This window comes from Phyllobates terribilis, unplaced genomic scaffold (genome assembly GCF_046119375.1).
Source record: "Phyllobates terribilis strain yellow unplaced genomic scaffold, ASM4611937v1 Scaffold_1__5_contigs__length_1240528914, whole genome shotgun sequence".
Classification (NCBI taxonomy): domain Eukaryota; kingdom Metazoa; phylum Chordata; class Amphibia; order Anura; family Dendrobatidae; genus Phyllobates; species Phyllobates terribilis.
In genome coordinates this window covers 1,165,506,420-1,166,659,852 of record NW_027362761.1, presented here as the reverse complement: position 1 = coordinate 1,166,659,852, position 1,153,433 = coordinate 1,165,506,420, and the positions used below count along the sequence as shown (strand labels likewise).

Below are 1,153,433 nucleotides of genomic sequence, written 5' to 3'. Positions count from 1 at the left end.
TTGCAGAAAATCAAAAATGCTCATTATTTTTGTCTTCAACCATTTTTCCAACTTTTTAGTTTGCACCCCAAAAAACTCAGGAGTACATAAAATCACTCCAAGGGGAGGTTGAAGTACCATATATACTCGAGTATATACTCATCCCCAATCCTGGTTTGCATGGCCCCATCATCCCCAATCCTGGTATGCATGGCACCCCTCATCCCCAATCCTTGTATACATGGCCCCCTCACCCCCAATCCTGGTATGTATGGCCCCATCATCCCCAGACCTGGTATGCATGGCCCCCTCATCTGCATTCCTGGTATGCATCGCCCCATCATCCCCAATCCTAGTATGCATGGCCCCATCATCCCCAATCCTTGTATGCATGGCCCCATCATCCCCAATCCTGGTATGTATGACACCCCTCATCCCCCAATCCTGGTATGTATGGCTCCCCTCATACCCAATCCTGGTTATGTATGACACCCCTCAACCCCAATCATGGTACGTATGGCACCACCCATTATCCCCAATCCTGGTATGTATGGCACCCCTCATCCCCCAATCCTGGTATGTATGGCTCCCCTCATTCCCAATCCTGGTTATGTATGGCACCCCTCATCCCCAGTCCTGATATGCATGGTCCCCTCATCCCCAATCCCGGTATGCATGGCCCCCTCACCCCCAATCCTGGTATGCATGGACCCATCATCCCCAATCCTGGTATGCATGGCCCCCTCATCCGCATTCCTGGTATGCATTGCCCCCTCATCCTCAATCCTGGTATGTATGGCACCCCTCATCCTCAATCCTGGTATGTATGATACCACTCATCACCCATGGGAGTGGAGAGGGGTGAATATTAATTTCTTTAATAGCATGCGAACAGTGTCAGCAGTGCCGCAGCTCCCGCTGCAGCTCAGCTGTCTTGTGTGCCTACTACTAAAGAGAATGCATATTCACCCTTCTCCACGCCCATGCATTCTCTTTAGTAGTGGGTTACAGAGGATCACTGAGCTGCAGCGGTAGCTGCGGCACTGCTGACACTGTTTGCACGCTATTAAAGAAATGAATATTCACCCCTCTCCACTCCCATGGGTGTGGAGAAGGGTGAATATTCATTTACCTTTAGCAGCGGGCACACGTGGTAGCTGCAACAGCGGCTACTACCTGTGCCCGCTCCTCCGCCGCCGCAACCCCCCTATAATCCACCACCGGAATGTAAGTAAATACTCGAGTATATTCCGGGGGGTGCTTTTTCAGCCTAAAAAATGGGCTGAAAAATTCGGCTTATACTCGAGTATATGCGGTACATTTGAACAAAAATTTAGCAATTTTTTAAAAAGCCATCATTGATGAATCAAATGCAAACATCTGGAAAACACAAACGCTGCCCACAATGACGAATGTGAACAAAAAAACAAAACTGGTGAACACATAACATAGACTTTAAAATAAAACGCAAATGAAAAACAGGTGGAAAACACCAAAAATCAGACAAAAAATACATAAATACAACAATGTATCGGGCCCCAAGTGTTTCTCTCCCCCAGTAGGTAATGTAAGACAATAGACATCATTCTGCTTCTGCATGTAACGTCAAAGTATCTGTGATAATACCAGATATGACCACAAGGTGGCAACAAAGACCAGTAAAATAGTAAAACAAAATGGTAAAAAATCGTAATTTTTTTATACATTTTTCTGTTTAGATAATCTAATAATATATTTTTGTATTAATATTCATAGCAGCAATATTATAATTATTATTATTATTATTATTATTATTATTATTATTATTATTATACATGGCATATTTATAATTATTTGTAGAATTGTGGTGTTTACTGGAAACTTTTTAGCTTAATTATTATTCTTATTATTTATATTAACTGCATGTTGTCAGTTCTATTATTATTATTTACAGTATATGATGTTAATATTATTATATAGTGTATGTGATAGTTTTATTATTATTATTATTTATTAGTCCTTTAATATATAATTATTATTATTATTTACAGTATATGATATTAATATTATTATATAGTGTATGTGATAGTTTTATCATTATTATTATTATTTATTAGTCCTTTAATATATAATTATTATTATTATATACAGTATATTATATTAATATTATACTTTGTATATTATTATATACTGTATATATCATTATTATATATTTTTTTGTAACTTTTTCTATTAAAACCAAAAAAGATCTATATAAAGAAATCTCAGTTGCAATGCAATATTGATAAGTTCTATATTAAAAGGAATCTGTGAGCAGGTTTTTTGCTTTATAATCAGAGAGCCTCATGATGTAGGGGCAGAGACTCTGATTCCAGTAGTGTGTCACTTATTGAGCTGAGTTTTGCTTTTTCAATAAAATCAGTGTTTTATCAGCGGGAGATTATCACTACAGGACTAGGTGTCTCGTGCCTCCTGGTCCAACCACGCTCCCACCACTGATGTGGTGTGGCCGGGGTTATACACAGAAAGCAGCCAATCACTGATGTGGGCGGGGTTATACAGGGATCAGCATGTGAGCTCTGTAGCAAAGAAAACTGTGAGTCTATCACAACTGCTGCACCCAGTAACTAAGTGACACATCGCTGGAATCAGGGTCTCTGACCCTGTGTCATGTTACTGTTAGATTACATAGCAAATAGCTGTTACACGCACGCTGCCTAAGTTCAGATAGGGGCGAGACCGGTTACATGAATTAGTTGGAATCCTGGAGGAACCATTACTCAGGGTGACCATAGGCTGCAGCTTCTCTCAGGCACACAATAGATTCAGTTGCTGACCAGACACATCTGACAAGAGTCTTCATAAACGGTAGAACAGTAACACTTAATGAGGCACGGCCAGTGCAATGCAAATGTCTCTTTGAGCAACAGACTCCTGTAATAACAGTACAGTCTCCTTTGCAGCACAGCAGTACACAGTCTATTATTCAGTAGCACAGTACAGCAGTTTTAATGCATACACAACCACAGGCTTTTCCTTCACAAGGACTCAATAGAACACAGCATTCTTTATCCTGCATGGAAATGGAGGGGGGGGGGGAGGGTGTGATGAGGGAGATGATCCCTATGACAGCCTTCCTTCCAGTCCTTATCTTCCTGCCCAATAATACTCCATACTGTTAGCTCAGGGAGTCTAACTGACCTTTGTATAGCTTCCCTCCTGACCTGAATTCTGTTACCTTGCCTTCTGTGAGATACAGATCATAAGCCACCTTTCTCTTCTGCTCCGGCCAGACAGTAAACATCTTCCCCACAATCCCCCTGGGGCTCTGCTAAAACACTCCCCTTCTCTTGTGACTGTGTTAAACCCTTTAGTTGCTGGATGCTTCTGGAGCACAACACTTCCTGTCTCCTGTACTTGTGTTACTTCTAATAGTTGCTGAATGATTTTAAAGCAACAGCACTACTTCTGCATGTCACACTCTGCAACAGCACTACTTCTGCATGTCACACTCTGCAACAGCACTACTTCTGCATGTCACACTCTGCAACAGCACTACTTCTGCATGTCATAGTCTGGAACAGCACTACTTCTGCATGTCACATAACAAACATCTGCTGACAGATTCCCTTTTTTATAGACTTAGAGTCCAATTAATGAAGGTATTTTCCATACAATTCTTACCTTCAAATGTTGCAAAATTTTTGTGCAACACAAAATTTAGCAAAAAATGTCCGATTTGTTGCTTTCACACTAGTTTTAGCCAGCTCTGACAAAATGGGCATAGTACAGGCAGGGCTGGACATGGGTAAACCCACTCGACAAATTCACCAAAAGTTGAGATGTAACCTTGCGCCCAGAAATGTTACTCTGTTTCTGACTGGAGTAACATTTCTGGCGGAGGTGCATGCCACTAATAAGATGCACCTTACTCATTAAGTGACATGCCCTTATTAATAAGTTAGGCGCATTTCACTACTGTATGCTAATCACTAGGACTAGTGTACAATACGCCGGGGCCTGAGTCACAACACATACAGTGGTTGAAAAAGTATTGAACACATCACCAATTTTCTAAGTAAATCTATGTCTAAAAGTGCTATTAGCATGACATTCTCACCAGATGTCGGTAACAACCCATCCAATCCACACAGGCAAAGAAATCAAACCTTAGATGTCCATGAATTAAGTTATGTGTAATAATGAGAAATGATACAAGGAAAAAGCATTGAACATATGAAGAAAGAAGTGCAAAAAACCCTGTAAAGTCCTGACACATACTGAAATTTATCAGAAATTAGAAAGCAATCCTGCCACTTAGTGAAAAATAATATCAGCTGGTTCAACTGATGGCCTATAAAAAGGTGTTTCATTACCAAGAGGCCACACGAGAAACATCTGATGATGGGTAAAACCAGTGAGCTGTCTCAAGACCTTTGCAATCTTATTGTTGCAAAACATACTGATGCCATTGGTTACAGAAGAATTTCTAAACTACTGAAGGATCCAGTGAACACTCTTGGGGCCATAATTCGGAAGTGGAAAGAACATCATTTCACCATAAATTGGCGATGACCTGGTGCTCCCCGCAAGATTTTAGACAGTGGAGTTTAAATAATTTATCAGAAGAGTTGTCCAAGAGCCAAGGACCATCTGTGGAGAGTTACAGGAAGACCTATAATCAGTAGGTGCAATTGTTTCCAGGAAAACAATAAGTAATGCACTAAACTTCCATGGCCTGAAATACTAGAAGAATACAGTCTGGTCAGATGAGACCAAAATTGAACTCTTTGGATGCCATAATACACACTATGTTTGGAGGCCAAAAGGCACTGCATATCACCCCAAAACACCATACCAACAGTGAAGTTTGGAGGTAGAAACATCATGGTGTGGGGCTGTTTTTCAGAATATGGCACTGGCAAACTTAATGTAATTGAAGGAAGGATGAATGGACAAATGTACAGAGACATTCTTCATAAAAATCTGATGCCACCTACCAGGATGATGAAGATGAAATGAGAGTGGATATTTCAGCTAGATCCCAAAACACACAGTCAAGGAAACGCTCAATTGGTTTCAGAAAAAGAAAATAAAGCTGCTAGAATTGCCGAGCCGATCACCGGACCTGAATCCAATAGAAAATGTATGGAAGGAACTAAGGCTAAGACTACATAGAAGGAGCCTCAGGATTTGAAGAGTGTTTGAGTGGAAGAATGGGCCAAAATCACACCTGAGCAATGCATGGGACTAGTTTCTCCATACAGGAGAAGTCTTGAATCTGTCATCACCAACAAAAGCTTTTGTACAAAATATTAATTACATTTCAGTAAGAGTGTTCAATACTTTTTTCCTGTGCCATTTCTCATTGTTACACATAACTTAATTCATGGACATCTATGGTGATTTCTTTGCCTGTGTGGATTGGATGGGTTGTTCCCGGCATCTGGTGAGAATTTCATGTCAATAGCACCTTAGAAAATTGGTGACGTGTTCAATATTTATTTCACCCACTGTAACTGTGAAACTCCATATGAGATAAAAATTAATTTCTGGTTTATTGGAAAGTGGATACTCATATTTTAAATTACACATATTTTTAACTACATTATACAATAAACCTGGAATACGGTATAAAGCAGTGTGTAATGTACCAGATATGTTTTTCTCCATCTAAATGAACTTATGTTAATGATAAATATTATATTCTTATTATTTGTAGTTACATTATTTCCTCAATTATTATTATCATTATTTAAAATATATTATTATTATTATTATTATTATTTATTGCTGTATATGATATCATTATTATGTATGAGGGGTTTTTTTGTTATTTTTTTTTTCTATTAAAACATGCACAAGAAAATAGGAAAATAAATGCTATATTTATATGTATAATATCATTGACTCTTTTTATAACCCTATTAAGCAACACATCGATGTGAAACTCCATATGAGAGAAAAATTAATTTCTGGTTTATTGGAAAGAGGAATCTCAAAGGATTTCAGATTATAGATTACACGTAGTGTTATATTTATAGCTGCATTACACATAAGCCTGGCATATAAAACAGCGTGTAATGTAACAGTTATCTTTATTAGACGTTCATATGCATTAAAGTGCTAGGAAAGCCTTGTATTCACTTTATATGTTCTATGTGATAAGTCGCTATTAACTAGTTATATATTAACATAAACAGATTGGTTATTGGTTTGTGGAACTTTGGCGCCATCTGCTGCCCATTCTGCAAACTACAGTTGAGAAACAACCCCAAGTTAAAATTATGCATACCCTGTGGGCACAATTATTAAGAAATTTATATTTTTGATGATTAATTTAATTTATTGAACAACTCCAGCGCTGTCGCTCATTCCATAAGGTTAATAAACCTGAAAGGAGAGTGGTCAAAAATTCCAGATGAGAAGTGTAAGAAGCTTGTTGATGGTTATAAGAATAAATTGATTGTAATTATTTATTCTAAAGGGTGTGCAACCAAATATTACGTTGAGGGTGCCAAGAGTTTTGTCCGGCCTAATTTGGGGATTTTGTATGAAATTATGTTCAATTTGCCCTTTTTCGCTCTGATTTTTTTGTGTTGCTCCATTACACACAAAGGAAATAAACATCTGTATAACAAAACATGTGTAATTGTAATAATTTCCTTCTAGAAATACTTCAGTTTCTGGAACAATTTCAAGGGCCATGACTGAATATATTGTGAAATGAAAAAAAAAAAATAAAGTGTCCCCAAAACGTAAGAAAAAATAAGATTTTGTTTCTCAGAAATACATTTATTACTGTAACGTCCGTGGCCGGCGCCCCCGCATGGTTCTCCACCTTCTTCCATGCGGGGATGCTGGCATGCTCACCGCCCCGGTCGCAGCAGCATCCTCGTGATACTCCTCCTTCCCCTGTGCATGCCGCACTGTGTTCTGGCGGCATGCCTAGCCTGTGCACTCCCCTGCTCTTAAAGGGGCAGCGCGCACACTTAGTAAAATGCCCCCAGCCAACAGCTGGGAGGCATTTAGTAAAGAGTACACCTGCAAGATGGCTCCTAGCCAATAGCTGGAAGGCATCTTGTATAAAAGACACACTCCCCAATAGAGAGGTGCCTGAGAAACCCCTATAGTTTAGTGTTAGTGGTGTTGGCGTGTACAACTGTATCTTGCCTGGTCTCCTGTCCTTAGTCTGTTATAATTAATCCCTTTCCTGTGTTGTTCCATTAGTATAGTATAATGTGTTCTTCATCCTGTGGCCTCTTCAGCGGTATCCATATCCTAATCCTGAAGCCGCATCAGTGGTACCTAAACCCGAACCCTGGCCCTGGTGTGGCCAGTCCTGAACCCGTAGTCCTGGTCCTAGTGCAGGCAGCTCCCGAACTGTTTCCTGACAACTGCGTGTGTGAACAAGAACCTATCTTCAAGATCCAAGTTGTCCGTACCGTCCATCTATCTCTGAATCCTGCTCGGCAGGGACTCCGGTCACGTCTTCGCGTCCAGAAAACCCGACCACTTAGGATCGGCAGCTGCAGTACCGAGGTCTGCCTGGAGGTGGTATCTGGTGGCTACCTGCAGCCCAGTCTGTCAGCCCAATTTTCATTTTTATGTCTGCTTTTTCCCTTCCGCTTCTTCTAGGAGCCATAGCTTTTTTATTCTTTCTGTTGATATAGCCATATGAGGGCTTGTTTTTTGCGGGGTGAGGTGTAGTTTTGAATGACTCCATCCATTTTTCCAATGTATCAAAGATAAAGGAATAAGTTCAGATTAAAAATGGTGAATAAAAAACATTTCCGCCATGTTTTTTGGGGGTTTTCGTTTAACAGTAATCATTCATTACTTTCTAACATTTTTATTTGTGGACAGGCAAAATTAAATGGTTAATGGGCGTGGCTATAGTATGTGGTTATGGGTGTGGCCTATAATTGTCTACAATTTCAAGGCTGCAGTACACTTCATAACCAGTGGATGGCAGCTCTATAAGGCAGAGCCTGTTTGCATGATCCTATATTTATGAAAACAACCACCATAAATGAGGAGGGCACCATCTAATAAACGGGATCTGCCTGCAGCATCTCATGAACTAACAAGTGAAAAAAAATTTTTGAGAGAGAGGCGATGCTAACTAACAGTGATCACCAAAATGATCAAGAATAAATAAATAGATAGTAATCAATAGCAATATCAATCTATGAAAATATGTCAATTTATTAAATACAAATGTTTCCTGACACATATACATGTAGTAACAAACTAACAAACATATAAAACACCATAAAATTGTGGAAAAACACCACTGTCTAAGGAGCCAGCTGATACATTATAATAGAATCACGTATATAATGATACAACAAATACTATATATGATAATTCAATGAATGAAGAAATACAGAGCGCACAGGCTCAGTGCAATATCTGTGATGGTCAATGATGCCTAGACCCTGCAATGCACTAGTTAAATAACAGGGTAAATGTGTAAAGGCAAGTGAAGCACATAAAAGGCTGAAAAAGCAGAGTATGGCAAAAAGCAGTACCTGTTTCCCCACACTGAATGGTGCCCCCACAAAGATAAAAGTACGATCCTAATGGATAACCAAATAGGTCCCTACAGCTAACATAAGCTAATGACCACAGCGGAACCTGGAGCACAAAATAAGGGGGTGATACCAGAAAGTGAGAGCCTGTGCTGAAAAAAATAATAAGAACAGCTGGCGCCGCGGAGCCCAACGCGTGTCGCCACTCACGGTGGCTTCATCAGGGGCATATGCAAGAAACATTCTAATGTCAGTTAATATAACAGCCAATTAATAAGATAATTGTGGAATTTACCATGAGGACAGCTGTGTGTAAGCAGGACGCTGGGAGGTCGAGCATCGCGGGCCGGAAGCCCGCGCTGTCAGGGCGGAAACATGTGCACCTCACCTCCGTAGTGTCCTGTGTTGCCATGGTACCCACGCCCACACAGTGGGCGCACGTGTAATAATAGACGGGCAGCCGGGAATCAGTGACCGCCATGTCACTATAGATGGCAACACAGGACACTACGGAGGTGAGGTGCACATGTTTCCGCCCTGACAGCGCGGGCTTCCGGCCCGCGATGCTCGACCTCCCAGCGTCCTGCTTACACACAGCTGTCCTCATGGTAAATTCCACAATTATCTTATTAATTGGCTGTTATATTAACTGACATTAGAATGTTTCTTGCATATGCCCCTGATGAAGCCACCGTGAGTGGCGACACGCGTTGGGCTCCGCGGCGCCAGCTGTTCTTATTATTTTTTTCAGCACAGGCTCTCACTTTCTGGTATCACCCCCTTATTTTGTGCTCCAGGTTCCGCTGTGGTCATTAGCTTATGTTAGCTGTAGGGACCTATTTGGTTATCCATTAGGATCGTACTTTTATCTTTGTGGGGGCACCATTCAGTGTGGGGAAACAGGTACTGTTTTTTGCCATACTCTGCTTTTTCAGCCTTTTATGTGCTTCACTTGCCTTTACACATTTACCCTGTTATTTAACTAGTGCATTGCAGGGTCTAGGCATCATTGACCATCACAGATATTGCACTGAGCCTGTGCGCTCTGTATTTCTTCATTCATTGAATTATCATATATAGTATTTGTTGTATCATTATATACGTGATTCTATTATAATGTATCAGCTGGCTCCTTAGACAGTGGTGTTTTTCCACAATTTTATGGTGTTTTATATGTTTGTTAGTTTGTTACTACATGTATATGTGTCAGGAAACATTTGTATTTAATAAATTGACATATTTTCATAGATTGATATTGCTATTGATTACTATCTATTTATTTATTCTTGATCATTTTGGTGATCACTGTTAGTTAGCATCTCCTCTCTCTCAAAAAATATTTATGAAAACATTTATTCAATGTTGATATCCCCTTTACATTTTGTCGTATAGAACTGAACATTTTTATTTGACATGTTTTTGATAAATTTTACACAACTTTCTTGGCAATAAGGAAATCTTTTAAGTGTTTGATTTGCCAGATGCCCACAGTTGTGAGAATGACGATTTGTGCGATTGCCCACCACAAGACATTGCCGTTCATATCTTCACTCTTCCGTCTGTAGTATTCCTCACGGTTCTGCCGCAAAAAAAAAATAAATTAAGGCTGTTGTGATATGTTATATGTTATGGAAATATTTAGTTTTTCTTGTAATAAATAGATTACTTTACCTATCAGGTTGTAAAAAGAGTCAGCTGAAAATTACTTTAATGGGATTTTCCCTATTTCCTCTTCATGTGCTTTCCTCTTTTTCTACCATTTTTTTGGTCTTACCCTCACCCCACTCCACTGAGACTCTTGTTGCTGCTTCCTCTCTCCACAGTGTGGAGATCTGGATGCACTTTCCCCTCCACCCATTATCTGCAATCTCTAACAGTGAGAGAAGGAGGAGAGCAGAGAGAGCCATCAGAACCAGGAGCAGAAACTCTGACAGATTTGTAACATTTTTGAAGATCACTCGGTTTCTATTTCTTATAGGATGAGTAAAAGGTAATACATTAAACCTTACTGATGATGTGTTCTGTGTGTAAAGTTCTAGAAATGATAAAGGCTGGGAATCCCCAGAATCATATGCTCACGCAGACCCAAACAATCCCAATTGTACATTATGTCAAAATCAGCTGAATCCAAAGATGGCTGAATTCTGGCTACTATTTTATGAAACCTGGGAAGGTCTCATTACAAGTCATAGTTCCAATTTGAGAAAAATTTAAAGGCTATGGACACCTTGTTAATAAAGTTGCTCTAAGTTTCAGTCTGGAATTTTCATAACTTCATTTATTTGCAAACCCCCCAATATGCAGTTTTCAGCTTGGTTCAAGTTTCTGATTTTTACTTGTTGGATTGTCTGTCTCAGTAATACAGGCTGGATGTGAGCGCTGTGGGTATCCACCGTGCTTCTGTCTTTACTTGCGTTTGAGTATTAGCACAACCCCAGAACTGCACTAATTTCCTTTTAATGTGCTTTTTCCCTTTTATATAGCCTGTTATCACTCATTTCCATGAGACTTCAGATACTTTCTACCCTTTCCACTGCAGATCTGTGTATATCTCCCTCCCCTCTGCTATCTCTACAACTGAGAGAAGGGAGAGGGAGCAGAAAGAGCCATCAGAACTAGGAGCACGAGCTCTGTCTGATTTGTCTTGGCTTTGAAAAAGTGCTGAGTTATGTAAAGGACTTACAGACATCTACAGCAGCAAATTTTAATAAAAAACATTTAGCAATTTGTTAAGTTTTACAGTTAGGAACCAAATAAAAAAAATTAAAAAAAAAGTATGCAAAGTTGTACACAGTCTTTAAGGAGCACGTGCCTTTAATTGCCCGTGCTTTGTGAATGTTAATAGGAGACCTTTTCTAAATCTGTATGTGCAGTATCACTTACCCTTTGATATTCTTGTTCTTTTGTAATATGATCAACTTCTCCTCGAAGATGTTCAAGACCATATGACACTTCCTTCACTTTGTCCTTTGGATCAACACTTGCATAATCTAAGGGATGCTCCCCAACCTGAACGTCCAGGTGTATCCTCTGAGGAAAAAAACAATAGTGTTTTGTTTGAGTTCACTAGTTGCTTCTTTACTAAAGGTGAATCTTTTCAAATTTGAATTTGACAGATTCGTCATAGTATCCCAGTAAATTTGATTTGCATTGAAATTGCCCTGAAAAGAGGTGTATGACACTATTCTCTTTTCCTCGCACACTATTCTTATTCACTGCTGTGCTTTCACACACATTATTTTCAAGCTGTGTTCACATCTTACAGTCACATTGCGTTTAATTTTTTTACGTGATCAAAGTAGAAAGCCCAATGTTTATGCCACAATTTTAGGAAAAAAAAAAAAAACCTCACACGCCACAACATGTGAAAGAAGCCTTACAATTTCTTCAGAGATTTATGGTTTTCTCTCCCTATCTCTATGGCTAAGCTGTGAGCCGTTACGTCCTCACTATCCAGATTCTCCATAAAATGGCTGTTGTATTCTCTGCCTCTGCTTTCATACTGGCTATAATAATTCCTCTTGATTCACTGTACTACATTATGTGTTTTAATAACTGCAAAGCATTATTTGGAAGCCTGCCCGAGGTCATGTCATCCTTGTCTGGCTGATGTAGTTTTCTGTACTGTGTTTAATGGCGACAGATGTTTTAGGCGATTCGCACGAAGCGAATCTCAAATTTGTCGTATTCAACGGGTTCAACAAATTCCTAGAAATTCAACACAAATTCAATTCACATTGAATCGATTTACAGTACTTTATCTCTATTCATCACTATAGTGAATATTCACCATGAACACTTGCCATATTGGAGCTAAGTTCTTGAATGTGACTTGAATTATCTAAAATTTCTTTGAAAATTGGCTAGAAGACTATCGCCAATAGATTCAAAGAAGCCATGGAGAGAAATTAGTATCATGAAGAAACTGCAACTTCATTGACTGTTTTTAAGTGTTTTTCACAATAACCTTACCCGATTGAACATAATATAGACTATATTTTCTTAAACTGATTATTTTTTTCAGTAAATCAGGATAAAATAGGCCTTTCATGATTTGCTGATTTGCTGGTGTCTTTTTGGTCTAACCCCCGCCGATACCTCCTTCATGACCAATAGTAGGTACTGACTGGGTATTCCCTTATGGAATATTCACAGGATATGCCATATATGTCTGATAGATGCTGGGTCCACCTCTGGAGCCCATACCTATCTCCAGAATGAGCGTCCCACGAACCCCGTGCCAACTTGTAAGGTGCTGAATGAAATGGTGGCTGGCTGGCATTTGCTCTGCTCACAATAAGCTAACAATAGGCAGGTCATGAGTCTCCTGTCTGATATATGGATTCTAATTATATTCTTTTTATAAATCAATGCTGAATGCAAATATAATTAACTTATTTTGATATAGACAAATGCCCTGCATGCACTTATCAGATGCAAGTTTCCTACTATATCTCATTGTACCTGGCCTTACTTATCAGAATCTCCGCACTCACCGAAAAACAACTAAGAGGCTCTAAAACTATTCCAACATCTTCATAAAAACTTCTATTAGGGCTCATTCACACGTTATTTTTTCCCGTACGAGTGTTATTCATTTTTTTCACGGATAGCCGGATAGCGCTCGTACCAGTAAGAGTGATTGGGCCCGTTTACATGTCCATAATTTTTTTAGGCGATCAGCTCAAAATTGCGGAGACATATCTGATTTTTATGATCCAAGTGTGGGATCAAAATCAGCAATGCAAGTCTATGGGTCTGTGATAAAATTGGACAGCACTCTGATCTTGACTGCTAGATAGGAGAAGGTGGAGAAATGTATTTTGTTTTTGTTTTTTTTCTCACCTGAGAAATCCTCACGAAACTTTGACCAAACGCTGATGCTAAAAGCTGACAGTGACCAAACTCGGATGAAACTCTAATACAAAAAAAACACTGATGAAACTCTAATACAAAAAAAACACTGATGAAACTTGGATTGATTTTTCTCGTACGAGAAAATCTCTGACATGTGATTGAGGCCAAATGCAAAGCAAGGAGACTTTTGCCATGGAGGGAAAGGAATTCTTCATTAAGAAGAATCACAGAGTTAAGACTGTGAGTGTCAGGCTCCTTCCCTGTCCCTAGCGCTAGGGGGCGTCATAGCTATCCCTGTTCCCCAGATTACCTCTAATAGTGAAGACGCCAGGGCCAAGTACCTTGCTGAGCTCCTGAATATGCCCTTATTCTGTTCTCTCCCCCACAAAGGGAAGAGGGTAGTAGGAGTGTATGGCAATACACCAACCAGACTATCAAGGGAATACATACGGGTGAATGAAAATACCAATCATACAAATATTCACTCACAAACAACAGAGTAGAACACCGGGGAGTGAAGGAAGGGAAAAATGAAAGTAGGAGAAGAAGAGGATTTGCACAAAACCAAAACAAACAACAATTTTTAGATAAATCCACCAAACCCCTCCTCAAACAACAAACCTCCTCCTGCTCCAGAACCGTGCAACATGAAGCTAGCTCTGAGAATGCCTGCTTGCCAGAGTCCAGTATATATAGGAGAGGGGAGTGGCCAACACTGAACAGCTGAGAGCATCAAGGCAGGTAAGCTTCCAGGAGCTCTCAACTGAGCAGATTAACCCCTGCACTGCTAGAAGAAACATGCACTGTTTAATATAAAGATGAAGTACTTCTATTTGGGTGTAGGAGTAGGAGAAATCACACAGCACGGTCTTCTGGCTCCTCTCTGTTGTGCTAAACCCGTGACAGGAAGAACACGAGGAGCTCAGCAGTCCCATAGACAATGAATAAAGCAGAGATCGAGCACACATTCTCTTCATTCATGACTTCCAGGATCTAGAGCTGTGTTCTTAAGATTGGTGGTGTCCCATCGGTAGGACCCTCAAAGATGAATAAGTTAGCGCAAATCCTATGGATAGGGAATAACTTGTAATTTTGGGAATATCCTTTTTACAGCGCTATCTCAGTAGTGTTTTTTTATGTGGCAGAGACAGGGGCGGACATATTGTTGGTGCAACCTGTGCAGCCGCACAGGGGCCAAATACGTACAGGGGCCACTTCTATCTCCAAAGCAGGTGGAATTGTGCACTATGATGAGTTATTGGAATGTAAAGGGCTCATATACTGTTCTTGCACATGGATACTTTTTGGTTTGCGTTCGCTAGCGCTCCGGCATCAGTTCCCGATGCGACTTCCACCTTTGCAGCCCCTATAGCTATGCCTCTAACCATATGGATAAAAGTTGTTTAATGCAGACAAGCGATGCAACTCAGGAGGCCATCACCATGCACAAAACAATACATCAGTCTGCTCCATCGCTGGAAATACTCTTTAAAGTTAACAAAACATGAAAGCATCATTGGATTTCCAGCACATGCCATCCTAACGATCCATACAGGCATCTGATGTAGATGTTTTTGGATTGACATTGATCAGTATAATGAGGAGAGAGACACTGACTACCCCACACTGACACGGATGACTATCCTCCGCTCGGGCTGGTATTCTCCACATCAGTGAAGCAGAATAATCTGGCAGATAGTTTTCAGATTTTTGACGCGTCTTTCAGAATTACTTCAATTTTACATTTCTGAAGCGTGATCACATCCACTTTAGCTCAGTCTCTCCGACGAGCTCCTGGGAAAATGGAGTGTGAAATTGTCTAACTCCTAAGTGGATTGTTTGCCTGACTGTTTGAGTTTCAGTAAAATCTCAGTCTAAATATTTTATGTTCGTACAGAGAACGATTATACAAATTTCCAGAATTATTCCTTTTAATACGTCCTTATTTGATAATGGATGGTTAACAGCTGTTACGGATTTCACTTCGTTTAATCATCTCTAAAATACAAATCTTAGACAGTGATGAAATGTTAACGAGGGCCAAATACACAGAGGAGGTATGAAATCCGGGGGCTAGGCTAATATACAGTTGATCAGGTGATGCTTGTGAGGCGTCTCAGTCATATTCTTCATTTCATTTCTGACTGTGTCGCTAATAGTCATTTACTAATTAAAGGGACACAATCTACAAAAAAAATCCATTGATATAAACATTTTGTTTAGTTGTTGTAATACATCCAAAATAGAAAAATGAAACATCTTTGCAAACAGTTTTGATTAAAAATTGTTTTGTGTTTTTAGCTCTTAGGCTGACCTTGGGGTTTCGATGGTAACAGTAGACAAACAAAATCTGTGTACTCTGGTCCTTCAGTCATTCTATGTTCTAGCTGTCTCCTTCTTCTTGCTAATCTAAATGTATGAGGAAAGATGGATGGGATGATGATTGCTGAATTTGTCCTTAAGAAGGTTTGTTTTAGTCTGTTACGATAAGGGTACATAGGTTTAAATGGGGGCTGTAGACACAAAAAAGAAGGAGGAGAGGGGGTAATATGTGAGGAGACAGCATGGGTAGAGGTGGTAATATATGAGGAGACATTGTGGGCAAGGAGAGGGAATGTGTGAGGAGACAGTATGGCAGGGAGGGGAAATGTGTGGGGAGACAGTATGGGGGAATGTGTGAGGAGAAGTATGAGGAGGGGGTAATGTGTGAGGAGATATTATGGGCTGGACAGAATGTATGAGGAGACAGTATGGGTAGGGGGAATGTGTGAGGAGACCGTATGGGCAGGGAGGAATGAGTAAGGAGACAGTATGGGCAAGGGGGATGTGTGAAGACACACTATGGAGAGTGGTAGAAGTGTGAGGTGACATAATTGGCAGGGGGAATGTGTGAGGAGATAGAGTATGGGCAGAGAGGGAAATGTGTGAGGAGATAGTATAGGTAAGGGGGAATGTATGAAGAGACAGTATGGGGAGGGAGAATGTGTGAGGAGACTGCATGGGCAATCGGATGTGTGAGGAGACAGCATGGGGAGTGGTGAATTTGTGAAGAGGCAGTATGGGGAGTGGGTGGGTGAATGTGTGAGGAGACAGATTGGGGCGGGGGATTGTGTGAGGAGGCAGAGTATGGGCACAAGGAGGGAATGTGTGAGGAGACAGTATAGGTAAGGGGAAATGTGTGAAGAGACAGTATGGCGAAGGCGGAATGTGTGAGGAGATAGTATGGAACAGGGAAATGTGTGAGGAGACAGAGTATGGGCAGAGAGGAGAAATGTGTGAGGAGACAGTATGGTAAGGGAAATGTGTGAAGAGACAGTATGGGGAGGGGGAATATATGAGGAGATAGTATGGGCAGGGGGAATGTGTGAAGAGACAGTGTAGTTGGATAAAAGTGTGAGGGGGCACAATATAGAGACTGGGTAGTGTGGGGGTGGTATAGACATTGTAGATAGTGTAAGGGCACACTATGGAGAGGACATTGTGCAGAGGGGGTGAGTATGAGGAAGGGGCACAATATAGTGATTGGGCAGTATGGGGAGGACACAGTGTGAGGGGATAATGTGAAGAGGGGGGCCAGTATGGAAAGGAGAGGACAGTGTGGAGGCCATGTATCATAATAGGGACAATGTGGAGGTCATATTTTGTGCAGGGAGCACAGTAAGGTGCAATTATTTTTTCAGAGGCACACATAAGGCAGATATTTTTTCAGTAGCATTATAATGACACTTTAATTTCTATGGCAATGTATTGGGATGTGCTGCAGAAGAACAGAGAAGATGGAAGTCTGCAGAGAAAAACTGTAGATGTGAAAAGTCATCATTGTGTCTGGACCAGATAGAGAAAAAAGAAAGAGAATGACCCCAATCAGAGTGCACATAACTTATTAGGTGTAACATCCCTTGCGGCGTGCTGGCATGGCTTACCATCTCCCACCATGCAAGACCGCCAACTTACCTATCAGTCCAGGCTGTGCACTATACTCCTTTACTTGCTGTGTGCATGTCTCTTGTCTGCTGGCTTAGGGCGGTGGCGCTGGCACTTCCTGATTCTTAAAGTTACAGTGTGCGCAGTCCTAATGTGTCCCCAGCCTATTGCTGTGAGTCACTGGATACTTAAACCTCCTCCACCCAGTGGGAGGTGCCTGAGCAACACTTTCTTTCAGTGTGTTCTGTGCAACTGAGTTGCCAGGTCCTGTCCTGTATCTTGTCTGTTTCCGCCACCCTGGGGGCTGAGTACCCAGGCCCGTTACCTGTATCCGTGACTTCTAGTCTTTTCTGCCACCCTGGGGGCTGTCTGCCCAGGCTCGATCCTGTATCTCCTTTCAGTGTCAGTTCCTGTCTGAACTGTGTCCTAGCTCGTTACCTGTTTGTCTCTGTGTCCGATTCTTCCCTTTTCCTGCAGTGTCTGAACCAGTACCTAACTCCTACTTGTTGTCTCTGTACTTCTGTTTGTGAGTTTTGTGTCCACTCGCTACTTCATTGCAAGTACCTTGTGTGTATATGGTTCTGCTTGTCCCGTTTCCCTGCCTCCATATCTACCTGCTGTGTTCTAGCTATCTTCCTGTGTTTCCCAGTGTGTTCCATGTGAACAGAGCCCTGTCCTGTATGCCCGCAACTGCAGCACCGCTCCGCTCTGCTCTGCTTGCCCTCCGCACCTGCGGCTCCGCTCTGCTCTGCTCCGCTTGTCCTCCGCACCTGTGGCTCTGCTCTGCTCCGCTTGTCCTCTGCACCTGTCGCTCTGCTCCGCTTGTCCTCTGCACCTGCGGCTCTGCTCCGCTCCGCTTGTCCTCCGCACCTGCGGCTGTTCTCCGCTCCGCTTGTCATCCGCACCTGCGGCTCTGCTCTGCTTGTCCTCCGCACCTGTGGCTCTGCTCTGCTCCACTCTGCTTGTCCTCCGCACCTGTGACTCTGCTCTGCTCCACTCTGCTTGTCCTCCGCACCTGCGGCTCTGCTCTGCTCCACTCCGCTTGTCCTCCGCACCTGCGGCTCTGCTCTGCTCCACTTGTCCTCCGCACCTGCGGTTCTGGTCCTGTATCCCAGTCTGTACTGGTCCCTAACCAGCCTGTTTACCTACCTGTCAGAACCCGCCTGTCTGTATACCAGCCGTACCTGCCAGTACCCGCCCGTCTGTATACCAGCCGTGCCTGTCAGTACCCCCCAGTCTGCATACCAGCCAAACCTGCCCGATCCTGCATTCCCCGGTGTGGGTCAACAGCTGTGACCGGGGTCTGACCTGGAGTAGCACCTGGGCCACCTCGAACCTCCATCCTCGGACCACGGAGTCGATTAAGCAGCCGTGCGTTCGTGGTCAGATCTGGCGAGGCCCCTAGTCACGACCCCCCAAGCACTCCTCGGTTCGTGGCCCAGTGGGACCACTAACCACGCTCATGCCAGTCAGTCCGGACGTGAGCGTAACATTAGGTACCTGTAAATGTTTATTTATGATACTATGACTCATCAGTACTGTTGTTTCTGTATAGTCCGCAGTCTGATGATGGCTGTTAACAACAACTCCTAGTATGTCCTTTTCATTGTTAAGGTCATACTAGGAGTTTTAGGTTCATGTGATACTATTGTATATGGGGCTGACCTGACATTGCAATTGATTGCTGTACTAAGCTTGGTGTTGTATGCATGTATCGATGTTGATTCTGGTGATGTACTGTTCTACTGGTGATGCATTCATGTACTAATGGTGGATCTGGTTCTGTATTTCTGTGATTTTGCTAGTTTTTGTCATTAATTTCTGTACTGATGGTGGTTCTGGTGATGCATTTCTTTATTGATTGTGATTGTGATATTGGATTTTTCTACTGATGGTGGTTCTGGTGATGTATTCCTCTACTGATGATGGTTCTGGTGATGCATTCATGTACTGTTGGTAGTTCTGCTGATGTATTCCTGTATTCATTATGGTTCTAGTGATATATTCCTGTACTGATAGTGGTTGTGATGCTGTATTTCTGTACTGATGGTGGTTCTGGTGATGTATTCCTGTACTGGTGGTGGTTGTAGTGATGCATTCCTTTGAGTATAATAAAAACAATTTTTTTTGTCTACGAATGAGACAAAGTATTTCACACAGACTGAAGACCCCTGTGTATGCTCTTGTCTCCAATGCTTCGTTCATAATTTGACCAATGCCAGAAGATCTAGAGACCCCTCTACTGCTACTTTTATAGCAAAGAACGATTAGGACATCATTTGGTACCAGCGGGGACAACAGGAGTGGTGAGGAATTCAAAGGGTGCTTATTTCTTCATTTTATAATATTCACTATTTTTAGCCCAATTTTGAAAAATCCTTGAAAATAAAATCCTATTACTGTTAGAACCCTCCTGTTTGTTTTTTCCATCTTGTGTTTTGCGGTCACGTGACCACCTGCCTTTATATTCCAGCTCCGCCCTTCTGGCTGTGCTGGACTTCAGTGTTGTTTGACTGTTTTTCTAGCCAGGTGCTTCGGTGCCTATCTCTGTCAGTTCGCTTGGTCCTTCTGGGACCTCTAGTACCTTTTTGTCTGTTTGTCTTTTTGTGTTCTGCAATAACTTCTCTGTTTAGGAGGTGTCCCATTTTTGTTCCAGTCCTTAGTTCTTTTAGGGACCGCTCCCCTTATGCTATAGGTCTTCGTTCAGACTAGCCGAGGACTAAGGCGGGTCTGTTCACTAGGAACAGGCAGCCCGCTACATCACAGGGATTCAGCTTAGTCTTACTGTAGGAACAGCTTCCCCCTATCTTTCCTTAGTACATGTTGCAGATCATAACAGTAAGTCCAGCCCCAAAAAAAAAAAAACTAAAGGAAAGAAATTCGGGGATCAGTATGGTTTCCGTCCAGGAGTTGGCTCAACGCTTGCAGGGATTGTCTCTGGAGGTGGCCGAGCTCCAGCAACACGTGAGTAGCTGTTCTGGAGCGCATTTTGTGGACCCCAAGGTAGGACTTCCTGATGTTTGTTATGGTAAACATCAAGATTCTTTTTCCTTTAAAAATGCTTGTTTGTTATATTTTCGTTTGAGTCCAACGTCCTCTGGGAATGAATCACAGAGCATTGGTTTTATTATGTCACTTTTGAGCAATGAACAACAGGGGTGGGCCTTTTCTCTCCAACCTAACGATCCATGCTTAAGGTCTGTAGAAGAATTTTTTTCGGCTGTGGGTCTATTATATGACGATCCTGATAGAATCTCATCTGCTGAGGCAGAACTTAGTTGTTTGAATCAGGGGTCAGGTGATGTTGAAAATTATTGCACACACTTTAGAAGATGGGCTACAGAAGTCAAATGAAATAATCCTGCTCTGAAATGTCTATTTCTTGCTGGTCTGAGTGAAAGGGTTAAGGATTTGCTAATTGCATTCCCCGCACCTGAGACTCTGCAGGATGCCATGCAATTAGCTGTTCGTGTGGATAAGAGGCTGACATTTAGGCAGAATGAGGTAAAGACTCCTGTAATGCCAGGTCCTAGTCCCCAGAAAATCTGCTCTGATGGCGGAGAACCGATGGAGGTTGGGGCGAAGTCGCTATCCTCTCAGGAAAGAGACCGGAGGTTCGCCGAGGGATTGTGTCTTTATTGTGGTAAAGCTGACCATTTGATTAAGAATAGTGAGCTTCATTTAAGTAAAGAAAAAAAAAAAGGTCAGGTACGCCCGTATAGCTTGTTTATGCTCTGCAGGAGTATTTCTTTCAGGGAGGACTACTTTGCAGGAAAATTTGATTGAATTTCAGGTATTTGTGGATTGTGGTTCCACACTTAATGTGATTGATAAAGGGTTTTTGGAAAAACTTAAATTGAGATCCAAACCTTTTCATCACCTATTTCTGTGATTGCAATTGATAACACTCCCTTGAAATGTATTACTCACAAGGTTGCTGCATTTCCCCTCACTATCAATGGAGTTCACCAAGAAATTTTGGACTTGGTTGTATTAGATAATTTACCCTCTCCGGTCGTTCTTGGTTTGCCTTGGTTAAAACTGCACAATCCTTTGCTGGACTGGTCTACTAATGTGATTAAGTCTTGGAGTCCGAAGTGCTATGATAAATGTTGTAATGGTTGCATTGCGGCTGTGGAAAAAGGGGAATTACCTGTACCTATTCAAGATTTTTGGAGGGGTTTTTCGGAGGAGTCGCAAGTTTTACCTCCTCATAGGGATTATGATTGCGCCACTGAGTTTGTTCCGGGAGCTACTCTTCCCAAGAGTTGCTTGTTTAATCTGACTATCACTGAAAGAAAGGCCTTGGAGGAGTACATACAGACTAGCCTGGCTGCTGGTCACATTAGACCTTCTAAGTCGCCTGTGGCAGTTGGATTTTTCTTTGTTAAAAAAAAGGACGGGGGTTTACATCCATGTCTGGATTTTCGTGAAATTAATAAGATTACCGTACGCAATTCCTATCCATTGCCGTTAATTCCTGACTTGTTTAACCAGTTGGTGGGGGCCAAGTGGTTCTCTAAAATTGATCTCTGGGGGGCATACAATTTGTTACGAGTAGTGTTGAGCGAACATGCTCGACACTGCTCAGTACTCGCCCGAGCATCACGCTACTCGGGATGTTTGGCGAGCACCGAGCATTTCCGGGTTACTCGGGCTGGAGCTCAGGTCTCCGCCCTGCATATTTGGCGCTCTTTACAGAGCCAATGAACATGCAGGGATTGCCAGCCAGTCACTGTAATGCCGCAGCCATTTTGGTTGTGGGCATTACATTGATTGGCTGGCCGCACAGCGTCACCTCGAGTATTTAAAACCGGGCGCCGCCATCTTGGACACAGACGGCTGGGATCAGACAGTGGAGGGACAGCGCTGCTGATTTAGGGAGATATATATACTGCAGAATAGTTAGTGTAGGGTCTGTAAAGGCTGCCAGATCAAACAAACAGTCCTTTTCAGGACTAATATCCATCCCAGATATCAGGCAGGCAGGCTGTATAGCAGACGCAGTGGTTATACCAGCAAACGCTGCATTACAGTCCTGTGTGCTCCTGTTGCTGAAATTTCTGGACTTAGCTCCAGGTGTCGGGGGCCAGGAAAAATCCTTTTCTTTCATCTAAATCCTCTTTTTTTTTCCCTCCGTCACACTGTACAAATACCCGTCTTATTAATCTTTTGGTGTCCCCCCCCCCCCCAAAAAAAAAAAAAAAAAAGTGTGTCTGTGACAGTTCAGACACAAATATATCTGTTTAAAAGAGTCTGGTGTAGGCCTGAGAAATAGAAGTGTGGTTTTGCAGTTCCACGGTTCAAACCTCTATATTATCCACTTTTTGGCCATTTTTACCTAAAAAAAACAGTTTGAGTGTGTCGCTCACTGTTCAGCCGCAAATATATCTATTTAAAAAAGTCTGGTATACACCAGTAAATTATAACTGTGGTTTTGCTGTTCCACGGTAAAAAATCTCTATTATCCTGCTTTTGGCATTTTTTGCTGTAAAAAAAAATTGTAATAGTGTCCCCCTGATTGTTCAGACACAAATATATCTGTTTAAAATAGTCTGGTGTAGGCCAGAGAAACAGAAGTGTGGTTTTGCAGTTCCACGGTTCAAACCTCTGTATTATCCACTTTTGGGCCATTTTTACCTAAAAATAAACAGTTTAAGTGTGTCGCTCACTGTTCAGCCGCAAATATATATATATTAAAAAGTCTGGTATACACCAGTAAATTATAACTGTGGTTTTGCCGTTCCATGGCAAAAAATCTCTGTATTATCCTGCTTTTGGCATTTTTAGCCGTAAAGAAAAACAGTAATAGTGTCTCCTGATTGTTCAGACACAAATATATGTGTTTAAAAGAGTCTGGTATACACCAGTAAATTATAACTGTGGTTTTGCCGTTCCACGGTAAAAAATCTCTATTATCCAGCTTTTGGTATTTTTTCCATAAAGAAAAACAGTAATAGTGTCTCCTGATTGTTCATACACCAATATATCTGTTTAAAAGAGTCTGGTCTACACCAGTAAATTATAACTGTGGTTTTGCCGTTCCACGGTAAAAAATCTCTATTATCCAGCTTTTGCTATTTTTTCCGTAAAGAAAAACAGTAATAGTGTCTCCTGATTGTTCATACACCAATATATCTGTTTAAAAGAGTCTGGTATACACCAGTAAATTATAACTGTGGTTTTGCCGTTCCACGGTAAAAAATCTCTATTATCCTGCTTTTGGCATTTTTTACCGTAAAAAAAAATGTAGTAGTGTCTCCCTGATTGTTCAGACACAAATATATCTGCTTAAAATAGTCTGGTGTAGGCCAGAGAAACAGAAGTGTGGTTTTGCAGTTCCACGGTTCAAACCTCTGTATTATCCACTTTTGGGCCATTTTTACCTAAAAAAAAAACAGTTTGAGTGTGTCGCTCACTGTTCAACCGCAAATATATCTTTTTAAAAAAGTCTGGTATACACCAGTAAATTATAACTGTGGTTTTGCCGTTCCACGGTAAAAAATCTCTATTATCCTGCTTTTGGCATTTTTTGCCGTAAAGAAAAACAGTACTAGTGTCTCCTGATTGTTCAGACACAAATATATCTGTTTAAAAGAGTCTGGCGTAGGCCTGAGAAATAGAAGTGTGGTTTTGCAGTTCCATGGTTCAAACCTCTGTATTATCCACTTTTGGGCCATTTTTACCTAAAAAAAAACAGTTTGAGTGTGTCGCTCACTGTTCCGCCGCAAATATATTATCTATTTAAAAGAGTCTGGTATACACCAGTAAATTATAACTGTGGTTTTGCCGTCCCACGGTGAAAAATCTTTATTATCCAGCTTTTGGTATTTTTTCTGTAAAGAAAAACAGTAATAGTGTCTCCTGATTGTTCAGACACCAATATATCTGTTTAAAAGAGTCTGGTATACACCAGTAAATTATAACTGTGGTTTTGTCGTCCCACGTTAAAAAATCTCTATTATCCAGCTTTTGTTATTTTTTCCGTAAAGAAAAACAGTAATAGTGTCTCCTGATTGTTCAGACACCAATATATCTGTTTAAAAGAGTCTGGTATACACCAGTAAATTATAACTGTGGTTTTGGCGTTCCACTGTAAAAAATCTCTATTATCCAGCTTTTGGTATTTTTTCCGCAAAGAAAAACAGTAATAGTGTCTCCTGATTGTTCAGACACCAATTTATCTGTTTAACCCCTTTCCAACCCATGACGTCTTAGTACGCACATTTACGTACCCCCCGTTCAGTGAGGGCTGCTGCGCTGAGTCCTCACTGAACCGAGCACATGTCAGCTGATTCTTACAGCTGACATGTGCCCGCAACAGCCGCGGGTGGAATCGCGATCCACCCGCGGCTGTTAACATGTTAAATGCCGCTGTCAATCTCCGACAACGGCATTTAACGCGCGCTTCCGGGTTGCGCGTCATAAGACCCGCCCATCAGCGACCCCGTCACGTGATCGCGGGTCACCGATGGGTAGGCATGACAACCCAGGGTCTGCAGCAGACGCCTGTGGTTGTCATGATCTGGTCGCTATGAGCGCCACCTAGTGGTCGGCGCTCATAGCACAGGACCATTTCTGCTGCATGCAGGGGATCTGCTCGTCCCTTGTATGTAGCAGAGCCGATCAGACAACTGCTGCTTCTAGTCTCCTATGGAGACTATTGAAGCATGCAGTAAGTGAAAAAAAAAAGTTTTTAAAAATATAAAAAAAATTAAAAAAATATAAAAGTTTAAATCACCCCCCTTTCACCCCATTCAAAATAAAATATATATATAAAAAACCCTACATAGACATATTTGGTATCGCCGCGTTCAGAATCGCCCCATCTATCAATATAAAAAAAGAATTAATCCAATCGGTAAATGGTGTAACGAGTAAAAAATTCTAAACTCCAGAATTACGTTTTTTGGCCGCCGCAAAATTGCAATAAAATGCAATAATGGGCGATCAAAACATCGGATCTGCCCCAAAATGTTATCAATAAAAACATCAGCCCGGTGCGCAAAAAATAAGCCCTCACCCAGCCCCAGATCACGAAAAATGGAGACGCTACAGGTCTCGGAAAATTGTGCTATTTTTTTTTACCAAATTTTGGATTTTTTTTTCACCACTTAAATATAAAAGAACCTATACATGTTTGATGTCTACGAACTCGTAATGACCTGGAGAATAAGAATGGCAGGTCAGTTTTAGCATTCAGTGAACGTGGTAAAAAAATAAATAAAAAACAACTGTTGTATTGCACTTTTTTTGCAATTTTACCGCACTTGGAATTTTTTCCCCGTTTTACCGTACACGATATGGTAAAACTAGTAATGGCGTTGAAAAGTACAACTCGTCCCACAAAAAATAAGCCCTCACACGGCCATATTTACCAAAAAATAAAAACGCTATGGCTCTGGGAACAAGGGGAGCAAAAAACGAAAAAGCGAAAACGACAAAACCCAAGGTTGCGAAGGGGTTAAAATAGTCTGGTGTAGGCCAGAGAAACAGAAGTGTGGTTTTTCAGTTCCACGGTTCAAACCTCTGTATTATCCACTTTTGGGCCATTTTTACATGAGTGTGTCGCTCACTGTTCCGCCGCAAATATATTATCTATTTAAAAAAGTCTGGTATACACCAGTAAATTATAACTGTGGTTTTGCCGTTCCACGGTAAAAAATCTCTATTATCCTGCTTTTGGCATTTTTTGACGTAAAGAAAAACAGTAATAGTTTCTCCCTGATTGTTCAGATTGTTTAAAAGAGTCGGGTGTAGGCCAGAGAAATAGAACTGCGGTTTTCCTCTTCCACGGTTCTAATCTACTTTATATTACCCTTTTTCCATTGATAGTGCGAGTGTAAGCTATTTTACTTCATTTACATTGGGCAAGGCACGTGGCAAGGGATGTGGAACTGAACGTTCTGGTGATGGTGCTTGCAGAGGACGGGGCCGTGGCCAAGGTGAAAATGTGCCACAACCAACAGCCACATCTTCTCACTCCCAGTTCGTGACCGAATTACTAGGGAAGCACAGAACAACACCACTATTGCGAACTGATCAGTGTGAACAGGTTATTAATTGGATAGCAGATAATACTTCCAGTTACCTGGGCAACACCACCTCCGGTCTGTCTTCCACACGGTCAAATCTTAGTAGCCGTGAGTCTCGACCGCATACTCCTCCTCACCCTGATGCTCCTTCCTCCCACCATGCTGAGTGTCGTCAGACAGCAACTGATCCCACACTTGGACACTCTGAAGAGCTGTTCACTGGTCCATTTCCAGATTTGTGCCCCTCGCCTGCTCCGCTTGAAGTGGTGGAAGAGGAGATCCCATGTAGCGATGCCCAAATATTTGAACAGCCACGGCCACAGGAAGTCGACGCTGGCAATTTGTCACAAGAGGTGGACGATGATGAGACACAATTGCCAGGAAGTGAGGAGGAGGATCGTGGTGCGCAAGTGGAAGAGGAGGAGGTGGTGGATGATCTAGTTACTGACCCAACATGGCAGGAGGACATGCAGAGCGAGGCCAGCAGCACACAGGGTGAGGGAGGCAGAGTACCCCAACAGGCAGGAAGAAGCAGTGTGGTGGTCGCACACAGAAGGCAGGCAACAGTTCCCCGTAACACCAACACGAGGGACGTTGCCAATATAACCTGTAGGTCTTCCAGAGTCAGGAATTTTTTTAAAGACTCTGCTGATAACCCAAAAAAGGCCATTTGTACCACCTGCCATGCCAGCATCAGCAGGGGTGACAAAACTACCAGCCTGACCACCACCAGCATGATCAGGTGTGGCGTCCAGCTGCGCTTGGAGCCACAGATCCTAGGGGGGTGCATTAAAGGATTCCTCCACAAGAGGCCCCCACAGCATACACACACCTCCACCTTCCACCTCAGACCACCAGAGGGAGCCCGTTAGGGAGATAAATAGGGAAGGGGGAGCTAGGCAGTGAGCAGTTCCTCTGAAGAGTTCAGCAAGTACAGGTCTGAATACAGAGTCGAGCTCAGTCAGTGTTCAGTCTGCAGAGAGACAGGATGTAGCTGCACGCAGGCTGCTGTGAGAGGCAGGCTGGGCCTCCAGCAGCCCTGAAGCCTAGTGAGGGCCCTGAGCAGCCGAAGGCGAGTGGAGAGTGAGTGGCATAGGGGGCAGAGGAGCTTGACCAGCTCGCCCGAAGAGCATGTGCCGGGCGCCGGGTCCGAGCTTGCAGGGATCTCTATGACCCAGTGGGAAACAACAGGAATCCCTGGTGAACTACAGGTCCCAGGTTCACCAGAAGCTGATGCGTACCAGAGCCAGGAGACACGGAGGTCCCGCGGGCTGGGAGTGTGTACTCCAAGAGAAGGTCCTACCACAAGGTCAGCAGGTGCAAGACAGAGACTAAGTTGGGCCTGGCTCCAGGCAGGTCAGAAACTTACTATGCAGAGGCAAGAAATGGGAGGCCCTGTACCCGCTCACTGGGGAGAATCCTGATGTGCACGCCTCACCCTACAGTGCTCCGGATTGTGCCCTGAAACACCACCAGTAAAAGGTACTGAAGTGACTATCGTGTCTGTCCCTATTCTTACTCTGACCCGGCTGGGTCACCTCTATCCTGCATCCCTGCATTACCTATACCTACGCTGCCCTGAGGCCCAGCTCCACCTGTGGGGAGCTACACCATCTTAGCTGCCGGAACACCGGCCTCAGAGGACTGCTGCAGCGCTGGTGGTCCTCACCAGAAGCCGCAGGTGGCGTCACGAACATTTACAAACCTATTATCCCAATATACATTCCCCTCTTTTTAGTTGTCCACCCTGGGCCACGGACCGGGCCAGCCACCGTGATATCCCCCAAGCATCTGAGGGCCCGGCTGCCGAATACCCCACGGCCCCAGGGGCGCGACACAGGCACATGGCAGCAAAGCACCCGACTTTGTGGGGTGAACCCCAGGGTCCACGACCAGTGTCAGCGGGTGTCACCACTGCTTCTTCCGCTGTTGAGCGTGCAATAGAACCCCCTGTTGTGTGTGCAAGGCAATCCCCTGTCCATACTGCATGCAAAGATGCCCCCTCCCCTCAGAGCAGTTGTGGAGTACCAGCTGCAACAAAGCCGTCAATATTCAGGTCAGACTACACACATAAGACCTCACGAGTGGACCTGGATGTCTGACATATGTACCATATTGACAAACTTTGAGGAGTCCACCAAGATGGTGAGTGGCGATGACGCCATCATTACGTCAGCATTCCACTTGTCTGTCTTTTGCAACGCTCTCTGCAGAGAATTAAAGAGGAGGCATTGCAGCCAGAGTATGATGAGATGGATCAAGAAACCGTAGCGGTCGATTACACACAGCCCAGCCTCATCTCATCCCAACGTGCATTGGGGGACAATGAGGGAGAGGAGGAGGAGGAAGAGGAGGAAGAACAGGAGCTTGTATTATGCGCTGTAGACGGTAGTACCTGTACAACTGTCATACCGTCGGTTCAGCGTGGGTGGCCTGAGGACAGGGGGGAGGAGGAGGAGGAGAGCATGGTCAGTCGTCATCTTGGTGAGGACACGGAAGTCTTGCCCGTTACCAGTCTGGCACGCATGGCGGACTTTATGTTACGCTGCCTTAACCGTGACCCTCGCGTTGTCAAAATGTTGGGTGACAGTCATTACTGGTTGGTGACACTTTTAGACCCCCGCTACAAGGAGAACTTTCACTCTCTTATTCCTGAGGTGGAGAGGTCTACAAAAATGGGGCAGTACCAGAAGGCCCTTGCTGCAGAATTGTTAAAAAAAATCCCCATCTGAACACGCTAGCGGCACAGGTCACAGTTCGTTGCCCAACCACGGTGTACATGCGAGTGAGACGCAACTTCAATCCAGCAGAGGCAAGGGAACACTGTCAACGTTCTGGGACAGTTTTCTCAGACCCTCCCTTCGGACAGACCCTGAGGCGCGGGGTACTCTCACAAGGAGTGGAAAGTTTCAAACGATGGTGAGGTTGTACCTTGCCGACCGTACCAGCGTCCTCCGTGATTCCTCTGTGCCTTTTAATTATTGGGTATCCAAGCTGGACACTTGGAATGAACTCGCTCTGTACGCCTTGGAGGTCCTGGCCTGCCCCGCCGCTAGCGTGTTATCGGAGTGTGTTTTTAGTGCCGCTGGGGGAATTATAACTGATAAGCGCACTCGCCTGTCGACTGACAATGCTGACAAGCTGACCCTTATGAAAATGAACAAGGGCTGGATTGGGCCAGACTTCTCATCACCACCAAATTACAGCAGAGTAACATAAAGTCAAATCCACTGTGTTATTTCGGGAGGTGTATTCACATGCACCGCTTCACACCCACACATGGGTATACGCTTCCTCATTTCGGCTGTTTTATGATCTTCTCCTTATCCTCAGCCTCCACCACCACTATACCACCAGGGTGACTGTGGTCCATGTTGCCATTACTGAAAGTTCCTCCGTCCTTATTTTTGTCAACTTTTGCTTGGAAGGCATAAGCAAAGACTGTGGGAGACCCACTCCCCAATAATGGGAATAATATTTTTAAGATGCTGTACTGTATGGCTCTTGTAAGGGGCATTAAAACCGTCTTGTTAAGCTACTGCGACCTCCACCACTTCTCCAAGGGGCATTAAAACCGTCTTGTTAAGCTACTGCGACCTCCACGTCTCTTCCGAGGGGCATTAAAACCGTCTTGTTAAGCGACTGCGACCTCCACCACTTGTCCAAGGGGCATTAAAACCGTCTTGCTAAGCTACTGGGACCTCCACGTCTCTTCCAAGGGTCATTAAAACCATCTTGTTAAGCTACTGCGACCTCCACGTCTCTTCCGAGGGGCATTAAAACCGTCTTGTTAAGCTACTGTGACCTCCACCACTTTCCCAAGGGGCAATAAAACCGTCTTCTTAAGCTACTGCGACCTCCACGTCTCTTCCGAGGGGCATTAAAACCGTCTTATTAAGCTACTGCGACCTCCACATCTCTTCCGAGGGGCATTAAAACCGTCTTGTTAAGCTACTGTGACCTCCACCACTTTTCCAAGGGGCAATCAAACCATCTTGTTAAGCTACTGTGACCTCCACCACTTTTCCAAGGGGCATTAAAACAGTCTTGCTAAGCTACTGTGACCTCCACGACTCTTCCAACGGGTATTGCATTTCCTCCTAATTTTAGTCAGCTTTTGCTTTTCAATGCATAGGCGAACACTAAGAGAGACCCACTCCCCAATAATGAGTAGAAGGTTTTTAGTACGCTGCAATCCACGTCTGTTTCAAGGGGCATTGCAGTTCCTCATAATTTTAGGAAAGCCTTCCATTCACTGCTTAGGCCAACAGTGCACAGGAGTCCCAGTTGCTATAAATGGAAAAAATGGTTTAGTTAAGGCCCTCTGACCTCCATGTCACTTCCAAGGGGCATTGGAGTGCCTCTAAATTTTTGGTAGGCATTGCACTCACTGTATGCCCTATAACTGTGTAGCCGAACCGCTCCTTTTGGTACATATCCGACAAGACATGTGTGGTTGACTGGCCTGATATTGATGTGAATGGTCCCTGTTCCTCCTGCTCTTTCTCCTTTGCCACCACCTCATCCATCATTTATCACCTGAAGCTTTGTTTCAACGGGAGTCATAGAACTGGGATAGTAGCAGGAAAACATCCAGCAATCCTCGGAGGAGGTAGGATATGCGCCAAAACGCTGACCACCTCAGGCCTAGCCGCTACTACATACATGTGCTTGCATTCCAAGAAAACAAAGCAGATGCTAACTTCTATCATCATCATGCTCCTCACCTTGGCACTCTCAACTCCCCTGATGGAGAAGCCAGGGCCCACCGGAGGAGTCTGGTTCTCTGGTGGGCTCGTCAAATGCTGCCCTAAAGCAGGCCTGACTAAGAAAAGTGTGTGGGAAGGTAACAGGAGAAATAGGGGCGGCTGGGGACCGTTTATGGACACCCGGCCGCCCCCAGGCGGCTGGGGACCGTGTGTGGACACCCGGCCGCGGGGCGGCTGGGGACCGAGTATGGACACCCGGCCGCCCCCTGGCAGCTGGGGACCGAGCGTGGACACCCGGCCGCCGGGCGGCTGGGGACTGAGTATGGATACCTCGCTGCCGAAGCAGACATGAGGTAGTGGCCAGCTTCGGCCTCCTCCAAACTAAAAGGCTCCATTTCAATTGAAAGCTAGCAGTATGGTATTGCAGCCTGCGGGTGGGTGGGTGGTTGGTTGGCTGCATATTTGCGCTTGCATTGCAAGGAATGGGGGATGTACAATTGAACACTGCCCTGGGACAAGGACTTGCACGGGGATAGTTGCAAGTCTGCATCTTCTGATGCAGCAAGGATCACTTCTGATGGGCACACTTTTAGGCAGTGGCTGTCACGCTGTCTCTGTATACTGGAGGTAGGGGGCCTAAGCTGACCCTAAGCTGGGGCCCTGACTAATCCCTCAACCTGGAGGTACTGTTAAAGGTACAGAGGTCCAGGCCGCCAGCGTAACCCCTACCTCCTGAGGATCCCTGCACCTAAGTAATCTAGTCCTGAGAAGGACCCCGATCACAACAAAAGGGGACAAGTAATAATATGCCCACACACAGTACAAGGGAAAAACCAAAACCACCTTGCATACAAAAACTACACAACTACAACAGAGGGAACACCAACGGGAAAGGAGATAAATGATAAAGCGAGGAAGGGAAAAAACTCTCCGAATACACTTATCTCTGAAACTCCAAATACCACGATCCGCTCTGTTAGTCTGCATGAAATGCTTTCACCGACACTTCCCTAACAGACCAGCAGGCATTTGAAGGAGTCTCACTACAGCAGCATTGATTGCAGCTGGGCGAGGCTGGACCTCGTCTAGCACAGAGAGAGAGAGAATTAACTCCCTCACTGCCGAAAAACACAAAGCACCAAAAAGTCAGCTGCGAGAAGTCAGGCTGTGTAATCGTGACGATCTTCGTGGCGACACACCCGTGACAGTACCCCCCCTTCTACGAGGGGCCTCCGGACCCTCAGGGCCAGGTTTATCCGGGTGAGTCGTGTGGAAGGCCCGAACTAATCGGTCTGCGTTAATATCCGACGCAGGAACCCACATCCTCTCCTCAGGACCATACCCTTTCCAATGAACCAGGTACTGAAGGGACCGGCGATTAAAGCGTGAATCGATGACCCTCGATACCTGGAACTCCAAGTTACCCTTGACCACCACTGGAGGCGGAGGTAAAGGTGACGGTACCACCGGCGCCACATACCTCTTAAGCAACGATCTGTGGAACACGTTGTGAATTTTAAACGTAGGGGGGAGGTCAAGACAGAATGCCACCGGATTAATAATAGAACTGATTCTGTACGGCCCGATGAACCTGGGACCCAGTTTCCAGGAGGGAACCTTAAGTTTTATATTCCTGGTAGACAACCATACCCGATCGTTCACACTTAGGTCCGGACCAGACACTCTCCTCCTATCAGCCATACGTTTGTATCGGTTCCCCATAGTATTCAGATTCTTCAGCACCCCTCTCCATACTGAAGCGAGTGATGAGGAAAATCGTTCCTCCTCAGGAACCCCCGAAGAGCCCCCCCTACTGAAAGTACAAAACTGGGGGTGAAAACCATATGCCCCAAAAAACGGGGAGTTAACAGTGGACTCGCTCCGCCTATTATTAAGAGCAAACTCTGCCAGAGGTAAGAAAGAAGCCCAGTCCTCCTGGTTCTCTGACACAAAACACCGGAGATATGTCTCCAAGCTCTGGTTCATACGTTCCGTCTGACCATTGGTCTGAGGATGAAAAGCCGATGAGAACGACAAATGCATCCCCCGCCGTGCACAAAACGCCTTCCAGAACTTGGACACAAGCTGAGACCCCCGATCAGACACCACCTCGGAGGGTACCCCGTGAAGCCTCACAATCTCCCCAATGAACACCTGTGCAAGAGTTTTAGCATTAGGGAGAGCCGGAAGAGCGATAAAATGTGCCATCTTGCTGAACCTGTCCACTACAACGAGTATGACTGTTTTACCCGAAGACGGAGGGAGGTCCGTAATAAAGTCCATAGACAGATGAGTCCAAGGACGCTCCGGGATCTTCAAAGGTAAGAGGGCCCCAGACGGACGGGTATGTGAGGTCTTAGAGCGCGCACAAACCCCACAGGACGCGACAAAAGTTACCACCTCCTTATGTAAGTTAGGCCACCAAAACCGACGCGAGAGGAGATCCACAGTTGCTCTACTCCCCGGGTGTCCCGCAAAAACTGAGTTATGGTGTGCCTCGATCACCTTTTGTCGCAACTGATCTGGAACAAACAGTCTCCCCGGAGGTCCAACAGGGGCGTCCCAATACCTCCTCCTCCAGCTCAGAGCATACTGCCGAAACCACCACCCCCTCCTGAAGGATAGGAATCGGGTCGTCCGTATTCCCGGCCCCAGGGAAACTACGAGATAAGGCATCTGCCTTTACATTTTTTGACCCAGGACGATATGTAACGACAAAATTAAACCTGGTAAAAAACAATGACCACCTAGCTTGTCTGGGATTCAGACGTTTCGCGGACTCCAGATATAGCAGGTTCTTGTGATCGGTGATGACGTTGACCGGATGGACTGCCCCCTCCAAAAAATGGCGCCACTCCTCAAAAGCTAACTTAATGGCCAAGAGTTCCCTATTGCCGACATCGTAATTCCTCTCAGCGGACGACAATTTTTTAGAGAAAAAGGCGCACGGATGCCATTTACCAGGGGACGAACCTTGTGACAATACTGCTCCCACCCCTACCTCGGAAGCGTCTACCTCTACAATGAATGGCTGTGACGCATCAGGTTGAATGAGTATGGGTGCCGAGGCAAAACATTTTTTCAAGGAGGAGAATGCTTCACAAGCCTTGTCAGACCACCTAGAAAAATCCGTCCCCTTTTTAGTCATGTCTGTGAGAGGCTTAACCATGGACGAGAAATTACGAATGAACTTCCGGTAATAATTAGCAAACCCCAGGAAACGTTGTAGTGCCTTAAGATTCTCTGGCCGATCCCACTCAAGAACTGCCCGCACTTTCCCAGGGTCCATACGAAAACCGGACGCTGAAACCAGGAAGCCTAAAAACTGGAGTTCCTGTACGGCGAACACACACTTTTCCCATTTGGCATACAGTTTATTATCCCGCAAGATCTGTAACACCTGCCTAACGTGCTCCTGATGAGACACCAGATCCGGCGAGTAAATTAAGATATCATCCAGATATATGACAACAAACTGTCCCACCAGGCGGCGAAAAATGTCATTAACAAAGTGTTGGAACACCGCCGGGGCATTAGTCAGACCGAATGGCATGACAAGGTTCTCATAATGCCCCTCCGGAGTGTTAAACGCCGTCTTCCACTCATCCCCCTCCTTCATCCTAATCAGATTGTACTCCCCCCTGAGATCCAACTTAGAGAACCATTTGGCGCCCACGATCTGATTAAAGAGATCGGGAATAAGTGGGAGCGGATACGGATCTCGGACCGTAATCCGATTAAGTTCACGGAAATCCAGGCAAGGGCGTAGGCCTCCATCTTTCTTCTTAACAAAGAAGAACCCCGCAGCCACCGGTGAAGATGAAGGTCTAATATGCCCCTTAGCCAGACTTTCTGAAATATAATCCTTCATGGCCTGCCTCTCAGGACCAGAAAGGTTATACAACCTAGCTTTAGGTAACTTGGCCTCAGGGAGCAGTTTTACAGAACAGTCATACTCGCGATGAGGAGGTAGTTCCTGACACCCTTTCTCCGAGAATACATCCTCAAAGTCCGCCAGAAATGGAGGTAAGACCCAAGGAGTAACCGCACCGATGACCGTGTTCATGCAGTTTTTATTACAGAATTTACTCCATTGGCTTATCTCTCTGGTTTGCCAATTAATAACCGGGTTATGCTTAGTTAACCAAGGAAGGCCCAACACTATAGGAGTGGGAAGACCCTCCAACACGTAGCAAGACAACAGTTCTTTATGTATCGCCCCCACTTGAAGTTTTACGTCATGCACAGCTTGCAAAAAACTTCCCTGACCGAGAGGCCTGGCATCGATCGAGAATATGGGGATGGGTTTAGCCAACTCACTCAATCGCATACCTTGAACCCGGGCAAACCGAGCATCAACCAGATTAGCCCCGGCCCCACTATCCAGAAGAACAGATATCCTCTCAGTTCTCGTACCCACCACCACCTCCGCCGGTACGAGAAACTGAGACGAACCTAGGGACGAAATACCTACTCCCAGATTGCCGTCCACCACACAACCTGGGATCAACAGTTTTCCGACGACTCTTCACTCTGCAGGGGACGGGATGGACACCCCCCAATAAAATGTCCCTTTCTCCCGCAGAAGAAACACCTTCCTGTCTTATGGCGCACCACCGGTCCCCTCCCCCGAAATGATGTCCCTCCTAATTGCATAGGCTCCTCTGGACTGACCAGGGGAACCACCATATGAGGGGACCTTGTAGGAGGTGGAGTCATCACAGGGGGTAGAGTTATCCCGCACCTCTCCCGAAGCCGTCTGTCAACGCGAATAGCAAGGGCCATAGCGGCTTCCAGTGACGCGGGAGAGTCATACTGTGCCAACACATCCTGTAATTTGTCGGATAAACCTTGACAAAACTGGTTCCTAAGAGCCGGGTCATTCCACTGGGTGTCCGTGGCCCACCTACGGAACTCCAAACAGAATTCCTCCGCCGGACGATCTCCCTGCTGAATCCTACGTAACTTAGACTCAGCAAGGGAGATCCGATCTGGGTCATCATATACGAGTCCCAGAGCAGCGAAAAACCTATCCACTGACTGGAGAGCCGGGGAGCCCGGGGGAAGAGAGAACGCCCAAGATTGTGGGTCCCCTTGTAGGAGCGAGATGACAATTCCCACCCTTTGTTCTTCACTCCCCGATGACCGAGGCCGCAGCCGAAAGTACAACTTGCATGCCTCCCGGAAAACAAAAAACTTGTCCCGCCCCTCAGTGAACCTGTCAGGGAGAGCTACTTTAGGTTCTGGTCCGGCTTGCTCCTGAGGATACAAAACCTTGGACCTAACGTCCGCCAGCTCCATGGACAAACTCTGCAACTGCCGAGCTAGACCGGCTACTGGATCCATGGTAGCTGGAGAAAAACTAAGTGGTCGGTGAAAATGTCACGCTGTCTCTGTATACTGGAGGTAGGGGGCCTAAGCTGACCCTAAGCTGGGGCCCTGACTAATCCCTCAACCTGGAGTTACTGTTAAAGGTACAGAGGTCCAGGCCGCCAGCGTAACCCCTACCTCCTGAGGATCCCTGCACCTAAGTAATCTAGTCCTGAGAAGGACCCCGATCACAACAAAAGGGGACAAGTAATAATATGCCCACACACAGTACTTAGACGAACGAGACAGTACAAGGGAAAAACCAAAACCACCTTGCATACAAAAACTACACAACTACAACAGAGGGAACACCAACGGGAAAGGAGATAAATGATAAAGCGAGGAAGGGAAAAAACTCTCCGAATACACTTATCTCTGAAACTCCAAATACCACGATCCGCTCTGTTAGTCTGCATGAAATGCTTTCACCGACACTTCCCTAACAGACCAGCAGGCATTTGAAGGAGTCTCACTACAGCAGCATTGATTGCAGCTGGGCGAGGCTGGACCTCGTCTAGCACAGAGAGAGAGAGAATTAACTCCCTCACTGCCGAAAAACACAAAGCACCAAAAAGTCAGCTGCGAGAAGTCAGGCTGTGTAATCGTGACGATCTTCGTGGCGACACACCCGTGACAGTGGCCTGGGTGTCAGAGATGTTTCCAGGGGTCTTCCCTATGCTGTTCCCATGTCTTTTCAGCACTGTATGCATGTGTCACACAGCACATGGCCAGATAAGATTGTAAAATGTTAAAATGACATTTCCCGGTGAATGCATTTGTCACGGTTGAAAGCAATACAAAAGTGCAAAAACACATAAAAAATGCTACTTGTGAACATAGCCCAAGGTGTGGAGGAGTGTTTTTTGGGGGGGTTATTTATTTTACCTTATACACAAGTCTTTACCCTGGAAAGGAACTTCCTTAACATATTTCAAAGGAAAACCGTGTCAGTTTCGTGTTTGAACGTTTTATTGTGAGCCCGTAAAAGTGGCTTAATACCTCTGACCACGTTGTTGACAGCAGTGACCTGGGGGTCAGAAATGCTTCCTGGGGCGAACCCCATGCTGTCCCCATGTCATTTGAGCACTGTCACTATCGTTTTAGCCTTTCTACAGACTGCCGGGGGTGCCGCCGCAAAAATGCTCGGGTCTCCCATAGACTAACATTGGGCTCGTTGCTCGGGTCGAGCACCCGAGTATCACGGTGAGCTCGGCCCGAGCTTTGAGCACCCGAGCATTTTAGTGCTCGCTCAACGCTAGTTACGAGTGAAGGAGGGTGATGATGGAAAACTGCTTTCAACACTCCGGTAGGTCATTTTGAGAATCTGGTGATGCCTTTTGGTCTTACAAATGCACCTGCATTTTTTCAGAACCTTATTAATGACATCCTGAGACCTTTGATTGGTAAGAATGTAGTTGTATATTTGGATGACATTTTGATTTATTCACCAGATCTAGAGTCCCATTGGCAGAGTGTACGTGAAGTTTTGCAGTTATTGAGTGATAATTCACTCTTTGCTAAGCTGGAGAAATGTGAGTTCGCTGTGCAGAAAATTAGTTTTTTGGGCTACATTGTCTCCAGCGAGGGCTTTGAGATGGACCTGGTGAAGGTTCAGGCTGTGCAGGAATGGCCTAGGCCTAATGGTTTGAAATCTATACAGAGATTTTTGGGTTTTGCCAATTATTACAGGAAATTCATTAAGAATTTTTCTGTAATTGTTAAGCCTCTAACCGATCTCACCAGGAAAGGTGCGAATATGGTCCAGTGGACTACTGAGGCCAGTGAAGCGTTTAAGTATCTCAAAGAGAGGTTTAGTTCAGCCCCTATCCTTATGCAGCCTAATGAGACCAAGCCTTTTTTGGTCGAGGTCAATGCTTCATCGGTGGGGGTCGGAGCAGTTTTGTCTCAGGAGAACAGGGATGGAGTACATCCTTGAGCCTTCTTTTCGAAAAAAAATTCGGAAACCGAACTGAATTATGATGTTAGAAATCAGGAGTTGCTGGCTATTAAACTCGCGTTTGAACATTGGCGTCATTTTTTGGAAGGCGCTAGATTTACTATTCAGGTGTTCACAGATCATAAGAATTTGATCTATCTGGATGCTACCAAGCGCTTGAATGCCCGTCAAGCTAGGTGGGCACTTTTTTTTTCTCGGTTTCATTTTTCTGTTACCTATATCCCTGGTACTAAGAATGTTAAAGCAGATGCTTTATCTCGCAGCTTCTCTCCTACGGTCGGTGCCGAGGAGGAGGAGAGCATTTTGCAGAAAGGAGTTGTGGTGGCGGCATTGGACTCCGTTTTGGAGAATGGGATTCTGAAAGCTCAAGATGATGCTCCATCTAACACTCCCCATGGGAGGTTGTTCGTGCCTAGAAACTTTAGCAGAGATTTGTTTGTGGAGTGTCATGAGTCTCGGTTGGCAGTTCATTCAGGAATTTTGGAGACTAAGAGACTTATCAGTCGCAGTTTTTGGTGGCTTGGATGGCAGAAGGAAGTCATCAAGTGGGTGCGTCAATGTACGGTGTGTGCTAGGTCAAAGGCTTCACATACTCCTGCTGCGGGGTTGCTTTGCCCTCTGAAGGTTCCTAGTGCGCCTTGGACGCATCTCACAATGGATTTTATTACTGATCTTCCTGTGTCCAAGGGTTTTACTGTCATCTGGGTGGTCGTGGACCGTTTTAGTAAGATGTGTCATTTGGTTCCATTCATTAAGTTGCCCTGCGCCAAGACACTCGCTAAGGCGTTTGTTAAGGAGATTGTCAAGCTTCATGGCATTCCCACGCATATTGTTTCTGATAGAGGACCTCAGTTTGTGGCTCGCTTCTGGCATGATTTTTGTGACATTTGTCATTTTCGTCTGGGTATCATCCTGAGTCTAATGGACAGACTGAAAGAAAGAACCAGGATGTTGAACAGTTTTTGCGTTGTGTTCTCCATTTTTTTGCTGTACTGGGAGACATCCGTCTTTTGGTTCATTCTACAAATTTGGGTCAGCGGTGCCGAAGGAGGAGAATTTTTCCGGTGATTTGGAGAGAGTTTGGACTAATCTACAGTACAGACCTAAAGTTTGGACACACCTTCTCATTTAAAGATTTTTTCTGTATTTTCATGACTATAAAAATTGTACATTCACACTGAAGGCATCAAAACTATGAATTAACACATGTGGAGTTATATAGTTAACAAAAAAGTGTGAAACAACTGAAAATATGTCTTATATTCTAGGTTCTTCAAGGTAGCCACCTTTTGTTTTGATGACTGCTTTGCACACACTTGGCATTCTCTTGATGAGCTTCAAGAGGTAGTCATCGGAAATGGTCTACCAACAATCTTGAAGGAGTTCCCAGAGATGCTTAGCACTTGTTGGCCCTTTTGCCTTCACTCTGCGGTCCAGCTCACCCCAAACCATCTCGATTGGGTTCAGGTCTGGTGACTGTGGAGGCCAGGTCATCTGGCGTAGCACCCCATCACTCTCCTTCTTGGTCAAATAGCCCTTACACAGCCTGGAGGTGTGTTTGAAGTCATTGTCCTGATGAAAAATAAATGATGGTCCAACTGAACACAAACCGGATGGAATATCATGCCGCTGCAAGATGCTGTGGTAGCCATGTTGGTTCAGTATGCCTTCAATTTTGAATAAATCCCCAACAGTGTCACCAGTAAAGCACCCCCACACCATCACACTTCCTCTTCCATGCTTCACGGTGGGAACCTGGCATGTAGAGTCCATCCGTTCACCTTTTCTGCGTCGCCCAAAGACACTGTGGTTGGAACCAAAGATCTCAAATTTGGACTCATCAGACCAAAGCAGATTTCCACTGGTCTAATGTCCATTCCTTGTGTTCTTTAGCCCAAACAAGTCTCTTCTGCTTGTTGCCTGTCCTTAGCCGTGGTTTCCTAGCAGCTATTTTACCATGAAGGCCTGCTGCACAAAGTCTCCTCTTAACAGTTGTTGAAGAGATGTGTCTGCTGCTAGAACTCTGTGTGGCATTGACCTGGTCTCCAATCTGAGCTGCTGTTAACCTGCGATTTCTGAGGCTGATGACTTGGATAAACTTAGCCTCAGAAGCAGAGGTGACTCTTGGTCTTCCTTTCCTGGGGTGGTCCTCATGTGAGCTAGTTTCTTTGTAGCGCTTGATGGCTTTTGCAACTTCACTTGGGGACACTTTCAAAGTTTTCCCAATTTTTCACACTGGCTGACCTTCATTTCTTAAAGTAATGATGACCACTTGTTTTTCTTTACTTAGAATTTGTATTATGGCAAGAAAAAAGCAGCTAACAGTCTATTCAGTAGGACTATCAGCTGTGTTTCCACCTGACTTCTGCACAACACAACTAATGGTCCCAACCCTATTTATAAGGTTAGAAATCCCACTTATTAAACCTGACAGGGCACACCTGTGAAGTGAAAACCATTTCCGGTGACTACCTCTTGAAGCTCATCAAGAGAATGCCAAGAGTGTGCAAAGCAGTCATCAAAGCAAAAGGTGACTACTTTGAAGAACCTAGAATATAAGACATATTTCAGTTGTTTCACACTTTTTTGTTAAGTATATAATTCCACATGTGTTAATTCATAGTTTTGATGCCTTCAGTGTGAATGTACAATTTTCATAGTCATGAAAATGCAGAAAAAATGAGAAGGTGTGTCCAAACTTTTGGTCTGTACTGTACGTTGCAACCTTCAAGAGGCTAACAAGAAGTCCAAGAAGTATTTTGACAGGAAACATAAGGAGGTTTTGTTTACTGTGGGTGACATGGTTTGGTTGTCCTCAAAGAACCTGTGGTTGAGGATTCCCTCTAAAAAACTGGGTCCTAAGTTTGTGGGTCCGTTTAAAGTGCTTCAGGTTGTTAACCCGTCTGCGGTTAGGTTGGATTTCCTTACTTCCTGGAAGATTAATCCTGTGTTTCATGTTTCCTTGTTGAAAAAGGCTGATGTATCAGATAGGGATTGCACTGTCACAGCTCCTCCTGTGGTGGAAGACAGCGAATATGAAATTTCTCATATCTTGAATTCTAGATGGCATAGTGGGAGATTACAGTATCTTGTCTCCTTGAAGGGTTTCGGTCCCGAAGATAACTCCTGGATAAGAGTGGATGATGTCTCTGCTCCTAGGCTTGTTAGAGCTTTCCACAGGAGGTTTACGGATAGGCCCGGGCCTGGAGGATCCGGAGGATCCTCATAAAAGAGGGGGTACTGTTAGAACCCTGCTGTTTGTTTTTTCCATCTTGTGTTTTGCGGTCACATGACCACCTGCCTTTATATTCCAGCTCCGCCCTTCTGGCTGTTCTGGACTTCAGTGTTGTTTGACTGTTTTTCTAGCCAGGTGCTTCGGTGCCTGTCTCTGTCAGTTCGCTTGGTCCTTCTGGGACCTCTTGTACCTTTTTGTCTGTTTGTCTTTTTGTGTTCTGCAACAACTTCTCTGTTTAGGAGGTGTCCCATTTTTGTACCAGTCCTTAGTTCTTTAAGGGGCCCCTCCCCTTATGCTATAGGTCTTCGTTCAGACTAGCCGAGGACTAAGGCGGGTCTGTTCGCTAGGAACAGGCAGCCCGCTACATCGTAGGGATTCAGCTTAGTCTTAATGTAGGGACAGCTTTCCCCTATCTTTCCTTAGTACATGTTGCAGATCATAACAATTACTCTCTGACCGAATGAAAGTGGACCTCACCATGGGGCTAAGAGCAGGCATTTTTCTGTATGCAAAAGTGTCCCATTAAAGGGGGCAAGGAAAGCACAAATTATGCCAATGTTTAGATCTTTGTAGTAGAGAAGGGAAATGTGAAGAGCCAATACATAAGCCTTACCCTATTTTCTGTTATAAAAGTTGGTTAATTTTACATATGTTTTACTTAATTTGCTCTCCTTCCTCAATTAAAAGGGGCGTCAGATGATAAATTCCCATTTTTTATATATTTATGTTGCCAGTGACCAAAAAAAACAAGTTATAGACACGTATCTCTTAATACTTACCAGTCTGCTTGAAGCGAATGCTATTGGATTCGTAGAGTTTGATTGTAGACAGATAAAATGGAGCCCAGAGGAATGTGTGGTGAACATAAATTTTCCATCCGGTCCATACAATTTTGATAGTAATACCTGTAAATTACCAAATGTAAATATATTTAAGACATATAGAGTTGGTAGAAATGTATGTAAGAAAGCCATTTAGGACTGGGTTAAATCTTAGCACTGCAGGTCTTAATTAGATGCACATGGCTAGCTTTGACAAGAACCAGAGCCTGTGTTCACTTGGAAGCTCTCAGTCTGATGAGGCTATTGAGCAGAGTAGAGTGTATTGAAGCTAGTGAGAGACCAGCCAAAATGTGAGCTTTAGCCGGAAGAGAGACAGGCCAGAGTCTCTCTCTGGATGGACACTGCATGAGTCAGCTCGGAAAGCTGAGCAGTCTGTGTGTTGAAGCTGCAGAGTAACGTGTAGAAGCTGCAGCCTGTGCAGTGTGAACTGTGTATATGGTATTGAACACTTCTGTTTGGTGTTGGAAGCTGCTAGAGCTCAGGCTGAAGGACTGTACCTTTTCTGTGTGTAAAGTTTGCACTGGGAAAAAGGCCTGTAATGTGTCCTGGTGAGCCCGCACTGACATATATGTGCCTGCTAAATGAACTATTTATTTGCTGTGATACCTTTGTGCCCAGAAGAGGCTGTTTTAGTTTTGAATCCCTTGAAGATTTATGAAAGTAATAGAACTGCATGCAGGGCCGGCGTCAGCACCCGGCGCACCCGGGCAAGTGCCGGGACCCTGAGCAGGCAGAGAGGCCCACTACCATTGGGCACCCGCCGCGCTATGGGACCCGTGAGCGGTGCGGTGCCGGTGTCAGCGCCCACCACCCCCCCCCCGGTTGCTCAGGGCCCCGGCAGCCGGCACAATACTTACCCCTCCCCGTGCCTCCGCAGCGCCTTCCGCGTCCTCTGACTGTGATGTCTCAGGTCAGAGGGCGCGGTGATGTCTTTACACTGCGCGCGCTCTCTCCTGACCTGTCACAGTGCAGAGCGGGAAGCCGCGGGTGACGCTGGAGTCCGGAGCAGCGCCAGCAGCAGGTAAGAAGTGAGGTGAGTATTGGATTTTTTTATTTTTTTAATGTATGGGGGCATGGGGCATTATATGGTGGGGGTGTGTGTGACATCCTCCATGGGGCATTATAAGGGAGGGGGGGTGTGTGACATCCTGCATGGGGCATTAATTATAAGGTGAGGGGGGGTGCGACATCCTGCATGGGGCATTATAAGAGGGGGAGGGGGGAAGTCACATCCTGCATGCGGCATTATAAGGGGGGGGGTGACATCCTGCATGGGGCATTATAAGGGGGGGGTGACATCCTGCATGGGGCATTATAAGGATGGTGGGTATGTGACATACTGCATAGGGTATTATAAGGAGGGTGGGTGTGTGACATACTGCATGGGGCATTATAAGGGAGGGGGTGGTCTGACATCCTGCATGGGGCATTAAAGGGGGGGGAGTGACATCCTGCAAGGAACATTATATGGGGTGGGAGAGGTGACATCCTGCATGGGACATTATATGGAGGGGGGAGAGGTGACATTCTGCATAGGGCATTAAAAGGGGGGGAGGGGTGATGTCCTGCATGGGGCATTATAAGGAGGGTGGGTATGTCACATACTGCATAGGGCATTATAAGGAGGGTGGGTGTGTGACATACTGCATGGGGCATTATAAGGGAGGGGGTGGTCTGACATCCTGCATGGGGCATTATAAGGAGGGTGGGTATGTGACATACTGCATAGGGCATTAAAAGGGGGGGGTGACATCCTGCATGGGGCATTATAAGGAGGATGACATCCTGCATGGGGCATTATAAGGGGGGAACAGCCTGCATTGAGCGTTATATGGGGGCCAGTATTTTGTATGGAGCGTTATATGGGGACCAGTATCCTGTATGGAGCGTTATAAGGGGACCAGTGTCCTGTATGGAGCTTTATATGGGGACTAGTATCCTGTATGGAGCTTTTTATGGGGGCCAGTATTCTGTATGGAGCGTTATATGGGGACCAGTATCCTGTATGGAGCGTTATATGGGGACCAGTATCCTGTATGGAGCTTTATATGGGGACCAGTATCCTGTATGGAGCATTTTATGGGGGCCAGTATTCTGTATGGAGCTTTATATGGGGACCAGCATCCTGTATGGAGCGTTATATGGGGGTCAGTATCCTGTATGGGGCATTATATGGGGGCTAGTATCCTGTATGGAGCATTATATGGGGACCAGTATCCTGTATGGAGCATTTTATGGGGGTCAGTATCCTGTATGGAGCATTATATGGGGTCCATTATACTGTATGGAGGACTATACTGTCCGGTCTGCACTGTGCGCTGCGAGGATTCGCCAGTTTCTGAGCTATTGTAGAATTTACAATAGATATCACTCATGTAATGTAAGAAGTGAAATCTTTGCATTGTACTATATATATATATTTCTCTGCGGTATCTGTGCATCATGAATCGTGGTATGTGCTAAAGGGGCCCACTGAGACTCTTTCGCCCAGGGCCCACAAAAACCTGGAGCCGGCCCTGACTGCATGTTTGGACCAAACCACATTGCCTGTGTGAATGCTACCTAATGCCTACCTCAAAGCACGAATCTCTACCATAACAATTAATCCAATATCCCTTATAAAAAGAAACAAAACAGTGCCACTCTTGTCTTTAGGTTGTGTCTGGTATTGAAGCATTTATTCAAATGGGAATGAGCGGTTGTACAATACGAGACACATTTTATCGTAAAGATGGGACTAATTTTTTTTTTAACCATTTCAGTTCTTTCTTGAAATAAAAAGAAATACCACTGTGCACTGGGCAAATTGCAATGTTTACCTCTTCATTTGGAGCTTTGACAGTCACAACCATTCCCAAGCCAGGAGCAGAGGGGAGGAAGTCATGTTGGCTCATGTCCCACTTTTGTAACTTGTAGCGGCCTTAAAAAAAATAAAACATAAAGAGCCTGTATTTCGTCTTCAGGTAATTTACTATTCTGTAGAGAATGAAGGAAGTACTAAACATGCAGCAAGAGATGATGACATCACTGAACAAGCCTGTGATGTCACTTAAAGGGACTGTCTGGTTTAGAAAACATCGGTTCAGTTACCTTTAAGGAGGAGGAATGTACAAAGAATATTTCTTGTTCTGGAGGACTCATGTTTTAGAAAGATGTAATACCTTATTTTTCCTGTGGTGGCACTGTAGGTAATATTAACACTTACTGATGGGTTTTACTATATAATACAGTGTAATATTGTAATAAAAAATGATGGTCATAACTGGACAACTCATTTAGTGTGGAAGGTAATTTGAATGTATGTAGTATGTATGTTCAGAAGAAGACAGAAGAGGCTTATAACCACCTCTGTGTTCTCCAGCAATCTCATGGCAGAGCTGCTGAGTCTTAACAGACTCATACCAGGCTGCTAGTAAGAAAAGTCACAACATGGGGCTGTCTTCCTCTGTTGCTTATGCACAAGTGGGTGTCTCAGTTACGCTGGAGAACAGCTCAGTAAATACGCATTTCAATAGTTAATGATTAGTGATGAGCGAGCACTAAAATGCTTGGGTACTCGTTGTTCGAGTCGAGCACATTAGAATGCTGGAGTGCTCGGACCGAGTAATGAGCCCAATGTAAGTCTATGGGAAACTCGAGCATTTTTCAGGTGGCTCCCCCCTGCGGTCTGCAGAAGGGCTAAAAATTGCCCAAATCGATGGGAACAGTGCTCAAATGACATGGGAACAGCATGGGGAAGACCCCTGGAAGCATTTCTGACTCCCAGGTCACTGCTGTCAACAATGTTGTCATAGGTATTACGCCACTTTTACGAACTCACAATAAAACATACAAAAACGAAACAAAAAAAAAAAAAAAAAAAGGAACATCCTTTCCAGGGTAATGACTTGTATATAAGGCAAAATAAATAACCAAAAACAAAAATGCTCCTCCACACCTTGGGCTATGTTCACACATAGCGTTTTTGCACTTTTGCATTGCTTTCAACCAAGACAAATGCATTCATCAGGAAATGTCATTTTAACATTTTACAACCTTATCTGGCAATGTGGTGTGTGACACATCATCAGACACATCCTGTTTCATTTATGATGGAGGGACTATGAAAGTCACAAAGCCTATTTTTATAGGGCCATCAGGCGCCCTCACTATTCTTAAAGGGCCAGCAGTCGACCCTCGCTATTGATAGAGAGCCATCAGCCGGCTATGCTTTGTTGTTCCCATTATTAACGAATGGGTCTCCTGTACTGTTATTGCGTATGCAGTGACTGAAACAGCTGCCAAAAATTTGGAGGAACTCCAATGCCCCTTGCAAGAGATGTAAAGGTCGGAGGGCCTCCTGCAAAAAATGCTCCCATTATTAGGAAGTGTGTCTCCAATATACTGCCTATGCAGTGAAGCAACGGCTGCCAAAAATTTGGAGGAACGCCAATGCCCCTTGCAAGAGACGTAGAGGTCGGAGGGCCTCCTGACAACAATGTTCCCATTATTAGGAAGTGTGTCTCCCATAATGTTTGCCTATGCATTGAAGCAACGGCTGCCAAAAATTTAGAGGCACTCCAAAGCCCCTTGCAAGAGAGGTAGAGGTCGGAGGGCCTCCTGCAAAAAATGCTCCCATTATTAGGAAGACTTGTACTCTGTTGTGCTGGTGCACGAGCTGGTGCAAAAAATGTGTGAAAGGACTCCCAGAAATTGCTTCTATCACTTACTCTGCTGCTGTTGCTGCTAATGTTTTGGCGTTGACGAACTGACGTGCTGGAGGTTGAAAGACTACAGCTGCGATGCACACTGTGTGCCTCACTGTTATCTTAGGGAAAACCTCTATTAAGATTGCTTAAAAGCTTGTTTTGATACTCCAATATAAGCGGATCCCTTTCCAGGGCAGGAAGCATCTGGCAAAATTGACTCTTATAACGTGGATCTAACAGAGTGGCAACCCAGTATTCAGCATTATTTAGAATCTTAACTATACGGGGATCATGTTGCAGATAGTGCATCAAGAAGGCACTCATATGTCGGGTTCTTCTAGGAGGTCCCAAGCCAGGCTGTATTGTGGGCTGCATAACACTGATGCTTGTTTCCTCCGTCCCCTCCTGCCAACCACGTTCAAACGAGAGGGGATAATTATCCTCTTCATCCTCTGACAACTGCTCGCCCATCCCATCTTCCTCCTCCATTAGTTCCTCAGCTCTTGCACCTTCACTAACAGTTTGCCTAGTATCACCAAACCACCTCGATCGCTGTAATCCACCGTCACTTGGCATCCGCCTGTGTGATGACAGTCTAGAAATTTGAGACATCGGTATCCCTTCTGCATCCTCCTCTTCTTCTGGGGCCACCACCTCCTGCCACAGGAAGTGAGCACACAGCTTCCGTACTTTGTGAAGCAGCTCATTCAGGCCAGGATAGTGGCGGAGAAATCGCTGTACCACTAGGTTGAGGATGTGAGCCATGCAAGGCACGTGTGTGAGCTTGCCTCGGCCTAGGGCCGCTAACAGGTTTGCACCGTTATCGCACATGGCCTTCCGTGGCTCTAGGTTCAGCGGAGATAGCCATTGCTCAAACTGAGCCTGGAGAGCTGTCCACAACTCTTCACCTGTATGACTGAAATCTCCAAGGCATATTAATTTTAAGACTGCCTGATTACGGTGAGCCCTGACTTCGCAGTACGGAGGTGGTGTATATTCGCTGCGCACCCTTGGAACGCGTGTCTCGTTAAGGCTGAGGTTGAGTGCGCAGGTGGAGGCCCTAGAGGAGGAGGAGGACGCAGAAGCAGCTGAGGAAGTGGGAAATACAAAGGTTTCTTCTGCAAGTGTGGCGCCCCTGAGGGTTCGGTTGCCACAGAGGTACTGCATCTCATCCAGGGGTGTGGTATCTCACTCTCAGGTAAGGAAGGAGTACAGCTCGGGACCCTAACACCTGCATCCAACACATACCCACAGTGGGGGTAGGGCGAGATTGCTCCTAAGGGAGAGCACAGTCCCGAGTCCCTAGCTGTTGGGAGGAGCTATGTAGTGGGTGTGGGTGGAGGAAGTAGCTTAGGGGAGCACATGAGAGGAAGGTATATATAGAGAAGCCATCTTGTTTGGTGAGGAAAGAGTTCAGATCAGTCTACAGTAAGAGGAGTTGGGAGCAGGAGCTCTGTAGGAGCTCTGCTCAGGAGGAGGGCCTGAGTAGAGGCCCAGGACTGAAGGAGAAGGAGAGGAGCAGGAAGGGCTCCAGGAACGAGGAAGGGACCCCAGGGGTACGGGCAGTGCTGGAGGCCACCCGTACGCCCAAATCTACCAGGAGGTGGAGGGGTCAGGCCATACAAAGGGGACCGGTCCCTCAACTAGCAGAGCACTTTTATGTCTCAACTAGAAACCGGAGGCTGCAGTATTTCAAGTCCTGCAGCCAACAGTCCATATCAGTCTCACCAAGAAGGTAACTATAGAGGACCCAGGGGACGGAACAGACGTCACCCGACAAGGCCCGCAGGTACCTGATTGGGACACTTGGTATGAGGTGCAGGGAAACGGCCAGAGAAAGAACACACAGAAGGGGGTCCCGCTAAGTACTCTGGAGATATCTGGGGGTGGACTGAACCCCTCCCTGAGTAAGCGCAGCACGACGAGGGAAGTTACATTGGTACCTGTAACTTGGACTGCAATAACCGTGAGTAAAGACCCTGAGGACTGCACTTCACCGTCTCTGTGATTATTATCTGCGCCATCACTCCAGCACTACAACGCCCAGCATTACCTATAACATCTACACTGCTCTGGAGCTAAGCTCTACCTGTGGAGAGCCACACCGGCTTTGTTGCACTAACATCAGCTCCAGAGGACCTGCTCCGCAGCGGCGGCTCCCTTTAGCCGCATACCACACGTGGCGTCACGAACTTTGTACATAAATCCCCTATAAAAATCTCCTTTTGAATGACCGCCCTGGGTCACGGACCGGGTCATCGCCACTGTGACATCTCCCCTAGCAACGACCGGCCCGGCACCGAGTACCCCATGGCCCAGGGGGCGCGTCATCCTTGGCGTCACGAACAGGATATGAACCCACCCGTTATCACCGGGTATTGTGCGCCTAGAGACTGTGTTCTATACTGAATGAGGCGCCCGCCCCAGAAGAACGGGCGCCATTATGTGCGAACCAAAAGACAACAAGAGACAGCCTCCCATCGTGGGCCGGGTCCCAGAATGGCGCCAAAAATGGAGCACGCCCCAAGCAGCAGTGACCATGAACGTGGATGTGTCCATCAAGGTGGGGGAGCTACCCCCAGGTGTGGCCGACAGCAAGTAGCCATGGGACCGCCCCCGAAAGGGGAGAGGAAAAAAGAAGAAAACTGGGAGACAGGGTGTGGTCTCAAAGAGACCAGACAGACCACACCCGGCAGGCAAGATGGAAGGAGGCGAGCCTGGAACTCCAGCCTGTGGCCTGCAGCAAGACAAGATACCTCTTACCTTGGGAGAGGTGATCAGTAAGCTGTCCCTGGAGGATGCGGAGTTCCTCCACGCCGAAATGTGTGAGCTAAGTCAGCGGGTGGGAGAGGCCCAGCAAACAGCCATTGCCGGCTGGAAGAGAGAGGTGCTGGAGAAGATGAGAGCGAGACGGCAGCATGCACCAGAGTCCACCGGCAGCGCCCCAGCCCCGGCGGAGCCTAACCAGGACCAGGAGGCAGAGAGCAGCCCAGGAGTGGCCGCGGGAGCAGGTAGGAAGAGTTTCCCTGTCCCGGGCGCAGACCGCACTGATGTGCTCCTGGGCCCCCTGGCGGCGCCTCCATACCCGGGCGTACACGCTCCCGACTTGCTCCGGGGTCTCCTACACCGGGCGCCTGCTCTGCCGACCAGCTCCGCGATCCCCTGGCGGAATCCCCATACCACCTGGGCGCCTGTTCCGCCGAGCAGCTCCTCGACCCCCTGGCGGAATCCCCATACCCGGGCGCCTGCTCGGCTGACCTGCTCCTGGGCCCCCTGCCAGAGCCACCTGCTCCCGCACCTGAGTGGGCATATGGAGGCCCCACTTATGACTGGTCCGCCAGGAATGAAGACCAGTGGGGAATCCCTCTGATGCCCACACCTGCACCCCCGGTCGCCTGCCCAGGAGGAGAGGAGTTCCGGTGGGATGACCGGGAGGGGGACCTCATGGGGTTCCCGCGGGAGAAGCATGCCCAGGCCCTCCGGAGGGAAGAGCACTGCAGGAGGGAGCTCCTGCAGTTAGAAAAGGAGCAAAATAACCGGCAGGTGCGGTGGGAGCACATGGAGGCCCAAAACATGGCCACCAAGGCCCAGGCCCGCCAGGTAAAGTCCACCACACCCAGTCCCCGTCTAGAGGGGATAGTGGTCAAATTTGACTTGGACACTGGGTGAGGCTTTGTAAGGGAGCCCCACACAGTTAGGGATGTGTTCGTAAACCGGCGGGATGTAGAACCCCATCTACAACAGGGGCATGCCGGCCGAGACCTATATCCCGGTGACTATGTCACATTTACCCGCCACAAGGGCGAGCGCGGGTGGTATGCCCTCCAGGTGTACCGGGTGGCAAAGAAAAGAGACATGCGCCCGCAGCCCCAGGTTGAAGACTAGAGATGAGCGTTGTTCTACTCGAACTGTTCGCCAATCTCAAATTCGAGCTGTTTTGGGTGGTGTTCGAGCCGGTCGGCGAACACGAACAATTTGAGAAAAATTCGGCTGTTCGAGGTTATGTTCGATAACTGTTCGTGCACCAAAATCATAACTGGATTTTTTCTCAGTAATGATGAAAATTAATGTTAATACGCAGTTTGAGTGTACAGCGGGGCGGGGGGAGGGGCAGGGGATGGATCTCTGCAGGAACAATGAAGATCTCCATTTTTTTTTCTCTTTCCCGCATTTGCAGTGGGGAGGTGCAATCTGTCAGCCTATCAGCAGCGCACACACGGAGCGAAGTGCTTTTTTTCACACAAGCAAGGGCATGTGTGATTGGCAGTGTATGTCACATGTCCTTGCCCTATAAGACCAAGCCATTTTCCCCGTCGCCACCATTTTCTCACTGCTGCAGCTGCGTGTTAGACGGCACCGCTGTTGCTGTGTGCGCTATACCTTGTTAATTTCAAGCCAATTTTCGCACAAATATACAGATAGCTTGGGAGTAGGGAATAGTTGTGATTGCAGTCCTTTTAAGGACTAGGTTACAGCATTTCCTACGACTTTTATCAAGCAGGTCTGTGCTCTTAAATAGATCGGTTGTGGGAGTAAAGACTAATTGTAATTGCAGTCCTTTTCAGGACTAGGTTACATGAGTTCCTATCAGTTTTTGCCAGGCAGGTCTGTGCCAGTGCTGTGCAAGTTTTTTTCACAGCATTTGGCTGAATCTAGCAAAGCTAATCCTTTTTGGCCTATTGCAGAGTGTGTTAGTCAGTGGAGTAGCCTATCTGTGTTGCAAGATATACCACCTGTGTATAGAATACCAATTTTTTTACTGCACCTAGTGAAGTAAAATCTTTTGGGCATAGCATCATTCTATTAGTCCATCTATACTGACCTCCATCAGGTTGCAAACTGAATATAATTTTTTTCTGCATCTAGCTCTGAAAAAATATTTGGGCTTCTAGCAGTGTGTGGGACTTGGTCTATTAGTCCATCTATACTGACCTCCATCAGGTTGCAAATTAAAAATAATTTTTTTCTGCATCTAGCTCTGAAAAAATATTTGGGCTTCTAGCAGTGTGTGGGACTTGGTCTATTAGTCTATCTATACTGACCTCCATCAGGTTGCAAATTAAAAATAATTTTTTTCTTCATTTAGCTCTGAAAAAATATTTGGGCTTCTAGCAGTGTGTGGGACTTGTTCTATTAGTCCTTCTATACTGACCTCCAGCAGGTTGCAAATTGAATATAATTTTTTTCTGCATCTAGCTCTGAAAAAATATTTGGGCTTCTAGCGGTGTGTGGGACTTGGTCTATTAGACCATCTATACTGACCTCCATCAGGTTGCAAATTAAAAATAATTTTTTTCTGCATCTAGCTCTGAAAAAATATTTGGGCTTCTAGCGGTGTGTGGGACTTGGTCTATTAGTCCATCTATACTGACCTCCATCAGGTTGCAAATTAAAAATAATTTTTTTCTGCATCTAGCTCTGAAAAAATATTTGGGCTTCTAGCAGTGTGTGGGACTTGGTCTATTAGTCCATCTATACTGACCTCCATCAGGTTGCAAATTGAATAAAAAAAATTTCTGCATCTAGCTCTGAAAAAATATTTGGGCTTCTAGCGGTGTGTGGGACTTGGTCTATTAGTCCATCTATACTGACCTCCATCAGGTTGCAAATTAAAAATAATTTTTTTCTGCATCTAGCTCTGAAAAAATATTTGGGCTTCTAGCAGTGTGTGGGACTTGGTCTATTAGTCTATCTATACTGACCTCCATCAGGTTGCAAATTAAAAATAATTTTTTTCTTCATTTAGCTCTGAAAAAATATTTGGGCTTCTAGCAGTGTGTGGGACTTGTTCTATTAGTCCTTCTATACTGACCTCCAGCAGGTTGCAAATTGAATATAATTTTTTTCTGCATCTAGCTCTGAAAAAATATTCGGGCTTCTAGCGGTGTGTGGGACTTGGTCTATTAGTCCATCTATACTGACCTCCATCAGGTTGCAAATTAAAAATAATTTTTTTCTGCATCTAGCTCTGAAAAAATATTTGGGCTTCTAGCAGTGTGTGGGACTTGGTCTATTAGTCTATCTATACTGACCTCCATCAGGTTGCAAATTAAAAATAATTTTTTTCTTCATTTAGCTCTGAAAAAATATTTGGGCTTCTAGCAGTGTGTGGGACTTGTTCTATTAGTCCTTCTATACTGACCTCCAGCAGGTTGCAAATTGAATATAATTTTTTTCTGCATCTAGCTCTGAAAAAATATTTGGGCTTCTAGCGGTGTGTGGGACTTGGTCTATTAGTCCATCTATACTGACCTCCATCAGGTTGCAAATTAAAAATAATTTTTTTCTGCATCTAGCTCTGAAAAAATATTTGGGCTTCTAGCGGTGTGTGGGACTTGGTCTATTAGTCCATCTATACTGACCTCCATCAGGTTGCAAATTAAAAATAATTTTTTTCTGCATCTAGCTCTGAAAAAATATTTGGGCTTCTAGCAGTGTGTGGGACTTGGTCTATTAGTCCATCTATACTGACCTCCATCAGGTTGCAAATTGAATAAAAAAATTTTCTGCATCTAGCTCTGAAAAAATATTTGGGCTTCTAGCGGTGTGTGGGACTTGGTCTATTAGTCCATCTATACTGACCTCCATCAGGTTGCAAATTAAAAATAATTTTTTTCTGCATCTAACCCAGCCAATAGTTTTGGCCTAATACCACAGTTTGGCCACTCAGCTCTGCTCGGTTACCATCCATTGTTTTTTTGTGCAAACAACTCCAGAGTTGTGAATTAGTTAACCACCAAAATGAGTGGAAAAAGGCCTGCTGCTGGTGGAAAGGGGAATAGGCGTGTTGGGAAGGGGAAAAAAGGTTGTGTCCGTGGGGTAGGTGCAGAAGAAAGACCATCTTCCAGCCAAACTAAAATGTCTACTTCTTTTAGCGGACAATGCGATAAGATCCCTTTCTTACGGCCACGCCAATCGCTACAAATTCCAGATGAGGCACAAAAACAGCAGGTGCTTCAACGGATATCAAGTGCTCCTTTAAGTGGGCTCTCCTCCACATGAACTTCAACATCACAAATACTCCAGTCCTCAAAGGTGTCACCCAAATCGCACTTGCTTCCTCACAGCTCCCAAATCTCCAGCTGCCCGTCTGAGTATGAGGTAGAACAGATGGTTGAGTCTGCAGAGCTGTTTACTCATACTATAGCCTGGGAATCAGAGGTCGACTCCAGCGCTTCTGTGAATCCAGACGAGGAAATGATCTGCACTGATGCCCAGAATCTTTATGAGTCGGATCCAGGACCAGACGCAGAAGGTTCTGACCATAATGTAGACCCTCATTCCCAAACTGTAACTCCTGTTGGTGGAGACAATGAGGAAGACGATGATAAGACTCAAATACCTGATTGGAGCGACAACTTTAGTTTTTTGTCAGGGCAGGAACAGGTTGGCTCTGAGGACGACGGGTGTGATAACGCACAGGGTGATGATGATGAGGTCGGAGATCCCACTTACTGTCAACCCACAGTCAGCCAAGAGATGAGGTCAGCAGAGGAGGTGGAGGAAGATGCTAGTGACGACGAGGTCAGGTTGCGCCTTCCTGGACAGAGACGTAGTACTGGAAGCACGTCAACAACTGCATCCTCAAACACAACTCTGCCTCTCACCACAAGTCGTGGTGGCTCTTCAGGTCGCATGGGTGCTAAGCCTTGCATAGCCTGGGCATTTTTTCAGATCGATAAAGATGACCCAACTCGTGTTATCTGTAACATTTGTCAGCAAAAGCTAAGTAGAGGCCAAAAAATACATAGTTTGAGTACTTCATGCATGAACCGGCACATGGACATGAAGCATAAGTTGCAGTGGGAAGCTCAGTGTGCTACAATGCGGTCTAGCCGGCCGGGCCAACCACCGTCTGCCATATCTTGTGCATCCGCGGCCTCTTCATCCTCTGTGACTGGGGGGACAGCAGTCACACCTGTTTTGGGGCGCAGACCTGCCACCTCTTTACCCGCAACAGCCAGCGTGATTGGCAGGTCATCATTTTCTTTGGAGGTGGTAACACCAGCTGGTCTTGAGCGCTGTCCGACATCGATAGCACCACCTTTGGATCAAGGCAACCTAACATGTCCGCCTGCATCTTCCTCACAGACCGGCAGTTTGCCGGGGACACCCTTATCAACCCCGTCTAAGCACAATAGCCAGCCCTCGGTCCCTCAGATGTGGACAAGTAAAAGACCATTTCCTCCTAGCCATGAGAAAGCTAAGAGGTTGAATTTCACCATCTGCAAGCTCTTGGCTACAGAAATGCTGCCTTTCCGCCTGGTGGACACAGAGGATTTTCGAGACCTTATGTCCGTCGCAGTGCCCCAGTACCAGATGCCCAGTCGGCACTACTTCTCAAAGAAAGGTGTGCCTGCGCTCCACCAGCATGTCGCACACAACATCACCGCTTCTTTGAGAAACTCTGTGTGTGACAGGGTGCATTTCACCACAGACACTTGGACGAGTAGGCATGGACAGGGGCGTTACATGTCGCTGACTGGGCACTGGGTAACTATGGTGACAGCAGAACAAGGGGCTGCTGTCCAAGTCTTGCCGTCCCCACGAGTTGTGCGTCAATCCTCTTTATGTCATTTTTCCTCCACTGCTTCTGCCTCCTCAACCTCCTCTCGGTCTTCCACCTGCACCCAAAGCCTGACTGGTCATGCCACAAGCTTTCTAACTGCGCAGAAGGGATCCTGCACACCTCCTTACTATGCTGGCAGTAGGGCTCAACGTCATCAGGCGGTTTTTACATTGAAATGTCTGGGAAATGTGAGTCACACAGCTGAGGAGTTGTGGTCAGCTCTGGAGAACCAATTTCATGAATGGTTGTCTCCACTGGACCTGAAACCAGGGAAGGCCGTGTGCGACAATGCTGCAAACCTGGGTGCGGCCCTTCGCCGGGGCAATGTCACACACGTGCCTTGTATGGCTCACGTGTTGAACCTGGTTGTCCAGCAATTTTTAGCCCACTATCCCAGACTAGATGGCCTTCTGCAGAGGGCACGGTCGCTGTGTGCTCACTTCCGCCGTTCGCATCCCGCAGCTCAGCGACTTACATCTCTACAGAAGTCGTTGGGCCTGCCACTTCACCGGCTAAAATGCGATGTGCCTACCCGGTGGAATTCAACTCTGCACATGTTGCAGCGACTGTGGCAGCACCGACAAGCCCTGGTGCAATACGTTCTGACGTATAGCCTGGGCCAACGAGATTCAGAGGTGGGGCAAATCACGCTGGAGGAGTGGTCTCAGATCAGGGACCTATGCACCCTTCTGCACAGTTTTGAAATGGCGACGAAGATGTTTAGTGCTGACGATGCCATTATCAGCATGACTATTCCGGTGATTTACATGCTGGAGCACATGTTAAACAGAATTCGGAGTCAGGTGGTGGCACAAGAGGAGGTGGAGGAAGTAGAGGAGGAGGAGTTGTATGCGGAAGGGCTAACATCTGCAAGGTCCAGACGGTCGGCAGCACCAGGGCGGCAGGCATGTGAGGGTGGGGGAGATGATTTTACCAGGGCGCATGGTAGCAGCCAAACTAGTGAGGAAGGTGCAGGAGCCCAGGAAGAAGTGGAGGACGAACTGATGGAAGACTCATCAGATGAGGGAGACCTTGATCACATTTCTGTTGTGCGAGGTTGGGGGGAGAGGACAGAGGAAGGAAGCATGATTGTTACCTCGCCACCAACACAACAGGGACTTGGTGCTCCTGGATGCGCAACACACATGAGTGCCTTCTTGCTGCACTACCTGCAACATGACCCTCGAATTGTGAGAATTAGAAATAATCCTGACTACTGGGTTGCCACACTGTTAGATCCCCGGTACAAAAGTAAATTTGCAGAAATTATTCCTGCCATAGAAAGGGATGCACGCATGCAGGAGTATCAGCAAAGACTGTTGCAGAATCTTACATGTGCTTTTCCACAAAATACCAGTGGTGCACGTAGTGAATCTCACAGTTCCAACTTGCCAACCGTGGGACCGTCAAGTGTTCAGCACTCAAACCGTAACAGAACCACAGTATCTGCTGGTAACATCAATTTTGCGGAATCATTTCACCACTTTTTTAGCCCATCCTTTGCAAGGCCACAGGAGACAAGAAGTCTGACACATAGTCAACGCCTAGAGACGATGGTACAGGAGTATCTCCAAGTAAACATTGAAGCCACGACTGTGTCACTGGACCCTTGCTCTTTTTGGGCTTCCAATCTGGATAAATGGCCGGAGCTAGCCACTTACGCCTTGGAGATCTTGTCATGCCCCGCAGCCAGCGTTCTGTCTGAACGTGTGTTCAGCGCTGCTGGTGGTGTGCTGACAGATAAGCGCACGCGGCTCTCCACTGATAATGTAGACAGACTCACGTTCATAAAGATGAACAAATCATGGATCCGAAATGACTTTTCTACCCCTGTGTCATCCTGGGGAGAGTAAAAGCTTGATGATTGGTTAAAATCACCCTACCAACCGTTTTAAGCTTTCAAATTGCTAATCATGTTTATCTGTATCTTGACTGGAAAATAATTTGGGCTTTGTAGCAGTGTGCAGCACTGATCCTATTAGGCCATCTATAATAAGCTTCACCAGATTTAAAATTAAAAATAATTTTTAGCTGCATCTAGCCCGGAAAATAATTTTGGGGCTCCGAGATGCGCAAGACACATAAGTGCCTTCTTGCTGCACTACCTGCAGCATGACCCTCATATTGTCAGAATTCGAAGTAATCATGACTACTGGGTTGCCACACTCTTAGATCCCCCAAACTTTTCGATCAACCTTTTCATTTTAATAAAGACCAAAAAAATGGTCATTTTTGAAATTATAAGCATTAGCAGGTTGTTAGAAACTGAAATCAAACAGTTTTCAACTCAAAACTTTATTCTAGGTGATGTTACATTTTCACATAGGACCCCTTGTTCGAAAGGAGCTTCTGAACTCTCTCGTCCATTGAATTTGTCAGGTTTTGGATGGTTTCTGCTTCAATTGTTTTGCATGAGGACAGAATACCCTCCCAGAGCTGTTGCTTAGATGTGAACTGCCTCCCGCCATCATAGACACTCCTTTTAATGATGCTCCAAAGGTTCTGAATGAGGTAGAGGTCAGGGGAGCATGGGGGTCACACCATAAGTTTGTCCCCTTTTATGCCCATATCAGCCAGAGATGCAGATGTTTTATGTGCAGCATGAGATGGTGCATTATCATGCAGAAAAATGATCTTGCTGTGAAATACACGGTTCTTCTTCTTGAACCATGGCAGGAAGTGCTGTTTGAGAAAATCCACATACATTATGGAGTTCATCTTTAGCGCCTTCAGGGATCCTAAAGGGGCCGACAATCTCTCTCCCCATGATTCCAGCCCAAAACATTACTCCACCTCCTCCTTGTTGGCGCTGTAGCCGTGTTTGCGTGGGGTGTCCATCAACCAGCCATCCTCCACTCCATTCATCTGGACCATCGAGCGCTGCACGGCACTCATCCGTGAACAAAACAGTTTTGAAATCAGTCTTCATGTAATGTTTGGCCCACTGGAGCCGTTTCTGCTTGTGTGAAGTGGATAGAGGAGGTCGACAGGATGGCGTATGCACAGCTGCAAACCTCTGAAGGACCCTGCATCTTGTTGTTCGGGGGACGTTGGAGGCACAAGCAGCTTCAAGAACTTGTCTGCTGCTATGACAAGGCTTTTTTGCCGCTGCTCTTTCAACCTGACGTAATTGCCTGTAGGAAAGAGTCCTCAATTTGCCCTTATCAGCACGCACACGTGTGTACTGTGAATCAGCTACATACTTCTTGATTGCCAAGACACTTCATCCTGATCATCGCACAATGTTGATTGTAGTCATGCCTTGACCTAAACACTCCACAATTTGTTGCTTCTCAGCAGCCGACACATCCTTTTTCTTTCCCATTTTGGCAGAAAATGTAGGCTGCTTAATAATGTGAGAGAGCCTTCTTAAGTAGTCTTGCCTTTCATTGGACACACCTGCCAAACTAATTAGCACAGGTGTCTGCAATTGCTTACAGTGATATAAAGAGCCCTGACACACATCACCATCAATGAGTTTAACTGACAAACAAACAAATTCTTCCCTTATCACTCCTAAACACTTTTTGCATAATAATTTGGAACGCGGTGTACATGTGCTTTTCCACAAAACACCAGCGGTTCACGTAGTGAATCTTACAGTTCTAACTTGCCAACCGTGGTCTGTATGGAATTGTTCAATAAAGGGCCCAAAATTAAGATAACATAGATGGGAGAGGTCTCTATGAATAGGAATTCCTAAGTATTTGATACCCTGTGAGGGCCAGGCAAAGGGAAAGTTGGACTGGATGGAATCCTATATGGATTTAGGGAGGGAGACATCGAGGGCCTCAGACTTCGCTGCATTGATTTTAAAATTTTACCATGTAACAAAGTGATCTATTTCAGCCATAACAGCAGGGATGGATATATGTGATTGAGTGATATATACTAGGACATCATCAGCAAATAGAGAGCACTTGTACTCGGTGCCTCCCACCTCAATCCACCTAATATTGGGGTTATGGCGAATTGATGAGAGCAGGTGCTCCGTCACTAGGATGTATAAGAGAGGGGACAGAGGACATCCCTGCCTTGTCCCATTGGTGATTGTGAAAGGTGATGAAAATGTTCTGACGCACCCCCTGGGCCTTGGGACACCCGGAGCCGGACCCTTTTTGGTGGATGCTGGTGGTTGTAGTCTTCGTGGCGGCGATCCGGTTCCGTGGCTCAGGGCGGTCAAACCAGTGGCGGAACTATTTATGTGGTTTTGATGTTTAAATGTCCGACTACGCCACCCGTGGATTGCGGTCAGAGTGAACCGCCGCTACAGGGCAGACCGCTAAGGCTGGTGTTGTGGGTGCAGCAGAGCGTAGCATAACTCCCCACGGGAGGAGTATAGCCTCAGGGCAGTGTATGCGGAGGATGGGGGTGATGGTGCAGGGCAGCAGCAGTAACGACACGGAGTCAGTGATGCAGTTCAGGGCCTTTACTCACAGTTCTTATTATCCAGACCACGTCTGCAGGTAACGGCTGCCCACGTCGTACTGTGCTCACCAGGTGAGGGGCTCAGACAACTCCCAGATAACTTTGGAGCGCTTCACAGGACCCCCTTTGTGTGTCCTTTGTCTGGCCTTTCTTACCAACACTTCTGTCCGGCTGCCTCGGGCCTCCTCTTGGTAAACTTGGCGCCAGTTTCCCTGACCCTATGTGGTGCCTTCCTAGCGGGTGGAGCAAGGGGCTGCGCCACATAAAATGTCAGAGCCTCCGGTTTCTAGCTGAGGGTCGTTTCCTGCCTCCACTAGTTCGGGGACCGGTCTCCCCCTTTGGCCTGACCCCTCCACGCAGGTGGATTCGGGCGTGCGGTGGCGACTCGCCCGTCCGCACCCCTGGGATCCCTTCATTCCTCGTTCCTGGAGCCTTCTCCGCTCCTCTTCCTTCCTTCTCCCTCTTGCAGGCCTGGGCCTCTGTTACTAGGCCCGCCTCCGGAGCAGAGCTCATGCAGAGCCCCTGCTCCCTGCCACTTCTGCTCAGACTTCTCTGCACTGAACTAAGATGGTGCCCACCTTTTATACTCCCTTCTCAATGCACCCAGGAACTGCTTCCTCCCTGCTCCTGCACTGCAGGGTTCCCCTTCCTCAGTGTTCCCTCCCCCCACTCCAGCCAGGGACAGGGACTGTCGTGCCCATCTCAGGGGCATATTGGTCGCCCTGCCCCACGGCAATGTGGTGTAATGCATGCAGGTGTCGGGTCCTGATCCACACTCCATCCTTATCTGAGAGTGAGATATCACACCTCTGGGTGAGGTGCAATACGTCTGTAGCAACCGAGCCCTCGGTGCTACAGTTCCATGTATCTTCAGCCTAGGTGACGTATTGTGATACAGGGCCGTGATTTTGGCTATAAAAGGGTCCCCTAGACCCCTACCCCAAGCTTTTTAAGAGAATCATATATGGCGTGCCAGGAGACTCTATGGAATGCTTTCTCAGCATCCAACGAGAGTATCTACTTACAAATTTTTAACTGCATCTAGCCCAGGAAATACTTTGTGCCTAGTAGCAGTGTCTGCTAGTCAGCGGATTATCCCGGCTGTTAAGCAAGCTACACCACCTGTAGTTTGGACACTTAATTTTTTCAAAGGAAATGCTTCGGGACCACGGGATACTTAGTGAAGAGCATCAGGAGGCACCCCAAGGCATAGGGGCTGGGACTGGCACTAGGATGCCTTGCGGTGGACAGCCGAGCTCGATCCTTATAAAAGCTTTTTAACTGCAGCAGCTTTAGTGGACGCTACTGGAGCTGGAATTACGCGGCTGCTGGCATGAGACTTGCCCTCCAATAGATCCTTGTAAATGGATTTAAAGTGTATTCATTCAAATTAGAGGGACAATTTAAATGAAAAAGCTTAGAGCTGCCTCCACCACAGGGGGGCTCTCTCGACCCACCAGCGGACAGGCACCAGTATTGGGAGAGGGGGGCTGGCCGTCAGGGTTCACCGCGGCTCTGGCACAAACCCGGCGACACGGAGGTGGCACGGGCAGGAGCGGACTGGCCGTCTCGGCTTCTCACTTTTTGGATTTTAGAAGGGCATGACATGCCTATATCTGTGTCTCCCCCTCCTTTTACTCCTCCACCTCTTTTCTTTTCGCATGACTATATGTACTTGTCACTTTTCCATGTGTTAGTTGTGTCTTCTGAGCAGTTTGTCAGCTTTTGGACACCTTTGAAGGTGTTTTCTATGTGTTTCTATGTGTTTTTGTTTGCCTGCCATTGGTTTTAACGGTGTTCGAAGGTGTTCGACGAACAGTTCGACGAACAGTTCGGCGAACACACGGGTGTTCGACGAACCGAACCGAACTCGAACACTACGGGGGTGGCTCAACACTATTGAAGACCCGGCTGGGTCAGCCTGTAAAAGCCAAGAGTTTCCTCCCCGGATGGAGCTCCACTGTTAAATTGTCACAATCACAGAAACTGTATATACTGTAGTTACCCAGTAAGGTACAGAAAGTTTGTGTTTATTTAGTTACCCGGTAAGGGTATAGAGACATTTGGTTTATGGACGGTGAATAACCGAAAAACTTTCCGCTGTAAATAGTTGCCCTTCTTAAAGTGCCCCTTATTGGTTTTATGTAACAACGAATGACCTCAGAACAAAAACCCGTTTGGCGTGGCCGAAGATGTGGTCCAACACCTGGATCACCTATGCCCTGCAGCCACGCCCAGGGCCTACGTTGAGGGTTTTCGGACGGGGCCCTCGTGCTCATGTTTGCTAGTTTGCACCTTGATAAAGAAAATGGACACCCGTTGCAGATCGTGCTGTAACCTGTTGACAAATGTTTTATATGAAAAATGTTTTATGTGAAGAAATATTTTATAAGTGTAAAGAAAGATGTTCTTTAAAAAGTCTCATAATGTTTTGATAAAAACGTAACCAGTAAAGTTCAAGAAAAAGTGCCTCCCATAAAGGGAAGAAAAGATGTTATGTTTATGATCTTCTATGTGATGCATCTAAAAATTTGCATGTCTGTAACATACCCTGTTTTTACTCTGTTCCAGCCCGCGGACGTGCTGTGTTTTACCAGGGGGGTATGTGGCGCCCCTGAGGGTTCGGTCACCACAGAGGTACTGCATCTCATCCAGAGGTGTGGTATCTCACTCTCAGGTAAGGAAGGAGTACAGCTCGGGACCGTAACTCCTGCATCCAACACATACCCGCAGTGGGGGTAGGGCGAGATTGCTCCTAAGGGAGAGCACAGTCCCGGGTCCCTAGCTGTTGGGAGGAGCTATGTAGTGGGTGTGGGTGGGTAAGTAGCTTAGGGGAGCACATGAGAGGAAGGTATATATAGAGAAGCCATCTTGTTTGGTGAGGAAAGAGTTCAGATCAGTCTACAGTGAGAGGAGTTGGGAGCAGGAGCTCTGTAGGAGCTCTGCTCAGGAGGAGGGCTTGAGTAGAGTCCCAGGACTGAAGGAGAAAGAGAGGAGCAGGAAGGGCTCCAGGAACGAGGAAGGGACCCCAGGGGTACAGGCAGTGCTGGAGGCCACCCATACACCCGAATCTACCAGGAGGTGGAGGGGTCAGGCCATACAAAGGGGACCGGTCCCTCAACTAGCAGAGCACTTTTATCTCTCAACTAGAAATTGGAGGCTGCAGTATTTCAAGTCCTGCAGCCAACAGTCCATATCAGTCTCACCAAGAAGGTAACTATAGAGGACCCAGGGGACCGAACAGATGTCACCTGACAAGGCCCGCAGGTACCGGATTGGGACACTTGGTATGAGGTGCAGGGAAACGGCCAGAGAAAGAACACACAGAAGGGGATCCCGCTAAGTACTCTGGAGATATCTGGGGGTGGACTGAACCCCTCCCTGAGTAAGCGCAGCACGACGAGGGAAGTTACATTGGTACCTGTAACTTGGACTGCAATAACCGTGAGTAAAGACCCTTAGGACTGCACTTCACCGTCTCTGTGATTATTATCTGCGCCATCACTCCAGCACTAAAACTCCCAGCATCACCTATAACATCTACACTGCTCTGGAGCTAAGCTCTACCTGTGGAGAGCCACACCGGCTTTGTTGCACTAACATCAGCTCCAGAGGACCTGCTCCGCAGCGGCGGCTCCCTTTTGCCGCATACCACACGTGGCGTCACGAACTTTGTACATAAATCCCCTATAAAAACCCCCTTTTGAATGACCGCCCTGGGCCACAGACCGGGTCATCGCCACTGTGACATCTCCCCTAGCAACGACCAGCCCGGCACTGAGTACCCCACGGCCCAGGGGGCGCGTCACAAGCCTTGGAGATTCCAAGATTTGTGGAGCAGCCCCTTCCCCGCCTGCCCCCACAGCTACCAGAGTCACCCAGTCAGTGAGATGTAACGCCCTTGGCCATGCTTACTCATCCAGGTGTCTGTGGTAAAATGCACCCTGGCACACGTAGATTTAGACAAGGAACGGGTGATGTTGTCTGCGACATGGTGGTGTAGCGCAGGTACAGCTTTCTTAGAGAAGTAATGATCAACTGGTACTGGGGGACTGCGACGGCCATCAGTTTTCGGAAACCGTCTGTATCTACCAGGCAGAAAGGCAGCATTTCCGTTGCCAACAGATTGGAGATGGTGGAGTTTAACCTCTTAACTTTGTCATGCGTAGGATGAAACAATCTTTTACATGACCACAACTGTGGGACCGAGGGCTGGCTAAGGTGCTGAGAGAGGGCAGAGTATGGTGAACCAGAAAAACTGGTGGAGCGTGTGTGAGGTGCAGATGTTACGGTGGATTGAGAAACATGCGGTGTGCTTGGTGAAACAAACACAGCAGGCGTGTCCGCTTCCGTTACAACTGACGGGCTGTCACTCAGCCTGACTGGTGTGGGTAAAGAACTGTACTTTCTGCGATGGGAGACCTGCGTGACAATACTTGGCATAGTAACAGAGGAGGAGGAAGAAGCAGTGGATGCATTTGATGGGGCAGCAGATGGTTGTTGAGGTCCTCTGGTCTGCATTTCAGAGCAGTAAGATTCCCAGCATAAAGAATGTTGTTTGAGCATGTGAACGTTCATGCATGTAGTAGTCAAATTATTGCAGTTTTTCCCTCTACTGAGTTTTTTATCGCAAAGTTTGCAGGTAACATGAGTTGGCTCATACTTTGCAGTGACAAAAAAGGCCCATGCTAGGCAACCCTTGCTGCCCCTGCGAGCCCATGACCGCTGCTGGCCACAGCCAAGGTTGTGGCTAAGCATGCAGTGCTCCTCGTGCTTGCATCTCTCCATGTCTATGCCATAGGGCGAAATGTAAACTCCTCGTCTTCCTCCTCCACCTCCTCAGATGAGCAGCTCGGCTGTGTGAATCTGGGTTCACACGAAGTAGGATCTTCAACCTCGTCATCATCAAATGTGTTATCCCATTCCTCGCCCTCAGAGTGACCCCTCTTCTCTTGTTGCCCTGACTGCACAGAACAGTCCGCATGAGCCTCAGGTATCTGAGTCTCATCGGGATCACCTCCCTCCCCTGCGGTTAACGTCTGGTGACGAGGGTCAGGAACCTGCTCGGACCCTACTTCGTCCTGCCCTGAATCCAGACTAAAAAAATTTTGGGCATCGGTGCAGATGCTTTCCTCCCTTGACTCTGTGACTGTTTGGAGTACACTTCTGATGCCCATAGTGTAGAATGGGTGAAGCGTTCTACAGACTCACCCATCTGTGGTTCGCTACAGTCAGTTGGGCAGTTGGCCAGTTGTGACGTGGGGGGAAGCATGGGTAATTGGGGTGCCACCTCTGTGGACTGTACTGCGTGTGATGTTGAGGTGGAGGAAGAAGAGGAGAGGCCACTGGAAGCACCTGGTGCCATCCACTGGAGCACCTGCTCTTTTTGGGCCTTATCAACAAGGCGTATCGCTGAGCGGCTGCCAAAGGAAGGGAGTGCAGTAGGCCGTCCACTAACATAAGTTGTCAGTTATCTTTGGATAGGACCTGTTTGGGTTGGTTCACTAGTGCTTTCACTAACATTACCACGTACCCCACGTACACCTTGAACACCAAGCCTATTCCCCCTTCCACCACGCCCTCTCTTTTTCCCACTCATGTTGGTCAGATACAGTGGTAGGAGCACGCAATTAACTAAAGAAAAACATGTTTTTTTCCTGTGCAATAGCTCAGCACACACGTAAATTTCAGCGACACTAAATGACAAGGTAAGATATGGCCTGCCATATAACGTTACTAACAGACAAAAGAAATTTGTTAGTGTGCATGAGGCCGATAAAACCTACGAGATATTCGCCAAACAATTTCAAACTGAGATGTCCCCTGCTGTATTACTTTAGGAACAGAAGAAATTTTTTTTTGAATGTGAATGAGGCCAGTATGACATAGAATACTGTATATGCTCCAAAATATTTCAAACTCAGATCTAGCCAGCTGTATCACTTTACTCAGAGCAAAAAATATTTTTGGGTTACTCTGCATAAGCTCTGCGTCCAGCTGACTTTGACCGCCACTGACGTAGTAGCTGGCTTATAGCACTGTATGACTTTTGGCACAGGAAAAAAATATTTTTTGGACTGGGTGTAGCAAGAGAAAAAATTTATTTTTTTACTCTGAAACCACCTGAAGTTCAACTCCACTAAAATAGTATCTGACACTAAAAAAAACTTTAGTGCACACAGCTTTCAATATCACAATAGCAACAGAAAAAAACAACAGATTTTGTGCTCTGCAATAAGAAGCTCTGCAGACTGTGCAGAGCACAATTTCAACCCCACTAAATGAAAAGGTGCACTGCGCTTGCTTGATCACATTAGCAAGTGCAAAAAAAGATTCAAGGTATTCTGATACATGGAGCTCTATACCAGCGGTGCACAGCACTATTGTATGGCATGGGCCCTCTGTTTTTGTCAGAATCTCAGTACTTGCAGAAGAACACCAAAAATGTGCTGCACCAGCGGTTGCAGATGTACACAGGCCAGGAATTATCTACACTATCTGACTACCACACTGTTATGTAACCAATAACCTTTTCACACTGCTCTGTGTTCAATAGTGGTGTTCTGCTGTCCCGTATTAATTGGGACAGGAAGGTCGAGCGACAAGATGTGGATGTTTGTTGTGGGCCAATTTCAGCTTGCCCACGGTCTCAGCCTCTGCATGCACCATCACCATCACGTCCACTTCCCCGTCCCTTGCCACGCACCTTGCCCATTTTTAATGGAGGACAATATTTTCCACATTGATGAGAAATGGCTGATTTTGGAACACTCTTATAGGTGTTATGTCTGACAGAGAACCACGGTTTTAAATAGCAGGCCTGTAATTTGCTAAAACTATCCTTCACAGACACCTAGTGTGAATAGCTTGACCAACACACTGCAACGGAATGAAAATGGAAGAAATGGCTGATTTTGGAATACTCTGATAGGTGTTATGTCTGACAGAGAACCACGGTTTTAAATAGCAGACCTGTAATTTGCTAATACTATCCTTCACAGACACCTAGTGTGAATAGCTTGACCAACACACTGCAACGGAATGAAAATGGAAGAAATGGCTGATTTTGGAATACTCTGATAGGTGTTATGTCTGACAGAGAACCACGGTTTTAAATAGCAGACCTGTAATTTGCTAATACTATTCTTCACAGACACCTAGTGTGAATAGCTTGACCGACACACTGCAACGGAATGAAAATGGAAGAAATGGCTGATTTTGGAATACTCTTATAGGTGTTATGTCTGACAGAGAACCACAGTTTTAAATAGCAGGCCTGTAATTTGCTAATACTATTCTTCACAGACACCTAGTGTGAATAGCTTGACCAACACACTACAACAGAATGGAATAGGAGGCAATATTTTCCACGTCCAGTTTAAATTTCTGGATTTTTATCGCTGAAATATGGAACAGATCTGGCTGTATTCTGCAGTGAGAACAAGCAAATGGAGCAGAAAAATGGTGTTCTCTGGATTGCTTTTTAAGCAAATAACCAGGAATAAGATCAAAAATTTTTTTCCCTGGCCCCTGATATCTGGGGCTATGTCTGCAATTATCTGTAAGAACAGCAGCAGCAGACAGGATGTTCAATTGACCCTCTTGCACTATATGCACTGCAGTCTGCCACATACACTGCCTGCCTTCCTAATTCCTGCTATCACCACTGAATATATGCAGCTGGATTAGTCCTCAGAAGGACTGTTAGTTCAGATGGATGTATATATATGTTGTGGAATACCTATACTAACAGGACGTTCAATGGACCCTCTTGTGCTGTATCATGCACTGCAGTCTGCCACATACACTGCCTGCCTGCCTAACTCCTGCTATCACCACTGAATATGTGCAGATGGATTAGTCCTTAGAAGGACTGTTAGTTCGGATGGATATATATAGATGTTGTGGTATACCTACACTAACTATGAAAAAGCAATTCTCTCCCTGACTCAGCAGCACCTCTCACTACTCTGCCTGATTCTGGGGTAGACTGTGACGAGCATGGCGGCAGGTCTGATATACACCTGATGACGCCGTGCGGCCATCCAATCACTGTAATGCCACAACTAACATGGCTACGGCATGACAGTGCATGGCAGGCAATCCCTGCATGTTCATTGGCTCTCTAAAGAGCGCCAAATATGCAGGGAGGGGACCTGAGCATCCGCCCCAGCAACCCGGAAATACTCACCGAGCTTGTCGAGCACAGTGATTCTCGGGCGAGTATTGAGCAGTGGCGAGCAAGTTCGCTTGTCACTATCAATGATCCATAAAGTTTTTTATGTCCTTTTGGACTAAAAAGAATATGTACAAAAATTACCAAAAAAAAAACAATAAAATATAGAAAAAAAAGAACAAGGTCCATGCCACCGCAAATCAATCCCTCAGCAACCGTGCAATTCAAAATTATACATGTTACATATTAAAATGATTGTACCCATAATAATAAAAAAAAGATTTTAAAAAATTCTGTAAAAAAAAGAGGTTAAAAAAATAAACAGCAGCTTTATATGTCACGAAAAAAAAGCCACAGAAGATTATATTGGTCATCCAAAAAAGAAAAAAAGTTAATGTTTTTAAATTCATTAATGCATTTGCATCTTTTTTTTTTGTATTTTGGCATTTTTCACCGTATTTTACCAATGGAGTGGTGCCACTAATCTAAGTTCCCTGCTCCTGGTATTATACTTGCCAGTCACCGTCTTCTGTTCTTGGTGCCACCGGTCGGTCTCCAGCAGATGTGACCTTTCGGATCGCTCCAGTGTTTGCAGAGTGATCCAGAAGGCACAACTCAATGTAAATCTATGAGAGCCAGAACGAGTTGAGAAAATGTGGCTCTCATAGACTTACATTGAGAGCTTGTGACCGTTACCACTGACTTCCGCTCAGTAAGACGTTGCTGTCACAAGATGACGGCATGGAGCCAGAGCTGAAGATAGCGGCTGGTAAGTATAATACTAGGGTCAGGGAACTTACGTTAGTGGCATCACTTCAACACTGAAATAAAAAAATCCACTGGAGTGGTGCTTGAATTTGCACCATTTATAAAGTCTTTTTTATATGCGCTCGCCTGTTTTTTATGTCTGTTATTGTGAGTAGGGTTTGGAGTTTCCAGATGGTTTCAGCTAAATCTTCAACTGCAACTTTTTAGAAAGTTGCTAATTTTTTGCACAATTGTATTTCTGCCCCCTCCCCACCCCAGATTGATTGTATGTAATTTTTCTGTGCAAACTTTCCAGCAGTTTATCAGAATAATTGATTTTTTAAGCAAAAAAGGTTAAAGTGACTTTAAAAAAAAGCCCTCAGAAATTATTGATTGGAATCTATATGTGCAAAAAAGTGTCTGGTCATTTAGATCAGAGAAGGCAAAATTAAGAGCCAGATACACCACCCAACTAAACCTACTAGTTGTACTTTCTAGGTCTTGCTCAGGGGTTAAGCTGGACCTTTGGACAACTGAAGCATTTTTTCTCTATCATGTTGACGATCATGGAGTATGGTTACCCAGATCATCATGGATCGTTAAGCCCAATAGACCTGATATTTGCCCAGGTTTTGCTTAGTGCTGACACCAGCCTTGCCACTTTTGTAAAATTTGAGCAAAAAAGTTAAATTTTTCTAAACTTATACATCCAATCACATAGTATAATAAATAATATATAAACATAATAATATCAAGTATACATATCATACAGATGTAATATAAAGAATAATTATCACATGATAATGAGGAATATCACCCTACCTGTGACCAACATATCGGACGGGAGGTCTTCTATGACACATTTCTCCTCTCTTTCAAAAGAATGATAGTACATCGAATGTACCACCGACCATGAGCAGAAAATTACTACTAGTCGCATCGCCATGAGGTCCATGTTTCCCAAAAATATGAATGTAATGAGAGGACACGTGGTGGTAATGGTGGTAGGTGAGGTCGTTTTCTACCATGAATAGCACTCAGGTATTGATTCTCATGGGAAAATCCATCTGCTTCTTATACAGGTTAATGATTGATCTCATTCCACAAAAAGAAGGAGAAGGATGGAGACTGAAGTCATGTTCTGGGGATTGTACTGATAATATTTTTATGTAGAACTATCTATAATAATGGGATTACCATGGATTAACCAGGATTTAATCAAAACAATGGCTCAACATGTCAAGGAAATTAAATAACTTTCTTCTGCGTTTTAAATTCTTGTATCTAATTACCATATATTGAGAACTTTCTTGTGTTTTTAATTTACATATTAAAAATTTATGGAGTAAACACTTCATAAATCAACTTCTTTACTGATAAATAGATACCTAAACCTAAAGGTTTGGCAATAAGATGGATGCTGTACAAGAAGGTGGCCATACATCATGGGATGGAAAATCTCCTTTTTTCCTCCCTTTTATATGGACACCAGACCCTCACACCTTTTTTAAAATTGTTGGAACATCCCATTCCAAAATTATGAGCTGGACTTCTATACAAAGCTCTGATCATCCCCAATCTTTTCTCAAGATTTATGCTCATTTTAAATGGATGAGATCATCTGACTCAGACTCAGCTTTCAAATTCATCCCAAAGGCGTTGGAGTGGAGGTCAACCACTCAAGTTCTTCCTCACCAAACTTGTCCAACCATGTCTTTATGAAGCTTACTCTGTGGGAAAGAATAGGGACTTGTGGTATCACCCACCTCAAAGCTTGGAGGTTATGTCCTGGCAAGTTACTATTTCTCCCTGCTATGAGCATTGGGCGGGGCTGCTCTCTATTTAAACTCCTGAGTCTCAGTCTCCCACTGCCAATTATAAGTCCTTTTATATCAGATCCATATGTCTGTGCTAAGATCTGGTAGTTCTGATCTTGGACCATTTACTGACTATTCTTCTGACTTGCCATTTTGTCCTTTCTCTGTACCTCTTGGTTTTGACCCATTCCTGCCAGCCAGCTCCAACAGCCAGCAACTACTCTGAGAACTCAATCTAGGGTACTTATGTAAGTCTAGATCCTAATACAGGTATTATAGGGTGTCCCATGGGAATTGATAGTCATGGTAGCTGACTCAAAGCATGTTTCTAGATAACCATGGACAGAGGCACTTTACATACCCCCCATAAACATATACGGTCAGCCTATTCAGCCAAAATTGGTGAGTCAACTGTAGTCCAGAGGTCCATCTACATATAGGAAATCCTGACATAAAATCCATAAGACAGATATGTGAGTTTTCATTGGAAGGGATGAAAGATATCACATCACGCCTTATTGCGTGAAGGACTCATCTAATGAGAACTGCAGCTGGTTGCAGCAACACACAAGTAAGTAAAATCCATCTGCAGATACTCAAATTTATGCTTTTCATTTTCTTTTATTAAAATCCTTCCTTTCCAATGAAAGGGAAAACAATGTGTTATAGAGACCCGAAATGTGATAAATTATTATAATAATGGGAATTCCACATCAAGTATTTACACTTATTGGTTAACCAGAAATTTGGAGGAATTAAAGATCAGGTTCAAATGTTCTAAACCTGAGGATTATATAAGAATATTTTCTTGTTTTCATAATTTTACATTGGGTATATACGGTAGAATGTACAGTACATGATATGATACTTCAGTCACACATTAGTGTGCTAATGTTATATACATCATGGGGCCCTGTACACACTGCATTGGTATTGTATGTGCTGGAAAAAGCTCCCAGCTTACTGTATATGCCAAAATATATCCATAGCGCCAACTTGTGAATTGTGGATTAGATATATCAACATTAGAATGCTCACATCATACAGATCATTACAGTGGAATTTTATTATTATTTCATTACATTGTTCAATAAACACAAAGTAACTGGATTCATAGGAACAGGAGACCCCACCCACGAGGGCTTACAATCCACAAGGAAAGGTGACAGTAGGTAGGTGTAGAAGCCACTTATATGGCAACAGGTTTATTGTAAGCTTTTCTAAAGTTTTCCTACAGATCACTAGGGAACATTAGATTCTCATATTATGGAACCTTAGAATGTTCATAAATTACAGAAACAAATACAATGTACATATTGCAAAGATTGCTCACACCATTTTTAGAATGTACAACATCTCGTTAGCCATTAAAGTGGCCTCAAAGTAATAAATATTTTGACACTCTAATATATTGAAGAGAAGAGTACTCCACTCTAATCATAGAGACTATAAGAGACATCACACAAAGTATCATAATAAATCATAAAACACTAGAATGCTCACATCATATAAAACATGAGACTACTCAACATCGTAAAATGGATTAGAGCATTCAAATGTTATGAAACAAAACAAGTCTCAAATCATTAGGACCAATACAATGCTCACACCTTACAAGAAATTAAAGTTTTTTAATCACAGGGAACATACAAAGACTGAAATTATACCAATAGAATGTCCAAATTAGAATTCCCACATTATATAAAACACCAGAATGCTCACACTATATAGAACTCTAGATTGCTCACACTATATGTAACTCTAGAATGCTCACACACTATAGAACTCTAGAATACTTACAGCATACACAGTAGAATTCGAGTGCTCATGCTATATACAACTCTACAATGATCACAGAATGTAGAACTCTAGAATGCTAACAGTATATACGAAAGCCAACATGAAACTATAATACCCACACTATACATAACTCCAGAATGCTCACACTATTTAGAACTCTACATTGCTCATACAATATAGAACTTGAGAATGCTCATAATAAATACAGTACAACTCGAGTGCTTGCATGATATACAACTCTAAAATGATCACGCAATATAGAACTCTAGAATGCTCACAGTATATACAGTAGAACTCAAGTACACATGCAATACATAACTCTAGAATTGTCACACTGTATAAAACCCTACAATGCTCACACTATATAGAACTCTAGATTGCTCCCGCTATATTGAACTCTTAGAGTGCTCAGATTATATAGAACTCTAGATTGCTCCCGCTATATGGAACTCTTAGAGTGCTCAGATTATATAGGTTATATAGAGTGCTCACATTATGTTTAAAGGGAATCTATCAGTAGGATCACCCCTCCTAAGCCATCTACATGTGCATTAATCTGATAGAATTTTGAATAAAATGATACCTTGATATCTGCGATCTGATGTTTTATTCCGGAGAGATCCACATTTTCTTAATATGTAAATGAGCTGTTAAGATCTATGGGCTGGACATAGCTCTCCCCGAGAATCTGCCTCCAGAGCTTATTTTAAATGAAAGAGGGCATTACCAGTGTGAGACATGTAATGCCTGACAGTCTGCTTTCCTGATCTATATGTCTCACACTGGTAATGTCCCTTTTAATTTAAAAAAGTTCTAGAGCTAATTTACATATTTAGAAAAATGACAATTTTTACATCTACAGATCGCAGATGTGAAGGTGTCATAGATGGCATACCCATACTGACAGATTCCTTTTAACTCTAGAAAATTCTTTCAGAACTTTTGAACGCTTATAACATATAGACATGTATTTAGCTGAAGCTGAATGTTATTGCAGTTTTTACTAATGTTGTCTGATTAGTTAGTGATGCCTGTATTTACTGTATTGTCAAGTCCCAGTAAAACCATAAGAAAGCAAAAAGCTAGAATTTCTTGAACTTTGCACATGTTAAACCCGACTTGCACTTTAGGCCAACTACAAGCATTCTAATATGTACTGCCAGTGCGGAAGGTGAGAGTGCCCAGGAATTAGTAATCTCTGCAGAACAAGCCGGATTAATTCAGTTCGCATTTCGTTCCAAGGGTTCATCCAGGCATTTTAGGACCTCTGTCTTTCTTATGTATCGTATATGTTTTTCTCATTATTGTCAATTTTATTACAAGAGAAAGGACATTGCTCCTTCCATATGCAGGTTTATATAGGCTTACATCAGTGGGTACATTACACTGGAACTCTGCTCCAAAGTACAAAACTTTAATAAACTAATAGAAGATTCTACTGTAGTGTCAGGTTTTGACATCTAGTGTTTGTTACCCCCCTCCGTACCCTTTCCATAACCTTTAGGACAGTTTTGCACCCTATTTTCTTGTTAATAAGTCAATGGCTCCATAGATGGGAGTCCTGTGCAGGCTCAGTAGAAAAGGGCACACGACTAACTTGGACTAAGTGCCCTTTTTTAAGGTCCTATAACATCTGCATGGTTCTCAGCTATGACATTAGTGGGGCAAATATTTTATTTATATTTTACCCCCATTAATAGAGCAGATATTTGACCCCTATTAGTGCCCCCCCACCATCCTCAAAACAGTGGTAGTGGTAGTAACAAAGCTTGAGATTGCCCAACCCCAGAGATCCCCCAGATTAACCTTAACCTGTCAGCGGGGTTTCACCCGCCAAACTATTTATATGTGCATGTCGCCCTTTCAAAAGACAAGTCCAGCAATACCTTTACATGGCCAGGCCATTCCTCAATTTAATTGATATGCAAATTATATGGAATTGCTATGGTACATCTGAAGCCTCTGTCACTCCAGCTCACTCACTCCAGAATATAGAGGTTATCAGTCAAGCAGGAGGAGGCGGCGCTGGGCTGGGAATAGAGCTGGAGTGACAGAGGCTTCAGATCTACCATAGCTCTTCAGCCTTCTTTTTCATATCAATTAAAGCGCTGATTTCTCAGTAACGGAGGAACGGACTGGCCATGTAAAGATATTGCTGGACTTATTTTTGAAAGACCTACATGCACATATAAATAGTTTTGGGGGGGAACCCTGCTGACAGATTCCTTTTAACTTAATTGCATTGACAAAGAGGCCCTATGAGTGCCATGTTCCTCACTGCTGCGAAAAATAAGTGAATTTCCTAACAGCCTGCTATAACTAGTGGGATGACCTCTTTAAGAGAGTTAAGAATCCACAAGTCTACCCTCTTCCCTAATGGTGGGGCTGTTTAGTGCAACACTCCTGGAGCCTGGTCACAGCCATAGTATGTAGCTGCATCCACCATTTTTTTTTCCAAGTGCATCGCTGGAACTTGCCGCCTTTCCTCCCCTTTTTTTGTGCCCTTACTGTGTGGTCATATGTGTATTTCTAAGGTTTGTTTTTCATTTTGGGGCATTTCCTGCAATGTTTATGATGACTCACAAATGGCGGAGTGAAAAAAAGAAGAGAAAAAAGTGAGGAGGAACTGAAGGCTTCTTTCCCTTTGTGAGTTGGGTGGCAGGAATAACACTACGGATCCTGGGATAAAGGGACATCTTGGGATAGGGATCTACATTAATGTGGTTGCCTTGTCTTGCGTTACATAGGCAGATGGAAGTAGTCATAAACTTTTGGGCCCCTATTCTCATCTTTGTGTCGCAAGTTTATATGCCCAGGGTCTTCATCTTAGTATTTGTTAACTTTCCTTTATTTTTGTTGGGTGTCATTTTGTACAATTATTGTGATGCAAGTTTATTATACATTTTTCGCAGATTTTTGTATTTTAGCTTCATTTTCTTCATTGTGAGTGATGAAAGCCTTTTGTTTTTTATAGTTTATTATTATTATTATGATTGATGGAATATTGCCACTTTTGTTCTCAGTTTACCCAGAGCTTCACTAAAAGGATGACCTGACACTGAGCTGAGTCCAGAAAAGAGGCACAAGTACAACAAAATTGGTCTTCCCTACATCATAAATTGAAAACTTAGGCAGTTCCATACAATTTAGAGCTACGTCTACATTGTAATCTTGTACACAAGCCCATACTTTGGATCAAGTAGTTTTGAAATGGAAAATTATAGTGCTAGTCCTACTTAGTTTCATGAAATCGTATAGGCTCGTCTTACAGATCCCAGCTAAACAATAACATTTTGGCTGTTTGTGCTCAACCAATAGGGTAAGCGAATGAGCTCAATTCAACTTATTCAAAACATTATATAATTTCTATAAATTTGCTTATTTGGATAAATAATAAACAAGGCTGAATATTAGCATGCTACCACCTGAATTTTGTTCTAAATTATATATTACTTTATACCACTAGCATATTGTAATTAAGACTAAAGGGGTGTTTGCCATGGTGCCAAAGTCTAAGGGGGTACAAAATTTTGCACCACCTTCCCCCACTGTTAAATGAGTGCTTCAAGCAAGCACCGCTTCTTCTTAGAGCATCCCAGTGAGTGCCTCTGCAGAGTGCAGCAGTCGGGATGAGTTTGTCATCGGCTGATGCGCTCTGCATAGGCAGCATCTGAGATGACATGATGAGTATGTATTCTGCACATGAATCAATACTGTCTTCATTCATTGGCTATTCAGCTTGTCATCTCAGATTCTTCCTTTGCAGAGTGCAGCAGTCGAGATGAGTTTGTCATCAGCTGATGAGCTCTGCGTAGGCAGCAGTTGAGATGACAAGCTGAGTATGTGTTGCGCACATAAATCAATGCTGTCTTCATTCATTAGTAAGAACTAATTTTACATTTTTACACTTTTTCAAACCCTTTCTAGGGTTAGGGCTATGGTTAGGCTTAGGAATAGGGTTAGGGTTAGGATTAGGAATACAACTAGGGTTAAGGCAAGACATAGGGTTAGATTTAGGATTAGGTTTAGATTTAGGGCTCAAATTAGGATTAGGCTTTGGAATGGGATTAGGGCTAGAGATAGATTTAGGGATTGGGATAGGACTGATGTAATAAAAATTACATAAAAAATTGAATAAAAAAATGGAAAATAAGAATAATGTGACAATGTGTAAATGTTTAAGTTAAAAATGTTATGTCTGATTTCACAGAGAAAAAAAAAGACAAACTATAATGGCACTAGTATTTTCTTGCGGGATAAGGGATTCAATACTGCTAAAGATTCACAGTTATGGGGCTCAAAATACTCACCTTGCCCCAAGCGTTGGTACCCCACAATACGCCACTCCTTTATACCACATTGTAGTTATGAAGCTCTTTTTTGCCAGACACATTCTATCTCCACAGAAAGTCTCCTGGTTTGTTTGTTTTTTCTTATTTTCTGAAATCTCTAATATTATTAATAATTATAATAAAATAATTATTCCACATCCATAATAAATTAAAATAAGTCTTTTAATTTCATCTTAATGTCAAAAAGTGTTTTTTGATATTCGAGCTCCTATATACAGCATATATTTAAATAAAGACAATAATAGCATTTAATGGCAGTTCCATATCCTGCCACCAGAGGGTACTAAAAACAACCAGCAAACCAAAGAGTGTGAACAGTCCGCAAATGAAAGAAGTATTCTAACTTTAACAATTAAGACTTGGGCTACAAGGAGACTTTAAATAGTGCAAACTATTGATTTTTAACTCTATATTGCCCCCTACCGTCCACAAGGTAACATGCAACCCAATTAATTCCTTCGACCTCAGTTTAATTATTAAAATTGCAACCATGGTATCAGGGGAGCAGAATGTCTGTGTCTTTCCCTAGCTCCTCCCCCTCCATAGAATGTTGTGAGCACCAACTGTCATCTTCTATCTCAGTAATGGGAAAGTCTACGGAAGACAAATTTTACCTGTCAATTTAGGGGTCTTTAGAGTTAGTTTATCCTTGTGGACAGTGACAAGCCAAGCCTAGCATGTCAGAGTGAGGAGACTTATAAGCCATGCCTGCTCCTCTGGGAAATTAAATATGCAAATTGTCTCTTCAAAGAGGAATAGGACTAGAACTCTGGCGCCACCTATTGGAAGCAGCGATCATAAAAGTCAATATCGACTCTTTATCAAGCTTTGCAATAAGAATTAAGATAAAAGTCAAACCAGAATCTCAATGTGCAGACACATGTTTCGGGTTGTTGTCCTTCATCAATGTAAAGTATGAGTGCTGATTTGGCTAGATGAGAGGCTCTGGACTAGGGTCTAAAACGTTACCCTTTAAACCCCAGCCAGAGCCTCTCACCTAGCCAAATCAGGGCTCATACTTTGCACTGATGAGGGGCAACACCCTGAAACATGTATCTGCAGATTGCATATATTACAAAAGTTTCTTATTTTCATGTGCACTATTGATTTATGAAGGAAAAATTGAAACGACGGCTACTCTTTAAAATCAATCAGTTGCAATTCATAAAGTCTCAGTGTCACAAAACCCAAATATTCTTCAATTTTCACCAATCCCTAGCAGTTTTCAAGATCTCTGCTCACAGTTATCGAATGATAATCTTCACTGTTTACTTCCAGAGAATCTGTCCTGGTTCATGTACTTACTGTACTGAAACCACAGCCAATCAAGTACTTATATGTCAGTCACATGATCAGGACAGTTTTTCATCCTTTGTAAGTAAATAATAGGTTTCCATTCACTTGCAACAAGAATCGATCCCTTAAACAAAAGATGCAAAGTATATTAAAAATTCTTTATTTTGCTGAAACTGGAATGCCCTTTTCAGCACAATAGGTTTTCTAACTTAAATATTGCCACCAAGTGATACATTTGTCATTTATAGACAATAATGGGGTGTATAAAGTTTGCAGTCGATTAGTTTGTGGTCTGATGGGGTAAAATGCATATAGTTGCCAACTGTCCCAAATTTTCCTACACTCCTGGGCCAAAAAGGGGTCTATATAATCCCACCCCCAAAAAAGAAAAAAAACACGAATTCTAATGGCATTGCCAGGAGTTTTTAGAAATGTTGGTAACTCTGAAAGTGGATTTTATCTAGTGTAACACATGAGAACATGAGTTCTGGTTTTAGGACTCAACGATTTTTCTTAAAGGGTAATTCCAACTACTATTAATATTAGGATCAATAATCATTTCTAAGTGCTTGGGTAGTATAAAGCAAAAAATTATTGGCTTTGGCTAGTTTTGTATCAGTTACGACTCTCAGATCTCATATCTATTCCTTAGGAAGAGCGTGTATCTGTATTTTACCTGAACTAACCACTGTAACACTGCCCCCTATGGACAGGAATTTAGACCTCAACAAACAGTATCTGACTGAAATTACTCTTTAAAGAGGATATCCTGCAAAAGAAATAAAAAAACATGTGACAACTATCCATAGCATCTCTGTAAAACTATTATCGTGGAGACCGCTGCTTGGATATCCTCAATCATTAGAACAGGGGTCCTGAGTTACCCCCTTCCGAAGAAGCTGAATAGAACAGTGGTCACACATGGCCCCTTCATACCACTCTATTCAGTGCTTAATACTTGGCTATCTCTGTCATTCCCATAGACATTGAATGCAGCGCGTATGCTGTGCGCATGCGCACGTGTGATTACCAAACATTTTTTGTAAAAGGGGTTTAGGTCCACTGTTATAGTGATTGGTCAAGGTGTAGGGTTGTAGGGGTTCATGTAATGGTGCCCCCAGCATTTACACATTTATTATCAATTCTGGGATAACCCCTTGTGGCCAAGACGATTAACCAACATCATATTTATCTGCAAGGCTGTAGTATAAGAGTCTGGTTATATACATGGGTGTAGCTATAGAGGATGCACCAATACCAGTGACACCCATGCCCTCATGCCTGAAGAAGGGGCTGAAAGGGGTCTCTGCTACACTATTGCATGAATGGCATACGGAAGGTGAGGGCCTTTTAACAGATTTTACATTGAGGCCCAGAAATTAAAGTCCTGCCTCCACTTCTAGACAGTATATAACCATCACATAATACATTTGTATAGTCTTAGATATCATTTACAGCTAAGGCATTGATGTTATTCCTAAAATAAGTTATTGCCCCCTTCATTGTGCTTTATACACAGTTCTCAGGTTCACATTCTTTGTCGTCGCTGAGAGATGGACAAGCTATCCCATTGTTGGCCGCTTTCATTCGAATGTAGCGAGTTCGACTTTTCAATCCCTTGGTTCCACAGCTGCCTTTACAGAGACCCCAGGAGGACCACAAAGAGACCTCGCAATCCAAAGGCGTTTCTAAATGAAAGAGGTGAATATAAAAATTAATGAATTTAATTGTTCAGGGTAGAGCATTCCAGAGAACTGGTGCAGCAGAGGGAAAGTCTTGAATACAAAAATGGGAAGTTCACATAATGGTGGATGTTAGTCTTAGATCGTTTTCAGAATGGAGAGCACAGGTAGGATGGTAGATAGAGACAAGAGAGGAGATGTAGGGTGGTGCAGCACTGTTGAGAGCTTTGCGGGGAAGTTTATATTGTATTCTATAACAGATGGGTAACCGGGGCAGTGACTGGCACAGGGTGGATGCAACATTTTTACGCAATTTCGAGTTGTGCAAAAATGTGGTGACATTTCAAGGAGTTTTATTCCAGAAAACCAGTAAAAACTCTTTGTTGAATTGGGGCGTTAGAGTTTTTGGAGTTTTCCACAGTAAGAAAAGAAAAGATTTTGAACATCGTCAGTGTATTCTGTTTGTACAGAAGCACCGAACATGATAGCACTGGAGATCTTTTGAAATTCAAATTCACCAGGATCGACAATTTTTTTCAAACCTTTACAGTCTCTCTAACAGAAACACAGCTTTAGTAAAGTGAACGAGACCTTACCGTAGAAACTGATGGTTGCTCAGTAGTAACCTACAGCCAACTTAAGAACACAAGGAACAGATTTTTCATGTTTATTTAATTTAAAAAACTATCCAAAAATTATCCCTCTTGGTCATTTGTGATCATACAGACCGATTTGTGCAGGAGACTAACTCAAACTGATAGTGTCACTGTCAGAGGTAACATCATTCTGCTGTGACCAAGACAAGCAATGAGCTATAAAGTCTATTATGCCCTTCTGCTTCCTACCTATTAATATACTTGGTAGAGGCAATGGAGGCCAAATGTGACCAGAGTTTGGTAGTATTACTGGCCAGACGGCCGGTGCTTGTGGTGTTGGTGATGCTTCTGCCACTGCTGCTGGTGGCTGCCCCATTCTTACCCTTGCTATGGAGGCTTTTTTTTATTTCACACTAACCATCTATTGCCATTGCCACTTTTTGTTTTACCATGCATTTTGTACAGCACTATAATTAATTTTTGACAATTTTTTCAACCTCGGTTATTCAACCCTTGACAAATAGGGCATCTCAAGAAATGCCTGGTAGGTAGGCACATGTTCAGAAATCAGAAAAAATTTGGCAGCTGGTCGCAGTATAGGTGTAGCATCTACAGCTGTCAAATTAGATTAGTAAGACATGCACAGTTAAAAGTTAGAATTTATTTTATATTTTTTTCTATTTATCACAATTCAACCCTATATACAACCAAAAAGCCAGCACCTGCAACAGAGCGTTATGTTGTGGTCACATTTATAGATGTAAAATTTGGCTAGTGCTAAAAATATAATTGTAACATGCACACTTTTCCTCCTTCCCAAAAAGAAGAAGAAATGCGAGACATTTCTTCACAAGAAATGCAAAAACTCAGTATAGTTGCTTGTAACAAGCAAGTACACTGTCTCTGACTGCCAGTAATTTAAGATTTTCTTTTCGACAAAAACTATTGTACTGGCTTGCTGCTTCCTACTGCATGAAGAAAAATGTTTAGTTGTAATTCACATATGGCAAGACAGATGCCAACTACATCATATCACTGATCAATCACACTGAGTCTGGCACTGTTTTTGGCAACTCTCCTGTTTCTCTCGCCCTATCAATTGGATCTCTACATTATTCACAGACTACTCCTCTCGTTTTTTCACTATTGCAGTTGTACAAAACATTATTGTCTGGAATATTTTCCAGTAGTTTATTTAAGGCCTTCTCTTTCTATATAAATTTTTGAGCTGTGAGTTCTGATGTCCTCTCACGATTATAAAACACCCTAAACTGTCTTCTGCATTCCCTGCCTCTGGTTTTATGTAAACTATGAAAAGTCTAACTTATTAGCTGACTATACCATGTGATGTGAGATTCAAGGTATTTTGGGTAAGGCCACCTGAGCTCATGTGATCCTTTTGTGGCCGATGCAATTTTCTGCAGTGTGCAAAATGGTGAAGGCCATATTTTTATCAATTCGCGTAACTCAAAACGCAAACTGGTCAGTCATATTTCTACATGCTTTATTTTTCAATCAATTTGAGCAGGCTTGGCTTTGCAATATGATAAATTCTTATAATTCCGTCTGGATGTCAGGATAAGTTTCACGTTACACATCCCTAGAACCTTATAGGATGAGATCCCCTTAAAGTATGTCCCTCGAAGACATCAAGTGTGTGTGGTCGTCTGGTTCTTTATTGCCAGTGCAACTCTATGTCCACCTCCTTTGTAAGGGGCACAGACATCGACTGTGGCTCTCAGTTGACACCGAGGTAGTAGCCCGTGTGCAAGCTAGGAACAAGATTGTCCAACCCTCATCCTCTACGAGGAGAAGCCTATTCCTGGAAATTGTTGTGGCGTTTTGGCCCTGAGGAAGGTTTGTTGCGGGACCTTCTCCTTTTGGAGAGGACATAACATAGACCACATTCCTGTGTACCCACTACACTTTTTGTACTTGTGAATAGAGATGAGCGTTGTTCTACTCGAACTGTTCGCCAATCTCAAATTTGAGCTGTTTTGGGCGGTGTTCGAGCCGTTCGGCGAATACGAACAATTTGAGAAAAATTCGGCTGTTCGAGGTTATGTTCGATAACTGTTCGTGCACCAAAATCATAACTGGATTTTTTCTCAGTAATGATGAAAATTAATGTTAATACGCAGTTTCAGTGTACAGCGGGGTGGGGGGAGGGGCAGGGGATGGATCTCTGCAGGAACAATGAAGATCTCCATTTTTTTTTCTCTTTCCCGCATTTACAGTGGGGAGGTGCAATCTGTCAGCCTATCAGCAGCGCACACACGGAGCGAAGTGCTTTTTTTCACACAAGCAAGGGCATGTGTCATTGGCAGTGTATGTCACATGTCCTTGCCCTATAAGACCAAGCCATTTTCCCCGTCGCCACCATTTTCTCACTGCTGCAGCTGCGTGTTAGACGGCACCGCTGTTGCTGTGTGCGCTATACCTTGTTAATTTCAAGCCAATTTTCGCACAAATATACAGATAGCTTGGGAGTAGGGAATAGTTGTGATTGCAGTCCTTTTAAGGACTAGGTTACAGAATTTCCTACGACTTTTATCAGGCAGGTCTGTGCTCTTAAATAGATAGGTTGTGGGAGTAAAGACTAATTGTAATTGGAGTCCTTTTCAGGACTAGGTTACATCAGTTCCTATCAGTTTTTGCCAGGCAGGTCTGTGCCAGTGCTGTGCAAGTTTTTTTCACAGCATTTGGCTGAATCTAGCAAAGCTAATCCTTTTTGGCCTATTGCAGAGTGTGTTAGTCAGTGGAGTAGCCTATCTGTGTTGCAAGATATACCACCTGTGTATAGAATACCAATTTTTTTACTGCACCTAGTGAAGTAAAATCTTTTGGGCATAGAATCATTCTATTAGTCCATCTATACTGACCTCCATCAGGTTGCAAACTGAATCTAATTTTTTTCTGCATCTAGCTCTGAAAAAATATTTGGCCTTCTAGCAGTGTGTGGGACTTGTTCTATTAGTCCACCTATACTGACCTCCATCAGGTTGCAAACTGAATATATTTTTTTCTGCATCTACCTCTGAAAAAATATTGGGCTTCTAGCTGTGTGTGGGTCTTGTTCTATTAATCCATCTATACAGACCTCCATCAGGTTGCAAACTGAATATAATTTTTTTCTGCATCTAGCTCTGAAAAAATATTTGGCCTTCTAGTAGTGTGTGGGACTTTCTCTGTTAGTCCATCTATACTGACCTCCATCAGGTTGCAAACTGAATATATTTTTTTCTGCATCTACCTCTGAAAAAATATTGGGCTTCTAGCTGTGTGTGGGTCTTGTTCTATTAATCCATCTATACTGACCTCCATCAGGTTGCAAACTGAATATAATTTTTTTCTGCATCTAGCTCTGAAAAAATATTTGGCCTTCTAGTAGTGTGTCGGACTTTCTCTATTAGTCCATATATACTGACCTCCATCAGGTTGCAAATTAAAAATAATTTTTATCTGCATCTACAGTACCTCTGAAAAAATATTTGGGCTTCTAGCTGTGTGTGGGACTTGTTGTATTAGTCCATCTATACTGACCTCCATCAGGTTGCAAACTGAATATATTTTTTTCTGCATCTACCTCTGAAAAAATATTGGGCTTCTAGCTGTGTGTGGGACTTGTTGTATTAGTCCATCTATACTGACCTCCATCAGGTTGCAAACTGAATATATTTTTTTCTGCATCTACCTCTGAAAAAATATTGGGCTTCTAGCTGTGTGTGGGTCTTGTTCTATTAATCCATCTATACAGACCTCCATCAGGTTGCAAACTGAATATAATTTTTTTCTGCATCTAGCTCTGAAAAAATATTTGGCCTTCTAGCAGTGTGTGGGACTTGTTCTATTAGTCCACCTATACTGACCTCCATCAGGTTGCAAATTCAAAATAATTTTTTGTATGCATCTAGCTCTGAAAAAATATTTGGCCTTCTAGCAGTGTGTGGGACTTTCTCTGTTAGTCCATCTATACTGACCTCCATCAGGTTGCAAACTGAATCTAATTTTTTTCTGCATCTAGCTCTGAAAAAATATTTGGCCTTCTAGCAGTGTGTCGGACTTTCTCTATTAGTCCATCTATACTGACCTCCATCAGGTTGCAAATTAAAAATAATTTTTATCTGCATCTACAGTACCTCTGAAAAAATATTTGGGCTTCTAGCTGTGTGTGGGACTTGTTGTATTAGTCCATCTATACTGACCTCCATCAGGTTGCAAACTGAATTTATTTTTTTCTGCATCTACCTCTGAAAAAATATTGGGCTTCTAGCTGTGTGTGGGTCTTGTTCTATTAATCCATCTATACTGACCTCCATCAGGTTGCAAACTGAATATAATTTTTTTCTGCATCTACCTCTGAAAAAATATTGGGCTTCTAGCTGTGTGTGGGACTTGTATTAGTCCATCTATACTGACCTCCATCAGGTTGCAAACTGAATATATTTTTTTCTGCATCTACCTCTGAAAAAATATTGGGCTTCTAGCTGTGTGTGGGACTTGTTGTATTAGTCCATCTATACTGACCTCCATCAGGTTGCAAACTGAATATATTTTTTTCTGCATCTACCTCTGAAAAAATATTGGGCTTCTAGCTGTGTGTGGGACTTGTTGTATTAGTCCATCTATACTGACCTCCATCAGGTTGCAAATTGAATATAATTTTTTTCTGCATCTAACCCAGCCAATAGTTTTGGCCTAATACCACAGTTTGGCCACTCAGCTCTGCTCGGTTACCATCCATTGTTTTTTTGTGCAAACAACTCCAGAGTTGTGAATTAGTTAACCACCAAAATGAGTGGAAAAAGGCCTGCTGCTGGTGGAAAGGGGAATAGGCGTGTTGGGAAGGGGAAAAAAGGTTGTGTCCGTGGGGTAGGTGTTAAAGCAACAGTAACATCTGCAGAAGAAAGACCATCTTCCAGCCAAACTAAAATGTCTACTTCTTTTAGCGGACAATGTGATAAGATCCCTTTCTTACGGCCACGCCAATCGCTACAAATTCCAGATGAGGCACAAAAACAGCAGGTGCTTCAACGGATATCAAGTGCTCCTTTAAGTTGGCTCTCCTCCACATCAACTTCAACATCACAAATACTCCAGTCCTCAAAGGTGTCACCCAAATCGCACTTGCTTCCTCACAGCTCCCAAATCTCCAGCTCCCCGTCTGAGTATGAGGTAGAACAGATGGTTGAGTCTGCAGAGCTGTTTACTCATACTATAACCTGGGAATCAGAGGTCGACTCCAGCGCTTCTGTGAATCCAGACGAGGAAATGATCTGCACTGATGCCCAGAATCTTTATGAGTCGGATCCAGGACCAGACGCAGAAGGTTCTGACCATAATGTAGACCCTCATTCCCAAACTGTAACTCCTGTTGGTGGAGACAATGAGGAAGACGATGATAAGACTCAAATACCTGATTGGAGCGACAACTTTAGTTTTTTGTCAGGGCAGGAACAGGTTGGCTCTGAGGACGACGGGTGTGATAACACACAGGGTGATGATGATGAGGTTGGAGATCCCACTTACTGTCAACCCACAGTCAGCCAAGAGATGAGGTCAGCAGAGGAGGTGGAGGAAGATGCTAGTGACGACGAGGTCAGGTTGCGCCTTCCTGGACAGAGACGTAGTACTGGAAGCACGTCAACAACTGCATCCTCAAACACAACTCTGCCTCTCACCACAAGTCGTGGTGGCTCTTCAGGTCGCATGGGTGCTAAGCCTTGCATAGCCTGGGCATTTTTTCAGATCGATAAAGATGACCCAACTCGTGTTATCTGTAACATTTGTCAGCAAAAGCTAAGTAGAGGCCAAAAAATACATAGTTTGAGTACTTCATGCATGAACCGGCACATGGACATGAAGCATAAGTTGCAGTGGGAAGCTCAGTGTGCTACAATGCGGCCTAGCCGGCCGGGCCAACCACCGTCTGCCATATCTTGTGCATCCGCGGCCTCTTCATCCTCTGTGACTGGGGGGACAGCAGTCACACCTGTTTTGGGGCGCAGACCTGCCACCTCTTTACCCGCAACAGCCAGCGTGATTGGCAGGTCATCATTTTCTTTGGAGGTGGTAACACCAGCTGGTGTTGAGCGCTGTCCGACATCGATAGCACCACCTTTGGATCAAGGCAACCTAACATGTCCGCCTGCATCTTCCTCACAGACCGGCAGTTTGCCGGGGACACCCTTATCAACCCCGTCTAAGCACAATAGCCAGCCCTCGGTCCCTCAGATGTGGACAAGTAAAAGACCATTTCCTCCTAGCCATGAGAAAGCTAAGAGGTTGAATTTCACCATCTGCAAGCTCTTGGCTACAGAAATGCTGCCTTTCCGCCTGGTGGACACAGAGGATTTTCGAGACCTTATGTCCGTCGCAGTGCCCCAGTACCAGATGCCCAGTCGGCACTACTTCTCAAAGAAAGGTGTGCCTGCGCTCCACCAGCATGTCGCACACAACATCACCGCTTCTTTGAGAAACTCTGTGTGTGACAGGGTGCATTTCACCACAGACACTTGGACGAGTAGGCATGGACAGGGGCGTTACATGTCGCTGACTGGGCACTGGGTAACTATGGTGACAGCAGGACAAGGGGCTGCTGTCCAAGTCTTGCCGTCCCCACGAGTTGTGCGTCAATCCTCTTTATGTCAAAGTTCCTCCACTGCTTCTGCCTCCTCAACCTCCTCTCGGTCTTCCACCTGCACCCAAAGCCTGTCTGGTCATGCCACAAGCTTTCTAACTGCGCAGAAGGGATCCTGCACACCTCCTTACTATGCTGGCAGTAGGGCTCAACGTCATCAGGCGGTTTTTACTTTGAAATGTCTGGGAAATGTGAGTCACACAGCTGAGGAGTTGTGGTCAGCTCTGGAGAACCAATTTCATGAATGGCTGTCTCCACTGGACCTGAAACCAGGGAAGGCCGTGTGCGACAATGCTGCAAACCTGGGTGCGGCCCTTCGCCGGGGCAATGTCACACACGTGCCTTGTATGGCTCACGTGTTGAACCTGGTTGTCCAGCAATTTTTAGCCCACTATCCCAGACTAGATGGCCTTCTGCAGAGGGCACGGTCGCTGTGTGCTCACTTCCGCCGTTCGCATCCCGCAGCTCAGCGACTTACATCTCTACAGAAGTCGTTGGGCCTGCCACTTCACCGGCTAAAATGCGATGTGCCTACCCGGTGGAATTCAACTCTGCACATGTTGCAGCGACTGTGGCAGCACCGACAAGCCCTGGTGCAATACGTTCTGACGTATAGCCTGGGCCAACGAGATCCAGAGGTGGGGCAAATCACGCTGGAGGAGTGGTCTCAGATCAGGGACCTATGCACCCTTCTGCACAGTTTTGAAATGGCGACGAAGATGTTTAGTGCTGATGATGCCATTATCAGCATGACTATTCCGGTGATTTACATGCTGGAGCACATGTTAAACAGAATTCGGAGTCAGGTGGTGGCACAAGAGGAGGTGGAGGAAGTAGAGGAGGAGGAGTTGTATGCGGAAGGGCTAACATCTGCAAGGTCCAGACGGTCGGCAGCACCAAGGCGGCAGGCATGTGAGGGTGGGGGAGATGGTTTTACCAGGGCGCATGGTAGCAGCCAAACTAGTGAGGAAGGTGCAGGAGCCCAGGAAGAAGTGGAGGACGAACTGATGGAAGACTCATCAGATGAGGGAGACCTTGATCACATTTCTGTTGTGCGAGGTTGGGGGGAGAGGACAGAGGAAGGAAGCATGATTGTTACCTCGCCACCAACACAACAGGGACTTGGTGCTCCTGGATGCGCAACACACATGAGTGCCTTCTTGCTGCACTACCTGCAACATGACCCTCGAATTGTGAGAATTAGAAATAATCCTGACTACTGGGTTGCCACACTGTTAGATCCCCGGTACAAAAGTAAATTTGCCGAAATTATTCCTGCCATAGAAAGGGATGCACGCATGCAGGAGTATCAGCAGAGACTGTTGCAGAATCTTACATGTGCTTTTCCACAAAACACCAGTGGTGCACGTAGTGAATCTCACAGTTCCAACTTGCCAACCGTGGGACCGTCAAGTGTTCATCACTCAAACCGTAACAGAACCACAGTATCTGCTGGTAACATCAATTTTGCGGAATCATTTCACCACTTTTTTAGCCCATCCTTTGCAAGGCCACAGGAGACAAGAAGTCTGACACATAGTCAACGCCTAGAGACGATGGTACAGGAGTATCTCCAAGTAAACATTGAAGCCACGACTGTGTCATTGGACCCTTGCTCTTTTTGGGCTTCCAATCTGGATAAATGGCCGGAGCTAGCCACTTACGCCTTGGAGATCTTGTCATGCCCCGCAGCCAGCGTTCTGTCTGAACGTGTGTTCAGCGCTGCTGGTGGTGTGCTGACAGATAAGCGCACGCGGCTCTCCACTGATAATGTAGACAGACTCACGTTCATAAAGATGAACAAATCATGGATCCGAAACGACTTTTCTACCCCTGTGTCATCCTGGGGAGAGTAAAAGCTTGATGATTGGTTAAAATCACCCTACCAACCGTTTTAAGCTTTCAAATTACTAATCATGTTTATCTGTATCTTGACTGGAAAATAATTTGGGCTTTGTAGCAGTGTGCAGCACTGATCCTATTAGGCCATCTATAATAAGCTCCACCAGATTTAAAATTAAAAATAATTTTTAGCTGCATCTAGCCCGGAAAATAATTTTGGGGCTCCGAGATGCGCAAGACACATAAGTGCCTTCTTGCTGCACTACCTGCAGCATGACCCTCATATTGTCAGAATTCGAAGTAATCATGACTACTGGGTTGCCACACTCTTAGATCCCCCAAACTTTTCGATCAACCTTTTCATTTTAATAAAGACCAAAAAAATGGTCATTTTTGAAATTATAAGCATTAGCAGGTTGTTAGAAACTGAAATCAAACAGTTTTCAACTCAAAACTTTATTCTAGGTGATGTTACATTTTCACATAGGACCCCTTGTTCGAAAGGAGCTTCTGAACTCTCTCGTCCATTGAATTTGTCAGGTTTTGGATGGTTTCTGCTTCAATTGTTTTGCATGAGGACAGAATACCCTCCCAGAGCTGTTGCTTAGATGTGAACTGCCTCCCGCCATCATAGACACTCCTTTTAATGATGCTCCAAAGGTTCTGAATGGGGTAGAGGTCAGGGGAGCATGGGGGTCACACCATAAGTTTGTCCCCTTTTATGCCCATATCAGCCAGAGATGCAGATGTTTTATGTGCAGCATGAGATGGTGCATTATCATGCAGAAAAATGATCTTGCTGTGAAATACACGGTTCTTCTTCTTGAACCATGGCAGGAAGTGCTGTTTGAGATAATCCACATACATTATGGAGTTCATCTTTAGCGCCTTCAGGGATCCTAAAGGGGCCGACAATCTCTCTCCCCATGATTCCAGCCCAAAACATTACTCCACCTCCTCCTTGTTGGCGCTGTAGCCGTGTTTGCGTGGGGTGTCCATCAACCAGCCATCCTCCACTCCATCCATCTGGACCATCGAGCGCTGCACGGCACTCATCCGTGAACAAAACAGTTTTGAAATCAGTCTTCATGTAATGTTTGGCCCACTGGAGCCGTTTCTGCTTGTGTGAAGTGGATAGAGGAGGTCGACAGGATGGCGTATGCACAGCTGCAAACCTCTGAAGGACCCTGCATCTTGTTGTTCGGGGGACGTTGGAGGCACAAGCAGCTTCAAAAACTTGTCTGCTGCTATGACAAGGCTTTTTTGCCGCTGCTCTTTCAACCTGACGTAATTGCCTGTAGGAAAGAGTCCTCAATTTGCCCTTATCAGCACGCACACGTGTGTACTGTGAATCAGCTACATACTTCTTGATTGCCAAGACACTTCATCCTGATCATCGCACAATGTTGATTGTAGTCATGCCTTGACCTAAACACTCCACAATTTGTTGCTTCTCAGCAGCCGACACATCCTTTTTCTTTCCCATTTTGGCAGAAAATGTAGGCTGCTTAATAATGTGAGACAGCCTTCTTAAGTAGTCTTGCCTTTCATTGGACACACCTGCCAAACTAATTAGCACAGGTGTCTGCAATTGCTTACAGTGATATAAAGAGCCCTGACACACATCACCATCAATGAGTTTAACTGACAAACAAACAAATTCTTCCCTTATCACTCCTAAACACTTTTTGCATAATAATTTGGAACGCAGTGTACATGTGCTTTTCCACAAAACACCAGTGGTTCACGTAGTGAATCTTACAGTTCTAACTTGCCAACCGTGGTCTGTATGGAATTGTTCAATAAAGGGCCCAAAATTAAGATAACATAGATGGGAGAGGTCTCTATGAATAGGAATTCCTAAGTATTTGATACCCTGTGAGGGCCAGGCAAAGGGAAAGTTGGACTGGATGGAATCCTATATGGATTTGTCGAGGGAGACATCGAGGGCCTCAGACTTCGCTGCATTGATTTTAAAATTTTACCATGTAACAAAGTGATCTATTTCAGCCATAACAGCAGGGATGGATATATGTGATTGAGTGATATATACTAGGACATCATCAGCAAATAGAGAGCACTTGTACTCGGTGCCTCCCACCTCAATCCACCTAATATTGGGGTTATGGCGAATTGATGAGAGCAGGTGCTCCGTCACTAGGATGTATAAGAGAGGGGACAGAGGACATCCCTGCCTTTTCCCATTGGTGATTGTGAAAGGTGATGAAAATGTTCTGACGCACCCCCTGGGCCTTGGGACACCCGGAGCCGGACCCTTTTTGGTGGATGCTGGTGGTTGTATTCTTCGTGGCGGCGACCCGGTTCCGTGGCTCAGGGCGGTCAAACCAGTGGCGGAACTATTTATGTGGTTTTGATGTTTAAATGTCCGACTACGCCACCCGTGGATTGCGGTCAGAGTGAACCGCCGCTACAGGGCAGACCGCTGAGGCTGGTGTTGTGGGTGCAGCAGAGCGTAGCATAACTCCCCACGGGAGGAGTATAGCCTCAGGGCAGTGTATGCGGAGGATGGGGGTGATGGTGCAGGGCAGCAGCAGTAACGACACGGAGTCAGTGATGCAGTCCAGGGCCTTTACTCACAGTTCTTATTATCCAGACCACGTCTGCAGGTAACGGCTGCCCACGTCGTACTGTGCTCACCAGGTGAGGGGCTCAGACAACTCCCAGATAACTTTGGAGCACTTCACAGGACCCCCTTTGTGTGTCCTTTGCCTGGCCTTTCTTACCAACACTTCTGTCCGGCTGCCTCGGGCCTCCTCTTGGTAAACTTGGCGCCAGTTTCCCTGACCCTATGTGGTGCCTTCCTAGCGGGTGTAGCGAGGGGCTGCGCCACATAAAATGTCAGAGCCTCCGGTTTCTAGCTGAGGGTCGTTTCCTGCCTCCACTAGTTCGGGGACCGGTCTCCCCCTTTGGCCTGACCCCTCCACGCAGGTGGATTCGGGCGTGCGGTGGCGACTCGCCCGTCCGCACCCCTGGGATCCCTTCATTCCTCGTTCCTGGAGCCTTCTCCGCTCCTCTTCCTTCCTTCTCCCTCTTCCAGGCCTGGGCCTCTGTTACTAGGCCCGCCTCCGGAGCAGAGCTCATGCAGAGCCCCTGCTCCCTGCCACTTCTGCTCAGACTTCTCTGCACTGAACTAAGATGGTGCCCACCTTTTATACTCCCTTCTCAATGCACCTAGGAACTGCTTCCTCCCTGCTCCTGCACTACAGGGTTCCCCTTCCTCAGTGTTCCCTCCCCCCACTCCAGCCAGGGACAGGGACTGTCGTGCCCATCTCAGGGGCATATTGGTCGCCCTGCCCCACGGCAATGTGGTGTAATGCATGCAGGTGTCGGGTCCTGATCCACACTCCATCCTTACCTGAGAGTGAGATATCACACCTCTGGGTGAGGTGCAATACGTCTGTAGCAACCGAGCCCTCAGGGTGCTACAGTTCCATTTATCTTCAGCCTAGGTGACGTATTGCGATACAGGGCCGTGATTTTGGCTATAAAAGGGTCCCCTAGACCCCTACCCCAAGCTTTTTAAGAGAATCATATATGGCGTGCCAGGAGACTCTATGGAATGCTTTCTCAGCATCCAACGAGAGTATCTAATTACAAATTTTTAACTGCATCTAGCCCAGGAAATACTTTGTGCCTAGTAGCAGTGTCTGCTAGTCAGCGGATTATCCCGGCTGTTAAGCAAGCTACACCACCTGTAGTTTAGACACTTAATTTTTTCAAAGGAAATGCTTCGGGACCATGGGATACTTAGTGAAGAGCATCAGGAGGCACCCCAAGGCATAGGGGCTGGGACTGGCAGTAGGATGCCTTGCGGTGGACAGCCGAGCTCGATCCTTATAAAAGCTTTTTAACTGCAGCAGCTTTAGTGGACGCTACTGGAGCTGGAATTACCGCGGCTGCTGGCATGAGACTTGCCCTCCAATAGATCCTTGTAAATGGATTTAAAGTGTATTCATTCAAATTAGAGAGACAATTTAAATTAAAAAGCTTAGAGCTGCCTCCACCACAGGGGGGCTCGCTCGACCCACCAGCGGACAGGCACCAGTATTGGGAGAGGGGGGCTGGCCGTCAGGGTTCACCGCGGCTCTGGCACAAACCCGGCGACACGGAGGTGGCACGGGCAGGAGCGGACTGGCCGTGTCGGCTTCTCACTTTTTGGATTTTAGAAGGGCATGACATGCCTATATCTGTGTCTCCCCCTCCTTTTACTCCTCCACCTCTTTTATTTTCGCATGACTATATGTACTTGTCACTTTTCCATGTGTTAGTTATGTCTTCTGAGCAGTTTGTCAGCTTTTGGACACCTTTGACGGTGTTTTCTATGTGTTTCTATGTGTTTTTGTTTGCCTGCCATTGGTTTTAACGGTGTTCGAAGGTGTTCGACGAACAGTTCGACGAACAGTTCGGCGAACACACGGGTGTTCGACGAACCGAACCGAACTCGAACACTATGGGGGTGGCTCAACACTACTTGTGAAGAAAGTTAAGATCTCAAACTTTCAAAAGAAAAAGCAGTTTGAATTGGCTAGTGCCCCAAGTAGATACAGTGTGAGTCAATTTGCAATGTTCATGTCAATAATTAATCTGTGGTCGCTGGTTGGGAGTCTTGCGAACGTTCTCCTACCTGCCAGCATGCGCGGCTCTTCTTTTGATTAGCTGGCCTGACTCAGGATCACTTGTGTGTCATGCTGCAACAATGACGTCCTGCCAGGCCGGCTAATCCAAAGAAGAGTCATGGATACCATTAGTTAAGAGGTGGCCCAGGACTGAGTCTTGCGAATAGATTAGCACCATCTGTTGCCACAAGTCATATTCTAAGGCTCTTCTTGTGAGAGGACACTAGTAAGCTCCTTCTAGTGGAAGCTACAGGAACACTTTATTATTCTCTTACTCTACGCTTATGCTGAGGATTTTGAGCTCCATAACAGGGATCCAAGTGGTAACATTGCTCCTTGTGGAGAGTGACATGTTAAGCCTGACATTTCAAGGTGATGAGACTTTTAAGCCGCAATGCTCCTCTGGGAAATATGCAAATTGTCTCTTCAGAGATGAAGAGGACTAGTGCCACCTATAGGATGTAGCAATCCTAAAAGTCAATATCGACTCTAACGAGCCTTGTCACAGGACTTAGGATTAAAGCCCAAACCAAAATCTTAAGTCATGTGACAAGGCTCGTTAGAGAGTCGTTATTGACTTTTAGGATTGCTACTTCCTATAGGTGGCACTAGAGTTCTAGTCCTCTTCCTCTCTGAAGGGACAATTTGCAGAGCTCTAGAACAGAAACACTAAGCTATGACAACCTACTAAATAAATCAGTAAATAATATTAAAAGTTTTATTTCTTACTTCTCATCAGGGGCATAATGACCGCTGTTGCAGGGGTCGCAACAGCGACCGAGCCCATGCAGGTGACCGGCCCGCCGACGCTACCGCAAACTTCAACTGGATGTGCATCCTCGGTCACACATTCAGCTGAACTGTATTACGGTGCAGAGATCCGTCAGGTCTGTGCATGGCAATAGATGCTGCTGGCCAATCAGGGTTCAGTAGCCGAAGTCAGTGTGCACGTGACTGGGGGCGAATGGCAGTGACATCATGCGATCCCGTCGCTTGCATGCTGAGGCCAGCTGCCGGCTTCAAAAGAGGACGCCGTGCCGAGGGAGCAGAGGGAACTTGAGTATAATAAGATATTTTTTCCTATGCATTAACAGCGGCAGAATGGTGGACATATACCAGGATGGGGATGTTTATACCAGGATGGGGTTCAGGATAAGGGACATATATACCAGGATGGAGAATATATATTCCAGGATGGGGCCCAGGATAAGGGACATATATACCAGGATGGGGGATATATATTCCAGGATGGGGCCAAAGATAAGAGACATATTTACCAGGATGGGGGATATATATACCAGGATGGTGGATATATATAACAGGATCGGGGATATATATACCAGGATGGGGCCCAGGATAAGAAACATATATAACAGGATGGGGGATATATATACCAGGATGGGGGATATATATACCAGCATGTGGGATATATATACCAGGATTGGGGCCAGGATAAGGGACATATATAACAGGATGGGGGATATATATACCAGGATGGAGCCCAGGATAAGGGACATATATACCAGGATGGGGGATATATATTCCAGGATGGGGCCATAGATAAGAGACATATTTACCAGGATGGGGGATATATATACCAGGATGTGGGATATATATACCAGGATGGGGGCCAGGATAAGGGACATATATACCAGGATGGGGGATATATATACCAGGATGGGGCCAAGGATAAGGGACATAGATAACAGGATGGGGGATATATATACCAGGATGGAGGGGGCCCCATCCAAATTTAGCATTGTGGCCTCACGGACTCTAGTTACGTCACTGCCTCTCACTTCTCTTTTATTGTGAGTTTGACACATAATCTGGTATCAGAGATGACAACGTTTTTTTCCCATCTGGGATGCGTACGTTGAAAAATAGGAATGCCAGGAAGTGTCAGTTTCTCTTAATTTTTCTCCCTAAACCTGATTTTTTTTAACCAAGAGCTAATATATAGCCAGTTAATTATTTGATGTCATGAAAGCTATCTAGATAGGATAGATAGGAGGCGGCTTACCTGAGTAATTTTCCTCAATCTCATTCCCTTTAGTAGTCACATTTGATGCTATATCAAGGAAGGATGTTATCTTGCCTTTGAGTTTCGTAAATGTCACTTTTGCAATTGGCGGCAGGTTCTTTAGTCGGGGATAAAAGAATGAGTTTGCCGGATGATTTGGCGAGGAAGAGGTAATCTGTCACAGAAGAGAAATATTTTCACATCTGAAATTTCACTTCAGGAGGCGAAAGTTCAAATAGCTTTTAATAAATTCTTCAATTGAGGTAAGGATGAAATATTTGTAGGACTGTGGGCAAATATAATGGGATATTTACGGTAAACGACAGTTATGATTAGACCTGTGAAACTGCTGAGCAGGTGTTGCTATGCTGCCCACATTATCTAGACCTTCGTCACTACCATAGAACTGGAATGAAATCCCTTTCATGAGACTGAAGTGACTCTGCTCATTCTCCCCGAGTCTATACAGCAAAGCTCATGAAACAGGAAGTAGAGTATTGTGACAGCTCTAGTGTCTAGTGTGAAAACTGCAACATCTCAAGAGTTCTTCATATACAGTAGATAATAAAAAAAATTAACATATAACATTCTGAATATACATTTCCTCTATGGTGAAGGTAATATACATACATCAGTCACGGTGCCCTGCGGGATGGTGGCAAAATTTGGTGAAGAGAATGTGAATCCACTGTCAGTCCCGGCATCATAAGGATGGAGATCTATTGATAAGCTTTTTCTCCAAGTCTTCCCATCACAGAGGTTTATACTATCGATTCCCACAAACCAGTCAGGACTTGGCACTATCCTCACCATAAATGAAACCTGAGAAGGTTCAACATTAAATGAGAATTACTATTGTATTACAGCCAAAGTACCGCCAATTGTCAAATTATGTGACTAAAAAACACATATCGTGAATTTCTTAAAGTGTAACTCCAATATAGTATCAACTCTATACTTCCTGTTCAGATGAATATACTGTACATAGGAGCAGTATTATAGTTGTTACAGTTGAAACCAGAAGTTTCCATACACTATATAAAAAGACACATCCGCATGTTTTATTCAGTATCTGACATGAAATCAGACTAAACCTTTCCCGTTTTAGGTCAATTAGGATTCCCATAATTTTTAATATTTGCCAAATGCCAGAATAATGAGAGAGAATGAATGTTTTAAGGCATTTTTATTACTTACTGCAAAGTCAAAAGTTTACATACATTTCATTAGTATTTGGTACCATTGCCCTTAAACTGAATGACTTGGGTGAAACGTTTGGGATATCCTTCCACAAGTTTCTCACAATAGTTGGTCGGAATTTGGGTCCATTCCTCCTGACAAAACTGCTGTAACTGATCCAGGTTTGTAGGTTGCTTTGTTCGCACCTGCCAATTCAGCTTTGCTCATAGATTTTCAATAGAGATCAGGGATTTGTGATGGCCACTACAAAACATTGACTTTGTTATCCTTAAGCCACTTTGTTACCATTTTGGCAGTATACTTCGGGTCATTGTCCATTTGTAAGACCAATTTCTGCCCAAATTTTAACTTCCTGGCTGATGTCTTGATATGTTGCTTCAATATTGCCATATAATCTTTTTTTCTCATGAAACCATCTATTTTGTGAAGTGTACCAGTCCCTCCTGCAGCAAAACAACCCCACAACATGATGCTGCCACCCCCGTGTTTCACAGTTGGGATGGTGTTCTTAGGCTTCCAAGCTTCTCCCTTTTTCCTCCAAAAGTAATGATGGTCATTATGCCCAAAAAGTTCAATTTTAGTTTCATCAGACCACAGGACATGTCTCCAAAAATTAAGGTTTGTGCATTTGCAAACATTAATCTGGCTTTTTTATGTTTCTTTTGGAGTAATGGCTTTTTCCTGGCACAGTGGCCTTTCAGCCCATGTTGATACAGTACTGGTTTCACTGTGGATATTGACACAATCTTACCAGCATCCGCCATCATCTTCACAAGGTCTTTTGCTTTTGTCCTTGGGTTGATATGCACATGTCGGACCAAAGCACATTCATCTCTGGGACACAGAACCCGTCTTGTCCTGAGAGATATGATGGCTGCACATTCCCATCTTGTTTGTACTTGCGTATAATTGTTTGTACAGATGAACGAGGCACTTTCAGGTATCTTGAAATTGTACCCAAGGATGAGCCAGACTTGTGCAAGTCCCCAATTCTCTTCCTGATATCTTGGCTGATTTCTTTAGACTTTCCCATGATGCTACACAAAGAAGCAGTGTGTTTCAGGTGTGCATTAAAATACATCCACAGGTGTGTCTCTAATTAACTCAGATGTTGACAAAAAACCTATCACAAGCTTCCAAACACATTACATCATTATATGGGCAGTCCAGAATTGTTTAAAATCATAGTAATCTTAGTGTATATAAACGTTTGACTTTGAAGTAAGTAATAAAAATGCCTTAAAACATTCTCTCTCTCTCATTATTCTGGCATTTGGCAAATATTAAAAATGATGGTAATCCTAATCGACCTAAAACGGAAAGGTTTATTCTTATTTCATGTCAAATATTGAGATAAACATGCAGATGTGTCTTTTTATATAGTGTATGGAAACTTCTGGTTTCAACTGTATATTCTTATATATGGGGGCAGTATTATAGTAGTTATATTCTTATATATGGGGGCAGTATTATAGTAGTTATATTCTTGAACATGTGGAGCAGTGTTATAGTAGTATTATTTTTGTACATGGGGCAATACAACATTAGTTTCATTCCTGTACATAGTGGGCAGTAGTATAGCAATTTTATTCTTTTCCATATGGCCAGCATTTTACTAGTAGTTGCCCCATCTTCTCATAGAAGGTGCATACTTGACAGAGATAGACACTGAGCACAGGAGAAAACTTTTCAAGTCCTAATTTTTCCAAGCCTTTACCATGAAATTTATGAGCATTTCCTGTACTATTGAGTTTATTATCATTGGGTCTTTTTATAGGTTGGAGAATATTCTTGAGATATTTGCATGGAGAAGAAGTGTTGACAGAGGATGATGAAGCAGAAATATCACTTAAGCATGTGCCTCGAGGATGGGACATTGCTGATGATAGGATTGATTTACGGTCCTTCTGCTATGTTGTATTTGTTGCTTTGCAGTATGGAGGATATTGAGTGTTGAGTTTTCGGGGTGTTGGCAGTGGGATTGAATAGCTTATATATGTATATACCATTAAAATACAAGATTGCTGGCAAAAACTACTGCAAAGCAATAGAAAACAGGATTATTAGGCAATGTGGGACATTTATAAAGAGAATGAGGATGGGGCAGATAACATGATCACAGGGGGCTAAAAACAAGCCAATAAGGGTGGACAAATTAAAAGGGGAGGTGTATAACGAGGCAGAAACTATGTCCTCGGGGGAAGATTACAAGGACTGTATTAAAAGGGGAGGCATATAGCAAGGCTGCATTGGGGGCAGATACTGCATCCTCGGTGGAAGATTACAACAACTGTATTTGAGCAAATTAAATGGCCACATTAGGAGGAAAAACAAAACTGCAGATACTGGGGACATATAGGGGGAAAATAATAGAGTCACGGGGGTAAGTATACATAGATGGTTATTTAGAAAAATGGGATACTTAGCCTTTTGTACTTACATATGGGTGTCTCGAATGTGTCTCCAGCTCAGTTGAGGACTGGCCCGTCCCGCTAGAGATGGACGGAGCTGAGAAAACGCCATGCACGCTTTGGATTTTCTCCCCAGCTGCCTCTATCTCTTTCATTAGGGCCCAGGCTTCTCCTTTTTCTGTGAAGTCGCGCACTCCATTGCTGGCATGGTCATGTCTTTTCCACATGTGGTAGTCAGAGCTATGACTCACTCCTGTTGGATAAGAGACATCTAGTGTCATCTCGTAGTTCTGGATATTCTCAAACTGGACTGTTAAGTACAGCACATCACATACTTGAGAACATGTGGGAAACTATTCAACTTCTTTGGGGCAACAAAGGACAATAAATATTACTTACGGCTGGATCCAGACCACGTGTGTCCTCGAAATACGGCATAGGATGTATTGCACTTTTGACCTTAAAGGGAACCTGTCATATTCGAAATGGTATCTAATCTGCGGGTGGGATGTTATAGAGCAGGAAAAGCTGATCAGGTTGCTAATTATTTTTGCGGAAAAAGCTTCAGTAAAAATGGTATTTTATTCATTAAAATCCCAGGTGTTTGTATGGATAGTCCAATGGGCGGTCCTACTGGTGATTGGCAGATACCTGTAAATCACCACTAGAACCACCCACTGGACTAATCCATACAAACACCAGGGACGTCATACTGAATCTTTTCCCACAAACCTATCTATCAATCTATTCAGCTTCTCCTTCTCTATACCAGGCTGTCTACAGATCAGACTGCAAATACGACATGACAGGTTCTCTTTAGAGGGAATCTGACAGCTGATATATTCTGCCAGGTATGTTTTACTCTGATAGGTTATTCGGGGATCTTGCAGATCTGGTGACTAGTCCAAGAGGCCAGTCACTGGCTGCTTACAGGTTTCTCTCTATACACACATATGGAGAGACTTGTCACTCAAAGGGAGCGAGTGAGGAGAAGACTGGCCTCTTGGACTAGTCACCCGAGTAGCCTGGTCCCGAGATGGCTTTTAAATATATGTTTTCTATGAAACGTCACAGAATTTCAGTAAAAACAAACCTTGACTCAAACACAATACCAAAGTCAATTTATGCTATCGTGTACAGCTAAAAAGATGGCCGTTGTAAGGAAAAAGGTTAAACAGAGCCTAAAGTTTATTGTTTTGGACTTTCTTTGTCTGTCTAAGTGAAAACAGTGCCTGCTTCGCAATCATGAGTGAGGGCACCAAGATGGTCTAAACCTGGTCTAAGACCACGACAAAACCGAAGAATGAAGACAGTTCTTGTCTGGATAGTTGTCCCAGTTCTTGTCATTCCAGCAAGTGCTCGTATTTTAGCGTTAGTAAATATAACAATCTAGGTAGGGAACAATTATTACACACTCATCCTGTCTACCTGTACTTATCAGTCCATCATGATTGGTGGTTGACCAACAGGAGAAGATTCAGAGCCACAAGTGGATTCAGAAGGAATGGGAAAAATAAAGGAAGGACTTCTACTTCTCCTTCCACTCATGGCTGCATAACACCCCTTCAGAACAAAAGATTGGGCATGCTGAACTCCAACATGCCCAATCATTCTTTCTTTGACATCTACATAGTGCTAAACTTGGGAAACTCTAATGCACATTGGATGTTTGTCTGTTTGTGTATGGCCACCTTAAGATCCAGTTATTCAAGACATTGTTTATAGGCAAAGTGAAACCGTGGACCTCACCAATGTCACCATAAATTATGTCTGAAGAACATCTTAAATAAGTTGCTAAAAATGGAAAACCCATTTAATATTCTTCATATTTGTTGATCCTATATCATTATGTTACTTTATCTGTCCTATACCTATTTTGCAGTGATCCTGAGAAACATAATGAATTTTGCACATTGCCAATTATTAGAGAGCATTGTGAATGTAAATCATGATTTAGAAAACCCATTCTCAAATACCGTCTTACATAACTGTGATGTCATTTATAAGGTTCCCCAGTTCAGAGCCTTTATATATTAGCTAGAGTGTCTCCATTGTGGATCTCTGACACTGGAGGACCAAATATCTACAAATTACATGGACAATCTATTGATTTTGCAAAGATCTTGCAATACTTTTTTTCCCCTGTGGTGGCGCTGCCAAGGATTTGAAAACTTGTTCCTAGATTTCTGAAAAGATTACAGCAGATCACTGGCCATCTCGGTTCATCTTGGCCATCACTCACAACAAATATTAATAAGAAGCTCAGGGATACCTTGGAAAGGTAGACAAACAATGGGGATACACTTAGCTTGAGAAGACACCAGAGATATAACGCCAACTGTCCTCCAAGGGCACCAGAGAAAAAACTAGCCGACTGCTAGTGCTCCAAGCCTACACAGAGGTACATAGAACTATCACCAGCAACTCTCTGGAGAAACTGAAACTATTTAACTACCCAGCAAGGGTGTGTCAATCAGCAGTAGAAGGTGGAGGTCGCTGCTGGGTCTTAAAGGAAGAAGGATAAAACTACACTACAGATATGAGGGAATCAAGAAGGAGTGTGCAATGCCAAGCGCAGTGACCCTCTACAGCCGGCTCCAGAGCATCTGTCTGTGACACCTGACACACCAGTGATGGCACCTCTTTGCTCTGGTTGTGTTAGTGCAGCACTCGGGGGACACTTGAATAGCCAATTGCCATAATTTGATACTACAGTCCACCCTTTCTCTTAAATACTTTGGTTTCCCACCCCAGAACCAGCCCCACAAGAGCCAAAATACATAAGATTCACACCTGGCAATGTAGCTATTTCTTAGTATATGACATTCAGTCTAATTATTCATGAAGTTCAAATGTAGCAGAGCTATAGTGATAGAGATGTAGCAGAGCTATAGTGATAGAGATGTTGCAGAGCTATAGTGATAGAGATGTACCATAACTATAGTGATAGAGATGTAAAAGAGCTATTCTGATATAGAGATGTAGCAGAGCTATAGTGATAGAGATGTTGCAGAGCTATACTGATATAGAGATGTAGCAGAGCTATAGTGATAGAGATGTAGCAGAGCTATAGTGATAGACATGTTGCAGAGCTATACTGATATAGAGATGTAGCGGAGCTATAGTGATAGAGATGCAGCAGAGCTATAGTGATAGAGATGTTGCAAAGCTATAGTGAAAGAGATGTAGCAGAGCTATAGTGATAGAAATATAGCAGAGATTTAGTGATAGAAATATAGCAGAGCTATAGTGAGAGATGTAGCAGAGCTATAGTGATAGAGATGTAGCAGAGCTATAGTGATAGAGATGTAGCAAAGCTATACTGATAGAGATGTAGCAGAGCTATAGTGATAGAGATGTTGCAGATCTATACTGATATAGAGATGTAGCAGAGCTATAGTGATAGAGATGTAGCAGAGTTATAGTGATAGAGATGTTGCAAAGTTATAGTGAAAGATGTAGCAGAGCTATAGTGATAGAAATATAGCAGAGCTAAAGTGATAGAAATATAGCAGAGCTATAGTGAGAGATGTAGCAGAGCTATAGTGATAGAGATGTAGCAGAGCTATAGGGATAGAAATGTAGCAGAGCTATACTGATAGAGATGTAGCAGTGCTATAGTGATAGAGGTGTAAAAGAGCTATACTGATATAGAGATGTAGCAGAGCTATAGTAATAGAGATGTAGCAGAGCTATAGTGATAGAGATGTACCAGAGCTATGTGGCTATATAGATGTAGCAGAGCTATGTGGATATAGAGATGCAGCAGAGCTATGTGGATATAGAGATGTAGCAGAGCTATGTGGATATAGAGATGTAGCAGAGCTATGTAGCTATAGAGATGTAGCAGAGCTATGTGGATATAGAGATGTAGCAGAGCTATGTGGATATAGAGATGTAGCAGAGCTATGTGGATATAGAGATATAGCAGAGCTATCTGGATATAGAGATGTAGCAGAGCTATCTGGATATAGAGATGTAGCAGAGCTATCTGGATATAGAGATGTAGCAGAGCTATATGGATATAGAGATGTAGCAGAGTTATGTGGATATAGAGATGTAGCAGAGCTATGTGGATATAGAGATATAGCAGAGCTATGTGGATATAGAGATGTAGCAGAGCTATGTGGATATATATATGTAGCAGAGCTATGTGGATATAGAGATGTAGCAGAGCTATATGGATATAGAGATGTAGCAGAGCTATGTGGATATAGAGATGTAGCAGAGCTATATGGATATAGAGATGTAGCAGAGCTATGTGGATACAGAGATGTAGCAGAGCTATATGGATATAGAGATGTAGCAGAGCTATGTGGATATATAGATGTAGTAGAGCTATGTGGATATAGAGATGTAGCAGAGCTATGTGGATATAGCGATGTAGCAGAGCTATGTGGATATACTGATGTAGCAGAGCTATGTGGATATAGAGATGTAGCAGAGCTATGTGGATATAGAGATGTAGCAGAGCTATGTGGATATAGAGATGTAGCAGAGCTATATGGATATAGAGATGTAGCAGAGCTATGTGGATATAGAGATGTAGCAGAGCTATGTGGATATAGACATGTAGCAGAGCTATGTGGATATAGACATGTAGCAGAGCTATGTGGATATAGACATGTAGCAGAGCTATGTGGATATATAGATGTAGCAGAGCTATATGGATATAGAGATGTAGCAGAGCTATGTGGATATATAGATGTAGTAGAGCTATGTGGATATAGAGATGTAGCAGAGCTATGTGGATACAGAGATGTAGCAGAGCTATATGGATATAGAGATGTAGCAGAGCTATGTGGATATATAGATGTAGTAGAGCTATGTGGATATAGAGATGTAGCAGAGCTATGTGGATATAGCGATGTAGCAGAGCTATGTGGATATACTGATGTAGCAGAGCTATGTGGATATAGAGATGTAGCAGAGCTATGTGGATATAGAGATGTAGCAGAGCTATGTGGATATAGAGATGTAGCAGAGCTATGTGGATATAGAGATGTAGCAGAGCTATGTGGATATAGAGATGTAGCAGAGCTATGTGGATATAGACATGTAGCAGAGCTATGTGGATATAGACATGTAGCAGAGCTATGTGGATATAGAGATGTAGCAGAGCTATGTGGATATAGAGATGTAGCAGAGACATGCTTTGCAGAGGCAGCAGCAGAAGGGTTATCTTTCATGTAGCAGAAGAGAGTTGACAGATGTAACAAAGCCGGATACTTTGACATGTAGCAGAGGGAGTAAAATACTTTTTCAGATGCATCAGAGCTGAGTTGATCATGTTTCCCTCCTTGTGGCACCACATTGTGTAACGATTTCATTACCATAGGACTGCAGGTAAACCTAGCAAATTATTTCCCCTTTTTCCCCTAAACTTTTACATTAATGATGCAACTGCACATCAATATTTTTCAGTATATATATTCCATAGCATGCGCTGCTCACTTACCCAGCAATGATGACCACTGAGCCGGGGGCCTGTACAGGGGATATTGTTTGGGGAAGGACGTTTGGCTCCATTTCCCAGTGAAGACTATGCTATACTTCGCTATCTCTTCTGCGGTGCACATAGGATCTTCATTTAGGGGAAGACAGCTGGAATAACCCACGATCGATAACACCGTCAGGACAACTTTGTAGGTTTTGCACCACGGAATCATCTTTTCCACTCTCTGTAGGGGAAACAAAAAAGAAGAAAGAAAAAAAAATGTTAAAAAAAAAATAATCTTTATCTATAGAGGGAAACATCTGCAATTGATTTAACAGCAATCTGCCTGGAATCAGCAGGAGAGGACACATTCGCCTCGGCATCTGTATTCAGTTCAGATTCCCTAGAAATGTTGGACGGATGTAGCAGAGCTGAGTGTGTAGTCGCAGCAAAACTGGGTATATCATTTTGAGATAACGAGGTGTGGTTTTTAGGTAAAATTTTAAATGACGGACTCAGCTCTGCTACATCTGGCTGCTTAAAAAAAATAGATGAAATTATTGCTGATATTCAACTGCAGGAAGAAAGTTGAGAAAGTTACCTACAAGTCTTGTCCTGGAGAGATGGTGGCACCTGCGTTTGCTGGCAGCTAAACTCTTTTGGTGAGAGGAAAAGGAGGAACTGATCTATTTATGCCTCGAGAGGGTCCAAAATGATTGTAACCTTAAGACCCCGATGCGTTCAACAACTATTTACTTATTGGAAGCACGTCTGTGCCAGTTGGTCCAACCTTCTCCAATAAAAAGAAATCAGAGACCGCTGACTAAACAAATTAGGTTTTGCAAAAGTACTACCCCACCACCACCCCTCTTTTACCCAGCCCCCATTACTTTTTTTTTTCTTCTTCCATTTGGGAAATGTCAAGAAGTAAAACATTCTCATACGTGAAAGTAATGACTCTCCGAGGGAAAGTTTAACCATTGCATGTTGGGATGGACTCTTTCAGGGGGATTCATTTATGGAATTTAATTACATCATATTGGACCCTTGGGAGTTTTGGAAAGATTCTTTCTGCTCATTCATTGTTCAGAAGAACAAAGCGATAATATTGTGTATTATTATGTATATGGAGAGATCATCTAGATAATGGGCTGCTCGGAGATACTATGTTCATAATTGGTGGCACAAAGCATTATAGAGAAGCATTCAGACAGATATAAAGTTATTTCTTCAATCGAAGGTGTCCCTAAGGCAATGATTTACAAAATGATGGCTGCCCCAGATGAGGCAGGGACTATGCATTGTGATAAAAGAAAATAATGAAAAATCACAGGCTGCAAACACACAAACAGTAAACCATAATGAGATGTTTTAAAAGAGTAAGAACAGCTAAAGAGATAGAACTCATAAGTCTAAGTCTGTTCAGTCTTTGCCAAGCCAGCCTGATTGACAGCTGCAGTTTGCACAGAGCCATGTGAGATCTCAGCAGGTAGTAGGGACATTGAGGAAGTGTCAATTGTGTCGGGTAGGTGGAGATTCAGCAGGAGGAGAGAGATTGAAGAGTTGTCAATCGGACTCCGGTGGAGATTCAGCGGCAACAGAGAGGAGGCACACTGATGAGCTGCAGTCAGGATAGGTGGGCATAGAATAAGCAGCAGCAGGGAGAGGGGCACTGAGAAGATATTATACAGGATAGGTGGGTGGAGAGTTAACAGCAGCAGGGAAGAGGGACACTGAGGATCTATCAATCAGGCTAGATGGGTGGAGATTCAGAAGCAGCAGAGAGGAAGGACACTGATTCTCACGGGTGTGTCAGGTTGAAAGACAAGATCTGTCTCATTCTAGGACCCAGAGGCTACCTCCCTCCCGCTAATTGACAACCAGGCCTGGGTGTTTAAATACTTTCTGTTTGCTACAGGGAGGCGCCGGTGATATTCGCATGTTCCTTTGTGAAGGCTTGGAGCTATTGCAGTCTGCTTACTTCCTCTGAGGTGCTAGGAGGACGTGTGGTGTAATCTCTCTGAAGTCAGCTGAAGCTAAGTTACTTTCCCCTGTGTTTGTCTCCCTTTTTGTTTTAGCTGTTAGTGGGGACTGACTAGAGCTCACCTTCCCTCCCCCTTCCCTATCCAGGGCCAAGCTCTAGGGAAAAACAGGGTTTAGGTTCCTGTGCGGTTGTTAGAACCCACCTGTTAGTTTTTTTCTATTTTGGTCATGTGACCTGCTGCCTATTTATTCCAGCTCCGCCCTTCTGGCTTTGCTGGACTTCAGTGTTACTTTGACTCTTAATCTAGCCAGGTGCTTTGTACCTATCTCTATAGTTTGCTTGGTCCTTGGACCTCTAAGTATTTTTGTCTGTTTGTCTTTTTGCTCCGCTACAACTTCTGCTAGGAGGTGTCCAATTTTGTCCCAGTCCTTAGTACTTTTAGGGACCCCTCCCTTATATCTATAGGTCTGCATTCAGACTAGCTGAGGACGAAGGCGGGTCTGTTCACAAGGAACAGGTTGCCCGCTGCATCGTAGGGAATCAGCTTAGCCCTATTGTAGGGACAGTTTTCCTATCTTTCCTTAGTTCTTGTAGCAGATCAAACAGTAAGTCCAGCCCAAAATAAAAATAAAAAAATCCTAAGGAAAGAGATCCGGAGATCAACATGGTGTCTGTTCAGGAATTGGCTCAACGCCTGCAGGGATTCTCTCTTGAGGTGGCCGAGCTCCAGCAACACGTGAGTTGCTGTCCTGGAGCGCATTTGGTTGAACCGAAGGTAGGACTGCCTTATTTTTTTTATGGTAAACAACAAGATTTTTTTTCCTGTAAAAATACTTGTTTATTATATTTTCGTTTGAGACCCAGGTCCTCTGGGAATGAATCACAGCGCATTGGGTTTATCATGTCACTTTTGCGCAAGGAACCACAGGGATGGGCCTTTTCTCTCCAACCTAATGATCCGTGTTTTAGATCAGTGGAAGATTGTTTTTCTGCTATGGGGTTGTTGTATGACGATCCTGATCGAGTCTCTTCTTCTGAGACACAACTGAGACGTTTAAAGCAGGGGTCAGGTGATGTTGAAAATTATTGTACACACTTCAGAAGGTGGTCTTCTGAAGTGAGATGGAATGATTCGGCGTTAAAATGTTTGTTTCTTGCTGGTTTAAGTGAAAGGGTTAAGGATCTGCTGATTGCTTTCCCTGCACCTGGAAACTTGCAAGAAGCCATGCAATTAGCTATACGTGTGGACAGGAGACTGCGTGCCAGGGTTAATGAGGAGAAAACTACTGCTATGGCAGCTCCTAGTCATCAGAGGGTCTGCTCGGACGACAGAGAACCGATGGAGATTGGGGCGATGTCACTCCGCTCTCAGGAAAAAGACCGCAGGTTTTCCAAGGGATTGTGTTTTTATTGTGGTAAATCTGACCATTTTGTTAAGAACTGTGAGCTTCTGTTAAACAAAAAAAAAAAAAAGGTCAGTTACGCCCTTATTGCTTGTTTAAACTCTAAGGGAGTATTTCTTTCAGGGAGTACCTCATTGCAGGAGGAGTTGATTGAATTTCAGGTATTTGTGGATTGTGGTTCTACACTGAATGTGATTGATAAGGGATTTTTGGAAAAACTTAAATTGGAACCCAAACCTTTGTCATCTCCTATTTCTGTGGTTGCTGTTGATAACATTCCTTTGAAATGTGTTACTCACAAGGTTTTTGAATTTCCCCTCACTATTATTGGTATTCACCAAGAGAATTTGGATTTAGTGGTATTAAATAATTTACCTTCTCCAGTAGTTTTAGGTTTGCCTTGGTTAAAACTGCACAATCCTTTACTGGACTGGTCTACTAATGAGATTAAATCCTGGAGTCCTAAGTGTTATGATAAATGTTGTAACGTTCGCATTGGTGCTGTGGAAAGAGGGGAATTACCTGTACCTATTCAGGATTTTTGGAAGTTTTTTTCAGAGGAGGAGTCGCAAATTCTACCTCCTCATAGGGACTATGATTGCACCATTGAGTTTGTTCCTGGAGCTACTCTTCCCAAGAGTCGCTTATTTAATCTTACTATCCCTGAAAGAAAGGCCTTGGAGGAAAACATACAGGTGAGCTTGGCTGCTCGTCACATTAGACCTTCTAAGTCACCTGTGGCTGTTGGATTTTATTTTGTAAAAAAAAAGGACGTCGGTTTACGTCCATGTCTGGACTTTCGCAAAATTAATAAAATTACTGTACGCAATTCCTACCCACTGCCGTTAATTCCTGACTTGTTTAACCAGTTAGTGGGGGCCAAGTGGTTCTCTAAAATTGATCTCCGGGGGGCATACAATTTGTTGCGAATGAAGGAGGGTGATGAGTGGAAAACTGCTTTTAACAGCCCGGTGGGTCATTTTGAGAATCTGGTTATGCCTTTTGGTCTTACCAATGCACCAGCATTTTTTCAGAACCTTATTAATGACATCCTGAGACCTTTGATTGATAAGAATGTGGTGGTGTATTTGGATGACATTTTGATTTAGTCGCCAGATCTGGAGTCTCATTGGCAGAGCGTACGGGAGGTATTGCAGTTATTAAGTGACAATTCACTTTTTGCTAAGCTGGAGAAATGCGAGTTCGCTGTACAGAGAATTAGTTTTTTGGGTTACATTATCTCCAGCGAGGGCTTTGAGATGGACCCGGTGAAGGGTCAGGCTGTGCAAGAATGGCCTAGGCCTATTGGTTTAAAATCGATACAGAGATTTTTGAGTTTTGCCAATTATTACAGAAAATTCATTAAGAATTTTTCTATAATTGTTAAGCCACTGACCGATCTCACCAGGAAAGGTGCGAATACGGTCCAGTGGACTACTGAGGCCATTGAAGCTTTTGTGCATCTCAAGGAGAGGTTCAGCTCTGCCCCCATCCTTATGCAGCCTGATGAGACTAAGCCTTTTTTGGTCGAGGTTGATGCTTCTTCGGTGGGGGTCGGTGCGGTTTTGTCTCAGGAGAACAAGGATGGGGTTCATCCCTGTGCTTTTTTTTCGAAAAAATTTTCTGAAACCGAACTTAATTACGATGTTGGTAATCGGGAATTGCTGGCTATCAAACTCGCATTTGAACATTGGCGTCATTTCTTGGAAGGTGCTAAATTTCCCATTCAGGTTTTCACTGATCATAAGAATCTGATCTATCTAGATGCTGCCAAGCGCTTGAATGCCCGTCAGGCTAGGTGGGCTCTTTTTTTTTCGCGGTTTAATTTTTCTGTTACTTACATCCCGGGTACTAAGAATGTTAAAGCTGATGCTTTATCTTGCAGCTTTTCTCCCATGGTTGGTACCGAGGAGGAGGAGAGCATTTTACAGGAAGGAGTTGTGATAGCAGCATTGGACTCCGTTTTGGAAGATGGGATTCTGAAAGCCCAGGAGGATGCCCCGTCTAACACTGCCCATGGGAGGTTGTTTGTACCTAGAACCTTTAGGAGAGAGTTGTTTGTGGAGTATCATGAGTCTCGGTTGGCAGCTCATCCAGGAATTTCTGAGACTAAGAGACTGGTAGTTCGCAGTTTTTGGTGACATGGGTGGCAGAAGGAAATCATTAAATGGGTGCGTCAATGTACGGTGTGTGCTAGATCAAAGGCTTCACATGCTCCTGCTGCGGGGTTGCTTTGCCCTCTGGAGGTTCCTAGTGCGCCTTGGACGCATCTTGCAATGGATTTTATTACTGACCTTCCTGTGTCCGAGAGTTTCACTGTTATCTGGGTGGTCGGGGACCGTTTTAGCAAGATGTGTCACTTGGTTCCTTTCATTAAACTGCCCTGCGCTAAGACACTCGCTAAGGCTTTTGTCAAGGAAATTGTCAGACTCCATGGCGTTCCCACCGACATTGTTTCTGATAGGGGAACTCAGTTTGTGGCTCGTTTTTGGCGTGCTTTTTGTGACAGGTTGGGAGTCCATTTGTCATTTTCATCTGGGTATCATCCTGAGTCTAATGGACAGACAGAAAGAAAGAATCAGGATGTTGAACAGTTTTTGCGTTGTTTTGTGGCAGACAATCAAGAGGGGTGGTCTGAGTTTCTGCCGCTTGCTGAATTTGCTCTTAACAACCATACATCCTCTTCTGCTGGGTGTTCTCCGTTTTTTTTTTGTACTGGGAGACATCCGTCGTTTGGTTCGTTCTCCAAATTGGTGTCGGTTGTGCCGGAGGAGGAGAATTTTTCCGGTGATTTGGAGAGAGTTTGGACTGATGTACGTTGTAACCTTCAAGAGGCTAACAAAAAGTCGAAGAAGTATTTTAACAGGAAACGTCAAGAGGTTTTGTTTACGGTTGGTGACATGGTTTGGTTGTCCTCAAAGAATCTGCAGTTGAGGATTCCTTCTAAGAAATTGGGTCCGAAATTTGTGGAACCATTTAAGGTGCTTCAGGTGGTTAACCAGTCTGCTGTTAGGTTGGAAGTTCCCTCCTCCTGGAAGATTAATCCGGTGTTTCATTTTTCCTTGTTGAAAAAAGCTGATGTATCGGATAGGGATGCCACTGTCACAGTTCCTCCGGTGGTGGAAGACGGTGAATATGAAATTTCTCGTATCCTGAATTCCAGAAGGCATAGAGGGAGATTGCAGTATCTGGTCGCTTGGAAAGGTTTCGGTCCTGAGGATAATTCCTGGGTAGGGGCGGATGATGTCTCTGCTCCTAGACTTATCAGAGCGTTTCACAGGAGGTTTCCTGATAGGCCTGGGCCTGGAGGATCCGGAGGATCCTCATAGAAGAGGGGGTACTGTTAGAACCCTCCTGTTAGTTTTTTTCTATTTTGGTCACGTGACCTGCTGCCTATGTATTCCAGCTCCGCCCTTCTGGCTTGGCTGGACTTCAGTGTTACTTTGACTCTTAATCTAGCCAGGTGCTTTGTACCTATCTCTATAGTTTGTTTGGTCCTTGGACCTCTAAGTATTTTTGTCTGTTTGTCTTTTTGCTCCGCTACAACTTCTGCTAGGAGGTGTCCAATTTTGTCCCAGTCCTTAGTACTTTTAGGGACCCCTCCCTTATATCTATAGGTCTGCGTTCAGACTAGCTGAGGACGAAGGCGGGTCTGTTCACAAGGAACAGGTTGCCCGCTGCATCGTAGGGAATCAGCTTAGTCCTATTGTAGGGACAGTTTTCCTATCTTTCCTTAGTTCTTGTAACAGATCATAACAGCGGTGATTGGAACCAATATATTGATGATAGGTGAGTCAGGGTGATATCAGATCAGCCTAGGAAGTCTCCACTCCCCCTTTCTCTAGTGCACTTAGTCTTTCCCACACTTGGCGTGACACTGATGAGCTGTCAACTTGATCAAGTGGATGGAAATTGAAACATTTAAAAAGGATTATACAGGCACTCTGTCAAGAGTTATCAAAGTGGGTACACCAGTCACAGGCACTCTGCCAAGGGTTATCAAAGTGAGTAAAACAGCCTCATCATGTGTAAGCAATTTATGTAATAATGTATGCAGTTTTGCATTGCTTAATCTCATGACAGATCTGCTTTAAGTGAGATGTAACTCAGGATAATGACATAAACACATTACCAGCATCTACAGTGATTTGTAAAATAATGATAGTAAGACAAATAAGTCTCATTCCTTATAGGCAGTGGAAATAAGTGCCCTATTTGCATGTGACGCGCCCCCTGGGCCTGTGCTGTGCAGGGGATACCCGGAGCCGGGCCTTCTGTAAGATGCTGGGGGTTGTAGTCTCCGTGTGGCGGCGACCCGGTCCATGCCCAGGGCGGTCAAACCAGTGGCAGTCTATTGGTATTGTAATTGTCCGACTACGCCACCCGTGGATTGCGGTCAGTGGGGACCGCCGCTGCGCTGCAGACCGCTGAGGCTGATGTTATATGCGCAGCCAGGAATGGGATGACTCCCCACAGGAGAAGTATTGCCTCAGGGCAGCTAGAGTGAATGTTGGGAGTGATGGTGTGAGCGTCCCAATACTGATGGTGCTGGTGCGGCGATGAAACACAGAGACTTGTAATTGCAGTTTCCAATGCTTTACTCACACTCGACCAACTCCCAGGCAATTCCAGAGCGTGGCACAGGGCTCCCTTCCTTTCCTTTCTCTGGCCGTCCCCACCAGTGACCCACCTTTGTCCAGCTCCCTCGGGCCTTCTGTTGGCGAAACCTATCTCCGGTTTCCCTGACCCTATGCGGTATGCTTTCCTGGTGGATGTAGTGAGGGGTCGCACCAAGATGTGGTAACAACCTCCGGTTTTTGGCTGAGGAATTTGTTGCCTCCACCAATTTGGGATCCGGTACCCTGTTCTGCCAACCCTTCACCCTGTATCTCCTGGGCATATGGGGTTCCTTCTGTCCTCGTGTCTCTGGGCCTTTCTCTGTGTTTCTTGCTTCCTTTCTCCTCTGTTCCAGTTCCTTTCTTACTTTCCTTTCCGTTCCTTCTCCTCTCTCTTTCTGCTGTTTCTGGCCTCCACTCCAGGCCTGCCTCTGGAGCTGGGCCCAGACTGAGCCACAGCTCCCTGCCAGCCCACTCTGGCTGAACTCCTCTCTGAACTGTACTGGGCTGAACTGAGATCTAAGATGGTGCCCACCTTATATGCCTCTCTCTATGTGTGAGCCCAGGTGACTAGCAACCAATGGGCTCCTACCTATGCCCAGAAACCCACCCCTATCTGCTCCTACACCACTGGGTATTCCACCCCCCGCGCCACTCCAGCCAGGGACAGATGCTGTCGTGCCTGCACTTCTGTCTAGTGGGAGCACCGTTGACCTGTCCCTCGGAAATGGGGTGTGTGTGGTGCATGCAGCTAAACGAGTCCTGGTCCACACTCCATCCTTACCCGGGAGTGGAATATCACACCTCTGGTTTGAGGTGCAATACCCCTGTAGCAGCCGAGCCCTCGGGGTGCTACACATGGCTTGTTCAGGAATTTACAGACAATTTGCATCTGTGCCCAGGACAGTAATCTGGGGAATGATATAGGGTGAAACCTACTCTTTGGTTCAGCTAACAACAACTCTTGTTGCTTCACTTAGGTCTTTGTTGGCCTTGTAAAATAGTGAGTAGGGCATAGCTTGTCTAAGCCCTTCTACTCAGTCCAAGACGTGAACATAAATACTAAAACTATCGCAAAAGATCGGTCTCGAATAAGTCTTCTGCCACCGTTAATGTGCTGTTCACAGTCCAATCAGCCATTACTGGAATCCACTTAGTTACAACTTTAAATGTAGTGATAGTGAGGAGCGAGCACTAAAATGCGCGGGTGCTCGTTGCTTGGGTCGAGCAAATCGTAATGCTCGGGTTCTCGACCCAAGCAACGAACCCAATGTAAGTCAATGGGAAACTCAAGCATTTTTCCAGCACCCCCCCCCCCCCCAGCGGTCTGCAGAGGGCCCAAAAATTGGCCAAATCAATGGGAACAATGCTCAAATGATATGGGAACAGCATGGGGAAGACCCCTGGAAGCATCTCTGACTCCCAGTTCACTTTTATGGACTCACATTAAAACATACAAAAACGAAGCCAAGCTGGGTTTTCCTGGAAAAAATGTTAAGGAACATTCTTTGCAGGCTAATGACTTGTATATGTGTCACCCTGGCCTGGATGCCACAAGTGTAATTAAAGCTGTGTCTGAGAGCAAGGGGGAGGTTCTCTAGTCAGGGGAACATTAGCATGCAATGTCTCCTGTCTCAGGCCAGTAGGGGGAGCAGGCTGCCCCTATAAAAGCTGGTGCTGGGGGCAGGGTTAGAGAGAACTTGACGGCCTGTCTCAGGACTGAGACTTGTCCCAGAGCAGAGCAGGGACAGACAGTTGTATTGCACCTAAGAGGAAGTGTGGCAGGAGGAGAGCCACAAGCCAGAGACAAGAGGCGAAGAGAGCCTGTCTTGGCAGATAACGGACTTAATTTTCCAGACTTTGGTGTCTGAGGCTGGGAGGATTCTACATCCTCCAGCAGATAACCAGTTCGCAAGGGACTGTATATTCCTTGGCCTAAGAAGCCTGGAGGCCCTGCCACAACCGAAGGGACCAGTAAAGCCGTACAAGGCTGGGAGCAGAAAGGAACCCACGTCGCAGGACATACAGGCGAGAATACACGGAAAGCTTGGAAACGTGGGCTGTTACCCTATAACGTGGAGATAGCCAGAAGGAGCGCAGAAAGCACGGTAGGCCTACACCCTCACCCTGACCAGGGCCAATTTCCCCGTTGCTCTCAGACATCCAAGTCCCCTCCTAGCCGGGACTGTTTATGGGTCAGTTTACCTGTTTTAGTAAAGACCCTGGACTGCAACTTGTTGTCTGTGTGCTCTTTGCTCCTCCAGCACTATCGGCACCGGGACTCTCACTACCATCACTCCCACCATCCACCACACTGCCCTGGGGCCGCACTCTTCCCGTGGGGAGTCACACCATCCCAGCTGCATATATCATCAGCCCCAGTGGTCTGCCCTGCAGCGGCGGTTCCTAATGACCGCTAATCAACGGGTGGCGTAGTCGGACATAAACATCAGCACATAACGGACTACCACTGGACTGACCACCCTGAGCCACGGAACCGGGTTGCCACTACTACTCCCATCCGAGTGCCCCACGGCCCAGGGGGCGAGTCAGTTTTGGCGTAGTCGGCAGGATTTCGTGCCCGCAACCACCGGGTACTACGTGCCTGAAAGAGACTTTTGTAACTTACCTGTGGCGAAGTTTCCCGCCGTCCGGAGTCGTTTCCCGCCATCCGGAGCCGATTCCCGCCATCAGACGCCATCTTGGACCGTTTCCCGCCGTCTTCCCGCCATCCGCAGCTGCTTCCCGCCATCGGACGCCATCTTCAGGACGCCGCGCGGGAAGAAGAGGGGCGTGGACGCCGAAAGCGCGCGAGACCCGAAGCTCCGCCCCACGCACCGACGCTGCGCAAGGTCCTGGACGCCAGGTCCTCGTCCATAGCAGCAGCAGCGGAGCCGCGGCCTACAGAAGAGGATCGTTGGAAGGTAGGCCACGCTTAACTAGGGGGGAGGGAGATGTCGGACACAGAGGCCCCCACTACCACCAGCGCAGCTGCAGCAGCGGTGATGCCCTTTTCCCTGCCCTACATCCCTGGAGCGGCCTGGCTGCCCAAATACTCAGGGGAGCCCCATGCCCTAGCTGACTTCAAGGAAAGGCTTTACAGTTTGTTCCACGTTTACCCCCTGACAGAGGAACAGAAGGTCAGCATATTAACAGGGCAGTTAACTGGCGCAGCCCAGCGGGAGGTAAAATCATGGCCCACTGAGGAGAAAAGGACTGTGAAGGTTATTCTGGCCCGGCTGCGGGGTACCTTTGACACACGTACCTCCGCTGAAATTAAAATGAGGTTCTATGGATGTAAGCAGCGGGCACAGGACAGCATCAGAGACTATGCCCTAAATCTGCAGGAAGCCCTGAGGGTTATTCAATAAACTGACCCTGGCAGTGTGCAGGAAACGGATAAACTACTAACAGAACAATTCATAGAAGGTCTGCTGTCCAGCGCCCACAGGGCCCAACTGCGCCTCATGTTCTTTCAGAACCCCGACCTGACCTTTGCCCAATTTAAGGACAGGGCCATAAGGGTGCTCCGTGAATCTGCAACCAGTGGCGCTATAAACCCCCGGCGCCCTGCTCTCACCTACCACCAGGAGGCGGCGCCCTCCTCTATGGACCCCGTGGGGGCTGATGCACAGGCCCTGAACCAAGCCCCGTCGAAAGACCTGCACCACCAAGTCCAGGACCTGACCAGGAGCGTCGCGGCGTTGACCAGGACCGTCCAGGCGTTGCAAGTGGACCCGGCAAGACCCATCGAGCTGGCTTCAAGTCCCGAGGATGTCTCGTGGCGTCGACAGAGGAGGATCCCGTCATTCCGAGGGAGGCCCACAGACCGCTACGCAGAGGATGGACAGCCCATTTGCCGTCGATGCAACCAGCCCGGACACATTTCCAGGTACTGTAATTTAAACGGGTCCAACCTGGGGCAGAGGGCCAACCCCCAGGCATAAGATCACCAGGCCCTTACAATTGGCGTAATAAGTACGTTGGGGGGCGCCCGGTTTTACCCGTGGTGCTGGACGGTATCCCCATGAGCGCCTTGCTGGATACTGGGTCACAAGTAACCACTATCCCTTATGTACTCTTTAAGCAGTATTGGACTGATGCTGATATCACACGGTATCCAGACAGTAACTTGAGCATCATCGCCAGTAATGGCTTACCCGTGCCGCAGATGGGGTTCAAGGAGATGACCATTAAAATTGGTAAAGTTGAACTGCCGGCACAGGGAGTGATTATTGTGGACATTGACCGTCGTGAAAGTCACCCTAAAATAACTGTGGGTACTAACGTAATTGAAAATTGTCTTTAAGAGGTAATTGTAATCTTACAACAGGTGGCGGTGAATGCTAGTTCCAGCCAACAGAGAGTCCTCAACAAGGAGATAAAAGCCCTGATGAGACGGCAGCAGGTAGAACTGTCTGGTGGTGAGATCGGTAGCGTAAGACTGAGTGACCCATTCCCCATTTCCATGCCTCCCAAAAGTGAAATGATGATCTGGTGTCGGACTGCAATCGGGTTGAGAGGTAGAGACTACCAAGCCATGGTAGAACCCGTGTACTCAGACAGCAGGCCCACCATTTTGACAGCCCGGGGGGTGGTTGATGTCCGTCATGGGAGGGTGCCCGTCCGCATCCTTAACATTGGGGAGAGGGAAGTACACTTACCCAGGTACGCTACACTCGCCAAACTGTTTGTTGTCGAACACAAAGCTATCAGGGCCGTGGAACCCTTGCCTCCATCTCCTCAGGCGTAGGGTAATGGCTCCCAGAAACAAAAGGAGGACTGGTGCCAGAAACTCCATGTGGGTGCTGACTCCACTCCCCTGCACCAGAAACAAGGGAGTCTACCGGGTGGTACAGGAGTACGAGAGAGTCTTTAGTAAGCACCCGCTAGACTTCGGCAGAGTAAAAGGGATAGAACACCACATCCCCACAGGGAGCCACCCACCGATAAAAGAAAGACACCGACCTGTACCCCCTGCACATTATCAGAACGCCAAGGGTATGCTAAGAGAGATGAAAGAAGCTGGGATCATTAGAGACAGCTGTAGCCCCTGGGCAGCCCCCTTGGTTCTGGTCAAAAAGAAAGACGGCACCATGAGAATGTGCGTAGACTATAGACAAATCAACCGTATCACCCACAAAGACGCGTATCCGCTGCCTAGAATAGAGGAGTCTTTAGCCGCACTAAAATCAGCTAACTTCTTTTCTACTTTGGACCTTACTAGCGGGTACTGGCAGGTTCCTGTGGCAGAGGCTGACAAGGAGAAGACCGCCTTCACCACCCCGATGGGACTGAGTGAGTTCAACTGTATGCCTTTCGGGCTCTGCAACGCACCAGGGACCTTCCAGCGGCTGATGGAATGCTGTGTAGGGCACCGAAACTTCGAGACGGTCCTCCTTTACCTGGACGACGTGATCGTCTATTCGAAAACCTACGAGGACCATCTAAAGCACCTGGCCGAGGTGTTCGAAGCCCTGGCAGGCTATGGCCTGAAGGTGAAACCATCGAAGTGTCACCTGCTGAAACCAAAGGTACCTAGGGCACGTGGTAAGCGCGGAAGGAGTGGCCCCCGACCCTGACAAGGTCACGGCAATCAAGAGCTGGCCAAGCCCCTCGAACATCAAAGAGGTGAGACAGTTTCTCGGGTTGGTAGGCTACTACCGAAGGTTCATCCCCAGGTTCACCAAGATGGCAGCTCCTATGCAGGACCTCCTGATCGGACAGTCTAAGTCCAGGAGTCAGAAGCCACCCTTCAAGTGGGATAAAGCGGAAGAGGAGTCCTTCCGCCAGCTAAAGATGGCCCTCACGGGGGATGAGATCCTGGCCTATCCTGATTACGGCCAGCCTTTCATTCTCCACACAGACGCCAGTAATGTGGGACTGGGGGCCGTACTGTCCCAAAACCAACAGGGCAGAGAACGGGTGATTGCATACGCCAGTCGGAAGCTGAGGCCCACCGAGAGGAACCCGGAGAATTACAGCTCCTTCAAGCTAGAATTCTTGGCGGTGGTGTGGGCCATGACGGAACGCTTCAAGCATTACCTGGCCTCCGCAAAGTTCACCGTGTACACGGACAACAACCCGTTGACACACCTGGACAATGCAAGACTGGGTGCCCTGGAACAGCGGTGGATGGCCCGTCTCTCCAACTATGACTTCGTGATCAAGTACCGGGCAGGCAAAACCAATGCCAACGCGGACGCTTTATCAAGAATGCCTCACTTACCTGAAGGTGACGAAGACCCAGAAGAGCTGGAAGAGGTAGAACTCCCCATGTTTCACCGGTATGGAGCCGCTCAACACTCTCACCGCGTGAAGGAGGAGGATCTAACAACTGTGATGATCAATCCCCTACCTCACCACAGCTGGGCCAAGACCCAAGATAGTGACCCTGCCATCCGCCTGGTGAAAGATCTGCTGACCCAGGAAGACGCCCGCATGGGTCCGGATGCCCCAGAGGAAGCCAAGCAGCTATGGAAAGAGAAGAGCAAGCTGTTCCTCTACGAAGGCAAGTTGTGCAGAAGGATTGTCAACCACCGGACGCACGAGCTGACCTGGCAAGTCGTGGTCCCAAGGCGGGATGCAGCTATGGTCCTGAGGGCTTACCATGACAGAGCGGGGCACTTCGGTTGGAAGAAACTGGAGTTCCTGCTAAGAGGAAGGTTCTTTTGGGTCGGCATGAGAGGAGCTGTAGAAAAGTGGTGCAGAGACTGTGGCCCTTGTCACCTGAGGAGGAAGGACCGCACCAGCCAGAAGACACCCTTGAGGCCCATCGTCACCACGCAGCCTCTTGAGCTGGTAGCTCTGGACCACGTCAAATTGGCTCCAAGCCGGTCTGGATACATCTATGCCCTGACAATCGTGGACCACTATTCCCGTTTTCTAGTGGTGGTCCCGGTAAAGGACTTGACAGCCCAAACAGCGGCCAGAGCCTTCCAGCAATATTTCTGCCATCCACACGGGTATCCGGAACAGGTCCTGACAGACCAGGGTCCAGCGTTCGAGGCTGAAATCTTCCAGGAGTTCTGCAACCTCTATGGCTGTAAGAAGAATCGGACAACGCCTTACCATCCACAAACCAACGGGATGTGTGAGAAGATGAACAATATAGTCATTGATCTCCTGAAGACGTTGCCCCTGGAGGAACGCAGCCTGTGGCCAGAAAAACTGCCGGACCTGATAGACTTATACAACATATACCGGTGAATGCTACAAACTGCACCCCGGCTTACCTGATGCGAGCTAGACCAGGTAAGCTGCCCGTAGACCTGGAGATGGGAGTCCTAATACTTGAGGACACCTCCCCGGATGCGGACTGGGATACGGAAAGGCAACTGCAGTACAAGAAGGTACAGGAGAGTGTGGAGAAGAGCCTGGCCCAGGTGAGAGAGAGGCAAGAAAAACTCTTCAATCAACACGCCCCTGCTGGTCCCCTAGAACCTGGTGAGCAAGTCCTAAAGCGAAAAAGAAGGCTACATAAGTTGGACGACCAGTGGGAACGGGAACCCTACACCGTACTGCAGTCTGACCACGACAACCCGAAGGTGTGCGTAATCACCAAGGACGGAGGAGAAACCACTAGCACCGTCTCCAGAGACCACCTCAAAAGATGCCCCGAGCAACTCGGTAGTGCAGAAGAGGATCAGAGTGACCTTGAACCCGCAGAGGACAAGGAAGAAATGATCAGCACCGTTCTCGGAGAGTTCCCTCAGTCCTGGACTCGCATAAATGATGCCATAGTGGTACCCGTCCTGCATTTCCTGCAACCGGCACAGCAACAACCAACACCAGAGCCGGAAGGTGAAGAGGAGCAAGCGGTTCCAGAGGCAGAAGAGCCTGTACCAGCAGCCCAGGAGAGTCAACCCTCTGCTGACAGTGAGCCTGCCATGCCTGCGGTAAGCCAAAGGACCCGCAGACAGCTGCCTGCCCTACCTGTACACCCAGCTGGTAGCTGTACCCCTAACGCTAGTGGGGAAAGCCAAGTCGGTCCACCACCAGACAGTGGGCTACGTAGGTCAACCAGGAGCACAAAGGGGCAGATACCCGCTCGCTGGAAAATATAGAGTGTACTAAAATTGTAAATGACCTTGTTGCCAAATGTTGAAATGTTTGCCAAAGTTACCTGCATGTTTATTAATAGCGTGTTTCAGTTTCTTGCAGCTACCGTAAGGACTCAAAGGTTATGGACTTTTTATAACCGGGACCTTGTATGGACTGCGTTCGGAGCCTAACCCAGGAATGAACTAAGACTGTAAAGGACTTGGGGTAGGACAGACCCCCACCTGGTTAAGGCTCCCCGTTGTATTGGTGATATGGACACCCGGTCACAGGCCACACTGTGACCTTAAGAACTCAATTTGTGCGTCACTTTCCTGATAATGTTTTATGGTTATGCATGTTATTCTTTATTTACTGTTTAGTCCCGGAGTACTAAATTTTACTAGGGGGGAATGTGTCACCCTGGCCTGGATGCCACAAGTGTAATTAAAGCTGTGTCTGAGAGCAAGGGGGAGGTTCTCTAGTCAGGGGAACATTAGCATGCAATGCCTCCTGTCTCAGGCCAGTAGGGGGAGCAGGCTGCCCCTATAAAAGCTGGTGCTGGGGGCAGGGTTAGAGAGAACTTGACGGCCTGTCTCAGGACTAAGACTTGTCCCAGAGCAGAGCAGGGACAGACAGTTGTATTGCACCTAAGAGGAAGTGTGGCAGGAGGAGAGCCACAAGCCAGAGACAAGAGGCGAAGAGAGCCTGTCTTGGCAGATAACGGACTTAATTTTCCAGACTTTGGTGTCTGAGGCTGGGAGGATTCTACATCCTCCAGCAGATAACCAGTTCGCAAGGGACTGTATATTCCTTGGCCTAAGAAGCCTGGAGGCCCTGCCACAACCGAAGGGACCAGTAAAGCCGTACAAGGCTGGGAGCAGAAAGGAACCCACGTCGCAGGCCATACAGGCGAGAATACACGGAAAGCTTGGAAACGTGGGCTGTTACCCTATAACGAGGAGATAGCCAGAAGGAGCGCAGAAAGCACGGTAGGCCTACACCCTCACCCTGACCAGGGCCAATTTCCCCGTTGCTCTCAGACATCCAGGTCCCCTCCTAGCCGGGACTGTTTATGGGTCAGTTTACCTGTTTTAGTAAAGACCCTGGACTGCAACTTGTTGTCTGTGTGCTCCTTGCTCCTCCAGCACTATCGGCACCGGGACTCTCACTACCATCACTCCCACCATCCACCACACTGCCCTGGGGCCGCACTCTTCCCGTGGTGAGTCACACCATCCCAGCTGCATATATCATCAGCCCCAGTGGTCTGCCCTGCAGCGGCGGTTCCTAATGACCGCAAATCCATGGGTGGCGTAGTCGGACATAAACATCAGCACATAACGGACTACCACTGGACTGACCACCCTGAGCCACGGAACCGGGTTGCCACTACTACTCCCATCATTCCCCTACTGCCCGGATCCGAGTGCCCCACGGCCCAGGGGGCGAGTCATATATAAGGCAAAATAAATAACCAACAACAAAAGAGCTCCTCGACACCTTGGACTATGTTCACACATAGCATTTTTGATGCACTTTTGCATTGCTTTCAACAGTGAAAAATACATTCACCAGTAAATGTCATTTTAACATTTTACTATCTTATCTTCCCATGTGGTGTTTGAGACATGATCTGACATATCCTGTTTCATTTATGAAGAAGGGACTGTGAAAGTCACAAAGCCTATTTTTACAAGGCCATCAGGTGACCCTTACTATCACTAGAGGGCCAACAGTCGTCCCTCACTATTGTTAGAGGGCCATCAGAAGGCTATGCTTTATTGTTCCCATTATTAAGGAGTGGGTCTCCTATACTGTTATTGCATATTGCAGTGACTTCAAGGGCTGCCAAAACTTTGGACACACCCCAATACCCCTTTGAAGAGACATAGAGGAGGGCCTCAGTAAAAAAAATGTTCCCATTATAAAGGAGTGGGTCTCCTATACTGTTATTGCATATGCAGTGACTTCAAGGGCTGCCAAAAATGTGGACGCACTCCAATTATACCCCTTTGAAGAGACATAGAGGAGCGTCTCACTGAAAAAACTGTTCCCATTATTAAGGAGTGGGTCTCCTATACTGGTAATGCCCATGCAGTGACTGCAAGGGCTGCCAAATATTTGGATGCAATCCAATACCCCTTTGAAGAGACGTACAGGAGATCCTAATTAAAGAAAAAATGTTCCCATTATTAAGGAGTGGGTCTCCTATAATGGTAATGCCCATGCAAGGGCTGCCAAAAATGTGGACGCACTCCAATACCCCTTTGAAGAGACGTAGAGGAAATCCTCATTAAAAAATTGTTCCCATTATTAAGGAGTGGGTCTCCTATACTGGTAATGCCCATGCACATGGGCTGAAAAAATTTACCCTTGGGGGGTATACATGAACATACTGTATAACATACAGAATGTTAGAGGTAGATCTCAAAAAAATGTCCTACAGGCATCATAAACACCCTTTGTTACGCTCGCGCCCGGACGGACTGGCGTGATAATGATTAGTGATCCCACTGTACCATGAACCGAGGAGTGCCTGGAGGGGCGTAACTAAGTGTCAACCCGATCCGACCAAGGTCGCACGGCGGCTCAGTCGACTCCGTGAACCAAGGAGGAACCGAGCAGAGGGACCAGGTGCTACTCCAGGTCAGACCCCGGTCACAGCTGTTGACCCTCACCGGGGAATGCAGGAGCAGGCAGGTTAGACTGGCATACAGGCAGGTGGGTATTGGCAGGCACGGCTGGCATGCAGACAGGTGGATACTGGTAAGCACGGCTGGTATGCAGACAGGGGGGAACTGGCAAGCACGGCTGGTATGCAGACAGGTGGGCACTGGTAAGCACGGCTGGTATGCAGACAGGTGGGTACTGGCAAGCACGGCTGGAGTGCAGACAGGGAGATACTGGTAAGCATGGCTGGAGTGAAGACAGGGAGGTACTAGCAGGTTGGAGCACAGGCTGGATAGGGTCCAGTACAGACTGGGAGACAGGAACAGAGCCGCAGATGTGGTAGACAAGCAGAGTAAAGCGAAACCACCGGAGCGGAGGAGAAGGCAGAGCAGAGAGGAACCGCTGGTGCAGTGAGCAAGCAGAGCGGAGCGAAAACCACAGGTGCGGTGGGCAAGGCAGAGCAGAGCGGAACCGCCGGAGCGGTGGACAAGGCAGAGCAGAGAGGAACCGCCGGAGCGGTGGTCAAGGCAGAGCAGAGAGGAACCGCTGGAGCAGTGGATAAGGCAGAGCGGTGCGAAACTGCAAGTGCGGTGGACAAGGCAGAGCAGAGCGAAACCACAGGTGCGGTGGACAAGGCAGAGCAGAGCAAAACCGCAGGTGCGGTGGACAAGGCAGAGCAGAGCGAAACCACAGGTGCAGTGGACAAGGCAGAGCAGAGCGAAACCGCAGGTGCGGTGGACAAGGCAGAGCAGAGCGAAACCACAGGTGGGGTGGACAAGGCAGAGCCGAGCGAAACCGCAGGTGCAGTGGACAAGGCAGAGCAGAGCGGAACCGCCAGAGTGGTGTGCAAGGCAGAGCAGAGAGAAGCCGCCGGAGCGGTGGGCAAGTAGAGCCGAACAGGGCAGAAGGTGCAGGCTGAGAGGACAGGACTCTGTTCACATGGAACAGACTGGAAAATACAGGAAGATGGCTAGAACACAGGAGGTAGATACGGAGGAAGGGAAAAGGGACAAGCAGAACCAGATACACACAAGGTACTTACTATGAAGTAGCGAGTGGACACAAAACTCACAAACAGAAGTACAGAGACAACGAGTTGGAGTTAGGTGCAGGTTCAGACACTGCAAGAAAAGGGAAGGTACGGACATAGAGACAAACAGGTAACAGGCTAGGAGACAGTTCAGACAGGAACTGATACTGCAACGAGATACAAGAACGAGCCTGGGTATACAGCCCGCAGGGTGGCAGAAACAGACTAGAAGTCACAGGCAACAGGCCTGGGTATACAGCCCCCAGAGTGGTGGAAACAGACTAGAAGTCAGAGATAACAGGTCTGGGTATGCATCCCCCAGAGTGGTGGAAACAGACTAGAAGTCAGAGATAACAGGCCTGGGTATGCAGCCCCCAGGGTGGCAGAAACAGACTAGAAGTCAGAGATAACAGGTCTGGGTATGCAGCCCCCAGAGTGGAGGAAACAGACAAGATACAGGACAGGACCTGGCAATTCAGTTGCAAAGACAAACTGAGTGAAGGTGTTGCTCAAGCACCTCCTTCTGGGTGGAGGGGGTTTAAATATCCAGTGACTCACAGCAATAGGCTGGGGACGCATTAGGAGTGCGCCCACAGCAGCTATAAGAATCAGGAAGTAACCGGGCCACCGCCCTAAGCAGTCAGACAAGAGACATGCACACAGCATGAACTGGAGCAAGGTTTGTAGGCTGGACTGATGGGTAAGATTGCGGTCTTGCATAGTGGGAGGTCGTGCACTATGCAAGCACACCGCCAGGGATGTTACATGATGGAGAAGGAGGGTGACATAAAATAGACAGAATCAGGAAGCATATACCCATGTCTGGGTGTGAAGAGGTGCATGGGAATAGACCCCCCCCCCCCCAAAAAAAACCACTGCATTTGACTTTATTTTCTGCTGCTATCATCCGGTGGTGTTGAGAAGTCTGGCCCAATCCAGCCCTTGTTCATTTGGATAAGAGTCAGCCTGTTAGCATTTTCATTTGATGGGCAGATGCGCCTATCAGTTATAATACCCCCGTCGGCACTAAAAACCCGCTCTGACAAAACACTAGCGGCAAGGCAGGCCAGGACCTCCAAGGTATAAAGAGCCAGTTCATGCCACGTGTCCAGCTTGGATACCCAATACCATTAAGACACAGAAGAATCACGGAGGACTTTTGTACAGCCGGCAAGGTACTCCTTCTTCATCTCCTAACAATTTTTCCCTCCTTGTCAGAGTACCCTGCGCATCAGGGCTTGGGCACTGGGAGGATCAAAGAAAACTGTCCCACACTTTTGACAATGTTCCTTTGCCTCTGCTGCATCGTATTTGTGTCTCCCTCGCCTGTACTCCTTGGTTATCCAACAAACTGTGACCTCTGCTACCAGCCTTTTCAGATGGGAATTTTATTAATAATTCTTCAACAAGGGCCTTCTGGTACTGCAACATTTTATTAGACCTCTCCGCCACGGGAAAGAGAGATAGAAAGTTCTCCTTGTAGCATGGGTCTAGAAGTGTGACCAACCAGTAATTACTGTTGGCCAAAATGCATACAACACGAGGGTCAGGGGAAAGGCAGCGGAACCTAAAGTCAGCCATGTGTGCCAGACTGCCAACAGCCAAAACTTCCCTGTCTTGACCAAGAGGACGACTGTCCATGCTCTCCTCATCCTCGTCCTGGTCCTCCTCCTTGTTTTCCCTCTCCTCAGGCCATCCACGCTGAACAAACAGTATGACTGTTGTGTGGGTAGTACCATCTGTAGGCAGTAAAACAGCTCCTGATCCTCCTCCTCTTCCTCCTCCTCATTATCCCCCAATCCGCATTGCGATGAGATGAGGCTGGGCTGTGTGGCATCACCCTGTATAGTTCATTTCTCCATCTCATCGTGTTCCGCCTGAAATGCCTCCTCTTTAATTGTGAGCAGCGAGCATTTCAGTAGATAGAGAAGCGGGATGGTGATGTTAATTATGGCATCATCACTGCTCACAATCTTGGTGGAGTCCCCAAAGTTTTGGAAGATGACACAGATGTCAGACATCCATGCCCACTCATCAGCTCTTATGTCCGGAGGCTGACCTGAATACCGACGGGTGTGTTGAAGCTGATACTCAACAACTGCTCTCTGCTGCTCACAAATCCTTCCCAACATATGCAGCGTTGAGTTCCAACATGTGGTGACATCACACACCAGTCGGTGAGCTGGAAGCTGCAAACACTGCTGAAGCACGGCGAGGGCGACAGAAGCTGTAGGTGACTTTCTGAAATAGGCACACACATGGCACACTTTCACAAGCAGCTCAGGCCGATCTGGGTTGGTTTTGAGAAACCGCTGAACCACTTGGTTGAGCACATGGCCTAAGCATGGTACGTGTGCAAGTTTGCCAAGCTTCAGAGCCACCACTAGGTTCTGGCCATTGTCACACACGACCATGCCTGGCTGTAGGTTCAGCGGTGACAGCCATCTGCCTGCTCTGTTTCAGCTATCAACAACTCTGCAGAGGTGTGCGGTTTGTCACATAAGTATATTAGCTTCAGCAGAGCCTGTTGCCGCTTGGCCGAAGCAGTGCTGCAATGCTTCCAGCTTCCGACTAATGTGGTCATTTCGGAGATGAAGGCTGAGGAGCAGGAGGAGGTGCAGGAGTTGTAGAATGTGGGTACAACCCTGATTGACCCAGCAATCCTCGGCGACTGGGTCCTGGCTTCCACTATATTAATCCGGTGTGCCATCATTGAGATGTACCGTCCCTGGCCACAAGCATTTGTTCATGTGTCTGTAGTTAGGTGAACCTTCCCAGTAACTGCATTGTCGACGGCACAAGTAATGTTCTGGGACCCATGCTTGTGTAATGCGGGGACAGCACATCGGGAGAAATAGTGGCGGCTGGGGACCGAGTACCGAGGGACGGCCGCCGCCATCAGGTTGTGGAAAGCTTCCGTCTCCACTAGCCTAAAAGGCAGCATTTTGAGTGCAAGCATTCACGAAATCTGTGAATTTAGTAGTGTGGCCTGCAATCCTCTGCGTCGGGAGGACGTGTACTGTCCCAGGGTCCGACTGGGTCCCGGTTTCCACTATATTAACCCAGTGTGCCGTCAGCGAGATGTACCATCCCTGCCCACAAGCACTTGTCCACGTGTCCGTGGTTAGGTGGACTTTCCCAGTAACTGCGTTGTTGAGGGCACGGCTAATGTTGTGGGACACGTGCTCGTGTAATGCGGGGACGGTACACCGGGAGAAATAGTGGCAGCTGAGGGCCGGGTGCTGCCGCCATAAGGTTGCAGAAAGATTCCGTCTCCACAAGCCTAAAAGTCAACATTTCAAGTGCAAACATTTGAGAAATGTGGCAGTTTAGTGCTGAGGACTGTGGGTGGCTGGCTGCGTATTTGCGCTCGCGTTCAAAGGACTGGGGTTGAGACAACTGAATGCTGCGCTGGGACAAGGATGTGAACGTGGTTGCTGATGGTGGTGGTTGCAAGTGTTCAATGACAGGTGCAGGGCAGGAAGCGTCTTCTCCTGCGCCATGGACAAGGGATTGGCGTGCACGCACAACAGCGGAACAGGCAGAGGTGTCACCCGCAGACACTGTTTCTGGACCCTGGCATTCGACTTAACTAGTCGGGTGCTTTGCTGTCATGTACCTGATCATGCTGGTGGTGGTTAGGCTAGTAGTTTTGTTGCCCTGCTGATGCTGGCATGGCAGATGTTGCAAATGGCCTTTTTGGAGTTAACTGGACAGTCTTTAAAAAAATCCAGACTCAGGAAGACCTAACAGTTGGACTGGCAACTTCCCACGTGTTGGTGTTCAGGGGAACAGTTGCCCGCCTTGTGTCTGTGGCCACTCCACTGCTTGTTTTTGCCTGTTGTGGTATTACGCCTCCCTCCCCCTCTGTGCTGTTGTTCTTGCTATTTATGTCACCTTGTCAGGTTGCGTCAATCACTTCATCGTCCACCACCTCGTCTTCCACGTACGCACTCTGGGCCTCCTCCTGACTTGGTGGCAATTGCGTCTCATCATCACCATCCACCTCTTGTGACAGTAATTGTACTTTCCCACTGTCACCTTTGTGTGACCGTGGCTGCTCAAATATTTTAGCATCGCTACATGCAATCTCCTCTTACCCTACTTGAAGCGGGCTGGGTGAGAGGCCCTAATCTATAAATGGAAAAGTGAACAGCTCTTCGGAGTGTCCAATTGTGGGATCACTTGTCTGTGGGCACTCAGCATGGTGGGAGGAAGGAGGATCAGGATGAGGAATATGTGGTCTAGACTCACGACTAGTGTTGAGCCACCCCCATAGTGTTCGGGTTCGGTTCGGTTCGTCGAACACCGGGATGTTCGAGGAACTGTTCGTCGAACTGTTCGTCGAACACCTTAGAACACCGTCGAACACCGTTAAAACCAATGGCAGGCAAACAAAAACACATAGAAACACATAGAAAACACCTTCAAAGGTGTCCAAAAGCTGACAAACTGCTCAGAAGACGCTTTCTTTAAAAAAGCCGGCCGGCAATTCAGCAGCGGCATACACCGGTACCCGACAATTTAGACAAGAAGGAATAGAGCCTCACACATAGATTAGATAGATAGAAACATGTCAGTCACATATATATGAAGTACAGTGACAGTGTTGCTTACTGTACTTGTCATTTAGTGTAAAGGATTTATTTAAAAATATAATAGTGTTTTCATGCACTGTCTCTTTAAAAAAGCCGGCCGGCAATTCAGCATCTGTACCCGACAATTTATAACAGACAGAATAGAGCTTCACACATAGATTAGATAGATAGAAACATGTCAGTCACATATATATGAAGTACAGTGACAGTGTTGCTTACTGTACTTGTCATTTAGTGTAAAGGATTTATTAAAAAATATAATAGTGTTTTCATGCACCGTCTCTTTAAAAAAGCCGGCCGGCAATTCAGCATCTGTACCCGACAATTTATAACAGACAGAATAGAGCTTCACACATAGATTAGATAGATAGAAACATGTCAGTCACATATATATGAAGTACAGTGATAGTGTTGGTTACTGTACTTGTCATTTAGTATTAAAATAAAGGATTTATTATTAAAAAAAATTGGCGTGGGGTTCCCCTTAATTTTAGTCTCTAGCGGAGGTTAAGCAGACAGCTGGGGCAGATGTTTGAAGCCTGGGAAGGGGGTAATACCCACGGAGCTTCCCAGGCTACTAATATGAGCCCCCAGCTGAATACATAGCCTTTACTAGCTATTAAAATGGGGGACCCCCCCAAAAAAATGACGTGGGGTCCCCCCTAATTTAATAGCTAGCAAAGGCTAGGCAGACAGCTGGGGGCTGATATTAATAGCCCAGGAAGGGAGCCATGAATATTGGCCCCCTCCCAGGCTAGAAACACCAGCCGTCAGCCGCCCCAGAAATGGCGCATTCATAGGATGCGCCAATTCTGGCACTTAGCCTCGCTCTTCCACGCTGCCCTGTAGCGGTGGCAGGGGGTAATAGGGCTGGGGTTGATGTCAGCTTATAATGCCAGCTGACATCAAGCCCAGGTTAGTAATGGAGAGGCGTCTATAAGACACCCCCATTACTAACCCCATAGTCAAAGTTAAAAGAAAACACAAACACCCAGAATAAAGTTCTTTAATTGAAATAAAGACACAATCCTTTATTGTTCTAAATTAAACCATACTTACCATCACGCCCATTCCAGCTGAAGCCAACGATCTCCTGCAATAAAAGAAAAATAATAAAGCAACATCATCCTTACCTTTCCATGGTTCCCACGACAGCTTCAGCTCTGCTACATCGAGATGACAGGCTGGACCGCAGCAGAACGCTGCCATCCAGCCTGTCATCCCGCAGACACTGAGAAGCGCAGGCTTGCTTGCGCTCTGCAGTGTCTGGCTGTGACGGCATAAAGATGAGACGAGTTCATGTCCAATGAACTCGGCGCACCTCATGCACGTCACTGACAGCGTGGGAAAATTCTCACGCTGAAGCGCTGAGTGCAGGAGAATTCTCCCACGCTGTCAGTGACGTGCATAAGGTGAGCTCATGTCCAATGAACTCAGCTCACCTCCTGCACGTCACTGACAGCGTGGGAGAATTCTCCTGCACTCAGCGCTTCAGCGTGAGAATTCTCCCACGCTGAAGAGCTGAGTGCAGGAGAATTTTCCCACGCTGTCAGTGACGTGCATAAGGTGAGCTCATGTCCAATGAACTCAGCTCACCTCCTGCACGTCACTGACAGCGTGGGAGAATTCTCCTGCACTCAGCGCTTCAGTGTGAGAATTCTCCCACGCTGAAGCGCTGAGTGCAGGAGAATTTTCCCACGCTGTCAGTGACGTGCATGAGGTGAGCCGAGTTCATTGGACATGAACTCGGCTCATCTGGATGCCCTCACAGAGAGACACTGTGGAGCGCAAGCAAGCCTGCGCTTCTCAGTGTCTGCGGGATGACAGGCTGGATGGCAGCGTTCTGCTGCGGTCCAGCCTGTCATCTCGATGTAGCAGAGCTGAAGCTGTCATGGGAACCATGGAAAGGTAAGGATGATGTTGCTTTATTATTTTTCTTTTATTTCAGGAGATCGTTGGCTTCAGCTGGAATGGGCGTGACGGTAAGTATGGTTTAATTTAGAACAATAAAGAATTGTGTGTTTATTTCAATTAAAGGACTTTTTTCTGGGTGTTGTGTTTTTTTTAAATACTTTACTAGAAATTCATGGTGGTCATGTCTAATATTGGCGTGACCCCATGAATTTTGGGCTTAGGGCCAGCTGATAATGCCAAGCTGGCCCTAACCCCTTTATTACCCAGTGAGCCACCGCATCAGGGCCCTGGATGAGTTGGGTACAGCGCCAGAAGATGGCGCTTCTATGAACGCGCCATTTTCCGGGGTGGCTGCGGACTGCAATTTGCAGCGGGGGTGGCCCAGAAAGCTTGGGCCTCCCTGCGCTGCGGATTCCAGCCCCCAGCTGCCTAGTTGTACCTGGCTGGACATAAAAACAGGGCGAAGCCCCACGTCAATTTTCTTTAAATTATTTCATGAAATAATTAAGAAAAAAAGGGCTTCCCTATATTGTTGTGTCCGGCCAGGTACAAATAGGCAGCTGGTGGTTGGGGGCAGCCCGTTCCTGCCTGCTGCACCTGACTGGACACAAATATAGTGCGAAGCCCCACGTCAATTTTTTTTTAATTATTTCATGAATTTCCTGAAATAATTAAAAAAAATTGAAGTGGGGCTTCGCACTATATTTGTGTCCAGCCAGGTACAGCAGGCAGGAACGGGCTGCCCCCAACCACCAGCTGCCTATTTGTACCTGGCCGGACACAACAATATAGGGAAGCCCTTTTTTTCTTAATTATTTCATGAAATAATTTAAAGAAAATTGACGTGGGGCTTCGCCCTGTTTTTATGTCCAGCCAGGTACAACTAGGCAGCTGGGGGCTGGAATCCGCAGCGCAGGGAGGCCCAAGCTTTCTGGGCCACCCCCGCTGCAAATTGCAGTCCGCAGCCACCCCGGAAAATGGCGCGTTCATAGAAGCGCCATCTTCTGGCGCTGTACCCAACTCATCCAGGGCCCTGGTGCGGTGGCTCACTGGGTAATAAAGGGGTTAGGGCCAGCTTGGTATTATCAGCTGGCCCCAAGCCCAAAATTCATGGGGTCACGCCAGTATTAGACATGACCGCCATGAATTTCTAGTAAAGTATTTAAAAAAAACACAACACCCAGAATAAAGTCCTTTAATTGAAATAAACACACAATTCTTTATTGTTCTAAATTAAACTATACTTACCATCACGCCCATTCCAGCTGAAGCCAGCGATCTCCTGTAATAAAAATAAAATAATAAACCAACCTCATCCTTACCTTTCCATGGTTCCCACGACAGCTTCAGCTCTGCTACATCGAGATGACAGGCTGGACCGCAGCAGAACGCTGCCATCCAGCCTGTCATGCCGCAGACACTGAGAAGAGCAGGCATGCTTGCGCTCCTCAGTGTCTCGCTGTGACGGCATCCAGATGAGCCGAGGTCATGTCCAATGAACTCGGCTCACCTCATGCACGTCACTGACAGCGTGGGAAAATTCTCACGCTGAAGTGCTGAGTGCAGGAGAATTCTCCCACGCTGTCAGTGACGTGCATGAGGTGAGCTCATGTCCAATGAACTCAGCTCACCTCATGCACCTCACTGACAGCGTGGGAAAATTCTCCTGCACTCAGCGCTTCAGCGTGAGAATTCTCCCACGCTGTAAGTGACGTGCATGAGGTGAGCCGAGTTCATTGGACATGACCTCGGCTCATCTTTATGCCGTCACAGAGAGACAATGTGGAGCGCAAGCAAGCCTGCTCTTCTCAGTGTCTGCGGGATGACAGGCTGGATGGCAGCGTTCTGCTGCGGTCCAGCCTGTCATCTCGATGTAGCAGAGCTGAAGCTGTCGTGGGAACCATGGAAAGGTAAGGATGAGGTTGGTTTATTATTTTATTTTTATTACAGGAGATCGTTGGCTTCAGCTGGAATGGGCGTGATGGTAAGTATGGTTTAATTTAGAACAATAAAGAATTGTGTCTTTATTTCAATTAAAGGACTTTATTCTGGGTGTTTGTGTTTTTTTTAACTTTGACTATGGGGTTAGTAATGGGGGTGTCTTATAGACGCCTCTCCATTACTAACCTGGGCTTGATGTCAGCTGGCATTATAAGCTGACATCAACCCCAGCCCTATTACCCCCTGCCACCGCACCAGGGCAGCGTGGAAGAGCGAGGCTAAGTGCCAGAATTGGCGCATCCTATGAATGCGCCATTTCTGGGGCGGCTGACGGCTGGTGTTTCTAGCCTGGGAGGGGGCCAATATTCATGGCTCCCTTCCTGGGCTATTAATATCAGCCCCCAGCTGTCTGCCTAGCCTTTGCTAGCTATTAAATTAGGGGGGACCCCACGTCATTTTTTGGGGGGGTCCCCCATTTTAATAGCTAGTAAAGGCTATGTATTCCGCTGGGGGCTCATATTAGTAGCCTGGGAAGCTCCGTGGGTATTACCCCCTTCCCAGGCTTCAAACATCTGCCCCAGCTGTCTGCTTAACCTCCGCTAGAGCCTAAAATTAAGGGAAACCCCACGCCAATTTTTTTAATAATAAATCCTTTATTTTAATACTAAATGACAAGTACAGTAACCAACACTATCACTGTACTTCATATATATGTGACTGACATGTTTCTATCTATCTAATCTATGTGTGAAGCTCTATTCTGTCTGTTATAAATTGTCGGGTACAGATGCTGAATTGCCGGCCGGCTTTCTTAAAGAGACGGTGCATGAAAGCACTATTATTTTTTTTAATAAATCCTTTACACTAAATGACAAGTACAGTAACCAACACTGTCACTGTACTTCATAGATATGTGACTGACATGTTTCTATCTATCTAATCTATGTGTGAAGCTCTATTCTGTCTGTTATAAATTGTCGGGTACAGATGCTGAATTGCCGGCCGGCTTTTTTAAAGAGACGGTGCATGAAAACACTATTATTTTTTTTGATAAATCCTTTACGCTAAATGACAAGTACAGTAAGCAGCACTGTCACTGTACTTCATATATATGTGACTGACATGTTTCTATCTATCTAATCTATGTGTGATTCTCTATTCTGTCTGTTATAAATTGTCGGGTACAGATGCTGAATTGCCGGCCAGCTTTTTTAAAGAGACGGTGCATGAAAACACTTATTTTTTTTGATAAATCCTTTACACTAAATGACAAGTACAGTAATCAACACTGTCACTGTACTTCATATATATGTGACTGACATGTTTCTATCTATCTAATCTATGTGTGATTCTCTATTCCTTCTATTCTAAATTGTCGGGTACCGCTGCTGAATTGCCGGCCGGCTTTTTTAAAGAGACGGTGCATGAAAACACTATTATTTTTTTTGATAAATCCTTTACGCTAAATGACAAGTACAGTAAGCAGCACTTTCACTGTACTTCGTATATATGTGGCTGACATGTTTATATCTATCTAATCTATGTGTGAAGCTCTATTCTTTCGGTTCTAAATTGTCGGGTACCGGTGTATGCCGCTGATGAATTGCCGGCTTTTCATGTTTCACTGTTGGCACTGTTCCCATCGATTTGGGCAATCACTGTAATGCCACAACCACCATGGCTGTGGCATTACAGTGAGTGGCAGACAATCCCTGCATGATTGGTGCTCTAAATAGCGCCAGACATGCAGGACACGCTTTTGGTGCACGAACAGTTATCGAACATAACCTCGAACAGCCGAATTTTTTGCAAATCGTTCGGGTTCGTCGAACAACTCGAACACCGCCCAAAACAGCTCGAATTTGAGATTGGCGAACAGTTCTAGTCGAACACCGCTCATCTCTACTCACGACTACTGAGACTGTACCGTGTGGAGGACAGGGTTGTGGTGGTGGCAAACTGACTGGAAGCATTATCTGCTATCCAACCAACAACCTTTTCACACTGCTCTGGCTTCAATAGTGGTGTTCTGCGGCCCCCTACAAAGTGGGACAGAAAGGTAGGACGACATGATGTGAGTGCTTGTTGTGCTCCCTCAGCAGGCACAATTTCAGCTTGCCCACGGCCTCGGCCTCTGCGTGCACCATCACCATCATGTCCACTTCCCCGAGTATAATATTTGGCACGCTCACAAAAATGTCACGATTATTACCGCAGTAATATCGGATCAAGTCTGATGACCGCAGGTTTAGACAGTGGCCTTGTAGTATGGTATTGGTCAGCGACCAAGTGTGAATAGGTTGAACAACACACAACTGGCAGACTTTAAGTGGAGTATAATATTTGGCACGCTCCCCAAAATGTCATGATTATTACCGCAGTAATATCGGATCACATCACCACTGTTTTAGGAAGTGGTTTTGTAGTATGGTATTGGTCAGCAATCAAGTGTGAATAGGTTGAACAACATACAACTGACAGACTTTAAATGGAGTATAAAATTTGGCACGCTCCCCAAAGTGTCACGATTATTAGTAATTAGTAATATAGGATCATGTCTGAAGATGGACAAGTTTCTCTGCTTCCACAATACAGCAATGCGAATAAAATCAAACAAATCTGGTTGTATGCTGCTAACCAGCAAATGGAGCAGTAAAATGGTGTATTATATTGCTTTTCAAGCAAATAATCAGGATTAAGAGCAAAAAGAATATTAGCCCTGATATTTAGGGCTATGGATATCAGTAACAGCAGCAGACAGAACGTGCAATGGACTCTATTCTGCTCTATACACACTCCACAAACTCTGCCAGCCTAACTCCTGCTATCACCAGGATTAATATATGCAGCTGGATTAGTCCTTAGAAGAATTGTTAGTTCAGATGTATATACATTGCTCTGGAATACCTATTACCTCACTAAATAAACTGCCAATTCTCTCCCTTGCTCAGAAGAACCTCTCCCTACTCTGCCTGTTTGGAGGGTAGACTGTCACGAGCATAGGGTCACCGGGTCTTATACGAGACCCGATAACGCTATGCGGCCAGCCAATCACTGTAATGCCACAACCAACATGACTGCGGCATTATAATGAGTGGTAGGCAATCCCCGCATGTTTATTCGCTGTCCAAACCACACCAAACACGCGGGGTGGGGACTCGAGCACCTGCCAAAGCATCCAGGAAAAACTCGCCAAGCATCTCGAACAGTGAGATGCTCGGGCAAGTACTGAGCAGTCACGAGCATGCTCGCTCATCACTAGTAGTGACCTTATTTCCATCTCTGCCCTGTTGACTTGACTCCACCTCTACCTCAAACGCCTTTGATACATAACTTGTCAATTAACCGCTTCCCGACCGCCCACTGTACATAAACGTCGGCGCTTGATGGGCTCTGTGCAGCGCCGACGTTTATAAATAGTTGGTGGTTCCGCAGCCCTCAGGACCCCCAGGGTCCTGCAAGCCCTGCGGGTGCGGTGCAGAGCAACAGGCAGCTCTGACAGGGGATGTCATCGGGACCTGATTGGATCAGGTCCCAATGATGTTAACCCTTTGCTATCTTCTATATGCCGCGATCTATAGTGATCGCGGCATTTAGAAGATAGTGAGAGGAGATGGGGTCGTCAACTTACCTCTCTGACGGCCCCCTGATGTCTGACAGGACCTCCCGTTGTCATGGCAGCCGGAGGTCACATGACCGCCTCCGGGTCTGCCATGTACGGTGTCCTGCTAGACTCAGCCTGCAGCTGAAGTCTAGCAGGAGACACAGTGTGAAACTGTCAGCAAAGCTCTTGTAACGGGTCTGGGAGGCGGAACCTCTGAGCTACTATACAAGGGGGCGGTCCTTGTAAGGGAGCGGGTGGCGACCAGGGAAGACGGGCAGGCAGTCACAGCAGGTGACCGGGACAGTCTCTGGGTGAACGGGCTGGAGGTCACGGCAAGTGACCGGGGTAGTCTCTGGATGAACGGGCAGGAGGTCACGGCAAGTGACCGGGGCAGTCTCTGGATGAACGGGCAGGAGGTCATGGCAAGTGACCGGGGCAGTCTCTGGGTAAAGGGTAGGTACGACCTGTGATGGCTGAGCCTCCAGGTAGGCTAGCAGGCAGATGGTAGATGTGTGCTCCCAGGTGAGCAAGCGATAGTCTCTGGATAAACGGGTGGTCACAGCATGTGACGGCGGAGCCTCCAGGTAGGCCAACAGACAGGCAGCAGATGAGCGCTCCCAGGTGAGCGGGCAGGAGTCTCTGGAATGGCAGGTGGTCACAGCACGTGACGGCGGAGCCTCCAGGTAGGCTAGCAGGCAGGTAGCAGATGTGCGCTCCCAGGTGAGCGGGCAAGCTGGTCCATAGACAGACTGACAGGAGTAGGAAGGCAGACCGTCGGACCTCAGGCTAGCAAGCAGGTAGGAGGAATGTCAGGCAGGAAACAGACAGCAAACTGGCAGGTTTCTGGCAGGTAACTGGCAGGTAACTGGCAACGGGACCTGAGGGCTGAAGCAGAGTAGTGAACAGTGCAACAACATTGCTCGGGCACCTCCATTTTGGAGGAGGTGCCTTATATATGGTGAAGTCCTCCGGCCATTGGCCGGGGACTCCTTAGGACGGCGCGCGCGGCCCCTTTAAGAGGGAGGGAGCGCGCGCGCCCTAAGCACAGTGGCCGGGAAGGAGCGTGCGCTGCCAGCAGAGCGGGAGGAGGACGCCGGGCTCGGAGCAGAGGGGTGAGGGGAACAGCGTCCCTGCCTAGAAGAGGGCAGGGACGCCGGCGCTACAGTACCCCCCCCTTTAGGCCCCCCCTTTTTTAGGCCAGAGAGAAATTTAGCTAGGATGAGAGGGGCATGGATGTTCTCCCGGGGCTCCCACGTTCTCTCTTCAGGACTGAACCCCTTCCAATCTACTAGAAAAAAGGTCTTCCCTCTTACCCTTTTGGTGGCCAGAATGTTCTCTACCTCAAATACGTTTTCAGCGGAAACCGGAGCAGGAGGCGTACCTGTAGACTTGGAAAAAGAGTTAAGTACCACAGGTTTGAGGAGAGATACATGGAAGGAGTTAGGGATCCGCAAGTTGGCCGGGAGTTTCAATTTATAAGCCACCGGGTTGATCCGATGAACCGAGGCCCTAACTTATAGGAAGGAATCTTGAGCCGGACATACTTGGACGAGAGCCAGACCTTATCTCCTGGACGGAATTGAGGAGGATCCAGACGTTTTTTGTCAGCATGTCTTTTCATACGCTCGGATGACAGAAGGAGTGCGGACCGGATACTCTCCCATATGGAGGAAAATTTGTTAACAAGAGATTCCGCAGCCGGATTGTCCACCGAGGTGGAGACGGGAAATGGGATCCGAGGATGCTGACCGAAGACAACAAAAAACGGGGATTTGGAGGAAGATTCGCTCTCGTGATTGTTGTAAGAAAATTCGGCCCATGGCAGGAGATCCACCCAGTCTGAATGGTGGGCATTAACGAAGTGCCAGAGGTAACTGGTCAGGTTCTGATTGATCCGCTCCACTTGACCATTAGACTGTGGGTGGTAAGCGGAGGAGAAGTCCAGGGTGACGTCTAGCAGTTTACAAGTGGCTCTCCAGAAGTGTGAGGTGAACTGTACCCCACGATCCGACACTATGTGGAGGGGCAGTCCATGAAGACGGAAGATGTGGCGGATAAAGTCTTTAGCCAGCTCGGGTGCAGACGGGAGGCCTGGCAGGGGAACGAAATGAGCCATCTTGGAAAAGCGGTCAGCGACCACCCAAATGACCGTACAACCGGCAGAGACGGGGAGATCAGTTATAAAGTCCATTGCTATATGCTGCCAGGGGGCAGCAGGTACTGGGAGCGGAAGGAGGCGACCGGCTGGCAGATGTCTCGGAACCTTGTTGCGGGCGCAGGACACACAGGCAGAAACAAAGTCTATTACGTCCTTGTGCAGGGTAGGCCCCCAGTAGTGCCGAGTAATAAGCTGGAGGGTCTTTTTCTGACCGGCGTGGCCAGCTAGTTTAGACGAGTGACCCCAGTGTAGGATCTTCTCCCGATCAGGTACAGATATGAACGTCTTACTGGGAGGGAGACGATTTAGACTCACGGGAGCCACCTGCATTACTCTGGCGGGATCGATGATGTGTATCGGTTCTTCCTCGAGATCAGACACCAGAAAGGATCGGGACAAGGCATCCGCCTTGATGTTTTTGTCAGCCGGGCGAAAATGAAGAATAAAATCAAAGCGAGCAAAAAACAAGGACCACCGAGCTTGGCGCGGGTTAAGTCTCTGGGCATGCTGGAGGTAAGCCAAGTTCTTGTGGTCAGTGTAAATTATTACCGGGTGAAGAGCCCCTTCGAGCAGGTAACGCCACTCCTCCAATGCCAGCTTGATGGCCAATAACTCTCGATCTCCTATGGAATAGTTGCGCTCAGAAGAGGAGAAGAGTTTGGAGATGAAGCCACAAGTTACCATTCTCCCGGAAGATGATTTTTGGGTAAGTACCGCTCCAGCTCCAGAGGAGGAGGCGTCAACCTCCAGGAAGAACTGCTTGTTGCCATCTGGGCGATGCAGCACCGGGGCGGAAGAGAAGGCCTGTTTTAAGGAAAGAAAGGCCTCCTCTGCTTCGGGCGGCCACTCTCTGGGATTAGTGCCCTTACGGGTGAGCGCGGAAATTGGGGCAGTCCGGGAAGAGAAGTGCGGTATGAAGAGGCGGTAGTAGTTGGCGAAGCCCAGGAACCGCTGAATGGCCTTCAACCCCTCCGGTCGGGGCCATTTCTCGATGGCAGACAGTTTCTCTGGATCCATTCGTAGGCCGGTCTGAGAAATAATGTAGCCCAAAAACGGAAGCGAGGTCTGCTCAAAGAGGCACTTCTCATATTTAGCGAAGAGGTGATTCTGCCTGAGCCTGAGCAGGACCTGACGAACGTCTCTCCGGTGAGTCTGGAGATCCGGAGAGAAGACCAAGATGTCGTCCAGGTACACCACTACGCAGGAGTAGAGAAGGTCCCGGAAGATGTCATTGACCAACTCTTGAAAGACGGCAGGAGCGTTACAGAGACCAAAGGGCATTACCAGAAATTCATAGTGGCCGTCCCGGGTGTTGAATGCAGTCTTCCATTCATCCCCTTGACGGATACGGACCAGGTTGTACGCCCCACGGAGGTCCAGTTTGGTGAAGATTCTAGCCCCCCTCAGACGATCAAATAATTCTGGAATGAGCGGAAGGGGGTACTTATTCTTCACCGTGATCTGGTTAAGGCCTCTATAGTCTATACAGGGACGGAGAGAGCCGTCCTTCTTTTTTACGAAATAGAAGCCTGCTCCCGCCGGGGAGGTAGATTTCCGGATGAATCCCCTGGCCAAATTCTCCTCAATATATTCGGACATCGACCGGGTCTCAGCAGCGGACAATGGGTAAATACGCCCACGGGGAGGCGTAGTACCGGGTAACAGGTCGATAGGACAGTCGTATGAGGGGGTAATGTCTCTGCCTCCTTTTTATTAAAGACATCAGCAAATGACCAATAGGGAATTGGAAGTCCAGGTAGATTAGTTGGGGTAGGAGAAGGACGGGCGGGATGAACAGGAACCAAACAAGTCTTATGACAGTCCTGTCCCCAGCGAAGGACTTCTCCGGTCTGCCAGTCAAGCACGGGTGCATGTCTCTGGAGCCAAGGTAGACCTAGTAAGAGGGCGTGAGAGAGTCCAGGCAGAACATGAAAAGAGATGCTCTCAGAATGCAGCATTCCCACCTGCAGAGTTATGGATTCGGTGATGAGTTGGATGGGACGTGGTAAGATGCCCCCATCCACAGCAGCGACAGATAATGGTATAGCCAGAGGTTTGGTGGGAATGCGGTATTTTTCTACCAGGGCCTGTGAAATAAGATTCCCGGCCGCTCCAGAGTCAAGTTGGGCTAGTTCGAAATAACGATTCTCCCCGCAGATAATTGAGACTGACAGCAGCAGAGATGGAGAGGATTTATTCTTGTCTAGGTCGACCTCTCTGAGCGAACCTAGACACAGGCGTTTCCCGACCTCTCCGGGCAGGTACGGATCCGGTGCTCCTTACTGCCACAGTAGAAGCAGCTCCCCTCGGCACGGCGTAAGTCCTGACGGGTTTTGACCTTCTTGGTCTGGTCGACCTGCATAGGCTCAGGAGAGTGTACCTGGGGAGAAACGGAGGGAGTGACGGGTTTCTGAAAAGTAGGAGCTAGACGTGGAAACCTCCTCTCACGGGTGACTTCTTTGGCACGCTCCTGGAACCGTAGGTCAATCCGGGTGGCAAGAGTTATTAGGTCATCGAGAGTGGTAGGAATGTCTCGACCGGCGAGTTCATCTTTAATACGGCCGGACAGACCCTCCCAGAAGACAGATACCAGAGCGTCGTTATCCCAGGCCAGCTCCGAGGCAAGGGTACGGAACCGTATGGCATATTGGCCCACGGTGAGACTTCCCTGACGGAGGCGTAGCAGAGATGATGCGGATGAGGTCTTCCGTTCGGGTTCGTCGAAGACTTTCCGGAAAGCCGTGAGAAAGGCAGGCAAGTCGGACACCAGGGGGTCTCCTCTCTCCCATAGAGGATGTAGCCAGGCCAGGGCCTCCCCGGTGAGATGGGACATGATGAAGGCAATTTTGGCCCGGTCGGAGTTAAACTGGTGGGACAGGAGTTCAAAGTGCAGGGTGCACTGATTTATAAAGCCCCGAGCCTGAGCGGAGTCGCCTCCGAAGCGAGGAGGTGCAGAAAGCCGGGGTCCGGGGTAGGATACCATAGTATTGGTGGGCAGCGGAGCTGCCGGATTGCGAGTCATGGCACTGGCGGTGGTTGCTGGTGGAGCAGTCAGAGTGTCCAGGCGAGAATTGACATTCCGCAGGTGACCCAGGATGGACTCCTGTTGGGACCTCTGACGGGACAGTTCATGACACAGGTCCGAGAGTGAGGGAGCTTGGGTGCCACCGGGTTCCATGGCCCGAGCAAACTGTAACGGGTCTGGGAGGCGGAACCTCTGAGCTACTATACAAGGGGGCAGTCCTTGTAAGGGAGCGGGTGGCGACCAGGGAAGACGGGCAGGCAGTCACAGCAGGTGACCGGGACAGTCTCTGGGTGAACGGGCTGGAGGTTACGGCAAGTGACCGGGGTAGTCTCTGGATGAACGGGCAGGAGGTCACGGCAAGTGACCGGGGCAGTCTCTGGATGAACGGGCAGGAGGTCACGGCAAGTGACCGGGGCAGTCTCTGGGTAAAGGGTAGGTACGACCTTTGATGGCTGAGCCTCCAGGTAGGCTAGCAGGCAGATGGTAGATGTGTGCTCCCAGGTGAGCAAGCGAGAGTCTCTGGATAAACGGGTGGTCACAGCATGTGACGGCGGAGCCTCCAGGTAGGCCAACAGACAGGCAGCAGATGAGCGCTCCCAGGTGAGCGGGCAGGAGTCTCTGGAATGGCAGGTGGTCACAGCACGTGACGGCGGAGCCTCCAGGTAGGCCAACAGACAGGCAGCAGATGAGCGCTCCCAGGTGAGCGGGCAGGAGTCTCTGGAATGGCAGGTGGTCACAGCACGTGACGACGGAGCATCCAGGTAGGCTAGCAGGCAGGTAGCAGATGTGCGCTCCCAGGTGAGCGGGCAGGAGTCTCTGGAATGGCAGGTGGTCACAGCACGTGACCGCGGAGCCTCCAGGTAGGCTAGCAGGTAGGTAGCAGATGTGCGCTCCCAGGTGAGCGGGCAAGCTGGTCCATAGACAGACTGACAGGAGTAGGAAGGCAGACCGTCGGACCTCAGGCTAGCAAGCAGGTAGGAGGAATGTCAGGCAGGAAACAGACAGCAAACTGGCAGGTTTCTGGCAGGTAACTGGCAGGTAACTGGCAACGGGACCTGAGGGCTGAAGCAGAGTAGTGAACAGTGCAACAACATTGCTCGGGCACCTCCATTTTGGAGGAGGTGCCTTATATATGGTGAAGTCCTCTGGCCATTGGCCGGGGACTCCTTAGGACGGCGCGCGCGGCCCCTTTAAGAGGGAGGGAGCGTGCGCGCCCTAAGCACAGTGGCCGGGAAGGAGCGCGTGCTGCCAGCAGAGCGGGAGGAGGACGCCGGGCTCGGAGCAGAGGGGTGAGGGGAAGAGCGTCCCTGCCTAGCAGAGGGCAGGGACGCCGGCGCTACAGCTCTCATGCAATGCAATACATTTCTATTGCATTGCATGAGAATAGTGACTAGAAAAATAAAAATTTATATCCCATACAGGACTAAGTAAAAATGTAAAAAAAAGTCTAAAAAATGTTTTCAAACTGTTAAAAAAAATCACAAAATAAATAAAAATAAATAAATAAAATATTAAACCAATAAATCCGTATATTTATGCAAAAACAAAAAAAGTACACATATTTGGTATCGCCATGTCCGAAACAACCCGATGTATAAAACTGTCACACTAATTAACTCCTTTTGTGCACACCGTAAAAAAATAAATAAAAAACGGAGCAAAAAACTATGCTTTTTCATCATATTGCCAAACAAAAAGTGGAATAAAATGCAATCAAAAAGCAAAATGGAAATAAAAATGGTACCGCTAAAAACGTCATCTTGTTCCGCAAAAAAAAAAGCCACCATACAGCTCCATCAGCCGAAAAATAAAAAAGTTACAGTTCTCAGAATAAAGCGATGTAAAAAAAATATTTTTTCTATAAAATTGTTTTGTGTAAAAGAGCCAAAGCATAAAAAATAAATATACGGTAAGTGTAGTATCGCTGTAAACATACTGACTCGAAGAATAATGCTGCCTTATCACTCTTACCACACGCAGAACGGCATAAAAAAAACCTCAAAAACAATTCCTGAATTGTTGTTTTTTGTTCATTTTACCTCCCAAAAAACGGAATAGAAAGCGATCAAAAAATTTCACGTACCCAAAAATGGTACCAATAAAAACCTCAACTCGTCCCGCAAAAAAAAAGCCCTTGCATGACTCTGTCGGCCGAAATATGGAAAAATTATAGCTCTCAAAATATGGCGATGCAAAAACTAGATTTTGCAAAAAAAAGCGTCTTTTAGTGTGTGACAGCTGTCAATCATAAAAATCCGATATAAATCTGGTATCGCTGTAATCGCACCGATCCCAAGAATAAAGTAATCTTGTCAGTTATACCATGCGAGGAACAACGTAAAAAATAAATAAAATAAATAAAACCAATTCTTCACCTGCTACTGATTTGTTTATTATGTCTCCCAAAGATCGCAGTAAGGCTCTGCTCACATTTATCTTGTGCTCTACGCTGAGCGCTTACACCAGAGTTTCCGTGTAAATCTCTGAAATACGTGATTCAGACGGAACCCATGACGGAAGATTCCCTGTAATGAGAAATTGCACAACAAATTTCATGGTGCAATTTCTCCTGTTATCCTTATGATAATGCAAAATTAGGGGATGAAAAACATTTTTTGTGGGAAAAATGTGAAAATTTTATTTTTACGGCTCAATATTATAAACTTCTGTGAAGCACCTGGGGGTGCAAGGTGCTCACCAAACATCTAGATAAGTTCCCTAAGGACTCTAGTTTCCAAAATGGTGTCACTTGTGGGGGATTTCCACTGTTTAGGCACATCAGGAGCTCTCCAAACGCAACATGGCGTCCACTAATTATTCAAGCAAATTTTACATTCAAAAGTCTAATGGCGCTCCTTCCCTTCCGAACCCTGTCGTGCGCCCAAACAGTGGTTTTCCTCCACATGTGGGGTATTGGCGTGCTCAGGAGAAATTGCACAACAAATTTCATGGTGCAATTTCTCCTGTCACCCCTATGATAATGCAAAATTAAGGGATGAAAAACGTTTTTGTGGGAAAAATGTGAAAATTTTATTTTTACAGCTCAATATTATAAAGTTCTGTGAAGCACCTATGGGTTCAAGGTGCTCACCACACATCTAGATAAGTTCCCTAAGGGGTCTAGTTTCCAAAATGATGTCACTTGTGGGGGGTTTCCACTGTTTAGGCACATCAGGGGCTCTCCAAACGCAACATGGCGTCTGCTAATTATTCAAACAAATTTTACATTCAAAAAGTCTAATGGTGCTCCTTCCCTTCCGAACCCTGCAGTGCGCCCAAACAGTTTTCCATCACATATGGGGTATCAGCGCGCTCATGAGAAATTGCACTACAAATTGTGTAGTCCATTTTTTCCTGTTACCCTTGTGAAATTAAAAAAATTGGGTCTAAAGTAACATTTTTGTGAAAAAAAGTTAAATGTTCATTGTTTTCTTCCACATTCCAAAAATTCCCGTGAAACACCTGAAGGGTTAATAAACTTCTTGAATGTGGTTTTTAGCACCTTGAGGGGTGCAGTTTTTAGAATGGTGTCACTTTTGGGTATTTTCTGTCATAATGGCCCCTCAAAGTCACTTCAAATAAGATGTGGTCCCTAAAAAAATGTTTACGTAAATTTTGTTGGAAAAACGAGAAATCGCTGGTCAACTTTTAACCCTTATAACTTCCTAGCAAAAAAAATGTTGGTTCCAAAATTGTGCTAATGTAAAGTAGACATGTGGGAAATGTTATGTATTAACTATTTTGTGTGACATATGTAGCGCCCTGAGGGTTCGGCCGCTACAGAGGTATTGCATCTCATCCAGATGTGCGATATCTCACTTCCAGGTAAGAATGGAGTGTGGATCAGGACCCCGACACCTTTATGCATTACACCACATTTCCAGGGGGCAGGGCGACCGATATGCTCCAAGTAGAGCACGACAGTCCCTGTCCCTGGCTGGAGTGGGGGGAGGGAACACCGAGGAAGGGGGGACCCTGTAGTGCATAGGAGGGAGAGGGCAGTTCATGGGTGCACCTAGAGGGAGGTATAAAAGGTGGGCACCATCTTAGTTAAGGGAGTTCAGACAGAGAAGAAGAGGGAGCAGGAGCAGAGGCTCTGCATGGGCTCTGCTCCGCAGGCAGGCCTGAGCGTGAGGCCGAGGCCTGGAGGAAGCAGAAGGAAGGAAGAGGAGCGGAGGAGGCTCCAAGAACAAGGAACGAAGGGACCCCAGGGGTGGGGACCGGCGAGTCGCCACCGCACGCCCGAATCTACCTGCGTAGGGGGGTCAGGACAAAGGGGGAGACCGGTCCCCGAAACTAGTGGAGGCAGGGAACTACCCTCAGCTAGAAACCGGAGGCTGTGACATTTCACGTGGCGCAGCCCCTCGCTACACCTGCTAGTAAGGCACCATATAGGGTCAGGGAAACTGGTGCCAAGGTTTACCAGAGAAGGCCGGAGGCAGCCGGACAGAAGCGAGGTCACTGGCGGGGTATGACAGGCCAGAGAAAGGACACACAAAGGGGGTCCTGTGAAACGCTCCAAAGTTATCTGGGAGTAGGCCGAGCCCCTCACCTGGTGAGCACAGTGCGACGAGGGAAGCTATGACCAGCTGTAGTAACTAGTGTTGAGCCACCCCCGTAGTGTTCGAGTTCGGTTCGGTTCGTCGAACACCCGTGTGTTCGCCGAACTGTTCGTCGAACTGTTCGTCGAACACCTTCGAACACCGTTAAAACCAATGGCAGGCAAACAAAAACACATAGAAAACACCTTCAAAGGTGTCCAAAAGCTGACAAACTGCTCAGAAGACACAACTAACACATGGAAAAGTGACAAGTACATATAGTCATGCGAAAAGAAAAGAGGTGGAGGAGTAAAAGGAGGGGGAGACACAAATATAGGCATGTCATGCCCATCTAAAATCCAAAAAGTGAGAAGCCGACACGTTCAGTCCGCTCCTGCCCGTGCCACCTCCGTGTCGCCGGGTTTGTGCCAGAGCCGCGGTGAACCCTGACGGCCAGCCCCCCTCTCCCAATACTGGTGCCTGTCCGCTGGTGGGTCGAGCGAGCCGCCCTGTGGTGGAGGCAGGTCTAAGCTTTTTAATTTAAATTGTCTCTCTAATTTGAATGAATACACTTTAAATCCATCTACAAGGATCTATTGGAGGGCAAGTCTCATGCCAGCAGCCGCGTAATTCCAGCTCCAGTAGCGTCCACTAAAGCTGCTGCAGTTAAAAAGCTTTTATAAGGATCGAGCTCGGCTGTCCACCGCAAGGCATCCTACTGCCAGTCCAAGCCCCTATGCCTTGGGGTGCCTCCTGATGCTCTTCACTGAGTATCCCGTGGTCCCGAAGCATTTCCTTTGAAAAAATTAAGTGTCCAAACTACAGGTGGTGTAGCTTGCTTAACAGCCGGGATAATCCGCTGACTAGCAGACACTGCTACTAGGCACAAAGTATTTCCTGGGCTAGATGCAGTTAAAAATTTGTAATTAGATACTCTCGTTGGATGCTGAGAAAGCATTCCATAGAGTCTCCTGGCACGCCATATATGATTCTCTTAAAAAGCTTGGGGTAGGGGTCTAGGGGACCCTTTTATAGCCAAAATCACGGCCCTGTATCACAATACGTCACCTAGGCTGAAGATAAATGGAAATGTAGCACCCTGAGGGCTCGGTTGCTACAGAGGTATTGCACCTCACCCAGAGGTGTGATATCTCACTCTCAGGTAAGGATGGAGTGTGGATCAGGACCCGACACCTGCATGCATTACACCACATTGCCGTGGGGCAGGGCGACCAATATGCCTCTGAGATGGGCACGACAGTCCCTGTCCCTGGCTGGAGTGGGGGGAGGGAACACTGAGGAAGGGGAACCCTGTAGTGCAGGAGCAGGGAGGAAGCAGTTCCTGGGTGCATTGAGAAGGGAGTATAAAAGGTGGGCACCATCTTAGTTCAGTGCAGAGAAGTCTGAGCAGAAGTGGCAGGGAGCAGGAGCTCTGCATGAGCTCTGCTCCGGAGGCGGGCCTAGTAACAGAGGCCCAGGCCTGGAAGAGGGAGAAGGAAGGAAGAGGAGCGGAGAAGGCTCCAGGAATGAGGAATGAAGGGATCCCAGGGGTGCGGACGGGCGAGTCGCCACCGCACGCCCGAATCCACCTGCGTGGAGGGGTCAGGCCAAAGGGGGAGACCGGTCCCCGAAACTAGTGGAGGCAGGAAACGACCCTCAGCTAGAAACCGGAGGCTCTGACATTTTATGTGGCGCAGCCCCTCGCTACACCCGCTAGGAAGGCACCACATAGGGTCAGGGAAACTGGCGCCAAGTTTACCAAGAGGAGGCCCGAGGCAGCCGGACAGAAGGGTTGGTAAGAAAGGCCAGACAAAGGACACACAAAGGGGGTCCTGTGAAGCGCTCCAAAGTTATCTGGGAGTTGTCTGAGCCCCTCACCTGGTGAGCACAGTACGACGTGGGCAGCCGTTACCTGCAGACGTGGTCTGGATAATAAGAACTGTGAGTAAAGGCCCTGGACTGCATCACTGACTCCGTGTCGTTACTGCTGCTGCCCTGCACCATCACCCCCATCCTCCGCATACACTGCCCTGAGGCTATACTCCTCCCGTGGGGAGTTATGCTACGCTCTGCTGCACCCACAACACCAGCCTCAGCGGTCTGCCCTGCAGCGGCGGTTCACTCTGACCGCAATCCACGGGTGGCGTAGTCGGACATTTAAACATCAAAACCACATAAATAGTTCCGCCACTGGTTTGACCACCCTGAGCCACGGAACCGGGTTGCCGCCACGAAGACTACAACCACCAGCATCCACCAAAAAGGGTCCGGCTCCGGGTGTCCCAAGGCCCAGGGGGTGCGTCAGAACATTTTCATCACCTTTCACAATCACCAATGGGACAAGGCAGGGATGTCCTCTGTCTCCTCTCTTATACATCCTAGTGACGGAGCACCTCCTCTCATCAATTCGCCATAACCCCAATATTAGGTGGATTGAGGTGGGAGGCACCGAGTACAAGTGCTCTCTATTTGCTGATGATGTCCTAGTATATATCACTCAATCACATATCTCCATCCATTCTGTTATGGCTGAAATAGATCACTTTGTTACATGGTCAAATTTTAAAATCAATGCAGCGAAGTCTGAGGCCCTCGATGTCTCCCTCCCCAAATCCATATAGGATTCCATCCAGTCCAACTTTCCCTTTGCCTGGCCCTCACAGGGTATCAAATACTTAGGAATTCCTATTCATAGAGACCTCTCCCATCTATGTTATCTTAATTTTGGGCCCTTTATTGAACAACTCCATACAGACCACGGTTGGCAAGTTAGAACTGTAAGATTCACTACGTGAACCACTGGTGTTTTGTGGAAAAGCACATGTACACTGTGTTCCAAATTATTATGCAAAAAGTGTTTAGGAGTGATAAGGGAAGAATTTGTTTGTCAGTTAAACTCATTGATGGTGATGTGTGTCAGGGCTCTTTATATCACTGTAAGCAATTGCAGACACCTGTGCTAATTAGTTTGGCAGGTGTGTCCAATGAAAGGCAAGACTACTTAAGAAGGCTGTCTCACATTATTAAGCAGCCTACATTTTCTGCCAAAATGGGAAAGAAAAAGGATGTGTCGGCTGCTGAGAAGCAACAAATTGTGGAATGTTTAGGTCAAGGCATGACTACAATCAACATTGTGCGATGATCAGGATGAAGTGTCTTGGCAATCAAGAAGTATGTAGCTGATTCACAGTACACACGTGTGCGTGCTGATAAGGGCAAATTGAGGACTCTTTCCTACAGGCAATTACGTCAGGTTAAAAGAGCAGCGGCAAAAAAGCCTTGTCATAGCAGCAGACAAGTTTTTGAAGCTGCTGGTGCCTCCAACGTCCCCCGAACAACAAGATGCAGGGTCCTTCAGAGGTTTGCTGCTGTGCATACGCCATCCTGTCGACCTCCTCTATCCACTTCACACAAGCAGAAACGGCTCCAGTGGGCTAAACATTACATGAAGACTGATTTCAAAACTGTTTTGTTCACGGATGAGTGCCGTGCAGCGCTCGATGGTCCAGATGGATGGAGTGGAGGATGGCTGGTTGATGGACACCCCACGCAAACACGGCTACAGCGCCAACAAGGAGGAGGTGGAGTAATGTTTTGGGCTGGAATCATGGGGAGAGAGATTGTCGGCCCCTTTAGGATCCCTGAAGGCGCTAAAGATGAACTCCATAATGTATGTGGATTTTCTCAAACAGCACTTCCTGCCATGGTTCAAGAAGAAGAACCGTGTATTTCACAGCAAGATCATTTTTTTGCATGATAATGCACCATCTCATGCTGCACATAAAACATCTGCATCTCTGGCTGATATGGGCATAAAAGGGGACAAACTTATGGTGTGACCCCCATGCTCCCCTGACCTCTACCCCATTCAGAACCTCTGGAGCATCATCAAAAGGAGTGTCTATGATGGCGGGAGGCAGTTCACATCTAAGCAACACCTCTGGGAGGGTATTCTGTCCTCATGCAAAACAATTGAAGCAGAAACCATCCAAAACCTGACAAATTCAATGGACGAGAGAGTTCAGAAGCTCCTTTCGAACAAGGGGTCCTATGTGAAAATGTAACATCACCTAGAATAAAGTTTTGAGTTGAAAACTGTTTGATTTCAGTTTCTAATAACCTGCTAATGCTTATAATTTCAAAAATGACCATTTTTTTGGTCTTTATTAAAATGAAAAGGTTGATCGAAAAGTTTGGGGGATCTAAGAGTGTGGCAACCCAGTAGTCATGATTACTTCGAATTCTGACAATATGAGGGTCATGTTGCAGGTAGTGCAGCAAGAAGGCACTTATGTGTCTTGCGCATCTCGGAGCCCCAAAATTATTTTCCGGGCTAGATGCAGCTAAAAATTATTATTAATTTTAAATCTGGTGGAGCTTAGTATAGATGGCCTAATAGGATCAGTGCTGCGCACTGCTACAAAGCCCAAATTATTTTCCAGCCATGATACAGATAAACATGATTAGTAATTTTAAATCTGGTGGAGCTTATTATAGATGGCCTAATAGAATCAGTGCTGCACACTGCTACAAAGCCCAAATTATTTTCCAGCCAAGATACAGATAAACATGATTAGTAATTTGAAAGCTTAAAACGGTTGGTAGGGTGATTTTAACCAATCATCAAGCTTTTACTCTCCCCAGGATGACACAGGGGTAGAAAAGTCGTTTCGGATCCATGATTTGTTCATCTTTATGAACGTGAGTCTGTCTACATTATCAGTGGAGAGCCGCGTGCGCTTATCTGTCAGCACACCACCAGCAGCGCTGAACACACGTTCAGACAGAACGCTGGCTGCGGGGCATGACAAGATCTCCAAGGCGTAAGTGGCTAGCTCCGGCCATTTATCCAGATTGGAAGCCCAAAAAGAGCAAGGGTCCAGTGACACAGTCATGGCTTCAATGTTTACTTGGAGATACTCCTGTACCATCGTCTCTAGGCGTTGACTATGTGTCAGACTTCTTGTCTCCTGTGGCCTTGCAAAGGATGGGCTAAAAAAGTGGTGAAATGATTCCGCAAAATTGATGTTACCAGCAGATACTGTGGTTCTGTTACGGTTTGAGTGCTGAACACTTGACGGTCCCATGGTTGGCAAGTTGGAACTGTGAGATTCACTACGTGCACCACTGGTGTTTTGTGGAAAAGCACATGTAAGATTTTGCAACAGTCTCTGCTGATACTCCTACATACGTGCATCCCTTTCTATGGCAGGAATAATTTCGGCAAATTTACTTTTGTACCGGGGATCTAACAGTGTGGCAACCCAGTAGTCAGGATTATTTCTAATTCTCACAATTCGAGGGTCATGTTGCAGGTAGTGCAGCAAGAAGGCACTCATGTGTGTTGCGCATCCAGGAGCACCAAGTCCCTGTTGTGTTGGTGGCGAGGTAACAATCATGCTTCCTTCCTCTGTCATCAAACCCCAACCTCGCACAACAGAAATGTGATCAAGGTCTCCCTCATCTGATGAGTCTTCCATCAGTTCGTCCTCCACTTCTTCCTGGGCTCCTGCACCTTCCTCACTAGTTTGGCTGCTACCATGCGCCCTGGTAAAACCATCTCCCCCACCCTCACATGTCTGCCGCCTTGGTGCTGCCGACCGTCTGGACCTTGCAGATGTTAGCCCTTCCGCATACAACTCCTCCTCCTCTACTTCCTCCACCTCCTCTTGTGCCACCACCTGACTCCGAATTCTGTTTAACATGTGCTCCAGCATGTAAATCACCGGAATAGTCATGCTGATAATGGCATCGTCAGCACTAAACATCTTCGTCGCCATTTCAAAACTGTGCAGAAGGGTGCATAGGTCCCTGATCTGAGACCACTCCTCCAGCGTGATTTGCCCCACCTCTGGATCTCGTTGGCCCAGGCTATACGTCAGAACGTATTGCACCAGGGCTTGTCGGTGCTGCCACAGTCGCTGCAACATGTGCAGAGTTGAATTCCACCGGGTAGGCACATCGCATTTTAGCCGGTGAAGTGGCAGGCCCAACGACTTCTGTAGAGATGTAAGTCGCTGAGCTGCGGGATGCGAACGGCGGAAGTGAGCACACAGCGACCGTGCCCTCTGCAGAAGGCCATCTAGTCTGGGATAGTGGGCTAAAAATTGCTGGACAACCAGGTTCAACACGTGAGCCATACAAGGCACGTGTGTGACATTGCCCCGGCGAAGGGCCGCACGCAGGTTTGCAGCATTGTCGCACACGCCCTTCCCTGGTTTCAGGTCCAGTGGAGACAACCATTCAGGAAATTGGTTCTCCAGAGCTGACCACAACTCCTCAGCTGTGTGACTCACATTTCCCAGACATTTCAATGTAAAAACCGCCTGATGACGTTGAGCCCTACTGCCAGCATAGTAAGGAGGTGTGCAGGATCCCTTCTGCGCAGTTAGAAAGCTTGTGGCATGACCAGACAGGCTTTGGGTGCAGGTGGAAGACCGAGAGGAGGTTGAGGAGGCAGAAGCAGTGGAGGAACTTTGACATAAAGAGGATTGACGCACAACTCGTGGGGACGGCAAGACTTGGACAGCAGCCCCTTGTCCTGCTGTCACCATAGTTACCCAGTGCCCAGTCAGCGACATGTAACGCACCTGTCCATGCCTACTCGTCCAAGTGTCTGTGGTGAAATGCACCCTGTCACACACAGAGTTTCTCAAAGAAGCGGTGATGTTGTGTGCGACATGCTGGTGGAGCGCAGGCACACCTTTCTTTCAGAAGTAGTGCCGACTGGGCATCTGGTACTGGGGCACTGCGACGGACATAAGGTCTCGAAAATCCTCTGTGTCCACCAGGCGGAAAGGCAGCATTTCTGTAGCCAAGAGCTTGCAGATGGTGAAATTCAACCTCTTAGCTTTCTCATGGCTAGGAGGAAATGGTCTTTTACTTGTCCACATCTGAGGGACCGAGGGCTGGCTATTGTGCTTAGACGGGATTGATAAGGGTGTCCCCGGCAAACTGCCGGTCTGTGAGGAAGATGCAGGCGGACATGTTAGGTTGCCTTCATCCAAAGGTGGTGCTATCGATGTCGGACAGCGCTCAACACCAGCTGGTGTTACCACCTCCAAAGAAAATGATGACCTGCCAATCACGCTGGCTGTTGCGGGTAAAGAGGTGGCAGGTCTGCGCCCCAAAACAGGTGTGACTGCTGTCCCCCCAGTCACAGAGGATGAAGAGGCCGCGGATGCACAAGATATGGCAGACGGTGGTTGGCCCGGCCGGCTAGGCCGCATTGTAGCACACTGAGCTTTCCACTGCAACTTATGCTTCATGTCCATGTGCCGGTTCATGCATGAAGTACTCAAACTATGTATTTTTTGGCCTCTACTTAGCTTTTGCTGACAAATGTTACAGATAACACGAGTTGGGTCATCTTTATCGATCTGAAAAAATGCCCAGGCTATGCAAGGCTTAGCAACCATGAGACCTGAAGAGCCACCACGACTTGTGGTGAGAGGCAGAGTTGTGTTTGAGGATGCAGTTGTTGACGTGCTTCCAGTACTACGTCTCTGTCCAGGAAGGCGCAACCTGACCTCGTCGTCACTAGCATCTTCCTCCACCTCCTCTGCTGACCTCATCTCTTGGCTGACTGTGGGTTGACAGTAAGTGGGATCTCCAACCTCATCATCATCACCCTGTGCGTTATCACACCCGTCGTCCTCAGAGCCAACCTGTTCCTGCCCTGACAAAAAACTAAAGTTGTCGCTCCAATCAGGTATTTGAGTCTCATCATCGTCTTCCTCATTGTCTCCACCAACAGGAGTTACAGTTTGGGAATGAGGGTCTACATTATGGTCAGAACCTTCTGCGTCTGGTCCTGGATCCGACTCATAAAGATTCTGGGCATCAGTGCAGATCATTTCCTCGTCTGGATTCACAGAAGCGCTGGAGTCGACCTCTGATTCCCAGGCTATAGTATGAGTAAACAGCTCTGCAGACTCAACCATCTGTTCTACCTCATACTCAGACGGGCAGCTGGAGATTTGGGAGCTGTGAGGAAGCAAGTGCGATTGGGGTGACACCTTTGAGGACTGGAGTATTTGTGATGTTGAAGTTGATGTGGAGGAGAGCCCACTTAAAGGAGCACTTGATATCCGTTGAAGCACCTGCTGTTTTTGTGCCTCATCTGGAATTTGTAGCGATTGGCGTGGCCGTAAGAAAGGGATCTTATCACATTGTCCGCTAAAAGAAGTAGACATTTTAGTTTGGCTGGAAGATGGTCTTTCTTCTGCAGATGTTACTGTTGCTTTAACACCTACCCCACGGACACAACCTTTTTTCCCCTTCCCAACACGCCTATTCCCCTTTCCACCAGCAGCAGGCCTTTTTCCACTCATTTTGGTGGTTAACTAATTCACAACTCTGGAGTTGTTTGCACAAAAAAACAATGGATGGGAACCGAGCAGAGCTGAGTGGCCAAACTGTGGTATTAGGCCAAAACTATTGGCTGGGTTAGATGGAGAAAAAAATTATATTCGATTTGCAACCTGATGGAGGTCAGTATAGATGGACTAATAGAACAAGTCCCACACACAGCTAGAAGCCCAAATATTTTTTCAGAGGTAGATGCAGAAAAAAAATATATTCAGTTTGCAACCTGATGGAGGTCAGTATAGATGGACTAATAGAGAAAGTCCCACACACTGCTAGAAGCCCAAATATTTTTTCAGAGCTAGATGCAGACAAAAAATTATTTTGAATTTGCAACCTGATGGAGGTCAGTATAGGTGGACTAATAGAACAAGTCCCACACACTGCTAGAAGGCCAAATATTTTTTCAGAGCTAGATGCAGAAAAAAATTATATTCAGTTTGCAACCTGATGGAGGTCAGTATAGATGGACTAATAGAACAAGTCCCACACACAGCTAGAAGCCCAAATATTTTTTCAGAGGTAGATGCAGAAAAAAATTATATTCAGTTTGCAACCTGATGGAGGTCTGTATAGATGGATTAATAGAACAAGTCCCACACACAGCTAGAAGCCCAATATTTTTTCAGAGGTAGATGCAGAAAAAAAAATTATTTTTAATTTGCAACCTGATGGAGGTCAGTATAGATGGACTAATAGAGAAAGTCCCACACACTACTAGAAGGCCAAATATTTTTTCAGAGCTAGATGCAGAAAAAAATTATATTCAGTTTCCAACCTGATGGAGGTCAGTATAGATGGACTAATAGAACAAGTCCCACACACAGCTAGAAGCCCAAATATTTTTTCAGAGGTAGATGCAGATAAAAATTATTTTTAATTTGCAACCTGATGGAGGTCAGTATAGATGGACTAATAGAGAAAGTCCCACACACTGCTAGAAGGCCAAATATTTTTTCAGAGCTAGATGCAGAAAAAAATTATTTTTAATTTGCAACCTGATGGAGGTCAGTATAGATGGACTAATAGAGAAAGTCCCACACACTGCTAGAAGGCCAAATATTTTTTCAGAGCTAGATGCAGAAAAAAATTATATTCAGTTTGCAACCTGATGGAGGTCAGTATAGATGGACTAATAGAACAAGTCCCACACACTGCTAGAAGCCCAAATATTTTTTTAGAGCTAGATGCAGAAAAAAATTATATTCAATTTGCAACCTGATGGAGGTCAGTATAGATGGACTAATAGAATGATGCTATGCCCAAAAGATTTTACTTCACTAGGTGCAGTAAAAAAATTGGTATTCTATACACAGGTGGTATATCTTGCAACACAGATAGGCTACTCCACTGACTAACACACTCTGCAATAGGCCAAAAAGGATTAGCTTTGCTAGATACAGCCAAATGCTGTGAAAAAAACTTGCACAGCACTGGCACAGACCTGCCTGGCAAAAACTGATAGGAACTGATGTAACCTAGTCCTGAAAAGGACTCCAATTACAATTAGTCTTTACTCCCACAATCTATCTATTTAAGAGCACAGACCTGCCTGATAAAAGTCGTAGGAAATGCTGTAACCTAGTCCTTAAAAGGACTGCAATCACAACTCTTCCCTACTCCCAAGCTATCTGTAGATTTGTGCGAAAATTGGCTTGTAATTAACAAAGTATAGCGCACACAGCAACAGCGGTGCCGTCTAACACGCAGCTGCAGCAGTGAGAAAATGGTGGCGACGGGGAAAAAGGCTTGGTCTTATAGGGCAAGGACATGTGACATACACTGCCAATCACACATGCCCTTGCTTGTGTGAAAAACAGCACTTCGCTCCGTGTGTGCGCTGCTGATAGGCTGACAGATTGCACCTCCCCACTGCAAATGCGGGAAAGAGAAAAAAAAATGCAGATCTTCATTGTTCCTGCAGAGATCCATCCCCTGCCCCTCCCCCCGCCCCGCTGTACACTCAAACTGCGTATTAACATTAATTTTCATCATTACTGAGAAAAAATCCAGTTATGATTTTGGTGCACGAACAGTTATCGAACATAACCTCGAACAGCCGAATTTTTCTCAAATTGTTCGTGTTCGCCGAACGGCTCGAACACCGCCCAAAACAGCTCGAATTTGAGATTGGCGAACAGTTCGAGTAGAACAACGCTCATCTCTAGTAGTAACGTGGATAAAGAACTGTGAGTAAATTCCCTGGACTGCATTACAGGACTCTGTGTCGTTACTGCTGCTCCCGAACACCATCACCCCGAACATCACCACTTGCTGCCCTGAGGCTATACTCCTCCCGTGGGGAGTTATACTATTTCCTGCTGCACTCACAACACCAGCCTCAGCGGTCTGCCCTGCAGCGGCGGTTCACTCTGACCGCAATCCACGGGTGGCGTAGTCGGACATTTAATCACAAAACCCTATAAATAGACTGCCATTTCGGTTGACCACCCTGAGCCACGGGATCGGGTCCCCGCCACGCAAGGACTACAACCCCCAGCATCCGCAACGGGTCTGGTTCCGGGTATCCCCACACACACACGGCCCAGGGGGCGCGTCACATATCTCTCTGATTTAAGGGCATGAAAATTCAAAGTTTGAAAATTGCAAAATTTTCAAAATGTTCGCCAAATTTCCGATTTTTTTCACAAATAAACGCAAGTGATATAGAAGAAATTTTACCACAATCATGAAGTACAATATGTCACGAAAAACTATCTCAGAATCAGGGGGGATCCGTTGAAGCGTTCCAGAGTAATTACTTCATAAAATGACAGTGGTCAGAATTGAAAAAATTGGCCCGGTCACGAAGGCAAAAACAGGCTCTGGCGCTAAGTGGTTAACAACGCTATTCAGTACCGCCAACACCCTACACTGCAAAAAATGCCTAATAAATAACACCGGCTCTATATATAAAGAATTCTAAAACGGGTTTCTGCACAGGATGGAAACATTGCAGATTTTCTGTGCAAATATAGCGAATATTTTCCGCAGTAAATTTATTACATGTGAACCTGCCCTAACACTGCTCCTTAAATCCCAAATAATAATACTATATATACAATTAATATCAAGTTTTTTGGTGATCACAAGCCTTCGTTGCCAGCCAGGCCATCTGTGTTGCATATAACAGCAATGCAAAGGTATTAACACACTGATGGCTATACCTCACTCCAGAGCAGGTACTAATGGCTGCAATGATCCAGGCAACGGAAGGCGCAAACTTAGATGGTAGGAGAGTCATATTAATTCACCAAGTGGGTCCTCCTTCCTTTCTCCTGCATTTATTGTCTGTCCAAATATGAGTTTTTACTGGGAGTGTCTTATGGTAATCCATCCAACCTTAAGGATTTTGTAAGCTTTAGAACTGCCGCAGGTCCAATGGTTCAATTTGTGAGGGTCTTGAATTGAAACGGGAAGGTATCCAAATGAAATGGATATTAGCACTTCACCTGAGTTGTCATTGTGGTAGCCCTGTGATTTCTAACCACTTCTGGAACGCCTATAGATGATAAGCGCCAAAGGCGTAACTGGGAGGGGGGTCAGGTAGCGTAGTCCGAGGTGTCTTGAAGGCAGCGGTATTTCACTGCCCTCTGGAAGTGGGTTTCACCATTCTCCAACCTGGTGATCTACCGGACAACTTGTGGAAAGAAGGAGAAAGAGCCACAGGTACAAAGAGCCAAGCACACCCAAGTATTTGTATTACAAAAACATATAATATTTTATTGAACAGAAGTTTGACAGCAAGACATTAGACCACACAAAAAACATTAAAAGCATTTAAAAAAGGAAAGCAAAACCGTGTGAGGGAATAATATCCCACACATACACCAACAGGTATACAATAGTAGAGAAATCAGTGATCATTCAAGACATCTGTAATACTGACCATAAAATGAGTCAAAAATAGCCCAGGATATAAAAGTATATAATCAGAGGGTTCAATAGTAAATGACCATAAAGTGCAATAGTATATAGAATATTGATACAATACAAGATGCATAAATATGATTAGGAAATCAAAAAAGAGGAAGATATATAATAATATCGCCTAAACATCCTGATCATAATGTTAATCATAAACAATCTACTATGCAAGCACTCATAGAGTTCAAGAGTATACAGAGTATAATATAATAACTGTATGCACTATTAAGAGGTCAGAATTGGTATACCTGTTGTGGAGCCTCCTATATTTAGACCAGACATCACACTATGGGATTACCCCTGACGAAGCTGCTAGTGGGCAGCGATACGCGTGGGTGACGTCACTACTGTGGTACAGAGGAGGATGGTGATAAGGTAAGTGCTTCAATGGAGATAAAAAAACAGAAGTTTTATGGGGGTGACAACTGTGAGGGGACAATATGGGGGGAATAGTGTGAGAGTACAGTATGGGAGAGAAAGCTTAAGGCGATAGTATGGGATGAGAAGCATGTGATGGCATAGTATTGGGGTGAAAAGTGTGAGGGTACAGAATGAGAGGGAGTGTGAGGATACAGGATACAGCATGGTGGGGATGTGTGAGGGTCAGGGTTAGTAAGTGTGAGGGCACAGTATTGGAGAATAGTATAAGGGGACAGTGTAGGAGGGAAAAGTTTGTGGGCAGAGGATAGGGAGGGCTGAGGGAACAGCATGGGGAGAAAAGTGTAAGGGGACAGTATGGGTGAGGAAAGTTTAAGGTGACAGTATGAGACAAGAAAAATATGAGAGGACAGTATGGGAGGAAGTGTAAGGGGACAGTATGGGATGAAGTGTGAGGAGGCAAAGAACAGAGACTGGGTAGTGTGGGGGACAGTATAGAGAGGGGCAGTGTGAGGGCACAGCAAAGAGGGGACAGTATGCAGGGGGGGGGGATTATGAGTAGGGAGAACAGTTTAAAGGCCGGGTAGTATAGGAGGACACAATTTGAGGCAACAGTATGAATTAGGGGCCCGGTATGGACAGGGGGCAGTTTGGTAGGGGATACTTAAAATAAGGACAGTGTGGTGGGGGACACTTAAGATAGGGAGAGTTTGGTGGTTATAGCTAATCAAGGCGGACAGTGAGGCGGTTGCAGCTAATAAAGTAGGACAGTGTGGTTGTTATATCTAATAAGGGAGGATAATGTTGTGGTTATATCTAAAAAGAATGGTCAATGGTGGTTATAGTTCATAAAGGCAGACATAAGGGGAATATTTCATCGGAGAGGACAGCGTGGAGGCCATGTGCCATTAGAGAAATAGTGTAGGGGTGATATTTTGTGCAGGGAGCACAGCGACTGGCAATAATTTATTCAGTAGTACAACATAGGTCAGATATTTTTATTCAGTAGCATTATAATGACACAGTTGTCTTTAAGGGTACAGCTACAGGTGTACTGCAGAAGACTGGAGAATATGAAAGTCTGCAGAGACGAGCTGTGGATGTGAAAAGTCAAAGTCATTATGGCATTTGGAGAAGATAGAGATGAAAAGAAAGAGAACGATTCCAAGATATCTGGATGTAAATACTTATTTGTGATACTAACTACATCTCATCAATACTGTGGTTCCTGTATGGTCTTTGATGACTGGTAACAAGAACTCTCAGCATCGCCCTAACATTGTTAAGGACATACAGGGAGTTGCACGTTTGTGTGATACAATTGTATATGGAGCTGACCTGACATTGCAATTAATCGCTTTACTAAGCTTAGTGATGTATTTATGTACTAATGGATGGTTCTGGTGATGTATTCCTGCACTGATTGTGGTTCTGGTGCTGCTTTTCTGTATTGATGGTGCTTTTGTTGCTGTATCTCTGTACCGATGGTGGTTATGATGCTTTATTTCTGTACTGTTGGTGGTTGTAGTGAGGAATTCCTGTACTTATGGTTGTTCTGGTGATGTATTTGTGTACTGATGATGGTCCTAGTGATGTATTCAGGTACAGATGGGGGTTCTGGTAATGTATTAATGTACTGATGGCTCTGGTGCTGTATTCATGTACTGATTGTGCTTCTGGTGATGTACTTCTGTACTGTTGATGGTTCTTGTGATAGTTCCAGCAACTATCACATGACAACTCATATTCGATTTTCATACTTGCGGTCATGTGCCAACTTGCCTCTCTTCCTGCTTCTCTCAATGAAGCTGGGGCTGTAATTTTTCACTACAATTGAGAGAATATGGAAAATAAGCTAGCCAGCATGTGATGTAAGTATGCAAATCGCATATGAGCAGTCATTATCTGTGTATAGGAGGGAACACCAAACTAAATTTTTGCCCTGGCTGCAGGAAAATCTGAATTCGCCAGAGATGGTTTATTACTGGAGAACTTACCCATCTTCTTTCCAAATCACATCTCATCACCTGTGCCCTTGACCCCATCCCATCTCCTCCCCAACCTCACCACCACACTTATCCCAGCCCTAACCCATCTCTTCAACTTATCATTAACTTCTGTTACCTTCCCCTCTGGTTTCAAACATGCCACAATTACACTTACCATGAAGAAGGCATCCCTCGACTCGACCTCTACATCCAGCTATCGGCCCATATCACTGCTCCCGTTTGCCTCAAAACTCGAAAATCATGTCCACACTGTACTTTCCTCCCTCCTATCATCAAACCTACTGTTTGACAACTTTCAATATAGCTTCCATCCCTACCATTCCACCAAAACTGCCTTAACCCAGATTATTAACGATTTACTGCCAAAGCTAACAAACATTTCTCTATACTCCTCCTTCTAGGTCTCTCCTCTGCCTTCACCACAGTTGACCATTCCCTCCTACTACATGCCTTTTTTCCCCTCGGTATCACAGACCTTGCCTTCTTCTGGATCTCCTCATACCTCTCCTCATACCTCTCTAACTGCACATTTAGTGCTCCCACTCCCACACTACCTCTTCATCCCATCCTCTCTCTGTTGTAGTTCCTCAAAGCTCTGTCTTAAGACCCCTACTCTTCTCCAACAATACCAACTCAAAGTCCCATGGCCTCAAATACCACCTATACGCTGATGACACTAAGATCTACCTCTCTGACCTAGACATCACTTCTCTGCTGTCCAGAATTCCCAAAGTGTTTATCAGCCACATCCTCCTTCTTCTCATCACGCTTCCTAAAGCTCAACATAGACAAAACTGAACTCATCATCTTTCCTCCATCTAACCTACCTTCCCTTCCTGATCTATCTATCACAATAAATGACATCACGTTTTCCTCTGTACCTGAAGTCCGCTGCACAGAAGTAACCCTCGACTCTACTGTGGCGCCCCTGAGGGTTCAGTCGCCACAGGGGTACTGCACCGCAGATAGAGGTGTGGTATCTCCTCTTCCGGGTAAGGATGGAGATTTTCTCAGGACCCTACTTTACCACTCAACACTACACCACTCCTGTCAGGTAGGGGGCCTAAATGCACCAGGGTGCTGCCCCGTCCCGGGATAGAGGAGATGGGGGGGAACCAAAGATAGGGGGAACCATGTAGTGGGTGAGGGTGGAGGACACACTTACAGGAAGCACTCATAGCAACATATAAAACCAACGGCCATCTTAAGTTCAAGGTCTTTGATTGTGATCTTCGTCTTTGATTGTGGCCTTCTGCTAGAGTCCAGATAGAGTCAACAACTGACTGAAGATACACGGTCCTCGTACTCTGGTCTTGAGACGAGGAGCAGGTCAGAGTTAACCACTGTCTCTACCCGGTCAACGTCCTGACTAGAGATGAGCGGTGTTCGACTCGAACTGTTCGCCAATCTCAAATTCGAGCTGTTTTGGGCGGTGTTCGAGCCGTTCGGCGAACACGAACGATTTGAAAAAAATTTGGCTGTTCGAGGTTATGTTCGATAACTGTTCGTGCACCAAAATCATAACTGGATTTTTTCTCAGTAATGCTGAAAATTAATGTTAATACGCAGTTTGAGTGTACAGAGGGGCGGGGGGAGGGATCTCTGCAGAAATAATGAAGATCTCCATTTTTTTTTCTCTTCCCCACATTTACAGTGGGGCGGTGCAGTCTGTCAGCCTATCAGCAGCGCTCACACGGAGCGAACTGCTTTTTTTCACACAAGCAAGGGCATGTGTCATCGGCTATGTATGTCACATGTCCTTGCCCTATAAGACCCAGTCATTTTCCCCATCGCCACCATTTTCTCACTGCTGCAGCTGCGTGTTAGACGGCACCGCTGTTGCTGTGTGCGCTATACTTTGTTAATTACAAGCCAATTTTCGCACAAATCTACAGATAGCTTGGGAGTAGGGAAGAGTTGTGATTGCAGTCCTTTTAAGGACTAGGTTACATAATTTCCTACGACTTTTATCAGGCAGGTCTGTGCTCTTAAATAGAAAGGTTGGGAGTAAAGACTAATTGTAATTGCAGTCCTTTTCAGGACTAAGTTACATCAGTTCCTATCACTTTTTGCCAGGCAGGTCTGTGCCAGTGCTGTGCAAGTTTTTTTCACAGCATTTGGCTAAATCTAGCAAAGCAAATCCTTTTTGGCCTATTGCAGAGTGTGTTAGTCAGTGGAGTAGCCTATCTGTGTTGCAAGCTACACCACCTGTGTATAGAATAAAAAATTTTTTACTGCACCTAGTCAAGTAAAACCTTTTGGGCATAGCATCATTCTATTAGTCCATCTATACTAACCTCCACCAGGTTGCAAATTCAATATAATTTTTTCTGCATCGAGCTCTGAAAAAATATTTCAGCTTGTAGCAGTGTGTGGGACTTGTTCTATTAGTCCATCCATACTAACCTCCACCAGGTTGCAAATTCAATATAATTTTTTCTGCATCGAGCTCTGAAAAAATATTTAGGCTTCTAGCAGTGTGTGGGACTTGTTCTATTAGTCCATCTATACTGACCTCCATCAGGTTGCAAATTCAATATAATTTTTTTCTGCATCTAGCTCTGAAAAAATATTTAGGCTTTTAGCAGTGTGTGGGACTTGTTCTATTAGTCCATCTATACTGACCTCCATCAGGTTGCAAATTCAATATAATTTTTTTCTGCATCTAACTCTGAAAAAATATTTCAGCTTGTAGCAGTGTGTGGGACTTGTTCTATTAGTCCATCTATACTGACCTCCATCAGGTTGCAAATTCAATATAATTTTTTTCTGCATCTAGCTCTGAAAAAATATTTCAGCTTGTAGCAGTGTGTGGGACTTGTTCTATTAGTCCATCTATACTGACCTCCATCAGGTTGCAAATTCAATATAATTTTTTTCTGCATCTAGCTCTGAAAAAATATTTCGGCTTCTAGCAGTGTGTGGGACTTGTTCTATTAGTCCATCTATACTGACCTCCATCAGGTTGCAAATTCAATATAACTTTTTTCTGCATCTAGCTCTGAAAAAATATTTCGGCTTCTAGCAGTGTATGGGACTTGTTCTATTAGTCCATCTATACTGACCTCCATCAGGTTGCAAATTCAATATAATTTTTTTCTGCATCTAACCCAGCCAATACTTTTGGGCTAATACCACAGTTTGGCCACTCAGCTCTGCTCGGTTCCCATCCATTCTTTTTTGTGCAAACAACTCCAGAGTTGTGAATTAGTTAACCACCAAAATGAGTGGAAAAAGGCCTGCTGCTGGTGGAAAGGGGAATAGGCGTGTTGGGAAGGGAAAAAAATGGTTGTGTCTGTGGGGTAGGTGTTAAAGCAACAGTAACATCTGCAGAAGAAAGACCATCTTCCAGCCAAACTAAGATGTCTACATCTTTTAGCGGACAATGTGATAAGATCCCTTTCTTACGGCCACGCCAATCGCTACAAATTCCAGATGAGGCACAAAAACAGCAGGTGCTTCAACGGGTATCAAGTGCTCCTTTAAGTGGGCTCTCCTCCACCTCAACTTCAACATCACAAATAATCCAGTTCTCAGAGGTGTCACCCCAATCGCACTTGCTTCCTCACAGCTCCCAAGTCTCCAGCTGCCCGTCTGAGTATGGGGTAGAACAGATGGTTGAGTCTGCAGAGCTGTTTACTCATACTATAGCCTGGGAATCAGAGGTCGACTCCAGCGCTTCTGTGAATACAGACGAGGAAATGATCTGCACTGATGCCCAGAATCTTTATGAGTCGGATCCAGGACCAGACGCAGAAGGTTCTGACCATAATGTAGACCCTCGTTCCCAAACTGAAACTCCTGTTGGTGGAGACAATGAGGAAGACGATGATGAGACTCAAATACCTGATTGGAGCGACAACTTTAGTTTTTTGTCAGGGCAGGAACAGGTTGGCTCTGAGGACGACGGGTGTGATAACACACAGGGTGATGATGATGAGGTTGGAGATCCCACTTACTGTCAACCCACAGTCAGCCAAGAGATGAGGTCAGCAGAGGAGGTGGAGGAGGATGCTAGTGACGACGAGGTCAGGTTGCGCCTTGCTGGACAGAGACGTAGTACTGGAAGCATGTCAACAACTGCATCCTCAAACACAACTCTGCCTCTGACCACAAGTTGTGGTGGCTCTTCAGGTCGCATGAGTGCTAAGCCTTGCATAGCTTGGGCATTTTTTCAGATCGATAAAGATGACCCAACTCGTGTTATCTGTAACATTTGTCAGCAAAAGCTAAGTAGAGGCTAAAAAATACATAGTTTGAGTACTTCATGCATGAACCGGCACATGGACATGAAGCATAAGTTGCAGTGGGAAGCTCACTGTGCTACAATGCGGCCTAGCCGGCCGGGCCAACCACCGTCTGCCATATCTTGTGCATCCGCTTCCTCTTCATCCTCTGTGACTGGGGGGACAGCAGTCACACCTGTTTTGGGACGCAGACCTGCCACCTCTTTACCCGCAACAGCCAGTGTGATAGGCAGGTCATCATTTTCTTTGGAGGTGGAAACACCAGCTAGTGTTCAGCGCTGTCCGACATCGATAGCACCACCTTTGGATCAAGGCAACCTAACATGTCTGCCTGCATCTTCCTCACAGACCGGCAGTTTGCCGGGGACACCCTTCTCAACCCCGTCTAAGCACAACAGCCAGCCCTCGGTCCCTCAGATGTGGACAAGTAAAAGACCATTTCCTCCTAGCCATGAGAAAGCTAAGAGGTTGAATTTCACCATCTGCAAGCTCTTGGCTACAGAAATGCTTCCTTTCCGCCTGGTGGACACAGAGGATTTTCGAGACCTTATGTCCGTCGCAGTGCCCCAGTACCAGATGCCCAGTCGGCACTACTTCTCAAAGAAAGGTGTGCCTGCCCTCCACCAGCATGTCGCACACAACATCACCGCTTCTTTGAGAAACTCTGTGTGTGACAGGGTGCATTTCACCACAGACACTTGGACGAGTAGGCATGGACAGGGGCGTTATATGTCGCTGACTTGGTACTGGGTAACTATGGTGACAGCAGGTCAAGGGGCTGCTGTCCAAGTCTTGCCGTCCCCACGAGTTGTGCGTCAATCCTCTTTATCTCAAAGTTCCTCCACTGCTTCTGCCTCCTCAACCTCCTCTCGGTCCTCCACCTGCACCCAAAGCCTGTCTGGTCATGCCACAAGCTTTCTAACTGCGCAGAAGGGATCCTGCACACCTCCTTACTATGCTGGCAGCAGGGCTCAATGTCATCAGGCGGTTTTTACTTTGAAATGTCTGGAAAATGTGAGTCACACAGCTGAGGAGTTGTGGTCAGCTCTGGAGAACCAGTTTCATGAATGGTTGTCTCCACTGGACCTGAAACCAGGGAAGGCTGTGTGCGACAATGCTGCAAACCTGGGTGCGGCCCTTCGCCGGGGCAATGTCACACACGTGCCTTGTATGGCTCAAGTGTTGAACCTGGTTGTCCAGCAATTTTTAGCCCACTATCACGGACTAGATGGCCTTCTGCAGAGGGCACGGTCGCTGTGTGCTCACTTCCGCCGTTCACATCCCGCAGCTCAGCGACTTACATATCTACAGAATTCGTTGGGCCTGCCACTTCACCGGCTAAAATGCGATGTGCCTACCCGGTGGAATTCAACTCTGCACATGTTGCAGCGACTGTGGCAGCACCGACAAGCCCTGGTGCAATACGTTCTGATGTATAGCCTGGGCCAACGAGATCCAGAGGTGGGGCAAATCACACTGGAGGAGTGGTCTCAGATCAGGGACCTATGCACCCTTCTGCACAGTTTTGAAATGGCGATGAAGATGTTTAGTGCTGACGATGCCATTATCAGCATGACTATTCCGGTGATTTACATGCTGGAGCACATGTTAAACAGAATTCGGAGTCAGGTGGTGGCACAAGAGGAGGTGGAGTAAGTAGAGGAGGAGGAGTTGTATGCGGAAGGGCTAACATCTGCAAGGTCCAGACGGTCGGCAGCACCAAGGCGGCTGGCATGTGAGGGTGAGGGAGATGGTTTTACCAGGGCGCATGGTAGCAGCCAAACTAGTGAGGAAGGTGCAGGAGCCCAGGAAGGAGTGGAGGACGAACTGATGGAAGACTCATCAGATGAGGGAGACCTTGATCACATTTCTGTTGTGCGAGGTTGGGGGGAGAGGACAGAGGAAGGAAGCATGATTGTTACCTCGCCACCAACACAACAGGGACTTGGTGCTCCTGGATGCGCAACACACATGAGTGCCTTCTTGCTGCACTACCTGCAGAGATAATTGTGAGAATTAGAAATAATCCTGACTACTGGGTTGCCACACTGTTAGATCCTCGGTACAAAAGTAAATTTGCAGAAATTATTCCTGCCATAGAAAGGGATGCACGCATGCAGGAGTATCAGCAGAGACTGTTGCAGAATCTTACATGTGCTTTTCCACAAAACACCAGTGGTGCACGTAGTGAATCTCACAGTTCCAACTTGCCAAAAGGGGACCGTCGAGTGTTCAGCACTCAAACCGTAACAGAAACACAGTATCTGCTGGTAACATCAATTTTGCGGAATCATTTCACCACTTTTTTAGCCCATCCTTTGCAAGGCCACAGGAGACAAGAAATCTGACACATAGTCAACGCCTAGAGACGATGGTACAGGAGTATCTCCAAGTAAACATTGAAGCCATGACTGTGTCACTGGACCCTTGCTCTTTTTGGGCTTCCAATCTGGATAAATGGCTGGAGCTCGCCACTTATGCCTTGGAGATCTTGTCATGTCCTGCAGCCAGCGTTCTGTCTGAATGTGTGTTTAGCGCGGCTGGTGGTGTGCTGACAGATAAGCGCATGCGGCTCTCCACTGATAATGTAGACAGACTCACGTTCATAAAGATGAACAAATCATGGATCCGAAATGACTTTTCTACCCCTGTGTCATCCTGGGGAGAGTAAAAGCTTGATGATTTGTTAAAATCACCTCACCAACCGTTTTAAGCTTTAAAATTACTAATCATGTTTATCTGTATCTTGGCTGGAAAATAATTTGGGCCTTGTAGCAGTGTGCAGTACTGATTCTATTAGGCCATCTATACTAAACTCCACCAGATTTAAAATTACTAATCATGTTTATCTGTATCTTGGCTGGAAAATAATTTGGGCTTTGTAGCAGTTTGCAGTACTGATTCTATTAGGCCATCTATGCTAAGCTCCACCAGATTTAAAATTACTAATCATGTTTATCTGTATCTTGGCTGGAAAATAATTTGGGCTTTGTAGCAGTTTGCAGTACTGATTCTATTAGGCCATCTATACTAAGCTCCACCAGCTTTCAAATTAATAATAATTTTTAGCTGCATCTAATTTTGGGTGTCCTAGATGCGCAAGACACATGAGTGCCTTCTTGCTGCACTACCTGCAACATGACCCTCAGATTGTCAGAATTCAAAGTAATCCTGACTACTGGGTTGCCACACTCTTAGATTCCCCCACACTCTTCGATCAACCTTTTCATTTTAACAAAGAACAAAAAAATGGTAATTTTTGAAATTATAAGCATTAGCAGGTTTTTAGAAACTGAAATAAAATAGTTTTCAACTCAAAACTTTATTCTAGGTGATGTTACATTTGCACATAGGACCCCTTGTTCGAAAGGAGCTTCTGAACTCTCTCGTCCATTGAGTTTGTCAGGTTTTGGATGGTTTCTGCTTCAATTGTTTTGCATGAGGACAGAATACCCTCCCAGAGCTGTTGCTTAGATGTGAACTGCCTCCCGCCATCATAGACACTCCTTTTGATGATGCTCCAGAGGTTCTGAATGGGGTAGAGGTCAGGGGAGCATGGGGGTCACACCATAAGTTTGTCCCCTTTTATGCCCATATCAGCCAGAGATGCAGATGTGTAAAATGATCTTGCTGCTTAATACACGGTTCTTCTTCTTGAACCATGGCAGGAAGTGCTGTTTGAGAAACTCCACATACATTATGGAGTTCATCTTTACCCCTTCAGGGATCCTAAAGGGGCTCATAATCTCTCCCCCCATGATTCCAGCCCAAAACATGACTCCACCTCCTCCTTGTTGGCGCTGTAGCCGTGTTTGCGTGGGGTGTCCATCAACCAGCCATCCTCCTCTCCATCCATCTGGACCATCAAGCGTTGCACGGCACTCATCGGTGAACAAAACAGTTTTGAAGTCAGTATTCATGTATTGTTTGGCCCACTGGAGCCGTTTCTGCTTGTGTGCAGTGGATAGAAGAGGTCGACAGGATAGCTTACGCACAGCTGCAAACCTCTGAAGGACTCTGCATCTTGTTGTTCGGATGACGTTGGAGGCACCAGCAGCTTCAAAAACTTGTCTTCTGCTATGACAAGGCTTTTTTGCCGCTGCTCTTTTAACCTGACGTAATTGCCTGGAGGAAAGAGTCCTCAATTTTCCCTTATCAGCATGCACACGTATGTACTGTGAATCAGCTACATACTTCTTGTGCGATGATCAGGATGAAGTGTCTTGGCAATGTTGATTGTAGTCATGCCTTGACCTAAACACTCCACAATTTGTTGCTTCTCAGCAGCCGACACATCCTTTTTCTTTCCCATTTTGGCAGAAAATGTAGGCTGCTTAATAATGTGGGACAGCCTTCTTAAGTAGTCGTGCCTTTCATTGGACACACCTGCCAAACTAATTAGCACAGGTGTCTGCAATTGCTTACAGTGATATAAAGAGCCCTGACACACATCACCATCAATGAGTTTAACTGACAAACAAACAAATTCTTCCCTTATCACTCCTAAACACTTTTTGCATAATAATTTGGAACACAGTGTACATGTGCTTTTCCACAAAACACCAGTGGTTCACGTAGAGAATCTTACAGTTCTAACTTGCCAACCGTGGTCTGTATGGAGTTGTTCAATAAAGGGCCCAAAATTAAGATAACATAGACGGGAGAGGTCTCTAGGAATACAAATTCCTAAGTATTTGATACTTAGAGGGCCAGGCAAAGGGAAAGTTGGACTGGATGGAATCCTGTATGGATTTGGGGAGGGAGACATCGAGGGCCTCAGACTTCACTGCATTGATTTTAAAATTTGACCATGTAACAAAGTGATCTATTTCAGCCATAACAGCAGGGATGGATGTATGTGATTGAGTGATATATACTAGGACATCATCAGCAAATGCAGAGCACTTGTACTCGGTGCCTCCCACCTCAATCCACCTAATATTGGGGTTATGGCGAATTGATGAGAGCAGGTGCTCCGTCGCTAGGATGTATAAGAGAGGGGACAGAGGACATACCTGCCTTGTCCCATTGCTGATTATGAAAGGTGATGAAAATGTTCCATTTATCTTCAGCCTAGGTGACGTATTGCGATACAGGGCCGTGATTTTGCCTATAAAAGGGTCCCCTAGACCCCTACCCCAAGCTTTTTAAGGGAATAATATATGGCGTGCCAGGAGACTCCATGAAGTGCTTTCTCAGCATCCAACGAGAGTATCTAATTACAAATTTTTAACTGCATCTAGCCCAGGAAATACTTTGTGCCTAGTAGCAGTGTCTGCTAGTCAGCGGATTATCCCAGCTGTTAAGCAAGCTACACCACCTGTAGTTTGGACACTTAATTTTTTCAAAGGAAATGGTTCGGGCCCCCTGGACACTCAGTGAAGAGCATCGGGGAGACACCCCAAGGCATAGGGGCTGGGACTGGCGGTAGGACGCCTTGCGGTGGACCGCCGAGCTCGATCCTTATAAAAGCTTTTTAACTGCAGAAGCTTTAGTGGACACTACTGGAGCTGGAATTACGCGGCTGCTGGCATGAGACTTGCCCTCCAATAGATCCTTGTAAAAGGATTTAAAGTGTATTCATTCAAATTAGAGAGACAATTTAAATTAAAAAGCTTAGACCTGTCTCCACCACAGGGGGGCTCGCTCGACCCACCAGTGGACAGGCACCAGTATTGGGAGAGGGGGGCTGGCCGTCAGGGTCCACCGCAGCTCTGGCACAAACACGGAGGTCGCACGGGCAGGAACGGACTGGCCGTGTCGGCTTCGCACTTTTTTGGTTTTAGAAGGGCATGACATGCCTATATCTGTGTCTCCCCCTCCTTTTACTCCTCCACCTCTTTTCTTTTCGCATGACTATATGTACTTGTCACTTTTCCATGTGTTAGTTGTGTCTTCTGAGCAGTTTTTCAGCTTTTGGACACCTTTGAAGGTGTTTTCTATGTATTTCTATGTGTTTTTGTTTGCCTGCCATTGGTTTTAACGGTGTTCGAAGGTGTTCGACGAACAGTTCGACGAACAGTTCGGTGAACATACGGGTGTTCGACGAACCGAACCGAACTCGAACACTACGGGGGTGGCTCAACACTAGTCCTGACCTAAGAAGGCCTCGGAGGGGAGCAGAGGAGATAGGCTCCACAGGCAAAAGGATCCCAGGGGATGCGGATGGAGCGGAGTCGCCACCTGTATTCTTTATTCTGGCCTTGTCAGAGGGATTCCTGCTGCAAGAGGGGTGACCGGCCCCCGATATCTGACTCTGTTACTTCACGTCTCAGTCAGAAAAGCCCGGAGGCTTAGTGGATCCCAGGGGGATACGGACAGAGCAGCCTATGCCACCTGTATCTCTTACACTGCGTTTATCCAGTGGGACCCGGCCTTACACCACGTTCATTCCACACACAGTCAGGAGAAGACTTAGTGGGAGAACTTACCAAGGAGAGGAACACACACCAGAGGGGTCTCGACAGGTGCTCCAGATCTACCTGGGAAGTGCTGAACCCCCTTCCTGGTGGCTGCAGCACGCCACGAGAATCAGAGAGAAGCTTTGTGGCTAAAGTTCATCTAACGTGAGTAAAGAACTGGATGACTTCACATACCGCCTCAGCCTGTTATTTCCTGCGCGGCACTGCACCCACCATCCCTTCTCATACTGCCCTGATTCCCGCTCTGCCTGTGGGGAGCCGTTCCATCTTAGCTGTGTAGCACCCCGAAGGCTCGGTTGCTACAGAGGTATTGCATCTCACTTAGACGTGTGATATCTCACTTCCAGGTAAGGATGGAATGTGGATCAGTACCCCGACAGCTGCATGCACTACACCACATTTCCGGGGGGCAGGGCGACCGATATGCCCCTAAGATGGGCATAACAGTCCCTGTCCCTGGCTGGAGTGGGGGGAGGGAACACCTAGGAAGGGGGAACCCTGTAGTGCAGGGGCAGAGAGGAAGCAGTTCCTGGATGCACAGAGAGAGTTATAAAAGGTGGGGGCCATCTTAGAGCAGCAGCCAGTCAGAGGAGGAAAAGAGCAGGAGCAGGGCTCTGTGGAGCTCTGCTCCAGGAGGCGGGCCTAGACTGAGAGGCCCAAGACAGAGAGAAGACAGGGAGCAGGGCTGCTGCATGGGCTCTGCTCCACAGGCAGGTGTGGCACCCCAGGGGTCTGGTTTCCACAGTAACAGCAATGTTATGTCTGAGAGCAGGTGGGAGGTCTCTTGGTCAGGGATCCTATGCATGCCACACCTCCTGCCCAGTCCTGGGAGGGGAAGAACTTCCCCTATATAAACCTAGGGCTGAGGCAGGGTTAGTGAGTAGAGAAGAAGTAGAGACAGAGAAGAGAAGCAGATATAGGAAAAGAACATCAGGAGCTCTGTGGGAGCAGTGCTATAAGGAGTCAGGGGCTGGCAGCTGCAGAGCTCGCCCTGACTGAGAAGCTATCACCGGACCCGGAGTCCGAGGCTGTGGGGACTAATCTTTAACCAGCAGCAGAAACCGCCCGGCAGGGGATTTCCGGTCCTCTGGCCAAGAAACCCGAAGGCACGGTCACACGCGTGGGACCAGCACCGCCGTCGTGGAGCGGACGCCACTAGAAGGCCCCGAGTCACCGGCCATACGGGTGAGCACCACACGGTACACTAAGGGACGTGGGCTACTTTTACCCGGCTCTAGCAAGGTAGCCAGAAGAGTACAATTAGTTGGGGAGGCCTACAACTCCGCCTGGCCAGGGGAAATCCCATCTGCTCAAAGACTGACCAGGCCCCGATCGCTAGCCAGTACTCCGGGAGGGTCTATCTTTATCACCAGTAAAGACCCTGAACTACACCGCATCGTCTCTGAGTGATTCCTGCTTCCCCCATCAGCCACGTCGGCTGCCCTGAGGCCATACCCCTCCTGTTGGGGGTGATACTATCACGCTGCACAATCCTACCACCGGCCTCAGCGGTCTGCCCTGCAGCGGCAGCTCCTTCGCTGCATTCAACGGGTGGCGTAGTTGTCCAACATCTACCGCTAATACATCGCCGCTCAGTTTGACTCCCTGGGCACGGACCGGGTCACCGCCACGAGACTACAACCCTCAACAGATCCGGCTCCGGGTAAGCTCCCGTGCGCGCGATGCCGCGCGACGAAGGCCCAGGGGCGCGTCAACTTTTGACGTAGTCGGCAGGATCTCGTGCCCGCAACCACCGGGTACTGCGTGCCTGAAAAAGACTGTTCAAACTTACCAGTGGTGAAGATTCCCGCCATCCGTGGAGGTTTCCCGCCATCCGGCGCCATCTTCTACCTTCTTCCCGCCATCCGCGAAGTTTTCCCGCCATCCGGCGCCATCTTCTGCCTTCTTCCCGCCATCCGTGGAGTTTTCCCGCCGTTGGACGCCATCTTGAAGACGCCGCGCGGGAAGAAGAGGGGCGTGGACTCCGAAAGCGCGCGAGAACCGAAGCCCCGCCTCACGTCCGGACGTTGCGTAAGGTCCTGGAAGGAGTCCAGCAGACGCCGACGTCACAGGAGCGCGATGGAAGGTCCTCAACCCTGACGATCCACTGCGGAGCCGCGGCCTACGGAAGAGGATCATCGCAAGGTAGGCCACGGTCCACTAGGGGGGAGGAAGATGTCGGATACGGAGGAAAGCTTCACTGCCTCAACCCCCGCCAGCGCCACCACTGCTGCAGTCATGCCTTTCACCATGCCCTATATCCCGGGAGCGGCCTGGCTACCCCAGTACTCAGGGGAGTCACATACCCTGCATGACTTTAGAGAAAAGCTGGATAGCCTCTTCCAGGTGTATCCCCTCACAGAAGAGCAAAAAGTGAGCATCCTGGTGGCCCAATTAACCGGGGCAGCCCAAAGGGAGGTAAAGTCCTGGCCACCTGGGGGGAGGACTGTTGCAGGTATACTAACCCGGCTGAGGGACACCTTTGATACCCGCACCTCAGCCGAGATCAAGCTTAGATTCTACGGGTGCAAGCAGCGAGCACACAAGAGTATAAGGGACTATGCCCTGAACCTACAAGAGGCCCTGAGAGCCATTAAGCAGACCGACCCTGACGGCATGGGAGACGAGGACAGGCTGTTGACTGAACAATTTATAGAGGGTTTATATTGCAATGTCCACCGAACCCAGTTGCGGGCAATGGCCTTACAGGACCCTCATCTGGGATTTGCACAGTTCAAGGACAGAGCCATCCGGGTGCTCCGAGAACCGGCACCAGGTGGCGTTGTGACCCACAGACGCCCCACTACCACCTACCACCAGGAGGCGGCGCCCTTGTCGGCAGGGCCTGTGGGAGCTGATGCGCAGGCTTTGAACAATGACCCGGCTCCAGACCTGCACCATCAGGTCCAAGAGCTAGCTAAAAGCGTTGCCGCGCTAACCCGAACTGTGCAGTCTTTACAGGTTTCCACTCCAGGGAAGATCCAGCTGGCATCCGGACCGGAGGACATCCCGTGGCGTCGACCAAGGAGGACCCCGCCGGCCGGAGGAAGACCCAGCGACCGATACAACGAGGACGGACAACCCATCTGCCGCCGCTGCAATCAACCCGGACATATGGCAAGGTACTGTCCTTTAAACTGGCACAACCTGGGGTAGAGGGCCAAACCCCAGGAAAAAGATCATCAGGCCCATCGAACTGGCGCGACAAATATGTGGGAGGACGTCCAGTCTTGCCTGTGGTACTGGATGGCATCCCTATGAGTGCCCTACTGGACACCGGGTCACAGGTTACCACTATCCCGTACGTGCTCTTCGAGCAGTACTGGAATGACTCGGATATCACCCGCTACCCTGACGACGATTTGAGTATCATCGCCAGCAATGGTCAGCCCGTGCCACAGATTGGATTTAAAGAGGTGACCATTAAAATCGGTAGAGTTGAACTGGCGGCACAGGGACTGATCATTGTAGACATTGACAAGCACGAGAGTCACCCAAAGATAACTCTAGGAACTAATGTAATTGAAAATTGTCTTGCAGAGGTGATTTTCCTTTTACAGCAGGTTGCCAAGAACGCCAGCTCCGGCCAGCAGTGAGTGTTCCAGAAAGAGATCCGGGCACTGATGCGACGGCAACAGATAGAACTCTCCGGTGGTGAGATTGGTAGCGTAAGAATGTGTGACCCTTTCCCTATTGCCATGCCCCCAAAAAGTGAAATGATGATTTGGTGCCGGGCAGCTATTGGTCTGAGAGGTAAAGATTACCAGGCAATGGTAGAACCAGTTTACTCAGACAGTAGGCCCACCATTTTGACAGCACGGGGGGTGGTCAATGTACGCCATGGGAGGGTGCCCGTTCGCATAATAAATATCGGGAAGAGGGAAGTGTACCTGCCCCGGTATGCCACGCTAGCCAAATTGTATACCATCAATCAAAACTCCATACAGTCCGTAGAACCCTTGCCTCCATCTTCCCCGGAGGAAAGTAACGGCTCTAAGGAAACAATGGAGGACTGGTGTCAGCAACTACATTTGGGTACTGACTCCACTCCCTCACACCAGAGACAGGGAGTCTATCGGGTGGTTCAAGAGTACGAGAGAGTGTTTAGTAAACACCCGTTAGACTTCGGGCGAGTCAAGGGGGTAGAACACCGCATCCCCACGGGAGACCATCTTCCCATAAAAGAGAGGTATCGACCCGTACCCCCTGCACACTACCAACACGCCAAGGGGATGCTTAGGGACATGAAGGAGGCTGGGGTGATCAGGGATAGCTGTAGCCCCTGGGCAGCTCCACTAGTCTTAGTCAAAAAGAAAGACAACACCATGAGGATGTGTGTAGATTACCGGAAAATCAACCGTATCACACACAAGGATGCGTACCCCTTACCAAGGATAGAGGAGTCTTTGGCTGCTTTAAGATCTGCTAACTTCTTCTCTACCTTGGATCTCACTAGTGGGTACTGGCAGGTTCCTGTAGCAGAGGCGGACCGGGAGAAGACCGCATTCACCACCCCGATGGGACTTAGCGAGTTTACCTGCATGCCGTTCGGACTCTGTAACGCACCAGGAACCTTTCAACGATTAATGGAGTGCTGTCTGGGCCACAAAAACTTCGAGACGGTCCTGTTGTACCTGGACGATGTCATCGTATATTCCAAGACTTATGAGGACCACCTGAAACACCTGGCGGAAGTGTTCGAAGCTCTGGCAAACTACGGCCTAAAGGTAAAACCCTCCAAGTGTCACCTCCTAAAACCAAATGTGCAGTACCTGGGACACGTGGTGAGCGCTGACGGAGTGGCTCCCGACCCTGATAAGATCACCGCAATTAAGGAATGGCCAAGTCCCTCCAGTGTAAAGGAAGTGCGGCAGTTCCTCGGGTTGGTAGGCTATTACCGCAGATTCATCCCCGGTTTCACCAAAAAGGCAGCTCCTATGCAGGACCTCCTGATAGGCCAGTCCCGGAAGGCCAAGAACCAGAAGCCGCCCTTCAAATGGGAGAAGTTAGAAGAAGAGTCCTTCCGCCAGCTGAAGATGGCCCTCACGGGGGATGAAATCCTGGCGTACCCTGATTACAGCCAGCCCTTTATCCTCTACACCGACGCAAGTAACATCGGACTAGGAGCCGTACTGTCCCAGATCCAGCAGGGGAAAGAACGAGTAATCGCTTACGCCAGTCGAAAACTGCGACCCACCGAAAGAAACCCTGAGAATTACAGCTCATTTAAGCTAGAGTTCCTGGCAGTGGTGTGGGCAGTCACCGAACGCTTTAAGCACTACCTCGCTTCTTCCTGGTTCACCGTGTACACGGATAACAACCCGTTGACACACCTGGACACGGCAAGACTCGGTGCCTTAGAGCAGAGATGGATGGCCCGTCTGTCCAACTATGAGTTCACAATCAAATACCGGGCAGGACGCTCCAATACCAACGCGGACGCCCTGTCCAGGATGCCAAACCTACCGGACGTAGGAGAAGATCCAGAGGGACTGGAAGAAGTCGAACTCCCCGCGTTCCACCGTCATGGGACTATCCAGTATTCCCATCGGGTAAGGAGTAAGCAAGCCGCTACGTTTAACCCCTTGCCTCACTACAACTGGGAGGAAACGCAAGACAGTGACCCTGCCGTCCGACTGGTGAAGGAGATGCTGACTCGGCCAGAGGATCGCCTTGACCCAGACGCTCCGGAGGAAGCCAAACAACTGTGGGCTGAGAAGAGTCGACTGTTCCTTTACAAGGGGAAGTTGTGCCGCAGAATGGTTAACTCCCGGACGCATGAACTAATCTGGCAAGTAGTGGTGCCACGAAGGGACGCAGCCATGGTGATGGAGGCATACCACGACGGGGCTGGACACTTCGGATGGAAGAAGCTGGAGTTCCTGCTGCACGGGCGGTTCCACTGGGTAGGCATGAGGGGAACCATCGAGAGGTGGTGCAGAGACTGTGGCCCGTGCAACCTAAGAAGGAAGGACCGTGCCAGCCAGAAGACCCCCCTTCAGTCCATCGTCACCAAGCAGCCGTTGGAACTGGTAGCCTTGGATCATGTAAAACTGACCCCAAGCAGAAGTGGCTACGTCTACGCGTTAACCATTGTGGATCATTACTCCCGGTTCTTGGTTGTCGTCCCCGTTAAGGACTTAACAGCTCAAACGGCAGCTAGAGCCTTCCAGCAGCACTTCTGCCGTCCACACGGGTACCCGGACCAAGTGCTGACGGATCAGGGACCTGCCTTTGAAGCGGAGGTCTTCCAGGAATTCTGCAATCTGTATGGCTGCCGGAAGATAAGGACGACACCCTATCATCCGCAAACTAATGGACTTTGTGAGAAAATGAACCAGGTGGTAATGGATCTTCTGAAAACGTTGCCCCTGGAAGAACGCAGTCTGTGGCCTGAGAAGCTGCCCGACCTGGTGGACCTATACAACTACATCCCTGTAGGTTCCACCAACTGTACCCTGGCTTACCTAATGAGGGCAAGGCCTGGTAAGCTACCTGTTGACCTGGAGATGGGAGTCCTGACACCCGAGGACACTTCACCGGAAGCAGACTGGGACACAGAGAGGCAGCAGCAGTACCGGAAAGTACAGGAGAGCGTGGAGCGAAGTCTCTGTCTCGCTAGGGAAAGACAAGAGAAAACTTACAACCAGTATGCTCCCGCTGTTCCCCTGGTACCCGGAAAGCAGGTCTTGAAGAGGAAGAGACGGCTCCACAAGTTGGACGACCAGTGGGAGAAGGACCCGTACACCGTACTGCCCTCAAGCCACGACAACCCAAAGGTTTGTACCATCAGTAAAGACGGAGGGGAAACCACAGCCATTGTATCCCGGGATCACCTGAAGAAGTGTCCCGAACAGCTACGGAACCCAGAAGGAGAGCAAGAAGACCCTCGACCCGTAGAGGAAAGGGAAGATATGGTTAGTACTGTGCTCGGAGACTTCCCTCGGTCCTGGACTCAAGTCAATGGTGCAGTTGTGGTACCCGTCCTCACGTTCCTCCAACCAGAATCCCAAGTGCCTACGGAGCAACAGGTAGAGCTGGAAGAGCAGCCGGTCCAGGAGGCAGCAGACTCCACACAAGCAGAACAGGAGGATCAACCCTCTGCTCATAGTGAGCCTGCCATACCCCTAGTGAGCCAAAGAGCCCGTAGACAGCTGCCCAGTTTACCCTTGACAGCTCCTACACCCTGTTGTTCAGGGCCAGACAGTCAGCTCCGTAGGTCCACTAGGGCCACTAGAGGCCAGTTACCCGCACGTTGGAGGATTTGAAGTGTTTAAATTGTTTTATTTGTGGTCACCTGTCTGTTACTTGTAAATAATTATGTGTTTCTAGTTATTTTTAGGAGTCCTTGGTGGATTTACCGGGAATCCTTGTACAATTGGTTGGAGCGTAACCTAGGAATGGACTAAAGACTGTTAAGGACTCGGGGCAGGACAGACCCCTACCTGGTTACGTCTCCCTGTTTTGGTGAAATGGACACCTTGCTTTTCTTCAAAACTGCACCCGGTTGCGGACACGCCCTAACCATCTTTATGTGTTTTTCTTATTGTATTATTATTGTTTATACCTTGTTATGTTTTTCTAAAAATATGTTTAGTCCCGGAGTACTAAATTTCATTAGGGGGGAATGTGGCACCCCAGGGGTCTGGTTTCCACAGTAACAGCAATGTTATGTCTGAGAGCAGGTGGGAGGTCTCTTGGTCAGGGATCCTATGCATGCCACACCTCCTGCCCAGTCCTGAGAGGGGAAGAACTTCCCCTATATAAACCTAGGGCTGAGGCAGGGTTAGTGAGTAGAGAAGAAGTAGAGACAGAGAAGAGAAGCAGATATAGGAAAAGAACATCAGGAGCTCTGTGGGAGCAGTGCTATAAGGAGTCAGGGGCTGGCAGCTGCAGAGCTCGCCCTGACTGAGAAGCTATCACTGGACCCGGAGTCCGAGGCTGTGGGGACTAATCTTTAACCAGCAGCAGAAACCGCCCGGCAGGGGATTTCCGGTCCTCTGGCCAAGAAACCCGAAGGCACGGTCACACGCGTGGGACCAGCACCGCCGTCGTGGAGCGGACGCCACTAGAAGGCCCCGAGTCACCGGCCATACGGGTGAGCACCACACGGTACACTCAGGGACGTGGGCTACTTTTACCCGCCTCTAGCAAGGTAGCCAGAAGAGTACAATTAGTTGGGGAGGCCTACAACTCCGCCTGGCCAGGGGAAATCCCATCTGCTCAAAGACTGACCAGGCCCCGATCGCTAGCCAGTACTCCGGGAGGGTCTATCTTTATCACCAGTAAAGACCCTGAACTACACCGCATCGTCTCTGAGTGATTCCTGCTTCCCCCATCAGCCACGTCGGCTGCCCTGAGGCCATACCCCTCCCGTTGGGGGTGATACTATCACGCTGCACAATCCTACCACCGGCCTCAGCGGTCTGCCCTGCAGCGGCAGCTCCTTCGCTGCATTCAACGGGTGGCGTAGTTGTCCAACATCTACTGCTAATACATCGCCGCTCAGTTTGACTCCCTGGGCACGGACCGGGTCACCGCCACGAGACTACAACCCTCAACAGATCCGGCTCCGGGTAAGCTCCCGTGCGCGCGATGCCGCGCGACGAAGGCCCAGGGGCGCGTCACAGGCTCTGTCAGGAGGCCTGGGCCTGAAGGAAGAGAAGGAAGGGGAGCGGAGGAGGCTCCAGGAACACAGAGGAAAGAAGGGACCCCAGGGGTGTGGACCGGCTGGTAACCACTATACGCCCGTATCTACCTGCGTAGAGGGGTCAGGCCAAGGGGGGAGACCGGTCCCCGAAACTAGTGGAGGCGGGGAACTACCCTCAGCTAGAAACAGGAGGCTGCAACATTTCAAGTGGCGCAGCCCCTCGCTACACCCGCTAGGAAGGCACCATATAGGGTCCAGGGAAACGGAATGCACGTTTGCCCGCCAAGGCCCGAGGCAGCTGGACAGAAGCGTGGTCACTGGTGGGGTATGACAGGCCAGAGGAAGGACACATAAAGGGGGTCCTGTGAAACACTCCGGAGATACCTGGGAGTCGGCCGAGCCCCTCACCTGGTGAGCACAGTGTGACGTGGGCAGCCGTTACCAGCAGAAATGGTCTGGATAATAAGAACTGTGAGTAAAGACCCTGGACTGCATCACTGACTCTGTGTCATCACTGCTACTCCTGCACCATCACCCCCATCCTCCGCATACACTGCCCTGAGGCTACACTCCTCCCGTGGGGAGTTGTACTACACTCTGCTGCACCCACAACACCAGCCTCAGCGGTCTGCCCTGCAGCGGCGGTTCATCCTGACCACAATCCACGGGTGGCGTAGTTGGACATTTAAAAAACAACAAACAGACTGCCATTCGGTTTGACCACCCTGAGCCACGGACCGGGTCACCGCCACGCGGAGATTACAACCCCGAGTATCCCACAAAAGGTCCGGTTCCGGGTTCCCCACATGGCCCAGGGGGCGCGTCAACTTTGGCGTAGTCGGCAGGATTTCGTGCCCGCCACCAACGGGTACCGCGTGCCTGAAGAAAGACTGTAATACTTACCTTGGTGGAGTTTCCCGCCATCCACAGCCATTTTCCCGCCATCGGGCGCCATCTTTGGGACGCCGCACGGGAAGAAGAGGGGCGTGGACGACGAAAGCGCGCGAGAGCCGAAGACCCGCCTTACGCACTGACGCCGCGCAAGGTCCTGAATGGAGCACAGCGGACGCCGACGTCACCAGCACGCGACGCCAGGTCCTCAACCCCGACGATCATCTGCGGAGCCGCAGCCTACGGAAGAGGAGCAACGGAAGGTAAGCCACGGTTGACTAGGGGGGAGGAAGATGTCGGAAGCGGAGGGGACTTCCACTGCCAGCACGGCCGCTGCCGCAGTGATGCCGTTTGCCGTGCCTTGCATCCTGGGAGCGGCCTGGTTGCCACAGTTGGGGATTGTTACCCGTTGCATTTTTGGAGTTGCCCTTTTAACCTGGCTGAGGACTGAGAGCAGCCATTCCCCTTTTAACCTGGCTGAGGACTGAGAGCAGCCATTCCCCTTTTATCCGGCTGAGGACTGGGAGCAGCCAACCTTGTACATAGTTGCACTTCTTAAAGTGCCCCCTATTGGTTTACCTCAACCGCTTGCACCTTCAAGGGTGATATGGACACCCGGTCATAGCAGAGACTGTAACCTGTTTGAAGAGACCCCGCCGTTGGAAAGGTTCCTGCTAATGATGTTTACCATTTTTATATTTGAAAAGAAAAGTTTTATATTTAATTGCCGGAAATTGCCTTAAAGAAAATGTTTATATGTGAATAAAGAGAAAAGCTTTATGAAAGTAACGTTAAAAAAAAAAAAAAAAAATTTTCATATGATGCCGTAACCTCTAAAAGAAAAATTGCCTCCCATAAAGGGATGAGTTATTGTGTTGATAATATTATATGTTGATGCATTCAAAAATTTGCATGTCTTTGAACAAAAATGTCTTTTGCTCTGTCCCAGCCCGCGGACGTGCTGTGATTTACCAGGGGGGAATGTAGCACCCTGAGGGCTCGGTTGCTACAGAGGTATTGCATCTCACTTAGAGGTGTGATATCTCACTTCCAGGTAAGGATGGAGTGTGGATCAGTACCCCGACAGCTGCATGCACTACAGCACATTTCTGGCGGGCAGGGCGACCGATATGCCCCTAAGATGGGCACGACAGTCCCTGTCCCTTGCTGGAGTGGGGGGAGGGAACACCTAGGAAGGGGGAACCATGTAGTGCAGGGGCAGAGAGGAAGCAGTTCCTGGATGCACAGAAAGAGAGAGATATAAAAGGTGGGGGCCATCTTAGAGCAGCAGCCAGTCAGAGGAGGAAAAGAGCAGGAGCAGGGCTCTGTGGAGCTCTGCTCCAGGAGGCGGGTGTGACGCCTCTTCCTCGGAAGCCCTTGTTTACCCTGGGGGATGGGGGACTCAGAGTTGGGTCCTGTGATGGAGAGATGGGGTGCAGCCGTGGCCCGGACCTGACCTGTGCTCAGGGCCATCACAATTTAAAAAGGATGTTGTGGGCTTATCCGGGTTGAGTGGCTGATTTACGACTACGCCACCTGTGGCACCTGGTGAAGGCCACCAGCGCCGCTGCAGTCCGCTGAGGCATGGTGTTATGGCGGCCAAAGTTATTACTACTCCCCACAGGCGGAGCAAGGCCTCAGGGCAGAGGGACAGGATGGAGGGGGTAGTAGTAGAGGAGAACGGAGGCCGCGTCTCGCGGTGTGGCGCAGAAATAACAGTCCGGAGGCCATAGGGGTGAACTTCCAAGGCTTTACTCACATCAGAGATGGCAGAAGGAAGGCGACTCCCTGCTCCCCGTGGAGTCCTGCGGTCACCAGGGACGGGGGTCCGACAACCTCCGAGTAAGTCCAGCATTCAGTCGGGACCCTACACCAGAGTGTTCCTGAACTACAGACCGAATCCTTTCCTGTCCGTGTGTGTGTGCGAAATAGGCTGGGACTCCCTCTGAGCTCCTCTCAGAACAAGGGCACGGGTGGCTGCTCCGCTCCATCCGATACCCGGTGGGATCCTCAGGGCCTACCGGGCTTTCCCGACCAGGACATGGAGTAGAAAGGTCGGGTGTCGGGGGCCGGTACCCCTCTTGCAGCCGGACTCCCTCTGAATATATCAGCATGGCGAGGACAGGTGGCGTACACCGCTCCGTCTGAATCCTGCCTGGGATCCATTTGCTATGCAGCCACACTCTTAACCTCCGGGCCTTCTTGGTCGTGGTCCATGACCGGGTTGAGACATTCCTTGTCTACAACCTATCCCTCATCCCAAGGCCGGGGCACGAGGGCTGTGTCTCCATCCGATGCGGGCCCACACAGGATCCGCGTTAGGGTGGGAGATCACAGTCCACTCCGCAATTGACAGCATAGAGACAGTCAATGAGCGATTGAAGGCAGTCAAAGAACCAAGACCAAAGATGGCTTTTTATTAAATATGAAATTTGAAGTGTCACTAACTTGTAGGTCCTCCACCCTCACCCACTAACTGGTTCCCCACACTCTTGGTTCCCCAGTCTCCCTGTAACCAGGAGAGCAGCTCCTAGTGCATACTAGCCCCCTCTGGTGGAGAAATGTGGTGTTGGATGCAAAGGTTGGGTCACGACTATCACACTGTTCTTACCTCAGAGGAGGAACACTACACTCCATTAAAGAAGTGCAGCATCCCTGTGGCGGTCGAACCCTCAGGGGCACCACACGTGCCTAGCCTGAGAGGCCCAAGACAGAGAGAAGACAGGGAGCAGGGCTGCTGCATGGGCTCTGCTCCACAGGCAGGCTCTGTCAGGAGGCCTGGGCCTGAAGGAAGAGGGAAGAAGGAAGAGGAGCAGAGGAGGCTCCAGGAACACAAAGGAAAGAAGGGACCCCAGGGGTGTGGAGCGGCTGGTAGCCACCATACGCCCGTATCTACCTGCGTAGAGGGGTCAGGCCAAGGGGGGAGACCGGTCCCTGAAACTAGTGGAGGCAGGGAACTACCCTCAGCTAGAAACCGGAGGCTGCGACATTTCAAGTGGCGCAGCCCCTCACTACACCCGCTAGGAAGGCACCATATAGGGTCCAGGGAAACGGAATGCACGTTTGCCTGCCAAGGCCCGAGGCAGCTGGACAGAAGCGTGGTCACTGGTGGGGTACGACAGGCCAGAGGAAGGACACATAAAGGGGGTTGTAACGGGTCTGGGACGCGGAACCTCTGAGCTACTATACAAGGGGGCGGTCCTTGTAAGGGAGCGGGTGGCGACCAGGCAGGCAGTCACAGCAGGTGACCGGGACAGTCTCTGGGTGTACGGGCAGGAGGTCACGGCAAGTGACCGGGACAGTCTCTGGAAGAACGGGCTGGAGGTCACGGCAAGTGACCGGGGCAGTCTCTGGGTGAACGGGCTGGAGGTCACGGCAAGTGACCGGGGCAGTCTCTGGGTGAATGGGCTGGAGGTCACGGCAAGTGACCGGGGCAGTCTCTGGGTGAACGGGCTGGAGGTCACGGCAAGTGACCGGGGCAGTCTCTGGGTGAACGGGCTGGAGGTCACGGCAAGTGACTGGGGCAGTCTCTAGGTAAAGGGTAGGTACGACCTGTGATGGCTGAACCTCCAGGTAGGCTAGCAAGGCAGATGGAGGATGTGTGCTCCCAGGTGAGCAAGCGAGAGTCTCTGGAATAGCAGGTGGTCACAGCACGTGACGGCGAAGCCTCCAGGTAGGCAAGCAGGCAGGTAGCGGAGAAGCACTCCCAGGTGAGCGGGCAAGAGTCTCTGGAATAGCTGGTGGTCACAGCACGTGACGGCGGAGCCTCCGGGCAGGCAAGCAGGCAGGTAGCGGAGAAGCGCTCCCAGGTGAGCGGGCAAGAGTCTCTGGAATAGCTGGTGGTCACAGCACGTGACGGCGGAGCCTCCGGGCAGGCAAGCAGGCAGGTAGCGGAGGAGCGCTCCCAGGTGAGCGGGCAAGCTGGTCCATAGACAGACTGACAGGAGTAGAAAGGCAGACCGTCGGACCTCAGGCTAGCAAGCAGGCAGGTAGCTGATGTGCGCTCCCAGGTGAGCGGGCAAGCTGGTCCTTAGACAGACTGACAGGAGTTGGAAGGCAGACCCTTCAGACCTCAGGCTAGCAAGCAGGTAGCAGGAATAACTGTCAGGAAACAGACAGCAAACTGGCAGGACTCTGGCAGGAATCAGGCAGGTAACTGGCAGGTAACTGGCAACGGGACCTGAGGGCTGAAGCAGAGTAGAACAGTGCAACAACATTGCTCGGGCACCTCCATTTTGGAGGAGGTGCCTTATATATGGTGAAGTCCTCCGGTCATTGGCCGGGGACTCCTTAGGACGGCGCGCGCGGCCCCTTTAAGAGGGAGGGAGAGCGCGCGCGCGCGCCCTAAGCACAGTGGCCGGGAAGGAGCGCGCGCTGCCAGCAGAGCGGGAGGAGGACGCCGGGCACGGAGCAGGGAGGTGAGGGGAACACCGTCCCTGCCTAGCAGAGGGCAGGGACGCCGGCGCTACAGTACCCCCCCCTTTAGGCCCCCCCTTTTTTAGGCCAGACAGAAATTTAGCAAGGATAAGAGGGGCATGGATGTTCTCCCGGGGCTCCCACGTTCTCTCCTCAGGACCAAACCCCTTCCAATCTACTAGAAAAAAGGTCTTTCCTCTTACCCTTTTGGTGGCAAGAATGTTCTCTACCTCAAACTCGTCCTCAGCAGAAACCGGAGCAGGAGGCGTACCTGTAGACTTGGAAAAAGAGTTAAGTACCACAGGTTTGAGGAGAGATACATGGAAGGAGTTAGGGATCCGTAAGTTGGCCGGGAGTTTCAATTTATAGGCCACCGGGTTGATCTGACTGATGACCTCCAGGGGGCCGATGAACCGAGGCCCTAACTTGTAAGAAGGTATCTTGAGTCGGACATATTTAGATGAGAGCCAGACTTTATCTCCGGGACGAAATTGTGGAGGATCCAGGCGTTTTTTGTCAGCGTGTCTTTTCATCCGTTCGGACGACTGAAGGAGTGCGGATCGGGTACTCTCCCAAATGGAGGAAAATTTGCCAACGAGAGATTCCGCAGCCGGGTTGTCCACAGAGGTGGAGACAGGAAAAGGAATCCGAGGATGCTGACCGAAGACTACAAAAAACGGGGATTTGGAGGAGGATTCGCTCTCGTGATTGTTATAAGAGAACTCGGCCCATGGTAGGAGATCCACCCAGTCTGAATGATGGGCATTAACGAAGTGCCGGAGGTAACTGGTCAGGTTCTGATTGATCCGCTCCACTTGACCATTGGACTGTGGGTGGTAAGCGGAAGAGAAGTCCAGGGTGACGTCTAGCAGTTTAGAAGTGGCTCTCCAGAAGCGTGAGGTGAACTGTACCCCACGATCCGACACGATGTGGAGGGGCAGGCCATGAAGACGGAAGATGTGACGAATAAAGTCTTTAGCTAGCTCGGGTGCAGACGGGAGGCCTGGCAGGGGAACGAAATGAGCCATCTTGGAGAAGCGGTCAGCGACCACCCAAATGACCGTACAACCGGCAGAGACTGGGAGGTCTGTTATAAAGTCCATTGCTATATGCTGCCAGGGGGCAGCAGGTACTGGGAGCGGAAGGAGGCGACCGGCTGGCAGATGTCTCGGAACCTTGTTGCGGGCGCAGGACACACAGGCAGAAACAAAATCTATTACGTTCTTGTGCAGGGTAGGCCACCAGTAGTGCCGGGTAATAAGCTGGAGGGTCTTTTTTTGACCGGCATGGCCAGCCAGTTTAGACGAGTGACCCCAGTGAAGGATCTTCTCCCGATCAGGTACTGATACGAACGTCTTTCCGGGAGGGAGACGATTTAGACTCACGGGAGCCACCTGCATTACTCTGGCGGGATCGATGATGTGTTTCGGATCTTCCTCGAGATCAGACACCAGAAAGGATCGAGACAAGGCGTCCGCCTTGACGTTTTTGTCAGCCGGGCGAAAATGAAGAACAAAATCAAAGCGAGCAAAAAACAAGGACCACCGGGCTTGGCGCGGGTTAAGTCTCTGGGCATGCTGGAGGTAAGCCAAGTTCTTGTGGTCCGTGTAAATTATTACCGGGTGAAGAGCCCCCTCGAGCAGGTAACGCCACTCCTCCAATGCCAGTTTGATGGCCAATAACTCTCGATCTCCTATGGAATAATTGCGCTCTGAGGAGGAGAAGAGTTTAGAGAAGAAGCCGCAAGTTACCATCCTCCCGGAAGATGATTTTTGAGTAAGTACCGCTCCAGCTCCAGAGGAGGAGGCGTCAACTTCCAGGAAGAACTGCTTGTTGCCGTCCGGGCGATGCAGCACCGGGGCGGAAGAGAAGGCCTGTTTTAAGGAAAGAAAGGCCTCCTCTGCTTCGGGCGGCCACTCTTTGGGATTAGTACCCTTACGGGTGAGCGCGGAAATTGGGGCAGTCCGGGAAGAGAAGTGTGGTATGAAGAGGCGGTAGTAGTTGGCGAAGCCCAGGAACCGCTGAATGGCCTTCAACCCCTCCGGTCGAGGCCATTTCTCGATGGCAGACAGTTTCTCTGGATCCATTCGTAGGCCGGTCTGAGAAATAATGTAGCCCAAAAACGGAAGCGAGGTCTGCTCAAAGAGGCACTTCTCGTATTTAGCGAAGAGGTGATTCTGCCTGAGCCTGAGCAGGACCTGACGAACGTCCCTCCGGTGAGTCTGGAGATCTGGAGAGAAGACCAAGATGTCGTCCAGGTACACCACTACGCAGGAGTAGAGAAGGTCCCGGAAGATGTCATTGACCAACTCTTGAAAGACGGCAGGAGCGTTACAGAGACCAAAGGGCATTACCAGATATTCATAGTGGCCGTCCCGGGTGTTGAATGCCGTCTTCCATTCATCCCCCTGACGGATACGAACCAGGTTGTACGCCCCACGGAGGTCCAGTTTGGTGAAGATTCTAGCCCCTCTCAGACGATCAAATAACTCCGGAATGAGCGGAAGGGGGTACTTATTCTTCACCGTGATTTGGTTAAGGCCTCTATAGTCTATACAGGGACGGAGAGAGCCGTCCTTCTTTTTTACGAAGAAGAAGCCTGCTCCCGCCGGGGAGGTAGATTTCCGGATGAATCCCCTGGCCAGATTCTCCTCAATATATTCGGACATCGACCGGGTCTCAGCAGCGGATAATGGAAAAATACGCCCACGGGGAGGAGTAGTACCGGGTAACAGGTCGATAGGGCAGTCGTATGGTCTATGAGGGGGTAGTGTCTCTGCTTCCTTTTTATTAAAGACATCAGCATAAGACCAATAAGGAATCGGAAGTCCAGGTAGATTAGCTGGGGTAGGAGAAGGACGGACGGGATGGACGGGAACCAGACAGGTCTTATGGCAGTCCTGTCCCCAGTGAAGGACTTCTCCGGTCTGCCAGTCAAGCACGGGTGCATGTCTCTGGAGCCAAGGTAGACCTAGCAAGAGGGCGTGAGAGAGTCCAGGCAGAACATGAAAGGAGAAACTCTCAGAATGCAGCATTCCCACCTGTAGAGTAATGGATTCGGTGATGAGTTGGATGGGGCGTGGTAAGAGACCCCCATCCACGGCAGCAACAGACAAGGGTACAGCCAGAGGTTTGGTGGGGATGCGGTATTTCTCTACCAGGGACTGTGAAATAAGATTCCCGGCTGCTCCAGAGTCCAGTTGGGCTAGTTCGAAATAACGGTTCTCCCCGCAGACGATTGAATCTGACAGCAGCAGAGACGGAGTGGATTTATTCTTGTCTAGGTCGACCTCTCTGAGCGAACCTAGACACAGGCGTTTCCCGACCTCTCTGGGCAGGCACGGATCCGGTGCTCCTTACTGCCACAGTAGAAGCAGCTCCCCTCGGCACGGCGTAAGTCCTGACGGGTTTTGACCATCTTGGTCTGGTCGACCTGCATAGACTCAGGAGAGTGTACCTGGGGAGAGATGGAGGGAGTGACGGGTTTCTGAAAGGTAGGAGCTAGACGTGGAAACCTCCTCTCACGGGTGACCTCTTTGGCACGCTCCTGGAACCGTAGGTCAATCCGGGTGGCAAGAGTTATTAGGTCATCGAGAGTGGTAGGAATGTCCCGACCGGCAAGTTCATCTTTAATACGGCCGGACAGACCCTCCCAGAAGACGGATACCAGAGCGTCGTTATCCCAGGCCAGCTCCGAGGCAAGGGTACGGAACCGTATGGCATATTGGCCCACGGTGAGACTTCCCTGACGGAGGCGTAGCAGAGATGATGCGGATGAGGTCTTCCGTCCGGGTTCGTCGAAGACTTTCCGGAAAGCCGTGAGGAAGGCAGGCAAGTCGGACACCAGGGGGTCTCCTATCTCCCATAGAGGATTTAGCCAGGCCAGGGCCTCCCCGGTGAGATGGGACATGATGAAGGCAATTTTGGCCCGGTCGGAGTTAAACTGGTGGGACAATAGTTCAAAGTGCAGGGTGCACTGATTTATGAAGCCCCGAGCCTGGGCGGAGTCGCCTCCGAAGCGAGGAGGTGCAGAAAGCCGGGGTCCGGGGTAGGATACCATGGTATTGGTGGGCAGCGGAGCTGCCGGGTTGCGAGTCATGGCACTGGCGGTGGTTGCTGGTGGAGCAGTCAGAGTATCCAGGCGAGAATTGACATTCCGCAGGTGACCCAGGATGGACTCCTGTTGGGACCTCTGACGGGACAGTTCATGACAGAGGTCCGAGAGCGAGGGAGCTTGGGTGCCACCGGGTTCCATGGCCCGAGCAAACTGTAACGGGTCTGGGAGGCGGAACCTCTGAGCTACTATACAAGGGGGCGGTCCTTGTAAGGGAGCGGGTGGCGACCAGGCAGGCAGTCACAGCAGGTGACCGGGACAGTCTCTGGGTGTACGGGCTGGAGGTCACGGCAAGTGACCGGGACAGTCTCTGGAAGAACGGGCTGGAGGTCACGGCAAGTGACCGGGGCAGTCTCTGGGTGAACGGGCTGGAGGTCACGGCAAGTGACCGGGGCAGTCTCTGGGTGAACGGGCTGGAGGTCACGGCAAGTGACCGGGGCAGTCTCTGGGTGAACGGGCTGGAGGTCACGGCAAGTGACCGGGGCAGTCTCTGGGTGAACGGGCTGGAGGTCACGGCAAGTGACTGGGGCAGTCTCTAGGTAAAGGGTAGGTACGACCTGTGATGGCTGAACCTCCAGGTAGGCTAGCAAGGCAGATGGAGGATGTGTGCTCCCAGGTGAGCAAGCGAGAGTCTCTGGAATAGCAGGTGGTCACAGCACGTGACGGCGAAGCCTCCAGGTAGGCAAGCAGGCAGGTAGCGGAGAAGCACTCCCAGGTGAGCGGGCAAGAGTCTCTGGAATAGCTGGTGGTCACAGCACGTGACGGCGGAGCCTCCGGGCAGGCAAGCAGGCAGGTAGCGGAGAAGCGCTCCCAGGTGAGCGGGCAAGAGTCTCTGGAATAGCTGGTGGTCACAGCACGTGAAGGCGGAGCCTCCGGGCAGGCAAGCAGGCAGGTAGCGGAGGAGCGCTCCCAGGTGAGCGGGCAAGCTGGTCCATAGACAGACTGACAGGAGTAGAAAGGCAGACCGTCGGACCTCAGGCTAGCAAGCAGGCAGGTAGCTGATGTGCGCTCCCAGGTGAGCGGGCAAGCTGGTCCTTAGACAGACTGACAGGAGTTGTAAGGCAGACCGTCGGACCTCAGGCTAGCAAGCAGGTAGCAGGAATAACTGGCAGGAAACAGACAGCAAACTGGCAGGACTCTGGCAGGAATCAGGCAGGTAACTGGCAGGTAACTGGCAACGGGACCTGAGGGCTGAAGCAGAGTAGAACAGTGCAACAACATTGCTCGGGCACCTCCATTTTGGAGGAGGTGCCTTATATATGGTGAAGTCCTCCGGCCATTGGCCGGGGACTCCTTAGGACGACGCGCGCGGCCCCTTTAAGAGGGAGGGAGAGCGCGCGCGCGCGCCCTAAGCACAGTGGCCGGGAAGGAGCGCGCGCTGCCAGCAGAGCGGGAGGAGGACGCCGGGCACGGAGCAGGGAGGTGAGGGGAACAGCGTCCCTGCCTAGCAGAGGGCAGGGATGCCGGCGCTACAGGGGTCCTGTGAAACACTCCGGAGAAACCTGGGAGTCGGCCGAGCCCCTCACCTGGTGAGCACAGTGCGACGTGGGCAGCCGTTACCTGCAGAAGTGGTCTGGATAATAAGAACTGTGAGTAAAGACCCTGGACTGCATCACTGGCTCTGTGTCGTCACTGCTACTCCTGCACCATCACCCCCATCCTCCGCATACACTGCCCTGAGACTACACTCCTCCCGTGGGGAGTTGTACTACACTCTGCTGCACCCACAACACCAGCCTCAGTGGTCTGCCCTGCAGCGGCGGTTCATCCTGACCGCAATCCACGGGTGGCGTAGTCGGACATTTAAAATACAGCAAACAGACTGCCATTCGGTTTGACCACCCTGAGCCACGGACCGGGTCACCGCCACGTGGAGACTACAACCCCCAGCATCCCACAAAAGGCCCGGTTCCGGGTTCCCCACACGGCTCAGGGGGCGCGTCAGCTGCTCACAACACCAGCCTCAGTGGACTGTTGCAGCGCTGCTGGCCCTCATCAGAAACCGCAGGTGGCGTAGTCGAGCAAAGCACTCATCCTAAAAGAAGCCCATTATTTTTATGTGACAGCCCTGGGCACGGAACGGGTCTAGGCCATGACTGCATCCCCTCAACATCAGCAAGGCCCGGCTCCGGGTACCCCATTTCCCAGAGAGGGCGAGGCGTCACACTACGTTATCCTTCAAACCACACATCCAAGCTCTTGCCACCTCCTGCCACCTCCAACTCAAAAATATTTCCAGAATCCGTTCTTTCCTCACCCATCAATCTACTAAAATAATAGTGCATGCCCTCAAAATCTCCCGCCTCAACTACTGCAATATCCTCCTCTGTGGCCTACCTGCTCACTCTCGAACCTCTCCAGTCTTTAACTCTACTGCACGACTAATCCACCTCTCTCCTCGCTACTCCTCTGCCTCTCCCCTCTGCAATACCTTTCATTGGCTCCCAATGTATCCACTTCAAACTGCTAACACTGACCTACAAAGCCGTCCATAATCTGTCTCCCCATATATCTCTGAACTAATCTCTCGATAACCTCCCACACGTAATCTCTGGTCCTCTGAAGACCTCCTTCTCTCCTCCACACTCATATATTCCTCACTAATCGCTTCCAAGACTTCTCCCGAGCGTCTCCTATCCTCTGGATTTCTGTGCCCCAACATGTCTGATTATACCTTGCATTTGAACTTTCAAGAGGAACTTGAAAACCCATCTCTTCATTGTTCTGACTGCATTGTGACCGATGGTCAGAAGTAATGTTGATGCGGCATGTCTGATAGCAGGCAGTCGATCGCATTATTCTCCCCGAGATAAGCTTCCAGCCGACATGTCAGTTGGCGGCTTTTTCAAAAAGGTCACACAAGAGCTCGGCCGAACGAGTAATCCTGTGTATGGGAGAGTTGCCTGAGATGGCTGTCTGCCAAACGATGTTTCGACTGGCAGCCATCTAAAGTGTAGGCCTTAATGAATTGGCCCCTTTGTGTCTTCCTGCCCTATAGGAGCCAAAAGAGAGAGCCACCGTGTGAACTCCAATTTTTGGATGGTCGATCATTTAAATGGCCGCAATGTAAAATTAAATTTTTCCTTCAAAAAATGCCTGGCTACAGCTTTCTCCGACAAAATCCGCTGTTACCATGGCTACCAGAGACAACAAGATCACCCCATTTATTGAGACTGCTCTACTTCCTCATGAGTGACGGTATAGGTCTCAGAATATATAACCACATCAGGAACACTGTGTTGGATGACCTTGATTTAGCTAGAGATATTAATGCTGGGGTCCTGGGTTCAAATCCCACCAAGGACAATATCTGCAAGGAGTTTGTATGTTCTCCCCGTGTTTGCGTGGGTTTCCTCCAGGTTCTCCGGTTTTCTCCCACACTCCAAAGACATACTGATAGGAAATGTAGATTGTGAGCCCCAATGGGGACAGTGATGATGATGTCTGTGAAGCGCTGCGGAATTAATGGCACTATATAAGAAATGCATAATAAATGCTAATAAATAAATTAATGATGAGGACAGTCTTATAGAAATCCTGCACAGAACACAAGGTTAGGCTGTGTGCCCACGATGCGTTTTTGGTGAGTATTTTGGTGCGTATTTGCAGCTGAAGCGCCCAGAGGATGGGGACGACTCGGCGCCCAGGCCTTGTTGCCTTGTCTTGGGGATGTCGCGGTGGTTGGCTCCCGGGCCCGTACCCTGGGCCTCACTTTAAAAGGGTGGATAATTATGTGAAAGGGGAATGTTTGTGACGCCACCTGTAGATTCTGGTGAAAACCACCAGTGCTGCTGCAGTCCTCTGAGGCCGGTGATCAGGCAGCTAGATGGTGCGGCTCCCCACAGGTGGAGCAGGGCCTCAGGGCAGCGTAGAAGGGGGGGATGCAGGACAGAGGGGACCTAGCCGGGTCGGAGGAAGAATAGGCACACACACGATAGTTCACTTCAGTACCTTTACTGGTGGTGTTTCAGGCACGATCCAGGGCACTGTAGGTTGAAGGGTGCATTTCAGGACTCTCCCCAGTGAGCGGGTGTGGGGCCTCCTGTTCTTTGCCTTTCCTTAATAAGTTTCTGACCTGCCTGGAGCTAGGCCTAACTTTGTCTCTGTCTTGCATCTGCTGATCCCGGTGATAGGGCCTTCTGTTGGAGTTCACACTCCCTGGTTTCTGGGGTTTTGGTAACTCCTGACCCTGGTACGTTGTCAGCGTTTGGGTTAACCTGGGACATATAGTTTGCCAGGGGTTCCGGTGGTTTCTGCTGGTCCTAGAGATCCTTGCAGACACGGACCCGGTGTCCGGTATATGGTCTTGGGGTGAGCTGGCTAAGCTCCTCTGCCCCCTATGTAGCTCGCTACTCCACTTGCCTTCGGCCGCTCGGGCCCTCACTAGGCTACACACTGGCAGTAGGCCTCGCTACTCTTCACCGCTCTTATGGCTTCGGCACGCCTTGGGCTCACTAACCTGAGCTCTCTGAGTCTGGACTGTGCTCCACTGCAGGATGGCTTCTGCAGGAGCTCCTCTCAACAGGCTTCCTTTCACAGACTGGATTCTCACAGACTGGAACTAGCTCTGTCCCCTGAGGAAACTGTTCTTCAGACTCCTGAGTCTGAGCTGGACTGAACTCCTCACAGACTTCACTCTCTGTGTACTCCAGACTCGACTGACTGCCTGGCTCCACCTTCCCTATTTATATCCCTAACGGGCTCCCTCTGCTGGTCTGAGGTGGAAGGTGGAGGTGTGTGTGACTCGCCCCCTGGGCCGTGGGGCACTCGAGACCGGACTTCGGGGCAATGCTGGGAGTAGTAGTGGCAACCCGATCCCGTGGCTCAGGGTGGTCAGACCAGTGGTAGTCTATTATGTGCTGTAGGTAATGTCCGACTACGCCACCCGTGGATTGCGGTCAGGGAGGACCGCCGCTGCAAGGCAGACCGCTGAAGCTGGTGTTGGGGATGCAGCAGGGAATAGTACAACTCCCCACGGGGGGAGTGTAGCCTCAGGGCAGTGTAATAGGATGCTGGGGGTGATGGTGCAGGCGCAGCAGTAACCACACAGAGTCCAATAATGCAGTCCAGGGTCTTTTACTGATCTTATCATAGACCCAACAGGAGTACAGGGTAGGAATGGACCTGGGTGTCTGAGGGCATTCAGGCGAGCTCCGCTGGTCAGGGTGAGTGGGTAGGCCTACCGTTCTCTCTCTGCCCTTGCTGACTATCTCCCCCTTTAGTGGTATGATAGCCCACGTCCCTGAGCTTGCCGTGTACTATGCCTGTATGGCTTGCGACTCGGGCCTTAGGTACCTGTAGCTTCTCCGTGCTGTACCGGTCCCTCTGTGTGGCGGAACCTCCAGGCTTCTTGGCCAAGGGACCTGAAATCCCTTGCGGGTTGGTTATCTGCTGCAGGGCTTACAACCCTGACAGCCTCGGACCCCACTGTCCGGTTGTGTAGTCTCTCTCTGTCAGGACCGGCTCTTGTCGCCTCTGTCCCTGGCTTTCTGTTCCTCCATAGCCTCCGGGACTCCTCAGCTGCGGCTGACCTGTCCCTCTCTTCTGGGAACCCTTCTGGATACTTCAGAAGTGGGTCCTGGTCTCCCTAACCATGCCCTCAGTACCAGTTTTTATAGGGGTAGCCTGCTCCCCCTACTGGCCTGGGACAGGAGGTGCTGCATGCAAATGGTCCATGACCAGAGAACCTCCCTCCTGCTCTCAGACACAGCCCTACAAGTTTGTGGCATCCAGGCCTGGGGTGACACATTTGTATGCTATGAGGGCCTCTTGAGGAGGAATCCGTCCATGCACCCCTCCAGGATCTGTGGCACGAATGCACAGCAGGGGCGCCACACAGCGCGTAAACGCTCCAGAAACGCATTGCGTACCTTATCCCATGACTTCCTATGACATTCTGCAAGTTCTGTGCACATGGTCCGTATTTTTTCTGCGCAGATTTTACTCGCAGAAAAAATACGGACATGACCAATTCTTGTGCGTTTCTGCATGCGTATTTGCCTATACAAAGCATTGGAAAAACGCATTGCAAATACGCATGCAAATACGCGTCAAATACGCGTCAAAAACGCATGTAAAAACACATGCGTTTTTCTGCCAAGGAGATGCAGAAATGCTCAGGAAAATTTCTGCTTCATTTCTGCATTGTGGGCACTAAGCCTAAATCTCCTGTTAATCAGTTGCATCTTTGGCTGGTGCCTGTCTATGGCCTCACCCCCTTAGTCATCAGATCTTTTGTCCTACTGCAGACAGGGTGGTGGGGGGAAGCTCCTGCTGGAGCCATTTGTCTTACAGCCAGACACGAAGGAGAAGGGGGGACAAGGCTGAGCTCCTGAGAACCCCAGAAATAATGTTTTTATGCATTTCTCAGTTTTAATTGTAATATGAGAGAAAATTGGATCAAAGGAAATATGGAGATTAAGGGAGGAATTTGAGGAGGTATTTTTTTCCTTTTTTTTGTGAATTTTCACTTTTCACAAATATTGTGGGCTCCTGACATTAAACTTGTGCTTGACATTTAGTTTCTCAGGATTTTCTGGTTTTATGAAATATGTTTTTTTTCCTTTCATTACCAAAAATGATTCTGCATTTTATAAGTTAAATCTGACGTATCGTCTGGAAAACATATGCCTTTACTTTCACTAAACCACAGGTCTGTAGAAAAACATGCTATTGCGTGTGCCTATATTTTGCCTTCTAATTCAAATTATCAGACCCTCCACATTTACTGGAAACTTAGAAATAATGAGCAATGGGACTCTGAACAATCATATTTTGACCATGTGATGCTCCTACTTTCATATTAGCTTAAAGGGGTTGTCCTATCCAAATTGATAAGTGTGCAGTCACTCTGAGTGACTGCAGACTAATGAATCCCCCCGGCACACCCACTGTGCAATGCGGGGATTCACTGGTTTCTGAGCCGGAACCAGAGGGTATGTATGTGTGACGGGTATGTATGTGTGACGCCCGGGTGGAGGAGAGAGTTCGACGTCTCTCCTTCCCCGCTCGCTAGCCCACCCTGAGAGTTGGGGTACTCGGAAGCCGGGCCACTGTGCAAGGTGGATGTAGTCGCGGCCTAGGCCCGGTCCGTGCCCAGGGTTGTCACATTAAAAAGGTTAAGGGCTAGGAGGGACAGTGACAGTGATTCGAGTGGTTATATTGACTACGCCACCTGTGGTGTCTGGTGATAGCCACCAGCGCTGCATTCAGTCCTCTGAGGCGGGATGTAGTGGCAGCTTCGGATGGTGCTACTCCCCACAGGCGGAGCAGGGCCTCAGGGCAGAGAGAGGCAGGATGGAGGGGGTAGTAGTCTAAGAGCTCTGGTGCTGCGTAGTGCGGTGCAATGCAGAATAAAGAGTCCGGAAACCATAGGGGTTAACTTCCAGGGCTTTTACTCACGGTGGAGATTGCGGTAGAAAGGCGTCTCCCTGCTCCTCGTGGAGTTCTGCGGTCACCAGAGACGAGAAGGGGGTCCTACAACCTCCAAGTAAGTCCAGTGTTCAATCAGGACCCCACACCAGAGTGTTCCTAGACTTCAGACCGGGTCCTCTCCTGTCTGCGTGTGTGTAGATAGGCCAGGTCTCCCTCTGGACTATGCACAGAACAAGGGTACGGGTGGCAGCTCCGCTCCTTCCGTTACCCGGTGGGATCCGCTGGGCCTACCGGGCTTCCCTGACCAGGACGTAGAGTAGCAAGATCAGGTGTCGGGGGCCGGTACCCCTCTTGCAGCCAGAATCCCTCTGACTAGATCAGCATAGCGGGGACAGGTGGTGTATACCGCTCCATCTGCATCCCCCCTGGGATCCATTTGAGGTGAAGCTACACTCCTGAGCTCCGGGCCTTCTTGGTCATGGTCCTTGACCGGGCTGAGACGTATATTATCTGCAACCTGCCCCTCGACCCAAGGCCAGGGTACGAGGGCCGTGTCTCCATCCTCTGCAGGTCCACACAGGATCCACGCTCAGGGAGAGAGATCACGATCAAAAGACCCAGAACCAAAATGGCTGTGTATTAAATATGAAATTTAAAGTGTCACTAAAATGTGAGTCCTCCACCCTCACCCACTAATTGGTTCCCCTATCTTTTGGTTCTCCAATCTCCCAACTTCCAGTAGGGGCAGCACCTAGTGCCTATTAGCCCCCTCTGGTGGGAGAAGTGTGGTGTTGGATGTGGAGGTGGGGTCCTGATCATTGCACCGTTCTTACCTCGAAGGAGTGATACTACACCCCATTAGAGAGGTGCAGCATCCCTGTGGCGGTCGAACCCTCAGGGGCGCCACATTTGTGTTATACATACTCCTGACCAGTGAGCGTGGTCTCATTTCCATACACTTGTATGGAACAAGGCCACTCCTTCTAGTCGACCACGCCCACTGGAAGCTGCATCAATAGTCGGGGTGTGGCCTCTCTCAATACAAGTGTATGGAGTGAGGCCTTGCCCACTAGACTGGCCCTGAGCTCTAATGCGCACAGTGATGATGTTTGTAAAGTGCTGTGGAATATGATGGCGCTATATAAGCGAGTAAGATAAATAAATATAGTCCCTATGGACATATGTGGCAGTGTAAATGTGTTCTCTATTGATTCTGTTTCTAGGTAATCCTATATATTGTATGTTTACAAAGCTATTAACATCTATAAACAGGGTTGTATGCAGGAAGTGTGTCCGTCTGTGGCTGAGACCACATAAGAGGCAGAAGTTACTGTGATGAACGGAACTGAGATCTAACCTCCTGCATTGGGGTAATTCACAAAATATTGGCCATATTGGCCACACAAAAGTGGAGAGATTTCTTTTTGGGAAAGGCAGCAAATAATAATAGGGTCCTCATTTTGGGGGATTATAACTATCCAGGCATTCAATGGGACATAGAATCGTCCAGTTGTGCTAAAAGCTCCAAGTTCTTATCCACAGTTCAGGAGAATTACCTCTCTCAGCTGGTAGATGAACCGACCAGGGGAGATAATCTGTTGGATCTGGTTCTGTCAAATAGACCAAATAAAATTTCAGATCTACAGGTCCAGGAGCATTTGGGAAGCAGCGACCATAATACGGTAAGTTTCAATGTAATTTTCAATCAAACATTCAAAAGGGGAAATGCAAAAAAACGGAACTTTAGGAAAGCTGATTTCAATAAATTAACCCTAGAACGCATACCTGGGGCCTCGCAGGCCCGCCCTGTTAATTGTTTTCTATTTTCTGCAAGATTACTTTAGTTAGAATTTTGAAACTCTAGGTATTCCTCAGGTATATAGTTGTTTGTCATTTTTGTTTGAGTTATTCCATGTTATTTGCACACGGGCCTAAAAGGCCCCAGGTATGTGAAAGTGTAGATTTTTATGGTCATGCATTCTAGGGTTAAGGGAAGAGCTTAATCATGTAGACTGGGACCATGTCATGGTAACAAGATATATAAAAAGAGATAAAATCCCACGATCCCAACGTATTGTTACCCCTTTATCAATCACTGGTGTGGCCACATCTGGAATATGGGATCCAGTTTTGGGCTCCACATTTTCAAAAGGATATTCAAAGTTGGAGTCAGTTCAAAGGCGACAGCTAGATTATTACAAGGGCTGGAGGCCTCTCATATGATGAGAGGTTGAAAAAGTTGGGCTTGTTTAGCTTAGAAAAAAGACACCTCAGAGGAGATCTCATTTGCATGTATAAATATATGTGTTTGTCAGTACAAAGGACTAGCACAGGACTTATTCCTTCCAAACACCATACTAAGGACCAGGGGGCACTGATTACAGGTGGAAGAAAGGCGGTTCTGGCTGCTAAATAGGAAAGGCTTCTTTACAGTCAGAGCAGTCAGACTGTGGAATGCCGACCACAAGAGGTAGTAATGGCAAACACTATAACAACTTCCAAAAAAGGGCTGGATGATTTCCTCAATACACATAACATTGTGGGTTATAGTTAAATTAGTGACAAAATGTACAATTGGGGGAGGAAGGTAGCAGTTGATGGACCTACCTGTATGTAACTATGAACCTGGACAACACCTTTTTAGTAGTCCTCCTTATAAAATAAAAATTATATATAGTCACCTACCACAAAGGCGTTGTTCCAACAATGTCAGCGTCGGGTCTCCCAGGGTATGTGTGACATTGTTATGCTATGTGAACCCTGCATTCAATTAGCGCCCACTAGTAGGCAGCAGGGCACTCATTTATTTCGACCAAACCTTGGACAAACGAAAGTAGCGAGAGCGCAGGAGCCATATAGCGAGCCCTTGTAGACCCAGGGCCGACATCCCTGGAACGGCGCTATTGCGGAAGGTGAATATATGCTATTTTTAGTTACAAGGGGGACTCATTTATTTAAAAAAGGGTTGCTTAGGTAGTGGACAACCCATTGAAGCTTCTGTGAAACCACCTGAAGAGAAGCAGAGTATGGAACTAGAAGACAACAGAGATGGGAGTGTCTTGTCTGTGATTGTGTTATAAGACATTTGTGGCGTGAGGGAGACCTACTCTGGAACTGTGTAAAGCGTGGGACTTGATGGTATATTGTGGCATAATGTTGGAATAATGTTGATACCATAAAGCAGGGGTGGGGAACCTCAGGCCTGGGGCTGTTTACGGCCCTCAATGACCTTTTATCCGGCCCCCGGGCAGATTCCCGGAGACAACAGCCCTTGGGCCGGTAGCTGTATTTTGACGGCTGCTGGTCCATTCTTCTTGCTCTGTGAGCACGCGTACGCAATGTTCACTACTGAATGCTGAGGCGCGTGCAATGAAAGTGACTCGCCCCCTGGGCCGTGGGGCACCCGGAACCGGGCAGTAGGGGGACGATGGGGGTAGTATTGGCGACCCGGTCCCGTGGCTCAGGGTGGTCAGACCAGTGGCAGTGTTTTAGATGTTTTAAGTGATGTCTGACTACACCACCCGTGGATTTGCGGTCATTAGGAACCGCCGCTGCAGGGCAGACCACTGGGGCTGATGGTGGGTGCAGCTGAGGTGGTGTGACTCCCCACGGGAAGAGTGCAGCCCCAGGGCAGTGTAGTGAATGGTGGGAGCAATGGTGGTGAGAGTCCCAGTACCGGTAGTGCTGGAGGCACGAAGGAGCACACAGACAACAAGTTACAGTCCAGGGTCTTTACTCACAGTTCATTTGTTCCGGGTCACTTCTGTCAGCAGTGACCGCCCGAGCCGTGCTGCATCCACCAGGTGTGGGGCTCGGTCAACTCCCAGGCAGCTCAGAAGTATGGCTCAGGACCCCCTTCAATCCTTCCTCTGGCCTGCCTCACCAGTGACCCACTTTTGTCCAGCTGCCGCGGATCTGCGCGGGTAAACGTGGGCCCCGTTCCCCACTGTCCTTTATGGTGCCTTCCTAGCAGGTTTGATGAGGTGCTGCTCTAATAAATGGTCACAGTCTCCGGTCTTTGGCTGAGGGTTGTTTCTCCTCCACCAACATGGGATCCGGTACCCTTAATCTGCCTGACCCTTCACACGGCGGGTTCTTAGGGTCCCTTCCACCTTCTTGTTCCTGAGCCCTTTTGTTTCTCTCTCTTCTTCTTTCCTGTTCCTTCTGCTTCTCCTTTCCCGTGGAGCTGGGCTGAGAGGAAACCACAGCTCCCCTTCACCTCCTCTCTCTCTCCACTCCACTCTCTTCCTCGGCCTCTCCCTAGGCCCACTCTGGAGTAGAGCTCCTACAGAGCCTCTACTCCCTGTCTTCTCCTCAGTCTGCACAGACTGACTGAACTTCACCCAGAGCTAAGATGGTGCCCACCTTTCATACCTCCCTCTAGCCATGAGCCCAGGTGACCAGCAACCAATGGGCTCCTACCTACGCTCAGGAACCAACCCCTATCTGCTCCTACATCACTGGATTTTCCTCCCCCCTCCCCACTCCAGCCAGGGACATGGTCTGTCGTACCTGCATTTCTGTCTAATGGGAGTACCGTTGAGCTGTCCCTCGGAAATGGGGTGAGTGTGCTGTATGCAGCTAACTGAGCCCCGGTCCATACTCCATCCTTACCCGGGAGTGGAATACCACACCTCTGGCAGAGGTGCAATACCCCTGTAGCAGCCGAGCCCTCGGGGCACTACAAAAGATTATGTCCGTACACCAGTGGGTGGAGTTAGCGCCTCCATCCCGAAGGATGTTGTAAATATTCAAGTGGCCCTTGGCAGAAAAAAAGATTCCCCACCCCTGCTCTAAAGAGTCAGGGCACCAACTATTGCATAGAGTAGAAGCTAGCACGCTAAAGTAGGGTCTTACTTGTATCACCCTTCTTGTATTATTTGATAACACCAAGGTGTCAATTTATAGTAAGAAGTATCTATTCATTGTCGGACTGAGCAACATTGGGTCCACCAGAGGACTTGATTCTGAGGGCCCACTTTCATCTATAAAAAAACAATTCATTATCATTAAAGGGGTTTTTCAGACCAGGGCTAATTATCATCAGGCACTGTATCTTAAAGTATACCCATAAGATACATAATGTTAGGATTCGGCTCGACTTGCTGATTTGATTGGTTATCAAGTAATCGCTGAGATACTGTTTAAATCCAGATGGTGGTGCTGGGTTCTCCCCAACTCAAGGGCCTCATAGCGGCTGCGAAGTCTGCCAATATGGATGCCCCTGAAGGAGAAGATAGGGTCCACCACAGGATTCTCCAATTCTCTGGTGGGCCAGTTCAACTCTGTATCTATTAGAAGGAGCCATTACTTAGTGTCCTATATCAGTCTTGATAATGGAGGATGTAGTGTCAGAAGCTTTGTGCCCCAATAAGTGGAGCTGATGCATGTCCAAATAAGTGTATGTTTTTGGCACATAGTGGGAGAATTTAAGTACGAAGAAGCATAAAAATGTCACATTCTGAATCAGGATCCATTTAACTGGTTACTGACTACTGTAATTTAAGAGGGTTTTCTTATTGAGGAATTCCCCAAAAATCAAATTATAACCTATCCATAGGATAGGCGATAACCAGACAATCACTGGGGGTCTGACTACTGGGATACTCTGCTATCCCCGGATCAGAGCCCTGTTTCCAATTTGGCTGCCAGAGAAGACAAGTACAAAGCTCAGCTTTCTCGGGCAGTCCCATAGACAATGAACGGAGCCGAAGTTTATTTATTTTATTTTTTTTGGAATTCCAGAGTCCTGATCTCAGGTGTAATAATAATAATAATAATAATAATAATATTAGCAAATACCTCAAATTAGAAATGTAGTATAGTTTTTCTCATTCACTATGTCGCTTTCCTCATGTGCAGGCATTGCAAAACCTTAGGTATCCATGGTTACGACCACTGATATAGTGACAGCTAGTTGCTAGTGGTCATAACCATGGATACCTAAGGTCCTATAATGCCTGTATATGAGGAAAGACAGCGAATCATAAAAACTATACTACATTTCTAATTGGAGGTATTTGCTATTATTACTATTATTACACCTACTACACAGTGTTATAGGATCTTGGAGATGGGAATACCCCTTTAAATATATAAGCCAGCTATTTTCTCTGCCATGACAAATGTGTAGTAGTGGTGAAGGAAGTAGTTTCCCTCTGCCACTAAAAAGGGCTTAAAAGCATGTTCCCAAAAGTTAGATCTCTCTGGGCTGCAGCTTTGTCCAGTTAAGGGGTTAGCTGTGACAGCCAGCCCGGTAGAGGGAGGGGGAACCCAGTGTTAATGTTGAGTACAGGAAGTAAATTGTCCAGTAGTGTATAGTACCTCAGAAAACTGACAGGCTCTATTTCTGGCTGCTAGGGTAGACGTGGGCCTAGTATCTCAGACAGTGAACCATCAAACAGGAGAATCTCTCCACAAGAGTCCCCTTAGCCAGCCTGGGAACTTCGAGAGAGAGTTATGGAGGACCTGAGGGCACATTCTGTCTGCAGGACTGCAGAAGAAGTTAGGACTCAAGGCTAGTATGTGGAGAGAACTAGGATCCGGATATACTGTCACTTATGAGGAAGATTCTCTAGGGCTAGAGAACAGAGAAACAGAGATGCTTCACCTAAGTTGGGAACCAGGGCTGAAGTTGTATCAAGTACCTGTGGGAAGATGACAACCCATTGGGCCTTATCCATTATATCTGGCTGTAAATATTGTAAATACTGCCAATTATCAAGTAAAGTTCCAGTTATCATTATGAACTTTGTGTCCTCTGAATTCATTGCTGCCCTGTTTCCAGAAGAGAAATCCCTGGAGACAGAAGAGATTGGCTAGTCAGAAGTAAGTGGAACACACCACATACACCGCAGCACATCAGAGAGAGGACATACTTTGTCTGTAGGGTGCCAGAGCGAGTATGGGCTACAGCTTGCCCAAATGTATAGACAGAAAAGTTGGCAGGCTTGGCTAGTTAGCGAGCCCACTTCAAACACAAAGCTAATAAGATTATTCTGTTTAGGAGCCTCATCTCTTGGCCAGAGAGGAAAGTGGTTACAAAGAACATTTTTGGCTCTGAAAGACTAGTCCTTTCCTTCATTACTCAGACAACACCACATGGATTTGGATAGAAACTGTGTAATGCTTAACTCCTTCATGACTGGAGCATTTTCCGTTTTTGCGTTTTCGTTTTTTGGTCCCCTTCTTTCCAGAGTCAGAACTTTTTTATTTTTGGTTCAATATGGCCATGTGAGGGCTTATTTTTTGCGGGACGAGTTGTACTTTTAAATGCCATCACAGGTTTTACCATATCGTGTACTGGACAACGGGAAAAAAATTCCAAGTGAGGTGAAATTGCAAAAAAAAATGCAATTCCACAGTTGTTTTTTGTTTCTTTTTTTTACCACGTTCACTGAATGCTAAAACTGACCTGCCATTATTATTCTCCAGGTCATTATGAGTTCGTAGACACCAAACATGTATAGGTTCTTTTTTATTTAAGTGGTGAAAAAAAATTCCAAAGTTTGCTTAAAAAAAAAAATAGTGCCATTTTTCAAGACCCGTAGGGTCTCCATTTTTCGGGATCTGGGGCTGGGTAAGGACTTATTTTTTGCGTGCCGGGCTGACATTTTTATTGATACCATTTTGGGGTAGATCTGATGTTTTGATCGCCCTTTACTGTATTTTATTGCAATGTTGCAGCGACCAAAAAAACGTAATTCTGGCGTTTGGAATTTTTTTTTCGTTATGCCGTTTACCGATCGGATTAATTATTTTTTTATATCTATCGGGCGATTCTGAAGACGGTGATACCAAATATGTGTATTTGGGGTTTATTTTTTATTCAGCACTGGGTCCTCATAAAAAATTCTTCTTTATTGCAAATCCATAAAAAACTCCAGACAGAGTAATCGCATACGCGTTTCAGACAGTTACGTCCTTAGTCATTGCATGTATGTATGCAATGACTAAGGACGTAACTGTCTGAAACGCATATGCGATTACTCTGGAGTTTTTTATGGATTTGCAATAAAGAAGAATTTTTTATGAGGACCCAGTGCTGGATGTACCTTCCTTTTCTCTTCATTGTTCCTTGTTATACTACAAGACGTCCGTGCAGAGGAGATCCTCAGTCCATGGGTGAGCTGAATACCAGGTTATCGCAAGGTTTCCTATGACTTTCATTTATTTTTTATTATTTTATTTTGAATGGGGCAAAAGGGGGGTGATTTAAACTTTTATATTTTGTTTATTTTTTAAAACATTTTTTTTACACTTTTTGCTTGCTTCAATAGTCTCTAGGAGACTAGATGCAGCATCTGTCCGATTGCCTCTCTGCTAAATAGAGGTGAAGAGCAGATCGCCTCTATGTAGTAGAAATGCTCATGTGCTATGAGCACCGACCACTAGGTGGCGCTCATAGCAATCTTTACATGACAACCCACAGGGGTCTGCTGCAGACTCCAGGTTGTCATGCCCACGCATCGGTGACCCGCGATCACGTGACGGGGTCACCGATGGGCTGGGCCTAGGACGCGCTTCCCAGAAGCGCGAGTTAAATGCCGCTGTCTGAGATTGACAGCGTCATTTAACTGGTTAACAGCCGCAAGTGGATCACGATTACCCCAGTGGCTGTTGCGGGCACAGCTGTATAAATCAGCTAACATGTGCCCAGTTCAGTGCGGGCTCAGCGCCGTAGCCCGCGGTGAACAGGGAGAGCCGATGTGGTGCGTACTATTACGTACCACGTCGGAAAGGGTTAATTTTGCCTGTGGTGGCGCTGCAGAGAAATTGAGCGCTTACTGTGAAATTCCTTCACAGTGTAACATCCCTGGCGGCGTGCTTGCATGGTGCACCACCTCCCACCATGCAAGACTGCAATCTTACCTGTCAGTCCATGCTGCACTCTTTGCTCCTGTACCTGTTGTGTCCATGTCTCTTGTCTGATTGCTTAGGGCGTCAGCGCGGCTTTCTGCTTGTTTCTTATAGCTACTGTGTGCACAGTCCTAATGCGTCCCCAGCCCATTGCTGTGAGTCACTGGATACTTAGACCCCCTCCACCCTGTAGGAGGTGCCTGAGCAACACTTTCACTCAGTTTGTCTTTTGCAACTGAGGTGCCAGGTCCTGTACTGACACTAGTCTGTCCGCCACCCTGGGGTCTGAGTACCCAGGGCCTTTTCCTGTATCTCTGACTTCTAGTCTGTTTCCGCCACCCTGGGGGCTGAGTTCCCAGGCTCATTCCTGTATCTTGTTCCCGGTTCAGTTCCTGTCTGAACAGTGTCCTAGCCCATTACTTGTTTCTCTCTATTTCCGTACTTTCCCTTTTCCTGCAGTGTCTGAACCTGCACCTAACTCCAATTTGTTGTCTCTGTACTTCTGTGTGTGAGTTTTGTGTCCACTCGCTACTTCATTGTAAGTACCTTGTGTGTATCTGGTTCTGCTTGTCCCCTTTCCCTGCCTCTGTATCTACCTCCTGTGTTGTAACCATCTTCCTGTATTTTCCAGTCTGTTCCATGTGAACAGAGCCCTGTCCTGTCTGCCTTCACCTTCTGCTCGGTTCTGCTCTGCTTGTTCACCGCTCCGGCGGTTCCGCTCTGCTCCGCTTGTTTACCGCACCTGCAGTTCTGTTCTGCTCTGCTTGTTCACTGCTCCGGCGGTTCCGCTCTGCTCCGCTTGTTTACCGCACCAGCGGTTTTGCTCCGCTCTGCTTGTTCACCGCACCTGCGGTTTTGCTCCGCTCTGCTTGTTCACCGTACCTGCGGTTTTGCTCCGCTCTGCTTGTTACCGCACCTGTGGTTCTGTTCTGCTCTGCTTGTTCACCGCTCCGGCGGTTCCGCTCTGTTCCGCTTGTTTACCGCACCTGCGGTTTTGCTCCGCTCTGCTTGTTCACCGCATCTGCGGTTTTGCTCCGCTCTGCTTGTTCCCCGCACCTGCGGTTTTGCTCCGCTCTGCTTGTTACCGCACCTGCGGTTCTGTTCTGCCCTACTCGTTCACCACTCCGGCGGTTCCGCTCTGCTCTGCTTGTTTACCACACCTGCGGTTCTGTTCTGCTCTGCTTGTTCACCGCTCCAGTGGTTCCGCTCTGCTCCGCTTGTTTACCACACCTGTGGTTTTGCTCCGCTCTGCTTGTTCATGGCACCTGCGGTTTTGCTCCGCTCTGCTTGTTCACCGCACCTGCGGGTCTGCTCCGCTCTGCTTGTTCACCGCACCTGCGGTTTTGCTCCGCTCTGCTTGTTCACCGCTCTTGCGGTTTTGCTCCGCTCTGCTTGCTCACCGCTCTTGCGGTTTTGCTCCGCTCTGCTTGTTCACCGCTCTTGCGGTTTTGCTCTGCTCTGCTTGTTCGCCGCACCTGCGGTTTTGCTCCGCTCTGCTTGTTCACCGCTCTTGCGGTTTTGCTCTGCTAGTCTACCGCATCTGCGGCTCTGTTCCTGTATCCCAGTCTGTACTGGTCCCAATCCAGCCTGCGTTCATACCTGCCAGTATCTGCCTGTCTGCAATCTAGCCGTGCCTGTCAGCACTCGCCTGTCTGCATACCAGCCGTGCCTACTAAGTACCCACCTGCCGTCATACCAGCCGTGCCTGCCAGTACCCACCTGTCTGCATACCAGCTAACCTGCCTGTTCCTGCATTCCCCGGTGTGGGTCAACAGCTGTGACTGGGGTCTGACCTGGAGTAGCACCTGGTCCCTCTGCTCGGTTCCTCCCTGGTTCACGGAGTCGACTGAGCCGCCGTGCGACCTTGGTTGGACCGGGTTGATACTTAGTTATGCCCCTCCAGGCACTCCTCGGTTCATGGTACAGTGGGATCACTAATCACGCTCACGCCAGTCAGTCCGGGCGCGAGCGTAACACACAGATTACAGCTAATAGTTTGGTTCTCCTAGAGGGGGGAGACTTTGCAATCAGCTCTTTTTGTGACTCTTGTAAACATCACTTCTAATGGGCAAGCAATGAGGCAGGGGAGTCAATAGGTCAAACACCAAGAGAGTTAGTCATAAACAGAGGGGCAAGACAAAGAAATAAAAAGGTCACAGTCCGAGGTCAGAATTCCTGGGGAGGTTGCAGATCGAGATAAAGAGGCTAGCAAAATGGATGTTTAAAGGCAAGGTCCAAGGCCAAGCATCAAAATATCAGTATATTAGAGCACTAGAGAACAAGGCACACACACCACCGATATAAAGCAACGACTGGCAATGATCTAACTATTGTCAGCTAACTACAGTAAATAACCAGGGAATAATTCAGAACGAGAGACACCTGGATGAAACCCAGCAGGCCTTACCTAAATGGGCATCTGGGCTGTCTCTAACAATACTGACAAACCATCATGACCCTACAATTGATTGGGCGACTGGGCTGTCACTCACAATACCAACAGCCCAGAATGCCCCTGCCACAGATTGGGCGGCTGGTCTGTCATTCACAAAACTGACGGCCCACCACGCCCCTGCATTTTGTAGGGCGGCTGAGATATCACTCACTGAGTCGCTAAGATCTTGTGAATGCAGGATCACTATGTCAAAAGTAGAGCAACCCTATGTATCAAGATTACTAGTCAATATGTTATAAATAACTCTGATAGTATACTTTCTATGAATGTAAGAATGAATATGTTAATTAACACCATATACTATGAACAGTGCACACCAATTTTAACTCTAGAAACCTGTGAAATGGTAAATGTTATACCAATAAAGTTAACAATGTTCAATTTTTGGGAGACTATGTGTTCTCCTACAGTACTTCCTTCATTTTTTGTTGTTCAAGAGTCAAGATAGTCCTATAGAGAGGAGCAAATCTATGAAACTTCGTGTTATAGGCTCACCTGGTGAGGTGGATTCTCTAAACCGTAGGTTAGGGTGAGCAGCATGGACCAGAGGCGATGATGCATGGAGCTGGACTTACTAGACAAGTGGATTAGCAAGGACCAGGACAGCAGAATGGGAGATGGGCAAACAAAGCTGGAAGCAGTAAATGTGGTTGGAGGTCAGTTAAGCAGGAACAGCAGAGAAATATGTGTAATAAGGTATCTTGCAGCAGTGATACGGTTAATCACAGGAAGAGCAGCTATGTTAATACAAGCAGGTATCTTGCAGCAGGGATTTAGTTAACCACAGGGATAGCAAGGAAATTTATACAATCAGGTTACTTGATAGCAGAAATTAGTTTGAAATTTGCATCTTGACTCAGCAGAACTTGTTAGTAGTGTTGAGCCACCCCCGTAGTGTTCGAGTTCGGTTCGGTTCGTCGAACACCCGTGTGTTCGCCGAACTGTTCGTCGAACTGTTCGTCGAACACCTTCGAACACCGTTAAAACCAATGGCAGGCAAACAAAAACACATAGAAACACATAGAAAACACCTTCAAAGGTGTCCAAAAGCTGACAAACTGCTCAGAAGACATAACTAACACATGGAAAAGTGACAAGTACATATAGTCATGCGAAAATAAAAGAGGTGGAGGAGTAAAAGGAGGGGGAGACACAGATATAGGCATGTCATGCCCTTCTAAAATCCAAAAAGTGAGAAGCCGACATGGCCAGTCCGCTCCTGCCCGTGCCACCTCCGTGTCGCCGGGTTTGTGCCAGAGCCGCGGTGAACCCTGACGGCCAGCCCCCCTCTCCCAATACTGGTGCCTGTCCGCTGGTGGGTCGAGCGAGCCCCCCTGTGGTGGAGGCAGCTCTAAGCTTTTTAATTTAAATTGTCTCTCTAATTTGAATGAATACACTTTAAATCCATTTACAAGGATCTATTGGAGGGCAAGTCTCATGCCAGCAGCCGCGGTAATTCCAGCTCCAGTAGCGTCCACTAAAGCTGCTGCAGTTAAAAAGCTTTTATAAGGATCGAGCTCGGCTGTCCACCGCAAGGCATCCTACTGCCAGTCCCAGCCCCTATGCCTTGGGGTGCCTCCTGATGCTCTTCACTAAGTATCCCATGGTCCCGAAGCATTTCCTTTGAAAAAATTAAGTGTCTAAACTACAGGTGGTGCAGCTTGCTTAACAGCCGGGATAATCCGCTGACTAGCAGACACTGCTACTAGGCACAAAGTATTTCCTGGGCTAGATGCAGTTAAAAATTTGTAATTAGATACTCTCGTTGGATGCTGAGAAAGCATTCCATAGAGTCTCCTGGCACGCCATATATGATTCTCTTAAAAAGCTTGGGGTAGGGGTCTAGGGGACCCTTTTATAGCCAAAATCACGGCCCTGTATCGCAATACGTCACCTAGGCTGAAGATAAATGGAACTGTAGCACCCTGAGGGCTCGGTTGCTACAGACGTATTGCACCTCACCCAGAGGTGTGATATCTCACTCTCAGGTAAGGATGGAGTATGGATCAGGACCCGACACCTGCATGCATTACACCACATTGCCGTGGGGCAGGGTGACCAATATGCCCCTGAGATGGGCACGACAGTCCCTGTCCCTGGCTGGAGTGGGGGGAGGGAACACTGAGGAAGGGGAACCCTGTAGTGCAGGAGCAGGGAGGAAGCAGTTCCTGGGTGCATTGAGAAGGGAGTATAAAAGGTGGGCACCATCTTAGTTCAGTGCAGAGAAGTCTGAGCAGAAGTGGCAGGGAGCAGGGGCTCTGCATGAGCTCTGCTCCGGAGGCAGGCCTAGTAACAGAGGCCCAGGCCTGGAAGAGGGAGAAGGAAGGAAGAGGAGCGGAGAAGGCTCCAGGAACGAGGAATGAAGGGATCCCAGGGGTGCGGACGGGCGAGTCGCCACCGCACGCCCGAATCCACCTGCGTGGAGGGGTCAGGCCAAAGGGGGAGACCGGTCCCCGAACTAGTGGAGGCAGGAAACGACCCTCAGCTAGAAACCGGAGGCTCTGACATTTTATGTGGCGCAGCCCCTCGCTACACCCGCTAGGAAGGCACCACATAGGGTCAGGGAAACTGGCGCCAAGTTTACCAAGAGGAGGCCCGAGGCAGCCGGACAGAAGTGTTGGTAAGAAAGGCCAGACAAAGGACACACAAAGGGGGTCCTGTGAAGTGCTCCAAAGTTATCTGGGAGTTGTCTGAGCCCCTCACCTGGTGAGCACAGTACGACGTGGGCAGCCGTTACCTGCAGACGTGGTCTGGATAATAAGAACTGTGAGTAAAGGCCCTGAACTGCATCACTGACTCCGTGTCGTTACTGCTGCTGCCCTGCACCATCACCCCCATCCTCCGCATACACTGCCCTGAGGCTATACTCCTCCCGTGGGGAGTTATGCTACGCTCTGCTGCACCCACAACACCAGCCTCAGCGGTCTGCCCTGTAGCGGCGGTTCACTCTGACCGCAATCCACGGGTGGCGTAGTCGGACATTTAAACATCAAAACCACATAAATAGTTCCGCCACTGGTTTGACCGCCCTGAGCCACGGAACCGGGTCGCCGCCACGAAGACTACAACCACCAGCATCCACCAAAAAGGGTCCGGCTCCGGGTGTCCCAAGGCCCAGGGGGTGCGTCAGAACATTTTCATCACCTTTCACAATCACCAATGGGACAAGGCAGTGATGTCCTCTGTCCCCTCTCTTATACATCCTAGTGACGGAGCACCTGCTCTCATCAATTCGCCATAACCCCAATATTAGGTGGATTGAGGTGGGAGGCACCGAGTACAAGTGCTCTCTATTTGCTGATGATGTCCTAGTATATATCACTCAATCACATATATCCATCCATGCTGTTATGGCTGAAATAGATCACTTTGTTACATGGTAAAATTTTAAAATCAATGCAGCGAAGTCTGAGGCCCTCGATGTCTCCCTCCCCAAATCCATATAGGATTCCATCCAGTCCAACTTTCCCTTTGCCTGGCCCTCACAGGGTATCAAATACTTAGGAATTCCTATTCATAGAGACCTCTCCCATCTATGTTATCTTAATTTTGGGCCCTTTATTGAACAACTCCATACAGACCACGGTTGGCAAGTTAGAACTGTAAGATTCACTACGTGAACCACTGGTGTTTTGTTGAAAAGCACATGTACACTGCGTTCCAAATTATTATGCAAAAAGTGTTTAGGAGTGATAAGGGAAGAATTTGTTTGTTTGTCAGTTAAACTCATTGATGGTGATGTGTGTCAGGGCTCTTTATATCACTGTAAGCAATTGCAGACACCTGTGCTAATTAGTTTGGCAGGTGTGTCCAATGAAAGGCAAGACTACTTAAGAAGGCTCTCTCACATTATTAAGCAGCCTACATTTTCTGCCAAAATGGGAAAGAAAAAGGATGTGTCGGCTGCTGAGAAGCAACAAATTGTGGAGTGTTTAGGTCAAGGCATGACTACAATCAACATTGTGCGATGATCAGGATGAAGTGTCTTGGCAATCAAGAAGTATGTAGCTGATTCACAGTACACACGTGTGCGTGCTGATAAGGGCAAATTGAGGACTCTTTCCTACAGGCAATTACGTCAGGTTGAAAGAGCAGCGGCAAAAAAGCCTTGTCATAGCAGCAGACAAGTTTTTGAAGCTGCTTGTGCCTCCAACGTCCCCCGAACAACAAGATGCAGGGTCCTTCAGAGGTTTGCAGCTGTGCATGCGCCATCCTGTCGACCTCCTCTATCCACTTCACACAAGCAGAAACGGCTCCAGTGGGCCAAACATTACATGAAGACTGATTTCAAAACTGTTTTGTTCACGGATGAGTGCCGTGCAGCGCTCGATGGTCCAGATGGATGGAGTGGAGGATGGCTGGTTGATGGACACCCCACGCAAACACGGCTACAGCGCCAACAAGGAGGAGGTGGAGTAATGTTTTGGGCTGGAATCATGGGGAGAGAGATTGTCGGCCCCTTTAGGATCCCTGAAGGCGCTAAAGATGAACTCCATAATGTATGTGGATTTTCTCAAACAGCACTTCCTGCCATGGTTCAAGAAGAAGAACCGTGTATTTCACAGCAAGATCATTTTTCTGCATGATAATGCACCATCTCATGCTGCACATAAAACATCTGCATCTCTGGCTGATATGGGCATAAAAGGGGACAAACTTATGGTGTGACCCCCATGCTCCCCTGACCTCTACCCCATTCAGAACCTTTGGAGCATCATTAAAAGGAGTGTCTATGATGGCGGGAGGCAGTTCACATCTAAGCAACAGCTCTGGGAGGGTATTCTGTCCTCATGCAAAACAATTGAAGCAGAAACCATCCAAAACCTGACAAATTCAATGGACGAGAGAGTTCAGAAGCTCCTTTCGAACAAGGGGTCCTATGTGAAAATGTAACATCACCTAGAATAAAGTTTTGAGTTGAAAACTGTTTGATTTCAGTTTCTAACAACCTGCTAATGCTTATAATTTCAAAAATGACCATTTTTTTGGTCTTTATTAAAATGAAAAGGTTGATCGAAAAGTTTGGGGGATCTAAGAGTGTGGCAACCCAGTAGTCATGATTACTTCGAATTCTGACAATATGAGGGTCATGCTGCAGGTAGTGCAGCAAGAAGGCACTTATGTGCCTTGCGCATCTCGGAGCCCCAAAATTATTTTCCGGGCTAGATGCAGCTAAAAATTATTTTTAATTTTAAATCTGGTGAAGCTTTACTATAGATGGCCTAATAGGATCAGTGCTGCACACTGCTACAAAGCCCAAATTATTTTCCAGTCAAGATACAGATAAACATGATTAGTAATTTGAAAGCTTAAAACGGTTGGTAGGGTGATTTTAACCAATCATCAAGCTTTTACTCTCCCCAGGATGACACAGGGGTAGAAAAGTCGTTTCGGATCCATGATTTGTTCATCTTTATGAACGTGAGTCTGTCTACATTATCAGTGGAGAGCCGCGTGCGCTTATCTGTCAGCACACCACCAGCAGCGCTGAACACACGTTCAGACAGAACGCTGGCTGCGGGGCATGACAAGATCTCCAAGGCGTAAGTGGCTAGCTCCGGCCATTTATCCAGATTGGAAGCCCAAAAAGAGCAAGGGTCCAGTGACACAGTCGTGGCTTCAATGTTTACTTGGAGATACTCCTGTACCATCGTCTCTAGGCGTTGACTATGTGTCAGACTTCTTGTCTCCTGTGGCCTTGCAAAGGATGGGCTAAAAAAGTGGTGAAATGATTCCGCAAAATTGATGTTACCAGCAGATACTGTGGTTCTGTTACGGTTTGAGTGGTGAACACTTGACGGTCCCACGGTTGGCAAGTTGGAACTGTGAGATTCACTACGTGCACCACTGGTATTTTGTGGAAAAGCACATGTAAGATTCTGCAACAGTCTCTGCTGATACTCCTGCATGCGTGCATCCCTTTCTATGGCAGGAATAATTTCTGCAAATTTACTTTTGTACCGGGGATCTAACAGTGTGGCAACCCAGTAGTCAGGATTATTTCTAATTCTCACAATTCGAGGGTCATGTTGCAGGTAGTGCAGCAAGAAGGCACTCATGTGTGTTGCGCATCCAGGAGCACCAAGTCCCTGTTGTGTTGGTGGCGAGGTAACAATCATGCTTCCTTCCTCTGTCCTCTCCCCCCAACCTCGCACAACAGAAATGTGATCAAGGTCTCCCTCATCTGATGAGTCTTCCATCAGTTCGTCCTCCACTTCTTCCTGGGCTCCTGCACCTTCCTCACTAGTTTGGCTGCTACCATGCGCCCTGGTAAAACCATCTCCCCCACCCTCACATGCCTGCCGCCTTGGTGCTGCCGACCGTCTGGACCTTGCAGATGTTAGCCCTTCCGCATACAACTCCTCCTCCTCTACTTCCTCCACCTCCTCTTGTGCCACCACCTGACTCCGAATTCTGTTTAACATGTGCTCCAGCATGTAAATCACCGGAATAGTCATGCTGATAATGGCATCGTCAGCACTAAACATCTTCGTCGCCATTTCAAAACTGTGCAGAAGGGTGCATAGGTCCCTGATCTGAGACCACTCCTCCAGCGTGATTTGCCCCACCTCTGAATCTCGTTGGCCCAGGCTATACGTCAGAACGTATTGCACCAGGGCTTGTCGGTGCTGCCACAGTCGCTGCAACATGTGCAGAGTTGAATTCCACCGGGTAGGCACATCGCATTTTAGCCGGTGAAGTGGCAGGCCCAACGACTTCTGTAGAGATGTAAGTCGCTGAGCTGCGGGATGCGAACGGCGGAAGTGAGCACACAGCGACCGTGCCCTCTGCAGAAGGCCATCTAGTCTGGGATAGTGGGCTAAAAATTGCTGGACAACCAGGTTCAACACGTGAGCCATACAAGGCACGTGTGTGACATTGCCCCGGCGAAGGGCCGCACCCAGGTTTGCAGCATTGTCGCACACGGCCTTCCCTGGTTTCAGGTCCAGTGGAGACAACCATTCATGAAATTCGTTCTCCAGAGCTGACCACAACTCCTCAGCTGTGTGACTCACATTTCCCAGACATTTCAATGTAAAAACCGCCTGATGACGTTGAGCCCTACTGCCAACATAGTAAGGAGGTGTGCAGGATCCCTTCTGCGCAGTTAGAAAGCTTGTGGCATGACCAGACAGGCTTTGGGTGCAGGTGGAAGACCGAGAGGAGGTTGAGGAGGCAGAAGCAGTGGAGGAACTTTGACATAAAGAGGATTGACGCACAACTCGTGGGGATGGCAAGACTTGGACAGCAGCCCCTTGTCCTGCTGTCACCATAGTTACCCAGTGCCCAGTCAGCGACATGTAACGCCCCTGTCCATGCCTACTCGTCCAAGTGTCTGTGGTGAAATGCACCCTGTCACACACAGAGTTTCTCAAAGAAGCGGTGATGTTATGTGCGACATGCTGGTGGAGCGCAGGCACACCTTTCTTTGAGAAGTAGTGCCGACTGGGCATCTGGTACTGGGGCACTGCGACGGACATAAGGTCTCGAAAATCCTCTGTGTCCACCAGGCGGAAAGGCAGCATTTCTGTAGCCAAGAGCTTGCAGATGGTGAAATTCAACCTCTTAGCTTTCTCATGGCTAGGAGGAAATGGTCTTTTACTTGTCCACATCTGAGGGACCGAGGGCTGGCTATTGTGCTTAGACGGGGTTGATAAGGGTGTCCCCGGCAAACTGCCGGTCTGTGAGGAAGATGCAGGCGGACATGTTAGGTTGCCTTGATCCAAAGGTGGTGCTATCGATGTCGGACAGCGCTCAACACCAGCTGGTGTTACCACCTCCAAAGAAAATGATGACCTGCCAATCACGCTGGCTGTTGCGGGTAAAGAGGTGGCAGGTCTGCGCCCCAAAACAGGTGTGACTGCTGTCCCCCCAGTCACAGAGGATGAAGAGGCCGCGGATGCACAAGATATGGCAGACGGTGGTTGGCCCGGCCGGCTAGGCCGCATTGTAGCACACTGAGCTTCCCACTGCAACTTATGCTTCATGTCCATGTGCCGGTTCATGCATGAAGTACTCAAACTATGTATTTTTTGGCCTCTACTTAGCTTTTGCTGACAAATGTTACAGATAACACGAGTTGGGTCATCTTTATCGATCTGAAAAAATGCCCAGGCTATGCAAGGCTTAGCACCCATGCGACCTGAAGAGCCACCACGACTTGTGGTGAGAGGCAGAGTTGTGTTTGAGGATGCAGTTGTTGACGTGCTTCCAGTACTACGTCTCTGTCCAGGAAGGCGCAACCTGACCTCGTCGTCACTAGCATCTTCCTCCACCTCCTCTGCTGACCTCATCTCTTGGCTGACTGTGGGTTGACAGTAAGTGGGATCTCCGACCTCATCATCATCACCCTGTGCGTTATCACACCCGTCATCCTCAGAGCCAACCTGTTCCTGCCCTGACAAAAAACTAAAGTTGTCGCTCCAATCAGGTATTTGAGTCTTATCATCGTCTTCCTCATTGTCTCCACCAACAGGAGTTACAGTTTGGGAATGAGGGTCTACATTATGGTCAGAACCTTCTGCGTCTGGTCCTGGATCCGACTCATAAAGATTCTGGGCATCAGTGCAGATCATTTCCTCGTCTGGATTCACAGAAGCGCTGGAGTCGACCTCTGATTCCCAGGCTATAGTATGAGTAAACAGCTCTGCAGACTCAACCATCTGTTCTACCTCATACTCAGACGGGCAGCTGGAGATTTGGGAGCTGTGAGGAAGCAAGTGCGATTTGGGTGACACCTTTGAGGACTGGAGTATTTGTGATGTTGAAGTTGATGTGGAGGAGAGCCCACTTAAAGGAGCACTTGATATCCGTTGAAGCACCTGCTGTTTTTGTGCCTCATCTGGAATTTGTAGCGATTGGCGTGGCCGTAAGAAAGGGATCTTATCACATTGTCCGCTAAAAGAAGTAGACATTTTAGTTTGGCTGGAAGATAGTCTTTCTTCTGCAGATGTTACTGTTGCTTTAACACCTACCCCACGGACACAACCTTTTTTCCCCTTCCCAACACGCCTATTCCCCTTTCCACCAGCAGCAGGCCTTTTTCCACTCATTTTGGTGGTTAACTAATTCACAACTCTGGAGTTGTTTGCACAAAAAAACAATGGATGGTAACCGAGCAGAGCTGAGTGGCCAAACTGTGGTATTAGGCCAAAACTATTGGCTGGGTTAGATGCAGAAAAAAATTATTTTGAATTTGCAACCTGATGGAGGTCAGTATAGATGGATTAATAGAACAAGACCCACACACAGCTAGAAGCCCAATATTTTTTCAGAGGTAGATGCAGAAAAAAATATATTCAGTTTGCAACCTGATGGAGGTCAGTATAGATGGACTAGTACAACAAGTCCCACACACAGCTAGAAGCCCAAATATTTTTTCAGAGGTAGATGCAGATAAAAATTAGTTTTAATTTGCAACCTGATGGAGGTCAGTATAGATGGACTAATAGAGAAAGTCCGACACACTACTAGAAGGCCAAATATTTTTTCAGAGCTAGATGCAGAAAAAAATTATATTCAGTTTGCAACCTGATGGAGGTCAGTATAGATGGATTAATAGAACAAGACCCACACACAGCTAGAAGACCAATATTTTTTCAGAGGTAGATGCAGAAAAAAATATATTCAGTTTGCAACCTGATGGAGGTCAGTATAGATGGACTAATACAACAAGTCCCACACACAGCTAGAAGCCCAAATATTTTTTCAGAGGTACTGTAGATGCAGATAAAAATTAGTTTTAATTTGCAACCTGATGGAGGTCAGTATAGATGGACTAATAGAGAAAGTCCGACACACTACTAGAAGGCCAAATATTTTTTCAGAGCTAGATGCAGAAAAAAATTATATTCAGTTTGCAACCTGATGGAGGTCAGTATAGATGGACTAATACAACAAGTCCCACACACAGGTAGAAGCCCAAATATTTTTTCAGAGGTACTGTAGATGCAGATAAAAATTAGTTTTAATTTGCAACCTGATGGAGGTCAGTATAGATGGACTAATAGAATGATGCTATGCCCAAAAGATTTTACTTCACTAGGTGCAGTAAAAAAATTGGTATTCTATACACAGGTGGTATATCTTGCAACACAGATAGGCTACTCCACTGACTAACACACTCTGCAATAGGCCAAAAAGGATTAGCTTTGCTAGATTCAGCCAAATGCTGTGAAAAAAACTTGCACAGCACTGGCACAGACCTGCCTGGCAAAAACTGATAGGAACTGATGTAACTTAGTCCTGAAAAGGACTCCAATTACAATTAGTCTTTACTCCCACAACCTATCTATTTAAGAGCACAGACCTCCCTGATAAAAGTCGTAGGAAATGCTGTAACCTAGTCCTTAAAAGGACTGCAATCACAACTATTCCCTACTCCCAAGCTATCTGTAGATTTGTGCGAAAATTGGCTTGAAATTAACAAGGTATAGCGCACACAGCAACAGCGGTGCCGTCTAACACGCAGCTGCAGCAGTGAGAAAATGGTGGCGACGGGGAAAATGGCTTGGTCTTATAGGGCAAGGACATGTGACATACACTGCCAATGACACATGCCCTTGCTTGTGTGAAAAAAAGCACTTCGCTCCGTGTGTGCGCTGCTGATAGGCTGACAGATTGCACCTCCCCACTGCAAATGCGGGAAAGAGAAAAAAAAATGGAGATCTTCATTGTTCCTGCAGAGATCCATCCCCTGCCCCTCCCCCCGCCCCGCTGTACACTCAAACTGCGTATTAACATTAATTTTCATCATTACTGAGAAAAAATCCAGTTATGATTTTGGTGCACGAACAGTTATCGAACATAACCTCGAACAGCCGAATTTTTCTCAAATTGTTCGTGTTCGCCGAACGGCTCGAACACCGCCCAAAACAGCTCGAATTTGAGATTGGCGAACAGTTCGAGTAGAACAACGCTCATCTCTACTTGTTAGCAGAGATGAGCTTGTAACATATACAGTTGAAACCAGAAGTTTCCATACACTACATAAAAAGACACATATGATGTTTTTCTCAATATCTGACATGAAATCAGAATAAACCTTTCCTGTTTTAGGTCAATTGGGATTACCATCATTTTTAATATTTGCCAAATACCAGAATAATGAGAGAGAGAGAATGTTTTATGGCATTTTTATTACTTACTGCAAAGTCAAAAGTGTAAAACTTCTGGATGAGTAATAATTTGCTTATGGTCAGTTTCGATTTTGGCACATTTTTGAGCGCAGATAGACTATATACAAGACGATTATCGTTCATTTACTGGCCTGTTTACACTAGCCGATGGGAACATAATGATTGTTAAAATGATAGTTCTGTCCCATACAGCATAGTGTTATCAACAGCACATCCCCTATTTACATTGAAAAATGTGCTGCCGATAGCTATGATTTTTATTTTTACATAGTTGATCCAAACACTTGACAAACATTTTGCTTGTTCATTGGGTAACGGCCATCATGTTTATATGAGCTGATAATCAGGAACAAGCATTTTTGCAAATTCACCGATTATCATCCTGTCTAAATGGACCATCAGTCTACAGTTCGCGAGCAAGCAGGATCTCAGAGGATGTGGTAGATATCAATGACAGAGGTGGACCTTGAATTAAAAAATCAGGAAAAGGATTTCAATGTATGTACAGTGTAAATATTTTTTACATTTTATGAAAATTATTCATATTAGTGGAAAAAAAAGTTTTTCGCAAACATGGATGATTTGGCCATAAAATACAGAGTTTTCTTATTCATCTGTTCGAATGTTCATGTCTTTCATTTTTTTTCCTGATGTATTCAACTCTTTTATGTGAATTCAGATTTACTGCCAAGCCACATCTGTTGGATGGATATTGTATGTCATCATTTCTGTCATAGATGTGTCCTTATAAAGGTCACCAGGACATTAAAATGTGATACCTCTTTACTCATCTAGTGCAGAAAAATAGCTTAAAGTCAAAATCCAGGTAAATCTTCCCATATAGTATAATGAAGTTACTTGAGGTCATTACAAGGCTGCTAATTATTTTCACTTTTGTCATTTGAGGCTCCTATAGAACTTTAATAACAAATTACAAAGTGTTCCGCGAGTTAGGGGGCTGTAGAAGTTGCCAATATGACCTCCCGCCACTGACATCACTTCCTGTTCTTCTGCTATTGGCTGAAGCTGCACCTTGCTCTCAGACTTCCTGCTCTGCCCACCCCCTGCACGCACTCTTCACATAATATTGGTAATTCTGAGAGGTCTCGGCACAATTGTATCTAATTTCTTCTTAATTTTGACCAAAAAGCTGAGAAAATAATTTGGAAGGGAGCAGAGAATTGAAAATATTATCTGTAGGGGGTAATATCAGGAGGTGGACAAAGCAGGAAGAATGAAGGTACTGGTGTAGCCCTAGCTCCAATGAAAAATCTATAATAGGATGTCCATCAACTATGTACTATTTGTAATACTTATTTTCTTGTGTCACACAGACCTTTGGGCACCAGAGACCAGAAGTGACTACTACATATGCACTAGTTTTTATCTCTCCTTTATTAAGCACTGACATAAGTAGCACACATGGTAGGCTTAAGGCCAATGCATACCATGTGCACCATCAAAGAAATCATTGCAGATGCTACGGTTAGAGAGGTTTCAAGCTTGGTTTGTTGCATCTCCTTTGGTAATGGATGGGGAGAACCCGTACCGGAATGAGGAACTGCATAATGAGCAGACAAGAGGGTTGGATATTGGCCCAAGATTCATGAAAAGGATATGGATTAAGGTGCTTCTAACCTGGTGGTAAAACCTGGCATCATAATGGAGTCCTCTCTGTTTTAAGCACCCCCTACCGCTAAAGGTGCTGGACTATTCCACAAGTCCAGTGATTGAGCCACACGTTGCGGCTGTAATGTCTTTTTACTGCAATTGAGATAAGATTACAAAAGTTGCAATTTTAAAAACTTTTTCAAAAATTACAGAAAATTATGAACTTTTTGTCACAGTTGTGGACAAATACCATACCAAGACCAGCAGCATGTGACCAGAGCTTCATGATAGTGAGAAGTCCAAGGAGAAGGTGACCTTGCAATTATTGAATCCTTCAATTTTCTCTTATAAAAATGGAAGATCTGATGATAGTGGTGATGGATAGGAAAATATTTACTTCTCCATACATTTACATCTCCATGTACAACCAGCTCTACAGAGACTGGGTCTAGTAGATACAAAATTGCCACTAAAACTTTCTGGAAAAATCTTAAAAAGTCTGTAAAAGTACTGTGGACTTCATAATCCTGGAAGTACCCAGTTACCAAACTATTAGTCACTGCCATCTTTTCACCGCTGTTTTTGTTAAGTCCTTTTAAATCCATTGTAAACTCCCAGCATCATTGTCATTTCATTATTCAACCACAGTTAAGGAAAAAAGCGTATGAATGGAAAAAATGTAGAAATCTAGCATCCGAATGGAAATTCCAGAAGACAGGACAGACTAAATAGTCGCAGAGAACTTAGAACAAGCGTGGCCATGGAAAGAACCTTTAGCACAGTAAGAATACAAATGTCATTGCACATTGATTACAAATGTTGCAGATTTCAGCTTTCAGCGGATTCATCAGCACTCGGACATCGTGGAAGAATTAACTCTTTTTCACTTTAAATACTTCAATTATTATTTTTATTATCACAAAATGGAGGACACAGGGAAGAACTGACACAGATAAACGAAGGAGGACTCGCAGTCCATTTGGCTCAGCCTCTTCATCAGGCCGGGCGTCTCTCTCTCTGCAGACAATAACTTTGGCTCATCTCTAGTTGTGTCTGTTTTGTAGTGTTTGGGCTTCAGCTATTTGTTCAGATGTTATGTGATCCCTGTCTTTTTTCTCTTCTCTTTTAATTTCCAGTGAAGTCATCACATTGTCAGGTCGTCAACAAAAGCTGTCCATTTTTTGAGTTTAAGAATCTGTACCCTTAAATATACAGATTGAACAATACCTGTGGCCCAAGGAGGTGTAAAATTGAACAATGCCTGTGCAACTGAATGGCAGACCCCATAGTGTGAAGGTGAATAGTGTCATACACATTGGCAGTGCATTGAGTTTGTTAGTTAAACTATTCCTGAACAATTCACCTCCCCCGCTGTTATGCCAAACCAGAATGAGATTTTTTTTTCACTGAACTTTATGTGCATGCATAAAAGAGACAAAGCATGAACAAGAGACACAATTCTGCAGAAAAAAACGCACCAAAAACCGCAGCAAAACCTGCATTTTTGACGCAGCTTCTTTCCTGCCAGAGATCAGGTTCTGCTGCAGATGTGTGACGCAAAAAAATCCATGATGTGTGAACATAGTCTTACAATTATCAATTTATCTGACAAATATTCCTTCTTAAGCTCCATAAAGTTATGGAGTTTAGTGCGACTTTTGTCTAAATGCAACCAAAATCTCTTGGGTTTCTACACTTGACTTCTCACCATGTCACAGGTTTTTTTCCACTGTTATGGAGAAGAGACTGATTTGTAAATAAGAAAAGGGGATGATAAGTCCATCAGTCCAACCCGGGACGTTCTGAACATCTGGGCCGGACGTACGGTGTTGATCACGTGTCTACTCTCCACTACCTCTGGATTCTTTCATCATGACTGATGGATTTATCATCCTCCTTTCTTATAAACTGTGCACGGTTGTAAAGGTCAGTCAGATAGCGAATCTCTAGGCAAATTTGCGTGTGCACCTATATTTTTTCCTCGTGATATCACTGGAGTAGTAACATATAGGGGTGAGGTCATCAGATACATTGAGAAGAGCGCGGGTCACTCACTGAATAAGTGTTGTTAACCTTACACTCTTACACTTACGCTGACACTTGGGAAAGTATGAATTTTATTCATACACTCATCTCTATCGGTGGTGGAAGTGCCGGTGTTAAGTTGATGTCATTGTGGCTTCACCCAATATTTTTCCTAGTCTTTTTTGCTTATTCAAAACTTCACTTTTGTTTTTTTAAGTGACTGAGTATTTTGAATTGTCATCTAGGAAGGTCAATATTTGGTTCCAGGTGCAGGTTTATCCTTGGGATCAATGACATCACTTTGTAATAGGTCAGTTTAAGTGGTCATGAAGCTCTGGCCTGACTCTCTTTGAGAAGTGCTGCCCTTGTAGCCTTGGATTTTATGCAACATTAACATCTGACAGTATTTGGATAAGTGGACACAATAATATATACTTGGTCAGGTTTTATTTTTGCAGTTCCATAATGCTTTTTGTATGTGTGTGATCCAGATATTTATCCTGCATGAGGACACCGTTGGTGTCCATGTGTGCACAGTCTCACTTGTTCCTTTAAGTCTTGAAATTATATAAATGCTCATCAACATTTGCATTAACTTTCTACCCAGAAAAGCATGTTTTTCACCTTGGAATTTTACAGAAACTCATTTAGCTGTCATAGTTTTCCTCCTTCTAAACTGAGAATGTACAACACGTCTTTTACTGGCAGGGGCATAACCAGCGAGATCGCAGAAGTAGCGACCTCGACTAGGCCAGATCAGGAGAGCGCTCCGCCAATGCCAGCAGAAACTTCAACTGGATGTATGGCCTCGGACGCACATTCATCTGAAGAGTATTGAGTATTGAGGCGCAGATACCCATTGGGTCTGTGCGTGGCAATACACGCTGCCGGCCAATCATAGGCCAGCAGCTGAGGTCAGCATCCATGGGACTGGGGGCACATGGTAGTGACATAATGTGGTCCCGTCGCTTGCACGTCGAAATTAGCTGCCGGCTTCAGAAGAGGACAGGGAAGCAGGGGGAAGGTGAGTATAATTGTTTTATTTTTTTCTATGCATTACAGACCAACGGCAGAACATGGGAACATATACCAGCATGGGGCCCGGGATAAGGGACATATACCAGGATAAGGGACATATGGGGTTCAGGGTAGCAGGGTAAGGGACATATATACCAGGGTGAGGTCCAGGAAAAGGGACATATATACCAGGATGGGGGACATATATATACAAAGATGGTGGGAACCAGGTCCAAATCTCTCACAGGGGCCCATTGGACTCTAGTTACGCCACTGTTTACTGGTATGGCTAACTTCTGTCCATTCTTAGTGGGGCATTTGAGGACAGAATTTCCAGTATCTACTGCATTTATTCTCCTTCCATTAGCTAGATATATTATTTCCTTATTATTTAATGGGAACCTGTCACCAGAAAAAAACGCTATAAATCTGCAGATATGGGGTTAAACTGCAGGTTAAGAGCATTATTAACCTGCCCGGTGCCTGTACATAGCTGAACGCTATGTGGAGAAAATGTGCTTTATTCCCCCAAGCAGCGTTCCAGTTTCAGTCACAAGGTGGCACTGGTGCAGATTCAGTCACTGCTCTAAGTATAGAGAGCTGCCACTATAACCTCGCCCCCGGCCCTGACTGACACTGGCTCTGCATTGGGGGCTCCGGATCACCCGCGGACACTGACATGCGGTGCGTCTTTCAGGACCTCAGCATGTCAAATTCTCTTGCGAAGTCGCTGGTCTCCGCAACAGAAATTTGACCACTAGAATGTATAGAATGCGGTAAATCTGCATGGTTCAGTGAACACTTGTGGATTTACCTGTGTTCAATAGAATGCAACGTTTTGGACGCAGCAAAAATATGCGTCCAAAGCGCTGCTAAGTCTGAATCATGGGCACAGAGCCTAAAACTTTTTAAAAAATGGCGTGGGCTCCCACGTCATTTTCATAATCAGCAGAGGGAAAGCCGACCGCTGGGGGCTGATATTAGTAGCCGGGGAGTGGGCCATTAGCCAAAAATGTTCCCTGACTATTAATAATAGCCCACAGCTGTTTGCTTAGCCTTTACTGGCTAGATTACAGGGGGACCCCAGAAAAAAATTAACGTAGATTCCCCCTAAAAAATCTAACCAGCAAAAGCTAAACAGACAGCTGCGGGCTGATATTAATAGCCAGGGAAGGGGCCATGGATACTAGCCCCCTCCACGGCTAATAATATCATCCCTCAGCAGTCCCAGAAATGGCACATCCATAAGATGCTCCAAATCTAGCGCTTAGCCTCGCTCTTCCCACTGCCGTGTGGCGGTGGCAGGGGGTAAAGGGGTTGGGGTTCATGTCAGCCTTGTATTGGCAGCTGACATGAAGCCCAGGTTAGTAATCGAGGGCGTCTATAATTACTAACCCCGTAGTAAGGTTTACAATGCTTTTTCAATATAAGACACGGCCAGAATAAAGTATTTTATTGAAATAAAATGACACACGGTTTTAATAATTTATTTATTATACTGCCAATCCCTGAAGCCCTCGATCTTCTGTAAAAAAAAATAATAAAAAACAACCATATCTCTCACCTGTCCACTGACACAATGTAATCCAGATTGTCCCACGGCGATCCGGGTCACTTCTACAGCAGGGACATCAGCAATCACTGATGTCACTGCTGTAGAAGTCAGCACTGTACACTGACAGAAGTGTAATCACTCCTGTCAGTGTACATTGCTCTGCTACAGGAGTGAGGTCACTTGAGTTCATCAGCTGAAGATAAGCTGATCAGCCCCGGTGACCTCAGCATTAGTTCTACATGGGAACATTTTCATGAATGTTCCCATGCAGCACCATTGCCATAAAGTGAAGTCCCGGAGCTCTCAACTGGTCTCCAGCTGTGAACTCACATGACCTCAGCCAGCACCGTAGCGATGTACACTGCCGGTAGCGAGCACGCTCCCGTCAGTGTACCGCCGGCCGCCGGGTGACCAGGACGGCGGGGGACATCGCAAGTTCACCGGGGGACACCGGACAGGTGAGCATAGGTGGTTTTTTTTTGTTTGTTTTTTACACTGATCACGCACATGCCGGCTTGGCTGAGGAGACTACTTCTCCCCTCAGCCACGCCGCTCTCGCTGTTATCAGCGGGAGCGGCAGTCGGATAATGGGAGAAGTAGTCTTCCCCAGCCGACCCGGGTACCACTCTATGTGCGTTTTTGCAGCTTATTTGACCCTTTGACTAGTCAAATACGCAGCAAACAACCGCAGCAAATCTGCAAATATATTTATACCTGCAGGTTTGCAGCGTTTCAATTAAAGTCAATGGGCGGGAAATGCTGCATTTACGCTACATAAATAAGTGTCCATTTTCTGCTCTTATTTTATTCTCTCTATTCCCCTAAGTAGTCCATTTTTTTTAAATCCCTTATATTGTTCCAGAGATATTGGACTTTTTATTTAAAGGGGGTAAAATCGATAAGCCTGCAGTCACTCTGTGTGACTGCAGACTTATGAGTCCACCCAGCTCACGCACTGTGCCCTGCGGGGATTCACCGGTTTCTGACCCGGGAGCGGAGGGTATGTATGAGTTATATATGCCCGGTCAGTGGGCGTGGCATCGCTTCCATACACTTGTCGATTTGGACCGGACAACCTCTTTAATGCTAATATTTACGGTCTGACCAAACGATCCTCTGATACACCAATCCAACATCTCCAGGGGTGGACACAATGTTTAAACCATAATTTGTTTTTTTTTTAAGACAATTATCCTGCTCACATCCACAGAAATGCATTTTACAGATCGCTTAGTGCTGTGTTTATTATTTGCTCACTGCACCCAGACCTGCTTGTCGAAAGAAGCCTTTCCGCAGTTTTGATCCTCGTGTTTAAACATATCTTTCTGCAGCATCATTGAGAAAGTGTAGATTTATTTTGGTGCAACCCCTTGCCTTTGTTCTTGAGTAAACCAGAAACCCATTGCAAATATTCCTCAAGAGTCGCAGGCACTTGAGTGTTAGCGCCCACCTTCTGGGCACCTGAAGGAATTGCATGTGTCATTTTATTCCTAAACTTTCTTATTCATGTGCTGATAAAACTTAACAGAACTGTGCGTTTAACTCTTTAAGGAACACACAATTTTAAATTTTTTTGGGTTCATTTTTTCCTCACCTTCTTCTAAGAGCCATAGCTTTTTTTTTATTTTCCAGTTGATAAAGTCGTATGAAGGGGTTTTTTTTTAGTTGGAGTTTTGATTGACACTATTCATTTTGCCATGTGGTGTACTCAATAATGGGAAGAAAAAAAATTCCAAGTGGAATGAAATTGTGAAAAAAATAAATTTCCTCCATTGTTTTTGGGCTTCGTTTTTACGTTGTTCATTTTGCTGTAAAAATAACATGGAAACATTGTTACATAGGTTGAAAAAAGACCTAAGTCAATCAAGTTCAACCTTTCCCCACCAATTCTACATTTTGTCACTAATTTAACTGTAACCCACAAAGTTATGTGTATGGAGGAAATCATCCAGCCCTTTTTTTTAAAAGCTGTTATAGTGTCGGCCATCACTACCTCTTGTGGTCGGCATTCCACAGTCTGACTGCTTTAACTGTAAAGAACCCTTTCCTATTTAGCTGCCAAAATCGCCTTTCTTCTACCTGTAATGAGTGCCCCCTGGTCCTTAGTATGGTCTTTGGAAGGAATAAGTCCTGTGCTAGTGTGACACCCCAGGGGTCTGGTTGCCACAGTGATAGAGATATTATGTCTGAGAGCAGGTGGGAGGTCCTTTGGTCAGGGATCCTGTGCATGCCACACCTCCTGCCCAGTCTTGGGAGGGGAAGAACTTCCCCTGTATAAACCCGGGGCTGAGGCAGGGTGAGTCAGACAAGGAGAGTGGAGAAGAGAAGCAGCATAGGAAACAGCAGAGTTACAAGGAGTCAGGGGCTGGCAGCTACAGAGCTCGCCCTGACTAAGAAGATTCTTTACCGGACCCGGAGTCCGAGGCTGTGGGGACTAACTCCTACCCAGCAGCAGAATCCGTCGGGCAGGGGATTTCAGGTCCTCTGGCCCAGAAGCCCGAAGGCACGGTCACACGCGTGGGACCAGCACCGCCATCGTGGAGCGGAAGCCATTAGAAGGCCCCGAGTCACCGGCCATACGGGTGAGCACCACACGGTACACTCAGGGACGTGGGCTACTTACATCAGCTTCTAGCAAGGTAGCCAGAAGAGTACAGTCAGTTTGGGAGGCCTACAACTACGCCTGGCCAGGGGAGATCCCATCTGCTCAAAGACTGACCAGGCCCCGTTTGCTAGCAAGTACTCCGGGAGGGTCTGTCGTTGTTACCAGTAAAGACCCTGAACTACACCGTACCGTCTCTGAGTGGTTCCTGCTACCCCCATCATCCACGTCGGCTGCCCTGAGGCCATACCCCTCCCGTTGGGGGTTATACTATCACGCTGCACAATCCTACCACCAGCCTCAGCGGTCTGCCCTGCAGCAGCAGCTTCCTGGCTGCACTCAACGGGTGGCGTAGTCATCAACTATTTACTACTAATAGACTGCCGTCTAGTTTGACTCCCTGGGCACGGACCGGGTCACCGCCACGAGATTACAACCCTCCACGGATCCGGCTCCGGGTAAGCTCCCGCGTGCGCACCGCAGCGCGACACAGGCCCAGGGGCGCGTCAACTTTGGCGTAGTCGGCAGGATTTCGTGCCCGCAACCACCGGGTACTGCGTGCCTGAAAAGCAAAGACTGTTCAAACTTACCAGTGGTGAAGATTCCCGCTATCCGTGGAGGTTTCCCGCCATCCGGCGCCATCTTCTACCTTCTTCCCGCCATCCGCGAAGTTTTCCCGCCATCCGGCGCCATCTTCGACCTTCTTCCCGCCATCCGTGGAGTTTTCCCGCCATTGGACGCCATCTTGAGGACGCCGCGCGGGAAGAAGAGGGGCGTGGACTCCGAAAGCGCGCGAGAACTGAAGCCCCGCCTCACGTCCGGACGTTGCGTAAGGTCCTGGAAGGAGCCCAGCAGACGCCGACGTCACAGGAGCGCGACGGAAGGTCCTCAACCCTGACGATCCACTGCGGAGCCGCGGCCTACGGCAGAGGATCATCGCAAGGTAGGCCACGGTCCACTAGGGGGGAGGAAGATGTCGGATACGGAAGAGAGCTTCGCTGCCTCAACCCCCGCCAGCGCCACCGCTGCTGCAGTTATGCCCTTCACCATGCCCTATATCCCGGGAGCAGCTTGGCTACCCCAGTACTCAGGGGAGTCACATACCCTGCATGACTTTAGAGAAAAGCTGGATAGCCTCTTCCAGGTGTATCCCCTCACAGAAGAGCAAAAAGTGAGCATCCTGGTGGCCCAACTAACTGGGGCAGCCAAAAGGGAAGTAAAATCCTGGCCACCTGGGAGGAAGACTGTCGCAGGGATACTAACCCGGCTGAAGGACACCTTTGATACCCGCACCTCAGCCGAGATTAAGCTTAGATTCTACGGGTGCAAGCAGCGAGCGCATGAGAGTATAAGGGACTATGCACTAAACCTACAAGAGGCCCTGAGGGCCATTAAGCAGACCGACCCTGATGGGGTGGGAAACGAGGACAGGCTGTTGACTGAACAATTTATAGAGGGTTTATATTGCAATGCCCACCGAACCCAGTTGCGGGCAATGGCCTTACAGGATCCCCATCTGGACTTTGCACAGTTCAAGGACAGAGCCATCCGGGTGCTCCGAGAACCGGCACCAGGTGGCGTTGTGACCCACAGACGCCCCACTACCACTTACTACCAGGAGGCGGCGCCCTTGTCAGCAGGGCCTGTGGGAGCTGATGCGCTGGCTCTGGACAATGACCCGGCTCCAGACCTACACCATCAGGTCCAAGAGCTAGCTAAGAGCGTTGCTGCGCTAACCCGAACTGTGCAGTCTTTACAGGTTTCCACCCCAGGGAAGATGCAGCTGGCATCCGGACCGGAGGACATCCCGTGGCGTCGACCAAGGAGGACCCCACCGGCCAGAGGAAGACCCAGTGACCGATACAGTGAGGACGGACGACCCATCTGCCGCCGCTGCAATCAACCCGCTGACACACCTGGACACGGCAAGACTCGGTGCCCTGGAGCAGAGGTGGATGGCCCGTCTGTCCAACTACGAGTTCACAATTAAATACCGGGCAGGACGCTCCAATACCAACGCGGACGCCCTGTCCAGGATGCCCAACCTGCCGGACGGAGGAGAAGATCCGGAGGGACTGGAAGAAGTTGAACTCCCTGCGTTCCACCGTCATGGGACTATTCAGTATTCCCACCGGGTAAGGAGTAAGCAGGCTGCTACGTTGAACCCCTTACCCCACTACAACTGGGCGGAAATGCAAGACAGCGACCCTGCCGTCCGGCTGGTGAAGGAGATGCTGACTCGGCCGGAGGCTCGCCTTGAACCAGACGCTCCGGAGGAAGCCAAACAACTGTGGGCAGAGAAGAGTCGACTGTTCCTTTACAAAGGGAAGTTGTGCCGCAGAATGGTTAACTCCCGGACGCATGAATTACTCTGGCAAGTAGTGGTGCCACGAAGAGACGCAGCCATGGTGATGGAGGCATACCACGACGGAGCTGGACACTTTGGGTGGAAAAAGCTGGAGTTCCTGCTGCGCGAGCGGTTCCACTGGGTAGGCATGAGGGGAACCATCGAGAAGTGGTGCAGAGATTGTGGCCCGTGCAACCTGAGAAGGAAGGACCGAGCCAGCCAGAAGACTCCCCTGCAGTCCATCGTCACCCGGCAACCGTTGGAACTGGTAGCCTTGGATCATGTAAAACTGACCCCAAGCAGAAGTGGCTACGTCTACGCGTTAACCATCGTGGATCATTACTCCCGGTTCTTGGTTGTCGTCCCCGTCAAGGACTTAACGGCTCAAACAGCAGCTAGAGCCTTCCAGCAGCACTTCTGCCGTCCACACGGGTACCCGGACCAAGTGCTGACGGACCAGGGACCTGCCTTTGAAGCGGAGGTCTTTCAGGAATTCTGCAATCTGTATGGCTGCCGGAAGATAAGGACGACACCCTACCATCCGCAGACTAATGGACTTTGTGAAAAAATGAACCAGGTGGTAATGGATCTTCTAAAAACGTTGCCCCTGGAAGAACGCAGTCTGTGGCCTGAAAAGTTGCCCGATCTGGTGGACCTATACAACCACATCCCGGTAGGTTCCACCAACTGTACCCCGGCTTACCTAATGAGGGCAAGACCTGGTAAGTTACCTGTTGACCTGGAAATGGGAGTCCTGACCCCCGAGGACACTTCACCAGAAACAGACTGGGACACAGAGAGGCAGCAGCAGTACCGGAGAGTACAGGAGAGCGTGGAGCGAAGTCTCTGTCAGGCTAGGGAAAGACAAGAGAAAACTTACAACCAGTATGCTCCCGCTGTTCCCCTGGTACCCGGAGAGCAGGTCTTGAAGAGGAAGAGACGGCTCCACAAGTTGGACGACCAGTGGGAGAAGGACCCGTACACCGTACTGCCCTCAAGCCACGAGAACCCGAAGGTCTGTACCATCAGTAAAGACGGAGGGGAAACCACAGCCATTGTATCCCGGGACCACCTGAAGAAGTGTCCCGAACAACTGAGGAACCCTGAAGAAGAACAAGAAGACCATCGACCCGTGGAAGAAAGGGAAGATATGGTTAGTACCGTGCTCGGGGACTTTCCTCAGTCTTGGACTCAAGTCAATGGTGCAGTTGTGGTACCCGTACTCACCTTCCTCCAACCATCATCCCAAGAACCTACGGAGCAACGGGTAGAGCTGGAAGAACAGCCGGTCCAGGAGGCAGAAGACTCCACACAAGCAGAACAGGAGAATCAACCCTCTGCTTATAGTGAGCCTGCCGTACCCCTAGTGAGACAAAGAGCCGGTAGACAGCTGCCCAGTTTACCCTTGACAGCTCCTACACCCTGTAGTTCAGGGCCAGACAGTCAGCTCCGTAGGTCCACTCGGGCCACTAGAGGCCAGTTACCCGCACGCTGGAGAATTTAAAGTGTATAAATTGTTTTATTTATGTTTTTCTGTGTCTTGTTGCTTGTGTATAATTTTGTGTTTCTAGTTATTTTTAGGAAACCTTGGTGGATTTACCGGGAATCCTTGTATATAGTTGGAGCGTAACCCAGGATGGACTAGAGACTGTTAAGGACTCGGGGTAGGACAGACCCCTACCTGGTTACGTCTCCCTGTGTTGGTGAAATGGACACCTTTGCTTTTCTTCAAAGACTGCATCCGGTTGCGGACACGCCGTAACCATCTTATGTGTTTTTCTTATAGTATTGTTATTGTTATACTTTGTTATGTTTTTCTAAATGTGTTTAGTCCCGGAGTACTAAATTTCACTAGGGGGGAATGTGACACCCCAGGGGTCTGGTTGCCACAGTGATAGAGATATTATGTCTGAGAGCAGGTGGGAGGTCCTTTGGTCAGGGATCCTGTGCATGCCACACCTCCTGCCCAGTCTTGGGAGGGGAAGAACTTCCCCTGTATAAACCCGGGGCTGAGGCAGGGTGAGTCAGACAAGGAGAGTGGAGAAGAGAAGCAGCATAGGAAACAGCAGAGTTACAGGGAGTCAGGGGCTGGCAGCTACAGAGCTCGCCCTGACTAAGAAGATTCTTTACTGGACCCGGAGTCCGAGGCTGTGGGGACTAACTCCTACCCAGCAGCAGAATCCGTCGGGCAGGGGATTTCAGGTCCTCTGGCCCAGAAGCCCGAAGGCACGGTCACACGCGTGGGACCAGCACCGCCATCGTGGAGCGGAAGCCATTAGAAGGCCCCGAGTCACCGGCCATACGGGTGAGCACCACACGGTACACTCAGGGACGTGGGCTACTTACATCAGCTTCTAGCAAGGTAGCCAGAAGAGTACAGTCAGTTTGGGAGGCCTACAACTACGCCTGGCCAGGGGAGATCCCATCTGCTCAAAGACTGACCAGGCCCCGTTTGCTAGCAAGTACTCCGGGAGGGTCTGTCGTTGTTACCAGTAAAGACCCTGAACTACACCGTACCGTCTCTGAGTGGTTCCTGCTACCCCCATCATCCACGTCGGCTGCCCTGAGGCCATACCCCTCCCGTTGGGGGTTATACTATCACGCTGCACAATCCTACCACCAGCCTCAGCGGTCTGCCCTGCAGCAGCAGCTTCCTGGCTGCACTCAACGGGTGGCGTAGTCATCAACTATTTACTACTAATAGACTGCCGTCTAGTTTGACTCCCTGGGCACGGACCGGGTCACCGCCACGAGATTACAACCCTCCACGGATCCGGCTCCGGGTAAGCTCCCGCGTGCGCACCGCAGCGCGACACAGGCCCAGGGGCGCGTCACTAGTCCTTTGTACTGACGACATGTAAATGAGATCTCCTCTGAGACGTCTTTTTTCTAAGCTAAACAAGCCCAACTTTTTCAACCTCTCATCATATGAGAGGCCTCCATCCCTTGTAATAATCTAGCTGTCGCCTTTGAACTTACTCTAACTTCTGAATATCCTTTTGAAAATGTGGAGCCCAAAACTGGATCCCATATTCCAGATGTGGCCACACCAGTGATTTATTAAGGGGTAACAATACGTTGGGATCGCAGGATTTTATCTCTCTTTTTATACACACTAATATCTTGTTTGCTTTTGCAGCTGCTGATTGACATTGAGTACTGCTGCTCAGCTTATTTGTAACCAGAATACCCAAGTCCTTCTCCTGTTCTGTAGTCCCGAGTATACTCCCATTTAATGTATATGTAGCAATAGGATTACTCCATCCTAGGTGCATTACTCTACATTTATCAACATTAAATCTCATTTTCCAAGTGTTTGCCCATTCAGACATCTTGCCAGATTGTTGTGCAATACTGTAATTGTAATGCAGGTGACCGGATGCAACACGCAGATAGACACAAGGCGGGAACAGTCAATTAACTATTTATTTCCTCTCCTATTTCCTCTTCCACCTTTATGGTGGGAACTTACAGTAGTTAGGAAACAGTTAAACAGTATGAAACAAGTAATTACAAGTAAATTATACAATACAGAACATATAATAGATCTTAGAGTTCAATTTGAATGACAGAGAAGTCTCTCAGGGATTGTACTAGTATTACGCTGACAGGAGCGATACACCCGTTCCTGTGGGAGCTACTACGTAGGCTTCTCCTGAAACACTGACCCTAGTGGGGGCCGCAAGCCCTCCTAACCAAAACACGTTGAGCCTCCTTTGCTCCAACTGACCCCCACCCTACCTGCGGTCTTAGCCCAGGCCAACGCCTATACAGTACATCAGTGCTGGAAGCTAGCTCACTCGTGCCTTCTTTCCACCACCGCAGGCTTCCTCCTTCGGTCGAAGTCTCCTCATGGATCTTTGGTGCTTGACCAATAGCGTTTGTCTCCTGGGTCTGGAGAAAGAGGGCTGGGCTCCGGCTACTGACTGGCATTGTCTGGGCTCGGCATCTTGACCGGCGCAGGTCTGAGATTCAGGCCTTGACTAGTGCAGTTTGGGCTCTGGATCTTGACCGGCGTAGATCGGGTCCTCAGATCTTGACCAGTGTAGTCGGGGCTCTGGATATCCACTTGGTGCCGTCTGGGTCCTGTCTACCAGCGGCTAGCACCCTGCTGGCACATGCTTTTCGCTGAGGTCTATCACTTCGGCTGCAGTGTCTTCTCTTCTGCACCTCTCTCTCTTGGCGCCAAGACCCGCTCCGGTTTGGCGAGCAGACCCTTTATATTCGGGAACTTCGTCATCAATGACACCTCACTGGGTGTCGCATTTGAAGTCATCCCCCCTGCAACTCTTCCTGTTCCGGTTAGTTCTGCATGGTCCTGTCTGGACAGTAGGTGGCAGCCTTCTCGCACTAATGATGCATCATGCCAGTGTTCTTCAGGAGTATTGTCGCCTCCTCTTACATAATGTCAAGTTCAGATTTTAATATCCTACATAGTTTGGTGTCGTCAGCAAAGACTGACACTTTACTCTCAATCCCATCCACAAGGTCAATAATAAAGAGGTTAAAAAGAATTGGTCCTAGTACAGATCCCTGCAGTCCCCACTGCTGACTATGTCCCATTTAGAGAACATACCATTTATGACGACTCTTTGTTTCCTGTCTTTTCGCCAATTCCTTACCCATCTGCATATAGTTTGCCCAATTCCTTGTTTCTATAGCTTAAGTATAAGGCTGTTATGTGGTACAGTATCAAATGCCTTTGCAAAGTCCAGATATAACACATCATCACTTTACCAACATTTAGATTTGCATTTACCTCCCCATAGAAACCCAACATGTTGGTTAGACATATTATTCTCTGCAATATATATCTGCAGGCCATCTCTTATAATGCCCTCAAAAACTTTGCACACTACTAATGTCAGACAAACATGATAGATATATATATATATATATATATATATACAGTACAGACCAAAAGTTTGGACACACCTTCTCATTTAAAGATTTTTCTGTATTTTCATGACTATGAAAATTATACATTCACACTGAAGGCATCAAAACTATGAATTAACACATGTGGAATTATATACTTAACAAAAAAGTGTGAAACAACTGAAAATATGTCTTATATTCTAGGTTCTTCAAAGTAGCCACCTTTTGCTTTGATGACTGCTTTGCACACTCTTGGCATTCTCTTGATGAGCTTCAAGAGGTAGTCACTGGAAATGGTTTTCACTTCACAGGTGTGCCCTGTCAGGTTTAATAAGTGGGATTTCTTGCCTTATAAATGGGGTTGGGACCATCAGTTGTGTTGTGCAGAAGTCAGGTGGATACACAGCTGATAGTCCTACTGAATAGACTGTTAGAATTTGTATTATGGCAAGAAAAAATCAGCTAAGTAAAGAAAAACGAGTGGCCATCATTACTTTAAGAAATGAAGGTCAGTCAGTATGAAAAATTGGGAAAACTTTGACAGTGTCCCCAACCATCAAGCGCTACAAAGAAACTGGTTCACATGAGGACCGCCACAGGAAATGAAGACCAAGAGTCACCTCTGCTTCTGAGGATAAGTTTATCTGAGTCACCAGCCTCAGAAATCGCAGGTTAACAGCAGCTCAGACTAGAGACCAGGTCAGTGCCACACAGAGTTCTAGCAGCAGACACATCTCTACAACAACTGTTAAGAGGAGACTTTGTGCAGCAGACCTACATGGTAAAATAGCTGCTAGGAAACCACTGCTAAGGAGAGGCAACAAGCAGAAGAGACTTGTTTGCGCTAAAGAACACAAGGAATGGACATTACACCAGTGGAAATCTGTGCTTTGGTCTGATGAGTCCAAATTTGAGATCTTTGATTCCAACCACCGTGTCTTTGTGCGACGCAGAAAAGGTGAACGGATGGACTCTACATGCCTGTTTCCCACCGTGAAGCATGGAGGAGGAGGTGTGATGGTGTGGGGGTGCTTTGCTGGTGACACTGTTGGGGATTTATTCAAAATTGAAGGCATACTGAACCAGCATGGCTACCACAGCATCTTGCAGCGGCATGCTATTCCATCCGGTTTGCGTTTAGTTGGACCATCATTTATTTTTCAACAGGATAATGACCCAAAACACACCTCCAGTCTGTATAAGGGCTATTTGACCAAGGAGGAGAGTGATGGGGTGCTACGCCAGATGAGCTGGCCTCCACAGTCACCAGACCTGAACCCAATCGAGATGGTTTGGGGTGAGCTGGACCGCAGAGTGAAGGCAAAAGGGCCAACAAGTGCTAAGCATCTCTGGGAACTCCTTCAAGATTGTTGATAGACCATTTCCGGTGACTACCTCTTGAAACTCATGAAAAGAATGCCAAGAGTGTGCAAAGCAGTCATCAAAGCAAATGGTGGCTACTTTGAAGAACCTAGAATATAAGACATATTTTCAGTTGTTTCACACTTTTTGGTTAAGTATATAATTCCACATGTGTTAATTCATAGTTTTGATGCCTTCAGTGTGAATGTATAATTTTCATAGTCATGAAAATACAGAAAAATCTTTAAATGAGAAAGTGTGTCCAAACTTTTGGTCTGTACTGTATATATGTAGCACCCCGAGGGCTCGGTTGCTACAGAGGTATTGCTTCTCACCTAGAGGTGTGATATCTCACTGCCAGGTAAGGATGGAGTGTGAATCAGTACCCCGACAGCTGCATGCACTACACCACATTTCCGGGGGGCAGGGCGACCGATATGCTCCTAAGATGGGCACGACAGTCCCTGTCCCTGGCTGGAGTGGGGGGGGGGAAACACCTAGGAAGGGGGAACCCTGTAGTGCAGGGGCAGAGAGGAAGCAGTTCCTGGATGCACAGAGAGAGAGATATAAAAGGTGGGGGCCATCTTAGAGCAGCTGCCAGTCAGAGGAGGAAAAGAGCAGGAGCAGGGCTCTGTGGAGCTCTGCTCCAGGAGGCGGGCCTAGACTGAGAGGCCCAAGACAGAGAGAAGACAGGGAGCAGGGCTGCTGCATGGGCTCTGCTCCACAGACAGGCTCTGTCAGGAGACCTGGGCCTGAAGGAAGAGGGAAGAAGGAAGGGGAGCGGAGGAGGCTCCAGGAACACAGAGGAAAGAAGGGACCCCAGGGGTGTGGACCGGCTGGTAGCCACCGCACGCCCGAATCTACCTGTGTAGAAGGGTCAGGCCAAAGGGGGAGACCGGTCCCCGAAACTATTGAAGACGGGGAACTAACCTCAGCTAGAAACCGGAGGCTGCGACATTTCAAGTAGCGCAGCCCCTCGCTACACCCGCTAGGAAGGCACCATATAGGGTCCAGGGAAACAGAATGCACGGTTGCCCGCCAAGGCCTGAGGCAGCTGGACAGAAGCATGGTCACTAGTGGGGTATGACAGGCCAGAGGAAGGACACATAAAGGGGGTCCTGTGAAACACTCCGGAGATACCTGGGAGTCGGCCGAGCCCCTCACCTGGTGAGCACAGTGCGACGTGGGCAGCCGTTACCTGCAGAGGTGGTCTGGATAATAAGAACTGTGAGTAAAGACCCTGGACTGCATCACTGACTCTGTGTCGTCACTGCTACTCCTGCACCATCACCCCCATCCTCCGCATACACTGCCCTGAGGCTACACTCCTCGCGTGGGGAGTTGTACTACACTCTGCTGCACCCACAACACCAGCCTCAGCGGTCTGCCCTGCAGCGGCGGTTCATCCTGACCGCAATCCACGGGTGGCGTAGTCGGACATTTAAAATACAACAGACTGCCATTTGGTTTGACCACCCTGAGCCACGGACCGGGCCGCCGCCACGGAGACTACAGCCCCCAGCGTCCACAAAAGGCACGGCTCCGGGTGTCCCCACGGCCCAGGGGGCGCGTCATATACATACAGTATTTATATATAGTATATACAGTACAGACCAAAAGTTTGGACACACCTTCTCATTTAAAGATTTTTATGACTTTGAAAATTGTACATTCACACTGAAGGCATCAAAATTATGAATTAACACATGTGGAATTATATACTTAACAAAAAAGTGTGAAACAGCTGAAAATATGTCTTATATTCTAGGTTCTTCAAAGTAGCCACCTTTTGCTTTGATGACTGCTTTGCACACTCTTGGAATTCTCTTGATGAGCTTCAAGAGGTAGACACCGGAAATGGTCTTCCAACAATCTTGAAGGAGTTCCCAGAGATGCTTAGCACTTGTTGACCCTTTTGCCTTCACTCTGCGGTCCAGCTCACCCCAAACCATCTCGATTGGGTTCAGGTCTGGTGACTGCGGAGGCCAGGTCATCTGGCGTAGCACCCCATCACTCTCCTTCTTGGTCAAATAGCCCTTACACAGCCTGGAGGTGTGTTTGGGGTCATTGTCCTGTTGAAAAATAAATGATGGTCCAACTAAATGCAAACCGGATGGAATAGCATGTGGCTGCAAGATGCTGTGATAGCCATGCTGGTTCAGTATGCCTTCAATTTTGAATAAATCCCCAACAGTGTCACCAGCAAAGCACCCCCACACCATCACACCTCCTTCTCCATGCTTCACGGTGGGAACCAGGCATGTAGAGTCCATCCGTTCACGTTTTCTGCGTCGCACAAAGACATGGTGGTTGGAACCAAAGAACTCAAATTTGGACTCATCAGACCAAAGCACAGATTTCCACTGGTCTAATGTCCATTCCTTATGTTATTTAGCCCAAACAAGTCTCTTCTGCTTGTTGCCTGTCCTTAGCAGTGGTTTCCTAGCAGCTATTTTACCATGAAGGCCTGCTGCACAAACTCTCCTCTTAACAGTTGTTGTAGAAATGTGTCTGCTGCTAGAACTCTGTGTGGCATTGACCTGGTCTCTAATCTGAGCTGCTGTTAACCTGCGATTTCTGAGGCTGGTGACTCGGATAAACTTATTCTCAGAAGCAGAAGTGACTCTTGGTCTTCCTTTCCTGTGGCGGTCCTCATGTGAGCCAGTTTCTTTGTAGCGCTTGATGGTTTATGCAACTGCACTTGGGGACACTGTCAAAGTTTTCCCAATTTTTCAGACTGACTGACCTTCATTTCTTAAAGTAATGATGGCCACTCGTTTTTCTTTACTTAGAATTTGTATTATGGCAAGAAAAAAGCAGCTAACAGTCTATTCAGTAGGACTATCAACTGTGTATACACCTGACTTGTGCACAACACAACTGATGGTCCCAACCCCATTTATAAGGCAAGAAATCCCTCTTATTAAACCTGACAGGGCACACCTGTGAAGTGAAGACCATTTCCGGTGACTACCTCTTGAAGCTCATCAAGAGAATGCCAAGAGTGTGCAAAGCACTCATCAAAGCAAAAGGTGACTACTTTGAAGAACCTAGAATATAAGACATATTTTCAGCTGTTTCACACTTTTTTGTTAACTATATAATTCCACATGTGTTAATTCATAGTTTTGATGCCTTCAGTGTGAATGTACAATTTTCATAGTCTTGAAAATACAGAAAATTCTTTAAATGAGGTGTGTCCAAACTTTTGGTCTGTACTGTATATATATATATATATATATATATAATTTATTTTTTTCAAAAACTTTTCTTTTTAATTTTTGCATAATTTTGTAGTTTCCATGGGGAATTAGAACCTGAAGTCGCTTATTAATTGCTTATACTATCCCCCTATTATTACCTCACTTGCGAACGCACCCGAGCAAGCTGGAAGAGCCGAGGCTAAGCTCCAGAATTGGCGCATCTAATGAATGCACCGTTTCTGGGGCAGCTGAGGGCTGGTGTTATTAGCTGGGATGGTGCCAATATCCATGGCTCCTTCCCAGCCTATTAAGATCAGCCCACAGCTGTCTGTTTAGCCTTTACTGGTGATTAAAAATAGGGGGAACTCCACATAATTTTTTGAGGCTGTCCCTCCTTTTTAATAATCAGTAAAGGTTACGCAGACAGCTGTGACCTGTTATTAATAGACTGGAAACCTTTATGGATATTGGCCCCTTCCCAGAATAATAACACCAGCCCCCAGCTGTCTGCTTTCCCTCAGCTGGTCATTAAAAAGGGAAGACTCCCCAAAAAAATGATGTGGGGTTCCCCATTTTTAATAACCAGTAAATGCTACGCAGACAGCTGTGAGCTGTTATTAATATATTGGGAACTTTTATGGACATTGGCCCCTTTCCAGAATAATAACACCAGCCCCCATCTGTCTGCTTTCCCTCAGCTGGTTAATAAAAATAAGGGGGACCCCACGCCATTTTTTTTAATTTATTTATTCAATTAATTCAAGTACAGAAATTACACATGCACACATGCAAAGCACTGATTATACAGTGCCTACAAGTAGTATTCAACCCCCTGCAGATTTAGCTGGTTTGATAAGATGCAAATAAGTTAGAGCCTTCAAACTGCAAACGAGAGTAGGATTTATGAACAGAAGCATAAATCTTACAAACCAAAAAGTTATGTTGCTCAGTTGAATTTGATTAAATTTTAAACATAAAAGTGTGGGTCAATTATTATTCAACCCCTATGTTTAATATTTTGTGGAATAACCCTTGTTTGCAATTACAGCTAATAATCGTCTTTTATAAGACCTGATCAGGCCAGCACAGGTCTGTGGAGTTATCTTGGCCCACTCCTCCATGCAGATCTTCTCCAAGTTATCTAGGTTCTTTGGGTGTCTCATGTGGACTTTATTCTTGAGCTCCTTCCACAAGTTTTCAATTGGGTTAAGGTCAGGAGACTGACTAGGCCACTCCAACACCTTGACTTTTTCCCTCTTGAACAAGGCCTTGGTTTTCTTGGCTGTGTGCTTTGGGTCGTTGTCTTGTTGGAAGATGAAATTACGACCCATCTTAAGATCCTTGATGGAGGAGCAGAGGTTCTTGGCCAAAATCTCCAGGTAGGCCGTGCTATCCATCTTCCCATGGATGCGGACCAGATGGCCAGGCCCCTTGGCTGAGAAACAGCCCCACAGCATGATGCTGCCACCACCATGCTTGACTGTAGGGATGGTATTCTTGGGGTCGTATGCAGTGCCATCCAGTCTCCAAACGTCACGTGTGTGGTTGGCACCAAAGATCTCGATCTTGGTCTCATCAGACCATAGAACCTTGAACCAGTCTGTCTCAGAGTCCTCCAAGTGATCATGAGCAAACTGTAGACGAGCCTTGACATGACGCTTTGAAAGTAAAGGTACCTTACGGGCTCGTCTGGAACGGAGACCATTGCGGTGGAGTACGTTACTTATGGTATTGGCTGAAACCAATGTCCCCACTGCCATGAGATCTTCCCGGAGCTCCTTCCTTGTTGTCCTTGGGTTAGCCTTGACTCTTCGGACAAGCCTGGCCTCGGCACGGGAGGACACTTTCAAAGGCTGTCCAGGCCGTGGAAGGCTAACAGTAGTTCCATAAGCCTTCCAACAGTGGAGACAGGTAGGCCCAACTCCTTGGAAAGGGTTTTGTACCCCTTGCCAGCCTTGTGACCCTCCACGATCTTGTCTCTGATGGCCTTGGAATGCTCCTTTGTCTTTCCCATGTTGACCATGTCTGAGTGCTGTTCACAAGTTTGGGGAGGGTCTTAAATAGTCAGAAAAGGTTGGCAAAAGAGATCTTTAATCCACACATGTGAAGCTCATTATTCTTGGTGCCTGAACTACTTCTTAATACTTTAGGGGGACCAAACAGAATTCTTGTGGTTTGAGGGGTTGAATAATAAATGACACTCTGAATTAACTTTTAACGTTTTAAAAAACAAAACACAAAAAAAACAAAAACAATATTAGCTGCAGTGCATTTCCCACTTCCAGGCTGATCTACAGTACAAATGTCACAATGCCAAGTTAATTCCGCATGTGTCAACCAGCTAAATCTGCAGGGGGTTGAATACTACTTGTTGGCACTGTATATCACACTGACATTTCTATCATATCTATATATTTCTATCATATCATATCTATTTTATCTATATCTTCGAACATCTTTAATACATAACACTCTTTAATTTCCATGCTTCATTTCAGTGCATACGTGCCACACTGACAGCACGTGGACACGGACAGCACAAAGACACATGGATGTCACACACGTACACAAGGCTGGCACATGGACCTCGGATCTCACCAGTCCTGTTTTTCCTAGTACCGGAAACACCAGGACATGTGAAGGGGGCCATACAGTAATCAGATAGTGGTAGATACCATACATAGAAGAGATTACAGTACAGTTATAGATGGTGATTTACAGCTGATAGTCTTTATGATGGAGTCGTTCACTTTTCCCGTCTTTTCCATCTGGCCCAGACTGTCATGACAACTTCTCTAGCCACGAATCGTGTACAACAAAGACACAGTTGACGTCTCACATTTTCAGCACCATCCCCATCTATTACCAACCTGCACAAACTCCTCATCCTCATGTCACTACAATACTGAGACGCTGCTGCCGTATGTGTCCCTGTTACTGGACCTGATGTGTTGTACAAAAACAGAGCTTCTCTTAGTACCCCACATAAATATGCCCACTGCTGTGCCCCTTACAAAGTAAAATGCCAACAAATAAAGTAGCATTCTGTAATGCTATAGTATGCAAACATGAAATATATGAAATTTGAATAGCATTACTGCTCTAGAAAATAGAAATAAATGAGAATTCTTAGCGCACAAATTGGCCAATTCATGTGTACCCAGCAGCGACGGTAAGGTAACTCTCATTGCTGGGAACCTACCTAGTGTGAATCCTCTCTTAGACTGAAGTCTACATGTCTATGGGAAGATAGGAACCTGCTATAATTAAAACCGCCTGAGGCTGAGGAGTGGAGTGCTCAGTCAGAAAGCCTATGTATACAAATATCAAAAGACTGACCGTCACTTCCAAAACAGAAAACTGGTGTGTACAGGTGCTTACTAAGAGTAGCCATCTCCATATATAACCAACAGATAAAGTAGCACCTGAGGATTAGGAGTGGAGAGCTCAGTCAGTCAGTTTTCTGTTTTGGTAGTAACGGTCAGTCTTTTGATATTTCTATACATTGGGTTTCTGACTGTGCACTCCAACCCTAAGCTTCAGAGGGTTTTAATTATAGCTCCTTGTATACAGTATGATGTCCCAACATCCCCTATATAGATCATGATGGCCCCTGCAGCTTCCTATATACAGTATGAAGGCCCAACTGTTAGAACTCTCCTGTTAGGTTTTTTTTAGTTTGCTGGTCACATGACCATTTTTGCCTATTTAATCCGGCTCCGCCCTCCTGGTCTTGCTGGACTTCATTGTATTTACTACTCTTGAGCTAGCTTGGTGCTCTGTTGCCATTCTCTGTTAGTTTTGCTAGGTCTTTTGACCTCTATGCTTTTTGTTGTGTGTCTATCTTTGACTGCTACTATTTCTGCTAGGAGGTGTCCAACTTATCCCAGTCCCTAGTTCTTGTAGGGATCCCTCCCTCACATCTATAGGTCTTCGTTCAGACTAGCCGAGGACTTTAGCGGGTCTGATCGCAGGATCAGGTTCCCCGTTACATCGTAGGGATCTAGTTTAGTTCTATTGTAGGGACAGTTCTCCTGTCTTTCCTTAGTCCCTGTAGCAGATCATAACACCAACAGCTCCCTATATACAGTATGCTGTCCCCACAGCTGCTTCCCTATACACAGTATGTTGGTCCCTTTGCTCCACTATACACAGTATAATACCAGTTAAACTCTGCAGTAGAGCAGGGAGACATGGTTCTGTATGATGGGTCCCACACTAGTCCCCACATTGTATGTTGGCCCCCACACTAGTCCCCACACTGTATGATGGCCCCCACACTAGTCCCCACACTGTATGATGGCCCCCACACTAGTCCCCACATTGTATGATGGCCCCCACACTAGTCCCCATATTGTATGATGGCCCCCACACTAGTCCCCACACTGTATGATTGCCCCCACACTAGTCCCCACACTGTATGATTGCCCCCACACTAGTCCCCACACTGTATGATGACCCCCACACTAGTCGCCACACTGTATGGTGGCCCCCACAGTAGTTCTCACACTGTATAATGCTCCCTTACAAGTAATATTAAAATAAAAAGTAAACACATACTCACCTAACCCCTGATCCTGGCGAGTCCACCGGCAGACCAAAGGTATCATCACACCGGGGCATGCACATGATGTCAGAGTTCCAGGGTAATGACGTTATCATATCTCTCTGCCTCTGCCCAGGACATGTCCAATGCGTCACCCTGCCATTCTGTAACTCGCAGGCCTAAAACATCTTGTGGCCTACAGAACCATGTCTCCCTGCTCTACTGCAGAGCTTAACTGTATCGGCGTGCACAGCAGTGGTGAGCTCCCTCTGATCCCTGTTTGCTAAGCTTTTGATCTCACACCTCTTCTGTCAGCAGTTTTCCAAGGTCTATGGCCAGATTCCCTTTAAAACAAATAGACTGATACACTTGATCATGATAATCATCAAAACTACTCCTGCAAGAGAAACTTTGGCCAAATAAGAAAAGAAAAATACCGATTGGCACGGATTTCTATCACTCGCTCATATTGGAAAAACTATTATATTCGATTACATGCATGTGCTGTGGAATTATAGAGTTTTCTCTGCAAAGAAGCTGGAAAGTAGCTTATTTTTGAATGGTCTTATGAGGGAATAGTCTTATCTCTTGGTCTTAAAGAGGTCAGCTGTTTTATCAGTCTTTTAACAAATGTATTGGAGACATGATTTTGTGGCACTTACTATTATATAACTATTCTAGCTTCTCCTCCTTCCTCAGACGCTGCACTGCTCTCCTGTCCACAAAATGTCACATGACCAGAGGTGTCCATCAGACTCCTCCAATTAAAAACACTGCATATGGGAAAGCTGTTTTTTAATTGGAGGAGGTTAATGGACAGATTTGGTCACATGACATTTTGTGGACAGGAGAGCAGTGCAGCATGTGAGTAAGGAGGAGAACCTGCAATATATTAGTAAATGCTGCAAATCAAATCCACGACACATCTGTTACAGATAAAGTGGCGGACTTCTTTGAGAAAAACTTATAAGCCAAACTTTATCCAGACTAGTTCAGACTAGTAGCGGCTTTCTACCCTTATGCATCTTCCCACCCAGAGACTCTGTAGTATGAGGGGACCAAATATGAAAATATGCCATGAAAATTTAGTAACTCTAAAAATGCATGAATGCAACTTGGGGCTCATGCACATGACCATAAAAATCGATTAAGTGCTATATCCATCATTTTACGGGTACAGATGGCATTCGTATCCATGTCATTCAATAAGTCAACACACGTTTGGGGAAAAGTTGCAGCATGTGTAACACGGGTACTTTAGATGCAGCGACACAGGAACACAGAGCAGCCAATACAGGGTTAATAAACTGGGGAAGTTTATAATAACAGGGTAAATCTCCACGCAGGGAGTATCAGGGGAAAATATGGGGGAAAACAAAGGAAGTAGCAGGTAAAAGTCTTTAACCCCTTAACAACATTTGACGTACTAATATGCGTCTGTGCCCTGGGACTTAAGAGCCAGACCCGTATTAGTACGTCATGGCGATCGCGCGCGCACACAGGCTGTGAGGGCGCGATCTCCGCCGGGTGTCAGCTGATTGTCACAGCTGACACCCGGTACTATGTGCAGGGAGTGGTCACGCACCGCTCCCAGCACATTAACCCCCACGATGCTGCGATCGAAGTCGATCGCAGCATTGCGGTGGCAAGGGGAGGTGATCGCAGATACTCACCTCCTCTTCCGGCTTCCAGCGCTGTCTGCCGTGGCTTCCAGGATGTTGCCATGATAACCCGATGTCGTCATGACAACATCCGGGTCACCAGACAGCAGGAAGATTTTTTGGACATGCTTAGTGCATCTCCAAACAATCTTCTCCCTGTCCAGTGCTGACAGCCTGCATGGCACAGGGATGGTGCTGCATTCCTGTGCCATGCAGGCGATCAGAGAAAAAAAAGTGAAAGTCCCATAGTGGGACAAAGTAATAAAGTATAAAAACTATCAGAAAGTGAAAAAAAAAAAAAAAAAATTGCAAAAATCTTAAAAAAAAAATAAAAAAATAATCCACCAAAAATAAAAATATAATGTACCAAACAATAAATATTATTATAAAAAAAACAAACAATAAAAGTACACATATTTGGTATCGCCGCATCCGGAACAACCTGACCTATAAAACTGTCCCAAAGTTAACCCCTTTAGTGAACACGGTAAAAAAAATAAATAAAAAACGAAGCAAAAAACAATGCTTTATCACCATACCGCCAAACAAAAAATGGAATACCACGCGATTCAAAATACAAATATAAATAAAAATGGTACCGCTGAAAACGTCATCTTGTCCTGCAAAAAACAAGCTGCCATATGGCTCCATCAGCCAAAAAATAAAAAAGTTATAGCTCTCAGAATAAAGCTATGCTAAAAAATAATTTTTTCTATAAAATTGCTTTTATTATGTAAAAGTGCAAAACATAGAAAAACGATATAAATGTGGTACCGCTGTAAACGTACTGACCCGAAGAATAAAGCTGCCTTATCAATTTTACCACACGCGGAACAGAATAAAAAAAAAAAAAAAAAACAATTCCTGAATTGTTGGTTTTTGTTTATTCTGCCTCCCAAAAATCGGAATAGAAAGCGATCAAAAAATGTCACGTGCCTGAAAATGGCACCAATAACAACGTCAACTCATCCTGCAAAAAACGAGCCGCCACATGACTGTCTACCAAAGTCTGGAAAAATTATAGCTCTCAAAATATGGCGATGCAAAAACTAGATTTTACAAAAAATGCGTCTTTTAGTGTGTGACAGTTGTCAGTCATAAAAACCCCATATGATTCTGGTATTGCTGTAATCACACCGACCCGAAGAATAAAGTCGTCTAATCACTTATACTGCACGAGGAACGGCGTAAAAAATAAACTCTCGGGTTAGGGTTGGGCTAGGGATAGAGCTGGGTTTGGGGTTAGGGTTGTGATGGGGTTGGGATTTTTTTCAAAAGTAAGAAAAAAAGATGACGATATGGCGACTAGTGTTGAGCGCAAGTGCTCGCTACTTGAGTTTGCATCGGGTGCTCTGGTATGCATTGAGTATCGTGGGTATTTGAGTGACATGCTCGAGTCTCCGCCCCATATGCTTCGCAGCCAAAAAAACTTTGCAGGGATTGCCTGCCATGCACGAGCGATCCCTGCATGTTTTTTTTTGGGTGTCTAATAACCGTGAAACATGCGGAGCAGGGACTCGAGCATGTCACTCGAGCACACGCTGTACATGGTGCAAACCTGAGTACCCGATGCAAACTCAAGTAGCGAGCACTTGCGCTCAAGACTAATGACAACTTATTCAATATGATGACCTAATGTTATCAAATTCTGTGTCGTACCTCTGGGTTCAAAATGTTCACTATACACCTTAATAAAATCCTTCAGGGGTATAGTTTCCAAAATGGGGTCACTTGTGGGGGAGCTCCACTGTTTAGGCACATCAGGGGCTCTCCAAATGCGACATGGTGTCCGCTAACAAATTGAATGGAAAATCGGCTCAAATTGTTAGCGGACGCCATGTTGCGTTTGGAGAGCCCCTGCGTGCCTAAACATTGGAGCTCCCCCACAAGTGACCCCATTTTGGAAACTAGACCCCCCAAGACACCTATCTAGATGCATAGTGAGCACTTGGAACCCCCAGGTGCTTCACAAATTGATTCTTAAAAATGAAAAAAATTGATTTCTTCCTGCGTGGCAGGAAGAAATGCTGCTGCGCATCCGGGTCCGCCGCCAAGGAGCTGAAGCCCAGGGAGACATGGTGACAGAGTTCGCGAGCGGCCCAGAGGCGGGTGAGTGTGCTACCCCTGCCCCGGCTGCTGAGCCTACCGTTCCCATACTGGACCTCATGGCTGAATATCTCCTGCCCGGCGCGGTCACCTGGGAGCAGGTCTTTGCTCCGGAGCTGCAAGCGTCAGCTAGAGGTGGGGACCTGCACTGCCGCCCAACTCCCGAATCTGAAGTACCTAAGGCTGCAGAGGTGTCCACCGGCCCCAACCCGGACTGGTCCATGCTTGTAGAGGACACGCAGCAACCCTTATGACACCGCTACCCGCACCGACAGTCACCTGGCCGGAGGCTGAGGAGTGGGCCTGGGACAACCGGGGGGGGGCCTGATGGGCTTTCCCCGGGAGACCCGGGCGAGCGCCTCGAGGTGCAGGCCAAAGCTGCCAAGTCCCGGGCCCGACAGGAAGAGGCAACCCGTCCCAGTCCCCGTGTGGAAGGGCAAGTCGTCCGCTTCCACCATGAGGCAGGGTGGGGGTTCATCAGGAGTCCCCATTACCAGGACGACGTCTTTGTCAGTAGACGGGACATCGAACCACGTTTGAAGAAGGGACACCCTGGCCGGAATCTCTTCCCGGGCGATGTAGTTACGAACTCTCGCCACGATGGGGTGCGGGGGTGGTACGCCCTGGATGTCCACAAGGTGTCCGGGAGCGACGCACCCTCGCGCTCAGCCTCAGGGGACCGTTCAGCCTCCGTCGGGAGGAACGAGCCTTTTCCCAGGAGGGAACCCGAGATCTAAGCAGCCCTGGCAGTTGTAACCTGTTGAAAGTTATGTTGACGTTAATGTTTTGATTTTCTATCCCCGGTTTCTGGAGACATTGGTCCCTGCGGACTTGCAGTAGACAGACTCCTTTCTTGTACATAGTTTGCATCTCTTTAGGTGCTCCTTATTGGTTTTATGTAAAACCGCGTATATAATTCTACCTCAGACCTCAGAAGGAAAACCTGTCAGGGTGGCTCTCCTGGAGGTCCAACTCGGGATCTTCATGCCCTGCAGCCACCCCAGGGCCCACGTTGGGGGTTTGGGACAGGTCCCTCGCACTTCTGAACTGACTCTTCGTCCTTGCACTTTAACCTGTCTGTCTGCATATGAATGTCTCTGGAAAATGCTAGCACTTTTATAATTTCATACTTTTATACCTTTGTATTTTTATATTGTATATTCTGTTAGCAACGTTTAAGAAGATGTGCCTCCCATAAAGGGAAGATGGTTTATGGTTATATAAAAGAAAAATTTCCTAGGTGTTACTCTCTTGCAGCCCGCGGACGTGCTGTGTTTCACCAGGGGGGAATGTGGCGCCCCTGAGGGTTCGACCGCCACAGGGATGTTGCACTTCTCTAATGGAGTGTATTGTTCCTCCTCTGAGGTAAGAACAGTGTGATGGTCAGGACTCCACCTCCACATCCAACACCACATTTCTCCACCAGAGGGGGCTAGAATGCACTATGTGCTGCCCTCCTGGTTGCAAGGAGACTGGGGAACCAAGAGCTAGGGGAACCATTTAGTGGGTGAGAGTGGAGGACTCACATTTTAGTGACACTTAAAATTTCATATTTAATAACACAGCCATCTTGGTTCATGGTCCTTAGCCTAGTTCTTTTAGACTGTTCTACTGTGACCTACTACCTTGAACGCGGATCCTGTGTGGGCCTGCATAGGATGGAGTCACGGCCCTCGTACCTTGGCCTTGGGTTGAGGGGCAGGTTGCAGATAATGGACGTCTCAACCCGGTCAGGGACCATGACCAACAAGGCCCGGAGCTTAAGAGTGTAGCTCCACAGCAAATGGATCCCGGGGAGGATGCAGACGGAGCGGAGCACGCCACCTGTCCTCGCCTACCTGATATATTCAGAGTGAGTCCGGCTGCAAGAGGGTTACCGGCCCCCGACACCCGACCTTGCTAGTCCATGTCCTGGTCGGGAAAGCCCGGTAGGCCCTGAGGATCCCACCGGGTATCGGAAGGAGCGGAGCTGCCACCCGTACCCTTTTTCTGAGAGGAGTTCAGAGGGAAACCCGGCCTATCTACACACACACACAGGAGAGAGAGAACCCGGTCTGTAGTCTAGGAACACTCTGGTGCGGGGTCCTGATTAAACACTTGCATTACTCGGAGGTTGTCGGACCCCCGTCTCTGGTGACCGCAGAATTCCGAGAGGAGCAGGGAGAAGCCTTGCAGCTGTACTCTACAATGTGAGTAGTTAACCCTGGAAGTTAACCCCTATGGCCTCCGGACTCTTTATTCTGCATCACACCATATCACGCGGCACTAAGCCTCCTGGACTACTACCCCCTCTATCCTGCCCCGCTGCCCTGAGGCCCTGCTCCGCCTGTGGGGAGTAGTAACAACGCCGGCTGCCCTAACACCAGGCCTCAGTGGACTGCAGCAGCGCTGGTGGCCTTCACCAGGTGCCACAGGTGATGTAGTTGCGATCAGCCACTCAACCCGGAAAAGTACATACCATCCTTCTTTTAATGTGACGGCCCTGGGCACGGAGTCGGGTACGGGCCACGGCTGCACCCCATTTCTCCATCACAGGACCCGATTCCGAGTCCCCCATCTCCCAGGGTAAAAAGGGGCTTTCGAGTAGAGGCGTCACAACAGTCTCTCCCATTGTCCCAGCATCTTCAGTGCTCCCCTGGACAGGGTAATCCTCTCTTCTCGACTGGGGACTTGCCGCAAAGCAACTTCTCTGTCAGTCTGTTGAAGTTGGATCCAGTCATCTCTTGGCCGCCCTAGCACTTCTTCTTCCGACGTCTCTCCGATCTGTCCCTGCGCCGCGGCCAGCGGTCCCATGAAACTTCGGAAGCGAGGCATCTCATCCGCCTCCAAATCTTCATCGCGGTCATGATCAGGCCGTTCATATGTCACTCTGGAGAGGGCGTCGGCGTGAGTATTCTCTGCCTTAGGATGGTAGGCGATCTTATACCGGTACCTGGCCATGCGGGCCACCCACTGCTGCTCCTGGGCCCCCAATTTCGCATTCTCCAGGTGGGCCAGTGGGTTGTTATCTGTTCTCACCAGTACTTCGGACCCAGACAAATACTCTGCAAACTTCTCGGTCATTGCCCAAACCAGAGCCAGCAACTCTAATTTGAAAGAGCTATAATTATCCGGGTTCCTCTCGGAGTCGTGAAGGGAGCAGCTGGCGTACGCAATCACGCACTCTTTCCCCTCCTGTACTTGGGATAACACGGCTCCCAGACCATGTAGGCTCCCATCAGTGTGGAGTATGAAGAGTTGGGAGAAATCTGCATAGCCAAGTATTGAGGCCTCGGTCAGGGCCATTTTTAGGGCACGGAAGGCCTCTTCCTGGCTGCTTCCCCACCGAATCGCCTGATTCTTGGAGCCCGCCGGCACTCCCTTAAGTAGCTCCAGCAATAGGTTGGCTATGCGGGTGAAGTTCTTCACGAATCTTCGGTAGTACCCGGCAAGTCCCAGGAAGGCCTGAACGTCCTTCACTGTCTTCGGAGTAGGCCACTCCTGTACAGCGGCCACCTTTTCCTGGGTGGGCCTGACTCCTTCACTGGACACAGTATGACCGAGATATTCGATCTGTTTGCGGAACAGGTGGCACTTCTGGGGCTTCACCTTTAGGCCATGACTCTGTAGGCGACTCAGTACGTGCTCCAGTCACTGGAGGTGCTCCTCGAAGGTAGCGGCATAGACAATAATGTTGTCAAGGTAAATCAGTGTCACCTCGAAGTTTAAATCGCCTAGGCAACTTTCCATCAGACGCTGGAACGTCCCAGGAGCGTTAGTCAGGCCGAAGGGCATCCGATTGAACTAAAACAGTCCCATGGGTAATATGAACGCCATCTTCGCACGGTCATGTTCGGCCACGGGCACTTGCCAGTACCCACTGGCCAGATCCAAGGAGGAGAAGTATCTTGCCTTCCCTAAGGCCGACAGTGACTCTTCGATTCGGGGTAGTGGGTAAGAGTCCCGTACTGTACAGGCATTCAGTCGTCTATAGTCCACACAGAACCGCAGGGTCCCATCTTTCTTCCGGACTAGGACAATCGGGGCTGCCAACGGACTCTGACTCTCCCGTATCACACCATTCTGTAACATATGGGCTAGCATCTCCTTAACCTCTTTTACATATGGGGAGGTATCTGCTGGTATCTCTCCCGCACTGGGGCAGCGCTCCCCCCGTTGAATCTCATGGGTAATGGCTTTGGTGCAACCAAAATCATCCTCATAGACTTCCTGGTACCGCACCAGCACCTCTTCAACCTGCTGCACCTGTCGAGGTGTAAGTCCTGTCAATTCAGCCCGCATTCGTTCTAGGATTCTTCGTCCCCCCTTCGCACTAGCCCGGTGTGATTCCGGCGGCACGGTGACCGCCAGAGTCCAGGGGTCTCCTCGTACAGCGGACAGCTGTACCACATCAGGTCGCACCAACTTCTCTGGCATTCCCAGAATCTGGGCTATTTCCGCTCAGGGATGGAGTGTGAGATCATCTTCGCCCAGATTAACACACCGAACTATAACATTGCCACCCCGAATGGTGGCCAGTGTCCAAGCCACCAAGAGTCCGGGGGGTACTTTGTCCATCGATGTTGGTTCTATCTGAACTTCAACCTCCTCAAGAGGTGTGCAGGCCCGTGCGGATCACGTGAGTACGGTTTGTCCGGGTGGAGAGGTGATCATCGTAGCTGCTGGCACTATTATTTTCCCCAGGATCTTCCCTTCACTCGACGTCTCCTGAGCCTGGATAGGTCGGATTAGTTGTTGAAAGACCCTCCTTTGGGGGGTTCGCGGGTCCCACTGGTCTAGAGGAATCTCCTTTGGCTCACTAATCAGGATTTGCCCGATCTCTTTCAGCACATTCATTCCGAGGGTCACCGGGGGTCCACTTCCGGTTCCCCCTGCGACCAGGACGACTCCTTTTTTTCCCACATCTTTTTCACACACTCGGATCTTCATCCACACCACCCCTGCGACCGGGATAGGTAATTGATTAGCTGCCGTGAGTCTAATTACTGGTCCCCATTCAGGCCGCTCTATCTCTGGAAATCGCTGTTGGAAGTAGGCTTCTGTCATTGTAGTCACCGGGGATCCCGTGTCAATCAGGCAGTGAACAGCTCGACTGGTTATTTTGCCCCAGACAGTTGGGCTGGTGAAAACCAGGTCCTTGGGACTTACTCTTTTTCTTTCCCCTTCCTCAGGCTCCGAGCTGTGCCCCCCAAACACGGAGCCCTCTAGTTTAATGGCTGTCGCGACAGGTGCCGACCTCGGCTAGCACAGCCCCTGGCATAATGTCCTGCGCCTCCACACTTCCAGCAGGTCGTGTCCCTGTCTGTGTAGGGCTGCCTCACTCCCCTACGGAACTCTCCTGCAGGGGCGGTCCTGAATTCAATTCTTTCCATAACTGGAGCAATCGATCTGGGTATCTCTGGTGTCAGGGCAGGGGTCTTCTTGAGACTGGACCATTAATCCCGCATCTCCTGTATCTCCTTTCGCATCTCTCGAGCCCATTCCGGTTCAGCTGCAGGCGGCGTGGGTACCTCGTTACTCCGGACCATCCCTGCCAGGGCCGTCACCCCCATCTACTGCTCTCTCACACGTGCCTCCACCCCCACTTCTAGAAAAGTCATACGTGGATTGGCGAGCAGGCGCACCCGCAAGGCCTGCTTCAGCTGCACATCACTGAGGCCTGCCACAAACTGGTCCCTTAAGATCACGTCAGGGGGGCCCATTCCCAAATTCCCCATGTCGTCTTTTCTAGTGATATAGGCATGCACCCTGTGTAAGGCATTAACATACTGCGTCACAGTCTCCCCCTCCTGCTGCACTTGGTGAAACAGCCGTATCCTCAGCTCTCCTACATTGGTGGGATCCCCATGCATCTCCCCCAGTATCCGCACCACTTTTTCTACAGTAACCCTGTCATGGGGAGGGCGGTACATCACGGATTGTCGGGCCTCGCCGTCCAGGGCCAGTAAGGCTATTTCGGCTTACATAGCTGGGGTCATCGGATGCATACGTAACATACTCCTAACTCTCTCAATCCAGTCCCACAGCATCATATTGTCCCCGGTGAACTTTGGGAGATTGCTGAGCATAGCCCCTAGCGGCAAACTAGATTTAGGGGCTCCCAGGATGGACTGCTCTGCAGTGTCTGTGTCTAACGACTTCCTCCTGCCGAATACACCAAATGTAACACGGGTACTTTAGATGCAGCGACACAGAAACACAGAGCAGCCAATACAGGGTTAATAAACAGGGGAAGTTTATAATAACAGGGTAAATCTCCACGCAGGGAGTATCAGGGGAAAATATGGGGGAAAACAAGGAAAGTAGCAAGTAAAAAGTCTTTAACTGACAGTTCACAGTTTAACTAGATGTAGCAGAGTCGAACCGGTTGTAAACGACAGTTTTTACACTTAGCTGACTCTTTTCCTCCACAAGGCAATTGCCAGCTGAGGCCGGTGTTGATTTCTTCAGGCTTCCCCGCCCAAACAATGCTCCGTCTTCTGGCGGCAGCGAGCGGTCTCCGGTTTTACCCGCTGAGCCCCTAGTCCATAACACGGCACCTCATGTGCCCGGCTCCACCGACTCTGCATCTCTTCTCTAGTCGGCTTGACTCCTCTGGTCCACTGCACTCAGCTCTTGCTCCCAGTACTGGAGCCAGGAGCCTGGACCCTCTCACACTGCTCTGCTGACCCAGCTCTACTTTCCCACGCAAACGTCCTCGTCTCTTCCTCTCTCTACCCACGCCACCAGTCTCTCGGTCACCTGACCTCCCAGCTCCCACTCTGGACACGCCCCCAGCTTCCCAGTCACCTGACTCCTGAGCTCGCAGTCTATCTTCCCCCTGCAACCAGAGGCACGGCCCCGGCAGTTCCGGATCCCTTGCTCTGAAAGTACTTACACCACGTTCTTCCCCCTTACACATGCACGATTTCCCTCCAATAATCGGAAACCAATCAGCCATTGAAGTCTATGGGTCCGCTGAAAAAAATCGGACCGCACTTGTATGACATCTGATTTTCAGACAGACTGAACGGAGAAGATGGAGAAACTTCTTTTTTATTGTTCTCCACAGCCAAGTAAAATCTGATCACACTCTGATCACACGCTGATCAAACTCTGATCAGAGTCTAATCAAAGTGTGATTAACATAATCGGACTGATTAACTTGGTCTGTTGTTCTGTTGATTTGCTTTTATGCAAATGTCACAATTACACCAGACATTGTACTGTAATCTGATTCCAGCAGAATTACGGATGGAGTATATTACAGGACCAATGCTGTTGCCATACAACTCTAGCAGTGACTTAACGCCTGCAAAAATAAAGAATTCTGCCCCGTTTAAATCAGTTTTGCTTTGAGTATTTGGACACTGTATATAAGCAATCAATAAATCAATGCACAACCACATGGGCTCCCTCCAGTGGCATAACTAGAGTCCAATGGGCCCTGATGCAAAATTTGGACCTGCCCCCTCCAACCCTGCATGTTGGTCAGATGTATGGTCCCTTGTAGCATTCTAAATCTTATAAGAACATACAAGTTGCCCCCCTCTCCCATTATGTAGTAATGTCCCCCATCCTGGGCCCATCCTAGTATAAATGTCCTCCATCCTGGTGTACATGTCCTTCATCCTGGCCCCATCCTGGTATATATATGTTCTCTATACATAGTAACATAGTTTTTAAGTTTGAAGGAAGACTAAGTCCATCTAGTTCAACCTATAGCCTAACATGTTGATCCAGAGGAAGGCAAAAAAAAACCCATGTGGCAAACACTAAGCTCCACATTGGGGAAAAAAATTCCTTCCCGACTCCATACGACAATCAGACTAGTTCCCTGGATCAACGCCCTATCAAGGAATCTAGTATATATAACCTGTAATATTATACTTTTCAAGAAAGGCATCCAGGCCCTTCTTAAATTTTAGTAGTGAATCACTCATTACAACATCATGCGGCAGAGAGCTCCATAGTCTCACTGCTCTTACAGTAAAGAATCCGCCATTATGATTAAACCTTCTTTCCTCCAGACATAGAAGATGCCCCCTTGTCCCCGTCTCAGGCCTCACAGTAAAAAGATCAGTAGAAAGGTCTTTGTACTGTCCCCTCATATACTTGTACATAGTAATAAGATCACCCCTAAGCCTTCGTTTTTCCAAATTAAATAACCCCAAGTGTAATAACCTGTCTTGGTATTGCAGACCCCCCAGTCCTCTATTAACCTTGGTCGCTCTTCTCTGCACCCGCTCTAGTTCAGCTATGTCTTTCTTATACACCGGAGACCAGAACTGTACACAGTATTCTAAGTGTGGTCGCACTAGTGACTTGTATAGAGGTAAAATTATGTTCTCCTCATTAGCATCTATGCCTCTTTTAATGCATCCCATTATTTTATTTGCCTTTGCAGCAGCTGCCTGACACTGGCCACCAAACGTGAGCTTGTCGTCCACCAATACACCCAGGTCTTTTTCAGTTACAGTTTTGCCCAGTGTTTTACAATTAAGCATATAATTATACATTTTATTTCTTCTGCCCAAGTGCATTACCTTACATTTATCCCCATTAAAGCTCATTTGCCATTTATCAGCCCAAGCTTCTAGTTTACATAGATCCTCCTGTAATATAAAATTGTCCTCCTCTGTATTGATTACCCTGCAGAGTTTAGTGTCATCTGCAAATATTGAAATATTACTCTGTATGCCCCCTACAAGGTCATTAATAAATATGTTAAAAAGAAGCGGGCCCAATACTGTCCCCTGTGGTACCACACTGTTATCTGAGACCCAGTCTGAGTGTTTTCCATTAATAACCACCCTTTGTTTCCTATCACTGAGCCAATTCTTAACCCACATACATATATTTTCCCCTATTCCCATTGTTCTCATTTTATGTATCAACCTTTTGTGTGGAACCGTATCAAAAGCTTTTGAAAAGTCCATATACATAACATCCACTGCATTTCCTTGGTCCAGTCCAGAACTTGCCTCCTCATAAAAACTGATCAAATTAGTTTGACAGGAACGGTCCTTCGTAAACCCATGTTGATATTGGGTCATGAGGTTATTCTTCTTCAGATACTCTAGTATAGTGACTCGCCCAGGGGTATAGGGGGGGACTCGGTACCCGGGCCTTTACCTTCTTGGGATGTCACGGCGGTCGGCTCCCGGGCCCGTACCCTGGGGTCACTCTTTAAAAGGGGTTTGTTACTTGAAGGGATGAATAACAGTTTTGTCTCGTGACGCCACCTGTGGTTCCTGGTAATGGGTACCAGCGCTGCTGCAGACCTCCGGGGGTGATGGGATGGCAGCTGGGATGTTTCTGCTCCCCACAGGTGGAGCGGGCCCCCGGTGCAGGGTTGATTGAAGGGATGCAGGTGAGAGGTGGCCCAGCCAGGCCAGGGGAGAGTAACAGACACGCACACAGGGGGGTTCGCTTCAGTACCTTTACTGGTGAAGACGGCAGGTACGGTCCAGGGTACTTGATAGGAAGGGTGCACTTCCTCAGTGAGTGGGTAGTAGGCCTCCTGATCCATTTCTTCCTCTCTCTCTGAAGCTTCTGACCAGCCTGAAACTAGGCCTAGCTTCTGTACTCTTTCACTCTCCTAACCTGTATGCTTGGTGGGAAGAACTTTCTCCTGGATACCACTATCCCTGGATGCTGGGGCCTTCGTGGTTCCTAGTGTGTCACCCTGGCCTAGATGCCACAAATGTATAATAAAGCTGTGTCTGAGAGCAAGGGGGAGGTTCTCTAGTCAAGGACCATTAGCATGCAGCACCTCCTGTCCCAGGCCAGCAGGGGGAGCAGGCTGCCCCTATAAAAGCTGGAACTGGGGGCAGGGTTAGGGAGAACTGGACAACCTGTCTCTGGATTGAGAGGTGTCCCAGAGCAGGGACAGACAGTTGTGTTGCAGCCTAAGAGGCCGTGTGGCAGTAGGAGAGCCACGAGCCAGGGACAAGAGGCGAAGCGTGCCTGTCCTGGCAGATAGAGAAGCTAATCCACCGGACTTTGGTGTCCGAGGCTGTTAGGATTCCAAGTCTTACAGCAAATAACCAGTCCGCAGGGGACTGTATGTTCCCTGGCCTAAGAAGCCCGGAGGTTTCACCACAGCAGAAGGGACCAGCAAAGCCGTACCAGGCCAAGAGTAAAAAGGGACCCAAGTCGCCAGCCATGCGGGCGAGAAGACACGGTGAGCTCAGGAACGTGGGCTATTACACCACGAGGAGGGAAATAGCCAGAGAGAGCGCAGAGAGCATGGTAGGCCTACACCCTTACCCTGATCAGGGCCAGCTTCCCACTTGTTCTCAGACATCCAGGCCCCCTCCTAGCCGGGCCTGTTTTTGGGTCGTTTCACCTGTTCTAATAAAGACCCTGAACTGTTTAAGAGGCCTCCGTTCCCTGGCTATCGCGGTCGGAATCATCCCCTCCATCATCCATTATATACTGCCCTAGGGCCATACTCCTCCCGTGGGGAGTTGTACTATTACATCTGCCCCAGCGGTCTGCACTGCAGCGGCGGTTAGCCCTGACCGCAATCCACGGGTGGCGTAGTCGGACATTGTAAAACATATAGAAGACTGCCACTGGTCTGACCACCCTGAGCCACGGACCGGGTTGCCACTACTACCCCCATCATTGCCCTGTTGCCCGGATCCGAGTGCCCCACGGCCCAGGGGGCGAGTCACTAGTTCTTTAGATGATTGTAGCTTCAGGTTGACCAGGGGTCTAGAATCCTCCTGGTATATAGGTTTTTCCTACTGGGCGTAGAGGACCCTGTAGGCGCAGACCCGGTGTCCGGCTTGTGTTCTGGGGTGAGCCTAAGATGCTCCTCTGCCCCCATAACTCCTCTCACTCTTCTCCTTACCTCCGGCCACGCTCTAGGCCCTGAGGCTTCAGCACGTGCTTTAGGCCCTGGCTGGCCCTCAGCACAGCAGCTCACATACTTCTTCTTCACTGATCTCTAGTGCCAGCACACTCTGACTACCTAACTCCACCCTCCAGTATATATATCCCTAACAGGCTCCCTCTGGTGGTATGAGGTGGAAGGGTGGAGGTGTCTGTTATGTAATGAGGGCCTCTTGTGGAGAAGTCCGTCCATGTACCCTTTTGGGTCCTGTGGTACCTGTAATAGCAGGGTGCCACAATAGCATCTCTTAGGAAACCCTACAGGATTTTACCCACAGTATAGGTTAAGCTTACTGGCCTATAATTTCCAAGTTCAGTTTTTGTCCCCTTTTGAATATTGGCACCACATTTGCTATACGCCAGTCCTGTGGTACAGACCCTGTTATTATGGAATCTTTAAAGATTAAAAATAATGGTCTATCTATGACGTTACTTAATTCCTGCAGTACTCGCGGGTGTATCCCATCCGGGCCCGGAGATTTGTCAACTTTAGTGATACTTCCTGCTGGGTTAAGCAAGTGACATATAATGGAGAATTTTTGTTATCACTAATCATGTTTTCTGTCATGTGATTTTCTTGTGTAAATACGGTTGAAAAAAAATCATTTAGCATATTGGCTTTTTCCTCATCCACCATTTCACCCAGACTATTTTTAAGGGGGCCAACACTATCATTTTTTAGTTTTTTACTATTTATGTAGTTAAAGAATATTTTGGGATTATTTTTACTTTCTCTGGCAATGAGTCTCTCTGTCTCAATCTTTGCTGCGTTGATTTTGTTTTTATAGAATTTATTTCATTTTCTATATTTATTTAATGCCTCATCACTACCTACTTGCTTTAGTTCTCTAAATGCTTTCTTTTTGTCACTTATTGTGCCCCTTACAGCTCTATTTAGCCATAGTGGTTTCCTCCTATTTCTAGCATGTTTATTCCCATAGGGTATATATTGTACACAGGTCCTATTCAGGATGCTAATAAATGTCTCCCATTTGCTTTGTGTAGTTTTATGTCTCAGGATATCGTCCCAGTTTATTGTACTAAGATCATCTCTTAACCGTTGGAAATTTGCCTTCCTTAAGTTTAGTGTCTTTGTCATAGGTGGATTATAATGAGGTCAATCTGGGCTACCGCCCGGGGCCCAGGGCTCCCAGAGGGCCCATGGCCAGATTGCCCTCATTATAATGTGTGACAGGAGGGCCCAGGAGTCGGAAGATGGAATCTGCTCTGTAAAACTGGTGTGTCCAGCGGCGCTGCAGAAGATGACTCACCAGCCGCTGACTGTGTAAGTGCAGGAGAGGAGGCTCCGCCCACCTGCTCCTGCCTCCAGCAGAGCACAGAGCCAGCTTACAGGATGGTCACAGCTCTCCCTGCCCCCTCCCCTGCTCTGAATGTTACTGCTCCGCTCTCCCCCTCCTGCCCTGCAATTACACAGAGCTCTGCAGTCGGGCCCCAAGATGAGGGGAGGCTGCCCCACAGAGAAGATGGAAGAACCTGCATCATGTACAGAAAGGGTAAGTCCATGTGCAATGTGTGGGTGTGTGCATATATATATATATAAATACAGTACAGACCAAAAGTTTGGACACACCTTCTCATCTAAAGATTTTTCTGTATTTTCATGACTATGAATGCCAAGAGTGTGCAAAGCAGTCATCAAAGCAAAAGGTGGCTACTTTGAAGAACCTAGAATATAAGACATATTTTCAGCTGTTTCACACTTTTTTGTTAAGTATATAATTCCACATGTGTTAATTCATAGTTTTGATGCCTTCAGTGTGAATGTACAATTTTCATAGTCATGAAAATACAGAAAAATCTTTAAATGAGAAGTTGTGTCCAAACTTTTGGTCTGTACTGTATATATATCCCCCATTCGTTTTGCCGCTGTGCTTTAATGTATAGAAAAAAAGAAATGATTGTACTCACCTCCCATCTGCTCCCCCACCATGCACTGTCCTTTTCTGAAGCCAACAGCTGACTTCAACATGCCCCCAGTCACGTGCACGTCAGCTGCTTGCCTCTGATTTGCCGGCAGCGTGTATTGCAGTGCACGGACCCGACATACACACACACACAAATGTGTATGTATGCATATGTGTGTGTGTATATTTCTATGTCTATGTATTTGTGGAACATCAGAGGGGCTCATTCGCTGTCGTGGCCTGGGCCACTTCCTGGGCATCTGTGCCGGACTGCCGGCACTTCACCTGACATGGCCGTGAGCTGTGCGGCTGTGTCTGGTATTAATGACACAGCAGGGGCAACACTGCGCCTATAATTGTGCTTGTGTATTGCCCCTGCCGCATCATTACTACATGACACAACCGCACAGCGCACGGCCATGTCAGGTGAAGTGCCGGCGATCAAGCAGCGCCTGAGGTCCTACACAGATGCCGTAGAAGCAGCCCAGGCCCCAACGGCGAGTGGGCCACTCTGAAGGTCCAGGGCCATGTCTGTGACACGCCGACGGCCCTGCACTGAGACATGCCTGGGGAGCTGCTGGACAGGACAGTTTTATGTGTTTATAAGATATGTACGTATGCTTGTATGCATGTGTCTGTGTGCATATCTGTGTACCATGTGCATGTGTGTGCATATCTGTGTACCATGTGCATGTGTGTGCATGTCTGCGTACCGTGCGTGTGCGCATGTCTGCGAACCATGCGTGTGCGCATGTCTGCGTACCGTGCGTTCGCGCGTGTGCTAGCCCGGCCGCGTCACAGCAAGAAGAGACGGCCTGTTGCGCACACGCCCGGACTGACTGGCGTGTGCGTGATTTAGTGATCCCACTGTGCCATGAACCGGAGAGTGCCTGGAGGGGCGTAACTAAGTATCAACCCCATCCGACCCAGGTCGCACGACGGCTACGACGCCGTGCACCAGGGAGGAACCGAGCAGAGGGACCAGGTGCCACTCCAGGTCAGACACCGGACACGGCTGTTGACTCACACCGGGGAATACAGGAACAGGCAGGTTAGAGCACAGGCTGGGTAGGGTCCAGTACAGACTGGGAGACGGGTTCAGAGCCTTAGATGCGGTAGTCAAGCAGAGTAAAGCGAAACCGCAGGTGCAGTGGACAAGGCTGAGCAGAGCGAAACCGCAGGTGCGGTGGACAAGGCTGAGCAGAGCGAAACCGCAGGTGCGGTGGACAAGGCTGAGCAGAGCGAAACTGCAGGTGCAGTGGACAAGGCTGAGCAGAGCGAAACCGCAGGTGCGGTGGACAAGGCTGAGCAGAGCGAAAACGCAGGTGCGGTAGACAAGGCTGAGCAGAGCGAAACCGCAGGTGCGGTGGACAAGGCTGAGCAGAGAGAAACCGCAGGTGCGGTGGACAAGGCTGAGCAGAGAGAAACCGCAGGTGCGGTGGACAAGGCTGAGCAGAGCGAAACCGCAGGTGCGGTGGACAGGGCTGAGCAGAGCGAAACCGCAGGTGCGGTGGACAGGGCTGAGCAGAGAGAAACCGCAGGTGCGGTGGTCAGGTCTGAGCAGAGCGAAACCGCAGGTGCGGTGGACAAGGCTGAGCAGAGCGAAACCGCAGATGTGGTGGACAAGGCTAAGCAGGCAGGAACCGCCGAAGCGGTAAGTAAGGCAGAGCAGAGATAAACCGCCGGGGCGGTAAGCAAGACAGAGCGGGGGGAAACCGCCGAAGCGGTGAGCAAAGACAGAGCGGAAGGAAACCGCCGAAGCGGTGAGCAAAGACAGAGCGGAGGGAAACCGCCAGAGCGGTGAGCAAAGGCAGAGCAGAAGGAACAGGGCTCTGTTCACACGGAACAGACTGGAAGGGAAAGTCAGAACCAGATACACACGAGGTACTTGCAAAGAAGTAGCGAGTGGACTCCAAACTCACAAACGGAAGTACAGCGACAATGAGTAGGAGTTAGGTGCAGGTTCAGACTCTGCAGAAAAAGGGAAGGTACAGACATAGAGAAAAACAGGTAACAGGCTAGGAGAGTTCTCCGACAGGAACTGAGTGTTAAGACAGGAACTGACACTGCAGCGAGATACAAGAGTGAGTCTGGGTATGCGGCCCCCAGAATGGCGGACAAACAGGCTAGAAGACACCGATAACAGGTCTGGGTATGCGGCCCCCAGAAGGCAGAACGAAGAGGCTAGGAGCGTGTTCAGACAGGCCTGGGAATACAGCCTCCAGGAAGGCGGACAGGCAGGAAAAACAGAACAGGACCTGGCACATCAGAGGCAAGGAGCCCTCTGAGGATAAGAGTTGCTCAGGCACCAGCTTCAAGGTGGAGCTGGTTTAAATATCCAGTGACAGACAGCAATAGGCTGAGGATGCATTAGGGGTGTGCCCACAGCAGCTACAAAAACAGGAAGTAACCGGGCCGCCGCCCTAAGCAGTCAGAACAGACACAAGCAGACAGCATGAAAAGAAGCCAGGCTAGCAGACTGGACAGAAGATCAAGTTTGCGATCTTGCATAGTGGGAGATGGTGCACTATGCAAGCCCACCACCAGGTATGCTACACGGCCCTGTGCGCGGAAGTGTCTGCTAGCGTGACGTCATGACATTCCAAAAGAGGAAAAAGTCCCCCATTCCAGTGGGGCAAAGAGCAGACCGAGTCCTTTGCATCAAGGAAGGAAGTCCTAACCGGTGAGGAAATCCTGGCTTACCCTGACTACAGCCAACCTTTCCTGTTGTACACCGATGCCAGCAACGAGGGACTGGGAGCTGTGTTGTCCCAGAAGCAAAACGACAGAGAAAAGGTAATTGCCTATGCCAGTAGGAAGCTTCGCCCTACTGAGAGGAACCCGGACAATTACAGTTCCTTCAAGCTGGAGTTCCTGCCTTGGTCTGGGCTATCACTGAAAGATTCAAGCATTACCTAGCCTCAACTAAATTCACAGCCTTTACCGACAATAATCCCTTGACACACCTAGAGACAGCCAGGTTGGGAGCCATGGAACAGCGTTGGGTGGCCAGGTTGTCGAATTATCAGTTCACAATCAAGTACCGGGCAGGTCACAAGAACACCAATGCTGATGCCCTGTCAAGAATGCCCCACCAGTCGGACACCAAGGATGAAGTGGATGACCTAGAAGAAATTGAATTACCTGCTTTCCACAGAAGCGGAATGGTCCACGAGCAACACGCCTCCAGAAGACGTCATGGTAGGACGCTAAAGCCTTTACCTCATCACAGCTGGAAGTAGACCCAGGACAGTGACCCAGTTGTCAGCCTCATCAAAGGACTGATAACCCAAGAAGGTTCTCACCTGGAGAAGGATGCTCCTCCACAAGCCAAGCACCTGTGGAATGAGAGAAGCCGGCTGTTCATCTACAGAGAAAAGCTGTGCAGAAGGTATGTCAAACCCAGAACCCATGAAATGGTGTGGCAGATTGTTGTACCCAGGACAGATATCCAGATGGTGTTAGAGGCCTACCATGACCAAGCCGGTCATTTTGGTTGGAAGGAGCTGGAAACCCTGCTGAAGGACCGATTCTATTGGGTTGGAATGTGGAGTTCCATAGAAAGGTGGTGCCGGAATTGTGGGCCCTGTAGCCTCAGAAGGAAAGACTAAGGCAGCCAGAAAGCACCCTTGCAGTCCATCAAAACAACCCAACCCCTGGAGATTGTCGCTCTGGATCATGTCAAACTGTCGCCCAGCAGATCAGGTTATTCCTATACCCTGACCATGGTGGATCACTATTCCCGGTTCCTGGTGGTAGCCCCTGTCAAGGATCTGACAGCAGAAACTGCAGCAAGAACGTTCCAAGCCTACTTCTGCAGACCCCATGGATATCTGGACAAGGTGCTAACAGATCAAGGTCCCGCTTTTGAAGCTGAGCTATTCAAGGAATTCTGACACCTGTATGGATGCAAGGAGATCCGGACTACACCATATCATCCGCAAACCAACGGTATGTGCGAGAAAATTAATAACATCGTTATAGACCTGCTAAAAACCCTACCTTTGGAAGAGAGGAACCAGTGGCCAGACAAGTTACCTGACCTAGTGGACCTGTATAACCACATACCTGTGAGTTCTACTAATTGTACCCCAGCGTACCTCATGAGAGCAAGACCTGGAAAATTGCCCATGGACCTGGAGCTCGGAGTTGTAGAACCTGCTGCAGATACGTCCACTGAAGATTGGGACACAAGTCGGCAAGAGCAGTACAGGAAAGTACAGGCCTGTGTCGAAGACAGTCTAAACAAGGTGAGGGAAAGACAAGAAGATCAATATAACAAGCACGCACCAGCAGAACCCTTGGCACCTGGAGAGGTAGTGCTAAAGCGGAAAAGAAGAGGTCACAAGCTCGATGACCAGTGGGAAAGAGAGCCCTACATCGTGTTGAATTCTAAATTCGACAACACCAAAACTTGCCTGATCAGCAAGGATGGAGGTAAGACAACCGCAACAGTCTCAAGAGACCACTTGAAATTGTGCCCAGGTCTACTGAAGACACAGGAGGAAGAAGCACCTCTTGTAATACCGGAGAAACCCGAGGAAGATGTACTTCATACAGTTCTAGGAGACTTCCCTGCGGACTGGCCTCAACTTGATGGAGCAGAAGAGCCTCCACCACAAGAAGAACATGTGAGCGCCCTAGAAGAACCTGCTCAGGAACAGGAAGAGTCCCCAGTAAGAGGAGGATCACCCGTTGAAGCAGAGCCTGAAGGCCCAGTAATCAGTGCACTTGCCAGTCCCATAGAGAGATTGATGCAGTTTTATAATCTACCCGCACGTAGATCTGACAGGGTAACAGAGAGTGCATGAACAGACACCAGTATCACCCCAGTGCTACGAAGGTCCACACGCAGCACACAAGGCCAAATCCCTGCCAGGTATAGGGAATAAATATAAAATGCCTACCATGTAAATAGTTACCCAGTTGGGTATTGCCTACGTTATTTATTTGTGTGAACTGAACATATAGTTACCCGTAAGGGTATAAAGACTTGTAGGCTGAGGACTGTGAGCAGCCAAAAACTGTCCATTGTAAATGTGACGCCTCTACTCAGAAAGCCCGTGTTTTACCCTGGGTGTTGGGGGACTCGGTGTCGGGCCCTGCGTTGAAGAGATGGGATGCAGCCGTGGCCCGGGCCCGACCCGTGCTCAGGGCCGTCACATTAGAAAGAGATGGTGTGGGCTATTCCGGGTTGAGTGGCTGATTAACGACTACGCCACCTGTGGTGTCTGGTGAAGGGTCACCAGCGCCGCTACAGTCCGCTGAGGCCTGGTATCGTGGCGGCTAAAGTTCTCACTGCTCCCCACAGGCGGAGCAAGGCCTCAGGGCAGGCAAGACAGGATGAAGGGGGTAGTGTTAGCGCGGGGAGTACGGGCACCGCGTCGCGTGGTATGGCGCGTAATGAACAGTCCGGAGGCCATAGGGGTGAACTTCCAAGGCTTTACTCACTCAGAGATGTTAGCGGGAAGGCGACTCTCTGCTCCTCGCGGAGTCCTGCGGCCACCAGAGACGGGGGTCCGACTACCTCCGAGGAAGTCCAGTGTTCGGTAGCGCCCCTACACCAGAGTGTTCCTGCACTACAGACTTCACCCTTTCCCGTCTGTGTGTGTGTAGATAGGCCGGGTCTCCCTCTGAGCTCCTCTCAGGTACAGGGGTCGGGTGGCAATTCCTCTCCATTCGACGCCCGGCGGGATCCTCAGGGCCTAACCGGGCTTTCCCGTCCTGGACGTAGAGTACAAGGTCAGGTGTCGGGGGCCGGTACCCCTCTTGCAGCCGGAATCCCTCTGAATAGATCAGGTAGGCGAGGACAGGTGGCGTGCTCCGCTCCGTCTGCATCCTCCCCGGGACCCATTTGCTAGGGAGCCACACTCTAAAGCTCCCGGGCCTTCTTGATCCTGGTCCTCGGCCGGGTTGAGACATTCCTTGTCTGCAACCTACCTCTCGTCCCATAGATCGGGGTACGAGGGCTGTGTCCCATGCCGGTGCAGGCCCACATAGGATCTGCGCTCCCGGAGGGAAGTCACATTACACACAGTATTTTGACAGCACAGTGACAGCCGACAGACTAGCAAGGGCTAGACTGATGGACCACAGAAGAACCAACTAACAAGGACCAAAAAGAACCAGCAGAAGAACCAAGATCAAAGATGGCATTCTATTAAGTACTAGATTTGAAGTGTAACCTACTAGTTGTTCCTCCACCCACACCCACTAACTGGTTCCTACCACTTTGTGTTCCCCAGTCTCCCTGTAACCAGGGGAGCAGCACCTAGTGCATAATAGCTCCCTCTGGTGGAAATGTGGTGTTGGATGCAAAAGGCTAGGTCACTACCATCACACCGGCCTTACCTCAGAGGAGGAACACCACATTCCATTGAAGAAGTGCAGCATTCCTGTGGCGGTCGAACCCTCAGGGGCGCCACATAAATAGTTGCACTTATCAAAGTGCCCCCTTATTTGTTTCGTAAAAAGACCACAGAACAAAAACCTGTTTGGCGTGGCCGAAGACGTGGTCCAACATCTGGATCACTTATGCCCTGTAGCCACGTTGAGGGTTTTCAGGCGGGTCCCTTATGTTACTCTTGTTACACCTTCATCAGTGGAATGGACACCAGGTGACGGGACTTACTGTAATATTGTTGTTGTAATTATTATTGTTACTTGTTGTTACCTGTTTGAAATGCTTCAGTCCAGGAGTACTGAATTGTACTAGGGGGGAATGTGGCACCCTGCTACTACAGGTACCACAGGAAGGGTGCATGGATGAACTTCTCCACAAGAGGCCCTCATTACAAACAGACACCTCCACCCTTCCACCTCAGACCACCAGAGGGAGCCCTGTTAGGGATATATATATCGAGGGTGGAGTCAGGCAGTTCAGTCAGAGAGTTTGTTCAGTCAGAGAGCAGTCTGAGAGCAGCACGTCTGCTGCTGTACTGAGGGCCCCGAGTGTGCCCAAGGCCCAACAGAGAGGAGAGAGGAGTTGAGGTGGCAGAGGAGCATCACAGGTTCACCCCAAGACACAATCCGGACACCGGGTCCGCGCCTACAGGGTCCTCTACACCCAGTAGGGACAACCGGCATACCAGGAGGCTTGCAGATCCCTGGTCATCCTGAAGCTACCATCAAGTACAGGACTAGGAACCATGAAGGCCCCGGCGTCCAGGGATAGTGGTTGCCAAGGAAAAGTACTACTACCAAGCGGTCAGGTGACAGAGCAACACAACATAGAAGCTAAGCCAAGTTCCAGGCGGGCCAGAAGCTTAGAGAGGGGAAGAAACGGATCAGGAGGCCTTATACCCACTCACTGGGGAGAGTCCTGAAGTGCACCCTTCCTAGCAAGTACCGTGGACCATACCTGCCGTTACACCAGTAAAGGTACTGAAGCGAATCCCCTGTGTGCGTGTCCGTCATTCCCCCTGACCCAACCGGGCCATCTCTCACCTGAATCTCATCCATCAACCCTGCCCCGGGGGCCCGCTCCGCCTGTGGGGAGCAGAAACATCCCAGCTGCCATCCCATCCCCCCCGGAGGTCTGCAGCAGCGCTGGTAACTATTACCAGAAACCACAGGTGGCGTCATGAGACAAACTGTTAACAAAAACACTAAAACCCCTTTTAAAGAGTGACCCAGAGGACGGGCCTGGGAGCCGACTGCCGCGACATCCCAAGGAGGTAAAGGCCCGGGTACCAAGTCTCCCCCATATATCCCCCCTGGGCCGAGTCATATGTCTGTATATGTTTGTGTGTGTGTGTGCGTGACCGCTTGCGGCCTCCTGCTGTATCTGGGGGGGGCGCCATGCGGCCTCCTGCTGTATCTGGGGGGGCGCTGAGCGGCCTCAAGCTGTATCTGGGGGGGCACCGTGCGGCCTCATGCTGTATCTGGGGGGCGCCATGCGGCCTCATGCTGTGCATGGGGGGGGCGCCGTGCGGCCTCAGGCTGTGCGTGGGGGGGCGCCGTGCGGCCTTTGGCTGTGTGTGGGGGGGGCGCCGTGTGGCCTCTGGATGCACATGGGGGGGCGCCGTGCCGCCTCCTGCTGTGTATAGGAGGATTATGTGGAAGCTCATATTATACAGTATGAGACCCTTCATATATAGGGGGATGTCAGCATACTTAATTGTGCTCAATATTAAGTCATACAATTAATATAAAAAAATAATTACAATTAATATATTAATATTGTGCAGAATTAATTTCACATGATCTATCATAGGGGGATCACGTGACAAGTCATGTGATACATCAGGTGTGTGGGGGGGGGGCCACGCCTTCTAAACTGCCCGGGGCTCTTGCTATTCTTAATCCACCCCTGATCCTTGTGACCCCTCTACTACGCATCTTATTAAAGGTTACAAGAAAACGTATTATTTTGTGACCCCCAACTCGTATATTTGATATGCCGTCTGGCCTGTTGGTTAATATTAGGTCTAGCCCCCTTCTTGTTGGGTCCTGAATCAGTTGTGAAAGGTAATTGTCTCTCATAGTTGTTAAAAACCTATTACCTTTGCTTGAACTACAGATTTTTGTCCCCCAATGTATTTCAGGGTAGTTGAAGTCCCCCATAATAATGACTTCTCCTTGAGTCGCTGCTTCATCTATTTGCTTTACGAGGATATTCTCCGCTGCTTCCATTATTTTTGGAGACTTATAACAAACCCCTATCAGTAATTTACTATTTTTTTCCCCCTCCCCTTATCTCCACCCACAGGGACTCTACATTTCCATTAGATTCACATATATTCTCCCGCAAGATGGGTTTCAAGGATGATTTTACGTATAAACACACCACCCCCCACTGGTATATATGTTCCACATCCTGGTATACATTACCTCCATCCTGTTATATATTTTCCCCATCCTGTTATATATGTTCCCCATCCTGGTATATACATGTTCCCCATCCTGGGCTCATCCTGGTATATATGTTCCCCATCCTGGTATATATATATGCCCCATCCTGGTATATATATGTTCTCTATACTAGTATATATGTTCCCTATCCTGTTATATATGTTCCCCATCCTGTTATATATGTTCCCCATCCTGGTATACATGACCTCCATCCTGTTATATATGTTCTCCATCCTGGAATAGATGTTCCCCATCCTGGTATATACATGTTCCCCATCCTCGGCTCATCCTGGTATATATGTTCCCTATCCTGGTATATATATATCCCCCATCCTGGTATATACAGTTGAAGCCAGAAGTTTACATACACTATATAAAAAGACACATATGATGTTTTTCTCAATATCTGACATGAAATCAGAATAAACCTTTCCCGTTTTAGGTCATTTAGGATTACCATAATTTTTAATATTTGCCAAATGCCAGAATAATGAGATAGAGAGAATGTTTTAAGGCATTTTTATTACTTACTGCAAAGACAAAAGTTTACACACACTAAGATTACTATGCCTTTAAAAAATTCTGGACTGCCCATATGATGATGTCATGTGTTTGGAAGCTTCTGATAATTTTTTTTAACAACATCTGAGTTAATTAGAGACACACCTGTGGATATATTTTAATGCACGCCTGAAACACTCTCCTTCTTTGTGTGGCATCATGGGAAAGTCTAAAGAAATCAGCCAAGATATCAGGAAGAGAATTGTGGACTTGCACAAGTCTGGCTCATCCTTGGGTACAATTTCAATATACCTGAAGGTGCCTCATTCATCTGAACAAACAATTATACGCAAGTACAACCAAGATGGGAATGTCCAGCCATCATACCGCTCAGGAAGGAGATGGGTTCTGTGTCCCAGAGATGAACGTGCTTTGGTCCGACATGTGCATATTAACCCAAGGACAAAAGACCTTGTGAAGATGATGGCGGAAGCTGGTAAGATTGTGTCAATATCCACAGTGAAACGAGTACTGCATCAACATTGGCTGAAAGGCCACTCTTCCAGGAAGAAGCCATTACTCCAAAATAAACATAAAAAGCCAGATTAATGTTGGCAAATGCACACAGGAACAAAGACCTTAATTTTTGGAGACATGTCTTGTGGTCTGATGAAACTAAAATTAAACTTTTTGGGCATAATGACCATCGTTACGTTTGGAGGAAAAAGGGAGAAGCTTGGAAGCCTAAGAACACCATCCCAACTGTGAAACATGGGGGTGGCAGCATCATGTTGTGGGGTTGTTTTGCTGCAGGAGGAACAGGTGCACTTCAAAAAATAGATGGCATCATGAGAAAAGAAGATTATGTGGCAATACTGAAGCAACATCTCAAGACATCAGCCAGGGAGTTAAAGCTTGGGCGGAAATGGGTCTTCCAAATGGACAATGACCTGAAGCATACTGCCAAAATGGTAACAAAGTGGCTTCAGGATAACAATGTCAATGTTTTGGAGTGGCCATCACAAAGCCTTGATCTCAATCCTATTGAAAATTTATGGGCAAAGCTGAAGAGGCTACGAGCAAGGCGATCTACAAACCTGGATCAGTTACACCAGTTTTGTCAGGAGGAATGGGCCCAAATTCCGACCAACTATTGAGAGAAGCTTGTGGAAGGAAATCCCAAACGTTTGACCCAAGTCATTCAGTTTAAGGGCAACGGTACCAAATACTAATGAAATGTATGTAAACTTTTGACTTTGCAGTAAATAATAAAAATGCCTTAAAACATTCTCTCTCTCTCATTATTCTGGAATTTGGTGAATATTAAAAATTATGGTAATCCTAATTTACCTAAAACGGGAAAGGTTTATTCTGATTTCATGTCAGATATTGACAAAAACATGCATATATGTCTTTTTATATAGTGTATGGAAACTTCTGGTTTCAACTGTATGTCCCTTATCCTGGACCACATTCTGGTATATATACCTCCCATCCTGCTATATATACAGTACAGACCAAAAGTTTGGACACACCTTCTCATTTAAAGATTTTTCTGTATTTTCATGAATATGAAAATTGTACACTCACACTGAAGGCATTAAAACTATGAATTAACACATGTGGAATTATATACTTAACAAAAAAGTGTGAAACAACTGAAAATATGTCTTATATTCTAGGTTCTTCAAAGTAGCCACCTTTTGCTTTGATGACTGCTCTGCACACTCTTGGCATTCTCTTGATGAGCTTCAAGAGGTAGTCACCGGAAATGGATTTCACTTCACAGGTGTGCCCTGTCAGGTTTAATAAGTGGGATTTCTTGCCTTATAAATGGGGTTGGGACCATCAGTTCTGTTGTGCAGAAGTCTGGTGGATGCACAGCTGATAGTCCTACTGAATAGACTGTTAGAATTTGTATTATGGCAAGAAAAAAGCAGCTAAGTAAAGAAAAACGAGTGGCCATCATTACTTTAAGAAATGAAGGTCAGTTAGTGCGAAAAATTGGGAAAACTTTGAAAGCGTCCCCAAGTGCAGTTGCAAAAACCATCAAGCGCTACAAAGAAACTGGCTCACATGAGGACTGCCCCAGGAAAGGAAGACCAAGAGTCACCTCTGCTTCTGAGGATAAGTTTATCCGAGTTACCAGCCTCAGAAATCGCAGGTTAACAGCAGCTCAGATTAGAGACCAGGCCAATGCCACACAGAGTTCTAGCAGCAGACACATCTCTTCAACAACTGTTAAGAGGAGACTTTGTGCAGCAGGCCTTCATGGTAAAATAGCTGCTAGGAAACCACTGTTAAGGATAGGCAACAAGTAGAAGAGACTTGTTTGGGCTAAAGAACACAAGGAATGGACATTAGACCAGTGGAAATCTGTGCTTTGGTCTGATGAGTCCAAATTTGAGATCTTTGGTTCCAACCACCGTGTCTTTGTGCGACGCAGAAAAGATGAACGGATGGACTCTACATGCCTGGTTCCCACCGTGAAGCATGGAGGAGGAGGTGTGATGGTGTGGGGGTGCTTTGCTGGTGACACTGTTGGGGATTTATTCAAAATTTAAGGCATACTGAACCAGCATGGCTACCACAGCATCTTGCAGCGGCATGCTATTCCATCCGGTTTGCGTTTAGCTGGACCATCATTTATTTTTCAACAGTACAATGACCCCAAACACACCTCCAGGCTGTGTAAGGGCTATTTGACCAAGAAGGAGAGTGATGGGGTGCTACGCCAGATGACCTGGCCTCCACAGTCACCAGACCTGAACCCAATCGAGATGGTTTGGGGTGAGCTGGACCGCAGAGTGAAGGCAAAAGGGCCAACAAGTGCTAAGCATCTCTGGGAACTCCTTCAAGATAGTTGGGAGACCATTTCCGGTGACTACCTCTTGAAGCTCATCAAGAGATTGCCAAGAGTGTGCAAAGCAGTCATCAAAGCAAAAGGTGGCTACTTTGAAGAACCTAGAATATAAGACATACTTTCAGTTGTTTCACACTTTTTTGTTAAGTATATAATTCCACATGTGTTAATTCATAGTTTTGATGCCTTCAGTGTGAATGTACAGTCATGGCCAAAAGTATTGAGAATGAGACAAATAGTAATTTTTCCAAAGTTTACTGCTTCATTTTTTGTAATGGCAATTTGCATATACTCCTGAATGTCAAAGAGTGATCAGCTTAACAGCAATTACTGTACTTGCAAAGTCAATATTTGCCCAGAAAATGAACTTTAACCCCCAAAACACATTTAAACATCATTGCAGTCCTGCCTTAAAAGGAGCAGCTAACATCGTTTTAGTGATTGATCCATTAACACAGGTGTGGGTGTTGATGAGGACAGGGCTGGCGATCAATCAGTCATGATTAAGTAAGAATGACATCACTGGACACTTTAAAAGGAGGCTGGTTCTTGGTATCATTGTTTCTCTTCAGTTAACCATGGTTATCTCTAAAGAAACACGTGCAGCCATCATTGCACTGCACAAAAATGGCCTAACAGGGAAGAGTATCGCAGCTACAAAGATTGCACCTCAGTCAACAATCTATCGCATCATCAAGAACTTCAAGGAGAGAGCTTCCATTGTTGTCAAAAAGGCTCCAGGGCGCCCAAGAAAGACCAGCAAGCGCCAGGACCGTATCTTAAAACTGTTTCAGCTGCGGGATCGGACTATCAGCAGTGCCGAGCTTGCTCAGGAATGGCAGCAGGCTGGTGTGAGTGCTTCTGCACGCACTGTGAGGCGGAGACTCTTTGAGCAAGGGCTGGTTTCAAGGAGGGCAGCAAAGAAGCCACTTCTCTCCAGAAAAAACATCAGGGACCGACTGATATTCTGCAAAAGGTACAGGGAGTGGACTGCTGAGGACTGGGGCAAAGTCATTTTCTCTGATGAATCCCCTTTTCGATTGTTTGGGACATCTGGAAAACAGCTTATTCGGAGAAGAAAAGGTGAGCGCTACCACCAGTCTTGTCTCATGCCAACTGTAAAGCATCCTGAAACCATTCATGTGTGGGGTTGCTTCTCAGCCAAGGGAATCGGCTCACTCACAGTCTTGCCTAAAAACACAGCCATGAATAAAGAATGGTACCAGAATGTCCTCCAAGAGCAACTTCTCCCCACCGTCCAAGAGCAGTTTGGCGCCCAACAATGCCTTTTCCAGCATGATGGAGCACCTTGCCATAAAGCAAAGGTGATAACTAAATGGCTCATGGAACAAAACAGAGATTTTGGGTCCATGGCCTGGAAACTCCCCAGATCTTAATCCCATTGACAACTTGTGGTCAATCATCAAGAGACGGATGGACAAACAAAAACCAACAAATTCTGGAAAAATGCAAGCATTGATTATGCAAGAATGGACTGCTATCAGTCAGGATTTGGTCCAAAAGTTGATTGAGAGCATGCCAGGGAGAATTACAGAGGTCTTGAAGAAGATGGGGCAACACTGCAAATACTGACTTGCTGCATTAACTCATTCTAACTGTCAATATAACCTATTGGTACTCATAATATGATTGCAATTATATTTCTGTATGTGATATAAACATCAGACAAACACTAATAAAAACCAGAGGCCAGCAGATCATGTGAAAATATAATTTTGGTGTCATTCTCAAAACTTTTGCCCATGACTGTACAATTTTCAAAGTCATGAAAATGCAGAAAAATCTTTAAATGAGAAGGTGTGTCCAAACTTTTGGTCTGTACTGTATATATATCCCTCATTCGTTTTGCCGCTGTGCTTTAATGTATAGAAAAAAAGAAATGATTGTACTCACCTCCCATCTGCTCCCCCACAATGCACTGTCCTTTTCTGAAGCCAACAGCTGACTTCAACATGCCCCCAGTCACGTGCACGTCAGCTGCTTGCCTCTGATTTGCCGGCAGCGTGTATTGCAGTGCACGGACCCGACAGGTCTCTGTGCCACAATACACTTCAGCTGAATGTGCTTCCAAGGACACACATCCAGTTGATGTATGTGCTGGTGTCGCGGGCCCCTGGTAGTGGTGGCGACCTCTGCGACCATGATCGTTACACCACTGGCTCCCTCTGCTACAAGGTACGACCATCCTGTAAGATCATGACATGACTCACATATATTACATAAAACCAGACCTCATCTGATTTAAAAACCAGTATGGAAAACTGTATGATTCCTAACCTCTCACAGTATTTTTATATTTCCCATCACTTACATGCGTTCACACTTTTCCAAATTTGTCGGATATTTTATATGTAATTACATTACCATTAAACCTCATCATCCTAGGAGAGCTTCACTACTTTCTGCCCACAAAGCAGAATGATGGCGGAATTATGATGCCATTAAGCCCTCCGGTTACTCACACCAGGTCATTTTAATTGAAACCCAGAAATAAAATTGCTTGTAATGTGCAATTTAAAAGGTAACACTGCCCGGTAACAAGGCCTCAGTTTTTTTCCACTGAACATTTATTTGACTAGGGCTCCAAACTGTAAGAGAATGATTTCCTCCTGCTCCTCGGTGAACATCTGATTTTTCTGTTGAAGAAACTCAATTTAACCACTAATCCTAGATTCACCTTCTCCAAGAGGGTTTTAAAATGTGTTCTGTAGTTTCCAACTTCTGAGCCAAGAAATTGAATCTTGTTTTATGGCCACAGGTCTCGGCAGGATCAACTATAGAGTGAATGCACAGTGGGCAAAAAAAAGCCCACATAAATGAATAAAACCCAGTCCTAAAGTCAGGAGATAAAAAGACTTTTGTATTAAGATTTCCATAGATGCAGACCCTAACCCAGTGGCTGCTGAAACAAAAAAAAAAATCAGCTTAATAGTCCACTTAAAGAGGACTCATCACCTCCTGGAAAACTTTATGAAACTTAAAGTAGACAAACATATAAAACTTTAGGAAAACTAAAAAAAATCTGTCTACTTCAGCTATAATAATGTCACGGGTGTGTCAGGTTTGACAGACGGTCATTTTGGATTCGGCTGTGGAAGGTCGCTGCGCTTGGCCTTCAGATACCTTCTTGATCCTTTCATCATCCCTCCCTCTCTAGGACCCAGTGGTGATCTCCACCTTCTGCTGCTAATTGACACACCCTTGCTGAATCTTTAAATACACTCAGTTTCTCCAGAGAGCTGCTGGTGATAGAGAAAAATCCTCTGTTCAGGTCTGGAATTTTAGCAGTCGGCTGGATTCTCCTTGGAGTTCCTTTGTGGATTGTAGTCTTCTCTCTGGTGTCTTCTCAAAGCTAAGTGTATTCCCTTGTCTGTTTCCCTGGTTTGTCTTTAGTTGCAGTGGGGCTGACTAGTGCTCACCCCTCCCCCTCCCCACCTAAGGCCTAGCTCTAGGGTCAGCCAGGGCTAAAGTATCCTGCTGAGCGATAGGTGCATAACCTATTTAGGAACGATAGGGGAGTCAAGGTGTTGTTAGATCTGCTTAGGGGTCTCCACTCCCCCTTTCCCTAGTTGCTGGACTTTCCCCCTTTTCCAGTCATCGTACGCTGGGTTCTTCCTGTGTCAAATAGCTCTGGTCCTTTAAGAAGGAGATGCTAAATTTGGACACCTGTGTGAGACTTCCTGCTTCTAGATAATCAAAAGATAAGTCGCGTATGCTGTTAGGTAGGAAGCAGAGGGTGCACAGATCACTAACGTGGCCGATGGAGCAAGGTCCTGCAAATCGATTCTCTCCAACTCTACCGGTAAGAAAGCTACTTAACGTCTATTGGCCTAAGGTCATAGAAATGTCTGTGAAATCTCTGAACATTACAGAACATTTTCCATGTATTGTAAGGTGTCTTATCTTCCTTTTATCGGCTTCCGAAACCTGTTTTTCATATCTTGCTCATATCGGATATTTCCGACACAATACAATGGTGTAAGCCTACATACCCTAAAGCTAACGGAAGGGTTGTGATATAAGTTTATATGTGGTATGACATCAGAGAAGGCACAAATGAGAAAGTGCGAAGTCATTTCATCGAAGATGAAAAATACACCACGTTCCAAATTATTATGCTGATTGGATTTATGTGTCATAAAGATGTAATTTTTTATTTTTATCATAAACTTATGGATGGTTTGTGTGTCGGGGTCTTTGGATCACTGAAACCAATCTCAAACAACTATAATAATTAGTTTGCCAGATGAGCCCAATTAAAGGAAAACTACTTAAAAAGGATGTTCCACATTATTAAGCAGCCACAGGTTTCAAGCAATATGAGAAAAAAAGGTTCTCTCTGCTGCCGAAAGCATCAAATACTGCAGTGCCTTGGACAAGGTGTGAAAACATTAGATATTTCTCAAAAACGTAAGTGTGATCATCGCACTGTGAAGAGATTTGTGGCTAACACAGAGCACACATGGGTTCAGACAGATAAAGGCATAATGAGGAAGGTTTCTGCCAGACAAATTCATCAGATTAAGAGAGCAGCTGATAAAATACTATTACAAAGTAGCAAACAGGTATTTGAAGCTGTTGGTGCCTCTGGAGTCCCACAAAGCTCAAGGTGTAGGATCATCCAGAGGCTGCAGTTGTGCCAAACCTTACTATTCAGCCATTCCTAAACAGTGCTCACAAGCAGAAATGGTTGCAGTGGACCCAGACAAACATGAATACTAATTTAAAAACAGTCTTGTTTACTAATGATTGCTTTGCAACCCTGGATGGTGTAGATGGATGCAGTAGTGGATGGTTGTAGGATGGCCAACATGTCCCAACAAGGCTGCAACATCAGCAAGGAGGTGGCAGAGTTATGTTTTGGGCCGGAATCATGACGTGAAAGCATGTAGGCCCCTTTAGTATGCCTAAAGTTGTGAAAAAGAAATTTGCAAAGTATGCAGAGTTTCTGACTGCTCACTTTATTCAATGGTACAAGAAGAACCGTGCCATCCGGAGCAAAATCATATTCTTGCATGACAATGCACCATCTCATGCTGCAAAGAAAACTTCTGTGTCATTGGCTGCTAGGGGCATAAAAGAGAAGAAACTCATGGGGTGACCACCATCCTCCCCTAACCATATTGAGAACCTTTGGAATATGTGGCACCCCAAGGGCCTGGTTGCCACAGTGGCATTGCCTCCCTCAAAAGAGGTGATGCCATGTCTGGAAGCAAACAGGAGTTCTTTTAGCCAGGTACACAATACATGCAACACTTCCTGGCTCTAGACCAGCAAGGGGAGGACCCTCCCCTTGGCAACTGGATCTGGAGGCGGGGCTAGTTTAGCTTAGTGCAAGGAGTTAAGTTTAGGACATCGAAGAGAGAGGAGCTAGGGACTGGAGCTGGAGATAGCTCGTCCTAGCTGGACTACACCAAGAACCGGACACCGGAGTCCGAGGCTGTGGGACCCTTCAGGCCCAGCAGCAGATACCGCAGGGCAGGAGATTGCAGGTCTCCTGGCCCCCACCAGACGCCCGGAGGCTCAGCAGCACCGAGGGACCAGTACCGCCAAGGAGGAGCGAGGCATCCACAAGGCCCGAGTTGCCAGCCATACGGGTGAGCACAGCACTTTACACTCAGGGACGTGGGCTACATCACAGCTACAAGCAGAATAGCCAAAAGAGTATAGTAAGAACGGCAGGCCTACAACTCCACCTGCCCAGGAGGACTCTATGCTTGCTCCCAGATGGACCAGATTCTTATCTCTAGCCAGTACTCCAGTTCAGGCCTGTCTAATTGCTACCAGTAAAGACCCTGGGACTGCACTATATGGACTCTGTGGTTATTTCTGCACCGCGACACCCTGCACAACCACCATCATCCACACACACTGCCCTGAAGCTAACTCCTCCTGTGGGGAGTTATACCACCTTTGCTGCTATACCACCGGCTTCAGAGGACTGTTCCGCAGCGGCAGTCTCTATTAACCGCACTCCACAGGTTGCGTAGTCGGACATTATATAACCTATATACATCTACTACCCTTGGATTGCCGCCCTGGGTCACGGACCGGGTCACCGCCACAGTGACTACAATCCCCCAGCATCTACAGGCCCGGCACCGGGTATCCCACGGCCCAGGGGACGCATCAAGTATCCTTAAGCAAAAGATCTATGACGATGGGAGGCAGTTCACATCAAAACTGCAGCTCTGCGAGGCTATTCTGACATCCTGCAAAGAAATTCAAGCAGAAACTATCCAAAAGCTCACAAGTTCAAAGGATGCAAGAATGGTGAAGGTGATATCAAAGGAGAGTCCGATGTTACATGTAACTTGGCCTGTTAAGATGTTTTTTGATTGAAAAACCTTTTGATCTCAGTAAATGTGACCTCTTAATGCTGAAAATTCAACAAATCACCATTTTCAGTTCTTTACAATCTATAAAATGTTTGGAAACTCTGTTGTGCATAATAATATGGAACAGTGCATTTTGAGTTTTCTTTTCGTTTTTAAAAAAATATTTTTATTATTGGTAGTATTGTCCAACAAAATGTGATTTATCCTCTAATGGTTGATGATTGAACATTATACTGACTTATCTACTTCCACCATTTAGGAAAATCAGAGAAAAATAGAATTTTGCGTAATAATTTGGAACGCGGTGTAGATGCTTCGAATTTATGTCGGGAAACATAGAAAGTGTTCAATTTAATTGAATATTAATAGACTCTGTGGCAAATGTGTAAGGTCTTCTATCCGGGTCTGTTTCCCATTTAACCAGAAGTGATTATGACAGGGGAGAATAGCATTATGAGACATAGTGCTCAACACTTCTGATGGGAAGGATTGCTTCCTTTACGAGGTGGTTAGGACTTTGTCTGGCGATGGTGCATTTGGGAGGACCCACAGTATTTGGGAGAACCCACATTTAGGAGGACCCACATAGATAAAGAGGTAATAACATGGAAGTGAGAAGATGGGAAGTTATGTTGAGGCAACAGTCAATCTTGTCCAGCTCTGGACATTCAACTTTGCCCAAAGTTTCTACTGAGGATTTTTCACAGTCACTAATCCTGATGTTTCGGCTATACCCTTTCTCTGCACACTGCTGCTTGGGGCCTCAGCTATTGACTTGTACTTGCCTGTCTTGTTAAATTTAAAGACATTAGGAATCCGTAGCATGGGTGATGAATATCTAAAACTTTGGCACCCAACCACTCGAAACGCTACGTATGCCTCTTCTGAATGACATAGTGAAAACTTGTGCTCACATCTGGCAGGATTTGGCATGTTGCGTCATTTTGTCGTTGATAGATTTATCTCCTAATTTCATTCAATGAGAAGTTTAATCATGGTAAAGTTATTCAACAATGCATCACAATGGGCAGCAAATCAGCAAAATCAGGCAAAAAATGACTCAATCTCCAAAAGAGACCAGAACTTTATTACATGTGTGGCACCCCAGGGGTCTGGTTGCCACAGTGATAGAAATATCACGTCTGAGAGCAAGTGGGAGGTTCCCTGGTCAGGAGCCCTTGAACATGCAACACCTCCTTTCCCAGACCAGATAGGGGAGGAACCTGCCCTATATAAACTGGGTCTGGGGCGGGGTTAGTGAGACTAGAGACTGGAGACTGAGACAGAGCCGAGTCTAGTTCTGAGTGAAGTTCCAGACACAGGGAAAGCAACAGCTAGGAGCTCTGTAGGAGCAGGAGCTGAGTGCCAGGGACTGGAAGCAGATATTGCTCATCCTGGCTGAAGACACTATGACCGGACAACGGAGTCTGAGGCTGTGAGGATCTCTAAGTCCAGCAGCAGAAACCAGCCGGCAGGGGATTCCAGGTCCTCTGGCCATAGAAGCCTGGAGGCTCAGTCACGAGCAAGGGACCAGCACCGCCATCGAGGAGCGGAGGCTATCAGAAGGCCCCAAGTTTCCAGCCATACGGGTGAGCACCACACGGTATACCCAGGGACGTGGGCTACTTCCACTCGCTTACAGCAAGGTAGCCAGGAAGAGTGCAGACAGACGGAGAGGCCTACAACTCCACCTGGCCAGGAGAACTCCTGTTTGTTCACAGACTGACCAGGCCTCTTATGCTAGCCAGTACTCCAGGGAGGGTCTGCCTTATCATCATTAGTAAAGACCCTGAACTGCACTGCAAAGACTCTGAGTCGTTCCTGCTTCACCCGTGCACCATCGCTCCCATCATCTACACTCACTGCCCTGAGGCTATACTCCTCCCGTGGGGAGTTGTCCCATCCTCTGCTGCGCACACAACACCAGCCTCAGCGGTCTGCCTCGCAGCGGCGTTACACCCTGACCGCAATCCACGGGTGGCGTAGTCGGACATTAACCTAAAACATATAAAAGACTGCCACTGGTTTGACCACCCTGAGCCACAGGACCGGGTCACCGCCACGGAGACTGAAACCCCCAGAGACCCGGCTCCGGGTAACCCACACGCGTGCACACACGGCCCAGGGGGCGCGTCAACTTTGGCGTAGTCGGCAGGATTGTGACCAACCCGCCACAAACGGGTATTGCGCGCCTGAAAAGACTGTACACGTACCTCAAAAGTAGTTTCCCGCCATCTTCAGTAGTTTCCCGCCGTTTTCAGCCGTTTTCCCGCCATCGGACGCCATCTTCGGGACGCCGCGCGGGAAGAAGAGGGGCGTGGACGTCCAAACCGCGCGAGACCTGAAGCCCCGCCTTACACACGGACGCTGCGCAAGGTCCTGAAAGGAGCGACGCAAGGTCCTCCACCCCGACGATCGCCTGTGGAGCCGCGGCCTACAGAGAAGAAGCAACGGAAGGTAGGCCACGGTCGACTGGGGGGGGGGGAGGATGTTGGAAGCGGAGGGGACTGCCACCGCCAGTGCGCCCGCTGCCGCAGTAATGCCATTCACAATGCCTTACATCCCCGGAGCGGCCTGGCTGCCCCAATACTCAGGGGAGTCGCATACCCTAAGTGACTTTAAAGAGAAACTGTACAGCCTGTTTAAAGTGTACCCCCTGACGGAGGGACAAAAAGTGAGCATATTGATAGGCCAGCTAACCGGCGCAGCCCAACGTGAAGTAAAGTCCTGGTCAGTCAGGGACAAGGAGAACGTGAAGGAAATCTTAGCCCGTCTGAAGGACACTTTTGATACCGGTACCTCAGCAGAGATCAAAATGAGATTTTATGGGTGCAAGCAGCTTGCCCAAGACAGTATAAGAGACTATGCTTTGAATTTGCAAGAGGCCATGGGAGCCATTAAACAGGCAGACCCTGACAGTGTGCGGAATGCAGATGAACTGTTGACTGAGCAATTCATTGAGGGTCTGCTGTCCAACGCCCACCGAACCCAGTTACGTGCAATGGCCTTGCAGAACCCTGGGTTAGACTTTGCAAAGTTCAAAGACAGGGCCATCCAGGTGCTCCGAGAACCGGCATCGGGTAGCGCTGTAACCCACCGGTGCCCTGCTATTACCTATCACCAGGAGGCGGCGCCCTTGTCTGCAGAGCCTGTGGGAGGCTTTGGATAAAGACCCGGCTGCAGACCTGCACCATCAGGTCCAAGAACTGACCAAAAGCGTTGCCGCATTAACCAGGACTGTGCAGTCGTTACAGGTATCCTCTCCAGGAAGGATCAAGCTGGCCACAAGTCCGGAGGACGTCCCATGGCGCCGACAGAGGAGGATCCCATCATCCAGAGGAAGATCCAGCGACCGCTACAACGAGGACGGACAGCCCATCTGCCGCCGCTGCAACCAACCAGGACATATGGCAAGGTACAGTAATTTAAACGAGTCCAACCTGGGGCAAAGGGCCAACCCCCAGGCGTAAGATCATCAGGCCCATCAAACTGACGTGACAAGTATGTGGGGGGACGACTGGTCTTGCCTGTGGTACTGGATGGCATTCTAATGAGTGCACTGTTGGACACCGGGTCGCAGGTAACCACCATCTCCTATGTACTTTTCAAGCAATACTGGGATGACACGGATATTACCCGTTACCCAGATAATGACTTGAGCATCATCGCCAGTAATGGTCAGCCCGTGCCGCAGATTGGGTTCAAGGAGGTGACCATCAAAATTGGTAAAGTTGAACTACCGGCGCAGGGACTGATTATTGTGGACATTGACCATCGTGAAAGTCACCCTAAAATAACCTTGGGTACTAACGTTATTGAGAATTGCCTTTCAGAAGTAATTGCCATTTTACAGCAGGTTGCGTTGAACGCCAGCTCCGGCCAGCAGCTTGTCCTACAAAAGGAGATCCGGGCACTGATGAAACAGCAACAGGTAGAACTGTCGGGTGGTGAGATTGGTAGCGTTAGGATGAGTGACCCGTTCCCTATCGCCATGCCCCCAAAGAGTGAGATGATGATCTGGTGTTGGGCAGCTATTGGTCTGAGGGGTAGAGACTACCAAGCTATGGTAGAACCCGTTTACTAAGACAGTAGGCCCACCATTTTGACGGCACGGGGGGTGGTTGATGTCCACCATGGGAGGGTACCTGTCCGCATCCTAAACATTGGGGAAAGAGAAGTATACTTGCCCCGGTATGCCATGCTAGCCAAATTGTTCACCATTAACCAGAACTCTGTAAAGGCCGTGGAACCCTTGCCTCCATCTCCCCCAGAGGAAGGTAACGGCTCCAAGAAACAAATGGAGGACTGGTGCCAGAAGCTGCACGTGGGCACTGGCTCCACTCCCCCACACCAGAAACAGGGAGTCTACCGGGTGGTTTAGGAGTACGAAAGGGTCTTTAGCAAACACCCGCTAGACTTTGGGCAAGTAAAGGGGGTAGAACATCAAATCCCCACAAGAGACCATCCACCCATAAAAGAGAGATACCGGCCTGTACCCCCTGCACACTATCAGAACGCCAAGGGAATGTTGCGAGAAATGAAGGAGGCTGGGGTAATCAGGGATAGCTGTAGCCCCTGGGCAGCTCCACTAGTTCTTGTGAAAAATAAAGATGGCACCATGAGGATGTGTGTAGATTACAGAATGATCAACCGTATCACACAAAAGATGCGTACCCGTTACCTTGGATAGAAGAATCTTTAGCTGCATTAAAATCTGCTAACTTCTTCTCCACTTTGGATCTTACTAGCGGGTACTGGCAGGTTCCTGTAGCAGAGGCAGACAAGTAGAAGACCGCGTTTACCACCCCGATGGGTCTCAGTGAATTCAACTGTATGCCGTTCGGACTCTGCAACGCACCAGGGACCTTCCAGAGGCTGATGGAGTGCTGTCTGGGGCACAGAAATTTCGAGATGGTCCTACTATACCTGGACAATGTCATCATGTATTCCAAGACCTATGAGGACCACCTAAAGCACCTGGCAGAAGTGTTCGATGCCCTGGCAGGCTTCGGCCTAAAGGTGAAACCCTCCAAGTGTCATCTACTGAAACCAAGGGTGCAGTACCTGGGACACGTGGTGAGTGCTGATGGAGTAGCTCCTGACCCTGATAAGATCACAGTGCTTAAGGACTGGCCAAGACCCTCCAACATAAAGGAAGTGAGGCAGTTCCTCGGGTTGGTAGGCTACTACCGAAGATTCATTCCTGGTTTCACCAAAATGGCCGCTCCTATGCAGGACCTCCTAATAGGCAAGTCCAGAAAGGCCAAAAACCAGAAGCCACCCTTCAGGTGGGACAAGCTGGAAGAGGAGTCCTTCCGCCAGTTGAAGATGGCCCTCACACGGGATGAAATCCTGGCGTACCCTGATTACGGCCAGCCCTTTATTCTCCACACGGACGCGAGCAACATCGGACTAGGAGCGGTGCTGTCCCAGATCCAGCAGGGGAGAGAACGGGTAATCGCTTATGCCAACCGAAAACTACGGCCCACAGAGAGAAACCCTGAGAATTATAGCTCCTTCAAGCTAGAGTTCCTGGCAGTGGTGTGGGCAGTGACGGAACGATTCAAGCATTACCTTGCCTCTTCCAAGTTCACCGTGTACACGGACAACAACCCGTTGACACATCTGGACACTGCGAAACTTGGTGCCCTGGAGCAGAGATGGATGGCCCGCCTGTCCAACTAAGACTTCACCATCAAATACCGGGCAGGACGCTCAAATGCCAACGCAGACGCCCTGTCCAGGATGCCGAACTTACTGGATGGAGGGGAAGATCCAGAAGAACTGGAAGAGATTGAACTCCCCGCGTTTCACCGTCATGGGATTACCCAGTATTCCCACCGGGTAAGGGACAGGCACTCCGCCACATTCAATCCCTTACCCCACTACAGCTGGGCGGAGATGCAAGACAGTGACCAAGCAGTCCGCCTGGTAAAAGAGATGCTGACGCAGGCTGATGCCCTCCTTGACCCAGACGCCCCGGAGGAGACCAAACAGCTGTGGAAGGAGAAGAGTAAACAGTTTCTCTACAAGGGGAAGCTGTGCCGGAGAACTGTCAACTCCCGGACACATGAGCTGACCTGGCAGGTAGTGGTCCCGAGACGGGACGCGGCTATGGTCCTGGAGGCATACCACGACGGAGCAGGGCACTTCGGATGGAAGAAGCTGGAGTTCCTTTTGCGTGACCGGTTCTTCTGGGTAGACATGAGAGGGGCCATTGAGAGATGGTGCAGAGACTGCGGCCTGTGCAACCTGAGGAGGAAGGACCGTGCCAGCCAGAAGACCCCCCTGCAGCCCATCATCATGAAGCAACCACTAGAACTGGTAGCCCTGGGCCATGTGAAGCTGGCTCCAAGTAGGTCCGGGCACGTCTATGCCCTCACCATCGTAGACCACTACTCCCGGTTCCTGGCGGTGGTCCCTGTCAAGGACTTAACGGCTCAAACAGCAGCTAGAGCCTTCCAGCAGCACTTCTGCCATCCACACGGGTATCCGGAGCAAGTGTTGACTGACCAAGGTCCAGCCTTCGAAGCGGAGGTCTTCCAGGAGTTCTGCAACTTGTATCGCTGCAAGAAGATAAGGACAACACCTTACCACCCCCAAACCAATGGGCTGTGTGAGAAAATGAACAATATCGTCATTGATCTCCTCAAGACGTTGCCCCTGGAAGAACGCAGCCTGTGGCCGGAGAAGCTGCCAGACCTGATTGACTTGTATAACCATATCCCAGTAAATTCCACCAACTGCACCCCGGCTTACCTAATGAGAGCAAGGCCTGGTAAGCTGCCTATTGACCTGGAGATGGGAGTCCTGACACCCGAGGACACCTCACCAGAAGCAGACTGGGACACGGAACGGCAGCAGCAGTACCGGAAAGTACAGGAGACTGTGGAGCGAAGTCTGTCTCAAGCAAGAGGAAGGCAAGAGATGACTTATAACCAACATGCTCCTGCTGTTCCCCTGGCACCTGGAGAGCAGGTCTTGAAGAGGAAGAGACGGCTCCACAAGTTGGATGACCAGTGGGAGAAGGACCCGTACACCGTACTGCCCTCAAGCCATGAGAACCCAAAAGTATGTGTCATCAGTAAGGATGGAGGAGAGACCAAAGCCACTGTCTCCAGAGACCACCTGAAGAAGTGTCCCGAACAGCTACAAGATGCTGAAGAAGACCAGGATATCCTTCAACCCGCAGAGGAAAAGGAAGAAATGATCAGTACCGTACTCGAGACTTTCCCCGGTCCTGGACTCAAATCAACAAAGCAGTCGTGGTACCCGTCATCACCTTTCTCCAGCCAGCCCCTCAAGGGCCTACAGAAGAACAGGGAGTGTCGGGAGAGCAGCCAGCCCAGGAGGCAGAAGGATCCATACAAGCAGCCCAGGAGAATCAACCCTCTGCTAGTAGTGAGCCTGTCATGCCCCTATTAAGCCAAAGAGTACGCAGGAAGCTGCCAGGCCTACGCGCAACACCTCCTACACCCTGTAGTGCAGAGCCAGATAGTGGGTTACGTAGGTCCACCAGGAGCACTAGAGGACAGATGCCCGCTCGCTGGAGAATCTAGAATGTAATGTGGATTAGCCTGTAAATTGTAAAAGCTGAAAATTGTTTATGTTTTTGTTGCCTATTTAGTAATTAAGTTCCTCTAGTTACCCTGCAGGTTTATTTGAACTGTCAGGTTATGGACGCTGAATAACCGGAACTACATTGTAAATAGTTGCACTTGGTGCCTCTTGCGAAGACGCCCACGGAAGAAAAACCTGTCTGGCGTGGCCCCGTGTGGTCCAAAGTAGTTCGCTTCGCCTTGCAGCCACGCCCAGGGCCAACGTTTGGGGTTTGCTTTGGACAGGTCCCCGCACGTTCAAGACTTCACCTCGTTGGGTGACATGGACACCCGGTCAAGGACGCGCCGTGACCTCTAAAGACTTAACTTCTTGTACATATGTTGTTGTATTATTGTTTATACCCTGTTATGTTATGTGGCAAAAATGTGTTTAGTCCCGGAGTACTAAATTTCACTAGGGGGGAATGTGGCACCCCAGGGGTCTGGTTGCCACAGTGATAGAAATATCACGTCTGAGAGCAAGTGGGAGGTTCCCTGGTCAGGAGCCCTTGAACATGCAACACCTCCTGTCCCAGATCAGATAGGAGAGGAACCTGCCCTATATAAACTGGGTCTGGGGCGGGGTTAGTGAGACTAGAGACTGGAGACTGAGACAGAGCTGAGTCTAGTTCTGAGTGAAGTTCCAGACACAGGTAAAGCAACAGCTAGGAGCTCTGTAGGAGCAGGAGCTGAGTGCCAGAGACTGGAAGCAGATATTGCTCGTCCTGGCTGAAGACACTACGACCGGACAACGGAGTCCGAGGCTGTGAGGATCTCTAAGTCCAGCAGCAGAAACCAGACGGCAGGGGATTCCAGGTCCTCTGGCCATAGAAGCCCGGAGGCTCAGTCACGAGCAAGGGACCAGCACCGCCATCGAGGAGCGGAGGCTATCAGAAGGCCCCAAGTCACCAGCCATATGGGTGAGCACCACACGGTATACTCAGGGACGTGGGCTACTTCCACTCGCTTACAGCAAGGTAGCCAGGAAGAGTGCAGACAGACGGAGAGGCCTACAACTCCACCTGGCCAGGAGAACTCCTGTTTGTTCACAGACTGACCAGGCCTCTTATGCTAGCCAGTACTCCCGGGAGGGTCTGCCTTATCATCATCAGTAAAGACCCTGAACTGCACTGCAAAGACTCTGAGTCGTTCCTGCTTCACCCGTGCACCATCGCTCCCATCATCTACACTCACTGCCCTGAGGCTATACTCCTCCCGTGGGGAGTTGTCCCATCCTCTGCTGCGCACACAACACCAGCCTCAGCGGTCTGCCTCGCAGCGGCGGTACACCCTGACCGCAATCCACGGGTGGCGTAGTCGGACATTAACCTAAAACATATAAAAGACTGCCACTGGTTTGACCACCCTGAGCCACGAGACCGGGTCGCCGCCACGGAGACTACAACCCCCAGAGACCCGGCTCCGGGTAACCCACACGCGTGCACACACGGCCCAGGTGGCGCGTCACATGCAAAATATTGTAACTTATTAGCCATGTAATAATTTTATGTATTATGCAGCCCAGGGGTGCATATTATTGGTGCAACCTGTGCAGCTGTACAGGGGCCCAAGAGATAAGGTGGCCCATTTCCACCTCCAAATCCGGTGGAATTGTGCATTTGCAAAGAGCCCATATACTGTTCTTGCACAGGGACCCTCTTCTGTCTGTGTTCGCCATTGATGCAGCCCAGCTAAAAGAAAAGAACACAGCAGCTTGTAAAGGGTAACTTTCTAAGAGGAGGACATAGCTGCTTGTAAAGGGTAACTTTCTAAGAGGAGGACATAGCTGCTTGTAAAGGTTATCTCGAGTCTCTCCGTACATACTATACACATCCAGAAGCCACACCTACAACACATTGAGGAGAAACTGTGACAGGACTTATCTCAGTTACTGTTTCTAGTTTCCATATCCTCCTTCCTCTGCTGTTCAATAACAAAGTTCTCCACAGCGTACATGTCTTTTAACAGAATTATATCCAGCATTAGGTAGGCTAGCAACAGAGACTTCTCCTATAATTCCATATAGTACTCTTTTAGTCTACCTTACAGTGGTATCTCCCAGGTTAGTGATGCGTATGTGATGTCACCGGACTAGGCCGGCTAATCAAAAGAAGATCCACAGATGCTGTCAGGGAAGAGGTGGTTCCCACCGTTCAGTCGCAAGAGATTACTGAGGTGGTCGATGGATTGGGTCCTGTGAATCGATTTGCACCAACTCTACTTACTAGGTCAATAACTTGAAACCATGCATTTTGCTTTTAATTGGACATGGTTAGAACCATCACCCACCATTATAGACTGTAAAAGCAGAAATCGATCAATAAAGAGAGTGCGGTAAATGCTGTGATGGAATGGGAATCTTTGGGTTGACCGTGGCCAACAACGGATCTCCGTGAGGGCTAATATGGCTGGCAAGAGTGAGCATAAGATGCAGTTTTGGCATAAGTCTCAGCTTTATTTCAGGAAGGTTCACTTTAAGAGCAGTGAACGCTACTAATTGCACTCCTAGAACATATTTTACCTGGCGCATTATTTCCAGATGCACACTTTAACAGCATAAGCAAAGCAGATAATTAGTATTGTCTGTAGGAAGGAGATCAAACATGGAAGGAGTCTTCCCAGAAAGGGATTAGATGGAAAGATGAGATCATTACAGGAGACCGAAAATTCATGGAAATGAAAAAAAAAATTGATTTGAAATTATGCAGAAAAAAGAGCAAACGATTCATTAGTTGTGATGTTGGAAAGGACTTAAAAAGCTAGATGGGGATTATTTTCTTTTTAAAATTTTATGCCTCTATTTAAAGAAAAATGAAAATCCTGAAATCTTTCAGTTTTCACTCTGGCTACTGAGCCTCATGATGACACTTCCTGTTCTGGACTGATGACTTCTCAACAGTTTCATTATCATCACAGACAGGACCACAATGACTGATAACAACTCTATATACAGTAGATAACACTGGATTAACCATTCACATTAGGTGATGTCACAGCTCACCTCCTCCTCCTGTACAATGACTAATAACACCTCTATATACAGTAGATAGCTCAGGATCCACCATTCACAATAGGTGATGTCACAACTCACCTCCTCCTCCTATACAATGACTGATAACACCTATATATACAGTAGATAACACAGGATCCACCATTCACATTAGGTGATATCACAGCTCACCTCCTCCTCCTGTACAATGACTAATAACACCTCTATATACAGTAGATAACACAGGATCCACCATTCACATTAGGTGATGTCACAGCTCACCTCCTCCTCCTGTACAATGACTAATAACACCTCTATATACAGTAGATAGCTCAGGATCCACCATTCACAATAGGTGATGTCACAACTCACCTCCTCCTCCTATACAATGACTGATAACACCTATATATACAGTAGATAACACAGGATCCACCATTCACATTAGGTGATGTCACAGCTCACCTCCTCCTCCTGTACAATGACTAATAACACCTCTATATACAGTAGATAGCTCAGGATCCACCATTCACAATAGGTGATGTCACAACTCACCTCCTCCCCCTCCTCTACAATGACTGATAACACCTCTATATACAGTAGATAACACAGGATCCACCATTCACAATAGGTGATATCACAGCTCACCTCCTCCTCCTGTACAATGACTGATAACACCTCTATATACAGTAGATAACATAGGATCCACCATTCACAATAGGTGATGTCACAGCTCACCTCATCTTCCTGTACAATGACCGATAACACCTCTATATACAGTAGATAACACTGGATCCACCATTCACAATAGCTGATGTCACAGCTCACCTCCTCCTCCTCCTGTACAATGACTGATAACACCTATATATACAGTAGATAACACAGGATCCACCATTCACATTAGGTGATGTCACAGCTCACCTCCTCCTCCTATACAATGACTGATAACACCTATATATACAGTAGATAACACAGGATCCACCATTCACATTAGGTGATGTCACAGCTCACCTCCTCCTCCTGTACAATGACTAATAACACCTCTATATACAGTAGATAGCTCAGGATCCACCATTCACAATAGGTGATGTCACAACTCACCTCCTCCCCCTCCTCTACAATGACTGATAACACCTCTATATACAGTAGATAACACAGGATCCACCATTCACAATAGGTGATATCACAGCTCACCTCCATCTCCTGTACAATGACTGATAACACCTCTATATACAGTAGATAACACTGGATCCACCATTCACAATAGCTGATGTCACAGCTCACCTCCTCCTCCTCCTGTACAATGACGGATAACACCTATATATACAGTAGATAACACAGGATCCACCATTCACATTAGGTGATGTCACAGCTCACCTCCTCCTCCTATACAATGACTGATAACACCTATATATACAGTAGATAACACAGGATCCACCATTCACATTAGGTGATGTCACAGCTCACCTCCTCCTCCTGTACAATGACTAATAACACCTCTATATACAGTAGATAGCTCAGGATCCACCATTCACAATAGGTGATGTCACAACTCACCTCCTCCCCCTCCTCTACAATGACTGATAACACCTCTATATACAGTAGATAACACAGGATCCACCATTCACAATAGGTGATATCACAGCTCACCTCCATCTCCTGTACAATGACTGATAATACCTCTATATACAGTAGATAACATAGGATCCACCATTCACAATAGGTGATGTCACAGCTCACCTCCTCCTCCTGTACAATGACTGATAACACCTCTATATACAGTAGATAACATAGGATCCACCATTCACAATAGGTGATGTCACAGCTCACCTCATCTTCCTGTACAATGACCGATAACACCTCTATATACAGTAGATAACACAAGATCCACCATCCCGATGTGAGTACACCTTGACGCTGGTGGGATTGTTTTTACACTTTTTATTTTTAATCAAAAATGGTGTTTACTAAGTACCCAATGTTATTTATATGCACTATTGCTTTTACTTATGGCAGAGTATATATTCATTTTGTTTCTATCTTAGGCTTTGCTGTACTGAAAGTGTGGCACCAGGGAGAAAATTAACTATATTCCTCCTGGGAGCCACCAGCTTTCAATCACGCTCACAGCACAGAGAGCAGCGACTGTAATCACACACTGGCACTAACTGACAGCCGGCTGTGCAGTGCATTAGTGCATATCCAGCTGTCAGTCAGCGCCAGTGTGTGATTACAGCTGCAGCTCTAAGTGCTCTGAGTGGTGACTATAACTGCTCTGGGCACGCCTCCATGACTGAAAGCCAGCGGCTCCCAGGAGGAATAAAGTTTATTTTCTCCCTGTTCCCACACTTTCAGTACAGCAGGTGGTCACCTACGTAATGCTATTAACCTGCAGATTGACCCCTTATCTGTAAGTTAATAGTGTTATCGGACCCAACAGGTTCCCTTTAAACAAACTCCTATGATGGTGCAAATGCTGAAGCTTCATCTTCGTTTGCCTGGTCCAAACACCCATTTTACTCACCCGAACTCCTATCTAAAGGACTTTTGTGCTGCTTCTCTTTGCTTGGTTTTTCCTTGTTTGGATTGTGCTTGATTTTCTTTCTGTTTTTCATCAAGATCATGAGGTCCAGATGGCGATGTCTGCAGAAATGTTAAACATATTTACATTTGACGCAGGGTTACAGTAAAGTGCGTTGATAAATCATAAATGTCAATGAAAATGATATTGTGCGATGGATGACCATTGGGTAACAGTAATGAAGATTAGCATATACTGTAACCGTAAACTGCGATGTGGACTGCCGGGATCTGCTGCTCCCGGGGGAAGCAACTTATACATAAAACCAAGCCACTGTGCCTATCTACAGTTATATTCTACTGAATAGAAAGTTCAGATTTTTTGTTACACAGTCTCTGTGAATATACCTTGGCATGTCAGGTTTGACATGTCACTCTCTGCAAGGAGAAACGTTACCCCTTGGATCCCATTTAGTAATGAACTGATATTTTCACTTTGCATTTGCAATGTTCGTTTTATACTTGTATCAGTATAGCTTCTTATGCATATGTCAAACATAACCATTGGCCCCCATTTACCCTGTGGAGGGTGAAAAGTGCATTCTTGTTTGCTTCTATCAGGCTCGCATACATGGATATACAGTACCCTTCCAAATATAGAATAGTTTAGTCTCCTACATAACCCTTGCAAAGGCTTAAGAAAAAAAAGTGTATAGTACACATGGTAGAGATGTGACCACCCTTTACCTTTTCTTCAGTTTGGTTAAGGATTCCAAGTTTTCACAAAACAAATTCAATACATTATAGACAGTGATGAGCAAACGTGCTCGCCACTACTCGGTACTCGTCCAAGCATCACGGTGCTCGACATGCTCGGCACTCGACGAGAATTTCCGGGTTGCTCGGGCGGCAGCTCTGGTCCCCTCCCTGCATGTTTGACGCTCTTTAGAGATCGAATGAATATGCAGGAATTGCCTGCCACGCACTGTAATGCCGTAGCCATGTTGGTTGTGGGCATTACAGTGATTGGCTGGCCACACACCGTCATCAGGTCTATATAAGACCGGGCGCCGCTATGCTATGCACAGTCTACACCAGAACCAGGCAGAGTAGGGAGAGGTGCTGCTGAGCTAGGGAGAGATTTGCTTGTTTTAGAGAGGTATTCCACAGCTATATATCCATCTAAACTAACAGTCCTTTTGCGGACTAATCCAGCTGCATATATTCAGTGGTGATAGCAGGAGTTAGGCAGGTAGGCAGGGTATTTGGGAGACAGTGTAAAACAGCACAAGAGGGTCCACAGCACGTTCCTGCTGCTGCTGTTACAGATATTTTTAGACACAGCCCCACATAATCAGGGGCCAGGGCTAATTTTTGGGGAATCTTAATCCTGATTATTTGCTTAAAAAGCAATCCAGACTACACCATTTTTCTGCTCCATTTGCTTGTTAGCACTGCAGAATACAGCCAGATCTTTTCAATATTACAGCAATAAAAATACAGAATTTTTGTAGTGAACGTGGAAAATATTGACCTCCATTTACATTTTGTTGCAGTGTGTCAGTGAAGCTATTCACACGAGGTCACTGTGAAGAAAAGTAAACTACAGGGTCGCTATTTAAAACCATGGTTGTCCGTCAGACGTATCACATATAACTGCAATCCAAATTCAGCCATTTCTGTACTCCATTTACAGTTAGTTGCAGTGTGTCAGTGAAGCTATTCAAACGAGGTCGCTGTAAAGAATAATAAACTAAAGGGACGCTATTTAAAATCGTGGTTGTCCATCAGACGTATCACATATAACTGCGGTCCAAATTCATCCATTTGTAGTGAACGTGGAAAATATTGTCCTCCATTTAAAATGGGCAAGGTGCGTGGCAAGGGACGGGGAAGTGGATGTGATGGTGATGGTTCATGCAGAGGACGAGGCCGTGGGCAAGCTGAAATTGTGCCACAACAAACACCCACATCTTGTCGCCCGACCTTCCTGTCCCATTTAGTAGGGGACCGCAGCACACCACTATTGAACACAGAGCAGTGTCAAAAGGTTGTTGGTTGGATAGCAGATAATGCTTCTAGTTACTTTGCCACCACCACCACCACCCTGTCTTCCACACAGTCAAGTCTCAGTAGCCGTGAGTCTGGATCGCATATTCCTCATCCTGATCCTCCTTCCTCCCACTATGCTGAGTGCCCGGAGACAAGTGATTCCACACTTGGACACTCCGAAGAGCTGTTCATTTTTCCATTTATAGATTCGGGCCTCTCACCCAGCCAGCTTCAAGCGGGGCAAGAGGAGAATGCGTGTAATGATGCCCAAATATTTGAGCAGCCATGATCACAGGAAGGCGATGGTGGGAAAGTGCAATTACTGTCGCAAGAGGTGGATGATGATGAGACACAATTGCCAGAAAGTCAGGAGGAGGACCAAGGTGTGGAAGTGGAAGACAAGGTGGTGGACGATACAGTCATTGACACAACCTGGCAAGGTGACATGCAGAGCGAGGACAGCAGCACACAGGGGGAGATAGGCATAGCATAGAGGCATAGCACCACAACAGGCAGTAACAAGCAGTGCGGTGGCCGCAGACACAAGGTGGGCAAGTGTTCCCTGTAACACCAACCCCGTAACACCAACACGACGGAAGTTGCCAGTACAACTGTTAGGTCTTCCCGAGTCTGGTTCTTTTTTAAAGACTCTGCAGATAACCCCAAAAAGGCCATTTGCAACATCTGCCAGGCCAGGATCTTCAGGGGTAGCAAAACTAGCAGCTTGACCAACACCAGCATGATCAGGCACATGAAAGCAAAGCACCCGACTAGGTGGGCCGAACGCCAGGGTCCAGAAACAGTGTCTGTGGGTGACACGACTGCTTGTTCTGCTGTTGTGCGTGCACGCCAATCCCCTGTCCATGACACATGCGAAGATGCCTCCTGCCCTGCACCTGTCGTTGCACACTCTCAACTAGCACCATCAACAACTACGTCCACGTCCTTGTCCCAGCACAGCGTTCAGTTGTCCTTACTCCACAGGCCACACTACTAAATTCACACATTTTGCAAATGCGCTCGAAATGTTGCCTTTTAGGCTTGTGGAGACAGAAGCTTTCCGCAACCTGATGGCGGCGGCCATCCCTCAGTACTCGGTTACCAGCCACGGCTATATCTCCCAGTGTGCTGTCCCCACTTTACACAAGCACGTGTCCCAGAACATTAGCCGTGCCCTTGACAACGCAGTTACTGGGAAAGTCCACCTAACCATGGACACATGGACAAGTGCTTGTGGGCAGACACGGCACATCTCACTGACGGCACACTGGGTTAATATAGTGGAAGCCGGGACCCAGTCAGACCTTGTGACGAAACACTTCCTCCCGACGCTGAAGATTGTGGGCCCTGGGTCAATCTGGGTTGCCCCAGTATTCTACAGCTCCTGTGCCTACTCCTCTTCCTACTCTTCAGCCTCCATCTCCGAAATGACCACATCAGTCACAAGCTAGAAGCACTGCCTCGGCCAAGCGGCAACAGGCCGTGCTGAAGCTAATATGCTTAGGTGACAAACCGCACACCGCTGAAGAGTTGTGGACAGCTCTGAAAGAGCAGGCAGATCTGTGGCATGTCACGCCAGGTGTGAGTGCAACACAGAGAGTCACACCAGGTGTGACTGAAACACAGAGGGGAAAGGGAAAGGGAGCCCAGACACTAAGGCAAGGGGGAAGAGGTGACCTCCTAATCTGGACTTGCGTCACCCTGTCTCCCCCTAACGTACCTATACAGCCTCCGCAGCTGTCGCCGATCACGTGCCTCGTCCTACTATCCCTGGCGTAAGGCTATAGCTGGGGGTGGAAGGAAATGAGCACTAGTCAACCTCAGCAAGCACTCTAAAGACAAAAGGGAAGACAACACAGGGGAATAACAACTTAGCTTTTAGAAGAACTCCAACACCGCACACGGCCTCAAGACACCCAAGAGGACATGATGCTGCTTCAGCCAAGTTCCAAGTAGAAATGAGTATAACCGGCGATGCCCATCTAGACACGCCCGGTATATATACACCCAGACTAAAGGGAGGTAGTTGCTGGGTCCTAAACACAGCCTCCTATCTAGGCAGCTGTCTGCATTGCCAAACGTGGAGATCTCCTGCAAACCACTTCAGTGCAACTGTCTGTCACCTCTGACATACCCGTGACAGGCTGACACTGCTGAACCTACAGCCAGGCATGGTCATGTGTGACAATGGCCGCAACCTGGTGGCGGCTCTGAAGCGAGGCGAGCTCATACATGCACCATGCCTGGCCCATGTGCTTAGACTCGTAGTTCAGCAGTTTCTCAAAACCTACCTGAATCTGCCGGATCTGCTTGTCAAAGTATGCCGTCTGTGGGCCCATTTTAGAAAGTCAGCTACAGCTTCCGCCGCCCTTGCCATGCTTCAGCAGCATTTGCAGCATCCAGTTCACCGACTGGTGTGCGATGTCTCCATGCATTGGAACTCAACGTTGCAGATGTTGGGAAGGATTTGTGAGCAGAAGAGGGCAGTTATTTACTAGCAGCATCAACACTGCCGTCGGTATTCAGGGCAGCCTCCACACATAAGACCTCAGGAGTGGGCATGAATGTCAGACATCTGTGCCATCCTCCAAAACTTTGAGGACTCCACCAAGATGGTGAGCGGCGATAACGCCATAATTAATGTCACCATCCCGCTTCTCTGTCTTCTGAAACGCTTGCTGCTTACAATTAAAGAGGAGGCATTGCAGGCGGAAGATGATGAGATGGAGCAAGGAACCATACAGGGTGATTCCATACAGCCCAGCCTCATCTTATCCCAATGTGGATTGGGTGACAATGAGAAATAGGAGAAGGAGGAGGAAGAACAGGAGCTAGTTTCCTACTACACTATAAACGGTACTACCCGCACAACTGTCATACCGTCTGTTCAGCGTTGATGGCCTGAGGAAACGGAGGAGGAGGATGTGGAGGAGAGCATGGTCAGTCGTCCTCTTGGTGAGGACATGGAAGTCTTACCTGTTAGCAGTCTGGCACACACGGCTGAGTTTATGTTACGCTGCCTTTCCCGTGACCCTCGCATTCTCAAATTTTGGGTGACAGTCATTACTCGTTGGTGACACTTTTAGACCCACGCTACAAGGAGAACTTTCTATCTCTTATTCCCGCGGCAGACAGGTCTGATAAAATGGGGTAGTACCAGAAGGCCCTTGTTGCGGAATTATAAAAAAAAATTCCCATCTGAAAACGCTGGTGGCAGAAGTCACAGTTCAGTATACAAACAAGTAGTACAGGGGAGAGAGACACAAATCCGATCCAGCACTGTCAAAGTTCTTGAACAGTTTTTTCAGACCCTACCATCGCACAAGCCCCGAGGCGCGGGGTACTCTCACAAGGATGGAAAAGTTTAGGAAGATGCTGAAGGTGTACCTTTCCGACCATACCAACGTCCTCATTGATTCCTCTGTACCTTATAATTATTGGGTATCCAATCTGAACACGTGGCATGAACTGGCTCTCTACGCCTTGGAGGTCCTGGTCTGCCCTGCCACTAGCGTTTTGTCAGAGCGGGTTTTTAGTGCTGCTGGTGGAATTATAACTGATAAGCGCATCCACCTGTCAACTGAAAATGCTGACAGGCTGACTCTTATAAAAATGAACAAGGGCTGGATTGGGCCAGAATTCTCAACCCCACCGAATGATAGCAGCGTAACATAAACTCAAATACAGTGTCTTTTTTTTGGGAGGTCTAACTCTACTCCCATGCACGTCTGTCTTCACACCCAAACATGGGTATACACTTCCTGATTTTGGCTATTTGTTCTTGTCCTCCTCCTTCTCCTTATCCTCATCCTCCACCACCATATCACCACCATATTTACGTCTCTTGCAAGGGGCATTGGAGTGCCGTCAAATTTTTGGCAGTCGTTGCATTCAATGCATAGGCAAACAGTATGGGATCCGCTTCCTAATAATGGGAACATTTTTTTCATGAGGCCCTCTGAACTCTGCGTTTCTTGCAAGAGGCATTGGAGTGCCTCCAATTTTTTGGCAGCCGTTGCATTTACTGCATAAGCAAACAGTATGGGAGACCCACTTCCTAATAATGGGAACATTTTTTTCATGAGGCCCTCCTCTACGTCTCTTCCAAGAGGCATTGGAGTGCGTACAAATTTTTGGTAGCCGTTGTAGTCACTGCATACCCTATAACTGTATAGCAAACCCACTCCTTTCTAATGGGAACATGTCGTTACTGAGGCCCATCTCTGTGTCTTTAAATTGGTAATGGTGTTTTTCCCAAATTTTGACAGCCATTGTACTCACTGCATACTCTTTAACTGTATAGCAGAGCCGCTCCTTTCTAATGGGAACATTGAGGCCCATCTGGCAGCCCTTGAAGTCACTGCATGGGCATTACCACTATAGGAGACCCACTCCTTTATAATGGTTACATTTTTTTTACTGAGTCCCTCCTCTATGTCTCTTCAAAGGGGTATTGGGGTGCGTCCAAATTTTTGGCAGCCCTTGCAGTCACTGCATATGCAATAACCGTATAGGAGACCCACTCATTAATAATGGGAACAACAAAGCATAGTGTTACGCTCGCGCCCGGACTGACTGGCGTGAGCTTGATTAGTGATCCCACTGCACCATGAACTGAGGAGGGCCTGGAGGGGCGTAACTAAGTATCAACCCGATCTGACCAAGGTCGCAAGGCGGCTCAGTCGACTCCGTGAACCAGGGAGGAACCGAGCAGAGGGACCAAGTGCTACTTCAGGTCAGACCCCGGTCACAGCTGTTGACCCACACCGGGGAATATAAGAACAGGCAGGTTAGACTGGCATGTAGACAGGTGGGTACTGGCAAACACGGCTGGTATGCAGACAGGTGGATATTGACAGGCACAGCTGGTATGCAGACAGGTGGGCACAGGCAGGCACGACTGACATGCAGAGAGGCGGGTACTGGCAGGTAGAAACGCAGGCAGGATAGGGACCAGTACAAACTGGGATACAGGAACAGAGCCATTAGTGTGGTGGACTAGCAGAGCAAAACCGCAGGAGCGGTGAACAAGCAGAGCGGAGCAAAACCGCAGGTGCGGTGAACAAGCAGAGCGGAGCAAATCCGCAGGTGCAGTGAACAAGCAGAGCAGAGCAAAACCGCAGGAGCGGTGAACAAGCAGAGCGGAGCAAAACTGCAAGTGCGGTGAGCAAGCAGAGCGGAGCAAAACCGCAGGTGCGGTGAACAAGCAGAGCGGAGCAAATCCGCAGGTGCGGTGAACAAGCAGAGCGGAGCAAAACCGCAGGTGCGGGGAACAAGCAGAGCGGAACAGAACCGCAGGTGCGGTAAACAAGCGAAGCAGAGCGGAACCGCCGGAGCGGTGAACAAGCAGAGTAGAACAGAACCGCAGGTGCGGTAAACAAGTGGAACAGAGCGGAACTGCCGGAGCGGTGAACAAGCAGAGCAGAACAGAACCGCAGGTGCGGTAAACAAGCGGAGCAGAGCGGAACCGCCGGAGCGGTGAACAAGCAGAGCAGAACAGAGCAGAAGGTGAAGGCGGACAGGACAGGACTCTGTTCACATGGAGCAGACTGGAAAATACAGGAAGATGGTTACAACACAGGAGGTAGATACGGAGGCAGGGAAAGGGGACAAGCAGAACCAGATACACACAAGGTACTTACAATGAAGTAGCGAGTGGACACAAAGCTCACAAACAGAAGTACAGAGACAACAAGTTGGAGTTAGGTGCAGGTTCAGACACTGCAGGCCAAGGGAAGGTATGGACATAGAGAGAAACAAGTAACGGGCTAGGACACTGTTCAGGCAGGAACTGAACCAGGAACAAGATACAGGAACGAGCCTGGGAACTCAGCCCCCCGGGTGGTGGAAACAGACTAGAAGTCACAGGTACAGGAAAAGGCCCTGGGTACTTAGCCCCCAGGGTGGCGGACAGACTGAAGTCAGGACAGGACCTGGCACCTCAGTTGAAAAAGACAAATTGAGTGAAAGTGTTGCTCAGGCCCCTCCTACTGGGTGGAGGGGGCTCAAGTATCCAGTGACTCACAGCAATAGGCTGGGGACGCATCAGGACTGTGCACACAGTGGCTATAAGAAACAAGCAGAAAGCCGCGCCGACGCCCTAAGCAATCAGACAAGAGACATGGACACAGCAGGTACTGAAACAAAGAGTGCAGCATGGACTGACAGGTAAGATTGCGGTCCTGCATGGTGGGAGGTGGTGAACCATGCAAGCACGCCGCCAGGGATGTTACAGTACCCCCTCTTCCTCCTGCCAGCAAGGATTTCTGCAGAGAATTTGGAGTCCGATCCTTCTCCTCAAGAAGATTTCCTCTTCTGTCCACTAGAGGGAACAAAGCTGGTCTCATCATCTTGGTAACTAGGATGTTTCCTTCCATTGGGCCATCCTCAGCAACAGATGAAGTGGGTGAGGTACCAGGAACACGATACAGGAAAGTCTCTCTCCACTTATTAATATCGGGTAACACCCCAAAGGATTCACGGGACAACTGGAGATCCTCCACCGGGTTGAAGGAGTGCAGAGATTCTGGGGAAACCACCGTCTTGACGTGCACTTTGCCAAGCTTACTGGATGAAGTGGGCGAAGTACCAGGTACAGGGTGCAGAAAAGTCTCTCTCCATTTGTTATCAGGTAGCACCCCGGGGGATTCAGGAGACAACTGGAAGTCCTCCGCCACGTTGGAGGGGTGCAGAGACTCGGGGGTAACCACCGCCTTGACGTACACTTTGCCAAGCTTACTGAATGAAGTGGGCGAAGTACCAGGTACAGGGTGCAAAAAAGTCTCTGTCCATTTGTTATCAGATAGCACCCCGGAGGATTCAGGAGGCAACTGGAGGTCCTCCGCCTGCTTGGAGGGGTGCAGAGACTTGGAGGTAGCCACCGCCTTGATAAACTTATTGCCAGATTTGTTAGAGATGGAGGATCCTTGTGACGCGCCCCCTGGGCCGTGTGTGTGTGGGGATACCCGGAACCGGGCCTGTTGTGGACGCTGGGGTTTGTAGTCTCCGTGGCGGCAACCCGGTCCGTGCCCAGGGCGGTCAAACCAAATGGCAGTCTATAAGCTGAATGTCCGACTACGCCACCCGTGGAATGCGGTCAGAGTGAACCGCCGCTGCAGGGCAGACCGCTGACGCTGGTGTTGTGGGTGCAGCAGAGGATAGTATAACTCCCCACGGGAGGAGTATAGCCTCAGGGCAGCAAGTGTGGAAGTTGGGGGTGATGGTGCGCGGGAGCAGCATAAATGACACAGAGTCCTGTAATGCAGTCCAGGAAATTTACTCACAGTTCTTTATCCACGTTACTACAGCTGGTCATAACGTCCCACGTCGCACTGTGCTCACCAGGTGAGGGGCTCGGCATACTCGCCGATAACTTTGGAGCGTTTCACAGGACCCCCTTTGTGTGTCCTTTCTCAGGCCTGTCATACCCCGCCAGTGACCTCGCTTCTGTCCGGCTGCCTCGGGCCTTCTCTGGTAAACTTTGGCGCCAGTTTCCCTGACCCTATATGGTGCCTTCCTAGCGGGTGTAGCGAGGGGCAGCGCAACGTGAAATGTCACAGCCTCCGGTTTTCTAGCTGAGGGTAGTTCCCCGCCTCCACTAGTTTCGGGGACCGGCCTCCCCCCTTTGGCCTGACCCTTCTACGCAGGTAGATTCGGGCGTGTGGTGGCGACTCCCCGGTCCACACCCCTGGGGTCCCTTCGTTCCTTGTTCCTGGAGCCTCCTACACTCCTTTTCCTTCCTCCTCCTTCCTTCTGCTTTCTCCAGGCCCCGGCCTCTCTCTTAGGCCTGCCTGCGGAACAGAGCCCATGCAGAGCCTCTGCTCCCACCTCCTGCTCCCTCTTCTCTCTGTCTGTACTCAACTTCTCCCTATCTCTAAGATGGTGCCCCCCTTTTATACCTCCCTCTAGGTGCACCCAGGAACTGCCCTCTCCCTCCTATGCACCACAGGGTTTCCCCTTCCTCGGTGTTCCCTCCCCCCACTCCAGCCAGGGACAGGGACTGTCGTGCTCTACTTGGAGCATATCAGTCGCCCTGCCCCCCGGAAATGTGGTGTAATGCATGCAGGTGTCGGGGTCCTGATCCACACTGCATCCTTACCTGGAAGTGAGATATCGCACATCTGGATGAGATGCAATACCTCTGTAGCAACCGAGCCCTCAGGGTGCTACACTTGCTTAGGGACCAACCTCAATCTGGTTTCTGAGATTACACGTCTGCGAGGCGGGGCGGTGCCTAAAGCCAGATCACTGGTACAATCGTCAAGACTGTGTGGGGACAATGCCTTTGCTTCCCTTCCTTCGGAGACTTCAGCGCACAGCGAGTCAGCGACTAGCAGATCTGGTGAAGAAGAAGAAGAAACTGCTGACTGTCCTGAAGATATGGGGACTGGACACCCCTTGCATCTCAGCAGTCCCCCAGGAAACACCATGCAGGCTCTCCAGACCTGAGCGGGCACTAAATCTCTTGGCTCTGGACGACCTGGGGGAAAACCAGACAGCACCTGGAATGTGAAGTTCTTCATGTGTAATGCTCCAGTCTGGAGCTTAATTTGTACAGACATATTTTGACTGTTTCTGAGTAGGGCTCGTCCTTCTGCTGACAATGCCCAAACCGGCTTCTGCAGTTGTCGGACAGGAATCAGACACCGACTCTTCAAGGCTTTCAGCCCGAAACTTCTGGTTAATCCGAGGCCTTCACTTGCCACGGAGACAGTCATGGTCATCTGTGGAGAGGAAACACTAACGCCAAGGGCAGCCTCTCCTACAGGCCTAATGTCTTGAGATTCTCCAACCTTCGCTGGACAAAGACCGTCAGGGGGTTCCAAACAACCGCAGCGGGACCGCAATCCGATTTTGTGACTGAGTTCTGGCCTCTGCTTTGCCTGACGAACATAGTCATCCTTCATGGATTCTGTGCGGAAAGCTGCATCTACAGGCTGGGAAACAGGAGGTCTTTGGGAGGACAGAACCTGGCGTGAGGGTTTACCTCTACGACTTGCACGTCTGGACTGCCACTTGAGGTTGGGAAGGAAAGTATTCTGTGGAGTATTGTCATCCTGTGTGGATTCAGTGTGGTCAGCAGTCTCTTCAGGCTCTAGAACTGGTAGGCTACCTACACACATTACCCATCGGGGTTGCTCCGGGATACTGGGAAGAGAAGTTTTAGCAGAAGCCTCAGGGTTAGGGTCATCGAAGACCATTAGAAAGGCCACCAGGAAGACCTGCAGGTCAAAGACGATAGGATCCCATGCTTCCCATAGGGGGGTGATCCATTTCAAGGTATCACCCGCTAGGTAGGACATCATGAATGCTACTTTAACCCGATCAGTAGGAAAATAGTGAGCATAGAATTTGAAATGCAGCATGCATTGCTCCACAAATGCACGGCTTCGTTTTGGATCCCCATAGTACAGTGGTGGATCCGCAGGAACGAGTGCTGATAGATCCATTTGGGCTGGTGCGTAAATCGCCTGGGCCACAGCTTGAGAAATTTTTTTTCTTGGTGCACGTATTCGCCAGACAAGGATTCAAAATGTCTCTGAGAGCGAAGGGCCATAGGGCTCAAGGGGAACCAGGGCCTGAGCAAACTGTTACGCTTGCGCCCGGGCTGACTGGCGTGAGCGTGATTAGTGATCCCACTGTACCATGAACCGAGGAGTGCCTGGAGGGGCGTAACTAAGTATCAACCCGATCCCACCAAGGTCGCACGGAGGCTCAGTCGACTCCGTGAACCAGGGAGTAACCGAGCAGAGGGACCAGGTGCTACTCCAGGTCAGACCCCAGTCACAGCTGTTGACCCACACCGGGGAATGTAGGAACAGGCAGGTTAGACTGGCATGTAGACAGGTGGGTACTGGCAAACACGGCTGGTATGTAGACAGGTGGATATTGACAGGCACAGCTGGTATGCAGACAGGCGGGCACTGGCAGGCACGGCTGGCGTGCAGACAGGTGGGCACAGGCAGGCACGACTGACATGCAGAGAGGCGGGTACTGGCAGGTAGAAACGCAGGCAGGATAGGGACCAGTACAGACTGGGATACAGGAACAGAGCCGCAGGTGCAGTGGACTAGCAGAGCAAAACCACAGGAGCGGTGAACAAGCAGAGCGGAGCAAAACCGCAGGTGCGGTGAACAAGCAGAGCGGAGCAAAACCGCAGGTGCGGTGAACAAGCAGAGCGGAGCAAAACCGCAGGTGCGGTGAACAAGCAGAGCGGAGCAAAACCGCAGGTGCGGTGAACAAGCAGAGCGGAGCAAAACCGCAGGTGCGGTGAACAAGCAGAGCGGAGCAAATCCGCAGGTGCGGTGAACAAGCAGAGCGGAGCAAAACCGCAGGTGCAGTGAACAAGCAGACCGGAGCAAAACCGCAGGTGCGGAGAACAAGCACAGTAGAACAGAACCGCAGGTGCGGTAAACAAGCGAAGCAGAGCGGAACCGCCGGAGCAGTGAACAAGCAGAGCAGAACAGAACCGGAGGTGCGGTAAACAAGTGGAGCAGAGCGGAACCGCCGGAGCGGTGAACAAGCAGAGCAAAACAGAGCAGAAGGTGAAGGTGGACAGGACAGGACTCTGTTCACATGGAACAGACTGGAAAATAAAGGAAGATGGTTAGAACACAGCAGGTAAATATGTAGGCAGGGAAAGGGGACAAGCAGAACCCGATACACACAAGGTACTTACAATGAAGTAGCGAGTGGACATAAAACTCACAAACAGAAGTACAGAGACAACGAGTTGGAGTTAGGTGCAGGTTCAAAAACTGCAGGACAAGGGAAGGTATGGACATAGAGAGAAACGAGTAACGGACTAGGACACTGTTCAGACAGGAACTGAACCGGGAACAAGATACAGGAATGAGCCTGGGAACTCAGCCCCCAGGGTGGCGGAAACAGACTAGAAGTCACAGTACAGGAAAAGGCCCTGGGTACTCAGCCCCCAGGGTGGCGGACAGACTAGAGTCAGGACAGGACCTGGGACCTCAGTTGAAAAAGACAAACTGAGTGAAAGTGTTGCTCAGGCCCCTCCTACTGGGTGGAGGGGGCTCAAGTATCCAGTGACTCACAGCAATAGGCTGGGGAGGCATCAGGACTGTGCACACAGTAGCTATAAGAAACAAGCAGAAAGCCGCGCCGACGCCCTAAGCAATCAGACAAGAGACATAGACACAGCAGGTACTGAAACAAAGAGTGCAGCATGCTCGCCCGAGCATCTCACTGTGTTTTATTGAACCTATTCACACTTGGTCACTGACCAATACTGTACTACAAGGCCACAGCCTAAAACCGTGGTCGTCACACGTGATTGCATATTACTGAGGTAATAATTCAGACATTTTGTGGAGTGTGCCAAATATTCCACTTCATTTAAGGTCAGCCATCTGTGTTTTATTGAACCTATTCACACTTGGTCGCTCACAAATACTATACTACAAGGCCACAGCCTAAAACCGTGGTCGTCACACGTTGAGGTAATAATTCAAACATTTTGTGTAGCATGGACTGACAGGTAAGATTGCAGTCTTGCATGGTGGGAGGTGGTGCACCATGCAAGCACGCCGCCAGGGATGTTACACATAGCCGGCTGATGGCTCTCTAACAATAGCGAGTGCCGACTTCTGGTCCTTTAAGAATAGTAAGGGCCGCCTGATGGCCCTATAAAAATAGGCTTTGTAACTTTCAGAATCCCTCCTTCATAAATGAAACAGAATATGTCTGACCATGTCTCACACACCTCATGGCCAGATAAGGTTGTAAAATGTTAAAATGAAATTTCCCTGTGAATGTATTTTTCTCTGTTGAAGCAATGCAAAAGTGTAAAAACACATAAAAAACGCTACATGTGAACATAGCCCAAGGTGTGGAGGAGCATTTTTGTTTTCTGGTTATTTATTTTACCTTAGATACATGTCATTACCTTGGAAAGGATGTTCCTTAACATATTTCACAGGAAAATCCATTTTGGTTTTGTTTTTGTATGTTTTATTGTGAGCCCGTAAAAGTGGCGTAGTACTCTGACAACACTGTTGACAGCAGTGACCTGGGAGTCTTCCCCATGCTGTTCCCATGTCATTTAAGCACTGTTCCCATCGTTTTGGGCAATTTTTAGGCCCTCTGCAGACTACCGGAAAAATGCTTGAATTTCCCATAGACTTACATTGGGCTCGTTGCTCGGATCGAGCATTTCAATTTGCTCGACTAGAACAACGAGTACCCAAGCGTTTTAGTGCTCGCCCATCACTAATTATAGCGACATACTATTAAAACCATTGACAGGCTGCAATATACATCTCAACCAATAGGTGGCCACATATAGGCACTAGTGATGAGCGGTACTCGCCCAAGAATCTCACTGTTTTATTGAACCTATTCACACTTGGTCACTGACCAATACTGTACTACAAGGCCACAGCCTAAAACCCTGGTCGCCACATGTGATCGCATATTACTGAGGTAATAATTCAGACATTTTGTGGAGTGTGACAAATATTCCACTCCATTTAAGGTCAGCCATTTGTGTTTTATTAAACCTATTCACACTTGGTCGCTCACAAATACTATACTACAAGGCCACAGCCTAAAACCGTGGTCGTCACACGTTGAGGTAATAATTCAAACATTTTGTGGAGCGTGCTAAATATTCCATTCCATTTAAAATGGTAAAGGCACGTGGCAAGGGACAGGGAAGTGGACGTGATGGTGCACGCAGAGGACGAGGCCGTGGGCAAGATGAATCTGTGCCTGTTGAGGGAGCACAACAAACACCCACATCATGTCGAACTACCTTCCTGTTCCAATTACTAGGGGGCCGCAGAACACCACTCTTCAAGCCAGACCAGTGTGAAAAGGTAGTTGGTTGGATAGCAGATAATGCTTCCAGTCACTTTGCCACCACCACCACCACCCTGTCTTCCAGATGGTCAAGTCTCAGTAGCCGTGAGTCTGAACAACATATTCCTCACCCTGATCCTCCTTCCTACCACCATGCCGAGTGCCCGGAGACAAGTGATCCCACACTTGGACACTCTGAAAAGCTATTCACTTTTCCATTTATAGATTCGGGCCTCTCGCCCGGCCAGCTTCAAGCAGGGCAAGAGGAGATCGCATGTAGCGATGCCCAAATATTTGAGCAGCCACGATCACAGGAAGGCGACGGTGGGAAAGTGCAATTACTGTCGCAAGAGGTGGATGATTATGAGACACAATTGCCAGAAAGTCAGGAGGAGGACCAGGGTGTGGAAGACGAGGTGGTGGACGATTAAGTAACTGACCCAACCTGGCAAGGAGACATGCAGAGCAAGGACAGCAGCACATGAGTAGTGTTGAGCCACCCCCGTAGTGTTCGAGTTCGGTTCGGTTCGTCGAACACCCGTGTGTTCGCCGAACTGTTCGTCGAACACCTTCGAACACCGTTAAAACCAATGGCAGGCAAACAAAAACACATAGAAACACATAGAAAACACCGTCAAAGGTGTCCAAAAGCTGACAAACTGCTCAGAAGACACAACTAACACATGGAAAAGTGACAAGTACATATAGTCATGCGAAAATAAAAGAGGTGGAGGAGTAAAAGGAGGGGGAGACACAGATATAGGCATGTCATGCCCTTCTAAAATCCAAAAAGTGAGAAGCCGACACGGCCAGTCCGCTCCTGCCCGTGCCACCTCCGTGTCGCCGGGTTTGTGCCAGAGCCGCGGTGAACCCTGATGGCCAGCCCCCCTCTCCCAATACTGGTGCCTGTCCGCTGGTGGGTCGAGCGAGCCCCCCTGTGGTGGAGGCAGCTCTAAGCTTTTTAATTTAAATTGTCTCTCTAATTTGAATGAATACACTTTAAATCCATTTACAAGGATCTATTGGAGGGCAAGTCTCATGCCAGTAGCCGCGTAATTCCAGCTCCAGTAGCGTCCACTAAAGCTGCTGCAGTTAAAAAGCTTTTATAAGGATCGAGCTCGGCTGTCCACCGCAAGGCATCCTACTGCCAGTCCCAGCCCCTATGCCTTGGGGTGCCTCCTGATGCTCTTCACTGAGTATCCCATGGTCCCGAAGCATTTCCTTTGAAAAAATTAAGTGTCTAAACTACAGGTGGTGTAGCTTGCTTAACAGCCGGGATAATCCGCTGACTAGCAGACACTGCTACTAGGCACAAAGTATTTCCTGGGCTAGATGCAGTTAAAAATTTGTAATTAGATACTCTCGTTGGATGCTGAGAAAGCATTCCATAGAGTCTCCTGGCACGCCATATATGATTCTCTTAAAAAGCTTGGGGTAGGGGTCTAGGGGACCCTTTTATAGCCAAAATCACGGACCTGTATCGCAATACGTCACCTAGGCTGAAGATAAATGGAACTGTAGCACCCTGAGGGCTCGGTTGCTACAGACGTATTGCACCTCACCCAGAGGTGTGATATCTCACTCTCAGGTAAGGATGGAGTGTGGATCAGGACCCGACACCTGCATGCATTACACCACATTGCCGTGGGGCAGGGCAACCAATATGCCCCTGAGATGGGCACGACAGTCCCTGTCCCTGGCTGGAGTGGGGGGAGGGAACACTGAGGAAGGGGAACCCTGTAGTGCAGGAGCAGGGAGGAAGCAGTTCCTGGGTGCATTGAGAAGGGAGTATAAAAGGTGGGCACCATCTTAGTTCAGTGCAGAGAAGTCTGAGCAGAAGTGGCAGGGAGCAGGGGCTCTGCATGAGCTCTGCTCCGGAGGCGGGCCTAGTAACAGAGGCCCAGGCCTGGAAGAGGGAGAAGGAAGGAAGAGGAGCGGAGAAGGCTCCAGGAACGAGGAATGAAGGGATCCCAGGGGTGCGGACGGGCGAGTCGCCACCGCACGCCCGAATCCACCTGCGTGGAGGGGTCAGGCCAAAGGGGGAGACCGGTCCCCGAACTAGTGGAGGCAGGAAACGACCCTCAGCTAGAAACTGGAGGCTCTGACATTTTATGTGGTGCAGCCCCTCGCTACACCCGCTAGGAAGGCACCACATAGGGTCAGGGAAACTGGCGCCAAGTTTACCAAGAGGAGGCCCGAGGCAGCCGGACAGAAGTGTTGGTAAGAAAGGCCAGACAAAAGACACACAAAGGGGGTCCTGTGAAGTGCTCCAAAGTTATCTGGGAGTTGTCTGAGCCCCTCACCTGGTGAGCACAGTACGACGTGGGCAGCCGTTACCTGCAGACGTGGTCTGGATAATAAGAACTGTGAGTAAAGGCCCTGGACTGCATCACTGACTCCGTGTCGTTACTGCTGCTGCCCTGCACCATCACCCCCATCCTCCACATACACTGCCCTGAGGCTATACTCCTCCCGTGGGGAGTTATGCTACGCTCTGCTGCACCCACAACACCAGCCTCAGCGGTCTGCCCTGTAGCGGCGGTTCACTCTGACCGCAATCCACGGGTGGCGTAGTCGGACATTTAAACATCAAAACCACATAAATAGTTTCGCCACTGGTTTGACCGCCCTGAGCCACGGAACCGGGTCGCCGCCACGAAGACTACAACCACCAGCATCCACCAAAAAGGGTCCGGCTCCGGGTGTCCCAAGGCCCAGGGGGTGCGTCAGAACATTTTCATCACCTTTCACAATCACCAATGGGACAAGGCAGTGATGTCCTCTGTCCCCTCTCTTATACATCCTAGTGACGGAGCACCTGCTCTCATCAATTCGCCATAACCCCAATATTAGGTGGATTGAGGTGGGAGGCACCGAGTACAAGTGCTCTCTATTTGCTGATGATGTCCTAGTATATATCACTCAATCACATATATCCATCCATGCTGTTATGGCTGAAATAGATCACTTTGTTACATGGTAAAATTTTAAAATCAATGCAGCGAAGTCTGAGGCCCTCGATGTCTCCCTCCCCAAATCCATATAGGATTCCATCCAGTCCAACTTTCCCTTTGCCTGGCCCTCACAGGGTATCAAATACTTAGGAATTCCTATTCATAGAGACCTCTCCCATCTATGTTATCTTAATTTTGGGCCCTTTATTGAACAATTCCATACAGACCACGGTTGGCAAGTTAGAACTGTAAGATTCACTACGTGAACCGCTGGTGTTTTGTGGAAAAGCACATGTACACCGCGTTCCAAATTATTATGCAAAAAGTGTTTAGGAGTGATAAGGGAAGAATTTGTTTCTTTGTCAGTTAAACTCATTGATGGTGATGTGTGTCAGGGCTCTTTATATCACTGTAAGCAATTGCAGACACCTGTGCTAATTAGTTTGGCAGGTGTGTCCAATGAAAGGCAAGACTACTTAAGAAGGCTCTCTCACATTATTAAGCAGCCTACATTTTCTGCCAAAATGGGAAAGAAAAAGGATGTGTCGGCTGCTGAGAAGCAACAAATTGTGGAGTGTTTAGGTCAAGGCATGACTACAATCAACATTGTGCGATGATCAGGATGAAGTGTCTTGGCAATCAAGAAGTATGTAGCTGATTCACAGTACACACGTGTGCGTGCTGATAAGGGCAAATTGAGGACTCTTTCCTACAGGCAATTACGTCAGGTTGAAAGAGCAGCGGCAAAAAAGCCTTGTCATAGCAGCAGACAAGTTTTTGAAGCTGCTTGTGCCTCCAACGTCCCCCGAACAACAAGATGCAGGGTCCTTCAGAGGTTTGCAGCTGTGCATACGCCATCCTGTCGACCTCCTCTATCCACTTCACACAAGCAGAAACGGCTCCAGTGGGCCAAACATTACATGAAGACTGATTTCAAAACTGTTTTGTTCACGGATGAGTGCCGTGCAGCGCTCGATGGTCCAGATGGATGGAGTGGAGGATGGCTGGTTGATGGACACCCCACGCAAACACGGCTACAGCGCCAACAAGGAGGAGGTGGAGTAATGTTTTGGGCTGGAATCATGGGGAGAGAGATTGTCGGCCTCTTTAGGATCCCTGAAGGCGCTAAAGATGAACTCCATAATGTATGTGGATTTTCTCAAACAGCACTTCCTGCCATGGTTCAAGAAGAAGAACCGTGTATTTCACAGCAAGATCATTTTTCTGCATGATAATGCACCATCTCATGCTGCACATAAAACATCTGCATCTCTGGCTGATATGGGCATAAAAGGGGACAAACTTATGGTGTGACCCCCATGCTCCCCTGACCTCTACCCCATTCTGAACCTTTGGAGCATCATTAAAAGGAGTGTCTATGATGGCGGGAGGCAGTTCACATCTAAGCAACAGCTCTGGGAGGGTATTCTGTCCTCATGCAAAACAATTGAAGCAGAAACCATCCAAAACCTGACAAATTCAATGGACGAGAGAGTTCAGAAGCTCCTTTCGAACAAGGGGTCCTATGTGAAAATGTAACATCACCTAGAATAAAGTTTTGAGTTGAAAACTGTTTGATTTCAGTTTCTAACAACCTGCTAATGCTTATAATTTCAAAAATGACCATTTTTTTGGTCTTTATTAAAATGAAAAGGTTGATCGAAAAGTTTGGGGGATCTAAGAGTGTGGCAACCCAGTAGTCATGATTACTTCGAATTCTGACAATATGAGGGTCATGCTGCAGGTAGTGCAGCAAGAAGGCACTTATGTGCCTTGCGCATCTCGGAGCCCCAAAATTATTTTCCGGGCTAGATGCAGCTAAAAATTATTTTTAATTTTAAATCTGGTGGAGCTTATTATAGATGGCCTAATAGGATCAGTGCTGCACACTGCTACAAAGCCCAAATTATTTTCCAGTCAAGATACAGATAAACATGATTAGTAATTTGAAAGCTTAAAACGTTTGGTAGGGTGATTTTAACCAATCATCAAGCTTTTACTCTCCCCAGGATGACACAGGGGTAGAAAAGTCGTTTCGGATCCATGATTTGTTCATCTTTATGAACGTGAGTCTGTCTACATTATCAGTGGAGAGCCGCGTGCGCTTATCTGTCAGCACACCACCAGCAGCGCTGAACACACGTTCAGACAGAACGCTGGCTGCGGGGCATGACAAGATCTCCAAGGCGTAAGTGGCTAGCTCCGGCCATTTATCCAGATTGGAAGCCCAAAAAGAGGAAGGGTCCAGTGACACAGTCGTGGCTTCAATGTTTACTTGGAGATACTCCTGTACCATCGTCTCTAGGCGTTGACTATGTGTCAGACTTCTTGTCTCCTGTGGCCTTGCAAAGGATGGGCTAAAAAAGTGGTGAAATGATTCCGCAAAATTGATGCTACCAGCAGATACTGTGGTTCTGTTACGGTTTGAGTGCTGAACACTTGACGGTCCCACGGTTGGCAAGTTGGAACTGTGAGATTCACTACGTGCACCACTGGTATTTTGTGGAAAAGCACATGTAAGATTCTGCAACAGTCTCTGCTGATACTCCTGCATGCGTGCATCCCTTTCTATGGCAGGAATAATTTCTGCAAATTTACTTTTGTACCGGGGATCTAACAGTGTGGCAACCCAGTAGTCAGGATTATTTCTAATTCTCACAATTCGAGGGTCATGTTGCAGGTAGTGCAGCAAGAAGGCACTCATGTGTGTTGCGCATCCAGGAGCACCAAGTCCCTGTTGTGTTGGTGGCGAGGTAACAATCATGCTTCCTTCCTCTGTCCTCTCCCCCCAACCTCGCACAACAGAAATGTGATCAAGGTCTCCCTCATCTGATGAGTCTTCCATCAGTTCGTCCTCCACTTCTTCCTGGGCTCCTGCACCTTCCTCACTAGTTTGGCTGCTACCATGCGCCCTGGTAAAACCATCTCCCCCACCCTCACATGCCTGCCGCCTTGGTGCTGCCGACCGTCTGGACCTTGCAGATGTTAGCCCTTCCGCATACAACTCCTCCTCCTCTACTTCCTCCACCTCCTCTTGTGCCACCACCTGACTCCGAATTCTGTTTAACATGTGCTCCAGCATGTAAATCACCGGAATAGTCATGCTGATAATGGCATCGTCAGCACTAAACATCTTCGTCGCCATTTCAAAACTGTGCAGAAGGGTGCATAGGTCCCTGATCTGAGACCACTCCTCCAGCGTGATTTGCCCCACCTCTGAATCTCGTTGGCCCAGGCTATACGTCAGAACGTATTGCACCAGGGCTTGTCGGTGCTGCCACAGTCGCTGCAACATGTGCAGAGTTGAATTCCACCGGGTAGGCACATCGCATTTTAGCCGGTGAAGTGGCAGGCCCAACGACTTCTGTAGAGATGTAAGTCGCTGAGCTGCGGGATGCGAACGGCGGAAGTGAGCACACAGCGACCGTGCCCTCTGCAGAAGGCCATCTAGTCTGGGATAGTGGGCTAAAAATTGCTGGACAACCAGGTTCAACACGTGAGCCATACAAGGCACGTGTGTGACATTGCCCCGGCGAAGGGCCGCACCCAGGTTTGCAGCATTGTCGCACACGGCCTTCCCTGGTTTCAGGTCCAGTGGAGACAACCATTCATGAAATTGGTTCTCCAGAGCTGACCACAACTCCTCAGCTGTGTGACTCACATTTCCCAGACATTTCAATGTAAAAACCGCCTGATGACGTTGAGCCCTACTGCCAGCATAGTAAGGAGGTGTGCAGGATCCCTTCTGCGCAGTTAGAAAGCTTGTGGCATGACCAGACAGGCTTTGGGTGCAGGTGGAAGACCGAGAGGAGGTTGAGGAGGCAGAAGCAGTGGAGGAACTTTGACATAAAGAGGATTGACGCACAACTCGTGGGGACGGCAAGACTTGGACAGCAGCCCTTTGTCCTGCTGTCACCATAGTTACCCAGTGCCCAGTCAGCGACATGTAACGCCCCTGTCCATGCCTACTCGTCCAAGTGTCTGTGGTGAAATGCACCCTGTCACACAGAGAGTTTCTCAAAGAAGCGGTGATGTTGTGTGCGACATGCTGGTGGAGCGCAGGCACACCTTTCTTTGAGAAGTAGTGCCGACTGGGCATCTGGTACTGGGGCACTGCGACGGACATAAGGTCTCGAAAATCCTCTGTGTCCACCAGGCGGAAAGGCAGCATTTCTGTAGCCAAGAGCTTGCAGATGGTGAAATTCAACCTCTTAGCTTTCTCATGGCTAGGAGGAAATGGTCTTTTACTTGTCCACATCTGAGGGACCGAGGGCTGGCTATTGTGCTTAGACGGGGTTGATAAGGGTGTCCCCGGCAAACTGCCGGTCTGTGAGGAAGATGCAGGCGGACATGTTAGGTTGCCTTCATCCAAAGGTGGTGCTATCGATGTCGGACAGCGCTCAACACCAGCTGGTGTTACCACCTCCAAAGAAAATGATGACCTGCCAATCACGCTGGCTGTTGCGGGTAAAGAGGTGGCAGGTCTGCGCCCCAAAACAGGTGTGACTGCTGTCCCCCCAGTCACAGAGGATGAAGAGGCCGCGGATGCACAAGATATGGCAGACGGTGGTTGGCCCGGCCGGCTAGGCCGCATTGTAGCACACTGAGCTTCCCACTGCAACTTATGCTTCATGTCCATGTGCCGGTTCATGCATGAAGTACTCAAACTATGTATTTTTTGGCCTCTACTTAGCTTTTGCTGACAAATGTTACAGATAACACGAGTTGGGTCATCTTTATCAATCTGAAAAAATGCCCAGGCTATGCAAGGCTTAGCACCCATGCGACCTGAAGAGCCACCACGACTTGTGGTGAGAGGCAGAGTTGTGTTTGAGGATGCAGTTGTTGACGTGCTTCCAGTACTACGTCTCTGTCCAGGAAGGCGCAACCTGACCTCGTCGTCACTAGCATCTTCCTCCACCTCCTCTGCTGACCTCATCTCTTGGCTGACTGTGGGTTGACAGTAAGTGGGATCTCCGACCTCATCATCATCACCCTGTGCGTTATCACACCCGTCGTCCTCAGAGCCAACCTGTTCCTGCCCTGACAAAAAACTAAAGTTGTCGCTCCAATCAGGTATTTGAGTCTTATCATCGTCTTCCTCATTGTCTCCACCAACAGGAGTTACAGTTTGGGAATGAGGGTCTACATTATGGTCAGAACCTTCTGCGTCTGGTCCTGGATCCGACTCATAAAGATTCTGGGCATCAGTGCAGATCATTTCCTCGTCTGGATTCACAGAAGCGCTGGAGTCGACCTCTGATTCCCAGGCTATAGTATGAGTAAACAGCTCTGCAGACTCAACCATCTGTTCTACCTCATACTCAGACGGGCAGCTGGAGATTTGGGAGCTGTGAGGAAGCAAGTGCGATTTGGGTGACACCTTTGAGGACTGGAGTATTTGTGATGTTGAAGTTGATGTGGAGGAGAGCCCACTTAAAGGAGCACTTGATATCCGTTGAAGCACCTGCTGTTTTTGTGCCTCATCTGGAATTTGTAGCGATTGGCGTGGCCGTAAGAAAGGGATCTTATCACATTATCCGCTAAAAGAAGTAGACATTTTAGTTTGGCTGGAAGATGGTCTTTCTTCTGCAGATGTTACTGTTGCTTTAACACCTACCCCACGGACACAACCTTTTTTCCCCTTCCCAACACGCCTATTCCCCTTTCCACCAGCAGCAGGCCTTTTTCCACTCATTTTGGTGGTTAACTAATTCACAACTCTGGAGTTGTTTGCACAAAAAAACAATGGATGGTAACCGAGCAGAGCTGAGTGGCCAAACTGTGGTATTAGGCCAAAACTATTGGCTGGGTTAGATGCAGAAAAAAATTATTTTGAATTTGCAACCTGATGGAGGTCAGTATAGATGGACTAATAGAGAAAGTCCGACACACTACTAGAAGCCCAAATATTTTTTCAGAGGTACTGTAGATGCAGATAAAAATTAGTTTTAATTTGCAACCTGATGGAGGTCAGTATAGATGGACTAATAGAGAAAGTCCCACACACTGCTAGAAGCCCAAATATTTTTTCAGAGGTAGATGCAGAAAAAAATATATTCAGTTTGCAACCTGATGGAGGTCAGTATAGATGGACTAATAGAACAAGTCCCACACACTGCTAGAAGCCCAAATATTTTTTCAGAGGTACTGTAGATGCAGATAAAAATTAGTTTTAATTTGCAACCTGATGGAGGTCAGTATAGATGGACTAATAGAGAAAGTCCGACACACTACTAGAAGGCCAAATATTTTTTCAGAGCTAGATGCAGAAAAAAATTATATTCAGTTTGCAACCTGATGGAGGTCAGTATAGATGGACTAATAGAGAAAGTCCGACACACTACTAGAAGGCCAAATATTTTTTCAGAGGTAGATGCAGAAAAAAATATATTCAGTTTGCAACCTGATGGAGGTCAGTATAGATGGATTAATAGAACAAGACCCACACACAGCTAGAAGCCCAATATTTTTTCAGAGGTAGATGCAGAAAAAACTATATTCAGTTTGCAACCTGATGGAGGTCAGTATAGATGGGCTAATACAACAAGTCCCACACACAGCTAGAAGCCCAAATATTTTTTCAGAGGTACTGTAGATGCAGATAAAAATTAGTTTTAATTTGCAACCTGATGGAGGTCAGTATAGATGGACTAATAGAGAAAGTCTGACACACTACTAGAAGGCCAAATATTTTTTCAGAGCTAGATGCAGAAAAAAATTATATTCAGTTTGCAACCTGATGGAGGTCAGTATAGATGGATTAATAGAACAAGACCCACACACAGCTAGAAGCCCAATATTTTTTCAGAGGTAGATGCAGAAAAAAATATATTCAGTTTGCAACCTGATGGAGGTCAGTATAGATGGACTAATAGAACAAGTCCCACACACTGCTAGAAGCCCAAATATTTTTTCAGAGGTACTGTAGATGCAGATAAAAATTAGTTTTAATTTGCAACCTGATGGAGGTCAGTATAGATGGACTAATAGAGAAAGTCTGACACACTACTAGAAGGCCAAATATTTTTTCAGAGGTAGATGCAGAAAAAAATATATTCAGTTTGCAACCTGATGGAGGTCAGTATAGATGGATTAATAGAACAAGACCCACACACAGCTAGAAGCCCAATATTTTTTCAGAGGTAGATGCAGAAAAAACTATATTCAGTTTGCAACCTGATGGAGGTCAGTATAGATGGACTAATAGAACAAGTCCCACACACTGCTAGAAGCCCAAATATTTTTTCAGATGTACTGTAGATGCAGATAAAAATTAGTTTTAATTTGCAACCTGATGGAGGTCAGTATAGATGGACTAATAGAGAAAGTCCGACACACTACTAGAAGGCCAAATATTTTTTCAGAGCTAGATGCAGAAAAAAATTATATTCAGTTTGCAACCTGATGGAGGTCAGTATAGATGGACTAATAGAGAAAGTCCGACACACTACTAGAAGGCCAAATATTTTTTCAGAGGTAGATGCAGAAAAAAATATATTCAGTTTGCAACCTGATGGAGGTCAGTATAGATGGATTAATAGAACAAGACCCACACACAGCTAGAAGCCCAATATTTTTTCAGAGGTAGATGCAGAAAAAACTATATTCAGTTTGCAACCTGATGGAGGTCAGTATAGATGGACTAATAGAACAAGTCCCACACACTGCTAGAAGCCCAAATATTTTTTCAGAGGTACTGTAGATGCAGATAAAAATTAGTTTTAATTTGCAACCTGATGGAGGTCAGTATAGATGGACTAATAGAATGATGCTATGCCCAAAAGATTTTACTTCACTAGGTGCAGTAAAAAAATTGGTATTCTATACACAGGTGGTATATCTTGCAACACAGATAGGCTACTCCACTGACTAACACACTCTGCAATAGGCCAAAAAGGATTAGCTTTGCTAGATTCAGCCAAATGCTGTGAAAAAAACTTGCACAGCACTGGCACAGACCTGCCTGGCAAAAACTGATAGGAACTCATGTAACCTAGTCCTGAAAAGGACTGCAATTACAATTAGTCTTTACTCCCACAACCGATCTATTTAAGAGCACAGACCTCCCTGATAAAAGTCGTAGGAAATGCTGTAACCTAGTCCTTAAAAGGACTGCAATCACAACTATTCCCTACTCCCAAGCTATCTGTATATTTGTGGGAAAATTGGCTTGAAATTAACAAGGTATAGCGCACACAGCAACAGCGGTGCCGTCTAACACGCAGCTGCAGCAGTGAGAAAATGGTGGCGACGGGGAAAATGGCTTGGTCTTATAGGGCAAGGACATGTGACATACACTGCCAATGACACATGCCCTTGCTTGTGTGAAAAACAGCAGTTCGCTCCGTGTGTGCGCTGCTGATAGGCTGACAGATTGCACCTCCCCACTGTAAATGCGGGAAAGAGAAAAAAAAATGGAGATCTTCATTGTTCCTGCAGAGATCCATCCCCTGCCCCTCCCCCCGCCCCGCTGTACACTCAAACTGCGTATTAACATTAATTTTCATCATTACTGAGAAAAAATCCAGTTATGATTTTGGTGCACGAACAGTTATCGAACATAACCTCGAACAGCCGAATTTTTCTCAAATTGTTCGTGTTCGCCGAACGGCTCGAACACCGCCCAAAACAGCTCGAATTTGAGATTGGCGAACAGTTCGAGTAGAACAACGCTCATCTCTACACATGAGGGAGGGAGGCATAGCACCACAACAGGCAGGAACAAGCAGTGTGGTGGCCACAGACACAAGGCAGGCAAGCGTTCCCCGGAACACCAACACGACAGAACTTGCCAGTCCAACTGATAGGTGTTCCCCAGTCTGGTTGTTGTTTAAAGACTGTCCAGATAACCCCAAAAAGGCCATTTTCAACATCTGCCAGGCCAGCATCAGCAGGGGCAGCAAAACTACCAGCCTGACCACCACCAGCATGCTCAGGCACATGACCGCAAAGCACCCTACTAGGTGGGCCGAACACCAGGGTCCAGAAACAGTGTCTGTGGGTGACACCACTGCTTGTTCCGCTGTTGTGCCTGCAGGCCAATCCCCTGTCAATGGTGCATGCAAAGATACCTCCCGCCCTGCACCTGTCAACCATCAGCAACCACGTCCACATCCTTATCCCAGCGCAGCATTCAATTGTTCCTATCCCAGTCCCTTTATCGCAAGCGCAAATACACAGCCAATGCTCCACAGGCCACACTACTAAACTCACACATTTCTCGAATGCTTGCACTCTAAATGTTCCTTTTAGGCTCATGGAGACGAAAGCTTTCCGCAACCTGATGGCGACGGCAGTCCCTCGGTACTCGGTCCCCAGCCACCACTATTTCTCCCGATGTGCCGTCCCCGCATTACACAAGCATGTGTCCCAGAATGTTACCTGTGCCCTCAACAACGCAGTTACTGGGAATGTCCACCTAACCATGGACACTTGGACAAGTTCTTATGGGCAGGGATGGTACATCTCGCTGCCGGCACACTGGGTTAATATAGTGGAATTCAGGACCCAGTCGGACCTTGGGATGGAACACGACCTCTCGACGCCGAGGATTATGGGCCCTGGGTCAATCAGCGTTGCCCCCACATTCTACAGCTCCTGCGCCCCCTCCTCAGCCTCCATCTCTGAAAAGAACACATCAGTCGGAAGCAGGAAGAACTGCAGCACTGCCTCGGCCAAGCGGCAACAGCACTGCTGAAGCCAGCATGCTTAGGGGACAAACCACAAACCTCTGAAGAGTTGTTGACAGCTGTAACAGAGCAGGCAGATCTGTGGCTGTCACCGCAGAACCTACAGCCAGGCATGGTCGTGTGTGACAATGGCCGGAACCTGGTGGCGTCTCTGAAGCTAGGCAACCTCACACACGTACCATGCCTGGCTCATGTGCTCAACCTAGTGGTTCAGCGGTTTCTCAAAACCTATCCAGATCTGCCTGATCTGCTTGTCAAAGTACACTGCGTTTGTGCCCATTTCAGAAAGTCACCTACAGCTTCCGCCGCCCTCGCCGTGCTTCAGCAGCATTGGCAGCTTCCAGCTCTCCGATTGGTATGCGATGTCACCATGCATTGGTACTCAACGTTGCAGATGTTTGGAAGGATTTCTGAGCAGCAAAGGGCAGTTGTTGAGTACCAGCTTCAACATGCTCGTCGGTATTCAGGTCAGCCAAAGCACATAAGAACTGAGGAGTGGGCATGGATGTCCGACATCTGTGTCGTCCTCCAAAACTTTCAAGACTCTACCAAGATGGTGAGCGGCGATTACGCCATAATTAGCATCACTATCCCACTTTTCTGTCTTCTGAAACACTCTCTGCTCACAATTAAAGACGATGCATTGCAGGCTCTGCACTATGAGATGGAGCAAGGAACCATACAGGGTCATGTCAGACAGCCCAGCCTCATGTCATCCAAACTCGGATTGGGTGCTAATGGGGAAGAGGAGGAAGAGGATGAGGAGGAACAGGAGTTGGTTTTCTGCACTACAGATGGTACTACCCACACCACATTCATACCATCTGTTCAGCGTGGATGGCCTGAGGAAAGGGAAAATGAGGAGGATGAGGAGCAAAGCGTGGACAGTCGTCCTCTTGTTCAAGACAGGGAAGACTGGGCTGTTGGCAGTCTGGCACACATGGTTGACTATATCATTACAGTGGCGGAGAGGTCTATTAAAACGTTGCAGTACCAGAAGGCCCTTGTTGCTGAATTATTTAAAAAATTCCCATCTGAAAACTTTGGAGGTCACAGTTCCTTGGACAACCAAGGAGTACAGGCAAGGGAGACACAAATATGACACAGCAGAGGCGGGGAACACTGTCAAAGGTATGGGACAGTTTTCTCAGACCCTCTCAATGCCCAGGCCCTGATACGCAGGGTATTCTGACAAGGAGGGAAAAGTTTTGGAAGATGCTGAAAGACTATGTAGCACCCTGAGGATTCGGCTGCTACAGGGGTATTGCACCTCAAGCCAGAGGTGTGGTATTCCACTCCCGGGTAAGGATGGAGTGTGGAACTGAGCTCAGTTAGCTGCATGCACTACACACATCCCATTTCCGAGGAACAGACCGATGGTACTCCCACTAGAGAAATGTGCAGGTACGACAGTGTCTGTTCCTGGCTGGAGTGGGAGGGGGGTGGAACATCCCAGTAGTGTAGGGGCAGATAGGGGGAGCAGCCTGGGTAAAGCTAGGAGCTCATTGGGTGCTGGTCACCTGAGCTCACACATAGAGGGAGTATATAAGGTGGGAACCATCTTAGATCAGGGTCAGTCTGTCAGTCTTTTGCAGAGTGAGGTCAGTCTGTGAGACGTCAGTCTTTTGCAGAGTGAGGTCAGTCTGTTAGAGCAGAGGAGAAGAGCAGCTCCAAGGCCAAGAGAGAGAGAGAGGAGAAAGAAAGACCCAGAGGGGGAGAAAGAAGGAACTCCAAGAGCCCAAATTAGACCAGAGGGTGAAGAGTTGGCAACAGGGTACCAGATCCCAAGCTGGCAGAGGCTACAGCACACCTTAGCCAGGAACCGGAGGTCGTGGGCAGGACCGATCTGCCATGATCACCCACTAAATCCACCCGGAAGGCAGACCAGGAATAGGGTCAGGGAACCCAGAGACAAGGGTTTACCACCAAGAGGCCCGAGGGAGCCGGACATAGGTGGATCCCTGGTGGGGAAGGCCAGAGAAGAGGACAGGACAGAAAGGGAGCTCAGGACCACGCTCCAGAATCACCTGGGGGTTGGCCGAGTCCAGGACCTGGTGGACGCAGCACGGCTCGGGTGGTCACTTAAGGCCGGAGTGACCAGAACAACTGCAGTAAGTAAACAAACCCTGAACTGCACAGCCCGACTCTGAGTCTCATTTCCATCCCCGCTGCACCACCACAACCCCCATCCTCTGCAACTGACCCCCTGAGGCTATACCCCTCCCGTTGGGGGTTATACTACCTGAGCTGCACATACATCACCAGCCTCAGCGGACCCTGCTGCAGCGGCGGCCGTATTGACCGCAATTCAACGGGTGGCGTAGTCGACACAAAAGAACATCTAGTAACATCATAAGGACTGCCACACACTGAGCTTGACACCCTGGGCACGGACCGGGTCACAGCCACTCGGAGACTACAACCCCCATCTGATCCGGCTCCGGGTATCCCTAACAGCACTGGCCCAGGGGGCGCGTCAACTTTGGCATAGTCGGCAGGATTACGTGCCCGCAACAACCGGGTACTGCGTGCCTGAAGAAAAGTACACCGTTACCTTAAAAAGAAGTCTCCCGCCGGTTCCGGAGGGTCCCCGCCATCGGGCCCCATCACAGGTCGTTTCCCGCCGGTTGTCCGCCATTTGCAGCTCTTTCCCGCCATCCATGGAGTTTCCCGCCACTGGGAGACGATTCCCGCCATTTCTGAAGATTTCCCGCCTTGGGGGAGCGGACGCCATTATGGGCGTGCCAGAGGGTGGCAAGAGGCCACCTCCCATCGTGGGCCAGGTCGAAGAATGGCGCCAAAAGCGGAAACCGCGCCCACCAACAGAGACTGTGATGCTGGAAGTGTCCATCAGCGTGAGAGAACTGCCCCTGGAACTGAAGTTGCCCCGGGACCACCCTCGATGTGGGCGGAGACAGAAGAAGAGAACAAAGATGGGTGTCGCCTGGAGCAGTCTGGAGAGAGCGCACCCGGAGACGAGACGTCTGGAAGAGAGTCCAGAGAAAGCCTACCCGGAGATGGAGGGAGAGTCAGGCAGCACCGACCCAGTGGTCAGGAGCCTGTTGCAGGTCGCCACTCCAGAAGGCCTGCTGGAGATCCTAACACAGCTCCCCCGAGACCGGGAGTGTGCACAGACCGCGCTGGAGGGCCTCGCACGGAGGATGGCCCGGGTGCAGCGGGAGACGTTGGCGGAGTGGAGCCGAGAGATGGCCCAGCAGACCGAAACCCATCAGCGGAGCACGCCACCCGAGACGAGGAGACAGACCGCCTCTGAGGATGGCGCAGGAGGAATGAAGGCAGGAGACGGCGCCGAGAAGGGAGCCGAACGAATGGAGGCAGGTAAAGGGGACGTCTCTACCCCGAGCCGGGAAACCGCGTGCCTGCCCCAGCTCCCCGTCGCAGAGCCCGAAGTTCCCCCTGCCGTGCCCGTCGCTGCATCGTCACCGCCGCCGACTAGGCCTCAACCGGAAACCGCGGCCGCGACCCCTGTGACGTCACACGCCTCGACCTCGAGCGTGGCCAAGCAGGAAATACCACCGGCCTGGTCGCAAGGCCTAGTACCCCCGGGCGCCGCCATTCCAACAGCGCCCCCTACCTCCGCGGAGCCACCGGCCTGGCCGCAGGGCCGAATAACCCAGGGCGCCGCCGTTCTTACGGTGCCCTTTGCCTTTAAGGTGCCCCAGGCCTGGTCGCAAGGCCTGGTCGACCCGGGCGCAGCTACCATCAACGCGCCCTCAACATCTAGAGTGCCGCACCTGGGTGAAAATCTATTTGCCCAGCATACGTGCCCGGATGGGCAGCCCTTCATATGGCCCCAGGAGTACATTCAGCTGGAACTCCAGAGAGCAAGGCCCATGTGCGAGCCCCTGATTCCGGCTCCGAAGCCTGTAAAGAGGACCTCGCCCCCGCTGGAGGAGGCACAGTTCGAGTGGGACCCCACCGGAGAAGACCTCATGGGGTTCACTCAGGAGACTCGGGCGGCCGCAGCAGAGCGTGCAGAGTGCTGCCGGCAGCAGCTCGAGGTCTTCGAGAGGGAGCGGAGAGAGAGGCGGGTCCGGGAACAGCAAGCGCAGATAAGGAGCGCGGAGCAGAAGAGCCGGACCAGGAGGAATCCCCGTGCAGCTCATGGTCCCCCTTCCACCGGGACTGTGATAAAATTCAACATGCAGCACGGATGGGGCTTCATTAGAGACCATCATACCCCCGGCGACGTCTTTGTAACCCGCAGAGACGTAGAAAGCCATCTGCCGGAGGGACACAGAGGTCGTGACCTGTATGTAGGGGACGAGGTCACCTTCACCCGGCACAAGTGTGCCAAAGGACCCTACGCCCTCCATGTGCATCACCTGACGGAGGAGGAGCTGCGGTGTGAGGAGGAGCAAGAGGACCCGGACGGGTCTGAAGAATCTAAAGAAGGAGCAGGAGGACGCCGTCGTTGAAGTACGGTAGAGAGAGACTGTATAAAGTTGCCCGTCGGGGTACCAAGAACTGTTACTTATTTAAAATATGTTCCCCGTTGGGACCAGCCAAGAGTGAACTGTTAACCCCGTGTGTCCCTATTCCCACTGACCGAGGACTGAGAGCGGTCAATCCTCCCTAATACCTGGCCGAGGACTGAGAGCGGCCATATCCCCTTGTATATAGTTGCGCTTCCTAAAGCGCCCCCTACCGGTTTTATAGGGAACTGTTTTATTCCAAAAGAGACTGTCGCACTTTACCCGGTCACAAGTTGCACCGTGACCGGAGGAACCAGAAACAAGAATGTTTATATGAAAAGTTTATTGCTGCTGATGATGTTTTATATGTTTTATATGTTTATGTTTATGAAAAAAAATTGTATGTTTTGGATGTTTTTGTTTATATCTTACAGCCCGAGGACGTGCTGTGATTTACCAGGGGGGAATGTAGCACCCTGAGGATTCGGCTGCTACAGGGGTATTGCACCTCAAGCCAGAGGTGTGGTATTCCACTCCCGGGTAAGGATGGAGTGTGGAACTGAGCTCAGTTAGCTGCATGCACTACACACATCCCATTTCCGAGGAACAGACCGATGGTACTCCCACTAGAGAAATGTGCAGGTACGACAGTGTCTGTTCCTGGCTGGAGTGGGAGGGGGGTGGAACATCCCAGTAGTGTAGGGGCAGATAGGGGGAGCAGCCTGGGTAAAGCTAGGAGCTCATTGGGTGCTGGTCACCTGAGCTCACACATAGAGGGAGTATATAAGGTGGGAACCATCTTAGATCAGGGTCAGTCTGTCAGTCTTTTGCAGAGTGAGGTCAGTCTGTGAGACGTCAGTCTTTTGCAGAGTGAGGTCAGTCTGTTAGAGCAGAGGAGAAGAGCAGCTCCAAGGCCAAGAGAGAGAGAGAGGAGAAAGAAAGACCCAGAGGGGGAGAAAGAAGGAACTCCAAGAGCCCAAATTAGACCAGAGGGTGAAGAGTTGGCAACAGGGTACCGGATCCCAAGCTGGCAGAGGCTACAGCACACCTTAGCCAGGAACCGGAGGTCGTGGGCAGGACCGATCTGCCACGATCACCCACTAAATCCACCCGGAAGGCAGACCAGGAATAGGGTCAGGGAACCCAGAGACAAGGGTTTACCACCAAGAGGCCCGAGGGAGCCGGACATAGGTGGATCCCTGGTGGGGAAGGCCAGAGAAGAGGACAGGACAGAAAGGGAGCTCAGGACCACGCTCCAGAATCACCTGGGGGTTGGCCGAGTCCAGGACCTGGTGGACGCAGCACGGCTCGGGTGGTCACTTAAGGCCGGAGTGACCAGAACAACTGCAGTAAGTAAACAAACCCTGAACTGCACAGCCCGACTCTGAGTCTCATTTCCATCCCCGCTGCACCACCACAACCCCCATCCTCTGCAACTGACCCCCTGAGGCTATACCCCTCCCGTTGGGGGTTATACTACCTGAGCTGCACATACATCACCAGCCTCAGCGGACCCTGCTGCAGCGGCGGCCGTATTGACCGCAATTCAACGGGTGGCGTAGTCGACACAAAAGAACATCTAGTAACATCATAAGGACTGCCACACACTGAGCTTGACACCCTGGGCACGGACCGGGTCACAGCCACTCAGAGACTACAACCCCCATCTGATCCGGCTCCGGGTATCCCTAACAGCACTGGCCCAGGGGGCGCGTCAACTTTGGCGTAGTCGGCAGGATTACGTGCCCGCAACAACCGGGTACTGCGTGCCTGAAGAAAAGTACACCGTTACCTTAAAAAGAAGTCTCCCGCCGGTTCCGGAGGGTCCCCGCCATCGGGCCCCATCACAGGTCGTTTCCCGCCGGTTGTCCGCCATTTGCAGCTCTTTCCCGCCATCCATGGAGTTTCCCGCCACTGGGAGACGATTCCCGCCATTTCTGAAGATTTCCCGCCTTGGGGGAGCGGACGCCATTATGGGCGTGCCAGAGGGTGGCAAGAGGCCACCTCCCATCGTGGGCCAGGTCGAAGAATGGCGCCAAAAGCGGAAACCGCGCCCACCAACAGAGACTGTGATGCTGGAAGTGTCCATCAGCGTGAGAGAACTGCCCCTGGAACTGAAGTTGCCCCGGGACCACCCTCGATGTGGGCGGAGACAGAAGAAGAGAACAAAGATGGGTGTCGCCTGGAGCAGTCTGGAGAGAGCGCACCCGGAGACGAGACGTCTGGAAGAGAGTCCAGAGAAAGCCTACCCGGAGATGGAGGGAGAGTCAGGCAGCACCGACCCAGTGGTCAGGAGCCTGTTGCAGGTCGCCACTCCAGAAGGCCTGCTGGAGATCCTAACACAGCTCCCCCGAGACCGGGAGTGTGCACAGACCGCGCTGGAGGGCCTCGCACGGAGGATGGCCCGGGTGCAGCGGGAGACGTTGGCGGAGTGGAGCCGAGACATGGCCCAGCAGACCGAAACCCATCAGCGGAGCACACCACCCGAGACGAGGAGACAGACCGCCTCTGAGGATGGCGCAGGAGGAATGAAGGCAGGAGACGGCGCCGAGAAGGGAGCCGAACGAATGGAGGCAGGTAAAGGGGACGTCTCTACCCCGAGCCGGGAAACCGCGTGCCTGCCCCAGCTCCCCGTCGCAGAGCCCGAAGTTCCCCCTGCCGTGCCCGTCGCTGCATCGTCACCGCCACACACTGAGCTTGACACCCTGGGCACGGACCGGGTCACAGCCACTCGGAGACTACAACCCCCATCTGATCCGGCTCCGGGTATCCCTAACAGCACTGGCCCAGGGGGCGCGTCAACTACCTTGCCAACGGTATCAATGTCCTCCGTGATTCCTCTGTGCCTTATAATTATTGAGTATCCAAGTTGGACATGTGGCAAGAACTGGCTTGCTACGCCTTGGAGGTCCTGGTCTGCCCTGCTGCTAGCGTTTTCTCAGAGCAGGTTTTTAGTGCCTCTGGGGGCATTATAACTGATAGGCGCACCCGCCTGTCAACTGAAAATGTTGACAGGCTGACTGGATTGGGCTAGACTTCTCAACACCACTGGGTGATAGCAGGGGAACATAAACTCAAATCCAGTGGGTTTTTTTGGGAGGTGTATTCCCATGCACCTCTTCACACCCAGACATGGGTATATACTACACGATTTTGGCTATTTTCTGTTGTTCTCCTCCTTCTCCTCATCCTCCACCACCATATCACCAGGGTGACCATGATGCGACACCCACATAATTTTTTTAAGTTTGTTTATGAAGCCGATAGGAATTTTTTTTAGAGGCCTACCTCTAACATTCTCTATGATATACAGTATGTTCATGTATACCCCCCAGGGGTAAATGTTTTTTAACCCATGCACTTAGAGCATGGGCATTAGCAATATAGGAGACACATTCCTTAACAACAGTAACAATTTTTTTTAATGAGGACCTCCTCTACGTCTCTTCAAAGGGGTATTGGAGGGCGTCCAATTTTTTCCAGCCCTTGCAGTTACTGCATGGGAATTACCACTATACGAGACCCGCTCCTTTATAATGGGAACTTTTTTTTTCTGAGGCCTTCCTCTATGTCTCTTCAAAGTGGTATTGGAGTGCGTCCTAATTTTTGTCAGCCCTTGCAATCACTGCATACGCAATAAAAGTATAGGACACCCGCTCCTTTATAATAGGAACATTTTTTTAACTGAGGCCCTCCTCTATGTGTCTTTAAATTGGTATTGGGGTTTTTGCAAAATTTAGGCAGCCGTTGTAATCACTGCACACGCTATAACTGTGAAAAAGAAATGGCTCAATACATAATAACACTCGAAGGTGCCAGATGCCCAGTCCTAAGTAGGTCGGGCACCTACACATAGAAACGGCAACTCAAAAGACATGAGAAAAAGAGAGAACCCATCGGGCAATCGGAGGCCAGCAGCTGCAGTCCTGGAGCACTGCAGATAGAAGTAGTAAGAGGGATGGTGGTAAAAATTGCATCACCGTATGTTTCGCTATGCGGTCTTAGAGCTTTATCAAGAGGCCTCTTACTACTACCCTCTTACTACTTCTATCTGCAGTGCTCCAGAATCCTCTCTTTCTTTGGCCTGACTTGGGTAAGACTTCAGGGGCAGATGGTTTGACTTCCTATTCCACTTGGATGTATTCTTAAACTTTGGTGTCTAGCATGTGACCCCTGCATTCCATATGCACCGATTGCCATTATGGTGCACAAAATTTCAGGTCTATGTGTCCTGTTGGCCTGCAGACCCTGGTCTTTTCACTTCCTTTGTCTGTATTTATGATGTTATTTAAAGATTTCTGATTGTTATTCTAAGTATTAATAATATTATTATTATTATTTTTATTAATACTCTTGTTCTCTCTTTTTGTCATACACTATAACTGTATAGCAGAACCACTCCTTTATAATGGGAATATTTTTTTACTGAGGCCCTCCTCTATGTATCCTTAAATTGGTATTGGGGTTTTTCCAAATTTGGGCAGCCCTTTCAGTCACTACATACGCCATAACTGTATAACAGAACCGCTCCTTTATAATGGGAACAACAAAGCATAGCCAGCTGATGGCCCTCTAACAATAGTAAGGGCTGCCTGATGGCCCTATAAAAATAGGCTTTGTGACTTTCAGAGTCCCTCCTTCATAAATGAAACAGGATGTGTCTCATCATGTCTCACACACCACATGGCCAGATAAGGTAGTAAAATGTTAAAATGACATTTACTGGTAAATGTATTTTTCACCGTTGAAAGCAATGTGCAAAAACTCATCAAAAATGCCACGTGTGAACATAGCCCAAGGTGTGGAGGAGTATTTTTGTTTTTTGTTATTTATTTTGCCTTACATACAAGTCATTACTCTGGAAAGGATGTTCCTTAACATTTTTCCCAGGAAAATCCATTTTGGTTTCGTTTTTGTATGTTTTATTATGAGTCCATAAGCGTTTACTGACCGTGTGTACGCACCTTAATGCATGGAAAAAAATAAACAATTATACTCACCTTCCCTCTGCTCCCCCTCCGAGCGACATCCTCTTCTGAAACTGGCACCTGACTTCAGCATGCAAGCGAGGGGAGCACATAGTGTCACTGCCATGCATCCCCCAGTCACGTGCATGCCGACATCAGCTGCTGGCCTCCGATTGCCCGATGGGTCTCTGCGCCACTATACACTTCAGCTGAATGTGAGTCCGAGAACACACATCCAGTTAAAGTTTGCGCTGGCGTTAGCGGGCCCCTCGCCCACACGGGGCTAGTCGCGGTCGCGACCCCTGTGACCATGGTCTTTATGCCGCTGCCTCTGGATATACAATCTAATAGGTTATTTATAAATGGTCACAAAGTAAACAGAAACAGACTCTAGTGACAATTAATTGACTTCCAAATCACTTCCAAATCTCTTCCAAAAGGGACTTTTGGGGCCATTATTTTGTCAGAGCTTGGACCCACTGGAGCATCCACTGCTGAACAAGTCCAACCGTGATCTTGTTAGTTTATTTTGCATATGGTCATCACTTGTATGACCTGTGTGTTACAACAAACAGTCTTCATTTTATGTTTTCACTGTAACATTTACATATTTTCAATAACTTTGTGCTGCTTTGACATTTTTTTTGTATAGTTAAAGTGGCTATGTTTATATCTTCATGTGTATTCCAAGACCACCTGCAGCAAGCAGAACCGAAAACAAATGTGGACAATGTAAAACACATTTAGTAGAGATAAACTTCTAAAAGTCAACTATTATTATCTAAAAAGGCAAAAAATTGAAGACGCTTGTATGTAAACCTCCACATTCTTCCTATTTAACCAATCAAAACTAAATAAATACACCGTGCAAGGAACATGTAAAGCCGCCTGCAAAACCTTTTCTGATTATGATGACTAGATCTCGTGACCTATTGTATAATCTACAGATGGTGTCAATTTTTATGACGTCAAAGACTCTACAGTCATTGGAAACAGCTTAGACTTAAAGGGGTTTTCTGGGAATAGAAAAAAATAACTAAAGTAGTCTCATTATAAATAAATACTATAAATTAGTGATTTACAATTGTTTTATCCAGGAGATAATCAATGTAGAATTAAAAGGGCTGTTGCCTGTCCTAGAATGTTGATAGGACAGTTGCTCGGGAGCATGTGCAGTAGAAGCTCCATCCTCTCCTTTCATGTGTAGGAAGATGAGCTGTCCACCATGTCTATCTGATCTAATACTGGAGATACCAGGGTTGCTGAGGTAAGAAGAGGCTGCTCACACTGCTGCCCACCATGTCTATCTGATCTAATACTGGATATACCAGGGGTGCTGAGGTAAGAAGAGGCTGCTCACACTGCTGTCCACCATGTCTATCTGATCTAATACTGGATATACCAGGGGTGCTGAGGTAAGAAGAGGCTGCTGTCCACCCTGTCTTTCTAAATGACAATGCGATCAAAGCAGTGGAGCTTCCTACTGCACCTGCTCACAGGCACCTGCCCTAATATTCAACTAAAGCTTTCTGCCAGTGTATCAAGGCAGCAGCCATTTTATTTAAAAAGTGATTACCTTTCAAGATAAAGCGATTGTGATTTTCTAATTAAAAGCATTTAGCGGTTTATTTGTAATCACATTTCCTTTAGTTATTTAATGATTTTCCATTCCAGGAGTAGCCCTTTTAAAGGTATAATAAAATGATTGCCCACTATAAAAACAGATTAATTCTATAAACATATAGATAATTGCTGTGAATGTTCCAGCAAAAATTGTTTTTAGTCACATCGGCCTCCACGGTTATAGTGTTTTTGTAAGAAAAATGGAGAGACAAATAGGCGCAAGCTTGTCAAGTATTGCAAAAAGATTTCGAGCTGTTTACGGATCTAGCCTAGCTGTTCACCTTATGAGCTATGCTACCGTATAACATGGTGCTATGCTACCGACTCTTGCAAGAGTCGTCAATAAAATTGTAACAAATGCATTCCCTATAGCCTGATGAAGATTCCTGTCTGTTTAACATTTAAGCTTTTTATTATGTTTAATATTAATAATCTGTGTATAACTAATTCCTGAAAAAGAACGTTGTTCCCTTTACACGCTGCTATATTGTATATCTGACATCTGTCTCTAACCGCAGCTGGCACCAAGTTCCGGCTGTGGCAGTTAACCATTTGAATGCCATTGTTAATCCCTGACAGCGGCATTTAAATGGCACGTGCGCCGGCTCCCATCTAAGAAATAATGTAAAGAAATAACTAAAAAAAAAGTTTTCAAAAATATAAAAAATTTTAAAAAATATATAAATGTTCAAAATAGATTTTCTCCCCCATTTTGCATTTACCTCTGTCCTTAGTTTTAGTATCAGTGAAGATGTATGTTTTTCGAAAGCAGAGCCCTGAATGTGTTACAAGTGGATAAGCAGGGAATCATATTCTTCTAAGTCATAACCATTGACAAAGGCCTTTATTTCTACAAAAAAATTTTTACGTGTTTTGACATAAAGCGCGTTCCAAATTATTATGCAAATGCTATTTTTCTCTGATTTTCCTAAATGGTCGATGCAAATGAGTCAGTATAATGTTCAAATCATCAACCGTTAGAGGATAAATCACATTTTATTGGATAAACATCCCAATGATAACAGTATTTTTTTTCAAAACTAAAAAAAAATCTAAATTCACTGTTCCAAATTGTTCTGCACAACAGAGTTTCCAAATATTTTATAGGTTTTAAAGAACTGAAAATGGTAATTTGTTGAATTTGCAGCATTAAATGTCACATTTACTGAAATCAAAAGCTTTTTAAAACAAAAACATCTTGACAAGCCAAGTGTCACGCCTGTGAATGGCATGGCTTGTAAGCGCTGTCCTACACACCGCGTTCTCCGCTCTGCTCCTTCCAGCATCTGACCATCTATCTGAGCTGCCTCTGGCAGACGATTCCAGCGCTACTACTACTCCTTCTGTAGCACCCTGAGGATTCGGCTGCTACAGGAGTATTGCACCTCAACCCAGAGGTGTGATATTCCACTCCCGGGTAAGGATGGAGTGTGGAACTGAGCTCGGTAGGCTGCATGCACTACACACATCCCATTTCCGGGGAACAGGCCGACGGTACTCCCACTTAGAAATGTGCAGGTACGACCGAGTCTGTTCCTGGCTGGAGTGGGAGGGGGGTGGTACATCCCATGTAGTGTAGGGGCAGATAGGGGGAGCAGCCTGGGTAAAGATAGGAGCTCATTGGGTGCTGGTCACCTGAGCTCACACATAGAGGGTGTATATAAGGTGGGCACCAACTAAGATCAGGGTCAGATGCAGAGGATCAGATGCAGAGAGTCAGTCAGCTGCAGAGAACAAGTCAGATGCAGAGGATCAGATGCAGAGAGTCAGTCAGCTGCAGAGAACAAGTCAGGAGCAGAGGAGAGAAGAAAGACAAAGACCCAGAGTGAGAGAGGAGAAAAGAGAGAGACCCAGAGCACAGAAGAGAAGGACTCTGAGATCCCAACTCAAAGCACCGGGTGAAGAGTCGGCATCAGGGTACCGGAACCCAAGCTGGTGGGGGTAAAAACATTCCCCAGCCAGAGACCGGAGACCGTGGGCAGCGTCTGCCACGGTCACCCATCACATCCACCCCGAAGGCACACCACATGAAGGGTCAGGGAACCCAGGGCCAAGGGTGTCCCAACAGAAGGCCCGAGGGAGCTGGACCTAGGTGGATTACTGGTGGGGACGGCCAGAGAACGGGACAGAAAGAGAGCTCAGGGCCACGCTCCGGACTTGTTTGGGGGTTGGCTGGATCCAGGACCTGGTGGACGCAGCACGGCTCGGGTGGTCACTAGCAGCTGGAGTGACCAGTACAACATCTGCAGTAAGTAAACACCCTTAACTGCACAACCCGACTCTGTCTTCACTGCCGTCTGCACTACACCACCACAACCCCCATCCTCTGCGCCTGTCCCCTCTGAGGCTATACCCCTCCCGTTGGGGGTTATCCCACCAAGCTGCGCACCCACCATCAGCCTCAGCGGACCCTGCTGCAGCGGCGGCCACAGTGACCGCATCACAACGGGTGGCGTAGTCGACACAAAAGAACTCTTAATAACATCTGTAGGACTGCCACATAACACTGAGCTTGACGCCCTGGGCACGGGCCGGGTCACAGCCGCTCGGAGACTACAAACCCCCCCATCTGATCCGGTGCCGGGTATTCCCCTCAAAAAGGAATATGTCCCAGGGGGCGCGTCAACTTTGGCGTAGTCGGCAGGATTACGTGCCCGCAACACCCGGGTACTGCGTGCCTGAAGAAAAGTGCAAGTTTACCTCAGAAAGAAGTCTCCCGCCGGTTCCGGAGGGTCCACGCCATCGGACTCCATCACCAGTCGTTTCCCGCCGATTGTCCGCCATTTCCAACTTGTTCCCGCCATCTGCAGAGTTTCCCGCCACTGGGCGACGCTTCCCGCCAAAACCGCAGATTTCCCGCCTTGGAAGAGCAGCGGACGCCATTATGGGCGTGCCAAAGGAGGGCAAGAGGCCACCTCCCATCGTGGGCCAGGACAGAAAATGGCGCCAAAAGTGGAAACCGCCCCCACCAACAGAGACTGTGATGCTGGAGGTGTCTGTCAGCGTGAAAGAACAGCCCCTGGAGCTGACAGTCACCAAGTGGCCCCGGGACCGCCCTCGAAGTGGGGGGAGACGAAAGGAGAGAACAAAGATGGGTGCCGCCTGGAGCAGTCTGGAGCGAGCGCACCCGGAGACAAGAAGTCTGGAGAGGAGTAGCAGAGAAGCTCACCCGGAGATGTCCAGAGAGCAGAGCAGCACCGGCCCGCTGGCCAGGAGCCTGCTGGAAGAAGAGCAGAGCAGCACCGACCCGTTGGTCAGGAGCCTGCTGGACACCACGACCCCACTAGGCCTAGTGGAGGTCCTTGCACAGCTCCCCCGAGACCGGGAGTGTGCGCAGACTGCCCTGGAGGGCCTCGCACGGAGGATGGCCCGGGTACAGCGCGAGATATTGGCGGAATGGAGCCGGGAGATGGCCCAGCAAGCTGAAACCAAGACGCAAGCTGAAACCAAGACCCGGAGCACGCCAGCCGAGATGAGGAAGGAGACCGCCTCTGAGGATGGCGCGGGAGGACCCAAGGCCGGAGACGGCGCCGAGGAGGGAGCCGAACGCATGGAGGCAGGTAAAGGGGACGTCTATACCCCAAACCAGGACACCGCTTACCTGCCCCAGCTCCCCGTCGCAGAGCCCGAAAGTCCCCCTGCTGTGCCCGAAAACGCCATGTCACCGACGCAGACTAGGCCCCAACCGGAAGCCGCCGCCGCGACCCCTGTGACGTCACACGCCTCGACCCCGAGCGTGACCAAGCAGGAAGTACCACCAGCCTGGTCGCAAGGCCTAGTACCCCCGGGCGCCGCAATACCAACAGCGCCCCCTACCTCCGCGGAGCCTCCGGCCTGGCCGCAAGGCCAGGTAGCCCAGGGCGCCGCCGTCCTAACGGTGCCCTTCACCTTCCAGGTGCCCCAGGCCTGGCCGCAAGGCCTGGGCAACCCGGGCGCCACCACCACCGCGCCCGCACCCGCAAAATCAAGGGTGCCGCGTCTGGGAGAGGACTTGTTTGCCCAGCACACGTGGCCGGACGGGCAGCCTTTCATCTGGCCCCAGAAGTATTACGAACTGGAGCACCAGAGGAGGGTTGGGGCCATGTGTGCACCCCTGATTCCGGCTCCGAAGCCCGTAATAAGGATCTCGCCCCCGCTAGCGGAAGCACAGTTTGAGTGGGACCCCACCGGAGAAGATCTAATGGGGTTCACTCAGGAAACCAGGGCAGCTGCAGCGGAGCGTGCTGAGTGCTGCCGACAGCAGCTCGAGGAGTTTACGAGGGAGCGGAGAGAGAGGCGGGTCCGGGAACAACAAGCCCAGATAAGGAGCGCGGAGCAGAAGAGCCGGGCCAGGAGAGACCCCCGTGCAGCGCATTGTCCCCGCACCATCGGGACAGTGATCAAGTTCAACCAGCAGCATGGGTGGGGCTTCATCAGAGACCACAACACCCCCGGCGACGTTTTTGTAACGCGCAGAGACGTTGAGTCCCATCTGCCGGAGGGGCACAGAGGTCGTGACCTTTATATCGGGGACGAGGTCACCTTTACCCGGCACAAGTGTGCCAAAGGACCTTACGCCCTCCACGTACACCGCCTGACGGAGGAGGAGTTGCGGTGCGAGGAGGAGGAGCAAGAGGACCCGGACGGGTCTGAAGTTACCACCAGCTATAAGCAAAGAGCAGGAGGAAGACGCCGTTGAGTGCGGCAGAGCAGGTGCTGTAAATAAGTTACCCAATCGGGGTATAAAGAAACTGAAACTGTTGCTACGTATATATAGTCCCCGTTGGGACCAGCTGAGTGAACTGTTTACCCGTTTACCCCTTAATCCCACAGGCTGAGGACTGTGAGCAGCCATTCCCTTCCCTCTACCTGGCCGAGGACTGAGAGCGGCCAACTTCCCCTGTATATAGTTGCGCTTCCTAAAGCGCCCCCTACCGGTTTTATAGGAAAACCAGTTTTTCTAAGAGACTGTCGCACTTTTCCCGGACACACGTTGCACAGTGTCCGGAGGAGGAACCTGAAACAAGAGACGACGAGAATGTTTATATGAAAAGTTTTATATATATAATGTTTTATATGTTTTATTATGTTTATATGAAAAAAAAAAAAATTGTATGTTTTGGTGTTATTTATGTCTTACAGCCCGAGGACGTGCTGTGATTTACCAGGGGGGAATGTAGCACCCTGAGGATTCGGCTGCTACAGGAGTATTGCACCTCAACCCAGAGGTGTGATATTCCACTCCCGGGTAAGGATGGAGTGTGGAACTGAGCTCGGTAGGCTGCATGCACTACACACATCCCATTTCCGGGGAACAGGCCGACGGTACTCCCACTTAGAAATGTGCAGGTACGACCGAGTCTGTTCCTGGCTGGAGTGGGAGGGGGGTGGTACATCCCATGTAGTGTAGGGGCAGATAGGGGGAGCAGCCTGGGTAAAGATAGGAGCTCATTGGGTGTTGGTCACCTGAGCTCACACATAGAGGGTGTATATAAGGTGGGCACCAACTAAGATCAGGGTCAGATGCAGAGGATCAGATGCAGAGAGTCAGTCAGCTGCAGAGAACAAGTCAGATGCAGAGGATCAGATGCAGAGAGTCAGTCAGCTGCAGAGAACAAGTCAGGAGCAGAGGAGAGAAGAAAGACAAAGACCCAGAGTGAGAGAGGAGAAAAGAGAGAGACCCAGAGCACAGAAGAGAAGGACTCTGAGATCCCAACTCAAAGCACCGGGTGAAGAGTCGGCATCAGGGTACCGGAACCCAAGCTGGTGGGGGTAAAAACATTCCCCAGCCAGAGACCGGAGACCGTGGGCAGCGTCTGCCACGGTCACCCATCACATCCACCCCGAAGGCACACCACATGAAGGGTCAGGGAACCCAGGGCCAAGGGTGTCCCAACAGAAGGCCCGAGGGAGCTGGACCTAGGTGGATTACTGGTGGGGACGGCCAGAGAACGGGACAGAAAGAGAGCTCAGGGCCACGCTCCGGACTTGTTTGGGGGTTGGCTGGATCCAGGACCTGGTGGACGCAGCACGGCTCGGGTGGTCACTAGCAGCTGGAGTGACCAGTACAACATCTGCAGTAAGTAAACACCCTTAACTGCACAACCCGACTCTGTCTTCACTGCCGTCTGCACTACACCACCACAACCCCCATCCTCTGCGCCTGTCCCCTCTGAGGCTATACCCCTCCCGTTGGGGGTTATCCCACCAAGCTGCGCACCCACCATCAGCCTCAGCGGACCCTGCTGCAGCGGCGGCCACAGTGACCGCATCACAACGGGTGGCGTAGTCGACACAAAAGAACTCTTAATAACATCTGTAGGACTGCCACATAACACTGAGCTTGACGCCCTGGGCACGGGCCGGGTCACAGCCGCTCGGAGACTACAAACCCCCCCATCTGATCCGGTGCCGGGTATTCCCCTCAAAAAGGAATATGTCCCAGGGGGCGCGTCACTTCCTGTTGCTGAGAGTCTCCACCCAGCTGTTGGGAGGCGCAGGCAGACTCTGCAGGAGTTTATAATCACTGTGTCCTGCAGAGTTTTGCATCCCTGGCCTATCCCCTGCCAGCAGGTTGTATATTAGGCAGTTCCTCCCTCAACACCTTGCCTGAGCTTAGCTCCTAGTTTCCCTTTGCTATAGTGCTCTGTCAAGGTGTTCTATTGTTTTTTTCCCTGTTACTGACCCAGCTTGTTCACTCGTTTTTATCTGACCTCTCCGCTCCTGACTCCAGCTACATCTTCTGAACCTGTGCTACCTGCTCCAACCTCGGACTTCCTGACTACGGCTCTGCCTATGCCCTCAGTGCCTCATATCCCTGCCATGACTCATTAGTCAGCTGCTATAGGTCTGGGCACTGCCCTGCAGTGGCTCCTGGTGGCTACCCTAACGGCCAAAGCCTAACCTCACCATCAGCGACTCTAATGAAGACCAGGTAGCCACTTAGTTGCGCCCCTCACCATTTGACGCTTTTCGGCAGCATAGAGATCCTTTATCTTTCCCCCATTACTGTGGCTGCTTAATAATGTGGAACATCCTTCCTAAATATTTTTTTCTTTAATTGGGCTTACCCAGTAAATGACGCGCCCCTAGGGCTGTGGGGTACTCGGCAGCCGGGCCCATGGATGCTGGTGGGGGATATCACAGTGGCTGGCCCAGTCCGTGGCCCAGGGCGGTCAACAAAAAGGGGGGTTTTATTTATAGGGGATTTGTAAAGTTCGTGACGCCACCTGTGGAATGCGGCCAAAGGGAGCCGCCGCTGCGGAGCAGTCCTCTGAAGCTGATGTTACTGCAGCAGGGATGGTGTGGCTCTCCACAGGAAGAGCTAGTTCCAGGGCAGTGTAGGTGTTGTTGGATGAGCTGGGCATGGGGAACGATGACGCACCTGAATTAATGGACGGAGGAAGTGCGGTGCAGTCATCCGAGTCTTTACTCACAGTTGTTAAGTTCCTCAGGTTGCACTGTCCAGCTTACAGCCTCCCACGTCGCGCTGCGTTCACCAGACCGGGGGTTCAGCTCTTCCTCAGGTAGGTTAGGAGCACCTGACGGAACCCCGCTTTCTTGTGTTCCTCTCTAGACCTACTTCATGCTGGGTCTTCTCCCTCCTGCCCTGCTCTTCCCCACTCTCAGTCCCGCTCGGGTGCTCTGAAGTCCCTCCTGTCTCACTGGAGTTCCCGGACCTGCTTGACCCTCACGGAGATTAGAATGAGGCTTTGGCAACTAAACTATAAAAGCCAGAAGCCCCTGGTTTTTCCAGCCGAGACCTGGAGTAACACGGCTGGTCCAGGGGCCGGTCCCCTTCTTGCAGCCTGATCACTCTGTCTTCTGACATATTTGGGGCGTACGGGTGCCATCCTGCACTCGCCGTACCCCCTGGGATCCCTTCTATAGATCGGAGCCTTCCTCCACTGCTCCCCTCCTGGGCCTCTAACACTGGGCCCTACTTGTGGAGCAGAGCTCCTAACGAGACTCTGCTCCCCGACTGACTAACACTCTCTTCTGTCCTGCCACCCTAAGATGGCCTCCCTTTAAATACCTGCTTCAATGGTGCTCCCCTAAACTGCTTCCTCCACCCACACCCACTACTGGTTCCCCTTACCTTTGAGTTCCCCCCACTCCAGCCAGGGACAGGGCTCAGCAGAAAAACACAATGCATCTTGCCCTTCCAGCCGGCCTGGAGCAGTGTGGTGTTGAATGTGGGTGTTGGGGTTCCGGGCAGCACTCCCTCCTTACCTGAGAGAAGGAGACACCACACCTCTGGGTGAGGTGCAGTACCTCTGTGGCGAATGAACCCTCAGGGGCGCCACATAAACTTATTATCACAGGTGTTTGACATTGATTTCAGTGAACCAAAGATTCCTTAGACACAATACCATCAATGAGTTTATTTGAAAAACAAAAAAATTACATCTTTATGACACTTAAATCCAATTTGCATAATAATTTGGAACACGTATTGATGGGTACAGTGGAAACTTTATTTTTTGTCTTCTCCATATTCAACATAAAACAATTATTTCTAGAGATGCATTTTTTATAGAATCATTAGTGGTTTTGACTCTTGGGTGATGTCCACTTTTCTCCTCCATGCAGCCCAGACCGACATGAAGACTTCTACTAGCCACGGCCGATCTTGTATTTAAAGCTCACACATTTTTATCATCTTGTTTTCCCAGAATTCTTCCAACCTATTTCTGACTGTTCCCACAGGTACCCACAAACCTGTACCTGTTGCTGCCTTAATTGACCACCCCAATAATGCCTATACTGTTTTGTGCGCTCCAAAAAACTGTATTTTTAAAAGTTTACAACACATTAAAAAAAATATGCCAAAATATTGGTCTCATAACTATAGTTCACCCAAAACTCCAAAACTAATTGTCAAAAATCAAAAAGATGCTCTAGACAAAAACAACATTGTGCCCTCGATAAAAATACTGGACCTCGTTCATCAAGAGCGGCGTTATTCACACTGATGAGAGGGCATGCTGGAGTTATACGCTCCTGATTCATGAGGAGCTCTACGCCTCAACATGAACCTGGAGCATCTTACCTCAATGCACCACGCCAGAAATCTCACTACAGTCAGGAACTGGAGTGAGATTACTGGTGTAGGGAACGCCACAGCTCATCATAAATTAGACGAGGTGTGGCATCCAGCCCCTGCCACATTCTTGTCCTGCCCAAGCTCTGCCGGTTTTTTGGTGGTAACTAACGTGAAAACACCAAAAGTCACATCATTTTGGCGCAACTTTGAGTTGCGTCTAAATTGTATGACTCTTGAAAGCTTTTACGCCAGAGTTCCAGGGTGGAAGCTTTGATGAATCGGGGTTACTGTGTCACGAGTGTATCAAGTGTAACAGACAGTCGCTATAGATCTGGCTGTAGAAGGTCACTGTGCTTGGCATTGCAGACACCTTCTTGATCCTCTCATCTCTGTAGTGTAGTGATATCCTTCTTTCTTTAGGACCCAGCAGCGACCTCCACCATCTGCTGTTAATTGACACACCCTTGCTTGGCAGTTAAAAACTCTCAGTGTCTCCAGAGAGTCGCCGGTAATAGTTCTATGTTCCTCTGTCCATGCCTGGAGTACTAGTAGTTGGCTAGATTCTTCTTGGACTTCCCTTGGAGGACAGTTGGCATGATCTCTCTGGTGTCTTCTCAAGCTAAGTGTATCCCCTTTGTTTGTTTACCTTGTTGTCTTTAGTTTTAGTGGGGCCTAACTAGTGTTCACCCTGTCCCCTCCCTACCTAGGGCCTAGCTCTAGGGACATTCAGGGATTAGGTTTCCTGCTCGGTGATAGGTGTGGACCCTTTATAGGGACGATAGGCTAGTCAGGGTGATATTAGATCTGCCTAGGGGACTCCACTCCCCTTTTCCCTAGTGTTTGGCTCCCTTCCCCCTCTTACCGTCGTTGTACACTTGTTCCTTCCCTCACCTTGCGTGACACACTGTGTGTGGCACCATGTAGTATTACCGTCCCACATAGTATAAAGCCACACATAGATAGGGCTTGTTCAGACGATTATATAATCGGTCTGTGTGCTGTTTGTCTCCTTCTGCAATTTGTGGTCCAATTTTCAGTACCGCCATCTGAACCCAACAAAATAATGATTCCTTTTAGGAAAAACTAACTAGGGTATGCTTCCATGGACTTCTCATATATACCCATACATACGGAGCATGCATGACAGAACATGCCATCCCAAACGGCTCCGAACGCCATTTTTCCGTTCTGTTTATTTTGTAGATATATTTTGCTGGCTGTTTTTGACTTGGTGCATTAGCAGGAAACTGGATGTAATTAGGGCTTTAAGGTTTATTTGTAAGTGCAAATTTAAATAAATGAGGTTTGTACTGCAAGTATGAAAGAAAAAAGGAATTCTTGGAGAGAGTTGTGTGTGAAAAGCACCCATTGGAATCAGTTCAAAGTCCTTTGGATTGAGTCTTGGCAAATACGGAATTTTTTTTTTTACTTGTCCGGCTGTGACCATAGCAGCTCTCAGGCAGCGTATTATGTTTTATGTAGAGTTTTTGTTATATAACGAATTGAGGGATGACGGGTCATTAGGGTCGTCCTGTGCCATGTAATGACTTAATGGGACGGTAACTGAGTCTGGATCTGGACTTGGCATTAAACTTCTTAGCTGTCAGTTCTCACTGAAGAATCAATTAAAGTCCAGCACGTGTTTGTGTTTTATAGGGGAGAGGTTCTAGTTCTACGCTAAGTAAATGGGGGAATGTGAGAATCAGAACATCTAGGGTCTCCTCTGCTGGACACGATGTCTGTTTGCACCCTGACCTCAACTGGTTGGGGCCAAACAGCTGGTTAAAAATTGCATCATTATATATGAATGGGACCTCTATAGATTTACAATGTATGAAGGGGTCTAGGACAACCAAGAGGGTATGTGGCGCCCCAGAGGGTTCAGTCGCCACAGGGGTACTGCACCTCAGAACGAGGTGTGGTATCTCCTCTCCCAGGTAAGGATGGAGTACTACACAGGACCCCAACCACACACTCAACACTACACCACTCCAGTTCTATAGGGGGCCTAAAGCACCATAGTGCTGCCCCGGGCCTGAATGGAGGAGTTGGGGGGAACAAAAGTTAGGGGGAACCACGTAGTGAGTGAGGGTGGAGGAAGCATTTACCTAAGCACTTTACTAGAATTCTATATAACTGGAGGCCATTTTAATAACAAGGTCTTTGGTCGTGGGTCTTTGGGACGGCAAGTCGGCACAAGGCTGCAGCTGGCTGAGGGTCCACGGTCCCCGGTCTCAGGCCTCGAGACGGGGGAGCTGGGCAGAGTTAAACCCGGCTCTGTCCCCGGTCAGGGTCCAAGCAAGAAGGCCCAGGAGGGGAGCAGAGGAGATAGGCTTCACAGGTGAAAGGATCTCAGGGGGTGCGGACGGAGCGGAGTCGCCACCTGCATACCTTATTCTGGCCCAGCCAGAGAGACCCTGCCGCAAGAGGGGGTACCGGTCCCCGATTATCTGACTTTGCACTTTACGTCTCTGTCGGAAAAGTCCGGAGGCTTATGTGGATCCCAGGGGAATATGGACGGAGCGGAGTCGCCACCTGTATGCCCTAATCTGAGTTTATCCAGAGGGACCCGGCCTTACGCCACGTTCTCACCACAAGTCACCAATAAGGGCACCCAGTCGGTCCTGGAACTACACGTTACCCACAAGGGACATCGCAGTACCTGTACGGGGCTCAGTGGGGGACACAAGGCGGGAGAAGTTGAACAAGAGAGGAACACACTAGAGCGGGGTCCTGACCCGTACTCCTGAACTACCTGGAGTGTGCTGAACCCCACCCTGGCGGCCGCAGCTCGCTATGTGACAGCAGAGAGAAGCTTTGGGCTGACTACATGCCACAGTGAGTAAAGACTTAGATGACTTCAACTACCGCCTCTGTCTGTTCTTTCCTCCGCGGCTCTGCACCCACCGACGCTCTACTCTGCACCCTCTCTACACTGCCCTGAGGCCCCGCTCCACCTGTGGGGAGCCGCACCAACTAAGCTGCCTAAACACCGGCCTCAGAGGACTGTCACAGCGCTGGTGATCCTCACCAGACACCGCAGGTGGCGTCACGAACATTCCCCTATCCCATATAACTTCCCCCCTTCTTCTTTTAAGAGTGACCCCAGGGTATGGGCCCGGGAGCCGACCACCGCGACATCCCCCAAGATCAGGCAACAACAAGGCCCGGACACCGAGTCGTCACCCCTTCCCCCTGGGCGCGTCCGGTATATTAGCTGGAAAAGACCCCACAGTTCTACTGAATAATGAATACATAATTGACTCACAAAATTAACCAGTTCTAGATTAGGCTATTTATCCCCATTCCTGACCAGGCACAGTTTTGGGGTACTTTCATACAGGCAGTTTAAAAAGGTGTAAAAAATTTTCTTGTTTGGATATTGAAATATTTTTTTGTTTATTTTTTTCCCAGCTTTTTAATTTTTCATTTACTTCATATATTGTGCCCACACACCCTCAGTAGGGTCAGAAAAGAACTTTAGGGGGCCATTTCAGCATTTAAATATATACAGTATACTTTTTTACCTGATTTCCCCTGTAACTGAAGTTGGTATACTAGCCCAGGTTACAGTGGAAATATAGCCTCCTGGGGGCATAGCAGAGCTCACTGGGCCTCCTAGGATCAAACAGCTTTTGCTCCCACCCTATACCAAGCAATCACATGATCATTTGGTCCGGAGGAGTAAGTGACATCATTTCTGAAAGGGGTTGTCCACTACTAGGACAACCCGTTCTTGAACTAAATGTTTGGCCCTGATAAAATAAAAAAACTTATACTCACCTCCCATGCTAACACCATCAGCATCACTGTCCCCACCTTCATACATTTTGAACATGAAGAGGAAGTCTGATCTCTGACTTCCTCTTCATGTTCCATCCGTATGAAGGCGGGAACAGTGACGCCAATGATGATTGGGGCAGGGAGCCACGTGTCATTCCACCGCACTAGGGCTCCGGGACCGCAAGTGCTCAGCGCTAGCACTGGAGGTGAGTATAGTTTTTTTATTTTATAGGGGCCAAACATTTAGTCCAAGAAGGGGTTGTCCTAGTAGTGGACAACCCCTTTAATATTGCTGTATAAATAACACTTGTTAAACGCTGTACATACATCAATCGGGAAGGCAGAGATGGTAACTAATCGTCTCTGCCTTCTCTATGGGGATGTCTCACAGCCAGCTCCCCTCTCCCAAAGCTGCACTGATTTCATGCAGCTGCTATTCTTTGCATTGACATTTTAGAACGTCACTGCGGAGTACAATGTGGACAGGCTGGACGTTTATAGTCTGTGAGCAGTATGGAAGCAGTTAAAGGAGATTTCAGCTTTTATGTAAAAAGTAGCTTTATCATTGTCTAAATGAAAAGTTCTGTAACTATTTTAATATTTTACCACTTTTAAAAACTCTGCTCTGTGAAAAAGACGAGAACATTTTTGTTTCTATCCAGAAGCTAAGACCCTACACAGATCTAATGCTTTTTAAAATTGCATCAAGCTGTGGTTACAACGCCCCTCCTCTTCCTCCCTGCACGGTGACTTCTGCATAGGCCACAGAGCATGCACACAACCTTCTCCCATACTCCTTATTGAGTCAAATTCTGACTTTTGCTTCTATGGTTTTTGTGGCTTTATGTAAACCAAATAAAAAATACAACAGGGTTAGACAAAAAAAAGATTTCATTAGCTGGTTTTAATTATAAAAATTAATAATATAATTGATACATTCCTTTTAATTAGGAATTAAAGACATATAAAGGGATTTTCAAGGTTTAGAAAAATAAAGTATATTTCTGTCAAAAACAGAACCAGACCTGTCTACAAGCAGGTAGCTGAGCCTTAATCATTTCTATGGAGCAAAGCTGCAGTACCAGACACAATCTATGGGCGGGTGTGGCGCTGTTTCTTAAAAAAAAAAAAAGTAATGTTTTTCTAATCCTGGAACTAACATTTTGCATCTACCTAATACCTCTTGTAGATTTCATAGACCAAGTACCGTACTTAAAAAAAAAATGTTTGAAAGCTGACTAAGAGTTACATATGCGTGAAAATAAAACAGGGAGAGACCACTAAAAAAATCATAGACAGAGGAAACGGCTTCATCCAGGAAACGGACACAAAATACCCTTGTTTAATGCACCATTATTTGAAGCCTGGATACTTTGTTTCTCCCTCTGTAAGTTTGAGTAATGTGAAATACAGATGTTTTATTGTGACCATCCCGTCCTACTTCGGAAAAAAAAAATAAGTAATTGGCTTTTCACGTGAAATTTCCTAACCAGTCTGGTTTTTCATGGTCAAATTCTGGGGGACATCTGTTTGTTTTTTTTGCAAATGCCATAATGCTCAATATGGCTTCTATCCAAAAAAAAGGACAAACGATGGATTGTGTTAGACCTCGGGGCATGAAGTCGGACTCTCCCCCAGCTCTATAATTATACCTGCCCTGCTGATTGCATTAAACCCTCGGTGAGCAGCCTGTCGTAGGCTTGCGTGCTGTCCCGGTGGAAATATTTTGTTGTGACTTACTAAAGAGCCTAAGCAAAAAGATGTCTCCAATCACGCAGAAAGTCATAAAAAGGAAGACCATAAATCATTTAGGAAAGTTGTTCCTGCCATGCTCGCTAATTCACTGGTGTGTTTCAGCATTCAACCACTAACTTATCCTGACATCTATAACATGAAACATATCACCCTCTTTCCCAACCAATCTCCCAAGTAACAATTTCAAGGTCTGTCAAAGAAACAGAAGTATAACATAACCGGGTCTACTGAGAATGGCCAATAAACCGTCTCCGATGGCATTCACATCCAGCAGATAGATGCTGTTTACTTGTGTAATACATTTCCCGGAGCAATAACCGTTCTCTCATTTACTAAGATCACAATATTGGGCAACCGTAGATTTTGTAAAACTTTTTGAAAACTGACCAAAATAAGAATCAATATTACAACATGGCAGACATATTTCTAAACTATAAAAGACCATTAAAATGTTAAAAAAAATCATTATTCTTACCTAACCTCTCCAGCATCTCCACGTCACCCATTTGGTGTTCGCCACATCTTCAGATCGCTGCCGATCGCACTGAAGTCCTCTTACGCTGGGCAGGGACTTCCAGCTTTGATGATAATGAGGCCCAGGAGGATTCTGCACAAGTGCACAAAAGGTCACAGTGTCATGACATCACGGAGTACACCGTAGCCTTGATTCTCATGCAAAGAACCCTCCGAGGCCTTCCAGTGAGAGGAGAGGCCCGGGAATTGTGGAAGAGAACGAAACAGCCATTGTTATCTCATTTGCGGCTATGCAGAGTGCAGTAATTAAAATGAGTTTGTCATCAACTACTGCACTCTGCATAAAAACCTGTAGCACCGACCAAGATGACAAAGCTGCTTTAATTTTATAGTTCATTGTTCGTTGCTAGCTGGTCAGACACACAGAGCACTCCTGTGCCTCCTGAAGAAGCAGCAGCAGTGGGGACAGGATGGGCAAAATTTTGCGCACAGAATTTGGCACCCCTGTACTCTCTACCCAACCCCCACCCCACTCAGTGTATGCTGCTGTGTACAGCGCATGTTAAATGAATATGAATTTGTTGGAGACATTAAGAACAACTATGTGATGGCTTTGTAACATGGCACGGAGCGGTAGCCGTGGGTGAGCTACTTGTCTTCCATGCACCGGCATGCTACATGAAGATGGGGGTCCTGGCTGGCTGCGTGGGCTTTGTCTACAGGGATGGCCACATGATGCTAATGACTTCGATTGGCCAGGACCAGATGGTGTAAAGTTCAATGAGGGAGACCACCAAACATAAACAGTCTTTTACTAAACATCAACCTGGTGTGAACTATGTACAGTAGATAGCAGGTACATAACTTCATGAACATTTCCTTTTCATCATGGAGCATCTTCACACACGGACTTTCTACCTCTTCGAGGCTTACTTGTTTCTGCCCCAAGTTCCTCTGCCTTCACCATAACCCAGCACACTGCTACAGTCCAGTAAGTGAGAGTCCTGTTCTCAATTCGTGTTTAAGCATCCTCATTTACCTTCGGGGAACTAGTTCACCACTATGGCCGTTACTTAACTTGTTTGCTTGCTGACACCTTGGAACTACCACCCGGGGCTCTCTCTTCATCTCACGTTCCCTGTTCCGTCCTGGCCCGTTACCTCTCTGAGTTGTAAACTCAGGGCCATACTGCTAGGCCTGCTGGTTCTGTTCCAGGATCTGTCTTCCAGGACCTGTCTTTGGTAAATCACTCTGTCCTTCTTTCGCTTTTCCTTTCTCTGTCACGCTATCCACCTCCTGAGTCTCCACTCACTTTGAGGACACCCAACTCATGAGGCTCTGCTGAGTACTCAGACTCAGTACTCAGACTCAGACTAAAGGTCTGCAATCTAGGCCCTCTCTCACTCACTACCAAGAAGTCCTCTCTGATCTTTCTACATAGCCCCTCCCTCTCTGGGCTAGTCCCAACTCTTAACTCTATCTATGCCTACTCACTATCTGTTGCTGGGCAGAAGATAACTATCACATAACAATGTAAAACATTATAATGCATCACATCACAGCACAAATCAGCAATATAAGCACACCTTCCATCTTCTTACAACTTTGTGGGAAAGCTCTTCATGCTAATCATGTTCTTATTGGTCAAAAGACTAGAAAATAAATGTTAATTAGTCGGACATTCACTTTTAAAGAAGTCAATTGGGAGAAAAACTATTTTACACAATACCAACAATGGTTTAAAAAAATAAGAAAAGCAATACCAACCTCCCCAATCACATTCTGCTACTGTTTGTAGCTGCCCAGTCCCCCGTCAATGATGACGTTGCATCATTGGGACATTTGACCACACATGGTTTATGGGCTTCATATTCATTATTCCTTATTCAAATACTTTAATTTTTTTACATTGCTCAATTTTCACTTCAAAGGGTTATCCTCAAGACATGCCTTGAGTATTTAATAGGTAGTGATCCAACCTCCAAGACTATCTCCCTCCCCGAGTCAGGACAGTCAAGACGTATAGATCCCCTTCATTGCTTACACATCAGTACAAGTGGCTGTCTCTAGTCGGCTGAGATACTGAAGGACGGAGGAGCTCCGTCTATCAAACATGGTCTATCCAAAGTAAGTTAAAGTCTTTAAAAAACCTCTTAAAACCCTAATTTTCATTATATTGAAGGATTCAAAGGATTCTCTCATTCTTTCATATAAATTGGCCCCAGTTTTGGCTGCCAGTGGGGTAGGCAGATGTTTTGTCTACTGCTGGCGTGGGACATCCAGCTGTCTGTGACCACCTTTAAGCTAAGAAGATTAAATCAATGATATCATATATATATATATACTGTATATACATCCTTCAAATTCTTAGAAAATGCAGTCAATGATTTATACTGTGTTTCCTCCGTGAGAAAGAGAGTGGCTTATCCCGAGCAGATACACGCTAACTGGTGGCTGAAGAAGTCATGATTCAATCGAAGAAGAATTTTTTATTTCATAAACGCTCAAAGTTAAGTGTAGGATCTGCATGAACTCAGGATTAAGCATTTTCAGATTGGCAAAAGGACTAGACTTTATTTAGTCCAGCTGGACCAAAGGCTTCCGATGAGGTAGTCATAGATCGAGATTTTACCTTCACTTAATGTTTGATGGATTTCAGGATGGAAATTTGCTGTTTTCTATGTGATAAAACCACAGGATATTATACTATAGAGCCGTATAAAAATTCCTTACGTTCTTCAGCTGGACGTGAACATTGCCAGTGCGCTCCAGAGAAGAAATCTTGTTCTTTCCAAATATTCCAGAAGGTCATTTTCAGAATTCTTTGAATATCCTATAACTAATGGTTCACCTTTACTATGCTCTAAACTTGCACTAAAATCTACTTTCCCTGGTAGGCTAAGAGAGTTTTAGGATTAATATATTTTATCCCTATTGGTTTTGCCAATTTTCCCAGAGATTGATCACCACCGTTCTGGTGGTCCTCATTGTTTGTTTCTTTTTTCAACTTTTCCTTTAGTGGTGATGTGCTGACCATGTACACATGATGTCTACCGCCCAGAGCTTCATTCACACTTCTGCTGAATGATATTAGCCACCAGCCTTGTTGACTAAATCCTCCAAAAAGCTCAATTAGATCCTCAGATACAATAATGTGTCCTCTGTAAAGACATTTCTCGGACAGCTAATCCAAAATCTTTTGGCTGAAAATTCGAAACAGAGAAAACTATGGATGGACTGCTTCACTCATTTGCCCTCATGCAAGGTCACGGATTTAGAGAAAGACAGTAGACGACACAATAAGCCTCCAGAGAACTGTCAGTGAGAGCTGGAACACGTTTTATCCTCAACTGTTCCCTAATAGAGTTAATTTCCTGTCTTTTTATGTTTTTCGAATCCTGTCCAACACAAAGAAATAGAGGAAGGAGTTAGAGCTTCTGCCCGCAGCCTTGATATCAGACTATAGAGCGGAAATATGAGGATAAAACAGTGTATAGATGTGCAGAACAAGAGGAAGAATGCCGACTAGTCCCAACAACCAATCCCAACCCAGTCCAATTTTCGTAGGAATTGCTCCTTTCGAGAGACATTGAAAAGTTTCCTAGTAGGCATGTCCCAATCTCATGTACCAACTTGACATCAGCTCAGGATGAGAAGTGCAGCGGATATCATTATTAACATCAGAGGACCCCAACACTCTGTTACAGGGGTATCTGTAGATGTCACACTAGTGTGGAGGCTCCATGGATGACCACTGTTGTGAGGGATCTCTAGATGACACACTGTTAAGGGGGACCTGTGGATAACTACTGCTATTGGGGATCTGAGGATGACGCACTGTTATGGGGATGTGTAGATAGCACACTTATGGGGGATCTGAAGATGACACACTGTAATTGAGGTCTTGTGGATAATAAATTGTTGTGGGTTCTGTAGATAGCCAATGTTATGGGGGATCTGTGGATGACGCACTGTTATGGTGGATCTGTTTATGACACACTGTTATGGGGGATCTGCGGATAACACACAGTTATGGAGGAACCTGTCGGTGACACACCATTATGGGGGATCTGCAGGTGACACACCATTATGGGGGATCTGTAGATGTCACACCATTATGGGAGACCTGTGCATAATACACTGTTATGGGGGATCTGTGGATGATACACTGTTATGGGGGATCTGTGCATGACACATTGTTATGGGGGATCTGTGCATGACACATTGTTATGGGGGATCTGTGCATGATGCATGGTTATGAGGGATCTGTGGCACCCCTGCGGGGGATTACCACAGGATCCATAGGAGCAGGGAGAGATGTACACTTGGGCACACACAACACCTTCCACCCCAGGTCTGAGGGGAGGAGTCAGTTTCCAGGGAGACAGCAAAGCGGCAGTTAGTCTTGTGAGGGATGAAGGAGGAGAGAGACACAGAGAGCTGTTGGCTGAGGACCAGTTAAGCCCTGAACTAGGAAACAGGTCTGTGTTGTGAAGCGCCCTAGAGAGAGGGACGGAGGCTAGAAGGAGAAAGAAAGAGATAAAACTATTATCCCTTTAGCTCACCCATACACCGGAGTCCGAGATTGCTATTAATTCAGGAATAGCATAGAAAACCCGGACAGATCAGGAGAATCTACTCCCCCTGAAGAAGAAGGGGAAAGAGTTGCGAAACTTGACCAAGTATAGGACCAGGGACCCAGAAAGAGAATTGGTAGCCCCAAGGAAAGGTCCTCATTGTCAGTTGTGGAGAAGGACCCCAAAGAAAGTGAAGGTGGCAGGTTCAGCTTAAGGCAGGACTGACCCCAAACAACGCACACATTGTTAGAGGAGGCCTCACAAATCTCCAGATTGAATATCTCTACCTGCACCGAAAACCTGGTTACCCTCCTGAACTGTACCTGTTATCGGACATCAGTAAAAGAAGGGTACTGAAACAAAAACTTAATGTGTGTGTGTGCCTGCTTTGACATTACTGCCTATAGCGTTCGTACAAGCCGTATGCCGATCACCTCAGCAACCATACACCGCGCTGGTAACCGATTTTACCAGTTACCACAGGAGGCGTCAGGACACAATACTCCCATCATCCTGACCCCCATCCCTTTACTGACGGTCCAGGGCACGGAACCGGGAACCGACCAACCGTGATCCCCACAGAAGCAACCCATCCATCCCGGTATCCGAGTACCCCTACCCCTGTCGACCGACTCAGTTTGGCGTCACGAACAGGATACCGGGCCCGGTAGAACCGGGTACTGTGTGCTTAAATTGTACTTTATTGGAAGCTTGTGTACTGTAAAACGGGCCGTCATTACTGCGTCATAGAGAAATTAAACTGCGTCACAGAGCGGAGAGAGTCTCGGGGGCGCGGCTAAAGGAGCGCGAGGATCGTCCGCCGTTTTTTTTTTTTTTTTTTAGAATCATCGGTTACTGAAGGAGTTGATCGTAGCGGCTGGCAACGGTTAACTAGAGGGGCACCGTCATGAGTGAAGCAAACAATATCCGAGACCTTAAGGGAGGGGATGCCCAAGACGCAGCAGCAGCCGGTTCCTAAGCTGGTGAAGGAGCCGCAGCATGTGGAGTGATGGCCCCGATAATGCCAATTGCCTTGCCGTATGTACCGGGCGCCAAATGGTTACCGACGTATGAAGGTAAACCCGGTACCTTAGCAGCTTTCAAACGTAAAATGTGTGCGGTGCTGGACATGTATGCAATGACAGGAAAGCAGCGAGCCTCCATTGTGCAGGGACAATTAATAGGTGCAGCGGAGCTAGAAGCTGAGACTTGGAGCGATGCTGATGGAGACTCTATAGAAAATGTGTTTGATAAGCTCAAAGCTGCTTTTGAAAAACGCACACAATCTGAACTAAGGATGCTATTCTACCAATGCAAGCAGAGACCGCAAGATACCATCAGAGACTTTGCCCTACGTTTACAAGCGGCACTCCGGTCCATAAAACAGGTAGATCCAGCAAGTGTGCAAGACAAAGATAAATTGCTTGCAGAACAGTTTATGAATGGGTTGAGATCAGACTTTCACAATCAGCAGGTGCACATGTGGGTCCTAGATCATCCAGATGTGGATTTTAATACCTTAAAGGACCGTGCTATAACTGTACTACGAGATCCATTACCTGCAAAACCTGCAATCCCATCCTGGCAGGTTAATACCTCTCACATGAACTTAGAGCCTACCCCAAAGACTCTGTAAAAGCGGTAGGACAAGCTGTCGTACCCGAATCTGCTGATGACCTACGTAGTCAAGTGTTACCACTAACCAAAAACATGGACTACGTGCTAAAACTCTTGCAAGCCAGACCGGAAGCACAACCACCAAGCAAAATCCAGTTAGCTGAATCCCCTGAGGATTTTCCGTGGATGAGGAGAAAGCTCATGTCGCCTGTGCAGGAGACCAATGCACCATTCCAACGCAGAGCCATGTCGCCCGTGGAGGGGATCAACAAGTCGCCCATTCAGGGGACCAATGCACCATTCCGACGCAGAGCCACCGACCACACAGATTCTTCAGGACAACACGTTTGCCTTCGTTGCAACAAACCGGGCCACTTTGCAAGAAGATGTCGTTTAAACCCGAGATTCCTGGGTCCCAGGGCCAACCTCCACGAATAAAACGGCAGGGCCCATATGAATGGCGTAGTCGGTATGTGGGAGGCCGCCCGTACCTCAACATTACGCTAGAAGGAATCCCCACATCGGCCCTATTGGACACTGGGTCACAAGTCACCACCATCCCACATATCCTTTACAAGCAATTTTGGTCTGATGCTGATCTTAGCCCCCCAGACTCTAGTCTTGTCATTTTAGCAGCTAATGGTCAACCACTGAATCAGGTGGGGTTTAGAGAAGTGACAATAAAGCTGGGGAGGGTGGAGTTGAGAGGCCAAGGGTTATGTGTGGTAGAAGATGACCCCAATAAGAAATGTCCTTACATGGTGCTTGGTACTAATGTGATTGAAAACTGCCTTGAAGAAGTGCTGTTTTTACTCCAACAGATTACAGAGACTGCTGGCATTGGGCGGAGGAGAGTCCTTCAAAGATAAATCCGTGCCTTAATTCACAAGCAACAGGTAAATCTGTCTGGAGGGGAGATTGGCAATTCGCGGGTAACAGACCCATTTCCCATTGTATTACCATCAAACAGTGAAATGATGATATGGTGACGAGCAGCTATGGGTATCCGAAGAAAGGAATACCAGGCAATTGTAGAACCGGTATATTCAGAGCATAGACCTACACTGCTGACAGCTAGAGGGGTGGTGGATGTACGCAGGGGAAGAGTACCAATCCGTGTGTTGAATTGTGGTGAGGAAGAAGTGAAACTACCCCGGTATGCTACTGTAGCAAAGCTGTACACTGTCAGTAATAACAACATACAGACACTAGAGCCCTTGCCCCCATCAAGTCAGGCGGAGGACAACAACCCCAAGGGACAGCTGGAGGAGTGGTGTCAGCAGTTGCACATAGGGACTGATGCCACTCCCGACCACCAGAAGCAAGGAGTTTACCGGGTAGTACAAGAGTTTAGCCAAGTATTCAGTAAGCATCCATTAGATTTTGGGAGGATAAAAGGGGTACACCATCACATACCCACAGGAGATCATCCCCCAATTAAAGTGAGACAGACCCATCCCACCAAACCACTACCAGTGTGCTAAAGATATGCTACAGGACATGAAGGAGGCCGGGGTTATAAGAGATAGCTGTAGTCCCTGGGCGGCCCCCTTAGTCTTAGGCACTATGAGGATGTGTGTGGATTACAGGGAGGTCAATAAGATCACTCACAAAGATGCTTACCCGTTACCCCGGATAGAGGAGTCTCTTACTGCATTAAAGACTGCTAAGTATTTCTCCACATTAGATCTCACTAGTGGGTATTAGCAGGTCTCCGTTGCAGAAGAAGACCGGGAGAAAACAGCATTCACACCAATGGGCCTATGCGATTCAATAGCATGCCATTTGGGTTATGCAATACACAGGGGACTTTTCAGAGACTCATGGAGTGCTGCCTGGGACACCGGAATTTTGAGACGGTACTTTTATACCTGGATGATGTCATACTGTATTCCAAAACCTATGAAGAACATCTGGAACACCTGGTGGAGGTATTTACAGTTCTAACAAAGTATGGAATGAAGCTCAAACCATCTAAATGTTACCTGCTGAAGCCAAAAGTCCAATACCTAGGGCATGTGGTCAGCGCGGATGGCGTAGCACCAGATCCAGAAAAAGTGACAGCTATCCAGGACTGGCAGAGGCCGACCACCGTCAGAGAGGTACGTCAGTTCTTAGGTTTGGTTGGGTATTACAGAAGATTTATTAAGGGCTACACGAAGATGGCAGCGCCCCTACAAGATCTTCTAGTAGGCCAAGCTAAGAAGAGAAGGTCTGCAGAGCCGCCGTTGGAATGGGGAAAGAAACAAGAAGACTCCTTCCAACAAATGAAACAGGCCCTGACCGGTGAGGAAATCTTGGCGTACCCAGATTATAACCTACCATTTGTACTCTACACGGATGCAAGTAATGTAGGCCTGGGAGCAGTACTGTCCCAAATACAAGAAGGCAAGGAAAGAGTAATTGCCTATGCCAGAAGAAGACTTCAACCTACCGAGAGGAACCCGGAAAATTACAGTTCCTTTAAGTTGGAGTTCCTGGCCTTGGTCTGGGCAGTCACGGAGAGGTTCACGCATTACTTAGCAGCTTCAAAATTTACCATCTTTACGGACAATAATCCGCTAACACACTTGAATACTGCAAAGCTTGGTGCATTGGAGCAGCGCTGGATGGCCCGGCTATCGAACTATGACTTTACGATCAAGTACCGAGCAGGCCGTGGAAATGCAAAGGCTGATGCCCTCTCCAGAAACCCTCAAGTACATTTGCAAGGGCTTGAAGAAGAAACAGATGACTTGGAGGAAATAGAACTTCCAGCTTTCCATAAAAGTAGAAAATGGAAAATGACAGAAACCCATATCTACCAGAGCCGTCAGGATGTTGCACTAAACCCGCTGCCTCATTATGGATGGAAAGAGACCCAAGATAGTGATCCGGCAGTGAGCCTAGTGAAGAGACTGGTAACCCAACCGGATTCCAAACTTGAGAAGAATGCTCCCCCAGAGGCCCAATACCTGTGGAAAGAGAGAAGCAGGTTATTTATCTATAAAAAACCAGTTGTGCAGACGGTATATCAATCCAAGGACACATGAAATGGTATGGCAAGTGGTGGTTCCAAAGAGAGATGTCCAAATAGTATTGGAAGTGTACCATAATGGAGCAGGACACTTTGGATGGAGAAAACTGGAAATACTGTTACGCGAGAGGTTTTATTGGATTGGCATGAGGTCTTCCATAGAAAAATGATGTAAAAATTGTGACCCATGCTCATTAAGAAGAGGAGATCGTAACAACCAGAAAGCACCACTCCTGCCTATCATAACCAAACAGCCCTTGGAACTAGTAGCCTTGGATCATGTCAAACTCACACCCAGTAGATCAGGCTATACTTATGCTCTTACCATGGTGGACCACTATTCCAGATTCCTAGTGGTAGCTCCTGTGAAGGATTTGACAGCTCAGACAGCAGCAAGAACCTTTCAAGCTTATTTCTGCAGGCCACATGGATATCCACAACAGGTATTGACAGATCAGGGTCCTGCCTTTGAAGCGGAAATCTTTCAAGAGTTCTGTAGCTTGTATGGATGCAAGAAAATTCGTACCACGCCTTACCATCCCCAAACTAACGGAATGTGCGAAAAAATGAATCACGTGGTAATAGAATTGCTGAAGACTCTACCCTTGGAAGACAGAAACAGATGGCCAGAGAAATTACCAGATCTGATTGACATCTATAACCACATCCCAGTAAGCTCAACTAATTGTACCCTGGCATACTTGATGAGAGCGAGACCAGGAAAATTGCCAGTGGACTTTGAAATGGGCATTGTAGTTCCTGAGGAAGACCACTCAAGTGCAGATTGGGATACTAGAAGAACAGAACAATACAAGAAAATACAGGAGTGTGTTGAGAAAAGTCTAGCAAAATCCAGAGAAAGACAAGAAACCAATTTCAATAAAAACGCACAAGGAACCCCGTTAACCCCCGGAGAATTGGTTTTGAAAAGGAAAAAGAGACTTCATAAGCTAGATAATCAATGGGAAGAAGAACCATACACTGTATTACCATCCAATTTTGACAACCAGAAAACCTGTCTAATCAGCAAAGATAACGGAAAAACAACAGCAACAGTGTCCCGAGACCACAAAGGTTATGTGCCCACGATGCAGAAATGAAGCAGAAAATTTCTGCAGCATTTCTGCATCTCCCTGGCAGAAAAAACGCATGCAGATTGTACATGCAGATTGTGCATGCGTTTTTCCTGCAGAATACATGCGGATCCACATGCGGATTCACATGCGTTTCCGCATGCAGATTCACAAGCGCTTTCCAGGCGATAGCATCACTTGGAAAGTGCTTGACAACTAGGTCACACTGTATAAATCCATGCAAACAGCATGGATTTATACAGTGTGAACCGTAAAAATTAAAACAAATAAAGCTATACTCACCCCCGAGGCCCCGGTGTGTGCAGCAGCGCTCGTTCCTGTCTGGTTCCCGGCTGCCGGAATATCGCGAGACAGAGCGGTGAAGGGCCTGCGGTCACATGACTGACGTCACCGCAGGTCCTCAAGAAATGCCGGCATTCAGAGAGAAGCCGCCGGACAGGTGAATATAACTTTATTTGTTATTTTATTCTTTTTTTACAGGTACAATGGTACCCAGGTCTGGATGAGAGTCTCCTCTCCTCCAGAACTGGGTACCATCCGCACATAGAGACGCATAGAAGCCGCTTGTACAAATGTACAGTCGCGGTTTCTATGCGTTTCAATGCAAGTCAATGGCGGGAGTTCCGCTGCGCTTCCGCAAAATTAAATGACATGCTGCGGATTTTTGTACGCAGCATAAACGCTGCGGAAAAATCCGCAGCATGTGCATAGAACATGCGGAATCCCATTGGGGACCATGGTGTGCGGATTACCTAGCGTTTAACAAGCATTTACGCTGCGGAAATTCCGCAGCATAAACGCTTGAAAAACACTACGTGGGCACCCAGCCTTAAAGAAGTGTCCTCAACCCTTACAACAAAAAGAATATATCCCTTGTCCCATACCAGAAGAAGAGACGCCAAGGACAATTAAGACAATCTTAGGAGAGTTACCCGCAGATTGGCCCCAAATAGAGGGAGCATATTTAATTCCCATGTTGACATTCCCACAACCAGTAGAAGGATCAAGAGCAGAAGAACCACCTGCTGCAGCCGAGCTAGGGAATCCTGCAATCGGTGTACCTGCCATTCCCACTATGGGAGTGGGAAGACACTCCGGCATACCTGTGCTACGTAGCCCAACACATGAGTCAGTAAGTAGTGTTCGCTCCACACCAGTCTTACGCACCAGTGGGATACCAGTTTTACGGAGGTCATCACGTATTAATTTTGGACATCCACCACTCAGATACAGGGAGTAAACCATAACAAGTGGGAAATGTAAATAGGTTCAAAAATGTAAATATGTAGTTAAAGTCAGTATATAGAAGGGTGACGAGTAGACCAAAACAGGTTACACCAGGTACACAATATAAAAAAAAGGGGTGGGTAGAGTTGGCGTAAGAAGCTGTCTAGGGAGAGCAAACTCTTGGCCAATAGGTGACCCCAGGGCCAAAGAGCCTACAGTGCTTATGACCGGGAGAGGCCCCTGCAGTACCTAGGACCTTGTGCCGAGGCACACGTAGTTAATGTTTTGTTGTGTATTGTGAATTATTAAGTCTATTTGAATCTTTAAGCCTAAAGAGACTTTACCTGTTTGGACGTCTGAAATTTTTTTTTTTTTAAATTTTTTAAGAATGGACTGAAGCCACAGGACTGGTGGTGGCAAAAACACTTTCCCTTTAACAGCCTGCAGCAGATCGACTAGCGTTGTATGGACTGGTTATCCGTTTTTCCCATTTTCCCTGGTTATTGTACATTTTATTTTTGAGACTCTGTTCAAATTACAAATGTAAATTTTAATGTTATGTTATCTTTGTTAAAAAAAAAAAATGTTTCAGTCCCGGAGGACTGAAGTTAACTAGGGGGGAATGTGGCACCCCTGCGGGGGATTACCACAGGATCCATAGGTGCAGGGAGAGATGTACACTTGGGCACACACAACACCTTCCACCCCAGGTCTGAGGGGAGGAGTCCGTTTCCAGGGAGACAGCAAAGCGGCAGTTAGTCTAGAGACGGGTGAAGGAGGAGAGAGACAGAGAGAGCCGTTGGCTGAGGACCAGTTAAGCCCTAAACTAGGAAACAGGTCTGTGTTGTGAAGCGCCCTAGATAGAGGGACGGAGGCTAGAAGGAGAAAGAAAGAGATAAAACTATTATTCCTTTAGCTCACCCGAACACCGGAGTCCGAGATTGCTATTAATTCAGGAATAGCATAGGAAACCTGGACAGATCAGGAGGATTTACTCCCCCTGAAGAAGAAGGGGAAAGAGTTGCTAAACTTGACCAAGTATAGGACCAGGGGCCCAGAAAGAGAATTGGTAGCCCCAAGGAAAGGTCATCATTGTTAGTTGTGGAGAAGGACCCCAAAGAAAGTAAAAGGTGGCAGGTTCAGCTTAAGGCAGGACTGATCCCAAACAATGCATACAGTGTTAGAGGAGGCCTCACAAATCTCCAGAGTGAATATCTCTACCTGCACCGAAAACCTGGTTACCCTCCTGAACTGTACCTGTTACTGGACATCAGTAAAAGAAAGGTATTGAAACAAAAACTTAATGTGTGTGTGCCTACTTTGACATTACTGCCTATAGCGTTCGTACAAGCCGTATGCCGATCACCTCAGCAACCATACACAGCGCTGACCAGTTACCACAGGAGGCGTCAGGACACAATACTCCCATCATCCTCACCCCCATCCCTTTACTGACGGTCCAGGGCACGGAACTGGGAACCGACCAACCGTGATCCCCACAGAAGTAACCCATCCATCCCGGTATCCGAGTACCCCTACCCCTGTCGACCGACTCAGATCTATGGATGATGCACTGTTATGGGGGGGTCTATGGATGACGCATTGTCATGGTTGATCTGGGTTGAATCATTGCTACAAAGGATCTGTTGATCACACATTGCTATGGGGGATATGTGGGTATCTGGCCATCACATTGTTACTTGAGCATCTGTGACTGATACATGCCGACATTGAGCTACCGGTGGGATATTTATTGACCTTGTGCACAGAGGAAGAAAGAGAACTTGGATGATGGGAATCAACAACTAAACGCCAAATATCGGTTTTCTATCAGTGGGTGATACTTGTGTTACATATAAGAGACTGAACAGATGTTTCCGGATTGATTATTTCATGTTTATTTCTCCTTGAAAGTCATTTTTCCAGGGACAAATTCTAACCAATATGTGATAAACGCATATTTATAAGTCACCCCTCCGGCAGAATCTCAGCAATGAGTGTTGTAATCCACCATGTGGCTGTTTACAGCAGATTCGATGGCCGTCACGAGAGGAGTTTACATTTCTTCTTTGTGTCTTCATAGTTACAAGGTGTCACATTCTTCCGGGAAAGGAAATTTGGTGGATTCTATGTGAAGGTTCAGGAATAGTCTATGTCAGTCTATAGGTTGTGAAGGATGAAGCAAGACATCATCCGCCCCTGTCTGCAGAGTCCGGCTTTCCCTCCGTGTGGTTTTATGAGGTTTTTCCACCCTGGTACAGGATTTCATTGAGCATTCGCTCAGTATGTCATCAGTGCCAGGATCGGCACAGCGACTTACAGTAAACCATGCGAAGCTCACAGCTTGTGGACAGTTTACAACATCTCATAAACTGTACTGCGGCTCTGCAGGACATCTGCTGAATAATGGCTCCTACCAGACCACATACGGCAGAGATACATTCCTCGCTCATATTTTCTCCTTCCATAGTGACAGAAGGAGAGGTAGGAGTTTAAGACGTGACCCAATATTCTTGGCTGTCAATGAGATTGTGACAGGTTTATAATATTATCCATTAAAATAGAATTTGATTCAGGGCAATTGCCCCTGATTCTGCTGCATACATAGCACGTTTATACTGCAGCACACATCATTGTGTATATGTGTATATCTACAGTGAAGGACACCTCCACATCCACCACCAGGAGCTTTTTTCACCTCCCATTCTTCATCGATACACATTAATATGGAGTCGGCCCCTCTGCAGATATAACGGCTCCCACTCTTCTGGGTAGACTTTCTACAACATTTTGGAGGCGTCTGTGGGAATTTTTGCCCCTTCATCCAGAAGAGCATTTATGAGGTCAGACCTTGATGGAGGAGAAGCCAGGGTCACAATCTCCATTCTAGTTCATTCCAAAGGTGTTGGATGGGATTGAGGTCTAGGCCCAGCGCTGCCTGTCATGTTCTTCCACATCAAACTCTCCCTACCATGTCTTTATGGACCTTGTGCACTGGGCACAGTCACAGGGAACAGAAAAGGGCCTTTCTCAAATTGTTCCCACGAAGCTACAATTGTCCACAATGTATTGAAAAACAAGCCCATTATCTCTTCTCCACCAAACTGAACAACAGGCACAATGCAGTCAGGAGGGTAATGTTCTCCTGGCATTCACCAAACCCAAACTCGTCAATCGGACAACAGATAGAGAAGTGCGATCCATCACTGCACACAATACATTTCCTCCAGAGTCCAGTCGTGGCGGCTTTACACTACTCCATCCTACTCTTTCACTCATTAGTAGTAGAATGGGTACCGGGATACCACACAAGCAGCTGCTCGGCCATGAAGCTCCTGGCGGGGGCACAGTGTGTGTACTGATGTTAATACCAGAGGAGTCAGCAGATTGTTGGGAACTTTTCTACCCTCTGGCCTCATAACTTGGTGACCCCACTCTGTAACCATATGGACAAAAGATTCGGACACACATTTTAATCATTCAGTTCAGGTTTCTCATTCAGGCCCATTTCCCTGGTGTTTAACATCCCACCCCATCACCCCCAGTGTATATCTTCCAGCCCCTCATCCATTCAGGAACTTGTGACAGAACGGCCATTGGTGCAGAGATCACTGATACCAGCGCGGTGCTATATTAGGAGCCACCGGTATAACAAGTCCGTTCATGAAATTTCTTCCCTTCTAAATGTTCCCCCATCACCTGTGAGTGATATTATTGAGAAGTGAAAGGAACTGCAACAACTCAGCCACAAAGTGGAGACCCCGTAATGTTACAGAGCGGGGGGGTGGGCGAGTGCTGAGGAGCAGAAAAGTCACCAGCGATCTGCTGACTCCATAACTGCAGAGTCCAGATGTGACATGCAAAAGTAGTGCTGTTGCTTCAAAAGCATCCAGCAACTATAAGAGTTAACACAGTCACAGGAGACAGGGAGTGTTTAGCGGACCCTCAGGGGGATTGTGGGGAACTTGTATTGTACTCTGGCTGAAGCCGAAGAGAAAGGTGTTGTGTTATCTGTATCTGACAAAAGGCAACTGAATAGGATTCAGATCAGAAGAGAAACTAAACACAGGTCGGATAAACTCCTTGAACTAACAGTGCAGAGTATTATTGGGCAGGACGATAAGGACTGGAAGGAATTGTGTCACAGGGATCATCTCTCTAATCAAACCCCCCCCCCCTCTTCATCTCCATGCAGGATAAAGAATGCTGTGTATTATTGAGTCCTTGTGAAGGAAAAGCCTGTGGTTGTGTATGCATTAAAACTGTGCTATACTGTGCTACCGGATAATAGACTGTGTACTACTGTGCTGCAAAGGAGACTGTACTGTTATTACTGGAGCCTGTTGCTCAAAGGGACATTTGCATTGCACTGGCCATGCCTCATTAAATGTTACTGTTCTACCTTTTATGAAGACTCTTGTCAGATGTGTCTGGTCAGCAACTGAATCAATTGTGTGCCTGAGAGAAGCTGCAGCCTATGGTCGCCCTGAGTAACGGTTCCCCCAGGATTCCAACGAATTCATGTAACCGGTCTCGCCCCTATCTGAACTTAGGCGGCGTACGTGTAACACAGAGCTCCTCTGGTATAACATCAGCACAAACACTGCGCCCCCACAGGGAGCTTCATGGCCGAGCAGCTGCCTTTACCTACAGATGAGTAAATATATTCTAAATTAATAAAATTTGCTTTGAGTTTCTCAAAATTTGTGAATTCAGATAACTCCAAATTTTGGATTATTCGCTTTGCACCAACACAGTAAAATAATGATCGGGGGCCAGTTTTGCTGGATTTTAAAGGACCCATACATACCTCTTCCCAGCCTACAGAAGATTCAGCTCTGAGATTGGTCCAACACTAATGCAGATCTAGCACTGGAATGGCAGCAGGCAGGTATAAAACTAATGCAGATCTTGCACTTGAATGGCAGCAGGCAGGTATCAGTGCAACAGCACACACAGTTAGGCAAAATCTTTTGTTGGCTGGCGTGCTGTCAAGAAGGGCAGAAAAGAAGCCACTTATCTCTAAGAAAAATGCAGAGGACAGGGTAGGGTTATTTTCTCTGATGACTGTTTGGGATATTTGGAAGAATAATTGTCCGGAGAAGAAAAGATAAGCGCTACCATGAGTCCTGTGTCTGCCAACAGTAAAGCCACCTGAGACCATTCATGTTGAGGGCTTTTTCATCCATGGAGACGGCTCACTCACAATTTTGCCTAAGAACATGGCCAAGAATAAAGAATGGGATCTAAACCTCCTCCAAGAGCAACTTCTCCCAACCATCCAAGAGTAATTTGGTGATGAACAATAGTTTTTCCAGCATGAAGAAGACCATTTCGCAAGGGCAAAGCGATAACTAAGTGGCTCAATGAACAAAACATTGACCTTTTGAGTTGATGGCCAGGAAATTCCCCATGTCTCAATTCTCAAAAAGTAGGTGAAATAAAGAAAACACAAAACTTGTGATAAACTCCAAGCACTGATTAAACAAGGAGTCGTCGTCATCAGTCAGGATTTGGCCCAGAAGCCGGTATCCAGTTGTCAGGGCGTAGGGCAGAAGTCTTGGGAAATAAGGATCAACACTGGAAAATAAACTTGATGTATTTGTCAATAAAAAAAGTTTAAAAATGCATGAAATGCTGATAATTGTACTACAGTAACCATAGAAACATGGAACTAAAAGATCTAAAAACACCGAAGCAGCAAAATTTGCGTCTCAAAACTTTTGGCCCCAACTGTAGTTTGTAAGAAATGAAACATATAATTCTGCCTAGGCGCTATAAACACAAAAACAACCGGAGATTTTCAAGTCAAGACTATTTGCAAATTTGCTTCGATTTTTATTTTAGATTCACTGAAAGAGATAAAAACTAAATGCAAAAGTTCTCACACCTCTCAATGTCCAATCATGTTTATTATTCCATTACCTGTAAATTATAAAGAGGACTGCAGAAGAATAAAATCTATCATTCCATTGTACATTTGACTAAATAAGCACTTCAAAGAAGACACACCAGCCATTCGAAACCTTTACATCTGCTGCCGGGATGATGCAGTCGCGGCTATTAATAATGCATGTAATTAGAACAGGCGAGTCCTGATGTTTTTTTCTAATTAGAAAACAATTGCAGATAACAGCAACATTGCATTTAGAAAATTTTCATATTCATTACATTGCGCCTTCAATCAATACTGCGCCGGTGGAAATCTAACTGGAAGGTTATTATCCTCTCCCCTCCCGGATTTAATTATGTTCCTATCTTACGGCCAAGAAATTGGAGATAACGTGTCACACGGTTATGGAGGTAAAGAAGCGCCATTAACTTCTGTTTTCTAATTTCCAGAGGCAGCAATTCCACCTTTTATCTCTTCACAAGGAAATATACGCGGCGGGCTGAGGCCGGTTCTTATGATTGATTCCACCCTGGGAGATCCAGGAGACACACGGTCCAGTGGATCATAACTGGGGCATGATGTGGTTATGTTAGAGGAGATATTTAATATATTACAGTCTAATATACTAACAATCTTCCTGAAATCAGGAAAGTTTCTCATTAACTATGTATTGACCAAGGGCAGATACAATGTACTGTATGGCAAACTGTGGGACCGTGAGCGAGAAGAGGTCCAGCCCTATCTCCAGTTGGTTGGCCCATTCAAGTGGGTGGGAAAACCAAAGATGTGGATGAAGGATCAATTTCCAGACTCCCTTCTTCTTGGGGTGACAAAATTCATCACCTAGTTCTTTGTTCACAACTGTTTCAAGTTTACTGAACCCCTTTGTTCTATACAATAAGAAATTGAACTTTTGCAATCAAAATTGTTATATTGCTTCAGTGAGTCAAGAAACAAAACAATTTCATTAAAAGAAAATCAACACAAAGTAAAAAAGCACATCGGCCACACAATGAGAAGCTATCACCAGGAAATGACCTATTGTTTAAATCAGGATTTTATGTTACATGTTTTTTTGTTTCTTTTTTTTAAAGTTAATATTTAAAAAAAAGAATATGATTTTAATGTAAAAAAAAAAAAATTGTAATCTTGCAATTTTCACAGCGGCCACTGGGGCTTTTTTAGACTCCTATATTTCCTTTCAGGAAGAGATTTCAGCAGGCTCCTTATCATCAGAGGCAGGATTACAATGACTGATAACACCTCTTTATACACATCTGATAACAAAGGATCCACCGATCACAGTAGTCGTTGTCACAGCTCACCTTAGTCCCCTCCCTTCACAGTGACCTTGGCGAACGCTCATTAGATGATGCAATACAAAATATATAGTCGTGGTCTGACCATTGTGGCTGTATACAGGCCCCGCATCGGCACCGGGCGCACCCGGGCAAGTGCCAGGGCCCTGAGCAGGCGGGGGGGCCCACTCGCCATCGGGCACCCCGGTGCGCTATGGGACCCGTGAGCAGAGGAAAGCTTTGCCGCATTATATAGTTGCACCTGCATGGGGCATTATATGGGGGCATCTGCATGGGGCATTATATGGGGGCACAGCAGGAGGCATTTTATGGGTGCACTTGCATGGGACATTATATGGGGGCATCTGCATGGGGCGCACCCGGGCAAGTGCCGGAGCCCTGAGCAGGCGGGGGGGCCCACTCGCCATCGGGCACCCCGGTGCGCTATGGGACCCATGAGCAGAGGAAAGCTTTGCCGCATTATATAGGTGCACCTGCATGGGGCATTATATGGGGGCATCTGCATGGGACATTATATGGGGGCACAGCAGGAGGCATTTTATGGGTGCATCTGCATGGGGCATTCTATGGGAGCCCAGCAGGAGGCATTATATGGGGGCACAGTCTGCATGGGGCATTATATGGGGGCACAGCCTACATGGGGCATTGTATGGGGGCACAGCCTGCATGGGGCATTATATGGGGCATTATATGGGGGCCAGTATTCTGTATGGAGCATTATATGGGGCCCATAATACTGTATGGAGGACTGTGTGGTGCCCATAATACTGTATGGAGGACTTTGTGGGGCCCATAATACTGTATGGAGGACTCTGTGGTGCCCATAATACTGTATGGAGGACTTTGTGGGGCCCATAATACTGTATGGAGGACTCTATGGTGCCCATAATACTGTATGGAGGACTATGTGGTGCCCATAATACTGTATGGAGGACTGTGTGGTGCCCATAATACTGTATGGAGGACTATACTGTTTGGTCTGCACTGTGCGCTGCGAGGATTCGCCGGTTTCTGAGCTATTGTAGAATTTACAATAGATATCATCCATGTAATGTAAGAAGTAAGTGACATCTTTGGTATTGTACTATATATATATATTGTCAGGCAAAATGTATTTTTGTCCTAGTTTTAAAAAATGAGAGATGTCTTAAATCTCCACCCCCTGCTCATTTAGAAGGGTCCTACATAGAACTCACTCTTGCTTTCCCCAAACAAGGAATTTTTATTACTGCCACAAAACCTCAGCCAGAGCAAGCATACTGGTGTAAACTGGAACTCCCTCCAAAATCCTATTGTCTAACTGTACAAACTTTTAATGTCGATTTTAATAATGCCCATGACTGTCACCAACACAGGGACCACATTTTGTTCACCTTTTTCCGATTATAATAGTATATTATATCTTGCATAACTGAGAAACCACTGGAAACCCGGGAAATGGGTTCTGAGCGTCATAGAGATATCATATTTGATATCCATCTTCATGAATATTGGTGACGGCAAACATGATGTCTCCATCTTGGATGTGGGATCCCCCCATACCAAGATATGAAATCTGAAGGATTTTTATGTCTTATGCAGCTGGGTGGGTTCACAAAACTGAGCCTCCGTGTGAGGTAAACAACATGGGTGTCTCTTAGTGCTTTGGCCCCTTACTAAAAACCAGAAAGGCCATTTTACTTCACTCTTACCCTGGGACGTCAGACGCATGCACTCCTCGCTGCGTGGAGGAATCACACCTAATTTCCGGGGAGCCGTCCCCCCACAGAATCTGAGACCATCACCTCGTGGCGCAGGTTTTGCTATTATTTCCCCCTTTTACTTTAATAACTGTTTTATGCATATATGTAAATTGTCTCTTTTATAATATCTTGTATATCTTTTGTAAACACTGCCCACTTTCGGGAGTAAATCATTAATATTTACCAGCTTCGTTCTTCTTGTCCTATGTCGAGCAAACACGTTCCTCACCCGCTAATTCACGTTACCTAACGGGTACCCGATCCACCTGTTAAGCGATCGGTGGTGGCAGTATACCAGTATTTACGTGATATTGTGGTTTGAGGGTGGCTGGACGGAGGTATATATACGTTTCTGGAAGGAACTGGTGGTATATATATGTCCTGTCACATCACGTGCCACAATAGTCGACATAAATTAGAGCAGCTGCGCCCTGTTGCTTATCCTCGGTCAACACAGTGTTTGACCAGCAGGATAAGGGGGCGCCAGAGGGCTGCATGGTCTGACCAAGTGTGCTTTTGTGAAAATTGGTGGCAAGCGGTGGGATCATAGGACATTAGTGATCTGGTTTGAGCAATCATTCCTTTCACTAAAAACTTGCACGGTTCTTACCTGGACCCTGCACAAAAGTTTTGAAGATCGAACTCAGTGTTTATTAGATCTGAGACAATACTGTATGTGTAGCAGTTACCCCTACCCTTCTTCGTTTTTTCTTTTCTATTTTTATTTTGGTGATCATGGTCATAGTTGGGGAGCTCTGGTACAGCCAGCAGAAAAAGGACACTCTTAATGGAATATGTATAACCAAAGGCATTGACCCCCTCGGCAAAAACAAAGAACAAATGGCTGCTGCACTGGCGCAACTGGAGGCCGAGCAAGCCCGTCTCCAGACCTTAGCAGGTCCAGGGGTCAGCCGGGATATGGACAGTACTACTGCAGGGGTCCCACCTGTAGACGCACGCCGCGTCAGCGACCAGGGCAGCATGGACCCCTATCTGCAGATGGATCTACAGCAACTTCCTGCAGAGGATCATGAAGGACGGCTGAAAGTCATTCAGCAGCGCCAGGAGGCCGAGAGAGCCGAGCGAGCCGAGTGAGAGGCCGAGCAAGCCGAGCGAGAGGCCGAGAGAGCCCAGCGAGAGGCCCAAGCCCAGAGGGCCCATGAACTGCAGATGGCCCAACTCGGGATCCCAGCATGCACCTCATGGAACGGTGAGACCAACAATGCGACCCTGTTTAAGCCCTGTCCAGAGCATTTTCCTGTGATTCTCAAAGCACAATCGTTAACAATCCCGAAAAGTAGGAAGAATGGGAAGCATTTAAGGAAACCAGGGTGGATGAACACAGAACTTAAACACATGCTAAAAAGAAAGAAAGAAATGTTTATTAAATGGAAAGAGGGAGGCATATCTAAAGAAGATTATAATGCAGTCTGCAGATCCTGCAGGGCACGTATCAGGTTAGCTAAAGCTGACAATGAATTAAGGCTTGCAAGAGATGTCAAAAGCAATAAAAAAGGATTTTGGGGGTATGTCAAAAGTAAAAGAAAAGTCAAAGATGCTATAGGATTTTTACAGGATGAAAATGGAGAAATGGTAAGAGAGGATGTTGAGAAGGCCGAACTTTTTAATTCCTATTTTGCATCTGTTTTCTCTCAGAAAGAAAATGTAACATCAACTGATCTTCACTGTCCTTTTAAAGGAATAGAGGAATCCAAGCTATCTGTAAACAGAAAGATTGTGAGGGAATATTTAGCTAACATAAATGAGTTCAAGTCTCCAGGTCCAGATGAATTACACCCCAGAGTACTGAAGGAGATCGTAGAAGAAATTTTAGAACCACTCTCCATAATCTTTGAAAATTCTTGGAGAACAGGAGAAGTCCCAGAAGACTGGAGAAGAGCAAATGTTGTTCCTATCTTCAAAAAGGGGAAGAAGGTGGACCCAGGGAACTATAGGCCGGTGAGTCTGACTTTTATACCAGGAAAGATCTTTGAACAAATTATTAAACAACATGTATGTAAGTATATGGATAAGAATGAAGTGATTAACCAGAGTCAGCATGGGTTTGTAACTAACAAGTCATGTCAGACTAACTTAATTTCCTTCTATGACAGAATCACTGACTGGGTGGATCAGGGAAATGCTGTAGATATAGTATATCTTGACTTCAGCAAAGCATTTGACAAAGTATCTCACACCATCCTTATTGAAAAAATGACCAAGTATGCAATGGACCAGGCAACTGTTAGGTGGATTCATAACTGGCTTAGTGATCGGACTCAAAGGGTGGTTGTAAATGGCTTCACATCCAGCTGGATGAATGTCTCAAGTGGGGTACCACAGGGCTCTGTCCTGGGACCTGTATTGTTCAACATCTTTATCAATGATTTAGATGAAGGAATTGAGGGTAAACTGATTAAATTTGCTGATGACACAAAGCTAGGAGGGATAGCTAATACTAGAGAAGAGAGAGAGAGGATTCAAAAAGACCTAAATAAACTGGAGCAGTGGGCAGCAACCAACAGAATGGTTTTTAACAGGGAAAAATGCAAAGTACTACATCTGGGCAATAAAAATGAAAAAAGCATATACAGAATGGGAGGAATAGAGCTAAGCAACAGTACATGTGAAAAAGACTTAGGTATACTAATAGATCATAGACTGAACATGAGTCAACAGTGTGATGCAGCAGCAAAAAAGGCAAATACAATTCTGGGATGTATTAACAGAAGCATACAGTCTAGATCACGTGAAGTCATTATCGGTCTTTACTCCTCTTTGGTCAGACCTCATCTGGAATACTGTGTACAGTTTTGGGCACCACATTTTAAAAAAGACATAGACAAACTGGAGCAAGTTCAGAGAAGAGCGACCAGAATGGTGACTGGTCTGCAAACCATGTCCTATGAGGAACGGTTGCAGGATTTGGGAATGTTTAGCTTGCAAAAAAGAAGACTGAGAGGAGACTTAATAGCTGTCTACAAATATGTCAAGGGCTGTCACATTGTAGAAGGATCATCTTTATTCTCATTTGCACAAGGAAAGACTAGAAGCAATGGGATGAAACTAAATGGGAGGAGACACAGATTAGATATTAGAAAAAACTTTTTGACAGTTAGGGTGATTAATGAGTGGAACAGGCTGCCACGAGAGGTGGTGAGTTCCCCTTCAATGGACGTCTTCAAACAGAGGCTGGACAGACATCTGTCTGAGATGATCTAGTGAATCCTGCTTTGAGCAGGGGGTTGGACCAGATGACCCAGGAGGTCCCTTCCAACTCTACCATTCTATGATTCTATGATTCTATGATTCTAAGAGGGCGGCGACCTCGACACCTTTCTGAGGGGTTTTGAAAAGACTTGCAGACAATACCAGCTGTCTGAGGGCCAGTGGGCCCGATACTTAACTGCAGCGCTGCAAGGCAAAGCTCTGGATATGCTTGTGGCTCTTCCTCCGAGCCTCGATGGGAACTATGATGCCATTAAGCAGGCCCTAATCCAGAGGTTCCAACTGACTCCTGAGGTGTACCGTAAAAAGTTCCGGAACCTCCAACGTGGACCGCACGACAGTTACAGCGATGTGGTGCATGGGCTCAGAACCAACTTTGAGCAGTGGATCCAAGGACTGTCAGCGACCACCTTTGAGCAGCTAAAGGATCTGATGGTGACAGACCAGTTCCTGCATCTGTGTCCGACTGAGGTACAGCAGTTCGTGATGGATCGGGAGCCACCAGATGCCAATAAAGCAGCGCAGATCGCAGACACCTACAAGGCCAACTGGAGACCGGAGGTGCGAAAGCCGGTCGTCGCCAGCTGGAAAGGGGGTAAACCATCTACCGCCATCCCTGCCCCTGCCAGCCGACCTTCTGGAGGCCTTTTCCCCGTTACCAACGCCCGGCCTGCATCTGATACCCGCAGGTGTTATTTCTGCAACCAGACTGGTCATCTCAGCGCCACTTGCCCAGAGAAGCAGAGGAAGAACCCCCCATCCAAGGCCCCAGAGCCTAATGCTTCAGTTCTTTTGGTGGGTGGGCCGGTTGGGAGGGCCTGTGAAAACTTGCAGTCTGTCATGGTGGGGGACACTGTCACTGTAGGCCTCAAGGACACTGGGGCCGAACGAACCCTCATCCGACCCCAACTGGTGTCCGCTGAAGAGCTTATTCCGGTGAAGACCCCGACTGTCACCGGGATTGGGGGCGTCCGATGCCCCTTGCCCATTGCCCGGGTTTTTATTGATTGGGGTGCGGGGAGTGGGGTGAAGGAAGTGGGAGTATTGGAAAATCTACCGGCAAATGTTTTGTTGGGAACTGATTTGGGGAGGATGTTTGATTATGTCCCTGACACCCCTCCCCGATCTGATACGGTTGGTAAGGTTAATACTGATAAATGTGAATGTCAATGCTTTAACTGATGATAATGATGATGAAGATGATGATGATGTATTGGAAGGTACAGGAGAACTCAGCCATGTCATGCTGCGGGGTGATATTGTTGAGGATCCCCTAGCAGGAGCAAGTGTCAGTGCTAAGGGTAATGGGGAGAGGCACGGGGACCATGAAGCAGGTGGTGCTGTGCCAGCGACCAGTGTCACAACAGATGGTGACCTGGCTGATGGTAGCTGCCCCATACGTAGCACTGTGCCTGAGGTAATGGAGGAGGATGGGGAAGTAGTACTCATAGCCGTGCAGGCTGATGGGACGGTGTTATTCCCCGGGGAGACGGCCTATATAGCCGCTGTTACCCGCAGTCAGAATGCCCAGAACGCAAGTAACGCCCTGCCTTCTGGACTCTCCTCGGACAGAGGAATAACAGAATCAGGTATGGACCCAGAGCCAGTCCCAGAGGGTCCCGGTGAGGATGTGGCCTTAACCTCACTTCTGACTTCCTCCAGCCAGGAGTTTCAGGCAGCTCTGCACTCAGATGCTAGCCTAGGGACGTTAAGGAGCCTCGCTGAGAAACCCACCTCCGAGTCGGATAAGGAGAGGGTATTCTGGGACCAAGGGAGGTTGTACCTGCAGACAGTTCCCTGTACACCCCAACAGAAGTGGCTGAGGGAAAGACAGCTGGTCGTCCCCTACCAATTCAGGGATGAGTTGTTGTGGATCGCCCATGAAATTCCACTCGCTGGACACTTGGGGGTCAGCAAAACCAAGGCCCGGCTGTCTCACCACTTTTATTGGCCCAAAATTAGGACGGATGTGGTGAACTACTGTCGCTCCTGTACCACGTGTCAAAGAGTGGGAAAGTCAGGGCCGGCTCCCAAAGCCCCCCTGATCTCTTTGCCAGTGATAGAGGAGCCTTTTCAGAGGATTGCTGTGGACATTGTGGGACCACTGGCCATACCCAGCAGCTCTGGAAAACGTTTCATCCTTACCGTGGTAGACTATGCTACCCGGTATCCGGAGGCAGTAGCCCTGTCCTCAATTAGGGCGGATAAGGTGGCGGACGCCCTCTTGGCCATCTTTTCGCGAGTAAGCTTTCCCAGGGAGATGCTTACCGACCAGGGGACCCAGTTCATGTCTCGCTTAATGAAGGCCCTATGTAAGAAAATGCAGGTGCAGCATCTGGTATCGAGCGCGTATCATCCCCAAACCAATGGTTTGTGTGAGCGATTCAACGGTACCCTCAAACAGATGTTAAATATGCTGGTTGAGACCCAGGGACGCGACTGTAAGCGTTACCTCCCACACCTGTTATTTGCTTACAGAGAGGTTCCACAGGCCCCGACGGGGTTCTCCCCCTTTGAGCTCCTGTATGGCAGGCGTGTCCGAGGACCCCTTGGGTTGATAAGGGAATTCTGGGAAGAAGAGCCGAGCTCCCCAGGAGTGTCCATCGTGGTGTATGTCATGCGCTTCCGTGACAAGATGCAGACCTTGACGCAGTTGGTGCATGACAACCTGGCGCAAGCCCAGGCTGACCAGAAGCATTGGTACGACCAGAACGCCCGAGAGCGGACCTACCAGGTGGGTCACAGAAGGTGTGGGTGCTGGTCCCCGTACCAAAGGACAAGCTTCAGGCGGCCTGGGAAGGCCCGTACGTCATTCACCAACAGCTCAACCCCGTCACCTACGTGATCACTCTTGACCACGCGCGGGGTAGGCGGAAGGCTTTTCACGTTAATATGATGAAGGCTCATCAAGAACGTGGAGCCTGCGTACTACCGGTCTGCAGCCTGCCCGAGGATGGGGAGGACGACCTCCTCTTGGACATGCTGGCCCAAGCGAAGGACAGCGGGTCCCTAGAGGATGTAGAGATAAGCGCCTTGCTATCCGAAGACCAGAGGTCTCAGATGCGAGCAGTGCTGAAACCCTTCCAAGCAGTGTAGGTGTGTTATATACTGATGTGTGTGTGCAGTGTAGGTGTGTTATATACTGATGTGTGTGTGCAGTGTAGGTGTGTTATATACTGATGTGTGTGTGCAGTGTAGGTGTGTTATATACTGATGTGTGTGTGCAGTGTAGGTGTGTTATATACTGTTGTGTGTGCAGTGTAGGTGTGTGTGCAGTGTAGGTGTGTTATATACTGTTGTGTGTGCAGTGTAGGTGTGTTATATACTGTTGTGTGTGCAGTGTAGGTGTGTTATATACTGTTGTGTGTGCAGTGTAGGTGTGTTATATACTGTTGTGCGTGCAGTGTAGGTGTGTTATATACTGTTGTGTGTGCAGTGTAGGTGTGTTATATACTGTTGTGTGTGCAGTGTAGGTGTGTTATATACTGTTGTGTGTGCAGTGTAGGTGTGTTATATACTGTTGTGTGTGCAGTGTAGGTGTGTTATATACTGTTGTGTGTGCAGTGTAGGTGTGTTATATACTGTTGTGTGTGCAGTGTAGGTGTGTTATATACTGTTTTGTGTGCAGTGTAGGTGTGTTATATACTGTTGTGTGTGCAGTGTGGGTGTGTTATATACTGTTGTATGCGCAGTGTAGGTGTGTTATATACTGTTGTGTGTGCAGTGTAGGTGTGTTATATACTGATGTGTGTGCAGTGTAGGTGTGTTATATACTGATGTGTGTGCAGTGTAGGTGTGTTATATACTGTTGTGTGTGCAGTGTAGGTGTGTTATATACTGTTGTGTGTGCAGTGTAGGTGTGTGTGCAGTGTAGGTGTGTTATATACTGTTGTGTGTGCAGTGTAGGTGTGTTATATACTGTTGTGTGTGCAGTGTAGGTGTGTTATATACTGTTGTGTGTGCAGTGTAGGTGTGTGTGCAGTGTAGGTGTGTTATATACTGTTGTGTGTGCAGTGTAGGTGTGTGTGCAGTGTAGGTGTGTTATATACTGTTGTGTGTGCAGTGTAGGTGTGTTATATACTGTTGTGTGTGCAGTGTAGGTGTGTTATATACTGTTGTGTGTGCAGTGTAGGTGTGTTATATACTGTTGTGCGTGCAGTGTAGGTGTGTTATATACTGTTGTGTGTGCAGTGTAGGTGTGTTATATACTGTTGTGTGTGCAGTGTAGGTGTGTTATATACTGTTGTGTGTGCAGTGTAGGTGTGTTATATACTGTTGTGTGTGCAGTGTAGGTGTGTTATATACTGTTGTGTGTGCAGTGTAGGTGTGTTATATACTGTTGTGTGTGCAGTGTAGGTGTGTTATATACTGTTGTGTGTGCAGTGTAGGTGTGTTATATACTGTTTTGTGTGCAGTGTAGGTGTGTTATATACTGTTGTGTGTGCAGTGTGGGTGTGTTATATACTGTTGTATGTGCAGTGTAGGTGTGTTATATACTGTTGTGTGTGCAGTGTAGGTGTGTTATATACTGATGTGTGTGCAGTGTAGGTGTGTTATATACTGATGTGTGTGCAGTGTAGGTGTGTTATATACTGTTGTGTGTGCAGTGTAGGTGTGTTATATACTGTTGTGTGTGCAGTGTAGGTGTGTTATATACTGTTGTGTGTGCAGTGTAGGTGTGTTATATACTGTTGTGTGTGCAGTGTAGGTGTGTTATATACTGTTGTGTGTGCAGTGTAGGTGTGTTATATACTGTTGTGTGTGCAGTGTAGGTGTGTGTGCAGTGTAGGTGTGTTATATACTGTTGTGTGTGCAGTGTAGGTGTGTTATATACTGTTGTGTGTGCAGTGTAGGTGTGTTATATACTGTTGTGTGTGCAGTGTAGGTGTGTGTGCAGTGTAGGTGTGTTATATACTGTTGTGTGTGCAGTGTAGGTGTGTTATATACTGTTGTGTGTGCAGTGTAGGTGTGTTATATACTGTTGTGTGTGCAGTGTAGGTGTGTTATATACTGTTGTGCGTGCAGTGTAGGTGTGTTATATACTGTTGTGTGTGCAGTGTAGGTGTGTTATATACTGTTGTGTGTGCAGTGTAGGTGTGTTATATACTGTTGTGTGTGCAGTGTAGGTGTGTTATATACTGTTGTGTGTGCAGTGTAGGTGTGTTATATACTGTTGTGTGTGCAGTGTAGGTGTGTTATATACTGTTGTGTGTGCAGTGTAGGTGTGTTATATACTGTTGTGTGTGCAGTGTAGGTGTGTTATATACTGTTTTGTGTGCAGTGTAGGTGTGTTATATACTGTTGTGTGTGCAGTGTGGGTGTGTTATATACTGTTGTATGTGCAGTGTAGGTGTGTTATATACTGTTGTGTGTGCAGTGTAGGTGTGTTATATACTGATGTGTGTGCAGTGTAGGTGTGTTATATACTGATGTGTGTGCAGTGTAGGTGTGTTATATACTGTTGTGTGTGCAGTGTAGGTGTGTTATATACTGTTGTGTGTGCAGTGTAGGTGTGTTATATACTGTTGTGTGTGCAGTGTAGGTGTGTTATATACTGTTGTGTGTGCAGTGTAGGTGTGTTATATACTGTTGTGTGTGCAGTGTAGGTGTGTTATATACTGTTGTGTGTGCAGTGTAGGTGTGTTATATACTGTTTTGTGTGCAGTGTAGGTGTGTTATATACTGTTTTGTGTGCAGTGTAGGTGTGTTATATACTGTTTTGTGTGCAGTGTAGGTGTGTTATATACTGTTTTGTGTGCAGTGTAGGTGTGTTATATACTGTTTTGTGTGCAGTGTAGGTGTTATATACTGTTGTGTGTGCAGTGTAGGTGTGTGTGCAGTGTAGGTGTGTTATATACTGTTGTGTGTGCAGTGTAGGTGTGTTATATACTGTTGTGTGTGCAGTGTAGGTGTGTTATATACTGTTGTGTGTGCAGTGTAGGTGTGTTATATACTGTTTTGTGTGCAGTGTAGGTGTGTTATATACTGTTTTGTGTGCAGTGTAGGTGTGTTATATACTGTTTTGTGTGCAGTGTAGGTGTGTTATATACTGTTGTGTGTGCAGTGTAGGTGTGTGTGCAGTGTAGTTGTGTTATATACTGTTGTGTGTGCAGTGTAGGTGTGTTATATACTGTTGTGTGTGCAGTGTAGGTGTGTTATATACTGTTGTGTGTGCAGTGTAGGTGTGTTATATACTGTTGTGTGTGCAGTGTAGGTGTGTTATATACTGTTGTGTGTGCAGTGTAGGTGTGTGTGCAGTGTAGGTGTGTTATATACTGTTGTGTGTGCAGTGTAGGTGTGTTATATACTGTTGTGTGTGCAGTGTAGGTGTGTGTGCAGTGTAGGTGTGTTATATACTGTTGTGTGTGCAGTGTAGGTGTGTTATATACTGTTGTGTGTGCAGTGTAGGTGTGTGTGCAGTGTAGGTGTGTTATATACTGTTGTGTGTGCAGTGTAGGTGTGTTATATACTGTTTTATGTGCAGTGTAGGTGTGTTATATACTGTTGTGTGTGCAGTGTAGGTGTGTTATATACTGTTGTGTGTGCAGTGTAGGTGTGTTATATACTGTTTTGTGTGCAGTGTAGGTGTGTTATATACTGTTGTGTGTGCAGTGTGGGTGTGTTATATACTGTTGTATGTGCAGTGTAGGTGTGTTATATACTGATGTGTGTGTGCAGTGTAGGTGTGTTATATACTGATGTGTGTGCAGTGTAGGTGTGTTATATACTGTTGTGTGTGCAGTGTAGGTGTGTTATATACTGTTGTGTGTGCAGTGTAGGTGTGTTATATACTGTTGTGTGTGCAGTGTAGGTGTGTTATATACTGTTTTGTGTGCAGTGTAGGTGTGTTATATACTGTTTTGTGTGCAGTGTAGGTGTGTTATATACTGTTTTGTGTGCAGTGTAGGTGTGTTATATACTGTTTTGTGTGCAGTGTAGGTGTGTTATATACTGTTGTGTGTGCAGTGTAGGTGTGTGTGCAGTGTAGGTGTGTTATATACTGTTGTGTGTGCAGTGTAGGTGTGTTATATACTGTTGTGTGTGCAGTGTAGGTGTGTTATATACTGTTGTGTGTGCAGTGAAGGTGTGTTATATACTGTTGTGTGTGCAGTGTAGGTGTGTTATATACTGTTGTGTGTGCAGTGTAGGTGTGTTATATACTGTTGTGTGTGCAGTGTAGGTGTGTTATATACTGTTGTGTGTGCAGTGTAGGTGTGTTATATACTGTTTTGTGTGCAGTCTAGGTGTGTTATATACTGTTGTGTGTGCAGTGTAGGTGTGTTATATACTGTTGTGTGTGCAGTGTAGGTGTGTTATATACTGTTGTGTGTGCAGTGTAGGTGTGTTATATACTGTTGTGTGTGCAGTGTAGGTGTGTTATATACTGTTGTGTGTGCAGTGTAGGTGTGTTATATACTGTTGTGTGTGCAGTGTAGGTGTGTTATATACTGTTGTGTGTGCAGTGTAGGTGTGTTATATACTGTTGTGTGTGCAGTGTAGGTGTGTTATATACTGTTGTGTGTGCAGTGTAGGTGTGTTATATACTGTTGTGTGTGCAGTGTAGGTGTGTGTGCAGTGTAGGTGTGTTATATACTGTTGTGTGTGCAGTGTAGGTGTGTTATATACTGTTGTGTGTGCAGTGTAGGTGTGTGTGCAGAGTAGGTGTGTTATATACTGTTGTGTGTGCAGTGTAGGTGTGTTATATACTGTTGTGTGTGCAGTGTAGGTGTGTTATATACTGTTGTGTGTGCAGTGTAGGTGTGTTATATACTGTTGTGTGTGCAGTGTAGGTGTGTTATATACTGTTGTGTGTGCAGTGTAGGTGTGTTATATACTGTTGTGTGTGCAGTGTAGGTGTGTGTGCAGTGTAGGTGTGTTATATACTGTTGTGTGTGCAGTGTAGGTGTGTTATATACTGTTGTGTGTGCAGTGTAGGTGTGTGTGCAGTGTAGGTGTGTTATATACTGTTGTGTGTGCAGTGTAGGTGTGTTATATACTGTTGTGTGTGCAGTGTAGGTGTGTTATATACTGTTGTGTGTGCAGTGTAGGTGTGTTATATATTGTTGTGTGTGCAGTGTAGGTGTGTTATATACTGTTGTGTGTGCAGTGTAGGTGTGTTATATACTGTTGTGTGTGCAGTGTAGGTGTGTTATATACTGTTTTGTGTGCAGTGTAGGTGTGTTATATACTGTTGTGCGTGCAGTGTAGGTGTGTTATATACTGTTGTGTGTGCAGTGTAGGTGTGTTATATACTGTTGTGCGTGCAGTGTAGGTGTGTTATATACTGTTGTGTGTGTAGTGTAGGTGTGTTATATACTGTTGTGTGTGCAGTGTAGGTGTGTTATATACTGTTGTGTGTGCAGTGTAGGTGTGTTATATACTGTTGTGTGTGCAGTGTAGGTGTGTTATATACTGTTGTGTGTGCAGTCTAGGTGTGTTATATACTGTTGTGTGTGCAGTGTAGGTGTGTTATATACTGTTGTGTGTGCAGTGTAGGTGTGTTATATACTGTTGTGTGTGCAGTGTAGGTGTGTTATATACTGTTTTGTGTGCAGTCTAGGTGTGTTATATACTGTTGTGTGTGCAGTGTAGGTGTGTTATATACTGTTGTGTGTGCAGTGTAGGTGTGTTATATACTGTTGTGTGTGCAGTGTAGGTGTGTTATATACTGTTGTGTGTGCAGTGTAGGTGTGTTATATACTGTTGTGTGTGCAGTGTAGGTGTGTTATATACTGTTGTGTGTGCAGTGTAGGTGTGTTATATACTGTTGTGTGTGCAGTGTAGGTGTGTTATATACTGTTTTGTGTGCAGTGTAGGTGTGTTATATACTGTTTTGTGTGCAGTGTAGGTGTGTTATATACTGTTGTGTGTGCAGTGTAGGTGTGTTATATACTGTTTTGTGTGCAGTGTAGGTGTGTTATATACTGTTGTGTGTGCAGTGTAGGTGTGTTATATACTGTTGTGTGTGTAGTGTAGGTGTGTTATATACTGTTGTGTGTGCAGTGTAGGTGTGTTATATACTGTTGTGTGTGCAGTGTAGGTGTGTTATATACTGTTTTGTGTGCAGTGTAGGTGTGTTATATACTGTTTTGTGTGCAGTGTAGGTGTGTTATATACTGTTGTGTGTGCAGTGTAGGTGTGTTATATACTGTTGTGTGTGCAGTGTAGGTGTGTTATATACTGTTGTGTGTGCAGTGTAGGTGTGTTATATACTGTTGTGTGTGCAGTGTAGGTGTGTTATATACTGTTGTGTGTGCAGTGTAGGTGTGTTATATACTGTTGTGTGTGCAGTGTAGGTGTGTTATATACTGTTGTGTGTGCAGTGTAGGTGTGTTATATACTGTTGTGTGTGCAGTGTAGGTGTGTTATATACTGTTGTGTGTGCAGTGTAGGTGTGTTATATACTGTTGTGTGTGCAGTGTAGGTGTGTTATATATTGTTGTGTGTGCAGTGTAGGTGTGTTATATACTGTTGTGTGTGCAGTGTAGGTGTGTTATATACTGTTGTGTGTGCAGTGTAGGTGTGTTATATACTGTTGTGTGTGCAGTGTAGGTGTGTTATATACTGTTGTGTGTGCAGTGTAGGTGTGTTATATACTGTTTTGTGTGCAGTGTAGGTGTGTTATATACTGTTGTGTGTGTAGTGTAGGTGTGTTATATACTGTTGTGTGTGCAGTGTAGGTGTGTTATATACTGTTGTGTGTGCAGTGTAGGTGTGTTATATACTGTTGTGTGTGCAGTGTAGGTGTGTTATATATTGTTGTGTGTGCAGTGTAGGTGTGTTATATACTGTTGTGTGTGCAGTGTAGGTGTGTTATATACTGTTGTGTGTGCAGTGTAGGTGTGTGTGCAGTGTAGGTGTGTTATATACTGTTGTGTGTGCAGTGTAGGTGTGTTATATACTGTTGTGTGTGCAGTGTAGGTGTGTGTGCAGTGTAGGTGTGTTATATACTGTTGTGTGTGCAGTGTAGGTGTGTTATATACTGTTGTGTGTGCAGTGTAGGTGTGTTATATACTGTTGTGTGTGCAGTGTAGGTGTGTTATATATTGTTGTGTGTGCAGTGTAGGTGTGTTATATACTGTTGTGTGTGCAGTGTAGGTGTGTTATATACTGTTGTGTGTGCAGTGTAGGTGTGTTATATACTGTTTTGTGTGCAGTGTAGGTGTGTTATATACTGTTGTGCGTGCAGTGTAGGTGTGTTATATACTGTTGTGCGTGCAGTGTAGGTGTGTTATATACTGTTGTGCGTGCAGTGTAGGTGTGTTATATACTGTTGTGTGTGTAGTGTAGGTGTGTTATATACTGTTGTGTGTGCAGTGTAGGTGTGTTATATACTGTTGTGTGTGCAGTGTAGGTGTGTTATATACTGTTGTGTGTGCAGTGTAGGTGTGTTATATACTGTTGTGTGTGCAGTCTAGGTGTGTTATATACTGTTGTGTGTGCAGTGTAGGTGTGTTATATACTGTTGTGTGTGCAGTGTAGGTGTGTTATATACTGTTGTGTGTGCAGTGTAGGTGTGTTATATACTGTTTTGTGTGCAGTCTAGGTGTGTTATATACTGTTGTGTGTGCAGTGTAGGTGTGTTATATACTGTTGTGTGTGCAGTGTAGGTGTGTTATATACTGTTGTGTGTGCAGTGTAGGTGTGTTATATACTGTTGTGTGTGCAGTGTAGGTGTGTTATATACTGTTGTGTGTGCAGTGTAGGTGTGTTATATACTGTTGTGTGTGCAGTGTAGGTGTGTTATATACTGTTTTGTGTGCAGTGTAGGTGTGTTATATACTGTTGTGTGTGCAGTGTAGGTGTGTTATATACTGTTGTGTGTGCAGTCTAGGTGTGTTATATACTGTTGTGTGTGCAGTGTAGGTGTGTTATATACTGTTGTGTGTGCAGTGTAGGTGTGTTATATACTGTTGTGTGTGCAGTGTAGGTGTGTTATATACTGTTTTGTGTGCAGTCTAGGTGTGTTATATACTGTTGTGTGTGCAGTGTAGGTGTGTTATATACTGTTGTGTGTGCAGTGTAGGTGTGTTATATACTGTTGTGTGTGCAGTGTAGGTGTGTTATATACTGTTGTGTGTGCAGTGTAGGTGTGTTATATACTGTTGTGTGTGCAGTGTAGGTGTGTTATATACTGTTGTGTGTGCAGTGTAGGTGTGTTATATACTGTTTTGTGTGCAGTGTAGGTGTGTTATATACTGTTGTGTGTGTAGTGTAGGTGTGTTATATACTGTTGTGTGTGCAGTGTAGGTGTGTTATATACTGTTGTGTGTGCAGTGTAGGTGTGTTATATACTGTTGTGTGTGCAGTGTAGGTGTGTTATATATTGTTGTGTGTGCAGTGTAGGTGTGTTATATACTGTTGTGTGTGCAGTGTAGGTGTGTTATATACTGTTGTGTGTGCAGTGTAGGTGTGTTATATATTGTTGTGTGTGCAGTGTAGGTGTGTTATATACTGTTGTGTGTGCAGTGTAGGTGTGTTATATACTGTTGTGTGTGCAGTGTAGGTGTGTTATATACTGTTGTGTGTGCAGTGTAGGTGTGTTATATACTGTTGTGTGTGCAGTGTTGGTGTGTTATATACTGTTGTGTGTGCAGTGTAGGTGTGTTATATACTGTTGTGTGTGTAGTGTAGGTGTGTTATATACTGTTGTGTGTGCAGTGTAGGTGTGTTATATACTGTTGTGTGTGCAGTGTAGGTGTGTTATATACTGTTGTGTGTGCAGTGTAGGTGTGTTATATATTGTTGTGTGTGCAGTGTAGGTGTGTTATATACTGTTGTGTGTGCAGTGTAGGTGTGTTATATACTGTTGTGTGTGCAGTGTAGGTGTGTTATATATTGTTGTGTGTGCAGTGTAGGTGTGTTATATACTGTTGTGTGTGCAGTGTAGGTGTGTTATATACTGTTTTGTGTGCAGTGTAGGTGTGTTATATACTGTTGTGTGTGCAGTGTAGGTGTGTTATATACTGTTGTGTGTGTAGTGTAGGTGTGTTATATACTGTTGTGTGTGCAGTGTAGGTGTGTTATATACTGTTGTGTGTGCAGTGTAGGTGTGTTATATACTGTTGTGTGTGTAGTGTAGGTGTGTTATATACTGTTGTGTGTGCAGTGTAGGTGTGTTATATACTGTTGTGTGTGCAGTGTAGGTGTGTTATATACTGTTGTGTGTGCAGTGTAGGTGTGTTATATACTGTTGTGTGTGCAGTGTAGGTGTGTTATATACTGTTGTGTGTGCAGTGTAGGTGTGTTATATATTGTTGTGTGTGCAGTGTAGGTGTGTTATATACTGTTGTGTGTGCAGTGTAGGTGTGTGTGCAGTGTAGGTGTGTTATATACTGTTTTGTGTGCAGTGTAGGTGTGTTATATACTGTTGTGTGTGCAGTGTAGGTGTGTTATATACTGTTGTGTGTGCAGTGTAGGTGTGTTATATACTGTTGTGTGTGCAGTGTAGGTGTGTTATATACTGTTGTGTGTGCAGTGTAGGTGTGTTATATATTGTTGTGTGTGCAGTGTAGGTGTGTTATATACTGTTGTGTGTGCAGTGTAGGTGTGTGTGCAGTGTAGGTGTGTTATATACTGTTTTGTGTGCAGTGTAGGTGTGTTATATACTGTTGTGTGTGCAGTGTAGGTGTGTTATATACTGTTGTGTGTGCAGTGTAGGTGTGTTATATACTGTTGTGTGTGCAGTGTAGGTGTGTTATATATTGTTGTGTGTGCAGTGTAGGTGTGTTATATACTGTTGTGTGTGCAGTGTAGGTGTGTGTGCAGTGTAGGTGTGTTATATACTGTTTTGTGTGCAGTGTAGGTGTGTTATATACTGTTGTGTGTGCAGTGTAGGTGTGTTATATACTGTTGTGTGTGCAGTGTAGGTGTGTTATATACTGTTGTGTGTGCAGTGTAGGTGTGTTATATACTGTTGTGTGTGCAGTGTAGGTGTGTGTGCAGTGTAGGTGTGTTATATACTGTTTTGTGTGCAGTGTAGGTGTGTTATATACTGTTGTGTGTGCAGTGTAGGTGTGTTATATACTGTTGTGTGTGCAGTGTAGGTGTGTTATATACTGTTGTGTGTGCAGTGTAGGTGTGTTATATACTGTTGTGTGTGCAGTGTAGGTGTGTTATATACTGTTGTGTGTGCAGTGTAGGTGTGTTATATACTGTTGTGTGTGCAGTGTAGGTGTGTTATATACTGTTTTGTGTGCAGTGTAGGTGTGTTATATACTGTTTTGTGTGCAGTGTAGGTGTGTTATATACTGTTGTGTGTGCAGTGTAGGTGTGTTATATACTGTTGTGTGTGTAGTGTAGGTGTGTTATATACTGTTGTGTGTGCAGTGTAGGTGTGTTATATACTGTTGTGTGTGCAGTGTAGGTGTGTTATATACTGTTGTGTGTGTAGTGTAGGTGTGTTATATACTGTTGTGTGTGCAGTGTAGGTGTGTTATATACTGTTGTGTGTGCAGTGTAGGTGTGTTATATACTGTTGTGTGTGCAGTGTAGGTGTGTTATATACTGTTGTGTGTGCAGTGTAGGTGTGTTATATACTGTTTTGTGTGCAGTGTAGGTGTGTTATATACTGTTGTGTGTGCAGTGTAGGTGTGTTATATACTGTTGTGTGTGTAGTGTAGGTGTGTTATATACTGTTGTGTGTGCAGTGTAGGTATGTTATATACTGTTGTGTGTGCAGTGTAGGTGTGTTATATACTGTTGTGTGTGTAGTGTAGGTGTGTTATATACTGTTGTGTGTGCAGTGTAGGTGTGTTATATACTGTTGTGTGTGCAGTGTAGGTGTGTTATATACTGTTGTGTGTGTAGTGTAGGTGTGTTATATACTGTTGTGTGTGCAGTGTAGGTGTGTTATATACTGTTGTGTGTGCAGTGTAGGTGTGTTATATACTGTTGTGTGTGCAGTGTAGGTGTGTTATATACTGTTGTGTGTGCAGTGTAGGTGTGTTATATACTGTTGTGTGTGCAGTGTAGGTGTGTTATATACTGTTGTGTGTGCAGTGTAGGTGTGTTATATACTGTTGTGTGTGCAGTGTAGGTGTGTTATATACTGTTGTGTGTGCAGTGTAGGTGTGTTATATACTGTTGTGTGTGCAGTGTAGGTGTGTTATATACTGTTTTGTGTGCAGTGTAGGTGTGTTATATACTGTTGTGTGTGCAGTGTAGGTGTGTTATATACTGTTGTGTGTGTAGTGTAGGTGTGTTATATACTGTTGTGTGTGCAGTGTAGGTGTGTTATATACTGTTGTGTGTGCAGTGTAGGTGTGTTATATACTGTTGTGTGTGCAGTGTAGGTGTGTTATATACTGTTTTGTGTGCAGTGTAGGTGTGTTATATACTGTTTTGTGTGCAGTGTAGGTGTGTTATATACTGTTGTGTGTGCAGTGTAGGTGTGTTATATACTGTTGTGTGTGCAGTGTAGGTGTGTTATATACTGTTGTGTGTGCAGTGTAGGTGTGTTATATACTGTTGTGTGTGCAGTGTAGGTGTGTTATATACTGTTGTTTGTGCAGTGTAGGTGTGTTATATACTGTTGTGTGTGCAGTGTAGGTGTGTTATATACTGTTTTGTGTGCAGTGTAGGTGTGTTATATACTGTTGTGTGCGCAGTGTGGGTGTGTTATATACTGTTGTGTGTGCAGTGTAGGTGTGTTATATACTGTTTTGTGTGCAGTGTAGGTGTGTTATATACTGTTTTGTGTGCAGTGTAGGTGTGTTATATACTGTTGTGTGTGCAGTGTAGGTGTGTTATATACTGTTGTGTGTGCAGTGTAGGTGTGTTATATACTGTTGTGTGTGCAGTGTAGGTGTGTTATATACTGTTGTGTGTGCAGTGTAGGTGTGTTATATACTGTTGTGTGTGCAGTGTAGGTGTGTTATATACTGTTGTGTGTGCAGTGTAGGTGTGTTATATACTGTTGTGTGTGCAGTGTAGGTGTGTTATATACTGTTGTGTGTGCAGTGTAGGTGTGTTATATACTGTTGTGTGTGCAGTGTAGGTGTGTTATATACTGTTGTGTGTGCAGTGTAGGTGTGTTATATACTGTTGTGTGTGCAGTGTAGGTGTGTTATATACTGTTGTGTGTGCAGTGTAGGTGTGTTATATACTGTTGTGTGTGCAGTGCAGATGAGAGCTCAGAGGTGTAAACTTGTCAGTATCAGGATTGCCACAGTCTAAAAATTCCTGGACAGTCTGTAAAAATAAGGCACATTTTTTGCACTGCCATTAAAAAATATAAGGCGCCCATGATTTTTTTTAAAGCTGAATAAACTTCTACAGATTCTTTTGACTGTAATTATCATCATCTTACAGTTTACAGTGAATGCAGCTGATTTCTTCCTACTAGAATTATGGACTGCAGACATTTATTACTTAAAATCAGAATTATTTATTGTTTTCCGATGTGTCTGCAAAAAGTATTGTCTGTCCTTAATTTTTTGATAAACTGTCTAGAAAAAATAAAAAGTAAAGCTGGCATCACTGCCCAACAATCACACAATGAATGAACGAAATGCTGCTCATTAGTGATGAGCGAGTATGTTCGGTTAACCCTTTCGGCGAGTATGCTCAGGCGAGTACCGAGTATCTTCAGCGTGCTCGGGTGATATGTTTGAATCGCTCCAGTGTGCATGAGGAATGCTTGTTTCTTAAGCATTGCTCACATGTATTAAAGCTGTCAAACAGTCGCAAATCATGCACACGGGAGTGATTCAAACATATCACCCGAGCACGCTGAAGATACTCGGTACGCGCCCGATTATACTCGCCGAAAGGGTTAACCGAACATACTCGCTCATCACTACTTCTCATTCAGCGAGTAATTGGATTGGAGTGATTGGATCAAAAATCATTGTTCTCAGCAGCACATCGCCGGTGTGAACTGCAGATATTCCAAAAATCATTTATCTCAGCAGCACATCACCGGTGAGAACTGCAGATATGCCAAAAGTCATTGTTCTCAGCAGTACATCGCCGGTGTGAACTGCAGATATGCCAGAAATCATTGCTCTCGGCAGCACATCGCGGGTGTGAACTGGAGATATGCCAGAAATCATTGTTCTCGGCAGCACATTGCCGGTGTGAACTGCAGATATGCCAAAAGTCATTGTTCTCGGCAGCACATTGCCGGTGTGATCTGCAGATATGCCAGAAATCATTGTTCTCGGCAGCCCATTGCCGGTGTGAACTGCAGATATGCCAGAAATTATTGTTCTTGGCAGCACATCGCCGGTGTGAAATGCAGATATGCCAAAACTCATTGTTCTCAGCAGCACATTGCCGATGTGAACTGCAGATATGCTAGAAGTCATTGTTCTCGGCAACACATTGCCGGTGTGAACTGTAGATATGCCAGAAGTCATTGTGTTCTCAGCAGCACATTGCTGGTGTGAACTGCAGATATGCCAGAAATCATTGTTCTCGGCAGCACATCGCTAGTGTGAACTGCAGATATGCCAGAAGTCATTGATCTCAGCAGCACATTGCTGGTGTGAACTGCAGATATGCCAGAAATCATTGTTCTCTGCAGCACATCACCGATGTGGAAAGCAGATATGCCAGAAATCATTGTTCTCTGCAGCACATCACCGATGTGGAATGCAGATATGCCAGAAATCATTGTTCTCTGCAGCACATGGCTGGTGTGAACTGCAGATATGCCAGAAATCATTGTTCTCGGCAGCACATTGCCGATGTGAACTGCAGATATGCCAGAAGTCATTGTTCTCGGCAGCACATTGCCGGTGTGAACTGCAGATATGCCAGAAATCATTGTTCTCAGCAGCACATCGCCGGTGTGAACTGCAGATATACCAAAAAATCATTGTTCTCAGCAGCACATCGCCAGTGAGAACTGCAGATATGCCAGAAGTCATTGTTCTCAGCAGCACATTGCTGGTGTGAAATGCAGATATGCCAGAAATCATTGTTCTCAGCAGCACATTGCTGGTGTGAACTGCAGATATGCCAGAAATCATTGTTCTCGGCAGCACATTGCCGGTGTGAACTGCAGATATGCCAGAAATCATTGTTCTCGGCAGCACATTGCCTGTGTGAACTGCAGATATGCCAGAAATTATTGTTCTCGGCAGCACATCGCTAGTGTGAACTGCAGATATGCCAGAAGTCATTGTTCTCAGCAGCACATTGCTGGTGTGAACTGCAGATATGCCAGAAATCATTGTTCTCTGCAACACATCACCGATGTGGAATGCAGATATGCCAGAAATCATTGTTCTTAGCAGCACATCGCCAGTGTGAACTCAATATATGCCAGAAATCATTGTTCTCAGCAGCACATTGCCGATGTGAACTGCAGATATGCCAGAAATCATTGTTCTCCGCAGCACATTGCCGGTGTGAACTGCAGATATGCCAGAAGTCATTGTACTCTGCAGCACATTGCCGGTGTGAACGGCAGATATGCCAGAAGTCATTGTTCTCTGCACCACATTGCCGGTGTGAACTGCAGATATGCCAGAAATCATTTTTCTCTGCAGCACATTGCTGGTGTGAACTGCAGATATGCCAGAAATCATTGTTCTCTGCAGCACATTGCCGGTGTGAACTGAAGATATGCCAGAAATCATTGTTCTCGGCAGCACATTGCTGGTGTGAACTGCAGATATGCCAGAAATCATGGTTCTCTGCAGCACATGGCCGGTGTGAACTGAAGATATGCCAGAAATCATTGTTCTCGGCAGCACATTGCCGGTGTGAACTGCCGATATGCCAGAAGTCATTGTTCTCGGCAGCACATTGCCGGTGTGATCTGCAGATATGCCAGAAGTCATTGTTCTCTGCAGCACATGGCCGGTGTGAACTGAAGATATGCCAGAAATCATTGTTCTCGGCAGCACATTGCCGGTGTGAACTGCCGATATGCCAGAAATCATTGTTCTCGGCAGCACATTGCCGGTGTGATCTGCAGATATGCCAGAAGTCATTGTTCTCGGCAGCACATCGCCGGTGTGAACGGCAGATATGCTGCTGATAAGCTGATGTCGCACAGGGACAGAATGATCTATTAGTGATCGTTCTACCTCCATCATTCTTTCATCAGCCGGTGTAAAGAAGCCAAGAAACAAGCTCGTGTAAATGCAACCTGAATGTTTCTGAGTGATAATGCAATATGTTAGCATTTGGGGCCCCACTTAACATTTGCCCAGGGCCCCACTTTCTCTAAAACTGGTTCTGGCTATGACTATCACATTCATTGCTTAGTAATCATGTTAAACAATGGGATTGTTTGCAGCATGATGTAACGTCAATGTGAAGTAAGAAGATCTGTAAAATCTTACATGACGGTCGAAAGTAAAGTGATGCAGCATTCAACTGGACAATATCGCCACCTACTGTGACACTCAGTGTAGTACAGTTCTACGGTTTATAACGTGGCTGCCCACAGCAGTATGGCTGCAGGGGTGCAGAGGTGCAGTAGACAAAAAATCAGAGCCGCTAAGTCTTTCTGAAATACCAGCATTATAAATGGCACATGGGAGGTGCCGGGTCCGGTTTCATGTTTTGCAGAGAGAGACCTATGGCCCGCTTTATTATTGCCCCTGTTTTTTTCATCTTTTTTTCCAGATTCTTTTGGTGTTTTTTTTCACCTGCGTTTAATTTGATCCTTTTTTAAAGTCTATTTTATATGTGTTCACCTGTTTTTATATTATGTTCGCCATTAGGGGTTTCCTGATTTTTTTTCTTTTCGTCTGATTTATTAAGACTTTTTAGAAAGTTGTAAAATGCTCAAATGTGCTCCTGTCCCCACTCCAGCTCTAGAATGATTAGATGAAATTTTTGTGAAAATGTTGCAATATTTTATCCTAACTTGCAACTTTTTTTTTCTAAAAATAAAAACAGTTCAAAAGCAAAAAGGAAGAGCGTTTGTGTTCAAAATTATTGAACATTTTGAGAAAAAAAAACTGTCTACAAACACCACAAGATAAAAAAAAATTAGAAGAGTGATGAATCAGACCCCCAGGAGAATTAATAGCAGATTCAAGAAATGAAGGGGCAGAAGTGGGTAAGAACTCAGAGGTAGGATTTTTAGGACAGGTCAGAATAAAAATTTATCTTGAAGCAGTGGACTCATAAGACTTGGGACTGTCTGGAGCCATCACGGTGACTAATAGTTCTGGTGGGGAAAAAGAAATTTACCAATTGTCCAAAACTGTGCAGGGTCCTCAGGGAAAAAGAGAAGAGAGATGAGCGAACCCAAACTTAAAAGTTTGGGGTTCATACCAAACAATGAGTGTCCGATGCAAAACTCCAAACACTGACTTCTCACGGAAGGAGAGAGAGGAGAGAGAGAGGAGAGAGGGGAAAGAGGGGGGGGGGGGAGACAGAGAGGAGCACAAGAGGAGAGAGAGGGGAGGGAGGGCAGAGAGAGGGCAGAGAGAGGGCAGAGAGAGAGGGGAGAGAGAGGGGAGAGAGAGGGGAGAGAGAGGAGAGAGAGAGGAGAGAGAGAGGAGAGAGAGAGGAGAGAGAGAGGAGAGAGAGAGGAGAGAGGGGAAAGAGAGGAGAGAGGGGAAAGAGGGGGGGGGGAGAGACAGAGAGGAGCACAAGAGGAGAGAGAGGGGAGGGAGGGCAGAGAAGGGAGAGAGGGGAGAGAGGGGAGAGAGGGGAGAGAGGGGAGAGAGGGGAGAGAGGGGAGAGAGGGGAGAGAGGGGAGAGAGGGGAGAGAGAGGGGAGAGAGAGGGGAGAGAGAGGGGAGAGAGAGGGGAGAGAGAGGGGAGAGAGAGGGGAGAGGGGAAAGAGGGGGGGGAGACAGAGAGGAGCACAAGAGGAGAGAGAGGGGTGGGAGGGCAGAGAAGGGGGAGAGATGAGAGAGGGGAGAGAGAGAGGAGAGAAAGGGGAGAGAGAGGAGTGAAGGGAGAGAGGGGAGAGAGGGGAGAGCGAGGGGAGAGAGAGGAGAGAGGGGAAAGAGGGGGGGAGACAGAGAGGAGCACAAGAGGAGAGAGAGGGGAGGGAGGGCAGAGAAGGGGGAGAGATGAGAGAGGGGAGAGAGAGGAGTGAAGGGAGAGAGGGGAGAGAGAGGGGAGAGAGAGGGGAGAGAGAGGGGAGAGAGAGGGGAGAGAGAGGGGAGAGAGAGGGGAGAGAGAGGGGAGAGAGAGGGGAGAGAGAGGAGAGAGAGAGGAGAGAGAGAGGAGAGAGAGAGGAGAGAGAGAGGGGAGAGAGAGGGGAGAGAGGGGAGAGAGAGGGGAGAGAGAGGGGAGAGAGAGGGGAGAGAGAGGGGAGAGAGAGAAGGGAGAGAGGGAAGGGAGAGAGGGAAGGGAGAGCAGAGAGGGGAGAGTTGTAAGACTTGAGACTGTCTGGAGCCATCACAGTGACTAATAATTCTGATGGGGAAAAACAAATTTACCAATTCTCCCAAGTTAAAAGTTTGGAGTTCATACCAAATACTGAGTGTCCGGTGCAAAACTCCGAACAATGACTTTTCCCGGAAGGAGAGAGGGGAGAGAGAGGAGAGAGAGGGGACAGAGGAGAGAAAGGAGAGAGAGAGGGGGGAGAGAGGAGAGAGAGGAGCACAAGAGGAGAGAAAGGGGTGGGAGGGGAGAGAGGGGAGAGAGAAGCACAAGAGGAGAGAGAGGGGAGGGAGGGAAGAGGGGGAGAGAGGAGCACAAGACGAGAGAGAGGGGAGGGAGGGAAGATGGGGAGAGAGGGGAGAGCGAGGAGAGTGAGAGAGGGGAGTGAGGGGGGAGAGGAGAGACAGGGGAGAGAGGAGAGAGGGGAGGGAGGGGAGAGAGGAAGAAGAGAAGGAAGAGGGGGAAGATGGGAGAGAGGAGCACAATAGGAGAGAGTGGGGAGGGAGGGGAGAGAGGAGCACAAGAGGAGAGAGAGGGGAGTGAGGAGAGAGGGGAGTGAGGAGAGAGAGAGGAGAGAGGGGGGAAAGAGGAGGGAGAGAGGAGAGTGGGGAGACAGGGGGAGAGGAGGGAGAAAGAGAGGGGAGAGATGGGAGAGAGGAGAGTGGTGGGAGAGATGGGAGAGAGAGGAGAGAGGGTAGAGAGGAGAGACAGGAGAGAGGGGAAAAAAGAGATAGGCGCAGAAGAGGAGAGAGGGGAGAGAGAAAAGAGAGGGGAGTGTGGCACCCCAGGGGTCTGGTTGCCACAGTAATAGAAATATTATGTCTGAGAGCAAGTGGGAGGTTTCTCTGGTCAGGAGCCCTAAGCATGCAACACCGCCCGCCCAGACCTGGGAGGGGAGGAATCTGCCCTTATAAACTGGGTCTGGGGCGGGATTAGGTCAGTCAGAGCCTGGAAAGGGAAACTTACAGCAGGAGCCCTGTAGGAGCAGCAGTGAGTGCCAGGGGCTGGAAGCTAGATAGCTCGCCCTGGCTGAAGACATTAAGACCGGACACTGAGTCCGAGGCTGTGGGGACATCCAGGTCCAGCAGCAGAATCCAACCGGCAGGGGATTCCAGGTCCTCTGGCCATAGAAGCACGGAGGCACGGTCACAAGCAAGGGACCAGCACCGCCATCGTGGAGCGGAGGCTAACAGGAGGCCCCAAGTCACCGGCCATACGGGTGAGCACCACACGGTATACTCAGGGACGTGGGCTACTGACTCGCCCCCTGGGCCGCGTGGGGAACCCGGAACCGGGCCTTTGGTGGGATGCTGGGGGTGGTAGTCTCAGTGTGGCGGCGACCCGGTCCGTGGCTCAGGGTGGTCAAACCAGTGGCAGTCTTAGTGTAATAACAAATGTCCGACTACGCCACCCGTGGATTGCGGTCAGTGGGGACCGCCGCTGCGCTGCAGACCGCTGAGGCTGATGTTGTAAGCGCAGCCAAGTATGGGATAACTCCCCACGGGAGAAGTATTGCCTCAGGGCAGCTAGTATGGATGATGGGAGTGATGGTGTGAGCATCCCAGTACTAGTGGTGCTGGTGCAGCGATGAAACACAGATGTGTGGTGCAGTTCAGGGTCTTTACTGATGGTATAAAGCAGACCCTCCCGGGAGTACTGGTTAGCAGTAGAGGCCTGGTCAGTCTGTGAGCAAGCAGGATCTCCCCTGGCCAGGCGGAGTTGTAGGCCTCCCCGTCTATCTGCACTCTTTCCTGGCTACCTTGCTGTAAGCGGTTACAAGTAGCCCACGTCCCTGAGTATACCGTGTGGTGCTCACCCGTATGGCTGGTGACTTTGGGGCCTTCTGTTAGCCTCTGCTCCTGGATGGCGGCGCTGGTCCCTTTCTTGTGACTGAGCCTCCGGGCTTCTATGGCCAGAGGACCTGGAATCCCCTGCCGGCTGGTTTCTGCTGCTGGGTGTATATCAGTCCCCACAGCCTCGGACTCCGGTGTCCGGTTGTAGTGTCCTCAGCCAGGGCGAGCTCTGCTCAGCTCCAGCCCCTGGTCTTCAGCTACTGTTCCTACAGAGCTCCTGCTGTATCTTTCCCTCTCCAAGCTCTAACTCACCTAATCCCGCCCCAGACCCAGTTTATAAGGGCAGATTCCTCCCCTCCCAGGTCTGGGCGGGCAGTGTTGCTGTGCTTAGGGCTCCTGACCAGAGAAACCTCCCACTTGCTCTCAGACATAATATTTCTATTACAACCACAGTCCCCCCTAGTAAATTTTAGTACTCCGGGACTAAACACATTTTTAAAGAAACATAAATACAAGGGTATAAATGATAATACAATAACATATTTACAAGAAGCTTTAGTTCTTTAAAGGTCACGGCGTGTCCGCAACCGGGTGCCCATATCACCCAAGGTGAAGTTTGTGAAACAAGAGGGTGTCCATGTCACCCAAGGTGAAGCTTTAAGCGAAGTAGGGGACCTGTCCAAAGCAAACCCCTTGCGTTCGCCTTGGGCGTCGCCTTGGGCGTGGCTGCAAGGCTGAAGCTAGCTACCTTGGGCCGCAAGGAGGCCACGCCAGACAGGTTTTCTCTTCTGCGGCCATCTTCGCAAGAGGCACAGTGTGCAACTATCTACAAGATTGTTCCGGTTATCCAGCGTCCATAACCTGTTAGTCCAAACAAATCTACAGGGTAACTGAGAAACATAATTAATAACAGGCAACAACAAAAACCATAAACATTTTCAAGAAACAGGTAAATTTACAGTGCATTACTTTATATTTTCCAGCGAGCGGGCATCTGACCTCTAGTGACTCTAGTGGACCTACGGAGCTCACTAACTGGTTCTGCACTACAGGGTGTAGGGGATGTTGCGGGTAGGCTGGGCAGCTGTCTGCGCACTCTTTGGCTCACTAGGGGCACGGCAGGCTCACTACTAGCAGAGGGTTGATCCTCCTGCGCTGCTGGTGTGGACTCTTCTGCCTCCTGGGCCGGCTGCTCTTCCAGCTCTACCTGGTCTTCTGTAGGCACTTGAGAGGCTGGCAGGAGAAAGGTGAGGACGGGCACCACGATAGCGTTGTTTACTTGTGTCCAGGACTGGGGAAAGTCTCCGAGTACGGTGCTGATCATTTCCTCCTTTTCCTCTACGGGTTGAGGGTTTTCCTGATCTTCATCCGTGCTTTGCAACTTCTCGGGGCACTTTTTCAGGTGGTCTCTGGAGACAGTGGCTGTGGTCTCTCCTCCATCCTTGCTGATGACGTACACCTTTGGATTATTGTGGCTTGAGGGCAGTACGGTGTACGGGTCCTTTTCCCACTGGTCGTCCAACTTATGGAGCTGCCTTTTTCTTTTCAAGACCTGCTCTCCAGGTACCAGGGGAACAGCGGGAGCATGTTGGTTATAAGTCCTCTCCTGCCTTTCTCTTGATTGACAGAGACTTCGCTCGACGCTCTCCTGTACTTTCCGCTACTGCTGCTGCCGTTCTGTATCCCAGTCTGCCTCTGGCGAGGTGTCCTCAGGTGTCAGGACTCCCATATTCAGGTCAATAGGCAGCTTACCAGGTCTTGCTCTCATTAGGTAAGCCGGGGTACAGTTGGTGGAACCTACCGGGATGTGGTTGTACAGGTCCACCAGATCGGGCAGTTTCTCAGGCCACAGGCTGCGTTCTTCCAGGGGCAATGTTTTTAGCAGATCTATCACCACCTGGTTCATCTTTTCGCAGAGTCCGTTGGTCTGCGGGTGATAGGGCGTTGTTCTTATCTTCTTGCAGCCATACAGGTTGCAGAACTCCTGGAAGACCTCTGCTTCGAAGGCTGGTCCTTGGTCTGTCAACACTTGCTCCGGGTACCCGTGTGGACGGCAGAAGTGCTGCTGGAAGGCTCTAGCTGCTGTTTGAGCCGTTAAGTCCTTGACGGGAACCACCACCAGGAACCGGGAGTAGTGATCTACGATTGTGAGGGCGTAAACATACCCAGATCTGCTCGGAGCCAGTTTCACATGGTCCAGGGCTACCAGTTCCAGTGGCTGTCTGGTGATGATGGGCTGCAGGGGAGTCTTCTGGCTGGCACGGTCCTTTCTTCTTAGGTTGCACGGGCCACAGTCTCTGCACCACCTCTCGATGGCTCCTCTCATGCCTACCCAGTAGAACCGTTCACGCAACAAGTATTCCAGCTTCTTCCATCCAAAATGTCCTGCTCCGTTGTGGTATGCCTCCAGAACCATAGCCGCGTCTCGTCTTGGGACCACTACCTGCCAGGTCAACTCATGTGTTCGAGAGTTAACCATTCTTCGGCACAGCTTCTCCCTGTAGAGGAACAGCTTACTTTTCTCCTTCCACAGTTGCTTGGTCTCCTCCGGAGCGTCTGGGTCAAGACGGGCATTGGCCTGTGTCAGCATTTCCTTCACCAGACGGACTGCGGGATCACTGTCTTGCGTTTCCGCCCAGCTGTAGTGGGGCAAGGGATTGAACGTCACAGAGCGCCTGTCCTTCACACGGTGGGAATACAGGGTAATCCCATGACGGTGGAACGCAGGGAGCTCGACTTCTTCCAGATCTTCTGGATCTTCCCCTACGTCCGGTAAGTTTGGCATTCTAGACAGGGCATCCGCGTTGGCATTTGAGCGTCCCGCCCGGTATTTGGTGGCGAATTCATAGTTGGACAGGCGGGCCATCCATCTCTGCTCCAGGGCACCGAGCCTTGCAGTGTCCAGGTGTGTCAACGGGTTGTTATCCGTGTACACGGTGAACTTGGAAGAGGCAAGGTAATGCTTGAAACGTTCGGTCACTGCCCACACCACTGCCAGGAACTCCAGCTTGAATCAGCTATAATTCTCAGGGTTCCTCTCCGTGGGCCGTAGCTTTCAGCTGGCGTAAGAGATTACCCGTTCTCTCCCCTGCTGGATCTGGGACAGTATGGCTCCTAGCCCGATGTTGCTTGCGTCCGTGTGGAGGATAAAGGGCTGGCTGTAATCAGGGTACGCCAGGATTTCATCCCCCGTGAGGGCCATCTTCAGCTGGCAGAAGGACTCCTCTTCCAGCTTTTCCCACCTGAAGGGAGGCTTCTGGTTTTTAGCTTTCCGAGATTGACCTATCAGGAGGTCCTGCATAGGGGCTGCCATTTTGGTGAAACCGGGAATAAATCTTCGGTAGTAGCCTACCAACCCGAGGAACTGCCGCACTTCCTTTATGCTGGAGGGTCTTGGCCAGTCTTTAATCACGGTGATCTTATCGGGGTCGGGAGCCACTCCGTCAGCACTCACCACGTTTCCCAGGTATTGCACCTTTGGTTTCAGGAGGTGACACTTGGAGGGTTTCACCTTTAGGCCGTAGCTTGCCAGGGCGTCAAACACTTCTGCCAGGTGTTTCAGGTGGTCCTCGTAAGTCTTAGAATAAACGATGACATCGTCCAGGTATAACAGGACCGTCTCGAAATTCCGGTGTCCCAGACAGCATTCCATCAACCGTTGGAAGGTTCCTGGTCCGTTGCAGAGTCCGAACGGCATACAGTTAAATTCGCTGAGACCCATCGGGGTGGTGAATGCGGTCTTCTCCCGGTCCGCCTCTGCTACAGGAACCTGCCAGTACCCGCTAGTGAGGTCCAAAGTAGAGAAGAAGTTAGCAGATTTTAATGCAGCTAAGGACTCTTCTATCCTTGGTAACGGGTACGCATCTTTGTGTGTGATACGGTTGACCTTCCTGTAGTCTACACACATTCTCATGGTGTTGTCTTTCTTTGTCACTAAGACTAGTGGAGCTGCCCAGGGGCTACAGCTGTCCCTGATTACCCCAGCCTCCTTCATGTCTTTTAGCATCCCCTTGGCGTGCTGATAGTGTGCAGGGGGTACGGGTCGGTATCTCTCCTTTATGGGAGGATGGTCTCCCGTTGGGATGTGATGTTCCACCCCCTTCACTCGCCCAAAGTCTAGCGGGTGTTTGCTAAACACTCTCTCGTACTCCTGAACCACCCGGTAGACTCCCTGTTTTTGGTGTGAGGGAGTGGAGTCAGTACCCAAATGCAGTTGCTGACACCAGTCCTCCATTGGTTTCTTAGAGCCGTTACCTTCCTCTGGTTGAGATGGAGGCAAGGGTTCCACGGCCTGTACAGAGTTCTGGTTTATGGTGAACAATTTGGCTAGCGTGGCATACTGGGGCAGGTATACTTCTCTCTCCCTGATATTTATGATGCGAACGGGCACCCTCCCATGACGTACATCGACCACCCCCCGTGCTGTCAAAATGGTGGGCCTACTGTCTGAGTAGATGGGTTCTACCATTGCCTGGTAGTCTCTACCTCTTAGACCAATAGCTGCCCGGCACCAAATAATCATCTGACTTTTTGGGGGCATGGCAATAGGGAACGGGTCACACATTCTCACGCTACCTATCTCACCACCAGATAGTTCCACTTGTTGCCGCTTCATCAGTGCCCGGATCTCTTTTTGGAGCACATGCTGCTGGCCGGAACTGGCGTTCTTGGCAACCTGCTGCAAAATAAGAATCACCTCAGCAAGACAGTTTTCAATTACGTTAGTACCTAGGGTTATTTTTGGGTGACTCTCGCGACGGTCAATGTCCACAATGATCAGTCCTTGTGCCGGCAGTTCAACTTTACCGACCTTGATGGTCACTTCTTTAAATCCTATCTGTGGCACGGGCTGACCATTGCTGGCGATAATGCTCAGGTCGTCATCTGGGTAGCGGGTTATGTCCGAGTCATTTCAGTACCGCTTGAAGAGCACGTACGGGATGGTGGTGACCTGTGACCCGGTGTCCAGTAGGGCACTCATAGGAATGCCGTCCAGTACCACAGGCAAGACCGGACGTCCCCCTACGTACTTGTCACGCCAGTTCGATGGGCCTGATGATCTTAGGCCTGGGGGTTGGCCCTCTACCCCAGGTTGTGGCCGTTTAAATGACAGTACCTTGCCATATGTCCGGATTGATTGCAGCGGCGGCAGATGGGTTGTCCATCCTCGTTGCATCTGTCGCTGGGTCTTCCTCTGGCCGGTGGGGTCCTCCTCAGTCGGCGCCACGGGACGTCCTCCGGTCCGGATGCCAGCTGGATCTTTCCTGGAGAAGAGACCTGCAAAGACTGCACAGTTCTGGTTAGCGCGGCAACGCTCTTAGTCAGCACTTGGACCTGATGGTGCAGGTCTGTAGCCGGGTGATTGTTCAAAGCCTGCGCATCAGCTCCCACAGGCCCTGCAGACAAGGGCGCCGCGTCCTGGTGATAAGTGATAGCAGGGCTCTTGTGGGTCACAGCGCCACCTGGTGCCGGTTCTCGGAGCACCCGGATGGCTCTGTCCTTGAACTGTGCAAAGTCCAGGTCAGGGTCCTGTAAGGCCATTGCCCGCAACTGGGTTCAGTGGGCATTGCACAGTAGACCCTCAATAAATTGTTTGGTCAACAGCTTGTCTTCATTCCCCACGCTGTCAGGGTCTGCCTGTTTAATGGCTCTCAGGGACTCTTGTAGGTTTAGAGCATAGTCTCTTATACTTTCATGTGCCCGTTGTTTGCACCCGTAAAATCTGAGCATTATTTTGGCTGAGGTTCGGGTATCAAATGTGTCTTTCAGCCGGGCTAGTATTTCTCTGACAGTCCTCTTCTTCCCAGGTGACCAGGACTTTACCTCCCTTTGGGCTGCCCCGATTAACTGGGCCACCAGGATGCTTACTTTTAGCTCTTCCGTGAGGGGGTATACCTGGAAGAGGCTATCAAATCTTTCTACAACTCCACCAGGCCAGGGGAGATCCTGCTTGCTCACAGACTGACCAGGCCTCTACTGCTAGCCAATACCCCCGGGAGGGTCTGCTTTATAACATCAGTAAAGACCCATCTTCGGGACGCCGCGCGGGAAGAAGAAGAGGGGCGTGGACGCCGAAAGCACACGAGATCCGAAGCTCCGCCCCATGCGCTGACGCTGCGCAAGGTCCTGGAAGGGAGAGGGAGCGACGCTGACGTCACAGGAGCGCGACGCAAGGTCCTCAACCCCGACGATCGACTGCGGAGCCGCGGCCTACGGAAGAGGATCATCGCAAGGTAGGCCACGGTCCACTAGGGGGGAAGGAGGATGTCGGATACCGAGGGGAGCTCCACCGCCACACCGGCAGCCAGCGCAACCGCTGCTGCGGTCATGCCATTCACCATGCCCTATATCCCAGGGGCAACCTGGCTACCCCAGTATTCAGGGGAGTCACATACCCTAAGTGACTTTAGGGAAAGACTGGATAGCCTCTTTCAGGTATACCCCCTCACGGAAGAGCAAAAAGTGAGCATCCTGGTGGCCCAGTTAATCGGGGTAGCCCAAAGGGAGGTAAAGTCTTGGCCACCTAGGAAGAAGAGGACTGTCAGAGAAATACTAGCCCGGCTGAAAGACACATTTGATACCCGAACCTCAGCTGAAATAAAGCTCAGATTTTACGGGTGCAAACAACGGGCACATGAAAGTATAAGAGACTATGCTCTAAACCTACAAGAGGCCCTGAGAGCCATTAAGCAGGCAGACCCTGACAGCGTGGGGAATGAAGACAAGCTGTTGACCGAACAATTTATTGAGGGTCTACTGTGCAATGCCCACCGAACCCAGTTGCGGGCAATGGCCTTACAGGACCCTGACCTGGACTTTGCACAGTTCAAAGACAGAGCCATCCGGGTGCTCCGAGAACCGGCACCAGGTGGCGCTATGACCCACAGGCGCCCTGCTATCACTTATCACCAGGACGCGGCGCCCTTGTCTGCAGGGCCTGTGGGAGCTGATGCACAGGCTTTGAACAATAACCCGGCTACAGACCTGCACCATCAGGTCCAAGAGCTGACTAAGAGAGTTGCCGCGCTAACCAGAACTGTGCAGTCTTTACAGGTCTCTTCTCCAGAAAAGATTCAGCTGGCATCCGGACCGGAGGACGTCCCGTGGCGCCGACTGAGGAGGACCCCACCGGCCAGAGCAAGACCCAGCGACAGATACAACGAGGACGGACAACCCATCTGCTGCCGCTGCAATCAACCAGGACATATGGCAAGGTACTGTCATTTAAAAGGGCACAACCTGGGGTAGAGGGCCAACCCCCAGGCATAAGATCAAGGTGACTACCATCCCGTACGTGCTCTTCAAGCGGTACTGGAATGACTCGGACATAACCCGCTACCCAGATGACGACCTGAGCATTATCGCCAGCAATGGTCAGCCCGTGCCACAGATAGGATTTAAAGAGGTGACCATCAAGGTCGGTAAGGTTGAACTGCCGGCACAAGGACTGATCATTGTGGACATTGACCGTCGCGAGAGTCACCCAAAAATAACCCTAGGTACTAACGTAATTGAAAACTGTCTTGCAGAGGTGATTCTTATTTTGCAACAGGTTGCCAAGAATGCCAGTTCCAGCCAGCAGCGTATCCTCCAAAAAGAGATCCGGGCACTGATGAAACGGCAACAGGTGGAACTATCTGGTGGTGAGATTGGTAGCGTGAGAATGTGTGACCCGTTCCCTATTGCCATGCCCCCGAAAAGTGAGATTATGATTTGGTACCGGGCAGCTATTGGTCTGAGAGGTAGAGACTACCAAGCAATGGTAGAACCCGTCTACTCAGACAGTAGGCCCACCATTTTGACAGCACGGGGGGTGGTCGATGTACGCCATGGGAGGGTGCCCGTCCGGATCATAAATATCGGGAAGAGAGAAGTATACCTGCCCCGGTATGCCACGCTAGCCAAATTGTTCACCATCAACCAGAACTCTGTACAGGCCGTGGAACCCTTGCCTCCATCTCAATCAGAGGAAGGTAACGGCTCTAAGAAACCAATGGAGGACTGGTGTCAGCAACTGCATTTGGGTACTGACTCCACTCCCTCACACCAAAAACAGGGAGTCTATCGGGTGGTTCAAGAGTACGAGAAAGTGTTTAGTAAACACCCGCTGGACTTCGGGCGAGTAAAGGGGGTAGAACATCACATCCCCACGGGAGACCATCCTCCCATAAAGGAGAGATACTGACCCGTACTCCCTGCACACTATCAACACGCCAAGGGGATGCTAAAAGACATGAAGGGGGCTGGGGTAATTAGGGACAGCTGTAGCCCCTGGGCAGCTCCACTAGTCCTAGTGAAAAAGAAAGACAACACCATGAGAATGTGTGTAGACTACAGGAAGGTCAACCGTATCACACACAAAGATGCGTACCAGTTACTAAGGATAGAAGAGTCCTTAGCTGCATTAAAATCTGCTAACTTCTTCTCTACTTTGGATCTCACTAGCGGGTACTGGCAGGTTCCTGTAGCAGAGGCGGACCGGGAGAAGAGCGCATTCACCACCCCGATGGGACTCAGCGAATTTAACTGTATGCCGTTCGGGCTCTGCAACGCACCAGGAACCTTCCAACGGTTGATGGAATGCTGTCTGGGACACCGGAACTTCGAGACGGTCCTATTATACCTGGACGATGTCATTGTCTATTCCAAGACCTATGAGGACCATCTGGAACACCTGGCAGAAGTGTTTGAAGCCCTGGCAAACTATGGCCTAAAGGTAAAACCCTCAAAGTGTCATCTACTGAAGCCAAAGGTACAGTACCTGGGACACGTGGCGAGTGCTGACGGAGTAGCCCCCGACCCTGACAAGATCATCGTGATTAAGGACTGGCCAAGACCATCCAGCATAAAGGAAGTGCGGCAGTTCCTCGGGTTGGTAGGCTACTACCGAAGATTCATTTCCGGTTTTACCAAGAAGGCAGCTCCTATGCAGGACCTCCTGATAGGCCAGTCCAGGAAGGCCAAAAACCAGAAGCCACCCTTCAGATGGGAAAAGCTGGAAGAGGAGTCATTCCGCCAGCTGAAGATGGCCTTCACGGGGGATGAAATCCTGGCGTACCCTGATTACAGCCAGCCCTTTATCCACCACACGGATGCAAGCAACATCGGGCTAGGAGCCGTACTGTCCCAGATCCTGCAGGGGAGAGAACGGGTAATTGCTTACGTCAGCCGAAAACTGCGACCCACGGAAAGAAACCCTGAGAATTACAGCTCGTTCAAGCTAGAGTTCCTGGCCGTGGTGTGGGCGGTAACCGAACGTTTTAAGCATTACCTTGCCTATACCAGGTTCACCGTGTACACGGACAACAACCCGTTGACACACCTGGACACTGCAAGACTGGGTGCCCTGGAGCAGAGATGGATGGCCCGCCTGTCCAATTATGAGTTCACGATCAAATACAGTGCAGGACGCTCCAATACCAACGCGGAGGCCCTGTCCAGGATGCCAAACCTACCGGACGGAGGGGAAGATCCAGAAGAACTGGAAGAGGTCGAACTCCCTGCGTTCCACCGTCATGGATTACCCAGTATTCCCACCGTGTGAGGGGCCAGCGATCCGCTACGTTCAACCCCTTACCCCACTACAACTGGGCGGAGACGCAAGACAGTGACCCCGCAGTCCGTCTGGTGAAGGAGATGCTGACCCAGGCTGACGCCCGCCTTGACCCAGCCGCTCCGGAAGAGACCAAGCAACTGTGGACGGAAAAAAAACAGACTGTTTCTCTACAAGGAGAAGTTGTGCCGCAGAATGGTCAATTCCCGGACACATGAACTGATCTGGCAGGTTGTGGTACCGAGACAGGACGCAGCTATGGTGCTGGAGGCCTACCACAATGGGGCAGGGCACTTCGGATGGAAGAAGCTGGAGTTCCTGCTGCGTGAACGGTTCTACTGGATAGGCATGAGAGGAGCCATTGAGAGATGGTGTAGAGACTGTGGCCCGTGCAATCTAACAATGAGGGACCGTGCCAGCCAGAGGAGTCCCCTGCAGCCCATCCTCACCAGGCAGCTGCTGGAACTGGTCGCTCTGGACCATGTTAAACTGGCTCCAAGCAGAAGTGGGTATATCTACGCCCTAACCATCGTGGATCACTACTCCCAGTTCCTGGTGGTGGTCCCTGTCAAAGACTTGACGGCTCAGACAGCAGCCAGAGCCTTCCAGCTGCACTTCTGCTGCCCACACAGGTACCCGGACCAAGTGCTGACGGACCAAGGACCAGCCTTCCAAGCGGAGGTCTTCCAGGAGTTCTGCAACCTGTATGGCTGCAAGAAGATAAGAACAACGCCCTATCACCCCCAAACCAATAGACTCTGCGAGAAGATGAACCAGGTGGTGATAGATCTGCTAAAAACATTGCCCCTGGAAGAATGCAGTCTGTGGCCTGAGAAACTGCCCGATCTGGTGGACCTGTATAACCACATCCCGGTAGGGTCCACCAACTGTACCCCGGCTTACCTAATACGAGCAAGACCTGGTAAGCTGCCTGTTGACCTGGATATGGGAGTCCTGACACCTGAGGACACCTCGCCAGAGGCAAACTGGGATACAGAACGGCAGCAGCAGCACCGGAAAGTACAGGAGAGCGTCGAGCGAAGTCTCTGTCAATCAAGAGAAAGGTAGGAGAGGACTTATAACCAACATGCTCCCGCTGTTCCCCTGGTACCTGGAGAGCAGGTCATGAAAAGAAAAAGGCGGCTCCATAAGTTGGACGACCAGTGGGAAAAGGACTCGTACACCGTACTGCCCTCAAGCAACAATAATCCAAAGGTGTACGTCATCAGCAAGGATGGAGGAGACACCACAGCCACTGTCTCCAGAGACCACCTGAGAAAGTGCCCCGAGAAGTTGCAAAGCACGGATGAAGATCAGGAAGACCCTCAACCCGTAGAGGAAAAGGAGGAAATGATCAGCACCGTACTCGGAGACTTTCCCCGGTCCTGGACACAAGTAAGCAACGCTATCGTGGTGCCCGTCCTCACATTTCTCCAGCCAGCCCCTCAAGTGCCTACAGAAGACCAGGTAGAGCTGGAAGAGCAGCCGGCCCAGGAGGCAGAAGAGTCCACACCAGCAGCGCAGGAGGATCAACCCTCTGCTAGTAGTGAGCCTGCCGTGCCCCTAGTGAGCCAAAGAGTGCGCAGACAGCTGCCCAGCTTGCCCATAACATCCCCTACACCCTGTAGTGCAGAACCAGTTAGTGAGCTCCGTAGGTCCACTAGAGTCACTAGAGGCCAGATGCCCGCTCGCTGGAGAATATAAAGTAATGCACTGTAAATTTACCTGTTTATTGAGAAATGTTGATGGTTTTTGTTGTTGCCTGTTATTAATTATGTTTCTCAGTTACCCTGCAGGGTTCTTTGGACTAACAGGTTATGGACGCTGGATAACCGGAACAATTTTGTAGATAGTTGCACATAGTGCCTCTTGCGAAGATGGCCGCGGAAGAGAAAACCTGTCTGGCGTGGCCTCATTGCGGCCCAAAGTAGTTAGTCTCGCCTTGCAGCCACGCCCAAGGCCAACGCAAGGGGTTTTCTGTGGACAGGTCCCCTACCTCGCTTAAAACTTCACCTTGGGTGATAAGGACACCCGTTACTGACACGCCGTGACCACAAAGTGTACTTTTTCATGTTGTCTTGTTACTGTTATACCTTGCATTTATGTTTCTTTAAAAAATGTGTTTAGTCCCGGAGTACTAAAAATTACTAGGGGGGAATGTGGCACCCCAGGGGTCTGGTTGCCACAGTAATAGAAATATTATGTCTGAGAGCAAGTGGGAGGTTTCTCTGGTCAGGAGCCCTAAGCATGCAACACTGCCCGCCCAGACCTGGGAGGGGAGGAATCTGCCCTTATAAACTGGGTCTGGGGCGGGATTAGGTCAGTCAGAGCCTGGAAAGGGAAACTTACAGCAGGAGCCCTGTGGGAGCAGCAGTGAGTGCCAGGGGCTGGAAGCTAGATAGCTCGCCCTGGCTGAAGACATTAAGACCGGACACGGAGTCCGAGGCTGTGGGGACATCCAGGTCCAGCAGCAGAATCCAACCGGCAGGGGATTCCAGGTCCTCTGGCCATAGAAGCCCGGAGGCACGGTCACAAGCAAGGGACCAGCACCGTCATCGTGGAGCGGAGGCTAACAGGAGGCCCCAAGTCACCGGCCATACGGGTGAGCACCACACGGTATACTCAGGGACGTGGGCTACTTCTACCCGCATACAGCAAGGTAGAAAGGAGAGAGGAGAGAGTGGACAGAGAGGAGCACAAAAGGAGAGAGGGGTAGAGGTCGGAGAGGAGAGAGCGAGGACAGAGAAGAGAGAGTAGAATGGGGAGAAGACAGAGGAGAGAGAGGACAGAGGAGAGATAGAGGTAGAGAGAGAGGCAGAGAGGGAAGAGAGAGAGAAGAGCGCTAGAGGAGAGGTAGGAGAGAGAGGCAAGAGAGACAGAGGGAGAGGGAGAGAGATGAGAGACAGGGAGAGAGAGGGAGAGAGAATTTTCCAGTTTCAAAGTTCATGTCTCAATTGTTTTCAGTGGGGATCGGGTTCAAGTTTGGGTGCTGTTCTGATACCCGACCCGAACTTTGAACTAAAGTTTGGGGGTCAGGTACCAGAACCCGAACTTATAATGGACCGCTCATACCTAGAGAAGAACTCTGGGGAAAAGTAGGGGTTTGGAAGCCACTTACATGTCTTTTTTATAGGAATGAAGACAAATCCCCTAAAAAAAGTGATTTGCAAAGTTTCATAACTTTCCATGTTGAAAAAACAATTATTAAAAAAAATATATTTTAGTTACTCTTTGAGTAAAGTGGACAAACCTCTTAATTGGTGACTGGTTAGGATTATGTTCATAGCTACATTGTAGTTCCCAGAAACCATAGCAGAATGCCGGATATGTTGCACGATAGACACTACCGATGGAGCCTATTAACTTACAATGGTGTTTTGTTGAGTTCCACGGCTGAGATTGGCGTTTTCTACTCTCACTGAGTTTTTAGGACCCGTGTTTTAGAGACATTTAAACTTTTGTGGCACCAGAAATGAAGGGTTGTGTGTGATTATGTGGTTGTGAGTTTTGTCTGGTTCATCGTTATCCTTCCCCCTCATTTGCTTAAATGAGAAAAACATGCATTTCTCAGACACAGAATCTGAAGAACGCAGGCAGATTAAACTCAAGGGGCATCTGTTACATAGATAGAGGTAAAAAATAGCCTTGTTATTTCCGCCTGCCTGACAGATTACAGCCGCAGTGAATACATTTCATCTAGTCACAAACAAAAGGTATTTCATGCTTTCTACTGCTGTAAAGCCGACACTGTGAGATCCATATCTCACTCCAGACAATTCATCCCGTTACTGTGAATAATATCAGAATATCAGGACGGTTGTTTTCTTGGAAATGTGAAGAACAGGAAGAACTGAGGCGATAAATATTCTCTGTTCTGCAGTATCAATCACAAAACTGCTCATCTGAGACAAAAAAATGGGATGGTATGGAAGATGAAGGTAGAGTTGGCTTTTAAAGGGATATACCCTAGATATTAAGTTATCCCCTATCCAGTGTTCCCAAGATCGGGGCTCTAGAATCCGAGAAAAGGCTCAACGGAGCTGTATCTTAAATGGAGCATAAATGCACATACTCGACCTTTGCTCCATTGTCTGGCAAAAATTAGCCGAATGCTGAATTTAGCTTTCTCCAAAAGTCTCATAAACAATGAACTGAGAGCATGAGCACTTCTGCTCCATTCAAGATACGGCTCTGAAGAGCCTGGTTCTTGCCTTTCAGAGATTCGTTCTTGGGCTCGCAGAAGGTCCCAGTGATCAAACCCACAGTAATAAGATATACCTCGACACCCAACCAGTAGCTAACTTTGATTCGGCAACCCAGGGGTGGGGAACCGTAAACGACCCGCAACAGACCAACAGCAGGCAAAACGCTGCCCACTGGACCTTCAATTGCTCCTGACACTACGTGTACATGCACTACTGAACGCTGTGGAGAGTGGAATAAAAGAATACATCCTGTGTCAGGACGTACTTGGTCAGTGGAGTCAGCCTGCTCTGTGCTCCACACTCCAATCCCATCGACGACCACAACAGCAGCAGCCCCAGCCAATCCTGTGATGTTTATAGGCCCCCAGTTCCTGCTGGGATGTATATGCCCCCTGCCCCTCCTGTGAGTTATATGCCCTCAGCACCTCCTGTGATGTATGTGCCATTAGCTCCTCCTGTGATGTATATGCCCCCAACCCTTCCTGTGATGTATATGCACCCAACCACTCCTGTGATGTATGTGCCCTGGCGTCTCCTGTGATGTGTATGCCCCAGCTCCTCTTGTGATGTATGTGCCCCCCCAGCATCTCCTGTGATATATGTGCCCCCCCCCCAGTGTGATGTATGTTGTGAAGATCCGGGGTCTTCTGTGGGTGTAATGCTACTCAGACAACACAGGATGAGGGTAAAACAGCAAGGCAATACTTTATTGAATCACCAAGCGAACAATACACACACAGAACAGTCCCAGCAAATACCCAATATGGTACAACATTACACAGTCTCACCCTTCCTTCTCCGCCCGCCCGGGATAGAACAGCTGCGACTTTGGAGACTTCCAGGGCCGACTACCTCAACTAGTGGCCCCCCGCTTCTGGTGGGCCCCCACAGAGAGGAGGTAGCAGCAAGCTTAGGAAGCTAGCAGTCCATCAAGGTACAAGACCAGGAGACCCGAGGGTCCCATCTTGGCCTCTCCGAGAGTTTCTGTGGCACCCTGCTGTGCACAGGTACCACAGGACCCAGGGTACATGGACGGACTTCTTCACAAGAGGCCCTCATTATATACAAACACCTCCACCCTTCCTCCTCATACCACCAGAGGGAGCCCATTAGGGATATATATATGGAGGGTGGAGCCAGGCAGTCAGTTGGAGAGAGTCAAACAGAGTCAGAGAGTCTGAGAGCGTGCGGACGCTGAGAGCAGCGAAGACGCAGCACGTCTGCTGCTGAGTTCTGAGGGCCCCGAGTGTGGCCGACGGCAAGGAGGAGAGGATTTGAGTGGGCAGAGGAGCATCATAAGGCTCACCCCGAAGATACAAACCGGACACCGGGTCCGCGCCTATAGGGTCCCTTTATACCTAGTAGGGATCACCAGCATTCCAGGAGGACTACAAGTCCCTGGCCGACCTGAAGCTAGACCCATTACAGGACCAGGAACCACGAAGGCCCCGGCGCCCAGGGATAGTGGTTGCCAGCAGAAGGTCCTACTACCGAGCGACAGGTGAAGGAACAGCACGACACATAAGCTAGGCCCAGTTGCAGGCTGGCCAGGAGCATACAGAGAGGCAGACATGGACCAGGAGGCCTTATACCCGCTCACTGGGGAGAAGTCCAGAAGTGCACCCATCCTACTGAGTACCCTGGACCGTACCGGACATCCGCGCCAGTAAAGGTATTGAAGCGAATCCCCTGTCTGTCAATTACTACTGCTGCGCCATCCCACCTGCACTACAAGCCCCAGCATCACCACCTACCATCAAACTCCACACTGCCCCGGGGGCCCGCTCCACCTGTGGGGAGCAGAAACACCTCAGCTGCCATCCCATCACCCCCCAGAGGTCTGCAGCAGCGCTGGTAAACCTTACCAGGTACCACAGGTGGCGTTACAAACTATTTACTCTATTTTTATTTTCTATCCAAGTTACATTCCCCTTTTTGGTTGACCGCCCTGGGCCACGGACCGGGCCAGCCACTGTGACATATCCCCCCAGCATCCATAGGCCCGGCTGCCGAGTACCCCATTGCCCTGGGGGCGCGTAATTTCCATGGAGCTAGATGATCGGCGGGTCCCAATCTGGCTTCTCCGAATGTCTCCGTTGGTTGCAGGCGACCAGTGGGTCACTCCTGGCAACCCCAAACAACATATCCATGGTCTCTCTGAAGGTTAAATGGAGCAAATCCGTATCTTTCCAGTCAGGGCCAATACCCTTAGACTAGAATCATGTAGAATACAAATCTGTGTCTCTTTGGATCTCAATCCATCTGCTGTCCTGAAAGACGTCTCTCATTCTCCTTGTAAAGTTTTTCTGACTCTCCATGATTCTCCTTCAAGTCTGACAGCTACAAAAAAAATACATGTTCCTTCTGCTTCTCTTGGCTCACCCTCCCCCAAAGCTAAGTGAGCATTAGTGGAGGTATCTTTCTCAGGTCGACCGCATCACCTGGGTCTACATGTGAGACTCCCTGTGGTGAAGGCTCCATCGGATCTTCTTTCAACACTTACATAATGGGCCTAGACGATTTTTGAACAATGGTTAGAGGCTCCTGAGATACTAATGAGATTAGTGGAATGCTGGACACTTTATAAGTTAAATAAGTGTACATAAACTGACCAGCAAGCAGAACATTAATAAAACACAGCCAGCAATCTCTAATAAAACACAATAATGTATTTCTCTTGGATTAATAATTCTAATCATCTGGCTATTTAAGATTTTACGCTTTATTGTCATATTGCTCCCCCAATCTTAATTAGCCAGACATGATAGGATCCCAATCATCCTTTTCCACTTATTGGAGACAGTCCATCAGCATGTCTTTAAGCACAGACACGAATATAAGAGGTCTCCCCTTCATGAGAACAAAACTTTGCATCATCCAGTTCCATCAGGGCATATTCCATGTCTTCCTTGCGAATAAACTCCACACGTAATTGAAAAAAACAGACTGGTATCAATTGCGTCCACACATGCCGTCCTCTGCATCCTGTGGTTCCTCAATTAAATCCAATGAGTGTTGGTGGCCTGGTATTCAATCTGTTGAAGCTGGCACAGCTTCTATAGTTGCCATATCTTGTTGCTGCTGTATATCCTCTCGGGTCTTCCTCTCAAGGCCTGGATGGTGGGGTTGGACATAGTAGCATCCGAAACCCACTGTGTATGCCTCACCTATGGTCTGCTGGGTCTGTATACATGCCTCCCTGGTTGTGGAGCCCTTTGGACAGTGTGCAAACACCAGTCGCCTGCAGCTCCCCCAGCTCTGCTGGGCTGAGTAGTATCCCACCGCTGCCACCAAAATGTGAAGACCCAGGGTCTTCAGTGGGCTGATACCCTTAGACTAGAATTATGCAGAATACAAATCTGTGTCTCTTTGAATGCTATGTAATCCATCTGCTGTCCTGAAGGATGTCTCATTCTCCTTGTAAAGTCTTTCTGACTCTCCTTGATTCTTCTTCAAGTCTGACAGCTACAAAAAAACATGTCCCTTCTGCTTCTCTGGGCTTAGCTCCCTGAATATCAGAACTGCCCTTTTCCTCCCCCAAAGCTAAGTGTGTATTAGTGGAGGTATCTTTCTCAGGTCGACCACATCACCTGGGTCTACATGTGAGACTCCCTCTGGTGGAGGCTCCGCCGGATCTTCTTTCAACACTTACACAATGGGCCTAGATGATTTTTGAACAATGGTTAGAGGCTCCTGAGATACTAATGAGATTAGTGGAATGCTGGACGCTTTACAAGTTAAATTAGTGTACATAAACTGACCAGCAAGCAGAACATTAATAAAACATTTTTGAGCAACAACAAACTTTCCTACATTCACGACCTCTTCATCACTAACAAGCTTTCCTTCCTCTGTATTACAGAAACCTGGCTCACCCCCTCTGACACGGCCTCTCCTGCTGCTGACAACCTCATCAGTAGCATGCCCAGGTGTGGTGCCCCTGGGGGTTCAGTCCCAACAGAGGTACTGCATCTCACCCAGAGGTGTGGTATCCCACTCTCAGGTAAGGATGGAGTACTGCCCGGGACCCAAACACCTGCATCCAACACTACACTACTCCAGACCAGCAGGAGGGGCAAGATGCATTGCTGCGCTGGTGAGCCCTGTCCCTGGCTGGAGTGGGGGGAACCTAGAGAGAGGGAACTATGTAGTGGGTGTGGGTGGAGGAAGAAGTTCAGGGGAGCACTTGAGGAGGAGGATATAAAAAGGGAAGCCATCTTAGGGGTTCAGTTCCAGTCAGCGGAAGAGTTGGGTGCAGGAGCTCTGCTCAGGGAAGCGCGGGCCTGAGTGAGGAGGCCCAGGAGAAGGAGAGCAGGAAGGAAGCAGAGAGAAGGCTCCAGGAGTGAAGAAAGGATCCCAGGGGTACAGGCAGTGCTGGAAGCCACCCGTACGCCCAAATCTACCAGTCGGTGGAGGGATCAGGTCGCAGAGGAGACCAGCCCCTAACTAGTGAGAATTGCAATATTCAACTAGATAACCGGAGGCTGCAGCATTTCAGGTGCTGCATCCCAAAAACTACATCTATCTCACCGAGAAGGTGGCCATAGAGGACCCAGGGGACAGAGAAGACGTCGCCCGACAAGGTCCGCGGTCACTGGATTGGGACACTGGGTGTGAGGTGCAGGGAGACCGCCAGAAGGAACACACAGAAGGGGGTCCTGTTATGCACTCCGGAGGCACCTGAGGGTTGGCTGAGCCCCTGCCCGGTGAACGCAGCACGACGTGGGAAGTTATGATCTGTAGTTGTAACCAGGAGCAAAGTGAGAACTGTGAGTAAATCCGGAAGACTGCACCCCACTGTCTCTGTGAATTATTAAGGCTGCACCATCACCCCCTGCACTACACTGCACAGCACATCTTTAACATCACCATTGACTGCCCTGGAGCTAAGCTCTACCTGTGGAGAGCTAAACCAACTCTGCTGCACTAACATCAGCTCCAGATGACCTGCTCCGCAGCGGCGGCTCCCTTTAGCCGCATACCACAGGTGGTGTCACGAACTCTATACAAGAACTATAAATCCCCTGTAAATAATAACCCCTTTTATTGACCGCCCTGGGTCATGGACCGGGTCACCGCCACTGTGACATCTCCCCTAGCAACGACCGGCCCGGCTACCGAGTACCCCACGGCCCAGGGGGCGCGTCAACATGGCATGTCCATCTCGAACAATGGCTCGGTACATTTAATAGGAGGTTATGTTGGCACTATCACATAAAATGTTCAAACAGAAGGACTCAGCGAGAGACAGATGGTGGGATCCCAGAGCTCTTCATAGGTAAGAGTGGCAGATAGCTTTGTCATATCTACGTCTTCTGGAGGAAGTGATCGTAATATGGAGCCTGTTCTGCTATTCCAGCCTACAAATACAATATGGAAATGAGAATTTTGCATAAGAAGGTTAAATCAAAGTCTATCCACTTCCTAATATTGGTTTAGAGCACGGTCCTTGCATTCTTCAATGTGATTTAGCTGCCGGAGCTTTAGAGAAAACTGAACCGTACTCGGAAAATGAATATATTTATTTTCCAGGACTTGGCACAAATCTCTCCTGACAAATCGTGTGCAGCGATTCATAAGCCGCTAAATTATAACAACTTACCACTGAGCTATAGAGTAAATACCATCTGCCGGTAACTTATACAGAGCGTTCTTGCTTGTAAACATGAAGATTGGTTTAACATAAGCAGCTGAAAATACAATATGACATGGAAACTTTGCTTTATTAAAGCAGGCAGCCCCCGCCGTGCTACCAGTGTCGCTTTTTGTTATAAAAAGTATTCTGAATAAATTTACATATTTTTTCGAGTCTGATGAGAAAAATATTTCCTGAGATTCCGATTTTAAAATAAATCTGTAACTAACACTCTTGTCAGGTTCACACGCCTTTGCTTTGATGGTATTGTGAAGACCTGTTTAACAGCTATTTCTGCTTAATGAATGTTTAAAGGGATAAGCTAGCACCTCTCACTTCTGCATAGGGAGGGTACAGGCGCTGTTGGCTCTGCTTTCGTTGGCCGATTGCTAGGTCTTGTGCACACCAGGCAGGTATTTTACTATTAATTAGAATAGGAGACATACACGTCACTTTCCAGGCCTGCAGCATCACTCACCTCTTGATGCAGAAATAGAGGCATTAGGGTTGCTTCATTTTTAAAGAATCAGTGCCACTTCGGTTAATGAGCTGTGTTTGGTAATGCGGCTCTTCCTAATTCAAGTGGAAGCAGCCTATAGACAAGAGTGCGCAAAAGACTGTCGATTCTAATATTGGACAATTCTTTTAAATACTGACCCCATTGGATCCCTTCAGTCGAGGGATAAAATGCTCAAAAAAGGGTATTGCTCTTTGAAGAATCCTAATACATACAAGATATAGATGATGCAAAAGGGTGGTGCTATTTTTATTTTTTTTATTTTTTTTTTTTTTTTAAGAAAACAGCTGGCAATCTACTCAGCAGCACCTCCTTCACACTGCAAGAATCTCTGAGTCACTTTTCTCAACAGGTCAGCATACATCTCCCAGTACTGGTCACAACCCCTCTCTTTTTCACCACTTTATTTGAAGAAACTTTTCTTGAAATTTGCACACTCTTTTTAACTTGTTTAATCCACGCTTGTCCCTCCAGTAAAATAACACCACCCAGTGGCGTAACTAGAGTTTGATGGGTCCCGATGCAAGATTTGGATCAGGGCCCTCCCATCCTGATTATAATATATATGTATACAGTGTTTTGTGAAAGTATTCACCCTCCTTGGCATTTTTTGTGTCTTGCTACCTCATACCCTGGAACTTCACTGTTTTTAAAGTGTGAGAACTACTGTGGGGGCCCATCATACAGTGTGGGACTAGTGTGGGGGTCATCATACAGTGTGGGGACTAGTGAAAGGGCCATCATACAGTGTGGGGACTACTATGGGAGCCATCATAGAGTATTGGGGCGATCATACTTTGTTGGGACTACTGTGGAGGCCATCATACAGTGTGGGAGGCATTATATTGTTTATAGTTTAGCTACGGGAGCAACATACTGTGAAAAGGGTGCTGTGGGGCCATCATACTGTATACAGGGAGTCGAGGAGACCTCATATTGTAGTTAGGAAGTTCTGGGGCCATCCTACTGTATATAAGATTTTTGTCCATTTCTCAAGGCAAAACTGCTTCAACTCCTTCAAGTTAGATAGTTTCCTCTGGTGAAGAGCAATCTTCAAGTCTGACCACAGATTCTCAATTGGATTAAGGTCTGGGCTTTGACTAGGCCACTCCGAAACATTTACACGTTTCGCCTTAAACCACTCGAGTGTTGCTTTAGCAGTATGCTTTGGGTCATTGTCTTGTTGGAAGGTGAACCTCCGTCCTAGATTTTAATCACTGACAGAAAAAAAGATTTTGCTCAAGAATATCCCTGTATTTCTAACCATCCATCTTCCCCTCGAGTTGGACTATTTTCCCTGTCCCTGCTGCCGGAAAACATCCCCACAGCATGATGCTGCCACCACCATGTTTCACTGTGGGGATGGTGTTCTTTGGGTGATGAGCTGTGTTGGTTTGGTGCCAGCCAGTGTTTACCTTGGTGCCCAAAAAGTTCAATTTTGGTTTCAACTGACCACAGTACCTACCTACAATTTTTGTGTGTAAGGCTATGTGTCCATGTTGCAGAATTGCTCAGGATCTTTTCTTGAGCGTTTCTGCATGTCCCTGGCAGAAAAAACGCATGCGGATTGTACATGTGTTTTTCCTGCCAGGGACAAGTGGATGTGAAGCGTTCTACACATGTATTTCCGCATGCGGGTTGACAAGCGCTTCCAAGCGATTTTAGCATCACTTGGAAAGTGCTTGTCAACTTGGTCACACTATATAAATCCATGCAAACGGCATGGATTTATATACTGTGACCTTAAAGAATGGTAAAAAAATAAATCTATACTTACCTTCCGATGGCCCCCGAAGTCTTTATTGACTCCGTCCTGGCTTGCCGGCAGCTCGCGGTACACTACACTGAAGGACCTGCCGTCACATGACTATGACGTCAGCGCAGGTCCTTCAGTCCACCGCGATCGGCCGGCAAGCAAAGACAAGGAGACCGGGGACCATCAGAAGGTAAGTATAATATGTATTTTTTATTTTATTCTTTTTTTTACAGGTTCTATGGTACCCGGGTCCGGAGGAGAGTCTCCTGTCCTCCAAACCCGGGTACCATCCGCACATTGAAACGTTTGGATTCCGCATGTACAGATCCAGTGATGCAGAATCCAAGCGTTCCAATGAAAGTTAATGGCGGCGACAACACAGCACTTACGCAAAATAATTGGTAGTGCTGCGTTTTTTTCCGCAATGATAATCCGCAGCGGAAATTTCCGCAGCATGTGCACAGCACATGCAGATTATCGTTGGGGAACATGGCAGACCTTCTACGATGCGTTTTTTAAGCGTTTCTGCAGCGTTTTTACCGCTGCGGAAACGCTTAAAAAACGCATCGTGGGCACGCAGCCTAAGTAAAGTTTTTTTTCTGCCCACTCTTCCATAAAGGCCACCTCTATGGAGTGTAAGACTTATTGTGGTTTAATGGAGTATCTGCCCAGTCTCTGGTTGGGAACTCTGCAGCTCCTTCAGGGTTACCTTTGGCCTCTGTGCTGCCTCTCTGATTAATGCCCTCCTTAACCGGGCTGAGAGTTTTGGTGGGCGCCCTCTCTTGGCAGGTTTGTTTTGGTATCATGTTCTTTCCATTTGATGATAATGGATTTGATGCTGCTCCAGGGGATCATCAGAGATTAGGATATTTTTTTTTTTTTATAACCCAACCCTGAATTATACTTTTCAACAACTTTGTCCCTGACTTGTTTGGAGATCTCCATAGTGTTGTTTGGTTAGTGGTGCCTCTTGCTTAAAGAGGTTTTCTCACAAACAAAAGTTCATTTTAATCAATAGATCTTGGAATAATAATAACTTCCACAATTGTATGTGTTTAAATAAAATGTTCCTGTGCTGAGATAAATCTTATAAATGTGCCTGTATAATGACTGTCTGACCATGTATGGAACACTGTCTGATCATATCCCATCTCCTGGCCTGGGGAGGAAGCAAGAGAGTGTACAGACATTGCAGCAGGGTATTGCAGCTGATTCTTTCTTTGAAGTAAAACATTGTTCAAAAACAGGCAGGGAAATGTTTTACCTCACAAAAAGAATCACCTACGATTCCAAGCTGTGCTATCTGTGTATGGTCTTTTGCTTCTTCCTCCCCTGCCCAGGAGAAATGGTATGATCACAGTACACAGCAGGGGCACATTCATAAGACGAGGCCGCCTGGAGCGGTGAGCAAGAGTAGAGCAGGACGAGGCCGCCTGGAGCAGTGAGAAAGAGTAGAGCAGGACGAGGCCGTCTGGATCGGTGAGCAAGAGTAGAGCAGGACGAGGCCGCCTGGAGCGGTGAGCAAGAGTAGGGCAGGACGAGGCCGCCTGGAGCGGTGAGCAAGAGTAGAGCAGGACGAGGCCGCCTGGAGCGGTGAGCGAGAGTAGAGCAGGACGAGGCCGCCTGGAGCGGTGAGCGAGAGTAGAGCAGGACGAGGCCGCCTGGAGCGGTGAGCGAGAGTAGAGCAGGACGAGGCCGCCTGGAGCGGTGAGCGAGAGTAGAGCAGGACGAGGCCGCCTGGAGCAGTGAGCGAGAGTAGAGCAGGACGAGGCCGCCTGGAGCGGTGAGCGAGAGTAGAGCAGGACGAGGCCGCCTGGAGCGGTGAGCGAGAGTAGAGCAGGACGAGGCCGCCTGGAGCGGTGAGCGAGAGTAGAGCAGGACGAGGCCGCCTGGAGCGGTGAGCAAGAGTAGAGCAGGACGAGGCCGCCTGGAGCGGTGAGCAAGAGTCAGAGCAGAGCGAGACTGCCGGAGCAGCGAGCAAAGGGTTAGAGCAGAGCGAGACTGCCGGAGCAGCGAGCAAAGGGTCAGAGCAGAGCGAGACTGCCGGAGCAGCGAGCAAAGGGTCAGAGCAGAGCGAGACTGCCGGAGCAGCGAGCAAAGGGTCAGAGCAGAGCGAGACTGCCGGAGCAGCGAGCAAAGGGTCAGAGCAGAGCGAGACTGCCGGAGCAGCGAGCAAAGGGTCAGAGCAGAGCGAGACTGCCGGAGCAGCGAGCAAAGGGTCAGAGCAGAGCGAGACTGCTGGAGCAGCGAGCAAAGGGTCAGAGCAGAGCGAGACTGCTGGAGCAGCGAGCAAAGGATCAGAGCAGAGCGAGACTGCCGGAGCAGCGAGCAAAGGGTCAGAGCGGGGCGAGAACCGCAGGAGCGGAGAGCGAGGCAGGGCACAGGGGACAGGGCTCTGTTCATACGGAACAGACAGGAAGGGAAAGGCAGAACCAGATACCCACAGGGTACTTGCAGTGAAGTAGCGAGTGGACCACAAACTCACAAACGGAAGTACAGTGACAACGAACAGGAGTTAGGTACGAGTTCAGACTCTGCAGAAAAAGGAAAGGTACGGACATAGAGAAAAACAGGAAACAGGCTAGAAGAGTATTCAGACAAGAACAGACACAGTAGCAAGATACAGGAACGGGTCTAGGTATGCAGCCCCTAGAAGGCGGAAGGAACAGGCCAGGAGCGTGTTCAGACAGGACAGACAAGATACAGGAGCGGGTCTAGGTATGCAGCCCCTAGAAGGCGGAACGAACAGGCAAGGAGCGAGTTCAGACAGGTCTGGAAATACAGCCTCCAGGAAAGGCAGGCAAGCAAACACAGAAAGGGACCTGGCACATTCAGAGTGAAAGAGCACACTGAATGAAACACAATGCTCAGGCAGGGTTTCTTGGGACGAGCTGGGTTAAATACCAGATGACAGACAGCAATAGGCTGAGGACGCACAAGGGGTGTGCCCGCAGCAGGTACAAGAAACAGGAAGTGATCGGGCGCCGCCCTTAAGCAGCAGAAACAGATGCAAGCAAACAGCATGGAGGGAAGCCAGGCTAGCAGACTGGACTGGAGATCAAGTGCGCGCTCTTGCACAGTGGGAGATGGACCACTATGCAAGGACGCCGCCAGGTATGTTACACAAAGCAAGTCTTTATTTTTCGACCACCACTACTGCTTTGTATACCAAACCAATGCCCTTTCCCATAACCAGCCTCTCCAACATTACTGAAGGAAAGCTTACTTGTCTCCGCTCCAAATCAAACCTCACCACTTGTGCACCCCATCCCATCCCACCTCCTCCCCAACCTCACCACCACACTTATTTAATCTCTAACTCATGTCTTAAACCTATCACTAACTTCTGGTACCTTCCCCTCTGCTTTCAAACATTCCACAATCTCGCCTATCCTCAAAAAGCCATCCCTCAACCAGACCGCTATGTGCAGCTATCGCCCCATATCGCTGCTCCCATTCGCTTCCAAACACCCCTTGAACAGCATATTCACGGTGAACTTATAATAGTGGGGAAGGACGTAGCCTTCCTTTTGGCACTGAAGTAGTTAAAGGGAGTATTCCCGTAGTTAAACCTCTCAGAACTGTTGGTAGGCCAAGCTAAGAGGTTAGCATTAGTGGTCCAGTCAGTAGAGTAGAGGGGGAACTTAGTGCCCTGACCAAGCCTTGAGTGTTATAGAGCTTGGTCCTGGTGTAGCACCCTGAGGATTCGGCTGCTACAGGGGTATTGCACCTCAACCCAGAGGTGTGATATTCCACTCCCGGGTAAGGATGGAGTGTGGAACTGAGCTAGTAGGCTGCATGCACTACACACATCCCATTTCCGGGGAACAGACCGATGGTACTCCCACTAGAGAAATGTGCAGGTACGACAGTGTCTGTTCCTGGCTGGAGTGGGAGGGGGGTGGAACATCCCAGTAGTGTAGGGGCAGATAGGGGGAGCAGCCTGGGTAAAGCTAGGAGCTCATTGGGTGCTGGTCACCTGAGCTCACACATAGAGGGAGTATTTAAGGTGGGCACCATCTTAGATCAGGGTCAGTCTGTGAGACGTCGGTCAGTCAGTCAGTTGTCAGTCTGTGAGACGTCAGTCAGTCTGTCAGAGTGTAACCTGAGAAGCAGAGCAGAGGAGAAGAGAAAGAGACCCAGAGGCGCAGAGGGGACCCCAAGAGCCCATAAGAGAGCTAATAGGGTGAAGGGTCGGCAACAGGGTACCGGATCCCAAGCTGGCAGAGGCTACAGCACACCTTAGCCAGGAACCGGAGGTCGTGGGCAGGATCTGCCACGATCACCCACTAAATCCACCCGGAAGGCAGACCAAGATTAGGGTCAGGGAGCCCAGAGGAGGCTTGACCAACAAGAGGCCCGAGGGAGCCGGACTTAGGTGGATCCCTGGTGGGAACGGCCAGAAGAAGGGAGAGACAGAAAGGAGCTCAGGACCACACTCCGGAGTTGCCTGGGAGTTGACCGAGTCCAGGACCTGGTGGACGCAGCACGGCTTGGGTGGTCACTGCTGTACACAGTGACCCGAGCAACACCAGTAAGTAAAACCCTGGAACTGCATTTTATGCCTCTGAGTCTCCTTGCTGCACCTTCACAACCACCATCCTCCACGGCTGACCCCCTGAGGCTACACCCCTCCCGTTGGGGGTTATACTACCTAAGCTGCACTCACATCATCAGCCTCAGTGGACCCTGCTGCAGCGGCGGCCGTATTGACCGCAAATCAACGGGTGGCGTAGTCGACACAAAAGAACATCTAATAACATCATAAGGACTGCCACACACTGAGCTTGACACCCTGGGCACGGACCGGGTCACAGCCACTCGGAGACTACAACCCCCATCTGATCCGGCTCCGGGTATCCCCAACAACACTGGCCCAGGGGGCGCGTCAACTTTGGCGTAGTCGGCAGGATAACGTGCCCGCAACCACCGGGTACTGCGTGCCTGAAGAAAAGTTCACCGTTACCTTAAAAAGAAGTCTCCTGCCGGTTCCGGAGGGTCCCCGCCAACGGACCCCATCACAGGTCGTTTCCCGCCGGTTGTCCGCCATTTGCAGCTTTTTCCCGCCATCCATGGAGTTTCCCGCCACTGGGAGACGATTCCCACCATTTCCAAAGATTTCCCGCCTTGGAAGAGCGGACGCCATTATGGGCGTGCCAGAGGGTGGCAAGAGGCCACCTCCCATCGTGGGCCAGGTCGAAGAATGGCGCCAAAAGCGGAAACCGCGCCCACCAACAGAGACTGTGATGCTGGAAGTGTCCATCAGCGTAAGAGAACTGCCCCTGGAACTGACAATCACAAAGTTGCCCCGGGACCACCCTCAATGTGGGCGGAGACAGAACAAGAGAACAAAGATGGGTGTCGCCTTGAGCAGTCTGGAGAGAGCGCACCCGGAGACAAGACGTCTGGAAGAGAGTCCAGAGAGAGCCTACCCGGAGATGGAGGGAGAGTCAGGCAGCACCGACCCAGTGGTCAGGAGCCTGTTGCAGGTCGCCACTCCAGAAGGCCTGCTGGAGATCCTAGCACAGCTCCCCCGAGACCGGGAGTGTGCACAGACCGCGCTGGAGGGCCTCGCACGGAGGATGGCCCAGGTGCAGCGAGAGACGTTGGCGGAGTGGAGCCGAGAGATGGCCCAGCAGACCGGCACCCGTCAGCGGAGCACGCCACCTGAGACGAGGAGACAGACCGCCTCTGAGGATGGCGCAGGAGGAATGAAGGCAGGAGACGGCGCCGAGAAGGGAGCTGAACGGACGGAGGCAGGTAAAGGGGACGTCTCTACCCCGAGCCGGGAAACCGCGTGCCTGCCCCAGCTCCCCGTCGCAGAGCCCGAAATTCCCCCTGCCGTGCCCGTCGCTGTATCGTCACCGCCGCCGACTAGGCCTCAACCGGAAACCGCGGCCGCGACCCCTGTGACGTCACGCGCCTCAACCCTGAGCGCGGCGAAGCAGGAAATACCATCGGCCTGGTCGCAAGGTCTAGTACACCCGGGCGCCGCAATTCCAACAGCGCCCCCTACCTCCGCGGAGCCACCGGCCTGGTCGCAGGGCCGAGTAACCCAGGGCGCCGCCGTTCTTACGGTGCCCTTTGCCTTCAGGGTGCCCCAAGCCTGGTCGCAAGGCCTGGTCGACCCGGGCGCAGCTACCATCAACGCGCCCTCAACATCTAGAGTGCCGCACCTGGGTGAAGATCTATTCGCCCAGCATACGTGCCCGGATGGGCAGCCCTTTATATGGCCACCGGAGTTTCACCATCCCCGACTCCGGAAAGAAAGACCCCTAGATGAACCCCTGATTCCGGCTCCGAAGCCTGTAAAGAGGACCTCGCCCCCGCTGGAGGAGGCACAGTTCGAGTGGGACCCCACTGGAGAAGACCTCATGGGGTTCACTCAGGAGACTCGGGCGGCCGCAGCAGAGCGTGCAGAGTGCTGCCGGCAGCAGCTCGAGGTCTTCGAGAGGGAGCGGAGAGAGAGGCGGGTCCGGGAACAGCAAGCGCAGATAAGGAGCGCGGAGCAGAAGAGCCGGACCAGGAGGAAACCCCGTGCAGCTCATGGTCCCCGTGCCACCGGGACTGTGATAAAATTCATCATGCAGCATGGGTGGGGCTTCATTAGAGATCATCACACCCCCGGCGACGTCTTTGTGACCCGCAGAGACGTAGAAAGCCATCTGCCGGAGGGACACAGAGGTCGTGACCTGTATGTAGGGGACGAGGTCACCTTCACCCGGCACAAGTGTGCCAAAGGACCCTACGCCCTCCATGTGCATCGCCTGACGGAGGAGGAGCTGCGGTGTGAGGAGGAGCAAGAGGACCCGGACGGGTCTGAAGAATCTAAGGAAGGAGCAGGAGGACGCCGTCGTTGAAGTACGGTAGAGAGAGACTGTACATAGTTACCCGTCAGGGTATAAGAACTGTTCTAGTTAAAATATAGTCCCCGTTGGGACCAGCCAATTGAACTGATGCCCGTGTGTCCCTAGTTCCTAATACCTGGCCGAGGACTGAGAGCGGCCATATCCCCTTGTATATAGTTGCGCTTCCTAAAGCGCCCCCTACCGGTTTTATAGGGAACTGTTTTATTCCAAGAGAGACTGTCGCACTTTACCCGGTCACAAGTTGCACAGTGACCGGAGGAACCAGAAACAAGAATGTTATTTATATGAAAAGTTTATTGCTGATATATCTATATGATGTTTTCTATGTTTATGTTTATGAAAAAAAAAAAAATTGTATGTTTTGGATGTTTATATATTACAGCCCGAGGACGTGCTGTGATTTACCAGGGGGGAATGTAGCACCCTGAGGATTCGGCTGCTACAGGGGTATTGCACCTCAACCCAGAGGTGTGATATTCCACTCCCGGGTAAGGATGGAGTGTGGAACTGAGCTAGTAGGCTGCATGCACTACACACATCCCATTTCCGGGGAACAGACCGATGGTACTCCCACTAGAGAAATGTGCAGGTACGACAGTGTCTGTTCCTGGCTGGAGTGGGAGGGGGGTGGAACATCCCAGTAGTGTAGGGGCAGATAGGGGGAGCAGCCTGGGTAAAGCTAGGAGCTCATTGGGTGCTGGTCACCTGAGCTCACACATAGAGGGAGTATTTAAGGTGGGCACCATCTTAGATCAGGGTCAGTCTGTGAGACGTCGGTCAGTCAGTCAGTTGTCAGTCTGTGAGACGTCAGTCAGTCTGTCAGAGTGTAACCTGAGAAGCAGAGCAGAGGAGAAGAGAGAGAGACCCAGAGACGCAGAGGGGACCCCAAGAGCCCATAAGAGAGCTAATAGGGTGAAGGGTCGGCAACAGGGTACCGGATCCCAAGCTGGCAGAGGCTACAGCACACCTTAGCCAGGAACCGGAGGTCGTGGGCAGGATCTGCCACGATCACCCACTAAATCCACCCGGAAGGCAGACCAAGAATAGGGTCAGGGAGCCCAGAGGAGGCTTGACCAACAAGAGGCCCGAGGGAGCCGGACTTAGGTGGATCCCTGGTGGGAACGGCCAGAAGAAGGGAGAGACAGAAAGGAGCTCAGGACCACACTCCGGAGTTGCCTGGGAGTTGACCGAGTCCAGGACCTGGTGGACGCAGCACGGCTTGGGTGGTCACTGCTGTACACAGTGACCCGAGCAACACCAGTAAGTAAAACCCTGGAGCTGCATTTTATGCCTCTGAGTCTCCTTGCTGCACCTTCACAACCACCATCCTCCACGGCTGACCCCCTGAGGCTACACCCCTCCCGTTGGGGGTTATACTACTTAAGCTGCACTCACATCATCAGCCTCAGTGGACCCTGCTGCAGCGGCGGCCGTATTGACCGCAAATCAACGGGTGGCGTAGTCGACACAAAAGAACATCTAATAACATCATAAGGACTGCCACACACTGAGCTTGACACCTTGGGCACGGACCGGGTCACAGCCACTCGGAGACTACAACCCCCATCTGATCCGGCTCCGGGTATCCCCAACAACACTGGCCCAGGGGGCGCGTCACTGGCATAATGCCTTGTGGGCTGCAGTACCTGTAATCAGCCACAAGATGCCACTGTCCTGGGTGCAGATGTTAGGTTGAGTCTGCTAGCAGTGTTACAGACAGTGATGGGGTTAATGCTGTGTGATGACAGTCCACAGAGGGTGGGCACATTAGGAAAATCTCTGCTTAGTTTCCAGAAGCAGGAAGTGATGAGTAGTAAGAGATAGGACAGTGAACTGTATGGGCAGCCTGACTATATGGTGGCTGCTAGGGTAGACGGGAGCTCCATACCCTCAGACAGTGGGATCACCAGTGTAAAAGTCTCCCTACGCAAGAGTCCTGTCAGCCGGCCGGAGAAACTCAACAGCGGTATTGAGGACCCGGGGCACTTCTAGTCTGCAGGAAGCAGAGGAAGATAAATAGGACTCCAGGCTAAGACGTGGGGGATCCAGAACACTGTTGGTATTGCAGAAGAGTCTCTTGGGCTAGAGATTAGAGTCACAGAGATGCTTCACTTAAAGAGGGAACCAGGGCTGAAGATGTTGCCAGCGCCTGTGAGGGAGATGATAACCTGTCGGGCCTTATCCATTTTATCTGCCTGTAAATACTGTACATAATCATCTTCCCCAAGTAAAGTTCAAGTTATGGTTAAGAACCTCGTGTCCTCTGAATTTATTGCTGCCCTGGTCCCAGAAGAGAAATACCTGGAGATAGCCGCGATCAGATGGTTTGAAGTAAGTGGAGAACACCACATACACAGCCACACATCAGAGGGAGGACACAAATTGTCTGTAGGGTGCCATAGCGAGAGGGGGCTACAGCTCGCCCACGACTACCTCGCTGGGGCACCTTGCAAACTTTCCTCTCACCGCTCATCTAACTCTCTCTTCGACAACCTACAATCGGGCTTCTGTCTCCACCATTCCATTGAAACTGCCCTGACCAAAATTACTAACGACTTACTTACAGCCAAAGCTAACAGACAATTTTCTATACTCCTCCTTCTTGACCTGTCCTCAGTCTTCGACACAGTTGACCACTGCCTCCTAATACAGATCCTCTTCTTTTGGTGTCAGAGACCTTGCCCTCTCCTGGATCTCCTAATACCTTTCCTACAGCACATTAAGCATCTCCCACACTACCTCCTCATCCTGCCCTCTCTTGCTGAGTCCCTCAAGGCTCCGTCCTAGGACCCCTGCTCTTCTCCATCTATACCCTTGGAATGGGACAACTCAAAGTCCCAGGCCAAGGGTTTAGATGCAGTTCCAGTACCATAGTCCTCCATACAGTACAATGCGCCCCCATAGTCATCCATAAAGTATAATGCACCGCCCATAGTCATCCACGTAGTATAATGCACAGCCCAAAGTTATCCATGTATTATAATGCACAGCCCATAGTCATCCACGTAGTATAATGCACAGCCCATAGTTATCCATATAGTATAATGCACAGCCCATAGTCATCCACGTAGTATAATGCAAAGCCCATAGTCATCCCCGTAGTATAATGCACAGCCCATAGTCATCCACGTAGTATCATACACAGCCCATAGTCATCCACGTAGTATCATACACAGCCCATAGTCATCCACGTAGTATCATACACAGCCCATAGTCATCCATGTAGTACCATGTACAGCCCATAGTCATTCATATTATATAATGCACAGTCCATAGTCACCCATGTAAGAGTATGGCCACAGGCACTGTGTACTCACTGACTCACTGATGCACATCCAGCTGAAGTATTTGCTGGCGTCGACACCAGACCCGGTCGCAGCAGCGACAGCGGTCGTTACGTCCCTGACAACACCTATACTCCTAGGCTGGTGTTCTTTCAGTGGAGTAGGCACTATCTCTTCCTTATTTATTATTCTTTTGCATGTTTGTCACACATAAATGCCCCATAGTCCTCCAAACAGTATAATGCACCCCCCCATAGTCCTCCATACAGTATAATGCGCCCCCATAGTCATCCATAAAGTATAATGCACGGCCCATAGTCATCCACCTAGTATAATGCACATCCCATAGTCATCCATATAGTATAATGCACAGCCCATAGCCATCCACATAGTATAATGCACAGCCCATAGTCATCCACGTATTATAATGCACAGCCCATAGTCATCCATATAGTATAATGCACAGCCTATAGCCATCCACGTAGTATAATGCACAGCCCATAGTCATCCATATAGTAGAATGCACAGCCCATAGTCATCCATATAGTATAATGCACAGCCCATAGTCATCCATGTAGTATAATGCACAGCCCATAGACATCCATGTAGTATCATGTACAGCCCATAGTCATCCATATTATATAATGCACAGTCTATAGTCACCCATGTAATAGTATGGCCAAGGGCACCATGTACTCATTGACGCACATCCAGCTGAAGTATTTGCTGGTGTTGGCGGGCCCCTAGCTCGCTAAGGCCCGGTCGCAGCAGCAACAGCTGTCGTTACGTCCCTGACAACACCTATACTCCTAGGCTGGCATTGTTTCAGCGGAGTAGGCACTGTCTCCTTGCGTGACATTATGTCACATGAGCCCTCAGCCTAACAGCGCTGGCTTCACTCTTCTCTCATTCGGATATAATGGACATCTGGAGGAAGTGAGAGCTGTGACTGCTCTCTCAGTTCCTCCGGATGTCTATTTTGTCCGAAGGAGAGAAGAGTGAAGCCAGCGCTGATTGGCTGCAGGGATCACATAATATCAGGAGAGCCACAGGAAAGCCAGTGCTGGTACCACTGGAATGACGCCAGCATCGGAGGTGAGTAGAGCTGTTATTTTACTGGGTGGAAACATGGAGATTGAAAAGAGGTCATCCTAGTTGTGGACCATCCCTTTACCTCCTGTACAGTTTATGGATCACAGTCCTTCAAACATAGGCACCAGTCTCCTAGCCCACTTTAGCACAGCACTCCTCTATACTGTCAGGCATTAGCTTACCATCTCTGCTAGTGTGGCTACGCTTTGCCCTTTTTGGGAGGCTAAACCTCTCTTCCTGGCCGTTGGAGGCAGTCTCTCAAGCCGGGGATAGGGGGGTTCAGACCTCGTCTGTCGGCTTAGGCCTGCCACGCGGGGATTCTCAGCATGCAGGGAGCACGTCTGCTCCTCTCTGCTGCTTGGCGCCAAAAACCCCTCAGGGTTGGCACGCTGGCCTCTTATCTCCAGGAACTCCTTCCTGGAAGTCACCTGACCGGGTCCAGCGTCTAAATCTGCTCTCCCTTCAACTTCTCTTGTATATCTTGGTTCCGCTTGACTGTGCCTGGCCAGCAGATGGCAGTCTCTCTCCATCTTTGAAGCATGATGTAAGAGCTCTCTTAAAGGCTCCCTCGCCTCTACTACATTCCTCCCTCCTTTTTGTTCGCCAGTCCTCGGGCGAGCGGATTTCTTGCAGGATTGACGTCTCTTTCTAGGTAATGCAAGCTCAGACAGGAGTTGGGCACACTCCTGCATTTTCTGTTGGATCTGAGACCAGATAAACTCTTCTTGAGCATACCGGTTAGGAGGAATTCCAGCATTGGCCCGCTCAGTTCTGCGGGGCTCCTCCTGAGGAGGTGACTCCGGGATATCCGATGAATCAACCTCTGGGTTTTGCAAGTCACTTCTTGATTCATTCTGGGTCCCACTCGGGGTTGGCATCGACGGTTCTGACGGGCCCAACTGCATTGTGGCCCATCCTTCTTCATCCCCCAAGGTTCCTGTATGCGGCACCTCAGCCAATTTCTTTGAAGGCCCAACTTCGTTACAGGCCTCTGCTTCAGAAGAGCAAGGTCGCAGCATATTACGGTGCAACACCCTGGGTGTCGCGGCTTCATCCCCTTCGGGCCTGACCTCATAGACTGGGTTGCCGGGGTGAATCTTCTTCACCACCCGATATGGTATCGCCTCCCAACGATGGTCCAGTTTACTCCCAAATCGTTTGGCCCTGACCAGCACACGGTCTCCTGGCTGGAGTGATCCACCTGAGGTCAGGGGCCGATCTGCATGCTCTACTTCCTGAAACTTCTGAGCAACCAATCTTCTCACCGTATGAAGCCGATGCTTGTGCTCTCGAATCCAGGTACTCGGGCTACTGCCCGGGCCGGAGTCTTCTGAGTCTAGCTCTAGTTCAGTAATTTCTCGTCCACTCCTTCCAAACAGCAACATGTAAGGGGTGTAGCCAGTAGTCGCATGAACTCGATTATACACCCACACCAGCTCGGACACAAATTCGGGCCACTTCATCTTTTTGTCCACTTCCAGCGTTCGCAACATTTGCAACAGGGTTCGGTTGAAGCGCTCGCATGCGCCGTTCCCTTGAGGGTGGTAAGGCATTGTTCGGGATCGGTCGATCCCATAGATACAGTATAGTTCATCCATCACTCGTCCTTGGAAGCAGGCCCCTTGGTCAGAATGTATTCGCTTCGGACACCCATAAATCCGGATGAAATCCTGACCATAGCTGCGGCTTCTGCTGTCTGGTCTTTGGTAGGCGTCACTACTGCGAACTTGGTAAAGTGATCAGTCATTACCAAACAGTGTCCGTAACCATTGTATGAAGTTCTGATCATCAGATAGTCAATCATCAGGACTTCCAAGGGTGCAGAAGTTCGGATGGCCTGAATGGGAGCCCTTTGTTCCGGGGGTTTGTTCAACTCACACTGGCGACCTGTTCGGCAGACCCCTTCAACTTCTTGCCGCAGTTGAGGCCAATACACCAGCCGTTGCAACCACCGAAAGGTCTTCTCCACACCGAAGTGAGCACCTCTTCTATGAGCCTCCTAGGCTAGCTGCGTTACCAGCGCCTCTGGAACTACTACCTGCCAGGTAACATCAAACTCTCGAGGTAGCTGGATTCTTCAGCATAGCAAGCCATCCTTCAGGAAGAGCCTCTACCACTGGCCTAGGATTTGTAGGGTAGTTGGAAGGGAAGTGGCCCTGGCCTCCTGGTCGGGTCTTTGACCAAGGGCGACCCATTCCCTCAGCTTTGCCAGCTCTGGGTCGGATTGTTGCAAATGTATCCAATGTATCGTCTCTTGAGCGGCCCAGGATTTGAGTGGGCCTCGGCTCCTCTCTGGTCTCCTGGGCGTCGACCACAGCAGCGGCAAACTGGCTGAAATCCGGAATCTCGTCGCCTTCTAGCTCCTCATCTCTATCCCTCTTCGGGCCCGTCTGAGTAACCCGGGACAGGGCATCTGCATGAGTGTTCAGAGCCTTGAACCGATAGGCGATCTTATACTGGTATTTGGACATCCTTGCGACCCACCGCTGCTCTAGCGCGCCCAGCTTGGCGTTCTCCATGTGGGCCAAAGGGTTGTTATCTGTCCGCACTTGCACTTCTGACCCCGACAAGTACTCAGCAAATTTCTCGGTCATGGCCCACACCAGTGCCAGTAGCTCCAGCTTGAACGAACTGTAGTTGTCCGGATTCTTCTCCGCATCGCGGAGCGACCTGCTGGCATACGCAATCACCCGCTCTTTTCCTCCTTGCACTTGAGCCAGCACTGCTCCCAGTCCATGCAAGCTTCCATCAGTGTACAACACGAAAGGCTGCGAAAAGTCAGCGTAGGCCAGAATTGGGGCATCCGTTAGCGCCATTTTCAATGCTCGGAATGCCTCTTCTTGTCGTGGGCCCCACTGAATGGGCTGCCGCTTGGCTCCCCCAGCCGTTCCTCTCAGCAATTCATTGAGCGGGATCGCAATCTTAGCGAAGTCTTTAATGAATCTGCGGTAGTATCCAGCGAGCACCAGGAATGCCCTCAGTTCTCTTAGATTGGCGGGTGTGGGCCACTTCTGCACGGCAGCTACTTTCTCAGCAGTGGGGTGCACTCCCTCACTGGACACAGTGTGCCCCAGATATTCAATTTCCCCCTTGAAGAGACGACACTTACGAGGCTTAATCTTCAGGCCGTGCCTCCGAAGCCGTTCTAACACTTGTTCAAGTCGGCGGAGATGATCTTCAAACGTAGCGGAATAGATAATGATATCATCCAGATATATTAAAGTGGCTTCAAAGTTGAGGTCCCCCAAGCATCTCTCCATTAGTCTTTGGAAGGTTCCCGGCGCATTTGTTAGCCCGAATGGCATCCGATTGAACTCAAACAGGCCCATAGGGAGAACAAAAGCTGTCTTCGGACGATCCTTCTCAGCTACTGGGACCTGCCAATAGCCACTGGCCAGGTCGAGGGAAGAGAAGAACTTGGCGCTTCCCAGCGCAGATAGAGACTCTCAATTCGGGGGAGTGGATACGAGTCCCGTACTGTACAGGCATTCAGCTTCCGATAGTCTACACAGAATCTCAAGGTACCATCCTTCTTCCGGACCAGCACGATAGGAGCCGCCCAAGGACTCTGACTTTCGCGGATCACGCCGTTCCGCAACATGTGGGCCAACAGCTCTTTCACCTCCTGGTACATTTGAGGCGGGATCTGCCGATATCTCTCTCAAATGGGAGCAGTATTTCCGGTGGGTATTTCGTGCTGAATGTCCCAAGTGCACCCAAAATAGTCTTCATCTTGTGCAAACACTCCCTGATATCGCTGTAGAAGTTGTTCGATCTGCCTTACTTGTCCAGCAGAAAACTCAGTAAGATTAGCCTCCATTTTCTCCAAGAGGTGGCGCCCAGCCAACGGTTCTCTTCCATTCTCTTGGCTGTTGAGGGACACCTCCAAGGTCCATGGCTCTCCTTCCATAGGTGCCAGCCCTATAGCGTCAGCTCTGGTAAGGGCCTCTGGCATTATACAGACTTGCGCCACCTCTTGTCGGGGCAACAACTGTAAACTCATGCCACTTAGATTGATGCAACGCACGGGCACTCGACCCTGCTGCACGGTGGCCAGGGTCCAAGCAACCAGGAGTCCTGAGGGCGCTTCCTCTCCCTCCATTGGTTCAATTTGAATGTCCATGCCCTCTAAGGACACATGTGCCAGCACCGGTAAAGTGAGTACAGTCTGTCCCACTGGCAGTGTCCTTATGTTTTCAGGTGGTATCGATACCTTACCAAGGTACTGAGAGGTAGAGGGCAATTTTTGAATTTGACTGACCCGCACGACATGCTGGAATACTCTCTTGTTAGCTGGGTCACGAGTGGCGCGGGTCCAGTTTTTGTTACAGCCCTCGGCCAGGAACTGTCCGACCTCCTTCAGCACATTCATGCCCAGGGTTACAATGGGCCCATCGCCTTCGGGCCCTGTGGTCAGTACTATCCCCTTCCGACCGAGGTCTTTTCCACATGCCCGGACAGACATCCATACTACTCCCGCTACTGGGATAGGTAGTTGATTAGCAGCCACCAGCTTGACAGTGGGTTCCCGCCAGGAATGAGCAACTTCAGGAAAGTGGTTTTGGAAATACGCCTCAGGCATAGTGGTCACCTGAGACCCAGTGTCCATTAGGCAACGGATCCGCTGCCCATTAAATTCAGCCCAGATAATGGGCCTCTCGGAGACAATGTCTTTAGAGCTCCCTCTTCCACTCTCTGAAGCTCGAGACCCCACGGTATGCTCCACAATCGTGGGGCATCTTAGTTTAACGGCTGCCCCCGCCTCCTCCTTTCTCGGTTTGGGCAGTCTTTGGAGATATGCCCCCTACCACCGCAGGTCCAACACTCTGGTTCTCGTTCTACCGATAGGTCGGGTACATGACGTGTTGGGGCCTGGTAGGAACGTCTTTCTCGCTCTGGTCTCCGCCCACGTGGAGCAGTAGGATGCATCGGCAAGGAGGCAGAAGGGGCCTTTCTAATAGTGTTCAGCTCAACGCGAATATCTCGAATTTCCTGACGTATCTCCCTTACCCAATCAGGCTCCTTGTTGGTGAATCCAGGGGCAATTGCCTCATGACTTCTAACTGTGGCTTTGAGAACAGGAACTTCTTTCTCCAGGAAGCCCAGATCAGGGCTCAAACGCAGCCGCTCCTTCAAGACCTGCCTCAGGGAAGGTTCTTTCAAGCCAGCAATCAGTTGGTCACGCAACACTTCATCCAATGGTCCCAGTCCTCGGTTCCCATCTCGAGCCTTCTTAGTGATATGAGCCGTCACTTCCTGTAATGCATTAACATACTGATTTATGGTCTCATTTTCCCCTTGGACCCGCTGAAACAACCGTAGGCGCAAGTGTCCCAGATCTGTGGTGTCACCGTGCATGTCCTCTAGGATTTTTATCACTTTGTCCACGGTGTCACGGTCCCCAGGCGGGCGGTACATCACAGTTTGCAGGGCCTCCCCATCAAGGGTTAGGAGGGCCTGTTCCACCTGGGCTGGGGGATCAAGGGGATACATACGTAGCATACTTCTCAGTCTTTCTACCCAGTCCAACAGTGACATGCCATCCCCCGTGAATTTGGGAAGATGACTGAGCATAGCCCCCCCAGGGGTATATGGTTCCGGCCAGACCCAGCCCCAGACTGATCTGCCATCTCTGCGTCTGAATGTTGCATCCTTCCGACTACGCCAAATGTAATGCAGGTGCCGGAATGCAACACACAGAGACACAAGGCAGGGATAGTTGGAGATGATTATAAATAGTTTATATATATATACAGGTATTTTGAACAAGGGGATAACAACAAGGGTATTGAACGGTAATTTGAAATATTAGAAAAATACAAAGTCTCTCAAAGTAATGTGGTGCACCCAGTCAGGGGAGTCACCACGTCAGTTCTTTATCTCTGTATATGGCTCTAGCGGGGCTCACCGGTTATTCCTGCTGGGCCGGAAGTCTTTTCCGGACAAAATCAATTAAAGCAAGTTTAGCTTCTTCCACCCTAACTGTTCCCCTCCCAACCTGAGTACCTAAACCCAACTGGCCCCGGTACCGTGAGTGAACAGAAGAAGTGACGGCCCTGTTCACGTATGCAGCTCTTCTGCTTTCACTGGCGTGACTTTCCTGGCTCAGCAGTCTCTCAACCTCTCTCTTCCTGGCCGTTGGAGGCAGTCTCTCAAGCCGGGAATAAGGGGGTCCAGACCTCGTCTGTCGGCGGGCAATGTCTGGTTCCGCGAACTCACTCAGCACTGCAAGCAGGTTCCAACTCTCCTCAGTAGGTACAGCACTCGAGTCACATCTGTGAGGGATCCGAACCTCATCCACCGGCGCACGGCTGTGGCACCTCGCAGGCCTCCGGCTTAGGCCTGCCACGCGGGGATTCTCAGCATGCAGGGAGCACGTCTGCTCCTCTCTGCTGCTTGGCGCCAAAAACCCCTCAGGGTTGGCGCGCTGGCCTCTTATCTCCAGGAACTCCTTCCTGTGTCTAAATCTGCTCTCCCTTCAACTTCTCTTGTATATCTTGGTTCCACTTGACTGTGCCTGGCCAGCAGATGGCAGTCTCTCTCCATCTTTGAAGCATCATGTAAGAGTTCTCTTAAAGGCTCTCTCGCCTCTACTACATTGCCAAACGTACTTAACTAAAAGGGTTAATATAGCAGTCGTGTACACAACATGGGGTTTATGTATGCGAGTCCCTATTTTATAAGAGGTTGTTGGACTCCATTATCAGTACTCCTACTTGTCCCCGCCAATTAATGAATGCTATTCTAGGCACTCTCTTAACCTGGGATGCATTGACACCTCCTCTGGAGTTTACTGCTAGAAAGTAGTCTATCTGGCATGGTGAATTCTTCAAAGGAACCTGCAACTCAATATCATGCAAAAAAAAAAACAACTTCTTTTCAACCTATTGATTGCATTTTTTCCCTTCTTTCCTATCAGGCTGGACCCCTGGGTAAACATTTTGCTTTAGTAAATTTATAGTTCTCTTGCCATAAGCCCCACAGCTCAAGCTGCGCCCCACTAATGACTCTCTTCCTTTCTCACAATTAGAACCTGCTGTCGTGGTATTGTGGCACCCTGCTACCCACAGGTACCACAGGACCCAAAAGGGTGCATGGACCGACTTCTCCACAAGAGGCCCTCAGTACACACAGACACCTCCACCCTTCCACCTCATACCATCAGAGGGAGCCCTGTTAGGGATATATATATACTGGATCGTGGAGTTAGGTAGGCACAGTGTGCTGATGTGGCACCCCAGGGGTCCGGTTGCCACAGTGGCATTACCTCCCTCACAAGAGGTGATGCCATGCCTGGAAGCAAGCAGGGGTCCCCTAATCAGGTTTTACTAAGCATGCAACACTTTCCTGGCTCCAGACCAGCAAGGGGGAGTCCCTCCCCTTGGCAACTGGGATCTGGGGGCGGGGTTAGTGAGACTTAGTGTGTGAGGAGTTGAAGTGAGGAAGTCGAGGAGAGAGGAGCTGGGGAATGGAGCTGCGTGGCAGTTCACCCCAGAGGGACACTGGAGTCCGAGGCTGTGGGGCACTGAAGGCCCAGCAGCAGAAACCGGAGGGCAGGAGACTGCAGGTCTCCTGGCCCCATCAGACGCCCGAAGGCTCAGCAGCACCGCAGGGTCCAGCACCGCCACGTGGGAGCGACGCATCAGCAAGGCCCGAGCTGCCTGCCATACGGGTGAGCACAGAAACGTTTCACTCAGGGACGAGGGCCACCGCACAGCTACAAGCAGCAGGGCCAAAGAGTTTAGTGGAAAGGGAAGGCCTCCAACTTCACCTGGCAAGGAGGATTCTTTACTTGCTTCCAGGCTGCCCGGACTCCCACTTCTAGCCAGTACCCTAGTCCCAGCTCGTCTAATCACCACAAGTAAAGATAAGAGGAAACTGCCATTGAGTTGTGGACTGATTATTGCTGCGCCATCAACCCCTGCACTACAACGCCCAGCATAACCCATAACATCTACACAGCCCTGGAGCTAAGCTCTACCTGTGGAGAGCCTCACCATCCCTGCTGCAGTAACATCAGCTCCAGAGGACCTGCTCCGCAGCGGCGGCTCCCTTAGCCGCATACCACAGGTGGCGTAACGAACTTTATACAATCACTATAAATCCCCTATCAATAACCCCTTTTTATTGACCGCCATGGGTCACAGACCGGGTCACCGCCACTATGACATCCCCCAGCATCTACTGGCTCAGCACCGGGTATCCCACGGCCCAGGGAGCGCGTCACTGACACTTTAGAGCAGCGAAGCAGCACATGTTAGCTGCTGTGCTGAGGGCAAGTTAAGGCCTAAAGCACGTGCTGAAGCCTGGGGGCCTAGAGCATGACCAGAGTCAAGGAGAGGAGAGTGAAGTGTTGGGGGGCAGAGGAGCATCTTAGGCTCACCCTAGAACACAAGCCGGACACGGGGTCCGCGCCTACAGGGTCCTCTATGCCCAGTAGGAATAACCGTATACCAAGGGGATTCTAGACCCCTGGTCAACCTGAAGCTGCAACCATCCAAAGAACTGGGAACCACGAAGGCCCCAGCGTCCAGGGATAGTAGTAGCCAGAGGAAAGTTCTTACCACCAAGCAGACAGGTGAGAGAGTGAGAAAGAGTACAGAAGCTAGGCCTAGTTCCAAGCAGGTCAGGAGCTTCAGAGAGAGAGAGGAAGAAACAGACAAGGAGGCCTACTACACGCTCACTGGGGAGAGTCCAGAAGTGTATCCTTCCTACCAAGTACCCTGGACCGTACCTGCCGTCTACACCAGTAAAGTTACTGAAGTGAATCCCGTGTGCGTGTCTGTTATTCTCCCCTGACCCGGCAGGGCCACCTCTCACCAGCATCCCTTCCATCAACCCTGCCTCGGGGGCCCGCTCCACCTGTGGGGAGCAGAAACATCTCAGTTGCCATCCCATCACCCCCGGAGGTCTGCAGCAGCACTGGTACCCATTACCAGGAACCACAGGTGGTGTCACGAGACAAAACCGTTTATCATCCCTTCAAGCAACAACCCCTTTTAAGAGTGACCCCAGGGTACGGGCCCGGGAGCCGACAGCCGTGACATCCCAAGAAAGTAAAGGCCCGGGTACAGAGTCCCCCATATCCCCCTGGGCGAGTCACCTATTCCTGGCGTCACGAACAGGATTTTGTGCCCGTTGCCACCGGGTACTGTGTGCTGTGTTTGAACTGTGGTGAACATCGCCGCCATTACCGCGTCGCCGCATGGGAAGAAGAGGGGCGTAACCGCGGTAAACAGAGAGGCGTGACCGTTGGTAGCGCGCGAAGCCCAAGCCCCGCCTCGCGCTCTGACGCAGCATCGGGAAGCGTCAGGTCCTGGAAGGAGACCGCCGTCCCAGGAAGCGTGCGCTCTGACGCCAGCCGCGAGGGAGACGCAAGGTCCTGCACTGAAGTTGCTCGATGGGCAATCCCTCACTTCCCGTCTGCGGGGCTACGACCTACCCGATCGAAGGAGAGATGTAGGCTACGGTTTACTAGGGGGCGCAACCATGGCCGACGACCAGCAAAACGCCGGAGCACATGTTAACGCTCCCGATGCTCAACCCGCGCCCGGCGCTGCTCAGGCCGGAGCAGCCGCCCCACCAGCAGGGGCCATGACTCCAATAATACCCATGGCCCTGCCGTACGTCCCCGGAGCGAAGTGGCTTCCCCAGTATGACGGCAAACCAGACACCCTGCTTCGGTTCAAAAGAAAAATATGCGGTGTATTGGACATGTACTCAATGACTGGTAAACAGAGAGCCGCTGTTGTGCTGGGACAATTGACTGGTGCCGCAGAGAGGGAAATTGAAACCTGGCCAGCTGCAGACCAGGAATCAGTACCTATTATATTCAAGAGACTGCAAGCTGTCTTTGAAAACCGCACTGAGACAGATCTCTGGATGAGGTACTACCACTGTGCCCAGAAACCTGAGGACAGTGTCCGGGACTATGCCTGGCGCTTACAAGAGGCACTGCGGGCCCTGAAACAGGTTAGTCCAGCCAGCATACATGATGAGAACAAAATTCTGACAGAACAATTCATCCGGGGGTTGAGGTCCCAGGAGGAGAGCAGAACTGTACGGTGGTGGGGCTCAGATCATCCAAATGCCACCTTTGACACCCTGAAGGACTTGGCTATTAAGGGTCTGCAGCCTCTGGAAACAACAGATACTGCTATCCAGCGTTACCAGGGTGGGGCCACCTCAGTGCACGCAGCACCCACTGCTCCTTCATTAGCTGCTGAGGCAAAAGTGCAAACAGCGCCCCCTAGCGAGCTGGATAGCCTGCGCTCTGAAGTGCGGCAAGCCGGATGGAAGGATTCTACTCGCCGACAGTCCCGAGGATGTCCCCTGGATGAGGAGAAGTAGAAGGACAACGCCACCCCGTGGGAGGACCAACGACAGACGTCGCCCTCCAGGAGTGCTCATCTGCTACCGTTGCCACAAGGCAGGCCACATCACCCGGGCCTGTCCTTTAAACGGGCAAACCCTGGGGTCGAGGGCCAACACCCAGGAATAGACCAACATGGCCCATCAGGCTGGTACGACCGGTTTGTAGGAGGAAGACCTTTCCTGTCCATCGTGCTGGATGGCATAGCAACACCTGCACTACTGGACACCGGGTCACAGGTGACCATCATACCTGATGTCCTCTACAAAAGGTACTGGTCCATAGATGAACTCCGTCTGCCAGACCCAAACTTCACCGTGTATGCCTCCAATGGCCTTCCTCTTAACCTAGTCGGGGTTAAGGACGTGACAGTGAAGGTGGGAAGAGTGGAATTAAAGGATCAAGGACTGATTGTAGTAGAGTCTAACCCTGGTGATAAAAATCCATATATGATACTTGGTACAAATGTTGTTGGTAACTGTTTGGGAGAAGTGTTGTTTTTACTCCAACAGATTGCTGGCACTGCCAGACCAGGGCAGAGGAAGGTGCTCCAGAGAGAGATTCGAGCCCTCCTGTACCAGCAACAGGTAAAACTAACAGGTGGTGAGATTGGTAATGTACAGGTGGCAGACCCCGATACCCATTGTGATTTCCCCAATGAGTGAAATGCTGATTTGGTGTAGGGCAGCAATAGGTCTCAAGGGACAGGACTACCAGGCGGTAGTAGAGCCCATCAGCTCAGAACACAGACCTACACTGCTAACTGCTAGAGAGGTAGTTGATGTGCGCAATGGAAGGGTCCCCGTACGCCTCCTAAATTGTTGGGAGGAGGAAGTCAAATTGTCAAGATACGCCACTGTTGCCAGACTGTATACTGTGAATAATAATGCCATACACACAGTGGAACCCTTGACCCCAGCAGACGCGGTGGAGCACAATGACTCCAAAGCCCAGCTGGAGGAATGGTGTCAACAGCTCCATGTTGGAACGGACGTCACTCCTGTCCATCAAAAACACTGTCTACTGAGTGGTTCAGGAATATGAACAGGTGTTTATTAAACACTCACTTGATTTTGGAAGGGTTAAAGGGGTACAACACCACATACCCACCGGTAACCATCCACCCATCAAGGAGCATTACAGATCCATACCACCAGCACATTACCAAAAAGCAAAAGAAATGTTGCATGACATGAAAAAGGCAGGGGTAGTAAGGGATAGCTGTAGCCCCTGGGCAGCTCCCCTGGTCCTGGTCAGAAAGAAGGATGGTAGCATGAGGATGTGTGTAAATTACAGACAAATTAATCGAATAACACAAAGATGCATACCCTTTGCCCTGTATAGAGGAATCCCTGGCTGCACTAAAATCTGGCAATTATTTCTCCACATTGGATCTCACTAGCGGGTATTGGCAAGTCTCTGTTGCTGAGGAAGACCGGGACAAGACAGCCTTCACCACCCCGATGGGATTATGCGAGTTCAACAGCATGCCATTTGGACTCTGCAATGCACCCATAACGTTCCAGAGGTTGATGGAGTGTTGCTTAGGACACCGGAACTTTGAAACAGTGCGGTTATACCTGGATGACGTTATCGTGTACTCAAAGACATATGAAGACCATCTAAAACACCTGGCAGAGGTATTTGAGGCATTGTCCCGGTATGGGATGAAACTAAAACCTTCCAAGTGCCACCTGTTCAAACAGAAGGTTCAGTACCTGGGACACGTGGTCAGCTCAGAGGGAGTAGCACCAGACTCGGAGAAGGTCACTGCCATCCAGAAGTGGCCTGAACCAAAGAACATCAAAGAAGTACGTCAATTCCTGGGACTGGTCGGGTACTACAGGAGATTCATTAAGGACTACACCAAAAAGGCAGCACCTTTACAAGATCTCCTAGTAGGACAGTGCAAAAGAGGTAAAAGTCCCCCATTCCAGTGGGGCAAAGAAAAGGCTGAGTCCTTTGCGTTAATGAAGGAAGCCCTAACCGGTGAGGAAATCCTGGCTTACTCCAACTACAGCCAACCTTTCCCGTTATACACAGACGCCAGCAATGAGGGACTGGGAGCTGTGTTGTCCCAGAAGCAAAACGGCAGAGAAAAGGTAATTGCGTATGCCAGTAGAAAGCTTCGCCCTACTGAGAGGAACTTGGAGAATTACAGTTCCTTCAAGCTGGAGTTCCTGGCCTTGGTCTGGGCTATCACCGAAAGATTCAAACATTACCTAGCCTCAACTAAATTTACAGCCTTTACCGACAATAACCCCTTGACACACCTGGAGACAGTCAGGTTGGGAGCCATGGAACAGCGTTGGGTGGCCAGATTGTCGAATTACCAGTTCACAATCAAGTACCCGGCAGGTCACAAGAACACCAATGCTGATGCCCTGTCAAGAATGCCCCACCAGTCGGACACCAAGGATGAAGTGGATGACCTAGAAGAAATTGAATTACCTGCTTTCCACAGAAATAGAATGGTCCAAGAGCAACACACCTCCAGAAGACATCATGGTAAGACCCTAAACCCTTTACCTTATCACAGCTGGAAGGAGACCCAGGACAGTGACCCGGTTGTCAGCCTCATCAAAGGACTGATAACCCAAGAAGGTTCTCACCTGGAGAAGGATGCTCCTCCACAAGCCAAACACCTGTGGAATGAGAGAAGTCAGCTGTTTATCTACAGAGAAAAGCTGTGCAGAAGTTATGTCAACCCCAGAACCCATGAAATGGTGTGGCAGATTATTGTACCCAGGAAAGATATCCAGATGGTGCTAGAGGCCTACCATGACCAAGCAGGTCATTTTAGCTGGAAGAAGTTGGAAACCCTGCTGAAGGACCGGTTCTATTGGGTTGGAATGTGGAGTTCCATAGAAAGGTGGTGCCGGAATTGTGGGCCCTGTAGCCTCAGAAGGAAAGACTACGGAAGTCAGTAAGCACCCTTGCAATCCATCAAAACAACCCAACCCCTGGAGATTGTCGCTCTGGATCACGTCAAACTGTCACCCAGCAGATCAGGCTATTCCTATGCCTGACCATGGTGGATCACTATTCCCTGGTGGTAGCCCCTGTGAAGGACCTGACAGCAGAAACTGCAGCAAGAACATTCCAAACTTACTTTTGCAGGCCCCATGGATACCTGGACAAGGTGCTAACAGATTAAGGCCCTGCCTTTGAAGCTGAACTATTCAAAGAATTCTGTCACCTGTATGGATGTAAGAAGATCCAGACTACACCATATCATCCTCAAACCAACGGTATGTGCGAGAAAATGAATAACAGTCATTGACCTGTTAAAAACCCTACCTTTGGAAGAGAGGAACCAGTGGCCAGATAAACTACCTGACCTGGTGGACCTGTATAACCACATACCTGTGAGTTCTACGAATTGTACCCCAGCGTACCTCATGAGAGCAAGACCCGGAAAATTGCCCATGGACCTGGAACTCGGAGAGGTAGAGCAGTAGAGGAAAGTACAGGCCTGTGTTGAAGAAAGCCTAAACAAAGTAAGAGAAAGACAAGAAGACCAGTATAACAAGCATGCATCAGCAGAACCCTTGGCACCCGGAGAAATAGTGCTAAAGCAGAAAAGAAGAGGTCACAAGCTCGATGACCAGTGGGAAAGAGAGCCCTACAACGTGTTAAATTCCGGATTTGACAACACCAAAACCTGCCTGATCAGCAAGGATGGAGGTAGGACAACCACAACAGTCTCAAGAGACCACTTGAAATTGTGCCCAGGTCTACTGAAGACACAGGAGGAAGAAGTACCTCTTATAATACCTATAATACCGGAAGATGTAGTTCATACAGTTCTAGGAGACTTCCCCGCAGACTGGCCTCAACTCGATGGAGCAGTTATCATACCAGTGATACACTTCTGTCAGCCACCAGAAGAACCTCTACCACAAGAAGAACCTGTGAGAGCCCTGGAAGAACCTGCTCAGGAACAGGAAGAGTCCCCAGTAAGAGGAGGATCACCAGTTGAAGCAGAGCCTGAGGGTCCAGTAAACAGTGCACTTGCCAGCCCTATAGAGATGTTGAGGCAGTTCTATAACTTACCCACACATACACCTGATAGGTTAGCGCAGTGATTTTCAACCTTTTTTGAGCCGCGGCACACTTTTTATACTTAGAAAATCCTGTGGCACACCACCAACCAAAATAGCACAAAATGACACTAAAACAGTCATATTATACATATAGTTAATAATATAGATTCTAAATTTATTTTACTCACTCAGTGTGAAACCTGGGCCTGTTTCGATAAACACAAAAGGGATATCCTGGCAGGAATGGTGGAAAGCACACACGAAGCTCTTCCTCAACAGTTCTCAGTTTCTCCCTGTTTTTAGTTTTTATCGCAGTCAAGCTTGAGAAGCCCAGCTCACATAGATATGTGGTTGAAAATGGGAGCAATGTCAAAATAGCTTTGTTGGCCAGAATGGGGAACTCCTTGGCAACAGATAACCAAAAACTGTCCAAAGGAAGATCAGCAAACTTTAGCTTTAAACCGCGATCTTGCTTCAGTTCAACGAGTTCCTCTTGCTCCTTTAAAGTCATGTCCTTTCCAGCAACGGATAATGAGCTGTATGGGTCCCTAACCCAGTCAAGGCATTCTGTGAAGGCTGAAGAGAAATAGAACGATAACTTCTCCTCAAGAGTTTTCAAATGTCTGCCAATCGCTTCGCACATTGCAGCAGTATTGTCATCATGCAGTTTCTCGGTTAGTGGGAACATCTGAAGGTTGCCACCCTGCACATGTTGTTGCCAGAGCTGCACCTTTAAACGGAATCCGTTCATTTTATCAGTGCTCGTAAGCAGGTTTTCATTTCGACCTTGCATCCATGTGTTTAGTTCATTCAGATATTGAAATATATCAGCCAGGTATGCCAGCTTTGCACACCACTCATCACTTGCAAGCAGCTTTGAATAATCGGACCTCTCGTTTGTAAGAAATATTTTAAGTTCCTCTCGCAACTCATACACACGGGCCAGCACTTTGCCGCGTGACAGCCACCTGACCTCCGTGTGGAGCAATAAGATTTTATGTTCCGCTCCCATTTCTGTACACAAAGACGCAAATAAGCGACATCTCAAAGGTCGCGTCTTCACAAAGTTCACTATGCGCACAACATCATCCAACACAGGAGCTAGGTCTGCTGGTAAGGTCTTTGCAACGAGGGCCTCACGGTGCAAGAAACAGTGGGTAGCAAGAACATCTGGGTTTCTTTCTTTAACCCTACTTACAAAGCCTTTGATGCGCCCGACCATGGCTGCGGCTCCATCAGTGCAGACACCTGTGCAGTTTTCCCATGTAAGTCCACTTTTATCAAGATATTCCGATGTGACTTGGAATATTGCCTCTCCTGTTGATTTTTCTGTCAGTGCCTTGCAAAATAGGAAGTTTTCTCTAATGGCTTCACCATCCACAAAACGCACATTGGCCAACAACTGACAATGTCCACTGATATCCGTCGACTCATCAAGTTGCAAGGCAAATTTCTTACTGATGCGCACCTTTTCCAAAACAACTGTTTCAATGTCCGCAGACAAGTCATCAATCCGTCTGGCAATTGTGTTATCAGAGAGAGGCACTTTAGCTATCTCTTTAGCTGCTTCAGGGCCAAGCATCTCATTTACAATAGCTTTACAAGCTGGTAGTATTAATGTTTCTGCCACAGTGTGGGACTTTTTTGATTTAGCTATGAGTTCAGCAACAAGGTAGCTAGCTTTGAGGGCTCTCTCATTTACCTTTGTGCTTTTTCTCAAAAAAGTTGCCCCTTTCTCATTGTTTGTACGTAAGCGTACAAAATACTCCATCGGTTTATTTTGAACTTAAGGGTGTTTCGTTTGGAGATGGCGTTTAAGTTTGCTTGGCACCATAGCGCTATTGGAAAGCTTCTCACCACACACCAAGCGCAGTGGTGTTGGTGCTGTCGCATCCCCAGTGGAAGTAAATCCAAATGAAAGATAGCTTTCACTGTATTGCCTTGAGCTCACCGTCTTGTCTTTTTTCTTTTGTCGAACTCTCATACTAGGGCCTTCATTTGGGTTAGAATTGTGTCCAGGGTCCTGTTCGGCATTTGCCTTTTCCATTCTCAAATACTTCTCCATCACTGCTGAGATAGTGTGCGCAGCCACACACTAAAATAGAAGAGTATTACATTATCTGCCACACTTAAAGGACCTCTGCTAGGCATATTTCATTCCTGAGGGCTTAAAAAGCAGCTCTCGTGGTGACAAGAAGCTGATTTAAACCCCCCAAGAGTGAACTTCGCGAGAGCTGTATGTGTGTGATAATAACTTCTATTACTACGGTCTGCATTTCCTGCTTGAATTGACACTAGTGACGTAGCACTCAGCTTTCTCTATAAGTAGAATAGAGCCGGCTGCCAAGTGCTACGCCACTAGAGTCAATTCAAGCAGGACATGACTGCTGAAGAACGGTACTAATATCATTTATTATTCCATACATACAACTCTCACGGAGTTCACTCTTGGGGGTTTTAAATCAGCTTCTTACCACCACAAGAGCTACTTTTTTAGCCCTCAAGAGTGAAATATGCCTGGCAGAGGTCCTTTCAATAAATTATTTATTTTAAAAAAGTGAAATAAAAAAGGATAACCCCCTCATATATTCAATCCCATGTAACCTCATAAATACAGTCCCACGTATATGAGCACATGATTATCAGCATCATATACTGTGGTGATGTGCACTGTACAGCGCCACAGTATATGGTGCTGATTATTATGTGGCTCATATACTGCAATATAAAGGGGTACAATGAGAAGTACTATTGGCATGAGGCCAGAGTACAAGTGCCAGCTCATATACTCAGCATATGAGCTGGTACTTGTAGTACTCCAGCCTCATGACTATAGTATTTCTCATTTTACATTTCTCATTGTTATATGCAGTATACTGCTGGAGTACTAAAAGTACCAGCTCATATGCTGAGTATTCTGCCAACAGTTCATATACTCAGGCAAAAGCTCATATAGTCAGCATTATTGGCGGGCATTACCTTGGCGGCGGGCAAATGCGAGAGTCTCTCCGCTCTCAGGATGACGCGCCGGCCTCGGTGACGTCATTAAGTCGCGCGAGGTTCAAAGCTTGCGCATGTGTTATTGTACACGTCTCCTACATTGTAAGAAGGCGTGACTGCGCATCGAGCGCATTGCCGGGAAACAAAACACAGGGGGCACCATAGTTTGGGGAACTTTCCCCGCGGCACACCCGACCATGTGTCGCGGCACACTAGTGTGCCGCGGAACACTGGTTGAAAATCACTGGGTTAGCGGATAGTGCATGCATGTCAGAGACAGACACCAGTATCACCCCATTGCTACGTAGATACACATGCAGCACACAAGGCCAAATCCCTACCAGGTATAGGGAATAAAGTACAAAAGCCTAAAATGTAAAAATGTGTCAAACTTTTACACAGTTACTCAGTTGGTTTTTGTTACATTTTTGAATTTTTCAAAGCTTGAACATATATTATGTGTTATTATTATTATAATTGTAATTGTTGTTGTTACCTGGTTACAAAAATGCTTCAGTCCAGGAGTACTGAATTGTACTACGGGGGAATGTGGCACCCTGCTACCCACAGGTACCACAGGACCCAAAAGGGTGCATGGACGGACTTCTCCACAAGAGGCCCTCAGTACACACAGACACCTCCACCCTTCCACCTCATACCATCAGAGGGAGCCCTGTTAGGGATATATATATACTGGAGGGTGGAGTTAGGTAGGCAGAGTGTGCTGACACTTTAGAGCAGCGAAGAAGCAGCACATGTTAGCTGCTGTGCTGAGGGCAAGTTAAGGCCTAAAGCACGTGCTGAAGCCTGAGGGCCTAGAGCGTGGCCAGAGGCAAGGAGAGGAGAGTGAAGTGTTGGGGGGCAGAGGAGCATCTTAGGCTTACCCTAGAACACAAGCCGTACACCGGGTCCACGCCTACAGGGTCCTCTACGCCCAGTAGGAATAACCGTATACCAAGGGGATTCTAGACCCCTGGTCAACCTGAAGCTGCAACCATCCAAAGAACTAGGAACCACGAAGGCCCCAGCGTCCAGGGATAGTGGTAGCCAGAGGAAAGTTCTTACCACCAAGCAGACAGGTGAGAGTGAGAAAGAGTACAGAAGCTAGGCCTAGTTCCAAGCAGGTCAGGAGCTTCAGAGAGAGAGAGGAAGAAACAGACAAGGAGGCCTACTACCCGCTCACTGGGGAGAGTCCAGAAGTGCACCCTTCCTACCAAGTACCCTGGACCGTACCTGCCGTCTACACCAGTAAAGGTACTGAAGCGAATCCCCTATGTGCGTGTCTGTTATTCTCCCCTGACCCGGCTGGGCCACCTCTCACCTGCATCCTTTCCATCAACCCTGCCCCGGGGCCCGCTCCGCCTGTGGGGAGCAGAAACATCCCATCACCCCCGGAGGTCCAAATCAGTGTCTAATACACAGGCCACATAATTGTCATGGCTCTAGTTTCCAGACACTGCCTTCTCTGCCACCAAGCGTATGTTGTCTGGGGCATCTCACATTTGCCCCCCATGACTCGACCTGCAACCGTGGGACTATCTGGTTTAAAGGAGTACTCCGGTGAGATTAAAAAAAATTGTACTGTCCCTGCCCTCAAACTATAAAGATGAGATTCCTAGTGAACTTGTATTATCTTTAGAACACTTGTAATTCCATGTGACAGGAGCTGCTCCTCACTGCTCCCCCCTCCCGTCTGGGATAATATGTCACACAGCAGTGTTCAGCTCCCTGCTACAAGTCTGAAAAGATGGGGTATAGTGACTCTCCCTATTCTCTGCTGAGAAACAGCCATTATCAGGAGACTGGCTGACAGTAACTGCATGGAGCTGCACACTAATGTATTGTCCCAGACAGGAAGGGTGAGCAGCGAAGAGCAGCTCCTGTCACGCCAGCCCCCTGATGATGTCTCCCTGACTGCAGTCTGAGGTGAGGGGGTAAGACAGGGGTGTGGCCTGCTCCATGCCTTCTAATAGCAATAAACGAAGCCCCCTGATAATGTCTCCTTCACTGCAGGGCTACTATCAGGGAGTAGACCACGTGCCCTCTTCTCAGGCTGGCAGTTACTCATAGGGGAAATCTGCACACTGGTGTGTGACGTAGTATCCCAGATGGGAGGGTTGAGCAGTGAGGAGCAGCTCCTGTCACATGGAATTGCAAATGTTCTAAAGGTAATACAAGTGCACTGGGAATCTCATCTTTATAGTTTATAAGGGCAGGGACAGTACAATATTTTTTTTTTTATCTCCCCAGAGTACCCCTTTAATTGTGGTGCTTTCTTTTCCTCTGCCTTAGCGGCCAGTCTCTGACCAGATAGCCAGGTTTATTCTCAACCATGTCAACCATGAAGAAGCCTGGTCAAGGAAAACAGCTTCTCTATCCTACACTTTGCAACTTTCCCATCTCCTCCTGCATCTCCGTTAGTAGCTTCATAACACCCCGCACACATTTTTTCCATAAGAGCTCCACAGTTCTTTTCATGGTGTCCTGGGATGTCTGAAAACAAAAACGCTCTCCTGTCTGTTTTCGCCAATAAATGGCCACCTTGATGGTATCCTAAAAACTGGAATCATCGGCACAAACCCCTCAAACTCTCTTGTAACAAAGGTGGTGCCACAGGATTGGAGGAAGGCTGACGTGGTACCAATATTTAAGAAAGGAAAAAGGTGGATCCAGGTAACTACCGTCCAGTAAGTCTGACATCAGTAGTGTGCAAAACGTTTGAGGGCATCATAAGAGATGACCTGCAGAGTTATATCGCAGAGAATATAATAAATGATGACCAGCACGGATTCATGAAAGGTAAGTCATGTCTATCCAACATGTTGGGTTTCTATGGGGAGGTAAGTGCAGATCTGGATGTTGGTAATGCGGCTGATGTGATTTATCTGGACTTTGCAAAGGCATTTGATACTGTACCACATAACAGCCTTACACTGAAGCTACAGAAGCAAGGACTTGGGGGAACTATATGTAGATGGGTAAGGAATCGGCTAAATGACAGGAAACAAAGTCGTCATAAATGGTATGTTCTCTACATATGGGATACAGTCAACAGTGGGGACCACAGGGATCTGTAGCGGGAGCAGTGGGGACAGCAGGGATCTGTAGCGGGGAGCGCAGGGATCTGTACCGGGGAGCAGTGGGGAGCGCAGGGATCTGTACCGGGGAGCAGTGGGGAGCGCAGGGATCTGTACCGGGGAGCAGTGGGGAGCGCAGGGATCTGTACCGGGGAGCAGTGGGGAGCGCAGGGATCTGTACCGGGGAGCAGTGGGGAGCGCAGGGATCTGTACCGGGGAGCAGTGGGGAGCGCAGGGATCTGTACCGGGGAGCAGTGGGGAACCGCAGGGATCTGTACCGGGGAGCAGTGGGGAGCGCAGGGATCTGTACCGGGGAGCAGTGGGGAGCGCAGGGATCTGTACCGGGGAGCAGTGGGGAGCGCAGGGATCTGTACCGGGGAGCAGTGGGGAGCGCAGGGATCTGTACCGGGGAGCAATGGGGAGCGCAGGGATCTGTACCGGGGAGCAATGGGGAGCGCAGGGATCTGTACCGGGGAGCAATGGGGAGCGCAGGGATCTGTACCGGGGAGCAGTGGGGACAGCAGGGATCTGTACCGTGGAGCAGTGGGGAACGTAGGGATCTGTACCGTGGAGCAGTGGGGAACGTAGGGATCTGTACCGGGGAGCAGTGGGGACAGCAGGGATCTGTACCGGGGAGCAGTGGGGACAGCAGGGATCTGTACCGGGGAGCAGTGGGGACCGCAGGAATCTGTACCGGGGAGCAGTGGGGAACATAGGGATCTGTACTGGGAGCAGTGGGGAGCGCAGGTATCTGTACCGGGAGCAGTGGGGAACGTAGGGATCTGTACCAGGAGCAGTGGGGACTGCAGGGATCAGTACTGGGAGCAGTGGGGACTGCAGGGATCTGTGCTAGGACCGATTCTTTTTAACCTCTTTATTAATGACCTTGTGGATGAGATTGAGAGTAAAGTGTCAGTTTTTGCTGACGACACCAAACTATGTAGGATATTAAAATCTGATCTTCATTTAAAGGGGGATTCCTGAAATTACCTGATAGGTGCAGGTCCCACCTCTGGGATTCTCACTCATTAGAATAGAGATTTAATGTAGCCTGTGTCAAACCCCATTCAACACATTTGGAGTGAATTGGAATATAGATTGCTACACCCAATATCTTTGTGTAACCTCAAAAATGCCTAGAGATGCAAAATATTGCAAGCCTTCCCATAAGAGTGACGGCTGGTGCAAAATGGTGCTCGACTCCATATTTACGCCTGTATTTTGGGATGGGATGTCCAGCAAGCTCATAGAGGCGTGATGATCACATTTCCATATACTTTTCTTGGCCATATAGTCTTGGTTTGCATAGCATACTGAGACAAATCACTTAGCAGTACTGAAGAATCTGTAAAAGAAAAGAAAGAATAACTCCACAGAGCGGCGGGCGATTACCTCCGTGACACGCAGAGGCCAATTCTGATGGGAAATGTTAATATTCTTCCCTGAGCTGGAAATCTAGAGCTACCTGCAGCACAAGGCAATTTTCAAATAATGTCACTGTTACTAAATAGGGTCATTACTTTCCATAGCATAGCAGGATTCCTGCATTACCACAATGGCGGTCCTATTATAGGAACAGGTTTTTTTTTGAGCTGCAATGGAAGGCAAGAGTGGGGGGAAAAAAAAGGCAAGAATCTCCGAGGTGATCTATCATCTTGGAGTTAAATTGCCATACTTAGATATGAGAAATAAACTTACTAATAGTGTCATAGTTCACAAAGTGCCAGTGTGTGCCGTGGAAGTAAATTCAGATGGGCGCAGTAGCTGGGAGTTCTGCCATTCGATCATTACTCACAGGCAATAAGGAGAGAGTGCTTATATTAGACTGTTAATAAAAGCATCTCAATTTACTGCCAGAGTATAAAATCCGACGTGAACTTCATAAAAGTTACTCAGTATGGCTGACGTTTTAAGACCGGTTTTCCTCAAGTGCGTCAGCGCATTCTTTACACCACTGTAAAGCCGCCCGGATTATTTTGGTTTATCAGCCGAACGCGTCTCCCGAGTGCGGAGCTGAATACACAGATGATCAATCTCCGGCAAAAGTGTTATGGTTAAACATACCGGATACTCTATATGGGACAGTAACAGTGTCAGTAATGAGCCCTGGTGGTCCACATCGCGCCGTATATCTCTAGACCCTTCACAGCCGTACTCCTGACAACTATTACTCCCTAAAATCTTTTGCATATTGGCCTCATTTGGAGAAGTGACATCAGAGAGGTTCCAAGGACAATGTACTAAGTGATAAAAAGTGCGGCACACCTTTACATAAAGAAAAACTCTTGACTATTTATATAGTCCAGGGTATGTATTGGGCATTATCATAGAATCTGCAGTAAGTGCCAGACAAAGGTCCAAATCTGAGACCCTCACCTATCAGGAGAACCGGAGTCCCGTACTCCCATGTACACTTGACGCGCCCACTGGGCCGTGGGGTACTCGGTGCCGGGCGGTGCAGGGGATGTCACTGTGGCAGTGACCCGCTCCGTGACCCAGGGCGGTCAATAAAAGGAGTTATTTACAGGGGATTAATAAAGTTTTTATATAGATAGTTCGTGATGCCACCTGTGGTATGCGGCTAAAGGGAGCCGCCGCTGCGGAGCAGGTCCACTGGAGGTGATGTTAATGCAGCAAAGCTGGTGTGGCTCTCCACAGGTAGAGCTTAGCTCCAGGGCAGTGTAGATGTTATAGGTGATGCTGGGCGTTGTAGGGCAGGGGTGATGGCGCAGATAATAATCACAGAGACAGGGGGGTGCAGTCCTCAGGGTCTTTACTCACGGTTGTTGCAGTCCAAATTACAGGTACCAGGGTAACTTCCCTCGTCGTGCTGCGCTTACTCAGGGAGGGGTTCAGTCCACCCTCAGATATCTCTGGAGTACTTAGCGGGACCCCCTTCTGTGTGTTCTCTCTCTGGCCGTCTCCCTGCACCTCATACCTAGTGTCCCAATCTGGTACCTGCGGGCCTTGTCGGGCGACGTCTGTTCCGTCCCCTGGGTCCTCTATAGCTACCTTCTTGGTGAGACTAATATGGACTGTTGGCTGCTGGACTTGAAATACTGCAGCCTCCGGTTTCTAGTTAAGACAGAGTGCTCTGCTAGTTGAGGGACCGGTCCCCTTTGTGTGGCCTGACCCCTCCACCTCTTGGTGGATTCGGGCGTACGGGTGGCCTCCAGCACTGCCCGTACCCCCCTGGGGTCCCTTCCTTGTTCCTGGAGCCCTTCCTGCTCCGCTCTCCTTCTCCTTCAGTCCTGGGCCTCTCTGCTAGGCCCACTCTGGGGCAGAGCTCATGCAGAGCCTCTGCTCCCCACACACTCCTCCTCTAACTGATCTCTCTGACTGCTCTAACTAAACAAGTTGGCTTCTCTATTTATACCTTTCTTCCTGTGCTCCCCTGAGCTACTTCCACCACCCACACCCACTACATAGCTCCTCCTCTCAGCTAGGGACCCGGGACTGTGCTCTCCCTTAGGAGCAATCTCGCCCTACCCCCACTGCGGGTATGTGTTGGATGCAGGTGTTAGGGTCCCGAGCTGTACTCCTTCCTTACTTGAGAGTGAGATACTACACCTCTGGGTGAGATGCAGTACCTCTGTGGCGACCGAACCCTCAGGGGCGCCACACACTTCCTATAGGCTACATTGAATCTCTATTCTAATGGTGGAGAATCCCAGAGGTGGGACCTGCACCTATCAGGTAATTTTAGGAAACCCCCTTTAAATGAAGATGATGACAGGCCGTTCTTGCCTCCATTGCAATGCAGTGAGAAGATAGCTATTAGCAGAACTTTAAAGTCTTACTTTTATTTTTCTATGTTTACTATAATAAATAGGGATGAGTGAACGTGCTCCGCGATACTTGGATATCCCTTGAGTATCTGGGTGCTTGGTGAGCATTAGCCGGTGCTCGATTTCAAACTCGAATCCCCGCCAGGCATGTTTGGCGCCTGTTACACAGCCAATACGCATGCGGGGATTGCCTGCAAGTCACTGTAATGCTGTAGCCATCTTGGTAGTGGAATTACTGTGATTGGCTGGCCATATGACATCATCAGGGGTTATCAATGGACAGACGCCGCCAGACTCTGCACTCTGATGCCATAGCACAGCTCAGGGACAGTTATTGAAGGAAGAGAGTGCTTGTCCAGGCCCATGTGTGCACAATATAATGAATCAGAGTCCTCTAGTGTGGATACTGGTGCTGAAGCTTAACCAGCATACTAAGTGTCTTTCTAAGGGCTATTCTTGTGCTCTGCTGTTTTTATCAGATACATTCTGCATTAAGCCTGGGGAGGGAGAGTTGCTGGAGCAGGGAGAGTAGCTGAATACAATCTCTAGGCAGGGATTAGGGCTTTGTAGTCCGCTGCTAAATGTATTGCTGCGGCAGTTGACCACTCATTTTTTTGAGAAAAAAATGACTACATTGTGATTCAGAGAGTGTTACGTGGTTTGTGGTACAATTTGGGGTTATATGACACTCAAAAAATAAAGCGTTAAAACATTTTTCTGGATTCAATTACTCACCCATAGAGTATTCCGTGCTCTGGGGTACATTTCTGTGACACATAACACTCCAAAAAAGCATTGAAAAAATGTTCTGTATTCACTTACTCATCCACAGAGTATTCCGTGCTCTGGGATACATTTTAAAGTTATATGTAGCACCCCGTGGGTTCGGTCGCTACAGAGGTATTGCACCTCAACCAGATGTGTGATATCCCACTCCCGGGTAAGGATGGTGTGTGGACCGGGACTCAGTTAGCTGCATGCATCACACACACCCCATTTCCGGGGGACAGCTCAACGGTGCTCCCATTAGTACAGTAATGCAGGCACGACAGAACATGTCCCTGGCTGGAGTGGGGAGGAGGGAGGAAAACCCAGTGATGTAGGAGCAGGAGGGGACGGTTTCTGGGCATAGGTAGGAGCCCATTGGTTGCAAGTCACCTGGGCTCATACACAGAGAGGGAGGTATAAGAGGTGGGCACCATCTTAGAACGGTGTTCAGAGAGTTCAGACGTGCAGAGGAGAAGTGCAGTCTGTGAGGAGAGGCTCTGCAGGACTGGTGCGACCCCTCACTATACCTACTAGGAAGGCACACCACACAGGGTCAGGGAAGTGGGCATCAGTCCTCCCAGGAGAAGACCCGAGGCAGCTGGACAGAAGTAGTGTCACGGCTGACGAAAGGATAGAAGGGAGTCCTGTGCCACACTCCGGAATTGCCTGGGAGTTGATCGAGCCCCCTGCCTGGTGGACGCAGCATGGCTCAGGCGGTCCTACCTGTGCACAAGTGACCTGGATGAGAACTGTGAGTAAAGAACCTGAACTCTAACACCTTGTCTCTGTGCTTTCTCACCGCGTCAGCACTACTAGTACTGGGACGCCCCGCACCACAACCACCATCATCACCCTACACTGCCCTGAGGCTATACTCCTCCCGTGGGGAGTTGTACTACACTCTGCTGCACCCACAACACCAGCCTCAGCGGTCTGCCCTGCAGCAGCGGTTCATCCTGACCGCAATCCATTAAACCATAAAAACCCCATAAATAGACTGCCGTTTGGTTTGACCACCCTGAGCCACGGACTGGGTCACCGCCACGCGGAGACTACAACCCCCAGCATCCCACAAAAGGCCCGGTTCCGGGTTCCCCACACGGCCCAGGGGGCGTGTCAACTTTGGCGTAGTCGGCAGGATTGCGACCAACCCGCCGCAAACGGGTATTGCGCGCCTGAAGAGAAAGACTGCTTTATTGAAAGTTGACTGTGTTGAAAATGGCGCCTGCCCCAGAAGAACGGACGCCATAATGTGCGCGCCAAAAGACAACAGGAAGCCACCTCCCATCGTGGGCCAGGTCCCAGAATGGCGCCAAAGAAGGAGCCCGCCCCCAACAGCCATGAGTGCGGCTGTAGAGACGTCCATCAACGTGGGGGGGCTGCCCCTGAAAGTGATTGTCAGCAGATGGCCCCAAGACCACCCCCAGTGGGCGCGGACAGGAAAGAAAACTGTGGGGCAGGGTGCGGTCTGGCTCAGTCTGGACAGACCGCACCCGGGAATGGAAGGAACACCAAACACCACCAGCACCTTGGCCCGTAGCCTGTTGCAGGCTGAACCGCCATGCAGCCTAACCGAATTGCTGGCACAGCTCCCAGGGACCCGGAGTGTGCGCGAGCTGCGCTGGAGGATTTGGACCGGAAGATAGTCCGGGCGCAGCGGGATGTGTTTGCCGGGTGGAAGGAGAAGTTTGCCCAGCAGCCTGTAACCCACCAGCAGGAGGCGTCACCAGGGCCGAGCAGCACGCCTGCCTCCGAGGGCGGTGAAGGTGGCGGGTGGCCGAGGACGACGCCGCAGAGGAGGCCATAAAGACCGAGGCAGGTAACGGGTATATCATCACCCCAAACCCTGAGGCCGCAAGCCTGCCCCCGCCTCCCGTAGCGAGACCCGAAGCCCCGGGAACCGTACCTGCCACCGCGCCTCCGCTACTCCCGGCTAGGCCTCAGGCAGCAAGAGCCGCGGCTACGCCCCGCCCCACGCCGTGCCCTTTAACCTCGGGCGCGGTTGAAAGACAGACGTCACAGGCCCGGTCGCAAGGCCTCATGCACCCGGGCGCCACTGCCTCACCAGCGCCCCCTTCCTCGACTGCGCCACTCCCGGGCACGATCGGAAGACCACAGGCCTGGTCGCGAGGCCGAGTGCCCCCGGGCGCTGCTCCCCAAGCGGGGCCCCCTGCCATACTACCCCTGGGCGCGGATCTATTCGCCCAGCACACCGGCCCGGACGGACTGCCCCTGGTATGGCCGGCCGACCTGATCAGCAGCCGCCCATGGAGAGACCAGCCCCCGCGTGAACCCCTGTTACCGGCTCCGGAGCCCAGAGAAATAATCCATCCCTCACTGGAGGACGTCCAGTTCGAGTGGGACCCCACTGGAGAAAACCTGATGGGGTTCACCCACGAAACCCGGGCGGACGCAGCCCGTCGACTGGAGTCCCGCCACCAGCAGTTGGCGACATTCGAGAGGGAGCGGCGTGTCAGGGAGGAGCGGCTCCAAGCACGGAGTGCGGAGCAGAAGAGGAGAGCCCGACAGGATCCCCGAGCCGCCCGCGGTCCCCGAGCCACCGGGACCGTGGTGAAATTTCAGATGGAGCATGGCTGGGGCTTCATCAGAGATCCTGAGACCACAGACTACGTCTTTGTGACCCGAAGGGACGTCGAGAGCCACCTGCCCGAGGGACATCGCGGACGAGATCTATACCCTGGCGACGTGGTCACCTACACCTGGCACAAGGGCGCAAAGGGACTGTATGCCCTCCACATCCATGGAGTGGTAGGAGAGGAGGAGCAGTACCACTCAGACCCCGAGTACCAAGAGGGTCCGGACGGGCCTGAAGATTACTCGGAGGAACAAGGCGCGTACGGAGGATACCGTCAGTGGTAAGGAGGAGAAAACGTGCCTATGTAAATAGTTACCCGTCAGGGTATCAGAACTGTTGTGGAGCTATTTCCACTGAAAGAGTGGTCCCCGTTGGGACTGTTACCTGTCAAAGTTGCCCCCTTTCCTAAATCTGGCTGGGGACTGAGAGCAGCCATTCCCCTTCCCAAAACTGGCCGAGGACTGAGAGCAGCCGCCCCTGTATATAGTTGCGCTTCCTAAAGCGCCCCCTACTGGTTTTGTAAAAAGACTGCAAAGTCTACCTCATAGAATCATAGAATCATAAAATGGTAGAGTTGGAAGGGACCTCCTGGGTCATCTGGTCCAACCCCCTGCTCAAAGCAGGATTCACTAGATCATCTCAGACAGATGTCTGTCCAGCCTCTGTTTGAAGACGTCCATTGAAGGGGAACTCACCACCTCTCGTGGCAGCCTGTTCCACTCATTAATCACCCTAACTGTCAAAAAGTTTTTTCTAATATCTAATCTGTGTCTCCTCCCATTTAGTTTCATCCCATTGCTTCTAGTCTTTCCTTGTGCAAATGAGAATAAAGATGATCCTTCTACAATGTGACAGCCCTTGACATATTTGTAGACAGCTATTAAGTCTCCTCTCAGTCTTCTTTTTTGCAAGCTAAACATTCCCAAATCCTGCAACCGTTCCTCATAGGACATGGTTTGCAGACCAGTCACCATTCTGGTCGCTCTTCTCTGAACTTGCTCCAGTTTGTCGATGTCTTTTTTAAAATGTGGTGCCCAAAACTGTACACAGTATTCCAGATGAGGTCTGACCAAAGAGGAGTAAAGACCGATAATGACTTCACGTGATCTAGACTGTATGCTTCTGTTAATACATCCCAGAATTGTATTTGCCTTTTTTGCTGCTGCATCACACTGTTGACTCATGTTCAGTCTATGATCTATTAGTATACCTAAGTCTTTTTCACATGTACTGTTGCTTAGCTCTATTCCTCCCATTCTGTATATGCTTTTTTCATTTTTATTGCCCAGATGTAGTACTTTGCATTTTTCCCGGTTAAAAACCATTCTGTTGGTTGCTGCCCACTGCTCCAGTTTATTTAGGTCTTTTTGAATCCTCTCTCTCTCTTCTCTAGTATTAGCTATCCCTCCTAGCTTTGTGTCATCAGCAAATTTAATCAGTTTACCCTCAATTCCTTCATCTAAATCATTGATAAAGATGTTGAACAATACAGGTCCCAGGACGGAGCCCTGTGGTACCCCGCTTGAGACATTCATCCAGCTGGATGTGAAGCCATTTACAACCACCCTTTGAGTCCGATCACTAAGCCAGTTATGAATCCACCTAACAGTTGCCTGGTCCATTGCATACTTGGTCATTTTTTCAATAAGGATGATGTGAGATACTTTGTCAAATGCTTTGCTGAAGTCAAGATATACTATATCTACAGCATTTCCCTGATCCACCCAGTCAGTGATTCTGTCATAGAAGGAAATTAAGTTAGTCTGACATAATAATAAGAATAATAATAGTTTATTTTTATAGCGCCAACATATTCCGCAGCACTTTACAATTTTAAGGGGGACATATACAGACAATACAGAATAAGCATATCTCATATCGAACGGAGTGAGGGCATGACTTGTTAGTTACAAACCCATGCTGACTCTGGTTAATCACTTCATTCTTATCCATGTACTTACATACATGTTGTTTAATAATTTGTTCAAAGATCTTTCCTGGTATAGAAGTCAGACTCACCGGCCTATAGTTCCCTGGGTCCACCTTCTTCCCCTTTTTGAAGATAGGAACAACATTTGCTCTTCTCCAGTCTTCTGGGACTTCTCCTGTTCTCCAAGAATTTTCAAAGATTATGGAGAGTGGTTCTAAAATTTCTTCTACAATCTCCTTCAGTACTCTGGGGTGTAATTCATCTGGACCTGGAGACTTGAACTCATTTATGTTAGCTAAATATTCCCTCACAATCTTTCTGTTTACTGATAACTTGGATTCCTCTATTCCTTTAAAAGGACAGTGAAGATCAGTTGATGTTACATTTTCTTTCTGAGAGAAAACAGATGCAAAATAGGAATTAAAAAGTTCGGCCTTCTCAACATCCTCTCTTACCATTTCTCCAATTTCATCCTGTAAAAATCCTATAGCATCTTTGACTTTTCTTTTACTTTTGACATACCCCCAAAATCCTTTTTTATTGCTTTTGACATCTCTTGCAAGCCTTAAATCATTGTCAGCTTTAGCTAACCTGATACGTGCCCTACAGGATCTGCAGACTGCATTATAATCTTCTTTAGATATGCCTCCCTCTTTCCATTTAATAAACATTTCTTTCTTTCTTTTTAGCATGTTTTTAAGTTCTGTGTTCATCCATCCTGGTTTCCTTAAATACCTCGGGACAGAGAGTCTCTCACGTTTAAAAGTTTGCGGAAATTCTTGCACTTAAAAGAAGAATGAACACCTGGTCGCAAGTTGCACCGCAGCCAGGATCCAAGAATATGTTTTACTTAAAAATGTTTTATATGGAAAAGTTTTATATGTTGCTAGGTGATAATGCAAATGTTTTATATGATGTTTTATATGACAAAAGAGTTCCGGTAGTATTGACAATGTCTAGTGAAGGAAAAACGTTGAAAAAGAGAGAAGTGTGTCCCATAAAGGGAATTGAACAATGTCGTCCGTTTCCTACTGTAAAAAGTTTTGAAAAAGTTTTGCATGTCTAGTAAATTAATTGTCTTTACTCTTTTCCAGCCCGAGGACGTGCTGTGGTTTACCGGGGGGGAATGTAGCGCCCCGTGGGTTCGGTCGCTACAGAGGTATTGCACCTCAACCAGAGGTGTGATATCCCACTCCCGGGTAAGGATGGTGTCTGGACCTGGACTCAGTTAGCTGCATGCATCACACACACCCCATTTCCGGGGGACAGCTCAACGGTGCTCCCATTAGTACAGTAATGCAGGCACGACAGAACATGTCCCTGGCTGGAGTGGGGAGGGGGGAGGAAAACCCAGTGATGTAGGAGCAGGAGGGGACGGTTTCTGGGCATAGGTAGGAGCCCATTGGTTGCAAGTCACCTGGGCTCATACACAGAGAGGGAGGTATAAGAGGTGGGCACCATCTTAGAACGGTGTTCAGAGAGTTCAGTCGTGCAGAGGAGAAGTGCAGTCTGTGAGGAGAGGCTCTGCAGGAGCTCTGCTCCAGGGCCAGGCCTAGAGTAGAGGCCGGGGCCCGAGAGAAGAGAGGAGAACAGAAAGGAAAGTAAGAAGGAACAGAACACCAAGAGAGGTCCAGAGACACGAAGGCAGAAGGAACCCTAAGGACTAGTGTTGAGCCACCCCCGTAGTGTTCGAGTTCGGTTCGGTTCGTTGAACACCCGTGTGTTCGCCGAACTGTTCGTCGAACTGTTCGTCGAACACCTTCGAACACCGTTAAAACCAATGGCAGGCAAACAAAAACACATAGAAACACATAGAAAACACCTTCAAAGGTGTCCAAAAGCTGACAAACTGCTCAGAAGACATAACTAACACATGGAAAAGTGACAAGTACATATAGTCATGCGAAAATAAAAGAGGTGGAGGAGTAAAAGGAGGGGGAGACACAGATATAGGCATGTCATGCCCTTCTAAAATCCAAAAAGTGAGAAGCCGACACGGCCAGTCCGCTCCTGCCCGTGCCACCTCCGTGTCGCCGGGTTTGTGCCAGAGCCGCGGTGAACCCTGATGGCCAGCCCCCCTCTCCCAATACTGGTGCCTGTCCACTGGTGTGTCGAGCGAGCCCCCCTGTGGTGGAGGCAGCTCTAAGCTTTTTAATTTAAATTGTCTCTCTAATTTGAATGAATACACTTTAAATCCATTTACAAGGATCTATTGGAGGGCAAGTCTCATGCCAGCAGCCGCGTAATTCCAGCTCCAGTAGCGTCCACTAAAGCTGCTGCAGTTAAAAAGCTTTTATAAGGATCGAGCTCGGCTGTCCACCGCAAGGCATCCTACTGCCAGTCCCAGCCCCTATGCCTTGGGGTGCCTCCTGATGCTCTTCACTGAGTATCCCGTGGTCCCGAAGCATTTCCTTTGAAAAAATGAAGTGTCCAAACTACAGGTGGTGTAGCTTGCTTAACAGCCGGGATAATCCGCTGACTAGCAGACCCTGCTACTAGGCACAAAGTATTTCCTGGGCTAGATGCAGTTAAAAATTTGTAATTAGATACTCTCGTTGGATGCTGAGAAAGCATTCCATAGAGTCTCCTGGCACGCCATATATGATTCTCTTAAAAAGCTTGGGGTAGGGGTCTAGGGGACCCTTTTATAGCCAAAATCACGGCCCTGTATCGCAATAAGTCACCTAGGCTGAAGATAAATGGAACTGTAGCACCCTGAGGGCTCGGTTGCTACAGAGGTATTGCACCTCACCCAGAGGTGTGATATCTCACTCTCAGGTAAGGATGTAGTGTGGATCAGGACCCGACACCTGCATGCATTACACCACATTGCCGTGGGGCAGGGCGACCAATATGCCCCTGAGATGGGCACGACAGTCCCTGTCCCTGGCTGGAGTGGGGGGAGGGAACACTGAGGAAGGGGAACCCTGTAGTGCAGGAGCAGGGAGGAAGAAGTTCCTGGGTGCATTGAGAAGGGAGTATAAAAGGTGGGCACCATCTTAGTTCAGTGCAGAGAAGTCTGAGCAGAAGTGGCAGGGAGCAGGGGCTCTGCATGAGCTCTGCTCCGGAGGCGGGCCTAGTAACAGAGGCCCAGGCCTGGAAGAGGGAGAAGGAAGGAAGAGGAGCGGAGAAGGCTCCAGGAACGAGGAACGAAGGGATCTCAGGGGTGCGGCCGGGCGAGTCGCCACCGCACGGAAGAATCCACCTGCGTGGAGGGGTCAGGCCAAAGGGGGGAGACCGGTCCCCGAAACTAGTGGAGGCAGGAAACGACCCTCAGCTAGAAACAGGAGGCTGTGACATTTTATGTGGCGCAGCCCCTCGCTACACCCGCTAGGAAGGCACCACATAGGGTCAGGGAAACTGGCGCCAAGTTTACCAAGAGGAGGCCCGAGGCAGCCGGACAGAAGGGTTGGTAAGAAAGGCCAGACAAAAGACACACAAAGGGGGTCCTGTGAAGCGCTCCAAAGTTATCTGGGAGTTGTCTGAGCCCCTCACCTGGTGAGCACAGTACGACGTGGGCAGCCGTTACCTGCAGACGTGGTCTGGATAATAAGAACTGTGAGTAAAGGCCCTGGACTGCATCACTGACTCCGTGTCATTACTGCTGCTGCCCTGCACCATCACCCCCATCCTCCGCATACACTGCCCTGAGGCTATACTCCTCCCGTGGGGAGTTATGCTACGCTCTGCTGCACCCACAACACCAGCCTCAGCGGTCTGCCCTGGAGCAGCGGTTCACTCTGACCGCAATCCACGGGTGGCGTAGTCGGACATTTAAACATCAAAACCACATAAATAGTTCCGCCACTGGTTTGACCACCCTGAGCCACGGAACCGGGTTGCCGCCACGGAGACTACAACCACCAGCATCCACCAAAAAGGGTCCGGCTCCGGGTGTCCCAAGGCCCAGGGGGCGCGTCAGAACATTTTCATCACCTTTCACAATCACCAATGGGACAAGGCAGGGATGTTCTCTGTCCCCTCTCTTATACATCCTAGTGACGGAGCACCTGCTCTCATCAATTCGCCATAACCCCAATATTAGGTGGATTGAGGTGGGAGGCACCGAGTACAAGTGCTCTCTATTTGCTGATGATGTCCTAGTATATATCACTCAATCACATATATCCATCCATGCTGTTATGGCTGAAATAGATCACTTTGTTACATGGTCAAATTTTAAAATCAATGCAGCGAAGTCTGAGGCCCTCGATGTCTCCCTCCCCAAATCCATATAGGATTCCATCCAGTCCAACTTTCCCTTTGCCTGGCCCTCACAGGGTATCAAATACTTAGGAATTCCTATTCATAGAGACCTCTCCCATCTATGTTATCTTAATTTTGGGCCCTTTATTGAACAACTCCATACAGACCACGGTTGGCAAGTTAGAACTGTAAGATTCACTATGTGAACCACTGGTGTTTTGTGGAAAAGCACATGTACACTGTGTTCCAAATTATTATGCAAAAAGTGTTTAGGAGTGATAAGGGAAGAATTTGTTTGTCAGTTAAACTCATTGATGGTGATGTGTGTCAGGGCTCTTTATATCACTGTAAGCAATTGCAGACACCTGTGCTAATTAGTTTGGCAGGTGTGTCCAATGAAAGGCAAGACTACTTAAGAAGGCTGTCTCACATTATTAAGCAGCCTACATTTTCTGCCAAAATGGGAAAGAAAAAGGATGTGTCGGCTGCTGAGAAGCAACAAATTGTGGAGTGTTTAGGTCAAGGCATGACTACAATCAACATTGTGCGATGATCAGGATGAAGTGTCTTGGCAATCAAGAAGTATGTAGCTGATTCACAGTACACACGTGTGCGTGCTGATAAGGGCAAATTGAGGACTCTTTCCTACAGGCAATTACGTCAGGTTGAAAGAGCAGCGGCAAAAAAGCCTTGTCATAGCAGCAGACAAGTTTTTGAAGCTGCTTGTGCCTCCAACGTCCCCCGAACAACAAGATGCAGGGTCCTTCAGAGGTTTGCAGCTGTGCATACGCCATCCTGTCGACCTCCTCTATCCACTTCACACAAGCAGAAACGGCTCCAGTGGGCCAAACATTACATGAAGACTGATTTCAAAACTGTTTTGTTCACGGATGAGTGCCGTGCAGCGCTCGATGGTCCAGATGGATGGAGTGGAGGATGGCTGGTTGATGGACACCCCACGCAAACACGGCTACAGCGCCAACAAGGAGGAGGTGGAGTAATGTTTTGGGCTGGAATCATGGGGAGAGAGATTGTCGGCCCCTTTAGGATCCCTGAAGGCGCTAAAGATGAACTCCATAATGTATGTGGATTTTCTCAAACAGCACTTCCTGCCATGGTTCAAGAAGAAGAACCGTGTATTTCACAGCAAGATCATTTTTCTGCATGATAATGCACCATCTCATGCTGCACATAAAACATCTGCATCTCTGGCTGATATGGGCATAAAAGGGGACAAACTTATGGTGTGACCCCCATGCTCCCCTGACCTCTACCCCATTCAGAACCTTTGGAGCATCATTAAAAGGAGTGTCTATGATGGCAGGAGGCAGTTCACATCTAAGCAACAGCTCTGGGAGGGTATTCTGTCCTCATGCAAAACAATTGAAGCAGAAACCATCCAAAACCTGACAAATTCAATGGACGAGAGAGTTCAGAAGCTCCTTTCGAACAAGGGGTCCTATGTGAAAATGTAACATCACCTAGAATAAAGTTTTGAGTTGAAAACTGTTTGATTTCAGTTTCTAACAACCTGCTAATGCTTATAATTTCAAAAATGACCATTTTTTTGGTCTTTATTAAAATGAAAAGGTTGATCGAAAAGTTTGGGGGATCTAAGAGTGTGGCAACCCAGTAGTCATGATTACTTCGAATTCTGACAATATGAGGGTCATGCTGCAGGTAGTGCAGCAAGAAGGCACTTATGTGTCTTGCGCATCTCGGAGCCCCAAAATTATTTTCCGGGCTAGATGCAGCTAAAAATTATTTTTAATTTTAAATCTGGTGGAGCTTATTATAGATGGCCTAATAGGATCAGTGCTGCACACTGCTACAAAGCCCAAATTATTTTCCAGTCAAGATACAGATAAACATGATTAGTAATTTGAAAGCTTAAAACGGTTGGTAGGGTGATTTTAACCAATCATCAAGCTTTTACTCTCCCCAGGATGACACAGGGGTAGAAAAGTCGTTTCGGATCCATGATTTGTTCATCTTTATGAACGTGAGTCTGTCTACATTATCAGTGGAGAGCCGCGTGCGCTTATCTGTCAGCACACCACCAGCAGCGCTGAACACACGTTCAGACAGAACGCTGGCTGCGGGGCATGACAAGATCTCCAAGGCGTAAGTGGCTAGCTCCGGCCATTTATCCAGATTGGAAGCCCAAAAAGAGCAAGGGTCCAGTGACACAGTCGTGGCTTCAATGTTTACTTGGAGATACTCCTGTACCATCGTCTCTAGGCGTTGACTATGTGTCAGACTTCTTGTCTCCTGTGGCCTTGCAAAGGATGGGCTAAAAAAGTGGTGAAATGATTCCGCAAAATTGATGTTACCACCAGATACTGTGGTTCTGTTACGGTTTGAGTGCTGAACACTTGACGGTCCGACGGTTGGCAAGTTGGAACTGTGAGATTCACTACGTGCACCACTGGTGTTTTGTGGAAAAGCACATGTAAGATTCTACAACAGTCTCTGCTGATACTCCTGCATGCGTGCATCCCTTTCTATGGCAGGAATAATTTCTGCAAATTTACTTTTGTACCGGGGATCTAACAGTGTGGCAACCCAGTAGTCAGGATTATTTCTAATTCTCACAATTCGAGGGTCATGTTGCAGGTAGTGCAGCAAGAAGGCACTCATGTGTGTTGCGCATCCAGGAGCACCAAGTCCCTGTTGTGTTGGTGGCGAGGTAACAATCATGCTTCCTTCCTCTGTCCTCTCCCCCCAACCTCGCACAACAGAAATGTGATCAAGGTCTCCCTCATCTGATGAGTCTTCCATCAGTTCGTCCTCCACTTCTTCCTGGGCTCCTGCACCTTCCTCACTAGTTTGGCTGCTACCATGCGCCCTGGTAAAACCATCTCCCCCACCCTCACATGCCTGCCGCCTTGGTGCTGCCGACCGTCTGGACCTTGCAGATGTTAGCCCTTCCGCATACAACTCCTCCTCCTCTACTTCCTCCACCTCCTCTTGTGCCACCACCTGACTCCGAATTCTGTTTAACATGTGCTCCAGCATGTAAATCACCGGAATAGTCATGCTGATAATGGCATCGTCAGCACTAAACATCTTCGTCGCCATTTCAAAACTGTGCAGAAGGGTGCATAGGTCCCTGATCTGAGACCACTCCTCCAGCGTGATTTGCCCCACCTCTGAATCTCGTTGGCCCAGGCTATACGTCAGAACGTATTGCACCAGGGCTTGTCGGTGCTGCCACAGTCGCTGCAACATGTGCAGAGTTGAATTCCACCGGGTAGGCACATCGCATTTTAGCCGGTGAAGTGGCAGGCCCAACGACTTCTGTAGAGATGTAAGTCGCTGAGCTGCGGGATGCGAACGGCGGAAGTGAGCACACAGCGACCGTGCCCTCTGCAGAAGGCCATCTAGTCTGGGATAGTGGGCTAAAAATTGCTGGACAACCAGGTTCAACACGTGAGCCATACAAGGCACGTGTGTGACATTGCCCCGGCGAAGGGCCGCACCCAGGTTTGCAGCATTGTCGCACACGGCCTTCCCTGGTTTCAGGTCCAGTGGAGACAACCATTCATGAAATTGGTTCTCCAGAGCTGACCACAACTCCTCAGCTGTGTGACTCACATTTCCCAGACATTTCAATGTAAAAACCGCCTGATGACGTTGAGCCCTACTGCCAGCATAGTAAGGAGGTGTGCAGGATCCCTTCTGCGCAGTTAGAAAGCTTGTGGCATGACCAGACAGGCTTTGGGTGCAGGTGGAAGACCGAGAGGAGGTTGAGGAGGCAGAAGCAGTGGAGGAACTTTGACATAAAGAGGATTGACGCACAACTCGTGGGGACGGCAAGACTTGGACAGCAGCCCCTTGTCCTGCTGTCACCATAGTTACCCAGTGCCCAGTCAGCGACATGTAACGCCCCTGTCCATGCCTACTCGTCCAAGTGTCTGTGGTGAAATGCACCCTGTCACACACAGAGTTTCTCAAAGAAGCGGTGATGTTGTGTGCGACATGCTGGTGGAGTGCAGGCACACCTTTCTTTGAGAAGTAGTGCCGACTGGGCATCTGGTACTGGGGCACTGCGACGGACATAAGGTCTCGAAAATCCTCTGTGTCCACCAGGCGGAAAGGCAGCATTTCTGTAGCCAAGAGCTTGCAGATGGTGAAATTCAACCTCTTAGCTTTCTCATGGCTAGGAGGAAATGGTCTTTTACTTGTCCACATCTGAGGGACCGAGGGCTGGCTATTGTGCTTAGACAGGGTTGATAAGGGTGTCCCCGGCAAACTGCCGGTCTGTGAGGAAGATGCAGGCGGACATGTTAGGTTGCCTTGATCCAAAGGTGGTGCTATCGATGTCGGACAGCGCTCAACACCAGCTGCTGTTACCACCTCCAAAGAAAATGATGACCTGCCAATCACGCTGGCTGTTGCGGGTAAAGAGGTGGCAGGTCTGCGCCCCAAAACAGGTGTGACTGCTGTCCCCCCAGTCACAGAGGATGAAGAGGCCGCGGATGCACAAGATATGGCAGACGGTGGTTGGCCCGGCCGGCTAGGCCGCATTGTAGCACACTGAGCTTCCCACTGCAACTTATGCTTCATGTCCATGTGCCGGTTCATGCATGAAGTACTCAAACTATGTATTGTTTGGCCTCTACTTAGCTTTTGCTGACAAATGTTACAGATAACACGAGTTGGGTCATCTTTATCGATCTGAAAAAATGCCCAGGCTATGCAAGGCTTAGCACCCATGCGACCTGAAGAGCCACCACGACTTGTGGTGAGAGGCAGAGTTGTGTTTGAGGATGCAGTTGTTGACGTGCTTCCAGTACTACGTCTCTGTCCAGGAAGGCGCAACCTGACCTCGTCGTCACTAGCATCTTCCTCCACCTCCTCTGCTGACCTCATCTCTTGGCTGACTGTGGGTTGACAGTAAGTGGGATCTCCAACCTCATCATCATCACCCTGTGTGTTATCACACCCGTCGTCCTCAGAGCCAACCTGTTCCTGCCCTGACAAAAAACTAAAGTTGTCGCTCCAATCAGGTATTTGAGTCTCATCATCGTCTTCCTCATTGTCTCCACCAACAGGAGTTACAGTTTGGGAATGAGGGTCTACATTATGGTCAGAACCTTCTGCGTCTGGTCCTGGATCCGACTCATAAAGATTCTGGGCATCAGTGCAGATCATTTCCTCGTCTGGATTCACAGAAGCGCTGGAGTCGACCTCTGATTCCCAGGCTATAGTATGAGTAAACCGCTCTGCAGACTCAACCATCTGTTCTACCTCATACTCAGACGGGCAGCTGGAGATTTGGGAGCTGTGAGGAAGCAAGTGCGATTTGGGTGACACCTTTGAGGACTGGAGTATTTGTGATGTTGAAGTTGATGTGGAGGAGAGCCCACTTAAAGGAGCACTTGATATCCGTTGAAGCACCTGCTGTTTTTGTGCCTCATCTGGAATTTGTAGCGATTGGCGTGGCCGTAAGAAAGGGATCTTATCACATTGTCCGCTAAAAGAAGTAGACATTTTAGTTTGGCTGGAAGATGGTCTTTCTTCTGCAGATGTTACTGTTGCCTTAACACCTACCCCACGGACACAACCTTTTTTCCCCTTCCCAACACGCCTATTCCCCTTTCCACCAGCAGCAGGCCTTTTTCCACTCATTTTGGTGGTTAACTAATTCACAACTCTGGAGTTGTTTGCACAAAAAAACAATGGATGGGAACCGAGCAGAGCCGAGTGGCCAAACTGTGGTATTAGGCCAAAACTATTGGCTGGGTTAGATGCAGAAAAAAATATATTCAGTTTGCAACCTGATGGAGGTCAGTATAGATGGACTAATACAACAAGTCCCACACACAGCTAGAAGCCCAAATATTTTTTCAGAGGTACTGTAGATGCAGATACAAATTATTTTTAATTTGCAACCTGATGGAGGTCAGTATAGATGGACTAATACAACAAGTCCCACACACAGCTAGAAGCCCAAATATTTTTTCAGAGGTAGATGCAGAAAAAAATATATTCAGTTTGCAACCTGATGGAGGTCAGTATAGATGGACTAATACAACAAGTCCCACACACAGCTAGAAGCCCAAATATTTTTTCAGAGGTACTGTAGATGCAGATACAAATTATTTTTAATTTGCAACCTGATGGAGGTCAGTATAGATGGACTAATACAACAAGTCCCACACACAGCTTGAAGCCCAAATATTTTTTCAGAGGTACTGTAGATGCAGATACAAATTATTTTTAATTTGCAACCTGATGGAGGTCAGTATAGATGGACTAATACAACAAGTCCCACACACTGCTAGAAGGCCAAATATTTTTTCAGAGCTAGATGCAGAAAAAAATTATATTCAGTTTGCAACCTGATGGAGGTCAGTATAGATGGATTAATAGAACAAGACCCACACACAGCTAGAAGCCCAAATATTTTTTCAGAGGTACTGTAGATGCAGATAAAAATTATTTTTAATTTGCAACCTGATGGAGGTCAGTATAGATGGACTAATAGAATGATGCTATGCCCAAAAGGTTTTACTTCACTAGGTGCAGTAAAAAAATTGGTATTCTATACACAGGTGGTATATCTTGCAACACAGATAGGCTACTCCACTGACTAACACACTCTGCAATAGGCCAAAAAGGATTAGCTTTGCTAGATTCAGCCAAATGCTGTGAAAAAAACTTGCACAGCACTGGCACAGACCTGCCTGGCAAAAACTGATAGGAACTGATGTAACCTAGTCCTGAAAAGGACTCCAATTACAATTAGTCTTTACTCCCACAACCTATCTATTTAAGAGCACAGACCTGCCTGATAAAAGTCGTAGGAAATGCTGTAACCTAGTCCTTAAAAGGACTGCAATCACAACTATTCCCTACTCCCAAGCTATCTGTATATTTGTGCGAAAATTGGCTTGAAATTAACAAGGTATAGCGCACACAGCAACAGCGGTGCCGTCTAACACGCAGCTGCAGCAGTGAGAAAATGGTGGCGACGGGGAAAATGGCTTGGTCTTATAGGGCAAGGACATGTGACATACACTGCCAATGACACATGTCCTTGCTTGTGTGAAAAAAAGCACTTCGCTCCGTGTGTGTGCTGCTGATAGGCTGACAGACTGCACCTCCCCACTGCAAATGCGGGAAAGAGAAAAAAAAATGGAGATCTTCATTGTTCCTGCAGAGATCCATCCCCTGCCCCTCCCCCCACCCCGCTGTACACTCAAACTGCGTATTAACATTAATTTTCATCATTACTGAGAAAAAATCCAGTTATGATTTTGGTGCACGAACAGTTATCGAACATAACCTCGAACAGCCGAATTTTTCTCAAATTGTTCGTGTTCGCCGAACGGCTCGAACACCGCCCAAAACAGCTCGAATTTGAGATTGGCGAACAGTTCGAGTAGAACAACGCTCATCTCTACTAAGGACCCAGGAGATTACGGGTGACGGGTTGGCAGAACAGGGTACCGGATCCCAAGTTGGCGGAGGTGACTAATCCTTAACCAAGAACTGGAGGTCGTGATCATTTACTGGTGCGACCCCTCACTACACCTACTAGGAAGGCACACCACACAGGGTCAGGTTAGTGGGCATCAGTCCTCCCAGGAGAAGACCCGAGGCAGCTGGACAGAAGTAGTGTCACGGCTGACGAAAGGATAGAAGGGAGTCCTGTGCCACACTCCGGAATTGCCTGGGAGTTGATCGAGCCCCCTGCCTGGTGGACGCAAGTGACCTGGATGAGAACGGTGAGTAAAGAACCTGAACTCTAACACCTTGTCTCTGTGCTTTCTCACCGCGTCAGCACTACTAGTACTGGGACGCCCCGCACCACAACCACCATCATCACCCTACACTGCCCTGAGGCTATACTCCTCCCGTGGGGAGTTGTACTACACTCTGCTGCACCCACAACACCAGCCTCAGCGGTCTGCCCTGCAGCAGCGGTTCATCCTGACCGCAATCCACGGGTGGCGTAGTCTGACATTAAACCATAAAAACCCCATAAATAGACTGCCGTTTGGTTTGACCACCCTGAGCCACGGACTGGGTCACCGCCACGCGGAGACTACAAACCCCAGCATCCCACAAAAGGCCCGGTTCCGGATTCCCCACACGGCCCAGGGGGCGCGTCATATATAACACTCCAAAACAGCGTTCAAAATATTTTCTGGATTCAATTAGTAATCCATACAGTGTAAAGTGCTTAGTGGGTGACAAGGATGGCAGAATCACGTGAGACTCCCGAGAGACTGATCAAAAGAATATTTGAGCCAGAGAAAACTGGCACTACAGCAGAGGTGGCAGAAGCCTGTAGTCTGGATTTGGCCAATTTCCCGTAACCATAAGGCCCAAACCCAGGCCGCAGCCTTCACCACTGGGGTTCTTGCGGACGGGAGAGCCAGGATCCCGAAACTAGTGAGCGGAATGCAGGGCTTAGGCTGGTCGGAAGAGACAAGGAGGCGAGCCAGGGCTGGAGAAATGTTATTGAGCCCATTAGCAGCTAGGTACAGACAGTTGGCAACCCGGGGGGTGGTCGTTACATACGACCAGCAGCAGAGAAGGAGATCCATAAAAGAGTTTTGGGCCCTTCATCACGCATCGTTCAACCAGCGGGCAGTAGAGACGGAACACTTGCCTTGAAGGCTACAAGAGCTGATGGCTGGAACCAGGGTCACGTTCTTCAAGATACATTGCTGGTATGCGATGGGTGTGATCAGAGAAGGAAGGGAGCAGGATGAAACCTTCTTGCAAAATGAACGGGCCTGGGAGAGGCTCCTCGAGGCAGCTCAAGACGGGGCTACTACCACCCCCAACAGATCATACTGCAATGGTGCAGGTGACACAGGGGGCTATTGCCCATTTATATATGTCGGGGGCTCTGGCACTACCCTAAGCCAGGAACCTGGATATCGGGCTTCAGGAAGCAGGTGGAGGCAGTCCCCTCAGCCTACCAAGGAAGGAGAAAAAGCAGACACTTGAAGAGGATTACTGTATTACCCTCTTTATATTTTTTTACTGGCTTTGCACTTTCTGCAAAGCCTTTATGAGTTTAGGAGTACAGCAGCTACACTTTCAAAATATTTGAATGAGGCCCGCCAGTTGTTGCCTTTCAGGAGTCTATGGATGACCCTCCTTATAATTTTTTTCTTGCTTTGCACTTTCTGCAAAGCTTTTATGAGTGTAGAAATACATCAACTACGCTTTCAAAATATTTACGTACAATTTTTTTTTCTGGATTCAATTAGTCATCCATACAGTTGATTGCAGCTATTGTTACATTAAGGTGGTATGTAAAACTACAAAAGAAGCGTTGAAAAATATTTTGGGATTCAATTAGTCATCCATAGAGTATTACTTGCTTTCTATTACATTTCGGAGGTATATAACACTCCAATAAAGCATTGAAAAATATTTGTGGATTTAATTACTCATCCATAGAGTATTACGTGCTCTGGGGTACATTTTGGTCATATATAACGCTCTAAAAAATCATTGAAAAATTTATATGTAATCACTTACTCATCCATAGAGTATTACGTGCTCTGGAGTACATTTTTGTCATATATAACACTCCAAAAAAGCTTTCAAAACTTTTATCTGGAATCATTTACTTACCCTGGAGTTCTTGCAGACTGCGGATGGGAGAGCCAGGATCCAGAAACTGTTGAGCGGACTGTGGGGCCTAGACTGGTCGGAAGAGACAAGGAGACGAGCCAGGATAAGGGCTGGAGAAATGCTAGTGGGCCCACTAGCAGCAAGGTACCAACAGCTGGCATCCCGGGGGAAGGTCATTGTGTACGACTGGCAGAGGAGATGGGGGTCCATAGAAGAGTTTGGGACCAGTCATCACATCTCGTTCTACCAGCGGCCGGTAGAGATGGAACACTTGCCTCGAAGGCTGCAAAAGCTGTCAACATCGCTGGTATGCGGTGGGTGATCCAAGAAGGAAGGGATCAGGATGAACCCTTTTTGAGAAATGAATGGGCCTGGGAGAGGCTCCTCGAGGCGGCTCAAGACGGGGTTACAATCCCCAAGATATCGTATTGTCCTTGGGGTTCGCCACCTCCTATGCGGGAGCAGGCGATGGTGCAGGTGACACAGCAAGATGTTATCCATTTCTACAGTACATGTCGGGGGCTCCGGCACTACCCGAAACCAGGTCACTTACAGCCCAGGCACCTGGGAATCTGGCTCAAGGAAGCAGGTGGAGGCAGTCCCCCCAGCCTCCAGAGGAAGGAGAAGCGGACACCTGAAGAGGATTACTATATTATTCTCCTTATTTTTTCATGACTTTGCACTTTCTGCAAAGCATTTATGAGTGTAGGAATACAGCAACTACACTTTAATATTTATGTTCAAACAAAATTTCTGGATTTAGGCATCCAATGTGGATTCTGGATTCAATGTGCCGTCTCAGAGCACGTCGTCCACAGCTGGAAGCTCTGCAGCACTGACTCAACAAAGCGGCAAGAGGCTCTGCTGAAGCTAATTTGTCTAGGAGACAAAACGCATACCGCAGCAGAGTTATTTAATACAACAGACCAGACATATCTGTGGCTCTCCCCGCTGAACCTCCAACCAGGAATGGTCGTGTGCGATAATGGGCATAACCTGGTGGCAGCTGTGAAGCTTAGGAAGCTCACACACGTTCCATGCTTGGCCCACGTGTTCAACTTGGTAGTTCAGCAGTTTCTGAAAACCTACCCAGATTTGCCAGATCTTCTGGTCAAGGTACACCGGGTCAGTACCCATTTCCGCAAGTCAACTACAGCTGCCACTGCTCTGGCAGTGTTTCAGCAGCGCATGCAAGTGCCAGCTCACCAACTGGTGTGCAACGTGACCACGCTCTGGAACTCCACACTGCAAATTCTGGCAAGGCTTTGTGAGCAGCAGAGGTCAGTTGTGAAATACTAGCTCCAACACGATCGTCAGTATTCTGGTCAGCCTCAGCACATAACTGAAGAGTGGGCATGGATGTCTGAGATTTATGCAGTTCTCCAAGACTTTGAGAACTCCACAAAGATGGTGAGCAGCAATGAAGCCATCATCAGTGCAATGCTCCCGCTTCTGTGCCTACTTAAACAGTCGCTGCTCACAATTAAACATGCGGACCAGATTGAGATGGAGGAAGACATGAGACAGGGAGATACTACCCAGCTCAGCCTCATCTCATCAGCTCAGCGCAGATTGAGTAACAATGAGGAGTAACAGGAGCTGGCTGATAGCGCAAAAGAGGCTAGTATCCACATAAGCTTCGTCCAGTCTCTCCTTCGTGGAAGGGCTGAGGAAGGGAATGAGGAGTAAGAGATGGAGGAGGAGATGGAGAGTAGTGTCATCATGGTAAAAGCAGGGAAGTGTTGGATGTAGGGACCTTGGCACATATGGCAGACTATGTACCACTGCCTTTCTCGTGACCCTCGCATTACTTTCACCTTGGCCAAAAAAAAAAAAAGTACTGGTTGTTCACCCTGCTAGACCCAAGCTACAAGAAAAACTTTGCATGTCTTCATCCTGAGGCGGAGAGGTTTCCTATAATGGTGCTATACCAGAAGATCAGTGTGGAAAATATCTTGAAAAAATTCCCATCAGACAATGCTACCGGCAGGAGGCAAGCTTCCTTGCCCAACCAAGGAGGAGAGGCGAGGGAAACACACACCAGGTAGAGAAGAGGTACACTATCGAAGGCATGGACCAATTTCATGACACCCTCCCAGCATCTGGGCCCTGATGACCAGGTATTTTTGACAATGAGGGAAAAGTTTTTAAAGATGGTTAAACAATACCTGGCCGGCAAAACCAGTATACTCCCTAATTCCTCTGCGACCTTTAGCTATTGGGGCTCAAAGCTGGACACCTGGCATGAGCTGTCCCTTTATGCCTTGGAGGTGTTGTGCTGCACTGCCACTAGAGTCTTGTCGGAGAGAGTTTTTAGTGCCACCGGGGGGAATCCTAACAGACAGGCGCGTTTGCCTGTCAACAGAAAGTGCTGACAGGCTCACTCTGTTAACAATGAACAAAGCCTGGATTAGCCTCACTTTTCCACACCACCAGAAAAGCAGCACATAAAGTATTTTTAATGTTCAATATTTGAATGAGGCCCGTGAGTTGTTGTCTTCTAGGGTCTATGGATGACCCTACTTCTAAAGATAAGTAGGGTCATTCTAAAATTTTTAAGTAGGGTCATCCATACACCTTTGAAGGCACCAACTGGCGTGCCTCATGAAAAGATCATGTGTATTTGTGGTACTTCACTCAAAGGATTTGCAAAGTCAGGAAAAAAAATTGTGTGTAAAAGTACAATTTCTTAATTTTTATGAGGCATGCCAGTTGGTGCCTTCAAGAGTGTATGGATGACCTGGCTTGTAATTATTGGCAGGCTTTGCACTGTGTCCTGAGTGTAGGTGTAACACAACTACACTTTGATCACAATATTTGAATGAGGCACTACAGCTGGTACTTTCAAGGGTGTATGGATGACCCTGCTTGTAATTGTGGGCATGATTTGCACTTAGTGTATAGTCTTTGTGAGTCTAGAAGTACCACTACATGACAATTTGAACAGGATGTGTACCCTCCTTTTTGTGTAATACAGGGTGTATCTGAGTCCCTCATTTTTGGCACGTCTTGCTTCCCTCATAAATTACACTGAAATTTCCAATTTAATAAAAAAAATTCAAGTTTGGTTTGCTTAAATTGTTTTTTTAAATGCTTTTTTAAATTTTGCCTTCGAGCATTAGGAATTGCTCGGTTCTAGTAGCGAGCATCCAAGCATTTTATTGCTCGCTCGCTCATCTCTAATAAACCCTAAAAAAATCACATGGAAAGTTTATGAACCGCCCCGACTGGTGGAATTATATCCACAGTATCCATAAACGTGGCAAACCCCATGCATGATGATTAATTCCCCCACACAATGCACACATATACTGTACATATAAAAGCTTCTGTAATACCAAGTTTAGTGTAATAAACTCCATGTGTTGTGTAATCCGAGAACCATCATCTACTTTTGTGCCAAGGCTAGAGCCTGGAATTTTTCTTAGAGGGCTTTTTAGTTTCTTAAAGAATTCTTCCCATCTTCATAAAAAAGTATTGTCAGTTAGAGGTTGTAAAAATGAGCACTTTTGCTATTCACTGCTTATCAAAATATTCAGCAGTTCTTGAGACATTAACACTTGTTTACAGCTCGTTGCCTTGGAGACCGACCACTGCTGTTAGCAGAACATAGAAAAGAGCTTGTAAGCACTGCACATTTATCTTGTAAGCGATCTTCCAAGGCTGGCCAGAATCGTACTATTGCTTCCTAATAGCAGCCAGCTTAAAATGTATACAGTAGTGGTGGTCGGTATCCTAGGCAACGAGCTATAAACAAAAATGTTAATATCTGAAGAACGGCTGCAACTATTAATAAGCAGTAAATTGCAAAAATGCTTTTTTTTTTTTTTTTTTTTTTCTTCTTCTTCACAAGTACTATCCAACAATATCCAGCCAAGACATTGGGAATAACCCTTTAAATAGATTGCACAGGAGGAGCTTGGATCCCTGAAAACAGTTTATGGTCGGAGGACAGCCGGCTGTCCCTAGATCCTCAAAAAAAACTCATCTGTCTGCAAAATAATCCTTTTTTTATTGCAGTGATGCTGCCAGAATCAGCAAATAAAGGGGGTTTACCACCGATAGATGTCACCGTAATTAGTGTCTAATTTCCCTGGAGATTCACCATAAGAGAAATGAACGATTACATGGGGTCAGGGCAGAATTGTAAAGGACGGCACATGTGCCACCAGCCCTCCACCATCCTGAGGACCTAGGTTCACTTCATCCCACGCCAATTGTTTTCCTACATTTTCTAGTTACACTCCAGAGTCACTATGTATACGGGTAGTGTATACACTGGGGACCTATGGGATCTATCAATCTTAAACGGGTTGTATCATAACCCTTTTTCTAAAGGAAGTTGGCTTCTTTCAGGGGTCATCACTAGGGAAAGCCAAATGAATGGCTATCCATCTAATGCACCGGAGCCACTCTTTATTCTGGCACATAGACAAGGCTTTCCCTAATGAAAAAAAAAAAAACATTAATAGGACATGTTGGGTCCTCCAAAGTAAGAGACTCTTTGATCAGCTGATTGATTGTGCCACAGCGCCATACAGTGCGTAGTGGCTGTGAATGGTACTGCAAGTGACTCGCCCCCTGGGCCGTGGGGCACTCGGGACCGGGCTTCAGGGCAATGCTGGGAGTAGTAGTGGCGACCCAGTCCCGTGGCTCAGGGTGGTCAGACCAGTGGCAGTCTTTTATATGTTTTAGGTAATGTCCGACTACGCCACCCGTGGATTGCGGCTATCATGAACCGCCACTGCAAGGCAGTCCCCTGAGGCTGATGGTGTGTGCAGCTGAGTTAGTATGACTCCCCACGGGAAGAGTGTAGCCCCAGGGCAATGTAGTAGATGGTGGGGGTGATGGTGCAGGGAGTCCCAGTACCGTTCGTGCTGGCGAAGTAAAAAGCACAAAGACAACATGTTGCAGTCCAGGGTCTTTTACTCACAGTTCGTATACTCCAAGCCACTTCTGTACAGGTAGTGACTGCCCAAGCCGTGCTGTGTCCACCAGGTGAGGGGCTCGGTCAACCCCCAGGCAATTCAGGAGTATGGCACAGGACTCCCTTCTATCCTTCCTCTGGCTCGTGCCCCACCAGTGACCACGCTTTTGTCCAGCTGCCGCGGATCTATGCGGGCAAACGTGGGCCCTGTTTCCCGCTATCCTATATGGTGCCTTACTAGCAAGGTTTAGCAGGGGGTCGCACGAAGTGATGATCACGACCTCCGGTTCTTGGCTGAGAATTATTTGCCTCCACCAACTTGGGATCTGGTACCCTTTTCTTGCCTGTCCCGTCATCCGTAATTTCCTGGGTCCTTAAGGTCCCTTCTGCCTTCTTGTTTCTGAGCCCTTCTGTTTCTGTCACTCCTCCTCCTTTCCTGTTCCTTCTCCTCCTTCCCTCGGCTTCTCCAGGCCTACTTCTCCTTCTCCTCCCAGGCTCCGGCCTTCACCCTAGGCCTGCCTTTGAGCAGAGCTCCTACAGAGCCTCCGCTCCCTGTCTTCTCCTCTCTCTGACTGACTGAACAGAACTCTGATCTAAGATGGTGCCCACCTTTTATACCTCCCCTCTGAGTATGAGCCCAGGTGACTTGCAACCAATGGGCTCCTACCTACGCTCAGAAACCGTCCCCTCCTGCTCCTACATCACTGGGTTTTCCTCCCCCCTCCCCACTCCAGCCAGGGACATGGTCCGTCGTGCCTGCATTACTGTATAAATGGGAGCACCATTGAGCTGTCCCCCGGAAATGGGGTGTGTGATGCATGCAGCTAACCGAGTCCTGGTCCACACTCCATCCTTACCCGGGAGTGGAATACCACACCTCTGGCAGAGGTGCAATACCCCTGTAGCAGCAGAGCCCTCGGGGCGCTACACAAGCTCTCGCGCATTCACGATTATAGGAGACAGCTTGCAGTACCAGTGATTGCCACTACACAATGTATGGCACTATACCACCTTTAATCAGCTGATCGGTGGTCTGATATTAAATCAGGACAGTCCAAAATTACTTCTAACCACACTGGACAAAATTTGCTCAGGTTAAAAAGGTATAGATAAGTGCAATAGATATATTACAGAGGTATTATAAAATCTTTTGGGTCCTGTATATTAAAAAAAAAAAAAAAAAAAAAAAACATCTGAATCTGTAGCGGTTAGAGACTTCAGCTGCCTGGGGAGCAGTCGAGCAACATTAAACCATTTTTCATAATGCATTACAGATTTGCAGTAAATTTACGCTTCCAGCAGCTCACTCTTCATTTTCATTAAATCAGCAATTTCAGAAAAGTATCATGTTGCTTCCAACAAGAAAATTATAAAGCGATTCAATTAGAGATGATTAGGAATGTTTTTACTTGTCATTCCATCAACTTCACGTCTTTGGAAAAAGGAAAAAAAAGAAAAGAAAAGAAAAAAAAAAAAGGGCCTTTGTTTGGCAATTTCTAACCCCTGGAACAAAAGAAAATTGATGAAAATTGCTTTCAGTGCCGCATATTGGCTAATGGGAAGAATGGAGGAGAAATTATTTCACAGAGCGAAGCAAAATCGGAGGCATTTTAATATTAAATGTTTCCCTATTCATTCCAATTCTTCCTCAGAATTTCCCTCCCATAGCAAAGTGCAGCTTGCAGATAGGTGTCGCTTTAATGTAGAGATCAAAAATAAATTTGTAATTGGGCCAAAGAGGGGGTCCATACCTAATTTTTCTGACTGGGTAGAAGTAAAGGAATCAAGTTATACAAATTAAAAAAAACAAAAAACCTCCATGTAAACAGATGCATGTAGAGATTCTCTATTGGATGCTCTTTAAAGAGGACTCATCACCAGGTGAAAAGTTGCTAGCTTTTGCTCTCATTTTATTCCCTCTGCTCCCCTGAGTAGAACAGTTTTTGTTTTTTTTTAAATCGACCATACGGTTCCAAAGATATGGACTTTATTTGGTGCTAAATTTTATGGTCTTTAATATGTAGGCGTGGCTTACAAAGTATTTATGCAGAGTAGCCTAAAACACGCCCCCCGGAGAGGATGGGGCCACGCCCTCTAGTTAAATGCTCATATCTCAAGAACCGTATGACGGATTTTTTAAAAATAAAACCTGTAATACTCAGGAGAGCGCTGGGAATAAAATAAGATCAAAAACTGAGTACCTTTTTTTTAATAAAAAAATAAAGTAAAAGTTACCTGTGAGGTCTTTTACTTCTCCAAAACCACTACTATCCTGGATTCTAGTAAGGTCCAGTAAGGCGGCTATCTCTTAGACATGAAGTTTTAACCTGCTGCTCAACATGCAAGCCTGGAACAGTGCAACCCCTCAAGCCTAGTCCTGCCTCAAATCCTCTAACCAGGTCCCCATCCCTAGACATAATTAACATTTGATATAAAATCCTCATCTTGGTAAGATTGCTGGAAGTCTCATGCATGAGACCAAGAGCGTGATTAGAAGATTCAAAGCAGGACTAGTCTGAATAAAGTTACGCCCCCGCCAGACTAGTCCCATCACATTTGTGTAGCACCCTGAGGACTCGGCTGCTACAGGGGTATTACACCTCAAGCCAGAGGTGTGGTATTCCACTCCCGGGTAAGGATGGAGTGTGGAACTGAGCTAGTAGGCTGCATGCACTACATACATCCCATTTCCGGGGGACAGAACGACGGTACTCCCACCAGTTTATGTGCAGGTACGACAGCGTCTGTCCCTGGCTGGAGTGGGAGGGGGGGTGGAACATCCCAGTAGTGTAGGGGCAGATAGGGGGAGTAGTCTGGGTAAAGATAGGAGCTCATTGGGTGCTGGTCACCTGAGCTCACACATAGAGGGAGTATATAAGGTGGGCACCATCTTAGAACAGGGTGGAGTTGAGTTCAGTTCAGTTCAGGCAGAGGAGCAGAGCAGAGGAGCTCAGCCAGAAGGGCTGACAGGGAGCTGTGGCTCCGGCTGGGCCCAGCTCCAGAGCAAGGCCTGCTGAGAGAGAGAGAGAGAGAGAGGAGTCAGAAGGACCCAGAGAGGAAAGAAGAAAGAACCCCAAGACCCCAGAATACAGACAGAAGGGTGAAGGGTTGGCGGACCAGGGTATCGGAACCCAAGCTGGCAGAGGCCAAAACGAACCTTAGCCAGGAACCGAAGGTCGTGGTCAGGATCTGCCACGATCCTCACCAAGTCCACTAGAAAGGCACACCAAGCATAGGGTCAGGGAATCCAGAAAAGGTGCAACCAACAGGAGACCCGAGGGAGCCGGACATAAGTGGATCCCTGGTGGGAACGGCCAGTAGAAAGGGAAAGTCAGAAAGGAGCTCAGGACCACGCTCCAGAATTGCCTGGGGGTTGGCCGAGTCCAGGACCTGGTGAACGCAGCACGGCTCGGGTGGTCACTCAAGGCCAGAGTGACCAAAAGAACATCAGTAAGTAAAAACCCTGAACTGCACCTCCCGTCTCAGAGTCTCCTTTCTACACCACAACAACCCCCATCATCCACACCTGCTGCCCTGAGGCCATACCCCTCCCGTTGGGGGTTATATCATCACTGCTGCACATACACCACCGGCCTCAGCGGACTGCTTTGCAGCGGCGGCTTCAAAGCCGCACTCAACGGGTGGCGTAGTCGACAATCAAAGTAACATCTACTGCCAGACTGCCACTTAGTTTGACACCCTGGGCACAGACCGGGTCACCGCCACAAGGACTACTACCCCCATCGAGATCCGGCTCCGGGTATCCCCTACAGCACTGGCCCAGGGGGCGCATCAACTTTTGGCGTAGTCGGCAGGATCACGTGCCCGCAACCACCGGGTACTGCGTGCCTGAAGAAAAGTTCACATTTACCTCAAAAAGAAGTCTCCCGCCAATTCCGGAGGGTCCCCGCCATCGGACGCCATCTCGGATCGTTTCCCGCCATTTGCCCGCCATCTGCAGTCTTTTCCCGCCATCCACAGAGTTTCCCGCCACTGGGAGAAGATTCCCGCCATTTCAGAAGATTTCCCGCCCTGGCAGAGCGGACGCCATTATGGGCGTGCCGGAGGGTGGCAAGAGGCCACCTCCCATCGTGGGCCAGGTCAAGGAATGGCGCCAAAAGCGGAAACCGCCCCCACCAGCAGAGACTGTGATGTTAGAGATGTCAATCAGCGTGAGGGGACTGCCCCTGGAACTGACAATCACCAAGTTGCCCCAGGACCGCCCTCAGTATGGGCGTAGACAGAACAAAAGAGAGAAGATGGGAGCAGCCTGGAGGAGTCTGGAGGAGCCGTACCCGGAGATGGAGGGAGAGGCAGGCAGCACCGACCCAGTGGTCAGGAGCCTGTTGCAAGCGACAACCCCAGAAGGCCTGGTGGAGATCCTGGCGCAGCTCCCCAGAGACCGGGAGCGTGCACAGACCGCACTGGAGGGCTTGGCTCAGAGGATGGCCCGAGTGCAGCGGGACGTACTGGCCGCATGGAGCAGAGAGATGGCCCAGCAGGCTGGAACCCGCCAGCGGAGCACACCACCTGCAACGAGGAGCACGCCTGCCCCTGAAGAGGATGCAGAAGGGACGGAGGCCGGAGACGACGCCGCAGAGGGAGCTGAAGAGACGGAGGCAAGTAAAGGGGACGTCACTACCCCAAGCCCAGCCACCGTAAGCCTACCCCCGCTCCCCGTCGCAGAGCCTGAAGTCCCACTGATCGTGCCCGTTGCCGCACCGCTACCGCTCCAGACTAGGCCCCAAGCAGGAGCCGCGACCGCGCTCCCCGTGACGTCACGCGCCTCAAATCAGAGTGCGACCAAACAGGAGACGCCACCGGCCTGGTCGCAAGGCCGAGTACCCCCGGGCGCCGCAGTACCAACAGCGCCCTCTACCTCCACTGAGCCACCGGCCTGGTCGCTGGGCCAAGTAACCCCGGGCGCCGCAGTCTTCACGGTGCCCTTTACATTCAGGGTGCCCCAAGCCTGGTCGCAAGGCCTGGTGAACCCGGGCGCCGCCACCAAAACAGCGCCCTCAACGTCCACAGCGCCACACCTGGGTGAAGACCTATTTGCCCAGCACACATGCCCAGATGGGCAGCCCTTTATATGGCCACCGGAGTATTACCAACTTGAGCCCCAAAAGGAAAGGCCCCTGTGCGAGCCCCTGATTCCGGCTCCGAAGCCCGTCAAGAGGACCCCGCTCTCATTGGAGGAGACACAGTTTGAGTGGGACCCCACTGGAGGAGATCTCATGGGGTTCACCCAAGAAACTCGGGCGGCCGCAGCTGAGCGTGCGGAGTGCTGCCGGCAGCAATTAGAGGTCTTCGACCGGGAACGGAGAGAGAGGCGGGTCCGTGAGCAGCGGCTGCAGATACAGAGCGCAGAGCAGAAGAGCCGGACCCGGAGGAACCCCCGTGCAGCTCATGGTCCCCGTGCCACCGGGACTGTGATTAAATTCCAAATGCAGCACGGGTGGGGCTTCATAAGAGATCACCACACCCCCGGCGACGTCTTCGTGACCAGAAGAGACGTCGAGTCCCACCTACCGGAGGGACACAGAGGTCGTGACCTATATGTAGGGGATGAGGTCACCTTCACCCGGCACCAATGTGCCAAAGGACCCTACGCCCTCCATGTACACCGGCTGACGGAGGAGGAGCTGCGGTGTGAGGAGGAGCAAGAGGACCCGGACGGGTCTGAAGCCTACTTGCGAGAAGGAGCAGGAGGACGCCGTCATTAGAGTACGGTATAGTGAAACTGTAAAATAGTTACCCGTCGGGGTACAAGAACTGCTGCCGTTTAAAATATGTTCCCCGTTGGGACAAGTGTAAACTGTTACCCGTATATCCCTTATTCCCACTGACCGAGGACTGAGAGCGGTCATCCTTTCCTAATATCTGGCCGAGGACTGAGAGCGGCCATACCTCCCCTTGTATATAGTTGCGCTTTCTAAGGCGCCCCCTACCGGTTTTATAGGAAACTGTTTTTTCTTGAACAGACTGTTGCACTTTACCCGGTCACAAGTGCACCGTGGCTGGAGGAACAAGAATGTTTATATGAAAAAGTTTTATGCTGATAATATATATATTGTTTTATATGTTTATGATGTTTTTGAAAAAAAAAATTGTATGTTTGTGGATGTTTTTATTCTTTTACAGCCCGAGGACGTGCTGTGATTTACCAGGGGGGAATGTAGCACCCTGAGGACTCGGCTGCTACAGGGGTAATACACCTCAAGCCAGAGGTGTGGTATTCCACTCCCGGGTAAGGATGGAGTGTGGAACTGAGCTAGTAGGCTGCATGCACTACATACATCCCATTTCTGGGGGACAGAACGACGGTACTCCCACCAGTTTATGTGCAGGTACGACAGCGTCTGTCCCTGGCTGGAGTGGGAGGGGGGGTGGAACATCCCAGTAGTGTAGGGGCAGATAGGGGGAGTAGTCTGGGTAAAGATAGGAGCTCATTGGGTGCTGGTCACCTGAGCTCACACATAGAGGGAGTATATAAGGTGGGCACCATCTTAGAACAGGGTGGAGTTGAGTTCAGTTCAGTTCAGGCAGAGGAGCAGAGCAGAGGAGCTCAGCCAGAAGGGCTGACAGGGAGCTGTGGCTCCGGCTGGGCCCAGCTCCAGAGCAAGGCCTGCTGAGAGAGAGAGAGAGAGAGGAGTCAGAAGGACCCAGAGAGGAAAGAAGAAAGAACCCCAAGACCCCAGAATACAGACAGAAGGGTGAAGGGTTGGCGGACCAGGGTATCGGAACCCAAGCTGGCAGAGGCCAAAACGAACCTTAGCCAGGAACCGAAGGTCGTGGTCAGGATCTGCCACGATCCTCACCAAGTCCACTAGAAAGGCACACCAAGCATAGGGTCAGGGAACCCAGAAAAGGTGCAACCAACAGGAGACCCGAGGGAGCCGGACATAAGTGGATCCCTGGTGGGAACGGCCAGTAGAAAGGGAAAGTCAGAAAGGAGCTCAGGACCACGCTCCAGAATTGCCTGGGGGTTGGCCGAGTCCAGGACCTGGTGAACGCAGCACGGCTCGGGTGGTCACTCAAGGCCAGAGTGACCAAAAGAACATCAGTAAGTAAAAACCCTGAACTGCACCTCCCGTCTCAGAGTCTCCTTTCTACACCACAACAACCCCCATCATCCACACCTGCTGCCCTGAGGCCATACCCCTCCCGTTGGGGGTTATATCATCACTGCTGCACATACACCACCGGCCTCAGCGGACTGCTTTGCAGCGGCGGCTTCAAAGCCGCACTCAACGGGTGGCGTAGTCGACAATCAAAGTAACATCTACTGCCATAGACTGCCACTTAGTTTGACACCCTGGGCACGGACCGGGTCACCGCCACAAGGACTACTACCCCCATCGAGATCCGGCTCCGGGTATCCCCTACAGCACTGGCCCAGGGGGCGCGTCATTTGCATATGCAGAACAGCAGATTAAAACTTTATTTTATGGAAACCAGGTCACTGAAAATACCTTTTTAGTATCCGAGATATCACTACATTAGTCGTTTTGGACAGTTAGTGGGACGGACAGGTTTGTTTTTAAAATTCCAATGTCATATTCCGCCCCCTCAGGCGCTGGACTTTACATACCGCAGTATTAGTCCTTTGTTCTATGCTATGAAATTGTAACAATAGGAGGCAAAAATGTATATAACCAACTCTCAGCGGTGTGATCTGGACTGGACTGGACTGTTGTTCACCCTCTGAATGTAAACAATCAAGATATCTTTAAAAATGCAAGAAATATAAAATTTTCTACATTATAGTCTTCATATTTTTCTTTTTTCCCCTCTGCCCAAATCAAAATCAAAGCTGTGTCCAAACACTGAATGAAGCAGCTGCCTCTCTCTCTCACAGCAAGAAATCCCAGCATCATGTGAAGCATCAGTGTGCAGCAGAGTTACACGCAACCAAGCAATGAACCATTTTCTGTGCTTAGTGCTGTAGTTTGCTACAAAAAGTGATGGTAGTTTTAAGCCCATACTAAAATGGGGAGCTGACATAGGACGTTCCAGTATGTCCCTACTTTGATGGAGGCTCCAGAATTGAGCCTGCATCTTTGCCTGCAGATGATGACTGTAATTCACCCATCATCTGCCACTAACAGCTGCGGCTGTTAACCTGTTAGAAGACCTACTGAAGACCCCAGTGTCTGTCACGGCTACTATGCCAGGCGCCTGTGGCTGACATTCATAGGAGACGGGTTGGTGCTATACACAGCAATACTGCGGTCTTGCTGTATATAGCACAAGCGATCAGGCGATCGCAGGTTCAAGTCTCCTTAAAAAAAAAAACTAAAATACAATTAAAAAGTAAAAAATATAAATATGAAAACAAAAATGAAAGTTTCAAATCTCCCCCTTTACCAATCAAAAATTAATAAAAATATATACATGTGGAATCTACATGTTCATAAGTCTGATCAAAACATAACATTAACCCAATCCGGAAATAGTGCAACAAGAAAAAATCAAAATGCCAAAATTGCAGGTTTTTGGCCACCACAACAGTGCAAAAAATAAAAAAATGCAATAAAGCAGAGATCGAAACTTCGTATCCAATCCAAAATTATATCAAAAACATTGGCTCAAGGCAGAGAAAAAAAAAAGCTTTCACTGGGCCACATCGACGAAAGTTAAAATTAGAGATGAGCGGTGTTCGACTAGAACTGTTCGCCAATCTCAAATTCGAGCTGTTTTGGGCGGTGTTCGAGTTGTTCGACGAACCCGAACGATTTGCAAAAAATTCGGCTGTTCGAGGTTATGTTCGATAACTGTTCGTGCACCAAAAGCGTGTCCTGCATGTCTGGCGCTATTTAGAGCACCAATCATGCAGGGATTGTCTGCCACTCACTGTAATGCCACAGCCATGGTGGTTGTGGCATTACAGTGGTTGCCCAAATCGATGGGAACAGTGCCAACAGTGAAACATGAAAAGCCGGCAATTCAGCAGCGGCATACACCTGTACCCGACAATTTAGAACCGAAAGAATAGGGCATCACACATAGATTAGATAGATAGAAACATGTCAGCCACATATATACGAAGTACAGTGAAAGTGTTGCTTACTGTACTTGTCATTTAGCGTAAAGGATTTATCAAAAAAAATAATAGTGTTTTCATGCACCGTCTCTTTAAAAAAGCCGGCCGGCAATTCAGCATCTGTACCGGACAATTTATAACAGACAGAATAGAGCTTCACACATAGATTAGATAGATAGAAACATGTCAGTCACATATATATGAAGTACAGTGATAGTGTTGGTTACTGTACTTGTCATTTAGTATTAAAATAAAGGATTTATTATTAAAAAAATTGGCGTGGGGTTCCCCTTAATTTTAGGCTCTAGCGGAGGTTAAGCAGACGGCTGGGGCAGATGTTTGAAGCCTGGGAAGGGGGTAATACCCACGGAGCTTCCCAGGCTACTAATATCAGCCCCCAGCTGAATACATAGCCTTTACTAGCTATTAAAATGGGGGACCCCCCAAAAAAAATGACGTGGGGTCCCCCCTAATTTAATAGCTAGCAAAGGCTAGGCAGACAGCTGGGGGCTGATATTAATAGCCCAGGAAGGGAGCCATGAATATTGGCCCCCTCCCAGGCTAGAAACACCAGCCGTCAGCCGCCCCAGAAATGGCGCATTCATAGGATGCGCCAATTCTGGCACTTAGCCTCGCTCTTCCACGCTGCCCTGGTGCGGTGGCAGGGGGTAATAGGGTTGGGGTTGATGTCAGCTTATAATGCCAGCTGACATCAAGCCCAGGTTAGTAATGGAGAGGCGTCTATAAGACACCCCCATTACTAACCCCATAGTCAAAGTTAAAAAAAACACAAACACCCAGAATAAAGTCCTTTAATTGAAATAAAGACACAATCCTTTATTGTTCTAAATTAAACCATACTTACTGTCACGCCCATTCCAGCTGAAGCCAACGATCTCCTGCAATAAAAGAAAAATAATAAAGCAACCTCATCCTTACCTTTCCATGGTTCCCACGACAGCTTCAGCTCTGCTACATCGAGATGACAGGCTGGACCGCAGCAGAACGCCGCCATCCAGCCTGTCATCCCGCAGACACTGAGAAGCGCAGGCTTGCTTGCGCTGCTCAGCGTCTCTCTGTGACGACATCCAGATGAGCCGAGTTCATGTCCAATGAACTCGGCTCACCTCATGCACGTCACTGACAGCGTGGGAAAATTCTCACGCTGAAGCGGTGAGTGCAGGAGAATTCTCCCACGCTGTCAGTGACGTGCATAAGGTGAGCTCATGTCCAATGAACTCAGCTCACCTCCTGCACTTCACTGACAGCGTGGGAGAATTCTCCTGCACTCAGCGCTTCAGCGTGAGAATTCTCCCACGCTGAAGCGCTGAGTGCAGGAGAATTTTCCCACGCTGTCAGTGACGTGCATGAGGTGAGCCGAGTTCATTGGACATTAACTCGGCTCATCTGGATGCCCTCACAGAGAGACACTGTGGAGCGCAAGCAAGCCTGCGCTTCTCAGTGTCTGCAGGATGAGAGGCTGGATGGCAGCGTTCTGCTGCGGTCCAGCCTGTCATCTCGATGTAGCAGAGCTGAAGCTGTCATGGGAACCATGGAAAGGTAAGGATGATGTTGCTTTATTATTTTTCTTTTATTTCAGGAGATCGTTGGCTTCAGCTGGAATGGGCGTGATGGTAAGTATGGTTTAATTTAGAACAATAAAGAATTGTGTGTTTATTTCAATTAAAGGACTTTTTTCTGGGTGTTGTGTTTTTTTTAAATACTTTACTAGAAATTCATGGTGGTCATGTCTAATATTGGCGTGACCCCATGAATTTCGGGCTTAGGGCCAGCTGATAATGCCAAGCTGGCCCTAACCCCTTTATTACCCAGTGAGCCACCGCACCAGGGCCCTGGATGAGTTGGGTACAGCGCCAGAAGATGGCGCTTCTATGAACGCGCCATTTTCCGGGGTGGCTGCGGACTGCAATTTGTAGCGGGGGGGGGCCCAGAAAGCTTGGGCCTCCCTGCGCTGCAGATTCCAGCCCCCAGCTGCCTAGTTGTACCTGGCTGGACACAAAAATAGGGCGAAGCCCCACGTACTTTTTTTTTAATTATTTCATGAATTTCATGAAATAATTAAGAAAAAAAGGCCTTCCCTATATTGTTGTGTCCGGCCAGGTACAAATAGGCAGCTGGTGGTTGGGGGCAGCCCGTTCCTGCCTGCTGTACCTGGCTGGACACAAAAATAGGGCGAAGCCCCACGTACTTTTTTTTTAAATTATTTCATGAATTTCATGAAATAATTAAGAAAAAAAGGCCTTCCCTATATTGTTGTGTCCGGCCAGGTACAAATAGGCAGCTGGTGGTTGGGGGCAGCCCGTTCCTGCCTGCTGTACCTGGCTGGACACAAATATAGTGCGAAGCCCCACGTCAATTTTTTTTAAATTATTTCATGAATTTCCTGAAATAATTTAAAAAAATTGAAGTGGGGCTTCGCACTATATTTGTGTCCAGCCAGGTACAGCAGGCAGGAACGGGCTGCCCCCATCCACCAGCTGCCTATTTGTACCTGGCCGGACACAACAATATAGGGAAGGCCTTTTTTTCTTAATTATTTCATGAAATTCATGAAATAATTAAAAAAAAAGTACGTGGGGCTTCGCCCTATTTTTGTGTCCAGCCAGGTACAACTAGGCAGCTGGGGGCTGGAATCTGCAGCGCAGGGAGGCCCAAGCTTTCTGGGCCCCCCCCCGCTACAAATTGCAGTCCGCAGCCACCCCGGAAAATGGCGCGTTCATAGAAGCGCCATCTTCTGGCGCTGTACCCAACTCATCCAGGGCCCTGGTGCGGTGGCTCACTGGGTAATAAAGGGGTTAGGGCCAGCTTGGTATTATCAGCTGGCCCCAAGCCCAAAATTCATGGGGTCACGCCAGTATTAGACATGACCGCCATGAATTTCTAGTAAAGTATTTAAAAAAAACACAACACCCAGAATAAAGTCCTTTAATTGAAATAAAGACACAATTCTTTATTGTTCTAAATTAAACCATACTTACCATCACACCCATTCCAGCTGAAGCCAACGATCTCCTGCAATAAAAGAAAAATAATAAACCAACCTCATCCTTACCTTTCCATGGTTCCCACGACAGCTTCAGCTCTGCTACATCGAGATGACTGGCTGGACCGCAGCAGAACGCTGCCATCCAGTCTGTCATCCCGCAGACACTGAGAAGCGCAGGCATGCTTGCGCTCCTCAGTGTCTCGCTGTGACGGCATCCAGATGAGCCGAGGTCATGTCCAATGAACTCGGCTCACCTCATGCACGTCACTGACAGCGTGGGAAAATTCTCACGCTGAAGTGCTGAGTGCAGGAGAATTCTCCCATGCTGTCAGTGATGTGCATGAGGTGAGCTCATGTCCAATGAACTCAGCTCACCTCCTGCACGTCACTGACAGCGTGGGAAAATTCTCCTGCAATCAGCGCTTCAGCGTGAGAATTTTCCCACGCTGTCAGTGACGTGCATGAGGTGAGCCGAGTTCATTGGACATGAACTCGGCTCATCTGGATGTCGTCACAGAGAGACGCTGAGCAGCGCAAGCAAGCCTGCGCTTCAGTGTCTGCGAGATGACAGGCTGGATGGCGGCGTTCTGCTGCGGTCCAGCCTGTCATCTCGATGTAGCAGAGCTGAAGCTGTCGTGGGAACCATGGAAAGGTAAGGATGAGGTTGCTTTATTATTTTTCTTTTATTGCAGGAGATCGTTGGCTTCAGCTGGAATGGGCGTGATGGTAGGTATGGTTTAATTTAGAACAATAAAGGATTGTGTCTTTATTTCAATTAAAGGACTTTATTCTGGGTGTTTGTGTTTTTTTTAACTTTGACTATGGGGTTAGTAATGGGGGTGTCTTATAGACGCCTCTCCATTACTAACCTGGGCTTGATGTCAGCTGGCATTATAAGCTGACATCAACCCCAACCCTATTACCCCCTGCCACCGCACCAGGGCAGCGTGGAAGAGCGAGGCTAAGTGCCAGAATTGGCGCATCCTATGAATGCGCCATTTCTGGGGCGGCTGACGGCTGGTGTTTCTAGCCTGGGAGGGGGCCAATATTCATGGCTCCCTTCCTGGGCTATTAATATCAGCCCCCAGCTGTCTGCCTAGCCTTTGCTAGCTATTAAATTAGGGGGGACCCCACGTCATTTTTTTTGGGGGGTCCCCCATTTTAATAGCTAGTAAAGGCTATGTATTCAGCTGGGGGCTGATATTAGTAGCCTGGGAAGCTCCGTGGGTATTACCCCCTTCCCAGGCTTCAAACATCTGCCCCAGCCGTCTGCTTAACCTCCGCTAGAGCCTAAAATTAAGGGGAACCCCACGCCAATTTTTTTAATAATAAATCCTTTATTTTAATACTAAATGACAAGTACAGTAACCAACACTATCACTGTACTTCATATATATGTGACTGACATGTTTCTATCTATCTAATCTATGTGTGATGCTCTATTCTTTCTGTTCTAAATTGTCGGGTACAGATGCTGAATTGCCGGCCGGCTTTTTTAAAGAGACGGTGCATGAAAACACTAATATTTTTTTTAATAAATCCTTTACACTAAATGACAAATGCAGTAACCAACACTGTCACTGTGCTTCTTATATGTGTGACTGACATGTTTCTATCTATCTAATCTATGTGTGATGCTCTATTCCTTCTTGTCTAAATTGTCGGGTACCGGTGTATGCCGCTGCTGAATTTGCCGGCCGGCTTTTTTAAACAGAGTGTCTTCTGAGCAGTTTGTCAGCTTTTGGACACCTTTGCAGGTGTTTTCTATGTGTTTCTATGTGTTTTTGTTTGCCTGCCATTGGTTTTAACGGTGTTCGACGGTGTTCTAAGGTGTTCGACGAACAGTTCGACGAACAGTTCCTCGAACATCCCGGTGTTCGACGAACCGAACCGAACCCGAACACTACGGGGGTGGCTCAACACTAGTTAAAATACATTACAGCTCTTGGAAAATGGAGACAAGAATTTAAAAAAAAAAATATATACAAAACAAATATTTGATGTAGCTGTACAAGCAACCAACTGAGGAGTAACTATCGCGGTCGCAGAGGTCGCCACCACTACCAGGCCCGTGCGGGTGAGGGGCCCGCCACTCCAGCACAAACTTCAACTGGATGTGTGTCCTAGGACGCACAATCAGCTGAAGTGTATTGTGGCACAGAGACCTGTCGGGTCCGAGCATTGCAATACACGCTGCCGGCCAATCAGAAGCCAGCAGCTGATGTCAGCGTGCACGTGTCTGGGGGCACATGGCAGTGACATCAAGCGCTCCTGTCGCTTACACGCTGAAGTCAGCTGCCGGCTTCAGAAGAGGACGCCGCACAGCAGAGAAGCGGAAGGAAGGGGAGTAGAATAATTCATTTATTTCCTATGCATTAAAAAACAGCAACAGAATGGGGACCTGTATACCAGGATGGGGCCCAGGATAAGGGACCTGTATACCAGGATGGGGCCCAGGATAAGGGACCTGTATACCAGGATGGGGCCCAGGATAAGGGACCTGTATACCAGGATGGGGCCCAGGATAAGGGACCTGTATACCAGGATGGGGCCCAGGATAAGGGACCTGTATACCAGGATGGGGCCCAGGATAAGGGACCTGTATACCAGGATGGGGCCCAGGATAAGGGACCTGTATACCAGTATGGGGTACACAGATCTTGCCCATCCTGGTATATATCAGGATGGGCCCCAGGATAGGGAACATATACACTGGGATGGAGGATATATGGACCAGTAGTGGGGGGGGGGGGGGATGGGGGCATGTCCTAAACTAGCACCAGGGCCCATCAAACTCTAGTTACGCCACCAACCAACGAGTTCTAAATCCAGCCATGAAAGGTAGGCGCTTGTGCAAATTCTGGTGAAACAATTCCACAACTGATGACCAATTTATCATATGGGATCCTTGAAGGGGATCCTTGAAGGGAATCCTTTTCGCAGTATTTCACCCTCCCGGGCTATTTATACGAGCATGTAGTTTTTTGAAATACAGGTCCAGCAATAACATTACATGGCCAGTCCATTCCTCCGTTACGGAGAAATCAGTGTTTGATTTAATATGCAAATGAGGCTGAGCAGCTATGGTAGATCTGAAGCCTCTGTCACTCCAGCTCTATTCCCCACCCAGCACGGCTTCCTCCTGCTCGACTTACAGCCTCAATGCTGTGCGACTTCAGACAAATGAGTAGTAAATGCCAAATCCAAGCGACACTACTCCATCCTCCTCCTTCTTGACCTGTCATCTGCCTTTGACACAGTGGACCATTCCCTCCTACTCCAGATTCTCTCATCTCTTGGCATCACAGACTTGGCTCTATCTTGGATCTCCTCATACTTAACAGACAGGACATTCAGCGTCTCCCACTCACGCACCACCTCCTCATCTCGCCCCCTATCTGTCGGTGTCCCCCAAGGTTCAGTTCTAGGACCTCTGCTCTTCTCCATCTACACCTTCGGCCTGGGACAGCTCATAGAGTCTCACGGCTTTCAGTATCACCTCTATGCTGACGACACACAGATCTACCTCTCTGGACCCGATATCTCCTCCCTACTAACCAGAATCCCACAATGTCTGTCCGCCATCTCATCCTTCTCCAACAGGTTTCTAAAACTCAACATGGATAAAACAGAGTTCATCATCTTTCCACCCTCTCATTCACATCCCCCATCCGACCTATCCATCAACGTCAATGGCTGTTCACTCTCCCCAGTCCCACAAGCTCGCTGCCTTGGGGTAACCCTGGACTCTGATCTCTCCTTCAAACCACATATCCAAGCCCTTTCCACCTCCTGCCGACTCCAACTCAAAAACATCTCCCGGATCCGTGCATTCCTCAGCAAAGACTCTGCAAAAACACTAGTGCATGCCCTCATCATATCCCGCCTCGACTACTGCAACCTCCTGCTCCGTGGCATCCCTTCCAACACTCTTGCACCTCTCCAATCTATCCTAAACTCTGCTGCTCGACTAATCCACCTGTCCCCCCGCTATTCCCCGGCCTCTCCTCTCTGTCAATCCCTTCACTGGCTCCCTATTGCCCAGAGAATTCAGTTCAAAACTCTAACCATGGCATACAAAGCCATCCACAACCTGTCTCCCCCATACATCTGTGACCTAGTCTCCCGGTACTTACCTGCACGCAACCTCCGATCCTCACAAGATCTCCTGCTCTACTCCCCTCTTATCTCCTCCTCCCACAATCGTATACAAGATTTCTCCCGTGCTTCCCCCCTACTCTGGAACTCTCTACCCCAACATATCAGACTCTCGCCGACCGTGGAAACCTTCAAAAGGAACCTGAAGACCCACCTCTTCCGACAAGCCTACAACCTGCAGTAAACACCACTGCACGACCAGCTCTACCCTCACCTACTGTATCCTCACCCATCCCTTGTAGACTGTGAGCCCTCGCGGGCAGGGTCCTCGCTCCTCCTGTACCAGTCGCTGACTCGTTTTGTTAAGATTATGTAAATGCTTTTGTTATGTATATCCCTATCACATGTAAAGCGCCATGGAATAAATGGCGCTATAATAATAAAATAATAATAATAATAATAAAATAGTCATGTAGGAGGCAGCAGCGGCACTGGGCGGGGCATAGAGCTGGAGTGACAGAGGCTTCAGATCTACCATAGCTCTTCAGCCTCATTTGTATATCAATTTAAGCACTGATTTCTCAGTAACGGAGGAACGGACTGGCCATGTAAAGGCATTGCTGGACTTGTCTTTGAAAGGGCTTCATTCGCATCCTCAACTCCATAGATTCCCTTTAAGCTAGTCACATGGTGCGACAAAAGGCAGGAAACCTCTCCAGCCTCCGCATGCTAATTGTTTATTAAACCAGAAGAACCCCTTTTAAGAATCAAAATCAATGCAATGGACACAGAAGGGGGTTAACTCAATTTTAAGAGTTAAAAAGATTCAAACTTCAAAGATTCCCCACAAGAGGCGCTTCCATTCGATTAAAAAAATCCCAATATGTAAAAAAATACTAGGCAGTGTGGTCAAATGTGGAAAAAGGCCAATTAAGCCGTAACCTACAAAAATTGGATAACCACAATATCACACGTGTGGCCACGACTCCATGCCAACAAGGCAGCTCAAAGCCCCATTCTTAAGGTTGGGTAGGAGTCCCAGTAGTTGGAGTCCTATTAGTCCTTTTTATTTCATAAATCAATAGAACACAAAAACAAGCAGCTTTGTAATAAATCTTTGAGAAATATGCTTCTTTCTCCTCCAGTCCATCTTTCATTCTCAACATTCTCATTTCACAGGTAAAATCTATATTCAGTAATGACTGATTTTCCCATTACTGATAGGAGATGGCAGTTGGTGCTTATAATATTCTATGTACACGGAAGGGAGGAGGATGGAGGTGCGCTGGCCCTAGCCCTTCCCTGCTCCCCTCTATATTGAATTTCATCAGTAGTAACTCCTCTTTCATCTCAGTAACGTAACAGCTGTATTCACCGCAGACACATTTTACCCAAAAATTGAGAATTCTGAGAATGATCAGTCCACGAGGAGAAGGAAGCAAATCTCTGATATGAAATTAAGACAATTTGTGATATATCTTATGTACCATTGAATCATTAAAATTAAAAACCTAGTGTTACTCAATTTTTTTTATTCCTGGGGAATAACCCTTTATCATCTAACCAAACAATAGGATCAAATAAACCAAAAAAAAATAGGCAAAATTAGAGAGAAGCCAGCTAGTATCTGGAGATGCAAGCATGTAACTCTAAAAAAAAACCTTTGTCACACGGAACATTACTTTGTTACATGCAATATTATACACTTATAAGTGTAGACGTTTTAATGAGAAAATATCTGAAAAACCAAAAAAATCCTGATCTGCCAGCCCGGAAAAAAAGCTAAAATAAATGCAAATTTTTATTTGGAGATTTAATTCAAGATGCCTGCAAACTTTCACTTCACGTGTACTTACGTCATCGGACGTATAACCTGCCTATGATGCAGGCTCACATGCTGAGCCCGCATCTTTCCCTACACTTGATGGCTGATTTAATCAGCCATTAAATGCCTCTGACAGCGGCATTTAACCCGCGGCTATTAATCCACTGACCGCAGAATTTAACGTGCTAGACGGAAGTGCCGCACAAATCCTGTCCATTGGTACCGAGCCACGTGATCGCAGGGTGGGTTGTCATAACAGCCGGCATTCATACATCGTGACTTTTGCTATACATAGCAGTGCTGATGCCCTGCTATGTATAGCACAGGCTGATGCCCTGCTATGTATAGCACAGGCGGATGCCCTGCTATGTATAGCACAGGCGGATGCCCTGCTATGTATAGCACAGGCGGATGCCCTGCTATGTATAGCACAGGCGGATGCCCTGCTATGTATAGCACAGGCGGATGCCCTGCTATGTATAGCACAGGCAGATGCCCTGCTATGTATAGCACAGGCGGATGATCCCAGCTTCAAGCCTCCTAAGGGGATAGATTCTATCTCTATCGTCACCACTTAAAAAAAAAAAAAAAAAAAAAAAAAAAAAACTTATACACGTTTGGTATCTGCGTACTTGAACTGACCAGGAGAATCATAATGGTGGGTCCGTTTTACCATATAGTGAACATGGTAAATAACCCAAAACACAGTTGTGGAATTGCGCTTTTTTTTTCCAATTTCACCACATTTGGAATTTTTTTTCCCCCCTTTTCCAGTACATTATATGGTAAAATCAATGGTGTCATTCCAAAGCACAACTCTCCCTTATGGCTCCGAGTACAAGGGGAGGAAAAATTGCACGGAGGTGAAGGGGTTAATATAAAATGTGTTAATATTGAGCAGAATTAATTTCAGCCTGTGGGTTCGGCCTCCACAACAGTCACGGTCTCATGTGGCCCCTTCAGGAAAATTGCCCACCCCTGCACTAGAGAACATTTTTTGGACTAAGTTATGTCAGTTTATTGGCGGAACTTTTGAAAGTTTTCGGGCTTCAACAAGACCCATCCCACCCAGGCTTCACAGTCTCAAAAGTCTGACTTTTGGCAAAGTGCTTTAAGTCAAATCTGGTGAACACACTGACGAATCAGGGTCTGTGTCTGTTTGATGACAATTTTTTTTATAATATATTCTATATCTGAAAATATTTTATGGCTCAATAAAAGACTTGTGTATCAATCATTCCGATAAAAAAATCTAATATTTGCTCTAAATATATTCAATGACAAAAACTGTAATCTGCAAAAGCCCCAACAAGATTTCACCTTTACTCAAGAAATTTCCAACAGCGATATCACCATTATAGGGAAATGAAATAATTCAATATTTATAGTGATCTAAAAAAACAATTACAAATTTAGAAAACAATTCAGATGAAAGTTACATTCACAATACTAATCAAAAGTATGTGCCCCCTGCAAGAGCTTTTCTGACCTCCACATTCACCCCCCTGCAGGAGCTTTTCTGACCTCCACATTAATTGCGCTCCCACCACCGGAGCTTCTCAGCCCTCCACATTCAAACCCCCCACCCTGAGCTTTTCAGACCTCCAATTCACCCCTCCCCCCTTCAGGAGCTTTTCTGACCTCCACATTGATTGCGCTCCCACCACCACCACCACCACCGGAGCTTCTCAGCCCTCCACATTCAAACCCCCCCGCAGGAGCTTTTCAGACCTTCAATTCACCCCTTCCCCCTTCAGGAGCTTTTTTGACCTCCACATTGATTGCGCTCCCACCACCACCACAGGAGCTTCTCAGCCCTCCACATTCAAACCCCCCACCCCGAGCTTTTCAGACCTCCAATTCACCCCTCCCCCCTTCAGGAGTTTTTCTGACCTCCACATTCATTGCGCTCCCACCACCACCACCGGAGCTTCTCAGCCCTCCACATTCAAACCCCCCACCCCGAGCTTTTCAGACCTCCAATTCACCCCTCCCCCTTCAGGAGTTTTTCTGACCTCCACATTCATTGCGCTCCCACCACCACCACCGGAGCTTCTCAGCCCTCCACATTCAAACCCCCCACCCCGAGTTTTTCAGACCTCCAATTCACCCCTCCCCCCTTCAGGAGTTTTTCTGACCTCCACATTCATTGCGCTTCCACCACCGGAGCTTCTCAGCCCTCCACATTCAAACCCCCCACCCTGAGCTTTTCAGACCTCCAATTCACCCCTCCCCCCTTCAGGAGTTTTTCTGACCTCCACATTCATTGCGCTCCCACCACCACCACAGCTTCTCAGCCCTCCACATTCAAACCCCCCACCCCGAGCTTTTCAGACCTCCACATTCAAACCCCCCACCCCGAGCTTTTCAGACCTCCAATTCACCCCTCCCCCCTTCAGGAGTTTTTCTGACCTCCACATTCATTGCGCTCCCACCACCACCACAGCTTCTCAGCCCTCCACATTCAAACCCCCCACCCCGAGCTTTTCAGACCTCCACATTCAAACCCCCCACCCCGAGCTTTTCAGACCTCCAATTCACCCCTCCCCCCTTCAGGAGTTTTTCTGACCTCCACATTCATTGCGCTCCCACCACCACCACAGGAGCTTCTCAGCCCTACACATTCAAACCCCCCACCCCGAGCTTTTCAGACCTCCAATTCACCCCCTCCCCACCTCCCTGCATTCTACGTTTATAGATAATATGGAATCGGTCCCTCTGCAGATAAAACGGTCGGGGGGTCACAATCTCAGTTCTAGATTTTACACGTCAAGGACTGAATGCAAAACCCCAAATTCAATATTTAAGACTGATCCCAATATTTTTATCCATGTAGCATATAAAAACGTATACATAGTTCATCAGACTACATGAAGCCTATATAATTCTAAAAAAAAAAATATAACCGTATTTGACTACAAGATGAACTTTTTCCCTCCAAAATTTTGGAGGAAAGTGTGAGGTGATAGATACACTGAGGCTGGTTTGGGGGAAGCTGCAGCGGCGCAGGGCACAGGAGGCAGTAGCTCCCTGCTGCATCCTACACTGTGCTCGCTGCTGAAGAAAATGAATATTCACTGCAGTGAACAATAGTTTTCCTTAATAGTGCGCACACTGAACTTGCAGCTGCGGCTCCTGGTATGTATGGCACCAGTCATCCCTCATCCTGGTATGTATGGCCCCCCTCATCCTGGTATGCTTGGCACCCCTCCATCCTGGTATGCTTGGTTAGCACCCCCTGATCCCAATCACACGGGGCACAAAAAATAAATAATTATGCTCACCTTCTCTCTCCTCCAGCGCTCCGTCCTGCTCTGCTGCCGACAGGGATCTCAGTGTGAGCTGCGCATGGTGCAACTGCCATGCGCCCTCACAGTGTGTGGCGTGCTGTGCTGGAATAGTCACTGCTCCCCATGTCCTTAATAGCTCCCCCCTCCTTAATAGCCGACACACTGTTTACCCGCAGTGTGGCTCCTGCTGCGCTCTGTTAGTGATGTGTCAGACGCGAACGATCCGACACAGAGCCGGCTCCCTGCTGTGACTGATGAGACCCGGCACCCCAGTGAGAGCCACTAACTTCTCTAAATGGTTCTCACTGGGCATAAAATCAGTGTTCAGAGGTCGTAACTCCGCACACCCGAGCCAAACTTTGCCCACTCTTCAGATTAATTGGCTACTTGTGAGTGGGCATAGTTTCGGTATAATCATAGTCCTCTTAAATGTGTTCACTGGTGAACACATTTAATAGGGATCCATTTAGGATCCAAAAGAGCCGGCTCTTTTTGGTGAGGAGCCAGAAGAGCCAGATCACCAAAAAAGATCCGGACTGCCCATTACTACACTCTGCGGTCTGTGTATCCTGCTATTACAGACCATGAATATTCACTACAACGCACTCCCATGGGTTGTAGTTAATATTCATGCTCTTTAGTAGCTGGCACATGTGACTGCCAGCTTCAGCAGGAACCGCGCTGCGGGTACAGTGTGCGTTATTAAAGAGAATGAATGGTCACTGCTCCCCACGCACACAGTCCTACAGTCCTAGAGTGGGCAGCAGTGACCATTTCGGCACAGCATCTTTCACTGTGAGGCCGCATGGCACTTATGCCATGCGTGGCTCACAGTGAGATCCCGGCAGGGGAGCAGGACGCAGCGAGGAGGAGAGAGGTGGTGAGCATAATGCATAATTGTTTTTTTTGTGCAGCAGGATGGGGGATCAGGGGTTGCCAAGCATACCAGGAAGAGGGGGGAGGGGGGGAGGTGGTCATACATACCAGGAAGAGGGGGGAGGTGGTGGTCATACATACCAGGAAGAGGGGGGAGGTGGTGGTCATACATACCAGGAAGAGGGGGGAGGTGGTGGTCATACATACCAGGAAGAGGGGGGAGGTGGTGGTCATACATACCAGGAAGAGGGGGGAGGTGGTGGTCATACATACCAGGAAGATGGGGGGGGGGGTGGTCATACATACCAGGAAGATGGGGGATGGGGGTTGTCATACATACCAGGAAGATGGGGGGGTGGTCATACATACCAGGAAGAGGGGCATGCATACCAGGAAGAGGGATGAGGGGGGCCATGCATACCAGGATAGGGATGGGGGCCCACGTATAACAGGATGAGGGATATTAAACAGAATTGGGGGACATTACCCCTATAAGTGTCTGCAACACACCCCCTCCCGCTTAGCAGGGCATCATGACCACATTTTTTGCTTACATTTTTATTTTCCTCCTCTAAAACCTAGGTGCGTCTTCTAGTCCGAAAAATACGGTATAAGAAAAAGACTCACCATGTGCTAAAAATCAAAAAAGGTAACTCCTCAGTTACACCAGGATCAAGCTGTCGGCCAACAGAAAATCCAAAGAAAAAGAGAAACCAGGATCCACAAGTTGCAAGCAACTTAAAATTTCATAAGCTTTATTCCATCAGATTAAAAGCATGAGTGGATATGCAGACACTTTAAAACAAGTAGTCATCTGACGCATTTCTGACCGAAGCCCTTAGTAAGGGGAGTAAAGCTTATGAAATTTTAAGTTGCTTTCACCTTGTGGATCCTGGGTTCTCTCTTTATATAAAATTCTGAATACATGATGCCACCTCACCCTTGTAGTCTCATGGGTAATTTAGTAGCTCACTGTAAAAATTATGGAGTCCCTTTAGTTGAAGGAAAATGTATTTTTGGTGTTGTAGTTTGTCTTTCCTTCACCCACGGGAAAGATTTAAATTTTCTACCGGCATCAAAATACACTATCCAAGGGAAGGCGTTTTGTTGGTGCCCACCCAAAACTTGGACATTTGCCCCATCGCCACTCCTCCCCATCTACGCCCCTGATTAACAGGTTTAGTCTGCTAAAGAGCAGAGTCACGATCGACATCGTGCTGTTTTTTCTCCCCACTACTTCTAGCAACAAAATGGCATAATTTTGTGCCATTCTGCCACAAGGAGCCATAAAGGAATCCACCGGACACACTGTCTGATGTATCCATTAGGAGTCCACTCCTCGCGCCCCTCAGGGGAGGGGACTGACTTTCTTTAGAATATTAGGTTAGGTCTAAATGGTTACACCAGTCGTTCCCCAGAACTTTGACAACCCTGCATGGAAGAAGTCGTCTCCAACTTTTTTTTTCTGGACAGCTTGAGAAGTCATGGACAGACCATATATTTATGGACACACTGGATGACCATAAATCATTGTGATTAGAAGTGGATCCTCATCTACAGCCCATAGTTCTGATATGAAGACATGACCATAATAAAAAGAGGTAGGTGTACCTTAAAAAGAGTTGCTCACCATGTTTCTTCTCTCAAAAAGGTATGCAATTTTTCGGCTACAACTAACTGCATTTCAATTTGCATAGTTTGCCTTCTACAGCCTCTGTGTTGCACTGTTTATTGAAGGCTGCAAAATGGGTCAACTGAGAATCTGTCTGTGAGCTCAATCTGAAGATCCAATGGGAAAGTCACTTTTTTTTTTTTAGCCCCTACCAGATTTATGACAAAAAAGACAACAAAGATGAAATCTCATGGAAACAAAAGAGCCCGTAAAAGTCAAACTGTGCAAAATGTTTAATAAAAACTTAAATTCGTGTATTTGGGGGTAAAAATAAATTTTTGCAATTCAGAGAAAAAATAAAATAAAAAACAGAGGTGGATAACCCCTTTAAAGAAAGGAGGGACCGCCACTGACCATACGGAGTCACTGACCGCCACCAACATCATCCTCTGGAAGTGGACAAAGTGTCATGGTGGAATGGAGACTAGAGATTTTTTTTTTTTATATTTAGAAAATTAGACTTTTCGGCATCCCACCACCTAGTCCATTATGGAGTAAAATATCCAGCCCACGATTTATTTTCCGGAAAAAAAAAAAAAAAAAAAAAAGACTGATGCATCCTGTTAAACATCTGGGGTTTTTTCGTTTTTTTTTATTCCTTTAAAATAATTCATACAAATGGATACACGCACAAACATGATTTTAAACAAAAAAAAATAAAATAAAAAATATATTGCTAGCCTACCACATTACCAGGAAGGAATCAATGTAGGCAATGAAATGTACTACCTTTCAGTAGTCTAGATTTCCCGCATACCACCAATATTATATATATTTTTTTTCTTTTTTTTTTTCCCCACTTTTATTAAACTGGTGACAAGAAGCTTTATGCTTGTTTATATGAAGTCTTAAATTCATGTCACACAAAAAAGGCAATTAAAAATCATGTCATGTTGTATTTATCTGAAATAAGGGATTTCATGTCAAATGCAAAAAAAAAAAAAAAGGAGAAAAAGAAAGTGGGATCTGAAATAGCCAAAATATTCTAAAATTATAAAAAAAAAAATGTATAAACATAAGACAAGCAGATCGTTAAAGAAAAATGCACTGTGTGGTCTTACAAAAAATAATAAAAAAAAAAAAAAACTCATGGGAAAAATGTATTGTCCTGAGAAGTCTGCCAACCGCCATGATTACTGGGCATGTCATAAAATATAAAAGAAAATAGTTTATTTTTTAGGCTTTTTTCTTTATTTCAAAAGTGGTTTGCTGAACGCCTCCCTTGATATTCCCCTTGACAATTATGCAAATAAACCCAGATTTATTTTTGTAATGTTCTAAAAACTGTACACAGACAAATACATTCATGATATAATTCACTACTAGCTTCTCTTGCTTAACTTAGGACCAACAGGAGGACACAGGACAGTGAGGTCAGTCCACTGAACAGGGACAAACTACAACTTTTTTTTTTTAATGGGGAAGGGGGATGGGGAGGGATTAAAAAAAAAAAGTTCCAAATTCTCTTCTTGTTCTGTATATTTGGACCAAAACTCTAAAAACAACTTCTGATCTGCACGAAAGTTCATTTTTGCCTCTAGCCAAAATCCAGAATTTTTAATCATTTGTGGGTTTTGTTTTGTTTTTTTTACACCACTGCTTCTTCTGTATCATCTTCGGTTGTCTTGTTTTGACTTCCAGATCTCCTATGCATGGGAATGGTCATCTGCTATTGTCATTGGCTACAATTGGTCACTTGGGTGGTCTCTGTCAGCTTCTGGTTTGACGGTTTGGACAGGAGAAGGGGCGTGAGGCGGATGAACCACGGCCGGATGGGCGTGCGATAAAGGCATGGAATTGGGGACGATTCCTTCCACTGCCGTTGGGATGCCAGCTGGGGCCACGCTTACTACTCCTGGAGGATACCTGCTGGAATAACGACAGGGGTCAATCAACCAAATGATGAAAGTCAGTCAAAGAATGGTCAATGGAGGATCAAGACATTTTTGAAAAAGCACAATACAATCTGGCTTTCCTCCTTGTTATAAGACATTCAAGAGTCTTCTGTAGCCCAAGACTGTGCTCATCCACTTGAGATGAGGGGCCAATGGATGATCAACCCTGAAGCAGCCAGGGATTTGAGGCAGGAAACGTGATAAAAACCCCTAATCATTGAAAACCCTCAAGCAATTAACATGGACGAAATGTAAATTATGTGAATAAGGTGATGGTGGTGGTGGGGATGGCAATCAAACTTTGCGATGGGACCTAGTCTTTTCCTCTGTAGTGCCCACCACCACTAAAACCAGTCTTCCATAAAGAGCATCATCCAACATGAGACCCAAGAATATGTAAATACCCTCAACATTGAAGTTGCAACCAAGAGTGGTGGAATTACAGAAATCGTAGAATGGATAGATGTGTTGAATGATATGGAAATGAAACAATTTTTAAAAACATCTGGATTTTTTCAGTGTGGCGTATGAGCGCCACACACAGAAATTCCAGCACTTACACCTTGTCTACCATCAGTGGAGATTATTAATGGTTTTCCAAGGAACGTTCTACTGCTGAACGCGCTTGGGAAAATCAAGATCCACTGCTGGTAGCTCCTTTTGCAATTGCCAGCCAATCATGTCCCAAATGTGCTCGAAGGGAGACAAGTCTGGAGAAGCTGCAGACCATGGTAGCAGGATTATGCCACGCAGGCTGCTCACAGTGGCACCAGCAACATGTGGCCTGGTGTTCTGTTGAAAAAACATACCACTGGTTCCATGACTATTGCAACGTCGCTCCGAGCGGTTAGCTTACCTGGAATTAAGTCTACGGCCACCCCATACCATAATCCGGGGAGTAGGACCCAGGGCTTTGGAGTTGGTAAGTCAAACATCCGACTCAGACTCCTCAATGTCCATGAGACAGACTCGACTCCCTCATACATGGCTCATGTTTAAGTGATAAATTTACTGTAGCACAGATTCATCTCAGCTAAAAGTCTAGACCCTTAGATCAGGAATAGGACAGACATTTCAGAACTTTCCCAAATTCTTATGAAAAAAAATATTCCCCACAAACTGCATTGAACTAATGTACCCAATTATATATTTTAGGAGTTGGAGTCGGTCCATTTTACACCAACTCAGATTCTGACTCAGACTCCACCAAAATGGACACAGACTCAGACTCCACAGCCCTAGTAGGACATGTGGGACTCTCCCTCGTGAAGGCCTCTTCATGGCAATGCCCACATGTTAACAGAAACTAATTGAGCAATGGAGGTATGCCCCTCTTCAGCAATGAGTCTCGCTTTGGTCTTGGTCCGCAGATTAATCTCCATCATTGCATCCATGTGGACAACTCCATAAAGAGTCCTATTCAGGGGATTATTTTGTTCAGTGGCATAATGTAAGGTAGCTGGACAAGTAATCTTCATTCCAGCTTGATGTTATATTGGAGAAATGGCCACTGGTTCCCTCATTAAATGAAGGTGTCCCAGGAACAGTCTGTCAACATGACAACACCAGGTCGTCCGTTGCTTGTGCTACTGTGGGCAGCCTGCGTGACCTAAACCCGCTACCACGACCTGAAGAGTCTCTGGATTGGTCTGCCATCGAGGAAATCATTAATCGGAATCGCAAATGGATCAGATTGTTCTAACAATTTAGCTTGTTTATCTACATTTATAATAAGCTCAATAACTTAAATGACCAAGGGTGAAATACTAGTTTATTGGCCCATCGGTTCCTATACTCAGGTGTTTGATACAATGTGGTTATAAGCTCTGGTAGGGCTATGGTGTTAGTTGGAGTCACCAAGACCTGGTTTATACACGGTGTGCAAAATTATTAGGCAAATGAGTATTTTGATCACTTTGATACTTTTTATACATGTTGTCCTACTCCAAGCTGCATAGGCTTGAGAGCCAACTACCAATTAAGTAAATCTGGTGATGTGCATCTCTGTAATGAGGAGGGGTGTTGACTAATGACATCAACACCCTATATAAGGTGTGCTTGATTATTAGGCAACTTCCTTTCCTTTGGCAAAATGGGTCAGAAGAGATTTGACGGGCTCTGAAAAGTCCAAAATTGTGAGATGTCTTGCAGAGGGAGGCAGCAGTCTTGAAATTTCCAAACTTTTGAAGCGTGATCACCAAACAATCAAGCGTTTCATGGCAAATAGCCACCAGTTTTACCATATTTCAGAGCTGCAACATTACTGGAGTATCAAAAAGCACAAAGTGTGCGATACTGAGGGACATGGCCAAGGTTAGGAAGGCTGAAAAACGACCACCTTTGAACAAGAAACATAAGATAAAACGTCAAGAATGGGTCAAGAAATATCTTAAGCCTGATTTTTCAAAGGTTTTATGGACTGATGAAATGAGAGTGACTCTTGATGGGCCAGAGAGCTCCACTCCGACTCAGACACCAGCAAGGTGGAGGTGGGGTACTGGTATGGGCTGGTATCAAAGATGACCTTTTCGGGTTGAGGATGGAGTGAAGCTCAACTCCCAGACCTACTGCCAGTTTCTGGAAGACCACTTCTTCAAGCAGTGGTACAGGAAGAAGTCGGTATCGTTCAAGAACAACATGATTTTCATGCAGGACAATGCTCCATCACATGCATCCAACTACTCCACAGCGTGGCTGGCCAGTAAAGGTCTAAAAGAAGAAAAAATAATGACATGGCCCCCTTGTTCACCTGATCTGAACCCCATAGAGAACCTGTGGTCCATCATAAAATGTGAGATCTACAGGGAGGGAAAACAGTACACCTCTCGGAGCAGTGTCTGGGAGGCTGTGGTGACTGCTGCATGCAATGTTGATCGAAAACAGATCAAGCAACTGACAGAATCTATGGATGGAAGGCTGTTGAGTGTCATCATAAAGAAAGGTGGCTATATTGATCACTAATTTTTTTGTTTTTGCCTGTCAAAAATGTTTATTTCTAAATTTTGTGCACTGATATTGGTTTACCTGGTGAAAATAAACAAGTGAGATGGGATTATATTTGGTTTTTATTAAGTTGCCTAATAATTCTGCACAGTAATAGTTACCTGCTCAAACAGATATTCTCCTAAGATAGCCAAATCTAAAAAACACCACTCCAACTTCCAAAAATATTAAGCTTGGATATTTATGAGTCTTTTGGGTTGATTGAGAACATAGTTGTTGATCAATAATAAAAATAATCCTCTAAAATACAACTTGCCTAATAATTCTGCACACAGTGTAAAAGCTAATCCAACATGAGGACAATCCAGGGTTTATTTATAAGACTGTACATAAAACAGCACTGAAAAAAATAAGCTAAATAGAGATCATTTGAACTAAATAACTAATGACCTAGGGTGAATCCTACTAGTTTATATGATTAGCCCCTATACTCCGCAGGTTTGTTTTGTTTTTTTTGTTTTTTTTTTTTAAAACAGAATATGGTTTCTAAGATTCGTTAAAAAAAAAAAAAAATGCTGGTAATAGTGTTAAATTATTTTTTGTTGGTAACAAGTCATTTCTCAAAAGAGAAGAGCCATGTCATGTTATATCACAAAATACATCAGCGAGTGAATATCCACCAGTCCTACAACAGTCAGCATTTCCTCCGGGAGGCGCAAGATCCAAATCAATATAACAAGACTATAAAAAGTGTGCGCCTAATGCAGTCTTGTGCCTTAGTCACCATTAAATATTTAAAGACGCCATGAATATATGTATACTGAGAGCGGGAGTTAGTTCAGCCTGAAGATGAAAGCACAGATAGCGAGCACGGCCACAGGAACCCAATTACACAGGGGGGCCTTTATTTTACCAGTGTGTCACTTTTATAGGGAAGCGGGACAAATGTATTTGAATGGATGAGATGAGATAAGGAAACCCGAACGACCTGAGCTGATGTGGTAGAAGGAAGGTAATTTCTAATACTAGAGTTGTGCGTCATCTCAAATTGCAGTTTTTTTTATAGGGGTTTATACAGGACTGCACGTAAATGGCCTAATCGCAAATCGGAAAAAAAGGGCTATGTGGCAAATTCAGCTCTGCTACAGCTTTTTTTTTTTTTTCTTCTTTTTTGGAGCAAGGCCATGATTAAAAAAAAAAAAAAAAAAAAATTATGGAACCCAGAGAATTTTCCAACCTTGGAAAATTCTCTGGGTTCCAAACAAAAAAAAAAAATTTAGATTTGAGAGTCCTCAGTGGTTGATATCTTTTAATGGCTAACTGAAAAGATGGTAACAAGTTGCAAGCTTTTGAGGCTACTCAGGTCTCTTCATCAGACATAGTACGCCACAAAATCTGAAGAGTCACATATTTATACACAATAGGACACAGAAATAATGCAATAGATGAGACCGGTGACGGAAAGCAGAGCTATTACTGTGGGAGAGAGATAAACAGTTCTGGCTGTAAATATTGGATTGGTTCATAGATAAGGAGTGTTCTGATTACCACATTCCTTAGTTGATGTAGAATGAAGAATCCATGTGACACATTCATTCCCACTCTGAAGGTGTCAAAGGTCACCATCAGTTTATGTTCCCAAACTTTACTGGTATTAAAAGGCGATTTCAAATTTACAGAAATTTCATGTCTGATGTGATCAGGGAAACTAAAATGCCTGGCCACAGGTAGATCTATTTTCTCCTCTTTTATTGTGAAAATACGGTTAAAAAAAAATATCGAATTTTGCCTGTATCAAAAAAAAAAAAAAAAAAAGAAAAACTGATCCCCTTAAGATAGCTTTATGGGAAGGCATTGTGCTCTATAATTACAAATATCACTTTTACAGTAACAAGTACCCGTCACCACAGCCTTACAAGGTTAGGCAACACACCACCACCATCTAGAGGAGACTGTAGGACTGCATAGAGTTAGGAGATTAGTCATTAAAGTTGTAAATATAATTTTTATTTCATATCTAGCTTAAAAGGCTTAGGCTGCGTGCCCACGAAGCATTTTCCAAGCGTTTATGCTGCAGAATTTACGCAGCGTAAACTCTTGGGAAACGCTAGGTAATCCGTCCCCCATGCTCCCCAATGACAAGCCGCAATGTCAATGCCCATGCTGCGGATTTTTCCGCAGCGTTTATGCTGTGCTCAAAAATCTGCAGCATGTCCATTAATTTTGCAGACACGCAGCGTAATCACCACCATTGACTTGCATTGGACCGCGTGACATCCGCATGACTACGTGTGGATAAGCGGATATCACACGGTTCAATGGCGGATGGTACCCGGGTTTGGAGAAGAGGAGACTCTCATCCAGATCTGGGTACCATAGAAACTGTAAAAACAAAAAAAAGAAAAAAGAAAAAAAAAAAATTATATTTATCTTCCGATGTCCTCCCAGTGTTTTCTTCCCTCCATCTGGTCTGCTGTATGGGTCGCGTTATGAATGACCTGCCATGACATCATTGAGTCATGTGACCTGACACATGACTGAATGATGTCACTGCAGGTCTTTCACACCACCGCGAACAGTACAAGAGACCGGACTAGGCGGAGATAACACCGGGAGGACATCGGAAAGAGAGTATAATCTTTATTTATTTTTTTTTAAGCTATTACTTGGTCACACTATATATGCCGGTTGCATGGATTTATATAGTGTGACCAAGTTGTCAAGCACTTTCCAAGTGATGCTAAAATCGCTTGGAAAAGCGCTGTACAATCCGCATGTGTTTTTCCTGCCAGGGAGAAGCGGAAAAAATATCCAGCATTTCTGCATCGTGGGCACATAGCCTAATTCCCATCTTCATAGTCAGATCGTGCTTGATATATGAACATTTTTTACTTTTAAGTTTACAACTCGTTGCCTAGGAGACCGACCACTGCTGTTGTCTAGCTTTTAAGCAGTGCAATGAAGCTTTCCAGAATTGGGGGGTGGGTGTAACCATGCAATCCAGGCAAGCTACAAAACAGTGCTTGCAAGCTCAAATGAACATATGCAGCGCTTACAAGCTATTTTTCACTATCTGCAGCTTGTTGCTTTGAAGACCGACCACCGCAAAAAAAAAAAAAAAAAAGAGAAGTGTTTGTATCTCAAGAACGGCTGTAAATTTTAAGCAGCAGCAAATAGCAAAATTTCTTGTATTTACAAGCACTGTCCGACTGTACCCATTTATTAAGATAAGAATAACCCTTTAGTCAGGTAACCGATTTCTTTGAGACGTCCCCATGACAACACTTATCAGTTCAGGTTTGAGGCAACATACTTGTTCATCTACTTCATGGCTGTACGGAGACATGCCGCTTTAATGCATATATGCATGGTTTTCAAATGAAGTGTTGTCATAGGGACACCATCAGAAAAATAATTCATAAGATTTTGGGCTGAAATTGCAAGCATTCGTTTATCCCTCTAGTCTGTCCTCTTGAAAAAAAAATTTATTTTATCATTTCAGTTTGGACATTTCTATTAACTAGATCTCCTTTATGATTCATTTCTTTGTATCTAAAGCCAAATCCCACAGGCTGGGATAAAATGATTCATACCTGTCACCACTAGAGGGAGCTCACCAAACATGGCTTATACATTAATTTTCAAAATTAGAATCCAGTGCGCTCCCTCTAGTGGTGGGTACAGGAAGCCAATAAAGGTAGATTAAAAATGTTGATTCCCAAAATTTTTAAAAAAGTTATACCCCTCCAGCATCCCTAGTGTACAAAGCAGAGTACAGCGATCTGCCACTTCTGGCAATCTTCTATACAATGAATGGAGGCCAAACACATGCACTTCTGCTACACTGCTCTGTAGAGCTTGGTTGTCTGGATTCAGAGCACCAATTTCGGGATCATGGGGAGTCACGGCATGTTTAATTTGTAATTTTGGGGAAATACGATCTACACAGGATATTTGCATAAGAAAAATAGTTTGGACTGCTAGAGATACAAAAAGATATTTTTGAAGTCTAAGGCCTCTTGTACACGTTTTGATATTACGTGTCCGTGTGTCACATCTGCGTGCAGCATCAGTGGGACATGTACCGGCGTCTTGGAAAAAGCAGTACAGTCAGCGATGCTCCCAGGAGCTGAATCAAACACATCAGCGTCGCCTGGTCTCGCTGATCGCAGGGAGACCAGGCGACAATGATGAGATTTGTAGTCAGCAAACGCTGTCTATGTATCATACATATTAAATTAATTTGAAAAAAAAAAAAAAAAAGGCACGTGGGATCCTCCTTAATTTTCCTAACCAGCTGAGGGAAAGCCAACAGCTGGGGGCTGGTATTAATACTCTAGGAAGGGGCTAGTAGCCATAAAGGTTCCAGCCTATTAACAGCTCATAGCTGTTTGCTTAGCCTTTACTAATTAGTAAAGAGGGAGGGGAGGGGGAACAAAAAAACAAAACAAAAATGACATGCGGTCTTTAAATTTTACTAACCAGCAAAGGCTAAACAGACAGCTGCGGGCTGATATTAATAGGCTTGTAGAAAATACAAGCACGGCTGTGTAAGGTGCTCCAGTAGGGTCCAAACCCGGTAGGTATATGAAGTATAACTGGGCACTCCGTAGAGTTAAACTTCAAATTGGTGCTTGAACTGCAATTAAAATCAAACAAAAAACGTTTCGGTCATACCAGACCTTCCTCAGACTGTTATGGAAGCTTGTGCAGGGTAGGAAGATTGGGACATATCCCTGACATGGTGTCCATCTTCCTACCCTGCACAAGCTTCCATAACGTAGTCTGCACTTACTGAGGAAGGTCTGGTATGACCGAAACGTTTTTTTGTTTGGTGCTTGAACTGCAATTAAAATCAATTTGAAAGTTTCTCTCTACCGAGTGCCCAGTTTTACTTGATATTGATAGGCTGGGAAGGGGCCATGGATATTGGCCCCCTCCCAGATTAAGATGAGCCCTCAGCCGCCACAGAAATGGCACATGCATTAGATGCGCCAATTCTGGTGCTTAGCCTCAGCTCTTACCACTTGCCCTGGTGCGGAGGCAAGGGGTGTGATAGTTTTGGGGTTCATGTCAGCTGTTTTATGTCCACTGACAAAGCTCAGAGGTTCGTAATGGAGAGGTGTCTATCAGGCACCACCATTACTAACCAGTCAAAATTAAGACAGAGAAAAAGTCCTTTAATTGAAATTATCACTTTCAGACCCTCTTAACCATTTATGAACTTAAAAAAAAAAAAAAAAAAAAAAAAAAATCAAAGCGGGTCGGGGAGTGATTATTTCAATTTAAGGACTTTTCTCTGTCTATTAATTTTGACTAAGGAGTTAGTAATGGGTCTGATGTCATGTCAGTGTGTATTGCCGACAGTGCTCTGGGCAAAAAACGGACATGTCAACGTGTTTTGCACATGGACACATGGTTCATACAACACACTGACATGGGCGCAGACCCATAGATTTGCAATGAGTCCAAGTGTGTAAGAGTCTCCAGTACGTGTTAAAACGGTCATCACACATACTGGACACACTGATGTGTGAAGGAGGCCTAAGACAGAGCTTTGGCCAAAGTTGGACAGTTAAAGGGGTATTCCCTTCTACAAGATCCTATCCCAATATGCAGTAGGTGTAATATTAGCTCATCAGAAGAACTATACTACATTTCTAATTGGAGATATTTGCAATGTCGCTTACCCCGTGTGCAGGGCATTACAGTAGCTTAGTATCCATGGTTACTGTCCCTATTATGAATGGTCATAACCATGGATACCCAAGCTACTACAATGCCCTGCACATGGGGTTAGCGACATACCAAATACCTCCAATTACAAATGTAGTATAGTTCTTCTGATAAGCTATTACACCTACAACATGTTGGGATAGGATCTTTGAGATGGGAATCCCCTTTAATCCCTCTTCAGGCCAAATCATAAAGTTAGGTCAATGGTAAACCTTTAAAGTTTAGGTGCTTGTATTTGCGAGGGAAGGGGATGGGAAGAATTGCATTTGTTTTATCTTAACATCTATTCTATTACATAATTCTGTTTTGTTTTTTTGGAGGGGGGGGGGGGGGGTCCATATAAAATTTTTAATGCACATACCAGAAAAAAAAAAAATTGGAAACTTTTAAGTTTTACATTAAATAAGTCATTTCAGGTTACCACCAACTTGTAGCTACCAGTATAAATTGTCTGTGCAGTAATCAGCTGAGTAGTTATAATTATATAATTAAATATTAGAAAAAAAAGTAACAAATATTTAAAAAAAAAAAAAAAAAAAAAGACAGATAAATAGAAAATAACAAGTTATACATTACATAACATATCCTCCCCTGAGTAGTCAAAATAAATCAATTTGTTAATATTTGGTCAGGAAAGCTGTAACAAAAGTCACTGGAGGAACTTATCTAGGTTTACAAAGACCCGGAGACGGCTGGTGATCGTCTGATCGCCAGATCCAATGGTCGTAGTTGTCGTTTTACAGCAAACCGAAGGGGTCTTTAAACTGCTTTGGGTCGGGGACCTGATCTTCCCCAGCAGCCAGGACCTATAATCTAGAGTCTAGCGATAGAGATCACACGAGCCACAGAACCGTGAAAGCAACATTACACTCGGTCAATATTCCTCTCGAGCGCTCAGGCATCAGCTGCCCGGCTAAGTCACCGTGTAATTGCCCGTATTAGCCTCGGACCAGTGAAGCTCTCCATTTACCTGTACGCAGCGCCATTCAGTTCTGGATGAACCACCCCTGGATCCATACTGGCCCAATGTGTTGCTGCAGTTAGGTGATCCTTATTTACACAGTTTTTAAGGCTGTCGGGAATACGACCTGTAAGAAGGGAAAAAAAAAGAAAAAAAATCAGGTAGTGTACTGTCGAGCAGTACAGTAGTAAAATGGTCACTAGGGGGCGCTCACTGCAAAATGGATTTATGGAGTTCAACGACTTATGTAAACCCCTGTGCAGTGAGCTCCCCCTAGTGGCGACAGTTGGCAAAAAAGGATTAATTTCAAGAAGCTATATGGCAATTCGATGGTTTAGTCCTGCTTTTATACCATTTCCCTGTAAAAGAATTATGGACCCATTTATTTTAAAATCATTGGTACATTTCATCTACTCCAAAATTGCCTTTATTGAACCCTGCACCATCTGGAAGATTAGATTTCAACCAGGGTTAACCAGTCATCTGCAGATAACCAGACAGTATGCATAATAAAAAAGGGGCAAACTCTCCAATTTTTAAAAATCCACTTGCCCCAAGTATCCAATGCTGGTAGCCTTACCTGTAATGGCTCGGCGGATCTCCCGGGCTGCCTCTTCCCTCATTTCTATGGACGCCTGTTCACTGTACCAGGCGGCGTGTGGCGTGCAGATGAGGTTGGGGGCATCTTTCAATGGGCCTTGAGAAAAGCTGAAAGAATAAAGACTTGTGAATTTAACATTCAGCTTTGTCAGAACAATACAGGTCGGCCATTTAAGCTTCAGATCGATTAATTTAAATTTTGTGTATTACATTGAATCAAACGTCTATAGATCTAGTTTTCAGAATTTCATTGTAATTAACCTTGTGGATATACATATTTAAACATACCTGGGTAGCATTCTACTATCCGGTGGCTTCTCGTATTGTTATCTTAGCTTTAGTATTTGTTGTCTCTTATCGGCCTCACTTTATTTTCATTGTTTTTTTAATTTTAATTTTGTGCAAGTCAATAAAACAATTTATATACATTTGTTTCATTTGATTATTATGGAGTAAATGATATTTCATTTTGTGTAGCCAGTTGACACGCTAGGAATGGTACTTTTCTCAACCACAAGTGCACGTACAACCACATTCGGTGCCGAGTGCCATTACAAATTTTGCCTCCATCTCCAGGGAATAAATCACTGTTTAGCCTGACAAATCTCCACACACAGGGCAGTACAGCCCAGATATAAGGATCTGCACAGAGATCATGGGATCGCAGGTTCTGAGCCACCACCATACAAGGGACCAGCTGCCAAGCAGATATCTGCCATTCTAATCGCTGGAATAATCAGATATATAGACTTTAGTTATAAGGAGGATGGTCAAAAAATCCTTCTTAGAAGCCATACCTGAAAGGTTCAGATTCATGGACGTCTAAGGCGGCTCCTCGTATCCTTCCCTCCTTCAAAGCTTGTGCTAGCGCCTTCTCGTCGACCAGGCCGCCTCGTGCTGTGTTTACCAGGAACGCTCCTTGCCTCATCTGTAGAGAAGATCCAGAGACCATCAAACCAGAACCTTCTGAATTTTGACATTAGGACCTCCCTCACTAGCATGGCTAGGAAGAGGCTTAGTTCGAAGGAGGGCTGACATTCGCCTAAAGTGCAGCCACATTGTGCTCACCGTATGGCACAGCTACTTACACACTGTACGGTATATTAGATCTGCAGTGTATGGCGGTGGGATGAAGAAGTCCAGCTACACTGCTCCTCTCAGGGCCATGATGAGCATGAATGGGGAAAGACATTGGATCAGACCCCTCTCCCTTTCCATCTCCACAAGTAGAGACTTACACCTCTGAAACATCTCATGACGAATCCATAAAGACCAGATTCTGACCAATGTCTTAACATTGATGATCGGCTGATCAGTGATTAGTATAAGCAGGACGACAGGCCGACGCAGCTACAGGAGTGATGCTGGCAAGAAGAATACAGCCCTGAATGCAAAGTGTGCCATGCCCTGTGACCACTAGAGGGAGTAGCTGGCCACCAGAAAAGCAGGAACGACATTATCGGAAATGGGCAGAAATAAATGATGCAGCAACAAGGACCTGGGAAAGTTGTAAAATCTTCTGTTTCGTATAGAATCAGGACAGGGCCGGACCAGGCCAGTGCACGGCTCGCAAGACTTCGAGCGACTGTAGCTTAAGACCAGACAACCTCTGACTGCAGACCTGTGAAACCCCACATCGCCAACATTGCACGTCATCAGGAATCTCTGGTGTCAGGAACGGCAGGCACATGACTGCAAGTATATGTGGTCACATGCCAACTAGACGTGCGCAGCCTTGCTCAATGAAAGTGAATTGAGCAAGGCCGGACAAGTCTAGTCGGTTTGTGGCAAGGAGTACGCAAATCCCATACTTTTGGGGACATGACTGCCCGCCCCAGAGAATCCTCAGTAGGTGCAGTGTGCATGATGTGAGGAATCACAAGTCTGCAGTCACAGAGCTGAAGACAAGTGAACCCCTTTTACAGTCCTCAGGACGCAGATACTTACACAGTAGCAGGGCGACATTAATCAGCAGGTGGGAAGAAGCATAAAGCCAGCACCACACAGGTTATATCAGATGATGTGAGGAGATCACTGCATCGCACCAGATGTGCCAGGGATTGTGATAGGGAGGAGAGCGTGGGAGCAGATGAGGGGGATTTGGTAATGCCCCCCATACCTCCTGTGACAATCCAAAAATAAATTAAGAGCCAAAATGGGGGAGAATTATAGCGCTCTGTGCCTCGTAAGGAGTTACAATGCAGGGCAATATGAGAAGACCCCTTATAATGGGGGAATTACTACTATAAGGGGCACAGGGGAGATTGTTGGGATTGTTAGGGTGACAATTCTATATAGTGTGGTATAACCAAGGAGGTACAATTAAGGGCTTCATTATAAAGCAAAATGAGGGCATTGACAGGGGACAGGATTACCATGAGGAAGTGGAGAGGGAACATTACTACTGTGTTTGGGCACAATAGGAGGGTACTATTACTATTCATGACACACTGGGGAGGGGGGGTAGTTATTAGTGTCTAGGGCACTATATAGCTTTTGTAGAGGTGGGGAATGTGAAGACTGTTGGAAAAGAAGAATTTATGGATGAAAGAAGTGGTTATGGTGGTCTGGGCTGACCGGAAAACAAGAGTGAAAGTGATTACGATCAGTGAGGTGGTCGCTGATCGTATATGTGTATACTGTATAAATAAATCCACTATGATAACATTACAATTTTAGGTCTGCGGAGCGCTGGTGTGGAACGATCAATTTTAGTACAGTGGTTTTGGTTAATGATCAGCATGATATCACTGCTGTATATATTGGTAATATTTGGTTATGGTTTGGCAGTATTCTATTTCAATATTGGTACAGTCCATTTGTTTCTGATGAAAAATATATTCAGGGGTGTATGAACACTAACAAATAGTGTAGCATGCTAAATCCCACCTATGTGAGCTATACACGGTTAGCATTAGGCTCCACTTGCTCGCTCCAGCAGTCATCACTTCACCTCAACTATGCAACCTGCACACAAGCTGAATGAGCGTCAACTAGAGTCTCAGCCAGTTTGCTCAATGATCAAAGCGGCTGAAGTCTACTAGACATTGACATGTAAGTGGCATACTGTGTTATGTGATGACCGCGGGAGCCCAATCCTAATGGCGTGTACAGTACACAGGCTGAACTGCTTGCATTCTGTCAGTACACAGCGGCTTTATGTATTATATAGGAGTAATATCAGTCTTGCAATGAATCTTTATTTCCTCCAACCCAATGTCAGGTCAGATTAACGCAATAGAGACCCCGATCTAGGCGGGGGGACAGTATGGGCCTATGTCTGTACATTGTGAAACAAATTTATTGAGCAAACCACTTCTCATAGGTGGAATCGCAAGTGCATTTCAACATGGGGGGGCCCACCAGAGGATTCTCCTGTTCTCCTGTGGGCCAGTCCGACCCTGAATATACACAAACTAAAATTATAAATTTCCTTTAATTCAGAATCTGACAGTCCAGAAAGGTTCAGTACTGCCAGAGCAATATTGGACTGTGTCTAGTTTACATGTCTTTCTGGAAGCGCTCATCTTTTGTGTATCTGGCCAATGAACTTTAAGGCTTGAGGTGTGAACGAAGTCCTGGACATACAAGCTTACAATCTATAGGATATGGAAGGGTCAGAGTAGAGTTTGGAAGAGGAAAGGTGGAGATCTTAGACATGCATATTTTATGTTCACCTACTCACCATGTGAAGGCCAGGCCGGCCGTATACAGCACTACACCTTTAATTATTTACTCACTTGCATTAGATATTTTTACTTTGGGACTTTGATTTATGGTCGTTTCAGCTCTAATGGATATAAACGGATGTAGCAGAGCTGTTCCTGGCTCCTTATGCAGGATAATGGCTTTTACACTTCATATTTTGCTTCATAACATTTGCTTTACTAGAGGCACATTATTAAAATGCCCAGAGCTGCAATCAGAATTCTGCCAGCTCTGCATTTCGCTCAGATCTCATAATACCTAGTCATTTTTTTATTCTGGATAGGTGCATTTTTTTTTTATCCCCTGTGCATTCCCCTTGAACCAGAAGGGGGCAGCAGTGAGATATGAGGATTTAGGCTGTTTGCCCACGTAGCGTTTTACAAGCGTTTTTGATGCGGAATTTCCGCAGCGGAAACGCTTGTAAAACGCTTGGTAACCCGCACCCCATGATCCCCAATGGGTTTCCGCAACTTCTATGCACATGCTGCGGATTAGGCTATGTGCCCACGTTGCATTTATGAAGCAGAAAATTTCTGCTGCATAAATGCAAGTCCTCTCCCGAAAAAACGCATGCGGAATTCCGCACGCGTTTATCGCGCATTTTTCGCACGTTTATCACGCGTTTTCCACATGCGGAATTGCCTTGCGTTTTTTATGCATTGGACAAAGGCAATTCCGCTTGCGGAAACGCAAAATTAAATGACATGCTGCGGATTTTTGAACGCGGCATAAACGCTGCGGAAAAATCCGCAGCATGTGCATAGAACTTGCGGAATCCCATTGCGGACCATGGGGTGCGGATATACATGCGTTTTTCAAGCGTTTACGCTGCGGAAATTACGCAGCATATACGCTTGAAAAATGCTACGTGGGCACACAGCCTTACAGGCTGATTGTTAATGAGTGTCATCAGAAAATTACCCATCAAGTCAGCTGTTATTACCTGTAGTTTTTTTTATATTGCGATTTGCATTAAAAAGCAAAAAAATTAGTACTAGAAATAACCACACTGGTCATTTGAGATTTTTAAGACTTGTACTCTGTCCCTTCAAGATCTCTATACCTTGCTGACAATATAGTTCCAATCACAATAGGCAAAATGGATCCAGCAATCAACTCTCCACTCCACCTCCTTTCACAATGACCTTTGCACACGCTTATTAGAAACATCAATTCAAAAAAACTTCTCAGATCCTGTCTATTGCTGCTAATGTACATGTGAATTTCCTGAATAAGTCATCTAAAAAAAGCCAGTGTGAAAGTTGTATTAAAAATTAATAGATCTTGCACATATGGAAAAAAAATTGTTGTAAAAAAGCACTTTATGTAATCACTAGGTGGTCATTTTCTGATGACATTCCCTTCAACATGAAAGTCCTACTTCTCAACAAAATCGGGATTTTTTTTTTTTCTTTTTTTTATATTCGGGACAGTCCTGCAAAAGCACTTCGGAACCTAATAAAACCACACCTAAAATGGGTAGTCCAAGTCATTTTGGGGGGGCGGTGCATGGCTTAAATACCTTGAAATATGGCATTTGTCCAACAAATTGGCATTTAATAATGTTGTGTTATTCTGCAAATCTCAGTGCAGTTCCCAAGGGGTCTGATCGTCCTATAGAGTTCTGATACTAGGACATATGATACTTTGACACACACACGTATTCCTGTATTGTAGGCGTTGGTTATATTAATAAACTTCCCTCCCGCCATCCACGGTGTTGACTGTTGGGGCGTCTCGGTGCAGACATCTCATCTGCAGTATACATAGTAATATTTATTCCGAGCAGCAATGATATAAATATTTGCCTGAACGTCGGCTCCGGCTGTAACGCTGGCAGACGAGAGTGCGACGCCCGGCATTTACACATCACTACAGCTCCAGGGTTAAAAAGGGAAAATCTGAATAATTTTATAGAAGATAACACGGAGCATTCACTTCTGTCACCTGTTTATCCAGGAAAAATAAAAAAAAAAAAAAAAACCTTGTGAAATCCCGGCTGGAACGGTTTTTCCTTGGAGCGGTAAATAGTACGGCTTATTAATTCAAACAAAGTCTCCCCCACCAAGAAAAACCACACTACAATGAAAATGTAGACGTTAGTTTTGTGACCAAGGATTGTGTAAGCTGAAAAACTAACTGGTTTCCCTTGTGCACCTGGTCATCCTCCCCCCACCCCCAATATGGTTTCCCTTCTGCACCTGGTCACCCCCCGCCCCCACCCCAATTTGGTTTCCCTTGTGCACCTGGTTGCCTCCCCCCCAATTTGGTTTCAATTCTGCACCTGGTCACCCTCCCCCCAATTTGGTTTCCTTTGTGCACCTGGTCGCGCAACCCCCCCCCCCAATTTGATTTCCCTTGTGCACCTGGTCGCCCCCACCCCCAATTTGGTTTCCCTTGTGCACCTGGTCACGCAACCCCCCCCAATTTGATTTCCCTTGTGCACCTGGTCACCCCCCCCCCCCCAATTTAGTTTCCCTTCTGCACCTGGTCGCGCACCCCCCCCCCCCCCCCCCAATTTGATTTCCCTTGTGCACCTGGTCGCCCCCCCACCCCAATTTGGTTTCCCTTGTGCACCTTGTCACCCCCCCAATTTTAGTTCCCTTGTGCACCTGGTGTTTCCCCTTACCCCCCTTTGATGCTGGTTTCCCGGGGAAGGTACACTTAGTTACAGAACCCCATTACTGTGGAAGATCCAAGACAAATGGAACAGTTATGCCTCGAGTCACATGCAAAACTGTTTAGGTGGGTCTCCGGCACCATTTGCAATTTGGCTTTCACCATGGCAATGGGGTGCAGCAGTTTGGATTCCCCATGGCATTAAGGTGGTAGAAGATGACCTTTTAATAGCAGTGGGTGGTCCAATCTAGTTTTTCCTTGTGGCAAAGAGTTACCATAGAGTGTTAGGGTTGGAGGGGACCTCCAGGGTCATAGTGTCCAACCCCCTGCTCAATGCAGGATTCACTAAACCATTTCAGACAGATGTCTGTCCAGCCTGTGTTTGAAGGAGAACTCAAGTCTCGTGGCAGCCTGTTCCACTCGATCACCCTGTCAAAAACTTTCTAATATATAATCTGCAATCTCTAAACCTTTAACCGTTCCTCGTAGGACATAGTTTGCAGTCCGCTCATGTGCAGTCTGTGGTCTTTTAGTACAGCCAAGTCTTTCACACGTGCTGTTGCGTAGTTGTGCATTTTGGTCCCATTCCATCCAGAGACAATGGGGTGCAGCAGTTGTCCCCACCACTGCAATTTTTCTCAATCCTCATGTCAACGTGGTGCGGCAATTTGGGCCACTCGACCATTGCCTCATTTCGGATGCCCCCAGCCCTTCAACTCTAGTAAGAAAGGGGTGCAGAAATTTGGTCCTCAACCCGATGGCAAAGTGGTGCAAAATTTTGTTCTCCATTACAATAGAGTGCAGCAATCTGCTCGACACCTTCAAGGTAAGAAGGTGCAGAGATTTTGTTGCCCCCAGACCTCCCAAACTTGGTGATAATTTAGAGCAGCAGTTTGGGGATTGAGACCAGAGAAGTCGAATGTAGAAATTCAATCCCACAAATGGCCAAGAAGTGCAATATCTACCCATGGCAATTGACTTCTGGTGCTTGGTTTCCCCTCATGACAGTGCTTATACCAAAGATAAAAGTCTTCCAAACTTTTAGGGTCTCCACAACACAAAGTGATAGGACACAAGAGTGACAATAATAGGGTCTTTGTAGTCACCACTGTAAATTCAGAGGCCAGAAAACCTAAGAACATTTACAAGGTAAATTCAGACAGCCAAAAAGAACGAGGTCTCAAGTCCAGCACCTCAGTTACACAATACATAAAGGCGAAACCTACATGCGCCGTTCCCGTTCTTCTCACCTCCCCACTGTACATGACGGGCTCCTACCTGTTTGATGGTGAAGTCATTAATAAGATGATGGTTGTGCTCATTTAAGCTGCAGTGAAGAGTTACACAGTCACTATGAAACAGAAGATCCTGTAGAGTGCTGACCCGCTGCAGACCCAATGCCCGCTCGATGCCATCTGACAGGTAAGGGTCGTAGAAAATGACATTAAAACCAAAAGTCTTTGCCCTTAGAGCGACTGCTTGACCAACCCGTCCTGTAAGACAAGACCATGGAAAACGTCAACGCACTGAAGACAACAAATATATCATGGGTACAGCAAGTAACATCATTTAACACCATATTACAAACCACTCAGCATGCTAGTCTCTCGCCCAACCCTGGGTTTCGCCAGATTAGCTTCTTCTGGGGCAAATTGACAGGGCAAAATCCAAGGTTGGGCAATGTATCACGTTTTTAACCAGATGTTAAAGAGCAGAACCCACGGTTTTGAGGGACCAATTGACTAAGCAGCATTGGCAAGACACATTGTGTGGAATAGTAATCGCCTCGACGAATGATCAATTGAAAGATACTTATTTATGGCGGTAAACTAGAGCTGACTGAAATTGCACCTAAAGTCAGTTGGTGAATCTGACCACAGTGCCATATACACTGGAGTATACAGACGCAGCAAGCACCGTGGCCAGAATTGGGGACACTATCCTAGTATAATGGGTCACAATGGGGAGCATTAATGTACAAGACAGTGGCAGAAGTTATCAGTGTATGGGGGGACATTAGTGGATAGAGCCACAATGAACGACAATATTAATGTTCCTCTTTTGTCCCATTCATTAGTGTATAGGACTACAATGGATGACACCATTAATGTTTAGGGACAAAATAGGTGAAATTATTAATGTCACCCATTGTGGCCCCATAAAGGGCCAAAAGCATTAGTACTGTATGGGGTCCACAGGGGAGGATATCTATACTGTAAGGGTGCAGGGTCACCACTACTGTTATTTCTGGGGAATCTGTCATGGGGAAGGGTGTAGGAAGGGTGCAAAAGAGGTACTGTTAATGTGTTCAGTACTTTTCTTCATCCAGCACAGTATAAAAGTCGGGGGGAAAAGAGGAGTGGTAAGGGTGTCCTGGGAAAGATTAGTTAGAGAGGTCTACAAAACCTACCAGATGGATTGTGGCTGGGAGAAATCATGGCGGTCAGCACCAGATGAAGAAAATGGACTTCAATTCGATAAGTCATCTGTTAGTCATTAGATATACCGAGCTCTGTAGATTGTATACAGTAAATGCAGTGCACACCACACAGGAGCTCTGGAGATAGTATACTGTCAAGTGGTTTTTCCTGGTGGTATTATTCAGTCAGTCACCACTGTATGGTGGTCAAAGTGTTATATGGAGATTTTTTTTCCACATGTACAGTACAGACCAAAAGTTTGGACACACCTTCTCATTTAAAGATTTTTCTGTATTTTCATGACTGTGAAAATTGTACATTCACACTGAAGGCATCAAAACTATGAATTAACACATGTGGAATTATATACTTAACAAAAAAGTGTGAAACAGCTGAAAATATGTCTTATATTCTAGGTTCTTCAAAGTAGCCACATTTTGCTTTGATGACTGCTCTGCACACTCTTGGCATTCTCTTGATGAGCTTCAAGAGAATGTCACCGGAAATAGTCTTCCAACAATCTTGAAGGAGTTCCCAGAGATGCTTAGCACTTGTTGGCCCTTTTGCCTTCACTCTGTGGTCCAGCTCACCCCAAACCATCTCGATTGGGTTCAGGCCTGGTGACTGTGGAGGCCAGGTCATCTGGCGTAGCACCCCATCAATCTCCTACTTGGTCAAATAGCCCTTACACAGCCTGGAGGTGTGTTTGGGGTCATTGTCTTGTTGAAAAATAAATGATGGTCCAACTAAATGCAAACCGGATGGAATAGCATGCCGCTGCAAGATGCTGTGGTAGCCATGCTGGTTCAGTATGCCTTCAATTTTGAATAAATCCCCAACAGTGTCACCAGCAAAGCACCCCCACACCATCACACCTCCTCCTCCATGCTTCACGGTGGGAACCAGGCATGTAGAGTCCATCCGTTCACCTTTTCTGCGTCGCACAAAAACATGGTGGTTGGAACCAAAGATCTCAAATTTGGACTCATCAGACCAAAGCACAGATCTCCACTGGTCTAATGTCCATTCCTTGTGTTCTTTAGCCCAAACAAGTCTCTTCTGCTTGTTGCCTGTCCTTAGCAGTGGTTTCCTAGCAGCTATTTTACCATGAAGGCCTGCTGCACAAAGTCTCCTCTTAACAGTTGTTGTAGAGATGTGTCTGCTGCTAGAACTCTGTGTGGCATTGACCTGGTCTCTAATCTGAGCTGCTGTTAACCTGCGATTTCTGGGGCTGGTGACTCGGATAAACTTATCCTCAGAAGCAGAGGTGACTCTTGGTCTCCCTTTCCTGGGGCTGTCCTCATGTGAGCCAGTTTCTTTGTAGCGCTTGATGGTTTTTGCAACTGCACTTGGGGACACTTTCAAAGTTTTCCCAATTTTTCGGACTGACTGACCTTCGTTTCTTACAGTAAAGATGGCCACTCATTTTTCTTTACTTAGAATTTGTATTATGGCAAGAAAAAAGCAGCTAACAGTCTATTCAGTAGGACTATCAGCTGTGTATCCACCTGACTTCTGCACAACACAACTGATGGTCCCAACCCCATTTATAAGGCAAGAAATCCCACTTATTAAACCTGACAGGGCACACCTGTGAAGTGAAAACCATTTCCGGTGACTACCTCTTGAAGCTCATCAAGAGAATGCCAAGAGTGTGCAAAGCAGTCATCAAAGCAAAAGGTGGCTACTTTGAAGAACCTAGAATATAAGACATATTTTCAGTTGTTTCACACTTTTTTGTTAAGTATATAATTCCACATGTGTTAATTCATAGTTTTGATGCCTTCAGTGTGAATGTACAATTTTCATAGTCATGAAAATACAGAAAAATCTTTAAATGAGAAGGTGTGTCCAAACTTTTGGTCTGTACTGTATGTGGCATTATTGTTATTAGTATAGTAGTGGGTTTTGTTTAGATACAGGATGGAAGTTGCATTCAGACACTATGTGGTGGTGCCATACAGTCATGGTGCGGTGATATCAGTATAGTAAACTCCATAACAGACTAGTGATATTTGTTGTTTGGTTACTCTATTCAGAGGTATTACTTAAAAATACAAGATATACACTTAAAGTTCAGCAATAAGATAATTTTCTTTTTTTAATTACAGAATAAGTGTTTATAGGCTCTGGCAGTGCCTCTGGGACCTTTTTATTTGAGCAACATGTTTAATGGGTAAGGGCAATGAAAATGTATTTTACCTGGAGGCCCATAGGACTGTAGTTATGCCACGAACCCATTCTTACCAGTAAAACCAGAGACTCCTGATAGTGTGCGGTGTGCACACTGACTGTAGACTTCTGGATCCCTACAGTGTGCGCACTACACACTGTCCGGATTCTCCAGTTTTGCTGGCGAGGGCAAGAATTGAGCGGCCTCACTCCGCTCACTTGCGCACGCTGTAAAGACTCAGAAGTCTGCATAGTGACTGCAGACTTATTACAAGACTGGACAAACCCTTCCAATGACAGAAAATATAAACCTGCATTATTTTTGCCCTTAAAAAGGATCATTGCAGAAAAAATAAACTTCATGCGGTAGGATCTGAAGTGGTGGTGCAAGTGCGACACCTCAGACCCTAGGCTAGGTTTACCATCATTTTCTTCCTCTTTAGAGCAGAGGTCCCAAATACCAAACACATGGCCCTAGAGGCCGCTTCTGCAGGCACCGGGGTTCCCCATGATGATCGTGGCCCGGTCCAGGGGCCACCGATGTCTGTGCTTGGTTTCAGCTGAATGTGCTTCTTTGGACGCACATTCAATTGAAACGTATTGCGGTGCAATAGCAGCTCTCTGCACAGCAATACCAATAGCAGCCACCGGTTCAATCAGAGGCTGCCAGCCAACGTCAGCGCGCCGCCGCAGACCGCGTACGACATCACTGCCATGCTCTGCTACAGCTGTGCAGGAGGAAGAGGTTGTTCGCCAGGGGAGTGAGGTTAGGCGAGACCTTTTTGATGTATGTAAAGAGCAGCAGAATGGGGGACATTTGCTACGACAAGGTGACCATGATGGGGGACATTTGCTACGACAAAGTGACCATGATGGGGGACATTTGCTACGACAAGGTGACCATGATGGGGGACATTTGCTACGACAAGGTGACCATGATGGGGGACATTTGCTACGACAAGGTGACCATGATGGGGGACATTTTTTAAGACAAGGTGAGCAGCTTTAAAAAAAAAAAAAAAAATTGTACCATAATCAATACAATGAATGGCAAAAAAAAACAAAAAAAAACACTAATCAAAAAGTTGTACTGGAGATAAGGTCTAAGGGGCAATGTTTCTCCTTATGGAGAGTTACACATGAGCTCTGGCATGCCAAGGTTGGGATTCTGATTTGGCTTTTATCCCAAGTCATATTGCAAGTCTCGTTAAAGGGTCGATTGTGACTTGTAGGATTGCTGCTTCCAATAGGTGGCGCTATAGAGTTAGAGTCCTCTCTCTGAAGAGGCATCTTACATATGGGAAGTAAAAATGCCATCACATCCTGCAAAGAATGCGGTCAAAGCCAAATTTTTTTTTTTTTGTGGGGCTTCAGCCCATATACCTAGCAGAGTTTGAGATCCCCTGCTTTAAAGGATTCTGTTAAAAACCAGATTTAAGCGATTGGAAAATCAACTGACGCATCACCTGTATGTCAAATTTATTTTTTATCTATACGAAAAAGCAAACAAATCTTGTTTTCATATTGGCCGCTAGACTAATACGAGACTCGGCTTTTCAGTAGTCTCATTACCACCACAGGCAGCTGTATAGGACTGAAAACACCTATAAAGAATTAAAGCTCACCTCCTCCTGCACAATGATACAGCATGTACAGCTAAGGCTTCCATACAAACAAAGCATACGAGTCAGTGTATTACTGAGAACAGGAAGAGAGTCCAATAGTGTGAAAAAACTGCAAGATTTTTAAAGTTTTTCACTACAAAAAAATAAAAAATGTACATGCGAACTAGCCTGAATTATTATTTTTTTTCCTTTCATTTTGGTTTGGAAAGGATAGTACTTCGGTAGTGCGAGTATAAACCACTCCTTTCCCAAACAAAATGTTTCCAGATGGTTTTGGGGCAAAACTAGTTGGACTAACATGTTCCAAAATTGTGGGACCAAAAAGGTCCTTAAATATTACATTTACCAAAATGGATATTGGCAATTTCTCATTTTTATTTTTAAAAAACAGGCCATTTTTACCAATGATGGCGGGTCCCAAATTATATGGCAATACAGTTCCTGCTTCCCTTTAAGGAGTCAAAGCATTACAGGATACATTTCTGGCAGCAGGAGGAATCCAACACCACTTCAGGCATCTCAAGCGCTCCCTTCGGGTGGCAGCAGGAAGAAAAAAAAGTAATCAGGCTGCTTGCTGCCAGCACAGTTATTGGGATTTACCACTAGAGGGAGCTTAAATAACCAGACTATTCAGGGAGCTTAAACATTCAGACATTCTGCTGTCACCACTAGAGGGAGCCCATTTATTCGGATTGCCCGTGATCACCACTAGTGGGAGCTTAAGTATCCAGACTGCCTGCTGCCTACACGAGGGGGTATTCTGGCAGCTAGAAGGGGGAGCAGTAAGCGCCACCTAGTGGCTAAAGTAAACAATCTATGCACTAATTCTCCAATTGATTGCAATCTTTTCCCCCAGGGATCAGCAAATTCAAAAAAGGTGGGAAGGCTGGCCGGACTTTTAACATGGGAGATGAATCCCTAATACTCTAAGTTTTCACGTAGAGAAATTACATCCCGTCAGCTGCATTCTCTATAGTTATAAAGTTGTAGTGCTTCTTTAAGGGAAGGGACGGTCACTGCCTCACTATGTGGCGGTATAGTAACCATTAAATTACCAGCTTGGTCAATAAACCGTTACAGTTTTGTGATGCTGGGAATGTCTCCCCTGCAGGCTCCACTATAAGGGCTGGAAGACGGGATCTTGGCACGGAGCACCCGAGGCCGAGGCGTGGCGCAAGGGCCTGCGACCGAAACAGACAAAGCCAGACAGCCCTGTGGAAACACGACACTCCGCGAAAATCCACCACCCATCACCACTCCCTTCCCATGGATTACTACTTTTTTCTTTTGCTCTTGGCTTAAAGTCCCGGTTTGCAAAATACTTCATCTACAAAGACGTCTCAGAGCTGAGGATTGCGGCACATGTCAGCGGATCATAAATCTATACAGTAATCAGTCCAGCAACTTTATAAAACTAATACCGCCATGTAGCTTAACATGTATCGTGCACCCATATAACTCGCTTATGAGAAGAAAACACAGAAAAAGAAAAATATAATATAGGAAATTAACTACACTCCTCCTGTACCAGTCACTGTCACATTGTGTTCAAGATTATTGTAATTGTTTTCGCTATCTATACCCCTTTTTCAAATGTAAAGCGCCAGGGAATAAATGGCGCTATAATAATAAATAATAATACACACTATCCATTCCACTTGATACGTAGTCTGTGAAATGCATTTCTTCATAGAATTCTGGATTTGTTAATGCAGCCAAAACAAAATCAGACAAAGCTCTGCAGACTATCAAACAAGTAATGCTGGGAGAATTCAGCTCTGGAGTATAATACAGGATGTAACTCAGGATCAGTAATGTAATGCATGTACACAGTGACTGCACCAGCAGAATAGTGAGTGCAGCTCTGGAGTATAATACAGGATGTAACTCAGGATTGGTACAGGATAAGTAATGTAATGTATGTACACAGTGACTGCACCAGCAGAATAGTGAGTGCAGCTCTGGAGTATAATACTGGATGTAACTCAGGATCAGTAATGTATGTACATAGTGACTGCAACAGCAGAATAGTGAGTGCAGCTTAGCAGGCTTTAGTATCAGTGCAAGATGAGTAATAGAAGGAATTTACAAAGTTACTCAAACTATTCATGAAGATTCATTGTATGAAACTGGTGTTCATTCATGCTTAAATGCCATTTTACAATGCCTGTACCTAATACTCCCATCCACTAGGTGGTGCTTTACAATAAACACCTGTCAATAAAATGTGCAGGAACAAATAATGTCTGCCTACCAGCACACCATGTGGTTGCAAATGGTATTGCAATTATTTTTTCTTCTAAAAACCAAAAAAAGTAAATATCAGACCTTTAACTTAATGCTCTTGAAAAGTCATAGAAATCCTCAGTAACTACGAACCAAACATGGCAACACCTCTCTAAATGCCAGCAACATCATTAAAGTGAAGAGATCGATCTGGCCAGTCTTTTAAAGAATCCAAATCCTCAGACGGTCAACGTGAATCCACTAGAGCGATTACTTCTTACCCATTTTGTTTTGCAAAAACACAAAACTCATCCAAGTCCCCCCGCTTGGCGCGCGATTCTGTGCTCTGGGCAGAACTAGTTCTATCTAAACTTTTTCCCTTTTTAGCCGAGCAGTTTCCTCAGCTCCTGGGTCCAATGTAAATCACAGCACGTACGTGAATAATGCAGGAGCCAAAACCTGTCAGGTTGGGTTCTGCATCTGCTTTTATTGTTGTCCAAGCTGTAAATGGAAAATTTGGCACAACAAATTAAATCTGAACCGGGGAGATCAGCGCTGCCAAGTTTCAACAGCAATAGTCTCGATGCCTATTCTCCATCACCAACTAGATATATTTCACATTGCCAGCACATCAGGGAAAGGAAAAAAATGAAATCAAGATAAAAAATAAACCGGAGATTAAAATACTGAGCATTAAACTTCTTGTAAATCAGCATCTATTGGTACGAGTTGCAGCCATACAGGAAGAACTCCCAGATTTTAGTGGGACAGACTAATCATTAACCCAAGAGGTTGGGGATGGAGAGCGATAATGGATTGGTCATGTTGGAGTTCAGCATGCTCAATCCTTACTTTCTTCACTGACCAAAAATAAAAAAACCACGGCAGTGTCAGGAGAACTGACTTTCAACTGAACGCTCAGTCGGCCAACAGCCATCTTCAATGTATGGCCGGCTTTAACTACATGAAGGCCAGAAATGTAACATGCAATTTTAGTTGTTTTTCAGGAGGGAGACTCATTTCAGATCATTGTTCACAAGTGATCATGTGTGTACATGTATGTTATTTCTGACCAATATCAGACTTGTATCCTGTGTTTGACACTTTTTATTATTTCTGCAGGATCGCTCAGTCTTAGTCGTCTCTGAGCTAGTGGGGGGAGAAAGACACCACAACTTGGGGGGGGGGGGGGAACAGGAATCCTTCATGCCTTCTCAACATATAACATTCAGAAGCAGCAGCAGAATGGAGAGGAATATACAGAAGTACTGAGCAGTGTAGATGTGAATCCATCATGCTTAAGCTAGTGGGGGGGAGAAAGACCTCACCAGAACTTGAGACTGCATGAAGGATTCCTGCTTCCCCAAGTTGTGGTGAGGTCTTTCTCCCCCCACTAGCTTAAGTGTGCTGGATTCACATCTACACTGCCCACTATTTCTCCATATTCCTTTCTGCTGCTACTTCTGCATATTCCTTTCCTTTCTGCTGCTGCTTCTGAATGTTACATGTTAGGGGGAGCAGGGATCCTTCATGCCTTCTCAACATGTAACATTCAGAAGCAGCAGCAGAAAAGAATATACATTAGTACTGAGCAGTGTAGATGTGAATCCAGCACGCTTGCTTGAAGGCATCACCAGGGATTATGCCTCTTTGCTCCTCCAGTCCCCATAAAGATCAACTGGCAGCTGTAATCCTCTCTCTCAAGGAGCTGGTAGTGCAGCTTGGCTAGAGCAGGAGGGATTTTAGCTACACTTCAAATTGATAGCGAGTTCCTGAGACAGAGAGAGGAGAATAAGTGGTCCGTCAGTTGCCAAGGAAGCAGATTTCTCCAAAAGAATATATTATTGATTTAAGTTTAATGAAATGACCATTTGAATTTTTTTTTTTTATTCCCAGGATTTTAATGCATGTCAGTGCCGTGTCCTCTGCACCTGGAGAAGAAACCTGGATGGCGCCGTATGAATGAAACACTGAAGGAGAATGCAGCTGCATACCCCTCCTCCCTCTTCGGCCCTCCACCATTTACATAACCTTTAGAAAACCCCCTTGGTTTCCCCAAAAGATTTACAGAAAAGTAGAAGTCCATAAAGATGCCTGAAAGAGGCAAAAAGGAGAGTGTCAATTTTCAATATATATTGTTTCTCTAATATACTAAAGTTTCAAGGTCTCACATGCCACTTACTAAAAAAAAACTAAAAGCAAAAGAACCATAAAAAAAAAAATGATATAGGAATTTAGCCACCAGCTTTGACCAATACAAATTAGTTACATTGACCGTAAGTTAGGGTAGTTTTCTAAATTTCTCTCGAGTGTTAATGGGGCTGTCTTATCTACAGGATAAGTCATCAATTCCAAAACTTTAGGGGGTCCAACACCCAACATGTCCACCAATCTGCTATTTTTCACACTGGACGCATGTAAACAGGGAACGTTCACAGCATCTAGTGGCCGCTGTCGAAAACTGAAGCACATTTCCATTTGAGCTAAAAATTCCCATTAAAATACACACACTAGTGGTGGAAGAGAGAGATGTATATATTTCCCCTCAAGAAAATAAAGAATCCTATCCATGGAAATCAAAAAGGGACTGGAAACCAAGTAGAGTCCACCATAAACCATTATGGACCCAAAATGTCCAAAAGCAATTTCAGACAAAGATGAACATAGACATGAGATTCTGACTGGCTAGTTGGACTTTTCGAAGATGCCATTCTAAACAACCCAACAACAAAACTAAGAAATAAAAAAAAAAATCTGGGTATCAAGTCTATTGTCTAGATACTTTTTTTTGCAGGCCAGCTTATTACTTTTAAACAAGGAACTTACCCAGTCCTATAATGCCCAAGGTCTCCCCCCGAATTCGAGCAGCTCCAGATGCAACTTCTCTAATCTGCTCCACGCTCTGGACCCTTGTGCCTTCTCGTAACGCCTGGTGCAGCCACGTGGTTCTCCTGTACAAGTTCAAAATGTGGCACATGGTAGAGTCCGCCGTCTCTTCTACGGATGCTGCTGGCACGTTGCACACCGCTATACCTGGGATTGATAGTCAAGATGGCAAGATATCAGATGTTAATACTCCAGCCGAACTTTTCACATAAAACAAAAATTGGTCTCAATGGAAAGGTTACCCCACCAACAATCTTAATGTGTCACAACCTCCGAAACGTTTGTCCTTAATGTGGGTATTTTCATGTAAGTTATATCCTTGATAGATTTCCATTGATGGGTCCACGTACAAGCATGGCCATTTCACCATTTAGTACGCTGGCCAGAAAAAAAATTGGCGTTTAATAAATTTTTTATTTCAACAGGGGAACTTATAAAAAGCTTCTTCAAGCCCTGATTCTCCGTGACCAAGTTTGTGCCTTTTTGGCCACTTTAAGACACTCCCTCCCATTTGTGCCTCACAGAGCAGCCTTATTTTAGAGGTTTAATCCCCAAGGACTGCCAACGCTACAACCTTTCATGAAAATTCATATGTCTGGTAATTCTCCATAATGCACAGCACTGCCATAACGCTAAATCGTGAAGGTATCAGATTCATTTTCAGCACATGTTAAAATGGAAAAATATACCTAGATCTCCAGCCGATTTGATGTCAATGTTGTCAAACCCGCTCCCGATTCGGACTATTATTCGTAGCGCCTTGAACTTCTCCAAGTCCTCTCTCGTTAAAGTGATTGTGTGATACATCAAGGCGCCCACTGCCTCGTTTAGTACCTGAAATACAACAAGGTCAATAGTATTTTGAGCACTCGGCAGATAATTTAAACCCAACAGTCTCCGGTCTACCAAGCACTGCCCAAACACCCTCCATCAAAGTTGTGAAGGCACCAATAGTTCACATTGATAGTCTCCTTACCCCATTGGTTTAATTCTGCCCGATAAGACTAATTTGTGGACAGCAGATTGAGAAAGGGTGGTGGAGTCTCAAGTCTCTACTTGCCCTCTGGCCTTAAATTTAGCCCAAACACACCTCTTACCTGAAAGCCAAATATCCCTAACTTTTTGTGAAATTTGAGGATGAGCCTAAAATGCCCTCTAGCCTTTTAGGGTGAACTTAATGCGACGTCTCTAAACTTTTGAATGCCTATGTCCAACGTTTCAGTAGTTTTTGCACAACTTTACTGTTCTCTAACAAGGAGCTTAATGGCAAAATTCACAATAGGTATCTGAACCCTGAAATTTATTGGGCGATTCATGGATCAGTTACAATTGGTATTTAACAGTCCCAACATTTTATCAGGAGACCAAAAGGACACCTAACAATTGATCAACAGTACCTCGCCATTGTGTGGCTTCAAGCAGAACGTTCTCAGACCGAAGTGGCCACTGAGCTTAGTGTTAGAGTGCCATCGGCAGATCGCAACAGACTGGAAGTCACAGAAAGGTAGAGAAGTGGATGTCCTTTGAAGTGGTCAATGTGAGATGTGGCCATTGTGAACAATGTCCTTTGGGACCGGATGAGGAATACCACACAACTCCAGGCACACTTAATCTTAGGTGAGGCACCCAAGTGTCACATCAGCATTCAAAACCATTTACATCAGCGTAGTCTGCAAGGGTACTCTACCACACCACAGGAGTCAGTCTTGCATGGGCCAGCGAGCATCTTTGCTGGACGAGGGACCAGTAGGCCTCAGTGCTGTTCACTGATGAAAGCAGATACAACGGCCACCAGACATTTGAGACGTCAAGGACAGCGTCATGCATCAGCCACTGTAGTCGCCAGAGGGGCCTTTGGTGGTGGTGTTACAGTGTTGGCAGATGTGTCTAGTCAATACAGAATTGCCCTACACTTTGTGAATGGTACATTGACCAGCCCCTACTACTTGAACAACATTAATCAGAGGCATCATTAATGCCTCTGCATGAACACAGGCCTAATTTCATCTTCATGGATGACAATGCTCCAGCTCAGACGTTGTATCATTAGGGAACGGCTGCTGGAGACCGGGTTACCTCAAATGCAGTGGCCTGCACCTTCTCCAGACCTGAATCCCATATAAAACCTATGGTATCAGCAGAGTTTCCGTGCAGAAGCTCAGAACTCTTCTTGAAGGGCGGACATCAGGTTAATGAGGTTCTGGGGTAGAGTGGGATGCCATACTTCAGCAGACAATAACTCCACTTGTGAACAGCAGGAGCCGTCGTTGTCAAGCTGTAATTGATGATCAAGGCCACATGACAAGTTATTCAGACATTGACTTTTTGTTCGGGTATATCCACCACTGTTGGCTTTTGTTTCAATAAATTGTTTGTTTGAGATTAGGAAATCACCATTGCATGCTTCTGCTTAAATGCCCCATTTTCATGACAAAAGATAACTGTAGCTTGAAGATTTTCCATTTTCCATAAATTTTGCCCGAAAGTCAAAATATCCGTAACTTTGTTAAGTAGTGTAAAAGTATTGTGCCAGCTTAAAAATGTTCAAATTAGACTTCATTTAGCAGGGTTACCAATCATCCTGAAAATCCATGGACAACGCAAACCAGAAGCCTGCATTTCACAGAGAACGCAGGCAAGGTCTTCAAAATCGGAATTTGGGCTATAGACCTGTATCACTTAATTTCTGAATAATTTACTACAGCTTGCCAATGGGTCAGTTAAAATAAAATCAAAAAGTTGCCCATCCATGATTTAAATTTTCTGGACAGCTCATCAAAAACTCAAGCTGGCAACCCTGGATCTCAGTTGGGCAAGTGAATGAGCTGAAGTTCCTGAATATGGAATGACAGACGTTCATTACCCAGAATAAAATAAAATTTGTATTGGGAACAGGTATCTATTCTGCATCCTTAGACCTCATTCTCACCGTATAGAAGGACAAAAATATTAAACCACATTTGGAACACATTTTAGGATCCTATTATGGAGCTCTTCAGTCGGTCAAGTGGACAATGTAGACAGACATCACACAGAGCCTAAAATCATGGCCGACGGAAAGGATGATTCAGCGTGCAAACAAGTCAACCCCCAAGGACCTTAACATCTCAAAATGTGGCCATTTCAGGATGATACCTCTACTCTAAAAAAATAATCTAACTAGTCTTTTCGGTAATTATCATAAGCCAGCGACCCCAAATGGAAAGACCTCCTCCCGAAAACTAAAGGATGAGTAAGATCAGCGTCAAACTTTTGGAAAGTATGGATTCTGCTTGGGGAGATCCTGCTAAAGCAGCGCTCCCTTGGAAAATTGACATAGTAGGGCATTAAACATTTATTTTTGGAGGCAATGACTTGAAATATTGGGTGTACAGTCAAACCAGACCGAAAACTGAAATCTTAAGTCTGAAAAATATACAGCCCTAGGCCTCCCCATAATTATAAGACACTGGTTCTTTAATAGGGCAGAGAAGAAGTTTTACCCTCTTACCCCAGTGTTACTTTAGCTATATGGTTGCATTTGCCCCCGTCACGGATACCCAACCTGATAACACAATGGGTTTGTGTAGCAATACCAGAACGGCCATCTCATGTGGTCTATAACCACCGCCAAAATGGTCCTGTCGTCATTGACCGGTGATTATTCATTATCACCAGGGCAGCAAACACTGATCAACCCACTCAGAAGAAAAAAATATATAAAAGCTCCTCTGGCCTGACATCCATATTTGTTTCTCTCCTTGTCTTCTGAGAACAGGTTCATTAATGGTGAAGACCTACTAATTTCAATCACACATTCTTGAAGATGGGAACAATGGAGGTGTCCACCTGAGCCATTGGGACAGTGAAATTAGTAGGTCTACAACATGCTCAGTGGAGCTTTTGCTAGTCAACACTATAACCTTTGGCCCAAGGTTATGTCCATGCTAGGTTCAACCTGTGCAGCAGTCACATGGGCCCCAAGGGAGGGATAAGTGGCCACTTTCACCCATTTGTGTGTCTTTGACCATAAATGGGTCCTGCTTGCTGCTTTAGAGGTGATTTGACTGCAAAGGGCCCATAGACCAAAAAAAAGGGCCCTTGTGTTAAATAGAACGTGTTCACCCCTGCTTTGAGCTCTTCCCCAGCACAATAGTGAGCGCAGCTCTGAAGGATATATAAAACAAATAAAAAAAAATTTATTCTGAAAGCGTACAAAAAGGTCAAAATAAGTAACGCGTGTACATTCTGCTGGTTGTCCTTATAACCAACCAGTCACAATTAACATATGTAAATGCATATTGCAATAATTTTAGAACACTGATTAAGGGGTCTTCTATGAGGAGGTTTTGAAAATTTTAAAGGTCTGAAGTAGAATATAAATATATGGGGTATGGGGTCTGAATTAGAGGGGCTTCATCTTCAAGCTGAACAAGTTTAGCGGTCGGGTGTCCAAAATGGTCTAATGACTGGGGGTCCGATACAGAATTCGGATATATGGATAGAGATATCCATATATCCCCCCTTCCCTTGTCAAATGGGCATGTCCCTAAAGTGCAGAGTTGTCAAAGTAGTCACAGTTTCAGGAGTAATAACTGAGGAATAGAACACAATTGTTAATTAGCCATGTTCTATTTAAAATAAGTGTTTCCATCAAGAGGCCATATGAAGAGAACCGGTTACTTGCCATAACTATGCAATATGCTCCCCAACCCCAAAAGTGTAAAGGTCGCTGCTCTCTCGCATCTGGTACCATTTTTTATTCCTGTGCCTCTGTCCAAGATATAACCCATCTTACCTGTATTGAACTCTAGCCTTTTTAGCCAGGTGGGTGAGGTTATCAAGAAGATTCCCACAACTCTTGTTGAGGACCGCACCTTTCAGTTGTAGAGCACATTATGACCACACCTACTCAAAATGACCACACCTACTCAAAATGACCACACCTACTCAAAATGACCACACCTACTCAAAATGACCACACCTACTCAGCTAAGCTGGCTAGAATTATATACAAGGAAAAGGGCCATGTCTCAGAAACAAAGAGGCTGAATAAAAACAATGCCAGATTCAGGGGAACAATGGTATTCATACCAGGTAAAAAGTACAAAAGTTACAGAATGACAAGTGACCCGTCCACCCAAGTCCAGAACACCAAAGCCCAGACTATACAAGTATGAAATTTCTTCATCTTTAAGAAGTGGGGCTTAATTTCAGTTTTGTTAAAAGCTTTACAAAATTCTACATCTGCCACTTTTAGGAGAAACAAGTTACTTCTACAATATTCTAAGTAGCATTAAAATAGGAACGATTGAGTCTACCCTTCAGATCTCCTCATCCCGAGCAGAGGCCATCAGTCCTACAAGGAACCATGCGGTATTACTTGGTATTTGCAGTACAGAAAAAAAAATCTAGGGACTTTCCTAGATCGTTCGGGTGTGATAGATCTGAAGCTCTCCACCATCCTAAAATGATCTTTACAAAAATAATATTTAGTTAATTGAGGAACGAAGGAGCATCCAAGAAAGTAACACAACGGAGTGGGTGGAGGCAATCAAAACAGGAGCAGGCGTCCTCGATGAAGGGCCACAAGTACTGCCCTCGTTGATGGATGGGAGTCCTGTGAGTAGATAAGAGTCAGTAAGATAGGTATAATCTACCATAGCATGTGCAAGAATCGCTAAGTAGCAGCAATAAAACAAAGATACAAATTAAGGATGAGTTGTACAACTACCCTATGCCATGTAGTGTTAAATAGAAAAATATACAAAAAGTACCCGGAACATGGATGGAATCACTCACCCAGTGGCAGAGTGCCCGGGTGGCAGGAAGCCCGCAAGATGCCAGGGGAGCCACAGAACGTGCTGCAAGTAAAAGCGCTTTTACTTGCAGCACGTTCTGTGGCTCCCCTGGCATGCTATGGTAGATTATACCTATCTTACTGACTCTTATCCCTTAATGGGTGAATTGTGATACTTATTTACTGCTTTTACTTGTAGTTACATATTTATGGAGTGTCCCTCTGCCTGTAGATTTATTTGTACCCTTGTATTTTGGACTGCCCAGCAGTCTTACTGCCAGGGGTTGTCCTGTTTCTGGCACTGTTCTTCCTGATCCCCTTGCCTTGCTATTTTTCAATATAACTTTTTATCACTGTGATTATGAATCATTAATAAAGATTTTGTCTCTTTGCTAACTACTCCTTTGTTCTCCGTTTGTTCTTCAATTCTAAGGATGTAGCATGTGCCAAATTTGCAGCATTTCCCTAGACAAAGCCACAATTTGGTGCCTTGGCTGAATATCTGCTATGGATATTCCCCATCAGATCATTTTATCAGGTTGCACCCTTAGGCTAAAGTTCCTACAAAATATTTTTGACGCTAATAAAATGCAGCGTATTACATTTCCAGCAATATGTATGGGATGCATATAAAAGCTCATGTCTACTGCGCTTTTTTTATTCTCCACCCTACAGAAATGGACTTGTGATGCAATTTTTAAATCTGCAGCATGGCACTCTTGTGATAGATTGAGGACTTAAGAGGACAATCTGCAGATTGACAGTCAGGCAGTTGGCATGCGTTTTCTAAAGCTTATTAAAAGCCAACAGGAGGAAATAAACAGATTTAAAATAAATCTATATTTATCTCTATATATCATACCCATAGAAAGGGAAAAAATAAAGAAGTTAAACTACAAATAAAAAAAAAAATTCTCCTGAAACATTTCTAAACCAAATCACTTATATTGGGAACATACCCTGATGTTTTACTGATGTTGACTCAAGTCTGCCATTCACGTGTTTGACACCACACAACGGGCCATAACCTACTGTAATAAGTACATATAACTCCGAACCAAAGGTGGTGGGGGGGGTATCACCGGGACTACAAAGTGTCACTGCAGACACCACGGCCTGATGAGCCAAGAGTCAAAAGCTTAGGAGATGTCCAGACTGGCCATAAAGGACCATCTGTAAATTTACTACAGGGAGGGGGTTGAAGAAACAAGGCATTTGATATACAATGTGCTCGCCTTCTTATTAGCCCACGGTCTAGTGACAGACCTGCATTTCCAATATTACACTTTGCAAGAAACTTGAGCCCAGGACCAGACATATAAAAGATAATTAAACCATGGAAAGGCAGGTGAAAACCCAAGCTGGACGTAATCCATAAACTTCTCCTACCCTCAAGGAAACAGAAGAGCAAATTTATATGGAAGTGTGTAGGCATTTGTAATTTTTCACGTTTTCTTTTTATAACTTTTGCATATTTGTTTGTAGTTTTATTCTTTTTAAACCTGTTCTTGCAAGCGCTTTTATATTAAAAAGCTTAAACTTTAATACGTTTGGTCCTTGTATGGTCTGAAGAATCCATAACTTTTTAGAGTTTGTGGACTTTTAATATGCTTTGCTTATAAAGCGCCATCATATTCCGCTGCGCTTTACATCATGGTCCCCATAGGGAATTTAGATTGTGAGCCCCAGTCAGTATGTCTTTGGAATGTGGAAGGAAGCCAGGGAACCCAGAGGAAACCCAGAGGAAACCCATGCAATCACAGGGAGAACATACAAACTCCTTGCAGATGTTGTCTTTTGTGGGATTTGAACCCAGTACTGCAAAGCAACAGTGCTAACCACTGAGCCATCGTGCTGGCCTGTTGGACAGTAACATGTATTTCAGGGACTTATTACGCGGTGTGTTTGATTAGTGGTTGCAGAGAGTGTTGTGTATCTGGGGTGTGCGGATTTTCAGGGGGAGTGATTTATGCTTACTTTACCTCTGTTATAAACTGCAGAGTGCAAGATTGAGTAGTGCGGAAGATTAAAATTAACCCTTGTATTCACACCCCACCTCACATGTTGAAAAAGGGTGTACACGACAATTACTTAGAAGATTTAGGCCAAATCTAAAACCAGCAGATTTTGTTTTGCGAATCTGCATTAAATTTACAGCACAATACAAGTACCGTATATTCCGGCGTATAAGACGACCTGGTGTATAAGACGACCCCCTACTTTCCTGTTAAAATATCGAGTTTAGGATATATTCACCGTATAAGACTACCCCTTTTCCAACGCATACCAAACACCGGTAAAAATTAAAAAAAAAACAGATTTGAATTTAACATGGTCCTTTTTTTAATTTAAATTCTTATGACATGCAGGTATATAGCAGGAAAACTGTCACTCAAACATATTAAAATAGGGGGGACCCCACGTAATTTTTTGGGGGGGTCCCCCATTCTAATAGCTAGTAAAGGCTAGGTATTCAGCTGGGGGCTGATATTAGTAGCCTGGGAAGCTCCGTGGGTATTACCCTCTTCCCAGACTTCAAACATCTGCCCCAGCCGTCTGCTTAACCTCCGCTAGAGACTATAATGATGGTGGATCCCACGCCAATTTTCTTTTTAAAAAATCCTTTATTTTAACACTAAATGACAATTGAGGGGTTAATAAAGATGCAGTCCCTAAATTATTAATTTTGTAATTAATTTTTCCCAAAAATGTTGACGTGGGGCTTCGCCATATTTTTGTGTCCAGCCAGGTACAGCAGGCAGGAACGGGCTGCACCCAACCACCAGCTGCCTATTTGTACCTGGCCGGACACAACAATATAGGGAAGCCCTTTTTTTTTTAAATTTCATGAAATAATTTAAAAAAAAAAATACGTGGGGCTTCGCCCTATTTTTGTGTCCAGCCAGGTACAACTAGGCAGCTGGGGGCTGGAATCCGCAGCGCAGGGAGGCCCAAGCTTTCTGGGCCCCCCCCGCTGCAAATTGCAGTCCGCAGCCACCCCGGAAAATGGCGCGTTCATAGAAGCGCCATCTTCTGGCGCTGTACCCAACTCATCCAGGGCCCTGGTGCGGTGGCTCACTGGGTAATAAAGGGGTTAGGGCCAGCTTGGCATTATCAGCTGGCCCTAAGCCCGAAATTCATGGGGTCACGCCAATATTAGACATGACCACCATGAATTTCTAGTAAAGTAATTAAAAAAAACACAACACCCAGAATAAAGTCCTTTAATTGAAATAAAGACACAATTTTTTAATGTTCTAAATTAAACCATACTTACCATCACGCCCATTCCAGCTGAAGCCAACGATCTCCTGCAATAAAAGTAAAATAATAAAGCAACCTCATCCTTACCTCTCCATGGTTCCCAGGACCGGTCCAGCTCTGCTACATTCACATGACAGGCTGCACCGCAGCAGAACGCTGCCGTTCAGCTTGCCATGCGGCAGACACTGAGAAGCGCAGGCATGCTTGTGCTCCTCAGTGTCTGGCTGTGACGGCATCCAGATGAGCCGAGATCATGTCCAATGAACTCGGCTCACCTCATGCACGTCACTGACAGCGTGGGAAAATTCTCCTGCTCCCCGCATGCGCAGTAGAAGTTTCCCACGCTGTCAGTGACGGACGTCCAGGAGGTGAGCTGAGTTCATTGTCGGCTCATCTTTATGCCGTCACAGAGAGACGCTGAGGAGCGGAAGCATGCCTGCGCTTCAGTGTCTGCGGGATGACAGGCTGGATGGCAGCGTTCTGCTGCGGTCCAGCCTGTCATCTCGATGTAGCAGAGCTGGAGCTGTCCTGGGAACCATGGAAAGGTAAGGATGAGGTTGCTTTATTATTTTATTTTTATTACAGGAGATCGTTGGCTTCAGCTGGAATGGGCGTGACGGTAAGTATGGTTTAATTTAGAACAATAAAGATTTGTGTCTTTATTTCAATTAAAGGACTTTATTCTGGGTGTTTGTGTTTTTTTTAACTTTGACTATGGGGTTAGTAATGGGGGTGTCTTATAGACGCCTCTCCATTACTAACCTGGGCTTGATGTCAGCTGGCATTATAAGCTGACATCAACCCCAACCCTATTACCCCACTGCCACCGCACCAGGGCAGCGTGGAAGAGCCAGGCTAAGTGCCAGAATTGGCGCATCCTATGAATGCGCCATTTCTGGGGCGGCTGACGGCTGGTGTTTCTAGCCTGGGAGGGGGCAAATATTCATGGCACCCTTCCTGGGCTACTAATATCAGCCTCCAGCTGTCTGCCTAGCCTTTGCTAGCTATTAAAATAGGGGGGACCCCACGTCATTTTTTTGGGATCCCCCATTTTAATAGCTAGTAAAGGCTAGGTATTCAGCTGGGGGCTGATATTAGTAGCCTGGGAAGCTCCGTGGGTATTACCCCCTTCCCAGGCTTCAAACATCTGCCCCAGCTGTCTGCTTAACCTCCGCTAGAGACTAAAATTAAGGGGAACCCCACGCCAATTTTTTTTTAAATAAATCCGTTATTTTAACACTAGATGACAAGTACAGTAACCAGCACTGTCCCTGTACTTCATATATATGTGACTGACATGTTTCTATCTATCTAATCTATGTGTGAAGCTCTATTCTTTCTATTCTAAATTGTCGGGTGCCGGCTTACGCCGCTGCTGAATTGCCGGCTTTTCATATATTGTCACAGAAGCGATGCGAACTTCCCTGCTCCGGACACAGCGCAGCGCTTCTGTGACAAGTGAAAGCTGTCGGCACAGAAGCCCTGCGCTGTGTCCGGAGCTGGGAATACGCAGCGATGTGTCAGTTTCAGCACAGAAGCGCTGACTGTCTGGACCTACCGCCGCCGTATTTTAACTCCCTCCACCTTATATTAACTCCGACATGGCAGGGATACGGCCACGGCAGCTTATTAACACCCCCAGAGTATCCCCGCATGTCAATTTCTGAAAGTTCAAAAGCATTACCGGCGTATAAGACGACCCCAGACTAGACAGAAGATTTTTCAGTCTTCAAAAGTCGTCTTATACGCCGGAATATACGGTAGTATCTTTTGCAATGCATTAAGATCACATGCGAAGTCAACTCTTATTAAAGACCCTTTTGCAAAATACGGGGATTCATGCCCATGTATAAAACCTGTTTAGTACTCAAAATCCTGGAAAAACTGATCATGTGACCCTTAAAGGGTTATTCCCATCTTCATATATGAGGATTGTTGGATAATTTTTACAATTTACTGTTTAAGATCTCAAGAACGGCTGAAAATTTGATTACAGCTCGATGGCCTTGAGGCAGATTAACACTGCTGTCTAGCTTGTAAGCACTGTGCTGATGCTAGCACAAAAAGATAACAGCACTGTTTCTTTAAGCTCGCCATAATCACTGGAGAGAACTTACAAGCTCAATAGAAAAGAGCTTGTAAGCACAGCAGGTCTTCTGCTGTCAAAATGGTGGTCAGACTCCAAGGAAATGAGCTGTCAAAGTTTTTTTCTTTTATATAGTTTTAACAGTACATTGCCTTGGAGAGCGACCATTTTTAGATAGCAGAAGACATTCAGTGCTTACAAGCTCTTTTCTATTGAGCTTGTAAGCACGGTTTTGAAGTTGGGCAGGATCACTGAAGTGCGGTGTTCTCTTCTATGCCCTCTTCAGTGCAGCGCTTACAAGCTAGACAACAGAGATGGTTGGTTTTTTTTGGGCAACTAGCTGTAAACAAGTGTTAATCTCAAAAATGGCTAAAAATTTTGGATATTCAATAGATTGCAAAATTGCTTGCATTTACAAGCACTATCCGACAATACCAATTCCTGAAGACGAGATCAACCCCCTTTAAAGGCCATAAATGCTACAGAGGAGAATGACTAAGGAATCACTGAGTTTTTCTTTCAATGAAGAGAGATGGTTGGAGGCAAATATCTAAAAGTTAAGCGTTCCTTTCCCAGCAACAATAGGCAAATCGTACTCAAATTAGCGGTTAATTAAGGCAAGAAAACCACAATACGTCGCCATACATGATAGCTTGCCCCTGCCGCAATCTATTATTTGCCCCCAGCATTATGCCCCTGCCGCAATCTATTATTTGCCCCCAGCATTATACGGCTTAGTAAGAACACACTATCCCAACCTTTGTTCTTTTTAATTAGTGCTGGTCGTATTCCTACATATACTTGGACAATAAAAAAAAAAAAAAAAAAAAAAGTTCCTCTGCATCGGGGTGCACTTTGTTCTAATCCTGCTGCCCGTTGACACCCATTCACACTAAGCTTACAGAAAATCAGTGACAAGAGCGAGAGGAATCCATGCAATTCTATTTAGAAGCTCTCGCCGGCCCGTGCAATGTGGACAACTTGCCAAATCAGCACCTCGCGATCGGGCTCTCACTCAAAATTAATGGACTTCCTTTGACCAAAAACGCTCAGTACCGTGCGCTGGCGACCCTCCAAGAAGCGGGAAGTTCCAGCATGAAATACGCTGGAGACGGGCCCAGGCTCGATTCAGAAATGGGGGACACGGGAGGTCAATTCTTTTTCCGGATTCAACAGGCTACTGGTTCATTTCCCAGAGTCGACCTGCGGATATGAGCACCGGGCAGCATCTAGAACTGTATATTTAGAGGCGATTGTAGCAAAAAGTAGTATAAACTAGATCTAAACTCTGCACGGTGCATCACAATTACCACTATCCATAGGGGGCAGTATTGCAGGTAGCCAATAGTATGTCAGGCCAAAAACCTTTAAAGCGACAACCAAATGTCTAAACCAGAAATAAGTTCACAGCAGTTGACACTTTCTCTTCCCCGCTTTATACAAGATTTAGGTCATTTTTATCCATTAACAAGACTTCTTTACCCACGAAGGTGGTTTGCACGTTAATTATTAGGCCAAATTTTACAATTCTGACCACTGTCACTTTATGAGGTAATAACTGGAACGCTTCAATGGATCCCCCTGATTCGGATGTTTTTTCGCGATATCTTGTACTTTATGATAGTGGTAACATTTCTTCTATATGATTTGTGTTACTTTGGGAAATTAAAAAAAAAAAATAAAAAAAATAAATAAATGTTCATGCCCTTAAAGCAGAGATAAGTCGCACAAAATAGTTAAACATTTCCCACACGTCTACTTTACATCAGCACAATTTTGGAAACAACTTTTTTGGTGGGTTAGGAAGTTAAGGGTTAAAAGTTGACCAGCGATTTCTCATTTTTCCAACAAAGCCAAACTTTTTTTTTTTTTTTTTTTTTTTTTTTTTAAAGGGACCACATCACATTTGAAGTGACTTTGAGGGGCCTTTATGACAGAAAATACCCAAAAGTGACACCATTCTAAAAACTGCACCCCTCAAGGTGCTCAAAGCCACATTCAAGAAGTGCAATAACCCTTCAGGTGCTTCACAGCAATTTTTGTAATTTGGAAGAAAAAATAACATTTAACTTTTTTTTCACAAAAATGTTACTTTAGACCCAATTTTTTTTTAATTTTCGCAAGGGTAACAAAATAAAAAAAGAAAAAAGACCCCAAAATTATGGAGAAAAAAAAAAAAAAAAAAACTGTTTGGGCACACGGCAGGGCTCAGAAGGGAAGGAGCGCCATTTGACTTTTTGAATGTAAAATTTGCTTGAATAATTAGCGGACGCCATGTTGCATTTGGAGAGCCCCTGATGTGCCTAAATAGTGGAAACCCCCCACAAGTGACCCCATTTTGGAAACTGGCCCCCTAAAGGATTTTATCAAGGGGTATAGTGAACATTTTGAACCCAGAGGTACGACACAGAATTTGATAATGTGGCGCCCATGAGGGTTCAGTCGCCACAGAGGTACTGCACCTCAGTAGAGGTGTGGTATCTCCTCTTCCAGGTAAGGATGGAGCACTTCTCAGGACCCTACTTCACCATTCCTGTCCTGAAGGGGGCCTAAATGCACCAGGGTGCTGCCCTGGCCCGGGATAAGGAGATGGGGGGGGGGGGGGAACACACTTTGGTTACACTTATTCATTCATATTTATTTAATCTACAGCCATCTTAGGTTCAAGGTCTTTGATTGTGATCTTCACCACTGATTGTGGCTTTCTGCTAGAACCTGCAGCCTATTGAAGATACACGGTCCTCGTTCTCTGGCCTTAAGGCGAGGAGCGGGTCAGAGTTAACCACTGTCTCTACCCGGTCAAAGTCCTTACCTAAGAAGGCCTGGAGGGGAGCAGAGGAGATAGGCTCCACAGGAAAAAGGATCCCTGGGGGATAAGGACAGAGCGGCACACGCCACCTGTATTTCTTACTCTGGCCTAGTCAGAGGGATTCCTGCTGCAAGAGGGGTGACCGGGACCCCGATATCTGACTTTGTTACTTCACGTCTCAGTCAGAAAAGCATGGAGGCTTAGTGGATCCCTGGAGGGATACGGATGGAGCGGCTTACGCCACCTGTACCTCTCTACCTGCGTTCATCCAGTGGGACACGGCCTTACACCTAGTTCTAACCACACAAACAGTCAGTAGAAGACTTAGTGGGGAGAACTCACCAAGGAGAGGAACACACACCAGAGGGGTCTCGACAGGTGCTCCTGATCCACCTGGAAAGTGCTGGACCCCCTTCCTGGTGGCCGCAGTATGCCGCGAGGAGCAGAGGGAAGCTTTGCAGCTAAAGATCATCTTAATGTGAGTAAAAACCCTGGATGACTTCACACCCTGCTTCAGACTTATTTCCTGCACGGCACTGCACCCACCATTCCTCATCACACTGCCCTGAGGCCTGCTCCGCCTGCGGGGAGCCGTCCCATCTTAGCTGTCTTTAACACCCGCCTCAGTGGACTGTAGCAGCGCTGGTGTCCATCACCGGAAACCGTAGGTGGCGTAGCCGGAAAATACCACTCAACCCTGAAAGCCCATTAAATCTTTTATTGTGACCGCCCTGGGCACAGACCGGGCCCGGGCCACGACTGCAACCCCGAGACACCTACACTGACCCGGCTCCGAGTAATCCCCATTTCCCAGGGAGGGCTGTGAGAGTCACAACAACAACATTAGGTCATCACATTGATTATGTGCTCGCAAAGACTTGTTTTTGCATTGCCATATTTTGAGAGCTATAATTTTTCCATATTTCAGCTGACAGTCATGTAAGAGCTTTTTTTTTTTGCAGGACAAAGTTGACGTTTTTATTGGTACCATTTTCAGGCAAAATACATTTTTTGATCGCTTTCTATTCCGATTTTTGGGAGGCAGAATGAACAAAAACCAACAATTCAGGATTTTTATTTTTTTATTTTTTTTTAATGCCGTTCCGCATGTGGTAAAACTGATAAGGCAGTTTTATTCTTCCGGTCAGTACATTTACAGCGGTACCACATTTATATAGGTTTACATTTTGGTGCTAAATAAATACTATTTTTTTTTTAATAGAAAAAGGTTTTTTTTGCATCGCTTTATTCTGAGAGCTATAACTTTATTTTATGACTGATTGAGCTGTATGGCAGCTTGTTATTTGCAGGACGATGACTTTTTTGGAGACACCATTTTTATTTACATTAGTCTTTTTGATAGAGTTTTACTCCACTTTTTGTTCAGCGGTATGATGAGCACTGTTTTTGCTTAGTTTATTTTTATTTTTACAGTGTTCACTAAAAGGGGTTAACTAGTGGGACAGTTTTAAAGGTCAGGTCGTTCCAGACGCGATGATGCCAAATGTGTACTTGTTAATTTTTTTTTTTTCATAATAAAAATGTTAATTTTTTTTTTAAACTTTTTTGCACTTTTTTTTCACTTTATCCCACTACGGGACTTTACATTTTTAGAACTGCGATCAGCCTGCAGAAAAGAATAGCAGTGCAGGATCACCGCTATACCTTGTAACCTAGTAATATAAAGGATTGGGTTGCTCACTGTTTTTTGATGGTGCTCAGGAGTTCAGTCGTCCAATATAGGCCGAAACGTTGTTTATGTATCCGCTTTCATTTGGGTCTGGCTGACTTACCACTAATAAATTTTGGAATTTATACAAGTCAAAAGTTATTGAGTGCCTGACTTTTCTATACCCTTGTAACCTGTCAGCCCTGCAGACAAAAGCTAGTGCCTGGTGACCCGGATGTCGGCATGACGACATCAGGTCACCATGGCAACAATCGGGACCGCGTTATGACGTTGCAGGGGTAAGAGGGGCTGTTCTTCCTCACCCTGCTCCTGAAATGCTGCAATAGACCTTGATCGCATCATTTCGGGGGTTAATGTGCCGGGAGTGGTGCGCATTGAATGCCAGGTGTCAGCTGTCAGAATCAGCAGACATCCGACGTTGATCTCAACCGCACAGCCTGTGCATAATAGTACGTACCTGGTCCATAAGGCCCAGGGCACAGGGCCGTACCATTACTGACCAGAAAGGGGTTGATAGGCACTGCCGGCTCCGAGCCCTCTGTAGACCCTTGGGATTTCAGCCTTAAACACGCGGCCCTTGGGCACCTTCGAATCACATCCGGCGAGCCAGGGGCGACCGGCATCAGTGCTTATTTTCAACTGACACGTAATGCGATGCAGAGACCCGCTCGGCTCTCTGCACCCCAATACCTGCTCTAGGCCAGAGCCTAGCAACTGACGTTTGCGTCCCGGCACCGCCACACAAGAAGTCTTTGCCAATTGAGGGGGCTGTGGACTCGGGAAGCCAAACCACTGACTTTACGCCTCAGCCCGGCCTCACTACTGAGCGTGTACATAAAGCGCAGCATAGATTCATCTCAACTAAAAGCCGAGATCCTTAAATTTATGAAATATTCTGCTCCAGATCTATGCAGAATGTGCTGTAAAGCTTTTCAAAACAATTACATATTTTAGGAGTCGGACCGTTTTATACCGACTCCACAGCCCTGCTAAGCGTCCCAGCTGTGGAGGACGGGGACACTGTTCACTAAGGGAGCGAGGAAAGAAAGATTTTTTCTGTATGTGCATTTTAAGAGCATCAGAATGGGGGAACATTGCTACAGGATGGGGGCTGGAATTACTATATTGGGCTAATTGTCAAACACTTACTGTATGGGACAGATTCTAGAAAAAAAAAAAAAAAAGGACTACTTTCAGGAAGTTTTCAGCAGCCTCAGAGGCAGGATTACAATCATGGGAAACACTTCTATACACAGCCAATAGAGGATCCACCAATCACAATAGGTGATCTCACAGCTCCTCCTCCTGCACAATGACCTTTTCACACACTCATTAGACACTTCAAAAAGAAAAAAAATAAGGGCGGGATCTGTTCATCGCTGCTAATGTTCATGTGTATAATGAAACAGCATGTTGTTGTTGGGGGGGGGGGGGGGGGGGGTCTACAAAAGCTGCAGTGGTTAGTGTGAATATATCAAGATTTTTCCTCTTTAAAATAAATCAATTTGTATTTAAAAGTAAATACCCGTCAAAAGTGGGGAAAAAAGTAGCAAAAAGAACATTAAACAATGTAATAACGGGTATCGGGCCAAGTCTCTGCATGACAGACTCGCTCCCTTTTCCCCCACCCCCAACCTTTAGAAGTATAAAAGTTTTCCTGATCATACCTCTTACCACCAAAATCCAGATACCTTTATTCCTAAACATTAAGCATCCCTTATAAACTCTGCAACAATACACACAATCGTGGTTAAAGAAATTCCAAAAACAGTTGATAATTTGTCAAAAAGAGTAAATATTCATACAATTCTTTTGTCACTCAAACCAGGTGATAGATTGCGATGGTTGTGTTACCTTCTCATGGATTTCTTGCGTTGACTGTGCGTCGCAGAAAGCCACTGTGGCTACGTCTTTGAGGATGGGCATTTCTACAGTACAATCCCGGCCATCCAGCAGAGCCACAAGTGGGCGCGGGTGCATCGGCCCATTCATTATTGGAGGTCGAATGCCTAAGGGAGTAAAGAAAAATAAATTAGAATAGCGTTCCTAATCGACACAAGTTTGTCATGAGTGAAGGATAGATTACAAAAAAATGGCAGCGTGTCTTTCAGCGTACACTTCTGGCTTGTATCAAGTCCCTTTTTTACCCAGGCAGTAGATTTATACATTATGCCATTAGATATCACCACCACAAACATTTTCGTGATAAAAAAAAAAAATTATTTCTCCGCCTAGACAAACTTTAATGCCATTAGTCTTGCGCAAGCCAGGCAAAAAAAAAGGGGCAAGGTCTGCGGCAAGCCAGGCAAAAAAAAGGGGCAAGGTCAGCGCCAAGCCAGGCAAAAAAAAAAAAAAAAAAGGGTCGGCGCCCAATTAAATTTTTCTCTAGAGGACCCTCTGTAGAGTACATAAACATCCAATGAGTACATTACATGATGCCAATTATGACTCAAACAAGACTCCATGGAGCAGATTCGGCTAAGTGTTTGCATTAGAATATGTGCGAGTCGCACAAAGAAAAAATAAATAAATAAGTGTGACTTTGTGTTTTCACACTATTTTTGGGGAGCACTAAAATGCGTATAGCTGGGAAAGGAGTCTGTAGGTTGGGGTATGGTTACATCTGTTCATCATATTAATCGAAAGTGGGAACTTTTACCCCCGAAATGTCTACTGCAGCAACATTCCTGGGGAGGTACAAGACCTAGATGTGCTGAATTCATCAAGAAATCTCAAGTCAAAATACTGGGGTATAAAATTAGTTTGAGCTCCAAACAAAGTATTATAGCGCCATTTATTCCATGGCGCTTTACGTGTTAAAAGGGGTATAGCTAGCAAGTACAATTACAATAGTCTTAACCAATACAAGTCAGCGACTGGTACAGGAGGAGAGAGGACCCTGCCCGCGAGGGCTCACAGTCTACAAAAGTATTAAAACTCTAACTTTGCATGAAAGCCTCCATCCAAGCAAGAAGTTTGTCATTGGTATAAAATAAGCCATAGACCTAAAGAATCCATATAAAACATCCCCTGGATCACACAAACTTCATTCTGGAGGGAATTGTGCCAGAGATTTGGTCATTGTGAATCTACAGATGATGGACAAGTCTCACGGCCTCAAAAGGGGTAGAGACTCTGCCAAGGTGGTGGTCACCATGCCATCCCACGAACAGATAGAAAACATTTCTAAACATTTTTTGGATCTTGGCCAAGACCATGGATTTGGAGAAGGTGGTATCAAGCATGTGTATCACATTGAAGCTGAGACTTCCTGTACATTCCCTACATTTTCCAAATCTCGTTTTATTACGAGAAGCATTTAAGGTCAGATGACTTTGCTTATGAATACTTGGAATCTTTAGGCTTTACATTCCTTTATAGGCGCCTCATGGTGGAATCTCCGATTATCCATAGTAATGAAACTCTGTTATGGAGGGAGGAGAGTTGGTGGAATTATTACTTTCCCTAAAACTGGATAAAAGGCGATGGCGGATTCTAACAGACCTTCTATTATGTGCTCACATCCTTCAGGAATTGTTTGCCTTCAGCTAGAGATTTGATTAACTGCCCATGGAAGTTATTTGGTTTCCGGATGTAAACCTGGAGTGTACGGTTACCAGGAACAAGTTCGCACAGGATAACAACGGCACTGCCTTTTCCCATCTTTCTCTTGGATACCAGCCAAAGCCTTGAACTTTTCCCCTTTATTCCAACCTTTCCGTCATGTTCTGAGCGCAGCCGTTACTAATGTAGTTACTGATTGGCACCGTCCATGCCTCATCTACTCATCAGTACCAACGATACTTCACATGAACTCTACTACATGCCATGACCCATTCCTCTGTAGAAGCGCCCATCAGAAAAAGTAAAAAATAATATAATGCAATGTTATAAACTGAAATGAATAAGACTTCCTTTATTCTTTCAAAGATGACATGAGCCTGGTTTCTCCAGTATCCAAAAGTCAGAAGGCGAGACTCCCTTTAACAAAGATCTTTCATCCCCAATATTCACTCAACGTATGCCAACATGGCCCCAATGCCAGGACACATGCGTTTTCAATCAGAAGCGAACCGCCACCTCCGACAGTCTCTTTCCACAATCGATCCCAAAGCATCGGGAGTGTGCAAAGTCAATAATCCCCATTATTCTTTATCATGTCAGGAGGTCACCCCAGACACATCCAGTCCTGCCGAAACCGGTGGATTTTGCAGATTGTGTAGAGGTTTTAAGAAAAAGCAAAATACACCCCCCCCCCCCCCACGAGCTTTTCTTGAAACCTTTCACAACTTTAAAGTACATACAGGGCTCCTCAAACCCATTAAGCCACATACAATTGAACACCACCACTTAATTGTACAGACAGATTTTTCAATCTTTTTTCATAACCTATAATCCAGATCTCTAGCATTTAATAGACCATATCTGATAAGGTATATGACAAGCTAGATAATTGTGTTAAACGGATCTATCAGAAGGATCAACCCTCCTAAGACCTCTAAGTGGGCACGTAGGTCATAGGAAGCGGAATACAATGAGACCTTGATATCGGCGAGCCAATGTTTTATTCCAGAGAAATCCACTTTCCTAATAAGTAATTGAGCTGTTAAGATCTATGGGCGGGACATAGATCTCCCTGAGAATCTACTAACCACCCTTTAACAATGAGCTCTAGAGGCAGTGTAAGACATGTAGATCAGGAGAGCAGACTGTCAGTCATTACACGTCTCACACTGGCAACGACCCCTTTCATTTACAATAATCTCTGGAGGCGGATTCTCAGGGAGATCTATGTCCGGCCCATAGATCTTATCAGCTCATTTACATAGTAAGAAAAATGTGGATTTCTCTGGAATAAGACATCAGATGGCAGATATCAGTATCATTTTCTTCAGCCTTCTATAAACTACAGTGGCTAGCGAAAGTATTCACCCCCTTGTCATTTTTTGTTAACTCACGACCTTGAATTGAACTCTTTTTTTGAGGGTTTCCATGAGTTCATGTAAAGAACATGCCGACAATGGTGAACATTAGGTTTTCTTTTTATTGTGAAGCAAACAAATAGGACAAAATAACCGAAAACTTTAGTGTGCAAAACTATGTCAAAAATATGTCAGGCGACTACAAATTCTACTAAGGCCGCATGGTGGCTCAGTCGTTAGCACTGTAGCTTTGCAGCGCTGGGGTCCTGGGCTCAAATCCCACCAAGGACCAGATCTGCGAGGGGTTTGTATGTTCTCCCTGTGTTTGCATGGGTTTTCTCTGGGTTCTCCGGTTTCCTCCCACACTCCAAAGACATACTGATAGGGAATGTAGATTGTGAGCCCCAATGGGGAAAGACATACTGATTGGGGCTCACAATCTACGTTCCCTATCAGTATGTCTTTCCCCATTGGGGCTCACAATCTACGTTCCCTATGGGGACAGTGATGACAAGGTCTGTAAATTTTCTAAATTGTAAAGCGTTCTGGAATATATGTTGGCGCCATATAAATAAAAAGATTGTATATAAAAAAAACACACAACATACACTAAATAAACTAATCTTTGCATAAAAGGCAAAAAAAAAAAAAAAAAAACAGGGAAAGCAAGGTTTCAATTTTTTTCATTGTAATGCAGTCAGAGAGGGGGGGGGGGGGGGGTCAGCTCATGGGACACGTGAAGCCGGTAATAATTCTGCACAGAGTGGTCGGGATCAGACAGTATCACATGGTGTAAAAAAATTTAAAAAAAAAGAAGTTAAAATCCTCGTTTATTGAAAAATGTAAATACAATGACACATAACCAGTGGGCACAGTGACCGAGCGACGCGTTTCCGCTTATGAGGACCAGAAGATGAAACATGTCAGTCGCTGTGCCCGCTGGTTATGTAGTGACATTATACTTAAATTTTGATTTTAACCATATTTTTGCCGCTGGATCTGCTTTTCTTTATCGGGGCAACTATACAGCATTCACATTACACTCCCTTCCCAGCTGAGCCATAAGTCAGGGAACTCCGTTCTTCTAGCCCCCCTCCCCCAAAAAAAAAAAATAATAAATCAATCAATCATACTCCGCTGGAGGAGAGGTCAACAGCATTGATACTCTGACTCAGATCCTGTTTGTATCGATGCATTAATTCGGAGAAAAGGCAATTGTGCAGGGAGAGGATGCGGCGAGCTGTGACACCTATTCTGAATGGTGAAGTCAGAGAGATAGATGTGACGTCAGTCATTGTACAGGAGGGGGAGGAAGTGAGCCATGACCACCTCTATATACAGTAGATGACACAATCTGCAATCCACAATATAAAGTCACAATATGTGATGTCACAGCTCACCTCCTCCCCCTGCTGTACAATGACTGATAACCAACAGCACAGAAAAAACACTTGAGTTCTGTGGAGGATAATTAACACAGGATCCACCATTTACAATATGATAAGTCCATTTGCATTCAAACAAAGGCGCCAAAAGTGTACACATCACCCGCTGCATACTGGATTAAAAAAAAATATCAATTTGAGGAGTCTTACTTGAAAAGCAAAATAGAAGAAAAAATTGGAATAGATGATCCTGATCAGGTCAGGTGTTAATTATCCTAGTGTTTTAGAAAGAATTGGTCAGCAAAAACTTGTGGATTTAAGTGTTAAACCCACACATTCTCACATTCTTTTGCCGACCAATTCTTTGTAAAGATTCTCATACATTTTAAATTATCCATTTATCTCGGGCACACCTTTCCTTTGTGGCTTACCCTATAACAAACACTAGGATAAAACAAAGTCCACCATTCACAATAGGTGATGTCACAGCTCACCTCCTCCTCCTCTACAATAACTGATAACACCTCTATATACAGTATATCTCTACTGAGAATGGTGGATTTGTGTTTTCAGCCATTGTAATCCTGGTCTACACGCTTCAATACTAGGTGACAGAGCCAAAATATCTGCCACTAACTAAAACCTGGTGTTTTTAGGAGACCCATGAGATTTGTAGAGTAGATTACATTGACAGCTCCACTTTTTTTTTTTATTTATCCATGATTACAAAATAAAAGATCCCCGATAGAAGGGAGCACGCCGGTCTCAGGCAGGGGTACGAGACATATTCCACACCCTAGAAGATCAAGATTTTAGAAACTTAAAACCCTTCCAGTGGCCAACGTCACATAATACTCCTCATACACATGGGATCTGCTGACTAAGGTCCATACATGTGCACGTAAGCTATAAGGTTCTTCAGTCCTTGCTTCTCAGGAAGACTATTTGGACACCTGAGCCTATATCGCCGCAACCCTTCTGGCAGAAGGCCTACCCAAGTCCAATAGATATGGGAAATACAGTAGAGGGCCTTCTTCAGGCATCCTATAATGGTGCTCATAATACAGCTGGTTGTCACATACGCATTATCCTCAAAAGTAGTTTTGGTCTGGTCTGAGGAACCTACAATTTTTTTAAATTTTTTTTAACTATATTGGAAACTATGAGTAGATTGCACAATCTGCATGGCTTCAAAGCAGGTCAACTGGCTCCCCAAGACAAGAGAGTGGGAAGAAACTTGGCTCCCATCTCTTGTAGGAGCTAGGAGTGTCCTACAAACTTGCTTCCCAACTCCTATGGAGTTACCATGCATGATATTTCCAGAAACGTACCTTTTATAGTTTGCGGGAAAAATCGGGGAAAGACCTGAAATGTTTTTTTTGTAGGCACTAGCTAAACACTTAGATCAGGCTTTTGGGGCAACCCAAAATTCTCCTAAGTTATCTGGTAAAATAAATGTGTGCATATATTGAGAGAGACATCTATGTGAGAGTCTGGGGCCAAATATTACATCAAACACTAGCAGCTATCAGTCCTTAGACCACAGGCTGAACTTTCGAAATATGCAAGTTATTGGGACCAACCCTACATGTAAACTTCCTGACAAATTGTACAAGAAAGGAGGAGAGAGAACTAGGATTCTCAGAAAAGAAATTAGATGATGGAACACAAGAAACCACTGTAAAATCATCAAGACGGAACTTACTGAACACGAAACTAAAGGCGGAAGTTTCAGCAGGAAGCTGATCAGTTACTCATAAGAGAAAAGTGTGTCTTAGAGGCAAAAAATAGGCGAGACTTGGTACAAGGGGGAGAGAGAGGACTTCCTCCGCAACCAATATAGAAACTAAAGAGCAGGAAAAGATGAAGATACTAAGCAGAGGCCGTGATGTGAAATGCAAGAATGTCACATAATTGTGATGTCTGATAAGGGATTTACTTGAATTACAGAGGCCATGTAGTACCTTTGTGGCATTCTGCAAAACTTTTTGAAAAATAGCGTACTTTAGAGAACCTATACGATTCTAAATAAAGATTGCCTCAGACCAATGCTACTCGTATGCATTAGGGCACATGGATGTCTTAGGGGACCCCTTCTGAGCCAAATTGGAGAATTGAATCAAAGAAAAAAAAAAAAACTTGGAGATAAAGCGCAAATAGGGTCTTCTCTGGGTAACAGTGTTCTAGGATATGCACCCACCTTATTGGGCTGTGTGCACACAGGCACTGAAAGCTTAAAAAGGGGTTTTCCCCAAGAACAAAAGTTCATTTTAATCAATAGATCTTGGAATAATATTAACTTCCACAATTGATTGTATTTAAATAAAATGTTCCTGTGCTGAGATAATCTTATGAATGTGCCCCTGCTGATCATACCACAACTCCTGGGCAGGTGAGGAAGCAAGAGAGTATACAGACATTACAGCACGGGATCACAGCTGATTCTCTTTCTTTCTATGAAGTAAAACACTGTTTAAGAACAGGCAGTGAAATGTTTTACCTCCCAGAAAGAATCAGCTGTGATCCCATCCTGTAATGTCTGTATACTCTCTTGCTTCCTCACCTGCCCAGGAGATGTGGCATGATCAGACCATGTTCCTGCACAGACAGACATGGCCATTACACAGGGGCACATTTATAAAGATTATCTCCGCACAGGAACATTTTATTTGAACGCATCCAGTTGTGGAAGTTAGTTATTCCAAGATCTATTGATTAAAATGAACTTTCGTTTGTGGGAAAACCCCATTAAAGGCTGTTGCAGACCGACAAGATGAGTGGATGAATCGAAAAACAAAAATGGGTTACTCTGCACTGCCGTGGAAGGAAAAGTTTAGAGATGCCAAATCCAATTTAAGACGGTTTATTAGTCAACGCGTTTCGAAGTCTACAACTTCATCAAGACAAAACCGCAATCAAGTTTGTGATTTGTTCTGACGTTGGAAACTTCGAAACGTGCCGACAAATAAATGGCCTTAAAATTGGCAACACAGAGTAACCCATTTGTTTTTCCATTCATCCAAATTGGAGATGTTCATTCACTGGAAGTGCCCAACTGGTCAAAAGCCATTTACTGGGGGTAACGGGAGCTTGACCTGCAGTGACTATGAAAAGAGCAGGCTTAGAATTTTTATTTTTAAAAAGTGGGACTTTTTTGGCATTTACCCACTAAACATGTTGAAAAAGGATGTCACACTTGTCCATTGGCCAGGTTTGACCTAACTTCTATTCACGTAAATGCAGGTAAAACTACGATACTAGACGGAGCTGGCACAGTATGAACCTGCTCACAAAACGGAATTATTAATTCTGCATTGCTTTGCTAGTGGTGGCATACCAAGTGCCAAAAATGGCATTTAAAACACTTATCGGAGAGCCGACAACTGCTAGTACCAATGGAGCAAGTCGTCTGAACGTTCCAAAAATCAGGCATTGCAGTGTCCTTACTCTTCCTCTGACAGCAGGGGAAATTCGCATGAAGCATGTTGTAATTCAACATGCCCAATCCTCTGTTCTTTACAGGAGATAAGCCTCCTAACTAAATAATAAAAAGGGAAATTTTTTAGTTCTCAACCAACTTCATAGAAAAATCATAAATCAGTAGTTCTCCACGTGCTGGTTTCCAGCCCACTGCAACCCTATCAATGGAAGGCTTTTCTCAAAACATTTCCCAAGAATCGAGATCAAACCCATTCTGCGTAAATCTACTTCCACATAAAATTTTTGAAAAACTTGGGTCTTTCAAAAATTACGATCAAAGTTTGCTTAATTTTTGGACCAAATCTCCAGGTATGGCTGCTGCTGAATTACAGATAAGACAAAAAATGGCCACTTGATCTTAGGCAAGGCCAGGCAGACTTTCCTATAATGCTCTATAAGGCACCCCAGCCACTCACAAAGAACTATAGCTCAGTGGTCAATGAACTCAGCCACTATAAAAGTCCAAGCAGGAGATACTGCTGCCATTTTGAGTTGAGTGTGGATAGGAGAGAGCTCAGTTATGGAGACATTATCTTAGATCCTATCTGTATTCTGTGTCGTCGGGCGTCACCATCAGTTCCTTAAATCGAGTTTATAAAAAAAAAAAAAATTAGTGTTGACAAATTTTGCAACTATGCAGTGTGACTGCAGCACCCAATATGGCCTTTTTTTCTCACTAATAAATTTAAACACCGCAAAAAATGGGATTTTTTTTTAATCTTCGTTTTTCCACTTTAAGTGTAAAAAGTCCAAAAGTACAGTTTGTTAGCAGAGTTTATGACGCGCCCCTGGGCCTGTGTCGCGCTGCGTTGCGCACGCGGGAGCTTACCCGGAGCCGGATCTCTTGAGGGTTGTAGTCTCGTGGCGGTGACCCGGTCCGTGCCCAGGGAGTCAAACTGAGCGGCGATGTAACAGCGGTAGATGTAGGACGACTACGCCACCCGTTGAATGCAGCTATGGAGCTGCCGCTGCAAGACAGTCCGCTGAGGCCGGTGGATGGATGGTGCAGCGTAGATGGTATAACCCCCAACGGGAGGGGTATGGCCTCAGGGCAGCAGATGTGGATGATGGGGGTAGCAGGAACCACTCAGACGGTGCAGTGTAATTCAGGGTCTTTACTGGTAACAACGATAGACCCTCCCGGAGTACTTGCTAGTGAACGGGGCCTGGTCAGTCCTTGAGCAGATGGGATCTCCCCTGGCCAGGCGGAGTTGTAGGCCTCCCAAACTTGCTGTACTCTTCTGGCTACCTTGTTAGAAGCGGATATAAGTAGCCCACGTCCCTGGGTGTACCGTGTGGTGCTCACCCGTATGGCCGGTGACTCGGGGCCTTCTAATGGCTTCCGCTCCACGATGGCGGTGCTGGTCCCACGCGTGTGACCGTGCCTTCGGGTTTCTGGGCCAGAGGACCTGAAATCCCCTGCCGGTCGGCTTCTGCTGCTGGGTAAGAGTTAGTCCCCACAGCCTCGGACGCCGGGTCCGGTAAGAAAGCTTCTCAGTCAGGGCAAGCTCTGCAGCTGCCAGCCCCTGACTTGTAGTAGTATTGCTCCCACTGAGCTTCTGCTGTTTCTTCCTGTGACTGTTTCTTGTCTCTACTCTCCTTGACTCCAGGCTCAGGCCCCTGGACAGGGCCTGCCTGTGGAGCAGAGCCCATAGAGCAGCTCTGCTCCCTGTCTTCTCCTCTCAGAACTCCCTACCCTGCCTCAGCCCCAGGTTTATATAGGGGAAGTCCTTCCCCTCCCAAGACTGGGCAGGAGGTGTGGCATGCACAGGATCCCTGACCAAAGGACCTCCCACCTGCTCTCAGACGTAATATCTCTATCACTGTGGCAACCAGACCCCTGGGGTGTCACATTTACCCTTCGTAATATTAAAGCACCATCAACTTATATGGCAAGAAAAAAATTAAGATGGGTTGGATACAGTCTTCCTTTAGAGTGTCAAACACAATAGAGGCAAATGGATCTTGATCTATGTTGAAATGGATTTGGACGAGAACCAAATCGAACCAGAAGTTGGACTTTCAAGAACTGATCATCTCTACCCAAGCTCATTCTTTTATGCACAAAATTGGGGGGGGGGGGAGAAAAAAAAAAAAAAAAAAAAAAAGGTACGCCACAAATCTTCACAGGTGGAGTCTGGTACTGCAGCTACGTGAATGGAAATGACCAGTGGACAGATGTGGTGCTGTTTTTGGAAGACTTGGCCCACTTCCTAATCCTGCATTAATTCCCTAAAAAAGAGGCCACTTGTATACTCCAATAGTGACGCTTTTTGATATTTATGGACCGGAATTCACTCCTATCAAGGTTCAGTGTACGGCTTTTACCACACATTGACTCTTCATGGCTGCTGAGGTTTCCACCCATTTTTTTTGTCACAATTTCTCCCCTTGGGGCTGGAGTAAAACAATCAGGATATAATTTTCCTGCAATTGTTGACTTGCTGGATTTCCAAGCAGAAACCTTTATCAAGAAAACCAGAAAAACCTGTAATTTTAAATTTGTGTTTTCCTCTGTTCGTTACACAATTATGCACATGCTAGAACTGCAAAAAAAAAAAAAAAAAAAAAAAAAAAAAAACTCTATAAATCTATAATCTGGTCTAAAAAATATGGCAGATTACTTAAAAAAAACAGCACCAGCAGTATCACAGCATAGCTTAAATTTGGATAGTTTTGGTGAAGCATTCTACAGGTTATAGCTGGCACTGCAGCTTTGCTCCATTCACTTCTCACATGGTTTGGCACTTATTGGAAAATTTACTTCTAGACGTCCCCCTTTGAGAACTTAGCCCAGCAATGGCACATTACTAAAAAACTATACAGAAGAGTCAGGTGGCGCTTTTAATTTTTATTCTGCATTAAGAGAATCATAGAGGGACAGAAATCTCCATACTACTTCCGGTGTAAAGTCCCATCACACACACACACAGTCTTATTGCTGCCATTAGGTAGACAAGTATATATGTCCCTGATCTATATGAAATAGCTTCAGCCCGTCTGTTCCTTGTGATGGGTTTCTCCCTGTCAATTCTTACAAGCAGGAGTCAGGCAAGGATGAACACAAAACTACATAATCAGCACAGCATAGTCTCACCTCTATAGATACATATATAAAAGGGCTCTTATCTAAGGCAGAAATATCTTCAGCTGCATGAAAGTCAAAGATGAACAAGGATGGAGCTGTTTGGGAGGTGATGTCTTGAAGTTCAAAGCCACGCAAACCGATTGAGATCACAAAACTGCTGCCCATAATGTAAGGTTTAAAATGAACTTATGAAAAAATAACCGCACCTTTTTTTTTTTTTTTTTTTTTTTTAATCTACTTAAATGCATGCATTTTGGACAAAAAAAAAACAAAAAACACACTTACAATTGGGCGTCATCAAGTTTTGCACACACTGTTTTCCTGCACACTGCTGGCTGCAAAATGACTTAGCCGAGAATCGAATACCAGCTCCCTGTCACAATGAGCTCACTGTGGTTCAGAAAGTGCCCTAAAATAGTCACTGCGCCAATCTACAACCACAGATGACAAAGTTGGGCTGAACTTTGATGTGGTCACACGTCACCTCATGGTAACTCAGATGCTGCAGAGGCTAGCGCACAGTCTGCAAACGTCAATCTTCACAAGCACACCTCCCCCAAACTGGAAGCGGTCCTCAAGGACAAGCAACAACCCATTTAACTATGGGAAAAACAAAATATAAAAGAGTTTAATTTTATTTGGTGGCCTTGTTTTAAACATTTCAGCCTATGCATCTGGCGTTGCCAAAAGAAACACCTGACAAGAGTCTGACCCAAATCATTTAGGGGTTAGTTGAATTCTCTGCAAAACACAAATAGAAGTTCACCACAAAGCCACCGAATTGCTCGACCCTTACACAAAAGATTAGGTCTTGTCCAATTTGGCACCTACTGTGCGCAGCTGAATTGGACGACGACCCGAGACTAAGCCCAGGTGGCTTGATTGACCCATGTGCATCTGAGTGGACATCGCCAAGTGGCTTTATGCATTCCAGTTTGTACATATTAAAATGACCATCTGATGTAAAAATGTCAAATAAACTAATTTAAGCAAAACTCAGCAGAATGTTAATTACATCAACTGCACTATTCAAAAAGTTTGGGATGAAACTAAAATGCACTCTAACCTTTTCAGGTGGACTTAATGTGACGTCTCTAAACTTTCCAATACACATGTCCAACTGTTCAGAGTTTTAGTACTTTTTGCGCAACTTTCTGTTCTTTAACAGAGCTTAATGGCAAAACTCACAACAGGTGCTTGATCCATGAATCGGCCAATAAATTTCAGAGTTTAAATTCAGTCCTCATGCTTTTCACATTTTGACCTCATGAGACCAAGACTACACTAACAACTCATCAGTGGTACCTCACCATTGCGAGGCTTGAAGCAGGATGTTCTCAGACGGAAGTGGCCACTGAGCTTAGAAAGTCAGTGACAGAGTGCAACAGACACAGACTAGAAAAGTCACAGAAAGGAAGAGAAGTGGATGTCCTCTGGCCACATCCCACACGGATGACCGCTTCATAGTGAACAATGCCTTTCAGAACCGGATGATGAATGCCACAACCCGAGGCACATTTAAGGGAGGCGAGAGGCACCAAAGTGTCACGTCAGATCTTTCTAAACTGTTTACATCAGCGTGGTCTGTGTGCTAGATGACCTGCGAGGGTACCTGACCACACCACACCACCAGGCACAGGCATCGTCTTATATGGGCCAGAGAGCATCTACACTGGATGAGTGACCAGTCGGCCACAGTGATGTTCACTGATGAGTCGATTCACACCGAGCAGAAATTATGGCCACCAACGATGTTGGAGAACTCAAGGAGAGTGCTATGCATCAGCCACTGTAGTCACCAGACTAACCTTTGGTGATGGTGGCGTTAGTGTGGGCAGCTGTCTAGTCAATATAAAACTGCTCTATACTTTGACAAGCCTCTACTACTAGAACAACATCATTAATCCAGTCATTGCACCTCTGCACGAACACAGGCCTAATTTAATCTTCATGGACAACAATGCTCCAGCTCATCAAGGTCGCTTCATTAGGGAAAGGCTGCTGGAGACTGGGGTACCTCAAATGCATCGGCCTGCACCTTATCCAGACCCGAATCCCATACAAAACCTATGGGATGAGCAGAGTCATCGTGTAGAGGCTCATAACTTGGTACCCCAGAACCTGAAGGCTGTCCGTCAAGAAGAGTGGGGTGCCATGCCTCAGCAGACAATAACTCCACTTGTGAATACCATGAGACGTCGTTGTCAAGCAGTAATTGATGCTCAAGGCCACATGACAAGTTATTGAGACATTGGCATTTTTGGGGGGTATACCCACCATTGTTGACTTTTGTTTTAATAAGTTGAGATGGGGAAGTCACCATTGCATGCTTCTACGTAAATGCCCTACTTTCATGAGAAAATATATATCTGAAGAATGAACTTTAAAGTTTGCCATAAATTTCACTCCATAGACAAAAATGCTTAATTTTTTTTTTTTTTTTTTTTTAAATTTCCTTATAAACTACTCAAAGTTAAGAAATTTTACAACTACAGCTAAGAATAATTAAAAAGGGGTTAGTTAAGTCTATTAATCCATGTTATATTCTGTCTCCATTAAAGTCAGGAGTCTCCCAACAATCAGAAAATCTCATTAGGCTTCACATACCACCAATAGAAAGCCATCATCTATTGAGCGTTCACCTCCAGTGGTCACTTAAGCCTTACACCAATCCCCCGACTGGAGTAGGATTTGAGATTAGGTGCAGGTCAATTTTCAGTAGCGCCCCTTAATGAATCCGAAGTGTCAGACTCCAGCATGCCTCCTTATCAAGACTGGCGTGAAAAACACCGGTCTTGATGAATTGGGGACAATATGCAGACAAAGACGTCACTTGGAGAACATCCGAAAAGTTGCATAAGCAAAATCACTCTTAATTATAATTTCGCTTTGCATAAACCGGTTTTTGGTGGAGCTAAAAAGGTGTGTGGCACCTAAAGCTAGTAATTAACCGTTTATTGCCTAAAGGCAGCGTATAACTACTAGCGGGACCGGTGGGTGGAGGGGGTACAGGTGAGAACAAAGATACTTTATAAAACAAATAAAGACTAAATTGAAGTCCTTAAAAAAACAAAACAAAAAAAAAAAAAAAACAACTACTTGGGTACAACCTCTAAAAACATTTTAGTGCACCTCATGGTAGACTTAAATATACATAGGCATGTGCAAAAAGTTTTGGACTCCCTTCATTAGGATTCCAGAGTGGACTCTGCACTAAAATCCTCAATTTCACTAGTATTAAACTGTTTTAAAAAATTAAATAATTGAGACAAGCCTGCAGGAAAAAGAATTAACGCCTCTCAGGGGGACAGCACAAGGGGATAGTTGATTAGGCCACCAATACGGATCATACACACAGGGCCGGACATATCATTGGTGCAACTGTACCGGGTTTTAAGAGGTAAAGGGGTCCATTTGACCACCAAAGCAGGAGGAATTGGGCATTATAATGAGCTATTGGGCCGTAAAGGGCCCAAATATGGTTCTTGAACAGTGGCCCTTGAGTCCGCCAGCACATACACACAAGGTAAACATTCAGCTGATGGTCTTCTAGCAGACAGATTCCCCTACACAAGTGTTGGGAATGGTCATATTTTTTTATGAGTTTAATGGCGGGCTAGGAGAAAGCCACCACTGCTGGATCTGAAAACAAAAAGGATCGGCTGTCGAAATTCCAAATGGCCGATCCTTCTCTGCCCCAATATTACCTGATATGTAGGGTAGGGAGAGAGGTCTTGAGTCTCCCCATACACAGACATTCAGCTAGTGTTTATGGAGACCTTAAAAATTAGTATTCCAATCTCCAATATGCTGCAGGTCTAAGATGGTAGACATGCAAGAAATAGGAGCATGTTCACACTAGCAAAAAAGAAACAAAACCTACAAAAGACAAAAATATATCTCATACCCTACCATCATTATATATAAATGTAAAGCAAAGTTGCATAATAAATATAGGGTACTTAGTGAACTATTTTTGATCAAAAAAAGTATACAAGCCGTCCCACCAGCGGCAAGGTGACCCTAAATTGGGACGGTACCTATACTGCCTATATTAAAAACCTTACTGTATATCAAAGTTGAAGCAATGCATATAAAAGGGTAGACAAATAGGACATGCTCCTATTTCTTGCATGTCTACCATCTTAGACCTCAGTTCACATTGCCTGTTTTTTTGTCTTGTTTGCATTCTGTGCAATTTAAGGGTGTGGCATCCCCTTTGTTGAGCTGACTGGTATATATGTAGCTTACCACGGGCCTGGGTGGTCTGGAGTTGGGACCCGGTCCTATTTGTCTACCCTTTTATATGCATTGCTTCAACTTTGATATACAGTAAGGTTTTTAATATAGGCAGTATAGGTACCGTCCCAATTTAGGGTCACCTTGCCGCTGGTGGGACGGCTTGTATACTTTTTTTGATCAAAAATAGTTCACTAAGTACCCTATATTTATTATGCAACTTTGCTTTACATTTATATATAATGATGGTAGGGTATGAGATATATTTTTGTCTTTTGTCTTTTGTAGGTTTAATATGCTGCAGGTGTAATATTCGCAAATATCTCCAATTAGTAAATCAGGAAACCTATACTAACATTTCTATGTCGCTTACCCCATGTGCAGGGCATTGCAGCAGCTTAGTTACAACCATGGATACCCAACTCATTATATGATTGGTCGAAACCATGGATACCCAAGATGCTGTAATGCCCTGCACATGGGGTAAGCAACAGTTTTCCTCATTCACTATACTAAATTTCTAATTTGAGGCATTTGCTAAATTACTACTACATATTGGGATAGGATCTTGGAGAGGAGAATACCACCTTAAAGGTATCATTGTGAAAGGAAAAGGGTAGGGAGTAGATTTTTTGGATAAAACTATTATGGTGAGAAAGTCATAAGTTACCTACCGGTAACAGTATTTTTCGGAGACCATGACAGCACCCTTATATTCCCGTGGTGTTATGGTCGACTAATAAATGGCAGATTTCTTTATTTCAGATCACATTTTTTTGCACTTTGGACCTTAAAATACAGTATGAATTTTACTATAGAGAGATGAGAAATAAAGTGACAAACCAAAGGGCAGTAACCGTCACAGAAACGGTCAAAAAAAAAAAAACAGCTCACAAGAGCATGTAAAAAAATAAAATAAATTATACATAATACACATACATTTATGTCTATATGAGAGGAGAACTGTTGTCATAGGAACAAGTAGGAGAAATATTCAGCTATAATACAGGACAAAAAACGCTAAAGAAAGTGACCCAGCAACCCTCCGCTGAGATACGGGAGCTGCTTGAAAGCCCTTAATCTGAACAGCTGGTGTGGAAGGTGTCTGAACAAGATCTCTAAAAATCCACGATCAGGCAGAGGTACAGGGTTGTGGGGTTTTGTTTTTTTTTCGTCCATCAGAATCTTCAAAAATCACCTGGGTGCTCAAAAAAAAAAAAAAAAAGTCCATTAATTTTTACAGCTGCAGTAATTTATAGATGTATGGTACTTGGCAAAGTAGAGCGGTGGTCGAGAATGAGAACGGTGTCTTTCTGCCGACTGGTGAGGAACCAACTACTGGGACCGGCGTTGATCAGTATGTTATCAACTAACCTATGGATAAGTGAATTTTTTCCACTGAACAAATCCTTTTTTTATTTTTTTATTTTAAAGTATATATTGCCTGACCCATAAAAGCTTTAAACACATAAGGAAGACCACCCAAACCAGACAGCGCAGTTTTAAGGGATCTTTGCCTATAGATGCCATGCAGCTGGCACTACTGCAAAAACCTTAACATGCCCATACAGATTTGATGACAGCCCGCAGATCACAACGTGATGGGGCAATCTGATATGATTGGGACCTCCCGATTCACCAACTTATGTTGTTTGGAAAGAGAAAGATCAACCACTTGAACTTTCTACGTCCAATATTTTCATGAGCAGTTACCAGACTCAGGAGAAAGCCACTGTCAGTAAAAATGGAGCGGAAAAACAAAAAAAAACAAAACTCCTTTGCATTGAAGGGTCAGGAGACCTAGCCATAGTAATGCTCTGAGGAATCAAGTATGCTAATGAAGACATTACTTGGCACTATAGAAGTTTCTTCTTTGTGAAGGAGATGTCATTTGCATACCTTTATCCCAGAGAACACTGCGGATGGAGACCCACTTGGTGTACCAAGGAGCTACCATACTTAAGTCCATGGAAGAGGTACGGATTCTCCATGGAAGACATCTTGCTGGTTTAAAAGAGGTCTTACAGGCAATGATCCACAAATTCAAACACCAGGGGAGGGTACTCAATTACAGGAGTCACTGGAGAGCCAGTTTTCTTCCTTTTGGAGGAGAATTCATTTGCATGCCTTTATCCCAGGAAGCTTTGGCTCCAAGACTCCTTACATCATCTGGACCACCACATTAAGAATCGGTAGCTGTCAAAAGCCCTCGTACTGTTTGGCACTCCACCTTATTTTTGGTCAACTGGATCATATGGCACAGATCAAAGAGGGCTGACTCTTGGATCCCAATTCTCCCGCAAGGCTTGGGGGGGCTGGAAACACGTTCAGTCCCGATGGGGTTAAACTACCGCCAAACTGCTGTTAGATAGTGCAATCACTATTCTGAAGATTTTACCTTCAGCTGCTGTGTGGGCGACAACAGTCTTGGCCGCATTGGCAAACAGAATCAGACCTCCAACGAAAGCCAAGTCAGAGTGCAAGTAGAAGTAGACTCGTCGTGCCAGCTTTTTTGCCAACCACCCATAGCTAGTGCCCAATGTCTCATTAGACCCTACCTTTTGGGGGTGTATTGCTAGCAAAAATGAAGAACAAAAATCCTTAAACACACTTCTTCCATTGTTGGCACTACAAGAATGATGATCACAGCACACGTTAGAAGCTTTCCCGATTGCCCTTTACAAAAAAGAGCCGTCACGCCAGATCTACCGCTGACATTTCCGAATGTCACCGCTGCTTTGATTGCTTTTTTCTTATTATTTATCACACTTTAAACTTAGCTAAAAATTGCTCAAACCAAATATAAGATGTGCAAATCACACATTGAATTTCAATTAACCTTCGGCTGCACTCCGATTGCTTACACCGTGGAGGCAACAACCGTTCTGCAGGCTGTACCATTTATAGGACTGTGTAGTCTATTCAGTATAGTGACCCCAAGTGTAAAGGAGGCACAGCAGGCGGCAACGTGATCCATGCAAATAAAATTCTGCTGTGTGAACGGGATAGGTACAAAGACCTCTACCGCTGCTGTCTTCCGGACGAAAGGTACAGAACTAGAGCCAGACCTCCAGGAGAACATAAAATAGCTTTAAAGTCAAAACCGGCCATTTTTTGCCTCATGGCTTTTCTGTATCAGAGCAAGTTACAGATGCCCTAAATTGTGAGGTCCTCCCAATGCCTTTTAAAGAAATCTATAAAAGTTGAACACCAGGAGGGAAAAACCATGGGTTAACCAAGCAGGAAGAATTCGAGATTGTATTTTCCTTCGTGCGACATCAGAGGAGTTTGCTTGCAGGCAGAGGAACGCGGAGCACGAAAATCAGTGGTCACGTCACATCCAGCCATCTTCAAATCAAAGGAGTATTATGTAACTGGGCGCTCGCAGCAAAGGACAAGTCATTTGAGATGGCAACGTCACATCAATGCCATATCTTATGATGTACAAAAGAATATCACGATTTTTTTTTATTGCCCTTCTAAAAGCAAAAGACACCATGCAACACTATTAACCAAACACAGAATCCATAATATCAGGAAAAAAGGGCAGAGTATTGGCACATTATAAAAAAAGGTATCCCATGAGAATAGTCATGCAAGATGCCCATAAGGCAAAACAAAAAACCCCAAAAAACAAAATCACCACACTGGACAGGCGATGAGGACCACGAATACAACTTCCCACCTCCTACTCAGATTTCCCTCACTGGTCTATAAAAATGGGGCAACTACCTGAAAAGAATTTTACTTATGACATTAAAGTTGTCACATATAAGGTTGTATGATAACTTACTATGTGCTTGGGGGTCTTACAGATGGGAACCCCAGCGATTCAAAGAATGGGGCTCTGTAAAACTTAGTCTTGAATAAAAAGGAGGTACATACTCAACTTCTGCTCCATTCATGGTCCATGTAACTGCGGGGAATAGTTTGGCACTTGTTCAGCTTTCTCCAGCAGTCCCATGCAACATGGTGGTCAACCATGCACTCGTTAATGCATTCAAGAAGTGGTTTGGCAGAGCCCCATTCTTGGGACTGCAAAGAGTCCAATCAGTCAGATCCCAAGTTATCAGTAAGTTACTGCCTAAAGGATAACCGCTTTTGGGAACAAGCCTTTGTGTCATATGACATTGGAGATCTCCCTACAAGAGAAGATATTTTGACAAAGGTGGGGCAAGAATCTCGAAGAAAAAAAAAAAAAAAACTTGGACAAAGTATAAGATCATCAGCTGACCACACAGACTGCAAGGAAGCTCCCAGAAAAAAAAAAAAGCCTGAGAGGAGAAACAGATGGAGACTACATTGGCCATCTAATCTTATGACCTAATGAAAAAGTCACGCTGATGATTGGCCTCTAGCTCTGACTAGATCACAGCCAAAAATGTACACAAATATAGAACCAAAAAAAACATAAATAGAACTTTACTATGCACATAGCTGTCTTAAGTGCAGGTACAGTCACACGAGGCTTCGGTGCCCAACGGTCCCTCTATCCACAGATTGACATGCTGGGTTGTGGGCCCTGGTTATACGTTTTTTGCATTTGGGTCCAGAAGCCACATATTACACCTTTAAGCTTAACCAACATCTTTACAAATCACCTTCACGCTTTCCAATCTTCAGCTTGAGGAGGTTGCTCAAGACCATGAACTTTCTAAGAAAAAATATGATGTCTATTGACTCCATGAGCGGACCACATAAACCTTTACTGTTATGGGCTGGTGTAGACCCCTTAAAAAAGGGGTTACCCCCACTGATTGCTGGGGCTTACACCATGTTTCCAGATGCTCAAGTATTCCATGACAATCCTTGAAGTGAATGGTCCACCATGTATTACAGGTTCACCCTCAGGCCAACCGATTTTTATAGTATAGATGGCCAGAGCAGGGGTAAGACCAAATCTGTCTAGTCTGGAGGAGATCTAGGTTGCCATTTTTGAAAGAAAGCCTTCAGATGAGATGCCACCAGAAGGTCACAAGATTAAGGCCACCGTTTACAGATAAAGCTACCAATGGAGATACTATATGGAGTCAGGAATGTCATAGCCCCATTATGGAGCTAAAAAGGATGCATTGTTGAACTGAAGATAGACAGAGCTTCAAAGTCTGGATGAGTCAAGTGACAACTATCAAGAAGCTTTCCAAGAACTGAAAATCAGTAGCATAGACTTTAGCCAAAAAATACTGGGAGAAGTTGATTAGCAGTGATTCCATCATTATTTTAGGGTGAAAATATTCCCAAGATGTTACGCCCCTGTTCCTCTAGTAATCCCATCTTGTTTTAGTCGTTGCGGCACAGCATTTGCCGCAGCCCAGGGTGGAACATTCTGGATGTATACAAAGCCGTGGCTCCTTCTCATGCCGGTATGTAATTATGAACGATTTTCTCCAATTCCTCCCTAAGGCAATTCTTGAAGTACAGAGGAGCGAGGCAATTATTGATTTGTCTAATGCCTCAAACAAGGTTATCAACCAGTTTGCCGCTATATATTGAGCTCGCCATGCAGGCATTATCGGGATGCATCAGCGCCATGACGGGCATTTGTGTCCGTTCTGTGATGAAATCTGAGGGTATGGAGATTATCCAGCTTGTTTTAATGAGTATAGACACCATGTATTGCTTACATTTGGACAGAAGAGAATAATATGCTATGCCGCACAGAGGGAACCAAGATAATGCTCCACTAAGCAACAAAGCTCATGTTTTGCATAGGACTGCAGGACGTTATCAAAAGGAATCTGTTAATCACCTCTACACCTCATTTATTACCAGGCGGGCCCCACATTGTAGCTGAGAGATAAGGGAAAAACAATGTACATTGCATCCCCTCCGCTCTGAGTCCTGCTATTCCCAAGGTCATATCTATTCCCTGGGCTTCTCACTGTGCTAAATAAGGATGTAATAGCGCCTGCAAGACATCAATTGGACGGTATCCTTAGCCATTCAGAAGGGCCCACGGGGACGCGAATCCCTGAATATTCTGCAGATACGATAACAGGCATTATCTTACTTTTCACCAGTCAACCATGATGAAACAAAAAAAGAATTTTGCACTATGCTTCGGGCTCACTTAACGGGGAGAAAAATATAAAAAAAATATATACGGTATGTTATATAAAAAAATATTACACAAAAAGTGCGCATGTATAAAAATTATTGATTTTTTTCTTAATATCTTTAACATAGGCCACAGCACAAAATACAGTAACAAAACCATGCAATTACAAAATACTATGCAACATTTAAAAAAAAAAAAAAAAAAAAAAAAAAAAAAATAGATGCCACCATGCTCAATGGGATTGCACCCCAAGCCAAGTGTTTCACAGATGAAATTATTGACACATGACCCTCATTGTTAAAAACCCCCACCCCACACCAGCACCTTTGTACAGATGGCTCACAGGAAGGGATTTCCTATCCCCTGCAGATGAAGGTGGGGGGAAGCCGCTTCTTTATAGTTGACAGCTGCATCTCAAGAAGCCTAAGACGCCATAATCGGATTTTAAAAATGGGATGATGAGCAGACAATCTTAGGAAATGTGAGAGGAAGGCTAAACTATATTCCAGTAGTACTACATATTGGAGGGGAGAATTGCACACCATGCAATTCCCACGATGAGGTTACTATCAGAAATCCTTCCTTTATGAGCTGGGAGCGTTATAATACCCATCAGTGACTGAGCAGTACAGGCGGATTTGGACCTCATACCAAATTTTTAAAGGAGCAGTTACAGAAAACCCAAAAAAGGCTTTAGGCTTGTGTACCAGCCATGGTCCATCAGCCGTTCTATTATGGCAAAGTTGGCTTTGCCATAAGTTAGTTTTCTGTCCCCACTATGTGATTGCGAGTTCAGCATTTACACAATCGTCCTGCGCCTATCTGTTCTTGAGATATGGCCTCTTCACTGTGTATACTTTAGCAAATGGGTGTGGTCCTCAAAGACAGGCACCCAAATAGAAGTTGATAACTGTCCACACCCACTTGCATTTAAAACTGTTCATCCAAGGAAGGAGGCCACCTCTCAGAAATGGAGAGGCACATGAACTAAATTTAATGACGGATTTAGGAGAACAGCAACACTTATACCAGATAAAAAAAAATAAATAAATGACATTTTATGGCAACTGAGGTCCTCAATAACTCTCTTTGTAATAATTTCCTACACAGGCACCATAAGGTCCACTGTGCAATTCAGATCTATCATTTAGAAGCCTAAATGGTGCCTGTACACATCGCCTTTAGATAGGGCATAAAAACCCCCGCACATGCCCAGTTTGATTACAAAAGACTCATGCATGCACAATGGGCAAAAGGCAGTGGGCAGAGTCCTACAATGGCGGCTTATTTCACGTGGGAATTAAAAGGATCGGATTGTGATATTTCACAACACAAATACCAGTTTGGAAATGCCCCACACGTCAAAAAAAAAGATTATCACCTGGTGGGTTCACTCGATATTAATATGTATGGGAGCCTTTAGATAACCCAAATTTCCTGTAATAGGAGCTTATGGAGTACCAATATTTTTTTGGACCTCACATTGTCAAGTGTATCTAGTTAGTGTCCTCCATACATTACTGCAGCTGGAGGGTCCTAAATGAGAATCACGCCTCCCACCCAATTATCTGTGCACTAATATGACCATGAGTTTTATAAGGAGTGGCCCCTGTAGTCGTCCCCTTCAAAAACCCTCTGAGGTTTATTTAGGCCACTGGTGACTATTGGCAATAGTAACCAGAGGTCAGCTTTCATTTTTTTAACAGCTCTGATAACATGAAAGCTGTATTGTGATTGGTTGCTATGAGACACCACCACACACTAATATAGTATAATATATATTTTACACACTGCGATAGGGGAGACTTCTCAAAATGTCTGTTGCCCATAGCAACCAATACAACATTGATTTCATTCTACCAGCACTAGGCCCGGTGGTACCCAGCTGTAGTGGGGAGATTCACAGTGGGGTCACAACGAGGCTACTAATCACAAGAGGGGCCCAGGACGCTGACAGGTAGACGCTTCGCATGGCTCTGGTCAGCTGGCTATTGACTACCAACATGGCCGCTGGTCCAAGAGTCTGAAAATGTTTAGTACATCTTTAGCTCCATTTGCAATTGACACCACTTGATCAGTCACGGCCATGAAAGGAACCACCATTGCACTGAACATGCAAACAATCACTAATCTCTCTGGATAGGCCGACTAAGGCCATGTGCACACTAAGTATCCCCCCCCCCCCCCCGCCCTGCACAGAAATGGGCCAAAAAATGCATTGCAAATCTTACCCCAGCATTTCCTATGAGAATTTGGAAGATTTGTGCACATGATCAGGAGTTTTCCTGACAGGATTTCATGTGCGTTTAAATATGCAGCATGTCCTTTCTTCGCACGGATTTGCCAGTGTTTTTTTCCTATACAACGCATTGGAAACCAGGGGGGGGGGGGAACACACGGAATTTCAGCAGCGTTTTTCCTGCCAAGTGGTGAAGAACGTTGCAGAAATTTCTGCAAGCAAATGCTGATCGTGAACACATAGCCCAAGGCCTCTTTCAGAGGGTTGTTTTTTTCTTTTCCAAATGCAATTATTTTTTGTAGTGTCGGGGGGGAATCAAACGTGCTCATTCAAATCTATAGGATACATACATACATACATGCATACAGCTCCTCCAATTGCCAACTCTGCATCAGAGGAGGGGGGATGGAGAGAAAAAAAGGCCAGCCTTTTATAACGTTATGCCCCCAGATATGAAGAAAAGAAGAAAAAAAAAAAAAAAAGAAGAGCGAGCTTTCCCCTTCAACCAACTGGGCGTATACCACAAAACTTGTGGGAGCAGCTTTATTTGGATTGGTCTTTTTCCTCTCATGCTGGCCAAAGACCCATTATATTATATTATATTATATTATATATTCGCTTAACAGCAACCACCTGGATCCAGTGCACACCGCTGTGTGATCTACACCAGCTGCAAGACCGATGCAGCCAGTGATTGACTGCAGTGGTCAGGTGCCCTCAGTCGATGTTTAAAGTCACCTGACCACTGCAGCCAGAAACTAGTGTAACATCCTGTGTCGGTGCAGACCACCGAATCCAGGTAGGTGCCATTAGACTACCAATTAGTTTGTCACTTTTTTTTTTAAAAACAGATCCAAGTTCTTGGGTAACTTTTTTTTATCCAGAACACCCGCAATAATGTTATACATCTTTACGCGCCGTGTCCGCTATGGAATTTTTCACAGTGGGTGGAATGTGTGGCAAGTGAAAAGAAAATCTGCCTCCTGTTTGCCAATGCAACTTTACATTATTTTAATTAATTTATTTTTTACTTAAGGGAGTATTCCTATCTCCTAAGATCCTATCCCAATATGTAGTAGGTGTAATAGCAATTAGAAATGTATAGTTTTTCTAATTCGCCATGTCTTTCCTCATGTGCAAGCAATGCAGGACCTTCAGTATCCATGGTTACGACCACTGGCAACTTGCGAACTGTCACTATATCAGTGGTCAGAACCATGGATACCCGAGGTCCTGCAATGCCCTGCACAGAAGAGGAAAGAGGCATAGCAAAATCAGAAGAACTATACTACATTTCTAATTGGAGGTAAATAAAATTAATAAAAATAAATTATACCACTACATTTAGGGATAGGATCTTGAAGATCACACCCCTTTAAGTGACCAGGCTGATTACCAGAGCCATGCCACAGCTATCTGGGTAAAGGGAGGAAGGAAGATACCCTTACAGTATGTATTAACCATGAGAACACCGTTGGAGCGGCCTTTAGAACAGGAAGGAACTGACACCACAAGAAAATAAAGTGATAAGCAAAACAATCTCCAACCATCATTATTGCAAAGCAACAAGACTGAAGCCACAACTCCCAGCATGAGTGAATGATAAGAACTGTACTTTCATGAATGTCAGGGGGCCACAGGTTGCTTAATATTGAAATTATAATCCCAAAACAGTAATCCAGTGGCCTCACCGTCATCTGTGCCAAGTCAAGAACCCAGCTTTGCTGTAGCTGACAAATTCATCTCTGCTACATCACACAGCAGGAACAAATAGGCACAATTATTATCAAAACAAAAAAAGACGAAAAACGCAATATAAAATTCCTCGAAGGCATGAGAACAGAGAGCGGCCATTTGTTTACTAGGATACTCAAAAAAAAAAAAATGCACCCACAGCGTACAGACTGAGCATTGTGGGTAACAATCCCATTTGTCGCCTTCAAAAACAGGTTTGACACCCTGAATTCTTCCAAGTCTCCACCCTACAGAATAAATCTTCTGCAAAGATCTAGAAGGAACGGTGGACCTCTCTATATGCTAATGGGGTTCATAAAGCAGGAAGCCTTATGGTCGATGCATGATCAGCCATTGTTCCCAGACCCGGGACAGGGCAAAACATTAACAGATGCAGATGTATCCAAGTGTTACTAAACTGTATTGTCCTTGGCCTCAAATAAGACAAAAAAAAACACAAAAAAAAAAAAACAGTTGCATATACAAATCATAAAAACAAATACAAAAATTGTGCTAAAATTATAAAATTTTTACTTTTTTTTTAACCATTTTTTGAATGAAAGAAACCAAGCATTTTGCAGTAGTGCCGAGTATATCAATCCAAGAGTAATCTTAATAAAGCCGACTGCTGCACAAAAGAATGCCTCTAATCAGGAAACAAGCGACCCCGCAGTTACCCCCTTAATATTAATAAGCTGCTAGCTACCCCAAGCCTTCAGTGTGACATATGGCAAGCTCTATCGATTGCAAAAGAAAAATGGAAATCAACAAACAAACCAAGACCACCACATTCTCCAAGCCTGACCCCTGGTTGCAAAGGGGTTAATACACATACCCCCTTGAAGAGTAGGTTTTAATGTAACTTACATTTTTCTGCCACCAAGGGGAAAAAGTTCCAGGCGTGCATTCTAAGCACCAAATAACCACTAGAAGCAATTTCCTTCCGACGAACTTCAAGCCACAGGATTTTAATCTTTAAAACGCCAGAAAGAAAAAAAAAAAAAAAAACACACACCATAAAAGTATATTTTTCCTCGTCCGAATCTGGAAATGTATCCCCTTCTTTGTACCAGCGATACTCTCGTAGATCCTACGGCAGACAAGGATTCCTCTCAATCAATGCAGGACCAAGTGAAACTATCTGATGTGCAGATGAAACCTCCATCACAGATCCTTGAAAAAAAAATAAATTAAAAAAAAAATTTCCAAAAAAAGTGTAATATTTGCCATTTGGATGTATATTCGTGAATTTTTGGTGCTGTCCCCCGGCATGAGCTGCGACAAATTAAAAGAGTTTTTTTTTTTTTTTGCTGATCCTAGCAATTATTTTTTCTCCCCCCTCTTTCGAAACAAACAGATTTTATTTCCTCTTGGAAAGTTCTTTCCGGGAAAGAAAAAAAAAAAAATTTTACACATAGCCACACACTTTTTTCAGTTGGGATTATGATCTCAATTTAATGTGGTTGTACTGCCAAGGGGGTGGGGGATGAAAAAAAAAAGAAGAATTAGAAGGAGGGTAAAGATTAAGCCAGTTCCCTTTTCAGGCGGAGAAAAAAAAAATATTCTGGGCTAGGATACCAACATGTGTCAATTGTAGAGGAACCACACCATATTTAACCCCCTAGACCCAAAACATTTCCAAATCAGCAAAATGACAGCGTAAAAAAACAATCAGATTCAAAAATTATAAAAAAAATTGCGTAGCATTACCTGCGATCCAAAGAAGGTCCAAAAGCTAGTTTTAATGCCCGAGTCCATGCAAATGCACCAAAAAAAAAAAAATAAATTAAATGCCACGTGACGGGTAAAAAAATTAAATAAGGCAACAATGCTGGCGATAGGATTGGGCCAGCTGCTGCACCGCATAGCGCTCCATCAGCATAGCTGGGATATAAATAATCCTTTTATTCTGCATGGGGGGAAAAAATGCACTCAGTCTCTCATTGACTCACACACAAAAGCCAGAGAGGAATGAAGCCAGGGAAGAGGTGGAAAAGGGGGGGGATGGGACATGCGGCTCACACAACAACAATGTATCCACAAGTAACAAGAAAAGAACAATGAAATGAGTTTTAATGTGGCGTGAGCATTACCTAGAGGCAACCCCTTGTTTAGCAAGTGAGAACTTCCCATTGAGGTGTGTGTCCAGCCTTTCTAAAAATGACTGAGATATGGAAAATTAATCCCAAGCATATGGCCGCCACTTCAATTTTTCCCAGAAGTAAGACACACACATACAGGCATACACACTGCCCAAATGCCACTGTCTCTGCAAGAGTGGGAGAGGCGGGAGGGGAGGAGACAGATTCTGCAAAAGAAAAATCTTATGGTTCTAAGCTGCCGCATAGGGAAGACCAGGTGGGAGGGAAAGGAAAAAAAAAAATTCTATATTTATACATTTGATTTTTTTTTTTTTTTTTTTTTAAATTAAAAAAAAAAAAAAAAAAAAAAATACCCACTCAAAAAAAAAAAAAAAAAAAAAAGCCAGTTTCCTGTATTGGGTAATAAACAGAGGACCAGAGTCACTTATTTTTGGACATTGAAAGAAATGATTAAATATAAAATAGTAAAATTATAAAAAGAAATTAAAACAAAAAATAGGCTGAGGATGCAGAAAGTCTCAAACAAGTCCCATGTACACTTGTTTGCAGCTTCCAGGAGAGATTAGAGACGGCATACCAGTGTTAGACTGGGGTGTCGAGGGCCCACAACCAACATGGACTCTGGGGATCCACTGGTCATTTACATGCAAATTTTAGATTTTTTGCTTATGCTTGTATATAGTAATTAACTGGGTGGTTTGTAAAATGAATGATTTGATGCCGGCTTTGTCTATAAAATGGTATTATGTTTATTACTGCTCTTATAGTGTGACCCATTAGTGCACAGGGCGGCCCACCGGGGGATTCTCCGGTTCACCTGTGGGCCAGTCAGAGCCTGCCGCACCACCTCCATGGTGGTATACATAGTCACTGTATAGCAGCAAGTCTATTAGTTACATCCTGAATCCAATAGCACCATAAGGACACTTGTGTACTGACACATTGTAGGCGATTGGCTCTGCTGCAATTTTTTTGTATTCTAGAGTTGTGGGCACTGTACCTCCATGATAATTCAGCCATTTGCATAGAGTTGATATTTATAATTTTTTGGATATATATATATTTGTACGACTGATCCCGGCATCATGCACCCTAACCCCCTCCCCTAGAGTAGGCCTAACAGTATTATTATTATAGCGCCATTTATTCCATGGCGCTTTACATGTGAAAAAGGGGGTATAATACAAGAACAATTACAATAATCTTGAACACAATGTGACAGCGACTGGTACAGGAGGAGTGAGGACCCTGCCCGCGAGGGCTCACAGTTTTGCCTGGAATGTCCCTTTAATTTGAACCTTCCTTGAATACCCATCAGCACACATTACTCAGACCCAAATTCATGCCAAGAAATAAGCCAATGTTCGGTCTCGTAATAGTATACTCCTGCCAATAAGTATTGATGACCAAAAAAATATCGTACTGAGAGGTTAAAGACGTCATGGTTCGTCTTCCAGGAACGCTCTCCATGGTATCAATCCACTGAGAGCCCCAGAGCGGCCGCACATGGAACGGATTATGTTACTGCCGAACGGACGTCACAAATTAGTTCTCCCGTACGCTCCAGCTGTAAAGGAAGAGAATGACAGATCCGAGAATATTTGTGGTTTTCCATTTCCAGAACTTCCTATGAAATCTTCATTCTCAATTGTGCTTCAGATGCAAAATATGGGTGTAACGTAAAAATAAATCCCCCCCCCCCCCACCTCACTCACAAGCCAAGAAGTCTCCACTAAATGGATTTCATACATCAATTATCTGTTCCTAGGAAAGCTGAGGGCCGAACCTAAGGCCGCCATCACCGTTACCACTTTTGGTGGTTGTTCACCCGTCATATGCTTTATGGAGCATTGTAGCACTGGGGGAGTAGAGTCAAGAAATTAATTAGTTAGTTTTGCCCCCTTTTCAGGACTCAGAAAAAGCTGGGTGATCACCATAGCGGGAGCTGTATCACTTGTCCTTGTTGGTCACACATTTATCAAACTGAATCAAATCTGAAAAAAGGAATCCTACTACCACAGGTTCCTCAGGGGCAGTGACCCAGCTTTTCCCAACTTCTGAATGGTCAATTTTTTTTGTTACGCCACAAGTTCTCCCACCTTGTCATCAATTAATGCCACACACAAAAAAAAAAAAATTGGGCACCAATATATATTTTAAACCCAGATTTCCCAGAAACAAAAAAAGGGATTTGTGATTTTTAAAGCTCAAATTGTTTAATACATTTGGTGTTAAAAAAAAAAAAATAAAAATAACTGGACTATTTTTTGTCAAATTCTTCCACCAATTGTCTTCTACAGCCCCTATGCGTTGCACTATATTGCTAGCTGTAGGATGAGTTAACTGAGCATCCATCAGAGAGTTCCTTGTGACAAGGAGTTTGTAACTTAAACTCTGAACTTATTTAGGACAACAGACCACATCCAAGTCGAATGCGCAGGTAAAAGGTGCAACATTTTTAATGAAACCCAACTGCATATTTTACACCCCTCACAAAAAAAAATAAAAAAAAATTAATAAAAAATACCCCCAAAAAGGTGGACCATCCCTTAAAGCACTTTTTCAAAGGTGTAAATGCTTAAGGGATTTTCACTTTAAAATGACCAATAATTAGAATTTGAAATTGGTTTCAAAGAAGAGGAAGGAAAAAAAAAAAAAGTGTGGGCAGAGACACAAAGCAAAGATTTGTCTGGTTTCTCCCTATGATACGTTAGCTGGCGTGGTCAGCTGACTTCAATAACGCAGAACACTGAACTGTATGCATGAGGCATCTATTAAAAGGAACAATCGGGCCTAAATAAAGGCCGATGACTAGAAGGCCCAATAACGGCTCATCGCAGCACTAAATCCCCCTCCGCTGCGGCTGCTGGACACAACACCCCAGCCGCCCCCATAGAAACGTTCTCCAGGAAGTCAGACATGAATAACTGCATTATGTGGCTCCGCATAAAAAGTTTCAAAGCAGATTTTCATTTTACGGCACTTCCTGCTGCCAGTAATGGCTTCTCATCCCAGAGCTGAACTCTTAATACAGGATCAGAACTCTATTTATAAAGGCGACTCCAACGTCCAGTAAAAGAAAGAAATCTGCCTAGTTATGCAGCAGTAGATCCTCTCGTCCCTTACGGATTAGTTAGATTTGCCAATCAGGACTCTAGAAAAGTTGGGTGGCTGCAACAGTTAGAGCCCAGTTCAGACTAGTAATGTAGCAAGAGAAAGTATTGGGGGTCACACAGCCCACTTCTACAGTCTCCCCTTAACTACTTTTGCGAGGAGGGCATTAAAACAAAACGTAGGGTAAATCTGGCCATTTTTACTATATGTGGAGAACTCAGGGGGAATCTATAGTTACATAGTTTATAAGGCCGAAAAAAGACAAGCGTCCATCCAGTTCAGCCTATTTCTTGTGCACTACAGCTATTCTGCAGCGTTGATCCAGGGGAAGGCAACAAAAACCCATGCGGTATAGGCCAATTTACATCACTGAGGAAAAATTCACTTCCCGACACCAATCTGGCAGTCAGATTAAATCCCTGGATTAATTAACTAAGCATAAGATGTAATTTTATTGTTCTCAAGAAAGGCGTCCAGGCCTCTCTTGAACTCATTAAGTGAGTTGGACATCACCACTTCCTCTCCCAGAGAGTTCCAGAGTCTCACGGCTCTGACCGTAAAGAATCCCCTTCTATGCTGGTGCAGGAACCTCCTTTCCTCCAGACGCATAGTGTGCCCCCTCGTCTTTGTCACCATCCTTGGTATAAACAGGTCATGGGAGAGATCTCTGTACTGCCCCCTGATGTATTTATACATGTTTATGAGGTCTCCCCTAAGCCTTCTCTTTTCCAACGTAAATAGGCCTAATTTTGACAACCTCTCTGGGTATTCTAGTCCCTCCATTCCCTTTATTACCTTAGTCGCCCTCCTTTGTACCCTCTCTAGCTCCAATATGTCTTTCCTGAGCACCAGAGCCCAGAACTGTGCACAATATTCTAAGTGCGGCCTTACCAGCGCTTTATACAGAGGAAGAACAATGTTCTCATCATATGCCCCTATTCCTCTTCTGATGCATGCCATGACTCTATTTGCCTTCGCAGCTGCTGCCTGACACTGGGCACTCCAATTTAATTTGCTATTAACCAAGACGCCCAGGTCCTTCTCCATGTCAGATTTCCCCAACGGTTTCCCATTTAATATGTATGGGTGACTGCTGTTTTCCTTTCCCATGTGCATGACCTTACATTAATCGGCATTGAACCCCATTTGCCATTTTTTGGCCCAACTCCCCAATTTATCTAAATCCTCCTGTAGCTGTGCCCTGTCCTCATCTGTATTAACTACTTTACAAAGTTTAGTATCATCTGCAAATATTGCTATTTTACTATGCAACCCTTCCACTAGATCATTAATAAATATATTAAATAATATAGGGCCCAAGACAGACCCTTGAGGCACCCCGCTAGTAACCCTGACACCCCCTGAGCTTACTCCATTGATAACCACCCTCTGCTTTCTATCACTCAGCCAGCTATTTACCCACTTGCACACATTATCCCCCAGACCAAGCATTCTCATTTTATAGACCAACCTTTTGTGTGGCACGGTATCAAACGCTTTGGAGAAGTCAAGGTCTACAACATCCACTGACTCTCCCCGGTCCAGCTGTGAGCTCACCTCCTCGTAGAAGGCCATCAGGTTTGTTTGGCAGGAGCGATCCCTCATGAATCCATGTTGATATGGAGTTAGACAGTTATTATCATTAAGATATTCTACAATAGCATCTCTAAGAAATCCTTCAAACTATTTACCCACAGCAGACGTTAAGCTGACTGCTCTATAGTTCCCAGGGTCACTTTTAGACCCTTTTTGAATATTGGTACCACATTTGCTTGGCGCCAGTCTAGTGGGACAGTGCCTGTCCATAAAGAGTGCTTGAATATAAGATACAGCGGCCTGTCTATCACATTACTTAATTCTTTTAGTACCCGGGGGTGTATGCCATCTGGGCCTGGTGACTTGTCTATTTTGATATTATTTAGGCGTTTCTGAACTTCCTCCTGGGTTAGGTGGGTGATATTTAGCGGAGGGTTTACTTTATCACTCTGCATTTCCTCCGATAAATTGTTTTCTTTTGTGAAAACAGTGGAGAAGAAGCTATTGAGTAGGTTTGCTTTACCCTCATCGCCCTCTATGATTTTACCCAGGTTATTTTTCAATGGGCCAACTCCATCAGTTTTAATCCTTTTACTGTTTATATAGTTAAACAGTTTGGGATTCGTTTTACTTTCCTTGGCAATTAGTCTCTCTGTCTCCTCTTTTGCTATTCTTATTTGTTTCTTACAGATTTTGTTTTTTTCCCTATAAAGATATTAGCGCTTCCTCGCTGCCTTCTTGTTTAAGTTTACCGAAAGCCCTTTTTTTGTTTTTCATTGCCCTCTTGACTTCCTTATTTAGCCACATTGGCTTCCTCCTATTCCTAGCCCTTTTATTCCCATAAGGTATGTACCTTCTACAGTGACTATGTAGGACTGTTTTGAAAATTTCCCATTTCCTATCCGTGCTCCTATTACTAAAGATACTATCCCAGTCTATAAGGTGAAGGGCATCTCTTAGCTGAAGTTCAGTGTTTTTGTGACTCCCTTGCTGGGCACCCTACTGAAGCACATGTGGAATTGTATAATGTTGTGGTCACCATTTCCCAGGTGCCCCCCGACCTGCACCCCAGTTATTCTGTCTGGCCTGTTAATATTAACTAAGTCTAAAAGGGCCATCCCTATACTTTGTGGGAAGCTAGATTACACTTTCGGGGCACCATGAGATTACTTTTGGTGGCACCCAACTTTCCCCGACCCCCCCCTGAGGCACTGGGGGAATTACATGTAGGGCACTTGTGGCATTATTGAAAAAAAGTAATTCCCCTTCAAAATTATAATACCAATAAGGGTCAAGAAGACGGCACTTTCAAGGGCAATAATTTTCTGGGGGGGTAGTTTTACAATCTAAAAAGGGCACAAAGGAATCATTATGTAGTGGGCACAGTGGTAGCCATTATAGAGTACTTTTTTTGCACCACTCAGCAGGTGCAGTAATAGGGACAACTATTGCAAAACGGGGGTCAGCATTGGGGCATCAGCAGGATGAGATGTTTGTGCAGGTTGAAATAAATGGGGACAGAGCTAGAAGTTTGAGAAGTCAAGGGCATCTCATTTGCAGATGACTTGTGGTTGGAAGTAGTAGTCATGGCGGTCTGGAAAAGTTTACAAACTGAGGATCTATCTGCCTGCCCTGTAATCTTTCTACAGGACTGGTATCTAGCACTATCCGGTCACCATATGGCGATATCAAATAGCAAATTTTTGTTCAGAAACAATCTGCTGAGGTGTCCACTATAATTCAGATGCTCGCCTCCATAGTTGTAGACATGAATACTCACTTAGGCGTTTGTCACCCCTTGTTGTGGTAAAACCCTCAGCTACACTTTCTCCTGTTGCAGTAATCTGACTGTGCTGTGCCTTCTAGCGACACCCTCCTCTATGGTGTACCCTATAGTGCCCAATTAAGATAGTGCATCAGCGCACAAATCTAAGCTATATATGCTACATTGTAAAGTCATACTCCAGGAGGAACCAGAGCCTGGTCGCACACAGCGTGGGCAGGAGCGTCCTCCCTGCGGACACTGCACGCTACACTCAATGAGTGGTGTATGCAGAGAGGAGAAAGACCACCCACACTTTGTGCTGGCATGCACACAGTGTGCACTCTGGGAAGCACCTATTCACAAGCAGGGACTAGCCCTCAACATGCAAAACTAGGGGGTGTATGGTACAAAGCCCCCTCATCTGCATGCAAATTAGCAGTACATTTAACAACCGCTATAGCATGGTACTTCATATTAAACTATTTACAGTGATGGGGGGGGGGAGGGGATACCTTTAAGTCACAACATTGCGGTATTTAATTACTACATGCCAGGTTTTTTTTTTTTTTTCAGAAAGGTATACGTGATACATAATTGACTAATGCTAACAGGAAGGAGGTTATTTGGAGGATGAGAATGACTTGTCACACCATCATGAAAACCAGTTCACCATTTATAACATCACACTCCTCCCAGTACTTTACAGCTCATTACATCTATATCTGACACTTTGACAACAACAAGTCTTCAAAGTGTTGATTGAGTTAACTCCTTTCAGTACCAAAAATAAAATATAAAATTACGCACAGTGGCATAATTAGGCAGAACCATCACCGAATGACTTGACCGATGCGACTACCACCTTCCAACACTTCCCAAAAAAGCTTCACTGGCTCACGGTTGTTTGGTAGAGGTGAGCAACTTTACTCACGCTGCCCTGGTCGGTGTCCAGTCCACTCCTTCATGGCAGTTGGTCTTCACTTCTACAACTGGCATCCTCATCATGGTGCCCGTGAGCTGGAGATGCCATGTGCAGAAAAGACCGGTTGCGCGTACACCTTAGATAAGTCAACCCCCTTTCACGGATGTCCAGTTTTGTTGAAAAAAAAATCGGTAGATCAGGCCAACAATCTCCTGCCTTCAGGAATCCTACAAGTGCCCATACGTATTAGAGGATAGACATCCCATGGACTTGTAGGCACTTCCATGATATTGGTTGGGACGACTTGACAAGTCCGATAGTCAGTGTCTGATAAGTCCTACATAGTGTGAACTGGCATAGGTTCTTGTGACTATTGCAGACGCATGCCCATGAGGCCATCAAGTTCAGGGTAGTCCAGATATCACGGTCTATAAGCCAACGTTTATGGTCCATTATAGGTCAAGCCCCTATATTGCCAAGTTTGGACTGGACCAATAAATGACTGTACAAGATCTATGTGGCCTTTGCACCATCACGATGGACTTTCCCCTTAATAGCCAGTTCCTGCTGCATACCCAATGATGGTGGAGGGGACCTCCCTCCTCGCTGGATGTCTTACACATAGTGTAAGCTCCAGCCTCCCCTGACATCATGGATAGACATTTGAAGTGGCATTACTATGGTCACTAGACAAGCTCCCCACTATGCTAAACATTCACACTTGGATCTTTACTTACTATACCACCATCATATTCCATTTCACTCTACAGACATTAGATTGAGTGCCCCAGTTTGGTCAGTGATAAGTCAGGCGGTCTTTGAAGTGTGAGAAGAAACTCACGCAAACATTGGGAGAACATACAAATCCTTGATGTTGTCATTTGTAGAAATTGAACCCAGGACCCCAGTGCTAACCATGGAGCCACAGTGCTGCAAATACTTCACAACGAGTTTGTTTTCTTTACTACATCTAGAATTACATGGTCACCTAGGAAACACTAAGAACTTAACAGTGGTGAACCGTAAGACAAAAGAAAGTCGATAAGGACAATAGCTAATGTTGTTCACTGTGTACACTCCCATGTCATCTATTTGTATGTAGGACACTGAGAAAGTAAGTGGTGGGCTCCACCTGCCTCCTACTCTCTACTAACCCAACAAAGAAAGCAGTCAGTGGCAAATTAAGGGGCTATAACTGTCTATACCAGTGGTTCTCAACTCCAGTCCTCAAGACCCACCAACAGATCATGTTTTCAGCATTTCATTAGTATTACACAGTTAATAATAATTCCATCACCTGTGCAATACTACGGAAATCCTAAAAACATGATCTGTTGGTGGGCCTTGAGGCCTGGAGTTGAGAACCACTGGTCTATACGGACATCCTACAGACCGTGCCTTCACACTTCTGCATAGGAGCTAGAGGCACAAATTGTAGGCAATATTTGACCCAAATTAACAAAAGTTGTCGTCAATTTCTGAAAATTTACGATTCATTGGAGAGCAGAAAATAAAAACTTGACAGACCCTCCATAATTTTAGGTTTTGAGCATTTTTCTTCTGCTTCCGTTTTAACAATTGCTTGTTGAGAGAAGAGGTGCATAACAGCTTTGGTGAGGATCCTGATGGAAAATGCGCCAAAACTAGGCAGTGTTCCCAAAGCCACTAAAAATAGATTTCTGAAGGCATTTCCACTAGGGAAAAAAAAAAAAAAAAAACACTTTACGGCTGTTGTGGTAGACTGTGCTGTGGTGTTCCTGCCCCTGAAGACCGCAATCACATCAATATTGTGTAATGTGAAAAGTGTATAATGCGATATGTGGTAGTATGAGTACTGTTAATATAGCAATGGAAAGTATGATATGCCTAGTACGTATATAGTATAAGGATAAGGACAATAAGCTTAGTACATCTAGTTATAGGATAGCAACTGTAGTTGGCTAAAAGGTACAGGTATAATATACAGTTAAGGTTTGGGACTAGCCCGCAGTGGGAGGAGTTTTGGGCTAGTGAAAAGCAGGCACTTCCTGGTAGTGACTCAGATCAAGCAGTATAGTAAAAAGTTAAAGTGCAGTGGGCTGCTAGGGCTGGCAAGTATCTATCGTTCAAGGCAGTGTGAGGCCTACTAGAATCCCAGGCAGACATTTTGGTAACATCAGGAGCTCAAAGTGTGGCTTAGGAGCTGATAGGAGCATAGGGGGAAGATGGACGCAGAACCATATGAAGGGTGGATCCTGGGTGCATTTAATTAACCAAAAATTTATTATTTTTTTTTTTTTTCAAATGAGACTCTGCTAAGTACAAATGGACTGCCATAGTATTTTCCTGGAGTCAAAGAATGTTAGAGTTGGAGGGGACCTGCAGGGTTATAGTGTCCAACCCCCTGATCAATGCAGGATTCACTAAACCATCTCAGACAGATGTCTGTCCAGCCTCTGTATGAAGACTTCCATTGAAGGAGAACTCACCAACTCTTATGGCAGCCTGTTCCACTCATTGATCACCCTCACTGTCAAAAATGTTTTTCTAATATCTAATCTGTATCTTCTCCCTTTCAGTTTCATCGCATTGCTTCTCGTGTTTCCATGTGCAAATGAGAATAAAGCTGATCCCTCTACAAATATCTGAAGGGATGTCCCAGTGTAGACAGCTAGTAAGTCTCCTCTTTTGCAAGCTAAACATTCCCAGACCCTTTAACCGATTCTCGTAGGACATAGTTTGCAGTCTGCTCACCATACTGGTAGCTCTTCTCTGAACTTGCTCCATGTATCCATGGGAGGCCATGTGTGAAGTCACTACATCAGCATCTATATCATATCGTGCTTAGCGGCAGTGGTAAACATCTATAAACTGACCGAGATGGTGATTGGGTTGTGCAGAAGTGAGAACTTTTTGAAGACAATGGGTGCAACTTACAACCTATAAAGTGGGCGAGCCGACATGATGCTTATGCCATGACCATCTCATTTAATAGGTACAGAGAGTAATTGCTTATTAAAAGATTAGGAAAATAATTTACAACTTTCTGTATCTCGACAAACCATAGCAATAATTATCTATGCTTGAAAGAATAAAGTGGAGGCGTTTATCATGGTAAATTAGAAGCATAGCGAAGCATCAGTACTTAGGACTCTGTATAATTGTATAATATAAAGTGAAGGATTCCCCTCTGGTCAATAATGTACAAAATCCCAACCAGGTGGATAAATATATAAAGCAAACAGCTCTCCAGCCTTCTGAGCGGAGGACTACACCATCGTAAATAATTAACTATATTCAGCTCGTAAAAAAAACCCACACCTTCCTGGAGAACCTGAAAATAGTTTGTCCAGTACAGGACCCTAGAAAGGGGGTGCAGAGTTAGTCACTAATGCACTGCCTTGGGGAAAAGGCCAGGTTCAGGCTGTATCTTAGTCCCACTCAATCCATCAGAGGAAAATCTAATCTGATCTGCCCCCAAAACCGAGCCATAGATCGCAATAAGGAAAACAATCGCCCCAATTTAGTCAACTCCCTTTAGTGTACAGATTAAGGTACCTGGGCTGCTATCGTGTAAAGGAAGAATACTCGATTGTATAAAATGAAGGTTATTACACCAACGAGTTTCAATCCCAGACTGGTGCCTTTTACAAGGTAAACCAAATTTGGGGGGGGGGTGTGGGAAGTGCGCCAGTCTGGTGCTAAAACGCGTTGGTCTAATAAAAACCTTCATTTTATACCATCAAGGATTCATTTACACAGCCCAGGTAATGTGATCTTGCCACTAAAGTGAAGTGCTATCTGGGAGATTTTTTCCTCCAGCCACAGATTAAGGCTCTTAAGGTAGTGTGTCTACACACAACAACCCCAGGTGAGCACTACCATCACTCTCACCCTCTAGTTTCTCTTGAGGTATTTGCTTTGTGCACTTCTGTCCCAAGCACATTTCAGCAATCAAGTCAAAATACTCCATTGGGGGGTGTGGTGCACTTCAACTTTTCAGACGGAAGTCTCTGAGCACTGAAAAAGGGACTAGGACCTGGTGTAGATTCAGAGCAACAGTGGAATCAGTTGAGTAGTTTCAATACAGGGTGTAATAGTTGGGACGCCGAGTCACTAATCATGGGCAAGCTGTGCGAAAGGGTAATCAGTAGGACCGAGGTCAGATACCAGGATGGCTCGTAGTACAGAGGCAAAACAAAAGCTGTTGTCAGGAAACAGTCCAGGATCAAAAGCCAGAAGGCTACATCAAGACCAGGATAAGAGCGCCAAGAGCAGAAGGGATAATCTACAAGAATAGTAAAGAGAAATTCTAGGCGTGTTTCTTAGCCCAGTGTCTTTCCTCTGACCTTGTTGCCAGATCTAAGTTAAGCAAAGCTACAACTGACACTGACTACCAACAGCTAGCCAGCTAAATACCTTACAAATGATTAAGGACGGGAGGCAACTGGGGAAATATCTGCAGACTAAACCAGATTGACAGTCCTGCTGCTCAAAACGCTGACAACCCAGCATGCCCCAGTATCAGATTGGATAACTGGACTATCACTCACAAAACTAACAGTCCAGCACATTCCAGATCCCATAGGGCGGATGAGCGGTCACCCACAGCGCTCCTTGGCCACAGTCAATGTTGAAACCATGACAGTAGTGACCTTGACTAATATAGATAAATTCTCCGAAGATAGTCTTCATCTGGATGCATCACTTATAGCAAAATCCAATGTCCATAAAAAATAAAAAAACTCAATTTGCTGGACCAATAATCCTTTTCAACTGCTACACCGATGCCTCTACCCTGTGCCAGTCGTTGCACTGGTTATCCATCCGCTACAGACTCCAATATAAAAAACTTATCACTCACCCAAGAAGCTTTCCACAGTTCTGTACCACCCTACATCTCCTCTTTAGTCTGTCCATCACCCTACCACAGCCCCCCACTCTAATGACCCAAGATTAACATCTTCAATAACACCGAATCTTCCACTTTCATCTCCAAGACTTCTTGCGTCCAGTGCCAATTTTCTGGAATGCATTAGCCAGGACAATTCAATCAATTCCCAATATCCAGTTTTAAGTGTGGCCTAGAAACTTTTTTTTTTTTTTTTTTTTTTTTAATTTTTTAGACTGGCCCATCGCCTCGCCTCACTGATTTAACTATACCAGTGTTGCCCATACAAAATCTTCATCCTTCCTCAAAACCAGGATCCTTGTGGCATCTGTTCACACCCTCCATACACTTAATAGCCCTCTGGTGACTGGTTCATACACCATTATACTGATGGCTGGACCATACACTACGAGCATTTTTTTTTTTTTTTTTTTTTTTTTTTTTTTTTAACCTTTAGGGTCTCCCCCATTTCCTCAGACTGTAAGCTTGTGAGCAGTAGGGCCCTCACTCCTCTTGGTATCTGAGTTATGTTATTCTGTAATGTCTTTACACTTTAGAGGGGACTTGTACAGACAATAAAGTGCAGCGGAGTACGTTGTCGCTATAGAAATTTAAAAAAAAAAAAAAAAAAAATTATATATATTTTTATCCTGTAAACCAGTGAAATGAGATTTATGCTAATCCCACTCCAAAAAGTTATTTTTTTCCCCTTAAGGCATACATGTCAAACTCTGGTCCATGGGCCAAATTTGGCCAGCAGGGTGGTTTTATCTGGCCCATGATACCAGAACCACCAACCTCAGGAGGGCCCTTCCCCATATTATCCTGCATGGAGGACTAGGATGAGGGCCCCTTCCCATATTATCCTGCATGGAGGATTAGAATGAGGGCCCTCCCCCCATATTATCCTGCATGGAGGACTAGGATGAGGGCCCTCCCCCCATATTATCCTGCATGGAGGACTAAGATGAGGGCCCTCCCCCCATATTATCCTGCATGGAGGACTAAGATGAGGGCCCTCCCCCCATATTATCCTGCATGGAGGACTAGGATGAGGGCCCTCCCCCCATATTATCCTGCATGGAGGACTAGGATGAGGGCCCTCCCCCCATATTATCCTGCATGGAGGACTAGGATGAGGGCCCTCCCCCCATATTATCCTGCATGGAGGACTAGGATGAGGGCCCTCCCCCCATATTATCCTGCATGGAGGACTAGGATGAGGGCCCTCCCCCCCATATTATCCTGCATGGAGGACTAGGATGAGGGCCCTCCCCCCATATTATCCTGCATGGAGGACTAGGATGAGTGCCCTCCCCCATATTATCCTGCATGGAGGACTAGGATGAGGGCCCCCCCCCCCCATATTATCCTGCATGGAGGACTAGGATGAGGGCCCCCCCCCCCATATTATCCTGCATGGAGGACTAGGATGAGGGCGCCCCCCCCATATAATCCTGCATGGAGGACTAGGATGAGGGCCCCCCCCCCATATTATCCTGCATGGAGGACTAGGATGAGGGCCCCCCCCCCCATATTATCCTGCATGGAGGACTAGGATGAGGGCCCTCCCCCATATTATCCTGCATGGAGGACTAGGATGAGAGCCCTCCCCCATATTATCCTGCATGGAGGACTAGGATGAGGGCCCCCTCCCATATTATCCTGCATGGAGGACTAGGATGAGGGCCCTCCCCCCATATTATCCTGCATGGAGGACTAGGATGAGGGCCCTCCCCCCATATTATCCTGCATGGAGGACTAGGATGAGGGCCCCCCCCCATATTATCCTGCATGGAGGACTAGGATGAGGGCCCCCCCCCATATTATCCTGCATGGAGGACTAGGATGAGGGCCCCCCCCCATATTATCCTGCATGGAGGACTAGGATGAGGGCCCTCCTCCATATTATCCTGCATGGAGGACTAGGATCAGGGCCCCATTATCTTGTATACTCGTTGGCCTGAGATTTTGTCCAAGTTGATCATTTTGGCCCTCTGACATCCCTGCCTTAGCGCATTCCTGGGCATGGAGCTTCAATGACCCAATTTTAGCTGTGGAAAAAACTGATATAATTTTTTGCCCTACCGTTCATGTGATATTTTTAATCGTATTTCCAATGCAGTATTTCTTTCAATAGAAAATAAGTGTCACATAAGTCTAAAAAATAAAAATCAAAATTTAAAAAACAGATATACAAGTGACCATCTAACCATGTCAAACCTGACAACCACCCAAATGGTTAAATATACCGTATCAGACGTCCGTCGGGCAGGTTTGTTGCCATAGAAACATTTTCATGTCCACCAAGCAGTTATATTTAACTTAAGAACCATCATATTACTTAGTGCACGTGACCTTGGAGGCCGAGCACCGATAACTTATTATTCACATCATAATGCAGGATGCTCCCACCTCAAGCTGATAATCGCCTATAAGAGCACTCAGAATGTGCCGGCCCAAAACGCGTCGTCAGTAAGAAGGGGCCATTTATAGGTAGACTGCCTTATTAGCATAATCTCCAGAGTTACTGACAAATGCAGAAATGCCCATTGTTGTGAATGTAAGAAAAATACACTACCATGCAAAAAGAACAAATTCACACACAATGGCTGCCCCTTTGTGCAAGTGTACCAAGAAGAACTGATGCTGATATGAAGGTAAAGTCAGGGATTTTGGAGGACTATATAGTCAGGTGTATAGCTAACCAATTATACCAAGGTCATCATACCTGTGTAGAAAAGGTAGAAAAAGGTCATTAAAGGGGGTTGTCCAGGTCTGGGATTTAAGTCTGCAGTCACCATGCCAGGTCTGGGGTTTAAGTCTGCAGTCACCATGTGCGATTGTAGACTTGTTACACAACAGAGTTAGGATTCTCTTCTTATATTGGCACCTCGCAGTCACATAACTGCAAGTAAGCGATTTGGACACATGCGGTCGCATGCCGACTAGACATGAGCAAGGCCACTCACGTCTAGTCGGCATGTGACTGCATGCGTGCTCAATGCAAGTGAATTGAGTGATGTCTGAAGTATGCAAGAGTGTTCAGGTCTGTGGATAAAGTCTGCAGTCAAACAGCTGTGTAAGGCTTAAAACTGGGTGAGGAAAAGCCAAACAGCTACAAAAAGGTGAGGTTGTGGAAGACTTTCATGTCACCGCTCATATGCAACATGGCATGGTAGCCATGGGGGAGGCACTAGTCTTAAGCACCGGCACGTTACATAAAAGGTGGGGGGTCCTGACTGGGTGTGTGGACTTGTGCTTTGGGGGCACTACACCCTTGCAGGCTGCATCTAACCCGTGACTTCGGTTGGCCAGGACCAGAGGTTTGACAGTTCAATGAGGGAGATCGCCAGTCAAAAATTCTTTTCTACACAATTCCTAGTAGGGAATATATACAGTAGGTAGGCGGTACACAACTTAGATGAACGTTTCAGTCACAAAACAGCATTTTCCACAGTTTCAACTGCTTCCCCTTTACTCGTTCGTTCTCCATCACAACCCAGCTCAGTACTACAGTCCCGCTAGAAAGTCCTTTACTCATCTCACGGTTCCATGTTTTCTTTCCTCTAGGGAACTACACTGCTCAAAAAAAATAAAGGGAACACTTAAACAGAATATAACTCCAAGTAAATCAAACTGCTGTGAAACCAAACTGTCCACTTAGGAAGCAACACTGATTGACAATCAATTTCACATGCTGTTGTGCAAATGGAATAGACAATAGATGGAAATTATTGGCAATCATCAAGACACCCTCAATAAAGGAGTGGTTCTGCAGGTGGGGACCACAGACCACATCTTAGTACCAATGCCTTGGTCACTTTTGAATGTTGGTTGTGCTTTCACACTCGTAGCATGAGACGGACTCTACAACCCACAGAAGTTGCTCAGGTAGTGCAGCTCATCCAGGATGGCACATCAATGCGAGCTGTGGTAAGAAGGTTTGCTGTGTCTGTCAGCGTAGTGTCCAGAGGCACTACCAGGAGACAGGCCAGTACACCAGGAGATGTGGAGGGGGCCGTAGGAGGGCAACAACCCAGCAGCAGGACCGCTACCTCCGCCTTTGTGCAAGGAGGAACAGGAGGAGCACTGCCAGAGCCCTGCAAAATGACCTCCAGCAGGCCACAAATGTGCATGTGTCCGCAAAACGGTTAGAAACCGACTCCATGAGGGTGGTATGAGGGCCCGACTTCCACAGATGGGGGTTGTGCTCACAGCCCAACACAGTGCAGGACGCTTGGCATTTGCCACAGAACACCAGGATTGGCAAAGTCGCCGACGCCCTGTGCTCTTCCTGCTTTCATCTGTGTTCACACTGAGCACATTGACAGACGTGACAGAGTCTGGAGACGCCGTGGAGAGCGATCTGCTGCCTGCAACATCCTTCAGCATGACCGGTTTGGCAGTGGGTCAGTAATGGTGTGGGGTGGCATTTCTTTGGAGGGAGGCACAGCCCTCCACGTGCTCACCAGAGGTAGCCTGACTGCCATTAGGTACCGAGATCCTCAGGCCCCTTGTGAGACCATATGCTGGTGCGGTTGGCCCTGGGTTCCTCCTAATGCAGGACAATGCCAGACCTCATGTGGCTGGAGTGTGGCAGCAGTTCCTGCAAGATGAAGGCATTGAAGCTATGGACTGGCCCGCCCGTTCCCCAGACCTGAATCCGATTGAGGACATCTGGGACATCATGTCTCGCTCCATCCACCAACGTCACGTTGCACCACAGACTGTCCAGGAGTTGGCGGATGCTTTAGTCCAGGTCTGGGCGGAGATCCCACAGGAGACCATCCGCAACCTCATCAGGAGCATGCCCAGGCATTGTAGGGAGATCATACAGGCACGTGGAGGCCACACACACAATACTGAGCCTCATTGTGACTTGTTTTAAGGACATTACATCAAAGTTGGATCAGCCTGTAGTGTGTTTTTCCACTTTAATTTTGGGGGTGACTGCAAATCCAGGCCTCCATTGGTTAATAAATTTGATTTCCATTAAGGATTTTTGTTGTCAGCACATTCAACTTTGTACAGAACAAAGTATTCAATGAGAATATTTCATTCATTCAGATCTAGGATGTGTTCCCTTTATTTTTTGAGCAGTGTATATTGCCAGTACTTAGCTTCTGTCGTTAACGCTCGAGAACTCCCACCCAAGGCACTCTTGAAATATTTCAGTGTAGCCAACAATGAAGCACCAAGGAGGGTCCTGCAAGTTTGGGGCTGCAATTAAGCAAACCAAATTGGGCAATTTGATCAGGACTAAAAGGGAACCTGTCACCAGCTTTTTCTGATACACCACCTTTCAGCATTCTATTAATCTGCACATATTAGTCCAATTTGCCCTTCTAGGGCAAAACAAATGTTTGTTTTATTAACTTCCCTAAGATGTGGTCGGGTCTGATGGGCATCGCTGGTCTTGGTGCCGCCTCGCTTCTAGCGATTGAATCCTTCTTCTGTGCTTCAAGTGGATAACGCTTCCCAAGTCATCTAGTGTTTTCATGCTCCTGTGCAGGTGCACTTCTCAGCCCTGCCAAGGGCAGGACAATGTACTGCAGGAAAGGTCAAAAGAGCACCAGCGCATGCGCATTGCAGTACTTTGCTCTGCCCTTGGCAGGTCTGAAAGAAGTGCACCTGCGCAGAAGTGTGAAGAGGAACACTGTGGATAACGTAGAACACTGGATGACTTAAAATGCATCACCCACACGAAGCACAGAAGGAGGATGGCATCACAAGAGGGGAGGTGCCGGACTAAGATTAACACCAAATTGGACTAGAGCGCATGATGAATCGAAGTCATATACAGCATTTTAGAATGCCGCTTCATGAGGCTGAATGGTGGCAGCTGTAGGTTATATTGGAAAAAAAATGGTGACAGGTTCCCTTTAAAGGCATCCTCAATGCTGACAAATACAGGCACATTATTAGCCATCATGTAACATCAAGTAGGCGTCTGATTGGGGTTATTCTGCAGAATGAATTTAGAACCAGCATCATTAAAGAACAATCTTCAGCATGAAAGAAAAACAAGGAGCCCTGGAAGTGATGATCCGGCCCCCCACAGAACCCTGATCTCACATCATTCAGTCTGTACATGAAGATACAGAAGAATCTGCACAAGAGACAGTCACAGATCTGTGGTTAGTTCAAGATGTTTGGAATAAACGTCCCTGCAGAGTTGCTTCAATAAGAAAAAAAAAAATTGCACAAGTGACTACTGTAACTAGAAGAATTGACAAAGGCAAAGACAGCTCACATCAAATACTTATTTGATTTAAATTATTTTTATTAACAAAATGAAAACAAAAAGGGAAAAGTGAATGAACTTAACTTTAAAGCATTCATTTTTAAAGTTTTGGATAGGTATGGTGTGAAAAACAATGCTGCACAGAGCTATATACCCTCTCATTCATATCCCCCCATCTGACCTATCCATCAACGTCAATGGCTGTTCACTCTCCCCAGTCCCACAAGCTCGCTGCCTTGGGGTAACCCTGGACTCTGATCTCTCCTTCAAGCCACATATCCAAGCCCTTTCCACTTCCTGCCGACTCAAACTCAAAAATATCTCCCGGATCCGTGCATTCCTCAGCAAAGACTCTGCAAAAACTAGTGCACGCCCTCATCATCTCCCGCCTTGACTACTGCAACCTCCTGCTCTGTGGCCTACCTTCCAACACTCTTGCACCCCTCCAATCTATCCTAAACTCAGCTGCTCGACTAATCCACCTGTCCCCTCTGTCAATCTCTTCACTGGCTCCCCATTGCCCAGAGACTCTAGTTCAAAACCCTAACCATGGCATACAAAGACATCCACAACCTCCTTATATCTCTGACCTAGTCTCCCGGTACTTACCTGCACGCAACCTCCGATCCTCACAAGATCTCCTTCTCTACTCCCCTCTTCCCACAATCGCATACAAGATTTCTCCCGTGCATCCCCCCTACTCTGGAACGGTCTACTCCAACATATCAGACTCTCGCCGACAGTGGAAACCTTCAAAAGAAACCTGAAGACCTACCTCTTCAGACAAGCCTACAACCTGCAGTAACCACCGCCCCACCACCTTACAGCTTGACCTCCTCTACCCTCACCTACTGTATCATCACCCATCCCTTGTAGACTGAGCCCTAGCGGGCAGGGTCCTCGCTCCTCCTGTACCAGTCGCTGACTCGTTTTGTTAAGATTATGTAAATGTATTTACTATGTATATCCCCATCACATGTAAAGATTATGATTATTATCACAATATTAAAGACAGCAACAAGGAAAAGTTGTGGAACTATGATAACAGGATGGACAGACATATTGAGATACCTCTGAAGAAGCTGACGTGAAACGCGCGTTGGCACCTCACTTCAGAAATTGTACTGACTCCTTATAGGAGTCTCAAATTAGTATTTTTTATTTTTTTATTTTCTGACATTTACCGTCTTGAGACATTATGCATTTAAATCCATTCCATGCTAGTTTTCTGTCGGACTTTGTTCCCCATTATTACAGCTAAACTTGTGGCTATAGCTTACATGGACCTATATTGCAACAGTAATTTTACATGTCTCAATTTTCTATATAATTGCGTATTGTATATAACTTACCTCCTGGGAAGTAGGGTTTTCTTGGTTCCACACTATTTTTATTTATTTTGGCTTTTAGATAGGTGGTTAATTCATTAAGATTATATAATTCATTAAGATAAATATTTATAGTTTGTATATTTGCCTTCATTACTTATTGATTTTTATAGTCTCTCTGTTGAGTATTCCTTTAATTAAAAAAAAAAAGGAATTTGGCCGTTCCCTTTGGGTATTCAATATTAAAATAGCAACAAGGAAAAGTTAAAATGAAAATAGGATGGACAAACATGTTAATGAAATGCAAATAAATATTCAAGCATCGATTTATTCAGTAGAGTTTGAGAGCCAAGTGCAGAAATCCCCGTACTTACACACCTCGGTTGCCATCAATAGGCAAATTATCTTTTGAGTTATGATCTGCTGCACTGAATGCACTTAGATACAGAAATAATCAAGATCCACTGCTGGCAGCTCCTGTCTAATCACCAAGTCCCAGATGTGTACGATTGGAGACAAGTCTGGAGACGCTGCAGCCATGGTAGCAGGTTTAGGCCATGCAGGCTGCTCACAGTAGCACCAGCATCATCCGGCCTGGCCTTGTCATGTTGCGAATGGCTACTGGGGCACTTTGATTTGCTGGTGAAACCAGTGGTACGGCCATTTCTCCAAAGCATCCCAGGAGCAGTTTTTAAACACAGCAAAGACAGGCTGCATGTTACTTGGGCTACCATGCCTGCAGCATGTCCAGACTTGTCTCCCATAAAGCACATCAGTGGTTAGCAATTGCAATGGGAGCTGCCAGCAGTGGATCTTGATTTGTGCCCAAGCGCATTCATTGTGGCAGAAAATTACTCAATTAACAGCAATCCAAGGTGTGCAAGTGCAGGGATTTTAGCCTCTTGTGCCCATAAGGGATACAAAATAAAAAAAAAGTTATGCAAAAAGGATTCCATTCTGTTAACAAATTTTCATAATGTCACTCAATCCTGTGGTTTCCATAAATGCATGATTTAATTTCTGGCTTTCCCCATTTTATATGGTAAGGAGTGTATAATTAAATGTTAATTGTCCTGTTAGGCTTCTTCTCTAGTACACTCCTGGTCAGTAGAGATGGGATAATACAAGGTCAAGTCTCATTTCTAGGCCATGGAATAAGTTAGGCCATCTACTTTGGTCAGGGAGTCAGAGCAGCGGTATAAAATTTAAGGACATGCATGTTGGCAAACACTTTTTTTGGTCACGTAAAACCACAGTCCACCCTTTCAATCAGAAATGGCTGCTAAATGGGCAAGAAGAGCGTCAACAACTCAGAGCTCATGCCTTTACACGGCAACACAATTGGCAGAATGAGAGTTCATAGGAAGGCTCAGTCACCACAGTGGAATATTATAGGGTCAAAGGATGCAAAGTTTCACCCTTCCCTCATTCTTAGAGAGGGAGCAGGTTATCGGTTACTGCACCCTGCATAGGCAGCAACAGATGACAGCAGCAAATAAATTACTGTACTGAATTATGAGCACTTTCCACAAGTCAGTACTGTTTTCATTCATTTCCAAGAGATACTTTGACCTTAAGGCTAACAGTAGGGCTAGACGGTGCAAAAAAAGTTAAAGAATTTTTTTTTTTTTTTTATTAATCAAATTCTGTCACATCCTCTCCCCTGTAAATAAGGGATGTGCTGCTGACAATCTGGGAACCAGATGACGGCCAGTTTGTATCGCCACCAGTAAAGTGCTTGTAGATGAGCACATAGCTGGTTTTATTATTGATAATCACCAGCGATAAGGGCCATAATCTGCTCATACAAGACCATTAGATTCCAGAGTATAAACTATATTTCACTTCACACTGCTGAGGTGTCCTAGTCTCCAGGATGCTCATCCGTGGCTGGAATCTCAGCGATCCATACAGGGAAGCAGTGACAGGCACAGTCATTCACCCAAAGCAAAAGATGGTCATTGAAAAACGTCAGCAACCTCCAGAGAGACGGCAGGTAACCTGTCTGTGTACACGCTGCATGGAGAGTGGGGGATAAAGCGAAGGCACGCGTGTATACAGACAGATATATCCTGTGTAGGACGAGCGCAGCTCCTGAGGAGTCATGCCTCACATTTTCCATAGCTGCTTCAGGTTATGGGGGATAATTGTAATTCTAGAGTATCCTGCCTGCGAATATTCCTACGCCAGGAGACCTACATTGTCGGTACGGCAGCTGCTCGGCACAATCTATATGAAGCCAGAAACCCAGTAATGATCCGCTAATGACACTTTGCTACTTTTGGGAGCAAGATGACAGGAGTGACTGGGTAGCAACACAAAATACCCATTATAGAAAAAAAATATAAAACCATTAGGCTGGTATCCAGGAATCCTAACCCAATTATATACTGTTAATGTGCATATAAGCCACACGAGAGGAGTCACTGTAGATTACTTCTTTTGTATAATACTCCAGAGCTGCACTCACTATTCTGCTGGTGCAGTCACTGTGTGCATACATTACATTACTGATCCTGAGTTACATTCTGTATTATAGGCCAGAGCTGCACTCACTATTCTGCTGGTGCAGTCACTGTGAACATATATCACTTATATACTGGTTTTGAGTTACATCTTGTATTTGGCTCCAATGAGTAGAATTATGAATGCAGCTCTTGAGTCTGAAAAAAAAAATACTGATCTAGAGTTACAGCTGAAGATGAATTGCTGTATGTACAGTATGCAGTTCAGGACCTTGCGGGTCATTACAGAATAAATAATGTATACTTATACTCTAGAGCTGAACTCCCCATTCTGTTGGTGAAATCAAAGTATACATGCATTACTTGCTCGGTAATGTCTTTGAGTTACTGAGCTGCACACTGTAAATACTGATCTTGAGTTACAGCTGAAGATTCGTTACTGTATGTTTTATACTACAGAGCTGCATTCGTAATTCTGCTGATTACAGTAAGCAGTTAGTGGTGTTGGGCAACAAACTAAAAGCAAAATTTGCAATCAGAAGCCTCCATAATAATTGTATCTGGACAAGATGAAGTATTACTATTGGATATTCCGGATCAATTCCGCACCGATGGGACCAATGCTAGATCACCACATTCTAGATTAGGACCTGGAATTTTAGTACTTTAAAGTGACCAGTCATCCCTGCTTTGTTCTGACAGCCCTTAAAAAAAAAAAAAAAAAGAATCAGAATCCAACACCATAATGGAGGCCCAGTTTGATCCCTGTAAAGCTATGCAAAAACAGTATCCTCCAACATGGACAGTAGTTCTCATCACATCCATCATCTTTGCCAGGAATTAAAGATCTGCTACAGAGGTAATTTGTGGACGAGGAGAATTCATATCGACAGCCATTGTTTGCGGAGGTGGTTACTTCATCCTCGGAGTAAGTACAAGGTGCGAGATCTGTGCAGAGAAATATTCTTCCTCTTGAAAGCCCGTTCTATCACGGACGCCGCGTAAATTACATTCCTGTCAACCTTCAAGAAAAGGATTGATCGTGGTAGTGTTACAGTACATCCAGCAGCCACACAAGAGGAGATCGATGCAGGACGCCGGCCACTCGCCAGGGTGCGGACCGACACGCATTAGCCCGTAATCGCCATTTACTTCTCCTTATGATGGCGTTTTATACGAGTAATAGGGAAAGAATAAAGGGCCCCCAACCTCTACACAGCAGAAGGGATTAGGAGCTGCCGTCACTTATCAGTGTCATATAGGTTCTATTTACTATATGGGAAATCACTGGATGTTCAGTGGTGGAGCCAGATACTTGTTACCCCAGTACACAAAAAAAAAAAATTATATAATTGAATGTAATAAAATTAAACAAAATGTAATACAAAAATATAAGGTTAAATAATCTATTCTATGTTTAATTTTCTATGTTTAATTTTATTATTAAGAATTAGAAATATATATAAAAAAAAAATTCTTTAAATATAAAATTAGATTCAGTTAAAATAATGAAATAATAAATGTTTCAAACCAAATTAGGGCTCGCTACGCTTTCCTGTGCGAGACCCAAGAATAGGTTATGTCATAGCCCATCTCACCGTCCCTCAAAATTCCATCAATATTAAAAGGGAGATGTTGCAGACACCCCATAAAGGAATATTGGGATGGGGGTCTCTTGCTCAAGACCCTCTATATGCTTTAACAGAGGCTCCTGGAAGTCAGGTCATCATCCATCCTTGTTCAAAAATAAATATGATAACTAACACTGTATGGACTACCTCAATACGATGAATAAAAAAAAAAAAAAACAATTAATGGGGGTGGGATAAAACTACAACTATATGGGGTAGGTCAATACAATTCCATCTTTGGGTCCAGATATGATGCAATAGCCTAGATCACACCATCCTAACATGTGTGGTGGGTGGAGGATCTTAATTTAGGAGCTGCTAGGCCCCAAGGAACTTAGACCTTATCTTAAGAATCTACACCTTCTTAGAAACTCTACAATAATTTAATACAGATACCAAAATAAGTCTATAGAGCGCCTTCGACCTTTGTTTGAGATCCTCAAAGGCAAAATTACCACCAAAATAAAAAGGTGAACCATTTTGTTCTTACTACGCATTTTTTTTTTTACAGCCCAGATATATAATGCTCCGGCATCGAGGTCTCCACTGTCTAATCCCAGGTGAAATTAATGGTGAAGATAAGAAGCGATGTATTATTGATGATAATAAAGTGGAGCCGGGACGTCTTTCATCACAAGGACAGCACGGTATACATTTGTGCACGGCTTTGCATATTTTGAAACCTAATAGCGCACATAAATAATGAAACCTCCCAGCGTCACAGAAAATATATGGAGGGTATATCATACTTACAAGCCTTTCTCAAGGGGTCCAAACCAAGAACATCCCTCAGCGTCCCATAGTCTAATGCTAAAAACAAAAGACAAGAAATCCTTAGGACAGGCCGCCATTGTTGGAGATCTGGAGAACCCTTTTAATATGGTACAAATACATACATTACACAGATTCTTTACAGTACAATACGCCGACAATCATTGACAGGGAAGTAATTGCATTATTTCAGTTATGGACTATGAAGGACCCAATTTGTAAGGGCTTTGGGCTTCCCATATAAATTGTTAGAAGGGTTCATTTGTCATAATTCTATGGCTAATCGATAAGATTGGTCTTAAAAACACTTAATCCATACTCCCCCCCCCGCAATCTGTTCAACAAGCTGAAGAGCACAGGTGGGTCATTCCCTCCACCGTGATCAAACATTGGTGGCCCATCTCAAGTCTTGCCATAAGCATGGAGCCCAAGAACGAAACTTTACAAGACCTGAAGCATGCAGATCACCTACACACATCTACCACCATACATTATGCAAGTCATACTATAGTGTTACATAAAAACAGCCATGTTGCCCCCATATAGTACTCCCATAGACCATGACTCTGTGCAGAGCAGACAAAGCCATGCATAGTCCTCTATTGTTGCGCTCACCAGTTGGTACAAGTAGACTCCTTGTAGACAAGTGGCAGTCCAGATTTGAAACTATAATTATCAGCATGCCAAGACAGGGTAATTGACCAGTCTGCCCCTCCAAAACCAGCCAGTTTCAGATCTATGCCTCCTTGAGGACAGCACGAGGAGACCATAATGAGATGGACATGTATAGATTACATTCGTTGACTTGGAGTAAGACCAAGATCCAGCCTCAACAATTCTCCTGAAGGGAGCAGATAGATCTACATAAATTTTTTTTTTTTTATTTTTTTTTTTAATAATTCTTTACCTGTTTTGGCAAATATTAAAGCGTATGCTAGAGATCAGTAGGCATTCATTGTGACAAATGAGCAATAAAAAAAAAAAAAAAAAAAAAAAAAGGGTCCGTTCAGAAGGTGCAAATATTTTTAGCATTGTATTCTATGATACAGCTGGGCCGTGTAATGGAATCAGCTCCTTTTGCTGGAGCAGAAACATCATTTATTCCAGATAAATTGAACGCCATCCACACAAGGCCCTTTGAAGCATCTTTGAAGAGGTGAGCAGCACTCACAAGGAGGGGCTGCTGTAAAATTAATGAAGCGGACACACAAATTTGCAGTGGTAGGGCTTGTCCGTAGTGCAAATTATTACCTACTCTCGGCGCTTTTGTTTTTTCCCCCCCCGCATAGTGTTATTGTGCACATTGACAGAAACTGCTCTGCAGCACTAAAAAAATTCTGGGGAGATGGTTGCAAGGTGACATCTTTGCTTCATATTCTTCAGATAAGTGAAATACATTCAAAAGCTAACTATTTCTACATCTTCAAATATAAGGTTGTATAGAACTTAAAGGGGTAACTGGGGATAACTAATATTGAGGGGGTGTGGTTTGGCCACTTAAATCTCCACTGATTAGAAGAAACCCAGGTTCTCTGCCAGGTCACATACAGACTAGGCCCGTTGCGTCACTCAAGAGGCAGTCTTCGGCTCTGACGACTGGTGGGGGTCTCAGTGGATAGACTTGTGATAACTCGTAGCAACCTACCCTTTCCCTTTGAGCATTGATTGCCTACCATTAAAAACAGCCCATAAATACTTGAGTGGTAGAGGTCCAAACTCTGCACAAAGAAAGGGCTACAGGGCTCCTGCGAGTCTGAAGGTTATGTCTGATAAGACCATGCCTTCTAGGATGCAGAAACCAAAAAAGAAAAGAAAAAAAAAAAAAAAATGTAGGGAACAGACTTTAACAGGGAGGCATACCCACTTGATAGTTGGAAGATATACTTGATAGTAATGTAGTAATGGACACTCATGGTTACATTTTATTGCCATGTTACCAAGGATGAATAGTCCCCATCACCAATGATGAAGAATCAAAGAGGCCATCAGCTTTTACTCATCTTTCACGGCCATGTCCAGGAGGCACATCCTTACCAGATCTTGCCCTGCCTTTGCCAGTTAAGTTGTACCAACCACTCATCTTTGAGGGTCAGATGAGCAAGCCAGTCACTACCTTCTGTGAAATTTTTCCTAAAAAACCCATGGTAGACAAAGTAGAGTGTGCACATTGCTCAACTAACAGGAGCATGGTTCCAGACCACCAAGGGGTTTCAGTCTCCAATCACTCAACTTGGAATACTACCATGTCGCTGTTCCAACAGTATTCCACATAAATGGCCTTAAGCAACATCTTACGGGTCAATGTTAACAGGTTGAGAAAAATGGTAGCTCGGAAAATTGCATAGATTCTGTGCAGCAGGTGCAATGTCCGAATATGTTGGGGCTATGTAAAACAGTAGAAATATACTAGAGATTATCGGTTTGTCAGATTGACTTAATCTTGTACCAGTTCCACCTTCACTGACTGCAGGTGTAGAGTTACTGCTTTAAGCGCACTCTTGCTGGGACCACCTCTGTTCACACCACCATACTCCACCAGGGCACTTGCTCATGAGACTATAAAACTCAGGCCACAGTTGCCACTCTTGTAACTTACAGGTCAATTGCCCACTTCGGTCATTGTGTGAGAACTTCAGCCCTCACTATATCTTCACAGGTCTAAAGGTCTCTACTGGATCTCCTTGACTAAACTCTTGCCTCGCTGATCTTCAACTCAGACACGTTAACCTATTGGGCCCTGTTACAATGCAAGAGTGCGCCAAACAGCATTTATTTAGGTATACCATCACTCTGCCAAACTGTCTAACTGGAGGCCACAAGACAAACCTACGCAGACTCTGGTGCCTCCTCCTACAAGCTAGTAGTCCACATGTTAGACAGCCATCTTAACCAACTCATACACAAGTGCTCATTTGGCCGAGGGTGCCTGTATTCTCTATGAAAAAAAGCCACTGACTAACATACTTGGTAGAAGGAGAACAAAACGATCGGCCGTTTGTCAGATGTCATTCAAGCATGTCTTATTTCAATCACTTGGACTGTGCATCTATTAGGTCCGGCTGACATGCTCTCATTATTGACAAGTTTGGAAGACAGTTAAAACTACCTTCTGGAGGTATATCGGGCCCCATACACATTAGACTACAGTCCCAGCCCAACCTCCCCTATGCAATGCTGAAAGCCAGGTCCTACTAGCCACCTACAGAGAACAGTGGGACAGATTAGAAGACTAGAATAGCCAGACCAGGAAAAAGTCACATTTTAAACCAGGATCAGTGAAAAAAAGCAGAGAAGAATTGTGGTGAGGAGCAAGACGATCAGGGCCTCATATTCTGATCCAAGTCAATTGTAGACTGCTTATTTTTCACCTCAAACTTGGAGGAGCACAAGTCATAAATCAATGATATATTATGGTTTCAAATGTCCTGTAAAAGGCAGGTGAAGCTTTTACACAAGGCCTACTCAAGTACGTCAGGATTCAGTTCATCTAGGAACAGCCATTTATGGGTTTGGCATAAACTAGGTGGCCTCAGAGGCCTACGGTGACTAAGCAAGTCTGGCTCACTCACATCTCAGGCTGGTTTCACACATTGCGTATTTTATACAGAATCTGAAGCATTTTACAGCATAAAGCAGAGTGGATGAGTTTTGAAGTACTGGACAACTCCACTGCTCATCATAAAACAAATTGTGGCGCTCCTCTGATCATAGCTCTGGGCTTACGGACAGACTTCCGCCCTGATGGAATAAGGACGGCTATTTTAGGATAGGCAGTGGAGCCATTGAGAAGGGGGGGGGGGCTGTCCACTACTAGAACCTAAACTCCCCTCCCGTGCTGGTGCCAGTCCAGCACTCGCTGTATTGGGGGCTCTCATGTGGTTGTTCGACATTTAACCCCAGCGTTGTGTCCGCCTTTGGACAAAATAGATCATGAAGAGAATGTTCGGGCTGCAGCTGATCTCACCTCTTCATGTTCAATGCGACAGGAGGTGGGGACAGTGACGGCAGCGCTGACTGGGTGCTGGTGTCAACCACACGGGAGCCCCAGAGATAGGAAGTGCCGACACTGCGGGAACGGTGCCAGCAAGGGCGGAGGGGGTGTGTATAAACTTTATTTTAAAAAACTCAGGGCCAAGCATGATGTATGAGAAGGAGCTGTCCTAGTAGTGGACAACTTTAAGTCTGTCTTCCCACAGGCAAAAATTCAGCGTTTTTTGGTGCATATTTTTTTTTTACGGGTTTCTATTGGGACCTTGAAAAACCATATGTAAAAAAAAAAAAGTTTAAAACAGCATGAAGTGCACAGTTAGGAATAAGTTCTCATATATAAATCACATCCACTTTGCTTAAAGCTATTAAATTCCCCCCCCCCAAAAAAAGTGTAGTACTTACATGAGGTGGGAATTAATATCCATAGTAGGTTAAATTCTGCAGCAGAAATGCAACTGTCGGTGCAGATTTTACAGATATATTAATAGGGCGAGTTTTTTTGTGCACCACACACCAGTTCATGGAGTACAGAAGTTAGTCTGGATTTTTGATGCAGAAATTAATTTACAGATCTAAATTGTTAAATTCCACATTAAATACACAACATGTGAACACAGACTAAAGCTTTTTGACAAACCCTTCCAGTTCTCCCTAACGGCTCATCGCTAATCTAAAATCCTCCAAAAAATATGCAATCGATGGCGGCCAGATGGGATTACTTCAGGGGTATATGCTGGTGCCGTGATGTCCTCCAAATATCCTTCGATTGATAATTTAAGATTGGTTCAAGTCAACATCTACATAGTATGGACCCAATAGCAGCGAGACAGCCACGCTCGTTATACAAAACTTTTGGATAAACCGTAGAATTTTAACTCTGGTTCCCAAATTAGGACTATCAAAACAATTTTTTTTTTCTTCCTACATTTTGCTGCTTGAACAGTAAATCCCATCTGTGGGCAAGCCTGAATCAATCTATGGCTGTTGGGCAAACAATACCACCGCCATTTCATTTAACCTCAACATGATCCCCCCACAAGGCAAAGTAAATTGTTACATTGACACAAGCGTAAACCTTAATGTCAAGAGCGGCCTTGTTTTCCCATGTAATATACCAGTACTGGAGATATCGCATTTAATGGAAGTTTGTAGGGGGTTGGGGGGTAAACTTCTACATACAAAAAGTCAAATTAAATCTGGAACATAATTGTGCGAGTCTCCATTGAAACACTATCTAGAAGATAACCATAAAAAAGTCAGCCAGTTTACAATATAAAAGGACTTATTTTTTGCATATTAGACTGTAGTTTAAAATTTATATTTTTTACATTTTGGTATTTATCTCAATTGTAATCTTATAATTTTCACACCAATTTAAGTTTAAGTTTTAGAAAACGGAACATGTACATTAACAGCAATGAACAGGCTGACCAACTTTTTTTTACGGAAGCATCTAATGTGCATGTGCAAAGGTCTTTATAATCCTGCTGAAAAGATGCAGGAAGTACAAGTAAAAAAAAAAAAAAAAAAAAACCCACACCAAAGCATGAGACAGCGGTTGACTGCAGTGATCAGCAAAGATTGGCGCTCAGTTCACTTCTGCAGAAGGTATCCTTGGCCTGGCATCCTCGCTGCCTCTAGCATTTACTAGGCCCCATGAAGTCCCGATGTGCATGAGACTTCGTCAGGACGTTGCAGGCTCTGATAAGTGCCAGATATGGCCAGGATTTTGGTTGCAACAAGGGCAGCGCAAATAGTTATTGTCCTCAAATTCAGTGACTGGAGGACAAAAAAAAAAAAAAAAAAATGTATTGAGTTTTTTTTTTTTTTTTTTTTTAAGGAAAAGGGATCAAGCATAGCAGTTCAATGGAGATCAGCGTGTCAAAGGTTAATCTGTAACAGGAAGTTTAAAACAGAAAAAAAAAAAAATAAAATTTGGGCCTGCATAACATTTCCAGCCACAGATGACAGATGAGAAGGAGTCGTTGGCCAAAAAAAACTCAGAGCCATTATCTTTGCCTGCACAGCTGCACCCACTCCCGGCCTCAGTGCTGACTGTCAATGTCACCGGGAAAATGAAAACCCAGCCAAAATATGTTTGGGCCACGAAGAACCTGAATTTTTGTTCAGCCAGGTGTGAAGGGAGAAAAAAAAAAAAATTAAAAAGATTTTTTAATGTGACAATCGCAGTGTGAATTATAGCCATGTGTGGCGACAGACTTGAAGCCTTCAAAGACAATTCTTTATCATGTTTCTACAAATGGTCATCCGCAGTCACATTCAATTTCCCACATTTTACAGTCCGATTAAACCTGTTAGAGCAGACGCAGTTTAGAAAAATTCTTTAAGAGCAATAAACACACATTAGGCCATGTTCACATAGCCCTTTTTGTTGCTTTTTTTTCCTGAAGCCAAAAACAATTCCCTTGGCATTTAAAAAAAAAAAAAAAAAAAAATGTAATTAACATGTCATTATAGAATCAAAAAATATAAATTATATTTTTACATTTAGTCCCTTTTGGGGAGAGTTAAACATTGATTGCCATTTATGTACACGGAAATAAATTGGAAAAGAGGAGACACCCATGAGGGGCTTTTAGCGGGCCCCAAAAACCTATACACACCCTGTGATTTCAGGGGAGGCGTTGACAGGAGCCGGTCCACATGTAATGGTGGTGTTTAACTTCTGCTGTTGGTGCAACTTTGCAAGTTTTTGGCGTTCTACACCAGTCTCATGACGAGCGTCCGTGATTCAATAAATCTTACTGCGGCGAGATGTGGCCTCAGCATCCGACTCCAGCACATATCGTTAAGACTGGCGTGAAGAATGCTAGTCTTATTGAATTGGGCCCTATAGGGCTATATGGGTTTCACCATCCAAGAAGGGACAAGATACATACTTTCTTAATTATAACTGAACACCTTCTATACATAAATTGGGGGAAAAAAAAAAAAAAAAACCACAAGCATATTGATACGGAGTCATTTCATAGCCTTTGGAGAAGTAGCTATAGATAGATGGGAAAAGAGGGGAAGGGGGTAGACCGGGACTGTGAATATCACTACAGTTTGAAATGGGGGCAAAAAAGTAAACGTGTCCAAAATACAATCTACAAAAAAAAAGTTAAACCAAATTTGGAAGGATGGAGTCCACTATACATATTCAAATAGAGATCTTGGGATCGATGGGGGTCTCAGCAATTACAAAGTAATCCACGATATTCATAGACTTAAGAGTTGGAGGGGACCTCCAGGGTCAGTGTGTCCAACCCCCTGCTCAATGTAGGATTCACTAAACCATCTCAGACAGATGTCTGTCCAGCCTCTGAAGACTTCCATTGAAGGAGAACTCCCCACCTCTCGCCTGTTCCACTCATTGACCACCCTCACTGTCAAAAGTTTCTTCTAATATCTAATCTGTATCTTCTCCCTTTGTTTCATCCCATTGCTTCTCTTCTTTTTATGTGCAAATGAGAATAAGGATGATCCCTCTACAGTGTGACGTCCCTTCAGATATTTGTTGACAGCCATTAAGTCTCCTCTCAGTCTTTTTAGCGAGCTAAACACTCAGATCCTTTAACCGTTCCTCGTAGGACGTAGTTTGCAGTTTGCTCACCATCCTGGTAGCTCTTCTCTGAACTTGCTCCAGTTTTTCGAGGACTTAAAAATGAGCCCAGAACTGGACACAGTATTCCAGATGAGGTCTGACCAAAGGAGTAGAGAGGGGTAATTACTTCACGTGATCAGCTAACAGCTATGTATTCCAGTAGACTTCTGCAGAAAGAATGGAGCAGAGGAGCACATGATGGACCACAGCTCAATTCAGATAAAGCTTTCAGGATTCAGTTTCTTGGATTGATTGGAGACAATGATTTGGAAGTTATCCCTCAATCCCATAAATAAGGGGATACATTGAAAACCTTGTATGGCATTGCTGTTCTAAACTATAGTTCGTTCATGAAATCAAACTGAAGTAAGGCGGTATGAAAGGGGTTAAATTTGCATAAAAAACAATATAAATAGTTTTCCTTCCCCTAGCAATTAGTCCAACAATCTGGACGTAATGCCTCCATGGCTTATTTCTCCAGAGAAGTAGGTCATATGTAATTATCCCCCGGCTACGACACCAAAACAATGAAGGAAGTGTTCACGAGGTAAAAATAAAAAAAAAATATTAACAAAAAGGGAATAAATGACTTCTCTATAGAAGACAGAACTACAGTGCTGGAGCCATTAGACAATGACGCTACACCACACCGAAATGTCAGTATAACATTTGTATTCCTCATGGTTTTCCGTATCCACCACGTCAGCAATCCTTATTCACCTTGTTTGCTGCAATTGTAATGAGTTACCCAGTGCCCCAATTTTATAACGTTTTCATGTAAACTTCTCAGTTAACGTAGCGGCTTCTTGAGAAGAAGAATTTGCTATTGTTTGCAAAATCCAGAAAAGGGAATTTCAGACTTGGTCTTCACCTGGCTATCCTCATGCATCACATTAAGCATCTCCCATTCTACCTCCTTATCCCCTCCCTAGAGACTGGTCCTGGGAACCCTTCTAATGGCCATCTATAGCTTCAGCCTGGGACAACTCAAAGTCCCATAGCTTCTAGTACCACCTATATACTGAGGACACTCCAATCTACAGTACCTCTGGCCCAGATGGCACCTTGCTGTGGTCCAGAGTTCCTGTATATATCAATCATGTTCATCTCTGGTCCACATAGTTTACAAACAATGCTCATCTTTGAGCCATCATCTTTAAATATTGCACAACTCCACTCTCTAGGCGTAACCCTCGACTCCAGTCCTTCATACCACATAGCCAAACCTTCACCACCCCTAACTCAACAGTTCCTGAATCCACCCTTTCCTCAACTGCAAGTCAATATGTTATTACATGCCCTCATCTCCCACAATATTCTCCTTTGTGGCCTCCAAAATAACATTCGCACCATGCCAACCAATTCTTAGTTTTGCAATCTGATAAATCCACCCTTCTCCTCAAACCAATGAAGGGATTTCAAGTTACCCAGTTCAAAATGTTATCAATAACCTACCAGGCCATCCATAACCTGTGTCCCCTCTACATTTCTGCTCTAGTCTCCAGATACGTCCGACCATAAAATCTCTGGTCTTTAAAAAGGACCTACTTTCCTCCTCTTGCACGTTCCTCACCCAACTGTCCACAAGAATTCTCCCGAGCATCTCACATCCTGTGGACCTTCCCACCTCAGCACATCAGATTGAAGGCTTTGATCATGGAAGAAGGACGCAACCTAAAAAAAAAAAAAAAAAAAAAACCATCGCTGCAGGAAAGCCTACATTGTTGGTGGTATGGAAGAGGTGGCAGCACTGTTCCAGCCCTTTAAAGAGGAGGTCTGGCTGGGACATCACCTATCCTTTGGTCATGATCAAATCAATATCTGATTGATGGGGGAACAGCACTGCGCCATTTGATGTCCTTTCTTCCTTTGTACCCGTATGTCATTGTTAGTTTACGTTTATTGTACTTGCTGGTATTTAGGTCAACCCTCACCACATGTACAGCACCCTGGAATTGTTGCACTAATCTTTTTGGACACTCCCTTGTTCCATCTCTAGGAAAGAAGTATAAATGAATTGACAATAGGATGTTCTGATTCTCTTTGCCAAAGGAGGAAACTTCAATAGGTGTCGTCAGTGTTAGACTTTGTAGGAACACACCCCAAAGTGGTAATGCCCATTTGGATGAAGAGCAGCCCCACACATGAAGGGTCTCAGGATGATCTGTTGGCATGACAGAACCAACTTTCTTCTCCAATCCTTCTTTGAGTCCTCTGCAATTCAACACTTTTATTTCCTCCAGACAGATTGTACAGTAATTGGAAAGATGACTAGGGTAAAGTTAGGGTCGCTGATGAAGCCCCCTTTAGACTGTTCAGGGACATCTGGCAGAATAATTGTGCAGAGAAGAAAGTGATCACTGCCATGAGCCCTGTGCAAGTCTAACAGTAAAAGCATTCTGATACTATATGTGTGGGGGCTCACCGACAATTTTGCCTAAAAAAACATTGCCATGAATACAGAATGGGATCTAAACCTCGTCCAAGGAGCAACTTTTCCCAACTATCCAAGAGAAGTTTGGTGATGCACAATGCCAGCAAGATGGACACCATGTCACAAGGGAAAAGTGTTCACTAGGTGGCTAGAAGGAAAATATATATTTTAGAAGATTTAGGTCCATGGAATTCCTGGGATCTCAAAACACATTGAACCTGTGTTCAAGGCTCAAAGTTGGGTAAGACTTGTTCTATAAAATTCTATTTAAAGATACACAATTTCAACCTGTCAGGGGGGACAATGTAAGCATGATGTAAATTTTGGAGTGCAGACTTCTGTATCTTGTGCACCCAAAAAGCAGCGTCACTTACAGGATTAAACAGGAAATTGTTAAACAAGTGCATCCGCAACATCGCCAAATATTCCCATGCTCTTATTTCCTTGCTACCAAAGCAGACTATTGTTACATATTGGAGAAAACCAGACCTTATGGAAATGAAGAAAGGGATCTCTTGCCTAGGAGACCAGTTCACTGCTGAAACTGCAGAGGTGGTCGGTATCCTAAGCAATGAGCTGTCAACTATAGAATTTGTTTGAGAATTGTGGACTTCTAATAAGCAAGCAGCAAACTTGATTGTACATTTATTTTGAGAGAATCCCTTTGTGTACGGAATTTTTTGACAATTCTGAAAAAAAAGTTTGATTCGCCTTGATGTAAGGGGGGTTAAAGTGTGTATGCTGGCCCTTTAAGTGTGGGTTCAAAGTTGTTTTTTCCTTCTCCAATCTTGTATGAAGAAATGTGTTATAAAAACATTTATCTACCCTCTACTTCCTTTACGGTTTTCTTGCAGACACCGCCATGTGCATACATGGCGGTGATATATGTCCCAGTCACCATTAGTCATTCTGACTATGAGGAATTAAACATTACCCAGAATTGCAAGTGGAAATGAATGTGTGATTCAGAGGAGCTCTATTCTTGGTGTATATGGTAACTAGATTTGGCATCCTGTTAATATAAACATATGGAAGTAGATTAGACTTCGCATTAAAGGGACAGCCCCAGGTTCCCCCACTTCTTGATCCAGTTGCTTGAGCAAAGAAGGCATCATGTCGTAGGATGTTAGTGGTCCAGTCAAAGCTGAACTGTTGTGGCTGGTTTTTGAGGGGTTAAAGTCTCAATTGCCAGAACTGAGGGGGGCGGAAAAAAAAAAAAAAAAAAAAAAAAAAAAAAAGAAAAACTACAATTCTTGACCCATGACGTTAAGGTGAAACACCAAATCCCCACCGATTACCACTGTAAGTTAGCTAGAATATCTTTAAAAAATATATAGTAACTGGTCCCACCTTAGGATCGTATAGTAAGATAATTGTCCCCCCATGGTTAGATGGTCCCTCATCAATAGGATCTACTTATGGGATGATCAAACCACCTATTAGATGCCTTTTATGAAGGCTCCGAAACAAATGGGGCCCATCACAGGGAAAAGTGAGAACCTCAATTAGATATAGCCCAGTTTTGTCACAATACTGCGAACTGAAGGTGAAAGGGGGCAAAGTCTAGGACTTGTTTTTCTTAAACTGCTCTGATTTTTGGCAAGTATGAAATCCACAAAACACTTCTATAATTCTGACTAAGGTTCCAGATTCTCAGTTATTAGATAGTGACCTGCTAGGTGGAGTGTTCCCCTGTAAGTCACCATGAATGACTATGAAGGCCTGTACTTATGAAGTCAACCCTGCCCTTCGTACCTCTCACGGAAAATGAATTTTTCTGACCTAAATTGTTACCCGATCTAGTATTTGTTTCGATAAAACAAAGCCCGTGCCAAGCAATAAATGCAGCATAATTCATACTACTTAATATTAGGACAAGCAGAAGGGTAATGAGCCGGGAAAATAAATGGTCTATGAATTAAGGATTCGCTTGGAAGTCATTCACTTAAATGTCAGTCTGATTGCAAGGTCATCCAACCCATAAAGTAGTCTGAATGCTTCCCTAATAAGAAATGGATCAGTGTCCTTCCAAGACATTTAGGGGATTTACCAGAGAACCTAAAAGATCTAGAAAAGCAGTAGATGGCAGAACCATTCGTGGGACAGTGGTGGACCATTCTGTCCTAGGGCTCAGAGTCCAGAGAAAAATAAGTGAGAAGGACAACTCATCCAGCCAAGGGCCTGTATAAACTTGGAGCCAGCCCTGGTTATGGGGCACGCAGAGTTACCACGTACTTGTATGCCATGTTGCACACAAGGAGGAACCAGGATAATCTGGTGATTAGGGAGCCACTTCTATGTTAAAGCTCCTGAAGCTTAATGCAAAAGCTATGCCTCTGCTGTGAAAGAAAAACAGACAATATAAATATAGTGAGTTTCAGATATAAAAACCACCACCAGACTCGTCTGTCAGGAGCAGAAGTGCTTTATACCTAAACCTGGACCCAATCCACTTCTTGCAATCTGGTGCATTCATAGTACAGTCCCCCAGGTCAGGAAGCAGAGCGAGGAGACAGGAAGAGGGCTGTGGATTGAAGATTAGACGGTCTGGACGGTGTAAACCATCAGTGTGAACACCAGGGGACGGCCCTACTATGCCACAAACCAGGTTATGGAGAGGGGGGGGGGGGTGAGGCTACAGCTCAAGTCCGAAAATACTGCGAGAACAACGGTCAAAGCAAGGATACAGTAAAATTCCATTGCCAACACTGGTCACCACTCATGTTTGCCAACGATGGCCACTTTATAGTGCATCAGAATTTGTAGTAAAACCGACAAACTGGCAAATTAAAACCAGCAACCATGAGCCTTAAAGTGACTTTCATCCCAGAGACTGAAGAGTACCTGTACATTTCTCATGTATTGTCAACCTACCTGGTGCAGTTTGCCTTCTCCGCTCAGATTGGTGTTACTTTTCTCCAGCTTCCAAGATGAGCGCTACAGCGAGGAGTCTGAGCCACGCCTCTGTGCTGTGTGGATTGGACAGGCAAGGGAGGTGTGGCTCAGACGCAATGTTTCCTCCAATGAGAGAAGCAACCAGTAGGCAAATGAAGGGCGTCCAGTAGGGCGACCATTTAAGAGAAAATGCATAATGATTTTTTTTATTCTCAGGGTGAAAGGTCCCTTTAAATCATGGCTGCGTCTAGCTTTCCAAGTATGGGTGTATTCAGTATATGTTAAGAGTATGCACTGGGAAAACTTCTGGTGCCTGCGCCAAAATGTAGCCACAATGGCTGAAGGTACACAAAAAGCGAGTCTCAATGCGAAATATAGTTGACGCTGCCACTCACTTGAGGGCTTCTTATATGTTAGAGACAACTTTGGGCCCCTGAGACACCAGGCCCAGTTGAGACTTCATCCTATAGCCAAGGTCCTGGGTCCCTTCGTGTACAATGGGAGTTTCTCAATCCTCAGTCCATTAATATGTACATCAATAACTTCCATTAATGTCAAGGCAAAGGCATACATCGCCTCCTCATGTGACCTTCTGCTTGACATGAAAGACATCTCCGGTGACGTTACCAACTGTTACATTTTCACTTTAGTCAACTTTAAAGTCTTTAAAGTCCACTCAGTGGCCACTACAGGAGTAATGCAGTATTACATCTTCACATTATCCCTCTAAAGCTGTCGATTAGCGGTGCTGCCTTCCGAGTAGCAGAAGGAGTCTACGAGCCAGTGAGGACCTCAATAGTCTACGAGCCTCATGGACAAGGCTAGAGACTTGACTATGAAACTTCTCAGATTGTGTATCATGGGTGAAAGTAGGGTGGCCCCAAGTTTAGACCACTACTCTGCATTGTGTGGTTGTAGTTGGGTCCATGATCACGTCTTTATGGTGTTTGAGCAGACTTCACATAACTTTTCCACTACCAAGTCCAGGAATGGCTTACGAAGGGTGAGGTTTCTCCGCAGGGCACCAGGCAGGGGATGAACTGAAAGCTTGAGTGTAATGTTAATAGCTACAGTTTAGATGGTGGATTATTACACCCACGTTGGGGTTTTATGGTGTGAAGTGCACACGCTTTTACAGAGTGCTCCCATAGAGGCTTTCCCGGCCCTGACCTCGGGCTCACCTTACTCTGCCATCTGGCAGCAGAAGTGTTTTAATTAAAGGTCTTAAGAGAACATGCAAGAGTTTCACAGCTGCAGAAGAACGGCCAATGTTAAAAACAGAGCCCAAGGAGCTTTAACGACCCGCTTAACCCCAGCTCTGCCCGAGGCCGGCATATTATTTCCCCAGTTTTGGAAATCTGTCTAAAGTTCCTACTTATAAAAAAAGGTTTTCCTGCTGCAAGCAATGCATTTCATAAGCTTCTAGCCTCATTAACTTTAACAAAATTCAGTCCAGGGAACAAAATCTAGAGGACTATTGAAAAGAAAATTTTACTTGCTGATAGTCACCATTTTATTGCTGCACAGCTATGGGGGACAATAAAAACCACCTCAAATGTACCGCTTCACAAAAGAGGTTACTTCTGGTCCACAGTAGAAAGTTAGTGCTTTTATCTCCTCTCTATTAGGAAGCCCAACCCCAACTGTACTAAGCACAGACTTGCCACACTGCTTCATAGGAAGAGGAATGAATTATTCCAAGCACAAATGAGCGCTCCACCTACTCTGCCCTGGGCCAAGTTCACACGCCACAGGTCCGAGGGGCAGATTCTCCACCGCAAAGCCACAGTACAATACAAGTAAAGGGTTTTTCAAAATCCCAGGGACACTGCAGACAAAAAAAAAAAATAAAAAAAAAAAAAAATAATAAAAAAAAAAAAAACGGTGTGCGTTACTTGCAGATTTGCAACCAAGTCTGCAGCAGAGATTTCCTGCAAGCATGAATGTCTTCAGGAGAACATGACTTTAATGACACGTTGGCCTTGTAAAATCTTTTAAAAAAAAAAAAAAAGTTTTGATCCATGGTATGAGAAGTCGATCGGTGATTATGTGATGAGACAGTGTTGACAGTACGGGGAGCAAACAATCTGTTTACACAGGGAAGGAGTTGCTACACATCCAAGAGATCTGAGATTTTGAAGCCAGAAGGTGACCCCAAAACCACCCCCCTCATAATAAAGCAAATAATCCTATCCCATGCCAAGAAAGGTCTACTAAATTGCCTAAATGATCCCAGTCATGATGTTGCCTTTTCTAAAACAAATTGGCCAGTCTTGTTCTTCATACCTCCAGGTCTCCACTCCCATCACTCACCTCGCTCCCTTCCTTAAAAAGGTATTATTGAGTCAGGCTGATGGATGCAAATTACCTTGAGAACGACTTAAAAGTATCATTGGTTTAAAAATAAAAAAAAATACACGCGAAAGCTTAACGACATTGAGTAAGCGTGACATGACCGAGCTGAAAAATTCTCATTTATTTACAGAACAGCAGAAGAAAAATAGGAGATTGGTCCTTCAAGCGACTTTTCCATTCCGAGAGTTATGACCTGCGCATAATAAATAGTTAAGCGGGGATTAAATTATGTGGAATGTGTCACTGTGGAATGCATAAGGACGGCGCCGACATCGCGATGGAAACAGGGAAAAATATTAAACTGCAGTCAAGAGTAATAAGCAGAACACTGCACGACTTAAATTATGCATTTGGTTACCACACTGACACTGCACTTTATCACAATGGATGGCAGAAGACAGGCTTAAAAAAAAAAAAAATGTAAATATAATTTTTTTCTTCTAATGCTAGTAGAGGATTTTACTTTATGCCAAGCACATACGATTTAAAATCAATGAGTGTTATGACATACTGAACCACTAGGAGGTGCTACTGTCCAACAATGCTGCTCTGAAGCTGATTAAAAAAAAGGTTTTTCTAATTAATTCTGGACTACATTTACCCAACCCCAGAGGAGCCCTTTGGTCATGCAAGTTGTCTCTTCAGAGAGGAAGAGGACTAACTGTACTGTTACCTATACGAAGTAGCAATCCTAAAAGTCAATATCGACCCTTTAACAAGCCTTGTCGTATGACTTCGGATAAAAGCCAGAACCATAATCTCAATTGGCAGACACTGATAGGTGGCACTAGAGTTCTAGTACTCTTCCTCTCTGAAAAAATTTGCACATTTCCCAGGGGAGCATGGAGCTTATTGCATAAAACCCAAGTCAGCCATGATTACATACATTACTCCACAGGTGGTGAAAAATAACTGGGTCCTCACTAGCCCTCTACCATATAGAGGTCACCCTGCACTTCCAGTTACGGCGTTGAACACATAGCCTGGAGTACAAATCTAACGCAACATTAAACACAATCCCCCAACCTTCTTAGGCCCCTTCTAATAAAGAGAAAGCTAAAGACTTGTAGGGTCTTGGTACAGTGACCACAGCCTCACTGGTGCTTCTTCTGGTTAGTAGGTCCCTGCAATGTCCTGTATGCATCACACTTCAATGCAATGACATCATGGGGGCCTACTGATCAGAAGAGGAGCTGGGGATGTCACAGGAGGGTCCCAAGGACTAATGTAACTGCTAGACTAGGGTATTGTGAATTTTCTTCTACTGTAGAGAAACAAAATTAGCAAGGATAAAGTACTTTTTTGGGGTGCCAAAAATGATTTTCCATCCTGCAAGTCAAGAAATAACTAAATGAAGACAGGCATGACAACCTGAGTAGTAGAAAATGAGATTATAAAACCGGAACTAATCCCTAAACTCTACATGTAGGACTCCTGATCCTATGGAAGAGGTCATCCAATAGTTAAACCTTCTACTTTACAGGTTTTGCTGTGGTTGCACTTCTCAAAAATGTGCAACGAGGGTTTTGACGTGCAGAAAGAAATTGGAGCAGCTGCTCGACACCACCACCTGGAGATCCCATTTTTATTACATCTTCCGTTTTCATGTTCACCTACATTACCGAAGAGGAGACCACATCTTGTGCAGGTTCTCACCACTATGGAGAGAACCTAGAATTTGACTGTTAAGCAGGATCACAATAGATGTGAATACTCAGCCCACTGATCATTGCATACCCAAGGATTAATGTTATAATACAGAAACCATGACAGATCGTTTTACACTGGGGAAGCACCAGGGTATGAGAAGTGTTGCTGTCTGCGTCCAAGGTCAACCATGTCAAGGAGATGAGGGTGTAGTGACCATTTCTAATTACACAGTTTTGTCAGTTTCAATTGAGCCATTTCACTATACAAATGACAGATTCCATATAGTAGGACATTTGATATGGCCGCCATTGAAATGATTGTTAGAGCTCAACTAAATATCTTGGCCTAAGACCCAGGACATCCAGTCTATGCCATTGACAAGATTTGGTTTTATTTTTAAAAATATATGGAAATCTTGTTGGAACCACCAGCCTTTACCTTCAGGGGACCCTGCCAAATCCCTCTAGGACAGCTGTTGCAACAAACCCTTTAATACACCAACCAGGATCTTGAGCACTTGACCAATATCAATGAGATCCATAAACTGGTTTGGTGTGAGGATTCTAAGGCTAGGTGCACACAGTCTTTTCTGCCAAGTTTTTAGCGCAGAAAGGTCAAGTCCTCCTCAAAATCTTAAAGTTTCTGTTGGGGCAGAAGCTGAACAACTCCGCAAAAAAAGTGTGAACATTGCCCAAGGGTATGTGCACACCTTTACCCCATGAGAGTTTTCTACTAGAGACCATTTTAGGAAACATTCCTTCTTTGTAGAGTTGGGAGTTTTTAATTTCCTGATGCGATTTTGAAGGGTTTTTTTTTTTTGTTTTTTTTTTAACATAGCCTTTAGATTAATATAAAGAATATACCACAGAAACGCCCGCATAATCATATCAATCAATCATGGAATACTAATATGCAGACATAGGAATATAATAATATAGGTATAAGGGGCATCGCAAAGAAACATGAAAAAATGAGAGAAAAAGAAATGCGACAACAAGGCCCCAAATGAGAATAGAAAAAAATATATAATTTTATTAAATACACAAGTCAAAAAAGTAATACATGAAAGAGCTTAAAGGCACAAAGTGCCACATATGTGATTAAAAAACCAAGGACACCAAGAGACACCCCCTCCCTCTCTCCCCCTCCCTCCCCCCGGGGGGGGGGGGGGGACACAATAACCCAATATTAACAGCAATCAGAGGTATGTATTAGTAGCACCACAAAGGCATATATAGATAATAGCATCAATAAGGGACACCACTAGGCCCCCCTTCCCCCTTCTTTTTTCCTCCATCTGTTGCACCACTGGTATTTGCAAATTTGGGTAATTATTGGCTATTCATTTTTGATATTTTGCCTTTTACTTCCCATATGCTCTACTTGCTCTCTCATTCTTTTTGCATACTCTTAGGTATCTGGGAATTGTCCCTTATTGATGCTATTATCTATATACGCCTTTGTGGTACTACTAATACATACCTCTGATTGCTGTTAATATTGGGTTATTGTGTCCCCCCCCCCCCCCGAGGGGGAGGGAGGGGGAGAGAGGGAGGGGGTGTCTCTTGGTGTCCTTGGTTTTTTAATCACATATGTGGCACTTTGTGCCTTTAAGCTCTTTCATGTATTACTTTTTTGACTTGTGTATTTAATAAAATTATATATTTTTTCTATTCTCATTTGGGGCCTTGTTGTCGCTTTTCTTTTTCTCTCATTTTTTCATAGCCTTTAGATTGAAGGCCTAGCTTGAAGTGGATTCCATTAGGAGTGGCCTCCAAGATGGGACCTGCACCTCTTTTCTCACCTGGCATTTTTCAAAACCACAAATGGAAATGAAGTGCTCAAAAATGAGACGGACCAGTAAAGTGGATTTATAATAGGAATATAAAGTCTTGAGCGTTTGAGTGATTTTTTCTTCTTTTTTTTTTTTTTTTTTTTAATTAAAGTACTTTAGAGCTGACCCACAAGAGGGAAAAAAAAAGAAAAACAAAAATCACACACACACACACACACACACACACACACCTTAGAAGAAGTCTCCCCTTAGCTTCTGATAAGTGTCTGGATCAAAAGAGGAGATCAGGAAGGAAGCTTGGGGGGGGGGGGGGCATCACCAGGAGACTGCCCAGAGGAGAAAACATCAGGTGAGCCTGGGGTCAAGGTGGGAACAAAATGTACCATCTAAAGGACTCTAAGGAGCAGGATCCAAAACCAAGGTCAAAGTCAAGGACAAGTCAGAGTCCAATCACAACTAACTCAATAAGATGTACCCTAATATGCCAGATTTCTACTTAAAATACCTATTAACTATGTCACCATTCTCAGCAGAACCTGACAACAGAACCCACAAGTCACAGAACGCTAATATGCGGGAGAGATGCAAGGAAAGGCCCCGGTTCATCAAAAAAGTCATCCACGCTAATTTTTGTAGCATTAGCCGACCAAAGTTTGTGACTATATAGTCCTCCCAACTCTGCCCTATAGAGGTTGGTGTGAAGATAGTGTTCAGCTTTAAGTCGGGCTATCCTTTTGCTCTGCAGGCAGATAAACCCACCGCCAAGTGAGTCCAGCGGCTCACTCTCCATAGAGAACACAGGAACGACCACCTTCACTATAATATGCAAATTCAACGTCTTCCCCTTAATCTAGCTTGGACAGTCACATGCAAACCTTGACATTAGAAACTAGATGGGAGGCCCAAAGCTATGGCATCGGGAGGACGGTGATGTCACGATGGGGGCAGGCTTTACAGTGTTGAGAATCTTTCCCATCCCCCCCCCAACCACTCTCTCTTTCCCCCATGTGCTGACCTCTCCCGTCTGTGCTCTCTTCTCTGACCTGTCTACCCCATGTGCTATCCCTCTTGTCTGCCGTCTTCTCTCATGTGATCTTTGACCTGTGTACCCCATGTGCTCTCCCCCTTATCTGCTCTCTACCCCTGTGCCGTCTCCTTCCCTTATGTGTTCTCTCGTTTGAGCCGTCTCCCCACGCAGTAAATCAGACCGCCGCCATCTTTGTGCAGGCAGATAGCGGCGGTCACATTAAAACTAAGCATGCGCTCCTCCTGTACAAAGATGGCGGCGGTCAGTGAATCATTCAGCTGATCCCGGCGGCAGCATGGTTGCGACAGTGTTCCGCTGGTGGTACCGCGCAAGAGGCTGTGTGTGGGTTGCGTACGGCGTATACAGCATGTGTGTGGGGTGCGTTGCGATGGTGTTCAGCTGGTGGTACCACCAGCGGTTTTTATATAGAGATACCCATCACTTAGGTGTCCCAATATGGCGGTCGACGAACTTCCGCCGCTTGGAATTCTGGGATCTGGACGGAACAGGACGTGAAGACATTACGAGTATATATTAGAAGGTCTACAATTGAGGACTTTCTTTATCAAATATAGAGATGAACTTTTTCAAATGGAAACAAACTGAAAAGGGGTTGTCTAACAAAAGTGTATTTTAAAATTAATAGATCTTACTATATTCTATGTTATGTAAGAGCAGTAAAAAAGCATATAGCCCAATTCCCTAATTTGTATACAGATAGAGAACAAAGAATAAAAAAAAAATAAATCCTTGAATACAAAAAGCATGATGCAAGCAAGTGACCCCACCAAACACCGTATGATACCCCCATGGTATGACCCTACGGCACTCCCCTTACAAAGAATTGTGACTCCACCACAGTAAGATTCGCCAAGTGTAATCCCCACACAGCCCTCCATACAGTATAACAAACCCCACATACTGTATGGAGCACTATAACAGCCCCCACATTACTCACCTCTGCCAGCTCCCCCAGTCTGTTCAGATCCTCTGCACATCTCTGTACAGTGGGCATGTTGTAATAACGGCATCGCACCCACTGTGCCGAGACGTCAGACGCAGAGGGGGAATGATTGAGAGGGAGAGTCAGCCGATGCTCCCTCCTTCATGGCCTTCAACTGTATTGGCATCTAGCATGCAGATATAGTTGAAAGTGCAATGCCGGGGGAGAAACCCGCCTGGCGTTGTGGGCCACGTATTCTCACCCTGAGGGCCAGAGTTTGACAGATGTGCATTAATCTAATTTGAAGACTTTCCAAAAACTGCTTGGGGCAGATCATTTGCACTAGTCAATGTTCTGATACGGAAGAGCACCTGAACAATGTTGTGTTGCACCAATTCATGAGCCGTCCTTATTGAGGACATCTCCAGATACGTTCCTGCGCAACCAAAGTGGTTTTGTTCCTTTCATATTTAACTATTCCTCAGTTGTGAATAGTCTCATGTAGGATGAAGCAGCAAAAGTTATCCTAAACCATACGACAACGAAACAGCCACTGATGAAACAGACAAGGCCACATTTCCAAATCTTTACTAGACATTTAATGTGGTCCGAGCCAAATTTGGCTCAATAACTGCAAATACCAACTGTCCATGTTGAAGAGACATCTGCCTTATACAAAGGCTAGGCTGTTTCCGGGTAGTATTGCTCCTAGGCTAGAAGGTGGCACCTCAAAAAGGCAATTTTTTTTGGAGCTTTAGGCACTACAAGAGCCTATAAAGATTGGGATCTGAAAACTTACATAACCCACTATAAGGACTGTTCCAATAAACCCAATGGATTATCATACAAGTTCACCTACTTCTGTTTTTAGCAGCATATTAGCCCAATGTTTTGCTTAAGAGTTAAGGCACAAGTGTGACCTGTTAAAGTGGCATTTGTTAGTAGGATCAACCCACCCTAAATAGTCTACATGAGCATGTAGGTCATAGAATGCCGAATAAGATTATACCTTGATATCTGCGATCTGTTGTCTTATTCCTGAGTAATTCACATTTTTTCTGAATATGTAAATGAGCTGTTAAGATCTATGGGCCAGAGATAGATCTCCCTGAGAATCTGCCTCCCGAGTTCATTTTAAATTGAAGGGGGCGTTACCAGTGTGAGACATGTAATGACTGATATTCTGCTCTCCTGATCCACATGTCTAACTGCCTATAGAGCTCATTTTAAATGAAAGGGTAGAATCAGTTTCTCAGGCAAGATCTATGTCCGGCCCATAGATCTAACAGCTCATTTGCATATTTAAATAATATATATATATATATATATATATATATATATATATATATATATATATATATATATATATATATATATATATATATATATATATATATATATATATATATATATATATATATATATATATATATATATTCCATAGACTGCTTCGGAAGGCTAATCCTACCGAGATTCCCTTTAAAAGGCCCACATCTACACAAGACCAGACCAAATCAATGTTATCAATGGGCTCCGCCAACAGTCTTAAGGCCCCCATACACACTAGACCTTGTCTGAACCCACCAATAATTGACAGGGGTGATGACAACTGATGGTTGGGAGAAATGTTAAATTAAGAATTGTCAGATTTCAGATTCCAGTCGCATTGTTTACAGGAGATATATTTTTGGTGTCTTAGAGATGAGACGGACAGAACACATTCCCTCACATCACCGTAAGCCCATTTCTAACCCCTCCAACTTAATATCAAGTTCGATGGATGATACTATCCATGCCATGTTTCATCTCTATAGAAAGATAAAATTGTGATCGGAAACATGACTACAAAATCTACCACCTGTGACCTCCAGGGGTGAAGATATCCAGAAAGTTAGATTTAAAAAAATAAAAAAAAGAAGACCTAGTACATCCCACAACCAGCCCATACCTGGGCTCATCAATGGGAGGCATCTGTGCATAACCTTGATCTAAAAAAATTAGAGTTTGGATGGCAATCATTTATTCTGGAAGACTTCCATTTTCCTAGTTGTAACGCTTCCCTCCATAAAGATAAGAGCCTTTCCTGCAACAATAAGTTTACTACCCCTTGCTGTTAATCCTTTATGATTGTATATACCTTATTTTGTTCCCATTTTTTAATATCTTTGTGTGACATACTGTCTACCTTTTCAGATTAAATGTATAAAATTTAATACATCGTTCTTGTTCTGTAAACTGCACCCCTGAAGCCATATGCCACCTGTAACAGGTGTTCAATCTGCCAGTATAAATGATTGGTGGTGGCAGCTAGTATCTTCTAGTTATTGTGGAGTTGGCAGTGACCATACATACAATGCATTGGAATTGGGGGTGTATATACCATACGCTCACTGCAAGTTCCCCCAATAACCGGCCTAGTAAAGGAAGAAGCTGCGGCCTCGTCCACCACTTGTCAGTCAATTGCGTAATTGTTCTGATTGGAGGCAGCGGAGTTGGGTCCCCTGACAAACTTGTGGCAGCGATGGGATCTGCGTGATCTTCCTCCCTGGTGTCATCCTTGACACACCCCATCCAGCATTTTTTTTTTTTTTTTTGTTGAGCCCAAAGCTTCTAACAGGTTGCCTTTAAGAAATTAGACTAAAATTAGTCAGAAGTGTAATAATCAGGTTTATTTTTTGCAACCAAAATTATCGAAAGCACTTCCCATAGAAGGGAGGATACATGAGAAATTGGTCTAATTTATGTCACGTTTATGATGAAGATAAGGGGGTAGGCGTCCCCTCCCACAACGTGCCGGAAATGAATGAATCTGAAAAGCACTATTCAGCTTGAAACTAGCTGGTGTAACAAGAGCTTATTGTTAATCGAGATAAGGTGTTAAATATTAAACCCTTCACGACAAGAGGCTGGGAACAACTCACAATTATGTCCTACGGCTATACTAATGTACAAACAGTAACGGACACAACCAATGTGCTTTTTTTTCTTCTTCTCTCCTTTTCCTGGAAAAAAGGTAGACCATGGAACGGATGAGAGGGCCTTAACACAAAAAACCCTGGATTAACGGAACATCGCGGATGAGGTGTTGACTTCTGCAGGACTGTCCTCTCCAGAGGACCCCATTGTCGAAGAGTGGGTGGAAAATTGGCCACTAGGTTTTAAAGAGTGAATTGGCAGCATAAAGGGTCACATTAAATCTACTGCTTTGACTCCCAACCCCTCATTTCTCTTTGCTACAGATTTTATAAGACAAGTTCTAATGGTGCAACAAGTAGGGCACTGATGGACTACACGAAGCCTGAAACCACAAGGGTGGCATTGCTTGGGAGGTCAAGTATTAACAGGCTGGTTCCTTCATCCCAACACTTCATCTGTTGGTCGAACAGTTGGGAGACCCCTTATTCACGTTAGATTGTAGGGATTGGTTGACTTAAGTCTGGTCTATGTTGGCCTTATTCCACCCATGTTTGGGGTCAACCATCTTTGCAGTAGTGAAGCAATTAAATATTTGGTATCCCAGAAGACTACAGAGACTGGAACAAGTCAAGGATACTTAATTCATTGTGGACTCCGAAGGACAAGTAATGGGTCACAAGTTGTAATGAAGAAAATAGAAGTGACTGAAGAATGGATTAAAAGCTAAGGTGACCCACCCACCATGTAGATCAATAATGATTAAAACTTCATTGTCTTCAGTGGCCATACACTAATATCTAAAAGCTAAGCAGACGTTCAAAAAGGACTAGATAAATCATAAACCCATCAGCAATTTCCCATCCAGTCACTTGTGCAGAGGGAGAGTCTCAGTCACGGTCTTTCGTCAAATTGAGCCTATGTAGTCTCAAGTCAGCCTTTGACATTTAAGGTATGAGTTAAGTTCTTGTACATACAGGTGCTTCTCACAAAATTAGAATATCAAAAAGTTAAATTTCAGTTGAATACAAAAAGTGAAACTCATTATATAGAGTCATTACTAACAAAGTGATCTATGTCAAGTGTTTATTTCTGTTAATGTTGATGATTATGGCTTACAGCCAATGAAAACACAAAAGTCATTATCTTAGTAAATTAGAATAATTAACAAAAAACACCTGCAAAGGCTTCCAATTCATTTAAAAAGGTCTTAGTCTGTTTCAGTAGGCTCCACAATCATGGAGAAGACTGATGACAGATGTCCAGAAGGCAGTCATTGACACTCCACAAGGAGGGCAAGACACAAAAGGTCAATGCTAAAGAAGCTGGCTGTTCAGAGTGCTGTATCCAAGCATATTAATGGAAAGTTGAGTGAAGGGAAAAAGTGTGGTAGAAAAGTGTGCACAAGCAACCGGGATAACTGCAGCCTCGAAAAGGTTTGTTAAGAAAAGGTCATTCAAACATTTGGGGGAGATTCACAAGGAGTGGACTGCTGCTGGAGTCATTGCTTCAAGAGCCACCACACACAGACGTATCCAGGACATGGGCTACAAGTGTCACATTCCTTGTGTCAAGCCCCTCATGACCAATAGACAACGCCAGAAGCGTCTTACCTGGGCCAAGGAGAAAAAGGACCTGGACTGTTCTCAGTGGTCCAAGGTGTTTTCAGATAAAAGTAAATTTAGCATTTCATTTAGAAATCAAGGTCCCAGAGTCTGGAGGAAGAGTGGAGAGGCCACAATCCAAGCTGCTTGAGGTCTAGTGTAAAGTTTCCACAATCAGTGATGGTTTGAGGAGCCATGTCATCTGCTGGTGTAGGTCCACTGTGTTTTATCAAGACCAAAGTCCGCGCAGCCGTCTACCAGGACATCTTAGAGCACTTCAAAAAGCTTATCGGCAGAGGGAAATGTCATTCTCCAGCAGGACTTGGCCCCTGTCCACACTGCCAAAAGTACCAATACCTGGTTTACACACAACAGTATCACTGTGCTTGATTGGCAGCAAACTCGCCTGACCTTAACCCCATAGAGAATCTATTATAGAGAATCTATGGGGTATTCTCAAGAGGAAGATGAGAGACACCAGACCCAACAATGCAGACGAGCTGAAGGCTGCTATCAAAGCCACCTGGGCTCCATAACCCCTCAATGATATGCTGCATTGATGCAGTAATTGATGCAAAAGGAGCCCCGACCAAGTATTGAGGGCATTTACTGAACAGACATTTCAGATTTAAAAATAAACACTTGAAATAGATAACTCTGTAATGACTCTATATAATATACGAGTTTCACTTTTGAAGAACTGAAATAGAATATCAATAAGTTAATTAAATTGTGAGAAGCACCGTATTAGCAGGTTGGTTCTGAGTTGGTCTATTAGACTGTTGGCCAATATGTATGGGCTTTAGACTTTCCCTACCACCAACCCCCCCAAAAGATGAAGATCTGGCATGACATTTTTCCAATGGCAGAGATGAGCGAGTTAATTTGGAGGACCCTGGTCCAGTGACCACATTAGTATTCTCCAGAAGATAAGCCTCTACCAGAGAAGTCTGGCAGCAGCATTTCGAGCATGGACTTCTAGGATAGTTAGATGAGAACTTTAATTTTCTGCAAAAGGTACTTAACCAAAAAAAAAAAAAAAAAAAAACCCAGTCCATCAGAGCTAGAGTTCTAATTTTGTCTTCAAAGACAGCGCCACACCTGTCTACAGGTGGTATTACAACTCAGCTGCATTCACTTTAATAACAGCTGAAATAAAACATGACCCAAGGGCATGCATGGCTTTTTTTGGGAGAAAGACTAGTTTAAAAGCAGATCGCAAAAAAAATACACAATGAAAAAAGTTGCATACATTAAAAACAGGTCTCTTAAACCTGATGAGGCTGGTGTAATATTTTTGGTACATCAAAAAGCCCATATAATCCTAATAAGAGCATACATATAATACCACTGTCAAGCTGACACTTACAAAATCAATTACCCCAATCCTCACCTTCATGTACAGCATCTCCTTGACACTAAGAAATGTACCCAATATTAAGAAAAAAAATAGGTCTTCCCCCACCATAAAAAATGAAGAGTAAAAAACAAATTCACATAAAAGCAACTCATTCTTCACAAACCCTGAAGAAACGCCATAATAAAGCACATTTGGACTTTACATGCTTCGTCTGAGATTGAGAAGAAAAGGATCAAGACCCTTCGGCAACTCCAGATGACTTGTGTCCACTTCACTGGTCACGACTCGCATTTATTAAGAGTAACATTCCCTCTATAGAACTAGATCCATCACAAGAGGAAGATCTGGCTCCATTATAACACCCGCAAAAAATTGTATGTATGTATGTATGTATGTATGTATGTATGTATGTATGTATGTATGTATGTATGTATGTATGTATGTATGTATACACACTCCATGTTCAATAGAAAAAAAAACTAAGTTAAAAAGCAGCTGCCAAAAAAAAAAAAAAAAAAAAAAAAAAAAATTTATGAGATATATCTTAAGATCGGTGTGGCCAGTGATTGGCTGCAGTGGTCACATGCATTTTATGGCACATCATGACCACAGCTGCCAAGTATACAAAGAACACCAATGCTGAAATGTGGCATTTAACAGGTAAATATCTTTTTAGCACCACCTCCTGCCTGCTTTTCTTGACTATGAAAACCTTGTCAAGGCCATACAAAACTGCTAACACCACAGGATCGGTCATCATTGGGGCCAGAGAGACTCAAGTTAAAGGGAATCTGTCAACAGGTTTTTGCTTTGTGATCTCAGATCAGTGTAATGTAGGGGGTAGAGAGCCCGATTCCTGCTTATTGGGCTGCTTGCTGCAGTTTTGATTGAATTCCTGTTTTCTTTGCTCTAGATGTAGCAGTGGTCAAAAAGCTGAGTCCAGTATAACCCCACCCATGCCACTGATTAGCTACTTGCCACAGGAAGCACAGGTTACACAGATTAGGTGGACTGTGTCATATGACAACTAGTCCTGCAGTGATCTCCTGCTGATAAAACACTGATTGTATTGAAACTATAGCACACAGCCCAGTAAGTGACACAGCAATCTGCCCCTACATCATACTGCTCTCGGATTACATAGCAAAAACCTGCTGACAAATTCCTTTTAAGAGTAAGGGTCAGCCAGGATTGTAGAAATCGATATTAGTGCGCTTTTTTCAAGCTCCATTCACAGGAGAGGTAAAAAAAAAAATTAATCTGAGACTACAGATTTTCCCCAATTACTGGAGGCAGGAAAAGACAGTTGGTGCTCATAAGATTCAATGGAGAGGAGAGAATAATAGGATGACAGACTGACATCCTGCCGCTTGTTCTTCTGGAACAGTTTCACTTTAACTCCTACTCTTCCCCATTCCCATAGAATCTTATAAGCAGCAACTGTCATTTCATAAGATTTTATGGTGTGGAAAGGCTGAGGAGGAGCCAACAAAAATTCAGCTGCAATTTCAAAAATTAACTAATTTCAGGAGTCTACCTCTAGCTCCTCCCCCTCCATAGAGTCTTATGAGCACCAACTAATCTTCTCTCAGTAAGAACGTGCGAGATCAATCTGTGCAGAAGCAGACTACTCCAATAAGAAATTAAAGTTACATTTCCACAGGTGCCATTGATAAATTAAGATGACAGCTACTCTAAGCTGGTCCTACAAATCTGCTATATGGGGGCTTACTAGGACAGCATTCAGCACCTTTTCAATTAGTGGGCCAGAAGAGACCACCACCAGTGGAAAAATGTAGATGGACCGTTGGATTTCAAGACATTTTTCTTCGGTTTCAGCTATAGTGATCCTCTGATGACAGCGGGTAACTTCAGGCCCCTTCATACCTGCGATCTACGCATGATCTTACAGACATCCAATTCTCAGCGAACATCAGAACAGATGTGGCATCTTGTAGTTTTCAGCACACGCTTCACAGCAAAGGCCACAAGAGACAACCTGCGTCCATCAGGTGCGACTGCAAAGACGTAGAACGACGACTTTCAGATCTTGAAACAGATTTCTCTTCTTGCTACAATGTCAGAACTCGTTTGCCAGTTGCTCAAGCAGAAGGCATCTTAAAAAGAGCGTCTGCCAACAGAAAAAAAAAAAAAAAAAAAAAAAAAAAAAAAAAAAAAAAAGAAAAATGTGCGCACTTTAGAACAGATGTAGAACAGCCCCGGTCCTCGGGAGGGAGGAATGTATGGTGCTGGAGAGCAGAATATATGGTGCGGGAGAGCAGCGACAATCGCAGTACTGCTTGACCTTCACGGGCCGGCTACTTATTACATCAGCACAACAGGATTTCACAAAATAAGATGAAGAGGCCATTTAGTGACAAGAGCTCATAATCGCCGTGTGACTTGTCCAATCGAGCCAATTATCCTCGCTTCCTTCAGGAAGAAAATAGATCCAATACATAAAGACAGGGGCAGGACGAGCGATTGTGGCGCCCAAGGTGGGAGCCCTGGTATTCGTCATCTCCTCCACCCTGGAGCCTGAACTTCACCCTGATCATCCTTATTAAAAAACAGTTTGCCCTTACCCCCAATCCTTTAATATGCTCCCCTTGAAAACATTTCTTCCGTTCCCAAGAAATGTCTGGTATTGCAGCACAACCTGTGGCACTGTATTAAAGAAAGCAGCCATGATTCTTATCCTCTTCCTCCTGGGATATAACGATCACGATAGGAGTATGTGACTGCTGATGATTGGGGTGGGGAGAGATTAATGAGTTTTTCCCTTTCATCTGTGGCAAAAAAAAAAAAAATGTATATACATACAAAAGTTAAAAAAGGGATATTCCCATCTCATACATTTATGGCATGATTTCAGCCACGAATACCACTCTATGACCACAGGGTAAGCTGTAAAGCTGCCCATTAAAAGGAATATTCCAACATCATGCATTACATTGGATTTCTGTATTGACAATACACAGACTGATAGGCTTTTAATTTATTCTACAGCAGGGGGAAAAACAAAAAATATATATAAATATATATACACACATTTTAAAAAGACCCCAAACATTCAGCCAATGTTATTAAGAACAAGGAGTCCTGGAAGTGATGATCCAGCCCTTGCAGAGCCCCAATCTTTTATCATCCCTGTCCATCTGGGATCACATGGAGGAATAACACAAACCTCATCCCCAGAAGATCTGTGGTCAGTTCTCCAAGATGTTTGGAACAACCTCCCTGCTGAGTTCCTTCACAAACTGTGTGCAAGTGACTGAGAAAAACTGATGAAGGCAAAGGGCGATCACCAAATACAGATGGGATTTAGATTTCTCGTTCGTTAATTTTGCCTTTTGACTTATTTTAAAAGCACTTGCTGTGCAGCATTCCCCCCCCCCCATAAAAAAAAAAAAAAACACAACACACAAATTATAGAAATAATTCTGAGGCAGAAAAAAAACACAAATGATTAAGATATGAATATCACGTAGTGATGCTTTAAAAAGGTGCACAATGTGGCAGCACAACAACATGTGTCTGTAGCCCAAAAATACAGATCAATCTATGGACCTAAAAGAGCAGCACACCATATGGGAAGGCTGCATTTTGGTGCAAAACGTACAACCATAGAATTCTATGGGCACTACAGTCCTGTGTACGGGATCTTCCTATTCATTAGAGAGGATGGATAATTACCCCCACGAGGAAGCCATATAGGTCACTGGTCTCCTAGAAAACAGCCAGTACACAAACCCATAGAAGTCTATCCAGGACACCCAATAAGTAGCCGTTGTCCGCCATCTCCCAAGTCATCAGCCTCCGAATCCTGCTCTCGCCTCAGACTGCAAGTGCGCAATTCTCGCTTTAACTTGAAGCATTGCATCCATAACCCCAGCAGATGGGACGCAACGATAATTTACTGCTCATCTTCCTCCAACCACATGAAAGTCAGAGATCCTGATAACGTCAATCTTTATCACAGAGTCTTCGCAGCGCTGCAGTGGCATTAAGAAGTGCTGATGGTGACAATTACTGACAAGCGTTATCCCAGACCGACACAAGGACTTCCATAATGAAATGCCATTACCGCCTGCCCTGAGCGACGATGTGCAACGCGGCACCACTCAGAGGATGGAAAAAAAAGCTCAACGTGTACAAATACAGAGGAAAATGATTGATTGTGGCAGGGTGGGCTACCAAATGCAGAATGGTCCCCAACAAGTCACAAAATTCACCCAATATTTAAAAAAAAAAAAAAAAAAAAAAGGGGGGGGGGGGGGGAGGGGGACGTGTATTATGTAGATCGGGTTTTGTGTTAATTTCAGATTAAAAATTGCCATTTTTTACACTACTAAATTCATACTTCCTATTCTGTAGCCATTACTTTCCATCAGTCTCATGATCACAGAGTATTACAATGAAAGGTAAAACCTATAGACAGGAGATAACAGGATTCTCAAGAGATGTCAAAGGTCACCTTTTCCTCCTGTACAATGACTGATAACACAGGATCCACATACACAGTGTGATGTCACAGCTCACCTCCACCCCCTAAACTTCACAATTTTATTCCCTTATTGACGTGTGGGACATTAACAACGATAGACCCTACTCATCCAAGTTTTGTATTGGGGCCATAATATACAGTCAATGTTCTTCCAGTAACAGCACCACCCCTGCCCTCTGGTCATGTCTGGCATTGCAGCTCTGTTCCATTGAACCGAATATGGCTGAAGTGCAATAAAAGACATGACCTGTTGACAGATGTGGTGCAATCTCAAAAAAAAAAAAAAGTAACTCCTTTAATTATTAAAATCACATTAACATTCCTCTTTTTGGTCATCATTTGCTTCACCCCCAAATCTTTTCTTCACGACGTCGCACCTAAGACTTAAAACTTCAGAGTGTTCCATTAATTAAAAAGCCAGGAGAGGAAGTTTACCAAGTGAAGCAAATGTTCTTATCGCCTCTATCAAAATTCATTAAAACTGTCAGGAAACCAAATATCACCATCTGTCTGGGAACCGTGAAGTCGCTGAAAACAGCTCAGAGGAAGGAGGATCGCACAATATGAAGCTGCACATTCCCAACAGGTTGTGCCCCTCTCCTGGAGCCGGCGGCTGGCCACACACATTAAGGCAGTCTCTGGCTTACAGCCAAGTCATTAAACAATGGTGACTACGATAACGGCCAAGTTCAGGAAACTCTAAAAAAAGTGTCCATACATCTTTGATATCAGTCTGCCCAAAGCTTGTTAGGCTCGGCCGAGCATGCACATATACTCCATGTCAGTGAGCAGTAGGCAAGCACCTCTGGCGGCAGCTCATACCCTACCTTTCCAGATCCTTCTTTCCTGCAACATCATCCATCAGGAATACATTAGGAAAGCCCCCCATAACTGGCCAACATTACCCCAAATCTGTATGGGGTACTTAAGGCTTTGCTCAGTGAGCAAAATGAACTTTTCCCACAGAGTGTTGGATGGCCAACAAGTCTCCTTACACTAGTTTAGTGCTCTACAGTTTTTTTTTTTTTAAAAACCAATGACACCCGCAGCTTTTTTTTTTTTTTTTTTTTTTTAATTCTACAACTTCACAACCTACAAACCCTCACTCCCCCTCCCCCATTAAAAGATCTAACTTAGCCAACCAACTTTACACCAAGGAGGGGCAAGAATCTCTAAAACATCTAAATGTGTATGGAGATTTCGTATGCAATGCCAAACCTAATCATGTGTTAGGACTCTTGACTTCTAAAATCAGTAGGTGGCAGTATAGACCCAGTTCTCCTTTCTCTAAGGCCATTTGGTGATTTTTAAATAAACTTCATGGAGGCGATGTGCCAAAGATCACAGACTTGTGCTCTACCCCCAACACACCACAAGCCTATTACCACTGAACACAAGTTAGTGTATCAATGCTCTTCCCTTTACTTAAGGCAGTCATGTAATGTCAGCCAGGTACACCATCATAGCTGTCTGTTTATTAGAGCTTCATTTACTTAAAACAAATACCAGGAACAAGCAGTGGGTAGAGGGTAGCGCTGTTCCAGGAAGAAAGGAGCCAAGTTTTTAAAGTTTGGTAAAGTTTTAAAAAGTTGTTTCTCCACTTGGTCAATCCTTACTTGTTAGAAAAGTATTTTGGCGACAGGCTGATCAAAAAGTATTTTCCTGGAGAAGTCTGGTATTAAAGTGATACATTTCCCTATAGCGCCACCGCAAGGGAAAATAAAGTATTGCACAGTCTCCATTTAAAGTAAAGGGATGTCTTTGTCTGAAAATACAAGTCCCCCCCATACACATTGGATTAGTGAAAGCCAAAACCGCCCATACCAATGGGTTTTGCCAACACCAACGTTTAGGGGCCTCCAGCCAACTGATCAGGGAAGATGTCCAATTTAGGACAGGCAATAGTCTTTTTCTCTTGGATATAGTAGAGTCAGCTGTTGGGGGGGGGGGACTTTCTTATACACTGTGTTCCAAATTATTATGCAAATAATATTTTCTCAGATTTTCCCAAATTACCTATATGAATTGCAGTCATTGTAATTTTCCAGTCAAATAACTATTAGAGTACAATTGAAAGGTTTTTGTACAAGCTGCCTATGATAACAGTATATTTTTAAAAAAATAAAAAACTCAAACTGCACTCAAAATGCATGTTCCAAATTATTATGCACAGCAGAATTTTCAACCTTTTCATTTTAATAAACAAAAAAATGGTCATTTTTGAAATTATAAGCATTAGCAGGTTATTACACACTGAAATCAAACAGTTTTCAACTCAAAACTTTATTCTAGGTGATGTTACATTTTCACATAGGACCCCTTGTTCGAAAGGAGCTTCTGAACTCTCTCGTCCATTGAATTTGTCAGGTTTTGGATGGTTTCTGCTTTAATTGTTTTGCATGAGGACAGAATACCCTCCCAGAGCTGTTGCTTAGATGTGAACTGCCTCCCGCCATCATAGACACTCCTTTTGATGATGCTCCAGAGGTTCTCAATGGGGTTGAGGTCAGGGGAGCATGGGGGGGGGGGGGGGGGGTCACACCATAAGTTTGTCCCCTTTTATGCCCATAGCAGCCAGAGATGCAGATGTGTTATGTGCAGCATGAGACGGGGCATTATCATGCATGAAAATGATCTTGCTGCAGAATGCACGGTTCTTCTTCTTGAACCATGGAAGGAAGTGCTGTTTGAGAAAATCCACATACATTATGGAGTTCATCTTTACCCCTTCAGGGATCCTAAAGGGGCTGACAATCTCTCTCCCCATGATTCCAGCCCAAAACATTACTCCACCTCCTCCTCGTTAGCGCCGTAGCCGTGTTTGCATGGGGTGTCCATCAACCAGCCATCCTCCACTCCATCCATCTGGACCATCGAGATCATTTCATGCATGATAATGCCCCGTCTCATGCTGCACATAACACATCTGCATCTCTGGCTGCTATGGGCAGAAAAGGGGACAAACTTATGGTGTGACCCCCATGCTCCCCTGACCTCAACCCCATTGAGAACCTCTGGAGCATCATCAAAAGGAGTGTCTATGATGGCGGGAGGCAGTTCACATCTAAGCAACAGCTCTGGGAGGGTATTCTGTCCTCATGCAAAACAATTAAAGCAGAAACCATCCAAAACCTGACAAATTCAATGGACGAGAGAGTTCAGAAGCTCCTTTGAACAAGGGGTCCTATGTGCAAATGTAACATCACCTAGAATAAAGTTTTGAGTTAAAAACTGTTTGATTTCAGTTTGTAATAACCTGCTAATGCTTATAATTTCAAAAATGACCATTTTTTTGTTCTTTATTAAAATGAAAAGGTTGAAAACTCTGCTGTGCATAATAATTTGGAACATGCATTTTGAGTGCAGTTTTGAGTTTTTTTTTTTTTTTTTTTTAAATATACTGTTATCATAGGCAGTTTGAACAAAAACCTTTCAATTGTACTCTAATAGTTATTTGACTGGAAAATTACAATGACTGCAATTCATATAGGTAATTTGGGAAAATCTGAGAAAATATTATTTGCATAATAATTTGGAACACAGTGTAGAGAATACAGGAGCGCTCCTGTTTATGGGATAGATGACTACTGAATGAATGATCCACCAAGCAATCATTCGGTAATCTAATTGGTACTGCTGGCTTAAGAGGCGAGGAAGTTAAAACAGATTCCCAGTGGTAATAATTCCCCAACATGGTATATGAATGATGTTCTTAACAAGACTGATAAGAAAATATTCTCCCTACTTGTTGGGGGGGAAACCACCCCTTATAGACCCCTTCCCAGAAAGTTTGGAGGCCGGGATGGATGCACCGTCAAACATCATATCTCAGCAGCATGGAAGAAATCTTGAGCGGTCTCGCACAAGAAACCTTCTAGAAGCCAACTCTTCTGGGATTCCAGGTGGTCTCCTTCCAGGAGAGATTTCCAGAATGGAAGTGACAATTTTCGTCATAGATGCATACAAAAATTAGACAAGTTTATCATCTAGAGACATAAAAGGCACATGACGTTCTCAGGCCATCAGTGTCATGCCTATACTATAGCAAAGAGATCTAACCAGTAGACACCAGTTGGGTGTTGGTCATATTGGATGTCACTAATTTTTCTTAATCATGGAAATAAAAAAAAATTTTGAAGAGTCTTCTGAATAGATTTTGGGTCAGTGGAGTCAGATACTTCCCTCTGCTTCTTCTAATAAGCAATGAGTAACCAACAGAGCTAGATATTGAGGGTCTTCTGATGTTGAGTCTCAAGGTCAGCTCCTTCCGATCATCAAGATGTTCCAATCAGACAATCAACCCGTCACGTACAGCTTCCATCCCACTTCTCGTCCACATGGTCAGGCAGCTTGTGTTTGTCAGATGTGTCGTGTGGAATATGCCAGATCCACACTGTGCACATGGAGAGCCAATAGGACACCAACCTCCACGCTTTATCTATTGGTGATGGGAATGAAAACAGTGTCTGCAGTCATGGCTTCTACTAGGATAAAGCAATTCCACGAGGAGGTGGAGATCACGCAAAGCAAAGATGCCCACATCTCTTGAAGGGGCACCAACCCTAAAAGTGACAGACGAAGCCAAATGGTTCAGAGACTTGGCAGTGGGCTAGACCCCCAATCATCCTCCAAGGCCACAACCCCACCATCAGTATTTCTCAGGAGTGGGAGTCAAAACCAGATGAGGAACAGAGAAAAGGAATAAATAGGAACAAGTCACCAATTCTGCCTTTATCACCCACTCCTGAGAAAAAAAATAAAAAAATACTGATAGTGGGGCTGTGACTTAAGGAGGCATCTTTTCTTCTGCACTCAAATACATGTTAGACCTGATTAGACTGGTTTATTTACTTTGAAAAATATTTCAACGGTTGTAGGAGCCCAATAATGTGACCATTTTATAGAGACCAGAGAAACTAATTTTAAAATATTTAAAAAAAAAAAAATATATGTATCTGATGATAGTCATTCTGACATGGATCAATAGAAGTACACCAGTGTCATCAGGTTTATTGAATACAGTTAGTATTGTGAAAACTAGTGACAGATCCATTCTATCAAGAGGACCCATCACTTTCCCCTCAATCTCCTCCCTGTATATAGATCTAGTCCTGTTAACCAACTGGGAGTGGTCCAAAAGACTCCCATACAGGAGAATCGAGGACCTCTCCCACTTGGCTAAGAGGGCCAGATGTTTTGGTCAGAGAATAGCAAGGCTTCATAACACAGGCAGCACGCAGGATGCTTCCTTGGATCTACAGAGCTTCATTGATTAATAAAAAAAAAAAAAAAAAAAACAAACCTGATAAGAGAACAGGCTGTTTCCACAGATGTAAAAATGGAAGTGGGTGTGTGAACATAGCCCGAGGCTTTCTGCTTCTACAAGCTGCCTCCCAGCCAGAGAACATCATTCTGGTCACAATTCAGTATAATGTATAATAAATATATATATTTTTTTTTTTTTTCCAGTGTGAGCAGTATTTAGTGTATGGGGGTCTCCCAGGGGTGCACCGATGCATGGAACAATACCTGGCGGCTTTCAGTCACTCACTATTGACCATAATATAACAGCTTTCTCCATGGCAATATAATATTTAATATCAACAAGTATTGCAACTCCAGTCTTATTCACTAAATACCAGTTCATGATTCCAGCCCATTGTCCCCAGTACACATCATCCAGACCCCCGCCCAGTATGCAACATCTGGCCCAGGTTGTCCCCTTTCAAAAAAAAAAAAAAAAAAAAAAACCCACATCCTTGGTTGGATTCAGTGTTATTAAAAGACACAAACTGAGCTTTATTCACCCTCCTTGGGTCCACAGGGGGAGTATCCATTGTCCGATATTGGCTGCAGTTCTCATATGGTCACATTGGCTGCAGCCAATCACCGAGCTCAGCGGCTCTACCTGTTAAAATGGAACACCCCGTTCAGATTACTCGGTGATGTGATGGCTGCAGCCAAATGTCCGGGGGACACAAGTAACATGCGGATTATAACAGACGATCCTGGGATGGGGAGAGGAGGGGACCCCTATAATGCCTATAGATGGAGAATGAATGGGACAAAGAAAAACACTAAAGATATTAGCAATTTTAGGAAACCCAAAAATACAGCGCTGATCCGTTTCTCCTAAGCCCCAGTGATTTTTCTCCTGCACCAGAGTGGAAACGATTTATCTGCGCCTCAAAAGTGAAGCGGGAACGAATCGAGTACGATATCCCCGGTTCAATGACGGCTGCAGATATTAACCCTTTACCGGCTCGGCTGCATCTGTACAGATGCAGCAGAGCTGAGCGTGCTGTCCAGCGCAGCAGCCCCCCTGGATTAGTCTGTATTGATGAGGTTTCCCTCCAGTATTGTTGCAGTCTGCTGCACTGCTACATGTGAACACGGCCTTACATGATATCACAGCACAAAATACAACATTTAAAAATAGAGAATTCTATATATCGGGGGATTAACCCCTCCAGGTTTGGCACTGGATCATACAATATATATACGTACAGTAATGACCATAGCCCACAGTGATCTGTAGCCTGGCACCGCTGCCCACCCTGCATTCACCATCAGCAGAGGAGACCCCCATCAATGTGTTATATTGGGGGCAGTCAGGGCACATGGGGGGCACTCAGCTGCACAACCTTAATTGCACTGGAATAAACTTGCCCCCAATAATCCCCTATATATAGGCACAGCTGATGCCCCCCAGCCCTGAACGAGCAGATGACATAAGGTGCAGCCCCCACAGCACACCTCCCCCCCTCCACCTTCAGATCAGGAGCACAGCATGGGATCAAAGCCATCCCCTCCCCAAACCCCCTGTGCTGCAGGCAGCAGAGCCCATCCCCGGCCCCAGCCTGTCAGCAGCAGCTGCAGGATACAAAGAAGCGTCTGGAAACGTTACAGACCTTGCATCTCCACCTGGAGGACGGGACCCGAGCTGTTTATGCTGCGGCTTGTGAAAATATGAAACAAGGTACCAGCCCACCAATCAGCTCATACGAGCAGTGCGGGCAGGCCAATCAGCGAGCAGCCAGGCTGGAGGGTAGCCAATGGCGACGGGCCGAACACAGGGCAGGAGCGTGGGGAGGAGGAGCCAATGGGGAGATAAATACAGTGGGCCCCGCCTACCGGAGACATGGCTGCGAGGAGCAGCGCGGGAGGAGGAGGACGGGGAGGGGCCGCAGCTGCGGGGACACGGAGGAGGAAAGTTACACAGGAACCAGGGACGGGGCTCACAATGCATGGGGGATGCCGGATTATTGGGATTCATAGTTCTGGTGACTGAACTGTGTAATGTCGGACAGCTGCTGCAGAACCTCTTTAGGAAAGGAAGTGTCAAATAAATCACTGATTTTTTAGGAATCTAATGAGGTTCTGCAGCAGCTAGAGAGATTACACAGTCCTGGGACCAGCAGCACTTGTAAGCAATAGTATAGGCGGTACCAATCACTTCCTGCAGAAGGGACCAGTCCCTTAAGGGGTCATCCCTGAAGCCTCCCCTCCCAAGAGGGGTCCCCCAGCCGAGCCTCCCAGGAGGGGGTGCCACAGACCAGATTCCACCAAAGCAGGGTTCGGCAACATGGGAGGGGGCAATGGTTTGTCCATGTAATCTAAGGACGTGCTGGGTCGTCCAGAAGGTCACCTTCACCGCGCCCCTAGTTAGAGGGGGTATTCTTAGTTTTGGAAGTGATCCCAAAAAGCAGAGGAGGGGGGGGGGACCTGAGTGCAGCGGTCAGGAAGTTCTCCCCCCTACTGAGACGACAGGGGATAACTTCAGAACAGCATCTAATAGGTGAAGCGGCATTAGGGTAAACAGGGGATCCTGCATGTGACCCTCTAGGACCAACAAGGACCCGAGAATTGATCAAACAGAAGATTAGCTGGATACAAATCCCCATAGACACTTTAATAAAGAGATTTGTATGCAGCTAGTCTGGTTATCAATTGATCAGTTCTCGGGTTCTCTCATTGCTCCTATTCACTTCTGAGTGGTCTCCACTTGAGTCCTGCTGGCGTATTTTTTATGCATCAATTTTTGATTTAATGTTACATATAAACTAATAATTTTAAACGCCACATGCTTATTTCCGTACGACATTTGTCTAATTAATTTGACCCCTCTAGACTTTGGTAGTGGTTAAGATAAGTCACTCACCACAGACTCTGCACCTCCAGGTAGTACACAGTCACTAGATTTATCTGCAGCAACACTCACAGGGGTCTCCTAATGGTGGAGATGTGAGGAGACAGGACATATGAAGTTTCTCTAATCCTGGCAAAACTATTGTAGCCAATCAGAAGGCGTCCTTCACTGTAACATCTCTGCTGTCATTCAATAGATCTCAGAATGAAAAATCCCCCGTGTGAGCAACGAGGTGTCCAGCCAGATATCCGCTCCAGTACAGATGACTGCATTTATCATCACTTTGGCGCAGTGAAGCTGATCAGCTCAATATATTTACTGAGATTTTAATCTTTATATTCGCAGCAGTAAAAGAGCAAGAAAACTCCAAGACGTCATCTCCTGGATGCAGCTGTGAAGTCAGTGGCACAACCAGTGAGAACGTCACAATGAGCCATTGTCTGCTGTGTGCAGCCGCAGCCTGCCATGTACAGGAGAGGAAAAAAAAAATAATAAATATATATATATATATATATATATATATATATATATATATATATATATATATATATATATATATATATATATATATATATATATATATATATATATATATATATATATAAAAATTGAATAAAAAAAATTGACATATGAACAGAACATAGTTGGCAGCGGTCTGACCACCACATGATGGATGCAGGTCACACCCAACTGACCCCCATTGTGCACAGTGGATTTACTACAGCACATTTCATCCTAAAGGCAAGTCCACACATGGCATTTTTGGTGGATTTTTCAGTAGAAGCTGCAGGAAATTCTGCACATGACAAGCAGAATCCTGCCGATTCTGCATGCAGGACTGACGCCGCACCACAGGTCACTTTGCAGAGATTTGCTAGTTCTGGATTATGCAGATTCAGCATCCAAATCTGCAACATGTGAATTTAAACCAAGGCTAGGTTCAGAGCACAGATCTGGTGCAGATTTTAGCAACACCCAAGATCCACAACTTTCTGCAAGCCTAAGGCTGCATTCACACTGCCATTTTCTCTCCCTGACCTATTTGCAGAGTTTTAAAAAAAAATAAATAAATGGATTCATGTCTCCAGCCCACATGACTCCTGTCTCAGCCATTAAACTCTGGGGGCCATGTAAAACACCATTTTAACCACATTGGTCCCAAGTGCTGGATTTTTCACATCTCAAAACCATTCCCAGATGTATCAGTGTGTGAACAGAGATCACCCATAGACCTCAGAGGACCAGTGTTTTTCTTCGTACATGATTAGAAGACTGAGGCTTCTTTTTGGGACCAGTACAACCAAGTAGGGTCTGTAAGGACTTATTCACATGCTGCTTTTTTTGCTGCAGAAAAACTCTACAGACCATGGTATGTAAACAGTTTACTCCTACCCAAAAGACTGACTGCTGTCATAAATCCAAAGGGTACTTCACTAAAGCCATAGTTTAAGGGTGTGCAGATTTATGCAGGCACATTTTAAAACTGAAAAGATTTCAGTTTCTTACTGAATTTGTACAGATTATGGATATTAAAAAAGGCAGAAAAAAATTCTTGGTACAGTTTAACATTATGAAAACCTGGTATTTAAGCTGTACACCACATTCTTCACTTGTTTTAAGGTTGTAGTCTAAGGGGTAAGGTTTCTCCTTCTGGAGAATGCCAAGCCTGGCATGTCAGAGTGAGGAGACCAATAGGCCATGCATGCTCCTCTGAGAAATTAAATAAGCAAGTTGCCTTTTCAGAGGGAGAAGAGGACCAGAACACTAGCGCCACCTTTTGGAAGCAGTAATCCTAAATCAATATTGACTTAACAAAACTTAGGCTAAAAGTCAAACCAGAATCTCAATTTGCAGACATTCATTTCAGGGTGTTGCTTCTCAGTGCAAAGTATGAAATCTGATTTGGCTGGGTGAGAGGTCTAAGGGGTAACATTTCTCCTTGTATAGAGTGTCAAGCCAAACCTGGCATGTCAGAGTGAGGAGACTACTAGGCCAGGTAATGCTAATATGGGAAATTTAATATGCAAGTCGTCTCTTCAGAGAGAAAGAGGACTAGAACTCTCACTGCTTCTAATAGGTGGCTCTAGAGTTCTAGTCCTCTCTGAAGAGACAATTAGCATATTTAAGGTTCAAGGTTGAAAGTGGATTCCGGCTCTGCACACTTCTGCATCAGGAGGCGAGTGGTGCCGTCAGGTCTACTGACATCTGCCGGGTGGTGTGTACGCGCAATTGGCAAGTAGGACACAAGGACAAGTGCATGATGCCTGCAGCCTTGTAGATATCATGGTATCACCGGCCTCCGATGACCTCCTGATGTGGAAGCTTTAGTGCAATACCAGAGACAGATTGTGTGGCCACAACTCTATGCTAAAGAATTGTGGAAGGGGTAACAAGACCATGAAAATACTCCCCCCGGGGCTGAAACGAGGAGCCTCTTAACTTTCCAGTTTCTATTGGTATAACGTCACCAGGTAGCAACTGACCTCTGTGGCCTTCAAGCCAGAAGAACAGATGCAAGTGGCGCCCACCTATCCCAAGTTTCATGGACCCCAATTCTAGTCTTTTTTAATGCAACACACAAATTACTCTGATTCAAAGTATATCAGACACCAGCGCCCTTGTAATAAACCGTCAAGACCCCTTTAATTATTCAGCAATTAAAAAAAAAAAAAAAAAAAAAGACCATACGTGCCGCTGGAGAAAAACGCAAAACACAAGTTTCCTCGCGGCCGGCGTCTGTCGCATCAGGTAAGAATTATTTGCAAGGTGCCCTCAAACTCCACCATCCAGAGCGCCAGTAAAAGCAGACAGGCCACCAATAACTCTGACGAATGGCAATTTCATAGCATCTGTGACAATCGATAAACCCAGGCACCAAATTAATAAAATATAGATCGTAAGGCGGAAGCTTCCCCCCCTTCCTTTGCGATAACCAAGTAATAGGGATGCTATGGAGCAGAAGATTAAATGACATGCTAAGCAAATCTGGCCGCGCGTGATAAAGCGGAGGAATATTCCGCAGGTTATACAACGGCAGTCAATAAACCGGCTTTATAGGGCAGAAACCGTAACACGGAGAAACAAACACCCTGGCGCCATTTGTAAAATACTCTCCTAATAATTACTTTTTTCGACGGCCTCCCGATTCACCTCGTAACCTCTATTTTTTCTTTTCTCCCAGAGACAAAGCGCTCGTTAGGTTTATTTGTTATATTCACTTTCCAAACAGGGAATCTCATTATGCCGCCATATCGTATCAGTATTGTACCGCAACGCTCAACCTTATTAGAAGCATCGATCCCATTATGAAAGGAAATGGAAATAATATTCGTCACCAGGACACATGCGGCTTACATATAGTGACGCTCAGCTGGGTAAGTGCAGATTTCTCCTATGTTGTATGGAGGTGCAGTCCTTGTCTGGTCATTAACACTATCCAAAGGTCTAACTTTATACCATGTGCATTAGGGTCTATATACTGTAGCATCCCCTCCCCATGTGTCTAATTCTATACATTCCGACATCTTCAGGCTTCCGTGATGTATACGCCAGTTTATTCTGCAGTACAATGAGGTTTTACACTTTCCAGTTGATTGTTCCATTGAATACCAATATACCCATCTATACAACTCATGAAGTCCCATCTATAGACTGACAACACTCAGATGTCACCTCTGCTGGCTATCAGCCATATCCCCATTCACATCACTTCCTAAAGCTCAATGTGGACAAAACTGAACTCAATCTTTCTTCCATCTTGCCTAATCCATATAATAAATTACATCACTCAATCCCCTGTACCAGAAGTCCACTGCCTCAGAGTAACCCTCAACACTGTCCTGTCCTTCAAACGCCACATCCAAGCTCTTTCTACCTCCAACTCAAAAATATTTCCAGAATTCGTCCCAACCTCAACCCGGAATCTACTAAAATGTTGCGCATGACCTAATCATCTCCCACCTTGACTACTGCAACATCATCCTCTGTGGTCTCCCTGCTAACAGTCTCACACCTCTCCAATGCATGACTAATCCACCCCTCTCCAAATCCCTTCACTGGCTCCCAATTCCCCAAAGTATCCAGTTCAAACTACTAACACGGACCTACTAAACCATCCATAATCTGTCTCCTCTGTATATCTCCAAACTAATCTGATATCTTCCAACACGTAACCTCCTATCCTCTAAAGACCTCCTTCTCTTCTCCACACTTATACGCTTCTCACCCAATAACACAATGTCTGATTATCTGCCACACTCACAACTTGAAAACCCACCTCTTCATGAAAGCTTACAGCCTGCACTGACCCCAGTGCTACCTTATCACCACCTGAACTGATGCAACCCCTAACCTACCCTTTAAATACCCCCACAACAGGTCAGGTTTTTGGGATACCTTTAGTGTAATATAAACAAGTACAAATAACGCCCCAGTCTTACAGCTGGGCATTGTAGTCCACCAATGCATCAGCAGTTGAGATTGTTTAATCTTCTGAAAAGAGTCAGTGGTGCAGAGAGCAGCCCTACAAATCCATACATTCCAACCGTTCCCGATCCGGCAGGACATTCCCAGATTTGGAAAGCTGTCCCAGGAGGTTGTTATATCCAGAAGTCAAAAGGTAGATTTGAATACAATGGTGGAGCAGGGCACCCTCTGCTCCTTGATCCACCATGTTGAACCTCTTGTGCCACACACAGCAGAGCATCTCATCATGGAAGTGGGGCTCAGCAAGTTTTTTTTAATCACTGTACAACTAGGAATGGGTGCAGGGCCATCATACTGTGTGCGGGGCCATCATACTGTGTGTAAACACTGGCATTTTACAAAGAAAAAAAATATCATCTGTGCAGTCAGTTTACTTGGTGAAGTAATGAGTCACTCACCCAGATCCAGCAATCACCTCATCTGTGCTTCTGTAGAGGAACATTCATGGCTACGGGACCCAGTGAGGTCATTCCCGATATAATATTCACCTTGCCAGTAACAGCTTATGGTTACAGGTAACTTAATATTTGTTAACATGGGTCCGAGCCCCCCCCCCGCTGTATACAGCAGCTGCAAACTACTGGGATGTTACATAAAATAATCGTAAACTTATTGGGCCGCCATCATCAAGAGATCAAACCCCAGAGTTCGCCAATAGGGGGGATAAGAAGAGGTTTTCTGAACTGTTCCCACCCCTGAAAGTCTCACAAATACATGAAAAATAACGTGCCCTTCAGTCAGGGTTGCACTCATAGGATTTTTAGTTAAAAATTCTGCAGTTATTTTTCACATACTACATACAGTCATCTGGTGCAACAAAAAGCAGCACTAAAAAAGGTGTTGTCTGGGGGCCACTCACTAATCTGCCAGCCCAGGACACCTGCTTATGTGCCATTCTTATTAGTAAGACTGATGGTGCAGGATAACCCCTTTAATGCACTGGAACAAGCAGGGTACATGGGGAAGGGGTGGGGTTAAATAATTTAATCCCAGATTAACAAAAATAAGCCACTTCTTGCCATTTATCCACCAATATTCAACTGTACTCGGCAAGTCAATGAAGGCTTCAAACCAGGAGGGAGTTTGTGCCTTTATTTCAGTAGAACACATTGATGAAGAATCGGGTCAGTCCCAGTAAGGGCTGTTCACACCAAGTCACTGGAGAGAAGACTACACATTATTGTAGAGAATTTCTGCTCAGTTTCCAGTCCAAAGACTCTGCAAGTGTGAACCATGCAATAAAGGGGTCAGCAGAGGGATTTACCCAAAAGCTTATGTATGGGTGTGTGTAACGCCATGGGCATGTGGGGGGGGGGGGGGTTTTTTTTTTTTGCACATTTTTCAGAGTAGAACCTGCAAGTCTGAGGACTATTTGGAGTTTCCACTTAAATAAATATAATTTTTTTTAATATATATATTATATATATATATATATATATATATATATATATATATATATATATATATATATATATATTTTATTATTATTTTATTTTTCTTTGTTTTTTTTTTTTTAACTACACCATTTTTTTGGGGAGGAATATATACTATAATTTGAAGAAAATGTAACAAATTAAACTGGTGTATCATGATTCACCATAGGAATCTGGTGTAAACCAGATGCAAATCCCTCAGCTGCTGGTTTGGCATGAAGAGTCCTTAGTAGGACTTGGACTCAAACGACCCATACACTACAAGCACCCACGCCATCAGTTCAGGTCACGGCCAGTCTAAAGTTTGCGATCCATTTATGGACTACAAAACATGGCCATCTTATTCCGGCCAAAGTCTTAGCAGTCACTAACCAAAACGTAGCAGGTCATTTTCCAGTCTCCAGAGAATTTCGGAATAGTAGGAGGCCCCGGTTGATCCCATCGCTTGTGATGTCCTACAACAATTCAGCCCAATCACCATACTCACTGAGCCAGGCCCAAGTCCCCCCACTACCAGAGCCACAGACCTCACAACAAAGCCTGGTCACCGTCAGCTGCACTTAAGTATCCAGAGTTAAACAAGTTATCAAACAGCGCTGCTAACAATCAGTGCACAAAGGCCGCGCCAGGTGATGGCTAATCTATTCATTTACTGGCTTCTGCAGAGCCGACGCCTGAAGGAGGAGGAGTATGGGGTGGTTGTCCTCCTTCTCCTCCAACAAAGCATCAGTCTGAATTTAGTATGTCTGTTTGCTGAGTTTTTGGAGCAGAAACGCCAAAATCCTTCTCAAAAATCTTTGCGTTTCAGCTCCAAAAAGTCAGCAGAAAGACTCAGTGTGAACAGCTCCGTAGGGTATGTGCACGCGATGTTGGCGGACCTTATACGAAGCAGCTTCATTACTGTTCATTATGTCCATTTTTGGTGGAGGTTTCAAGGGGCTTTTTCAGGTGAATTCAGCCTCAGAGTGACGAAGACTGACTAGGATAAGTGCGGATGGAGTTTTCCAGCCAGAAACCACTTCAGGAATTGTGAGACTTTTTGAAGGTTTCTCTTTTGCTAAAGCTTTTCCCTTCAGCGGTTTTGATGAGTATTGAAGGTATGTTCACACTGAGGGTTTTTTTGCAGGAGTTTTTGGATTTCAAACTCCTTAAAATTCTTCTTAAAAAAAACAGCTTCAAAAACTATTGAAAGACTCGTCCAATTCATTTTTGGAGTGTGTTAATCATAAGGGTTGTTTTGTTTTTTTTGCTGATTTTCTTTTGAGCAGAAACTCTCCAAAATCTTCCTAAAAAAAAAAAAAAAAAAAAAGTCAAAAATCCTAATAAAAAAAAAAATTGTGACTTTCTGCTGAAAAAAAACTCAGCAAAAAGACTCTGCCTTATAGGAATTCCAGTTTGCTGTTTGTTTGAGGAGTTTTTAGAGCTTTTTTTTTTCCCGAATAGGTTTTCAAAAACACCTAGTATAAGAAAAGAAAATGCATGAGACTTCTTCTTTCTTGAAGGAAAAGAGTCCAAAGAAGGCACAGTCTAGGCCAGTGATGGCGAACCTTTTGGAGACTGAGTGCCCAAACTACAATCCAAAACCCATTTATTTATCGCAAAGTGCCAACACAGCAATTTAACCTGAATACTGAGGTTTTGGTTCAGAAAAACAACTCATACATTAGCGTGCTATAGAGTCTACAGCAAAGAGCTTGTAAGCGCTGCACTCCAAGCCTAAGATACTAGCCATCGATTGCAGAGGAGGTCTGTTCTTGAGAATGGAGAGGATTTTTAATCAAAAATAAAAATGCAAAGTTGTTTGTTTTTACAACCTCTTTGCAATTGTAACCCTTTATCATGATGAGAATAAACCTTTAAGACAGGGATGTCAAACTCAAAAACACAGAGGGACAAAGTTAAAAGCTTGGACAAAGTCACAGACCAACCTTGATATTTGTTAAAAAAAATGTATACAATTGAGGAAGTTTTTCCTTATCAAATAAAACAATTAACTTTTGGAATTATATTGAAATGATCTAATGTTATGTAAAAGCAGTAAAAAGCATATGGCCCAATGGCCCAATTTAAATATGTAATAAAGGACAAAAAACCTTCAATAATACAGATAATAAAGTATGATGCCAACAAAACTGTCCCCAAACACAGTATGATACCTCCACAGTGAATTCCTCCACACTCTCAGTATGACGACCCTACGGTACCCCTCTCCTTCAATCCCCCCAACAAAGAATGGTGACCCCATCACTATATGATTCTCCAACTGTAATCCCCACACAGCCCTACATCTATATATATAATCATCTAATTCTGTTTGTCTGTAACGGAAATCCCGCATCGCTGATTGGTCACGCCAGCCGCCTGCAACCAATCAGCGACAGGCACAGTCCGGCCGCGAATTGGCGTGGGATTTGAACGACGCTTCGCTGATTGGTCGCACCGGGTAGGCCGCAACCAATCAGCGACAGGTGCTGTCCATCCGCGAATTGGCGCGGGATTTGAACCACGCTTCGCTGATTGGTCGCGGCCCGGCCAGCCGTGACCGATTAGAGATATTGGTGCGGAATTTAACCCCCAGTCACAGCGCGACGTAGTTCACTCACGTTTACTGGACACGTTCTGTCATTCACAGCGCGCTGAACAGATACTTCTTTACTGTACGCTATCACGATATACGCTTTCTGTCTTCCAAAGCGAAAATACGCCAATGAGGATGACAGAATAAACTACATACATATTCTAGAATACCCGACGCGTTAGAATCGGGCCACCATCTAGTACAGAATAATGGGCCCTACATAGTTCTCCACACAGGGCGATGGACCCCAAACATTGCGATTGACCCCACACAGCTCTCCACACAGCGCGATGGACCCCACACAGTGCTCCACACAAGGCGATAGACCCCACACAGCGCTCCACACAGGGCGGGCGATCGACCCCACGCAGCGCTCCAAACATGGCGATGGCTCCACACAATGCTCCACACAGTGCTCCACACAGGGCGATCGACCCCACACAGCGCTCCAAACAGGGCGATGGCTCCACACAGGGCGATGGACCCCAAACAGTGCTCCACACATGGCGATGGGCCCCACACAGGGCGATGGGCCCCACACAGCTCTCCAGACAGGGCGATGGACCCTACACAGTGCTCCACACAAGGCGATGGACCCCACACAGCGCTCCACACAGGGCGGGCGATCGACCCCACGCAGCGCTCCAAACATGGCGATGGCTCCACACAATGCTCCACACAGTGCTCCACACAGGGCGATCGACCCCACACAGCGCTCCAAACAGGGCGATGGCTCCACACAGGGCGATGGACCCCAAACAGTGCTCCACACATGGCGATGGGCCCCACACAGGGCGATCGGCCCCACACAGCTCTCCAGACAGGGCGATGGACCCTACACAGTGCTCCACACAAGGCGATGGACCCCACACAGCGCTCCACACAGGGCGGGCGATCGACCCCACGCAGCGCTCCAAACATGGCGATGGCTCCACACAATGCTCCACACAGTGCTCCACACAGGGCGATCGACCCCACACAGCGCTCCAAACAGGGCGATGGCTCCACACAGGGCGATGGACCCCAAACAGTGCTCCACACATGGCGATGGACCCCATACAGTGCTCCACACAGTGCAATGGACCCCACACAGTGCTCCACACAGGGCGATCGACCCCACACAGCGCTCCAAACAGGGCGATGGCTCCACACAGGGCGATGGACCCCAAACAGTGCTCCACACATGGCGATGGGCCCCACACAGGGCGATGGGCCCCACACAGCTCTCCAGACAGGGCGATGGACCCTACACAGTGCTCCACACAAGGCGATGGACCCCACACAGCGCTCCACACAGGGCGGGCGATCGACCCCACGCAGCGCTCCAAACATGGCGATGGCTCCACACAATGCTCCACACAGTGCTCCACACAGGGCGATCGACCCCACACAGCGCTCCAAACAGGGCGATGGCTCCACACAGGGCGATGGACCCCAAACAGTGCTCCACACATGGCGATGGGCCCCACACAGGGCGATCGGCCCCACACAGCTCTCCAGACAGGGCGATGGACCCTACACAGTGCTCCACACAAGGCGATGGACCCCACACAGCGCTCCACACAGGGCGGGCGATCGACCCCACGCAGCGCTCCAAACATGGCGATGGCTCCACACAATGCTCCACACAGTGCTCCACACAGGGCGATCGACCCCACACAGCGCTCCAAACAGGGCGATGGCTCCACACAGGGCGATGGACCCCAAACAGTGCTCCACACATGGCGATGGACCCCATACAGTGCTCCACACAGTGCAATGGACCCCACACAGTGCTCCACACAGGGCGATCGACCCCACACAGCGCTCCAAACAGGGCGATGGCTCCACACAGGGCGATGGACCCCATTCAGTGCTCCACACAGGGCTATGGACCCCAAACAGTGCTCCACATATGGCGATGGACCCCATACAGTGCTCCACACAGTGCAATGGACCCCATTCAGTGCTCCACACAGGGCGATCGACCCCACACAGCGCTCCAAACAGGGCGATGGCTCCACACAGGGCGATGGACCCCAAACAGTGCTCCACACATAGCGATGGACCCCATACAGTGCTCCACACAGTGCAATGGACCCCACACAGTGCTCCACACAGGGCGATCGACCCCACACAGCGCTCCAAACAGGGCGATGGCTCCACACAGGGCGATGGACCCCAAACAGTGCTCCACACATGGCGATGGACCCCATACAGTGCTCCACACAGTGCAATGGACCCCACACAATGCTCCACACAGTGCAATGGACCCCACACAATGCTCCACACAGGGCGATGGACCCTACACAGAACTCCACACAGGGCGATGGACCCCACACAGCGCTCCACACAGGGCAATGGACCCCACACAGCGCTCCACACAGGGCAATGGACCCCACACAATGCTCCACACAGGGCGATGGACCCCACACAGGACTCCACACAGGGCGATGGACCCCACATAGCACTCCACACAGGTCGATGGGCCCCACACAGCGCTCCACACAGGGTGATGGGCCCCACACAGGGCGATGAGCCCCACATAGCACTCCACACAGGTCGATGGGCCCCACACAGCGCTCCACACAGGGTGATGGGCCCCACACAGGGCGGTGGGCCCCACACAGCGCTCCACACAGGGCGATGGGCCCCACACAGGGCGATGGGCTCCACACAGGGCGATGGGCCCCACACAGGGCGATGGGCTCCACACAGGGCGATGGGCCCCACACAGGGCGATAGGCCCCACACAGCGCTCCACACAGGGCAATGGGCCCCACACAGCGCTCCACACTGGGCAATGAGCCCCACACAGCGCTCCACACAGGGCGATGGGCCCCACACAGGGCGATGGGCCCCACACAGGGCGATGGGCCCCACACAGCGTTCCACAAAGGGCGATGGACCCCACACAGGGCGATGTGCTCCACACAGGGCGATGGACCCCACACAGTACGATGGACCCCACACAATGCTCCACACAGGGAGATGGACCCCACACAGTACGATGGACCCCACACAATGCCCCACACAGGGTGATGGGCCCCACACAGGGCGATGGGCCCCACACAGGGCGATGGGCTCCACACAGCGCTCCACACAGGGCTATGGACCCCACACAGTGCTCCACACATGGCGATGGACCTTACACAGTGCTTCACACCGGGCGATGGACCCTACACAGTGCTCCACACAGTGCGATGGACCCCACACAATGCTCCACACAGGGCGATGGACCACACACAGCGCTCCATACAGGGTGATGGGCTCCACACAAGGTGATGGGCCCCACACAGCGCTCCACACAGGGCGATGGGCCCCACACAGCGCTGCACACAGGACAATGGGCCCCACGCAGTGTTCCACACAGGGCAATGGGCCCCACACAGGGCGATGGGCCCCACACAGGACAATGGGCCCCACACAGCGCTCCACACAGGGCGATGGGCCCCACACAGCGCTGCACACAGGACAATGGGCCCCACACAGTGTTCCACACAGGGCGATGGGCCCCACACAGCTCTCCACACAGGGCGATGGGCCCCACACAGCACTCTCCACAGGACAATGGGCCCCACACAGCACTCCACACAGAGTGATCGGCCCCACACAGCGCTCCACACAGGGCGATGGGCCCCACACAGCACTCTCCACAGGACAATGGGCACCACACAGTGTTCCACACAGGGCGATGGGCCCCACACAGTGCTCCACACAGGGCGATGGGCCCCACACAGCGCTCCACACAGGGCGATGGGCCCCACACAGGACAATGGGCCCCACGCAGTGTTCCACACAGGGCAATGGGCCCCACACAGGGCGATGGGCCCCTCACAGCGCTCCACACAAGGTGATGGGCCCCACACAGCGCTCCACACAGGGCGATGGGCCCCACACAGCGCTGCACACAGGACAATGGGCCCCACACAGCGCTGCACACAGGACAATGGGCCCCACACAGTGTTCCACACAGGGTGATGGGCCCCACACAGGGCGATGGGCCCCACACAGCGCTCCACACAGGGCGATGGGCCCCACACAGCGCTCCACACAGGGCGATGGGCCCCACACAGCGCTGCACACAGGACAATGGGCCCCACACAGTGTTCCACACAGGGCGATGGGCCCCACACAGCTCTCCACACAGGGCGATGGGCCCCACACAGCACTCTCCACAGGACAATGGGCCCCACACAGCACTCCACACAGAGTGATCGGCCCCACACAGCGTTCCACACAGGGCGATGGGCCCCACACAGCACTCTCCACAGGACAATGGGCCCCACACAGTGTTCCACACAGGGCGATGGGCCCCACACAGTGCTCCACACAGGGCGATGGGCCCCACACAGCACTCTCCACAGGACAATGGGCCCCACACAGTGTTCCACACAGGGCGATGGGCCCCACACAGCGCTCCACACAGGGCGATGGGCCCCACACAGCGCTCCACACAGGGCGATGGGCCCCACACAGCGCTCCACACAGGACGATGGGCCCCACACAGCGCTCCACACAGGGCGATCGGCCCCACACAGCACTCTCCACAGGATGATGGGCCCCACACAGGGCTCCACACAAGGCGATGGGCCCCACACCACACAGTGCAATACTGCTCCACGCTGTATAATAACAATAATAAATACTCACCTCTGCCCATTCCAACGCTGATCTGGACTTCACATATTACAGTCCTACCTGTGGGCAGTGCGCCATCTCCTCACACTCCTCAGCGCTTCACTAGCGCTACGGCTGCTCTCATCAGATCGCGCACCCAGCTCCCTTCAGGCCGCAACTCTAGTGAGAGGCGGATGTTGCGGGCTGAGGAGAGTGGTGGCGGTGGCAGTGCTGAGGAAATGGCACACGTGCTGAGGAAATGGCACACGTGCCCACCAGGAGGGCTCTGCGTGCCCTCTCTGGCACGCGTGCCATAGGTTCGCCACCACTGGTCTAGGCAAAAGGTTGCAAAAAATTATTCAGGAAAAAGAATATTTAAAACTGTATCAGGAGAAAAACTCCTTCAACATCTCCCCTTAGAAAAGAGAGGTTCCTGCAGCAGTTTTTTTTCCTGAAGCTTTTTTTGCAGCCTTTTGATTGGACAGTGTTTAGCTGGATTCCATCAGGATCCGCTTCAGAGAAGTGCCATGCACCCTGTTTTCTCCCACCAGACGTCTTTCAAAACCTGAAGTGAAAAAAAGCTCAAAAACTGAACATATGAAGAGAAAACAGTGGATTTAACATTAATCAGCAAGAGTAGTTTTACCTGAATTTTGGAGATTTTTTTTGCAGGAGATCTGCTCCAAAAACTCTGCTGTACATAGCCTAAGACTATGTTCACATTAAGGCTATATTCACACATCATGTTTTTTTTTGCATCAATTTTCTGCAGCAAAACCCGATCTCTCAAGGGAGGTTGTTCAGGATTTTTCTTGCAGTTTTGGTGATTTTTTTAATGCGTTTTTTCATCGCTTGTTTCACAGTCCTTCTGTCTCTTTTTATGCATGTACATAAAGTTCAGTGAAAAAAACAAACAAACATTCTATTTTGGCATCAAAAACGCTGAAAAAATTTTGGTGTGTTTTTGGTGCGCTATTTTCCAAAAAACCATACAAGGGACAAAATCCTGAACAAAAAAAAAAAAACATGATGTGTGAACTAAGAATTCTGGAATCTAATAGACTTTGCTGGTACTGCAAAACGCAGTTGAAAATTTGCATAAAAAAAACATCAAAAAACGCTGAAAAAAACATGATGTGTGAACATAGCCTTAGTCTATTTTTGATGAGTTTTTGGAGCAGAAACTCCAAGTTTTGGAAGAGTTTCGAGTTGTTGACCATCAAAAAACACAGTGTGAACATAACCTGAATTCTTCAAGGCAAATTCTTAATTCTTCACAACGTCTTTAAGATGCTGACACACATGCACATGGAATCACACATGCAGATTTTGGAGGCAGAAGAAGAACACAAGGGGGATCCAGCAGGAAGTATATGGGTATGTGCACACGTTATTCCCACTGGGTTTTGACAGTAGGTAGATATCTTGACACTGGATTGAAATCAAATATAATAGAAATTTATAGAACATAATTAAATCTCCATGTTTTTAATTAAAAAACTCTGTGCTGATTTTTTTTTAGCTTTATTCTTATAGGGGTCAGAGCTCTGTTCTTTATTTACTGAGCTCCAAAATCCCCTGTATGGAAATGAGAATTAGATAATATTTTAACAGCATTCAGCCACCACTAGAGGGAGCTTAGGAGCTTATTGCATACTCTATGCTCCTAAGCTCCCTTCTAGTGGTGGTCAATAAGAAATTACAATCTTTTCATTTGTCTCCCATTCTTATACCATTTTCATTGGAAAAAAAAAAAATCTTGCAAAATGAGATCTGATAGATCCAATTATAAGTCAACTTACGAGATGGGTCGGCCATTGCATTTTGGTTAAGCTTTACAATGAAAACCCTATAAAGCTTAACTGAATCTAGAGATTTAGCATGCTGCGATTTTTAAAAAAAAAATTGTGAGAAATATTACTTGTTCGCACTGCCCCATTAAATAACATTGGTCCGAGTGTGGTCCTGTTTTTAAATTTATTTATTTTTTTAAAAGACAGCACTCGGATCAAAAATACGGTCGTGTGGACGAGACCTTAGTAATTAGGGGGCTGTTCCACATATAATGTTTTGTGTGCACTGCTCTATTTGCTGTATCCTTCTTTCTGTTGCCTTCCCCCCCTCTCACAGCAGTCTCACCTGCACAGTGACAGAGAAAAACTGCAGCTGCATCCCCCTCCTCCCTCTCTCTGTTTCTATTTAGATTTCTCAAGGTAGGTAAAAAGGAACAACAGAGGGATGGAAGGTGAGGACGATGCCCATCTTTCCCCTGTGTTACTAAGTTTCTAACACCCACATATACTACTCATAGGTGCAAAAAAAATGTATAACAATAGGTAGGTGCCCTGTAATAATAAAACTATAAGATCTGTTGTGAAGCAGCACAGATATCAAAGCTGTTTTCGTCTGCTCTCATGGGCGAAACGCTTTAATTCACAACCTCCCTCCGGTGTCGGCAACACTAAGATAACAGCTATAATTATAAAGTCCGGGTTTACATTCTGCAGAGACTAAGAAACCAAAATTAAAGAGAGCTGCGATGCGTTCATTCAGCAACTACTTCACGTAATTTACTCACAAATATTTCCTGGCGGTTCATTCTCTTTGTAGACTATGGCAGTGACCTTTAAAGGGGGAGGAGGGAATGATTTCATTTTTCTATAACGTTAGGTGTAATTACATCCACTTGAGCATTTTAGTGGAAAATCATAGATTAGAAACTATTTGTTTTATTATTATTTTTATTATTATTTTTGTGAATTTTTAAATCAGTTATTACAGTGTAGAGAGAAAACGAATAATGAAATCAGCCTCGCGCTGTGCGGAAGGAGTGTTTCCATTTCTGCAAGTGAAAAATATTATAAATGATATTTTCTGCATTAATTGTGAAGTGTATTTGTTGTGTAAGGTAATTCTTCAGAATAAGCTCTAACGTGTGTAGATAAAGAATGAGACCATTTCTGGTCATTATATGTCCTGTTTCCTGCATTTAGCACCAGTTTCCCCTTCTGCAGGCTCGCTCTCTCAGTTGTCTCTGAGCTAGTGGGTGAACACTAACTGCTACAATGTCTCTCATACACGACACAGACGAGAGGTATAACTGAACTCCTGTGTTTATGTAGCACATTTTCAGAAGTAGGAGGGCAAGGAGGACATTATACAGTATTACTGAACAGGGCAGATGTGAATCCAGCTCAGCTCAAAACACTTAGTAGAGGGCGCTTAACGATTGCAGTTTCAGATAGTACAACAGGGCACGTGCTGGTGGGGGGCCCACCGATGACAATTTCACCTGGAAGTGTGTCCTCGCAGGGGACAACAGCTTGCCAGTGATGCACAGCGCATGGCAGCGACGTCATGTGCTGCCCGTACTGGCACCCCAAAGCCAGCTGCCGGCTCCTACGTCGGATACAGAAGAGAACGGCATGCAGCATCGGAGTGAAGGAAGATGAGTAGAATCACTTGTTTCTTTTTTAAAATGTGCTGTAGAAGAACGTAAGGGGGACATTATACCAGAATGGGTGACATTATACCAGGATGGGGGACATTATACCAAAATGGGGACATTATACCAGGAAGGAGGACAATATACCAGGATGGAGGACATTATACCAGGATAGAGAAATTATACCAGGATGGAGGACATTATACCACAATGGAGGCCATTATACCAGAATAGGGGCCATTATACCAGGATGGGGCCATTATACCAGAATAGGGGGCATTATACCAGAATGGGGCCATTATACCAGGATGGGGCCATTATACCAGGATGGGGGACATTATGCCAGGATGGGTGACATTATACCAAAATGGGGGACATTATACCACAATGGGGGCCATTATACCAGAATAGGGGCCATTATACCAGGAGGGGCCATTATACCAGAATAGGGGGCATTATACCAGAATGGGGCCATTATACCAGGATGGGGGACATCCTTCCTGCTGTTCCTCTTGTCTTATATTAGATGTATTATTTTAGCAGTTTTTCCAAGTGGATGATGAGTTCATGAGGCATGGGGGAGGGGAAGAAATGACTCATAAGTGGAGAAAGATCCATAATTCTCCAAAATTACATTCTACAAAGTTTTTTTAAAAATTCACCTGTACTATTGATTTCCGTGAAGTCTCTTGAAATGACAATGATCACTTATAGTTTATTTTTAGCCCATAACAAGACACAGCACTGATAACTGTGACCTGCACCTTTGTGTCCATCACATGAACCAGACAGATTTCTAGTCAATTGGAGCAAACAATGAAAGTTACGACCGGATGACTGCTAGAAGAGATATTGAAAACCATGAGGACTTCATACAGAGGCAGAACACTTTGTTGACTTAAAGTTTATCGTGTTAAAAACCACCCTATCATTATTTTATGGACTTTTTCTTTTTCCTGATGTGACGCCTTTTTATGGCAGAAGAAGATTGCACTTTACGATGCCGATGTCCAGGGGAATTAGGCAATGATTTTGAAAACAATAAATCTGATATCTGATTATTCCACTCCTTAGATGCTGCTATCCATATTCAACTCCTTAGATGCTGCTATCCATCCTGCAATTACCATCTAAGGTGTTTCACTGCGGAAGAGGCTCCCTCTGTCAATTCACTTCTGTTCCTCCCTGAGGCACAGAGGGATGATGCTTTAATGTGGCAGCCAGGGACCTAACAAAGGATCCATGTCAGGTTAATACCAAAGTAAAAACGAAAACATCCTATACTTATTTGGAATCTCCAAATTCCTACCAACCTATAGAATAAAGTTAGCATTGTTATTTTCACTGCACACTGTGTCCGTACCTGCTCCGTGGATCATTGTATGGTGGCATATTATAGGCTGAATAGACTCATACAGGGCATATTTATCAAACTGTTTTCGCCAGAAATCTGGCATAAAACTGTTTAAAATGTCAAAAAAATGTTAGCAACTTTTGCTGATTTTTTTTTTACGCCAGATTTTTTTAAAGTGGACAGAGCTTATCCTAGAGAGGGGGGTGGACGAGCCGACAAGTTAATCAAAATTTATGGAGTAAATTGCGACAGAAATGTATTGCAGTCCCTAAGTGCAAGGCAGGTGGAAGATTCACTAAATTAGGTGGCGCACGCCTTTTTAATGAATTTGGCACCTCTTACTCCAGCCTTGCGCCATCTCAAGAAATTTACTGGCGGGCAGAATGCCAATCTTGATGAATCGGGGCCTATAAGTGTTATTTATATTCCAGACCAATTTGCACGCTTTTTTTTTTGGGCTGGGGGTTGAATACTTTTGCAAAGTACTATAATTCTGTATACTGTAGGATTTTTCATCCTGTCTTCAGTATATCATATTTTTTTTCCAAAAGCTACAAAAACAGGTTGTCAAGTAGTAATTTCCATATAACTGTGTCATGACTGCAGGATCGTGGGACTAAGAGTCCTCAGCATTAACAATGACAAAATGCGTCCTCATTAAGCAATATGTGCTTCCTATCTTGCCCAGGATAAATAGGTCTCCATCTGCCAAACCAGGTGGATAGGCCCAGTATGGGAGAGCGGAGAGCCGAAAGCCAGAGATCTGTGTGAGGAAATGCAGCCAAATATTAAGAAAAAAAAAAGTAAAAGAGTAATGTGATTTGCACGAACAATGAAATCAGCAGGAGATTAAGAGCAAGTTTATAGACTGGGAAATGTAGGAAAAACATAAATAACGTATACAACCTTTCACAAGTGAAAATATGCATGGGAGAAACAGCGCCATTCTTGTCTACAGGTCATGACTGTTATTACACTCAAGTGAATGGTACAATACTGCATACAGTGAGGCCATTTTTGGACTCTCTCTTCTAATTCTCATACAACACCTCCTAAGAAGGTTCTCACCCAAAATGAAAAAAAAGGCCATATATAATTAAATTTCACTTCCAGGCATATTGGTATTTTCATGATTTCCATGCACTATTTAGCTAGTGCACTATTATGAGTGGGGAGGAGATGCATAATATAGTGTGTGGGGAGTGGCACTGTGGGGGCATCATAATGCACGGGGGAACTGTAGGGGCATAATAATGTGTGAGGGAACTGTTGGAGCATCATAATGTATGCGGGCACTGGGGGGCATCATAATGTGTGGGGGAACTGTGAAGGCATAATCATGTGTGGGAGAATTGTGGGGGCATCATAATGTATGAAGAAACTATACGGGGCATCCTACTGTGTGGGGGAACTGTTAAAGCATCATAATGTATGGGGGCACTGGGGGTCATCATAATGTGCCGGGGGGACTGTGGGGGCATCATACTGTGTGGGGGAACTGTGGGTGCATCATAATGCATGAGAGATCTGTGAGGGCATCATGCTGTGCTGGGCAACTGTGAAGGCATAATAATGTGTGAGGGAACTGTTGAAGCATCATATTGCATTGGGACACTGGGGGGCATCCTCATTTGTGGGGGAACTGTGGGGGTATCATAATGTATGGGGAAACTATGGGGGGCATCATAATGTGTGGGGGAACTGTGGGTGCATCATAATGCATGAGAGATCTGTGAGGGCATCATGCTGTGCTGGGCAACTGTGAAGGCATAATAATGTGTGAGGGAACTGTTGAAGCATTATAATGCATTGGGACACTTGGGGGCATCATTTGTGGGGGAACTGTGGGGGTATCATAATGTATGGGGAAACTATGGGGGGCATCATAATGTGTGGGGGAACTGTGGGTGCATCATAATGTGTGGGGGAACTGTGAAGGCATAATCATGTGTGGGGGAATTGTGGGGGCATCATAATGTATGAAGAAACTATATGAGGCATCCTACTGTGTGGGGAAACTGTTAAAGCATCATAATGTATGGGGGCACTGGGGGTCATCATAATGTGCCGGGGGGACTGTGGGGGCATCATACTGTGTGGGGGAACTGTGGGTGCATCATAATGCATGAGAGATCTGTGAGGGCATCATGCTGTGCTGGGCAACTGTGAAGGCATAATAATGTGTGAGGGAACTGTTGAAGCATTATAATGCATTGGGACACTGGGGGGCATCATTTGTGGGGGAACTGTGGGGGTATCATAATGTATGGGGAAACTATGGGGGGCATCATAATGTGTGGGGGAACTGTGGGTGCATCATAATGTGTGGGGGAACTGTGAAGGCATAATCATGTGTGGGGGAATTGTGGGGGCATCATAATGTATGAAGAAACTATATGGGGCATCCTACTGTGTGGGGAAACTGTTAAAGCATCATAATGTATGGGGGCACTGGGGGTCATCATAATGTGCCGGGGGGGACTGTGGGGGCATCATACTGTGTGGGGGAACTGTGGGTGCATCATAATGCATGAGAGATCTGTGAGGGCATCATGCTGTGCTGGGCAACTGTGAAGGCATAATAATGTGTGAGGGAACTGTTGAAGCATTATAATGCATTGGGACACTTGGGGGCATCATTTGTGGGGGAACTGTGGGGGTATCATAATGTATGGGGAAACTATGGGGGGCATCATAATGTGTGGGGGAACTGTGGGTGCATCATAATGTGTGGGGGAACTGTGAAGGCATAATCATGTGTGGGGGAATTGTGGGGGCATCATAATGTATGAAGAAACTATATGAGGCATCCTACTGTGTGGGGAAACTGTTAAAGCATCATAATGTATGGGGGCACTGGGGGTCATCATAATGTGCCGGGGGGACTGTGGGGGCATCATACTGTGTGGGGGAACTGTGGGTGCATCATAATGCATGAGAGATCTGTGAGGGCATCATGCTGTGCTGGGCAACTGTGAAGGCATAATAATGTGTGAGGGAACTGTTGAAGCATTATAATGCATTGGGACACTGGGGGGCATCATTTGTGGGGGAACTGTGGGGGTATCATAATGTATGGGGAAACTATGGGGGGCATCATAATGTGTGGGGGAACTGTGGGTGCATCATAATGTGTGGGGGAACTGTGAAGGCATAATCATGTGTGGGGGAATTGTGGGGGCATCATAATGTATGAAGAAACTATATGGGGCATCCTACTGTGTGGGGAAACTGTTAAAGCATCATAATGTATGGGGGCACTGGGGGTCATCATAATGTGCCGGGGGGACTGTGGGGGCATCATACTGTGTGGGGGAACTGTGGGTGCATCATAATGCATGAGAGATCTGTGAGGGCATCATGCTGTGCTGGGCAACTGTGAAGGCATAATAATGTGTGAGGGAACTGTTGAAGCATCATAATGCATTGGGACACTGGGAGGCATCATTTGTGGGGGAACTGTGGGGGTATCATAATGTATGGGGAAACTATGGGGGGCATCATAATGTGTGGGGGAACTGTTGGAGCATCTTAATGCGTGGGCCCCTGGGAGGCATCATAATGTGTGAGGGAACTGTGGGGGCATCATAATGTGTGAGGGAACTGGGGGATCATCATAATGTGTGGGGGGAACTGTTAAAGCATCATAATGCGTGGGGGCATCATAATATATGGAGGCACTGTGGGGGCATCATAATGCGTGGGGGAACTATGGGGACATCATAATATGTGGGGGCATCATAATGTGTGTAGGAACTGTTGGGGCATTGTAATATGTGAAATGTACTGTGTGGGGGAACTGAGCGATGAGGGAGTGGCACGATGGTGGCCTTATAATGTGTGGGGGACATGTGGGGATCTCATAATGTGTGAGGGAACTGTTGGGGCATCTTACTGCATGGGAGAACTGTGGTGTGATGTGGGGGAAATCACATCATGGCGTGGAGGAATTGTTGGAGCATCATAATGCATGCTGACACTGGGGGCATACAAATGTGTGAGGAAACTGTGGGGGCATCATAATGTGTGACAGAAATTATGATTATTTTTCATATACCGACCCCAGGATTCTCTGCTCCCCCACCCATGCTCACCCAGGGGGAGTGCTTGTAAGCAGCGTCCAGTGCAGCAGTTGAAAGCAACAGCTTCTAAAAAGCATAAACTAGGCAGATAAACCAGCTGAATATTTATCAGGGGTGTCTAAGGATGACAATGATTCTTTACAAGCCCAAAAGACTATTTCTTTAGGCCAAAAAAATTGTCTATCTATGAGATTAAAGAGGTTCTCTGCTTCGGACAGTTTCTACATGTTAGGAAGCCCCCTGACAAAGAAAGGGCGAAACGCGCGTAGGGGCGCGAGGACACGCAGTATTCACCCACCGCCTGCTGTAAGTATGCTATTTACCTTGTAGGAAGTTGTCATAAGCCTGATATATGGATTCGATGTTAATAAGGAGTGCTGGTACTTGTATAGAGATGCTCTGTACCGCTACTAATTAAGGGTTTAATTTTGGATGCAGTTTGCACAAGCCAGATGTCACTTTATACAGTATTAAGGACACTTGTAGTCACTATTTGTTGAATAGACTCCTTAGTGAATTTACATGCAGTAGCACTTTATTTAATTAAACCGAGGTGTCAGGGATCTGTGTCTTCTCTTTGCAGTATTGTGTGGTTTTAACCTTGTTTGTACTACTTGGTGTGTCTAATAAAGATAATTTTTAATACATAATAACTCTGGTCAGCTAGGCTTTTTTCCTATAGGCCTGTTTTGTGGGATAGACAAATTACTGAGTTTGATTATGGGATAATTTTCTGGATACCATATGAGTATAATGTTACTTATGTTAGGAGAATAGTAAGAAAATAGGCGGCTCAAAAAGTGATCATTTGATGAGAACTCCAGCGATCAGCTGTAATCTGTGTGGAAACCTGGAGCGTTTCGCTGCAGTGCCACCTCTGGGGATATGAAGCATTACACAGCGTTTATTCACATCAATGTGTTGTCTATGTAAAGAGGAACAACACAGGTCCTCCAGAGAGAAAGAGACGCTCTTTGTAATGCTATGACCATGAGATGAGGATCCTTGCAAAATTCACTAAAAGGGAGCATATCCTGCACCAATGATGGGAAGTTCAGATGCTCAGTGAGGCTGGAAGTAGCTAACTTCTCATTCTAATAGACATTAGTATAGCACGAAGCCTGGGACATCACTGCATGAACAGAAAGGTCAGACATGGGATTTACTGTATATTTTATTTGTCCGGCTCGGGACCCTACCCTGGACAGAGCAGAGAATCGATCTCTCGTGGGGACATTATGTGACTTTTTCTCACTTTTTCTAACATAGACTTAAAGTTCAGTGAGGCAGCTGCCTGGAAAACTATCCTATGAATAATACATGGCTTCTACAGAAGGGAAACTGCGTGATCATTGGAAGACTTAGACTTTTGGCTGCTAAACACGACACAGACTTCCAAATCTCCGAATACAAGCTCGGCAATACACATTATACCCTTCCATTAAGCCCACAATTGCCTTTTATCTACACTCAATTCTCTGATTCACGATCCTTGTATATCTCGGCAAATGTCAGCCACATCTACTCTTACCATTGTAGAAAAGATCAATCACTTTTGAGAGCAGCCAAATCTTTATTTTGTGCAAACATTAATTTTAATACAGATTTGTTTGTAATTATTAAAGGGAACCTGTCAACTCTTTTTTTGTTGTTGCCCTTGAAGTTCCATTATGACTTTTTGACTTTTTAAATAAATTGTCAATGTTGGAAAACTTCCCAAAAAATGCTACATATGATCCCCTTGCTGGCTTGATTGACACCTCTATCCGGGGTGGCTGGCAACTGAAATGGCCTGAAATAATAGAGTGGTGGCCATGCATGTGCACCATGGCCCTGTTTCTTGTCTATGGGACTGCCTGGTGGAGCATTTTAAAGTCTGTCTTTGGAAATCGGTGGGGGTCCCAGAGGCTGGACCCCCCCACAATCAACAAGTTATCTACTGTACTGTGGATAAGAGATAACTTTCTGGGTTAAGACAACCCAATGGCGTACCTTCAATGGAGCCAGACAGCACATGTGCAATGGTGCCTGTGAGTTGGAGGGGTACAATGCCAAAACGGCCTGCTGCCTGCCCACCATCCCAATTTAAATGGTATCTTTGTCCTTCAAATACAGATATAGTTGAATATAATGGTGGAGCAAGGAGCCGTCAGCTTCCTGCTCTAATGTTCAGCCTATGTGTCTGAGTCTTGGCACAGCACTTCACATAGCCACATACTGGATAGACTGGAGCAGTTCATCTGGGGAACAGGGCTAGGTGAGTAATTTTTTTTGTATTTAGTTAGTGCACTATTATGAGTGGGGAGGCAATGTATAGCATAGTGTGCAAGGAGAGAGAGGAACTATGGGGGCATCATAATGTGTGGGGGAATTGAGGGAGGTCATAATGTGTGGGGGACCTGTGGGGACCTCTTAATGTGTGAGGGAACTCTTGGGGCATCTTAATGCATGGGAGAACTGTGATAGCATCATGCTGTGTGGGGTAACTGTAAGGACATAATAATGTGTGATGGAGCTGTTGGAGCATCATAATGTGTAGGGGAATTGTGGGGGCATCATAATGTATGGGGAAACTATTGGGGCATCATACTGTTTGGGAGAACTGTTAAAGCGTCATAATTTGTGGTGCCCCTGGGGGCAACATAATTTGTGGGGGAAATTTGGGGGCATTGAAATGTGTAGCCGAACTGTGGGGGCATCATAATGCCTGAGGTAACTGAGGTCATCATGGTGTGTAGGGCAACTGTGGGGGCATCATAATGTGTGAAGGAACTGTTGGAGCATCAAAATGCATGGGGGGACTGGGGAGCATCATAATTGGTGGGGGGAACTGTGGGGGCATCATAATGTATGGGGAGAAATAGGAGGCATAATAATTTGTGGGGAAACTGTTGGAGCATCATAATGTGTGAGGGCCCTGGGGGGCATCATAATGTGTGGGGGCATTGTAATGTGTATGCGAACTGTGTTGGCATAATAATGTGTGATGAAACTGTTAGAGCATCATTATGCAAGGGGGCACTGGGGGAGCATAATAATGTCTGGGGGAATGATAATGTGTGGGTGAACTGTGGGTGCATCATAATGTGTGAGGGAACTATTGGCGCATCATAATGAGTGAGTGGTCTGGGGGGCATCATAATGTGTGGAGGAACTGAGGGGGCATCATAATGTGTGGGGGAACTGTTGGGGCATCATAATGCGTGGGGGCATCATAATGTATGGGGGAACTGTGGGGGCTCATAATGCATGGGGAAACTATGGGGGCATCATAATATGTGTAGGAATTATGAGAGCATCATAAGGTGTGTAGGAACTGTGGGATAGTAATGTGTGAGGGAACTGTGGGGGCATCGTAATGTGTGAAAAGCACTGTGATGGCTTCATACTGTGTTAGGGGCATGGTGGGGGGAAAATATATGTCACTTTCTCCTGTCTAAAAGCTGAAATGTATGCTCTTATGTAATTGTGCCTATGCACCATGATCTTGCCAAATAAATTTTTACTGTGTTTTTTTGGGGCCCCGTAATTTCTGTGTGCACTCCTGGCACAACCTCTTTATATCCTTTCTAGAAGTGTACTTGGCCACCCCAAGGGATATTATAAACTGAACCTCGATTCTTGGTTGAGAACTTGTGGATGAGATTGGCAAATAGGTGTTCTCTTCTTGGAAAAATTCCAGCGTCCATACGAGCAAAGCCGACCCATCCCCACAAATTCCGAGCTGTGATTTCTGCCAGTCCATTTTATCAGAATTGGATGACTTCATATTACAGCTCGTCTACTTTTTTTTCAGGCGTGCAAATCTGACCAAGTAAAAATACTTCTCTACAATGAGAGACTGTCAGTAGCCGTAATGTCAGCGCCGAGCCCAAGGACATATGATGGTGTGATTATATAAAGAGCGAGCTCTGATGTAGCGGCGTGGGAAGACAAGATGTCATTATTACTGACGCACACACTTTACTTCAAGTGCAAAGTGAATGCATTAAGTTTCATGAAAATGCAAAAAAGTTCCCTTAAAGGCATTTTTCTTTTTATTTAATGTATATGATTTTAATTTAGGAATTCTTAATGGGGTCGCCTAAATTAGAAGCCCACTCATTTTCATCTTCAATTCTTCATTAATAGAGGGGTGATCCTCATCTCTAGAGCAGCGCGAAAAGTGGTTATAAAGAGCACCTCTCTCCCAGAAGGACCCGTATTGTCCTGCATTACACAGACAACAAATTGATATGAATGGACCCTGTGTAATGCTTCATTTCGCCTGTGGTGGCGCTGTAGAGAAATTGAACACTTTAGAGTTGGATTCAGCATTTGAGTTCTTTTCAAGTTACTTTTCTTTTTTATCTTGTGGTTTTCCTTGATGTTTTTTTTTCACCAAATTCTTCAAAACGCGGTTTATACATTTCGTCCAAATCAAAAATGCTCTTTTACTCTTTTTTTTTTAAGAGCAAAAAAGAACATGTCCAGTTAAACAGTTGCACTCAATTCTGACATTTGTGCAAACATTTCTGCCATACAAAAAAAAAGATAAAAAAATCACTCCAGTCGGGGGGAACTTTGCACAAAAAGATTAGGTTCTGTTAAATTGAATTGGCCATCGCAAATTTGGTCTGTATTCAAACTGTCTGAAATAGAGCTACAAACACATAGTATTCCCAGACCGTTTTTATCAGAATTCCAGCTCATGTAATACAGTCATACAGTGCCAAGATAATGCTGCCGCATACAGCCTACGTAATACTGGCAAACCACCTGTGCAGCAAGGAATGGAAGGGCCCTCTCTGCCACAATTAGACTGGGAAGCAGGCGCCAACTTAAAGGGGGAGAGTCGAGAACCTCCCATACACATCAGATGGTCAGTGGGTTCAACTGTCTTTCACCTGATGCAGGGGTGGAGAACCTCCGGGCACGGGCCGTTTATGGCCTGTAATTTCCTTTTCTCCACCCCCTGGACAGATTTCCAGGGACTGCAGTACAGAGTCTCAGCATCTCCTGTGTGATGTGCATTTAGAGCATCCCCTATGTCTCTTATGTAATGTATACTGCAGACTTGGTGACTCCTATATGATGTATATACAGCAGTCTCGGTGTCTCCTATGTGATGTATACTGCAGACTCAGTGACTCCTATATGATGTACATACAGCAGTCTCGGTATCTCCTATGTGATGTATACTGCAGACTCGGTGTCTCCTATATGATGTATATATGGAATTCTCTGTATCTCCTATGTGATGTATATACAGCCATCTCTGTATCTCCTATGTGATGTATATACAGCAGTCTCAGTGTATCCTATGTGGTGTATACAACAGACTCTCTCCTATGTAATGTATATACAGCAGCCTTGGTGTCTCCTATGCAGGGCTGTGGAGTCAGAGTCGTGGAGTCGAAGTCGGAGCCCATTTTGGTGGAGTTGGAGTCGGTATAAAATGGACCAACTCTTAAAATATATAATAAATTGGGTACAGTAGTTCAATGCAGTTTGTGGGGAATATTTTTTCATAAGAATTGGGGAAAGTTATAAAATGTCCTATAAATGTCTGTCATATTCCTGATCTAAGGGTCTAGACTTCTAGCTGAGATTAATCTGATGAAATTTATCACTTAAACATGAGCCATGTATGAGGGAGTCGGAGTTGGAGTCGGTGTCATGAAAATTGAGGAGTCGGAGTTGGAGGTTTGGCTTACCAACTCCACTGCCCTGCTCCTATGTGATGTACAGTGTATTCAGACCCCTTTACATTTTTCACTCTTTGTTTCATTGCAGCCATTTGGTAAATTCTAAAAAGTTCTTTTTTTTCTCATTAAAGTACACTCTGCACCCCATCTTGACTAAAAAAAACAGAAATGTAGAAATTTTTGCAAATTTATTAAAAAAGAAAAACTGAAATATCACATGGTCATAAGTATTCAGACCCTTTGCTCAGTATTGAGTAGAAGCACCCTTTTGAGCTAGTACAGCCATGAGTCTTCTTGGGAATGATGCAACAAGTTTTTCACACCTGGAATTGGGGATCCTCTGCCTTTCTTCCTTGCAGATCCTCTCCAGTTCCGTCAGGTTGGATGGTGAACGTTGGTGGACAGCCATTTTCAGATCTCTCCAGAGATGCTCAATTGGGTTTAGGTCAGGGCTCTGACTGGGCCAGTCAAGAATGGTGACAAGAGTTGTTCTGAAGCCATTCCTTTGTTATTTTAGCTGTGTCTTTTTAGAAGGTGAACCTTCGGCCAAGTCTCAGATCCAGAGCACTCTGGAAGAGGTTTTCATTCAGGATATCTCTGTACTTGGCTGCATTCATGTTTCCTTCAATTGCAACCAGTCGTCCTGTCCCTGTAGATGAAAAACACCCCCATAGCATGATGCTGCCACCACCATGTTTCACTGTTGGGATTGTATTGGTCAGGTGATGAGCAGTGCCTGGTTTTCTCCACACATACCGCTTAGAATTATCACCAAAAAGTTCTATCTTCATCTCATCAGACCAGAGAATCTTATTTCTCATAGTCTGGGAGTCCTTCATGTGTTTTTGCGCAAACTCTATGCGGGCTTTCATATGTCTTGCACTGAGAAGAGGCTTCTGTCTGGCCACTCTGCTATAAAGGCCCGACTGTTGGAGGGCTGCAGTGATAGTTGACTTTGTGGAACTTTCTCCCATCTCCCTACTGCATCTCTGGAGCTCAGCCACAGTGATCTTGGAGTTCTTCTTTACCTCTCTCACCAAGGCTGTTCTCCCACGATTGCTCAGTTTGGCTGGACGGCCAGGTCTAGGAAGACTTCTGGTGGTCCCAAACTTCTTCCATTTAAGGATTATGGAGGCCACTGTGCTCTTAGGAACCTTGAGTAATGCAGAAATTCTTTTGTAACCTTGGCCAGATCTGTGCCTTGCCACAATTCTGTCTCTGAGCTCCTTGGGCAGTTCCTTTGAGCTCATGATTCTCATTTGGTCTGACATGCACTGTGAGCTGTGAGGTTTTATATAGACAGGTGTGTGCCTTTCCAAATCAAGTCCTATCAGTTTAATTAAACACAGCTGAACTCCAATGAAGGCGTAGAACCATCTCAAGGAGGATCACAAGGAAATGGACAGCATATGACTTAAATATGAGTGTCTAAGCAAAGGGTCTGAATACTTATGACCATGTGATATTTCAGTTTTTCTTTTTTAATTAATTTGCAAGCATTTCTACATTTCTGTTTTTTTTCAGTCAAGATGGGGTGCAGAGTGTACTTTAATGAGAAAAAAATGAACTTTTTAGAATTTACCAAATGGCTGCAATGAAACAAAGAGTGAAAAATTTAAAGGGGTCTGAATACTTTTCGTACCCACTGTATATATACGGCAGTCTCTGTATCTCCTATGTGATGTATATACAGCAGTCTCTGGGTCTGCTATGTGACGTATATACAACAGACTCTGAGTCTCATATGTCATGTATATACAGCAGCCTCTGTGTATCCTATGCGATGTATATACAGCAGTCTCGGTGTCTCCCATGTGATGTATGTAACGGGTCTGGGAGGCGGAACCTCTGAGCTACTATACAAGGGGGCGGTCCTTGTAAGGGAGCGGGTGGCGACCAGGCAGGCAGTCACAGCAGGTGACCGGGACAGTCTCTGGAAGAAGGGGCAGGAGGTCACGGCAAGTGACCGGGGCAGTCTCTGGATGAACGGGCAGATGGTCACGGCAAGTGACCGGGGCAGTCTCTGGGTAAAGGGTTGGTACGACCTGTGGCGGCTGATGGTAGACGTGAGCTCCCAGGTGAGCAGGCGAGAGTCTCTGGATAAACGGGTGGTCACAGCATGTGACGGCGGAGCCTCCGGGAAGACCAACAGACAGGCGGCAGATGAGCGCTCCCAGGTGAGCGGGCAGAAGTCTCTGGACAGGCGGGTGGTCACAGCACGTGACGGCAGAGCATCCAGGTAGGCTAGCGGACAGGCAGCAGATGAGCGCTCCCAGGTGAGCGGGCAGGAGTCACTGGACAGGCAGGTGGGCACAGCACGTGACGGCCGAGCCTCCAGGTAGGCTAGCAGGCAGGTAGCAGATGTGCGCTCCCAGGTGAGCGGGCAAGCTGGTCCATAGACAGACTGACAGGAGTTGGAAGGCAGACCGTCGGACCTCAGGCAAGCAGGCAGGTAGCTGATGTGCGCTCCCAGGTGAGCGGGCAAGCTGGTCCTTAGACAGACTGACAGGAGTTGTAAGGCAGACCGTCGGACCTCAGGCTAGCAGGCAGGTAGCAGAATATCAGGCAGGAATAAGACAGCGAGCTGGCAGAAATCTGGCAGGTATCTGGCAGGTAACTGGCAACGGGACCTGAGGGCTGAAGCAGAGAAGAGAACAGTGCAACAACATTGCTCGGGCACCACCATTTTGGAGGAGGTACCTTATATATGGTGAAGTCCTCCGGCCATTGGCCGGGGACTCCTTAGGACGGCGCGCGCGGCCCCTTTAAGAGGGAGGGAGAGCGCGCGCGCCCTAAGCACAGTGGCCGGGAAGGAGCGCGCGCTGCCAGCAGAGCGGGAGGAGGACGCCGGGCACGGAGCAGAGAGGTGAGGGGAACAGCGTCCCTGCCTAGCAGAGGGCAGGGACGCCGGCGCTACAGTACCCCCCCCTTTAGGCCCCCCCTTTTTTAGGCCAGACAGAAATTTAGCTAGGATAAGAGGGGCATGGATGTTCTCCCGGGGCTCCCACGTTCTCTCCTCAGGACCAAACCCCTTCCAATCTACTAGAAAAAAGGTCTTTCCTCTTACCCTTTTGGTGGCAAGAATGTTCTCTACCTCAAACTCGTCCTCAGCAGAAACCGGAGCAGGAGGCGTACCTGTAGACTTGGAAAAAGAGTTAAGTACCACAGGTTTGAGGAGAGATACATGGAAGGAGTTAGGGATCCGTAAGTTGGCCGGGAGTTTCAATTTATAGGCCACCGGGTTGATCTGACTGATGACCTCCAGAGGACCGATGAACCGAGGCCCTAACTTGTAAGAAGGTATCTTGAGTCGGACATATTTAGATGAGAGCCAGACTTTATCTCCAGGACGAAATTGTGGAGGATCCAGGCGTTTTTTGTCAGCGTGTCTTTTCATCCGTTCGGACGACTGAAGGAGTGCGGATCGGGTACTCTCCCAAATGGAGGAAAATTTGCTAACGAGAGATTCCGCAGCCGGGTTGTCCACAGAGGTGGAGACAGGAAAAGGAATCCGAGGATGCTGACCGAAGACTACAAAAAACGGGGATTTGGAGGAGGATTCGCTCTCGTGATTGTTATAAGAGAACTCGGCCCATGGTAGGAGATCCACCCAGTCTGAATGATGGGCATTAACGAAGTGCCGGAGGTAACTGGTCAGGTTCTGATTGATCCGCTCCACTTGACCATTGGACTGCGGGTGGTAAGCGGAAGAGAAGTCCAGGGTGACGTCTAGCAGTTTACAAGTGGCTCTCCAGAAGCGTGAGGTGAACTGTACCCCACGATCGGACACGATGTGGCGGGGCAGGCCATGAAGACGAAAGATGTGACGAATAAAGTCTTTAGCTAGCTCGGGTGCAGACGGGAGGCCTGGCAGGGGAACGAAATGAGCCATCTTGGAGAAGCGGTCAGCGACCACCCAAATGACCGTACAACCGGCAGAGACTGGGAGGTCAGATATAAAGTCCATTGCTATATGCTGCCAGGGGGCAGCAGGTACAGAAAGCGGAAGGAGGCGACCGGCTGGCAGATGTCTCGGAACCTTGTTGCGGGCGCAGGACACACAGGCAGAAACAAAGTCTATTACGTCCTTGTGCAGGGTAGGCCACCAGTAGTGCCGGGTAATAAGCTGGAGGGTCTTTTTCTGACCGGCGTGGCCAGCCAGTTTAGACGAGTGACCCCAGTGAAGGATCTTCTCCCGATCAGGTACTGATACGAACGTCTTTCCGGGAGGGAGACGATTTAGACTCACGGGAGCCACCTGCATTACTCTGGCGGGATCGATGATGTGTTTCGGATCTTCCTCGAGATCAGACACCAGAAAGGATCGAGACAAGGCGTCCGCCTTGACGTTTTTGTCAGCCGGGCGAAAATGAAGAACAAAATCAAAGCGAGCAAAAAACAAGGACCACCGGGCTTGGCGCGGGTTAAGTCTCTGGGCATGCTGGAGGTAAGCCAAGTTCTTGTGGTCAGTGTAAATTATTACCGGGTGAAGAGCCCCCTCGAGCAGGTAACGCCACTCCTCCAATGCCAGTTTGATGGCCAATAACTCTCGGTCTCCTATGGAATAATTGCGCTCTGAGGAGGAGAAGAGTTTAGAGAAGAAGCCGCAAGTTACCATCCTCCCGGAAGATGATTTTTGAGTAAGTACCGCTCCGGTTCCAGAGGAGGAGGCGTCAACTTCCAGGAAGAACTGCTTGTTGCCATCCGGGCGATGCAGCACCGGGGCGGAAGAGAAGGCCTGTTTTAAGGAAAGAAAGGCCTCCTCTGCTTCGGGCGGCCACTCTTTGGGATTAGTACCCTTACGGGTGAGCGCGGAAATTGGGGCAGTCCGGGAAGAGAAGTGTGGTAAGAAGCGGTAGTAGTTGGCGAAGCCCAGGAACCGCTGAATGGCCTTCAACCCCTCCGGTCGAGGCCATTTCTCGATGGCAGACAGTTTCTCTGGATCCATTCGTAGGCCGGTCTGAGAAATAATGTAGCCCAAAAACGGAAGCGAGGTCTGCTCAAAGAGGCACTTCTCGTATTTAGCGAAGAGGTGATTCTGCCTGAGCCTGAGCAGGACCTGACGAACGTCCCTCTGGTGCGTCTGGAGATCCGGAGAGAAGACCAAGATGTCGTCCAGGTACACCACTACGCAGGAGTAGAGAAGGTCCCGGAAGATGTCATTGACCAACTCTTGAAAGACGGCAGGAGCGTTACAGAGACCAAAGGGCATTACCAGATATTCATAGTGGCCGTCCCGGGTGTTGAATGCCGTCTTCCATTCATCCCCCTGACGGATACGAACCAGGTTGTACGCCCCACGGAGGTCCAGTTTGGTGAAGATTCTAGCCCCCCTCAGATGATCAAATAACTCCGGAATGAGCGGAAGGGGGTACTTATTCTTCACCGTGATCTGGTTAAGGCCTCTATAGTCTATACAGGGACGGAGAGAGCCGTCCTTCTTTTTGACGAAAAAGAAGCCTGCCCCCGCCGGGGAGGTAGATTTCCGGATGAATCCCCTGGCCAGATTCTCCTCAATATATTTGGACATCGACCGGGTCTCAGCAGCGGATAATGGATAAATACGCCCACGGGGAGGAGTAGTACCGGGTAACAGGTCGATAAGGCAGTCGTATGGTCTATGAGGGGGTAGTGTCTCTGCCTCCTTTTTATTAAAGACATCAGCATAAGACCAATAAGGAATCGGAAGTCCAGGTAGATTAGCTGGGGTAGGAGAAGGACGGACGGGATGGACGGGAACCAGACAGGTCTTATGGCAGTCCTGTCCCCAGCGAAGGACTTCTCCGGTCTGCCAGTCAAGCACGGGTGCATGTCTCTGGAGCCAAGGTAGACCTAGCAAGAGGGCGTGAGAGAGTCCAGGCAGAACATGAAAGGAGATACTCTCAGAATGCAGCATTCCCACCTGCAGAGTAATGGATTCGGTGATGAGTTGGATGGGGCGTGGTAAGAGACCCCCATCCACGGCAGCAACAGACAAGGGTACAGCCAGAGGTTTGGTGGGGATGCAGTATTTCTCTACCAGGGACTGTGAAATAAGATTCCCGGCTGCTCCAGAGTCAAGTTGGGCTAGTTCGAAATAACGGTTCTCCCCGCAGACGATTGAGACTGACAGTAGCAGAGATGGAGAGGATTTATTCTTGTCTAGGTCGACCTCTCTGAGCGAACCTAGACACAGGCGTTTCCCGACCTCTCCGGGCAGGCATGGATCCGGTGCTCCTTACTGCCACAGTAGAAGCAGCTCCCCTCAGCACGGTAAGTCCTGACGGGTTTTGACCATCTTGGTCTGGTCGACCTGCATAGGCTCAGGAGAGTGTACCTGGGGAGAGACGGAGGGAGTGACGGGTTTCTGAAAAGTAGGAGCTAGACGTGGAGACCTCCTCTCACGGGTGACCTCTTTGGCACGCTCCTGGAACCGTAGGTCAATCCGGGTGGCAAGAGTTATTAGGTCATCGAGAGTGGTAGGAATGTCCCGACCGGCAAGTTCATCTTTAATACGGCCGGACAGACCCTCCCAGAAGACGGATACCAGAGCGTCGTTATCCCAGGCCAGCTCCGAGGCAAGGGTACGGAACCGTATGGCATATTGGCCCACGGTGAGACTCATCTGACGGAGGCGTAGCAGTGATGATGCGGATGAGGTCTTCCGTCCGGGTTCATCGAAGACTTTCCGGAAAGCCGTGAGAAAGGCAGGCAAGTCGGACACCAGGAGGTCTCCTCTCTCCCATAGAGGATTTAGCCAGGCCAGGGCCTCCCCGGTGAGATGGGACATGATGAAGGCAATTTTGGCCCGGTCGGAGTTAAACTGGTGGGACAGGAGTTCAAAGTGCAGGGTGCACTGATTTATGAAGCCCCGAGCCTGGGCGGAGTCGCCTCCGAAGCGAGGAGGTGCAGAAAGCCGGGGTCCGGGGTAGGATACCATGGTATTAGTGGGCAGCGGAGCTGCCGGATTGCGAGTCATGGCACTGGCGGAGGTTGCTGGCGGAGCAGTCAGAGTGTCCAGGCGAGAATTGACATTCCGCAGGTGACCCAGGATGGACTCCTGTTGGGACCTCTGACGGGACAATTCATGACACAGGTCCGAGAGTGAGGGAGCTTGGGTGCCACCGGGTTCCATGGCCCGAGCAAACTGTAACGGGTCTGGGAGGCGGAACCTCTGAGCTACTATACAAGGGGGCGGTCCTTGTAAGGGAGCGGGTGGCGACCAGGCAGGCAGTCACAGCAGGTGACCGGGACAGTCTCTGGAAGAAGGGGCAGGAGGTCACGGCAAGTGACCGGGGCAGTCTCTGGATGAACGGGCAGATGGTCACGGCAAATGACCGGGGCAGTCTCTGGGTAAAGGGTTGGTACGACCTGTGGCGGCTGATGGTAGACGTGAGCTCCCAGGTGAGCAGGCGAGAGTCTCTGGATAAACGGGTGGTCACAGCATGTGACGGCGGAGCCTCCGGGAAGACCAACAGACAGGCGGCAGATGAGCGCTCCCAGGTGAGCGGGCAGAAGTCTCTGGACAGGCGGGTGGTCACAGCACGTGACGGCAGAGCCTCCAGGTAGGCTAGCGGACAGGCAGCAGATGAGCGCTCCCAGGTGAGCGGGCAGGAGTCACTGGACAGGCAGGTGGGCACAGCACGTGACGGCGGAGCCTCCAGGTAGGCTAGCAGGCAGGTAGCAGATGTGCGCTCCCAGGTGAGCGGGCAAGCTGGTCCATAGACAGACTGACAGGAGTTGGAAGGCAGACCGTCGGACCTCAGGCAAGCAGGCAGGTAGCAGATGTGCACTCCCAGGTGAGCGGGCAAGCTGGTCCTTAGACAGACTGACAGGAGTTGTAAGGCAGACCGTCGGACCTCAGGCTAGCAGGCAGGTAGCAGAATATCAGGCAGGAATAAGACATAGAGCTGGCAGAAATCTGGCAGGTATCTGGCAGGTAACTGGCAACGGGACCTGAGGGCTGAAGCAGAGTAGAGAACAGTGCAACAACATTGCTCGGGCACCACCATTTTGGAGGAGGTGCCTTATATATGGTGAAGTCCTCCGGCCATTGGCCGGGGACTCCTTAGGACGGCGCGCGCGGCCCCTTTAAGAGGGAGGGAGAGCGCGCGCACCCTAAGCACAGTGGCCGGGAAGGAGCGCGCGCTGCCAGCAGAGCGGGAGGAGGACGCCGGGCACGGAGCAGAGAGGTGAGGGGAACAGCGTCCCTGCCTAGCAGAGGGCAGGGACGCCGGCGCTACAATGTATATACAGCATTCTCGGTGTCTCCTATGTGATGTATATATGGCAGTCTCGGTGTCTCCTATGTGATGTATATATGGCAGTCTCGGTGTCTCCTATGTGATGTAGATATGGCAGTCTCGGTGTCTCCTATGTGATGTATATACAGCAGTCTCGGCGTCTCCTATGTGATGTATATATGGCAGTCTCGGTGTCTCCTATGTGATATATACTGCAGATCTCCCACTGCTTGAGTTCTATAAATGTTACATGAGCAGTGATGAATTTCCTACTGTGAGGAGGCCTGTATAGTAATATACATCTGTGATAAGAACCTACTGTTGTGAGTTATTTTCAAAATTCAATGCAAAGAGTCGCCTGCGCTCTAGACAGACGCAAACCTGGAAAAGCAGTTGCAAACAGCAATAGCATCATTACCAGCTAACATCACAGCCTCACCAAAGAGAAGCAGCCATCACATTAGGGGGGAGGTAATTAAACGTTTGACCAAATATATAGCAGGGTAATTTTTAACATGATAATTTTGTACGGACCACAAAATGACGGTTTAAATATCCAAATAGGCCCTTGGCAGAAAAAAGGTTCCCCTCCCTTGATCTAATATATATGGAGACCTTAAAGGGGTTTTTCACTACCTGGATAACACCTTTTTAAATTAAGTAGTGACCCTTGTAAAATTCCCCAAAAATAACAGATGTTCACCTCCCAATGTCGGTTCTGTTTCTTCCTGGGTGAGCCCTGCAGTCTATCTGTGTTCGCTGTTGGGACTGCTGCACTCTTACTTCCCTTGGATAAATGTTGGACAAATGGAAGTGAGAGCGCAGGAGCCTCAACAGCGGCTACTAATTAGCTCACGAGGCATAGCAATGCAATGCTAGTAAAGGGAGACCCAGAACAGTCATCACTGGAACGGTGCCGGTCGGGGCGGTGAGTTTTTTTTATTTTTTTTATTTTGCTTCTTTTAAAAAGGAGTTGGTCACTACCTGGAGGTCCACATTCACATTAGATGAAAGTCACCTCGACCTACAGACAATCTGATATGTAAGGGAAGCTCCAGATTCTGTGAAGTGAGTAGTGTAGTTGCTATGGGTGTCTAAGGGGTAATGTCTTTCTATCTCTCTATGTGAAGAGTGACATGTCTGACATGCCAGTATAAGGAGACTTATAGGCCATACAATGCTCCTCTGGGAAATTAAATAGGCAAACTGCCTATTTGATTTCCCAGAGGAGCATTGCACGGCCTATAAGTCTCCTTACACCCCAATCAGAGGCCACGGATATGGCCAAATCAGATCTCATGCTTTGCACTGATGAGGGGCAACATCCCGAAACACATGTCTGCAAATAGAGATTTAGGTTTGGCTTTTATCCTAAGTCTCGTTAAAGGGTCGATAGTGACTTTTAGGATTGCTATTTACAGTAGCTGGCACTAGAGTTCAAGTCCTCTTCCTCTGTGAAGAGGCAATTTGTATACTCATTATGGGCGGCACACGTGTCCATGGGTGCAGTGATTGGGTAAAGCATGAGCACCATGACTCCATCTTGTGAGCGACTAGTGTGCAGAATGTACTAAACCCATGAGAAACATATACAGTATGTAGTATTCTTCTGTGAGGCACATAGCCTGGTATTTGTAGCATTTGCACAGAGTTGTGAGTGGCATGTGTGCAATTTTTATTTTTAATAAATCTTCATTTTTTATTTAATTAAAAATTCTTTTTGTGTGTTTTCTTGGGATTAAATAAAGAAAACCCCCATATGCGGTCACTGTCCGCCCTAGATACTGCACTATAATCCCTAGTGCCCTTCCCAAATAATATGCACACATACTACTGCTATATGGCTCCCACTACAGCTCAATTTTGAAATATTACCGTAATAAAGTGCTAAAAAAAAACCTGAGTATTATAAGTTTAATACTTTACATTTCTGACCCCTGAGCCCCCTAGTAAGTTTGCCATGGGTAAACTTTGTGCCCCAGCAGTCAGATGTTGCTTCCCATGAGTTTGCTGATTTGGGTAGTTGCGGTGTATACTAGGGGGCGTATAATGAGCACATCTGGTTCCCATTCTGCACCAAACCATTTCTTGTTATTTTACCTCCATGTTCCTTGGAAGGGTGTAGGGCACAGAGCTGACAGGGCCCATTTGCAAAGTTTACTGTAGCATTACTTTTTAATAGACACAAAGTCCAAATTGTCACAGCTAACTGGGGTAATTATAGGGGTGTTCGTTTTTGAGCTGCAGATATTCACCCACCACATCAATCAATGTCCGTGGACACTGCTTGATGATGGTAATTAGGTTCTGCCATTTTTTCACCTAAGGGTCTGTTCACACTAGAGATGAACCAAAAGATTTGGATCCTGGTTCCTAATTCGGTCCTCCATGGCAGCCAGACCAGGGCAGTGTTGACTTCTGCATCGGAACTCTTTGTTCGGAATCCTCGGAACCTTTGGTGTTAGTTTTTGGGCTGCAGATATTCACCCACTACATCAATCAATGTCCGTGGACACTGCTTGATGAAAGTAATTAGGTTCTACAATCTTTTCACCTAAGGGTCTGTTCACACAAGAGATGAGCCAGAATATTCGGATCCTGGTTCCTAATTTGGTCCTCCATGGCAGCCAGACCAGGGCAGTGTTGACTTCCGCATCGGAACTCTTTGTCCGGAATCCTCGGAACCTTTGATACTGGATATTGGATATTTGTGCCCCATAAGTCGTGAGAATCTCAACCCCCTAGACATCTTGAAAAAGTTCTCGAATTCTTGCCTTCTTCATTCCTGTTGACTCACTATTAACCAGACACTTTTGTTACTAAACACAATGACTGTTGATTAATTCAAGGTTCATCAAACCAACATCAAAGTAACAGAAGGGAACAAAGAGAATCGATCCGTGGAGATAAACTTCTATTGTCTCCCGGAGAAAGACCTCCGAGAAAGCCCAGTCAGCTCCGACATAATTAATAATTTCAATAATTGAGTCATTGAGGCCGGAGAAGATCTATCTGAGTATAATCATGTCTCTTAGAAGCTCCTGATGAATACCTGAGAGCAAATTCAGCTTTTAATGATTGCTCATTGTTTTCCAGCTTTAATTTGCCGATCACAGAAAAACTCATTTGGAGAGCTGACCGCATCGGATAATGACGGTGCGGAGTAATCTCATCAACGTTTATTGAGGTCTTACGCTTGATGAGGAAAAAAGAGGGGTTTAGTGCCACCAGGGATGGGGATGCCGCCATTTGTTCTGCACTGCGTGTTAATAGGTGGATGGCAAAGGGGACAGTTCGCATTGAAAGCGAAAAGAGAAATTTACCATTTCTTTGGGGAAATGGGGGTATAGTACTGTATTTGACAAAGTTGTTCCAACAGCAGATCTGGGATAGGTATAAAAGTCCTACCATAGTCATAGATAGTGGAAGCCTGGGCAGAAAAGTTCCTCTTCTTGGGCAATAAAATATCCAAAAAATAAAAGGGTAAGGCTGTGCGCACACTGAGGCTTTTTGCTGAGTTTTTGGAACTCAAAGTTTTGGAAAAGTTTTGAGATTCGGAGAGTTTTTGCACCAAAAACTCCTTGAAAAACTCATAGGTAAGAAATGTAAAGCAAGTAAGGATTAAATCCATTGTTTGATGCAAATAGCTGAAGGATCCTGCAGGGAAAAAAATATATCTAGTGATGCTTTTGCCAACATAGTGTACCTCCAACTTTTAATTAGAAAAAAATAATGATAGTAAAAAAAGGCCTTTCATCACTAGGGAAAACAGTTGGATAATGTTCATTATTATAGCAGCAATGGGTCTATCTTTGGCAATGTAGTGTAGTACAGGGGTTGATAGTACCATCACTGATTGTCCAAGACAGTAAAAAATTCCTGGTGATCAAGGAGAGAAAACTGGGGTAAATAATAAGAGTCCTGGTGGTCTAGGGAATAGAAAGGGGGAAATCATAACATTCCTGGTGGTCTAGTGAATAGAAAGGGGTAAATAATAACATCCCTGGTGGTCTAGGGAATAGAAAGGGGTAAATAATAACATCCCTGGTGGTCTAGGGAACAGAAAGGGGTAAATAATAACATCCCTGGTGGTCTAGGGAATAGAAAGGGGTAAATAATAACATCCCTGGTGGTCTAGGGAATAGAAAGGGGTAAATAATAACATCTCTGGTGGTCTAGGGAATAGAAAGGGATAAATAATAACATCCCTGGTGGTCTAGGGAATAGAAAGGGGTAAATAATAACATCCCTGGTGGTCTAGGGAATAGAAAGGGGTAAATAATAACATCCCTGGTGGTCTAGGGAACAGAAAGGGGTAAATAATAACATCCCTGGTGGTCTAGGGAATAGAAAGGGGTAAATAATAACATCCCTGGTGGTCTAGGGAATAGAAAGGGGTAAATAATAACATCCCTGGTGGTCTAGGGAATAGAAAGGGGTAAATAATAACATCCCTGGTGGTCTAGGGAATAGAAAGGTGTAAATAATAACATCCCTGGTGGTCTAGGGAATAGAAAGGGGTAAATAATAACATCCCTGGTGGTCTAGGGAATAGAAAGGGGTAAATAATAACATCCCTGGTGGTCTAGGGAATAGAAAGGGGTAAATAATAACATCCCTGGTGGTCTAGGGAATAGAAAGGGGTAAATAATAACATTCCTGGTGGTCTGGGGAAGTAAAGGATCTACAGATAACTTCCCTGATAGTTTAATACATGAGGTCCGTGCCTCAGTCCTGATTCATATTATAATATATTTTGCTTTTCATACAACGTACCTCATGAGGTAAGAACTTTGGTAAGAAATACAAACATATATTGTCCGAAAGCAAGAAACATTTTGCAAAAATGTTTCATCACCATTTTTAAAATCCAAGACAATATTGAACGGGTATTGTCTTTTTTTTTTTTTTTTAAACAGTGAAGGAACTTTTTGGGGGGGACCAAAGGTTAATGTTTTAAAAAGCCTAATTTTAACACAAATCCATATTGGCCCCTCATCCTCAAAAAAAAATCAGCGGAGCAGGCGAGGTCATAGTGCGTAGGCGAAGTCAGAGAAGGGAAAACCTCCCAACTTTCAAAGACCAGGAGTTGGACATGTATTGCAGCACGTACATACACAGACATTCTACTGCAAGTTCATCTGAAATGGCAGTTACAGGTCTCCATAGAACTGTATGAGCACCAACTGTCATCTCCTATCTCAGGCTCCTCTCCCTCTCCATAGAACTGTATGAGCACCAACTGTCATCTCCTATCTCAGGATCCTCCCCCTCTCCATAGAACTGTATGAGCACCAACTGTCATCTCCTATCTCAGGCTCCTCCCCCTCTCCATAGAACTGTATGAGCACCAACTGTCATCTCCTATCTCATGCTCCTCCCCCTCTCCATAGAACTGTATGAGCACCAACTGTCATCTCCTATCTCAGGCTCCTCCCCCTCTCCATAGAACTGTATGAGCACCAACTGTCATCTCCTATCTCAGGAATGGGAAAATCGGTGTTCACTGAAGACAGATTTTACCCGTGAATTGAGAATTTTAAGTATGAAAAGTCAGTCCAGGAGGAGAAAGAAGCAGATTTCCCTAAAAAGATATATTATAAAGTTTTTTTTATTTTCATGTGTAGTATTGATTTCTGAAAAAATGTCAGCTCTGAGCCTGCATCTTTCCTGGCAGATGATGGCTGCCAACCACGGCTATTACCCTGCTAAATGTCAATCTCTGACAGCGGCATTTCCAGCACACTGGCATGGGGGCGCGTCATTCCATGTAACGTTCGGCGCCCCCATGAAATTTTATTTTTTTACAAAAAATTTTTTCGACACTTAATGAAAAAAAAACTATGAATGTTTGGTATCTGCGTAATCGTACTGACCTGGAGCATCAAGTTGCAAGGTCAGTTTTACCATATAATGAACATGGTAAATAAAAAAAACCCCAAGAAAACAATTTTGCATTTGCAATTTTCTTCTCTCTCTCTAGTATATCGCATGATAAAATGACAACTCGTCCCCCAAAAAGCAAGTCCTCATACGGCTATGGGGACGGAAAAATAAAAAGTTATGACTCTTGGAAGAAGAAAAAGGAAAAAAAAAATGAAGGCGCAAAAGGGTAAAAATAGCCATTTGGGGAACGGGTTGTTTGAGTAGTAGACAACTACTTTTAAAAATCTTCAAACTAGTTTTAGAGTTTGGATTTCCCAACTTTAAAAGTAAAAGAACGAATCTGAGATAAGTTTACTTATAACACAAATTCAGCCAAAAATTGCATATTATTTTGGGCAAGTAAAATTGTGTTTTTTAGCTTTTTTTTTATATTATTATTTCTATATTTAAATATAAAAAAAAAATCAGAGAAAAAAAAAAAGACACATCCGAGAGGTCAAAATGGATGTTTTTCCGCTGTCTGGTGTAGCTTGTGGTTGTCATAGTTATGGATCTCAAGAGGTTTAGAAAACAATCATGTCAAGAATTCTCTCTTTATTTTAAAAAGCGCCAAGTGCCCAGGGACCCCCCCGAGTAACGTTATTACAGCCGCGGTCAGAGGGGCCTCCTGGCATGAGCTGCTACATTTATTGGGCTGTTCATAAGTGTTACCGCTCTAGTATTTATGTCTCGTTACCAGATGGAGCGATCTGCCGACCCTTTAACATCACTTAAATAATAACTCAACGAGAAAAAACGCGATGACATCAGAACGGTATCGAGTGATGACAGCGCTGCGCGATGATGGCGGCCAAGGGGGGCTCTGGGGTGTGACCCCCGGGACATCACGCTGCTGACATTCCATACAGAATATTACTATTGTTCTCGGTGATATGAAAAATTTATTACCGCCATCCACATTACAATTTTTTGATACCATTTTTTTTTATTGCTTTTTCTTTTTAAAAAAAATAAAAATGACAACATTTATATTGTTTAAATTTCAACTATTTTTAGAGATTTTTTTTTTACTTCAGTTGATTTGATCATAACATAAAATTATATTTGTAGTCGATCAGTACAATTACAATTACCCTGTCTATTAGACCATTTTCTGTAATCAATTCTGTTTTATTTCGGTTAGGGATGGTTTTACTTAAAAATAAAGGTTATGTTTTTTTACATTTAAATTATTGTTATTGTCTATAAGTAAAGTTATGATTACAGGGGTTTTTTTGGGGGGGGGTTTTGTTTGCCTTAGGAGGTCATGCAGTAAAAGTGTCTCACAATGTAACAGCGCCCCCTTTGGGCTTCATATAGTAATAGTTTCTCTTGTAGGTTCTACACAGTAATACCATTTTCATTTAGGCCCTAAGCAGTAACAGTGCACCTCTTATACCCCACATAAAACGTCTTTATATCTCCACACATTAACAGTGCCCCCCATACAGTGTCCACACAATAACAATGCCCCCCATACAGTGTCCACACATTAACACTGCCCTCCTATACAGTGTCCACACATTAACAGTGCCCTCCCATACAGTGTCCACACATTAACAGTGCCCTCCCATACAGTGTCCATACATTAACACTGCCCTCCTATACAGTGTCCACACAGTAACAGTGCCCTCCCATACAGTGTCCACACATTAACAGTGCCCTCCCATACAGTGTCCACACATTAACAGTGCCCTCCCATACAGTGTCCACACATTAACAGTGCCCTCCTATACAGTGTCCACACATTAACAATGTCCTCCTATACAGTGTCCACACATTAACAGTGCCCTCCCATACAGTGTCCACACATTAACAGTGCCCTCCCATAGAGTGTCCACACATTAACAGTGCCCTCCCATAGAGTGTCCACACATTAACAGAGCCCTCCCATACAGTGTCCACACATTAACAGTGCCCTCCCATAAAGTGTCCACACATTAACAGTGCCCTCCCATAGAGTGTCCACACATTAACAGTGCCCTCCCATAGAGTGTCCAGACATTAACAGTGCCCTCCCATAGAGAGTCCACACATTAACAGTGCCCTCCCATACAGTGTCCACACATTAACAGTGCCCTCCTATACAGTGTCCACACATTAACAGTGCCCTCCTATACAGTGTCCACACATTAACAGTGCCCTCCCATACAGTGTCCACACATTAACAGTGCCCTCCCATAGAGTGTCCACACATTAACAGTGCCCTCCCATAGAGTGTCCAGACATTAACAGTGCCCTCCCATAGAGTGTCCACACATTAACAGTGCCCTCCCATAGAGTGTCCACACATTAACAGTGCCCTCCCATACAGTGTCCACACATTAACAGAGCCCTCCCATACAGTGTCCACACATTAACAGTGCCCTCCCATACAGTGTCCACACATTAACAGTGCCCTCCCATAGAGTGTCCACACATTAACAGTGCCCTCCCATAGAGTGTCCAGACATTAACAGTGCCCTCCCATAGAGTGTCCACACATTAACAGTGCCCTCCCATACAGTGTCCACACATTAACAGTGCCCTCCTATACAGTGTCCACACATTAACAGTGCCCTCCCATACAGTGTCCACACATTAACAGAGCCCTCCCATACAGTGTCCACACATTAACAGTGCCCTCCCATACAGTGTCCACACATTAACAGTGCCCTCCCATAGAGTGTCCACACATTAACAGTGCCCTCCCATAGAGTGTCCAGACATTAACAGTGCCCTCCCATACAGTGTCCACACATTAACAGTGCCCTCCTATACAGTGTCCACACATTAACAGTGCCCTCTCATACAGTGTCCACACATTAAGAGTGCCCTCCCATACAGTGTCCACACATTAACAGTGCCCTCCCATACAGTGTCCACACATTAACAGTGCCCTCCCATACAGTGTCCACACATTAACAGTGCCCCCCATACAGTGTCCACACAATAACAATGCCCTCCCATACAGTGTCCACACATTAACAGTGCCCTCTCATACAGTGTCCACGCATTAACAGTGCCCCCCATACAGTGTCCACACATTAACAGTGCCCTCCCATACAGTGTCCACACATTAACAGTGCCCTCCCATACAGTGTCCACACATTAACAGTGCCCTCCCATAGAGTGTCCACACATTAACAGTGCCCTCCCACATAGAGTGTCCACACATTAACAATGCCCTCCTATACAGTGGCCACACATTAACAGTGCCCTCCCATAGAGTGTCCACACATTAACAGTGCCCTCTCATACAGTGTAAACGCATTAACAGTGCCGTCCCATAGAGTGTCCACACATTAACAGTGCCCTCTCATACAGTGTCCAGACATTAACAGTGCCCCCCATACAGTGTCCACACATTAACAGTGCCCCCCATACAGTGTCCACACATTAACAGTGCCCTCCCATACAGTGTCCACACATTAACAGTGCCCTCCCATACAGTGTCCACACATTAACAGTGCCCTCCCATAGAGTGTCCACACATTAACAGTGCCCTCCCATAGAGTGTCCACACATTAACAGTGCCCCCCATACAGTGTCCACACAATAACAATGCCCTCCCATACAGTGTCCACACATTAACAGTGCCCTCTCATACAGTGTCCACACATTAACAGTGCCCCCCATACAGTGTCCACGCATTAACAGTGCCCTCCCATACAGTGTCCACACATTAACAGTGCCCTCCTATACAGTGTCCACACATTAACAGTGCGCTCTCATACAGTGTCCACACATTAACAGTGCCCCCCATACAGTGTCCACACAATAACAATGCCCTCCCATACAGTGTCCACACATTAGCAGTGCCCTCTCATACAGTGTCCACGCATTAACAGTGCCCCCCATACAGTGTCCACACATTAACAGTGCCCTCCCATACAGTGTCCACACATTAACAGTGCCCTCCCATACAGTGTCCACACACTAACAGTGCCCTCCCATAGAGTGTCCACACATTAACAGTGCCCTCCCACATAGAGTGTCCACACATTAACAATGCCCTCCTATACAGTGGCCACACATTAACAGTGCCCTCCCATAGAGTGTCCACACATTAACAGTGCCCTCTCATACAGTGTCCACGCATTAACAGTGCCGTCCCATAGAGTGTCCACACATTAACAGTGCCCTCTCATACAGTGTCCACACATTAACAGTGCCCCCCATACAGTGTCCACGCATTAACAGTGCTCCCCATACAGTGTCCACACATTAACAGTGCCCTCCCATACAGTGTCCACACATTAACAGTGCCCTCCCATACAGTGTCCACACATTAACAGTGCCCTCCCATAGAGTGTCCACACATTAACAGTGCCCTCCCATAGAGTGTCCACACATTAACAATGCCCGCCCTCCTATACAGTGTCCACACATTAACAGTGCTCTCTCACACAGTGTCCACGCATTAACAGTGCCCCCATACAGTGTCCACACATTAACAGTGCCCTCCCATACAGTGTCCACACATTAACAGTGCCCTCTCATACAGTGTCCACGCATTAACAGTGCCCCCCATACAGTGTCCACACAATAACAGTGCCCTCCCATACAATGTCCACACATTAACAGTGCCCTCCCATAGTGTCCACACATTAACAGTGCACTCCCATACAGTGTCCACACATTAACAGTGCACTCCCATACAGTGTCCACACATTAACAGTGCCCTACCATACAGTGTCCACACATTAACAGTGCCCCCCATACAGTGTCCACACAATAACAGTGCCCTCCCATACAGTGTCCACACATTAACAGTGCCCTCCCATACCGTGTCCACACATTAACAGTGCCCTCCCATACAGCGTCCACACATTAACAGTGCCCTCCTATACAGTGTCCACACATTAACAGTGCCCTCCTATACAGTGTCCACACATTAACACTGCCCTCCCATACAGTGTCCACACATTAACAGTGCCCTCCTATACAGCGTCCACACATTAACAGTGCCCTCCTATAAAGTGTCCACACATTAACAGTGCCCTCCCATACAGTGTCCACACATTAACAGTGCCCCCCATACAGTGTCCACACAATAACAGTGCCCTCCCATACAGTGTCCACACATTAACAGTGCCCTCCCATACAGTGTCCACACATTAACAGTGCCCTCCCATACAGCGTCCACACATTAACAGTGCCCTCCTATACAGTGTCCACACATTAACAGTGCCCTCCTATACAGTGTCCACACATTAACACTGCCCTCCCATACAGTGTCCACACATTAACAGTGCCCTCCTATACAGCGTCCACACATTAACAGTGCCCTCCTATAAAGTGTCCACACATTAACAGTGCCCTCCCATACAGTGTCCACACATTAACAGTGCCCCCCATACAGTGTCCACACAATAACAGTGCCCTCCCATACAGTGTCCACACATTAACAGTGCCCTCCCATACAGTGTCCACACATTAACAGTGCCCTCCCATACAGTGTCCACACAATAACAGTGCCCTCCTATACAGTGTCCACACATTAACAGTGCCCTCCTATACAGTGTCCACACATTAACAGTGCCCTCCTATACAGTGTCCACACATTAACACTGCCCTCCTATACAGTGTCCACACATTAACACTGCCCTCCTATACAGTGTCCACACATTAACAGTGCCCTCCCATAGAGTGTCCACACATTAACAGTGCCCTCCCATACAGTGTCCACACATTAGCAGTGCCCTCCTATACAGTGTCCACACATTAACAGTGCCCTCCAATACAGTGTCCACACATTAACTGCCCTCCAATACAGTGTCCACACATTAACAGTGCCCTCCAATACAGTGTCCACACATTAACAGTGCCCTCCTATACAGTGTCCACACATTAACACTGCCCTCCTATACAGTGTCCACACATTAACAATGCCCTCCCATACAGTGTCCACACATTAACAGTGCCCCCCATACAGTGTCCACACAATAACAGTGCCCTCCCATACAGTGTCCACACATTAACAGTGCCCTCCCATACAGTGTCCACACATTAACAGTGCCCTCCCATACAGTGTCCACACATTAACAGTGCCCTCCTATACAGTGTCCACACAATAACAGTGCCCTCCTATACAGTGTCCACACATTAACAGTGCCCTCCTATACAGTGTCCACACATTAACAGTGCCCTCCTATACAGTGTCCACACATTAACACTGCCCTCCTATACAGTGTCCACACATTAACACTGCCCTCCTATACAGTGTCCACACATTAACAGTGCCCTCCCATAGAGTGTCCACACATTAACAGTGCCCTCCCATACAGTGTCCACACATTAGCAGTGCCCTCCTATACAGTGTCCACACATTAACAGTGCCCTCCAATACAGTGTCCACACATTAACTGCCCTCCAATACAGTGTCCACACATTAACAGTGCCCTCCAATACAGTGTCCACACATTAACAGTGCCCTCCTATACAGTGTCCACACATTAACACTGCCCTCCTATACAGTGTCCACACATTAACAATGCCCTCCTATACAGTGTTCACACATTAACAATGCCCTCCCATAGTGTCCACACATTAACACTGCCCTCCTATACAGTGTCCACACATTAACACTGCCCTCCTATACAGTGTCCACACATTAACAGTGCCCTCCCATACAGTGTCCACACATTAACAGTGCCCTCCCATACAGTGTCCACACATTAACACTGCCCTCCTATACAGTGTCCACACATTAACAGTGCCCTCCCATACAGTGTCCACACATTAACAGTGCCCCCCATACAGTGTCCACACAATAACAGTGCCCTCCCATACAGTGTCCACACATTAACAGTGCCCTCCCATACAGTGTCCACACATTAACAATGCCCTCCTATACAGTGTTCACACATTAACACTGCCCTCCTATACAGTGTCCACACATTAACAGTGTCCTCCCATACAGTGTCCACACATTAACAGTGCCCTCCTATACAGTGTCCACACATTAACAGTGTCCTCCCATACAGTGTCCACACATTAACAGTGCCCTGCAATACAGTGTCCACACATTAACAGAGCCCTCCCATACAGTGTCCACACATTAACAGTGCCCTCCTATACAGTGTCCACACATTAACAGAGCCCTCCCATACAGTGTCCACACATTAACAGTGCCCTCCTATACAGTGTCCACACATTAAAAGTGCCCTCCTATACAGTGTCCACACATTAACAATGCCCGCCCTCCTATACAGTGTCCACACATTAACAGAGCCCTCCTATAGTGTACACACATTAACAATGCCCTCCTATACAGTGTCCACACATTAACAGTGCCCTCCTATACAGTGTCCACACATTAACAATGCCCGCCCTCCTATACAGTGTCCACACATTAACAGAGCCCTCCTATAGTGTACACACATTAACAATGCCCTCCCATACAGTGTCCACACATTAACAATGCCCTCCTATACAGTGTCCACACATTAACAATGCCCGCCCTCCTATACAGTGTCCACACATTAACAGAGCCCTCCTATAGTGTACACACATTAACAATGCCCTCCTATACAGTGTGCACACACATTAACAGAGCCCTCCTATAGTGTAAACACATTAACAATGCCCCCCATACAGTGTCCACACATTAACAATGTCCTCCCATACAGTGTCCACACATTAACACTGCCCTCCTATACAGTGTCCACACATTAACAATGCCCTCCTATACAGTGTCCACACATTAACAGTGCCCTCCTATAGTGTACACACATTAACAATGCCCTCCTATACAGTGTCCACACATTAACAATGTCCTCCCATACAGTGTCCACACATTAACAGTGCCCTCCTATACAGTGTCCACACATTAACAGTGTCCTCCCATACAGTGTCCACACATTAACAGTGCCCTCCTATACAGTGTCCACACATTAACAGTGCCCTCCCATATAGTGTCCACACATTAACAGTGCCCTCCCATACAGTGTCCACACATTAACAGTGCCCCCCATACAGTGTCCACACATTAACAGTGCCCTCCCATACAGTGTCCACACATTAACAGTGCCCTCTCATACAGTGTCCACGCATTAACAGTGCCCCCCATACAGTGTCCACACAATAACAGTGCCCTCCCATACAATGTCCACACATTAACAGTGCCCTCCCATAGTGTCCACACATTAACAGTGCACTCCCATACAGTGTCCACACATTAACAGTGCACTCCCATACAGTGTCCACACATTAACAGTGCCCTCCCATACAGTGTCCACACATTAACAGTGCCCCCCATACAGTGTCCACACAATAACAGTGCCCTCCCATACAGTGTTCACACATTAACAGTGCCCTCCCATACAGTGTCCACACATTAACAGTGCCCTCCCATACAGCGTCCACACATTAACAGTGCCCTCCTATACAGTGTCCACACATTAACAGTGCCCTCCTATACAGTGTCCACACATTAACACTGCCCTCCCATACAGTGTCCACACATTAACAGTGCCCTCCTATACAGCGTCCACACATTAACAGTGCCCTCCTATAAAGTGTCCACACATTAACAGTGCCCTCCCATACAGTGTCCACACATTAACAGTGCCCTCCCATACAGTGTCCACACATTAACAGTGCCCTCCCATACAGTGTCCACACATTAACAGTGCCCTCCCATACAGTGTCCACACATTAACAATGCCCTCCCATACAGTGTCCACACATTAACAGTGCCCTCCTATACAGTGTCCACACAATAACAGTGCCTCCTATACAGTGTCCACACATTAACAGTGCCCTCCTATACAGTGTCCACACATTAACACTGCCCTCCTATACAGTGTCCACACATTAACAGTGCCCTCCCATAGAGTGTCCACACATTAACAGTGCCCTCCCATACAGTGTCCACACATTAGCAGTGCCCTCCTATACAGTGTCCACACATTAACAGTGCCCTCCTATACAGTGTCCACACATTAACAGTGCCCTCCAATACAGTGTCCACACATTAACAGTGCCCTCCAATACAGTGTCCACACATTAACAGTGCCCTCCAATACAGTGTCCACACATTAACAGTGCCCTCCTATACAGTGTCCACACATTAACAATGCCCTCCTATACAGTGTTCACACATTAACAATGCCCTCCCATAGTGTCCACACATTAACACTGCCCTCCTATACAGTGTCCACACATTAACACTGCCCTCCTATACAGTGTCCACACATTAACAGTGCCCTCCCATACAGTGTCCACACATTAACAGTGCCCTCCCATACAGTGTCCACACATTAACAATGCCCTCCTATACAGTGTTCACACATTAACAATGCCCTCCCATAGTGTCCACACATTAACACTGCCCTCCTATACAGTGTCCACACATTAACACTGCCCTCCTATACAGTGTCCACACATTAACAGTGCCCTCCCATACAGTGTCCACACATTAACACTGCCCTCCTATACAGTGTCCACACATTAACACTGCCCTCCTATACAGTGTCCACACATTAACAATGCCCTCCTATACAGTGTTCACACATTAACACTGCCCTCCTATACAGTGTCCACACATTAACAGTGTCCTCCCATACAGTGTCCACACATTAACAGTGCCCTCCTATACAGTCTCCACACATTAACAGTGTCCTCCCATACAGTGTCCACACATTAACAGTGCCCTGCAATACAGTGTCCACACATTAACAGAGCCCTCCCATACAGTGTCCACACATTAACAGTGCCCTCCTATACAGTGTCCACACATTAACAGAGCCCTCCCATACAGTGTCCACACATTAACAGTGCCCTCCTATACAGTGTCCACACATTAAAAGTGCCCTCCTATACAGTGTCCACACATTAACAATGCCCGCCCTCCTATACAGTGTCCACACATTAACAGAGCCCTCCTATAGTGTACACACATTAACAATGCCCTCCTATACAGTGTCCACACATTAACAGTGCCCTCCTATACAGTGTCCACACATTAACAATGCCCGCCCTCCTATACAGTGTCCACACATTAACAGAGCCATCCTATAGTGTACACACATTAACAATGCCCTCCCATACAGTGTCCACACATTAACAATGCCCTCCTATACAGTGTCCACACATTAACAATGCCCGCCCTCCTATACAGTGTCCACACATTAACAGAGCCCTCCTATAGTGTACACACATTAACAATGCCCTCCTATACAGTGTGCACACACATTAACAGAGCCCTCCTATAGTGTACACACATTAACAATGCCCCCCATACAGTGTCCACACATTAACAATGTCCTCCCATACAGTGTCCACACATTAACACTGCCCTCCTATACAGTGTCCACACATTAACAATGCCCTCCTATACAGTGTCCACACATTAACAGTGCCCTCCTATACAGTGTGCACACACATTAACAGAGCCCTCCTATAGTGTACACACATTAACAATGCCCTCCTATACAGTGTGCACACACATTAACAGAGCCCTCCTATAGTGTACACACATTAACAATGCCCTCCTATACAGTGTCCACACATTAACAATGTCCTCCCATACAGTGTCCACACATTAACAGTGCCCTCCTATACAGTGTCCACACATTAACAGTGTCCTCCCATACAGTGTCCACACATTAACAGTGCCCTCCTATACAGTGTCCACACATTAACAGTGCCCTCCCATATAGTGTCCACACATTAACAGTGTCCTCCCATACAGTGTCCACACATTAACAGTGCCCTCCCATACAGTGTCCACACATTAACAGTGCCCTCCCATACAGTGTCTACACATTAACAATGCCCTCCCATAGTGTCCACACATTAACAGTGCCCTCCCATACAGTGTCCACACATTAACAGTGCCCTCCCATACAGTGTCTACACATTAACAGTGCCCTCCCATATAGTGTCCACACATTAACAGTGCCCTCCCATACAGTGTCCACACATTAACAGTGCCCTCCCATACAGTGTCTACACATTAACAATGCCCTCCCATAGTGTCCACACATTAACAGTGCCCTCCCATACAGTGTCCACACATTAACAGTGCCCTCCCATACAGTGTCTACACATTAACAGTGCCCTCCCATATAGTGTCCACACATTAACAGTGCCCTCCCATACAGTGTCCACACATTAACAGTGCCCTCCCATACAGTGTCTACACATTAACAATGCCCTCCCATAGTGTCCACACATTAACAGTGCCCTCCCATATAGTGTAAAAATTTGGGTCCCACACAGTACCACCACATACGACAATAATGTCCTCTTTTTCAGACACCACACAGACCAATCATAATAATTTGTCCCCAAAGTTAACAATAATTAGCCCAAAAACAACCTTCCTGTTCCCAAAACTAATGATGTGATTCGGGTTTCTTCTAGACTGCAACTTACCATGGAGAATTGGGAGATACACGGCTCCATGCTCACCGAAAAGTTTTCATCTATATCTAATGCCGTAATATTGTTCAGGTAGACAGAGAGAGGCGCTGTCGGTAGCTGCTCTCTCCTCATCATCAGGCTAAAAATTTAAAAACATTTTTTACTATTGGGTTTCATTAAAATTTTTGTACCGATTGGCATTTACAGGTTCTTTGTTTCCCTACACATTAAACTATGAAAAGTTTGTAGTTATAAATAAGTAGTGACGAGCTACAAAAAAAAAGACAAATAAAAGAGTTAGCAATTCTTCCATTGGACCATCAGAATGAGCTCAGTGACAAACTCTCAGTTAAATCATTCTGTTGCCAGCAATAGACAGTGCAATACAAATGTTATAGAAGGCAAATGGTGCAATACATCCATACACATGAATACTTAGCTACACCGAGGGTTCATGAGTTTTCATTGAGGAGAGTGGAAAAAGTTCCTGCCAGATATCTCTGCCAGCGTCTTATCTCCCAGGACAACAAAAGGATCAAGTGCTGAAATTCCAACTTCCCAATCCTTCTTTCCCCAACATCAGCTATGAGATGGTTGGCCAATCCTATCGAAATCGTTGGTTCCACCGACTTTCACCATCTGTAGACGGGAGCCTTTACACCCCTTGACCATCAGCAATAGTTACATTGACCTCTAACCTCTAGACCACCAGGAATTCTGATATTCATCTCTCCTTTCTCCAGCCCACCAGTGATGCTAAAATTCAAGGGGCTGACCAGAAAAATGTATTGATGATCTATGTCAGACCAATGGGTTCCTTCACCCTGTACCCGACCAATCAGCTGTTGTCCTACACTAAGTACAGGGACAGAACACCACAGCGCTGCACACTGTATAGTGGCCATTCTGGGGTATTGCAACTGGGCTCCTTTTACAGTGACACTTTAGGCCACCAGAGAGGCTTATATTAACACTTTCCTTTCTCTAAACCACCAGGGGTAATTAGTCAACAGAGAGACCAGAAAGTCACTGTGAGATGTCTTTGGCAGCATCTTATCTCCCCGGACAACAAAAGGATCTGGTGATGAAATTCCAACTGCCCAATCCTTCACTCCCCGACGTCACCTATCGGGTGATGGGCCATTCCCACCGACATCAGTGGGTTCCATTGACTTTCACCTAATGTAGACGGGAGCCTTTACAGACCTTGACCACCAGTAGTGATTACAGTGACCTCTAGACCACCAGGAATTCTGATATTTTTTTGTCCTTGCCCCAGACCACCAGGGATGTTAAAATTCTAGGAGATGACCAGGAAAAAAATATTGATGATCTATATCTGATTGGTGGGTTTCCCACACCTGGTACCTGACCAATCAACTGTTGCCAGGCCCTTCAGCTCCCGGAAGCACACTATGTACAGGGACAGAACACCACAGTTCCACACACTATAGTGGCCGTTTTGGGGTATTGCAGCTTGGCTCCTTTTAAAATTACATTTTAGGCCACCAGGAAGGCTTAAATTTACACTTTTCTTTCCCTGGCCCACCAGGAATTTTGATATTTATCTCTCTTTACCACAGACCACCAGGGATGCTAAAATTCAAGTGGCTGACCAGGAAAAAAGGAAAAAGATATTGATGACCTTAGGATAGGTCATCTATATCGGATCGGTGGGGTTCCCACACCAAGTACCCAACCAATCAGCTGTTTCCAGGCCACTCGGCAGCCGGAAGTACACTATGTACTGGGACAGAACACCAAAGCGCCACAGATTGTATAGTGTCCATTCTGGGGTACTGCAGCTCAACTCCTTTTTACATGACACTTAAGCCCACCAGGAAGCCTTATATTAACACTTTCATTTCCCTAGACCACCAGGGATATTTAATTAACAGAGAAAGGAAAAAGTTTCTGCCAGATGTGGGTTCCACTGACTTTCACCAAATGTAAACATAAGCCTTTACAGCCATTGACTAGCAGGAATAATTATATTGACCTCTAACCTCTAGACCACCAGGAATTCCGACATTTTTTTCTCCTTGCCCCAGACCACCAGGGATGCTAAAATTCAAGGACGCTGACCAGAAAAAAGATATTGATGATCTATATCTCATCGGTGGGGTTCCCACACTTACAACCCAACCAATCAGCTATTGGCAGGCCCCTCGGCGGCCAGAAGCACACTTTGTACAGGGAAAGAACACCACAGCTCTGCACACTGTATAGTGGCCATTCTGGGGTATTACAGCTCGGCTCCTTTTGCATTAATATTTTAGGCCACCTGGGAGGCTTACATTATCACTTTCTTTTCCCTAGACCACCAGGAATTCTGATATTTATCTTTCCTTGCCCCAGACCACCAGGGATGCTAAAATTCAAGGGAATGACAAAGAAAAAGATATTGATGACCTTAGGATGGGTCATCTATATCAGATTGGAATAACTAAATTGACCTCTAACCTCTAGACCACCAGGAATTCTGATATTTTTCTCTCATTGCCCCAGACCACCAGGGATGCTAAAATTGAAGATGCTGACCAAGAAAAATATATTGATGACCTTAGGATAGGCCATCTATATCAGATCGGTGGGGTTCCCACACCTGGTACCCAATCAATCAGCTTTTGCTGGGCCCCTGGACAATTTAGGCCACCAGGGAGGATTATATTAACACTTTCCTTTCCCTAGACCACCAGGGATAATAAATGAACAGATCCAGAGATTACCAGAAATGTTTCCATATTGGGAAAGTGATAAAGGAAGGATGAATCCAGATTTCTGTTTTATGTTATAATGATAGAGATAATCAGTGATTTGGTCACACGATGAAGCAGGATATATTATATAGTATATTCCGTGCATTTCCCACAAAGGCAATTCCTCCGAGATTGTAAATCATTTGTGTAAATTGCTAATAATAATCCGGCTTTGTTTTTCTGGTGGAGGAGCGTCTGGAGATTTCACACGTCTCAGTATTTTCCTAGTGTGACCGGTCGTGGCGTATGAATAATAGACGTACAAGGAAGCCATTGTGCGGGAGCCTGATGCTGAGCATACACGTCCTGGGATCCCGTCTGGGCCGAGGCAATATGTAATTATCCATCCCACAGGGAGCAAAAAGAAACCTTAGGTATTTAAAGAAGCATTGTGGGTTTATTCTGTATGGATTCTCCTTGGGCCTTTGATTAGGGATTAGCGAGGCCTCTGATACATAGACACTAATATATGAGCGCTACCTAGCCGATGCCTCTAATGGATCCAGCCATCACATCATCTCACTTGCTTTTCAATTTTCCATATCACTATATTTTTAAAAAACAAATTGTGCAATTTTCACACTTACCACTAGGTCTTATACTAGACTCTTACTTTCTGTTCAGTATTTCCGTACTGTATCATTATCATCACAGACAGTATTACAATGAAAGGTGTCCCCTCTATTACATAAAAATATCACAGGATCCACCATTCCCAATAGGTGATGTCACAGCTCACCTCCTCCTCCTCCTGTACAGTGACTGATAACACCTCTATATACAGTAGATAACACAGGATCCACCATTCACAATATGTGATGTCACAGCTCACCTCCTCCTCCTGTACAATGACTGATAACACCTCTATATACAGTAGATAACACAGGATCCACCATTCACAATAGGTGATGTCACAGCTCACCTCCTCCCCCACCTCCTGTACAATGACTGATAACACCTCCATATACAGTAGATAACACAGGATTCACAATAGGTGATGTCACAGCTCACCTCCTCCTCCTGTACAATGACTGATAACACCTCTATACACAGTGGATAACACAGGGTCCACCATTCACAATAGGTGATGTCACAGCTCACCTCCCCCCCCCCTCTGTACACTGACTGATGATCCATCATTCACAATAGATGATATTAAGATTATGATTGTCAAGAATTAAGGAAAAAAAAAGTATTTGTTTTAGAAAAATTCCAATCATAATTACTTGAATTGCTTGAATGGCAATGAGCTGCAATACGAGACACAGCCTAAATACAATGGTGGCGCTGTTTCTGTAAGAAAAAAAAAAGCTTTTTTTTTTGTACTGGGGCTCCAAAAACCCTTTAATTATAACTTGTGATGAGTTGATATTGAAATGTGTCTGTTAACGAGGGACAAATGGAAAAGTCTCCAAGAGAGGAAACGCTCGGAGCCGAGGAATTCTACTTTTCGTAGAAGTCTCGTAGAAAGAGAGAAAGAGCGCGCGCTGGGCTCACAGGCAGACGGGTATAAATAGCCCTGCAATGTGCAGACCACATATATTCCTGGAATCTCTCCAGCACAAGCTGTTAGTGAGCGCTGATGTTTTCGTTGGCATATACTGGGGGTGCGGGGGGCTCTATCTGCCCGGGTGCATTCATCTCCGATCTGCTTTGTGCTATTTGAAAACCAATGGGAACAATGCCGGCTGCGCAGGATCGACGGCTGCACGGAGCCGAAATCTGCAAGCGACGACCGTTACAAAATGATAAAGAAAGGGAAGAACGCTCGCCGGCACATCTGTGGGATAGAAGTGTCTGTGCCCTTTACGCATGATGCAGCAATATCACTGCAGGGTCCTGGCGGTGCGCTCTCCTCTCTCCACCATTCATTGGGTTCATGCACTGTCCTACGAAGATCAGCAATGAGTCACTCTTAAAGGGGCTTCCCAGATTAACTACATTTGCATCAATGGGTCAGTAAATAATATTTAAAGAAATAATAATAATAGAAATGTCACAATCTGAAGATTATACAGAGATGAGCTGCTCCTCGTGGGCGTTGCAGATCTTTTCCTGACTGCTGAACAACCAATGATGGGCTCATACGTAGAGCTGCAGGGAGGGGCCGGACGTCTTTACGACATATGACTGGGGCTGCACCATCAAACTGCATATCCTACTCCATCATGGCCGGACTGGCCATCTGGCAACTCTGGCAAATGCCAGAAGGGCCTGTCTGGTCGTGAGCCTCCTTGTCTGCTACATTGTTATCAGAATCTGCATCCTCAAGACGGCCATACTGGTAACAGTTGTGATGGAGCACAAAGTCGCTGGCTCCATCACTTACCCCAGCAGGCCACGGGTGTCCCCTCTGTCTGTGACCTGCCGGAGGCGAGCGCCAAGCAGGGGACGTCGGCAGCGCAATGACATCCCTGCATCGCGCCGCTAGCATCCACGGTAAGAATAGATAGAAGAGGAGACGAAGGATGCGGTGTCTGGATTAGGTGAGTATAGGGATTTTTTAATTTTTGGGGTGAGGGGGACCATCACACTATATAGGGTCTTGTGAGTTGGACCGTCATATTATTATTATTGTTATTATTTATTATTATAGCATCATTTATTCCATGGTGCTTTACATGTGAAAAGGGGTATACATAATAAAAAACGGTACAATAATCTTAAACAATACAAGTCGCCAATTTGAGCAGGAGGAGAGAGGACCCTGCCCGCCAGGGATGGGTGAGGATACAGTTGGTGAGGGTAGAGCTGGTCATGCAGCAGTATAGTGAAAACGATGGTTACTGCAGGTTGTAGGCTTGTCAGAAGAGGTGGGTCTTCAGGTTTCTTTTGAACGCTTCCACGGTAGGCGAGAGTCTGATATGTTGTGGTAGAGAGTTCCAGAGTAGGGGGGATGCACGGGAGAAATCTTGTATACGATTGTGGGAGGAGGAGATAAGAGGGGAGTAGAGAAGGAGATCTTGTGAGGATTGGAGGATGTGTGCAGGTATGTACCGGGAGACTAGGTCACAGATGTATGGGGGAGACAGGTTGTGGATGGCTTTATATGCCAAGGTTAGGGTTGGAACTGGAGGTATGCCACAGAGCAATAGGTTGCAGTAGTCGAGGCGGGAGATGATGAGGGCATGCACTAGTTTTTGCAGATTCATGGTTGAGGAATGTACGGATCCGGGAGATATTTTTGAGTTGGAGTCGGCAGGAAGTGGAAAGGGCTTGGATATGTGGTTTAAAGGAGAGATCAGAGTCAGGGATTATCCTCAGGCAGCGAGCTTGTGGGACTGGGGAGAATGAACAGACATTGACTATGATAGATAGGTCAGTTGGGGGGGTTGAGTGAGGTGGGGGAAAGATGATGAATTCAGTTTTGTCCATGTTAAGTTTTAGAAATCTGTCAGAGAAGAAGGATGAAATAGCGGACAGACATTGTGGGAGTTTAGTTAGTAGGGAGGAGATATCGGGACTAGAGAGGTAGATCTGTGTGTCATCAGCATAGAGGTGATACTGAAAGCCGTGAGACTATCAGCTGTCCCAGCCCAATGATGGTACCCCCAACAGCCCCCCACATAGTATGATGTTTCACCTCATAGCCCCTTATATAATATGATGGTACCACAGTATATAAGGGGCTGTGGGGTGAACCACCATACTATATAGTGTACTGTTAGGGGACCATCATACTACATAGGGGGCTATTGGGAGGTGGTGGACATACTGTACAGGGGGCTTTGGTGGACATAACACTTTATATACAGGGCTGTGGTGTGACCGTCATATGGTATTGGGGTTATAAGGGATCTTCATAGTGTATGGGGGATCTATCATACTGTGTGGGGTGGGTATGGGGGACCATTTTACTGCGTAGGGTGGTTGTGATGGACATCATACTGTGTGGGGGTCTGTGGTGCCTCTCATTCTATATACTGGGGGCTGTGGTAGATACCATACTTTATGGGAGGCTGTGGTGACAATCTTAAGGTGTGGGGTGCTGTGGGACATCATACTTTCTATAAGCTTTGAGGGGCAATCATACTGTGTGGGGTCATCATACTTTGTGGGGGCATAATACTCCACAGGGGTCATGAAAGGGGTGCCAGCACCAGAGAATCTTCAAAGTGTGCGCTATGAGGATTCAGAAGTCTGACGTTACAAAGATTTTCACCTTAACTCCTTTAACGATCAATATGGTGGTATTCTGGGGTGGATTAAGAGTAGCCGGGGCCCTGGGTGTGCCACCCCCCCCCCAGGTACCCAATGGATCACGTGACATGTCACTTGATCCCTTTTTGATAGGTCATGTGAGTAACACACAGGCGCTCTGGTGCAGATCTGTAGATGGAAAAAGACAGATAGTGGCGTGCATAACGCACCGCGCAAATGTTTCCCTTGTATACAGCACTATACATAGCACAGCACTATATCATAGAATCATAGAATGGTAGAGTTGGAAGGGACCTCCTGGGTCATCTGGTCCAACCCCCTGCTCAAAGCAGGATTCACTAGATCATCTCCGGGGTGGGGTGCAGCAGGGGTGGGAGATTCATTTTCCCGAGGGGCCACATGAGAGACCGTGACTGTTGTGGAGGCCGAAGCAATAGGCTGAAATTAATTCTGCTCAATATTAATATTAACTTATTAATTATAATAACTTTAATTTAATTGCATGACTTAATATTGAGCACAATTAAGTATGCGGACATCCCCCTATATACAGTATGAGTCCCCACATAGCTCCCTATATCCAGTATAAGCCCCCTCAAAGCTCCCTATATCCAGTATGGGCCTCCATATAGCTCCCTATATACAGTATGAGACTGCACCCAGCTCCCTATATACAGTGTGAGGCCGCATGCAGATCCCTATATACAGTGTGAGGCCGCACGCAGCTCCCTATATACACTGTGAGGCCGCATGCAGCTCCCTATATACAGTGTGAGGCCGCACGCAGCTCCCTATATACAGTGTGAGGCTGCACGCAGCTCCCTAGATACACTGTGAGGCCTCACGCAGCTCCCTATATACACTGTGAGGCCTCACGCAGCTCCCTAGATACAGTGTGAGGCCGCACGCAGCTCCCTAGATACAGTGTGAGGCCGCACGCAGCTCCCTATATATACACACACATATATACACACATACATACATGCACATATGCACGCACACATCTACAAATACACACAATTCAACATATATAGATATATTCACATATATACAGTACAGACCAAAAGTTTGGACACACCTTCTCATTTTAAGATTTTTCTGTATTTTCCTGACTATGAAAATTGTACATTCACACTGAAGGCATCAAAACTATGAATTAACACATGTGGAATTATATACTTAACAAAAAAGTGTGAAACAACTGAAAATATGTCTTATATTCTAGGTTCTTCAAAGTAGCCACCTTTTGCTTTGATGACTGCTTTGCACACTCTTGGCATTCTCTTGATGAGCTTCAAGAGGTAGTCACCGGAAATGGTTTTCACTTCACAGGTGTGCCCTGTCAGGTTTAATAAGTGGAATTTCTTGCCTTATAAATGGGGTTGGGACCATCAGTTGGGTTGTGCAGAAGTCTGGTGGATACACAGCTGATAGTCCTACTGAATAGACTGTTAGCTGTTTTTTTCTTGCCATAATACAAATTCTAAGTAAAGAAAAACGAGTGGCCATCATTACTTTAAGAAATGAAGGTCAGTCAGTCCGAAAAATTGGGAAAATTTTGAAAGTGTCCCCAAGTGCAGTTGCAAAAACCATCAAGCGCTACAAAGAAACTGGCTCACATGAGGACCGCCCCAGGAAAGGAAGACCAAGAGTCACCTCTGCTTCTGAAGATAAGTTTATCCGAGTCACCAGCCTCAGAAATCGCAGGTTAACAGCAGCTCAGATTAGAGACCAGGTCAATGCCACACAGAGTTCTAGCAGCGGACACATCTCTTCAACAACTGTTAAGAGGAGACTTTATGCAGCAGGCCTTCATGGTAAAATAGCTGCTAGGAAACCACTGCTAAGGACAAGCAACAAGCAGAAGAGACTTGTTTGGGCTAAAGAACACGAGGAATGGACATTAGACCAGTAGAAATCTGTGCTTTGGTCTGATGAGTCCAAATTTGAGATCTTTGGTTCCAACCACCGTGTCTTTGTGCGACGCAGAAAAGGTGAACGGATGGACTCTACATGCCTGGTTCCCACCGTGAAGCATGGAGGAGGAGGTGTGATGGTGTGGGGGTGCTTTGCTGGTGACACTGTTGGGGATTTATTCAAAATTGAAGGCATACTGAACCAGCATGGCTACCACAGCATCTTGCAGCGGCATGCTATTCCATCCGGTTTGCGTTTAGTTGGACCATCATTTATTTTTCAACAGGACAATGACCCCAAACACACCTCCAGGCTGAGTAAGGGCTATTTGACCAAGGGGGAGAGTGATGGAGTGCTACGCCAGATGACCTGGCCTCCACAGTCACCAGACCTGAACCCAATCGAGATGGTTTGGGGTGAACTGGACCGCAGAGTGAAGGCAAAAGGGCCAACAAGTGCTAAGCATCTCTGGGAACTCCTTCAAGATTGTTGGAAGACCATTTCCGGTGACTACCTCTTGAAGCTCATCAAGAGAATGCCAAGAGTGTGCAAAGCAGTCATCAAAGCAAAAGGTGACTACTTTGAAGAACCTAGAATATAAGACATATTTTCAGTTGTTTCACACTTTTTTGTTAAGTATATAATTCCACATGTGTTAATTCATAGTTTTGATGCCTTCAGTGTGAATGTACAATTTTCATAGTCATGAAAATACAGAAAAATCTTTAAATGAGAAGGTGTGTCCAAACTTTTGGTCTGTACTGTACACACAAGCATACATTAGCACATGTATACAACCTCAGCTACATACAAATACATTGTCCATGCTTTTACAGCCCTTGATTGGAGCATCCAGACACATAGCGCTCACCAGCTGGGAGGCTTGCCTCCGGTCCGGTCCGGCTCACACTCCTAGATCCTGTTCTTCAAGTCTCCCGCGCATGGAGGCTGGCAGACATGACCGCAAACAGCGGGGTGCGTCATGTGGCTGCTATCCCATGATGCCGCCGGCCAGGCACAGCAGCACGCAGAAGTACAGTGCCGGCCGGCGGCTGCTGAGACTGCAGGCCCCTCAGTTGGTTGGGAACCGGCGCAGCTCTCCTCTGCTCTGCAGTGCGGTTGTCACAGGAGGTCCGGGGCTCAGGCAAAGAAGTCCCCAGATTTATAGCGACACCACTTGCGCCACCAATGGCGGCGCACAAAACATTATAATGAGGGCAATCTGGCCATGGGCCCCCCTGGAGCCCCGGGCAGTAGCCCAGATTGCCCTCATTATAATCCGCCTATGGTGGTATTATCAATATCGTATATGCTGGTAATATTTGGTTATGGTTTGTTGCGATTTGTCTGTAATATTGCAATATTGGTGCATCCTCCTGTCTTCTGGAGCATCCTCCTGTCTTCTGGGGCATCCTCCTGTCTTCTGGGGCATCCTCCTGTCTTCTGGGGCATCCTCCTGTCTTCTGGTGATTCCTCCTGTCTTCTGGGGCATTCTTCTGTCTTCTGGTGCATCCTCTTGTCCTCTAGTGCATTCTCCTGTCTTCTGGAGCATCCTCCTTTCTTCTGGAGCATCCTCCTTTCCTCTGGTGCATCCTCCTGTCTTATGGGGCATCCTCCTGTCTTATGGGGCATCCTCCTGTCTTCTGGTGCATCCTCTTTTCTTCTGGAGCATCCTCTTTTCTTCTGGAGCATCCTCCTGTCTTCTGGAGCATCTTCCGGAGCATCCTCCGGTCTTCTGGAGCATCCTCCTTTCTTCTGATGCATTCTTCTGTCTTCTGGAGCATCCTCCTTTCTTCTGGTGCACCCTCCTGTCTTCTGGTGCATCATCCTTTCCTCTGGTGCATCCTCCTGTCTTCTGGTGCATCCTCCTTTCCTCTGGTGCATCCTCCTTTCCTCTGGTGCATCCTCCTGTCTTCTGGTGCATCCTCCTGTCTTCTGGAGCATCTTCCTGTCTTCTGGAGCATCTTCTGGTATTCTGGAGCATGCTCCTGTCTTTTGTTGGACCGGTCTGAGCCTGTAGTGCTCGCTTTAAAAATACAAATTTTTCAGAAGTTACAAGGAGGATTTTATGGCATTTTTTTCTGACTGCTGCAGAACATCTTAATATACACCTCAGCTGCTGCAGAACATAATATATATCTCAGCTGTTGCAGAACATCATAATACACACCATAACTGTTGCAGAGGATCATATTAAGCTCAACTGTTGCATAACATTATAAGACACACCTCAGCTGCTGCAGAACATCATAAGACGCATCAGCTGCTGAACCTCTTAATACACCTTAGCTGCTGCAGAACATCACAATACACCTCAGCTGCTGCAGAACCTCATAATACACCTCAGCTGCTGCAGAACCTCATAATACACCTCAGCTGCTGAAGAACATCACAAGACACCTCAGCTGCTGCAGAACCTCATAATACACCTCAGCTGTTACAGAAAATCATAATATACACCTCAGCTGCTGCAGAACCTCATAATACAACTCAGCTGCTGCAGAACCTCATAATACACCTCAGCTGCTGCAGAAGCTCATAATACACCTCAGCTGCTGGATTTGCAGCACTGAGTTTATGATCTTTTCACTTCCAAACTCCCCAAATGCTGCCCTCGGAGCCCCCACAAAATCAAGTCCATTAGTAAAAATACTTCTTCTTTTCAATAACATTAAATCCACTCAATTAAAAAAAAAAAAAAAACTCACACAGAATTTATAATTAGAAATAAATGAAAATTGAATTTCCTTGTAATAAAGAATTAATTTATGATCATTTGCAACAATTCCTCCTTTTACTTGCACAGCGTGAATAAAAGCCAAGCTGTAACATATCAAACAACTCACTGACGCGTTTCAGGGTCTCTAATCCCCGAGCAATAGCTACAGTAAAGTTTTGATCAGTCTTATTGAGGGGAAAAAAAAAAGAGAAAAATCCTACGTTTTTCTCTGTTGATTGACTGATTATTTCCATGTGGGCAGAAAATGCACAATCTCATTAAATCTAAGTGGAGTTTTCATTTAAAGCTCATTACAGGCAATGTTTGTACAAACGCACGTCGTAAAGATTGTTTTACAGATCCATATCATATGATCGCCTGCAGTTGCGGCACCTCATCTCGGTTTATGGTAGCCATGTGTATTATGATTATATGCGGCTAGTTAAACACTTCTCTAAGAAAGTTTTTAGACTTTTGTATAACTTTTCTGTATGTTTATCTTCTGGCCCTGAAGTTCAACTTTAAATATCTTTCGCCATTCCTCGTTTTTTTTTTACTAGCTACTAGTATTGTATGTTGACAAGGCCAGACTTGGTACTCACTGAATGTTAACCTGTTGTCACGCTTTAGGAGACCAACGTACATTAAAAAGGATTGTCCACTTTTATTTTACTTAAATGCATGTATTTTGGACTAAAAATCATTTTTGCAATTATGTTTCAGTAAAAAAAAATGGCTTTTATAGTCTCTGGCTGCAGAATGAGTTAACTAAGAATCCATTAGTGAGCTCAATCAAATTCAATGATGAGCTCCATTCAGCTTATTTATGATCGTAGAATGTGGAGACTGTAAATGCCAAATGATGCACAATTTGTAAAGAAACCCATTTGCAAAACTGATTTTTAGCTCCAATTACATGTATTTAAATAAAAAAAAATCAGATAATTGTCTATAAAGGTGGACAACATGTTAGATTATAGGTTAAAATTGATGGATTTATTATTTCAACCTTAAAACCTTTTAAGGCAAAGAAAAGTAAGAGTCATCAACCACCCAAACAGCTACCAAAATAAACTACTAATCAATGTACCAACCCAAAAAAATGGAAATTTGGCAAAAATTTAGAAAATTTTACAATTTTCAAACTTTTAATTTTTATACCCTTAATTGAGAGACATATGTCACACAAAATAGTTAATAAATAACATTTCCCACATGTCTACTTTACATCAGCACAATTTTTGCATCAAAAATTCTTTTTGTTAGTGTAGCGTCGGCGTCCCTGCCTCCTGCTAGGCACGCTGTTCCCCTCACCTCTCAACTCCGTGCCCGGCGTCCTCCTCCCGCTCTGCTGGCAGCGCGTGCTGCTTCCCGGCCACTGTGCTTAGGGCGTGCGCGCGCTCCCCCTCTCTTAAAGGGGCCGCGCGCGCTGTCCTAAGGAGTCCCCGGCCAATGGCCGGAGGACCTCTCCATATATAAGGCACCTCCTCCAAAATGGAGGTGCCCGAGCAATGTTGTTGCAAAGCCTTCACTCTGCTTCAGCCCTCAGGTCCCGTTACCAGTTACCTGCCAGTCACCTGCCAGATTCCTGCTTGATACCTGCCTGATATCCATTTACATGCTAGCAAGCCTGCGGTCCGACGGTCTGCCTTCCGACACCTGTCAGTCTGTCTATGGACCAGCCTGCCTGCTCACCTTGGAGCGCTCATCTGCTACCTGCCTGCTAGCCTACCTGGAGGCTCCGCTGTCACTTGCCGTGACCACCTGCCTGTCCAGAGACTCTTGCCTGCTCACCTGGGAGCGCTCACCTGCTACCTGTCTGCTAGCCTACCTGGAGGCCCTGCTGTCACTAGCTGTGACCACCTGCCTGTCCAGAGACTCTTGCCTGCTCACCTGGGAGCGCTCACCTGCTACCTGTCTGCTAGCCTACCTGGAGGCTCTGCCGTCACTTGCCATGACCACCTGCCCGTCCAGAGACTCTTGCCCGCTCACCTGGGAGCGCTCACCTGCTACCTGCCTGCTAGCCTACCTGGAGGCTCTGCCGTCACTTGCCGTGACCACCTGCCTGTGACGCGCCCCTGGGCCTGAGACGCGCAGCGTTGCGCACGCGGGAGCCTACCCGGAGCCGGATCTGATAGGGGTAGTAGTCTCGTGGCGGTGACCCGGTCCGTGCCCAGGGAGTCAAGCTGAGTGGCAGTCTTTAGCAGTAGATGTTAGAATGTTCGACTACGCCACCCGTTGAATGCGGTCAGGAGACCGCCGCTGCAGGGCAGACCGCTGAGGCCGGTGATACGGTTGTGCAGCGGGGATGGTATAACCCCCAACGGGAGGGGTATGGCCTCAGGGCAGCGGACGTGGATGATGAAACACTCAGAGACGGTGCGGTGTAGTTCAGGGTCTTTACTGGTGGCAAGGTAGACCCTCCCGGAGTACTGGCTAGCGATCGGGGCCTGGTCAGTCCGTGAGCAGATGGAATCTCCCCTGGCCAGGCGGAGTTGTAGGCCTCCCCAACTAATCATACTCTTCTGGCTACCTTGCTAGAGGCTGATAAAAGTAGCCCACGTCCCTGAGTGTACCGTGTGGTGCTCACCCGTATGGCCGGTGACTCGGGGCCTTTTGGTAGCTTCCGCTCCACGTCGCGGTGCTGGTCCCTTGCGTGTTACCGTGCCTTCGGGTTTCTTGGCCAGAGGACCTGAAATCCCCTGCCGGGCGGTTTCTGCTGCGGGGTAAGGATTAGTCCCCACAGCCTCGGACTCCGGGTCCGGTAAGAACTCTTCAATCAGGGCGAGCTCTACAGCTTCCAGCCCCTGATCTCTTTTTAGCACTGCTCCCACTGAGCTCCTGATCTTCCTTTTTCCTAAAGCTGCTCCACTCCAGACCAGACTGTGTCTCTGTCTGTGTTCTCTGCTCTTTCTCTACTCACTAACCCTGCCTCAGCCCCAGCTTTATATAGGGGAAGTTCTTCCCCTCCCAGGACTGGGCAGGAGGTGTGGCATGCATAGGATGTCTGACCAGGAAACATCCCACCTGCTCACAGACGTAATATTGCTATTACTGTGGGAACCAGACCCCTGGGGTGCCACATTCCCCCCTAGTGAAATTTAGTACTCCGGGACTAAACATATTTTTGTAAAACATAACAAGTAAAAACAGAAACAGTATAACAAAGAAAAACACATTATGATGGTCACGGCGTGTCCGCAACCGGGTGCAGTCTTTGAAGAAAACAAAGGTGTCCATTTCACCAAGAGACCGGGAGCCGTAACCAGGTAGGGGTCTGCCCTACCCCGAGTCTTTAACAGTCTTAGTCCTTTCCTGGGTTACGCTCCAAACATATGTACAAAGGATTCCGGATAATCCATAAACGACACCTATAAACTAACTAGAAATACACAATTATTTACAAGTAACAGAAAACAGGTAAATACAAATAAACAGTCTAAACACTTAGATCCTCCAACGTACGGGTAACTGGCCTCTAGTGGCTCTAGTGGACCTACGGAGCTGACTGACTGGTCCTGAGCTACCAGGTGTAGGAGCTGTCAAAGGTAAACTGGGCAGCTGTCTACGGGCTCTTTGGCTCACTAGGGGTACGGCAGGCTCACTATAAGCAGAGGGTTGATCCTCCTGGTCTGCTTGTGTGGGGTCTTCTGCCTCCTGGACCGGCTGCTCTTCCAGCTCTACCTGTTTCTCCGTAGGCACTTGGGATGCTGGTTGGAGGAAGGTGAGGACGGGTACCACAACTGCGCCATTGACTTGAGTCCAAGATCGAGGGAAGTCGCCGAGCACAGTACTAACCATATCTTCCCTTTCCTCTGCGGGTCGAGGGTCTTCTTGTTCTTCTTCAGGGCTTCGTAGCTGTTCGGGACACTTCTTCAGGTGATCTCGGGATACAATGGCTGTGGTTTCTCCTCCATCCTTACTGATTATGCAGACTTTCGGGTTCTCATGGCTTGAGGGCAGTATGGTGTACGGGTCCTTCTCCCACTGGTCGTCCAACTTGTGGAGGCGTCTCTTCCTCTTCAAGACCTGCTCTCCAGGTACCAGGGGAACAGCGGGAGCATACTGGTTGTAAGTCTTCTCCTGTCTTTCTCTAGCTTGACAGAGACTTCGCTCCACGCTCTCCTGTACTTTCCGGTACTGCTGCTGCCTTTCTGTGTCCCAGTCTGCTTCTGGTGAAGTGTCCTCGGGTGTCAGGACTCCCATCTCCAGATCAACAGGGAGCTTACCAGGTCTTGCTCTCATTAGGTAAGCCGGGGTACAGTTGGTAGAACCTACCGGGATGTGGTTGTATAGGTCCACCAGATCAGGCAGTTTCTCAGGCCACAGACTGCGTTCCTCCAGGGGCAATGTTTTCAGAAGATCAATCACCACCTGGTTCATTTTCTCGCAGAGCCCATTGGTTTGCGGATAATAGGGTGTTGTTCTTATCTTCCGGCAGCCATACAGAGTACAGAACTCCTGGAAGACTTCCGCTTCAAAGGCAGGTCCCTGGTCCGTCAGCACCTGCTCCGGGTATCCGTGTGGACGGCAGAAGTGCTGCTGGAAGGCTCTAGCTGCTGTTTGAGCCATTAAGTCCTTGACCGGGACCACCACCAGGAACCGGGAGTAATGATCTACGATTGTGAGGGCGTAGACATACCCAGATCTGCTTGGAGCCAGTTTCACATGGTCCAGGGCTACCAGTTCCAGTGGCTGTCGGGTGATGATGGGCTGCAAGGGAGTCTTCTGGCTGGCACGGTCCTTCCTTCTTAGGTGGCACGGTCCACAGTCTCTGCACCACCTCTCGATGGTTCCTCTCATGCCTACCCAGTGGAACCGCCCGCGCAGCAGGAACTCCAGCTTCTTCCATCCGAAGTGCCCAGCTCCGTCGTGGTATGCCTCCAGTACCATAGCCGCGTCTCTTCTTGGCACCACTACTTGCCAGATCAGTTCATGCGTCCGGGAGTTAACCATTCTGCGGCACAACTTCCCCTTGTAAAGGAACAGTCGACTCTTCTCAATCCACAGTTGCTTGGCCTCCTCCGGAGCGTCTGGGTCAAGGCGGGCATCTGGCTGAGTCAGCATCTCCTTCACCAGTCGGACGGCGGGGTCACTGTCTTGCGTTTCCGCCCAGTTGTAATGAGGTAAGGGGTTGAACGTAGCGGATTGCTTACTCCTTACACGGTGGGAATACTGGATAGTCCCATGCCGGTGGAACGCGGGAAGTTCAACCTCTTCCAGTTCCTCTGGATCTTCCCCCACGTCCGGTAGGTTTGGCATTCTGGACAAGGCATCCGCGTTGGTATTGGAGCGTCCTGCCCGGTATTTGATTGTGAACTCAAAGTTGGACAGGCGGGCCATCCATCTCTGCTCCAGGGCACCGAGTCTTGCTGTGTCCAGGTGTGTCAACGGGTTGTTATCCGTGTACACGGTGAACCAGGAAGAGGCGAGGTAGTGCTTAAAGCGTTCGGTGACTGCCCACACCACTGCCAGGAACTCTAGCTTGAATGAGCTGTAATTCTCAGGGTTTCTTTCGGTGGGTCGCAGTTTTCGGCTGGCGTAAGCAATTACTCGTTCTTTCCCCTGCTGGATCTGGGACAGTACGGCTCCTAGCCCGATGTTACTTGCGTCGGTGTAGAGGATAAAGGGCTGGCTGTAATCAGGGTACGCCAGGATTTCATCCCCCGTGAGGGCCATCTTCAGCTGGCGGAAGGACTCTTCTTCCAGCTTCTCCCATCTGAAGGGTGGCTTCTGGTTCTTGGCCTTCCTGGACTGGCCTATCAGGAGGTCCTGCATAGGAGCTGCCTTTTTGGTGAAACCGGGAATGAATCTTCGGTAGTAGCCTACCAACCCGAGGAACTGCCGCACTTCCTTTACGCTGGAGGGGCTTGGCCATTCCTTAATTGCGGTGATCTTATCAGGGTCGGGAGCCACTCCGTCAGCACTCACCACGTGTCCCAGGTACTGCACCTTTGGTTTCAGGAGGTGACACTTGGAGGGTTTCACCTTTAGGCCGTAGTTTGCCAGGGCTTCGAACACTTCTGCCAGGTGTTTCAGGTGGTCCTCGTAGGTCTTGGAGTAGACGATGACATCGTCCAGGTATAATAGGACCGTCTCGAAGTTTCGGTGTCCCAGACAGCATTCCATCAACCGTTGGAAGGTTCCTCGTGCGTTGCAGAGTCCGAACGGCATGCAGGTAAACTCGCTAAGTCCCATCGGGGTGGTGAATGCGGTCTTCTCCCGGTCCGCCTCTGCTACAGGAACCTGCCAGTACCCGCTAGTGAGATCCAAAGTAGAGAAGAAGTTAGCAGATTTTAAAGCAGCCAAAGACTCCTCTATCCTTGGTAAGGGGTACGCATCTTTGTGTGTGATACGGTTGATTTTCCGGTAATCTACACACATTCTCATGGTGTTGTCTTTCTTTTTAACCAAGACTAGTGGAGCTGCCCAGGGGCTACAGCTATCCCTGATTACCCCAGCCTCCTTCATGTCTCTAAGCATCCCCTTGGCGTGTTGGTAGTGTGCAGGGGGTACGGGTCGGTATCTCTCCTTTATGGGAGGATGGTCTCCCGTGGGGATGTGGTGTTCTACCCCCTTTACTCGCCCGAAGTCTAACGGGTGTTTACTAAACACTCTCTCGTACTCTTGAACCACCCGATAGACTCCCTGTTTCTGGTGTGAGGAAGTGGAGTCAGTACCCAAATGTACACCAGTCCTCTATTGTTTTCTTAGAGCCGTTACCTTCCTCTGGTTGAGATGGAGGCAAGGGTTCCACGGCCTGTAGAGAATTCTGGTTTATGGTGAACAATTTAGCTAGCGTGGCATACCGGGGCAGGTGTACTTCTCTCTTCCCGATGTTTATTATGCGAACGGGCACCCTCCCATGGCGTACATCAACCACCCCCCGTGCTGTCAAAATGGTGGGCCTACTGTCTGAGTAGACGGGTTCTACCATTGCTTGGTAGTCTCTACCTCTTAGACCAATAGCTGCCCGGCACCAAATCATCATTTCACTTTTTGGGGGCATGGCAATAGGGAAAGGGTCACACATTCTCACGCTTCCAATCTCACCACCGGAGAGTTCCACCTGTTGCCGCCGCATCAGTGCCCGGATCTCTTTTTGGAGCACTCGCTGTTGGCCGGAGCTGGCGTTCTTGGCAACCTGCTGTAAAATGAAAATCACCTCTGCAAGACAATTTTCAATCACATTAGTTCCTAGCGTTATCTTTGGGTGACTCTCGGGCTTGTCAATGTCTACAATGATCAGTCCCTGTGCTAGCCAGTTCGACTCTACCGATTTTAATGGTCACCTCTTTGAATCCGATCTGTGGCACGGGTTGACCATTGCTGGCGATGATACTCAAGTCGTCGTCAGGGTAGCGGGTTATATCCGAGTCATTCCAGTACTGCTTAAAGAGCACGTACGGGATGGTGGTGACCTGTGACCCGGTGTCAAGTAGGGCACTCATAGGAATGCCATCCAGTACCACAGGCAAGACTGGACGTCCTCCCACATATTTGTCACGCCAGTTCGATGGGCCTGGTGATCTTATTCCTGGGGGTTGGCCCTCTACCCCAGGTTGTGCCAGTTTAAAGGACAGTACCTTGCCATATGTCCGGGTTGATTACAGCGGCGGCAGATGGGTTGTCCGTCCTCGTTGTATCGGTCGCTGGGTCTTCCTCTGGCCGGTGGGGTCCTCCTTGGTCGACGCCACGGGATGTCCTCTGGTCCGGATGCCAGCTGGATCTTCCCTGGAGCAGAAACCTGTAACGACTGCACAGTTCGGGTTAGCGCAGCTACGCTTTTAGCTAGCTCTTGGACCTGATGGTGCAGGTCTGGAGCCGGGTCATTGTTCAAAGCCTGCGCATCAGCCCCCACAGGCCCTGCCGACAAGGGCGCCGCCTCCTGGTGGTAAGCGGTAGTAGGGCGCCTGTGGGTCACAACGCCACCCGGTGCCGGTTCTCGGAGCACCCGGATGGCTCTGTCCTTGAACTGTGCAAAGTCCAGATGAGGATCCTGTAAGGCCATTGCCCGCAACTGGGTTCGGTGGGCATTGCAATATAGTCCCTCTATAAATTGTTCGGTCAACAGCCTGTCCTCGTTTCCCACGCTGTCAGGGTCGGCCTGCTTAATGGCTCTCAGGGCCTCTTGTAGGTTTAGTGCATAGTCCCTTATATTCTCATGTGCTCGCTGTTTGCACCCGTAGAATCTAAGCTTAATCTCAGCTGAGGTGCGGGTATCAAAGGTGTCCTTCAGCCGGGTTAATATCCCTGCTACAGTCCTCCTCCCAGGTGGCCAGGACTTTACCTCCCTTTGGGCTGCCCCAGTTAGTTGGGCCACCAGGATGCTCACTATTTGCTCTTCTGTGAGGGGGTACACCTGGAAGAGGCTATCCAGCTTTTCTCTAAAGTCACTCAGGGTATGTGACTCCCCTGAGTACTGGGGTAGCCAGGCTGCCCCCGGGATATAGGGCATCGTGAAAGGCATGACCGCTGCAGCGGTGGCGCTGGCGGTGGCTGTGGCAGTGAAGCTCTCCTCCGTATCCGACATCCTCCTCCCCCCTAGTGGACCGTGGCCTACCTTGCGATGATAATCTTCCGTAGGCCGCGGCTCCGCAGTGGATCGTCAGGGTCGAGGACCTTCCGTCGCGCTCCTATGACGTCGGCGTCTGCTGGGCTCCTTCCAGGACCTTACGCAACGTCCGGACGTGAGGCGGGGCTTCAGTTCTCGTGGGCTTTTCGGAGTCCACGCCCCTCTTCTTCCCGCGCGGCGTCTTCAAGATGGCGTCCAACGGCGGGAAAACTCCACGGATGGCGGGAAGAAGGCAGAAGATGGCGTCCAACGGCGGGAAAACTCCACGGATGGCGGGAAGAAGGTAGAAGATGGCGTCGGATGGCGGGAATCTTCACCACAGGTAAGTTTAAAAGTCTCTTTTTCAGGCACGCAGTACCCGGTGGTTGCGGGCACGAGATCCTGCCGACTACGCCAAAGTTGACGTGCCCCTGGGCCTGAGTCGCGCAGCGTTGCGCACGCGGGAGCCTACCCGGAGTCGGATCTGATAGGGGTAGTAGTCTCGTGGCGGTGACCCGGTCCGTGCCCAGGGAGTCAAGCTGAGTGGCAGTCTTTAGCAGTAGATGTTAGAATGTTCGACTACGCCACCCGTTGAATGCGGTCAGGAGACCGCCGCTGCAGGGCAGACCGCTGAGGCCGGTGATACGGTTGTGCAGCGGGGATGGTATAACCCCCAACGGGAGGGGTATGGCCTCAGGGCAACGGACGTGGATGATGAAACACTCAGAGACGGTGCGGTGTAGTTCAGGGTCTTTACTGGTGGCAAGGTAGACCCTCCCGGAGTACTGGCTAGCGATCGGGGCCTGGTCAGTCCATGAGCAGATGGAATCTCCCCTGGCCAGGCGGAGTTGTAGGCCTCCCCAACTAATCGTACTCTTCTGGCTACCTTGCTAGAGGCTGATAAAAGTAGCCCACGTCCCTGAGTGTACCGTGTGGTGCTCACCCGTATGGCCGGTGACTCGGGGCCTTTTGGTAGCTTCCGCTCCACGTCGCGGTGCTGGTCCCTTGCGTGTGACCGTGCCTTCGGGTTTCTTGGCCAGAGGACCTGAAATCCCCTGCCGGGCGGTTTCTGCTGCGGGGTAAGGATTAGTCCCCACAGCCTCGGACTCCGGGTCCGGTAAGAACTCTTCAATCAGGGCGAGCTCTACAGCTTCCAGCCCCTGATCTCTTTTTAGCACTGCTCCCACTGAGCTCCTGATCTTCCTTTTTCCTAAAGCTGCTCCACTCCAGACCAGACTGTGTCTCTGTCTGTGTTCTCTGCTCTTTCTCTACTCACTAACCCTGCCTCAGCCCCAGCTTTATATAGGGGAAGTTCTTCCCCTCCCAGGACTGGGCAGGAGGTGTGGCATGCATAGGATGTCTGACCAGGAAACATCCCACCTGCTCACAGACGTAATAATGCTATTACTGTGGGAACCAGACCCCTGGGGTGCCACACCTGTCCAAAGACTCTCGCCCGCTCACCTGGGAGCGCTCACCAGCCACCTGACTACCTGCCCTTCTACCCAGAGACTGTCCCTGTCACTTGCCGTGAGTACCGGTCCTTCTACTCAGAGACTGTCCCTGTCACTTGCCGTGACTACCTGCCCTTCTACCCAGAGACTTTCCCTGTCACTTGCCGTGACTACCTGCCCTTCTACCCAGAGACTGTCCCTGTCACTTGCCGTGACTATCTGCCCGTCTTCCCCGGGAGCCACCCGCTTCCTTACAAGGACCGCCCCCTTGTATAGTTGCTCAGAGGTTCCGCCTCCCAGACCCGTTACAGTTTGCTCGGGCCATGGAACCCGGTGGCACCCAAGCTCCCTCGCTCTCGGACCTATGTCATGAACTGTCCCGTCAGAGGTCCCAACAGGAGTCCATCCTGAGTCATCTGCGGAATGTCAACTCTCGCCTGGACACTCTGACTGCTCCACCAGCAACCACCGCTAGTGTCATGACTCGCAGCCCGGCAGCGCCGCTGCCCACCAATACCATGGCATCCTGCCCCGGACCCCGGCTTTCTGCACCTCCTCACTTCGGAAGCGACCCCGCTCAAGCTCGGGGCTTCATAAACCAGTGCACCCTGCATTTTGAACTCCTGTCCCACCAGTTTATCTCCGACCGGGCCAAAGTAGGCTTCATCATGTCCCATCTCACGAGGGAGGCACTGGCTTGGCTAAATCCTCTATGGGAGAGAGGAGACCCCCTGGTGTCCAACCTGCCAGCCTTTCTCACGGCTTTCCGGAAAGTCTTCGATGAACCCGGACGGAAGACCTCATCCACATCATCTCTGCTACGTCTCCATCAAGGAAATCTCACCGTGGGCCAATATGCCATACGGTTCCGTACCCTTGCTTCGGAGCTGGCCTGGGATAACGACGCCCTGGTGTCTGTCTTTTGGGAGGGTCTGTCCGGCCGTATTAAAGATGAACTCGCCGGTCGGGACATACCTACCACTCTCGACGACTTAATAACATCCGGTTCCAGGAACGCGCCAAAGAGGTCACCCGTGAGAGGAGGTTTCCACGTCTAGCCCCTACCTTTCAGAAACCTGTCCCTTCTCCTGCTACTCCCCAGGCGCACTCTCCCGAGCCTATGCAGGTCGACCAGACCAAGATGGTCAAAACCCGTCAAGAGTTACGCCGTGCCGAGGGGAGCTGCTTCTACTGTGGCAGTAAGGAGCACCGGATCCGTTCCTGCCCGGAGAGGTCGGGAAACGCCTGTGTCTAGGATCGCTCAGAGAGGTCGTCCTAGACAAGAGTAAACCCTCTCCATCTCTGTTGCTGTCGGTCTCTATCATCTGCGGGGAGAACCGTTATTTTGAACTAGCCCAACTTGACTCTGGAGCTGCCGGAAATCTCATTTCTCAGTCTCTGGTAGAGAAATACCGCATTCCCACCAAACCTCTAGCTGTACCCTTATCTGTCGCTGCCGTGGATGGGGGCCTCTTACCACATCCCATCCAACTCATCACCGAATCCATAACCCTGCAGGTGGGAATGCTGCACTCTGAGAGCATCTTCTTTCATGTTCTGCCTGGACTCTCTCACGCCCTATTGCTAGGCCTACCTTGGCTTCAGAAACATGCACCCGTGCTTGATTGGCAGACCGGAGAAGTCCTTCGCTGGGGACAGGACTGCCATAAGACTTGTTTAGTTGCCGTCCATCCTGTCCGTCCTTCTCCTACTCCAGCCAATCTACCTGGTCTTCCGGCTCCTTATTGGTCGTATGCGGACGTCTTTAATAAAAAGGAGGCAGAGACATTACCCCCTCATAGACCATACGACTGCCCAATCGACCTGATGCCCGGCGCTACTCCTCCCCGTGGGCGCATTTACCCTTTGTCCGCTGCTGAGACCCGATCCATGTCAGAATATATTGAGGAGAATCTGGCCCGGGGATTCATCCGGAAATCTACTTCCCCGGAGGGTGCAGGCTTCTTCTTCGTCAAAAAGAAGGATGGCTCACTCCGTCCCTGTATAGACTATAGAGGCCTTAACCAGATCACGGTGAAGAATAAATACCCCCTCCCGCTCATTCCGGAATTATTTGACTGTCTGAGGGGGGCTAGAATCTTCACCAAGCTGGACCTTCGTGGGGCGTATAACCTGGTCCGTATCCGTCAGGGGGATGAATGGAAGATGGCATTCAACACCCGGGACGGCCACTATGAATACCTGGTAATGCCCTTCGGTCTCTGTAACGCTCCCGTCGTCTTTCAAGAGTTGGTCAATGACATCTTCCGGGACCTTCTCTACTCCTGCGTAGTGGTGTACCTGGACGACATCTTGGTCTTCTCTCCGGATCTCCCCACACACCGGAGGGATGTTCGTCAGGTTCTGCTCAGGCTCAGGCAGAACCACCTCTACGCTAAATATGAGAAGTGCCTCTTTGAGCAGACCTCGCTTCCGTTTCTGGGCTACATAATTTCTCAGACCGGCCTACGAATGGATCCTGAGAAACTGTCTGCCATCGAGAAGTGGCCTCGACCAGAGGGGTTGAAGGCTATTCAGCGGTTCCTGGGCTTCACCAACTACTACCGCCTCTTCATACCGCACTTCTCTTCCCGGACTGCCCCAATCTCTGCGCTCACCCGTAAGGGCACTAATCCCAGAGAATGGCCGCCCGAAGCTGAGGAAGCCTTTCTTTCCTTAAAACAGGCTTTCTCTTCCGCCCCGGTGCTGCATCGCCCGGACGGCAACAAGCAATTCTTCCTGGAAGTTGACGCCTCGTCCTCTGGAGCCGGAGCGGTACTTACCCAAAAATCGTCTTCCGGGAGAATGGTAACTTGCGGCTTCTTCTCCAAACTCTTCTCCTCTTCCGAGCGCAACTATTCTATAGGAGACCGAGAATTATTGGCCATTAAGCTGGCATTGGAGGAGTGGCGTTACCTGCTCGAGGGGGCTCTTCACCCGGTAATAATTTACACGGACCACAAGAACTTGGCTTACCTCCAGAGTGCCCAGAGACTTAACCCGCGCCAAGCCCGGTGGTCCTTGTTTTTTGCTCACTTTGATTTTGTTCTTCATTTTCGCCCGGCTGACAAAAACATCAAAGCTGACGCCTTGTCCCGATCCTTCCTGGTGTCTGATCTTGAGGAGGAACCTAAACACATCATCAATCCCGCCAGAGTAATGCAGGTGGCCCCCGTGAGTCTAAATCGTCTCCCTCCCGGTAAGACGTTCGTAACGGTACCTGATCGGGAGAAGATCCTACACTGGGGTCACTCGTCTAAGCTTGCTGGCCATGCCGGTCAGAAAAAGACCCTCCAGCTTATCACCCGGCACTACTGGTGGCCTACCCTGCACAAGGACGTAATAGACTTTGTTTCTGCCTGTGTGTCCTGCGCCCGCAACAAGGTTCCGAGACACCTGCCAGCCGGTCGCCTCCTTCCTCTTCCAGTACCTGCTGCCCCCTGGCAGCATACAGCTATGGACTTCATAACAGATCTCCCTGTCTCTGCCGGTTGTACGGTCATTTGGGTGGTCGCTGACCGCTTTTCCAAAATGGCTCATTTCATTCCCCTGCCAGGCCTCCCGTCTGCACCCGAGCTGGCTAAAGACTTTATCCGCCACATCTTCCGTCTCCATGGCCTGCCCCTCCACATCGTGTCGGATCGTGGGGTTCAGTTCACCTCACGCTTCTGGAGAGCCACATGTAAGCTGCTAGACGTCACCCTGGACTTCTCCTCCGCATACCACCCACAGTCCAATGGTCAAGTGGAGCGGATCAATCAGATCCTGACCAGTTACCTCCGGCACTTCGTTAATGCCCACCATTCAGACTGGGTGGATCTCCTGCCATGGGCCGAATTCTCTTACAATAATCACGAGAGCGAATCTTCCTCCAGATCCCCGTTTTTTGTAGTCTTCGGTCAGCATCCTCGGATCCCATTTCCCGTCTCCACCTCGGTGGACAATCCGGCTGTGGAATCTCTCGTTAGCAAATTTTCCTCCATTTGGGAGAGTACCTGATCCGCACTCCTTCAGTCGTCCGAGCGGATGAAAAAACACGCTGACAAAAAACGCCTGGATCCTCCACAATTCCGTCCTGGAGATAAAGTCTGGCTCTCGTCCAAGTATGTCCGGCTCAAGATTCCTTCCTACAAGTTAGGGCCTCGGTTCATCGGCCCACTAGAAGTTATCAAACAAATCAACCCAGTGGCCTATAAATTGAAACTCCCGGCCAACTTGCGGATCCCTAACTCCTTTCATGTATCTCTCCTCAAACCCGTGGTACTTAACTCTTTTTCCAAGTCTACAGGTACGCCTCCTGCTCCGGTTTCCGCTGAAAACGAGTTTGAGGTAGAGAACATTCTGGCCACCAAAAGGGTAAGAGGAAAAACCTTTTTTCTGGTTGTTTGGAAGGGGTTTGGTCCTGAGGAGAGAACCTGGGAGCCCCGGGAGAACATCCATGCCCCTCTCATCCTTGATAAATTTCTGTCTGGCCTAAAAAAGGGGGGGCCTAAAGGGGGGGGTACTGTAGCGTCGGCGTCCCTGCCTCCTGCTAGGCAGGGACGCAGTTCCCCTCACCTCTCCACTCCGTGCCCGGCGTCCTCCTCCCGCTCTGCTGGCAGCGCGCGCTGCTTCCCGGCCACTGTGCTTAGGACGTGTGCACGCTCCCCCTCTCTTAAAGGGGCCGCGCGCGCCGTCTAAGAAGTCCCCGGAGGACCTCACCATATATAAGGCACCTCCTCCAAAATGGAGGTGCCCGAGCAATGTTGTTGCAAAGCCTTCACTCTGCTTCAGCCCTCAGGTCCCGTTACCAGTTACCTGCCAGTCACCTGCCAGATTCCTGCTTGATACCTGCCTGATATCTGTTTACCTGCTAGCAAGCCTGCGGTCCGACGGTCTGCCTTTCGACACCTGTCAGTCTGTCTATGGACCAGCCTGCCCGCTCACCTGGGAGCGCTCATCTGCTACCTGCCTGCTAGCCTACCTGGAGGCTCCGCTGTCACTTGCCGTGACCACCTGCCTGTCCAGAGACTCTTGCCTGCTCACCTGGGAGCGCTCATCTGCTACCTGCCTGCTAGCCTACCTGGATGCTCCGCTGTCACTTGCCGTGACCACCTGCCTGTCCAGAGACTCTTGCCTGCTCACCTGGGAGCGCTCACCTGCTACCTGTCTGCTAGCCTACCTGGAGGCCCTGCTGTCACTAGCCGTGACCACCTGCCTGTCCAGAGACTCTTGCCTGCTCACCTGGGAGCGCTCACCTGCTACCTGTCTGCTAGCCTACCTGGAGGCTCTGCCGTCACTTGCCGTGACCACCTGCCCGTCCAGAGACTCTTGCCCGCTCACCTGGGAGCGCTCACCTGCTACCTGCCTGCTAGCCTACCTGGAGGCTCTGCCGTCACTTGCCGTGACCACCTGCCTGTCCAAAGACTCTCGCCTGCTCACCTGGGAGCGCTCACCAGCCACCTGACTACCTGCCCTTCTACCCAGAGACTGTCCCTGTCACTTGCCGTGAGTACCCGTCCTTCTACTCAGAGACTGTCCCTGTCACTTGCCGTGACTACCTGCCCTTCTACCCAGAGACTGTCCCTGTCACTTTCCGTGACTACCTGCCCTTCTACCCAGAGACTGTCCCTGTCACTTGCCATGACTATCTGCCCGTCTTCCCCGGGAGCCACCCGCTTCCTTACAAGGACCGCCCCCTTGTATAGCTTCTCAGAGGTTCCGCCTCCCAGACCCGTTACAGTTAGGAAGTTATAAGGGTTAAAAGTTGACCAGCGATTTCTCATTTTTCCAACAAAATTTACAAATCCATTTTTTTTAGGGACCACATCACATTTGAAGTGACTTTGAGGGGTCTATATGACAGAAAATCCCCAAAAGTGGCACCATTCTAAAAACTGCACCCCTCAAGGTGCTCAAAACCACATTCAAGAAGTTTATTAACCCTTCAGGTGCTTCACAGGAACTGAAGCAACATGGAAGGAAATAATGAACATTCAACTTTTTTCACACAAATTTTACTTCAGACCCCAATTTTTTATTTTGGTAAGGGTAACAAGAGAAAATGGACCAGAAAATTTGTTGTGCGATCTCTCTTGAGTACGCTGATACCCCATATGTGGGGGAAAACCACTGTTTGGGCACACGGCAGGGCTGAGAAGGGAAGGAGCACTGTGTGACTTTTTGAACTCAAAATTGGCTGGAATCTAGAGCGGACGCCATGTCACGTTTGGAGAGCCCCTGATGTGCCTAAACAGTGGAAGCTCCCCACAAGTGACCCCATTTTGGAAACTAGACCCCTCAAGGAACTTATCTAGATGTGTGGTGAGCACCTTGAACCCCCATATTCACAGAAGTTTCTAACATAGAGCCGTGAAGATAAAAAAATTTAACTTTTTCCACAAAAATGATCTTTAAGCCCCAAATGTTTTATTTTCCCAAGGGTAAGAGGAGAAAATGGACCCCAAGAATTGTTGTGCAATTTCTCCTGAGTATGCTGATACCCCATATGTGGGGAAAAATCACTGTTTGGGCGCACGGCAGGACTCAGAAGGGAAGGAGCACTGTTTGACTTTTTATAAAATTTGCTGCCTAATTAGTGGACGCTATGTTGCGTTTGGAGAGTTCCTGATGTGCCTAAACAGTGGAAACCCCTCCACAAGTGACCCCATTTTGGAAACTACACCCCTCAATGATTTTTATCAAGGGATATAGTGAACATTTTGAATCCAGAGGTAAGACACAGAATTTGATAACATTAGGTCGTTATATAGAATAAGATGTCATTAGTGTTGAGCGCAAGTGCTCGCTACTGGAGTTTGCATCGGGCCCTCTGGTATGCACCGCGTATCGCGAGTGCTCAAGAGAGATGCTCTAGTCCCCGCCCCACAAGTTTCGCGGCTGTTAGGGATTGCCTGCCATGCACATGTCTGCGTATTTTTTTTTTGCTGTATAACAGTTGCGAAACGTATGGGGTGGACTGGAGCATGTCACTCAAGCCCCCACGATACTCGATGAATTCCCGAGCACCCAATGCAAACTCAAGTAGCGAGAACTTACGCTCAACACTAGTGGTCATATCATCATCATTTTTTTTCTTTGCTTTTGAAAAAATCCCAACCTGAACACAACCCTAACCCTAGTACAACCCTAACCGTAACCTTATCACAACCCTAACCCTAGCACAACCCTAACCCCATCCCTAATACAACCCCAACCCTAACACAACCCTAACCCTAGCACAACCCCAACCCTAACCCTCGCACAACCCTAACCCTAGCACAACCCTAACTCCAACCCTAATACAAGTAAAAAAAAGAGAACAGGCAGGAAGTTACATTAGAGAGGGAAAGGTAAGGAATTTAGAATTGATCCCATTAGAAAAGTGGTTAGATTATTAAATTAAATAGATTATACAATTAGTATTCTCCTTTGGTTTCGGATAACCCCTTGAATTTTTTTTTAGAACTAGAAACTGATAGGCGATAAATTCCCATTAAAGTCACATTTTTACATTTTCCTTTTATTTTGAAAACTGTGATATTTCTAAAATCTTTTTCTAAAATTTTTCACGATCTTGCTGGAAATGGTTTCCAAAACCAAATGTCGGGAATCACATGATCCCCATGTAAAGAGGGGTAATTTCAAAAGCAAACAAAAAAAAGTGCCGTTAAATGATCTGTAATTATACAATATTCATTTAATATGTGATTTACTATAAAGTACAGATGAAAGAAGCAAACGATTGAAAAAGCATAATAACATATCTGCTTCTGTCGCAATTTGCCGGTCGGCTGTCGAGCAGCTTTTCTTTCACTGCCATGGAATATAAACTCGGAAATAAAAAAGGGATTTAGGATACTGTAGAAGACTGATTATTATAATCATTTGTTTAATGGTGCCAAATTATTCCGAAAGACAATAAATCATTTGTTTAGATACATGCGGAGAATGATTAACTCGCTGGTGCTCAAAGATAAAATTAGTAATTAGGCAACCGCTTGTGTTACAGCAAGAAGCAAAGTCAAGAGAATGTCATAATGTGTTTAATTAACTTCCCATAACATGTGCACGAGAAGTCAGCGATGGTAGGCATGAAGCAGACCTTCCTCTATATGTTCTGCCCGGGGCCATAAGATAGTATTGACTGATCTTAACAATTTCCAGTTCAATTTGCTGATACTCTAGTCTAAAGCATACTTGTCAAACTCCGGCCAGTGAGCCAAATCTGGCCTGCAGGGTGGTTATATTTGGCCCGCGACACCAGAACTGCCACCCCTATGTGGGGCCCATTATTCTGTATGGAGGACTATGTGAGGCCTATTATTCTGTATGGAGGACTATTGGGGACCTGTTATTCTGTATGGAGGACTATATGGGCCCATTATACTGTATGGAGCACTATGTGGGGCCATTATTCTGTATGGAGGACTATATGGGCCCATTATTCTGTATGGAGGACTATATGGGCCCATTGTTCTGTATGGAGGACTATGTGGCGCCATTATTCTGTAAGGAGGACTATGTGGGGCCCATTATTCTGTATGGAGGACTACATGGGCCCATGATTGTGTATGGAGGACTATGTGAAGCCCATTTTTTCTGTATGGAGGACTATATGGACCCATTATTCTGTATGGAGGACTATGGGGGGCTCATAATGTATACTGGTTGGCCTCCGACTTTGCCCAAATTTTTCATTTTGGCCCTCTGTGTGTTTAAGTTTGACATCCCTGCTCTAATGTATGTGGTCTCCATATCTGTTAACTTGATGACTTGTGGTTTTCTGCCCAAGACTGCCAAGTGCACTTCCACCTTTCCTGGCTTCCAATGGTGGTACAAAAGACTCTAGACTTTCACTCTTCTGTGCAAGAACGTATTCATTGTTCTTGAGTCCTTGACAAAATACCTCAGCCATGGCCTCCATAACAATGGAGATACTAGCAGAGGAGAAACCTTGAATCTTACCTCATATGCTTTTGCTAATGGGCATTATATAGTTTAGTTGATCCTTACCAATTTTGATAGGATTTGCTGAGACTGTAATGTATGTGGTCTCCATATCCATATCCATGACTTGATGACTTGGTATTATCTGCCCAAAACTGCCAAATGCATTTCCACCTTTCCTGGCTCCTAGTAGTGGTAGAAAAGACTCCTGTCCAAGAATGTGCCCATTATTTTCCAGTCCTTGACAAGACACCCCAGCCATGACCTCCATAGCAGTGGAGATACTGATAGAGGAGAAAGCATTGAATCTTAATTTATATGCTTGCTCATGGGCATTATATCGTTTTGGTCGATCCTTACCAATGTTGATAGGATTTGCTGATACTCTAATGAATGTGGTCTCCATATCTGATCACTCAGATGACTTTGGATTTTCTGCCCAAGACTGCAGAGTGCATTTCCAACTTTCCTAGCTCTCATTTGTTGTAGAAAAGACTCTAGATTTGGATTCTTCTGTCCAAGAACGTAGCCTTTATTCTTCAGTCCTTGGCAAAACACCTCAGCAACGGCCTCCATAACAACGGAGATACTTGTAGAGGAGAAAGCCCTGAATCTTAATCTATATGCTTTGCTCACAGGTATTATATAGGTTTGGTTGATCCTTACCAATTTTAATAGGATTTTCTGAGACTCTAATGTTTGTGGTCTCCATATCTATATCCATGACTGGATGGCTTGGAATTATCTTCCAAAGTTTATAAAGTGTATTTGACGCGCCCCCTGGGCCAGTGTTGTTTGGGGGATACCCGGAGCCGGATCAGATGGGGGGTGTAGTCTCCGAGTGGCGGTGACCCGGTCCGTGCCCAGGGTGTCAAGCTCAGTGTGTGGCAGTCCTACAGATGTTGCGGGATGTTCTTTAGTGTCGACTACGCCACCCGTTGATTTGCGGTCACTACGGCCGCCGCTGCAGCAGGGTCCGCTGAGGCTGGTGGTGTGTGTGCAGCTCAGGTAGTATAACCCCCAACGGGAGGGGTATAGCCTCAGGGGGTCAGTTGTAGAGGGTGGTGGTTGTGGTGGTGCAGTGAGAGTGGTAATAAGACTCCGAGTCGGGCTGTGCAGTTCAGGGTTTTACTTACTGCTTTTGTGTTGGTCACTCCGGCCTTGAGTGACCACCCGAGCCGTGCTGCGTCCACCAGGTCCTGGACTCGGCCAACCCCCAGGTGATTCTGGAGCGTGGTCCTGAGCTCCCTTTCTGACTTGTCCTTCTCTCTGGCCTTCCCCACCAGGGATCCACCTAAGTCCGGCTCCCTCGGGCCTCTTGTTGGTAAAACCCTTGTCTCTGGGTTCCCTGACCCTATTCTTGGTTTGCCTTCCGGGTGGATTTAGTGGGTGGTCGTGGCAGATCCTGCCCACGACCTCCGGTCTCTGGCTAAGGATTAGGGCCCTCCACCAGCTTCGGATCCGGTACCCTTGTGCCAACTCTTCACCCTCTGGTCTAATTTTGGGTTCTTGGAGTTCCCTCTTCTCCCCCTCTGGGTCCTTCTTTCTCCTCTCTCTCTCTTGGCCTTGGAGCTGGCTGAGCTGCTCTGCTTCTCTGACTCAACTCTGACAGACTGACCCTGATCTAAGATGGTTCCCACCTTATATACTCCCTCTATGTGTGAGCTCAGGTGACCAGCACCCAATGAGCTCCTAGCATTACCCAGACTGCTCCCCCTATCTGCCCCTACACTACTGGGATGTTCCACCCCCCTCCCACTCCAGCCAGGGACAGACACTGTCATACCTGCACATTTCTCTAGTGGGAGTACCATTGGTCTGTCCCCCGGAAATGGGATGTATGTAGTGCATGCAGCCTACTGAGCTCAGTTCCACACTCCATCCTTACCCGGGAGTGGAATACCACACCTCTGGCTTGAGGTGTAATACCCCTGTAGCAGCCGAATCCTCAGGGTGCTACATTCCCCCCTGGTAAATCACAGCACGTCCTCGGGCTGTAAGATATAAAAACATCCAAAACATACAATTTTTTTCATAAACATAAACATATAAAACATCACATAAAACTTTTCATAAAAACTCTTCATAAATAACGTCCTTGTAAACACTCTTGCTCCTCCGGCCACGGTGCAACTTGTGACCGGGAAAAGCGCGACAGTCTCTTTAAGAAAAACAACAGTTTACTATAAAACCGGTAGGGGGCGCCTTAGGAAGCGCAACTATATACAAGGGGAATATGGCCGCTCTCTGTCCTCGGCCAGGTAATGGGAATAGGGACACACGGGTTAACAGTTCACTCTTGTCCCAACGGGGACTTATTTAAAGCAGCAACAGTTCACTGTACCCCGATGGGTAACTATTTACAGTCTCTTTACCGTACTTTAACGACGGCATCCTCCTGCTCCTTCTTTGGATTTAGACCCGTCCGGGTCCTCCTGCTCCTCCTCACACCGCAGCTCCTCCTCCGTCAGGCGATGTACATGGAGGGCGTAGGGTCCTTTGGCACAATTGTGCCGGGTGAAGGTGACCTCGTCCCCTACATACAGGTCACGACCTCTGTGTCCCTCCGGCAGATGGCTTTCTACGTCTCTGCGGGTCACAAAGACGTCGCCGGGGGTATGATGGTCTTTTATGAAGCCCCACCCATGCTGCAGGTTGAATTTAATCACAGTCCCGGTGGTACGGGGACCATGAGCTGAACGGGGGTTCCTCCTGGTCCGGCTCTTCTGCTCCGCGCTCCTTATCTGTGCTTGCTGTTCCCGGACCCGCCTCTCTCTCCGCTCCTTCTCGAAGACCTCGAGCTGCTGGCGGCAGCACTCTGCACGCTCCGCTGCGGCCGCCCGAGTCTCCTGAGTGAACCCCATGAGGTCTCCTCCGGTGGGGTCCCACTCAAACTGTGCCTCCTCTAGCGGGGGCTGGGTCCTCCTGACGGGCTTCGGAACCGGAATCAGGGGTTCATCTAGGGGTCTTTCTTTCCGGAGTCGGGGATGGTGAAACTCCGGTGGCCATATGAAGGGCTGCCCATCCGGGCACGTATGCTGGGCGAACAGGTCCTCGCCCAGGTGCGGTACTTTAGGTGTTATGGGCGCTGTGGTGGTAGCGGCGCCCGGGTTGACCAGGCCTTGCGACCAGGCTTGGGGCACGCTAAAGGAAAAGGGCACCGTAAGAACGGCGGCGCCCGTGGTTACTCGGCCCTGTGACCAGGCTGGTAGCTCCGCGGAGGTAGGGGGCGCTGTTGGAATGGCGGCGCCCGGGGGTACTAGGCCTTGCGACCAGGCTGATGGTATTTCCTGCTTTGCCGCGCTCAGGGTCGAAGCGCGTGACGTCACAGGGGTCGCGGCCGCGGGTTCCGGTTGAGGCCTAGTCTGCGGCGGTGACGATGCAGCGACGGGCACGGCAGGGGGAATTTCGGGCTCTGCGACGGGGAGCTGGGGCAGGTACACGGTTTCCCGGCTCGGGGTAGAGACGTCCCCTTTACCTGCCTCCGTCCGTTCAGCTCCCTTCTCGGCGCCGTCTCCGGCCTTGAGTCCTCCTGCACCATCCTCAGAGGCGGTCTGTCTGTCTCCTCGTCTCGGGTGGCGTGCTCCGCTGACGGGTTCCGGTCTGCTGGGCCATCTCTCGGCTCCACTCCGCCAACGTCTCTCGCTGCACCCGGGCCATCCTCCGTGCGAGGCCCTCCAGCGCAGTCTGTGCACACTCCCGGTCTCGGGGGAGCTGTGCCAGGACCTCCACTAGGCCTAGTGGGGTTGTTGCTTGCAGCAGGCTCCTGACCACTGGGTCGGTGCTGCCTGACTCTCCCTCCATCTCCGGGTAGGCTTTCTCTGGACTCCTCTCCAGACTTCTTGTCTCCGGGTGCGCTCTCTCCAGACTCCTCCAGGCTGCACCCATCTTCGTTCTCTTGTTCTGTCTCCGCCCACATTGAGGGTGGTCCCGGGGCAACTTTGTGATTGTCAGTTCCAGGGGCAGTTCTCTTACGCTGATGGACACTTCCAGCATCACAGTCTCTGTTGGTGGGCGCGGTTTCCGCTTTTGGCGCCATTCTTCGACCTGGCCCACGATGGGAGGTGGCCTTTTGCCACCCTCTGGCACGCCCATAATGGCGTCCGCTCTTCCAAGGCGGGAAATCTTTGGAAATGGCGGGAATCGTCTCCCAGTGGCGGGAAACTCCATGGATGGCGGGAAAAATCTGCAAATGGCGGACAACCGGCGGGAAACGACCTGTGATGGGGTCCGTTGGCGGGGACCCTCCGGAACCGGCGGGAGACTTCTTTTTAAGGTAACGGTGAACTTTTCTTCAGGCACGCAGTACCCGGTTGTTGCGGGCACGTAATCCTGCCGACTACGCCAAAGTTGACGCGCCCCCTGGGCCAGTGTTGTTTGGGGGATACCCGGAGCCGGATCAGATGGGGGTTGTAGTCTCCGAGTGGCGGTGACCCGGTCCGTGCCCAGGGTGTCAAGCTCAGTGTGTGGCAGTCCTACAGATGTTGCGGGATGTTCTTTAGTGTCGACTACGCCACCCGTTGATTTGCGGTCACTACGGCCGCCGCTGCAGCAGGGTCCGCTGAGGCTGGTGGTGTGTGTGCAGCTCAGGTAGTATAACCCCCAACGGGAGGGGTATAGCCTCAGGGGGTCAGTTGTAGAGGGTGGTGGTTGTGGTGGTGCAGTGAGAGTGGTAATAAGACTCCGAGTCGGGCTGTGCAGTTCAGGGTTTTACTTACTGCTTTTGTGTTGGTCACTCCGGCCTTGAGTGACCACCCGAGCCGTGCTGCGTCCACCAGGTCCTGGACTCGGCCAACCCCCAGGTGATTCTGGAGCGTGGTCTTGAGCTCCCTTTCTGACTTGTCCTTCTCTCTGGCCTTCCCCACCAGGGATCCACCTAAGTCCGGCTCCCTCGGGCCTCTTGTTGGTAAAACCCTTGTCTCTGGGTTCCCTGACCCTATTCTTGGTTTGCCTTCCAGGTGGATTTAGTGGGTGGTCGTGGCAGATCCTGCCCACGACCTCCGGTCTCTGGCTAAGGATTAGGGCCCTCCACCAGCTTGGGATCCGGTACCCTTGTGCCAACTCTTCACCCTCTGGTCTAATTTTGGGTTCTTGGAGTTCCCTCTTCTCCCCCTCTGGGTCCTTCTTTCTCCTCTCTCTCTCTTGGCCTTGGAGCTGGCTGAGCTGCTCTGCTTCTCTGACTCAACTCTGACAGACTGACCCTGATCTAAGATGGTTCCCACCTTATATACTCCCTCTATGTGTGAGCTCAGGTGACCAGCACCCAATGAGCTCCTAGCATTACCCAGACTGCTCCCCCTATCTGCCCCTACACTACTGGGATGTTCCACCCCCCTCCCACTCCAGCCAGGGACAGACACTGTCGTACCTGCACATTTCTCTAGTGGGAGTACCACTTCAGTCCCTGACAAGACCTCAGCCATGGCCTCCATATCAATGGGGATCTTGGTAAAGGAGAAAACCCCAAATCTTACTCTATAACTGTTGCTCAGGGTCGTTTTATAGTTTTGGTTGATCCTTACCAGTTTTGATAGGATTTACTGAGAATATAATGTATATGGTCTTCAATTCCGATGATCAAGTGGCTTTGGATTTTCGGCTCAAGATTGCAGGGTGAATCATAACTTTTCCCAAATTGTGGTGGACACAGGAAAAAGAGCCTCACTGTGCAAATCCAGGAACATTGTTCTCCAGTCCCTGGCAAGACATCTCACCATGGCTTCTATATTAATGGAGAAACATTGGTGGCAGTAAGAAAGCAGAGGAGTAGAAGCCCCTGGTTGAAGTTGGCTATTATATGCATTACACAAATGTTACACTATATGCTCTGCCCAGGGCCATTACATAGTTGACTGATGGATTTCTGAGATTATACCATTATATGACGTCTTCAAATCTTATGACCAGATACCTAAGTTTTCTTGTCTAAGACTGCATCATCACTTTTCCTAAGCTGCCAAATGATTGACACGGGTAAAAAGGGCCCAGGTGCAAAAACATTCCTATTGTTCTCCAGTCCCTGAAAAGACACCTAAATCATGGTGCCATTAGCAATGGAAAAAAGTTGGTTGCAGTAAGAGACAGGTAGAGAAAAAGGCCCCTGTGAAAGTCGGCTATGGTAGGCCTGACAAAAATTCATAGTGATGACTAATACTGACAATTTCAAGAGGGATTTGCTCAGAATCTACTGCACATGGTCTTCCTATCCGATGATCAAATAGGTTGGTTTTTTGTTCTTCTCAACACTGGCAAGTGCATTCCCACCTTTGCTAGTTCCCAATGGTGCTAGACATGGTTCCTGAGCAAGAAGATACATATTGTAATTCAGTCCCGGAGAAGTCCCATGGTCATGGTCTTTTTAGCAATGGAGAAACTTGATTGTAATAAGAGACCGGTGGAGTATAAAATCCCAAATCTTGCTTTATATGCACTGCTCACGGCGTTTAGATTGAATTGGTTAATCCTGCCAATTTTAGGATGGATTTTCTGAGACTTAAATGTATGTGGTCCGCATGATACATCACCACCATGTTCTCCAATCTCTGGAATGACACCTCAACCATGGTCTGCAGATGGCGATTAGTGTTGGTTGAACCTGATAACTTCCAAAAAGATTTGCTAAGAATCTAGTGTATGGTCTTTGGTCTTCACATATTATGATAGGTTTGGTTTTCCCTCCCAATTCTTGGGGAGCATCATCATCTTTTCCTAGCTCGTAATGGCCTATTGTTCTCTAGTGGACAAAGATTGGTAGCAGGATGAGTCAGCTATGACAGACATGAAGAAGGCTCTCTTCTGAAGATAGACACCATTTTAGGTGAAGACCTCTTTGGTAAAGGTTGGCCATAAGAAGTGGTGTCAGTAGTTATGATAGAGAACCAAAGCAAATTTTACATTTGGGACCCAATGATACTGCACTCCTAACTATATTGCCATCCTAAATACCAAAGTATCATGGCATCTTCATATAAGACCTCATGGACCCTTTTAGCTCAGATACAAGAACATCATCCAAATATCTAATTTAGAGGTGTAGCTATAGGAGCCACCCTGGGTACTGTTGACCAAGGGAGCCCAAATGTCTCTCTACCACGTAAAAAGACACCAGCATTATGAATGACAGATGGTAGGTGTGGGCCAAATATAGGTTTTACATTGGGGACCAGGAGCTTCACATTGTGTCTCTGCTCCTATACTGTAATTACACCCCCCGTATGTATATATTCCATATACAAGTCACAGTGCGGATGAAAGATTTTGCTGCCTCCTTCCACATCTCATGTAGGATTACACCACAATGTCTCCTTCACAATGTAAATACCATACGTAAAACCCTCAGGAACATAAGTGGAAAGTATTTTGACATCCCAGCTCCAATTACGTCTTAATCCTTTTAGTTGTACAAGGCAGTGAGCGACGATATATTGATCCAGAATGGTTTAAAGCCATTAATACGCTAAATCTAACAAAGACTCTTTGAAAACATACAAAACGACTCGTGCTAGCTCAGCTGACATAGCAAAAATGTGACAAGAACGGAGAACGTAATTGGGAACTATTACAGGATCTCATGTAACTTTGCCCATTGTCTAGATGAGATTGTAAAAGGGATATTAACACTTTGTGACAATTGAACACCATTTATACTAATGGTGATGAGAAAGAACTGGGGTAAAACTAAATCTAATAATAAGAAAATAAATCTGAGCTAGAGGTCTACATATTGTAGTCGTCACTTCTCTTAAAGGGCGTTTCTGGCTCTGGAGGACCTGTCCAGTTCTGCTTTACACAGATATAAGTAGGCATTGTGTAATACTTAATTTCGCCTTTGGGGATGCTGTTGGGAAATTCATAGAATCATAGAATCATAGAATGGTAGAGTTGGAAGGGACCTCCTGGGTCATCTGGTCCAACCCCCTGCTCAAAGCAGGATTCACTAGATCATCTCAGACAGATGTCTGTCCAGCCTCTGTTTGAAGACGTCCATTGAAGGGGAACTCACCACCTCTCGTGGCCGCCTGTTCCACTCATTAATCACCCTAACTGTCAAAAAGTTTTTTCTAATATCTAATCTGTGTCTCCTCCCATTTAGTTTCATCCCATTGCTTCTAGTCTTTCCTTGTGCAAATGAGAATAAAGATGATCCTTCTACAATGTGACAGCCCTTGACATATTTGTAGACAGCTATTAAGTCTCCTCTCAGTCTTCTTTTTTGCAAGCTAAACATTCCCAAATCCTGCAACCGTTCCTCATAGGACATGGTTTGCAGACCAGTCACCATTCTGGTCGCTCTTCTCTGAACTTGCTCCAGTTTGTCTATGTCTTTTTTAAAATGTGGTGCCCAAAACTGTACACAGTATTCCAGATGAGGTCTGACCAAAGAGGAGTAAAGACCGATAATGACTTCACGTGATCTAGACTGTATGCTTCTGTTAATACATCCCAGAATTGTATTTGCCTTTTTTGCTGCTGCATCACACTGTTGACTCATGTTCAGTCTATGATCTATTAGTATACCTAAGTCTTTTTCTCATGTACTGTTGCTTAGCTCTATTCCTCCCATTCTGTATATGCTTTTTTCATTTTTATTGCCCAGATGTAGTACTTTGCATTTTTCCCTGTTAAAAACCATTCTGTTGGTTGCTGCCCACTGCTCCAGTTTATTTAGGTCTTTTTGAATTGAACACTTATGTCCAGCTTTGCCCATAAAAAAACAAATGGTTGCTAAAGTTCCCAGTGGAGGACACTTTTGAGCAGTTTATTGTAGAGATCAGTGAATCGACTCAAATCTGACTCCAATTGCACCAAAAATTCAGATTCACCAGAATTAAAAAAAAATTGCCATTTGATTAGTGCAGATGTTGAGAAATGGAGGACGGACAGCTATCATATTATTGGATTATAAAATGCTAGGTAGGGTTTTTTTGAAAAAAAAAAAATTCACCTGGTGTTGACCTGTCTTGTAGCCTTCCTCTGATCTAGTCGGTTTATTCTATACGGTCACAGGTGTGGTCTTCACTGGGCCATCTTAGACATCTTCAATCTTCGGCTTCTTCCAGCACTGGACGTCTTTGGTATCTACTACACTGACTAGGATGCTGTTGTTTGGCATCATGACATGGTGATCTGGTCAAGACAGTAGACGTTGAAGATGCAGAGTGGAAAGATGCCCAAGATAGTCTAGTAAAGTCCACACCAATGACCAGATCAGAGCAGGGCTGTTCGTTACCACAGGTGAGCACTGGGTGAGTAAATTTTTTTTTTAATCTTGTTTTACATTTATTTATAATGCTTTGGGGTCTGAGTATAATAATGTACAAAAAATTTGTATCGGTTTTTGGCAGCCTCTCGCACTAGTTCATTTTCAAGTGACTCAATAAACAAGTAGGGAAGGGAACCCCTTTACCCAAAGCAGAAAACTACCAAAATCCAGTAATCCCATAGAGAATGAATAAAGCAGTGGCTCACATACAAGGCCACCACTCCATTCTGATGGGTAATTAAAGAGCGCCGTTCTCAGATCGGTGCAGGGATCCCAACAGTTGGAACCCCAATCAATCTGCAGCGCCTTTGGATAGGTGATTACTTTTAATGACAAGATTACCCCTTTAAAGGGAATCTATCAGCAGGATTTCACACCCCAAATTATTTAAATGTACATGTAACTCTTTCAAAGACAAGTCCAGCAATACCTTTACATGGCCGGTCCGTTCCTCTGTTACTGAGAAATCAGCGTATTAAATTATATGCAAATGAGGCTGAAGTGCTATGGTAGATCTGAAGCCTCTATCACTCCAGCTCTATTCCCCGCCCAGCACCGCCTCCTCCTGGATGGGGAATAGAGCTGGAGTGACAAAGCCTTTTTATCTACCATAGCTCTTCAGCCTCATTTGTATATCATTTCAAATCATATCATATGATAATGTGGGAACAGACTGGCCATGTAAAGGTATTGCTGGATTTGTCTTTGAAAGCGCTACATGCACATATAATACTTTAAGAAAAGAAAGGGTCATTGAAGACAGTACACCTTAAGGCTTAGTTCATTGAGTCTGAGCTTCAATACCGGATATAGCCAAAGCACAAACATGGAGCCAAAAATAGGTATAGTCATGGCTGAAAGTGTTGGCACTCTTGAAATTGTTCCAGAAAATGAAGTATTTCTCCCAGAAAATTATTGCAATTACACATGTTTTGTTATACACTTGTTTATTTCCTTTGTGTGTATTGGAACAACAAAAAAAAAACAGAAAAAACGCATATTGGACATAATTTCACACAAAACCCCAAAAAAGGGCAGGACAAAATTGTTGGCACCTTTCCAAAATTGTGGGTCAACAACTTTGTTTCAAGCATGTGATGCTCGTTCAAACTCACCTGTGGCAAGTAACAGGTGCGGGCAATATGAAAATCACACCTGAAACCAGAAAAAAAGGGGAGAAGTTGATTCAATCTTTGCATTGTGTGATTCTGTGTGCCACATTAAGCATGGAGAACAGAAAGAGCAGAAGAGAACTGTCTGAGGACTTTAGAACCAAAATTGTTGAAAAATATTAACAATCTCAAGGTTACTAGTCCATCTCCAGATATCTTGATGTTCCTTTGTCCATGATGCACAACATAATGAAGAAGTTTACAACCCATGGCACTGTCACTAATCTCCCTGGACGTGGACGGCAGAGAAAAATTTATGAAAGGTTGCAACGTAGGATAGTCTGGATGGTGGATAAGCAGCCCCAATCAAGTTCCAAAGAAATCCAAGCTGGGTGCATCAGTGTCAGCACAAACTATCTGTCGACATTTGAATGAAAAGAAATGCTATGGCAGGAGACCCAGAAGGACCCCACTGCTGACACAGAGACATAAAAAAGCTAGAGTGCAGTTTGACAAAATGTTCGTGAGTAAGCCAAAATCCTTCTGGGAAAGCATCTTGTGGACAGATGAGACCAAGATAGAGCTTTTTGGTAAAGCACATCATTCTACTGTTTACTGAAAACAGAATGAGGCCTACAAAGAAAAGAACACAGTACCTACAGTCAAATATAGTGGAGATTCAAAGATGTTTTGGGGTTGTTTTGCACCCTCTGGTACTGGGTGCCTTGACTGCGTGCAAGGCATCATGAAATCTGAAGATTTCCAAAGGATTTTGTAGCGCCCAGTGTAAGAAAGCTGGGTTTGCTTCCTAGGTCATGGGTCTTCCAGCAGGACAATGACTCCAAACATACTTCAAGAAGCCCCCAAAAATGGATGGAAATAAAGCGCTGGAGCGTTCTGAAGTGGAAGCAATGAGTCCGGATATAAATCCCATTGATCACCTGTGGAGAGATCTTAAAATTGCTGTTGGGAGAAGATGCCTCCAAATATGAGAGACCGGGAGCAGTTTGCAAAAGAAGAGTCGTCCAAAATTCCAGCTGAGAAGTGTAAGAAGCTTGTTGATGGTCATAGGAAGCGATTGATTACAGTTATTTATTCCCAAGGATGTGCAACCAAATATTAAGTTGTGGGTGCCAACAATTTTGTCTGGGGTTTAGTGTGAAATTATGTCCAATTTGCCTTTTTTTCTCTGTTTTTTTTTTGTGTTGGTCCAATACACACAAAGGAAATAAACATGTGTAACTGCAATCATTTTCTGGGAGAAATACTTCATTTTGTGGAACAATTCCAAGGGTGTCAACACTTTCGGCCATGACTGTACACTGCTTTCCAGGTTGTCTGCTACCAGGAAAATATTCTGAAAAGTAATTTATTCTGTAATTTTAACAAAGCAGAATGAAGATGTGGATTTCCAGTAGGGTAGAGGAGGTGTAACACAACTGACTCGCTCCAGATGCACTCGTCTCCGCAAGCTGTTTGATTTTTGGCATCGGGAATATGGTTTAAATTGCTACTTTGTATAAACAAAGCTGTACTATTTATTGACCATGTTATGTGTTTCCTCTCTGCCAAAAGTGTGGGTGCAGCATAAATTCAGAACCCGACTATTTACTGGAAGCGTGTCTTCGATGTGACTCTCCATATCCCACTCTCCTGAGCGAGTACATTTCACCGTACCAAAATAACTGAGATCGCGGCTCTTCTCGCGGCTGTTTTATAGCTCAACACAATAACAGGTTTTGTGAATGATATTGTCAAACACAGGAATCACAGTAACATCAATGATCAATAGACACTTTCAGTCACCCCATATTACTAGGGATTCGCTGGGACTATAACATTGGAGGAGCTGTGGCATTGGTAAAAATGCCATGGCCTCTACATTGTACCACGGCAGTAACAGTGTCAGATTTTGCAGTTCCTCCCGTTCATGCAATTACTGCGGCCCCATGACTGTGATGATCCCCAAAGTTGGCCCTTCCTGACTGCAATCTTGGCAAAAGTTCCAATTTTACAAGGGCAGTCCTGCAATCCAGAGTGTAAGAGTGGGTGTTCCAGCCTGTTTTACGGTGTAAATATCTTTATTTTGGCTGTTGGAACGTTGGTCAAACTTCACTTCTATCATTCTGAAGGGCAGCATGTACATAATGTATACTGGAATTATGTTATGTACTCTCCTCAACACTGAAACTGCCTCACCAAGAAGGAAAAGTCATGGAATGATGGCAATCTGAAAGGATAGAAAAAATGGAAACAAGATTTCGGAACATCTCAATTTATTCAGTCTGGATGAAGAGCCATGTACAGAAATCCCGGCACTTATAGCCTTAGTTGCTATCAATGAGGCAATTACCAGTGGCGTAAAGACCGCGGTTGCCGCTGGGACTGGACACGGCAGGTCAAGGGCCCACCGACGCCAGCAGAAACTTTAATTGAATAGGCGTCCTTGGATGCACATTTATCTGAAGCGTATTGCAACGCACAGACCCATGGGTTCCTGAACGGCAATACACGCTGCCAGCCAATCAGAGGCCATCAGTTGACGTGACCAGGGGCGCATGGCCCTGACGTCACGCGTTTCCGTTGCACATTAAAGTCTGCTGCCGGATTCACAAGAGGACACTGCATGGTGGGGGAGTGAAGGGAAGGTGAGTATATTGGTTTATTTTTTTTCTAAATCAGTGGCCATACCACTTTGTATGACTATGGGCCGAGCATTATACTTTATGGATGACTATGGTGGTACATTATACTTTATGGATGACTATGGACTGTGCATTATACTTTATGTATAACTATGGGAGTGCATTATACTACTATGGATGACTATGGGCTGTGCATTTATACTTTATGTATAACTATGGGAGTGCATTATACTACTATGGATGACTAAGGGCTGTGCATTTATACTTTATGGATAACTATGGGAGTGCATTATACTACTATGGATGACCATGAGCAGCGCGTTTATACTTTACTAGATGGTGGCCCGATTCGAACGCATCGGGTATTCTAGAATAGGTATGCGGCCGACGGGGCGCAATTAGCAGAGCGGCGTTTAAATTTGGCACCCAAATCGCTGATTGGTCTCGTTAGGCATCCGCGACCAATCAGCAAAGCGGTGTTTAAATTTGGCGGCAATATCGGTGATTGGTCGCGGGCGGTAGCCGCGACCAATCTGCGAACCATGTTAGTGAGGACTGGAGAGCGTGTTTAAATTTGGCACCAAAATAGCTGATTAGTCGCGACCAATCAGCAGAGCGGTGTTTAAATTTGGCGCCAATACTGCTGATTGGTCGCGGCCGCCGACCGCGACCAATCAGCAGAGTGATACAGAGCGGTGTTTAAATTTGGCGCCAAAATCGCTGATTGGTCGAGGCCGCCGGCCGCGACCAATCAGCGATTTTGGCGCAAAATTTAAACAACGCTCTGCTGATTGGTCGCGGCCGTCAGACGCGACTAATCAGCGACTTTGGGGCCAAATTTAAACCCCGCTCTGCATCGCTCTGCTGATTGGTCGCGGTCGCCGGCCTCGACCAATCAGCAGAGCGTTGTTTAAATTTGGCGCCAATCTCGCTGATTGGTCGCGGATGGCGGCCGTGACCAATCAGCAGAGCGGTGTTTAAATTTGGCGGCAAAATCGCTGATTGGTCGCGGGCGGCGGCCGCGACCAATCAGCGAACCGTGTTAGTGAGGAATGGAGAGCGTGTTTAAATTTGGCACCAAAATGGCTGATTAGTCGCGACCGCGACCAATCAGCAAAGAGGTGTTTAAATTTGGCGACAATACTGCTGATTGGTCGCGGCCGGCGACCGCGACCAATCAGCAGAGCGATGCAGAGCGGTGTTTAAATTTGGCGCCAAAATCGCTGATTAGTCGCGGCTGACGGCTGCGACCAATCAGCAGAGCGTTGTTTAAATTTTGCGCCAATACTGCTGATTGATCTCGGCCAGCGACCGCGATCAATCAGCAGAGCGTTGTTTAAATTTGGCGCCAATCTCGCTGATTGGACGCGTCTGGCGTCCGCGACCAATCAGCAGAGCGTTGTTTAAATTTGGTGCCAAGCTCGCTGATTGGTCGCGGCTGGCGTCCACGACCAATTAGCACAGCAGTGTTTAAATGTGGCGGCAAGATCGGTGATTGGTCGCGGGCAGCGGCCGCTACCAATCAGCAGAGCGGTGTTTAACTTTAGCGCCAAGATCACTGATTGGTCGCGTGCGGAGAGCGCGACCAATCAGAGAATCGTATTGGTGAGGACCGCGGAGCGGAATCGTATTAGTGAGGACCGGGGAGCGCCGCTGCCTGTGCGGCTACTTCCGCTGCGAGAACCCGGGACATGAGCAACTGCTCGCAGCAGAAGTATCCCGACCCTCAGCGCCACTCCCCGGTCTTGCCTTCACACCCTAGCCGCTGATCTCCCCACAGTATCCGCATGGTGTTTAAACACCGCTGTGCTGATTGGTCGCCGACGCTGGGCGCGACCAATCACCGATTTTGGCGCCACATTTAAATAGAGTCCGCGACCAATCAGTACAGCGGTGTTTAAATGTGGAGCCAAGATCGGTGATTGGTCGCGGCCGATATTTAAATATGGCGCCCAAATCGGTGATTGGTCGCGGGCAGCGCCAGCGACCAATCAGCGATTTTAACACAAATGTCCTGACCTTTGTAACACCATGCGGATACTGTGGGGAGATCAGCGGCTAGGGTGTGAAGGGAGGACCGGGGAGCGGCGCTGCGGGTCGGGATACTTCTGCTGCGAGCGCCCGCTCATGTCCCTGGTTCTCGCAGTGGAAGTATCCGCACAGGCAGCGCCGCTCCCTGGTCCTCCCTTCACACCCTAGCCGCTGATGTTCCCACAGTATCCGCATGGTGTTACAAAGGTCCGGACATTTGTGTTAAAAATCGCTGATTGGTCGCAGGCGCTGCCCGCGACCAATCACCAATTTGGGCGCCAAATTTAAATATCGGACGCGACCAATCACCGATCTTGGCTCCTGATTTAAACACCGCTGTGCTGATTGGTCACGGCCGATATTTAAATTTGGCGCCCAAATCGGTGATTGGTCGCGGGCAGCGCCAGCGACCAATCAGCGATTTTTAACACAAATGTCCGTATCTTTGTAACACCATGCGGATACTGTGGGGACATCAGCGGCTAGGGTGCGAAGGGAGGACTGGGGAGCGGCGCTGCGGGTCGGGATACTTCTGCTGCGAGCAGTCGCTCATCTCCCGGCTTCTCGCTGTGGAAGTATCCGCACAGGCAGCGGCGCTCCCCGGTCCTCACTAATACGATTCCGCTCCCCGCTCCTCACCAATACGATTCGCTGATTGGTCGCGCTCTCCGCACGCGACCAATCAGTGATCTTGGCGCTAAAGTTAAACACCGCTCTGCTGATTGGTCACGGCCGCTGCCCGCGACCTATCACCGATTTGGGCGTCACATTTAAATAGCGGCCGCGACCAATCAGTACAGCGGTGTTTAAATGTGGAGCCAAGATCGGTAATTGGTCGCGGCCGATATTTAAATTTGGCGCCCAAATCGGTGATTGGTCGCGGGCATCGCCAGCGACCAATCAGCGATTTTTAACACAAATGTCCGGATCTTTGTAACAGCATGCGGATACTGTGGGGACATCAGCGGCTAGGGTGTGAAGGGAGGACCGGGGAGCGGCGCTGACATCCAATTGGTCGCGGCCGCTATTTAAATGTGCCGCACAAATCGGTGATTGGTCGCGGTCTTGGCCCGCAACCAATCACTGATCTTGCGGCTAAAGTTAACCACACTGTGCTGATTGGTCGCGGCCGATATTTAAATTTGGCGCCCAAATCGGTGATTGGTCGCGGGCAGCGGCCGCGACCTATCAGCACAGCGGTATTTAACTTTTGCGCTAAGATCAGTGATTGGTCGGGTCCGAAGACCGCGACCAATCATCGAATCATCTTGGTGAGGACCGGGGAGCGGCGCTGCCTGTGCGGCTACTTCCGCTGCGAGAACCCGGGACATGAGCGGGCACTCGCAGCAGAAGTATCCCGACCCGCAGCGCCGCTCCCCGGTCCTCCCTTCCGCATGGATGTCAGCGACGCCGGCGGTCCTTCCGCTGCTACCGGCCGGGACATGAGCGCCTCGCGCCGCTCATCTCCCGGCTGCATCTCCGTCCCGCAGATGGGTCCGGCGGTCGGGGTCCTTCTGCTGGTACCGGCCGGTAGATGAGCGCCGCCCGGCTGCAACGCCGCTGAGCTCCGTCCCGCAGATGAGCCGCTAACGGCCGCCATCTTTTTTCTGAAATCCCGCGGCGCTGATTGGCCGCTGCCGGACCAATGAGCGACGCGGGATTTCCTGGACAGACAGACAGACAGACAGACAGATAGACAGACGGGATAAGACAATTATATAGTAATATAGTAGATGGATGACTATGGGCTGTGCATTATAGTTTATGGATGACTATGGGATGTGCATTATACTTTATGGATGACTATGGGCTTTGCATTATACTTTATGTATGACAATGGACTGTGCATTATACTTTATGGATGACTATGGGATGTGCATTATACTACATGGATGACTATGGGCTGTGCATTATACTACATGGATGACTATGGGCTGTGCATTATACTTTATGTATGATAATGGACTATGCATTATACTTGATGGATGACTATGGGCTGTGCATTATACTTTATGGATGACTATGGGATGTGCATTATACTTTATAGATGACTATGGGCTGTGCATTATACTTATGGAAGACTATGGGCTGTGCATTATATTATATGGAGGACTATGGGGTGTATTATACTGTAGGGGGGACTATGGGCCATGCGTTATACTATGTGGAGGACTATGGGGAGTGCATTATACTTCTGTTATGGGGCTCCATGACTTTTATGTACACCCTTGGTGTCCAGGATGAAGGACATTTATACCAGGATGGAGGGCACACACATACAGTATATATATGTATATATACTGCTCAAAAAAATAAAGGGAACACTCAAATAACACATCCTACATCTGAATGAATGATATATTCTCATTGAATACTTTGTTCTGTACAAAGTTGAATGTGCGGACAACAAAATCACACAAAAATCATCAATGGAAATCAAATTTATTAACCAATGGTGGCCTGGATTTGGAGTCACCCCCAAAATTAAAGTGGAAAAACACACTACAGGCTGATCCAACTTTGATGTAATGTCCTTAAAACAAGTCAAAATGAGGCTCAGTATTGTGTGTGGCCTCCACGTGCCTGTATGACCTCCCTACAACGCCTGGGCATGCTCCTGATGAGGTTGCGGATGGTCTCCTGTGGGATCTCCTCCCAGACCTGGACTAAAGCATCCGCCAACTCCTGGACAGTCTGTGGTGCAACGTGACGTTGGTGGATGGAGCGAGACATGATGTCCCAGATATGCTCAATCGGATTCAGGTCTGGGGAACGGGCGGGCCAGTCCATAGCTTCAATGCCTTCATCTTGCAGGAACTGCTGACACACTCCAGCCACATGAGGTCTGGCATTGTCCGGCATTATGAGGAACCCAGGGCCAACCGCACCAGAATATGGTCTCACAAGGGGTCTGAGGATCTCATCTTGGTACCTAATGGCAGTCAGGCTACCTCTGGCGAGCACATGGATGGCTGTGCGGCCCTCCAAAGAAATGCCACAGAACACCAGGATTGGCAAAGTCGCCACTGGCACCCTGTGCTCTTCACAGATGAAAGCAGGTTCACACTGAGCACATGTGACAGAGTCTGGAGACGCTGTGGAGAGCGATCTGCTGCCTGTAACATCCTTCAGCATGACCGGTTTGGCAGTGGGTCAGTAATGGTGTGAGGTGGCATTTCTTTGGAAGAAAACCACTGGTTGTTACTGGTTGTCTGAGGAAAGTTCTGCCACGTTGTATGCACGTTGTAAGTCATTAAGATCCTCTGCTGGCAGCTCCCGTGTAATCACCGACCAATGATGTTCCAGATGTGCTAGATGGGAGACAAGTCTGGAGATGCTGCAGGCCGTGGTAGCACATTAAGGCCAAGCAGGCTGCTCACAGTAGCTCCAGCAATATGCGTCCTGGTGTAGTTGTGTTGAAAAATGGCTTTTGGGACACTTGGAGAAATGGTCGTGCCACTGGTTCCACGACCATATCAATGTAACGGTGAGCTGCTAGTGTAACTAGAATGGAGACTAGAGGGGTCTGGCTATCCCACACCATAATCCTGTGAGTAGGACCGGTGTGACATTCCCTTGTAACGGGCTGGCATTGCGCATGTGGTCTCCACACCAATCTCCGGCTACCACTGTTTCCGAGACAAAAGCAGGACTCATCGTTGAAGAGCACAGATCTCCATTGCCGTGTTGCTCCGCACCATAGCCTTTGAGAGCGGTGGTGTGAGATCAATGGAGCACCTGTAGCTGGACATCTGTCTCGTAACCCAATATCGTGCAAATGTAGCACCCCGAGGGCTCGGCTGCTACAGGGGTATTGCACCTCAAACCAGAGGTGTGATATTCCACTCCCGGGTAAGGATGGAGTGTGGACTAGGGCTCGTTAGGCTGCATGCACCACACACACCCCATTTCCGAGGGACAGCTCAACGGTGCTCCGCAGAAGTGCAGGCACGACATCTTCTGTCCCTGGCTGGAGTGGGGAGGGGGAGGAAAACCCAGTGGTGTAGGAGCAGATAGGGGTGGGTCTCTGGGCATAGGTAGGAGCCCATTGGTTGCTAGTCACCTGGGCTCGGGTGTTAGAAGGAGGTATATAAGGTGGGCACCATCTTAGAGTTCAGTCCAATCCAGTCAGGAGAAAGAAGAAGAAGTTGAGTCTGAAGAGAAGTGACAGGGAGCAGAGCTGCTGCATGGGCTCTGCTCCACGGGCAGGCCTTGTCAGGAGGCCGGGGCCTGAGAGAGAGAGAGAGGAGAAGGAACAGCAAAGGAAGTAAGGAAGGAAACAAGGAACAGGAACACAGAGAAAGGCCCAGAGACACGAAGGCAGAAGGAACCCCAAAGGCCCAGGAGATTGCGGGTGAATGTTAGAACCTTGCTGTTAGGTTTTTTTTCCTTTGCTGGTCACATGACCTTGTTGGCCTATTTAATCCTGCTCCGCCCTTCTGGCTTTGCTGGACTTCATTGTATATCTACTTTCTAGCTAGCCTTTGCTCTGTATCTAACTCTGTTAGTTTGCTTGGTCTACGGACCTCTATGTTCTATCTATTTTGTTTGTTCGTCTGTCTGCTACTATTTCTGTTAGGAGGTGTCCCATATTCCTCCCAGTCCTTAGTACTTGTAGGGATTCCCTCCTCACATCTATAGGTCTCCGTACAGACTAGATTAGGACTTTAGCAGGTCTGATCGCAGGATCAGGTTCCCTGTTACATTGTAGGGATTCAGCTGAGTCTTATAGTAGGGACAGATCTCCTCTCTTTCCTTAGCTTTGGTAGCAGAACATAACAGTAAGTCCAGCCTGCAAATTCTCTAAGGAAAGATTTTTTTTTTTTTTTTTGTTCCATCATGGTGTCGGTTCAGGATTTGGCTAAACACCTGCAGGGACTCTCTCTGGAAGTGGCCGAGCTCCGTCAGCACGTGAGTAACTGTCCTGGAGCATATTTCTTGGAGCCTAAGGTATGTTTGCCGGATTTATTTTTTGGTGAACATCGAGAATTTTTTTCATTTAAAAATGCTTGCTTATTGTATTTTCGTTTGAGACCCAAGTCCTCTGGGGATGAATCCCAGCGCGTAGGGTTCATAATGTCACTTTTGCGCAAAGAGCCTCAGGAGTGGGCCTTTTCTTTGCAACCTAGTGATACATGCTTCAGATCAGTGGATAGTTTTTTTTCTGCTTTAGGACTATTATATGATGATCCTGACCGTGTGGCATCAGCTGAGACTGAGTTGAGACGTTTAAAACAAGGATCAGGTAATGTCGAAAAATATTGTACTCATTTTCGTCGTTGGTCCACTCAAACAGGGTGGAACGATTCTGCTCTGAAAAGTCTATTTCTTGCTGGGCTCAGTGAAAGGGTTAAAGACCTGCTAATTGCTTATCCTACACCTGAGGATTTGCAACAGGCTATGCAATTAGCTATACGGGTGGATAGAAGACTGCGTGCTAGGGTTAATGAGAGCAAATCCTCTGCTATGTCAGTTTCTGGTTATGATAATGTGTGTACTAACAGTGGTGAACCGATGGAGATTGGATCGGTGGCACCTCGCTCTCAAGAAAAAGACCGTCGTTTTTCAGAAGGCTTGTGTTTCTATTGCGGAAAATCTGGTCATTTGATTAAAGGCTGTGAGCTTCGTATGAAGAAAGAAAAAAAAATGGTCAGTCACGCCCGTATTGCCTGTTTAAATTCCAAGGGTATATTTTTAGCTGCTTCCACGATTGCTCAGGAAAAATTAATGGAATTTCGGGTGTTTGTTGATTGCGGGTCTACACTGAATGTAATTAATGGGGGATTCGTGGAAAAACTCAATTTAAAACCTGAACCTTTATCATCCCCCATTGCTGTGGTTTCTGTGGATGGCTCCCCTTTGAAGAATATTACTCTCAAGGTCAGTGAATTTCCTCTCACTATTAATGGTGTTCACCATGAGAAATTGGATTTGGTAGTGTTGAATAACTTGCCTTCTCCAGTAATATTGGGTTTGCTCTGGTTAAAATTTCACAATCCTGTACTGGATTGGTCTACCAGTGAAATTAAATCCTGGAGCCATAAATGTTATGACAAGTGTTGTAACGGGCGTATTGCAGCTTTGGATAGGGGAGAATTGCCTGTTCCTATTCAGGATTTTTGGAGAGTTTTTTCTGAGAAGGAATCGCAGGTTTTGCCTCCCCATAGAGACTATGATTGTTCTATTGAATTTGTCCCTGGAGCGACTCTTCCTAAAAGTCGTTTATTTAACCTTACCATTCCTGAGAGGAAGGCTTTGGAGGAATACATACAGACAAGTTTGGCCGCCGGTCACATTAGGCCCTCTAAGTCTCCTGTGGCGGTTGGATTTTTTTTTGTAAAAAAAAAGGACGGCGGTTTACGTCCTTGTCTGGATTTTCGTGAGATTAACAAAATTACGATACGCAATCCTTACCCACTGCCATTGATTCCTGATCTGTTTAACCAGTTATTGGGGGCCAAGTGGTTCTCTAAAATTGACCTTAAGGGGGCATACAATCTGTTGCGCATGAAGGAGGGTGATGAATGGAAGACTGCTTTTAACACTCCTGTGGGTCATTTTGAGAATCTGGTTATGCCTTTTGGTCTTACTAATGCTCCTGCATTTTTTCAGAATCTGATTAATGACATCCTTAGACCTTTGATCGGTAAAAATGTGGTTGTGTATTTGGATGACATTTTGATTTATTCGCCAGATCTGGAGTCTCATTGGCGGAGCGTGCGTGAGGTATTACAGTTATTAATGGACAATTCGCTTTTTGCTAAGCTGGAGAAATGTGAGTTCGCTGTACAGAGAATTAGTTTTTTGGGCTACATTATCTCCAGCAAAGGTTTTGAGATGGATCCGGTTAAGGTTCAGGCTGTGCAGGAATGGCCTAGGCCTATTGGTTTGAAATCGATACAGAGGTTTTTGGGTTTCGCCAATTACTACAGAAAATTCATAAAAATTTTTTCTAGTATTGTCAAACCTCTGACTGATCTCACCAGGAAAGGTGCTGATGCGGTTCAGTGGTCTTCTGAGGCCATTGAAGCTTTTGTGTATCTCAAGGAGAGGTTCACCTCTGCTCCCATCCTTATGCAGCCTGATGTTACTAGGCCGTTTTTGGTTGAGGTTGATGCTTCCTCTGTGGGGGTTGGCGCAGTATTGTCTCAGGATAACGGGGATGGATTACATCCCTGTGCCTTTTTTTCAAAAAAATTTTCGGAGACTGAACTGAATTACGATATTGGTAATCGGGAATTATTGGCTATTAAACTCGCATTTGAACACTGGCGCCACTTCTTGGAAGGTGCGGAATTTCCCGTTCAGGTTCTTACGGATCATAAAAATCTGATATATCTTGATGCTGCCAAGCGCCTGAATGCCCGTCAGGCTAGGTGGGCACTGTTTTTCTCGCGGTTTAATTTCTCCGTTACTTACATCCCTGGTACTAAGAATGTTAAGGCGGATGCCTTGTCTCGCAGTTTTTCTCCCATAGTCGGTGCTGAGAAAGAGGAAAACATTTTACAAGAAGGTGTTGTGATAGCTGCTTTAGACTCCGTTTTGGAAGATGAGATTCTTAAAGCTCAGGAGAATGCCCCATCTAACACTCCTCATGGGAGGTTGTTTGTGCCTGGGACCTTTAGGAGAGATTTGTTTGTTGAGTGTCACGAATCTCGGTTGGCAGGTCATCCCGGAATCTCTGAGACCAAGAGACTGGTGGGTCGCAGTTTTTGGTGGCCTGGATGGCAGAAGGAAGTCATTAAGTGGGTGCGCCAATGTACTATATGTGCTAGATCTAAGTCCTCACATACTCCTGCTGCGGGGTTGCTTTGTCCTTTGGAGGTCCCCAGTGCTCCTTGGACACATTTGGCTATGGACTTTATAACTGACCTTCCCTCCTCTGAGGGTTTTACTGTCATCTGGGTGGTCGTGGACCGTTTTAGCAAGATGTGTCACTTGGTTCCCTTCGTCAAACTGCCCTGCGCTAAAACTCTCGCTAAGGCCTTTGTCAAGGAAATTGTCAGACTTCATGGCGTTCCTACTGACATTGTTTCTGATAGGGGTCCTCAGTTCGTGGCTCGTTTTTGGCGTGCCTTTTGTGACAGGTTGGGAATTCATTTGTCGTTTTCGTCCGGATATCATCCTGAATCTAATGGCCAGACAGAAAGGAAAAACCAGGATGTTGAGCAGTTCTTGCGTTGTTTTGTGGCAGACAATCAAGAGGGGTGGTCTGAGTTTCTGCCACTTGCCGAATTTGCTCTGAACAATCATACATCTTCTTCTGCTGGTTGTTCGCCTTTTTTTTGTTGTTCTGGGAGACATCCGTCGTTTGGGTCGTTCTCCAAGTTGGGATCTGCCGTGCCTGAGGAGGAGAATTTTTCCGGTGATTTGGAAAGAGTTTGGACGGATGTGCGTGGTAATCTTCAGGAGGCCAACAGAAAATCTAAAGACTACTTTGATAGGAAACGACAGGAGGTTTTGTTCGCTGTTGGTGACATGGTTTGGTTGTCCTCTAGGAATCTGCGGTTGAGGATTCCTTCTAAGAAATTGGGTCCCAAGTTTGTAGGGCCCTTTAAGGTGCTTCAGGTTGTCAACCAATCTGCTGTTAGGTTGGAGGTTCCTACCTCCTGGAGAATTAATCCGGTCTTTCATGTCTCTCTGTTAAAAAAAGCTATTGTGTCGGATGGTGACGCCTCTGCCTCTGTTCCTCCGGTGGTGGAGGACGGGGAATATGAAATTTCTCGCATCCTTGACTCTAGACGGTATAGAGGTAGTTTGCAGTATCTTGTGGCCTGGAAAGGTTTCGGACCCGAGGATAACTCTTGGGTGAGGTCAGATGATGTTTCCGCGTCCAGACTTATCAGAGCGTTTCACAGGAGATTTCCTGATAAGCCTGGTCCTAGGGGATCCGGAGGATCCTCTTAGAAGGGGGGGTACTGTTAGAACCTTGCTGTTAGTTTTTTTTTCCTTTGCTGGTCACATGACCTTGTTGGCCTATTTAATCCTGCTCCGCCCTTCTGGCTTTGCTGGACTTCATTTTATATCTACTTTCTAGCTAGCCTGTGCTCTGTATCTAACTCTGTTAGTTTGCTTGGTCTACGGACCTCTATGTTCTATCTATTTTGTTTGTTCGTCTGTCTGCTACTATTTCTGTTAGGAGGTGTCCCATATTCCTCCCAGTCCTTAGTACTTGTAGGGATTCCCTCCTCACATCTATAGGTCTCCGTACAGACTAGATTAGGACTTTAGCAGGTCTGATCGCAGGATCAGGTTCCCTGTTACATCGTAGGGATTCAGCTGAGTCTTATAGTAGGGACAGATCTCCTCTCTTTCCTTAGCTTTGGTAGCAGAACATAACAGTGAAGGGTTGGCAGAGCAGGGTACCGGAACCCAAATTGGTGGAGGCAACAGATTCCTCAGCCAAAGACCGGAGGTTGTGACCACATCTTGGTGCGACCCCTCACTACATCCACCAGGAAAGCATACCACATAGGGTCAGGGAAACCGGAGATAGGTTTCGCCAAGAGAAGGCCCGAGGAAGCTGGACAAAGGTGGGTCACTGGTGAGGACGGCCAGAGAAAGGAAAGGAAGGGAGTCCTGTGCCACGCTTTGGAATTGCCTGGGAGTTGGTCGAGCCCCTTGCCTGGTGGACGCAGCACGGCTTGGGCAGTCACTCCCTGCAGAAGTGACTCGGATAACAACTGTGAGTAAAGCATTGGAAACTGCAACCACACGTCTCTGTGTTTCATCGCCGCACCAGCACCATTAGTACTGGGACGCTCACACCATCACTCCCATCATCCACACTAGCTGCCCTGAGGCAATACTTCTCCCGTGGGGAGTTATCCCATACTTGGCTGCGCTTACAACATCAGCCTCAGCGCTCTGCAGCGCAGCAGCGGTCCCCACTGACCGCAATCCACGGGTGGCGTAGTCGGACATTTGTTATCACAATACTAAAACTGCCTCTGATTTGACCACCCTGGGCACGGACCGGGTCATCGCCACGAGGACTACAACCCCCCCAGCGATCCGGCTCCGGGTATTCCCTCCACAACACAGGCCCAGGGGCGCGTCAACTTTTGGCGTAGTCAGCAGGATTCAAACCAACCCGCCACCAACGGGTATTGTGTGCCTGAAGATTGTACATGTACCTTGAAAAGAAGTCTCCCGCCATTTCCAGAAGTTTCCCGCCGTCCGGAGTCGTTTCCCGCCATCCGGAGCCGAGTCCCGCCATCAGACGCCATCTTGGACTGTTTCCCGCCATCTTCATCCGTTTTTCCAGCCCTGGCAGAGCGGACGCCATTATGTGCGCACCAAAAGACAGCAGGAAGCCGCCTCCCATCGTGGGCCAGGTCCCAGAGTGGCACCAAAGAAGGGGCCTGCCCCCAGCAACTATGAGTGCAGCAGTGGAAATGTCCATCAACGTGGGGGGGCTGCCCCTAAGGGTGATTGTCAGCAGATGCCCCCAAGACCACCCCCCATGGGGGCGGATAGGAAAGAAAACTGTGGGGCCGGGGCGCGGCCTGGATCAGTCTGGACCTGCTGCACCCGGAGATGGAGGGAGCAGCGAACCCCACCAGCACCCTGGCCCGCAGCCTGCTGCAAGCTGAGCCACCCTGCAGCCTGACAGAGTTGCTGGCCCAGCTGCCTAGAGACCTGGACTGCGCACGTGCGGCGCTGGAAGACCTGAACAGAAGCATGGTCCGGGCGCAGCGGGACGTGTTTGCCGGGTGGAGAGAGGAGTTGGCCCGGCCGCACGAAGATAGCCAGCAGAGGACCCCGCACGGACCGAGTAGCGCGCTTGCTGCTGGGCGCGGAGAAGAGGGACCGGCGGTGGCAGACGCCGCCGCGGAAGAGGCCGTCAAGACCAAGGCAGGTAACGGGGACGACACCACCCCAAGCCCTGAGGCCGCAAGCCTGCCCCCACCCTCCGCTGCGAGACCCGAAGCCCTGGGGACCGTACCTGAGACCACGCCTCCACCGCCACCAGCTAGGCCTCAGGCAGCAAGCACCGTCGTCACGCACCGCCCCGCGCTGTGCCCTCTGAACCCGGGCGCCGCTGCCTCACCAGCGCCCCCTGCCTTGGCGGTGTCATCCCCGTGCGCGGCAAAAGAGGAAGTACCACCGGCCTGGTCGCAAGGCCTGGTGAACCCGGGCGCCGTTGCCCCTCCAGCGCCCTCTTCCTCAACAGTGCCACCCCCAGGCCCAACCGGAAATTCCCAGGCCTGGTCGCAAGGCCGAGTGCCCCCGGGCGCTGCTCCCCAAAGGTGGTCCCGTGCCATGCCACCTCTGGGCGCGGATCTCTTCGCCCAGCATACGGGCCCAGATGGAATGCCCCTGGTGTGGCCGGCCGAACTGACCAGCGGTCAGCCCTGGAGAGTTCCACCCCCGCGTGAGCCTCTGATACCGGCTCCGGAGCCTGTAGAAATCACCCAGCCCTCACTGCAGTACCGCCCAGACATGGACTACCCTGAGGGCCCGGACGGGTCTGAAGATTACGAGGAAGGAGCATCAGGAGGACACCGTTACTAATGAACGGTAAATTGAACCGTACATAGTTACCCGTAAGGGTATAGAAACTGTTGCTGAGTGGAGTGTGGTCCCCGTTGGGACTAATGTGGACTGTTACCTGTGTGCCCCTAATCCCTAACCAGGCTGAGGACTGTGAGCAGCCATTCCCCTATCCCCACTGGCCGAGGACTGAGAGCGGCCACCCCTGTAAATAGTTGCGCTTCCTAAAGCGCCCCCTACTGGTTTTATACAAAAACTGCAACGCCTACCTCAAGATTAACTGGACTGTTGCACCTTTACCTGGTTGCAAGTTGCACAGCGGCCAGAACTCAAGAATATGTTTTGAAAATGTTTTACTTGAAAATGCCTTAATGTGAAAAGTCTATGTGCTGCTAAAATAGAAATGCCAAAGTTTTATATGGTGTTTTTGCAAAAAGAGTTCCGGTGGCATTAGCAAAATGTTTTATAATGATTATACCAGTAACGTTAAAAAGAAAAGAGTACCTCCCATGAAGGGATGAGTTTTTGGTTAATGTCTTATATGCGAGTGCACTTTAATAATTTGTATGGTTTAAATTGTTTTGCTCTTTTCCAGCCCGAGGACGTGCTGTGATTTACCAGGGGGGAATGTAGCACCCCGAGGGCTCGGCTGCTACAGGGGTATTGCACCTCAAACCAGAGGTGTGATATTCCACTCCCGGGTAAGGATGGAGTGTGGACCAGGGCTCAGTAAGCTGCATGCACCACGCACACCCCATTTCCGAGGGACAGCTCAACGGTGCTCCCACAGAAGTGCAGGCACGACAGCATCTGTTCCTGGCTGGAGTGGGGAGGGGGAGGAAAACCCAGTGGTGTAGGAGCAGATAGGGGTGGGTCTCTGGGCATAGGTAGGAGCCCATTGGTTGCTAGTCACCTGGGCTCGGGTGCTAGAAGGAGGTATATAAGGTGGGCACCATCTTAGAGTTCAGTCCAATCCAGTCAGGAGAAAGAAGAAGAAGTTGAGTCTGAAGAGAAGTGACAGGGAGCAGAGCTGCTGCATGGGCTCTGCTCCACGGGCAGGCCTTGTCAGGAGGCCGGGGCCTGAGAGAGAGAGGAGAAGGAACAGAAAGGAAAGTAAGAAAGGAAACAAGGAACAGGAACACAGAGAAAGGCCCAGAGACACGAAGGTAGAAGGAACCCCAAAGGCCCAGGAGATTGCGGGTGAAGGGTTGGCAGAGCAGGGTACCGGAACCCAAATTGGTGGAAGCAACAGATTCCTCAGCCAAAGACCGGAGGTTGTGACCACATCTTGGTGCGACCCCTCACTACATCCACCAGGAAAGCATACCACATAGGGTCAGGGAAACCGGAGATAGGTTTCGCCAAGAGAAGGCCCGAGGAAGCTGGACAAAGGTGGGTCACTGGTGAGGACGGCCAGAGAAGGGAAGAGAAGGGAGCCCTGTGCCACGCTCTGGAATTGCCTGGGAGTTGGTCGAGCCCCTTGCCTGGTGGACGCAGCACGGCTTGGGCAGTCACTCCCTGCAGAAGTGACTCGGATAACAACTGTGAATAAAGCATTGGAAACTGCAACCACACGTCTCTGTGTTTCATCGCCGCACCAGCACCATTAGTACTGGGACGCTCACACCATCACTCCCATCATCCACACTAGCTGCCCTGAGGCAATACTTCTCCCGTGGGGAGTTATCCCATACTTGGCTGCGCTTACAACATCAGCCTCAGCGGTCTGCAGCGCAGCGGCGGTCCCCACTGACCGCAATCCACGGGTGGAGTAGTCGGACATTTGTTATCACAATACTAAAACTGCCTCTGATTTGACAACCCTGGGCACGGACCGGGTCATCGCCACGAAGACTACAACCACCCCAGCGATCCGGCTCCGGGTATTCCCTCCACAACACAGGCCCAGGGGGCGCATCACAAACGTCTCCTGATGGCTTGTACAGAAACCTTAAGTATGTGATATAGGTGCACTATTTCAAGGCTTAATTATATGTTCTCTATTTCATGGCTCTACCAGATTTGCACTATATCATGGCTCCATTATTTCATGGCTGTTATTGGTGCATGTTTCTTCTATAGGTGAACTGTCTCATGCTGTTTCTTTTATAATTGCATTATTTTATGGCGCAGTTCTAGCTGCATGGTCGTAGACTGGTCTCTTTTAAAAGTGCATTATTTCATGCTTTCCTCCTTATAGGTGCAGTGTTTGATGTCGGCTCTGTTATAAGTATATCTCAAGCTTTTCAGGTTGTACGTAGCTCTTATATTGAGTGTTTTGCTTCCATAATTACAGGCTACAAACAATACAGACAAGCCCTGTGTAGTGTGAGCTGCAGTTCTGATCGCCATACATCTCTCTTCTTCATAATGTACAGACAGTAGAAGAATGGACAGATGGAAGCGAGTAGCATATGACCATCATGTTCCTGTCCATTTGAGGCAGTAATAAAATCAGAAGTGTAATTAGATTTTCCTGTTCCCAGATGTAAAATCTGTAACAAAGCCTCCCACCTACCATTTATAATACTGGTGCCTTGCGTTAGGCGAGCCCCCTGTAGGCACCAGGACATGGTCGCATCTGCACCCCTGAACATAATAGGCAGTATTAAGAAAAGTATTAAACTTGGGGTTTTAACAGTAACACCAGAAGTAGTAGTCATTTTCCTCCTCCCTACGTGTCTTGACATCTTAATAAAACTGCAATAGCCAGCAGAGGGTGACAATGAGCACAGAACTAAAACTCCTCCCAAAATAAAAAAAAAAAGCATAATGGGAGTAAAATTCAGTTGAAAAAAAAGTTTTTAAAGAAAACCAATGTTTTTTGTTTTTTTTTACCATCTAACTTCATAATGTATACCGCACCATTGATGTTAACATCAACTGTGAGCGTAGAGTCCCTTTAAAAAATAACTGCTCGGGTCCATGATCCTTTAAGACAGAAGCGTGCGCCTTACTGTAAGCAGCCGAGAAGTCATAAGTCATCTCCACGCGAAACAGACATTGAACTGAGCAGATGTCATTTTGGACAAAAGACTCCCTTAAGTTGGAGGTGTATTTAGCATAATTGCTTTGGAAGTTCTTGTGTGTCGCCTGTGAAAATGCATTTAGGCATTTCTTGCGTTCGCTTCGCTGAACAATAAGCCACATTTTCCCTGTATGCATAACATTACGGAGCTCGCTCGTCGGGAATGAAACCCCGCGACTCACTCCACAAAAAAAAAAACAACAAAAAACCTTGTATTCATTTTTTTCCATTTGCCGCGCGAAGCAAAATTAATTCCGATTTTTAATAAACAGCCATTGACTTCCCAACAATCCGGGGTGTAATTAACGCTTCCGTCTAATTCTGTTTGTGCGCGTGCTATTCACTGTCTGAGCAAATCACACACACACACAAAAAAAGAACCCCACAACAAAGGCGGTTGTTATGGCAACTGATTCAATAATCGGAATTATTGTACATTCCGAACGCGGCTGGACGGAGCCTCGCGCCCTCCATTCCAAATATTACGACGTGCGGAATAAAAGCGGAGCCGGTACTGTGTGCATTCATGCTGATAAGAACCTAAGAGGCTACAGCTGCTTTTATTTATCGAGGCGGGAATGGTGGACGCGAGATTGTTTGAGTTTGATAAATAACTTGGGCTGGAATAGAAGAGGAGAACAGTGACGGGAGGAGAGAGCTGGGGGATTCTGGAGAACGCCGAGGAGATGCAAACAAGACCATCTGCGGGGGGCAAGAGAGGGCAGGGACACAGCCCACAGTGTGCTGGCAGATGTTCTGGATGCTGTGGAACACCTGCCGCCGCCGCAGCAGCTGACTCAGGACCATTCATGCCGATGACCCTTTGTTTTTTTCCTAAGAGGACCCTACACCATTAAACATGAGCTCATACAAGGTGGAACGTAGATTACATCACAAGGGTTGTCCAAGATTAGAATAAAAATAGCTTTCTTCTTCCAAAACAGCGCCACCCCCTGCCTACAGGTTGTACGTGGTATTGCAGTTCACTTTAAAAAAATAAATAAAGGGGAGTTGCAATATCACACAACCTATGAATCAGGGTAATGCTGTTTTTGGATGAAGATAACTACATTTTTCTCATCCTCGACAACATGTGGGATTGGGGATATAGGGCCAAATCATCATTGCATTTCCATCTATTTTTTGGGGCCTGTATACCTCTCAATTAGCGACTTTTTGATTTGCAACGAATTCATCAAAAGACTTGTGGCTTTTTTTCCCAGCTATTTCCTGTGGTTTTTAGTTACGTTTTCTGATTTTTTTTTTACATCTATTTAGCTTTCACAGACATTTTAGACTGATTCATCTTAAAAAGTTGCAAATTTTGGTGCAGATCTACTCTAGTGCCCTCCTGGATTGATTTTTATGAACATTTTTTTTTGCTTGCGACAGTACAAGTTTTCCCGCTAAAAAGGCGCAAAAACGGTTAAAGACAGAAGAAAAAAGAAGCAATCTTGGGCTTTGCTGAAAATTCATGAATCATGTGCACCATTTTGATGAATTTGGTGAAAAAAAAGTCAGCGAAAACAACTAGTCAAAAAAGAAAAATGACTATGAAAATGTTCTTATGTTCTATAATGCATCCAATAGCCCTCCATATAGTATAATGCACTCCCCATAGTCCTCCATGTAGTATAATACACTCCCCATAGTCGTCCATATAGTATTATGCACTCCCCATAGTCCTCCATGTAGTATAATGTACTCTCCATAGTCCTCCATATATAATAGTGTACTGCACTCCCCATAGTCCTCCATATAGTATAATGCACTCCCCATAGTCCTCCATGTAGTATAATGCACTCCCCATAGTCATCCATATAGTATTATGCACTCCCCATAGTCCTCCATGTAGTATAATATACTCTCCAAAGTCCTCCATATACAGTAGTGTACTGCACTCCCCATAGTCCTCCATGTAGTATAATGCACTCCCCATAGTCCTCCATGTAGTATAATGCACTCCCCATAGTCCTCCATGTAGTATAATGCACTCCCCATAGTTCTCCATATAATATAATGCACCTCATAGTCCACCATACAATATAATGCACCCATAGTCCTCCATACAGTATGATGCACACCACATAGTCCTCCATACAGTATAATGCACTCCCCATAGTCCTTCATATAGTATAATGCACTCCCCATAGTCCTCCATATAGTACAATGCACTCCCCATAGTCCTCCATATAGTATAATGCAACCCATAGTCCTCCATATAGTACTAAGAAAAAAGGTATATATTTTTAATATTTGCATATCAGCCACTAACCACAGTCGTCCTCCCTCTCTGCATCCAACCTCAGTTGCTGCTCACAACTCACCAGGTGATTACTGCTCAGCCTATAGTTCAGCATCTATGAATGTTTATAGGAGGCGCAAAAAAAATGATAAAAATTGTGACTTCTGTCTTCCAAAAACAGTGCCACCCTGTCCACATGTGAAATTGCAGCTAAGCCACAATCACTTTTTTAATTTTTATTTCAGAAATCAATAGTTCACATGAAAATAAGCATCTTTGTAATATATCTTATCAGAGAAATCCGCTTCTTTTTCCACCTGGGCTGTATTCAGTAAAGACAGGTCTTCTTTAACGCCTAGTTGTCCAATTATTCATACATTTCCAGGAGGAATGAGAGAGGAACACACAATGCACAGTGTTCTAAGAGAAGGTGGTCAAGAATTGTTCTTTCATTGATGCGAGTTTTTAGTAAAGCAGACATGTCAGGAGAGCTGACCGTTCCAATTTAAAGGGGTTTGTATTAGTTTTTTCTACTTTTTGGTTCAGTTTTGTGTCACTGAAGTGAAAGCTGCAATACTACACATAGCCAATGGATATGAGAGTGGCGCTGTTTCTTGAAAAAAACAAAAAGTAATGGCTGACCAGCTAATGAAAAGTACAAAATTATGATAAAATAACCCAAAACACTGTAAATTTTACCAGCGTACAGTAGGAAACATTTTAGTACAGTTCTCTGATATTTTGATTGTTTAATAGTTTATCATTTACTGGCAAAAAGTCTCAATAAGTAACATCTAACAAAGCAGAAACTGGAAAAGTACATGAAGAATAAAACTGCAGTCCTGGTTATAGCCACTAGGTGGACTCTGGTCCAGAGCATACTGTGCATTATTATAAAATGGAAACAGTGTATGTATTAGACTGCGTTCACAACTGTATGAGATCCTCCATCACCGATTTCTTCATATTTGATGTGCAAAATACCGTCGTGGCCAAAACTTTTAAGACTGACCTAAATTTAGTTTTTTTTTTGTTTTGTTGTTTTAGTTTTTATAGTGGCAATTTACATTAACTCTAGACACTTATGAAGAGGGAATAGATGAACTGCCAATCGTAGTCATTCCTTGCCATGAAAAGTAACTTAATCCGAAAAAACTCATTTCCACTGAATTTCACCCCTGCCACATAATAACCTGCTTACATCATTTCAGTGATCTTCTCATTTGGTCAGGAGAAAGTAGTAATGAGGACAAGGCAGCTGATATAACGTTGTCATGCTGACTGAATTATAAGATCAGAGTGGTTGCTTTAAAAGGAGGCTGGTGCTTGAAATCATTGTCCTCTGTTAGCCATGCTACTTCCAAGAAACATGTTGTAATCATCATTGTTTTGCAACCAAAATTCTTTACAGGCAAGGACATTGCTGCTTGTAAGATTGCCCCTAAATTAACCATTCATTGGATCATCATTATTGGAAGTTCAAAGAGAGAGGTTCATTCGCTGTGAAAAAGGCTTAATGGTGTGCAAGAAAGTCCAGAAAGTACCAAGACTGTCTCCTAAAGAGGATTCTGCTACAGGACAGGTTCAACACCAGTGCAGAGCTTGCCCAGAAAAGGCAGCAGGTAGGTGTCAGTAAATCTGCACGCAGAGTGAGACTAAGAGACACTTTCCAAAAAGTTAAACTTTTGTCTTGTCAGTCCACAGAATTTTCTCCTAAAAGTCTTGGCGATCATCACGATGTTGTCTGGCAAAACTGAGATGAGCCTTTATGTTCTTTTTGGTCAGCAGTGGTTTTCGTCTTGGACGTCTGCCATACATGCCCAGTCTCTTTCTTATGATGGAGTCATGAACACTGACCTTAACTGAGGCAAGTGAGGCCTGCAGTTCTTTGGATGCTGTTGTGGGGTCTTTTGTGACCTCTTAGATGAGTGATCGCTGCGCTCTTGGGGTAATTTTGATCAGCCAACCACTCCTGGGAAGGTTCACCAATGTTGCATGTTTTCGCCATTTGTGGATAATGGATCTCACTGTGGTTCGCTGGAGTCCCAAAGCTTTATAAGTGGCTTTGTAACCTTTTCCAGACTGATAAATCTGAATTACTTTGTTTCTCATTTGCTCCTGAGTTTCTTTGGATCACAGCATGATGTCTAGCTTTTGAGGATCTTTTGGTCTACTTCACTTTGTCAGGCAGATCCTATTTAAGCGATTTCTTGATTGAGAACAGGTGTGGCAGTAATCAGGCCTGTGTGTGGCTAGGGAAAGTGAACTCAGCTTCCCAAAGATGTGATAAACCAAAGTTAATTTATGTTTTAAGGAGGTGGGCAATCACTTTTTCACACAGTGCCCTGTAGGTTTGGATTTCTTTTTCCCTTAATAATAAAGACCTTAATTTAAAAGCTGCATTTTGTGTTTTCTTGTGTTATCTTTGTCTAATATTTAAATTTGTTTTGTGATCTGAAACATTTAAGTGCGACAAACATGCAAAAGAATAAGAAATCAGGAAGGGGGCAAACTCTTTTTCACACCATTGTATGCTCCTGCTACAAGTGCCAATATTATTGAAAGATGAGTAGCAGATCTGGTTCTTGAATATGTATCTATCTATCTATATCACATTTGGAAACAGACTACTGTCCAGGATTTAAGGGGTTATATGAAGTGATTTGCATAGAATACTGGAAAGTGAAAAGCCTGCAGGGAGACGCTTGTACCATTTTTAGCAGAGCAGCAGCGAGTAAAAGTACATAAAAAGCCATTGTGCCGCAGGTTGTGAAAACCTTGAGATAAAACCATTATTTTTCCTCCTTACAAATAATGCAAAAGAAAATGACATGATAATGGCTCCACCTACTGTTACATTGTTTCTGTGAAATTGATTTTCTTTCCACGCTGAGGATGTAAATAAATAGCTTTTATGTGCAGTCGTGGAAGGGACAAGCAGAGATGAGGATGCCAGAGCAATTTATTTGTGTACATAGGTAACTCATCTAGCCAAAAAGAGAGACAGAGAGGAGAGAGGAAGACACAGGGAGGGCACTAGAGAGGAAGACAGAGAGAAACTGGAAAGAGATTAAGGTTTGGAAAATATAAAGAATGAGAGAAGCAAAAGAAGAGTAAAGAAAGTACCTGGAAAGTAAGGATTGAGATAGGTAGATAACATAAGATGGCGGAAAGGAAAGTAATAGGAAGGAAGAGAATAGAAAGGTAAAACATGAAGAGAAAGTGCTAGTTGTAGTATAGACTGAGAAAGGTAAAGAAAATGAGGGGAAGGAGATAAAAAGACAAAGGTAACAAGAGGAAAGTAGAAAACTATGACAGCAAGAGAAAGTACTGGTAAAGTGAGGCCTGAGAGAAGCACAGGAGAAACGACTGAGGGAAGGAGAGAGAAAGACACAGAGGTACAAAGGAGGAGACTAAAAAATTGAGACAAGTAGATAAAGTACTGATAAAGTGAGGATTGAGAGAAGTAGAGAAAAAATGGCCGTGACATGGAGAAAGACATAACAATAAAGAAAGACTAGAAAAGTGAGATGGGAAGTCACAGAAAGAGGAAGAGACTGGAAAGGTGAGACAGGAAAAGACAGAAGAGGAAGAAATTGGAAAAGTGAGACAGGAAAAGGCAGAAAGAGGAGGAGACAGGAAAAGTGAGACAGGAAAAGACAGAAAGGAGGAGACTGGAAAAGTGAGATGGGAAGTGAAAGAAAGAGGAATAGGCTGAAAAAGTGTGACAGAAAGAGGAAGAGACTGAAAAAGTGAGACAGAAAGAGAAAGAAAAAGGAAGATGCTGGAAAAGTGAGATGGGAAGAGACAGAAAGGAAGAGAAGGGAAGAGAAGGAAAGAGGAAGATACTTGAAAAGTGAGACAGAAAAAGACAGAAATATGAAGAGACTGGAAGAGAGAGAGGAAAAGACAGAAAGAAGAAGAGACTGAAAAAGTGAAACAGGAAGAGACAGAAATTGGAAGAGATTGGAAAAGTGAGACAGGAAGTGACCGAAAGAGGAAGAGACTGGAAAAGTGAGATAGGAAAAGACAGAAAGAGGAGGAGACTGGAAAAATGAGATGGGAAAGACAGAAAGAGAAAGAGACTGGAAAAGTGAGACAGGAAAAGACAGAAAGAGGAGGAGACTATAAAAGTAAGAAGGGAAGTGACAGAAAAAGGAAGATACTGGAAATTGAGATGGGAAGTGACAAGAAATGGAAGAGACTGGAAAAGTGAGTTGGGAAGAGGAAGAGACTGAAAAAGTGAGGCAGAAAGAGACAGAAAAAGGAAGATGCTGGAAAAGTGAGCCGGGGAGAGACAAAAAGGAAGAGACGGGCAGAGAAGGAAAAGGGAAGAGACTTAAAAGTGGGACAGAAAAAGACAGAAATATGAAGAGTCTGAAAGAGAGAGACAGGAATTGACAGAAAGAAGAAGACACTGGAAAAGTGAAGCAGGAAGAGACAGAAAGTGGAAGAGATTGGAAAACTGAGACAGGAAAAGACAGAAAGTGGAAGAGACTGGAAAAGTGAGACAGGAAGTGACAGAAAGAGGAAACTGGAAAATTCAGAGACGTTGTGAACAAATGGAGGCAAAAGAAGAAGATGTTGAATTTAAGGCAGGAAGAGAATTTATAGGAAGAGATTAGGAAAGTGAAAACCAAGAGCTGGTGAGAGTAAGAAGCAAGAAAAGATAAGAGAGAATTAGGAAGACACTTGAGAAGTGAAGGCAGAAGAGAAATGGAAAGAGGGAGAGGAAGACATATGGAGAGAAGGAGTTGGGGGAACATAAACATAAAAGTAGAAATAATGAATGTAAATGGAAACAAAAAAAAGGAAATTGTTTCTAAAAAATAGACAGTAAAAAGGATAGGAATAGATGTGATATGAAGGCAATAAGACCTGGTGTAAGGGGAATATACAGTGACTTTCAAAAGTGTTCACCCCCTTGGCTTTTTACCTATTTTGTTACATTATGACCTGTGTGTAAATATTTTTGTAATACGATTTGTGTGTGATGCATCAGCACTAAATAGTCTAAGTAGGTAAAGTGAAGTGAGAGAAATATAGGCATAAATTATATTTATGGGATCAAATAACTAAAAATTGGCATGTGCATATGTATTCACTCACCCCTTTTGCGGTGAAGCCCCTAAAAATTTCTGGTGTAAGCAATTACCTTCATAAGTCTCATGCTTAGTGAAAGGAAGACCACCTGTATGCAATCTAAGTGTCACATGGTCTGTCAGTATATACACTTTACCTTTTCTGAAAGGCCACAGAGGCTGAAACACCATTAACAAGAGGCACTACTAACCAAACAACACCATGAAGACCAAGGAGATCTCCAGACAAGTCAGGGACAAAGCTGTTGAGAAATACAAGACAGGGTTGGGGTATAAAAAAATATCCCAATCTCTGATGATCCCCCGGAGCACCATCAAATCCATTATCATCAAATGGAAAGTACATGGTACCACAACAAACCTACCAAGAGAGGGCAACCACCAAAACTCTCAGCCTGGGCAAGGAGGACATTAATCAGAGAGGCAGCACAGGGACCAAAGGAGACCCTGAAGGAGCTGCAGAGCTCCCAAGCAGAGACTGGATTATCTGTCCATACGACCACAATAAGCTGTACACTCCATAGAGGTGACCTTTATGGAAGAGTGGGCAGAAAAAAGCCTTCACTTACACACAAAAATTGTAAGGCTCGTTTTGAGTTTGCCAAAAGACATGTGGGTGACTCCCAAAATGTGTGGAGGAAAGTGCTGTGGTCAGATGAGACCAAAATTTTGGGCAACCAAGGTAAATGCTATGTTTGGCGCCAAACCAACACAGCTCATCACCCCAAGAATACCATGTGGTTTTTCGGCAGCAGGGACAGGGAAAATGGTCCAAGTCGAGGGGAAGATGGATGGCGTGAAATACAGGGATATTATTGAGCAAAATCTGTTTCAGTCTGTCAGTGATTTGAGACTGGGATGGAGGTTCTCCTTCCAACAAGACAATGACTCAAAGCAAACTGCTAATGCAACACTCGAGTGTATTAAGGGGAAACATGTCAATGTTTTGGAGTGGCCTAGTAAAAGCTGTTATGCACACGCCCGGGCTGAGCGGCATGTGCGTGTGATTGTAGTGATTCCACTGGACCGTGCCGGAGAGTGAATGCCTGGAGGGGCTTAACTAGGTATTCACCCGATCCGACCAGGGTCGCACGACGGCATACGACGCCAGTGCACCAAGGAGGAACCGAGCAGAGGGACCAGGTGCTACTCCAGGACAGACCCCGGACACGGCTGTTGACCCACACAGGGGAATACAGGAACAGACTGGTAGGCTGGCACACAGACTGGTGGGTATAGGCAGGCACGACTGGTATGCAGGCAGGCGGGTATGCAGGCAGGGGGTTACAGGCAAGCACAGCTAGAGTGCAGACAGGGAGGCACTAGCAGGTAGGAACACAGGCGGGATAGGACCCAGTACACACTGGGACTCAGGAACAATACAGGCAGAGGGGTACAGGCAAGCACAGCTAGAGTGCAGACAGGGAGGCACTAGCAGGTAGGGACACTGGCGGGATAGGACCCAGTACACACTGGGACTCAGGAACAGAACCACAGATGTGGCGGACAAACACAGCAGAGTGAGGCCGCCCAGAGAGGTGAGCGAGAACAGGGCAGGACAAGGCCACCTGTAGCGGTGAGCAAGAGTAGAGCAGGACAAGGCCGCCAGGAGCGGTGAACAAAGGATCAGAGCTGAGCGAGACTGCTGGAGCAGTGAGCAAGAGTAAAGCAGGACGAGGCCGCCTGGAGCGGTGAGCAAGAGTGGAGCGAGACTGCCGGAGCAGCGAGCAAAAGGGTCAGAGCGGAGCAAGGCTGCCGGAGCAGCGAGCAAAGGAGTCAGAGCAGGCTAGAACCGCCGGAGCGGTAAGCAAAGGAGTCAGAGCAGACTAGAACCGCCGGAGCGGTGAGCAAAGGAGTCAGAGCAGACTAGAACCGCCGGAGCGGTGAGCAAAGGAGTCAGAGCAGACTAGAACCGCCGGAGCGGTGAGCAAAGGAGTCAGAGCAGGCAAGGCTGAGTAGGGGGGACAGGGCTCTGTTCACACGGAACAGACAGGAAGGGAAAGGCAGAGCCAGACACCCACAGGGTACTTGCAGTGAAGTAGCGAGTGGACCACAAACTCACAAACGGGAGTACAGAGACAACAGGCAGGAGTTAGGTACGAGTTCAGACTCTGCAGAAAAAGGAAAGGAACGGACATAGAGAAAAGACAGATGAAAGATAGGAGAGAGTACAGACTGGAACTGAGTGTACGGAGGAGACCGACACAGGAGCGGGACACAGGAGCAGGTCTGGGTAATCGGCCCCCAGAGAGGCAGGATGAACAGGCAAGGAGCGTGTTCAGACAGGACAGACAAGATACAGGAACGGATCTAGGTAATCGGCCCCTAGAAGGCGGGAGGAACAGGCTAGGAGCGTGTTCAGACAGGCCTGGAAATACAGCCTCCAGGAAAGGCAGCAGGCAAGAGTACACAGACAGGACTCAGTTCAGACACGGGAACTGATACCGCAAGGCAGGAGACAAAGAACGGGACCTGGCACCTTCAGAGTGAAAGCACACACTGAATGAAACACTATGCTCAGGCAGGGATAGATGGGAGCAGCTGAGCTATATACCAGGTGACAGACAGCAATAGGCTGAGGACGCACAAGGGGTGTGACCCACAGCAGGTACAAAAAGCAGGAAGTGATCGGGCGCCGCCCTTAAGCAGCAGAAACAGACACAAACAGACAGCATGGAGGGAAGCCAGAGAGACATTCTGGACTGGAGATCAAGTGCGCGCTCTTGCACAGTGGGAGATGGACCACCATGCAAGGACGCCGCCAGGTATGTTACAAAAGCCCAGACCTTAATCCAATTGAGAATCTGTGGTTAGACTTGAAGATTGCTGTTCACCAGAGGAAACCATCTAACTTGAAGGAGCTGGAGCCGTTTTGCCTTGAGGAATGGGCAAAAATCCTAGTGGAAAGATATTGGAAGCTCATAGAGACTTATCCAAAGCAACTTGCACCAGTAATTGCCGCAAAAGGAGGCTCTACAAAGTACTGACTTTAGGGGGGTGAATAGTTATGCACACTGAAGTTTTCTGTTATTTTATCCTATTGGTTGTTTGCTTCACAATAAAAAGAAAACCAAATGTTCACAGTTGTAGACATGTTCTTTATCTGAACTGATGCAAACCCTCAATAAAAACAGTGAAATTCCAGGTTGTGAGGTACCAAAACATGAAAAATGCCCAGGATTGTTTTCTTTGGTCTGCTTGTGTAAACAGGTATTCAAACGACTAACAATTGGGAAAAGTTTACTAATCAGCGGTCGTATTGTGCCACTATGTGAACAGACCTTAATTTGACTTTTATACAGCTGGCCCAAGTATATGTGTCAGGTATGAAAGTCTGAGTCACATTGGGGAAGGGAACTCATGTGAATGATATGATACACAGCTGCAGAACATGCTGGCGCTACAAAGAAATGAAAAAAAAAAAGGCTAAAACAAAAATATATATGTGGCACCCCAGGGGTCTGGTTGCCACAGTGATAGAAATATTACGTCTGAGAGCAAGTGGGAGGTTTCCTGGTCAGGAGCCCTTAAACATGCAACACCTCCTGCCCAGTCCTGGGAGGGGAGGAATCTGCCCTTATAAACTGGGTCTGGGGCGGGGTTAGAGAAGAACAAGCAGACACAGGGAAAGTAACAGCTAGGAGCTCTGTAGGAGCAGGAGCTGAAGACCAGGGGCTAGAGCTGAGCAGAGCTCGCCCGGGCAGAAGAATCTAAGTACCGGACACCGGAGTCCGAGGCTGTAAGGATCTCTAAGTCCAACAGCAGAACCCAGCTGGCAGGGGATTCCAGGTCCTCTGGCCATAGAAGCCCGGAGGCTCAGTCACAAGCAAGGGACCAGCACCGCCATCGAGGAGCGGAGGCTAACAGAAGGCCCCAAGTCACTAGCCATACGGGTGAGCACTACACGGTACACTCAGGGACGTGGGCTACTATCACCCGCTTATAGCAAGGTAGCCAGGAAGAGTGCAGACAGACGGGGAGGCCTACAACTCCACCTGGGCAAGGGAGCTCCTGCTTGCTCACAGACTGACCAGGCCTCTTATGCTAGCCAGTACTCCCGGGAGGGTCTGCCTTATAATCATCAGTAAAGACCCTGAACTGCACTGCAAAGACTCTGAGTCGTTCCTGTTGCGCTCGTGCACCATCACTCCCATCATCCACACTCATTGCCCTGAGGCTATACTCCTCCCGTGGGGAGTCATCCCATTCTCTGCTGCGCATACAACACCAGCCTCAGCGGTCTGCAGCGCAGCGGCGGTACACCCTGACCGTAATCCACGGGTGGCGTAGTCGGACAATTAACCTAAAACCTTACAAATAGACTGCCACTGGTTTGACCAGCCTGAGCCACGGGACTGGGTCGCTGCCACGGTGACTACAACTCCCAGCGTTCCACGAAAGGCCCAGTTCCGGGTTACCCAAGCGGCCCAGGGGGCGCGTCATATAGATATAAAGATACATATATAAAGCTTACATAAATTGGACTGAGGTGCAGACATACGACTCCGCTCTCCCCTCATCAATAGAGAAAAGACATCTCGGTGAACAAAGGACTCCACATCTGTAACCTTTATCCTGGGGCGTGATGTGACCTAGATTCCTCACCATTATTTTCTTAATTAGGCGCTCTGTTTTGGCTAAAAACCTGTCAGCAGTAATGCAGAAAAAAAGCTGAAATAGAGGGTGCAGATTTACCAACAATCCTGAATTTGTTGGGACTGTCCTGATTTTTCCAGGCAAATTTTCAGCGTCCTGAACCAAGAAGATGCAGGGTTACACAATCTCACCCACAAATGGACAGTCCCGGCAGGTTGAGGCAGAACCAGTGGTGGACACTAATGTTGAAGGGTGTCTGCCAGCAGGGCTGTGGAGTCTGAGTCGTGGAGTCGGTATAATGGACCGACTCCGACTCCTAAAATATATAATAAATTGGGTACAGTAGTTCAATGCAGTTTGTGGGGAATATTTTTTCATAAGAATTTGGGAAAGTTATAAATGTCTGTCCTATTCCTGATCTAAGGGTCTAGACTTTTAGCTGAAAAAAATGTATCCTACCGTAAATTTATCACTTAAACATGAGCCATGTATGAGGGAGTCGGAGTCATGGAGTCGGAGTCATGGAAATTGAGGAGTCGGAGTCGGAGGTTTGGCTTACCGACTCCACAGCCCTGTCTGCCAGGAGTCGGACCGCCCACCACAGATGGTTGAAATTGTCAAGACATTTCTTTTTTACTTTTGAGTTTGCCCATTGGTCATTAACTTTCCTGCCGTCCACTTTTTTTTGGGGGGTGTCAACATTTGATTTTTGCAGCCAATCACAGCCTGCAGCGGTCATATGTGTCCACACATAGAGGCATGGTTGTGTTGCATACTGTATGTGTGTCCCTGTTTAATGAAGTTTATGGGAGTTATGCAAAGTGTGTAGCCATTGACCCCCTTAGACTTTAGAAGAGACGGCTGCTTTCATGAGTCTCAACATTTTCTCAGTTGTGTAGGATTGAGCAACGGTCATCAAGGAAGAGCTGATTTCCAGAGAGGAAATAATAAAATACTAAGCAAGTACAGAAACCAGACCTGAGCAAGAAAGGTTAGAGGTGTGAAGATGCCTTAAAGGGGGTTTCTGTTTTGTTTTTTTGGAAAACCGCTGTTCCCCGGATACAGTTAAAAAAACTAACTGAGCTTTATTCACCCTCCCCGGGTCCAATGCTGAGTGTCAGCTACTATTCCCGATGTCTGTTAGTGTCTGCAGTGTTGAAGTCACGTCAATACCACTGCAGGCAATCACTGACCCCAGCAGCTCGGTGCTTTATTCATCCTTCCTGAGTCAAGTGCTGAGTGTCTGCCACTGTTCTCGGTATCTGTTATTGTCTGCAGTGCTGGCATCATGTCGACACCGCTGCAGCCAATCATTGAGCTCAGCAACTCTAAGCAGCTTGTGCCGTTAACTCAGGCAGAGGCGCTGAGTTCACTGATTGGCTGCAGTGCTGCAGACGTAATATCAGCACTGCAGACAATAACTGAGCCCGAGAGCAGTGGTGAAGACTCAGCGCTGATTTCTTTACCTTTATGGATCATCGTCTGATTGACCTCTGAATGACCCATCGTTTAAAGCAGGATTTTGGGTTACATTTTTTTCATATGATCTTTTTTAATAAAACAAAATTAGTAATCTTGCAATTTTCACACTGGCCACTGGGGCTTTTTTTAGACTCATGTGGCGCCCCTGCGGGTTCAGTCGCCACAGAGGTACTGCATCTCACCCAGAGGTGTGGTATCCCACTCTCAGGTAAGGATGGAGTACTACCCGGGACCCACACACTTGCATCCAATACACTCCACTTCAGTAGGGAAGGGCGAGATTGCTCCTAAGGGAGAGCACAGTCCCTGGTCCCTAGCTGGAGGGTGGAACCATGTAGTGGGTGTGGGTGGAGGAAGTAGATCAGGGGAGCACAGACAGGAAGAGTATAAGAAGGAACAGAACCATCTTGAAGAGAGAGTGAGTTCAGTCAGACAGTTGAGAGTGGGAGCTCAAGAGGAGCTCCGCACAGAAGAGCAGAGGAGTTGGGCCTAGTCTGAGAGGCCCAGGAGGAAAGACTGAGAGAAGATGGGAGCAGAGGGAAAGCTCCAGAGACAGAGGGGATCCCAGGGGCACAGTGAGTGCAGGAAGCCACCTGTGCGCCCAAATTCACACAGACGTGGAGGGATCAGGCTGCAGAGGGGACCGGCCCCTAAACTAGTGGAGAACAACCAGGCTCAGCTAGACAACCGGAGGCTGCTGTACTTTCAAGGTGCAGCTGCCAACTACCACAATTACATCGCTGAAAAAGTGGCCGCATAGGGTCCAAGGGACTGCAGGTCGCCCGACAAAGCCCGAGGCTACCGGCTTGGGACACTGACTGTGAGGTGCAGGGCAGGAGGGCGAGAGCCAGCGCAGGAAGACGACCGAGGAAGGCACATAGAACGGGGTCCCGCTTAAGTACTCATGAGATACTTGAGAGCTGCTGAACCCCTTCCTTGGTGAACGCAGGACAACGTGGGAGGTTATAATCCGGAAAGTGTAACCTGAGGAACTTAACAAACTGTGAGTAAACCTTGAAGACTGCACCCCACTGTGTCCTTGAATAATTGCTGCGCCATCACCAGCCCTGCACTACAAAGCACCAACAACATCAACCTCATACAGTTCTTCACATACTGCCCAGGGGCTAAGCTCTGCCTGTGGAGAGCTGAACCAACTCTGCTGCGTCACCATCAGCTCCAGAGGACCTGCTCCGCAGCGGCGGCTCCATATAGCGGCATACCACAAGTGGCGTCACGAACATTATCTATAAAAAAATGTATTCCCCTTTTACTAATCCCCTTTTATTGACCGCCCTGGGTCACGGACCGGGTCACTGCCACTGTGACATCTCCAGCATCGACCGGCTACCGAGTACCCCACGGTCCAGGGGTCGCGTCATACTCATACGTCCTGTCTTTTTACAAAGACTTTTCAGCAGTTTCTTTATCATCAGAGGCAAGATTACAAAGAGTGATAACACCAATACACAGCTGATAACAGAGGATCCTCCAATCACAATAGGCGATTTCACAGCTCACCTCCTCCTCCTGTACAATGACATTTGCACATGCACATTAGATGCTTCAATACAAAAGAGTCAGTCTGTTCATTGCTGCTCATGTACATGTGAATTTCCTGAAACAACAGGAAGTTTAAGGAAAAAAGCCCCTAGTGGTCGCTTTGAAAATTGCAAAATTTAATTTTTTTTCAACACAGATTGTGACATGGAGAAAAAAAAACATTGCAAAACTAAAAACACAAAAACCTGAATTACACCAAAAGTCATTTTCAGATGACTCATTTCCTTCACATGCATACTTTACTTCTATGTCTCGTGATTTCTGCTCTGAAGCACAATAGAGATAGGGTTCATTTTAAAATATCTAATCCTTTCTCAATGCAGTGCAAACATAGTGGCCAAAAGGCTTTTGCTTTTATCATCATATGTGCATTTTTTGCTTTATTTCGATGACTCCAAATTTCCACTTTACAACCTTCGAGTATATAGCGTCCAGGTCAATGATCGAAGCCTTGCTCCCTCTGGTGGTGTCCGGAGGGACAACACATAATTGGATGCTTTTCTTATGACCATACATTGGTTCCTTCCCCGTGTGTACCCGGGTTGTCAAGTGCCAACCCGGGTACACACGGGGAAGGAACCAATGTATGGTCATAAGAAAAGCATCCAATTATGTGTTGTCCCTCCGGACACCACCAGAGGGAGCAAGGCTCCGATCATTGACCTGGACGCTATATACTCGAAGGTTGTAAAGTGGAAATTGCTCCCTCTGGTGGTGTCCGGAGGGACAACACATAATTGGATGCTTTTCTTATGACCATACATTGGTTCCTTCCCCGTGTGTACCCGGGTTGGCACTTGACAATCAGGCGACATTCATGTGGGAGTTGCAGGGTCTGTGTCTCATCCATATAATGAATTACATTTTATTCAGAGCTGTTTTCTTTGGAACAAAAGCCGCAGTTCATCGGTTACACATGCAGATTGTGACTTTCCTATTTCCTATTCATTACATAATGTGCTGCCTCTATTTGTTCAATTCACATTCAATAAAATGAACAACTGGATTGGTGCCCTGGTAAACAGCCCCGTGCCAAGATTACCAGGGGCACAAACAGAAAATTCGGGAAAGATGTTGACTTCAAATTAAAAGTCTTAAGTCAAACTTTTTCCATCTGTGAAAAAAAACATTGTAGGAGGTAAAGGCTAGAAGGACATGTATATACCATGACTACCCCACAGGGAGTATATACACTGCTTCTTAAAGGAGAACAAACGTATCCAACATCTCGGTCCTCTAAACTTTGTTGTGCACCACATCAGGCTTTGCAAGTAGCCCGGACTGCTCCCATGGAATTATCTACCTAGGCCTATATAAGGCTTACCAAAATGCACACCTGTGTCTTGGTATTAAGTCTCTTAGTTTGTCAGTGCACCATGACAGTTTCTAGCACCTTTGCTACCAGTCTGCGGTCTCCAGGATGTCTCCTGTCTGCCTGTGGCTTCCATACCTCTGCTACCTATCTGCGGTCTCCCATACATCTCTGGTCTACCTGCAGCATCCATAACTCTGTTACCTATCTGCGGTCTCCCAAAAGTCTCCAGTCTGCCTGCGGCTTCCAATATCTCTGCTACCTATTTATGGTCTCCCAGACGTCTCTGGTCTGCCTGCAGTTTCCATACATCTGCCTCCTATCTGCAGTCTCCCAGACGTCTGCAGTCTGCCTGCAACTTCCATAGCACTGCTAACTATCTGCAGTCTCCTGGATGTCTGCTGTCTGTCTGCAGTTTCCATACCTTTGTTACCTATCTGTGGTCTCCTGGATGCCTGCCTGCAGCTTCCAGTTTCTTTGCTACTTGTCTGCAGTCTCCCAGACGTTTCCGGTCTGTCTGCAGCTTACAATACCTCTGCTACCTGTTTCCGGTATTACAGGACCTCTTCTACCTGTCGGTGGTCTCCCGGCGTCTCCAGTCGGCCTGCGGCTTCCATTTCCTCTGCTACCAGTTTGCAGTTTCCAGTACCTCTGCTTCCTGTCTACGGTCTTCCGAACGTCTCCTGTCTGCCTGCGGCTTCCAGTATCTCTGCTATCTGTTCCCCACGTACTTCATCTACCTGCTGCACCGACGCCGGCAACTAGACCTTTGGCTTTCAGGATCCACCTCATCTTGTGAGCCTGATAAGGACTAATTTAAAGGGAACCTGTCACTCAATTCATGCAGTCAAAACCACTGTCAGCATTAACCAGAGCCTGGCAGCATGACTGCAACAATGTATGTTTTTCTCTGAAACGCCAAAGTTTGACGACTGTAGAGAGAGACAAGACTAGTCTGGTGCCACCACTGACCAGTTTGTTCCCGCACCTCTTTATTTGATTGACAAGTCTCACCCATAATCCGAGACCTGTTAGTCAACTAGAGCAGTGCAGGGACTGTGGTGGTCCCGGACTAGTCTTGTCTCTCCCATAGTCCCCGGCTCTTACAACTATGTTTTCTCTGAAACAACGGAGTGTTTTCTGTACAGAAAGAGAAGTGTTAGTCTAGTCTAGGTCTCAATTTATAGAATAAATAATTATATACAATAATATATAAAGCTCACCCTGGAAACAAGGACTGGACGTCCAGCAGTGGAGTCAGTATAACAGGACGAAAAACGATGCCAGCGTCCAAAATGGGATAAAATCAATAATGTTTATTTAAAAATTCTTAAAAAAGCAGTGACCATATCAGGCAAGGAGGACAAAAGAAGAACCAACTGATCACGCGTTTCGAGCCATTGTGGCCCGTAATCATATCATGGGTGGTAGGGCAAACAACACTTATATACAAGCAGGTATAATTCATCACACCTCAAAGCACACTTAACACTTGAATAGACATACAAAATATATACAATAAGGTGTGAAGACATATAGTATGATGACTAGATCCGTGAACATGGAGTTTGTTGTTTCCGGATAACAACACTAAACTGAGAGAAAAATAAAATAAAAATAGTAATGAGTACATGTTGTGAAAATGCAGGAGTGGATGACCATAAGGGCCTCGTTCCGATGTCAGTTTTTCACAGATAGCACTCGTACATATGATAGTCTATGGAGCTGTTCACATGTCCAATATTTTTATTGGTCTGCACAACAACACAGAGACTTGTCTTATATTGATCCGAATGTGGGATCAAATTTGCTAATGCAAGTGAATAGGTCCATGAAAAATTGAACAGCAGTCGGATACCATCCGTGTTCGGTCTGCTTTACACAGACTGTTGATAAATCTCAATCAGTTTTTTTCCTATTTGAGAAAAACTAATTAAACTTTGATGATAAAAACTGACTCTGATCAAAATCACTGAATAAACTCAGATTTTTTTTGCATAAAAGAGAAAAATCTGAATGATGCCTAAAGCAAACGATAGTTGAAGGTGGAGCTTCCCTTTAAACTGCCATTAACACAATAATATCCTTTTTATTCAGAGTGTAAGAACTGAGCTGCTGAAGAAATAGTGAGCAGAAGGTGACCAAGATCCATCGCATGTTGTCTCTGTAACAGGGAAGTCACCTCTCACTATAATCCTGCCTGTCATGATAGTGAAATGCCGCTGACCCCAGTGTACACAGCATAAGCTGAAAAATGACAGGAAGAGCTATGGGGTGCAGTGGTCTAATATAACAATTCAAAAAATTCTGGATTTTTTTTTAGATAGATAGAGAGATAAATAATTTAAATGGAAGTTCCAAAAACAGGCCAAAATATTCCTTAGATGTGATACATACAGCATAAGAGTATAATAGGAAACCATTATTTACCTGCTTCAGGTGAGCTTCGCATCATTGGCCAAGGAGTTGTGTTGCTTCCAGATGAAGGGGCCAGAGCATGCTGAGCCCTCCAAGCCAGAGGGTATGGAGCTGCAAAACAAAACACAAGGGTATGAGGACTACTGTAACTAACCAATCAGCATTCTATATACTAGCTCCCTCAATCTCTGAACCCACTGTAACATATCTGCAGGGGTCAACAACGTACAACAATCTGGAAGTGAAACTACAACTCTCAGCACGCTTTGAAAGCCACGGGTTGTCAGGACAGTTGAGTTGTAGTTTCCATGAAATAGTGTCTCAGATTTTACCTATCCTACACTTTTCCTGTTGGCCACTAGATGTCAGCAGAACAGAACCACTGCCTTGGCTGATAGACCAGTCTCTTTTTACAGCTGCTGTAAAACAATCTAACTATATCATCGCATCGCTATGATTACTGATTAGTATGTTAGAGTTACAGAACATTTACATGACATTCTAAAAATTATATTGGATAATACCTGCTTGCTATTTCCTTTTGGTTTTGCTGATTTATTGTTGTGGAAATCTGGGATTTGCCTAACAGTATTATCTGTTGAAGACTAAATTACTTTTAATTGCATCTCCTGCCTCATCAGAGGTCGGCTTGTTGATTTTGTCTCTCCCCAATGCTTTACACTGCAGCTCTGCTTGTCCAGATTGACAGATCTGTACAGCCAGTGAATGTAGCACTAATTCACATTACAACTAGCACAGATCCACAATAAACTGCAAATCACTAGAAATTAAATGGCAACTGCTACACATAGAATAGGACACATGAGTTTTAAAAAGGAGGGGGTCTGCCTTTAAAATAATTACCAGATGGCGGTATTTCATGTTATCCTGGCACCATCTAGTGCTACAAAAAAGAATGCAATATAAATGACAGTGCTTTACATAGCCGACTGTAAAGTACATTGTACCAGAGTTCACAGAAAAAAATATATACCATAAAAATTAGTTTTTATTAAGTATGCATTAAAAAATAAAAAATAAACTAATTATACCTTGATGAGTAGCTAAATAGATCTGTCCCTATCAAGATCCCTACTAGGCCCTACCTATCCATGGAGGTGGCACCCTGGTAAAACGCAAATGCAGCCCCCGCTCAAGGAGGACTGGCCCTATGGTCGCTATCAGGCCCTATTCAGATCCTCATGATAAAGCCTTAGTCAAAAGAACATGAAGAAAATAGTAATGGACAGATCAAAAAGACCCCTAGCAAGCCAGGCCATGTGGGATCTCTTTTAATGCATACTTAATAAAAACTAATTTTTATGGTATATTTTTTCTGTGAATTCTGACTTGATCCTATATACCACCTATCTTTCATAATCTATGAGCTACATTGTACTAGAGCCGACATCTACATCGTTACATGTGGCGCTTTTATTCTTAGCACTAGGTGTCCCTTTTAATTCTAATATATGAGCCGACATCTACATCGTTACATGTGGCGCTTTTATTCTTAGCACTAGGTGTCCCTTTTAATTCTAATATATGAGCCGACATCTACATCGTTACATGTGGCGCTTTTATTCTTAGCACTAGGAGTCCCTTTTAATTCTAATATATGAGCCGACATCTACATCGTTACATGTGGCGCTTTTATTCTTAGCACTAGGTGTCCCTTTTAATTCTAATATATGAGCCGACATCTACATCGTTACATGTGGCGCTTTTATTCTTAGCACTAGGTGTCCCTTTTAATTCTAATATATGAGCCGACATCTACATCGTTACATGTGGCGCTTTAATTCTTAGCACTAGGAGTCCCTTTTAATTCTAATATATGAGCCGACATCTACATCGTTACATGTGGCGCTCTTATTCTTAGCACTAGGAGTCCCTTTTAATTCTAATATATGAGCCGACATCTACATCGTTACATGTGGCGCTTTTATTCTTAGCACTAGGTGTCCCTTTTAATTCTAATATATGAGCCGACATCTACACCGTTACATGTGGCGCTCTTATTCTTAGCACTAGGAGTCCCTTTTAATTCTAATATATGAGCCGACATCTACATCGTTACATGTGGCGCTTTTATTCTTAGCACTAGGTGTCCCTTTTAATTCTAATATATGAGCCGACATCTACACCGTTACATGTGGCGCTTATATTTTGAGCACTACATGTTCACTTTAATTCTGATATATGAGCCGACATCTACACCGTTACATGTGCATCGCTTTTATTTTTAGCACTAGTTGTCCCTTTTAATTCTAATTTATGAGCCGACATCTACACTGTTACTGCTACACTGTTTTGGTCACTTGGCCTTCTACTATTACATATGATGTATATATGGCTCCTTTGATTTGTCTGGTCTGCTGCTATGGGCTTATCTGCCCAGACTTTGTACCTACTAGTTTTGTGCATTGGTTATTAATCACTGTGAATTATACATGACTGTTAGACACTATTGGCACTTTAATCATGCAGAGCAGAGGTCTTTCCTTCCATGCTGTCCCATTTTTAATGTAATATTGTCTGATGTGTGTGTCTTTTTTCAATAAAAGTTTTTCATACAGATCTTGTTGAACCATAAACTTCTTGTTCCTTTTGCTTTTTTGAGATTTCAATGGAGTGATGTTCGATGAACCGAGATGCCTGACTGTGGCATCGTAGGTTCATCTTCTACGTTATGGGTTTTGTGCTTACTGTTACAAGTGCATTGCTTTAATTTTTAGCACTACATATCCATTTTAATTCTAATTTACATCTACACCGTTATATGTGGTGCTTTTATTTTCAGCACTACATGTCCATTTTAATTCTAATTTATGAGCCGACATCTACACCGTTACATGTGTAGCTTTTATTTTTAGCACTACGTATCTCTTTTAATTCTAATTTATGAGCCGACATCTACACCGTTACATGTGTAGCTTTTATTTTTAGCACTACGTATCTCTTTTAATTCTAATTTATGAGCCGACATCTACACCATTACATGTGCAGCTTTTATTTTTGTGGTTTGTGACGGACAAACCACAGTTTTAAATACCTGGACTGTAGGTAACTATTTTGAACAGCAAACCGGTGTCAATTGCTTCACTGACACACTGAAACAAATTTTTAATGGAGGCCAGAAATGACAGTATTTTCTGAAAACGTATATGTGATCCGTGTGACGGAGAAAACAGAGTTTTAAATAGCTGGATTTCTAGCGCTCTAATATGGAAAGGACCTGGCTGTATTCTGCAGTGCCAACAAGCAAATGGCGCAGAATAATGGTGTTCTCTGGATTGCTTTTTATGCAAATAATAAGTATTAACCACTTCGCGCCAGAGCCTGTTTTTGCCTTCGTGACCGGGCCAATTTTTTCAATTCTGACCACTGTCACTTTATGAGGTAATTACTCTGGAACGCTTCAACGGATCCCCCTGATTCTGAGATTGTTTTTTTGTGACATATTGTACTTCATGATAGTGGTAAAATTTCTTTGATATCACTTGCGTTTGATTGTGAAAAAATTGGAAATTTGGCGAAAATTTTGAAAATTTTGCAATTTTCAAACTTTGAATTTTCATGCCCTTTAATCAGAGAGATATATCACACAAAATAGTTAATAAATAACATTTCCCACATGTCTACTTCACATCAGCACAATTTTGGAGCCAAAATTTTTTTTTGTTAGGAAGCTATAAGGGTTAAAAGTTGACCAGCGATTTCTCATTTTTACAACAAAATTTACAAAAACATTTTTTTTAGGGACCACATCTTATTTGAAGTGACTTTGAGGAGCCTTTATGACAGAAAATACCCAAAATTGATACCATTCTAAAAACTGCACCCCTCAAGGTGCTCAAAACCACATTCAAGAAGTTTATTAACCCTTCAGGTGCTTCACAGGAATTTTTGGAATGTGGAAGAAAACAATGAACATTTAACTTTTTTTCACAAAACTGCTACTTTAACCTCAAATTTTTAATTTTCACAAGGGCAGCCAGAAAAAATGGACCCCAAAATGTGTTGTGTAATTTCTCCTGAGCACGCTGATACCCCATATGTGGTGCAAAGCCACTGTTTGGGTGCACGGCATGGCTTGGAAGGTAAGGAGCGCCATTTGACTTTTGGAATGGAAATTTGACTGGAATGGATAGCGGACGCCATGTTGCATTTGGAGAGCCCCAGAGGTGTCTAAACAGAGGAAACCCCCAACAAGTGACCCCATTTTGGAAACTAGACCCCTCAAGGAACTTATCTAGATGTGTGGTGAGCACCTTGAACCCCCAGGGGCTTCACAGAATTTTATAATATTGAAGTGTGAAAATAAAAAAACACATTTTTAACACAAAACTGCTACTTTAGCCTCAAATTTTTAATTTTCACAAGGGCAGCCAGAAAAAATGGACCCCAAAATGTGTTGTGCAATTTCTCCTGAGCACGCTGATACCCCATATGTGGTGCAAAGCCACTGTTTGGGCGCACGGCATGGCTTGGAAGGTAAGGAGCGCCATTTGACTTTTGGAATGGAAATTTGACTGGAATGGATAGCGGACGCCATGTTGCATTTGGAGAGCCCCAGAGGTGTCTAAACAGAGGAAACCCCCAACAAGTGACCCCATTTTGGAAACTAGACCCCTCAAGGAACTTATCTAGATGTGTGGTGAGCACCTTGAACCCCCAGTGGCTTCACAGAATTTTATAATGTTGAAGTGTGAAAATAAAAAAACACATTTTTAACACAAAACTGCTACTTTAGCCTCAAATTTTTAATTTTCACAAGGGCAGCCAGAAAAAATGGACCCCAAAATGTGTTGTGCAATTTCTCCTGAGCACGCTGATACCCCATATGTAGTGCAAAGCCACTGTTTGGGCGCACGGCATGGCTTGGAAGGTAAGGAGCGCCATTTGACTTTTGGAATGGAAATTTGACTGGAATGGATAGCGGACGCCATGTTGCATTTGGAGAGCCCCTGAGGTGCCTAAACAGAGGAAACCCACAACAAGTGACCGAATTTTACAATCTACTCCTCTGTATAAATTAATCTAGTGGTGGGAAAATAAGTAGATAGGTAAATGGTCACTAAACCCATAGATGAATTCCCACAGAGGTGTCATTTCTATAATGGGGTCACTTCAGGGGGGATTATGCTGTTCTGGCACTTTTCAGAGTACCAGAGCTAAAGAATCCCCCCTGAAGTGACCCCATTTTGAAATGACACCCCTCTGGGAATTCATCTATGGGTTTAGTGACCATTTTAACTCAATGGATGATTTCCAGAAACAAGCACGCAATGGAAGGTTTAGATTCTGGAGAACCCCCCCTGGAAATTAAGTGAGCTCTACTCGAATGTGTCATTCACTAAATGAACCAAATGTTTGAATGACAAATTGGGATACATTTTTACAGTTTAAAAACGTGGTTCTGTGTGGAAGATTTTAAAGCAGTCAGTGACGCATAAGGCTGGCAATGATGGGCATTGTGGGCAATAGTAGCGGGTATCACGCCTCATTCCTCTCTTAGTACATACACGACATCTTTTCTGGGGGTTCCTTCTTGTTTCCGTTGCTGGAATAAGTGCAATAAAATGTCGCTCAGTGAGTCTTTTCACATCCTCAGATTCTAATGGATGAGCGGGGCTAACACTTTGAAAGACAAGATTTTCAATTACCTTTTCTTGATAATCAAGAAAAGGATCTGAATTTCCTGCTTTTTTGTACAACACAAAAGAATTGTATGTGGCCACCTGAAACAAATAAATAACCAACTTTTTATACCAGGTATAGGACTTTCTTGATACCTGGTATGGCTGTAGAACCTGGTCTGCAAGGTCCACACCCCCCATGTGTTTGTTGTAGTCAATGACTGACACAGGTTTTTGCTTCGGAGTGGTGGATCCTAGTTCTACAGTGGCCCTTGTGGCATCTGTGTGGATCGAGCTGAGGACAAAAATATCCCTCTTATCCCTATATTTCAGGGCAAGCAGCTCTCCGTTGCGTACAGCCCCTGACTGCCCCTTTTGAAACTTTTGGTTGACCAATGGTTGTGGAAACCCCTGACGGTTTTTACGGATGGTCCCACAAGCCCCGATGTTGTGTTCAACCAGACTTTTAAATAGGGGTATGCTGGTGTAATAATTGTCCACATATAGATTGTAGCCTTTTTGAAAAAATGGACTTATCAGCTCCCAAACAATTTTTCCAGATGTCTCCAGATAAGTAGGGCATCCTGGTGGGTTTAGTTGGCTATCTTTCCCCTCATATATGCGAAAAGCGGATGTGTATCCGGTTGAACTCTCGCACATTTTATAGAGCTTTATTCCAAACCTTGCCCTTTTAGATGGGATAAATTGCTTGAGGTGCAGTCTTCCTTTGAATTTTACAAGGGACTCCTCTATAGAAATATTTTGTGTTGGGGTGTAGAGGCTTAAGAATTTTTCTGACAAATTTTCAATGATGGGTCTAATTTTATATAACCTGTCATGTTCTGGGGCATTTCTGGGCAGGCATTGACTATTGTCGTTAAAATGCCAAAACCGCATGAGCATTTCATAACGGGTCCTAGGCAGAATGACTGAAAACATAGGGGTGGCTTGAACAGGGTGGTTGGACCAGTAGGATCGAATGCTCGGTTTTTTAACAAGCCCCATGGCAAATGTAAGTCCTAAAAATTTTTTTATTTCCGGGACATTAGTTGGTGTCCATAAATTTGCCCTAGCATAGTAAGATCGGGGATTCTGGCTTATGAATTGGGACGCGTATAAATTTGTTTGCACGACAATATGCTCTAGCAAGCTGTCTGTAAAAAACAAATTAAAAAAATGAATTGGTCCAAAATCTTCCACCTCCACATTTATACCAGGAGTGGCGTTGAAATCAGGGCTGAATGGAGCAGCCGAATCCGAAGCCTCCCATCTGGGAAATGCTATATCACGTGGCAAAGCCCCTTGTACACTGGCGTGCGCCAATTCACTAGTAGCAGGGACAGCGCTTGTACTGGGCAGTGTTCCCTGATTTGGAGACGTTTCTCCAGTAGCGCTATTTGCCCCTATTGCTGTACTGGTCCTTGGGCTTGAGGATGGACCAGAATCACTGCTCATTTCTGAGCTCTCAGTGTCACCGCTACTAAAGCCCTCAAAATCCATATCTCCATCTGAGATTGCACTGTCATCAGTGTCAGAACACAGCAGGGCATACACCTCCTCTGCGGTATAAGTCTGACGGGCCATTTTATTTTTATATTTTTTGACTGGACTGAACGGACCGGACTGAAAGGACGGGACCGGACTGGACTGACCGGACTGATCTGACAGGACTGACTGACTGATGTGACAGGACTGACTGACTGATCTGACAGGACTGACTTACTGACAGATCTGACAGGACTGACTGACTGATCTGACAGGACTGACTTACTGACAGATCTGACAGGACTGACTGACTGACAGATCTGACAGGACTGACTGACTGACAGATCTGACAGGACTGACAGATCTGACAGGACTGACTGACTGACAGATCTGACTGACTGACAGATCTGACAGGACTGACTGACTGACAGATCTGACAGGACTGACTGACTGACAGATCTGACAGGACTGACTGACTGACAGATCTGACAGGACTGACTTACTGACAGATCTGACAGGACTGACTGACTGATCTGACAGGACTGACTGACTGACAGATCTGACAGGACTGACAGATCTGACAGGACTGACTGACTGACAGATCTGACTGACTGACAGATCTGACAGGACTGACTGACTGACAGATCTGACAGGACTGACTGACTGACAGATCTGACAGGACTGACTGACTGACAGATCTGACAGGACTGACTGACAGATCTGACAGGACTGACTGACTGACAGATCTGACAGGACTGACAGGACTGACTGACAGACTGACAGGACTGACTGACTGACAGATCTGACAGGACTGACAGATCTGACTGACAGATCTGACAGGACTGACAGATCTGACTGGACTGATCTGACAGGACTGACTGACTGACAGATCTGACTGGACTGATCTGACAGGACTGACTGATCTGACAGACTCACTAACCCTAACTCTTACTTTCTTTTTTATTTTTATTTTTTTTACTTTCACAGTGGCAAGGCTGACAGCTCTTGTCACACTGTTTCTCCTCTGCTCTCTCACTGAGATCGGAGGAGAAACTACATTTATCAGGCAGATCGCCCGGGAAAGTTTGTTGCTAAAACAAACTTCCCTGGTGATCTCTCTGATTGGCTGGTGTGACGCTGACATCATCGAGACCTGAGCCAATCAGGTCTCAATGATGTCAGAGGTCACAGCACCGGGATCCCCGCCGCTGACAGGTATGTGGGGGGTCCCGATCGCCGACCACCAGCTGTCCCTATCTTTTAAATGCCGCGATCGCTATGGATCGCAGCATCTAGAAGATAGGAACAGGTTAACATCATGGGGACCTGATCCAATCAGGTCCCCATGATGCCACATGTCAGAGCTATCGCTCTGAACCGGTACCGCAGCGCTAGCAGGACCCTGGGGGTCCTGAGCGCTGCGGGACCACCCACCGTTTTTAAACGTCGGCGCTGCACAGAGCCCAGGCAGCGCCGACGTTTATGTACAGTGGGCGGTCCTGAACCGGTTAAGATGCAAAAAAATTATTCCTGGCCCCTGAGACCTGGGCCTTTGTATAGAAATATCTAACAGCAGCAGCCGACAGAACTGGAATGGAGCCTCTTGTGCTATATGCACTGCAGTCTGCTATATACATTGCCTGCCTATACACCCTGCCTGCCTGATATCTCTGCAGAAGGATTAGTCCTCAGAAGGACTGTTAGTTGAGATGGATATGTGAATAATATAGTCTGGTATACCTACACTAACTAGAAACAAGCAAATCTCTCCCTAGCTCAGCAGCACCTCTCCCTACACTGTCCGATTCCAGAGTGACTGTGACGAGCATGGCGGCGCCAGGTCTGATATACACCTGATGATGCTGTGCGGCCAGCCAATCACTGTAATGCCACAACCAACATGGCTGCGGAATTACAGTGAGTGGCAGGCAATCCTTGCATGTTCATTGGCTCTGTAAAGAGCGCCAAACATGCAGGGAGGAGATCCGAGCTCCCGCCGAGCAACCCCGGAAATACTTGAGTGTGATGCAGTGAGATGCTCTGGCGAACACTGAGCAGTAGCGAGCATGCTCGCTCATCACTACTCAAGAGCTGTGATGCTCCTAGAACTAAGTACGGGGTGGCTCACCTCGCATGGCTTTGGCCTTTTAGGGAGCCCATCCTATGCAACGCTTCCGGTCAAGGATGTGATGAGAAGCAGGGCCAGGTATGAGATTTGCAAAGTCATTAAAAGGTGTTGTCCAGGACTATTCTATTTTTTTTTTTACTATGGGCCTACAATCTAAAAGGCAGGTAGTTGCTAACAGAAGCTAACCGACGCCAGCACAGAGCAGTCACCGACCTCTCCACGTCAACAGAGCAGCTCTTTTTCTTCCGGGTTTCTCTGTTGACCGAGCGTAACTGCTGACATCACGCTGATTGACAGCAGTTGGGCAGCAGTGAGTCGGCTGTCAATCAGCATGACGTCGGTAGTCACATCCAGTCAACAGAGTAACTCGTAAGAGAAGCCGCTGAATCACTGGCATGAACGGTGGTCTGTGCCGGCCGAGATCGGTGGCGGTCTGTGCCGGCCGAGATTGGTGGTGGTCTGTGCCGGCCGAGATCGGTGGCGGTCTGTGCCGGCCGAGATCGGTGGCGGTCTGTGCCGGCCGAGATCGGTGGCGGTCTGTGCCGGCTGAGATCGGTGCCGGGCACAAGAGGCAGATATTTACAGCTCATTAGTTCTTAGGCCCAGAGTAAAAAAAATTAAATAGTCCTGGAATAGCCCTTTAAGGTACGCAGCGGGTGCTAATAATGGGGTAGGTGAGGGAGTTGTGACCACCATGATACCACTTTTACTTGCCAACTAAATATAACAAGCTCTCGGAGCTCTTCTCCTTTTCTTTATCTTTGATCTGTGAGCAAAAACAAACCTCTCCCGATCTGCACCTTGGACGTGTAAGTGTCAGGTGCAATGTAAAATGATTCTTCTCACTCTTGTCCTGATGCCTTGAATACATATGAACGAAATCATCACCTCGGCCTCGTGTGCTATTTATCCTCTATGATACCTACAGATTAGCTTCAGCTTCCAGAAGACTAATGGCAGCTACCGCTGATACTGGCGGATATCTGACAAACAATGGTTCTCCATCCTTCAAAACCAGAAACTCAGCGAGGAAACCGAATGCTTCAAGCAGAACAAATCTAATCATCCTTTCTAAAATTTATCAAATTCACCGGTCGCACGGGGAAATAAATGGCGGCTTCCTCTAGAGGATGCTCTATACATAAAGATGCAACTTTTATTACCAAACATGTTGTTACAATGCCTACTACTGGAACAGGTGCGCTCCTCGAAGGGGTTAATGTGTTTCCAAAAGTAAAAAAGTCGCAAGAAAGTTTTCCATAGAACAAAGTAACTTTACTCAACACTTCAAAGTTTTTCCGTAAGAAGTACAGGGACTTTTCATCCATACAGCTCTAACAAACAGAAGGGATTTCAATATCTCAACTATTCTGCGGACAGGTGGTAACTTGTTTTCATCAAACAACCCCAATAAGGTTTTCTCCTGTCTTCAGGTTACTTGGTTGAAATGATGGTAAAAGCCAACCCTGCTGCTACCAATGGCTGTGGCTTGAGCGTTTTGCTCAAGCAGAACAAAAAATTAGAATTAAAATGGACATGTAGTGCTAAAAATAAAAGTGTCACATGTAACGGTGTAGATGTCGGCTCATAAATTAGAATTAAAAAGAACACGTAGCGCGTTTTGCTCAAGCAGAACAATATGAAAGTCAATCCTCGTCTCTAATGACAGTATGAAGAATCCTCTGTTACTCACCTGTTCTGGTTCCAGCGCTGCTGGATGGTCCTGTGTCTTCTCCTGGGCATTAAGGTGGTGCCAATGAAAATTACATCTTCATCACAAGTATTCAGGTAGTTGTTCTGCCATTACTCTATGCTGAGCTTCCTTTGTTACAACTCTGCTACAATGTGGTTCCAAATCTGCTACATCATTGCTCCAGCACCACTTGTCAGACGTTTCTTGGCCAGCTCCGCTACATCGGCCATCACTGTCACAGCTCTGCTACATCAGACATCAGTGTCCCAGCTCTGCTACATCAGCCATCACTGTTCCAGCTCTGCTACATCAGCCATCACTGTTCCAGCTCTGCTACATCAGCCATCACTGTCCCAGCTCTGCTACAACAGCCATCACTGTCCCAGCTCTATTGCATTAGCCATCGCTGTCCCAGCTTTGCTACATCAGCCATCTTTGTCCCAGTTCTGCTACATCTGCCATCACTGTCTCAGTTCCGCTACATTAGCCATCTCTATCCCAGCTCTGCTACATCAGCCATCTCTATCCCAGCTCCGCTACATCAGCCATCTCTGTCCCAGCTCTGCTACATTTCCCATCGCTGTCCCAGCTCTACTACATTTCCCATCGCTGTCCCAGCTCTACTACATTTCCCATCGCTGTCCCAGCTGTGCTATATCACTACCCCATCTAAGCCCTCCTGCTGCACCAGTGCCTCCTGGTGGGTTATTCAATTCACCTCATACTTAACACTTTCTATATTGTAACTGTGGTCACCTCTCTCATTAACCCGATACTTATTCAGGTATTAGCAGGGGACTCTCATTTTTTTCACAGGCATTTGCCCAACAAGCACTTGCTGCCAATGAAATGCCTTACATCTATTCCCCTTAGCCACCCATTGGATATCTTTTCCCATGGATGACAGGGCTTTCATCTGGCTATGCCTTGTACTACAATAACCTGTCTCCCCACAGATATGGTACCTGGGGCCATCTTTCCCTGTTACCATTCAGAACAAATAGAGGCTTAAAGAAAAGCTGTCACAGGGTCAGAAGTGGCCAATTTTTGCTCTTATTTTATTCCCACTGCTCCTCTGAGTTTTCTGTTTATTGTTTTTTTTAAAAAGCGCCATACAGTTCCAAAGTCATTTGCCTTTTTCTTTAGTGCTAATTTTTAAGATCTTTACCAAGGGGGTTGTGCTCTCAGGTAATTATGCAGCGCATCCTAAAGACACGTCCCAGATAATCCTTTAAGCCACACCCCCTTGTACAGACCATAGAAATTAGCACTAAATAAAAAAAGCCTCATACAGTTACTTGAAAAAGTATTCATACCCCCTGAACTTTTCCATATTTTACATCCACAAACTTAAATGTATTTTATTGGGATTTTATGTGATATAACAACACAAAGTAGCAAGTATTTGTGAAGTGTAAAGGAAATTATACAAGGTTTCTAATTGTTTTAAAATATATATCTGAAAATTGTAACGTGCATTTGTATTCAGCCCCCTGTAGTCTGATAAAATACTGAGGGACCAATTGCCTCCAGAAGTCACATAAGTAGTAAATTGAGTTCACGTGAGTGTAATTTATTCTCCGTATAACTACAGCTGTTCTGTGAAGGTCTCAGAGGTTTGTGTGAGAACAATTGGGATCAAACAGCATCACAAAAACCAAGGAGCCCACCAGACAGGTCAGGGATAAAGTTGTGGAGAAGAGTTAAACAGGGTTAGGTTATAAAAAAAATAGTCCAAGCTCTGAACATCTCACTGAGCACTGTTCAATCCATCATCCAAAAATGGAAGAAGTATAGTACAACTGGAAACCTACCAACACATGACCTTTATAGAAGAGTGGCCATTTTTGAAAGCAAGTCACAAAGTCCCTTTTGTAGTGAGCAAAAAGCCATGTAGGGGACATAGCTAGCATGTGGAAGGTGGTGCTCTGGTCAGATGAGACCAAAGGAGATCTTATGGGCTAAATGCAAAACGCTGTGTGTGGCAGAAAAATAAAACATCACCCTGAAAACATCATCCCCACCGTCATACATGGTGGTAGCAGCATCATGCTGTAGGAAGGTTTTTCTTCAGCAGGGACAGGAAAGCTAGTCAGAGATAATGGGAAGATGGATGGAGCTAAATACAGGGCAATCTTGGAGGAAAACCGGTTTGAGGCTGCAAAATACTTGAGATTGGGGCATAGGTTCATCTTCTTGCAGGACAACGACCCTAAACAACCTGCCAGTGCTACAATGGATGGTTTAGATCAAAGCACATTCATGTGTGTGAACGGCCCAGTCACAGTCCCGACCTAAATCCCATAAGAATCTGTGACAAGACGTGAAAATTGCTGTTCACAGAAATCTCCATCCAATCTCACTGATCGAGAGAGGGCAAAGAAGAGCGGGCAAAATGTCACCTCTAGATGTGCAAAGCTGGAGAGACCCCAAAAGACTAGAGTAGTAATTACATGAAAGGTGGTCCGATAAACTATAGACCCTATGGGGGATTTAAAAAAGAAAAACAACAAAAGAAGGAGAACTCAGGGGAGCAGCAAGAGAAAAATAAGAGCAAAAACTGGCCACTTTTGACCTGGTGACAGGTCCTCTTTAAGCATGCCAAGCTCCAGAGAGATTGTCTGTTAGGGCAGCAGAGCAAACTTTGCCAAAAATAACAATTCCAAATTCTTACATGGCGTTGGGGGTTAGCTTCGCCCAAAGACCATTTAACACCTAGGTTTCTAGTTTAAATATGATGAAAGGGTTAAAACCAAGGCTCCTAGTGGTCTAGAGAAGTTAAGAAGGTAATGCCATCATCTACGTACTGAAGGGTCAATGGCAAAATCACTTGTGGTCTAGGAGGAGTTAATGTCAGCAAATTTGGTGGTCCAGTGCAGAGAAGGTTTTGATGTAACGATGATCCCTGGTGGTCTAGGGCAACAAAGGGGTTATTGTCGGCATCCCTTTTAGTGTTGGGCAGAGAAAGTGTTAAAGAAGTTTTCTTAAACTCTGATATTGATGGTCCATCCTTAGGATGGAGGTGCAGGTCCTACCAAAATCTAATATAGCCATTAACGGGGCCATAGTGGTCTGATACGATGTCCAGGAGGTCACAAACTTTGTTTAGAAGATTCCTCAACAGAGATTCTTTCATTCATATATATGTGATTTTAGAAAAATGAAACAAGTTTTCAAATAATCTCGATAAAAATCTACCATTTATTGGTATACAGCTTTCATGCAGACCTATGTGTGTGGATGCATATCTGTGGCCTTTATATCAGTAAATACCACCTGCATTGTCATATATACTATATATCACTACATTATTAAGATATCTACCTAGAATGAATCACGCAGATGGGTCTTTGTCATATACCCAGGCGCAGTATATAGGATCGGTGACTGGATTCTGAATGTCACAGACCTGTCACTAAAGATCACACGAAACATGAAAATGTCAAGAGGAAAAAAAGAAAAGGTTATTTTTATAAGATGAAAGGTCATTTTCAATAAGTGGAGTGTGAATGTAATCAATAGGTACAAACGTGAGCTGCGGCCCCTTCTTCTATACTGAGAATAAGATACATCAGTGTAAAAGAGGTAAAAAGAAAGAACACAGCCGCCATCTATACCGGATACATCAGATGCAATTCTTCCTTCTTTTCGGCACTTGTTGCTGCCAGATTTGTTATTTTGAAGCTGGGAAAGCCTTTGACGTAAAAGATATTACTCCTGAAAAAACTTCTAAAATAGCATAAAAAATTGTTACTCACATGTTCTAGCTCAAGCGTTGGCAGCGGTGTCTTCCCTCACAGGCTTCTGTGTCCGTTTGCTATTCTGCACATTGGAGGTGCTAACTTCCCGGGGAATTTAGACTGGTTCAGGTGGTGGAACTGTCCTGAGTTTTCAGGTAGTTGGCATTCAAATCTATGTCTTGCTGGGAACCATCCCTCTGCTTTTCTGTTGTTTCAACACTGCTCCATCAGTCTCCGCTGTTCAGCTCTGCTATTCTGTGGTTCCAGCACTGCTACATCAGTCTCCACTGTTCAGCTCAACTAATCTGTGGTTCCAGCACTGCTAGATCAGTATCTGTTGTTCAGCTCTTCTGCTCTGTGGTTCCAACACTGCTATATCAGTCTCCACTGTTCAGCTCTGCTGCTCTGTGGTTCCAACACTGCTATATCAGTCTCCACTGTTCAGCTCTGCTACTCTGTATTTCCAGCACTGCTACATCAGTCTCCAGTGTTCAGCTCTGCCATTCTGTTGTTACAGCACTGCTACATCAGTGTCCACTGTTCAGCTCTGCTATTCTGTGGTTACAGCACTGTTACATCAGTCTCCACTGTTCAGCTCTGCTATTCTGTGGTTCCAGCACTGCTACATCAGTCTCCACTGTTCAGCTCTGCTATTCTGTGGTTCCAGCACTGCTACATCAGTCTCCACTGTTCAGCTCTGCTACTCTGTAGCTCCAGCACTGCTGTATCAGTCTCCACTGTTCAGCTCTGCTATTCTGTAGTCCAGTACTGCTACATCAGTCTCGGCTATTCAGCTCTGCCATTCCATGCTTTAGTGCTGATACTTCAATCATTGTTGGTCCAGCCCTGCTGTACTGTACAACCATTGCAAACTCAACTTTGCTGCATCGGTTCCATATCTCTGTGACAACTCTGCATTATTGTGGTGCCTACTTTGCTTCATGGTGGATCTAGCTCAGCTACTTAAGTTCCACAATTGGATGCGTTTAAATAAAATGTTCCTGTGCTGAGAAAATCTTATAAATGTGCCCCTGCTGTGTACTGTGTAATGGCTGTGTCTGACCCTGCAGGAACACTGTCTGATCATACCACAGCTCCTGGGCAGGGGAGGGAGAAAAAAAGTGTACAGACATATGTACAAATAATTCTTTCTTTGAAGTAAAACATTGTTTAAAAACAGGCAGGGAAATGTTTGATCTCACAGAAAGAATCAGCTGTGATCCCCGGCTGACCTGTCTGTATAATCTCTTTGCTTCCTCCATTGCCCAGGAGATGTGGTATGATCAGACTATGTTCCTGCACGGTCAGACACAGCCATTACACAGTACACAGCAGGGGCACATTTATAAGATTATCTCACCATAGGAACATTTAATTTAAATACATCCAATTGTGGAACTTATTTTTATTCCAAGATTTATTGATTAAAATTAACTTTTGTTTGTGGGAAAACCCCTTTAAGTCGTCGATGTACCCTTGTCCCAATTTGACTGTTCTGCTGTACTAGTGCCACCTGTCCGTGCTGTATTAAAACTGCTCATCCGGACAAAGGGCTTAGAGGATCTACCTCTTCAGGTGAGACATGACAAAAGTAAAGTGTAACTTGCACTAAAAAGTTGCAACCTCCCCCTATATGGGCCAATAAGAGAAGCACTGTCTGTTTTTGAGGAAGAAACCCCCGCTGCTCTATCACTATAGCTGCTAACCCTCCGGGATTTGCCAGGACTGTTCTGAGTTTTAAGAAACAATTCCAGTAAATTTGGGCATAAACTAAGTCCAAAAGTGAGTTCATGCCCTCTTTTGGGTAACCCTAAGATTGGGGCTATTTTAGTAACGAATGTTTGTAAGTATCATAGGTGTTAAACAAGCTTTATAGGGGTCCGATAGGGCAGCAAAGTCCATCCCTTTTGTAAATTTTGGGCATTTGAGTTAGTAACACATGATGGATAAACAGAGGCTCAAAAAAAAGGGGACAGCAAGAGTAATATTTTTGTATACTCACAGTGCAATTTCGTGGCCCTTGGAGGACAATACCCTTCACCCTTAGATGGTAACGTTACGTCTCTCTACACTGACACCATTCTTTAATAAAACAAAACCTCCTAGTGAAGATCCAATATCAAAACAGTTGAAAATTTTATTCCAAGCCCTCCTTAACGCCAGATACAAGGATGCTGAACTCTTTGCCCTCAGCGTAGAATGATTCCACATGACGCACGCATTGTGCCGCAATCATCTCGGGACAGATCCGCTGGATATCAGCCATATAGGTGGGAAATGTCAATTTCTCTTCTCTGGAGACAAGAAAAGGATTAAGTTAAAACATGAATGACTATTCTGTATGACTTCACCCCCTCTGCGTCTATGAAATGTCCTAATGTGATTTTGGGAATGGACACCATTTGTCTGGGAGGCTTGTGTTGTCAGGAGGGTAATGACATTTGAATGTAAAACTTCGGAGCAGAACATCTGTCAGATGTTTTTCTTTTCCAACTTTCCAATACATAATACGCAATATGAGAAAAGCAAACTTCGTAACGGCGTCGGTAATCTCATCACCCGGGATTGCTACGGTCAATAAAGAACGAGATGTAGATATTGGAGGAACTTAACTGCAGTCATCCGCTCGTAGAGTAGAGCGTGGGCAAGGGGAAAAGCTGCAAATGTCTCTAGGTTAAAAAATAAAAAATTGCTTGTAAAAATCAGGGACCCTGTCTATTTTTATACAGCACTTTCAAAATACTGCCCAAATTATAGTGCCATATAAGGTCCTTACTATACCCTTATACCACTGCCTTACAGTGTCCACATAATAGTGGCGCATAAAAAAACACATAAGGGAAACTGTCAGTAGATTTTTGGACCCCAGAGTAACGTCATCACGGTAAAGTACCTGTCCTAATGATTACTCCCATACCTTTATTTTACAAATCCATGTCTCTGTTTTCTTGTAATCCATCCATCTGCACTTACAGCTCCGTCGTCTTCTCCGGCCTCTTTCTTCTCCTGGCGCCAGCCTCCTGCCAGTGATTGACGGGTCACAAATCTCTGCAATCTGTTTTCACCCCGGCCGACGTTTCACGCTTGTGCCGTCATTCTGGGGGCGGCGTATGAAGTGTAATGTCTTGATGAGGTTGCGAGAGCCAGGATATCCATCTGCGCATGCACCGCCCCCACCCAGGAATGACGGTGCCTGCACAAAGAGGGGCGGCAGTCACAAAGACTAACATTTCAGTAGGCGCTGTCATTCCAAGGGTCAGTCCATGCACATATGAATACTCCAGCTTTCGTAACATCAGAACCCTACACAGCATGCGCCGACCCAGGAATGATGGCACCTTTGTGAGATGAGGGCCAGGGCAGCTGGTCACAACGAAGGGAGACCTGTCAATCATTGGCTGGAGGCCGGCACTGGGAGGAGAACAGTTGCATTCTTGAGCTGAGAAGGCTTTGGAAAAGATACCACAGGTCACCATACGTCCGGTAGGAGACTTCTGAGTAAGAACAGCACTGGCCCTAGAGGAAGAAGCATCCAGCTCCAAAAAGAATTGCTTATTACTGTCATGTCTGTGCAGCACTGGAACTGAAGAGAAGGCCTATTTTAGGGAGGCAAAGACGCTTTCAGTCTCAGGAGTCCATACCCCAGGGTTAGCACCTTTGTGGGTCAGGGCAGAAATTGAGGCGGTCCGAGAGGAGAAAGGTGGAATGAACTGTAGTAATTATGTAGTAATAATGTAGTAATTAGCGAATCTCAGAAACCGCTGAATAGCTTTCAGGTCCTCAGGACGGGGCCACTTCAGGACGGCGGACACTTTCTCAGGATCCATCCTCAGTTCGGTCTCAGAGATGATGTATCCGAGGAAGGGAGATGTATCCTAGGTTTGCTTGAAGATGCACTTCTCAAACTTGGCGTACAAACGGTTCTCCCATAACCTCTGCAGGACCTGGTGGACATCCCTCCTGTGAGTCGGGGAGAACACCAGTATGTCATCCAGGTAAACCACCACACAAGGGTAGAGTAGGTCATGGAAGATATTGTTCACTAGTTCTTGGAACGCTGGGGCATTGCAGAGCCCAAACGGCATTACGCGATACTCACCCAGGGTAGCCTCTACTACAGGCCCTCGGCTTTGAAGTTTCCCGGCTTCTCAGGGCAGGAGTGAACTAAATGTTCAGAACTGTAGAAGTAGAATCACCACCCCTCGGCACGGCGGACCTCCTTATGATGCTTGGCCAGCTTCACCTGGTCAACTTGCATAGATTCGAAGGGGAGTGTCGAAGCTGAGGTCTGTAGAATGATCGACCTTTGGAAGGTAGGGGCCAAGAGCATAGGTCTTTTCTCTTGGATCACCTCCTTGGAGCGCTCCTGAAACCTGATGTCGATCCGGCTAGCCAGGGATACCAGGTCATCTAGAGAGGTGGGGACATCTTAACCAGCCAGCTCATCCTTGTGTTGTCAAAAAAGCACTTGTAGGTGCCTATTTAAAAAGGTGCTTTTTTTCCCTAGTCCCTTAAAACTGTTTTATCCACGAATTTATTTTTTTATAGCTTGGGTCGTTATGGGTGTGGCAATAACAAACGTGCACTTTTTTTGTTAACTTTAGTTTATATGTAAAGCAGCATTTTTAGAGGCAAAATATTTTTTCATGCTTTCTTTTTATTTTATTTTTTTTAATTTTTACAAGTTTATTTCCCCCCAATTGGTCATATACAGTAATATTGTCTTACAATTAGCACCATATAGTAATTCTGGCAAACATTTTGTAGTAATGTGCTCCATTCTGGTCCCCATCTTCTAGTAATGTCCCATTCTGGCCCCCATCTTGTAGTAATGTCCTCATCTTGAAGTAATGCCCCATCCTGGTCCCCATCTTGTAGTAATGTCCCCATCCTAGTCCCCTTCTTGTAGTAACGCCCCCACCTTGTAGTAATGCCCCATCTTGGTCCTCATCTTGTAGTACTGTCCTCCATCCTGGTCTCCTTCTTGTAGTAATGTTCCTTCCTGGTCTCCATTTTGTAGTACTGTCCCATCTTGGTCCCCATCTTGTAGTAATACCCCATCCTGATCCTCATCTTGGAGTAATGTCCTCATCCTTGTCCTCATCTTGGAGTAATGTCCCCATCTTGGTCCTCATCTTGTAGTACTGTCCCCCATCCTGGTCCTCTTCTTGTAGTAATGTCCCATTCTGGACTCCATTTTGTAGTAATGCCCCATCCCGGGTCCCGATCTTGTAGTAATGCTCCATCCTGGTCCCCATATTTTAGTAATGCCCCATCCTGGTCTCCTTTTTGTAGTAACGCCCCATCCTGGTCCCCATCTTGTAGTAATGCCCTGTCCTGGTCCCCATCTTGTAGTAATGCCCCATCCTGGTCCCCATCTTGTAGTAATGCCCTGTCCTGGTCCCCATCTTGTAGTAATGCCCCATCCTGGTCCTCATCTTGGAGTAATTTCTCCATCCTGGTGATAAGCCCTGCCATCGGCGGTCCCCTGGGCCGGGATTGTCAAGGGGTCTATGGTGCCTGCGGGCCGCATGAAGCAGCCACAGGACCTCGGGCCGCATGTTTGAGACCCCTGTTTTCAAGTGTGCAATTCTGCTATTAAAATAAACAGCCAAAGACATTTCGCCTGGGAGAAATCATTGTGACAGTTTGGTTTGGATGGAGAAGAAAAGGAAGAAAAATTATTACGAAAAGAGAAGAGGTCACCTGTGAGTCACTGATGTCATTGCTTATTTTGATTTTGTGTCTCATCAGTGCTGGATTTATTTGAATATTTTTTTATATATTTTATGGAATATATGCTATATTGTAATTATTCTTTTTTTTTATTATTATTATTACTATTGAGGATTACTTTTTTGCCACATACTAGCTGAACACTTTGTACAGAGAATAAAGGAACTTGTTGTCCAGAATGTGATGCCTACTCCGGGGCAAATACAGTTATATGAAAAAGTTTGGGCACCCCTATTAATCTTAAGCTTAATGTTTTATAAAACTTGGTGTTTTTGCAACAGCTATTTCAGTTTGATATATGTAATAACTGTTGGACACAGTAATGTTTCTGCCTTGAAATGAGGTTTATTGTACTAACAGAAAATGTGCAATCTGCATTCAAACAAAATTTGACAGGTGCATAAGTATGGGCACCCTTATCATTTTCTTGTTTTAAATACTTCTACCTACTTTTTACTGACTTACTAAAGCCCTTTCTTTGCTTTTGTAACCTCATTGAGCTTTGAACTTCATAGCCAGGTGTATGCAATCATGAGAAAAGCTACTTAAAGTGGCCACTTGCAAGTTGTTCTCCTGTTTGAATCTCCTCTGAAGAGTGACATCATGGGCTCCTCAAAACAACTGTCAAATGATCTGAAAACAAAGATTATTCAACATAGTTGTTCAGGGGAAGGATACAAAAAGCTGTCTCAGAGATTTAACCTGTCAGTTTCCACTGTGAGGAACATAGTAAGGAAATGGAAGAACACAGGGACAGTTCTTGTTAAGGCCAGAAGTGGCAGTCCAAGAAAAACATCAGAAAGGCAGAGAAGAAGAATGGTGAGATCAGTCAAGGACAATCCTCAGACCACCTCCAGAGAGCTGCAGCATCAACTTGCTGCAGATGGTGTCACTGTGCATCGGTCAGCTATGCAACGCACTTTGCACAAGGAGAAGCTGTATGGGAGAGTGATGCGAAAGAAGCCGTTTCTGCAAGCACGCCACAAACAGAGTCGGCTGAGGTATGCAAAAGCACATTTGGAGAAGCCAATTTCTTTTTGGAAGAAGGTCCTGTGGACTGATGAAACCAAGATTGAGTTGTTTGGTCATACAAAAAGGCGTTATGCATGGCGTCAAAAAAACACAGCATTCCAAGAAAAACACTTGCTACCCACAGTAAAATTTGGTGGAGGTTCCATCATGCTTTGGGGCTGTGTGGCCAATGCCGGCACCGGGAATCTTGTTAAAGTTGAGGGACGCATGGATTCCACTCAGTATCAGCAACTTCTTGACAATAATGTTCAAGAATCAGTGACAAAGTTGAAGTTACGAAGGGGATGAATCTTTCAGCAAGACAATGATCCAAAACACCGCTCCAAATCTACTCAGGCATTTATGCAGAGGAACAATTACAATGTTCTGGAATGGCCATCCCAGTCCCCAGACCTGAATATCATTGAACATCTGTGGGATCATTTGAAGAGGGCTGTCCATGCTCGGCGACCATCAAACTTAACTGAACTGGAATTGTTTTGTAAAGAGGAATGGTCAAAAATACCTTCATCCAGGATCCAGGAAATCATTAAAAGCTACAGGAAGCGACTAGAGGCTGTTATTTTTGCAAAAGGAGGATCTACTAAATATTAATGTCACTTTTCTGGTGAGGTGCCCATACTTATGCACCTGTCAAATTTTGTTTGAATGCAGATTGCACATTTTCTGTTAGTACAATAAACCTCATTTCAAGGCAGAAACATTACTGTGTCCAACAGTTATTACATATATCAAACTGAAATAGCTGTTGCAAAAACACCAATTTTTATAAAACATTAAGCTTAGGATTAATAGGGGTGCCCAAACTTTTTCATATAACTGTAGGTATGGGTATAAACCCTTATATGGGTGTACCCTTTTAAGTTTTATTACTTCACTTTAAAATACAAGAATCTGATAATCTGGCCTTTAGGTCACGAAAAGTCACACACCCCTGCCCTAAAGTTATGACAAGTAGCCCTTGAGAATTGAGCCCCAGATTTATCAAGGAGTTTTCTCCAGTTTTCTGGCGTTAAAGTCCTTAAAGTGTTGCAAAATTTTTGCACAACTCAAAAAAAAAATATTTGAGACTATTGCCATTTTTATGCCAATCCTGGGGCAGTTTCATCCCGACCGTCAGATTAATCATAAATTGCCCAAATTACGCTAACATGTACATCTCCTAGTTGGGGTAATTTTATGGCGGAGACACACGCCTGTTGTACGATGCGCCAAATTCCTGAAGAGGAGTGCACCTCTTAGTTTTTATCAAGATTGCAGTGCGAAACCCCAGTGTTAATGAGTCTTAGGCTTTAGAGTATTCGTGCACCGGAGCTTGATAGATTTGATTGTAAGCTCCACTGGGACAGGCAGCAGGACGGATTGGTGAATTCTCTGTATAGCACTGTGTAATATGTCGATGCTATATTAATGAAAGAGAATAAAAAACAAAGCCATTCATTTTGCAAGAATATGCAATTTTTCAAATGACACGTTTTCATGGCTCAGTTGAGGAGACAGCAGCCTGGAATAATTATTTTCCCCAGTTTTTTCATTGTTTATTTTCTATCTGGAGAATGTATGCATATTAAATTAGAATTTCAGCTGCAACTTGATATTCATTTTGTGTAAAATTCTGCAAATTCAATTACGGCCCCGTGATGAATATTATAGATGAAACGTGCAATAAATCTCACATTTATACAGATAAGTAGCACATGAGAATAAGCAGAGAAATTGCAGGAATATTAAGTTCATAGCATGTCACTGCTCAGCAATAACTACATAATTTAAAGGGAAATATTGGCCGATAAGATAAATTCACGTAAGGACCACTACTGTACTCCATTTAAAGGGAATCTGTCAGTAGGATCAAGTCTTCTAAACCATCTATGTGGACATGTAGGCCATAGGAAGCTGAATAAAATGATACCTTGATATCTGTGATCCGATGTCTTATTCCAGAGAAATCCACATTTTTTTTTCAATATGTAAATGAGCTGTTAAGATCTATGGACCGGGCATAGATCTCCCTAAGGATCTGCATCCAGAGCTTATTGTAAATAAAAGGGGGCATTACCAGTGTGAGACATGTAGATCTGGAGAGCAGACATGTCTTACACTAGTAATGCCCCTTTTTAAGCTCTGGAGGCAGATTCTCAGGGAGATCTATGTCCGGCCCATAGATCTAAACACCTCATTTACATATTTAGGAAAACATGGATTTTTCTGGAATAAGACATCAGATGGCAGACATCAAGACATCATTTTAGTCAGCTTCCTATGACCTGTTGGACGGCTTATAAGTGTTGATCCTTCTGACAGATTGCCTTTACAGGTAAAAATAACCTTTATGTTCATCAATCTGGTTACACCTTTCACCAAGTGTCACGGGTGTGTCAGAGGTGACAGACAGTCGCCCCGCAGTTGGTTGCAGGAGATCTCTACGTTTGGCATTACAGACATCTTCTTAGAGGCTGGCTGTCTCTAAGACCCGGCGGCTACCTCCCTGTGGCTAATTAGCTCCCTGGCCTGGGTATATAAATACCTGGTGTGTCTGAGAGGGATGTGCCGACGATTTTCATTACTACTTGTAAGGATTTAGAAAAAGCAGAACTTCGTCTGGAGCTTGAGGCCGTGTGCGCATTTGTTTGGAGTTGTCTAAAGCTAAGCAATCCCCCCTGTTTGTCTACCCTTATTGTCTATACAGTTTAGTGGAGATCGACTAGTGCTCATCTCCTCCCCTCCCTAGCCTTAGCCATACACCAGGGAAAGTCAGGGCGAGTCACGCGTGCGGCGATTGTTGAAGAGCCAATATAGGGACGGTAGTTGAGACAGGGTGACACTAGACCAGACTAGGAGGTCTCCCCTTCCCCCTTTCCCTAGAGTCTGGGCTCCCTTTCCCTTTTCCCTTTGTGTTGCACTAAGTCTTTCACACACCTGGCATGACATTAAGTCCCAACAAGGTCTCCCCGATTTCACCAGTTGGACCAAGCTATTAAATCAGGCCTGAACTTTGTTGTGGACTCGTATTCCCCATGGCGTAGAATATAAAAGAGATATAGGAGATATTTCACAGTGTCCCGAGCAGCTGTATGTTGTGCCGCCTTGTGAACGCAACTTTAAAAAACTGTGACACAGTGAAAATGCCAAGTTTGATACCACGGACTGTATCTCCCATGTGTTTGTGCCTATATTGTCTAACCACCAATTGAGTGAGCTTCCACATGATCGCAGACTACCAGACATAGGTTTGAAATATTAAATTTGGCTTGATCAGAAGTGGAAAGTTGAGTAGCGGTGGGTGTGATAAACCTAAAGGACAGACACAGGCTACCTAGATCTCCAGGAAGGACACCCTTACACCCTATGAGATATGAGCCCTTGCAGATCAGGAGGATCTCAACAAATGTTGAGAAAGCATTTTGGTGATTACTCCTAGGTCATATCTGCCAACTTTTGGAAGTGGTCCTGCGGTAAATTGCGTAGGGGCAAAATTGTTTTCCATAACTGTTACAATATTTTACAGATCATGCCCCTTATGCAACACTGTTTTGCATCATTTGAAGTGCAGATGGATGCCTACGCTCCATCAGAGGAAGAAGCATCCCGCCATCAAGTGCAAATTCTGGTCTCTGGGAGATTTCCTGAGGCTTTTGTGGTGCCCAGGAGACATTCCAACTCTTCCAAGAGGTCTCCTCATTTTTGGGAACATCTCAGATGTCTTAGGTGTAGCACTTTCCATGAGTGCCTCAGTAATATTTGCAATTTGATGTATCTTTTAATCCATTTTCTGATCAGCGAAGAGAACATTGTTGACCATAAATCCACCCTCCTGCCTGATTTACATTTTTTTTGCCCGCCTCGCTCAGATATCTTTCCTTCGCAACCTGGGACTTGTAGTTTCAGCTTTCAGTACGTGCGATACTACACTGAGGACTGTTGCAGCCAACATCAAGGATCCGAGATGACGGCAGAGGATGAATTGAATCCTGGCAAAACTAGTTAGGTGCACCATGCAACATCCCTAAAATACTTATTTTGTTAATTGCAAATTTAAATTAACATTTTCTGAAGAAAACGTGAGATCCTCACCTTCAAATATCCGATCTAATCTCTGGCGTTTCACTTTGTGTTTGTCCATGAGAGACATGAGACTTGGGCACCACCAGTTGTCCCCAGGCAGTTTTCCACAACTGGCTCAAGGATAGTCCACCACCGAAAATATAACCTTGTTTTCCAAGAAGAAAATTACCTGAAAAAAATATATAAACATTAATGTCCATAATGTAAACCCCAGAACGTATCCTCGGCCTTATATAACCCATGGGTCATGATAATATACTTTACCTAACCAAGGTTTAATATCAAAATATCTGGACATTGAAGACACATGGGGGTTATGTCCCAGACTTCAAAATTCAAAAAACTTCTAAATTATATCATTCAGAGCCACAAAACACACCCAAAATGCCGACTATTTCTCTTAAAATGGTTCCCTGGGACTAGTACGTCTTTAGATTCGTACACTGCTGTGTGGTGGGAGTGGTGTACACATCCATAGACATATTGAAACCGTGTACTGGATTTTCCCTCTCTAAGCCACTCTGTTCTTCAGCCCTATTCTCAGACAGGGAAAGTCCCATACTGTACTGTAGTATTGATAATGTATCCTCAGCCACTACTTTCCAATTTATAGGGTCTAACACCAAGAAGCCTCAGTCCCCCCAATCAGCTGAATGAGGGGGTCATAATGCTCCACGTACTTGACTACCCTTCAGTTTTTACAAAGATACAGAACCAGACATACAGCACTAAAACAGCTTAGTGTGGGGGTCTAGGTCCTGAGACCCCCAGCAGTCTCTCTGTATTCTACTCTGAAGAGCTCTCACTGTAGTGAGAGCAGTGTATGGACCAGTAGCCAACTACTGCTCAGAAAGAACAGCACACTATAATCACACAATCTGTGTACAGGATTTTCCTTCTCTGAGTCTCTCCATTCCCCATTTCTGTCCTCAGACAGGGAAAGTCCCATACTAGGATTGTTTGAATACAGTGTACAGGTCTTGAAGAGCAGCAGTTGAAAGCAGCTTCAAAAGGAGCATAAACTGGCCATTGAAACAGCACAGCAGCATGTCGTTTGATTACTCTTTAAACAGTATCTGTCAGTAGTTTTTTTTTGTTTATGTGAGAGCAGTATGACGTAGGGGCAGAGAGCCTAATTCTAGGGATGTATCACTTGCTCAGCAGCTTGCTGTAGTTTTAATACAATCAGTGTTTTATCAGCAGGAAATTATCACTACCGGACTAGGTGTCACGAGCCTGAAAGTCCAGCTAATCTGTGTAACCCTGCCCCCACCACTGATTGGCAACCTTCTGACAATGTATACAGGAAGCTGCTAATCAGAGGTGGGGGCTGGGTTATACACAACCCAGCATTCATTGAACTGCTATATCTAGAATAGAAAAAACAGGGATTTTATCAAAACTACACCGAGCAGCCCAGTAAATGATACATCACCGGAATCAGGCTCTCTGCTCCTACATGATACTGCTCTTTGATTACCTACTGACAGATTCCCTTTATTGAAGGCATATCATAAACTATGAACACTCTTGAGTTATTAGAACGGAGATACAGTACTGGACATAGTCACCCTCGTTGTTCCTAGAGATACAAGGTACGTGGCACTCATCGGCCTGGGAACGTGGCTCGCGTGGCTATCAATACGTCTCAGGAAACCCTTCCTTATTAAAATAAACGTCTTCAAAAACCTGACAGTCCTGCTAGGAGATTCATTGCAATGGTGGAAGGTAGGGAGAGACAGAACTGATTCATTGCAGAGTAAATAATTAAAAGGACAGCCACCATTAGGGGGCGCTAGGGAGCTTCCAAGTATACGCTATACACAACAATAACAGACCTAAAGCATAGACAGGTTGTGCAGTTTAATCCATCTAACTAATCCTACATCGCCCTTGTAAAGAATTCCAAGAGCAAAAAGACAGAATCCTTAAATTATATGAGATAAGAAAAACGTGCCTGCTCTCTTACAGAAACAGCGCCACCGTTAACCACAGGTTGTGTCTGATATTGCAGTTTAGCTTCATTAAAGTGAATGCTGCAATCAATACCTGGGGACAAATGTGGTGCCGTTTCTGATAACAGCCTTGTCTTTCTAATCTTATACAACCCCTTTAAACTACCAAAACAATGGACCGATTGCTCTTTTCTGTAGCCCAATTCTATATTTTGAAGGAGAATAAAGAAAAAAAAAAAGATTATTAAAAGCAGGATAAAAAGCTGGAGAGCCTTCAGAGAATTTGCACAATTTTTCATTCTGCAGCGGCTGCACAGAACGGCTTGTTAGCCGAACACATAAGACCATTTACTGGTGAGATACATCTTAATGTTTCAATGACAGAAAATATCAGCACTCAATACATAAAAGCTTGTGGAGCCAATTCAAGGACACATTACTCAGGAAGAAATCACATCGACTGCGGAAAAGTGACGAATAAACCCCAGAAAAGAATACATGGATTACATCTCATATATCTAAGTTCCCAGATCTTCCGTCAGTCCCCATACAATTTGCATAGACTGGGGTAAAAGAAGTTTAAAGGAGGGTCAATCAATTTGTTATATTGGCAATATGTGCAGAAATAGGGAAAGATACAGTTATATGAAAAAGTTTGGGCACCCCTATTAATCTTAAGCTTAATGTTTTCTTAAAATTGGTGTTTTTGCAACAGCTATTTCAGTTTGATATATGTAATAACTGTTGGACACAGTAATGTTTCTGCCTTGAAATGAGGTTTATTGTACTAACAGAAAATGTGCAATCTGCATTCAAACAAAATTTGACAGGTGCATAAGTATGGGCACCTCACCAGAAAGGTGACATTAATATTTAGTAGATCCTCCTTTTGCAAAAATAACAGCCTCTAGTCGCTTTCTGTAGCTTTTAATGAGTTCCTGGATCCTGGATGAAGGTATTTTTGACCATTCCTCTTTACAAAACAATTCCAGTTCAGTAAAGTTTGATGGTCGCCAAGCATGGACAGCCCTCTTCAAATGATCCCACAGATGTTCAATGATATTCAGGTCTGGGGACTGGGATGGCCATTCCAGAACATTGTAATTGTTCCTCTGCATGAATGCCTGAGTAGATTTGGAGCGGTGTTTTGGATCATTGTCTTGCTGAAAGATCCATCCCCTGCGTAACTTCAACTTTATCACTGATTCTTGAACATTATTGTCAAGAATCTGCTGATACTCAGTGGAATCCATGCGTCCCTCAACTTTAACAAGATTCCCGGTGCCGGCATTGGCCACACAGCCCCAAAGCATAATGGAACCTCCACCAAATTTTACTGTGGGTAGCAAGTGTTTTTCTTGGAATGCTGTGTTTTTTTGGCGCCATGCATAACGCCTTTTTGTATGACCAAACAACTCAATCTTGGTTTCATCAGTCCACAGGACCTTCTTCCAAAAAGAAATTGGCTTCTCCAAATGTGCTTTTGCATACCTCAGCCGACTCTGTTTGTGGCGTGCTTGCAGAAACGGCTTCTTTTGCATCACTCTCCCATACAGCTTCTCCTTGTGCAAAGTGCGTTGTATAGTTGACCGATGCACAGTGACACCATCTGCAGCAAGTTGATGCTGCAGCTCTCTGGAGGTGGTCTGAGGATTGTCCTTGACTGATCTCACCATTCTTCTTCTCTGCCTTTCTGATGTTTTTCTTGGCCTGCCACTTCTGGCCTTAACAAGAAATGTCCCTGTGTTCTTCCATTTCCTTACTATGTTCCTCACAGTGGAAACTGACAGGTTAAATCTCTGAGACAGCTTTTTGTATCCTTCCCCTGAACAACTATGTTGAATAATCTTTGTTTTCAGATCATTTGACAGTTGTTTTGAGGAGCCCATGATGCCACTCTTCAGAGGAGATTCAAACAGGAGAACAACTTGCAAGTGGCCACTTTAAGTAGCTTTTCTCATGATTGCATACACCTGGCTATGACGTTCAAAGTTCAATGAGGTTACAAAACCAAAAAAAAGTGCTTTAATAAGTCAGTAAAAAGTAGGTAGGAGTATTTAAAACAAGAAAATGATAAGGGTGCCCATACTTATGCACCTGTCAAATTTTGTTTGAATGCAGATTGCACATTTTCTGTTAGTATAATAAACCTCATTTCAAGGCAGAAACATTACTGTGTCCAACAGTTATTACATATATCAAACTGAAATAGCTGTTGCAAAAACACCAATTTTAAGAAAACATTAAGCTTAAGATTAATAGGGGTGCCCAAACTTTTTCATATAACTGTAGGTGATAAAAGTATGATCACTAAAGGTCCGATCACTAAAACCCCCAGAGATCACGAAAATGTCCCTAAAGTTCTCTATCTGGATGGAGGCGTAGTGAGCATGTGCGACCATTGATCCAGGTGTAACACGGGTACTTTAGATGCAGCGACACAGAAACACAGAGCAGCCAATAAAGGGTTAATAAACAGGGGAAGTTTATAATAACAGGGTAAATCTCCACACAGGGAGTATCAGGGGAAAATATGGGGAAAAACAAGGGAAGTAGCAGGTAAAAGTCTTTAACTGACAGTTCACAGTTTAACTAGATATAGCAGAGTCAAACCGGTTGTAAACGACAGTTTTTACACTTAGCTGACTCTTTTCCTCCACAATTCAGTTGCCAGCTGAGGCGGGTGTTGATTTCTTCATCAGGCTTCCCCGCCCAAACAATGCTCCGTCTTCTGGCGGCAGCGGGAGGTCTCCGGTTTTACCTGCTGAGCCCCTAGTCCATAACACGGCACCTCACGTGCTCGGCTCCACCGACCCTGCGTCTCTTCTCTAGTCAGCTTGACTCCTCCGGTCCACTGCACTCGGCTCTTGCTCCCAGTACTGGAGCCAGGAGCCTGGACCCTCTCACGCTGCTCTGCTGAGCAGGACCCAGCTCCGCTTTCCCGCGCAAACGTCCTTGTCTCTTCCTCTCTCTACCCACGTCACCAGTCTCTCGGTCTTCCCAGTCACCTGACTCCTGTGCTCGCAGTCTCTCTTCCCCCTGCAACCAGAGGCACGGCCCCGGCAGTTCCGGATCCCTTGCTCTGAAAGTACTTACACCCCGGTCTTCCCCCTTACACAAGAGTGGTGGTCACACATGCTCATTACTGTTCCTTTCACACAGGAGATTTTGGGCCTCACTGTTCTCGGGATTAATCATTAGCTGGGTCCCCAATGATCACACATGTGTCATCCAACATGGATAGGTGACAAATGTTGTTTATGGGAAAACCCCTTTAAGGATGACCTGTCACTTGCCATAAAATGTAAATTTTTTACCTGGTGTAAATGCCGCTGTTCTCCTGAATCCGCCGTTATTTTTCTTTTGTTCCTGGGCCTCTCTGTTCCTGAGATATGGCCACATTTTCTCTGTATGTAAAACTAGTCTTGTTAGCCAAATAGGCATGGTCATTGACTCTTCTATGTGGGTGTGTTTTGAGGGCCACGCCTCCTTGGCTAACAAGACTAGTTTTACATGCAGAGAAGAAGAGGCCGTATCTCAGGAATGGAGAGGCGCAGGAACAGAAGAAAAACATTGCCGGATTCATGAGAACAGCGGCATTTACACCAGGTTAAAAAATATGTATTAATTATTTATTCCAAGTGACAGGTCCTCTTTAAAGGGGTATTCCCATCTCCAAGATCCTATCCCAATATGTAGTAGATGTAATAAAAATAATATTAGCAAATACCTTCAATTAGAAATGTAGTATAGTATTTTGCATTCACTGTGTCTCTTTCCTCATGCACGGGCATTGCAGGACCTTAGGTATCCATGGTTACGTCCACTGATAAAATGACAGTTAGTTAGCTAGCTGCTAGTGGTCGTAACCGTGGATACCTAAGGTTCTGTATTGCCTGCACATGAGATAAGTGGCATAGCGAATCAAAAATACTATACTATATTTCTAATTGGAGATATTTGCTGATATTATTATTATTATTACACCTATTACATATTGGGATAGGATCTTGGAGATGGGAATACCCCTTTAAGGCTCTGTTAATGCCACTTTTCCTTTTAGTCATTGGTTCCTGACTTTGGATAACAAGAATAGAGTAGTTTGCTGCTCTATTCTTACTGTCAAAAACACAAAAGACAAATGACAACCCCATTAAATAAATGTGAATGAGATCCTTCAGATTTCAATAGGATCCATGAAACAAAAACCTAAAGAGATGGACTGGAATATAAGTTGGTGTGCATGCGGTGTGTAGGCGCATGTTCACACTGTCCACTAAACAGAAAAGGATCCATGCCCACTATACATTTTTGTCTGACTGTAGCCACCATTAGAGGAAGCCTACAGAAAATCGATTTACATAATTTCTGTGAAACTCTATTAAATGCAAATTTAGGATATGTTTCTCCCTGAGAAACTGCCTTTATAGCTTAAAAGGAGGGAGTTACCAGTGTGAGACATGTAATAACCGACAGTCTGCTCTCCTGATCTACATGTTTCACACTGGTAACTCCACCTTTGATTTACAATAATCTCTGGAGGCAGATTCTCAGGGAGATCTATGTCCCGCCCATAGATCTTATCAGCTCATTTACATATTAAGAAAAAAGTGGATTTCTCTGGAATAAAACATCGGATAGCAGATATCAAGGTATCATTTTATTCAGCTTCCTATGACCTCCATGCCCATATAGATGGCTTAGGAGGGTTGATCCTACTGACAGATTCTCTTTAAGTAATTAGCATTAAAGCACATAATAGGAATGTACCTATCAAAATGGTGTTGGACTTGTGGACTTCTGCTGATGTTTTTACTGACGAGTCATGAGATTGGAGAACTCAAAACATATAGTAAGCCCCATACTGAGAAACGCCTACCGCTGCCTCAATCCATCTATAGACCGTAGGACGTGAGACCCCACAGATGGCAATCTGTATACAAGTAATATATCACAGTAAATAACCCATAATTAATCAATACATAAACATCAGTGAGAATGAAATGACTTATAAAAAGTAAAACAAAACTGGATAGAAACATTTGCTTAGAAAGGTGGCAGGATAGGTTTTGGCTGCACAAGAACAACTGAAGCCTTAAGGTAATACTGTTGGAGAATCACAAATAGAGTCTTATTAAAGGGACGGCCGAAGAGACAAATGCCCTGGGGCGTTCCTCATAGACATCCACAACACTCATTACAATGTGTCAGCCACAAGACTGATGATTAAAAAGTCACTTTACCCCTGATATCTCCACACTTTATAAATAAACTTTTATTTATTAAGCATATATCAGTACTAGTAAGACACTGTATGGCAGTGTTAACTCTTTGTTATTCTAGTGGTACTATATTTACGCACTATATTTCAGTATTATTTAAAAAGCTCCATTACTTGGTAGGTGGTGCTATTTATCTGCATTATATGGCCACATTATTTAAAACCTATTAAGCTCTTTTATTTGCTATTTTGGTGGTGCTATTTGAGTGCATTATATGGCGACATTATTTAGAACCTATTAAGCTGTTATGTGATAATGTGAATGTGCTACTCTTCTGCATTATATGATGGCATTATTTAGAACCTATAACGCTCTGTTACATGGTATTCTGGTGGTACTATTTATGTGCATTATATGGCGACATTATTTAGAACCTTTAACGCTCTGTTATATGGTATTCTGGTGGTGCTATTTATGTGCATTATATGGTGGCATTATTCAGAACCTATTAAGCTCTGTTATGTGGTAATGTGAATGTGCTACTCTTCTGCATTATATGATGGCATTATTTAGAACCTATACCGCTCTGTTACATGGTATTTTGGTGGTACTATTTATGTGCATTAAATGGCGACATTATTTAGAACCTATACCGCTCTGTTACATGGTATTTTGGTGGTACTATTTATGTGCATTATATGGCGACATTATTTAGAACCTATAACGCTCTGTTACATGGTATTCTGGTGGTACTATTTATGTGCATTATATGGCGACATTATTTAGAACCTATTAAGGTGTTATGTGACAATGTGAATGTGCAACTCTTCTGCATTATATGATGGCATTATTTAGAAACTATACCGCCCTGTTACATGGTATTCTGATGATACTATTTATGTACATTATATGGCGACATTATTTAGAACCTATAATGCTCTGTTGCTTAGTATTTTAGTGGTACTATTTATGTGCATTATATAGCAACATTATTTAGAAGCTCTGTTATGTGATAATGTGAAGATGCTACTCTTCTGCAATACATTATGGCATTATTTAAAACCTATAACGCTTTTTTACATGGTATTCTGGTGGTGCTATTTATGTGCATTATATGGCGACATTATTCAGAACCTGTTAAGCTCTGTTATGTGGTAATGTGACGGTGCTACTCTTCTGCATTATACTGTGGCATTATTTAGAACCTATACCGCTCTGTTACCTGGTGTTTTATATGCTATGTGCATTATATATTTTGAACTATTAAGCTCTCTTACGCTGTATTTTCGCAGTGCTGTTTTTGTGCATTATATGGTGTCATTATTTTGAACCTATAAAAACTCTGTTACTTTGTGTTCTAATGAAAATAATTTTGTGCATTATATGACGATATTATTTAGAATCTACTATCTGTTATTTGGTATTGTGGTGGTGCTATTTTTCTGCATTATATGGCGGCATTATTTACATATTGATAATGTTTTTCTCAGGGGTCTCCACTGATTTGCCTAAGCCTCATCCCCCACGCCATGTCAGGCTTCTATACTCGTCTATTGACCATACTAATACTGCCACATTGCACTACACCTAATAAGATGATAACTGCAATACCTTGTCATACATCATGTACAATTGCCAGCTCCAAGCTATATCATGCGAAGAACTGCGCTCAATCCATCCTCTATAAATTCTGTCTTATACCCAATCTTTAACCACCGGTGACATCTTGACAAATTGCAAAGATAATGAATTGTCATTGGCTGTTCTTTCCAATCACCGTAGAGCGACGGCTCGCATTGAACCTCTTTATTTCAGCTGCCTGGACTCCATGCTGTCACCAGAATCAATCAGCTTCCCAGAGATCTGTATCATCACCTGCACCCCCCACCCAAAGTCCCACCACAACACCGAGCTCTGCACTGAGAGAGGATGGAGATCTCAGGAATTAATCCTAGTGGTGTAATACAGACTTCTCCTTGTATTGTTCTCATGGCTTCCAGGTCGTGTCAGACAGAATGTTAGGAAACACAATCGGATGAGAGCAGATACATTCACTGACACAACAAACACACTTGTAATAAAACCAGCACTGGCTATTGTAATTAATTGTCCGCAGCCTGAGCAATTATGTGACCGGCTTATGTTACCAAAGAGGGACAGGAGAACGGCATTTATACTGATTACACGTAACTACCAGGGAGTCTACAGTATGATGATGGAATCGTATCACTGGAAAGAGCAGGAACAGTTACAATCAATGAATGGGTCAACATACGTATCTGGTCAAGAATATCACTAGTATAATACTGCCCCTATGTAGAAGAATATAACTACTATAATACTGCACCTATGTACAAGAATATAACTACTATAATACTGCCCCCTATGTACAAGAATACAACTACTATAATACTGCCCCCTATGTACAAGAATACAACTACTATAATACTGCCCCCTATGTACAAGAATACAACTACTATAATACTGCCCCTATATACAAGGATCTAACTACTATAATACTGCCCCTATGTAGAAGAATATAACTACTATAATACTGCTCCTATGTACAAGGATCTAACTACTATAATACTGCACCTATGTACAAGAATATAACTACTATAATACTGCCCCCTATGTACAAGAATACAACTACTATAATACTGCCCCCTATGTACAAGAATACAACTACTATAATACTGCCCCCTATGTACAAGAATACAACTACTATAATACTGCCCCTATATACAAGGATCTAACTACTATAATACTGCCCCTATGTAGAAGAATATAACTACTATAATACTGCTCCTATGTACAAGGATCTAACTACTATAATACTGCCCCCTATGTACAAGAATATAACTACTATAATACTGCCCCTATGTACAAGAATATAACTGCTATAATACTGCCCCTATGTACAAGAATATAACTACTATAATACTGCTCCTATGTACAAGAATATAACTACTATAATACTGCCCGCTATGTACAAGAATACAACTACTATAATACTGCCCCCTATGTACAAGAATACAACTACTATAATACTGCCCCCTATGTACAAGAATACAACTACTATAATACTGCCCCCTATATACAAGGATCTAACTACTATAATACTGCCCCTATGTAGAAGAATATAACTACTATAATACTGCTCCATGTACAAGAATATAACTACTATAATACTGCCCGCTATGTACAAGAATACAACTACTATAATACTGCCCCCTATGTACAAGAATACAACTACTATAATACTGCCCCCTATGTACAAGAATACAACTACTATAATACTGCCCCCTATATACAAGGATCTAACTACTATAATACTGCCCCTATGTAGAAGAATATAACTATTATAGTACTGCTCCTATGTACGAGGATCTAACTACTATAATACTGCTCCTATGTACAAGGATCTAACTACTATAATACTGCCCCCTATGTACAAGAATATAACTACTATAATACTGCCCCTATGTACAAGAATATAACTGCTATAATACTGCCCCTATGTACAAGAATATAACTACTATAATACTGCTCCTATGTACAAGAATATAACTACTATAATACTGCCCTATGTACAAGAATATAACTACTATAATACTGCTCCTATGTACACGAATATAACTACTATAATACTGCTCCTATGTACAAGAATATAACTATAATACTGTCCCCTATGTACAAGAATATAACTACTATGATACAGCTCCTATGTACAAGAATACAACTACTATAAAATACTGCCCCCTATGTACAAGAATACAACTACTATAATACTGCCCCCTATACATAAGGATCTAACTACTATAATACTGCCCCTATGTAGAAGAATATAACTACTATAATACTGCTCCTATGTACAAGGATCTAACTACTATAATACTGCTCCTATGTACAAGGATCTAACTACTATAATACTGCCCCCTATGTACAAGAATATAACTACTATAATACTGCCCCTATGTACAATAATATAACTGCTATAATACTGCCCCTATGTACAAGAATATAACTACTATAATACTGCTCCTATGTACAAGAATATAACTACTATAATACTGCCCGCTATGTACAAGAATACAACTACTATAATACTGCCCCCTATGTACAAGAATACAACTACTATAATACTGCCCCCTATGTACAAGAATACAACTACTATAATACTGCCCCCTATATACAAGGATCTAACTACTATAATACTGCCCCTATGTAGAAGAATATAACTACTATAATACTGCTCCATGTACAAGAATATAACTACTATAATACTGCCCGCTATGTACAAGAATACAACTACTATAATACTGCCCCCTATGTACAAGAACACAACTACTATAATACTGCCCCCTATGTACAAGGATCTAACTACTATAATACTGCCCCTATGTAGAAGAATATAACTATTATAATACTGCTCCTATGTACAAGGATCTAACTACTATAATACTGCTCCTATGTACAAGGATCTAACTACTATAATACTGCCCCCTATGTACAAGAATATAACTACTATAATACTGCCGCTATGTACAAGAATATAACTGCTATAATACTGCCCCTATGTACAAGAATATAACTACTATAATACTGCTCCTATGTACAAGAATATAACTACTATAATACTGCCCTATGTACAAGAATATAACTACTATAATACTGCTCCTATGTACAAGAATATAACTACTATAATACTGCTCCTATGTACAAGAATATAACTATAATACTGTCCCCTATGTACAAGAATATAACTACTATAATACAGCTCCTATGTACAAGAATACAACTACTATAATACTGCCCCCTATGTACAAGAATACAACTACTATAATACTGCCCCCTATATACAAGGATCTAACTACTATAACACTGCCCCTATGTAGAAGAATATAACTACTATAATAATGCTCCTATGTACAAGGATCTAACTACTATAATACTGCTCCTATGTACAAGGATCTAACTACTATAATACTGCCCCCTATGTACAAGAATATAACTACTATAATACTGCCCCTATGTACAATAATATAACTGCTATAATACTGCCCCTATGTACAAGAATATAACTACTATAATACTGCTCCTATGTACAAGAATATAACTACTATAATACTGCCCGCTATGTACAAGAATACAACTACTATAATACTGCCCCCTATGTACAAGAATACAACTACTATAATACTGCCCCCTATGTACAAGAATACAACTACTATAATACTGCCCCCTATATACAAGGATCTAACTACTATAATACTGCCCCTATGTAGAAGAATATAACTACTATAATACTGCTCCATGTACAAGAATATAACTACTATAATACTGCCCGCTATGTACAAGAATACAACTACTATAATACTGCCCCCTATGTATAAGAACACAACTACTATAATACTGCCCCCTATGTACAAGGATCTAACTACTATAATACTGCCACTATGTAGAAGAATATAACTATTATAATACTGCTCCTATGTACAAGGATCTAACTACTATAATACTGCTCCTATGTACAAGGATCTAACTACTATAATACTGCCCCCTATGTACAAGAATATAACTACTATAATACTGCCCCTATGTACAAGAATATAACTGCTATAATACTGCCCCTATGTACAAGAATATAACTACTATAATACTGCTCCTATGTACAAGAATATAACTACTATAATACTGCCCTATGTACAAGAATATACCTACTATAATACTGCTCCTATGTACAAGAATATAACTACTATAATACTGCTCCTATGTACAAGAATATAACTATAATACTGTCCCCTATGTACAAGAATATAACTACTATAATACAGCTCCTATGTACAAGAATACAACTACTATAATACTGCCCCCTATGTACAAGAATACAACTACTATAATACTGCCCCCTATATACAAGGATCTAACTACTATAATACTGCCCCTATGTAGAAGAATATAACTACTATAATACTGCTCCTATGTACAAGGATCTAACTACTATAATACTGCTCCTATGTACAAGGATCTAACTACTATAATACTGCCCCCTATGTACAAGAATATAACTACTATAATACTGCCCCTATGTACAAGAATATAACTGCTATAATACTGCCCCTATGTACAAGAATATAACTACTATAATACTGCTCCTATGTACAAGAATATAACTACTATAATACTGCCCGCTATGTACAAGAATACAACTACTATAATACTGCCCCCTATGTACAAGAAAACAACTACTATAATACTGCCCCCTATGTACAAGAATACAACTACTATAATACTGTCCCCTATATACAAGGATCTAACTACTATAATACTGCCCCTATGTAGAAGAATATAACTACTATAATACTGCTCCTATGTACAAGGATCTAACTACTATAATACTGCTCCTATGTACAAGGATCTAACTACTATAATACTGCCCCCTATGTACAAGAATATAACTACTATAATACTGCCCCTATTTACAAGAATATAACTGCTATAATACTGCCCCTATGTACAAGAATATAACTACTATAATACTGCTCCTATGTACAAGAATATAACTACTATAATACTGCCCTATGTACAAGAATATAACTACTATAATACTGCTCCTATGTACAAGAATATAACTACTATAATACTGCTCCTATGTACAAGAATATAACTATAATACTGTCCCCTATGTACAAGAATATAACTACTATAATACTGCTCCTATGTACAAGAATATAACTACTATAATACTGCCCCTATGTACAAGAATATAACTACTATAATACTGCCCCCTATGTACAAGAATATAACTACTATAATACTGCAACTATGTACAAGAATATAACTGCTATAATACTGCCCCTATGTACAAGAATATAACTACTATAATACTGCTCCTATGTACAAGAATATAACTACTATAATACTGCCCTATGTACAAGAATATAACTACTATAATACTGCTCCTATGTACAAGAATATAACTACTATAATACTGCTCCTATGTACAAGAATATAACTATAATACTGTCCCCTATGTACAAGAATATAACTACTATAATACAGCTCCTATGTAGAAGAATACAACTACTATAATACTGCCCCCTATGTACAAGAATACAACTACTATAATACTGCCCCCTATATACAAGGATCTAACTACTATAATACTGCCCCTATGTAGAAGAATATAACTACTATAATACTGCTCCTATGTACAAGGATCTAACTACTATAATACTGCTCCTATGTACAAGGATCTAACTACTATAATACTGCACCCTATGTACAAGAATATAACTACTATAATACTGCCCCTATGTACAAGAATATAACTGCTATAATACTGCCCCTATGTACAAGAATATAACTACTATAATACTGCTCCTATGTACAAGAATATAACTACTATAATACTGCCCGCTATGTACAAGAATACAACTACTATAATACTGCCCCCTATGTACAAGAATACAACTACTATAATACTGCCCCCTATGTACAAGAATACAACTACTATAATACTGCCCCCTATGTACAAGAATATAACTACTATAATACTGCCCCTATGTACAAGAATATAACTGCTATAATACTGCCCCTATGTACAAGAATATAACTACTATAATACTGCTCCTATGCACAAGAATATAACTACTATAATACTGCCCTATGTACAAGAATATAACTACTATAATACTGCTCCTATGTACAAGAATATAACTACTATAATACTGCTCCTATGTACAAGAATATAACTATAATACTGTCCCCTATGTACAAGAATATAACTACTATAATACTGCTCCTATGTACAAGAATATAACTACTATAATACTGCCCCTATGTACAAGAATATAACTACTATAATACTGCCCCCTATGTACAAGAATATAACTACTATAATACTGCCCCTATGTACAAGAATATAACTACTATAATACTGCTCCTATGTACAAGAATATAACTACTATAATACTGCCCCTATGTACAAGAATATAACTACTATAATACTGCCCCCTATGTAAAAGAATATAACTACTATAATACTGCTCCTATGTATAAGAATATAACTACTATAATACTGCCCGCTATGTACAAGAATACAACTACTATAATACTGCCCCCTATGTACAAGAAAACAACTACTATAATACTGCCCCCTATGTACAAGAATACAACTACTATAATACTGTCCCCTATATACAAGGATCTAACTACTATAATACTGCCCCTATGTAGAAGAATATAACTACTATAATACTGCTCCTATGTACAAGGATCTAACTACTATAATACTGCTCCTATGTACAAGGATCTAACTACTATAATACTGCCCCCTATGTACAAGAATATAACTACTATAATACTGCCCCTATTTACAAGAATATAACTGCTATAATACTGCCCCTATGTACAAGAATATAACTACTATAATACTGCTCCTATGTACAAGAATATAACTACTATAATACTGCCCTATGTACAAGAATATAACTACTATAATACTGCTCCTATGTACAAGAATATAACTACTATAATACTGCTCCTATGTACAAGAATATAACTATAATACTGTCCCCTATGTACAAGAATATAACTACTATAATACTGCTCCTATGTACAAGAATATAACTACTATAATACTGCCCCTATGTACAAGAATATAACTACTATAATACTGCCCCCTATGTACAAGAATATAACTACTATAATACTGCCCCTATGTACAAGAATATAACTGCTATAATACTGCCCCTATGTACAAGAATATAACTACTATAATACTGCTCCTATGTACAAGAATATAACTACTATAATACTGCCCTATGTACAAGAATATAACTACTATAATACTGCTCCTATGTACAAGAATATAACTACTATAATACTGCTCCTATGTACAAGAATATAACTATAATACTGTCCCCTATGTACAAGAATATAACTACTATAATACAGCTCCTATGTAGAAGAATACAACTACTATAATACTGCCCCCTATGTACAAGAATACAACTACTATAATACTGCCCCCTATATACAAGGATCTAACTACTATAATACTGCCCCTATGTAGAAGAATATAACTACTATAATACTGCTCCTATGTACAAGGATCTAACTACTATAATACTGCTCCTATGTACAAGGATCTAACTACTATAATACTGCCCCCTATGTACAAGAATATAACTACTATAATACTGCCCCTATGTACAAGAATATAACTGCTATAATACTGCCCCTATGTACAAGAATATAACTACTATAATACTGCTCCTATGTACAAGAATATAACTACTATAATACTGCCCGCTATGTACAAGAATACAACTACTATAATACTGCCCCCTATGTACAAGAATACAACTACTATAATACTGCCCCCTATGTACAAGAATACAACTACTATAATACTGTCCCCTATATACAAGGATCTAACTACTATAATACTGCCCCTATGTAGAAGAATATAACTACTATAATACTGCTCCTATGTACAAGGATCTAACTACTATAATACTGCTCCTATGTACAAGGATCTAACTACTATAATACTGCCCCCTATGTACAAGAATATAACTACTATAATACTGCCCCTATGTACAAGAATATAACTGCTATAATACTGCCCCTATGTACAAGAATATAACTACTATAATACTGCTCCTATGCACAAGAATATAACTACTATAATACTGCCCTATGTACAAGAATATAACTACTATAATACTGCTCCTATGTACAAGAATATAACTACTATAATACTGCTCCTATGTACAAGAATATAACTATAATACTGTCCCCTATGTACAAGAATATAACTACTATAATACTGCTCCTATGTACAAGAATATAACTACTATAATACTGCCCCTATGTACAAGAATATAACTACTATAATACTGCCCCCTATGTACAAGAATATAACTACTATAATACTGCCCCTATGTACAAGAATATAACTACTATAATACTGCTCCTATGTACAAGAATATAACTACTATAATACTGCCCCTATGTACAAGAATATAACTACTATAATACTGCCCCCTATGTAAAAGAATATAACTACTATAATACTGCTCCTATGTATAAGAATATAACTACTATAATACTGCTCCTATGTACAAGAATATAGCTACTATAATACTGCTCCTATGTACAAGAATATAACTATTATAATACTGTCCCCTATGTACAAGAATATAACTACTATAATACTGCCCCTATGTACAAGAATATAACTACTATAATACTGCCCCCTATGTAAAAGAATATAACTACTATAATACTGCCCCTATGTACAAGAATATAACTACTATAATACTTCCCCTATGTAGAAGAATATAACTACTACAATACCGCCCCTATGTAGAAGAATATAACTACTATAATACTGCCCCTATGTACAAGAATATAACTACTATAGTACTGTTCCTATATACAAGAATATAACTACTATAATACTGCCACCTATGTACAAAAATATAACTACTATAATACTGCCACCTATGTGCAAGAATATAACTACTATAATACTGCCTCCTATGTACAAGAATATAACTACTATAATACTGCCCCCTATGTATAAGAATATAACTACTATAATACTGCCTCCTATGTACAAGAATATAACTACTATAATACTGCCCCTATGTATAAGAATATAACTACTATAATACTGCCCCCTATGTAAAAGAATATAACTACTATAATACTGCTCCTATGTATAAGAATATAACTACTATAATACTGCTCCTATGTACAAGAATATAGCTACTATAATACTGCTCCTATGTACAAGAATATAACTATTATAATACTGTCCCCTATGTACAAGAATATAACTACTATAATACTGCTCCTATGTACAAGAATATAACTACTATAATACTGCCCCTATGTACAAGAATACAACTACTATAATACTGCCCCCTATGTACAAGAATACAACTACTATAATACTGCCCCCTATGTACAAGAATACAACTACTATAATACTGTCCCCTATATACAAGGATCTAACTACTATAATACTGCCCCTATGTAGAAGATTATAACTACTATAATACTGCTCCTATGTACAAGGATCTAACTACTATAATACTGCTCCTATGTACAAGGATCTAACTACTATAATACTGCCCCCTATGTACAAGAATATAACTACTATAATACTGCCCCTATGTACAAGAATATAACTGCTATAATACTGCCCCTATGTACAAGAATATAACTACTATAATACTGCTCCTATGTACAAGAATATAACTACTATAATACTGCTCCTATGTACAAGAATATAACTATAATACTGTCCCCTATGTACAAGAATATAACTACTATAATACTGCTCCTATGTACAAGAATATAACTACTATAATACTGCCCCTATGTACAAGAATATAACTACTATAATACTGCCCCCTATGTACAAGAATATAACTACTATAATACTGCCCCTATGTACAAGAATATAACTGCTATAATACTGCCCCTATGTACAAGAATATAACTACTATAATACTGCTCCTATGTACAAGAATATAACTACTATAATACTGCCCTATGTACAAGAATATAACTACTATAATACTGCTCCTATGTACAAGAATATAACTACTATAATACTGCTCCTATGTACAAGAATATAACTATAATACTGTCCCCTATGTACAAGAATATAACTACTATAATACAGCTCCTATGTAGAAGAATACAACTACTATAATACTGCCCCCTATGTACAAGAATACAACTACTATAATACTGCCCCCTATATACAAGGATCTAACTACTATAATACTGCCCCTATGTAGAAGAATATAACTACTATAATACTGCTCCTATGTACAAGGATCTAACTACTATAATACTGCTCCTATGTACAAGGATCTAACTACTATAATACTGCCCCCTATGTACAAGAATATAACTACTATAATACTGCCCCTATGTACAAGAATATAACTGCTATAATACTGCCCCTATGTACAAGAATATAACTACTATAATACTGCTCCTATGTACAAGAATATAACTACTATAATACTGCCCGCTATGTACAAGAATACAACTACTATAATACTGCCCCCTATGTACAAGAATACAACTACTATAATACTGCCCCCTATGTACAAGAATACAACTACTATAATACTGTCCCCTATATACAAGGATCTAACTACTATAATACTGCCCCTATGTAGAAGAATATAACTACTATAATACTGCTCCTATGTACAAGGATCTAACTACTATAATACTGCTCCTATGTACAAGGATCTAACTACTATAATACTGCCCCCTATGTACAAGAATATAACTACTATAATACTGCCCCTATGTACAAGAATATAACTGCTATAATACTGCCCCTATGTACAAGAATATAACTACTATAATACTGCTCCTATGCACAAGAATATAACTACTATAATACTGCCCTATGTACAAGAATATAACTACTATAATACTGCTCCTATGTACAAGAATATAACTACTATAATACTGCTCCTATGTACAAGAATATAACTATAATACTGTCCCCTATGTACAAGAATATAACTACTATAATACTGCTCCTATGTACAAGAATATAACTACTATAATACTGCCCCTATGTACAAGAATATAACTACTATAATACTGCCCCCTATGTACAAGAATATAACTACTATAATACTGCCCCTATGTACAAGAATATAACTACTATAATACTGCTCCTATGTACAAGAATATAACTACTATAATACTGCCCCTATGTACAAGAATATAACTACTATAATACTGCCCCCTATGTAAAAGAATATAACTACTATAATACTGCTCCTATGTATAAGAATATAACTACTATAATACTGCTCCTATGTACAAGAATATAGCTACTATAATACTGCTCCTATGTACAAGAATATAACTATTATAATACTGTCCCCTATGTACAAGAATATAACTACTATAATACTGCCCCTATGTACAAGAATATAACTACTATAATACTGCCCCCTATGTAAAAGAATATAACTACTATAATACTGCCCCTATGTACAAGAATATAACTACTATAATACTTCCCCTATGTAGAAGAATATAACTACTACAATACCGCCCCTATGTAGAAGAATATAACTACTATAATACTGCCCCTATGTACAAGAATATAACTACTATAGTACTGTTCCTATATACAAGAATATAACTACTATAATACTGCCACCTATGTACAAAAATATAACTACTATAATACTGCCACCTATGTGCAAGAATATAACTACTATAATACTGCCTCCTATGTACAAGAATATAACTACTATAATACTGCCCCCTATGTATAAGAATATAACTACTATAATACTGCCTCCTATGTACAAGAATATAACTACTATAATACTGCCCCTATGTATAAGAATATAACTACTATAATACTGCCCCCTATGTAAAAGAATATAACTACTATAATACTGCTCCTATGTATAAGAATATAACTACTATAATACTGCTCCTATGTACAAGAATATAGCTACTATAATACTGCTCCTATGTACAAGAATATAACTATTATAATACTGTCCCCTATGTACAAGAATATAACTACTATAATACTGCTCCTATGTACAAGAATATAACTACTATAATACTGCCCCTATGTACAAGAATACAACTACTATAATACTGCCCCCTATGTACAAGAATACAACTACTATAATACTGCCCCCTATGTACAAGAATACAACTACTATAATACTGTCCCCTATATACAAGGATCTAACTACTATAATACTGCCCCTATGTAGAAGATTATAACTACTATAATACTGCTCCTATGTACAAGGATCTAACTACTATAATACTGCTCCTATGTACAAGGATCTAACTACTATAATACTGCCCCCTATGTACAAGAATATAACTACTATAATACTGCCCCCTATGTACAAGAATATAACTGCTATAATACTGCCCCTATGTACAAGAATATAACTACTATAATACTGCTCCTATGTACAAGAATATAACTACTATAATGCTGCCCTATGTACAAGAATATAACTACTATAATACTGCTCCTATGTACAAGAATATAACTACTATAATACTGCTCCTATGTACAAGAATATAACTATAATACTGTCCCCTATGTACAAGAAAATAACTACTATAATACTGCTCCTATGTACAAGAATATAACTACTATAATACTGCCCCTATGTACAAGAATATAACTACTATAATACTGCCCCCTATGTACAAGAATATAACTACTATAATACTGCCCCTATGTACAAGAATATAACTACTATAATACTGCTCCTATGTACAAGAATATAACTACTATAATACTGCCCCTATGTACAAGAATATAACTACTATAATACTGCCCCCTATGTAAAAGAATATAACTACTATAATACTGCTCCTATGTATAAGAATATAACTACTATAATACTGCTCCTATGTACAAGAATATAGCTACTATAATACTGCTCCTATGTACAAGAATATAACTATTATAATACTGTCCCCTATGTACAAGAATATAACTACTATAATACTGCCCCTATGTACAAGAATATAACTACTATAATACTGCCCCCTATGTAAAAGAATATAACTACTATAATACTGCCCCTATGTACAAGAATATAGCTACTATAATACTGCTCCTATGTACAAGAATATAACTACTATAATACTGCCCTATGTACAAGAATATAACTACTATAATACTGCTCCTATGTACAAGAATATAACTACTATAATACTGCTCCTATGTACAAGAATATAACTATAATACTATCCCCTATGTACAAGAATATAACTACTATAATACTGCTCCTATGTACAAGAATATAACTACTATAATACTGCCCCTATGTACAAGAATATAACTACTATAATACTGCCCCCTATGTACAAGAATATAAATAATATAATACTGCCCCTATGTACAAGAATATAACTACTATAATACTGCTCCTATGTACAAGAATATAACTACTATAATACTGCCCCTATGTACAAGAATATTACTACTATAATACTGCCCCCTATGTAAAAGAATATAACTACTATAATACTGCTCCTATGTATAAGAATATAACTACTATAATACTGCTCCTATGTACAAGAATATAGCTACTATAATACTGCTCCTATTTACAAGAATATAACTATTATAATACTGTCCCCTATGTACAAGAATATAACTACTATAATACTGCCCCTATGTACAAGAATATAACTACTATAATACTGCCCCCTATGTAAAAGAATATAACTACTATAATACTGCCCCTATGTACAAGAATATAACTACTATAATACTTCCCCTATGTAGAAGAATATAACTACTACAATACCGCCCCTATGTAGAAGAATATAACTACTATAATACTGCCCCTATGTACAAGAATATAACTACTATAGTACTGTTCCTATATACAAGAATATAACTACTATAATACTGCCACCTATGTACAAAAATATAACTACTATAATACTGCCACCTATGTGCAAGAATATATCTACTATAATACTGCCTCCTATGTACAAGAATATAACTACTATAATACTGCCCCCTATGTATAAGAATATAACTACTATAATACTGCCTCCTATGTACAAGAATATAACTACTATAATACTGCCCCTATGTATAAGAATATAACTACTATAATACTGCCCCCTATGTAAAAGAATATAACTACTATAATACTGCTCCTATGTATAAGAATATAACTACTATAATACTGCTCCTATGTACAAGAATATAGCTACTATAATACTGCTCCTATGTACAAGAATATAACTATTATAATACTGTCCCCTATGTACAAGAATATAACTACTATAATACTGCTCCTATGTACAAGAATATAACTACTATAATACTGCCCCTATGTACAAGAATATAACTACTATAATACTGCCCCCTATGTAAAAGAATATAACTACTATAATACTGCTCCTATGTATAAGAATATAACTACTATAATACTGCCCCTATGTACAAGAATATAACTACTATAATACTGCCCCTATGAAGAAGAATATAACTACTATAATACTGCCCCTATGTAGAAGAATATAACTACTATAATACTGCCCCTATGTACAAGAATATAACTACTATAGTACTGTTCCTATATACAAGAATATAACTACTATAATACTGCCACCTATGTACAAAAATATAACTACTTTAATACTGCCACCTATGTGCAAGAATATAACTACTATAATACTGTCTCCTATGTACAAGAATATAACTACTATAATACTGCTCCTATATACAAGAATATAACTACTATAATACTGCCACCTATGTACAAGAATATAACTACTATAATACTGCCACCTATGTGCAAGAATATAACTACTATAATACTGCCTCCTATGTACAAGAATATAACTACTAGAATACTGCTCCTATTTACAAGAATATAACTATTATAATACTGTCCCCTATGTACAAGAATATAACTACTATAATACTGCCCCTATGTACAAGAATATAACTACTATAATACTGCCCCCTATGTAAAAGAATATAACTACTATAATACTGCCCCTATGTACAAGAATATAACTACTATAATACTTCCCCTATGTAGAAGAATATAACTACTACAATACCGCCCCTATGTAGAAGAATATAACTACTATAATACTGCCCCTATGTACAAGAATATAACTACTATAGTACTGTTCCTATATACAAGAATATAACTACTATAATACTGCCACCTATGTACAAAAATATAACTACTATAATACTGCCACCTATGTGCAAGAATATATCTACTATAATACTGCCTCCTATGTACAAGAATATAACTACTATAATACTGCCCCCTATGTATAAGAATATAACTACTATAATACTGCCTCCTATGTATAAGAATATAACTACTATAATACTGCCCCTATGTATAAGAATATAACTACTATAATACTGCCCCCTATGTAAAAGAATATAACTACTATAATACTGCTCCTATGTATAAGAATATAACTACTATAATACTGCTCCTATGTACAAGAATATAGCTACTATAATACTGCTCCTATGTACAAGAATATAACTATTATAATACTGTCCCCTATGTACAAGAATATAACTACTATAATACTGCTCCTATGTACAAGAATATAACTACTATAATACTGCCCCTATGTACAAGAATATAACTACTATAATACTGCCCCCTATGTAAAAGAATATAACTACTATAATACTGCTCCTATGTATAAGAATATAACTACTATAATACTGCCCCTATGTACAAGAATATAACTACTATAATACTGCCCCTATGAAGAAGAATATAACTACTATAATACTGCCCCTATGTAGAAGAATATAACTACTATAATACTGCCCCTATGTACAAGAATATAACTACTATAGTACTGTTCCTATATACAAGAATATAACTACTATAATACTGCCACCTATGTACAAAAATATAACTACTTTAATACTGCCACCTATGTGCAAGAATATAACTACTATAATACTGTCTCCTATGTACAAGAATATAACTACTATAATACTGCTCCTATATACAAGAATATAACTACTATAATACTGCCACCTATGTACAAGAATATAACTACTATAATACTGCCACCTATGTGCAAGAATATAACTACTATAATACTGCCTACTATGTACAAGAATATAACTACTAGAATACTGCTCCTATATACAAGAATATAACTACTATAATACTGCCACCTATGTACAAGAATATAACTACTATAATATTGCCCTTATGTACAAGAATATAACTACTATAATACTGCTCCTATGTATAAGAATATAACTACTATAATACTGCCCCTATGTACAAGAATATAATTACTATAATACTGCCCCTATGTATAAGAATATAACTACTACAATACTGCCCCTATGTAGAAGAATATAACTACTATAATACTGCCCCTATGTACAAGAATATAACTACTATAATACTGCCCCTATGTAGAAGAATATAACTACTACAATACTGCCCCTATGTAGAAGAATATAACTACTATAATACTGCCCCTATGTACAAGAATATAACTACTATAGTACTGTTACTATATACAAGAATATAACTAATATAATACTGCCACCTATGTACAAGAATATAACTACTATAATACTGCCACCTATGTGCAAGAATATAACTACTATAATACTGCCTCCTATGTACAAGAATATAACTACTATAATACTGCCACCTATGTACAAGAATATACAGTGCTGGCCGAAAGTATTGGCACCCCTGCAATTCTGTCAGATAATACTCAGTTTCTTCCTGAAAATGATTGCAAACACAAATTCTTTGGTATTATTCTCTTCATTTAATTTGTCTTCAATGAAAAAAAACACAAAAAGAATTGTCCTGAAGCCAAATTGGATATAATTCCACACCAAACCTAAAAATGGGGGTGGACAAAAGTATTGGCACCCTTTGAAAAATCATGTGATGCTTCTCTAATTGGTGTAATTAACAGCACCTGTAACTTACCTGTGGCACCTAACAGGTGTTGGCAATAACTAAATCACACTTGCAGCCAGTTAACATGGATTAAAGTTGACTCAACCTCTGTCCTGTGTCCTTGTGTGTACCACATTGAGCATGGAGAAAAGAAAGAAGACCAAAGAACTGTCTGAGGACTTGAGAAACCAAATTGTGAGGAAGCATGAGCAATCTCAAGGCTACAAGTCCATCTCCAAAGACCTGAATGTTCCTGTGTCTTCCGTGCGCAGTGTCATCAAGAAGTTTAAAGCCCATGGCACTGTGGCTAACCTCCCTAGATGTGGACGGAAAAGAAAAATTGACGAGAGATTTCAACGCAAGATTGTGCGGATGGTGGATAAAGAACCTCGACTAACATCCAAACAAGTTCAAGCTGCCCTGCAGTCCGAGGGTACAACAGTGTCAACCCGTACTATCCGTCGACGTCTGAATGAAAAGGGACTGTATGGTAGGATACCCAGGAAGACCCCACTTCTTACCCCGAGACATAAAAAAGCCAGGCTGGAGTTTGCCAAAACTTACCTGAGAAAGCCTAAAACGTTTTGGAAGAATGTTCTCTGGTCAGATGAGACAAAAGTAGAGCTTTTTGGGAAAAAGCATCAACATAGCGTGTACAGGAAAAAAAAGAGGCATTCAAAGAAAAGAACATGGTCCCTACAGTCAAACATGGCGGAGGTTCCCAAATGTTTTGGGGTAGCTTTGCTGCCTCTGGCACTGGACTGCTTGACCGTGTGCATGGCATTATGAAGTCTGAAGACTACCAACAAATTTTACAGCATAATGTAGGGCCCAGTGCGAGAAAGCTGGGTCTCCCTCAGAGGTCATGGGTCTTCGAGCAGGACAATGACCCAAAACACACTTCCAAAAGCACTATAAAATGGTTTGAGAGAAAGCACTGGAGACTTCTAAGGCGGCCAGCAATGAGTCCAGACCTGAATCCCATAGAACACCTGTGGAGAGATCTCAAAATGGCAGTTTGGAGAAGGCACCCTTCAAATATCAGGGACCTGGAGCAGTTTGCCAAGGAAGAATGGTCTACAATTCCAGCAGAGCATTGTAAGAAACTCATTGATGGTTACCGGAAGCGGTTGATCACAGTTATTTTGGATAAAGGTTGTGCAACCAAGTATTAGGCTGAGGGTGCCAATACTTTTATCTGGCCCATTTTTGGAGTTTTGTGTGAAATGATCAATGATTTGATTTTTTCTTCATTCTCTTTTGTGTTTTTTCCTTGCAAGCAAATTAAATGAAGAGAATAATACCAAAGAATTTGTGATTGCAATCATTTTCAGGAAGAAACTGAGTATTATCTAACAGAATTGCAGGGGTGCCAATACTTTTGGCCAGCACTGTAACTACTATAATATTGCCCCTATGTACAAGAATATAACTACTATAATACTGATCCTATGTACAAGAATATAACTACTATAATACTTCCCCTATGTACAAGAATATAACTACTATAATACTGCCCCTATGTACAAGAATATAACTACTATAATACTGCTCCTATGTACAAGAATATAACTACTACAATACTGCCCCTATGTACAAGAATATAACTACTATAACTACTATAATACTGCTCCTATGTACAAGAATATAACTACTATAATACTGCTCCTATGTACAAGAATATTACTACTATAATACTGCTCCTATGTACAAGAATATAACTATTATAATACTGTCCCCTATGTGCAAGAATATAACTACTATAATACTGCCCCGATGTTCAAGAATATAACTACTATAATACTGCCCCTATGTACAAGAATATAACTACTATAATACTGCCCCCTATGCACAAGAATATAACTACTATAATACTGCCCCCTATGTCCAAGAATATAACTACTATAATACTGCCCCTATGTACAAGAATATAACTACTATAATACTGCCCCTATGTACAAGAATATAACTACTATAATACTGCCTCTATGTACAAGAATATAACTACTATAATACTGCCCCCTATGCACAAGAATATAACTACTATAATACTGCCCCCTATGTCCAAGAATATAACTACTATAATACTGCCCCTATGTACAAGAATATAACTACTATAATACTGCACCCTATGTACAAGAATATAACTACTATAATACTGCTCCTATGTACAAGAATATAACTACTATAATACTGCTCCTATGTACAAGAATATAGCTACTATAATACTGCCCCTATGTACAAGAATATAACTACTATAATACTGCCCCCTATGTACAAGAATATAACTAATACAATACTGCCTCCTATGTACAAGAATATAACTACTATAATACTGCCCACTATGTACAAGAATATAACTAATATAATACTGCCCCTATGTACAAGAATATAACTACTATAATACTGCCCCCTATGCACAAGAATATAACTACTATAATACTGCCCCCTATGTCCAAGAATATAACTACTATAATACTGCCCCTATGTACAAGAATATAACTACTATAATACTGCCCCTATGTACAAGAATATAACTACTATAATACTGCCTCTATGTACAAGAATATAACTACTATAATACTGCCCCCTATGCACAAGAATATAACTACTATAATACTGCCCCCTATGTCCAAGAATATAACTACTATAATACTGCCCCTATGTACAAGAATATAACTACTATAATACTGCACCCTATGTACAAGAATATAACTACTATAATACTGCTCCTATGTACAAGAATATAACTACTATAATACTGCTCCTATGTACAAGAATATAGCTACTATAATACTGCCCCTATGTACAAGAATATAACTACTATAATACTGCTCCTATATGCAAGAATATTACTATAATACTGCTCCTATGTACAAGAATATAACTACTATAATACTGCTCCCTATGTACAAGAATATAGCTACTATAATACTGCTCCTATGTACAAGAATATAACTACTCTAATACTGCTCCTATGTACAAGAATATAACTACTCTAATACTGCCCCCTATGTGAAAGAATATGACTACTATAATACTGCCCCCTATGTACAAGAATATAACTACTCTAATACTGCCCCCTATGTGAAAGAATATGACTACTATAATAGTATAATAGTGGAAAACCCCTTTAAATATTTATACAAAAATGCCAAGAACTTTTGTTTGCTAAGTTACAACACTTTTTTGCTATGTTCCCTGCTTCCTAGTCTTATACTTACCGGCCGTCGTCTTCAGCTGTTCCCAGCGCTGCTCCAGTCAGTCTCCAGCAGTTTATGAGCTGCCAGGTCGAGGCAGTGTTTGCTGTATTGGTCCGAAAGATACCACTGTATATAAGTCTATGAGAGCCAGAACGAGGGTCTCATAGACTTGCATTGACAGCTTACAACCTGTTACCTCTTACTTCCGGTCAGTTAGAAGAGAAGTTGTGGTTGCAAGATGGCGGCGTGGGACCGGAGCTGCGCTGATAAAACATGAAGACGACGGCTGGTAAGTATAAGACTAGGATTAGGGTACTCATATTAGTAGCACCACTCCAGCGCAGAAATAAAAAAACAAAACGCTGAAGTGGTGCTTTAAAGACGTAAAAAAAAAACACAGTTTTTGGCCAGCGCAGCAATAAGATCCCTAAAAGGTTAAATTATAATGACTGCCACACTCCAAAGAAAGCCCAATGCATAGAGGACATTAAAATGATTGTCCAATAGTAAAATATTTATTTTTAGGCATGGATTAATTAAAAATAATGAGTGGAGACATACTCACTTTCCAGCGCCCCTACGAAGCCACTGTGTGCCGCTCTGGAGGTCTCCACCAGCTCTGGAAGCTGTGTCCACCATATTTGTTCCCAGCACTACTGCAGCCCATAACTGGCGGCAGCAGTGCTGTTGTGACTTCCGGACTGGGAAGACACCGATTCCAAAGCAAGCAAAGACCTCCGGAACGGCCTGCACTGGATCCATCAAGGAGTTGGAAGATGAGTATGGCACTGTTTATTATTAAAAGATATTAATAAGAAAATATGAAACCAGAGGGGTAGACCCATACAGGAGTCACCTCAGTCACCACTTGATATTGCTCGTACAGATGCTGCAACATATGCAGTGGTGAATTCGACCACAAATCAGGCAGTAGATTACTTATACCACTCTTTTGCGACACATCCTGGACAGCTGGAGAGTCAATTCTTTGCCACCTAAGAATGGTTGAAGTGCCCACACACTCTCCTGGCCAAGAGCACAAAATTGTTCCCTTGGGTATGTATTTGTAAAAAATGTTGCACAATCAAACTGCGGGCATATGCCGTTCAGCGAGCATCTGTTACCCTTGTCATCGGAGTACAAAGGCTGACTCTTCCAATAATTCAAATGGAAGAAGTTGAGCTTGTGAAATACCTTCCTTAGCCCCTGGGGTCAGGGAAATAAGGGGCAGAGCAGATTCAAGTTTCATTGGCAAAATTGAAAGTCTGCTACGTAAAACATTATGGGACCTATTCATCAAAGCTTTTCCGACAGAAAATTGAGATTAACGCTTTAAAAAGATGCAAATCTTTTGTGCAACGTGTATTTACACAAAAATTGTGAAAATTTTGCCATTTTCACGCCAGTTTAAATCAACACTGGTGAGGAGCTGGGGTAGGACGGAGCATAGCTACCCAAACCAATGCAATTCATTAAAAGCTACAGCGTTTCCTATGCTAAAAATGCTACTCCAGTTCCCAACTGGAGTAGCATTTCTGGTGCAGTGAATGGACGCACACGACACTCAAAAGATGCGCCAAATCCAATAAGTGGGATGTCCCTGTTAATGAACTTAGGAGTAGCGATATGCCAGTCCTAATGAATCTGCCCCTAAGTGTTATGGTGGCAGCTGAGGTGCTCTGTGTAAAATACAGATTCAAACTGATGGTGTCGGTGTGAGAGGTAACATCATCCTGCTTTGACTGAGACTAGTGATGGGTAGTGTTGAGCATTCCGATACTGAAATATCGGGTATCGGCCGATATTCGCGGTATCGGAATTCCGATACTTAATTCCGATACTTTTGCAATATCGTATACCGGAATCGGAAGTTCCCATAATGCAATGAGCCATTTTCATTTTATTCAGCCAATGAGGATCCTAAGAAGTGTGGGCACATCCTGTTAGGCATGTAGGCATCTTAACTAATGGCATGGCTGTGATTGGCTGCTGAAATGATGTCATGATGCACTATAAAAGCCGCCGCCGCCATTTTGAGCTCACTCTGCTGTGAATTCAGTTAGGGATAGGACGCTGTTCTTCTGAGGGACAGTTTTAGCTACCTATTTGGTCTATTCTGCTTTACCCAAGCTACTTTCTAAATCACTGTGCCTTGCAGCGCTAGTGCACAGTTCTCTGTGCTGTTCACCACTTTCTGCAAGGTCTGGTGTGTGAGTGCAGCTCACCCTGTAGTGTGTGCTTCAGCCACGTCTGGTTGTAGTGCACTCAGTGTGTGTCACTGCCTCATACATTGTTCTTTTTTGCCAATTCATAATTTTTCCTGATATCTCCTATTAGTGTGGTGGTTCCATCTGTATTCAGCTAAATTGGTTCCAAACACACTATATAGGAGTAGATAGAGACATTTTTTTGGTCTTGCAGCGCTAGTGCACAGTGCTCTGCATCTGTACTGTTCACCGCTGTCTGCAAGGTCTGGTGTGTGAGTGCAGCTCACCCTGTAGTGTGTGCTTCAACCCCGTCTGGTTGTAGTGCACTCAGTGTGTGTCACTGCCTCATACATTGTCCTTTTTTGCCAATTCATAATTTTTCCTGATATCTCCTATTAGTGTGGTGGTTCCATCTGTATTCAGCTAAATTGGTTCCAAACACACTATATAGGAGTAGATAGAGAATTTTTTTTCCGTCTTGCAGCACTAGTGCACAGTGCTCTGCATCTGTACTGTTCACCGCTGTCTGCAAGGTCTGGTGTGTGAGTGCAGCTCACCCTGTAGTGTGTGCTTCAACCCCGTCTGGTTGTAGTGCACTCAGTGTGTGTCACTGCCTCATACATTGTCCTTTTTTGCCAATTCATAATTTTTCCTGATATCTCCTATTAGTGTGGTGGTTCCATCCGTATTCAGCTAAATTGGTTCCAAACACACTATATAGGAGTAGTTAGAGGAGCCTTTCTGCAGCATTGGGCCCTGCAGCCCCAGCCAGATTAGTATTAGCCTATTTTTTGCAGCCTCATCTATTGCATTATAGGTTACCTTCCTACATTGTAATAGCTACAAAAAGTTTGTGATACTATCGTTATTACATCTTTAGGCACATCCAGTGTCTTTTTGTGACAAAAAAAAACCTAAATAAAGTTCACCAAACACTCCACTTTACAGTTGTGTAGGCCACATTAGCTCATATTAAAGTCTAGTCCACACTTTATAAAATTAGTGTTTCTTATACCTGTTAGCAGCTGTTCAGGAATAAGCACACTAAGCCCTTAGTACTTTTCTGCCTATCTTTATCAGTCTACCAAGATGAAGAAGGCAGGGAGTAAGGCATGTGGTCGTGGGCGTGGAGTTTCTGCAGGGAGAGGACGTGAGGATTCTGTGCCTGCAGGGAGAGGACGTGGGGATTCTGTGCCTGCTGCGGGCACCAGTGACTCAGCATCCCCCAGTTTTACCAGGGAACAGTCCTTTATGCGCAGCTTTGTAGGAGCTAGCCGTACCCCACTGCTGCGCGAGGACCAAATTGAAGCCGTTGTCGGATGGATGGCAGCTAACGCATCGACTTCAATTAGTTCCAGATCCTCTCAGGTCCTGAGCACTGAAGAGCACCCATCTGTCTCTTCACCACCTGCCAAATTGCCCAGGCAGTCAGAGAGCTCTGGACAGGAGCCATCTCTACTTCTGTTCTCTGAATCTCTTGGCTTGGAAAGAGGGGGCCAGCCAAGCAGAATTCTAGAATTTGAAGAAGAGGTAGTATGCAGTGATGCGCAACCGTTTTGTCTCTCTGAATCTGAAGAGGCGGGTGGGCCAGTGCCTATGGTCAGCAGCACACCTCAGTACGCATCTGATGATGAGACTCAGGTGCCACTTTCTGGTGCGTACTGTGCTGTCGAGACTACCCAGGAGAAGCAGTTGTTTGAAGAGGGTGGTGTAGATGATGAGGTCCTTGACCCATCATGGCGTGAGGGACAGGAAGGTGGTGGGAGCAGCTCTGAGGAAGAGATTCCCCGAACGGCCCAAAAAGGAGGGAGAGGGAGGGGGCAGACTTGGTTGCCTGTAGCCTCCACTTCGGCACCCATTAGGAGCATGGCTCTTCCAAAATACAAAGCGGGCGCTCCCAAGACTTGCAGTGCCTGGTCCTTTTTTGACACAGTTGCAGATGACATTTGCTTTGTCAAATGCAAGCTGTGTAATCAGAAGGTGAAAAGAGGGAAAAGTGTCAGCAACCTCAATACCACAAATATGTGGAAACATGTGCGGACCAAGCACGTGGTGGAGTTACAAAAACACACTGAAGACCTAGGCCAACCTACAGCGCCACCTACCACCTCTTCAGCTCGTGTTGTAGCCTCTTCCTCCAGCTCACACACAGCTGGTTCGGCTTCCTCACAGGATCGCCATGGAAGAATCTCTGGCACTGTTGTACAGAGACACAGTGTAATTGCACCCACAGCACCACTTTCCCAGTCATCCTCACACGCCCAGGCCAGTCTACAGCCATCGTTAGCACAGGCATGGGAGAAAAGGCGCCCATACTCGGCAAACCACCCCCGAGCACAGGCTCTGAATGCTGGCATTGCTAAACTACTGGCCCTTGAAATGCTATCATTCAGGCTGGTGGAGACTGACACATTCCGTAACTTTATGGCATTGGCAGTCCCACAATACAACGTGCCCAGCCGCTTTTATTTCAGCAGGCAAGCCGTCGCTGCCCTGCAATATCATGTGGAGGGAAAAATTAAACATGCGCTACAAAACGTCGTCAGTAGCAAGGTCCACCTGACCACTGATGCGTGGACCAGTAAGCATGGACAGGGACGATACCTTTCCCTCACTGCCCATTGGGTAAATGTTGTGGAGCCGGGTACAAATCTTGAGAGTGGCGCTGTACGTGTTCTGCCAACTCCAAGGATTGCAGGAATCCAGTCTGTACACATTGACTCCTCCTCATACTCCAGTTCCTCTGAATCAGCGCTGCAGGAGCCGTCACGGTTTACCTCCACATCAACCCGTGAACGGTTACCTGTTATGATGACCGATATGAGCACAGCCGTGGCCAAACGTCAACAGGCCGTATTAAAATTAATTTCTTTGGGGAATCGAAGCCACACAGCGCAGGAGCTCTGGAATGCCATCAAGCAGCAGAGCGACGTGTGGTTTGTGCCAGCGAATCTCCAGCCAGGCATGGTAGTGTGTGACAATGGCCGAAATCTGGTGGCAGCTCTGGGCCTAGGCAACCTCACTCACATCCCATGTCTGGCACATGTGCTCAACTTGGTCGTGCAGAATTTTTTGAGGGACTATCTGGATCTTGATGCACTGCTTCACAAGGTCCGCATAGAGTGCGCTCACTTGCGGCGTTCCAGCAATGCAAGATCACGCATTGCAGCTCTGCAGCGCCGATTATGTCTTCCGGAACATCGCATCATATGTGACCTACCCACCAGGTGGAATTCAACGTTACATATGTTGGAGAGGTTGTGTGAGCAGCAGGCAGCAGTAATGGAGTACCAGCTGCAGCAGGCGCAAACAAGTCGCAGTGCGCGCCGTTCACACTTCACCACCACTGAGTGGGCCTCTATGAAGGACATTTGCCACGTTTTGCGTGCCTTCGATTATTCCACGCGGATGGCGAGTGCAGATGATGCACTAGTCAGCATGACTATCCCCCTTATCTGCCTGCTTGAAAAAACACTGCAAGCACTAAGGGACGAGGTTTTGGAAGAGGTGGAGGATGAGGAGTCACAAATGCCATCTGCTTCTCTACAGTCTGCGCAACGTGGTTCCTCACAAAGGCCTAGGCAGGGGACACTTTGTGAGGAGGATGAGGAGGAGTCAATGGATGAGGAAGACATCTGTCCAGAGGAGGGAGGTACACAATGCTCTAGTAGTCAGTATCTAGAGCGAGGGTGGGGTGATGCAGAGCAGGCAGAGATCACGCCTCAAGCAGGGGACAGCGTTTCTTGGCCAGTTGGCAGTCTGCAGCACATGGTTGATTTCATGCTGCAGTGCCTGAGAAATGACCGCCGCATCGCCCACATTCTCAACACGGCTGATTATTGGGTGTCCACCCTCCTAGATCCTCGCTACCGGGACAACTTACAAAGCCTCATAACACCGTTGAACCGGGAGCGTAAAATGCGGGAGTACCAAGACCCACTGGTGCATTCCATCATGTTCTCCATTCCAACCGAGAGCAGTGCTGCTAGTGCTTTACAAAGCAGCTCAGTGCGTCGAGGCAGTGGAGGAAGCTCTGCACAAAGAGGGAGCAGAAGCAGCGCCTCAGCACAAGGCAAGACCAGTATGGCCGAAATGTGGCAAAGTTTTGTGTCCCCGCCGCCACAAATGTCTACACCATCACAGACGGCTCCAGTCAGCAGGAGGCAACGTTTCCGTCAGATGGTGACAGACTACATGTCTTGCCCTCTTAGTGTACTCCCAGACGGCTCTTCTCCCTTCAAGTTTTGGGTCTGTAAGCTGGATACATGGCCAGAGCTAAGTCAGTATGCATTGGAGGTGCTAGCTTGCCCTCCTGCTAGTGTATTATCGGAACGCGTCTTTAGTGCCGCAGGTGGTGTACTAACAGACCGTCGCATGCGACTATCCTCCGATAACGTTGACCGGCTTACTTTTCTCAAAATGAACAAGGCCTGGATCTCTCATGAATTTGCCAGTCCTCTTCCAGAATAAATAATTGTTGGCAAAAGTATCCAGGTCTCCTGTTCTGTTCATGTGTCTACCACCTGAACTGTAATCCCTGAGCTCCAACACCGCCAGTTGGCGCTCGGAAGTGCCGTCTGCACAGTCAACACTTGCTGCCGTGTTATTGGGGTTCGGTAACGTCAGCTGATCCCCAGCTGTGTGTCCGGCAAATTCTCCTGCTTTGTCCACATCCACTGTACTACGGATTTAAAACCTCCTCCAAATACACCTCTGGCTCCTCCGTTTTTAGTATTTACCCTGGGCTCCAATACCGCTAGTTGCTGCTCAGAAGTGCCGTCGGCACAGTCAACGCTTGCTCCAGTGTTATTGGGGTTCAGTAACGTTAGCTGATCCCCAGCTGTGTGTCCGGCAAATTCTCCGGCTTTGTCCACATCCACTGTACTACGGATTTAAAACCTCCTCCAAATACACCTCTGGCTCCTCCGTTTTTAGTATTTACCCTGGGCTCCAATACCGCTAGTTGCTGCTCAGAAGTGCCGTCTGCACAGTCAACGCTTGCTCCAGTGTTATTGGGGTTCAGTAACGTCAGCTGATCCCCAGCTGTGTGTCCGGCAAATTCTCCTGCTTTGTCCACATCCACTGTACTACGGATTTAAAACCTCCTCCAAATACACCTCTGGCTCCTCCATTTTTAGTATTTACCCTGGGCTCCAATACCGCTAGTTGCTGCTCAGAAGTGCCGTCTGCACAGTCAACGCTTGCTCCAGTGTTATTGGGGTTCAGTAACGTCAGCTGATCCCCAGCTGTGTGTCCGGCAAATTCTCCTGCTTTGTCCACATCCACTGTACTACGGATTTAAAACCTCCTCCAAATACACCTCTGGCTCCTCCGTTTTTAGTATTTACCCTGGGCTCCAATACCGCTAGTTGCTGCTCAGAAGTGCCGTCTGCACAGTCAACGCTTGCTCCAGTGTTATTGGGGTTCAGTAACGTCAGCTGATCCCCAGCTGTGTGTCCGGCAAATTCTCCTGCTTTGTCCACATCCACTATACTACGGATTTAAAACCTCCTCCAAATACACCTCTGGCTCCTCTGTTTTTAGTATTTACCCTGGGCTCCAGCACCGCCAGCTGGTTCTCGGCAGTTCCATTGGCTCTTGTACCTTCTGCTACCCATCCGGGTTCCAGTACCGTCAGCTGGTTCTCGGCAGTGTCTTTGGCACGGGTACTCCCTCCTGCCCAGCCTGGTTCCAGCACGCCAGCTGTTTCCGGGTAGTGTCAACGTCACTTTGCCTCCAATGTGTTGTCCTGTCGTGTTGCGGTCGGGTTAGCCGACTCTATGGTGCCTGCAGTTTAGGTGACTCCTATGTGGGCTGCGGGATCTGGCAATGAAGGCTGGTTCCATAGTGCCAATAGGACAAGCACCCCCTGTAGGACTGTGGGTTTTGGTAACTGCGGCCGGCTCGCGGCCTTGAACTTTTTTTTACATGGGTACCTTCTGCTACCCATCCGGGTTCCAGTACCGTCAGCTGGTTCTCGGCAGTGCCTTTGGATTAGGTGCCTCCTTCTCGGTATCCAAGTTCCACCAACGTCTGCTGGTCCTTGGTAGTGCTTTCTGGCACAGGTACCTCCTGCTTAGTAACCGAGTTCCAGTAACATCAGCTGGTCCTCGGTAGTTCCATTGGCTCTTGTACCTTCTGCTACCCATCCGGGTTCCAGTACCGTCAGCTGGTCCTCGGTAGTTCCATTTGCTCTTGTATCTTCTGCTACCCATCCGGGTTCCAGTACTGTCAGCTGGTTCTCGGCAGTGTCTTTGGCACGGGTACTCCCTCCTGCCCAGCCTGGTTCCAGCACGCCAGCTGTTTCCGGGTAGTGTCAACGTCACTTTGCCTCCAATGCGTTGTCCTGTCGTGTTGCGGTCGGGTTAGCCGACTCTATGGTGCCTGCAGTTTAGGTGACTCCTATGTGGGCTGCGGGATCTGGCAATGAAGGCTGGTTCCATAGTGCCAATAGGACAAGCACCCCCTGTAGGACTGTGGGTTTTGGTAACTGCGGCCGGATCGCGGCCTTGAACTTTTTTTTACATGGGTACCTTCTGCTACCCATCCGGGTTCCAGTACCGTCAGCTGGTTCTCGGCAGTGTCTTTGGCACGGGTACTCCCTCCTGCCCAGCCTGGTTCCAGCACGCCAGCTGTTTCCGGGTAGTGTCAACGTCACTTTGCCTCCAATGCGTTGTCCTGTCGTGTTGCGGTCGGGTTAGCCGACTCTATGGTGCCTGCAGTTTAGGTGACTCCTATGTGGGCTGCGGGATCTGGCAATGAAGGCTGGTTCCATAGTGCCAATAGGACAAGCACCCCCTGTAGGACTGTGGGTTTTGGTAACTGCGGCCGGCTCGCGGCCTTGAACTTTTTTTTACATGGGTACCTTCTGCAACCCATCCGGGTTCCAGTACCGTCAGCTGGTTCTCGGCAGTGCCTTTGGATTAGGTGCCTCCTTCTCGGTATCCAAGTTCCACCAACGTCTGCTGGTCCTTGGTAGTGCTTTCTGGCACAGGTACCTCCTGCTTAGTAACCGAGTTCTAGTAACATCAGCTGGTCCTCGGTAGTTCCATTGGCTCTTGTACCTTCTGCTACCCATCCGGTTTCCAGTACCGTCAGCTGGTCCTCGGTAGTTCCATTTGCTCTTGTATCTTCTGCTACCCATCCGGGTTCCAGTACCGTCAGCTGGTTCTCGGCAGTGTCTTTGGCACGGGTACTCCCTCCTGCCCAGCCTGGTTCCAGCACGCCAGCTATTTCCGGGTAGTGTCAACGTCACTTTGCCTCCAATGCGTTGTCCTGTCGTGTTGCGGTCGGGTTAGCCGACTCTATGGTGCCTGCAGTTTAGGTGACTCCTATGTGGGCTGCGGGATCTGGCAATGAAGGCTGGTTCCATAGTGCCAATAGGACAAGCACCCCCTGTAGGACTGTGGGTTTTGGTAACTGCGGCCGGCTCGCGGCCTTGAACTTTTTTTTACATGGGTACCTTCTGCTACCCATCCGGGTTCCAGTACCGTCAGCTGGTCCTCGGTAGTTCCTCAGCCTTCTTGTACTTTCTGCTACATTTCCAAGTTCAAGCTTTTTGAAATGGTTCTTGGTAATCACTCTGGATCTCCCTGACGAGGACCCTGAAGACGAGGACCCTGAAGACCAACCCGAAGAAGACGAGGACCCCGAAGACGACGACCCTGAAGACGAGGACCCTGAAGACCACCCCGAAGAAGACGAGGACCCTGAAGACGAGGACCCTGAAGACCACCCCGAAGAAGACGGGGACCCTGAAGACCACCCCGAAGAAGACGAGGACCCCGAAGACGAGGACCCCCGAAGACGACGACCCTGAAGACCACCCCGATGAAGACCAAGAAGATGACCCTGAAGAAGTTGACCAAGAGGACAAAGAAGAGAAGACAAGCACCAAGATACAGAAGAACAAGAGACAGAAAACCAAGAAGCAGAAATACAAGAAGCTGCAGAACAAAAAGCGAAAGAACATTAAGCATAAGACTAAAAAACAGAGCAAAAGATAATATCTAAATTATAAGCAGAAGATGACTAAGCAGTGTATGGGGGTGAGTCCGTTCCTCCTCGTGGTGCCCCTGGAAAAGACCTGCTGCTGCAGGCCAAACTGAACGCGGACAAATCCTGTTGTGAATCTTTTGTGACGGGCAGAACGAAAGGTGTAATGTCCAACCTTTTATAGATAACAACTACAGGAATGCCTGTCACAAATAAGAATATGATGAAGAAGAAGAATATGAAGAAGATGAAGAAGTAGAATATGAAGAATGTAAAAAAAAGAATAATACGAAGAAGGTGAAGAAGAAGAAGGTGAAGAAGAAGTGGATGAAAAAGATGCTGAGGATGATGAAGGAGAAAGTGTGGGAGAAGTAAAAAAGAAGGTGAAGAGCATGGAAGTAGTGAAACATAAATATCTGACAAAATATAAAAATACTTAACATAGTTAATATTTCCGTAACTCAGAACATCTTAAAAAAATAGTAATTCCTGCTATTCCATTTGACTGGGCTAAACCTCTATGCCTTTATTGTCTCCCCCACCTCCCCCAATACATTCTACATTATTCTTAGTTGTTTTCCTTCATGTAGAATTAACCTACAAGGAAAGAAAGGGTTTATTTTAATTCCGATATTTCTGTCCCATTGACTTGCATTGGTTTCCGGTATCGGAATCGGCGATATCCGATACTTTTTCGGTATCGGTCCGATCCAATCCGATCCGATATTTCCCGATATCGGAAGGTATCGCTCAACACTAGTGATGGGACATACAGTGGGGAAAATAAGTATTTGATACACTGCCGATTTTGCAAGTTTTCCCACCTACAGCGAATGTAGAGGTCTGTAATTTTTATCGTAGGTACACTTCACCTGTGAGGGACAGAATTTTAATACAAATCCAGAAAATCACATTGTATGATTTTTACATAATTAATTTACATTTTATTGCATGAAATAAGTATTTGATACAATAGAAAAACAGAACTTAATATTTGGTACAGAAACCTTTGTTTGCAATTACAGAGGTCAGATGTTTCTTGTAGTTCTTGACCAGGTTTGCACACACTGTAGCAGGGATTTTGGCCCACTCCTCCATACAGATCTTCTCCAGATCTTTCAGGTTTCGGGGCTGTCGTTGGGCAACATTGAGTTTTAGCTCCCTCCAAAGATTTTCTGCTGGGTTCAGGTCTGGAGACTGGCTAGGCCTCTGCAGGATCTTGAAATGCTTCTTATGGAACCAATTCTTAGTTGCCCTTGCTATGTGTTTCAGGTCATTGTCATGCTAGAAGGACCAGCCACGACCCAACTAAAATGCTCTTACTGAGGGAAGGAGGTTGTTTGCCAAAATCTCATGATACATGACCCCCATCCATCCTACCTTCAATATGGTGCAGTCATCCTTTTTCCTTTGAAAAAAAACACCCCCAAAGTATGATGTTTCCCACACCATGCTTCACGGTTGTGACAGTGTTCTTGGGGTGGTACTCATCTTTCTTCATCATCCAAACATGGGGAGTGGAGATGATACCAAAAAGTTCTATTTTGGTCTCATATGACCACATGACCTTCTCCCATGCTTCCTCTGGATAATCCAGATGGTCATTGGCAAATTTCAAATGGGCCTGGACATGTGCTGGTGTGAGCAGAGGGACCTTGCATGCTCTGCAGGATTTTAATCCATGGCAGCATAGTGTGTTACTAACAGTAATGTTTGAGACTGTGGTCCCAGCTCTCTTCAGGTCATTGAAGAAGTCCTCCCATGTAGTTCTGGGCTGATTCCTGACCTTTTGCAGAATCATCCTTACTCCACGACGTGAGATCCTGCATGGAGCCCCAGACCGAGGAAGATTGACAGTCATCTTGGGTTTCTTCCATTTTCTAATAATTGTGCCAACAGTTGTTGCCTTCTCACCAAGCTGCTTGCCAATTGTCCTGTAGCCCATCCCAGCCTTTTGCAGGTCTACAATTTTGTCCCTGGTGTGCTTAGACAGCTCTTTGGTCTTGGCCAGGGTGGAGAGGTTGGAATGTGATTGACTAAGTGTGTGGACAGGAGACTTTTATACAGGTAACAAGTTCAAACAGGTGCAATTAATACAGGTAATGAGTGCAGAGTAGAAAGGCTTCTTAAAGAAAAACTAACAGGTCTGTGAGAGACAGAATTCTTGCTGGTTGGTAGGATATCATATACTTATTTCATGCAATAAAATGCAAATTAATTATGTAAAAATCATACAATGTGATTTTATGGTTTATATTTTTAGATTCTGTCTCTCACAGTTGAAGTGTACCTACGATTAAAATTACAGACCTCTCCATTGTTTGTAGGTGAGAAAACTTGCAAAATCAGCAGTGCATCAAATACTTATTTTCCTCACTGTATATTCCATTATGTCTTCTTCTCCCAGCCCACTAGTATGCTTGTTAGATGCAAAGGAGGACAACAGTGATCTGTATTTGATAGTAATACTGCCCTCAGCATGGTGTGCGTGGAAGTGGTGGTGGTGCTGCTGCTAGCGGGTCTCACATTCTTATCAGTGGTGTGTTTTTTTCTCACACACCACCACTAGTATATTGTCAGTGCCACGTTTTTGTTTACCGTACTCGATTTAGTGTCACTTTTTTTAAAGCACCACTCCAGCGGGTTTTTTTTATTTCATCGCTGGAGTGGTGCTTTAAAAGTTTGCTATGTTGGCAGGAAGGAAAAAGCGGCACCAGAAAACAGTATTGTCATGGGGTGTACGGTTGCTACATTGGATTAGTAAAACAGACATGCAAAAAGTAAAGCATGCACTTTTCATAAAAAAATTAATAAATACAACCCCGATTAAAAAAAGGGAAAAGGACGTGATAAAAAATGCTAGGTAGGTACATGTCGCAAAAGCCAGCACCTACAACGGGGCACTGTATTGATAAGGCATGCACGGGTGTAAAATGAGACTATTATAACCAGTAATTTTGTGACACGCACACTTTGTGCAGACAGATGCATTAAAATGTCTGGAATATTAAAAATATTCTTTTATTTTTTGTAAAAAAAAAAAAAGACTTACAAAAAGAAGTGCAAAATATATCGCTTATGGCTTGTAAATTTCTTCAATAATAAAAATAGCACTGAGAGTGAGGGGCTGTAAACTGCCCTCCTGGTTTGCAGTGCTTCAACAATCAAAGAAATATGTACAATTAAAATTACAGGCAGCTGGAAATGGTGCTGTACTACAATATTACATCACAAATCAATTTACCATCACACAGACTCTGCAGCTCCTGCACCTCTCCTACCTCTATTTCCCACATTATTATTAACAGACTGAGACTAGATCTCCCATCTTCTATGTTCTTCAGTGTTGCAGAATTACACAACACTCTGTTTTCTATCCCTGTCTCTAATGATAAGCTGTGAGCTTTGACCTCCTATCCATAGGTTATAAAACAATAAAGTGGCCGCTGCTTTCCCTGCCTTCATCTTTTTTAGTGGCTTTTTAGCTGCGCTAAAGCATGTGATGTAACAGCTGCACAGCACTATGAGGAATCCAAAGCTGTCATGTGAACCTGCTCTCTAGCTGACGTAATCTTCAGTAATATATGAAATGGCTTCAGACTTTTTTATTTGGCAATGGCAAATTGTTTTAACTCACGGGACCAGTAAATTTAATAAAATTTGACTTGAAGTTGATAAGATTATCTCTACTAAATACAGAACTAGATTATTTTTTTCCCCAGACACAGAACCATACATAATTGGCTGTGGAATAGCCACAGCAGTATGTACCCATTCATTTATTATCCTAAGGAAAGCCTCTTCAATATTGGAAACATTCCCTATAAAACTCCCTACATGAGCTGGCAGCTCCCAGATACCTATGTCAAAGACATCTGTCCTAGCCAACCAGTACCCTGCTCTGCACTGATGAGGGGCAAGAGCCGTGAAACAATAGCCTTTAGATCAATGTCTTTTCCAATCTTGGAAGCAATAAAAGCAGATTGGTAAAGTGATTATGACTTTGAAGAAGTCCTTTTACTCTGAATTATTATTGTTTTCCATTATGTACCCAGGAATGTTTAAAACTCAACCGGTATCTTGTTTCCTTTCTTTAACGTCAATCCTGCAGTTCTCTCCATTACCGGCTGCTCAGCAGCGGCTGAAACAAATAACTCCTCTTCACACAATCACAAGCGGCGTGTTTGTGATCACAGTCATCTCCTTGTCCTCCTGACACAAATGGTCTCTGACAGGAGGCGCAGAGGTAGCGTACAGCACAGCGGGTCTAGATTTGTAGGTCCATCTGTTTCGCTGTGTTTCAGAGCAAATGTCAAACAGCTGGAAGAAATTGTACAAGAGCCAAATGATGATGTAACTTCAACTTCCTGCGATTCTCCACGAAATCCATGAAATAGAGATATAATATTCCTGAATGATCCCTGAGTGCGCTCTGTGCAGGAATACAAGGGAGATCTCAAATTTGTATTAAGGGTTACAGGAACAAGAATTCCTTTTACTTGTTTAAATAGTATTATATTTCACACTATCTATAACTACCATAATACTGCTAAAGAAGCTAAGATCACCAAGATATAGGTGCACGGACTCGATACGGCATCGTCAATATGCATGAAAAAAAGGAGAGGATGTCCAGCACTCTTATGTGGAAAAGACTATAAAAACACCTTTATTGGTAGAAAAAAAATCCATTTAAATAAGTCAGTATATAGAAAAGCGAACAAAACTATATAATTGTGTTGACTTTTCCATGTGATGACTTATTTTAATGGATTTTTTTCTACCAATAAAGGTGTTTTTATAATCTTTTCCACATAAGAGTGCTGGACATCCTTTCCTTTTTTCCGGCTATAATACTGTCACGGGTGTGTCAGGTGTGACAAACAGTTGTACTGGATCCAGCTGTAGAAGGTCATTGCTCTTGGGTCTGCAGGCACCTTTTTGATATTTTCATCTCTGTAGTGTAGTGATATCCTTCACCCTCTAGGACCTAGCAGTGACCTCCACCTTCTGCTGCTAATTGACACACCTTATCTGGATCTTAAATACCTTCAGTCTCTCCAGAGAGTCGCCTATGATAGCTCTAATTTATTCTGTCCAGGCTTGAAGTACTAATAGTCGGCTAGTGTCTTCTTGGAGTTTCCTTGGGGGATATTTGGCAAGATCTCTCTGGTGTCTTTGTAATAGTAGGGAAGGACGTAGCCTTCCCTTGGCACTGAAGTAGTTAAAGGAAGTGTTCCTGTAGTTAGACCTCTCTGAACTGTTGGTAGGCCAAGCTAGGGGGTTAGCTTCAGTGGTCCAGTCAGTAGAGTAGAGGCGGAACTTAGTGCCCTGATCAAGCCTTGAGAGTTATAGAGCTTCTTCCTGGCATAATTCCTTGTGGGCTGCAGTACTTGTAATCAGCCACAAGATGCCACTGTCCTGGGTGCAGATGTCAGGTTGAGTCTGCTAGCAGTATTACAGACAGTGATGGGGTTAATGCTGTGTGATGACAGTCCACAGAAAGTGGGCACATTAGGAAAATCTCTGCTTAGTTTCCAGAAGCAGGAAGTGATGAGTAGTAAGTGATAGGACAGTGAACTGTACGGGCAGGCTGACTATATGGTGGCTGCTAGGGTAGACGGGAGCTCCATACCCTCAGACAGTGGGATCACCAGTGTAAAAGTCTCCCTACGCAAGAGTCCTGTCAGCCGGCCGGAGAAACTCAACAGCGGTATTGAGGACCCGGGGCACTTCTAGTCTGCAGGAAGCAGAGGAAGATAAATAGGACTCCAGGCTAAGATGTGGGGGAGATATTGGATCCGGAACACTGTTGGTATTGCAGAAGAGTCTCTTGGGCCAGAGATTAGAGTCACAGAGATGCTTCACTTAAAGAGGGAACCAGGGCTGAAGATGTTGCCAGCCCCTGTGAGGGAGATAATAACCTGTCGGGCCTTATCCATTATATCTGCCTGTAAATACTGTACATATTCCTCTTCCCCAAGTAAAGTCCAAGTTCTGGTTAAGAACCTCGTGTCCTCTGAATTTATTGCTGCCCTGGTCCCAGAAGAGAAATGCCTGGAGACAGCCGCGATCGGATGGTTTGAAGTAAGTGGAGAGCCCCACATACACAGCCACACATCAGAGGGAGGACACGAATTGTCTGTAGGGTGCTAGAGCGAGCAGGGGCTACAGCTCGCCCACGACTACCTCGCTGGGGCACCTTACATCTTCTCAACTTAAATCTTTCCCATGTCTGTTTACTTGTTTGTCTTTAGTTGCAATGGGGGCTGACTAGTGCTCACCCCATCCGCTGCCTATCTAGGCCCTATCGCGAGAGGCAGTCAGGGATTAGGTTTCCTGCTCAACAATAGGTGCGGAACCTATTTACGGATTTATGGAAGTCAGGGTGCTGTCAGATCTACCTAGAAGTCTCCACTCCCCCTTTCCCTAGTGTTTGGACTTCCTCCCCCTCTTCCCGTTGTTGTGCACTTAGTCTTTCGCTTACCTTACGTGACAAATACTGCCCTCTATGTACAGGAATATAACTGCTATAATATTGCCCCCATGTACAAGAACATAACTACTATAATACTGCTCCTATGTACAAGAATATAACTATTATAATTCTGTCCCCTATATACAAGAATATAATTACTATAATACTGCCCCATGTACAAGAATATAACTACTATAATACTGCCCCCTATGTACAAGAATAAAACTATTATAATAGTACTCCCTATGTACAAGACTATAACTACTATAATACTGCCCCTATGTACAAAAATATAACTACTATAATACTGCCCCTATGTACAAGAATATAACTACTATAATACTGCTTCTATGTACAAGAATATAACTACTATAATACTGCCCCTATGTACAAAAATATAACTACTATAATACTGCCCCATGTACAAGAATATAACTGCTATAATACTGCTCCTATGTACAAGAATATAACTACTATAATACTGCTCCAATGTACAAGAATATAACTACTACATATGGGACAGTATTATAGTAGTTATATTCTAGTACATAGGAGCAGTATTATAGCAGTTACATTCTTGTACATAGGAGCAGTATTATAGTAGTTATATTCTTGTACATAAGTGCAGTATTATAGCAGGTATATTCATATATATAGCAGCAGTATTATAGAAGCTATATTCTTGTACATAGCAGCAGGTCTATAGTTGTTATATTTTTGTACATAGGAGCAGTATTATAGTAGTTATATTCTTGTACATGGGGGCAGTATTATAGTAGTTATATTCTTGTACATAGGAAAAGTATATTAGTTATATTCTTGTACATAGGGGCAGCATTATAGTAGTTATATTTTTGTACATAGGAGCAGTATTATAGTACTTATGTACATAGGAGCAGTATTATAGTACTTATATTCTTATACATAGGAGCAGTATTATAGCAGTTATATTCTTGTACATAGGAGCAGTATTATAGTCGTTATTTATTTATTTATTTACTCACTTATATAACGCCATTAATTCCATAGAATTTTTACAGACATTATCAGCCTTGTACATAGGAGCAGTATTATAGTAGTTATATTCTTGTACATAAGGGGCAGTATTATAGTAGTTATATTCTTGTACATAGGGGACAGCATTATAGTAGCTATATTCTTGTACATAGGGGGCAGTAATATAGTAGTTGTATTCTTGTACATAGGGGACAGTATTATAGTAGTTATATTCTTGTACATAGGAGCAGTATTATAGCAGTTATATTCTTGTACATAGGGGACAGTATTATAGTAGTTATATTCTTGCACATAGGAGCAGTATTATAGTAGTTATATTCTTGTACATAGGGGACAGTATTATAGTAGTTATATTCTTGTACATAGGGGCAGTATGATAGCAGTTATAGTCTTTTACACAGGGGGCAATTTTATAGTAATATTTTTGTACATAGGAGCAGTATCATAGTAGTTATTTATTTATTTTACTCACTTATATAGCGCCATTAATTCCATAGCGTTTTACAGACATTATCGTTCTTGTACATAGGGGGCAGTATCATAGTATATTCTTGTACATAAGGGCAGTATTATAGTAGTTATATTCTTGCACATAGCAGCAGTATTATAGTAGTTATATTCTTGTACATAGGAGCAGTTCTATAGTAGTTATTTTCTTGTACATAGGGGGCAGTATTACAGTAGTTATATTCTTGTACATAGGGGGCAGTATTATGGTAGTTATTTTCTTGTACATAGGGGCAGTATTATAGTAGTTATATTCTTGTACATAGGGGCAGTATTATAGTAGTTATATTCTTGTACATAGGGGCAGTATTATAGTAGTTATATTCTTGTACATAGGGGCAGTATTATAGTACTTACATTCTTATACATAGGAGCAGTATTATAGCAGTTATATTCTTGTACATAGGAGCAGTATTATAGTCGTTATTTATTTATTTATTTACTCACTTATATAACGCCATTAATTCCATAGAATTTTTACAGACATTATCTGCCTTGTACATAGGAGCAGTATTATAGTAGTTATATTCTTGTACATAAGGGGCAGTATTATAGTAGTTATATTCTTGTACATAGGGGACAGCATTATAGTAGCTATATTCTTGTACATAGGGGGCAGTAATATAGTAGTTGTATTCTTGTACATAGGGGACAGTATTATAGTAGTTATATTCTTGTACATAGGAGCAGTATTATAGCAGTTATATTCTTGAACATAGGGGACAGTATTATAGTAGTTATATTCTTGCACATAGGAGCAGTATTATAGTAGTTATATTCTTGTACATAGGGGACAGTATTATAGTAGTTATATTCTTGTACATAGGGGCAGTATGATAGCAGTTATAGTCTTTTACACAGGGGGCAATTTTATAGTAATATTTTTGTACATAGGAGCAGTATCATAGTAGTTATTTATTTATTTTACTCACTTATATAGCGCCATTAATTCCATAGCGTTTTACAGACATTATCGTTCTTGTACATAGGGGGCAGTATCATAGTATATTCTTGTACATAAGGGCAGTATTATAGTAGTTATATTCTTGCACATAGCAGCAGTATTATAGTAGTTATATTCTTGTACATAGGAGCAGTACTATAGTAGTTATTTTCTTGTACATAGGGGGCAGTATTACAGTAGTTATATTCTTGTACATAGGGGGCAGTATTATGGTAGTTATTTTCTTGTACATAGGGGCAGTATTATAGTAGTTATATTCTTGTACATAGGGGCAGTATTATAGTAGTTATATTCTTGTACATAGGGGCAGTATTATAGTAGTTATATTCTTGTACATAGGGGCAGTATTATAGTAGTTATATTCTTGTACATAGGAGCAGTATTATAGTAGTTATATTATTGTACATAGGGGCAATATTATAGTAGTTATATTCTTATACATAGGGGCAGTATTATAGTAGTTATATTCTTGTACATAGGGGCAGTATTATAGTAGTTATATTCTTGTACATAGGGGCAGTATTATAGTAGTTATATTCTTGTACATAGGGGCAGTATTATAGTAGTTATATTCTTGTACATAGGAGCAGTATTATAGTAGTTATATTTTTGTACATAGGGGCAGTATTATAGTAGTTATATTCTTGTGCATAGGGGCAGTATTATAGTAGTTATATTCTTGTACATAGGGGCAGTATTATAGTAGCTATATTCTTGTACATAGGGGGCAGTATTATAGTAGTTATATTCTTGTACATATGGGAGCAGTATTATAGTAGTTATATTCTTGTACATAGGGGCAGTATTATAGCAGTTATATTCTTGTACATAGCAGCAGTATTATAGTAGTTATATTCTTGTACATAGGAGCAGTATTATAGTAGTTATTTTCTTGTACATAGGGGCAGTATTATAGTATATTCTTGTACATGGGGGCAGTATTATAGTAGTTATATTCTTGTACATAGCAGCAGTAATATAGTAGTTATATTCTTGTACATAGGAGCAGTACTATAGTAGTTATTTACTTGTACATAGGGGGCAGTATTATAGTTATATTCTTGAACGTAGGGGCAGTATTATAGTAGTTATATTCTTGTACATAGAAGCAGTATTACGGTAGTTATTTTCTTGGACATAGGGGCAGTATTATAGTAGTTATATTCTTGTACATAGGGACAGTATTATAGTAGTTATATTCTTGTACATAGAAGCAGTATTATAGTAGTTATATTCTTTTACATGGGGGCAGTATTATAGTAGAAATATTCTTGTACATAGGAGCAGTATTATAGTAGTTATATTCTTATACATAGGGGCAGTATTATAGTAGTTATATTCTTGTACATAGGGGCAGTATTATAGTAGTTATATTCTTGTACATAGGGGGCAGTATTATAGTAGTTATATTCTTATACATAGGGGCAGTATTATAGTAGTTATATTCTTGTACATAGGGGCAGTATTATAGTAGTTATATTCTTGCACATAGGGGGCAGTATTATAGTAGTTATATTCTTGTACATAGGAGCAGTATTATAGTAGTTATATTCTTGTACATAGGAGCAGTATTATAGTAGTTATATTCTTATACATAGGGGCAGTATTATAGTAGCTATATTCCTGTACATAGGGGGCAGTATTATAGTAGTTATATTCTTGTACATATGGGAGCAGTATTATAGTAGTTATATTCTTGTACATAGGGGCAGTATTATAGTAGTTATATTCTTGTACATAGCAGCAGTATTATAGTAGTTATATTCTTGTACATAGGGGCAGTATTATAGTAGTTATATTCTTGTACATAGGAGCAGTATTATAGTAGTTATATTCTTGTACATAGGGGCAGTATTATAGTAGTTATATTCTTGCACATAGGGGGCAGTATTATAGTAGTTATATTCTTGTACATAGGAGCAGTATTATAGTAGTTATATTCTTGTACATAGGAGCAGTATTATAGTAGTTATATTCTTATACATACGGGCAGTATTATAGTAGCTATATTCCTGTACATAGGGGGCAGTATTATAGTAGTTATATTCTTGTACATATGGGAGCAGTATTATAGTAGTTATATTCTTGTACATAGGGGCAGTATTATAGTAGTTATATTCTTGTACATAGCAGCAGTATTATAGTAGTTATATTCTTGTACATAGGGGCAGTATTATAGTAGTTATATTCTTGTACATAGGAGCAGTATTATAGTAGTTATATTCTTGTACATAGGGGCAGTATTATAGTAGTTATATTCTTGTGCATAGGGGCAGTATTATAGTAGTTATATTCTTGTACATAGGGGCAGTATTATAGTAGCTATATTCTTGTACATAGGGGGCAGTATTATAGTAGTTATATTCTTGTACATATGGGAGCAGTATTATAGTAGTTATATTCTTGTACATAGGGGCAGTATTATAGTAGTTATATTCTTGTACATAGCAGCAGTATTATAGTAGTTATATTATTGTACATAGGAGCAGTATTATAGTAGTTATTTTCTTGTACATAGGGGGCAGTATTATAGTATATTCTTGTACATGGGGGCAGTATTATAGTAGTTATATTCTTGTACATAGCAGCAGTAATATAGTAGTTATATTCCTGTACATAGGAGCAGTACTATAGTAGTTATTTTCTTGTACATAGGGGGCAGTATTATAGTTATATTCTTGAACGTAGGGGCAGTATTATAGTAGTTATATTCTTGTACATAGAAGCAGTATTACGGTAGTTATTTTCTTGGACATAGGGGCAGTATTATAGTAGTTATATTCTTGTACATAGGGACAGTATTATAGTAGTTATATTCTTGTACATAGAAGCAGTATTATAGTAGTTATATTCTTTTACATGGGGGCAGTATTATAGTAGAAATATTCTTGTACATAGGAGCAGTATTATAGTAGTTATATTCTTATACATAGGGGCAGTATTATAGTAGTTATATTCTTGTACATAGGGGCAGTATTATAGTAGTTATATTCTTGTACATAGGGGGCAGTATTATAGTAGTTATATTCTTATACATAGGGGCAGTATTATAGTAGTTATATTCTTGTACATAGGGGCAGTATTATAGTAGTTATATTCTTGCACATAGGGGGCAGTATTATAGTAGTTATATTCTTGTACATAGGAGCAGTATTATAGTAGTTATATTCTTGTACATAGGAGCAGTATTATAGTAGTTATATTCTTATACATAGGGGCAGTATTATAGTAGCTATATTCCTGTACATAGGGGGCAGTATTATAGTAGTTATATTCTTGTACATATGGGAGCAGTATTATAGTAGTTATATTCTTGTACATAGGGGCAGTATTATAGTAGTTATATTCTTGTACATAGCAGCAGTATTATAGTAGTTATATTCTTGTACATAGGGGCAGTATTATAGTAGTTATATTCTTGTACATAGGAGCAGTATTATAGTAGTTATATTCTTGTACATAGGGGCAGTATTATAGTAGTTATATTCTTGCACATAGGGGGCAGTATTATAGTAGTTATATTCTTGTACATAGGAGCAGTATTATAGTAGTTATATTCTTGTACATAGGAGCAGTATTATAGTAGTTATATTCTTATACATACGGGCAGTATTATAGTAGCTATATTCCTGTACATAGGGGGCAGTATTATAGTAGTTATATTCTTGTACATATGGGAGCAGTATTATAGTAGTTATATTCTTGTACATAGGGGCAGTATTATAGTAGTTATATTCTTGTACATAGCAGCAGTATTATAGTAGTTATATTCTTGTACATAGGGGCAGTATTATAGTAGTTATATTCTTGTACATAGGAGCAGTATTATAGTAGTTATATTCTTGTACATAGGGGCAGTATTATAGTAGTTATATTCTTGTGCATAGGGGCAGTATTATAGTAGTTATATTCTTGTACATAGGGGCAGTATTATAGTAGCTATATTCTTGTACATAGGGGGCAGTATTATAGTAGTTATATTCTTGTACATATGGGAGCAGTATTATAGTAGTTATATTCTTGTACATAGGGGCAGTATTATAGTAGTTATATTCTTGTACATAGCAGCAGTATTATAGTAGTTATATTATTGTACATAGGAGCAGTATTATAGTAGTTATTTTCTTGTACATAGGGGGCAGTATTATAGTATATTCTTGTACATGGGGGCAGTATTATAGTAGTTATATTCTTGTACATAGCAGCAGTAATATAGTAGTTATATTCCTGTACATAGGAGCAGTACTATAGTAGTTATTTTCTTGTACATAGGGGGCAGTATTATAGTAGTTATATTCTTGTACGTAGGGGCAGTATTATAGTAGTTATATTCTTGTACATAGAAGCAGTATTAAGGTAGTTATTTTCTTGTACATAGGGGCAGTATTATAGTAGTTATATTCTTGTACATAGGGACAGTATTATAGTAGATATATTCTTGTACATAGGAGCAGTATTATAGTAGTTATATTCTTTTACATGGGGGCAGTATTATAGTAGAAATATTCTTGTACATAGGAGCAGTATTATAGTAGTTATATTCTTATACATAGGGGCAGTATTATAGTAGTTATATTCTTGTACATAGGGGCAGTATTATAGTAGTTATATTCTTGTACATAGGAGCAGTATTATAGTAGTTATATTCTTATACATAGGGGCAGTATTATAGTACTTATATTCTTGTACATAGGGGGCAGTATTATAGTAGTTATATTCTTGTACATAGGGGCAGTATTATAGTAGTTATATTCTTGTACATAGCAGCAGTATTATAGTAGTTATATTATTGTACATAGGAGCAGTATTATAGTAGTTATTTTCTTGTACATAGTGAGCAGTATTATAGTATATTCTTGTACATGGGGGCAGTATTATAGTATATTCTTGTAAATAGCAGCAGTAATATAGTAGTTATATTCTTGTACATAGGAGCAGTACTATAGTAGTTATTTTTTTGTACATAGGAGCAGTATTATAGCAGTTATATTCTTGTACATAGGAGCAGTATTATAGTACTTATATTCTTGTACATAGGGGCATTATTATAGTAGTTATATTCCTGTACATAGGGGCAGTATTATAGTAGTTATATTCTTATACATAGGGGCAGTATTATAGTAGCTATATTCTTGAACATAGGAGCAGTATTATAGTAGTTATATTCTTATACATAGGGGCAGTATTATAGTAGTTATAATCTTGTACATAGGGGGCAGTATTATAGTAGTTATATTCTTTTACATGGGGCAGTATTATAGTAGAAATATTCTTGTACATAGGAGCAGTATTATAGTAGTTATGTTCTTATACATAGGGGCAGTATTATAGTAGTTATATTCTTGTACATAGGGGCAGTATTATAGTAGTTATATTCTTGTACATAGGTGGCAGTATTATAGTAGTTATATTCTTATACATAGGGGCAGTATTATAGTAGTTATATTCTTGTACATAGGGGCAGTATTATAGTAGTTATATTCTTGTACATAGGGGCAGTATAATAGTAGCTATATTTTTGTACATAGGGGGCAGTATTATAGTAGTTATATTCTTGTACATATGGGAGCAGTATTATAGTAGTTATATTCTTGTACATAGGGGCAGTATTATAGTAGTTATATTCTTGTACATAGCAGCAGTATTATAGTAGTTATATTCTTGTACATAGGAGCAGCATTATAGTAGTTATTTTCTTGTACATAGGGGGCAGTATTATAGTATATTCTTGTACATGGGGACAGTATTATAGTAGTTATATTCTTGTACATAGCAGCAGTAATATAGTAGTTATATTCTTGTACATAGGAGCAGTACTATAGTAGTTATTTTCTTGTACATAGGGGGCAGTATTATAGTAGTTATATTCTTGTATGTAGGGGCAGTATTATAGTAGTTATATTCTTGTACATAGAAGCAGTATTACGGTAGTTATTTTCTTGTACATAGGGGCAGTATTATAGTAGTTATATTCTTGTACATAGGGACAGTATTATAGTAGTTATATTCTTGTACATAGGAGCAGTATTATAGTAGTTATATTCTTTTACATGGGGCAGTATTATAGTAGAAATATTCTTGTACATAGGAGCAGTATTATAGTAGTTATATTCTTATACATAGGGGCAGTATTATAGTAGTTATATTCTTGTACATAGGGGCAGTATTATAGTAGTTATATTCTTGTACATAGGGGGCAGTATTATAGTAGTTATATTCTTATACATAGGGGCAGTATTATAGTAGTTATATTCTTGTACATAGCAGCAGTATTATAGTAGTTATATTCTTGTACATAGGGGCAGTATTATAGTAGTTATATTCTTGTACATAGGAGCAGTATTATAGTAGTTATATTCTTGTACATAGGGGCAGTATTATAGTAGTTATATTCTTGTGCATAGGGGCAGTATTATAGTAGTTATATTCTTGTACATAGGGGCAGTATTATAGTAGCTATATTCTTGTACATAGGGGGCAGTATTATAGTAGTTATATTCTTGTACATATGGGAGCAGTATTATAGTAGTTATATTCTTGTACATAGGGGCAGTATTATAGTAGTTATATTCTTGTACATAGCAGCAGTATTATAGTAGTTATATTATTGTACATAGGAGCAGTATTATAGTAGTTATTTTCTTGTACATAGGGGGCAGTATTATAGTATATTCTTGTACATGGGGGCAGTATTATAGTAGTTATATTCTTGTACATAGCAGCAGTAATATAGTAGTTATATTCCTGTACATAGGAGCAGTACTATAGTAGTTATTTTCTTGTACATAGGGGGCAGTATTATAGTAGTTATATTCTTGTACGTAGGGGCAGTATTATAGTAGTTATATTCTTGTACATAGAAGCAGTATTAAGGTAGTTATTTTCTTGTACATAGGGGCAGTATTATAGTAGTTATATTCTTGTACATAGGGACAGTATTATAGTAGATATATTCTTGTACATAGGAGCAGTATTATAGTAGTTATATTCTTTTACATGGGGGCAGTATTATAGTAGAAATATTCTTGTACATAGGAGCAGTATTATAGTAGTTATATTCTTATACATAGGGGCAGTATTATAGTAGTTATATTCTTGTACATAGGGGCAGTATTATAGTAGTTATATTCTTGTACATAGGAGCAGTATTATAGTAGTTATATTCTTATACATAGGGGCAGTATTATAGTACTTATATTCTTGTACATAGGGGGCAGTATTATAGTAGTTATATTCTTGTACATAGGGGCAGTATTATAGTAGTTATATTCTTGTACATAGCAGCAGTATTATAGTAGTTATATTATTGTACATAGGAGCAGTATTATAGTAGTTATTTTCTTGTACATAGTGGGCAGTATTATAGTATATTCTTGTACATGGGGGCAGTATTATAGTATATTCTTGTACATAGCAGCAGTAATATAGTAGTTATATTCTTGTACATAGGAGCAGTACTATAGTAGTTATTTTTTTGCACATAGGAGCAGTATTATAGTAGTTATATTCTTGTACATAGGAGCAGTATTATAGTACTTATATTCTTGTACATAGGGGCATTATTATAGTAGTTATATTCCTGTACATAGGGGCAGTATTATAGTAGTTATATTCTTATACATAGGGGCAGTATTATAGTAGCTATATTCTTGTACATAGGAGCAGTATTATAGTAGTTATATTCTTATACATAGGGGCAGTATTATAGTAGTTATAATCTTGTACATAGGGGGCAGTATTATAGTAGTTATATTATTTTACATGGGGCAGTATTATAGTAGAAATATTCTTGTACATAGGAGCAGTATTATAGTAGTTATGTTCTTATACATAGGGGCAGTATTATAGTAGTTATATTCTTGTACATAGGGGCAGTATTATAGTAGTTATATTCTTGTACATAGGTGGCAGTATTATAGTAGTTATATTCTTATACATAGGGGCAGTATTATAGTAGTTATATTCTTGTACATAGGGGCAGTATTATAGTAGTTATATTCTTGTACATAGGGGCAGTATAATAGTAGCTATATTTTTGTACATAGGGGGCAGTATTATAGTAGTTATATTCTTGTACATATGGGAGCAGTATTATAGTAGTTATATTCTTGTACATAGGGGCAGTATTATAGTAGTTATATTCTTGTACATAGCAGCAGTATTATAGTAGTTATATTCTTGTACATAGGAGCAGCATTATAGTAGTTATTTTCTTGTACATAGGGGGCAGTATTATAGTATATTCTTGTACATGGGGACAGTATTATAGTAGTTATATTCTTGTACATAGCAGCAGTAATATAGTAGTTATATTCTTGTACATAGGAGCAGTACTATAGTAGTTATTTTCTTGTACATAGGGGGCAGTATTATAGTAGTTATATTCTTGTATGTAGGGGCAGTATTATAGTAGTTATATTCTTGTACATAGAAGCAGTATTACGGTAGTTATTTTCTTGTACATAGGGGCAGTATTATAGTAGTTATATTCTTGTACATAGGGACAGTATTATAGTAGTTATATTCTTGTACATAGGAGCAGTATTATAGTAGTTATATTCTTTTACATGGGGCAGTATTATAGTAGAAATATTCTTGTACATAGGAGCAGTATTATAGTAGTTATATTCTTATACATAGGGGCAGTATTATAGTAGTTATATTCTTGTACATAGGGGCAGTATTATAGTAGTTATATTCTTGTACATAGGGGGCAGTATTATAGTAGTTATATTCTTATACATAGGGGCAGTATTATAGTAGTTATATTCTTGTACATAGGGGCAGTATTATAGTAGTTATATTCTTGTACATAGGGGGCAGTATTATAGTAGTTATATTCTTGTACATAGGAGCAGTATTATAGTAGTTATATTCTTGTACATAGGGGCAGTATTATAGTAGTTATATTCTTGTACATAGGGGGCAGTATTATAGTAGTTATATTCTTGTACATAGGGGCAGTATTATAGTAGTTATATTCTTGTACATAGCAGCAGTATTATAGTAGTTATATTATTGTACATAGGAGCAGTATTATAGTAGTTATTTTCTTGTACATAGTGGGCAGTATTATAGTATATTCTTGTACATGGGGGCAGTATTATAGTATATTCTTGTACATAGCAGCAGTAATATAGTAGTTATATTCTTGTACATAGGAGCAGTACTATAGTAGTTATTTTCTTGTACATAGGAGCAGTATTATAGTAGTTATATTCTTGTACATAGGAGCAGTATTATAGTAGTTATATTCCCGTACATAGGGGCAGTATCATAGTAGTTATATTCTTATACATAGGGGCAGTATTATAGAAGTTATATTCTTGCACATAGGAGCAGTATTATAGTAGTTATATTCTTGTACATAGGGGGCAGTATTATAGTAGTTATATATTTGTACAAAGGGGGCAGTATTATAGTAGTTATATTCTTGTACATAGGAGCAGTATTATAGTAGTTATATTCTTATACATAGGGGCAGTATTATAGTAGTTATATTCTTGTACATAGGGGGCAGTATTATAGTAGTTATATTCTTATACATAGGGGCAGTATTATAGTAGTTATATTCTTGTACATAGGGGGCAGTATTATAGTAGTTATATTCTTGTACATAGGAGCAGTATTATAGTAGTTATATTTTTATACATAGGGGCACTATTATAGTAGTTATATTCTTGTACATAGGGGGCAGTATTATAGTAGTTATATACTTGTACAAAGGGGGCAGTATTATAGTAGTTGTATTCTTGTACATAGGAGCAGTATTATAGTAGTTATATTCTTATACATAGGGGCAGTATTATAGTAGTTATATTCTTGTACATAGGGGGCAGTATTATAGTAGTTATATTCTTGTACATAGGGGCAGTATTATAGTAGTTATATTCTTGTACATAGCAGCAGTATTATAGTAGTTATATTATTGTACATAGGAGCAGTATTATAGTAGTTATTTTCTTGTACATAGTGGGCAGTATTATAGTATATTCTTGTACATGGGGGCAGTATTATAGTATATTCTTGTACATAGCAGCAGTAATATAGTAGTTATATTCTTGTACATAGGGGAAGTATTATAGTAGTTATATTCTTATACATAGGGGCAGTATTATAGTAGTTATATTCTTGCACATAGGAGCAGTATTATAGTAGTTATATTCTTGTACATAGGGGGCAGTATTATAGTAGTTATATATTTGTACAAAGGGGGCAGTATTATAGTAGTTATATTCTTGTACATAGGAGCAGTATTATAGTAGTTATATTCTTATACATAGGGGCAGTATTATAGTAGTTATATTCTTGTACATAGGGGGCAGTATTATAGTAGTTATATTCTTATACATAGGGGCAGTATTATAGTAGTTATATTCTTGTACATAGGGGGCAGTATTATAGTAGTTATATTCTTGCACATAGGACCAGTATTATAGTAGTTATATTCTTATACATAGGGGCAGTATTATAGTAGTTATATTCTTGTACATAGGGGGCAGTATTATAGTAGTTATATACTTGTACAAAGGGGGCAGTATTATAGTAGTTATATTCTTGTACATAGGAGCAGTATTATAGTAGTTATATTCTTATACATAGGGGCAGTATTATAGTAGTTATATTCTTGTACATAGGGGGCAGTATTATAGTAGTTATATTCTTATACATAGGGGCAGTATTATAGTAGTTATATTCTTGTACATAGGGGGCAGTATTATAGTAGTTATATTCTTGTACATAGGGGCAGTATTATAGTAGTTATATTCTTGTACATAGGGGGCAGTATTATAGTAGTTATATTCTTATACATAGGGGCAGTATTATAGTAGTTATATTCTTGTACATAGGGGCAGTGTTATAGTAGTTATATTCTTGTACATAGGGGCAGTATTATAGTAGCTATATTCTTGTACATAGGGGGCAGTATTATAGTAGTTATATTCTTGTACATATGGGAGCAGTATTATAGTAGTTATATTCTTGTACATAGGGGCAGTATTATAGTAGTTATATTCTTGTACATAGCAGCAGTATTATAGTAGTTATATTCTTGTACATAGGAGCAGTATTATAGTAGTTATTTTCTTGTACATAGGGGGCAGTATTATAGTATATTCTTGTACATGGGGACAGTATTATAGTAGTTATATTCTTGTACATAGCAGCAGTAATATAGTAGTTATATTCTTGTACATAGGAGCAGTACTATAGTAGTTATTTTCTTGTACATAGGAGCAGTATTATAGTAGTTATATTCTTGTACATAGGAGCAGTATTATAGTAGTTATATTCCCGTACATAGGGGCATTATTATAGTAGTTATATTCCCGTACATAGGGGCAGTATTATAGTAGTTATATTCTTGTACATAGGAGCAGTATTATAGTAGTTATATTCTTATACATAGGGGCAGTATTATAGTAGTTATATTCCTGTACATAGGGGGCAGTATTATAGTAGTTATATTCTTGTACATGGGAGCAGTATTATAGTAGTTATATTCTTATACATAGGGGCAGTATTATAGTAGTTATATTCTTGTACATAGGGGAAGTATTATAGTAGTTATATTCTTATACATAGGGGCAGTATTATAGTAGTTATATTCTTGCACATAGGAGCAGTATTATAGTAGTTATATTCTTGTACATAGGGGGCAGTATTATAGTAGTTATATACTTGTACAAAGGGGGCAGTATTATAGTAGTTATATTCTTGTACATAGGAGCAGTATTATAGTAGTTATATTCTTATACATAGGGGCAGTATTATAGTAGTTATATTCTTGTACATAGGGACAGTATTATAGTAGTTATATTCTTGTACATAGGAGCAGTATTATAGTAGTTATATTCTTTTACATGGGGCAGTATTATAGTAGAAATATTCTTGTACATAGGAGCAGTATTATAATAGTTATATTCTTATACATAGGGGCAGTATTACAGTAGTTATATTCTTGTACATAGGGGCAGTATTATAGTAGTTATATTCTTGTACATAGGGGGCAGTATTATAGTAGTTATATTCTTATACATAGGGGCAGTATTATAGTAGTTATATTCTTGTACATAGGGGCTGTATTATAGTAGTTATATTCTTGTACATAGGGGGCAGTATTATAGTATATTCTTGTCCATGGGGACAGTATTATAGTAGTTATATTCTTGTACATAGCAGCAGTAATATAGTAGTTATATTCTTGTACATAGGAGCAGTACTATAGTAGTTATTTTCTTGTACATAGGGGGCACTATTATAGTAGTTATATTCTTGTATGTAGGGGCAGTATTATAGTAGTTATATTCTTGTACATAGAAGCAGTATTACGGTAGTTATTTTCTTGTACATAGGGGCAGTATTATAGTAGTTATATTCTTGTACATAGGGACAGTATTATAGTAGTTATATTCTTGTACATAGGAGCAGTATTATAGTAGTTATATTCTTTTACATGGGGCAGTATTATAGTAGAAATATTCTTGTACATAGGAGCAGTATTATAATAGTTATATTCTTATAAATAGGGGCAGTATTACAGTAGTTATATTCTTGTACATAGGGGCAGTATTATAGTAGTTATATTCTTGTACATAGGGGGCAGTATTATAGTAGTTATATTCTTATACATAGGGGCAGTATTATAGTAGTTATATTCTTGTACATAGGGGCAGTATTATAGTAGTTATATTCTTGTACATAGGGGGCAGTATTATAGTAGTTATATTCTTGTACATAGGAGCAGTATTATAGTAGTTATATTCTTATACATAGGGGCAGTATTATAGTAGTTATATTCTTGTACATAGGGGGCAGTATTATAGTAGTTATATTCTTGTACATAGGGGCAGTATTATACTAGTTATATTCTTGTACATAGCAGCAGTATTATAGTAGTTATATTATTGTACATAGGAGCAGTATTATAGTAGTTATTTTCTTGTACATAGTGGGCAGTATTATAGTATATTCTTGTACATGAGGGCAGTATTATAGTATATTCTTGTACACAGCAGCAGTAATATAGTAGTTATATTCTTGTACATAGGAGCAGTACTATGGTAGTTATTTTCTTGTACATAGCAGCAGTATTATAGTAGTTATATTCTTGTACATAGGAGCAGTATTATAGTACTTATATTCTTGTACATAGGGGCATTTTTATAGTAGTTATATTCCCGTACATAGGGGCAGTATTATAGTAGTTATATTCTTGTACATAGGAGCAGTATTATAGTAGTTATATTCTTATACATAGGGGCAGTATTATAGTAGTTATATTCCTGTACATAGGGGGCAGTATTATAGTAGTTATATTCTTGTACATGGGAGCAGTATTATAGTAGTTATATTCTTATACATAGGGGCAGTATTATAGTAGTTATATTCTTGTACATAGGGGAAGTATTATAGTAGTTATATTCTTATACATAGGGGCAGTATTATAGTAGTTATATTCTTGCACATAGGAGCAGTATTATAGTAGTTATATTCTTGTACATAGGGGGCAGTATTATAGTAGTTATATACTTGTACAAAGGGGGCAATATTATAGTAGTTATATTCTTGTACATAGGAGCAGTATTATAGTAGTTATATTCTTATACATAGGGGCAGTATTATAGTAGTTATATTCTTGTACATAGGGGGCAGTATTAGAGTAGTTATATTCTTATACATAGGGGCAGTATTATAGTAGTTATATTCTTGTACATAGGGGCAGTATTATAGTAGTTATATTCTTGTACATAGGGGCCAGTATTATAGTAGTTATATTCTTGTACATAGGGGCAGTATTATATTAGTTATATTCTTGTACATAGGAGCAGTATTATAGTAGTTATATTCTTGTACACAGGGGCAGTATTATAGTAGTTATATTCTTGTACATAGCAGCAGTATTATAGTAGTTATATTATTGTACATAGGAGCAGTATTATAGTAGTTATTTTCTTGTACATAGTGGGCAGTATTATAGTATATTCTTGTACATGGGGGCAGTATTATAGTATATTCTTGTACATAGCAGCAGTAATATAGTAGTTATATTCTTGTACATAGGAGCAGTACTATAGTAGTTATTTTCTTGTACATAGGAGCAGTATTATAGTAGTTATATTCTTGTACATAGGAGCAGTATTATAGTACTTATATTCTTGTACATAGGGGCATTATTATAGTAGTTATATTCCCGTACATAGGGGCAGTATTATAGTAGTTATATTCTTGTACATAGGAGCAGTATTATAGTAGTTATATTCTTATACATAGGGGCAGTATTATAGTAGTTATATTCCTGTACATAGGGGGCAGTATTATAGTAGTTATATTCTTGTACATGGGAGCAGTATTATAGTAGTTATATTCTTATACATAGGGGCAGTATTATAGTAGTTATATTCTTGTACATAGGGGAAGTATTATAGTAGTTATATTCTTATACATAGGGGCAGTATTATAGTAGTTATATTCTTGCACATAGGAGCAGTATTATAGTAGTTATATTCTTGTACATAGGGGGCAGTATTATAGTAGTTATATACTTGTACAAAGGGGGCAGTATTATAGTAGTTATATTCTTGTACATAGGAGCAGTATTATAGTAGTTATATTCTTATACATAGGGGCAGTATTATAGTAGTTATATTCTTGTACATAGGGACAGTATTATAGTAGTTATATTCTTGTACATAGGAGCAGTATTATAGTAGTTATATTCTTTTACATGGGGCAGTATTATAGTAGAAATATTCTTGTACATAGGAGCAGTATTATAATAGTTATATTCTTATACATAGGGGCAGTATTACAGTAGTTATATTCTTGTACATAGGGGCAGTATTATAGTAGTTATATTCTTGTACATAGGGGGCAGTATTATAGTAGTTATATTCTTATACATAGGGGCAGTATTATAGTAGTTATATTCTTGACCATAGGGGCTGTATTATAGTAGTTATATTCTTGTACATAGGGGGCAGTATTATAGTATATTCTTGTACATGGGGACAGTATTATAGTAGTTATATTCTTATACATAGCAGCAGTAATATAGTAGTTATATTCTTGTACATAGGAGCAGTACTATAGTAGTTATTTTCTTGTACATAGGGGGCACTATTATAGTAGTTATATTCTTGTATGTAGGGGCAGTATTATAGTAGTTATATTCTTGTACATAGAAGCAGTATTACGGTAGTTATTTTCTTGTACATAGGGGCAGTATTATAGTAGTTATATTCTTGTACATAGGGACAGTATTATAGTAGTTATATTCTTGTACATAGGAGCAGTATTATAGTAGTTATATTCTTTTACATGGGGCAGTATTATAGTAGAAATATTCTTGTACATAGGAGCAGTATTATAATAGTTATATTCTTATAAATAGGGGCAGTATTACAGTAGTTATATTCTTGTACATAGGGGCAGTATTATAGTAGTTATATTCTTGTACATAGGGGGCAGTATTATAGTAGTTATATTCTTATACATAGGGGCAGTATTATAGTAGTTATATTCTTGTACATAGGGGTAGTATTATAGTAGTTATATTCTTGTACATAGGGGGCAGTATTATAGTAGTTATATTCTTGTACATAGGAGCAGTATTATAGTAGTTATATTCTTATACATAGGGGCAGTATTATAGTAGTTATATTCTTGTACATAGGGGGCAGTATTATAGTAGTTATATTCTTGTACATAGGGGCAGTATTATAGTAGTTATATTCTTGTACATAGCAGCAGTATTATAGTAGTTATATTATTGTACATAGGAGCAGTATTATAGTAGTTATTTTCTTGTACATAGTGGGCAGTATTATAGTATATTCTTGTACATGGGGGCAGTATTATAGTATATTCTTGTACATAGCAGCAGTAATATAGTAGTTATATTCTTGTACATAGGAGCAGTACTATGGTAGTTATTTTCTTGTACATAGCAGCAGTATTATAGTAGTTATATTCTTGTACATAGGAGCAGTATTATAGTACTTATATTCTTGTACATAGGGGCATTTTTATAGTAGTTATATTCCCGTACATAGGGGCAGTATTATAGTAGTTATATTCTTGTACATAGGAGCAGTATTATAGTAGTTATATTCTTATACATAGGGGCAGTATTATAGTAGTTATATTCCTGTACATAGGGGGCAGTATTATAGTAGTTATATTCTTGTACATGGGAGCAGTATTATAGTAGTTATATTCTTATACATAGGGGCAGTATTATAGTAGTTATATTCTTGTACATAGGGGAAGTATTATAGTAGTTATATTCTTATACATAGGGGCAGTATTATAGTAGTTATATTCTTGCACATAGGAGCAGTATTATAGTAGTTATATTCTTGTACATAGGGGGCAGTATTATAGTAGTTATATACTTGTACAAAGGGGGCAATATTATAGTAGTTATATTCTTGTACATAGGAGCAGTATTATAGTAGTTATATTCTTATACATAGGGGCAGTATTATAGTAGTTATATTCTTGTACATAGGGGGCAGTATTATAGTAGTTATATTCTTATACATAGGGGCAGTATTATAGTAGTTATATTCTTGTACATAGGGGCAGTATTATAGTAGTTATATTCTTGTACATAGGGGCCAGTATTATAGTAGTTATATTCTTGTACATAGGGGCAGTATTATATTAGTTATATTCTTGTACATAGGAGCAGTATTATAGTAGTTATATTCTTGTACATAGGGGCAGTATTATAGTAGTTATATTCTTGTGCATAGGAGCAGTATTATAGTAGTTATATTCTTGTACATAGGGGCTGTATTATAGTAGCTATATTTTTGTACACAGGGGGCAGTATTATAGTAGTTATATTCTTGTACATATGGGAGCAGTATTATAGTAGTTATATTCTTGTACATAGGGGCAGTATTATAGTAGCTATATTCTTGTACATAGGGGCAGTATTATAGTATTTATATTCTTGTGCATAGGGGCAGTATTATAGTAGCTATATTCTTGTACATAGGGGCAGTATTATAGTAGTAATATTCTTGTACATAGCAGCAGTATTATAGTAGTTATATTCTTGTACATAGGAGCAGTATTATAGTAGTTATTTTCTTGTACATAGGGGGCAGTATTATAGTATATTCTTGTACATAGGAGCAGTATTATAGTAGTTATTTTCTTGTACATAAGGGGCAGTATTATAGTATATTCTTGTACATGGGGGCAGTATTATAGTAGTTATATTCTTGTACATAGCAGCAGTAATATAGTAGTTATATTCTTGTACATAGGAGCAGTACTATAGTAGTTATTTTCTTGTACATAGGGGGCAGTATTATAGTAGTTATATTCTTGTACGTAGGGGCAGTATTATAGCAGTTATATTCTTGTACATAGAAGCAGTATTATGGTAGTTATTTTCTTGTACATAGGGGCAGTATTATAGTAGTTATATTCTTGTACATAGGAGCAGTATTATAGTGGTTATATTCTTTTACATGGGGGCAGTATTATAGTAGAAATATTCTTGTACATGGGGACAGTATTATAGGAGTTATATTCTTGCACATAGCGGGCTGTATTATAGTAGTTATATTCTTGTACATAGGGGCAGTATTATAGTAGTTATATTCTTGTACATAGGGGGCAGTATTATAGTAGTTATATTCTTATACATAGGGGCAGTATTATAGTAGTTATATTCTTGTATATAGGGGCAGTATTATAGTAGTTATATTCTTGTACATAGGGGGCAGTATTATAGTAGTTATATTCTTGTACATAGGAGCAGTATTATAGTAGTTATATTCTTATTCATAGGGGCAGTATTATAGTAGTTATATTCTTGTACATAGGGGCAGTATTATAGTAGTTATATTCTTATACATAGGGGCAGTATTATAGTAGTTATATTCTTGTACATAGGGGGCAGTATTATAGTAGTTATATTCTTGTACATAGGGGCAGTATTATAGTAGTTATATTCTTGTATATAGGGAGCAGTATTATAGTAGTTATATTCTTGTAGATAGGAGCAGTATTATAGTAGTTATATTCTTGTACATAGGGGCAGTATTATAGTAGTTATATTCTTGTACATAGGAGCAGTATTATAGTAGTTATATTCTTATACATAGGGGCAGTATTATAGTAGTTATATTCTTGTACATAAGGGGCAGTATTATAGTAGTTATATTCTTGTACATAGGAGCAGTATTATAGTAGTTATATTCTTGTACATAGGAGCAGTATTATAGTAGTTATATTCTTGTACATAGGAGCAGTATTATAGTAGTTATATTCTTGTACATAGGGAGCAGTATTATAGTAATTATATTCTTGTTCATGGGGGCAGTATTATAGTAGTTATATACTTGTACATAGGGGCAGTATTATAGTAGTTATATTCTTGTACATAGGAGCAGTATTATAGTAGTTATATTCTTGTACATAGGAGCAGTATTATAGTAGTTATATTCTTGTACATAGGGAGCAGTATTATAGTAATTATATTCTTGTACATAGGGGCAGTATTATAGTAGTTATAGTCTTGTACATAGGGAGCAGTATTATAGTAATTATATTCTTGTACATGGGGGCAGTATTATAGTAATTATATTCTTGTACATCGGAGCAGTATTATAGTAGTTATATTCTTGTGCATAGCAGGCAGTATTATAGTAGTTATATTCTTGTACATAGGAGCAGTATTATAGTAGTTATAGTAGTTATATTCTTGTACATAGGGGCAGTATTGTAGTAGTTATAGTAGTTATATTCTTGTACATAGGGGCAGTATTGTAGTAGTTATATTCTTGTACATCGGAGCAGTATTATAGTAGTTATATTCTTCGACATAGTAGCAGTATTATAATAGTTATATTCTTGTACATAGGAGCAGTATTATAGTAGTTATATTCTTGCGCATAGCAGGCAGTATTATAGTAATTATATTCTTGTACATGGGGGCAGTATTATAGTAGTTATAGTCTTGTACATAGGGAGCAGTATTATAGTAATTATATTCTTGTACATGGGGGCAGTATTATAGTAGTTATATTCTTGTGCATATATTCTTGTGCATAGTAGTTATATTCTTGTACATGGGGACAGTATTATAGTAGTTATATTCTTGTACATAGGAGAGACAGTATTATAGTACATTCTTGTACATAGGGGGCAGTATTATAGTAGTTATATTCTTGTACATAGGAGCAGTATTATAGTAGTTATAGTAGTTATATTCGTGTACATAGGGGGCAGTATTATAGTAGTTATATTCTTGTACATAGAAGCAGTATTATAGTAATTATATTCTTGTACATAGGGGCAGTATTATAGTAGTTATAGTCTTGTACATAGGGAGCAGTATTATAGTAATTATATTCTTGTACATGGGGCAGTATTATAGTAGTTATATTCTTGTGCATAGCAGGCAGTATTATAGTAGTTATATTCTTGTACATAGGAGCAGTATTATAGTAGTTATAGTAGTTATATTCTTGTACATAGGGGCAGTATTGTAGTAGTTATAGTAGTTATATTCTTGTACATAGGGGCAGTATTGTAGTAGTTATATTCTTGTACATCGGAGCAGTATTATAGTAGTTATATTCTTCGACATAGTAGCAGTATTATAATAGTTATATTCTTGTACATAGGAGCAGTATTATAGTAGTTATATTCTTGCGCATAGCAGGCAGTATTATAGTAGTTATATTCTTGTACATGGGGACAGTATTATAGTAGTTATATTCTTGTACATAGGAGAGACAGTATTATAGTACATTCTTGTACATAGGGGGCAGTATTATAGTAGTTATATTCTTGTACATAGGAGCAGTATTATAGTAGTTATAGTAGTTATATTCGTGTACATAGGGGGCAGTGTTATAGTAGTTATATTCTTGTACATAGAAGCAGTATTATAGTAGTCATATTCTTGTACATAGGGGCAGTGTTATAGTAGTTATATTCTTGTACATAGGAGCAGTATTATAGTAGTTATATTCTTGTACATAGGGAGCAGTATTATAGTAGTTATATTCTTGTACATAGGGAGCAGTATTACAGTAGTTATATTCTTGTACATAGAAGCAGTATTATAGTAGTTATATTCTTGCACATAGGGGCAGTGTTATAGTAGTTATATTCTTGTACATAGGAGCAGTATTATAGTAGTTATATTCTTGTACATAGGAGCAGTATTATAGTAGTTATATTCTTGCACATAGGGGCAGTGTTATAGTAGTTATATTCTTGTACATAGGGGGCAGTATTATAGTAGTTATATTCTTGTACATAGGTGATCAGTATTATAGTAGTTATATTCTTGTACATAGGGACAGTTTTATACTAGTTATATACTTATACATAGTGACAGTGACCTGTACGTTTCTACAACCTTTTGATCACTGATATACATGTAATCATGATTGTACATTTGTGCCGTTGTTCCTCAATTAGACTAACATATGTAAAATAAAGGCAGAAATGTACTTTTACAACAAGCGATGTAGCAGAGCCGACCCTGATATTCAACACTGCATATGAATGTGTTACGTTTTTCTTAGCACTACAGTTAAGCCAAGTGCATCATAATATAATACCCAAACATTACAAAGGGTTTTACCCACATACTCAGCTCTGCTACATATAGAATAGGAATTACTTTATTAGGTCTGTTCATTGGTTCTATGATGTATGGACTCTGAAGCCTATGATTAAAAGATACGGAGTCTGCGTAACCCCCTAGGGATGATCGGGTCTCCGCAGGTCACATTTTAACAACAGATGCAGTACATTGGGAATCATCCCTGTCATTATTTCTAACTGGGCAGAAATAATTACCCCTCTCTCAGGAGCAGGAGAGCAGTCAGAGGCTGCTCCTTCCATTTGTAAGGTCAGATCCCAGGGCTCATCCTGCTGCTTCGCCTGCATGGATCATAGGGTTATTGTGCCGCCGGTGTGGGGCATACACTGCATCATTGCCAATAATGCAGAGCTGTCATCCCACACCGATTATCCCAGAGCTGCGCTCTATGGGGGACTGGCAGAGCTGCGCTCTATGGGGGACTGGCCGGGCTCCAGTGATCTATCAGCACCCTCTGCTGTCCATTAAGTAAGCGAGCAGCTACACATTCATTAACCATACATGACAACCGGGCAGTGGTATAATATATATTTTTTAATAATAATAATAATTTTTATTTCTATAGCGCCAGTATATTCCGCAGCACTGTGTTCAGAGCCAGGCAAGTACTTTTTGCCCCCTAGTCCTGAATCCCTTCCACTAGTCCAGTTTTTAACCCCTTTTTCCCCCAAGCCAAGCACATATATTTTATTATAAGAAAATACTGATGCAATTATAATTTACCCCTTGATCCTTCCAGTTATTTTTGGCTGAAATTCAACATACAATTTTAACGCGAATGTTATATATTGTTATATTTAATTTTTATTTTATTATTATTTTAATGGAAATATTTTATTACTCTAGCCTTAACCATAACCATAGCCCTAACCCTAAATCTACTAGAAGTACCGCTAACCCTAGAAAAAGTCAGAATTTAAGATTTATTATAACAGTGATTATTTTGTTTTGTCTTTTTTTTTTTTTTTACAGGGGACAATTTTTTTTTTAAATTTAGGGCGACTCTGCCAATAGGTCAGTGTCTTTCCTTTGATAAAATTACAAGTGAGAGAAGAGGTGGGGGGACGAGGGCAAGCACAGTGCGACCTTTGTCATCTCAGTCGCTACCTATGCAGAGTGCAGCTTTCAAGGTGAGTTTGTCAAAGGCTGCTGAGCTCTGCATAGGCAGCAACCAAGAGGACAAAGCTCACTTCATTATACTGTGAACTTTGACATCTTGGTCGCTGCCTATGCAGAGCGCAGCAGCAAATTCAAGACAGGAGAGGCATTTGTGCAGCTGATGCGCCACAGGTGGTCTTTCAGTTGAAGTATTAGATCTGTCTTGGTTTTTCATCCTCTTGATCTAATAATCATAATAATATTACATGCAATTTAGTAATTTGATAACTTTTTCATTCTAAAATGTTGTGTTGCATGTATTGTGATGTAGAATTGGACTATAATTGTGCATTTTTATATTTGTGTAATAAACGATCTGCAACTAGTTCACGATTTGTGAATATGACTGTAAGTGAAAAGGGAATTTGTGTCCTCATCGTGTTTGGTGCAATCTCCTCGGTTAAAGGGATTGAATCAAACATGAGTTATCCCCAATCGTTAGAATAGGGGTTAACATATCAGTCGGTGGTGGTTCAACTCGGGGGAACCTCACTACTTTTGATAATGGGCTCTGAATGGAGCAGAAGTCTAGAATGCGCGTCTTCGCTCCATTCATTCCTTTGGGACCGCTGTAAATAGCCGAGTACAGAGTACACGTCACTCAAGTGCAGGACATAAACTGAACACATATATCAGATAAGTGTAAACTCACACATATATCAGTATTAGTGATGAGCGCAAGTGTTCGTTTTCTCGAGTTTGTCTAGGGTGCCCGGGTACGCACCAAGTATCGCGGGTGCTCGAGTGACATGTTCGAGTCCCCGCGGCCACATGTTTCGCGACTTTTAGACAGCCACAAAACATGCGGAAATTGCCTAACAAGGGTAGTGATGAGCGAGTATGCTCTGTTAACTCTTTCGCTGAGTATGCTCGGGCGAGCACCGAGTATTTACAGCTGCTCGGTGATATGTTTGAATCACTCCCGTGTGCATGATTTGCGACTGTTTGACAGCTTTAATACATGTGAGGAATGCTTGTTTCTTACACATTCCTCACATGTATTAAAGCTGTCAAACAGTCGCAAATCATGCACATGGGAGTGATTCAAACATAACACCCGAGCACGCTGTACTCGGTGCTCGCTTAGTGTTTTGTTAACACTTTCGGCGAGCATGCTCGGGTGCTCTCCGAGTATCTTCAGCCTGCTCGGATGATATGTTTTGCGACTGTTTGACAGCTTTAATACATGTGAGGAATGCCTAAGAAACAGGCATTCCTCACATGTATTAAAGCTGTCAAACAGTCGCAAATCATGAGCACAGAGTGACAAAAACATAACACCCAGAAAACATAACACCCGAGCACGCTGAAGATACTTGGAAAATACCCGAGCATGCTCGTAAATCTCGAGTAACGAGCATGCTCGCTCATCACTAAACAAGGGCAATTCACGCAGGTCTTTTTGCTGTCCAACAGCCACGAAACATGCGGCCTTGGGGACTCGAACATGTCACTCGAGCACCCGCGATACTCGGTGCATACCCGAGCACCTTCGGCAAAGCAAAGGAATGAGCCCTTGCGCTGATCAGTAATTAGTATATAACAAACACAAGTCAGTATACACATGTAGTAAGAAGCAGTGAACTCCCTGAACAGCCCTTGCAGGAGGTGCCATTGGTGAGGAAAGACAACCATCTGCTGGTCAAGCGAAATGAAGCGGAACCAAATTGTGCTGGAAGATTTGCAGGGGGAGTGACTTCAGGTGCTGGAGCAGATCAGGTGACCCACAGGAAGAACTTCCTTGATATAAAAGCACTGCGCGCCTAACTGCAGGCAGATTTGGCACCAATCAAGAGAGCGGATCAGACGCACTCCAGAGACGCCGCTGAGTTCAGCGTGACAGGCCTCAGCAGGAAGTCTGCGCCACCCAGTCACCGCCTGGCAAGATCCGGATCCCCTGCAGGATTACTCCAAGTTCCGCCTACGCTGGTCAGGAGCAGGATCCGCGCCCTGCGCTGGGCAAGCCTCCGAAACCCGGCGTCGCATGTCAAGAGCCAAGGCCTAGTCCTCTCCGCCCAGAACCTGAGACTTCTGCCGACGCTCAAGCTGAGAATAGCCATGAGAAGACTGCGACAGGAGAGGCGCGCCTGCGATTGCGGAGGAACCACACGAGTGAGCAGGGCTGTCACTTCCAGATATTACCTACGGTATCGAGGTCGTCTGAGACTAGGATTTCAGGTTGGGAAGGGGCAGGTTAGTGCGTGGGAGGCTCAATGTGCTTTGATAGACTATGTCAGAGAAAGACTTGCGGCCTAGCGGAAAAACCCAGTGACCCTCGCTAGGGCCAGAGCTTGAGAGGGAACTTACGTGGTGACTCCATCACTGGGCGCACCACCTTTGTGAAGAGAACATTATGTTATCTAGTGAAAGACTTTCTATTCTAAGATTATTGTTATTCGTTCTACTGATGATTTGTCTTGTTACTAACATCAATTGTTTAATGTTATTGCTGTATATAAATATAATGATATCAATCCCTGACTGTTCCCATCTCATGGTCTCTGTGCATTGCATCCAGACACCTGCATTATATATACACACATCAGTATATAACACACACATCAGTATATAACACACATCTGTATATAACACACATCAGTATATAACACACATCAGTATATAACACACACACACATCTGTATATAACACACATCAGTACATAACAACACATCTGTATATAACACACACATCAGTATATAACACACATCTGTATATAAAACACACATCAGTATATACACACACATCAGTATATACACACGTGGTCAAAATTGTTGGTACCCCTCGTTTAATGAAAGAAAAACCCACAATGGTCACAGAAATAACTTGAATCTGACAAAAGTAATAATATATTAAAAATCTATGAAAATGGACAAATGAAAGTCAGACATTGCTTTTCTGCTTCCACAGAATTTTTTAAAAATTAAGCTCATGAAATCGGCCTGGACAGAAATGATGGTTCTTCTTAACTTAATATTTTGTTGAACAACCTTTTGAGGCAATCACTGCAATCAAACGATTCCTGTAACTGTCAATGAGACTTCTGCTCCTCTCGACAGGTATTTTGGCCGACTCCTCATGAGCAAACTGCTCCAGTTGTCTCGTGTTTGAAGGTTGCCTTTTCCAGACGGCATGTTTCAGCTCTTTCCAAAGATGCTCAATAGGATTTAGGTCAGGGCTCATAGAAGGCCACTTCAGAATAGTCCAATGTTTTCCTCTTAGCCATTCTTGGGTGTTTTTAGCTGGGTGTTTTGGGTCATTATCTTGTTGCAAGACCCATGACCTGCGACTGAGACCAAGCTTTCTGACACTGGGCAGCACATTTCTCTCTAGAATCCCAAGATAGTCTTGAGATTTCATTGTACCCTGCACAGATTCAAGACACCCTGTGCCAGATGCAGCAAAGCAGCCCCAGAACATAACAGGGCCTCCACCATGTTTCACAGTAGGGACAGTATTATTTTCTTGATATGCTTCATTTTTCCGTCTGTGAGCATAGAGCTGATATGCCTTGCCAAAAACTTCCATTTTTGTCTCATCTGTCCATAGGACATTCTCCCAGAAGCTTTGTGGCTTGTCAACATGTAGCTTGGCAAATTCCAGTCTGGCTTTTTTATGATTTTTTTTTCAACAATGGTGTTCTCCTTGGTCATCTCCCATGAAGTCCACTTTGGATCAAACAACAACGAACGGTGCGATCTGACACTGATGTTCCTTGAGCTTGAAGTTCACCTTTAATCTCTTTAGAAGTTATCCTGGGCTCTTTTGTTACCATTCGCATTATCCGTCTCTTTGATTTGTCATCAATTTTCCTCCTGCGGCCAAGTCCAGGGAGGTTGGCTACAGTCTCATGGATCTTAAATTTCTGAATAATATGTGCAACTGCAGTCACAGGAACATCAAGCTGCTTGGAGATGGTCTTATAACCTTTACTTTTAACATGCTTGTCTATAATTTTCTTTCTAATCTCCTGAGACAACTCTTTCCTTTGCTTCCTCTGGTCCATGTTGAGTGTGGTACACACCATGTCACCAAACAGCACAGTGAGTATCTGTAGCCCTATATACAGGCCCACTGACTGATTACAAGATTGTAGACACCTATGATGCTAATTACTGGACACAACTTGATTTAATATGTCCCTTTTGTCACATTATTTTCAGGGGTACCATCATTTCTGTCCAGGACTATTTCATGAGCTTAATTTTTTTTTAAATTCTGTGGAAGCAGAAAAGCAATGTCTGACTTTCATTTGCTCATTTTCATACATTTTTAATTTATTATTACTTTTGTCAGATTCAAGTTATTTCTGTGACCATTGTGGATTTTTCTTTCATTAAACGAGGGGTACCAACAATTTTGACCACGCATGTAACACACACATCTGTATATAACACACGGATCAGTATATAACACACATCAGCATATAACACACATCAGTATATAACACACACATCAGTATATACACACACATCAGTATATAACACACATCAGTATATAACACACAGATCAGTATATAACACACATCAGCATATAACACACATCAGTATATAACACACACATCAGTATATACACACACATCAGTATATAACACAGATCAGTATATAACACACATCAGCATATAACACACATCAGTATATAACACACACATCAGTATATACACACGCATCAGTATATAACACACATCTGTATAACACACACATCAGTATATACACACACAGATCTGTATATAACACACACACATCAGTATATAACACATCTGTATATAACACACATCTGTATATAACACACACACATCAGTATATAACACACACATCTGTATATAACACATATCTGTATACAACACACACATCTGTATATAACACACACATCAGTATATACAAACACATCAGTATATAACACACACATCAGTATATAACACACACACATCAGTATATACACACACATCAGTATATAACACACACATCAGTATATAACACACACACATCAGTATATACACACACATCAGTATATAACACATCTGTATATAACACACACACATCAGTATATAACACACACATCTGTATATAACACACACATCAGTATATACAAACACATCTGTATATAACTTGACTCGCCCCCAGGGCCGCGTGGGGAACCCGGAACCGGGCCTCTGGTGGGATGCTGGGGGTGGTAGTCTCCGTAGCGTTGACCCGGTCCGTGCCCAGGGTGGTCAAACCAGTGGCAGTCTTAATGTTGTAACAAATGTCTGACTACGCCACCCATGGATTGCGGTCAGTGGGGACCGCCGCTGCGCTGCAGACCACTGAGGCTGATGTTGTTTGCGCAGCCGAGTATGGGATAACTCCCCACGGGAGAAGTATTGCCTCAGGGCAGCTAGTGTGGATGATGGGAGTGATGGTGTGAGCGTCCCAGTACTACTGGTGCTGGTGCGGCGATGAAACACAGAGACTTGTAATTGCAGTTTCCAATGCTTTACTCACAGTTCTTCACCAGGTCACTCGTGCGCAGGTAGGACCGCCTGAGCCGTGCTCCCAGGCAATTCCAGAGCGTGGCACAGGGCTCCCTTCTCTTCCCTTCTCTGGCCGTCCTCACCAGTGACCCACCTTTGTCCAGCTTCCTCGGGCCTTCTCTTGGCGAAACCTCTCTCCGGTTTCCCTGACCCTATGTGGTATGCTTTCCTGGTGGATGTAGTGAGGGGTCGCACCAAGATGTGGTCACAACCTCCGGTCCTTGGCTGAGGATTAGTCGCCTCCACCAATTTGGGTTCCGGTACCCTGCTCTGCCAACCCTTCACCCGCAATTTCCTGGGCCTTTGGGGTTCCTTCTACCTTCGTGTCTCTGGGCCTTTCTCTGTGTTCCTGTTCCTTGTTTCCTTTCTTACTTCCTTTGCTGTTCCTTCTCCTCTCTCTCTCTCTCAGGCCCCGGCCTCCTGACAAGGCCTGCCCGTGGAGCAGAGCCCACGCAGCAGCTCTGCTCCCTGTCACTTCTCCTCAGGCTGCACACTGATCTAAGATGGTGCCCACCTTATATACCTCCCTTATGTGTGAGCCCAGGTGACCAGCAACCAATGGGCTCCTACCTATGCCCAGGGACCCACCCCTATCTGCTCCTACACCACTGGGTTTTCCTTCCCCCGCCCCACTCCAGTCAGGGACAGATGCTGTCGTGCCTGCACTTCTGTCTAGTGGGAGCACCGTTGAGCTGTCCCTCGGAAATGGGGTGTGTGTGGTGCATGCAGCTAACTGAGCCCTGGTCCACTCTCCATGCTTACCCGGGAGTGGAATATCACACCTCTGGTTTGAGGTGCAATACCCCTGTAGCAGCCGAGCCCTCGGGGTGCTACAAACACACATCAGTATATAACACACACATCAGTATATAACACACACATCAGTATATAACACACATCAGTATATAACACACATCAGTATATAACACACACATCAGTATATAACACACATCAGTATAAAACACACATCAGTATATAACACACACATCAGTATATAACACACATCAGTATATAACACACATCAGTATATAACACACACATCAGTATATAACACACACATCAGTATATAACACACATCAGTATATAACACACACATCAGTATATAACACACATCAGTATATAACACACATCAGTATATAACACACATCAGTATATAACACACACATCAGTATATAACACACATCAGTATATAACACACACATCAGTATATAACACACATCAGTATATAACACACACATCAGTATATAACACACATCAGTATATAACACACATCTCAGTATATAACACACATCAGTATATAACACACATCAGTATATAACACACACATCAGTATATAACACATATCTGTATATAACACACACATCTGTATATAACACACACATCAGTATATAACACACACATCTGTATATAACACACATCAGTATATAACACACACATCAGTATATAACACACATCAGTATATAACACACACATCAGTATATAACACACACATCAGTATATAACACACATCAGTATATAACACACATCAGTATATAACACACACATCTGTATATAACACACACATCAGTATATAACACACACATCAGTATATAACACATATCTGTATATAACACACACATCTGTATATAACACACACATCAGTATATAACACACCCATCTGTATATAACACACACATCAGTATATAACACACACATCTGTATATAACACACACACATCTGTATATAACACACACATCTGTATATAACACACACACATCAGTATATAACACATATCTGTATATAACACACACACATCAGTATATAACACACACATCTGTATATAACACACACATCAGTATATAACACACACATCAGTATATAACACACACATCAGTATATAACACACCCATCAGTATATAACACATATCTGTATATAACACACACATCAGTATATAACACACACATCAGTATATAACACACACACATCAGTATATACACACACATCAGTATATAACACACACATCAGTATATAACACACCCATCAGTATATAACACACACATCAGTATATAACACACACACATCAGTATATAACACACACATCAGTATATAACACACACATCAGTATATAACACACACACATCAGTATATACACACACATCAGTATATAACACACACATCAGTATATATACACACATCTGTATATAACACGCACATCAGTATATACACACACATCAGTATATAACACACACATCAGTATATAACACACCCATCAGTATATACACACACACATCTGTATATAACACACACATCTGTATATAACACACACATCAGTATATAACACATATCTGTATATAACACACACACATCAGTATATAACACACACATCAGTATATAACACACACATCAGTATATAACACACACATCTGTATATAACACACACACATCAGTATATAACACACACATCAGTATATAACACACACATCTGTATATAACACACACACATCAGTATATAACACACACATCAGTATATAACACATATCTGTATATAACACACACATCAGTATATAACACACACATCTGTATATAACACACACACATCACTATATAACACACACATCTGTATATAACACACACATCAGTATATAACACACACATCAGTATATAACACACACATCAGTATATAACACATATCTGTATACAACACACACATCACTATATAACACACACATCTGTATATAACACACACATCAGTATATACACACACACATCAGTATATAACACACACATCTGTATATAACACACACATCAGTATATAACACACACATCAGTATATAACACATATCTGTATACAACACACACATCTGTATATAACACACACATCAGTATATAACACACACACATCAGTATATAACACACACATCAGTATATAACACACACACATCAGTATATAACACACACATCTGTATATAACACACACATCAGTATATAACACACATCAGTATATAACACACACATCAGTATATACACACACATCAGTATATAACACACATCAGTATATAACACACACATCAGTATATACACACACATCAGTATATAACACACATCAGTATATAACACACACATCAGTATATAACACACACATCAGTATATAACACATCAGTATATAACACACACATCAGTATATACACACACATCAGTATATACACACACATCAGTATATAACACACACATCAGTATATAACACACACATCAGTATATAACACATTAGTATATAACACACACACATCAGTATATACACACACATCAGTATATACACACACATCTGTATATAACACACATCAGTATAAAACACACACATCAGTATATAACACACACATCAGTATATAACAACACACACATCAGTATATAACAACACACACATCAGTATATACACACACATCAGTATATAACACACACATCAGTATATAACACACATCAGTATATAACACACATCAGTATATAACACACACATCAGTATATAACACACACATCAGTATATAACACACACATCAGTATATAACACACATCAGTATATAACACACACATCAGTATATACACACACATCAGTATATAACACACACATCAGTATATAACACACATCAGTATATAACACACACATCAGTATATAACACACATCAATATATAACACACATCAGTATATAACACACACATCAGTATATAACACACACATCAGTATATAACACACACATCAGTATATAACACACATCAGTATATAACACACACATCAGTATAAAACACACATCAGTATATAACACACACACATCAGTATATAACACACACATCAGTATATAACACACATCAGTATATAACACACACATCAGTATATAACACACATCAGTATATAACACACACATCAGTATATAACACACACACATCAGTATATAACACACACATCAGTATATAACACACCCATCAGTATATACACACACACATCAGTATATAACACACACATCAGTATATAACACACACACATCAGTATATAACACACACATCAGTATATAACACACACATCAGTATATAACACACACACATCAGTATATAACACACATATCAGTATATAACACACACATCAGTATATAACACACACATCAGTATATAACACACACACATCAGTATATAACACACACATCAGTATATAACACACACACATCAGTATATACACACACATCTGTATATAACACACACACATCAGTATATAACACACACATCAGTATATAACACACACATCAGTATATAACACACACACATCAGTATATAACACACACATCAGTATATAACACACACACATCAGTATATAACACACACATCAGTATATAACACACACACATCAGTATATACACACACATCAGTATATAACACACACATCAGTATATAACACACACATCAGTATATAACACACATATCAGTATATAACACACACATCAGTATATAACACACACATCAGTATATAACACACACACATCAGTATATAACACACACATCAGTATATAACACACACACATCAGTATATACACACACATCTGTATATAACACACACACATCAGTATATAACACACACATCAGTATATAACACACACACATCAGTATATACACACACATCAGTATATAACACACACATCAGTATATACACACACATCAGTATATAACACACACACATCAGTATATACACACACATCTGTATATAACACACACATCAGTATATAACACACACACATCAGTATATACACACACATCAGTATATAACACACACATCAGTATATACACACACATCAGTATATAACACACACACATCAGTATATAACACACACACATCAGTATATAACACACACATCACATGACTTCACCGCAGGTCCTGCACACAACAGCGTGAGCCGCTCAAGACTCCGGACGGGGCAGAGAATGCATCGGTAGGTGAGTATAAACTTTATTTTTTTATTTTTTACCATTCTGATTCTTTTTTTTAACTATTACTTGGTCACAGTATATAAATCCATGCCGGTTGCATGGATTTATATAGTGTGAACAAGTTGTCAAGCACTTTCCAAGTGATGCTAAAATCTCTTGGAGAAGTGCTTGATAACCCGCATGCAAAGACGCTGCAAAGACGCCTCACAAACGCTTCTACCTGGCGGGAAAACCGCATGTAAAATCCGCATGCGATTTTCCCGCCAGGGAGAAGCGTAAAAAATATACTTCAGTTCCGCAACTTGGGCACTTAGCCTTACTCTTGCTTTATATGACGCCATCTTGGATATAACTTTTAAACTTTTGAAATAAACATGGACTTTTAAGGGAGTTTTTTTGGCTGCTGGACTTAAAACGGTTTCTGAACTTCCCTTGCTGCACAGTGAGCGTCCGTGCAATCAATACTCTCCAGGAAAGGTGAGCTGACAAATATATTTTTCTTCTGATATATAAAACTATTCCTGTAGAATGTAAGCCCGCAAGGGCCAGGTCCTCTTCCCTCCGTACCGTTCTATCATTGTTAGTTAGTTTACTGTAAGTGATATCTGTATTTGTTATGTAACCCCTCCTTATGTACAGCGCCATGGAAACAATGGTGCTATATAAATTAATAATAATAATAATAATATCCTCAATTTTCATTGATCAGTTGATTGCAGGTCCTACGGCGGCTGTTAGTCAATGGACAGAGCCAGGAAACCACAACGCCATACACTGTGTAGTGGCCGTTCTCTGGTACTGCAATTCCCATTTCCATCAAGAGAAGCTAAGCTACAGTATCTGAGAACAGCTAGACAGCGTATAGAGCTGCGGTGTTCCTGCTCCATACACTGGAAACATCTGGCTGAAGCAGGAGCTGCAAACCACTGATCAGAGAGTGTGCGGGGTCTCGGACCCCCAGTGACCATAAGTCTTCAATATCTAAGTCCTGGACAACCCATTTAATGTAAAACAGCCCATAGCTCTGGGTATAGCAGTAGCCACCAGGCCCTTGCCTAGGGGGGCCCAAAGACCCATCTGTCCCATGAAGCCACCAGTGGTATGAAAAGCACATGGTTGGTGGCGGGCCATCTTCTAGATCTGAGGGGGGCTCAGGAACTTCAGGTTTGGCCTCAGGCCACATCTGACACTGGATGCACTTATCTGCGGTATTATTATTTCACATGGTGGCGATCTACATGCAAAGGAAAATAAATAATTAACATAACCTTTTAACATTCATTTCTTAGCGAAAGGTCAAACCTGTCTGCATTCATAGACTTCTATTTAATCCAATCTCCACATACAAGCCTAAGGGGTGATTGAAATCACAAGAAAGAAACAGTGTGTAGTATTCATTAAAAGGAGGCGACGCTCATTTCAAACAAACATTTTTATGACACTCCGGAGGCAGATACACATCCACGAGCCCCCCGAACATCACTCTCCGAGACTGCGCTCACTGAACGTCTTGTCACGTCTGCGCAATTTTATTGTTTTTCAGAATCCGGGTTTTAGAAATGTTATTAGAGGAGCATGTGTCAGGTAAAAGGAAAAAAGTACAACAAAAAATGTCTTGTATTAATCCAAATTGTCTGTAACGTCATGCTATGGAAATAGGCAAAGGGTCGGCAAAAGAGCACTACAAGTCCCAGCATGACCCGACCACTGGACCTCTAAACATGTTATAATACATATTATTCAACTTATTTATTAATAATACAAAAGACGGGATTATTAGTGTTTTTTCTATTTTTGCAGATGACACCAAGGTATATAGCATATATCAATCTATCATAAGTTGCAGGCTGGCTTGGACACACACTTGGCAGAGGAGGTTCAATGTGGAGAAATGTAAAGTTATGCACATGGGCACTAATAACATGAGGGCACCATATGTTGGAAATAAAACTAGGAGAGTCACTTGTAGAGAAGGATCTGGGCGTGCTTGTAGAACACAGAATAAATAACTGCACAATATCAATCAGCAGCTCCTAAAGCCAGCAGGATATTGTCATGTATTAAATGAGACATGTACTAGCAGGACGCATTTTACCACTTTACAAAGCGTTAGTTGGACCTTATCTACAATATAGAGTTCAGTTTTGGGCACCAATTCACAGAAAGGAAAACCTGGGGCTAGAAATGGTACAAAGAAGAGCCAAAAAACTGATAATGGGCATGGAAAGACTAAATGTATTTTTTTCTGAAGGGCGGACATGAGTAACTTGTACAAGTACATAAATGGCCCATACAAAATGTATGGTCGAAAGCTGTTCCATATAAAACCCACTCAAAAAACAAGAGGGCGTTCCCTCCATATGGAGAAAGAAAGGTTCAATCTCCAGGAGAGACAAGGCTTCTTTACCAGGAGAAGTATTAATGAAGTTGGCCGCAAATTTTTATTATGCCCCCAAAGTATCCCCCCGGGGCCCATAAGTGTCTTTGTAATTACCTTCAGTTGCAGGTTCTGCCTGTGAGCGGCGCTATCGCTGGCCGCGACCAGGCATCATGTGACCCTGCGCTGACGTCACGACTCCACCCACAACCCAGCAGCCACTGGTGGAACGCAGAAGACAGAGATCCCCGCCTGCTGCCTGGACTTGTCGTGACGTCAACGGATGTCAGAGCCGGCTGAAGCGGGGGTCACGTGATGCCTGTGAGCGGCCAGCGATAGCGCCGCTCACAGGCAGAACCTGCAACAGAAGGTAATTACAAAAACACTTATGGGCCCCAGGGGGATACATTGGGGAGGGGATAATAAGTAGTGGACAGCCCCTTTAATCTGTGGAATAGTCCACCTTAGCAACTGTTCATAGCAGGGACCATCTATGGTTTCACCCATGGGCACGGGGAGCAGTGAATATTAATTTTCCTTAATAGCCGGCACACTGTGCCTGCAGCACGGCTCCTAGTATGCATGGCACCCTTCATCCCTGTATGTATGCCCCCCCTCATCCTTGTATGTGTATCCCCTCATCCCTCATCCCAGTATGTATGGCACCCTTCATCCCTGTATGTATGGCCCCCCTCATCCTGGTACGCTTGGCCCCCCCGATTCCCGTCACGCTGCACAGAAAAAAAAAGAAACAATTCATTCATTGTCCCTAATAGCACGCACACTGTAGCCGCAGCACTGCTCCTGCTGCGCTTGGCGTTCAGTGTACCTGCTATTAAAGTCCATGAATATTCACCACTCCCACTTCCTCTTCGCCTTGTTCCTTCTATTCTTCTGACTATGATGTCCTTCTCCATTGATTGCTCTCTTCATATGATGTCTCCAAAGTGGGCAAGTCGTAGTTTGGTGATCCTTGCTTCGAGTGACACATCTGGCTTGATTTGTTTGTTTTGCTTGTCTATGGTATTGATAACATCCTTCCCCATTTTGGAGGCGTCGATTCTTCTTCTGTCTTTTTTATCGTCCAGGTTTCACATCCATATGTTACCACGGAAAACACAATGTACAAGCAGTGTCTTCATCGCTAGTGAAATGTTCCTCTATTTGAACACTTTGTCCAGTGACTTCATTGCCGATTTGCCCATAGATCTTCTCCTATTGACTTCTGGTATCATCGCTGCATCTCAAGTGATCAGATCATTGATCCGAGTAAGTTGAAGTCCTTTACAACTTCCAGTTCGGCACCGTCCATCTCAAATGTGTTCCGGTCGTACCTGGCAGTAGTCAATATCTTTGTCTTCTTTGTGTTGAGTAGCAGTCCCATGTTCGAGCTTTCCATCTTGACACTCCGTAATAAATCCTTCATTCCATCTGCGCTTGTTACTATCAATGTTTTATCGTCTGCATATTTAAGATTGTTGATGGTTCGTCCAGAAATTTTGATTTCTTTTTCGGCAAGTCCAGCCTTCCTGAAAATAGCTTCTGAATAAAAATTGAAGAGAAATGGTGACAGGATGCCGCCTTGTCTGACGCCTCGGTCTACTTTGATCCATGCCGTGTCACCGTGTTCTGTTCGGACTGTTGCTTCTTGGTCGATGTAAAGGTTCCTAATGAGATTGATCAGATGGTTCGGCACACCCATATCCTTCATGGTGTGCCAAAGTTTATGGTGACCACCACAGTCGAAGGATTTGCTGTAGTCGATGAAGCAAAATAGATCTCCTTGTTGTATTCTTTGGCCTTTTCCATTATCCATCTAATGTTACAATGTTAATTTAACAAATCCATTATACTCTATATAAAACACTATAACTCTCACTATAACCTGATTCCTGGACATAATCAGAATTAAATTTTATTACATTATATACATAGAACACTATGACCCCTAGTATGACCTGACCATTAGATGTGACCATAATACAATTGTATCATAATCTATCCATAGAAATCTACAAGTCCCCTCAGGGGCGGAACTATAGTGGGTGCAGGGAATGCTGCTGCAGTCAGGTCCTGGAGCCTTGGTGGGCCCAAAAGGTCCATTTGGCCATTAGGTAAAGACCAACACTATTAAAGACCCATGATAATTGAGATGTAGAAATGGGGTCGACAAGCTTCAACTTACACAACTGACTCCAACCTAAGCTGAACACTAGACATGACCATATTACAATCTGTATACATAAAACACTTCAGCCCCCAACATGAAATATTAATATTAGCGTCTGGACAATCATATTTTCTGTGTAAATGTCTCCATATGTAAACAATGTCCTGTATGTAGGATAGGACAGCACGCTGTATGGCGGCATCTTTTCCGCACGTGTGTGGGTAGGCTGATGTTTCCGGTGTCATTGTTCCATGGCAGATAATCACACATCATTATTCCTGACAATCGTACAGAACTTGTAACGAGCACTGTTATTCTTCATCCGTGTTATTCCTGATAATTTTATGCCATTTATTTATATTACGCATCCTACAGCATTAAAAATAGCGCGCACATAATAACATAAATGGCCCAGAAGCGTAGAAAGAAATATTCATGGGAGGAAAGTCTGTAGGGTATAACAATTCTAATGAGGAAGTCTTTCTTCTGCGAGATTATAGGAAATGGAAATGCATTTAACATGAGAGGTTAATAGAGAAAAAGAAAATTCACAGATATCATTAAGAAAATTCTGAAAATCTCTAAAAATTCCAGTAATTGAGAACATCCTGAGCATCATATGTGTCCAAAGTCACCAATCTCATGAATATTGTGTTTGTTTTTTTTCTAAGGACAAGGTGTATAGGGATCTCAGTCCTACTAATATAGGTGGTCTAATATCAGGGGGACGAAGACAGGGAATCCCATTGTCATTAGTCCAAGATTGTATTTCCAAAAAGGGATAGTTGGAGTAGACAAGCAGCTAAGCACCACTGACGGAGTGGTTACACTTATGGATATGGATGAGTGGACCCGTGGAAGCTCAGGTTCAGGTACCCGACCCAAACTTAATTCTAAAATTTGGTTCGGCTACCAGAACTGTACCCGAACTTCCACCAGAAACCGAATCCCATTGAAAACAATGGAAACCTAAATTTTAGAGCTGGAAAATTTTCTCTCTCTCTCTCCTCCCGGACTTTCCTGGGATGTCTGAACATTGAAATGGACTTCCAGGAGAAGTCTATGCTCGCGGTTTAACACCAGACACTAAATGTTCAATACGAACCCCTACCCCGAACTTTTAAGTTTGGGTTCGCTCATCTCTACTTATGGATCTAAAGAGAACTGAACTGATTGATATGTTAAATTGATTGTTTTAGCCTCTCGATTGTCCTTATTTTCCTACCCCACCATTGTCCCTATTTTTCTACTCTGTGTGTTGTGGCGCCCCCTAACACTAGCAGTGCTATTCGCTTCTCCTTGATCCAGTGCCAAATGAACCGTTATTACCGCGGGCAGCGAGACACCAACTGATATTTTAGGTAGTTGGCATCCATGCCACTATTTTGCTTCAATCATCATAGCTCCTCTCTCTTAAAGTTGTCCCTCCCTTCTGACATATTCAGCTATGCTACATTGTCACTGAATGCCTCCTGACACATCCAGATCTGCTACATTGCTGGACTCTGCTACATCGCTACAGTACGCCTCTGGCCAAATCTAGTTCCACTATTTTGGGCTCTGCTACATTGCCACAGCATTCCTCCTGACGTACTCAACTTTACTACATCATTTGACGCTACTACTTTACTACAGACCTACTCAGCTCTGCTACATCACTGGACTTCGCTTTAGTGAGTCGGCTGATGTAGTCTGCTCTGGCACTAATGCTTTACTTCTCCAGCAGCCATCTAGTTTCTACAGCCTCCGAAGTTCCAACCAGACTGTCCTGCTGCAGCCACATAGACCGTGCTGCATTCCAACGTCTCTTCTCAACCAAGAATTTCAAGGAGCCACCTCATCAAATGAGACGTAGTTTCTTCATCGAGCTTTGCCAGGAAATTGATTTTTGTAGCATACAACTTGAAGGATGAAGTATAAGAGAGAGCCCAACATTGAGGAAGGGGTAGCGCAATAGTGCTCGGGAGTGTACAGTAGGGGATGATGGAGGAGAGATGATTAGAAATGTGTCAGTAACTGGGTGCAGGTGCAATAGGTCCATCTTAGCAAGAGCAGCTGGCCTGAAACCTTGTGAGGCAGAAAAGTTTTGGAGAAAAAAGATTAGCATCTTCAATGCTGTTATGCATGGTGCAGGAGGAGTAGTGTCCTAGTGGTCACTGTGACCCTCATAGTAGGTCTTCCACAAAGTTTGTAGAACGCCTCTTGTTGGCATTGCACACTGTGGGATAGAGTAGCCCCAAGAAACCCACCCACAATTTTTGCATGTTGATAAGATGTTCGGTTCCACTGTGGTCTTCGACAGTTACGAAAAAAAGACTTCTGACAATTCTTTACTAAATATGTGTGATTTTAAGTGTCCATTTTATCTCCCCCCTCCTCTCCAGTACAGGAAAATCATTGGCTCTTGGGCTATCTAGCTTCTGGCTGGGAGGCAGCTTGCTGTAGAAGAAACCTACCCCCCTTCACACACGCTGCTGCTCTGTCCATCATCAAAATGTCTAGGTTTAGTGTCTTTTTAAAATACTTTTCAGCTTCTACAAGTAATTCTCCATATAATTTCTAGGCTCAGTGTCCCTTTAAGGCACTTTTCAGCTTCTACAAGTAATCCTCTACATGATTTCTATCATATGGCTACCGGTTATCTTTACAACGTAATGACCAGAGCCCGAGTGTGTATCAGTGGTGCTCAGTTAAGGAGCCATCATTACCTGTCGCTCTAATATCTCCTGACCATCAGAGTACGCAATCTGCCGTAAATAATAATTTTGTGTTTCCATGGAAACCACTTCATCAGACGTGATAGTGGTCAGTGACCCTCCATGGTATTGGCTGGAGCAACTGATAAAGAGCTTGGAACTAAGATAAGGAGATTAAAGAGTTTGTTCCTAACTCATAGACATTCAGAAATCTCCTTCATGCACTGAAACCTGCCAAATACTGGGGAAAAATAGGGGAAATTATCTGCACATGTGCAAACGATAAGTCCATGTGCACAAAAGACACACAAGAGCTGATGGATCCTGTATATACTACACAAGAGCTGACGGATCCTGTATATACTACACAAGAGCTGACGGATCCTGTATATGCTACACAAGAGCTCACGGATCCTGTATATGCTACACAAGAGCTGACAGATCCTGTATATGCTACACAAGAGCTGACGGATCCTGTATATGCTACACAAGAGCTGACGGATCCTGTATATGCTACACAAGAGCTGACAGATCCTGTATATGCTACACAAGAGCTGACGGATCCTGTATATGCTACACAAGAGCTGACGGATCCTGTATATACTACACAAGAGCTGACGGATCCTGTATATACTATACAAGAGCTGACGGATCCTGTATATGCTACACAAGAGCTGACGGATCCTGTATATACTACACAAGAGCTGACGGATCCTGTATATACTACACAAGAGCTGACGGATCCTGTATATGCTACACAAGAGCTGACGGATCCTGTATATACTACACAAGAGCTGACGGATCCTGTATATACTACACAAGAGCTGACGGATCCTGTATATACTACACAAGAGCTGACGGATCCTGTATATGCTACACAAGAGCTCACGGATCCTGTATATGCTACACAAGAGCTGACGGATCCTGTATATGCTACACAAGAGCTGACGGATCCTGTATATGCTACACAAGAGCTGACGGATCCTGTATATGCTACACAAGAGCTGACAGATCCTGTATATGCTACACAAGAGCTGACGGATCCTGTATATGCTACACAAGAGCTGACGGATCCTGTATATACTACACAAGAGCTGACGGATCCTGTATATACTACACAAGAGCTGACGGATCCTGTATAGGCTACACAAGAGCTGACAGATCCTGTATAGGCTACACAAGAGCTGACGGATCCTGTATATGCTACACAAGAGCTGACGGATCCTGTATATGCTACACAAGAGCTGACGGATCCTGTATATACTACACAAGAGCTGACGGATCCTGTATATGCTACACAAGAACTGACGGATCCTGTATATACTACACAAGAGCTGACGGATCCTGTATATACTACACAAGAGCTGACGGACCCTGTATATGTGACACCCCAGGAGTCTGGTTGCCACAGTAATAGAGATATTATGTCTGAGAGCAAGTGGGAGGTTTCTCTGGTCAGGAGCCCTAAGCATGCAACACTGCCCGCCCAGACCTGGGAGGGGAGGAATCTGCCCTTATAAACTGGGTCTGGGGCGGGATTAGGTTAGTCAGAGCCTGGAGTGAAGTTCCAGACACAGGAAAAGTTACAACAGGAGCTCTGTAGGAGCAGGAGTGAGTGCCAGAGGCTGGAAGCTAGAAAGCTCGCCTTGGCTGAAGACACTAACCCGGACACGGAGTCCGAGGCTGTGGGGACATCCAGGTCCAGCAGCAGAATCCAACCGGCAGGGGATTCCATGTCCTCTGGCCTTAGAAACCCGAAGGCACGGTCACAAGCAAGGGACCAGCACCGCCATCGTGAAGCGAAGGCTGACGGAAGGCCCCAAGTCACCGGCCATACGGGTGAGCACCACACGGTATACTCAGGGACGTGGGCTACTTCTACCCGCATAGAGCAAGGTAGCCAGGAAAGAGTGCAGATAGTCGGGGAGGCCTACAACTCCACCTGGCCAGGGGAGATCCTGCTTGCTCACAGACTGACCAGACCCCTACTGCTAACCAGTACTCCCGGGAGGGTCTGCTTTATACCATCAGTAAAGACCCTGAACTGCACCACACGTCTCTGTGATTCCTTGCCGCACCAGCACCACTACTACTGGGACGCTCACACCATCACTCCCATCATCCATATCAGCTGCCCTGAGGCAATACTTCTCCCGTGGGGAGTTATCCCATACTCGGCTGCGCAAACAACATCAGCCTCAGCGGTCTGCAGCGCAGCGGCGGTCCCCACTGACCGCAATCCACGGGTGGCGTAGTCGGACAATTACAATACCAATAGACTGCCACTGGTTTGACCGCCCTGGGCACGGACCGGGTCACAGCCACGGAGAACTACAACCCCCAGCGATCCGGCTCCGGGTATCCCCCTGCACAGCACAGGCCCAGGGGGCGCGTCAACTTTGGCGTAGTCGGCAGGATTTCGTGCCCGCAACCACCGGGTACTGCGTGCCTGAAAAAGACTTTTGAACTTACCTGTGGTGAAGTTTCCCGCCGTCCGGAGTCGTTTCCCGCCATCCGGAGTCGATTCCCGCCATCAGACGCCATCTTGGAACGTTTCCCGCCGTCTTCTGCCTTCTTCCCGCCATCCGCAGCTGCTTCCCGCCTTCGGACGCCATCTTCGGGACGCCGCGCAGGAAGAAGAGGGGCGTGGACGCCGAAAGAGCGCGAGATCCGAAGCTCCGCCCCACGCTCCGCCCCACGCTCCGACGCTGCGTAAGGTCCTGGAAGGAAGGAAGAGCGACGCTGACGTCATCGGACGCCAGGTCCTCAACCCCGACGATCGACAGCGGAGCCGCGGCCTACGGAAGAAGAGCATTGCAAGGTAGGCCACGGTCCACTAGGGGGGGAAGAAGGATGTCGGACACCAAGGGGAGCTCCACCGCCACACCGGCTGCCAGCGCAACCGCTGCTGCGGTCATGCCCTTCACCATGCCCTATATCCCGGGGGCAACCTGGCTACCCCAGTACTCAGGGGAGTCACATACCCTGAGTGACTTTAGGGAAAGACTTGATAGCCTCTTCCAGGTATACCCCCTCACAGAAGAGCAAAAAGTGAGCATTCTGGTGGCCCAGTTAATCGGGGCAGCCCAAAGGGAGGTAAAGTCCTGGTCACCTGGGAAGAAGAGGACTGTCAGAGAGATACTAGCCCGGCTGAAAGACACGTTTGACACTCGCACCTCAGCCGAGATAAAACTAAGATTTTATGGGTGCAAACAACGGGCACATGAAAGTATAAGAGACTATGCCCTAAACCTACAAGAGGCCCTGAGAGCCATTAAGCAGGCAGACCCTGACAGCGTGGGAAATGAAGACAAGCTGTTGACTGAACAATTTATTGAGGGTCTACTGTGCAATGCCCACCGAACCCAGTTGAGGGCAATGGCCTTACAGGACCCTGACCTGGACTTTGCACAGTTCAAGGACAGAGCCATCCGGGTGCTCCGAGAACCGGCACCAGGTGGCGCTGTGACCCACAGGCGCCCTGCTATCACTTACCACCAGGAGACGGCGCCCTTGTCTGCAGGTCCTGTGGGAGCTGATGCGCAGGCTTTGAACAATGACCCGGCAACAGACCTGCACCACCAGGTCCAAGAGCTGACTAAGAGTGTTGCCGCGCTAACCAGAACTGTGCAGTCTTTACAGGTCTCTTCTCCAGAAAAGATCCAGCTGGCATCCGGACTGGAGGACGTCCCGTGGCGCCGACTGAGGAGGACCCCACCGGCCAGAGGAAGACCCAGCGACAGATACAATGAGGACGGACGACCCATCTGCCGCCGCTGCAAACAACCCGGACATATGGCAAAGTACTGTCATTTAAACGGGCACAACCTGGGGTAGAGGACCAACCCCCAGGCATAAGATCATCAGCCCATCAAACTGGCGTGACAAATACGTAGGGGGACGTCCAGTCTTGCCTGTGGTACTGGATGGCATTCCTATGAGTGCCTTACTAGACACCGGGTCACAGGTCACCACCATCCCGTACGTGCTCTTCAAGCAGTACTGGAATGACTCGGACATAACCCGCTACCCAGATGACGACCTGAGCATTATCGCCAGCAATGGTCAGTCCATGCCACAGATAGGATTTAAGGAAATGACCATCAAGGTCGGTCAAGTTGAACTGCCGGCACAAGGACTTATCATTGTGGACATTGACCGTCGCGAGAGTCACCCAAAAATCACCCTAGGTACTAACGTAATTGAAAACTGTCTTGCAGAGGTGATTCTTATTTTGCAGCAGTTTGCCAAGAACGCCAGTACCAGCCAGCAGCGTGTGCTCCAAAAAGAGATCCGGGCACTGATGAAGCGGCAACAGGTGGAACTATCTGGTGGTGAGATAGGTAGCGTGACAATGTGTGACCCGTTCCCTATTGCCATGCCCCCAAAAAGTGAGATGATGATTTGGTGTCGGGCAGCTATTGGTCTGAGAGGTAGAGACTACCAAGCAATGGTAGAACCCGTCTACTCAGACAGTAGGCCCACCATTTTGACAGCAAGGGGGGTGGTCGATGTACGCCATGGGAGGGTGCCCGTCCGCATCATCAATATCGGGGAGAGAGAAGTATACCTGCCCCAGTACGCCACGCTAGCCAAATTGTTCACCATAAACCAGAATTCTGTACAGGCCGTGGAACCCTTGCCTCCATCTCATCCAGAGGAAGGTAACGGCTCTAAGAAAACAATGGAGGACTGGTGTCAGCAACTGCATTTGGGTACTGACTCCACTCCCTCACACCAAAAACAGGGAGTCTATCGGGTGGTTCAAGAGTACGAGAGTGTGTTTAGTAAACACCCGCTAGACTTCGGGCGAGTAAAGGGGGTAGAACATCACATCCCCACGGGAGACCATCCTCCCATAAAGGAGAGATACCGACTCGTACCCCCTGCACACTATCAACATGCCAAGGGGATGCTAAAAGACATGAAGGAGGCTGGGGTAATTAGGGACAGCTGTAGCCCCTGGGCAGCTCCACTAGTCTTAGTGAAAAAGAAAGACAACACCATGAGAATGTGTGTAGACTACAGGAAGGTCAACCGTATCACACACAAAGATGCGTACCCGTTACCTAGGATAGAAGAGTCCTTAGCTGCATTAAAATCTGCTAACTTCTTCTCTACTTTGGATCTCACTAGCGGGTACTGGCAGGTTCCTGTAGCAGAGGCGGACCGGGAGAAGACCGCATTCACCACCCCGATGGGACTCAGCGAATTTAACTGTATGCCGTTCGGGCTCTGCAACGCACCAGGAACCTTCCAACGGTTGATGGAATGCTGTCTGGGACACCGGAACTTCGAGACGGTCCTATTATACCTGGACGATTTCATCGTCTATTCCAAAACCTATGAGGACCATCTGGAACACCTGGCAGAAGTGTTTGAAGCCCTGGCAAACTATGGCCTAAAAGTAAAACCCTCAAAGTGTCATCTACTGAAGCCAAAGGTACAGTACCTGGGACACGTGGTGAGTGCTGACGGAGTGGCTCCCGACCCTGACAAGATCACCGTGATCAAGGACTGGCCAAGACCATCCAGCATAAAGGAAGTGCGGCAGTTCCTCAGGTTGGTAGGCTACTACTGAAGATTCATTCCCGGTTTTACCAAGAAGGCAGCTCCTATGCAGGACCTCCTGATAGGCCAGTCCAGGAAGGCCAAAAACCAGAAGCCACCCCTTTATCCTCTACACGGACGCAAGCAACATCGGGCTAGGAGCCATACTGTCCCAGATCCAGCTGGGGAGAGAACGGGTAATTGCTTACGCCAGCCGAAAACTGCGACCCACAGAAAGAAACCCTGAGAATTACAGCTCGTTCAAGCTCGAGTTCCTGGCAGTGGTGTGGGCAGTTTCAAGCATTACCTTGCCTCTTCCAGGTTCACCGTGTACACGGACAACAACCCGTTGACACACCTGGACACTGCAAGACTGGGTGCCCTGGAGCAGAGATGGATGGCCCGCCTGTCCAATTTTGAGTTCACGATCAAATACCGGGCAGGACGCTCCAATACCAACGCGGACGCCCTGTCCAGGATGCCAAACCTACCGGACGAAGGGGAGGATCCAGAAGAATTGGAAGAGATCGCACTCCCTGTGTTTCACCGTCATGGGATTACCCAGTATTCCCACCGTGTAAGGGGCCAGCGATCCGCTACGTTCAACCCCTTACCCCACTACAACTGGGCGGAGACGCAAGACAGTGACCCCGCAGTCCGTCTGGTAAAGGAGATGCTGACCCAGGCTGACGCCCGCCTAGACCCAGACGCTCCGGAAGAGACCAAGCAACTGTGGACGGAGAAGAGCAGACTGTATCTCTACAAGGAGAAGTTGTGCCGCAGAATGGTCAATTCCCGGACACATGAGCTGATCTGGCAGGTGGTGGTACCGAGACGGGACGCGGCTATGGTGCTGGAGGCCTACCACAATGGAGCCGGGCACTTCAGATGGAAGAAGCTGGAGTTCCTGCTGCGTGAACGGTTCTACTGGATAGGCATGAGAGGAGCCATTGAGAGGTGGTGTAGAGACTGTGGCCCGTGCAATCTAAGAAGATGGGACCGTGTCAGCCAGAGAACTCCCCTGCAGCCCATCATCACCAGGCAGCCGCTGGAACTGGTCGCTCTGGACCATGTTAAACTGGCTCCAAGCAGAAGCGGGTATGTCTACGCCCTAACCATCGTGGATCACTACTCCCGGTTCCTGGTGGTGGTCCCTGTCAAAGACTTAACGGCTCAGACAGCAGCCAGAGCCTTCCAGCTGCACTTCTGCCACCCACATGGGTACCCGGACCAAGTGCTGACGGACCAAGGAGCAGCCTTCCAAGCGGAGGTCTTCCAGGAGTTCTGCAACCTGTATGGCTGCAAGAAGATAAGAACAACGCCCTATCACCCCCAAACCAATGGACTCTGCGAGAAAATGAACCAGGTGGTGATAGATCTGCTAAAAACATTGCCCCTGGAAGAACGCAGTCTGTGGCCTGAGAAACTGCCCGATCTGGTGGACCTGTATAACCACATCCCGGTAGGTTCCACCAACTGTACCCCGGCTTACCTAATGCGAGCAAGACCTGGTAAGCTGCCTGTTGACCTGGATATGGGAGTCCTGATACCCGAGGACACCTCACCAGAGACAGACTGGGATACAGAACGGCAGCAGCAGTACCGGAAAGTACAAGAGAGCGTCGAGCGAAGTCTCTGTCAATCAAGAGAAAGGCAGGAGAGAACTTATAACCAACATGCTCCCGCTGTTAACCTCGTACCTGGAGAGCAGGTCTTGAAAAGAAAAAGGGGGCTCCATAAGTTGGACGACCAGTGGGAAAAGGACCCGTACACCGTACTGCCCTCAAGCCACAATAATCCAAAGGTGTACGTCATCAGCAAGGATGGAGGAGAGACCACAGCCACTGTCTCCAGAGACCACCTGAAAAAGTGCCCTGAGAAGTTGCAAAGCACGGATGAAGATCAGGAAGACCCTCAACCCGTTGAGGAAAAGGAGGAAATGATCAACACCGTACTCGGAGACTTTCCCCGATCCTGGACACGAGTAAACAACGCTATCGTGGTGCCCGTCCTCACCTTTCTCCAGCCAGCCCCTCAAGTGCCTACAGAAGACCAGGTAGAGCTGGAAGAGCAGCCGGCCCAAGAGGCAGAAGAGTCCACACCAGCAGTACAGGAGAATCAACCCTCTGCTAGTAGTGAGCCTGCCGTGCCCCTAGTGAGCCAAAGAGTGCGCAAACAGCTGCCCAGCTTGCCCATAACACCTCCTACACCCTGTAGTGCAGGACCAGTTAGTGAGCTCCGTAGGTCCACTAGAGTCACTAGAGGTCAGATGCCCACTCGCTGGAGAATCTAAACTAATGCACTGTGAATTTATCTGTTTCTTGAAAATGTTTATGGTTTATGTTTGTTGCCTTTTGTTAATTATGTTTCTCAGTTACCCTGCAGATTTATTTGGACTAACAGGTTATGGACACTGGATAACCGGAACAATCTTGTAGATAGTTGCACCATTTGTGCCTCTTGCGAAGACGGCCGCGGAAGAGAAAACCTGTCTGGCGTGGCCTACTTGCGGCCCAAAGTAGCTAGCTCCAGCCTTGCAGCCACGCCCAGGGCCAACGCAAGGGGTTTGCTTTGGACAGGTCCCCTACTTCGCTTAAAGCTTCACCTTGGGTGATATGGACACCCGGTTGCGGACACGCCGTGACCTTTAAAGAACTAAAGCTTCTTGTAAATATGTTATTGTGTTATTGTTATACCCTGTATTTATGTTTCTTTAAAAAAATGTGTTTAGTCCCGGAGTACTAAAATTTACTAGGGGGGAATGTGACACCCCAGGGGTCTGGTTGCCACAGTAATAGAGATATTATGTCTGAGAGCAAGTGGGAGGTTTCTCTGGTCAGGAGCCCTAAGCATGCAACACTGCCCGCCCAGACCTGGGAGGGGAGGAATCTGCCCTTATAAACTGGGTCTGGGGCGGGATTAGGTTAGTCAGAGCCTGGAGTGAAGTTCCAGACACAGGAAAAGTTACAACAGGAGCTCTGTAGGAGCAGGAGTGAGTGCCAGAGGCTGGAAGCTAGAAAGCTCGCCTTGGCTGAAGACACTAACCCGGACACGGAGTCCGAGGCTGTGGGGACATCCAGGTCCAGCAGCAGAATCCAACCGGCAGGGGATTCCATGTCCTCTAGCCTTAGAAACCCGAAGGCAAGGTCACAAGCAAGGGACCAGCACCGCCATCATGAAGCGAAGGCTGACGGAAGGCCCCAAGTCACCGGCCATACGGGTGAGCACCACACGGTATACTCAGGGACGTGGGCTACTTCTACCCGCATAGAGCAAGGTAGCCAGGAAAGAGTGCAGATAGTCGGGGAGGCCTACAACTCCACCTGGCCAGGGGAGATCCTGCTTGCTCACAGACTGACCAGGCCCCTACTGCTAACCAGTACTCCCGGGAGGGTCTGCTTTATACCATCAGTAAAGACCCTGAACTGCACCACACGTCTCTGTGATTCCTTGCCGCACCAGCACCATTACTACTGGGACGCTCACACCATCACTCCCATCATCCATATCAGCTGCCCTGAGGCAATACTTCTCCCGTGGGGAGTTATCCCATACTCGGCTGCGCAAACAACATCAGCCTCAGCGGTCTGCAGCGCAGCGGCGGTCCCCACTGACCGCAATCCACGGGTGGCGTAGTCGGACAATTACAATACCAATAGACTGCCACTGGTTTGACCACCCTGGGCACGGACCGGGTCACCGCCACGGAGAACTACAACCCCCAGCGATCCGGCTCCAGGTATCCCCCTGCACAGCACAGGCCCAGGGGGCGCGTCATATATACTACACAAGAGCTGACGGATCCTGTATATACTGCTCCACACAGGACACAGCTGTAAGGATGGTGGACTGTGCTGAAACGTTCTTACCCCTGAATACACCAATCGCGTTATGTGTATTGTGAATATTGTCATGCGTCTTTGTATATATTGTTATGTAATGTACCATGTGAAATGTAATATGTTCCAGTGTAATGTTAGTAATGTACAGTATAGGATGAGATAACATAATGCATAGTGTACAGTATAGGATAGGTAGTGTAAGATGTAGATAATTGACTGTAGTATAGGTAGATTAGGATAGTTAATGAGACGATAGGTTAGGATAGAGTTAATATTGGGACTAGCCCATAGTGGGAGGGGTTAGTGTTAGGGTAAGTGACTGCGTTCCTGTTAGTTTGTTACCTAGGGTCTGGAGTGCAAGGTGAGCAGAGCTGCATAGAAGGGTGATCCCTAGTGAGAGGAGACTAAGGACAACGTATAGTATGATCCTGAAGAGAAGTGAGTGATGAGACAGAGTGTCCTTCTGGGAAAGGACGCCAAGTCACTAACCCCAGAGCTTGTAGCACAGAAGGTAATGGACTTAAGTAGGATTGAGTATGACGGACTAGTGGGGGTCCCGAGTGCAAGGGTTCCAGGGGACCAGTAGTGGAAGAAATAGGATGTGGAACCGAAGGGCAAGTAAGGAGACTTGCTGATCAGGAGAGCCGATAGATCCTCTATATACTACACAACACTGGAGAGCAAACAGATCCTCTATATACTACACCACAAAGGAGAGCTGACAGATCCTCTATATACTACACCACACAGGAGAGCTGACAGATCCTCTATATACTACACCACACAGGACACACCCTCTATATACTACACCACACAGGACAGATCCTCTAGATACTACACCACACAGAAGAGCTGACAGATCTTCTATATACTACACCACACAGGAGAACTGACAGATCCTCTATATACTACACCACACAGGAGAGCTGACAGATCCTCTATATACTACACCACACAGGAGAGCTGACAGATCCTCTATATACTACACCACACAGGAGAGCTGACAGATCCTCTATATACTACACCACACAGGAGAGCTGACAGATCCAGTATATACTACACCTCACAATCCAAATTCCCTGACAGTATGTCTTTGGAGTGTAGGAGGAAACCGGAGAACCCGGAGGAAACCCACGCAAACACAGGGATAACATACAAACTCCTTGCAGATGTTGTCCTTGGTGGGATTTGAACCCAGGAACCCAGTGCGGAAAGGCTGCAGTGCTAACCACTGAGCCACCGTGCTGCCCGGATATACTACACCACACAGGAGAATTGACAGATCCTCTGTATACTACACCACACAGGAGAATTGACAGATCCTCTGTATACTACACCACACAGGACACATCCTCTATATACTACACCACATGGGACACATCCTCTATATACTACACCACACGGGACACATCCTCTATATACTATACCACATGGGACACATCCTCTATATACTACACCACATGGGACACATCCTCTATACACTACACCACACGGGACACATCCTCTATATACTACACCACATGGGACACATCCTCTATATACTACACCACACGGGACACATCCTCTATATACTACACCACATAGGACACATCCTCTATATACTACACCACATGGGACACATCCTCTATATCAGTGTTTCCCAAACTCCAGTCCTGACGGACCCCACAGGTCATGTTTTCAGGATTTCCTTAGTATTGCACAGGTGATGAAAGTATCATTAAGGCATCAGGAATTCTCTCATCTGTGCAATACTATGGAAATCCTGAAAACATGACCTGTGGGGTCCGTGAGGACTGGAGTTTGGGAAACACTACTCTATATACTACACCACACGGGACACATCCTCTATATAGTACACCGCACAGGACACATCCTCTATATAATACACCACAAGGGACACATCCTCTATTTACTACACCACACGAGACACATCCTCTATATACTACACCACACAGGACACATCCTCTATATAGTACACCACACAGGACACATCCTCTATATACTACACCACACAGGACACATCCTCTATATAGTACACCACACAGCACACATCCTCTATATACTACACCACACGGGATACATCCTCTATATAGTACACCACACAGGACACATCCTCTATATAGTACACCACACAGGACACATCCTCTAAATAGTACACCACACGGGACACATCCTCTATTTACTACACCACACAGGACACATCCTCTATATAGTACACCACACAGGACACATCCTCTATATACTACACCACACGGGACACATCCTCTATATAGTACACCACACAGCACACATCCTCTATATACTACACCACATAGGACACATCCTCTATATAGTACACCACACAGGACACATCCTCTATATAGTACACCACACAGGACACATCCTCTATATAGTACACCACACGGGGCACATCCTCTATATACACCACACGGGACACATCCTCTATTTACTACACCACACAGGACACATCCTCTAAATAGTAGACCACACGGGACACATCCTCTATATACTACACCACACAGGACACATCCTCTAAATAATACACCACACGGGACACATCCTCTATATACTACACCACACGGGACACATTCTCTATATAATACACCACACAGGACACATCCTCTATATAATACACCACACAGGAGAGCTGACAGATCCTCTATATACTACACCACACAGGACAGATGCTCTATATAATACACCACACAGGACACATCCTCTATATAATACACCACACAGGACACATCCTCTACACCTGAGAAAAGAGACATTTGTATTTTCAATGTAGAGGTAAACTTTTGTAAGAAGAGAATGAACATCAGATATTAGTTAAATTTAAAAAAAATAGAATTTTAATCCCTAGACATGTAAAGTATACTTCATATCAGGAAACCTGCATAAGGATTTTTCCTGAATTGCCGCAGTGTTTTTAGTAATCCTGGAAGTTAATCCGCTATAAAAGATTGCTATGATACCTGAGAAATAACACAAGTCTTACTCTTTGTTATAATAATGATGTTTTAATCACTAACATAATAACTTGGAAGAGGTATCAGAATTTGTGTATAAAAATCGTGAGAAACATTTTAATAAACGCAGGGCGAGGGATGGGAGGGCTCTTGGAGATTCAATTTAAAAGGATCCGCAATCTTAATTAATTATCACCGTTGCCAATTGCATTATGGAATATATCATTTATTTTTCCTGGAAAATGTTTCCTATTAACAATGACCAGTTAAGTAATTACATTTGGTGACATCGGTATAATGAAAGTTTCATTTCGCAGCTTGCAAAAAAAAAAATGCTTAACGGGGTTGTCCAGGCCTTTTGGGATATAAGTCTGCAGTCACTCTTTGTGACTGCAGACTTGTGAATCCTCTCAGCGCGCAGTGTGCGTGCTGTTAGGATTCTCTGGTGACGGTGGATTTGCATACATGAGGTCATGTGCCAACTAGACAATACAAGTGAATTGAGAGAGGCCAGATCCGTCTAGTTGGAATGTGCCTGAAAAAATGCAAATCGCATACTTGCAGTCACATGACTGCCTGCTTCTGGCGCCAGCACTGGAGAATCCTGACAGCGTGCACATTCACAAGCCTGCAGCCGCATATGGTGACTGCAGACTTGTAACCCAAGGCCAGATAACCCCTTCTAGCTCAAGTCTGGATGAGTCCATCTATAGCACATGGTTTTTCAAATGTCATTTTCCACCTGCAGTGAAAGGACAACCATTTTGGTCTTGTTTGGAGTGGTAGTTGTTCCATTCATTGTCCATGGGACTGCCTCTGTTGCCTTTGCAGCACTCAGTTTTTTCTTGGAGCCCCATAGAGTTTGAATGGAGCAGTGGCGTGCATGCATGGCCATCGCTTCATTTCAGGGGATCTACGGTCAGACCTCCAGTGATCAAAATGTTATCACCTTTTCCGTGCATAAGTGATATCTCTAAAAGGTAGGATTAACCCATATAACCCTTTTCAGCGGCAGCCAATTTTTTGGGGAACTTTTGTTTTTTTCCTGTCCTGCTTCCAAGAGTCATAACTTTTTATTTTTCTATCGACATTGCCGTATGAAGGCTTGATTTGTATTTTTTTTGATAAGTTGCAGTTTTGAATAACATCATTAATTTTACCATACAAAGTACTGAAAAATGGGAAAACATTCCAAGTCCAGTGAAATGATGAATAAACGTAATCCCGCCATTGTATTTGAGCTTTGTTTTTACAGTGTACATTGTCCAGTGAAAATGATGGGGTAACATGATTCTGTTGGTCACTACGATTACGCAGATACCAAACTTATAATGTTTTTTTTTATTATAGTGGTGAAAAAAAGTAGGAAATTTTTTTTTCTTCCTGGGTTTGGCACGGACTCCTCCGCCTGTTCCATACATGTGGATTCAATCTAGGACATACTATTACGTCCAGCATTGGGAAGGGGTTAAAGGTGCTCTGGTTAGATTTACATATGGACAGGAGACACATGGAAGTTTTGCTTCTTATCCGTGATCGGGATATTGTTTGATGACGTCTTTGAGTAGCTCAACTCAACAAACTACAAGTCACTCTACTTTTCCACTCATGGCTGGTCATGAAGAACTACACCTTGTACCATGTTATGTACCTGGGATTATCTTGTACCATGCTATTTACCTTCCTATATCTCCTGATTGCTATCTACCTGTGTTGAATCAGATTTTTTTGTGTGTGTGTGTCTCAACAGGATTGCTACCTTGTATGTGTCTCAATCCCGGCAAGTTTCTGATCTTATATGTCCTCTTGTACCGTCTACTCCTATTCTGACCTAGGCATATTTTTGGACAACTGTTTGTTATTGACTATTCTTTAGCACTGTGTTGTACTTCATGTGATTTTGACCCAACTTGACCATTATAAAACTCTTCATTGCTACTTGCTACCTCCCTGGTTCCTTGACGCGCACTATCTAGAGAACTTTGATGAACTAACAAGTGCCGTAGGCCAAAGCCAAGGATCTCATCAAAGTTGCAATAGATTCAGTGGCTAATATTTCAAGCTACCTGTGGCTAATTTCCAAAAGTAGTATATTTTGGGAGCAAAAGAGAATAAAGGGACTCGAGTTGAATGTCCCTTTTGAAGAGGTCCAGGTTGCAAATAACTCCCAATAAGTCTTCATGGAATATAAATGTGATGAATGATGATTGTGCCCATCATATAAAATTGCCCCACAAATAGCAGTGACCATCAAAAAAAAATAGAAATCACATAATAGTGCCAGGAGATTAGCCACATTACCCACCATAATAAAACACATCCGTCTCCTCCTTGGTTTTGGAATTCTTTGTACTCCACTAAACGGATCTTACACTTGAAGTAGTAAGCAACCACTCAAATACTACAAACTATTCTGATGTGGTTGGCCCAGTCTTTCACATAACAAGATCCATGAGGTCAAGTAGAGCGTAAAAGGATTGTCTGGTATTTCCAGTTCTGCATGGGAGGATGACAGGCTCTGATGACATGGCATTGGCAGATATCTGCAGGGATGAATGCATGATCGGCAAATGACAGATGCTTGATGCCTACGTATTGTGGATGTATTCTAGCAGGTATTGGCCGTCCCAGCGCCATCAGCATTGATCACCTCCTAATGCATGGGTTAGCAGGACTTGGCCCACACTTTATGATGCAATTAAAGTCGAAGTGTATGTGTTTTATAAGACTGGGTGTCTCATTTTCCCTGATAGGCTGAAGTCCTACCTCCTGTAGGACTCTCAATGAATACTAAATTGTTGCTTATTGTGAAGTTAGGAGTCACACAAATCTTTGCGCTAGGACTGGTTTCCTCAAAGACCAACTGTTTATGGCGTCTTATTGTCAATGCTGTTTGAAAAAAAAAATGCAAATTAGCTTTCTTTGAGAACAACAGAAAGTTATCTCGTTAGTTATCATAGAATGTGAAGCCCCCGTCTCACATAGCGAGATCGCCAGCGAGATCGCTGCTGAGTCACGGTTTTGGTGACGCAACAGCGACCTCACCAGTGATGTCGCTATGTGTGACACTTTGCAGAGATCAGGCCCCTGCTGTGAGGTCGCTGATCGTTGCAGAATGTCCTGGACCTTTTTTTGGTCTTTGCCCTCCCGCTGGTCAGCACACATCGCTGTGTGTGACCAGCGGGACCAGCGATCAGGCTGGTAACCATGATAAACATCGGGTTACTAGGGGCACATGCGCACTTAGTAACCCGCTGTTTATCATGGTTGCCACTCTGCTACTGTGAGCGGTAACCTACCGCTCACCATAGCAGAGTGGTAACCATGATAAACAGCGGGTTACTAGGTGCGCGTGTGCCCCTAGTAACCCGTTGTTTATCATGGTTACCAGCCTGCTCCTGCTTCAGCAGGCTGGTAACCAGGAGCAGGACATCGTGCAAAGATTCTTTCCACAATGTCGCTGCTCCCCTGATCGTTGGTGAGCCTGCCTGTTTGACAGCTCACCAGCGACCACATAGCGACGCAGCAACGATCCCTGACAGGTCATATCGTTGTCGGGATCGTTGTAGCGTTGCTAAGTGTGACGGGGCCTTTAGAGTTGGAAGGGACTTCCAGGGTCCTCGTGTCCAACCCCCTGCTCAATGCAGGAGTCACTAAACCATCTCGGATAGATGTCTGTTCAGCCTCTGTTTGAAGGAGAACTCACCACCTCTCGTGGCCGCCTGCTCCACTCATTGATCACCCTCACTGTCAAAAAGTTTTTCCTAATATCTAATCTGTATCTTCTCCCATTCAGTTTCATCCAATTGATTCTCGTGTTTCCATGTGCAAATGAGAATAAGGATGATCCCTCTACACTCTCACATCCCTTCAGATATTTGTAGACAGCTATTAAGTCTCCTCTTAGCCTTATTTTTTGCAAGCTAAACATTCCCAAATCCTGCAACCGTTCCTCATAGGACATAGTTTGCAGACCGGTCACCATCCTGGTCGCTCTTCTCTGAACTTGCTCCAGTTTTTCAATGTCTTTTTTTAAAATGTGGTGCCCAAAACTGGTCACAATATTCCAGATGAGGTCTGACCAAAGAGGAGTAGAGGAGGATAATTACTTCACATGATCTAGACTCTGTGCTTCTCTTAATACATCCCAGAACTGTGTTTGGGGTCCACCCAGTGGAGTTCGCTCCCCTATTCGTCAATATCTAACCCTTTTACGACATCTCTTGACATGATCAGAGATTCAGAGATAGAAGCCAAGCCAAATACCCATCTACAGGTAGCTGTTTCGGCATACCCACCCAACATTTTTGGCTGGCGGTAAAAGACGCACGTGCTACAACGTGATCTCCCTATATATATACAATAATTGGATTTCAGTTACTCCTATGTACATAACCTACAAAGTAAATGTTCTTCTGCGTTAAAGACGCCATTCTAGATCTCGCCTGCCATCGCACCAATGCTTTTCAGCTTTTAATCATCATTAACTGTCGTCCCTGAAGTATGCCTTACTGATTGCATGCCCTCACGTGAAAGCCTTTTTATTTTACAGACGAGATCTATAAGCAGAATATATCACTGTCATATTTTCACTTTCAACATGTAGATGTTTGGAAATGTCTTTCAGCGGTATGTAATCTTGACGTGAAATGATTGTTTCATGGCTGAACACATAAAAGGCTGCAGTATTTCAGGCTAATGAAAGAAATTTGCTTAAGCTCGTTCGGCTCGTGAAATAAATATAACAATGAGAATACATAATGTTTCGCAATCACAGAATCGATTAAACCTCTTGGGGCCCCCCGAAGCAAAATCGATTCCTGGTCCCACCGCTTAGAAGCCTATTGTGGCTCACGCCAATTTGTACATAAGAAAAGGGACCCTGTAATAAAAGTCAAAATGGGCTCCTTTCTTCTGCCGCTTCATGCCACTTCAATTTAGTAGTGAGGTGGACCAGCAAGACCATCTTGATCACAAACGAGACCATGGGCAAGACCCAAAGAAGCCCTCCCTCCAGCTCATCAAATTTACACAGTCTCTTCCTAAGTTGCATAAACATACCACCTTACATTAGCTAAATAATACTCCCATATAAGACCCATATAATTCTTCAAATACAGCCCATATTATACCATCAAATATCATGAAGTACACAGTTAATTATCCAGAAAAATGTTCACAAAATACCATCATATAGTATCCAAACAATACTTCTTTCCAAATCCAAAATAATACCGCCACACATGTCTAAATAATACTGGGTGATTTACAGGTAAGCCTGTTTCTTCCTAAGGTGTATACATATACTTCCTTACATTGCTTAAGTAATACTCAACTGAATACTACCTATATAGCTCATATAATATCGCAAAATAAGTTGGAGTACGCAATTATTAACCCATTAAAAAGGTCACATAATACCACCCTATAGTTTCCACATAATACAGCTATTCAAATCTAAAATAATACCGCTATACTGTACATTTGTAAATAATACTGGGTGTTTTTTTTATGTTTTATTTTAACACTGATGGCAACAACTTTTTGGATGGTCAAAGAGTGACACTTCATTGTGTCCAATAGTATTTTGTTAATTTGAACATTTGCACACAATTTATCAAAATTCTAGAAATTTTTAGGGTCCAATTTTGCACCAAATGATGACTTAATATGCAAGTTGGGGGGTCTTGCTTATAGCTCGGATTTCTGGAGCAATATAGTAAGTTTCTTAATGCAAAATTATTTCTCAACATTATTTCTTCTTGTCATAAAGATTAGGGTAAAGCGTTAGAGAGGACTGAGCAGCTCAAGCCAACTACTGGAACTTACAGTGGAATGGAAGGTTTTTCTGCTCTATTTTGTTTGTTCCCCTGGGTTTACTGACTTGCTTGTCACCCTCTAAAACTATCCCTGCATCTGCAAGAATTAAAGGATATAAAATTGGAAATGTGAAATACTGTATCTCTACCGGATCTACCGATTGCCAATTTCTGACCAGGCTTCTTCCTCCTCCCTTTTTCTTGGTCAAATTATATTGGCTTTTTTTGTCGATACCCATGGTATTATCATATTTGTGGTTTGGTTCCCTATTATGTTATCCAGACAAATAAAAGGGTTGTCCAATAAACATATACAACAGAGTTGAACGTTGCCCTGGTCCAGCGTCCAATTCGGGCCTCCACGGCAACTGGACCTCTTCTGCGGCCAACATTTTCTGCCCAACATCCTGGGCACGTACAGTGTTCACTAGGCCCTACTACGTCATGATGTGGCTTTGGGCCAGGTCACTATGCTGTGCATTGTGCCATAACTTAATGACATTGCGGGACCTAGTCAGCACCAGGGATGCCCAGGATTCCAGACAGAGAATTTCCAGCTGCAGAAATTAAGCCCTGCTCCAACTAACAAAGAGGACATGGCAGAAAAATCTTTTTACTCAAGTCTAATATTCACAAAATAGGTGGAAAGTGTACAATTGCGGAGACTCCCATTGCCGAGACCCCAATCGATCTCGAGTCACAAAAAAACCTGTGTGAATGAAGTGGCAGTGAGCAATTTCATTCTCCACTCCTACAGGCAGTGACAAAAGTCATGGCTGCACATGCTCACTACCACTCCATTCACGTTAGGGACTTCTTGACCTCTCCCCCCCTATTATTGAGACCTGTAGACATACCAGTGTTTGGACTCTTAGAAACCATACCTTTATCACCTACGATGTGAAAAAGTGATATAAGTTGTTTATGGGACTACCAGGAGGCACCTGAACGATGGTTTGGGCTGGACGCTATCTCTCCAGAGTCCTCCATAGACTGGAACGCTTGCCCTGCCAAGTGCTTTCAGGTTCTCTACGAAAAAGTTGTTGCCAGACTCCTCTAGCAGCGACTTATTTCGTCGAGAACAAGAGGATCAGCAATCCAAAATAAGACAATCCCGGATCATCTGTCAGGGGAGAGCATCATTACACATTAGACTTTCCACTGAGGCCGGTTTGGCCAACGTTATTCTAATCCAGTATTTCCCAAACTCCAGTCTTCATGGCCCTCAACAGGTCATGTTCTGAGGGTTTCCTTAGTATTGCACAGGTGGTAGAAGTATCATCAAGTCATCAGGAATTCTCTCACCTGTGTAATACTATGGAAATCCTGAAAACATGACCTATGGGTGGCCATGAGGACTGGAGTTTGGGAAACACTGATCTAATCTGTATGGAAGCTTTAAATCCTGGGGCTCGTTGAGTGTCTCTAACCAGAGCAATGGGAAAGGGTTGCACTTTCTGTGAAATCGTGCCGTCCACTTGGTTCATTCTCTTGGTACCATAAGAATCCGATCATCACAGTACCCTTGCTCCACTTCCTTCTGTTCTCGAGTTTTTCACCATGACATCAATGGGATGTAAGTCATGACACCCTCACCACCGTGTCTTCAGAATTGTCACAAGACATCTCCCCTGTTATTAGCATTTGAGGCCCGTGTTTTTTTTAATTCATTTCATTTCTTCCTTTAGAGAAATAAACCAGATAAAATGTCACGCTGTCATTGTAAAGTGACTGCTTAGTAACACTAAATATTTGTCTCACTGTCATGGAGGATGGGATCTCTTCCCCATTCGTTTCATGTCAGGATAGAAAAATGATGTCTTACTGCGAAATGCGTGTCAGTCAAAGCTCTACAGCAGAAATCCTAACACAGGAAAAAACGCTCCTGTCATCATCATGGATCCAATCTTACAAGCTGACATTTTAATGGCACTGATGACTACGTATCAGTTTCGGTCCAAGGATTCTATCCTTTAGCTTGTCGTATGGACATGTCAATGGTTGGTGTAATAATTCAGTTTAAACATACAGGAAATATAAAAAAAAAGTAACAAAGATAAGAGATTTTAATAAAAATGAACCTCCAAAAAAATCAGACTCCAGTCGAGAGTATAGGCGAGCCCTAGAGCCAGGAGGTGCCCAAAAGTTACTTTTTAAAAGGAGACCAGTACTATAGGACTTGTGATTGTTGGGTGTCCATAGATTGGCCAGGTGTGGGACAGCTAATATGACAAAATGAAGGTAGGTATTTTGGGTACAGCCCAATGGTGCGGCTGGCCAGAATTTTAGTTTCATGATTTTGTATCCCAATTGTGAGGCCATTGCAGGTGGACTGAGCTACGGATGTGTAGAGACACCACCATTTTGTTGAAGATACTAAAAAACCAAAGAGGTGAATAATATATAACTCAATTATACAACTCAGTTGTGGTGATGTTACAAGAAGGGGTGGATATTACTTGGTGAGGTGGATTCTCCAAGCCCAAGATCTGAGTGGGCACAAGCACCACGGGAGTCGGTGCAGCAGACAGGTAAGGCATGGAGGACACCAACAGTTAACTGGGGGACTGGAAGTCGCAGGCAGCCAGGAGACAACCTGATGGCCGCAGACAGCTTGCAGAGCTACTGAATTCTGCAAGCAAACAGGAGACTGAAGGACTGCAAGCTGCAAGCAGACAAGAAGCGTCATGGAGGCCGCAGGAAGACAGGAGACTGAAGGACTAGAAGCCGCAGGCAGACAGGAAGCGTCATGGAGGCCGCAGGAAGACAGGAGACTGAAGGACTGGAGGCTGCAGACAGGAAGCGTCATGGAGGCTGCAGACAGGCTGCAGAGTTACTGAAGTCTGATGTAGCTATAGGGAGTGTGAAGATTACAGATACCCCTGTGTAATCTCTGCACTCCCTATAGCTACATGGCTCACAATCCTATAATATTGCATCAACACTAATAAACAGAAATAGATCTGCAAATCATAAAAATCAATAAACTATGTATGAAAGAATCAATAAATCAACTATAGTTTTGCCCTCTGAGACCCATGGCCTGATCTGGTCTCCTATGTCTAGAGTTACTTCCTTGCTCTGGTCCATGTACAGGAGTGCATACAATCTAATCAGTCATAACACTGCAATATTGTGCATACAATGTGATCTGTCAGATAATACTGTGATATTCTGCAGTGCATACAATATGATCTGTCAGATAATACGGTGATATTCTGCAGTGCATACAATGTGATCTGTCAGATAATGTGATATTCTGCAGTGCATACAATGAGATCTGTCAGATAATACTGTGATATTCTGCAGTGCACACAATGTGATCTGTCAGATAATACTGTGATATTCTGCAGTGCATACAATGAGATCTGTCAGATAATACTGTGATATTGTGCAGTGCATACAATGTGATCTGTCAGATAATACTGTGATATTCTGCAGTGCACACATTGTGATCTGTCAGATAATACTGTAATATTCTGCAGTGCATACAATATGATCTGTCAGATAATACTGTGATATTCTGCAGTGCATACAATATGATCTGTCAGATAATACGGTGATATTCTGCAGTGCATACAATGTGATCTGTCAGATAATACTGTAATATTCTGCAGTGCATACAATGTGATCTGTCAGATAATACTGTGATATTCTGCAGTACATACAATGTGATCTGTCAGATAATACTGTAATATTCTGCAGTGCATACAATGTGATCTGTCAGATAATACTGTGATATTCTGCAGTGCACACAATGTGATCTGTCAGATAATACTGTAATATTCTGCAGTGCATACAATGTGATCTGTCAGATAATACTGTGATATTCTGCAGTGCATACAATATGATCTGTCAGATAATACTGTGATATTCTGCAGTGCATACAATGTGATCTGTCAGATAATACGGTGATATTCTGCAGTGCATACAATGTGATCTGTCAGATAATACTGTAATATTCTGCAGTGCATACAATGTGATCTGTCAGATAATACTGTGATATTCTGCAGTACATACAATGTGATCTGTCAGATAATACTGTAATATTCTGCAGTGCATACAATGTGATCTGTCAGATAATACTGTGATATTCTGCAGTGCACACAATGTGATCTGTCAGATAATACTGTAATATTCTGCAGTGCATACAATGTGATCTGTCAGATAATACTGTGATATTCTGCAGTACATACAATGTGATCTGTCAGATAATGTGATATTCTGCAGTGCATACAATGTGATCTGTCAGATAATACGGTGATATACTGCAGTGCATACAATGAGATCTGTCAGATAATAATGTGATATTCTAAAGTGCATACAATGAGATCTGTCAGATAATGTGATATTCTAAAGTGCATACAATGTGATCTGTCAGATAATACTGTGATATTCTACAGTGCATACAATGTGATCTGTCAGATAATACTGTGATATTCTGCAGTGCATACAATGTGATCTGTCAGATAATACTGTGATATTCTGCAGTGCATACAATCTGATCTGTCAGATAATACTGATATTCTGCAGTGCATACAATCTGATCTGTCAGATAATACTGTGATATTCTGCAGTGCATACAATGAGATCTGTCAGATAATACTGTGATATTCTGCAGTGCATACAATCTGATCTGTCAGATAATACTGATATTCTGCAGTGCATACAATCTGATCTGTCAGATAATACTGTGATATTCTGCAGTGCATACAATGAGATCTGTCAGATAATACTGTGATATTCTGCAGTGCATACAATCTGATCTGTCAGATAATACTGTGATATTCTGCAGTGCATACAATGTGATCTGTCAGATAGTACGGTGATATTCTGCAATGAATACAATGTGATCTGTCAGGTAATACTGTGATATTCTGCAGTGCATACAATGTGATCTGTCAGGTAATACTGCGATATTCTGCAGTGCATACAATGTGATCTGTCAGATAATACTGTGATATTCTGCAGTGCATACAATGAGATCTGTCAGATAATACTGCGATATTCTGCAGTGCATACAATATGATCTGTCAGATAATACTGTGATATTCTGCAGTGCATACAATGTGATCTGTCAGATAATACTGTGATATTCTGCAGTGCATACAATGTGATCTGTCAGATAATACTGTGATATTCTGCAGTGCATACAATCTGATCTGTCAGATAATACTGATATTCTGCAGTGCATACAATCTGATCTGTCAGATAATACTGTGATATTCTGCAGTGCATACAATGAGATCTGTCAGATAATACTGTGATATTCTGCAGTGCATACAATCTGATCAGTCAGATAATACTGTGATATTCTGCAGTGCGTACAATGTGATCTGTCAGATAATAATGTGATATTCTGCAGTGCGTACAATCTGATCTGTCAGATAATACTGTGATATTCTGCAGTGCATACAATCTGATCTGTCAGATAATACTCTGATATTCTGCAGTTCATACAATGTGATCTTTCAGATAACACTGTGATATTCTGCAGTGCATACAATGAGATCTGTCAGATAATACTGTGATATTCTGCAGTACATACAATGTGATCTGTCAGATAATACTGTGATATTCTGCAGTGCATACAATCTGATCTGTCAGAAATACTGTGATATTCTGCAGTGCATACAATCTGATCTGTAAGATAATACTGTGATATTCTGTAGTGCATACAATGTGATCTGTCAGATAATACAGTGATATTCTGCAGTGTATACAATCTGATCTGTCAGATAATACGGTGGTATTCTGCAGTGCATACAATGTGATCTGTCAGATAATACTGTGATATTCTGCAGTGCACACAATGTGATCTGTCAGATAATACTGTCATATTCTGCAGTGCACACAATGTGATCTGTCAGATAATACTATGATATTCTGCAGTGCATACAATCTGATCTGTCAGATAATACTGTGATATTCTGCAGTGCGTACAATGTGATCTGTCAGATAATACTGTGATATTCTGCAGTGCATACAATGAGATCTGTCAGATAACACTGTGATATTCTGCAGTGCATACAATCTGATCTGTCAGATAATACTGTCATATTCTGCAGTGCATACAATGTGATCTGTCAGATAATACTGTGATATTCTGCAGTGCATACAATGAGATCTGTCAGATAATACTGCGATATTCTGCAGTACATACAATGTGATCTGTCAGATAATACTGTGATATTCTGCAGTGCATACAATGTGATCTGTCAGATAATACAGTGATATTCTGCAGTGCACACAATGTGATCTGTCAGATGATACAGTGATATTCTGCAGTACATACAATGTGATCTGTCAGATAATACTGTGATATTCTGCAGTGCACACAATGTGATCTGTCAGATAATACTGTAATATTCTGCAGTGCATACAATATGATCTGTCAGATAATACTGTGATATTCTGCAGTGCATACAATGTGATCTGTCAGATAATACTGTGATATTCTGCAGTGCATACAATGAGATCTGTCAGATAATACAGTGATATTCTGCAGTGCATACAATGTGATCTGTCAGATAATACTGTGATATTCTGCAGTGCATACAATCTGATCTGTCAGATAATACGGTGATATTCTGCAGTGCATACAATGTGATCTGTCAGATAATACTTTTATATTCTGCAGTACATACAATGTGATCTGTCAGATAATACTGTGATATTCTGCAGTGCATACAATGTGATCTGCCAGATAATACTGTGATATTCTACAGTGCATACAATGTGATCTGTTTAATAATACAGTGATATTCTGCAGTGCATACAATGTGATCTGTCAGATAATACAGTGATATTCTGCAGTACATACAATGCGATCTGTCAGATAATGTGATATTCTGCAGTGCATACAATGTGATCTGTCAGATAATGTGATATTCTGTAGTGTATACAATGTGATCTGTCAGATAATACGGTGATATTCTGCAGTGCATACAATGTGATCTGTCAGATAATACGGTGATATTCTGCAGTGCATACAATGTGATCTGTCAGATAATACTGTGATATTCTGCAGTGCATACAATGTGATCTGTCAGATAATACAGTGATATTCTGCAGTACATACAATGTGATCTGTCAGATAATGTGATATTCTGCAGTGCATACAATGTGATCTGTCAGATAATGTGATATTCTGCAGTGCATACAATGTGATCTGTCAGGTAATACTGTGATATTCTGCAGTGCATACAATGTGATCTGTCAGATAATACGGTGATATTCTGCAGTGCATACAATGTGATCTGTCAGATAATACTGTGATATTCTGCAGTGCATGCAATCTGATCTGTCAGATAATACTGTGATATTCTGCAGTGCATACAATGTGATCTGTCAGATAATACTGTGATATTCTGCAGTGCATACAATGTGATCTGTCAGATAATACAGTGATATTCTGCAGTACATACAATGTGATCTGTCAGATAATGTGATATTCTGCAGTGCATACAATGTGATCTGTCAGATAATGTGATATTCTGCAGTGCATACAATGAGATCTGTCAGATAATACTGTGATATTCTGCAGTGCATACAATGTGATCTGTCAGATAATACTATGATATTCTGCAGTGCATACAATGTGATCTGTCAGGTAATACTGTGATATTCTGCAGTGCATACAATGTGATCTGTCAGATAATTCTGTGATATTCTGCAGTGCATACAATGTGATCTGTCAGGTAATACTGTGATATTCTGCAGTGCATACAATGAGATCTGTCAGATAATACTGTGATATTCTGCAGTGCATACAATCTGATCTGTCAGATAATACTGTGATATTCTGCAGTGCATACAATCTGATCTGTCAGATAATACGGTGATATTCTGCAGTGCATACAATGTGATCTGTCAGATAATACTGTGATATTCTGCAGTGCATGCAATCTGATCTGTCAGATAATACTGTGATATTCTGCAGTGCATACAATCTGATCTGTCAGATAATACTGTGATATTCTGCAGTGCATACAATGTGATCTGTCAGATAGTACGGTGATATTCTGCAGTGCATACAATGTGATCTGTCAGATAATACGGTGATATTCTGCAGTGCATACAATGTGATCTGTCAGATAATACTGTGATATTCCGCAGTGCATACAATCTGATCTGTCAGATAATAATGTGATATTCTGCAGTGCATACAATGTGATCTGTCAGATAATAATGTGATATTCTGCAGTGCATACAATGTGATCTGTCAGATAATACGGTGATATTCTGCAGTGCATACAATGTGATCTGTCAGATAATACTGTGATATTCCGCAGTGCATACAATCTGATCTGTCAGATAATAATGTGATATTCTGCAGTGCATACAATGTGATCTGTCAGATAATAATGTGATATTCTGCAGTGCATACAATGTGATCTGTCAGATAATACGGTGATATTCTGCAGTGCATACAATGTGATCTGTCAGATAATACTGTGATATTCCGCAGTGCATACAATCTGATCTGTCAGATAATAATGTGATATTCTGCAGTGCATACAATGTGATCTGTCAGATAATAATGTGATATTCTGCAGTGCATACAATGTGATCTGTCAGATAATACGGTGATATTCTGCAGTGCATACAATGTGATCTGTCAGATAATACTGTGATATTCCGCAGTGCATACAATCTGATCTGTCAGATAATAATGTGATATTCTGCAGTGCATACAATGTGATCTGTCAGATAATAATGTGATATTCTGCAGTGCATACAATGTGATCTGTCAGATAATACGGTGATATTCTGCAGTGCATACAATGTGATCTGTGAGATAATACTGTGATATTCCGCAGTGCATACAATCTGATCTGTCAGATAATAATGTGATATTCTGCAGTGCATACAATGTGATCTGTCAGATAATAATGTGATATTCTGCAGTGCATACAATGTGATCTGTCAGATAATAATGTGATATTCTGCAGTGCATACAATCTGATCTGTCATTCTTGCAGAACCTGCTTTAGTGCCTCATTTTCAAGTACAAAAACTATCTGACAATATAAGCAAAACCACAAGATTGGACATAATTGTTTAAATATGGTTGGCCGGGTTCCTAGAATATAAACTACTATTCCCCGGCACTTGGGAGAAGGTGACAACTGAGAGTGTTGGTGTAAATAATGATGAGAGTTATGCTTCCCGCCGCACATCTTATAACAAGTGCTTTGGCTCAGTGGGGAAATGATCAAAAATTTTTGTTTTCTTTTTTTTGTTGTTTTTTTTCTAATCTAATGTTTCCAAGTAACAGATTCTCAGATGTCAGAGAAGTACATTGTGACAACGATACACGCTATAAAACATATGCTATGAGACTTTACTTGGCGAAAACTTCCGCGATCCCATATAAATCCAACAGGCAATGGACAACTCTTCTTTTATAAAAAGTTTCCTCTACCAAGTACACGTCTCCCATACACTCTATGGTGGTGAGTATGTGGACAATCAAACATCACATGGACTCGTTGATTGTTACTCCAAGACCAACGGTGTCAATATGGAGTTTATCTTGCTTTTGATGCTATACAAAAAAAAAAACACTAGTGTTCCTATAATTTTTTTTTTCTTTTTTAGATATTATAGTGGCAGCATATTGCTGCCGATCTGTGGGGATTCGGGTCCTGAGACCCCCAACAAGCAGTCGAGCTTCATAGCATATCTATGGGTATGTACACTCACTCTCACAGATTGATGTATGGCCCAATAGACTTACTATTCAGCTGGTACACCACTCACACAGCTCTGTACGCGCTGGTGCTCTGCAATTCAGAGCATTGTTTGTGTTACGCAGTGCCGTGGGACTGTGGGCGCTACCCAGGTCCCTAGAACTGTATCACCCTAGTCTATCCTTGTCCCCTGGATTACTCCTGAAGGTGGAGATGCCTGGTTCACGTGCCTTCCTATATCAACCCTTATCTGTCTCCTCCCCCCACCCAGGGAGGTGGTAAGCCAAAATGATAGGAACACACTAACCAGACAAACAAGACAGGGATAAATGAAAATAACTATTATATAAAATACAGTCACCTAAGAACAGAGTGGGACCCAGAGGAGTTAAAGGAAGGAGAAACCAAATAGGAGAGGATGAAGATGTGCACACAAACAAAAACTCCAAGCAACAATCTCCTGAACAAAACTCCAAAGCCAACTCCAACCACGAACTTCACCTCCAACTCCAAACCAGGCAGTAAGAACGAACACTGGCAATTCCTAAGTGCCAGAGGCGAACATATTTAGCAGAGGGGAATGACCAACACTGAACAGTTGAGACAATCCAGGTAACAAAGCTCCAGGAGCTTCAACTGAACAGATTAACCCTTGCACCGCTAGCAAGGAAAAACCTGCACTGTTTAATAAGTTGGTGTGGTACTTCTAACCAATGCAGGAGTTCGTGAAACCAGACACAGCAATCTTCTGGCCCCTCTCTGTTGCAGTATCCCAGTGACAGTTTGGATCAATTGGTGGGGATCTCAGGATCAGGAATGATCGGCACTTTGCAGCCCTTATACTATATATAAAACTTTTTTAAAAATAATAGGTTCACTCTTTAAACTCTTTTAGAAAATAATTTCTCTGGATTTTGGATCATGACTGTCAGGATTCATCTCAGGATTGCCATACAATTGTAAGGTCTCACCAGGTGAGATGATCCGCTAAGCCTCTGGTCCAGATAGGCATCGCTTTCAGAGGACACGTGGAATCATGGGGGCTAGCCTTAACTGGAAACTTAGGAACAGATGGAGTGGAACTAAGCAGGGATAGAAGTGAGTTAAAACACATTAGTATAGATAATGGAGCATACCAAAAAAGAAACATTAGTCTCAATCCCCAGACACAGGTGTTTGTGTCAATGAGCCTTATATAGGTCTAAGGAGATGATGTCATTGATCCACGGCAGGCAATCTTCAAAACCTGACGTGGAGCACAACAGAAGGCAGCAGACCCAGGAGTAGGGAGCGGAGCCCAGATACCCGAGACAGCCTTATTTGCAGACTGTGCACCTGCAGATGGGCATTACTATAGTAAAAAAAGTAAGAGCTTATCTTAAAATTGTTGGCACACACAGACACACGATGCAAAGATTGAGTCAACTTCAATCTGGCTTCAGATGTGATTTACATATTGCTCACACTTGTTACTTGTCACAGGTGAGTTTGAACGAGCATCACATGCTTGAAACAAAGTCGTTTGCCTGCATTTTTGGAAAGTTGCCAAAAATATTGTCCAGCATATTTTTGGAGTTTTAGTGAAATTATGTCCAATTTGCCTTTTTTTAACAGTTTTTTAAAAATGTGTGTATAACAAAACATGCGTAATTGCAATAACTTTCTTAGAGAAATACTGAAACAATTTCAAGGGCGCCAACACTTTCGGCCATTACTGTAGCTCACCTCTTCCAGCTGCTGCAGATCCCAGTCTGGTCCTCCACGCGTACTCCTCAGCTCTTCCGCCGAATACTGAGTAGCCTCAGACGCCACGATACTCATCTTAATATGTGTCACCAAAGATACTAACTATGTTACATTTTAGGCCTATCTGGCTTCAGATGGAAGTGTGTCACCCTGGCCTGGATGCCACAAGTATAATAAAGCTGTGTCTGAGAGCAAGGGGGAGGTTCTCTAGTCAGGGGAACTTTAGCATGCAGTACCTCCCGTCTCAGGCCAGTAGGGGGAGCAGGCTGCCCCTATAAAAGCTGGTGCTGGGGGCAGGGTTAGAGAGAACTGGATGACCTGTCTCAGTACTGAGACTTGTCCCGGAGCAGAGCAGGGACAGAAAGTTGTATTGCACCTAAGAGGAAGTGTGGCAGGAGGAGAGCCACAAGCCAGAGACAAGAGGCGAAGTGAGCCTGTCTTGGCAGATAAAGGACTTAATTTACCAGACTTTGGTGTCTGAGGCTGGGAGGATTCCACATCCCACAGCAGATAACCAGTCCGCAGGGGACTGTATGTTCCTTGGCCTAAGAAACCTGGAGGCTCTGCCACAACAGAAGGGACCAGCAAAGCCTTACCAGGCCGGGAGCAGAAAGGAACCCACGTCGCAGGACATACAGGCGAGAGTACACGGAAAGCTCAGAAACGGAAAGAAGAGGGGCGTGGACGTCCAAACCGCGCGAGACCCGAAGCTCCGCCCCACGCACCGACGCTGCGCAAGGTCCTGGAAGGGAGGGAGAGCGACGCTGGCGTCACCAGGACGCGACGCAAGGTCCTCGTCCAGAGCAGCAGCAGCGGAGCCGCGGCCTACAGAAGAGGATCGTCGGAAGGTAGGCCACGCTTAACTAGGGGGGAGGAAGATGTCGGATACAGAGACGCCCACTACCACCAACGCAGCTGCAGCAGCAGTGATGCCATTTTCCCTGCCCTACATCCCTGGAGCGGCCTGGCTGCCCAAGTACTCAGGGGAGCCCCATGCCCTAACTGACTTTAAGGAAAGGCTGTACAGTTTGTTCCAAGTCTACCCCCTGACAGAGGAACAGAAGGTCAGCATATTAACAGGGCAGTTAACTGGCGCAGCCCAAAGGGAGGTAAAATCATGGCCCACTGAGGAGAAAAGGACCGTGAAGGGTATTCTGGCCCGGCTGCGGGGTACCTTTGATACCAGTACCTCCGCTGAAATTAAAATGAGGTTCTATGGATGTAAGCAGCAGGCACAGGACAGCATCAGAGACTATGCCCTAAATTTGCAGGAAGCCTTGAGGGCCATCCAACAAGCTGACCCGGCAGCGTGCAGGATGCAGATAAGCTACTAACAGAACAGTTTATAGAAGGTCTGCTGTCTAGCGCCCACAGGACCCAGCTGCGCCTCATGTTCTTCCAGAACCCTGACCTGACCTTTGCCCAATTCAAGGACAGGGCCATAAGGGTGCTCCGTGAACCCGCAACAAGTGGCGCTATAAACCCCCGGCGCCCTGCTCTCACCTACCACCAGGAGGCGGCGCCCTCCTCTATGGACTCCGTGGGGGCTGACGCACAGGCCCTGAACCAAGCCCCGTCGTAAGATCTGCACCACCAAGTCCAGGAGCTGACCAGGAGCGTCGCGGCGTTGACCAGGACCGTCCAGGCGTTAAAAGTGGACCCGTCAAGACCCATCGAGCTGGCTTCAAGTCCGGAGGATGTCCCGTGGCGTCAACAGAGGAGGATCCCGTCATTCCGAGGGAGGCCCACAGACCGCTACGCAGAGGATGGACAGCCCATTTGCCGCCGATGCAACCAGCCCGGACACATTTCCAGGTACTGTAATTTAAACGGGTCCAACCTGGGGCAGAGGGCCAACCCCCAGGCATGAGATCACCAGGCCCTTATAATTGGCGTAATAAGTACGTTGGGGGGCGCCCAGTTTTACCCGTGGTGCTGGACGGTATCCCATGAGCGCCTTGCTGGATACTGGGTCGCAAGTAACCACTATCCCTTATGTACTTTTTAAGCAGTATTGGACTAATGCTGATATCACACGGTATCCAGACAGTAACTTGAGCATCATCGCCAGTAATGGCTTACCCGTGCCGCAGATGGGGTTCAAGGAGATGACCATTAAAATTGGTAAAGTTGAACTGCCGGCACAGGGAGTGATTATTGTGGACATTGACCGTCGTGAAAGTCACCCTAAAATAACTGTGGCTACTAACGTGATTGAAAATTGTCTTTCAGAGGTAATTGTAATTCTACAACAGGTGGCGGTGAATGCTAGTGTGACACCCCAGGGGTCTGGTTGCCACAGTAATAGAGATATTATGTCTGAGAGCAAGTGGGAGGTTTCTTTGGTCAGGATCCCTAAGCATGCAACACGGTCCGCCCAGACCTGGGAGGGGAGGAATCTGCCCTTTTAAACTGAGTCTGGGGCGAGATTAGAGCAGTCAGAGCCTGGAGAGGGAAAGCAAGAACAGGAGCTCTGTAGGAGCAGTAGCAGAAGTCCAGGGGCTGGAGCTGAGCAGAGTTCGCCCTGGACGAAGATACTAAAGCCGGACACAGGAGTCCGAGGCTGTGGGGACTGATATACACCCAGCAGCAGAAACCAGCCGGCAGGGGATTCCAGGTCCTCTGGCCATAGAAGCCCGGAGGCTCAGTCACAAAGAAGGGACCAGCGCCGCCATCCAGGAGCGGAGGCTAACAGAAGGCCCCAAGTCACCAGCCATACGGGTGAGCACCACACGGTATACTCAGGGACGTGGGCTACTTGTAACCGCTGACAGCAAGGTAGCCAGGAAGAGTGCAGATAAACGGGGAGGCCTACAACTCCACCTGGCCAGGGGAACTCCTGCTTGCTCGCAGACTGACCAGGCCCCTTATACTAGCCAGTACTCCCGGGAGGGTCTGCCTTGTACCATCAGTAAAGACCCTGAACTGCACCACACGTCTCTGTGATTCCTTGCCGCTCCTGCACCATTAGCACTGGGACCCTCACACCATTACTCCCATCATCTTCCACATTAGCTGCCCTGAGGCAATACTTCTCCCGTGGGGAGTCATCCCATACTCAGCTGCGCAAACAACATCAGCCTCAGCGGTCTGCAGCGCAGCGGCGGTCCCCACTGACCGCAATCCACGGGTGGCGTAGTCGGACACTTATTACAACATTTAGACTGACACTGGTTTGACCACCCTGGGCACGGACCGGGTCACCGCCACGGAGAACTACAACCCCCAGCGATCCGGCTCTGGGTATTCCCCCTGCACAGCAGCAGCAGCACAGGCCCAGGGGGCGCGTCAACTTTGGCGTAGTCGGCAGGATTTCGTGCCCGCAACCACCGGGTACTGCGTGCCTGAAAAAGACTTTTTGAACTTACCTGTGGTGAAGTTTCCCGCCGTCCGGAGTCGTTTCCCGCCATCCGGAGCCGATTCCCGCCATCAGACGCCATCTTGGACCGTTTCCCGCCGTCTTCTGCCTTCTTCCCGCCATCCGCAGCTGCTTCCCGCTGTAGTGCCGGCGTCCCTGCCCTCTGCTAGGCAGGGACGCTGTTCCCCTCACCGCTCTGCTCCGTGCCCGGCGTCCCTCTCCCGCTCTGCTGGCAGCGCGCGCTCCTTCCCGGCCACTGTGCTTAGGGCGCGCGCGCGCGCTCTCCCTCCCTCTTAAAGGGGCCGCGCGCGCCGTCCTAAGGAGTCCCCGGCCAATGGCCGGAGGACTTTACCATATTTAAGGCACCTCCTCCAAAATGGAGGTGCCCGAGCAATGTTGTTTGCACCTGTGTCTCACCTGTGCTTCAGCCCTCAGGTCCCGTTGCCAGTTACCTGCCAGTTACCTGCCAGATTCCTGTCTGATTACTTGCTACCTGACTGCTAGTCTGAGGTCCGATGGTCTGCCTTACTAATCCTGTCAGTCTGTCTAAGGACCAGCCTGCCCGCTCACCTGGGAGCGCACATCAGCTACCTGCCTGCTTGCCTGTGGTCCGACGGTCTGCCTTCCAACTCCTGTCAGTCTGTCTATGGACCAGCTTGCCCGCTCACCTGGGAGCGCACATCTGCTACCTGCCTGCTAGCCTACCTGGAGGCTCCGCCGTCACGCGCTGTGACCACCTGCCTGTCCAGTGACTCCTGCCCGCTCACCTGGGAGCGCTCATCTGCTACCAGTCTGCTTGCCTACCCGGAGGCTCTGCCGTCACGTGCTGTGACCACCCGCCTGTCCAGAGACTTCTGCCCACTCACCTGGGAGCGCTCATCTGTCGCCTGTCCGCTGGTCTTCCTGGAGGCTCCGCCGTCACATGCTGTGACCACCCGTTCATCCAGAGACTCTCGCCTGCTCACCTGGGAGCTCACGTCTATCTTCAGCCGCCACAGGTCGTACCAACCCTATACCTAGAGACTGCCCCGGTCACTTGCCGTGACCTCCAGCCCGTTCATTCAGAGACTGTCCCGTTCACCTGCTGAGACTTCCAGCCCGTCTTCCCTGGTCGCCACCCGCTCCCTTACAAGGACCGCCCCCTTGTATAGTAGCTCAGAGGTTCCGCCTTCCAGACCCGTTACACCCGCCTTCGGACGCCATCTTCGGGACGCCGCACGGGAAGAAGAGGGGCGTGGACGCCGAAAGCGCGCGAGATCCGAAGCTCCGCCCCACGCTCCGCCCCACGCTCTGACACTGCGCAAGGTCCTGGAAGGGAGGAAGAGCGACGCTGACGTCATCGGAGCGCGACGCCAGGTCCTCAACCCCGACGATCGACTGCGGAGCCGCGGCCTACGGAAGAAGAGCATCGCAAGGTAGGCCACGGTCCACTAGGGGGTAGGAGGATGCCGGATACCGAGGGGAGCTCCACTGCCACAGCCACCGCCAGCGCAACCGCTGCAGCAGTCATGCCATTCACCATGCCCTATATCCCGGGGGCAACCTGGCTACCCCAGTACTCAGGGGAGTCACATACTCTAAATGACTTTAGAGAAATACTGGATAGCCTCTTCCAGGTGTACCCCCTCACAGAAGAGCAAAAAGTGAGCATCCTGGTGGCCCAATTAATCGGGGCAGCCCAAAGGGAGGTAAAGTCCTGGCCACCTGGGAGGAAGAGGACTGTCAGAGACATATTAACCCGGCTGAAAGACACATTTGACACCCGCACCTCAGCCGAAATAAAACTAAGATTTTATGGGTGCAAACAACGGGCACATGAGAGTATAAGAGACTATGCTCTAAACCTACAAGAGGCCCTGAGAGCCATTAAGCAGGCAGACCCTGACAGCGTGAGAAATAAAGATAAGCTGTTGACTGAACAATTTATTGAGGGTCTACTGTGCAATGCCCATCGAACCCAGTTGCGGGCAATGGCCTTACAGGACCCTGACCTGGACTTTGCACAGTTCAAGGACAGAGCCATCTGGGTGCTCCGAGAACCGGCACCAGGTGGCGCTGTGACCCACAGGCGCCCTGCTATCACTTACCACCAGGAGACGGCGCCCTTGTCTGCAGGGCCTGTGGGAGCTGATGCGCAGGCTTTAAACAGTGACCCGGCTACAGACCTGCACCATCAGGTCCAAGAGCTGACTAAGAGCGTTGCCGCGCTAACCAGAACTGTGCAGTCTTTACAGGTCTCTTCTCCAGGAAAGATCCAGCTGGCATCCGGACCGGAGGACGTCCCGTGGCGCCGACTGAGGAGGACCCCACCGGCCAGAGGAAGACCCAGCGACAGATACAACGAGGACGGACGACCCATCTGCCGCCGCTGCAATCAACCCGGACATGTAGCAAGGTACTGTCATTTAAACGGGCACAACCTGGGGTAGAGGGCCAACCCCCAGGCATAAGACCATCAGGCCCATCAAACTGGCGTGATAAATACGTAGGGGGACGTCCAATCTTGCCTGTGGTACTGGATGGCATTCCTATGAGTGCCCTACTAGACACCGGGTCACAGGTCACCACCATCCCGTATGTGCTCTTCAAGCAGTACTGGAATGACTCGGACATAACCCGCTACCCAGATGACGACCTGAGTATCATCGCCAGCAATGGTCAGCCCGTGCCGCAGGTGGGATTCAAGGAGGTGACCATTAAGATCGGTAAAGTCGAACTGGCGGCACAGGGACTGATTATAGTGGACATAGACCGTCATGAGAGTCACCCTAGAATAACCTTGGGAACTAATGTGATTGAAAATTGTCTTGCAGAGGTGATTCTCATTTTACAGCAGGTTGCCAAGAACGCCAGTTCCGGCCAGCAGCGTGTGCTCCTAAAAGAGATCCGGGCACTGATGAAGCGGCAACAGGTGGAACTATCTGGTGGTGAGATAGGTAGCGTGAGAATGTGTGACCCGTTCCCTATTGCCATGCCCCCAAAAAGTGAGATGATGATTTGGTGTCGGGCAGCTATTGGTCTAAGAGGTAGAGACTACCAAGCAATGGTAGAACCCGTCTACTCAGACAGTAGGCCCACCATTTTGACAGCACGGGGGGTGGTCGATGTACGCCATGGGAGGGTGCCCGTTCGCATCATAAATATCGGGGAGAGAGAAGTACACCTGCCCCGGTATGCCACGCTAGCCAAATTGTTCACCATAAACCAGAATTCTGTACAGGCCGTGGAACCCTTGCCTCCATCTCAACCAGAGGAAGGTAACGGCTCTAAGAAACCAATGGAGGACTGGTGTCAGCAACTACATTTGGGTACTGACTCCACTCCCTCACACCAGAAACAGGGAGTCTATCGGGTGGTTCAAGAGTACGAGAGAGTGTTTAGTAAACACCCGCTAGACTTGGGCCAGTAAAGGGGGTAGAACACCACATCCCCACGGGAGACCATCCTCCCATAAAGGAGAGATACCGACTCGTACCCCCTGCACACTATCAACACGCCAAGGGGATGCTTAGAGACATGAAGGAGGCTGGGGTAATCAGGGACAGCTGTAGCCCCTGGGCAGCTCCACTAGTCTTAGTGAAAAAGAAAGACAACACTATGAGAATGTGTGTAGACTACAGGAAGGTCAACCGTATCACACACAAAGATGCGTACCCGTTACCAAGGATAGAAGAGTCCTTAGCTGCATTAAAATCTGCTAACTTCTTCTCTACTTTGGATCTCACTAGCGGGTACTGGCAGGTTCCTGTAGCAGAGGCGGACCGGGAGAAGACCGCATTCACCACCCCGATGGGTCTCAGTGAATTTAACTGCATGCCGTTCGGGCTCTGCAACGCACCAGGAACCTTCCAACGGTTGATGGAATGCTGTCTGGGACACCGGAACTTCGAGACGGTCCTGTTATACCTGGACGATGTCATCGTCTATTCCAAGACCTACGAGGACCACCTGAAACAACTGGCAGAAGTGTTTGAAGCTCTGGCAAACTACGGCCTAAAGGTGAAACCCTCCAAGTGTCACCTCCTGAAACCAAAGGTGCAGTACCTGGGACACGTGGTGAGTGCTGACGGAGTGGCTCCTGACCCTGATAAGATCACCGTGATTAAGGACTGGCCAAGACCCTCCAGCATAAAGGAAGTGCGGCAGTTCCTCGGGTTGGTAGGCTACTACCGAAGATTCATTCCCGGTTTCACCAAAATGGCAGCCCCTATGCAGGACCTCCTGATAGGTCAATCTCGGAAAGCCAAAAACCAGAAGCCGCCCTTCAGGTGGGAAAAGCTGGAAGAGGAGTCCTTCTGCCAGCTGAAGATGGCCCTCACGGGGGATGAAATCCTGGCATATCCAGACTACAGCCAGCCCTTTATCCTCCACACGGACGCAAGCAACATCGGGCTAGGAGCCGTACTGTCCCAGATCCAGCAAGGGAAAGAACGGGTAATCGCTTACGCCAGCCGAAAGCTACGGCCCACGGAGAGGAACCCTGAGAATTATAGCTCATTCAAGCTGGAGTTCCTGGCAGTAGTGTGGGCAGTGACCGAACGTTTCAAGCATTACCTTGCTTCCTCCAAATTCACCGTGTACACGGATAACAACCCGTTGACACACCTGGACACTGCAAGGCTCGGTGCCCTGGAACAGAGATGGATGTCCCGCCTGTCCAACTTTGAATTCACCATCAAATACCGGGCAGGACGCTCAAATGACAACACGGATGCCCTGTCTAGAATGCCGAACTTACCGGACGTAGGGGACGATCCAGAAGATCTGGAAGAAGTTGAGCTCCCTGCGTTCCACCGTCATGGGATTACCCTGTATTCCCACCGTGTGAAGGACAGGCGCTCCCTGACGTTCAATCCCTTGCCCCACTACAACTGGGCAGAGACGCAAGCCAGTGATCCCGCAGTCCAATTGGTGAAGGAAATGCTGACCCAGGCCAATGCCCGTCTTGACCCAGATGCTCCAGAGGAGACCAAGCAACTGTGGAAGGAGAAAAGTAAGCTGTTCCTCTACAGGGAGAAGCTGTGCCGGAGAATGGTTAACTCTCGAACACATGAGTTGACCTGGCAGGTAGTGGTCCCAAGACGAGACGCGGCTATGGTTCTGGAGGCGTACCACAACGGAGCAGGGCATTTCGGATGGAAGAAGCTGGAGTTCTTGTTGCGTGAACGGTTCTACTGGGTAGGCATGAGAGGAGCCATCGAGAGGTGGTGCAGAGACTGTGGCCCGTGCCACCTGAGAAGAAAAGACCGTGCCAGCCAGAAGACTCCCCTGCAGCCCATCATCACCAGACAGCCACTGGAACTGGTAGCCCTGGACCATGTGAAACTGGCTCCAAGCAGATCTGGGTATGTCTACGCCCTCACAATCGTAGATCATTACTCCCGGTTCCTGGTGGTGGTTCCCGTCAAGGACTTAACGGCTCAAACAGCATCTAGAGCCTTCCAGCATCACTTCTGCCGTCCACACGGGTACCCGGACCAAGTGCTGACAGACCAAGGACCAGCCTTCGAAGCGGAGGTCTTCCAGGAGTTCTGCAACCTGTATGGCTGCAAGAAGATAAGAACAACGCCCTATCACCCTCAAACCAATGGACTCTGCGAGAAGATGAACCAGGTGGTGATAGATCTGCTAAAAACACTGCCCTTGGAAGAACGCAGTCTGTGGCCTGAGAAACTGCCCGATCTCGTGGACCTGTATAACCACATCCCTGTAGGTTCCACCAACTGTACCCCGGCTTACCTAATGAGAGCAAGACCTGGTAAGCTGCCTATTGACCTGGATATGGGAGTCCTGACGCCTGAGGACACCTCGCCAGAGGCAGACTGGGATACAGAACGGCAGCAGCAGTATCGGAAAGTACAGGAAAGCGTCGAACGAAGTCTGTCTCAAGCTAGAGAAAGGCAAGAGAAGGCTTATAACCAGTATGCTCCCGCTGTTCCCCTGGTACCTGGAGAGCAGGTCTTGAAGAGGAAGAGGCGGCTCCACAAGTTGGACGACCAGTGGGAGAAGGACCCGTACACCGTACTGCCATCAAGCCATGAGAACCCAAAAATCTGCGTAATCAGTAAGGATGGAGGAGAAACCACAGCCATTGTCTCCAGAGACCACCTGAAGAAGTGTCCCGAGCAGCTGCAAAGCCCTGAAGAAGATCAAGAAAACCCTCAACCCGCAGAGGAAAGGGAAGAAATGATCAGTACCGTACTCGGAGACTTCCCCAGGTCTTGGACACAAGTAAACGGCGCTGTCGTGGTACCCGTCCTCACCTTTCTCCAGCCAGCCCCGCAAGTGCCTACAGAGGAACCGGTAGAGCTGGAAGAGCAGCCGGCCCAAGAGGCAGAAGAGTCCACACCAGCAGTACAGGAGGATCAACCCTCTGCTATTAGTGAGCCTGCCATGCCCCTAGTGAGACAAAGAGTGCGCAGAAAGCTGCCCAGCTTGCCCATAACACCTCCTACACCCTGTAGTGCAGAACCAGTTAGTGAGCTCCGTAGGTCCACTAGAGTCACTAGAGGTCAGATGCCCGCTCACTGGAGAATCTAAACCAGTGCACTGTAAAGTTGACTGTTTATTGAAAAATGTTTATGGTTTATGTTTGTTGCCTGTTACTAATTATGTTTCTCAGTTACCCTGCAGATTTATTTGGACTAACAGGTTATGGACACTGGATAACCGGAACAGTTTTGTAGATAGTTGCACCTTGGTGCCTCTTGCGAAGACGGCCGCGGAAGAGAAAACCTGTCTGGCGTGGCCTCCTTGCGGCCCAAAGTAGTTAGTCTACCCTTGCAGCCACGCCCAAGGACAACGCAAGGGGTTTGCTTTGGACAGGTCCCCTATTCTGTGCCAAGACTTCGCCTTGTTGGGTGACATGGACACCCCCTTTGTTTCATAAACTTCACCTTGGGTGATATGGACACCCGGTCACGGAAACGCCGTGACCTCTACAGACTAAAGCTTCTTGTAAATATGTTGTCTTGTTATTGTTATACCTTGTATTCACGTTTCTTCAAAAATGTGTGTAGTCCCGGAGTACTAAAATTTACTAGGGGGGAATGTGACACCCCAGGGGTCTGGTTGCCACAGTAATAGAGATATTATGTCTGAGAGCAAGTGGGAGGTTTCTTTGGTCAGGATCCCTAAGCATGCAACACGGTCCGCCCAGACCTGGGAGGGGAGGAATCTGCCCTTTTAAACTGGGTCTGGGGCGGGATTAGAGCAGTCAGAGCCTGGAGAGGGAAAGCAAGAACAGGAGCTCTGTAGGAGCAGTAGCAGACGTCCAGGGGCTGGAGCTGAGCAGAGTTCGCCCTGGACGAAGATACTAAAGCCGGACACAGGAGTCCGAGGCTGTGGGGACTGATATACACCCAGCAGCAGAAACCAGCCGGCAGGGGATTCCAGGTCCTCTGGCCATAGAAGCCCGGAGGCTCAGTCACAAAGAAGGGACCAGCGCCGCCATCCAGGAGCGGAGGCTAACAGAAGGCCCCAAGTCACCAGCCATACGGGTGAGCACCACACGGTATACTCAGGGACGTGGGCAGCGCAGCGGCGGTCCCCACTGACCGCAATCCACGGGTGGCGTAGTCGGACACTTATTACAACATTTAGACTGCCACTGGTTTGACCACCCTGGGCACGGACCGGGTCACCGCCACGGAGAACTACAACCCCCAGCGATCCGGCTCCGGGTATTCCCCCTGCACAGCAGCAGCAGCACAGGCCCAGGGGGCGCGTCACTAGTTCCAGCCAACAGAGAGTCCTCAACAAGGAGATAAAAGCCCTGATGAGACGGCAGCAGGTAAAACTGTCTGGTGGTGAGATCGGTAGCGTAAGACTGAGTGACCCATTCCCCATTTCCATGCCTCCCAAAAGTGAAATGATGATCTGGTGTCGGACTGCAATCGGGTTGAGAGGTAGAGACTACCAAGCCATGGTAGAACCCGTGTACTCAGACAGCAGGCCCACCATTTTGACAGCCCGGGGGGTGGTTGATGTCCATCATGGGAGGGTGCCCGTCCGCATCCTCAACATTGGGGAGAGGGAAGTACACTTACCCAGGTACGCTACACTCGCCAAACTGTTTGTTGTCGAACACAAAGCTATCAGGGCCGTGGAACCCTTGCCTCCATCTCCACAGGCGGAGGGTAATGGCTCCCAGAAACAAAAGGAGGACTGGTGCCAGAAACTCCATGTGGGTGCTGACTCCACTCCCCTGCACCAAAAACAAGGAGTCTACCGGGTGGTACAGGAGTACGAGAGAGTCTTTAGTAAGCACCCGCTAGACTTCGGCAGAGTAAAGGGGATAGAACACCACATCCCCACAGGGAGCCACCCACCGATAAAAGAAAGACACAGACCTGTACCCCCTGCACATTATCAGAACGCAAAGGGCATGCTAAAAGAAATGAAAGAAGCTGGGGTCATTAGAGATAGCTGTAGCCCCTGGGCAGCCCCCCTGGTTCTGGTAAAAAAGAAAGACGGTACCATGAGAATGTGCGTGGACTATAGACAAATCAACCGTATCACCCACAAAGACGCATATCCGCTGCCTAGAATAGAGGAGTCTTTAGCCGCACTAAAATCAGCTAACTTCTTTTCTACTTTGGACCTTACTAGCGGGTACTGGCAGGTTCCTGTGGCAGAGGCTGACAAGGAGAAGACCGCCTTCACCACCCCGATGGGACTGAGCGAGTTTAACTATATGCCCTTCGGGCTCTGAAACGCACCAGGGACCTTCCAGCGGCTGATGGAATGCGGTCTAGGGCACCGAAACTTCGAGACTGTCCTCCTTTACCTGGACGACGTAATCGTCTATTCGAAAACCTACGAGGACCATCTAAAGCACCTGGCCGAGATGTTCGAAGCCCTGGCAGGCTATGGCCTGAAGGTGAAACCATCGAAGTGTCACCTGCTGAAACCAAAGGTCCAGTACCTAGGGCACGTGGTAAGCGCGGAAGGAGTGGCCCCCGACCCTGACAAGGTCACGGCAATCAAGAGCTGGCCAAGCCCCTCGAACATCAAAGAGGTGAGACAGTTTCTCGGATTGGTAGGCTACTACCGAAGGTTCATCCCCGGGTTCACTAGGATGGCAGCTCCTATGCAGGACCTACTAATCGGACAGTCTAAGTCCAGGAGCCAAAAGCCGCCCTTCAAGTGGGGTAAACCGGAAGAGGAGTCCTTCCGCCAGTTGAAGATGGCCCTCACGGGGGATGAGATCCTGGCCTACCCTGATTATGGTCAGCCTTTTATTCTCCACACGGACGCCAGTAATGTGGGACTGGGAGCAGTACTGTCCCAAAACCAACAGGGCAGAGAAAGGGTGATCGCGTACGCCAGCCGGAAGCTGAGACCCACTGAGAGGAACCCGGAGAATTACAGCTCCTTCAAGCTAGAATTCTTGGCGGTGGTGTGGGCCGTGACAGAACGCTTCAAGCATTACCTGGCCTCCGCAAAGTTCACCGTGTACACGGACAACAACCCATTGACACACCTGGACAATGCAAGACTGGGTGCCCTAGAACAGCGGTGGATGGCCCGTCTCTCCAACTATGACTTCGTGATCAAGTACCGGGCCGGCAAAACCAATGCCAATGCTGATGCCCTATCGAGGATGCCTCACTTACCTGAAGGTGACGAAGACCCAGAAGAGCTGGAGGAGGTAGAACTCCCCGCGTTTCACCGGTATGGAGCCGCTCAATACTCCCACCGCGTGAAGGAGGAGGATCTAACAACCGTGATGATCAATCCCCTACCTCACCACAGCTGGGCCGAGACCCAAGATAGTGACCCTGCCATCCGCCTGGTGAAAGATCTGCTGACCCAGGAGGACGCTCGCATGGATCCGGATGCTCCAGAGGAAGCCAAGCAGCTGTGGAAGGAGAAGAGCAAGCTGTTCCTCTACGAAGGCAAGCTGTGCAGAAGGATTGTCAACCACCGGACGCACGAGCTGACCTGGCAAGTCGTGGTCCCAAGGCGGGATGCAGCTATGGTCCTGGGGGCTTACCATGACAGAGCGGGGCACTTCGGTTGGAAGAAACTGGAGTTCCTGCTAAGAGGATGGTTCTTTTGGGTCGGCATGAGAGGGGCTGTAGAGAAGTGGTGCAGAGACTGTGGCCCTTGTCACCTAAGGAGGAAGGACCGTGCCAGCCAGAAGACATCCTTGAAGCCCATCGTCACCACACAGCCTCTTGAGCTGGTAGCTCTAGACCACGTCAAGTTGGCTCCAAGCCGGTCAGGGTACATCTACGCCCTGACAATCGTTGACCACTATTCCCGTTTTCTCGTGGTGGTCCCGGTAAAAGACTTAACAGCCCAAACAGCGGCCAGAGCCTTCCAACAATACTTCTGCCTTCCACACGGCTATCCGGAACAGGTCCTGACAGACCAGGGTCCAGCGTTCGAGGCTGAAATCTTCCAAGAGTTCTGCAACCTCTATGGCTGTAAGAAGATTCGGACAACGCCTTACCACCCACAAACCAATGGGATGTGTGAGAAAATGAACAATATAGTCATTGACCTCCTGAAGACGTTGCCCCTGGAGGAACGCAGCCTGTGGCCAGAAAAACTGCCAGACCTGATAGACCTATACAACCATATTGTCACGGGTGTGTTGCCACGAAGATCGTCACGAGTACACAGCCTGACTTCTCGCAGCTGACTTGTTGGTGCTTTGTGTTTCTCGGCAGTGAGGGAGTTAATTCTCTCTCTCTCTCTGGGCTAGATGAGGTGCAGCCTCGCCCAGCTGCAATCAATACTTCTGTAGTGAGACTCCTTCATATACCTGCTGGTCTGTTTGGGAGGTGTCGGTGAAAGCATTTCATTCAGACTGACAGAGCGGATCGTGGTGTTTGGAGTTGCTGAGATAAGTGTATTTGGAAGTGTTTTTTCCCTTTCCTCGCTTTATCATTTATCTCCTTTCCCGTTGGTTTTCCCTCTGTTGTAGTTGAGAAGTTGTTTGTATGCAAGGTGGTTTTGGTTTTTCCCTTGTACTGTCTCGTTCGTCTAAATACTGTGTTTGGGCATATTATTTCTTGTTCCCTTTTGTTGTGATCGGGGTCCTTCTCAGGACTAGATTACTGAGGTGCAGGGATCTTCAGGAGGTAGGGGTTACGCTGGCGGCCTGGACCTCTGTACCTTTAACAGTACCTCCAGGTTGAGGGATTAGTCAGGGCCCCAGCTTAGGGTCAGCTTAGGCCCCCTACCTCCAGTATACAGAGACAGCGTGACATTTTCACCGACCCACTTAGTTTTTCTCCAGCTACTATGGATCCAGTAGCCGGTCTAGCTCGGCAATTGCAGAGTTTGTCCATGGAGCTGGCGGACGTTAGGTCCAAGGTTTGGCATCCTCAGGAGCAAGCCGGACCAGAACCTAAAGTAGCTCTCCCTGATAGGTTCACTGGGGGGCGGGACAAGTTTTTTGTTTTCCGGGAGGCATGTAAATTGTACTTTCGGCTGCGGCCTCGGTCATCGGGGAGTGAAGAACAAAGGGTGGGAATTGTCATCTCGCTCCTACAAGGGGACCCACAATCTTGGGCGTTCTCTCTTCCCCCGGGTTCCCCGGCTCTCCAGTCAGTGGATAGGTTTTTCGCTGCCCTGGGACTCGTATATGATGACCCAGATCGGATCTCCCTTGCTGAGTCTAAGTTACGTAGGATCCAGCAGGGAGATCGTCCGGCGGAGGAATTCTGTTCGGAGTTCCGTAGGTGGGCCACGGACACCCAGTGGAATGACCCGGCTCTTAGGAGCCAGTTTTGTCATGGTTTATCCGACAAATTACAGGATGTGTTGGCACAGTATGACTCTCCCGTGTCTCTGGAAGCCGCTATGGCCCTTGCTATTCGCGTGGACAGACGGCTTCGGGTGAGGTGCGGGATAACTCTACCCCCTGTGATGACTCCACCTCCTACAAGGTCCCCTCATATGGTGGTTCCCCTGGTCAGTCCAGAGGAGCCTATGCAATTAGGAGGGACATCATTTCGGGGGAGGGGACCGGTGGTGCGCCATAAGGCAGGAAGGTGTTTCTTCTGCGGGAAAAAGGGACATTTTATTGGGGGGTGTCCATCCCGTCCCTTGCAGAGTGAAGAGTCGTCGGAAAACTGTTGATCCCAGGTTGTGTGGTGGACGGCAATCTGGGAGTAGGTATTTCGTCCCTAGGTTCGTCTCAGTTTCTCGTACCGGCGGAGGTGGTGGTGGGTACGAGAACTGAGAGGATATCTGTTCTTCTGGATAGTGGGGCCGGCGCTAATCTGGTTGATGCTCGGTTTGCCCGGGTTCAAGGTATGCGGTTGAGTGAGTTGGCTAAACCCATCCCCATATTCTCGATCGATGCCAGGCCTCTCGGGCAGGGAAGTTTTTTGCAAGTTGTGCATGATGTAAAACTTCAAGTGGGGGCAATACATAAAGAACTGTTGTCTTGCTACGTGTTGGAGGGTCTTCCCACTCCTATTGTGTTGGGCCTTCCTTGGTTAGCTAAGCATAACCCGGTTATTAATTGGCAAACCAGGGAGATAAGCCAATGGAGTAAATTCTGTAATAAAAACTGCATGAACACGGTCATTGGTGCGGTTACTCCTTGGGTCTTACCTCCATTTCTGGCGGACTTTGAGGATGTATTCTCGGAGAAAGGGTGTCAGGAACTACCTCCTCATCGCGTGTATGACTGTTCTGTAAAACTGCTCCCTGAGGCCAAGTTACCTAAAGCTAGGTGGAATAACCTTTCTGGTCCTGAGAGGCAGGCCATGAAGGATTATATCTCAGAAAGTCTGGCTAAGGGGCATATTAGACCTTCATCTTCACCGGTGGCTGCGGGGTTCTTCTTTGTTAAGAAGAAAGATGGAGGCCTACGCCCTTGCCTGGATTTCCGTGAACTTAATCGGATTACGGTCCGAGATCCGTATCCGCTCCCACTTATTCCCGATCTCTTTAATCAGATCGTGGGCGCCAAATGGTTCTCTAAGTTGGATCTCAGGGGGGCGTACAATCTGATTAGGATGAAGGAGGGGGATGAGTGGAAGACGGCGTTTAACACTCCGGAGGGGCATTATGAGAACCTTGTCATGCCATTCGGTCTGACTAATGCCCCGGCGGTGTTCCAACACTTTGTTAATGACATTTTTCGCCGCTTGGTGGGACAGTTTGTTGTCATATATCTGGATGATATCCTAATTTACTCGCCGGATCTGGTGTCTCATCAGGAGCACGTTAGGCAGGTGTTACAGATCTTGCGGGATAATAAACTGTATGCCAAGTGGGAAAAGTGTGTGTTCGCCGTACAGGAACTCCAGTTTTTAGGCTTCCTGGTTTCAGCGTCCGGTTTTCGTATGGACCCTGGGAAAGTGCGGGCAGTTCTTGAGTGGGATCGGCCAGAGAATCTTAAGGCACTACAACGTTTCCTGGGGTTTGCTAATTATTACCGAAAGTTCATTCGTAATTTCTCGTCCATGGTTAAGCCTCTCACTGACATGACTAAAAAGGGGACGGATTTTTCTAGGTGGTCTGACAAGGCTTGTCAAGCATTCTCCTCTTTGAAAAAATGTTTTGCCTCGGCGCCCATACTCATTCAACCTGATGCGTCTCAGCCATTCATTGTAGAGGTAGACGCTTCCGAGGTAGGGGTGGGAGCAGTATTGTCACAGGGTTCGTCCCCTGGTAAGTGGCATCCGTGCGCCTTTTTCTCTAAAAAATTGTCGTCCGCTGAGAGGAATTACGATGTCGGCAATAGGGAACTCTTGGCCATTAAGTTAGCTTTTGAGGAGTGGCGCCATTTTCTGGAGGGGGCAGTTCATCCGGTCACCGTCATCACCGATCACAAGAACCTGCTATATCTGGAGTCCGCGAAACGTCTGAATCCCAGACAAGCTAGGTGGTCATTGTTTTTTACCAGGTTTAATTTTGTTGTTACATATCGTCCTGGGTCAAAAAATGTAAAGGCGGATGCCTTATCTCGTAGTTTCCCGGGGGCCGGGAATACGGACGACCCGATTCCTATCCTTCAGGAGGGGGTGGTGGTTTCGGCAGTATGCTCTGAGCTGGAGGAGGAGGTATTGGAGGCTCAGGGGGACGCCCCTGTTGGACCTCCAGGGAGATTGTTTGTTCCAGATCAGTTGCGACAAAAGGTGATCGAGGCACACCATAACTCAGTTTTTGCAGGACACCCGGGGAGTAAAGCAACTGTGGATCTCCTCTCGCGTCAGTTTTGGTGGCCTAATTTACATAAGGAGGTGGTAACTTTTGTCGCGTCCTGTGGGGTTTGTGCGCGCTCTAAGACCCCACATACCCGTCCGTCTGGGGCCCTCTTACCTTTGAAGATCCCGGAGCGTCCTTGGACTCATCTGTCTATGGACTTTATTACGGACCTCCCTCCGTCTTCGGGTAAAACGGTCATACTCGTTGTAGTGGACAGGTTCAGCAAGATGGCACATTTTATCGCTCTTCCGGCTCTCCCTAATGCTAAAACTCTTGTGCAGGTGTTCATTGGGGAGATTGTGAGGCTTCACGGGGTACCCTCCGAGGTGGTGTCTGATCGGGGGTCTCAGTTTGTGTCTAAGTTCTGGAAGGCGTTTTGTGCACGGCGGGGGATGCAGTTGTCATTCTCATCGGCTTTTCATCCTCAGACCAATGGTCAGACGGAACGTATGAACCAGAGCTTGGAGACATATCTCCGGTGTTTTGTGTCAGAGAACCAGGAGGACTGGGCTTCTTTCTTACCTCTGGCAGAGTTTGCTCTTAATAATAGGCGGAGCGAGTCCACTGGTAAGTCCCCGTTTTTTGGGGCATATGGTTTTCACCCCCAGTTTTGTACTTTCAGTGGGGGGGGCTCTTCGGGGGTTCCTGAGGAGGAACGATTTTCCTCATCACTCGCTTCAGTATGGAGAGGGGTGCTGAAGAATCTGAATACTATGGGGAACCGATACAAACGTATGGCTGATAGGAGGAGAGTGTCTGGTCCGGACCTAAGTGTGAACGATCGGGTATGGTTGTCTACCAGGAATATAAAACTTAAGGTTCCCTCCTGGAAACTGAGTCCCAGGTTCATCGGGCCGTACAGAATCAGTTCTATTATTAATCCGGTGGCATTCCGTCTTGACCTCCCCCCTACGTTTAAAATTCACAACGTGTTTCACAGATCATTGCTTAAGAGGTATGTGGCGCCGGTGGTACCGTCACTTTTACCTCCCCCTCCAGTGGTTGTCAATGGTAACTTGGAGTTCCAGGTATCGAGGGTCATTGATTCACGCTTTAATCGCCGGTCCCTTCAGTACCTGGTTCATTGGAAGGGGTATGGTCCTGAGGAGAGGATGTGGGTTCCTGCGTCGGATATTAACGCAGACCGATTAGTTCGGGCCTTCCACACGACTCACCCGGATAAACCTGGCCCTGAGGGTCCGGAGGCCCCTCGTAGAAGGGGGGGTACTGTCACGGGTGTGTTGCCACGAAGATCGTCACGAGTACACAGCCTGACTTCTCGCAGCTGACTTGTTGGTGCTTTGTGTTTCTCGGCAGTGAGGGAGTTAATTCTCTCTCTCTCTCTGGGCTAGATGAGGTCCAGCCTCGCCCAGCTGCAATCAATACTTCTGTAGTGAGACTCCTTCATATACCTGCTGGTCTGTTTGGGAGGTGTCGGTGAAAGCATTTCATTCAGACTGACAGAGCGGATCGTGGTGTTTGGAGTTGCTGAGATAAGTGTATTTGGAAGTGTTTTTTCCCTTTCCTCGCTTTATCATTTATCTCCTTTCCCGTTGGTTTTCCCTCTGTTGTAGTTGAGAAGTTGTTTGTATGCAAGGTGGTTTTGGTTTTTCCCTTGTACTGTCTCGTTCGTCTAAATACTGTGTTTGGGCATATTATTTCTTGTTCCCTTTTGTTGTGATCGGGGTCCTTCTCAGGACTAGATTACTGAGGTGCAGGGATTTTCAGGAGGTAGGGGTTACGCTGGCGGCCTGGACCTCTGTACCTTTAACAGTACCTCCAGGTTGAGGGATTAGTCAGGGCCCCAGCTTAGGGTCAGCTTAGGCCCCCTACCTCCAGTATACAGAGACAGCGTGACACATATCCCGGTGAATGCTACAAACTGCACCCCGGCTTACCTGATGCGAGCCAGACCAGGTAAGCTGCCCGTAGACCTGGAGATGGGAGTCCTAACACCTGAGGACACCTCCACGGATGCGGACTGGGATATGGAAAGGCAACTGCAGTACAAGAAGGTACAGGAGAGTGTGGAGAAGAGCCTGGCCCAGGTGAGAGAGAGGCAAGAAAAACTCTTCAACCAACACGCCCCTGCTGGTCCCCTGGAACCTGGTGAGCAGGTCCTGAAGCGAAAGAGAAGGCTACATAAGTTGGACGACCAGTGGGAAAGGGAACCCTACACCGTACTGCAGTCTGATCACGACAACCAGAAGGTGTGCGTGATCACCAAGGACGGAGGAGAAACCACTAGTACCGTCTCTAGAGACCACCTCAAAAGGTGCCCCAAGCAACTCCGTAGTGCAGAAGAGGATCAGAGTGACCTTGAACCCGCAGAGGACAAGGAAGAAACGATCAGCACCGTTCTCGGAGAGTTCCCTCAGTCCTGGACTCGAATAAATAATGCCATAGTGGTACCCGTCCTGCATTTCCTGCAACCGGCACAGCAACAACCAACACCAGAGCCGGAAGGTGAAGAGGAGCAAGCGGTTCCAGAGGCAGAAGAACCTGTATCAGCAGCCCAGGAGAGTCAACCCTCTGCTGACAGTGAGCCTGCCATGCCTGCGGTAAGCCAAAGAACCCGCAGACAGCTGCCTGCCCTACCTTTACACCCAGCTGGTAGCTGTACCCCTAACGCTAGTGGGGAAAGCCAAGTCGGTCCACCACCAGACAGTGGGTTAAGGAGATCAACCAGGAGCACAAAGGGGCAGATACCCGCTCGCTGGAATATATAGAGCGCGCTAAAATTGTAAATAACCCTGTTGCCAAATGTTGAATTGTTTGCCAAGTTACCTACGTGATTAGTAATTGTGTGTTTCAGTTCCTTACAGTTGCCGTACAGACTCGAAAGTTATGGACTTTTTACAACCGGAATCTTGTATGGACTGCGTTCGGAGCCTAACCAAGGAATGAACTAAGACTGTGAAGGACTTGGGGTAGGACAGACCCCCTAGTGGTTAAGGCTCTCCGTTGTATTGGTGATATGGACACCCGGTCACAGACTACACTGTGACCTTAAGAACTCAATCTGTGCGTCACTTTCCTGATAATGTTTTATAGTCATGCATATTGTCTTTGTTTACTGTTTAGTCCCGGAGTACTAAATTTTACTAGGGGGGAATGTGTCACCCTGGCCTGGATGCCACAAGTATAATAAAGCTGTGTCTGAGAGCAAGGGGGAGGTTCTCTAGTCAGGGGAACATTAGCATGCAGTACCTCCTGTCTCAGGCCAGTAGGGGGAGCAGGCTGCCCCTATAAAAGCTGGTGCTGGGGGCAGGGTTAGAGAGAACTGGATGACCTGTCTCAGTACTGAGACTTGTCCCGGAGCAGAGCAGGGACAGAAAGTTGTATTGCACCTAAGAGGAAGTGTGGCAGGAGGAGAGCCACAAGCCAGAGACAAGAGGCGAAGTGACCCTGTCTTGGCAGATAAAGGACTTAATTTACCAGACTTTGGTGTCTGAGGCTGGGAGGATTCCACATCCCACAGCAGATAACCAGTCCGCAGGGGACTGTATGTTCCTTGGCCTAAGAAACCTGGAGGCTCTGCCACAACAGAAGGGACCAGTAAAGCCGTACCAGGCCGGGAGCAGAAAGGAACCCACGTCGCAGGTCATACAGGCGAGAGTACACGGAAAGCTCGGAAACGTGGGCTGTTACCCTATAAGGAGGAGATAGCCAGAAGGAGCACAGAAAGTACGGTAGGCCTACATCCTCACCCTGACCAGGGCCAATTTCCCCATTGCTCTCAGACATCCAGGTCCCCTCCTAGCCAGGACTGTTTGTGGGTCAGTTTACCTGTTCTAGTAAAGACCCTGGACTGCAACCTGTCGTCTGTGTGCTCCTTGCTCCTCCAGCACTATCAGCACTGGGACTCTCACCACCATCACTCCCACCATCCATTACACTGCCCTGGGGCCGCACTCTTCCCGTGGGGAGTCAGACCATCCCAGCTGCATACATCATCAGCCCCAGCGGTCTGCCTTGCAGCGGCGGTTCCTAATGACCGCAAATCCACAGGTGGCGTAGTCGGACATAATCAATAGTACATAACAGACTACCACTGGCCTGACCACCCTGAGCCACGGAACCGGGTTGCCACTACTACTCCCATCGTTCCCCTACTGCCCGGATCCGAGTGCCCCACGGCCCAGGGGCCGAGTCAGAAGAGCCATACAGGACACTGTCACGGGTGTATCAGGTTTGACAGACAGTCGTTCTGGATCCGGCTGTAGAAGGTTGCTGCGCTTGCCTTTGCAGACACCTTCTTGATCTTTGCATCATCCTTCTCTCACTAGGACCCAGCAGTGATCTCCACCTTCCGCTGCTAATTAACACACCCTTGCTTGATATTTAAAAACCCTCAGTGTCTCCAGAGAGTCGCCGGTGATAGAAGTATTTACCTCTGTTCAGGCCTGCAGTTCTAGCAGTCGGCTAGTTTCTTCTTGGAGTTCCTTGGTGGATTGTTGTCATAATCTCTCTGGTGTCTTCTCAAACCTAAGTATACCTTGTCTGTTTGCCTTGTTTGTGTTTAGTTACAGTGGGGCTGACTAGTGCTCACCCCTTCCCCTCCCTACCTAGGGCCAAGCTCTAGGGTCAGTCAGGGATTAGGTATCCTGCTCGGCGATAGGTGCAGAACCTATTTAGGGACTGTGAGGAGCTGCCCACTTACTAAAGACTATGATACTTTTCCAGCAACGGACCACCATTTTTGTCAATATTATTATTGTGTTTTATTAGTGATTTACTTAGGGTTATGTTTTATATAGTTCTGCTAACTTTGCTTTACATTTATATATAATGATGGTAGGGTATGAGATATATTTTTGTCTTTTGTCTTTTGTAGGTTTTGTTTCTTTTTTGCTAGTGTGAACATGCTCCTATTTCTTGCATGTCTACCATCTTAGACCTCAGTTCACATTGCCTGGTTTTTTGTCTTGTTTGCATTCTGTGCAATTTAAGGGTGTGGCATCCCCTTTGTTGAGCTGACTGGTATATATGTAGCTTACCACGGGCCTGGGTGGTCTGGAGTTGGGACCCGGTCCTATTTGTCTACCCTTTTATATGCATTGCTTCAACTTTGATATACAGTAAGGTTTTTAATATAGGCAGTATAGGTACCGTCCCAATTTAGGGTCACCTTGCCGCTGGTGGGATGGCTTGTATACTTTTTTTGATCAAAAATAGTTCACTAAGTACCCTATATTTATTATGCAACTTTGCTTTACATTTATATATAATGATGGTAGGGTATGAGATATATTTTTGTCTTTTGTCTTTTGTAGGTTTTGTTTCTTTTTTGCTAGTGTGAACATGCTCCTATTTCTTGCATGTCTACCATCTTAGACCTCAGTTCACATTGCCTGTTTTTTTGTCTTGTTTGCATTCTGTGCAATTTAAGGGTGTGGCATCCCCTTTGTTGAGCTGACTGGTATATATGTAGCTTACCACGGGCCTGGGTGGTCTGGAGTTGGGACCCGGTCCTATTTGTCTACCCTTTTATATGCATTGCTTCAACTTTGATATACAGTAAGGTTTTTAATATAGGCAGTATAGGTACCGTCCCAATTTAGGGTCACCTTGCCGCTGGTGGGACGGCTTGTATACTTTTTTTGATCAAAAATAGTTCACTAAGTACCCTATATTTATTATGCAACTTTGCTTTACATTTATATATAATGATGGTAGGGTATGAGATATATTTTTGTCTTTTGTCTTTTGTAGGTTTTGTTTCTTTTTTGCTAGTGTGAACATGCTCCTATTTCTTGCATGTCTACCATCTTAGACCTCAGTTCACATTGCCTGGTTTTTTGTCTTGTTTGCATTCTGTGCAATTTAAGGGTGTGGCATCCCCTTTGTTGAGCTGACTGGTATATATGTAGCTTACCACGGGCCTGGGTGGTCTGGAGTTGGGACCCGGTCCTATTTGTCTACCCTTTTACATGGATTGCTTCAACTTTGATATACAGTAAGGTTTTTAATATAGGCAGTATAGGTACCGTCCCAATTTAGGGTCACCTTGCCGCTGGTGGGACGGCTTGTATACTTTTTTTGATCAAAAATAGTTCACTAAGTACCCTATATTTATTATGCAACTTTGCTTTACATTTATATATAATGATGGTAGGGTATGAGATATATTTTTGTCTTTTGTCTTTTGTAGGTTTTGTTTCTTTTTTGCTAGTGTGAACATGCTCCTATTTCTTGCATGTCTACCATCTTAGACCTCAGTTCACATTGCCTGGTTTTTTGTCTTGTTTGCATTCTGTGCAATTTAAGGGTGTGGCATCCCCTTTGTTGAGCTGACTGGTATATATGTAGCTTACCACGGGCCTGGGTGGTCTGGAGTTAGGACCCGGTCCTATTTGTCTACCCTTTTATATGCATTGCTTCAACTTTGATATACAGTAAGGTTTTTAATATAGGCAGTATAGGTACCGTCCCAATTTAGGGTCACCTTGCCGCTGGTGGGACGGCTTGTATACTTTTTTTGATCAAAAATAGTTCACTAAGTACCCTATATTTATTATGCAACTTTGCTTTACATTTATATATAATGATGGTAGGGTATGAGATATATTTTTGTCTTTTGTCTTTTGTAGGTTTTGTTTCTTTTTTGCTAGTGTGAACATGCTCCTATTTCTTGCATGTCTACCATCTTAGACCTCAGTTCACATTGCCTGTTTTTTTGTCTTGTTTGCATTCTGTGCAATTTAAGGGTGTGGCATCCCCTTTGTTGAGCTGACTGGTATATATGTAGCTTACCACGGGCCTGGGTGGTCTGGAGTTGGGACCCGGTCCTATTTGTCTACCCTTTTATATGCATTGCTTCAACTTTGATATACAGTAAGGTTTTTAATATAGGCAGTATAGGTACCGTCCCAATTTAGGGTCACCTTGCCGCTGGTGGGACGGCTTGTATACTTTTTTTGATCAAAAATAGTTCACTAAGTACCCTATATTTATTATGCAACTTTGCTTTACATTTATATATAATGATGGTAGGGTATGAGATATATTTTTGTCTTTTGTCTTTTGTAGGTTTTGTTTCTTTTTTGCTAGTGTGAACATGCTCCTATTTCTTGCATGTCTACCATCTTAGACCTCAGTTCACATTGCCTGTTTTTTTGTCTTGTTTGCATTCTGTGCAATTTAAGGGTGTGGCATCCCCTTTGTTGAGCTGACTGGTATATATGTAGCTTACCACGGGCCTGGGTGGTCTGGAATTGGGACCCGGTCCTATTTGTCTACCCTTTTATATGCATTGCTTCAACTTTGATATACAGTAAGGTTTTTAATATAGGCAGTATAGGTACCGTCCCAATTTAGGGTCACCTTGCCGCTGGTGGGACGGCTTGTATACTTTTTTTGATCAAAAATAGTTCACTAAGTACCCTATATTTATTATGCAACTTTGCTTTACATTTATATATAATGATGGTAGGGTATGAGATATATTTTTGTCTTTTGTCTTTTGTAGGTTTTGTTTCTTTTTTGCTAGTGTGAACATGCTCCTATTTCTTAGACCTCAGTTCACATTGCCTGGTTTTTTAACTTGTGAGTATGTAAGATTCACTTGTAAAATGTCCAGCATTCGACTAATCTCATCTTTATGTCAGGAGTCCATTGTTTCAACAGCCAATAATCTCATTAGGTGAGTGTAGATTGAGTCACAGTGGAGCCGTCACCACAGGGGGTCTTACAGGCAGTCTCAGGTGAAGGCTTCCAGAATATTCTTCATTGTTTAGCGAACAGTGAATGTTTAAGGGGCAGGGTGTGATCACTTCTGACCTGCGAGGGGACTGATCGCAGTGGAAGAAAGTGGAGACATGTTTTAGAGAGTTGTGTGGAAGGATTGAAGGAAGAAGATGGAGACCGTGGACTTGGAAGGATGGATAAACATGTTACCATTATGGATTATGTCGTTTGGATTTACACTTTCTTAAAAGGACTGCTGCTACTGGATACCTGTGCTGTCATTGTTTTATCTGCCATCTAGAGGATCATGGACTGTGGCTACAGACTATACTGGCTGGAGATACAAAATTTGTGGGCCAACCAAAAGTTAGAAGACAGTGAGTATGGCCTTATACAAAGCCAATGGAACTACTGAACCCAGATTGGGAATTTGAGGACTGAGAGAACTGTATTTTGGCCATTTACCTGGAATTGCTTTATTACCATGGCTGTGATCAATAAAATATTGTTGCATCGTTAACCTGCCTAGGTGATTACTTACGACCCACAACCTCAGATCTTTACAGGGACGATAGGGGAGTCAAGTGTTGTTAGATCTGCCTAGGGGTCTCCACTCTCCCTTTCTTTAGTTGTTGGGCTTCCCCCCTTTTCTCATCGTCGTACGCTGGGTCCTTCCCATACGTAGCATGACCGACACGTGGCGGACTGGATGCACGATCAACCGGATGGGGGATATTGTGGCAGTGCAACAGGCAAAGATGCCGGCCAAGTAAAAGAGGACACACGGTGGACTGGAATGGTGGCTGCGGTGGCGGGAAAGGTTGAGCGAAGAGATCAGGTTTTTTTTCCAGCCCTCTACATTCAAGCAAAATGGGAGTTGGCCATCATTTTGCTGAATTTGCATAAAAGCGAATTGCAGAAAATAGATTCCAGAGAAACCACTTTTTTTACAAAAATTGCGGTAAATTCAATTTGCCTTGAACTGATTCTCTCATTTCTATTCAGATTCTATTCAGAGAATCTATACTATTTGTAAATTTACGGATTTTATTTCTAAAAAAACGTGTGGTACAGAAGGGAACCATAGGCTCCTTTAGTCATCACTTTCTGTCTCATAGTCTGCCAGCTGCTTTGGGCCTACGGCCTACAGAACAGTGAGGACATCAGCCTCTCGGAATAGGCTGCATGATTATGTCACTATATTACGCTCGGCCACTAACTAAATAGAAGAAAATTTGGTTTATGCACTGGTCTGGACTCAACGTTAGGTGAATATATATTTGATTTTTTTTTTTTCTGTGGAATTTTTACTTTATGGAGCAATATTACTTCTTAAGGAGCCGGTCAGGGACATTATTGCTTGTCAAGAAAGCACTCAGGGGGCATTGTAATTTATTCACAGGCATTTGTGAGTTATTATTCCTTAATAATGTACTTGGGGCATCAGAATTTTTAAGGCAGCACTTGGGGCATTATTATTATTATTTAAGGAGGAACTTAGGGCATTACAATTTGTTAATGGGGCTTCTTGAGGCATCTTTACCACTCTACCATATCTACCTCTATACGAGTAAGGTAGGAATACTGGTCTTGGTCTTTGGTGCTTGAACAAAAGTTCCTGAGGCGTCAACTATACCCCTGAATGCTCTCCCACCACATTCTGTGACCCGCATGGTAATGAGGGTCAGGCACAGATATAGAGACCTCGGCTGTAACGGGGGACTGAAATTCCTGATGGTGTCCCTAAGGCTCAGTGTTCGTTTCTCTTCTTTTCATGGCTCCTGGACCAGTTCCCCGCCACATTTCTTCTTAAAAAGGCAATTGTTTTGAATAGCCCTTCATAAATTATTTCTGCCTTTTAGCAAAGGGAACAGGACCCACCTGGGCTAGACCCCTTCAGATCATGGGGTTCAACATGCATGGTCTATGATATGTATGAGAAAAAAGGAAGAAGCCAGATCACCGTAACAGCCTATTCTCGTCTGGAGCACGGGCAGAGTCCATGCCAAAGACTGAAACAGCCATAGTTTTTGTGGAAAAGGTTCCAGCTCAACAGATATAATCTACCAATTTATTATTATAGTTATTAAAACATCATTTCATTCAAGTCCATTAGCAAGAACACTAACGCGTTTCTGGTACGCACTTCACTAGAAACGCGCTGGTGTTCTTGCTAATGGACTTGGAAATAATAAAACTATGTCAACTATGACAATAAAACTGAGGACTTTATCTGTTAAGATATAATACTATTATATGTATGGCCTTGATTGTCTGAGATTAGAAAATAATAGCTTATTTTACCAGGACTCTTGTCCATGAGCTGGGTCTAATATCGCAGCTCCGTCGAAGCCACTGCAGCTTATGATGGACTACAATGATTGTGAGGTCCAAAATAAAAAAAAATACAAAGTAGCACCGGAATAAAACAGCATTTCCACCATCTTCTACTGGTAGTGAAGAAGGCTGCACACATTGCTGACCCTCCCGCTGGTCCTATCAAAGTGGGTTCTAATGTAACGACACATTTAAAGATGATGTGTTAAATCAGGTTTCTGTGTTAAATGTATTAGTACTTTTTTAATTATCATATCAGATTTATAAAACGTAAAAACAGAAACGTACAGTGTTCACACTGGCCTTATACTAACCTCATACTTCTTGTTCTGTACAGAAATTAACTGTTCAGTAGTTTCATTATCATTATAGACAGAATAAAAAGGACAGATATTATGTCTATTTACAGTAAATACAGGATCCACCATTCACAATAGGTGATGTCACAGCTCACCTCCTCCTCTTGTACAATGACTGATAACATCTCTCTATTTACAGTGGATATCACAGAATCCACCATTCACAATAGAAGATGTCACAGCCCACCTCCTCCTGTACAATGACTGATAACACCTCTATACACAGTAGATAACACAGGATCCACCATTCACAATAGCTAATGTCACAGCTCACCTCCTCCTCCTCCTGTGTAATGACTGATAACACCACTATATACAGTAAATACAAGTTCCACCATTCACAATAGGTGATATCACAGCTCACCTCCTCCTCTCCTGTACAATGATTGATAACACGTTTATATACAGTAGATAACACATAATCCATCATTCACAATAAGTGATGTCACAGCTCACCTCCTTCCCTCCTGTACAATGACTGATTACACCTCTATATACAGTAGATAACACAGGATCCACCATTCACAATAGGTGATATCACAGCTCACCTCCTCCTCCTGTACAAAGACTGATAACACCTCTATATACAGTAGATATCACAGGATCCACCATTCACAATAGGTGATGTCACAGCTCACCTTCTCCCCCTCCTGTACAATGACTGATAACACCTTTATATACAGTAGATAACACAGGATTCACCATTCATTATAGGTGATCTCACAGCTCACCTTCTCCCTCTCCTGTACAATGACTGATAACACATTTAAATACAGTAGATATAACAGGATCCACTTTTCACAATAGGTGATATCACAGCTCACCTTCTCCCCCTCTTGTAAAATGACTGATAACACCTGTATATACAGTAGATAACACAGGATCCACCATTCACAATAGGTGATATCACTGCTCACCTCCTCCCCTCCTGTACAATGATTGATAACACCTTTATATACAGTAGATAACACAGGATCCACCATTCACAATAGGTGATATCACAGCTCACCTCCTCCTCCTCCTGTACAATGACTGATAACACCACTATATACAGTAGATAACACAGGATCCACCATTCACAATAGGTGATGTCACAGCTCACCTTCTCTCCCTCTTGTATAATGACTGATAACACCTGTATATACAGTAGATAACACAGGATCCACCATTCACAATAGGTGATATCACAGCTTACCTCTTCCCCTCCTGTACAATGATTGATAACACCTTTATATACAGTAGATAACACAGGATCCACCATTCACAATAGGTGATGTCACAGCTCACCTCCTCCTCCTGTACAAAGACTGATAACACCTCTATATACAGCAGATAACAGCAGAACCACCATTCACAATAGGTGATGTCACAGCTCACCTCCTCCTCCTGTACATTGACTGATAACACCTCTATATACAGTGGGTATCACAGGATCTACCATTCACAATAGGTGATGTCACAGCTCACCTCCTCCTCCTGTACAATGACTGATAACACCTTTATATACAGTAGATAACACAGGATCCACCATTCACAATAGGTGATCTCACAGCTCACCTTCTCCCCCTCCTATACAATGACTGATAACACCTTTATATACAGTAGATAACACAGGATCCACCATTCACAATAGGTGATATCACAGCTCACCTCCTCCTCCTGTACAAAGACTCATAACACCTCTATATACAGCAGATAACAGCAGAACCACCATTCACAATAGGTGATGTCACAGCTCACCTCCTCCTCCTGTACATTGACTGATAACACCTCTATATACAGTGGGTATCACAGGATCTACCATTCAAAATAGGTGATGTCACAGCTCACCTCCTCCTCCTGTACAATGACTGATAACACCTTTATATACAGTAGATAACACAGGATCCACCATTCACAATAGGTGATTTCACAGCTCACCTTCTCCCCCTCCTGTACAATGACTGATAACACCTTTATATACAGTAGATAACACAGGATCCACCAATCACAATAGGTGATGTCACAGCTCACCTCCTCCTCCTGTACAATGACTGATAACACCTTTATATACAGTAGATATCACAGGATCCACTTTTCACAATAGGTGATCTCACGGCTCTTTTCCTCTCATCCTCTACAATTATACCATCGGATTCAAATTTAGAAGATTTGGATGTTCTATATATTTTTTATTCAGTTATTATTATTTGTTTAATTTAACCTTTTTTAATTAGTATCGCTCTTCCAGGAGGTGGCAGAGAACCTGTATCTGTGACTATTAGAGGGTTATTGTCATCTCAGGCCATAAAAGCCCAAGATGGGAATAATCTTTATGTATCAATATCCTGCATTATTTAGGCCTCCAGGAAATCAATAAAGATGTCATTAACTTGCCCATCCACTTATGATATAGAGATTACTCTGCACATTCTGTCCCAGTCCATACAGTAAAACTGGCAAATAAGCTGCAGAAAACAGGAACGTTCAGCCTGTTGTGCGTGCACTATTGGCCAGTTACTTTATTTTTTTATAAGTGGATAATAAAAAAGCACCAAAATACATGATTACAATAAAATGATGATGCAAATAACATCATATTTTCTGATGATTCTCTAAAAAGATTTTTTCAGAATCAATCAAACCAATCACTTAAACTGGGTGAGGATAGTAACAATAGGCACATGTATTTTTGTTATATCATTGTTATCATTATACACATTGAGCATCTAACTAATAAAATCTAAAGATCCCCCATACACAACACATAGCTGTCGGAGGATCGATAGTTTGTCTGATCGTTCGGCCACACATACGTCGTCTCGACTCCATACATTTTGTTTATGGAGGCAACTTATCTCACTGAGAGCAAATGGATCGGCAGTCCAAAATCGAACATAGCGGATCCTTATCTCCACAACATCATCTGTTAGAGGAGAGTCCTAAGTCACCCATACACTTTAGATTATCGACCGAGACTACTGATATCAGCTAGTTCAACCTACATAAGTCTAATGTGTATGGAGGCCTAAATGCCCCAATGGACTTTGTAACTAGTATGTCTCTTAAGAAAGATGGTGCATCTTTTAGCTGTTGAGAACCAACATTAATATTTCACCAGAACCAAGTTTTGAGTATTTGAGGAGGATTTGGAGAGATTCTGCTCAGTTTCTACTCCAAAAATAAGTGAATATACGCTAACGTACATTAAGTTGAGCTTTTTAAGTTTTAACACAGCCATAAAGTACATTTTGGATTGCTACATGTTTTCAAGATCAGAACCACTGTCAGCACATGAATGCAGTGCCAGAACCACCATCAGTACATGAATGCAGCATCAAATCCGCCATCAGTACATGAATGCAGCACAAGAACCACCGTCAGTATATGAATGCAGCCCCAGAATTACCGTCAGTTCATGAATGTAGTGCCAGAATGACCATCAGTACCTGTATGCAGTGCCAGAACCACTGTCAGAGCATGAATGCAGCTCCAGAACCACATTGAGTACATCAATACAGTGCCAGAACCACCGTCAGTACATGAATACAGTGCCAGAACCACCGTCAGTACATGAATGCAGCTCCAAGTCGTAGACTATGACACCTCCAGGCTTTTTCCAAGAAGTTCAAAAGATGTAAAAACAACAAACGTTGCATAAACTGGCAGAAGCTGCTAAATGAATTGACCCCTGAGGGTTCATAAAGGCTTATTTCTGCCCACAATGAGCGCTGACCGACAATATAAAAGGTTCATCGGTGTTCATGTTAAGCTTCTTTTACGAGAAATCAATCTGTATGGGGAAGCACAATTATTTTTTTTCAGTTCTCGCACAATTTGCATATTTTCAGCAGAACATCCACTGTTTACATGGAGAGATGTGCGGTGGGTCGACAACGATGATTTATAAGGGTCTTTTACAAAAGATCATTGGGCTATATAAACATGGCTTTAATCGATAACATGCGGAAAAAAACAACATTTCAGCATGAAAGCAGATCTTTCTCGCCATAAATCTACGGGAGGAACCCAATGAGTTAAAAAATGCCACCTTTCCAATAATATTCACTTGACTAAACTATAATAGCACAAGAAGCCTAAATCAAATATGTTAGCGCTTTATATTCAGCAACAACAAAAAAAAACCCGACATCCATGTATAAAAAGTAGAGGCTTTATGTAATAGTGTACTTTATATCGGCGTACTTATAAAGGTATCATTACTCTCCAGCGCAGCGGTGTGGTTAAGTGACATGTGCTCCAGAGATTACATCTCTTGTCATTTCCCTCCAAACACAGATCAGAGCCGCTGTCACGGAAAATCCCAGCGCTGGAAGCTTATTTACCAGCCGGCGTTTTCTTCACCGCGTAGACAAGCGGCGCTCACACTGAGAGTATCGCTCACAACACTCACCTTGCAGCTCGCTTCATGCAGAAAACATATGCTAAGCAATGACAGCTCCGAACACAAACATTTGTCAAGCTGCCTGACATCGCGGAGCACCTGTGTACCTACAGTACAACGAGGCTTATCTGATAGCGAAAAGCATGCAAGGCTCTGCCCTAAAGCGGGGTCAAGACTCAAGTTTCCAATGACCTAAAGCCCCCATACATATTACACTAATGTCGGGTGAACCCCCCCCGATATCGACAGGTTCGGCCAACACTCTAATGTGTATGGGAGCACTGGGCAATTTATTGTCGGAGAAGACATCGATCCGGCATGTCCAATGTCTGGAAACTCTCTCATAGAGAACATAGGATCGTTTGACTGAACGAGCGCTCTTGTTTTTGGGAGAGCTGTCCGAGATTGCTTCCGGCCAAATGATCACCCGAAGCATCGTTGGGCTAACAGCCATGCTATGTGTATGTCCGGCTTTAGTACCAATGAGATGACATACACTGGAATGCCATTCCGATCATGGAACAATATCTTTGCGGAATTTGTCATTGACCCATTTTTTTCATGAACCATGATAACACAATTAAAGGGGTAACGTTAATAAGCCATCCAATTTCGGGAATATTGAAGTGATAAATGGGCATTCTTTACAGTCACCATTGTTCCGAATTAGATTTCATGATGTCATAGCATGATGAAAGTGTGCGTCCAATGTTACCAGGTTAAGAAATACTCTTAGGACTTCTTAGGATTTAGAGTTCAATACAAGATCTAGTCTACCTTCTCAAAAGGAACTATGACATAATCGTGATCATAATAAGTCACCAGGCCAGTTCCTTCCACAAGGTCAATGCCATCTTCTTGAAACATAGACAGAAGCCACCGTATCACCTTGTCCCAATACACCTGAATTGCCCAACAGAGGAGATACGAATAAGTAGTGGGTGTGCTGAAAAGTCCCTATAAGAGCAGATATGCGCAGAGATTGTTTGTGCACCTAAAGTCCCTCATACATATTAGCGAAAAGTTGGCTAAACTCACCTATTCTGGCAGTGTCATCTGACTGTCTAACATAAATGGGGGCCTCCTAAAATATTATGTTGGTGGACAGGAGGATCAGAAAGTTGGAATTTAGTCACGTGAACCATTTCTTCGTCAGCAAAATAAGCCGCTACCAGAATAATCTCACAACTGAGCGTTACTGAGCGCCCAAATGATCGTTCATCCAATAGCTATCTAATGTTTATGGTTAGCTTTAGAGTCTAGACATCAGAGTAACCAGAGTTGAGAACGAGAACCGGAGCTATGAGAAGAGGAATTATAGACCTCATGGTCAAGATTCAGAGTGTCATGTTCTTCCAGATATTGGAGCCACCAGCGGCAGGTAGAGCTCATCATTAAAACTTACCCCACCGATCTGCAAGTTATCACAAATACTTTGGATAGGAAGTAAGTTTGACTTCCGGGACCCCCTTGTCGGAATTGTGTGCTGGCCTTCATAACTGTATTCCATATATATGGGACTGCTGGAGATAATAAAGTACAGTGACACTCAGCATTTTCCGTCAGTCCCATAGAGAATGAATAGAGAAGTGTCATGCATGTGCGGCACCTGCTACAATCCAACAGGCTATTTTAGACCCTCATTCTCGGGAGTCCGGCCATTGGGACCCCCACCATTCTGTAAGTTATAGCCTATCCTTTGGATAAATAATCACTTTTAATAGTGGGAATTACCCTTTAAAGGATACCAGGTGTAGACAAGTAGCAACACCACAGCAAGTCACATCTCGAGAACAAACATCCTCAGAAAGAGCACATGGTGTGTGTGTATGGACCAAACAACAGAGAGGGAAGTAGTAGTCAGAAACAGCGGAGATGACTCTGAGCTGAGTTTATCAAAAAGTCCAGTCCAGAACTTACAGCCGAGCGTCAGAGCTGATTCAATGATTGTAGAGTTGAGTTTCACTCAAAGTCTAATAAATAAAATAATAGTTTAATAATGGTTCATCACTGGTTCATCAAGTGCCTTTATGGTGTGTTCTTTCTTTAGGTTTACAAGATACACCAGGAAAGTGGCAAGGTTCTGAGCACCGTGTATTTATCTATGGTGAGCTGGCGGCTTTGACTTTTACAAAGTCCAATACAGATCTGACAACATTAAACAGTACTGCCATAGACGTCAACTACCTGAGTACTCAGGTGTCCAGCTGCCTGAGCTGGTCTAAGGCGAGGGAGTGTGATGTCACTTGGAGTGCTCCAGGTTGGTAAACCGACAATAAGAGCAAAGAGAGACAGCCGTGACACGAGGAATGCGGAGAGTCGTGCTGGATCCAGGAGAGGTGAGCAACAGATTTTGAGTTGGATGGATGGATAGATAGATCATATATTCTATAACACATCACATTGTATTCTTCCATTAGTTTGAAAAGGTCAGTAATATTTCTTCCAGACCTCTGCGGATGTTTTGCATGCAAATTACAGGGAAAAAAAAGCAAAAAGCAACTGCAATGACAAATGATATACAGTAAAATCATCTTTAAAATTCTGGAAGATGGAAATGCTTATAAAGAAAAACTCCTTATGGAAGCGTGAAATTGACAGAACTGTGGATAAAACAGTGTTATGTCTCATTAACCCAATAAGATGTGAAGCACATACCAAGTACACACAGCACAAAGCTCTTCTAGGATTTTTAGAGATGTCAAATTGGAAAACAGAATTTCCAAGACATGTTATTAACTCTTTGTAAACTACAGCATGTCATTATATCTAAGACAATAAATGAGGCCCCTTTAGTTTATAGTGGCCTATAATTAGTCAGCAGCTAACTGGGAGCTCACAATCTTTATTCTCAATCAGGATGTCTTTGCAGTGTGGAAGGAAACCAGATAACCAGAAGTAAACTAGCACAAACAAGGTGAAAACATACAAACGTCTTGTAGATGTTGTCCTTGGGATATGAACCCTCAAAATCAGCACAGCAAAGCAACAGCACTATCCATCAAGCTGTTCAAGGATACTTGTGTGAGTGCATCATACTTTTTCGGCTGGACACTGGGGTCAACATACTATGTGGGAAACTGTGGGGGGCATCATACTGTGTGTGGTGGCTGTGGGGGGCATCATACTGTGTGTGGTGTCTGTGGGGGACATCGTACTGTGTGTGGTGGCTGTGGGGACATCATACTGTGTGTGGTGGCTGTGGGGACATCATACTGTGTGTGGTGGCTGTGGGGGGCATCATACTGTGTATGGTGGCTGTGGGGGGCATCATACTGTGTATGGTGGCTGTGGGGGGGGCATCATACTGTACTAGAGGCTGAGGGGCATCAAACTGTGTGTGAGGGACACTAAGGGCATCCATACTGTATATGTGTGTCTGTGGGGGCATTATACTGCATTTGTGGGGAGCTGTGGGGACATCATAATTTGAGTGAGGGACACTGCAGGCATCACACTGTGGGGAGTTATACTGTTGGAGGCATCATACTGTATGGGTGGCTGTGTGTGTATCATACTATGTGTGGGTAGCTATGGGACATTCTACTGTTTGTGGGGCAATATGAGTTGTCATACTGTATGTGGGGGGCCATGGGACATAATACTGTGTGGGGACCTGTGGAAACATCATACTGTGTAGATGGTTGTGGGGTTATCATACTAGGAGTGGGGGACTGTGGGGGAATTTACTGTGGGGTATCATACTGTGGGTGGGGGAATGTACTATGGGGGTATCATACATTATGTGTAGGGCTGAGGGGGAATGAGCTACGGTGGTATTATACTGTATTTGGGGGGCTGTGGGAGCATCATAATGTGTGTAGAGGGCTGTGAGGGCAATATACCCTGTGAAGAAAACTATTATGGGGGCCTTATGATGTGTGTGGAGAGCTGAAGGGGCACCATACTATGTGTGGGGGAATTTACAGTGGGAGCATCATACTATGTGTGGGGGAATTTACAGTGGGAGCATCATACTATGTGTGGGGGAATTTACAGTGGGAGCATCATACTATGTGTGGGGGAATTTACAGTGGGAGCATCATACTATGTGTGGGGGAATTTACAGTGGGAGCATCAAACTGTGTGTGGAAAGAACTGTGGGAGCATCAAACGGTGTGTGTGGGATCATGAAAGGGCTACCATACTGTATGGGAATACTAATGAGCTTCACAAGGAGCAATATTTCAGTATGGGAACATATAAAGGACTGGATGAAGTAAGAGAAGTGACTTAGTGTAATCTAAAAGTCCCTCTTTCTTAACTTTTAAAGTTGGGAGGTGTGGATGACACGGTTCACCACTCAGTACCATTACTGGGAGGGGAACCACTGACCCAAACCTCCCATCCTTTGGGAAGGAATGCATTTGTACACAGGTGACAGTTCAATAACTTTACTCCCCGGGAGGCAGCAAGCTTGATAGTTATAGGTTCTTACACTGTCAAACACTCACAGTGATAGTCACAGCCTTCTTCATTATCACCCCTCCTGGCAGTAGTGCCATCATATTAGTCCCTTGCACACAAGCACTAGTCTCCTAGCTTTGGTCTGATGTGGCAATCCTCTTCCTAGTTAAGCATCAGCACATTCATTCTGGTGTGATAACCCCTCCATCTGGGTGGCTAAGCTCTACTGACGGCAACAGATATGTCAGACAACTTTCAAGAGAGCTACCACATCCATTCAGTATTGCTTCAGTTGTTTCCAATGAAAACCTGCAGGCTTAGTAGCAAGACATCATGCAATAAAGTAGAAAAGTTTGAAACTTTTTTAACTTCACAATCCAGCACCTCCTTAAAATGCTGAAATGTTCAAAAAATCTTCTTTCGAAAATTTCCAGTAAAATCAGCATGTAGACAGACAGTAATGTGGGGTAGGATTAAACCTGCTTGTTTCGATCCAGTTCTACCACTGTAATGTCTGTCTGTATGACGATTTTACTGGAAATTCAATAAAGATTTGTTTGAACATTTTAATGAGTTGCGATGTTAAAACCTTTTCCACTTTATCTACTGACTGCAGTTCAGTCACAGGACTAAGCTCCTCTCCTCTGTGGTGACATCTCTCTCTATTATGGTGGTATACTCATACATGTGGACTAGTTTCCTCCACCTAGGATAAATTGTCAACTGCAGTTCAGGCTGGAGCGATCTGCATGTTCTACTGTAGCCTTATCTAGAGCCCTGGGGTTAAGCATCTTTTATAGCTAGTGCTACTCACTCCCACTTGCTGGCTAGCTATGATGTAGACGTTTCACACATGCGGCACAGCTCCTCCTCATCTCCCTGGTTGATGATTCTGAGTGTACCTGACCTCTACTGGCAGAAAACAGGGATTTTAATGCTCTCTGCAACACTACCAGGGGATGTGGCTGCACCTTTGGTTCTGATCCAACACTGGCTCCTGACCTAACCATGAGACTTGCCCATGGTGTCTTTCCCAAAGATTGCATTGACTCTATTTTCATTGTTCACTCTCATCCCTTATGTGACGTTCCATTTAAATGTGTTACACACTTTGTCACATTTGTAGCAATTCAGTCACAACACCCATATAATATATAGCATGGATGAATATTAAACAAGCATTAAAGGAAACCTGTCACCTTGACAATGCAGTATAATCTGCAGGCATCATGTTATAATGCAGGGGGAGCTGAGCAGATTGATGTATAGTGTTGAGAAAAAAGACTAGGTATAACCTGTATTTTCATCATTTAATTCACTGCTCTTTCTGGGATGTTTGGTCCAGTGGGTGGGGCTATCAATAACTGAAAGCTAGATTAATATATGTGTGCATATAGAAATAACTGTCAGTCACTGATAGGACCGCCCACTGGACCAGAAATCCCAGAAAGAGCAGAGATATCAATGAATAAATCACAGGTAATACTGTATCTTTTCTCCAAAAATCACATATCATTCTGCTCACCTCCTCCTTCTCTATAACATGGTGCCTGCAGATCAAATTGCATTTTTTTGGTAACAGGTTAAAGTGCTTACGTAATAATTGATATAATACTATCTAGGTATGGCACATTGCTGACGGTCCTAAACAGTTCTGAACAGTTCGAACATAAGAGCAGGTAGAGATGGTGCAACCAAAACGCTCAAAAACTATACACATACACATAAAGTGGCATGTAAAAGTTTGGGCAGCCTCGGAGATTTGTGTGCTCAGATAACTTTGACCAAGGTTTCAGACCTTAATTAGCCTGGTAGGGTTACGGCTTATTCATTATCATTGTTAGGAAAGGCCAGGTGATGCAAATTTCCCAGCTTTATAAAAACCCAGCCTCCTCTAACCTTGTGCCAAAAAAAAGCAGCCATGGGTTCTTCTAAGCAGCTGCCTAGCACTCGGTGGAGGCCCACAAAGCAGGAGAAGACTGTAAGAAGATAGCAAAGAGTTTTCAAGTTGCCTTTTCCTTAGTTCGAAATGTAATAAAGAAATGACAGTTAACAGGAACAATAGAGGTCAAGATAAGGTCTGGAAGACCAAGCAAAATGTCTGTGAGAACAGCTTGTAGGATTGCTAGACAGGCAAATAAGAACCCCCACTTGACTGCAAAAGACCTTCAGAAAGATTTAGCAGACTCTGCAGTTGTGGTACATTGTTCTACTGCTCAGAGACACCTGCACAAGTATGGCCTTCATGGAAGAGTCATCAGAAGAAAACCTCTCCTGTGTCCTCACCATAAAATTCAGTGTCAGAAGTATGGAAAAGAACATCTAAACAAGACTGATGCATTTTGGAAACAAGTCCTGTGGACCGATGAGGTTAAAATAGAGCTCTTTGGCCACAATGATCAAAGGTATGTGTGGAGAAAAAAGGGCACAAAATTTCAGGAAAAAACATCTTGCCAACCATTAAGCATGGGGGTGGATTAATCATGCTTTGGGGTTGTGTTGCAGCCAATGGCACGAGGAACATTTCACGGGTAGAGGGAAAAATGGATTCAAGGAAATTTCAACAAATTCTTCATGGAAGCATAACACCATCTGTAAAAAAAGCTGAAGCTGAAAAGAGGATGACTTCTATAAATGGATAATGATCCTAAACACATGTCAAAATCCACAATAGACGATCTCAAAAGGCGCAAGCTGAAGGTTTTACAATGGCCCTCACAGTCCCCTGATCTGACCATTATTGAAAATCTGTGGCTAGACCTCAAAATAGCAGTGCATGCAAGACGAACCAGGAATCTCACAGAACTGGAAGAATGGATGAAAATCCCTCAAACAAGAATTGAAAGACTCTTGTCTGGCTACAAAAAGGGTTTACAAGCTGTGATACTTTCAAAAAGGGGGTGCTACTAGATACTAACCATACAGGGTGCCCAAACTTTTGCATCGGCCCACTTTCCTTTTTGTAATTCTTAAAATGGAAAAAATGACAATATTTTTTTTTTTTGCCTAAAATACAAAGGAAATGTGTCATCTTTAATTTTAGGTCTTTTTTTAGAGATCATTTGATCTTCAACTTGTTTAACTGTTTACAATAACAGAAATTTTGACCACGGGTGCCCAAACTTTTACACATGACTGTATATTCACATATGCCCAAATATATTTTCCTGTAATTTCTTTCAAAGAACACAAAAAAATCCAATAAGTAAACATACCCGAAAATAAAGTTTACAAGTTAAAGAGGACCTTTCACTGGATGTTTTAAATTTATATTAAGTACTTCCTATAATTGCCATGGCTTCATTGATTCTGGAATAATTTCTCTTTTTCTACTGTGACCCTCTGTTCCAAAATTATGTCCCCAGGAAATAAAAAAACAAACATTCCCTTCAACCAATTAGTTGTATACCACAGATCTTCTAAGTGGGCATTTGTTTAAAGGGGTTGTCCGGTCTTAAGCTGCAAGTCTGCAGTCCCTCTATGTGACTGCAGAATTGTTAATCCTCACTTTGAGCGCACTGTCCACTGAGTATTCTGCGGTCCGATGCGCATACGCTCGGCCACATTCCGACTAGACTGTTTCCAGCCTCGCTCAATACACATGCATTGAGCAAAGCTGCTCCCCTCTGCTCCAAATGTGGCCGGGAGTGTGCATATCGCAGATTTGCAGTAACATGACTGCCTACTCCCAGCGCCGGAACCGGGGAATCCTCACAGTGCGCAGTGCACGCGATGTGAGGATTAACAAATTTGCAGTCACATAGAATGACTGCAGACTTGTGGTTTAAGACCGGACAAACCCTTTAATCCTTTTACCAAAAGTTTGGAGCTACATTTTAGACTAACAGAATTTTTTTTGTTGAGTCACTCTCCCACTTCATATGTAAGCATTACATATATATTTAGTCTTCTCATGGGTTAAATGGAGAAAAAGAAACAACTGCAACAGTTTTACTCGCGCCATTTACTGATATCCATACATAAAGTGTTCACTGTATTGTACTGGTTGTTAAGACTACAGGGATACCAAATACGTCCAAGTTATGTACTGTTTTATGCAAATAGTCTCTTCAAAAAGAAAGACGACTTGAACTCGAGTGCCACCTATTGGATGTAACAATCCTAAAAGTTACTATTAACCATTTAACGAGCTTTGCCACAGGACAAGAAACCCCTTTTGCAAATGTGTGTTTCAGGGTGTTTGCCCCTCATCAGTGCAAAGCAGGAGATTTGATTTGGCTTGGGGAGAGGCCTCAGACAGGGGGTCTAAGGGTTAACATTTCTCCTTGTGATCAGTGCTAAGCCAAGATAAAGAGACTTATAGGCAATGCAGTGCTCCTCTTGGAATTTAAATATGCAAATAGCCTCTTTGTATATTTAAATTCCCAGAGGAGCACTGCATTGCCTATAAGTCTCCTTACACAAGCTTAACACTCTCTATAAAGAGAAAGATTTATTATTTTGTGACATTTATTTGAAAGACTGTATTACAAAAATGTGATTATTGTAATTGTTTTTGCACCACTATTTTGAAGTAACTTTTTTTGAAAAAGAAACTTCGGACTTATCTACTTTTCATCTCTCTTTTTTTAACTAAAATGTACTGCTATATAGTGATGTTTTTCTATTATACTGGTACAATATGCCTATAAAGAAAGCAAATAACATTTAGATCTTTAGGCAGAAAATCAATCTTTTACTCACAACAGTTCAGCTTGTGGCTCACTGTTAATGTTTCTGCCTTCCACACTACAGATCTCAAATTTAAGTCCTGCAAAGCTATAAGAAAAAGCAAAGAATTTCATTTATAATGGACCCTAAACGCGTATAGGATATCTACATACTTCACTTGGTCAAACTTTGTGATTGCAGCAATGGTGAGTATAATAAAACATAATTTTTAATAATAATAGATATAAGACGAAACAAAGTATCATATACAAAAATGTAAATACCCCTCTGTTCTCAGTTATCGAGCGTCAACTCTCAAACGCCAACTTAGAAAGTCTCTATTAGGAGGACATAGATGACATAAGGTCAGGTTATATGAAACAGCCGAAATTCAGCTGTTCGTTAAGTCCTAAGGGCGAGACCATATTACGGTGAAAAATTCATTTGGTCTCCCTTCTTTGATCATCTGGTCCCAATCTCCCCCTCTAGTAGGTTGAGCTATTTTATCTATCTCCATAAAGGTGATTGTCCTCTGCCACACTGAATTCAGACCAGTATGGGTCATTAGTAGGCAGGTGGACACCTTTTCCCATGGATAATTGGATACATGTGCAAGCTCTCTGCTGAAGACCTATTACAGGACAAACGCATCGAGAGGCACGTAGGGCGATTGTAGGGCAAACGAGGTAGGGCAAAAGAGGCAGGGATAGCCCTTGTAAGGGTGGGAGTCTTTTGGAGCGATAGGGCTACCTACTGTTAACCTAGGACACATTAGGGCGAGCTCCAGGCTCTACCTTCTATTGACCAGATGAGGATCCTGTAAGCAATGCTGCAAGGGAAGGACCTCATACATTTCGTGTGGATGAGACAGATGGGTGAGATTGTTCCATACACTTCATAAGGCTTTGTATGTATTATTGGATCTGGTCTTAAGTAATTGAGACTTCATCTGTCTTAGTGTCCACCACTGCGGTCTGAGAGTTGATACCCGATAACTGGGAACAGAGGGGTATTTTAACTTTTGTATGTGATACTATGTTTTGTCTTATATCTATTATTATTAAAAGTTAAGTTAAAGCATAATTTTCCATATTGTAGGAATGAGAAATAAACTGAGCTGAGAACTTACTTCTCCTGTTCGTTAAAACCTACCCCCCAAATAATAAATTCGATAACTTACTTGATATACCTAATAACCAAGCCAACTGTTTCAAAATAGTCTACAGATATTCCAACCCTCACTATGTTTGTAATATTAAAAGACATTGAATATGACAATGGATTTCTCCTCTCCGTGAGGTGGTACTAAATCTGTCTCTCCGAGCCTACATGACCCCAATAAGAGAACATAGGATGGTCTTATATAATTGATAGCACCTTCAATGATCGGTGGGTGTAGGCGTTCCCAGAGGTTGGATCACCAGCAATCATTAAGTGATAGCATATCCCAGTTATATGTCATCCTTTACTGAGATGTAAAAAAAACCTTGATCCTTTCAAAACCATCTGGACCTTACTAGAACCTGAAACTTATAACTGAGTCTAGGAGGATTACAGAATTACTACAGAGGGTTTCAGCAGCAAGATCCAAGACAATCCTATACACCTGACACCAATCTCGAGAGCTCGGACATCCCCTTAAATTGGTGATTATTGTGCAATGTGTGGCCATAGCATAAGATCTATAAAGCTATATATTCATCGTGGTAAACTAATCGGAGAACTGAAGAGAAATCTTCCTACTCCTCAGCTTCTGGTTCACAGCTCTCTCCCTCCATACTCATGTCTATTACATGGTCACTGAAGATGTCTTAAGATGAAAACAACAATGCGTACTTCCGCATGAGTCACGGCAATAATTCACATTACAATGACATCTCATGTGCTTTATACTTCAAGTGATAAATTAGTGACCCCCCCTTGGCAAAATCATCATTATTCTAGTTTAGATGTCATGATGTCATAGCGCCATTAAAGTTGAAGGAACATGTCATGTTGTAGGCACCAATGTTTTGCTACTGGATTAAAAACAGTTTTACTTTCTTTAGATTATTGCATTGTTTGGGTTCCAAGTCCACCGTGAAATAGCGCCATCCCTTGTGCTATGCATGGTACTGCAAGATCTCAACAAATTACTCGTATAGGAAAAAGCTTGCAGTACCGTTCATGGCCACTACTCAATGGCCAGAGCTGTGCCAGTCCTGATGAACAGTAGCCCCTTCAATAAGCTAATTAGTGGGGGTGCTGGGAGTTGGACCCCCCCATTAAGCTTATATTAATGATTTATTCTAAGGGTAGGTAATCAATATTTTTGTCCTGGGAAACCCCTTTAAGATATATTGTTATTTATGCCTTTCTTTTATTGTTACTCTTGCAAATTTAGGAATAAAATGGCAAGTGGGTGTTACTGTTCCCCTTGTTAATGAGGTGTTTCCATACATAGTCTGTCATTGTACAATCAGTGCCAATAGTGTCAGACTCTGTAGGGCAGGGGTGAGGAACCTAGGCCCGCAGGTCGTTTACGGCCCCTGATGACCTTTTATCTGGCCTCTGGGCAGATTCCCGGGGACCGCAGTGGTTGGGCTGGCAGCTGTATTTTGACATCCCTTTAATTTCTGCTTGCTCTGTGCGCAAGCAGTGTTCACTACTGAGCGCTGAGGATACCAGTGCCAGTGTCAGGTCATACTTTGTGGGCGGAGTTAGCGCGTGATTTGTGCATTCCCCCAAAGGATGGTATAAATATCCAAATGGCCCTTAGCAGAAATAAGGTTCCCCACCCCAGATGTGGGTGATTGTTATTGCCCAATTTATATATTTTATTGTTTACCATTAAATCTGCTTTATATTTTGGAAACGTTCTTAAAGAGAATGTGTCAGTAAGATCAACATGGTAAAAAGGAAGAAAGAATTCTTTATCACATGGTAAGATGGAGGCATATCTAAAGAAGAATATAATGCTGTCTGCAGAACCTGTAGGGCACGCATCAGATTAGCTAAAGCTGATAATGAATTAAGGCTAGCAAAAGATGTCAAAAGCAATAAGAAAGGATGTTGGGGGTATGTCAAAAGTAAAAGAAAAGTCAAAGGTGCTATAGTGGTAAAAAATGATGTTGAGAAGAACGAACTTTTAAATTCCTATTTTGCATCTGTTTTCTCTCAGAATGTAACTGTAACTTCAACTGATCTTCACTGTACTATTGAAGGAATAGTAGAATCCACACTATCTATAAACAGAGAGATAGTGAGGGGACACTTAGCTAGCATAAATTAATTCAAGTCTCCAGGTCCAGATGAATTACATCCTAGGGTACTGAAGGAGATAGCAGAGGAAATTATTGAACCACTCTCCATAATCTTTGAAAATTCTTGGAGAACAGAAATCCCAAAAGACTGGAGAAGAGTGAATGTTGTCCCTATCTTCAAAAAGGGGAAGAAGGTGGACCCAGGGAATGATAGGCCTGTGAGCCTTACTTCTATACCAGGAAAGATCTTTGAGCAAATTATTAAACAACATGTATGCAAGTACCTTTATGAGAATGAAGAGATTAACCAGAGCTAACGTGGGTTTGTAACTAATAAGTCATGTCAGACTAACTTAATTTCCTTCTATGACAAAATCTCATCCTGACAACCAGGGCCGGCTCCAGGTCTTCATGGCCCCCGGACGAAAGTCTCAGTGGGCCACTTTAACACATACCACGATTCATGATGCACAGATATGGCAGTGAAATATACATATAGTACAATGCCAAAGATTTCACTTGTTACATTACATGAGTGATATCTATTGTAAATTCTACAATAGCTCAGAAACCGGCGAATCCTCGCAGCGCACAGTGCTCCATACACAATGGGCCCCATATAATGCTGCATACATATAAAATAAATACCATATTTTTCGAACTATGAGACGCATTTTTTCCTCCAAAATTTTGGGGGAACGTGGGGGGTGCGTCTTATAATCCGGATATATGGTCCGGCTGTGGATGGTGGTGGGGAGTGGCGGAGGAGCGGGTCACAGGAGGCACTGTGCCTACTGTTAAAAGAAAATTAATATTCACTGCTTCCCACGCCCATGGGCGTGTGGAGCACTGAATATTCATTCTCCTTAATAGCGCACACAATGTCAGCCGCAGTCGCAGGCTCCTGCTGTGGCTAACAGTGTGCTCGCTATTGAAGAGAATGAATATTCACTACTCCCCACTCCCATAGGCGTGGGGAGTAGTGAATATTCATTCTCTCTAGTAGCGGGCACATGTAATGGGCTGCAGCGGCGGCTGCGGCTGACACTGTGTGCGCTATTAAGGAGAATGAATATTCACTACTCCCCACGCCCATAGTCCAGGTGTGGGGAGCAGTGAATCTTCCGGCTGATCTCAGCGTGTGGGGGTGCATTTCAGTGATGTCATGCGCTGCTCACATGCTGAAATCAGCTGCTGGCAGAAGAACAGGACGTAGCGCTGGAGCAGAGGGAAGGTGAGTAGAATCCTTTATTTTTTTATGTGTGCAGCGTGATGGGGATGAGGGTTGCCATGCATACCAGGATGGGGATGGTGCCATACATACCAGGATGTGGATGGTGCCATACATACCAGGATGGGGATGGTGCCATGCATACGAGGATGGAATGGTGCCATGCATACCAGGATGGGGATGGGGCTGCCATGCATGCCAGGATGGGGATGGGGCTACGTATTACAGGAAGGGGGGGCCATAAGTACCAGGATGGGGGCATATATATATACCAGGATGGGGGATATTAGTACAGAATTGGGGGACATTACCCCTATAACAGTGTCAGCAGCAGACACCATCCCCCATAACAGTGCATAATGACCAAATTTTTTGCTTAAATTATTATTTTCTATTTTCCTCCTCTAAAACCTAGGTGCGTCTTATGGTCCAATGCGTCTTATAGTCCGAAAAATACGGTAATCAAATACTCACCTCTTCTCGTTCCCTGCTGGTCGCTGCTCCGGTCTCTTCAGCTCCGGTCTCTTCTGCGTACTCTGACTCTCTGCACTGCTCAGCGCAGAGGGTGCGCTGTAGTGGTGTCATTGCGCCCTCTGCCCTGAGACGTCAGAAGATGCGGAAGAGACCGGGCAGTGGAGGAAGAGGGAGAGGTAAGTATTGTTAACAGTATAAAGTGCGATGCGGGGGGGGGCACCGGGCCCCCCGAACTCACAGGCCCATAGCATGCCGGTGTCCCCGATGGCGAGTGCCCCTCCCCCCTCCCGCTTGCTCAAATCCCCGCCACTTGCTTGGGTGCGCCGGGTGGTGACGCTGGCCCTGCTGACAGCGCATTCTATTATGAAGATTCAGAAGTCTGCAGTCACATGTCTGTGGACTTGAGCCCCAGCCTGGACAACCCCTTTAAATTTTCCTGAGCTCTTACTGCCATGTTTCAATACAATTGACAAACTGATCACTGAAGATCCCAGCAGGAGAGGCCTTTTGTGACCTATTTAGGCCTTGTTCACACCGTAGGTTTTTTTTTTTCTTGGCTACGGCATCCATCATCCATAGACTACAATGGAATCACGTTGTGTGAAATCGGTGGAGATCCACTCGCTGGTGCCAATTCACACAGCCTGTAGTCTTTTCTTTCCCATACGTACAGTACAGACCAAAAGTTTGGACACACCTTCTCATTTAAAGATTTTCCTGTATTTTCATGACTATGAAAATTGTACATTCACAAAACTATAAAGGCATCAAAACTATGAATTAACACATGTGGAATTATATACTTAACAAAAAAGTGTGAAACAACTGAAAATATGTCTTATATTCTAGGTTCTTCAAAGTAGCCACCTTTTGCTTTGATGACAGCTTTGCACTCTTGGCATTCTCTAGATGAGCTTCAAGAGGTAGTCACCGGAAATGGTCTTCCAACAATCTTGAAGTAGTTCCCAGAGATGCTTAGCACTTGTTGGCCCTTTTGCCTTCACTCTGCGGTCCATCTCACCCCAAACCATCTCGATTGGGTTCAGGTCTGGTGACTGTGGAGGCCAGGTCATCTGGCGTAGCACCCCATCACTCTCGTTCTTGGTCAAATAGCCCTTACACAGCCTGGAGGTGTGTTTGGGGTCATTGTCCTGTTGAAAAATAAATGATGGTCCAACTAAACGCAAACCGGATGGAATAGCATGCCGCTGCAAGATGCTGTGGTAGCCATGCTGGTACAGTATGCCTTCAATTTTGAATAAATCCCCAACAGTGTCACCAGCAAAGCACCCCCACACCATCACACCTCCTCCTCCATGCTTCACAGTGGGAACCAGCCATGTAGAGTCCATCCGTTCACCTTTTCTGCGTCGCACAAAGACACGGTGGTTGGAACCAAAGATCTCAAATTTGGACTCATCAGACCAATTTCCACTGGTCTAATGTCCATTCCTTGTGTTCTTTAGCCCAAACAAGTCTCTTCTGCTTGTTGCCTGTCCTTAGCAGTGGTTTCCTAGCAGCTATTTTACCATGAAGGCCAGCTGCACAAAGTCTCCTCTTAACAGTTGTTGAAGAGATATGTCTGCTGCTAGAACTCTGTGTGGCATTGCCCTCGTCTCTAATCTGAGCTGCTGTTAACCTGCGATTTCTGAGGCTGGTGACTCGGATAAATTTATCCTCAGAAGCAGAGGTGACTCTTGGTCTTCCTTTCCTGGGGCGGTCCTCATGTGAGCCAGTTTCTTTGTAGCGCTTGATGGTTTTTGCAACTGCACTTGGGGACACTTTCAAAGTTTTCCCAATTTTTCGCACTGACAGACCTTCATTTCTTAAAGTAATGATGGCCACTCGTTTTTCTTTACTTAGCTGCTTTTTTCTTGCCATAATACAAATTCTAACAGTCTATTCAGTAGGACTATCAGCTGGGTATCCACCTGACTTCTGCACAACACAACTGATGGTCCCAACCCCATTTATAAGGCAAGAAATCCCACTTATTAAACCTGACAGGGCACACCTGTGAAGTGAAAACCATTTCCGGTGACTACCTCTTGAAGCTCATCAAGAGAATGCCAAGAGTGTGCAAAGCAGTCATCAAAGCAAAAGGTGGCTACTGTGAAGAACCTAGAATATAAGACATATTTTCAGTTGTTTCACACTTTTTTGTTAAGTATATAATTCCACATGTGTTAATTCATAGTTTTGATGCCTTCAGTGTGAATGTACAATTTTCAAAGTCATGAAAATACAGAAAAATCTTTAAATGAGAAGGTGTGTCCAAACTTTTGGTCTATACTGTACATTCATATAAAATTATATTCATTTTTCAATTTTTATATAAAAACATGAATAGAATTTATCATGACATATTAATGTTTAATTTTTTATTAAAAAACTGAATATAAATTTTGCTTGCAACAGAGTAAAACCAGATAGTGGCAAGAAATGACTTTCCAGCCTTTGATATGTGTTACTTCGGATGACTCTTTGTTCTGAACTCCTTTTCGGAAGGAGCGATCCGGTGTGATTTATGGGAATCCATTCTCTCCCTGTTAATATGTAGCGGTGTTTACTTTATCCCATTAAATTTTATTATACATTACGTACATCGCCCGCTCGCACGTCGGTGGTGGCAGGGTGTAATGGAGTTAAAAGATGTACTTGTAGGTATAAAAGCTTCTATAATCTGCCTTTATGTAGGATAAATCAGCCATGCTGCACACCAGCGCCGATAACAATAAAAACACTTCAGAAACATGTATTCACATGCCTGAATGCTAGAACTTCCTAAGTGAAAATGTTCATAAAATTCCCAGGAAGCGGCTACCCATTACCATTACATTACCTTCCACAAAAGCTTCTGAACTCGAAGCATTTTTCCAAACCAAATAGAGTTTTGTGTAAGAAGTCACTACATTAACTCAAATTTAAGGCCGCATTTAATGTACGCTGAAAGGCAGCAAAAACGTGTAAAAATGTATGAAAGACTGGCAATATCCTATAGAGAGAAGAAAAGAGAATCAGCAACAAGCTCCCAAGGACTTCAGGTAAATAACTAGAAAATACTGTAGTCTCCAGGTATATATGACATCCACCCAATGCTCAAATAATACCATCATATAGTTTCCAAATAAAACCGCTATATTGTACCCCAGTACAGTGACAGAGTATAAAATTACCTATACCTATTCAACCAAAACATACAGTTGAAACCAGAAGTTTCCATACACTATATAGAAAGACACATCTTCATGTTTATCTCAATATCTCACATGAAATCAGAATAAACCTTTCCCGTTTTAGGTCAATTAGGATTACCATCATTTTCAATATTTGCGAAATGCCAGAATAATGACAGAGAGAATGTTTTAAGGCATTTTTATTACTTACTGCAAAGTCAAAAGTTTCCATACATTTCATAGTATTTAGTACCATTGCCCTTAAACTGAATGACTTGGGTCAAATGTTTGGGATATCCTTCCACAAGCTCCTCACAATATTTGGTTGGAATTTGGGCCCATTCCTCCTGACAAAACTGGTGTAACTGATCCAAGTCACTTTGTTACCATTTTGGCAGTATGTGTCGGGTCATTGTCCATTTGGAAGACCCATTTCCGGCCAAGCTTTAACTTCCTGGCTGATGTTTTGAGATGTTGCTTCAGTATTGCCACATAATCTTCTTTCCTCATGATGCCATCTATTTTGTGAAGTGCACCAGTACCTCCTGCAGCAAAACAACCCCACAACATGATGCTGCCACCCCCTGTCACGCTGTCTCTGTATACTGGAGGTAGGGGGCCTAAGCTGACCCTAAGCTGGGGCCCTGACTAATCCCTCAACCTGGAGGTACTGTTAAAGGTACAGAGGTCCAGGCCGCCAGCGTAACCCCTACCTCCTGAGGATCCCTGCACCTAAGTAATCTAGTCCTGAGAAGGACCGCGATCACAACAAAAGGGGACAAGTAATAATATGCCCACACACAGTACTTAGACGAACGAGACAGTACAAGGGAAAAACCAAAACTACCTTGCATACAAAAACTACACAACTACAACAGAGGGAACACCAACGGGAAAGGAGATAAATGATAAAGCGAGGAAGGGAAAAAACACTCCAAATACACTTATCTCTGAAACTCCAAATACCACGATCCGCTCTGTTAGTCTGCATGAAATGCTTTCACCGACACTTCCCTAACAGACCAGCAGGCATTTGAAGGAGTCTCACTACAGCAGCATTGATTGCAGCTGGGCGAGGCTGGACCTCGTCTAGCACAGAGAGAGAGAGAATTAACTCCCTCACTGCCGAAAAACACAAAGCACCAAAAAGTCAGCTGCGAGAAGTCAGGCTGTGTAATCGTGACGATCTTCGTGGCGACACACCCGTGACAGTACCCCCCCTTCTACGAGGGGCCTCCGGACCCTCAGGGCCAGGTTTATCCGGGTGAGTCGTGTGGAAGGCCCGAACTAATCGGTCTGCGTTAATATCCGACGCAGGAACTCACATCCTCTCCTCAGGACCATACCCTTTCCAATGAACCAGGTACTGAAGGGACCGGCGATTAAAGCGTGAATCGATGACCCTCGATACCTGGAACCCCAAGTTACCCTTGACCACCACTGGAGGGGGAGGTAAAGGTGACGGTACCAGCGGCGCCACATACCTCTTAAGCAACGATCTGTGGAACACGTTGTGAATTTTAAACGTAGGGGGGAGGTCAAGACGGAATGCCACCGGATTAATAATAGAACTGATTCTGTACGGCCCGATGAACCTGGGACCCAGTTTCCAGGAGGGAACCTTAAGTTTTATATTCCTGGTAGACAACCATACCCGATCGTTCACACTTAGGTCCGGACCAGACACTCTCCTCCTATCAGCCATACGTTTGTATCGGTTCCCCATAGTATTCAGATTCTTCAGCACCCCTCTCCATACTGAAGCGAGTGATGAGGAAAATCGTTCCTCCTCAGGAACCCCCGAAGAGCCCCCCCTACTGAAAGTACAAAACTGGGGGTGAAAACCATATGCCCCAAAAAACGGGGACTTACCAGTGGACTCGCTCCGCCTATTATTAAGAGCAAACTCTGCCAGAGGTAAGAAAGAAGCCCAGTCCTCCTGGTTCTCTGACACAAAACACCGGAGATATGTCTCCAAGCTCTGGTTCATACGTTCCGTCTGACCATTGGTCTGAGGATGAAAAGCCGATGAGAATGACAAATGCATCCCCCGCCGTGCACAAAACGCCTTCCAGAACTTGGACACAAACTGAGACCCCTGATCAGACACAACCTCGGAGGGTACCCCGTGAAGCCTCACAATCTCCCCAATGAACACCTGCGCAAGAGTTTTAGCATTAGGGAGAGCCGGAAGAGCGATAAAATGTGCCATCTTGCTGAACCTGTCCACTACAACGAGTATGACCGTTTTACCCGAAGACGGAGGGAGGTCCGTAATAAAGTCCATAGACAGATGAGTCCAAGGACGCTCCGGGATCTTCAAAGGTAAGAGGGCCCCAGACGGACGGGTATGTGAGGTCTTAGAGCGAGCACAAACCCCACAGGACGCGACAAAAGTTACCACCTCCTTATGTAAGTTAGGCCACCAAAACCGACGCGAGAGGAGATCCACAGTTGCTCTACTCCCCGGGTGTCCTGCAAAAACGGAGTTATGGTGTGCCTCGATCACCTTTTGACGCAACTGATCTGGAACAAACAGTCTCCCCGGAGGTCCAACAGGGGCGTCCCCCTGAGCCTCCAATACCTCCTCCTCCAGCTCAGAGCATACTGCCGAAACCACCACCCCCTCCTGAAGGATAGGAATCGGGTCGTCCGTATTCCCGGCCCCAGGGAAACTACGAGATAAGGCATCCGCCTTTACATTTTTTGACCCAGGACGATATGTAACGACAAAATTAAACCTGGTAAAAAACAATGACCACCTAGCTTGTCTGGGATTCAGACGTTTCGCGGACTCCAGATATAGCAGGTTCTTGTGATCGGTGATGACGGTGACCGGATGGATTGCCCCCTCCAAAAAATGGCGCCACTCCTCAAAAGCTAACTTAATGGCCAAGAGTTCCCTATTGCCGACATCGTAATTCCTCTCAGCGGACGACAATTTTTTAGAGAAAAAGGCGCACGGATGCCACTTACCAGGGGACGAACCTTGTGACAATACTGCTCCCACCCCTACCTCGGAAGCGTCTACCTCTACAATGAATGGCTGTGACGCATCCGGTTGAATGAGTATGGGTGCCGAGGCAAAACATTTTTTCAAGGAGGAGAATGCTTGACAAGCCTTGTCAGACCACCTAGAAAAATCCGTCCCCTTTTTAGTCATGTCTGTGAGAGGCTTAACCATGGACGAGAAATTACGAATGAACTTCCGGTAATAATTAGCAAACCCCAGGAAACGTTGTAGTGCCTTAAGATTCTCTGGCCGATCCCACTCAAGAACTGCCCGCACTTTCCCAGGGTCCATACGAAAACCGGACGCTGAAACCAGGAAGCCTAAAAACTGGAGTTCCTGTACGGCGAACACACACTTTTCCCATTTGGCATACAGTTTATTATCCCGCAAGATCTGTAACACCTGCCTAACGTGCTCCTGATGAGACACCAGATCCGGCGAGTAAATTAAGATATCATCCAGATATATGACAACAAACTGTCCCACCAGGCGGCGAAAAATGTCATTAACAAAGTGTTGGAACACCGCCGGGGCATTAGTCAGACCGAATGGCATGACAAGGTTCTCATAATGCCCCTCCGGAGTGTTAAACGCCGTCTTCCACTCATCCCCCTCCTTCATCCTAATCAGATTGTACGCCCCCCTGAGATCCAACTTAGAGAACCATTTGGCGCCCACGATCTGATTAAAGAGATCGGGAATAAGTGGGAGCGGATACGGATCTCGGACCGTAATCCGATTAAGTTCACGGAAATCCAGGCAAGGGCGTAGGCCTCCATCTTTCTTCTTAACAAAGAAGAACCCCGCAGCCACCGGTGAAGATGAAGGTCTAATATGCCCCTTAGCCAGACTTTCTGAAATATAATCCTTCACGGCCTGCCTCTCAGGACCAGAAAGGTTATACAACCTAGCTTTAGGTAACTTGGCCTCAGGGAGCAGTTTTACAGAACAGTCATACTCGCGATGAGGAGGTAGTTCCTGACACCCTTTCTCCGAGAATACATCCTCAAAGTCCGCCAGAAATGGAGGTAAGACCCAAGGAGTAACCGCACCGATGACCGTGTTCATGCAGTTTTTATTACAGAATTTACTCCATTGGCTTATCTCTCTGGTTTGCCAATTAATAACCGGGTTATGCTTAGTTAACCAAGGAAGGCCCAACACTATAGGAGTGGGAAGACCCTCCAACACGTAGCAAGACAACAGTTCTTTATGTATCGCCCCCACTTGAAGTTTTACGTCATGCACAGCTTGCAAAAAACTTCCCTGACCGAGAGGCCTGGCATCGATCGAGAATATGGGGATGGGTTTAGCCAACTCACTCAATCGCATACCTTGAACCCGGGCAAACCGAGCATCAACCAGATTAGCCCCGGCCCCACTATCCAGAAGAACAGATATCCTCTCAGTTCTCGTACCCACCACCACCTCCGCCGGTACGAGAAACTGAGACGAACCTAGGGACGAAATACCTACTCCCAGATTGCCGTCCACCACACAACCTGGGATCAACAGTTTTCCGACGACTCTTCACTCTGCAAGGGACGGGATGGACACCCCCCAATAAAATGTCCCTTTCTCCTACAGAAGAAACACCTTCCTGTCTTATGTCGCACCACCGGTCCCCTCCCCCGAAATGATGTCCCTCCTAATTGCATAGGCTCCTCTGGACTGACCAGGGGAACCACCATATGAGGGGACCTTGTAGGAGGTGGAGTCATCACAGGGGGTAGAGTTATCCCGCACCTCTCCCGAAGCCGTCTGTCAACGCGAATAGCAAGGGCCATAGCGGCTTCCATTGACGCGGGAGAGTCATACTGTGCCAACACATCCTGTAATTTGTCGGATAAACCTTGACAAAACTGGCTCCTAAGAGCCGGGTCATTCCACTGGGTGTCCGTGGCCCACCTACGGAACTCAGAACAGAATTCCTCCGCCAGACGATCTCCCTGCTGGATCCTACGTAACTTAGACTCAGCAAGGGAGATCCGATCTGGGTCATCATATACGAGTCCCAGAGCAGCGAAAAACCTATCCACTGACTGGAGAGCCGGGGAGCCCGGGGGAAGAGAGAACGCCCAAGATTGTGGGTCCCCTTGTAGGAGCGAGATGACAATTCCCACCCTTTGTTCTTCACTCCCCGATGACCGAGGCCGCAGCCGAAAGTACAACTTGCATGCCTCCCGGAAAACAAAAAACTTGTCCCGCCCCCCAGTGAACCTGTCAGGGAGAGCTACTTTAGGTTCTGGTCCGGCTTGCTCCCGAGGATACAAAACCTTGGACCTAACGTCCGCCAGCTCCATGGACAAACTCTGCAACTGCCGAGCTAGACCGGCTACTGGATCCATGGTAGCTGGAGAAAAACTAAGTGGGTCGGTGAAAATGTCACGCTGTCTCTGTATACTGGAGGTAGGGGGCCTAAGCTGACCCTAAGCTGGGGCCCTGACTAATCCCTCAACCTGGAGGTACTGTTAAAGGTACAGAGGTCCAGGCCGCCAGCGTAACCCCTACCTCCTGAGGATCCCTGCACCTAAGTAATCTAGTCCTGAGAAGGACCGCGATCACAACAAAAGGGGACAAGTAATAATATGCCCACACACAGTACTTAGACGAACGAGACAGTACAAGGGAAAAACCAAAACCACCTTGCATACAAAAACTACACAACTACAACAGAGGGAACACCAACAGGAAAGGAGATAAATGATAAAGCGAGGAAGGGAAAAAACACTCCAAATACACTTATCTCTGAAACTCCAAATACCACGATCCGCTCTGTTAGTCTGCATGAAATGCTTTCACCGACACTTCCCTAACAGACCAGCAGGCATTTGAAGGAGTCTCACTACAGCAGCATTGATTGCAGCTGGGCGAGGCTGGACCTCGTCTAGCACAGAGAGAGAGAGAATTAACTCCCTCACTGCCGAAAAACACAAAGCACCAAAAAGTCAGCTGCGAGAAGTCAGGCTGTGTAATCGTGACGATCTTCGTGGCGACACACCCGTGACACCCCCGTGTTTCACAGTTGGGATGGTGTTCTTAGGCTTCCAAGCTTCTCCCTTTTTCCTCCAAACGTAACGATGGTCATTAAGTTCAAAAAGTTCAATTTTAGTTTCATCAGACCACAGGACATGTCTCCAAAAATTAAGATCTTTGTTCCTGTGTGCATTTGCTAACATTAATCTTTTTTTTAGATCTCTTTTGGAGTAATGGCTTCTTCCTGGCAGAGTGGCCTTTCAGCCCATGTTGATACAGTACTCGTTTCACTGAGGTTATTGACACAATCTTACCAGCTTCAGCCATCCTCTTCACAAGGTCTTTTGCTTTTGTCCTTGGGTGGATATGCACATGTCGGACCAAAGCATGTTCATCTCTGGGACACAGAACCCGTCTCCTTCCTGAGCGGTATGATGGCTGGACATTCCCATCTTATTTGTACTTACATATAATTGTTTGTACAGATGAACGAGGCACCTTCAGGTATCTTGAAATTGTACCCAAGGATAAGCCAGACTTGTGCAAGTCCACAATTCTCTTCCTGATATCTTGGCTGATTTCTTTAGACTTAGAAATGATGCTACACAAAGAAGCAGTGTGTTCCAGGTGAGCATGAAAAAGTACATCCACAGGTGTGTCTCTAATTAACTAAGATGTTGCCAAAAAACACATGACATCATCATATGGGCAGTACAGATTGTTTAAAGGCATAGTAAACTTTTGACTTTGCAGTAAGTAATAAAAATGCCTTAAAGCATTCTCTCTCTCTCTCTCTCATTATGGCATTTGGCAAATATTAAACAATATGGTAATCCTAATTGACCTAAAACAGGAAAGGTTTATTCTGATTTCATGTCAGATATTGAGAAAAACATGCAGATGTGTCTTTTTATATAGTGTATGTAAACTTCTGGTTTCAACTGTATATGCATGCAAATATTCACATACAAAATACTACACACATGTATGTACATTTGTGAATAGTTACTGCATCCGTTCACATACATACGTGCCTTCATGCATTTACATACTTTGGCACACTGCTTAGTACATATACTCATACAATATCTCCTCCAAACTCCACCCTTTCTAATCTATCTTTAATGCCATCCTCCTATTTCTGTCCATCCACTACACCGATGATTCCATCCTGTACCAGCCACTGCACTGGTTGCCCCTCTGCTACAAAGTGCAACATAAACTTGTCACACTCACCCACAAAGCTCTCCACAGTGCTCCACCACCTCATATTTCCTCCTCATTCCTGTCTACCACCCTACCCATGCTCTTCATTCTGTTACTGATCTAAGACTAACATCCTCCATATTAAAAGCTTACCATGCCTGGGTCACATGAAACAAAGGGAGGTTCAAGCTGATGGGTTCCATGTCTCAAGCTGGTGCGTAACAGCAATGATAAGCAGGAAAGGAGGGATGGCACTTCCATGCGGTAAATAACATTCAATAATCCTTTATTCTTGAATCCATTAAAAACAATAGACAGGGAAATTAAAAACGGAAGTGTTTTTAGCGAGTTCCACTCGCTTAGTCACGTCAGAACACACTAGAAACATGTTTTTAATTTCCATGTGTATCATTTCTAATGGATTCAAGAATAACGCATTATTGAATTTTAAACCACATGGAAATGCCCTCCCACCTTTCCTGTCTAACATCCTCCATAATAGGAACTTTTCACTCTTAACTCTATTGTCTTGTGCTGCACCAGTTCTCTGGAATGCATTACCACTGACAATTAACTTAATGCACAGTTAGATTTTGCAAATTTCACAAAATATGATAAATCTGATGCAAATTGAATCAGGAAGGGGTTAAAAAACATCGTATTCTACTCTCGCCGGATCTGCCCGCCATCACTGGTCATTCTGATTGATTCTTCCATCTTCTATCTTCCTTCCAGATAGAACACAGAAGATAGTAGAAGAGCCGATCAAAGAGCCGGTGGCGGGACAGGTATTGGGAAGGCTGAAGAGAGGTGACTATAAGATGTTTTAACCTTTTCCTGGCCATTTATAATCTGGTCAATGGGCAGCCGGCCAACATTTTGCTGGATTCGCCCAAAGCTATTCGCGAATAGCTCTGATTCTGGTGAATCCAAATTTATTGTAAAATTCAAGGCAAATTTGATGATCCTCAAATTAATTCTACTCTATTCATAACATTCGCAGTTTTACACATTTCCTAAAAATGCATTTTTTTCAGGCAGGCCATTCACACTCCTTAATGTAACATCTCCATTACTTACTCTTCTACTTAAAGGGGTTGTCCAGTCGAAATCTATGTCACACTGATGACGTCGCGGCAGCCCTGATAAATGAAATACTACACAGAGGACACTAGAAAGTAAGAGATTCACGGGTCTTCCGTCTAGCCGATAGGTACCACTGATGTGGAGGCTGGACAGTCAAACAGCAAATCAATCCGCTCATCTCTAATATTTAGAGTTTGTCCTAGGGGGCTTCCACCACTTCTTTATTTTACTTGCCACCATACTGCCCCTTACACTTCCTTTCCAAGGTGGTATTTCCGATCAGGATCTGAGTATAAAAAAGTAGCTCCCTATTCACCTAGTGCACCTTGCGGATACTACGGATCTTGGCAATGTCCATTTTGGGGACCCCCTTACAGGGGGGAAAATGAGGGTCATGTTTGGTCATCCTATCCAGTCAATGGGGTTAGCCGCAGTTTCCTGCATGGTGTATAGTTACATGCATGTATTAGCCATCATGATAATAGGCGATAACCATTATAATAGGTAATTACCTCTCTAATTGAATCCCGGCCATCTCTGAAGGTGGTGGTCAATTCACTACAAAGTCGTATTCTTCTCCATGCCTATTAATTATGTAAAGAGGAATACAGGAGGACGAGAGCCACGTTGTTTCTCCCTATTTAATTGACATAACAAAAGGGATCCAGAGGAATGAAAACACTGGGAGATAAAATAGAAGGATAATGTTCAGTAGTATGAGAAGTACGGAGCTGAAGAGATACGGAAAAGACCTGAAATCAGCGGGATGTAACTATACGAAAGGGGCACCGTTCTCCTAGTACACCAGTTATATCAGTGCCTCCAAAACTTCTTTAGGGCAAGGAACCCCAGGACCCAGTTATAATAGTGTAACCCATTCCTCACAAGGACTATGGTGATGTAACAAAAAGTGCAGACCACCCTCCTAAATTGGGAACTCGTCCACAGAATCTAGAGATGACTTTACAAAGAATGGGACCCTGGACGAGAAGGAAAGAACAGACCAACCCCTTGTAGTTTTTCTCCTAATATTAACCTAAATATTATCCTATACTCCCAAAATAATTATGTCAAAATACAACCTACATAATACCATATATTGCCTAAACAATTTGCAGTGCCAAAACAAATACTCCCTTAGACCATGTTCCTACGTAGCGTAAAAAAGTTGCGCTTTTTCCACTGCATTTTTTGGTTCTTTGCAGAATATCTGATATATTTAAAGTTCAAGCAAAATAAATGTAAATGTGATTTCACGGCTACTGTGCATTTCAGAGAAAAACATAGTTTATATGCTGCTCTCCCTGTATCGGGAGAGACCTATCACTCAAGGACAGCGGGAGGGGAGAAGCCACTGGGGACCCACCTGTCCAACTAGTCCCAGCAAGGCTTAGTCCCCAGGAGCTATTAAACTATGCTTTTCTCTGAAACACTGCAGAGTTAAACATATATGGCTGAACCAGGCAGCATGTATCATCTGTTAGGTTCCCTGTCAGGAGATGTTTACAGTATGTGTGTCTATGTGATACTCTGTCAGGAGATGTTTACAGTATGTGTGTTTATGTGATACTCTGTCAGGAGATGTTTACAGTATGTGTGTCTATGTGATACTCTGTCAGGAGATGTTTACAGTATGTGTGTCTATATGATACTCTGTCAGGAGATGTTTACAGTATGTGTGTCTATGTGATACTCTGTCAGGAGATGTTTACAGTATGTGTGTCTATGTGAGGCCACCCATTGGTTGTGGTCTGCTTTGTGGCCTCATATACAACTCGGTGTTCAGTGATCTCCAGATCCCAATAGTAATGCATGTGGACTACAATCCCCACTTTTCCTACATTAAAAAGTGATAGATATGGTAGAAAAAATATCCCCTCCCGTCTATACCAATTAGATTCACAGTCGGATTATTTTTTTCCTGTTTTATGTTTGATTGCTACAAAAATATCTAAATAAAAAAAAGATAATTTTGCATTGAAAACAGCATATGTAACAAGTTTAACGCATTAGGGGACATCGCGAAAGGAAATGAACATTAGAAATCGTCTGATGAAAAGGTATTTCACAAAAACCTAATGTTCTTCTTTCAGGTGTCATTTCCCTCCTAAACGTCACGTTTTTCCATTTAAGAGCAGTCGGTGCTGTCAGGGAACATTACATATTTATTGAAAACAATTCCGGAAAACGCTCAAAGCCGAGTAACTCATAATGATGGGTAAAGAACAAAGAACAGAGCAACAAGTGGGAATAATGGTAACCAGGTCGTAGTTCACACTGGTCTGTAGCGGAGAGGTTAAGCATGGGAGGCAAGTGAGGCTACGAGTGATTTTGTATGCGATGAGAATAAGTGTATACATGACAAGAAAAAAATTCACTGAGTAGAAGTAAAATTCTTAAAGGGGTGGTCCGAAACTAACATTTATTTTAATCCTAAATGTCTGTCTACTTAATGGAAATATTTTCTAACATACTTTACTTAAAGAGTCCCTATTGCTCCCTCACTACACTATCTAACTGCTTTATTTTTTTTTACCTACTCCTTGTTTGATGACGCTTCGTTTGAGACTCCCCAGTGCATGCTGGGATACTCAAACAAGACATCATCAGGGGGGAGAGCCTGTGGTCACATCAATAACATCTATTTAAGGGGCTGGGCAAGTCCCTGCTCTAATGAATAAGCGTTGGTTGTCAATGCCGACGAATTTTCAGTAGGATTTTGTTACTGTTCAACATTCTTTTTTGATGCACAGTGACAGTGCGTTCCTTCACCAGCTCTGATGAGAACTGACAAGCCGGCAAATGAGTGCACTGTCAGTGTGCATTGTAAGGAGAATATCCGGCGAGCACGAAAAGCAAATACCAGCCCCCGATACCGCAAGTGACATTACTTTCGGGGGCAGAGATGGTCTTTGCTCACCTGGTTTTCTCCTTACAATGCCGGCTCATCAGCTCACATCAGAGCCGCTGAGGAAGCGCACTGTCACTTTGCATTAAAAAGAATATTGTAAAGTGACAAGATTCTACTGAGCATACATCAGAATTGACATCCAATGCATGCTCAGTAGAGCAGGTACTGGCCCAGCCCCTGAAACGGACCCTCATGATTAAGGGTGGAAACACCAGAAACGTGTCCATGGACGGGTTGGTCTGAGACCACCCAATCATGGACTTTACATATGTTTTTATCCTGACTTGCTTTTAACTTCACTATCTTACTGAAACAATTGACCAATAAGGAAGATTTTATTTCATGGAGCTGGATTTTCCTTTATAGTACCAGTATGTTCAGAGTGACCCTGCAGCACCATCAGATGCCTTCATGCACTTAAGTAATGTTTAATATTATTAGAGGGGTCTTGCCACTGCAGACAATGATCATCTATCCACTGGATAGATGAAAAATGTCGGATTAATAAGGGTGCAACTGCAAATCACTAAGATGGGTGTCCTTATCTGTTATTCTTCCTCACTTTCACCGCAAATGAATAGATCCCTATTGGTCAACCATGCTCAGTGCACTCCATTCCTTGTCCATGGCACTGACTAAGATTGCTACGCATTGTACTTGGCTGACTCTCGGTCATATACACAATTTATATCTCCTTTCCTCTACTTCTTGCTACTTTGTCTTATGCAACAACTGTTTTAGCCACTACTGACAATCCAGAAAAAGTCCTGACCAGCATCAGGACATTGTATGCCGGGCTGGGTGGCCAAATCCTGATATAACAGATTCCGGAATAGCTAAAATAATTCTACTCCTGCTTATACATTAGATTCATTTGTTAATTGTATTACTGCCCGCATCTTCCACCATCTGTAACAGGTTATCGCTCTGAGCCCACGCTGATCATTGAATCTACCCACTTTACCTGAAAAAGTGGGTGTCTTAATGCGACAATGACTCTAATGCCTCATACATCAAGATAAACTTCAAAAACATCCATAATTAATATTCATAACAAAAAGTAATTCATAACGAGCTTCTAAGGCATGAGAATAAAGCGTAATAAATATGCATCAGCGCCCTGCCATCTAATGATAACCAGTATTATTATTTGCTCACAGATGTTTCAAAGCTCTTTTTTTTTTATTCCCAACACTACAAAAATACAAAATGAGTGCATAGAAAAAGACATAGATTTGGCATATCTGCCCGGAATTTTACTGTTTTTTTTTTTTTTTCGACTGCTGTAAAAAAAAGCAAATGCACTTTTAAAAATATCATGCGCAGCCTCTAAAAATGAATTACTATCAAACTACCATAGATTTTTTTATGGATGAAAACAGCCACTGCTTGGTTTTGAACAATGAGCTACAAGTAACCATTAAAAGAGGCAGATGAATGGGAAAGAAAATGCCTTTCGAGCTAAGATAAGGCTCTTGCCAAATCGGACATTAAACTCAGCAGTAAAGTATAATATAAATACAAAAGATGAGCAATAGTTTTCTTTAACACAACAAGGCGAGCTCAATTATTCCACAATACCCGGCATCAATGGGCCTTTGAGAACAGACGGTAAGAAAAAAGTGGCATCGAGATTAAAAAAAAAAGACAAAAAAAAAAGATACTAAAAAGGAATAAAAATCAATTACCAACTCGAAGGCAGCAGATTCTATCAACCCCCATATAAAGTGGCACTTAGAAACCAAATTAATTTATGGCATTGATACATTTATTGTGTTAATAAAGTCGTCCTAAAAGCCTTTTAGAGAATTAGTTGCAATAATTTGCATGTTTGGCTCGGGAAAGAACTTTAATATTCTAATGTGAACACCCCAACCCCCCACACCAAATTGTACTTTCTTCATTGTAGTTTTTATTGAACTCAAAGGAGGAGGGGGGAAGGGAGGTCATTTAACAACTTGAAAATGAATAATTGGCTATATCAACACCGTCCAGTAGGAGAGGATAAATCATTTTTATATCTCCAAATAATTAGAAGTTATATTACGGAGAATCATTAGTTGATACAAAGCTCGAACCGCAACGAGGACAAATGAAATAAAGGAGGAAAAGCACTGGCCTCTTACTAATCCCATCAACTTCACATTATGATTTTGACAATGTGTTTGGCTAGGCTGGTTTTAGATAAACTTTACTTTTTTATTACATTTTTTTTTACTTTTTTGTTAAGTTTATCCAAGATTTTTGTTACATGTTATGTTAAAAGGAACCTGTCAGGAGGATTTCACTCCGCAAAACTATTTATATGTGCATGTAGCTCCATCAAAGACAAGTCCAGCAATACCTTTACATGACTAGTCTGTTCCTCCATTACTGAGAAACCAGTGTTTGAATTGATATACAAATGATTATAATAGATCAGAAACTTCTGTCACTCCAGCTCTATTTCCCGCCCAGCGCCGCCTCTATGCTGTGTGTCTTCAGACTAAAGAGTCGTCAGTCAAGCAAGAGGAGGCAGCGGTAGGCAAGGAATAGAGTTGGAGTGACAAAGGCTTCAGATCTACCATAGCCATTTGCTAATCAATTCTAATGGTAATTTCTCAGTAATAGAGGAACGGCGTGGCGATGCAAAAGTATTACTGGTCTCGTGTTTGAAAAAGTTCCATGGGAATAAAAATAGTTTTGAGTGTAAAATAAGATTCACTTTAAGGTAGTATGTAACAAAAATCTAAAATAAACATAAGTAAAAAAAAAAAAATGTAATAAAAAAGTAAAACAAAAAACGCTGAATAGTTATTGTGCAAACATTACATCACTGTAATAACATGAAGAATTGCCGCAATTAATCGGGGTATACTATCTGAAAAGGGAACAGGTAAAGAAAAGAGAAATTCAAAACTATATAGAATAGTACAGTATATAATATATATTCCCAAATGCTAACAAAAGGTAATACAATTTGTCTCACATAAAACTAGGCCCTATAAAGGCATGTCAGTGAAAAAAATGTAAAAAAAAAGTTATAACATTTTAAACATGGAGAGGCGCAGATGAAAAAAAATGGACCACTATATTTTAGTTTGCAAGAACAGGTGAAAAGTGAAAGGTATACAATCCATAAATTAGGCAAAATCTTTAAAACATTTGTAAAAGGTGTGCACTTACTGTAACTGTCACGTTCCTATCCCTCAAGTCACCAACTGCGTCAATGTTGTATATTGTGAAAAACGTCTTGCGTCTTTGTGAAATTTTGTGATGTAATGTGCCATGTGAAATATAAAATGTTCCTGTGTAATGTATAGAATGTGATAAGCATTGAAAGTGTAATATGCATAGCGTACAGTAATGTAGGATGTGAAAGAGTAAGGTATAGTATAATTATTGTTAGTATTGTGTGTAGCGTAAATAAGTTCTGCCCAGCAACAGACAGCAGGGTCAAAAGTAGTTAATTGTTTGGACTAGCCCACAGGGGGAGGGCTTATTGATAGGGACAGAAAGAACTGTGCTTCCTGGATAGATTTAGAGTTTGGAGAGTAAAAAGTGTGCAATGCTGCCAATGGGTGATCTACAGCTAGAAGAGACTGGAGCGAGGAATAGCGAGATCCTAAAGAGAGTTACTGACGAGACTGAGAGACCTTCTAGAAGGCATTATCGGATAAGAAGCCAAGTCACAAGAAACCTGAGCGCTTGCTAGTGCTGAAGGTAACGGACCTAAAGAGGACTGAGAGCGTGCCTTAGAGGTAGATTCAGGGCGTCCATAGAGCTAAGACGCGGAACCGCTGAGCAAGTAGAGAGAAACTCGCCGATCAGGACTGTGGCCTAGAAGCTGGGTTGTGGCGATGTAGAGACAAAACAGATAAGCTGCTGAGCTCTGGAGTAGCCTACAGAAGAAGGATACAATAGGAATGTAAAGGCTTCTTACTGTGAACGAAACGTGCTTAACACTGTGTACCCGATATCCGTTGTACATAACCCTTATCAAGTTCAGTAAAGTCCCCATGTATGAACGGAAGTCTCCTTTATTCTGTGGAATTCGTAGTCCTGGCCGGCCAGCATTATCAGGTAAAGGCAGCCTGCATGGGTGCAAGGCCCACATAACACTAACACCAATACCCAGTCAGGACCCACTCTTGCAAGGAGTGCGCCGGCGCGTGACAGGAGAAGAAGAGTGCCTCACGCGTGGCTACCACCCTGCGCTGTGTTACTGTCATGCTAGGTGAGGGGAGGACCACGTGTACAATGATGGGAAAAGGGGGAAAGCCCAACAACTAGGGAAAGGGAGAGTGGAGACCCATAGGCAGATCTTGCAACATCCTGACTCCCTTACCATCCCTAAAAAGGCTCCGCACCTATCGTCGAGCAGGATACCTAATCCCTATCTGTCCCTAGAGCTAGGCCCTAGGTAGGGAGGCGAAAGGGTGAGCATTAGTCAGCCCCCACTGCAACTAAAGACAAACAAGGAAAACAGACAAGGGGATATGTGTCACCCTGGCCTGGATGCCACAAATGTGTAATAAAGCTGTGTCTGAGAGCAAGGGGGAGGTTCTCTGGTCAAGGACCATTAGCATGCAATACCTCCTGTCCCAGGCCAGTAGGGACAGCAGGCTGCCCCTATAAAAGCTGGAACTGGGGGCAGGGTTAGGGAGAACTGGACAACCTGTCTCTGGATTGAGAGGTGTCCCAGAGCAGAAAGGGACAGTTGTATTGCACCCTAAGAGGACGAGTGGCAGTAGGAGAGCCACAAGTCAGGGACAAGAGGTGAAGTACGCCTGTCCTGGCAGACAAAGAACCCAATTTACCAGACTTTGGTGTCTGAGGCTGTGAGGATTCCAAGTCCTACAGCAAATAACCAGTCCGCAGGGGATTGTATGTTCCCTGGCCTAAGAAGCCCGGAGGTTCCGCCACAGCAGAAGGGATCGGTGAAGCCGCACCAGGCCAAGAGTAAAAAGGGACCCAAGTCGCCAGCCATACGGGCGAGAAGACACGGTGAGCTCAGGAAAGTGGGCTATTACACTACGAGGAGGGAAATAGCCAGAGAGAGCACAGAGAGCACGGCAGGCCTACACCCTCACCCTGATCAGAGCCAGCTTCCCACTTGTTCTCAGACATCCAGGCCCCCTCCTAGCCGGGCCTGTTTTTGGGTCGTTTCACTTGTTCTAATAAAGACCCTGAACTGTTTAAGGGGCCTCCGTTTCCTGGCTATTGCGGTCGGAATCATCCCCTCCATCATATACTGCCCTGCGGCCATATTCCTCCCGTGGGGAGTTGTACTATTCAGTGCTGCACATTTACATCTGCCCCAGCGGTCTGCACTGCAGCGGCGGTTAGCCCTGACCACAATCCACGGGTGGCGTAGTCGGACATTGCAAAACATATAGAAGACTGCCACTGGTCTGACCACCCTGAGCCACGGACCGGGTTGCCACTACTACCCCCATTATTGCCCTGTTGCCCGGATCCGAGTGCCCCACGGCCCAGGGGGCGAGTCAGCTTTGGCGTAGTCGGCAGGATTGTGACCAACCCGCCACAAACGGGTATTGCGTGCCTGAAAAAGACTGTACACGTACCTTAAAAAGAGGTTTCCCGCCATCCGGAGCCGTTTCCCGCCGTTTTCAGCCGTCTCCCGCCATCTTTAGCTGTTTCCCGCCATCTTCAGCCGTTTTCCCGCCATCGGACGCCATCTGCAGGACGCCGCGCGGGAAGAATAGGGGCGTGGACGTCCAAACCGTGCGAGACCTGAAGCTCCGCCCTACACACCGACACTGCGCAAGGTCCTGGAAGGGAGAGAGAGCGACGCTGACGTCACCAGGAAGCGACGCAAGGTCCTCGTCCGGAGCAGCACCAGCGGAGCCGCGGCCTACAGAAGAGGATCGTCGGAAGGTAGGCCACGCTTAACTAGGGGGGAGGAAGATGTCGGACGCGGAGGCGCCCACTACCACCAGAGCAGCTGCAGCAGCGGTGATGCCATTCTCCCTGCCTTACATCCCTGGAGCGGCCTGGCTGCCCAAGTATTCAGGGGAGCCCCATGCACTAACTGACTTTAAGGAAAGGCTGTACAGTTTATTCCAAGTTTACCCCCTGACAGAGGAACAGAAGATCAGCATACTGACAGGGCAGTTAACTGGCGCAGCCCAGCGGGAAGTAAAGTCATGGCCCGCTAAGGAGAAAAGAACTGTAAAGGACATTCTGGCCCGGCTGTGGGGTACCTTTGATACACGTACCTCCGCTGAAATTAAAATGCAGTTCTACGGTTGTAAGCAGCGGGCACAGTACAGCATCAGAGACTATGCCCTAAATTAGCAGGAAGCCTTGAGAGCCATCAAACAAGCTGACCCTGGCAGCGTGCAGGATATGGATAAGCTACTAACAGAACAGTTCATAGAAGGTCTGCTGTCTAGCGCCCACAGGACACAGCTGCGCCTCATGCTCTTTCAGAACCCTGATCTGACCTTTGCCCAATTTAAGGACAGGGCCATAAGGGTGCTCCGTGAACCCGCAACAAGTGGCGCTATAAACCCCCACCACCCTGCTCTCACCTATCACCAGGAGGCAGCGCCCTTCTCTATGGACTCTGTGGGGGCCGATGCACAGGCCCTGAACCAAGCCCCGTTGAAAGATCTGCACCACCAAGTCCAGGAGCTGACTAGGAGCGTCGCGGCGTTGACCAGGACCGTCCAGGCGTTACAAGTGGAACCGTCAAGACCCATCAAGTTGGCTTCAAGTCCGGAGGATGTCCCGTGGCGTCGACAGAGGAGGACCCCGTCATTCCGAGGGAGGCCCACAGACCACTACACAGAGGATGGACAGCCCATTTGCCGTCGATGCAACCAGCCCGGACACATTTCCAGGTACTGTAATTTAAACGGGTCCAACCTGGGGCAGAGGGCCAACCCCCAGGCATAACATCACCAGGCCCTTACAATTGGCGTAATAAGTACGTTGGGGGGTGCCCGGTTTTACCCATGGTGCTGGACGGTATCCCCATGAGCACCTTGCTGGATACCAGGTCGCAAGTAACTACTATCCCTTATGTACTTTTTAAGCAGTATTGGACTGATGCTGATATAACACGGTATCCAGACAGTAACTTGAGCATCATCGCCAGTAATGGCTTGCCCGTGCCGCAGATGGGGTTCATGGAGATGACCATTAAGATTGGTAAAGTTGAACTGCCAGCACAGGGAGTGATTATTGTGGACATTGACCGTCGTGAAAGTCACCCTAAAATAACTGTGGGTACTAACGTGATTGAAAATTGTCTTTCAGAGGTAATTGTAATTCTACAACAGGTGGCGGTGAATGCTAGTTCCAGCCAACAGAGAGTCCTCAACAAAGAGATAAAAGCCCTGATGAGACGGCAGCAGGTAGAACTGTCTGGTGGTGAGATCAGTAGCGTAAGAATGAGTGACCCATTCCCCATTTCCATGCCTCCCAAAAGTGAAATGATGATCTGGTGTCGGACTGCAATCGGGTTGAGAGGTAGAGACTACCAAGCCATGGTAGAACCCATGTACTCAGACCGCAGGCCCACCATTTTGACAGCCCGGGGGGTGGTTGATGTCCGTCATGGGAGGGTGCCAGTTCGCAGTCTCAACATTGGGAGAGGGAGGTACACTTACCCAGGTACGCTACACTTGCCAAACGGTTTGCTGTCGAACACAAAGCTATCAGGGCCGTGGAGCCTTTGCCTCCATCTCCACAGGCGGAGGGTAATGGCTCCCAGAAACAAAAGAAGGACTGGTGCCAGAAACTCCATGTGGGTGCTGACTCCACTCCCCTGCACCAAAAACAAGGAGTCTACCGGGTGGTTCAGGAGTACGAAAGAATCTTTAGTAAGCACCCGCTGGACTTCGGCCGAGTAAAGGGAGTAGAACACCACATCCCCACGGGGAGCCACCCACCAATAAAGAGAGGCACAGACCTGTACCCCCAGCACATTATCAGAACGCAAAGGGCATGCTAAGAGAAATGAAAGAATGAAAGAAGCTGGGGTAATTAGAGATAGCTGTAGCCCCTGGGCAGCCCCCTTGGTTCTGGTAAAATAGAAAGACGGCACCATGAGAATGTGCGTGGACTATAGACAAATCAACAGTATCACCCATAAAGACGCATATCCGCTGCCTAGAATAGAGGAGTCTTTAGCCGCACTAAAATCAGCTAACTTCTTTTCTACTTTGGACCTTACTAGCGGGTACTGGCAGGTTCCTGTGGCAGAGGCTGACAAGGAGAAGACCGCCTTCACCACCCCGATGGGACTGAGCGAGTTCAACTGTATGCCCTTCGGGCTCTGCAACGCACCAGGGACCTTCCAGAGGCTGATGGAATGCTGTCTAGGGCACCGAAACTTCGAGACGGTCCTACTTTACCTGGACGACGTGATCGTCTATTCGAAGACCTACGAGGACCATCTAAAACACCTGGCCGAGGTGTTCGAAGCCCTGGCAGGCTATGGCCTGAAGGTGAAACCATCAAAGTGTCATCTGTTGAAACCGAAGGTCCAGTACCTAGGGCACGTGGTAAGTGCAGAAGGAGTAGCCCCCGACCCTGACAAGGTCACGGTAATCAAGAGCTGGCCAAGCCCCTCAAACATCAAAGAAGTGAGGCAATTTCTCGGGTTGGTAGGCTACTACCCAAGGTTCATCCCCGGGTTCATTAAGATGGCAGCCCTTATGCAGGACCTCCTGATAGGACAGTCTAAGTCCAGAAGCCAAAAGCCACCCTTCAAGTGGGACAAGCCGGAAGAGGAGTCCTTCCGCCAGTTGAAGATGGCCCTCACAGGGGATGAGATCCTGGCCTACCCCGATTATGGCCAGCCTTTTATTCTCCACACAGACGCCAGTAATGTGGGCCTCGGAGCCGTACTGTCGCAAAACCAACAGGGCAGAGAAAGGGTGATCGTGTATGCCAGCCGGAAGCTGAGGCCCACTGAAAGGAACCCGGAGAATTACAGCTCCTTCAAGCTAGAATTCTTGGCAGTGGTGTGGGCCGTCACAGAACGGTTTAAGCATTACCTGGCCTCCGCAAAGTTCACCGTGGTAACAGACAACAACCCGTTGACACACCTGGACAATGCAAGACTAGGTGCCCTAGAGCAGCGGTGGATGGCGCGACTCTCGAATTATGACTTCACGATGAAGTACCGGGCAGGCAGACCCAATGCCAAAGCTGACGCTCTATCAAGAATGCCTCACTTACCTGACGGAGGCGAAGACCCAGAAGAGCTGGAGGAGGTAGAACTCCCTGCGTTTCACCGGTATGGAGCCACTCAATACTCCCACCGCGTGAAGGAGGAAGACTTAACAACCGTCATGATCAATCCCCTACCTCACCACAGCTGGGCCGAGACCCAAGATAGTGACCCTGCAATCTGCATGGTGAAAGACCTGTAGACCCGAGAAGACGCCTGTCTAGATCCGGATGCTCCAGAGGAAGCCAAGCAGATATGGAAAGAGAAGAGCAGGCTGTTCCTCTATGAAGGTAAGCTGTGCAGAAGACTCGTCAACCACCGGACGCACGAGCTCACCTGGCAAGTCGTGGTCCCAAGACGAGATGCAGCTATGGTCCTGGAGGCTTACCATGACAGAGCGGGGCACTTCGGCTGGAAGAAACTGGAGTTCCTGATAAGAGGCCGGTTCTTCTGGATCGGCATGAGAGGGGCCGTAGAGAAGTGGTGCAGAGACTGTGGCACTTGTAATCTAAGGAGGAAGGACCGCACCAGCCAGAAGACACCCTTGAGGCCCATCGTCACCCAGCAGCCTCTTGAGCTGGTAGCTCTGGACCACGTCAAATTGGCTCCAAGCCGGTCAGGATACGTTTATGCCCTGACAATCGTGGACCACTATTCCCGATTTCTAGTGGTGGTCCCTGTAAAAGACTTGACAGCTCAAACGGCGGCCAGAGCCTTTCAGCAATACTTCTGCCGTCCACACGGGTATCTGGAACAAGTTCTGACAGACCAGGGTCCAGCGTTGGAGGCTGAAATATTACAAGAGTTCTGCAACCTCTATGGCTGTAAGAAGATTCGGACAACGCCTTACCACCCACAAACCAACGGGATGTGTGAGAAAATGAACAATATAGTCATTGATCTCCTGAAGACGTTGCCCCTGGATGAACGCAGCCTGTGGCCAGAAAAACTGCCGGACCTGATAGACTTATACAACCATATCCCGGTGAACGCTACAAACTGCACCCCGGCTTATCTGATGCGAGCCAGACCAGGTAAGCTGCCCATAGACCTGGAGATGGGAGTCCTAATACCTGAGGACACCTCCCAGATGCGGACTGGGATACGGAAAGGCGACTGCAGTACAAGAAGGTACAGGAGAGTGTGGAAAAGAGCCTGGCCCAGGTGAGAGAAAGGCAAGAGAAACTCTTCAACCAACACGCCCCTGCAGGTCCCCTAGAACCTTGTGAGCAGGTCCTGAAGCGAAAGAGAAGGCTACACAAGCTGGACGACCAGTGGGAAAGGGAACCCTACACAGTACTGCAGTCTGATCACGATAACCCGAAGGTGTGCGTGATCACCAAGGATGGAGGAACAACCACTAGTACCGTCTCCAGAGACCACCTAAAAAGGTGCCCCGAGCAACTACGGAATGCAGAAGAGGATCAAAGAGACCTTGAACCCGCAGAGGACAAGGAAGAAATGATCAGCACTGTTCTCGGAGAATTCCCTCAATCCTGGACTCGAATAAACGATGCCATAGTGGTACCCGTCCTGCATTTCCTGCAACCAACTCAGCAGCAACCTACACCAGAGCGGGAAGGTGGAGAGGAACAAGCAGTTCCAGAGGCAGAAGAGCCTGTACCAGCAGCCCAGGAGACTCAACCCTCTGCTGACAGTGAGCCTGCCATGCCTGCGGTAAGCCAGAGGACCCGCAGACAGCTGCCTGCCCTGCCTGTAAGTCTAGCCAGTGATTGCACCCCGAGCGCTAGTGAGAAAAACCAGGTTAGAGCACCACCAGACAGTGTGTTACGCAGGTCAACCAGGAGCACAAAGGGGCAGATACCCGCTCGCTGGAAAATATAGGGTGCACTAAAACTGTAAATAACCCTGTTGCCAAGTGTTGAAATGTTTGCAAAGTTACATGCATGATTAGTAATTGTGTATTTCAGTTTCTTACAGTTGCCGTACGGACTCAAAGGTTAAGAACTTTTAGTAACCGGAACTTTGCATGGACTGCGTTCGGAGCCTAACCAAGGAATGAACTAAGACTGTAAAGGACTTGGGGCTAGGACAGACCCCCACCTGGTTAAGGCTCCCCGTTGTTGTTGGTGAGATGGACACCCGGTCACAGACCACACTGTGACCTTAAGAACTCAACCTGTGCGTCGTTTGTCTTTGCTTGTCTTGTCATGTTTTAATGGTCGTGCATATTACTTGTTTCTTGTTTAGTCCCGGAGTACTAAATTTTACTAGGGGGGAATGTGTCACCCTGGCCTGGATGCCACAAATGTGTAATAAAGCTGTGTCTGAGAGCAAGGGGGAGGTTCTCTGGTCAAGGACCATTAGCATGCAATACCTCCTGTCCCAGGCCAGTAGGGGGAGCAGGCTGCCCCTATAAAAGCTGGAACTGGGGGCAGGGTTAGGGAGAACTGGACAACCTGTCTCTGGATTGAGAGGTGTCCCAGAGCAGGGACAGACAGTTGTGTTGCAGCCTAAGAGGCCATGTGGCAGTAGGAGAGCCACGAGCCAGGGGCAAGAGGTGAAGCGAGCCTGTCCTGGCAGATAGAGAAGCTAATCTAACAGACTTTGGTGTCTGAGGCTGTGAGGATTCCAAGTCCTACAGCAAATAACCAGTCCGCAGGGGATTGTATGTTCCCTGGCCTAAGAAGCCCGGAGGTTCCGCCACAGCAGAAGGGACCGGTGAAGCCGCACCAGGCCAAGAGTAAAAAGGGACCCAAGTCGCCAGCCATACGGGCGAGAAGACACGGTGAGCTTAGGAACGTGGGCTATCACACCACGAGGAGGGAAATAGCCAGAGAGAGCGCAGAGAGCACGGTAGGCCTACACCCTCACCCTGATCAGGGCCAGCTTCCCACTTGTTCTCAGACATCCAGGCCCCCTCCTAGCCGGGCCTGTTTTTGGGTCGTTTCACCTGTTCTAATAAAGACCCTGAACTGTTTAAGAGGCCTCCGTTTCCTGGCTATTGCGGTCGGAATCATCCTCTCCATCATCCATTATATACTGCCCTGGGGCCATGCTCCTCCCGTGGGGAGTTGTACTATTCAGTGCTGCACATTTACATCTGCCCCAGCGGTCTGCACTGCAGCGGCGGTTAGCCCTGACCGCAATCCACGGGTGGCGTAGTCGGACATTGCAAAACATATAGAAGACTGCCACTGGTCTGACCACCCTGAGCCACGGACCGGGTTGCCACTACTACCCCCATTATTGCCCTGTTGCCCGGATCCGAGTGCCCCACGGCCCAGGGGGTGAGTCAGATACACTTAGCTTGAGAAGACACCAGAGAGAAGACTACGATAATCCACCAAGAAACTCCAAGAAGAAACTAGCTTACTGCTAGTACTCCAGGTCTAGACATTTAGCAGACTGAAGATATGACAGGTTCTTATGGTCTGTGATAACAGTAGTAGGATGGATTGCCCCCTCCAACCAATGTCGCCATTCTTCAAACGCCAATTTAATCGTCAAAAGCTCCCTATTACCCACATCATAATTTCTCTCAGCCGAAGATAATTTTTTTTGTAGAGAAAGAGCATGGATGCCATTTACCAGGGAATGGACCCTGAGATAACACAACCCTAACCCCCACCTATTGCGCATCAAATTCTACGATAAAAGATTGAGAAACATCGGGTTGACTGAGTATAGGTGCTGTGACAAAACATCTCTTTAAGGAGGAAAAAGCCTGCTTGGCGGCAATCAACCAATCAGAAAAATCAGACCCCTTTCTTGTCATATCAGTAAGGGGTTTTGCAATTACCGAACATTTTTGGATAAATTTCCAGTAAAAGTTAGTAAAGCCCAAAAAGCACTGTAATGCCTTCAGGTTCTCGGGACGGTCCCAATCAAGTACAGCACATATCTTCTTCGGATCCATCCAAAAACCTGAAGATAACAACAGGTACCCCAAAAACTGCACCCCCTGTATGGCGAAAACACATTTCTCTAGTTTGGCATATAGTTTGTTATCCCTTAATATCTGTAGTACCTGTTTAATATGACCAGGATGTGTCTCAAAGTAAGGTAAGAAAACCAAAATATCATCCAGATAGACCACCACAAACCTGCCCACTAAATAATGGAAAAGATCATTTATGAAATGCTGGAACACCGCAGGTGCATTGGTCAGACCAAAAGGCATAACCAGACTCTTGAAATGCCCCCCAGGGGTATTGAATGCCATTTTCCATTCATTCCCGTCTCTGATTCTAACCAGGTTGTAGGCTCCCCTTAAATCCAATTTGGAGAATACCTTGGCTCTCACAACCTGGTTGAATAAATCTGGAATCAGAGGAAGAGGGTATGGATCTCGGACAGTAATTTGATTAAATTACTGGAAATCTAAACAGGGATGTAGACTGCCATCTTTCTTCTTCACGAAGAAGAACCCTGCCGCCAAGGTCGAATATGAGGGTCTGATATGTCCCATCTCCAGACTCCCAGCAATGAAATCCTTCATGGCTTGTCTCTCAGGGCCAGAAAGATTATACAGTCTGGACTTTGGTAGTTTAGCTCCGAGAGTCAGGTTAATAGGACAGTCATAAGCACGATGAGGAGCCAAATCCTGACACCCCTTCTCAGAAAATATGACAGACAAAAATGCAGGTAAGGTCTCGGTAGAGACTGCAGAAAGGGAAATGTTTAAGCAGTTCTCATGACAGTAATCTCCCCATTCAACAATGTCTCTGGATTGCCAATCCACTATAGGATTATGTTTCACCAACCAGGGTAAACCCAGTACAATCGGAGTGGGAAGACCCTCTAGGACATAACAAGGAATTACTTCATAATGCAAAGACCCCACCCTCAGTCTAATATTATGTACAATCTGAGTCAGATCTCTGCGCAAGTGACACTGAGTCGTGGCATAAATAGGGATGTACTTAGTTAAAGTATAGCAAGTAAGACCATGAGTTCTCACAAACCCAGCATCAACCATGCTGACTCCAGCTCCACTGTCCACAAACACAGAAATGTTCTCAGTCCTGCTCTCTAGCGCCACCTCTGCCATCAGGACAAGCCGAGAACTAAATGTTGAAGACAAACACACACCCTGATTATCCAACTCCACACTATCAAGGGTTAATCAAGTTTCTTTTTGCTTAAGAATTGGGGGACAGGCCCCAATAAAATGTCCCTTTTTAACACAAAAAAACCACACGCCCTTTTTCTTGTGGATCTCAGGGAAACATACGATGCAGAAGCACCCCCTAACTCCATGGGTTCCTCAAACTCCACAAGTACAGGTTCATCCCCAGACCGCCCCCGAAAAGGGGGCTCAGGAGAAGACGTCTATCCACACGTATAGCCAATGACATGGCAGCCTCCAAGGACTCCAGGGTTTTGTAAACTACCAAGGCATTCTTCAACCTTTCAGTAAGGCCCTTACAAAATTGGCTTCTAAGAGCCGGGTCATTCCATTTGGTATCGGTTGCCCATCTAGGCCCTAGGTAGGGAGGGGAAGGGGTGAGCACTTGTCAGCCCCCACTGCAACTAAAGACAAACATGGAAAACACACAAGGGGATACACTTAGCTTGAGAAGACACCAGAGACAAGACAACAATAATCTACCAAGAAACTCCAAGAAGAAACTAGCCGACAGGCCTGAGCAGGTGAAAATAGCACTATCACCGGTGACTCTCTGGAGACACTGAGGGCTTTTATATATCAAGCAAGGGTGTGTCAATTAGCAGCAGAAGGTGAGATCACTGCTGGGTCCTAGCGAGAGAAGGATACCACTACACTACAGAGATAAAAGGATCAAGAAGTTGTCTGCAAAGTCAAGAGCAGTGACCTTCCACAGCCGGATCCAGAACGACTGTCTCTCAAACCTGATACACCCGTGACAGTTACACATTTGAGGAAAAAAGGATGAAAACATGTAATATATAACAGACATCAAAATTAACTAAGACCCCAAAATAAATTCATATTCTTGATATCAGGCTACAAAATTAATTGAGACTTGGAAGTCAGACTTCAAATTCATTCAGACCCGTATGACAAATAATCTTACTTACCCTCCTAGATTCTCTTCAACTCCAGCCAGAAGCTGCTATGTTCTGTCTTGACATTGTGCAGTGTTAGGACGCTGTCCGTAAATGATCACTGATGTACACCTACTTGCTGGACTTTTGGACAGATCACAGTACCTGTTTTCTTTATATAATATACAGCTGTGTTCAATATATAGTGGCCACTGCAGATGATCTCCAATTTAAGAGAATAAGAGTTGATCTGCAGTACCCAGTAGCAGCCACTACACACTTAATGAAGCTGTGGAATGGAAGTGAATGGGAGCTGATCTGCAGTACCCAGTAGCAGCCACTACTGCACACTTAATGCAAGCTGTGCAGTGAAAGTGAATGGGAGCTGATCTGCAGTAGCCAGTAGCAGCCACTACACACTTAATGAAAGCTGTGCAGTGAAAGTAAATGGGAACTGATCTGCAGTACCCAGTAGCAGCCACTACACACTTAATGAAGCTGTACAGTAAAAGTAAATGGGAGCTGATCTGCAGTACAATGAACAGAGCTGCGCAGTGCATTGCATTTCAATATTTATCTGGCTGCAGCAGGAGTAAATAGCAACTGATTGCTCAGGGGGACAGGTGCTTGACCACAGAGATTACCTGACTGGACAACCCCTTAAAGGAGAAAAATGAATCATAAGTTGAGCATTATTTTTCCTTTTGGCATAGACTCCCCCACTAACAGTAAATTCCAGGTATCAAGTTGGTAATTTTAATGAGGCAACCTACAAATGTTGGCAGTGGGCCAATGTAGAAAGTAGTAAAGGGAACTGCAGTCATGAAAAGCATACAAACACAAAACCTATAAATTTGACCGCAAGTGTATTAAAATAGTAGCTTTACTAGCTCAAAAGATAAAATGTACAGAAAAAAACAGAGCGATACAAAATACATACATGTGGGTGATATCGGCATAAAAAAATATAAATACCGTAGATGATACAGCATATAGCCAATAATGCATAGGTGCAAAAAATGGTAAATGACAATCTAAAATGGTATATGAATATATCAGTGTCTATTGAACCCAGATTATGGTAAACAGCTATAATACATGGCTGAATAAGTAAAATACCACAAGTTGTGATACATAGCAGCCAAAAAGTGATGGATGACAAAATGTCTCAATCTGACAATATGGGCTAAATACCAAGTGATAAAAACTAATGCATATGAGACAAATGCAAAATATAACCATAGAGAGTGTGAAATACAGTCTAACAGAGAGAAACTAAATGCATAATGGCCAAGTCATGCCACACATATAATGCAAGCTTGCCATAAACTTATAGTAAATTCATAGTGCAAAGCGTGTATTACCTTTGATGCCCGACGCACGTTTCGCTGTGGCATCTTCCTAGGGGCGATGTGTAATGTGAGAACAGCAGGGATTTAAATATTACTAGGCGGTAGCATGATAAAAGGCACCTGGTGTAAATTGGTGACCTAAATATGGTGGATAGTAAAGGTCTGATTGGCAGTACATACTAAAGGGAGGTGTACATATGTCATATATACATAATAGGGACCTGATGTCACAGTGGTTACTCGCAGGCCTCCCCAGTGCCGCTCTACTCAACATGCAGCTTCTCCTCATGTCTGGCCATCCCACTGACTCTGTTTCACGCTGCACCTGCACGTGGCTTCCATCTAGCCTTAGGAGGGCATGGAAGGTTTTTGCAGGAATTTAATCCTGCTGTGTCCTGCAGATATTATTTTCCTCGGCCTATTCCGTGCCAGCATTACCTATAATTGACAGCGTCCTACCATTCCTCGCCCGAATGTTGGTTCCTACCCTGTTGGTTCATGTTTATGCATTCCTCTGTATTCCATGTCCCATCCTGTCTGCCCTCCCGTTTCTAACCTCGGACAGCCTGGCTACACCTCTGTTTTGCCCCTCTGTACCTCATACCGTGTCTCTGACCTTCCGGGAACTGCCCTGGAGTGGTACCTGGTGACTACCGTCAGCCAAGCCTATCTTCACCATCAGAGGCTCTAGAAAATACCCTGTAGTCACTTAGTTACGCCCCTCCTAGATAAGCTCGGCCTGTGGCATAGTGGGTCCACACCCACCAGAGTTACACCTGATTGGTAGTGCATGTTGAAGGGGAGCGGGAAATGGGGGGCGTCCACCTGTCAGCACAGTGATTGATTGTGCAACTAGCGCTGACAGGTGGACACAACTTCCCCTTCAACATACATTTGCATACATGCAGTCACATGCCGACTAGATATGTGCAGCAAATGTATTGACTTAGGCTGGACACATCTAGTTGGAATGTGGCCGGAAGTATGCATATCGCATAGTTGTGATCGAATGACCCTCAGCTACTGGCACCGGAGAACCCTCACAGCGAGAAGTGCCTGTGCTGCGATTATTCACAAGTCTGAGTGACTGCAGACTTGTACCCTTTGTCCAGACAACCCCTTTGCAGCATCAGTGTCTCTGCCCCCTGACAGGCAGAGACGCCGTCCCCCTTACCGCCGCGCTCCTGGCCCGGCATCTTCCGGCTCTCCTGCTGCTGCCGGCGAGCTCAGCTTCCCGGGCACTGTGCTTAGGGCGCACGCTCGCTCCCTCTTAAAGGGGCCGCGCGCCATCCTATATGGCTGGAGTTCTTCTCATATAAAGGCACCTCCTCCAAAATGGAGGTGCCCGTGCAAGGTTGTAGCACTGTGTTCTAACTCTGCTTCAGCCCTCAGGTCCCGCTGCTAGTCTGACTACCAGTCCAGTCTGCCAGCCTGACAATCAGTCCAGTCCACCAGCCTGACTATCAGTCCAGTCCGCCAGCCTGACTACCAGTCCAGTCCGCCAGCCTACCAGTCCAGTCCGCCAGCCTGACTACCAGTCCAGTCCGCCATCCTGACTACCAGTCTCCGCCAGCCAAGTACACTCTCTAGCCCGACGGTCTGCCTACGATCCAAACCCGCCAGTCTGTCTATGGGCCAGGCTTGCCAGCCTATCCGGAGAACGTACCAGTTACCTGCCCAGCCTACCAGCCAGCCTACCTGGAGGCTCCTGCCAGTCCATCTACCCGGATCACCCGTCAGCCTGCCTGCCGTGCTCATCTGCTGTACCGGTCAGTCCCTGCCTTCTGACCCGTGGGAGTCACCTGCTCTCATACAAGGACTGGTCCAGAGTAGCACCTGGTCCCTCTGCTCGGTCCTTCCCTGGTTCACAGAGTCGATTGAGCCGCCGTACGACCTTGGTCAGTCCGAGATGATACCTAGTTACGCCCCTCTGGTCCCTCCTTGCACCGCAGCACAGAGGTTTCACCACCCGGATCCATAACACCCTTTAATAGGAAGGTTTCTAGGGCCAACCAGAGAATTGGCAGCACTCCATAGACTTACTGATCCCCAGTGGGACACATAAACCCTTGGAGTAATCACCTGCACGGCATAGTCCTCGGGCTGCTTTTACATGTATGTTTTTCTGTGAAACGATGCACAACCTGGCTGACATGATAGAGTCGGTGTATGAGCCATGCTGCGCCTGGTTCGGTCCGCATGTATCAGCTGACAGGTTCCCTTTAAGTATTTATCCATTCCTGAAATTGGTCACAAAGTGCATTTTGGCAGCAAGTGAAACAAATGGTGTCACATCTGAATCCGCCTAATATTAATGCCACACAAATTATCTACTGTTTACGATTTCCAAGCAGCCGGTATCCTGTTATTTTACATCTGGTAACTAGGCAACCATAATAATTCCAGACAAGGCCTTGTGCCCATTACCACTCTTACCTGACATTTGATCCTCGCTATTTTGAGCGGTTACTGAGAAGCTGTTTTTTATTCTGCTAATCGCAATAAGTCCGTGTTATTTACACATTCCATCGCGCGAGGAATAAACCGGGAAATTTCTATTATTTTTGTATCATTTAGCAGCATATTGATAAAATGCTAGTGATACAAGCTCGAAAAATGAGGCAAATCTACAATTATATATATATACAGTATATGCATATACTGTATATATGTACAGTGTTCAGTATAAATGAGTACACCCCATTTGAAAAGTAAGATTTTAATCAATACCGCACAGAAACACAAGAACAATTTCCAAAATTTTGACGAGACGAAGTTTGATAGAACATTTTTTTAACCCATTACATGAGAGTAAGGTTAATAATATAACTCTCATTACAGAATGTTCAATTTTGCTCAATTTAGTTGATGCAAAATGAGTACACCCTACATCAAAAACTACTACATCGAGTGTTTTACACGACCTCCATGATTTTGGAGGACAGCAACAAGTCTTCTATGCATGGAATGAACAAGTTGGCGACATATTGGAATGTCTATCTTTTTCCATTCTTCCAGAACGAGCTCTTTTGGAGCCTAGATGCTGGATGGAGAGTGATGACTACTTGTCTCCTCAGAATTCCCCATCGGCGTTCGGTTGGGGTCAGATCAGGAGACACTTGGCCACTGAATCACTTTCACCCTGTTCTGTGTTCTGTGCCCTGTTCTGTGTTCTGGATCATTGTCATATTGGAAAAGTGCACGTTTACCAAAGGCACGGAGTGATGGTAGCATTTTCTCTGTTAATATAGAGCAATACTTCTGTGAACTCATGATACCATCAATGAAATGTAGCTCCCAAACACCAGCAGCACTCATGTAGCCCCATATAAGGACACTGCCACCCCCATGTGTCAATGTAGGTATTATGTATTTTGAGAAATGAATGTGTTAGTGAGCTACATATCATTGATGGTATCATGAATTAACAGATGTACTGTTCTTTATTGAAAGAGAAGATGCCACCATCACTCCGTGCTCTTGGTAGACGTGCAATTTTCCAACATGGCAATGATCCAAAACTCACATCTGTTCCATTTCTGAAGAACAGGGTGAAAGTGATTCTCCTGATCGGAACCCAACCGAACACCTATGGGGAATTTTGAAGAGACAAGTAGTCATCACTCTCCATCGAGCATCCAGGCTTTAAGAGAGCTTGTTCTTGAAGAATGGAAAAAGATAGATGCTGCAATATGTCGCCAACTTGCTCATTCCACGCCTAAAAATCATGGAGGTCACACAAAATACCAGATGTAGTAGATATTGATGTGGGGTGTACTCATTTTTGCTTCAACTAATTTGAGAAAAACTGATGTTTTTGTAATGAAAGTTATATTATTAACCTTACTTTCATGTTATGGGTTAAAAAAATGTTCTGTGAAACTCAGTCTTGTAAAAATTTTGGAAATAGTTCTTGTGTTCAGTGAAATATTGCTTAAAATCTTACTTTTTCAAAGGGGGTGTACTCATTTATGCTGAGCACTATATATAATATACATTAACTAGAGATGACCAATGGCTATTTCAGTATTCTGTGACCGCTGGATGGGAGCCCAGCAAACTGCCTCCTGCCTGACAGCATCCATGGCTCTTTTTTGATTAGCCAGTCTGGCGTGATGCACACACGATGTTGGGCCAGGCCAGCTAATCAAAAGAGAAGCCGCGAATGCCGGCAGATAGTAGACGTTTCTAATAGTGGGGAAGGGCGTAGCCTTCCCTCGGCACTGAGATAGTTAAAGGAAGTGTTCCTGAAGTCAGACCTCTCTGAACTGTTGGTAGACCAAGCTAAGGGGTTAGCCTTAGTGGTCCAGTCAGTAGAGTAGAGGGGGAACTTAGTGCCCTGATCCAGCCTTGAGTGATATATAGAGCTTGTGCCTGGCATAATTCCTTGTGGGCTGCAGTACCTGTAAACAGCCACAAGATGCCACTGTTCTGGGTGCAGATGTCAGGTTGAGTCTGCTAGTAGTGTTACAGACAGTGATGAGTTAATGCTGTGTGATGACAGCTCACTGAGGGTGGGAACATTAGGAAAATCTCTGTTTAGTTTCCAGAATCAGGAAGTGATTCTTTAGTAAGAGATAGGACAGAGAATCATACAGGCAGCCTGAGTATATATTGGCTGCTAGGGTAGACGGGAGCTCCGTACCCTCAGACAGTGAGATCACCAGTGTGAACGTCTCCCTACGCAAGAGCAAGAGTCCTGTTAGTCGGCCGGAGAAACTCATCAAAGGTAGTGAGGACCCGGGGCACTTCTAGTCTGCAGGAAGCAGAGGAAGATAAATAGGACTCCAGGCTAAGACGTGGGGGAGAGATATCGGATCCAGATCACTGTTGGTATTGCGGAAGAGTCTCTTGGGCCAGAGATTACAGTCACAGAGATGCTTCACTTAAAGAGGGAACCAGGGCTGAAGGAGTTGCCAGCGCCTGTGAGAGAGATGATAACCTGTCGGGCCTTATCCATTATATCTGCCTGTAAATATTGTACATATTCCTCTTCCCCAAGTAAAGTCCAAGTTCTGGTTAAGAACCTCGTGTCCTTTGAATTTATTGCTGCCCTGGTCCCAGAAGAGAAATGCTTGGAGACAGCCGCGAGCGGATGGCTTGAAGTAAGTGAAGAGCACTACATACACAGCCAAACTTCAGAGGGAGGACACGTATTGTCTGTAGGGTGCCAGAGCGAGAGGGGGCTACAGCTCGCCCACGACTACCTCGCTGGGGCACCTTACACGTTTTCCAGCAGTCACAGAATACCGACGTTGCGGCTGGACCTGGAATTTATTGGCTCATCTCTAATATTCACCCTTTCCTGCCAAGGCAAAGTTCTTTTTATGTGCCTTTCTTTTTCCTTCCCTATTTCCAAGATCAATATCTTTTTTTTCCATTGGCATCGCCATATGATGGCTGGCTTGTTCATCTTTACTGGGACAAGTTGTAGTTTTAAATGACACCATTCACTTTACCATATAATGTACTGAAAAATGGTAAAAAAAAATCATCTGAGGTTTTTTGGGTTCTGTTTTTAGAGTATTTATTGTGCATTAAAAAATGACCTAGCAATATGAATCTTCAGGTCAGTACGATTACAGCAATACTAAACTGTAAAAGGTGAAGAAGACTCGACTTCAATATCGTCATAAGAAGCGTCGGCTCGAGTTTGCAAAAAAGTATGAAAAATGGACAGTAGAAGATTGGAAACGGGTGATTTGGAGCAATGAGGTGAAAGCCAATAGACTAGGCTGTGATGGCTGCAAATGGGCCTAGAAGAAACAAGGGAAAAAGGGGCTAACAAATCGAGAAATTGAAGGAATTGTCAAGTTCGGCTGAGGAAGCCTGATGATATGGGATTGTTTCACAGTCAAAGGCATTGGATGCTTGACTAGGATCGATGGTGGTCTCAATGCTGAGCTGTATGTGAGTATCCTACAAGATGAGTTACTTCATACACTCGAGTACTATGGGTATGAAAAGGACGACATAGTGTTCCAGCAGGAGAACGACCCGAAGCATATGTCGAGATTGGCAAAGAAATGGTTCAATGACAATGAAGTAGAGGTGCGAAATTGGCCCCAACAGTCTCCAGACCTCAATACAATTGAACACTTGTGGGTAGAGTTGAAGAAAAATCTGTACACAGTACATACCCAAGTTTGGGAATGTGTAGAAGAGACCTGGTATCAGACATGCTTAAATCTGATCGAGAGCATGCCCAGAAGGATTCAGGCAGTGTTGAAAGCCAAAGATGGATTTACAAAATACTAACAAAATAATAACAATTAAAATTTACATTTTTAGGAGCAAAACAGTAACAATGCAGTGACAAGAATCTGCATAACTAATCATATGCTAAATAGTTGCAAGTCAAATTTGAGTATTAGATAACCAAGATGATTGTCTATAAAATGATGGTAGTCTCACATTTGAAGCAGTAGTGGATTCGTCAGTTTATAAGAGCAGACTGGTTACTTTAGTAGGAAGGTTGGTGCTTGAAATCTTTGTCTTCTTCTGTTAACTCTAAACACATACAGTAATCATTGCTTTGCATCAAAGGGGTTTACAGGCAAGGACATTGCTGCTTGTAAGATAGCCCCTAAATAAACTATTTATTGGATAATCAAGAACTTAAAAAAGAAAGGTTCAATTGCTGTGAAAAAGGTTTCAGGGCAACCAAGAAAGTCCAACACGTGCTAGGACTAAAAGAGATTCAGCTGCGGGATTGATTCAACATCAGTCTGGAGCTTGCCCAGGAATGGCAGCAGCCAGGTGTCATGTTAGTGCATCTGTATGCACAGTGAGGTGAAGGCTTTTGGAGGCCGGCCTGGTGTCAAGAAGAGCAGTAAACAAGCCAATTCCTTCCAAGCAAAACTTCAATGATAGACTAACATTCGGCAAGAAGTACAGGGATTGGACTGCAGAGGACTGGGGTAAAGTTATTTTATCTGATGACGCCACCTTCAGACTGTTTTGGACATCTGGAAGAATGATTCTCTAGAGAAGAATAGGTGATTGCTACCATGTCATGTCAACAGTAAAGCATCCTCAAACCATTCATGTATGGGGTTGCTTTTCATTGAAATGAGTCAGCTCACTTGCCGTTTTTCCTAAAAAGTTGCCATGAATAAAACTGATATCTAAACATTCTTCAAAAGCAACTTCTTCCAACAATCCAGGGTCAATTTGATGAAAAACAATTTTTTTTTCCAGCATGAAGGAGAATCATGTCACCATGTCAAGTGGCTCGGTGAACAAAACATTAAAATTTTTACATCATGGCAAGGGAACTTCCGAGATCTCAATATCATTGAGAACCTGTGGTCAATCCTCAAAAAGAAGGTGGAAAAACAAAAACACAGAAATTATGATAAAATATTTAAAAAAACTGAAACAGTAATCTTTGGGACAACCAAAATTTTTTGTCAGTCTCAAAACTTTTGGTCAACTGAATACATGAACTTGACAAATTTGTGGATCTAGGCTTCATGACGCCTAAGTATTTTTTGTCCTTGTCTGTCATTACAAATTTCTACTTTACCGATATTCCAATAGGCAATCCGGATGAAAAAAATACAAACTTGTAAAAAGTAATAATATTCATACAGTATGGACATATTATTAATAAAGATTTATTACTAAGAGTGGGTATAGCTGGAATGTATAAAATTCCGAGACCTGGACACCACCTATAAGATGGTGCCTACCGTTTCCTGTTGTCCTACCATTAACACCTCCATTTATTCAGATTTTCCAGGTAATTAGAATGGCTTGGAAACATATTTCTCTGATTTACTGTAATTTGTTGCACATTCCGAAATACTTTCCTGAGATAAATAGAACTTTTATCGGCCTAATGCAGCATAATAGTCTACAACAGCTCAGATCTGTGGCTGCCTGCGGAGTTCAGCTGCCAATGCCAAGGAAGTGTTTGCAGTCAGGAGAAATTTGTACAGGTTAAACAGGTTAAGTCCTTAAGATAAGACATGAATTTCCAGTAAATAAGTTCCCAGCACAATAAATATATGTTCCAGAAATGTAAACAATTGTCAGAAATATTACAGGCCGTGACTGCCTGCAGCTACATTTCGCATGGTTTAAAAAGCCAATTGTACTCCTATACATAGTCTGTGAAAAGACAAGTGCATTGGGCAGAAAGAGTAAATTATTGGGTACCTACTTTCTATAGCTGGTTAAAGTCAACACAATGCCACCATCTCTGAACAGACCACCAAGTGCTTGTTCATACAAGGGTAGCACGACAATGACCATCACAGCTGAAATCAACCATTAAAAAGAATATGAACAGAATGAGTTAAAACATGGTCGGACGGGCCCAATAGCAGCTGCGCATATCATTGCTCTGTGGAAGGATGCTGCTACACACCTGTCTCAACTGCATGGTCAGGCAACACTTCTTTGCCTACGGGAGGCCTTTGTTGTTCTTCACGCCGTATTTCACAAGTTGCTTGGCGTGCTTTACTGACATCATCATCAAATAAATTTTAAGATCCACTTATACACATGAGGTGTCTGAGTATTCAATCAGTGTTTTGTTCAGTTCTTCACCTGCAATCACCTCTTCAAACTCCTGTGTTTTCTATACCTTGTAGCTATGCTTCTTCAAACCTGTTGGTTAACCCATTGTTTGCTGTAAGCATTACAAATTGTTATTTAGAGACTATTCACATTAGGCTAGACTCAACTCTGCCTTCTGTTGTGGGTTATGCAACTTGCATCTACTGCTACTCAGACCTGCTGGTTAACCCATTGCTTGCTATAAGCATTACAAACTGTTATTTAGAGACTATTCAAATTATACTTTAATCATCTCTGAAATTTCCTGTGGTGTCAAGCATGTCTTCTTCTGCTTGCACACATTGTCCTGGTTCTCATCACTGTGCCATCAACCTTGGTCTGTGTACACATCTTGATCTGTAGCTTAGTGGATTTATCTCACTAGATGAGCCTAATAAATATAGTGGGGAAAAAAAGTATTTAGTCAGCCTCCCACTTAAAAAGATGAGAGAGGCCTGTAACTGACATCATAGGTAGACCTCAACTATGAGAGACAAAATGAGAAAACAAATCCTGAAAATCACATTGTCTGATTTGGAAAGATTTTTTTTCAAATTTTGGTGGAAAATAAGTATTTGGTCAATTACAAAAGTTCATCTCAATACTTTGTTATATATCCTTTGTTGGCAATGACAGAGGTCAAACGTTTTCTGTAAGTCTTCACAAGGTTGGCACACACTGTTGTTGGTATGTTGGCCCATTCCTCCATGCAGATCTCCTCTAGAGCAGTGATGTTTTGGGGCTGTCACTGGGCAACATGGACTGTCAACTCCTTCCAAAGGTTTTCTATAGGGTTTAGATCTGGAGACTGGTTAGGCCACTCCAGGACCTTGAAATGCTTCTTACGAAGCCACTCCTTCGTTGCCCTGGCGGTGTGCTTGGGATCATTGTCATGCTGAAAGACCCAGCCACATTTCATCTACAATGCCCTTGCTGATGGAAGGAGGTTTTGTACTCAAAATGTCATGATACATGGCCCCATTCATTCTTTCATGTACACGGATCAGTCGTCCTGGTCCCTTGGCAGAGAAATAGCCCCAAAGCATGATGTTGCCACCCCCATGCTTCACAGTAGGTATGGTGTTCTTTGGATGCAACTCAGCATTCTTTCTCCTCCAAACACGACGAGTTGTGTTTCTACCAAACAGTTCAACTTTGGTTTCATCTGACCATATGACATTCTCCCAATACTCTTCTGGATCATCCAAATGCTCTCTAGAAAACTTCAGATGGGCTCGGACATGTAATGGCTTAAGCAGGGGGACACATGTGGCACTGCAGGATCTGAGTCCCTGGTGGCGTAGTGTGTTACTGATGGTAGCCTGTGTAACGTTGGTCCCAGCTCTCAGCAGGTCATTCACTAGGTCCCCCCGTTTGGTTCTGGGATTTTTGCTCACCGTTCTTGAGATCATTTTGTCCCCATGGGGTGAGATCTTGTGTGGAGCCCCAGATTGAGGGAGATTATCAGTGGTCTTGTATGTCTTCCATTTTCTAATTATTGCTCCCACAGTTGATCTCTTCACACCAAGCTGCTTGCCTATTGCAGATTCAGTCTTCCCAGCCTGGTGCAGGGCTACAATTTTGTTTCTGGTGTCCTTTGACAGCTCTTTGGTCTTCACCATAGTGGAGTTTGGAGTGTGACTGAGGTTGTGGACAGGTGTCTTTTATACTGATAACAAGTTCAAACAGGTGCCAGTACTACAGGCAATGAGTGGAGGACAGAGGAGCCTCTTAAAGAAGGAGTTACAGGTCTGTGAGAGCCAGAAATCTTGCTTGTTTGTAATTGACCAAATACTTATTCTCCACCAATATTTGAAAAAAAAATTCTTTCCAAATCATACAAGGTGATTTTCAGGATTTGTTTTCTCATTTTGTCTCTCATAGTTGAGGTCTACCTATGATGTCAATTACAGGCCTCTCTCATCTTTTTAAGTGGGAGAACTTGCACAATTGGTGGTTAACTAAATACTTTTTTCCCCACTGTACATGAAGTCTATAGGGCTGTTAAACTGAGAATTTTGCTTAACTTTTTACTATTTAGCTCCCTTTGTTACAGTGCTGCCCTCCTGCCCATAGCCATCATCTCTCTGCACATAACCATTGTTCTTGTTGGGCCTTCAAGCTGAGTAGCCAGGTCTGATGTTGTCACATAATACCGCCTTCGAAAGTAAAGATTTGACTGGTGGTAACCATTGCCTATGATTATGCATTTGAGCTAGCTTAACAGTGCTTTGACTCTGATCCTGAAAGGTTTTGACCCTTCTGACTATATCTTTGTCACATTCTCTGAACCAAAGTCTTTGCCCTTGACTTTACGCTTCAGATGTTCCTACATACAGGTGCTGCTCATTAAATTAGAATATCATCAAAAAGTTAATTTATTTCAGTTCTTCAATACAAAAAGTGATATATTATATAGAGTCATTACAAACAGTGTGAGCCTTTTTAAGTGTTTATTTCTGTTAATGTTGATGATTATGGCTTACAGCCAATGAAAACACAAAAATCATTATCTCAGTAAATTAGAATACTTTATAACAACAGCTTGAAAAATGATTTTAAAATCTGAAATGTTGTCCTACTGAAATGTATGTTCAGTAAATGCCATCAATACTTGGTCGGGCTCCTTTTGTATCAATTACTGCATCAATGCGGCAATGTGGCATGGAGGGATCAGCCTGTGGCCCTGCTGAGGTGTTATGGAGCCCAGGTGGCTTTGATAGCAGCCTTCAGTTCGTCTGCATTGTTGGGTCTGGTGTCTCTCATCTTCCTCTTGACAATACCCCATAGATTCTCTATAATAGATTCTCTATGGGGTTAAGGTCAGGCGAGTTTGCTGCCAATCAAGCACAGTGATACTGTTGTGTGTAAACCAGGTATTGGTACTTTTGGCAGTGTGGACAGGTGCCAAGTCCTGCTGGAGAATGAAATTTCCATCTCCAAAAAGCTTGTCGGCAGAGGGAAGCATGAAGTGCTCTAAAATGTCCTGGTAGACGGCTGCGCTGATTTTGATCTTGATAAAACACAGTGGACCCACACCAGAAGATGACATGGCTCCCCAAACCATCACTGATTGTGGAGACGTCACACTAGACCTCCAGCAGCTTGGATTGTGGCCTCTCCATTCTTCCTCCAGACTCTGGGACCTGGATTTCCAAATGAAATGCTAAATTTACTTTCATCTGAAAATAACACCTTGGACCACTGAGAACAGTCCAGGTCTTTTTCTCCTTGGCCCAGATAAGACGCTTCTGGCGTTGTCTATTGGTCATGAGTGACTTGACACAAGGAATGTGACACTTGTAGCCCATGTCCTGGATACGTCTGTGTGTGGTGGCTCTTGAAGCAATGACTCCAGCAGCAGTTCACTCCTTGTGAATCTCCCCCAAATCTTTGAATGGCCTTTTCTTAACAATCCTTTCAAGGCTGCGGTTATCCCGGTTGCTTGTGCACACTTTTCTATCACACTTTTTCCTTCCACTCAATTTTCTATTAATATGTTTGGATACAGCACTCTGTGAACAGCCAGCTTCTTTAGCAATGACACCTTTTACGGCTTACCCTCCTTGTGGAGTGTGTCAATGACTGTCTTCTGGACATCTGTCAAGTCAGCAGTCTTCCCCATGATTGTGGAGCCTACTGAAACAGACTAAGGGACTTTTTAAAGTCGTAGGAAGCCTTTGCATGTGTTTTTGTTAATTACTCTAATTTACTGAGATAATGACTTTTGTGTTTTCATTGGCTGTAAGCCATAATCATCAACATTAACAGAAATAAACACATGAAATAGATCACTCTGTTTGTAATGAATCTACATAACATATGAGTTTCACTTTTTGTGTTGAAGAACTGAAATAAATTAACTTTTTGATGATATTCTAATTTAGTGAGAAGCACCTGTATATATCTACCACCAATCAGTGACTACTCTGGAGACTACCACTTGGAAATATAACTGGGAAAGTCCATACATTTTTAAGACAGGGTCCTTAGACTTCGGACCTCAGTTTAGCCTGTGCCAAAAGTTGTACACAAGTCCTGCTATCAGATATATCATTCACTAATTGCTGATAGCATCCACCCAAGGCTGCCATGGGTGTAAGTCTGTGGGAGCCTACAGAGTGGACTCACAGCCAGTCACTGGCTGCTGCACTGACCACTATAGCCAGTGATTGGCTACAGCGGTCATATGTTTGAATTGGGAACCTCAAGGCTGGAACAGGAAGTGGAGGCTGCGGAAGACCAAGGAAGCTTGAGAACCAGAGTGGTGAAGGATCGGTAAGATTTCTATTTCTATTTTAGACTATTCTGATGCTTTTTTCAAATTATTTTATCTGTCTGGAAAACACCTTTAACTACAATAAATTTAATTTTGTCATGAACTTTCTCTTTAAGCTGTTCCCACGACTTCATTGTGCTCGATTACTGCGGACTCTTTCTAATATGGTCATTATTTTCAACAAAACTTTGCAGCCCCAGCATGAAAGAAAAATGACTGCAGTACGTCTCCCACTTGACTGTACTCAGTTATCCTAATTTCAGTCCACATCTGCCGATAAATGGGATTTGATCTGAAGCGCTGCCAATGTTTTATAATGTTCCTAATGACTGGGCATCATTAAAGAGAGGCAAAGTTGCTGAAGATTCACATTTATTTTTATAATCTTCTGGCAATTCCAAAATGGACGTTAATCTCAGACATTTAAAGCTGACAGCTGCTGACTGTGACATATAGTAGGAGATGAGGGCAATAATTGATCGTGTTTCAATCAGATTTCTCTGATTTTAGCTGTAGCTTTACTATTGTCGCTTGGTCCCCTAATTTAAAAAAAAATATTAATTTCATAAAGCATACTTGTCAAAAATTATTGCCAATTTGAGCAACCTGAATGTTTATCCTTTTTTCATTATAATCTAAATAGGTCCAAAATTCAGTGCTGATTATTTCTTTATGTATCGTTTATTATAGCGCTCAATTTTGCTAATACAGGCCTCCATTTCTCCAGCAAAGACACAAAGCTTGAGGATGAAATTCTGGATTCTTGTAGTCACCACTAGAGGGAGCTTAGACGTTTACTGCATACTGTGTATACATTGAACTCAGTAATAAAAAAGTATGCAGTTAGCTTCTGGGCTCCCCTTAGTGGGCAGACATGTAATTCTACAAATATGAAGCGTATTTTCATCAGAAAATGATAAAATTAAAATAAAAAAAATATTTAAAATATTTATCACAGAATGTTGGATCTATAACCAAACAGACAATCGACTAACACAATATGAATAAAAGCTGAGCATTTGTACATTTAGTCTGGCACTGTTGTGATGAAACAGATGAGGTGAGTCTCTCTTGCTATGAAATGTTCAACTTTGTACAATGTAATTTAGAAATTAGTTCCATACAAATTACACATGCAAAGTATGTTGTAAATTTGTGCGAAAGGTGTTCGATATGTGTTGCTTAGGCCAATAAAATCCGATAGGTGGTCCATCTGATGATCAGCTGGCACTGAATCGCTTCTATCCCCTACATTTCATAGTGGTTGTGCCTGGTATTGTCGCTAAGTCCCTTTCAGTAGAATAAGCCTTAGCTACACAGTTACAGCACTAGGCACAGTTACAGCACCAGGCACAGTTACAGCACCAGGCACATCCACTGCAAAATATTTGGCACAGTGCCTAGTAAGCATAGAAAACAATGAAGCTAACATAGTGCTTGTCAGTAGATCTCCACCAATCTAATATTGATGGCCAATGCTATTAATAGTAAAGTCCCAAAATATTAGGACCATAAAGTGAAATATCTACAGAGCAGTTGGTCGTCAAAGGTTTAGTTTGAAGATCTTTGGTCTTAAAGGGTTTGTTAAAAGATTTGTAGTTATCCCTGATCCAAAAGATAGGGGAAAACTTACTGATTGCTGGAGCTCTGACGGCTACTATCGCTTCTGACCCCAAGAACAGGGCTCTGAAGAGCTCAATCTATGCAGTCGCATTGAGTATGAATTGAGGAGAGACGCATGGTGGACCTTTATTCCATTCAGTTGGGGTTTTTCGGAGTCCAGTTCTTATGATCGATGGGTGTCCCAGCGGCCCAGGTTCCAAGTGTCCCGGCGGTCAGACACCCAGCAATCAGGAAGTTATCCCCACTCCTATGGATACGGAATTATTTCAAATCTTGGCACAAACCCTTTAAGGGTGGATGCCGCATGTAGATGAAAGCAGTCCCAGATACGGTTGGTGGGTTTTCGAAAAATGTGTTATTTGGCGACATCATTTTCCCTATAATACTGCAGTTTGTCCCCAAAAATCTGTGCAGCCATTACTATAATTGTGGTGATAGCAGCAAAATTGTGTAGTGAATTAAAAACCTATCTGAAAAACCCTCCAACTGCGTAAAGGCATGGCTTACACTAAGCGTGTGTGGTTTTATCCTAAAAGGAAAATTTACTGCATGGCCCCTACATAACTTATGCCATCTATAGTACTGACATCTTTTGCAATTTCTATTTTCTTCATCTTTATTTTTTAAAAGCAGGTCCCCCCAAAAAAGTGGTCATAATGTAATCCAGCCAGAAGATGAGATGGAAATGAAATCGGACACCAAAAACTATAACCCAGCTTCCAAGTGACAAATCCAAGGGGCGCAACAGAAGCAAACTTTAGGAACAAAGCCAAAAATCAGAGTTTAAGGCGTTGTCTTCAACTAGATATCCTCAGCTTTATAAATTCTGTGCCCTATAGAAAATAAAACCTCTTGGATTGGCGCCATTCTAGCCATGTCAGTGCTGCTGTTCCTGGTGGGTGACACGACATTGTTGTGACCGCTGCAGGTAGTCAGCAGTTGCTGATCGTCTGCTGCTCATCAATATTCCGTCAAAGACAGATGACTTATTCTGATTTATATAAAGATAGATAACTGGCTGCAGCGCTCACATTGATTAACAATGTCACTTGGAGACTCAGCGCCGACATTACTGGAACGGCACCACCAGTGTAGCAGGTGTATATAAGGTCTTCTTATTTTACTCAGGTACTTAAGAAAATGTTGTCCAGGTCGTGCACACCCCTTTTAAGTGGCAAATGGGAACAAGGTTGTTCCTCAAACTGCAGGTGTTGCGGGAAATCCGGTATTACTCTTTAAACAGGCCGCCACTGATATCATCATGGAAGCCTGGCTACCCTGGCAACCCATCATCACAGGCCTTGAAGACGGATCCAGTGGAAGCATATCTGACAGAAGAAGTCATCGCCGGAGCCGGGAGACGTGAGTTCAGTTACCTAGCAATGAGACACAGCTCAGGCCTCGGCGGGCAGCAAAGGCCCGACCCTGAGACTCGGGTAACATTTTGCCATAAAGTCTGAGAACTAAGTGAAAAACCTGAAAAAATGATCCATATATTATATTATCCCCTACTGTAACTCTGAATACAAGAGAAAGGTTACATCTCATTGTGCAGCATGCAGCGGCACGCCATCATTCATTAACTAAATGAGCTAGATACAATGATTCGCAATGGTAATTAAAGATCTCATTGCCGATACTAGAGAGACTCGTATTGTTAGTAGCACGGATTTGCCGCGCACTTGTACCTTCAGTTGACTTACTTCAAGAGAGGTTAAAATCTAATACTCCAGGCGCTCACATCCAGCATGCTCGCCTCTTCGCGAGGAAGGAATATGGCAGGAGGCCAATACAGCGTTAATACCAGGTTTATCATGATCCGATGCTAATTTCACCGTAACGCCACCGCAGGGCAGTACTAATATTACTAATATACAGTGCCTATAAAAAGGATTCGCACTATTTGGTATGTATGCCCAATCCCTTTCGTTAGAAAGGCCCCATATAATAAGATAAGGTCCCACCTTTGAGACCATCAGAAATCAGCAATAGTCTGTGGAGAAACTTTACATCAAGAATAAGGTCCCAAATAAGGGACTCCCTTCATTTAAAAGGGTTGTCCGATGAAAAGAAGTTAGATAGGTGATAACTTGTTGATTGTCCAACCGCTTGGACCTGCACCGATGAGCAGATTGGGGCACTTATGTCCCCTTTAGAATAGAGTGGAGGTTTGGTCGAGTTCACAAGATCGACCGTCTCTCCATTCATTCCCTATAGAGCTGCCGATTGCTGCACTCTGAGAATGAATGGAGGGATTGCTGGGCATCCGACCTGCCTTTCCATTACAAATCGTGCCACGTCCTGGATAAAAGTTCCCCTTTCTGACGATCGTTATGGGTCCCAGCGGTTGGACCCCAAACTGATGAGAAAACTATCACCTATTTGGAGGATAGGTGATAACTTGTTAATACTGGAGAACCCCTCTAACTTAAAGTGGTTGTCCGGGACCTTAACACCGATGGCAAATCCTTAGGGTAGGTCATCAATGTGTGATCGGTGGGGGTGTGACAACTGGGACCACCGGTGATCAGCTATGCCCAGTGTTGGCAGCAGTTGGAACTGATCAGTTGCGGAGCTGCACAGCTCCATCAACTGTATAGTTCCCATGGTCGGGTACTGCACATCTGCCCCATATTCAAGTCAATAGGGGGTGGATGTGCAGTACCCAGCCACGGCCACCAGTCCGTCGACAGAGCAGTGCAGCTCCGTAACTGAGCAGTTCCGGCCTCCGCTGACCCTCGGAACAGCTGATCAACTGGGGTTGTGGGGGTTGCACCCCCACCAATCAGACATTGATGACCTATCAAGGATAGACCATCATTGTAAAAGTGCCGGACAAACCCTTTAAAAAAAAATGCTCTCTTTAAAAATTTTGTTTTCTAGACAAGATGACCCATTTAGGCTTTTCAGAACTGGTCTATTTTGCGTTGAGCTTTTGTGTTTTTTCTTCCTCTTCTTCCAGGACCCATAGCCTTGTTATCTGACAGTGGACAGAGCTATACAAGGGCTTGTTTTTTTATTTTTTGCAGGACTAGTTGTAGTTTTGAATAACGCCATTTACTTCAGCGTATTACCAAAAAATCTAAGTAAGGTAAAATGGTAAAAAAAAACCCCGCAATTTTGCCATTATTTTTTTTCCGGTATGTATTTTGCTAAAAAAAAATTATCTGACAACAGGATTCAGGTCATTATGATTACAGCAATACCATTTTTTAACTTGTATATATGTTTATTTTATTACTTAAGTAGCTAAAAAAAATTCAGAAGTTTGTAAAAAAAAAATTGGTTTGTGTCGCAATTTTCTGAGATCCATAACTTTTTATTTTTCTGTCTGTATGAGGGCTTGCTTTTTGAGTATCAATCTCTACTTTTTATTGGTATTATTTTGGGGGACATGCGGGGTTTTGATTGCTTTTTATTGATTGATTGTTTGCTGTGTTTTCGAAGCAGAAATTGGCTATGTGCACACGGCATCTTTTTCGGGTGGATTTCCGGAATCTGCCTGAAAAAGCTCTGAAAAACAGCCACTAAAAAATGGACATAATGCACAGCAATGTGAAATCAACATTGCTGTGTGCATATTAGGTATTTTGTTACTTCTTTTGACTGCTTCAGGGGTAAGGAAACACTCTTGCTCTCTTACAGGAGATATAAGTAAAAAAACGTCAGCAGATCCGCTTCAGGATTTACACTAATACAAATTATCAATTGGTCCAAAAGGACCCTTGGGGTTTCTTCACCATGACCTCTGTTTGCAGCATGTTCATAGTAATAGAACGTTGGTGACTACTAAAGTCATCTCTTAGTTCCCCGTACCTCCTTCATCAGCCCATCATCTCCCGTACCTCCTTCACCAGCCCATAATATCCCGTACCTCTTTTATGAGCGCAGCTGCCCCCTCTTACTTACTGGGACCCCTGGCATCTGCTATGGCACCTGTTCTATGCCTTTTTGTGATGCCCATTTGGGGTCCAGATGTCTGGCAAGAGTAGTGGGCAGCACAATATGGAAAGCATTACCTTAAACTACTGCTGCACTCACAACAAAGAAGTCAGGGGGTGCATGACATTCCCACAGTCATACACCACACATCGTATTATTATACCTTGCTTCTTTTGTAGAAAATATAATTTCTTCATCGTCTGCAGACAGTGATAATTAATGAGGCTTCACATGCTCTTAAATAAGGAGTATACAGCACCGTATTTCATGCACTCCTGGCAAAGCATGAAGGGACATATAAAGTGTAATGAATACGTCAATGTGCAACTTTAGCACTCGTACAGGCTTTTAAATAATACATCACAGCTTAGGTGAGATATCTTTATTGTACCTTCCCCAATATTATGTATGTATTTCATCCTCCGCTGTGAGGTTGTGACACAGTTTAATACAGGAAGGAATAAGATGAATGCGACATTATATGGAATTGCCTGTAGATTATTTTTATAGGGCCGCAATGACAGTGTATAGAAAGGTGATGGAAGCTGACATGTCTGTTAGAGATATAAAATAATAAAGGCGGAGGCAGACGGGAAAAAGAAAGGAAAAAAGATTATTGGGACATGAAAGGGAATGGGTGGGGGGTTTAGGACCTGATTTGCTCGCTGTCCAACAGTTCCATAGGACAGCATTGAGTTATTACCTTGGGGGAAACTATGAGAATGGGAGAGAGTAAAGGAAGGGGGAGAAGTCATAGAGGACAGATTGGTGGGAAGGGAAGGAAAGAGAAGTGAAGGATGGGTGAGCAAGAGAAGAGGAAGGGAACAGTAGCGAGTGGAGTGAGAGGAGAAGGGAGTAGAAGTAAAGAGAAGAGAAGGGAGGAGAAAGGAAGGGAGGGGAAGAGAAGCAATGATGGACAGGGAGGAAAGGAAACAGAAGGAGTAGGAAGTTAACAGAGGGAAAGGGAGGAAAAGAAAAAAGAAGAAAGGGAGGAGAGATAAGTGAGGCATGGGAGAGGAGGAAAAGAAAATGGAACAGGAGGAAGGGGAGGGTAAGGAGAAGGGAATAGAAGTGAGGGGAAGAGAAAGAAGGGGAAAGGAAGGGAATGGAAAGAGAAGCAACGATGGGCAAGGAGGGGAAGAAGACAGAAGGAATGAGAAGTTAACAGAAGGAAGGGGAGGAAAAGGAAGGCAGGGAGAGCAGAGAAGTGAAGGATGGAAGAGGATGAAAAGACAAGGGATCAGAAGGAAGGCGAGGAAAAGAAAAAGGGATGCAGGAAGGGGAGAGAAGTGAGGGATGGGAGAGGAGGAAAAGACAAGAGATCAGAAGGAAGCGGAGGAAAAGAAAAAGGGGGGTAGGGAGGGGAGAGAAGTGAGGGATGGAAGAGGAGGGAAAGACAAGGGATCAGAAGGAAGGAGAGGAAAATAAAAAGGGATATAGGAAAGGGACAGAAGCAAGGGATGAGAGAGGAGGAAAAAGAAATGGAAAAGAAGATGAAGGAAAGAAGGGAATAAAAGTGAGGGGAAGAGATATGGAAAGAAAGTGAGGGAAAGCGAAATGATGATGGGTAAGGAGAGGAAGAGAAGTAACCATGGGTAAAAAGGGGAAACAAATGGAAATATAAGTAAACAGAAGGGAGAAAAAGGGAGTGGAGAGAAGTGAGAGATGAGAGAGGAGGAAAAGACAAGGGATCAGAAGGAAGGGGAGGAAAAGAAAAAGGGGGCAGAAGGGGAAGGAATTGAGGAACTCATCAGAGTTGCTGGCTCACGCTGCGCTCCACAAGACTGTGAAGAGCAATGATGTCAGTAATTTTGCTTCTCTTCACAGTCGCTGGGTCTCACTGAGCGCAGCGTGAGCTGGATTCGGGTAACGTCGTGGGCAGGGCTGGACTATGTCAGACCTACGTGGGATTTTTTTTTTTTTTTAATAAATTGGTAAACCAGGGAAAGTGTCAAGGAGAGTTTTTTTTAAATAAAGTATTTTCTCTGTGTGTTTTTTTTCTTTTGATTACCGGGTTAGTAGTGTTGGTGTCTCCATTACTAACCCCAGGGCTTGATGTCAGCTGTGTTTTCGGACAATTCACAGCTGACATCAACGTCAACTACCTTTACCCTGATTATCAACGCACCAGGGCAATCAGGAAGAGCCGAGGCAAAGTGCCAGAATTGGCGCATCTAATGTGATGCTCAACTTCTGGGGAGGATTCGGCACTGGTATTTTTAGGCTGGGAATAGACCAATAACCAGGGACCATCCCTGCATGATAATATCAGCTCTCAGATGTCTACTTTACCTTTGCTGGTTGTCAAAAATAGGGGGACAGTAACCTACACAAGCAAAGCACTAATTAAATATCTCACGGATATCTATCTACCACATATCTATCTATCTTATCTATTTCTATCTTTGCACATCTTTAATACATAAAAATCTTTAATTTTTATTCTGCATTCTATTGCGGTACGTGTCACACTTATGTCATCTGTGTGCAGGTGTGCTGTACATATTGTCATCCGTGCTGCCAGAAAAAACGGACATATGTAAATGTGGGTCACATGGACACATGGTCCGTGTGAAAACACAGACATGTGCACAGCCCCATAGATTATAATGGATGTGCGTGTGTATGTGTGAAGGGGGCCTAAGATTCAGTTATTCAATTTTGAAGAAATTAATCGTGGCAGTTCTTCAGGCTTCTGGGTGCTATGGGTCACAGGAAAATTGGCCCATTTGCATCCCTCATAATTTTGCCCTTGGGGGACTTGCTTACACCACCCAATCAAATTTCTGATTTCATCTTTCAGTTACAGGATCGATTGATATAATCATTGGCACAGCTTTACATTTGCTCTAGTTTTGCTAAATCTGTTCTATTATCTAACTACAGTGGCATGTAAAAGTTTGGGCACCCCTGGTCAAAATTACTGTTATTGTGAAGTTCAGCAAGTTGAAGATGAAATAATCTCTAAAAGGGCTGAAGTTAAAGATGACAAATTTCCTTTCTATTTTAGGCAGAACACATATATATACTTAGATATTTATTTTCATATTTTACATATTAAATATTACAAAAAGGAAAATGGTCCGATGCAAAAGTTTGGGCACCCTTGGAGATTTGTGTGCTCAGATAACTTTGACCAAGGTTTCAGACCTTAATTAGCCTGTTAGGGTTATGGCTTGTTCACTATCATTGTTAGGAAAGGCCAGGTGATGTAAATGTCCCAGCTTTATAAAAACCCAGCCTCCTCTAACCTCGTGCCAAAAAACAGAAGACATGGGTTCTTCTAAGCAGCTGCCTAGGACTCGGAAAATGAAAATGGTGGAAGCCCACAAAGCAGGAGAAGGCTATAAGAAGATAGTAAATCGTTTTCAAGTTGCCCTTTCCTCAGTTCAAAATGTAGTTAAGAAATGGCAAGTTACCAGGAACAGTAGAGGTCAAGATCAGGTCTGGAAGATCAAGCTAAATTTTAGTGAGAATTGCTCATAGGATTGCTAGAGAGGCAAATCAGAACCTCTGCTTGTCTGCAAAAGACCTTCAGAAAGACTTAGCGGACTCTGGACTTGTGGTACATTGTTCTACTGTTCAGGGACACGTGCACTAATATAGCCTTCATGGAAGAGTCATCTGAAGAAAACCTCTCCTGTGTCCTCACAATAAAATTCAGCATCAGAAATATGCAAAAGAACATCTAAACAAGTCCTGTGGACCGATGAGGGTAAAATAGATCTCTTTGGCCACAATGATCACAGGTATGTGTGGAGAAAAAAGGGCACAGAATTTCAGGAAAACAACATCTCGCCAACCATTAAGCATTGGGGTGGATCAATCATGCTTTGGGGTTATGTTGCAGCCAATGGCACGGGGAACATTTCACAGGTAGAGGGAAGAATGGATTCAATGAAATATCAACAAATTCTTGATGCAAACATAACAACATCTGTAAAAAAGCTGAAGTTCAAAAGAGGATGGCTTCTTCCACTTGGGTAATGATGCTAAACACATGTCAAAATCCACAATAGACGAATTCAAAAGGTGCAAGCTGAAGGTTTTACAATGGCCCTCACGGTCCCCTAATCTGAACATCATTGAAAATCTGTGGCTAGACCTCAATAGCAGTGCATGCAAGACGAACAAGGAACCTCCATGGAGACCTTGGGCAATGGCCACAACTGGACGTTTGTGGTCCGTCACACACACAGATTCATTTTTGGAAATGATCATTCCCATTTAATTTTTGTTATTTTGTTATTTTTATGCTTGGCTTACACAAACTAATAACCTAAATAGGACTGCACTGATCTCACTGACCTGACCTTACCAATAGCTATCAATTGCTCCAGGACTTTATTAAATTAGCCTTCTGCCTTTCAGCGACTGGTGAGAATTATTAATAAATCATTACGTGACATTCCTTAAACAAGTAGAGCACAATGCTCCGGGCCTCCTTCCATCAGCAGCATCGTTATCGGACAACCTTTGCCCCAGATGTTAATTTTCAGGCTTTTCCAAAAGTTTTTAGCATTTTTTTTTTCAGCAACTGCCTTGTCAGTTTTTATTGCTGGTAACGATGCCTGGTGGATTAATTAATCCCGGTTTTCTGGTCCTGACCCTTTGGTGGTGTAAGTGTTAATAGACTTCTTGTATTTATCGTATTTATTTTATAATGTGACCCAGAAAGAATCCGGCTTGGCGCTTACACTGCAAATCCCTTCAAAAAAACAGCACAAAAAAGCATCATTCATCTTTCTTTTTTGCTCGAGCAAGTAAAACCGGTACTTGGCATTTGGCAGAGCTGGCAGCAAAACTCACACAACCAAATGACACATCTCCTTCCAGGTTTAGTTGTAGATGGATTATAGTGACTGAGGAGTAATTAAATAAATGACCCATAAAAAAAGGAATATGGCCACCAATTTCCACACTAATTGGTGACTACTCACCAAACTCAACTGTAGGAGGTCACGCAGGAACAACGTTTTTTTTTATTTTTCAAAAAAGGTTCCTATTAAAGGATAAGACCTGAGCAGGGGCGTAACGACCACTGTCACAGCGGTCACTACTGCGACCAGGCCAGGCGGGTGAGGGGGCCGCTGACACCAGCAGAAACTTCAACTGGATGTGCGACCTCAGACGCATATTCAGCTGAAGTGTATTGTTGCGCACGGACCTGATGGGCTGTGCATTATACTACATGTATGACTATGGGGAGTGCATTATACTACATGTATGAGTATGGGGAGTGCATTATACTACATGTATGACTATGGGGAGTGCATTATACTTTATGGATGACTATGGGCTGTGCATTATACTTTATGGATGACTATGGTCTGTGCATTATACTTTATGGATGGCTATGGGCTGTGCATTATACTTTAAGGATGACTATGGGCTGTGCATTATACTTTATGGATGACTACGGGCTGTGCATTATACTTTATGGATGACTATGGGCTGTGCATTATACTTTATGGATGACTATGGTCTGTGCATTATACTTTACAGATGACTATGGGCTGTGCATTATACTTTATGAATGGCTATGGGCTGTGCATTATACTTTATGGATGGCTATGGGCTGTGCATTATACTTTAAGGATGACTATGGGGAGTGCATTATATTTTATGGATGTCTATGGGTTGTGCATTATACTTTATGGATGACTATGGGCTGTGCATTATACTATATGGAGGACTATGGGCTGTGCATTATATTATATGAAGGATATGGGCTGTGTATTATACTAATATGGATGACTATCGGCTGTGCAGTATATTATATGGAGGACTATGGGATGTATTATACTATAGGGAGGACTATGAGCTGTGCGTTATACTCTGGAGGACTATGGGGAGTGAATTATACTTCTGCTATGGAGCCCCATGACTTCTATGTACGCCGCTGGTGAGAATAATGGTTTATTTTTTTCTATACATTAAAGAACAGCGACAGAACAGGGGACATATACCAGGATGGGGATATATACACCAGGATAGGCCCAGGATAATGGACATATATACCAGGATAAGGGACATATATACCAGAATGAGAGACATATATACCAGGATGGAGGGTGCATATATATATATATGATTTATTCTGGATGGGGAGGGGCCCCAGTCCAAATATTGCACTGGGGCCCATCAGACTCAAGTTACACCACTGGATTTCCCCTGCTGCCTCCCCAGCCCAGGAGCTGTGGTATGATCAGACCATGTCCCTGTATGGTCAGACACAGCCATTACACAGTAAGTAACAGGGGCACATTTATAAGATTATCTCAGGACAGGAACATTTTTTTATACTCATCTAATTGTGGAAGTTATCATTATTCCAAGATCTATTGATTAAAGTCAACTTTAAAATTAACTTTGTTTGTGGGAAAACCCCTTTAAGGGGCACTGGTTAAATTATTTTCATTTGAAGCCCATAAGTTTCAAAGTAATTTAAATTATTTTTTATATTAAATGTAAGTGTAAGATAAATGACAGATTAAGAAGAAACTGACATTCAACTAAGGGCCTCCACCTCCGTGTTCCCTCCAAACAATTCAGCAGACAAACGTAGGCTTTTAAAGGGGACCTTTTTTTCGATTTTTTTTAATATAAACTGATCACCTCCTCCAAGTGGTGTTGCTCAACTGATTCCGGAACCGTTTTTCTTTTTCTTCCGTGCCCCTCCAATCCAAAGTTAGGCCCCGCGGAAATGAAAAATGTAATTTTCCCATCGACCAACTGTGTGTCTACCACAGAACTTTTCTGTGGGTGTGGCTGTGTTTTGATTGGTAGGAGCTAAAATTTCCATCTTTGTTTCTTTGGAGCATAACTTTGGAACGGAGGGGCACAGAAGAAAAATAAAAACTGTTCCAGAATCAGTGGTGCAGTACCTATTTGGAGAAGGCGCCATTTTTGAGGTGATATTCAGTTTACGTTTTAAAAAATCTAATGAAAGGTCCTTTTCAAAAACAATTTTGGTTTACCTTCAACAATATAAAAGTTTTATTATGTAGCAGAAAATGGATTATTAAGGTCTGGAGATGCTTTCTCTATGTGTGGAGCTATGATGTTCCATAGGCCAAGACTTATAACTAGAAAAGTTTTTGAGAGTTTATAATTACTACCAAAGGAAAAGTTTATGATTACTACAGAAAGGAAGGTAATTTATGATTACTACCGAAGGAAAAGTGACATCTAGCCTAATTCAGTTCGGCTTGCCTTCAAAAAAAATCAAAGGATTCTGTTAAAATAGAAACTCTTGGCTTACTGAACTGCAGATATATAGGGAAGCTGGACCTTCTAAGGTTGTGGTCTCCAACCAACTTCTTTTCCCTAAAGACATCACTAAACTTCATTTAGCCCATAGAGCAAATTTGACCAATATACACTAATGAATTCTTTATATTTTAGTATTAGGGGGCTACACCGCCTCATTAACAATGAACCATACAAAATGAACAACACCAAAACTCTGCTGACCAGATGTCCCAAGAGTGACGCATCTAATATCCTAATGAGGTGACTCTTCTCATCATAAAAATGCCAATCACAAGGAAGACTCATGTTCTACATACAAGGTGTAGCGTCGCCATCCCTGCCTCCTGCTAGGCACGCTGTTTCCCTCACCTCTCCACTCCGTGCCCGGCGTCCTCCTCCCGCTCTGCTGGCAGCGCGTGCTGCTTCCCGGCCACTGTGCTTAGGGCGTGCGCGCGCGCGCTCCCCCTCTCTTAAAGGGGCCGCGCGCGCCGTCCTAAGGAGTCCCCGGCCAATGGCCGGAGGACCTCACCATATATAAGGCACCTCCTCCAAAATGGAGGTGCCCGAGCAATGTTGTTGCAAAGCCTTCACTCTGCTTCAGCCCTCAGGTCCCGTTACCAGTTACCTGCCAGTCACCTGTCAGATTCCTGCTTGATACCTGCCTGATATCCGTTTACCTGCTTGCAAGCCTGCGGTCCGACGGTCTGCCTTCCGACACCTGTCAGTCTGTCTATGGACCAGCCTGCCCGCTCACCTGGGAGCACTCATCTGCTACCTGCCTGCCAGCCTGCCTGGAGGCTCCGCCGTCACTTGCCGTGACCACCTGCCTGTCCAGAGACTCTTGTCTGCTCACCTGGGAGCGCTCATCTGCTACCTGCCTGCTAGCCTACCTGGAGGTTCTGCCGTCACTTGCCGTGACCACCTGCCTGTCCAGAGACTCTCGTCCGCTCACCTGGGAGCGCTCACCAGTCACCTGCCTGCTGTCCTTCTACCCAGAGACTGTCCCTGTCACTTGCCGTGAGTACCCGTCCTTCTACCCAGAGACTGTCCCTGTCACTTGCCGTGACTACCTGCCCTTCTACCCAGAGACTGTCCCTGTCACTTGCCGTGACTACCTGCCCTTTTACCCAGAGACTGTCCCTGTCACTTGCCGTGACTACCTGCCCATCTTCCCTGGGAGCCACCCGCTTCCTTACAAGGACCGCCCCCTTGTATAGTTGCTCAGAGGTTCCGCCTCCCAGACCCGTTACACAAGGGACTCATGTGAAACAGACATACCTTTAATAGAGGCATGGAAGCGCATCCGGTGAACTTATTATTTATATATTTGGCCCCTCTGGATCCAGGGCTTGGGGGCAACTGCAGAAGGAGAACATGAGATAATACAAATAAACTTCTTAGGTCAACTGTACCCTCCATCTAAAACCACCAAAACCTCCTGTATAGAATCTCTACTCATTAGTAAGATACTATAGCTTCGTCATTGCATCTCCCTATGGGAAACGCTCCACTTATAGCTACGTAGCTGATATCAAGTCAGAGAGATTCCCTCAACACATATTACATGGAGCAATTTTCTATTTTTTTTCTACTGGAGAGAGAAAAAAGCAAAATATTGGAGAAAAAAGTTTCAACAAATTGCTACCAAGAGTTGAAAACGTTTCTGTGATGCCCTCTACTCCCTTGTATGGGGAGAAGATGAGACATTTCAAGACTTTGTTACTACTATTTATAGTCATATATTAGATTATAGGTCAAGAGATGCCTCAAGTAATAACACAAGTATGAATGATATTCTGTAGCCGCGACTAGACAAGTCCAGATATACAAGACGCTAACACTTACTCACAGGATGAATCTTACATGATGCTTAACTTATATTTATGTCATAAGGATTGACATCAATTCAGATCAATGTTGACAGGAAGGAAATATACAAGTCATCATTTCCATCATTCTTTACATGCAGGGTCCAGAGGTGCGAGCTCCATCACCAAATCAGATAGATACATATGAGATAGACAAATAAAAAATGTATTACTTAGATAAATTGATCTACATTGCTGTTTCATTGTGAACATGCCATGTTATTGTGGATAGCTATGAGTAAGATTGGTTTCAACCCGAAACGCGTGAGCTTATGCATCCTAAACTTTTTTAACTTCTCGTATCTTTCTGCAATGGTTTTATTGTTCACAGTAAAAGTTATGTTTTAATTTTTCTTTTCTTTTTGTTGCTGGGGTTTTGTCCTAATGAACCTCTCTATTCATAATGACCTGGAAGCCAGTCCGGCGTGTTCTCCTCACTCCATGCACGACACTCAGACGAGAGACTGTCTAGTCTTTCATGTGGAATTTCCTTGGATTTCCTTTTTACAGTTGATTTCATCGGGTAGTGAGCTGAATATAATATATATATTTTTCCGCTGTTGTAGGTATATAATGTTCTATACTATGCTATGTGTTTGTGTGTATTCTGTGACTGCTGTGCAACAGATCCATTGAATTCCTGCATGTATGACGCGAGGGATTGGTGTTCTGTGCATTAAAGGGGTTGTCCGATGAAAACAAATTATCACCTACCTATAAGTACAGGTGATAACTTGCTGATCGGTGGGTATCTCGTGGCTGGGACCCGTACCAATCGGCACATCGGGGAACTTTTATTCCTGTTGCAACAGGGTGCAGTAAGTTGGATGACAGACCGCTGCATTAATCATTCTCTCTGGGGCTGCCAGAAAAAGTCAAGAGTATCGCTCTTCAGTCCCATAGGTAATGAATATAGCACAGGTTACAAGTGAAGTGCCGCTCCATTCTAACGCAGATTAAAGATCAATGTTTTGCTGAACAGTGTGGGTCCGAAAAGTTGCATCCTCACCGATCAACAAATTATTACCTATCCCGTGGATAGGAGATGATTTGTTTTCACTGGACAACCCATTTAATACATTTTGTGGGTGGTTACATGCCAAAACAGTATTCCACTGAATAGCAGTAGTGAAATCTGAAATGTCAGATACAAAACATAAAAAGTTAACACACTGAGCTGCTGTGGATAATGGTGAGTCATTGGGAGGGTGGAGTTAGCATTAGCATAGAATCATAGAACCATAGAATGTTAGAGTTGGAGGGGACCTCCAGGGTCATCGTGTCCACCCCCCTGCCCAGTGCAGGAGTCACTAAACCATCTCAGACAGATGTCTGTCCAGCCTCTGTTTGAAGACATCCATTGAAGAAGACCTCACCACCTCTCGTGACAGCCTGCTCCACTCATTGATCACCCTCACTGTCAAAAAGTTTTTTCTACTATCTTATCTTTTCCCTTTCATGACTGCCCTTCCCCCAGAATGTGAATAGAGAGCTAGATTCTCCTGTGTTACTTTCTCAAAGCAAGCAGACCAACAGTCAAGAAATGGCAGGGTATGACAAAGGATTAGCAGAGAGTGCAACCTAGCAAGCTTTCAAGTAAGGAGTAACACTTGGCAATTGGTTTTACACCCTTCAGCTTACTAAGAAAAAAAAGAGAAGATCTAACTTCATTAAAGATGTTTATTGACCAGGCAAGCAACATTTCAACCTCAGGGGTCTTTGTCAAGACTACTAAGGTTGGAATGATGAAGGCCCAGTGAATAAGCATCTTGAATGAAGTTGGAGTTCTGCAGATCTTCTCTTTTTTTTCTTGGACTTAAGTGTGTCCTTGGACATTTTACTGCTTGCACCCGTTTTGTGGAGATTAAGTTAAAAAGTTTCTTCCTTTTTTTCTTTCCTTCCTTTTTCTTTCTTTCCTCCTAAGGGACTTGTTAGGGCCAAAAAAGATCATGTAAGAGGATCCATCCTACCCTGCAGCTGATGTAGTATGTCCAAGGTGGAAGAGATTAGCCCAATTGAACAAGAGAGCTGTCATTACAGAGAGTAAAAAAAGAGGCACTTGTAGGTTTAGTATGCCTGGAGGATGTAGTAACACAGTGATAAAAAGAACAATGGTGTCTCACCTACTGAGGTTGTGTTGTAGACACAACACTATTAAGAATATCATATATTAAAATGCAGACGACGTCTACACATGCTAATCAGGCAGCAACTCCTCGGAAGTAGATCAGCATCTAGTTTATAATGTAGTGAAAAAAAGTTTTCTGACAACACAATCATACCGTATGGATGTGTGAGCATAACTCCATATCCCCTTTCCAGACGTTATCATAGCAAAAAGAAAAGGAACGTGTCAGTATCCAAGTAGAAACAATTAGTACACTGCTTTATTGAGATCTCCATTATGTCACAGCGACAAGTGACATAATGGGATCTCAATAAAGCGATGTACTAATTTCTCTACTTTGATGCTGACACGTTCCTTTTCTTGCTAGTTTATATTGTCCCTGATCACAGCATCATGGACATGAATTTACTGGTATTAAAAGATTAATATTTAGATTTGAGAGTCCTCAGTGGTTGATACCTTTTAATGGCTAACTGAAAAGATGGTAACAATTGCAAGCTTTCGAGACAACTCAGGTCTCTTCATCAGGCAAAGAATAACACAAAATCTGAAGAGTCACATATTTATACACAACAAGACACAGATATAGAGCAATAGATGAGACAAGTGACGTAAAGCAGAACTATCATTATGGGAGAGGGATAAACAGTTGTGGCCATAAATATTGGAATACTTCATAGATAAGGAGTGTGAAAGTTTTATTGTCCTGTGATTGAAGTCTGGTCCGGGGCTTTGATGCCCCCACAGGTCTGAGGAGCACATTCCTTAGTTGATGTAGAATCCACTTTAAATAGTTCACAAAACAGTGCTGAAGAAAGGAAATCGAGACTGTAAACAAACAAAGCAGGGAACTCGATCAGGTTTGTTAAGCAGCCAACACTGTGGAACACACCTGGTACATGCACATTACTACATTGCTTTTTAGCGCATGTGTAGTAGACAGTGGACTCAGTAGAAGGGTCCATAGGCTTATTTCTAATTCTGATAGTTGCCACACATCTGAGCATTGGGTGTCTGTGTGTGAGGAACTGTGATGGGGTAACTGACTGAGTAGGCTGCAAGTGTGAGCAAGTTGCCAGACAGATAAAAGCTACTGCAGGGAACAGCTGACAAAAGAAGTAACTGTGACGAAAATTGTGACAAGCGCTGTAGATGTGTGCTGCATTGTACAGTGAAGGAAACAACGAGGCTGTTTGAGATAAGGAGATGCTGCTGAAGTGTTTGCCAGCACACTGAAACAAGTACACACAGATGTTTGCCTGCGTTGCGGTTACTAACCACCTCCGTGTTCAAGCTTGTTACCTGTTACCTTCAAGCTTGTTGCCTCCCAATAAGTTAAACGTAAATGAAGAACTGTTGGTGGTGTATGAATTTAATTTGTTATCCTTGAGAGAGGAAATTTGTCTAATAAAATCCAACTTATCTATACTATAGTATTGGAAAGAACACATTACACCACCCTTGTCCCTTACAAGCAACAACATTCTGAATGTGACTTAAGTTTAAAGATTCTGTTGGACAGGTAAATAGACTGCTCATAAGAAGTTACTATCTACAATATAGGATGTGGATCTGCTCTTGTTTCCTCTCATTTTCATGTAGCAAGGACCATCATTTGTGCGATCAGGTTGTGCTAATGATAAATGATAATTTGCATGCTTTAATAAAAAGTGCGGTCAATTGCAACTGAACGTTTTACCATTTATCACTTGCACAGTTTACACTGGGCATTGAACGAGAATGAACAGATATCCAAGAGATCATTCCAATGATCACTGCATCATTAAAAGGTCATTACTGGGGTTGTCTCATCCTGATCTCCAGGAGCGCACTGCTTTCCACTCCTAATTGATTGATAATTTGGATCAGCTTTAGATATGAGGATATAAAATTTCATTCTACTCAAATTTGACAAAAATCCGCATTCGCCAAAATGCGGATTTTTTTGCAATATGATTCCGTGCAGATTCAGTAAAATGGCAGCTGCTGGGTAACATTTTTCTGGATTGTAAGAGGCCATCAAGATGTGAAAGAAAAATTCCATATACTCACTTCTCCGTGTCACCCATCCGGTCCTCTCCACATCTCAAAATCACCTTCTCCCCTGCTGAAATCTCCACGCGACTTCTGGCTTTGATGAGGCCCCGCGAGGGTCATGCACAAGCGCACGAAAGGTCACGGCGTCATGATATCACGGCGTACTGTGACCATGCTCATACTTGCGCAGAACCCCAACAAAGCTGGAAATAGCGGACCAGCTTTAGAGGCCCCGAGACTTCAATATGAGCGGCAGCGATATGAAGATTTGACGAAGAGTAGACAGGTGATGGTGAGGACCCAAGGAGCCGGAGAGGTGAGCTGTAAGATGAGTATAAGTATTTTCTTTATTTTTTACATATTACGTTTTAAAAAGGGACATTAAACTTGCAGAGAACGTCTCCGCGAATTGAATTTCCTTTTAAAAAGCTTACGAACAGGCAAATTTGAATTTTATCTGATCCTCTCATCCCTAATCTGTGGCATTGTGGTGTCGCTGGCGCAAACTGTGTGCTTTCTGATGCTGCAAGCAGAGGCAGCTTCGCCTCTGGAACATCGGAGGAGTGCAGTGATACTAAAACTGGGCAGATTCATTGATCCAGCCAGCATAAGAGCAGCGCTTGCAAGTCCTTTACCAAAGAGCTTGTAAGTGCTGCTCTCCTAGCCTAGGAGATTGGCTACTGTTGATAGACTGCAGTAATGGTTGGTAACCTAGAAATCCCTCTGTTCTCGAGAATGGAAAGAATTATTTTAATAAGAAGTAAATTGCAAAGTTCCTTGTTTTCACAAGCACTTTGCAATTCTACCTATTTATAATGATGAAACATTAACTTTAAGTTGTAGCTGAAGATGAATACAAGAACATTTCCTCAGCTTTCTATGTATTTTTTAACTGAGGAAGGTGGACAGCAGAGATAAGGAAAAGTGAAACACTGGGCACTTTATACAAATCTGTTCAAACAAAGAAAACACTTTTACAGCCAACTGGTACACTAACCGCACCACATCAATATTTAATAGGGGGTCCTAACCTCTCCCTGGCTGGGACCCAAAATATATCTGTAAATCTGCTTTGTGATCCAAGTTTTTAATGAAGTATTTATTGACTTTTAATTAAATGTTTTATTGTCAACAAATTAATGATGATAATTATGCCGGGACTGAATTATAAATGGAAATATTGTATTGGGTTAATAGACAATTACTAATTATTTAATGGGTCAAGGCCATTAGGTTTATAAACATAGTTATCGAGAGCCATAAATACTCTACTGTGATGAATGATAAAAACTGCCACTTGTAAAAAGACACCTCTCTCTCCAGATACATGGTCTTGATCATAGGGGCAGTCATAAAGTATTTGTCCACCTTTTAAGACTAAAAATTCTATTCTTTCAGTAAGTGGGAATGTGTCCTAGATGGACTGTCTAGGTTTATCAGTACAGCGCAAAACAGCTCCTGGGTGGAAGACCCCAAACAAACTGATGATAATTACTTTGCTTATGGCACGAGCGCTCCCCACCGTCCTAAAGTGTCCCCGACCAATGGCTGGAGGACTCTTGACTGTTTAAGGCACCTCCTCCAACATGGAGGTGCCTGTGCAATGATGTAAGTTTGTTTGTTAAACACTTTTGTTAGTTTCCAGGTCTCAGTGCATGTATCTCCATTTACTTGGCTGTCTATCAGCTGTGCCCGTCTGCCAGTCTTTGAGCCGTGCCCGCCTGCCTGTCTATCAGCCGTGCCCGCCTACCTTTCAAACAGTCATGCCCACCGGCCTGTCTACCAGCCATGCCTGCATGCCTGTCTACCAGCCATATCCGCCTGCCTGTCTACCAGCCGTGTCCACCTGCCTGTCTACGACCGGTGCCCGCTTGCCTACCCGTCAGCTGTGTCAGTTTGCTTGTTCATCAGCTGTGCCAGCCTTCGCCTGCCTCCTATCCCTTGGGGGTCAGCTGCCATCCACTCGAGGTTAGTTCCAGAGTAGCACATGGTCCACCTTCCTCATCCTTCCTCGAATCACGGAGTCGTCAAGCCGCCGTACATCTGAGGTCGAATTTGGTGAGGCCCCTAGTAATGTCCCTCCGGGCTTTCCTCGCACCACAGCACAGTGGTTCCTCCACCCGCCCCGTTACAATGACCTATTAGAGATGAGCGAATTTGTTCAAGGTGAACTGAATTTGCCTTGAATTGTACAGAAAAATTGGATTCTCCCGAATCCAAATTTTGTGCAATTCACTTTATGCCATCCGGCCTTCATTTTGCTGAATTGTGGAGGGCCAAGAAAAGGGTTTAAAAAAATTTATACTCACCTTGCCATTTCACAACCCTTGTATCTTCATTATCCCGCAACCCTAAAGAGTTATTCAACACTTTTAACTCCCTCCTCCACCCTCCAACCTCTCTCATCTATGCAGAAGACTTTGCCGCACATTTCAAAAATCAGGTCGACCAAACAAGGCACGCCTTTACTGCCCATCCACCACAATCCCTATGTATAAAAGACCACTACCGCTTCTCCATAACCTTCCTCCCCACCTTCACTGAAGGAGAGCTCACCCATCTCCTCTCCAAATCGCACCTCACCACTTTGGTCTCAGGGCAAGTCATAAGTCCCATGGCTTCCAGTACCAACTATATGCTGATGATACTCAGGTCTACCTATCTAGCCCAGACACCACCTCTTTGCTGTCCAGAATCCCGGACTGTCCATCATTCATCTCCTCCTTCTTCTCATCATGCTTCCTAAAGCTCAATGTGGACAAAACAGAACTCATCATCTTTCCTCCATCTCACCTTACTCCCGTACCTGATCTACCACAATAAGTGATATCATGTTTTCCCCTGTACCGCAAGTACGCTGCTTCGGAGTAACCCTCAACTCTGCCCTGTCCTTCAAACTGCACATCCATGCTCTTTCCAGCTCTTGCCACTTCCAACTCAAAAATATTTCCAGAATCCGTCCTTTCCTCAATCATGAATCTACTAAAATGTTAGTGCATGCCCTCATTATCTCCCGCCTCGTCTACTGCAATATCCTCCTCTGTGGCCTCCTTGCTAACACTCTCACACTTCTCCATTCCGTCCTTAACTCAGCTGGACAACTAGTCCACCTCTCGCCTCGCTATTCCTCCGCTTCTCCCCTCTGCAAATCCCTTCATTGGCTCCCAGTTCCCCAACACATAAAGTTCAAACTACTAACACTGACCTACAAAGTCCTCCATAATCTGTCTCCTCCGTATATCTCAGAACTAATCTCCCGTTACCTTCCAACACGTATTCTCCGGTCCTCTCAAGACCTCCTTCTCTCCTCCACACTCACTCCTCACCGAATCGCCTCCAAAACTTTTCCCGAGCATCCCCCATTCTCTGGAATTCTGTGCCCCAACACGTCTGATTATCCTCCATTTTCGGAACTTTCAGATGGAACTTGAAAACGCATCTCTTCAAAACAGCTTATAGCCTGCAATAACCCCAGTGCCACCTCACCACCATCGAAGCTGCCGGAACCCCCCAACCTACTGTCTCCTTCCCCATTATCCGGAAGAATGTAAGCCTGCAAGGGCAGGGTCCTCTCTCCTCTGTACCAGTCTATCATTGTTAGTTTGTTCCCTCTAATTTATATTTGTATTTTGCATGTAAACCCTTCTCATATACAGCACCATGGAATCAATGGTGCTCTAAAAATAAATAATAATAATTCACCTGTCCCGCCGTAGCCCGCAGTCCAATCCTCCTTGCTGTCCACCCTCTTCTTTCTACCTTTTCCTCTCATACAACATCGTCTTTGACCTTCTTGACTCTGCACTGGGGTTTCCAACGCTAAGTAGGTCGCTGCCGTCACGGCGGTCGTTACAAGTCCTTGGGTGACCAACATTGTGATATCATGATATCAAATGTACGTAGTGATGTCAGAGGCCTACTCGACACTGGAAGCCCAACGCAGAGTGAAGAAAGCCGAAGAGGATGTCAGGTGACAGGAGAAGACAGAAACAAAAGTCCATATGTCTAAGACGACCGGAAGATGGGTTGCGGCGGCAACGATATAGATGAGCGGCGAGGTGAACATTAATTTTGCTCTGGATTTAAGGGATTTTGTTACCATCTCATAAATAAAGCCAGCGTGACCACATAACAACTTAAAGCTCAACTTGCAGTGTTAATCTTGAGAAAGACAAGACGCCCCCCCATGAAAACAAAACAATATTCTTCATCTAAGAAAAATAATGACCCCATTATGCCATAATGCCTCTATAAAAGGAACCGTCGCAATGTCCTATACAAGAGTCAGCCTCACATCACTGCTGTATGAAAGACAGCCACAAAGCGCCCCTGCAAAGAAGATAGCCACAGTGCCCCTATAAAGAGGACAGCCACAGTGACTCTCTAAAGAAGACAGCCACAGTGCACCTATATCGAAAACAACCACAGTGCCCCTTTATAAAAGACAGCCACAGTGCCCCTATATAAAAGACAGCCACAGTGCCCCTATATAGAAGACAGCCACAGTGCCCCTATATAGAAGACAGACACAGTACCCCTATATAAAAGACAGCCACAGTGGCCCTATATAAGACAGCCACAGTGCCCCTATATAAAAGACAGCCACAGTGCCCCTATATAGAAGACAGCCACAGTGCCCCTATATAGAAGACAGACACAGTGTCCCTATATAGAAGACAGCCACAGTGCCTCTATATCGAAAACAACCACAGTGCCCCTTTATAAAAGACAGCCACAGTGCCCCTATATAAAAGACAGCCACAGTTCCCCTATATAAAAGACAGCCACAGTTCCCCTATATAAAAGACAGCTACAGTTCCCCTATATAAAAGACAGCCACAGTGCCCCTATATAAAAGACAGCCATAGTGGAATGATCAGCAGTACACCGCTTCTCTGACAAGAGGCAGGGGAGCAGTGTGCTCCTGAAAACCGATCATGAATCAGTTTAAGAAATTTTTTTACTTGTCTTAAAGACATGTCAAAAATTTTGATTGATGGGGTGCTACAGTCTCTTCCAATTTCTGAAACAAAGAGGCAGGAATACTAAGATACTGTGTGCAAGGACATTGTTATTCCTGCCTTTGAGGGTCAGTCGAGATGAACCAATCACAGTCGGAGGAACACAGAACTCTACTGAGCGCTTCAGCCCTAAGTGGCCCCTGAACTCAACCAATAAAATCTTTTGTCATGTCAAAAACTATATCTAAAAATTTCTTGAAACTGGGGGTACATTTTAATCTGCACCCAAGATCATGCTTGTCAAGTGTAATGGCAACAATAACACCCGGTTGTCAATTTATTAATTTCCAGGAGGGATAACAGAGGGATGGCACAATGTAGAGCTTTATGGATCAATGCTCCAGAATTTTTATTTCATTGGGTATTTACATGTCAGGAAAGCTAATAAGCTTTTTTAAAAAAATGTTAACATAAAAATCAATGCAGTTATGAATATTACCCGGTTGCTGTGACCATCTCATCTCTTTTATCATTATCACTTCTTCTTTCATTTATCTCAGAGAAAGCAAAATAATTGCAGATTAAAAAAAAAAAAAAAAACATAGCTGACATTGAGTTGAAATCCGTATTAATGTGCAGCTGAGCTGTTCATCTTTTTTATGCATATTAAAGAACAGAAGATCGTTAGATTTTGGCCCAAATACTTGGTGCTTTTGTCCTAATTTGTTACAGAGTTTACAGCTCCAAGAAGATTCATGTCGGCCAAATATTCTGGCCAAAATGTACAGCGTTGAAAGCTGCCCAGGAACATTCTGCAGCGAGCGAGATTAAATACTGTCCAAAAGCAAATAATATAATGTAATAATATCATGCAGCTTCAGATTTTAGGGAGAAAAGATGATTAATGTCCTACAAGATATAAACGGTCGATTTGGGAGAAAATGTAAGCAATTCGTACAACTGTGGAGTTACATTTGATTTAGAACTAAATGATAAGGGGTCTCAGAAAAGATCAAACTGGACCCCCCAATTATGGTGCTGTGTATTTGTTTCCTTCTCTAATCTTTTCATAACCCTCGGGCCAAATCCATTACGTGACTGTTAACTATCCAGTTTCTCTGGTGAGGGAAGTCCTATATAAGAACTTGCCACCCATTAAGAATGGGCATTGAGCCTATCTCCTTCGCTCTGACATAGCAGTCTCTATGTTATGTAGACCCTCGACTATTAAAAGAGTTGTCCAGTAAAAAAAATAAATATGCCTAAAATAGAATCATAGAATGAATCATAGAATCCTAGAATGTTAGAGTTGGAAGAGACCTCCAGGGTCATCGTGTCCAACCCCCTGCTCAATGCAGGATTCACTAAACCATCTCAGACAGATCATAGAATGTTAGAGTTGGAAGTGACCTCCAGGGTCATCGTGTCCAACCCCCTACTCAATGCAGGATTCACTAAACCATCTCAGACAGATCATAGAATGTTAGAGTTGGAAGTAACCTCCAGGGTCATCGTGTCCAACCCCCTGCTCAATGCAGGATTCACTAAACCATCTCAGACAGATCATAGAATGTTAGAGTTGGAAGTGACCTCCAGGGTCATCGTGTCCAACCCCCTACTCAATGCAGGATTCACTAAACCATCTCAGACAGATCATAGAATGTTAGAGTTGGAGGGGACCTCCAGGGTCATCGTGTCCAACCCCCTACTCAATGCAGGATTCACTAAACCATCTCAGACAGATCATAGAATGTTAGAGTTGGAAGTGACCTCCAGGGTCATCGTGTCCAACCCCCTGCTCAATGCAGGATTCACTAAACCATCTCAGACAGATGTCTGTCCAGCCTCTGAAGACTTCCATTGAAGGAGAACTCACCACGTCTCGTGGCAGCCTGTTCCACTCATTGATCACCCTCACTGTCAAAAAGTCTTTTCTAATATCTGATCTGTGTCTCCTCCCATTCAGTTTCATTCATTTTCTTCTCATATTTCCATGTGCAAATGAGAATAAAGCTGATCCCTCTACAATGTGACATCCCTTCAGATATTTGTAGACAGCTATTAAGTCTCCTCTCAGTCTTCTCTTTTGCAATCAAAACATTCCCAAATCCTCCAACCGTTCCACATAGGACATAGTTTGCAGACCGTTCACGATCCTGGTAGCTCTTCTCTGATCTTCCTCCAGTTTTCAATGTCTTTTTAAAAATGTGGTGCCCAAAACTGTACACAGTATTCCAGATGGGGCCTGACCAAGGAGGAGTAGAGGGGGCTAATGACTTCACGTGATCTAGACTGTATGCTTCTGTTTTTGCAATCCAGAATTGTGTTCGCCTTTTTTGCTGCTGTATCACACTGTTGACTCATGTGCAGTCTGTGATCTATTAGTATACCCAAGTCTTTTTCACAAGTGCTGTTGCTTAGATCTATTCCTCCCATTCTGTATATGCTTTTTTCATTGTTCTTACCCAGATGTAGGACTTTGCATTTCTCCTTGTTAAAAAAACATTCTGTTAGTTGCTGCCTACAGTTTCAGTTTGTTTAGATCTTTTTGAATCCTCTCTCTCGCTCTCTCTTCTCTAGTATTAGCTATCCCCCCAGCTTTTTGTCATCAGCAAATTTAATTTGATAACGTTCACAATTTACAAAAATGCTTTTACTATCACAGGTATCCCCAGTAGTGATGAGCGAGCATGCTCATTACTCGAGATTTACGAGCATGCTCGAGTGTTTTCCGAATATCTTCAGCATGTCCGGGTGTTATGTTTGAATCACTCCGTGCGCATGATTTGCGACTGTTTGACAGCTTTAATACATGTGAGGAATGCCTGTTTCTTAGGCATTCCTCACATGTATTAAAACTGTCAAACAGTCGCACATCATGAGCACGGAGTGACTAAAACATAACACCCGAGCACGCTGAAGATACTCGGCGAGCACCCGAAAAGGTTAACAGAACATACTCGCTCATCACTAATCCCGTTGCTGTCCTCTTGGGTTTCGGCACCACTTTCAGCACATCACAGGACAGCATTTCCTATGTTAGCAGGTGACTAGTGCTGAGTGTGAGTGAAGGGGCTTGGTTACTGACTAATTTCAATAGCTAGGCCATTATTTTACCTTGTCTTTGCATTGGCCCAGACAGAGAAGGAGGCTGGCTTAAAGGGATTCTGTCACCAGGTTTATGCTTCCCATACTAAGAGTATATAAAATCAGGGGTGAGCTCAAATGATGAGCGCTATCTAACCGTGTTGATGTCATTGATTGACAGCTTTCCGCTTACACCATGCATAGGCAGAAAGCTGCCAATCAATGGTAAAGGGTGTGGTTATACAGATCTCATGAATATGGAGAACTACAGAGCAGGAGCTAAATTCTGACAAGGCTATTAGAGCTGCAGGAGATAAAATATTTTTTTTATCAAAACTACAAGAAGCCCAGTAAATGACCTAGAACTGGAATCAGGATCTCAGCACCTACATCATTCTGATCTCAGATGGGGCAGCAAAAATCTAATGCCAGATTCCATTTAACTATTGAAATGACTAGTCGGTAAGCCCCTTTAACTCACTGGTCACATGCCGACATAGCAAACAGTCAACACCCATCCATACCTGTTGATAGTGATACATATTCAATTCTTCCAATCTGTTTTCATTTTCCGATTGCTGATGTTCTATTTTCTGCACATGATTATGGGGTCGTCCTTCTTATCTGAGCTTTAGTTAACAGCAATCGGAGGATATGTTTACAGCAACCACATGGACCAAAGAAACCTGTAATCTGGAGATATTTATTGACTTTTATGGATGAGTGTTATGTTCATGCTCTGTCTCCTGTGCAGGGGTCACTATACAGGGAGGAGGAGGTGAGATGTGACAAACTTCTATTATGATTGGTGGACTTTCTTTTATCTACTGGGTATAGTAGAGATGAGATAATTGATTTCCAGGACCATGGTCCAGAGGCCAGATCAGTATTCCAGAGCTCATGGACAGAAGTCCTGCGAACTGCTTCCTACCTGGTGTCCTTCTCTTTCGATGAGCTGGTCTGGTGTGACGCCATTGTTGTAGCCAATCATGAAGGCATGCCGGCCAATCAAAGAGAAGCCAGGGAGGTGGTGCGCTCCTGGACCTGATCGCTGGATCAGATTTTTTTTTTTTAATATATAGACAGAGATCCGTGAAAATTAGAAAAAAAATCCCCGAAAGTTTTTAAAAAAATATTTCTAAAACAAAAACAATACCTTATTTCCCATTGATGTATTCCATTCAAGCGCATAAGCGCCAATACCTGGTAATAAATGGCATCCATGCGCTGGACGAAGATGATGAGAGTCCGTACGATGGGCAACAACTTTACAAAACAATGACTGACACACTGATTGTTTTTCTACTTTGGCCACCATGATGGTATAACAACTCATAGGCTATTACAAACTATGACGCTGTTCTCCCTGCGGCTTTATTATAATCAGGCCTTCTGGATATATCTATCATTTCTATATATGTGACAGGTCTCATGTTCTAATATTAATTCTTCTGGAAGCCTTAAAGCATAATTAGTTCCTTGCAAATATTGAAATACTATAAATAGTTTCCAGGACAACACATTTTGTAAGTGCAAATTTGGCAAATAAAATGTGCCACTGGCAAATCCTTCTCCTGGGAATATAGAATTAGAGAAGTATTTTTAGAATTTTGTGACTTATTTATATTTTCATATATTACAGATTTGGTTGTTTTTTTTTTTGTTTAGCCTTGGTATCTGCTAATAAATTGATAAAAAAAAACAAATAGCCATGATATACGGGATGATACCTGCACACCGGTGATAATCATTACTTCCATGCTCATTGGTGCACCAAATCTAGTCCTGTCTGAGTAGCTTTGGATCTAATGAAGACAATTTTAACAAAACATAGAGTTGCAATCAAAATTACACAACCCCCATTGCAGATTCGGTTTATTAGAACCATTTACAAAAATTTGCAGTAAACCAATGACGCAGGAACAATGTAAACACTAGAGATGAGCAAACCCGAACTTAAAAGTTCGTACCTGTCACGCAAGGTGTGGGAAAGACTAAGTGCAACATGAAGGGAAGAGGGGGAAGGAGCCCAGACACTAGGGAAAGGGGGAGTGGAGACCTCCTAGGCTGATCTGATATCACCCTATCTCCCCTATTGTCCCTATATTGGTTCCTCACCAATCGTCGCACAGGAACTTAAACTCTGTATTTCCCTAGACCTTGGCCCTGGATAGAGAAGGCGGGGAATGAGCACCGTCCCCACTAACAACTAAAGACAACAAGGGAGACAAACAAGCGGGAAAGTAACTTAGCTTGAGCCAACTTCAGAGATTACACCACACGTCCTCCTAGCACCTGAGAAGACGTAAGCAGACTGCAATAGCTCCAAGCCTTCACAAGGAAACATGTGAATATCACCGGCCCCTCCCTGTAGCAAACAGAAAGTATTTAAACACCCAGGCCTGGGTGTCAGTTAGCAGGAGGGAGGCATCTGACACACCCGTGACAGTACTGGACACTGGTGCTAAACTCCAAGCACGGTATTCTCCTGGGAGTTCGTTTTAAAGTTCGGAGTTCCGGGAAAAGTCCAGGAGGAGAGAGAGAGAATATTTTCCAGTTCTAAAATTTGGGTCCCGATAGTTTTCAATGGGGTTCGGGTTCAAGTTCCAGTTCGGGTACAGTTCTGGCACCCGAACCGAACTTTGGACTAAAGTTCAGGTTGGGTACCAGAACCTGAACTTACACGGGTCCGCTCATCCCTACTCAACTCAACAAGTACTTTCTCCATATCCACCATAAAATGCCATTTTTACCGACTACTACAGTCTCAGAATTATTATTTACCCTCTTTGTGACCAGAGTCATTAGTACTTAGTAGAGCTCCTCTGGCTGTTATAATCTGCTACAAACGTGATGCATAGCCAAACTGTAGCTTCTGGTGTCGTTCCTGTGGAATCTTGGGCACACACTTGTTCTTTTTTCTTTATTGAATTTGACAACTGCAGAGTTTTTGCAAGTTAATTCTTTCAACGACTTTGCAGTGTTTTTTCACCCTAGAAAGCAATGAGAAAGTGCAAAAATGCTGCAAAAATTTCAAAAAAAACCCACAGCAAACAGGTTTTGCAGCGTTTTGCCTTTGTTGGTGAATAAAATTAAGTTTATTAACATGGTAATTGTTTAGACAAATAACACAAAAAAGGAAGCAAAAAAAGTATAAAAAACAGTAAATTCTGTTTTTTATTAATGCAGTTTTTTTATTGCCAGGAGTGTAGGTTTTGACTGCAGAAAAAAAAGCTGCAAAAAAGCATTTTTACATCATTGCATTCCAAGGGTCATAACATTTTTTATTTTTAATAATACATTATGGTTTTGTATTAGTGATGGGTGAGCACTAAAATGCTCGGGTACTCGTTGCTCGGGTCGAGCAAATTAGAATACTCGGGTGCTCGACCCGAGCAATGAGCCCAATGTAAGTCTATGGGAAACTCGAGCATTTTTCAGGCGGCTCCCCCCGGCGGTCTGCAGAGGGCCTAAAAATTGCCCAAATCGATGGGAACAGTGCTCAAATGACATGTGGAACAGCATGGGGAAGACCCCTGGAAGCATCTCTGACTCCCAAATCACTGCTGTCAAAAACGTTGTCAGAGGTATTACGCCATTTTAACGGACTCACAATAAAACATTCAAAAATGAATCCAAAATGGATTTTCCTGGGAAATATGTTAAGGAACATCCTTTCCAGGGTAATGACTTGTATATAAGGCAAAATAAATAACCAAAACCAAAAATACTCCTCCACAACTTGGGCTATGTTTGCACATAGCGTATTTGATGCGTTTTTGCACTTTTGCATTGCTTTCAACCGTGACAAATGCATTCACTGGGAAATGTCATTTTAACATTTTACAACCTTATCTGGTCATGTGGTGTGTGACACATCATCAGACACATGCATACAGTGCTGAAATGTGGCCTTTTAGGCTCGTGGTGGCGGAAGCTTTTCACAACTACATGTCTCATGCCTCGTATCCATACTCGGTCCTCAGCCGTCACTATTTCTCCCGGTGTTGTCTCCGTCTTCTACAAGCGCGGGTCCCTGAACATTACTACTGGTACTTTATTGTGGGAATTTGCTTGCCTCCTACCAGCCTGGAATATTTCCAGTAAACTATTCCAGTAGACTATGGTACAACGCCATGGTATTAGCACTACCCCCAGTACCAGTAGTGAAGCCATCCCCAATTTCCTTCTCAGGAATTTTATTCGGTAGACCGAGTGGCTGCCCAAATACATTAGTTTCTCCCAATGAGCTGAAGATAGAGTGGCAGTAGGTGCAAGTTTCTCCAGCCTGTTAGATGTCAGAGGGTGAACGGCAGCACATTGGATCAGTGGTTAGCAGTGCACTGAAGCCTTGCAGTGCTGGGATCCTGGGTTCAAATCCCAGCAAGGACAACATCCGCAAGGATTTTGTATGTTCTCCCCGTGTTTGCGTGGGTTTCCACCTCAGTAAAAAAGCAGCCATAGAGTGTCCGGGAACCTTCCTACACACTTTTCTTAGCCAGGACTGCTTCTCGGCAGGGTTGGACGGTCCCACCAGAGAATCCCAATGTTTTTCAATCTGAAACAGCTTCTCAGTGGGAGTTGTATTTCACCACAGCCATATTCTTTAGCTCGGTGAAAGGACTGGCACAGAGGGAAACCGTATGTACTCTGGCTGTCATTTCTCAGTCACCAGGTTCCGCCCATTGTCACACACGACCATGCCTGGCTGTATGTTCAGCGGTGAGAGCCACAGATCAGGCTGCTGTGTTACAGCTTTCAACAACTCTGCAGCGCTGGGTGGTTTGTCACCTAAGCATTAAGCATGTTATCTTCAGCACAGCCTGTTGCCGCTTGGCCAAGGCAGTGCTGCAATGCTTTCAGCTTGTGACTGATGTGGTCATTTCGGAGATGGAGGAGGAGGTGCAGGAGCTGAACAATGTGATTACATTGAGGTTACATTGGCGGCTCTGTTTTTTATACTAAAGAAAAATCCTGCTGTTTGTTGTTTTACGTTATTTTTTAAGACAAATGCATTCACCGGTAAATGTCATTTTAACATTTTACAACCTTATCTGGCCATGTGGTGTGTGACACATCATCAGACACAGCCTGTTTCATTTATGATGGAGGGACTCTGAAATTCACAAAGCCTATTTTTATAGGGCCATCAGGTGGCCCTTACTATTCTTAAAAGGCCAGCAGTCGGCACTCACTATTGTTAGAGAGCCATCAGCCGGCTATGCTTTGTTGTTCCATTATTAACAAGTGGGTCTCCTATACTGTTGTTGCGTATGCAGTGACTGCAAGGGCTCCCAAAAATTTGGACACAACCCAATACCCCTTTGAAGAGACATAGAGGAAGGTCTCAGTAAAAAAAAAGTTCCCATTTTAAAGGAGCAGGTCTCCTATAGTGGTAATGCCCATGCTGTGACTGCAAGGGCTGCCAAAATTTGGGAAAAACCCCACTAAGAAGTTAAAGACACATAGAGAAGGGCCACAGTAATGACATGTTTCCATTACAAAGGAGTGGGTGTGCTATACAGTTATAGGTTATGCAATGAGTCCAACGGCTGACCAAATTTAGGAAAAACCCACTAAGAATTTAAAGACATATAGAGCAGGGCCACAGTAACGAAAAATTCCCATAAGAAAGGAGAGGGTCTCCCATAGTGTTGGCCTATGCAGTGAATGCAAGGGCTGCTAAAAATTGAGAGGCACTCCAATGCTGACAAACATTTACCCCTGGGGGTTATACATGAACATACTGTCTAAAAAAAATTTTTTTATGGGCATCATAAACACCCTTTAAAAAAATTATGTGGGTGTTGCATCAGGGACCACGGTCACCCTGGTGATATGGTGGTGGAGGATGAGGATGAGGAGAAGGAGGAGGACAAGAGTAAATATACAAAATCAGGAAGCGTATACCCATGTGTGGGTGTGAAGAGGTGCATGGGAATACTCCCCCCAAAAAAAGACACTGGATTTGAGTTTATGTTACGCTGCTATCATTCGGTGGTGTTGAGAAGTCTGGCCCAAACCAGCCCTTGTTCATTTTTATAAAAGTCAATCTGTCAGCATTTTCAGTTGAAAAGCGGATGCGTTTATCAGTTATAATTCCACCAGTGGCACTAAAAACCCGCTCTGATAAAACGCTGGCGGCAGGGCAGGCCAGGACCTCCAAGGCGTAGAGAGCCAGTTCATTCCACATATCCAGCTTGGATACCCAATAATTATAAGTCACAGAGGAATCACGGAGGATGTTGGTACGGTCGGCAAGGTACTCCCTCAGCATCTTCCCAAACTTTGCACTCCTTGTGAGAGTACCCTGCACCTCAGGGTCTGTGCGATGGGAGGGGCTGAGAAAATTCTCCCAGAACTTTGACAGTGTTCCCCTGCCTCTGCTGGATTGAAGTTGTGTCTCCCTCGCCTGTACTCCTTGGTTGTCCAACGAACTGTGACCACTGCTGCCAGCATTTTCAGATGGAAATTTTTTTAATAGTTCCGCAACAAGGGCCTTCTGGTACAGCCCCATTTTTGTAGACCTGTCCTTGTAGCGTGGGTCTAGAAGTGTCACCAACCAGTAATGACTGTCACCCAAAATTTTGAGAACGCGAGGGTCATGGGAAAGGCAGCGTAACATAAACTCAGCCATGCATGCCAGACTACTAACAGGCAAGACTTCTGTGTCCTCACCAAGAGGATGACTGACCATGCTCTCCTCCTCCTCCTCTCTGTCCTCTGGCCATCCACGCTGAACAGACGGCATGACAGTTGTGCATGTAGTACCATCTATAGGGCAGGAAACTAGCTCCTCTCCTTCCTCCTCCTCCTCCTCTTCCTCATTGTCACCGAATCCACGTTGGGATGAGATGAGGCTTGGCTGTGTGTAATCACCCTCTATGGTTCCTTGCTCCATCTCATCGTGCTCCGCCTGCAATGCATCCTCTTTGACTGTGAGCAGAGAGCATTTTAGAAGACAGAGAAGCGGGATGGTGAGGCTAATTTTGGTGTCATCGCCGCTCACCATCTTGGTGGAGTCCTCAAGTTTTGGAGGATGGTACATATGTCTGACATCCATGTCCACTCCTGAGGTCTTATGTGTGGAGTTTGAACTGAATACCGACGGCCTTGTTGATGCTGGTACTCAACAACTGACCTCTTCTGCTCACAAATCCTTCCCAACATCTGCAGTGTTGAGTTCCAACGCGTGGGGACATCACATACCAGTCTGTGAGACGGAAACTGCAAATGCTGCAGAAACACGGCAAGGGCGGCGGAAGCTGTAGGTGACTTTCTAAAATGGCCCCACAGGTGGCGTACTTTAACAAGCAAATCCGGCAGCTCCGGGTAGGATTTGAGAAACCGGTGAACCACGAGGTTAAGCACATGGGCCAGGCATGGTACGTGTGTGAGCTCGCCTCACCTCAGAGCCGTCACCAGGTTCCGGCCATTGTCACACACGCCCATGCCTTGCTGTAGGTTCAGCGGTGTGAGCCACAGATCTGTCTGCACTTTCAGAGCTGTCCACAACTCTTCAGCATTGTGCGGTTTGTCACCTAAGCATATTAGCTTCAGCACAGCCTGTTGCCGCTTGGCCGAGGCAGTGCTGCAGTGCTTCCAGCTTGTGACTGATGTGGTCATTTCGGAGATGGAGGTTGAAGAGGAGGAGGAGGATGAGGTGCAGGAGCTGTAGACTGTAGGGGCAACCCTGATTGACCTAGGGCCCACAATCCTTGGTGTCGGGAGGACGTGTTCTGTCCCAAGGTCCGACTTGGTCCCGGCTTCCACTATGTTAACCCAATGTGCTGTCAGCGAGATGTACTGTCCCTGCCCACAAACATTTGTCCATGTGTCCGTGGATAGGTGGACTTTCCCGGTAACTGCGTTGTTGAGGGCACGGCTAATGTTTTGGGATACGTGCTTGTGAAAGGCGGGGACGGCACACTGGGAGAAATAGTGGCGGTTGGGGACCGAGTACCGAGGAACGGCCACCGCCATCAGGTTGCGGAATGCTTCTGTCTCCACGAGCCTAAAAGGCAACATTTCTAGCGCAAGCAGTCGCGAAATGTGGGAATTTAGTAGTGTGGCCTGTGGGCCGTTGGCTGCGTATTTGCGCTTGCGTTCCAAGGACTGGGGTATGGACAACTGAACGCTGCGCTGGGACAAGGACGTGGACGTGCTTCCTGATGCTGCAACTTGAGAGTGTGCAATGACGGGTGCGAGGCAGGAGGCATCTTCGCATGCACCATGGACAAGGGATGGCTTGCATGCAGACTGTTCCTGGACCCCTGGGGTTCGGCCCACAAAGTCGGGTGCTTTTCTGCCATGTGCCTGATCATGCTGGTGGTGGTCAGGCTGGTCGTTTTGCCACCCCTGCTGATGCTGGCCTGGCAGGTGGTGCAAATGGCCTTTTTTGGGGTTATCGGCAGAGTCTTTAAAAAACAACCAGACTTGGGAAGACCTAACAGTTGTACTGGCAACTTCCTTCTTGTTGGTGTTACGGGGAACGGTTGCCCGCCTTCTTTCTGCGGCCACCACACTGCTTCTTCCTGCCTGTTGGGGTGCTCTGCCTCCCTCCCCCTGTGTGCTGCTGTCCTCGCTCTGCATGTCCTCCTGCCAGGTTGGGTCAGTTACTATATCATCCACCACCTCATCTTCCACTTCTGCACTATGGTCTTCCTCCTGACTTTCTAGCAACTGTGTCTTATCATCGTCCACCTCTTGTGACACTTTCCCACCGTTGCCTTCGTGTGACCGTGGCTGCTCAAATATTTGGGCATCGCTACATGCGATCTCCTCTTACCCCGCTTCAAGTGGACCGGGCAAGAGGCCCGGATCTATAAAAGGAAAAGTGAACAGCTCTTCTGAATGTCAAAGTGTGGGATCAGTTGTCTCTGGGCACTCGGCTTGGTGGGAGGAAGGAGGTTCAGGGTGAGGAATATGCAGTCCAGACTCACAGCTACTGAGACTTGACCATGTGGAAGGCAAGGTGGTGGTGGTAGTGGCTAAGTGACTGGAAGCATTATCTGCTATCCAACCAATAACCTTTTGACACTGCTCTGTGTTCAATAGTGGTGTTCTGTGGTCCCCTACTAATTGCGACAGGAAGATCGAGCGAGAAGATGTGGGTGTTTGCTGTGGCACAATTTCAGCTTGCCCACGGCCTCGGCCTCTGCATGCACCATCATCACCATCACGTCCAGTTCCCCGTCCCTTGCCATGAGCCTTGCCCATTTTAAATGGAGGACAGTATCTTCCACGCTCACTACAAATGACTGAATTTGGAGCGAACTTATATGTAATCCGTGTGACGGAGAAACCACAGTTTTAAATACCTGGCCTGTAGGCAACTATTTTGAACAGCAAACTGGTGTCAATTGCTTCACTGACACACTGAAAGAAATTTTTAATGGGGGTCAGAAATGGCAGTATTTTCTGAAAACGTATACGTGATCCGTGTGACGGAGAAAACGCAGTTTTAAATAGATGGATTTTTAAAGGACCTGGCTGTATTCTGCAGTGCCAACAAGCAAATGGAGCAGAAAAACTGTGTTCTCTGGATTGTTTTAAGCAAATAATGAGGATTAAGATCCAAAAAAAATATTCCTGGCCCCTGAGACCTGGGCCTATTTCTAGAAATATCTAACAGCAACAGCAGCAAACAAAACTGGAATGGAACCTCTTGTGCTATGTGCACTGCAGTCTGCTATATACCCTGCCTGCCTGCCTATATACACTGCCAGCCTGATATCTCTGCAGATGGATTAGTCCTCAGAAGGACTGTTTGTTGAGATGGATATGTGTCTCTAATATAGTTTGGTACACCTACACTAGAAACAAGCAAATCTCTCCCTAGCTCAGCAGCACTTCTCCCTACACTGTCTGATTACAGAGTGACTATGAAGAGCATGGCGGCGCCAGGTCTGATATACACCTGATGACGATGCGGCCAGCCAATCACTGCAATGCCACAACCAACATGGCTACGGAATTACAGTGAGTGGCAGGCAATCCGTGCATGTTCATTGGCTCTCTAAAGAGCGCCAAACATGCAGGGAGGAGACCCGAGCTCCCGCCGAGCAACCCCGGAAATACTCAGCGAGCACCAAGCATCTTGAGCAGTGAGATGCTCGGGCGCATCACTATTTTGTATGACAAGCTGTATATTTTTAATAGCACCATTTTGGGGTACAAACTATGTATAGATTCTATGCGTACAGGCAATGGGTAAAGTTTGTGTAGCTTCTATCAATGTTTTGTTTGTTTCTTTAAATAATAAATAAAAAAGCAACTCCGCCTTTGTTTTTTGGATTTTGTTTTTAAAGGGAACCTGTCACAATGAAAATGTAGTACAATCTGCAAGCACTATGTTATAGAGTCGGAGGAGCTGAGAAGATTGAAATATAGTTTTGTATGAAAAGAGTCAATATATTCTGTATTTTCATCATTTAATGCTCTGCTCTTTCTGGGATTTCCAGTCCAGTGGGCGGTCCTATGGCTATTATAATTATCTTTGAGTATTTTTTATTAATTTTATACCAAAAAAATAACCTCTAACATTTTCTTCATCACTAAAATACAGGTAAATAGAGATGTACTGGTACTTAGATATCAGTCTCTATGTACCAGTACAATATGCCTGTAAAGAAGAATACTATTTAGCTTTTTATGCATAGAAAATCCTCATGTTAGAGGTTGTTAAAATAATTAATTAATTATGAAGGTAACCACCCAGCAGAGACAGATGACGGGGGGCCTCTCCCTCAATGCCCTGAGATGGAAGAGGAGAGGAGAAAAACAAACAGCAGTGTCTTAACTGAGCTATAAGCACTGTGACTGGGCCCCCTCTCCCACGGACCCCTGTGCAGTTGAACTGCCAGCACATTTGGCTAGCCCTCTGCTGAGTCCTGTTAGAACTCTCCTGTTAGTTTTTTTCTAGTTTGCTGGTCACATGACCTTTTTTTGCCTATTTAATCCTGCTCCGCCCTTCTGGCCTTGCTGGACTTCATTGTAATTTCAACTCTTAAGCTAGCCAGGTGCTTTGTTACCTTACTCCGTCAGTTTAGCTAGGTCTCTTGACCTCTATTTTCTATGTTGTTTGTTTGTCCTTTTCTGCTACAATTTCTGCTAGTAGGTGTCCATCTTACTCCCAGTCCCTAGTTCTTGTAGGGATCCCTCCCTCACATCTATAGGTCTTCGTACAGACTAGCTTAGGACTTTAGCGGGTCTGATCGCAGGATCAGGTTCCCCGTTACATCGTAGGGATCAAGCTTAGTTCTATTGTAGGGACAGATCTCCTGTCTTTCCTTAGTGCTTGTAGCAGATCATAACAGTAAGTCCAGCCCAAAAATTTCTCTAAGGAAAGACCTCCAGTTTCCATCATGGTGTCGGTTCAGGATTTGGCTCAATGCTTGCAGGGACTCTCTCTGGAGGTGGCCGAGCTCCAACAACACGTGAGTAGCTGTTCTGGAGCGCATTTTGTAGAGCCAAAGGTACGTTTGCCTGATTTATTTTTTGTTGAACAACAAGATTTTTTTTCCTTTAAAAATGCTTGTTTATTGTATTTTTGTTTAAGACCCAGATCCTCTGGTGATGAATCACAGCGCATAGGGTTCATAATGTCACTTTTGCGCAAGGAACCTCAGGGATGGGCCTTTTCTCTCCAACCTAGTGATCCGTGCTTTAGATCAGTGGATAGTTTTTTTTCTGCTTTGGGGTTGTTGTATGATGATCCTGATCGTGTCTCATCAGCTGAGACGGAACTTAATTACGATATTGGTAATCGGGAATTGCTGGCTATTAAACTCGCATTTGAACAGTGGCGTCACCTCTTGGAAGGTGCTGAATTTCCCATTCAGGTTTTCACTGATCATAAAAATCTAATATATCTTGATGCTGCCAAGCGCTTGAATGCCCGTCAGGCTAGGTGGGCACTTTTTTTTTCGCGGTTTAATTTTTCCATTACTTACATCCCGGGTACCAAGAATGTTAAAGCTGATGCTTTGTCTCGCAGCTTTTCTCCCATGGTCGGTGCTGAGGAGGAGGAGAGCATTTTACAAGAAGGCGTTGTGATTGCTGCATTGGACTCCGTTTTGGAAGATGAGATTCTTAAAGCACAGGAGAATGCCCCATCTAACACGCCCCATGGGAGGTTGTTTGTGCCTAGGACCTTTAGGAGAGATTTGTTTGTTGAGTGTCATGAGTCTCGGTTGGCAGGTCATCCAGGAATTTCTGAGACCAAGAGACTTGTGGGTCGCAGTTTTTGGTGGCCTGGATGGCAGAAGGAAGTCATTAAGTGGGTGCATCAATGTACTGTGTGTGCTAGATCTAAGTCTTCGCATGCTCCTGCTGCGGGGTTGCTTTGCCCTCTGGAGGTTCCTAGTGCACCTTGGACACATCTGGCTATGGACTTTATTACTGACCTTCCCCTCTCTGAGGGTTTCACGGTCATCTGGGTGGTCGTGGACCGTTTTAGCAAGATGTGTCACTTGGTTCCCTTCATCAAACTGCCCTGCGCTAAGACACTCGCTAAGGCCTTTGTCAAGGAGATTGTCAGACTCCATGGCGTTCCTACTGACATTGTTTCTGATAGGGAACCTCAGTTCGTGGCTCGTTTTTGGCGTGCCTTTTGTGACAGGTTGGGAGTTCATTTGTCGTTTTCATCCGGATATCATCCTGAGTCTAATGGCCAGACAGAAAGGAAGAACCAGGATGTTGAGCAGTTCTTGCGTTGTTTTGTGGCAGACAATCAAGAGGTGTGGTCTGAGTTTCTGCCGCTCGCTGAATTTGCTCTTAACAACCATACATCCTCCTCTGCTGGGTGTTCGCCTTTTTTTTGTTGTTCTGGGAGACATTCGTCTTTTGGGTCATTCTCCAAGTTGGTATCAGCTGTGCCTGAGGAGGAGAGTTTTTCCGGTGATTTGGAAATAGTTTGGACGGATGTGCGTGGTAATCTGCAGGAGGCTAACAAAAAATCTAAGAGGTACTTTGACAGGAAACATCAAGAGGTTTTGTTTACGGCTGGTGACATGGTTTGGTTGTCCTCTAAGAATCTGCGGTTGAGGATTCCTTCTAAAAAATTGGGTCCCAAGTTTGTAGGGCCCTTTAAGGTGCTTCAGGTAGTTAACCAATCTGCTGTTAGGTTGGAGATTCCCACCTCCTGGAAGATTAATCCAGTGTTTCATGTTTCTCTATTGAAAAAAGCTGATGTATCTGATAGAGACGCCACTGCCACTGTTCCTCCGGTGGTGGAGGACGGGGAATATGCAATTTCCCGCATCCTTAATTCTAGACGGTATACAGGGAGTTTGCAGTATCTCGTCGCTTGGAAGGGTTTCGGTCCCGAGGATAACTCATGGGTGAGGGCGGATGATGTTTCTGCTTCCAGACTTGTCAGAGAGTTTCACAAGAGGTTTCCTGATAAGCCTGGGCCTAGGGGATCCGGAGGATCCTCATAGAAGAGGGGGTACTGTTAGAACTCTCCTGTTAGGTTTTTTCTAGTTTGCTGGTCACATGACCTTTTTTGCCTATTTAATCCTGCTCCGCCCTTCTGGCCTTGCTGGACTTCATTGTAATTTCAACTCTTAAGCTAGCCTGGAGCTTTGTTACCTTACTCCGTCAGTTTAGCTAGGTCTCTTGACCTCTATTTTCTATGTTGTTTGTTTGTCCTTTTCTGTTACAATTTCTGCTAGGAGGTGTCCATCTTACTCCCAGTCCCTAGTTCTTGTAGGGATCCCTCCCTCACATCTATAGGTCTTCGTACAGACTAGCTTAGGACTTTAGCGGGTCTGATCGCAGGATCAGGTTCCCCGTTACATCGTAGGGATCAAGCTTAGTTCTATTGTAGGGACAGATCTCCTGTCTTTCCTTAGTGCTTGTAGCAGATCATAACAGTAAGTCCATCCCTGACCATGAGCAGCAGCTGCCCTTCTCTTTAGGATTTCCTATAGGTTTAGGTTTCTCCCACAACAAAAACTCCAATCTATGACCAGCTTTATAGAATTATTAGAACTGCTCCAATCTTGATCTGATAAGAGTAGACAACCGCCAATAATTAATATTTCCCTTTGTTTATTTGCTAACTTCAGAGGACTGTAAGTGGAGACGCCAAACTGGAGGACTGAAGGCATTAGCTGATGATTGGGGAAAATGCCATAGTTGAACTACAAAAATAAATTAAAGTGGTTGTCCACTTTCAGGAAAGTTGGCCCTAAACTATGTAAAATACCTAAAATAACAAAGTCTGCAGGTACTGACCCTCCCTGGGTCCCACGTCAACTGCCTACTGCTGGTCCACTCCTGATGCTTTGACTGCAGCGGTGACATCATGTCAAAACTGTGCGTCACCACTTTAGCCTGTCGCTGAGATCACCAGCTCCGGTACTGAGCTCAGCAGCCATGCCCGGGTTGACAGCACATTGGCCGAGCCGAGTGGTGACGCGCTATTGCCGTGATGTCACCACTGCAGCCAAAACACCAGGACTGGACCAACGGTAGCGAGCCAGTGCTGGACCCAGGGAGGATTGTTATGTGCTGAATTTGTTATTTTGGGTATATAACACAGTTTTGGGGTCAACTTTCCAGAAAGTGGAAAACCCCTTTAAAATGAAGGATTGTCCTCCTTTGTATTTTTGGATGTGACCTTGTGTTATCTGCTCTTCTTCTTTATTTGCCATGCTTAGTTAAGCCACAGCGAAGAAAAATTATTCCATGAATTTAGTCTTTCCTTCTATACTTCAGGAGCATGCACTAAGGTGAACTAATATGTCGGCACATCAACGCCATCGCCATTTATTAGTCTCATTTTCTGTTACTTCAAAGCAAGTTAATATAACGAGCTCAATTTAATGTGTTTTTTTTTCCCCAAAGTTTCTGCAAATAAAGTTCCGATAGTCTGCTAAATACGACATTAATCTGTAGTGCACTCCTAAAGCTGCCACATATAAGTGTGCAAAATGAAGTAGTGGGCAAATGGTCATTTCAAGGACCTAGGGGTACTATTGGACCTCGGTTTGACAAACAGAGTATACAGCTCATATTTACTACAAGGGCAGTATTTTGCACTAGTCACAGTGGAAAGGTTGGGGAATGTTCACACTGAGTATTTTTTGCTGAGTTTTTTTAAGCAAAAACTCTTCAAAAACTATGAGTTTTGAATGTGGCGTTAGAGAGTTTCTGCGGTGAAAGTTCTCTAAAAAAAAAAAAACTGACTGTGATCATACCCTTGTGCACAGAAGAAAAAAATTGAGTTTTCTAGTGGAAACCACTGTGAGGAAGTTTTCATTTTCTGAACAGATGGTGTAACCGCGCCCATGCGGGAAGAAGGCCCGTCGATGCCAGCGCCTATTTCAGTTGGATGTACGTCTGAGGACTCACATTCAACTGAAATATATGGCATTGCAGAGACCCGCCGGCTCCCTGCACTGCAATAAACACTGTCGACCAATCGGAGGCTGGCAGCTCACGTTGGCGTCATGGTCGGCGCATGGCAGTGACGTCATGCACTGCCCATGGCTGTCAAGCTGTAGAAAGCTGCTAGCTTCTGCACCGGCTGTAGAAGAGAACACCGCATGTTGTGGGAGTGCAAGAAGAATCATTTATTTTTATTTAACAGCACCAGAATGGGATATTATACAAGGAAGGGGCCCAGGAAGGGAGACATTATATCAGGAAGGGGCCCAGGATGGAGGACTTTATACGAGGAAGAGGCCCAGGATGGGGTACATTATACCAGGAAGGAAACCAGAAGGTGGGACATTACTACTGGAAGGGGCTCAGGATGGGGGACATTATGCCAGGATGTGGAACATTATTACTGGAAGAAGCTAAGGATGGGGGGACATTATACAATGAAGGAGCACAGAATGGGGGACATTATTACTGGAAGGGGCTCAGGACGGGGGTACATTACACCAGGATGGGGGACATTGTTAAAGGAAGGGGCCAGAATCGGGGACATTATTACAGGATGGGGACATTATGGGGTGAAGGGCGAACACATACACCTTCATAGGATCTAGACCGCTACAAGGACCAATATATCTAACCAACATGCAGCTGGGGGCCCCGGGCCAAATTTTGCATCAGGGCCCATCAAACTCTCATTACGCTACTGGCTTTAGAGATACAGTACAGACCAAAAGTTTGGACACACCTTCTCATTTAAAGATTTTTCTGTATTTTCATGACTATGAAACCATCATTTCTTTTTCAACAGGACAATGACCACATACACACCTCCATGCTGTGTAAGGGCTATTTGACCAAGAAGGAGAGTGATGGGGTGCTACGCCAGATGACCTGGCCTCCACAGTCACCAGACCTGAACCCAATCGAGATGGTTTGGGGTGAGCTGGACCACAGAGTGAAGGCAAAAGGGTCAACAAGTGCTAAGCATCTCTGGGAACTCCTTCAAGATTGTTGGAAGACCATTTCCGGTGACTACCTCTTGAAGCTCATCAAGAGAATGCCAAGAGGGTGCAAAGCAGTCATCAAAGCAAAAGGTGGCTACTTTGAAGAACCTAGAATATAAGACATATTTTCAGTTGTTTCACACTTTTTTGTTAAGTATATAATTCCACATGTGTTAATTCATAGTTTTGATGCCTTCAGTGTGAATGTACAATTTTCATAATCAGGAAAATACAGAAAAATCTTTAAATGAGAAGGTGTGTCCAAACTTTTGGTCTGTACTGTATATTAGAAAGTGAATCGGTCCAGAATATTGAAGCCAAGTAATTCCGTATTTTGAATTTCCTAACTTCTAGTTCATGACAATCCAACAAGTCACTCTGTACAAATGTAAACACTTTGGATCTTAAAAAGTTTAAGGCCCCCTTTCTAAAGTGATGGGTTATATAAATCATGTAATTTTAATACTACCAGGCAGTAGCGTAGCTACCGAGGAGGGCAGTGGCCCCGGGCCCCGCGCTCTGAGGGGGCCCATCCGGAGCTATGCTGTGCAACTGTATTCGGCGTGCTCACCACTTCGATACAGTTATATTCCAGGCAGACCAGGGAGACTATATCCCTGCACTGCCCGGCGGCCGCTATGCGGCCCTTAAGAAGGAGGGGGGATTCCGGGTACCAGCATCGGGCCCTCCCGCCCGTCACCGCAGCAAGTTCACTGATAAGAGAGGGAGCGCGACACTCCATCTCTCCCATCAGTCCCCTCTGAGTCTTACGTCAGTGACATCATCACTTGGCGCCCGGCCCGCTGTGCTGAGATGTGCGGATCGGGCGCAACACTCAGAGCAGCGAGGGAATGAGGAGGAGAGGTGAGTATCGTGCTTATTCATTTTTTTGCCCAGGGTGGGCCGACATTATACTACAGACTCTGCCTATGAGGGGGGGCACATTATACTACAGACTCTGCCTATGAGGAGGGGGGGCACATTATACTACAGATTCTGCTTATGAAGGAGGGGGGGCACATTATACTGCAGACTCTGCCTATGAGGGGGGGCACATTATTCTACAGACTCTGCCTATGAGGGGGGGCACATTATTCTACAGACTCTGCCTATGAGGGGGGGCACATTATTCTACAGACTCTGCCTATGAGGGGGGGCACATTATTCTACAGACTCTGCCTATGAGGGGGGGCACATTATACTACAGACTCTGCCTATGAGGAGGGGGGGCACATTATTCTACAGATTCTGCTTATGAAGGAGGGGGGGCACATTATACTACAGACTCTGCCTATGAGGGGGCACATTATACTACAGACTCTGCCTATGAGGAGGGGGGGCACATTATACTACAGACTCTGCCTATGAGGGGGGGCACATTATACTGCAGACTCTGCCTATGAGGAGGGGCACATTATACTGCAGACTCTGCCTATGAGCAGGGGGGGCACATTATACTGCAGACTCTGCCTATGAGGAGGGGCACATTATACTACAGACTCTGCCTATGAGGGGGGGCACATTATTCTACAGACTCTGCCTATGAGGGGGGGCACATTATACTACAGACTCTGCCTATGAGGAGGGGGGGCACATTATTCTACAGATTCTGCTTATGAAGGAGGGGGGGCACATTATACTACAGACTCTGCCTATGAGTGGGCACATTATACTACAGACTCTGCCTATGGGGGGATTATACTACAGACTCTGCCTATGAGGAGGGGCACATTATACTACAGACTCTGCCTATGAGGAGGGGGGGCACATTATACTGCAGACTCTGCCTATGAGGAGGGGCACATTATACTACAGACTCTGCCTATGAGGGGGGGCACATTATTCTACAGACTCTGCCTATGAGGGGGGGCACATTATACTACAGACTCTGCCTATGAGGAGGGGCACATTATACTACAGACTCTGCCTATGAGGGGGGGCACATTATTCTACAGACTCTGCCTATGAGGGGGGGCACATTATACTACAGACTCTGCCTATGAGGAGGGGGGGCACATTATTCTACAGACTCTGCCTATGAGGGGGGGCACATTATTCTACAGACTCTGCCTATGAGGGGGGGCACATTATACTACAGACTCTGCCTATGAGGAGGGGGGGCACATTATTCTACAGATTCTGCTTATGAAGGAGGGGGGGCACATTATACTACAGACTCTGCCTATGAGGGGGCACATTATACTACAGACTCTGCCTATGAGGAGGGGCACATTATACTACAGACTCTGCCTATGAGGAGGGGGGGCACATTATACTGCAGACTCTGCCTATGAGGAGGGGCACATTATACTACAGACTCTGCCTATGAGGGGGGGCACATTATTCTACAGACTCTGCCTATGAGGGGGGGCACATTATACTACAGACTCTGCCTATGAGGAGGGGGGGCATATTATTCTACAGATTCTGCTTATGAAGGAGGGGGGGCACATTATACAACAGGCTCTGCCTATGGGGGGGCACATTATACTACAGACTCTGCCTATGAGGGAGGGGGGCACATTATACTACAGACTCTGTCTATGAGGCAGGGGGGCACATTATACTACAGACTCTGCCTATGAGGGGGTGCACATTATACTCCAGACTCTGCCTATGGGGGGGATAATTATATTACAGACACTGCATATGGGGGGGGAACATTATACTACAGCCTCTGCCTATGGGGGGGGGGCATTATACTACAGACACTGCCTATGGGGGGGGGGACATTATACTACAGACTCTGCCTATGGGAAGGGGGAGCATTATACTACAGACTCTGCCTGTGGGGAGGGCATTATACTACAGATGTGGAGCCCCTGAGGGTTCAGTTGCCACAGAGGTACTGCATCTCACCCAGAGGTGTGGTATCTCACCCTCAGGTAAGGAAGGAGTACAGCTCAGGACCCTAACACCTGCATCCAACACATACTCGCAGCGGGGGCAGGGCGAGATTGCTCCTATCGAAGAGCACAGTTCCATGTTCCCTAGCTGGCGGGAGGGGACTATGTAGTGGGTGTGGGTGGAGAAGGTAGCTTAGGGGAGCACATGACAGAGAGAGTATAAATAGGAAACCATCTTAGTTCAGGTCAGACAGTCAGAGGAGGAGAAGTGACAGGAGCAGAGGCTCTGTATGAGCTCTGCTCCGGAGGCAGGCCTAGACAGTGAGGCCTAAGTCTGAGAGAAGAGAGGAGAGGGAGCAGGAAGTCTCCATGAACAGAAGGAATCCCAGGGGTACGGGCAGTGCTGGAGGCCACCCGTACGCCCGAATCTGCCGGGAGGTGGAGGGGTCAGGCCAGAAGAAGGGAACCGGATCCCTCAACTAGTGAAAGATTGCAAGTCTTAGCTAGAAACCGGAGGCTGCAGTACTTTAAGTCCTGTAGCCACAAGTCCACGCCAGTCTCACCGAGAAGGTAGCCACATAGGACCCAGGGGACGGAACATATGTCGCCCGCCAAGGCCCGTGGGTACCGGATTGGAGTCACTAGGTGTGAGGTGCAGAGAAGAGGCCAGAGAAAGGACACAGAAGGGGGTCCTGCTAAGTACTCCGGAGCTATCTGGGGGTGGACTCAGCCCCTCACTGAGTATGCACAGCACGACGGGGGAGATTGCTCTGGTACCTGTAATCTGGACTGCAACAACTGTGAGTAAAGACCCTGGGACTGCACTATCTTGTCTCTGTGTTCCTTGCTGCGCCATCCCTCACTACACTACAACGCCCTGCACAACCACCGTCATCCACACACTGCCCTGAAGCTAACTCTTCCTGTGGGGAGTTATACCATCATTGCTGCAAAACCACCAGCTTCAGAGGACAGTTCCGCAGTGGCGGCCCCCTTTAGCTGCATTCCACAGGTGGCGTAGTCGGACATTATAAAAAACCTATACATATCATTCCCCTTGGATTGACCGCCCTGGGTCACGGTCCGGGTCACCGCCACAGTGACTACAACCCCCAGCATCTACCAGCCCGGCACCGGGTACCCCACGGCCCAGGGGGCGCGTCACAGACTGCCTATGGGGGGATTATACAACAGACTCTGCCCATGGGGGGGTATTATACTACAGACTCTGCCTATGGGGGGGGGTTATACTACAGACTCAGCCTATGGGGGGGCATTATACTATATGTAGGCTATTTATCCAGTGTGGGGATTACAGTTAGGATCATACAGTGTGGGAGATAATGTGGGGTCTTTGCACAGTGTGGGGGCCATCTCACAATGTGGGAGATAATGTGGGATCTTTGCACTGTGTGGGGGCCATCTTACAGTGTGGGAGATAATGTGGGGTCTTTGCACAGTGTGGGGACCATCATACAGTGTGAGAGATAATGCGGGGTCTTTGCACAGTGTGGGGGCCATCATACAGTGTGAGAGATAATGTGGGGTCTTTGCACAGTGTGGGGGCCATCATACAGTGTTGGAGCCATCAGTTTGAAGGCTACTAAGGGGTCAGTATACTGTGTGGGGGGTACTATACAGTGAGGGGGCATTATACTATGTATAGGAGAGCATCATACTGTGTAGAGGGGAGCTGTACACAGGGGGAGACTCAGGACATTATTAAATCTTAAATGGGCACTTATTGTTATAGGGTTATTATGACTGTCAGAGGGGCACACAGAGGGCACTATTATTTTCTAGGGGGCACAATGTGTGCTCTGTTTTCTAGGACACTTGTACACGGCATTACTATATTCTAGAGGTTTGTTTTACCATCTAGAGGGCGCACAGCAGGTGCAGTAATAGGGACACATACAGCAGCAGCGGCTCTGTAGCACCCTGAGGATTCGGCTGCTGCAGGGGTATTGCACCTCAACCCAGAGGTGTGATATTCCACTCCCGGGTAAGGATGGAGTGTGGATCTGAGCTCAGTAGGCTGCATGCACTACACACACCCCATTTCCGGGGAACAGACCAACGGTACTCCCACTTAGAAATGTGCAGGTACGACCGAGTCTGTTCCTGGCTGGAGTGGGAGGGGGGTGGTACATCCCAAGTAGTGTAGGGGCAGATAGGGGGAGCAGCCTGGGTAAAGTTAGGAGCTCATTGGGTGCTGGTCACCTGAGCTCACACATAGAGGGAGTATTTAAGGTGGGCACCATCAAAGATCAGGGTCAGTCAGCCACGGTCAGTCAGTCTGTGAGAAGCCAGAGGAGGAGAGCAGAAGAGCAGAGCGGCCTGAGCCAGAGTGAGAGAGGAGAAGAAAGAGAGACCCAGAGGGGGTAAAAAGAAAGGACTCTAAGAACCCAAATTCAATCCCCGGGTGAAGAGTCGGCAATAGGGTACCGGAGCCCAAACTGGTGGGGGCAAAAGCACACCCTAGCCAGAGACCGGAGGCCGTGGGCAGCGTCTGCCACGGCCACCCACCACATCCACCCCGAAGGCAGACCACGTGGAGGGTCAGGGAACCCAAGGCCAAGGGTCTCCCAACAGAAGGCCCGAGGGAGCTGGACCTAGGTGGATCACTAGTGGGGACGGCCAGAGGAAAGGACAGAAGGAAAGCTCAGGGCCACGCTGGAAACAACGACCCCACTAGGCCTAGTGGAGGTCCTAGCACAGCTCCCCCGAGACCGGGAGTGTGCACAGACCGCTCTGGAGGGCCTCGCAAGGAGGATGGCCCGGGTGCAGCGAGAGACGTTGGCGGAGTGGAGCCGTGAGATGGCCCAGCAGACCGAGACCTGTCAGCGGAGCACGCCACCCGAGACGAGGAGACAGACCGCCTCTGAGGATGGCGCGGGAGGACTGAAGGCCGGAGACGGCGCCGAGAAGGGAGCCGAACGAGTGGAGGCAGGTAAAGGGGACGTCTATACCCCAAACCGGGAAACCGCGTACCTGCCCCAGCTCCCCGTCGCAGAGCCCGAAGTCTATCCTGCCGTGCCCGTCGCTGCAACGTCACCGCCGCAGACTAGGCCTCAAACGGGAGCCGCGACCCCTGTGACGTCACACGCCCCGACCCCGAGCGTGACCAAGCAGGAAGTACCACCAGCCTGGTCGCAAGGCCTAGTACCCCCGGGCGCCGCAATACCAACAGCGCCCCCTACCTCCGCGGAGCCCCCGGCCTGGTCGCAGGGCCAAGTGGCCCAGGGGGCGCGTCAGCTCAGTATTGGGGTATCAGCAGGATGAGGGGTTTGTGCAGGTTGGGAATAGATGGGGATAATGCCTGAAATGTAAGAAGTCAACTGTGTCTTTGTTGTGATCTCTGCAGGCCTGAGATGAGTCCTGGATGGAGGAGTTGTCGTGTCGGTCTGGGCCAGATGGAAAAGACGGGAAAAGTGAACAATTTAATTAGAAAGAGCGTCAGCTGTGAGTTTCTATATATAACTGTGCTGTGATCTCTTATATGTTCTGCAGGACTGGCATCTATCAATATATGTCACCATATGACGGTAGTATCAGTGCTGGTCTTTGTATAGAGATTATTTTCAGTAACAGCGCGGTCATCTGCTGAGGTTCTCCTACATCCACTCTCTGGGAGCGCCACCATAGCTGTAATCAGGGTTACCTGCTTAGGGCCCACTCAGAAATTTTGCCCCCCCCCCCCCCCGAACCAAAACCCTATCTACGCCTCTGCTACTAGGTTCTGGACTTCTGCTTTGCGCCTGTTCTTCCCCGTATCCCCCATATTATATAACATTTACTGTGTTGGATGATTCTGCTGGAAGTTGAAATCTGCATCAGGAGCAAGACAGTCTACAAAGCAGCCGCACATAGAGGTGCCTGACAATTATTGGTAAGCTGACCATTTCTTGTGTCAGCCAACACCTACAATTACTGTCATCAGCAAGGTGGAGAAATAACAGCATAACAAGATCTCTTGCTTTGCACTGAGGAGGTGCAACATTCCGAAACACACTGTCTGCAAATTAAGATTGTGGCTCTGGCTTTTATCCTAAGTCATGTGATAAGGCTCGTTAAACAGGCCGATATTGACTTTTAGGATTGCTACTTCCAATAGGTGGCACTACAGTTTCAGTCCTCTTCCTCTCTGAAGAGACAATTTGCATATATAATTTCCCAGAAGAGCATTGCAAGGCTTAAAAGTCTCCTCACTTTGGCATGCCAGGCTTGACATGTCACTCTCCGCAAGGAGAAACGTTACTCCTTGGATTCAGGAACATACAGAAGATATCAAGAGTTAATAGAAATCTGAACCAAAATTCATCTGGTTCACGTGAAGATTCTGCAGCTGCAGCTGATTTCACCCATTAGGTACCAAGTAAATGAAGACTGATCTAAAAATCCATGTTATTACATGCAGGCTACATCATTGCCTATAAAATATGTTGCAACATTTTATGCTATTGCACAGTATTATCATGAGACCAATCATTAGTTTACTAGAATGATACCAGCAGCACAGAGGATTTCAGAGCAGCTATTTCTTGAGTAACCATCTATTAGTTTAGAAACATAAATAATAATAATAATAATACATTTAGGCAGAAAATTAAATTAAACAAATTTTGCATATCGAATCATTTCATACCAGGCACAGCCATAGACGACCATGGCGCTGTTACTGGAAAGAAATAAAAGCAGGCTCATTTTGCTAATCGTATTCAAGCCCTTAAAACTTTGGAAAGTTCTGTTGCCCTTTAGGAACTTTTAGCATCTTGTATAAGGGGGAATCACAGCAACAGATGTTTGTGCTCCAGAGCTGCTCTTCCTACTGTTTGTGCTCCAGAGCTGCTCTTCCTACTGTTGTCAAAAAAGGAAATTGCAACCAGAGTCATCCATTTTGGAAGCTATGGTGAATTGCTACTGGTCACACGGTCATCCAACCAATAAAATCATAAATGCAAACTATTTCCAGCTTTCTAACCCCTCTCCCTACCATTTTTTAGCATTTTGAAAATAAAGGGCAATCAATATAAAGGTAGGAATGCTGGCATAGCCCAAATGTCAGAAGCTAGCCGCAAAAAGAACTTCTTTAAGAGCTTCCATTTATTGCAATGGAGCATTCAGACACAACAGACATAATAATACAGTAAGATGATCCGCTTATATATGAAAGTATAGCATCCAACAGTGTACCCTAAAGCAGAACTCTGCAGAAAAAAACAGTAAAGAAGCAGCTGAAAGCAACATTTATAGGGGCAATCTGCGAAAAAAAGTGGTAAAGAAGCAGAGGAAAGTAACATTTAAAGGGGGAATCTGCAGAAAAAAACAGTAAAGAAGAGGCTGAAAGCAACATTTAAAGGGGGATCTGCTGAAAAAAGGTAAAGAAGCAGCTAAAAGCAACATTTAAAGGGGGAATCTGCAGAAAAGAACAGTAAAGAAGCAGCTGAAAGCAACATTTAAAGGGGGAATCTGCTGAAAAAATGGCAAAGAAGCAGCTGAAAGCAACATTGAAAGAGGAGATCAGCGGAAAAAAATTGTAAAGAAGCAACTGAAAGCAACATTTAAAGGGGAAATCTAAAGAAAAAAACAGTAAAGAAGCAGCTGAAAGCAACATTTAAAGGAAGAATCTGTGGAACAAAATGGCAAAACAGGTAAAAGCAACATTTAAAGGGAGAATCTGCTGAAAAAATGGTAAAGAAGCAGATAACATCAACATTTAAAGGGGGAATCTGCAGAAAAGAATGGTAAAAAAGCAGCTGAAAGTAACATTTAAAGGGGGAACCTGTGGGAAAAAAATGACAAAGCAGCTGAAAGCAAAGTTTAAAGGGGGAATCTGCTGAAAAAAACAGCAAAGAAGCTGCTGAAAGCAACATTTAAAGGGGAATCAGTGGTAAAAAATGTTAAAGAAGCAGCTGAATATTTAAAGGGGGAATCTGTGGGAAAAAAAACTGTAAAGAAGCAGCTGAAAGCAACATTTAAAGGGGGAATCTAAAGAAAAAAATGGTAAAGAAGCAGCTGAAAGCAACATTTAAAGGGTGATACCACTTAAAGGTGTTGTCCCACTAAATACAGGATAAGTGATAATTGTACGATCACTCATGGTCCAACTACTGGGATCACCACTGATGTAGAGATCGTGGGTCCCAAAGCCCCCTGTAGGAATGGGGTGGCAATGCCAATACTCAACCATCAACTACCGCTTCATTGATTTCTACGGCATGGAAGGATATAGCCTTGCAGTCATCAGCTCCATAGAAGTGAATGGGGACTACTGCTCAATTCACACAGGACTGGACTTTGGCACCTCGATTTTTGCGATTGGTGGGGTTCCCAGTAGCTGAAACCCCAGAGACCATACATTTATGAAGCTATCATATGGGTCCCTTTAAGACACTTATGGCATTCTCAAAACATGCTTAAAAAAATAAGTGGTAATCCCACTTTTGGGATCCCCACCTTTTAGGCAGAACATTCTCTGATAGGATACAGAGAAATTAGTAAATCAATGTACAAACTTCTGTAATATCTCCCGCACCCATCAATCTACAAATTCTAAAAGACTCATCGCACCTTTGGGGTCATGGACACAATATTCACATTGTATGCAAAATATACATGTAGCAGAGCTGAGTTTCTCGCTGGCACATTTCTTTGCATATTATATTATGTGTGGTTTTACATAGGACTGCAGTTAAAACAGATAAGAGACAAACAGTGCGAGCGGCCCACGTAAAGTTAAAGGGATTTTCCATTGTCTTGTAAATAAAGTCACAGTATTATGGAGAGTCCTGCAACTTTGTAACATCCTCTGTGTGTCAATGTTGCAGTAGTTTCCACCTCTCCGCTTGCTGTAAGTGATTGAGAACAGTCTTTTTTTTACATCCAGAGGCTGGAAACCTTTACAGAACTCATTCTCACAGCTGACGATCTGCTATAATTGTATTGGGTGTGAGCAATCCTCTTATACATTTAGTTCTCCTGTCCTGTAGTTTGTTACAATGTATCAGTGTGGGTAAAATATACTAGTCTGGAGATCTTAATCCCTGGTGTAAAACCTCTACAACCATTATATGCTCCTTGTAATACCAGCGGTAAAAGGGGTAGGCTCCAATCTCTCCACACCCCTTTAATTAAAGGGGTTATCCCACCAACAACATTTATCGCCTGTACACAAGTAATAGGTGTATGATCACTGGGGATTGGACCTCTTCAACTCCCTTGATCGGTCCCATGGCCAGTAGTGTGACCACCACACAACTAATCCCATAGAAGTGAATGGAGTGGTGATCATACATGTGCCCTTTGGCTTCGTTCACCGGCATTTAGTGTCCTCCATTCTCGGTGTTCAGCAGTCAGCCCTCGATCGATCATACATTTATCCCCTATTGACAGGTTGCACGCCCAATAATCCCTTTAGGTTTGTAACTCACAAAGGATTTTCTAGACTACATACAATTGGAACAAACTTCCAGCTGTGAAGTATATTAGACACGGGATTTTAATACCTTGTTATAATAACCGATTTCTCATTCAGTGACAGCAAGCAGCTTATTTGAAAATGGTGAATAACTAAGTAATTCTTTAGGAAGTCACATAATCAACAAACTAAAAAATAATAATTGGAAAGTAGTAAAAAAACAAAAACAAATATAGATAGTAGTCACTCTCCCCACGTCCAGTGCCTCATCCCTTCCGCTACTCCGTGGATTGGCAGCAGTGGTGGAGTCTCGACTACAGCACACATTACTGCTGCAGCCAAACACTGATCGGCATTCGTGGTGATGTATGTTGTTGACGTGACGTCACCACTATAGCCAAGATCCGAGCAGCGACAAAGAGCCGGCACTGGACCAGAGGAGAGTGACTACTATCTGTGTTTGTTTTGTTTTTTTACTAATGGATGATCGTTTGAGGATCGCTTCTTTAAAAGTGGAAAAGCCCTTAAGGGAATGTTCACGTTGCGTTTTCCTGTCCTGTCAAGTATCATAAAACCAGAAAGTAACAATTTCATCTCTGCTACATCTGTCTTAAGCATGTAAAACTGAAAAACAAATTCCATCTTAATTGTTTCCAAAACTACAACTCCCAGGCTGTCACAGCATGCTGGGAGTTGTACTTTTGTGGCAAGTTGAGGAGCAGATATCTATAAAGAAGCATGGAGCTAAGATCCAGCCTTAAATTGTCGCTATCACTTGTGGCTCCAACCCCCATCATTGCAACAATCATCATCACCAACATCTCCGATCAACAAAATCCGTATAATCCCATTCTCTTCAATGTAATCCAATGCATAAATCCCCAAACTTCCACCCCCTCCCCCCCACTACCATGCACAAAAATGAATCCCCTCTAATTAAAAGGCAAAGAGCAGGAGGTAAGAAAATGCTGCATTACTCCAGACCCCGCAGATCATCGATGCCTTCACACTTCTGCTTTCCATGAACGACACAACAATCAGACATCTGTCCGAGCTCCTCCAGCGAGAACGGACCCCGGGATGAGAAAATGAAGGAGCAGCTCGCCGGCTATAGGATCCAGCAAGACGTGCGGCTTATGTCCTCCACCTCCTGACCACCGGTAGACATCACTGAAGACTCTCCATGTTCTTCCCAGCGACATCTCCGACCCTCCACGTCGCTGCCTAATGAACTCACCTCCTGGGAAATCCTATAAGAAATCCCTTTCTCACAGTCCGCGCTGACACACGGCACACACCCCTGCCAGCTTCTCCACAGCCCCACCGATCAGGAGACGATGTGGAGTTATTTTGACCGTAATTTTTTTTTCTTCTCCCTTTCCTATAGTCACCTCTCCACCCCTCTACTCTTATAGATTAACCCCTTCCACAGCCAAGCCAACCCAGTTCCCTAGCAACAGAGGGGGTTAATCTCAATGAATTGAAACATCAGCCGCTGGCCCCAAGAGCTTGCAATCCGGGTTTGGAGTGAAGTGAGGAAGTCACTATTCATGCTTGTTAGATTACAATAGCGGACTGACAAGAGGATTATAATGGATTAAGAGCTAGAGAGGAGTGTGTGTGTGTGTGTGGGGGGGGGGGGGTAATAAAGACCCCCTCCCTTCTTTATCTTCCTTTTTGCATCTCTATTCATTGACAAGTTGCTTACCAGTAAAGTATGAGCTGCATTTCATCCCCCCCCAGCAACCCAGCTCCCTCCATTGACAGGGTGACAGCCCAGATTGAAGATCTACCTAAGCTTCAGAGAAGGGGATCTATAGACCCTGACCCTCAACACGGTGGAAGCCCAAGTGGAAGATCACTCTAAAGTTCAGGGAAGGGGATCTATTGACCCTCATCCTCGGACAGGATTAGCAGCCCAGATTGAAAGCTTTGGAGAAAGAAATCCATTGCTCTCTAAACCTTGACAAGACGGCATCCCAAGTGGAAGTTCGCTCTAAACTTCGAAAAAGGTGATCCATTGACCCTAACCCTCAACATGGTGGCAACCCAAGTGAAAGCTCATTCTATGCTTTGAAGAAGGGGATCCATTGATGCCAAACCTCATCATGGTGGTAGCCCAGGTGGAAGCTCTCTCTAAACTTCAAAAAAGTGATCCATTGATTCCGATACTCAACACACCCGAATCTCGATACGGTGGTTGCCCAGTTGGAAGGTCTTCCTAAACTTGAAAGAAGGGGATCCATTGAATCATACACTCAATACGATGGCAATCCAAGTGGAAGCTTGCTCTAATCTTCATGGAAGGGGATCCATTGACTCCAATGCTCAACACGGTAGTAGCCTTCGTGGAAGCTCAATCTAAGATTCGAAAAAGGGGATCCATGGAACCCTAAACTTGAAATGGTGGTAGCCTAGGTGGAAGCTTCCCCTAAACTTCAAAGACAGGCATCCATTGACCCCGACCCTCGATATGATGGCAGCCCTAGTGGAAGCCAAGCCTAATCTTCATAGATGGGGATCTATTGACTCCAATGCTCAACAAGGTAGTAGCCTACGTGGAAGCTCAATCTAAGCTTCGAAAAAGGGGATCCATGGAACCTTAACCTTGAAATGGTGGTAGCCTAGGTGGAAGCTTCCCCTAAACTTCAAAGACAGGCATCCATTGACCCCCAACCCTCAATATGATGGCAGCCCTGGTGGAAGCCCACCCTAATCTTCATAGATGGGGATCCATTGACTCCGATGCTCCACACGATAGTAGCCCAAGTGGAAGCTCAATCTAAGCTTCGAAAAAGGGGATCCATGGAATCCTAACCTTGAAAAATTGGTAGCCTAGGTGGAAGCTTCCCCTAAACTTCAAAGACATGCATCCATTGACCCCAACCCTCGATATGATGGCTTCTAAAACGAGGATCTATCGACCCTCGACACAATGACAGCCGAGGCGATGGCAGATCAGGTGGAAGTTTTCCTTAAACTTCTAAGATGGGGATCTATTGACCCCAACCCTCAATTTGATGGCAGCCCAAGTGGGAGCTCATCCTAATCTTCCCTAATCCATTGACCCCAATACTTAACATGGTGGCATCCCAGGTGGAAGCCCTCCTTAAAGTATGAAGATGGGGATTCATTGACCCTGAGCCTTGACTTGGTGGCAGCCCTGGTGGAATCTCTCCTTAAACTTCATATAAGGGGATCCATCGACCCTGACTCCCAACAGGGTAATAACCCTGGTGGAATCTCTACCTAAGCTTTACATAATGGGATCCATTGACCCTTACCTCCGAAAGGAAAATGGGATCAATCAATCTCTGACACTTCACAGGGTGGCAGCCCATTTGGAAGCTCATCCTAAGCTTCAGAAAAGGAGATCCAATGACCCTTGACTGCTCTATCTTGGAGGGTTGAGGAAGGTTTATTGGGGGACCTTTTTCTTTAAGAGGGGGCTTTCCATAGACTGCATCCTTGAGCTAAGCATCCCTAAACTTTGGAAAATGGTATCCATCAAAGTGGACCTTTGACATGATGGTAATGCAGATTAAAGATTACCCTAAACTATGGAGAAGGGGATTCAGTCCAGATTAAAGACTGCTCTAAACTAAGGAGATTGGGATTCAGTCCAGATTAAAGATTAATCCTAAACTGTGGAGAAGGGGATTCAGTCCAGATTAAAGATTACCCTAAACTACGTAGAAGGGGATTCAGTCCACATTAAAGATTAATCCTAAACTGCCAAGAGGGGGATTCCAGATTAAAGATGACCCTAATCAATGGAGAAGGGGATTCAGTCCATATTAAAGATTTTCCTAAATTGCGGAAAAGGAGATCCAGAATAAAGAATACCCTAAACTATGGAGAAGGGGATTCAGTCCAGATTAAAGGTTACTCTAAACTATGGAAAAGGGGATTCGGTCCAGATAAAATATTACCCTAAATTACGGAGAATTGGGATTCAGTCCAGATAAAGATCTCCTTAAATTGCGGAGAAGGGGATCCATCCATCCTTGACAGCGTGGCAGCCCTGGTGGAAGGGGGATTCAATGACCCCTGACTCCTCTATCTTGGAGGGTCAATGAATGTTTTTAGGGGGTCCTTCTTGTTTAGGAGGGGGCTTCCCATACACTGCATCCTAGAGGATTTTTTTTAGTAGTACCTGGGTATAAAAAGTCACTTTGTTGCCTTTCAATTAAAAAAAAAATCTGCATTTTAGTAAAAAATTATTGCACATGAAAACTCTGCTCCACCATCTCCTGGAGCAAACATCTTCATCACCACCATCATCATCATCATAACAATGATGGGGGTGATCGACAGGAGGAATGCAGAAGAAAAAAAAGGAAATAATGGCAAAGCAGGAGACTGAAGCGTGAAAGCTGGAGAGAAGAAGAGAAGAGAGAAGAAGAGAAGAGAGGAGAGGAGAAGAGAGGAGAGGAACATGAATAAACAAAATATGGCGAGTGGCCGGGCTGTTACTGTCAGATGATTTTCCTCGCAGCCTTTTGTTACAGCGGAGCGGTCATTTGCATGAAGAAAGCGACGCGGCTTCTCCTTTTTTCCCACCTCCTTTCACATTCACAGTGTACACAGTCACTCCACGGACACGCGGGAGGGGGCAAAACACGCTGATTATAACAGGGCTGGGATGGAGCGCGGGTGTACGAGGCGGAGGAAGGAGACAAGGGGGGCACGGAATAAGGATGCAAACCTGCTGCTGCTCGCGGCTGCCCCGGCCGGAGGTGTGCGGCCGCCTCTGCTCTGCGCGGATGACAAGGTCTGCCTCAGATGAACAAGTCCATGCTGCTCCGCACCGGCCGCCGCCACAGGCGCACACGGGGGCGCACACGGGGGGCGCCGACACTTCTGCAAAGTTTCATCGCTGATCACTTATTATTATTAAGGATCGACGGTGGGAAGGGGGGGGGGGGTGTAAAGGAGGGGGCTGGTGTCCCCCCTCTGTGAGGTGCTGCTGGGGTAGCTGCTGCTGCTGCTGGTGGTGGGGGGTTTAGCTGCAATGTTGTTGGTGGGCAGAAGAGGGGATTGTGATTATTACCACAGGAGAGGAGCTGCGGATACTTACAGGGAGGCTGGGAATACATGGGGGAGAGATGGGGGGGTGCAGCCTGGGCTCGCAGGGGTTAATAGAAATCAGGCGTTTACCTGCAGTCCTCCAGAAAAGAAGAGAAATGGTTCATCTATTCATCCCATATCTACTGTATGTCTCCTATCTATTATCTAACTACATCTCTATAGAGCTACAAAAAGAACTTCTATTAGAACCTTTATTAATGAGCCACAATGTCACTGTGCACACTGTCAAAGAAACCACCCGCTTCCTGCAGCTGAATTACTTGGAAGTTTTGACTCCTGATCTATCGATCTATTATCTATAATCTATCTATCATCTATCTATCTATCTATTATCTATCTATTATCTATCTATCTATTATCTATCTATCTATCTATTATCTATCTATTATCTATCTATCTATCATCTATCTATCTATTATCTATCATCTATCTATTATCTATCTATCTATCATCTATTATCTATTATCTATCATCTATCTATCTGTCTATCTATCCAATATCTCTCTATCCATCTATGTATATTAAAATATATATATATATAAATAAAAAAATCTATATGTGTATCTATTATCTATCATCTACAGGTACTTCTCACAAAATTAGAATATCACCAAAAAGTTAAAGGGGTTGTCCACTATTTTATATGATCCCCCAATGTATTCCCCCAGGGCCCATAAGTGTTTCTCTAAATGCCTTGTGGTGCCTTTTCTGCCTGTGAGCGGCGCTATCGCTGGCAGCTCACAGGCATCACGTGACATCCGCTGACTTCACGTCAAGTTCCGGCTGCAGCAGGGGGTGCTCACTTCTGCATTCCACGGTGGCTGCTGGGCTGTGGGCGAGGTTACCCAGCACGTCACACCCAGCATCCACCGCGCACTCTCCCTCTCCTAATTCACTGGGAAAGCGCGAAGTGGATGCTGGGTGTGATGCACTGGGTAACCCCACCCACAGCCCAGCATCCACCGCGGGGAGCACATCACTGATGTCAAGGGTCACTTGACGTGACATCAGTGACGGGTCACGTGATGCCTCTGAGCGGCCAGCGATAATATGTGGTCTGGTCATGGAGTGGCGGTTTTTGTCTCTTCTGTGTGGTATTATTCGGTCACTATGTGGTGGAAATATGTGGTCTAGTCAAGGTGTGGCGGTATTCCTTGCATGCGATATTATTGGTCATTTTAAAAAATGTATATGACACATTTCCTTAAAGAAAAATAAATAAAAATATACCTAAAAAGAGTATTGGATATTTTAAGAAAATTTTAATAGGTTAGAGTAGGGCCCGGACAGAAGAGTATACCTTATCGTGGAGGCGGCTTTAAAAATCTTTTGGCCAAAACAAAAGCTGCTGGCTATGTATGTGATCTGGTGTTCACTGGGAACTGGTAATATGTGATTGGTGAGGACAGGGTGTAGAAGTGGAGTTTTTTCAAGAGTGGGCGGTGGGTCTGTACAGTCATGGCAAAAAGTTTTGAAAATGACACCAAAATTATATTTTCACATGATCTGCTGGCCTCTGGTTTTTATTAGTGTTTGTCTGATGTTTATATCACATACAGAAATATAATTGCAATCATATTATGAGTACCAATAGGTTATATTGACAGAATGAGTTAATGCAGCAAGTCAATATTTGCAGTGTTGCCCCTTCTTCTTCAAGACCTCTGTAATTCTCCCTGGCATGCTCTCAATCAACTTTTGGACCAAATCCTGACTGATAGCAGTCCATTCTTGCATAATCAATGCTTGCATTTTGCCAGAATTTGTTGGTTTTTGTTTGTCCACCCGTCTCTTGATGATTGACCACAAGTTCTCAATGGGATTAAGATCTGGGGAGTTTCCAGGCCATGGACTCAAAATCTCTGTTTTGTTCCATGAGCCATTTACTTATCACCTTTGCTTTATGGCAAGGTGCTCCATCATGCTGGAAAAGGCATTGTTGGGCGCCAAACTGCTCTTGGACGGTTGGGAGAAGTTGCTCTTGGAGGACATTCTGGTACCATTCTTTATTCATGGCTGTGTTTTTAGGCAAGACGGTGAGTGAGCCGATTCCCTTGGCTGAGAAGCAACCCCACACATGAATGGTTTCAGGATGCTTTACAGTTGGCATGAGACAAGACTGGTGGTAGCGCTCACCTCTTCTTCTCCGAATAAGCTGTTTTCCAGATGTCCCAAACAATCGAAAAGGGGATTCATCAGAGAAAATGACTTTGCCCCAGTCCTCAGCAGTCCACTCCCTGTACCTTTTGCAGAATATCAGTCGGTCCCTGATGTTTTTTCTGGAGAGAAGTGGCTTCTTTGCTGCCCTCCTTGAAACCAGCCCTTGCTCAAAGAGTCTCCGCCTCACAGTGCGTGCAGAAGCACTCACACCAGCCTGCTGCCATTCCTGAGCAAGCTCGGCACTGCTGGTAGTCCCATCCCGCAGCTGAAACAGTTTTAAGATACGGTCCTGGCGCTTGCTGGTCTTTCTTGGGCGCCCTGGAGCCTTTTTGACAACAATGGAAGCTCTCTCCTTGAAGTTCTTGATGATGCGATAGATTGTTGACTGAGGTGCAATCTTTGTAGCTGCGATACTCTTCCCTGTTAGGCCATTTTTGTGCAGTGCAATGATGGCTGCACGTGTTTCTTTAGAGATAACCATGGTTAACTGAAGAGAAACAATGATACCAAGAACCAGCCTCCTTTTAAAGTGTCCAGTGAAGTCATTCTTACTTAATCATGACTGATTGATTGCCAGCCCTGTCCTCATCAACACCCACACCTGTGTTAATGGATCAATCACTAAAACGATGTTAGCTGCTCCTTTTAAGGCAAGACTGCAATGATGTTGAAATGTGTTTTGGGGGTTAAAGTTCATTTCCTGGGCAAATATTGACTTTGCAAGTACAGTAATTGCTGTTAAGCTGATCACTCTTTGACATTCAGGAGTATATGCAAATTGCCATTACAAAAAATGAAGCAGTAAACTTTGGAAAAATTACTATTTGTCTCATTCTCAATACTTTTGGCCATGACTGTAGAAGGTTCGAGGGATGCAGACGGAGCCTGGGTGGAGTCTCAAGGGGGCCCGAAAATTTTGCCAGTATGGGGCCCCGAAATTCCTGGTGGCAGCCCTGATGGAGAGGCACACAATCCAAGCTGCTTGAGGTCTAGTGTGAAGTTTCCACAATCAGTGATGGTTTGGGGAGCCATGTCATCTGCTGGTGAAGGTCCACTGTATTTTATCAAGACCAAACTCAGCGCAGCCGTCTACCAGGAGATTTTAGAGCACTTCATGCCTCCCTCTGCCGACAAGCTTTTTGGAGATGGAAATTTCCTTCTCCAGCAGGACTTGGCACCTGTCCACACTGCCAAAAGTACCAATACCTGGTTTACACACAACAGTATCACTGTGCTTGATTGGCAGCAAAGTCGCCTGACCTTAACCCCATAGAGAATCTATTATAGAGAATCTATGGGGTATTCTCAAGAGGAAGATGAGAGACACCAGACCCAACAATGCAGACGAGCTGAAGGCGACTATCAAAGCCACCTGGGCTTCCATAACACCTCAGCAGTGCCATAGGCTGATCGCCTCCATGCCACGCCGTATTGATGCAGTAATTGATGCAAAAGGAGCCCGACCAAGTATTGATGGCATTTACTGAACATACATTTCAGTAGGACAACATTTCGGATTTTAAAAACATTTTTCAAGCTGTTGTTATAAAGTATTCTAATTTACTGAGATAATGACTTTTGTGTTTTCATTGGCTGTAAGCCATAATCATCAACATTAACAGAAATAAACAATTGTATTGTATTGAAGAATTGAAATAAATTAACTTTTTTATGATATTCTAATTTTGTGAGAAGCACCTGTATCTATTATCTATATATCTATCATCTATCTAAAAATAAAAATAATAGTTATTATAAGTAATAACACTGACAACTTCAGTACATGAAAAGTCCCAGAAGGTGTGTAACCCTCAATACCAGATTCTATACAAAAAGGGAATGCTTTATTGGCTCTTGTATCCTGTTTAACCCCTACACCCAAAGAAGAGGCCACTGTGCAAGAATAGTATTTGGGCCCTTTCCAGTCCAATTGCTCATCATTATGCACATTTCCACCTGATGGACCCACTGCACAAAGGGCTGGGCTTGCCCTGGAAGAACATGACTAAGTGTCTACCGAGTCTTCATTAGAGCCTCTGGCGGTGAGGCTGGGCTGCCTGTAGACACTAGGTACCACTCCAGGGCAGTTGGGGACTGCAGCAGCTGACCTGAGGGTGAGAGGCATGGGTATGAGGTACATGAGGGCAAAGACATGGTCAGACAATCCGAGGTCAGGGCAGGAAGCACAGGTTCAATACACACAGCCGAAGTCAGGAGTAGAGAGGTCAGGCAGCACGGGTGAACAAGCCAGGTAAATAACGGGAGACATAATATGGAGGAATGCATAAACAAGGTGCTAGCAGGCTGGGAACCAACATTTGGGCAAAGAGTGGTGGGATGGGCTGCCTAAAATAGAGTCTGCTGGCATGGGAGAGGCCAGGGAACCTAATCACTGCAGGACACAGCAGGGTTAAATTCCTGCAGAAACCGGCCTTGCCCCCCTAAGGCCAAGTGGAAACCACATTCAGATGCAGGAATGCTGCAAGAGGCAAAACTAAGCGAGCTGGCCTGACGCGAGAAGCATCGCAGTGGCCACGGTAAGTAATGCGGCGCTTAGGAGGCATGCGAGTTACTGCCGTAACAGTACCCCCCCCCCCTTATGCCCCTCTTCTATAGGCTAGCCCACGGAGATCTCTCAAGAATAGTAGGGGCGTACATGTTGTTGGCAGACTCCCAAGACCTCTCCTCAGGACCAAAACCATTCCAATTGACCAGAAAAAAAAGTCCTCCCCGAACCTTCTTAGAATCCATGATGTTCTCCACCTCAAACAAGTCCGAAGGATGCCCCTTTGGAACAGGCGTAGAGGCAGGAGTAAGGGGCTTGGAAAAACAGTTTAGGAGCACCGGTTTTAAGAGTGAGACATAGAAGGAATTGGGGATCCATAGGGTCACCGAGCGCTGAAGTCTGTAGGTCACTAGATTGATATGCCTGAGAAGCTTGAATGGCCCAAGGTACCAAGAAGTGAGTTTATAAGAAGGCAACTTTAGGTGAATGTTACGAGACGATAGCCAAACTTTATCTCCGGGTTGTTAAGTGGGCAGAGAACTTCTCTTCTTGTCTACATGAGATTTTATCCTGGACATGGCCTTAAGGAGGGCGGCCTGGGCCTGATGCCAGATCTGAAGGAAGATTCCATCAGAAGAATCAGCCGCTGGTACACCGGAGGAAGCAGACATACTTGAGGGTGCTGGGAATAAACAACAAAGAATGGAGATGTTCCAGAAGCCTCCCCAACATGATTTTTGTAGGAAAACTCTGCCCATGGAAGTAGTTGTACCCAGTCATCCTGACAGGCAGAGATGAAGTGGCGAAGGTAGTTCTTATGAATCTGATTTATCCGTTCCACTTTCCCATTGGTCTGCGGATGATATTCAGAGGAAAAATCCAGTTGTATATTCAGCAGGTTGCAAAGAGCTCTCCAGAATTTTGAAGTGAACTGAACTCCACGATCAGAGACAATGTGGAGTGGAAGGCCATGGAGATAAAAAACGTGCTGAAAGAACTGTGTGGCGAGCTTAGCAGCGGAGGGAAGACCGACCAGAGGAATGAAAGAAATGAGCCATCTTAGAAAACTAATCCACTACAACCCAAATGAGGTTGCAACCAGGGCCGCAATCAGGGCATTACTGCCCTCACTGTTGTATGGGGCCCAGTGACCAGAAGCAAAGAGCAGGGGCCCAGGCTCCGTCCAGGGCCCCTCCTCTTGTGCCTCTGCTCACCAGGCCCGGGGGCGTGGCACATCTCAGTGCAGGGAGCCTTGGAACTCTCACGGCAGTCAAAACTGAACGGCCGTGCAGCTCCAAGGGAGTCCATCCTCCTCTTCTGTCATCGCGTACTCACCGGCATCGAGCGCCAGGATGCAAGTACAGAAGTGAAGCTGCCAGGGATCTATGAAAACTTTTTTTTTAATAGAATTAATTGAATGGTCTTGGGGAAGAGCAAATGATGAACTTAGAGTGGGGGGTTTGGAGGTAATATGATGAACTGGGAGTGGGGGGTGAGGAGAGCATATGATGAACTGGGAGTGGTCGGTGGGCAGAGCATATGATGAACTGGGAGTGGGGGGTGGGGAGAGCAAATGATGAATTGGGAGTGGGGGGGGGAGCAAATGATGAATTGGGAGTGAGGTGATGGGGAGAGCAAATGATGAATTGGGAGTAGGGGGGAGCAAATGATGAATTGGGAGTGGGGGGGGGCAAATGATGAATTGGGAGTGGGGGAGAGCTAATGACAAATGGGGGTGGGGAGAGCAAATGAATTGGGAGTGGGGAATGGGTAGAGCATATAATGAATTGAGGGTGCGCAAATAATGATGAATTGAGGGTGGGGGACGGGGGAGAGCAAATTATGAATCGAAGGTGGGAGACGGGGGACAGCAAATGATGATGAATTGGGGTGGGAGAGAGAGGACATGACATAATGAATTGGGGAGGAGGGGGGCATTTAAATATAATGAATCGGGGGAGTGGGAGGTAAAGAGTGGGGGGGCGTTGAGGATGACGAAGTGTGACTGGTAATGAATTGTGTGAAAGAGTACAGGTTCTAATTAATTTATATATTTGTTAGGTAGGGAAAGTGGCTATTTATAGTTAGTGAGGGCACAGTGGTGGATTACAATTTCTACTTGGAATGGCAGTTGCATAATGACTAATTATATATTAATGCTGGGTGCATGTCTGTATTCAGCTGTGTAGTGTAGAAGTTGGGGAAAAAGTGGGGAATGTGCTCTGGAAGCGTTGCTCTAGATAACCGTGTTATTTTATGCAGAGACGAGTCCTGGCTAGAAGAAGTGATGGTGGTCTGCTCTGGATGAAGAAGAAAAGCGAAGATCAACTTCAACTAGAGACGTCACTGGTGAGTCAGTGTGTTATCTGCACACTGACACTATACACAATATACTATGTAAAGAGCTCCTGTGTATAATGTCACTGGCGATCACTGTATTACCTGTACATTGACACTATATACAGAGCACCTGTGTATAATGTCACTGGTGATCCCTGTATTATCTGTACACTGACACTATATACGGAGCTCCTATGTATAATGTCACTGGTGATCCCTGTATTACCTGATTACCTGTACACTGACACTATATACAGAGCTCCTGTGTATACATGTCACCGGTGATCTCTTCTTACCTGTACACTGACACTATATATAGAGCTTCTGTGTATAATGTCACTGATGATCCCTGTATTACCTGGACACTGACACTATATACAAAGCTCCTTTGTATAATGGCACTTATGGTAATATTAGTATTGTGTTTTTTTTATTAATTGTAGTATTCAGTCACTATGTGGTGGTAATATGTGTTCTGGTCATGGTGTGGCAGTATTTATTCCTTGTATTTGATATTATTCGTTTACTACGTGGTGGTAATATGTGGTCTGGTCACGTTGTGGAGGTATTTGTTCCTTGTATGTGGTATTATTCAGTCACTATGGGGTAGTAATATGTAGTCTAGTCATGGTGTGGCAGTATTTGTTCCTTGCATGTGGTATTATTCAGTCACTATGAGGTGGTAATATGTACTCCAGTCATGGTGTGGCGGTATTTGTTCCTTATATGTACTATTATTCGGTCACTATGTGGTGGTAATATGTGGTCTGGTCATGGTGTGCGGTATTTGTTCCTTGTATGTAGTATTATTCTGTCACTATGTGGTGGTAATATGTGGTCTGGTTATGGTGTGGCGGTATTCCTTGTATGTGGTATTCTTCAGTCACTGTGTGGTGGTAATATGTGGTCTAGTCATGGTGTGGCGGTATTTGTTCCTTGCATGTGGTATTATTTGGTCACTATGAGGTGGTAATAATGTTCTCCAGTCATGTTGTGGCTGTATTTGTTTCTTGTATGTAGTATTATTCAGTCACTCTGTGGTGGTAATATGTGGTCTAGTCATGGTGTGGCTCTATTTGTTCCTTGCATGTGGTACTATTTGGTCACTATGAGGTGGTAATATGTACTCCAGTCATGATGTGCGGTATTTGTTCCTTGTATCTAGTATTATTCGGTCACTATGGGGTGGTAATATGTGGTCTGGTCATTGTATGGCTGTATTTTTGCCTTGTATGTGGTATTATTTGGTCACTATGTGGTGGTAATATGTGGTCCAGCCATGGTGTGACAATATTTGTCCATTGTATGTGATATTATTGGTCATTTTAAAAAATGTATGTGACACATTCCCTTAAAGAAAAATAAATAAAAATATACCTAAAAAGAGTATTGGATATTTTAGGAAATGTTTAATCGGTTAGAGTAGGGCCCTAACAGAAATGTCTACCTTGTCGTGGTGTCGGCTTAAAAAATCTTTTGGGCAAAACAAAATCTGATGGCTATGTATGTGATCTGGTGTTCGTTGGGAACTGTTAATGTGTGATTGGTGAGGACACGGTGCGGAAGTGGAGTTTTTCCAAGAGTGGACGGTGGGACTGTGGAAGGTTCCAGGGGTGAAGGCGGAGCTTGGGTGGAGTTTGGGCGGAGTCTGAAGGGGGCCCGAAAATTTTGCCAGTATGGGGTCCTGAAATTCCAGGTGGCAGCCCTGGTTGCAACCCTCAGAGAGAGGCAGGTCCATGATGGCCCTGACTGTAATGCTGGGTGATGGTGGAATGACCCACTGCTAGCCAGCAAGAGCAGTGTGTTGGTCACACTTGGCACTAGCCGTCGAACTGCTGCGCACCCTAGAGGGCCGGGTTTCTCCCACCATCTGACTGCCCCAGCAGGTATGGCATCCCGCACCCGCTGGCAGCAGCTAACACCAGGGGACCCGGGGTCCCCGCACAGGATAATCGCTGGGAGCAGCGGCGTCCCACCTCGCAGCGATGGTAGGAGTGTATCTTCTAGAATGCGATCTCGGGACTGTGTGAGTGAGCAACCCAGCAAACTTCGCCACCGGAGGCGACACCCCCCCCTCATGGCTAGTGAAGGGCGACGGGTGACCCACTGGAGAGCTGGAGCCAGCCCAGAAGCGCGAGGGGCCCACTCAGGTTCAGAGCAACCATTTCTGACAGTAACCCCCTCTTGAGGAGAGACCTCAGGACTCTCAGCACCCGGTTTGCCAGGAAACTTGGAATGGCATGGAATTTGGCAATCAACTTATTGGCATGAATGTGCCCCTTGGGGACCCACGATCTCTCTTCCGGTCCATACCCCTTTCAATGAATTAAACATTGAACAGAATTCTGCGCTTTTCTGGAATCAACATTCTGTTTCGACTTCATACTCTTCCTGACTATCCACCTAGACAGGGCCCGGGGAAGAATGAGGGACCATCGGTCTCTGAGTTTTCTTTAGGAGAGACCGATGAAAGACGTTGGGGACCCTAAAGACAGCAGGGAGCTTAACCTTAAAAGCAACCAGATTAACCACCTCCAGAATGGGAAAAGGTCCAATAAATCGGGACCCTAGCTTAGAGCAGGGTAACTTGAGTTTAAGGGTTTTAGTGGACACCCACACCAGATCTCCCACTGTCAACTGCGCCCCTTGAGACTGACGTTGATCAGCTGCAACCTTCTGCCCGGCGGAAGTCCTCAGACGCTGCCAGTTAATCCCCTCCCAAACTGCCCTCAGCCTATTAGTAGTCTCAGAGTCCCACTGAGGAAAGCAGGAGACGTACCCAATGATTCATGATGTCTATTATTAAGGGCAAACTCCGCCAAAGGTAAATAGGACCCCCATTCAAGCTGGTTATGAGAACAAAAGCACCTGAGGTACATTTACAGTGGCTAGTCCTTACTGAAAGAACATTAGACTGGGGGGTGGTATGCAGAGGAAAACGACAATTCCATCCCTATCCTACCAGAGAAAGCCTTCCAGAACCTAGAGATAAACTGTGAACCCCGATCAGACATGATATTAACCGGGACACAATGCAATCTGACCACGTTATCAATACACGTTTACCATCTCATGAGGGGAAGGCAAACATGCCAGGGGGATTAGGTGGCACTGGCGGGAGAAATGATCAACGATAACCCAGATAACAGTTATCCCATTGGAGGCAGGTAGATTCATGATAAAATCCATTAAGATGTGCGACCAGGGTTGGTCCGGAATTGGAAGTGGGAGGAGTTTACCAGCCTGAGCGGACCTCGGAACCTTACTCCTGGCGCACACCTCACAGGACTGAACGAATGCCTCCACATCCTGACCCAACGAGGGCCACCAATACCCTCATTTCACCAAGTGCGTGGTACCTTTGACCCCAGGGTGGCCAGCCAGGACAGAATCGTGACAGTTCTGGATAATACGGAGCCTAAGGTTAAAAAGTACAAACAACTTATCCTGCGGGGTATCAGTAGGGGACAAATGCTGTGATTTAACAATCTCCCATTCTACATTGGTAATCGTGACCACCATACCAAGAAAAAACATGGGGAGGGGGGACCTCCTCCTGCTGAACAGGGCATAAACTCTGGGAGAGAGCATCCACACGGGTGTTTTTAAACCCAGAAATGTAGGTAATAGAAAAATGAAATTGTGAAAAAAACAAGGCCCGTCTGGCCTGTCTAGGATTAAGCCTCTTGGCGTTTTCCAAATACATTAAATATATATGGTCAGTGAGCACTACGAACGGATGTCTAGCTCCCTCCAAGAAGTGCCTCCATTCCTCAAGAGCCCATTTAATGGCCAACAACTCCTGGTTGCCCACATCATAATTTAACTCCGTGGGAGAAAATTTCTTAGAAAAAAAAGCACAAGGCCGAAGGTGAGTGAGAGGAGCAGATCCCTGGGACCACACAACCCCCACGCTGACCTCAGATGCATCCACCTCCACCACAAATGGTCTATCGAGGTACGCCGGATCAGAACTGGGGCAGAGGCAAACGCCTCCTTGAGGCTAGAAAATGCCCTATCAGCCTCAACCCCCCCCACCCAGCTACATCGGCCTCCTTGCAAGTAACGTCCGGAAGGGGGTTCACAATTTAGGAAAATCCCATGATGAACCTTCTGTAGAAGTTGTCAAAATCCAAAAACCTTTGAATAGTCTTGAGGTTCTTGGGTTGCACCCAGTCCCGTATGGCCTGTACCTTAGCAGGGTCCATATGGAAACAAGTGGAGGACAAAATTACCCCAAAAAATCCAATCTCCTCCACCTCAAAAGAGCATTTGGACAGCTTTACATATAAAAGATTATCCTTAAGTCTATTGAGGACAATACAAACATGATCCCTACGGAATGACACATCCTTAGAGAAAATAAGAATATCATTAATATAGACAATAACAAAACTTCCCAGAATATCTCTAAAGATGTCTTTAACCAAAGCCTGAAATACTGCAGGGGCATTACAGAGACCAAAAGGCATTACCAAATAATCACAATGCCCCTCGGGAGTGTTAAAAGCGGTCTTTCACTCATCTCCTGACTTGATGTGAACAAGATCATAGGCCCTCTTAAGATCCAGTTTAATAAAGATCTTGGCCCCAATGCAGCAAAAGGACCTCTCCTACCAGGTCAAGGTAACTTCGATCAGTATCTTTGGAAAGCAATTAATCTCACCTAGGGTCGTTGTAGCGCCGGCGTCCCTGCCCTCTGCTAGGCAGGGACGCTGTTCCCCTCACCTCCCTGCTCCGTGCCCGGCGTCCTCCTCCCGCTCTGCTGGCAGCGCGCGCTCCTTCCCGTCCACTGTGCTTAGGGCGTGCGCGCGCTCTCCCTCCCTCTTAAAGGGGCCGCGCGCGCCGTCCTAAGGAGTTCCCGGCCAATGGCCGGAGGACTTCACCATATATAAGGCACCTCCTCCAAAATGGAGGTGCCCGAGCAATGTTGTTGCACTGTTTACTACTCTGCTTCAGCCCTCAGGTCCCGTTGCCAGTTACCTGCCAGTTGCCTGCCAGATTCCTGCCTGATTATCCGCTACCTGCCTGCTAGTCTGAGGTCCGACGGTCTGCCTTACTACTCCTGTCAGTCTGTCTAAGGACCAGTCTGCCCGCTCACCTGGGAGCGCACATCAGCCACCTGCCTGCTTGCCCGAGGTCCGACGGTCTGCCTTACTACTCCTGTCAGTCTGTCTAAGGACCAGTCTGCCCGCTCACCTGGGAGCGCACATCAGCCACCTGCCTGCTTGCCCGAGGTCCGACGGTCTGCCTTCCAACTCCTGTCAGTCTGTCTATGGACCAGCTTGCCCGCTCATCTGGGAGCACACACCTGCTACCTGCCTGCTAGTCTACCTGGAGGCTCCGCCGTCACGTGCTGTGACCACCTGCCTGTCCAGTGACTCCTGCTCGCTCACCTGGGAGCGCTCATCTGCTGCCTGTCTGCTAGCGTACCTGGAGGCTCTGCCGTCACGTGCTGTGACCACCCGCCTGTCCAGAGACTTCTGCCCGCTCACCTGGGAGCGCTCATCTGCCGCCTGTCTGTTGGTCTTCCTGGAGGCTCCGCCGTCACATGCTGTGACCACCCGTTCATCCAGAGACTCTCGCCTGCTCACCTGGGAGCTCACGTCTATCATCAGCCGCCACAGGTCGTACCAACCCTTTACCTAGAGACTGCCCCGGTCACTTGCCGTGACCATCTGCCCGTTCACTCAGAGACTGTCCCGGTCACCAGCTGTGACCTCCTGCCCGTCTTCCCTGGTCGCCACCCGCTCCCTTACAAGGACTGCCCCCTTGTATAGTAGCTCAGAGGTTCCGCCTCCCAGACCCGTTACAGTTTGCTCGGGCCATGGAACCCGGTGGCACCCAAGCTCCCTCGCTCTCGGACCTGTGTCATGAACTGTCCCGTCAAAGGTCCCAACAGGAGTCCATCCTGGGTCACCTGCGGAATGTCAATACTCGCCTGGACACTCTGACTGCTCCACCTGCAACCTCCGCCAGTGCCATGTCTCGCAATCCGGCAGCTCCGCTGCCCACTAATACCATGGTATCCTACCCCGGACCCCGGCTTTCTGCACCTCCTCGCTTCGGAAGCGACTCCGCCCAGGCTCGGGGCTTCATAAATCAGTGCACCCTGCACTTTGAACTATTGTCCCACCAGTTTAACTCCGACCGGGCCAAAATTGCATTCATCATGTCCCATCTCACCGGGGAGGCCCTGGCCTGGCTAAATCCTCTATGGGAGAGAGGAGACCCTCTGGTGTCCAACTTGCCTGCTTTTCTCACGGCTTTCCGGAAAGTCTTCAACGAACCCGGACGGAAGACCTCATCCGCATCATCACTGCTACGCCTCCGTCAGGGAAGTCTCACCGTGGGCCAATATGCCATACGGTTCCGTACCCTTGCCTCGGAGCTGGCCTGGGATAACGACGCTCTGGTATCCGTCTTCTGGGAGGGTCTGTCCGGCCGTATTAAAGATGAACTTGCCGGTCGGGACATTCCTACCACTCTCGATGACCTAATAACTCTTGCCACCCGGATTGACCTACGGTTCCAGGAGCGTGCCAAAGAGGTCACCCGTGAGAGGAGGTTACCATGTCTAGCTCCTACTTTTCAGAAACCCGTCACTCCCTCCGTCTCTACCCAGGTACACTCTCCTGAGTCTATGCAGGTCGACCAGACCAAGATGGTCAAAACCCGTCAGGACTTACGCCGTGCCGAGGGGAGCTGCTTCTACTGTGGCAGTAAGGAGCACCGGATCCGTGCCTGCCCGGAGAGGTCGGGAAACGCCTGTGTCTAGGTTCGCTCAGAGAGGTCAACCTAGACAAGAATAAATCCTCTCCATCTCTGCTGCTGTCAGTCTCAATCGTCTGCGGGGAGAATCGTTATTTCGAACTAGCCCAACTTGACTCTGGAGCAGCCGGGAATCTTATTTCACAGTCCCTGGTAGAGAAATACCGCATCCCCACCAAACCTCTGGCTGTACCCTTGTCTGTTGCTGCCGTGGATGGGGGCCTCTTACCACGCCCCATCCAACTCATCACCGAATCCATTACTCTGCAGGTGGGAATGCTGCATTCTGAGAGTATCTCCTTTCATGTTCTGCCTGGACTCTCTCACGCCCTCTTGCTAGGCCTACCTTGGCTCCAGAGACATACACCCGTGCTTGACTGGGAAACCGGAGAAGTCCTTCGCTGGGGACAGGACTGCCATAAGACCTGTCTGGTTCCCGTCCATCCCGTCCGTCCTTCTCCTACCCCAGCTAATCTACCTGGACTTACGATTCCTTATTGGTCTTATGCTGATGTCTTTAATAAAAAGGAAGCAGAGACACTACCTCCTCATAGACCATACGACTGCCCTATCGACCTGTTACCTGGTACTACTCCTCCCCGTGGGCGTATTTATCCTTTATCCGCTGCTGAGACCCAGTCGATGTCCGAATATATTGAGGAGAATCTGGCCAGGGGATTCATCCGGAAATCTACCTCCCCGGCGGGAGCAGGCTTCTTTTTCGTCAAAAAGAAGGACGGCTCTCTCCGTCCCTGTATAGACTATAGAGGCCTTAACCAGATCACGGTGAAGAATAAGTACCCCCTTCCGCTCATTCCGGAGTTATTTGATCGTCTGAGGGGGGCTAGAATCTTCACCAAACTGGACCTCCGTGGGGTATACAACCTGGTTCGTATCCGTCAGGGAGATGAATGGAAGACGGCATTCAACACCCGGGACGGCCACTATGAATATCTGGTAATGCCCTTTGGTCTCTGTAACGCTCCTGCCGTCTTTCAAGAGTTGGTCAATGACATCTTCCGGGACCTTCTCTACTCCTGCGTAGTGGTGTACCTGGACGACATCTTGGTCTTCTCTCCGGATCTCCAGACTCACCGGAGGGACGTTCGTCAGGTCCTGCTCAGGCTCAGGCAGAACCACCTCTTCGCTAAATACGAGAAGTGCCTCTTTGAGCAGACCTCGCTTCCGTTTTTGGGCTACATTATTTCTCAGACCGGCCTACGAATGGATCCAGAGAAACTGTCTGCCATCGAGAAATGGCCTCGACCGGAGGGGTTGAAGGCCATTCAGCGATTCCTGGGCTTCGCCAACTACTACCGCCTCTTCATACCACACTTCTCTTCCCGGACTGCCCCAATTTCCGCGCTCACCCGTAAGGGTACTAATCCCAAAGAGTGGCCGCCCGAAGCAGAGGAGGCCTTTCTTTCCCTAAAACAGGCCTTCTCTTCCGCCCCGGTGCTGCATCGCCCGGACGGCAACAAGCAGTTCTTCCTGGAAGTTGACGCCTCCTCCTCTGGAGCCGGAGCGGTACTTACTCAAAAATCATCTTCCGGGAGAATGGTAACTTGTGGCTTCTTCTCCAAACTCTTCTCCTCTTCTGAGCGCAACTATTCCATAGGAGACCGAGAGTTATTGGCCATCAAACTGGCATTGGAGGAGTGGCGTTACCTACTCGAGGGGGCTCTTCACCCGGTAATAATTTACACTGACCACAAGAACTTGGCTTACCTCCAGCATGCCCAGAGACTTAACCCGCGCCAAGCCCGGTGGTCCTTGTTTTTTGCTCGCTTTGATTTTGTTCTTCATTTTCGCCCGGCTGACAAAAACGTCAAAGCAGATGCCTTGTCCCGATCCTTTCTGGTGTCCGATCTCGAGGAAGAACCTAAACATATCATCGATCCCGCCAGAGTAATGCAGGTGGCTCCCGTGAGCCTAAATCGTCTCCCTCCCGGTAAGACGTTCGTATCAGTACCTGATCGGGAGAAGATCCTACACTGGGGTCACTCGTCTAAACTAGCTGGCCACGCCGGTCAGAAAAAGACCCTCCAGCTTATTGCCCGGCACTACTGGTGGCCTACCCTGCACAAGGACGTAATAGACTTTGTTTCTGCCTGTGTGTCCTGCGCCCGCAACAAAGTCCCGAGACACCTGCCAGCCGGACGCCTTCTTCCGCTTCCTGTGCCTGCTGCCCCCTGGCAGCATATTGCTATGGACTTCATAACTGATCTCCCCGTCTCTGCCGGTTGTACGGTCATTTGGGTGGTCGCTGACCGCTTTTCCAAGATGGCTCACTTTATTCCCCTGCCTGGCCTTCCGTCTGCACCCGAGCTGGCTAAAGACTTTATCCGCCACATCTTCCGTCTTCATGGCCTGCCCCTCCACATCGTGTCGGATCGTGGGGTACAGTTCACCTCACGTTTCTGGAGAGCCACTTGTAAACTGCTAGACGTCACCCTGGACTTCTCTTCCGCTTACCACCCACAGTCCAATGGTCAAGTGGAGCGGATCAATCAGAACCTGACCAGTTACCTCCGGCACTTCGTTAATGCCCATCATTCTGACTGGGTGGATCTCCTACCATGGGCCGAGTTCTCCTATAACAATCACGAGAGCGAATCCTCCTCCAAATCCCCGTTTTTTGTAGTCTTCGGTCAGCATCCTCGGATTCCTTTTCCTGTCTCCACCTCTGTGGACAACCCGGCTGCGGAATCTCTCGTTAGCAAATTTTCCTCCATTTGGGAGAGTACCCGATCCGCACTCCTCCAGTCGTCCGAACGGATGAAAAGACACGCTGACAAAAAATGCCTGGATCCTCCACAATTTCGTCCTGGAGATAAAGTCTGGCTCTCGTCTAAATATGTCCGACTCAAGATACCTTCTTACAAGTTAGGGCCTCGGTTCATCGGTCCTCTGGAGGTCATCAGTCAGATCAACCCGGTGGCCTATAAATTAAAACTCCCGGCCAACTTACGGATCCCTAACTCTTTCCATGTATCTCTCCTCAAACCTGTGGTACTTAACTCTTTTTCCAAGTCTACAGGTACGCCTCCTGCTCCGGTTTCTGCTGAGGACGAGTTTGAGGTAGAGAACATTCTTGCCACCAAAAGGGTAAGAGGAAAGACCTTTTTTCTAGTAGATTGGAGGGGGTTTGGTCCTGAGGAGAGAACGTGGGAGCCCCGGGAGAACATCCATGCCCCTCTTATCCTAGCTAAATTTCTGTCTGGCCTAAAAAAGGGGGGGCCTAAAGGGGGGGGTACTGTAGCGCCGGCGTCCCTGCCCTCTGCTAGGCAGGGACGCTGTTCCCCTCACCTCCCTGCTCCGTGCCCGGCGTCCTCCTCCCGCTCTGCTGGCAGCGCGCGCTCCTTCCCGTCCACTGTGCTTAGGGCGCGCGCGCTCTCCCTCCCTCTTAAAGGGGCCGCGCGCGCCGTCCTAAGGAGTCCCCGGCCAATGGCCGGAGGACTTCACCATATATAAGGCACCTCCTCCAAAATGGAGGTGCCCGAGCAATGTTGTTGCACTGTTTACTACTCTGCTTCAGCCCTCAGGTCCCGTTGCCAGTTACCTGCCAGTTGCCTGCCAGATTCCTGCCTGATTATCCGCTACCTGCCTGCTAGTCTGAGGTCCGACGGTCTGCCTTACTACTCCTGTCAGTCTGTCTAAGGACCAGTCTGCCCGCTCACCTGGGAGCGCACATCAGCCACCTGCCTGCTTGCCCGAGGTCCGACGGTCTGCCTTACTACTCCTGTCAGTCTGTCTAAGGACCAGTCTGCCCGCTCACCTGGGAGCGCACATCAGCCACCTGCCTGCTTGCCCGAGGTCCGACGGTCTGCCTTCCAACTCCTGTCAGTCTGTCTATGGACCAGCTTGCCCGCTCATCTGGGAGCACACACCTGCTACCTGCCTGCTAGTCTACCTGGAGGCTCCGCCGTCACGTGCTGTGACCACCTGCCTGTCCAGTGACTCCTGCTCGCTCACCTGGGAGCGCTCATCTGCTGCCTGTCTGCTAGCCTACCTGGAGGCTCTGCCGTCACGTGCTGTGACCACCCGCCTGTCCAGAGACTTCTGCCCGCTCACCTGGGAGCGCTCATCTGCCGCCTGTCTGTTGGTCTTCCTGGAGGCTCCGCCGTCACATGCTGTGACCACCCGTTCATCCAGAGACTCTCGCCTGCTCACCTGGGAGCTCACGTCTATCATCAGCCGCCACAGGTCGTACCAACCCTTTACCTAGAGACTGCCCCGGTCACTTGCCGTGACCATCTGCCCGTTCACTCAGAGACTGTCCCGGTCACCAGCTGTGACCTCCTGCCCGTCTTCCCTGGTCGCCACCCGCTCCCTTACAAGGACTGCCCCCTTGTATAGTAGCTCAGAGGTTCCGCCTCCCAGACCCGTTACAGTCGTCTCTCTGGCCAAACCTAGGTGCTGGAGTTTCCCGGTCTCACAGGGCACTGGCAAACAAAATGTCCCTTGCCTCCACACTACATACAACTTCAAAGCAGTCCCCGGGACTGCAGCAGCTGACCAGAGGGTCAGAGACACGTGGTACGACGTACACTAGGCCAAAGATAAAGATGTGGTCAGACAATCCGAGGACAGGGCAGGCAGCACAGATTCGATACACATAGCCGAGGTCAGGAGCAGAGATGTCAGACAGGACGGGTGAACAAGTCAGGTCAATAACGGGAGACATAATATGGAGGAATGCATAAACAAGGTGCTAGCAGGCTGGGAACCAACGTTTGGCCTAAGAGTAGTGGGATGAGCTGCCTTATGTAGAGCCAGCTGTCAAGGGACAGGTCGAGGAACCTAATCTCTGCAGGACACAGCAGGGTTATATTCCCTGCCACCTTAAATTCCCATGCCACCTTAAAGCCAAATGTAAACTCCGCGGGCCGGCCTGATGCAAGGAGAAGCCATGTGGTGACCACCGTGAGTAGGGATGCGAGTTACCGCCATGACAAACCTCTTATCTACCATCTTATCAGGATTATCATAATTAAAGTGAATTTTCCCCCTAAGCATAAAATTCGCTGTATACTAGTAAATCAGCATTTGTATCAGAAACCAAGGCTTGGTAATTATGTTTCTTTCCTATATATAGAGGGAGATTTCAGCATTTCTCTCTTTAGAATGGACGGATATTTTTGCAAACTTCAAAACATTGTGGCCATATTGGTTATCACCTTTAGATCTGCCCTGGGGGGATACATTGGGGTGTTCATATAAAGTAGTGGACAATTTCTTTAAAACACACCTAGACTACTAGGGATATATTATAATTAACTCCATAGTGGCCAATTGTGCGAAACGTGCTGTTTTGCGGCAGTTTATATCTTCATTTTTTATACTTTATTTTTTTGCAACGGTAACACACAAAAAAACAAAAACAATTACCCTGTTGCTACACCTAATATTTTAATTAGAAAAGCATCAAAAAGCACGCTGGGAAAAAGAGTAAGAAACTGCATCAAACCAGAATCAAATCTAGATGTAGATTTTTCAGCCAGGAAAATCAACATAAAAAACTCATATGTGTTTGAATGAAGTTATAATTTTTGTTTAGATCGTTGATTCCAAAAAATGAAAAAACGCTATCTATGTAGTGCTTGGTAATCATTCTTTTTTTCCTAATCTGTTTTTCCTTTCTGATTTTTTTGTGTTATTTTCTGGCTATGATTATCGAGGAGGCTATTTTACCTGAGCCAATGTAATCATCATATAGAGATTTGCTTTAGAGTAGAAGCATCAAATCTAGATACCTATAAACTAGGTTTATTGACTCCTATGGGAGGGTGTCGCGTAGAGATGAGGGGTCGATTCAAAGTAGTTTCAATTTGATTAAAATTTTCCCCCAAAAAATTTGGGTTCATCAGAATGCAAATTTTTTGTGAATTTTTTTATTTAGCTCAACTCAAGCAAAATAGAACCCGGCCACCAAAATTTTTCTGTTCTGCCACGGAGCTCCCTCCCTCTTCCTCCAGTCACCATTCAGGCTCTAAACCACCTCCTGCACTGACCTACAACGCTGCTCCCTCTCACTCTGGTCACTTCTCAGGGATTTTCTCTCTCTCCTGCACTGTCCTGCAAAGCTGCTCTCTCCAACTCCATTCACTCTTCAGGGATTCTCTCTGTCTCCTGCACTGTCCTACAACACAACTCCCTCCAACTCTGGTCGCTCTTCAGGGATTTTCTCTGTCTCTTGCACTGTCCTACAACGCAGCTCCCTCCGACTCTGGTCACTCTTCAGGGATTCTCTCTGTCTCCTGCACTGTCCTACAACACAACACCCTCTGACTCTGATCACTCTTCAGGGATCCTCTCTGTCTCCTGCACTGTCCTACAACACAACACCCTCTGACTCTGATCACTCTTCAGGGATGTTCTCTGTCTCCTGCACTGTGCTGCAACACAGCTCCATCCTCCAACTCCAGTTACTCTTAAAGAATTTTCTCTGTCTCCTGCCCTATACTGCAATGCAGCTCCCTCCAACTCTGGTCACTCTTCATGGATTCTCTCTGTCTCCTGTACTGTTCTACAATACAACTCCCTCTGACTCCGTTCACTCTTCAGGAATTTTCTATGTTTCCTGCCCAGTCCTACAACACAACTCCCTCTGACTCTGGTCACTCTTCAGGGATTCTCTCTGTTTCCTGTACTGTCCTACAACACAATTCCCTCTGACTCTGGTCACTCTTCATGGATTCTCTCTGTCTCCTGCATTGCCCTGCAGTGCAGCTCCCTCTGACTCTGGTCACTCTTCAGGGCTCTTTGGTGCCTTATGCTCTGTCTCACCATACATCTTCCTCGGTCTAGCTCTTTCAAGTCACTGATTTCACCTTACAATGTCATGACATCATGTGGCAAAGCATGTCCTGATGTCACGTGAGGACTAGTCACCGAGTAGCAACAACTCTGAAGAGTGACTGAAGTTAAAGGGAGCTGCAAGTGTGGGAGAGTTGAGGGAGGGCACCAAAGTCCCTTCACGGTTGACCAAGTGAGTGTCAAATTATTATGTTGATTGCGCAATCCGACAGAAAACCAGACGGAGGCAAAGCTCTGTATGGGAGGATTCAGAGAATCTCTAATCTCATTTATTTCTACTTAGAATTTTATATTGTTTTGAGTATATCAATAGCCAATCACTTACAGCCATACTACCGGCTTAAACCAATGTTAGTACAATTATTACGGAAATACACATATTGTCATATTATCGTTAGTTCGGGGGAAGGTTGGAAATTTACAAGGTTACCCATCCCGGCTCAGACTAGTCAGATAACAGGAGCAGGGTGTCTCATAGAATGTTCCTGAGAGAAAAGGTTAGTGTGGGAAAGTTGCGTGTGAATCAAGAAGGAAAGAAGGAAAGAATGTATGTTATGCAAAGAGTATAACAACATGATTTTGAAGCAAGCAGACAAAATGGAGTTGCCATAGCATGAATATCAATATGTCCTTTACAGGAGAGCGCAGGAGGTGGCAAGGAGCCCTGAAGAGTGATCAGAGTCGGAGGGGACAGCATTGCAGGACAGTACACTGAGGAAGACGTGTCCAAGGGCACTGAAGAGTGACCAGAGAGGAGGGAGCTGTGCGGTGGCACAGGTGAGGGAGAGGTGAGTATTATATTTATTGTATTTAACCCTCATGTTTATTATGCCCATTATTTCTTATTAACTCAGAGCATAATCAACGTCGTTAAATCTATACAAATGAAATTTCCAAGCCAAATTAGAATTTTCAGATTTGCTCATGTCTAGTGTTGTGAGCATGCTCGGTGACATGTGCAGAGGTCATTGTACAGGGAGGGGGAGGAGGTGAGCTGTGACATCACCTGTTGTAGTTGCTGGATCCTGTGTTATCTACATTTAGTGTTACCTGTCATCGTAATCATGTCTGTGATGATAATGAGATGATTTCCAAGAAGTGATCTCTACAGAGCAGGAAGAATATAGAAATCCAGATTTAGTGGCCAAAAGTGAAAAATTGCAAGATTTCAAGACTTACCGATGACACGTTCCCTTGAAAGCTGTAAAAATCAAGCAGAGTTGGTAAAATGTAAAATTTGCTAAAAATAGTGGAACGTGCCAAATTTATTAAAATGGCCCACGCGGCAGGATAAATTGGGCTCACGTAATGCTGCAATACATATTCCGGTAGTTTGGTGCATGTCTTGGTACATTTTTTGACTTCTCTCAACCACAACATTTATCTTAAGGTCAAAAACATAATTTTAACACTCGCAATGTACTCCATTTTTTTTTATTTTGTGCATTTTACTGAACCAGTGTCTGCTTATGGCCTAAAATACTCTGTACTAATGGAATAGGAATACCTCGGAACGCTGGACTCTATTCATCGCCACCTGGTGGACACAACTCGGTAGTGCACCTGCAAGGTGTTCTACAATTTGTTTGTTTTTTTAAAGGAAGCATTTCTGATTGTGAAAAGAGTTTTATTTTTATACTTTTATTTTTTTTTTTTTACAGAAAAAAATTCTTTAAAGAAAGATGCAGCAGAAGATATAGCAATTGTATATTTCCGATTAGGAGGAAAGTGCTGGTTTAGAATAAATTCAGCCACTGTGACCTACATATATCTCGAAAAGAGGGTCCTCTCGGCACCACTAGCAACAGAGGTGGCTGAGTATGGGTGAATTTCAATATTTTCATGTACGGGGTGTCTGAAAATTGGAACTTAGCATTTTTTTTAAACTTTCTTACAAACAAATGGACAGAGTTGCGCATGCTGTGAAGACACGGGGTCTTCCGTGGGCATAATACTACTCAGAAAACACAGGGTGAGGGTAAAACAGTGTGGCTATACTTTATTGAACCACCAAACAGACAATAAACATATAGAACAGTCCCAGCAAATACCCAAGATTGTGCAAAATTACACAGTCTCACTCTTCCGCTGGCCCGCCGGGAATAGAGCAGCTGCGAATTTGGGACTTCCAGGGCCAACTACTTCAACCAGTGGACACCCACAGAAAGGAGGTAGCAGCAAGCTTAGGAAGCTGACAGTCCATTGAGGTACAAGGCCAGAAGACCAGAGGGTCCCACCCTGGCTACTCCAAACATATCCATGGGACCAGGTGACCGGATGGTCCCAACCTGTCTTTCTCTGAGTGTATCCATTGGTTCCAGGTGACCAGATGGTCAGGTTGGCCTGGCTAGCCCAAACATATCCTTGGGACCAGGTGAACGGAGGGCCACAATCCTGGCTTTCCCAAACGTCTCCATGGGACCAGGTGACTGGATGGTCCCAGCCTGGCGTCTCAAAACATATCCATGGGACCAGGTGACCAGAGGGTCACAATCCTGGTTTTCCCAAACGTCTCCATAGGATCCGTGATGATCAGTAGAGCAGATCTGTATCCTTCCAGCCAGGGCAATGTTCCCTTAGGCTGGCATTCTGTAGAATCCAAATCTGTGTCCATCTGGATGGAGCCATGCTACCAAGCTTCTGTCCTGAAGAGTCTCTCTGATTCTCTTTGCAGCATGATAGTAATCCCTTTTTATATTTACATCTGTGGCTCAGGTCATCATTCACAGGTCAGGGGGGGAAGATGCAGGGCTCATGTCTCATTGTTTGAGCATTTAATCAATTTGCAAAACTTATACTCCTCTGCTCTGCTAGTCAACAAGCCACAGGGTCCACACAATGGTTAATCAACATATTTAGCAAACATTCATTGTTCACAGATCAAGTGAAGTCAACATTCAGACTAATAATAATAATAATCTTTTTATTTATATAGTGCCAACATATTCCGCAGTGCTTTACAATTCAGACAATTTACGGGCATTATTGGCACTGTCCCCATTGGGGCTCACAATCTACATTTCCTATCAGTATGTCTTTGGAGTGTGGGAGGAAATTGGAGAACCCGGGGGAAACCCACACAAACAAGGGGAGAACATACAAACTCCTTGCAGGTGTTGTCCTTGCTGGGATGACTTATGACAAAAGTACATGTTTCTTGCTCCACCCGAAGAAAGAAAAACACATAAATTCAACATAAAGTCAACATAAACATAATAGCGTATTTCTCCAGGCCCAACGAATTTAGCCGTCTGGCTAATTAAGATTAGAAGCTGTGTCCTCACACATGCACGGGCACTTTTCAATTCTCAGGGATGTATAATGGGGTCCCGTTTTAAAGTTAGATGTGGGTTCCAATATTGGATGTTCCACAAATAGCTTGCTGAGCAGTGTTGCTGAGAATCCAGCACTATGAAAACACTTACTATAAAGCAGCAGCATGGAGAAGATTATACAGCCTTGATGAGCAGTGAAGCTGAGAATCAAGCACTGTGAAAACACTTACTATAAAGCAGCAGCAGCGTGGAGAAGATTATACAGCCTTGATGAGCAGTGTAGCTGAGAATCTAGCACTATGAAAACACTTACTATAAAGCAGCAGCATGGAGAAGATTATACAGCCTTGATGAGCAGTGTAGCTGAGAATCCAGCACTATGAAAACACTTACTATAAAGCAGCAGCATGGAGAAGATTATACAGCCTTGATGAGCAGTGTAGCTGAGAATCCAGTACTGAGTGAATGAAGAGTTCAGGAGGAGAAGTAAATAGAGAAAAAAAAGCATAATCCTCTAATAATATATATTCACTTGTCCTACTGATTTAAAGGGGTTGTCCATGATAGATCATCAATATCAGATTATATCAGATTATGGGAGGCCAACGCCCAGCACCTTCACCAATTTTATCCAATAACTGAACAACCTTACCGATCTAATTCCCTTAGTTGAAGTTTTGCTAAAGATAAACCAAGTTTAGAGAGAGCCCTGTGTGGAGGAAATGCATCTGCTGCACAAATCTCTCTTCTCTTCTGATAGAGTCCTGTAATGTCTGAGTGAAGGGAACATTTCTCAGTCTGGAGTGTAGACTGTTTAGCTCACATTGGATACAATTGTAATAAACCGGCAAATAGAAAGTTGCTGGTTCTAAAGCTGGAAAAGGATCAATAGATTTTCTTTGATTTGGCCACATTGCATGTTTTTCATTAGTGTGCTGGATCCGATTTTCATCCATTTTCGGTCATGGTGTCCGTTTTTACAATCAGTGTAGCATAAGTTTTCCTCATATGCAAAAAAAAAATTAATTCACACTTCTCTTACCGATTAAACAGTAAAAAACGGACAACATGTGGGTGACACATGGATGGTTATTATTCCTTATGGTCATAATTCACTGGAATGGGCAAATTGGAGCAAAATCTGACATGTTTAAACTATTTGGGTTTTTTTTGTGAATAAATAGTACAACATTTTTTTTTTACATGTGCACAGCCCTAAAGACTATAATGGGTATGTACTCTATCCATTAAAAACTACAGATAGAACACGTACTTGAAACACGGATGTGTGAATGGGGACTTAGTCCTACTAGAATATTTGTTTCCCCCTTGTGTTCCGTTTGGGTTACGAGACGTAAATGTCTGTACGTTTGTTTTATCTCAGAAAGGCACACAGTCGCTGGCCTCTAATTCTTGAGGAACACTCTGTCATACACCTTGTATATTTGCTTTATTGTCTCATAAATACAAAATACTCCATAATTAAAAAGGAACAGGTTTTGCTTCCAATGAGTCCAGGCGGCAGCAATGAAAAGCAATCTCATTAAAAGTGGTGGATTGTTCAGGTGAAGTCAGTGAAGGCTTGTAAAACTAATAATGTGAGATGAACAGAAAATATATCCATAAGGCTCTGTTCACATCTGATTTGGAGAGTTAGTTCTGAGTCTCCGCCATCTGTAGCTGGAGGAAATATTCCAGAAGGCTGCATATACATAAAATTAAAGAACGATATGACAAGATAGTGATATAGCAGTACTGAATCAATTAAAGAGTCCAATGCAGAGCTGGCAGTGGTTTGGCAGAGATGACTCAGCCATATAGCGGAGCTGCATTTGTCACAGAGTTCAAGGCAGGACTGGCCAGTGGTTTAGCAGAGTTATCAGTGCTGGATTTGTCACAAGTTCAAAGCAGAACTGATCAGGCGTATATCAGAGAACGCAGCAAAGTAGTGTGTCACCCTGGCCTGGATGCCACAAAATGTAATAAAGCTGTGTCTGAGAGCAGGGGGGAGGTTCTCTAGTCAGGGGAACATTAGCATGCAGTACCACCTGTCTCAGGCCAGTAGGGGGAGCAGGCTGCCCCTATAAAAGCTGGTGCTGGGGGCAGGGTTAGAGAGAGCTGGACGACCTGTCTCAGGACTGAGACGTGTCCCGGAGCAGAGCAGGGACAGAAAGTTGTATCGCACCTAAGAGGAAATGTGGCAGGAGGAGAGCCGCAAGCCAGAGACAAGAGGCGAAGAGAGCCTGTCTTAGCAGATAAAGGACTTAATTTACCAGCAGATAACCAGTCCGCAGGGGACTGTATATTCCTTGGCCTAAGAAGCCTGGAGGCCCTGCCACAACAGAAGGGACCAGTAAAGCCGTACCAGGCCGGGAGCAGAAAGGAACCCACGTCGCAGGTCATACAGGCGAGAGTACACGGAAAGCTCGGAAATGTGGGCTGTTACCCTATAAGGAGGAGATAGCCAGAAGGAGCGCAGAGAGCACGGTAGGCCTACACCCTCACCCTGACCAGGGCCAATTTCCCCATTGCTCTCAGACATCCAGGTCCCCTCCTAGCCGGGACTGTTTATGGGTCAGTTTACCTGTTTTAGTAAAGGCCCTGGACTGCAACCTGTTGTCTGTGTGCTCCTTCGCGCCTCCAGCACTACCTGTACTGGGACTCTCACCATCATCACTCCCACCATCCATTATACTGCCCTGGGGCCGCACTCTTCCCGTGGGGAGTCACACTACCCTAGCTGCACACCTCATCAGCCCCAGCGGTCTGCATGCAGCGGCGGTTCCTAATAACCGCAATCCACGGGTGGCGTAGTCGGACATAATCATCAGCACATAACGGACTACCACTGGCCTGACCACCCTGAGCCACGGAACCGGGTTGCCACTACTACTCCCATCGTTCCCCTACTGCCCGGATCCGAGTGCCCCACGGCCCAGGGGGCGAGTCAGTAGCAGAGCTGGTTTTATCACAAGTCCAAGGCAGAATTGATGAGTGGTATAGCAGAGCTGGGTTTGTCAAAAGTCCAAGACAAAACTGGTTAGTGGTATAGCAAAGTATCCAGTGGTGTAGTTGAGCTGAGTAAGTCAGATTCATGAAGACAAAGAGAAGAAACCCACAGTAGCTGACAAGTACCTGAATACTCAGGTGGCATCCTACCACCTAAGCTGATCTATGAGTTCTGAGAGTGTGATGTCCGAGGTGTGCATGCCGAGGATAAGAGAAAGACGGCAGAAGGTGGTGGATTTAGGAGCATCCAGCATCCACTTCATCTCATCCAGAGAAGTGGATAATCTAAACCAGAATCAGTTTTGTGCTGTCAAAATATGGAGGAGTGCAGTCTAGGGAATCTACTTGTTCTTCACCCAAAACACATGCAAGAAGAAATGGCCTTCTAGTTCGGATACTGAGGTCACAGCCTACAGAATAGATTCTAAACGATGGCACATATGGAACTGGAGCTTAGTCAGGAACGTAGCCAAGGGTCCTCACCAGGAAAGTGGTCAGGATGCAACAAACCACACAACATATAGGGGCAGCACGGTGGCTCGGCGGTGGCTAGCACTGCAGCCGTGCAGCACTGGGGTCTTGGGTTCAAATCCCACCAAGGACAACATCTGCAAGGAGTTTGTATGTTCTCCCCGTGTTTGCGTGGGTTTCCTCCAGGTTCCCCAGTTTCCTCCCACACTCCAAAGACATACAGATAGGGAATTTAGATTGTGAGCCTCAACGGGGACAGTGATGATGATGTCTGTAAAGCACTGTGGAATTAATGGCACTATATAAGTGAGTAAAAATAAATAAATAACACAGGGATGTAGTCACAGGATGGGCCAGGGGGCAGAACCAGGAGTAAAATCTACAGCTACCAGAGGACAAATGCAAGAATAAAGGCAGGTCAAAGTCAGGAAAAGCCTCACAATAGCAATAGCACATGAGCAAGAGATAACCATTTTAGATGGTGAAGTATGGGTCCTTTTTAAATAGGCTGATAATGCTACAAGAAAGATTCTGTTGCCTTTGCAACTGGATGCACCCAAGAACATAGAGCAGGAAAGTTGTTCTTAATGGGATCTTCTAATGCAAGTCCCAGAATTATCATCTACATTTTCAGAAGACTTCAAGATTCAGATCTGTAATTAAAAGATCCTGGCCTCGGATTGTGTGTTACCTCTGTCTACTCTCACACTGGGTCCTTGCTGGAAGTGACAGCCTTCTGCTTAAGGTCAGAGGCTGCATCAGGTTTTTGTTGTAAATGGTAACCAGTAATGACATCCTTGTGGTGTCACGGTTGTGTCAGAGGTGACAGACAGTCATCCTGCAGTTGGTTGCAGGAGATCTCTACATTTGGCATTACATACATCTTCTCAGAGGCTACCTCCCTCTGGCTAATAAGATCCCTGGCCTGAGTGTATAAATACCTGGTGTGTCGGAGAGGGAGGTGCCAGCGATATTTATTAATACTTGTGAGGCTTTAGCAAGAGCAGTACTTCGTCCTCTCTGGAGCTTGAGGCCGTGTGCGCATTTGTCTGGAGTCGTGTAAAGCTAAGCAGTCCCCCACTGTTTGTCTACCCTTGTTGTCTACAGAGTTTAGTGGAAATCGACTAGCACTCATCTCCTCCTTTCCCTAGCCTTAGCCATACGCCAGGGAGTCAGGGCGAGGCATGCGTGCGGCGATTGGTGAGGAGCCAATATAGGGACGGTAGTTGAGACAGGGTGACACTAGACCAGACTAGGAGGTCTCCACCCCCCCCCCCTTTCCCTCGTGTCTGGGCTCCCTTTCCCTCTTCCCTCTGTTATTGCACTAAGTCTTTCCCACACCCTGTGTGACATTATCGCCGGCCGAGCACGTTTTGAAAAGGGAAAAAAAAAACCCTGACTTTTTTTTTTCTCTGTGTGTTTTTGGGCATGGTTCTTTTTTTCCCTTTCTACTTTGGTATGGGTTCAGTTGCAGAGCTCGCAGAGCAGTTCCGCCTTCTGTCTCTGGAGGTGAATGACCTCCGCTGTGAGGTTCAGCAGGAGCATCAGCGGTTACAGGTCGCCAATGTGGGGGTCTCTGCAAGTAGGCCTGTCCAGCCTGAACTCAAGGTTGCCCTCCTGGACAGGTTTTCAGGAGGTAGGGACAAGTTTTTTGCATTTAAGGAGGCATGCAAATTGTATTTTAAACTTCGTCCTTACTCCTCCGGTAATGAGGAGCAACGGGTTGGTATTATGATCTCTTTATTGCAGGGAGATCCTCAGTCATGGGCATTTTCGTTACCGCAGGACTCGGTTTGTCTCCAGTCTGTTTTTTTGGGGTTTTTCGGGGCTCTGGCACTCATCTATGATGACCCTGACCGAGTCGCCTTAGATGAGTCTAGGCTACGTCGCTTTCAGCGATGGGCAATAGATTCCAAATGAAATGACTCAGCCCTTAGAAGTCAATTTTGTGAGGGGCTTACTGAAAGGTTGAAATATGCCTTGGCAGTATATGAAACCCCTCAGTCCTTGGAGGCTGCCATGTCGTTGGCCATACGTCTTGATAGACGCCTTTGGGATAAAAGGGTCAGACCACCTTCTCCGGGGCCTACTTGTCAGGGTATGTGTACCTCTGCCAGGGGAGTGGACTGGGGTTGAGCCAGTACTGGGGTAGGTGGAGGAATCCATGCAGTTAGGGGGGTGTCTATATGACGCGCCCCCTGGGCCGTGGGGTACCCGGTGCCGGGCCGGTAGATGCTGGGGGTTGTAGTCACAGTGGCGGTGACCCGGTCCGTGACCCAGGGCGGTCAATCCAAGGGGAATTATATGTATAGGTTTTATTAAAGAGTCCGACTACGCCACCTGTGGAATGCGGCTAAAGGGGGCCGCCGCTGCAGAAAAGTCCTCTGAAGCTGGGGGTATTGCAGCAAGGGTATTATTACTTACCACAGGAAGAGTTAGCTTCAGGGCAGTGTGTGGATGTTGGTGGTTGTGCTGGGCGTTGTAGTGCATTGAGTGATGGCGCAGCAAGGAACACAGGGACAAGATAGTGCAGTCCAAAGGTCTTTACTCACAGTTGTTGCAGTCCAGATTACAGGTACCAACGCAATCTACCCCGTCGTGCTGTGCGTACTCAGTGAGGGGCTCAGTCCACCCCCAGATAGCTCCGGAGTACTTAGCAGGACCCCCTTCTGTGTCCTTTCTCTGGCCTCTTCTCTGCACCTCACACCTAGTGACTCCAATCCGGTACCCGCGGGCCTTGGCGGGCGACGTATGTTCCGTCCCCTGGGTCCTATGTGGCTACCTTCTCGGTGAAACTGGCGTGGACTTGTGGCTACAGGACATGAAATCCTGCAGCCTCCGGTTTCGAGCTAAGACTTGCAATCTTTCACTAGTTGAGGGACCCGTTTCCCTTTTCACGGCCTGATCCCTCCACCTCCCGGTAGATTCGGGCGTACGGGTGGCCCCAGCACTGCCCGCACCCCTTGGATCCCTTCTGTTCCTGGAGCCTTCCTGCTCCCTCTCCTCTCTTCTCTCCTTCTCCCAGACTTGGGCCTCACTGGCTAGGCCCGACTCCGGAGCAGAGCTCGTGCAGAGCCTCTGCTCCTGTCACTTCTCTTCCTCTGACTGAACACTGGACTAAGATGGTGTCTCTATTTTATACAGCTACTGAAGTGCTCCCCTGATCTACGTTCTCCACCCACACCCACTACATTGTTCCCCCTTACTGTGGTTCCCCCCACTCCAGCCAGGGACCTGAGCTGTACTCCTTCCTTACCTGAGGGTGAGATACCACACCTCTGGGTGAGATGCAGTACCTCTGTGGCGACTGAACCCTCAGGGGCGCCACATCTACATCATATATCTCCCCAGAGATTTGCAAGAAAAAAGGCTTATGTTTTTATTGTGGGAAAAAGGGACATTTTGTTGGGAACTGTCCTTCAATTTCTAAACAAAAGGAGACTCTATTAACTCTTGGCAGTCTGGAGTTGGATAAACATTGGGGTGCATTTGTAGCCAAACTGCAGTTCCCGCTTTGTCCTGACAGCAGAGGTGGTGCTGACAGCAGAGCAAAACCGAGAAAATTTCTGTGTTTGTTGACAGTGGAGCCGGAATCAGCATGGTTGATGCTGAGTTTGTGAAAACTCATGGTCTTGCTTGCTGTGCTTTAGCTGAACCTATTTCCATCTTTGTCATTGACTCGGCGCCACTTGCACAGCATTTACTCAGATTGTACATAATGTAAAACTGAGGGTGGGGTCAGTTCATTGTGAAATCATCCCTTGCTATGTTCTGGACAATCTTCCCACATCAATTGTCTTGGGTATCCCTTGGCTTGTTAAACATAATCCGTTGGTGGATTGGCAAACTGGGGAGATTATTGAATGAGGAGATTACTGCCATGAGAACTGTTTAGAAATTTCCCTTCCTACTGTCTCTATGGAAATATTACCTGCTTTTCTGTCTGGTTTTGAGGACGTTTTTTCTGAGAGGGGGTGTCAGGATTTGCCTCCTCATCGTGCTTATAACTGTCCTGTTAACCTGATCCCCGGAGCTAAACTACCGAAGTCCAGACTGTATAATCTTTCTGGCCCTGAGAGACAAGCCATTAAGGATTTCATTGCGGAAAGTCTGGAGAAGGGACATATCAGACTAGGGCCGGCGTCAGCACCTGGCGCACCCGGGCAAGTGTCGGGGCCCTGAGCAGGCCCCCCGGCGCGCTATGGGACCCGTGAACGGTGCAGTGCCGGTGTCAGCGCCCGCTACCCCCCCGGCACAATACTTACCTCTCCCTGTGCCTCCGTAGCAGCTCCAGTCTCTTCCGCGGCTGCTGCACTGTGACGTCTCAGGTCAGAGGGCTCGGTGATGGCTTTACACCGCCCTCTCTCCTGAGCCGTCACAGGCAGCGGGAAGACGCTAGCGCGAGTGAGGGGTCCCGAGCAAAGGCAGCAGGTGAGAAGTAAGGTGAGTATTTGATTTTTTTTTTTTTATATGTATGGAGGCATGGGGCATTGTATGGTGGGGGGGACAAGTGACATCCTGCATGGGGCATTATATGGGGGGGGGACAAGTGACATCCTGCATGGGGCATTATATGGGGGGGAACAAGTGACATCCTGCATGGGGCATTATATGGGGGGAGGTGAGATCCTGCATGGGGCATTATATGAGGGGGGAGAGGTGACATCCTGCATGGGGCATTATAAGGGGGGAGAGGTGACATCCTGCATGGGGCATTATATGGGGGGGAGAGAGGTGACATCCTGCATGGGGCATTATATGGAGGGGAGAAGTGACATCCTGCATGGGGCATTATATGGGGAGGAGAGGTGACATCCTGCATTGGGAATTATATGGGCGGGAGAGGTGACATCCTGCATGGGGCATTATATGGAGAGGGAGAGGTGACGTCCTGCATGGGGAATTATATGGGGGGGAGAGGTGACATCCTGCATGTGGTATTATATGGGGGGGAGAGGTGACATGCTGCATGGGGCATTATAAGGGGGGGTGACATCCTGCATGGGGCATTATGTGGGGGCCAGCATCCTCTATGGAGCGTTATAAGGGGGCCAGCATCCTCTATGGAGCGTTATATGGGGGCCAGTCCTGTATGGAGCATTATATGGGGACCAGTATCCTATATGGAGCGTTATATGGGGACCAGTATCCTTTATGGAGCGTTATATGGGGACCAGTATCCTGTATGGAGCGTTATATGGGGACCAGTATTCTGCATGGAGCAATATATGTGTAACGGGTCTGGGAGGTGGAACCTCTGAGCAACTATACAAAGGGGCAGTCCTTGTAAGGAAGCGGGTGGCTCCCAGGGAAGGCGGGCAGGTACTCACGGCAAGTGACAGGGACAGTCTCTGGGTAGAAGGGGCAGGAAGTCACGGCAAGTGACGGGGACAGTCTCTTGACAGGCGGATGGTCACGGCAAGTGACAGCAGGGTAAGAGTCTCTAGACGGGCAGGTGGTCACGGCAAGTGACAGCAGGGAAAGAGTCTCTAGACGGGCAGGTGGTCACGGCAAGTGACAGCAGGGAAGAGTCTCTAGATAGGCTAGCAGGCAGGTAGCAGGTGAGCGCTCCCAGGTGAGCAGGTAAGAGTCTCTGGACAGGTAGCCGGTCACGGCAAGTGACGGCAGGACCTCCAGGTGGGCTAGCAGGCAGGTAGCAGGTGAGCGCTCCCAGGTGAGCGGGCAAGAGTCTCTGGACAGGCAGGTGGTCACAGCAAGTGACGGCAGAGCCTCCAGGTAGGCTAGCAGGCAGGTAGCAGGTGAGCACTCCCAGGTGAGCAGGCAAGAGTCTCTGGACAGGCAGGTGGTCACAGCGAGTGATGGCTAAGCCTCCAGGTAGGCTAGCAGGTAGGTAGCAGGTAAGCGCTCCCAGGTGAGCGAGTAAGAGTCTCTGGACAGGCAGGTGGTCACAGCAAGTGACGGCTAAGCCTCCAGGTAGGCTAGCAGGCAGGTAGCAGGTGAGCGCTCCCAGGTGAGCGAATAAGAGTCTCTGGACAGGCAGGCAGGTATCAGGCAGGTACTTCCTGGTCCGCAGGCGGACTGATCCATAGACAGACTGGCAGGTGCTGGTAGGCAGACTGTCGGACCACAGGATAGCAAGCAGGTAAGCAGATATCGGGCAGGTATCAGGCAGGTATCAAGCAGGAATCTGGCAGGTGACTGGCAGGTAACTGGTAACGGGACCTGAGGGCTGAAGCAGAGTTGAAAGGCTTTGCAACAACATTGCTCGGGCACCTCCATTTTGGAGGAGGTGCCTTATATATGGTGAGGTCCTCCGGCCATTGGCCGGGGACTCCTTAGGACGGCGCGCGCGGTCCCTTTAAGAGAGGGGGAGTGCGCGCTCGCGCGCCCTAAGCACAGAGGCCGGGAAGCAGCGCGAGCTGCCAGCAGAGCGGGAGGAAGACGCCGGGCACGGAGCGGAGAGGTGAGGGGAACGGCGTCCCTGCCTAGCAGGAGGCAGGGACGCCGATGCTACAGTACCCCCCCCTTTAGGCCCCCCCTTTTTTAGGCCAGACAGAAATTTATCAAGGATGAGCGGGGCATGGATGTTCTCCCGGGGCTCCCATGTTCTCTCCTCAGGACCAAACCCCTTCCAATCCACTAGAAAAAAGTTCCTTCCTCTTACCCTTTTGGTGGCCAGAATGTTCTCTACCTCAAACTCGTTTTCAGCGGAAACCGGAGCAGGAGGCATACCTGTAGACTTGGAAAAAGAGTTATGTATCATGGGTTTGAGTAGAGATACATGGAAGGAGTTAGGAATCCGCAAATTGGCCGGGAGTTTCAATTTATAGGCCACCGGGTTGATTTGTTTGATAACTTCCAGTGGGTCGATGAACCGAGGCCCTAGCTTGTAGGAAGGAATCTTGAGCCGGACATATTTGGATGAGAGCCAGACCTTATCTCCAGGACGGAATTGTGGTGGATCCAGACGTCTCTTGTCAGCCTGTTTTTTCATCCGCTCGGATGACTGAAGAAGTGCGGATCTGGTACTTTCCCAAATGGAGGAAAATTCGTTAATGAGAGATTCCGCAGCCGGATTGTCCACCAAGGTGGAGACGGGAAACAGGATCCGAGGATGCTGACCGAAGACTACAAAAAACGGGGATTTGGAGGAAGATTCGCTCTCGTGATTATTGTAAGAAAATTCGGCCCACGGTAAAAGGTCCACCCAGTCGGAGGTAACTGGTTAAAATTTGGTTGATCCGTTCTACTTGGCCATTGGACTGTGGGTGATAAGCAGAAGAAAAGTCCCCCAGCAGTTTACACATGGCTCGCCAAAAACGAGAGGTGAACTGAACCCCTCGGTCGGATACGATGTGGAGAGGAAGACCATGAAGGCGGAAGACATGATGGATAAAGTCTTTAGCTAACTCTGATGCAGACGGGAGACCCGGCAGGGGAATAAAGTGAGCCATTTTGGAAAAGCGGTCAGCGACCACCCATATGACCGTACAACCGGCAGAGACAGGGAGGTCCGTTATAAAGTCCATAGCTATATGCTGCCACGGGGCAGCAGGTACAGGAAGAAGAAGGAGACTGCCGGCTGGCTGATGTCTCGGAACCTTGTTGCGGGCGCAGGACACACAGGCTGAAACAAAGTCTATTACGTCCTTGTGCAGGGTAGGCCACCAGTAATGCCAGGAAATAAGCTGGAGGGTCTTTTTCTGACCAGCGTGGCCAGCTAGCTTGGATGAGTGTCCCCAGTGTAGAACCTTCTCACGATCAGGAACAGTTACGAACGTCTTACCGGGTGGAAGACGATTTAGATTCACGGGGGCCACCTGCATTACTTTGGCGGGGTCGATGATGTGTTTAGGCTCCTCCTCAAGATCAGAGACCAAAAAGGATCGGGATAAGGCATCAGCTTTGATGTTTTTGTCAGCCGGGCGAAAATGAAGAATGAAATTAAAGCGGGCGAAGAACAAGGACCACCGGGCTTGGCGCGGGTTAAGTCTCTGGGCACTCTGGAGGTAAGCCAAGTTCTTGTGGTCCGTGTAAATTATTACCGGGTGAAGAGCCCCCTCGAGCAGGTAACACCACTCCTCCAGTGCCAGCTTAATGGCCAACAATTCTCGGTCTCCTATAGAATAATTGCGCTCAGAAGAGGAGAAGAGTTTGGAGAAGAAGCCGCAAGTTACCATTCTTCCGGAAGATGACTTTTGGGTAAGCACTGCTCCGGCTCCGGAGGAGGAAGCGTCGACTTCTAGAAAGAATTGTTTGTTGCCGTCCGGACGATGCAGAACAGGGGCGGAGGAAAAAGCTCGTTTTAAGGAAAGGAAGGCCTCCTCTGCTTCAAGCGACCATTCTCTGGGATTAGCACCCTTACGGGTGAGCGCCGAGATAGGGGCAGTCCGGGAAGAGAAGTGCGGAATGAAGAGGCGGTAGTAGTTGGCGAAGCCCAGGAACCGCTGAATAGCCTTCAACCCCTCTGGTCGGGGCCACTTCTCGATGGCAGACAGTTTCTCAGGGTCCATTTGTAGGCCGGTCTGAGAGATTATGTAGCCCAGAAACGGAAGCGAGGTCTGCTCAAAGAGGCACTTCTCATATTTAGCGTAGAGGTGGTTCTGCCTGAGCACTGAGCAGGACCTGACGAACGTCCCTCCGGTGAGTGAGAAGATCCGGAGAGAAGACCAAGATGTCGTCCAGGTACACCACCACGCAGGAGTAGAGAAGGTCACGGAAGATGTTATTGACCAACTCTTGAAAGACGGCGGGAGCGTTACAAAGACCGAAGGGCATTACAAGATATTCATAGTGGCCATCCCGGGTGTTGAATGCCGTCTTCCATTCATCCCCCTGACGGATACGGACCAGATTATACGCCCCACGGAAGTCCAGCTTGGTGAAGATTCTAGCCCCCCTCAGACGGTCAAATAATTCAGGAATGAGCGGAAGGGGGTATTTATTCTTCACTGTGATCAGGTTAAGGCCTCTATAGTTTATACAGGGACGGAGTGAGCCGTCCTTCTTTTTAACGAAGAAGAAGCCTGCTCCCGCCGGGGAGGTAGATTTCCGGATAAATCCCCGGGCCAGATTCTCCTCAATATATTCAGACATGGACCGGGTCTCAGCAGCGGACAAAGGGTAAATACGCCCACGGGGAGGAGTAGCGCCGGGCATCAGGTCAATTGGGCAGTCGTATGGTCTATGAGGGGGTAATGTCTCTGCTTCTCTTTTATTAAAGACGTCCGCAAAAGACCAATAGGGGGCCGGTAGGCCGAGTAGATTGGCTGGGGTAGGAGAAGGACGAGCAGGATGAACGGGAACTAAACAAGTCTTATGGCAGTCCTGTCCCCAGCGAAGAACTTCTCCGGTCTGCCAATCAAGCACGGGTGCATGTTTCTGGAGCCAAGGTAGGCCTAGCAAGAGGGCGAGAGAGAGTCCAGGCAGAACATGGAAGCAGATGCTCTCAGAGTGCAGCATTCCCACCTGCAGAGTTATGGATTCGGTGATGAGTTGGATGGTATGTGGTAAGAGGCCCCCATCCACGGCGGCGACAGATAAGGGTACAGCCAGAGGATTGGTGGGAATGCGGTATTTCTCTACCAGGGACTGAGAAATGAAATTTCCGGCAGCTCCAGCTCCAGAGTCAAGTTGAGCCAGTTCAAAATAACGGTTCTCCCCGCAGATGATAGAAACCGACAACATTAGAGATGGAGAGGGTTTATTTCTGTCTAGGGTGAACTCTCTGAGCGATCCTAGACACAGGCGTTTCCCGACCTCTCCGGGCAGGAACGGATCCGGTGCTCCTTACTGCCACAGTAGAAGCAGCTCCCCTCGGCACGGCGTAATTCCTGACGGGTCTTGACCATCTTGGTCTGGTCGACCTGCATAGGCTCGGGTGAGTGCGCCGGAGGAGTAACGGAGGAAGTGACGGATCTCTGGAAGGTAGGGGCAAGGCGTGGAAACCTCCTCTCACGGGTGACCTCTTTGGTGCGCTCCTGGAACCGGATGTCAATCCGGGTGGCAAGTGTAATCAAGTCGTCGAGAGTGGTAGGAATGTCCCGACCGGCGAGTTCATCTTTAATACGGCCGGACAGACCCTCCCAGAAGACGGACACCAGGGCGTCGTTATCCCAGGCAAGCTCTGAAGCAAGGGTACGGAACCGTATGGCATATTGGCCCACGGTGAGACTTCCTTGGCGGAGACGTAGCAGAGATGAGGCGGATGAGGTCCTCCGTCCTGGTTCGTCGAAGACCTTCCGGAAGGCCGAGAGAAAGGCTGGCAGATTGGACACCAGGGGGTCTCCTCTCTCCCATAGAGGATTTAGCCAAGCAAGCGCCTCCCCCGTGAGATGGGACATGATGAAGGCTACTTTGGCTCGGTCGGTGGAAAACTGGTGTGCCAACAGTTCGAAGTGCAGAGTGCACAGGTTAATGAAGCCCCGTGCCTGACCGGGATCTCCGCCAAAAGGAGGCGTGGCGGTGAGGCGGGGACCGAGAAGAGATGCCATGGAATTGATGGGCAGCGGCGCTGCCGGGGCAGGAGTCGTGCGACTGGAAGCCGGTCCTGAAGATGTAGTCAGTGTGTCCAGGCGGGAGTTAACACTACGCAGGTGGCTCAGGATGGACTCCTGTTGGGACCTCTGACGGGACAGTTCATGGCATAGGTCCGAGAGCGAGGGAGCTTGGGTGCCACCGGGTTCCATGGCCCAAGCAAACTGTATCGGGTCTGGGAGGTGGAACCTCTGAGCAACTATACAAAGGGGCAGTCCTTGTAAGGAAGCGGGTGGCTCCCAGGGAAGGCGGGCAGGTAGTCACGGCAAGTGACGGGGACAGTCTCTGAGTAGAAGGGGCAGGAAGTCACGGCAAGTGACGGGGACAGTCTCTTGACAGGCGGATGGTCACGGCAAGTGACAGCAGGGTAAGAGTCTCTAGACGGGCAGGTGGTCACGGCAAGTGACAGCAGGGAAAGAGTCTCTAGACGGGCAGGTGGTCACGGCAAGTGACAGCAGGGAAGAGTCTCTAGATAGGCTAGCAGGCAGGTAGCAGGTGAGCTCTCCCAGGTGAGCAGGTAAGAGTCTCTGGACAGGCAGGTGGTCACGGCAAGTGACGGCAGGACCTCCAGGTAGGCTAGCAGGCAGGTAGAAGGTGAGCGCTCCCAGGTGAGCGGGCAAGAGTCTCTGGACAGGCAGGTGGTCACGGCAAGTGACGGCAGAGCCTCCAGGTAGGCTAGCAGGCAGGTAGCAGGTGAGCGCTCCCAGGTGAGCAGGCAAGAGTCTCTGGACAGGCAGGTGGTCACAGCGAGTGACGGCTAAGCCTCCAGGTAGGCTAGCAGGCAGGTAGCAGGTGAGCGCTCCCAGGTGAGCGAGTAAGAGTCTCTGGACAGGCAGACAGGTATCAGGCAGGTACTTCCTGGTCCGCAGGCGGACTGGTCCATAGACAGACTGGCAGGTGCTGGTAGGCAGACTGTCGGACCACAGGATAGCAAGCAGGTAAGCAGATATCAGGCAGGTATCAAGCAGGAATCTGGCAGGTGACTGGCAGGTAACTGGTAACGGGACCTGAGGGCTGAAGCAGAGTTGAAAGGCTTTGCAACAACATTGCTTGGGCACCTCCATTTTGGAGGAGGTGCCTTATATATGGTGAGGTCCTCCGGCCATTGGCCGGGGACTCCTTAGGACGGCGCACGCGGTCCCTTTAAGAGAGGGGGAGCGCGCGCGCCCTAAGCACAGAGGCCGGGAAGCAGCGCGCGCTGCCAGCAGAGCGGGAGGAAGACGCCGGGCACGGAGCGGAGAGGTGAGGGGAACGGCGTCCCTGCCTAGCAGGAGGCAGTGATGCCGATGCTACAATATGGGGCCCATAATACTGTATGGAGGACCATGTGGTGCCCATTATTCTGTATGGAGGACTGTATGGGGCCATTATACTGTATGGAGGACTATGTCGTGGCCATAATACTGTATGGAGGACTATACTGTCCGGTCTGCACTGTGCGTTGAGAGGATTCACCGGTTTCTGAGCTATTGTAGAATTTACAATAGATATCGCTCATGTAATGTAAGAAGTGAAATCTCCGGCATTGTACTATGTATATATTTCTCTGCGGTATCTGTGCATCATGAATCACTGAGACTCTTTTGCTCAGGGCCCACAAAAACCTGGAGCCGGCCCTGTATCAGACCCTCATCTTCGCCAGTGGCGGCAGGGTTCTACTTTGTGAAGAAAAAAGATGGCGGTCTACATCCCTGTTTAGATTTCCGGGAATAAAATCAAATTACCATCCGTGATCCATACCCTCTTCCTCTGATTCCTGATTTGTTCAGCCAGGTTGTGGGAGCTAAGGTATTCTCCAAGTTGGATTTAAGGGGAGCCTACAACCTGGTTAGAATCAGAGAAGGGGACGAATGGAAAACAGCGTTCAATACCCCGGAAGGACATTTTGAGAGTCTGGTTATGCCTTTTGGTTCGACCAATGCACCTGCGGTATTCCAGCATTTCATAAATGATATTTTCCATTTTTTGTTGGGGAGATTTGTGGTGGTCTATCTGGACGATATTTTGGTTTACTCACCTGATTTTGAGACTCATCGGGGGCATGTTAACCAGATGCTCCAGATATTAAGCGATAACAAGCTTTATGCCAAACTAGAAAAATGTGTTTTCACTGTTCAGGAGGTTCAGTTTTTGGGGTACTTGCTGTCATCTTCGGGTTTTCAGATGGATCCGGAGAAGATCCGTGCAGTCTTTGACTGGGAATGTCCCGAGAACCTGAAGGCTCTACAATGTTTTCTGGGCTTTACTAATGTTACCGAAAATTCCTCCAAAATTACTCTGTTATAGAGAAACCCCTTACTGACATGACTAAGAAGGGGTCTGATTTTTCCAAATGGTCGGATGCTTCCCTCTTTGCTTTTTCTTCCTTAAAGAATCATTTTGCCACTGCACTTATACTCAGTCAACCCGATGTTACTCACCCCTTTATTGTGGAGGATGATGCGTCGGATGTCGAGGTTGGGGCTGTGTTGTCTCAGGGTTCGTCCCCTGGTAAATGGCGTCCATGCGCCTTCTTTACTAAAAAACTGTCTTCGGCTGAGAGAAATTATGATGTGGGTACTTTTGGCGATCAAATTGGTGTTCGAGGAATGGCGACATTGGTTGGAGGGGGCTGTCTATCCTATTACTATTATTACTGACCATAAGAACCTGTCATATCTCCAGTCAGCTAAACGTCTCAACCCTAGGCAAGCCAGATGGTCCCTATTTTTTGCTAGGTTCAATTTTGTTGTCACTTTTCGTCCAGGGGTCAAAAATGTCAAGGCTGATGCTTTGTCCCGGAGCTTGCCTGGTGGTGGTGATCATGAGAACCCTGCCCCGATATTACAGAAAGGGGTAGTCATTTCGTCACTTTATCCTGAACTGGAAGGTGAGGTGTTGGAGACACAGGGGGACGCCCCTGCCTCCTGCCCTTCAGGAAAGTTATTTGTACCATCTAATCTGCGCCGCAAAGTTATTAAAGAACATCATAACTCTGTGCGTGTTGGGCATCCAGGTGGTAAGGCAACCGCGGACATCCTCTCTCGTCGTTTTTGGCGGCCGGGGTTGCTTGAACACGTAGCTGCTTGTAGTATTTGCGCGCATTCCAAGGTTTCGCATACCCGTCCGTCTGGTACTCTTCTTCCGCTACCTAACCCTAGTAGGCTATGGACACACTTGTCCATGGATTTTATTACTGACCTACCGGTTTCTGCAGGCAAAATGGTGGTTCTGGAAGGCATTCAGTTCTCGACTGGGGGTGCATCTGTCCTTTTCCTCTGCCTTCCACCCTCAGTCTAATGGACAGACCAAGTATGTCAATCAGAATTTGGAGACCTACCTCAGGTGTTTTGTTTCCGAAAATCAGGAGGATTGGGTATCCTACCTACCGCTGGCAGAATTTGCCATTAATAATCGTCGTCAAGAATCCACTGGCAGGTCACCGTTCTTCGGTGCATACGGTTATCACCCACAGTTTGGTACCTTTAGTGGGGGAGGAGCTTCAGGAGTTTCTGAGGAGGAACGGTTTGCTTCGTCGCTCTCCTCGGTATGGGAGGGTGTGCTGAGTAATTTAAAGATCATGGGAGACAGGTATAAATGTATGGCTGACAGAAAACGCTTGTGTGGCGCCCCTGAGGGTTCGGTCGCCACAAGGGGGGATACTGCAGCCTGTCAGCAGGTGTAGTGTCTCCTCACCCAGGTAAGGACGGTGCACTGGTCAGGACCCTGAACCTACATTCAACACTACACACTCCTGACCTATGGGAGGCAAGTATGCACCATAGTGCTGCCTCAGCAGGATCACAAGTGGGGGGAACCAAAAGATAGGGGAACCATGTAGTGGGTGAAGGGTAGAACACAGTTTTAGTTTACACACATAATTTGATATACAGTATAATAGCCAGCCATCTTAAGCACAATGTTCTTTGATTTTGGTCTTTACAGCTGGCAGTGGCCTTGTGTAGGAGCCTGCAGGGTGCTGAAGATGCACAGTCCTCGTGCTCTGACCTTGACACGAGGAGCGGGTATGAGTTAACAGTGTCTCTATCCCGGTCAAGTTCCCTTGCTTAAGAAGGTCGGGAGCTATGGTGACAGCTCCACCAGCAAAAGGATCCCAGGGAGCACGGACGGAGCGGCGTACGCCACCTGTACTCTCCATTCTGGCCCAGCCAGAGGGACTCCTGCTGCAAGAGGGGTACCGGCCCCCGACATCTGACTTTGCCACTACTCGTCTCTGTCAGAGAAGCCCGGTAGGCTTAAGTGGATCCCGTCGGGTGACAGGCGGAACGGAATTGCCGCCTTACCCTATATCTGTGCATAGTCCAGAGGGAGACCCAGCCTTTGCACGCACACGGACAGGAGAGGTCGAAAGGGACAGTTTAGGAACACTCAGAGGGTCCTGATGGAAGTGCCTGAATTCCTGGGTGCGCTGAGCCCTCGTCTCTGGTGACCACAGTAATCCGTGAGGAGCAGGGAGAAGCCTTGCCGCTGCTTACCCAACTGTGAGTAAAGACCTGGAAGACTACCCGGCCTCCGGACTCTTTATTTCCACACTGCACTACACAGCACCAGAACTACTCCACTACTACTCCCTCCATCCGTCTCCTCTGCCCTGAGGCCCAGCTCCGCCTGTGGGGAGTTATACCATCGCCTGCTGCCACTACATCCCGCCTCAGAGGACTGCTGCAGCGCTGGTGGCCATCACCAGATACCACAGGTGGCGTAGTCGATAGATACCACTCAATCCTGAAAGCCCTTACATCCTTTTTAATGTGACAGCCCTGGGCACGGGACGGGTCCAGGCCACGGCTGCATCCCCTCAACATCTGACCCGGCTCCGAGTACCCCATCTTCCCAGGGCAGGGCTGCGAGCGTCACATACTTAGACGCCAGGAGGAGATGACTTGCCCAGGTGGATGGGGATTACTCGGGACCCAGGCCTTTAGCCTGGCCTTTAGGGATGTCGTGGTGGTCGGCTCCCGGGCCCGTACCCTGGGGTTGCTCCTTAAAAGCGTTTATGGTTGTTTATTTTATTAAAGAGCTCGTGACGCCACCCGTGGCTTCTGGTGAGGATCACCAGCGCTGGGCAGTCCACTGAGGCCGATGATAAGGCAGCTCGATGGTATAGCTCCCCACAGGTGGAGCTAGGCCTCAGGGCAGTGTATGACGGGGAATGCAGGACAGGCGAGACTCAGCCGGGTCAGAGCAAGAACAGGGACAGACACGATAGTCACTTCAGTACCTTTTACTGATGGAAATTCAGGCACATCCCGGAGTACTGTAGGGTGAAGGGTGCATGTCAGGATCCTCCCCAATGAGCAGGTTTAGGGCCTCCTGTTACTTGCCTCTGCGTGGTAAGTTTCTGACCTGCCTGGAGCTAGGTCTAACTTTGTCTCTGTCCTGCGCTGGCTGACGTTGTGGTAGGGCCTTTCTTTGGAGTACACGCTCCCAGCTTATGGGGCCTATGTGTCTCCTGGCTCTGTTACGTATCAGCACTTTAGCGATCCTGGGACTTGTAGTTCCCCAGGGATTCCAGTTATATCTTACTGGGTCGTGGAGATCCCGGTAAACTTCGGACCCGGTGTCCGGTAACTGCTTCGGGGTGAGCTAGTTAAGCTCCTCTGTCCCCTATGTACTAACTCTCCACTTCGCCTTCGGCCTAATCGGGCCCTCACTAGGCTACTTACACTAACGGCAGCTTGCCGCGCTTCACCGATCTTATGGCGCCGGCACACCTAAAGCTCACTACTCTGAGCTACAACTGAGTCTGGACTGTGCTCCACTGCAGACTAACCTCTTTCTGTATCTTACTCTGCAGGAACTCTCTCAACAGGTTTGCTCTCTGTCGTCTCCAGTCTAGACCAACTCACTGCTTGGCTTCACCTTCCCTATTTATCTATCCCTAACGGGCTCCCTCTGCTGGTCTGAGGTGGAAGGTGGAGATGTTTGAATGGTTATGGGGGCCTCTTGTGGAGAAATCCATCAATACACCCCTCTAGGATCTGTGATACTAAGCGCAGCTGGGCGTCACATTCCCCCCTAGTTAAGCTCAGCACTCCCGGGCTGAAGTACATTTTATAATAACATTAATAACAATGCAAGAACAATCTTCCCTTTATGGGAGGCACGAATCTTAAACGTTGCATAACAATAACAAATGCAGAGTGTCCTCAGAATTCAAGTCTCCTATGGTGAGGTTCCCATACAGGATGTCCATCTCACAGGGTAGAGTACTTGGTGGTTTTGAGGGACCTGTCCTAAACCCTCTACGTAGGCCCTGGGATGGCTGCATGGCATGAAGATCCCAAGTTGGACCTCCAAAAGAGCCACTACAGATAGGTTTTTCTTCTGAGGTCACCTAAAAGGGGCACTCCATGGAGTGCAATTATATGCAGAAGCAGTTTTTGGGCTGCACACAGTCCTCAGCCACGCAGTTCTTAGGTAAACGATAAAGGAATTAATGAGGTAAGGCACAAATTAATGAAGGCATACATATGTATTGCAAATAAGCAATAATACAGTACATTTCAAGTTAATACACAATACCCCAGGGGTAACTATCTACATTTTCAGAAATTTTTACCAACTACTGCGTGTATCTAGCAGGGGTTTTACCTCTCGTGCTACGTGTTGATCTGCGTAATGCGGTGGTTGGTGGGGTGTCAGTGTCTGTATTCTCAGTTACTCTACCAGTTCTACGTGTGACCATGTTGTAAAACTGCCTTAACCTCTCTCTTGGGCTGGCAAGTCTACCATTGGCTGGGCCCTCTTGCTCTGCTCCTACCGGGGATCCTTCATCCGGGGATACTTCTTGAGCTGGCTCTTCTGCAGCACTTACAGGTTCAACTTGCTGTGGAGGGTTTTCTGGCTGTTCATAGAATTGGAGTACTGGGATGATGACTGCTCCTTCTATCTGAGGCCAATCTTCTGAGAAGCCTCCTAGGTCAGTGTGGATCACTGTTTCTTCAGGTTCTTCCGGGATTGTGAGAGGCACTTCTGACTCGCCCCCTGGGCCGTGGGGCACGCGGAACCGGGCAATAGGGAGACGCTGGGAGTAGTAGTGGCGGCCCGGTCCCGCGGCTCAGGGTGGTCAGACCAATGGTAGTCTGCTAAGTGCTGATGATTATGTCCGACTACGCCACCCATGGATTGTGGTTAATAGGAACCGCCGCTGCAAGGCAGTCCGCTGGGGCTGATGATGTATGCAGCTGGGATGGTGTGACTCCCCACGGGAAGAGTGCGGCCCCAGGGCAGTGTAGTGGATGGTGGGAGTGATGGTGGTGAGAGTCCCAGTACCGGTAGTGCCGGAGGAGCGAAAAAGCACACAAACAACGTACTGCAGTCCAGGGTCTTTACTCACGGTTAACATCCAAGTCACTTCTGCAGGGAATGACTGCCCGAGCCGTGCTGCGTCTACCAGGCGAGGGGCTCGGTCAACTCCCAGGCAGCTCAGGAGTATGGCTCAGGACCCCCTTCAATCCTTCCTCTGGCCTGCCTCACCAGTGACCCACTTTTGTCCAGCTGCCGTGGACCTGTGCGGTTAAACGCGGGCCCCGTCCTCCGCTGTCCTATATGGTGCCTTCCTAGCAGGTTTGATGAGGTGTCGCACCAATAAATGATCACGACGTCCGGTCTTTGGCTGAGGGTAGTTTCTCCTCCACCAACTTGGGATTCGGCACCCTTAATCTGCCTGACCCTTCACCCTGTATTCTCGTGGGTTCTTAGGGTCCCTTCCACCTTCTTGTTCCTGAGCCCTTCTGTTTCTCTCTCTCTTCTCCTTCTTTCCTGTTCTGTCTTCTCCTCCTTCCCTTGGCCTCTTCTCCAGGCCCACTTCTCCTTCTCCTCTTAGGCTCCGGCCTCTTCTCTAGGCCTGCCTCTGGGGCAGCACTCAGCCTGAGCTGCTGCTCCCTGTCAGCTCTCCTCACAGACTGAACTTCTCCCAGAACTAAGATGGTGCCCACCTTTTATACCTCCCTCTAGCCATGAGCCCAGGTGACCAGCAACCAATGGGCTCCTACCTACGCTCAGGAACCAACCCCTATCTGCCCCTACAGCACTGGGTGTTCCACCCCCCTCCCCACTCCAGGCAGGGACATAGTCGGTCGTGCCTGCACTTCTGTCTAGTGGGAGCACCGTTGAGCTGTCCCTCGGAAATGGGGTGTGTGTGCTGTATGCAGCTAACTGAGCCCTGGTCCATACTCCATCCTTACCCGGGAGTGGAATATCACACCTCTGGGCTGAGGTGCAATACCCCTGTAGCGGCCGAACCCTCGGGGCGCTACACTTCTTCTTGGGGTTTCAGTAAATCTGGACACAATTTTAGGTGATCCCTGGACACTGTTGTAGATGTTTTTCCTCCATCTCGACTGATTATGCATGTCTTCTTGTTGTCAAACCTTGACGGTAACACAGTGTAGGGGTCTTTTTCCCACTGGTCATCAAGTTTGTGATTACGTCTTTTCCTTTTCAATACTGTTTCACCAGGTGTGAAAGGTTCTGCAGGTGCGTTCTTGTTGTAGTGCATTACCCTTCTGTACTGCTCTTGTCTGGTCTTGTCCCAGTCTTCAGTGGTCATATCAGCTTCTGGCTTTAACAACACCAAGCTCCAGATCCATGGGCAGTTTTCCTGGCCTTGCCCGCATAAGATATGCCGGAGTGCAGTTGGTGGAACTGACTGGTATATGATTGTACAGATCCACTAGGTCTGGTAGTAGGTCTGGCCACTGGTTTCTCTCCTCAAGTGGTATGGTCTTTAGCAGGTCGATGATGATGTTGTTCATCTTTTCACAGAGACCATTAGTTTGTGGGTGGTACGGTGTAGTTCTTATTTTCTTACACCCGTAGAGATGGCAAAACTCCTTGAACAATTCAGCCTCAAAGGCCGGGCCTTGGTCCGTCAGCACCTGCTCAGGGTAACCATGGGGTCTATAGAAATACGCTTGAAACGTCTTTGCTGCTGTCTCTGCCGTCAGGTCTTTGACGAGGGCGACCACCAGGAAACGTGAGTAGTGATCCACCATGGTCAGTGCATAAAAGTACCCTGACCTGCTAGGGGACAGCTTGACATGGTCCAGGGCCACGATCTCCAGGGGTCGAGTCGTCTTGATGGGTTGCAGGAGTGCCTTCTGGCTGCTGAAGTCTTTTCTTCTAAGGCCACAGGGTCCACAGTCTCGGCACCACCTCTCAATGGAGCTACGCATTCCTACCCAGTAGAATCGACACTTCAGCAGGGTCTCCAGCTTTTTCCAGTCAAAGTGCCCCGCCTGATCGTGGTAAGCTTCTAATACCATCTGGATGCCTGTCTTCGGGACCACTATCTGCCATACCATCTCATGAGTTCTTGGATTAACGTACCTCCGGCACAGCTTCTCACGGTAGATAAACAGCCGGCTTCTCTCGTTCCACAGCTGCTTTGCTTGGAGAGACGCATCTTTCTCCAGGGAGGCACCTTCTTGGGTTATCAGCTCCTTGATGCGGCTGACAACCGGGTCACTGTCCTGGGTCTCTTTCCAGCTGTGGTGAGGCAGGGGGTTTTACGTCTTTCCACGCTGCTTCCTGGAGGCTCGGTGCTCGCTTATTATCCCATTCCGGTGAAAGGCAGGTAGCTCTATCTCTTCCAGGTCATCCACTTCTTCTTCTGTGTCTGACTGGTGAGGCATCCTAGACAGGGCATCGGCGTTGGCGTTCTTGCGACCCGCCTGGTATTTAATTGTAAATTGGTAGTTTGACAGCCGAGCCATCCATCATTGTTCCAGTGCCCCCAACTTAGCTGTTTCAAGATGGGTCAAGGGGTTGTTATCAGTGAAGGCAATGAACTTACTGGAGGCCAGATAGTGCTTGAACCTATCAGTGATGGCCCAGACCAAGGCCAGGAACTCCAACTTGAAGCTGCTATAGTTCTCTGGATTTCTCTCAGTCGGGCGGAGCTTCCTGCTTGCATATGTGATCACCTTCTCTTGGCCATTTTGCTTCTGACTTAGGACAGCACCCAGCCCTTCGTTGCTGGCATCTGTATACAGCAGGAACGGTTGGCTGTAGTCAGGGTAGGCTAGGATCTCATCACCCGTCAGGATCTCCTTCATCTCCTGAAATGACTCGGCTTGCTCCTTACCCCAGTGGAATGGGGGATTTCTGCCTTTGGGGGACTGCCCTACCAGGAGGTCTTGCAGAGGAGCTGCTTTCTTAGTGTAGTCTTTTACAAACCTCCGGTAGTATCCTACTAGTCCCAGGAACTGACGCACCTCCTTGAGGTTCTTCGGCTCTGGCCACTTCTGGATGGCTGTGACTTTCTCCGGGTCTGGTGCTACCCCTTCCGGACTGACAATGTGCCCCAGGTACTGTACCTTTCTCTTGAGCAGGTGGCACTTTGAGGGATTCAACTTCATCCCGTAGCGGGACAGTGACTCAAATACCTCTGCCAGGTGTTTCAAGTGGTCCTCGTACGTTCTGGAGTACACAATTACATCATCCAGGTAAAATAACACAGTCTCAAAGTTGCGGTGTCCCAGGCAGCACTCCATCAATCTCTGGAACGTTCCGGGGGCATTGCAGAGTCCAAACGGCATACTGTTGAACTCGCAGAGTCCCATCGGGGTGGTAAAGGCCGTCTTCTCCCGATCCTCCTCAGCCACAGCTACTTACCAGTATCCACTAGTGAGGTCAAGGGTGGAAAAGTAATTTGCAGACTTTAAGGCAGCTAGGGACTCCTCTATGCGTGGTAAAGGGTATGCATCTTTATGTGTAATGCGATTTACTTGACGGTAATCTACACACATTCTCATGCTCGCGTCCTTTTTCCTAACTAGCACTAGGGGAGCTGCCCAGGGACTACAACTATCCCTTATTACTCCTGCCTTCCTCATGTCATGCAGCATTTCTTTTGCCTTCTGGTAGTGGGCTGGTGGTATAGGCCTATAACGTTCTTTGATTGGGGAATGGTCGCCTGTGGGGATATGATGTTGAACCCCCTTAATCCTCCCAAAGTCTAGTGGATGTTTACTGAACACCTGCGAGAATTCTTGGACCACCCGGTGTACACCCTGTTTTTGATGGGTAGGAGTGGTGTCTGTCCCAATATGGAGCTGTTGACACCAATCCTCCACCTGGGTTGCAGGGTCATTATCCTCCACTATGTCTGGTGAAGTTAAGGACTTCGCCTCATGAATGCAGTTGTTATTGACAGCATGTAATTTGGCAACAGTGGCATAACGTGGCAGTCTGACCTCATCTTCCCCTAAGTTGAGAAGACGGACAGGCACCCTCCCATTGCGTACATCTACCACTCCCCTGGTGGTTAAGAGCGTGGGTCTGTGCTCGGAGCAAAGGGGTTCTACTACCGCCTGGTAGCTCTGTCCTCTAAGACCTATGGCAGCTCTACACCAGATGAGCATTTCACTCATTGGGGGGACGACAATGGGTATGGGGTCTGTTACCCGCACGTTACCAATTTCACCGTCTGTTAACCTCACTTGCTGTTGGTACATCAGGACTCGGATCTCCTTCTGCAGCGCCCTCCTCTGTCCTGGTTTGGCAGTGTCAGCTATCTGTTGGAGTAAGAACACAACCTCTCCCAAACAGTTACCAACAATGTTAGTGCCAAGTACCATATACGGATTAGTGTCATCAGGATTAGTCTCTACTACAATTAGCCCCTGGTCCTTCAGCTCCACTCTCCCCACCTTTACAGTCACATTCTTAACCCCGAGTAGGTTAAGGGGGGGCCCATTTGAGGCATATACAGTCAAATTTGGAGCTGGCGGACGTAGGTCGTCCATGGACCAGAACCTCTTGAGGAGGACGTCAGGCATGATGGTTACCTGAGATCCTGTGTCCAGCAGGGTATGCGTCGGGATCCCGTCCAATACAATGGACAGGAAAGGTCTTCCTCCGACGAACCTGTTGTACCAGTCTGATGGGCCTGGTGAGTTTACTCCTGGGTGTCGGCCCTCGGACCCAGGGTTTTCTCGTTTAAAGGACAATTCTGGGCGGTGTCCGGTCTTGCGGCAGCAGTAGCAGGTAGGGTCCTTCTGTGGACGGCGCTGGTCACTGGTCCTCGTAGAGGGTGGTGTTGGCCTCCTCCTCCTGCGCATCCAGGGGACATCCTCAGGGCTATCGGCTAGCAGGATTTTCCCTCCTTCCTCGGGCTCCGTCCGCAGCTGCAGAGCACTCAGCACGGTGGTCAGTGTTTTGCTCAACTGACGCACCTCAGAGCGCAGACTGTCCAGTTCTTTAGGGGACTTTGCTGGAACTTTAGCTTCAGCAGCCACTGGGGAAAAGGTAGGTGTAGCAGGTACTGGGGTAGCCCCACCCTGGTAACATTGGATGGCATTTGTTTCCAGGGGCTGCAGTCCTTTTATAGCCATGTCCTTAAGATTGTCAAAGGTGGCATCTGGATGATCCAGGGACCACCAACGCACAGTCCTGCTCTCCTCTGGAGACCTCAGTCCCCGGACAAACTGGTCCTTTAGCATTTTTTGTTCATTTTCAATGCTTGTTGGACTGACCTGTTTAAGAGCCCGCAGGGCCCCCTGTAGACGCCAGGCGTAGTCCCGAACATTGTCCTCCGGTTGTTGGGAGCAGCTGTAGAACCTCATCCGGAGGTCCGCCTCAGTAAGGTCCTCAAAGACAGTCTGTAATTTTTGGAATATTGCGGACACTGACTTCTGGTCTGCGGCCGACCATGTTTCCACTTCCCGTTCCGCAGCACCGGTCAGTTGTCCTAATACAACGGCGGCTCTTTGTTTGCCGGTCATAGAGTACGTATCCAAGATACCACATATCTTCCGTTTGAATCCAGACAGGGTATCTGGTTTGCCGTTGTACTGGGGGAGCCACTTTGCTCCAGGGATGTACGGTAAAGTCATAGGAACAACATGTGTTACAGGCGCTGCTGGTGGAGCGGCGGCTTCGGCCTGCTCATCATCGGGCGCGGGTTGAACCTCAGGGACATTGACTGGCAGGTCGGCGTTCCGCTGTTCGTCGGACATCTTGGCGCCCCCCTAGTTAACCGTGGCCTACCTTCTAGCTTTTCTTGTGGTAGGCCGCAGCTCCGCAAGTGACTGTCGTCTTCAGGACCTTGCGTCGCTTGCGTCCTGCGTCAGAGCGTTCAGCGACGTTCCTTACAGGACCTGGCGCTTCCCGGTTTGACGTCGAGGCGTGGGGCGTGTCCGAAGCTTCCCGCTCTTTTTGCAGGTACGCCCCTAATTTTCCCGCGGTTACGCCCTTCTCGCTCGGCGGCCCAACAATGGCGGCAATCTTCACCACAACTTTACGTACACAGTTCAGAATAAAGGTGCACAGTACCCGGTGGCAACGGGCATAACACTGCGGCGTTGCAGCGGGCACGTGATCCTGTTCGTGACGCCAGGAGGAGATGACTCGCCCAGGGGGATGGGGATTACTCGGGACCCGGGCCTTTAGTCTGGCCTTTAGGGATGTCGCGGTGGTCGGCTCCCGGGCCCGTATCCTGGGGTTGCTCCTTAAAAGCGTTTATGGCTGTTTATTTTATTAAAGAGTTCGTGACACCACCCGTGGCTTCTGGTGAGGATCACCAGCGCTGCGCAGTCCACTGAGGCCGATAAGGCAGCTCGATGGTATAGCTCCCCACAGGTGGAGCTAGGCCTCAGGGCAGTGTATGACGGGGAATGCAGGACAGGCGAGACTCAGCCGGGTCAGAGCAAGAACAGGGACAGACACGATAGTCACTTCAGTACCTTTTACTGATGGAAATTCAGGCACATCCCGGAGTACTGTAGGATGAAGGGTGCATGTCAGGATCCTCCCCAATGAGCAGGTTTAGGGCCTCCTGTTACTTGCCTCTGCGTGGTAAGTTTCTGACCTGCCTGGAGCTAGGCCTAACTTTGTCTCTGTCCTGCGCTGGCTGACGTTGTGGTAGGGCCTTTCTTTGGAGTACACGCTCCCAGCCTACGGGGCCTATGTGTCTCCTGGCTCTGTTACGTATCAGCACTTTAGCGATCCTGGGACTTGTAGTTCCCCAGGGATTCCAGTTATATCTTACTGGGTCGTGGATATCCCGATAAACTTCGGACCCGGTGTCCGGTAACTGCTTCGGGGTGAGCTAGTTAAGCTCCTCTGCCCCCTATGTACTAACTCTCCACTTCGCCTTCGGCCTAATCGGGCCCTCACTAGGCTACTCACACTAACGGCAGCTTGCCGTGCTTCACCGATCTTATGGCGCCGGCACACCTAAAGCTCACTACTCTGAGCTACAACTGAGTCTGGACTGTGCTCCACTGCAGACTAACCTCTTTCTGTATCTTACTCTGCAGGAACTCTCTCAACAGGTTTGCTCTCTGTCATCTCCAGTCTAGACCAACTCACTGCTTGGCTTCACCTTCCCTATTTATCTATCCCTAACGGGCTCCCTCTGCTGGTCTGAGGTGTAAGGTGGAGATGTTTGAATGGTTATGGGGGCCTCTTGTGGAGAAATCCATCAATACACCCCTCTAGGATCTGTGATACCAAGCGCTGCTGGGCGCCACACTTGCAAGGTCTGGACCTGAATGTGAATGACTTTTTGTGGTTGTCTACCAGGAATATAAGATTGAAAGTTCCTTCTTGGAAGCTGGGACCTAGGTTTATTGGTCCCTATAAAATAACCGCCGTCATTAACCCAGCAGCATTTCGTCTTGAACTTCCTCAGGCCCTTAAATTCCACAATGTGTTCCATAGGTCCTTACTTAAAAAATATGTGGAACCTCTTGAGCCCTCGCCTCTACCACCACCCCGAGAAATGGTTGATGGTAATCTGGAGTTCCAGATTTCGAGGATTGTAGATTCTTGTCTCCAATGTTGTTCTCTACAATACTTGGTGCACTGGAAAGGCTATGGTCCAGAGGAGAGGATGTGGGTTTCAGCATCAGAGGTGAATGCTCTCAGATTGGTTCGCTCATTTCACTCCTCTTTTTTCCTGAGAAACCCGGTTCTGAGTGTCCGGAGGCCACTCATAGAAGGGGGGGGGGGGGTACTGTCACGTGGTGTGTCAGAGGTAACAGACAGTCACCCCGCAGTTGGTTGCAGGAGATCTCTACGTTTGGGATTACAGACATCTTCTTAGAGGTTGGCTGTCTCTAGGATCCAGCAGCTACCTCCCTCTGGCTAATTAGCTCCCTGGCCTGAGTGTATAAATACCTGGTGTGTCTGAGAGGGAGGTGCCGGCGATATTCATAACTACTTGTGAGGCTTTAGCAAGAGCAGTACTTCGTCCTCTCTAGAGCTTGAGGCCATGTGCGCATTTGTCTGGAGTCATCTAAAGCTATGCAGTCCCCCCCTTGTTTGTGTACCCTTGTTGTCTATAGAGTTTAGTGGAGATCGACTAGTACTCATCTCCTCCCTTCCCTAGCCTTAGCCATATGCCAGGGAAAGTCAGGGCGAGGCACGCATGCAGCGATTGGTGAAGAATCAATATAGGGACGGTAGTTGAGACAGGGTGACACTAGACCAGACTAGGAGGTCTGGTCTAGTGTCACCCCCCTTACCCTAGTGTTTGGGCTCCCTTTCCCTCTTTTCTCGGTGTTGCACTAAGTCCCACACCCTGCATGACAGGTGGCCATGAATGATTCTTGTTCTTGATGGACTCTGATCCTGTGCCACTGTTGAAAAACGGCTTTGTTTTCTGGATTTTGCTTGTATCTTGTCCCTTGGATTTGACTCTTGTTAGCTGCTGCTTTTGACCCATGGACCGTTCTCTGACTATGTCTCTCACTGTATTTTGACCTTTCCTGGTGAAGATCCTTGGCTATGTTCCTGATGATGTTACAGTTTCAGTAATACACTAGCCCCCAATCGGCAACTATTCTTGGAACCACGACCTGGGAATATGACATGCATAATCTATACCTTTTTTTAGCGGTTATTAGTAAGAATGGATAGACTCCCTCCCATCTAACCAGCACCAGACCAATTGGATACACTACTCCAGACCTGAACAAAAGTCTTGACAACCACTGAGTAATGAGATAGGGCCAACCTTAAATGGGAACCCATATCTAGTGGCTCCATAGTATTCTTTGAGTTATAAAGATTCAGGAAGCTTGAGTGAAATTAGGTTTAGGGTTGGTTAATTCTAATATCTTGGCAAATCCCACAGAATAAATTCACCTGCTCTCAATCAAATGTGGAAACCACGACCTCAGAATCCTAAATACTTACTTGCAATAGATGTATGAAGATATTATTTAGTTGTATGTCGATGAAAATAGGGAAGATACCCAAGACTCATTCCAATCTAGCCAATGCCAAACTGATCAGATTCACTACTCCAGTATGAGACATGTGGAGAGAAGAACCTCTTCAAAGCCCTCACTACCACTGAGTAGTACGATATGGCCAACCTCAAGTAAGAACCCATATCTACAGGATTCAAGAAGCTCAAATGAAATTAGGCTTAGGGGAAGATCAATTTTTATCTCTTGGAAAATCCCAGAGTCATCCTGGAAATTCACAAAATAAATTAATCTGCCCTCAATCAAGTCTGGGAACCATGATCTGGGAATCCGACATGCCTACTTGCAATAGTTGTATTCGATGAAGATGAGCAAGATACCCTAGACTCATTCCAATCTAGCCAATGCTAAACTGACTGGATCCAATAGTCCAGCATGAGACATGTGTAGAGAAGAACACCTTCAAAATCCTCACTACCACTGAATGGTACAATGTTGCCAACCTCAAGTGAGAACCCATATCTACAGGATTTAGGAAGCTCAAATGAAATTGGGCTTAGTGGGAGATCATTTTTTACCTCTTGGCTGTGGATATACACAGAATATATTCACCTGCCCTCAATCAATTCTGGGAACCTTGACCTGAGACTCTGACAGGCCTACTTACGATAATTGTAGTTGATGATGATAGGGAAGAGACCCCAGACTCATTCCCATCTAGCCATTGCCAAACTGAAAGGATCCAATAGTCCAGTATTAGAGAGGTAGAGAGAAAAACCCCTTCAAAGTTATCAATATCAATGCATTGTAGGATATGGTCAACCTCAAGTGAGAACCCATATCCATAAGGTTCAGGAAGCTCAAATAAAATTGGGTGGAGATCAGTTTTTATCTCTTGGCAAATTCCAGAATCATCATGAAAATTCACAGAATAAATTCACCTTCCCTCGATCGGTGATTATTTTGGAAACCATGAACTGGGAATTCAACATACCTACTTACGGTAGTTATAGGTAAAGTTAGGATCCACTAGATTCACTCTAATCTAAGCAGTGCCAAATTGATTGTGTCAGAAAGATATTAAGAATTTCTCCCTCCCAGATCCCTCTTCGTCTCCCCCCCCTCCCCTATAGCATTTGCCAGGAGAGAAGAGCTGACAATCTACCATCTGTCTGTATGCAAATTAACCCACACATGAGAAATGCCTTGTAAGCAATTGTTAGCCCAAAAGGTGCTACCAAACCCAATTAACACAGGCTTGTGATAAATTTATAGCTAGCTGAGAAGGTTGTATTCCCAGAGCTTCAAAGGGAATTTAACAGAGGTCTGTAGCCATGCCGGAGCTGGCACGAAATATGGAATAACTAAAGCTCCATACTTCCGATAATAATGGGGCCAAGATTTTTAGTGACAGGGTCAGCTAAGGAACAATATGCTTATTTTTTCGTAGCCGTAAGCCCTTCTGGGGAGCTGTGGTGCAAAAGTAACAAAATGACAGACCGCAGCTATATTGTGTGTGGTCTCTGGAGAAAGGTAAATTCATAACAGAAAATATGGTATCATTTTCGGACTGCTGCGGTCAACCAACGAGAAATTATCCCAGAAGTGGAGATTCTAATAAAATTATGAAGGCTAGAGACCATCACACGTGATGTCATCCCAGGGGGTGTGTGGGCCGGACTCCCCTTTGGCATAAAAGAATCCACTGAGGATGGATCAGTACTCATTGCCGGGAGTATATGTATCATAAGCAAGGGGTCGCATTCGCTGAACGGTCATAGGAGATCTCTCCTCCAGCTATACTGAGTCGTCCATGCGAACTGTATAGTAAGTTTCCTCTTTAATCCTGTTTATTTTGTGTAACTGCATATTCTGTACTGTATTGTCTCCATTTGTAAAATCTTGTATATGTTTCATAAACACTGCCTCCCTTTTGGATTAAATATAAAATTTAATAGCTCTGTTTCTTTTGCTCATTAATTGTTCCCTCCCCCGAAGCCATACGCTACCACAATGCAGGCGTCCGACCAGGCCTGTATTATATTTCCAACTGGCCGGTGGTGGCAGCAAATTATAATAATTGGGCTATCGTGAAGCTGGCAGTAACAGTACTGGGGGGGATACACATATTCCATGTGTTCGAATCCGGAGTTGCTCGCTTGCCGATAGCTACGTAGTGAGCAATCGGGATCGTGTGCTCGCGAATCCCTGCTCAATCCTGTGAATTCTTGACAAAGTGACGGCAGCGGTGGGATATTGTGTGATCTCCCCGGTGTCATCCCTGATGTCCCTAACAGATTGGATACACTGCTGCAATCGAAGACATAATATTATGGAGAGAAGAACTCATAATCATTGAGTGATGGTATAGAATAACCAACCACAACCCTCTTTGGGAATCCATATCTACAGGCTCCATAGTATTCTCTAATGCTATGTCTCCAAGTTACAGAGATTCAGGAAGGTCGAGTGAAATTGTGCTTAGGGGGAGATGAATTTTTAAGTCTTGAGAATGTGCTAAGGTCTTGATCCACCGAGGGAAGAAGAGTTAGCCAAGTATGCAAAGCTTTCTCTTTTCTCTTCTATGGGAGTTCCGAAAATATGAACGTCGGAGATGGGATTACCCCTTTCAGGAATTAAGTTCTTCCATCTACTGTATGTGTATATGTGCATCCTCTGATCTTACTCTTCTGCATGTCTCATCATTTTCATTTATATCATGTAATTTATTCCACATCCGGCATAACATTCATCATATTAAAGAGATCCATAAAATCAAACACACAAAATAATGCACAGAGCCTGACTCTTGTGGCTCTTCCTGCTGCGCTGGCCTGGTTTATACACTAAACCCACCTTCAGTTTGACATCTATTGATAACTATTTGTCAGAAACATCGCGGCCAACTGGAAGGGTTTCTACTTAATGGAACAGATGGTCGAGCCGCAGTCATCTGTCTAAGGAACCAGCGTGCGCTCGTAGTAAAACAGGAGGGAGTGCATCAAGTCTTTAACCTTTACATAGAGAATTTTCACCCAGGCATCTTTAATTGCTGAATGTCTCAACTCATTCATCTCGAAGGAGGTGGGGATAAATATTTATATATAGTCTATGCATTCATCTTGGCATCCATTCAAGCACAGGATGCAACTGTTCTCTGACATCTCAGGGTTTTTGTAGCTTCTGTACGTAGAATCTACAGTACATTTTAATTAAGCTTCATTAGGAGAAGATTGTGAAGTTTTATTTCTCCATAGTGTACAGCAGCATGTTGGCTCCTAATGCATGGGAATTAATAGCTCAGTAGGCTCCCGCTGCAATGGCAAAGCTTTAAGGGTTGTGACCCTGCCCATAAGGTAGGGGGGGCCTACAGGTCCACCACCGCTGTACCATTTAACCAGCACAGCTGCACTGCTTAAGACTCTGCGGCTCAGGGAAACGGCACTCCCATGCAAAACAACTGAGCTCCACCTCTAACAATCGGGTACAGCTCTAATGAAGCTGTCTAATTATAAAAAACTGCAGTCCTCTTTATTTCCCTGCATTCATCTCTATGATTAGTGCATGAAGGAAAGCGGAAGCAGTGGAGGTGAAGGAGGTGTGGACAGGAGGGAGCAGTCTGTGTGGAGGAGGAGCAGTCTGTGTGGAGGGGGAGCAGTCTGTGTGGAGGGGGAGCAGTCTGTGTGGAGGGGGAGCAGTCTGTGTTGTGGAGGAGGAGCAGTCTGTGTGGAGGAGGAGCAGTCTGGGTGGAGGAGCAGTCTGTGTGAAGGGGGAGCAGTCTATGTGAAGAGGGAGCATTCCTGTGTGAAGGGGAGCAGTCTGTGAAGGGGAGCAGTCTGTGTGGAGGGGGAGCAGTGAGTGTGAAGGGGGAGCAGTCTGTGTGAAGGGGGAGCAGTCTGTGTGAAGGGGGAGCAGTCTGTCTGGAGGAGGAGCAGTCTGAGTGGAGGAGGAGCAGTCTGTGTGGAGGGGGAGCAGTCTGTGTGGAGGGGGAGCAGTGAGTGTGAAGGGGGAGCAGTCTGTGTGAAGGGGGAGCAGTCTGTGTGAAGGGGAGCAGTCTGTGTGGAGGGGGAGCAGTGAGTGTGAAGGGGGAGCAGTCTGTGTGAAGGGGGAGCAGTCTGTGTGAAGGGGGAGCAGTCTGTCTGGAGGAGGAGCAGTCTGAGTGGAGGAGGAGCAGTCTGTGTGGAGGGGGAGCAGTCTGTGTGGAGGGGGAGCAGTCAGTGTGAAGGGGAAGCAGTCTGTGTGAAGGGGGAGCAGTCTGTCTGGAGGAGGAGCAGTCTGAGTGGAGGAGGAGCAGTCTGTGTGGAGGAGGAGCAGTCTGGGTGGAGGAGGAGCAGTCTGAGTGGAGGAGGAGCAGTCTGTGTGAAGGGGGAGCAGTCTGTGTGAAGGGGGAGCAGTCGGTCTGGAGGAGGAGCAGTCTGAGTGGAGGAGGAGCAGTCTGAGTGGAGGAGGAGCAGTCTGTGTGAAGGGGGAGCAGTCTGTGAAGGGGAGCAGTGTGTGTGGAGGGGGAGCAGTGTGTGTGGAGGGGGAGCAGTCAGTGTGAAGGGGAAGCAGTCTGTGTGAAGGGGGAGCAGTCTGTCTGGAGGAGGAGCAGTCTGAGTGGAGGAGGAGCAGTCTGTGTGAAGGGGAGCAGTCTGTGTGAAGGGGGAGCAGTCTGTGAAGGGGAGCAGTCTGTGTGGAGGGGGAGCAGTCTGTGTGGAGGGGGAGCAGTCAGTGTGAAGGGGAAGCAGTCTGTGTGAAGGGGGGGCAGTCTGTCTGGAGGAGGAGCAGTCTGAGTGGAGGAGGAGCAGTCTGTGTGAAGGGGGAGCAGTCTGTGTGAAGGGGGAGCAGTCTATGTGAAGAGAGAGCATTTCTGTGTGAAGGGGAGCAGGCTGTGCGGAGGAGGAGCAGTCTGTGCGGAGGAGGAGCAGTCTGTGCGGAGGAGGAGCTGTCTGTGTGAAGGGGGAGCAGTCTGTGTGAAGGGGGAACAGTCTGTGTGGAGGGAGAGCAGTCTGTGTGGAGGGAGAGCAGTCTGTGTGGAGGGGGAGCAGTTTGTGTGGAGGAGGTGCAGCCTGTGTGGAGGTGGAGCAGTCTGTGTGGAGAAGCAGTCTGTGTGAAGGGGGAGCAGTCTGTGTGGAGGAGGAGCAGTCTGTGTGGAGGGGGGCAGTTTGTGTGGAGGAGGAGCAGTCTGTGTGGAGGGGGGGCAGTTTGTGTGGAGGAGGTGCAGCCTGTGTGGAGGAGGAGCAGTCTGTGTAAAGGGGGAGCAGTGTGTGGAGGAGGAGCAGTGTGTGTGGAGGAGGAACAGTCTGTGTGAAGAGGAAGCAGTCTGTGTGAAGGGGGAGCAGTCTGTGTGAAGGAGGAGCAGTTTGTGTGAAGGGGGAGCAGTCTGTGTGGAGAAGCAGTCTGTGTGAAGGGGGAGCAGTCTGTGTGGAGGAGGAGCAGTCTGTGTGGAGGGGGGGCAGTTTGTGTGGAGGAGGTGCAGCCTGTGTGGAGGAGGAGCAGTCTGTGTAAAGGGGGAGCAGTGTGTGGAGGAGGAGCAGTGTGTGTGGAGGAGGAACAGTCTGTGTGAAGAGGAAGCAGTCTGTGTGAAGGGGGAGCAGTCTGTGTGGAGGGGGAGCAGTCTGTGTGAAGGGGGAGCAGTCTGTGTGAAGGGGAAGCAGTCTGTGTGAAGGGGGAGCAGTCTGTGTGGAGGGGGAGCAGTCTGTGTGGAGGAGTAGCAGTCTGTATTAAGGGGGAGCAGTCTGTGTAAAGGGGGAGCAGGCTGTGTGAAGGGGAGCAGTCTGTGTGGAGGGGGAGAAGTCTGTGTGGAGGGGGAGCAGTCTGTGTGAAGGGGAGCAGTCTGTGTGGAGGAGGAGCAGTCTGTGTGAAGGGGGAGCAGTCTGTGTGGAGGGGGAACAGTATGTGTGAAGGGGGAGCAGTCTGTGTGAAGAAGGAGCAGTTTGTGTGGAGTAGGAGCAGTCTGTGTGAAGGAGTAGAAGGTTGTGTGAAGCGGAGCAGTCTGTGTGGAGGGGGAGCAGTCTGTGTGAAGGGGAACAGTCTGGAGGAGGAGCAGTCTGTGTGGAGGAGGAGCAGTCTGTGTGGAGGGGGAGCAATCTGTGAAGAAGGAGCAGTTTGTGTGGAGGGGGAGCAGTCTGTGTGAAGGGGAGCAGTCTGTGTGGAGGAGGAGCAGTCTGTGTGAAGGGGGAGCATTCTATGTGGAGGGGGAGCTATCTGTGTGGAGGGGGAGCAATCTGTGTGAAGAAGGAGCAGTTTGTGTGGAGTAGGAGCAGTCTGTGTGAAGGAGTAGAAGGTTGTGTGAAGGGGAGTAGTTTGTATGGCCGGGGAGCAGTCTGTGTGGCCGTGGAGCAGTCTGTGTGGAGGGGGAGCAGTCTGTGTGGCCGTGGAGCAGTCTGTGTGGAGAAGGAGCAGTCTGTGTGGAGAAGGAGCATTCTGTGTGGAGAAGGAGCAGTCTGTGTGGAGAAGGAGCAGTCTGTGTGGAGAAGGAGCAGTCAGTGTGGCCGGGAGCAATTTTTATGGCCAGGGAGCAGTCTGTGTGGAGTAGGAGCAGTCTGTGGAGGAGCAATCTGTGTGAAGGGGGAGCAGTTTGTGTGAAGGAGAGCAGTCTGTGTAGAAAAGGAGCAGTCTGTGTGGAGGGGGAGCAGTCTGTGTGAAGGAGAGCAGTCTGTGTAGAAAAGGAGCAGTCTGTGTGGAGGGGGAGCAGTCTCTGTGAAGGAGAGCAGTCTGTGTAGAAAAGGAGCAGTCTGTGTGGAGGGGGAGCAGTCTGTGAAGGGGGAGCAGGCTGTGTGAAGGGGGAGCAGTCTGTGTAGAGAAGGAGCAGTCTGTGTGGAGGAGAAGCAGTCTGTGTGAAGGGGGAGCTGTCTGTGTGGAGGAGGAACAGTCTGTGTGAAGGCGGAGCAGTTTGTGAGAGGAAGCATGAATAACTCTGGAGAGGGAGAGAGCTGTCTGTATGAAGGGGGAATATGGCACAGACAGTGAAAGAGGCAAGCATGAGGTGCAGTCTAAGGGAGCAAGATATGGAGAGAAGTCTGTGTATTAGAGGAGGGCATGATGAGAGGTCTGTGTATTAGAGGAGGGCATGATGAGAGGTCTGTGTATTAGAGGAGGGCATGATGAGAGGTCTGTGTATTAGAGGGGAGCATGATGAGAGGTCTGTGTACTAGAGGAGGGCATGATGAGAGGTCTGTGTATTAGAGGAGGGCATGATGAGAGGTCTGTGTATTAGAGGAGGGCATGGTTAACAGTGTGTGTTAGAGAGGAGAAATAAAGGAGAAGTCAGTGTAAAATGGGGCAAAAGGTCTTTGTACTGGATGGAGACAGGAGAAGGATTTTAAGTATTACAGGGGGAGCAGTGCGTGTGATAGAGGGGGGAGCCATGGGAAGAACTCTGTATTGGAGGGGGGCATGAGGAGGGGTCTGTGTTAGAGGGGACAAGAGGAGAGGTCTGTGTATTAGAGGCGCCATGGGGAGCAGAATATGTGATAGAGAGGGGCATGTGGAGCAATTTGTTATAGAAAAGCAGTGTGTATTTAAGTAGGGGACCATAAGGGGCAGTCTGTAAGGGAAAGGAGGCCACTGGGAGAGGTCTGTGAAAGAGGACATAATGAATAGCAGTCTGTATTAGAGAGGGCAGTCCGTCTATTCTAGTCTTTCTCTTCCTTTTGCAGAGACAACATTGCAGCCTGGAGGAGAGAGGAAGCCACAGGACACCCCGGTATCCAAAGCTGTTCCCTATTCCAAGGCCCTATTCCTGCCATTTTGACCAAATATTTGTCTCTTGGGGTCCTGTCTATTCATTGCATTACTTACTAGAAACCCTACAGAAGTCCTGCCTTCCAGGAGGTTTTGGCATCACCAGGGAAATTTGCCAACTTCTCAATTTCTTGGCCATTTCCCGACCACTTGACCATCTAATGTCTGAGTATACTGGTGTTGCACCCTAGAAGTCTTCTGGAATCTCTGCTTTCAGGAAGGTTTTGGCAGCATCCAGAAGACTTTCCAACTATTCCAGGAATCTGGTAGGTCTCACTTTTATTCTGGGAGAAAATCTGTATATGGACTTATCACCCGTACCAGTTATTTATTTTTTTACCCAGGGCACACATTTGGTTTGCTGTCCTAATACAGTATCAAATATTCTTACCAAGGCAGAATAGCTTATTGGTGCCCCTTCTTGCAACCAACAACCTTGGAACCGGCCCTGCCAGCAACCCATAGATACACTCCTAATTAGCCAAAGGATTATAGAAATGATATCAGGCCAAAAAACCACAAAGGATCTGTAGCACCCCGAGGGCTCGGCTGCTACAGGGGTATTGCACCTCAGACCAGAGGTGTGATATTCCACTCCCGGGTAAGGATGGAGTGTGGACCAGGACTCAGTAAGCTGCATGCACCACACACACCCCATTTCCGAGGGACAGCTCAACGGTGCTCCCACTAGACAGAAGTGCAGGCACGACAGCATCTGTTCCTGGCTGGAGTGGGGAGGGGGAGGAAAACCCAGTGGTGTAGGAGCAGATAGGGGTGGGTCTCTGGGCATAGGTAGGAGCCCATTGGTTGCTAGTCACCTGGGCTCTGGTGTCAGAAGGAGGTATAAAAGGTGGGCACCATCTTAGGACAGGAGTAGTCAGTGCAGTGCAGAGAAGAAGTTAAGAGTGAGAGGAGAAGACAGGAAGCAGAGCCCCTGCATGGGCGCTGCTCTGCAGGCAGGCCTTGTCAGGAGGCTGGAGCCTGAGAGAGAGAGAAAGGAGAATGAACAGAAAGGACAGTAAGAAAGGAAGCAAGGAACAGAAACACAGAGAAAGGCCCAGGGACACGAGGACAGAAGGAACCCCATATGCCCAGGAGATACAGGGTGAAGGGTTGGCAGAGCAGGGTACCGGAACCCAAATTGGTGGAGGCGACTAATCCTCAGCCAAAACCGGAGGTTGTGACCACATCTTGGTGCGACCCCTCACTACATCCACCAGGAAAGCATACCACATAGGGTCAGGGAAACCGGAGAGAGGTTTCGCCAACAGAAGGCCCGAGGAAGCTGGACAAAGGTGGGTCACTGGTGGGGACGGCCAGAGAAAGGAAAGGAAGGGAGTCCTGTGCCACGCTCTGGAATTGCCTGGGAGTTGGTCGAGCTCCTTGCCTGGTGGACGCAGCACGGCTTGGGCAGTCACCGCCGGTACCGAGGTGACTAGGACCAGTAAAGAACTGTGAGTAAAGCATTGGAAACTGCAACCACACGTCTCTGTGTTTCATCGCCGCACCAGCACCATTAGTACTGGGACGCTCACACCATCACTCCCATCATCCACACTAGCTGCCCTGAGGCAATACTTCTCCTGTGGGGAGTTATCCCATACTCGGCTGCGCAAACTACATCAGCCTCAGCGGTCTGCAGCGCAGCGGCGGTCCCCACTGACCGCAATCCACGGGTGGCGTAGTCGGACACTTATTATAACACCAAAAGACTGCCACTGGTTTGACCACCCTTGGCACGGACCGGGTCACCGCCACGTAGGACTACAACCCCCAGCGATCCGGCTCCGGGTATCCCCCTGCACAGCACAGGCCCAGGGGGCGCGTCAGATCCAATTTATGAAGACCGGAGTTGTCAGGAACAGGAGTAACGTTTGTTGCGTAAGGTACGCCACAGTTTTGACATGAATTAGATGAGCAGGCGTCAACACGCACTGTCCCATCCCAGCTCCGCCAAAAGTATTTTATGCCATATTTATGATGTAATCGCTCTTATGAATTGGGGCTAAAGTTTTTCTGCTGCAGGTTCTTAGGGGAAAGGGGGGATTGTTCCTCTGTGAAGCAGAGAAACAAAAAGATGGCCACACAAGTTCAAAATTGTAAAGAAGTAAGAAAATTCCTTTATTAACACATGTAGTAAACACAAATTACAAAGATAAATGCGGACGACAGAGTGGACACAGAGTGCTGGATCCACATGAATAAAACAATGTTAAAAACTGTGACACAGCGCCCGAAAGGTCAGCCTATATAGCAAGTGGAAATATAAGGGGGACAGCAACAGGGTCACATGTATTAATAAATATATACCACCCATCAAGAATACCTTTTCCAAATAGTACCCCCAAAACAATAATATCCCATCACAATCAAAATACCCAGAAACAAAAGGGTTAAAACCCTTATACAGATGGAAGTAATACAACCAATTGGTCATAAATAAGCTAAAATAGCTATGTACCTGGGTAAGGCCACCAGACAGGCTCTGCTACCGTCACCCGGGTTCTCTTTATTAGTCCTATATGCAATAACATGGGTCCATTGGGATTAGATTTATCTTCACTGTGTTGTTTGCATCTGTGTTTCTGTCTCTCACTATAGGTTCTTAGGGGAGCAGTAATGGGAGGCTCATTGTTTTGAGTCACCTGTTGAGGTAGATCCTCTAAGCCTCAGGTCCGGGTGGGCACAAGGGCCCTGAGCGTTTGTGCCGCATGCAAGAAGCGAGGACTTGACCCACTCAGGACTCTTGGGAGCAGCACGACGGATGAAGTGAAACCCAGCAGATATTGAAGCAAGTTAAAGCAAGGTGTACACAGAAAGTGGGGTACACCAAAGAGAAGTTTTGAGTCTCAATCCTAAGATGCAGGTGTGTGTCCTAATGGGTCTTAAATAGGATTAGGGAGATGAAGTCATTGAGCCATGCCGGGCAACCTGCAAAACTCGATGTGGAGCACAACAGAAGGCAGCGGACTGAGGTGAAGGAAGAAGAGCCCAGGAACGGGTGTGTAACATCCATATTTTAATCTTTGTTTTGGGACCCACTGACCTCTATTTATGCCCCTAAATGTGATTTGGGTGAACTAGCTAAACTAGGCTGATGTGAGGATCTGTACACTGTGCCAATGTCTGGTGACCACATAATGGTGAAAATAAATTCCCTGAGCCCCCTTTTTTTATTTTCTTCCTTTTCTTGTTTATGTGTACAAGCTCTTTACAGTCTAGAGTTTTATGTTTTCAGGAAGGTCTTTGGAAGGTCTTAAGACTAAGGGTATGTGCAGACGTTAAGTATTTTGATGCAGAAATTTCTGCACTATTTCTGCGTCTCTTGGCAGGGGAAACACAGTGGCAAAAACGCCTTTCGATGCATTTTTTAATGCATTTTTTCACCTGTGTTTTTCTAGTGTTTTTTGACAGCAATAAATGCTATACAGATAGATAATAGATAAAGATATATAATAGAGATAGATAGATAATAGATAGGTGCGTCCAGTGTCTTTGGCGGCTCGCGGTGATCTAAAAAGGACCTTCCATGACGTCATTTAGTCATGGGGACATTGGAAGGTGAGTATAATGTTTTTTGTTTATTTTAATTATTTTTTAACTACAGGTACTATGGTACCCGGGTCTGGAGGAGAGTCTCCTCTTCTCCAGACCCGGGTACCATCCGCAGATATGTCGTTAGTAGTTACTTTCCTATTAGCTCTCAGGCCCGTAGTAAAAAAAAAATAGTCCTGGTGAACCCCTTTAATTAATTGTTCATCAGCAAGTGTAACCACCTCTATAAAAGCAGAAGTTTTGCCAGTTTGCTGGTCATTCAGGAGTGTGTTAACACAGTGCCAAAGAGGAGAAACATCAGCAATGATCTTAGAGAGGTAAACGCTGCTGCCCATCAATCTGGGAAGGATTGTAAAGTAATTTCCAAACAATTTGGAAGTCCATCATTTAACAGCATATACTTAGTTTTTTTCATGATATATATATTTATAGTGTAGATAAAACTTGGCACTCAAAAGGGTTGCAGTGAATGAAAAGCTTGTTTAATTAGGTAATCTTCATAGTTTTAACGTATCGGTCCTACACTTGGACCGTCATCAGAACTGATTACCACTGGTTATAGGGAACACTGCCACTGCAGCGCTGGTATATGGCATATACTATGGCATATACTATATGCGATGCACGTCACTGAGGAATGGCGCTCTGATGGAGATCCAAATGTAGGACCGAAACGTTAAACTATAAAGATAACCTAAATAAACAAGATTTTCATTCACTGCAACCCTTTTGAGTGCCAAATTTAATCTACATTATCTACAGGTTGGAACCCTACTTGGGCACCTCTGCACACATGAGGAGTGCAGTATATATCTCTCCTTACTATATATATTTATATGATCATCTTAGTTTGCGCAGATGGAGTGTCACGCGAGGTGAGGGAAGGCTCAAGTGTACAACGATGGTAAGAGGGGAAAGGAAGCCCAACAACTAGGGAAAGGGGGAGTGGAAACCCTTAGGCATATCTAATATCACCATGACTGCCCTATCATCCCTATATAGGTTCACCTATCGCCGAGCAGGAAACCTAATCCCTGAATGTCCCTAGAGCTTGGCCCTAGGTAGGGAGGGGACGGGGTGAACACTAGTCAGGTCTCACTGTAATCAAATACAAGGTAAACAAATAAAGGGGATACCGTTAGCTTGAGAAGACACCAGAGAGATAACGCCAACTGTCCTCCAAGAGAAGTCCAAGAAGAATCTAGCTGGCTACTAGTACTGCAGGCATAGACAGAGGAATATAGAACTATCACCGGCGTCTCTCTGGAGACACTGAGAGTTTTGAACTACCAAGCAAGGGTGTGTCAATTAGCAGCAGAAGGTGGAGGTCGCTGCTGAGTCCTTGTAACATATCTGGCGGCGTCCTTGCATGGTGGTCCATTTCCCACTGTGCAAGAGGGCGCACTTGATCTCCTGTCCAGAATGTCTCTCTGGCTTCCCTCCATGCTGTCTGTTTGTGTTTGTCTGTTTCTGCTGCTTAAGGGCGGCGCCCGATCACTTCCTGCCTTTTGTACCTGCTGTGGGTCACACCCCTTGTGCGTCCTCAGCCTATCGCTGTCTGTCTCTTGGTATATAGGTCAGCAGCTCCCTTCTATCCCTGCCTGTGCATATGTGTTTCTTTCAGTGTGTGCTTGCACTCTGAAGGTGCCAGGTCCGTTCCTGTTTCCCTGTCCGCCTTTCCTGGAGGCTGTATTTCCAGGCCTGTCTGAACTAGTCCTGTATTTCTCCTGCCTTGCGGTGTCAGCTCCCGTGTCTGAACTGTGTCCTGTATGTCTCCTGCTTTACGGTATTAGTTCCCGTGTCTGAACTAAGTCCTGTATGTTTCCTGCTTTGCGGTATCAGCTCCCGTGTCTGAACTGTGTCCTGTATGTCTCCTGCTTTACGGTATTAGTTCCCGAGTCTGAACTGAGTCCTTTCTGTGTTCTCTAGTCTGTCCTGTCTGAACACGCTCCTTGCCTGTTCGTTCCGCCTCTCTGGGGGCAGTATTCCCAGACCCGCTCCTGTATTCCGCTGCAGTGTCGGTCTCCTCCGTACACTCAGTTCCAGTCTGAACTCTCTCCTATCCTTTACCTGTTTTGCCTCTAAGTCCGTTCCCTTCCTTTTTCTGCAGAGTCTGAACTCGTACCTAACTCCTGCCTGTTGTCTCTGTACTCCCGTTTGTGAGTTTGTGGTCCACTCGCTACTTCACTGCAAGTACCCTGTGGGTGTCTGGCTCTGCCTTTCCCTTCCTGTCTGTTCAGTGTGAACAGAGCCCTGTCCTCCCTGCTCAGTCTTCTGCACTCTAGTTGTGCTTGCCTGTACCCCTCTGCCTGTATTGTTCCTGAATCCCGGTGTGTACTGGGTCCTATCCCGCCTGTGTTCCTACTTGCTAGTGCCTTTCTGTCTGCACTCTAGCTGTGCTTACCTTTACCCGCCTGCCTGCATACCCGCCTGCCTGCATACCCGCCTGCCTGCATACCCGCCTGCCTGCCAGTCTACCAGTCAGTTCCTGTATTCCCCTGTGTGGGTCAACAGCCGTGTCCGGGGTCTGTCCTGGAGTAGCACCTGGTCCCTCTGCTCGGTTCCTCCTTGGTGCTCTGGCGTCGTATGCCGTCGTGCCACCTTGGTCGGATCGGGTCGATACTTAGTTACGCCCCTCCAGGCATTCACTCTCCGGCACGGTCCAGTGGAATCACTACCAATCACATGCACACGCCGCTCTAGCCCGGGCGTGTGCATAACAGCATGCTCAGGCCATGGTTCCCGTTGAGCCCCACGGCCTTCGCTCTCTGAGAAGTTTTTTCCAGCGAATACATGCATTAAAATAAATAAATATATATTTTTTTCCTTTAGCTGAGTTCCAGGCGAATTGCGCACTCGTCCAGATGGATCTATCAGCTCTCGTTCCTGCGGATCCGCCACGTTACTATGGGGATCCAAGACAGTGTCGTGCATTTGTGGAGCAATGCATGCTACACTTTAAGGCCTACCCTCTCTATTTTCCTTCCGATTGGGCTAAAGTGGCCTTTATTATGTCTTACCTGGCGGGGGATGCCTTGGAATGGATCAACCCCCTATATGAGACACAGGATCCGATCCTCCGGGACCTAATGGCCTTCCTGGTGGCCTTTCTAATGGTCTTCGATGATCCTAACCCGGAGGCTCCTGCTGAAGCTTCACTTCCCAATATCCCGGAGCAGCCCCAATGGGTAATGGGTGTGGGTAGCGTAATAGTTCTCCAGCCCAATGAGACTACTGCCCACCCAGAATCCTCACAGGGTGACTATGCTTTCCGGAATACTTCTCCCAACCTCAAGAGGCAGTCCAGACGTGCTAGACTTAGAGGCAAGCAGTCACGCCTGGGTCTGTCCTCCCTGAGACCTCCTAAACCCTTCGGGGTGCTACCTGGTAGCGAAAGGACAGAGACTCTCCTATACTCTGTACCTGATACCTCGCTCGCTTCGTCCAGTGAGTCCAACCTAGTGTACTCCGAAGCAGAGGTTACTCCCGAGTCTCTACACCCCTCCGACCAGGCGGAGGACCTCCAGTTGTGTTTAGAACCCTTCGGGGTGCCACCTGGTGGTGAATGGACAGAGACTTTCCTATATCCTGGACCTGATACCTCGCCTGCTTCCTCCAGTGAGTCCGACCTTGTGTTCTCCGAAGCAGAAGTTACTCCCGAGTCTCTACACCCCTCCGACCAGGCGGAGGACCTCCAGTTGTGTTTAGAACCCTTCGGGGTGCCACCTGGTGGTGAATGGACAGAGACTTTCCTATTTCCTGTACCCGATACCTCGCCTGCTTCCTCCAGTGAGTCCGACCTAGTGTTCTCCGAAGCAGAAGTTTCTCCCGAGTCTCTACACCCCTCCGACCAGGCGGAGGACCTCCAGTTGTGTTTAGAACCCTTCGGGGTGCCACCTGGTGGTGAATGGACAGAGACTTTCCTATTTCCTGTACCTGATACCTCGCCTGCTTCCTCCAGTGAGTCCGACCTAGTGTTCTCCGAAGCAGAAGTTACTCCCGAGTCTCTACACCCCTCCGACCAGGCGGAGGACCTCCAGTTGTGTTTAGAACCCTTCGGGGTGCCACCTGGTGGTGAATGGACAGAGACTTTCCTATTTCCTGTACCCGATACCTCGCCTGCTTCCTCCAGTGAGTCCGACCTAGTGTTCTCCGAAGCAGAAGTTACTCCCGAGTCTCTACACCCCTCCGACCAGGCGGAGGACCTCCAGTTGTGTTTAGAACCCTTCGGGGTGCCACCTGGTGGTGAATGGACAGAGACTTTCCTATTTCCTGTACCTGATACCTCGCCTGCTTCCTCCAGTGAGTCCGACCTAGTGTTCTCCGAAGCAGAAGTTACTCCCGAGTCTCTACACCCCTCCGACCAGGCGGAGGACCTCCAGTTGTGTTTAGAACCCTTCGGGGTGCCACCTGGTGGTGAATGGACAGAGACTTTCCTATTTCCTGTACCTGATAACCCGTTTATTTCTTCCTGTGAGCCTGACAAGATGTACCTCGAAGCAGAGATTACCCTCAAGTCTCTGTTCCCCTCCAACCCAGTGAACGACTGGTCCTCGAATTCCCTGCGGAAGATTCTGGCAGGCCTGAAGAAGAGGGGGCGTAAGGGGGGAGGTACTGTAACATATCTGGCGGCGTCCTTGCATGGTGGTCCATTTCCCACTGTGCAAGAGGGCGCACTTGATCTCCTGTCCAGAATGTCTCTCTGGCTTCCCTCCATGCTGTCTGTTTGTGTTTGTCTGTTTCTGCTGCTTAAGGGCGGCGCCCGATCACTTCCTGCCTTTTGTACCTGCTGTGGGTCACACCCCTTGTGCGTCCTCAGCCTATCGCTGTCTGTCTCTTGGTATATAGGTCAGCAGCTCCCTTCTATCCCTGCCTGTGCATATGTGTTTCTTTCAGTGTGTGCTTGCACTCTGAAGGTGCCAGGTCCGTTCCTGTTTCCCTGTCCGCCTTTCCTGGAGGCTGTATTTCCAGGCCTGTCTGAACTAGTCCTGTATTTCTCCTGCCTTGCGGTGTCAGCTCCCGTGTCTGAACTGTGTCCTGTATGTCTCCTGCTTTACGGTATTAGTTCCCGTGTCTGAACTAAGTCCTGTATGTTTCCTGCTTTGCGGTATCAGCTCCCGTGTCTGAACTGTGTCCTGTATGTCTCCTGCTTTACGGTATTAGTTCCCGAGTCTGAACTGAGTCCTTTCTGTGTTCTCTAGTCTGTCCTGTCTGAACACGCTCCTTGCCTGTTCGTTCCGCCTCTCTGGGGGCAGTATTCCCAGACCCGCTCCTGTATTCCGCTGCAGTGTCGGTCTCCTCCGTACACTCAGTTCCAGTCTGAACTCTCTCCTATCCTTTACCTGTTTTGCCTCTAAGTCCGTTCCCTTCCTTTTTCTGCAGAGTCTGAACTCGTACCTAACTCCTGCCTGTTGTCTCTGTACTCCCGTTTGTGAGTTTGTGGTCCACTCGCTACTTCACTGCAAGTACCCTGTGGGTGTCTGGCTCTGCCTTTCCCTTCCTGTCTGTTCAGTGTGAACAGAGCCCTGTCCTCCCTGCTCAGTCTTCTGCACTCTAGTTGTGCTTGCCTGTACCCCTCTGCCTGTATTGTTCCTGAATCCCGGTGTGTACTGGGTCCTATCCCGCCTGTGTTCCTACTTGCTAGTGCCTTTCTGTCTGCACTCTAGCTGTGCTTACCTTTACCCGCCTGCCTGCATACCCGCCTGCCTGCATACCCGCCTGCCTGCATACCCGCCTGCCTGCCAGTCTACCAGTCAGTTCCTGTATTCCCCTGTGTGGGTCAACAGCCGTGTCCGGGGTCTGTCCTGGAGTAGCACCTGGTCCCTCTGCTCGGTTCCTCCTTGGTGCTCTGGCGTCGTATGCCGTCGTGCCACCTTGGTCGGATCGGGTCGATACTTAGTTACGCCCCTCCAGGCATTCACTCTCCGGCACGGTCCAGTGGAATCACTACCAATCACATGCACACGCCGCTCTAGCCCGGGCGTGTGCATAACAGTCCTAAAGGAAGGAGGATATAACTATACTACAGAAATGAGGGAAGAAGGCACCTGCCATGCCAAGCGCAGTGACCGTCTACAGCCGGATCCAGAACGACTGTCTGTCACACTTGATACACCGATGACATGGAGACCCTGTTTTTCAGACTTATACCTGATGCACACGTACTTGGATCTGTTTATGCTTTTTGGGGCACTATGTGCCACAAAAGGTGGAGGCACCATGAATAGACCCATTGAGTACTAATACCGTACAGGTCTATGTTGGCAGTGGTTGGGGGGCCTATTCTAGGTCATGTAGCATTCCAAGGTCATTAAAGGTCATTACAGGGACAGTAGATCAAGGGCTTTCGTTGGTACATTCTACATACAGGGTGCAATATTTGGGAGCACTCGCCACGCTTCCCCTGTAGCAGATGATAGCGGCTGTGTATTAGGTTTTTCTTCCTTTGTATCATACCGTGGATGAATAATTGATAATATTAGACTTCCTTTATTATTTACCAGCCCGTCCTGAAATTTTCCCCTACAATTCACATGTTTGCCGTAGACGGCTTTAATCTGTAGTAGTTAAATAACATATTTCCCCGAATGATCATAAACGTGATGAATGAACGACAGCCATGATTTACGCTGCAATAATCTACTCAATCCTGGAGGGAAACCCTGTGTTGTAAAGTTAATAAATTGTAACATCGCACTGATCACACAAGAGTTAATAAGACATTAAGCGCAGATTATTTGTGTCGTCTGTAGGAGAGGAATGAGGAAAAAGAATATGGAATTAATCAGAATTAATGACTAAACGGGCCATCCTTATAGCGTGGACCCTATGTTGGTGTTATTTTATTTGGTGGTTCATTCCGTCCTTGCTTTGATAAATATAATTTCTGCACTGGAACTATTATGAGAAAGCGGAGCTGCAGGGCAAAGCATGGAGGCAGAGCAAAATTAACTCCTCCTTACTAGGCAACTTCTCAATTTTACGCTTTCATTTTTTTTCCCTCCTCGTCTTTCAAGAGTAATGACTCTTTTTATTTTTCCGTCCACATAGCCCATATAAGGGAATGTTTTTTGCGGGACGAGTTGTGGTTTCGAATGAGTCCATTCATTTTACAGTACAATGTGCTAAAAAACAAGAAAAAATGTTCCCAGGACGGTGAAATGGTTGTAAAAAAATGCCAAATTCCATCAATGTTTTTCTAATGTTTTTACAACATTCATTTTGCATTAAAAATAACCTGGGAACAGAAGTCTCCAGGTCAGTATGATTGCAGAAAAAAAAATCATACAATTTATTTTTTAATTTAAGTGGTTAATTGGACATTTCTAACAAAAAAAAAATTGCTGTCGCCATTTTGAGAAATGTAACTTTTCTTTTTTTTGGTGATGGAGCTTGTTTTTTTGCTTGACAAGCCGTTATTTTTATTCTTGTGGTACATACAATGTTATAATGGTTTATTATTGCATTCTGCTGGCTGGTGGAGCAATAAAAAAAAACTCCTTTTCTTTTCTTTTTCACTTTTTACCGTTTAAGATTCATTTGATATTTTGATAGATTATACTTCTACAGTTACATAGATACCACATTTGCTTATTTTAATTTCTTTCTTTTTAACCAGGGTGAGTCACATTTTTTATTTTCTTATAAAAACATTTTTCCTTTTTTCATTTGGTTTTATCTTACACTGCTCAAAAAATAAAGGGAACACTCAAATAACACATCCTACATCTGAATGAATGAAATATTCTCATTGAATACTTTGTTCTGTACAAAGGTGAATGTGCTGACAACAAAATCACACAAAAATCATCAATGGAAATCAAATTTATTAACCAATGGAGGCCTTGATTTGGAGTCACCCCCAAAATTAAAGTGGAAAAACACACTACAGGCTGATCCAACTTTGATGGAATGTCCTTAAAACAAGTCAAAATGAGGCTCAGTATTGTGTGTGGCCTCCACGTGCCTGTATGACCTCCCTACAACGCCTGGGCATGCTCCTGATGAGGCTCAGTATTGTGTGTGGCCCCCACGTGCCTATATGACCTCCCTATAATGCCTGGGCATGCTCCTGATGAGGTTGCGGATGGTCTCCTGTGGGATATCCTCCCAGACCTGGACTAAAGCATCCGCCAACTCCTGGACAGTCTGTGGTGCAACGTGACGTTGGTGGATGGAGCGAGACATGATGTCCCAGATGTGCTCAATCGGATTCAGGTCTGGGGAACGGGCGGGCCAGTCCATAGCTTCAATGCCTTCATCTTGCAGGAACTGCTGACACACTCCAGCCACATGAGGTCTGGCATTGTCCTGCATTAGGAGGAACCCAGGACCAACCGCACCAGCATATGGTCTCACAAGGGGTCTGAGGATCTCATCTCGGTACCTAATAGCAGTCAGGCTACCTCTGGTGAGCACATGGAGGGCTGTGCGGCCCCCCAAAGAAATGCCACCCCACACCATTACTGACCCACTGCCAAACCGGTCATGCTGAAGGAACCTTTTAAAGATCTTGCTATTTTTTGTTTTTGACCATTTAAGAGGAAAAGAGCAGCTCTATATACTGATTAGCTGTCATTTGCTGCTACTGCAGATCGACTCCGATTGAAGTAAATTAGATCTGAGCTGCAGAGCCCAAGAACGACCACTACACAGTGCGTGGCGCTGTGGTGTTCCAGCTCTGCACACTGATTACGTCGGTCACAATGGGAGCTGCAAGCAACTGATTGTTGATGGTGCCTGGAGTAGAAACTAAACCGATTTGATATCAATGACCTATCATAAAAATGGGACATCAATAATATAGAGGTCCCAGACATCCCATTTAATCCTTTGATTGCCATGGTAAAATAGAAAGGCCATGGGTTTAAGTGTTGGGAATAACCTTGTAACGAGGACCTATCACTTTCCATAAATATATAATTTTTTTGTCTGGTGTAAATGCCGCTGTTCTCCTGAATCCGGCGTTGTTTTTCTTTTGTTCCTGCGCCTCTCCGTTCCTGAGATATGGCCTCTTCTTTCATGTATATAAATCTAGTCTTGCTAACAAGTAGGTGTGGTCATAAGCTCTTCCTCGTGGGCATTTTCACGTGGACCGCACCCAGTTGGCTATCAAGACTAGATTTATAAACAGGGAAGAGGGGGTCATATCTCAGGAACGGAGAGGCGCAGGAACAAAAGAAAAACATCGCCGGATTCAGGAGAACAGCGGCATTTATAGGGAAAAAGCATACGTATTTACGGCAAGGTTCTCTGTAAGTAAACTAGGTAGAGGTCTAATAGTGTAAAGCAGCGTCACATGAACATAAGCTTCTACTTAGTAGTGCGCGTTTCGCAATCATAAACCTGTAACAAAGGAACAAAACATCAATCGAGTAAAATAGACGGAGTGAGGACAAGGACACGCGGGAGAGACTAGACAAACCAGATGGTTCTTACCTATTAAAGTAAGCAGCTGCTCAGGCAAAGCTATTTCAGTATGGGAATACTATACATAGTATATGCATCGGGGGGTGAAGTAGGGACATCAGGATATTTAAAGCGTATCTTCACCACTGAATATTATTTTATGGCACAGATATAAAATAACCTTCTCCTTTCAATTATATGATTATGAGAAGTTGTTCAAGAGTTCTGTAGCATCGGCATTTCTGCCCCCTGCTAGGCAGAGACGCCGTTCCCCTCACCTCTCTGCTCCGTGCTCGGCGTCCTCCACCCGCGCTGCTGGCAGCGCGCGCTGCTTCCCAGGCACTGTGCTTAGGGCGCGCTCCCTCTCTCTTAAAGGGGCCGCACGCGCCGTCCTAAGGAGTCCCCGGCCAATTGCCGGAGGATCTCCCATATATAAGGCACCTCCTTCAAAATGGAGGTGCCCGAGCAAAGTTGTTCGCACTGTGTCTTCCTGTGCTTCAGCCCTCAGGTCCCACTGCTAGCATGACTTCTCGTCCTGCCTGCCAGCCTGTTATCCGCCAGTTACCTGCCTGTCACCTGCCTCGTCTGTCAGACCGCTCACCTGGGAGCGTCCACCAGTTACCTGCCTATCACCTGCCTCGTCTGTCAGACCGCTCACCTGGGAGCGTCCACCAGTTACCTGCCTGTTACCTGCTGTCTCCGTCAGCCCGCTCACCTGGGAGCGCCCGCCAGTTACCTGTCAGGTATCCGCCTCGTCTGTCTGCCCGCTCACCTGGGAGCGTCCACCAGTTACCTGCCTGTCACCTGCCTCCTCTGTCAGACCGCTCACCTGGGAGCGTCCACCAGTTACCTGCTGTCTCCGTCAGCCCGCTCACCTGGGAGCGCCCGCCAGTTACCTGTCAGGTATCCGCCTCATCTGTCTGCCCGCTCTCCTGGGAGCACCTGCTTGCTTTCTGCCAGCCTGCCTGGAGATCCTGCCATCAATTGCCGTGACCAGCTGCCTGTCTACCCAGAGACTGTCCCCGTCACTTGCCGTGACCACCTGCCTGTCTACCCAGAGACTGTCCCCGTCACTTGCTGTGGCTATCTGCTTGCCTTCCCTGGGAGTCACCCGCTTCCTTACAAGGACTTCCCCCTTGTATTGCAGCTCAGAGGTTCCACCTCCCGGCCCCGTTACAGTTTGCTCGGGCCATGGAACCCGGTGGCACCCAAGCTCCCTCACTCTCGGATCTATGCCATGAACTATCCCGTCAGAGGTCCCAACAGGAGTCCATCCTGAGTCACCTGTGTAGTGTTAACTCCCGCCTGGACACACTGACTGCCTCATCGGGAGCTGCTTCCACTCGCACAACTACTACCCCGGCTGCGTCGCTGCCCATCAATACCATGGCATCCCTTCCCGGTCCCCGCCTTTCTGCCCCGCCTCGTTTTGGTGGAGACCCCGGCCTGGCACGGGGCTTCATTAACCAGTGCACCCTGCACTTCGAACTTTTGGCACACCAGTTCACCACCGACCGGGCCAAGGTGGCCTTCATCATGTCCCATCTCACTGGGGAGGCACTGGCCTGGCTAAATCCTCTATGGGAGAGAGGAGACCCCCTGGTGTCCAACTTGCCAGCCTTACTCACTGCTTTCCGGAAACTCTTCGACGAACCAGGACGAAAGACCTCTTCTGCCTCCTCTCTGCTACGCCTCCGCCAAGGGAGTCTCACCGTGGGCCAATATGCCATACGGTTCCGTACCCTTGCTTCCGAGCTTGCCTGGTATAACGAGGCCCTGGTGTCCGTCTTCTGGGAGGGCCTATCCGGCCGGATTAAAGGTGAACTTGCCGGTCGGGACATTCCAACCACCCTGGATGACTTGGTGACACTTGCCACCCTGATTGACATCCGGTTCCAGGAGCGTAGCAAAGAGGTCACCCGTGAGAGGAAGTTTCCCCACCTTGCTCCTACTTTCCAGAGACCCTTCTCTTCATCTGTAACTCCCCGGGCGCCCTCACCAGAGCCCATGCAGGTCGACCAGACCAAGATGGTCAAAACCCGTCAAGAGTCACGCCGTGCCGAGGGGAGCTGTTTCTACTGTGGCAGTAAGGAGCACTGGATCCGTGCCTGCCCAGAGAGGCCGGGAAACGCCTGTGTCTAGGATCGCTCAGAGAGGTCGTCCTAGACAAGAGAAAACCATCTCCATCTCTGATGCTGTCAGTCTCTATCATCTGCGGGGAGAACCGTTACTTTGAACTAGCTCAACTTGATTCTGGAGCTGCTGGAAATCTCATTTCTCAGTCCCTGGTAGAGAAATACCGCATTCCCACTAAACCTCTGGCTGAACCCTTATCTGTCGCCTCCGTGGATGGGGGCCTCTTACCGCAAACCATCCAACTCATCACCGAACCCATAACTCTGCAGGTGGGAATGCTGCACTCTGAGAGCATCTTCTTCCATGTTCTACCTGGACTCTCTCACGCCCTTTTGTTAGGCCTACCTTGGCTCCAGAGACATGCACCCGTGCTGAATTGGCAGACCGGAGAAGTCCTACGCTGGGGGCAGGACTGCCATAAGACATGTTTGGTTCCTGTTCGTCCTGCTCGTCCCTCTCCTTCTCCAGCCAATCTACCCGGCCTACCGGTCCCTTATTGGTCTTATGCTGATGTTTTCAACAAGAAAGAAGCAGAGACATTACCCCCTCAAAGACCATACGATTGCCCAATCGACCTGGTACCCGGCGCTACTCCACCCCGTGGGCGTATTTACCCGTTGTCCGCTGCCGAGACCCAGGCCATGTCTGAATATATCGAGGAAAATCTGGCCCGGGGATTTATCCGGAAATCTACCTCCCCGGCGGGAGCAGGCTTATTCTTCGTTAAAAAAAAGGATGGTTCACTCCGTCCCTGTATTGACTATAGAGGTCTTAACCGGATCACGGTGAAGAATAAATACCCCCTTCCGCTCATTCCTGAATTATTTGACCGTCTGAGGGGTGCCAGAATCTTTCCCAAGCTGGATCTCCGTGGGGCGTATAACCTGGTCCGTATCCGTCGGGGGGATGAATGGAAGACGGCATTCAACACCCGGGACGGCCACTATGAATACCTCGTAATGCCCTTCGGCCTCTGTAAGGCTCCCGCCGTCTTTCAAGAGTTGGTCAATGACATCTTCCGTGACCTTCTCTACTCCTGCGTGGTGGTGTACCTGGACGACATCTTGATCTTCTCTCCGGAACTTCCCACACACCGGAGGGACGTTCGTCAAGTCCTGCTCAGGCTCAGGCAAAACCACCTCTATGCAAAATTTGAGAAGTGCCTCTTTGAGCAGACCTCGCTTCCATTTCTGGGCTACGTCATCTCCCAGACCGGCCTACGAATGGATCCTGAGAAACTTTCTGCCATCCTGAAGTGGCCCCGACCGGAGGGGTTGAAGGCTATTCAGCGGTTCCTGGGCTTCGCCAACTACTACCGCCTCTTCATTCCACACTTCTCTTCCCGGACTGCCCCTATCTCCGCGCTCACCCGTAAGGGCGCTAGTCCCAAAGAATAGCCGCCCGAGGCAGAGGAGGCCTTCCTTTCTTTGAAACAAGCTTTCTCCTCCGCTTCTGTGCTGCACCGTCCGGACTGCAACAAACAATTCTTAGAAGTAGATGCTTCCTCCTCCGGAGCCGGAGCGGTACTCACCCAAAAGTCGCCATCCGGGAGAATGGTAACGTGCGGCTTCTTCTCCAAACTCTTCTCCTCGTCTGAGCGCAATTATTCTATAGGAGACCGAGAACTGTTAACCGTTAAGTTGGCACTGGAAGAGTGGCGTTACTTGCTCGAGGGGGCTCTTCATCCGGTAATAATTTATACGGACCACAAAAACTTGGCTTACCTCCAGTGTGCCCAAAGACTTAACCCGCGCCAGGCCCGGTGGTCCTTGTTCTTCGCCCGCTTTGATTTCATTCTTCATTTCCGCCCGGCAGACAAAAATATCAAAGCCGATGCCTTGTCCCGATCCTTTCTGTCCTCCGATCTTGAGGAGGAGCCAAAGTACATCATCGACCCCGCCAAGGTAATGCAGGTGGCCCCCGTGGATCTGAATCGTCTTCCACCCGGTAAGACGTTCGTGACAGTACCTGATCGTGAGAAGGTTCTGCTCTGGGGACATTTGTCTAAGCTAGCCGATCATGCTGGCCAAAAGAAGACCCTCCAGCTTATTACCCGGCATTACTGGTGGCCTACCCTGCGCAAGGAGGTAATAGACTTTGTCTCGGTCTGTGCATCCTGCGCTCACAACAAGGTTCCTAGACATCTACCAGCCGGCCACCTTCTTCCTCTTTCCGTACCTGCTGCCCCGTGGCAGCATATAGCCATGGACTTTATAACGGATCTCCCTGTCTCTGCTGGTTGTACAGTCATTTGGGTGGTCGCTGACCGCTTCTCTAAGATGGCTCACTTCATTCCCCTGCCGGGTCTTCCGTCTGCATCTGAGTTGGCTAAGGACTTTATTCATCATATTTTCCGTCTCCATGGTCTTCCTCTCCACATCGTGTCTGATCGAGGGGTCCAGTTCACCTCTCGCTTCTGGAGAGCCACGTGTAAACTGCTGGGGGTCACCTTGGACTTCTCTTCTGCTTTTCACCCACAGTCCAATGGTCAAGTAGAGCGGATCAACCAAATTTTAACCAGTTACCTCCGGCACTTTGTTAATGCCCACCATTCCGACTGGGTGGATCTTTTACCGTGGGCTGAATTCTCCTATAATAATCACGAGAGTGAATCCTCTTCCAAATCCCCGTTTTTTACAGTCTACGGTCAAAATCCCCCGATCCCGTTTCCCATCTCCACCTCCGTGGACAACCCGGCCGCGGAGTCTCTTGTTTGCAGATTCTCCTCCATTTGGGAGAGTACCAGATCCGCACTTCTTCAGTCCTCCGAGCGGATGAAGAAACAGGCTGACAAGAGACGTCTGGATCCGCCCCAATTCCGTCCTGGAGATAAAGTCTGGCTCTCGTCCAAATATGTCCGGCTCAAGATTCTTCCTACAAGTTAGGGCCCCGGTTCATCGGCCCACTGGAAGTTATCAAGCAAATCAACCCGGTGGCCTATAAATTGAAACTCCCGGCCAACTTGCGGATCCCCAACTCCTTCCATGTATCTCTCCTCAAACCCGTGGTACTTAACTCTTTTTCCAAGTCTACAGGTACGCCTCCTGCTCCGGTCTCCGCTGAAGACGAGTTTGAGGTAGAGAGCATTCTGGCCATCAAGAGGGTAAGAGGAAAGACCTTTTTTCTAGTGGATTGGAAGGGGTTTGGTCCTGAGGAGAGAACATGGGAGCCCCGGGAGAACATCCATGCCCCGCTCATCCTTGATAAATTTCTCTCTGGCCTAAGAAAGGGGGGGCCTAAAGGGGGGGGTACTGTAGCATCGGCGTCTCTGCCCCCTGCTAGGCAGAGACGCCGTTCCCCTCACCTCTCTGCTCCGTGCTCGACGTCCTCCTCCCGCGCTGCTGGCAGCGCGCGCTGCTTCCCAGGCACTGTGCTTAGGGCGCGCGCGCTCCCTCTCTCTTAAAGGGGCCGCGCGCGCCATCCTAAGGAGTCCCCGGCCAATTGCCGGAGGATCTCCCATATATAAGGCACCTCCTCCAAAATGGAGGTGCCCGAGCAAAGTTGTTTGCACTGTGTCTTCCTGTGCTTCAGCCCTCAGGTCCCGCTGCTAGCCTGACTTCTCGTCCTGCCTGCCAGCCTGTTATCCGCCAGTTACCTGCCTGTCACCTGCCTCGTCTGTCAGACCGCTCATCTGGGAGCGTCCACCAGTTACCTGCCTGTCACCTGCCTCGTCTGTCAGACCGCTCATCTGGGAACGTCCACCAGTTACCTGCCTGTTACCTGCTGTCTCCGTCAGCCCGCTCACCTGGGAGCGCCCGCCAGTTACCTGTCAGGTATCCGCCTCGTCTGTCTGCCCGCTCTCCTGGGAGCACCTGCTTGCTTTCTGCCAGCCTGCCTGGAGATCCTGCCGTCACTTGCCGTGACCACCTGCCTGTCTACCCAGAGACTGTCCCCGTCACTTGCCGTGACCACCTGCCTGTCTACCCAGAGACTGTCCCCGTCACTTGCCGTGACCACCTGCCTGTCTACCCAGAGACTGTCCCCGTCACTTGCCGTGACCACCTGCCTGTCTACCCAGAGACTGTCGCCGTCACTTGCTGTGGCTACCTGCTTGCCTTCCCTGGGAGTCACCCGCTTCCTTACAAGGACTTCCCCCTTGTATTCCAGCTCAGAGGTTCCACCTCCCGGCCCCGTTACAAGTTCCACAATTATATAAACCAGAAGCAGCAGACTGACAATCTCTATACAGACTCTGATAATCCTCTTATTTTATAGCATATTATTCCTAATACTACGCATCTCGGCTGCTGCAGAACTCCATTTTAAGCAGAAATCATTAATGGAAAACCATGAGCAAGACCGTTTTTGCCATGAGGCGATATGACTATTTCAGACAGCGATTTCAGATGTCTTTCAGGAATGGGATTCTGTAACGATGGAGACAGTGTGTCGGGAACAGTGTAGAGATAGAGACAGGATAAGGAGAAACAGTGGAAAGGGGGATAGTGTGGAGGCCATAGTTCATAAGGAAAATGGTGCTTATTGTTCATAATGGTGGATGAAGTGGTAGTTATAAGTCATAAGTGGGAATGCTGTGGTATCATAGTTCATAAGGGGGGACTGTGTGTCAGAGTTCATAAGGGAGGACAGTATGGCGGTTAGAGTTCATAAAGGTAGATAATGTGGCTGTTATAGCTAATAAGGGCGGAGAGTGCGACAGTTATAGTTCATTACGGGGAATAGTGTGGCGGTTGTAACACCGGCATCCCTGCATGGTTCCTCTCCCTCCTCCCTGCAGGGATGCCGAGATACCGCCACGGCCGCTCGGCAGCGTCTCCTGCTCAGGCTTCCTCCACAGCTTCCTGGTACCAGGGTTCGTGCACTTTGCACAAGTCCCCCAGAAACGCGCTTAGGGCATGCTCTCCGCGTTTCTTAAAGAGGTAGCATGCGTGCTACGGTAATGCCCCCAGACTATAGATGGGAGGCATTAGGTATTTAAGGCACCCCCTCCTGTAGGGAGGTACCTGAGCAACTTCAGTGCCTAGTTAGTCTTGTACCCACTAGTTCATTGTCAGGTCCCTGTTCCTGAACCCATTTTGCTACCCTGTCCAGAGTCTGTCCTGTTATCATGAACCCTCCCTGCTAGAACCTAATCCTGTACCTGAACCCATTCTGTCTGTATTATTCATTCTGTCCAAACCTGTACCCACGCCGTCTGAACCAGCACTAGTATCCATACCACCAGTTGTCCTGTTCCTGTCCTGCCTGACACTCCAAGTCCGTACCTGCATCCCTGACCCCTGGGGTCAGCTCCTGCAGTACCGGGGGCTGCTTTGGAGAGGTACCTGGTGGCTACCTGCAGTTCAAGCCTAATTCCACCATCAGGAGCTCTAGTGAAGACCACGTAGCCGCTTAGTTACACCCCTTCACGATAAGCTCGGCTCGTGGCGCAGCGGATCCGCAACCCGCCAGTGTGACAGCGGTTATAGTTCATAAGAGAGGATGGTGTGAAATTTGTAGTTCTTAAGGGTGATGGTGTTGCAGCTGTAATTCATAAGGGCTACATTAATAAAGTATTGTTTCATCTGACTGGTTAAGTACTACTACACCTGTATTTATGTTAGAAGCATTCACTTTTTGTATTTGTTGCGTGGCAAAAAGATTGGCGTATGACCTTGGGGTTCTGTGTAATCTATGTAGATTCTGTTATCTTGTGAAATACTTTTATAACATCCACTACATTATCAATACTCAAAGAGGTACCAGTATGTGTTATTTGTGATGCTACATAGGACTGCAGAAAAATGTAGCTTTAATTTTGATTACCATTACTTTTATTTTATGGCTGAGGAAGGGGTATGTAACTTGGAGTGTTCTATAGAAAGATCTGTGGTCAGAAAAGGAGTGTGATTTCAATTATGCAAATAGGTAACCTGGTTTTAAAAATTTTAATCCCACCCCTGCCATCCCCTAAGATTCCCACCTAAAAACTCAGCCTTGGTATCACCGCAGAGGGGCTTGGAGTATGTGGAGCGGGCTCAGGAGCTGAGTCTGTTCCAATGTGGTTGATGCAGACTATGTTACACAGACAAAATCTGTCTCTAATAGCAGCGGCCGGAGCTGAGCTCTGATTGCTTTTAACCTTTTAGATGCTACTGTAAATTTCAGACAGTGACAGTTAAATGGTGTGGTCCCCCGTACCGCAATTTCGGGGTACCAGTGGGTTGTCATGTCAGTTGGGAGCCTGTTGAAGATCCACATAACTACAACTTTGGCTCTCCTCTGCCAAAAGCTGAGCTTCAGAAGAGAGGATGATTTGTCTTATATACTGCAATACTACAGTACTGTAGTATAAAGTATAAGCAATCGGACTATCGCGGATTCATGTCTCTTAAGGAGACTAAAAAAAGTCAAAAAAATTAAAAAATGTTTTTAAAAAATATAAATCCATGCATTGGAATCGAATGTGTATATAGTATACACTCACTGTGAGCTCCTCAATAACTGGCCTGGTAATGAAAACAGCTGCGGCCTCGTCAATCACTCGTCAGTCAATTGCGTAATTGTCCTGACGATTGGATGCAGTGTGACGCCCAGCTGTGCTTGGTATCACAGATCCTGGAAAAGTGCATTGATGGATTCCTCCACAAGAGGCCCCCCTAACCGTTCACACATCTCCACCTTCCACCTCAGACCAGCAGAGGGAGCCCGTTAGGGAGATAAATAGGGAAGGTGGAGCCAGGCAGCAGATAGTCTATTCTGGTTTAGCAGTGAGTCCAGTAAAGTCTGAGAAGAGTTACCTCAGAGGACAAAAGCCTGTTCCAGCTCCTGTAATTGCTATCCTGCAGTGGAGCTTATCCAGACCAAGACTTAGTGTAGCTCAGAGAGGTGAGGTTTAGGTGTGCCGGCGCCATAAGATCGGTGAAGCGCGGCAAGCTGCCATTAGTGTGAGTAGCCTAGTGAGGGCCCGAGTAGGCCGAAAGCGAGTGGAGAGTTAGTACATAGGGGGCAGAGGAGCTTAACTTGCTCACCCCGAAGCATTTACCGGACACCGGGTCCGAAGCTTACCGGGATCTCTATGACCCAGTAACCAGAATCCCTGGAGAACAACAAGTCCCAGGATCGCTAAAGTGCTGATGCGTAACAGAGCCGGGAGACACATAGGCCCCGCAAGCTGAGGAGTGTGTACTCCAAGAGAAGGCCCTACCACAAAGTCAGCCAGCGCAGGACAGAGACAAAGTTAGGCCTAGCCCCAGGCAGGTCAGAAACTTACTACGCAGAGGCAAGAAACAGGAGGCCCTACACCTGCTCATTGGGGAGGATCCTGATATGCACCCTTCACCCTACAGTGCTCCGGGATGTGCCTGAATTTCCATCAGTAAAATGTACTGAAGTGACTATTGTGTCCGTCCCTGTTCTTGCTCTGACCCGGCTGGGTCTCGTCTGTCCTGCATATCCCTTTCCGTACACGGTCCTGAGGCCTAGCTCCACCTGTGGGGAGCTATACCATCAAGCTGCCTTACCATCGGCCTCAGTGGACTGCGCAGCGCTGGTGATTCTCACCAGAAGCCACATGTGGCGTCACGAACTTTTATAAAATAAACAAACTATCCACCCATTTTAAAGAGTGACCCCAGGGTACGGGCCCGGGAGCCGACCACCGCAACATCCCCAAGGCCAGGCTCAAGGCCCGGGTACCGAGTAATCCCCATCCCCCTGGGCGAATCAGCAGCAGAGTGTTGTTCCCTGACAAATTGGTGGCTGCGGTGGAATCTCCCTGTTGTTATCCTTGACAAATTGGTGGCAGCGGCAGGATCTGTGTGATCTCCTGGTTGTTCTCCTTGACGAATGGAGGCAGCGGTGGGATCTGCGTGATCCCCCGATAGAATTCTTGACAAATTGGTGGCCGAGGTGGGATATAGAGCATTAGTGGCCTGGTTTCAATATAAAAGTAGCAAGAGGTTCAAATTCTTTTATTTAGAATACTCTAAAATTCTTTAGTAGAACATCCAAAAGTGCATTATGCAAACTCAACAAACAACACACATAGAAAAAAATACACAGATGTGTATATCATGTATGTGGGTATAGCAGATGATTCCCAAATATTGGTTAAGTGCCGTAATAGGCTACTCAAACCTATGAGGCCTGTACGTCCTTGAAGGGGTATTCCCATCTCCAAGATCCTATCCCAATATGTAGTAGGTGTAATAATAATAATAGTAGCAAATACCTACAATTAGAAATGTAGTATAGTATTTTTTATTCGCTATGCCACTTACCTCATTTGCAGGCAATACAGGACCTTAGGTATCCACGGTTAAATGAACATTGAACTTTTTTCACAAAAATGTTACTTTAGACCCCAATTTTTTTACTTTTGCAGGGGTAACAGGAAAAAATGGACCCCAAAATTTGTTGTGCAATTTCCCCTGAGCACGCAGATACCAGAAAAGACACTGTTTGGGCGCACGGCAGGGCTCACAAGGGAAGGAGCGCCATTTGACTTTTTGAATGTAAAATTTGCCTGAATAATTAGCGGACACCATGTTGCGTTTGGAGAGCCCCTGATGTGCCTAAACAGTGGAAACCCCCCACAAGTGACACCATTTTGGAAACTAGACCCCTCAGTGAACTTATCTAGATGTATGGTGAGCACCTTGAACCCCCAGGTGCTTCACATAAGTTTATAACATGGAGCCGTGAAAATAAAATTTTCACATTTTTCCCACAAAAATGTTTTTCAACCCCCAGTTTTGCAATTTCATAAGGGTCACAGGAGAAATTGCACCATGCAACTTGTTGTGCAATCTCTCCTGAGTAAGCCGATACCCCATATGTGGAGAAAAAAACATTGCTTGGTCATTTGGCAGGGTTCAGAAGGGAAGGAGCGCCATTTGACTTTTTGAATGTAAAATTTGCTTGAATAATTAGCGGATGTGCCCCTGATGTGCTTAAACAGTGGAAAACTCCAAGTGACACCATTTTGGAAACTAGGCCCCTGAGTGAACTTATCTAGATGTGTGGTGAGCACCCTTAACCCCCAGGTGCTTCACAGAAGTTTAGAACATGAAGCCGTGAAAATAAAAAAATCTAACTTTTTCCATAAAAATGATCTTTTAGCCCCAAATTTTTTTAGTTTCACAAGGGTAAGGGGATGGATATCCAGATGAAAACGACAAATGAACTCCCAACCTGTCACAAAAGGCACGCCAAAAACGAGCCACGAACTGAGGTCCCCTATCAGAAACAATGTCAGTAGGAACACCATGGAGTCTGACAATTTCCTTGACAAAGGCCTTAGCGAGTGTCTTAGCGCAGGGCAGTTTGATGAAAGGAACCAAGTGACACATCTTGCTAAAACGGTCCACGACCACCCAGATGACCGTGAAACCCTCAGAGGAGGGAAGGTCAGTAATAAAGTCCATAGCCAGATGTGTCCAAGGTGCACTAGGAACCTCCAGAGGGCAAAGCAACCCCACAGCAGGAGTATGAGAAGACTTAGATCTAGCACACACAGTACATTGACGCACCCACTTAATGACTTCCTTCTGCCATCCAGGCCACCAAAAACTGCGACCCACAAGTCTCTTGGTCTCAGAAATTCCTGGATGACCTGCCAACCGAGACTCATGACACTCAACAAACAAATCTCTCCTAAAGGTCCTAGGCACAAACAACCTCCCATGGGGAGTGTTAGATGGGGCATTCTCCTGTGCTTTAAGAATCTCATCTTCCAAAACGGAGTCCAATGCAGCAATCACAACACCTTCTTGTAAAATGCTCTCCTCCTCAGCACCGACCATGGGAGAAAAGCTGCGAGACAACGCATCAGCTTTAACATTCTTGGTACCCGGGATGTAAGTAACGGAAAAATTAAACCGCGAAAAAAAAAGTGCCCACCTAGCCTGACGGGCATTCAAGCGCTTGGCAGCATCAAGATAGATCAGATTTTTATGATCAGTGAAAACCTGAATGGGAAATTCAGCACCTTCCAAGAGGTGACGCCAGTGTTCAAATGCGAGTTTAATAGCCAGCAATTCCCGATTACCAATATCGTAATTAAGTTCAGTCTCAGAAATTTTTTTTTGAAAAAAAGGCACAGGGATGTACTCCATCCTTGTTTTCCTGAGACAACACCGCACCGACCCCCACAGAAAAAGCATCAACTTCAACCAAAAACGGCTTAGTCACATCAGGCTGCATAAGGATGGGGGCAGAGCTGAACCTCTCCTTTAGAAACACAAAAGCTTCAATGGCCTCAGTAGTCCACTGAACCGTATTAGCACCTTTCCTGGTGAGATCGGTCAGTGGTTTAACAATAATAGAACATTTTTTAATGAATTTTCTGTAATAATTGGCGAAACCCAAAAACCTCTGTATCGATTTCAAACCAATAGGCCTAGGCCATTCCTGCACAGCTTGAACTTTAACCGGGTCCATCTCAAGACCTTCACTGGAGATAATGTAACCCAAAAAACTAATTCTCTGTACAGCGAACTCACATTTCTCTAGCTTAGCAAAAAGCGAATTGTCAATTAATAACTGTAATACCTCACGTACGCTCCGCCAATGAGACTCCAGATCAGGCGAATAAATCAAAATGTCATCCAAATACACAACCACATTTTTGCCGATCAAAGGTCTAAGGATGTCATTAATAAGATTCTGAAAAAATGCTGGAGCATTGGTAAGACCAAAAGGCATAACCAGGTTCTCAAAATGACCCACAGGAGTGTTAAAAGCAGTCTTCCATTCATCACCCTCCTTCATGCGCAACAAATTGTATGTCCCCCGGAGATCAATTTTGGAGAACCACTTGGCCCCCACTAACTGGTTAAACAAATCAGGAATCAATGGCAGTGGGTAAGGATTGCGTACAGTAATTTTATTAATCTCACGAAAATCCAGACAAGGACGTAAACCGCCGTCCTTTTTTTTAACAAAAAAAAATCCAACAGCCACAGGAGACTTGGAAGGCCTAATGTGACCGGCGGCCAAGCTTGTCTGTATGTATTCCTCCAAAGCCTTCCTCTCAGGAATAGTAAGGTTAAATAAACGACTTTTAGGAAGAGTTCCTCCAGGGACAAATTCAATGGTACAATCATAGTCTCTATGGGGAGGCAAAATTTGCGACTCCTCCTCAGAAAAAACTTTCCAAAAATCCTGAATAGGTACAGGTAATTCCCCTTTATCCACAGCAGCAATACGTCCGTTACAACACTTGTCATAACACTTCGGGCTCCAGGACTTAATTTCATTAGTAGATCAATCTAGTACAGGATTGTGCAATTTTAACCAGGGTAACCCCAAAATTACTGGAGAAGGCAAATTATTTAATACTACCAAATCCAAATTTTCTTGGTGAATACCATTAATAGTGAGGGGAAATTCATAAACCTTGTGAGTAACACATTTCAAGGGAGAGCCATCGACAGAAACCACGGCAATAGGGGATGACAAAGGTTTGGGTTTTAATTTAAGTTTTTCCAAGAATCCCCCATCAATCACATTCAGAGTAGAACCACAATCCACAAATACCCGAAATTCAATTAATTCTTCCTGAGCTGCAGTAGTAGCAGAAATAAATACCCCCTTAGTGTTTAAACAGGCTATACGGTCGTAACTGACCTTTTTTTTTTTTTCTTTGTTCATACGAAGCACACAGTTCTTAATGAAATGGTCAGATTTTCCGCAATAAAAGCACAAACCTTCAGAAAAACTGCGGTCTTTTTCCTGAGAGCGGGGTGACATCGCCCCAATCTCCATCGGCTCTCCAATGTCAGTACAGACCCTCTCAAGACTAGGAGCTGACATGGCAAAGGATTTACTCTCATTAACCCTTGCATGCAGTCTCCTGTCCACCCGTATAGCTAATTGCATTGCCTCCTGCAAGTTTCCAGGTGTAGGATAAGCAATAAGCAGATCCTTAACCCTTTCACCTACCCCAGCAAGAAACAAACTTTTCAGAGCTGAATCGTTCCACCCCACCTGAGCAGACCACCGACGGAAGTGAGTACAATAATTTTCCAGATTACCTGATCCCTGTCTCAAAAGTCTCAATTCCGTCTCAGCTGATGAGACACGGTCAGGATCATCATACAACAACCCCAAAGCAGAAAAAAAGCTATCCACTGATCTAAAGCACGGATCACTAGGTTGGAGAGAAAAGGCCCATCCCTGAGGTTCTTTGCGCAAAAGTGACATTATGAACCCTATGCGCTGTGATTCATCACCAGAGGATCTGGGTCTCAAACGAAAATACAATAAACAAGCATTTTTAAAGGAAAAAAAATCTTGTTGTTCACCAAAAAATAAATCAGGCAATCGTACCTTTAGCTCCACAAAATGCGCTCCAGAACAGCTACTCACGTGTTGTTGGAGCTCGGCCACCTCCAGAGAGAGTCCCTGCAGGCGTTGAGCCAAATCCTGAACCGACACCATGATGGAAACTGGAGGTCTTTCCTTAGAGATATTTTTGGGCTGGACTTACTGTTATGATAGGCTACAAGCACTAAGGAAAGACAGGAGATCTATCCCTACAATAGAACTAAGCTAGATCCCTACGATGTAACGGGGAACCTGATCCTGCGATCAGACCCTCTAAAGTCCTCAGCTAGTCTGTACGAAGACCTATAGATGTGAGGGAGGGATCCCTACAAGAACTAGGGACTGGGAGAAAGATGTACACCTCCTAGCAGAAATTGTAGCAGTAAAAAGACAAACACACAACATAGAACATAAAGGTCAAAAGACCTAGCTAAACTGACTGAGAAAGGTTACAAAGCACCTGGCTAGCTTAACAGTAGAAATTACAATGAAGTCCAGCATGGCCAGAAGGGCGGAGCAGGATTAAATAGGCAAAAAGGTCATGTGACCAGCAAAATAGAAAAAACCTAACAGGAGAGTTCTAACAGTATAATTGATTAGACGATTTTATTCTTCGGGTCGGTACGAGTACAGCAATACCAGATTCATATCGGGTTTTTATGATTGACAGCTGTCACACACTAAAAGACGCTTTTTCTGCAAAGAGTAGTTTTTGCATCATCATCATGTGATGGCTTGATTTTTGCGGGACAAGTTGACGTTTTTATTGGTACCATTTTCGGGCATGTGACATTTTTTGATCGCTTTCTATTCCAATTTTTGGGAGGCAGAATAAACAAAAACCAGCAATTCTGGAATTGTTTTTTTGGGGTTTTTTTTATGCCGTTCCTCGTGTAGTAAAATTGATAATGCAGCGTTATTCTTCGGGTCAGTACGTTTACAGTGGTACCGCATTTGTATAGTTTTTTTATGTTTTGGAGCTTTTACACAATAAAAACTATTTTCTCGAAAAAAAAAAAAATTTTGTATCGCTTTATTCTGAGAGCTATAACTTTTTTATTTTTCGGATGATGGAGCTTTATGGCAGCTTGTTTTTTGCGGGACAAGATGACATTTTCAGCGGTACCATTTTTATTTACATTCGTCTTTTTGATCGCGTGTTATTCCATTTTTTGTTTGGCGGTATGATGATAAAGCATTGTTTTTTGCTTCGTTTTTTATTTATTTGTTTTACCGTGTTCAATAAAGGGGTTAACTAGTGGGACAGTTTTATAGGTCAGGTCGTTCCGGATGTAGCGATCTTTTGGATGGAATCAATGGCCCCTGGGGGCATTAATGAACAGTTGAGCTTCTCGAGCTTCGTCTGAATCCATATGTGATATTAAGGGCCAAATTAGATCCAGCCTTTTATGGTACTGGTCTATGGACCAACATGCATATATGCCCATTGTGGCAAACTGTATATTTGTTTTTTTCTTGGGGACTTTTTAATCCCTATTCTAAACAGCTTTGAATGCTCTGTGAATGACAAATGACACTGAATTATGTGGATAACACTTTAGTTATACTATGATCGGATACTCAATTCCCCCTTACTATTTTCATTACTTCCTTGATACACAGCGTCTATATTCATTTGCTCTGAATAATTGTCGAACTTTTTTAGCATATGGCATGTATTGTGTGATGCATCCTGATGTGGGATGGACTTCTTGGGCTGATGTGAACATTAACTGGCTATCACGATAATTATTAGCAACTGTGTTGCTGCGTTATTTTGGCAACGTCATTTCCAGTTGGCGTCATTAGTGCATTGTCACTTCCGGGTGCGTGCGTTCCATGAGCGTTCCACCGGTCTGTATGCATTCCGGCAACGTCACTTCCAGTGGGTGTTAGTAGTGTATTGTCACTTCCGGATCTGTGCGTTCCACGTGCGGTTCACGGACCTGTATCCGGTTGTAGACGCCGGATATGTATACTATGGCAGCAAGACATGTGCTATGTTAATTAACAACATCTGTGGGGGTCACGTTTCTTTGATATAAGGAGGGTATACGGTCAAACTCTTATACATGCAACATTGACTGGCTATCTGGGGAGAGGGATTGATGTCCTCCCCAGGTCCCCTGATGAACCCTGGTGGAAACTAGGGGGAAACGCGTTGGGACTAGGGACTACTAACGATAAGTGTTACTTTCTATTTATGAATGAATATTTATTTGTGACTGTTATCTCTAACTGTCTGTAAGGGACCAGGGATTATCGATAATGAGTGTCATTTTTTACTTACTAATGAATATCTACTAATGAATATCTATATTTGACTGCCATGTCTTTGTCAGAAAATTTAGTTTTGACATTATGTTATAGATGTGAGGTCTTGTACATGAGGTATTATATTTAGCTAGACAACCAATGCTAAGTACAAGTATGTTAAATATGTGTCTACAAACTGATTAACTGTTCTGGCTAAAAATTGATGGATCTGGCTGTGGCAGGGAATAGATTGTGCGCCTAAATTCATGAGCACTGATATATATCATACTATATGTATCTGACCATCTATAACTGGGGAATAAGGCTTATCGGCTTCTTTATCTATACGTTCACTTCTTTTCTTACCCTTTTTTCACCATTGTAGTTTTGGTATATTTAAGTAAGGATTTTTGTAGGGACATTTAGGGACACCGACGTTGAGCGGGGGCGCCACGAAGTACAAATTAGGGTGCCAACCTCCGCTGCTAGGAAAGGAAATAAATTAGGGACAGAATAGGGAGGGACAGAATTAATCTGCATTTCCACCTTTTATTTGGTGTATCTATGATGTCCTAATATTATGAGTATCTTTGTTGTTTGTCTATGGATTGCCTACAGTCCTTTTTAGAGTTTACTATTAAAAGGTATTTTTTAGGGGGCTTTTACCTTATGGTTGTCTTTGGTTGTGGGCATTACAGTGATTGGCTGGCCGCACAGAGTCATCAGGTCTATATCAGACCTGGCGCCGCTGTGCTCGTCAGTCTACTCCGCAATCAGGCAGTGTAGGGAGAGGTGCTGCTGAGCTAGGGAGAGATTTGGTTGTGTATTAGGTAGTGTAGGGAGAAAACAAGTACATTACACATATCCATCTTAACAAACAGTCCTTCTGAGGACTAATCCATCTGCAGAGATATTAGGCAGGCAGGCACTGTATATAGGCAGGCAGTGTATATAGCAGACTGCAGTGCATATAGCACAAGAGGCTCCATTCCAGTTCTGCCTTCTGCTGCTGTTAGATATTTCTATACAAAGGCCCAGGTCTCAGGGGCCAGAAATACTTTTCTTTGGATCTTAATCCTTATTATTTGCTTAAAAAGCAATCCAGAGAACACCATTTTTTCTGCACCATTTGCTTGTTGGCACTGCAGAATACAGCCAAGTCCTTTCCATATTAGAGCGCTAGAAATCCAGCTATTTAAAACTGTCAAACCGATCACATATTTGTTGTCAGAAAATACTGCCATTTCTGGCCTCCATGAAAAATTTCCTTTAGTGTGTCATTGAAGCAACTCACCACAGTTTGCTGTTCAAACTACTTACCTACAGGCCAGGTATTTAACACTCTGTTTTCTCTATCACACGGATCACGTATAAGTTCGCTCCAAACTCAATCATTTGTAGTGAGCGTGGAAGATACTCTCCTCCGTTTAAAATGGGCAAGGCACGTGGCAAGGGATGGGGAACTGGACGTGATGGTGATGGTGCATGCAGAGGCCGAGGACAAGGTCGTGGGCAAGCCGAAATTGTGCCACAACAAACACCCACATCTTCTCGCCTGACCTTCCTGTCCCAATTTGTAGGTGACCGCAGCACACCACTATTGAACCCAGAGCAGTGTCAAAAGGTTGTTGGTTGGATAGCGGATAATGCTTCCAGTCACTTAGCCACCACCACCACCCTGTCTTCCACACGGTCAAGTCTCAGCAGCCGTGAGTCTGGATCACATATTCCTCACCCTGATCCTCCTTCCTCCCACCATGCCTCCCACCATTTATAGATTCGGGCCTCTCGCCCGGTCCACTTTAAGTGGGGCAAGAGGAGATCGCGTGTAGCGATGTCCAAATATTTGAGCAGCCACGGTCACACGAAGGCGACGGTGGGAAAGTGTCACATGGGGTGGACGATGATGAGACACAATTGCCAGAAAGTCAGGAGGAGGACCAGGGTGTGGAAGTGGAAGACGAGGTGGTGGATGATATAGTAACTGACCCAACCTGGCAGTGTAACGCTCGCGCCTGGAGTGACTGGCGTGAGCGTGATTAGTGATCCCACTGTACCATGAACCGAGGAGTGCCTGGAGGGGCGTAACTAAGTATCAACCCGATCCGACCAAGGTCGCACGGCGGCTTAGTCGACTCCGTGGACCAAGGAGGAACCGAGCAGAGGGACCAGGTGCAACTCCAGGTCAGACCCCGGTCACAGTTGTTGACCCACACCGGGGAATGCAGGAACAGGCAGGTTAGACTGGCATACAGGCAGGTGGGTATTGGCAAGTACGGCTGGTATGCAGACAGGTGGGTACTGGCAAGTACGGCTGGTATGCAGATAGGTGGGTACTGGCAAGCACGGCTGGTATGCAGACAGGTGGGCACTGGCAAGCACGGCTGGAGTGCAGACCGGGAGTTACTAGCAGGTTGGAGCGCAGGCTGGATAGGGTCCAGTACAGACTGGGAGACAGGTACAGAGCCGCAGATGCGGTAGACAAGCAGAGTAAAGCGAAACCGCCGGAGCGGAGCACAAGGCAGAGCAGAGAGGAACTGCTGGTGCGGTGAGCAAGCAGAGCGGAGTGAAAACCGCAGGTGCGGTGGGCAAGGCAGAGCAGAGCGGAACCGCCGGAGCGGTAGACATGGCAGAGCAGAGAGAAACCGCAGGTGCGGTGGACAAGGCAGAGCAGAACGGAACCGCCGGAGCGGTGGGCAAGGCAGAGCAGAGAGAAGCCGCCGGAGCGGTGGGCAAGGCAGAGCAGAGAGAAGCCTCCGGAGCGGTGGGCAAGTCAGAGTGGAGCGAAAA

General features: G+C 46.1%; 3 protein-coding genes across 14 annotated transcripts; all 3 read right to left on the bottom strand.

The window, feature by feature from the left end:
- Positions 1-9,794: 9,794 nt before the first annotated feature.
- On the bottom strand, positions 9,795-70,069 carry LOC141172942 (transmembrane emp24 domain-containing protein 11-like). Its single transcript, XM_073657562.1, has 5 exons — positions 69,852-70,069; positions 45,241-45,341; positions 42,359-42,484; positions 11,376-11,522; positions 9,795-10,071 (listed from the first exon to the last, which is right to left on the bottom strand). Exons 1-5 carry the CDS (start codon positions 69,982-69,984, stop codon positions 9,922-9,924), a joined length of 657 nt encoding a protein of 218 aa, XP_073513663.1. The 5' UTR covers positions 69,985-70,069; the 3' UTR covers positions 9,795-9,921.
- Positions 70,070-77,142: 7,073 nt separating this feature from the next.
- Positions 77,143-105,597, bottom strand: SPON2 (spondin 2). Of its 2 annotated transcripts, none has more exons than XM_073649121.1 (6): positions 105,364-105,597; positions 104,784-105,006; positions 99,355-99,578; positions 96,345-96,536; positions 95,715-95,889; positions 77,143-79,982 (listed from the first exon to the last, which is right to left on the bottom strand). In XM_073649121.1, exons 2-6 carry the CDS (start codon positions 104,992-104,994, stop codon positions 79,804-79,806), a joined length of 981 nt encoding a protein of 326 aa, XP_073505222.1. In that variant the 5' UTR covers positions 104,995-105,006; positions 105,364-105,597; the 3' UTR covers positions 77,143-79,803. The 2 variants fall into 2 exon arrangements, with proteins under 2 accessions (XP_073505222.1, XP_073505223.1); XM_073649122.1 differs by having other exon boundaries at positions 105,368-105,597.
- A 392,349-nt stretch (positions 105,598-497,946) lies between these two features.
- On the bottom strand, positions 497,947-1,059,032 carry CTBP1 (C-terminal binding protein 1). 11 transcript variants are annotated; one of them, XM_073649110.1, is made up of 12 exons: positions 1,058,900-1,059,032; positions 793,395-793,554; positions 767,877-767,975; positions 596,672-596,728; positions 544,648-544,802; positions 527,855-527,999; positions 527,106-527,312; positions 517,115-517,329; positions 510,307-510,437; positions 509,490-509,617; positions 508,919-509,036; positions 497,947-499,240 (listed from the first exon to the last, which is right to left on the bottom strand). In XM_073649110.1, exons 2-12 carry the CDS (start codon positions 793,450-793,452, stop codon positions 499,057-499,059), a joined length of 1,497 nt encoding a protein of 498 aa, XP_073505211.1. In that variant the 5' UTR covers positions 793,453-793,554; positions 1,058,900-1,059,032; the 3' UTR covers positions 497,947-499,056. The 11 variants fall into 11 exon arrangements, with proteins under 11 accessions (XP_073505211.1, XP_073505210.1, XP_073505214.1 ...); XM_073649109.1 differs by having other exon boundaries at positions 497,947-499,243; positions 1,058,900-1,059,029; XM_073649113.1 differs by lacking the exon at positions 596,672-596,728 and having other exon boundaries at positions 1,058,900-1,059,031.
- Between the last annotated feature and the right edge of the window lie 94,401 nt (positions 1,059,033-1,153,433).

What these genes read in the sequence shown, in the direction of transcription:
- LOC141172942 (XM_073657562.1), bottom strand. Translation starts at nt 69,984, where the DNA reads ATGGACCTCATGGCGATGCGACTAGTAGTAATTTTCTGCTCATGGTCG. An exon ending in TCAAAGCTCCAAATGAAGAG is followed by an intron (nt 42,485 to 45,240) that starts GTAAACATTGCA and finishes GGTAATTTACAG; the next exon opens with GTATTACTATCAAAATTGTA. An exon ending in AAGAACAAGAATATCAAAGG is followed by an intron (nt 10,072 to 11,375) that starts GTAAGTGATACT and finishes TTTTTGCGGCAG; the next exon opens with AACCGTGAGGAATACTACAG.
- SPON2 (XM_073649121.1), bottom strand. Translation starts at nt 104,994, where the DNA reads ATGATTCCGTGGTGCAAAACCTACAAAGTTGTCCTGACGGTGTTATCG. An exon ending in CACATTCGAGACACCCATAT is followed by an intron (nt 96,537 to 99,354) that starts GTAAGTACAAAA and finishes GAACCTTCTCAG; the next exon opens with GTTTCATTTATGGTGAGGAT. An exon ending in CGCAGGGCACCGTGACTGAT is followed by an intron (nt 95,890 to 96,344) that starts GTATGTATATTA and finishes CTTCTGTGACAG; the next exon opens with ATTACCTCTTCCTCGCCAAA.
- CTBP1 (XM_073649109.1), bottom strand. Translation starts at nt 793,452, where the DNA reads ATGTCTCTCATGGACAAACACAAAGTGAAACGCCAGAGATTAGATCGG. An exon ending in CTTGGGCATTATAGGACTGG is followed by an intron (nt 517,330 to 527,105) that starts GTAAGTTCCTTG and finishes CTTGTCTTACAG; the next exon opens with GACGGGTTGGTCAAGCAGTC. An exon ending in CATGAATCTGAACCTTTCAG is followed by an intron (nt 509,618 to 510,306) that starts GTATGGCTTCTA and finishes TTATTCTTTCAG; the next exon opens with CTTTTCTCAAGGCCCATTGA.